At 37.6% G+C, this 914,042-nt stretch overlaps 1 protein-coding gene across 4 annotated transcripts; it reads left to right on the top strand.

Moving 5' to 3' along the window:
* Window positions 1–66,082: 66,082 nt before the first annotated feature.
* LOC150091098 (mediator of RNA polymerase II transcription subunit 12-like protein) lies at window positions 66,083–891,468 on the top strand. 4 transcript variants are annotated; one of them, XM_090374270.1, is made up of 42 exons: window positions 66,083–66,311; window positions 94,246–94,308; window positions 127,572–127,610; window positions 169,304–169,411; window positions 206,227–206,310; window positions 239,144–239,303; window positions 242,899–243,158; window positions 256,482–256,592; window positions 268,694–268,833; window positions 269,085–269,205; window positions 285,131–285,277; window positions 307,265–307,364; window positions 310,874–310,927; window positions 330,712–331,004; window positions 340,260–340,386; window positions 348,642–349,027; window positions 361,639–361,747; window positions 372,673–373,277; window positions 396,166–396,329; window positions 402,476–402,584; window positions 440,927–441,057; window positions 448,621–448,731; window positions 477,430–477,571; window positions 495,149–495,275; window positions 510,800–511,066; window positions 531,029–531,152; window positions 531,652–531,859; window positions 538,743–538,847; window positions 559,486–559,712; window positions 577,564–577,761; window positions 594,981–595,113; window positions 637,870–638,051; window positions 667,829–667,958; window positions 681,980–682,141; window positions 693,307–693,555; window positions 723,076–723,189; window positions 795,196–795,228; window positions 822,643–822,781; window positions 839,821–840,158; window positions 851,972–852,050; window positions 870,768–870,972; window positions 890,908–891,468. In XM_090374270.1, the coding sequence occupies exons 1-42, from the start codon at window positions 66,186–66,188 to the stop codon at window positions 891,341–891,343; spliced, it is 7,146 nt and encodes a 2,381-aa protein (XP_090230396.1). In that variant the 5' UTR covers window positions 66,083–66,185; the 3' UTR covers window positions 891,344–891,468. The 4 variants fall into 4 exon arrangements, with proteins under 4 accessions (XP_090230396.1, XP_090230387.1, XP_090230413.1 ...); XM_090374261.1 differs by having other exon boundaries at window positions 531,637–531,859; XM_090374287.1 differs by lacking the exon at window positions 310,874–310,927 and having other exon boundaries at window positions 531,637–531,859.
* Window positions 891,469–914,042: the final 22,574 nt, after the last annotated feature.

Here is a 914,042-nt window from a genome sequence, read left to right as displayed (position 1 = left end):
AAATTGATATACAATTTGTATTAAATTAGGGACATAAAAAATTATGTATATATCTTATACATAATTTAAAAAGTTTTGTTAAAAGTCAGCGGACTTGGCATTGGCATTGCTGATTTTAAGTTAGAAGTATATTATTGCCATTTATAAGATTTTCATGAATTTTTATTAATCAGAAGAGTATAAATTTTGAGAATTTTTTAACTGTAAAGTTGTTGATATTAAATCTTATGATGTGCTGTTAATTTTTTTAAACAAACACAAAGTAAATTATATGTGCAAATGCAGTCATTATAAATATGTAAAATATTTGTAAAATTATGGATTTCTTTTATGATTTTATCTGATCGGCACATTTTTATTAAGAGTTTATGAACTATATTTCTATTAAATCTGCTTATTTATTTGTTATGCCTCATTGATATATTGAAATAAACTAAAATCAAATTTTTTTTATACAGTACAATACAGTACTGAATTCATATTGGATTTAATAATTATTTCATTTTTTATTTTTGCTGCAAAAATAGATATTAATGAAGTGTTCAGTCATTTACTAAAATTATTCTAGCTGCTACTACTTTCAAAATATATATTGTTTTGTATATGCATACTGTCAAAAAGGTCCCTGATTTGTACATAACTAAATCTAATGGAATGTGGAGCATCTTGATTTGCATCAATTACTTCTTGTTCACTGCAGAAGCAAATGTTTTGTAAATGTTTCATTTTTGAGAAAAGAAAAAAAAAATTGAATGGAAAGAGTAGCAAGTAAAGAAGGGTGTGGTAACACAGCAGTATTGAATATAGCAAGCTCTTGCTGCATGAGAAATGAGTATTGGATAGACATGCTGTTATGCAGTAGCTGTTTACATGTTTCCTTATTCACAGTGGCAACTTGAAGAATGAATCATTAATTTTCATGATCATCAAAAGGGGGGGGACTTCTAACATCACTTTCCCTTTTGTCTTGTCACCCCTTTTTTTTTTTTTTAGCAAATGAGATAATTTTCCAGTTAAAGATTCATACTTTGTTTTTGAACTGGAGAGAAAATGCCAAATCTCATCCCCAATGATGATGGAATAATAAATCATTATCAAATCACTGAAATTGTTCACTCTATGTTTGATCACTGGTAAACATCCCAGGTATCACATCCTGGGCAATCTGATGTGCATTCAAATCATTGCTTAAAATTCCAGGTCAGCTTCTTTGTGAAATGCTTAAAGCTTGCATGTTTATCAACAGTCACACAGCTGTTCTGTTGTCCAGCTGATTTGATTTTTTTCTAGTGTACAAGCAATTAAACATCTTCCCGCACAGTCATAAAGTTAAATTTTCTCTTCCCCTTGGAATCTTCAGTGCCATTTAAATAAGTAGGTCAAGACAGAGAATTCTCTTTGTAAATCTGACACATCACACATCATTTACAATTTTAAGATCTCCCCAACCATTGGCAAAATATAATTTTCCACACTATTCGATGTTCTTAACATTCAGAAATCGTGTGCGTGTGCGTGTGCGTGTGTGCGTGTGTGTGTGTGTGTGTGTGTGTGTGTGTGTGTGTGTGTGTGTTAGATGTAGAGTTGAAATTTGCAACATGAAAACAAAATCATGTTCCATTATTGACTGCAGCATGTGTTGATCAGTCAGGGAATTTCTTGGCTGTACTCACATATACATGTGTATATGCGTGCATACACACGTTTTATTTTTTTAACAGTGCTAAGCATTGAATTTAAACATTATTTTCACACTATTAGAATACAGTTAAATATTATTTCTCAAAGCAGTAGACAGAAATGTATATAGGTCATTTTTTTATCATTGAGAGGAATGTTAATAAAGACAATCAGTCTTAATTTTAAATGCTTCATACATCCCATTAGTTTACTGCTTTATTTTTTTTATCATTATTCTGTTTCTCAAATGGTTAAGAATTCATACTCATTAAAAGTGAAAAGCACCAAATTTACAGAATCAGTATGTTTATGTGAATAGAGAAATGTTGAATAAAAGCTGCAATACTTAGTAATTACTTCCTTGTTTTCTGTTTCATTTATATAAAATGACCATATTCCCTGCAGATACACAAAATGTATGGAATTGGTTACATATCAAGTATGATTATGCATTTTAGATGCAGGCCATATTGTTTCATGCCTATGAATATTTAATGAGAAAAGGTTGAAAGTTGGATTAAATTTGAAAGTGTCTTCAATTCTGCCTGGACAGGATGGTGTTGGGGAAAGTACATGTTTGCATTATCATTAGCAGTGGAAAATAAAGCAAAAAATGCAAGTTTATACAGCATCGGCCAAAAAAAAAAAAACACTAACACCTCCCATTTCACCTATTCATTTCCTCCAGTAGTTTATCTAGTTCTTTCGTGAATTTATTTAAACTATCAAATTCCACAACAATAAATGGAAGTTTGTTCCTTAAATGTCCAGAGAAACTGCTAGTTTGGGAGGACAAGCGTAATATAGATACGCATTTATCTGATATTATGGTCAAAGTAACACTTGCACATATCTCAAGAGTTCTTGTTTGTTACCGCAACAGAACATATCAGCAAGATGTTCTGTTGTTGTTGTTTGGTTTTTAGGAGCATTAGCAACTAAGGCCATATTGCTCTGGGAATGTGCGGTGGTCATTCTCTAACCTTTCCGCATCCTCCGTATTTGGTGGTCACGGGCTCGAACCCCGGTCTAATCAAGAAGCGGGTGCTGCTCCTGCCCACCTGGCTACGGAGGCGCCTGCAAGATGTTCTGAGTAACATTTCAAATGAGCAGGTAGTTAATGCCAAGGAAGCAAGCTTAAATAACTTTAAGCGGTGTGTCAAGGTAGTTAACTATACAAGAACACTGTCTTAATTGTTTATACAATAATGTCAGAAGTGTCGTCAATAAAATGAGTGAATTCGAATTGCTGATTAGGACAAGTAAAGCTGACATGATAGGGCTTACAGAAAGGTGGTGCCACCCAGAGATAGGGGATGATGAGTTTCAGTATGGTATGTACAATGTATTTAAGAAGGATAGGGGTGGCGGGTCATGCTTCTTATCAAAAGCAGCCTGAGCGCAATGAAAGTTTTCCCGGATTCAGATGTTTCACATGATGGTATAGAATATGTATGGTGTAAGATAGTTGGAAGCAAAGGCATACATATTCTATACCATCATGTGAAACATCTGAATCACATGATGGTATAGAATATATATGGCGTGAGATAGTTGGAAGCAAAGGCATAATGGGAGTGGGAGTAATCTAAAGGCCAGGTGATTGTGAAGATTATGATGAGAGCCTCTATATGCAAATGGAATGGGCAAGTAAGCTGATTTTAATTTGCCTCTAATTGATTGGAGCAAATGGGAAAGAAACTGCACGTGAGGGGCAAAATTTTTAAATCAGCTAGATGATTGTTATTTGTATCAACATGTCAGGGAAAGTACTAGGGAAAAGAATATTCTAGACCTCATCACCACCCGTGAACCAGATGACATAATAGGGCTAACAGTACAGGAACCAGTAGCAGGAAGTGATCACAGAGTTCTACGGTGGACAATGAAGAGAGGGGTAATAGTAGTTAAAGGCAAAAGAATGTGTTATAATTTCAGGAAAGGAAATTATGACGGCTTAAGATGCTACGTGGCCTCTGTTAACTGCGTAGATATTACACAGAGAGCAAATACAATTGAATTATGGTATACCTTTAAAACATTAATCACAGAAGTCTTGAATGCTTATATACCATTAAAAAAATACTCCACAAGCAAGATTCCGAGTTGAATTATGAATAATGAAGTTGCCAGATTACTTGAGCAGAAAAAGACGGCATGGAAAAGTTACAGAGCAATAAAAAGTACTGAAGTCTATAACAGCTACAAATGGATATGTAATAGTGCCACAAAAAATGTTAGGCTGGCAAAGGCAGATTTTGAGAAATCATGACAAAGAGTAGGGATAAGAAATTCTTCACATATATAAATGCAAGGAAGAGACGGATGAGACAGATTGGACTCTTATGTAATGGACGTGGGATAGTATTAGATACCCCAGCTGAAGTTGCAGATGAACTCAACAGTTATTTTGCATCGATATTTACAGAAGAAAAACCCTTTGTGTCAATGAGAAATTGTGGGAGTGAAGTTGAAAAAAATGCAATTAATAATGTTGAAATTTCATGTGTTTATTTAATGAAAAAACTTTCGAGCCTACAGTCCAGCAAGGTTTCTCTGGTTGATGGCATATATAATCCTAAGGGAGGCAGCAAGTGAGTGCATTGAAGCTAATTATGAGAGCATTACTGGACTCACCAGTAATTCTGTTGAATTAGAAAAGTACCAACATATCTCCAATACATGAGGGTGGTTCTAAGAGTGAAGTGGGAAATTATCAGCCAGTCAATCTGACTTCAGTAAAAGGGAAAATCATGGAGACAATGATCAAGGGTGGAATTCTGAAGGATACTCAGCATGTTTTTGTAAAGGGAAGATCATGTTCAACTAACCTGGTTAGCTATTTTGACAGGGTCACTCTAGAGCTGGACTTAAAAAATAATTTTAACATAGTTTATTTCAATTTCAGCAAAGCCTTTGTCTCGGTCCCACATGAACAGATACTTTATAAGCTGGAACAGGTTGGGAAAATCCTTAGATGGATAGCTGGATGGCTTCAGGGCAGAGGGTTGTGATAAATGGTTATTCCTCAGATTGGATTGATGTAAGAAGTGGGGTTCCCCAAGGATCAGTAATTAAGACCACTGTTGTTTTTGATTTTCATAAATGACATCGATGATATAGAGGCCGTGATGTCTAAATTCGCAGATGATGAAAATATTGGTAGAGTAGTTAATGATCACCGCCAAGCCAAGCAAAGCAAAGCTTCTTCAGAGTGACCTAGATAGACTTCAGAAACGGTCAGAAAAATGGCAGCTATGCTTTAATCCAGCAAAGTGTAAGGTCGTACACTTGGCCGAGTTGAACTTAAAGCCGGTTAGTTCAGACTTGGGTATTACGATGTCTTCATGTCTTGGGTCAGACATGAAGCTCTCTGAGCATTTTAGACTGGTTGCAAGGAAGGCCCATGGTGTCCTATCAATGATATATCGAACAATTGATAGTAGAGATAATTACATCATAATCCCATTATATAAGGCCATTATTAGACCACACTTGGAATACTGTGTTCAGTTATGGAGACCGAACCTAAAGAAAGACATTGTGCTTCTTGAAAGGGTCCAAAAATGGGTAACTCGCCTGGTGAGATCAGTAAAAGGACATCCATGAGCAAAGACTATGAATATGTGGGTTGCAGAGCTTGGAAACTGGACACCTAGAGGAGGCTTAATTGAGGTGTTTAAGGCTGTAAGAAGCATAAGTAAAATGAATGAGGACAAAATTTTCAATTATAAATGATCCTAGAACCAAGGACCATAATGTCAAGTTACAGGGGAGATGTTTAGACTGGATTGCAGGAAGTTTTATTTTAGCCAGTGAGTTATAAATTACTTGAATAAGTTACCTACATGGGTGATAAAGGCTGACAGTTTGGGGAAATTGAAAGGTCAGCTGTATAATTACCTATGGGGGAAGGAAATGCATAGGTTGTCTGCTTCCTTTTCTTTTATTATTATTTTTTTTTTATTTGTTTTTTTTTTTTTTTTTTGGCTGGTGCAGCATAAGCTTCCTTGCACCATGTGGCCATTGCTAATACTAAAGTCTTTGCTGATTTTCTTTGCATCATTTGCCAAAGATTTTTCATAATCTGCCTTCACTTTCCTATAGGCTTCTGTTTTGCCCAATAATATACATGCATATTTCTTTTCTGACACAATTTTCATCAATTCATGGGACATCCATTTAGGCCTATACATTGAAGGATAGATCTTAGTTGATATAAAGATCCTAGTAGCATCTAGGATCAATTTCTTGAATGCAGGGCCAGCCCCAAAATTTTTGGGGCACTGTTACTTGCTGGCCCTGGGGTTTTGTGCAAAACTTATATGGGGTGTTTTTGTAATAGCGATTTTTTAGTTTTTTATTTTTTCAAATTTTTCCAGTAACTAAGAAATAATTAAATTTAAAAATAATTAATAATGACTAATTTTACAACTGAAAGCTTGAAGTACTGTTGATTATCTATTAAGATTCTTAGCAAAGCTTATTATCTTAGTACTCACCTCTAGATCCGTATTGGTTAGGGTTAAATTTACATAAATTAAAGTAAAAAGAGTAAAAGTTTCCAATTATATTAATAGATTAATTAATTTAAAAACATGTCTCAAGGAAGAGGAAGTGCACCACCTTTTCCTGGTTGTCATTTATAAAATTATGAAGAAGATTCGCGTGTTTTAAAAACCAAGAGCTGGACGAGACGCTTTCGATGTCATCATCATCAGTTGGTGAATGACATGAGTTGTAAGTGTTGATTTATAGTATTGTAGTACCCAGGATGCATTACGTTAAACACGTGGAAATTTGATTCTTGTGAGGCTGCCATATTGGTGATAGATTTGTGGGTAATTTAGTGTATAAAATTTCATATGATCTATTTTGGCCGAACCATTCTATAGCTAGGGCTTCGTACTGGAATATCTTATAATTCGATTTAAGTTTAATTAGTGTAATTGCATTATCTATTAATGGATCATGATTAAAAGAGCGTACGTGCTGACTGAGTTCATTTCCTGGTTGGTCTGATTTGAAACTATTATAATGATAATATGCTGTCATGTTGGCTGTTCTGGAAGTTCCATATTTTGTGGTGGTGCTACCTGTGTGGCATGCATTATATCCAGATTGGCATTTTATAAGGTATATTATATTGTTTATGTCTTGAATATTGCATTTATATTTTCCCTGTATTCGCTGAAAAAAGTACTCAGTTTATTATATTATGAAAAAATCAGTAATGTTTGCCCTCTAAAAATATTTCGGAGCTGAGGTGCAAGTTGGCTATGATATGGAAGTGTGACTATTGTATTTTGTGTGATCAGTACTAATGTTATCATGCGAGGATTATTATTTTTTACTTTTACAGCTAATATGGTTTCTTGAATTAACTGTTTGGGGTATTTTCTAGCTATAAAGGTTTTTGTTCAGTATAGTAGTTCTGTAGTCAAATCTTCTTGTGAGTGATTGTATTTAATCGCATTGTAGATTTGGATGTATAATACCGATTTTTTGGTGTTGTATAGGGGTGGTGGGAATGAAAATGTAGGAATTTCGCTGTATGTTCGCGTTTTGAGTTTGTTATCGGATTTATGTACGGTCAGATTTAAAAAATTAATACTATTACTTCTTCTAGTTCCAAAGTATATTTTAGTCTGTTGTGGATGGAACTAAATTTTTGTAGGAGTACATCGATGGTGGTTTTATTGCTTATAATTAATGTCATCTGCATATTGCATGAATAATTTAATCTTAGAAGGAAGGAGTTTTTGGTTTGAAACATTGAAAACCTAGTATTTGGTTTTCAATGGTAGCAAGATAAATTTCAGAAAGTGGGGCCGAAATACCCAAACCCATTGGAAGGCCATATACTTGTTTGTATATTTCCTTCCCAAACCAAAAATGTTTGGCCCTAACTAAAAGACTAGTTAATTCTAGAATACTGTTGATGTTTAGGGATGTGCAATCTTTTAGTGTAGAGTCTATGGACAATAACTCTGGCAATTTTTGTAGTGTGTTTGTAGGATTTCGAAGAAAGGTTCACGACTGATGTTGGTTGGGGTTTATGTGTCCTGCGTGTGAAGTGTGTCCCATTTTTTATTGTGCCTTTGGTTTACTATGTACAATACACGAATTACTGCCATCCAACACATAGTAAACCAAAGGCACAATAAAAAATAGGACACACACTCACAAGCAGGTCACATAAACCCCAACCAACATCAGTCGTTAACCTTTCTTCGAAATCCTTCACACCTACGGGTTCAGTTTTTCTATTAACAATAATCACTACCCCATAAAAGATAGTATAATAGAGCTCCAAACAAAACGAGAGAACAACACTGATAAGAATCGATTAATGAATGAAACAAATAGGATCATAAATTCAAATATCAAACATTTCCCAACATGAATACACAACAGTTAATAAGCCTTCAAAAATTCTGGAAAGACGACATTGTCATTCAGAAGGCAGATAAAGGTGACACAATAGTAATTCTAGACAAATCTATATACATCAAAAAAATCCAAGAGATTCTTTCTGATGACAACACCTATAAAATAGACAATGCATATACAATCACTAGAATAAAAAATCAATCCGACAATCTTCTTAGACGACTTAGAGCTCAAACAGAAATTGATCTACATACCTTACAAAACATAGGTATTCGAAACAACATTCTACCACATATTTGGGGCAATCAAACTACATAAAATAAATCACCCATTATGGCCCATAATTTCATACAAGAAATCAACTTTTTCCTACTTATCAACTTTACACGTAAAAATAATATCATCATTAATGAGATTCTCAGAATTTAGAATACACAATACTAACATGAGAGACTGCTTCTACAGGGATGGGATACACTTAAATAGAAAGGGTGCAAGAATGTTTGCTGATGCTATAGAGGCAGTGTTAGGTGGGTCGGAAAACTGCTAGATTGGGGGATACAAGGACTAATAGATCAACAGTAGCCACTGCTTGAGGTGAAAGTGATTCTTGCACTGCTTCTATTGGAATGAGCAGCAGCCTGGAAAATAAGATGCAGGATATTTCAGAGACTGCTGGGAATCATTGGGGTACAAGTAAACACATGAGTTGTGTTAGGGTAGCTAAGAAAAAGAATAGGTGCATGTATACTTGTGTGTACACCAATGCTAGGAGTTTAGTAAATAAATTTGATGAATTTGAGGTATTGCTCAAAACATCAAAGGCAGATATTGTTGGGATTTCAGAGACGTGGTGTCACACAGATATAAGGAATGCAGAACTGGAATTTGGAGAGTACAATGTCTACAGAAAGGATAGACGGGATAGGTAGGGAGGAGCGGTTATGCTATTAGTTAAGAAATACATAAAATCCAAGGAAGTGAAGCCAATCGACATTGCTGGACAGTGTAGTGTCGAGTCAGTTTGGTGTGACATAAGCATTGGGAAATCAAAATTGAGAGTAGGAGTGTGCTATAGGCCTAATGACTCTGATGAGTATAATAAGAAACTGTACAGGGAAATAGAGTGGGTCAGTAAATAATGGGGAATTTTAATTTCCCAGATATTGACTGGAATTTGGGGGCTGGTCACTCACACACTAGCAAGGCTTTTGTGGATTTATTGGATGATTGTTGTCTACATCAGCATGTTCAAGAGGCAACTAGAGGGACTAATACTCTTGATTTGATTATCAGTACTGATTCTTCATGCATTAAGAATCTGCAGATAAATGAACCACTAGGTGGCAGTGATCACAGTGTGCTGATGTGGGATTTACTGAAAGAGGTGACTACCATTAGGGGTAAAGGGAAGGGTTATTGCTTTCGTAAAGGCGACTACGATGGACTGAGACAGTATTTTAATTCTATACAGTGGGACCAACTGATGATGTTACCAACAACAAATTCAAAATGGGAAGCATTCAAAGAACTTATCTTGGAAGCTACTAGGCTTTACATACCAACAAAGAAATATTGTTCAAGGTTTAGGCCTAAATGGATGTCAGATGAACTAATTAGACTTATAACAGAGAAGAAAAATGCATGGGATACATATAAATTAATACGTGACACAGAAGCCTGTGATAGATATAAGTTGATCTGTAACCAAGTTACAAAGGAGGTTAGGCAGGCGAAGGCAGATTACGAGAAATCTTTGGCAAGGGATGCAAAGAAAAACAGCAAAGAGTTCTTTACTTATGTAAACTCTAGAAGGAAGGGGATGAATCAGATTGGTCCACTTGATATCGATGGGTGAACTGTTGATGATCCTGCTCAGGTAGCTAACAAACTAAATGAATATTTTGCATCGACATTCACACATGAGGAGTTATTCAGCGAGGGGAATTCCAGAGGTGTATTCAACTCTGGCAGTAAGCTAGAGAATCTTGTAATAACTGAGAGTAAAGTGGAGGAGAAATTGTTGAAGATAATCACAAGAAAGGCAACTGGGGTGGATGGGATCTATCCAGTTATATTAAATTAGGCAGAAAAGAAAGTAAGCAAACCCTTAGCCATAATTATGAGAGCTTCCTTGGATTCTGGGGAGGTACCCATGGAATGGAGATGTGCAAATGTGACCCCAATTCACAATGGAAGATCAAAGGCTGACACAAGTAATTATAGACCTGTGAGTTTAACTTCTGTTCCCAGAAAATTAATGGAGGCACTGGTTAAAGAAGCACTGCAGGATCATCTAGACAAGACTTCAGTTATAGCTCAGACACAGCATGGTTTTGTTAAGGGGAAGTCTTGCCTGATCAATTTGATTGAATACTATGATGCAGTCACAAAAGAACTGGATGCAGGGAATAACTTTGATATTATATACTTGGATCTTAGAAAGGCTTTTGATACTATTGCACATGGAAGACTACTGCACAAATTGGAGCAGTGTGGCAATTGAGGCTAATTGCTGCTATGGATAAAGGGGTGGTTGAGGGGGAGAAGATAGAGAGTGGTAATCAGTAGACACTGCTCATCGTGGACTAATGTTATTAGTGGAGTCCCTCAGGGTTCAGTATTGGGTCCATTATTGTTTTCTGTATTTATAAATGATATCGATGATGGTATATCAAGCTTAATGTCCAAGTTTGCAGACGATACAAAGATTGGCATGGTTGTCAAGGACACTACTGACACTATGCTGCTGCAACAGGATCTGGAAAGGTTGAGCAGATGGGCTGAGAGGTGGCAAATGAAGTTTAACTTTGACAAATGTAAAGTACTACATATGGGAAACAGCAACCCCAGAGCAACGTATCAACTCTGTGGTACTACCTGACAGTGGTAGAGAATGAAAGGGACCTGGGGGTGGTTGTGCAGGCAGATATGAAGTTCTCTGAGCAGTGCAGACGGGCTGCAAGAGTAGCTCATGGTGTATTGTAAATGATATATAGGAATTTTTCTAGCAGGGATAAGGAGGTTATTATTCCCTTGTATAATGCAATGGTTAGACCACCTAGAGTACTGTATACAGGCCTGGAGGCCTCATTTTAAGAAGGAAGTAGAGCTGCTGGAACGAGTACAGAGAAGGGCAACAAGATTAGTGAATGGAACAAAGGGGTGCTCTTACAATGAAAGGCTTAAGTTTTGCAAATTACAATGTCTGGAGACTAGGCACCAGCAAGGTGATCTGATAGAGGTGTATAAAACCTTGAATGGTTTGAGCATGCTCAATGCTGATGGGATTCTTCCTCTTGTTCAGAATAATCACCTGAGAGGGCATAAATTCAAATTGAAGAAAGACAAATGTAGGATAGACGTGCGGAAATTTGCCTTTAGCCAGCGGGTGGTTGGTTGGTGGAACAGACTTCCAGCCCTTGTCGTGGAAGTTGATAGCCTAAATAAGTTTAAGGCTCAGCCGGACAGGTATTTCGAACGAACAGAGGGGTGAAGTGGAAGTGGTTATTTATTTATTTATTTTTTTTGGCTGATGCTGCATAAGCTTGCTTTCTTGCATCAAATGCCTCTTCTAATACTAATGCTAATCAGGCATATGAGAAAATTAACTCCACTAATATATCAGACACGCTAGCATCCTACAATGTTGTATCACTTTATACTAATATAAACGTTGATTACACACTACAACAATTGCAGGAGTTATTGACCATAGACTCTACATTAAAAGATCGCACATCCCTAAACATCAACAGTATTCTAGAATTAACTGGCCTTTTAGTTAGGGCAAAACATTTTTGGTTTGGGAAAGAAAAATATGAACAAGTACACAGCCTTCCAATGGATTTGAACATTTCGGCCCCACTTTCAGAAATTTATCTTGCCACCATTGAAAACCAAATACTTAAACCCTTTCCATTTAAGTTTAAATTATTCATGCAATATGCAGATGACCTTAATTATAAGCAATAAAACCACCATTGATGTACTACTCCTGCAAAAATTTAATTCCATCCAAAACAGACTAAAATATACCTTGGAACTAGAAGAAGATAATAGTATTAATTTTTTTAAATCTGACCATATATAAATCCGATAACAAACTCAAAACACGAACATACAGGAAAAAGACACATATAGGGAAATTCCTACATTTTCATTCCCACCACCCCTACAACACCAAAAAATCGGTATTATACAACCAAATCTACAATGCGATTAAATACAATCATTCGCAAGAAGATTTGACTACAGAACTACTATACCTAATAAAAACCTTTATGGCTGTAAAAGAAAAAATTAATAATCGTCACATTGATAACATTAGTACTGATCATAGCCAACATGCACCACAGCTCCGGAACATTTTTAGAGGGACAAACATTACACTGATTTTTTCATCATGTAATAAACTAAGTACTTTTTTCAGCAAATACAGGGAAACATATAAATACAATATTCAAGACATAAACAATATAATATACCTTATAAAATGCCAATCTGGATGTAATGCATGCCACATAGGTAGCACCTCCACAAAATATGGAACTTCCAGAACAGCCAACACGAGAGCATACTATCATTATAATAGTTTCAAATCAGGCCAACCAGGAACTGAACTCAGTCAGCACGTACGCTCTTTTAATCATGATCCATTAATAGATAATGCAATTGCACTAATTAAACTTAAATCGAATTATAACATATTCCAGAATGAAGCCCTAGCTATAGAATGGTTCCGCCAAAATAGATCATACGAAATTTTAAACACTAAATTACCCACAAATCTATCACCAGTATGGCAGCTCACAAGAATCAAATTTCCACGTGTTTAACGTAATGCATCCTGGGTAGTACAATACTATAAATCAACACTTACAACTCATGTCATTCACAAACTGATGACGATGACATGACATCGAAAGCTTCTCGTCCAGCTCTTTGGTTTTTCAAACACGCGAATCTTCTTCATAATTTTATAAATGACAACCAGGAAAAAGTGGTGCACTTCCTCTTCCTTGAGACATGTTTTTAAATTAATTAATCTATTAATATAATTGGAAACTTTTACTTTTGCTCTCTCTTTACTTTCCTTTGTATAAATTTAGCCTAACCATTATGGATCTAGAGGTGAGTACTAAGATAATAAGCTTTGCTAAGAATCTTAATGAAAATAATTAATTTAATCTATAAGCTATTAAGGTGAAAATAAAATATTTTTATATCATATAAATTATTTGCATAAAAAAATTTTTGTATTTATAACTATTAATTTCTTAAAAATTATCAGTGTAATTCGATTGTGGTAAGGAATAAAGTATTTTAAAATATTACACATTTTAGTATTTATAATATCACTTTAGTAAATGATACAATACAATAATAATGACTTGTTATTATTTTTAACAATTTTAATATATTACAAAACACAGGGTCCCTGCGACTCTGTGGTGCCAGAAACCAAAATCAAAAATAAAATAAGGCATAAATAATTATTATTAATTTTTTTAAAAAGAAAAGAATTACAACATATCTCACATATAATATAATGAAGCAACAAACAAAAATAAAATCATTCTGAAATTCTGAAACAAACTTGAAATTCTAAATCACAGTAAAAGAGTGCACTTTTTTTCTCATTTTAATTTCTTCATATTTTAACCTTAGGATTAGGAGGTAAGTTTCGTGATATTTATAAGCAGTGCTAAAAAATTGAAATCATATAAAGAATCGAAGCTATAAAAGCATATGCTAACAAATAAGTTTCTTGTTGTTATATTTTTCATTATAAAAATTACTTACCTTGAGAAAAAAATTGAAATATATGGTATAAACAAACTAATATGAAACACAGATCCATAAAATAAAAATTAACCTAAGTCTACAATTTCAAGGCCTCCGTAGCCGAGTGGTCAGGAGCGGGAGTGCAGTAGCACACGCTCTTTGAGTAGACCGGGGTTCAAGCCCCTGACTGCTGAATACGGTCGATCTGCCAACCCGCACTGGACAAGCATGGCAGATTATGGTCCATTTCCCTCAGCATGAATTGTTGAGGAGGCTTCTATCCTGCAGTGGGTTGATAATGGCTGCACTTTACCTTTTTACAATTTCAAGTACTGTATTTATTTCAAATGAATTATTTGCCATGTTGAATACTGATAAACTTTAACCAATCAGGTGACCAGCACAATTTCTAGGTATGTGGGACAGGCAGTTGGATAGTTTTACCAGTACCGTCAAGTTGAAGAACGGTAATCCCTATGACTCTTAATTCGTGCTTAGCAGCAGCACTAATTTCCTCAATTGCCTAAAGTGCGAAAAATTCATTTCCAGTTAAGTCTCTCGTAATCTGTTCCTTATATGGAAATTTTCTTCGTTCTACAGAAACTATTTTAAATGTTCAACTTCAAATGAAAAATACACATTGAAAATGAAGTGTGTGCTCAGAGAAATTTTCTAGTCAACTCACACAAATGCTCTTGGAATGACGATAATGTGGGTAAATAGACATTTAGACGGTGGTAGGCTCGTTGATAGAAATGCAGAAAAGACATGGGTGGTATTATTATTTAGACCTTTTGTGCACGCGGACATGTTCGACAGAACTGATTGAACATGCTTGTGGCTGGCACTGCTTGAATGCTTCCTATTTATAATTTGCTGATGGTAACATAATCAGTTAGTCCCACTGTATGGAATTTAAAAGCTGTCTCAGACCACTGAAGTCACCTTTATGAAAGCAAAAACCCCTCACTTAATCTTGGTGGTAGTTACATTAGCATTAGTAAAAGCACATGATGCAATAAAGCAAGCTTATATAGCATCAGCCAAAAAGAAAGAAAACAAACCCTTCTCATTTCACCCATTCACTCGCTCCAAATGTTTTTCGAGTTCTGCCTTGAATCTATTTAAGCTGTCAACTTTTACAAAAACATATGGAAGTTTGTTCCATCAATCAACCAACCTCTGGCTAAAGGCAAACTTTCACACATCTATCCTACAACTGGCTTTCCTCAATTTGAATTTATGCCCTCTCAGGCAATTGATCAAGAGGAACAATCCCATCAGCATTGAGCATGCTCAAACCATTCAAGGCTTTATACACCTCAATCAGATCACCTCAGAGATGCCTAGTCTCTAGAAACTGTAATTTACAAAACTTAAGTCTTTTTTCATAAGAGCAACCCTTTGTTCCATTCACTAATCTTGTTGCCCTTCTCTGTATTTATGCCACCAGCTCTACGAAGTAGAGCTGGTGGCACAAGTACAGAGAAGACAAGCTGCCACCAGTCCACGAAGAGCAGTGTCCATTGATTGCCACCCTCTGTTTTCTCCCACTCAACCATCCCTTTATCCTTAGCAGGAGCTTGCCTCCATTGCCACATTGCTCCAATTTGTGCAACAGTATCAAAAGCCATTCTAAGATCCAAATATATGATATCAAAATTATTCTTTGCGTCTAGTTCCTTTGTGACCACATCATAGTATCCAATCAAATTGGTCAGACAAGACTTTCCCTTAACAAACCCATGCTGTGTCCGAGCTATTACTGAAGTCTTGTCTAGATGATCCTGCAGTGCTTCTTTAACTAGTGCCTCCATTAATTTCCTTGGAACAGAAGTTAAACTAACAGGTCTGTAATTACTTGTGTTGCCCCTTTGATCCTCCTTCATGAATTGACGGTTTCATTTGCACATCTCCAGTCCATGGGTACCTTCCCTGAGTCCAATAATTATGGCTAAGGTTTATTTACTTCCTTTGCTTCCTCCTTTAATATAACTGGATAGATCCCATCCACCACAGGTGCCTTTCTTATGTTTATCTTCAACAATTGCTCTGCTTTGCTCTCAGTAATTACAAGATTATCTAGCTTACTGCCAGAGTTTAATTCACCTCTGGCATCCTCCTCCCTGAATAACTCCTCATGTGTGAATGTAGGTGCAAAATACTCATTTACTTTGTTAGCTATCTGAGCAGGATCATCAACAGTTGAACCATCGATATCAACTGGACCAATCTGATTCATCCCCTTCCTTCTAGAGTTTACATAAGTAAAGATCCCTTTGCTGTTGTTCTTTGCATCCTTTGCCAAAGATTTTTCGTAATCTGCCATTGCCTGCCTAACCTCCTTTGTGACTTGGTTACAGACCAGCTTGTATCTATCATAGGCTTCTGTGTCACATGTTAATTTATATGTATCCCATGCATTTTTCTTCTCTGCCACATTTCTCATTAGTTCATCTGACATCCATTTAGGCCTAAACCTTGAACAGTATTTCTTAGTTGGTATGAAAAACCTAGTAGCTTCGAAGGTTAATCCTTTGAATGCTTCTCATTTTGAATTTGTTGTTTTGCTGTTGGTAACATCGTCAGTTGGTCCCACCGTATAGAATTTAATTACTGTCTTGGACCACTGTAGTCACCTTTACGAAAGAAAAAATTCTTCCCTTTACCCCTGATGGTAGTTACTTCTTTGAGTAAATCTCACTTCAGCACACTGATCACTGCCACCTAGTGGTTCCTTTTTCTGAAGATTCTTAATGCATAAAGAATCATTACTGATAATCAGATCAAGAGTGTTACTCCCTCTAGTTGCCACCTGAACATGCTGTTCTAGAAAACAATCATCCAATAAATCCACAAAAGCCTTGCTAGTGTGTGAGTGACCAACCCACAAAAAATTCTGGGAAATTGAATTCCCCCATTATAGGACACTCTGATTTACTGGCCCACTCTATTTCTCTGTACACCTTTAACTAAATCCCAAATCAATACACTGGGATCACTGCCACTTCATGGTTCTTTTATCTAAAGATTCTTAATGAATGAATAATCACTGCTAATAATCAGATCAAGAATAAAAGCAGCAGCCATTATCAATCCACTGCAGGATGGAAGCCTCCTCAAGCAATATACTCATTTACTTTGTTAGGTGCAAAATACTCATTTCTCTCTCTCTCTACAAAACCCTTGCTGGTCCAGTGCGGGTCGGCAAACTAACCGTATTTAGCAGTCAGGGGCTTGAACCTCAGTCTACTCAAAGAGCATGTACTACTTGTCTGCCACTCGGCTATGGTTATTCTCTCTCTTTCTCTCTCTCTCTGCTGTAGAAAACAGTCATCCAATGAATCTACAAAACCCTTGCTAGTCTGTGAGTGATCAACTCACAAGTTCCAGTCAATATCTAGGAAGTTAAAATCACCCATTATAAGACATTCTGATTTACTGTCCCATTCTATTTCTTTGTGCAGCTGTTCATTGTACTTATCAGAGACATTAAGCCTCTGATGAATACAGTCGTGTCCTACTCTCCTTTCACACCGTACTGGCTCAACATTGCACTGGATGCACTGCCTTACATTTTATGTGTTTCTTAACTAAGAGCATAACCCCGTCTTTTCCTGTTGGTCCTTCCTGTATTCATTGTACTCCCATATTCAAGTTCTGCATCCCTTATATCTGATTGACAGTACAAGTCTGAAATCCCAACAATATCTACCTTTGATGTCTTGACCAGAACTTCAAATTCATGAAATTTATTTACTATGCTGCTGGCATTGGTGTACATGCAAGTATACATGCAGCTGTTCTTACTCTTAGTTATCCTAACACAGTACTTGTTTCATGATTTCCTCCAGCACCTTGCTTTCCACATTGCTGCATATTCCAGTAGAAGCATTGCAAGAATCACTTTCACCTCTGGCAAACATTGTAGAAATATTGGACACATGGTGTCACTCATTTATAAGGGATGCAGATTTTGAATATGGGGAGTACAATGTGTACAGAATGTGTTCATCGATGGTAAAAACTCTCTGGTCATTGTGCCAAGTTCTGAAGTTGACCAGTCTCTTTGCCATTTATCTACATACATGGAACGAAGCTTTCTTTTCTCAGATGTTAAAAGAAGCATCTAGGTCAAGTTGCACATCATCCAAGTAACAGGCATTGATTTCTTCAGGTGATACATCATATATCTGTATTGTATTTCATAATGTAGAGGTAATTTTCCCAATAACACCTGCAAAGCATAGTAGAGGTGGTTCTACACGCCCACGACATCATCAGGAGTGCAGCACGCTGGGCCTGCAGAAGCTGTTTCATAATTGCAGATTTGTTGGCCCTATGTCCCCACGTTCAAGATGCATAAGCAATGATAGGTAAAAAAACACAATTATAGTATAACCTGAGTGAATGGCCTCTCAGGTCCCATTCCTGCCTGATTACCTGTCTCATACCTTCTCTTTCACATACCTTGTATGTGGTAGAAAATTTAAGGCACCATCAAGTTGAATACCTAATTATTTTGTAATGGCAGCATATTTAATTGTCTGTCCTCTATACGTTACAAGTGGTGGACATTCTCTATCTAATTTTCCTTTTAAAAGCATCTGCAATGTTTTAGTTGTTGAAACTTGCAGTTTGAATTGCAGACCAAGTTAAAAGTTCTTGTAAGATGCAGTTATCTGTCTTCCAGATTCTTCCTTGAATTCCACGGACAAGGATGGTAAGATCGTGTGCATAGGCAATCATCTTTGTTCCTTCAAATTTCCTGGTGAGCCATGAATCAAACACAACATTCCAACACAGGGGGTCAAGAATTGATCCCCGTGGGCAACCCCTTGTAACATGTGTAGCGACCTGTTTAATACCACTCTTAACTATGATAGAGCGCTGGTAAAAATAGCCTGTAAGAAATTTGAAGATTGGTCTAGAAACCCCGGTATCCGGAACTTCTCCAGAGCACTCTGCCACCAGAGGGTGCCAAAGGCCCATTTGAGGTCAACAAAGAGGCCAAGTAGGTATTTTGTGTCAGTTTCCTTTTGCAAAGTAAGGTGTCTGGTAATTGCATCCTCAGTCCCCTTACCACGAGTAAAACCAAATTGATCCGGAGATGATAATGCTTTATTGGTGTGAATAAATAATAGTTAATTAGCGATCTCTTTTTCCAGTGCCTTGCCCATAACTGGTAGCAAGGCAATCGGCCTGTATGAAGCCGGGTCGTCCTCGGGTTTCTTCGGATGTTTAAGGAGTATCTTAAGATTTGCAATTTTCCAGGCTTTAGGAAAAATTACATGTTGCAGACAAGAATTAAACAGCTTGAGAACAAAATAAGAAAACTTTCCAGGCTCTTGGAGAACGTCCACTTCAAGACCATCAAAACCTGGACATTTCCCAGAGCATATTGAATTTATTGCATTATCTACCTCTTCAAATGTGAAAGAAGCCTCTTCAGACTGTCCAATATAAGTCGAATTTTTAGATTTAATTTCCACCTGCTCCGGGAGCTCACACGTTCCATCGTCCTGGTGTATGATTACATCAAGAATTCTATTAATAGTAGACGGCCACAAAAGGGTGTCCTAATTCTCTGCATTTTTAACTGAAGCAAACACCTCTCCAGGCGGGATCTTGTTAGTAACTTCTACACTAGTACCCAGGGATCAACATTTCCCTAGGAACTCACCATATTTTTCCCATGAAGCCTTTTTCTTTCTATATATCTCTTGTTGTCGAGCTTCCTTATATCTATTTTGTAACACCAGTATTTCCAGGGATGATTGGGCCCTGTCCCTTTTTGCTCTCTGAAATTTACGTCGCGTTTGCCTAGTTAGCGATTTTAGGTTCGATAAAACTGGTGACCACCCGGACAAATGATAAGGTTTCCTCTTCCTAAAACTCATCGATTTGTCACACGCCTGTATTATACTGTCCTGAATGAAATTTACTTGATTGTCAACAGAAAGTTTCCATGACGTTCACCTCGTCCGATGAAAGACACTCCTTGAGGGAACTCTCAAAAATTTGCCAATTGCCCGATTGTGTATGATACCTAGGGGTATCAGTTGTATCCGATCTGGTTCTAGAGATGTCAGCACCCAAACATAAAGTGGTTACATTATGGCCGCTAGTGGAACAGCTTGTGTGTAATTTCCAATCACTGATCTTAGAGGCAATGGACGAGGTAACACGAGACACATCGATGTAAGAATGTCCTTGAGGGGTTACACAAGTCGGGGGATGTCCATAAGTATTAAGAATTCTTGAACGTTGCGAAAGAATAAGGTTCTCCAGCAACTCTCCTTTTTGATTTGTCTGTGGGCTATTCCACAAGGTGGACTCTGCATTCGCATCCATCAAAACGATGGCCTATTTATCTGAAAGGGATCGTAATGTTGCATCCATATTATCGATGAAAGGTTGAATGGAATCCCGGTACTGTGAGCACTGGCAATAAAGCGAGATCAGATAAATCTGGCCTAACCAACCTTCTAAACGAACACACCCAGCATGCGTGGAACACAGACTAGGAATATTTGAAACCGTTAGGGTTGGATCTGTAATCACGATTGAAGCCCAAATCCATCGTCAAGCATTTCCGCCAGTCCCTACTGTGATGGGGTTGGACTGTATAATCCGATAACGAATAGGTAGACCCTTAACAAAACCTTTATATGAATAAGGTTCTTTCTCTTCAAGAACCTGTATGGAATGCTCTTGAGCAATAGTGGTTAGGTTGTTCATAACTGAAATTGATCGCTGGCAATTCAGTTGTAAGAATTTAAGTTTGTAATAATTTGAACTTGAAGCTGTACCTGTTGATAGTGTCCTATCCATAAGAGGTCTTTGACCGAATCATATCAACGGCTTTTAAATACTGAGGACATTTCGAATTCCTAAATGAATGCGCACAATTTCTTTTCCTCTTCTTACAATTTGGACACTCTGATGGTTTATCTTTATTTGGGCAGCCACCAAAATTATGATCCATAAGTCCACAGTGCCTACAGGTTTCCTGCTCCTGAGTACAAACTCTTGCAGAGTGGCCATATCCCAGGCATTTAAAACACCTGGGAACAATGGTATAATCTTTCACTGTATGTGAGATCCAACCGAGATATACCCTGCGAACAGATGAATATTTCTTGAGACCTCGAGAATCCAATTCACACTTGAGTTATTTGGTTTAGGCTTCGTAGAAAAACACGGCTTTATTTGTTCTTTGACCTCCTGAGGTGTGAAACCTGATCTTTCAAGTTCTTGTGAAAGAGATCGTCCGCTATATCATCTATCATTACGTCTTTGTGTATGTCATATATTACGAGAGTAGGGCCTAATTTCCTAGGCGTCTCCGGCTTAAGACCGCATTCTCGAAGTCTAGGACAGTTTCTAATCTCCAGATACTGAGACGTAGCCGTCTCAATAAGAAAACTCCGTTTCCTCTTATTTTTCTCATATACTGTACTTTATTTTGATGTCAGATGCTAGTTTCATTTTTATTTCATGTCTGACCTCGCTGGTAGAAAAGGTGCTGCCCTCCTGAGCCTTAATTAAAATCACATGCTGCTGCTCTGAAGGCTTAGTTGTTATTCCCTGTTTGGTAGCAATACTTTGTGTTGGGGTATTAGAACTGTGTCGCTAGTGCATACGGTATAGGGCAGAATCAGGTCTACTATAATTTTCCTGTAACTTAATTGAAATTCTTTTTCCTCCAGCCTAGCTTTCAAACTCTTTTTCTAGAATTACATTGGTAAGTATCTCCTACATCGCTGACCAAGTGTCTTGGATGTCCGTTTTAATTGGTTTTGTTAGTCTCCCTCCATCAGAGATGATGTCAGAGAGAGTAGATAATGCAAAAACCTGTTCTGCATACACACTAGTGTTTGGATTAGACGGATTGATCAGTAATCTCAGCAGATTCATTAGGTGGAGGAGAGTCAGGGTGCGCGGATAATCCTGCAGTGTCTTTGTCTATAGAAGCAGGAAGGTCTACGGAAGCACTCATCATCAGCCCGTGAAGAAGTGGGCAGAGGTGGAAAACCGTCTTGAAGTCTGTCCAATTGAACCGAATTCATTTTTTTTAGCAGATAATACAGTTATTAATAAGTTTTTATTTATTTTTTTTGTTGGAAAAGCAGATATGAATTTTCAGTCTGACTAGGCTTAACAACCTGCATGCTTATGACATCCGGTGTACACCAAATTTTCGCCCATGACGAAATAAACTGAATTGTAGGGTCAAAACGGGCTTAACGAGGTCTGTGAAAGCTCTCGTTTTTAGGGTGGACGGAGTAAATACAAAAAGGTAAACCCTTCGTAAGTGAGCCCTGGCGCTGCTACATTAAGCACGGAGCAGGAAACACTCAGTGGGCGAGTGGCGCTGACCTTGTCCATATGTGGAGCTGCCGGGAATGACTTTCTTTGTCAAAGGTGGGAAAAATGATAAAAATTATAAAAAAGGTACCCGAATCAGACGACCCGATGCGATCAGACCAAACCTGGAGATCCTTTGTGAGTTTAGTTTCCGGTAGATGAAATAATCGCCATTAAATAGCATTAAAAAACTATTTAAAAATACAAAATTTCGTGAGCACCTTTAAGCACATGTTCACAACGGCACGCGGTTCATATAACTCCGTTATTATTATTAATAGCAGATTAGGCTATAATGTGCAGTCAAACATTAATAAATATGTTTGGTAACCTATAAATAGATAGCCATGTCAAGAAGGTAAATATAATTAGTGAATATATTAGTGAACGGAACAAAGGGTTGCTCTTGCAAAGGAAGGCTTAAGTTTTGCAAATTACAGTGTATGGAGACTAGGCACCTGTGAAGTGATCTGATTGAAGTGTATAAGGTCTTGAATGGTTTGAGCATGCTCAATGCTGATAGGATTCTTCCTCTTGCCGAGATTAATTGCATGAGGGGACATAAATTCAAATTGAGGAAAGACAGTTGTAGAATAGATGTGTAGAAATTTACCTTTAGCCAGTGGGTGGTTGATTGCTGGAACAAACTTCCATCTGTCGTAGAAGTTGACAGCTTAAATAAATTCAAAGCAAAACTAGACAAATATTTGGAGCAAATGGATGGCTGATGCTGTATAAGCTTGCTTCCTTGCATCACATGCCTCTACTAATGCTAATGTTCTTGTTTATACTCCGACATGACCAACAGGTCAGTGGAGTTTACAATCAATCATCAATACAAACGATCGTATTCAGCAGTCACCCGTTGAACCCCGGACTTAAAGGGCGCGTGCTATTAGCACTCTCGCTCCTGACCCGCTTGACTCTGTACTAAGAGAGTACTAAAGTAAACAAACGAGGGAAATACATCTGTGAGTTAAAATGTCTATGGCTTTAACACGCTGCTTCTTGAAACATATACGCGTCTTTTGATTTTCATCCATTTGGAGGGGAACCACTCTACCTTTAAAACTTTTTCTTTCAATTTGAAAGAAGAAAAATTTCCCCAAAGCGTCTCATATGTGTTAGACGGGATTTAGATCGTTGGAACGGGCAGGCCAATGCATACGAACAATGTTCTCACTTTCCAAAAGCATATCAACAGCTGCAGTGCGATGGAGTGTGGCGTTATCATCCATAAACACGAACTCGGGGCCAATGGCACCTCTGAACAGATGCACATGGGGAAGGATTACCTCCGTACAGTAGCAGTAGCCTGCACCGATTACAGTGCCGCCTTCCAGTATCTGGAGTTGTATACGTCCATCCAAGATAACGCCTCCTCAAACGAGAACACCTCGACCGCCATATCGATCCCTTTCAGTTATGTTTGCGGGGTGATACCGTTGCCAACCTCTTGCTGAGACTGAATCTCATTAATAAAGAGATAAATAAATGATTTAAATAAAGATTTTGTGGCTGTAACATTTAGAAATAGTGTTGGTCCTTACGTTTTGCACACAAGTGTAAAATTTAAGGCAAGTTTAAACTCATTATTGCAGGTTATAAGCAGACGGGTGTTTTATTTTATTATTATTATTATTATTATATATATATATATATTTTTTTTTTTTTTGCTGCTGTATGAACTTACTATCTTGCATCATATGCCCTTACTAAAACTAATATTGACTATTTCCTGTTTGTCTTGTTTATTTTTCATATCATATTTTATCTTAGTTGTAAAGAGCAATAAATGAACTGTTTACATTCCTTTAAACTGAGTGTTCCGTAATAGAAAAAAAAAATCGTATTAGAGCTGTCCCAGAATTAATTCAACTACCGTGTATTCCCTGTACGGTATTTCTCTGTTGGTAGTCGAAAAACCTGAGTCTCCGTGATAAATCCTACTGTTCTATGCTAAGGTCGACTAACTCAGCCACAGGATCAAAAATGCTCATAAAACTTCCCGGGTCGCGGTATTGGAACTTGGGTTATCACTAGCGGGTGTAGGGAGGACGGTAATTATAGCCACTTTACTCTCCATATACAGGGTGTCTCAAAAATATTGGTACAAACGTTTAGGGGAGGTAGGTAACATCTAAAGAAATGTGAATCGCATAGGAACCCATAACCGGAAACGTCACGGGAAAGCAGTAGCAGAGCACAAGAAGCAGAAATGAGACAAGACAGTAATTAGTGGCAAACATTTATTTGACATAATATTAACAATGGAGTACGAGAGGGATGCATTTCATGATGTTACAACAGATGCCCGAAGGTGTCACCATGAGACGCGATACATGCGTGACACCGACGCAGCATGGATTGGCGGACACGGTCGAACACACCTGGAGTTTCTTTGACGGTAGTAGCAGTGCAGATGAGTCTCGCCACGAGATCCATTTCCGTCTCCACAGGCGATTCATACACAATAGATTTGAGGGACCCCCACAGAAAGAAATCAAGGCTCGATAAATCAGGTGAGGGTGGGGGCCAGGAAACGGGTCCATCGACGCCCAAAACGCCTGTTCAAATGATCACGAACACACCTTTCATAATGGGCAGGCGCCCCGTCATATTGAAACCAAATGTAACGTCTCACATTTGCTGGAACATCGTCAAGTAACCCTGGTAGAACTTGTTCAAGAAAGATCCGATATTTAGCGGAGTTCATGCGAGATGGTAACAGGTATGGGCCGACTAAGGAGTCGCCGACCATACCTGCCCACACATTTATTGCGAAGCGATGTTGTGCCGCATGGGGGCACACCCCGTGTGGGCCCCTCTGCTAGTCCATACACTAGGTGCATGTCTGCCAGCTCACAGTTCGTATATCGATGCATGCTCTTCGTGCGGCGACTACTGCTTGAATGAGTAAACCAGAAATTTTCCCTCGCAAACTGATGAACAGCGCCGTGTACCGACTTACGGTGACGTTTCCAGTTATGGGTTCCTATGCGATTCACATTCCTTTAGATGTTACCTACCTCCCCTAAACGTTTGTATCAATATTTTTGAGACACCATGTATATACAAATGATCAATATTAACATCGCTATTCATTTTTCATCAAATTATCCTCTACGCAATTTCATCACTGCCTTATACAAAATATGTCATTCTGGCCAGTGGCGTAACTATGCCAATACAGCCAAATGCGGTGCATTTGGGCCCACTGCCCTCCTGACTGAAACAGAAAAAAAATTCATTGGGTAAAAATGTAAGTTTTTTAGTTATGTTATGATAAAATTTACCATGTCTTCGAGCAATACTTTTTTTCACACGAACCATGTTTATTGTCAGCTAGCAGCACAGCACAAGCGAAACTGCAGTGAATAGAGGTGAAATGGTATTACCATATCTACTGTTTCCAGGACAATTTTTATGGATTTGTGACTGCGGTGACCTAAGTCAAAAAGAGGTTCACAATTTGCTAATGGCTTAAATAAAATTATCATATAATCGACAAAAAACGATGACAAGTCGGAAGACGCCCGGATTACAAATAATATTGAAATTTTTGATTTATGTTAACCGCCGTGCTGATAGAAAAAAATCTTGTCGAGTATTACAGTGACGGACAAAAGAGCTGCAACACTTGTGAATTTTGCAAATAATGTTTTGCGCTGAATTGTGGGATTCAGAAATGTTTGAAATGCATTTGTTGGATGGGATATATATATATATATATACCCTTGAATGAAATCCAATGAAAAGACTCCACCCGATGTACCTAATTGCAATAAATATCTTCCCAAAGTGTAAAATATGTAATTAATGGAAATATGAGAAATCATGCAATTGGCAATCATGACAACCCAACATACATTTTATTGCATTTACGTGTACAAAATGAAATGACAATTTAACTTAATAGTATTATGTACTGTAAATCAGCAAAATAAGTCCTCAATATTTTCTATTGCTCCTCGAGCTGCAATCACAGTCTTGCAACGATCTGGCATAGAGTTAATCAAATTCTGTATATACGGTTGACCAATTTCATGGTAACACACCCATATAATGCTCTCCTGCAGCTGAATCTTACTTGTTGGCTTTTTTGAGCAATTTTAGACGACTTTATGTACCAGAAATTTTCAATACAGTTCAAATCTGAATTGTTGCCGGGCCAGTCCACCACTGTAATGCCAGCATTTCTGAGGTATGACTGCACATTAAAGGAGAAACACGAGGGAAATCATTGTTGTTAGTATGTTTTAAGCCTTGTGAGACAAGAAGACAAACCTCATCATTAAATCTAAATAGTATAGAACTTACCAATTTTGCTATGTGGCAAGGTGCTGAGTGCTGTTGAAAAATGAAGTTTTTGACATCTCTGTTGTAATCAATAATAACGGGTTTCAGGCACTCTTCCAAGATAGAAGTATAGGTTTCGGCATTCACCGTTCCATTAATAAATTTGTTTTTGCCCCACCCATTTACTCCTTGAGGTTGTCACAGACATTCTCTCAGATATGCCAGACAAGCTGTTCTTGCTACCTGGGAGTCTAAAACGCTGATGGAACTGATATTCGGGTGACACTCAAGTCAAAGTGGACCCAATTTCGGCGAAGTCCGGACGGTCTATGACAGCCAAATCCTCTGCTTGCACCTTCACGATGGTGGGACTGTTAGTAATCCTGGGTATAACCTTCATGCACAAGTACATGGTGGGTGACCACCCAGGTGTGAACCAACGTAAGCAGGGGTCGAGGTGTGGCGCCCACACCACATGGAGGAACGCCGCCCCTCTATGTTACCAGGCAGTACTAGGTGGTAGATGACTCTCATCAACCGGTGAAATACCACCACTTTGCTTATTGGAGGCTTGAAGTGGTGGAACCCATGTTTAGTCTCTAGAGCTAAGTTCCGGCCAACCCTTCCCTATCTCTTCCATCATGCAGTATGATTGATGATTTTTGAGGTTATGATGAATGTCGTGGCGAGATCCAATATTCCTTACATTTCGAGGGTACAGCTCTAAAACGGTGTTCGCAGGCCGGCCGCTAGTTAGTACACCGGACTGAACCTATTGGTAACTCTCTAGGAAGCTTCCGGATCAGCTAGTGTATAATCTTGCTACCTCTACTCTGCCAGATAGTGACTGGAGGGAGTCCGAGTAGTGTGTATGCGGGGAGCATTGTCGAGGCCACGTTATGTCAAGGATCTGGGTATATTCTTACCACATGTACGCCATATCCAAAAATTTCATTACTTCATACAGCATGTCCCACCCACTTTTTCTTACTATTGAATACACCATGAATTGTCAAAATAATAGAGCAAGCTTATCTGCGAAAAGATCTAAACCTCCCAAGGACTTCCTAATTCATTTCACAAATATACGTGGTCTCAATTCTAATCTCAACGATGTCCATTTCCACTTGCAGTCTTCCAAACCCCATGTACTTTTTCTGACTGAATCTCAGTTATCAGTTGATTCAACTACTGCTCATCTCAGATGTCCAAATTATTTGCTGTATGATTCCTTTCGCCTCAAAGGTGGTACTTGTGCATATGTCCGTTCTGATATTCCCTGTCAGAGACTTGGCAATTTGGAATCTCCTCTCTTTGATCTTCTCTGGCTTAAAATCTCTCTACCTCATTGTGTAAAATTCATCTGTTGTCTCTACCGTTCTCCCAACTCCACTAATCATTTGGAGCTCTTTGACTTCCTCTCTTTGCAAATTGACTTTCTCCAGTCCAACTTTCCTAACAGTGAGGTAATTTTCCTTGGTGATTTTAACGTTCACAACTCCAGCTGGCTTCCATTTTCTAGTCACACCAACCCAGCAGGTCGAGATGCTGAGGCTTTTGCAATTACTAATGACCTAGCACAGATTGTTCATTTACCTACAAGAATACCGGACAATCCTAATCATACAGCCAATACGCTTGATCTTTTTCTCACAAACAACCCTTCTAAGTACAAGGTTGAAGTGAGAGGTCCTTTAGGCACTTCAGATCACAACTTGGTGATTGTCTCTTCTCCAATGGAACCTTTATCTCATGGCTATTCCCAACCTCGTATTGTTTGGCATTACAAGAATGCAAAATGGGATGACCTGCGAGACTTCTTTTCTTCTTTTCCTTGGTCTGATTACTGTTTCAAAACTTCTGATGTCAACGTTTGCTCAAATCGTGTCAGTGAAATTATTCTTGCAGGAATGGAATCCTTTATCCCACACTCCACTTTAAAATCTCGTCCTTTATCTAAACCTTGGTTTTCCAATAAATGTGTTAAGGCTGTCCAAGAGAAGAACGTTGCATATCGTAATTGGCTTGTTTCTAATTCTTCAGTTTCATTTTCTGCCTACACCAAAGCTCGCAACAATTGTAAAGCAGTTATTAATCAGTCCAAACTAGAGTTTGAACAGGCTAAGAGTAGAAAACTTGCTTCTTGCCCTAATGGTAGCCGAGCATTCTGGTCTCTTGCCAAAGCTATTGGCCGCAACTTTTGCCCATCTCTGCTCCCACCTCTGTCCAAACCAGATGGCTCTGTTGTCACTTTAGCGAAGGATAAAGCTGACCTGCTAGCATCCCATTTTTCTTCGAGCTCCTGTATTAATGATCTTGGTAAAACACCTCCCACCATTCCTAATACGCTCCATTCAATGCCTTCTGTGATCTTCCGTCAAAAGGATATCAGAAGGATTTTGATGAATCTTGATGCTAAGAAATCTCCAGGTCCTGATGGTATTTCTCCACTTGTTCTCAAAACCTGTGCTCCTGAACGTACTCCTATTCTTTGCCGCCTTTTTTCACTTTCTTATTCCAAAGGTGTTTTTCCTTCTGCTTGGAAATCTGCTCATATCCAGCCAGTTCCTAAAAAGGGTGACAAATCCCTCCCATCCAATTATCGTCCCATTGCAATTACTTCTACTCTTTCTAAAGTAATGGAAAAATCAATTAACCGCCAACTCTTAAACTACCTAGAAACCTTCCGTCTGATCAACGATCGCCAGTATGGATTCCGTCAGTGTCGATCCACTGGTGATATTCTGGCTTATGTTACCCATTTATGGACTAATTCAATGGAAAGGTTCGGTGAAACACAAGTAGTTGCTCTTGACATCTCAAAGGCTTTTGATCGTGTTTGGCATAAAGGTCTTCTAAACAAGCTTCCATCTTATGGTTTGCCAACTGTTTTTAGTAATTGGTTATCCAGTTTTCTCTCTGATCGCTCACTGAGGGTGATGGTAGATGGCTCTCTGTCTTCTTACTTCTCCACTAATGCCGGTGTCCCCCAAGGTTCAGTTCTTTCCCCCACTCTTTTCCTCTTGTATATCAATGACCTTCTTCCATTGACTGGAAATCCTATCCATAGTTTTGCTGATGATAGCACATTGCATTCAACTTTCCATTTTGAGAAACCTTGTCCAGCTCAATCAGCTTCAAGTTCTCGAAAATCTGCTGCCAATTCCTTAAATGCCGATCTTCAGGTAATTCTCCAGTGGGGCAAAGACAACTTAGTTGATTTCAACCCTTCTAAAACTCAATCTTGTCTTATATCTCGCAAAAAGGATTCTTCTGCTCCTATGCTTATCTTTAGTGACACTCCGATTTCTAGGCAAAATGATATATCTCTTTTGGGGATTACCCTGACTTCTAATCTCTCTTGGCACAAGCACATTACAAATATTGCTTCCTCTGCATCTAAAAAACTTGACTTGGTTTTCTCTTTCGCTCTCGGCGTTACTTTTCTCCCAAACAGATGCTCACTCTGTATAAATCGCAAATCCGCCCTGCCATGGAATATTGTTCCCACATCTGGGGTGGTGCCCCCAAAACCTCTCTCAGGCTTCTTGATTCCATTCAGAAGAGGGCAGTTAGGTTAATTAATGATTCATCTCTAACAGAGTCTCTCCACTCGCTTTCTCATAGACGCACTGTTTCTGCTGCATGCCTCTTCTACAGATACTTCCATGGGCACTGTTCTTCTGAATTGGCTTCTATAATTCCCGCTCTCTCTTTCAAAACAGTCCGAACACGTGCCGTCACCAGCCAACATCCATTTACTGTCCAACTTCAAACCCACAGAACCAACTTTTCATCTTCCTCGTTTATTCATTCAGCTGCTGTCTTCTGGAACAACCTTCCTTCATACGTATTTCCTGAAAATTACAATCTACAGAAGTTCAAGTCCAATATCAACAAATATCTTCTTTCGTCTTCTCAACCTCCAACCCAAGCACGGTACTAAGTACTATAGGTTATAATACCTCTCGTGTTTGGGGTTCTCATAAAAAATAAAAAAAAAAACTCGTTATGCATCCCCAGACAATCTGATCGGCGGAAACCTTTAAAGGTTTCCGCCGATCGGTGTGATGCAGTCAGGATGGTATGCCTCCGTTTTCGACTTCTCACATGACGCTTCCCATCCGAACCGTGCAGGTTGAATTTCGATTCGTCAGAAAAGATGACGGTGTCGCAATGCTCTTTTGTCCATGAAACATGCGTTTTAGCCCAAGCAAGTCGTTTCTTCCTCATTTGTTGGGTCAATACAGGCTTCTTCTTCTTGAGCTGATAGGCATGCAGATCACATTCCGAAAGCCATCTTTGGATAGTTCGTGCACTTATTTCGACACTAGTGGCCATATCAAAGTCCAGTTTTAGATCAGGAGCACTAGCATGGCGATTACGAAGGCATAGCCGTTTAAAATGCCAGTCGACATCGCTGGACAGTGCAGTGTCGAGTCAGTTTGGTGTGACATAGCATTGAGAGATCAAAATTGAGAGTAGGAGTGTGCTATAGGCCTTATGACTCTCATGAGTATTATAAGAAACTGTACAGGGAAATAGAGTGGGCCAGTAAATCAGAGAGTCTTATAATGGGAGATTTTAATTTCCCAAATATTGACTGGAATTTGTGGGTTGGTCACTCACACACACACACTAGCAAGGCTTTTGTGGATTTATTTGATGATTGTTTTCTACATCGGCATGTTCGGGAGGCAACTAGAGGGAGTAATACTCTTGATCTGATTATCAGTAGTGATTCTTCATGCATTAAGAATCTGCAGATAAAGGAACCACTAGGTGGCAGTGTTCACAGTGTGCTGAAGTGGGATTTACTCAAAGAGGTAACTACCATCAGGGGTAAAGGGAACGGTTTTTGCTTTCGTAAAGGCGACTACGGTGTTCTGAGACAGTATTTAAATTCTGTACAGTGGGACCAACTGATGATGTTACCAACAGCAAATTCAAAATGGGAAGCATTCAAAGAACTAATCTTGGAAGCTACTAGGCTTTACATACCAACAAAGAAATATTGTTCAAGGTTTAGGCCTAAATGGATGTCAGATGAACTAATTAGACTTATAACAGAGAAGAAAAATGCATCGGATACATATAAATTAATACGTAACACAGAAGCCTGTGATAGATATAAGTTGATCTGTAACCAAGTTACAAAGGAGGTTAGGCAGGCGAAAGCAGATTACGAGAAATCTTTGGCAAGGGATGCAAAGAAAAACAGCAAAGAGTTCTTTACTTATGAAAATCTAGAAGGAAGGGGATGAATCAGATTGGTCCACTTGATATCGATGGTTCTACTGTTGATCCTGCTCAGGTAACTAACAAACTAAATGAATATTTTGCGTCGACATTCACACATGAGGAGTTATTCGGCGAGGGGAATGCCGGAGGTGTATTCAAATCTGGCAGTAAGCTACATAATCTTGTAATAAATGAGAGTAAAGTGGAGGAGAAATTGTAGAAGATAAACAAGAAAGGCACCTGGGGTGGATGGGATCTATCCAGTTATACTAAAGGAGGCAGCAAAGGAAGTAAGCAAACTTTTAGCCATAATTATGAGAGCTTCCTTGGAATCAAGGGAGGTACCCATAGACTCGAGATGTGCAAATGTGACCCTAATTCACAAAGGAGGATCAAAGGTTGACACAAGCAATTATAGACCTGTGAGTTAAACTTCTGTTCCAGGAAAATTAATGGAGGCACTGGTTAAAGAAGCACTGCAGGATCATCTAGACAAGACTTCAGTTATAGGTCGGACACAGCATAGTTTTGTTAAGGGGAAGTCTTACCTGACCAATATGATTGGATACTATGATTCAGTCACAAAAGAACTGGATCTAGAGAATAAATTTGATATTATATACTTGGATCTTAGAAAGGTTTTTGGAAGACTGCTGCACAAATTGGAGGAGTGTGGCATTGGAAGCAAATTACTGCTATGGATAAAGGGCTGGTTGAGGGGGCGAAGACAGAGAGTGGTATTCAATGGACACTGCTCATCGTGGACTAATGTTATTAGTGGAGTCCCTCAGGGTTCAGTGTTGGGTCCATTATTGTTTTATATATTTATAAATGATATTCATGGTGGTATATCAAGCTTAATGTCCAAGTTTGCAGACGATACAAAGGTTGGCAGAGTTGTTAAGGACACTACTGACGCTATGCTGCAGCAACATGATCTGGAAAGGTTGAGCAGATGGGCTGAGAGGTGGCAAATGAAGTTTAACATTGACAAATGTTAAGTACTACGTATGGGAAACAGCAAACCCCAGAGCAACGTATCAACTCTGTGGTACTACACTGACAGTGGTAGATAATGAAAAGGACCTGGGGTAATTGTGCAGGCAGATATGAAGTTCTCTGAGCAGTGCAGACGGGCTGCAAGAGTAGCTCATGGTGTCTTGTCAATGATATACAGGAATTTTTCTAACAGGGACAAGTTGGTGATTATTCCCTTGTATAAGGCAATGGTCAGGCCACACCTTGATTACTGTATACAGTTCTGTAGGCCTAATTTCAAGAAGGATGTACAGCTGCTGGAACGAGTACAGAGAAGGGCAACAAGATTAGTGAATGGAACAAAGGGTTGCTCTTAAGAAGAAAGACTTAAGTTTTGCAAATTAAAGTGTCTGGAAACTAGGCAACGGCGCGGTGATCTGATAGAGGTGTATAAAGCCTTGAATGCTTTAAGCATGCTCAATGCCGATGGGATTCTTCCTCTTGCTCAGAATAATCACCTGAGAGGGCATAAATTCAAATTGAGGAAAGACAGATGTAGGATAGATGTGCGGAAATTTGCCTTTAGACTGCGGGTATTTGGTTGGTGGAACAGACTTCCATCCCTTGTCGTGGAAGTTGATAGCCTAAATAAATTTAAGGCTCAGCTGGACAGGTATTTCGAAAGAACGGAGGGGTTAAGTGTAAGTTTTTTTTTTTTTTTCTTGGCTGATGCTGCATAAGCTTGCTTATGCAGCATATTCTTGCATCATATGCTCCTACTAATGCTAATGCTAATGCTAAAATATCGTACTTGGGAAGGCGTAGTCAATCCCTTACGACCTGACCCAGGTCTTCTTTTCACATCTGCGGTTTTATGGTTTAATGTCACCACCCGGGATACTGTTGACTGTTGACGCCTATTTTATCAGCAGTAGCACGCGTAGAAACCCCTTCCTGGGACAGAGTAACAGCTAAACCTTTTTTAGTTGGTGTCAACTGAACATATGTCACCCTTTGATCCCCCTTCACAAAGGGGATCTAAGGGTGACACAAGTAAATACAGATCTCTTATTTTGACCTCTGTTCCAAAGAAAATAATGGAGTTACTGGTTAAAGGAGCATTGCAGGATCATTTTGACAAGACTACAACAATAATTCAGACACAGGATGGGTTTTTCAAGGGTTTGTTTTGTCTGACCAAATTATATTGAATACTATGATGTGGTCACCAAGTAACTGGATGCAAAAAATAATTTTGATATCACATAGTTGGATTTCAGGAAAGCTTTTGATTCAGTTGAACATGGAAAAATACTATACAAATTCGAGCAGTATGGCATTAAGGGCATGCTGCTACAATCGATTAAAGGATGGTTGGGTGGGAGAAGACAGAGAGTGGTGGTCAATAGGTTCTGCTCTACGTGGACTAATATTGTTAGTGGTGTCGCTCAGGTTTCGGTGTTGGGCCCATTGTTCTTTTGTATATTTATCAATAATATTGATGAAGATATATCAAGCTTAATGTCAAAGTTTGAAGATGATACAAAGGTTGGCAGGGTTGTTAATAACAGTAATGACAGTATGCTACTGCAGCAGGATCTGGAAAAATTACGCAGATGGGCTGAGAAGTGGCAACTGATCTTTAACATTGACAAATGCAAATTACCGTATATGGATATCAGTAACCCCAGAGAAATGTACGAACTATGTGATATTACACTCAGGGTAGTGCGAGAATGAAAGAGACCTTGGGGTAATTGTGCAGTCAGATATGAAGTTTTCTGAGAGTGCAGACAGGCTGCCAGGGTAGGTCATGGAGTCTTGTCAATGATATACAGGAATTTTGCGAGTAGGGATAAGGAGGTGATTATCCCCTTGAATAAGTCAATGGTCAGGCCACCTTGAGTACTTCATACAGGTCTGGAAGCCTGTATTCGGGAAGGATGTAGTCTACGTCCTTCTTAAAATCAGCAGCTAGCAACTCTACATCATGTAGAGTTGCCAGAACGAGTACAGAGAAGAGAAACAAGACTGATGAAGGGAACAAAGGGATGCTCTTATGAAAAAAGGCTTAATATCTGCAAATTGCAGCTTCTGGAGACCAGGCACCTGGGAGGCGATCTGATTGAAGTGTATAAGGCCTTGAATGGATTTAGCTGGCTAATGCTGATGTGATTCTTCCTCTTGTTCAGATTACAAACCTGAGGGGGCATAGATTCAAACTCAGGAAAGACAGTTGTAGAATAGATGTATGGCAGTTGCTTTTAGCCAGCGGGTAGTTGATTGGAACAAAGTTGCATCTGTTGTTGTTGTGGAAGTTGATAGCTCAAATAAATTCAAGGCAGAAATAGACAAACATTTGGAATATGTGGATTAGTGAAATGGGAAGGGTTTTTTTTTTTTGGCTGATAGGGGACATAATAGAGGGACATAATGCAAGCTTATTTTCTTGCATTATGTCCCTCTATTAATGCTAATGCTAATGCTATTATGGAGCCATGTTTACACCTCCGCAAAACAGGATACTAATGAACGAGCATACCCTTCCAACGCCGTATTTATAGAAACTGCTGATCCAATACCCTGCAATTACTGTCTGATGCAATAGAAACGTTATCTGACGCAATACCTTTGCTCTGTGACATAGTGACATAGTGTTTTTTTTTGACAAGCGGCACCAGTGCTTTCGCACAACTCCGCATTTGAATCTCTTGTGAAGTAAGACAGTACAGTACTGGCAAGGCCAGATAGCATATGTTAGTGTATGTTCATGTTTGCTTAGTGCGGGTTATGTTGTTCATCTGGCCGCTTAGCCTAGGGTCCGTGGAACACCACAGACCGCTAGTTACCGTCACTGGCACTGGGAGCCGGACCAGGTATGTGGGAAGAGAACTCTGGCTGGCCGACCCTGGGGTTAGCCTGAGCTTCCCAGGGAGAGCCAAAAAAATAATAAAATAATAAAATAAAATAAAAATAATAATAATAATAATAATAACAAAAAAAATGACTGTAATCAAACAATATCTTATACGTTTCACTACAAATGTTACTTTTTTTTAAGGTGATGCAGTTTTTTTTTGTCCGCCACTGTAATTCAATATCAACGAATATGAATACTGTGTTAGTCAAGCTGCATTGGCCACAGAAACACAGCATAATCAAGTAAAAAAAATAAGAAAAGAAATCGTAAAATCACTAAAAATATTCGTAAAATCACTAAAAATATTTGTAAAATCATTTTAAAAAGTCACGAGAGCATCATCCATTGCGCAGAAATGGGGTATACCTTGTCAATTTGCAAAATGAACGGAGGCGATTTGTTAGGAAACATTTTGGTGAACTGGCAGAGGACTATCGATTTTAAATTGCAGAACTGCCTTTAAAGTTAACATTTTTTTTTTATCGTGTAATTTACTTAGTGACTGCTACCGAACTGCACAAAAGGTTTCAAGGAATAAATACGTTTCTGGCTTGTTTGCATTTCTTACTCGAACTCAATTAATCCAATTGGTTGAAAATTCAATTATAAAACCGCAGAGAAGGAGTAAAAGGAATTTTCAAATGACTTTTCTGAATCATTTTCAATGCAATTACTACTTTGCGTAAAGTCACTAAAAAGTGAAATTGCAAAAACTATTTGCGAATTTTCAGAACTAGTTATAGTAAAATGGTACAATAAAAACTGCAGCCATTATCAACCCACTGCAGAATTGAAGCCTCCTCAACAATTCATGCTTAGGGAAATGGACCATAATCTGCCAAGCTGGCCCAGTGCGGGTTGGCAGATCGACCGTGTTTAGCAGTCAGGAGCTCGTACCCCGGTCTACTCAAAGAGCGTGTGCTACTGCACTCTGGCCCTTTGACCACTCGGCCACGGAGACCAGCCTACGATATGAGTGCTAATTTTTCTGAAGTGTGCTCCCTATTTATATGATTTTTGACAATCCGGTTACTGTCTCAACCACAGAACGCTCTTTCTCGAAAATAAAATTAATTAACAATTATTTGAGAAACACCATGGGGACAACAACGTCTATCAGCGCTAGCACTGCTTAGCATCGAAGCTGAAAGAATGAAGGTTTCTAAATTAATTTATGATTTTGCCAATGCCAAATCTATAAGAAAACCATTCATAATTATGTAAGTTAATATACTACTTCATTTAATTTTTAGAATTTATTTTTCATTTTGATATTTACAGAATTTAATATTATTTTTGTTTTTATATTGTATTGATAAAAATTTTAAATAAAGATTTACTGTTGTATTAGTGGCATAGTGTCATAGTATTTAGGGTCAGGAGACACCGGTGGTTTCCCACATCTGCGCCATTTGTACTCTTTGTTGGATCGCAGAGCTCCTAAAAAAAAAAAAAAGTGCAGTGTCTAGTTTATGCAGTACAATGTTGTGTTTTGTTCTGTTGTGTGTCTCTGGCTGCTAGGCCGCAGGGCCCGTAGTGGAACCTTATGTTGCTCGTCACCACCATTGAGAGTTGAAACAGGCTGCCCTTCATTAGCATTAGCATTAGAAAGGGCACATGATGCAAGAAAGCAAGCTTACATAGCATCAGCCAAAGAAAAAAAAAAAAAAAACACACACACACACACACACACACACCCTTCTCATTTCACTCATTCTCTCGCTCCAAATGTTTGTCTAGTTCTGCCTTGAATCTGTTTAAGCTATAAACTTTTACAAGGACAGAGGAAAGTTTGTTCCAGCAATCAACCACCCGATGGCTAATGGCAAACTTCCGCACATCTAACCTAAAACTGCCTTGCATCAATTTGAATTTATGCACTCTCAGGCGATTATTCTAAACAAGAGGAAGTATTCCATCAGCATTGAGCATGCTCAAACATTTCAAACATTTATACACCTCAATCAGATCACCTCGCAGGTGCCCAGTCTCCAGACACCGTAATTTGCAAAAGTAAGCCTTTCTTCATAAAAGCAACCCTTTGTTCCATTCGCTAATCTTATTGCCCTTCTCTGTACTCGTGCCAACTCTACCTCCTTCTTAAAATGAAACCTCCAGACCTGTACACAGTAATCAAGTGTGGCCTGACCATTTCTTTATACAAGGGGATAAACACGGGGATTACTGCTAGAAAAATTCCTGTATATCATTGACAAGATACCATGACACCTCTTGCACGCCGTCTGCACTGCTAGGAAAACTTCATATCTGCCTGCACAATAAACCCTAGGTCCTTTTCACTCTCTAACACTGTCAGTGTAGTGCCACACAGTTGATAAGTTAATCTGGGGTTACTGCTTCCCATATGTAGTACTCTACATTTATCAATGTTAAACTTCAGTTGCCACCTCACAGCCGATCTCCTCAACTTTTCTAGATCCTGTTGCAGCAGCGTACTGTCATTACTGTCATTAACAACCTGCCAACCTTCGTATCGTCTGCATACTTGGAAAGTAAGCCTGATATACCATCATCAATATCATTAATGAAGGCTGAAAACAACAATGGACCCAACACTGAACCCTGGGGGACTCCACTAATAGCATTAGTCCACGAAGAGCAGCGTCCATCTTCTGCCACTCAACCATCCCTTTATCCATAACAGCAATTTGCGTCCAATGCCACACGGTTCCAATTTGTGCAGCAGTCTTCCGTGTGCAACAATATCAAACTCCTTTCTATGATCCAAATATATGATATCAAAATTATCCTTTTCCTCCAGTTCCTTTGTGACTACATCATAGTATCCAATCAAATTGGTCAGACAAGACTTCCCCCTAACAAACCCATGCTGTGTCCGAGCTATAACAGAAGTCTTGTCTAGATGATCCTGCAATGCTTCTTTAACCAGTGCCTCCATTAATTTCCCTGGAACAGAAGTTAAACTAACAGGTCTGTAAATACCTGTGTTTCCCTTTGATCCTCCTTTGTGGATTGGGGATCACATTTGCACTTCTCCAGTCCATGGGTACCTCCACTGAATCCAAGTAAGCTCTCGAAATTATGGCTAAGGGTTCGCTAACTTCCTTTGATTCCTTCCACCCCAGGTGCCTTTCTTATGTTTATCTTCAACAATTTCTCCTCCACTTTCTTCTCAGTTATTACAAGATTATCAAGCTTACTGCCAGAGTTTAATACACCTCTGGCATTCCCCTCTCTGAATAACTCCTGTGTGAATGTAGGTGCAAAATACTCATTTAGTTTGTTAGCTATCTGAGCAGGATCATCAACAGTTGACCCATCGATATCAAGTGTACCAATCTGATTCATCCCCTTCCTTCTAGAGTTTAATAAGTAAAGATCCCTTTTGCTGTTTTTCTTTGCCTCCTTTGCCAAAGATTTCTCCTAATCTGCCTTTGCCTGCCTAAATACCTGTGCCTAAATACCTAAATACCTTTGCCTGCCTATCACCTGTTAATTTATGTATGCCATAAATTTTTTTTCTCTGCCACATGTCTAATTAGTTCATCTGACATCCATTTAGCCGAAATCTTGAACAATATTTCTTAGTTGGTGTACAGTGTAACGTGGCCCCAGGGGTTCCCCCCATCTCCGTGTTGCTTTCATTGTAGGTGAACCAGTTCACTGGGAAGGTCAGAGATTTAAAAAATGTATGGATATTGTAAATGTGTAATGTCATGTACTGTTGTTCCTCTGCCCGTTTAGCCACTGGACCCAGAGGCGGATTTAACTGTGGGCGCGCCCTTGGCCCCGACTTCTGGAGGGCTCCGCAAAACCCAACTTTACACTTTTTTCTAATGACACCAAGTTTGGTTTCATATGTGCAATTTTAATTACGTATAAGTTTACAATCGGCGGTAAAACATGATAGTATGTTTATATTCGCTTATTTTCATTATTTCATTATTACGCTGCATACTATACACATACTACGCTGCATACTATCATTTTTGATATTGACCAGGATATGACATCTGAAAGTGTAAGGGAAGAGATATACAGGAAAAACCTCCTAAACCAATTACCTGACAAGGATGAAAAACAGCTAATCATACCCAAGTATAGAACAAAATCTAGAAATAGTGGAAACTGCAACTGGGTGGTAGAGCTGGCCTCCGAAGCATGGCAGATCCTACGAATGCAAAACACCATATACATAGAGTGGAGCAGTCATAGATTTAGAGAACGTGTGGATGTACCAAGGTGCTTCCGATGCTGCAAGTACGTCCACACAACACACACCTGCGCCCAAAAAGAAGCAACATGTGGCCACTGCTCTGAAATGGGCCACAATTACAGCAGCTGCCCAAAGAAAGAAAAAGATCCCATCTGCACCAACTGCAAATCCCCGAGGTTAGATCATGCCCATTCCACACGCGACACAAACTGCCCCACTTACCAGAAAGCTAAGAGTTCATACCAGTCACGAATCAATTATGGGGATACACCATAAGAAATTTAATAACGGAATCCTTGTGGTGCACCAAATAAACGCGCAGCGGGCCAGAGCAGTGGCCGACCAAGTACGGCAAAGCGCTGATGAGGCAAACGCATATGTCATCCTGATACAGGAGCCCTACACTCACACAGGGCAAGTCAGGGGCTATCCGCTCCGATATAAAATTGTACAATGCAACGAAGACACTCTGAGGGCGGCGGTGATAGTACGGAACCCGGAGATAACCACAACAAAAATACCACAACTGTGCACGCCATGGGCAGCATGTGCCCATATTATTAGCTCTGTTGGCAGCCTGTATATGATCTCGCTGTACTGCAGACCCGGAATAGAAATAGATTTCGCTATCACTTACCTACAAACAGTGCAAGAAACCCTAGCAGGACAAAGAGTCGTAATCAGCGCCGATGTAAACTGCCGCTCCCCTGTCTGGCACAGCACTACACCAGACCGACGAGGTACCAGGAATGGACAGAGGCTTGAGGAGTTCCTAGCAAATTCTATCTTCACTGTAAAGAATCAACCCTTCAATCTACCGACATACTGCAACACCTTGTGGGAATCAACCATAGACATCACGCTAACCACAAGAAACATAGCAGCTCATGTGACCGATTGGACTGTGCAAAACGCCTGGACCACATCGGATCACCGCACAATCACCTTCAATATCAAGAGAACGATGCCAAGACCAACAAATGGCAAATACATGGCGAGCAGGTTCGCCATCAAAAAGGCAAACTGGGAGCTCTTTCGAGAACAATTGATCCGCAAAGCACAAGAGGAAGTGACCGGATGGGAGAGTGACAGGATGGAAAACGTAGACAGAATGCAGGAGAAAGTCACCCACATTATAACCACTGCAGCGGAAATGGCGATGAAAAGGAAGACACCCTCCGTAGGAGCCATGCCGTGGTGGACCCTGGAGTTACAAAGACTACGAAAGCAAGTTCAAATAAAGAGAAAAGAATACCAGAGGGCGCGGAGAACCTGGCCACCCGCAGAGGTAGCCTATCTAAGACATCAATACCAACAGATACGCAATGCCTACACTGAAAAAATAAAGAAAAATAAGAAAGCCTCCTGGGAGCGACTAGTCTCTGCGACCGGAAATGAGGACCCCTGGGGGGTTGTATACAAAATAACCACAAATAAGCTCCCCAGGGGGAAATAACGACGGCAACAAAAACGCCTCAAGGATCCCTCACTAAAACATGGGATGATTCAATTAATAATATTCTAAATACAATCATTCTAGAACCCCCAGACAACCTCAGTGACAAGCAAGAAGAAATCTCCCAAGCGAACGAGGCATACGCATCGCAACAAATGGAGCCGCCCTTCACCATGGAGGAATTACAAAATGATGCGGCACAGATGCGAAATAGGAAATGCCCGGGACCGGACCTCCTGGAGCCGGAGCTGATCAAAAAGGCTGTGGAACACATACCTGGCCTCCTGCTCAAACTTCTAAACTGCTGCCTGCAAGCGGGGAAATTTCCGACGTCCTGGAAAACCGCAAATCTGAAACTCATCCTGAAGAACCCTAACAAGCCACCAGAACAACCGGATTCCTACCGACCGATAGCTTTACTGACTACCCTGAGTAAACTATACGAAAGGCTGTTGCATAAAAGAATTATGAACCACTACAAAGCTGCAAACCTAGAATCACCAAAACAATATGGATTCAAACCGGGATTATCAACCATAGAAGCAGTCCAAAACGTTATATTCAAAGCAACCCAATGCGACAGGAAGTACTTCCTAGTCATTGCAGTGGACTTCGCAGGGGTGTTCGACACCTTGTGGTGGCCGAGCGTCCTCGGCCGGCTCCGGGAGGCAGCGCTCCCAACAAACCTCTACAAGTGTATAAAGGATTACCTAACTGACCGAAGAATTGACCACCTTTTCGAAAAGTGGCTCGATGGGTCCGCAGGGGCTGCCCCCAGGGCTCGGTCTTGGGGCCACTCATGTGGAACATTGTCTTTGACGACTTCCTGGCTCAGGACTTGGGCGAAGTGAGCTGCCAGGCCTTTGCTGACGATTTGGTCCTGATGGTGGAGGCGGACTCCAGATGGGGCCTGGAGACTCATGCAAACCAGGCAATACAGGTGTTACAGGATTGGGCAAAGCTACACATGTTGAAGATCTCACCCACGAAGACGAACTCTGTTCTACTGAAAGGAGTGCTTGACATCCACAGACCACCGCAAATAAAGATAGCAGGAGCAACCATCAAACTTGCAAAACAAATACGATACTTAGGAATTACAATCGACAGTAATTTATCCTTCACCCCTCACATCATCCACCTGAAAGAAAAACTAAGGAATTACGCAGCATTAATAGCAAGAGTCTCACGCAGGGACTGGGATTAAACAGAAAAACCCTGTCCCTGTATTACAAAGCAATTTTCATCCCAGCCATTACCTACGGATCCCAGATATGGTACAAAAAAGCAGGAACAGTAGTAAATAGAAGACACCTGGACACAATCCAGCGTAGCATTATGCTCATCATCTCTCGTGCATGCAGAACAGTGAGCACGCACGCCCTCCAGGTCTTGACAGGAGTCCTCCCACTGGACCTGGAGGTGACTCGCTGCGGGCTCATTTACCACCTGTCTAAGGGAACACCCACTACCATCTATGGACTCACCCTAGAACCAAACAACAACCGCAAAGCAGAAAAGCATAGAATGGTGCTCACCTGCTACAGCTGTGGCAGGACAGATGGACAGCATCAAACAAAGGCGAAGTGACAAAGAAATTCATACCACTGGTTGCCAAGACGTATCCAAAAGCCCCCCCCCCCGTGGTTTAACCCGGGGTTAAATGCAACGTACTTACTAACGGGCCATGGCCCATTCAAGGCAAAATTGAACATGCTGGGCATAACGGAGGAGCTAACTTGCACCTGTGGTGAGCCTGAAACATGGCATCATATAATGCACGACTGTCAGTGCTATGAGGAACACAGAAGCCTGCTAATAACTAAAATACAGTACATACCAAAAAATAAAGAACACCATCTCTTGGACACAGAAGACGACTACGCGGCTTTCAGCCAATTTGCACGAGAAGTCTTCGACCGAAGAAGAACGGAAATTGCCATCCACAATGAATGAAAGTAAATTACATGCTCGAAGAAAATCGACCACCCCACAAGACTGCAAAGAGTAAGAGGAAATCAAAATGAGCGTGGAAGAAGACAACCCCGACCAAAGTGAGGCCATAAATGGATCAAAGAACCCAACAGGACCCTACAAAGATCAAGAAAATAGCAAAGTGACAAGGAACCTGGTCAGACACTGCCATAGGAACTAACCGACGAAGATGATTACATGCAAACAAACCAAGTGACAAAAAGCCCGGACTGGACATAAATGCAGGAACTACTTGCATTACGCCATATGGCGGTCTGAATAGGACTCCCTAGTCCTATTCACCTTTAATTCCCAATCCCCAAGCAGGGGGGAGACGGTTTCCTGTTTCCCCCCCTGCCACTCCCCGCTTCTTTACCTCTGGTGGGGCATGGGCCTGCCCCACTGCTTTTGGGGACACCTACTCTATTGTCCCCATACTTCTGGCTTTTCACCCCAGTCTTTAGTCTCCCTCCCCTACTCTGTCTATACACCAGCGAACGTCCCACACAATGTTAAAAATTAAAATATGTCCAAATTCAAACCACGCACGCAAAACTCTTTCGGCTTAAACCTTTTTCAGCGATTATTTTATTTTATTTTATTTATTTATTTATTTTTTTTTTAAGGCCCTAGCCACTGAAATCTCAGGAAACTAGGTGGCAGGGCCTGCCAGAGTAAAATATCAATTACTGGGTACCTGGTCTGCCTCCACGAGGCTAAGTGTGGACAACGTTGGGCTCCAGTAGGGGTTTAGCGGCTAAATGGCCAGAAGAACAACGAAACACAACACTACACTTACAAAATCCATACACTTTTAAATCTCTGGCCTTTACAGTGAACTGTTACACCTACAATGAAAGCAACGCGGAGTTGGGGGGAACCTCCGGTGCCGCTAGACACGAATACACTTTACACTTTACACTTTATACACATACTACGCTGCATACTATACACATACTACGCTGCATACTATACATATACTACGTGGCATACTATAGACATACTACGCTGCATAGTATACACATACTACGCTGCATATGCCCCGCGCGGCTGCGCTACCGCTCATCAGAGCAATAGAATCGTATTTGCTACTTTGTAAGCGGCCTCCGTAGCCGAGTGGTCAGGAGCGGGAGTGCAGTACAAGTTCTTTCAGTAGACCGGCGTTCAATCCTCTTGCTGAATATGGTCGATCTGCCGACCAGCATGGTAGATTATGGTCCATTTCCCTCAGCATGAATTGTTGAGGTGGCTTCCATTCTGCAGTGGGTTGATAATGGCTGCACTTTACTTTTTTTTTTTTTTTTTTTACTTACAAAGGTTTTCCTTCAGTGCAGACTTACGATATACGCGTATATCGTATATTGTTGAAATTATATTAAGATAAAATTAATTCCTGCTGTTACTCAGCGCCTGGATTTTCGTAGTTTATGAATAATTTTTGAATTTTAATTTATCATTAATTTATTGCACTATAACAAAAAATCTCTTCTCTAGTATTCTAATCATTCAGACTATTAAATTTTATATTTTTCTTTTCATTGGTAGGCTACCAATGGTAGCTAGAAAAATGAAACGACATCTATCAGGGGCTGAAAAAAGACAAATTAAAAAAGGACGCGAGCAAGTTGCCAACCAACAGAAAGGAGCATTGGACAAATTGATAACTGGCCCTGGCCATTCAGGCCATCATAATTCGAGCAACAATGAAGATGAAGAACAAGAAGCTTCCATCAGTCAACAAAAAGAGTTAGTTGAAGTTGAAAACCAAGGTATAGAAGAAAGCAACAATGATGAAGAAGATGAAGAACCACTCAACAGTCAACCAGGTGAAAAACCAGTAGAAAAAAATATAGAAGAAAGTCCATTATAAAATATTGAAACGCAAACGGAAAATATTCCATTCGAAGTTACACTAAAAGATTGCTCTCTGGCCTAACGTTTTATCTAATGAAATGGTTGAATTTCTAATTTCAAATAAACCAAAAAATATAGGCGATATAACTACACTTAAATCGGTCTATAAACACGGTGATTGCATTTACTACAGAGGCTTGTGTAAAGACCATTTTTACAGAAAAATTTCGAATGGTGAAAAAGAAGGACGTGGCTAATTTTTTCCGAAACATCCAAATCAATTTATTGTTACCCATGCAAAATGTTTTCGGGCTCAAAGTCTAAGTTGACTACAGGGTTCCAAAATTGGAAAAATATGGGAATAACTTTGTCCGAGCATTAAATGTCAAAAGAGCACGTCGCTTCAATGTTTACATTATACAAGCGCTCCTCTGCGTTAAATCGCATTGATGTTCAAAATCTGCAAATTACATTGCAAAAAGAAAATTATTGGAGAGAGAGATTCTGCGAAGAATTGTATTCCCAATAAAATTCCTCGCAAGTTTGGGCATTGCTTTTAGAGGCCAAAATCTTCGAGAAAAGGCAATTATTTGACTAGTTTAGAGTATTTGAGCGAATATGACGATTTTTTAAAGTTGCACTTACAAAAGTATGGAAATCAAGGTAGCGGACATGTAAATTACTTATCGCATCAGACGTGTGATGAACTTTTGCAAATAATTGCCGATTATCTTATGGCACACATTGTGGAGGAAATAAAATGCGCAAAATATTATAGTATTATTTTAGATTCTACGCCCGATGTTGTGCATGTGGATCAACTTACTTTTGTAGTGCGCTGTTTATCAGCAAATGGGGATGTTAAAGAAAGATTTTTAAAGTTCTTCCTTATAGAAAGACATGATGCGGAATATCTAGAAGAGACAGTTTTATCTACCTTGCAAAATTTGCCAGTAGATATAAAATATTGCCGCGAACAATCGTACGACAATGCAGCAAATATGTCGGGCGTACAGTGGTCTGCAAACAAGAATAAGACAACATGCTCCATCAGCAACGTTTATTCCGTGCTCCAGTCATTCACTTAATTTAGTTGGTTATGTTGCTGCAGAGAGTCGTAGTAATGCTTCCAGATATTTTTTATTCGTGCAAAATTTGTTTGTTTTTTCCTCTGCATCAACGTTTCGATGGAACGTGTTATGCAGTAAATTGGATAAAGGTTCTTATACATTAAAGAAATTGTCAGATACAAGGTGGCCTGCCAGGGCTGATGCAGTTTTAGCGTTAAAATGCCGCTACAAAAATATAAAAGAGGCATTAGATGAGATATGCAATTCCACAAAAAAAAAAAAAAAAAAAAAAAAAAATTGTTGTTATTGAAGCAAAATCATTGCTTAAAGAAATGAATGATTATGAAACTGCTGTAATGACTGTCCTATGGAATAAAACTTTGCAAAGAATCAATGCAAAGAGTAAATCATTACAATCTATTGACTGCACAATTGTTAAAGGTGCGTCATTATTAAAAAGTCTAGAAATTTTTATTAATGAAAACATAAGACATAATTTCAACGAAATCGAATCAGAATTTAAAGAACTTACAGATAAAACATTTGAAGATGATCGCGAGCGAACATGTACAGAAAATCGTAAGGATTATTTTTTACATAATGTACTCTACGTAATATGCGATCATTTAATAGCAGAACTGAACAGACGCGGAAAAAACTATGAAAATGTTATAAGTAATTTTAAAGTTCTTTTCCTGTTTACATTGTGTGTAGAAGAAAAGAAAAAATGCGTTAATAATTTAATAGAAATGTATAAAGATGACCGTGATTCAAGTAATTTTAAAGATGAGTTGGAACAGTTTTTAATCTTTTTAGATGAAGAAGACAAGCGATCAATTAATAATATATACAAAAAAGAGTTAGATATGAAAGCAACTTTCCCAAATGTGGAAATTATTTTGAAAATTTTGTTAACCATGCCAATTTCAAACGCATCGGGGGAACGCTCATTTTCTTGGCTAAAAAGAGTAAAAAATTATCTAAGAAATTCTATTTCAGAGGAAAGAATAAATAATATGGCTATTTTATATATAGAGAGCGATTTACTTAAAATTATTGATTGTGATGAGATAGTTAATAAGTTTCAAAACGAAAAGCAAGAAAAAAATTTATTTAAATATTTTCATATTTGTAATTTTAATTTCAAGTAAAATTCTATGATTTTTTGTTCAAATTTCTGATTGTTACTCCTATTAATACCTATATTATCATTAATTATAATCATACTTTTACATATGTTCAACTATTAGTTCAAAATTTTGTAATTATTATTATGCTATTATTAATTATATTATACATATATTATATTCAAATTTTATTGGAAATAAAACATTAATAGTACATAATATTTTTTTTATTTATTTAAAAAAATGGTTAACATGTATTTTTATTTTCCCTGTCTCTCTCTTTTTTTAAGGGGTCCAATATTTTCTTCTGTGCCCGGGGCTTAAACCGACCTTAATCCGCCTCTGACTCTACCCCTACTGAGGCCCAACTTTGCCCGCACTTCGACCCTTTCAGGAAGACCAGGTACACCTGTATTTGGGTTGGAGTGTCGCTTGAAATGAATAGGCCGAGATTGGGCGAAACTGTAAATTTGACGAGATTAGATTTGGTGTGTGGGGCTTTTGCTTGTGTGAAGATAAAGTGTGGGAGAGGAGGCAGAAGAATGGAGGGTAAAGGCAGAAGAATCGGGACGATAGAGCAGATGTCCCCAGATGATCAAACTATTATATTTAGGCCACCCGAATAATTAAATTCATATGCCGTTCTGTGTCTTATGTCTGTTAATTGCGTGTGTTCTATGGTTGATTTTTCTGTTTGCTGGATGAAAAACCATAGTTTCTGGGGGGGGGGAGAAACCCTGCTATCTACACTTGAGACCGACTAACTCAACCACGGAGTGAAAAAAAGTCCATTAAAGTTCCTCACGTCATTGACGAGATTCGAACCCGGGTATTTTCCACCTGGTGTGGGCAGGACTGTGACAATACCACTGTGCTACCGTGCAGACTAAGCCCTAGATGATCAGTGGGGCATGCTAATGCCTCACCAGGAGAAGAGAAGATTGGCGGGGGAAAGGGAGAGTCAGGAGGCTGTTCTCCCCACCGGGGAGTGTGGTTTAAAGTGAAATTGGCTAGAGTGCTCGATTCAGGTCGCCAATAAAGCTAAAGGCGGCATGCTGCCATTAGCTTTATTGTCCGCGCTCCGTGTGTGGCAATCCGTTCCTAGGATTATGGTCATTCATGTGACATGGTTCCACGACCATGTGTCTTCAGTTAACTCTAGAGTTGTGCCTCATTTTAGAGTGCCCAGTTAGTGAGTCTCTTGTTGTGGCTGGGATCGTGTTCTCCTGAAGGGTGGTCTTAGTCCACCTGCCATTTTTGGTAGTTAGGTCTTTTGTTTCAGCCTTTTGTTTGCGGTTGTTCCTTTATACAGGAATGGTAGCAAGTGCAGTCAGAATGGTAGCAAGTAACAGTCAGAAGACGCCTCTTCAAAAATGGACTTGTAGCCCATCGTCCTAAGAAGAAGCACATCCACACACAAAAAATAAAAAAGGTCCGATTACTTTGGTGTAAGGAGCATGTCAAATGGACCCCCGAGCAGTGGAAGTCAGTTATTTTCTCGGATGAGAAGAAATTCAACCTGCATGGCTCTGATGGGAGACAAACGAATCGCCGTAGACGCTGAAGAATACCATCCAGACTGTATTGTGTCTATAATGAAATTCCCTACCAGCCAAATGATATGTAGGTGCATTTCGTATCGCGACCGCGTATCGCGTATATCACCTGTTTAAAATAAGTTCCGTAAATGCCAATTGATACCTGGCTATATTGGAAGGCAAATTGCTCCCAACCATTAGAGACCATTTCAAACTGCCAAGTAACTGCATCTTTCAGGACGACTCTGCTCCTTGTCATCGGGCAAAAAAGTGTAAGTAGTCACTTCTGTAGTTACTTTAGCTTCATTTCTGCATTAGAGGTTTGGCAGTAATGTGTTTACATTTGTTACAGGTGATAAAATGCTTGGAAGAACGGTCCATTACAACTCTTAGCTGGCCAGCAAACAGCCAGGACCTGAATCCTATAGAGAACTGTTGGCATCGAGTGGAATCTGCAGTTGCCAGAAAGAAACCAAAGACACTTTGTGAACTTTAGAAAGCCATAATTCATGTTTGGGACGACGAACTATCAGTTGATTATCTACAGAAATTGATCTTGTCAATGCCTCGACAGTGTGTTGCTGTCATCAGGGCCAGAGGCGATTCAAATAAATATTAATTTTCACCTGGTGAACTTTTAATTTTGTTTTCCATTTATGATGTTAAACTGAAGCAAATTGAGGGCTTGTGATAACATTTCAGCCATAATTGTCGTGTTTACCAAAACTGTTGTTTAAAAGTTACAAATGCTCATTTGGAATATTTTGAGGGCACCTGTCAAATATTACTTAGCATTGCCTTAACTATTAATAAATATCTTTTGTTTACATTGTGATGCCAATCGATAATGTAACATACCATCGCGAAAAAGGGTTAGAAATGTGAAAGTGTTAGGTATTAGCATTAGCATTAGCATTAGTAGAGGCATACGATGCAAGACTATGCAAGACCAAGCTTATGCAGCATCAGCCAAAAAAAAAAAAAAAAAAAACCCTCCCATTTCACTGATCCATTCTTTCCAAATGCCAGTCCAGCTCTGCCCTAAATTTATTTAGCATATCAACTTTAACAACAAAAGATGGAAGTCTGTTCCACCAATCAACTACCCGTGGCTAAAGGCAAATTCCCGCACATCTATTCTACAACTGTCTTTCCTCAATTTGAATCTATGCCTCCTCAGGTTCTTAATCTGCGCAAGAGGAAGAATCCCATCAGTATTCAGCATGCTCATCCCATTCAAGGCCTGATACACCTCAATCAGATCACCTCGCAGGTGTCTGCTCTCCAGGCGCTGCAATTTGCAGAACTTCAGCCTTTCTTTGATGCGCTTTCTTTGAACACCAGTGTAGTTTAGTCGAAGCAAAATTTTTCATCATTTTTGCAGGCTCTACCCATTCCTGTTGACATTGTGCAGCAGATGCTTTTTGAGTTTTAGAGCCGTTTTTTGCCATGGCAGGCTAAAATGATGTTTTATTTTTTTTTAATTTAAAAATTTTACGTTTTTCTTTTCCAGAATTACGAAATAAGATCACTAGACTTTGAATTTTTGAAATCGGGGGGCAGTAGGTCTCGAGTTGTTGCAAAATGTTGGGACGCTGGCTAGTCACTCCACACTGAAGCAGCGCTAGGCAGAGTTTGGTACCTGTTGTTGAAGTCAACTGTGTGGTGGGACGATGACGTAGTTACTTCCGTCTCCAAATTTTGTGACATACTTGTTGCGAGTTTACTCCGTGTCGAAAATATGGGAGTGCACGTAAAGATGTTTAAAAAACAAAACAAAAACAAAACAAAACAAAAACAAACATTCTGAGCCTTTTTAGCAACAACTCTGGGAGCAGATCGTTACACTTTGCTTTACTTATATAGATCCATAATAAGATCATGCCTGGACTATGGAGTGCCTGTCTTCCATTCTGCTAAGGAGAGTGCTTCATGTCGCCTCAAACCTATTCAACATTCATGTCTGAGGACAGTTCTAGGTGCTTTCAGAATTTCTCCAGTGTAAAGTCTGTATGTTGAAGCCCATGAAGATAATCTAAATATCAGGAGAAAGTTGTCATTATTGAACTATGCAACCGAGATCCTAAGCTAGTCGGCCCATCCTAATTGGTCAATATTTAATGATCCACAATTTACGACCTTTTGTAGAAATAAACCTCAGGCAACTCACCCTGCTGGTATTAGGTTAAAGGAGCTAGCAGAATATTGGAAAGAAAGTCCTCTAAGTTCCTATAGATCCCGCTCTCCATGGTTCTGTCATCATGCAGTCTTGTGTCAATTATTTCTACCAATGGAGTATAGTCTCTAACAAACATTAACATCCAACAACTATATAAGTGTAAAGTGTAAAGTGTGTTTAGGGTCAAGTGGCACCAGGGGTTTCCCCCATCTCCGCGTAGTTTACATTGTGGGTGAACCAGTTGACTGGAAAAGCCAGAGATTTAAAAGTGTATGGACTTTGTATATATTTGATGCCTTGTACCGTTGTTCATCTGGTCATTTAGCCGCCAAACCCCTACTGAGGCCCGATGTTGTCCCACTTTAGCCCCGTGGAGGCAGACCAGGTACTCACTAGTATATAGTTCACTCTGGCAGGTCCTGCCACCTAATTTCCTAAGATTTCAGTGGCTAGGAACTTAAAAAAAAAAAAAAATCGCGTACGCGTCGCGGGGAAGTCCAAAATGTTGGGCAAAATTAATTTAGATTGGTGATTTTAGATTGTGTGGGGCGTGTTCACGTTGCTATCAGATAGAACGGGGTGAAGGCTGAAGACTGGGGGGCAAATAGACAGAAATATGGAGCCGAAAGGGAAGGCAACTCCAGTTTACAGTGGGGCATGCCCATGCCCCACCAACAACTATATAGTGCTCAAACACAACGTTATCCCGACTTTGCTAAAATCGAAGTCAGAGAGTGAAACGGGTGCAGCAGTGTTATTCTTTGGCACTGCCATTTCTGTATCACTTCCCACAGAAGGTGGTCCTTACAACACTGAATTATATGCCATAAAGCTTGCTCTAGAAAATATTTTCCGTCTCAATCCAGAAGAACATTATTCAGGGTGTTTCAGAATTGATGGTCAATATTTTAAAGGCGAACTGTACAGACTACAATATGCAAATACAGCCAAGTAAACATGGGTCCTTAAGTGAATAGTTTTCGAGATATTGCACATTTCTAGTTGGGATCCACCACTGACTTGTTTGTTTAGGTTATGCTCATTCTCTCCCTTTCCCCTTTCTCAATGCTCTGAGACATAGCAGGCATACTAGTACTTGTCAAAGGACAGTCAACATGCACTTAATGAATTGTAAAGCCAACGGCAGTGCACTCAAGGCTGCAGGTTTGTACCAAGAAGCACCGAAGGCAGCCTAACAGGCGCACATTCATCAGGGTACATCAACACCTTAGAGAACATGGGTGCTTTGCACATGGATTACGAGCAGGTAGGCCCAGAAGCATAACACCTGATGTTGAGGAAAGGGTGTTAGAAAGAATATTATTATATTATATTAGGATCTCTTCCGTAAATGATTACATATACCCGTTTATGTGTTATGTCTGTAAATTGCGTGTGTTCTGTGGTTGATTTGCCTGTTTTTCTGGACGAAAAAAAAAATCCCAGTTTCTGGGAATAAAAAATTTGCTATCTACACCTGAGACCGACTAACTCAGCCACAGAGTGAAAATATCCCATTAAAGTTTCTCACGTCACCGACAGGATTCGAACCTCGGCCTTTTCCACCCAGTGTTGGGGAGAACAGTGACGATACCACTGTGCTACACACGGAGACAGTAATAGAAAAAAGATGTATGTATGTATTTAACTGGCAAAGGGTGGCACCCGGACATACATTCATATCCACCAATTTAGCATATAATACCATGTTCTAATAATGGCCTGTTAGTATAAGTGTGTGATGTGTTATAAAGTGAGACAGGCTACTCTGCCACCAGGTGATAGCCCACTGGGCAATTACCACCTGGTGCCCATCCCTGATACGAGGAGTTAAGCCTGGGTCTACTAACTCTAGCGGTGCTTTTTGCACCTAGATCCCGCACCCACCAGTAAGTGTACAAGACTGGTGGGTGCGAACAGTCCCACTCCTGGGGTCCCCACGCCCAAGAGCCAGCAAAAAAAAAAAAAAAAAACACATCCACCAACTAGGAGAATACTTCTGACTAGTGAGTGCAACAATCCGCCTCATGGTCAAATTTCAAAGCCTGCAAAAAAACAAAGAAGTTTTCTCCCCGCCTCCAAGACAGAATGCCTATCCATCCAGAGAAGGAGGAAAAAAAAAAAAAGGGTACAGGTCTTTAGTCAGTATTAGTAACCACAGGTATACTCCTCATTTTATTAAATGTCAACCTGCAAAACCGTTGAAATTCTACAAAATTCCTTTCATTAGACAACCAAATTAATTCAGAACCCCTAATAAAATTAGGTACCAAATTAAATAATTCTGATCTAAATTCATCATAAAAATTGCATTCATATAAGATATGATCCCATGTTTCCAACCTGCCACAAACACAGTAAGGATCTTCCACTAAACCAAATTGATGAAACTTACTTTTTAAGGAACCATGCCCCGTAATCAAATATGAGCATTCCATACTTGGATAAAACCAGCAATGCAATTTGTTATTAAAATTAAATTAGACACTAGGTATAAATAAATAAGTTACCCTACCAGTACTACTGGAATCACAACGGTCCTGCCATAATTTAATTAATTTCACCAAAATTTCTTTCTTCTGTTTGCTAATTGCAGAAGAAACTTCATTAGTAATCCCCATAAATGTAATTTGTTTTCCCTTACGTATAAAATAACAAAAAGCTCTATACACGACTGCTAAATCCAAAGCAATACCCCCGCAATCACCTGTAGAGCATTAGTCGAAACGGTCTTACAAACACCCAAAATAGTTAACAACATTATTCTTTGTATTGATAATAGTTTTTGTTTAAATTTCACATTGACAGTACAAACGTACCAGATTGATGCAGCATTCCACACAATCGGAATAAAAATAGCTTTATAATATAGATACAAAATGCATTTACCTAATTCCCAATCTTTTCTTGTAACCCTAACTATAGAGGCAGTGTAATTTTTTTTTATTTTCCTACTTAAATAATTCAAATGTGAAAACAATAACTTATCATCTAAGATAACCCCTAAATATTTTACCTGGGAAACCAGAGGAATTTGCTTACTGTTTACTAATAATCGAGGTGGTCTGTCGTAGTCTAATTTTCCTTTTAATAACATCATGACAGTTTTACAAGATGAAATTTTTAGTTTGTTTAACGCAGCCCAATCAGTCAAATCCTGAACAATAACCTCCAATCTACTTTATAAGACTGCTCTAGATCTTCCTGTCACTCACAAAACCAAATCATCAGCATAAGCCACCTTATTACCATTAGGGATTGTTCTACTTAACCACTGGTTTAAGACCAGATTCCATAAAATAACTCTATTAAATATTAGATGTTGGGATCTTATAATAATATACTTATCCATTAAATAACTTTTAATATTTTGGTAACTAAAATATTAAAAGATTGTCCTAACAAATCAGGACAATTTAATTCTCTTAATGAAAAAAGAACACTTTGATACCATACAGTATCAAATGCTCCTTCGAAATCTATGAATAATGCTAGCACATATTTCTCACCAGAATTTACACTAAAATTAATCAAATCACGTAGGGCATCCTCTGTTGAGCTATTTCTCTTAAAACCATACTGATATTTAAAATGAAGATTTTCTTCATTGAACAATTTCTCTAGCCTTAACAACAACAACAATATTTTCAATATTTTGCCCAAATTTGCTCCCAAAGAAATTGGTCTATAATCCCTAGGACCAGTCAACAATTTGCCAGGTTTTTGTAATAATTTTAACAGAGTAATTTTCCAAAATCCTGGAAAAACTCCTTTCAATAAACACTTATTATACATATTAACCATTATTTCTGGACAAAACTCAACAAACTTTTTAACACAATTATTTTCAATCAAGTCTAAACCTGGGGTTTTATTATCCCAACCTTAGAACATACAAATTTCGCTTCATCAATATTAAAAAATTCCATCTCAGATCCAGTATATTGTTCATTCCCCTGTCTAATTTGTTGCTGCTGTACACTATCTTCCTCACAATTGTCATTCAGAAATAAAGTACTAGTAATAATAGCAATTGTAGAGTATCAATCAATAGACTCAGTATCATTTGACTACACAGTATTAATTAAATTATTAACATTCAAATTGTTTCTGGTTAACTTAAACAACAATCCCCATGGCTCACTATTTCCAGTAGTACAAACCAATTCTTTCCATGCATTAAATTTGTGTTGAGAGATTGCCTTATGATATTCTCTCCTCTTAATTTTATACATTTCTTTATACCTTAATGCTTCATTATTACTTCTACCCCTAACCCTCCGAAAAATCTTCCTCATTCTAAACAATTCATTCCTTAATACTGATAGCTCCAAAGACCACCAAGGTACTTTATAACCTCTCTGTTTCCTTTTCTTAGCAGCCAAATTTAAAGCATTAAAAATAGAAGATTGAACAACAAATGCATATTCAGAAGCAGTTAATGAATTTAAATTGTCCCCAGTATAAATTGAAAACTATGTAACACAGCACCTTTAAATTTATCCCACTTAATATTCTTATAATTAAATCTCAAAGTATCATCTTTTGACATATTTGTATTGCTAATTTCTGATAAATTTATAAATATTACAATAGCTCTGTGATCACTGTTAGTCATATTTGTAACAACATCCCAAGAACTGACTCTTCTATTTAATTAGCATTAGCATTAGCATTAGTAGAGGCATATGATGCAAGAAAGCAAGCTTATGCAGCATCAGGCAAAAAAAAAAAAAAAAAACCTTCCACTTCACTACTCCGTTCGTTCGAAATACCTGTCCAGCTGAGCCTTAAATTTATTTAGGCTATCAACTTCCACAACAAGGGTTAGCATTAGCATTAGCATTAGCATTAGCAGAGGCATATGATGCAAGAAAGCAAGCTTATTCAGCATCAGCCAAAAAAAAAAAAAAAAAAAAAAAACCACTCCCATTTCACCCCTCCGTTCGTTCGAAATACCTGTCCAGTTGAGCTTTAAATTTGTTTAGACTATCAACTTCAACAACAAGTGATGGAAGTCGGTTCCACCAACCAACCACCCGCTGGCCAAAGGCAAATTTCCGCACATCTATCCGACATCCGTCCTTCCTCAATTTGAATTTATGCCCTCTGAGGTGATTATTCTGAGAAAGATGAAGAATCCCATTGGCATTGAGCATGCTCAAACCATTCAAAGCCTTATACACCTCTATCAGATCACCTCGCCGGTGCCTAGTCTCCAAACTCTGTAATTTGCAAAACTTAAGCCTTTCTTCGTAAGAGCAACCCTTTGTTCCATTTACTAATCTTGTTGCCCTTCTCTGTACCCGTTCCAGCAGCTCTACATCCTTCTTGAAATGAGGCCTCCAGACCTGTATACAGTACTCAAGATGTGGCCTTACCATTGCCTTATACAAGGGAATAATCACCTCCTTATCCCTGCTAGAAAAATTCCTGTATATCATTGACAAGACACCATGAGCTACTCTTGCAGCTCGTCTGCACTGCTCAGAGAACTTCATATCTGCCTGCACAATTACCCCCAGGTCCTTTTCATTCTCCACCACTGTCAGTGTAGTACCGCAGAGTTGATACGTTGCTCTGGGGTTACTGTTTCCCATATGCAGCACTTTACATTTGTCGATGTTAAACCTCATTTGCCACCTCTCAGCCCATCTGTTCAACCTTTCCAGATCCTGTTGCAGCAGCATAGCGTCAGTATTGTCCTTAACGACCCTGCCAACCTTTGTATCATCTGCAAACTTGGACATTAAACTTGATATCCCATCATCAATATCATTCATAAACACCGAAAACAACAACGGACCCAACACTGAACCTTGAGGAACTCCACTAATAACATTAGTCCACGTTGAGCAGTGTCCATTGATTACCACTCTCTGTCTTCTGCCACTCAACCATCCCCTTATCCATAGCAGCAATTTGCCTCCAATGCCACACTGCTCCAATTTGTGCAGCAGTCTTCCATGTGCAACAGTATCAAAAGCCTTTCTAAGATCCAAATATATAATATCAAAGTTATTCCCTGCATCCAGTTCTTTTGTGACTACATCATAGTATCCAATCAAATTGGTCAGGCAAGACCTGCCCTTAACAAAACCATGCTGCGTCTGAGCTATAACTGAATTCTTGTCTAGATGATCCTGCAGTGCTTCTTTAACCAGTGCCTCCATTAATTTACCTGGAACAGAAGTTAAACTAACAGGTCTATAATTACTTGTGTCAGCCTTTGATCCTCCTTTGTGAATTGGGGTTACATTTGCACATCTCCAGTCTATGGGCACCTCCCCTGAGTCCAAAGAAGCTCTCATAATTATGGCTAGGGGTTTGCATACTTCCTTTGCTGCCTCCTTTAATATAACTGGATAGATCCCATCCACCCCAAGTGCCTTTTTTATGTTTATCCTCAACAATCTCTCCTCCACTTTCCTCTCAGTTATTACAAAATCATCCAGCTCACTGCCAATGTTTACTTTACCTACATCATTCTCCTTCCTGAATAACTCCTCATGCGTGAATGTAGATGCAAAATACTCGTTTAGAATGTTAGCCACCTGAGCAGGATCCTCAACTGTTGAACCATCAATATCCAGTGGACCAATCTGATTCATCCCTTTCCTTTTCGAGTTCAAGTATGTAAAGAACTCTTTTCTGTTTTTCTTTGCATCCTTTGCCAAGGATTTTTCATAGTCTGCCTTTGCCTGCCTAATCTCCTTTGTGACTTGGTTACAGACCAACTTATATCTATCATAGGCTTCCATGTCACCCATTAATTTGTATGTATCCCATGCATTTTTCTTCTCTGCCACATGTCTCATTAGTTCATCTGACAACCATTTAGGCCTAAACCTTGAACAATATTTCTTAGTTGGTATGTAAAGCCTGGTAGCCTCCAAGATTAGTTCCTTGAATGCTTCCCATTTTGCGTTTGCTGTTGGTAACATCATCAGTTGGTCCCACTGTATAGAAATTAAATACTGTCTCAGACCATCATAGTCGCCTTTACGAAAACAAAAACCCTTCCCTTTACCTCTGAAGGTAGTTACCTCCTTGAGTAAATCCCACTTCAACACACTGTGATCACTGCCACCTAGTGGTTCATTTATCTGCAGGTTCTTAATGCATGAAGAATCACTACTGATAATCAGATCAAGAGTATTGCTCCCTCTTGTTGCCTCACGAACATGCTGATGTAGAAAACAATCATCCAATAAATCCACAAAAGCCTTGCTAGTGTGCGAGTGACCAACCCACAAATTCCAGTCAATATCTGGGAAATTAAAGTCCCCCATTATAAGACTCTCTGATTTACTGGCCCACTCTATTTCCCTGTACAATATCTTATTATACTCATCAGAGTCATTAGGCCTATAGCACACTCCTACTCTCAATTTTGATTTCCCTATGCTTATGTCACACCAAACTGACTCGACACTGCCCTGTCCATCGATGTCGACTGGCTTCACTTCCTTGGACTTTATGTGTTTCTTAATTAATAGCATAACTCCTCCTCCCCTCCTGTCCTGTCTATCCTTTCTATACACATTGTATTCCCCAAATTCCAGTTCCGCATTACTTATATCTGTGTGACACCACGTCTCTGATATCCCAAAGGTTGGAAGTTTGTTCCACCAACCAACTACATGCTGGCTAAAGGCAAATTTCCGCACATCTATCCTACATCTGTCTTTCCTCAATTTGAATTTATGCCCGCTCAGGTGATTATTCTGAGCAAGAGGGAGTATCAGCATTGAGCATGCTCAAACCATTCAACGCTTTGTACACCTCTATCAGATCACCTCGCCAGTGCCTAGTCTCCAGACACTGTAATTTGCAAAACTTAAGCCTTTCTTCGTAAGAGCAACACTTCGTTCCGTTCACTAACCTTGTTGCCCTTCTCTGTACTCATTCCAGCAGCTCTACATCCTTCTTGAAATGAGGCCTCCAGACCTGTATATAGTACTCAAGGTGCGGCCTGACCATTGCTTATACAAGGGAATAATCACCAACTTATCCCTGCTAGAAAAATTCCTGTATATCATTGATAAGACACCATGAGCTACTCTTGCAGCCCGTCTGCACTGCTAAGAGAATTTCATATCTGCCTCCACAATTACCACCAGGTCATTTTCATTCTCTGCCACTGTCAGTGTAGTACCAAATATTTGATACGTTGCTCTGGGGTTGCTGTTTCCCATATGTAGTACTTTACATTTGTCAATGTTAAACTTCATTTGCCACCTCTCAGCCCATCTGATCAACCTTTCCAGATCCTCTTGCACCAGCATAGGGTCAGTAGCGTCCTTAAGAACCCCACCAACATTTGTATCGTCTGCAAACTTTGACATTAAGCTTGATATACCATCATCAATATTATTTATAAATACAAAAAACAACAATGGACCCAACACTGAACCCTGAGGGACTCCACTAATAACATTAGTCCACGATGACCAGTGTGCATTAATTACTACTCTCTGTCTTCTGCCATCAACCATCTCTTTACCCATAGCAACAGTTTGCCACCAATGCCACACTGCTCCAATTTGTGCAGCAGTCTTCCATGTGCAACAGTATCCAAAGCCTTTCTAAGATCCAAATATATAATATCAAAGTTATTCCCTGCATCCAATTCTTTTGTGACTACATAATAGTATCCAATCAAATTGGTCAGGCAAGACCTTCCCTTAACAAAAGCATGCTGTGCCTGAGCTATAACTGAATTCTTGACAAGATGATCCTGCAGTGCTTCTTTAACCAGTGTCTCCATTAATTTTCCTGGAACAGAAGTTAAACTCACAGGTCTATAATTACTTGTGTCAGCCTTTGATCCTCCTTTGTGAATTGGGGTTACATTTGCACATCTCCAGTCTGTGGGTGCCTCACCTGAGTCCAACGAAGTTCTTATAATTATGGCTAACGGATTGCTTACTTCCTTTGCTGCCTCTTTTAATATAACTGGATAGATCTCATCCACCAAAGGTGCCTTTCTTGTATTTATCCTCAACAATTTCTCCTCCACTTTACTCTCAATTATTACAAGACCAGTGTTTACTTCAGCTACGGCAATCTCCTTCCTGAATAACTCCTCATGTGTGAATGTATATGCAAAATAGTGATTTAGTTTGTTAGCTACCTGAGCAGGATCATCAACAGTTGAACCATCGATATCAAGTGGACCAATCTGATTCATCTCCTTCCTTCTAGAGTTTACATAAGTAAAGAACTCCTTGCTGTTTTTCTTTGCATCCCTTCCCAAAGATTTCTCGTAATATGCCTTCGCCTGCCTAACCTCCCTTGTAACTTGGTTACAGATCAGCTTATATCTATCATAGGCTTCTGCGTCACATGTTAATTTATATATATCCCATGCATTTTTCTTCTCTGCCGTATGTCTCATTAGTTCATCTGACATCCATTTAGACCAGAACCTTGAACAATATTTCTTTGTTGGTATGTAAAGCCTAGTAGCTTCCAAGATAAGTTCTTTGAATGCTTCCCATTTTGAGTTTGCTGTTGGTAACATCCTCAGTTGGTCCCACTGTATAGAATTTAAATACTGTCTCAGACCATCGTAGTCGCCTTTACGAAAGCAGTAACCCTTCCCTTTTCACTTCAGGGTAGTTACCTCCTTGAGTAAATCCCACTTCAGCACACTGTGATCACTGCCACCTAGTGGTTCCTGTATCTGCATATTCTTAATGCATGAAGAATCACTACTGATAATCAAATCAAGAGTATTGCTCCCTCTAGTTGCCTCCCGAACATGCTGATTTAGAAAATAATTATCCAATAAATCCACAAAGGCCTTGCTAGCGTGTGAGTGACCAACCCACAAATTCCAGTCAATATCTGGGTAATTAAAATCCCCCATTATAAGACTCTCTGATTTACTGGCCCACTCTATTTCCCTCAACAGTTTCTTATTTTACTCATCAGAGTCATTAGGCCTATAGCACACTCCTTCTCTTAATTTTGATCTCCCAATGCTTATGTCACACGAAACTGACTCGATACTGCACTGTCCCGCGATGTCGACTGACTTCACTTCCCTGGATTTTATGTGTTTCTTAACTAATAGCATAACCCCTCCTCCCTTACTATCCTGTCTATCCTTTCTGTAGACGTTGTACTCCCCAAATTCCAGTTCTGCATTCCTTATATCTGTGTGACACCACGTCTCTGATATCCCAACAATATCCGCCTTTGATGCTTTGAGCAATACCTCAAATTCATCAAATTTATTTACCAAACTCCTAGCATTGGTGTACATGCAAGTATACATGCACCTGTTCTTTTTCTTAGCTACCCTAACACAATCCATGTGTTAAACTTGTACTCCAATGCCTCCCAGCAGTCTCTGAAATATCCTGCATCTTATTTTCCAAGCTCCTGCTCATTCCAATAGAAGCAATGCAAGAATCACTTTCACCTCTGCCAGTGGCTACCGTTAATCTATTAGTCCTTGTATCCCCCAAATCTAGCAGTTTTCCGACCCACCTAACACTAACTCGATAGCATCAGCAAACATTTTTGCACACTTTCTATTTAAGTGTATCCCATCCCTTTAGAAGCAGTCTCTCCTGTTAACAAGTATAGACCAGGCTGAAAAAAATTCTACCCCTTGAGCCTTGCACAATCTTTACAGGGCTCTCATCATATGCTCCCTCCTATCGTGTCTGGGCAGAATTGCAGATACTTTCAAATTCAATCCTAATTCACGGTTTTTTTTCAACAGTGATCTGTACTTGTTAAGTAATTCCGCCGGGCTCTAATTGATTATTTTCTAATTGATTATTTATAAAGGTGATATCAATATTGGAAATACCATGAATGTTATCAAAAGTATATGTTTTAAAAGATTCATTCAAAATACTTAAATTATGACAGAAATTAAATTCTTATAATTGAACACCTCTATAATCAGCCATATCAATGTACCACAAATGTGATTTTGCATTAGCATCCATTGCTAAAATAAGATTACCAGTCGCTACTAAATTCATTACATTTTCTAAGTATTGCACTGAATATCAATATTAAATGAAGGTGGACAGTATAGAGATACTAAATAGAATGATATCACATTAGCTGAAACATGTATACAAGTAGCATGTTCAGAGCAAAGACTAGATATAACAGTGATATAAAAACTCTTATTAAAAACTATAACAGCAGTTTTAGTTTTAATTACAGTAGTGTGTATAACCTGAGCAGTTATTGGAAATCCAGTGACCTTAAAAGAGTTTCCAAATGTGCCTACGTAAGATTCTTGGAGACACAAAATATCATAACCTCCTTCAATCATACCAACTTTAATTTCATCCATGACATTTTGTTAGAAAGAATAGAACAAAATCCAGGAATTTCGACAAGGAAGGTTGCTCTGCAAGAGCGTGTACTGAGCCATAGCAGTGTGTGGCGAATTTTACATTGCCAATTACTGTACCCCTACCATATCCATCATGCACAAGTTCTCAGAAATACAGACTACCCATAATCAGTGACGGATCTTAACAAAAAATTTGTATTATCTCGAAAACGGTTCATTTGCAGCCTGATGTTCACTAGGACTTTTTTGCTTATTTTAGTTTGTACTTTTCACCTTTAAATTATTGACCATCATTTTTGAAACACCCTGTATAGTACACTGACTCGCCAAGTTCCACATTAGCCCGGCAAACATTCCTCACCTATTCATCCATTACTAAAAGTCATTAGAACAGATTTGAATCGTCTCAAAGAGCAGCAGTAAAAGGTTGTCTTCTACCGAATCCCAGGCCATACAGGAATTACAGGAAATGAAATCGCGGATCATGCCGCCAAACGTCTATCCAGCAGAATTTCTCCAATGAATTTTCTTGTATCTTTCAATGATTACAAAATTGAATGCATACACGAAATATATGCAAAGGACGATGGACACTTTAGTGACAAAAGCTTATACATAACAAACTCTGAAATTAAACCTGTTATGGGCTTCTAACTTCCCTACAAAAAAGTAGTCCTAGCTGGAACCTGAATAGGCCACACTCATCTGATCCATCTATTCCTATTGTCAGGTAATGACCCTTCACAGCGTACTCACTGCTTCAGACTACTCACAGTGAGACATATATTCCTGGAATGTGACTTTTATAATAATGCCTGTCTAATGTAATTTTCCTCTCTCTCACACTTACAAGACCTTTCACTTGGCCATATCAGTGGCAAAAAATAAATTCTTACAGAATTTTTCTCTTTTCTGAAACGATTATATTTATTTGATCGCTTCTAACTACTTCCATAGTAGCCAACAAGTAGAATGATCCACATTGATAGGTGCAATATGGTCTGAATAGACATTGTACAGGGAAATCCGACGACGACGACAACAACCTCCACAATGTGAGACTGCCCACTCTGAAGTATATAATTATTTGAACGTTTCTCGTTCAACAACACACGACTTTCTGCTTTCAGTTTCCTCTGATATCCACAAAAAGAAAAAATCTTTGTCACTGTTCAATATTGTAGGTAACATCGCGAAATTCTCTGAAGGTTTTGTTTTTTAAAACAATTTTAACCCTTTAACTGCTTCTTGCTAAACGAGGAAAGAAGACTGTGGTTGGAAGAATGGGGTGAAACTCTACGACAAGATATCGACGGTAATAAAAAGACGCTGGTATGGTGAGGAAAAGGATTTGATGCCGTAAAGAGAGAGAAAATGTGGGAGGTTTTGAGAAACTTGGGGATAGAGGAACATCTTGAGGAGAGAATTGAGAATATGTGTACCAGTACAGTGAGGAAAGTAAGAACTGTAGTGGGGTTGATTGAGAGCTTCGAAATAACATCAGGTTTGAGGCAAGGAGGCGTCCTGTCACCACTACTGTTCATAGCTGTCATGAATGATGTGCAATGTAGAGTGGTGGAACAACTTAGACAGCACCACATGAAAGTCATGCTCCTCGTAGATGACCTCTGCATATGGGGAGAGAGCAGGGAACAAGTGCAACGGCAAGTTGATATATGTGCTAGTATGGCCAATGAATTTGGACTGGTTTTCAGTAAGGAGAATAGTGAAGTAATGGTTCTCAAGAGGAGTGGCGAGCTTGACGGGTACATTACAATGGAAAGGAAACAGCTATAAATAGTAATAGTAGTTAACATCTTCAAATATCTAGGAAGCACCATTGCAAAGACGGGGTCTGCGTGGGTAGCACAGTGGGATCGTCACCGTCCTCCTCACACCGGCTGGAAAAGGCCCGGGTTCGAATCCTGTCGATGACGCGAGGAACTTTAGTGGGCTTTTTTCACTCCGTGGCTGAGTTAGTCGGTCTCAGGCGTAGATAGCAAGGTTTTTTCCCTCAGAAACTGAGGTTTTTTTCGTCCAGCAAAACAGGCAAATCGACCAAAGAACACACGCAATTTACAGACACGAATACAGGTTAATGTAATCATTTACGGGTAACCCTAATATAGTAATTTTTTTATTACAAAGACGGGAGTATACACGAAGAAATAAGTAGGATTCAAGCGGTTGAAAATTTCTATAGGCAGACAAGAGATCTGATCTGGAACAGGAACATACCACTGAAGTGTAAGAAGGCTATATCAGGCCTATTATGTACCAATTCTGACATATGCATCTGAAACTTGGACTATGAGGAAAAAGGATGAAAGCAGAATTCGGGGGGCAGAAATGAAATTGTGAGGAGCATAGCCGGAAAGATAAGACACGAAAGAATGAGGAATGATGTGATTAGGGAGAGAATTCAAGTTGAAAAACTCCAGAATAAGATTGAAAGTTCCAGTTTGAAATGATTTGGATATTTCAAGAGGATGAACGAGAGGCGTTTGCCAAGAAGAATGTTTGATTTACAATTAAAGGACAAAAGACCAAAGGGGAGACCAAGAACGAATGGCAGGACATGATTAAGATCGATGTCATTAAACGAGGAGGAAATTGGAGTGAAATCAACGAGGGAGAGAAGTTCACAGACAGTGCATGGTGGCGAGACTGCATACGTCGACCCGTGGACCAGCGGAACGATGACAGGCGATGTTGAAATGCTTCTTGCTTCCCTTGCAGCCAATGCCATGCAAATAGGGGGGGGGGTGTATTTGATGCTCTGCATTATGGCCCCCAATCTAAATGCCCCAACGAGGGAGTCATAAAAGTCTCATCTTAAAAACAAGACCCATTAACCCCTTTTGCCTTCGGGCCCCGAAGTTCCTTTGCACGACCCTGCTTGCAGCCATGATTTATTGGCTCAATTTATTTCTTTGATAGGGTCAGTATCGCAGATTACAGATTAATAGTAAGCATCGTCCTAGTAGCCCTAGAAAAATCCCGACACCAACAATTCTAGCAGTTGTAGTAAATGCTGCACATTCTCCAGGGATGGGGCGTATGCGCTGACAATGAGGACGTTTTTGAACTTCATCACACAGACTTGCACATTGCGTGAACAAGATATGGCATTCGCCTTGTGTCAAGTCATACTTTAAATAACATTTCGTGTCAACAACCCTCGTGTTTTGAGGCTTGCAACGTCACCTGTAATATTGCTTAAAAGTGGGAATGTTTAGTTAATTGATAGAACTTAATGTATCGTTATTTGAAATTCAACTTAATGAGAATAATAGCAAAGCTTAAGCTTATTTGAGGTGAGTACCGTCAGTTAAGCTTTGCTATTATTCTCATTAAGTGGTAACGTACGTGAATTTAAATATTTAGTATTTAAATTTAAATTTTATTATTTTGAAGTAAAAAGTCGCACTAACATGACAGTGACAGATGAAGTTGTGTTTGTCTAAGTGCCGCAATTAAATTGAAAAGCTCTCAATATCAAATTGTTTCAGTGTTGGCATAGATGTGTTTTCAATACGTACAGTATTATGTTATGTTACGTGATATATTACTGTTGCTTTATTAATTTTCGTACGATCAGTAGTTATGTAGTTGCCCTCCCTCTTCCAATTATTGAAATATTTTTGGTTTTTCTCGTTAGGTCGCGCCACACGTTTATGCCGGAAACGAAGATATGCCTTGAAAGGAGCGAAGTAGAAAATATTCCTTTATTTCTGTGTTTTCTTTAGGTGTTATTAATTATAACACCTCTCAAGTAATGTGGCCCACATGGTTTGTGTAGAAATTAAGCATTTTAATATGGCTGCAACGTCGTGGCTATTTGAAAAACGTCCGCTTAAACGGCCTCGTTTAGGACCACCTGATGTGTATCCGCAAGATCCGAAACAAAAAGAGGTGAATTCGGCTAACTGCTCGATTTACATATATATTAAATTAATGTTCAAAATATTCTGCTGAGTAACATAAAAAAAAAAAAAAAAGCAAATCAAATTATATCATATAATGTTACTGCTTTTTTAAATTTAAGCAGTTATTTTTTTTTTTTCCAGCTAAATGGAACAAATCTAGAAGTTGGCTTAGAAAGTAGAGACCTAGTGGTCGAAGTTTGTATTACTTTAGGTATATCGAGTTTGAATAGTTGGGACCCTAAAGCATTGCAAGATTTTGTGTTTAAAACAAGTAATATTGGCAACATGATACAAAGAAGGGAGCTTTTACTGCAACAGCAAAATAAAATAAAAAATGGCCAAATGATTTGGGCAAACCTTTATGTTTGTTCAAAGTATCAATTTACATAACACCAAGTGGAAGTTTTTGCCAAGGATCAGTTGTTCTTGGACTGTATTCATATTTCAGCATATCTGTTCTGCAAACAACCTTTTTCAATTTAAATTTGTATACATTTGTGTATCATCCAAGAAAGATAAAGATACTATCAGCATTTATATTACAAACACTTTTAAATCGTTTACACTTCGTTATAACACACTAGATGCCCAGTTTCTAGAGACTGCAGTTTACAGAACTCCCTGTTCTTATTGTCAAGAATATTCTTTTGTGCCATAACTAATGTTATGCATCTCTGCACCTTTTCCAAAGATTCTTCCCAAATGCAGTTTACAAGCCTGCTTGTAGTGAGTTAAATGTTGATTTATAGAATGAGATAATCATTGTCCTGGAAAACCCCTGTATATCAGGGATGGCCAGCTTTGGCCTATTGGCTGTTAGTGGTATGCCTTCCAATTTAAAAAAAAAAATTAAACAACCAATTTGAAAAATCAGAGTGAAGCTAATCACATATAGTACATTAGAGCTTTTCAAACTTTCTGTAGTGTCATGTTCCAAAAGATTCTGCCAGATTTTTGCATCCTAGCAGCATTATGTTCACTTCAATTTCCTTTCACTGCAAATATTGATATAATTGATTGATTAAGGTACAGCTATTAATTAATATATAAAAAAAATTACATTTATTATTTCATATGCTTCATACTGTGGAAGCTGGTGAACACTGGATATGTCTTTTTATTTTAAAACTAATATTTGTAGTAATTGTTTCTTGTAAAAACCACATGTGTAGTTTTTACAAGAAACAATGACTACAATTATATAATGTTCTTGGGAAAGAAAAAAGCACCCTCATGGATGTACCTTTGCATATTTTTAGCTTCCTCTTTCAGTGGCACAAATTTTGACCCACATTTCAGTGGTGTTGGGAACCTTATTTTCCATTCATATTTACTGCCTTTTATCATTAATTTAGTATAGTAAGTAGGGGGCTAGTGAGTTTCTCAAAACATCAGTGCTGTGTTGAATTAACATTTGTTTGTTAATTGTTTTCACCTCTGTTTTATGTACCCTTTTTATTTTATAATCATTTTACTTTTTTAATTACAAGTGCTTAGCATCAAATTCCTTTATGTAGTTAGCCAAAACATTTGGTGGCGCTACGTGTGAATCGGTGGAAGGCGATATTGATTCTTGTATCTTGTGAATCCATTTCTAGCTGGCAAGCAACAATTTTCTACCATAATATGTGGCACACTACAGAAAGATTGGCTACTCTAGTTTGTATTCTTGACAGAACCCCCCTCAGCTGGTCTAGCAATGTATGCGCTGCTGGGAGAACTTCAAGATATGTTTTTCAGTTACTCTTAGTTCTTTTTTTTTTTAACATCTATGTTCAGCTTGATGCTACACAAATGTTATGTTGCTGTGGGAATACTGCTATTCAAATTCAGCACCTTTAATCAGAAGATAGATTTGAACCTTTCCATTTTTAAGCTGGTTGCCTGGTTTATCAAGATCTTGAAGTAATATATTTTGATTGCTGCCAACACGTGCATGTGTATACTTGCTTGTACACCAATGCTAGGAGTGTAGTAAACAGATTGGATGAAGTACTGGATAAGTCAACAAATGCAGATATGTAGTAAGTCATCAAATGCAAGAGTGTAGTAAACAGATTTGACGATTTTGAAGTACTGGGTAAGTCATGAAATGCAGATATTGTAAGGATATTAGAAACATGGTGCCACTTTAATATAAGGGATGTGGAATTTAAATATGGTCAGTACAATGTGTACAGGAGGGATAGACCAGACAGGAGGGGAGGTGGAGTTTATGCTCTTGGTCAAGAATCACATAAAATCAAAGGCAGTGGGCCCAGTTGAATTGGGTGGCCAATGCAGTATTGATTCAGTTTGGTGTGACACTGGATAAAATAAAATGAGAGCAGGAGTTTGCTGTAAGTCAAATGACTGTGATAAATTTGAATATAATGGACAGTAGTAGTAGTGATCGTAGCATCTGATGCAATAAAGCAAGCTTATGAGCTTATGTAGCATCAGCCAAAAAAAAAAAAAAAATAATAATTTACACAACCATTCTCTCTAAATGTTTGTCCAGTTCCTCCTTAAATTTATTTAACCTATCAACTTCCACAACGACAGATGGAAGTTTGTTCCAGCAATTAACCACCTGCTGGCTAAAGGCAAATTTCCGCACATCTGTTATACAACTATCTTTCCTCAGTTTGAATTTATGCTCCCTTAGGTTCGTAATCTAAACAAGTGGAAGAATCCCATCAGAATTCAGCATGCTCAACCCATTCAAGGCCTTATACACCTCAATCAGATCACCTTGCAGGTGCCTAGTCTCCAGCCACTGCAATTTGCACAACTTAAGCCTCTCTTGATAAGAGGATCCCTTCATTCCCCTCACCAATCTTGTTGCCCTTCTCTGTACATGCTCAAGCAAATCTGCATCCTTCCTAAAATGAGGCCTCCAGACCTGTACGCAGTACTCAAGGCATGGCCTGACCATTGCCGTATACAGAGGGACAATTACCTCCTTTTCCCTGCTAGCAAAATTCCTGTATATCATTGAGAAAACCCATGAACTGCCCTGGCAGCCTGTCTGCATTGTCAGAAAACTTCATATCTGACTGTACAATTACTCCCAGGTCTTTTTAATTTTCTACCACCTTAAATGTAGTACCACACAGCTGGTACTCTGGGGTTACTTGTGCCCATATGCAGTACTTTGCATTTGTCAATGTTAAACTTCAGTTGCCACTTCTCAGCCCACCTTCCCAAATTTTTCTAGTTACATAGACAAATAGAATGGACTAGTAGTTTAGAATGTCTTGTAATGGGGGGAACTTTAACTCTTCAGATATTGACTGAAACTTGTGGGTTGGTCACATGCCCAGGCATGATTTTCTGGATTTATTGAATTATTACTTTCTACACCAGCATGTTAGAGAGGCAGCAGTAATCTTGATCCAATTGCCAGCTGTGATTCTTCATATCTCCAGATAAGGCACTACTAGTTGTAAGTAATCATAATATCTCAGTGTGTTATTTACCTGAAGATATTTGCTTTCTTAAAGATGACTATAGCAGTCTCAAAACAATTTTAAAATTCTATTCAGTAGGGCACCAATTATGTTACTACCTGCATATTCTAAATAGAAAGCATTCAGTGAATTAATCATAGGAGCCACTCTTGTTTTTTATACCAAATAAGAGCTACTTTTTAAGGTTTCAACCTAAATGGATGTCAGATGAACTGATAAGACTTTTGTCAAAGTAAAATGCAAGGGATAATTTTAAATTATCAAGGAACACAGAAACCTACATTAAGTACAGACTAGTCTGAAATAAAGTCACTAATTGGGTTAGACAAGTTAAAGAGGTTATGAGATGTCTTTGGCTAAGAATATAAAGAAAAGTGGTAAATAATTCTTTGCCTTTGTTAGCAATGAAGGAAAGGGATGAATAATATTGCCCTACTAGATATGAATGGCATAACTATTGATGATCCTTCTCAGGTTGCTGTGAAGAAGTTTTTAGGGATGGGAATAGCAGAAGTAAATGATTTGTGGTAACTGAAAAGAAATTGCAAGAGAATTTGTTGTAGCTAAAAGTAAACAAGGCACCTTGGGGGCTGATGGGATCTCTCCAATTGTATTAAAAGATGCTTCAAAAGATCTAAGCAGACTTTGGACCATAATCATGAGAGTATACAAGAATCCCCTGAATCCAGGAGTTTTATCATTGGGTTCAGAGGAGATCCCTGTAGATTGGAATATGCAATTGTTTCTCCTAATCACAAAGGGGGGGGGGAAAGGGCAAAGTGAGTAATTACAGATTTATTAACTTGACTTTTGTTTCAGAAAAAATAATGGGATCAGTGTCTAAAGAAGTATTGCAAGATATTCTTGTTGGGAATGGAGTTATTCAGAAATCACAACACTGATTTGTTAAGAGATCTGATTAGCTATCAGCAAAGCTTTGTTAAGTCTGATTAGAAATTAGCAAAGCCTTATTCAGTAAAGCTTTTGACACTTCCACATCAAAGACTGCTGTAGAAATTGGAATAGTACGGTAATCAGGGAAGATTACTGTTGTGGTTGAAGGGATGGTTGAGTTCCAGAAGGTAGAGGATGGCTTTAAATGGGCTCTGCTGTTCTTGGACTAATGTTATTAGTGGAGTTCCACAGGATTCAGTGCTGAGCCTATTACTGTTTACAGTATTTATTAATGATATTGTTGAAGCATATCATGCTTATTGTCTAAGTTTGCATATGGTTGGCAGGGTGGTTAATGATGGGAATCAAGAATACTACTGCAGTAAGGTAGAAAAATTGGACAGATGTGCTGAGAACTGACAGTTCAGTTTTAACATTAATAAATTCAAGGTTAGGTGGTATTATACTAATACTGATTAGGTGGTATTACACTCAAGGGGGTAGAGATTGAAAGAGATCTAGGGGTAATTATACATTCTGACTGAAGTTTTCTGAGCAGTGCACATCAGCTGCTAGGACAGATCATGAGTTTTTGTCAATGATATACAGGAATTTTGGAAGCAGGGACATGGAGGTGACCATCCCATTGTGTAAGGCAATGGTTCTGTATCTTGAGTTCTGTATACAAGTCTGGATGCCTCATTTGAAGAATAATGGCCGTGGAGAAGAGAAATCAGATTGCTAAATGACACAAAAGGGGATTGTCACTACTAAAAACCTGAGTTCTACAAATTGCAGTGCTTTAAAATTAAGTGCCTGCAAGAAGACCCAATTCAAGTGTTTAAGGCTTAAAATGCATTATGTAAACTAAATGCTTTTGATATTTCTACTGTTTCTTAAAGAACATGCATGAAGGGGCATAAATTGAAAAAGGAGTGTTGCAGGATAGATGTATGAAAATTTACTTTAAGCCACAGAGTAATGGATTGTTGGAGCAAACTTCCAGCTGACATTGGGGATGTGAATAGTTTTCAATAAATTTAAGGAAGGTTTAGAGATATTATTAGAGGTGATGTGAAAATGGGGTTGGTAGTTTTTTATAAGCTTGCTTTCTTAAATCATTTGCCACTAGTAATACTAAGTTCTGCCATTGCATGTTTTTCTAGTGTCTTCTGGGGGTTTCAGTGTTAACTTGTTTCAACTTTTTCTGTTCAGCTATGTAATATTCACTCTTGTGAGTTCAGGAGCCATGAGTTTACATTTATTGGAATTGTACAAGAAATGTTGTTTCTATGTCGATCCCGACTAACGGCACCTCTGTAGCCAGGTGGGAAGGAGCAGCAGTGTGTGGCACCGTTTCTTGATTAGACCGGGGTTCGAACCCGTCACCACCAAATACGGAGGATGCGGAAAGGTCAGGGAATGACCACCGCATATTCCTGGAGCAATATGGCCTTAGTTGCTAATGCTCCTAAAAACCAGATAACAACAACAACAACCTAACTACACATTAGCAAAGCTTAAAAATTTTGGAATTTGTATTGACATTCTGTGATGTTTTTTTTTTTATCCTCTGGTATAATCCCAAGGTAATAGTCACCTGTTCTTGCCAGCTCAGTGTGCTGGCATTATAGTTGTCACTGGGATGTGTTTTTTTTTTTTTTTTTGGAAATATGGACCCAGCCTTGCAATGAATATATTTGTATCCATCTACATTACCCCATGAAACAAGTATTTTAAGAGTTCTCTTTGAATAAAATTATATATTCACTTTTTAATCAAAAGCAAATTTGTCATTTTATTTATAAATGAATAATATGAATTTATTTATAATAAAAAATGGTAAATTTGCATTTACTGGAGTTGATTGGATGACTAAACGTGAAACTACGTGACTTGCTGTTTGTGTCATCGAGGAGTAATGCTGATTGACAGAAACTGACAGAAACAAGCCACATCCCACACGATCGATCTTTTTAGAGGCTGTCATGTGACATAATATGTTGGAGCTGAAATGAAGAAAAGAAAAGGCAAAAATGGCAATTTTTTTTTTAAACAACTAACAAAAATTAACACCACTGATTCTTCTTGCCTGTACATTACCAGACGATTTCATGTTCATTAACAATGAGAATTGCTCATGTACGTCAACAGAAATGACTTTTTTTTTCCTGTGGATGCTGCACCAGACGCCGGCTTTCAACTCGTATCATTACTGAGAAAAAAATCAAATCGTCAAAAAAAACAACGTGAAAACAAAAAAAGCTCATTCATGAGTCCTGGCATTTTTTTGAACACACTAAAACACTTGTATTCCGAAGCTATCAAATTCACACTTTTGGCCATACATTATTAAAAGTCATATGATAAAAGCACAAGATGCAAAGTATAGTGACGAAAAATAACGACCTATCAATCAAAACTAAGCACCTCTCCCTCCTGGACAACACAAACAGCAGGTCATGTAGTTTCACATTTAGTTGTCTGATTGCTCCATCCAATCGCTCCAGATAATGTAGATCAATGTAAAAAATTCTGTATCATTGGGCATTCATTGTCGAGTGACCAAGTATGAGAGTGCACTGGCTTTTGTGTTTGAGTTCAAGCCTGTGTGACTGCTAAATATAGTTGATTATATTCATTGTTAAAATGATTAACTTCTCTGGCCTAGTAGTTGTGCCGGAGTATGAACAGGACATTTTTTCCCTCTTAACCTGAGATCATGAATAGACCTGTTGATAGCAATAGTTGAGCAATGCTGTTGCTCAACTATTAATGGAGTTGCATACCATAATTAGTATTTGAAACACTGCATTTCAAATATTGATATAGCTGTGTGCTTCAACTTATTTTACATGTTTAACTTGCCAATTTATGAGATTATGGATTGACCTACTGATAGCAGTTGAATTGTGACAACTCTACTACTGATAGAGTTGCATTCCAAAATCAGTATTTGAAACACTGCATTTCAAATTCTAGTGTTCTTCAATATATGGAAACAATATAAATACAGTAAAAACCTTGCTTTAATGGACTATATGGGAATAAGGCCTATTCACCAAATCTTGATTGGCCCTGAAAAAAAAATTCAGTTGCTGAAGTTGCTAGAATGTTATGAAAAATTGCTGTATTACTGTTTATTAAAAAACATTAAATGTTGTAAGAGAATATTTTACTGCACTTATTAAGTGGAGTAAAAGAGTTAAAATTTTGTATGATATGTAGTGGCAGCATAAACCCTGACTAAAACTTATACATTGTCTTAAAAATATTCTCGATAGCTACTTCAATCGAAGTCTGTAAATGTGAAAGTTTACTGTATGTATATCACTATTAAAATGTGACATAAGCACTGGGAAACCGAAAATGAGAAGAGAAGTGCATTATAGGTTTAATCACTGTGATGAATATAATAAATGACTATACTGAGAAATAGTCTGCTTCTTCCCTGTGTACCACTCCTAATGGAGGTCAGTGACCACACAGCAAATGTCTCTCTGCCTTTGGTAGCTCCGAACAGCTGCTCGATGTTCAGTCCTGTCCAGGATTCAGAGGAAGTCTCTTTGGACTAGATATGTGCAAATGTCTTCCAATTCACAAAGGGGAATCAAAAGATGACATAAGTAATTACAGATCTGTTAGCTTAACTTCTGTTCCAGGGAAAATAATGGAGCCTCTTGTTAAAGAAGTAATGCAATACTATATAAACAACAATGCAGTTATATTGTAGTCAAAGCAAATTATGGGGAGACCTTGTCTCTTACCGATCTGATTGGATATTAGCATTAGTAGAGGCATTTGATGCAAGAAAGCAAACTTATGCAGCATCAGCCAAAAAAAAAAAAAAAAAAAACCCACTTCCACTTCACCCCTCTGTTCGTTCAAAATACCTGTCCAGCTGAGCCTTAAACTTATTTAGGCTATCAACTTCCACGACAAGGGATGGAAGTCTGTTCCACCAACCAACCACTCGCTGGCTAAAGGCAAATTTCCGCATGTATATCCTACATCTGTCTTTCCTCAATTTGAATTTATGCCCTCTCAGGTGATTATTCTGAGCGAGAGGAAGAATCCCATCAGCATTGAGCATGCTCAAACCATTCAAGGCTTTATACACCTCTATCAGATCACCTCGCTGGTGCCTAGTCTCCAGACACTGTAATTTGCAAAACTTAATCCTTTCTTCGTAAGAGCACCCCTTTGTTCCATTCACTAATCTTGTTGCCCTTCTCTGTACTCGTTCCAGCAGCTGTACATCCTTCTTGAAAAGAGGCCTCCAGACCTGTATACAGTACTCTAGGTGTGGCCTGACCATTGCCTTATACAAGGGAATAATCACCTCCTTATCCCTGCTAGAAAAATTCCTATATATCATTGACAATACACCATGAGCTACTCTTGCAGCCCATCTGCACTGCTCAAAGAACTTCATATCTGCCTGCACAACCACCCCCAGGTCCCTTTCATTCTCTACCACTGTCAGTGTAGTACCACAGAATTGATACGTTGCTCTGGGGTTGCTGTTTCCCATGTGTAGTACTTTACATTTGTCAATGTTAAACTTCATTTGCCACCTCTCAGCCCATCTGCTCAACCTTTCCAGATCCTGTTGCAGCAGCATAGTGTCAACTGGATGCAAGAGTGTTTGCTGATGTGGAGGCAGTGTTAGGTAGGCTGGAAGACTGCTAGCTTGGGGGGATTCACAGACTAAAAGATTAACAGTAGCTGTAGGCAGAGCTGAAAGTGATTCTCGGACTGCTTCTATTAGAAAGAGCAGCAACCTGCAGGGCGGGGTGCTAGGAATTTGAGGGATTGCTGGAAGTTATCATGGAAAAAATAAATACATGGGCTATGTTAGAATAACTAAGGATAAACAAGTGTATATATACTTGCATGTACACCAATGCTAGGAGTATAGTAAATAAATTTGATGAATTTGAAGTGCTGGGCAAGATATCGAAGGTGGATATTGTTGGGATATCAGTGGCGTGGTGTCACACAGATATAAGCAGTGCAGAATTGGAATTTTGGGAGTACAATGTGGACAGGATAGGAAAGGAGGAGAGGTTATGCTGTTAGTTAACAAACAAAATCTAAGGAAGTGCATCCAGTTGATATGGGTGGACAGTGCAATGTTGAGTCAATTTGGTGTGACATAAACACTCGGAAAGGGAAAATTAGAGTAAGAGTGTGTTATAGGCTTAATGACTCTGATGAGTATAACAAAAAGTTGTACAGAGAAATAGTGTGTCAGTAAATCGCAATGTTCTTATAAAGGGGGATTTTAACTTCCCAGTTATTGACTGGAGCTTGTGGATTGGTCACTTGCACACTAGCATGACTTTTGTGGATATATTGGATGATTGTTTTCTACAGCAGCAGCATGTTCAAAAGGCAACCGGAGAGAGTAATACTCTTGATCTAATTTTTGAGCAGTGATCATTCGTGCATTAAGAATTTGCAGATAAAGGAACCACTGGGTGGCAGTGATCACTGTGTACTGATGTGGGATTTACTTAAAGGTATTACTACCATCAGAGGTAAGGGAAGGGTTTTTGCTTCTTTAAAGGTGACTACAGTGGTCTCAGACAGCTTTTAAATTCTATACAGTGGGATCAACTGATGATGTTACCAGCACAAATTCTAAATGGGAAGCATTCAAGGAATTAATCTCGTTAGCTACTAGGCCTTTCATACCAACTAGGAAATAGTGTTCAAGATTTAGGCCAAAATGTATGTCAGATGAACTAATGAGACTCATTGCAGAGAAGAAAATGCATGCATATAAATTATCAGGTGACAGTAGATATAAGCTAGTCTGTAATCAAGTCACAAAGGAGGTTAGGCAAGCGAAGGCAGATTATGAGAAATCTTAGGCAAAGGATGCTAAGAAAAGGAGCAAGGACTTTACTTATACAGGTTGTCTCAAAAATACATTGCTTAACTTCAGGAATGAGTTCCTCATAAAAAAAAAAAAAAAAAAAGGGTAAACTGCAGACATTATCAACGCACTGCAAGATGGAAGCCTTTTCAACAATTCATGCTGTGGGAAATGGACCATAATCTGCCACGCTGGTCCAGTGCGGGTTGGCAGATCGACCGTATTTAGCAGTCAGGGGCTTGAACCCCGGTCTACTCAAAGAGCGTGTGCTACTGCACTCCCGCTCCTGACCACTGCTACGGAGACCATGTAGACAATAAAAATATTTTATATCAACATAGTTCCGGAAATGCTTGGTTCCTGAGTTATTAACCGGAATGTCTTATCTCCCGCAGGTGATTTCCTTCATCACAAGTTACCGACAGAATTTGGTGGTTTTCCATTCTGACCATGTACCCAAATCAGGAGCAGGCGGATATGCACTTTATGTATGGTTGGCAGACGGCAATGCTCTGGAGGCTTGTTGTTTGTGTCACAAAAGGTTCCCAGAACGAAGATGTCCAGACAGGAAAATGTTTGAAGGTATCCATCGCCGCCTTTGTGAACAGGGATCTTTACACCTCATGCTGCCAACAGAGGACGATCAAGATCTACGACTCCTGAAGTAGAGGAGAAGATTTTGGGTGTTTTGCTGCCACTTCTCTAATCAGCACACGCAGAATAGCAATGCAACTGGCTGTTCAACGTTCGACTATTCGGAGAGTGTTGCGAGAACACCAACTGATATGGAAACTCTCCGCAATCGAATTGTAGCAGGTTGTGAGACAATACAAAACATGCCAGGAATTTGGCATCATCTTCACGAGTCGATGAGTCGTTGATGTGAGGCTTGTATTCAGGAAGAAGGTGGAAATTTTGAACAATTACTATAAAGTGATGTGAACAGTTAAGTGTCATAGACAGACCTTCAAAACTCGGAAACCAAGCATTTCCGGAACTATGTTGATATAAAATATTTTTATTGTCTACATATGAGGAACTCATTCCTGAAGTTATGCCGTGTATTTTTGAGAACCTTGTAAGGAAGGGAATGAATCGGATTGGTCCCTTTGATAATCGATGTTTTGACCGTTGATGATCCTGCTCAGATAGTTGACAAACTGAATTAGTATTTTGCATATACATTAGATTCTTGATTTTCCGGGATAGATGGTAAAAAAAAGTTCCCAGATAATCGATTTCTGGTTAATCCAAAAATACAGCAAGTCCCCGACATACGTAACAGATACGTTCCAAGACTTTTTACGTAAATTGAGTATTCTGTCTTTCTACTTTGTTATTGTGTTCACCGTTGCCACTGACAAATCTGAATTCTGCGCTATACTTGTTAATGTTTGACCATTTTCATACATCCTTATTATTTTAATTTTCTGATCCAGTTCGATTGCTTTCCTTTTCTTGGTAGATTTACTAGCCGCTGTCACTTATTCTCTTAGTCAGCACCGTGATAACAGTCAAAATTAAATTTTCTGTAAAGAACTTAACAGGGTTAAGGCGAAAACTCACTATTACCACCCCACGTGAGCTCACATTTTACTAAAGCTAATTTCTGTCAGTTACTGTCATAAAACAATAAAAAAAATTTGTACTTTCCGCGCTATTGGGCTTTTCTGTTAGTGCAATTCATTATAAATGGGTAGGAAACTTGATCTTATTGCATTTGCGATAATACCAATTTGCGATAATACCAATAAGCTGGAATTCTGTGAGTTTTTACGTTATTATGGTGAAATGTGTGCCCCTTCACTGAAATCTTCAGTTATATATAAAAAAAATATATAAATAACGTAACATAAGTCCGAAGCTACGTAAGTCGGGTTGTTGTTGTTATTTGGTTTTTAGGAGCATTTAGCAACTAAGGCCATATTGCTCCTGGTATATGGGTGGTCATTCCCTGACCTTTCTGCATTCTCCATATTTGGTAGCTCACGGGCTCGAATCCCGGTCTAACCAAGAAGCGTGTACTCCGTAGCCGCCTACGTAAGTCTGGAACTTACTGTATTGAAAATTTTCAGCAACCTACATTTCCGATAGATAAAAAAACGAGAAAACTTGCCATGCACAACTCCTGTGTCCAATACACACCACCGCGTATTTATTTTTTATGATGCCGATTTTAAATCTAATAGCTTCCTTTGATATTTTTACAAGCTTGTGTATGGTTTGGTCACCAACATTATTATGGTTCTTTTGAGATTTAACAGATGACCGTTTTCAAACTTATGATTAATATCACGTTTTTGTTTAATTTAAAGCATAACTTTTGTGTTTGCCTATCATTTTTGCAATTTCTAAGCAAAAAAAAAAAAAAACTAATAGTTACTATAAAAAAAAATTTTCCAACATTCCTGACAAATAACGAAACAAAATTTGGGCTTTTGCGGTGTGACGGAAAACAATAATCGACACAACACACTAAAACAAACTAAACATTTGGTCTTTTTTTTTTTTTTTTTTTTGAGCTGCGTGTGGGAAGATAGTGGAGGTTGCAATATAATAATCTCCCAATGAAAACTCATAATGCCACTCCTTGTTGCTTATTTATGACTTGCAAAACATGTTCATACCTATTCTAGTTATTACTTGAATTTTACATTCAAGCATGAGGAATTCTATAGGGAAGTGGAGGGCGAAGCTTATTAAACTCTAACAGCGAGCTTAATGATTTTGTAATAACTGAGAGAGGAGAACTTGTTCAAATATAAACATAAGAAAGGCACCTCTGGTGGATGAGATCTATCCAGTTATATTAAAGGAGGTGGCAAAGGAAGTAAGCAAACCCTATCCATAATTATGAGAGCATCCTTTGACTCAGGGGAAGTCCCCATTCACTGAAGATGTGCAAATGTATACCCATTCCACAAAGGGGGATCAAAGGGGGACACAAGTAATTACAGATCTGTTACTTTAATTCTGTTCCATGTAAAATAATGGAGTCGCTGGTAAAGTAGCATTGCAGGATCATCTAAATTTTTTTTTTTTGTTTATACTCCGGCATGACAACCAAGTCAGTAGAGTTTACAATAAATCGTCAGTACAAAGATTTATCGTATTTAGTAGTCACGGGCTTGAACCCCGGTCCATTCAATAAACGCGTGCTATGCACTCTCACTCCTGGGCTACGTCAGTCTAGACAAGACTGCAGTAATAATTCAGACGTGGTATGGGTTTGTTAAGGAAAGTCTTCTCTGACAAATTTGATTGGATACAATGATGTAGTTACAAAGGAATTGGATTCAAAAAATAAATTTGATATCATATACTTGGATTTCAGTAAAGCTTTTGATACTGTTGTGCACGGAAGACTACTATACAAATTGGAGCACTACAGTATTAAATACAAGTTGCTACATTCGATAAAAGGGTGGTTGTGGGAGAAGACAGAGTGGTAATCAGTGGATGCTGCTTTTCGTGGGCTAACGTTGTTAGTGGAGTACCCCAGAGTTCAGTGTTGGGCCCACTATTGTTTTGTATATTTATCAATGATATTGATGAAGTTATATCAGGCTTGATATCAAAGTTTGCAGATGATACTAAGGTTGGCAAGGTTGTTAATGACAGTGTTCTACTTCAACAAGATCTAGAAATGTTAGGCAGATGGACTGAGAAGTGGCTACTTAAGTCTAACATTGACAAATGCAAAGTACTGCATACGGGTAGAAGTAATACAGAGAAATGTACCAACTGTGTGGTACTAAACTTAGGGTGGTAGAAAATGAAAAAGACCTGGGAGTAATTGTGCTGTGAGATATGAAGTTTTTTGAGCAACACAGACAAGCTGCTAGAGAAGGTCATGGAGTATTGTCAATGATGTACATGAATTTTGAATGGTCAGGCCACGCCTTGAGTACTGCGCACATGTCTGGAGACCTTATTTTAGGAAGGATTTAGAGTTGCTTGAGCACGTACAGAGAAGGGCAACAAGATTGGTGAGGAGAACGAAGGAGTCCTGTTACTAAGAAAGGCTTGAGTTCTGCAAATTGTAGCGTCTGAAGAATAGGCATCTGTGAGATGATCTGAATGAGGTGAGTAAGGCCTTAAATGGGTTGAGCCGGCCCAATTCTGATGGGATTCTTCCTCTTTTTTAGATTGGAACCTGACGGGGCATAAATTCAAATTAAGAAAAGATAGTTGTTGAATAGATGTGTGGAAATTTGCATTTAGTCAGTGGATTGTTGATTGCCCGAACAAACTTCCATCTGTCATTGTGGAAGTTGATAGTTTAAATAAATTCAAGGAGGAACTGGACAAACATTTAGATGGAATGAATATGTGAAATTTTTTTTTTTTTTTTTTTTTTTTCGGCTGATGCTACAGAAGCTGGCTTTTTTTCATCACATGCATCTACTACTATTAAAAATAATTTTGAAATCACATACTTGGATTTACCCTCAGGGGGCTCGCATCTGGTGAGTATTTTGCTCACCAGATGTGAGCCCTTGAGGGTAAATTGAGCTGGATATCATCATTCTTCTCTTTCTTGGTGATTCCCTCCTACTTTTGACTCTTGTTTTCTCTCTCTCTCTTTCTCTCAGTTGGGGCCATTGTTTTTTCTGTATTTATTAATGATATTCATGAAGGTATAACAGGCTTAATGTCCAAGTTTTCAGATGATACAGGGGTTGGTGGGGTGGTTAATAACAGTACTTAAGATAAGCTACTGCAACAAGATATAGAAAAATGGTAGTTGAATTTCAGAGATATCAGTTGAAGTTTAACATTGACAAATGCTAGGTACTGCATATGGGTAGCAATATTCCCATCACACAGTTCCATTAACCTTTCTAGGTTAATGGAACTGTGTGATGCTATACTCAGAGTAGTGGAAAATGAAAAGAATCTGGGATTAATTGCACAGATGGATATGAAGTTTTTTAAAGATCAAACAGGCTGCCAGAACAGCTTGTGGAATTTTGTTAGTGATATAGAGGAACTTTTCTAGCAGGGATAAATTAATGATTATCTCATTGTACAAGGCAATGATTAAACCACATCTTGAGAACTGCATATTCCTAAAATGAGGCCTCAAGTTAAAGAACTTGAGGCCTCATTTTAGGAAGGATGTCGTTCTGCTTGAATGCGTGCAGAGAACTGTATTAAGATTGGCAAGGCGTCTTTCCAGAAAGGCTTTAGTCCTGCAAATTTCAGCATCTGGAGATCAAGTATCTGCAAGCTGATCAAATTGAAGTGTTTAAGGCTTTGAATGGATTGAGCAAGTTAGTGCTGATGGCATTCTTCCTCTTGCTCCGACTCTAAACATGAGATAGATGTGTGGAAGCAGGTGGTTGATTGTTGTAATCAACTTCCATCTGTTGTTGTGGAAGAAGGTATTTTAAATAAATTCTGTGAAGAGCTGGACAAATTATTGGAGGGGATGGACAGGTGATGTGGGAAGTTACTTGTTTTTTTGGCTGATGCTTTACAAGCTTGCTTTCTTGTATCATTTCCCAATACTAATACAAATATTAAAATGAATAATGTATTATTTTCTACTACACAATCCACTTATTTATAAAAATAATAATTTGGTTAGCATTGAAAAAACAGTTCCTTTAGTTCCTTAGTTTCTGTTGAATGCAGTTTAGATGTTATGTGCCTGCATAATTTTTTTTAGCTACCAGTAAATTTTCTACTCCTTGCAGCTTATGATTGCAAATTGTCAGGCTGTTGTAATTATTATACACTGTCTAGATGCTTCATTAGGACCATGAATAACTGCTTTATCAGGTTCAAATCACTGCTTTGACATGTTTAAGTCAAATACCATGATAATGGAGTTAGCAGGATATTGAAAAGGAAAATTGGATCATTTGTGTCACAATGTCTTGGAGTTGCAGAGGATTGTCTAATGAACACTTCTTTCTAGTTTATCTTGCAGATGCCCAGTGGAATTTAGCATCTGGGAGACACGTGGCTCGCATTGGCCAAGTCAAGTGCATGAAATCTTTTTTGTGTTGTTCAAGCTGCTCTTTTACAAATCTGGTGCAGTGGATGGTTGCTTTGTCTTCTTGAAAGTATTTCTGTGCATTTAGAAAGATAAGTATCCAACATATTGCCACTACCTGATCCGCAGTGATTTTAACAGTTCCCATGAGTAGGATCAGGGAACAAAGGGTATGAAAACATTTGCTATGAAAACATTTCCTACACCATTACACCTCTAGAAGCTTATGCTGATGGGTTGTGTTAGGGTAACTAAGAATATGAATAGGTGCATGTATTATTATTATTAGCTATATGATGCAAGGAAGCCTGAGGCTTATGCTGCACCAGCCAAAAAAAAATTCCCAAGTTGCCCTGAGAGAGAGAGAGAGAGAGAGAGAAAGAGAGAGAGAGAGAGAGTGAGTCAAAAGTAGAAGGGAATCACAGGAAAGAGAAGAATGATAATATCCAGCTCAGAACCCTGGGTGTGCCAAGCTCATATTCACCACTTGCATGTACACCAATGCTAGGAGTATAATAAATAAATTTGATGAATTTGAAGTGCTGGTCAAGACATCAAAGGCAGATATTGCTGGGATATCAGAGACATGGTGTTACAAGGCACACTATAGCTAGTGTAGCTTATGCGCCATTAAACACACACACACACACACACGCACACACGGTGTTACACAGATATAAGCAGTGGAGTACAATGTGTACAGAAAGGATAGACAAAATACAAAGAGAGGAGGGAGTTATGCTTTTAGTTTAGAAACACAAAATCTAAAGAAGTGCATCTAGTTGACATAGATGGTCAGTGCAATGTTGAGTCAGTTTGGTGTGATGTAAGCACTGGGAAAGCAAAAATGAGAGTAGTAGTGTGTTATAGGCCTAATGACTCTGAGTACAGCGAACAACTGAACAGACAAATAGACTGGGCCAGTAAGTCAGATTGTCTAATAATGGGGGATTTTAACTTTCCAGATATTGACTGGAACTTGTGGGTTGGTCACTTTTTTTTTTTTTTATCTGAACCCCAAACACGAGAGGTATTAGAACCTATAGTACTTAGTACCGTGCTTGGGTTGGAGGTTGAGAAGACGAAAAGAAGATATTTGTTGACATTGGACTTGAACTTCTGTAGATTGTAATTTTCAGGAAATATGTATGAAGGAAGGTTGTTCCAGAAAACGCAGTTGAATGAATAAATGAGGAAGATGAAAAGTTGGTTCTGTGGGTTTGAAGTTGGACAGTAAATGGATGTTGGCTGGTGGCGGCACGTGTTCGGACTGTTTTGAAAGAGAGAGCTGGAATTATAGAAGCCAATTCAGAAGAACAGTGCCCATGGAAGTATCTGTAGAAGAGGCATGCAGCAGAAACAGTGCGTCTATGAGAAAGCGATTGGAGAGACTCTATTAGAGAAGAATCATTAATTAACCTAACTGCCCTCTTCAGAATGGAATCAAGAAGCCTGAGAGAGGTTTTGGGGGCACCACTCCAGATGTGGGAACAATATTCCATGGCAGGGTGGATTTGCGATTTATACAGAGTGAGCAGCTGTTTGGAAGAAAAGTAACGCTGAGAGCGAAAGAGAAAACCAAGTTTTTTAGATGCAGAGGAAGCAATATTTGCAATGTGCTTGTTCCAAGAGAGATTAGAAGTCAGGGTAATCTCCAAAAGAGATATATCATTTTGCCTAGAAATCGGAGTGTCACTAAAGATAAGCATAGGAGCAGAAGAATCCTTTTTGCGAGATATAAGACAAGACTGAGTTTTAGAAGGTTTGAAATCAAATAAGTTGTCTTTGCCTCACTGGAGAATTACCTGAAGATGGGCATTTAAGGAATTGGTAGCAGATTTTCGAGAAGTTGAAGCTGATTGAGCAGGACAAGGTTTTTCAAAATGGAAAGTTCAATGCGATGTGCTATCATTGGCAAAACTATGGATAGGATTTCCAGTCAACGGAAGAAGGTCATTAATATAAAAGAGGAAAAGAGTGGGGGAAAGAACTGAACCTTGGGGGACACCAGCATTAGTGGAGAAGTTAGAAGACAGAGAGCCATCTACCATCACCCTCAGTGAGTGATCACAGAGAAAACTGGATAACCAATTACTAAAAACAGTTGGCAAACCATAAGATGGAAGCTTGTTTAGAAGACCTTTACGCCAAACACGATCAAAATCCTTTGAGATGTCAAGAGCAACTACTTGTGTTTCACCGAACTTTTCCATTGAATTAGTCCATAAATGGGTAACATAAGCCAGAATATCACCAGTGGATCGACACTGACGGAATCCATACTGGCGATCGTTGATCAGACGGAAGGTTTATAGGTAATTTAAGAGTTGACAATTAATTGATTTCTCAATTACTTTAGAAAGAGCAGAAGTAATTGCAATGGGACGATAATTGGATGGGAGGGATTTGTCACCCTTTTTAGGAACTGGCTGGATATGAGCAAATTTCCAAGCAGAAGGAAAAACACCTTTGGAATAAGAAAGTGAAAAAAGCGGCAAAGAATAGGAGTAAGTTCAGGAGCACAGGTTTTGAGAACAAGTGGAGAAATACCATCAGGACCTGGAGCTTTCTTAGCATCAAGATTCATCAAAATCCTTCTGATATCCTTTCGACGGAAGACCACAGGAGGCATTGAATGGAGCGTGTTGGGAATGGTGGGTGGTGTTTTACCAAGATCATTAATACATGAGTTGGAAGAAAAATGGGATGCTAGCAGGTTAGCTTTATCCTTGGCTGAAGTGACGACAGAACCATCTGGTTTGGACAGAGGTGGGAGCAGAGATGGGCAAAAGTTGTGGCCAATAGCTTTGGCAAGAGACCAGAATGCTCAGCTACCATTAGGGCAAGAAGCAAGTTTTCTACTCTTAGCCTGTTCAAACTCTAGTTTGGACTGATTAATAACTGCTTTACAATTGTTGTGAGCTTTGGTGTAGGCAGAAAATGAAACTGAAGAATTAGAAACAAGCCAATTTCGATATGCAACATTCTTCTCTTGGACAGTCTTAGCACATTTATTGGAAAACCAAGGTTTAGATAAAGGACGAGATTTTAAAGTGGAGTGTGGGATAAAGGATTCCATTCCTGCAAGAATAATTTCACTGACACGATTTGAGCAAACGTTGACATCAGAAGTTTTGAAAGAGTAATCCAACCAAGGAAAAGAAGAAAAGAAGTCTCGCAGGTCATCCCATTTTGCATTCTTGTAATGCCAAACAACACGAGGTTGGGAATAACCATGAGATAAAAGTTTCATTGGAGAAGAGACAATCACCAAGTTGTGATCTGAAGTGCCTAAAGAACCTCTCACTTCGACCGTGTACTTAGAAGGGTTGTTTGTGAGAAAAAGGTCAAGCGTATTGGCTGTATGATTAGGATTGTCCGGTATTCTTGTAGGTAAATGAACAATCTGTGCTAGGTCATTAGTAATCGCAAAAGCCTCAGCATCTTGACCTGCTGGGTCGGTGTGACTAGAAAACGGAAGCCAGCTGGAGTTGTTAACATTAAAATCACCAAGGAAAATTACCTCACTGTTAGGAAAGTTGGACTGGAGAACGTCGAGTTGCAAAGAGAAGAAGTCAAAGAGCTCCAAGTGATTAATGGAGTTGGGAGAACGGTAGAGACAACAGATGAATTTGACACAATGAGGTAGAGAGATTTTAAGCCAGAGAAGAATAAAGAGAGGAGATTCCAAATTGCCAAGTCTCTGACAGGGAATATCAGAACGGACATATGCACAAGTACTACCTTTGAGGCGAAAGGAATCATACAGCAAATAATTTGGGCATCTGAGATGAGCAGTAGTTGAATCAACCGATAACTGAGATTCTGTCAGAAAAAGTACATGGGGTTTGGCAGATTGCAAGTGGAAGACATCGTTGAGATTAGAATTGAGACCACGTATATTTGTGAAATGAATTAGGAAGTCCTTGGGAGGTTTAGATCTTTTCGCAGATAAGCTTGCTCTATTAGTTTGACAATTCATGGTGTATTCAATAGTAAGAAAAAGTGGGCGAGACATGTTGTATGAAGTAATGAAATTTTTGGATATGGCGTACATGTGGTAAGAATATACCCAGATCCTTGACATAACGTGGCCTCGACAATGCTCCCCGCATACACACTATTCGGACTCCCTCCAGTCACTATCTGGCAGAGTAGAGGTAGCAAGATTATACACTAGCTGATCCGGAAGCCTCCTAGAGAGTTACCAATAGGTTCGGTCCGGTGTACTAACTAACGGCCGGCCTGCGAACACTGTTTTAGAGCTGTACCCTTGAAATGTAAGGAATATTGGATCTCGCCACGACGTTCATCATAACCTCAAAAGTCATCAATCATACTGCATGATGGAAGAGATAGGGAAGGGTTGACCAGAACTTAGTTCTAGAGACTAAACATTGGTTCCACCACTTCAAGCCTCCAATAAGCAAAATGGTGGTATTTCACTGGTTGATGAGAGTCATCTACCACCTAGTGCTGCTTGGTAACATAGAGGGGGCGGCATTCCTCCATGTGGTGTGGGCGCCACACCTTGACCCCTGCATATGTTGGTTCACACCTGGGTGGTCACCCACCATGTACTTGTGCATGGAGGTTATACTCGTGCATGGAGATTACTAACAGTCCCACCATCGTGAAGGTGCAAGCAGAGGATTTGGCTCTCACGGACCGTCCGGACTTCGCTGAAATTGGATCCACTTGACTTGACTTGAGTGTCACCTGAATATCAGTTCCATCAGCGTTTTAGACTCCCAGGTAGCAAGTGGAGCTTGTCCGGCATATCTGAGAGAATGTCTGTGACAACCTCAAGGACCACTTGCACACTAGCAAGAATTTTGTGGATTTATTGGAGAATTGTTTTACTACAGCAACACATTCATGAAGTGAGAGAGTGATACTCTTGATCTGGTTATCAGCAGTGATTATTCGTGCATTAAAAATTTGCAGATAAAGGAACCACTGGGTGGCAGTGATCACAGTGTACTGATGTGGGATATACTTAAAGGTATTACCAACATGAGGGGTAAAGGGAAGGGTTTTTGATTTTATAAAGGTGACTATAATGGCCTCAGACAGTTTTTAAATTGTATACAGTGGGACCAACTGATGATGTTACCAGCAGCAAATTCTTAATGGGAAGCATCCAAAGAAGTAATCATGAATGCTACTAGACTTTTCATACTGATTAACAAATACTGTTCAAGGTTTAGGCCTAAATGGATCTCAGATGAACTGATGAGACTCGTGGCAGAGAACAAATTATGCATATAAATTATCAGGCAATACAGAAGCCTATGATAGTTAAAAGCTAGTCTGTAATCAAGTCACAATGGAAAACAGGATCTAGAAATGGCTACCGAAGATGGACTGAGAAGTGGCTACTGAAGTCTAACATTGACAAATGCAAAGTACTGCATATGGGTAGAAGTAATTCAGAGAAACGTACCAACTGTGTGGTACTACACTTTGGGTGGTAGAAAATGAAAAAGACCTGGGAGTAATTGTGCGGTCAGATATGAAATTTACTGAGCAGTGCAGACAGGCTGCCAGAGCAGGTCATGGTGTATTGTCAATGATATACAGGAATTTTGCTTGTAGGGAAAATGAGGTGATTGTCAAGCCACACCTTGAGTACTGCCTACAGGTCTGGAGGCTTCATTTTAGGAAGGATGTAGAGGAGCTTGAGTGAGTACAGAGGACAGCTAGATTAGTGAGGAGAATGAAAGGGTGGTCTTACCAAGAAAGACTTAAGTTCTGCAAATTGCATTGTGTGGAGACTCAATCAGATCACCTCGCACCTGCGAGGTGATCTGATTGAGGTGTATAAGGCTTTGAATGGGTTGAGCAGGCTCAATTCTGATGGGATTCTTCCTCTTGTTCACATTACGAACCTGAGGGGGCATAAATTCAAATTGAGGAAAGATCTAAAGAAAGACATCGAGCTTCTTGAAAGGGTGCAAAGACGAGTAACTCGCCTGTGAAGACGAGTAACTCGCCTGTCCATATGAAGAAATACTTTGAATATGTGGGTTGCAGAGTTTGGAAACTAGACACCTTAGAGGAGATTTGATTGAGGTGTTTAAGGCTGAGAGAGGCATCAGTAAAATGAATGAGGATGGAATTTTCAAGGTTATAAATGATGCTAGAACTATGGGACATAAATTAAAGTTACGGGGGGGAAATGTTTAGATTGGACTGCAGCAAGTTTTATTTTAGCCAACGAGTTATAAATTACTGGAATATGTTGCCTACATGGGTGGTAGAGGCAGACAGTTTGGAGAAATTCAAAGGTCATCTGGATTAGTACCTTCGGTCAGGGAAGCGCATAGGGTGATAGGTTTAATTTTCTTTTCTTTTACTAATTATTATTTTTTTATCATTGTTTTATTCGTTTTTTTTTTTGGCTGGTGCAGCATAAGCCATAGGCTTTCATGCACCATGCATCCATTACTAATACTAATACTAAAGACAGTTATAGAATAGATGTGTGGAAATTTGCCTTTAGACAGTGGGTAGTTGATTGCTGGAACAAACTTCCATCTGTCATTGTGGAAGTTGATAGTTTAAATAAATTCAAGGAGGAACTGGACAAACGTTTAAAGGGAATGTATGTGTGAAATGGTTTTTTTTTTTTTTTTTTTTGGGCTGATGCTACATAAGCTTGCTTTCTTCCTTCACATTAGCATTAGCATTAGTAGAGGCATTTGATGCAAGAAAGCAAGCTTATGCAGCATCAGCCAAAAAAAAAAAAAAAAACCCACTGCCACTTCACCCCTCCGTTCGTTCAAAATACCTGTCCAGCTGAGCCTTAAACTTATTTAGGCTATCAACCTCCACCACAAGGGATGGAAGTCTGTTCCACCAACCAACCACACGCTGGCTAAAGGCAAATTTCCGCACGTCTATCCTACATCTGTCTTTCCTCAATTTGAATTTATGCCCTCTCAGGTGATTTTTCTGAGCTAGAGGAAGAATCCCATCAGCATTGAGCATGCTTAAACCATTCAAGGCTTTATACACCTCTATCAGATCACCTCGCTGGTGCCTAGTCTCCAGACACTGTAATTTGCAAAACTTTTTTCGCCTTTCTTCGTAAGAGCACCCCTTTGTTCCATTCACTAATCTTGTTGCCCTTCTCTGTACTCGTTCCAACAGCTCTACATCCTTCTTGAAATGAGGCCTCCAGACCTGTATACAGTACTGTAGGTGTGGCCTGACGATTGCCTTATACAGAGTACAGAGTATTTTTTGGGTCTAACGGCACCAGGGATTTACCCCATCTCCGCGTATGTTCTTTGTATCGAGGACAGTACGCTGTCAAGGCCAGAGGTTTAAAAGTGCGTGGATCATGTATTGTGTAATATGTTGTGCCCCTTGTTCCTCTGGCTTGTTAGCCGCCAGGCCCCAGATGGGACCTGTCGTTTACGTACTCCACCACGTGGAGGCCAGCCAGGTGTTCCCTTATAGTTTGCTCTGGCAGGTCCTACCACCTATTTTCCTGAGATTTCAGTGGCTATGACCTAAAAAAAAAAAAATAATAATAAAATAAAATAAAAATAATAAAAAAAAAATAAAATAAATAAATAAATAAAAAAAAAAATAGAAAATAAAATAATAATAATTAAAAAAAAAAAAAAAAAAACATTAAAATAATAATTCTTCTTTTCTTTTGGGCACAGATGGTACATTATACGCAACTTAGAGGGGCTATAAGGGATAAGCGCTGGAGGTAATAATATTTCCTAATGGATCGGGCATGAATTTTGGTGTTTTAAATTTGTACGTGTGGGGCAAGCGCTGTTGTAAAGAGAAAGATGGGAGGGGAGGTGGAAGACTGGGGGTTTGGAAATTGGAAGTAAGGGGTCTATAGGGAAGATGACCCCTGTTGAAATAGTGGGGCATGCCCATGCCCCACCAGAGGAGAAAGAGGGGTGGCAGGAGGGGGAGGAGACAGCAGGCCGTCCCCCCCCCCTTGCTAGGAAAAGAGGAGTAAAAAGCAGGCTAGACAGAGCCAGGGCACTATGGCTGTATGGCATCATAAGATGTAATCTTCAAGGTCCGAGTCCAAGTTGCAATCTTCGTTTTTGCATTGGTTCAGTGGTGGTCCAAGTCCAGAAGTCAGGTCCAGTTCATCACGCTCATTGTATTGCCTTATACAATGGAATAATCACCTCCTTATCCCTGCTGGAAAAATTCCTGTATATCATTGACAATACTACATGAGCTACTCTTGCAGCCCGTCTGCACTGCTCAGAGAACTTCATATCTGCCTGCACAACCACCCCCAAGTCCCTTTCATTCTCTACCACTGTCAGTGTAGTACCACAGAGTTGATACGTTGCTCTGGGGTTGCTGTTTCCCATGTGTAGTACTTTACATTTGTCAATGTTAAACTTCATTTGCCACCTCTCAGCCCATCTGCTCAACCTTTCCAGATCCTGTTGCAGCAGCATAGTGTCAGTAGTGTCCTTGACAACCCTGCCTTTGTATCGTCTGCAAACTTGGACATTAAGCTTGATATACCATCATCAATATCATTTATAAATACAGAAAACAATAATCGACCCAACACTGAGCCCTGAGGGACTCCACTAATAACATTAGTCCACGATGAGCAGTGTCCATTGATTACCACTCTCTGTCTTCTCCCCCTCAACCACCCCTTTATCCATAGCAGCAATTTGCCTCCAATGTCACACTGCTCCAATTTGTGTAGCAGTCTTCCATGTGCAACAGTATCCAAAGCCTTTCTAAGATCCAAGTATATATTATCAAAGTTATTCCCTGCATCCAGTTCTTTTGTGACTGCATCATAGTATCCAATCAAGTTGGTCAGGCAAGACTTCCCCTTAACAAAACCATGCTGTGTCTGAGCTATAACTGAAGTCTTGTCTAAATGATCCTGCAGTGCTTCTTTAACCAGTGCCTCCATTAATTTTCCTGGAACAGAAGTTAAGCTCACAGGTCTATAATTACTTGTGTCAGCCTTTGATCCTCCTTTGTGAATTGGGGTCACATTTGCACATTTCCAGTCTATGGGTACCTCCCCTGAGTCCAAGGAAGCTCTCATAATTATGGCTAAGGGTTTGCTTACTTCCTCTGCTTCCTCCTTTAATATAACTGGATAGATCCCATCCACCCCGGGTGCCTTTCTTGTGTTTATCTTCAACAGTTTCTCCTCCACTTTACTCTCAGTTATTTCAAGATTCTGTAGCTTACTGCTAGAGTTGAATACACCTCTGGCATTCCCCTTGCTGAATAACTCCTCATGTGTGAATGTCGATGCAAAATATTCATTTAGCTACCTGAGCAGGATCATCAACAGTTGACCCATCAATATCAAGTGGACCAATCTGATTCATCCCCTTCCTTCTAGAGTTTACATAAGTAAAGAACTCTTTGCTGTTTTTCTTTGCATCCCTTGCCAAGGATTTCTCGTAATCTGCCTTCGCCTGCCTAACCTCCTTTGTAACTTGGTTGCATATCAACTTGTATCTATCATAGGCTTCTGTGTCATGTGTTAATTTGTAAGTATCCCATGCATTTTTCTTCTCTGCCATATGCCTCATTAGTTCATCTGACATCCATTTTGGCCTAAACCTCGAACAATATTTCTTAGTTGCTATGTAAAGCCTAGTAGCTTCCAAGATAAATTCTTTGAATGGTTCCCATTTTGAATTTGCTGTTGGTAACATCATCAGTTGGTCCCACTGTATAGAATTTAAATACTGTCTCAGTCCATCGTAGGCGCCTTTACGGAAGCAATAACCCTTTCCTTTACCCCTAATGGTAGTTACCTCTTTGAGTAAATCCCACTTCAGCACACTGTGATCACTGCCACCTAGTGGTTCATGTATATGCAGATTCTTAATGCATGAAGAATCACTGCTGATAATCAAATCAAGAGTATTACTCCCTCTAGTTGCCTCCCGAACATGCTGATGTAGAAAACAATCATCCAATAAATCCACAAAAGCCCTGCTAGTGTGTGAGTAACCAGCCCCCAAATTCCAGTCAATATCTGGGAAATTAAAATCTCCCATTATAAGACTCTCTGATTTACTGGCCCACTCTATTTCCCTGTACAGTTCCTTATTATACTCATCAGAGTCATTAGGCCTATAGCACACTCCTACTCTCATACATGCCTCTCTTACTACTACTATTTTCTGCTGTATTCTTTTGATGGGTTCTTTCTTCTATATATCTATAATAGAATAGATGTGCGGAAATTTCCTTTGGCCTGCGGGTAATTGGTTTTTGGAACCATCTGTAGTGGAAGTTAATAGCTTAAATAAATTTAAGGAGGAACTGGACAAACATTTAGAGGGAATGGATGTGTGAATTGGTTTTTCTTTTTTTTTTTGGGTGATGCTACATAAGCTTGCTTTCTTGCATCGCAAGCCTCGATTTATATTACTACTTTCTTCTATATCCTTTCTGCTATATACTGGGATTTCTTAGACCTCGACAGAAATTGCTTTTAGGCGTCATGCATCCATCCTTTGCCTTACCAATGCCATTTAACCATAGTTTTTGATTGGTGTCCGAGATCATTGGATCGCTGAAGCGCTACTGTTGCGGTGCATTCTTTGTATGGTGAAGTTATAGGTAACTTTTGATGTTCCCACATTAAATGCAAAGGTTAATGATTTTATCATTTGGGTATGATTATGCTTGATAATGTCTCCAGATTTTGAGCATCAGCTAACATTTTCAACTATGGCTACATCAATTTTTTGGTGTTTTCTGGGTGTTTTTCCATTCATTAAGACTTGAATAACACTGGTCTTTGAATGCAACAAGTGATGCCATTCTCTCTCTGCTGTAAGAACCTGCAAAGTGAGCACTGACAATCATATCACTTTGTTAGTCCATGAGATTGTTTGTTCTTCATTACTATGGTGTACTGATTTGGCATTAGCTGGTCACATGGCTGTATTGTGCTTTCCTGCACACTACAGAACAAGTGAACTCTAATTTACGTATTCTTTCATAGATTGCCACACATTTTCCAAACCTCCCAGTTAAGGTGGCTAGGCAGTGCATATTATGCACATAATGTAATTTCCTATTACACACTTTAGTTTGTACTAGAATTAATATTCTTGTAATCATGCAGACTAAATATACTTAATTATTTAGAAATTTGTTTGTAGTTCTAAATAAATAATTTATTTTAATTATTTAATAAATTATTTATTTAGAACTGCAAACCACTCTAAATCAATTATTTCATATTTGTGTTGGTAGATTACATTTATTTATTTTCTACCATGGAAGAAATACTACATTATTTGTTTACTTTGTAAAATAATAAGAGAAGTTTACCTCAATATAGTATGTGGAACACTTCCGTGTGATACTCTCCAGAAATTAAAATGAAAAAATCAATAAACTTACATTAGAGTAACAAATAATTTTAAAAAATAATTAAAAATTAATTTAACACATTTCATTTTTTGTTAAATTGATTTTTAATTATTTTAAAAATTATTTGTTACAGTACTCTAATGTAAGTTTTTGATTTTTTTGTTTTAATTTCTGGAGAGTATCATACGGAAGTGTTCTACATACTATATTGAGGTAAACTTCTCTTATTATTTTACAAATATTGATGTCAACGTAGAACGTATTGAGCATTACAGCTCTGGTTCATACTATCTAATTATTTGTTTACTTACAGGATGAACTAACAGCAATCAATGTCAAGCAAGGTTTTACTAGTTCTCCTCAGATTCCTGATGAAGTAAGTAAAATATTACTTGTTTTGACTAGAGATAATTTGTATTCCTGTATCACTTTTTCACATTATTTAGATTTGTTAGATTTTGTAGTAATGGAAGTATGCATTTAAATTTCAGGTAAACTTCAATGAACTTTTATTAACTATAATTTGTAAGTTGTGTAAAAATTAGAATGCTTCACTGTGTGAATTTCAAAGTAAAAATATTTTATTGAATGGCAGTGCTGCTCTTAGAAATACAGGCCAAATTATAAAAAAAACATTTACATTAGTAGAATACTGAAATAAAGTAATTAAAAAGTAAGTTGGGGAGGGATGAGAAGATTACTGTACATTATGGCTGAAGTGTCAACTGCAGATTTTGGGGGTTATAGTCTAGGTAAAAACTGAGTGGGATGTATTTACCTCCAGAGAGTGATGTGATGGTGGCAAACTAATATAGGAGGAAGACTGATTGGTCTTTGAAAATCCTGTGGGAGATGAATACTCTCGCCAGTTTCTGTTTCTCAGAAACAGAAACTGGTGGCACAGAGAGAGAGAGAGAGAGAGAGAGAGAGAGAGAGAGAGAGACAGAGCTGTGTTATGTTGATTGGATCTGGCTTGTCTGTTTTGAATACCCAGCATTCTTTTTAGGATGATTAGGGAGATTGAGTTTTAATGATGGATTTGTTCAGTTGGCAGTCTGCTACCTATCTGGAAACTTTTCTTAGAGTGTTTGTGACCTCCTAATACTGGTAGAAATAATACTGAATGATGGACAGAATAGGTACTAAGGTGGGTCTTCACCTCAGTACAGACCTATTCATCTGAATAGGTCTTCAGAGTGTGGGGTGTGAGGGATGACACTTCTTGGGATGGCATCTAAGGTTAGGGAAGAGGGCAATTCAGGTGAGGAGGAGGAGGGGGGGGGAATGGCGAATATGCCAGTGTTTCAATCAAAGTTGGCACTTTGGATGTGTTAGATGGTCCAGGCTTCTGGATACTCTCTCTCTCTCGAGGATTCATTGCATCTCTCAGATGCTGTGAGATCAAGGAGATTGAGCATTTGGTTTTATTAGGCTGTCGTTTTCATCTGATTAATTTGCACACTGAAGAGGCAGATGTAGCCTTCCTCTGAAAGTGGTTGATTATTTGGTAGATATTTGCTGATATAAAGAAGAGGTTAGAGGTTATGAGAAAAGTTACTTGGATACGTTGAAAGTACAACAAACAGTCAGTAGTAGGTGGCACTGACTCACATCCAAATCCAGCTCATGATCCAAAATTTGAAAGAAGACAAATTAATGAATTCTTTAAGGAAAAGAATGAACTTTTGGTAAAGCAATCCCAAACAGGCCAATCAAGGTGGTAGCTCTAGGCATGTTATCCTCACTCATGCAGAATATTTCTTTATGTTCCTATTTTTTGGCTTGGAAAAAAAAATAAAATTGCCTGTTTCTTTTAAATGTTATGCCAGTGTTTGACAATCCAAGCATAGCTGTTTAAATCCAATGTGTCATGCATCATTTATCAATGTTATTGATATTGAAGAATGTTAGAATGTTATTGATATTGAAGAATGTTATTGAAGAATGTGACCTGCAGATTTGTTTTTCCAGTAGTTATTAAATCTTCCATTTCAGAAGTGATTATCATAGTAGATGGAAGCAGAAGGATAATTCTGACTTAGTCATAAGCATTTTTACTGCCAAGGTTCTTTTGTTCAGTGAAGAAATACTTTATTGCAGAGATAGAATACGTTTCAACTTATTTTATTCTGCATTTTTTTTGTTACATTTTTTGTTATTAATAATAAATAAATGAAAATTTTTAAATAACCAAAACATTATTTAACAAAAAAATTAACAGAATTCAATACAAATATAATGTTTGTATTGAATTGCTCTCGCAGATGTAAGATCGAGGAGGTTACAATTTTCTGGTTATAAGTTGCCCTTTTTATCTGAAACATTTATTTACGTAACATTTATATAATGTTATGTAAATAATTTCACATAACATTTACATTATGGTCCTTGAGGTTGTCACAGACATTCTCTCAGATATTCCAGGCAAGCTGTACTTGCTACCTGGGAGCCTAAAACGCTGATGAAACTGATATTTGGGTGACACTCAAGTCAAGTCGACCCAGTTTCAGCACAGTCCAGACAGTCTGTGACAACCAAATCCTCTGCTTGCACCTTCACAGTGGTGGGACTGTTAGTAATCCTGGGTATAACCCCCATGTGCAAGCACACTGTGAGTGACCACCCGGTTGGGAACCAACATAAGCAGGGTTTGAGGTGTGGCGCCCACACCACATGGAGGAATGCCGCCCCTCTGTGTTACCAGGCAATTCTAGGTGGTAGATGACTCTCATCAACCGGTGCAATACCACCACTTTGCTTATTGGAGGCTTGAAGTGGGGGAAACCATGTTTAGTCTCCAGGGCTAAGTTCCGGTCAACCCCGTTCACTCTAAACTTGACTATGGTTCCCAAGCCTATTCTTCTGCTAGAAATTCTACACTCCGATGGCTTGACCCAATCCACCATAAAGCCATTCGGATTGCCAAGGGGGTATTCCGTACTTTGCCTGTCTAAAGTCTATACGTCGAAGCCAACAAACCGCCATTGATGCTTTGACGTCATCAATTGTCGTTTCAATATGCTATAAAAATAAAATCTCTGCCTGACCATCCTACATGGACATCTGTTTATATGCCACGGTGGGAAAATCTATATAATACGTGTCAAACTGCCAGTCGGCCTTTTGGTATCAGGATTCAAGAGCTGGTTCGTAATATTAACTTCACGTTGGATAATATATCCACGTCAGTCAAGCAAGTTCTTCCCCCTTGGAATATACGATCTCCATCTTGTGACTTCACTCTTAGGAGTTGTCTGAAAGCTAACACATCGCCATGTATGTATTGGCAACTCTTTGCAGCACACCTTGCCGAATACTCTGAATTCTTGCCAGTTTATACAGATGGCTCGAAGTCTGAAGAGTTTGCGGGATCTGGTTGTGTCTTTCTAAGCAAAACAATCTGCAGTCTTATTCCAAGTGAATGTAGCATATACACTGCAGAGCTACACGCAATAGAATTGGCCTTGGATAATATAAAAACCCACCAGTACCAAAGGTGCATGTTATATATCGACTCCCTAAGCGTATTACGGGCCTTATTCAATGTGAGAAGCACTCGCCCAGTATTATGTTGGGTGCAGCAAATATTATACTCCCTTTCAGAGTTAAACTTGGATATTCGCTTTTGCTGGATCCCTAACCATGTTGGTTTCAAAGGCAATGACTTGGCTGATGCAGCAGCAAAATCAGCAACGCCACAAAGTCGCATCCACTGATCTACCAAAAATTATGCACGTTGGCAAGAATCTTGGAATGGGTGCCCAACCAACAAGCTGAATGAAATTAAGCCTGTAATAATGCTTTGGCATTCTAGTCAGCACAGGGTTCAATGGGAGGAAGTAATTCTTGCTCGGCTACGCACAGGACATTCTCACCTGACACAGTTGTATTTGCTGAGGGCTGATGATTGTCCTGTGTGTAGACATTGTAAAGCAATTTTAACTATCCGTCATATTTTAGTTGAATGTACATATTTTAGTAATGAACGCCGTTTATGTTTTAACCATTTGTCTGAGCCTTATACACTCAGGCAGATTTTATCCGACGATGACAATGTGTCAGATGTATTCAGGTTTTTACAACTGATTAATCTACATAGTTTTATTTAAATTGCTCTAATGTTTAATATATTGTAAATGTTTTATGCCATATTTTTGTTTATAATATATTAACTAGATATGCTATTTTATATTTTTACATATTCATATTTTATTACCTTAGACTTGGCGCACGATAGCCTTAGATGCTGATGTGCCATTAAACTTCCAATAACCATCCGGTCAATCCTTCCTCATCTCTTCCAAAATGCAGTATGATTGTTCATGTCTTTTGAGGTTATGATTGACATCATGGTGAGATCCAAACTTCCTTATATTTCGAGGATACAGCTCTAAAACGGTGTTCGCAGGCTGGTCCTAGTTAGTACACTGGACCAAACTTATTGGTAACTCTCCAGAAGGCTTCCGGATCAGCTACTGTATAATCTTGCTACCTCTACTCTGCCAGATAGTGACTGGAGGGAGTCCGAGTAGTGTGTATGCGGGGAGCATTGTCGAGGCCACGTTATGTCAAGGATCTGAGTACATTCTTACCACATGTACGCCATATCCAAAAATTTCATTACTTCATACAGCATGTCCCACCCACTTTTTCTTACTATTGAATACACTATGAATTGTCAAAATAATAGAGCAAGCTTATTTGCAAAAAGATCCAAACCTCCCAAACACTTCCTAGTTTATTTCACAAATATATGTGGTCTCAGTTCTAATCTCAACAATGTCCATTTCCATTTGCAGTCTGCCGAACCCCATGTACCTTTTCTGACAGAATCTCAGTTATCGGTTGTTCAACCACTGCTCATCTCAGTTGCCAAAATTATTTGCTGAATGATTCCTTTCACCTGAAAGGTGGTACTTGTGCATATATCCGTTCCGATATTCCCTGTCAGAGACTTGGTAATTTGGAATCTCCTCTTTTCGATCTTCTCTGGCTTAAATTTTCTCTACCACGTTCTGTCAAATTCATCTGTTGTCTCTATCGTTCTCCCAACTCCACTAATCTCTTGGAGGTCTTTGACTTCCTCTCATTGCAACTTGAGTTTCTCCAGTCCAACTTTCTTAACAGTAGGTAATTTTCCTTGGTGATATTTATGTTCACAACTACAGCTGACTTCCGTTCTCTAGTCACACGGACCCAGCTGGTCGTGATGCCGAGGCTTTTGCAATTACTAATGACATCACACAGATTGTTCATTTACCTACCAGAATACCGGGCAATCCTAACCATGCAGCCAACATGCTTGATCTTTTTCTCACAAACAAACGTTCTAAGTACATAGTTGAAGTGAGTGGCCATTTAGGCACTTCAGATCACAACTTGGTGATTGTCTCCTCCAATGGAGCCTTTATCTCATGGCTATTCCCAATCTCGTGTTGTTTGGCGTTACAAGAATGGAAAATGGGATGACCTACTAGATTTTTTTTCTTCTTTTCTTTGGTCAGATTACTGTTTTAAAACTTCTGATGTCAACGTTTGTTCAGATTGTGTCAGTGAAATTATTCTGGTAGGAATGGAATTCTTTATTCTACACTACTTTAAATAAAATCTCATCCTTTATCTAAACCTTGGTTTTAGATAAAGTAATTGAATAAATGTCCATAGGCTGTTCAATTGAAGAATGTTGCATATCATAATTGGCTTATTTCCAATTTTTCAGTTTCATTTTCTGCCTACACCAAAGCTTATAACAATTCTAAAGCAGTTATAATCAGTCCAAACTAGATTTTGAACAGACTAAGAGTAGAAAACTTGCTTCTTTCCATAATGGTAGCCAAGCATTCTAGTCTCTTGCCAAAGCTACTGGCTGCAACTTTTGCCTATCTCTGCTCCCACTTCTGTCAAAACCAGATGGTTCTGTTATCACTTCAGCCAAGGATAAAGCTGACCTGCTAGCATCCCATATTTCTTCCAGCTCATTTATTAATGATCTTGATAAAACACCTCCCACCATTCCCAACACACTCCATTCAATACCTCCTGTGGTCTTCCGTCAAAAAGATATCAGAAGGATTTTGATGAATCTTGATTCTAAGAAAGCTCCAGGTCTTGATGGTATTTCTCCATTTGTTCTCAAAACCTGTGCTCCTGTGCCCCTGTTCTTTGCTGCCTTTTTTGACTTTCTTATTCAAAAGGCATTTTTTCCTTCTGCTTGGAAATTTGCTCATATCCAGCCAGTTCCTAAAATGAGTGACAAAGTCCCCCCACCCAATTATCATCCCATTGCAATTACTTCTACTCTTTCTAAAGTAATGGCGAAATCAATTAACTGCCAACTCTTAAATTACCTAACCACCACTTTGCTTATTGGAGGCTTGAAGTGGTGAAACCCATGTTTAGTCTCTAGAGCAAAGTTTCCGGCATCCCCCCCCCCCATACTTCTCCTTTAACCCATGCACGGTACTAAGTACTATAGGTTTTGATACCTTTCGTGTTTGGGGTTTTCATAAAAAAAAAAAAAAAAAAAAAAACCTTCCGTGTGATTAATGATTGCCAATATGGATTCCATCAGTGTTGACCCACTGGAGATATTCTGGCTTATGTTACCCATTTATGGACAAATTCAGTGGAAAAATTTGGTGAAACACAAATAGTTGCTCTTGACATCTCAAAGGATTTCGATTGTTTTTGGCATAAAGGTCTTCTAAATAAGCTTCCATCTATGGTTTGCCAACTGTGTTTTGTAATTGGTTATTCAATTTTCTCTCTGACTGCGCACTGAGGGTGATATTAGATGGTGGCGCCTCCGTAGCCAGGTGGGAAGGAGCAGCAGTTTGTAGCACATGCTTCTTGATTAGACCGGGGTTCGAGCCTGTCACCACCAAATACGGAGGATGCGGAAAGGTCAGGGAATGACCACCGCATATCCATGGAGCAATATGGCCTTGGTTGCTAATGCTCCTAAAAACCAAACAACAAACAACATATTAGATGGCTCTCTGTCTTCTAACTTCTCCACTAATGCTGGTTTTCCCCAAGGTTCAGTTCTTTCCTCCACTCTTTTCCTTCTGTATATTAATGACATTTTTCCATTCACCAGAAATCATATCTATAGTTTTGCCGATGATAGCATATTGCATTCCATTTTCCAGTTTGAGAAACCTTGTCCTGCTCGATCAGTTTAAACTGCTCGAATATCTGCCACCAATTCCTTAATTGCCGATCTCCAGGTAATTATCCAGTGGGACAAAGCAACTCAGTTGATTTCAATCCTTCTAAAACTCAGTTCTGTTTTATATCTTGCAAAAAGGATTTTTCTGCTCCTATGCTTATCTTTGGTGACACTCCAATTTCTAGGTAAGATGATATATCTCTTTTGGTGATTACCCTGACTTCTAATCTCTCTTGACACAAGCACATTACAAATATTGCTTCCTTGGCATCTAAAAAACTTGGTTTTCTCTTTCAGTCTCGGTTTTACTTCTCTTCCAAACAGCTGTTCACTCTGTACAAATTGCAAATCTGCCCTATTGGAATATTGAGAAACAATATTCCATGGTAGGGCAGTGCCCCAAAAACCTCTCTCAGGATTCTAGATTCTATTCAGAAGGGTAGTTAGGTTAATTAATGACTCCTCTCTAACAGAGTCTCTGCACTCTCTGTCGCATAGACATATTGTTTCTGCTGCATGCCTTTTTTATAGATACTTCCATGGACACTGTTCTTCTGAATTGGCTTCTATAATTCCCTCTCTCTCTCTCTCTCTCTGTTTCAAAACAGTCTGAACACATGCTGCCAACATTCATTTACTGTCCAACTTCAAACTTACAGAACCAACTTTTCATCTTTCTCGTTTATTCATGGAACTGCCGTTTTCTGGAACAACCTTCCTTCATATGCATTTCCTGAAAATTATAGTCTACAGAAGTTCAAGTCTAATGTCAACAAATATCTTCTTTCGTCTTCTCAACCTCCCACGATGGTACTAATTACTATAGGTTCTAATATGTCTCATGTTTGCAGTTTTCACAAAAAAAATATATACAGTCCATTCCGGTTATTTGGGACATATCGGGACTAGCGCATTTTGGCCTGATTAAGCGGTTGCCCCAATTATTCAAAGTTTCACGTAAATAGTTAAAAAATGCAATGTACCCCCCCCACTTTAAAATTTGTTCACTGTACAATCAAATCACGTTACGATGGAGTCACCATAGTAAAGTACCGTTCACTGTACGATGTGCAGTAAGCGCCGGTCATTGTGATCACGTTTGTGAATTGAATTTTAATTCTATTAAACAGCAATTCTAATTAGCGAAAATAGGAGGAATGTTATCCACAGGCTATAAAAGTAAATATATGTTAAACACAAGTTTACCCTTTATTACCTTACCAATTAAAAAATTAAATGATACGTGAAAATCAGAAGAATATATGTGATATTTGGAATAATTAATACATACTGTAATATGTAAATACGAACTAGTTGACATTCAATGACATTTGTGGGGGTGGGGGGGTTAAAATTTAAAACAGTAAAAAGATAAGCAATCAATAACAAAGAACATGGCACACACAAATTGCAAGTAACACAATACGCACAAATGAAAACGGAGTAACGAGTTACAAAGCTTTAAAAATAGGAATGAAGAGAAGATCTGAAAATTAATTTTTTTATATGATTGAAGATTTCATGGAAGTGTAAACACATTTCACCATTATAACTCACAGAATTCCAGCTGTCGGTGTTATCGCAAATTCAGTAAGATCGAGTTTACTGTCCGTTTATGATAGATTTCACTAACAGAAAAGCCCAATAAACAGGTGACTGCTAATTGTTTTTATTGTTTTATGGTTGTGACCTCCAGAATTTTGACCGAACCATGTGGTACTGTCGGAGACAATCGTAGGGTAATCTCCAGTGCTGCAGTCTCCTGCCCCCATTAAACGGCATATTGTCCCAATTAAGCGAAGTAAACCCTGGCTATTTTCTCGATTCATTTCTGTTTTTTAAGATTTTCCCCAAATAACCGGCTGCCCCGATTAACCGGCTGCCCTGATTAACCGGTGGCCCAAATAACTGGAATGCACTGTATATATAAATTTTTCACTGTAGAATATAAAATGCTTGACTTATAATGAATTGTGTTTGAAAAACCTTTTGTAAAAGAAACATACTTTGATAGGTATTTGATATGTAATCATAATTAATTAACATTCCAGAAAAATTATTTATTGAAAGCTGAATTATCCCAAGCATTTGAATGATGGACAAAGTCCACTGAGCACCTGCTTGTGTTGCTTTTCATTCAGTGCCTGCTGAAGATTAAGATAACGAAAGATAAAAAGTTATGAAAAATGTGACTTTGAGCTTGCACAGAGACAGTGGCATATCATTTGGGGTCCCTAAGGTGCTGTGGGATTTTGGGTCCTCTAACCGGTGGCCCAAATAACTGGAATGCACTGTATATATAAATTTTTCACTGTAGAATATAAAATGCTTGACTTATAATGAATTGTGTTTGAAAAACCTTTTGTAAAAGAAACATACTTTGATAGGTATTTGATATGTAATCATAATTAATTAACATTCCAGAAAAATTATTTATTGAAAGCTGAATTATCCCAAGCATTTGAATGATGGACAAAGTCCACTGAGCACCTGCTTGTGTTGCTTTTCATTCAGTGCCTGCTGAAGATTAAGATAACGAAAGATAAAAAGTTATGAAAAATGTGACTTTGAGCTTGCACAGAGACAGTGGCATATCATTTGGGGTCCCTAAGGTGCTGTGGGATTTTGGGTCCTCTATCGTTACCAAATTTAGTGTATTTAAAATTTTAATAATAAATGAGAATATATGAAGATAATTTTTATAATTTGCTAGTTGCACAAAATAATCTTTGATGGCTTAAGAGTTGCAAGCAAGTATATGTGACTTTTATTAAATAAAAATCTTATTTGCAATAAAAAAGTACTTTTCGGATTGAGTCATTTAAAAATTGTGATTGATATGCTAATTTCGAAAAGTATCTGGAACACAACAATTTCGTGTTGAAATAACTGCTGATCCCTTCAAATAGTGTGTCAGTCCATTTGCCTTGCTTAGTTATCTGCTGTGACATACTACACTCTTCTGGCTAGGGTGTCTGCCAATAAACAGTGGACTGCAGTAGGTATAGTCTTCCATTCTTCTTGCAGAACTGCCGCAGATGCCAAGTATCATATTTCCTATTAATTAATAGTCATTTTAGTCTTATGAATTATAAGCAAGTTTCAGAAAGGAAAACCACCTTTCTTTCCCCCCCCCTTTAAACTAACATAGTAATTTTTATACTGCTTGATAACTCAAGCGGCACTACTCCTGCCTCCATGGGATGGGGCAGGAAACATGGGAGAAGAAATCCATTCTCCCAGGGCTGAAAGAAGCAAAGATGGATAATACAGTTTTTCTTCCTTTAGAGCCATCGAGTTCAAGACAGATACAAATGACACCGAAAGTGGCTTTTCTCAACCCAACAGTTGAAAGCAACTCCTCAAGAGGAAATAATACCAGCATTCCTCATTCTGCAGTCTCTATCAGATCGTCCTCTGAGTAAACCATCTCCATTCCTTGCACAGAAATCGAGTTTGCTGCAGGCTGAAATCAGTAAAGTGACTCTAGTCTGGGGACTTTTGGTAGAAACCATGAAATCTCAACATTCTGCAAAGTTATTAAAGATTATTAAAAATTATTAAAACTTATGTTATCCATTTTTTCTCAGCAAGCTCCTTATAATGAACCCTGAGAGCTGAGGCCTATTTCAATTTGTTATTAAAGCTGACTACTTTTGACAGACAACCAATAAAATTTACTCCTCAAAGGGAGTAATTGCAGAATAAGACTTATTAACTGTACTATCGGAGGAAATTGTCCAAGAGCTGAGTGAACAGAGAGTCATCCAAGCAAAGAGAGTCATGTCTCTCGGAAAGATGGTATTCTTGTTCCAACAAGGAGCATAATCCTCACTTTTAGCTTTCTCATCCCGCCAACACCTCTCAAAGCAGGCTATCTCCATTGCTGTGTCCGTCCTTACATCCCGAACCCCATCAGGTGCTACAGGTGCCAAAAATACGGACATTCCCAAATTGCATGTCGAGGTGAGGCTCTATGTCCTAATTGTGGATCAAAGGAGCACAATCAAACTGATTGCACTGTAACTGTTCCTCATTGCCCAAATTGTAAGGGTAATCACCCGGCTTTTCTCCAAAATATGCAAACTATGGAAACAAGAAGAAAAAAATCCAGAAATATAAAGTGGAGGACAAAGTCACATACTCAGAAGTGAGAAGACAAATAATAAAAACAGAGCCCAAGCATATCTATGCTACAGTTGCTCAACATTTTCAGTTGATAGGTGTTCAAACATATGTTGTAGTTTCTCCGTATATATATCTATTGCTAATTGTGCACATTCCTTGCTCTCCACTTTCAAACAATATCTTTTGCAGCAAAAAACTGAATAAACCAGTAATACCCCGATTACCATTCCAGCTGATGTGCCTCCAACTGCAAAACCAAAAGTGACAGAAACCATAAAACTGCAACCACTGCTTTCAACTGGAATGGATATTGATGAACAGAATGACTCAGTTCGTGGAATTTTAGAATTTCATGCAAATGATGAGATGGACATGACACATCCTTTCTTTCCTAAGAAAGACAAAGCAAAAGTAGATTGATGAAAGCAAGCTACAACCAAAAAGCGGTCAGAAACACAAGCAACCAACAAAATCACATAATGGAAAGAATCCTTCAATGGAATTGTACAGGCTTTTGCAATACAAAAGATGATTTAAACAATCTCATTGACTGCTATGAAGGAGCAGGCATATCCTATGGGAAACTTATTCAAATTCACAAATCTGTCCTACTATTAAAAATTACACTATTTTCAGATGAGATAGGGTATTGACTTGCCTGCCTGTAGAGGGATGGCAGCAGTTCTTGTTAGAAACAATGTTCCATCCAAACATGTTGCTCTTCAGATGACGTGGATAGACCAGCTACCATCTCTGTTCTGCTTACTTGGAAACTTCAATGCCCATTATCTGCTGTGGGGATCTCCAACAATTAACAAGAGAGTTAAATTAATATTATCCCATCTTGATGCTTGTCAGCTTACCCTTTTGAACACTGGTGAACCTATCTACCTATATTAATTTTTCTGCAGGATCTATGAGTGCAATAGACCTTTCAATCTGGTCTTCCATTAGATATATCAATACGGAGTGGTCTGTTCTTGAAAACCCACTAAATAGTGATCATCTGCCAATTCTGTGTAAGCTACAAACACAGGCAAACTCCCCTTCACTGTGTCGCTCCACTTGGAAATTCATGGGGCACGCTGTAATGAATATGCCTCTCAGGTGATGAAATAGTCCAGTCCCAGCCCATAGATAATGTCACAGAACATATAACTAATCAAATATTACAAGCTGCTATGCAATACCAAAATCTTTGCAATGGAAATACAAACAGAGTAATTACTGGTGGAATCAGGATTGTCACATACTAAACAGGAAAAAAATAGAGCTTGGAATTTGTTTTGCAAATTTCCCACAACTAGTAACCTAATTAACTTTAAAAGACTGAAAGCCAAGTTCCACCAAATAGATTAGCTTTTTTTCAAGTATAAACAAGGACAATGATAATACGAATATGAACATTTCATACAAAAATACAAACACTTAATTGCAAATATGTGTAGTCCCCAGCTTCAGTACTAAACTGGGAAGGGAAGGGAAGGGAAGAGAAGGAGTTATCCTCTTTGGGAGGAATAGCAAATGCCTTAGCAGAATCGTTTGATGATATATTGGCAGTATCCACCTACAACCCAGTCTTTCAGCAAATTAAAGAATCTGCAGAAGAGAATAAGATCAATTTTTCTATGATAGTATCACACCCATACAACTGGCCATTCACATTAACAGAGCTTTTAGGGTCTCTCAATAAAACATCCAGTAGTGCTACTGGTCCAGGTGGGATCTACTATGTAATGTTATAGCAAACAACAGAGCAAAAATAACATTGTTAAAATATTACAATCGAATATTTTTAGAAAAAACTTACCCAAACTCCTGGTGTCACTCAATTTTTTAGCCTTCCTATAACAACAATCATAACTACAGATCAATTTCACTCATTAACTGTTTAGGCATCCTGGAAAAAATGGTTCATAGGTGTCTAATGTGATTCCTGAAAACTAACAACTTGTAATCAGTACAGGTTTTGAAAGAATCAACCACATTAAATGTGATGATAAAAGCAGAAACAAATATCCGTAATGCCTTCATAAGGAGATAATGATCGTGATTAATCTCTATATTGAGAAAGCTTTTGATACCACTTGACAATACAGTGTTGTACTTCAAGATCTTCATTCTTTCAGCTTGAGAGGCCAGTTACCCCAGCTAATTTACCGAAGCTTCCTATGCCATAGAATATTTCTGGTTAGATATATATATATATTTTTTTTTTTTTATGTAAACCCCAAACACGAGAGGTATTAGAACCTATAGTACTTAGTACCGTGCTTGGGTTGGAGGTTGAGAAGACAAAAGAAGATATTTGTTGACATTGGACTTGAACTTCTGTAGATTGTAATTTTCAGGAAATATGTATGAAGCAAGGTTGTTCCAGAAAACGGCAGTTGAATGAATAAATGAGGAAGATGAAAAGTTGGTTCTGTGGGTTTGAAGTTGGACAGTATATGGATGTTGGCTGGTGGCAGCATGTGTTCGGACTGTTTTGAAAGAGAGAGCTGGAATTATAGAAGCCAATTCAGAAGAACAGTGCCCATGGAAGTATCTGTAGAAGAGGCATGCAGCAGAAACAGTACATCTATGAGACAGCGAGTGGAGAGACTCTTTTAGAGATGAATCATTAATTAACCTAACTGCCCTCTTCTGAATGGAATCTGGTTTGAAGTTGGACAGTAAATGGATGTTGGCTGGTGGCGGCATGTGTTCGGACTCTTTTGAAAGAGAGAGCGGGAATTAAAGAAGCCAATTCAGAAGAACAGTGCCCATGGAAGTATCTGTAGAAGAGGCATGCAGCAGAAACAGTACGTCTAAGACAGCGAGTGGAGAGACTCTTTTAGAGATGAATCATTAATTAATCTAACTGCCCTCTTCTGAATGGAATCAAGAAGTCTGAGAGAGTTGGGGGCACCACCCCAGATGTGAGAACAATATTCCATGGCAGGGAAAATTTGGGATTTATACAGAGTGAGCAGCTGTTTGGAAGAAAAGTAACGCCGAGAGCGAAAGAGAAAACCAAGTTTTTTAGATGCCGAGGAAGCAATATTTGTAATGTGCTTGTGCCAAGAGAGATTAGAAGTCAGGGTAATCCCCAAAAGAGATATATCATTTTGCTAGAAATCGGAGTGTCACTAAAGATAAGCATAGGAGCAGAAGAATCCTTTTTGCGAGATATAAGACAAGACTGAGTTTTAGAAGGGTTGAAATCAACTAAGTTGTCTTTGCCCCACTGGAGAATTACCTGAAGATTGGCATATAAGGAATTGGTAGCAGATTTTCGAGAAGTTGAAGGTGATTGAGCAGGGCAAGGTTTCTCAAAATGGAAAATAGAATGCAATGTGCTATCATCGGTAAAACTATGGATAGGATTTCCAGTCAATGGAAGAAGGTCATTAATGTACAAGAGTAAAAGAGTGGGCGAAAGAACTGAACCTTGGGGGACACCGGCATTAGTGGAGAAGTTAGAAAACAGAGAACCATCTACCATCACCATCAGTGAGTGATCAGAGAGAAAACTGGATAACCAATTACTAAAAAACAGTTGGCAAACCATAAGATGGAAGCTTGTTTAGAAGACCTTTATGCCAAACACGATCAAAAGCTTTTGAGATGTCAAGAGCAACTACTTGTGTTTCACTGAACCTTTCCATTGAATTAGTCCATAAATGGGTAACATAAGCCAGAATATCACCAGTGGATCGACACTGACGGAATCCATACTGGCGATCGTTGATCAGACGGAAAGTTTCTAGGTAGTTTAGGAATTGGTGGTTAATTGATTTCTCCATTACTTTAGAAAGAGTAGAAGTAATTGCAATGGGACGATAATTCGATGGGAGGGATTTGTCACCCTTTTTAGGAACTGGCTGGATATGAGCAAATTTCCAAGCAGAAGGAAAAACACCTTTGGAATAAGAAAGTGAAAAAAGGCAGAAAGAATAGGAGTAAGTTCAGGAGCACAGGTTTTGAGAGCAAGTGGAGAAATACCATCGGGACCTGGAGCTTTCTTAGCATCAAGATTTATCAAAATCCTTCTGACATCCTTTTGACGGAAGACCACAGGAGGCATTGAATGGAGCGTGTTGGGAATGGTGGGAGTGTTTTACCAAGATCATTAATACATGAGTTGGAAGAAAAATGGGATGCTAGCAGGTTAGCTTTATCCTTGGCTGTATGACAACAGAACCATCTGGTTTAGACAGAGGTGGGCAAAAGTTGTGGCCAATGCATATATGGCAAGAGACCAGAATGCTCGGCTACCATTAAGGCAAGAAGCAAATTTTCTACTCTTAGTCTGTTCAAACTCTAGTTTAGACTGATTAATAACTGCTTTACAATTGTTGCGAGCTTTGGCATAGGCAGAAAATGAAACTGAAGAATTAGAAACAAGCCAATTACGATATGCAACATTCTTCTCTGAACAGCCTTAGCACATTTATTGGAAAACCAAGGTTTAGATAAAGGACGAAATTTTAAAGTGGAGTGTGTGGATAAAGGATTCCATTCCTGCAAGAATAATTTCACTGACACGATCTGAGCAAACATTGACATCAGAAGTTTTGAAACAGAGTTGGGAAAATGGTATAGACAACAGATGAATTTGACACAATGAGGTAGAGAGATTGTCCAAATCCAAATTGTCAAGTCTCTGACAGGGAATATCGGAACGGACATATGCACCAGTACACGTTTGAGGCGAAAGGAATCATACAGCGGCTAATCTGGTCATCTCAGATGAGCAGTAGTTGAATCAACCGATAACTGAGATTCTGTCAGAAAAAGTACATGGGGTTTGGCAGATTGCAAGTGAAAATGGACATCGTTGAGATTAGAATTGAGACCACGTATATTTGTGAAATGAATTAGGAAGTGCTTGGGAGATTTAGATCTTTTTGCAGATAAGCTTGCTCTATTAGTTTGACAATTCATGGTGTATTCAATAGTAAGAAAAAGTGAGTGAGACATGCTGTATGAAGTAATGAAATTTTTGGATATGGCGTACACATGGTAAGAATATACCCAGATCCTTGACATAAAGTGGCCTCGACAATGCTCCTCGCATACACACTACTCGGACTCCCTCCAGTCACTATCTGGCAGAGTAGAGGTAGCAAGATTATACACTAGCTGATCCAGAAGCCTCCTATTTACCAATAGGTTTGGTCCGGTGTACTAACTAGCGGCCAGTCTGCAAACACCGCTTTAGAGCTGTACCCTTGAAAGGTAAGGAATATGGGATATCGCCACGATGTTCGTCATAACCTCAAAAGTCATCAATCATACTGCATGATGGAAGAGATAGGGAAGGGTTGACCGGAACTTAGCTCTAGAGACTAAACATTGGTTCCACCACTTCAATCCTCCAATAAAAAAATTGGTGGTAGTGCACCAGTCGATGAGAGTCATCTACCACTTAGTATTGCCTGGTAACACAAGGGGCACCATTCCTCTTTGTGGTGTGGGTGCCACACCTCAACCCCTGCTTACGTTGGTTCACACCTGGGTGGTCACCCACCATGTACTTGTGTATGAAGGTTATATCCAGAAGTACTAACAGTCCAAATCCTCTGCTTGCATTGTGAAGGTGCAAGCAGAGGATTTGGCTGTCACAGACCATCTGGAATTTGCTGAAATTGGGTCCACTTGACTTGAGTGTCACCCGAATATCAGTTCCATCAGCGTTTTAGACTCAGGTAGCAAGTGCAGCTTGTCTGGCATATATGAGAGAATGTATGTGACAACCTCAAGGACCAATTTATTGGTCCTTGAGGTTCATATTGGTCCCAAGGACCAATATGAACTAATTATTGAAATCATTCAATTAAGAGGAGGGTGTACTGCAGAATTCCATCCTCATGCAACGTTATTTGCAATAAGAATTACAAACATGATACAGGATATACCAAATACAGTAGAACCTTACATATTTGCCGAGCACCTCATTATCTCTTGTCAATCTCAAACTATGAATACCATTGAAAGGCAACTTCAAATTTCTATAGCTAAAATAGAATCATGATCACTATGGAATGGCTATTCCCTAGCAGAAAAGAATCCTCAGCAATTCATTTCTGTAAAAAAAAATGAAAACTACATCCGATCCAGAAATATATTTAAAATCCAGCCTGATATCTGTTACCAGTAATTTTTGTCTATTGGGTTTATATTTAGATAATAAGCTTAATTTTGCTACTCATATAGTTTATCTTCGGATGACTTGCCTTAAGAAACTGAACATCCTAAGAGCTACCTCCTCTGTAACCCGGAGTGCTGATAGAAGCTCACTCCTACATCTCTATAGATCCTTAATAAAGTCATGCTTGGATTATGGATCACCTGTTTATGACTCCTCTAGGAAAAGTTTTCTATTATGTCTCAAAACCATCCCACATAGTGTCCTTAGGACAGCCGTGGGAGCCTTTAGAACATCTCTGGTCTACAGCGTGTATATTGAGGAAAAAGTAACCCCCTCTACATCTCAGTTGAAAATTCTTATTGTGTAACTATGCAGCAAAGATTAAAAGTATTCCCTCCCACCCCAGCTGGCAATATAGCATGGCATATTGAGGGTCAATATGCCATGCTATACCGCAATAAACCTAATGAAAACTGCCCTGCAGGGCTTCGATTGCAACAGCTCATGCTCCGTTGGGACATTAACTTCCAGAATATCTTCCAAGATGTTGCTACTCCTGAACTTTTCTGGACTCATTCCTCACCTCTTTGCAACAATTTCTTTATACGATGGAGATAATATTTCCTAGCAAACACCAACTTTCAGCAACTACATTACATAAAGGAAAACTTAGAGAAAGTACATATCTGTACTAATGGCTCCAAAACAGATTCGGCTGTTGGTGTTGCAGCAATTTCTTGCACCTTCTCAGTAGCTGTGTTTCTTCCTACTGAATGCAGTATTTATACTGCAGAATTGTTTGCAATAAAACTACTGCAGATAACATAAATAACCACCACATCAAGCAATCTCTGATATATACAACTCCTTGAGGGCATTTGCTGCCATTCAATCTACTTTGTCCCCCTCTTGTCCCATTCTTAAACAGTTCCAATCTAAATATTGTCACTATCAAACAGCCAGTCAGATAGTTACCTTTTGCTGGATTCATGATCATGTCGGAATCCCAGTTAACAAATGTGTGGGTGATGCTGCTAAACATCCAGACACTGGATCTTTCTGTCAACTGCAAGTGTCCTACACTGACTACAAATTCATTATTAAAACAACATGTAGGAAACAATGGACTCAATTCTGGCAAACTTAAATCGATAATAAACTGCTGCAGATAAAAAAAACAACCACAGCTGTGGGTATGTAGTTTCAGGAGAAGCAGGCAAGAAGTGATTCTGATATGATTCCACATCAGCCATTTGCATTAAACTCATCTTTTTTTTGCTTATGGGACAGAACCCTTCTCAGTGTTTTTTTTTTGCCAGTCGCAGCTAACAATAAAGCATATTCTCATCGAATGTCAACAACAGTCAAATTTCTGAGAATCCAGCGTTAGCTCCCTACCAACTTGAAAAGAACCCTTAACTCTATCACATATCCTTGGCAATGATGCAAATTTCGAAGAACTGTTTAACTGTTCGAAACTCATAAATTTGTATAATTACCTCTGATCATAATAACATGTAGAATTAGTCATAATAACATGTAGAATTAGTCATTAGTCATAAGTAAATCACAAACAGGCACAACATGGCCCAAGAGGCCCATATAATAAAATCCCCAAATACAACAACAACAACTCTTGCAGAACACTAACCATTTGAGCTACCGATGTGGAATGTGTTTGTCTGGCTCTCACCTAATTGATTGTTGATCCCATAGGTGTTCAGTAAGATTCAAATCAGGACTCTGTGCTGGACATTCCAACTTTTATGTTCATACCCACGAACTGTTCTCGAACAGTAATGTGGCATGGGGTGCTACCTCTTAAAGTCATTGTACACGTCAGGCATAACATCTTTCTGCATCATATGTAATCTATCCACTAAGTAGCAAACCCACTTTATTCATAGCTATGTAGAGAAAGCTATTGACTTTTAGCTTTCATAGCTTGAGATTGTTGCCCTAGACTTAACTATGTCTGGAAGAAATCCAGGTGAATTTAGGAAGTTTTCTGAATTTGTGAATAAAGTAAACTCAGTGAAAGAGGCAGAGATCAGTAAGAGATGATAGTAGTAGTATGATCTAGTGCGGGGGTCGGCAACCTTTTTTGAGTGAAGAGCCATTTTTGATCTAATTAAAAAGAGAAACCGAAGAGCCTTACCTCAGCTCAAGCTGGGGGGAGAGGGAGTTTTTTTAGAAATGAAATAGAGTGGGAAGGTGTTTTATTAAAAAGAAATATTTTTTTGAAATATTATTTATTAATACTGAAAAAATGTAACAAATATCCAATTAGGTATGAATTAATGTGACTTTTGCTGCTGAACTTCTTGAGCGAGTCTCCCCACATCAGGCGAGTATGCTGTAATTTTCATCTTTAACCCCACTTGTGGCCTGCACTTTTTAAGTGTAATTTGACACCTGGCCTCATGATAGAAACTAATTATTTCTGAAATTTCTACTCAATCTACAAAATTGAAACTCAATATATAAACAGAATTTTTTTTCTTTGATTTCCTACCTTTAAAGTTCAGTAAAAACTATTAATTAACTCGAAAACAGCAAAAATGTACGATCATGTATGCATTTTTATAATTATGTCTGCAAAAAACAACCAGCAAATTCTTTTGATTTATATAACACGTCACTCCATATGTTTGAATTTCCCACGTGATCGTAGCGCAGCTGGCTAGAACAAATCAACTTACACAGAGCCATAATTGACTTTGAAGCTGTCTGTCACAGTTACCAAGGTGACTGACGTAATTCCACTTCCACATCCACGTTACCAAGGTGACTAACGTAGCCGACAGGGAGAAAAAAAAAAGTACACAACTCTTTCTTGGCATAAGAAACTAACGGAAAGAACTGCAACGAATTGTTTTTGAAAAACAAAAATATGATATTCTTCAATATGTATTGTATCTCCTAACATAAAATCAAGGAAATTCACCTATTGGAAGCGACACAGTGGAAATGAAAAAAACAAAAAAAAAAAAGGCATAAAACTGATACACAATGCACATGCCTTTTTATACTTTCTAACAATGCTTTGCATTTTTACTTTCTAACAATATTTTGCACTTTTACTTTTTAACAATATTTTGCATTTTTACTTTCTTACAATATTTTGCATTATAGCTCTGTTACAATGTTTTGCTTTGTTGTTTACGTAATTGCTGTAGCCAACAATATCGGTGTGCAGGAAGTTTCATCACTGATGCTGAAGTTGTAATAACTGAACTTCATCTTAGGATACCGAAGTTCAGATAAGTCCGATTATGGTCCTGTTAGGGTTAACAGGACCAAAAACTGTCCGGTTAGTCCCATTAGCTGTAATCCTTTAGCTTTGTATTGTTCGGCTTCATCCTAGAATGTCGAAGTACAGTGCGCATTTGAAAAAAAAAAAAAAAAAAAATCAATTGGGTATATTTTTTTATTGCAGCTCAGCACAGAAATGCAGACTTCGTAACAGCATATACACTGCATGGTGAATTTTTTTGGCTGCACTGTAAAATGGAAAAGAATTTCATTATTGAAACTCTTTGACGCATTCCCGGAAAGTGTTCTCACGGCACACCAAGGAATTATTTTTATTATTATTATCATTATTTTTATTAGCATTAGTAGAGGCATATAATGCAAGAAAGCAAGCTTATGTAGCATCAGCCAAAAAAAAAAAAAAAAACACTTCCACTTCACCCATCCGTTCGTTCGAAATACCTGTCCAGCTGAGCCTTAAATTTATTTAGGCTATCAACTTCCACAACAAGGGATGGAAGTCTGTTCCACCAACGAACTACCGCTGGCTAAAGGCAAATTTCCGCACATCTATCCTATATCTATCTTTCCTCAATCTGAATTTATGCCCTCTCAGGTGATTATTCTGAACAAGAGGAAGAATCCCATCAGCATTGAGCATGCTCAAACCATTCAAGGCTTTATACACCTCTATCAGATCACCTCACCGGTGCCTAATCTCCAGATACTGTAATTTACAGAACTTAAGCCTTTCTTCATAAGAGCATCCCTTTGTTCCATTCACTAATCTTGTTGCCCTTCACTGTACTCGTTCCAGCAGTCTACATCTTTCTTGAAATGAGGCCTCCAGACCTGTATACAGTAATCAAGGTGTGGCCTGACCATTGCCTTATACAAGGGAATAATCACCTCCTTATCCCTACTAGAAAACTTCCTGTATATCATTGACAAGACACCATGAGCTACTCTTGCAGCCCATCTGCACTGCTCAGAGAACTTCATATCTGCCTGCACAATTATCCCCAGGTCCTTTTCATTCTCTACCACTGTCAGTGTAGTACCACAGAGTTGATACGTTGCCCTGGGGTTGCTGTTTCCCATATGTAGTACTTTACATTTGTCAATGTTAAACTTCATTTTCCACCTCTCAGCCCATCTGCTTAACCTTTCCAGATCCTGTTGCAACAGCATAGCGTCAGTAGTGTCCTTAACAACCCTGCCAACCTTTGTATCGTCTGCAAACTTGGACATTAAGCTTGATATACCATCATCAATATTATTTATAAATACAGAAAACAATAATGGACCCAACACTGAACCCTGAGGGACTCCACTAATAACATTAGTCCACGATGAGCAGTGTCCATTGATTACCACTCTCTGTCTTCTTCCCCTCAACCACCCCTTTATCCATAGCAGCAATTTGCCTCCAATGCCACACTGCTCCAATTTGTTCAGCAGTCTTCCATGTGCAACAGTATCAAAAGCCTGTCTAAGATTCAAGTATGTAATATCAAGGTTATTCCCTGCATCCAGTTCTTTTGTGACTGCATCATAGTATCCAATCAAATAGGTCAGGCAAGACTTTCCCTTAACAAAATCATGCTGTGTCCGAGCTATAACTGAAGTCTTGTCTAGATGATCCTGCAGTGCTTCTTTAACCAGTGTCTCCATTAATTTTCCTGGAACAGAAGTTAAACTCACAGGTCTATAATTACTTGTGTCAGCCTTTGATCCTCCTTTGTGAATTGGGGTCACATTTGCACATCTCCAGTCTCTGGGTACCTCCGCTGAGTCCAAGGAAGCTCTCATAATTATCCCTAAGGGTTTGCTTATTTCCTTTGCTGCCTCCTTTAATTTAACTGGATAGATCCCATTGACCCCGGGTGCCTTTTTTGTGTTTATCTTGAACAATTTCTCCTCCACTTTACGCTCAGTTATTACAAGATTATCTAGCTTACTGCCAGAGTTGAATAACTCCTCGTGTGAATGTCGATGCAAAAATATTCATTTAGTTTGTTAGCTACCTGAGCAGGAGCATCAATAGTTGAACCATCGATATCATGTGGACCAATCTGATTCATCCCCTTCCTTCTAGAGTTTACATAAGTAAAGAACTCTTTACTGTTTTTCTTTGCATCCTTTGCCAAAGATTTCTCGTAATATGCCTTCGCCTGCCTAACCTCCTTTGTAACTTGGTTACAGATCAGCTTATATCTATCATAGGCTTCTGTGTCACATGTTAATTTATATGTATCCCATGCATTTTTATTCTCTGCCATATGTTTCATTAGTTCATCTGACATCCATTTAGGCCTAAACCTTGAACAATATTTCTTAGTTGTTATGTAAAGCCTAGTAGCTTCAAAGATAAGTTCTTTGAATGCTTCCCATTTTGAATTTGCTGTTGGTAACATTATCAGTTGGTCCCACCGTATAGAATTTAAATACTGTCTCAGACCATCGTAGTCGCCTTTACGAAAGCAAAAACCCTTCCCTTTACCCGTTATGGTAGTTACCTCTTTGAGTAAATCCCACTTCAGCACACTGTGATCACTGCCACCTAGTGGTTCCTTTATCTGCAGATTCTTAATGCATGAAGAATCACTACTGATAATAAAATCAAGAGTGTTACTCCCTCTAGTTGCCTCCCGAACATGCTGATGTAGAAAACAGTCATCCAATAAATCCACAAAGGCCTTACTAGTGTGTGAGTGACCAACTCACAAATTCCAGTCAGTATCTGGGAAATTAAAATCCCCCATTATAAGACTCTCTGATTTACTGGCCCACTCTATTTCCCTGTACAGTGGCTTATTATACTCATCAGAGTCATTAGGCCTATAGCACACTCCTACTCTCAATTTTGATCTCCCAATGCTTATGTCACACCAAACTGACTCGACACTGCACTGTCCAGCGATGTCGACTGGCTTCACTAATATAAGAGCAATTATTATTGGTCTTATATTATTTCTCCCTGATTGGGGGATTCCACTCCTTGATGCGTACTGCTACCTCATACACAGGGTGGTTGTAATGTCTGGTGTTACTGTCGGTCGAGGAAATCTCTGACTATCCTACAGGTGTTCAGGATTGCGACTTTCTGGAGTTCCTTGTAGATGTTCTCTGGGAGACCTATTGCTGCTAGGCTGCTATGTAGGGTTTATTATTATTAGCTATATGGTGCAAGGAATCCTGATGCTTATGCTGCACCAGCCAAAAAAAAAATTTTACAAGTTACCCTGAGAGAGAGAGAGAGAAGGGAATCACCAAGAAAGATAAGAATAATGATATCCAGTTCAGAACCCTGGGTGTGCCAAGGCCATACTCACCACATGTGAGTCCCTGGGGTTAAATATATTGAAATATTTTTTCTAACAATACTTTTTGAACAGCCCGTTTTTAGCCAATAATCCGTTATCTACAATATTTTCTAACAATTTGTATTGTTAGAAAATATTGCAGTTTTGTGAAGAATACACATTTCAAGAAACAATCCGTTATTCATAGCCGATGATATATATTTTTTCTTTTGCGAAGTTTTCGAAGTTTATAATGCTGCTATCAATAGATGAATTTCCTTGATTTTGTGTTAGTAGATACAATATACATTGAAGAAAAGAAATATGGTCTTTTTATTTTTCAAAAACAAATGTTCCGGATTCTTTCGTTGTTTCTTATGGTTAGGTTATATATACTGTACAAACAGTTGCATGATTTTTTTTTTCTTTGGAGTACGTGCGGTGAGCTCTGATGTCTTGCGGGAAAGCGTTACCACGCCAAAGTTTCGCAAACAGAGTGCGCGCTTGGTCGCTAAAATAAGAAAACTAATGGAATATCTCATTTCTTGAACCCTAGGCTAGTTAGGATGGGGGTTAAAAAAATAACTGAAATAGGCCTAAAAAAATGCACACTTGATGTAACATTTTTGTCATTTGCGTGAAATTTGATAGAAAGTTCTGAAATTTTAAGTGGGAAAATTCAAAAAAACAGTTCTGGTTCCAGCTATACCAAGTTTCAGCTCTATAATTAGTGTAAAAATTATAGAATTTGTGAATTGAAATTTGATCTGTGTAGATATTTACCCAGAGGACTGTTTCCAGATTTTAAACATGCTGAGAGACTCGCATTGTTCAGACAGTTTCTTATTTATTTTTAATATAGTTCATGTTCGAAAATATCTGCCTGCAGAAAACCAAAAACTGAGAGAAGTCCTAACGCAAATATTTTCAAATTCATATACGTGTCTGGTAAGCTACTCCATGCATCAAACACAATTTGGCCTTGCTTTTTCAACTTGTCTATCGTCATCCATTTTGCCTCCACAAATCCTCAATTTCAGTTTTAAGGTATTTTAGTCTTGCATTCCACATGTCCTTGGTTTTTAAGTCCTCTAACTCCATTTTGAATTATGCTTCATGTGTGCTAAAAGTTAAAGAACCATAGTTACATGTTCAAAGAGCCGCAGGTTGCCGACCCCTGATCTAGTGGTTTGGGCAAAAACTGTTGGAAGCAAGTCCCTAAGTTAAATCAGCAGATTCCTGACATTATTTTAACCTTTGTTTCTTATTTCACTTCTAATGCTTGGAGTTGTTTACTAGCTAACCTGATTTCGGTTTGTTCCAAACGAAGTACTGAGATTAAGACCCAGAACCTTAATTGCATTATGTAATTGAGACATTCTGGTGACATCAGATATTAGGCGTTGAGTGGAGTTGAAATGAAATGCACTTCATAACCCCACTTCCTTCAACTGTCATCAGTGAATTGTACTCTAGCAGCAGATGCTCTCCACACATCCTCTGTGTACACCCACCCACCCATTTCATCAGAATACAGTGTAATAAAATCCAACATCTGAGAGGCATATGATGCTTTCTTGCATCATATGCCTCTACTAATGCTAACACTCCATAGAGTGTTATTCTGTGAACCAATTCTATTCTGTGAACCAATTGTTGCACCATTTCACTATTCTATGGACCATTGTTGCACAATGCAAGGAATGACTACTGATTATAGTTGATGACTGACTTATGCATTGCTGCTCCTCCCATAAAAACTGTTGCGGCTAACCCACAAGAAAAATGTGTGGGATGCATATAAATTATCAGATGACACAGAAGCTTATGGCAGATATAAGCTAGTCTAAAATCAAGTCACAGAGGAGGTTAGGCAAGCGAAGGCTGATTATGAGAAATCCTTGGCAAAGGTGCAAAGAAAAACAACAAAGACTTCTTTACTTATGTAAACTTCTAGAAGGAAGGGGATGAATCAGGTTGGTCCACTTGATGTGGTGGTTCAACTGTCGATGATCCTGCTCAGATAGCTGACAAACTGAATGAGTATTTTGCATCTACATTTACCATGAGGAATTCTGTAAGAAAGAAGAGAACAGATAGGATGCAAAGAAGGAAGAAGAAGAGCTCAGATAGCTGACAAACTGAATGAGTATTTTGCATCTACATTTACCACGAGGAATTCTGTAAAGAAGAAGAGGACAGAAATTTACTAAACTCTAAGAGGTAGCTAAATGATTTTGTAATAATGGAGAGCAAAGTGGAGGAGAAATTGTTGAAGTTAAACATAAAAAAGGCACCTGGGGGTGGATGGAATCTATCCAGTTATATTGAAGGAGGCAGCAAGGGAAGTTAACAAACCCTTAGCCATAATTATGAGAGCATTCTTAGATTCAAGGCAGGTCCCCATGGACTGGAGATGTGCAAATGTATCTTCAATTCACAAAGGGGTTTCAAAGGGTGACACAAATAATTATAGACCAGTTAGTTTAACTTCTGTTCCGGGGAAAATAATGGAGTCACTGGTTAAAGAAGTGATGCAGGATCACCTAGACAAGAATGCGGTAATAGTTCAGACACAGCATGGGTTTGATAAGGGGAAGTCTTGTCCGACCAGTTTGATTGGATACTATGATGTGGTCATGATAATTTTCATATCATATACTTGGGTTTCAGGAAAGCTTTTGATACTGTTGCACGCGGAAGACTGCTTTACAAATTGGAGCAGTATGTCATTAAGGGCAAGTTGCTGCAATGGATAAAGGGATGGTGTTTGAGACGACAGAGAGTGGTAATAAATGGACACTGCTCTATGTGGACTAATGTTATTAGTGGAGTCCCCCAGAGTTCGGTGCTGGCCCATTGTTTTGTGTATTATTTATTAATGATAACGATGAAGGTATATCAAGCATAATGTCCAAGTTTGCAGATGATATAAAGGTTGGCAGGGTTGTTAATGATGGTAAAGGCAGTATGCTACTGCAACAGGATCTAGAAAAGTTAGGCAGATGGGCTGAGAAGTGGCAACTAAAGTCTAACATTGACAAATGCAAAGTCCTGTATATGGATAGCAGTAACCCAAGAGAAACGTACCAACTGTGTGGTACTACACTCAGGAAGGTCGAGAATGAAAAAGACCTGGGGATAATTGTGCAGTCGGATATGAAGTGCTCTGAGTAGTGCAGATGGGCTGCCAGAGCAAGTCATGGAGTTTTGTCAATGATATATAAGAATTTTGCTAGCAGAGACAAGGAGTTAATTATTCCCTTGTATAAGGCAATGGTCAGGCTACACCTTTAGTACTGCGTACAGGTCTGGAGACCTCATTTTAGGAAGGATGTAGAGTTGCTAGAACGAGTACAGAGAAGGGCAACAAGATTGGTGAGAGGAACAAAGGGATGATCTTACCAAGAGAGGCTTAAGTTCTGCAAGTTGCAGCATCCGAAGACTAGGGAATCTGCATGGTGATCTGATTGAGGTGTATAAGGCCTTGAATGATTTAAGCAGACTCAATGCTGATGGGATACTTCTGCTTGCTCAGATTAAGAACCTGAGGGGTCATAGCTTCAAATTGAGGAAAGACAGTTGTAGAATAGATGTGCGGAAGTTTGCCTTTAGCCAGCGGGTAGTTGATTGCTGGAACAGACTTCCATCTGTTGTTGTGGAAGTTGATAGCTTAAATAAATTTAAGGCTGAACTAGACAAACATTTGGAGTGACCGGATGGGTGAAATGGGAAGTTTTTTTTTTTTTTTTTTTTGTCTAATGCTATATATAAGCTTGCTTTCTTGCATCATATGCCTCAACTAATTCTAATGCTAATATTAAAAAAGCTGAGTAGCTCTTTATCAGCTGTCACCATACCAGCAAAACACAAGTTGATAGAATCAGCATATTTGGTTAGTCCTAGTGGCTTTGAAATAAATCATTAATTTTAAATTCCCACAATTTCTTAGGAGCCAATAACATAACAGTTGTGATAAGCCATGTGTGAAATGTTGCCTGGTAATTTCATTAACTTTCTTTGTGGGAGCGTGGTTACTATATGGCCATCTGACCAATTATATATTCCATTTGAAGAATTTCTTTTTATGAACTCAAGGAGAGTGAGGTCGCTTGTTAAACAACTTAGGAAAACTCTTTCTATTCATTTATGTAACTTCTTCACAAGGCATTCCATTGAAAGAGTGTCAGAGTAATTTTATTAACTCATCAGCAGGTGCTTGAAGGATCTTTTTCCTCTGTGTATTGGGGCAAAGTGACCCTGTGTGCGTGCGTGTGCTCGCAATTGAAAAATCAGCGAGAAATAATTCAAACTTTTTGAGTTTTTTTACGCGACCTTTATTTTTATTGAAACACAATAATGAAAATCCATTTTTTATATTAAAAAACATTTATAAAGCTTTTAATATAAAAAATGGATTTTTACAGTCTAAGGTTAATTTTTGAAATTAAAACTTCGTTTAGACTTGTCAGTGAGCAAAATGCAAATCAAAAACCCACTTGCTTCAAAAATTGCATACCACTGAACACTACCTTCTCAATAACAGACATGTGCATTGCATGAAATGTGAAGTGTGTACATGTCAACAGTGATTCCAGAAAATGCTTCAATGTCGTGAAACCAGAGAGCATTACTTTTCTCCAATATGGAGGAAAGCATGTGTCAGTAAAGTCAGCTTGTTGTCAATAATTTTACATGACAGATGTTACTCATCATATCCATATAATTATTTAACTTTTTTTTTTTCCATTTAACTGAATTTTTTCCAATTGTTTCATAACTAACAGAACATTACTGGAATTTTCAGTGAAGAAATCAAAGAAAAGATTTTCAAAAACAGCTGTCAGGAGTTTCAGCTGTATAGGCATAGTAGTTGAAGATCACAAATTTCTGAAATATTGTGTGGAGTGTCAACTGACCCCACATGATGGGTTTTATGGTAAAAAAAAATAAAATTTGGATGGTTTACAAAAAATTAACAAAAAAACCATTTTAGCTTATATAAAACTTAATTATTTTATTTTCAATGAGAACAGTTATGAATCATATGGGTAACAGTATGCTTATTATTGTTTTGATAGGTATATTTAAATATTTTATTAATTTAATATTTTATTGTTTTAATAGGTATATTTAAATTTTTTATTAAAAATAACTATTGTAGATATGAACTTGATATTAGATATTCTGAAATACAGTACTATTCTTTACTAACAGGAAAAAAATTGATGAGAAATATTTGTTTATTTTTGCACTTTCTGCTTTTAAAAATATAGGTAAAAAAATGGCCAAAAAAAATCCACCTGCCATAGGAATGGTATTTTTTAAAAAAAAAATCTGCCAGTAATATTGAAAATGATATTTTGTATTTAGAGTCCATGTAGTTTTGGCAATCAAAAAAATAAAATAAATAAATAAGAAATACTATTGAAAAATGGCTGCAATACAAGAAGTTAAAATTGGGGATTGGTGTATTCTCATGCATGGGGTGGTGTTTCATAAAGTTACATGCTCTCCAGTGGATTAAGGGGTATTAAAACCATGAGGTGTTCTTAAAAAAATAGAGTGGTATTTAGAAAGAGAGAGAAATTGTGCCACTGTAAATAGTGAAATGTAATGGTTTCTAGGAATTTTTGGTATTTTCTTAAGGCAAGACATGGCTGTCTATATATTATTTTCATGAATAAAAGTTAGAAACAGTATGAAACTTTTTTTTAAAATGCCAACTGATATTAAAGTCATTAGATATTCAGTTGCTGGTTGCATGCTTTTTTAAAAATTTTTAAAAAAAAATATTTTGTATTGGTTGTAAGATATTCTGTATATGTAAACAATACAAACAATTTTGTATTGGTTGTATCGGTATTAATAGGTTGTAAGAATTTTTCCAATTCATACTGCTTTCTTAGAGCCACTTTTTGGTCATGCCTTCATTAATTGCATATAGTTATAGACAAAATTATTTATAGTTTTACAATAATTAGCAGCAGTCCATTCATTATTTATCCACATTATGTTTCACAATTCAGACGTGGCAATGACAGACAGACAGTGGACTAAGAAAAGATCGTGTCAAGAGGATGTGATTGATGGTCATTTTAATTAAAGTTTTCTAGAATTCACTGTCTCTCCCTGAATTTCATATTCCCATAAAGGTGACTCACAAGAACTGTAACTCATCACATATCTCAGGCCAATGTTTCTTAACCTTTTTGTTGTTGTGGCACACTTTTAAAGATGCTAAAATTTTGTGGTACACTACATTCACCATTATACTCATACATTTCTAATTTACTGTATATTTAAATATCTATAAATATTATAAATAAAATTTATAAATAAAAATAAACAAATTATAAATAATATATATATATATATATATATATATATTCACAAACTGGAAGTTATTTCTGTTGGGTATGTTTAATAATACATTTTTTATTTGTTTTAAATGCTTTAATGTTCTTTTTTGAACATACATGAATTGCATGAAATTTAAATTAAAATATCTAAAAAATTAACACAATTATATAAAAACAAACAAATATACAATTATAACCTTAATCAGTGAGACAGTTGGGTTTGATGGGAAGCACAGTTTTTTAATACGAGGATTTATTGTGAATAGGCTTAATCTCAGTCAGTTCCTCTTCTACCAACTTTAGTCTCTTTTTTTGTTTAATCTCACTTAAAGTGGAAAACCCTGTTTCACACAAGTAGAAAGTAGAAAATGGCAATAAAATTCTAATTGTCTTTTTTGGAAATTTGTGGATATTCATTTTGAATTTTGATTCTAAATTTGTATTATTAAAGTGATTATTAGTGTTATTAAAGTGAATTTCTAGCGACTGGTCACTACAGATCGCAGCCAGTTCTTCTTCCTCTTGCAGATTCTGAAGTTCTAACGTTGGAAGGTTTCTTGTTGCAAATGGGTCTCTTTCTTACCCTCAAATATTTTTTGGTATCAAGGGATGGAAAGTAATGCTCAATTTTTGGCTTTAACTAATGTTTCTAGCTCTGATGTTTTGCTTATTACATTAATTATTTTAGTATAATTTGTTTTGGCAGTCAAGGGAAACATTTCTAAATTTTTTTCATTTACATATTTTTTTTTATTTTTTCCATATACTCAACTTTTCTTTAAAGGCAAACAACTTGTCAGTAGAAGGGAGTAAATTTTCCTATGGGCCTTGCATATTGATATTTAATTTATTAAGCTGTGTGAATAAATCTGCTGGAAGAGCTAATTTACAGTACCAAATTTCATCACTTAAATAATCACAAAATTGATTGCTCCAGTGAACAAAAAATACGAGCAATGCCTCATGCAACTCGCCCATATGCATGAGTACGTTTTTGATAGCCACCAAACCTCAGTATGCATCATTAAAGAGAAATGATCAGACTTCAGTTCCTCACATAATTTTCCGAAAATACATATTTTTTGATATAATTGACCATTTTAACTGCTTGATCAAGTACAAGTTTTAAATCAGGTATGACTGACTTCGCTACTGGAACTTCTCTGTGTCTAAAACAGTGTGTTGTAATAATATTTGAATTGAGTCGTTTTACTAAGTTTACAAATCCTTTTAGTGCTCCTGTCATTGCTGGAGTACCGTCGGTACAAATGCCAGCACATGACTTCCATAATATACCACACTTTTGCAAATAATTATTCATTACTTTGAAAATATCTTGGCTAGTTGCTCTTTCAGTTCTTTACAACAACAACAACAAAAAAAAAGATTAATAATTGTGTCGTTTTTGATAAACCTGACAAATGCTATTAATTAGGCTTTCCTGCTAATATCTGTAGAATTATCTACTTGAAATGCAAACAATCGCCCCAAAATTATTAATATTTCGAACAAATTGTCCTTTAATATCATCGGACATATTTTTTTTATACGCCTGCTAATTGTGCTGTTCGAAAGTGGTACTGCCATTATTTTTTTTTCCAGCTTCCTCTCCCAAAATACTTTTCACGATTACCTGACTTTTTTTTTTTTTTTGCCACCAGTTTGGCTACTAAATAGCTGGCTTCTCGAACTTTATCAGATACTTTAGACATACTATAAAATTCTGTACTTTGTTTTCTAGTAGAGGTTGGCAATCTTTTAAAATATTCCATAGTTTTGGACGATAAATTCTTGTGTTTCATAGAAAAATAATGCTGAAATTTACTTGGCACCATTGATTCATTCGACAGTCTTAAACCACATACCACACCATTATGTGTGGTATGTGGTTTAATTTTGGGTACCAGTATACGAAAATCCTATCTCCAAATAAACATCAACATATTTTCTTCTTTTTTGATGGTGGTTCGTTTTTGTTTTTGTCATTTTTCTCCAAGCTTGTTGTTATCAATTTGCCTCTTCTGATTTCCTTTCACTAAAAATTTATCCCTCTCTAATAATTTCTAAAAAAATTAAAAGTTACTTCTAGAATGTACTAATACAGTTAATTGACACGTTCTAGAATTAAATGATGTTTTAGAGATATAAAAACATGAAAAGTACTTTTAAAACACGAAGGAAATTTCTTACTATGCTGCTTACAAGTTGCACTTATACAACTGCAGGGTGCCTGGGAGAGTTTCTCAAATGATAAGAATGGCTGAATAAAGGTGAACAGATCTAGTACTAGGAATCAAAAGTGAATAAAGGATTAAAGGTGAACAAATCTAGTACTAGGAATCAAAACATGACGTCACATTGACTGCTGGAAGGGGCTGGGATCGGTGCAGTGTAAATGAACAAATTTTTTATTTGAATTAATTTTTATTATAAAACTTCGATTTATTAATTATTTTTATTTCCATTTTCTGCAGCACATCTGAAGCATACTCGCGGCACACAGATTGAGAAACACTGCCTCAGGCGGTTTTCTTTTCAAGTAGAAATTCTGCACATTACATAATGATCTCTCTCTCACACACACACACACACACATACACACACACTCACACTCACTGTGAGAACTGCTGTACGTTTTTTCTTTGGTTTTCTGAAGTGTATGCATCTTCAGCCAGTGTAGAGTGCAGTCTGCCTTTAATTTTTTAAAGAGTTACAGCTTATTCTGTGATATATTGTGGTACTTCCTGTGCCACTTCTGCAGTGACTAAAAATAGCAGTCATTGAGGTGGAGGAGAGAGACAGTTGTGTGAATATTTTGTGATTTGTTATAATGAAAGTATTACTGATATGTTTTCTTCCCACTTCTGCTTGGATTAGCTATTTTTTGTTGATCTAAATTTACTGGACTCAATCACGAAACATTTGATCCATTGAGAACTGCTTAAATGCATTAAGAGGAATTTTAAAGCATTATTTCTATGGTTTTGACAGGTGCTTATCAGAGTTTGAGATATCGAGAAATTTAGCTTATTGACATTTGAGTGTGTAATTTACAGTAATTGCAAGTGAGCAATGCTTAACTGATGTCAAGCTTAGTAATGTTTGGAAAAGGAGGTGAAAAAATCTCTGAATTCCATATTTTACAATTAATGCTTTTTTTCAGTGCTTTTAATTAATGCTTATGAAGTAGTTGATATTCTTGTTATTATTGTGTAATGTACATTTTTTACAAATGGATGAATTTTTGAATATAACTTATATTTGGATAAATATTTCTTTCAGTATGGCTCTGCAAAAAATTCAAATATCACTGCTGCAAAGGTAAGTTTATTTTTGAATTGATTATTTAGACTGCTGTGTTACAGTTTTATGCCACATTTTTTCTTACTTTAATTTCAGTTAATTATGAAGCATCACATGGTATGGAACTTTATTTGACATAACTTTGTAATTGCTCATCTGTTATGTTGCTTAAGTGTTCAACAATTAATGGAAAGTTCTGTTTTGCACACTTTCTTTAGGAAAATTCCATGTCATATTACTATTTGTAGTGGGAAGTGATGCTAGGAAGCGCAAGCTTATAAGCATCAGCCAGAAAAATAAAAATAATAAAAAACCTATCCACCTCATCTGTACATCCCCTCAAAACAAGTTGTATAATTACTCCTTAAATTTATTCAAACTGCTCACTTCCAAAATGTCATATGGAAGTTATTCGTACAATTGATTAGTCTCTGGCTGAAAGCAAGTTTTCAGATATCTATTCTGTAAATATCCTTTTTTTATTTGTGTACCCTTAATTGTGTTGTCTGAAAAAGAGTAAGAGTGCTATCAACATCTAGTTTGCCCAATCCATTTAAAGTTTTAACCTTTAACCAGGTGTAAAAATTTTCAAAAAATTTTTATAAACTAATGTGACTAGTAAAGGTTAAAGAAGTGGACCAATAATTAGAAGGTCTGGCAAAAAGAATTGTTCTTTAAGGTAAAATAAAAAAATTTACCCACTGTTTTGAACATTTTCCCAACAATTTTCCCTCCTGAAAAAAATCCACGAGGTCCTTTTGACCCCCACACCTTGTACGGGACTAAATACATCATTCAGGTCTCCACACAAGTACCTTGTTTCCAGGTGCTGCAGTTTGCAGAACTCGAGTCTTTCTTGGTAATATTACCCTTTTGTCCCCAATGATTAATCTTGTTGTTCTTCTCTGTACCCATTCCAACTGATCCATATCCTTCCCAAAATGAGGCCCACAGACCTGCAAATCTTAAGCACTGCATACAGACCTGTATGCAGTGCTCAAGATGCAGTGTAACCATTGCCTTATACAGTAGGATAATCATATCCTTATTCCTGCTGGAAAAATTCCTGTATATTGTTGACAGAACTCACTGAACTGTTCTAGCAGCATGTGACACTGTTTAGAGAATGTCATGTGAGACAATAATTACACTGAGGTCTTTTTTTTTTTTTTTTTCTCCACCAACTCGAGTGTAGTACCACACAGTTAGTATGTTATTGCGAGATTACTGCCACCCATATGCAGCACTCTGCATTTATCAAGGTTAATCATCAATTAAAGTTCTCAGCCCAATTGCCCAAATTTTCTAGATTTGTAGCAGTAGTACACCTTGATTCCTGTCATTATCTACTCTGCCAACCATTATATCATCTGCAGACATAGACATTAAGCTTGATATGCTATCATTAGAATGACCAATAAATACTGAAAACGGTTAGTTTTCAGAAGATCGGTGACACTGATAACATTGGTCCGAGAAGAGCAACCATTAACAACCAGCCTTTTGTCTTGTACCCCTCACTTTAATCAAAGCAGTAACTTGTCCAAAATGCTCACTACTCCACTTTGGTCAGCAGTCTTTTGTATGGAACAGTGTCAGAAGCTTTACTGAAATCTAAGCATATAATATCAAAATTACTTTTTGTGTCCAATTCCTGTATTAACTGTGTCATACTAGCTAATCAGGTTGGTTGGACTAAATTTTCCCTTAATGAATCCATGACATGATTGTCATTTACAGGAAACCCCTGTATAACACAGTACTTCTACAACATGGTTTCACTCTAACATGATTGATAAATTGAAATTGTGGCAATCTTCGCACAACATGGTACTTCTACAGCAAGGTTTCGCTCTAACACGGTGTGAGAATTACTGTAAATCTCGCATAACACAGTATTTTTGAGCTTTTTTGTACTGAGAAAACCCTGCTATGTATTTTCAACGTTTCCATTCTTTTTTGTGAGCCCCTGCTGTTGACTCGCTAGTTATCACCTTTGTGATATTTTTCTAAAGCTATTTCTGGAGGTCAGTACCATAAAACAGTAAAAACAATTTGCACTTTCCAGTTTATTGGTCTTTTCTATTAGTGTAATCAATTAAAATTGGGTAGTAAACTCTATCTCCTTGCATTTGCTATAGTACTGATAGCTGGAATTCTGTGGATTTTCACGGAAATGTGGAAAAATTTATGGTGAAATGTGTTTCCCCTTCCATGAAATATTCAATCATATAAAAAACATAAGTAAATTTTCAGAAACTCATTACTCTGTATCGTGTTTGCTGCAACTTAGTATTAGTATTAGTAACGGCCGCATGGTGCAAGAAAGCCTATGGCTTATGCTGCACCAGCCAAAAAAAAATAAAATAAAATAAAAAATAAATAAATAATAAATAAATAAATAAATAAATAATAATAATTAATAAAAAAAAAAAAAAGGAAATTAAACCTATCATCCTATGCGCTTCCCTTACCCGAAAGTACTATCCAGATGACCTTTGAATTTTCCCAAACTGTCGGCCTCTACCACCCATGAAGGTAACTTATTCCAGTAATTTATAACTCGCTGGCCAAAATAAATCTTCCTGCAGTCCAATCTAAACATTTCCCCCCCCGTAACTTGAATTTATGTCCCCTAGTTCTAGCATCATTTATAATCTTGAAAATTTCGTCCTCATTCATTTTACTGATGCCTCTCAGAGCCTTAAACACCTCAATAAAATCTCCTCCAAGGTGTCTAGTTTCCAAACTCTGCAACCCACATATTCGAAGTCTTTCTTCATAAGGACACCCTTTTGCCGATCTCACCAGGCGAGTTACCCTTCTTTGCACCCTTTCAAAAAGCTCGATGTCTTTCTTTAGGTGCAGTCTCCATACTTGAACACAGTATTCCAAGTGTGGTCTAACATAAGCCTTATACAATGGGATTATCACGTCTCTATCTCTACTTGCAAAAGTTCGATAGATCATCGATAGGACACCATGGGCCTTCCTTGCAACCTGTTTACAATGCTCAGAGAATTTCATGTCTGACCGTATCGTAACACCCAAGTCCCTTTCCTCCAGTACTGGGTTTAGTTGAACTCCACCAAGTGAATAAGTTTTTTTGTGATTACTATTTATTTGGTGTAATACCTTACACTTTGTTGGATTAAAGCACAGCTGCCATTTTTCTGACCATTCCTGAAGTCCATCTAGGTCTCTCTGAAGAAGCTCAGCCTGACAGTGATCATTAACTACTCTACCAATTTTAACATCATCTGCAAATTTAGACATCACGCCCTCTATCCCTTCATCAATGTCGTTTATGAAAATTAAAAACAACAGTGGTCCTAATACTGATCCTTGGGGAACCCCACTTCTTACATCAACCCAATCTGAGGAATAGCCATTTATCACAACCCTCTGCCTCCTGCCCTGAAGCCATCCTTCTATCCATCTAAGGATTTTCCCAGTGATTCCAACCTGTTGCAGCTTATAAAGCAACCGCTCATGTGGGACTGAGTCAAAAGCTTTGCTAAAATCTAAATAAACAATGTCGAAATTATTCCCTAAATCCAGCTCGTGAGTGACCCTTTCGAAATAACAAACCAGATTTGTTAAACATGATTTTCCCTTTACAAAACCATGCTGTGTATCCTTGAGAATTTCAATTCGATCCAAATGATCCTGAATTCCACCCTTGATCATTGCCTCCATGATTTTCCCTACTACTGAAGTCAGACTGACAGGTCGATAATTTCCAACTTCACTTTTAGAGCCACCCTTATGTATGGGAGATACATTTGCACTTTTCCAATCCAAGGGAATCTCCTCAGAGTCTAGTGATGCTCACATAATTAGCCTCTAATTAAATTAATTGATAAAATTAATATTCATAATCTCCCTTTGAAGATAAGAGATATAGTAATTTGCCTCTAAATCTTATAAAAGAAGTGAATTAATCTTCTTGTCCTCTCCTACATCTGATATTCCATCCATTTTTCTTTTATTCTCTAAGAATCCTCTTGTGTGTTTCATAGATGATTGCTGGCCTAGTATATTGCCAAGAAACAATATGAAAAATGACAGTTTTCTTATAGGGTTACTAGAACTGTATTAAATTCTAACAGGAAGTTGAATGATATTGTGATAACTGAGAGGAAAGAGAAATTGTTGAAGCTAACTGTAAAAAAGGTAGACGGGTGGATGAATTCAATCCAATTATATTAAGGGAGGCAACAGAAAAGTTCAGCAAACCTTCCATCTCCACCAAGTGGCTTATGAAATTTAAGCATTCAAAATTAGGCCATTTATCAGTACTCCTTCACTACCATTCTTTTGATACCACTAGTATAACATAATTGAACCATAATTGTGAGATCATCCTTGGATTAAGTGGAGGTCCCTATGGATTGGTGATGTGTGACTGTATACCCAATTCACAAAGGGTGACATGAGAAATTACAGAGCTGTTAGCGTGACTTTCCCAGGGGAAATAAAAATCACTGGTTAAAAAAATAATTCAGGACTATCTAGATAAAAATGCTTTTATACTGCAGTTGCACCATGCATTTGTTAGTGGTGGTTTTGTCTGACCAATCTGACTGAACATAATGACAAAGGAACTGGATGCAAAAAATGCATATCAGGCCTGATGCACAAGTCTGAAAAAGTGATTAAAGACGGCATACTACTGCAACAAGGTCTAGATAAATTATGCAGAGGGCTGAGAACTGGCAATTGATGTTTAACATTGACAAATGTAGGGTACTTCATATGGTAGCAGTAATCCAAGATTAACTTACCAATTGTGTTTTACACACTCATGGTAGGGGAGAATGCAAAAGATCTTGGGGGGGGGTAATTTTGCAGTCAGGTATACAAAATTCTCTGAGCAGTGCAAACATGGCTCAGAATAGTTCATGAGGTGATTATTGTGTTGCATAAAGCATTGGTTAGGCCGTGTCTTGCATACAGGTCTGGAAACCTAATTTTCAGAAGGATGTGGCTTTGTTGGAGCAGGTGATGAAACCAGCAGGATTAGAGAGTACTCTTATTAGGAATGGCTTCATTCCACAAATTGCAGCATCTAGAAACTAGACACCCGAGAGAAGATCTAATGGTGGTGAATCTAACTGTAAGTCTGAATGGATTGAGTAAGCTAAATGCATATTTATGGGTATAATTGAGTATACTTAATGATGCCAATTTGTAACTACTTAAGTAGTTGGCCATGTACTGAAATGATGCAATTGCACAACTTGTACATAAGCTGAACAGATAATGGAATCCTTCCTGTTTCTCAGACTGCATGTGAGGGGGCCATAAATTCAAATTGAGGAAGGGTAGGTGTGTGGAAGTTTGCATTAGCATTAGTAGAGGCATGTGATATAGTAGGTATATGACACTTTCAACCAGTAGGTAGTTTGAATAAGTTCAAAGCAGGACTAGACAAACTATTAGAGGGGATGGATGATATGTGATTTTTTTTTTTTTTTTTTTTTTGCTAAATTCTGTATAAGCTTGATTTCTTCAATACTGTTCCCTGAATTCATCTTAAATTGCATTATGCAGACTTTCAGGAAAACTTCTGCTGCTGTAATTTCTGCGAAATGCAGATTTGCTTACAAGACTAACCTGAGATATCCCAAGATGAGCTTTCCATCTCCAAGTGGCTTAGGAAATCTAAGTGTCTGGGCATTCAAAATTAGCCCATTTATCGGTACTCCTTCACTACACTTCTTTTGAAACCACCTGTATAAGCATTGGTACCTGTCACTGTTTTCTTGAAGTGTAAAGCTTTCTTTCTTTGGAGGCATACTTCATCTGAGGAGTTTACAAATGAAAGCAATTTTTCTTCCTCTTTCATCCAAATGCAGATCATTCCTTCCAGAATTTCACACTTTCAAAATACTACATTTTGTTTTGCCACTCTCAAAATTTGTCTAGCTTATCAAAGTGCAGTGATGTGATTTCTCCATAAATCACTTGTCAGTTATATTTTTTTCTAGTTCAGCCCTCAGCAGGTTTGCTATCCCAAGTGTAATTTCTAGTCCTAGAAAGGATATAATGTGCTGTTGTTTACAAAAAATTACTTTAACTAATGCAACACTTGATGAACGGTAGCCATATTCCTCTCTAGTGGCACCTCTGTAGCCAGGTGGGAAGGAGCAGCAGTGCATAGCACACGCTTCTACGGAGGATGCAGAAAGGTCAGGAATGGCCACCGCATATTCACGGAGCAATATGGCCTTAGTTGCTAATGCTCCTAAAAACTAAATAACAAACAAACATCCTCTCTAGAGGTAACTGTTCGTAATTAGCATTCCACTGATATACTGTTTTATTGCATATCAGGGGAGAAACTGGCTGTCTACAGTAATTTGGCTCTGAATCCAGTTTACAAATATTACTGTAACTGAATATATCGAAGCAAATGTACAGCCAATTTTCTAGATAATTTCCACCCTTGAAAATACAGTTCTAGGATGTACAGTAGACATGAGTACATGTGGTATTCACTTTTTCCAGTTTCTGATATGAAATTGCTAGCCCTTTGAATACACTACTTTTTTCATAATTTGTTTTAGGGATATGATCTTACCAGCTGTATATCTGAAATTGTGTGAGAAGAGGTGTCATATGAAGGTTGCGCTGTATTTAAATATCTGCTGCACTGCACCTTTACTTCACTTATAAGTTTCATATGCTATAGATTATTTATGTTACTCCGTATAACATTGAAATTTCTATAGTAGATTAGCTCCCAATATGCCATCACTTCCTAAGCAGAGGTGGACAAGCTAGGCATATTAACTAGTAAATACAGTAAGCGCCAGTTATAGTGATCATGTTTGCAAATTAAATATTGATTCTAATAAATGGCAATTCTATTAAGTGAAACTCTGTGAATATTATCCACAGGCTATAAAAATAAAGATTTTTTTTTATAAAGAAAGCACATTGCACTTTATTACCAATTAAATGATGTGTTAGAATTGGAAGAATATTATCCACAGGTTAGCAAAATAAATTTATACTTGCATATATATAGCTTAATTAATATACATGTTAATTAAACATAACACTTTGTAATATGATAATAATTTTAAAGTCACTTATTTTAGATTGCTTTAAATTATCACTACGAAGTCTGTTTATAGATTTTTCAATATTGTATAACAGTCTATATTCATGATCACTTGCACCAGTTTCTTCCATCGCTCTCCTCAGGATGGCTATAGTTCCACGATTTTGCCAGTTTTGTAACTGGAATTTGTCCAGATTCATATTCATTTCCCTCCTCCTTGAGGAAATTATCAGTAACAGACTGGGCAATTTCTTCTTCTATTAAAGCTGTAGTAACTACAGTTTTTAACAATAAACCGAAAACTGCAAATTGTTTTTATCATTTTATGATTGTGACCTCTAGGAATGTGCTTTAGAAAAATATCAGAGGTGTTCAAAATTGATTCTTATAACCGAAGATGTGATTCTAATAAATGATAAAAGTGTAGTGTATTTTTTTTTTTATTTGAATCGGTTATTTGGAATTTGATTCTCTAAAGTGGCTGATTCTAATAACCAGTGATCACTATAACCGGTGCTTACTGTATTTGGTTCACATGCATCACCTTCACCAGGGCCGGCCCGAACAAAAGCGGGCGGGGCCTTGATACAAATTCTTACAACAAAATAATTTATTGCATTTTGATATTTATTACATTGCACAAATTGGTTTAGTAAGGATGACATGAAAATGATAAATAATTAAATTATTTTAATAAACTTAACATTTCAATCACAAAAAAATCTTTAATAAATCAAATAAGAAAAATAATTGCTTCATATACTTATAAAATACAATTTGGTATGCGACTTAATCGAATAAGGTCACAATATGTGATTTTTGTTTCATTTTCTTACATGTTTTATAGCAAATTCGTTGATAATATAATCATAATTTAGTTTTTTTGGCTATTTCGGATTCGATAGCTAAAATGGCTAAGGAGGTAAATCGTTCTTGACTAATGCTAGATCTCAAGTAATTTTTTATTATTTTCAATCTTGAGAAAGATCTTTCTGCAGATGCGACGGTAATTGGTAAGGTTAATATAATTTTCAGAACAGTAACAAGTTTTGGATACAATTCAAATAAATTATTTTTCAGTAAATATTGTGATCCTGGAAAGCAAAACTCAACGACAGATTTTGATTTCATTAAATAAATGAATGTAATCAATATCGTCTTGCAAGGTAGCATTTAAGAAGATTGTTTTCAGTCAGTTTTTGAATATTATCCGAATTATATAAAAAACCATATGATGTCTCATGTTCGTGATAAATTTCGAATCTTTTCTTAAAAGAAATAATCGCACTATCGATTATGACTAGAAAATATTGAATTCTGAAATATTCTTTGCCTGATGAAATAGGCTGATCGGTTCCTTCATAACAAAATTGCTTTGTTTTTCGTCCAGTTCTTTGATTCTTAAATTCAGATGTCACTTATAATTCTTCAGCTATTTCCTTTACAGTTATTAAAGAAGATTTAAATCCCGATTCACGATACTGTTCAAAAAATTTTAAAAGGCCTTTTAAATGTGAATTTGCAGTACCGATATCTATATTTGAATTTTGAAATATCTTGCTCATAATATTTACTTCATTCAGTATGTCATACCAAATGACCAAACTTAATAAAAATTCAAATGAAGTAAGTTTATTTTCGATTGATTGGATTTCGGATTTCGTTTTCATATCACTGGTATGTTCATAAAGGTATTTCAAAGCCAGAGAAAATTGTGGTACTTGGTATCTCACAGATTTCACACTTTCGAGGCGACATTCCCACCTCGTTTCTGACAGTGGTTTTGGAGTAAGATGTTTGACACGCTCTTTTAATATATCCCAACGTATCACAGAACTTGCAAAAATATTATATTATGCTTTGTAAAGTCCCAAAAAATGAATTTGCAAGAGAAGATAATTTTGAAATGTCTCCAAGAACTAAATTCAACTTATGACTTCCGCAGGGCATATACTGTGCTTTGGAATTCTTTTGCAGGATAAGTGCTTTGGTCAAACCAGTATTATTAACTTAATTTTCTCAGAAGAAAATTTAAGTCGACTTTTTGAATAATTTCGAATTCACTCGATCTCTCGAAGGTAGAAAGCGAAAAAGGGCCGAGAAAACCTAGTCGGTGGTATATATAGCCTTTAGAGTACGATAACTATGCAAACGCTGGCAACATATAATCGTACGTCTGAGTGACTTGTAAGGAGAGATATTTTAAATATATTTTAAAGAAAATATATTTTTCCGGGTTCTTTGGATGTTTGACACGCTTTCAGATAATGTTAATAACACGATTATTGGCATTTTATTTCTTATGTATATTAAAAATATGGCCATTTTATGGCGATGTCGCTAGATTTTGCGACAGTATTAAAACAAAAAAAAAAAAAAAAAAATGAAACCATTTTTATTTTGCAAAATCAGTCAGCGGCGCGGGGCCTTGTGCGCTCGCACCCCCCCTCGGGCCGGCTCTGACCTTCACTGTATTCTAATAACTATTATTGAAATGGTGTAACCCTATAGCCAAACAAACAAGCAGAATGGATGGATTTTCTAATCCCATACATGAAAATAATGAAGTAAGTGAAGAAAAACAATACTTTTTTGTAGGAAGAAACAAAGTGAATGATGCAAGCAAAAGTGGGAATTTTATCCAAAGTTACATTCACCGAAATCATCATATCCAGCTAATGTATAACTTGGTATATCACAAAATTGTGGTGTGTCTTAAGCTGCTGCACCTAAAACCATAAAAGCTGCAGACTGTATAAGCCATTATGGCTGATGAAAATCAGATGTCAGAAGACGAATAGCAGCTTAAATGTTTTGTGATGAGTACACATTCCATGTTACAGACAAGGTAAATGCATATGAAGTGAGCATAGCGAAGTGCAGAACCCAACATGATTAGAACATGTCTGAGATGCTCCCAGATTTTTGGAGAGCCTGTTCTTCACAGAAGGAACACTCATCAGCCCTGTACTGAGAGATGTTAGCAAATTACTCAGCCATGATGATCATGGCAACAATGGGATTTTCCACATCAAGATGTTGCACTTCTTCAGGTTAATTGCTCACTGACTTCTATGGGGCAGTGTTAGGGATGATATGTCAAACCCCCCCCCCTCCAATGCCTGGCAACTTGAAGAGAAGACCCACTGCAGTGGTTGACAGTTACACTAATCATGTTACAAGAAGTTGATTACTGTTCAGGTGTGTGCCACTGCATATTTTGGTATGTATTAATTTTCTCCCAATACAATACTTCCGTTTAAACACAATAAAAACTTATGAGGAACTAAGAAAGCATTTGTGTTTAAAGTAATGTAAAATTTAAAGCTGGTGTTTTCTGCTACTATTTCCTCTAATACAGAATGACTAGCTTTTCACCATTATCTAACCCCAGGGGCTCACATCTGGTGAGTATGGGCTTGGCACACCCAGGATCCTGAGCTGGATATCATTCTTCTCTTTCTTGTTGATTCCCTTCTACTTCTGACTCTTGTTCTCTCTGTCAGGGTAATTCAGAAATTTTTTTTTTTGGCTGGTGCAGCATAAGCCTCAGGCTTCCTTGCACCATATGGCTAATGATAATAATAATTTAAGGAGATAATAATGTATGTTCCCACCAGTTATACAAGTAGGGTTTATGCTGACCGGGCTAGCCAGGTGGGTAAAGTGCCTGCCCAGCAACCCAAAGTTCGCAGGTTCGAATCCAGCCTCGGGCTTGGATCCGAGTAAAATGCAAAAACTTTAGGAGGTGCATTATGGCCACAGATGTGCCAACAACTAACAAAAAAAAAAAAAAAAAAATAGTAGTGTTTATCAGGTAAGGTGTGCAGTATTACTATCGTTAGAAAAACTGATAGAAATAGTTTTATATATTCAAAGATCACTTGAAGTGTCAGAAACATCTCGATACCGATCCAATGATTAATAACTAAGCAAGAAGATCCCCCCCCCCCAAACTGATATGGTATGATAATATAGGCAATTGTTAATTTGCATTAAGGTTTCATAGTAAGTAATGTAAAAGTTCAAGTCAGAAGGCAAAGATTTCCTCCTCTTTTTAGGAATAGTGTAGAAGAAATTTCTATCTTTTCAGGAAGAAATGTCAGTAAAATAAGATGACAAAAAAAGACAGCAATGTCAGATAACCAGATACTTGTGCATGCTGTGTTCTTTGTTATTAATTGCTTATTTTTACTGTTTTAAATTTTACAAAAAAAAAAAAAAAAAGTCAGTGAATAGAAATATCAATTAGTATGTACGTATTACAGTATGTATTAATTAAGCTATGTATGTAAGCGTAAATTTACTTTTATTTTGCTAACTGGAAAATATTCTTCAGATTTTCACATATCATTTAAAGTGGGGGGTCCACTGTATTTTGTTGGGAGATCCCTGAGTTAGGTTCTGTGCTATTGAACTTGTGCTTATTTGAGACCATAAAAAATAATTGCTGGAAATTATTTTTTATGGTCTCTAATAAGTTAAATATCTACGTTAAGTGGTCCAATCTTATTCATCCCTGTCCTCCTAGAGTTTACATAAGTAAAGAACTCTTTGCTGGTTTTCTTTGCATCCTTTGCCAAAGATTTCCTGTGATCTGTCTGCCTTTGCCTGCCTAACCTCCTTTATGACTTGATTACAGACTAGTTTATATCTGCCATAGGCTTCTGTGTCACTTGATACTTCATATGCATCCCATACATTTTTCTTCTCTGCCACAAGCCTCATTAATTCATCTGACATCCATTTAGGCCAAAACCTTGAATAGTATTTCTTAGTTGGAATGAAAAGCCTAGTAGCCTCCAAAATTAAGTCCCTGAGGGCTTCCCATTTAGAATTCAACATTGGTAACATCATCAATTGAACCTACTGTACAGCATTTAAAACTGTCTGAGATCCCTGTACCTTTACGAAAGCAAAAGCCCTTCCCTTTAGCCTTGATGGTAGTTACATCTTTAAGTGATTCCCACATCACTTAAAGAGATTCCCACATCAGTACATTGTGATCATTGTCACCCAATGGTTCCTTTATCTGCAAATTCTTAATGCATGAATAATCACTGCTGATAATCAGACCAAGAGGTTCAAAAGGCAACCACTCCCTGTGGTTGCCTTTTGAACATGTTGCTGTAGAAAACAGTCATCCAATAAATCCACAAAAGTCTTGCTAATGTGCCAGTGACTAACTGACAAGTTCCAATCAATATTTTGAAAGTTAAATTCTTCCATTATAAGACATTCTGGTTTACTGGCCGACTCTATTTCTCTGCACAATTGCTCATTATACTGATTGGACTCATTAGGCCTATAACACACACCTACTCTCATTTTTCCTTTCCCGGTGCTTATGTCACACAAAACATCAATTGGATTCACTTCCTTAGATTTTATGTGTTTCTTAACTAACAGCATAACCCCTCCTCCCTCCCTTCCTGTCCTGTCTATCCTTTCTGTACACATTGTACTACCCAAATTCCAATTCTGCACTGCTTATATCTGTCTGACACCACGTCTCTGATATCCCAACAATATATGCCTTTGATGTCTTGACTAGCATTTCAAGCTCATCAAATTTATTAACTATGCTCCTATCATTGGTGTAGGTGCAAGTATACATGCACCTGTTCCTACTCTTTATTACCCTAACACAGCCCATGTATTTATAACTCCCAGCAGTGCTGGAAATCTATGACTCCCAGCAGTCCTGGAAATCTCCATTACCTTGCTTTCCAGGCTGTTTCTCCTTCTAATAGAAGCAGTGCAAGAATCACTTTTGCCTCTGCCTGTGGCCACTGTTAACCTTTTAGTCTGTGTGTCAAGCTAGCGCCAAGCTAGTTGTTTTCTGACCCACCTAACACTGCCTCGATAGCATCAGCAAATATTCTTGCACCCTTTCTGTTTAAGTGTACCCATCCCTGTAGAAGCAGTTTCTTCTGTCAACGAGCACAGACCAGGCTGAAAAAAATTGTACCACTCGAGCCTTGTACAATCTCTCCAGGGTCGAATTTGATCGACAAGGCTCTCATCATATACTCCCTCCTATCGCGTCTGGGCGGAATTACAGACACTTTCACATTCAACCCTAACTTGCAACTTTTTTGCAACATTGACCTGTATTTGTTGAGTAAATCTGCAGATCTCTTTCTCTTAATGTCATTAGTTCCAATGTGTACAACACTATCACCTTTACTAAACCCATTATGATGGGTTTAGTAAAGAAACTCCTAGGAGTGAATCTGTTGAAACTGATAATAACAAGGAACAACTTGCCTTTATCAGAATGGATTTGCAAAATAATCACATGGATTTAAATCAGTATGATTTAGACATTTATGTTATGTTTGGTGATGCCATTATTGCATCACAAATGTTAACAGATGACAAAATGTATGACAGAATGAAGAATCAAATGGGTGGGAAAGGTGTAGATGAAGAAGATGAGGTAGAACTGAAAGTTTGAATTAGTGAAGCACTTCAAATAGCTTAACTAGCTATTTTAAATTGTGCAGGAGGAAACTGCCCAACCACGGTGTGGAATAGAAAAAAGATGGAAGGTTTTGGGAGAGGCCATTGCCCAGCAGTGGGTCAGCAATGGTTAAAAAGAAGTAAAACCTATACACTACTGTACCAAGAAGTCACGCTAGTCAACTGCTATCTATGTGTCCATAGTGATTGGCAAAGATTAATGCATATTCATGATGTGGAAATTGGCTCTGGTCAACCTGTTTTCTACTGTAAGCATCCTATTAGAGAATTAGCAGAGAGTGAATTTCCTTTATCCCGGAAATTCATCTGTTGTTTCGATGAAATGAGTCATCCACACTTTCACTAAATTTCAACTGTCTCTGTTTACATCGTAGGTACAAGTGGTCCCTAAATCAGTTTTGTTTTAGTTGCTGTGCAAGTAACCTTACAGAGTCTAAGAAGGAATCCTTTATTGTGAAAAAATGGAAGTGCCTAATAGTGTAGATCGGGGTGTTAAAAAAAAGAAATCGCTTTAAAATTTGGTATCCCTGTCAGTGTGTCAACTGAAAACCGTGTTTTGATCCTCAAACTGTTTGAGGAAACAGGATCCAGTTGGAAGTGTGCGAAATTTAAGTCTGTGTGAAGGTGTAGATGAAGCAGTTTTTAAGTGGAAGAGACCAAAAGAGATCAATATCAGGGCTATTAATAAAAGAAAAGGCTATGGAGTATGCATCTTTTCTGGGGCATAAAACATTCCAAGCCAGTTATGGTTGGCTGGACAAATTTAAAAAAGCACTGTGGCTTACTCAAAAAAGTTATTTCTTGTGAAAATGGAGTTGTAATCGAAGAAGACTGTATCCATTGGAAATAAAGTTTTGAATAAAATTATGGACGACTACGAGCCCAAAGATGCATTCAACATTGATGAAACAGGTCTATTTTTTAAATGTTTGCCGAACAAGACTACTTTTAAAGATGATAAATGTTTAGTGGTAAAAATAGTAAGGAGAGAATTAGTCTTGGTTGGTACAAATATGGTTAGTAATGAATAACTGAAGCCATTGGTAATAGGCAAAAGTAAACAACCTCGATGTTTCAAAGGAGTAAAGTCATTAGAGTTGAACTACAACAAAAAATCTTGGATGACAAGTGAAATTTTTGAACAGTGGATGTTAAGTTTTGATAGAAAGATGATGAAAAAAAACCCAGAAAAATCATGTTGATGGTCGACAACTGATGAAACAGGCCATCTTCTCTCAGTAATTTCGAAACATACAAGTGTGAAGCTTGTTTTCTTCCCTCTGAATGCCTCGTCTAAACTGCAGCCAATGGACCAAGGCATTATTAAGAATTAGAAAATGCATTACCAAAGGCACATCTGAAAAAAATTATACTGAGAATAGAAACCAACCAACCTATAGATTTGCAGATGCGCATAACAGAGTTGGCGAAAGTGTGGAGTCAAGATGTGATGGAAACAACGATTAAGAATTGTTTTGCAAAAGCAAGTTTTGCTAGAAGCATTGATAATACTTTATGTTATGGCCATAGATGCTGATTTTCTATGTGAGGCATAAGAACAACAACATCACCCATTACGTTAGGTCTAAAAAATGGGGTAGCAGGAGTTTTAAAACAGAAGATTGAGCACGTGGTGGTAATAGGCAGTCTCATTTTATTGATTGTGTGCTGCAAATGGCACAGCATGCATTTTTGTGAAAGTCTATGAATATTTGTTGAGAATTTACTATTATTAGTATTAGTATTAGCAATGGCCACATGGTGCAAGGAAGCCTATAGTTGATGCTGCATCAGCCAAAAAAAAAATAATAATAAAAAAAATAAAATAATAAAAATAAATAAAATAATAAGAGAAAAGGAAAAGACAACCTATGCATTTCTAGGTAATTATCCAGCTGACCTTTGAATTTCCCCAAACTGTCAGCCCCTACCACCCATGTAGGTAACTTATTCCGGTAATTTATAACTCACTGGCTAAAATAAAACTCACTGCAATCCAGTCTAAACATCTCCCCCTGTAACTTGAAATTATGGTCCCTAGTTCTAGAATCATAACCGTGAAAATTTCGTCCTCATTCATTTTACTTATGCTTCTCAGAGCCTTAAACATCTCAATCAAGTCTCCTCTAAGGTGCCTAGTTTCCAAGCTCTGCAACCCACATATGCAGTCTTTGCTCATGGATGCCATTTTACCGATCTCACCAGGCGAGTTACCCATCTTTGGACCCTTTCAAGAAGCACAAGGTCTTTCTTTAGGTGTGGTCTCCATAATTGAACACAGTATTCCAAGTGTGGTCTAATATTAGCCCTATATAATGGGATTATGATGTCTTTATCTCTACCATCAATTATTCAATATATCATTGATAGGACACCATGGGCCTTCCTTGCAGTCAATCTAGAATGCTCGGAGAACTTCATGTCTGACTGTATCATAATATCCAAGTCCCTTTCCTCCACTACCGGCTTTAGTTCAACTCTGCCAAGTGTATAAGTTATTTTGCGGTTACCGTCAGGTGTACGACCTTACACTTTGCTGGATTAAAACATAGCTACCATTTTTCTGACCATTTCTGAAGTCTATCTAGGTCTCTCTGAAGAAGCTTTGCTTGGTGGTGATCATTAACTACTCTACCAATCTTTTCATCATCTGCAAATTTAGACATCATGCCCTATATCCCCCTTCATCAATGTCATATATGAAAATCAAAAACAACAGTGGGCCTAATACTGATCCTTGGGGAACCCCACTTCTTGTGGCAACTCAATCTGAGGAATAACCATTTATCGTGACCCTCTGCCTCCTGCCCTGAAGCCATCCAGCTATCCATCTAAGAATTTTCCCTGTGATTCCAACCTGTTCCAGTTTATAAAGTAACCACACATGTGGGACTGAGTTAAATGCTTTGCTCAAATCAAAATAAACAATCTCGAAATTATTCCCCAAGTCCCGCTCTTGAGTAACCCTGTCAAAATAGCTAATCAGATTAGTTAAACATGATTTTCCCTTTACAAACCCATGCTGAGTATCCTTCAGTATTCAATTACTATCTAAATGATCCCAAATTTCACCCTTGATCATTGTCTCCATGATTTTTCTGTACACGTTGGCTGTCTTTGGGTAGTCTTTGTTTAAGTAGGCTGAACAGTGGCAACGTTTGACAGGTCTGTTTAAAGAATAGGGTAGAAGTGGTGGGAAAAGCCATCTGAGAACTTTTCAAGTTACCATATTAAAAAGCACAATAGTGAATGTCACTGACTGATATCCAAATCCAGTTCATGGTTCTAAAGAAGTTTTGAAAGATGACACATTAATGAACTCTTCAAGGAAAAGAATTTCCGAATCAAAAACTTCTGGTGTAACTCTAGACAGATTATCCTCACATGCAGAAAGTTTGTTTGTGTATGTTATCTTGAATAAATAGCTGTCTATCTTGAATAAAGCAATTTGCATGTTGTTTTTTATGTTATGCCAACTGTACAAATATTTAAACAAATGTTATGTTCGAATATTGAAATGTAGCTTTTCAATCAGACGTGCTTCACATTCATTTACTGAGGTCTTATTGTTATGGTGAAGAATCTTATGAGTTAATTTGTTAGATCAACAGTTGTCAAAGTGCAGGCCCAATGACATGGCACATTATTGTTTTGGAAAACTCTGTTCTGTCTGGGAAAAAAATGACGGCCTGGTCTCCTAAGAGCTGCCAGTAGACCACACCAGTGGAACAATGGCCCATATGCACTGGGGGGGGGGTCCTAGTTCTTGCCAGCAAAACAAGCCCCATATTAAGCAACCACTGCCACCATGCATGATGGGTCCGTGGATTTGTATTTCTTTTGCCACACACGAAGGCTTCTGTTGGTGTGTTGCACCAAGTATTTGAATTCCTCACACCAGCATATTAATTTCCAGTACTCCAGTGTCCAACCAGTGTGATGTTGATACCAGAGCATTTGCCGTTGGCGACGATCAGATCAGCGGTGAGGAGGGGTGTCTCTTGGGTCATCTGCTGTGGAACCCATACACCTGAGTGTGTGGCAAATCATCATTTGTAATATTATTCTTTTGTTTCCGATATTGTATTGCAATGTCAGCTGTCGTATAGTGACCTGCTGTTGAGCCTATACACTTCTCTGCACCCTTTGCTCACCATGAACATCCATCTTGCATAATCCTTTATAGTTCTGATGCAGGAGGAGGAGGTTAACCTGTATGACACCACTCTTTGTACACCTTAACCATAGTGGGCCTTGAGCAACTGATTAGACGTGCCATTTCTGATATGGAAGCACCTGACGTACAAGCTGTAGAATAGATGTACGGAAGTTTGCCTTTAGCCAGCGGGTAGTTGATTGCTGGAACAGACTTCCATCTGTTGTTGTGGAAGTTGATAGCTTAAATAAATTTAAGGCTGAACTAGACAAACAGTTGGAGTTGACTGGATGGGTGAAATGGGGAGATTTTCTATTTATTTATTTATTATTATTTTTTTTTGGCTGATGCTCTATAAACTTGCTTTCTTACATCATATGCCTCAGCTAATGTTAAACTGTCTTACCTCAATTTGAATTTTTGCCACCTCAGGTTTGTAATCTGAGCAAGAGGGAAAATCCTGTCAGAATTGAGTCTGCTCAAACTATTCAAGCCTTAAACACCTGAATTAGATAATTTCGCAGGTGCCTAGTCTTTTTAGATGCTGTGATTTTCAGAACTTAAAGACTTTCTTGGTAAGAGGACCCCTTCATTCCCCCTCACCAACCTTGTAGCCCTAATCTATACTCTCTCAAGCAACTCGACACCCTTTCTAAAATGGGGCCACCAGACCTGTAATCAAGGCTTGGCCTGACCATTGCTTATACAAAGGGATAATCACATCCTTTTCCCCTACTAGCAAAATTCCTGTATATCATTGACAACATCCCATGACCTGCTCTAGTTAGCCTGTCTTTTCTGCTTAGAAAATGTCATATCTCACTGCACAATTACTCCCAGGTCTTTTTCATTTTCTACCATCCTAAGTGTAGTACCACACAGTTGGTATGTTCCTCTGGGGTTACTTCTACCCATATGCAGTACTTTGCATTTGTAAACTTCAGTTGGCACTTCTCAGCCCATCTGCTCAACTTTTCAAGATACGGTTGCAGTAGCATACTGCCATTACTGTCATTAAAAACCCTGCCAACCTTAGTATCACATTCAAACTTGGATATTAAGCCTGATGTACCTTCATCAATATCATTGATAAATATACAAAAGAACAGTGGGCCCAACACTGAACACTCCACTAATAACATTAGTCCACGAAGAGCAATGTCTATTGATTATCACTCTGTCTTCTCTCACTCAATCACCCTTTTATCCAATGTAGCAACTTGCCCTTAATACCACATTGTTCAAATTTGTACAGTAGTCTTCACTGTGCAAAAGTATCAAAAGCTTTCCTGAAATCCAAGTATATGATATCAAAATAATTTTTGCATCCAATTCCTTTAACCACATCATAATATTCAATCAAATTTGTCATACAAGGATTTCCCTTAACAAACCCATGCTGTGTCTTAATTATTACTGCAGCTAGTCTAGATGATTCTGCAATGCTTCTTTAACTAGTAACTCCACGGCTTTCCCTGGATCAGAAGTTAAACTAACAGGGCTGTAATTACTCGTGTCACCCTTTGATCCCCCTTGGTGAGTTGGGGATACATATGCACATCTCCAGTTCGTGGAGACTTTCCCTGAGTTTACTTACTTCGTTTGCCACCTCCTGTAATATAACTGGATAGATCTCATCCATCCCAGGTATCTTTCTTATGCTTAACTTCCACAATTTCTCCTTCACTTTGCTCTCAGTTATTCAAAATCCTGTTATAGTTTAATAAGTTTTTATCATTTACTTCCCTACAGAATTCCGCAAGTGTAGAGGCAAATTACTCATTCAGTTTGTCAGCTATGTGAGCAGGATCATCAACAGTCGAACAGTTGATATCAAGTGGCCCAATCTGATTCATCCCCTTCCTTCTAGGCTTTATATAAGTAAAGAAGCCCTTGCTGTTTTTCTTAGCATCGTTTGCCAAAGATTTCTCATAATCTGCCTTCGCTTGCCTACCCTCCTTTGTGACTTGATTACAGACTAGTTTTTATCTAGCATAGGCATCTGTGTCTCCTGATGATAATTTATATGCATCCCATGCATTTTTCTTCTCTTCCATGTTCTCATTAGTTCATTTGATGCTGATTTAGTCCTAAACCTTGAACAGTATTTCTGAAAAGCCTAGTATCTTCCATGATTAATTTCTTCAGTGCTTCCCATTTAGAATTTGCTGTTGGCATCATCATTTGGTCCTACTGTATAGAAGTTAAAAACTGTCTGAGGCCACTGTAATCACCTTTATGACAGCAAAAATCCTTCCCTTTACCTCTGTAGTAATATCTTTAAGTAAATCCCACATCAGTACACAGTGATTACTGCCACCCAGTGGTTCCTTTATCTGTAAATTCTTAAAGCACGAATAATCACTGCTGATAACCAGATAAAGAGTATTACTCTCTCTAGTTGCCTCTCGAACATGCTGCTGCAGAAAACAGTCATCCAATAAATCCACAAAAATCTTGCTAGTATGTGAGGAACCATCTCACAAGTTTCAGTTAGTGTCTGGGAAGTTAAAATCCCCATTATTAGACATTCTGATTTACTGGCCCACTCTATTTCTCTGTACAATTGTTTGTTGTACTCATCAGAGCCATTAGGCCCATAACACACTCCTACTCTCATTTTTGTTTTCTCAGTGCTTATGTCATCACGCCAAACTGACTCAACAAGTGCAAAGTGCGTTATTTGTCTGACGGCTCTAAGGGTTCCCCCATCTCCACATTGTGTACTCTGTTTGTGTAGCGCAGAACTTTGTGTAGGCCAGAGATTTAAAAAGTGTATGTGAAGTGGAAGGTTGTGTAGTGTTGTGTATCATTGTTTTTCTGACCATTTAGCTGTTGGGCCTGTGTTGGAACACACCGATAACTCACTTGGCCCCTGCGAGTCAGGTCAGTTATCCAATAGATTTTATTTTGTACTCTGGCAGGCCCTGCCACCTAGTTTCTGAAGATTTCAGTGGCAAGGGCCAATGTGAAAAAAAAAAAAAGAAAAGAAAAACAGAGGGTTAATGCTAGAATATAAAAGGCCGAGAGAGGTTTATGTAAGCACAGTTTAAATTTGGACGTTATTAATTGATAAATTGTGTGGGGTGTACACTGCAATTTAGACAGAGTAGGGGAGACTGAAGGCTGGGGGGAAAGACAAGGGTATGGGGACGATAGAGAAGGTGACCCCAGAAAGTCAGTGAGGCAGGCCCATGCCTCACCAGGCAGGAGACAGGGACCTGTCCCCCCCCGAGTCAGGGAGGAGAGTAAAAGAAAACCAAGCTAGAGTAAATGAAAACCAGGAACTCGGTTTGATTGCCAATGTGACTTGTGGGAGAGAAGCTACTAGTGTCTCCAATGTCTGGGTTTGGAGTCTTGTGTGGGATCAGGTCCCTTCCGGGATTTCTGGTCACTTCCTTGTTTCTTGTGCATATGGGACTAGGCCTTGTAGGCACGTATAGGATGAAGTTGTTAATATAATATATATGTACCTTGTTTCTTCTAATTCTGGCGACAATTTGGTGGATTGTGTTTCATGGGATGCAGTCCAGTCCATGATTGTTCTTATTTTATGTTGTCGCGTATTCAGGATCCAGACGTGTTGATATGCTTGGGACAGAGTCCCATCCAGGGTTTGCCGTCACTTCCTTGTTGTTTCATTACGTTATAGAGCCAGTTCAGTGCACTGTCTTTCCTGGGACATAGTCCTGTCTGTGATCGTTGGTCATATGCATTGTGGCATTGTAACAATCTAGCTGCCTGAAGATTTAGAAGTCTTGTGACAAGCAAGAGCTGTTGTCTATTATCTCAGTCTGTATGGATTTTCATTATGGCTTTGCTTAGTTATACTAACAGAGGTTTTTGGGGATGTAGATAAAGGCATCCTCAAAGAAACAATGGAAATGAATTTATCAGGTGAGTGTGGTCCAGGGATTTGGGGTAAGAGAACCCAGTTTAGACCAAGAAGTCAACGAACTGTCATGATGAGTTGAGGATTTCTCTTGAAGGGAGTTGCCCAGTTGTTGATGTTTCTGAAGTCCAAATTGATTGATGTCATAATCAAAATTGCCGCTTCTCAACCTAGATACTGGTTTTAGGTGTGCCAATCCGTGTCTTCTTTCCTGTGAAGGGATAGTCAGGTCCTGTTGTTTCAAAGTTAAAATCAGATAATATCACAGCCCGATTGATTGATCTTGCCTGCAGATTTAGTTGCAGGTATCAGTCCAGCGGAACTTTGATGAAATAAGTGAATCTCAGTTCAAATGAGCTTCAATGAGATTGGCGGTTGATGCTACTGGAGAGGGGTGCCCAGAATCTGTCTCAAGTTATTGGTCTTGGTGGTTTAATAGGCTCCTTAATGTTCTTTGTCTATTGAAGATATCCTGTGCACGAGTGAAGTATTTATAATTGTTATAATTGGATATGAATTAATATATGTTCTTGGTCCTTTGGCAAATTATTAATCTTTGTGATCAGAATAGATCTCAAGTCTTCATTAGTCAGGACAGTCATACATTATATGGTGCCAAGATTTGTCAGTGCCACAGTGGCAGTGCGGATCCTCTGTAATGCCCAGAGATTAATTTTTTCTGGTATCGACCCATAGCCTGTAAAGAGGTAGGTTATGTACAGGCCAGGGGAAAACCATCTTGGGCTTTTGGGAATGCGAATGTTACTTCAGGGATGAATTTCTTTGTAATTGCTCCCTTAGTGGATGTTGTTCATCTGTCCTGCCAAGCCTGCTGCAGGTGAGCAAAAAGGCGCCTTTTCTCTGTCTTGCGATTGATTGCTGGATTGGTGGTGAATCCAATGTTGGTAGTGGAGATCCCTTTGGACAGATGATACAACATGCCACATCTAATTATTTCAAGGTCTAGAGGGAGGACTCCAGTGAGGACTTGGAGAGCAGGCGTGCTCCCTGTGTGTCAGGTTCTGGTGATGGTAAGTGGTATTGCTCTTTGAATGGTGGCAAATTTCTTCTGATTTATGACAATAATTGCTTGGTGATACCAGACCCTTGCAGCATATGAAATGGCTGGAATAAATACTGCTTTGTAAAACAGGGGTAGGGTGGACGGTTTAAACCCCAGTCCCTTCAGGTGACCATTGCCACCAATGCTATGTAATTTCTTATCTTCTTTTGGATATACTGTTAGTGTTGGAGGGATGATAGTTTTGAGTCCAGGATTACACCAAGGTTATTAAGCTGAGTGCAGTGCTTAATGGTTGTGGCATGGATCTTAATCTACGGTGGTCTGGTTGAGCTTAGGCATCCCCTTTCAGGTCTATGCTGGAGGTTTTTACAGGTGAGATTGTCAGGTTGTGCTTGGTAGCCCACTCCTGGAGGAGCCAGAGTGCTCAGTTAGCAGAACTTTCAAGCTGGGCCCTTGATCTGGCAGGCACGGAAAGGATCAAATCGTCTGCATAGATCTTGATTTAGGAACTCATCCAGGACTATGTTCCAGAAAGTTGGTCTTAGGACTGAGCCCTGTGGATCCTTCTGATCACCCTGTAGTAGGGAGTCTCTACACTGACAGATATGTCACATAGATATCTTTTAATGCAGGAGTAGAGATTTTTAGGAATCTGTGCTTGCCTAAGCCTGCCAAGGATGCTCAGTTGCCAAAGTGACTCAACATTTCATTGCCCATCTATGTCAACCGAATGCACTTCCTTAGAATCTGTTTCTTAACTAACAGCATAACCTCTCCTCCTTTCATATCCTGTCCATCCTTTCTATGCACATTGTAATCTTGGAATTACTATTCTGCACTGTTTATATATATGTAACATCATGCCACTGATATCCGAACAATATCCACCTTTCATGTCTTGACCAGCACTTCAAATTCATCAAATTTATGTACTATACTACTAGCATTGGTGTACATGTAAGTATACATGCACCTGTTCTTACTCTTAGTTACCCTAACACTGCCCATGTTAACTCTCCAATCTCTCCTGTTAACAAGCACAGACTATGCTGAAAAAAATTCCACCCCACGAGCCCTGCACAATCTCTCCAGGGGCCAAATTGATTGCCGAGTCTCCCATCATGTACCTCCTCCTCCTATTGTGTCTGGGCAAGAACTGCAGTCACTTTCAAATTTAACCCTAACTCATGACTTTTTTCCAACATTGACATGTATTTGTTAACTAAATCTGCAGATCTCCTACTCTTAATGTCATTAGTGCCAACATGTACAGCAATATCACGCCCTTAAAAGATATCTGTTCTACAATGTTATCAACTTTTGCCCCTGGCAGACATACCCTGGTTCTAATCCACCTATCCTTTTTACACAGTATATTACCCATCTCCCTGACAGTGGAGTCACTGACAATAACTAGTTCCTGTGGGATCAGCACATTCTACCTTGGAGATTGCCACTGTGTTGCCTGATGCACAGGAGTGAGCTCTGGCATTGAGTTGGGCAGCTGAGAGTTTGATGGGTCCCCCCACTTTAATACCTTCTAGGGCATCTACCCAACTCTTCAAACTATCATAGGCATCCATCAAAATACTTAGTTGGTGCCTAATTTCTTGACAGTCTCTGCACCTAGCACATAAAAAGACATTCTCCTTGGCTAGATCATGTCCTGTTCCAGAAAGAGCCGCAAATATTTCACAATTCACACATTTTTTAGGCTGTGATGTGTTGGAGGATTGCTCTTCCTTCAGTTCTCCCACCGAAAAACAGCACTCTTGCTGCTTTGTGCCCATTACTTTGCTGCTGTAGTCTGGGGCTTGATATCTGATTGAATACTATTGATTAACAATGAAAATTTATAAGAATAATCAATTTAATTAATTAATTATCAATACTACACTATCTAATAGATTCCTACAGGCAGTGATACATATTATGCTATCTAGTTCTATGTTAGAGCTACCTATTTACCACAGTTAAAAAATTTGAATTTCCTACCACTCACTCTATATTATAATAATGGCAGCAAGATTTGAATGAAACAATGGTTTTACTTATATTAAGTAGTAACCTGCAAAATCTCTGTCTAAATTAAAAATAAAAATAGCGAGCATAACTAGGACTATAAAGCTACTTATAAAGTATGATATAATATGACAATTAAGTAAATAAAATGGCAAAGTTTTCAAAAACTTATATTTCTTGAATCTTGGATTCACTGTTTTCACTTATAATGACACTCAACACCCTCTAAATCTAGGTAGCAGGGTCATTCTTATTAGCAAAAGTTCAGCTCGCCTTATCTGAAGAGGGCAAAATCTGCAATAGTATCTTCCTTAAAGCAGTCATAATTAGTTGCTAGTGATTAACAGTCAATGCAAACAGAACAAAAATAGAAATATCCCATGTGCACTAATGTTTTAAATCAATACTGTGCTAATAATTAATCTTGTGGCTGTTATTATCATCATTTGTTCTACCAATTGCAGGTTTGAGCACACAACTTAATCATTTCTCTATATTTGCCTGCCTGCAGCCCTTTTCTTCATTTCCATGTATTCACCATTCCCTCTTAATTCTTCAATCAATGTTTTCCTCAATTTTCCCTCTGGGCCTCTTCCTCTCAACTTTTCCCCTCTCCATTGTGTCCTTCATCAATCCCTCACCTCAACACATGTACAATCCACTTTTTCTTCTGCCTTCTGATTATTTCAAGCATATCTCTTCTCACCCACCCTTCTCAAAACCTTCTAATTTTATCAACCCATCTTGCCTTTTCCATCCTCCTCTCGATCCACATCTCAAAACTTTCCAGTCTTTTAATATTTTCCATTTTCACTGTCTGTGTGAAGTAGCATACTCCATACCAGACATCATACCAATCTTTGCCTTAAACCCATTCCTAATCTTCCAAATAATATTTTCCTTTTTCTTCTTTAAAGCTTTCTATATCCATTGCTTTTCTTATTTCTCTGCTGCTCTTTGCTTATGCCACCATTAGGCTTTTGAAATATGCAAGTAGTATTTCAAAATACTACTTGCTCACCTGTTCTATTTGTTCTCCTTTTTTGGTATTATCTTTTCGTTTCTTTTCCACTATCTTCACCTTATAATTCTCTCTCATCCATATTTTCTTTATATAAATGCCTCTTTAACCATTTCTTTTGTGTCTATGTTAAATTGAGTCTCCCACTTCTTATCTCTGCACTTTTCTGTCACCTTGCCCTACTCTAATTATTAGTTTTTTTGTGTCCAGTGTAATCTGCTAATCATTCTCCATCCTTCCAATCCACTTTTATCCTTTCCAGTATATTTAATAATTTAACGCGGTGTGCCCAATAAAGTCTTCTCCAAATCTATAATCGGCATTATCTTTGTTACTATTCTTAGCATTATCTTTGTTACTGTTCTTACCATTATCTTTGTTACTATTCTTAGCATTATTATTATTTGTATTATCAAAATCTGACACTGGTTTGACCCATATAATTCCCCTTATATTTTCCCATGGTTTTCTTAGCACCTTTTCATTTTTCCCCTTTTTCTCCATGAATTCCTTACTCTCTTGTACATTAAATCATATTTTTCTAACTGTTCTGCTATTTTTAGTTCTCCTACTAAACTTATTCCACTATTCCTCTCTTGCTTTATCTGTTACTAGTCTGAGCCTGCCTGTTTGTTATTCTCTCTACCTCCTACCTTCTTTGATAATTAGTTTTTTCCCATTTCTTTCTTTTCTCCATTTGTCTTATGATATTCTCTTTTAACCGTGGTTTCCTAGGTCTTGATCCCTGCATATATCCAATCTCCTCCTCCTCCTCAGAAATTTCTTTTATGTTGTCTCTTAAAATTACTTGTTTACACTTTGATTTTCCATGTGATATCCCTTTTCAATAATAGCTTTTTCCTTAATATCCTTCTGTATTGTTCCTGTAGCTGTATTCTAATATAAAATGCATAGGGTTTCAGTCAAATAATTTCAGATTGAAAGTCTGGATTGAGAAAAAAAAATTGGCTTTTCTTTCTTTTCTTGAATGAAAATTGCAAAATATACCTTTTTCTGTTAAAGAATTGAAGCCAAAAGGTTGTCAGCTATGAACATTGAACTCTCAAAAAGAAAATAAAAAGATACAAAGGTTTTGGTTGAAAGTGAGAACGTTGATTTGGGCATTATACAGGCAGAGTATCTTCTTCATTTTTCCTTCAAGATTTTGGTGGAACAAAAACAAAAATGATGCTTTCTCCCCATTCAAGAAAGATTTTTATAAATTGTAAGTTGTGCAAACATATGGTTCTGGCAGAACAAAAGCAGCAGCAATTTTAAATGAAATGGATCTGAAATAAATGCTGGAGTTGGGCAATGTTTGAAAAGCGGACTATTTTATCTTTTAAATGATGGTAGCATTTTTTGGTGGCAAATATGCAGTAAATCTCAATTAATTTGTCTTTCATACCCACCTTGAAAGGTGATTCTGCTAGATGAAGCAGAGATTTAATGTTTTCAGAATTGAATGATGAGATTAATTGAATGCTTATTAATTAATTATTTCAATACATGGAATAAGTGTATATCATTGACAAAACACCATGAGCTTGTCTTAGTAGCCTAGGACAAGCTCACAGTTCATATCTGACTGCACAATTACCCATAAGTCTTTTGTTTTCCACTAGCCTGAGTATCACACAGCTGGTATGTTATTCTGGGGTTGCTGCTCCCCATGTGAACTACCTTGCATTTTTAAATATTAAACTTCAATTTCCACTTTTCAGCCCATCTGCCTAATTTGTCTAGATCTTGTTGCAATAACATAACCTGATTTACTGTGATTACCTAACCAGCTGCTGCTTGTTCCAAAATTCCACATCAAGGATGCAAAATTGAACCTGATATTAGCCTTAGTAGAGACATACGATGCAAGCTTATGCAGCATCAGCCAAAAAAAACTCCTCCCATTTTACCCCTCCAACCCTTCAAAATGACTGTCCAGCTCAGCCTTAAATTTATTTCGGCTATTAGCTTCCACAACAAAAGATGGAAGCCTGCCACACATCTATTTTACAACTTCCTCAATTTGAAACTGTGCCCCTCAGGTTCTTAGTCTGAGCAAGAGGAAGAATCCCATCAACATTCAGCTTGCTCAACCCATTCAAGGCCTTATACACCTCAATCAGATCATGTCGCAGGTGCCTACTCTCCAGGTGCTGCAATTTGCAGAATTTAAGCTTTTCTTGGTAAGAGCACCCATTTGTGTGCCCCTCACCAATCTTGTTGCCCTTCTTTGTACTCGTTTTAGCAACTCTACATCCTTCCTAAAATGAGGCCTCCAGACCTATACACAGTACTCTAGGTGGCGCTACTAGCTGCTGTCTATGCTGAAAGCAGTTATGTGCTCCTGAATTTTATCTTGAAAATGTGGTATTAAGAAGAGTTATTTGATTTTCTTGGTGATCATCTTGTTAACGAAGTTATATTGTAGTATGATTGAGTGTTTTTTCACGATATCAGGTAATATTCAACTACTTAAAGACATTAGGTTATTTTTGACAGTTGGAATGTTCTTCGTTCTAACTGTCAGTTCATTGTTTACCTATGCTACAGCATAGCGTAAATACTTAAATTTTAACTGGCTATAATTTAAAATCCTGATGTTGAGACTGGAAGACCTTAATTAATGAGAACGGTCTTACTGTTCTGTGTGCCAAGGTTTAAATCTAAGGAAATAATGTAAACTGCAAAGGAGGATTCAATAAGCTTTAGGTAGCAAAAGCTGTACTATCGTTTACTTTTCTCAAAGTTTACATTTGCGGATTCTCATCAAAGGATAATGGTTAAGGGTTCAGAAGGTGCAAAGGACAAAGGTAAGATTAGAGAAAGACATTTGGATGATAAGTTAGGGGACAGATGTATGGGTTTAGTTGAAGATATGGAAACAGGGAAAATACAGTAGTTATGGAAACAAAGGACAATAAAATATTGTTGGGTGGAAAGAGTGTAATTTTGATGTCAATGGGACATTGGTGAATGAGTTTTGCTCTCTCACAGCAGGGAATAATCAAGACATAGTGAAGGGAAGTAACGATTGCTTAGGATCTTCAAATGACAAGGTTGTTCTAGACGCAATCTGTTCAGGCAAATTGAATAATCTTGGAGAAATTAGTGGAGCTAAAAATAGTGAAAGAGATATGACTGGATTTGGGGATGAGGAAGTTGATAATGGAGAGGATGAATATAGTGAAATCTACATGTCTGTGGCCAGTCATGAAAAAATAACAGATGCAATATCTGCTGGAATAATGCAAAGAAGTTCTGGAAAGGGTAGGCCAAAGAACATTAAGAATAAAACCAATGGAACATTAACTAAACTAGATACTGAAGAGGAAAGCAGAAGTGAAGGTTTGTAGATGACTGGTGGCTTGGGAATGGTTATTATTATTATTATTATTATTATTATTGGCCATATGGTACAAGGAAGCCTAAGGCTTATGCTGCACCAGCCAAAAAAAAAAAAAAAAAAAATCCCAAGTTACCCCCTGAGAGAGAGAGAGAGAGAGAGAGAGAGAAGTAGAAAGGAATCACCAAGAAAGAGAAGAATGATGATATCCAGCTCAGGACCCTGGGTTTGCCAAGCCCATACTCACCAGATGTGAGCCCCCGGGGTTACTCCATTATCTTCCAGAAGTCGGTCTCCCGGCTGTTTTAGAGCAATTAGGCTTCAAAATAGATCTAATAGAATGGATGGCAGTTCAAGGGGCATCCCTACCTCGCGGGGCACGAACTACAATGTTCAGAAGGATCTTGATTTAGCCAAGGCAAATAGGAATTTGGAGAAGTTGATGAAATGCACACCAACTATTTCCCTGGTTTGTCTCCATGCGATGGAACACAGAGTATGCTAGATCAAGGGGATTTTTACCTGGATCGTGCGAGGGAACTTGTAGATTTAGCTGAGAAAATATCTTTTAAAACATTTAGTGAGCTTTCTCTCTGCCTGCACAAGGATCTGGAGGAATTTATTTTTCAGGAGAAAAAAGGTGTTGGTATGAGGATTGTAAATGCGGTATTTTCAAGATGGCGCACACATGAAAGTGATCTACATGATGTTGGCATTGAAAATGAATGTCTAAAGAAGAAGGTCACTGGCTCAGAGAGAATACTAGATGTGAATGAGAAACAACTGAGAGAGCTCCAGATCAAGGAAGAGTGGCTTACTAAGGAATTGTTTAATGCTTCCTTGTTGGGAGCAGAAAATAAATGCTTAAAGGATAACATTATATCCTTGGAGGTGAAATTGGAGGAATACAAACAAAAAATTGAAGGACTGAAAAATAAACATAGTGATATGGTAAGAGAACTATATAGTAAGGTAATCCAGCATAGAACACCTCAGAATCTGGCGAACATCAAGGGATGAGGGCAAGCTAAGGGCAGAAATGAAAGTTAGGTGTGCTTGTCATCCTCGTCATTGGATGGGACAGGAGGACATGTTCTGATAGTGAAAGTAGCTGAGGGATCAAGATTGAAAAATAGTGATGTGGTGCGTTTAGCAGTAACTAAAGAGCTTAAAAGCAGCTTAAAGAAAATTTTTTTTTTTTTTTTTTTATGTGAACCCCAAACACGAGAGGTATTAGAACCTATAGTACTTAGTACCGTGCTTGGGTTGGAGGTTGAGAAGACGAAAGAAGATATTTGTTGACATTGGACTTGAACTTCTGTGGATTGTAATTTTCAGGAAATACGTATGAAGGAAGGTTGTTCCAGAAAACGGCAGTTGAATGAATAAATGAGGAAGATGAAAAGTTGGTTCTGTGGGTTTGAAGTTGGACAGTAAATGGATGTTGGCTGGAGGCGGCATGCGTTCGGACTGTTTTGAGAGAGAGAGAGCGGGAATTATAGAAGCCAATTCAGAGGAACAGTGCCCATGGAAGTATCTGTAGAAGAGGCATGCAGCAGAAACAGTGCATCTATGAGAAAGCGAGTGGAGAGACTCTGTTAGAGATGAATCATTAATTAACCTAACTGCCCTCTTCTGAATGGAAAAGAAGCCTGAGAGAGGTTTTGGGGGCACCACCCCAGATGTGGGAACAATATTCCATGGCAGGGTGGATTTGCGATTTATACAGAGTGAGCAGCTGTTTGGAAGAAAAGTAACGCCAAGAGCAAAAGAGAAAACCAAGTTTTTTAGATGCAGAGGAAGCAATATTTGTAATGTGCTTGTGCCAAGAGAGATTAGAAGTCAGGGTAATCCCCTAAAGAGATATATCATTTTGCTTAGAAATCGGAGTGTCACTAAAGATAAGCATAGGAGCAGAAGAATCCTTTTTTGCGAGATATAAGACAAGACTGAGTTTTAGAAGGGTTGAAATCAACTAAGTTGTCTTTGCCCACTGGAGAATTACCTGAAGATCGGCATTTAAGGAATTGGCAGCAGATTTTCAAGAACTTGAAGCTGATTGAGCAGGACAAGGTTTCTCAAAATGGAAAGTTGAATGCAATGTGCTATCATCGGCAAAACTATGGATAGAATTTCCAGTCAATGGAAGAAGGTCATTGATATACGAGGTAAAGAGTGGGGGAAAGAACTGAAGCTTGGGGGACACCGGCATTAGTGGAGAAGTTAGAAGACAGAGAGCCATCTACCATCACCCTCAGTGAGCGATTAGAGAAAACTGGATAACCAATTACTAAAAACAGTTGGCAAACCATAAGATGGAAGCTTGTTTAGAAGACCTTTATGCCAAACACGATCAAAAGCCTTTGAGATGTCAAGAGCAACTACTTAAGTTTCACCGAACCTTTCCATTGAATTAGTCCATAAATGGGTAACATAAGCCAGAATATCACCAGTGGATCGACACTGACGGAATTCATACTGGCGATCGTTGATCAGATGGAAGGTTTCTAGGTAGTTTAAGAGTTGACGGTTAATTGATTTCTCCATTACTTTAGAAAGAGTAGAAGTAATTGCAATGGGACGATAATTGGATGGGAGGGATTTGTCACCCTTTTTAGGAACTGGCTGGATATGAGCAAATTTCCAAGCAGAAGGAAAAACACCTTTGGAATAAGAAAGTGAAAAAAAGGCGGCAAAGAATAGGAGTAAGTTCAGGAGCACAGGTTTTGAGAACAAGTGGAGAAATACCATCAGGACCTGGAACTTTCATAGCATCAAGATTCATCAAAATCCTTCTGATATCCTTTTGACGGAAGACCACAGGAGGCATTGAATGGAGCGTGTTGGGAATGGTGGGAGGTGTTTTACCAAAATCATTAATACATGAGCTGGAAGAAAAATTGGATGCTAGCAGGTCAGCTTTATCCTTGGCTGAAGTGACAACAGAACCATCTGGTTTGGACAGAGGTGGGAGCAGAGATGGGCAAAAGTTGCGGCCAATAGCTTTGGCAAGAGACCAGAATGCTCGGCTACCATTAGGGCAAGAAGCAAGTTTTCTACTCTTATCCTGTTCAAACTCTAGTTTGGACTGATTAATAACTGCTTTACAATTGTTGCGAGCTTTGGTGTTAGCAGAAAATGAAACTGAAGAATTAGAAACAAGCCAATTACGATATGCAACATTCTTCTCTTGGACAGCCTTAGCACATTTATTGGAAAACCAAGGTTTAGATAAAGGACGAGATTTTAAAGTGGAGTGTGGGATAAAGGATTCCATTCCTGCAAGAATAATTTCACTGACACGATCTGAGCAAATGTTGACATCAGAAGTTTTAAAACAGTAATCAGACCAAGGAAAAGAATAAAAGAAGTCTCACAGGTCATCCCATTTTGCATTCTTGTAATGCCAAACAATACGAGGTTGGGAATAGCCATGAGATAAAGGTTCCATTGGAGAAGAGACAATCACCAAGTTGTGATCTGAAGTGCCTAAAGGACCTCTCACTTCGACCTTGTACTTAGAAGGGTTGTTTGTGAGAAAAAGATCAAGCGTATTGGCTGTATGATTAGGCTTGTCCGGTATTCTTGTAGGTAAATGAACAATCTGTGCAAGGTCATTAGTAATTGCAAAAGCCTCAGCATCTCGACCAGCTGGGTCGGTGTGACTAGAAAAGAAGCCAGCTGGAGTTGTGAACATTAAAAGCACCAAGGAAAATTACCTCACTTTTAGGGAAGTTGGAGTGGAGAAAGTCAAGTTGCAAAGAGAGGAAGTCAAAGAGCTCCAAGTGATTAGTGGAGTTGGGAGAACGGTAGAGACAACAGATGAATTTGACACAATGAGGTAGAGAGATTTTAAGTTAGAGAAGATCAAAGAGAGGAGATTCCAAATTGCCAAGTCTATGACAGGGAATATCAGAACGGACATATGCACAGGTACCACCTTTGAGGCGAAAGGAATCATACAGCAAATAATTTGGACATCTGAGATGAGCAGTAGTTGAATCACCCGATAACTGAGATTCAGTCAGAAAAAGTACATGGGGTTTGGAAGACTGCAAGTGGAAATGGACATCGTTGAGATTCGAATTGAGACCACGTATATTTGTGAAATGAATTAGGAAGTCCTTGGGAGGTTTAGATCTTTTCGCAGATAAGCTTGCTCTCTTATTTTGACAATTCATAGTGTATTCAATAGTAAGAAAAAGTGGGTGGGACATGCTGTATGAAGTAATGAAATTTTTGGATATGGCGTACATGTGGTAAGAATGTACTCAGATCCTTGACATAACGTGGCCTCTACAATGCTCCTCGCATACACACTACTCGGACTCCCTCCAGTCACTATCTGGCAGAGTAGAGGTAGCAAGATTATACACTAGCTGATCTGGAAGCCTCCTAGAGAGTTACCAATAGGTTTGGTCCGGTGTACTAACTAGCGGCCGACCTGCGAACACCATTTTAGAGCTGTACCCTCGAAATGTAAGGAATATTGGATCTCTCCACGACATTCATCATAACTTCAAAAATCATCAATCATACTGCATGATGGAAGAGATAGGGAGGGGTTGGCCGGACCTTAGCTCTAGAGACTAAACATGGGTGGAACCCATGTTTAGTCTCTAGGATAAGGTCATTAGGATAAGGAGGCTTCGGTAGATTAGGGATAATGGTGTGGTATTGGAGATGCAAACAGAAAAGGAGCTACAAGAGGTAAAGGAATGTGAGAGAATTAAACGATTGGGTGTGATTCTCGCGACTCCAAAAGAGCCAGGATGAAAAATAATATCGTATGATGTGGAAAAAAACGATCAACAAGGAAGACCTGTTAGAAGACTTATACAACAAAAATTTACTAAATATGAACATCTCTAGGGAAGAAGTGAAGATGGAGATATTTGTCTATTTTTGTAGTATTAATATAGCAAAAACAGGAAATAATTGGGTCCTCCAGGTGTCAAGGCATTTCAGAAGTCATTTGTTATTGCATGGTAGGATTTTCATTGGCTTCATGTCGTATAAGTTCAATGACTTTCATTTAGTTACTTTGTGCTACAATTGTCAGGAATTTGGTCATACAGCCAGAACATGTTATCATACAGACCCTGTCTGCAGTCACTATGCAGGTATAGGACACTCCTATACATTCTGTACTCACTCATCGGCGAGATCAACCGATCTGTTCCAATTGTAAGGCAAAAAATTGAGCTGCAAATCATTCTGTAAGGAGTAAACAGTGTCCAGAATACTTGAATGCACTTTAAGTTGATCAAAGAAAGAGCACGGCAATTTGATAACGTTAATGGCAGATATTGATAATCACTTAATTCTTAATCAGTACAATGCAAAATCGAATGGTAACCTACGTATACTACAGATTAATGCTCAGAGATCAAAATCGGTGGCTGATGAAGTTAGACTAGTGTGCAGCAGAGAGAATATTGATATAGCCTGCGTACAGGAACCATGCTTAGTGAAAGGTTGGCCTACAGGATATCCACTTTCAGCATGTGTATTCTGTGCAGATGAACTAGACTTAAGAGCTGCAATTGTAGTGTTTAATAAGGACATAGTTATTACTGTTATAAATTCGTTGTGCTCTTCACAGATGGTGATCTTGCATCATTCTATCTGTGTTGTATGTATTGTCATCACTCAACAGACATTAATTTCTACATCAGGTATATGGAACTGGTACAAAATCGCTTGGGTAGTAATTCAGTAATATTTGCGATGGATTCTAATGCAAGATCAGCATCATGGTTTGATAGAATTACAAATCATCGTAGTCATCAATTAGATGAATTCTTGGCTTGTTGTGGATTGTTTATACAAAATCTACCAAGTTCAGATAGTACTTTTTTCACTGTTAATGGAGAATCAAATATTGACTTGACAATCTGGAATGTAAGGGCAGCTGGTATCGTGGACGATTGGCAATTAAGAGCAGACTGGGTCTGCTCTGATCATTGGACCATCGTATTTTCTGTCAGGACATAACAAAACTAGCTCTGTCTCAGGAACAGTTATGACGATTTGCTGTCAAAAATGCAAAGTGGAATAGGTTTGACGAATATATTCATGTCTGACTTGGTTAATCTGGGTATTGGGGCATTCAGTCAAATGTCTGGAGAGAATGCAGTTACTTCAGCGCTTTCTCTTTGAGGCTTCCAGCACATCTATGATGCAAAAGAACTGTAATAGGATTCCATTTAAATAGTGGTCTGGTGAGTTAAGCCAACTTCAGAAGCAGGTTCATAAAGCGTGGAAAAGGTACCAAAGAGTAAGCGTAACAATGAGGAGGAGGAAGTTAATGTCCTTAAGGTAGAGTTTCAGAGCATACGGAGTGCATATGTGCATATGATATCTAAATCAAAATTAACTGCTTGGAGAACATTGGTTAGAACAGTGGGCAATGAGCACCCATGTGTAATTGTATATAAGCTATGTACTGGCAATACTAAAATATATAACGGAGATACAGTACAGTAATACCCCGACTTACGCTACCCCGACTTACGCGAACTCGGAGTTACGCGGTTCTTGATTTTTTCGTTTGGCAACGCTGCCGCCCACTATCTTCAAGGTCGTTTTTCATATGTTATCGATATACGGTGCGACGGCGGAGAATGAGAGCGAAAGATGAACAAAATTCAACTTTGCTGATTTTATGTTTTTTATATCAGTGAAGGGAAAAACACATTTCACCATAATAACGTAAAAACCAACACAATTCCAGCTATCGGTATAATCGCAAATGCAATTAGATCGAGTTTACTACCAGTTTATAACAGATTTCACTAGCAGAAACGCAACTGTATTTTTATTGTTTTATGGTAGTAACCCCTAGAAATGTGAGGTGTTAATAGTGTATCTCTGCCTTTATGGTGTTGTTTATTCAGTTGCTACATGCGCGCAGCTTTGTTTATGCGTATCAAGCGTGCCTCCTCGTTTTGTAATTGCGCTTTATTCCCTAAAAATTAGTAAAATACTTAATTAAAAGGTGTGAAAAGGAGGCGTACTGGTGAAGACACTGCAGATTCAGAGAGAAAAAGAAAAGCAATTATCGATAAACAGAGGCGGACTGGGTCAAAAATTCTTACCCGGGAAAATTTATAGTGGCCTCATACTATGGTTTATGGGCAAAATCACACTGGCCCACCGGGGTTACACTGGCCCCGGTAAGGCTTATGGCCAGTCCGCCTCTGTCGATAGAGAAAAAATTATGAAATTGTGAAACGCTTTGAGCGAAATGAAAGACCACGTGATATTGCACGTGCTACAGGCTTAAATGAAGCAACGGCGAAAAGCACATGACAATTGCAAACTTGACAGGTTGAAAATTGAAAAGGGCTCAATTGTAAAGGGCTTAAAAATTTTAGAAAACAGACTCCAACGAAGAACGCGTTATAGCTACAAAGCAAGGAATAAAAAAAATTATTAGCTTGCTACGAAGAAATTCTGCGTGAAAAAAAGGCGCTGTGTCGTCAGACGAATTTGTTAGATTTTATGAAGCCATCGACATCGAAATAACTTTTTAACGTAAGTCATTTGTTTTTTAATACATATTTTGTATTAATATGTATACAGAGCTGCAATTTTATTAATATTTTTCTTCTAAACTAGTGTTTTTGTTAGTCCTTGGTCCCAATTGAGCAAAATTTATATGTATTTATATGCAAAGTTGTACCCCGACTTACGCGAATTCGACTTACGCGATTTTCGTTGGACCCACCTATCGCGTAACTTCGGGGTATTACTGTATACTCTATAGGAGGTGTTGACCAGGAAAGTATGAGTTGGAGAGAAAGTATGTCTGCGATTTTGGATCATCTGATTGGAGATACTATCTCTGAGCAAGACGATGAGGAACAGATGTTGATGAAAAGGCTTAATCATGCTTACTCTGGGGTACATGATGAGGATCCCTTTAGCCTAATTGAACTCTGTGATGCAGTACGACGCATAAGGAACAATAAATGCCCAGGGATGGACCTCATTGAAGGAGAGGTCATTAAATGGGCTCATCGACCGATACCAGGGATCCTTCTTGAAACTTTTAATAGCTACCTGCGTGACAGGGCCTTTCCATCACCATGGAAGGATGCCCTATTAAAGCTGATACTGAAGGGACCATCTAGGCCAAAGAATGATCCATGATCTTATCAACCTATTATCCTCCTCCCTGGATTAGGAAAGGTGTTTGAAAGGATGCTGGCGAGCCAGATTACTGACTATACTGAAAAACACTTAGGCTGGTCTGGCAGACAATATGGTTTTACTCCAGGTCGTGGAACAGAAGATGCGCTTCGGGCATTGCGAAACTATATATTAGGCTCGAACAGTAAGTATGTCCTTGGAATCTTTAGCATTAGCATTAGTAGAGGCATTTGATGCAATAAAGAAAGCTTATACAGCATCAGCCAAAAAAAAAAAAAAAAACACTTCCACTTCACCCCTCTGTTCGTTCAAAATACCTGTCCAGCTGAGCCTTAAACTTATTTAGGCTATCAACTTCCACGACAAGGGATGGAAGTCTGTTCCACCAACCAACCACCCGCTGGCTAAAAGCAAATTTCCGCACGTCTATCCTACATCTGGCCTTCCTCAATTTGAATTTATGCCCTCTCAGGTGATTATTCTGAGCGAGAGGAAGAATCCCATCAGCATTGAGCATGCTCAAACCATTCAAGGCTTTATACACCTCTATCAGATCACCTCGCCGGTGCCTAGTCTCCAGACACTGCAATTTGCAAAACTTAAGCCTTTCTTCGTAAGAGCATCCCTTTGTTCCATTCACTAATCTTGTTGCCCTTCTCTGTACTCGTTCCAGCAGCTCTACATCCTTCTTGAAATGAGGCCTCCAGACCTGTATACAGTACTCTAGGTGTGGCCTGACCATTGCTTTTTCAAGGGAATAATCACCTCCTTATTCCTGCTAGAAAATTTCCTATATATCATTGACAATACACCATGGGCTACTCTTGCAGCCTGTCTGCACTGCTCAGAGAACTTCATATCTGCCTGCACAACCACCCCCAGGTCCCTTTCATTCTCTACCACTGTCAGTGTAGTACCACAGAGTTGATACGTTGCTCTGGGGTTGCTGTTTCCCATGTGTACTACTTTACATTTGTCAATGTTAAACTTCATTTGCCACCTCTCAGCCCATCTGCTCAACCTTTCCAGATCCTGTTGCAGCAGCATAGTGTCAGTAGTGTCCTTGACAACCCTGCCAACCTTCGTATCGTCTGCAAACTTGGACATTAAGCTTGATACACCACCATCAATATCATTTATAAATACAGAAAACAATAATGGGCCCAACACTGAGCCCTGAGGGACTCCACTAATAACATCAGTCCACGATGAGCAGTGTCCATTGATTACCACTCTCTGTCTTCTCCCCCTCAACCACCCCTTTATCCATAGCAGCAATTTGCCTCCAATGCCACACTGCTCCAATTTGTTCAGCAGTCTTCCATGTGCAACAGTATCAAAAGAATTTCTAAGATCCAAGTATATAATATCAAAGTTATTCCCTGCATCCAGTTATTTTGACTGCATCATAGTATCCAATCAAATTGGTCAGGCAAGACTTCCCCTTAACAAAACCATGCTGTGTCCGAGCTATAACTGAAGTCTTGTCTAGATGATCCTGCAGTGCTTCTTTAACCAGTGCCTCCATTAATTTTCCGGGATCAGAAGTTAAACTCACAGATCTATAATTACTTGTGTCAGCCTTTGATCCTCCTTTGTGAATTGAGGTCACATTTGCACATCTCCAGTCCATTGGTACCTCCCCTGAGTCCAAAGAAGCTCTCATAATTATGGCTAAGGGTTTGCTTACTTCCTTTGCTGCCTCCTTTAATATAACTGGATAGATCCCATCCACCCTAGGTGCTTTTCTTGTGTTTATCTTCAACAATTTCTCCTCAACTTTACTCTTAGAGATTACAAGATTCTCTAGCTTACTGCCAGAGTTGAATACTCCTCTGGCATTCCCCTTGCTGAATGACTCCTCATGTGTGAATGTTGATGCAAAATATTCATTTAGTTTGTTAGCTACCTGAGCAGGATCATCAACAGTTGACCCATCTCTGTCAAGTGGACCAATCTGATTCATCCCCTTCCTTCTAGAGTTTACATAAGTAAAGAACTCTTTGCTGTTTTCTTTGCATCCCTTGCCAAAGATATCTCGTAATCTGCCTTCGCCTGCCTAACCTCCTTTGTTACTTGGTTACAGATCAACTTGTATCTATCATAGGCTTCTGTGTCACGTGTTAATTTGTATGTATCTCATGCTTTTTTCTTCTCTGCCATATGTCTCATTAGTTCATCTGACATCCATTTAGGGCTAAATCTTGAACAATATTTCTTGGTTGGTATGTAAAGCCTAGTAGCTTCCAAGATAAGTTCTTTGAATGCTTCCCATTTTGAATTTGCTGTTGGTAACATCATCAGTTGGTCCCACTGTATAGAATTTAAATACTGTCTCAGTCCATCGTAGTCGCCTTTACGAAAGCAATAACCCTTCCCTTTACCCCTAATGGCAGTTACCTCTTTGAGTAAATCCCACTTCAGCAAACTGTGATCACTGCCACCTAGTGGTTCATTTATCTGCAGATTCTTAATGCATGAAGAATCACTACTGATAATCAAATCAAGAGTATTACTACTTCTAGTTGCCTCCCGAACATGCTGATGTAGAAAACAATCATCCAATAAATCCACAAAAGCCTTGCTAGTGTGTGAGTGACCAACTCACAAATTCCAGTCAATATCTGGGAAATTAAAATCCCCCATTATAAGACTCTCTGATTTACTGGCCCACCCTATTTCCCTGTACAGTTTCTTATTATACTCATCAGAGTCTTTAGGTCATCACACTCCTACTCTCAATTTTTATGTCACACCAAACTGACTCGACACTGCACTGTCGAGCGATGTCGACTGGCTTCACTTCCTTGGATTTTATGTATTTCTTAACTAATAGCATAACCCCTCCTCCCTTTTCTATCCTGTCTATCCTTTCTGTAGACATTGTACTCCCCAAATTCCAGTTGTGCATTACTTATATCTGTGTAACACAACGTCTCTGAAATCCCAACAATATCCGCCTCCAGACAACTAACACACTTGGCCTTTCCTTGTGCTACAATTTATATTTCTGACTAGTTCTGATATGTGATGTGATTTATTGTCTGGACATGTTATATGTTCATTTCACTTTATGACATTATAATTAATATGATTTTGAATCTGTATGTAATATAATATGTATGTATATAATATTAGTAAATTAATAAGAGGAGGACTGTCGTGATCACAGGAATTTTCATTCCTGTGATCACGACAGTCGGTCGAAAAGCATTGTCAGCTTCAGGAAGGAAAATCGTTTTGAATATTTTCGTTAGATTCTTTTAATTGTGTTAATTTGAATTTTAATTGTTTTGAATTGATTTTGAATTGTGTTAAATTGATTATTTAATTATTTATATTTTACTTTAATTATTTATATTTTACTTTAATGTATCGGTAAGTTGTCGATTTTTTTCGTTTTTTCCGTTTTAATTTCTGGAGGGTATCATACGGAAGTGTTCCACGTACTATATTGAGGTAAACTCCTCTTATTAATTTACTAATATTATTATCAACGTAGAACATATTGAGTATTACAGCTCTGATTCATACTATCTAAGTATATAATATTAGTGTAAAAACACCATAGACAACTCTTAAAGGAAAAAAATTATGATAGTAGTGTAAAGGGCTTCATTTCAACTGTATCTCATATTGTGCTCATCCTTCACAACAAGTTACCATGTATTGCACTACCTCAAATAAGTAATGCTTCACTAATAGAGAAGACTATTGTTACTTATTCTCAGTGGGCACCACTACCCGGACAGCACCGTTTCAAGGCTTTTTGGGCTTTCATCAGTGGGTGGGCAGGCCTTGTTGCATTTAATCTTACTTAAACATTATCACATATACCTTTTGGCATCTCTCATATTGTGGGATTATCTTCACAACTGGGTTGTCATGTCTGCCATACCAGGGTGCCATATTTTCCATATTTTTTTCAGTTTGCACCCACCGGCAAAAACTTGCGTAAGTTGAGGAGTTCCTGTATATAGTTACTAATAATGTCTCGAAATAATTATAAAAAATGGCATTTAAAGTCAGTTTAATCTATATTGGAAGAATTTTAATCGACTGACTGCATGTCATAAGCAAGTGGTTCCTATAAATATGAAAAACATCAGGCAGCTATTGAACACTGCATACCATGACTACCTTACATTGATGCTGTAACAGGCAATTGTCAGAGCATTAGCCAAGTTCCTTTTTTTGTGAACAGTTGACACAGTAATAACTTCACAGTGTGGTAATATTTGTAGTTTTATGGTGTTAGTATTAATTCATTAAAAATAATGTTTTAAAAATTTTAAAGACAAAATTGATGATTATTTTATAAAATAATAAAGAAGCATATTACATATATGGATATTTTTTCTTAACCCCATTCTTTAAACTTAATAAATTTTTTCAGTATAAAGTATTTTCAACACTATACCTTGAGATATACATTAATGAGATCTCATTGTGTCAGCTTGAACATATCATTTTAAATCCAATTTGTTTACATTCTAGACCTTCTGTACATTATATTTTTATTCTGTACATTATAGTTTGGAGCCTTTTTTAGTGCTGTTCTTGCCAAGAAACAGGAACTAAATACATTTCAAGACAGTGGACGCAAAAGGCAACAAATCAACCCTAAAGACAATTTTTGGCCTGTAAGTAAAGGACTTAAATTTATTTTCTGTAAGTTGTATGAACTTTAATATGTAACTTGTTCATATTTAGTAAAGATGATTTATACCCTAGGTTTTTTATTTTTTTAAATTTTATATTAATTTTTTTATGAAAGATCCCAAATGAAAGATATTTATTATTACCATGCATGGGCTGAGAAGGCAGAAGCTACTTGTTGACATAAGACTTGAATTTCTTGAAGACATTTATGCCAAACATGATCAAAAACTGCTTGAGTCTCACCAAACTTTCCCATTGAATTTGTACAAAGATGATTAACATAATCCAATGTACACCACTGTATTGACACAAGTGTGGAATCTACATTGTTGATCATTAATCAGATAAAAGGTTTGAGATAGTTGAAGAGTTGATGGTTGATAGATTTCCTTATTTGGAAAGAGTATAGCTAAGTGCAATGGAACAATAACTGGATAATCAATTACAAAAAATATATCAATATATATAGAAGGGTGAGATTTAAAATCTTTTTAGAAACTGGCTGGACATGGGCTAATTTCCAAGCTGAAGGAAAAACACCAGTGGAATAAGAAAGTTAAAGAGATGACAAAGAACAGAAGAGTAAGCTCACGAGCACAGGTTTTGATAACAAGTGGAGAAATGCAATAAGAACCTGACATCAAGATTATTTAGAATTCTTCTTGCATCCTTCTGAGTGGAGTGTATTGGATATGGTAGGAAGTAATTTATCTGTATCATCAAGAGTCAGAAAAAAATTAGGATGCTAGTAGCTGGTTTTATCTTTAGCTGAGGATGCAGTAGAAAGATCATTTAGGAAGATAGGTAGCTAGAGACCAGAAGTCTCGACTACTGTCTGGGTAAGGGTCAAGTTTTGATTGATTAATGATTATTTTACATCTGTTGTGAGCCTTTGTGTAGGCAGAAAATGAAGCTGTAGAGTTGGATAAAAGACAAGTTGCATTAAACAGCCTTAGCACATATATTGGAAAACCAAGATTTAGATGACGGTCAAGATTTTGTGCATTGGAGTATCTTTCAAAGCAATTTCCTAAATTTATTCATTTAGCTAATAAAGTTAAACAGACATCAGCCTTATAGGTAGTAAGTGAAATCAGGAAAGAAAGACACCTTTCACCCCTCCTTTTTATTTTCTTATCCACTAACCCAGTGGTTTTCGACCTTTTTTTAATAACGGCACCCCTAAGTAATTTATTTTATTTTGTGGCATCCCTACTCAATTTTCTGCCTGTTAGATCCGATTCTCTCTCTCTCTCTCTCTCTCTCTTTCTCTCTCTCTCTGTATGTCTAATATTAAAAAAAATGTTATATGCTAGTTATTACAATAATATAACTATAAACAAAATTACAATTCATAATACAAATTATATATGCAGGCGGGCCTCGATTAACGCGATTAATTCGTCCCCCGAGCGCATCGTGCAAAACAGAAACGCGTTAATCGAATATCATAACCAATAGGAAAAATTATAATTGGTCCTTGACCTTCTGGAATGTCCATGAAGAATTTTAAAAATACCTTTTAAATAACTTTATAACTGTATATAATGTAAAAGATAATGAAAATAATTATGGAATTAAATGCTTATTGTATAAAACAGCGGTTCTTAAACTGTGCGCTGCGGAATATTTTAAATTTTCGAGGGAAACAGTGATTCTCGACATCTGTCGGATACCGTGCGAACTACTAGCTCGAGGTAGTTCACAGTTTCAGCATTTCTTATTAAGTTGTTTGGATGTAACTACTAAACGAAACTGTTAGGTATTTCTTTTGGTCTGGGTGCACCTTGAAAAAATTACTGAGACATTAAAGGCGCCGTGAACCAAGAAACTTTGGGAACCTCTGACATAAAATACACAATGAAGAAATTACTGTTGCAGAAATATTTGAACAGTGTTGACTTTCTCTTTTCATCAGTCAATTTCCGATAGCCGACAACAATCTTCTTTGGGCCCTGGCGAAATAAATATCGCAGAGAAAACATTAAACCTTTTGTTTGAGGTTCTATGCGATACGAAAGATTTCATCTAATTCTTTTACCATTATCTCCTTCGCGGTAACATTTTCATCTGGCTCATTTAAAAATTTGAATTTTTAAATGCAAGTCTGCATTGACTTTATTAGCAGGAGACAAACACGTCTTCTTCCGATGGTTGATGGAACACACCGAGGCGGGCAGCAGGCAAACGTTTGTTTATTGACTGTACGACTCACGGTAAGCTTAATGCACGATTCAAATCTTTTTCAACTATCGCATAAAAAAAAAAAAAAGATCGCGTTAACTGGAAATTTACATCGTGTAAAGTGAAAAGTGGTATCATTTTTCAAATAGCGTTAATCGAACTCGCGTTATGCGAGGCCTAGCTGTATATAATAATTTTATTTTTTATATAGAGGTACTAAGTAAACATCAATTATAGATCACCACAAAATTAAAAAGATACTGTACACCTTTTTATAATGAAATAAATATATAAATTAAAAAAAATAATAAGTTTAAGTAACTTAAACCCAAATGACATGGCACCCCGATTGAAAACCACTGCAGTAACCCAACTAACTTAACACTACTTGGCCATTTGTGGCATTATTCTTGCCTCCCTGCAGCGGGATTTGTAACCTGAGCTTGAGTGGAAAAATCAACTGGTTGGAAAAATCAGGGCCAAAAGGAATATGAGATGGACTTAAAAACATTTCCACCAATAGAGTCAACTTGCTCTAATCCAGAAACAAATGACAAATGCTAGGAGACTTCTCAACTGAAAAGGATAAAAAAAAGGACATCTTCTTCATGAGACATTGCATCCTTGATAGTTCATTCACTGGGAACATAAGCTAAGAAAATTCTTACTATGAAAATATTGCTACTTCTGTCAGAATGGTTAAAATACTTTAATCTGGGGATCTTCTGATAGAAACACCTAATGCAAGACAATTAGAACATTTATTGAAACAGATGACTCTTGCTGGATTTCCTGTTACAGTTGCTCCTGCTACCATAATCACTCCCAAGGGAGTAATAATGGAAGGGGATTTGTTAACTGGCTCAGAAGAGAAATAGTACGAGAACTTAGAGACTAACAAGTTTTACAAGCAAAATGTATCATGACCAAAAATAGATGGCAACCTTATTCCTACATGGAGCTTCATATGCACTTTTAGCAGTTAAATTCTATCGCAGACAGTTAAAGTAGGATGTGTCAGATCCATCCATATGTACCAAATCATATCAGATGTTATATATAATCAAAAATATATCCATTTGTAAGCAACATGCCGAGGTGTTGCTATTTGCCCTCGGTATGGATCTGAAGGATATAACCAAACAGAGTGCCCTGCCACTTACCCTGTCTGTCCAAATTGTAAAGGAAATTATCTGGCTTTCTCTAAGACTTGTGCATTATGGAAACCTTGGTAAAAAAAAACTCCAAACATACAAAGTGGAAAACAAATTAACATATTCCTGATGAACTTTTCCTGTTCCTTCAGTGAATCTCTGCATCTGATTTGCTCTGTGTACAGATTAACTTTTCTAACAGATGATCCATAGAAAGACATGTTTTGGCCTTTGTTGCTGTTGTGTCATTAATATTTCACAACAACAATTTAAGTGATGATCTGAGCAAATATTGGGATCGGAAAAATAAAAACATAATCAAACCAATGAAGAGAGCAATAGAAATTATAAGTATTATCCCATTTCACCTTTTTGTATTGACAAATGGCACAGGGCTGAGAATGGCCACGAAAGAGAGCTCTGTTGGAGAAGAGACTATTACTATGTTGTGATTTGAGGTGCTTAGAGTCCTACCAACATTGATTGTGTATTTCATTCCCAGCATGGTCATTGTTAGTGGTGAAAAGAAAATTGAGTGTTGGTTGCATTGTTAGGACTGTCTGGTTGGTATTCTGCTGGGTAAATGAACAAGCCGTGTGGAGTCAGTAATAACAAAACCCTCAGCATCTGAACAGCTGGATGAGTGTAACTAGAAAATTGAAGCCAGTGGGAGTTGTGAGTATTAACATTATCAATCAAGGTTACCTCACTATTAGGAAAGTTAAACTGGGGAAAGTCGAACTTTAAATAGGAAAGTCTCTCAACTCTACTATAATCACCCAGAGTTCTGGTTTATTAGTAGAGTTGACAGAACGATAGTGGCAACAGATGAATTTGTCAGAATGGGTTAGAGAAATTTGAGGCCAGAGTAGATTAGAAAGTGGATATTGAGAGAGAGAGAGAGAGAGAGAGAGAGAGAGAGAGAGAGAGAGAGAGAGAGAGAGAGAGAGATTAAAAGTTAGACTAATTCCTAGTAGAGAAATGTGATTTTGTCTAGAAATCTGAGTGTCATCAAAGATAAGTAAAGGAACAGTAGACCGAGTTTTTATTGCCAAATTGAAGAATTAGTTGGAGATCAGAATTTAAGGACATTTTGGAGGATATTCAAGAAGTTTAAATGGTCCCACCAGTGTGATGGTACGAGTAGAAGATTTAGTTGTAGAATAATTGAACTACACCGAAATTTGGTCCTCTCGACTCACTAGTGTCACCTGAATATCAGTTCCATCGTTATTTTAGATTTCCAGGTAATGAGTTTTTCTTACCTGAGTGAATGTCTGTGATAGGTAGGCCTCAGAAACCAATTGAAGTTTATTGAAGTGTTGTTTACAAAATTTGTCTTTAGGAACTGTCAAAGTCCCTACAGGGACTGCAGTAGTACCGTTTAGCAATGCTATTTTCAGTTTATTTTTGTTTTCCAATCACTTGGTTTATTGATTGAGCATTTTGTGTCCACGTGATTGATTTTAGTTTACTGTTGGTAGATTCTGCCTCTATTTTTAAAATGGCTTCAAAGTGATCAAATGCGTCAGCAAGTGCTAATAATGCAAATAAGGTGAAAAATCATTGGAAACGATTGTCATTAGAAAGTAAACTGGACATTCTGGAAAGACGATTTGGGAGAGTGCCAGACTGTTAAATCAATTGTTTTGACCTGTGCAAAAGCCACAACTTTTGCTTTTTTTCGGTGTTCCCAATTTAGCATTCCAAACAGAACTTTGTTATTTACTCTCTCGGTTGAAATGATGAAGCCATGTATCATCTGCTGTTATCACCTTGTGTAGAACTTCACCATCTTTAGTAACCATCTGTTGCAGCTCCAGACAAACATCCATGTGAACTTGCCGTTGCTCAGAAATAAGTTGTCCTGGAACCAAGCATGCACAAACATATGTTACATGCAAATGGCATGGAGATACTGTGCATGCTTCCTACTGATATTCTCAACATCTCTGCCAGTTACGTTACTGTTATATGATGATCTTCTCTCATGATTACAGAAGCAGTGTTTATGGTTTTTGTGGTGACAGCAGTGGTTGGAGATCTAGGACCACAAATTTTTGTGATTGAACCATGTCCATCTTTAAACATTTTAAATCACCTGCAAGCTATTCTATATGGAAGTGTAGATTTACTATAATCCTCTTTTAACATTTCGTATGTCTCAAGAAAACTTTATCTGATGTTTTCTTGAGATGGTAACAAAATTTGAGAACAGCATACTGTTTCTCGGGTGCCATGTCCATTGTTATGTAGGTGAAACTGAACAGATATAAACTTGACCGACTGGCAAGGTCACACTATGCGCATGAATCAACTACCTAGTTGCTCGTGATGCAGCTTGGTTTAGTCTTAAATCAGGCAGCTTAGCTAGAAATTAAAAGTAGTACACTTGCTCACAAAAAATGATAATCATTCTTTATTGAACAACCCTCATGTAATAAGTTTGTATACAGTGGTACGTTGGCCCACGAACACAATTTCTGAACAAATTTTGACTCCACCTGCGAACAATGCCTTGGTGCATGAAGGCACAAACATGGCTTTGGCGCCATGTTTTCGGCTCGTGAACAGCATCAGTTGTACTCAGGTTTGTTTGTTGTTGCGTTGTTCTTGATACAATTTTTTTTTGCTTTTTTGCATTAAATTAACCCTCATTATGGCTCCCAAGAAAGTGAAAAGTGTTAGTGGCAGTGATGTAAAGAAGTAAGCGTATTACAGTAGAAACGAAGAAGGAAATAATAAATAAACATGAGAATGGTGTTTGTTTCTGATCTCGTCAAGCAGTATGACATGGCTAAATCTACGATCTGTACTATCTTAAAGAAAAAGATGCGCTAAAGACGGCTGATATGGCTAAAGGAGTGACTATGTTAACGAAGCAAAGGTCTCAAGTGTTAGAAGAAGTAGAAAAATTATTGTTAGTTTGGATTAATGAAAAGCAGCTTGCTGGAGATAGTGTTAGCGAGGCCCTATGCAAGAAGGCTTTACTTTTGCATGGTGATTTAGTGGTGAAAATGCCAAATACCAGTGATGCTAGCATTGATGAATTTAAAGCTGCTGACGAGGCTACTAGAGACGGTCGTGTTCCAAGCCGCTAAGTGGATTTTTCTTATTTATTGATTTGAAATTATTGTTTTTCTAAAACTTTTGATTTAAATTTAGTAGTATAACATTATTTTGTGATTTTCTGATTAACTTGGTGTATTTATTCTTTACTCGGCCTTGTAATTGCATAAAAGTATCGGTAAAAGTTTCCACGTGTTTCAACTCCGCTACCGTTCGTAATTTTCCCGCCATTGTGATACGATAGTTGTATGCCGTACTAGATAGCGTTAGTTGAACTTCGTTAGCAGTTAAATTGTACGTTTAAATAAATACATGTAACGACTTAGATTACAAACGTAATATAATTAATTATATTTAACATAATTAATAACATAACATAATTAATTAATAAATTAATAGAATCATGACTCAGACCAGAGCAGCAAAGCAAAAGGCTCAAGCTAATGGAAGCGCTGTGGCTCAGAGCAGAACTGAGGGGTGCAGTTGTCCTCTGACTCACAGCCTTATAAAATGCACTGTTTGCTTGATGTTTGCAGGGCAATCGGGTACGGGACATGATACTGCCAAGGGGGATGTCTTTGTGTGTGCGCGATGCAAGGAGTGTATCGATATCAGGCAACAACTCGGCGTTCTTGTGGGCCTATATGAGAGCTTGAAGGACAGGGTGGATGCCCTCGAAGAAACTAAATTGAGGGGCCCATCAAGCTCTCAGCTGCCCACATCAACGTCAGAGCTTGCACTTGGGCATCACGTGACACAGAGACAACCCCCAAGGCAGAATGCGCTGGTCCCGAAGGAACTAGTAGTTGTTGGTGACTCTATTGTCAGGGAAACGGGGAACATGCTTTGTAAAAAAGATAGGTGGAAAAGGACCAGGGTATGTTTGCCAGGGGCAAAGGTTGATGACGTTGTAGAGCGAATATCATCTTTTAAGGGCACAAAAGGTGATATAGTTGTACATGTTGGCACTGATAATATTAAGAGTAGGAGACCAGCAGAATTACTTAACAAGTACAGGTCACTGTTGAACAAAAGCCGAGAATTAGGGTTGAATTTGAAAGTGTCTGCAATTCTGCCCAGACACGATAGGAGGGAGTATATGATGAGAGCCTTGTCGATCAATTCGGCCCTGGAAAGATTGTGCAAGGCTCAAGGGGTAGAATTTTTTTCAGCCTGGACTGTACTTGTTAACAGGAGAGATTGCTTCTACAGGGATGGGATACACGTAAATAGAAAGGGTGCAAGAATATTTGCTGATGCTATCGAGGCAGTGTTAGGTGGGTCGGAAAACTGCTAGCTTGGGGGAAGACAAAGACCAATAGATTGACAGTAGCCACTGGCAGAGGTGAAAGAGATTCTTGCACTGCTTCTATTAGAATGAGCAGAAGCCTGAAAAACAAGATGCATGGTATTTCAGAGACTGCTGGGAGCCATTGCGGTACAAGTAAACACATGGGTTGTGTTAGGGTAGCTAAGAATAGAAACAGGTGCAGGTATACTTGCGTGTACACCAATGCTAGGAGTTTAGTAAATAAATTTGATGAATTTGAGGTATTGCTCAAAACATCAAAGGCAGATATTGTTGGGATATCAGAGACGTGGTGTCACACAGATATAAGGGATGCAGAACTGCAATTTGGGGAGTACAACGTCTACAGAAAGGATAGACAGGATAGGAAGGGGGGAGGGGTTATGCTATTAGTTAAGAAACACATAAAAACCAAGGAAGTGAAGCCAGTCGACATCGCTGGACAGTGCAGTGTTGAGTCAGTTTGGTGTGACATAAGCATTGGGAGATCAAAATTGAGAGTAGGAGTGTGCTATAAGCCTAATGACTCTGATGAGTATAATAAGGAACTGTACAGGGAAATAGAGTGGGCCAGTAAATCAGAGAGTCTTATAATGGGAGATTTTAATTTCCCAGATATTGACTGGAATTTGGGGGCTGGTTACTCACACACTAGCAGGGCTTTTGTGGATTTATTGGATGATTGTTTTCTACATCAGCATGTTCGGGGGGCAACTAGAGGGAGTAATACTCTTGATTTGATTATCAGCAGTGATTCTTCATGCATTAAGAATCCGCAGGTAAATGAACCACTAGGTGGCAGTGATCACAGTGTACTGAAGTGGGATTTACTGAAAGAGGTAACTACCATTAGGGGTAAAGGGAAGGGTTATTGCTTCCGTAAAGGCGACTACGATGGACTGAGACAGTATTTAAATTCTATACAGTGGGACCAACTGATGATGTTACCAACAGCAAATTCAAAATGGGAAGCATTCAAAGAACTTATCTTGGAAGCTACTAGGCTTTACATACCAACTAAGAAATATTGTTCAAGTTTTAGGCCAAAATGGATGTCAGATGAACTAATGAGGCATATGGCAGAGAAGAAAAATGCATGGGATACTTACAAATTAACACATGACACAGAAGCCTATGATAGATACAAGTTGATATGCAACCAAGTTACAAAGGAGGTTAGGCAGGCGAAGGCAGATTACGAGAAATCCTTGGCAAGGGATGCAAAGAAAAACAGCAAAGAGTTCTTTACTTATGTAAACTCTAGAAGGAAGGGGATGAATCAGATTGGTCCACTTGATATTGATGGGTCAACTGTTGATGATCCTGCTCAGGTAGCTAACAAACTAAATGAATATTTTGCATCGACATTCACACATGAGGAGTTATTCAGCAAGGGGAATGCCAGAGGTGTATTCAACTCTAGCAGTAAGCTACAGAATCTTGAAATAACTGGGAGTAAAGTGGAGGAGAAACTGTTGAAGATAAACACAAGAAAGGCACCCGGGGTGGATGGGATCTATCCAGTTATATTAAAGGAGGCAGCAAAGGAAGTAAGCAAACCCTTAGCCATAATTATGAGAGCTTCCTTGGACTCAGGGGAGGTACCCATAGACTGGAAATGTGCAAATGTGACCCCAATTCACAAAGGAGGATAAAAGGCTGACACAAGTAATTATAGACCTGTGAGCTTAACTTCTGTTCCAGGAAAATTAATGGAGGCACTGGTTAAAGAAGCACTGCAGGATCATTTAGACAAGACTTCAGTTATAGCTCAGACACAGCATGGTTTTGTTAAGGGGAAGTCTTGCCTGACCAACTTGATTGGATACTATGATGCAGTCACAAAAGAACTGGATGCTGGGAATAACTTTGATATTATATACTTGGAACTTAGAAAGGCTTTTGATACTGTTGCACATGGAAGACTGCTACACAAATTGGAGCAGTGTGACATTGGAGGCAATTGCTGCTATGGATAAAGGGGTGGTTGAGGGGGAGAAGACAGAGAGTGGTAATCAATGGACACTGCTCATCGTGCACTAATGTTATTAGTGGAGTCCCTCAGGGCTCAGTGTTGGGTCCATTATTGTTTTCTGTATTTATAAATGATATTGATGATGGTATATCAAGCTTAATGTCCAAGTTTGCAGATGATACAAAGGTTGGCAGGGTTGTCAAGGACACTACTGACACTATGCTGCTGCAACAGGATCTGGAAAGGTTGAGCAGATGGGCTGAGAGGTGGCAAATGAAGTTTAACATTGACAAATGTAAAGTACTACACATGGGAAACAGCAACCCCAGAGCAACGTATCAACTCTGTGGTACTACACTGACAGTGGTAGAGAATGAAAGGGACTTGGGGGTGATTGTGCAGGCAGATATGAAGTTCTCTGAGCAGTGCAGATGGGCTGCAAGAGTAGCTCATGGAGTATTGTCAATGATATACAGGAATTTTTCCAGCAGGGATAAGGAGGTGATTATTCCATTGTATAAGGCAATGGTCAGGCCACACCTAGAGTACTGTATACAGGTCTGGAGGCCTCATTTCAAGAAGGATGTAGAGCTGCTGGAACGAGTACAGAGAAGGGCAACAAGATTAGTGAATGGAACAAAGGGGTGCTCTTACGAAGAAAGGCTTAAGTTTTGCAAATTACAGTGTCTGGAGACTAGGCACCAGCGAGGTGATCTGATAGAGGTGTATAAAGCCTTGAATGGTTTAAGCATACTCAATGCTGATGGGATTCTTCCTCTAGCTCAGAAAAATCACCTGAGAGGGCATAAATTCAAATTGAGGAAAGACAGATGTAGGATAGACGTGCAGAAATTTGCCTTTAGCCAGCGGGTGGTTGGTTGGTGGAACAGACTGCCATCCCTTGTGGTGGTGGAGGTTGATAGCCGAAATAAGTTTAAGGTTCAGCTGGACAGGTATTTTGAACGAACAGAGGGGTGAAGTGGGTTTTTTTTTTTTTTTTTGGCTGATGCTGCATAAGCTTGCTTTCTTGCATCAAATGCCTCTACTAATGCTAATGGTAATCCTAAAGGCTTTACTTTTGCATGGTGATTTAGTGGTGAAAATGCCAAATACCAGTGATGTTAGCATTGATGAATTTAAAGCAAGTAGAGGCTGGTTTTAGAAGTTTCGTCGACGAACTTGAATTCATAGTGTTGTTAGGCTGCTAGAGGCAGCTAGTTCGGACAAAAAAGCAGCAGATGCCTATGTGGAGGAATTTGCAAACTTTATCAACTCTGAAGGTTACGTACCGCATCAAGTTTTTAATTGCGATGAAACTTGACTTTTTTGAAAAAAAATGCCAAGAAGGACCTACATAACCCAAGAGGAAAAGTCACTGCCTGGCCACAAACCAATGAAGGACAGGCTTACACTTTTATTGTGCGCTAATTCAAGTGGGGATTCTAAGATTAAGCCTCTTTTAGTTTACCGCTCTGAAAATCTGCACGCTTTTAAATGCAACAAAGTGCTAAAGGGTAAACTTCCGGCAAGGCATTGTGGAGAGCGAATAGCAAGGCTTGGGTAACAAGATTACTTTTTATGGAGTGGTTGACTGAAGTTTTTATGCCAACTGTCAAGAAATACCTTGAGGAAAATAATTTGCCCCTTAAGTGTCTGCTGGTTATGGACAACACTCCTGTCCATCCTCCAAGTGTGGAAGAAGACCTTGATGTTGAATATGACTTCTGCCTCATAACACCACTCCTCTTATCCAGCCCATGGACCAGCAAGTAATTTCCAATTTCAAGAAGTTATATATAAAAGCTCTTTTTTCCAGGTGTTTCCAGGTGACCAACAACACGGATTTGACCCTGTGTGATTTTTGGAAGGATCACTTCCATATCCTCCACTGCATAAACCTCATTGACAAGGCATGGAATAATGTCTCTAACCGCACATTTCAATCTGCCTGGAGGAGACTTTGGCCAGGTTGTGTGCCTGATAGAGACTTCGAGGAGATAGATGTAACTCTAGTAAACGAGATTGTGACCATTGGCAAGAGTTTGGGCTTGGATGTCAACGAGGAGGATGTGGTGGAGCTGGTAGAGGACCACAGACAAGAACTCAACACAGAAGAACTTGTTGAGTTGCAATATGAACAGATGAAAGTTATGCAGGAGGAGCACTCAGGAGAGGAGGAGGAAGAGGTGGTACATGTTTCAAGTGCTGAGATCAAAGAAATTTGTAGCAAGTGGAGTGAAGTGCAGGTTTTCATTGAGAAGCATCACCCTAACAAAACTGACCAGCAGAGCAGTGGACATTTTAAAGGACAATGTGATGTCCCATTTTTGGAAAATTATCCAACAAAGAAAAAGACAAATGTATCTGGATCGTTATCTTGTGAAAACACCAGCCACTGAGCCAGCAATCGAACCACTTCTCAGGATACAAACAAGAGAAAAAAATACCAGAAATGTCCGACGTTATTATGGAATGGGACTCTCCTTCGAAGGAGTAGTCTTCCTCCTCCTCTACCTGTGCAACTATCAACCACAAAGGTAAAGTTATACTGTATATTTTATATTATATATTTCTGCCACACATAAATCCATAAAAAGTCAAAAAACAATATGTTTCTGGGGCGGGCGAAAGGATTAATTTCAATTTCCCATTGAAATTGGTTTGCATTAATTTCAATGGGAAAAATTGTTTCGGTTCGCAAATGGAGTTAAAGAATGAATTAAGTTCATGACCCGAGGTACCACTGTATATACAGGGTGTCTCAAAAATATTGGTACAAACGTTTAGGGGAGGTAGGTAACATCTAAAGGAATGTGAATCGCATAGGAACTCATAACCGGAAACATCACCGTAAGTCGATACACGGCGCTGTTCATCAGTTCGCAAGAGGGAAAATTTCTGGTTTACTCATTCAAGCAGTAGTCGCCTAGAAGAGCATGCATCGATATACAAACTTTAAGCTGGCAGATATTCACCTAGTGTATGGATTAGCCGAGGGCCCACACGGTGTGTGCCCCCATGCGGCACAACATCGCTTCGCAATAAATGTGTGGGCAGGTATGGTTGGTGACTGCTTAGTCAGCCCATACCTGTTACCATCCCGCATGAACTCCGCTAAATATCAGATCTTTCTTGAACAAGTTCTACCAGGGTTACTTGAAGATGTTCCAGCAAATGTGAGATGCATCATTTGGTTTCATCATGATGGGGCTCCTGCCCATTATGGAAGATGTGTTCGTGACCATTTGAACAGGCATTTTGGGCATCGATGGATTGGCTGTGGTGGACCAGTTGCCCAGCCCCCCCCATGCTCACCTGATTTATCGAGCCTTGATTTATTTCTGTGGGGGGCCCTCAAATCTATCGTGTATGAATCGCCTGTGGAGATGGAAATGGATCTCGTGGCGAGACTTGTCTGTGCTGCTGCTACTGTCAAAGAAACTCCAGGTGTGTTTGACCGTGTTCACCAATCCATGCTGCATCGGTGTCATGCATGCATCACGTCTCATGGTGGAATCTTCGAGCATCTGTTGTAACATCATGAAATGCATCCATCTCGTACTCCATTGTTAATATTATGTCAAATAAATGTTTGCTGTCTTGTGTCATTTCTGCTTCTTGTGCCTCTGCTACTACTTTCCCGTGACGTTCCGGTTATGGGATCCTATGCAATTCACATTCCTTTAGATGTTACCTACCTCCCCTAAACGTTTGTACCAATATTTTTGAGACCCCCTGTATATATATATATATTTTTTTTTTTTTTTTTTTTTAACATTTAATATACACAACAGGCATGCACTCAGTTAAAGTGTATAACAGAGCAGAAAATAGATAACAGAACAAAGATTGTACAAAACATAAAAATAAATAGAATAACACACTTTGTACAATGAAAATTCTTCAAACGGGAAAAGTCTAATTCAAGGAAATAAAAAAAGGTATTCATGACATCAAGTCCAGTGCCATGAAGAAAATCACAGAGAGCTGGTTGCTGCAGGAGACATCATCATCACATACACACGAATTAATGAGGACATCTTTAACCTAGAACTCATCCGTTAGCCAGTCTATCTACTCTACTGCAGATAGTTCTGTTAAACTCTTTCTTGTTCACAGCCATATCCAGATCAAACTTGTTCACGAGTGCTAATGTTCTTTTGAACGAGTTCCTGGAAAACTCTAGTCTAGAGTTACCCAATGTGGAATGTAGTCTTATGTCTAGTAGCCACCACTGGATTGTGAAGATCAATATGGCATAGAAGATCTCACAGGTAGGTTGAACCAGTGAAGATATGGTACAACAGTTTTTAGATCAAGAACAGATCGCTGAGTTTCCAAAAGTTAAAGCTTGAAGTAGGAACATAGATTCAGGTAGAAGATTCTGTGGTAAAACATGGGATTACATCTGGAAAGATAATGGGTGAATTTCATCTGTAGAGATTATATTTGCTGTATCAAGTATGCATAGTGTGGGTTCCATATAGGAGAAGAACTCCAGTATAGGGAGTACAGTTGTTTTGATTAGGAGCACAGAGAACTGAGGATCTTGAAATCTGTATGTCTGCTGTTTAATGACGCCAATTTGTTTTTTTCACTTGGTTTAATATATTTCTCACGTGTTTATCAAACTGACATCCAACAGTAAAAGCAACTTATCTTTAACGTTGGCAACTCTGGAAATCAGCATCTCCTTGATGTAACATTGGTTAACTGAAATCTTAGTTTCCTCGAAGCTGCCAAGGAAATAGAGCTGCATTTCCTAGGATTAACCTCCAGACCATTCAAAGCAACCCAATTAGTGAAAGAATCGAGAGCAGCTTGAAGGTTAACTGCATCATCTTGACTGTTGATATGTGATTATAATTTCACATCGTCTGCAAATATTAAGATTGTAATACCACCTCTCTCAACAAATTGCAAATATTTAGAGGTTTAAATGTTTTAAAATCAAGGTGTGGCCTAACCATTGCCTAAATACAAGGGGATAATCACCTCCTTATCCCTACTAGAAAATTACATTTAATATTGCTATATAGAGCTGCCTTAAAATTGGCCAGAAATGCTAGTAATAACACAATCATTTAAAATTATTTACATTATTTCCTGTGGAAAATCCCCCCTCCCCAAACACACTTAATTTTGATTCAATTAGAGTTCTGTTTTTATGGCTCCCATTTGGGAGCTGAGTGGGTGATGGCTGCATATCTAATTTTTAATAGGCCTTTATTTATCCAAATTTTACTTTTTATGTCACAAAAATTTGTTTGTAGTAAAGTCTCAATTGCCTGCTGTTTAATTTAAAATATGTTTGGACTAATAGAATGATTTTTATTTCCAGAATAATACCTTTTTCATTAGCAGTAGTATTCTGTAAAAGACCATAAATGAGCGAGCATAACATTCTCAGTTCTCTTCTCGAGACATAAGTTTAAAGCTTTGTTGAACTTATTGCTGTTAATAAATCACATATTAATTGTATTCTTATATAGCAGTTTTACCTTTTATTATATTATCATGAATTGTTTTGTAATTTTCATTTTGTGTGTGTGTGCCCAGTCTCCTTAAAATGGGGTTCAGTAGAACGTGGAAATGTAGCCAACTTGTATTAAGTATAATCATTAAGTAATTCTGTTAAAACTGAAAAACTGATTTATTATAACAAATAAAACAAAGGATACATAAAACTGATGTAAAATAACAGGCTTTCAGGGCGAGGTGTCCCTTCTTCAGCTGGATAGTGAATGTGTAAAGTGTGTTGTCATATGGCACCAGGGGTTTAACCTGGTGCCATATGGGAGTTGTTCTTGTGAAGTGTTGTATACCATTGTTCATCTGGTCATTTAGCCACTGGACCTTGCTGAGACCCAACATTGCCCCACTTACGCTCTGTGGAGGCATTAGCATTAGTAAAGGCACATGATGCAAGAAAGCAAGCTTATATAGCATCAGCCAAAAAACAAAAAAAAAAAAACCTTCCCATTTCACCCATCCACTTGCTCAAAATGTTTGTTTAGTTCTGCCTTGAATCTATTTAAGCTATCAACTTCTACAACTACAGATGGAAGTTTGTTCCAGCAATCAACCACCTGATGGCTAAAGGCAAACTTCCGCATATCTACTCTAAACTGTCTTTCCTCAATTTTAATTTATGCCCTCTCAGGCGATTATTCTGAGCAAGAGGAAGAATCCTATCAACATTGAGCATGCTCAAACCATTCAAGGCTTTATACACCTAATCAGATCACTTTGCAGGTGCCTAGTCTTCAGAATCTATAATTTGCAAAACTTAAGCCTTTCTTCGTAAGAGCAACCCTTTGTTCAATCTATAATTTGCAAAACTTAAGCCTTTCTTCGTAAGAGCAACCCTTTGTTCCATTCACTAATCTTGTTGCCCTTTTCTGTACTCGTTCCAGCAGCTCTACATCCTTCTTAAAATGAGGCCTCCAGACCTCTATACAGTACTCAAGGTGTGGCCTGACCATTGCCTTATACAAGGAGATAATCACCTCCTTATCCCTACTAGAAAAATTCCTGTATATCATTGATAACACACCATGAGCTACTCTTGTAGACCGTCTGCACTGTTCAGAAAACGTCGTATCTGCCTGCACAATTACTCTCATATCTTTTTCATTCTCTACCACTGTCAGTGTAGTACCACACAGTTGATAAGTTATTCTGGGGTTACTGCATCCGATATGCAGTACTTTACATTTGTCAATGTTAAACTTCAGTTGCCACCTCTCAGCCGATCTGCTCAACTTTTCTAGATCCTGTTGCAGTAGCGTAATGTCATTAGTGTCATTAACAACCATGCCAACTTTCTTATTGTCTGCAAACTTGGACATTAAGCCTGATACAGCTTCATCAATATCATTAATAAATACAGAAAACAATGAGCCCAACACTGAACCCTGGGTAACTCCACTAATAACATTAGTCCACAAAGAGCAGTGTTCATTGATTACCACTCTCTGTCTTCTCCCACTCAACCACCCCTTTATCCATAGCAGCAATTTACCTCCAATGTCACACTGCTTCAATTTGTGTAGCAGTCTTCCATGTGCAACAGTATCAAAAGCCTTTCTAAGATCCAAGTATATAATATCAAAATTATTCTTTGTATCCAGCTCCTTTGTGACCACATCATAGTATCCAATCCAATTGGTCAGACAAGTAACGTTAACAAACCCATACTGTGTACAAGCTATAGCTGAAGTCTTGTCTAGATGATACTGCAGCACTTCTTTAACCAGTGCTTCCATTAATTTCCCTGAACAGAAGTTAAACTAACAGTCTGTAATTACTTGTGTCATCCTTTGAACCTTCTTTCTGAATTGGAGTCACATTTGCCCATCTCCAGTCCATGGGTACCTCCTCTGAGTCTAAGGAAGCTCTCATAATTATGGCTAAGGGTTTGCTTACTTCCTTTGCTGCCTCCTTTAATATAACTGGATAGATCCCATCCACCCCCCAGGTTCCTTTCTTATGTTTATCTTCAACAATTTCTCCCCCACTTTGCTCTCATTTATTACAAAATCGTCTAGCTCACTGTCAGAGTTTAATTCACCTCTGGCATTCCGAGGCAGACAAGGAACCCAGTAGACTTAGTCGATTTACTCTGGCAGGTCCTGCCGCTTACTTTCCTGAGATTCCAGCAGGCAGGACCTAAAAATATATATTTATTTTTGCATTGGCATAAGTTTTTTATGCCGAATTATGGGCATATGGGAATTTTGACCTGTTAAATTTTTGAATTTGTGGGGTTTTTGCTAGCATAAAGGTAGAGGGTGGGAGAGAGACAGAAATATGGGGCCAATAGAATAGATATGATTGTATGATTCCTTTCGCCTCAAAGGTAGTACTTGTGCATATGTCCATTCTGATATTCCCTGTCAGAGACTTGGCAATTTGGAATCTCCTCTCTTTGATGTTCTCTGGCTTAAAATCTCTCTACTTCATTTTGTCAAATTCATCTGTTGTCTCTGCGTTCTCCTAACTCCACTAATCACTTGGAGTTCTTTGACTTCCTCTCTTTGCAACTTGACTTTCTCCAGTCCAACTTTCCTAACAGGGAGGTAATTTTCCTTGGTGATTTTAATGTTCACAACTCCAGCTGGCTTCCATTTTCTAGTCACACCGACCCAGCTGGTCGAGATGCTGAGGCTTTTGGAATTGAAAAAAAAAAAAAGATAGCATGCTCCACCAGAGTGGAAGATAAAGGGGGTGGCGAGAAGGGGAAAGGACGAAAATGTTCCCTCCCCAAAGGATGTGGGAATAAAGGTGAAGGGGCCAGGGTGTCCTCTTCAGGTTGCCATCAGTCTGTAGGCAGCTATGCTGCATTTAGTCTTGTCTCTGTTTTCAGTTTTGTCACACATGGGGCAAGCTCCGTCCTGGCTTTTGTTTTCCACTGATCAGCATTCTCCTTGACCAGACTGGTGGCTTGTGGGTTTCAATTCTCACAAGACTGACAGGAAAGGCCACCATTAGGTGGCCTTTCCTGTCAGTCACTTGTTGGTTCATGTGTTGTAATGTTTTCACTTTCTCATTCTTTAATCTGTTCACTGGGTCAGTCATGTAGACCTGGTGGTGGGCAGCCACTCCCCTGGACTGCAGAAACAGCAGTCCTGCCCTGACAACCTCCAGGTCTAAGGGGGAGCACTCTGGCAAGTACTTGCACACATTGTTGTTAGTAGTATGGTCTTTTGGGTCATTTCCAGTGTTCTTTTGTTCACTGCCAGTGTCACTTTTGGATACCACACTGCTGCTACATAAGTGATTGCTGCAAGGAAAGTTGTTTTTCAGTAAATTGATAGGGTTCTTTTTTTGAGTCCCCAATCTTTCTTTTTAACCCTGGCTACCAGTCCAGAGTAGCCCCCTGATTTTCTTCTGTATGTTCAGATGCAGTTGGAATGGCACATTGTTATCTAGGATTACGCCTAGGTACTTCAGCTGGCTTGCAAACTTGATGGTGACATTTTCAATTTTGATTTGCAGGGATTGCCACAGTTGTAGAGTCCCTTTGAGGAGAGTTGATGGGGTTTTCTCAGGTGATACTCTTAGCCGGTTTTTGGATGCCTATTGTAGCTGTTGCAACACCCGTTGCCAGTATCATTTTCATTACTTCATACAGCATTCCCCCCCCTCACTTTTTCTTCTTTTTCTTACCATTCAATACACCATGAATTGTCAAAAATAGAGTAAGCTTATCTGCAAAAAGATCTAAACCTTCCAAAAAATTCCTAGTTTGTTTCACAAATATACATGGTCTCAATTCTAACTCAGTGATGTCCATTTCCACTTGCAGTCTGCCAAACAGCATGTACTTTTTCTGACAGAATTTCAGTTATTGGTTGTTTCAACCACTGCTCATCTCAGTTGCCCAAATTATTTGCTGTATGATTCCTTTCGCCTCAAAGGTGGTACTTGTGCATGTGTCCGTTCCAATATTCCCTGCCAGAGACTTGGTAATTTAGAATGTCCTCTTTTTGATCTTCTCTGGCTTAAATTCTCTCTACCAAATTCTGTCAAATTCATCTTTTGTCCCTGTCGTTCTCCCAACTCCACTAATCACTTGGAGGTCTTTGACTTCCTCTCTATGCAACTTGAGTTTCTCCAGTCCAACTTTCCTAACAGTGAAGTAGTTTTCCTTGGTGGTTTTTATGTTCACAACTCCAACTAGCTTCCATTTTATAATCACACGAACCCATCTGGTCGAGATGGTGAGGCTTTTGCAATTGCTAATGACCTTGCACATATTGTTCATTTACCTACAAGAATACCAGACAATCCTAACAATACAGCCAACATGTTTGATCTTTTTCTCACAAACAATCCTAAGTGTACGGTCGAAGTGAGTGGTCCATTAGACACCTCAGATCACAACTTGGTGATTGTCTCTTCTCCAATGGAGCCTTTATCTTATGGCTGTTCCCAACCTCATGTTGTTTGGCATTACAATAATGCAAAATGGGATGACCTGTGAGATTTCTTTTCCTTGGTCGGATTACTATTTCAGAGGCGCCTCCGTAGCCAGGTGGGAAGGAGCAGCAGTGCGTAGCACATGTTTCTTGATTAGACCGGGGTTCGAGCCCGTCACCACCAAATACGGAGGATGCGGAAAGGTCAGGAAATGACCACCGCATATCCCGGAGCAATATGGCCTTAGTTGCTAATGCTCCTAAAAAAAAAAAAAAAAAAAAAAATAACCAAAAAATTACTATTTCAAAACTTCTGATGTCAACATTTGCATAGATCGTGTCAGTGAAATTATTCTTGTAGAAATGGAATCCTTTATTCTATACCCCACTTTAAAATCTCGTCCTTTATCTAAACCTTGGTTTTTCTAATAAATGTGCTAAGGCTGTTGAAGTGAAGAATGTTGCATATCGTAATTGGTTGTTTCCAATCCTTCAGTTTCATTTTCTGCCTACACCAAACCTCGCAACAATTCTAAAACATTTATTAATTGGTCCAAACTAGATTTTGAACAGGCTAAGAGTAGAAAACTTGCTTCTTGCCCTAATGGGAGCCGAGCATTCTAGTCTCTTGCCAAATCTGTTGGCCGCAACTTTTGCCCATCTCTGCTCCCACATCTGTCAAAGCTAGATGGTTCTGTTGTCACTTCAGCCAAGCATAAAACTGACCTGCTAGCAGCCCATTTTTCTTCCAATTCATGTATTAATGCCTCCTTTGGTCTTCTGTCAAAAGGATTTTGACGAATATTGATACTAAGAATGCTCCAGGTCCTTATGGTATTTCTCCCCTTGTTCTCAAAACCTATGCCATATGCTCCCTCCTGATCTTACTCCTATTCTTTGCCGCCTTTTTTCACTTTCTTATTCCAAAGGTGTTTTTCCTTCTGCTTGGAAATTTGCTCATATCCAGCCAGTTCCTAAAAAGGATGACAAATCCCTCCATCCAATTATCGTCCCATTGCAATTACTTCTACTCTTTATAAAGTAATGGAGAAATTAATTAACTGCTAACTCTTAAACTACCTAGAAACCTTCCGTCTGATCAGTGATCGCCAGTATGGATTCCGTCAGTGTAGATCCACTAGTGATATTCTGGCTTATGTTACCCATTTATGGACAAATTCAATTGAAAAGTTCGGTGAAACACAAGCAATTGTGCTTGGCATCTCAAAGGCTTTCGATCGTGTTTGGCATAAAGGTCTTCTAAACAAGCTTCCATCTTATGGTTTGCCAACTGTTTTTAGTAATTGGTTATCCAGTTTTCTCTCTGATTTCTCACTGAGGTTGATGGTAGATGGCTCTCTGTCTTCTAACTTCTCCACTAATGCCGGTGTCCCCCAAGGTTCAGTTCTTTCCCCCACTCATTTCCTCTTGTATTTTAATGACCTTCTTCCATTGACTGGAAATCCTATCCATAGTTTTGCCGATGATAGCACATTGCATTCCACTTTCCATTTTGAGAAACCTTGCCCTGCTCAGTCAGCTTCAACTCCTCGAATATCTGCTACCAATTCCTTAAATGCTGATCTCCATGTAATTCTCCAATGGGGCAAAGACCACTTAGTTGATTTCAATCCTTCTGAAACTCAGTCCTATCTTATATCTTGCAAAAAGGATTTTCTGCTCCCATGCTTATCTTTGGTGAATACTCCAATTTCTAGGCAAGATGATATAACTCTTTTGGTGATTACCCTGACTTCTAATTTCTCTTGACACAAGCACATTACAAATATTGCTTCCTCGTCATCTAAAAAACTTGGTTTTCTCTTTCGCTCTCGGCATTACTTTTCTCCCAAACAGTTATTCACTCTGAACAAATCACAAATCTGCCCTACCATGGAATATTGTTCCCACATCTGGGTTGGTGCTCCCAAAACCTCTCTCAGGCTTCTTGATTGTGTTCAGAAGAGGGCAGTTAGGTTAATTAACGGCTCCTCTCTAAGAGAGTCTCTCCACTCGCTGTCTCATAGACGTAATGTTTCTGCTGCATGCCTTTTCTACAGATACTTCCATAGGCACTGTTCTTCTGAATTGTCTTGTATAATTCCTTCTCTCTCTCTCTTACTCTCCTTCAAAACAGTTTGAACATGTGCTGTCACCAGCCAATATCCATTTACTGCCCTACTTCAAACTCACAGAACCTACTTTTCATCTTCCTTGTTTATTCATTCAACTGCGGTTTTCTGGAACAGCTTTCCTATATACGTATTTCCTGAAAATTGCAGTCTACAGAAGTTCAAGTCTAATGTCAACAAATATCTTCTTTTGGCTTCTCAACCTCCAACCCAAGCACGGTACTAAGTACTATAGATTCTAATACCTCTCATGTTTGGGGTTTTCATAAAAAAAAAAAAAAACAGCTCGGCCCTGGAGTCTGCCTCCACCGTCAATGTGAGGTCATCTGCAAAAGCGTGTGCCTCCACAGGTTCATCACCAGGAACTCATCAAGGACCATGTTCCACAGGAGTAGCCCCAAAACTGAACCCTGCGGCCATCCTCTGTGTACTTCTCTCATGATTTTCTGATATTGCATATTTATCTCCGCACTTCTTTGGGTTAAATAGCTCTCAATGACTGTACAAGTTGAGTGGTGCTCGGGCTTCCCTTAACCTCGCCTGGATGTGTGGCCACCAAAGTGAGTCAAACACCCCTGCCAAGTTAACAGAAATGAGCAGTAAATATTTTTGTCTGCAATCCTGCACTATCTTGAGCAGGTTCCCCAGTGCATCCACAGTTGAGGTCTCTGGTCTGAAGTCTGAAGCCATACTGGTTTGGGTGTTGCAGGTGTGCTGTTTCATTATTTGTTTTGTAATTCTCACATGGAGTAAACTTTCGAATAATTTACTTTCCACTGGGAGCAGTGCGATCAATCGATAAGCATCTGGATTTTCTGGGTTTTTTGTAGCATTTTTTAGTATTAATTTTAAATTGGCTGTTTTCCATGTCATTGGGAAAAGTCCAGCATCTATTATATAATGTAAGGAGTAGTTGTGGCTCAAATTCCACAATTTTCTTGAGTATTTCAGGCTTGATCAGATCAAGGTCTGGGCATTTACTATTTTTTATTCTAAGAGCAGCCATGGTAAGTTCATCCTAGGTGAAGTGGGGCTCAGTCGCCTGATTGTTATTGTTGCTTTCACAGATCTGTTGCTGTGCTTGTATCTGGATTTTGGAAGATTGAGTCCAGTATGTTATTCATCGACTGCTCCTAGGTGGTGGTAAAATTTCCCTGGCGGTAGCAATCACCTCTCCACTGAACAGCTTATTGGTGGTCACTTTGTAGACTATGCCCCAGGCATTAGTTTGTTATGTTTGTTATTTGGTTTTTAGGAGCATTAGCAACTAAGGCCATATTCCCAGGCATTAGTGTTTCCTGTTGTAGTGACCAGGAGTTCTCAAGAGTGCCTTTTACTTTTCTTGATGGCAGCAGTTTATCTGTTTCTGATTTGTCTATATCTCTGCCTGAGGGCTTCAATCTCATTTGCTGGCCATGTTCTTCAGATCCTTTGGAAATCTTTCCTTTCTTTCATCATTTGCCACCAGAGCATGGCAATCTCCCGGGTCCACCAAGGGACCACTCCCATTTGGGGATGTTTTTTCCTAATGGTTTGGTTGCTAACATCTATCATCAGTTCTGTAGTTGTCTATCTGCAAGTCATTCTGGTTGTTCCATGGATCTAGGGACAGTGATTTGTTGCTAATTGCTGTTGTTAGGAGCTTTTTATATTGTGGCCAATCTGCCTTGGCAACTGCATATTTTTGGCTTGTTTGCTTTACTATTATTGCTCTTGTCAATGTTCTTGCTATTTTACAGGTAATGACTTGATGGTCCGAAGTGGTCCAAGTGTTCTCCCCCCTCCAATCAGCCTCTTGTCTCGTCAGGTTGCTAGTTGCTAAATTAATGTTGATAGTGGCCTCCCAAAGGGTGTTACAGTACGTTTGGTAGCTGGTGCAAATGATTCAGTACCTCTAGCTGTGTTCCTATCAGGTAGTTCTCAAGTTGCTGCCCGTTTGCTGTTCCTATTCTGTTGGCAGTAGCGCTATACCACAGTGGGGAGCAGCAGTTTACATCTGCTCCTATGATTATTTTTTCATTTGACATGCGGCCCAGGCCATACACAGTTGGGTTATTTTTGTTACAGTAATGTTTACGTGTCTGACTAGAATCACTGCCCATGGAATGTCCTCCTTTGTGTGAATTACTTTGTATTGCAATGGGTACCCTGCTACCTGCTTTGCATAAACATACGGCTCCTACAGTATGATTACGTCAATGTTTTCTTCTTCAGCCCTGACCCGGATTTGGTCTGCTACCGTTTTAGCTAGCTGTGCGTTAGTCTGGATTATTTTTATCATTGTTTTATTATAATATTTAGTTCTTGTCCCGATAATTGATTCTATTGTGGTACATGCTCTTGGCTCTAAGATAGGTTGGGCATATGGGATCCCTGCTGGACAGTGAATGTAAGTGTATTTAGGGTCAAGCGGCACCAGAGGTTTCCCCCATCTCTGCGTTGTTTACGTTGTGGTGTGTTATAGTACACTGTAAATGCCAGAGATTTAAAAGTGTGTAGGTTTGGATCGTTTAATGTTGTGTGCCATTGTTTTTTTTTTTTTTTTTTAACTGTTGTTCTTCTGGTTGTTTAGCCGCTGGACCCCTGTTGGGACCCAACATTGCCCCACTTACGCTCTGTGGAGGCAGACCAGGAACCCAGTAGCTTATATATACTCTGACAGGTCTTGCCATCTAATTATCTGAGATTTCAGTGGCTAGGACCTAAAAAAAAAGAAAAAAAAAAGTGCACTAGGTTGGAGGCCGAAAGTCGATGGGTGAGGTTCAATTTGCACGGTTAAATTTTGATGTGTAGGGTGTATGCTAGTGTATAAGCAGAGTGGGGGAAGGGAGACAAAGCTGGTGGGAAGAAAAGTCAGAAGAACAATAGAGAAGATGCTCCCAGTTAGTGACAGTGGGGCAGGCCCATGCTCCACCAGAAAGAAAAAAGGGCAGGAGGGGGGCAGGAGTCTGGCTCCCCCCCGCCAGTGAAGGGGAATAAAGGTACCCAGCAGGGGAGCAGAGTACTGATCACTAAATAGCGCATAGGCAGCAAGGCTGCAGTTGGTCGAATCCAATGCGTTTCCTTTAAGTCCGGTGACATGGTTTTGCATAGGCAGCAAAGCTGCAGTTGGTCGAATCCAATGCATTTCCTTTAAGTCAGTATCATGGTCTGGCCAAAAGTAGGACATTCCAGAAGGTCAGTCTGATCCCTTTCCACAGATCAGTCCCAGATATTGGTCGCTATGATGGATCTCCTATGATCTCCTATAGCAGCAGAGCTGCTATCCGAGTTAGAGTCTGTTGTAGGAATCCAGTAGTTGGGTCAAGTTCGGTAAAGTTTTCCTTTTTAGGAGTTCAGGGTCCATTCCAAGTTATAGTATTGTCGAGGCATTCCGTGTTTCTTTTCGGAGAGTATCCCATCCAGGTTGTTGATTGGGTTAAGTTCGGTTTTCTTTGACGGTTTTGGGGATTGAAGTCCAAAAGTTTGAATTGTAGGCATTGTGCAGAGCTGCAATCATTCTTTGAAGAATGTCCCATTGTGGTTAATGGTCATTTTCTGTTAGAGGAACAGTGGCATGGAGAGTGCAACTGGTTCCACTCACTTGCTAGTTGGAGGATAGTGAATGGCGGTATATATATGTTACATGGATTAATAATATGAGTTCACTGGGCATGATCATGAATTATACGTCTTGCGCCAGTAAAGCAAGACCACATACAAGAGACGAATGGTGTGTGTATGTACTTTACATGGAATAAAATAAGAGTCACTGGGCAAAATTAGATCTCTGTTGTTGGTAATGCAAACCACATACACGAGATGACTGCCAGCACTCATCGCACTGTAAAATGGCAGATTCCACAATTGGGTGCATATGTACTCTCTTATTACGGTTCAAGATTTTACAATTTGATATGTGTAGTGCCTTAAGCCATGAGTGTTGGTGGTAGTCACGTGAGTAGTCGATGATCTCAATGTCATGTCGGGCAACAAGGTTGTGTTGTTCAACCCAATAATGCTCAGCAACAGTAAAGTGTTAGTTGTCTGATGGCATCGGGGGTTACCCCCATCTCCGCAATGCTCAGCAACAGTGGAGCGTTTGAAATTCAAACTCACGAGCTAGTAAGTCACACTTATCCAAAATATGAGTTGGATAACCACAGTTGGAAAGATCTGCCCTTATTTTGGAAATATCTAATTGCCTGTCAGCTGTGGAGCTAGAATGAGTCCAAGCACAGGTAAACAAGGTACGCGCCGTGCTGTGTAAATGACTAGGAGCAACAAACTCATTATCATGTGGTGGAAATAATCCACCACATGATAATGAGTTTACCTCAACTGCCTACATTCCCTATTATCCAGGGGTGTTGGATAGTCTTACCAGAATTTTATGCTCCTATCACATACGGTGTATGCAACTTGCTGGTAGGAAATTATATTTGATTTTTTCTAAGGTGAAAACACCCATCCCCTCCTTCTTGCGTAGCAGTTCTGTGTACTGCATTACATTAGCATTAGTAGAGTCACATGATGTAAGAAAGCAAGCTTATATAGCATAAGCCAAAAAAAACAAAAAAAAACCCCACCTATTTCACTCATCTATTCACTCCAAATGTTTGTGTCTAGTTCTGCCTTAACTTATTTAACTTGTTGGCCTCCACTACAACAGATGGAAGTTTGTTCCAACTATCAACTACCCACTGGCTAAACCAAATTTCTGCACATCTGTTCTACAACTGTCTTTCCTCATTTTGAATTTATTCCCCCTCAGGTTTGTAATCTGAGCAAACAGAAGGAACCCATCAGAATTCAGGGTTCTCAACCCATTCAAGGCCTTATACACCTCAATCAGATCACTTGCAGGAGCCTAGTCTCCAGTCACTGCAATTCGTAGAACTTAAGCCTTGGTATGAGGACCCCTCAGCAATTTTGTTGCACTTCTCTGTACACGCTCAAGCAACTCAACATCCTTCCTAAAATGAGGCCTCCAGACCCGTGCGCAGTGCTCAAGGCACGGCCTGACCATTGCCTTATACAAAGGGATAATGATAATCACATCCTTTTCTCTACTAGCAAAACCCCATGACCTGCTCTGGCAGCCAGTCTGCATTGCTCAGAAAACTTCCTATCTGGCTGCACAATTACTCCTAGATCTTTTTTAATTTCTACCACCCTAAGTGTAGTATCATACAGTTGGTACTTTTCTCTGGGATCACTTCTACCCATATGCAGTACTTCGCATTTGTCAATATTAAACTTCAGTTGCCACTTCTCAGCCTATCTGCCAAAATTTTCTAGATCCTTTTGCAGTAGCACACTGCCATTACTGTTATTAATAACCAGGGTTAATGTCTGAAAACTTAGACATTAACCCTGATATGCCTTCATCGATATTGATAGATACACAAAACAACAATGTGCCCAGCACCGAACCCTCGGGACTCCACTAATAACAGTAGTCCACGAAGAGCAGTGTCCATCGATAACCACTCTCTGCAGTGGTGAGCTGTGAATATTTTAACAGTGGGCTCGCAGTTTTTCCGACTTTCTACTGCTAATTTGATCGGTCATGGAAGTGACGTCATCCGTGGTTTCCACCAGAGGCACTTCCCACGCTTGCATTTCTAGTAGTGTGATTAGTGCACGTGACGCATTTTTCATGACTGCCAGTATGATGATATCTTGAGTCAGGGGTGGATTGGGGGCCTTTTTCTCCTTTAACCATGTGTATCAGTGTATGTGTATAAGGTCTATCTAAAAAAAGGGGGCTTCTTACCTCCTTAACCATGCGTATCAGTGTATGTGTATAAGGCCCATCTAAAAAAAAAAAAAACGTAAAAGCCTTGGTCGTCATGCCTCCCCTTATGATTATACCTGGATACGATAGAATCTGGAGTTCTTTTTAGAATTTTTGAAAAGTATGACGTCACAATTATACTTTCTGAAGTTACTACTGCAGTAAGTATGATTACAACAATATACAAGTATTTGTATATTGTTGTAATGACGAGAATACATGTTGTAATTGCGAGAATACAAGTGTTTATCATATGACTGTAAGAATACAAGTGTTTATCATATGACTATAACAATACAAATGTTTGTCAGCAATTTCTTTTTTTCGTCTCTCGCATTTTCGTTACATTCCATTGTTAGGTGCCTCTAACAGCTGCATATGTCGCTTCAATTACAAGATCGGTACATCAATCGGCTTTATTTTACAGAGATATTTAGATACTTTGCACTCGCAAGTATACATCTCTTACTTTAGTTGTCATAAATCCATTGTATCTTGTCTTCCAGAAATTATGAAAATTTGTGAATGTTCAATAAAATATTTACAATTCAAAAGCTCTTTTATTTCATAATCAATAAACAAATCAAGATACCTAAAAGAAACGCTGAGGTTGTTTCACATAAACCACGTGCTGATATATACATATGCAACTTTTTTATTCGTCTTTTTTTTAACAACTAGGGAAATATAATGGATACATTTTTTCATGATAAAATTCTAATATTGCGAATAAAAAATAACACAAAATATTTCCCATATCACAAATAACATAAAAACTATAACAAAGCATTCCACAATATATATTACATGAAGAAAAAATGATTACACAAATATTCAAGAAAAATTTATTCTAAAAATTGCCACATACAATTTACTTCTTTATTAATATTTGTTGTAGATCTGCTTTGCTCAGTAGCTGAGCATTGATTTGACGTAACGATCCGGATCAAACTGAAGCAGTAGTTTTCCATGTAGATATCATAATCTGCAATATGCTTAATTGTCAACATTATTCATTCATTCACTCAATATTATTCATTACGCTGAAAGCTCACTCAGCTTAATCACTGCTAATTGCAATGGTTTCAAAGATATTTCTGGCTTTCTTAATTGAAAAGGGAATTTCACTCGATTTTAAAGATAAACTGTCTTTGACAAAACCTCTCAAATCATTAATTTTTATTTCATATTTTATCAGAAAACCGAAAAATTTCTTATTCGGGTTTCACCATCTGGCCACCGAGACGAAAGTTCTTTCATATTCCACGATTCCAAGTAGCATATTTTAAAATTTCTTTCAATTCCTTGTCATCAATGGAATAATTATTTTCATTATTTAATTTAAAATCGCTCTGTTGCATTAATAACTTATCCTTTAAGGATAAAATAATGTATTTAATAACTTGTCAAGAGGTAATTTTTTAAATGTGTTACTTTCGATTTTGATTCCTTCAAATTCTTTCCACTTCAATATGCTCTTAATTTAACATCATAATTTCCTTCGGAATTTTTCAAATTAGCAATAGCATTGATAGTTTGAATAATTAATTTATCTTCTTTTACCATAGTGATTCTGTAAAGCTTCTGAAAGGTAAGAGAGCTCCTGCAGGACACAGGGTAGTAAGATATCTTACTACTCTTCCAGAAATTCCACATTGAAAAGTCAGTTTAATAATCCTGAATATTTAATTTCTGATTCAAAATGTTTGCACAAAGCGGGATAATTCCTTCAACCCGCAATTGCTGTCCACAAGCAACAAGCTGCTCATCGTGCCCCGAACACACGACCAATCTTTATAGTTTCCACATCAGTTCTTTAGCAATCATCCTTAATTGGCATAGGGTTTTTGGAGATTTGTGATATAATTCATACAGTTGTTGTTTTTTTTTAATTATTGTCCCTATGCCATTATATTTTAGAACATTTCCTTCACAGTGAAAGCCTCAAAGAAGTTTCAAAATCTGCCAATTTCTTCTTTGCAAAGTTTGTGTAATATTTTAGTTGCCTCAAGCTCTCTCCCCTCTACGTTGCTACTGTCAGTCTGTCACTAGTTCTTTGAATATTGTGCACAATGTCAGAATTACATGGATATTCAGCTACTGTGACCATGTAAACATAGACAAGAGAAATTTACTGGAAGGCATGGATCACTCACTTCTCTGAAAAACATAGCCTGTTTGTCGGAGTAAAGGGGCTATAATCAGAGCCTATAATCCGTGTTGGGAATCTTCTTAATCCTCTGAGTGGCTATGAAAAGCATAGTGACGAGCACGACTTCTCAGTATATGACTGCAGGTTTTAGGGACACCACTAACATTGTGAAACGGTAATTGCTTTCACCCTTAATTCGTGCTTTCTAATTACCTAAAGGCCAAAGGTGAGAACAATGCATACACAGTTGTCTCTCCTAATCCGTTCGTTTCATGGAAATTTTCTTTGTTCAACGGAAACTATTTTAAATGTAATTACCAAAGGGAATAAAAAAAAATTCGCTATAAAGAAGTTCGTTAAACAGAGGTCCGACTCTAATTAAATCAAAAATGAAGCAATTTTAAAATACATAACCGATCGAATGCTGGGGATGGTGCCCCGCTTGTCGCACTGTAGTTTCAGCTCTGGATACTCAGTAATTGCATTCAGGATTTCATTTGTAAAATAAATGACCTTCTCAACAATGGGCTCGCAAATTTTCAAAAAAAAATAAATAAATAACAATGGGCTCTTGCGAGCCCACTATAGCTGACCACTGACTCTCTGCCTTCTCCCACTCAACCACCCTTTTATCCATTGTAGAAACTTGTTCTGAATGCCATACAGTTCCAGTTTGTACAGTAGTCTTCTGTGTGCCACAGTATAAAAAGCTTTGCTGAAATCCAAGTATATGATGTCAAAATTATTTCTTGCATCCAGGTCCATTGTGACCACATCATAGTATCCAATCAGATTTGTCAGACAAGACTTCACTTTAACAAACCCATGCTGTGTCTGAACTTTAACTGCTGTCTTGTCCAGATGATCTTGCATTACTTTTTTAACAGCGACTCCATTATTTTCCTTGGAACATAGTTAAACTAAAAGGTCTGTAATTATTTGTGTCACCCTTTGATTCCCCTTTGTGAATTGGAGATACATTTGCACATCTCCAGTTCATGAGGGCTTCCTGTCAGTCTAAGGAAGCTATCATGTGGCTAAAGGTTTGCTTACTTCCTTTAATATAACTGGTTAGATCTCATGCATCCCAGGTGCCTTTCTTTTGTTCAATTTCAAAAATTTCTCCTCTACTTTACTCTCAGTTGTTACAAAATCATTTAGCTCCTTGCCAGAGTTTGAAGTTAATGTTGATAAGGGGCATTCTGGTGATGCCACAGTTAGTTAAAGCCAGATCACTGCATTTTGACGTCATCATAAGTGGACCGTAAGGACCACAAAGCTACATTGCTGCACAGAATTGAGAAAAGCGAAAGCAAGAGTTGAATGTAAAGCTGCTTTATTTTTTGTGTATAATGGAAGCTAATGTTTGTTGCAAGGGTCAGCACAAAAAATATATATAATAAATAAATGAAATAAAAAAAAATTTCAGTTTTGATACTTAAGTGTGATAATTTTTTTTAATCATAACATTCTGAAAAAATGAGGACAGCACATTTTATAGTTAAGTATTTTATTACATTTTGATTGTTTTTCATGTAATTTGTAATCCAACTAATTAGCATTAGTAGAGGCATACGATGCCAGAAAGCAAGCTTATGCAGCATCAGCCAAAAAAACCCCCCTCCCATTTCACCCCCTCCATGTCTGGATTGTGGGCATTATGTAGGTGAAACCACTAGGAGATTAAAAAATCATGTTTCAGAACATGAAGGGGCTCTCTGATCTGCTAATTTCAAACACTCTGCTGTTGCTGAGCATTACTGGATTGAACAATACAACCTTGATGGCCGACCGGGCTAGCCGAGTGGGTAAAGTACCTGCCCGGCAACCCAAAGGTCGCGGGTTCGATTCCCGCCTCGGGCTTGGATCAAAGTACTGCAAAAACCTTGGGAGGTGCAATATGGCCACAGAAGCCGATGCGCCAACAACTACCAAATCAAAAAAAAAAAAAAAACAACAACCTTGATGCCCGATGTGACGGTGAGATTGTCGACTACTCACGTGACTACTTCCACCGCTCATGGCTTGAGGTACTACACATATCAAATTATAATAGTGTCTTGAACTATTACAATAAAGGAGTACATATGCACCCAATTATGGAATCTGCCATTTTACAGTGCGATGAGTGCTGGCATTAATTTCGTGTATGTGGTTTGCATTACCAACAACAGAGATCTAATCTTGCCCAGTGACTCTTATTTAATTTTATTCCATGTAACATACATACACACACCATTCGTCTTGTGTACGTGGTCTTGTTTTACTGGCGCAAGACGTATATTCGTGATTACACCCAGTCGACTCTGAAGAAGAGACACCTTGCCCTGAAAGGTACTGTGATTTTACATCAATTTTATGTATCTTTTATTTTATTTGTTATAATAAATCAGTTTTTCAGTTTTTTCGGTTGTAACAGAATTACTTAATGATTATGCAACCTGAAGGTAGAGAGCCTGTTTTCCATTATATTAAGTATAGATGGTTGCAATAACACTTCAATAAACATTTTAAAAGAAATTCTCACGTGATGTAACAGCATATTTTATTTTTATATAAATTCTAATAATGGCAAAAGATGTGTTCCCCCCCATTTCAAGCATTTAATAGCCCTTAAGTGGTCATACCTATAGTAGTGATTAGCTTAGTACTAGAGGTGGCACCTCTGTAGCCAGGTGGGTAGGAGCAGCAGTGCGTAGCACACGCTTCTTGATTAGACCGGTGTTCGAGCCTGTGACCACCAAATACGGAGGATGCGGAAAGGTCAGCGAATGACCACAGCATATTCCCGGAGCAATATGTCCTTAGTTGCTAATGCTCCTAAAAACCAAATAACAACAACAGTACTAGAGGTATGCTTACTTGAGGGTTATCAGCAGAGAAATCTTGTGATTTGCAGGTTCATCATCATCAGCTATTTTCAATCCACTGCAGGATGAAGGCCTCTCCAGCAACTTTCCAATTCCTTCTGTTTTGTGCAATGGCCATCCATTTACTACCCACAAACTCATGAATTTCATCTGTCCATCTCTGTCGTTGTCTTCCAGGTTTTCTTCTAGCTCCTCTTGGGTACTCTATTGCATTTTCCATCTGTCATCATGTCTTTAAGCTATGTGTCTTGCTCAAGACCATGTTTCTTTAGTTTTGATAAGAATGTCCTTTACTTGAGTTTGCTGCCTAATCCTTGTGTTTTTCTTATTATCTAACAATCTGATTCCCAATATAATTTGTTCAATTCTTCGCTGTGTAGTTCTCAGCTTCTCTTTCATTCTTTTGGTGAGTGCCCAAGTTTTACTTCCATAAGTCATGGTGGAGAGTATAATTTGCAGGTTAGAATAGCAAAAAGACCAATCTGCAGAAAAGCAAGATCTTCAGAATTTTACTGATATATGTCCTGTATAAAATTTCAGTATGTTTTGCTGAAAGTAAATCTGAAGAAGTAATGAGGTAATCTGAGTTGAATTGTGTGTTCTATTTTTAAATTTTTTTTGATTTGCTTGCAATTGTAGTATAGTGGTACTATGTGTATTTTCTGATTCTTGTAACTTTAATTGTGGTACACAACCTTGAAGTTACAAGATGAAGCTATAACAATAAAATTTATTTAATTAAAAGGAAACTAAGGCATTAAATAGCATAATGCAGGAGTGGGCACCCTTTTTTTGAATAAAAGGCCACATTCATTTTCAGAAATAGTGGAAAGGCCGCACCGATCCTTCGAACCACTACTTACGAAGTAAAACATACTTAATTATCAGAGTTAAATTTTATTACATATAACTATAGAAAAGGCAAATAAATTTCAATAAATCATACATATTTAAAATATTCTCATCATAATACATCCACCTACATTTTATATGAAATTATAAAGATAATTATAAAGATAAAAACCGATCCTTCGAACCACTACTTACGAAGTAAAACATACTTAATTATCAGAGTTAAATTTTATTACATATAACTATAGAAAAGGCAAATAAATTTCAATAAATCATACATATTTAAAATATTCTCATCATAATACATCCACCTACATTTTATATGAAATTATAAAGATAATTATAAAGATAAAAACCGATCCTTCGAACCACTACTTACGAAGTAAAACATACTTAATTATCAGAGTTAAATTTTATTACATATAACTATAGAAAAGGCAAATAAATTTAAATAAATCATACATATTTACAATATTCTCATCATAATACATCCACCTACATTTTATATGATATTATAAAGATAATAAATTATTTTCTAAATTGTTATTCAAATGAAAATTTATAGCAATTATTTAACATTCTCTCTGTGTATTATACAAGAATAATTAGAAAAAACTGTACTATTTCAAAAAATAATTTAAAATGAGTTAACTAATGAGTTGAAGATTTGATGCTTTGGTGGTTGAGTTGTTTACCAAAAAAGATGTCTCGGCTGAAACCACTTAGATTGCACATTTTTAATGAGCTAAACTCATCAGAATGCATTGGTTTCAGCCGAAACATCTTTTTTTGATAATTTACTAATGAGATTTTTGGGTTTGTTTTTTATTAGATAACAACTGGATTAGGTTCCGTCTTAGTTGTACACAACTTGAGTTGGTCTTCTAAATGAATATCAGATATCTGAGCCCTTAAATGACTTTTAATTTGTGTAAGGTATGAAAAAGTTGATTCGCAACAATACATAGTTGCAAAGCAAGACAGCAGTCGATGAGCATGTTGATGTAAACGTGGGTATTCAACTGCATTTTTCCATATTTCAATAGGATCTTTTTTTGTATCAGAAAAAGTCTTTATCATATTATCTTCTCCTCATTCAATTAATTCCATCTGTAGTTCTGTGGGTGCCGTCAGGATATCAACTAAATGTGGCTCATATGCCAATTTCATTTCTAAAGTATGTTCTTCGAAATCAGAAAATCTATCATTGTATTCTTCAATTAGCATGTCCAATACGGTTATGTAGTCTTTGAAAGTGTCACATACAACATATTTCTGCTCTTTTAACATATTTTTTAAATGAAGGAAATGTTCCCCAGATATTTCTGATTTAGAGAAAAGAGTTTTGTAAAAAATTTAATTTTTTTCGAAATACCTGAATTTTTTGCCACATGTCATATATATATGTCTTATTTTTCCCTGCAAATAAACATTTAATTCATTTTGCTTTTCCATAATATCACACAAAAATGCAGCATTTCTACAAAATTCTTCATCTAATAAATCACATTCTTGCTGTTGTTCCTCGTAAAATTTTTTAATTTGTTCTCGCAAAGCCAAAACTTTTACTAAAATTTGTCCTTTTGATAACCAGCGCACTTTACAATAATATGGCAAGTCGACATTATATGTCTCATCATCCAATATAAGCATGCTTCGAAATTGGCGATGTCTTAAAGCATTTACTCGAATAAAGTTAACAATTGCACTAATTTTGTCCAAAGTACTGCTCAATGTGGAGGATTTAGCACAAAGGTTTTGTGCTAAATCCTTTTGGTGTAATATACAGTGGAACGAAATTAACTTTTCTAAATTGGGCTTTTCTTTTTTTAGCAATGAAACGAATCCTTCTCGCTTTCCTCTCATAGAAGGTGCACTGTCCGTGTAGAAACTCACCAGGTTACCAAGGTTTAGTCCTCTCTCAAGGCACATTTCTTTAAAGTTGTTAAAAATATCAATTCCACGAGTCCTTCCAGTGAGCGTACCCAAAGCCAGTAGTTCCTCGTAACAATGAAAATCTCAGTTATAGCACGAATAAAATATAATATTTGAGCAGAGTCATTTCTATCAGAGGTTTCATCTAACACTATTATAAAATATACATCTTTAGAGTGAATTATTGCCTGAAGTTGTTCTCCTACATTCTGAGCTAATTCATGTTGTTTATTAGTTATAATTTTTCTTGAGAGAGGTAATTGTTTGTATTTGTCAACTTTTTCCAGATCCAAACATCCTACTGCTTCAACAATACATTCTTTTATCATTTCGATGTCACTAAATGGTTTGCCTTTTTTTCCAAGTACAAGTATTTTGTATGTAACATCGGTTGCAGAAATTCCTTGCTTAATAAAAGCACCAAAAGCCTTTTCCTGGTGCTGTTTTTCTTTCTTCATTTTTTGAAGTGCAGATTTATGAGCTTCTTCTAATTTTACATATTTATGGTCCTTGTGAGATAGATAATGTTGATTTGCATTGTATTTTTTTAATGTTGTTAGTGCTGTATTACACATCAAACAAACCATTTTGTCTTTCACAGAAATAAGAAAATACTGCATCTCCCAATCTTCTTTAAATGTTCTGTTTTCTTCATTCAACTTCCTTTTAACTTTTTTGGACATGATGGGAAATCTAAAAATTAAACAATTGTGAAATCAAACATAAGAAATTACAGGATTACAAAATTCAAGACAAGAATACATACAGTTGTCAAAATATTCACAGTTACAAATATGCACATAAAAGCAACAGATAAAAAATCACGATGTCACAATTTAAATTTTAAAATAAAAAACTATTTTCGTCAAATTATTAACTCTTAAAATATTTTTTTTATTTCAACAAACTTAACAGAGGATTAGAATTTTTCTTTTATTAAATATCTTTCATTTTTTATCATTTGTGGTACATAAAAACGATTTTTAAATAAATAGAAAAAGTTAAACATGATATATTTTACTTTTTAGATAAAAAAATTTGTATTTTCCTTTTTTAATTATCTGAATAATGTTTCTGTATTGTGAAAAAAATATATAAAGCTTTTTATTATTAAACTTTTTGAATATTTAATTTTAAAAAATATTAGTTTAAAAGTAGTAGGATTTTTTAATGATTTTATTTCATCTTTGTGTGACAAAGGCCACACATAAGATCTTAGAAGGCCGCGGGTTGCCCACCCCTGGCATAATGCATCAATAGTGAGAATATTTAGATTAATATAATTTTTTTTGTGTGATTTTAACTATTCTTTTTTTTTAAACATTGTAACACATTGCAAAATTTTTTTAATTGGAGATTGCCAGGAGACGGTAAAATATAAGTATCTCCACTCCCATATTCTTGTGTCATCTTTGTTATTTTTAGATTTTGGTTTGTAATTCTTATTAATTAAATAATTTAGGTGACTGCAAGATCAAAGAATGCAATAGAAACTTGGTTTAGAGATTTGGCAGGATCAAAACCACTGACAAGCCTTGCAAAGAAGGTAATGTAAGAATGATTTTGCTTTTATTAAAATAGATATCAGCTATATTCTTTTAATGAATAGATGCAGTACTAATGATTTTAATGCTTTTGGTAAATTAGCATGTGCAATTATAGATTCATCTCTGATTTGTTTCCTGCTAATGGCAGTCATTACTACTGTCGACGGATTTCATTAACATGTTTGCCAATGCCACCTTTACTAGGAGTAACCTTACCTGGGTGCTGATAACAATATCAAGAAGAATGCTTTCTCTGCATTAAAAAACTAGACTTTGCATTTACTGTCAGTGTTACTTTTCTTTTGAACAACTGGTAGATCACAAATTTATCTGAATTTCTGAATAAATCATACAAGTAGTAGTAGTGGCATGTGATGCAAGAAAGCATGTGTATGAGCTTATGCAGCATCAGCCAAAAAAAAAAAAAAATCACACCATTCCCTCCAAATGTCTTTCCAGTTCCTCCTTAAATTTATTCAACCTATCAACTTCCACGACGGCAGATGGAAGTTTGTTCCAGCAATTAACCGCCCGCTGGTTAAAGGCAAATTTCCACACATCTATTTTACATCTGTCTTTTCTTAATTTTAATTTATGCCCCCTTAGGTTCGTAATCTGAACAAGTGGAAGGATCACATCAGAATTCAAGGCGTGGCCTGACCATTGCCTTATACAGAGGGATAATCACCTCCTTTTCCCTGCTAGCAAAATTCCTATATATCATTGACAAAACCCCATGACCTGCCCTGGCAGCCTGTCTGCATTGCTCAGAAAACTTCATATCAAGAACATGATATGAAAACTTCATATCAATTCAGTGCAACTAAGCAAACCCTTAGCCATAATTATGAGAGCATTCTTGGACTCAGGGGAGGTTCCCACGGACTGGAGATGTGCAAATGTATCCCCAGTTCACAAAGGGAGATCGACGGGTGACACGAGTAATTACAGACCAGTTCCGTAAAAACAGACATGCCCTACCATTGAATATTGTTTACATAAAAGGGGCAATGTCCCCCAGACAGTTCTTAAATTCTGGAAAGGTGGGTTTTTTATTCTGCAAAATATGCTGACCGATCACAGATTATCTCCAGTTTCCACACAGTATACTGAAGTCTAATGGTCTTAGTCGTATTGACATGAAAACCAAAAAATAAGCAGATGCTGTAGAAAAGGCCTACATTTGTTTCTCACCACTAAAAGAATTTGAGAAATACTTACCTTCAGTATTTTTTTTTTGCACTATTACTGAATTAGTTTGAAGTGAGACTCATGCAGAACTCTTCATTTTTATCTAACCAAATACGAACTGGTTTTTTTTATATTGTAGATACCAAAAAATAGAGACCACTTTAAAATAAATGTTTACTTTCTGCTTTGAGCTTTACTACACATATCACCTAGGCACTATTCTGCGAATTCAAAAGAATATTCATGAATATTCTTCTGAATTTGCAGCTGTAATTCCTGCTCTTTTTTCCAAAGCAGCCTGATCACATGTTTCTGATAGACAGTCATTCGCAGTTCAGATCCAAACTTACCAAACAATCCTTTTTTTTTTTTTTAATCCGTCTACTTTACTTTTTGGGAATGGTCTTCCATAAGTATTTTCACATTTGTGGATAATATAAAAAAAAAAGCCATGCAGAAGAAAAAACACTAGTGGCAATAAGAGTGTGCGTGAAAGAAGTTAACCACGGAGCACAGATTTTAAGAACAAGTAGCATAAGAACCTGTAGATTTCCTGTCAATGAAACTGTTTAGATCAGGGTGTGGGGTATAAAGTGGGACATGCTAGCTACAGTAGGAGTAATCAAAGATATCACAGTTATCAATGTAAGGGATTAGATTTCAGAAAAGTAAGATGCTAGTAAGTAGTTTTATCTTTAGATGTTGATGCAGTATACCCATTTGAAAGTAATAGAAGTTAAGGGATGGATGGATGGATGGATGGACATACGTTGTGGCTAATAATGTTAGCAACAGGCCAGAAGAGTTGGACTAACATTTGGGCATGAAGAAGGTTTCCTACTCTTAGCAGGAAATTTTGACACATCAAAATTGTTAAAATACTTGTCATAATTATTGAATCATTCTTCTTCTCCCACTCTTTTCCTTTTGTGTATTAATAACTTTCTTCCATTGACTGGAAATCCTATCCATAGTTTTAATGATAGCACATTTCATTCTACCTTCCAGTCTGTTAAACCTTGCCTGGCACAAATCATCGAATTATTGGCCCATTGCACTTCTACTCTTTCTAAAATAATGGAGAAATTCATTAACCACCAGCTCCCAAACTATCTTGAAACCTTCCATCTGATCAATGATTGCCAACATGGATTCTGTCAGTGTTGATCCATGGATGATATTCTTTCTTATGTTAACCATCTATTGATGGATTCAGTTGAAGAGTTACGTGAAACTCAGGCAGTTGCTCTTGACATTTCAAAAGCTTTTGATCATGTTTGGCATAAAGGTCTTCGAAATAAGCTTCCGCCTTATGTTTTACTAACTGTTTTTTGTAATTGGTTTGCAGTTTTCTCTCTGACAACTCACTGTGGGCGATGTAAGAGAGGTCTATCTTCTAACTTCTCCACTAATGCTAGTGTTGCTTCAGGGTTAAGTTCTTTCTCCCAGTCTTTACCTGTTGTAAGCTAATGACCTCCTTCAGTTGACTGGAAATCTGATCCATAGTTTTGCTAATGATAGCACATTGCATTCCACCTTCCGTATTGAGAAACCTTGCTGCACGAAAATCTTAGTAATAGTATTTGCCATATGGCGCAAGGAAGCCACAGGCTTTTGCTGCACTGGCCAAGAACAAACAAACAAAAAAAAAAACAAATAAGGTGATAAGAAAATATAAATTATGTGCTTCCTTCCTCACATAGGTAACTATCCAGTTGCATTTGAGTTTATTCAGACTGTCAACCTCAAATACCTTTAAATGTGACTTGTTCCAGCAATCAACAACTTTCTCACTAAAAAAATAAAAAATAAAAAAAATTTATTATTATTATTATTATTATTATTATTAGCCATATGATGCAAGGAAGACCGAGGCTTATGCTGCACCAGCCAAAAAAAAAAAAATTTCTGAAGTACCCTGAGAGAGAGAGAGAGAGAGAGAGAGAGAGAGAGAGAGAGAGAGAGAAAGAAAACAAGAGTCAGAAATAGAAAGGAATCACCAAGAAAGAGAAGAATGATGATATCCAGCTCAGGACCCTGGGTGTGCCAAGCCCATCTCATCAGATGTGAGCCCCTGGGGTTAAGAAAAATTTCTTGAATATCTCCTACCAAACTTAAATGCTTATCTTCAAGTAATTCTCCAGTGAGGCAAAGATAACTCGGTCGATTTTAATCCTTCTAAAACTGCCCTGTGTTATATCTTGCAAAAATAATTCTTCTGTTGCTTCTACACAACACTCAGATTTCTAAACAAGGTCACATATCTTTGTTACAGATTTCCCTGACTTATAATCTCCCTTCGATTAAGAGTACTAATGATATTAAGAGTAGGAGACCAGCAGAATTACTTAAAAAATACAAGTCAATGCTGAAAAAAAAAGTCGTGAATTAGGGTTGAATTTGAAAGTGTCTGCAATTCTGCCCAGACACGATAGGAGGAAGTATATGATGACAGCCTTGTTGATCAATTCGGCCCTGGAGAGGTTGTGCAAGGCTCAGGGGGTAGAATTTTTCTCAGCCTGATCTGTGCTTGTTAACAGGAGAGATTGCTTCTACAGGGATGGGATACACTTAAATAGAAAGGGTACAAGAATATTTGCTGATTCTATCGAGACAGAGTTAGGTGGGTTGGAAAAGTGCTAGCTTGGTGGGGATACACGGACTAATAGATTAACAGTAGCCGCTGGCAGAGGTAAAAGTGATTCTTGCACTACTTCTATTGAAATGCAATTGAGCAGCAGCCTGAAAAGAGAGGCAATGGGGATTTCCAGGACTGCTGGGAGTCATAGTGGAACAAGTAAATATATGGGCTGTGTTAGGGTAACTAAGAGTAGAAACAGGAGCATGTATACTTGCATGTACACCAATTCTAGAAGTATAGTTAATAAATTTGATGAGCTTGAAGTGCTAGTCAAGACATTAAAGGCAGATACTGTTGTGATATCAGAGATGTGGTATCACACAGACATAAGCAGTGCAGAACTGGAATTTGGGGAGTACAATGTGTATAGAAAGGATAGACTGGACAGAAAGGGAGGGAGGAGAGGTTATTCTGTTAGTTAAGAAACACATAAAATCTAAGGAAGTGCATCCAATTGATGTGGGTGGACAATTCAATGTTGAGGGTGTTTGGTGTGACATAAGCACTGGGAAAGGGAAAATGAGAGTAGGTGTGTGTTATAGGCCAAATGAAGCTGATGAGTATAATGAGCAATTGTGCAGAGAAATAGAGTGTGCCAGTAAATCAGTGAGTCTTATCCCCCATTATTTTAATTTCCCAGAGATTTACTGAAATTTGTGGGTTGGTCACTCACACACTACCAAATCTTTTGTGGATTTATTGGATGATTGTTTTCTACAGCAGCATGTTCGGGAGGCAACTAGAGGGAGTGATTCTTCATGCATCAAGAATCTGCGGATAAAGGAACCACTAGGTAGCAGTGATTACAGTGTGCTGAAGTGGGATTTACTCAAAGAGGTAACTACCATCAAAGGTAAAGGGAAGGGATTTTGCTTTCGTAAAGGTGACTACGGTGATCTGAGACAGTATTTAAACTCAAAACAGTGGGACCAACTGATGATGTTACCAACAGCAAATTCAAAATGGGAAGCATTCAAAGAATTAACCTTGGAAGCTACTAGGCTTTCATACTAACAAAGGAATGTTGTTTCAGATACAGAGAAGAAAAATGCATGAGTTACATATAAATTAACATGTGACACAGAAGCCTATGATAGATATAAGCTGATCTGTAACCAAGTTACAAAGGAGGTTAGGGGCACCTCCGTAGCCAGGTGGGCAGGAGCAGTAGTGCATAGCACACGCTTCTTGATTTAGACTGGGTTCGAGCCCGTGCCCACCAAATACGGAGGATGCGGAAAGGTCAGGGAATGATCACCACATATCCCTGGAGCAATATGGCCTTAGTTGCTAATGCTCCAAATAACAACAACAATAATGTCCAAATGAACAAAGTTGTCAGTGCCGTTTAAATGGTCAAAATTCATTATTCCATTTTGTTTTAACCATTCTGATAGGGGAGTAGATTGTCTTCATTAATATTTTGTGACTAATGGAAAATTCTCCCAACTATAACAGCTTTCCGGAAACAGTTTATCACCATTACAGGTGTAACCCTATTGCACGCATTTTTGTCAAACAAATTGAAACCACTATAGAAACTCTATTGCATAATCCTTGTTCTCTTCAATCAATCACTTGGAGAACCAAGTGTCACCTGAATAATCCTGACGCTTTTAATAATGTCCATTTCTATTGACCAAAACAGAGTATGCATTTGGAGACAAAAATGCAAGTTGTATGTTGTTAACTCATTGTCCTTAACTCCCCTTACTTACATGATGATGTCTAATTTTACAGCTGAAAGCTTGAAGTACTGTTGATTTTCTATTAAGATTCTTAGCAAAGCTTATTATCTTAGTACTCACCTCTAGATCCATATTGGTTAGGGTTAAATTTACATGAAGGAAAGTAGCGAGAGTAAAAGTTTTCAATTATATTAATAGATTAATTAATTTAGAAACATGTCTCTAGGTAGAGAAGGAGTGCACCACCTTTTTCCTGGTTGTTATTTATAAAATTATATGAAGAAGATTGATATTGGTTTTTCAACATGCAAATCTTCATATAATTTTATAAATGACAACCAGGAAAAGGTGGTGCACTTCCTCTTCCTAGAGATATGTTTTTAAATTAATTAATCTATTAATATAATTGAAAACTTTTACGTTTACTCTCTTTACTTTCCTTTGTGTAAATTTAACCCTAACCAATATGGATCTAGAGGTGAGTACTAAGATAATAAGCTTTGCTAGGAATCTTACATATTGTTGGAAAATTCTAGAAGTTATCCATGCTTTCTTATTAGCTGCATATTCAACAGGAAGCTTCTTTATGTTTTGAAACAGCCCAATTTGTGTGTTCTTTATCAGTTCCATGATGTGTTTGTGCGTTTGTCGTCTGCACGCACACACACACACACACACACACACACACACACACACACACTGCAAAATGATTCTTAGTTATTTTTCTGCCAATATATTTTTTGCCTTTAAATTTGAAACTTGCATTGGGTGTCATATTGTAAAACATTCCAGTGTAGTCTACATTGTTGATAAGTTATCAACAAAACTCCAAAACCTTTCTTACATTCTACCCAAATATTTTTCAAACAATTAGTTGCTGTTTTATAATCTGCTGATAGGATTTCTCCACGGACTGTTTCATAAACAATGCTATGACAGTTTTTAAAATGATCAAATGGTTCATTGTTACGCTGATTGTTTTGCATTTTTTTCTGCCTTTACTTTTAAAATGGGGATTTTGATGGGAAACCAGCATTCCTCTGCAACTTAAACCATTCCAGCAGTGCTCAATAAACATCATCCAAGTCACATTTCCTTATTTTCTTGTTTTCAAAATCATTTTCTGTTTTTCAATAAAATTGAAACTAGATTGTGATGATTTAAATTTTTTGCATTCTTAATCATTCTTTTTATCATGTTCTAACCCTTGGATGATCTCAACTTTTTTTGTAAATGAAGTGACAGACAGACACTTCATTTTATTTATCATACGTTGAGAAGGATGTTACATAAATGCTCAAACTTAATTTCTTGATAGCATTTTCCTACTATTGCCGTGACCTCATTATAAGTAATTTGAACAGTATTTCAAAACCTGTGCTCCAAAGCTTACTCCTGTTTTGTTCTCTCTTTTACACTGTCTTATTCCACCGGTATTCTTCTTCCTTTTGCATGGAACTTTGTTTATATCCATCCAGTTCCTAAAAAGCACGATAGACCGGTTATTTCATTGCGCCTCCTCAATTATTTCCAGAGTAATGGAGAAATCCATCAATTGTTGACTTCATATACCATCTCAAAACTTTCCATTGGGTTAACGGTTGCCAGTATGGATTCTGTCCTTGTTCTTTTATGTATTTTCCGATTAAAGATTGCTAATATTTATTAATTCTTTGTATTTCTTACATTTACATTCTTTGCATTTTCAACATAAGTCTAGCTCCATCAGCAATATCTTGGGTTTGAAGAAATTTGATAGAAAAGCTAGAAGAAACCCCCTAGCTGTTGTCTGACTTGGTGCATTATGGCCTTAGTTGCCAATGTGCCTTAAAATAGCAACCTACCAAACCAACTAACCTAGCAATTGATCTTGATATTTTTGACTTTTGCTCATGTTTGGCATTAAGATCTTCTAAACAAGCTTCTGTCTTATGGTTTGTATTTTAGAAGTTAGATGGCAGATAGGGATCTAGCATAACTTGCAGTTAATAGTTACCAAAAAAACTGGCCAGTTTTAAAAAACAGAAAGCAAACAAACAGTAACAGGAAGCCAAAAAAACAGTACACCACTCACCTTTCAGTTTAAGAAACCCTACTCTTAAAGTTTCTTAAGCTGAAAAAGGTGAATATGGTGTAAAAAATTCTGCTCACTCTTAGATAGTTAGAACTTCTTGAATATCATTTACTACTTACCTAAAAATGCTTTGCTCCTGGTAATTCTCTGGGTAGGGAAAAGAAAACTTAGTTAACTTCAGTTCTTCTAGAACTAAGTAAATAAACTCTTATTATTTCCTGTAAAAAAAAAATATATCTTCTGTTCCCACACTCACCTTCAGTAGCATTCAGAGATCTTGACAAAATCACGTATCTTTACGGGGCATAACTGACTTTTACCTTTCTTGGCATATATATATATATATATATATATATATATTACAAATATTGCTTCCTATGCATAAAAAAAAAAAAAAAAAACCCCTTAGTTTTCTCTTTAGGCCTTGGTATTGTATTTCTTTTAAATACCCACTAATGAACCTCAGATCTATCATGGAAGAGTTCCCCACATCTGAGGTGATGCCTTCAAACCTTTAAAACCCCCGAGGCTATTAATAATGCAATAATTACCCATCTCTTACAAACTCTCTCTGTTACACAGGCAGTCAGTTTTTGCGAATGCCTTTTCTGTGGCACCTCCGTAGCCAGGTGGGCAGGAGCAGCAGTGTGTAGCACACGCTTCTTGATTAGACCGGGGTTCGAGCCCGTGACCACCAAATACGGAGGATGCAGAAAAGCCAGGGAATGACCACCGCACATCCCTGGAGCAATATGGCCTTAGTTGCTAATGCTCCTAAAAACCAAATAACCAACCAACCAGCCTTTTCTGTTGATATTTCTGTGGGCATTGTTGCTCTGAATTGACATTTGTAATTCCATCTCTTTCTTCCAAACCAATCTTGAACATGTGCCTGAACTGATTGACATCAATTATATATTTATGTATAATTGATGTATGTAGTATGTATTTCCTGAAAATTACAATCTTCAGTTTGAGGTTCATTGTTAACAAGTATCTTCAGTCTTCTCCCATATATTCTATTAAATATTCATGTTTGGGATCAACATTAACAAAAAATTATTTGTGTAAGTTTGTTAGTAATAGTAAAGGCCACAGCATATCTACACAATTAGAAAATTGTGATGCTTCATAAGCTTGCTTCTTGCATCGTATGCCTCTGCTAATGCTAATAAAATATGCTTGTTTTGATATCATGAACTAGGCAATTCTCATATTTCTTGCCTGCAGAAATATGTGAATGGGCAGACAGTCCTTCCAATTTCATATAATTAAATAAATAAATTTTCTGTTTATACTCCGGGACGACCAAACAGTCAGAGGAGTTAACAAGATAGACAGAATACAAGAAACAGCACCGTATTCAGCAGTCATGGGCTTGAACCCCGGTCACTCAAGGCACGTGTACTTATGCACCCTCGCGCCTGGCCACTAGGCTACGGCGGCCCATTGAATGAGCGTTCTTGCATTGACATTGCTTTCAAACACAGCAGTCTACTCTGAAAGCTGTTTGGTGTTCAAGGAATTTGTTATATAAGCCTAATGCAACCAAGGGGAAACCGAGAAGCTCTTAACCAGCAGATTGTATAGAATGAACAAATATAAAGGGTATGATAATACCCTTTAACAATTCATGTCTTTTCATCTGTATACTCATAAAAAATTAAATAAGTTTTAGTTTTGTCTGTAAAGTGGCTGGCTTATAACACGACTATTTGAGTTGTCTCCCAACTCCCCTGTTATTAGTATTAGCCATGTGGTGCAAGAAGTCCGATGCTTTTGCTGCGCCAGCAAAAAATAAATAATATAAAAATAAATAGTATTAGTGTTAGCCATATAGTGCAATGAAGCCATGGGGTTTTGCTGCAAAAGAAAAAGAAAGAGAAAGATTATATATATATATATATTATCTTTCTCTTTCTTTTTATATATATATATATATATATATACAGTAGAACCCGGATAAGAAGTTTTCCAAGGGACTGGAGGTTTAGAACTTCTTATGCAGGAAAACTTCTTAGAAGGGAAAATGACCTAAGAGTATGAAATATTAACTACACAAATAAAAATTAAAAGTTATGCATACATAAGTTGAAGATCATTTTTAACTACTATTTCTGAATTTATAAATATTTTACTTTGCCTATGGGAAACATTTTTAAACTCAGGATTTCTAATCGCTTAACATTCTGTTCATTAAACTCATTACTAAGTTGGAAGGATGAGCTCCTTTGGAGTTTCAACATAATTTAAAAGGTCATAATTACAATAAGACAGAACAACAATCCACTAAGTAATTCAAAACTTAATGGCAAATGCTTCACGTGGTTGAAGCTATCCAATTGTGGATATCGATGAAAACAATTGCAATATGTCACTTCCATTATATCCAAAATTTTATACTAAAATGATTTTAAAGATGAAAGCATTAGACTATGGAAAATTGACTAATCGAACAAGTTAGTGCCACACATTATTTTAGTTCATAGTAAACCAAACCGCCAAAGTAGGTGCATCGTTTTTGTGATATTTCATATTGTGAATGCCTTCACAACGAGTTGCCCTGATATTGAACTACCTAGAATAAACAACGCTTTGACCCTGGATTCTCGAATAGGCAACACTTCGCTAGTAGATTCTCGGCAGATACTACCACACCTGGGCAGTATCTGCTGAGAATAAGTAACATTAGTCATCTCAATGGTGAAGCATTGCTTATTGGAGGTAGTGCAATATCAGGGCAAATAGTGAATGTTTTACATTTCATATTGTGAATGCATTCACAATATGAAATGTAAAAAATATGAAATGAAATGCCATTCACAATGAAATTCACAATATAAAACAATATGAAATGAAATGCCATTTCACCTACTTCTGTGGTTTACTGCGAACTAAATTTATGCAATGCACTAACTTGTTCGATTACCAAATATTTATATTGTTTAATAATTTTTAATATTAAAAATAAAGAATTTCTATATTTAAAAAACGTATAAAGAATATACACTGTATTCTTTATTACAAACTTTTTATGCCGGAAAACTTTTTACCCAGGAAACTTCTTAAGCGGGGAAAATAATACATTAAAATATATAGAGGTGAAATTGTGACTTAAGAAACCAAACCTAGTATGGAGGAAAACTTCTTATGTGGGAATTTCTTATCCGGGTTCTACTGTATATGTGTATGTTTGTGATTTTCTGTCTACTTTTTTATATATATAAAAAAAGTAGATAGAAAATACACTAATTAGGTGCCTCTCTCCTCATATAAGTAATGATCTAGCTGAACTTTGAATTCCTCCAAGCTGTCAACCTCAACCAGCTGTCGAGACAACCTGTTCCGGTTATCAGCAACTTTCTGGCTAAAAGTGGCTGACTTATAGAAAATTTCCTACAATCCAGTCTGAGCCTCTTCCTCCATAATTGAATTTATGACCTCTAGTTCTATAATCCTTTATAACGTCTGTGCAGGTAGCACAGTGGTATCATCACAGTTCTCCCCCACTGGTTGAAAAAGGCTCGGGTTCGATAACATGAGGAACTTTAATGGACTTTTTTCACTCCTTGGCTGAGTTAGTTGGTCTCAGGCATAGATAGCAAGGTTTTTTCCCCTAGAAACTGCAGTTTTTTCATCCAGCAAAACAAGCAACTCAACCAGAGAACACAAGCAATTTATAGACATAAATATGGGTTTATGTAATAAATTACGGGTGACCCTAAAAGAATAATTAAATTTAATTTAATCCTTTATAACAATGAAAATGGTGCTTTCATTCATTTTATTATCCCTCTCAAAGCTTTATCAACTTCATTCAGGTCCTCTGTAAGGTGTCTGGTTTTCAAGTTCTGTAGTCTACATAATCATTCTTTCTTCATGATTGCTTGTCTTTTGATCCTTTCAAGAATCTTGATTTTTTTTTTTTTTTTTTAGGGGAGATCTTCATACGTGGACACATGATGCAGTGGGATAACAACCACCCTGTCTTGAAGCTGTTGATCAGTAAATCATTGATAGGAGACCTTGACTTTTCTCACTGCCTTGCTCAGAGCCTTGTCTACATTGCTCAGAGAACTTCATATGTGTCCTTATCATGACTCCAAGATCCCTTTGCTCTGTTTTTAATTCAATTTCACTAAGTGTATAAGTTCTTTTGGAGTTGGTATTCACCAAGTGTAAAATTTTGCATTTTGCTGCATTAAAACATAGCTGTTTCTAAAATATAAGTAAACTGCATTGAAATAATTTCTTATATCCAGCTCATGAGTAAGTGTGCTAAAAAAAGCTAACTAGGTTAGTTAAACACGAATAAAAGCATGCTGTGTATTCTTCAGAATGCCATTTCTATCCGTGTCCTTGGATCACACTCTTAATCATTGCCTTCAAGTGTTTCCCAACCACTGAAGTCAGACTGAATGGTCTGCAATTACCCACTTCACTCTTAGAGCCACCTTTATGTCATCAACCTTACTTACATTTAGGCTTGAAAGTTTTTCTGATAAACAGTCATCTGTAATTTTAAAGTTATTAATCTCATTTGTCTCAGCCTCACTCAAAAGCCCCCTTCACCCACTTTCATCAGTAAAGATCAATGCAAAGTACCTATTCAGTTAATCAGCAGCCCAGCATTAGACACTTTTTTCCCACATGCATTACACAAGGGTCCGATATGATTTGTTTTCTTTGTATTCACATATATGAAAAACTACTTGTTCCCTTTTGTTTGCTCTCTTAGCCATTCTTGTACTTGGCCTTTATTGTCGACTGGCACTTGTTGTCTTCAGTACTTTCCATTGCTCTGTATTACCTTCCTCATGCCATCCTTTTCTGTTCCATTAGAATTAACAGCTCAATATTCATTCATGAATATTCATGGCATCTGTGACTATTGCATTGAAGGTATTCCATAATTATATTTTGTTAACCATCCCTGTGTAAATCTGCCCAATTGATAGATGTCGTGTAGTGTTTTAAACTGCCATAGTCTCTATCCTGAAATTAAAACCCATGCCTTTATATTTAACAATTGTAATATCCTTCTTCATCTTTCAGCTAATGACTGCGTGATCACTTTGCCAATTGTTCTCATACTGTGAGTCTTATGATATCTGATTCATGAATAATGATCAAGTTTCGAATATTTTTACTTCTAGCATTTTCTCTAACATGCTAGTACAAAAGGAGACCGACAGAATTGCTTAACAAGTACAGGTCACTGTTGAAAAAAAGCCGTGAAATAGGGTTGAATTTGAAAGTGTCTGCAATTCTGCCCAGACACGATAGGAGGGAGTATATGATGAGAGCCTTGTCGATCAATTCGGCACTGGAAAGATTGTGCAAGGCTCAAGGGGTAGAATTTTTTTCAGCCTGGACTGTACTTGTTAACAGGAGAGATTGCTTCTACAGGGATGGAATACACTTAAATAGAAAGGGTGCAAGAATATTTGCTGATGCTATCAAGGCGGTGTTAGGTGGGTCGGAAAACTGCTAGCTTGGGGGGGGGAGACAAAGACGAATAGATTAACAGTAGCCACTGGCAGAGGTGAAAGAGATTCTTGCTCTGCTTCTATTGGAATGAGCAGAAGCCTGAAAAACAAGATGCAGGATATTTCAGAGACTGCTGGGAGTCATTGCGGTACAAGTAAACACATGGGTTGTGTTAGGGTAGCTAAGAATAGAAACAGGTGCAGGTATACTTGCGTGTACACCAATGCTAGGAGTTTAGTAAATAAATTTGATGAATTTGAGGTATTGCTCAAAACATCAAAGGCAGATATTGTTGGGATATCAGAGACGTGGTGTCACACAGATATAAGGAATGCAGAACTGGAATTTGGGGAGTACAACGTCTACAGAAAGGATAGACTGGATAGGAAGGGAGGAGGGGTTATGCTATTAGTTAAGAAATATATAAAATCCAAGGAAGTGAAGCCAGTGGACATCGCTGGACAGTGCAGTGTCGAGTCAGTTTGGTGTGCTATAGGCCTAATGACTCTGATGAGTATAATAAGAAACTGTACAGGGAAATAGTGGGCCAGTAAATCAAAGAGTCTTATAATAGGAGATTTTAATTTCCCAGATATTGACTGGAATTTGGGGGCTGGTCACTCACACACTAGCAAGGCTTTTGTGGATTTATTGGATGATTGTTTTCTACATCAGCATGTTCGGGAGGCAACTAGAGGGAGTAATACTCTTGATTTGATTATCAGCAGTGATTCTTCATGCATTAAGAATCTGCAGATAAATGAACCACTAGGTGGCAGTGATCACAGTGTGCTGAAGTGGGATTTATTCAAAGAGGTAACTACCATTAGGGGTAAAGGGAAGGGTTATTGCTTTCGTAAAGGCAACTACGATGGACTGAAACAGTATTTAAATTCTATACAGTGGGACCAACTGATGATGTTACCAACAGCAAATGCAAAATGGGAAGCATTCAAAGAACTTATCTTGGAAGCTACTAGGCTTTACATACCAACTAAGAAATATTGTTCAAGGTTTAGGCCTAAATGGATGTCAGATGAACTAATGAGGCATATGGCAGAGAAGAAACATGCATGGGATATATACAAATTAACACATGATACAGAAGCCTATGATAGATACAAGTTGATCCGTAACCAAGTTACCAAGGAGGTTAGGCAGGCGAAGGCAGATTACGAGAAATCTTTGGCAAGGGATGCAAAGAAAAACAGCAAAGAGTTCTTTACTTATGTAAACTCTAGAAGGAAGGGGATGAATCAGATTGGTCCACTTGATATCGATGGGTCGACTGTTGATGAACCTGCTCAGGTAGCTAACAAACTAAATGAATATTTTGCATCGACATTCACACATGAGGAGTTATTTAGCGAGGGGAAAGCCAGAGGTGTATTCAATTCTAGCAGTAAGCTAGAGAATCTTGTAATAACTGAGAGTAAAGTGAAGGAGAAATTGTTGAAGATAAACACAAGAAAGGCACCCGGGGTGATGGGATCTATCCAGTTATATTAAAGGAGGCAGCAGAGGAAGTAAGCAAACCCTTAGCCATAATTATGAGAGCTTCCCTGGACTCAGGGGAGTCCAAGGAAGCTTGGACTCCCCTGACTGGAGATGTGCAAATGTGACCCCAATTCACAAAGGAGGATCAAAGGCTGACACAAGTAATTATAGACCTGTGAGTTTAACAGTTTGAGTGATTCAGTTATAGCTTGGACACAGCATGGCTTTGTTAAGAGGAAGTCTTGCCTGACCAATTTGATTGGATACTATAATGCAGTCACAAAGGAACTGGCTGCAGGGAATAACTTTGATATTATATACTTGGATCTTAGAAAGGCTTTTGATACTGTTGCACATGGAAGACTGCTGCACAAATTGGAGCAGTGTGGCATTGGGGCAAATTGCTGCTGTGGATAAAGGGGTGGCTGAGGGGGAGAAGGCAGAGTGGTAATCAATGGCCACTGCTCATCGTGGACTAATGTTATTAGTGGAGTCCCTCAGGGCTCAGTGTTGGGTCCATTATTGTTTTCTGTATTTATAAATGATATTGATGATGGTATATCAAGCTTAATGTTGAAGTTTGCAGACGATACAAAGGTAGGCAGGGTTGTCAAGGACACTACTGACACTATGCTGCTGCAACAGGATCTGGAAAGGTTGAGCAGATGGGCTGAGAGGTGGCAAATGAAGTTTAACATTGACAAATGTAAAGTACTACACATGGGAAACAGCAACGCCAGAGCAACTTATCAACTGTGTGGTACTACGCTGACAGTGGTAGAGAATGAAAGGGACCTGGGGTGTTTGTGCAGGCAGGTATGAAGTTCTCTGAGCAGTGCAGACGGGCTGCAAGAGTAGCTCATGGTGTATTGTCTATGATATATAGGAATTTTTTCTAGCAGGGATAAGGAGGTGATTATTCCCTTGTATAAAGTAATGGTCAGGCCACACCTAGAGTACTGCATACAGGTCTGGAGGCCTCATTTCAAGAAGGATGTAGAGCTGCTGGAACGAGTACAGAGAAGGGCAACAAGATTAGTGAATGGAACAAAGGGGTGCTCTTACGAAGAAAGGCTTAAGTTTTGCAAATTACAGTGTCTGGAGACTAGGCACCAGCGAGGTGATCTGATAGAGGTGTATAAAGCCTTGAATGGTTTGATCATGCTCAATGCTGATGGGATTCTTCCTCTCGCTCAGAATAATCACCTGAGAGGGCATAAATTGAAATTGAGGAAAGACAGATGTAGGATAGACGTGTGGAAATTTGCCTTTGGCCAGTGGGTGGTTGGTTGGTGGAACAGACTTCCATCCCCTGTCGTGGAAGTTGATAGCCTTAATAAGTTTAAGGCTCAGCTGGACAGGTATTTTGAACGAACAGAGGGGTGAAGTGGAAGTGGTTTTTTTTTTTTTTTTTTTTTGGCTGATGCTGCATAAACTTGCTTTCTTGCATCAAATGCCTCTACTAATGCTAATGAATCCTCAGAAGTTAGACCACAGTACTAGTGACTTCACTGCCACAAAAAACAGAGACCAGTGAAGGTTACAAAATAGAGCAAGAGAATTCACGACAAATGAGACAGGAACATTGCCAAATCCAACAGAGTCAACGTTTTGAAGGGCTATTGTGAAGAGTGGGGGGGGGGTTGAAATTGGAAGAGTGTAAACTAACTTAAAGCAGTGCAATATCCTAGCAAAATTGGCATTGCTATCTTCCAGTACCGGTGTACTGCTACCTCTGAGGTCAGTTAACTCTCAGACTTCTGCAGCGGATGAAACAACAGTTTAAGAACTGTAGTCTCAACTATCATATGTAATCACTGCTGTAATACAGGTAAAACACGGTAGTTAGGTTTTTATAAAATGTCGCGTTGTGCGGGACTAAGAAAAAGTACAAAAAGGGGTGTTATATTTACAAAAGCTATCAAAAATACAATATTTCGTTAACAAAATGAACAAAAATACACCATTCTATATTTTGTGTATCTTCTGCTGTCTTTTAAAAAAATCAGTATTCTGGGTTTGTTTGCTTTTGCTTGATAAATCTTTGAATTTCATTGTATGGAACTAAGCTTCCTTTTGAACTTTGGACTCCTTTCATTCAAGAATCTGCATTCAAAAATAAAATTGTAATTGTTTGGCTAACTTTATACCTACCAGTATGCTTTTTAGTGTAAAATTTGGAAGTTTAGAATTTCATCTGAGCTGTCAACCTCTGAATTGATTTGGTTTGATTTTACTTCCGATGACATTTCCACCAAATCCGCCTTCGCCAGCATCTTTTTTCATTTTGTTAGGAGCATCAGCAACTAAGGCTACGTTACTCTGTGTATATTGTCTATAAATTGCATGTGTCCTGAAGTCGAGTTTCTGTTTTGCTGAACGAAAAACCAGAGTTTCCGGGAGAAAAAAACCATACGACTCTCGCCCGACTAACTCAGCCACGTTGTAAAAAAAGACCCATAAAAATTCCTCCCCTCATCGATTGATTCGAACTCAGGTCTTTTCCACCCAGTGTGGGGAGGAGGGCGATTCTATCAACTGTGCTTCAGGGGCTTCAGTAGTCATATCATCAAAACCTTCCCCTCCTACCAACTTAGCAAGTTCTACTATTGCACCGATCCCGTTTTTGGCCGATTCGATCATATTTCTGAATGAACTGACTTTGGCCATACATTTTTCCAACATGCAGGTGTTGAAGGTTTTACTTCTTTGCGCGATAAAGCTGATTCCGATGCAGTCCACAGTTGAAAAATGTCTCCATCACTTCAATGGATTCTGAATCAATTGTAACGATTTTCTGATGTAATGAGTTTTAAAGGTGGATCTAACTGAATGAAAGAAGTTTTATTAACTTAGTACAACTGTGGTGGTAGGAACATAACCTCAACGTTTGAATGGCCTGGTATGCTATCCAGTAGTAATAAAACTTTGAAATCTAGATTTTTTCCACAAGTGCAATAGCACAGCACAGAACATAACACGGGAATTTCCAAATAATTTTTGACTGGGGATTCAAGAGTTGAAATGTTGAAAAATTACATCCAGCATAATAGCAGGGTTTTCCACACACAAAAGCTCAAAAATATCGTTATGCGAGGATTTCCGCAATTTGTCAATCGTGCTGTAGAAGTACCGTGTTATACCGGGGTTGCCTGTATTTTAGCTTTTGAGTCTGTTTTAAAACTGCAATGAAGAAAATTAAGCAGAAAAAATTTTGGGCCAACTCATTTTGATTTATCAAAATCAAGAGCAATGGTAAGGGTGAATAAAACAGAAACATAATCAACCCCAGGGGCTCACATTTGGTGAGTATGGGCTTGGCACACCCAGAGTCCTGAGCTGGATATCATCATTCTTCTCTTTCTTGGTGGTTCCTTTCAACTTTTCTCTCTCTCTCTCTCTCTCTCTCTCTCTCTCTCTCTCTCTCTCTCTCTCTCTCTCTCTCTCTCTCTCTCTCTCTCTCTCTCTCTCTCTCTCAGGGTAACTCGGAAACTTTTTTTTTTTTTTTCCCTGGTGCAGCATAAGCCTCAGACTTCCTTGCACCATATGGCTATTAATAATAATAATAATAATAATAATAATAATAATAATAATAAAAAGTAATTGTCTAGTTTTTTAAAATTTTTTATCCCCAATCAACTAGGGGCAAATTGAAATCACCCATAATAAGATATTCTCAATTACTCACCCATTCCACCTCCATGTAGAGACTTGGCATACACCTCACAATTGTCTAGTCTGCAGATTACTTTTATTCTCGTTACACCATTGCTTCCAATTAACTCATTGCACACATATTCCATACTGGCATGTGAAACTTCTAAATCTGCAAAAGCTCTTTTTTGTACTCTGGCTGCTTTTGTTAAGAAGCATGACCCCATTGCCCCTTCTATCTTCCCCGTTTTCTTAAATATTTGCTGATATAATCGAGGCAGTGTTAGATGGGTGTTGGAGAACTGCTAGCTTGGGGGGATACATGGACTGATTTACTGACAGCCTCAGGCAGAGGTGAAAGTGATTCTTGCACTGTTTCTGCTTGAATGTGCAGCAGCCTGGAAAGAAAGTTGCTGGGAATTTCATGGTGTGGTGTGAGTCATCGTGGAATAGGTAAATACATGGGCTCTGTTAGTGTAACAGAGCCCATGTATTTACCATGGCAAGTATACATGGAACAGCAGGTCCAGGTATACTTGCATGTACACCAATGCTAGGAGCATAGTAAATTAATTTGATGAACTTGAAGTGCTGGTCAAGACATCAAAGGCAGATATTGTTGGGTTATCAGAAACATGGTGTCACAAAAATATAAGGAATGCAGAATTATAATTTGGGGAGTATAATGTGTACAGAAAGGATAAGAAGCGAGATGGGATTACGCTGTTAGTTAAGAAACATAAAATTTAAGGCAGTGCATCCAGTTGACATTAGTGGACAGTGCAATGTTGAGTCAGTTTGGTGTGACATAAGCATCGGGAAAGAAAAATTGAGAGTAGGATTGTGTTATAGGCCTAATAACTATGATGAGTACAACAAACAACTGTACAGAGAAATAGAATGGGTCAGTAAATCAGAATGTCTTATAATGGGGGATTTTAACCTCCCAGATATTGACTGGCACATGTGGGTTACTCACCCACACACTAGCAAGACTTTCATGGATTTATTGGATGACTGTTTTCTGCAGTAGCATATTAGAGAGCAACAAGAGAGAGAGAACAATACTCTTGATCTGATTATCAGCAGCGATATTTCTTATATTAAGAATCTGCAGATAAAAGAACTACTGGGTGGCATTGATCACAGTATAGTGATGTGGAATTTACTTAAAGAAGTAACTACCACCAAGGGTAAAGAGAAGAGTTTTTGCTTTTGTAAAGGTGGCTAGAGACAGTCTCAGACAGTTTTTAAATTCTGTAGTGGGACTAATTCATGATATTACCATCAGCAATTTCTAAATGGGAAGAATTCAAGGAAATAATCATTGAAGCTACTAGGCTTTTCATACCAAGAATTACCATTCAAAGCTTAGACCTAAATGGATGTCATAAGAATGAATGAGACACTGCAGAGAAGAAAAATGCATGGGATGCATATAAATTACCAGGTGATACAGAAGCCTATAGTAGATTAGCATTAGTTGAGGCATATGATGCAAGAAAGCAAGCTTATACAGCATCAGCCAAAAAAAAACCCTTCCCATTTTGCCCATCCGATCACTCCAAATGTTTATCTAGTTCAGCCTTAAATTTATTTACGATATCAACTTCCACAACAACAGATGGAAGTCTGTTCCAACAATCAACTATCCCTCTGGCTAAAGGCAAACTTCCACACATCTATTCTACAACTATCTTCCCTTAATTTGAATCTATGCCCCTTCAGGTTCTTTGATCAAGCAGAAGTATCCCATCAGCATTGAGCCTGCTCAAACCATTCAAAGCTTTATACACCTCAGTCAGATCATCTCGCAGGTGCCTAGTCTCCAGATGCTGCAACTTGCAGAACTTAAGCCTTTCTTCATAAGCACACCCCTTTGTTCCTCTCAACAATCTTATTGTCTTTCTCTGTACTCATTCTAGCAACTCTACATCCTTCCTAAAATGAAGCCTCCAGACATGTACGCAGTACTCAAGGTGTGGCCTGACCATAGCCAGGTGGGTAGGAGCACAGTGCGTAGCATACGTTTCTTGATTAGACCGGGGTTCGAGCCTGTGACCACCAAATACGGAGGATGCGGAAAGGTCAGGGAATGACACATCGCATAGCCCTGGAGCAATATGGCCTTAGTTGCTAATGCTCTTAAAAATCAAATAACAACAACAACTGACCATTGCCTTATGCAAAGGGCACCTCCTTGGCTCTGCTAGCAAAATTCTTATATAGTATTGACAAAACTCCATGACTTGCTCTGGCAACCGGTCGGCACTGCTCAGAGAACTCCATATCTGACTGCACAATTACCCCCAGTTCTTTTTCATTTTCCACCTCCCTGAGTGTAGTACCACACAGTTTTGGTACATTTTTCTTGGGTTACTGCTACCCATATGCAGTACTTTGCATTTGTCAATGTTAAACTTCAGTTGCCACTTTTCAGCCCATCTGTTCAACTTTTCTAGATCCTGTTGCAGTAGCATACTGTCTTTAGTGTCATTAACAACCCTGCCAACTTTGTATCATCTGCAAACTTGGACATTAAGCCTGATATACCTTCATCAATATCATTAATAAGTACATAAAACAACAATGGCCCAGCACGGAACCGTGGTGGACTCCACTAATAACATTTGTCCGCATAGAGCAGTGTCCATATATTACCCCTCTCTGCCATCTCCCACTCAACCATCCCTTTATCCATTGCAGCAACCTGCCCTTAATGCCGTACTGCTCCAATTTGTAGAGCAGTCTTCATTGTGCAACAGTATCAAAAGCTTTTCTGTAATCCAATTACAGTAGAACCTCTGTTATCCATAATAATTTGAAAGCTGTACAGTAAGCTCTGGTTATGGTGGTCACATTTGCAAATTGAATTTTGATTATAATAAGTGAAAGCTCGAGTTTAGCATTAGCATTAGCAGAGGCATATGATGCAAGAAGCAAGCTTATTCAGCATCAGCCAAAAAAAAAAAAAAAAAAAAAAACCCTCTCACATTTCACCCCTCCGTTCGTTCGAAATACCTGTCCAGTTGAGCTTTAAATTTGTTTAGGCTATCAACTTCAACAACAAGTGATGGAAGTCGGTTCCACCAACCAACCACCCGCTGGCCAAAGGCAAATTTCCGCACATCTATCCGACATCCGTCCTTCCTCAATTTGAATTTATGCCCTCTGAGGTGATTATTCTGAGAAAGATGAAGAATCCCATTGGCATTGAGCATGCTCAAACCATTCAAAGCCTTATACACCTCTATCAGATCACCTCGCCGGTGCCTAGTCTCCAGACTGTAATTTGCAAAACTTAAGCCTTTCTTCGTAAGAGCAACCCTTTGTTCCATTTACTAATCTTGTTGCCCTTCTCTGTACCCGTTCCAGCAGCTCTACGTCCTTCTTGAAATGAGGCCTCCAGACCTGTATACAGTACTCAAGATGTGGCCTAACCATTGCCTTATACAAGGGAATAATCACCTCCTTATCCCTGCTAGAAAAATTCCTGTATATCATTGACAAGACACCATGAGCTACTCTTGCAGCTCGTCTGCACTGCTCAGAGAACTTCATATCTGCCTGCACAATTACCCCCAGGTCCTTTTCATTCTCCACCACTGTCAGTGTAGTACCGCAGAGTTGATACATTGCTCTGGGGTTACTGTTACCCATATGTAGTACTTTACATTTGTCAATGTTAAACTTCATTTGCCACCTCTCAGCCCATCTGTTCAACCTTTCCAGATCCTGTTGCAGCAGCATAGCGTCAGTAGTGTCCTTAACGACCCTGCCAACCTTTGTATCATCTGCAAACTTAGACATTAAACTTGATATCCCATCATCAATATCATTCATAAACACCGAAAACAACAATGGATCCAACACTGAACCTTGAGGAACTCCACTAATAACATTAGTCCACGTTGAGCAGTGTCCATTGATTACCACTCTCTGTCTTCTGCCACTCAACCATCCCCTTATCCATAGCAGCAATTTGCCTCCAATGCCACACTGCTCCAATTTGTGCAGCAGTCTTCCATGTGCAACAGTATCAAAAGCCTTTCTAAGATCCAAATATATAATATCAAAGTTATTCCCTGCATCCAGTTCTTTTGTGACTACATCATAGTATCCAATCAAATTGGTCAGGCAAGACCTGCCCTTAACAAAACCATGCTGCGTCTGAGCTATAACTGAATTCTTGTCTAGATGATCCTGCAGTGCTTCTTTAACCAGTGCCTCCATTAATTTACCTGGAACAGAAGTTAAACTAACAGGTCTATAATTACTTGTGTCAGCCTTTGATCCTCCTTTGTGAATTGGGGTTACATTTGCACATCTCCAGTCTATGGGTACCTCCCCTGAGTCCAAAGAAGCTCTCATAATTATGGCTAGGGGTTTGCATACTTCCTTTGCTGCCTCCTTTAATATAACTGGATAGATCCCATCCACCCCAGGTGCCTTTTTTATGTTTATCCTCAACAATCTCTCCTCCACTTTCCTCTCAGTTATTACAAAATCATCCAGCTCACTGCCAATGTTTACTTTACCTACATCATTCTCCTTCCTGAATAACTCCTCATGCGTGAATGTAGATGCAAAATACTCGTTTAGATTGTTAGCCACCTGAGCAGGATCCTCAACTGTTGAACCATCAATATCCAGTGGACCAATCTGATTCATCCCTTTCCTTCTCGAGTTCAAGTATGTAAAGAACTCCTTTCTGTTTTTCTTTGCATCCTTTGCCAAGGATTTTTCGTAGTCTGCCTTTGCCTGCCTAATCTCCTTTGTGACTTGGATACAGACCAACTTATATCTATCATAGGCTTCCATGTCACCCATTAATTTGTATGTATCCCATGCATTTTTCTTCTCTGCCACATGTCTCATTAGTCCATCTGACAACCATTTAGGCCTAAACCTTGAACAATATTTCTTAGTTGGTATGTAAAGCCTGGTAGCCACCAAGATTAGTTCCTTGAATGCTTCCCATTTTGAGTTTGCTGTTGGTAACATCATCAGTTGGTCCCACTGTATAGAATTTAAATACTGTCTCAGACCATCATAGTCGCCTTTACGAAAACAAAAACCCTTCCCTTTACTTCTGATGGTAGTTACCTCCTTGAGTAAATCCCACTTCAACACACTGTGATCACTGCCACCTAGTGGTTCATTTATCTGCAGGTTCTTAATGCATGAAGAATCACTACTGATAATCAGATCAAGAGCATTGCTCCCTCTTGTTGCCTCACGAACATGCTGATGTAGAAAACAATCATCCAATAAATCCACAAAAGCCTTGCTAGTGTGTGAGTGACCAACCCACAAATTCCAGTCAATATCTGGGAAATTAAAATCCCCCATTATAAGACTCTCTGATTTACTGGCCCACTCTATTTCCCTGTACAATATATTATTATACTCATCAGAGTCATTAGGCCTATAGCACACTCCTACTCTCAATTTTGATTTCCCTATGCTTATGTCACACCAAACTGACTCGACACTGCCCTGTCCATCGATGTCAGCTGGCTTCACTTCCTTTGACTTTATGTGTTTCTTAATTAAAAGCATAACCCCTCCTCCCCTCCTGTCCTGTCTATCCTTTCTATATACATTGTATTCCCCAAATTCCAGTTCCGCATTACTTATATCTGTGTGACACCACGTCTCTGATATCCCAACAATATCTGCCTTTGATGTTTTGAGCAATACCTCAAATTCATCAAATTTATTTACCAAACTCCTAGCATTGGTGTACACGCAGGTATACATGCACCTGTTTCTATTCTTATCTACCCTAACACAACCCATGTGTTTACTTGTAACGCAATGACTACCAGCAGTCTCTGAAATATCCTGCATCTTGTTTTTCAGACTTCTGCTCATTTGAATAGAAGCAGTGCAAGAATCACTTCCACCTCTGCCAGTGGCTACTGTTAATCTATTAGTCCTTGTATCCCCCCCAACTAGCAGTTTTCCGACCCACCTAACACTGCCTCGACAGCATCAGCAAAAATTCTTGCACCCTTTCTATTTAAGTGTATCCCATCCCTGTAGAAGCAATCTCTCCTGTTAACAAGTACAGTCCAGGCTGAAAAAAATTCTACCCCTTGAGCCTTGCACAATCCCTCCAGGGCCGAATTGATCGACAAGGCTCTCATCATATACTCCCTCCTGTCGTGTCTGGGCAGAATTGCAGACACTTTCAAGTTCAACCCTAATTGACGGCTTTTTTTCAACAGTGACCTGTACTTGCTAAGTAATTCCGCCGGTCTCCTACTCTTAATATCATTAGTTTTTTACTACCTGTTCTGTTACTACAAAACAGGTTTACTACCTGTTTTGTAGTAACAGATTGTACAAACAAAAATCTCAATAAATCGAAAACGCAAATTGCTTTTATTGCTTTATGGTTGCAACCTCTAGAATTCTATGTGACTTTCAGAAATGTACTTTAGAAAAATATCACAGACTACTGGGTTTTCTCAGAAACTCTGAGTGAATTTCTGATTAGTTTAGCTCCAGATTCGGTAAGAATAATATCATCCTGAAACTGTGCGATTGATTATTTTTCTCAATTTTTTACGGTAAAATGTGAATGAAAAAAAAATGCATAGTTTTAACATTGCAACAAAAAAAAATTATTAATAGAGTTAAAAAAGGGGAAAATTTAGGAAAAACCTTCAAATAGTTTAATGTGGGGACTTCATCAATTTACAACATCAAGAAAAATTTCAGTGCTATAACATTTCCAGAATTTGTGTCGATTATGGATAGTGAAGGAGAATCTTGCAGGAAAAAGACTGTCGAAACCTGAAAATGCCACTTTAGTGAGTGCACTCACTTTATTTTTTTGTTTCCTTCAGAGCGAAGTTTAGGTGAACCAGTGTCTGGCCCAATGTTGTGTGAAAAAGCATTGGATTTTAATTGAAAATTAATAGGTAATGGAGATTTTAAGATAAGCACAGGTTGGCTGAAAAACTTTAAACTGAGACATGGTATACGTGAACTAGATATTCAAGGTGAGAAACTTTCTGTAGACGAACAGGCAGCAGTGTCCTTTGAAAAGTAAGTTTGCTTCAGTTATAGTAAATTATGAGAAAGAAAATGTTTATAATGTTGATGAGGTGGGCTTACTATGGAAAACATTACCAAGTAAAACCCTAGCCACCAAAAGAGAAATGCCTGCACTAAGTTTTAAGATGAGAGAAGAGCGAGTTGCTCTTCTCTCATCTTAAATTGCAATTGCTATCTGTGCAAATGCCACTGGGATGCACAGATTGACCATGTTCATTATCGGTAAGTCGAAACCGAGAGCATTTTTTTTTTTGTTTTTTTTTAGGAGCATTAGCAACTAAGGCCATATTGCTCCAGGGATATATGCGGTGGTCATTCTCTGACCTTTCCGCATCCTCCGTATTTGGTGGGCACTGGCCGAGAGCATTTAAAATTCTTTCTAATTTTCCTGTTTTATATAAAAATCATATAAATTTCTGGTTGTTTCTGTTTTCTGTGATGCGTTAGATTGGTTTATAATTTTCTTTTATTTAATTAATCTTATTTAATTTGATTGTAAGGTAAGATTAAATTTATTTAATCTTACCGGAAAAATTATCTGGAAAATTTGGCTATCCAGAAGAGGTCATACATCAGTTATTCCGGTTAACTGACGCTATACTGTAGCGTCAGTTAACCAGAATAATTGATATGATATGAAAATTATTTTTTGCATCTAGTTCCTTTGTGACCACATCGTAGTATCCAATCAAATTGGTCAGACAAGACTTCGCCTTAACAAACCCATGCTGCATCTGAACTATTACTATATTATTACCTATATCACCTCTGTAACCAGTGACTCCATTATTTTCCCCAGAACAGAAGTTAAACTAACAGGTCTATAATTATTGGTGTCACCCTTTACACCCCCTTTGTGAACTAGGGATACATTTGTGCATTTCCAGTCCATGGGGATCTCCACTGAATCTAAGGATGCTCTCATAATAGCTAAGGGTTTACTAACTTCCCTCATTGCCTCCTTCAATATAACAGGATAGATTCCATCCACCCCAGTGCCTTTTTTATGTTTAACTTCAACAATTTCTCATCCACTTTGCTTTCAGTTATTACTAAATAAATGAGCTCCCTGTTAGAGTTTGATAACCTTCTGGCATTCCCCTCCTTGAACTCTTTATTATTATTGTTGCTCTTATATTATTTCTCCCTGATTGGGAGATTTCACTCCATGACTGGTACTGCTACCAAGTACACAGGGTGGTTGTAATGTCTGGTTTTACTGTTGGTCGAGGAACTCTCTAACTATCCTACAGGTGTTCAGGATTGCAACTTTCTAGAGTTCCTTGGAGGTGTTCTCTGGGAGACCTATTGCTGCTAGGCTGCTACGTAGGGTCTTTGGCACCATACCAGTGGTTGACATGATGATTGGGATGGTCATTACTTCTTGCCTATGTCACATCTCCTTGACCTCGTGTCTCAGGTTCATGTACTTCCTAATTTTTTACTCATGGGTTTTCTGGACATTACTAGTGTCGGGCACCACTATGTCAATCAGGTTGGTAGCCTTTTCCATCTTGTCCACAAGGGTTATGTCCTGTCTGTTGTGCGGGATGGTCTTATCCGTTGTTATGATGTGATCCCAGTACAGCTTGTGGGGTTGAGGTCTCTAGTACTGCCTGGGGTTTGTACTTGTAGTATGGTACACTTTCTTTGGTCAACTGGTATTTCCTTGCTAGCTTCTGATGTATTATCCTGGCTGCGTAGTTGTGTCTATGAGCGTACTCACTCTGGGTGATCATCTTGCCTCCCCCTGTGATGTGTTAGATTGTTTCTGAGGCCAGGTGGCATTGTCGACATGTGCCATCTGACATTCTGGGCTCCTTTGCGATGTATTTTCTATAGTTTACCTTATTTGATTACATTATTATTATTATTAGTCATATGGTACAAGGAAGCCTGAGGGTTATGCTGTACCAGACAAAAAAACTTTCTGAGTTACTCTGAGAGAGAGAGAGAGAGAGAGAGAGAGAGAGAGAGAGAGAGAGAAGGGAATCACCAAGAATGATGATTTGTGTGAATGTAGATGCAAAATACTCATTCAGTTTATCGGCTACTTGAGCAGAATCATCAGTAGTTGAACCATCTATGTTAAGTGGACCAATCTGATTCGTCCCCTTTCTTATAGAGTTTACATAAAGAACTCTTTGCTGTTTTCCTTTGCATCCTTTGCCAAAGATTTCTTGTAATCTGTAGTAAACTAGTTTGCAATCATATCACAAAGGATGTTAGGTAAGCTAAGGCAGTTTATGAGAAATCTTTGGCAAAGGATGTAAAGAAAAATAGTGAAGACTTCTTTTCTTATCTAAGAAGGAAGCGGATGAATGTCATTGAAGGAAGCGGATGAATGTCATTGAAGGAAGCGGATGAATGTCATTGGTCCACTTGATATCGATTATGATGATGATTTTTCTCAGGTTACTAACAAGCTGAATAAGTATTTTGCATCTACATTCACACTTGAACTCTTTAGAGGAGTGGATACCAGAATTTTATCAAAATCTACCAGGGAACTAAATAATTTTGTAATAATTGAGAGGAGTGTGGAAGAGAAATTGCTGAAGTTTAATGTAAGAAAGGCACCTGGATTGGATGGGTTCTGTCCAATTATATTAAGGTAAGCAGCAAAGGAGGTAAGCAACCTTCAATCCTAATTATGTGAGCATCCTTGGATTCAGGGGAATTCTCTGTAGACTGGAGATGTGGAAAAGTATCCCCAATTCACAAAGGGGAATCAAAGAGTAACATGAGTAATTACAGACCTGTTTAGCTTAATTTCTCTTCCATGGAAAATAATGGAGTTGCCGATTAAAGAAGTAATGCAGGACCATCTAGATAGGAGGGAAGTTATATATCAGTCACAACATGGGTTTGTCAAGGAGCATTCTTGTTTGACCAATTTGATTGGATACTTTGATGCAGTAATAAAGGAACTGTATGCAAAATATAATTTTGATATGATATACTTGGATTTCAGGAAAGGTTTTGATATTGTTGCACATAATAGACTGCTGTACAGATTGGAGTAGTGTGGCAATAAGGGCAAGTTGCTGCTGTGGGTAAAGGGATGGTTGAGTGAGAGAAGACAGTTGATATCAATGGACACTGCTCTCTGTGGACTAATGTCATCAGTGGAGACCCCCATGATTCAGTGTTGGGCCCATTCTGTGTTTTCTGTATTTATTAATTATATTGGTGAAGGTATATTGGACTTAACGTCTAATTTTGTAGATGATATGAAGGTTGGCAGAGTGATTAATGATAGCAATGACGATATGCTATTGCAAATTAGTAAAATTAGAAGAACTCTTTATTGCACACAAAAGCCACACACCATACACAATATCCTTCATGGCTACAAGCCAGGAGTTTACAGGAGAGAGTAATACAATGTAATAAACAATAATGAGATAAGAGAGAAAAAAAAAAAAGTGATATTATTTCTAATTATACAAGTGTAGGATTAAACATTGGAGAAAAAAATGACAAATTTACATATGAAAACATATACACAACAGCATGTTATCAAGTTAAATTATTCTCCTTGGAGCAGTTTTTAACAGTGCTGGAGTCATCTGAGCAGGTGGAGAAAGCTGGAACACTATATTGATGGATCCATGGCAGTGATGGACAGGTCCTCAGGAGCAGGTGCTAATGCCCTGTGACGTAGTCCTGAGTAGGAAGTCGATGGAGTAATTTCTGCCTCTATTTTTTTTGACTGTGAACTTGTAGAGGTCGTCGTTCAAGGAGAGTATGTACTGCAGCATTTGCATGGATAAGAACTGATTGGATAACTTTAACCGGTTTGGGGTGGCCTGAAGGACTGGATTGGCCTATATTTTATCAATGGAGAATTGTGACTTGGTACCACGATTCTCCATCCACAGTTAGCCCAGAAGTCTGGTTCCGAAATAATACCAACCTTAATTTTCACAGCAATGACGAGTCTTCTCTCATGAATGATGGCAGGAAGACATCTGATGTTTAGAACTGCCGCCATCTGGGTGGTCCTTGGTTCAGGGGAAGCTGAAATTTTCATGTGGCCCACTTTAGTAACCAAAATTTGCCTGCAAAAATCTGTCTAAGATACCCGTGAGGAGTTCTGAGTGAGGTGTTTAAGATCTTGAATGTATTTAGTAAGCTAAATATTGATGCCATTCTTCCTCTTGCTGCGACTACACACTTGAGTGGTCTGAGCAAGAGAAAGAATGCCATCAGCATTGAAATTGAGGTTTAACTGAATCCATTCAAGGACATTGAATCTCTCCAGGAGCTTTACTCAGATCTCCTTGCAGGTTTCTACTTTCCAGATGTTGCAGTTTTCAGGTGGGCTGAGAAATGGTGATTGAGGTTTAACATTGAGCAGTGCAAAGTACTGCATATGGGTATCAGTAATTCTAGATTAACATACCAACTGTATAGTACTATGCTCAGGGTAGTGGAAAATGAAAAAGGCCTGGAGGTAATTGTACAGATATGAAATTCTCTGACAGTGCAGACAGACTGCCATGTGGGGTTTTGTCAATGATATATAGGAATTTTGCTAGCTAAGATAAGGAGGTGATTATTCCAATTGTATAGGGCAATGGTCAGGCCACATTTTGAGTACTGCATACAGGTCTGGAGGCTTCATTTTAGGTGGATGTAGATCTGCCAAAACAGGAGCCGAGAATGGCAACAAGATTGGTGACAGGAACAAAAGGAACTCTTACCAAAAAAGCATCAGTTTTTCAAACTGCAGTGTCTGCAGACTAGGCATCTACAAGGAGTTCTGAGCAAGGCGTTTAAGGCCTTGAATATATTTAGTGAGCTAAATATTGATGGTATTCTTCCTCTTGCTGAGACTACAAACATGAGTGGTCTAAGCAAGAGGGGCCGCCTCCATAGCCAGGTGGGCAGGAGCAGCAGTGCGTAGCACAAGCTTCTTGATTAGGCCGGGGTTCGAGCCAGTGACCACCAAATACGGAGGATGCAGAAAGGTCAGGGAATGACCACCGCATACCCCCGGAGCAATATGGCTTTAGTTGCTAATGCTCCTAAAAACCAAACAACAACAACAAATCTGAGCAAGAGAAAGTATGCCATCAGCATTGAAATTGAGGTTTAACTGAATTCATTCAAGGAACTTTAATCAGATCTCCTTGCAGGTTCCTACTTTCCAGATGCTGCAGTTTGCAGAACTGAAACTTTTTTTGATAGGACCCCACCCCCTTTGTTCCCTTCACCAATCATGTTGCTCTTCTTGACAGCCATTGTAGCAGATCTACATCCTTCCTAAAATGATGCTTCTAGACTGGTGCGCAGTACTCAAGATGCTGCCTAACTATGCCCTCGTACAAGAGAACAATCCCCTCCTTATCCCTGCTAGCAGAGTTTCTGCATATCATTGACAAAAGCCCATGAGCTGTGCAGCAGATCTCATTGCAGTAGCCCACCCTGATTACTGTCCTTACCCTCCCTACCAACCTTCATATCATCTGCAAACTTAGACACTAAGCCTGATTTACCTTCATCATTATCATTAATAAATATTGAAAACGGTAATGGGCCTAGCACTGAACTCTTGGGAACTCCATTTATAACATGTATGACAGTCTCTCCTGTTAACAAGTACAGACCACACTAAGAAAGGTTTTCCCCGTTAGCTTTTCACAATCTCTCCAGGGCTGAATTGATTGATAAGGCTCTCAGTGTGTACTCCCTCCCATTGTGTGTGGGATTAAAATTCAATCTTAACTCATGATTTTTTTCTCAACACTGCCCTGTACTTGTTAAGTAATTCCTCTGATCTTCTACTCTTAATATCATTGCTGTGTTGTACACAGCAATGATACAAAATCTCTACAAATAATAAGTTGTAACTTACAAAATCTCTAGCTAATTTTAAAAATAAGCTAACAAACGTGACTAAGAGTAGGAGATCAGAGACTAAGAGTAGGATATTACTATTTGTCAAACATTATTTAATATTTTAATTAAAAATACGGTAAAAATTTCCAAAAAACTTATTCATTCATTCCCACAAGCTCAAAATTTTTCTTCTCAAAGTGATATTGTTACTTTCAGAACACTGCTGATTTCTTTCTTTCTTTCTTTCTTTCTTTCTTTCTTTCTCAATTGTTGCCCATGCTAAATGTGGTTCAACGATAATACCTTTTTGAGAGTTTGAAAAATCACCTCTCTTCCCTGGGATTGAAGAAACTCCAGAAAAGTATATAGTATTTTTCTGATTCCAAACAACTTGATACCATGTGACAACTTACATTTGCATACTGTACATTTAATAATAATCTGTTGACAGAAATTTTAAAAAGTTTTTAATTTTTTGGCTAGCAAGTTTGAAATGAAATTTGAAATGAATTCCAGGCTATCTATTGATCACCTTTATAGGCCAAAATATATGCATATTTCATAGTCATGTATAACTTCCTGTAATCAGATGAATGTCCTATTACTTTTGGTAGGATAGTTTAGATTGGGATACACTAAGGCATTTGAAGTGTCAGTACATTCTATAATGGGAGGACATTCCTTTGAACTTAAAAAACCTTATATCCTAGTTTCTTGGTGTGGAGTTTTTAAGATCAAACGAAAGAGATGACATACAAAATTTTGTTATCATTCAGTTGCTTCCCCTAATTTATATTCATTGTGAATTCTGGTTAGATCATCAGTTGTCAGGTTTTTCATCTTTAACAAGAAGTTGGAAACTCCCCTTCTCCCTTTCGTCACTAACTGTAGGAGAAGGACCACTCCACCAGTGGCACCATCTTTCAACCCAAGCAAGCCCTACCTTTTCTCATCTAGTGCACGTTCAATTTCTTCATGAATAAAAACTCACAGGAGAGTTATTTTGCTGTCCAGTCAAAAGAAATATCCATCAACCTTTTAACAGGTAGGCTGTCCCACTCTGAAATCATCTCTGTGGAGTATGATGAATCTTGGTGGTTCCTCCCTTTAGTTCTGATAGTTTCTGTTGTACACTAGAAGCTTTAAGCCACCCCAAAGGTGAACTGAGATGAAATGAACTGAGATGCCCTCCTGTGCCACTGCATAGGTCACATATAAAAAGTACCACTCCAGAAAGCAAGCCATGTCAGCTTTGTGACCAGTAATCACTTCAATTTTTGCAATTGTTTACACATTTCAATCATTTTGGCTACTTGTTATTTGTTCTATCACTGTTAATATATTTAAATTTTTGTAAAATATTGCATTGAAGAAAGCCAAATAGCTATCAGCAGAAATCTGCTTTTGTTTTGTATGATGCCTTACCAAACCTGTATTGAAGACAACCATTATTTGACCATATTTTATTCACTAGATTCTGTATTCCATTTACAATGTGTATACCACTACCAGTGAAATTATGAAACAAAGGACAACAGAAATTTATATTAATACTGGTAAACAATCTAGTATGTTATTCAGCAGTTATGAAATTTGATAGGATTAGTGTTAAATTTCAAGACAAGTTTTTTTTTTTTTATTCACTTTATTTATTATTATTATCCTTATTTTGCATTCTGTAGGTCCCAATATTCAACAAGAAAGAAGAAATTTTTATGACTCTTTATGAATTTTCTGTACCAGTGTTACGAGCTGCATGGTTTATAAAAATGTCATCTGCACATACAGTAGCAATTTCTGAAGCAAAAATTAAGAAGCGTCAGCTTCCTGACCAATCTCAAGGTAACTTTTCTTTTTTAAATATAAAATTGTTATATGCAACTTGAACTGGTATCTCTAATAAAATGTTGAGTTAAAGTAAGAAAAAGTAAAAATATCTTAATATGGTTACTAAAGGATATTATTTGGAGCTTGAGAAACTCTGTATTTGCATAAATAAATTTTAGTTTGAATTTCTTGGCAAAGTTACAAAATCTTCTCCTCAGTACACTCAGTCATTAAACTTTCCTGGTGTTTAAAATTTTTTGTGTTGATATCCAGTTTCATTTTTTTTTTGTTATGATTTGTTGATTTATAAGAAGTACACTAGCGCACAAAAGGTAAAGTCACCTTTGTTTTTTTTTTCTCTTTTTATTACTAACAACTAGATCAACTAATGTTTCCTAGCTGCTTGGTCACTAGCTGGCATTGCTCCTGCTTCTGTGTGGCTAGGCTGGAAACCTAGGGTGAAGAGCTAATCCCAGGGTTAAAGTTGCAAAAATATATAAAAATGAATATCCATCACTAGAGCCAAACATTGCACATTGCAGTGACTATCATGAAACAGACCATGACCTCCCTTTCCCTAAGAGATTTAAAAGTGACTAGAAAACTCAGACATTCAGAGTACTTACTAATGTTTTTGTCTCAAATCAAAGGCAGATATTCCAGGAGTGCTGGTATTTCCCTCTACCTAACTTCATTCTGTTCCTAAGTGTCCAAATTTTCTGCATACAAGGTGTGATCAGAAAGTTTAGCAACCAAACTGATATTTAGGAAATTAAAGCTTACTGAATATTTGGATGGATTCCCTTTGAAATAGTTTGAAATACTCTTTAACTCTCTCTTCAAAGTTCTTTTCAACTTTCTCTTACAGTACTTCTTTCCTATTGGTCTCACACCCACATTTAGCCTTAGGTGAAGTTTACCACCCACTTAGGGCTATACTCCCAAGCAACCTGACTCCAATGAGATCACAACCGATGGAGGTTGCATCAACTATTGGCCTTGCACCTGCTCTGAGTCACAGCCCCATTCAAGGGGACTTGGGATGCCATCAACTGACAGCATGCTGTCTCCGAAACGGCACATTCTCCAGACACCTGCAGGGGACATGTAATTCGGTGCTGGGCTGATTCTTGTTTGCACGCCATTACTAGGGATATCCCCGTTAGTTTCTTTTCCTCCATTTATTTATATGCTTAAGTGGCGCTTGTTGCCTTGACACTGTATACACAGATTCCAATGTTGCTACATCTAAAGGCATTCCTGATAAGCTTCTTTTGGAGTTGCTGATAGTTTCTGTCATGTTTTGAATAATTGCCTCATTCATTGCAAATCTGTGGTCAGTTTCAAGGAAGAGCTTTAAGCTTGGTAAATGACAAAAAAATCACAGACCTACATCTGATTAGTATGGTGAATGGGGGGGTGGACCTTGAACGAAAAGTGCCAAGTGTGCGGAAGCATTGTCATGATGCTTGCAATGACTTTCTGAAGCTTGCTTTCCTGGCTGTTTTCTCCAAACAGCATCAGTACTGTAGAATGTTTTTTTTAGTATTCTTGATTCACTGTTTGACTACCTGGGTCAGTTTCATAATGAAAAATAACCTCTAAGTCAGAGAAATACAATAAACATGATCTTCACATTTGATCAAGTTTTTTCATTTTTTGGGCCTTATTAAGTTGAGTCTTTCATTGAGAAGACTGGATCTTTGTTTATCCATAATTGATCACTAGTAATGATGGAAGAAACAAAGTGTGGGTCAACAGCATTGATCTTTATTGACAACAGTCTGGTCCTGCAAGAACTCATCGGTCTCTGCGAGTTCTCTGAACTTTTTGAACATATTTCATACATGAAAAACTGTACAAGCAATATGATTTATAGGAGAACTGCTTTCAGCAATTCTCCTTCTTTTTTAAAATTTTTTTTTATTACTTTTTTTATTACACATTTTCCTTACTCCCAATAGTTATTATTATTATACGAAGCTGGATGAAGGTGCCTTTCATGAGTAATTTCATATTAAAGAAACTATTCATGCTAGAAGAAATATACTGTGATTTTTGAAATCAGCATTAGTATTAGGAGGGGAAAAAGCTTATAAGTCATTAACAAAAAAAAAAAAAAAAAAAATCCCTACATACTTTTTACCCATCCATACCTTCCAAGAATTTGTCTGGTTCTTCCGTGAATTTATTCAAAACACCTACTTCCATAACAACAGATGCAAGTTTATTCCAACAATAACAACAATCAATTACCTGCTGGATCTGCAACCATCCTTCCTCAATTTGAATTTATGCCCCGTCATATGTGTAGTGTCAGCAAGAGGAAGAATGCCATCAATATTTAGCTAATTTGATACATTCAAGTCCTTAAATACTTAATCAGATCTCCCCGCTGCAATTTGCAGAACTGAAGCCTTTCTTGCTAAGACCACCCTTTTGTTCCCTTCACCAATCTGGTTGCCCTTCTCTGCTCCTGTTCCAGCAGATCTACATCCTAAAGTGAGGCCTCCATTCCTGTATACAGTACTCCAGATGCAGCCTAACATGGCCTTGCACAAAGGGACAGTCACCTCCTTATCCTATCCCTGCTAGCAAAGTTTCTGTTTATCTACCTTTAATAAAACTCTGTAATCTGTCATGTCAGCCCATCTCACTGCTCAGAGAACTTCATATCTGACTGTACAATTACCTCCAAGTCTTTTTCATTTACCACTACCCTGATTGTTGTATCACACAGTTGGTATGTTAATCAGGGATTACTGTTACTCATGTACAGTACCTTGCATTTGTCAATGTTAAACTTCAACTGCCGTTTCTCAGCCCATCTGCTTAATTTTTCTAGATCCTTTTGCAGTAGCTTACATTGATTACTGTTATTAACTCTTACAGTAATGCACCAACCTTTGTATAATCTGCATACTTAGACATTTAGCCTGAAATTAAGCATTCAAAAGTACAGCTTATTCTAGTCAAGGAAAGAAATTCATTGTTGTTCATTGTTATTATAGGTTTTTTATGCTGATGTGTTGAGGTTGTTTGATATTCTCTTTTGAGATGGCAACTGTTGAACTGCTAGTGATGCCACCTTGTTACAGATACATAATAAGGTATCACCTTATTATTTATGTGTTATCTTATTCTAAGTAGCGATGCTATTCATTTGTAGTAGTGAAAGTGGTGCAGACAGTGTTCACCATATACATAGTGGAATCACCGGAAAGTAGCTTTAATTACTGTTTGGTTTGTGAGACTTAATATTAGAACTTGCATCTTGCTATTATTACCACATTAACCTCCTGTTATAACACTCCTGCTAATAACACATCCTTGCTTTTAGCACTCTTTTCTTCTGGTGCCATGATCAGTCCTACAAAATACAGTTGAGGTTCTGCTTTTTATAATGCTTTTCTGCTCTTGCAGCTGATCTATTAGAAAGCACTATAATGGAGCTAACTGTATTTAATTTTTGAAGTATAATGACTTTTACCTGTACTTGTTTGTTGTTATATTTATTGTTAAGATAATTGTTGTTGTTGTTCAAGTATTATGAATTTTCTATACTCCCTGCATCTTTATTGTTATGATAGTTGCTGTTATTCAATTTTAGAATGGACACAGGCTTTATGCAAGTTCTTAAGAGAACAGTTGCAGAAGTTAGCTGAAAATTACCATAATTTTAATTCAAGTTCCACTAATAATACTTCTGTTAGCTGTGGGCCTGGATCAAATAGCTCTGTAGGAAGCTTACTCTCTAATCCATCTACTGGATCATCAGTTGTAGCAAGTGGATTAAACGTTGGAATGACTGTTGAGGTTGCTCATAAACAGTGGCAGTATTGTTCTCAATTAGCAAGACATTTATATGAGGTTTGTGACAGTGTAGCTTGATATTATTTAAATATTTTAGTACTTTTTGACATTTTGTGATTTGATATTATTTTAGGTATGAATAACATTTGAACTTGCTAGATTAAAAACATTTTTATCTGAACTGATAGAGTCATTGAATATGTATGCACAGTTCTTTGGCGGTGTGTTTTACGTAGTTTGTGATTGTTGCGATGGCTGATGTGAGAGAGCAATGTACTTACATCAAGTTTAGTTTCCTTAATGATACAGCAGCAGAAACTCATAAGAAAGTTGAAACAAGCTTTTGGTGACAATGCTTTAGGCCAGACGCAGACCTACTACTTGATTTAACTGTTTTAAAAACAGTCGAATGTCGGTCGATGATGACAATCGCTCTGGGCACCATTGAGCACCACCCTGGAAAACGTTGCAAAAGTTCGGGCGGTGATCCGTAAAGACTGCAGATGGACCATCCACGACAATTGTGGCATTGTAGGACTATTGTACGGCACGTGTCAGAGATCTGACATAGCCGAGTGGTCAGGAGCATGAGTGCAGTAGCACACGTTCTTTGAGTGGACCGGGATTCAAGCCCATGACTCCTAAATACGATTAACATTTGTATTGATTGATTTATTGTGAACTCCACTGACCATGTGGTCATGCAGGAGTATAAACAAGATTTTTTTAGATGAGTTGAACATGAGGATTGCGGTCCAGTTTGTGCCACGGTTACTGAGTGAAGACCAAAAGCAGCATCGCATGGAAGTTGGAAGAGATCTTCAAGAATTGGCCAAGAGTGATCAAAACTTGCTTGCTACAGTCGTCAAAACTTGCTTTCTACAGAGTTGGGTATATGGGTATGACTCAGAAACCAAGCAACAATCATCCCAGTGGAAGAGCCCATCTTCGCCCCGACTGAAGAAAGCCTGACAAGTGAGAAGCAATGTGAAGTCTGTGCTGTGGCCAGACAGTCAACACAAAGTTCTACTGCAATGTTCTGAGGTGGTTAAGGGAAGCCACCAGGAGGAAACATCGAGACAAATGCTGCACAATTTGATCCTCATTCTCATGACAGCATGCCAGTCCACACATTTCTCGCTGTGGCACAGTTTTTGGCATCCAACAACATGGCAATCGTCCTCCCCCTTCTATTTCTTCCTCTTCCCAAGAATGAAAATAAAGCTGAAGGGTTTGAAAGTTTGACAGCGTATTCAAACTGAATAGCAGGCAGTGCTGAACACTGTGTGGAGGACTTTCTGGATGCATTCAAATCATGGGAGAAGCGCTGGAATCGGTGTTTATGCTCTCAAGGGGACTTGAGAGCACTACTTCGAAGGTGATGGTGGCAATTACTAGGGTAGTAATTTATTTTATAAATACATTCCGGGAACTTTTGGATAGCACCTCATATATGGTTGCAGTCCATTTCTAGGGTTTTATACATGTGTTTGTAAACTTAAAAATATGCTCTGCGAAATCTAGTAAATTACTAGAAATAGCATAAATATAAAAAAAAATACAATTATAATATGAGAATTCATTTTCAGAATCCCAAAATTTCTAAAATCTAGATTTGACAAAACTTTTTTTTCTTTCTTTTTTTTTTTTTTTTTTAAATCCAATTATCTGATGCCACTCTAACATAACTTGTTTTGATAGACAAGTGATGGCTACTTGTCTATGAGAACATAGTAGACTAGCTTCATGGAATTTTAATGGCTGCCATGCTTATTCGATAAATGATCTTTCTTTTTATTTACTGAAGAATTAACTATATTCAATAAATGTGTAAATTATTAAATTTTTTCTGCTGTTAAGCTCATTCTCTTACCAAATTTTGACTTTTTTCCAATGACTTCTGGTAGCGTACTGCTGGAAATTATGCTGCCTTTAGCTTGTACACACTGTTCCATATGTTTCTTCCAAGCATAGAAACATTTCTGGAAGTCATCTTTTGTAAGCCCTTTTAACACTTGATCTTTTTTGAAGTGAGACATCTTTTGGGTACCTACACTGATTAAATCTGATCGGTCACAAAAATGTGTCATGGAAGTGACGTCATCTGCAGCTTCTGCCAGATGCGCTTCCACCACTTGTCTGTGCTGAGTACTCACTAGTAGTGTGGTTAAAGCAAGTCATTCTTTTGAATTTCATTGAACTGCATTAGGAAAACACGAGAAAACACTGCATGTGTACTTGTACGCATGAAAGATGTTTTATTTTTTGGAAAACATCCACTAGAAGAGATTAGCGAAATCCAAGCCAATAGTCTAATTACCCATTTGATTGTGCCTATTGTGTCATTACCCCTCCACCAGTAGATAATAGGGAGATAGAAATTACAAAACATCAAGTCCTTGACTGCAAAATTAATGAAGAACAAAAAATCTCCAGTCCCTGTATACACCTGTTAATCAGCTGATAGCACAGCTAATTAACAGGTGTATACAGCTAAGGAAGACTCCAAATGAATGGAAAGTAAGGAAGTTATGTTTCATCTATATATAAAAAAGGAAATAAGCTGGATCTGGGGAACTATAGAGGCTTAAGTGTTAGTTGCACTATGTCCAGACTACTCTAAAGTGCATCAGTTAAAATTATGAGAGGAGATAAAGGATAAGATAAGTTAAGAACAAAGTGGATTTGGATCAGGTCGCTCTTGTGTGGACAGTCTGTTTGTTCTACAACAGTTAGTGGAGAAAAGAAAAGCAAAGAATAAAGATACCTTCTTTGCCTTCATCGATTTCGAAAAGGGTTATGCCTTTGTTCCAAGAAAGGAATTATGGAAAGCCTTTCAAAATATGTCAGTTGATCCAGAGCTCATTAGGGAGTTGTACAATAACAACTTGGTATATATTAAAGTTGGGAATACTTTATTTAACCCAACAAAGGGGATGCGACAAGAATGTAGCTTGTCACCTTTATTAGTAGTAGTAGTAGTAGTGGCATGTGATGCAAGAAAGCAAGTGTATGAGCTTATAAAAAAAATCACACCATTCCCTCCAAATGCCTGTCCGGTTCCTCCTTAAATTTATTTAAACCATCAACTTCCACAACGACAGATGGAAGTTTGTTCCAGCAATTAACCACCCGCTGGCTAAAGGCAAATTTCCGTACATCTATTCTACATCTGTCTTTTCTGAATTTGAATTTATGCCCCCTTAGGTTCGTAATCTGAACAAGTGGAAGGATCCCATCAGAATTCAGTGTGCTCAATCCATTCAAGGCCTTATACACCTCAATCAGATCACCGTGCAGGTGCCTAGTCTCCAGCCACTGCAATTTGCAGAACTTAAGCCTCTCTTGGTAAGAGGATCCCTTCATTCCCCTCACCAATCTTGTTGGCCTTCTCTGTACACGCTCAAGCAAATCTACATCCTTCCTAAAATGAGGCCTCTAGACCTGTACGGTACTCAAGGCGTGGCCTGACCATTGCCTCATACAGAGGGACAATCACCTCCTTTTCCCTGCTAGAAAAATTTCTATATATCATTGACAAAACCCCTTGACCTGCCCTGTCAGCCTGTCTGCATTGCTCAGGAAACTTCATATCTGACTGCACAATTACTCCCAGGTCTTTTTCATTTTCTACCACTTTAAGTGTAGTACCACACAGTTGGTACGTTTCTCTGTGGTTACTTCTACCCATATGCAGTACTTTGCATTTGTCAAGGTTAAACATCAGTTGCCACTTCTTAGCCCATCTGCCCAAATTATCTAGATCCTGTTGCAATAGCACACTGCCATTACTGTCATTAACAACCCTGCCAACCTTTGTATCATCTGCAAACTTTGACACTAAGCCTGATATACTCTCATCAATATCATTGATAAATATACAAAACAACAGAGGACCAAACACCGAACCCTGTGAGACTTCACTAATAACATTAGTCCACGAAGAACAGCATCCATTAATTACTACCCCTCTATCTTCTCCACTCAACCATCCTTTTATCCATTGTAGCAACTTATCCTTAATACCATTCTGCTCCAATTTGTACAATAGTCCTTCCTGCACAACAGTGTCAAAAACTTTCCTGAAATCCAAATATATGATATCAAAATTATTTTTTGCATCCAGTTCCTTTGTAACCACATCATAATATCCTATCAACTTTGTCAGGCAAGACTTTCCCTTAACAAACCCATGCTGTGTCTGAATTATTGCCGCAGTCTTGTCTAGATGATCCTGCAATGCATCTTTAACCAGTGACTCCATTATTTACCTGGAACAGAAGTTAAACTAACTGGTCTGTAATTACTCGTGTCACCCTTTGATCCCCCTTTGTGAATTGGGGATACATTTGCACATCTCCAGTCCATGGGGACCTCCCCTGAGTCCAAGGATGCTCTCATAATTATGGCTAAGGGTTTGCTTAGTTGCTTTGCCACCTCCTTTAATATCCTGAAAATGCCTTAGTTGCTTTGCCGCCTCCTTTAATATCCTATATATGGACGTGCTGCAGGAAGTTTTGTTACTGCTGAGGAAGGAAGCCGATGCTTCCGAAAGCTCCAGAGACTTTTTTTGTTTTTATCGCTTTTAATCCGGTTTATTTTAGTATATTTTATCTTAAGGATTTTATCACAGTTTCAATGTTTTTACATGTATATAATTTAATTTAATATAATAGCAGTTTTTTGTAAATAAATAGTTATTTTATTTTATTTTAATATGTAAATATTTTAGTTACAGTAAATACTTATTCTTATGGTTGGTGTGTGTGAGCTGATTTAATGCTAAAATATCCTTTAATATAACTGGATAGATCCTATCCACCTCAGGTGCCTTTCTTTTGTTTAACTTCAACAATTTCTCCTCCAGTTTGCTCTCAGTTATTACAAAATCATTAATCACTCTGCTACAATTTGATAACCTTCTGCCATTTTCAAACCTTAATAACTCCTCATGTGTGAATGTAGATGCAAAATACTCATTCAGTTTGTTTGCTATCTGAGCAGTATCATCAACAGTGGAACCATCGATATCAAGTGGACTAATCAGATTCATCCCCTTCCTTTTAGAGTTTATATAAGTAAAAAAATCCTTGCTGTTTTTCTTAGCATCTTTTGCCAAAGATTTCTTGTAATCTGCCTTCGCCTGCCTAACCTCCTTTGTGACCTGATTACAGACTAGCTTATATCTGCCATAGGCTTATAAGTTGCTTGATAATTTATATGCATCCCATGCATTTTTCTTCTCTGTCACGAGTCCCATTAGTTCAGTTGATAACCATTTAGGCCTAAACCTTGAACAATATTTCTTAATAGGTATGAAACTTTTAGTAGCATCCACAATTAATTCCCTTGAATGCTTTCCACTTAGAATTTACTGTTCGTAACATCATCAGTTGATCCCACTGTACAGAATTTAAAAACTGTCTGAGACCACTGTACTCACCTTTACGGAAGCAAAAACCCTTTCCTTTGCCCCTGATGGTAATTATATCTTTAAGTAAATCCCACATCAGTACACCGTGATCACTGCCACCTCGTGGTTCCTTTATCTGCAAATTCTTAATACACAAATGATCACTGCTGATTACCAGATCAAGAGTATTACCCTCTCTGGTTGCCTCTCGAACATGCTGCTGCAGAAAACAATCATCCAATAAATCCACAAAAGTCTTACTAGTGTGTGAGTGACCAACCCACAAGTTCCAGTCAATATCTGGGAAGTTAAAATCCCCATTATAAAACGTTCTGATTTACTAGCTCACTCTATTTCTCTGTACAATTGTTCATTGTACTCATTCGAGTCATTAGGCCTATTACATACTCCTACTCTTATTTTTGCTTTCGCAGTGCTTATGTCACACCAAACTGACTCAACAGTGCACTGTTCATCTATATCAACTGGATGCACTTCTTTTGATTTTATGTTTTTCTTAATTAACAGCATAACACCTCCTCCTTTCCTATCCTGTCTATCCTTTCTGTACACATTGTACTCCCCAAATTCCAGTTCTGCATTCCTTATATCTGTGTGACACCACGTCTCTGCTATCCCAACAATATCCACCTTTGATGTCTTGACCAACACTTCAAATTCTTCAAATTTATTTACTTTACTTCTAGCATTGGTATACATGCAAGTATACATGTACCTATCCTTATTATTAGTTACCCTAACACATCCCATATACCCACCTGTTTCACAATGATTGCCATCAGTCCCTGAAACCCCCAGCACCCCTCGCTCCAGGTCGCTACTTATTCTAATAGAAGTTGTGCAAGAATCGCCTTCACCTTTGCATGCAGCTACTTTTAACCTTTTAGTTTGTGAATCCCCCCCAATCTAGCAGTTTTCCGACCCACCTAACACTGCCTCGATAGCATCAGCAAATATTCTTGCACCTTTCTATTTAAGTTTATCCCATCCCTGTAGAAGCAGTCTCTCCTGTTAACAAGCACAGACCACGCTGAATAAAATTGTATCCCTTGAGCCTTGCACATTCACTCCAGGGCTGAATTAATTGACAAGGCTCTAATCATATACTCCCTCCTATCGTGTCTGGGCAGAATTGCAGACACTTTCAAATTTAACCATAATTCATGACTTTTTTGCAACATTGACCTGTACTTGTTAAGTAAATCTGCAAATCTCCTAATCTTAATGTTATTGGTGCGTACCAACGTGTACAACAATATCAATAATAATTTTGTGCCCTGAAAAGATGATATATGCTTTACAACCTCAAGTTCTCATAGACGCCCAGTAGAATGCTGAGTTGATGCCTAATTTCTAGACACTCTGCACCTGGCACACACAAAGACATTCTCCTTGGCTAGATCATGTTTTATTGTTTAATGTTTTCTTGGAATGTTCTTTACATGAATGGAAAAGAAGCTGTTATGGAATAGGAGTACCAATTAATGACAGATATCTTTGGAGTCTAAATTTTGCTGGTGATCAGGTTATCATTTCTCAAGAAGCTTAAGATTTAGAGTACATGTTGAGAAAATTGCATCTTACCTATGACCAATGGGGCCTCAATATCAATTTTACAAAGACAGAATACCTAAGCACAGCGGAACATCTTGATGAATTGAAAGTTACACAGTCTATGCATCTAAACCCTGTTGATTTTTTCACTTGGGTGTAGATTTACTAAGGAAGGATTGAGGAAAGACGAAGTTTACACAAGTATTCATCAAAGTAGTAGGAATTCATCAAAGTTCTTAGTGCCCTAAGCTCTATATGGTGGGACAACAATATCTCCTGTAGAACAAAAAACATATCGGACAGTCGTTAGTCGAATCGGTAATTTGCTATTGATGTGAGGTGTGGACACTGAAAGAGGGTGACAAAAAGAAGCTTAGAGAGTCCTAGAGATGGACTACCTATGTCGGAGTGCTAGGGTTTCTAGGCTAGAGAGGATAACAAATGAGGAAATAAGAAGATGTACATGCAGATGGTATTATAGAACGAATAGAAAATAGGAGGTTGAGATGGTTTGGACATTTGCTGCGCATAAATGAAGTGAGATGGCCTAAAATTATATATGAGTGGATACCACAAGGGAAGAGAAGACGAGGATGCCCTAGGAAAACATGGAAGGAAGGTGCACTATCAGCCATGAGAAAGTTGAAAGCTGAAGATGCCTACATCTGGGGACTTTGGAAAATAGGAACGACAAGGTGGCCATCTGCTGTATTAAGTCGAACATAGATAGATAGATTGTGCCGAAAAATGGAAACATCCTTGGCTTGGAAGGGGTTAGCGAAATCCAAGCCAATAGCCTAATTACCCATTTGATTGTAGCCATTTGTTGAATAGTATGACATCACATCATGCTTCCTGCAGTTACTACTGCACAAAGTATGATTGCAACAATACAAGTATTTACCATATGACTGCAACAATTTCTTTTTTTTTGCTACAGTCCATCGTTAGCATTAGCAAAGGCACATGATGCAAGAAAGCAAGTTAGGTGCCACTATAGATGTTTTCACATCAATAATTTTGGAAAAGGTGCTCAAGAATGCCAGTCAGGTGCAGAGCATTGTCGATAGTGTCAAACAAGATTGAAAGCAACAAGACCTAAGAAAATAACGATAAAGGCAGCAATGAGTGCTTGAGAACGAAAAAGACTATAGAGATTGCTAAAAAGACAAACAGAAAATCAAGTATTGGATTTAACATTGCCTATCTCCCTTCATAATAGAATTACAGTCAAGTAAAACCCTTTCCTTTCTGGATGTTCTAGTAAAGTGCATAGGTTTGCATCTGGAAACTTTGGACAAGTGTGATATACAAGCCCATCAGCTTGCCACACATTCGCGGCCCCCCTCCCCATAGTGACCAGACAACCACTATTACCTTCATTCCGCATTACCTGTACGCTTCAGATTGCATTTCTTTGACCTTATGTGGGTACCAGATAAAGTGCCTGCAACTTCCCGGTAGAGGTTAGCGATCTCTTGTCTCAAGGGTGAAGACACCTGTTCCCCCTCTTTTTTGCACTGGTATGATATACCACATCACCTGCCATGATTGTGGCAGCTGCTATGTGGGGGGGGGGAACTCCCAGAAGGCTCCAGGACCACCTCTCAGAAAATGAAAGGGCCATTCGATTGGCTGACTCTGTACACTCTGCAGTTGCAGAGTGTACTTCCATTATTGGTCAGTGCAACACGACCTAAATCCCAGATGTGATACTGCGGTCATTGACCAATCCCACCGCCACCATCAATGACTGTGGCCTGAGTCACTGCACATATCTGGTTCCCATAGTGTTTTTAATCGCAATAGTGGCATGTGGCAACACCCAGCCATGGTCTGTAGTGTTACTATATGACAAATGCTGGCACGTAGCCCATGTATGCACCTTGCATCAACAACAATCACCTAGTTCTGCCCAGTAAATGCTTTACCATTTGTACACATCCTCATGCATGCTTTTTTTTTTTTTTTTTTTTTTTTACTCAACATGACCATGCTCTGCACATTCCGTTCGTAACATTTTATGTCTTATGTATTCTTACAGCTGACGAAGGGATACTTGATCTCAAAAGCTTCTATTAATTACTTATATTATTAAACTTAGTTACTGTTCATACAAGTTGAATGAATTCTTTATTTATCTATGGAGCCCAGTACCACAGGCCTCTTCAATTTTACAATCTATATACTTTTTGATGCATAATAATCCTTCCATTTGCTCCTTTGCCAATTAATTTTTACCTACATTCATTCTACAGGGTGTCTCAAAAATATTGGTACAAATGTTTAGGGGAGGTAGGTAACATCTAAAGGAATGTGAATCGCATAGGAACCCATAACCGGAAATGTCACGGGAAAGTAGTAGCAGGGGCACAAGAAGCAGAAATGACACAAGACAGTAATTAGTGGCAAACATTTATTTGACATAATATTAACAATGGAGTACGAGATGGATGCATTTCATGATGTTACAAAGGTTCCACCATGAGACGCGATGCATGCATGACACCGACGCAGCATGGATTGGCAGACACGGTCAAACACACCTGGAGTTTCTTTGACAGTAGCAGCAGCGCAGACGAGTCTCGTCACAAGATCCATTTCCGTCTCCACAGGCAATTCATACACGATAGATTTGAGGGCCCTCCCCCACAGAAAGAAATCAAGGCTCAATAAATCAGGTGAGCGTGGGGGCCAGGCAACGGGTTCACGACAGCCAATCCATCGATGCCCAAAATTACTGTTCAAATGGTCACGAACACACTTTCCATAATGGGCAGGCGCCGTGTCATGTTGAAACCAAATGTTGCTTCTCACATTTGCTGGAACATCGTCAAGTAACCGTGGTAGAACTTGTTCAAGAAAGATCCGATATTTAGCAGAGTTCACGCGGGATGGTAACAGGTATGGGCCGACTAAGCAGTTACTGACCATAACTGCCCACACATTTATTGCGAAGCAATGTTGTGCCGCATGGGGGCGCACACCGTGTGGGTTGTCGTGAGCCCACACATGAGCATTTTGCTGATTGAATAAGCCTTTCCGAGTGAAATAAGTCTCATCCGTGAACAAAACATAGACTGGAAAGTTTAAGTCTTGAACACTTTCTTGGAGAAACCACTGCGCAAAATCCACATGTGCAGGATGATCTTGGGGGAGCAGTCTGAACCCTTTGGAGATGAAAGGGGTGTAAGGAATCATCGTGCCAGACACGCTGTACACTGCAATGAGACACTCCTAAGGCAGAGGCAATGGCACGTGTGCTGGTAATAGGATTATTCTGGACAGCATTCAACACACTTTCTTCCATGGCGGGAATTTGCATCGAACGTGGTTTGCCCGCACTACTCCCGTTACCTCTATAGGACCCATAATCGCACAAATTTTGATGCACACGTGCAAACAAACGGTGGTCCAGTACATGTCTGTCTGGGTGGTTGGATAGTTTTTACCAGGTACCGCTAATTTGTAGAATGGTAATCCCTTCAGCTCTCTTAATTTGCACAGCAGCACTAATTGCCTGAATGCCAGAAATGCAAAAAATAAATAAAAAAATAAAAGAGAGTTAATTCTCTCCTAATCCGTTCGCTATATGAACATTTTCTCCCTCAACAGAAATTATTTTAAATGCAACTTCCAAGGGGAATTCAAAATAATTAAACAGAGGTCCGACCGAGTAATTTCGAATTATAAAAATGGTTATACAGTTTTATATAGAAAATATCTTAATAATAGACAGTGAAAAATGTAAATTTAGTTAAAAAAATTTAAGCTTATATTTCACATGTAGAAAACGTGAAAAAAATTTACGGAATATTACAAATTTCAAAGTGCACTGCATCCAAATGTCACACGTCACTGTTAATAAAGGTGCCGGTATGCCATACCGTTGTGTACCATCACAAAAAAAGCACTGTATATAACATAATATGAACCTTAAGTATAAATACCTTTCATGTTTAGCATTACAAGCTGTCTTATTTTTAATAATAAACATCAATAGTTAAAGAAAGTGCAGGGTGGGGGGAGTTTTTGTTTGAGTAGAATTTAAAATATGAAGTCTTTTGTAAATATTGTATTTGACACTGATAAAATTTTAATTATGAGTGTCAATACGAAATTTTTAGAAATCTTCAAGTACCGTGTTAATAGACTAGAAAAGAATAGCGAAAGCTTAAAAAGCGGTACTCACCTTGAAATTAATCTGCGATGGTTTACTTAGGTAGCGTGGTTAATGTTTACGTTGAATTGTTAAATTGAAAAATTAAAAGGGAGGGAAGTAAGTAAAAGTTGACTGAGTTAAATGGGCGCAAGGAAACAGAAGTGTACACATCCAATCCTTGGTTGTCATCGAAATAAAAAAAGAAGAATAATTAAAAACTATGTAAGTGAATCCGGTGAAGCCAATAGTCGTTACGAGGACTTTCGTTAGTAAAGAACGTCTTCAGTTGGTAATGTGTGGGGAGAGAACGTGTATGGTATTTTAAGAATAAAAAATTATACTCTCGTGAAGCCTTTTTTGACATGTGGGAACTTTAATCTCGAGAGGTTCCAAATTGGGGAAAGATTGAAGGGGAGTTTAGAATTTAGAATTTGGAGGTTAGAGTGGTGCTTGTACCATTCGATAACTAGAGCTTCGTATTGAAGTATTCTGTAGCTGGATTTTAGTTTAATGATGGAAATGGCAGAATCGATGAGCTGGTTGTGGTTGTGAGTCTGGGCATGAGTTGTAAGTTCTGTGACAGATTGGTTAGACGTGAGACTATGGAAATGGTAGTATGCACGGGTGTTGGATGTTTTTGATGAGCCAAATTTGGTAGTGGTACTTCCGATATAACATGTGTTGCAGTTTGGTTGACAATTAATGAGGTATATAATATTATTAAGGTCGTTTGTAGAATATTTGTATGTGTCTTTATAGGTGCTGAAGAAGGATCCTAATTTGTTGTAGGTGGAAAAAACAAGCTATTTAAAAGGCTATATTTTTTATTATATCTCTTCCTGATTTCTTCACGGATGATCATAATAGATGTGCGGTGTACGATATGTGGATATTTTTTTGCAATTATTTTTAGGAAAAAGGCGGGCAAATTTGGGGATAATATTGTGGTGGAGACATTTTTGTAAAAAGGCAATGTGTAGCTTATTGGAAAAATATTTGATGAGTGTGCTGGTTAGTTGAGTAAACACTGGTAAATACTTACATTTTGCTTCTCATCACCCTCTAAACACTAAAAAGGCAGTTTTATATAACCAAATTCACAATGCACTAAAGTACAGTTCCTCACCCACCCACCTTCACAATGAAATACAGTATATTACCGACAAATTTATATCCAGAGGTTACCCCCACCAACTCATTTTAAATACAATCCTTAACGCTAAAAATAAAATTAAATCTAACATCCCAACCAAAGACAAAAATAAAACTAACATCCGCATAGTCCTCCCTTACCACAATGAACTAGCAGGACAGTTCCGACGCCTATTTAACAACACTGATATCTCCCTTGTTTTTTCCACCTACAACAAATTAGGATCCTTCTTCAGCACCTATAAAGACACATACAAATATTCTACAAACGACCTTAATAATATTATATACCTCATTAATTGTCAACCAAACTGCAACACATGTTATATCGGAAGTACCACTACCAAATTTGGCTCATCAAAAACATCCAACACCCGTGCATACTACCATTTCCATAGTCTCACGTCTAACCAATCTGTCACAGAACTTACAACTCATGCCCAGACTCACAACCACAACCCGCTCATCGATTCTGCCATTTCCATCATTAAACTAAAATCCAGCTACAGAATACTTCAATACGAAGCTCTAGTTATCGAATGGTACAAGCACCACTCTAACCTCCAAATTCTAAATTCTAAACTCCCCTTCAATCTTTCCCCAATTTGGAACCTCTCGAGATTAAAGTTCCCACATGTCAAAAAAGGCTTCACGAGAGTATAATTTTTTATTCTTAAAATACCATACACGTTCTCTCCCCACACATTACCAACTGAAGACGTTCTTTACTAACGAAAGTCCTCGTAACGACTATTGGCTTCACCGGATTCACTTACATAGTTTTTAATTATTCTTCTTTTTTTATTTCGATGACAACCAAGGATTGGATGTGTACACTTCTGTTTCCTTGCGCCCATTTAACTCAGTCAACTTTTACTTACTTCCCTCCCTTTTAATTTTTCAATTTAACAATTCAACGTAAACATTAACCATGCTACCTAAGTAAACCATCGCAGATTAATTTCAAGGTGAGTACCGCTTTTTAAGCTTTCGCTATTCTTTTCTTATCAGTGTCAATTATTTTTTTTATTTTTTTGTTTCAGGATAATTTTTATATCTACTTAAATTTTACTTTTAGGAAGGACTTTTGGATAGGCAAGATTTTCTCACCTGGATTCTTGAATTGATAGAGAAAATAAAATCTCCGGATGATCCCATAATGAAAATTATTATGCCTCTTGCATTACAGGTATCAGTGAATTCAATATTAAAAGAATATATCATGATCTCTACACTAGGGTGGTTCATGGTTGACTTGGACTTTTTTTTTATTATTTTAAATGGATGTAATTGTGCACCAGAACAACAAAAACACTCTTCATGGCAGATTATAGGGATTCTGCCCTCACGCCTTGGCATGCATTACCTCCTCCACTTGTGTGCTTTTGAAGCAGTAAAAGATGGTGTTAGGCTCTGTCATTTTGAGAAACAGCACTGTACCTTCAAATTTTTGTTAAAAGAGAAAGCAGAACTAGTTGTAGTTCTCTACAGATTAAGTACACAGTATGGGGAAGAGACCATATCACATTCAAGGAAAACAGTTGAATTACAGTGCATTGAAAGTGTGCATGAATTGGAAGTGTGGCAGTAAGTATTCAAGAACACTTCTTACTCACCAAAAATATATTCTAAAGCTGTTGATATTTGGCCATTTTTTTTGTTTCCACCAACATCTAAACTGAATTGGAGGGAAATGCATATATGCAGTGAATGTGATGAGAATGGATGTACTACATAATTGCAGAATCAAAGAGGACCAGTATGGAATGGCACCACAAAGATTTCTGTTATCTAAAAAATTCAAATACAGCTATCAGTTGACAAGATTGTGATAAGCTTCTTTTGGGATTCAGAGGGGTTGATTCTTTCAGTTTTCTGCCACCTCATGGATGTGGCAGAAATGCTCGATGTTGTACCAGCAGCTGTTAAACTGCCAAAGGGAATCATTTTGCTCACAGCAGTGTCTGTCATGGTAAAAGTAAAAAAGTGACAATGACAGCATTGGCAACTTGGGGCTGGGAAATCATGAACTACCCTCTTTACAGCTGGATTTTGCTTCTAGTGACTTGTGCGGGCCAATGAAGAAGAATCTGGGAGGGCAGAGATCCAAGAGATGAAGAACACCAGTAGGTGGTAGATGACTTTTATCAACCGGTGAAATACCACCACTTTGCTTATTGGAGGCTTGAAGTGGTGAAACCCATGTTTAGTCTCTAGAGCAGAGTTTCCGGCATCCCCCTCCCCCCATACTTCTCCTTCAACCCATGCACAGTACTAAGTACTATAGGTTTTGATACCTTTCGTGTTTAGGGTTTTCATAAAAAAAAAAAAAAAAAAAACACAAGCTCAATCTCATTGAATTGGCTACACAGTCAGTCTACACATCTCTTATATGCTGCTATCAGTTTTTTGTTGTGATGTTGGAAAAAATTCAGTGTAGAGGGGGCAGTACATTGAAAAAGAACAATAACTTTGATTATTTGTGTGTGTTTTTTTAAACAAAAACAAGAAGTCCAGTTTAACCTTGAGCCACTATCATATGTGTTTTTATACATACACATTAAATACTATTAAGTATTTGATGTGTTAATCCAATGATAAATGCATTAATCCATTTATCAAAGTGAATGCTTAAGTAATGATGCAAGACTGCCACTGCGGAATGAATTAAACATTTTATATCAATAATATCAGGATAAATATATGACAACAAAATAAGAGAATACAGTTATGCATATAATGTAATGCGCACTGTGATAAAAAAAAAAAAAGAAAAGATTCTTTTATCTAGATTTACAATCTGCTTTTTTTCCTTCATACTTATTGTGCTCTGTATGGGTTAATAATTTTTTTTTTTTTAGTACTGTAACTCTTTGTTTCACTTACTTTTAGCTTTCTAATTATACACTACTCAACAAAAAATTCTTTGAATTTGTTTTCTTTTTTAAAATAGGCAAACTTTACTAATTTTGGGTCAAGAAAAACGAATATGATTTCAGAAATTTTTTATTAGCTCTAGTTTTTGAGATACAGTACTTTCGTTATTGTTTAAGAATATAGTAACTTCAGTAGTAGTCAGAGTGAAAAGTAATATTAAAACAATCTCATATTTACGTTTTCTTGATACAACATAAATCATAGTTGTTTTTAATTAAAACGTAAAAAAACAAGATCACAAGAAAACTGCACAGAAACCGAAAGTACTTTCTCAAAATGTGGCACTGTTCGTGACAGTGCCTTCTTTTCCTTGTTGCTTGTCCACTTCTGGGGCATCAGCAAGCATAGAAGTGTTCCACCTACCCTGGTATCTCCTTTCCATTTGCACCTCCGTAGCCAGGTGGGAAGGAGCAGCAGTGCGTAGCACACGCTTCTTGATTAGATCGGGGTTCGAGCCCGTCACCACCAAATACGGAGGATGCGGAAAGGTCAAGGGAATGACCACTGCATATTCCCGGAGCAATATGGCCTTAGTTGCTAATGCTCCTAAAAAAAAAAAAAAAAAAAAACAATAACAAACCTTTCCATTGCTGAAATGTCTGGGTGAAATCGTTCACTATGCTCGTCAATCACTGCACCACAGTTGTCAAGGAAGAAGTCCAGATGAGAGTCAAGAAAGTGGATTTTCAGTGACATGTTGTAGCCTAACTGATGATACTTTTCTAGAAGGTTGTTCACAGTCTCAACATAGGTTCCAGCTCTTCAGTTTCCCAGGAAGTCATGCACAACACTTTTAAAGGTTTCCCAAGCTGCATTTTCATTACCCTGGAGGACTCGCTCAAAGTTTTCATCCTTTAAAATTTCATGAATTTGCGGACCAAGAAAGATTCCTTCCTTTACCATAGCATCACTCAACAGTGGAAATTGTCCTCTCAGGTACTTGAAAGTTTCTCCATCCTGGTTCATCCCCTTAACAAAGTACTTCACGAGTCCCAGTTTGATGTGTAAAGGGAGCGGAAGAATTTTGTTTCGATCAACCAGAGGATTGTGCTGGACATTTTTTTTCTCCCCGGGGTGCAGATTTTCCCTTAGAGGCCAGATTTTTCTCTTGTAGTGTGAGGACCTAGCCTGACTGTCCCACTCACACAGGAAACAGCAGTATTTTGTGTATCCCAACCACATGCCCAGCAGTATTGCAGTTACCTTCGGATCTCCACAGATCTGCCATTGGTGGTCTTTGTACTTCATTGCTTCCAGAATTAATTTCATATATATCATGTGTCTCCTTCATGTGGACAGCATGGCCTAGAGGAATTGAAGGAAGAGCATTGCCATTGTGGAGCAAAACAGCTTTTAAACTTAGCTTTGATTAGTCTATGAATAGCCTCCAGTCCTGTGGGTTGTGCTCCACATTCAAAGCTGTCATCAAACCATTGACACCACAGCAGGTAACAAGGTTGTATTCACTTTTAAAATATGAAGTCAAAGCATTCTGCCTGCTCCTGTACATGGACACCTTGACATTTGGTTGCAGAAGATTCCACTGTTGGAGCCTTGATCCCAGAAGCTCTGCTTTATCTTTCAATAGATCTAGGTCTGGAATTAGATCACTTAGTTCACCTTGAGTGATTCTTTGTGACTCACTTGGCAACTCAGGTTATGGCACAAAATCAGGATCCTGTGATGTTGAAGGCCCAGGTTGACCATCCTTCCTCATACTGTTCCCATCTTCATCAGACTCCAAAGTGTACTCTTCTGAAGGGTGAGGTACAGGCAGACCATCTACATGTGCCATTGGTCAGATAGCTGATGGGATGTTGGGGTATTCCACAGTCCACTTCCTTTTTTTTTGACATGCCATGCTGAAGAGGAAGCGCCATGCAGAAATAACAGTCATTTACATGATTTGAAGGCTCCTCCAAATCATTGGGATGGCAAAAGGCATTGAACGTCCTTTGTTATTCAACCATCCACGGAGATTTAGAGCACATGTGCTGCAGCAAATATGAGGTGCCCAGGGTTTGTCTTCCTCCCCTACCTTACAGCCAAAATAATGGTAGTAGGCTGTCTTCACAAGTGCAGTCAATTGGTGTTTCTGAATGGAAAATGTCACACCACCACATACATAACAAAAATTGTCAACGCTGTTAACACATTTACGTGACATCCTGGCTTTTTACATAATTTTTGTCCGTAAACCTGGGGGAAAAAAAAAAAAAAGAAATGAACATCACTCATAACATCATTTGCAAGGTAAATGATATACAGAAATAAAAAAAAAAAAAAAAAAAAAAACCATGCCGTATCGGTTCCTGTTTCAGTGTTACCAACCTATCTATTCTCTAGATTCCAAAATTCCCTAGTATTCACCAGTATTTCACTAAATCATAAAAAGGATTATATCATGAAACCGAGAGCTAACTAAGAGTTTTAAGTGTTATATTCATTTTTCTCATGCTGAAATGAATTGACTATTTTCAAGCCGGAAACATTTTTAGTGTTGACCAGTGTTATTATTTGCATGCCTTCTGAGCTGTTAGATTCCTGGAAAGTTCAGGGAGTTGTCCATTCTGTTTTCATTATGTACATTAATTCCCCTACTTTTATAATACAGTAATACCCCGAAATTATGCGATATGTGGGTCCGACGAAAATCGCTAAAGTCGAATTCGCGTAAGTCGGGGTACAACTTTGCATATAAATACATATAAATTTTGTTTAATTTGGACCAAGGACTAGTTTAGAACAAAAACACTAGTTTAGAAGAAAAATGTTTAATGAAATTGCAGTTCTTTATACATATTAATACAAAATATGTATTAAAAAATAAATGAGTTACGTAAAAAAGTTATTTTGATGTCGATGGCTTCATAAAATCTAACAAATTCATCTGACGACACAGTGCCTTCTTTTTTTCACGCTGAAGTTCTTCGTAGCAAGCTAATAATTTTTTTATTCCTTGTTTTTTTAGCTATAATGCGTTCTTCGTTAGAGTCTATGTTTTCTAAAATTTTTAAGCCCTTTTCAATTGAACTGAGACCTTCTGTCAAGCTTGCAATTGTCATGTGCTTTTATGGTGGAACTGGGTCTGAAGTGTCGGTCGGATACTTCAGTGACGTTTTGCTCACGCATCTCTATGAGCTCATTCATTCAGCTCCTGACTATGTAAATCCAACAGCTCATTGACTTCCAAATCTAATTGCCTGGCAAGATTAGCAACTTCTTCTATCACATGAGTGACATGATCAGTTTCTGGTGTTGTTTTCGTCTCGTTTTTGAAAAAAAAATGGACAAAGTTTCTTCCAGACACCATTCAATGTTTTTTATGAATTTCATCCCAAGATTTTTCAGTGATTCTTACGGCATCTAAAAAATTGAATTGTTTCCAAAAGTCTTTAACAGATATCTCACTATTTTGTCTCATAACTTCATTCAGACGTACAAACGAATGCCTCGTGTAGTAAGCCTTGAATGTTTTGATGACTCCCTGGTCCGTCGGTTGAAGCAAACTGGTTGTGTTTGGAGGCAAAAACACAACTTTCACACGTGGGTCGAAATTAATTAGGGTGGCAGGAGGGTGACCGGGTGCATTGTCAATAAGAAGCATCACTTTAAATGGAATCTGTATAGACTTGCAATAACGTTCAACTTTGGGTATGAAGTGGTGACCAAACCAGTCCTCAAAAACTTAAGCTGTCACCCAAGCTTTATGAGGCACCTCCGTAGCCAGGTGGGAAGGAGCAGCAGTGCATAGCACACGCTTCTTGATTAGACTGGGGTTCGAGCCCGTCACCACCAAATATGGAGGATGCAGAAAGGTCAGGGAATGACCACCGCATATCCCGGAGCAATATGGCCTTAGTTGCTAATGCTCCTAAAAACCAAATAACATAACCAAGCTTTATGATTTGACTTCCAAATCACTGGTAAGCTAATTTTAGATATATTTTTTAAAACTCTTGGGTTTTCGGAGCGATAAATTAACAGAGGTTTTAATTTAAAAATAAAATAAATTTTCTGTTTATACTCTGGGACGACCAAACGGTCAGAGGAGTTCACAAGATATACAGAATACAAGAAACAGCACCGTATTCAGCAGTCACGGGCTTGAACCCCAGTCACTCAAGGAACGTGTACTTATGCACCCGCGCGCCTGACCACTAGGCTATGGCGGCCGCTGCATTCCCACCAACCATCACTGTCAATTGGTCTTTGGAAACCTTACGGCGGCAGCTGCATTCCCGCCAACCATCACTGTCAATTGGTCTTTGGAAACCTTAAAGCCCGGAAAGTTTTTTCTTCACGCACGATAAAAGTTCTTTTAGGCATCTTTTTCCAGAACAGGCCAGTCTCATCCATGTTAAATACGGTTTCACTGCTATAGTTACCTTCTTCTATTATAGCCTTCATTGACTCAGGAAAAGAAGACGCAGCTTCTTTATTGGCACTTTCCGCCTCTCCACTCTCTGCGATATTGTGCCAGTTACAGTGAGTTTTAAATTGGTTGAACCAACCGTTACTAGCTACAAAGTTTTCATCTTTGCCTGCCTCCCCAGCTTCTTCTTTCAACCTCTCAAAAATCAACTTAGCTTGATAGCACACAGTGTTCTGATCGACTGGACAATTCTTCACTTTTACTTTATTATCACGCCATAATTTCAGCATTGTTTCCATCTCAGCAATAATACCATGACGTTTACGAATTATGCTTCAGTTCAAGGAGCATTTTTCACCGCTTTGAGAATTATTTCTTTATCTTTTATGATTGTTCTTACTGTGGATTCTGGTAGCTCAAACTTCCTTGCCAATTCACAAATTTTCATTCTATCTATCAAAATCCTTGATAATGTTAAGTTTACATTCCAAAGATATCGTTTTCCTTTTCTTACTAGGTGCAGGAGAATCAGATTTACTTCGTTTGAACAACATAGTTTTTTAAGGGTTTAGAAAACGTATAACAAAACAATCTTAACTTTCGTTGATCGTAGAATCGTAATTGTGCACGTAGAGTTCGCGCGAAACACGTCCAGTGCGTATCACAGCAAGAAAAAATCAAGAACCGCGTAACTCCGAGTTCGCGTAAGTCAGAGTACAGTAATATTACTGTACTCTGTTTTTCCAACGTTACCTATTCCAGAAATGGTCTAATTGATGCATGACATTTAAGAGTGCATACTTACTTATTTATACAAAATTAAAATGAAAAACTTAAAAGCTATAATTTGAAGTCTAAATTGGAAATTTACTTGAATAAGAACAGTTATATATATAAAAGGAAGAACTTGTATTATAGAAGGTGTGACAGCAGAGTTCCCAGTCTGGTGCTGTTGCCGTCATGTTTCATGAGTTTGAAAATGAATGGAATGGTGTGTTGTAGTTCAAAACTTCCTCCAACTGATAGTGGTATAGAAATTGTCTAGTAGGCTGACAGGTTGCAAGTAACAACCAGTTTTGTTAGTAGTGTTAATGTTCTGTGTTATGATTTTGCAATTGAACGACGAAAGAATATAAAATTTTCCTTCACACTGAGAAAATTTGCAACAAAAATATATGAAATGGCAAACTATTTATAGTGATGAGACATTAAGTCATACGAGTGTGTTTAAATGGTATAAGCTGTTGACAGATGGATATGAGCAGGGTCACAGTGACTCAAGAATAGTGTCTATCACCTCTTAAAATGAGGACAGAGCTGCAAAAGTTCAGGAAATTGTGGCAAGAGATTGTCGTTTGACCCTCAGAATGATGACCGATGAGTTGGATATGAATAAGGAGACAATTCATCAAATTCTGCACAAAGATTTAGGGAAAAGGAAGGTCTGTGCAAAATTTGTGCCTCACAGCTACAAATGAGCAGAAGCGACAAAGAGTGTCATCATGTAAAGACATTAGCATTAGTATAGGCACATGATGCAAGAAACCAAGCTTATACAGCATCAGCCAAAAAAAAAAAAAAAAAAAAAACCCTTCCCATTTCACTAATCCATTCATTCCAAATGTTTGTCTACTTCTACCTTGAATTTATTTAAGGTATCAACTTCCACGACAGATGGAAGTTTGATTCAGCACTCAACTACTTGCTGGCTAAAGGCCAGCAAGTAGTTGACACACATCTATTCTATAATTGCCTTTCCTCAGTTTGAATCTATGCCCCTTCAGGTTTGTAATCTGAGCAATAGGAAGAATCCCATCAGCATTGAGCCTGTTCAATCCAAGGCCTTATGCACCTCAGTCAGATTGTCTCGCAGGTGCCTAGTCTCCAGGAGCTGCAATTTGCAGAACTTAAGCCTTTCTTCATAAAAGCACCCCTTTGCTCCCTTGTTGCCCTTCTCTGTACTCATTCTAACAGCTCTACATTTTTCCTAAAATGAGGCTTCTAGACCTGTATGCAGTACTCAAAGGTGTGGCCTGACCTTTGCCATATACAAGGGGATAATCACCTCCTTATGCCTGATCACAAAATTTCTGTGTATTGTTGACAAGACCCCATGACCTACTCTGGCAGCCTGTCTACACTACTCAGAAAACTTCTTATCCGACTGGACAATTACCCCAAGGTCTCTTTCATTCTCCATTACCCTGAGTGTAAAACCACATAGTTGGTACATTTCTCTGGGGTTACTGCTACCCATATGCAGTACTTTTCATTTGTCAATGTTAAACTTCAGTTGCCACTTCTCAGCCCATCCACACAACTTTTTCAGATACTGTCATTACTGTTATTAACAACCCTGCCAACCTTTGTATCATCTGTAAAATTTTGACATTAAGCTTGATATACTTTCATCAATATCATTGATGAATATACAAAACAACGATGGGCCCAACACCGAACCCTGAGGAAATCCACTAATAACATTAGTCAACGTAGAGCAGTACCCATTGACCACCACTCTGTCTTCTCCCATTCAACCATCCTTTTATCCGTTGTAGCAACTTGCCCTTAATGCCATACTGCTCCAGTTTCTACATTAGTCTTCCATGTGCAAAATCTTTCCTGAAATCCAAGTATATGATATCAAAATTATTTTTTCCATCCATTTCCTTTGTGACCACATCATAGTATCCAATCAAATTGGTCAGAGAAAACTTCCCCTTGTCAAACCCAGGCTGTGTCTGAATTATTGCTACAGTCTTGTCTAAATGATCCTGCGATGCTTCTTTAACCAGTAACTCCATTATTTTCCCTGGAACAGAAGTCAAACTAACAGGTCTGTGATTACTTGTATCATCTTTTGATCCCCCTTTGTGAATTGGAGATATACATTTGCACATCTCCAGTCTGTGGGGATTTCCCCTGAGTCCAAGGATGCTCTCATAATTATGGCTAAGGGTGCGCTTACTTAATTTGCTGCCTCCTTTAATATAACTGTATAGATCTCATCCACCCCACTTTGCTCTCAGTTATTACAAAATCATTTAACTCCTCGTTACAGCTTGATAAATATCTGACCCTCTCCTCCTCGAATAACTTCTCGTGTGAACATAGATTCAAAATACTCATTTAGCAGGTATCTGAGAATGATCATCTACAGTCAAGCCATTGATATCAAGCGGACCAATCTAATTCATCCCATTCCTTTTAGAGTTTATATAAGTAAAGAAGTCTTTGCCGCCTTGCCAAAGATTTCTCGTAATCTGCCTTCGCTTGCCTAACCTCCTTTGTGACTTGATTACAGACTAGCTTGTATTTACTGTAGGCTGCTGTGTCGCCTGAAAATTTATGTGCATCCCATGCATTTTTCTTCTCTGCCACAAGTCTCATTAGTTCATCTGACATCCATTTGGGCCTGACTCTAGAGCAGTATTTCTTAGTTGGAACAAAAGGCCTAGTAGCTTCCAAGATTACTTCCTTGAATGCTTTCCATTTAGAATTTGCTGTTCGTAACATGATCAGTTGGTCCCACTGTATACAACCTAAAAAATCTCTGAGACCATTGTAGTTGCCTTTACGAAAACAAAAACCCTTCCCTTTACTCCTGATGTTAGTAAATCCCACATCATTTCACTGTGATGACTGCTACCTAGTGGTTCCTTTATCTGTAAATTCTGAATGTATGAATAATCACTGCTGATAATCAGATCAAGAGTGTTACTCCTTGTTGCCTCTCTAACATGTTGCTGTAGAAAACAATTATCCAATAAATCCGCGAAAGCCTTGCTAGTGTGCGAGTGACCAATCTACAAGTTCCAGTGTATATCTGGGAAGTTAAAATTCCCCATTATAAGACACTCTGATTTACTGGCCCACTCTGTTTCTCTGTATAATTGTTCATTGTACTCAGAAGAGTCATTAGGCCTATAACAAACTCCTAACCTCATTTTTGCTTTCCCAGTGTCAATTTGTTACACCAAATTGACTCAACATTGCACTGTCCATCTATGTCAATTGGATGCACTTCCTTAGATTTTATGTGTTACTTAACTAACAGCATAACCCCTCCTCCCTTCCTATCCTATCTATCCTTTCTGTACACACTGTACTCCCCAAATTCCAATTCTGCATCCCTTATATCTGAGTGGCATGAAGTCTTTGATATCCCAACAATATCCACCTTGGATTTCTTATCCTATACTCCTAGCATTGATGTACATGCAAGTATACATGCTGTTGTTGTTGTTATTTGGTTTTTAGGAGCATTAGCAATTAAGGCCATATTGCTTCGGTGTATGTGGTGGTCATTCCCTGACCTTTCCACATCCTCCGTATTTGGTGGCTCACGGGCTTGAACCACGGTCTAATGAAGAAGCGTGTGCTACACACTGCTGCTCGTGCCCATCTGGCTACTGGGGCGCCCAGTAGTATACATGCGCCTGTTCTTACTCTTAGTTACTCTAACACAGCTCATGTATTTACTTGTTTCATGATCTCCAGCAGTTCTTGAAATCCCTAGCAACTGTCTTTCTGAGCTGCTGCTCATTCCAATAGAAGCAGTGGAAAAATCATTTCCACCTCTGCCTGTGGCTACTGTTAATTAGTCTGTGAATCTCCCCCAAGCTAGCAGGTTTCCCGACCCACATAATGTTGCCTCTATAGCATCAGCAAATGTTTTTGCACCCTTTCTATTTAAGTGTATTGCATCCCTGTAGAAACAATCTCTCCTGTTAAGAAGCAAACACCACACTGAAAAAAATTCCACCTGATGAGCCCTGCACAATCTCTCCAGTACCGAATTGATTGAGAAGGCTCTCATTATATACTCCCTTCTTTTGTGTCTGGACAGGATTGCAGACACTTTCAAATTTAACTCTAACTTGTGACTTTTTTTCAGCATTGACCTGTACTTGCCTAATAAATCTGCAGATCTCCTACACTTAATGCCATTTGTGCCAATGTTGTACAATGATATCACCCTCCATGCCCTTAAAAGATGATATCTGCTCTGCGTCATAAACTTTTGCCCCGGCAGACATACCCTGGTCCTATTCCACCTATCCTTTTTGCACAATATATTTCCCATTCCTACAATAGAGTCATCAACAATAACTTGTCAAGACAATCCTAATTTCCTTAACTCTATTGTCACTGGAAATGAGTTGGATGTGTCAGTACATCCAGAGACTAAGTGTCAGAGCATGCACTGAAAGTCATCACGAAGACCCAAAAAGTTTTGTTTACAGAACTCCAAGATCAAGACTATGCTCATTATGTTTTTCACAAGGTGTGATTCATAAGGAATTTGTATCCAAAGGAGAGAAATAGTCAATGCTGTGTTCTATGTTAGGGTGCCTCAAAGACTATTCAAACCCATTTCATGTGTGAGATTGCAATTTTGAGAGAAAGGCAGCTGGTTCTCATTCCACGAAAAGGACCCTGCCCATTCTGCACTAGTGGTGAAGACATTTCTGATAGAACATGGCATTGTACAGATGAACCAGACATCCTACTCTTCTGGTCTTTTTCTTTTTTCCTGAGGTGGAAAGAGATTTTAGGATGTTGAGGACATAAAGAAAAATGTAGGTACTGAACTGAACATCATCTCTTTGGATGGCTTTGCTGATCCTTTTCAGAAAGTTTTGAATGTTGTATTCAGCCATCTTCAGCCATCATGCATATTTTTTTATATTAAGATTAGTAGTAGTAATAAATCTTTATGAATGCAAGTTTCAGTATATTCTCATTTATAAAAGTGACATTTCATATAGTATCATTTTGTCATGTTCAAGGTTGTGGTAAATAGTTTTTTCCCTTTATAGGATATTTTGCTTGTAAGGAATGCAATAGATAATTGAAATATTTTGTCTTCTTGTGCAATAGATTTTTTCTTTTCTAATTTAAATTGAATACTAATATTAGCTTTTAAAGAATTTTCTCTTTTTATGATGTAATAAATTGCTTTTTATTATTTTCAGTATGTGGATGAATTTGTACATTCTGAGCTTTTATCTCGTCGCCTTGCCTATCATTGTTCTAAAAAGTTAAGTTTGCTAATAAGTGAGTACAGTATTAGTTCACCAAGGTGCCAGAGTCCTTTGTTAACTTCTCCTGCAGGGTATGCATCTTAATTTGTTGCTTGTTAATGCTACTTTTTTCTTAATTTTTCAAAATCCTGACATTATGCCTTGCCTATCATTGTTCTAAAAAGTTAAGTTTGCTAATAAGTGAGTACAGTATTAGCTCACCAAGGTGCCAGAGTCCTTTGTTAACTTCTCCTGCAGGGTATGCATCGTAATTTGTTGCTTGTTAATGCTACTTTTTTCTTAATTTTTCAAAATCCTGACATTATATTTTTATTTAATTTAGTCAGTCCTTATCACCTTCGCCAACACAGTTATCACTGACACCTCTTACTGCCAGTTTTGTGGAATTGCTGAACTGTTCACACCATCGTAGTATAGTTCTTGGACTGTCTGCTATTCTTCAGGTAAGTCCTTAGACTTTTGCCGTTACCTGTTGCTGTTAAATAAAATTACACCTTTATTTGCTAGAAATTTACCCAGGTTTTGGTGTGTTGGGAACCCACATTTCTTATGTACACGCTGTAGTAAAAGGTCTATCCCTGCTCTTTTTTTATCCCGGGACAACCAAAGCAATCACCTGGGGTGCTGTTCTTGGAAGAAATCTGAATTGAGTTACAGTTTGTGACACAGTTTAGATTTCTGTGTTTTCCACAGTATTTTAAAATTTAGGTAATTTGTTATTTTATTTTTCAATTCAGAAATTAAAAAAAAAAAAAAAAAAAAAAAAACCCTCTTGTAACAAAATTTGGTCTGCTCTTCTTTGATACTTAAAAACAATGGGCTCATACTAATCATTCAAATCAGATGCTTAAATCAGTTTATATAAGTTTTAATAATAATAAATTTCTGTTCGTATTCTGCCTGTCCAGAGCTTCTAGGGTTTACGACTTCATTGTAAATGGTTTTAAAGCCGATATGCCAGTGCAACAGTATGCAAAGCCCACTGAGTTGTCTGTGCGTTTTCTGTGGAAGCACACAGAGGATAGCATAGATGAAATCTGCATTGGCTATCAAGTTGCAGACTGTCTGTGGAAGATATTGTTCAAGATTTAGGCCTAAATGAATGTCAGATGAACTAATGAAACATATGGCAGAGAAGAAAAATGCATGGGATGCATATAAGTTAATGGGTGACACAGAAGCCTATGTTAGGTAGATATAAGCTGATCTGTAACCAAGTCACAAAGGAGATTAGGCAGGCAAAGGCAGATTATGAGAAATCCTTGGCAAAGGATGCAAAGAAAAACTGAAAAGAGTTTTTAACCTATGTAAACTGTAGAAGGAAAGGGATGAATCAGATTGGTCCACTGGATATTGATGGTTCAACAGTTGAGGATCCTGCTCAGGTGCTAACAAACTAAACGAGTATTTTGCATCTACATTCACACATGAGGAGTTATTCAGCGAGGGGAATGCCAGAGGTGTATTCAACTCTGGCAGTAAGCTAGATAATCTTGTAATAACTGAGAGTAAAGTGGAGGAGAAATTGTTGAAGATAACCACAAGAAAGTCACCCAGGGTGGATGGGATCTATCCAGTTATATTAAAGGAGGTGCAAAGGAAGTAAGCAAACCCTTAGCCATAATTATAAGACCTTCTTTGGATTCAGGGGAGGTACCCATAGACTGGAGATGTGCAAATGTGATCCCAATTCACAAAGGAGGATCAAAGGCTGACACAAGTAATTAATGACCTGTGATTTTAACTTCTGTTCCAGGAAAATTAATGGAGTCACTGGTTAAAGAAGCTTTGCAGGATCATCTAAACAAGACTTCAGTTATAGCTCGGACACAGCATGGGTTTGTTAAGGGGAAGTCTAGTCTGACAAATTTGATTGGATACTATGATGTAGTCACAAAGGAACTGGATCCAAAGAATAATTTTGATATCATATATTTGGATCTTAGAAAGGCCTTTGATACTGTTGCACATGGAAGACTGCTGCACAAATTGGAGCAGTGTGGCATTGGAGGCAAATTGCTTCTATGGATAAAGGGATGGTTGAGGGGGAGTAGACAGAGAGTGGTAATCATTGGACACTGCTCATCGTGGACTAATGTTGTCAGTGGAGTCTCTCAGGGTTCAGTGTTGGGTTCATTATTGTTTTCTGTATTTATAAATGATATTGATGACGGTATATCAAGCTTAATGTCCAGGTTTACAGACAATACAAAGATTGGCAGGGTTGTTAAGCACACTACTGACACTATGCTGCTGCAGCAGGATCTGGAAAGGTTGACCTGATGGGCTGAGAGGTGGCAAATGAAGTTTATCATTGACAAATGTAAAGTACTACATACGGGAAACTGCAACCCCAGTGCAACGTATCAACTCTGTGGTACTACGCTGACTGTGGTAGAGAATGAAACGGACCTGCGGGTAATTGTGCAGGCAGATATGAAGTTTTCTGAGCCGTGCAGACAGGCTGCAAGAGTAGCTCATGGTGTCTTGTCACTGATATACAGGAATTTTTCTAGCAGGGATAAGGAGGTGATTATTCCCTTGTATAAGGCAATGGTCAGGCCACACCTTGAGTACTGTATACAGGTCTGGAGGCCTCATTTCAAGAAGGATGTAGAGCTGCTGGAACGAGTACAGAGAAGGGCAACAAGATTAGTGAATGGAACAAAGGGGTGCTCTTAAGAAGAAAGGCTGAAGTTTTGCAAATTACAGTGTCTGGAGACTAGGCATCGGCGAGGTGATCTGATAGAGGTGTGTAAAGCTTTGAGTGGTTTGAGCATGCTCAATGCCGATGGGATTCTTCCTCTTGCTCAAATAATCACCTGAGATGGCATAAATTCAAATTGAGGAAAGACAGACGTAGGATAGATGTGCAGAAATTTACCTTTAGCCAGCGGGTAGTTGGTTGGTGGAACAGACTTCCATCCCTTGTTGTGGAAGTTGATAGCCTAAATAAATGTAATGCTCATCTGGACAGGTATTTCGAATGAACGGAGGGGTGAAATGGGAGTGGGGTTTTTTTTTTTTTTTTTGGCTGATGCTGCATAAGCTTGCTTTCTTGAATCAAATGCCTCTACTAATGCTAATATTTTGCCACAACAGTAGGTTGACTTATTTAGATGGTAACATATCGACCATGGGTAAGCAGCTTTTTTTGTGGGGCCTGGAACTAGTGGATTAGATTTCAAAATAATCACATCCTGGGGAATGTGTAAAAAATTTGATCTGAAAATTTTCAGCATTTTTATTGATTTCAGTACATTATATTTTGTGATTAGTGTAAAAGAATGTGAACCCTGATTCCAGACTATCTACCCTGAGACAGTAGTAACTTGTATTGTGATCAGCTTTTCCTTAATGGTAACCTTTGTTTGCTTACCAAATCAGGATATCACTTCTGAGAACTTACATAAACTAGTTGACTAACTACTCTTTCACTCCATTGGGGAATATGCAATTTTGATACGAGAGATTTCTTCAATTGAGAAACTACATAATTTCACACAACCAAATAATGGAATGTGCATGTAAGTTTACCTACCTACCTACAGGATTCATCATTGCCATAGGGCTTGTCATTTGTTCTTCAGCCATCTGACTTCTCTTTGAAGTGTGCATAACGACCTACTGAACAGGGAATATTGCCATGTGATCACTGTTTAGTGGATAAATCTTTCAGTACACACTCCTTGTTGTCCTGAATGAATTCCAGACTTTAAATTTGGTGCTGAAAACTAGAAGAAATATGAGCAGTTGCCATATTTGACTAACAGATAATCATGCTTACTCCCATACACTTGGCAGAAGATCACCACTTAACAGATTAGTTAATCCCAAGAAATTGAATTAACTATACCAAAGATATCCACAAAATTCTCCACTACGTTCTACACTCTAGTGCAGTGAAGAATTTAATCACACAAAGCATGAAATGAACAGAGAATATCTTTTGCAGTTATTCCAATGCAGACAGTACAATACAGACAAGCATGAGCTAAACCCTGGCAGATGAGATAAGTTGAAATTTTAAAAAAGATCCTTTGATCCACTTTGCATCTGTTTTTGCCAGATCATTAGTCATCCAGAGTGTGACATAGAATCAATGAAATTAATCATAGATATTCCAATTCTGCTCTTCCTATCCTAAATTTGAATGGCCAAGACATTGCTGCACTGCAAGATTATTTAAATGATCTGGAACCTTTGCCAGAACATCTTAACTGAATCCTGTACACCAGCTTGCTCATGATTTTTGAATTCTACCATCATCTTTTTGAAATATTAATTTATACAAAACAAACTTTAATTGTCATGTCTTTGAAACCGGGTAAAGATCATACTAACCCAGACTTTCATTGCTCCACAGTCATAACAGCTATTTGGAAAAATTTTGGAAAAGGTGGTTGATGTGTAGCTGACAAATCTCTTGATATTAACAATCTTCCATGTCAAGCACAGTGTTTTTAAGAAGGTAGATTGTCTTTATTTTTAGTGATACAAGTACATGTGAAAGCATAAATATACAAAATGCATTCCTTAGAGGAAAGAATGTGTGATTATTGTATGTGCTGATATGGAGTAGTCATTTAACACAATATGGTGCTATGGAATACTTTGTTATTTTTGTGAATGTCCTCTTTACTAAAAGGATATTCCAAAAGGTTATTAAAACTATTCAGCAACAGCAACCATTTCAAGCCCACATTTAGTAAGGTGTGAAAGCTTTAATGGTAATGTGCAATGCATTTAAACTAAAAGAAAATCTACAGTATCATTAAATGTTTGTATTTTTGTTGCATGATTGGTGATCAGGACAAAACTTGGGCTCCCACATGTGCTGTATTACCTGTGCCACGAATCTGAGGATGTGGCTAATTGGGAAAGTTAAAAGTATGCCTTTTGCTGTTCCTACAGTGTGGTGACAACCGTGTAACCATTTTGTTAGTTGCTATTTCTTCATGATAGAAATATCAGCAATGTCCAGAAAAAGCAAGCACAGCATCAAATATCCTAATGTATTGTCTGCAATAAGACCTTCCACGTAATGAAGACCTGCCATTACCATATTCCCTAAAATGGGATAAATTTGCCTTTAGCCAGTGGGTAGTTGATTATCGAAACTAACTTCCAGCTGTTGTTGTTGTGGAAGTTGATAGCACAAATAAATCCAAGGAAAACTGGACAAACTTTTAGAGCGAATGAAATAAATTAATGGATGTGTAAAATGGAATTTTTTTTTTTGGATGATGCTGTATAAGCTTACTTTCTTGCATCATATGCCTCTTCTAATGCTAATGCTAAAAGAAGCAGTGATGAATACAAGGGGGTATCAAAAAGTTTGTACCCTGACTTAGATAAAACACCAGTAGGAAGATACCGTTTTTAATATAAGTTGTCTACATATTCAGTAACTAACATATGAAATTTCGTTTCCGTAGGTGATTGTACATCAGAGGTGGAGCCCGGAATCTGAGGAAGGATGCTATGGTTGACAGAGTGGAGGGCGCCTCCGTAGCCAGGTGGGAAGGAGCAGCAGTGCGTAGCACATGTTTCTTGATGAGACCGGGGTTCGAGCCCGTCACCACCAAATACGTAGGATGCGGAAAGGTCAGGAAATGACCACCGCATATCCCGGAGCAATATGGCCTTAGTTGCTAATGCTCCTAAAAACCAAATAACAACAACAACAACGACAGAGTGGAGTATTGAGCAGTGATCAAGTTCCTGCATTTGCAGGGCAAGAAAGCTCACAAAATTGACGAAGAATTGAAAACTGTGTATGGACAGAATTGTCCATCCTATGACACTGTAAAAATGTGGAAACAGGAGTTCCAGTGCAGTTGTACAAGTGTCTTTGATGAGCCAAGAGAAGGTAGGCCATCAACATCCACAGACAGTGAGACAGTTGCAAAGGTTGAGCAGCTGGTGCTGAGTGATAGACTTGTGACAATTCATTTCATCACAGATGCAGTGGGAATTAGTTATGGGTCTGCCCACAGCATTTTACACGATCATCTGCACATCTCTAAGGTCTCTGCAAGATGGGTTCCAAGATTACTGACACCTTTGCAGAAGTAATGTCAAATGCAATGATCTTGTCAACTGTTGGATTTATGTAATGCGGATGTTCAGAACTTTTTTGATCGGTTGGTGACAAATGACAAATGCTGGGTGTACCAGTATGATCCGGAGACTAAAGACATGTCAAAGCATGTCGTAGTTTCAGGCAAAAACCACATGCCTGAAACCACATATCGTGGTTTCAGGCAAAAAGTGCAGACTTCTATGATCAAGGCATTAAACAACTGATTCATAGATGGGAGAAATGTGTTACTATATATATGGAGAGTGCATAGAAAAGGATTAAAGTTCTTGTGAAGTTTCACCTTTCTAGGGCTATTATTTTGAGGTAAGGGTATGAACTTTTTGATACCCCCTCGTATTGTGAGGATTTCTGTGTTTCAGACTTTGCTAGACCATTTACTCCAACAGATTTGGATTGCCTTCCAGAAAATTATAACACACCTAATTAACTGAGAAGAGTTGAATGACTTAGTTTGTGATTTAAACTTATCTAAAGAGTTGGCAGAATTCCTTGGTTTTGGGTTACAAAATTGGAAATTTCTTGAAGCAAGGACTAAAAATAGCCATATTTTGAAAAGATCACAAAGTGTTTTAAAAATATTTTGTTGTGGAAAATATTAGAGGTCTTCTTAATGGTCTTCTTATGTTCAATAATTCTAAGGAATGAACATTCCTTAGAATTATTGAACATAATTCTAAGGAAACATATATTTATTATGCCTCAAAATTAAATTTCAGTGCAGTTTTGCTCTAAATGGAAATGCTTTACCATCAGTTCCTCTGCTTCATGCAGAGGAACTGATGATAAAGCTTCTGATTGCAATTAAGTACAATGGTTTTGCCTGGAATGTTTGTGGTAATCTTAAGGTAGTTGAGTCACTTATCGGTGTATAAGAAGATTTCACAAAATAATGTTGGTTTCTATGTTTGTGGAAATTGTCTTGTAGCAAAAAAACATTATATCGTGTAGCAGTGGGGAAAGAGGAAGGAAATTTTGCCAGGGAGAAGTAATATAAAATATGTTCTACTGGTTAAACCAAACAAATTCCTTCTTCCATCTTTGCATACAAAGCTTAGATTAATGAAGAATTTTAAGTCTCTCGATAAAGCATGAAGTAGATTCTGTTACCTAAGGGAAGTAGTAGTAGTAGCAGCATGTGATGCAAGAAAGCAAACTTATGTAGCATCAGCCAAAAAAAAAAAATTTTTTTACACATCCATTCCCTCTAAAAGTTTGTCCAGTTCCTCATAGAATTTATTTAAGCTATCAACCAGTTGGAATAAACTTCCACAACAGATGGAAGTTTGTTCCAACAATCAACTACCCGCTGGCTAAAGGAAAATTTCTGCATATATATTCTACAACTGTCTTTCCTCAATTTGAATTTATGCCCCCTCAGATTCGTAATCTGAGCAAGAGGAAGAATCCCATCAGAATTGAGCCTGCTCAACCCATTCAAGGCCTTATACACTGCAACAAGATCACCTCACAGGAAAGTGTTACCAAATTTAATAGATGCAAAACTAAAAGAAGGAATTTTCATTGGTCTTCAAATAAGGAAACTCCTTAAAGATGATGCATTTGACACAAAGCTACAGGATACTGAACTAACAGCTTGGTGATGATTTCAAGCAGCTGTACATGCATTTCTTGGAAGAAGGAAAAAAAAATAGCTTTGCATCTCCTACTGTTTGTTAGATTACTGAAATTTTAATACATCTTTCAATAGAGATGTGATAGGGGAATCACACCTCCATTGAATTTTGGTATTTTGGGATCAGTAGATCAATTTCCTTTAGAATCCGCAACTTTTTCTCCAGGTGTGCTTGCATTTGATATGGTGCAAAGGAACACAAAATTGCAGTATGTTCAGTTCCAATACCCATATGAGGAGTTGTCAAGGAGAGCATCAAGAAAGAGAAAAATGGGAAATGAAGATGGAAGGTGGAGCTGAACATATCATACAAGAAGCAAGCAAAACAGTGAAACCTGTACAGCCACTCCCTGACTTATGTAAGGGTTACATTCCGTGGAACTCTACATGTCGATATGGCGCCTCCGTAGCCAGGTGGGAAGGAGCAGCAGTGCGTAGCACACGCTTCTTGATTAGACCGAGGTTCGAGCCCGTCACCACCAAATACGGAGTATGCGGAAAGGTCAAGGAATGACCATCGCATATCCCGGAGCAATATGGCCTTAGTTGCTAATGCGCCTAAAAAAACCAAATAACAATCATAACATGTCGATATTTCCCTAAATGGTTATGCAGCACTCACAAATTTGATTGAAGCAAAAAAGAAATGTTTGATGAACATGTAAATAGAATTATTTATTCAATTCTTTTATCTCATGCGCAGGAAAAATTACAAATGTGTACAAAATTAAAAAAAAAAATTAAAAATTATAAAATTACAAAAAGAGAGAGAGGAGACAGGCATAACGTCAGCAAGTTTTAACTTTTGAGCATTGTTGCCAGAATTAACTCTCCAGCTGATATGCATGCCACTGCAGAAGTTGAGGGCTGTGGAGATTTAGAAGGGGTTTTTTCCAACTCATCACAAAATTTGCAAACCAGTGTGATGCTTGAGCCTATTAAATCACCTGTTGCTTGCCACGAACTTGGCTTGGGGTTCGCCGTACTTATCCTTAATATCTTCATAAATACTTCTTGCTTTTGCTTGAATGGCCATTGGACTCAGAGGCACTTGCTTCTGAATCTGATTTTCCATCTTAAAGCTTTTCCAACTTTGATATAGCACCTAAACGCTATTTTGTGATCACTGTTGATCTTAAATGCATTGATCCTTTAACATGTTCTTTTATATGTGCACTGCCTCTTAAAATAGTATTCACTGTTGAAGCAGTGAGACCTAATTTCGTGCAGTAGATGACTAAACTTTTTCATGCTTTGTACTTCTTAATTAATCATCTTCATTTCTAATTCAATTTTGTTTCGTTTCCTAGCACTGCCAACACTTCCACCTTCCATTAATCCATATCCCTTCACCATTGTAATAAGTAAATAGGAATGAAGAGAAGATTCTGAAAATTTATTTATGTTTTTTATATGATTGAAGATTTCAGTGAAGGGCGAACTCATTTCACCATAATACTGTAACGTAATAACCCACAGGATTCCAGTTATTGGTATAATCGCAAATGCAGAAAGATCAAGTTTACTACCCATTTATCGTTTATAATAGATTGTACTAACCAGAAAGCCCAAAAAACTGGAAGGTGCAAATTGTTTTTATTGTTTTATGGTAGTGACCTCCAGAAATGTGTTTTAGAAAAATATCACGAAGGTGTTCAAAATTGATTCTTACAACGGAACATATGAAAATGTAATGCAATTTCTATTAAAAAATGACCTTTTAGAGAGATAAATAGCTTAGTTATATAGCAAAAATTTCAACTTCCGAGGTCTAGGAACGAATTACCCAAAAAAAAAAAACCATTGTGTTATTGGGTTCACATTATGATATTTTCATGATACTTCCGTTTATTTCTACGGGATGCAAAATACGTTTCCACAATTTTTTTAAGTTTGCACCAGCTGGCAAAAACTTACACAAAGTTGAATTTCCATAAGTTGAGTATTATGTTAGCCATGGAGTGGCTGTAAATAGCAACAAACCTTCCTTCATACACTCAGAAGGCTGCCAGGAGATGTTCTATAAGAACACAAACTGGAATGATTGTCCCACCTACAGAATCACTTACTCCCATTGCATGCTATTTATTAAGCTCACAAAAAGACCAATCAGTTACCACCTACCGAGAGAGAGAGAGAGAGAGAGAGAGAGAGAGAGAGAGATGTGTGTGTTTGTGTCACAAATGAAAGTAAAATAAAATAAAAAAAAATAAATAATAAATAAATAAATATAGATGGAGAAGTTATTAATCACAAAATGCCAAGCCTAGTTGAAGAGAAAAAACGAGAAAGAATGTTAAGAACCTATAAAAAAATAAATAAATAAAAAAATAAATAAATAAATAAAAATAAATAAATAATCATTAAGTAGAATTAAATCTGAATTAATGCCGAATTAACAGGCTAATTATATGTACAAAAGCTGAAAGAAAAAGAGGGAAGGGTAATAGAGATAAAAATTATGAAATTCAAAAATAAAGATTAAAGAATTAAAACTTTTAAAATTATAAAAATATTAAAAATTAAAAATTGGTACATAGATCAGGTATTTCATCAGGGGGCTACACCTGATCATGGACCAAACACTGTGTTTCTATGCAAACTCATGCTGATGGAGAAGCTATTAAAAAAAAAAAAAATATATATATATATATATATATTATTTTTTAAAATTTTTTCCCCTTTTTTCTCAAAATTTTTTAAAATGTTTTAATCTCCAGAAACATGAGTTAGGGGCTACCTCACTCATGTTTCTGGAGATAAAAAAATTTTAAAAAATTTTGAGAAAAAAGGGAAAAAAATTTAAAAAAATAATATATATATATATATATATATATATATATTTTTTTTTTTTTTAATAGCTTCTCCATCAGCACGAGTTTGCATAGAAACAGTGTTTGGTACATGATCAGGTGTAGCCCCCTGATGAAATACCTGATCTATGTACCAATTTTTAATATTTTTATAATTTTAAAATTTTTAATTCTTTAATCTTTATTTTTGAATTTTATAATTTTTATCTCTATTACCCTCCCCTCTTTTTCTTTCAGCTTTTGTACATATGATTAGCCTGTTAATTCGGCATTAATTCAGATTTAATTCTACTTAATGATTATTTATTTATTTATTTTTTTTTATTTATTATTTATTTTTTATTTTTTTATTTTTTATTTATTATTATTTTTATTATTTTTTTATTTTATTTATTTATTTTTTTTTTATAGGTTCTTAACATTCTTTCTCTTTTTTTCTCTTCAACTAGGCTCGGCATTGTGTGATTAATAACTTCTCCATCTATATTTATTTATTTATTATTTATTTTTATTTTATTTTTATTTTATTTTACTTTCATTTGTGACACTTATTTATATACATGTATCCTGTTTTGCTGCTTGGTGCATCCAAGTACATGTACTATTTTTCCTATTTTTTTTTTTTTTTTTTTTTTCCTTCCACTTCTTCGTTTTCATATTTCATATATATATATATATATAGAGAGAGAGAGAGAGAGAGAGAGAGAGAGAGAGAGAGAGAGAGAGGTAGGTGGTAGCTGATTGGTCTTTTTGCGTAGATTTTGTGGAAAGCCCTGGGAGAAGATAAAGTTACTGTAGAGTTGTTAAAATTGGGAGGAAGAGACATAACACAAAAACTGGCAAAGCTCTTCACAAAGTGCATTAGAAAAGGTGTGATGCCTAAGCAGTGGAATAATGCAATCATAGTTTTGCTGCATAAGAAAGGAGATAAATCAGAAATTGGAAATTATAGACCAATTAGCTTGTTATCTCACATCTACAAGTTGTTCACAAGGGACATTACTAACAGATTAGAAAGAATACCTGATGAGAATCAACCGAAAGAGCAAGCTGGCTTTAGGACAGGATTCTCAACTGTGGATCACCTTCACGTAATATCACAGCTAATGGAGAAAGCAAATGAATATAAAACACCATTATGCCTGGCATCATTTGTGGATTATGAAAAGGCATTTGACTCCATGCAGCATAAGGCAATGTTTCGGGCACTGGAAAGACAAGGCATAGATACCCCATATATTATGATTTTGAAGAAAATACGTGAGAATGCTACCTCCTTTATTAGACTAGACAAAGACAGTAGGAAATTTAAAATCGAGAAAGGAGTTTGACAAGGAGACACAGTATCTCCGAAGCTGTTTACTGCTCCCCTTGGGCAAGCTTTCAGAAGATTAGACTGGTCGCAGAAAGGAGTCAATGTGAATGGAGAGTACCTAAACCATTTACGATTTGCAGATGATATTGTGGTCATAAGCCACGATCCCAAAGAATTAGAGGAAAATCTTAATCAGTTATGCACAGTTAGTAAGGATTTTGGACTAAAGATGAATATAGCTAAAACAAAAGTAATGATGAACAAATATGCCGCAGAAAGGGACATAATGATTGAAGGAGCAGTAATTGAAAAGGTGAAGCCATATACTTATCTGGGACAAGTTATTAGCTGTAATAATGATAAATTGCTGGAAGAATAAATTTTGGATAGATAGCATTCAGGAAATATAGTCAGATACTGAAGAGTAATATCCCAGTTTGTCTGAAACGTAAGATAATGAACCAATGTATACTCCCCACCATTGACTTATGAAAGTGAAACTTGGGCACTCACCAAAAGAATGGAAGAGAAGCTGAGAACTACACAGCGAAGAATGGAACAAATTATATTGGGAATCAGACTGTTAGATAAGAAGAGAAACACATGGATTAGGCAGCAAACTCAAGTAAAGGACATTCTTATTAAAACTAAAGAACTAAAATTGTCTTGAGCAGGACACATAGCTTGAAGACATGATGACAGATGGACTAAGAAAATAACAGAATGGTACCCTAGAGGAGCTAGAAGAAAACCTGGAAGACAAAGGCAGAGATGGATAGATGAAATTCATGAGTTTGTGGGTAGTAAATGGATGGCCACTGCACAAAACAGAAGGAATTGGAAAGTTGCTGGAGAGGCCTTCATCCTGCAGTGGATTGAAAATGGCTGATGATGATGATATATGTATATATATATCTGCATTTTCTGTTTTGAGCTGCAGAAAAAGATATGTTCTGTTGAAAAAGAAATTTTCCCCCCCCTTACTATAGCATGGTAAAGAGTTGCTGTTTCATTCAGTGATTGCTGTCTAGCTGGTCTTTACATACTGCTTATCAGCTCTGTTAGTGTGCTCACTGTCTTCATGTGATCCATTTTGGGATTATTGACAAGAGCTTACCATCCATAGAAATGGAAAATATTCTTTACTCCCACACTATTGTAATAAATTACCCTTGTGACAAGGGTAATTTTAGATAGGTACAGTAAGTGTAAAACATTCAATGAGAGAGAGAGAGAGATTCTTTGCAACAAGGAACACTCTTGGTTTTATGTGTTGCAAATGTTTTTTTTTTTTTTTTTTTTAAATAAGAAAAATTATAGTTTCTTTCTTCGGTGTATATTGCATCTACTAATAGCATTTCAAGGAAATTTACCTATTGGCAGTTGCATTATAAATTGGGAAAAAAATTGGAAAAAGATTGCACTGCAATATTCACTGGATAATAATAGAAAAAGGAGCTAACAAGAAGTCTTGTTATCACATAGAATTGTTTTTTGGACATCATATTGCTGCAGAAAATCTCCTCCGGACTGCTGAATCATAATATTCTAAAATCTCATGTTAGACTATTGTCTTCACCATCACTTTTGTTTCAACAGTTTGGGCTGTGGTCTCATGTTTTATATGTTGAATGGAACTGAATTTGGAGCTTCCAAAGCCTTTTCTCTATGTAATAATCTTTTCTTTAAGGTCAAGTTTCAGATGGGAACTCCTGCCTCAATCCCAATCGTAATAAGTGGACAGAATAAACTTAATCACAACCATGGCAGCAGCCTTCTTACTGATGATGAAATTATGATCCTTCAGAAAGAAGTAGAGTTTCCCCCCTGTAACTAAAATCCACCCTTACTAGAGATACTTTTGTGTTTTGACACGTGGGTTAAAAACATTGAAAATCCCAGAATAGGGGAAGCACTTAACAAATTCAACAGCAGCACAACAAAAACAACAACAGAAAAAGAATATATAATTTTTATTTACAAAAAAGCATTTTCTTATGACAAATATCCACTTTTTTCCCCTCTGGGTTCAAATTGAAACTAAAACATCTCTGAGTTATCTCAGATCCTGAAGTGCTGATTTTGCTCAGCAGAGGACTGTCTTTAAGTGTTCCACATCCAAAAGAATTACTGACGTGATGGATCTAGCAACAGACATCAAGCCATCCGACAAGAACCACACATTAACTCAACATGTGACAGCATACAAGAAAACTATCAGTCAACCAGTATTGCACAGGAATGGCTTCATGTGTGTGTAGAAAAACATCAAAGCCAAGAGTGGAGGGTCTCATGACCCAACTGTCTACCCTCTCTAATGTTCAACACAGCTTGCTGACAAATGGAAACAGTTCACTTCTGGGGACTCAGCTTCCAGTCAAGAACCCTATATTTTCACATCTGATCTCCTAACCTCTTTGTCTTGGGACTATTTCTTGCATGTGTTCTCATTGTTTCTTTGTGTCTGGCAAATTCAACTGTATTCTGTTTTCACATTCTCCATTATGTGGATATCTAAATATGTTTTTCTCTCTCTCTCTCTCTCTCTCTCTCTCTTTTTTGCAACTATTTACTGATTTAAAAAAGGAACAATAATGTTCTGAAACATTTGGGATATTGTAATGTTCCCTCAGCATGAATTGTTGAGGAGGCTTCCATCCTGCAGTGGGTTGATAATGGCTGCACTTAACTTAACTTTAATGTCAGTTATTAAAATGAGGCAGAACTAAATTATGTTCACAAAATATAGTGTATTGTGTTTAATTATCAAATTAGTCATTCCTACATTTATTATATCCTTCAAGTCTTTCATTTTGAAAAACTTGTGCAGTGTTTAAAAAAAAGGAATAAATATGGAAATAACCATATGGTAATGAAGAACCCACATGTTAATGTTAGACAAGTCTTATGTTTAGAATGCTGACATATTCAGGCTTGTACCTTAATGGCTAATGCTCCATAACTTGTAATTACTGATTATGGAAGCATTTGTCATGTGTGGTTGCTTTCATATTTATTCTCATTCTTACACATGCATATTTCTTGCATTGATAATGGGAAAAGAAATACCCAGTTTTGGTTCATTAGCCACCATACCATTTGTTTGCACATTTGTTTTATATATTGTCTTTTCTTTTCAACTTTTTTTATGATTTGAACTGTTGATCTTAAATCTTGTATTAACTCAGCAGGTAATGGCTTATTCATTTTACTTTGTTCTCTTTCCTTCAAACTGCATTAAACTGATTAAGCAGAAGATACAGGAGTAGGTTATTAAATTGAAGCTTAATTAAATTGTTAAGCATATCTGCAAAGAAATTTGCAACAGAACCTTGGCTATAATTCTGTGTGTTATAATAAACTCAAGGTTGAATATATGTTTTTATATAAAAAATGGAGTGCTTGGTTATTAATATTAGAAATGGCAGAGTAAAACCTACATTTATTTATTGGACTTATATGCATTGAATATTTCAGTATTTTTATAAGATAAAACAAAATGAGGAAGAATGGTTGCAGGATAGATGTGCATAAGTTTGCCTTCAGCCAGTTGGTGGTTGATTGTTAGAATGAACTTACAGCTGTTGTTGATGAAGTGAGTAGTTTGAATAAATTCAAGGAAACTAGACAAGCTGTTGGAGGGGATGTGGGCAGTTTTTTTGGTTTAAACTTCAGCATCTTTGCTGATGCTGCAAGTTTGGATGCAGCATCATCAAAGATTTGCAGCAAAGTGTGGATGCTGTTTAAACTTGCTTTCTTGCATCATTTGCCAATACTAATACTAAAATTATTTCTCTTCTGATTTTGTGATGTAGCTTTTATATAAGTACTATTATTTTCTTGCGTATTGCAGATACATGTATTGTCCTAAATATTATAAACTTTAGCATAGTATGAAGTTGAATGACTTTGTATACTAATGGCATCCTACACTTATTCAAAATTAGAATGAAAACAGGAGAAGAAAAACAAATTAAATCAGCAATCTGATAGCAATGTATGGCACTGTTGCTCTTATCAGTTACTTGCTTATCTACTTTAAGTGCAGTCTTCCATTTTTTAGTTGCTAATTGGTATTAAAGAAAATATTTTTAGAATGAAGATAGAAGAGAAGAAAAACACAAATTAAACAAGCAATTTAAATAAATCTGATAGCTACTAATACTCAGTATTAGTAGTATCTTGTCATAGTATTAGTTACCCTGTTATCTGGTTTAGGTGAACAAGCATCTGTTTTCTAGATGTATATGCACAATGAACTCTATACATTTCTTCCCTGCTTGCTTCCCTTAGTTAAAAGAGATTGAAAACATGTTGCGCTTGTTTAAAATATGGTTGCGTATCTCTCACTCTTTTGCATTATTTGGCTGATTTTAAAAATTATTCTGATAATATAAAAATAGAATTAAATTTGGAAAATATTTTTCTTGATTTCTGATAATTCATAAATTCATAAATTAAGCATAAACGTTTTCCCTGGTTATTGTTTTCTAATTCTTAGGTGATAACACTTGATTGTCCAAGTGCATTAGTTTGGAATAATATTGGTGAGAATAAGTCCGGTTCTGTGCTTAGTGGATCACCGCTTGATTTACTTCCATGTGCACCTTCAAATTTACCAATGCCTCCTCGATCTATAAATTCTCAGGTAGGATATTTACAGTACTAGATTAGAGTTTTAGTAAAGATGGATTATAGCCTTTAGATAATCTTGGACTGTAATCTAAGACTGAAGATTGATTATAAAGATTAGATTATTATTATTATTATTGTAGATTTTCATTATAAAAATAATTGCACACAGTTATTTTTTAATAAATAGAACATTTATTAAGCATTTATTAATTAATAAATAGAACCTTCCAAGTGTCAAAACAAACAACTCTAATATTACCTACAAATAGTTTCTAATACTCTGTATGTAGAAGATTTTACTATCTTTTACTATTCTTCTAATATGAGGACAATTAAAAGACTACAAAAAACTATAAATAACATTAGTAAATGGATGCCAAACAGTGGTTTTGGGTTGGCCACACAGTAAATTGCAGACATTTTTTGTGAAAACAAACTTTTATCCAAAGCAAAAACTGAAATTAAATAGAACAGTTCCAGTGAAGCCACATGCAAAATTCTTGGGAATAATTTTCAAGAGAAAGCTTGCCTTTTTTGAATGCATTCATTCTATATTACCCAAATATATAGTGAAAGGTAATATTTTGAGAATCTTACCTTTGATTCTGGGGAGATGATTGATCTACTTTTCTAAAATTATATAGCACCCTTATCCAATCCCAAACAGATTATGGGCCCCCAGTATATGATTCAGCATAGAAAACTACCCTTCAGTATCAAACAGTATTTTACATAAAATGGCACTCTGGCTAATGTTGAACAGTTACTTCCTAAATAAGTTTACGGTGTCAACAAAAAAAAAAAAAAAAAAAGTTTTAATTCCTAACAATATAAAATGGCTACATTTTACTTCAATTAATGTATTGAAAATTGCTAGATCCATAAGATTACAAATAATAACACAATTTTTCTATTCAAAAAGGCAAATAGTTCCAATTGCAAAATATTATGTTTTAGTTTTAATAGTGTAATATTTCAAGAGACAAATAGGGAACTATTAATGATTCCTGAATAAACTGGAATTTTTTTTTCAGTTCCTAAGAATCTTTGAAATTTTGCTCTTAAAAACCTTTATTTATTAATGCAAGTTACATCTGAATGATATTTAGATTTTCACAGAATATGCAATGCTTTGCATTTGTACTCTTTGACACATTTTGTCTTGCATGTGCATCTTTTGTAACCGTGGTCTTCAGAAAGTGACTGAAAATTTGCCATTTCATGAAGTGACTTTCTTCCTTTGATATGTCTTCAGTGAAAACAAGATTCTCTGGGCAAACAGTAAACTGCTTTCTTGTGAACATTTGAGGAAGAATTGTATATGTGTGCCAAGTTTATAAAATTATTCAACCTTAATGGAAAGAGAACACAGTGTCCTCTGATAAATTCTTCATTAGTCCATATCTAGTACAGGAACTCATGTCACAAACTTTCATAGCAAGTAATGATTTGTTTGATTAATTTTCATCTTCTTAGCTGACCAGTTAAGAATTCTCTAGACAACATACAAGTTAGTGCAAACACATCATATTAGTACGCAGCCAATCTCTGAATTGGCAAAAATTTGCAAAGGTGGCATCATTTGAGTTATATCTCATATTGTGAATACTGAAGTTATATCTCATATTGTTAAAACTCACTGAAACTCACTTAACAGCGAGTTGCCATGATATTGCGCTACTTCGAATAAGTAATGCTTCACCAAAGGAGAAGACTATTGTTACTTATTCTCAGCGGATACACCACCCAGACAGCACCATTTCAGGGCTATTTGGCCCTTCTTCGGTGGGTGGGTAGTACCCTAGTGTGCAATGATGATAAAACAGTTGTGAAGTATAACTCCACAATATGAGAGCGGCATCTCTCATAATACTGCAGATACTGCAGGCAGCAGACAACGCAATTCCAAAACAATCCACAAAAATATCGGAATGATGAATGTAGTTCAGCCAGAAAACAGAAAAACAGAGCATGAAATATCTTCAGGAAGTTCCCAACAACAGAAACCTCATCCTCTTTAAATAGGCAAGGGAAAAACATGTTAGGCAGATCAGAAAAAGGCAAGCATGGAGGCCTTTCACTTCCACAATTACAAGAACAACAAACACCCAAACAATATAGGCAAAAATGTGAATGTATGCAGAACACCCATGTGTCAACTGTCCCATGATCAGTGTCAATGGCTCTTATAGTACAAAACCAGAGGAGATTGCAAACTCTCTTGGTAGGTCCTTCATGGAAATCTCAACTGCGACATCATACTTTGCCTATTTTTGGGCACACAAAGCACAAGATGAAAAATACTCTATCAATTTTGAATCAACATCCAGTGGTGCATACAATCTCCACTTCACAAAGTCAGAGTTGCACCATGCTCTAGCCCCCCCTACTAAACTCAGTGCAGCAGGACTTGATGGAATACACTCTATCATGATAACAAAACTCACTGAACAGGCCCTGAAAACACCGTTATTTCTGTAGAATAGAATATTCAAAGAAAACAAATGCTGCCATGCTTATGTTTTGGCATTTCTAAACCCAGGAAAAGATCCTACAAATCCAAACATTATCAACCTATTGCCGACCTATCGACCTGTATGAGCAAGTTCATGGAAAAAATGATAAATTCAGGCTATCCTGGTTTTTAGCTCGAAATAACCTTCAAAATCCAATTTAGTGTGGCTTCCTGGGAGATAGATTCACTCTTGACCCTTTGATTAAAACAGAAATTAACATCCGTGATGACTTCATACGGAAAGAATACCTGGATGTGGTATAATGCGAAACCTATATGATCTGGGATTACGCGGACACCTACCACAGTTTATCAGAAATTTCGTACACCACTGCTCATTTCAAGTCAGAGTTCACAACCAATTATCTTCAAAATTTATCCAGGAAGGAGTGTCACAAAGATCAGTGCTAAGTACCATTCTTTTTAATATATTAGTGAACTCCATAACACATGACCTACCACAAGCAGTATCTACTACCCTGTATGCCGATGACTTCAGTATTGCCTGCCATTCACCCAATATGCGAATGATAGAATGACAATTGCAATGTGCCATCAAAAAAATAGATTAATGATCACAAAGCAGCGAATTTCGTCTTTCACACCAGAAAACTGTCGGAATACACTTCTGTAGGAAGCATAATTTACATCCAGACCCAGAACTTCGACTCGAAAATCAAGTCATACCAGTGTTCCCTAGTGTATGCTTTCTTGGTGTGATATTTGACCAAAAACTCACCTTCCTTGAGGACATAAAAACGCTCCGGATTATGTGTCTTAAAAAGCTTAACATCTTAAGAGTTCTATAGGGCACAACATAGGGAGACAACCGTTACACATTACTACATCTGTATCATGTGTTAATACAGTCACATCTGGACTATGGTTCTGTTGCCTATAGTTCTGCCAGACCAAGCGCTTTATGTTGGCTTGATCCTGTACACCATAGTGCTCTTTGTCTTGTGCTGGGGGCATATAAGCTCTGTACATCACCGGTACAGAGCTTATATGCTGAAGCACATGAGACCTTGCAGCTACACCGACAAATGCTTTTATTAAATTATGCAGCAAAACTCAAAAAAGGGCACCCAAATCACCTCACTTGGAACAAAGTCTTCTCTCCCAAATGGGAAAACTTTTATGGAGCTTATCCATCCATAAACCCACCAACTGGGATACGTCTTAGTTCACTACAGGCTGACTGGACAATTGACCTTAGTAAGATACAGCCTACTGCCTCTCATACAATCCCACATGGCATGTATAATATGCCACTCTGTGACATTTCATTCACAGCCTGGGGAAATGCAGGCGCCTCCGTAGCCAGGTGGGAAGGAGCAGCAGTGCATAGCACATGCTTCTTGATTAGACCGGGGTTCGAGCCCGTCACCACCAAATACGGAGGATGTGGAAAGGTCAGGGAATGACCACTGCATATCCCGGAGCAATACGGCTTTAGTTGCTAATGCTCCTAAAAACCAAATAACTAACTAACTAACTAACTAGCCCGGGGACACGCACCCTGTCCCAACAGAACATACAGCAAATACATGCCACATTGAGAACTCAGCACATCCAGTACACACCAATCTACACAGATGGGTCTAAAACTGAAAAACATGTTGGTGCAGCAGCATTATTTCCCAACATTACTATATCCAAGAAACTTGACTGAATGTAGCAGCTATACTGTAGAACTCTGTGTTATCCACATAGCATTAAATTCCACACTCTCAACAACCATATTGCACAGTATTAAATATACAGACTCCATCACTATAATGGCTGTCATTCAGTGTAGTCACGTTTTCCCAAGCTCCTGAATTTCGAGTTATTTTAATGTGTTTAAAGTGTTTTCTTCCACCTAAAAAGTGTGCCAGCTGAAAGAATTTAGCAAGAGGATTATGTGGGTGAGAAAATTTTGTTATTATAAGGGTTATCTTGTCTGTACTCTCTGTTAACTACCTAATTTCATTAGGCTTAGTATTCTGCTGACTGCATGCTAACACATACATTTTACTGTAGTCACACACGCAGTGTTCACAATTAGGCTTAGTGGTTTCACTATTTCCCGTATCACTGGGAATATATGTCAGTAAACTACTGAATTGGAGCAAGTGCAGTCACATGTTTTCTTGTTCTGTATTTAGTGCTAAAAATTTTGTGTAACTGCAGTAAAATTTTTTGAAGTTTAAAATATGTCAAGCCGTACCCGGAAGAATGGCATGTGTGACGAAAAAAGCATGTGTAGCCAGGGGGCTTGCTGCATTAATAATCTATCAAAATGGTCAATCACTAAGCAAAAATCATACCTGTGCAAAGCTTGCAAAACACCTCCACATAAGGAAGTACTATCGAATAAGAAGGATCAAAGGAAAGGTAGCCCAACCTAATATATATAAAGCAAAGCCACTGTCAATAACTAATGATGCGAACAGTTTCATCAGTCCTGCTGTCCTATATGGCTCAGCAAATTCCATAGCTGCCAGTAAAAATGAAATTGCATGTGAGGTGCTAACCAGCTTCGAAGATCCAACGTATGGCAACATGCTATTAGGTGGGGAAAACATACGACCTGATGCAGAAAATGCTCAAAAGTATGAGAATGCCAAAATTGCAGGCGAACATAATATACCTGCCATTTCTGCACTAATTGCAGGAACGAATTTTGATATCAAGATACAGTCATCCGTTAATGAGAGCTATAATGCTAATGTTACAGCCTCCAGTAAGCCAGTTTCCTCCAGAATGCAACTCTACAGAAATCGGAGACAGTGGTATACTAGTGATAGCATGCTCATTTTGAAGAATGCAGCAGAAAGGTCATTGAACAATTCATTGTAAACATGCCTAGGCACAGTTATTCTAATCCACCTGAGGACTAGTGCAAGCCTACAGAAGTGAGAAAACCATTTCTGGCCATAAAAATGCAACGACACTGCAGAATAGTACTGTCACTCAACAGACAGCAAATTATACCAAACCAATGAATCAGGTGTGTCAGAAGGTCATAAAAGCCTGTGGCAAGGCTTGAACAAAAATCAAGATTCTTTCTTCACCGCTCCTAAATGATAACATGCCTACTGCGCACAGCCAATACCAATACGATTACAATGCCACCAAAATCGCACGCATCCAAACCAACGGACCTGGTGACAATGTGCAAAGAATTCACACTGATAAAAAAAAGCATCTTCTTAAGAAGGAAAAGTAATTTAGGCAACTGATACAGGCAATGCAGGTGGAAATTAAGAGAAAATACACCCCATCATTTGAGCAAACTGTTGGCAAACTCTATGAAGTCCTCTGTGGAATTGCAAGCACTCTGCAGGAATCTTATAACAGGCATCCTGTTAGCTGTCATAGCCTCAGTCCTGCCAAGAAAGTAAATGTAGTGATTCAGACTGAAACCCCTGGTTTGAGTCAAGTATCTAATGCTTCTGTCAAGGAAATTTATAATAATCCAAATATGGTTTCCCATGTAAATAAAAGTTCCCTAGAATCACTCTTTAATGAAAACAGAATACTGCAAATTCTTAAAATCATTAGAGAACTGGCACCAGATTGATAAAGTGATGAAAGTGAAGATGGACTTGACAGATACACAACTGCATGAAGGATTGGATTATATCTATTCTGTTAATAATAATCACAATACATTGCAACCATGTCAAGTGAATAAAAATTCCCATTCAAAGGGAATCTGTGACGGGCCCCCACATAATAGGAGACCCGAGCGACTCAGTGCACCTCACAATCAGTCAATATTGGCCATTCCTCCTAAGTCCTTTCCATGTACTCCCATTCCAGAACCAAACAGTCTTCTTCAGGCGAACTTCCAGATGCTCTTCTGACACGACAACCTTCTGCTAACAATTCCTCTCAAACCAAAAGAATTGATGGGGGCGTGGCTCCCTCAGATCTGCCCCGCCCTTACTGCATGCGATCTACCCATATGCCTTTGAAGGAGCCCCCCCCACTTGCACCTGGGTTAAAAATGCAGCACTTTCTACCCATCCTAGGTACTATCTGTCAGCTGCTCCACAACCTCCAACAAATCAGCCATCCGTGCTCACCAATCAGGAAGGTATACTATACTACACACAGCTCCGAATTGTGAGAGGGTAAATTTCCCTCCACAGATCGGGTATATGCTGCCTCTGCCATCACCACCTCATGAAGTCGCTCCCGATCATGCCACTTTCTCCCTTTTGCCTGCCATTGAAGTTATGTCTGCTTCCTGCGTTGATAACAGAGTAGAGGCTATAATTGTGCATGACAGTTTCATCCACAGGATTAGCGACTCTACAAAAGTTAAATCTGCCCCTGGATTAGCACATGTTTTTGTAACAAGACTTGATCCTGATACATCCCCACAGAATGTTTGGAATTTGATATTAAGCAAGACTGGAATGCACGCTAGTGTCTGCCAAATGCGTACAAGACACCACTCTTATGCATCTTTTGATGTTGCTTGTTCAACCTCTGATTTAGCTGCAATACGTAACCCTCACTTATGGCTGCTAGGCTCAAGGGTCAGGGAATTTTGCGAAAATTCCCGAGTCTGCCCCTATAAATCGCCTCTAGCAACTAAAGAGATCGGAAGACATTGGATCCGACCAGCGCTGCTCAATTTTTACCAAATACGTCGGGAGTATCTGCAGTAAGCTCAACTCCCTGTAATCACTCTTGTTCCTCGAGAAATTTGGGATTATTTACCTTACAGAAATCTGGAAGTCTTCCAATAAACAGCTCGATACTTTGTTGAGAACCTCATCTTATCATGCAGCTGCTAATGATCATATAGGAAGAAGAGGGGGTGTTTGTTATTATTATTTATCATCGCAATTTTTCACTTTCCTGCTCAAAGATCAGCCGCATGGAACGCTTTAAAGCGCTATGTGCCAACATTATATATGGAAAGCACCAGATCCAAATTTCCCTAATTTATCTTCCACCTGATCATACAAGACTCCAGGGATTTCATAGCTTGCACCCTATCTCACCTCTGATAAACATTCCTTTCTTACTGAGGACTTCAATATGCCTACCCCTAGGCACTTGGAAGCTAGATGTGACCTCATCACCTTAATTGAAAATTTAGGGCTAGATTTCCTTGAATCACGGCCTACAAGCGGCATCCAGACATTAGACTTAGTATTTCACCGTACTGTGGATTTGATGTCCACAATTCTGACCTTTGCCTTTAATTCAGACCACAAACCACTCACCTTAGCTTTTTACGTTCCCGCTGATGCATCCTGATGATGATGAGAAAGGGTGCAAGAATGTTTGCTGATGCTATCGAGGCAGTGTTAGGTGATTCGGAAAACTGCTAGATTGGGGTGGGATACAAGGACTAATAGATTAACGGTAGCCACTGGCAGAGGTGAAAGTGATTCTTGCACTGCTTCTATTGGAATGAGCAGCAGCCTGGAAAATAAGATGCAGGATATTTCAGAGACTGCTGGGAATCATTGGGGTACAAGTGAACACATGGGTTGTGTTAGGGTTGCTAAGAAAAAGAACAGGTGCATGTATACTTGCGTGTACACCAATGCTAGGAGTTTAGTAAATAAATTTGATGAATTTGAGGTATTGCTCGAAACATCAAAGGCAGATATTGTTGGGATTTCAGGGACGTGGTGTCACACAGATATAAGGAATGCAGAACTGGAATTTGGGGAGTACAATGTCTACAGAAAGGATAGGAAGGGAGGAGGGGTTATGCTATTAGTTAAGAAATACATAAAATCCAAGGAAGTGAAGCCAGTTGACATCGCTGGACAGTGCAGTGTCGAGTCAGTTTGGTGTGACATAAGCATTGGGAGATCAAAATTGAGAGTAGGAGTGTGCTATAGGCCTAATGACTCTGATGAGTATAATAAGAAACTGCACAGGGAAATGGAGTGGGCCAGTAAATCAGAGAGTTTTATAATGGGGGATTTTAATTTCCCAAATATTGACTGGAATTTGGGGGCTGGTCACTCACACACTAGCAAGGCTTTTGTGGATTTATTGGATGATTGTTTTCTACATCAGCATGTTTGGGAGGCAACTAGAGGGAGTAATACTCTTGATTTGATTATCAGTAGTGATTCTTCATGCATTAAGAATCTGCAAATAAATGAACCACTAGGTTTCAGTGATCACAGTGTGCTGAAGTGGGATTTACTCAAAGAGGTAACTACCATTAGGGATAAAGGGAAGGGTTATTGCTTTCGTAAAGGCGACTACGATGGACTGAGGCAGTATTTAAATTCTATACAGTGGGACCAACTGATGATGTTACCAACAGCAAATTCAAAATGGGAAGCATTCAAAGAATTTATCTTGGAAGCTACTAGGCTTTACATACCAACAAAGAAATATTGTTCAAGGTTTAGGCCTAAATGGATTTCAGATGAACTAATGAGACATATGGCAGAGAAGAAAAATGCATGGGATACATACAAATTAACACGTGACACAGAAGCCTATGATACATACAAGTTGATCTGTAACCAAGTTACAAACGAGGTTAGGCAGGCGAAGGCAGATTACAAGAAATCTTTGGCAAGGGATGCAAAGAAAAACAGCAAAGAGTTCTTTACTTATGTAAACTCCAGAAGGAAGGGGATGAATCAGATTCGTCCACTTGATATCGATGGGTCAACTGTTGATGATCCTGCTCAGGTAGCTAACAAACTAAATGAATATTTTGCATCGGCATTCACATATGAGGAGTTATTCAGCGAGGGGAATGCCAGAGGTGTATTCAACTCTGGCAGTAAGCTAGAGAATCTTGTAATAACTGAAGGCGCCTCCGTAGCCAGGTGGGAAGGAGCAGCAGTGCGTAGCACATGCTTCTTGATTAGACCGGGGTTCGAGCCCGTCACCACCAAATACGGAAAGGTCAGGGAATGACCACCGCATATTCCCGGAGCAATATGGCCTTAGTTGCTAATGCTCCTAAAAACCAAACAACAACAGTAATAGAACTCCTGTAATAACTGAGAGTAAAGTGGAGGAGAAATTGTTGAAGATAAACACAAGAAAGGCACCCGGGGTGGATGGGATCTATCCGGTTATATTAAAGGAGGCAGCAAAGGAAGTAAGCAAACCCTTAGCCATAATTATGAGAGCTTCCTTGGACTCAGGGGAGGTACCCATGGACTGGAGATGTGCAAATGTGACCCCAATTCACAAAGGAGGATCAAAGGCTGACACAAGTAATTATAGACCTGTGAGTTAGCATTAGTAGAGGCATTTGATGCAAGAAAGCAAGCTTATGCAGCATCAGCCAAAAAAAAAAAAAAAAACCCCACTTCCACTTCACCCCTCTGTTCGTTCAAAATACCTGTCCAGCTGAGCCTTAAACTTATTTAGGCTATCAACCTCCACCACAAGGGATGGAAGTCTGTTCCACCAACCAACCACCCGCTGGCTAAAGGCAAATTTCCGCACGTCTATCCTACATCTGTCTTTCCTCAATTTGAATTTATGCCCTCTCAGGTGATTTTTCTGAGCTAGAGGAAGAATCCCATCAGCATTGAGCATGCTTAAACCGTTCAAGGCTTTATACACCTCTATCAGATCACCTCGCTGGTGCCTAGTCTCCAGACACTGTAATTTGCAAAACTTAAGCCTTTCATTGTAAGAGCACCCCTTTGTTCCATTCACTAATCTTGTTGCCCTTCTCTGTACTCGTTCCAGCAGCTCTACATCCTTCTTGAAATGAGGCCTCCAGACCTGTATACAGTACTCTAGGTGTGGCCTGACCATCGCCTTATACAATGGAATAATCACCTCCTTATCCCTGGGCGCCTCCGTAGCCAGGTGGGAAGGAGCAGCAGTGCGTAGTACACGCTTCTTGATTAGACCGGGGTTCGAGCCCGTCACCACCAAATACGGAGGATGCGGAAAGGTCAAGGGAATGACCACCGCATATTCCTGGAGCAATATGGCCTTAGTTGCTAATGCTCCTAAAAACCAAATAAGAAGAAGAAACCTTATCCCTGCTGGAAAAATTCCTGTATATCATTGACAATACTCCATGAGCTACTCTTGCAACCCGTCTGCACTGCTCAGAGAACTTCATATCTGCCTGCACAACCACCCCCAAGTCCCTTTCATTCTCTACCACTGTCAGTGCAGTACCACAGAGTTGATACATTGCTCTGGGGCTGCTGTTTCCCATGTGTGGTACTTTACATTTGTCAATGTTAAACTTCATTTGCCACCTCTCAGCCCATCTGCTCAACCTTTCCAGATCCTGTTGCAGCAGCATAGTGTCAGTAGTGTCCTTGACAACCCTGCCAACCTTTGTATCGTCTGCAAACTTGGACATTAAGCCCGATATACCATCATCAATATCATTTATAAATACAGAATACAATAATGGACCCAACACTGAGCCCTGAGTGACTCCACTAATAACATCAGTCCACGATGAGCAGTGTCCATTGATTACCACTCTCTGTCGTCTCCCCCTCACCACCCCTTTATCCATAGCAGCAATTTGCCTCCAATGTCACACTGCTCCAATTTGTGTAGCAGTCTTCCATGTGCAACAGTATCAAAAGCCTTTCTAAGATCCAAGTATATAATATCAAAGTTATTCCCTGCATCCAGTTCTTTTGTGACTGCATCATAGTATCCAATCAAGTTGGTCAGGCAAGACTTCTCCTTAACAAAACCATGCTGTGTCTGAGCTATAACTGAAGTCTTGTCTAAATGATCCTGCAGTGCTTCTTTAACCAGTGCCTCCATTACTTTTCCTGGAACAGAAGTTAGGCTCACAGGTCTATAATTACTTGTGTCAGCCTTTGATCCTCCTTTGTGAATTGGGGTCACATTTGCACATTTCCAGTCTATGGGTACCTCCCCTGAGTCCAAGGAAGCTCTCATAATCATGGCTAAGGGTTTGCTTGCTTCCTTTGCTGCCTCCTTTAATATAACTGGATAGATCCCATCCACCCCGGGTGCCTTTCTTTTGTTTATCTTCAACAGTTTCTCCTCCACTTTACTCCCAGTTATTTCAAGATTCTGTAGCTTACTGCTAGAGTTGAATACACCTCTGGCATTCCCCTCGCTGAATAACTCCTCATGTGTGAATGTCGATGCAAAATATTCATTTAGTTTGTTAGCTACCTGAGCAGGATCATCAACACTTGACCCATCAATATCAAGTGGACCAATCTGATTCATCCCCTTCCTTCTAGAGTTTACATAAGTAAAGAACTCTTTGCTGTTTTTCTTTGCATCCCTTGCCAAGGGTTTCTCGTAATCTGCCTTCGCCTGCCTAACCTCCTTTGTAACTTGGTTGCATATCAACTTGTATCTATCATAGGCTTCTGTGTCATGTGTTAATTTGTATGTATCCCATGCATTTTTCTTCTCTGCCATATGCCTCATTAGTTCATCTGACATCCATTTTGGCCTAAACCTTGAACAATATTTCTTAGTTGGTATGTAAAGCCTAGTAGCTTCCAAGATAAGTTCTTTGAATGCTTCCCATTTTGAATTTGCTGTTGGTAACATCATCAGTTGGTCCCACTGTATAGAATTTAAATACTGTCTCAGTCCATCGTAGTCGCCTTTACGGAAGCAATAACCCTTCCCTTTACCCCTAATGGTAGTTACCTCTTTGAGTAAATCCCACTTCAGCACACTGTGATCACTGCCACCTAGTGGTTCATTTATCTGCAGATTCTTAATGCGTGAAGAATCACTGCTGATAATCAAATCAAGAGTATTACTCCCTCTAGTTGCCTCCCGAACATGCTGATGTAGAAAACAATCATCCAATAAATCCACAAAAGCCCTGCTAGTGTGTGAGTAACCAGCCCCCAAATTCCAGTCAATATCTGGGAAATTAAAATCTCCCATTATAAGACTCTCTGATTTACTGGCCCACTCTATTTCCCTGTACAGTTCCTTATTATACTCATCAGAGTCATTAGGCCTATAGCACACTCCTACTCTCAATTTTGATCTCCCAATGCTTATGTCACACCAAACTGACTCCACACTGCACTGTCCAGCAATGTCGACTGGCTTCACTTCCTTGGTTTTTATGTGTTTCTTAACTAATAGCATAACCCTTCCCCCCTTCCTATCCTGTCTATCCTTTCTGTAGACGTTGTACTCCCCAAATTGCAGTTCTGCATCCCTTATATCTTTGTGACACTACGTCTCTGATATCCCAACAATATCTGCCTTCGATGTTTTGAGCAATACCTCAAATTCATCAAATTTATTTACTAAACTCCTAGCATTGGTGTACACGCAAGTATACCTGCACCTGTTTCTATTCTTAGCTACCCTAACACAACCCATGTGTTTACTTGTACCGCAATGGCTCCCAGCAGTCTCTGAAATACCATGCATCTTGTGTTTCAGGCTTCTGCTCATTCTAATAGAAGCAGTGCAAGAATCTCTTTCACCTCTGCCAGTGGCTACTGTCAATCTATTGGTCTTTGTCTCCCCCCAAGCTAGCAATTTTCCGACCCACCTAACACTGCCTCGATAGCATCAGCAAATATTCTTGCACCCTTTCTATTTAAGTGTATCCCATCCCTGTAGAAGCAATCTCTCCTGTTAACAAGTACAGTCCAGGCTGAAAAAAATTCTACCCCTTGAGCCTTGCACAATCTTTCCAGGGCCGAATTGATCGACAAGGCTCCCATCATATACTCCCTCCTATCGTGTCTGGGCAGAATTGCAGACACTTTCAAATTCAACCCTAATTCTCGGCTTTTGTTCAACAGTGACCTGTACTTGTTAAGTAATTCTGCCGGTCTCCTACTCTTAATATTATTAGTGCCAACGTGTACAACTATATCACCTTTTGTGCCCTTAAAAGATGATATTCGCTCTACAATGTCAAAAGTTCTTCATTAACTTCTGTTCCCGATAAATTAATGGAGGCACTGGTTAAAGAAGCACTGCAGGATCATCTAGACAAGACTTCAGTTATAGCTTGGACACAGCATGTTTTTGTTAAGGCGAAGTCTTGCCTGACCAATTTGATTGGATATTATGATGCAGTCACAAAAGAACTGGATGCAGGGAATAACTTTGATATTATATACTTGGATCTTAGAAAGGCTTTTGATACTGTTGCACATGGAAGATTGCTGCACAAATTGGAGCAGTGTGGCATTGGAGGGAAATTGCTTCTATGGATAAAGGGGTGGTTGAGGGGGAGAAGAGAGAGTGGTAATCAATGGCCACTGCTCATTGTGGACTAATGTTATTAGTGGAGTCCCTCATTGTTTTCTGTATTTATAAATGATATTGATGATGGTATATGAAGCTTAATGTCCAAGTTTGCAGACGATACGAAGGTGGGCAGGGTTGTCAAGGACACTACTGACACCATGCTGCTGCAACAGGATCTGGAAAGGTTGAGCAGATGGGCTGAGAGGTGGCAAATGAAGTTTAACATTGACAAATGTAAAGTACTACATATGAGAAACAGCAATCCCAGAGCAACGTATCAACTCTGTGGTACTACACTGACAGTGGTAGAGAATGAAAGGGACCTGGGGGTGGTTGTGCAGGCAGATATGAAGTTCTCTGATTAGTGCAGATGGGCTGCAAGAGTAGCTCATGGTGTATTGTCAATGATATATAGGAATTTTTCTAGCAGGGATATGGAGGTGATCATTCCCTTGTATAAGGCAATGGGCAGGCCACACCTACAGTACTGTATACAGGCCTGGATGCTTCATTTCAAGAAGGATGTAGAGCTGCTGGAACGAGTACAGAGAAGGGCAACAAGATTAGTGAATGGAACAAAGGGGTGCTCTTATGAAGAAAGGCTTAAATTTTGCAAATTACAGTGTCTGGAGTCTAGGCACCAGCGAGGTAATCTGATAGAGGTGTATAAAGTCTTGAATGGTTTGAGCATGCTCAATGCTGATGGGATTCTTTCTGTTGCTCAGAATAATCACCTGAGAGGGCATAAATTCAAATTGAGGAAAGACAGATGTAGGATAGATGTGCGGAAATGTGCCTTTAGCCAGCGGGTGGTTGGGTGGTGGAACAGACTTCCATCCCTTGTCATTGAAGTTGATAACCTAAATAAGTTTAAGGCTCAGCTGGACAGGTATTTCGAATGAACAGAGGGGTGAAGTGGAAGTGGTTATTTTTATTTATTTTATTTATTTATTTATTTTTTGGCTGATGCTGCATAAGCTTGCTTTCTTGCATCAAATGCCTCTACTAATGCTAATGGTAAAGTCCTAACCGAAACCATTTTTTTCAGTTAATTTCATCTAGCAAGATGTCATTTTGAATTTTCTCACCTCAACCATCTGGGATGAACTTTCCACCCTGCCAATTGAAGAAGCCACTAATGGCCTTGCTTCCCACTTGTCAGAATGGCTATTCAAGGAGCTTCAAAACCATCAGAATCTCCAAATGGACAACACCATGGTTCTCAAGAGACCTGAAGCCCACCTTCCTAGATAAGCAGCGTGCCTTAAGGAAATGGAAGAGTTCTGGAACCACACATGATTTCATTAACTTTAAAAAGAAACGTGCATTTTTCCTGATTCAAAAATGACATGTCAACAATAGATATATAGCTAACAAATTAGTGTGCTCAAAGCGGCCATTTGCAAAGCATCACAGGGATATTCAGATGGATGGGAGCCTCAAATAATACCTTCGGTGAGAGTTCTGTAAAGGAGGAATTTAATCGTCCCCTTTCCATCCCTTTATGTGATTTGACTCCCCTATCTACACTTAATATCATGAAGGAAAATCTGATGAAAGTTATCAATCAACTACCAAACAAAGCTATCGTTGGGCCTGATTGATTTTCCTTGTTTATTATTAAAATATCCTGTGTCTTCATTGTGGATGTTCTTTTACATATCTTCAAGGAAATTTTGTGAACATCTGATGTGCCTGAAATTTGGATACATTACTGCATCAAAACCCATTGCAAAGAATTCGAGGAATAAAACTATGAAGGATTTTCACCCGATTTTAGTGGGCTCTTCGCTCCTTCAGGTTTTTGAAAAGACAATCCTAGCACAACTTATTGACCACTGTTTTCATCACAGACGTTGCCATCTTCACAGCGTTATCCCTGGGAGATCTACTACCACCAATCTCCTTCAAGCATTGTTTGAAGGAGATTGATGGTACAGGAAGCTTTGAATTCTTGAATGCAGCTCGACATAATTCATCTTGACATTAAATCTGCATATGATAGGATTTCCATCACATCTTTACTTAGCATCCTGAAGAACTACTTCAAGATCTCCGATAACTTCCTCTCTGTACTCAAAAGAGTACTCTGTACTCTGTACTCAAAGCGTTATCCCTGGGAGATCTACTACCACCAATCTCCTTCAAGCATTGTTTGAAGGAGATTGATGGTACAGGAAGCTTTGAATTCTTGAATGCAGCTCGACATAATTCATCTTGACATTAAATCTGCATATGATAGGATTTCCATCACATCTTTACTTAGCATCCTGAAGAACTACTTCAAGATCTCCGATAACTTCCTCTCTGTACTCAAAAAGAATTTTTGCAGGAAAGACGACTTCTTGTTGAGCACAATGGTCTCACGATCCTTTACTGTCTTCAGAGGGGTCCGTTTTGTCAGCAGCAGCAGCTTTGGAACCTCTGCTAGCAAATTTCTAAAATATGATATCATATGCCAACAATCTGAAGCTTTTCATTCTTTCAGATCAGCCGGACTAAGTGCTCTCTAGCCAGAGCTGAAACAAAACATCTCTGCGATAAGCACCTTTCTTCAATATATCGATCTTGAACTAAATACCAAAAAATCTGCCTGGATGACGTTTACAAAAAGGAGAAGAATAATCCCAATGAAAATCTCTATAAATGTACATCAAATTAAACTTGTCAACTCTCACAAGGACCAAGGCCTGGTCTGGGATTCGAACCTGTCTTTTCAGGAGCACTTCAAGGAAACTAGAAACAAATTCTTCTCAGACCTTTGGTCAGCTTGATAGGAACTGGTGGGTTACCGCAATAGCAAGCTGACAACTAAATATATCCAATCTTGTGTAGAACTGGTGGCTCTCTACGCATCGGAAATATGGTCCTCTGCCCCTCCAGCCTATCTGTGGCAGTTCTTGGGGATTGAGTATTGGCTTCTTCGATCCTTCAATAGGACTTCAGGACATTCCCTTACTATCTCTAGGAGTATACTGCATTTGCTGCATGGAATGTCCCCTTGGAAGCAAATCATCACCACTCTCAATTGAGGGCCCATCAAGCTCTCAGCTGCCCACATCAATGCCAGAGCTTGCACTTGAACATCACGCAACACAGCAGCAACCCCCAAGGCAGAATGTGCTGGTCCCAAAGGAACTAGTTGTTGTAGGTGATTCTATTTTCAGGGAAACGGGGACCATATTGTGCAAAAAGGATAGATGGAACAGGACCAGGATATGTCTGCCAGGTGCAAAGGTTGATGACGTTGCAGGGCAGATATCATCCTTTAAGGGCACAAAGGGTGATATTGTTGTACACATTGACAATAATGATATTAAGAGTAGGAGCATGGCAGAATTACTTAATAAATACAAGACAATGCTGAAAAAAAGCTGTGAGTTAGGGTTGAATTTGAAAGTGTCTGCAATTCTGCCCAGACACGATAGGAGGGAGTATATGATGAGAATCTTTCGGCCCTGGAGAGATTGTGCAAGGCTCAAGGGGTAGAATTTTTTTCAGCCTGGTCTGTGCTTGTTAACAGGAGAGACTGCTTCTACAGGGATGAGATACACTTAAATAGAAAGGGTGCAAGAATATTTGATGATGCTATCGAGGCAGTGTTAGGTGGGTCGGAAAACCTCCAGCTTGGTGGATGGAATTCACAGAATTAATAGCAATTAACAGATTAACAGTAGCTGCAGGCAGAGGTGAAAGTAATTCTTTCACTACTTCTATTGAAATGCAATTGAGCAGCAGCCTGGAAATCAAGGCAATGAGAATTTCCAGGACTGTTGGGAGTGTGGAACAAGTAAATACATGAGCTGTGTTAGGGTAACTAAGAGTAGAACCAGGTGCAAGTATACTTGCATATACATCAATGCTAGGAGTATAGTTAATAAATTTGATAAGCTTGAAGTGCTAGTCAAGACATTAAAGGCAGATATTGTTGGGATATCAGAGACATGGTGTCACACAGATATAAGCAGTGCAGAACTGGAATTTGGGGGTACAATGTCTACAGAAAGGATAGACAGGACAGGAATTGAGGAGGGATTATGCTGTTAGTTAAGAAATACATAAAATCTAACGAAGTGCATCCAATTGACGTGGGTGGACAATGCAATGTTGAGTCTGTTTGGTGGGACGTAAGCACTTGGAAAGGAAATAGAGAGTAGGTGTGTGTTATAGGCTTAATGAATCTGATGAGTATAATGAGCAATTGTGTAGAGAAATAGTGGGCCAATAAATTAGTGTCTTGTAATGGGGAATTTTAATTTCCTGATATTGATTGGAATTTGTGGGTTGGTCACTCACACACTAGCAAGGCTTTTGTGGATTTATTGGATTATTGTTTTCTACGGCAGCATGTTTGGGAGGCAAATAGAGGGAGTAATACTCTTGATCTGATTATCAGTAGTGATTTTTCATGCATCAAGAATCTGCAGATAAAGGAACCACTAGGTGGCAGTGATCACAGTGTGCTGAATTGGGATTTACCCAAAGAGGTAACTACCATCAAGGATAAAGGGAAGGGTTTTTCTTTCGTAAAGTTGACTACTGTGGTCTGAGACAGTATTTAAATTCTATACAGTGGAATCAACTGATGATGTTACCAACAGCAAATTCAAAATGGGAAGCATTCAAAGAACTAATCTTGAAAGCTACTAGGCTTTTCATAACACCAAAGAAATATTGTTCAAGATTTAGGCCTAAATGGATGTCAGATGAACTAATTAGACATGTGACAGAGCAGAAAAATGCATGGAATACATATAAATTAACACGTGACACAGAAGCCTATCATAGATATAAGCTGGTCTGTAACCAAGTTGCAAAGGAGGTTAGGCAGGCGAAGGCAGATTACGAGAAATCTTTGGCAAAGGATGCAAAGAAAAACAGCAAAGAGTTCTTTACTTGTGTAAACTCTAGAAGAAAAGGGATGAATCAGATTGGTCCACTTGATATCGATGGTTCAACTGTTGATGATCCTGCTCAGGTAGCTAACAAACTAAATGAATATTTTGCATCGACATTCACACATGAGGAGTTATTCAGGGAGAGGAATGCCAGAGGTGTATTCAACTGTGGCAGTAAGCTAGATATTTTTGTAATAACTGAGAGTAAAGTGAAGGAGAAATTTTTGAAGATAAATACAAGAAAGGCACCGGGGGCAGATGGAATCTATCCAGTTATATTGAAGGAGGTGGCAAAGGAAGTAAGCAAACCCTTAGCCATAATTATGAGAGCTTCCCTGGACTCAGCGGACGTACCCATGGACTGGAGATGTACAAATGTGATCCCAATCCACAAAGGAGGATCAAAGGGAGACAGGTAATTACAGACCTGTTAGTTTAACTTCTGTTCCAGGAAAATTAATGGAGGCACTGGTTAAAGAAGCATTGTAGGATCATTTAGACAAGACTTCATTTATAGCTCGGACACAGCATGGGTTTTTTAAGGGGAAGGAAAGTCTTGTCTGACTAATTTGATTGTATTCTATGATGTAGACACAAAGGAACTGGATGCAAAGAATAATTTTGATATCATATATTTGGATCTTAGAAAAGCCTTTGATACTGTTGCACATGGAAGACTGCTGCACAAATTGGAGCATTGTGGCATTGGAAGCAAATTGCTGCTATGGATAAAGGGATGGTTGAGTGGGTGAAGACAGAGAGTGGTAATCAATGGACACTGCTCTTCGTGGACTAATGTTATTAGTGGAGTCCCTCAGGGTTCAGTGTCGAATCCATTGATGTTTTCTGTACATATTTATAAATGATATTGATGATGGTATATCAGGCTTAATGTCCAAGTTTGCAGACGATACAAAGGTTGGCGGGGTTGTTAAGGACGCTACTGATGCTATGCTGGTGCAACTGGATCTGGAAAGGTTGATCAGATGGGCTGAGAGGTGGCAAATGAAGTTTAACATTGACAAATGTAAAGTACTACATATGGGAAGCAGTAACCCCAGAGTAACGTATCAACTCTGTGGTACTACACTGACAGTGGTAGAGAATGAAAGGGACCTGGGGGTGGTTGTGCAGGCAGATATGAAGTTCTCTGAGCAATGCAGAGTCTGCAAGAGTAGCTCATGGTGTCTTGTGAATGATATACAGGAATTTTTCTAGCAGGGATTAGGAGGTGATTATCCCTTCGTATAAGGCAATGGTCAGGGTACACCTTGAGTACATCCTTCTTAAAACAGCTCTACATCCTTTTTAAAATGAGGCCTTCAGACCTGTGTACAGATCTGGAGGCCTCATTTTAAGAAGGATGTAGAGCTGTTGGAACGATTACAGGGATGGGCAACAAGATTAGTGAATGGAACAAAGGTTTCTCTTATGAAGAAAGGCTTAAGTTTTGCAAATTAGTGTCTGGAGACTAGGCACCTGCAAGGTGATCTGATTGAGGTGTATAAAGCCTTGAATGGTTTGAGCATGCTCAATGCGGATGGGATTCTTCCTCTTGCTCAGAATAATCGCCGGAGAGGGCATAAATTCAAGTTGAGGAAATATGGTTTCTTCCTCTTGCTCAGAATAATCGCCTCAGAGGGCATAAATTCAAGTTAGGAAATATGGTTGTAGGATGATGTGCGGAAGTTTGCCTTTAGCCAGCGGGTGCTTGATTGCTGTAACAAAATTCCATCTGTCGTTGTTGAGTTTGGTAGCTTAAATAGATTCGAGGCAGAACTTGACAAACATTTGGAGCGAGTGGATGCTGCTACATAAGCTTGTTTTCTTGCATCGTGTGCCTTTGCTAATGCTAACTCTGAGAAAAACATACCGCTCGCAACATAATTGCCATCGCTACGCTCATTTCTGGTAAACTAGATGCCCCCAGCATCGATAGCCTCACCATCCTGCTGAAAAATAACAGAAGAATAAGTAATCAGCAAACATCTGTGATCCGACATGTCCTCAACCAAATCAGCTTGCTTAATCATATGTTCCCAGAAAACATGATTGGACTTCTCAACAACTTAAACATCACCTCCGAGGCGATTTGTGTTGACAAGGCCTACAGAACAAAAGTTTTTGCAGATACCTACGATAGCAATTTTAGACCTAAATTTCATCCTCGTCCTACATGGCTTCTGTAATTGATAATTGATCATCTGTGCTCCTTCTCCTGTTCCAGTCAGCGTACAGCATCCTGCCAGCATCCCTACACTCTGCTTGGACAGATGCTGACTGTATATTGAGCATTTATGTCAAACATAATCTGTCTTTGCCTTGTATCTTTATCTTTGTATCTTTTATATTACCTAATATAGATTTTGTATTGCTATGTTATGGTTTTGTTTACCCTGTTAGCATTTGATTGCTGTCTATGGGTGAATGTAACTTTTACACTTAATCTGCATTAAATAAAAAAAAAAATGTTAGAACCGACATTAAGTCATATTAGCCCGATTACGGATAGGCCAAACGCACCTGACACATCTTTATCTTCTTGCGGCCACTGACCCACCACAGTGCACAAAATGCAACACTCATATTGCAGTCCATCATATACTCATTGATTTCCCCATTTACCAGCTCAGGTGGAAAAGTCTTTACTTTTCTTAAACTCTATAATGCAATCTAACTTTAACCACAGTCCATATTGATAAAAAAAAAGTGCATTAAATGCTACAATAGTTAGGCACATTATGGCCATGTTGCCCTTGTGCCATAAAGCTCGCAAACAAACAAACAACTTGAGCCCCAATTGTAGATGAAACAGCATCAGGGTTGCAGTTTCTAAGATACACTTGCTGGCACGTAGGCTGCTGACTGCCATGCCATATTCAAAATCACTTAACTCTTCATATTTTCCATTCTTGATTGAAGTGTGTGTGTGTGTGTGTGTGTGTGTGTGTGTGTGTGTGTGTGTGTGTGTGTGTGTGTGTGTGTGTGTGTGTGTGTGTGTGTGTACGTACACATGCACAAAATATCCCTATGTATCTGCCCACCTGTATGGTACAAACAAATGCTGTTGCTATTGAAACAGCACTCCATTTCATAAAAAGGTTAGCTGTACATATGTAATACAGTGTCCACTTGGTGTAGATCCAATAATTCGTGTTTGGGGTGCTATAAAAAAAAAAAAAAATCTTCCTGAGCCTACATGTCAAAGTGCTTCCTCTCTCCCATCTTAATCAGGTATTTGAACCATTTTTAGGCAAAACCTCTTTATATATGTTTTTATAATGATATTAAAATTAATTTAAATATATATTACTATTTTTTTTCCCTTCTTTGTATTGGAGTCAGTAATATATTTATTGCTGTTTGTTTGTTTGTTTTATAGATACGTTCAGAATTAAGGCATGCAGAGCACTTAATACGTCAGAGGAGTAGAGCAGCTGAAATTCGGTGGTCTTGTGACAAGTGGCAACAAACACTTGCTGGTACAAGTTTAAATTTTTTTTTTTTTTTTTTTTTCCCCATTTTATTTTTAATGATGTTAAATTTGTAATATTTGGTATAATTTTTTATAATGGGAGATACTTTTATTGGTATACCTTTTTCTGACCAGCTGATTTCTGCAGTTTATAATTTTTCTTGGAAAAGAATGTCACTTTAAAAGATTCATATTAAATTTATTAATTCTGACTTGCCCAACTTAAAAAGTGTGACTTGTGATATATTAATATTGGCTCATATTTCTCATCTTTATGCAGTGGACAAATTCAGTGGAAAAGTTCAGTTAAATTAAAGCAGTTCCCTTGGCTTTTGGTCATTTGGCATAATGATCTTCTATACAACCTCTCATCATGTGGCAGTCCATTATGAATTACTGTAGGTGGTGGTGGTAGATGGATGTCTTCTAACTCTTGAACTAATGCTTTTGTTCCCCAAGGTTCAATTCTTTCGGAAAACTGCTAGCTTGGGGGGGATTCACAGACTAAAAGATTAACAGTAGCTGCAGGCAGAGAGGAAAGAGATTGTTGCACTGCTTCTACTGTAACTAGAAGCAGCCTAGAGAGCAAGTTGATGTGAACTTTAAGAGCTGCTGGGAGTCATCTTGGAACAAATAAAAAATGGGCTGTGTTAGGGTAATTAAGAGTAAGAACAGGTGCATGTATACTTTCATTTACACCAGTGGTAGAAGTATAGTAAATAAATTTGATGAATTTGAAGTGCTGATCAATGCATCAAAGGCAGATATTGTTGGGATATCAGAGACATGGTGTTCCACAGATATAAGCAGTGCAGAATTGGAATTTGGGGAATACAATGTCATAAAGGATAGACAGGGTAGGAAGGTAGGAGGGGTTATGCTGTTAGTTAAGAAACACATTAAATCTAATGAAGTGCATCCAGTTGGCATGGGTAGACAGTACAATGTTGAGTTAGTTTGGTGTGACATAAACACTGGGAAAGGGAAAATGAGAGTAGGAGTGTGTTATAGGCCTAATGACTGTGATGAGTACAGTGAATAATTGTGCAGAGAAATAGAGTGGGCCAGTAAATCAAAATGTCTTGTAATGGTGGATTTTAACTTTCCAGATATTGACTGGAACTTGTGGGTTGGTCACATTCATGCTAGCAAGACTTTTGTGGATTTATTGGAGGATTGTTTCCTACAGCAATATGTTCGAAGGGCCACAGGAGGGGGTAATACTCTTGTTTATCAGCAGTGATGACTCGTGCATTAGGAATTTTCAGATAAAGGAACCACTAGGTGACAAACCCTTATCCTTAATTATGACAGTGATCACAGTGTACTGATGTGGGATTTACTTAAAGATGTAACTACCATCAAGGGAAGGGTTTTTGTTTTCTTAATGGTGACTACAGTGGTCTCAGGCAGTTTTTGAATTCTATATGTTGGGATCAACTGATGATGTTAAAAACAGTGAATTCTAAATGGGAGGCCTTCGGGGAATTAATCTTGGAAGCTACTAGGCTTTACATACCAACTAAGAAATATTGTTCAAGGTTTAGGCCTAAATGGATGTCAGGTGAACTAATGAGACATGTGGCATAAAAGAAAAATGCATGGAATACATATAAATTAATGGGTGACATGGAAGCCTATGATAGATATAAGCTGGTCTGTAACCAAGTCACAAAGGAGATTAGGCAAGCAAAGGCAGATTATGAGAAATCTTTGGCAAAGGATGCAAAGAAAACCAGCAAGAGTTCTTTACCTATGTAAACCATAGAAGGAAGGGGAAGAATCAGATGGTGCGCTGGATATCGATGGTTCAACTGTTGATGATCCTGCTCTTGTGACTAGCAAACTAAATGAGTATTTTGCATCTACATTCACACATGAGGAATTCTCTAAGGAAGGGAAGACAGAAGTTTACTAAATTCTAACAGGGAACTAAATGATTTTGTAATAATGGAGAGCAAAGTAGAGGAAATATTGTTGAAGTTAAACATAAAAAAAGGCACATAGGGCAGATGGAATCTATCCAGTTATATTGAAGGAGGCAGCGAGTGAAGTAAAGGTAAACTGCAGCCATTATCAACCCACTTTAGGATGGGAGCCTCCTCAACAATTCATACTGAGGGAAGTCTACCATAATCTGCCATGCTGGTGCGGTGCAGATCGGCCATATTTAGCAGTCAGGGGCTTGAACCCCGGTCTATTCAAAGAGCATGTGCTACTGCACTCCCGCTCCTGACCATTCGGCTACAGAGGCCATAAGCAAACCCTTATCCTTAATTATGAGAGCATCCTTAGATTCAGGGGAGGCCCCCATGGACTGGAGATGTTCCAATGTATCCCCAATTCACAAAGGGAGTTCAAAAGGTGATAATAGCAAATAATTATAGACCTGTCAGTTTACTTCTGTTCCGGGGAAAATAATGGAGTCACTGGTTAAAGAAGTGGTGCAGGATCACCTAGGCAAGACTGCAATAATAGTTCAGACACAGAACGATTATTTTACATCCAGTTCCTAAAAGGAACTGGATATAAAAAAATAATTTTGATATCGTATACTTGGATTTCAGGAAAACATTTGATACATGTTGCACAGGTTGCACTGCTGTACAAATTGGAGCGGTATGGCATTAAGGGCAAGTTGCTGCAATGGATAAAGGATGGATGAGTGGGAGGCGGCAGAGAGTAGTAATAAATGGACATTGCTCTACGATGGAGTTTTGTCAATGATATATAGGAATTTTGCTAGCAGAGACAAGGAGGTGCTTATACCTTTGTATAAGGCAGTGGTCAGGCTACACCTTGAGTACTGCGTACAGGTCTCCAGACATCATTTTAGGAAGGATGTGGAGTTGCTAGAATGAGTACAGAGAAGGGCAGCAAGATTGGTGAGAGAAAAGGGTTCTCTTACCAGGAGAGGCTTAAATTCTGTCAGTTGCAGCATCTTGAGACTAGGAACCTGTGAGGTGATCTGATTGAAGTTTACAAGGCCTTGAATGGTTTGAGCAGGTTCATTGCTGATGGGATACTACCACTTAATGAGATTACGAACGTGAGGGGGCATAGATACAAATTGGGGAAAGACAGTTGTAGAATAGTTGTGCGAAAGTTTCCCTTTATCCAGCAAGTAGTTAATTGCTAGAACAGACTTCCATCTGTTGTTGTGGAAGTTGATAGCCTTAAATAAATTTAAGGTTGGACTAGACAAACATTTGAAGTGACCGTATGGGTGAAATGGTAAGGGTTTTTTTTTTTTTTTTTTTTTTTGCTGATGCTCTTTAAGCTTGCTTTCTTGCATCATGCGCCTCAACTAATGCCAATGCTGTTAATGGCTATCTTCTACTCACTGGAAATCACATTCCATTTTGCTGATGATACCACACTACATTCCACTTTTCAGTTTTGCACAGACAGCCTGAACTTCTTGAATATTCAAAGCCAGTTGCTTAAATGCCATCTTTAGTTAATGCTCCTGTGGGGTAAAGAAAATGTAATTAACTCAGTCCTGTTTTATTTTAGCAATCGAATCTACTGCTGCTTTACTCATCTTTGACGACATAGAAAAATTTCTAGGTAAGTTCACATATCTTTATTGAGATTTACCCTGACTTTTAGCCTCTTTTGGCATAAACACATCACAGATATTGTTTTTTCTTCTGCATCAAAAAATTGGAATTTTCTTCTTTGCTCTTGGCATTATGTTTTTTCTGAAACAGTGCACCTCTGTACAAATCTTGAATCTGCCCTAACATGAATTATTATTCCTATATCTGGGATGGCAGTCTGGTTAATTGATGACCTGTCTTTATGTACTCTCCTCTTGCCCTCCCCTTTCTCCTATCTGCTGCACATCTTCTACAGATACTGTTTTTCTCAACTGGCATCTGTAATTACATTGCTCTCTTCTTCTTTTATTTCTCAAAAAATTATGTACAGAATTTATATACGTCATGAGAAAATTCAAATATGACGTCAACAAGTTATCTTCTGTTTTCATGCACAGTACTAAGTATTATAAGTTCTAATACCTTTTGTGTTTAGTTTCGTAAAAAAAAAAAAAGCAACAGAGTTTCACGAAAAACATTATCACACAAATAAGGCACAATCTCCTCTTCCTCTCCTAAGTATAAATAATGCCTCACATAACCCAGTGATACTCAAGAGGTTTTAATGGCTGATTACAAAAAAAAACAAACTGAATTCCATATATTACCTCCTTTGTTTTAGAATTACCTTACTGGCAAACAAAAATGCTTCAACTACTACCCATTGTGGCATTGCCATCAAAACATTTCTGTGAAAGGGATATGTTTATCCCCTTCCAAAAGTCATTTGTAGTCACTTTCAACAAAAGGTAGGTGTTTTACAGTCAGTCCTTACTGAACTTGTTTAGCAGCTCTATTCAATCTTGCAAATTAGGATTTTTCACTGGGAGGGTGCCTCTCTCCTCTATCCCATGTCTCCACATCATCAGACCAGCACAGACCAGTGTCAGAAAAATCAGAATGCAGGTGGACCTACTGCATTCTGATTCTGAAAATTTGTCCCTGACACTAAAAAGGACTTGTCCCATCTTCATAACTTTTTATGGTGTGTAAAATGATTTTCTCTCAGGAAATTTTTTGTTCAGACCCAAATTATATATCAGTGTCATTACCTAAACATAGATTCCTGATTTTTATCTCAACAAATTTGGCCCCGAGTGCCAAGCGATATTAGTGACCACAGCAACTTTCATAGTGATTATCTGGTACGCTTAACTGTATATATGTTTTTCCTGAGTTTCGTAAGACCAGTAACTCTTGAGTATTATTTTTAAATACATTTATCCAAATACTATAAAAGAAAATCACCTTTCTTTAATTCCTTTTTTATTTTTAGTTTATACTCACCCTTTTTTCTTCACTTGGATCACTAGGTGGCACCGCTCTTGCCTCCACGTGGCGCAGCTGGTAACCTGGGAGAAAAAGACAATGTCTCAGGGCCAAAAATGCACATCATGAGAAAATTAATCTCTGACTTATCTGAGCTGCCAGATGCACCCCAGACATCCAAAATGAAAGACAGTTCCAATGCAGGAACTGCCAAACGCCAAAAAACTGAGACAGAATTATCCTATTCCTACTTTCTTAATTATCCACTCAACTGGTGAAAATGCAGTTGCACAACTCTCACCATTTAGAATCCAAAAGGAATTAGAAGTAGAGCTGGACCTCCCATGTCTGTAAAAAGACTGAGGTCAGGAGACCTCCTCATAGAGACCTCTAACACTAAACATTCAGAACAACTTTTGAGCATTAAACTCTTTGCAGAACTACCAGTAACTGTGACACCCCCATAGATTATTCAATTCCTCCAAAGGATTGATCTCAGACTGGGATTTACTAGATGTGTCTGAAGAGGAGATGCTAGAGGAACTTACAAAGAACAAGATGTTATTCAAGTGAAGAGAATCTCCACCAGAAAAGATGGCAATCTGACCCCTACACGAAATCTGATATTGACATTTAACACACGGCATCATCCAACATCCATTAAGGCCGGATATCTGGTATGCAACGTCAGACCATATATTCCAAACCCACTACGGTGTTTCCAATGTCAGAAGTACGGACATTCCCAACAGCTTGCTGGGGAACCCCTACTTGTGCAAAGTGCGGTTCGATAGAACATGACTGCGAAGCCTGTACCGCCCCTCAACCAATATGCCCAAACTGTAAAAAGGACCACCCTGCCCATGCTAAAACATATGAACGCTGGAAAAACAGAAAACTTATTCAGAAATATAAAACAAACAATAACGTTTCTTGTCAAGAGGCAAAGTGGATCATCTCACCACCAACCCATCCAAACAGACCTATGTACGCCCAAATTATAAAAAATATCAGTCAACAGCAACGTAAACTGAATTATCAGTACCTCCAAAAGAGTCTTTCTCAAATTACATCAAAACCCTGTACAGTGCAACCCAAACTCAAGGAGTCAATACACCAATATCCATACCACGCGAAAAACTACATTCCCTGGACCAAGAAAGCAAAGTAAAACCAATCAAAATTCTCACACATCAAGAAGAAATGGATATTAATGAAAAATCTGCGGATGATGGTGTCCTAGAAATTTTTGTCAGAGAAGACATGGACACATGCAAGCCTTACTTTCCAAAAAAAGATAAAAACAAGAGTGAAAATCACAGAACTTCAACAACACAAGAATGTTCTGAAAGCCTAACAAGAACCAAATAATGAACAAAATAATTCAGTGGAATTGTTGTGGTTTCCATGCCAATATTGATAATGTTTATGATCTTACCTCTAAATATACGCCAATATGTATGTTTCTTCAAGAGACATATTTTAAACCTCAAGATACACCAAAATATAATATAATATCTTTTTGTCTCAATATAATATCTTTAGAAAAGATAGAACCCATCAAAATACTGCACATGGTGGTATAGCTGTTTTAGTCAACCCACACGTTCCTGCCAAGCATATTTTACTAAACTCTCCCCTTGAGGCAGCAGCAGTCCGTGTAGCTGCTGATATCCACATTACAATTTGCTCTTTAGTGATCATAGAATTTGCTCATAGTGATCATTTTCCCATACTAATTGAATTAATGAATGAGCCCTCTTATTATCTTACTAAAATTCCACAGTGGCTCACTGATAAAGCAAATTGGCAGTTGTATAAAAAACTAGCTAAATTTGACATGAAAATAATCAAAGAATCCCCACCTGATGAAGCAGTTGAATATGTCACAAAAACAATAATACATGCATTAGAAAAAAACAATACCAAAATCCTCTTCAAAATTGCTGATACACCAAAAAATCTGGTGGAGTAATGAATGCCGGGCAGCTAAAAAAGAACAAAATAAAGCTTGGAATTCCTTTCGTCGCAGCCCAACTACAGAAAATCTTATCCAGTATAAACACGTCAGAGCAAGAGCAAGGTATTTAGACGGCGTAATAAAAAGGCTCCTATAAATAAAATTTGGAAAATAATCAAAAAAATGAATGGTAAACACCAGACAATTCCCATTCCTATCATGGAATGGGAGGGACAGAATATTTCTGACCCTGCCCAAATTGCCAACATCTTAGGGGAAACTGCAAAAGCATCAGCAACAGAAAGTTACACACCAGCCTTCAAAAGATTTAAAACAAATACAGAAAAACAAAAATTAAACTTTTCGTGTAAAGCGAATGAACAATACAACCTACCATTTGCTCTCCATGAACTGCATAGAGTTCTATCAACATGTACACGCAGTGCTGTAGGATCAGATAATATTCACTACTTGATGATACAGGAACTAAGTACTGAATCATTGCTGTCACTTGTTGATCTGTTCAATAGACTTTACCTAGAAGATACGTTCCCTAAACAATGGCACCATGCTACAGTCCTTGCCTCCCTTAAACTAGGAAAAGACCTGACAGACACTACTAGCTATAGACCCATTGCCTTGACCAGTTGCCTCTGCAAAATTCTTGAAAAGATGATAAACCGTTGCCTGATATGGTACCTAGAAAACTTTAATCTCCTACATTCTGCACAATATGGTATCCAAAAAAACAGATAATCACTAGGTATACTAGTAAGACTTGAGAACTCCATCCGAAATGCATTCCTCAGATTGGAACATCATGTCATGGTGTGTTTTGATATAAGTAAAGCCCAAAGTCCATGGTGGTATGAATCATACCACCATGGACTTTGGGGTCATCTCCCGATTTTCATTCAGAACTTCCTGTACAGATGCACATTTCAGGTTCTTTTTAAAACTTCATTATTCCAGGTGTTCTTACAAGAAGAAGGAGTCCCCCAAGGCTCTGTACTCAGTGCTACACTTTTCATAATTGCAATAAACACCATTGCCGAACAGATTCCAAACACTGTTGATACAGTATTGTTTGTAGATGACCTTAGCATTTTGTGTCATGCGAAAAAATGAATACTGTTGAGAGACAATGACAAGTGGCAACAAATAAGATCAGTTCATGGACACAAACTAATGATTTCAACTCTGTCCCATAAAATGTTGTGCATCCATTTTTGCCACCAACATAAACTTCACCCACATCTGGAACTACAACTGAATGGCCAACCAATATTCATCCCAGCATACAGTTCTTAGGAATCACATTAGATCATAAACTTACATTTTTAAAGCATATTAAAAAACTAAGAACATCCTGTCAACAAAAGCTAAATATTATCCGGGTTCTCTCAGCAACTAAGTGTGGACCTGATTGAGTTACCATGTTGTGATTATACAGAGCCTTAATAAGATCAAAGCTTGACTATGGAGCACCATAGCTCAGCAAGGCCTATTGTCCTTTGCTGGCTTGACCCTATCCATCATAGTGCAATATGCAATGCCATAGGAGCATATTGCACGTCTCCAATACACAGCCTGTATGCTGAAGTGCATGAACCCTCCTCTCAGAAGACAACAACTTATATTACACTATGCATACAAAATTAGATCTATGTCAAAACACCCAAACTGGGAGATACTTTTCACCCACCAGCACAGCATGTTATACCGAAACCACCCTACTGCTAACCGATCATTAGGTCTGAAAATAAAATACCTTTCAGATGAACTTAATCTGTCTTTTAATAATGTTGCAAATACATTTCCAATTTCCTGTGCTCCTTGGGACTTTACTTCACCTTCATGCGATTTATCCCTACATCAATGGAATAAATTTACATGCATAAAGAAAATTTGTTATAACTGTATCATGCAGTAGTGGATCAGTTCCCCAACTTCATTGTAGTACATACAGACGGATCAAAGAATGAGGCTCACGTTGGAATTGCTTCAGTTTTTCTGAACATCACATTGGCCTATGAATTGCCATATGAATTCAGTATATTTTCTGCCGAACTATTGGCTATTCAGATTGCAATTTCAATATCCTCCGATATTGAAAATAGTATAATTTTTACGGACTCTTTAAGTGCACTTCAAGCCCTGAAAAACCCCATGAATATCACCCACCCAGTCTTAAAGGAAGTAACCTCTTCTTTGCATACTTTATTCGAACTTGGGAAAAGCATACACCTGTGCTGTGTTCCTGGACATATGGGAATTCCAGGAAATTAATTAGCTGACAATGCTGCAAAATCGGCATCTTACCACCCAATGACAATTGGAAAGTACCATATCAAGACTACAAATCAATAATCCAGAGAAAATGCATGTACCAGTGGCAATTATCATGGAAAAATCAATATAGCAATAAACTTCAGAGTGTCAAGCCAAAACTTGAGCGATGGCTTTCAAGCTTCAACTCAATTCGACAGTAGGAGGTAATATTATCACGCCTGTGAATAGGTCACACAAATATCACTCATAGTTAACTATTAAGAGGGGGAGATCCCCCCCCAAGTGTCATCACTGCAACGCAGTACATTCAGTAAAACATATCCTTGTTGAATGTCTAAAATATACAAGAGAATGCCAGAATCTTTTTACTCCAGCCACAACAGAAGACCCTTTTACACTTATTTCACTTTTAGGCAATAAAGCAAATGTCTCAAGCATTTTTACCTTTCTAAAAATGATTAACGTATACCACCTCCTTTAACTAGTTAAAAACGAATTTGCTGGTACTATTTTTTGCAATTATCTCTATCTGACAGGAAATAAAATTAATACTTACCATATGTATAGTGCACTATGTCCATAGTTGCCGATGCGCCTAATAAATCCCTACAACAACAACTCAACAAATTCAATCTGCAGGAAAATCTCTTCAGGATGAATAACTTCAAGGTAACTATAGGAGAATATTTCCAGTCAACACTCTGTCACATTAGAACCACGCACCCACTAATCCAGATATGCAGAGCATTAGGGGGAACTGGACCAGCATTAGTATTATGTAGTTACTTACTTGTCAGATTAATACAAAAAATATATATTTCACACTTTTTAGACTAAGGCTGCTGTCACCACTCTTTAACAGATAGGGATTGTCTACAAATGATCAGTCACAGGAAATTTTATTTTTTAAATTTAATTAGTGTTTTAAAACTTTTTAATTTTAACTCTGGTTTATATGTTGTAGGGTATATTCAGTACTGTATATGTGGCTCAGTAGACTTTTATGAAAGATTTTTATCCCATAGCATTTGTCCACCTACTATATATCACCTAAAATTAAATGATGTGGCAGTATGGAAGAGATGGATCATCTTTCCAGTTGTATATTGCTGATATTATTTCATCTGTATTTCCATAAATATAAATATATACAGTGAACTGTTAAAATAACTGCGTCTCAAATAATGGAACATTTGAGCTAACGGCACATTGAGGTCAAATGTTTACATACAGCGCAGATGCCTTCCAGTGCCAAAAAATGAAAACGGCAAGTCATGGGATTACTGTATTATTATTATTATTATTATTATTGTTGTTAGCCATATGGTGCAAGGAAGCCTGAAGCTTATGCTGCACCAGACAAAAAAAAACCAAAAAAAAAAAAAAAAAACCGGATTACCTTGAGAGAGAGAGAGAGAGAGAAAAAGAAGGGAATCATCAAGGAAAAGAAGAATGATGATATCCAGCTCAGGACCCTGGGTGTGCCAAGCCCATACTCACCAAATGTGAGCCCCTGGGGTTAAATTAGCATTAGCATTAGTATAGGCATATGCTACAAGAAAGTGAGCTTATGCAGCATTAGACAAAAAAAAAAAAAAAAAAAAAACCACTTCCATTTCACCCCTCCATTCGTTCGGAATACCTGTCCAGCCGAGTCTTAAATTTATTTAGGCTATCAACTTCCACAACAAGCGATGGAAGTCTGTTCCACCAACTAGCTATCCGCTGGCTAAAGGCAAATTTCCACACATCTATCCTACATCTGTCTTTCCTCAATCTGAATTTATGCCCTCTCAGGTGATTATTCTGAGCAAGAGGAAGAATCCCATTGGCATTGAGCATGCTCAAACCATTCAAGGCTTTATACACCTCTATCAGATCACCTCGTGCGGTGCCTAGTCTCCAGACACTGTAATTTGCAAAACTTAAGCCTTTCTTCGTAAGAGCAACTCTTTGTTCCATTCAACTAATCTTGTTGCCCTTCTCTGAACTCGTCCCAGCAGCTCTACATCCTTCTTGAAATGAGGCCTCCAGACCTGTATACAAGGTGTAGCCTGACCACTGCCTTACACAAGGGAATAATCACCTCCTTATCCCTGCTAGAAAAATTCCTGTATATCATTGACAAGACACCATGAGCTACTCTTGCAGCCTGTCTGTGCTGTTCAGAGAACTTCATATCTGCCTGCACAATCACTCACCAGGTCCTTTTCATTCTCTATCACTGTCAGTGTAGTACCACAGAATTGATACGTTGCTCTGGGGTTGCTGGTTCCCATATGTAGTACTTTACATTTGTCAATGTTAAACTTCATTTGCCACCTCTCAGCCCATCTGCTCAACCTTTCCAGATCCTGTTGCAGCAGCATAGCATCAGTAGTGCCCTTAACAACCCTGCCAACCTTTGTATGGTCTGCAAACTTGGACATTAAGCTTGATATACCATCATCAATATCATTTATAAATACAGAAAACAATAATGGACCCAACACTGAACCCTGCGGGACTCCACTAATAACATTAGTTCACGATGAGCAGTGTCCATTGATTACCACTCTCTGTCTTCTCCCACTCAACCCTCCCTTTATCCACAGCAGCAATTCGCCTCCAGTGCCACACTGCTCCAGTTTGCGCAGCAGTCTTCCATGTGCAACCGTATCAAAAGCCTTTCTAAGATCCAAATATATAATATCAAAGTTATTCCCTGCATCCAGTTCTTTTGTGATTGCGTCACAGTATCCAATCAAATTGGTCAGGCAAGACTTTCCCTTAGCAAAACCATGCTGTTTCCGAACTATAACTGAAGTCTTGTCTAGATGATCCTGCAGTGCTTCTTTAACCCGTGCCTCCATTAATTTTCCTGGAACAGAAGTTAAACTCACAGGTCTATAATTACTTGTGTCAGCCTTTGATCCTCCTTTGTGAATTGGGGTCACATTTGCACATCTCCAGTCCATGGGTACCTCCCCTGAGTCCAGCGAAGCTCTCATAATTATGGCTAAGGGTTTGCTTACTTCCTTTGCTGCCTCCTTTAATATAACTGGATAGATCCCATCCACCCCAGGTGCCGCTCTTGTGTTTATCTTCAACAATTTGTCCTCCACTTTACTTGCAGTTATTACGAGATTATCTAGCTTACTGCCAGAGTTGAATACACCGCTGGCATTCCCCTCACTGAATGACTCCTCATGTGTGAATGTCGATGCAAAATATTCATCAACAGTTGAACCAAACCTCAATCTGATTAATCCCCTTCCTTCTAGAGTTTACATAAATAAAGAACTCTTTGCATCCTTTGCCAATGGTCTGCCTTTGCCTGCCTTAACCTCCTTTGTAACTTGGTTACAGATCAGCTTATATATATCATAGGCTTCTGTGTCACATGTTAATTTATGTATGTCCCATGCATTTTTCTTCTCTTCCATATGTCTCATTAGTTCATCTGACATCCATTTAGGCCTAAACCTTGGACAATATTTTTTAGTTGGTATGTAACGCCTAGTAGCTTCCAAGATAAGTTCTATGAATGCTTCCCATTTTGAATTTTCTGTTGGTAACATCATCAGTTGGTCCCACTGTATAGAATTTAAATACTGTCTCAGACCATGTTTTTGTTCACCATTTGTTTATGTTTGCCATTTTGAAAGGGAATTCTGTACTGATATCATGGATTATACTGCTGTGTTACATTCATTTTAAATTTAAAACACTTCACTAAACTGCATACAAAGAAGAAAAGGAGAACAATGACAAACTTGATATAATAAAGAAAATAGAATGGGGCAAAAGTAGGCGTGTATTAATGGCAAAATATAACATTGAATCATCAGCGTTGTATGATATTAAACAATCAAAGCACAATCTTTTAGAATTTACTGCATGTTCAGAACCTAACAATAAGATAGCTGATAGAAAAAGTTTACACAAGCCAAAATTAGGAAACCTAGATAAAGTGCTGCATGAGTGTTCTTTATTAAAATGATCAGGAGATATAGCTATATCAGGGTCAATGATTATTTCCTAAGCAAAAGATTTTAAAGAAAAAATGGGCTTTGATACAACAATTACTTTTACTGATTAACTAAATTTAAGATGACATTTAATTAGAAAATTAGAAATTGTGAGCAAATTGTCTGCTGACACAGAGGCAGCTAAAGAATACAATGTGGCATTTGAGAAGCTTATCAATGACAATAACCTTACAGCTAACCAAATATACAATGCTGATGAAACTGGTCTCTGCCGGAAATATTTGTCACAAAAAAAATCATCGGCAGGTTGCAAAGAAAAAAAAAAGTGCAAGTAGTTTTAAGCAAAATAAAGAATGAGTGATGGTTCTTAAGTGTGCCAATGCATCTGGTCAAAACAGAACTAAACCTTTATTAATTGATAAATACGATTATCCACGAGCCTCAAAGGAGATTGTGTTTGCTGGTAAGGCCCAAAAAAATGCCGGTTTGATAAGAAAATTTTTCAAGATTGGTTCACTCATGAATTCATTCCAGCAGTTCAAAAGAATTTATGTGATATGGGGAAGAGTTCAAATTCTAAACTTGTCTTACTTCTTGATAACTATAAGGCCCATCCTCTTGAATCCAAATTAGTTTCTGATTGCAGAAATATTTTTTCCTGTTATTTACCCTTCACTGTCACTTCTCTCATTCAGCCCATGGATCAAGTAGTTATCCATAGAATATCTTTTACTTTTTTATGTTTATATACTAAAGATTGTTTATGTTTACATATTACAGGATTTTTGTGTTTTTTTTATGTTTACATATTATAGGATGTTTGTTTTTTCGTATGTGCAGTTAATAAAATTGCATTTTTAATATCTCTATTTCTAATTTAGCCTCATTATTTATGCATTAAATATATTAAAAATAAAACTTTCTAGATAACGGAATCTAAAAAATAATGCACTTTCAGTCCCCGAAGGTGGCGTTTTTTAGAAAGTCTACTGTATATATATATATATATATATATATATATATATATATATATATATATATATATACAGGTTGATTTGGAAGGAATAGTAATTATTTTGGGTGGTTATAATATTGATTATTCTGAGTAAAAAAGTTCATATAAACATGTGTCCAGTTCTCAATGGATATGGAGATACTGCTGTTTGAAACTGGCGTGCACAGCTTCCTGAATTAGATGTGACCAAGAAGAAGTTATGACCTGATGCTGTTTGGTGTTAGAAGTGTTGTTAAGAATTCCGCACATTTTCACACATGCTGAATATGCTGATATAGTATTTGTGGTTTTTGTGGTGGAATGCTGTTTGTAGAGAATACCGTCGACGACTTCCTAACCGCAGAATACCAGATTCAAGGGCATTTACTAGTGTTTACACCAAACTGTGTGAGACTGGTACAGTTCCGAACACTCGTATTTCTTCTGAATGTGCAGAAGGGACTGGATGAAAAGTGCAGTATACAAAGAAAAGGTGAATACGAGAGATGAATTGCTCACTCCCATTTTGGATACTGCTGCCCTCATAAAGGAACGCCAAGACGACCTCAGAAGAATGACACGTCATATTACCACAAGAATTGCAAAGTGCATTGAGATTGGCGGTGGGATTTTTGAACCTTTATTTGTGAACTGTAAAAAATTTGTCAATTATTTGTGTTTTGTGTCATTCAAAAAGTCAATAAATACAAACAATATCATTTATCGTTCTTTAATACCTCTCATAATGGCTTTGTGCATGCCAGTTTCAAACAGCTGTATCTCTGTATCCATTGAGAATTGGATACGTTTATATGAACTTTTTTTACTCAGATTAATCAATACTATAACCTCCCAAAATATTTACTATTCCTCCTGAATCACCCTGTATATATATATTATATTATTTGTTTTTAATATGTATTTATATTTATCTGAAATCATATCCATAATTTTTTTTTCTCAAATAAATTAAAATAATAAATTATTTTAATTTATTTGAGATAAAGTAAATTTGATGTAAATGACATCTTAAGCACCTTATGTTAGAAACAAATTTTTATTTACATTTGATCCTGAAATGAAGATGGAGTGAGGACTTAGCATTAGTTGAGGCATGTGATGTTGAGGCTGATTAGTTGCTCGCTGTATAAGCAAGCTTATACAGCATCAGCCAATAAAAAAAAAAAAAAATCCCTTATCTGGTTACTCCAAATGTTTGTCTAGTTCAGCCTTGAATTTATTTAAGCTATCAACTTCCACAACAACAGATGGAAGTTTGTTCCAGCAATCAACCAACTGCTCTGTGACTAAAAGCAAATTTCCGCATGTATTCTTCTACTGTCTTTCCTCAGTTTGAATCTGTGCCCCATCTGTTTGTCATCTGAGCAAGAGGAAGAATCCCATCAGCATTGAGCCTGCTCAATCCATTCAAGGCCTTATACACCTCAATCAGATCGCATCGCAGGTGCCTAGTCTCTAGATGCCGCAACTTGCAGAACTTAAGCATTTCTTCATAAGCACACCCCTTTGTTCCTCTCACCAATCTTGTTGCCCTTCTCTGTACTCATTCTAGCAACTCTACATTCTTCCTAAAATGAAGCTTCCAGATCTGTATGCAGTACTCAGGGTGTGGCCTGACCATTGCCTTATACAAAGGGATAATCACCTCCTTATATCTGCTATCAAAATTCCTATATATCATTGACAAAGCTCCATGACCTGCTCTGGCAGCCCGTCTGCGCTGCTCAGAGAACTTCATATCTGACTGCACAATTACCCCAGGTCTTTTTCATTCTCCACCTACCTGAGTGTAGTACCACACGGTACGTTTCTCTTGGGTTACTGCCAGTGGTGGGATTCAGCCGGTTCGCAGAACCGATACCTAATTTTTTGTTGAGTTCGGCAAACTGGTTGTTAAAATGGCACTTGTGATCAGGGTTCTCTCTAAGATGGCCCCTGAGCAGCTACACAATGTGGAAATCACAAATTTACATTCCTTACTCTTTTTTAACGTTCATCTACGCAACAGCATATTCCAAGTGCCCTTAGTAATGTTCATTCCGTACATAGGTGAAAAAAATTAGATGGAACTATACTTGTAATATTTATTTATTCATTTCATAAAACGCATTATACCTTTGATGAAATACTACATTTTTATTCCCTCGCATTTGTTACTTGAGTAAACAAACATATAATGTAAAGGGAAAAAGTTCCAAACAACCAGGGGGTGACGCACTGTCATTTGTTTCAGCTTTGTGTTACGCCCTAAATTCACATGAGATATTATGAGTGTGTTGGTGCTCCCCAATCAATAAAAACAATAGGAAGCTAGGACACAACAAACCAATAGAAATATAGATTTCAAGGGTTATCTTATCGCCCATTTTAGAAGCCATGGAAGAATGTTCTTCCATGTTGGAATCCTTATGCCAGTGTGCACGTGGTAATTAAGACATTTTTATCATATCTTTCCAGTGACAAACAGGTTTGTCATACACATTATCGTATTTAATCTGCATAGCCTATTTCATTTATTAATTAAGAAAGAAATTTTCATTTAGTCTCGATAAAATGAAGAAAATGTATGTTCTGACTGATGTTTATCAATGGTATAAGCACAGTGCTTTGTTTATAAAATATGATGTGACAACACGTGGACAGAACCAGTAAAAATATTCAGATATATAGGCACATATCTGCTCCTGCTCTATAATATATTAAAATAAAACATTTTTAAAATTTTTTGCAGTAGCCCTTAAAAGGATGAAAACGCAAGAGTTCGACAGATTTTTTTCAATAAGAAACCAAAATCAGAATTGGCCTTGTGATGGTACAAAACAATCACAAGCATAACCACTCCAACTTGAAGAAAGCAGCATGTCAATTATTGAAATAAAAAACGATAACTCCCAAATTGAAAATAATCTTCCCGAATGCTGGATAGTGCAACAATATAACAATTTTAAAGAAAAATATGATGGACTGGTAATTTTTAACAAAAAGTTAGGTTGCGAGTATTGTGCAAAATATGACTTTATAAATGAGAAACGTGTTCATGTGTCAAAAGAATGGAAATGTTTTCAGATTGAGGCATCAGGGAAAAATAAAGAGGTACAACAAGCTTCTCTAAGGAAAAAAATGAATGAATATTTTTCATCAAAAGCTCATAACATTTGTAAAGAGAACTTAAAACAAGGTGGGCAGGATTCAATAGCAAAAGTAATAGATATGATGAATGAAAAATATTTAAGTGCTACTTGTAGAGTATTTAATACAGGTTACAGCCTGGCAAAAAGATGTAAACCATTTTCAGACATAGAAGATGAGATAGAAGTGCAAATTAAAAATGGATTAGATATGGGAATAGGATTACATTCTTGTAAAACTGCTGTAAAAGTAGTTGATTTCATTGCAAAGGAAATTAAAAAAGAAATATTTAATAAAATTATTGAAAATAATCTGAAAATATGTTTGATTATTGACGAAGCTTCAACGATATCCTGCAAACCAGTTATTATACTTTTCTTAAAAGTTGAGGATTCAGTTACATCACCAACAATTTTCGTTGAACTAGTTGAATTGGAAAAACAAGGTACAGAGACAATATGTTCTTCTGTTATGGAAAGTTTAAATAATGTTGGGCTTACTAAGAACTACCTAGAAAAAAATTTAATAGGATTTTGCTCCGATGGTGCCAATGTCATGCTTGGGAGAAAATCTGGAGTGAGCACTAGGATTGCAAAAGAGTTTCCAAACATAATAGTATGGCACTGTTTAAATCATCGCCTCCATCTTGTTTTAGATGATTCGATAAAGGAAATAAAGCAAGTAAATCATTTTAAAATATTTATTGATAAGATATACTATTTTTCATCAATCCAATAAGAACCAAATTGAACTTTCCAAAATATCCGAACAACTTCGAATTGAAATTATAAAGATTGGTAGAGTTTTGGGACCAAGATGGACTGCCTGTAGTTTAAGGTCAACCCTAGCTGTGTTGGCACGCTTATCCACCTCTACATCACTATTTTTATTAAAATAAAAAGTACTTGGGTATGGCTGCCCGTCTTGAAAATATATATTTTATAACTGATTTGGCATTGATGATTGATATTTTAAACGAAATTTCTCTTCTTTCAAATGCACTTCAAGCAAGAAATATAGACATAATAAAGGCTGAAAAATTCGTGAAAAGATCTATTAAAGCATTTCAAATGCTTGGAAAGGAAAGGGTCCATATGAAAAAAAAGTTGATGAATTAATTACTTCAGAAACCTTCAAAAATATAAAATTTGTAGAAAATCATCGATTTGTTGGGCATCCTCGGGAAAGACTTTTAGAAAACATCGTAACGAATTTGAAAAAAAGACTTATGGATTGTGAACATTTAAAAGCAAGTTGTAGCCAATTTCAAGATAGGTATAAATTACAATTTCTCAATTTTTTGGAGCCAGATTACTGGAATATTGAAGAAGTACTAGCTCCATGGAAAGCAATTGAAGAACAATTGCTCCTATTTAATGACAATTTTTAATTACCAAATTGATATTGATTATCGAGATTTCGTGGAAAATGTTTTAAAAAATTCCCAGAATTATGCAATTCCTGAAAGTGTTCAAAGACCTAAAAATATTGTCAGAACAATTGTAAGTTCAGCAGAAGCGGAAAGGGGTTTTTCAAAGATGAACATAATATGTTCAGAGAAGAGAAGTCGCCTAACTAATATATCACACACTATGACTATTAGTCTAATCGGCCTACCTCTAAAGGAATGGGATCTTACCCCTACAGTGAAAAGATGGTTAAGGATAAATCACTCAGCCAATGATGCTTGGATAAAATCGAAGAAAATTGCAAGTGAGGACACCAATCAAGAAGCAATATGAAAATATCTTAAATAACAGTTTTGTTTTTTGTCAGGTATTATTTAATATTTTTTCATTAATATTTTAATACTCTTTCTTATAACATAATATAGTTTTGTGGACCTCTTTTATTGTTCTTATTTAAGTATTAATTGCATGAAATAATAAACTACATTTCGGTATATAGTTTTTTTATACTTAGAACGGTCATTAGCGCAGCGAAATGGTTATTAAATTATTTGAATCCCACCACTGGTTACTGCTACCCATTTGGAGTACTTTGCATTTGTCAATGTAGAACTTCAGTTGCCACTTCTCAGCCCATCTGCCTAAGTTTTATAGATCCTGTTGCAGTAGCATACTGTCTTTACTGTCATTAACAAACCTGTCAACCTTTGTATCACCTGCAAATTTGGACATTAAGCCTGATATATATCTTTATCGATATCATTGATTAATATTATATTGATTAATGTTCTCTTTATTGCTCCTTATAGAGTTTCCCCATTGTTTAAAAGCTGTTTGGAAGTGAAGCTTTGTTTCATGAAGGAACTGATTTCCATAGCATTATTTATCAGATTTGTAGCAGTGGCCATTTGGTGCTGGGCCCATTGATTAATGGGCCCAGCACCAAACCCTGGGGGACTCCGCTAATAACATTAGTCCACGTAGAGTAGTGTCCATTTATTACTGCTCTCTGCCATCTCTCACTCAACTATCCCTTTATTCATTGCAGTAACTTGCCCTTCATGCCCTGCCGCTCCAATTTGTACAGCAGCCTTTCATGTGCAACAGTATCAAAAGCTTTCCTCAAATCCAAGTATATGATATAAAAATTATTTTTTGCATCCAGTTCCTTTTTGACTACATCGTAGTATCCAATCAAATTGATCACACAAGACTTCCCCTTAACAAACCCATGCTGTCTGAGCTATTACTGCTGCCTTCTCTAGGTGATTAAGGGTTTGCTTACTTTCCTTGCTGCCTCCTTCCTTATAACTGGATAGATTCCATCTGTGCTAGGTGCCTTTTTTATGTTTAACTTCAACAATTTCTCCACTTTGCTCTAGTCAGTTCCCTGTTAGAGTTTGATATACTTCTGGCCTTCCCCTCCTTGAAAAACTCCTCTTGTGTTGAATGTAGATGCTAGATACTCATTCAGTTTATCAGCTATTTGAGCAGGATCATCAATATTTGAATCATTCCCTTCCTTCTAGAGTTTACATAAGTAAAGAACTCTTTACTGTTTTTCTTTGCGTCCTTTGCCAAAGATTTCTCGTAATCTACCTTCGCCTGCTTAACCTCCTTTGTGACTTGATTACAGACTTATATCTTATATATGCCACAGGCTTCTGTGTCGCCTGATAATTTATATCCATCCCATGCATTTTTTTTTCTCTGCCACAAGCCTCGTTAATTCATCCAACATCCATTTAGGCCCAAACCTTAAATAGTATTTCTTAGTTGGTATGAAAAGCCTAGTTGCTTCCAAGATTAACATCGTTAGTTTATCCCACTGTATAAAATTTAAAACTGTCTGAGACAACCGTAGTCACCTTTATGTAAACAAAAACCCTCCCTTTTACCCTTGATGGTAGTTACATCTTTTCCCACATCAGTACACTGTGATTTCTGTCACCTAGTGGTTCCTTTATCTGCAAATTCTTAATGCATGAATAATCACTGCTGAAAATCAGATCAAGGGTATTACTGTCTCTCGAACATGTTGCTGTAGAAAACAATTCTCCAATAAATCCACAAAAGTCTTGCAAGCATACGAGTGACCAACCCACAAGTTCCAGTCAATATCTGGAAAGTTAAAATCCCCCGTTACAAGGCATTCTGATTGACTGGCCCATTCTATTTCTCTGCACAACTACTGTTCATTGTACTCAATAGTTCATCTCCCAGTACTGAGATTGTACTCAGTAGTTCTTTGGACTCTTTTCTTTTCTCCAACACTACCATCTTAGGGTGTTGTCAGGATCATCGTCCAAAAGTTGATTTGCATGTGTGGTTTATTGCTTTTGTGATTTTTTGGAGGCTACTTCATTTGGTTGAGGCTCTTCTACATCTACTTTCTTCATCTTTTTTGAAGAAGGCATGATAAGTTGATTGAGTAGCCCTGTTTGGAATATCTCTTTATTGTTCCTTATAAGGTTTCCTCATTGTTTAAAAGTTGTTTGGAAGTGAAGCTTTGTTTCATGAAGGAACTGATTTCCATAGCATTATTTATCAGATTTGTAGCAGTGGCCATTAATTTGTTTACATCTGCTAGGGTTATCTTAATTTTTGGCAAATACATACACTTACTTACTTCTTTATCACCGGATGATGCAGTCAGGTATTGTAGTTACCTGACTGCAATTTTACATCTGCCACATGAAAACATGTGGCAGATGTAAAAATTCTGCAGGAAAAAAAATTAAAATCCTGAAATCAAATGATTTCAGAATTTTCCTTTATGAGATCGCATGTGACCTCTTTCTCTTCAAATTTTCCTCCATGCTGCATTAAGGGTGGATTTTTGGTTTCATTTGCATGCCTGTGGCTGCACCTGTGAGAAGCAGTGTGAGCACTGCTGGTTAAACTCAAAAATTAAAATCTTTCAAATTTCTTTTCTTATTTAAATTTATTTTTCATATTGATTTAATTAAATTATAATTATAATAAAGCATTCTCATGTCAGGTCAAACACCTGACCTGAAAATGAGAATGCTTTGCATGTGATCAGTACTCCCTAAGATGTATATAGTATTGTATAATTCTTTATTAATGAATACTTTTTTAAATATATATATATTTTTTTTCGTCAAATACAGACTGCTCAGAGTTACAAGGTGTTATCATTTAATTTGCAGACTGGTGCAAGATCTTATCTTAATTATCTCAATCTCAGTGGATTTCTCCTTCTAAAAATACTTTCCCTTGAACTATACACACTTTCACCACCGTTTTACCCATGCATTAAATGCTTCTTGCAAGCCATTTTTTGATAGATTGCAAAGTGCCTCCATTGTGGTGCTGTGAGCATCATTGTCAGATGCAAAATACTTGCCTTTCAAATCTTTCTTCAGATATGGAAACAAGAAGAAATCACATGGGACTAAGTCTGCTGAATAGGCAGGATGTAGTAGTATCTTGGCACCTATGGCAACGATCACTGCCTGCACAATATTAGCTTTATGGGACTTGGCATTTTATTGATGGAGCAAACCACTGCACACCTAAAAGTTCTTGATGTTTCTCACAAATGGCCCAGTGAAGTTTGACTCTAAAAACCTCAGAATATGCGTCCTTATTCATAGTTGTTCCATGAGGCACAAAATGTGTAACAAGAATGCCTTTTATGTCAAAAATCACAAGGACCATTTGTTTGTCAGCCGAACGAGAAGCTTGAAATAGGTCTTGGTGAATTAGAATACTTCGAATCACTCGACTGTTGCTTTGTCTTTAGATCATAGTAAAAAATCCAAGTTTCATCACAAATCACTATTCGATTTAAGAAGTTTTGATCCTGTTTTTCAAAACAATAAATTATTTTTTTGCACAAGTCTACTCCTTGCCATTTTTGTTATAGAGTCAAATTGTGTGGAATCCAGCCGGCATAGATTTGTGTCGTTATTAGATGATCTTTCACAATATTGCGAGCACTACTGCATGAAATGGATATTCTAAAAGTTAATTCACGAAGTGTAATTTGTTCGTCTTCATCCAAGATTTCCTGAGCTTTTGTGATTTGCTCAGGAGTTGTTAAGGAGAAAGGCTGACCAACTCTTGGGTCATCTGCAACAGACTCATGGCCTCCACTGAATCGTTTGTGCCATTTAAATTTGGCCATCCTACCAAGATGCTCATTACCATACGCTTCATTCATCTCTTTTAACTATTTCCGATGCATTTAAGTCCCATCTGACACAGTAATGAATTGCATATTGCCGTTCAGTTTGTATATCCAACATGATACTTGCTTCAAAATGACACGTGGCTAAAAAAACTCTCTTTACTCAACACTAACTCGGCAAATATTGGCATGCCCACACAGTCTGCTCAGTAGCAATCAGGGAGAGCACACCTAGCGACAGCTATGGAACATTTGCATGGTAAACATAAAATCTTGCACCAGTCCGTGAATTAAATGATCACCTCTTGTATTTTATTTATAAACAAAACAATCAAAATGCATTATCTAAGTCCTATGCTTCATATAAGAACTGGAGAATTGAAAAACTGTTGACCTTCATTTTGTTATTTATCATTGAATCACAAATAGCAACAGATAATCCTCTGACCTTCTAATCAACGTTCCCATCCCAAAATTAATTACATAATGCAGAGATGCAGTAATTGTTATTTTTAAATTAGCTAAATGAAAGTTTTTATTTTGTTTTGTAGGTGCAACTATCCAGCGAGTTTTAAATGCCCTTGATGCTTTAGATCGTCACAGTTTTGATAAGGTGGATTCCAACAATTCTGTGGATACTTTGTATGGGAAAATATTCCCATCATCCCTTAATAAAGACAAAACATCTAATGGATTAAACGGTACGAATGAAATTTTTGCTCAGGAGGAGCCTATTATACGGTTGCTGTGTGAATGGGCTGTTTCTGTTAAGCGTAGTGGTGAACATCGTGCACTCATCGTTGCAAAACTATTAGAGAAGAGACAGAATGATTTATCTACTGAGGTGAGCTTGTGGCTAGCTTTGCTGTTTGTTAAACTATATTGATTTTAGTTTAATATTTTGATTATTTATTTCTTAGATTAAAATTCTGTGAGTTCATCCTTTGCTTGTCTGTTTAGCATTGAAAAGCAGTTGCTGAAAGCAGATGTCAGCAAAATGTGTGCATTTTCATATATACTTTGATAACCTAGTACTGTTTATGCTTAGTGATATTAAGGACTTCATAACTTTTAGAAAACTAGGGATTCAGCAAAATGGTACTTTGCTGAATCCTTTTAAGAACTAACTCCAAAAAATTTTGGTTTAATTAAAGTAAATTCCTCCTTCAGCAGCATGCAGCTCGTGAAAAGATATGAAATTGTTGCATCTTTACAAATTGAAGAAATGTATTTCTAGAACTAATCATGTGCTAAAACCTGTTGCTACATGTTCACTTGTTATGGAACAGGACCAAGGTATGTCTGCCAGGGGCAAAGGTTGACGTTGTGCGGATATCATCTTTTAAGGGCACAAAAGGTGATATAGTTGTATATGTTGACACTAATGATATCAAGAGTAGGAGACCGGCAGAATTACTTAACAAGTACAGGTCACTGTTGAAAAAAAGCCATGAATTAGGGTTGAATTTGAAAATGTCTGGAATTCTGCCCAGACATGATAGGAGGGAGTATATGATGAGAGCCTTGTCGATCAATTCGGCCCTGGAAAGATTGTGCAAGGCTCAAGGGGTAGAATTTTTTTCAGCCTGGTCTGTACTTGTTAACAGGAGAGAAATACCTGTCCAGGCTCAGCTGGATTGGTATTTCAAACGAACGGGGTAAAATGGAAGTGGGGTTTTTTTTTTTTTTTTTTTTTTGGCTGATGCTGCATAAGCTCGCTTTCTTGCATCATATGCCACTACTAATGCTAATGCTAGTTGTTAAGATATATTTGCACATTATTACTTCCAAATTTAAGTAAATTCAATGTAAAGCACCAAACAGTAAAGGTAAAGTGTCACTATATTCTGTTTCAACCTAAGTCAATACCACTATAAAAGGTACTGGTGTCTTTGCACAAAAAATGACGTGATGTTGACAATGAATCTAAACTAGTATTATATTGGCTAAATTATGCAAGGAAGATTGAATATTATCAAATTCTGCTTTAATTTACCCATTTACTCCATTTAATTTACTCCATTTTATTATTTCCTTTAGGGCTTTATATAACTCTATCAGACCCCCCCCCCCAAAGAAGTCTAGTGGCCAAGCTTTTGCAGCCCACATTTTCTAAGCCTTTCTTCATATGTACATCGATTGTGCTAATCGATGAAGCAGAATGGCCTGGTTCGGATTGTTAACCACCCTTCCTACCTTTAGATCATTAGCAGACTTTTGACAGCTTCTTTTGCACTCCTTCATCATTATCTTTTAAGGAAGGTAAGAAACAGAAGTGGACCCCACACTGATCCTTGAGAGACTCTGCATGTTACCCTAGTCCTCCCTTAAGTATGGCGGTTTATGACTATTATCTGTCTCCTGTTTTTTCTTTTGTGTGGTTTCCAACAAAGGAACTTGCCATTAATCCCAGTTTGTTCCAGTTTATGTAATAGCCTTTTATGGGGAACTATATTAAAGTATTTACTGAAGGTAAATACAATCAAAGTTGCTCCTTGCATCCAACTATTTTATGATTGTGGTTGCAACAGTCAACTAGATTTACCAGACAAGATGTCCTGTTCCTATTGAAATAGCCTTGTATCCTTAATCAGAGACTTCATGATCTTACTCACCACTAAAGTCAAACTTTCTGGGTTATCCATCATGTTTTTTGCACCTTTTTTCTAGCTTGTGGAGAAGCTACTGCTTATCCAGTCCAGGGGAATATTCCTGGAGTCTAATGATGATTTCTGTCCAGGGTGATGCCCTCACATTCAGCCTTTTTCAATATAACAGGATGTACACCCAATCCAGGAATCTTCCCTTCACTCAGTTTCACTAGTTTCCCCTCACATCCAAGATCGATATATCACTTAATTTACAGCAACAATCTTTTTCAGAGGGATCAATGAAAATCCCCTTTCATTGATCCCCCTTGATTCAAATGGCCCTTCAACTGTAAAGATCATTATATATAAAGTACCTATTCATCTTGTCTGCTTGTTTTGCACTTTTTGTTTCTTTTCATATCCATGTATGAAAAGAACTCTTCCCCCCCTCCCCATTTTTATCTCTAATTTTGATAGTGATTTTTCCTACTCATCTTTCACCTGTCTTACCTTGTCATTATGTTTTGTTACACATGCACTTAATACTGACATAGCTTAAATAAATTCAAGGAAGAACTAGACAAACAATTGGAAGGAATGAATAGGTGAAATGGGAGGTGTCTGGGGTTTTTTTTTTTTTTTTTTTTTGGTTGATGCTCTAAGCTTGCTTCCTTGCATAGTTTGCCATTCTTTTTTTATCTCAGTTAAACCTGTAACCTCTCTGATCGTCCACATGATAATTTTTCTTTTGTGAAACTTCTCCACTTTAGTAGAGAAGTTTCATATTTATTTTAATAAATGCATTGGTTGCATCCTGGATAAATCCCTTGAATACTTCCCATAATGAACTTACACCCAACAGCTTACAGTTGTCTTACCAGTTGATAGAACCCAAGAAATACGTTAGTCCATTGTAATCCTCTCTTTTGAAATTGAAGCTTTTCCCTTGGCCACAGAAATCTCTTTGAACACTACCCAGTTTATGGCACTACCCAGTTGAACACTACCCAGTTCAGTGCTCTGCCTTTTTTCTGATTGTGCTATTTTCATCATAATTCAATTCTTCATCTCCTATCTCTGGATAGTACAATATCTCTGTGGTCAATCCTTTTACAGTAGAGTTGTGTTAATACAAACTCAGCTCATACAAAATTCTCATTTGTATGAAGCACATTATTTCCCTTGTGAAAGGATAAGCTTTTCTATATAAACATATTTGAATATTACAAAATTCAGTTAATATGTATTGAAAAGTCTGTTTTTACCAGTGAGAAATAAATAATATCAATTTGTATGGTTAATAATACAGAGCTTAGCACTGTTCTGTTATTATCCCACGATCAGCATGTATGTGATCAACCTTATTCTGCATTTTCTGAAAGATATCATTTACTTGTTAATTTACTTTTACATAAAGAATCCAGTTTATGATAGCTACAACATACACTCTGTAAAACATCTATTGCAAATAAGTAACAATTGTTGCCCGATATTCAAAGAGTCTTTTGTTGTAATCTATTTTTTGTGCCATTTTTAAAAGGATATGTGCAATTTTTTTTTCCTCCTTATATTAGCACCTCATCTAGCAATTATTGGTGACAAAGTGTAAATGGAGAGAATTAAGCCTGGAAATTGAACTGAAAGGTTATACAAGAGGTTGATAGGATGGAACAAAGTAAAACAGACATTGCGAAAGAATACAGCATCCCTTTTCGTACTTTTTCTGTGGTACTGGCGGTGGGGGAACCACATGGCAGGAAGTGTGTGTTACTGGAGTAATGATTTAAAAGAAAAAAAAAAGGAAGGAAACATTCATAGTGCAAATGATGAAGAGCTTGACAAAACCTTTTTAGTGGTGTCAACAAATGCTCATATTTAATTTTTCATTATGAGGTTTAATTTTTCTAGAAAAGTCTGGTTATCTAACTCACAAATGTGAAATTAGTGATGTCAAATGCAGCAGTAGCTGGTGCCAAAAGTTTAAGAATAGGAATAGTTTGTGTGGCATATACTTGAAGAATATGAGGTAAAAGAATATTTTTAATCTTGATGAGATGGCTGTATTTTATAATTTGCTGCAAACAAAATGCTTGCTATTTGAGAAGAGTAATTTACTGCAGAAAATTAGCATTAGTAGAAGCATATGATACAAGAAAGCAAGCTTATACAGAATCAGCCAAAAAAAAAAAAAAAAACCCTTCCCATTTCACCCATCCATTTGCTCCAAGCTTTATTTAGTTCTTCTTCGAATTTATTTAAGCTATCAACTTCCACCACGACAGATGGAAGTTTGTTCCAGCAATCAACTACCCACTAAAGGCAAATTTCTGCACATCTATTGCACAACTGTCTTTCCTCAATTTGAATTTATACCACCGTAGGTTCATAATCTTGGCAAGAGGAAGAATCCCATCAGCATTGAACCATTCAAGGCCTTCTACACCTCATTCAAATCACCTTACAGTTCTCCAGAAGTTCCAGAATTTAAGCCTTTCTTGGTAAGAAGACCCTTTTCCCCTCACCGATCTTGTTGCCCTTCTCTGTACTCATTCTAGCAACTCTACATCCTTCCTAAAATGAGGCCTCCAGACCTGTATGCAGTACTCAAGGAGTGGCCTGACCATTGCCTTATACAAAGGGATAATCACTTTTTCCTACTAGCAAAAGTTCTGACAAGACACCACAACATTCTTGATAAGTCACCATGACCTGCTTTGACAGCCTGTCTGCACTACTCAGAAAACTTCATATCTGACTGCACAATTACCCCCAGATGTTTTTCATTCTCTACCATCCTGAGTGTAGTACCCCACAGTTGGTACATTTCTGTGGGGTTGCTGCTGCTGTTTGTTTATTATTTGGTTTTTAGGAGCATTAGCAACTAAGGCCATATTGCTCCGGGAATATGCGGTGGTCATTCCCCGACCTTTCCACACCTTCCATATTTGGTGGTGATGGGCTCGAACCCCGGTCTAATCAAGAAGCATGTGCTACGCACTGCTGCTCCTTCCCACCTCGCTACGGAGGCGCCTTTGCTGCTGCTACCCATATGCAGTACTTTGCATTTGTCAATGTTAAACTTTAGTTGCCACTTCTCAGCCCAGCGGAGTATAAATTAAGCACCATTGTGAGCTTCCTCGCATATGCCAGGTGCTGGGCCCGGGTGTAGGTTTAGGTTTTCGTCCTTTATCACTCCCAGGAATTTTACAGAATGAGTGGCGATGAGAACATGCCCCACAATGGAGGGCTGCAGAGAGGCTGCTGGATTGAGGTCTTCTTGTGCTCTAGGTTAGAAGATGATATATTTGGATTTTTCAGGGTTTATTTTAAGCCCAAAATAAGTTGCGTATTCACAGAAAGAAGACAGATATTTGTTCAGGATGACAGATTTCGATAATTTCTCTGCCTGGTCTGGTGAGGTGTTAGCTGGACCCGAGAGGTAACATACAATATTGTCGACGTAGGCCATAAATGCAGGTGTCTCGTTCATTAGCGGAATAAATATCTCTGATAAAAGCAGTGCCAACAATGATCCACCTTGGGGTATACTGACTTCCACCTGTTTTGTGATGCAGTTATTCCCTTGCTGGAAGGTAAGGCACCTCTTAGTTAGGAGATTCCTGAGGAGCTTCGAGACATTACCCGTGAAATTGTAGTAGTTCTCCAGGAGGCACATAAGTGGCTTAACTTGCACTAAGTCAAAGGCCTCGTTCAGATCCAGAAAAACAGCATGTATAACAAGCCTTGCTCCCAAGCATGAATGGTTTTTAAATTCAGGGCCTGTATGCATGTTATCGGTGATCTTTGTGAGAGTGCGTAATGTGTATGCTGAGATCTCTAGGAAAGGATCTGATCAACAACCACTTTAAGCACGCACTTCTCCAGCATTTGAGAAAAGGGAAGAGATTGAAATAGGCCTATAGTCAGCAGTTGAGGTCAGATTCTGCATCTTTGGAACTGCGATGACTATAATTTTGCCAAGTGTTTAAAAGTCTCTTAAACAACTTCATCAGCTCATTGCTGGTGAAGTAGGAGGCAACTTTTAGGCGAAAGGCGGGAATAGAGTCACTTCCCATTGTTTTCTTATTGGACAGGGCATTGATGGCCTTGATAGCTCCTCTTCGCCAATCGGCACATTAGTAAGATTAGTTATGTCATAGTGGACACTGTTCCATGGGGAGTCCGCAGTTGCACTGTTTGTGTTGACGAACCGAGTTACATGATTGCACCATTTGGCCAGGTTTAACGATTATACTGGCCAGATGTGATTGGCTGATCAGGATCGGCGGCCACACGCTATCCTCTTCTCCCTGAATGAATTGATAGCCTGCTTCTTGGATTTCTGTAAACTGCATCTGGCTGTTGAGTATGCTGAGTATGATCTTTCTGTGGATGATCCCTTGAATTGGACATGTAGTTATTGTTTTTCTTTAAACTGGTGCATAAGGATGCTGGACCACCACAGCTTCAAGTGTGTGCAGATGATGCATACTCTTGACATGGCCACCCTAGGAATGAAAGACAACCATTTCTGAAGCCAAAATGCAGCTTCTTTCTTGATTTCAATGAGAGTTTGCCAAGGGTAGAGCCTAAAGAGATCTATTGCTGTTTCAATTTTTAGGTATTTTGGTTCATATACAGCCTTCCGGATCTTTTCAGTCGAGTTCGATTGGTTTGGTTGGTTATAGCATTCTTTCAACAGGATGAGAGAAGCCTCAATTGGCCTGTGGTCAGAGAGAAATGCCAAATTAGAACTGATTACCGCTTCAACACTCCCATGGCTGGAAAAGATTTTCTGTAACGTGGCTTCTCAGCGAGAGGGGTGGGGACACAGATGCAATGGGTCTGAATTAACTGATCGAAGAGCTTCGATGCAGCTGGCAGGGGAAGGTTGAAGTCTCAGAGAATTATTACTTTCTAGTTGCACTTTATAGAAGTCAAGAGCCAAGCAGAAAAGTTTGTAATGCATTGATCTGCAATGGGTGGGGGTAAGTAAATGCATCTACTAGCAACTTTAGTCCATTGACTAGATAGCAGCCCAGAACAGCCTCAAAATTGCTACCAGGGTATGCCCAAGATTTGATCAGAGAGAGCTGTTGCCTTTGGCAGATTGACTCCCGCTTCTTTCCTATCTTTCATGTTCTCCAAAATAGACTGATAACTGTGATGGTGGTTAATGGCGATATGTCCATGTCATCACAAAGCCAGGTTTCAATAAGGATAACAAAGTCATAATCCACACTTAGAAGTATGTCAGTCAGGGCACTGAGCTGGTTCTTCAGGCTCCTGATGTTCTGCATGAAGCATTTCACATGTTTATTGTTGACGGACTTAATCTGGATTAAGTTTCTAGGGTTCCTTTCCCTGAGGATGGTGGCTGATCGGAGGTGGATTCCTCTTGAGCAGGATGTGGCACTATGACCCGCCCTACTAGTAATGCGCACTTGTATCTGGTGATCAGACTTGACGAGATGATTGCAGAATTTAGTCAGCATGGTGGCTGCTCTTCTTTTATCAGGTTGAAAGGTACAGTCTGGTTTGTTGCCTAGCTATGCACAGAGATGCACCCTGTCCACCTCTGGTCTCGAGATTGCACGTATCCCTGGTTGCGCATTATGGTCGCCGAAAGATGGCATTACTAGAAGATCTGCAGGCCAGATATCTGTGTTTAGATACCTTTCTATATTAGGATCTTCGATCTTGATCCGGAAAGATGCATAGTTGGAACTCTGGTGGGGGTACCGCGTATGTCTAGCTGCTTCAGAAGGGTTTCAATTTGTTCCACCATTTTTTCCGGGCATAGTAGACTTATAAATATGCTGGATGGTTTAGACCTCCTTCCTCTACATTGCACGATTTTAATACTTAGTGGGTTAGGGCCAATAACTGCATCACAATTCTGATCTGCTCAGCTGACAAAGGTCTCTTTACTAAGACTGGTCTTGCCTTGCTTGGGAGGCACATTACTTCTGCTTAGTGCTGATTTCTTCCCCCATGCCTTCGCGACTTCCGGGGAAGGGGATGGAGGTGAAAGGATTGCAGGTAACGACTCTGTTGGGGGCTGCACGATGCGGGAGTCAAACCATTTGTTTCGAGTGTTGAACAATTTGCATAGGTAAAGAGTCTGTATCCTGAATGGGCTTACTGATAGATTCCAGCAGCAAGGACACAGAACGGTGTGTAGAATGTTGTAGATCTTTCAGCCACTGTAGTGACTCTCTTAGGGTTATATTCTCCATGCAGAGCTTTCTTAGAATATTCTTAAATAAGGTAAGCTTGGTGCCTCCGTAGCCAGGTGGGCAGGAGCAGCAGTGTGTAGCACACGCTTCTTGATTAGACCGGGGTTCAGCCCGTGATCACCAAATACGGAGTATGCGGAAAGGTCAGGGAATGACCACCGCATATCCCCGGAGCAATATGGCCTTAGTTGCTAAGGCTCCTTAAAAAAAAAAAAAAAAAAACTCCAAAACCCAAGGTAAGCTTCTTGCCCATTTTACTACAATTCTGACACAGGAGCTCCTCATGCTGCTCTAGGACCCGATCAGTTTGCGCCTGAGCATCTCAGCATAGGAGAACTGTGGCGGAGTCGGACATGCTTGCATTAGGTGACCTGTAGTCAACTTCACTGGAATAGTCCGCAGGCAATGGAGTTGGAGAGGGGGGAGACACTATCCCTTGCCTTTGATTCTGTGGCATTCACTTTGTGCCCACAGCATGTAGCATACTGCCATCGTGATCGCCTCTGAGCTGAGGCTTGAGCTAAGTTTTTTTAAAAAACAGGTCTCACAAAAAACAAGCCTATAGGAGCCATTGCAGTTGATACAGCAATTTGTGGATTATGAGCATTTTCTGCATGTTTCAGATTGCTTCTGCGCCATGTCGCCGCAGGTATAGCAAGGCTTAACTTCGTGGGAAGAATAAAAGTTTAGAATATAGTACTTATTTTATGACGTATGCTGAGAGCTACTGATATATATCATTTTTGTTAAAAACACATATAGTTTTTAATCTTCTGACTATAATTTGGGCATATATGTGAATATAAATAGTGCTGTCCTGGTAACAGTAAATAAAGTTCTATCTTAAAAGGCTTGGAGCCTGGTCCCTTTTGAATTAGTCTGCCTCTGATCACTGATCTGTGTTATTGAAATCAGTTTGTTCTAAACATGATGCAGAATCTTTGACAGACAATTCAGTCTGCTTTTATTATAGGTCTTTCTCTGTCTGCTCACACTGAAGGAAAGAAAGAAATTAACTCAACAGAATGCCTGTGAAAAATTATATACCATAAGTAGGGAATAAATCATTTTCCATTATTATAAAGTTAGTGTTGATATTTGTTTTATTGCTTATTTTGAATTGCATTTTTTAGAAGGTGTACATATGATGCACCCTATGGATAAAGTGGACTGGTTAAAATTTAATGCTTGATATTAGGTGAACTTGGATTTAAAATGAACTTGGATTTAAAACTTCAACTTACTTGATTTTGATGAACTGTTACTTAGAAGTACATGGATGCTGATCCAGTTGATGAAAAGGATTCTCAAGATTCAGTTGGAATTCTACCTCTTAGTTTGCCTCTCTACCAGAATCTCTTGGTAAATTTTTTGGATACTCAAGCACCTGTCTTAGGTAGGTTATTATTAATTTTTTTACAATTTCTAATATTTTTTGCTTTACATCAAAAATTCTTTAAAAACCAACCATGTATTTAATTTATTTAATTCTTAATGACATTAGCAAGTTATAGAGCTGTTTCAATTACCAGGGTATATCTGACTAATTTTTGTTGCCTTATCATATATGTGTAAAGCTTCTACTGTCTTTGTCACGTCAATTCTCTTGTAATAACTAGATTCCCAGTGCTTGGATCACCTTTTCTGCCCTTAAAAGGTGATAGCTGCTCTAGAACGTTATAAATTTTAGCATCTCTCCTACCCTACTTTGTTCCACCTGTCCATTTGTACTTAATCTCCTCATGCTTTTTGTAACAAACACACAATGGCATCCTCTATAGCTGCATCATGTCCTGCTAATTTAACTTTGCAAAAAAGGGGACAAGTTAGATACATAATGTAATCCTGATTTGTAGGAGAACTACCAAGGGCAGGTCTATAAAACAAAGCATCTCACTCCGTTCAGCACTTTGCTTTGCTGCTCTAGGATGAGGTATGATTTTAGGCTAAATTTAATTTAAAACAACCCATGAAACTAAGAGGTATAAACATTATTATGCCACACTAATCCCACTTACATGATATTGTAGAAATTATGCTATTTTAAATTATGTTATGCATTATGTGGTTATAGTTGTGCTATAAAATTATATTTATATTGCTGTAAATATTATAGTATATAGACCTAATAAAAACTCTTCTAATATTGATTACACTTCTACAAAACTAGTTAAAAAAATAAAAAGTAGCACCTGTATCATTACTTGTAAGCCATTGTGCTATTAAAATATAAAATGGTCAACAATTTTTGCTGCATTAAATGCTCCCACATTCAGGTGCTACTTTATAATTTTGTAGAAGTGCAATCAATATCAGAAGTGGTTTTATTAGATCCATATACTACAGGGTGGCCACTGAAAGACTGAATGATATAAAACAAAAATAACTTTTACAAACACATGTTTTTTTAATTTTTTATTATTTTATTTGGAAATATAATTAATGGATTTTTTTTAGTATTATGTGTGAAAAACAACATCCCTCAAATGGCCACCATTTTCCTGCTCACAAATACAGGCTCTTTCCACAGCATTTTCCATGACCGTCAAATCAGGTGAACCCGGAGACCAAACAAATTCAGCATTTTTTAAAATTATTCGTTCACCGAAAATTTCTCACAGGAGGTCCATCGTCACCCTGGCAGTGTGTGCAGTAGCTCCATCCTGTTGGAACCATACCTCCTGATTATCTTCGACCACTGGGCGTAAAACATTTTCAAGCATTGTCCTATACAGGGTCCCCGTTGATTCTTTCTGGCTGACCTTCCTTATTTTCAAAGAAATAGGGGCCAATAACTCTTTCAGCCATAACACCGCACCAAACAATGCATTTTTCGGGATGCAATTCATGCTGTTGTAATTCCCTGGGATTCTTAGTATCCCAAAATCTGAAGTTTTGTTTGTTGATATACCCACTTAAATGAAAATGGGCCTCATCACCCATTATCAAGTTGTTTAAAAACTTGTTATCTCTCGCTAGGTGTTGAAATCAAATGGTGTACTACAGGCGCTGCTGAGTTTCTTGGGGTTGTAAAGCTTGGACCATTTGGATCTTGTATGGAAACATTTTTAAATCCAGTTTCAGAATCTTCTGAAGGGATGTTCTGGCAATGCCTAGTTGAGCAGAGTGACGATGGGTAGAGGCAGATGGAGCCTCAAGGACACTCTGCCGTACAGCTTCCACCGCTGTGTCAGTGCACACGGTGCGCTTAGGACCTCTTCCCGAATGATCGGCGACTGAACCAGTTCTTTCAAACCGGGCGATTAGGTTCTGAATCATGTTATCGCTAGGAGATACTCTTACTTTAAAATTTTTCCAGTATTTTCTCTGAGTTTCAATAATTGATCTTTCACTGGAACTTGTTGCTGGACATCATACATTGCCATTTTAATCTTCAAGGGATCCTCTATAACCTGTAAAAAAAGGAAAATAAAAAAGATTGAAAATGAACAAGTTATGACTTTTTTAAACCCTTCATTCTTTCAGTGGCCACCCTGTATAATATTTACAGCAATAAAATTTACCATTACATTTATTTATGGCAACCTCAAACACGAAGGGTATTAGAACATAGAGTATTGTGTTCAGGTTGTAGGTTGATACAAAGTAAGATATCAGCCTACTCTTGTATCAAACTTGTTGATATTGGATTTAAATTTCTGTAGATTGCAGTTTTTTTGGGAAATACATATAGAAGAAGGTTGTTCCAAAGAAAAGTAGAGGGGATAAACAAGAGATGATGGATAGTTAATTTTGTAGATGTGAACAGTGAATGGAAGTTGACTGGTTGAGACTTATGCTGTGATTGAGAGAGAGAGAGAGAGAGAGAGAGAGAGAGAGAGAGAGAGATGGAATTAGTGGGATTTACTCTAAAGGGGCAAAGGAAAGGATTTTTGCTTTCGTAAAGGCAACTACAGAGGTCTGAGACAGTATTTAAATTCTATATGGTGGGACCAACTGATGATGTTACCAACAGCAAATTCAAAATGGGAAGCATTCAAAGAATTAATCTTGGAAGCTACAGGGCTTTACATACCAACTAAGAAATATTGTTCAAGGTTTAGGCCTAAATGGATGTCAGATGAACTAATGAGACATGTGGCAGAGAAGAAAAATGCATGGGATACATATAAATTAATGGGTGACATGGAAGCCTATGATAGATATAAGCTGGTCTGTTAACCAAGTCACAAAGGAGGTTAGACAGGCAAAGGCAGATTATGAGAAATCTTTGGCAAAGAATGCAAAGAAAAACAGCAAAGAGTTCTTTACCTATGTGAATTGTAGAAGGAAGGGGATGAATCAAATTGGTCCATTGAATATCGATGGTTCAACTGTTGTTGATCCTGCTCATGTGGCTAACAAACTAAATGAGTATTTTACATCTACATTCACACATGAGGAATTATTCAGGGAGGGGAATGCCAGAGGTGAACTAAACTCTGGCAGTGAACTAGACGATTTTGTAATAACTGAGATGAAAATGAAGTAGAAATTGTTGACGATAAACATAAGAAAGGCATTTGGGTGGATTGGATCTATCCAGTTATATTAAAGGAGGCTGCAAAGGAAGTAAGCAAACCTTTAGCCATAATTATGAGAGCTTCCTTGGATTCAGGGGAGGTACCCCATGAACTGGAGATGTGCAAATGTGACCTCAATTCACAAAGGAGGATCAAAGTGTGACAAAAGTAATTATAGACCTGTTAGTTTAACTTCTGTTCCAGAAAAATTAATGGAGGCACTGGTTAAAGAAGCACTGCAGGATCATCTAGACAAGACTTCAGTTATAGTTCGGACACAGCATGGTTTTGCTAAGGGAAGGTTTTGCCTGACCAATTTGATTGGATACTATGATGCAGTCACAAAAGAACTGGATGCAGGGAATAACTGATATTATATATTTTGAGTACTGTGTACAGGTCTGGAAGTCTCATTTTAAGTAGGATGTAGAGGTTTTGGAATGAGTACAGAGAAAGGCAACAAGGTAGTGAATGAAACAAAGGGCTGCTCTTATGAAGAAAGGCTTAAATTTTGCAGATTACAATGTTTGGAGACTAGGCACCTGTGAGGTGATGTGATTGAGGTGTATAAAGCCTTAAATGAGCATGCCCAATGCTGATGGGATTGCTCTTGTTCAGAATAATCATCTGAGTGGGCATAAATTCAAATTGAGGAAAGACAGTTGTAGGATAGATATGCGGAAGTTTACCTTTAGCCAGCGGGTAGTTGATTGGTGGAACAGATTTCCAACTTTTTTTGTGGAAGTTGATAGCCTAAATAAATTTAAAGCTGAGCTGGACAGGTATTTGGAACGAATGGAGGGGTGAAATAGGGCAGTTTTTTTTTTTTTTTTTTTTTGGCTAATGCTGCATAAGCTTGCTTTCTTGCGTTGTATGCCTCTACTAATGGTAAATGCTAATGTTAGTACAGGAAAATGTGGCATGTTACCATTACAATCCAAAATTCTTTAATATCTGGCAAAGTAAAAAAAAAATTGTCATTTTACAATCTGGAAATGATAGAAGTCACTGTGCCACCGGCACAATGGTGACATTTATCTTTAAGCATCCATCCAAATAAAGAGGTGCCATTGTATGGTTAATCTCCCTATGAACAGTGACTTATTGACATTTTCAAAATATAGATTTAATTCCATACAATTAAGGTTCTTGCCACCATTATGACTAGTCATACAGCTTTTCAGCTGCATGAATATAGCATGGAGCGAAAAGAACAAGCAGCTCAAGGTGACTCACTAGGACTTGTCTTCCATAAGAGTTATAGAGTGGAAAGCCAAGTGAGTGACTTTGAACTGCCTGCTGTTTTTCTCTGTGCTATAATTATAATGACAGATAAAACAAGAGACATTGTTTAGCTTTCATTATAATTATTGAGTTTCTCCACAGTACATTATCAAATTCAGAATGTTTCATAAAGATTAGATGTATATCATTACATTGTTTCTTAAGAAAAATAGTTAACTTTAGTTTTTATGCTCCTGTGCAAAAGTAATTTTTCTCTGAATCATATTCATTAATATTCTCTTTGATATTGTTCTAGTCATGCATTTAAAATTGATATAGTACCTGACAACATTTTCTGTGACTATGTTTATTGTCATTTGTTTATTAACATTTATCAGTTTGAACCCATGTGTTTGTGTGTTTTTTGTTATTCATTCAGCATTTAGTTTATTCATTCCATTTAAAGCCTTAAATAACTTCATTCAGATCTCCTCACAGGTGCCTCAAACAGAGACACCTGCATGGAAATCTGATTATAGACATGAATTGTTGCAGTTTGCAGAAGTCAAGTCTTTTTTTTGTAAGAGTACTCTTTTGTGGCCCTGAATTATAGATACCAAATCAGAAAAATAGTGTTCTTGAAAATACCTGTGGAATATCTGTAGATTTTAGCAGGTGGCACAATGTCCTAGTTGTCATTTACTTTCTTCAAAGGATAAGTTACTATTACCAGATTTAAGCAATTTTTAAACAGTGGTTGATGATTTATTCTCCTCTTATTGTTCTGTTTTACATGTACATCTTTTTTAGTTATTATATCATAGTCTTATACAGTGGTTGTAGATTTTTTATACTTGCATTTCCCGCTTTTTTCGCGCTTGTTGTCTTTGCGCTCATTGTTTCGCACTTGTTACCGATATATTAGGTTACGTTTTACCACATTCTGCCCAGAAATGGCTCAGAAAAGATTTTCGTACAGTGCTGAATTCAAGTTAAAAGTGATCCAGTTTGCAAAAGTGAATGGAAATCATGCTGCTGAACGTAAGTTTGGTCCTCCTCCAACTGAGAAAACAATCTGAGACTGGCTATGGGAAGAAGAAACTCTACCGAAAACGCCACGGCAGAAGGCCATGAGAGGCAAGTCAGAAAAATCGCCTGATTAAAGAGGGAATTGAAGATATGGATTGAGGAGCAAAGGGCAATTGGAATTCCTGTGTCCACAAAGATGGTTCAGCATGAGGCAAGAAGAACTACTGATGAAAAAGAAGTTACTGATTTCAAAGGAGGACACAATTGGTGCTTCAGGTTCATGAAACAGAATGGACTAAGCATGCGTTGACACACCAGACTTTCCCAAAAGATGCCTGAAAGCTATGAGCAGAAGGTCCTTGAATTTCATTGTTTTGTCATTCAGTGTCGGAAGACACATCAGTTTGAGTTGGGACAGATTGCAAATATGGACGAAGTCCCCCTTCAATTTGATGTCCCAAGTAACAGAACTGTTGATAAGAAGGGGATGAAAACTGTAACTGTGAAGACAAGTGGACATGAAAAGAGCCATTTTACAGTTGTTCTAGCTTGTTGTGCCAACGGAACCAAGCTGCCTCCTATGCTGATTTTCAAATGCAAACAATGCCAAAAGAAGACATTCCTCGAGGAGTGATTGTCCACGTTCATGACAAGGGTTGGATAGATCAGGATGGGATGAAGATCTGGTTTGAGAAAGTTTGGAACAGGAGAACAGGTGGGCTCTTACGCAAACCTGCCCTATTGGTGCTTGATCAGTTCAGGGCACACATAACAAAAAATACAAAGAAGATTGCTGCAGAGCAAAAAACAAAACTTGCCACCATACCTTGACATCCCAGCTCCAACCAATTGATGTCAGCATTAACAAACCCTTCAAAGCTGACATGAGAGACAATTGGAACCAATCGATGAAGTCTTCTGGGGACAATTTGACACCAGCAGAAAGAGAGAAGAAAACCAACTATAGGAGAAGTTTGTACCTGGGTGAAAAGATCTTGGGATATCAAGATTGAGATCGTTGTCAAGTCATTTAAGAAGTGTGGCATTTCAAATACCATAGATGGAACTGAGGACGAGGCAGTATATGAAGACAGTGATTCATCATCAGACAGATGAGGACAAGCTAATGGATGGGAGTTTTGACAGTTATGAATTTTATGATGAATAAAACTCGAGTTGAATAACTTTATGTAATACATTTTTTTTTCAAATTTCGGGCCCCAAAATTAAGGTACGTCTTATACATGGGGAAATACGGTAACATAGTTTATTTGGATTTGTTTATTTTTTATTCGAAGACAAATTTATGTGCTGGTATTTTTTTCCTTTGCATATCTCTGGTTTGCCATCACTGTATTAGGAAATAGACTGGAACTTTACTATTCTAAAACAATACAAACAACATTTGCCAGAAAAAAATAAAAAATAATAAAATAAAGTTTTTTGACAGATAACAGGTACACAAGGTTAAGTTCCATGTTAATGTCATTTTCACATGTGTTGGAGCATCATCTTCCAACAACACTCTGCTACAATGATGACATGGTTTATGCTGTAATGTGGGTCTTGTTCATACTGTTTACCAGTCTTCCTAACTTTGAAATAAATGAGGATGTGCAACCGAGCCTGGTGTCAGTTTTTATATTCCACCATAATCTGGTCCTGTGCATGATCCACATAAATGAGAAAGTTCCTTTCATTGGAATATTGGCTCTCAAGATGTTTGAACAGGATATCCATCCCCTAACTTCACTGCCACCTCCTTTAGATTAGTACTGTATGTGGTTCTTGATTTCTCACCATGTAGATTCTCCGTTGCTGTGACTAACACCATGTGCTTATCCAAATGCCAACAGTGAAATTGATCTCATATCTACTCAAAGAATGAGTTAGCCCGTCAAATTTATTCCTCTTGCTCTACTCTTTTAACCTTCTCAACCTCAAAATGCACAATTGCAATTAATACAGTTCATATGACCTCGGCAGTTAATCTGAAGACATATTGAGAGTAACATGTACGGGGCTCAATGTCTTGCTAAAACCTTGTGGCAGCTACTATAGCTGCCACCTGACCAGTGTTGAACATCTTCCCTCAGCATGTAAGCTATGCCAAAGCCCCAGGACTTAGAAGTCTCAAAACCTTTCATAAATTCTCTAAACAAAGTACTGTGTTGAATACAGATAATTAATATTTTACTCTAATCATTCTGATGGTAATGTAATTCCTTTCTTAAAATTAGGTTTTTCTTCTTAGTTTGCTGTGCTACTTTCTACCTTATTTAAATGTTTGCAAACTAATCTATTCAGTGTAAATGTTGTGGAAAATACACCCACACATTGGACAGCCTATATCTGTATGTGGTTAAGTATTATGGCAAATTTGACTAATATTCTACCATAGAAAATTTCACTGGTTTAAGTAAATATTGCTTAAAAGTATTATTAATATAATTTTATTTTTTCTTTCTAGGAAGTTTATAGACATACGACGCACCATCAACCCACACAATAACACATTGAATTTGCATCATATAATATCATATATTTATAAGCCAATTTATTCTTTCTGTAAGATTAAAAATAAATCTCTTGCTGCCTTATTGAGGGAGCAGTACTTTTTATCCAGTGACTAATTAATTACAGTCCTGAGTGAACAGACCTTTAAGAAATTCCTCCCATTATCAATGATATTTAAACCTAGATCTTTTCAGTCACTTTTTTTTTACATATATTTCTTATTAATTTATTTTAAAAAAGTTAAATGTTTAATTGTTTTTTAAGTCAGTTTTATCCATAATCATCTCTTATGTTATAAAAATTTTTAATTTAGATACTTGTTTTTCTTTCTTGGTCAGACTATTTTATTTATTTTCAGATGATAAACCTTCCAAAGATAGTAGATTGGCTTTTGCAAATGTGGTTCTTCTTTTTGCCGAATTAATCCATTATGATGTATTTTCACATGATGCATACATGTGCACTTTGATATCTCGAGGTAGTTTTGCAAGTGCGGCTAATGCTTATGTGGGTCCAGGTGTCCCCTACTCCAATAAATCTGTTTCTACTCCTGAGCCATTGCTGACAGGATTTATGCCAGATCCATCACGTGGGTTATCTCCTGCATCTGGAGGAGCAGGATGTATTGCAATTGGTTCAATACCAGGATTAGGAATGTCAGGATTAACAGATACAAGTAGATCACAAGAACCCTTGCCAATGTTTGAGCCACCTGACAATCGCCCAAGCTCTGCAAAACATGAGGTAACTTTCAATTGATGAACATTTTGTATATTTGCTATCAATCTGTGAAAGCTCCCATTCCTGCTAATCTAGTGGTTTTAAACAGCTTTCTGATAGGAAGCTAAGTATTCTATTGGTAATATACACATAAGAATCATCTATCAAGCTTATTTTTACATGTTTATCTTGAGGTCTTTGAAAACTGTGTCAGCATTGGGAACATTACATAATGATCCTTGGCAGTGTGAATGGGGGACACTATACTTAATAATTTTTCCAACAGTCCAAGTGGATATCCCCATATTTAGGAACAAAAGTAAAGGCTTATAGATTTCTTTGATAATTAAATTTTACTATTTCTGTATACAAAGTAAGATTTTAGGGCTAAAAAAGCCTACCCTGTAAGAAGAGGCAACACACAAGTCAGAATTTCCTGTGTATTACATCTGTAGTAAAATGAATGTGACAAATGACCCTTCAGCAACATAGAAAATACTGTCAGCATGAGGAAAGCACATATATTGCCCATCAGATTTTGCCATGCAGTGCAGTATGTGTGTGTGTGTTTTGTGGCTTCCTTATTGCCAATATTGTTTTTACATTTATCAAATGATCATTTCTACACTTTCATTTCAAGCAGTTGATCAAATTGTTAAAACCTTTATTCCTATATGTAAAAGTATCAAGTGCATAAGGACAATTCATACTTTTTATAAAAGTTATAAATTTTTTTTTTTTAATCAAAATCCCAAACACTAGAGGTAATAGAACCTATAATACTTAGTACCATGCATTGGTTGAAGGTTGAAAAGATGAACGAAAATATTTGTTAACATTAGGCTTGAACTTCTATAGATTGTAATTTTTTTGGAAAATACATCTGATGGAAATCTGTTCCAGAAAATGGAAGTTTAATACATGAGGAAGATGAAAAGTTGGTTCTGTGAGTTTGAAGTTGGACAGTAAAAGGATGTTGATTGGTTGCAGCACATGTTTGGACTGCTTTGGAAGAGAGAGAGAGCAGGAATTATAGAAACCAATTCAGAAGAACAGTGCCCATGGAAGTGTCTGTAAAAAAAGCATGCAGTAGAAACAGTACTCATTAATTAACCTAACTGCCTCTTCTGAATGGAATCTAGAAGCCTGAGAGAGGTTTTGGGAGCACCACCCCAGATGTTGGAACAATATTCTACCGTTGGGTGGATTTGCGATTGTACAGAGTGAACAGCTGTTTGGAAGAAAAGTAACGCCGAGAGCTAAAGGGAAACCCAGTTTTAGATGCAGAGGAAGCTATATTTGTAATGTGCTTATGCCAAGAGAGATTAGAAGTGAGGGTAAATTCCCAATACAGATATATGATCTTGCCTAGAAATCAGTGTCTCATCGAAGATAAGCATAGGAGCAGAAGAATCCTTTTTGTGAGAGATATAAGACAGGAATGAGTTTTAGAAGGATTGAAATTAACCAAGTTATTTTAGCCCCACTGGAGAATTACCAGGAGAATAGCATTTAAGGAATTGATAGCAGATATTCAAGAAGTTGAAGCTGTTTGTGCATGGCAAGGTTTCTAAAACTGGAGGGAGAAATCCAAGTGCTATCATCAGCAAAATGATGGATAGCATTCAATGGAAGAAGTTCATTGATATAAAAGAGGAAAAGAGGGGGAGAAAGAGCTGAACCTTGGAAAACATCAGCATTAGTGGAGAAATTAGAAGATAGAGCCATCTACCGTCACCTGCAGTGAGCAATCAGAGAGGAAACTGGATACCCAATTACAAAAAACAGTTGGCAAACCATAAGATGAAAGCTTATTTAGAAGACCTTTATGCCAAACATGATCAAAAGCCTTTGAAATGTCAAGAGCAACTACTTGAGGCTGTTGCAGACATTCTCTCAGGTATGCCAAGCTGTGCTTGCTAATTGGGAGTCTAAAATGTCGATCGAACTGATATTTGGATGACACACACGTCAAGTGGATCTAATTTCAGCAAAGTCCGGTCAATCTGACAGCCAAATCCTCTGTTTGCACCTTCACAATGGTGGGACCGTTAGTAATTCTGGGTATAACCCCATGTGCAAGTCCTGAAATACAACAACCTAGCACACTGGAGGTGCCTCCGTAGCCAGGTGGAGCAGGAGCAGCAGTGCGTAGCACACACTTCTTGATTAGACTGGGGTTCGAGCCTGTGACCACCAAATATGGAGGATGCGGAAAGTTTAGGGAATGACCATCGCATATCCCCGGAGCAATATGGCCTTAGTTGCTAATTCTCCTAAAAACCAAACAACAGGACACTGGAAGTGACCACCCAGATACGAACCAACGTAAGCAGGGGTTGAGGTGAGGTGCCCATACCACATGGAGTAATGCCACCCCTGTATGTTAGCAGGCAATACTAGGTGGTAGATGACTCTCATCAACCCACACAATTCCCTAATTAGCATTAATAGTGTCAAATGATTCAAGAAAACAAGCTTATAGAACATCAGCCAAGAATTAAAAAATCCATCCCATTTCACCTATCTATTCCCTCCAATAGTTTGTTTAGTTCTTCCTTGAATTTATTGAGACTACCCACTTCCATTACAACAGATGGAAACTTGTTTCAGCAATCAATCAACTTTGCTTTAAGCAAACTTCCACACATCTGTTCTGCAACCATCCTTCCTCAATTTGAATTTATGTTCCGTTTTGTGTATAGTCTTAGCAAGAGAATGAATCCCTTCAGCATTGAGTTTGCTGAAGCCATTCAGAGCCTTGAACACCTCAATCAGTTTGCCTCACAGGTGTCTAGTCTTTAGATGCTGCAATTTGTAGAACTGAAGCCTTTCTTGGTAAGAGCACCTCTTTCTCCCCTCACCAATCTTGTTGCCCTTCTTTGTACCCATTCTAGTTGTAGTACCCATTCTAGTACCCATTCTCACCAATCTTGTTGCCCTTCTTTGTACCCATTATACATCCTTCCTAAAATGAGGGTTCCAGACCTGCATAATACTCAAGATATGTCTAACAAGATAATGGGATAATCACCTTATCCCTGCTAGCAAAATTCTTGTATTTTATTGACAAAACCCCTTGACCTCTCTCGACAGCCTGTCAGCACTGCTCGGAGAACTTTTTATATGAGAAGACTGCACAGTTACCCCCAGGTCCTGTTCATTTTCAACTACCCTGAGTGTAGTACCACAGAGTTGATATATTACTCTGAGATTACTGCTACCCATATGTAGTAGTACCTCATTTGACAGTTTTAAACCTCAGCCTCTATTTTTCATCCCACCATTCTAATTTTTTAGATCTTGTTTCAGCAGCATCACTATTACTATCATTAACCACCTTGCCAATCTTTGTATTATCCGCAAACTCAGACATTAGGTATGCTATACCTCATCAATTGGTCCACTTGATATCGATGGGTCAACTGTTGATGATCAGTTGCTAACAAACTCAAAAAGTTGCTCAGGTAGCTAACAAACTAAATGAATATGTTGCATCGACATTCACACATGAGGAGTTATTCAGCGAGGGGAATGCCAGAGGTGTATTCAACTCTGGCAGTAAGCTAGAGAATCTTGTAATAACTGAGAGTAAAGTGGAGGAGAAACTGTTGAAGATAAACACAAGAAAGGCACCTGGGGTGGATGAGATCTATCCAGTTATATTAAAGGAGGCAGCAAAGGAAGTAAGCAAACCCTTAGCCATAATTATGAGAGCTTCCTTGGACTCAGGGGAGGCACCCATGGACTGGAGATGTGCAAATGTGACCCCAATTCACAAAGGAGGATCAAAGGCTGACACAAGTAATTATAGACCTGTCAGTCTAACTTCTATTCCCGGAAAATTAATGGAGGCACTGGTTAAAGAAGCACTGCAGGATCATCTAGACAAGACTTCAGTTATAGCTCGGACACAGCATGGTTTTGTTAAGGGTAAGTCTTGCCTGACCAATTTGATTGGATACTATGATGCAGTCACAAAAGAACTGGATGCAGGGAATAACTTTGATATACTTGGATCTTAGAAAGGCTTTTGATACTGTTGCACATGGAAGACTGCTGCACAAATTGGAGCAGTGTGGCATTGGAGGCAAATTGCTGCTATAGATAAAGGGGTGGTTGAGGGGGAGAAGACAGAGAGTGGTAATCAATGGACACTGCTCATCGTGGACTAATGTTATTAGTGGAGTCCCTCAGGGTTCAGTATTGGGTCCTTTATTGTTTTCTGTATTTATAAATGATATTGATGATGGTATATCAAGTTTAATGTCCAAGTTTGCAGACGATACGAAGGTTGGCTGGGTTGTCAAGGGCACTACTGACACTATGCTGCTGCAACAGGATCTGGAAAGGTTGAGCAGATGGGCTGACAGGTGGCAAATGAAGTTTAACATTGACAAATGAAAAGTACTACATATGGGAAACAGCAACCCCAGAGCAACGTATCAACTCTGTGGTACTACACTGACAGTGGTAGAGAATGAAAGGGACTTGGGGGTGGTTGTGCAGGCAGATATGAAGTTCTCTGAGCAGTGCAGACGGGCTGCAAGAGTAGCTCATGGTGTATTGTCAATGATATATAGGAATTTTTCTAGCAGGGATAAGGAGGTGATTATTCCCTTGTATAAGGCAATGGTCAGGCCACACCTAGAGTACTGTATACAGGCCTGGAGGCCTCATTTCAAGAAGGATGTAGAGCTGCTGGAACGAGTACAGAGGAGGGCAACAAGATTAGTGAATGGAACAAAGGGGTGCTCTTACGAAGAAAGGTTTAAGTTTTGCAAATTACAGTGTCTGGAGACTAGGCACCAGCGAGGTGATCTGATAGAGGTGTATAAAGCCTTGAATGGTTTGAGCATGCTCAATGCTGATGGGATTCTTCCTCTAGCTCAGAATAATCACCTGATAGGGCATAAATTCAAATTGAGGAAAGACAGATGTAGGATAGACGTGAGGAAATTTGCCTTTAGCCAGCGAGTGGTTGGTAGGTGGAACAGACTTCCAGCCCTTGTCGTGGAAGTTGATAGCCTAAATAAGTTTAAGGCTCAGCTGGACAGGTATTTTGAACGAACAGAAGGGTGAAGTGGAAGTGGTTATTTTTTATTTATTTATTTTACTTTATTTTTTTTTGGCTGATGCTGTATAAGCTTGCTTTCTTCCATCAAATGCCTCTACTAATATCAGTAATAATAATTTTTGAGGATGATAGTTGTATTTGCGAAGCACGTTTCTTTTAACAAAATGTGGAGACCATTCCACTTTCCAGATACAAAATGTATTATTTGTATTTTATTCATATATTATTTCTTTGAGATTAAATGCATTGAAATATATATTAATTTTATGTATATTCATAACTAAATTTTAAGTCACTTTTGTTTATTTGCACTTTTTCTGGAACTTGGAGGGGTGTGAAATTTGAAAAATTTTAGGAGGCTCATGGTATAAAAGTTTGGGAATCTCTGACTTAGATCATGTCACTAAATCCTTTTATTCCTTTTATTGATTTAGTGGTTTTGACAGTTCTTTTTGTGTATCTCGCATTTTTTTTGAACTCTTTTTTTTTTTTTTTTTTTTTTTTTTTTTTTTTTTTTTGGCTCATCACAATCCCTTTTATAGTAATGTGCTATAATTGTTTCATTCCATTTCCCTGTCACATTTTTTTCCCCCTCTTTCTAATTTTTGATATTTTACTGAAACCATTCCTCTGCTTCATTTGCATCAATATTCTGTGGAAGCTATTCAGGGTGACTATGCATAAAATGAGCATTCACAGTCATGTTATAGCCTAGCTCTTGAAAGTAGTAAGCTTAGTTTTGAAAATCTGCTCATAGTCCCTTGATTTACAAATGCATGTAAACTTTTCACAATACACTTGGATGGCAACCAAACTTCCACTTCTTTCTGAGATATATAAGTTGTGAAAAAAATTTATGTTTATCTCGCAGCGTTATGATTTCTGGTCCATCAAAAATGCCAGGATGAAGTTTACTGTCACTTATCTCAGGAAATTTTAGAAGAACATAATGAAAAAAGCATTCCTATTTATCTGTGGCTTTATTAAACTGTTTCAGTATTGACAGTTTTGTGTATGGTGCAAGCAGAAGCACTTTTCTCAGAGAGACATGGTTCATTCTAGATGAACCATGTATGCCACCATTTGTTGGAGGAAGTTTTGAACTACAACTTACCACTTCTGTTTATTTTCAAACTCATTGAACATGACCACAACAGTACCAGTCTGGGAACTTTATTACCACACCTCGTATGTATAATATATTTTTGTATATACTATCGAACTTGGTTATAACGTTACCAAGGGAATGACAAAATATCCTCATTATAACCATTACTCACTGTTATCAGTGATGAGTTAAATCTACTTCCTGTTTCTTTTTTAATTCTCAATAACTTGATAAAAAGATATTCAAAAAACAAAAGAAATATTAGAGAGAAAAAATAATATTAGTATATACCTACATATTATTTGTATTAATATGCTTGTATAAACTATAATACACTTAATATTAAACACAATTTATTTCTCTGTAATTTTGAAACCATACACTTAATATTAAACACAATTTATTTCTCCTTAATTAAAAACAATAATTAATAAACATGATTTCAATTAGTCCTTTTATTTATGAATCTTAAAATTGATGTTTGTTTTAAAGATTTCACTTTGATATTTCTCAAGCTTCCTCTTAAAACACTCAACGTGTTAAAAGTCTCATTATTTGCATCAGTTCCTTCAAAAAAAAAAAAAATTGACTAGTGTGTCCATTGCACCTTGAATTTGGGAAATTGTTAGTACTGATTTTGATTCCTTTCACTTGTCATCATATCATCATCACAATCATTGTCTTTAGCATCATCTATAATTATTGTCTTTGTTGCGCCCAGCATCTGCTCACTAGGAAGACCACTAATTAACAAGTTGTCGTCGACTCGTACAAATTCATTGATGTTATTATTAAAACCTACAACGTTGTTACATAGCAACTATTCGAATAATGGTAAGTTGTTTTCTTCGTTTCCATCATCTTACGGACAATTGAAATTTAATTTGAATTTAATTTCAATTTCTTGAAGCAATTTGATATGGTTGTTGAAGTAACTTTCTTTCACATATCATTCAATAAATTTATAGCATCCAATATTGATATTGACTTGTTAAGTTTCTGTTCTCTTTGACTGATTAGATGTAGAACTATAAATCTTTTATAAAATCCTTTCAAACTCTTGATTACACCCATGTCCATTGGTTGTAAAATTGATGTCGCATTGGGAGACAGAAACACTAGCTTAATGTTGGACAAATTTTGAATCTGGGGATGTGCAGGACAGTTATCATATCAACTAACAATAAAATATTTTTCTTCTTTTTGAATAACTTCTTATTCCAATCATTTACGTAATATCCAAAATATATTCGAAGTCATCCAAGCTATCTTGTTCGCAATGTAATACGCAGGAAGTTTCCTTACGTTTTTAAAACACTGAGGTTTTAATGATTTTCCGATAAGTTTTTTTTTTTTTTTTTTTATCAGTTCCTGTCATATTTGCACTTATGAGCACCATCAATCTTTGATTTTTTTCCACCAACACATTTTCTCCCTTTGAATTTAAATGTATTGTCAGGTGTCAAATTATAAGAAAGTCCTGTTTTGTTGGCATTATAGATGTCTTCATCATTGAAATATTTCCTGATTTCTGCCCAAACACGGTCAATCCATTCATTTGCCATTATTGGATCTGCAGATCGAGATTCTCCACTAATTTTTGCATAAACAATGTTATGTTGGTTTTGAAATCGATCCATCCTACTGTTGTTATATACAAAATTGCTCAGCAAATTTTTTTGCTTGAGCCTTCAAAATCGGAATGCATGTTGAAAATGCAGCATTTCTTTGTGTAGTGAACCATTGAAGTAATGCTTCATTGATGTTTGTGACCTCGATGAAGATTGTGATCCGAATTTTTTTTTTTTTTTATGTTCTTTTCCAGTGCCAATATATAAACATGTTTATTCTTCAACAATGTTGATACTGTTGAAGAGGACAAAGAAAACTTTTTACACGCTTCAACATTTTTTTGCACCATGCTCTAACTCACAAATAATTTCGACTTTTTCATGAATCAATAGATGCTTTCTTTTGTTAATAGTCATATTTCCAAAGAATGGGTTCATTTTGAACTGATTTTACTTTAAAATGACAATAAAGTGATCTGCATACAAACAATTATCATTTCCAAAATTCTTAGAAGTCCCAAAATAAATTAATGATTCAGCATATACAAGACAATCTGTAAATAGGGTAATGCGACCATAGCAATTACAAGCTGAACACCAGTGCACAATTGTATGGGCCCCCATCTCTGAAAGGATAAGGTTAGGTCATAAACCGGCCTCTAATCCTATGCTGGTGGTCATAAAATCTAAGTCACCCCTTTCATTTTTGTCTATTCCAAGGGTTTTCCCCAACTGCCCGAGCGATTAAGAATGTTTGCATAGTTACCAAAATTTGTGCAGTGTATCCCTGTAGTATGCTTGTTATAACAGTGAGTGATTGTATGGGAATACTTGTAAATTAAAATCATTATGGCTTTTTACTCATTACAGCTGTGATCTTATTATTTCCATGCTCGTTATTACAAAGTTCATCTGTATATGTATGTATTTATGTATTATTACACATCTCTTGTTCCATGGAAGAGGAAACTGACCATAATTTGAAGTCATCCACATAAGAGATGAGAGGGAAGTTATATTGTAATAACAGAGTAATAGCAAGGAGAACAGAAGAGCCGATGGAGTGCTGGCCCAAGGGATCCAGCTGAAATTATTCTTTCATGGGTTGACCACAGAGTGGAGGATCAGTTTTCTGTTAAAGGGGGAGTTTTGCAGAAGCACTAATAAATGGCCTAAGATAGAGTAAAAATTTCTTTAGAAAAGAGATGAGCTCTTGTGTTGATGGCATCAAATACAAAAAGATACCTAAGTAGATTAAGTTGAGCAGAGTAAGTTAATAACTTGGGTAGCTAGAAAGTAGGTTGGGATAAGATTTCTAGTAATGGAATAAACTGGCAATAATTTGGGATGTTAGAGAAGGAAGAAGAATTTTTGGAATAGTTTTTGAAGGATGAAGAGAGATTTATGTGGCCTTTCTCTATACATTGTACCACACCTCTACTTCTGGTCTGGCTGACTGACTTTATACAAATTTCTTTAGATGTTGTTTGAGTCTAGTGATGATACGATATTAGAATTACTCTTATTTTAATCACTCATTGAAGAAGACAATTATTGTTATATCATGCAATATATGACCTAGAGAAGTGGTCAGTATGGCCCCTGGGGGGCAGTGGGTTTACCTAAGGGAGATGGCAGGGAGCGTTTGAGGCCGGACCTTCCTGAGTGTGTTGATTACTTATTTACTATTGTTCAGGTTTGCGCATGGCACAAATATTTGTGCATATTTGTTAATTAATTACACAAGGTGTCACACGAATGGTGTGCAGAACTGACAAGATTCTGTTCTCAAATTATAAGTGAAAATCATGCACCCTCTTCTGAGTACAGCATTTTCAGGAACCACCATCCTTAGGAACAATGGTCTCTATGGCATTTTTTATTTAAAGCATAAAAGATTCTTTTACTTTTGTTTGTATGCCAAGAATCAGCATATTTAAAGAAAAACAATGAGGATAAAATAACCAGAAATAGAAAGAAATATTTTACTGTGGCAATTATATAAATTAGGAACCATGCAAACCATAAAGGTATTTCCATCGTAGAAAATGAAATGAATATTTGCATTTTGTACATAAGTAAATAGAATACACAACATGAGCTCACTCATGCACTTCTTATGAAACCACTTATTGAACATTTGAGGAAGGCACATTCTGACATGGCAGACAAGAGTTTAACATTTTTTCAATCACTTCGTGTTAAATTGCAAAAGTGGCCAACATTATTGATTGGAAAGTCTGAAAAGCCACATACAATTGGTGAAGAACTCATCTTACCAGCAGTAAGTGACGTTCTGAGTACTGTTTTACATAAGTCACATACGAGTCTAAGCAACAATTCAGTTCAAAGGTGCATAAATGAAATGGCCAAGAATTTGGAAGATATGTTGTGTAGCATACTAAGGACTGCATAATTTGCATTACACCTAGATAAGTCAACTTTGCCATGCAATGAATCTTTGCTTCTAGCATATGTGTGCTTTATAAAAGATGAAAGTTTAGTTCAAGAGTTGTTGTTTGCAAGGCAGTTAGAAATAGATACTGAAGGTGAGTCAATATTTCATGTTGTTGAGCAGTTCTTTAAGGACAAGAAAATTCCATTTGCTGACATACTTGCTCTTGCGATGGATGGAGCTCCATCAATTACTGGTCGCTACCATGGTTGTGTTGTGTACTTGAAGAAAGTCGTACCAAATGTCTTTACCATTCACTGTGTCATTCTTTGCCAACATCTGGTTGCAAAAAACCTCAGTGATCGCCTTCACAAGTCATTATGCACTGTTATTGATGGTGTTAATAAAATCAAAGTCCGCGCTCTCAATGATAGACTATTTCGGGAGCTTTGTGTTGAGAATGATGAAGATTTTAAACATTTGTTGCTTTATATTGAATTTGGCTATTAAAAGGCAATTGCATAAGATGCTTTTATAACCTTTTTGACTCTATTGTGGAGTTTTTTGAAGAGAAAGATGCTCTTCTCAGTGATAAACTTAAAGGTGTCAGGCATGACATTTCATATTTGTCCTAACTACATTTTGTATTTGCAAAGTTCGATGAAATGAATTTACAGTTGCAAGGAAATTATATCAACCTTATTAAGGCCAAATCTGTAGTATCCACTTTTATTTCAAAATTAACTTTATTCAAGCACAATATAGGCTGTTGCAAGTTACATCAATTTCCCTCTCTGTCTGAGCTAGAAAAGATTGGTGGGATACAGGATAATCTGTGAGTCTTTTTGTGACCATTTGGATACACTGCATAAAGATATGTGTGAACGATTTGAGGATCTTCTTTTGATAGAAATTCCAGATTGGGTGATGAATTCATATTTAGATATTGAGGAAGTTGGAGTATTAGAATTAGAGGAAGAAATAATTGAGTTACAAAATGATATTAAGCTGAAACCAAAGTTTAAGAAATCTTATCAAGAGTTTGGATTACAGAAGAAAACCTCTGATCACTATCCTGCACTATGAACAGTGGTTATACAACAGAATAAAAATCATCATAACTCCTTACCCGTACACATTAGGAATACTATGACCAAGTTAAATAAGAACAAACAGGTTCTCTTTTGTTGGATTCTTGGTCACATTGGAATTACTGGAAGTGAACATGCTGACCTAGCTGCCAAACTGCTACAGATCCTGTAGATCAACCCTTTAGCATACCACTTTCCGATTTCAAGATAATTATAAAGAAGCGAAGTCTTGAGCAATGGCAACATGTCTTGCAAAATCAAATAGATAACAAGCTGCTCCATATAAAGAAAGATCTCAGGCCTTGGAATTCGAATACACGTGAGAACAGACACAAAGAAGTAGTATTAGCTCAACTACGAATAGGCCATACACACCTGACACATCTTTATCTCCTTGCAGGTACTGCTCTACCACGGTGCACAGGGTGCCACACTCAGCCCACTGTCCAGCATGTACTTACTGATTGCTCGAAATACAGTACTGATCGACAAGCTCTGTTTACCTCGTTTTCCACAATGAACACCTCTTTTAAGGAAACCAAAATTTTTCAGTTTCCTCAAACAGATAAAACTGTACAACATGGTATAAATTTGAATAACCTCTATACAGATATAACTATGTATTTAACATCACCATAGGTAGGCACATTATGGCCTCGCTGCCCTTGTGGCATAAAGCCTACAAACAAACAAACAATGAACAGTGGTTAAGAAGATGCTTATTGCATTCCCAACTTCATATTTAGTAGAACATGATTTTAGTGTGGTCATCCAACTTATCTCCAAGCAAAGAAATCAACTCCAGATTACCAAATGTGGTGATTTAAGAGTCCTTCAAGCGACTTTAAACTAGACATTGAGAAATTGGTAATATTTCATCAAGCCCATCCCCTGCATTAAAAATTTACAGAAAAATACTTGTTACTAAATGTAGTTCTAAGGTTTTTGTTATATGATTGTCAGATTTTGAAAAGCTAGAATTGCTAGTTCAGTAATTTCAATATGTTGAATTAAATAAAATAACACTTTTATTGGATTTCAATAACATTACTGTTTTTAGTTATATTTTTTAAATATCTTCCTCATTGGGTCACGCAGTCTGTTACTCTGAAAGATATTTTTATAAGCTAGGACTCGGGGGCATTGGGGATGCATTTATGGAACCAAGGGGATGGTAACTCGAAAAAGTTTGGGAACCGCTAACCTAGAATATTGCCATTTCAGGTTTGATAATACTAAAAATATAGTTTTAAATGGCCATTTAACCATTGACTTATTAACTTTATTTCAAGTTTTAAAATTATTGTTATTCATATACGCATTAAATCTGTTATCCTGTGAAATCTAAATCTTGGTATTTATAAGGATAAATTTCTATTTTGTGTGTGTATAGGCATCCTGGGATGCTCAGATGGATATGGATGATGCACGAATTGATGCAGATCTAGATAAATTACTTCAGCATATAAAAGAGGGCCAGCAAAACATGAGTGATCAACCTGGTAAGTAAAACCTGTATATCAAGTACAGTGATTTTACCTTATTTATTTTTGTAGAGAATGTATCATATTTATTCAGATATTAGTTCGACTGCAATGGCAGTAATATATAATTTACGACTTAATGCGAAAACATGCCCCACTACTGATCACTGAATTATGATCATCTGTATAACTCTCTAGTATGAAAAGCCAATCATCTGTAGTATGAAAAGCCAAAAAGCTTCATATGCTAGGGGACATAATAAAGATATCACAGAGTTTCAAAAGAGCATAATTGTGGGAGCTCATGCATCTGGTGAATCCCTATCAGATAATGGCGCATCTTGTCAGTTGCTTAAGACCACTGTGTTTAAGCTTTATAAAGAATGGCATCAACCGGTCAAACCATCTTCTGCCGACAGAACTCTAAAGGATTATGCAATGTGAATGTTCATAGTGAGCAAAGGGTGTAGCATGCTGTATGGGCTCAATGGCACATCACTGTGTGATATTTGACATTGCATTACAATATGAGGAATGCAAGAAACAATATCCCAAATGGAAATGTGCCACATACTCAGAAATATGTGTTTCCACAGCAGAAAACTCAAGAGACACTCTCTCTCCTCACTGCTGATCATTGATGACACAATGTGGCGTTAACAACATAGTGGTTGGACACTAGAGAGCTAGAAATGAGTGTGCTGGTTGGATGAGTCCAAATACGTGGTGCAATATTACTAAAACATCCATTTTGTTCCAACAATTTTCAATTGGATTGTGCTCTGGACTGTTCCAGGCCATGTTATTGTGCACATTTATGTCTCCTTCAACCATATTTACATCTGTGGACAGTAAAGACAGCGAAATAAATTACATTTATTTAAGCAAGAGTGTGACATTTCATAAATTTACAATGTTCGCAAATTTTATGAAGTAGTACTTACAGTTTGTGTTCTGTGACATGGAGCAGTCTTCCTGAAAAATGCAATTGGCAGAATCCCCGTAATGTTCTCTAATTATGGGATGTAATTTTGTCTCAATGTTCATGTGTGCCTCAGCATTCACTGGACCCTTCACAAATTCAAGACGACCAACTCCTTTATGTGGAATACAATCCCATATCATTTGAGGTGCAGAATGTTTCACTGTGAAAACGTTACATTCAGGATGAAATTCTTCTTCTCTTTGTCTGACAGTCTGCTGGCCATCCAAAAAACATTAATTTGAATTTTGATTCATCATAATCGGAGAAAATAACATATTTCCACTGATCCTCAGACCAACTAGCACGTTCTTTTGCCCACTTTGGATTCTGGGCTATCATTTTTTGCGTCAAAAGGGTCTTTTTTTTTTTTTTTTTTTTTTTCCTTGGGGGACCTGCTATTAATCTAGATGAAAAAAGCATACTTGCCTTTTTCATCTGGATACAGTACTTGCCGTTACTCCTGTGCTGTTTTGAGATCTATCAATGAGGATTTTCTGTTTTTGACACAGACGGACCAGAAATCTGTCCTGTGTTGCAGAAGATATTTGTGGACTTCCTTTCCACTTTCTTTCTTTCTGTTTAGACTGTCAGTTTCTGATAATTTTTGTAATAAACATGCTACTCTTGACTGATTACAGTGAATCCTTTTAGCTGTTTCTTGCATGGAATGTTTCACTGTGGAAACATTCCATGCATTCAAGCAGCAGCAGCGACACTTTTCCTACATGGTGTGTTAATTGTCAAAACTTGCATTGCAATAGCCCAGAATACTGGGCTCATGACATATATGCTGTATTTATATGGTCCTAGGGTGATACAATCATGTATGGCATGTGACATCATCTAAGAGAGCTTGCTAGAGATGGAAGATGCAATAGGGTAATGCTCTTGTAAAACATATGATATATTTCAAATTTCACAGAAATTTGCAATATATCATATATGTACCAACCGGGCTGGCCAGGTGGGTAAAAGTGCCTGCCTGGTAACCCAAAGGTCGCAGGTTCGAATCCCGCCTTGAGCTTGAATCAGAGTACAAAATGCAAAAACTTTGGGAGGTGCATTAAGGCCACAGAAACCGATGCACCAACTAACAAACAAAAAAAAAAAAAAAAAAAAAAAATGTTTTGCAATAGTATAGGGATGCAATTTTTTTGAGCACGCACTGCGTGTATGCGTGCATGCATGTGTGCATATAAATGAAAATGAAGAGCAAAACAACAATCAAAAAATAACAGAATTTATTTGGTCATCATGGTTTTTTTCTTCTTTGTTGAATATTGTTCTGCAAAAGTCACTAATTCTAATCACTTATTTTTCAGAATAATATTCTTTAAACACATCACTAAAAAGAAAACAAAAAAAAAAAATGAGATAATCACTTTTTTTTTTTGTTCTGTTTCATTTCATTTTAATTCAAGATTTTTTTTTTCCCTTTTAACTAAAAATTGCCTAATTCGCTGAAAATGACACTTTCTTTCTGCTAAAGTGTCAGGAAGAACAAAAGCAAAATTCCAAGCTTTGAAACTGATCGATAGGTGTGTGTGTAACAGCAAACGTCACAGATTCCGCTGACCACTTAGTAGAAACTAGTTTGCCATAACATTTTGTGACATCACTTATCTGGACTTTACTGATGATTGCCACTCTGTGAAGTTAAGAACAGCTGCCAGCAAAGTAGAAAAGATCTGCTTTCATAAGCAGATCTTTTCTGCATAAGTCTGATAATAGGATTCATTGTTGCCAATCATTTAAGTAGTTTTATTCTGTGGAAGTTTAACTTTATCTAATACATTTTGCATAATAAAATTCACTTGAACAGTTGTGATTTAATTAGTGTTATTCACATTTAATTAACTCACTAATGAAATTATAAAAAGTATGGTGGACAAATTAGGACAGAAACTCACCTAAAATACTCCAAGTTCTATATTATATAGTAGGGCATGTCTACCATGCACAAAAAGGACAATATAATGTATATATATATATATAGGAAGAATGCGAATATCACATTTTCAATACTAGAAATACTAAGTTCTCATCATAAATCACCATAAAAAAGGAGATTTCAAAAAAGCCTTCCATATATAAAAAAAAAAAAAAAAAAAAAAAAAAAAACCTAAAGTAATCCATTTAACAGAATCCTCCCACCACCACCCTGATAACTTTGTTTCATGCATATAGGGCCCATCAAAAACAAGATTTGCACCCTCATCACAGTACTTTTCTAGCAGCTGTATTAGCAGCTACCTTAATTACAAACTTAATTGTATGGCAACAGAAGGATGGGCAGCCAGACTAACAGCTGGAGCAAGTGCCCACACTATTCCCCACCTGACAGCATGGTGCCAAAAAGGCTTTCCACTGGACAGCTCTCCCAGGCTAATCTATCCAAATAACACTGCAGAGCTAGAGACTTATAGAAAGTTCCCAGGAAGCAGCACTCCCTGAACATCTGTGTTGTCTTCATTTGGCCTCATTTACTGACTGCACTCCTAAATTCCATTAATTTATACTAATTTCTTATTTAGTTATTATGAAGGAAGGAAGGAGCCATGAAATGTAAGGTAGTTTTATGTAACTAGTTAGTATATATTAAATACTTAATTACAAACTTGCAACACAGCACAGAATTGCCATTACAGAAAAAAGCCTCTTTTCTTTAGTCTAATAACGCATAAGAAACAACATTAATTTTTCTTTTTTCTTTTTGTAATAATTAGGCTTGTAGTTAGATTTCTACTAACAATCTGCTCCATCTGTTTTCCACCTGGAATGAGTCTCCCACTCCATTGAAATGCCCAGACAGACCTTGATGATTGTATTGCGATTATCTTCCTCTTCTTACTTCTCTGTGGTTTGATGTCCATATCATCCTGTAGGGGCAATGCTAACATTAATATGAGTGGCTATATTATAGAGCAGCATTTTTCCCAAACTTTTTTAGTCACGGAACACTTTTCATCTCACAATATATTTACGAAACACAAGATTAATGAGAGCCAAAGAACTATTTCCAAATATTTTATTATATATGCCACACTGTGCATCAGGAGCATCTTTATTTTCAAAGCATGTAAAGCCGAAATTCAAATAACTGTCATCATACTTTCGCTTTGGTCTTTTATTAGTTGGTTCCTGTTTTTTAACTTCGGATTCTTGGGGAACAAAAGGCTGCGATTGTTCATCCTCACTTGGAAGCGTGACAATATTGGGTTCATTTTCATTGACTGCAGTTGCAATACTAGAAATACTTGCTTCTCATTTTAAAGTTCCTTTTTTCAACCACAAATCCATGGTCATTTATTTTAATAATAATATTTCGAAATACTGATTATCAAAAAAAATTTATACAAGGAAGTGAGTTTAGTTATGATATTGGCCTGCTTTCCCCCTCTCCTTCAACCCATGTACTCCAGGTTAAATCGTATATGAATGTCATATTAGACCACTATATTGCTACTTTTTTGTAGCAAAAAAGCCCTTTGTAGATGGCATTACCTCTATGAATACTTTTTCTATGCAAAACCTGCCAAAATAAAGTGTTTCACGGTCTGTTTGATTATTAGTCTATGCCAGTATATTAATAACCGAAAAAAAAAATAATGCTAAAAATTATAATGATTCAAAAATAGTGTATGCTACAAATATGCAAAATTTATTTATTTTATTTTTTTAATTATTAATTACAAATTTTTGCAGAACACTTGTTCACATCTCACAGCATTTCCCAATGAATAATTGGGAAATGCTGTCATAGGAAATTAAAAAAGAGGAAGAATCCCATCAGTATTGAGTATGCCCAAACCATTCAAGACTTTATACACCTCAATCAGATCACCTTGCTGGTGCCTAGTCTCCAGACACTGTAGTTTGCAAAACTAAAGGCTTTCTTCGTAAGAGCAACCCTTTGTTCCATTCACTAATCTTGTTACTCTGCTCCCTACACATTCCAGCAAATCTGCAACCTTCCTAAAATGTGGCATCCAGACCTGTATACAGTACTCACGGTGTGGCCTGAACATTGCCTTATACAAGGGGTTAATCACATCCTTTGCCCTGCTAGAAAAATTCCTGTATATCATTGACAAGATGCCATGAGCAACTCTTGCAGACCATCTGCAATGCTCAAAAAACTTCATATCTGACTGCACAGTTACCCCCCCCAGCTCTCAACTCTCTGAGTTACAACTGTCTTCTAGCACTCAACCATCCCTATATCCTTATCCTAGCAGCAATTTGCCTCCGGTGTCACACTGTTCCAATTTGTGCAGCAGTCTTCTATGTGCAACAGTATCAAAAGCCTTTCTAAGATTGAAATATATGATATTAGAATTATTCTTTGCATCCAGTTCCTTTGTGACCACATCATAGTATCGAATCAAGTTGGTCAGACAAGACTTCCATTTAACAAACCCATACTGTGTTTGAGCTATAACTGAAGTCTTGCAGAAGTAAAGAATCTTGCAGAGTTTACAAAAGTAAAGAATCTGCTGTTTTTCTTTGCATCCTTTGCTAAAGATTTCTCATAATCTGCCTTTACCTGCCTAACCTCCTTTGTGACTTGGTTACAGACCAGCTTATGGCTATCATAGGCTTCAGTGTCACCTGTTCATTTATATGTATCCCGTGCATTTTTCTTCTCGGCCACATGTCTCGTTACTTCATCTGACATCCATTTAGGTCTAAACCTTGAACAATATTTTTTAGTTGGTATGAAGAGTCAAGTAGCTTCCAAGATTAATTCTTTGAATGCTTCCCATTTTGAATATGCTCTTGGTAACATCATCAGTTGGTCCACCGTATAGAATTTAAATACTGTCTCAGACCATCATAGTTACCTTTACAAAAGCAAAAACCTTTGCCTTTACCATGTTGACTGGCTTTACCCCCAGTGGTAGTTACCTCTTTGTGTAAATTCCACTTCAGCACACTGTGATCACTGTCGCCTAGGGGTTCCTTTATCAGCAGATTCTTAATGCATGAAGAATCACTACTGATAATCAGATCAAGAGTATTACTCCCACTACTTGCCTTCCAATCATGCTGCTGTAGAAAACAATCATCCAATAAATCCAGAAAAGCCTTGCTAGTGTGTGAGTGACCAATCCACAAATTCCATTTAATATCCGGGAAATTAAAATCTCCCATTATAAGACACTCTGATTTACTGGCCCACTCTATTTCTCTGTATAGTTGTTTATCATACTCATCAGAGTCATTAGTCCTATAACGCACTCCTATTTTCAATTTTGCTTTCCCAGTGTTTATGTCACACCAAAGTGACTCGACACTGCACTGTCCACCATGTTGACTGGCTGTACTTCCTTAGATTTTGTGTGTTTCTTAACTAATAGCATAACCCTCCCCTCCTCCCTTCCTATCCTGACTATCCTTCCTGTACACATTGTACTCCCCAAATTCCAGTTCTGCATTCCTTATATCTGTGTGACATCACCAGTGAGCAAACGTATTCATTATCATCATCATCAGCAGGCCATGTTTTTTTTTTAAATTAATTTGACTTTTCTAGCTGTATACACCTATTGCTTGTTAATGAAGTGTTCTTTGCACTCTTATATTTGTGTGACATCACCAGTAAAGTGCATATGACATTGCATGACATGGTTCCATGGCCAACCAACATTCTATAAGCCATTAATCACCCAATTAATGCTACATGTCTTCTAGTTGGGTGTAAAGCCCAGCTGTAGAAAAGTGTAAAGCTGTTCTGTGTAGTGAAGGGAGTGATGAGTCATGGCACATGGTGTACCAGTCCGATGATTGTGCCAATGTGTGGTGGATGCTGAGAGAAGCTACTTACGGGACTGTATCATCATGTCATTGAAGGTTGATGGAGACTTCATGGTTTGGCTTGGGATCATGGTTGTTTAGTAGGGAAAAACTAAATGTTGAGGTATCTCTAGACATCCTGGACAGTAATGCATTACTTAAGTTGTGGCAGCACATTAGGTAAGGCCCATACTTATGTCAGCAGGAGAACACTCCATGTCGTACTGCTCGCATTGTGAGGGATTGGCTCGAGGTCATGAACATTGAAAAGTTGGACTTGCTAGTCCAAAGTGCTGACCTCAGTCCTGTAGAGAACCTTTGGATTGAATTGTATTGTTGGTTGCCATGAGGAGAGACTAATGAAAAAACAGAGAGGACATTTACAAAAATCTGGTATGGAGTGTTCCACAGAGACTAGAAGCTATCATAAAGGCTAAAGGCGCGCACATTATTAGTTTTCCTGTAAATAGAGGTTATTTGTAGATATGCAGATGTCTAGATATTAATGTTATGGTGGCATATATATCAGAATCGATGAATTAACTTCTTTGAATGGATTTGATGAAACAGCCTAAATGCAATTGAAAATGATTGCTCTTTTTTTTTTTTTTTTTTACCAGTAGGTTTGTTCCAGTGGACTATCTGGCAGCTGGCCATCGAACAGTGTTTTAGTTCATGATGTCCATCATAACCTCAAAAGACTGTGATTGTACTACATGATGGAAGAGATGAAGAAATTGCTGGAACTTTGCTTTGGAGACTAAACAGGTTCCACCACTTCAAGCCTCCAATAAGCAAAGTGGTGGTATTACAGTGGTTGATGAGAGTCATCTACCACCTAGTATTGCCTGGTAACACAGGGGTGGCATTTCTCTGTGTTGGGCACTGCTGCTCGACCCCTACCGATGTTGATTCTCACCTGAGTAGTCACCTTCAGTATGCTAGATGCCGTATTTCAGCCGCCTCCGTAGCCAGGTGGGCAGGAGCAGAAGCAGTGCGTAGCACACACTTCTTGATTAGACCGGGGTTCGAGTCCGTGACTACCAAATACAGAGGATGCGGAAAGGTCAGAGAATGACAACCACATATCCCGGAGCAATATGGCCTTAGTTGCTAATGTGGCAATATGGCCTTAGTTGCTAATGCTCCTAAAAAAAACAAATAACAAAGCAGCCATATTTCAGGACTTGCACATGGGGGTTTTATTCAGGGTTATTAACAGCCCCACCATCATGAGGGTGCAAGCAGAGGATTTTGCTGTCACAGACCTACTGGACTTTGCCAAAAGTAGGTTCATTTGACTTGAATGTCACCCGAATATCAGTTCCATCAGCATTTCAGACCCCTGGGTAGCAAGTACAGCTTAGCATCCCTAAGAGAATGTCTGTGACAGCCTCAAGGACCAAACTGTTGGTCCTTGGGGTCCAGTTTAGTCCAAACCTGACTGTTTCCGAGAACTTCACCTCGCTAGCAAAATTAGATTGCTGCTTAAGGACACCAGTTTGAAGAAATGATGTTAGAAAGGCAAATTAACATAAGTTCATTAAAACATTCAAGGAACTTTTCAAATATATCATGCTCTAATGATTTGTACAATGATTACCGTCATAAAAAGTATACCAAATGATGAAGACATTTGTGAATATCTAGAAATATCCACATACACCGTCAAGCCAATCAGTTCCTCCCTACCAGGAGGCACATGTCATGGTGAGAACTGGTCAGTGTGACACTGCAAGGTCATGGCATGTAGATCATTTGAAGTATTTGATCAACATGGACTTCAAAAAAAGGATGATTGTCAGTATTACAGAAACTGCAAATCTTGTGGCTGCTGTTTATGTAGTGCTGTAGTTAGAGTTCCAAGAATGGGCAGATAGTGAAGAGAGTAGTGGTTGCTGGGCCAATGACACTTGTCCATGTCTCATCAATGGTTGTAGTGAAATGTTTTCCCACCTTGTGCAAGCCAATAGATGGAAAATGATGGACTGATGACCATGTACTTTAACCACAGGACAGCAAGTGATGTTTCCATGACCATGGTACAGTGGGCTCTCCTTATGTGCTGTCAGGATAGGCACCCAGTCGAGGTACTCATGCTTATGGCCACTCCTTGCAAATGGCTGCTGAAGTTTGCATGTGAATGTTTTGGTTTGGAGGAAGTTTTCCTGGTAATCTATTTGAACCTTCATATCTCTAGACCTCACTCTGAATGTGAATGGTATCATTGGACCATTGATGACTGGAGAAAAGTTACTTTTTCTGATGAATCATATTTCCTGCTATATTGGGTAGATGGAGGATGCAGTGAAAAACTGCAGAGAGAGAGAGGAATCACTCTGTCTTAGTGAAACAGGTACATGATGGAAATGTTTTGGTTTTGGGGAAGTTTTCCTGGTAATCTATTTGAACCTTCATATCTCTAGACCTCACTCTGAATGCTAAAAACTACCTATCCATTATGGCTGATCAGGTACATCCCTTCATGTTATCTATCTTCCTGGATGGCACAGGTGTATTCTACAGGTTAATGTATCCTACCACATTGCCGGTATTGTTTGAGAGTGGTTACTGATCATGACAGTGACTTCCAGATGCTACCTTGGCCGCTGAATTTTCCAGATACGAATCCTGCAGAATATCTCTGGGATTCCAATTGACAGATCTGGTGTTTGTATCCTCCACCATAGATTGCAGATCTACTGGATGCAATCCTGATGATTTGGTACAACCTACCTTTTGTAACATTCAAATTCAAATGCCTTATAGAGTCCATGCTTCACCATGCATTGGTGGTATTGGCAGTGGAAGGGGGGGTACCATACTCACTCTTAGTTCGGTGGTCATGTTTTGACTGGATAATAAAATATAATCAGTTAATGTGTTGGGTGTGTGGTATGTATTAAATATGCTAATAACCAATCATGCAAAAGTTGCTTTTTGCACTTATTGGGAATAATTTTTTTTACATTCTTTCAGTAAGAATGGCTGTAATATGAGAGAGAGAGAGAGAGAGAGAGGGGGGGGGGGATTTGTATGCATCCAAAAGATCTAGCTTTATTCATACATATATTTTTTAAAATGCAGTTAAATACACATTAGAAATACCAAAAAATGCTATAATAACTTAGTATGAGAGGAGAATAAAAAGTAAAGCTTAGTTCATAACCTCAGTGCTAGGTAGCGCAATAAATTTCAAAAACATCTAAATGTTTTTGAAATTAAATGTTTTTAACTAAAAACACGTAGCTAATGTTTTTAGTTAATACTTGTACAGTAGCATTTGTGTGTAGTGGCTCATTTACAAGTTACGTTATTTTAAATGGAAACACCTTTGAATGTGAATTTCAAGAAAAGACAGATGGATGTTTGCGTTTTTCCTTTGAATGTGAAAAAGAATGTGTTTTTAAAGGCTATTGTGACTGGAGATGAATCTTGGATCCACCGCAGTTTGGAAAACAAGAGGTAGCAGAATAAGCAGCCAGTATAAATAATAGCTAGATTATGAAGCATATTTGAAATTATTGTGTTTTTAGCATCTGCAGTATCAACAGCATCACTTGCACTAAAGGGGAAAGCTGAAAGAGAAAAATCTTCCTGACATTGTTGAAGTGTTGATCTTGAAATAAAGCAGCTTCAGACTAAGTTACCATCAGGATATAATTGGCAGGCTGCAAACAGTCAGCCCATTCGTTGTCCAACTCCAAACTCGCAGAACAAACCTTTTCTTTCTTTTTTTTTATTCCTTCTATTTTTATTTTCCTGAACATTACAGTCTCCAGAAATTCAAAGTCTAGTGTCAACAAAAATAAAACTTAGATTTTTTCTTTATTGATTTGATTATTTCATTTTCCGTGGAATAATTGTCTCAGGTTTTCATTTGGCTCAAGGTTAAGTTATGAATTAAAAATTAGTTTTACATTTCAGATTATGAACACAAAAACATGTCCTTGGTGTAATTTTTTTATTTGTTTGATTATTCCTTTTTTAATTTTATATCAACTTAATAAGGTTTTACTGTATATTTAATATGCAGAAGGTTCATCTAACCTTATTTTTGTTTCATGAAACTTGCTTATTATGCATGTGAATGTTATTTAATCTTTTTTTTTTAAATGTGTACTAAGTTTTACACTTGTACAACCAGATATTTTTCTTTCAGACTCAGTTGGCTCTGATAAAGATGAACCGTCTTCAATGAATGCAGCTACACCGCTTCCTCATGCACCACTGGTACCACCTTCTAATCTTGGATCAGAAACCATGGTTGTTACTGGTAGCAGCAGTTGCAGTAGTAGTGCTGTTCCCTCTGCTCATAATAACACTACTCGCCACTTATTGTATACAACTCATTTCCCTTTACCTCAAGATGAAGCAGCATCCCATGACTGTAACCAGCGGCACATTTTACTTTTTGGAGTTGGAAAAATTCGAGATGAAGCAAGGCATTTGGTAAAAAAGATGACCAAGGAAATAATGAAACTGTTTAGTAAAAAAACGTGTATGGATGTTGCAGATGGAGCTAAAGTAAAGAAGCATGTAAAAGAAGGGTTTAACTTTGATGCTTTAACATCTAGATTTCAAAGTCTTTCATATTTTGACCAGCATGTTGTTACCTTGTCATGTGCAACTTCAGTTGTTGAAATGCTTAGTTCTTTTTCCTCTGGAAATTCTAATTATCTTCCATTAGTAGAATATATTTCTTTCTTGTTTGAACTAATGGAAATGGCACTGAATATACATGGACTTCTGGAATTCACAATACAGGTAAGCAAGTGCTTCGTGCATTATTAAAAGTATCTTGAATGTTTGATTTAATGTATGAACATTTTATGTTTGTGCGGCAAAAAAAAAGTGTGTTCTTCACAAAGAATTGTTTTTTTGGAAAGAAAAAATGTCACACTTTCTTTCTTTCTTTCTTTCTTTCTTTATTGCATTTAGAAACAGAAAAACAGAAAGAATTTCAAGGAAATTTATCTATTGGTAGTTGCATTATAAACTTTTATAAATTGCAATCATGGTGAAATGAAATAGAATGTGTTCTTGCATATAATCAGTACTTTTATGAATATGATATTTTAATATTGCAAATTAGGTTATCTTATTGACCAGAAGGGAAAAAAGGTGAGAAATGTTCATAAATGCTGGTTTTATTATATTTAAAAATTGAGGTCTGCTAGACATTGTACATCAAATTCTGTAACCAATGTTTTGTGATTGTTGATAGGTTAAAGCATGTGGTGAGTAATACATTACAGATTTTGCTATCACCATTTCCTCTCTGTATAATGAACGTTTAATAATAATAGAAATCATTACATGTTGCACTAGCAGAATTGGGGCTTGATGACATATATTACATCATGGTGCATTATTTGTATGATAAAGGCTTGAACTGTCTTGTAATTTTCTGTAAGAGGACCTTCACTGAAAATATCTAATTCATGCTTTTGGTATCAGTCCATTGTGTTAGCTTTCCCAATGCCAGGAAAGGATCCCTCATTATGAAATAACTAAACGCTCATCTCCCTCACCTTCTTTTTAACCAAATTGTAGAAAAGATAGTATATTGGAGTTTTTTTTTTTTTTTTTAATTTGAAATTACAGAATATCACTGGTTTTTGAAAAAAAAATTATCCATTCTAGATAGCCATCAAGGCTTAGACTAAGATCCAAAATGCATTTGTAAAAAGAAAACATTTGGTAGTGGTATCTCTAGATGTTGAGAAAGCTTTCATTACCACATGGAGATATGGCATTCTTAAATATTTGTGTAACTTAAGAGAATTCCTTCAGGTCAGAGATTTTTAGATTTTCAGCTCAGTTTGTTTCATCGAAAACAAACCCTTGCAAGAGAATGTGTTGCAAAGGTTGTTTTCAATGAAAAATTATTTGCAGTCAATAAATAAAGATGGGACATCCCAAACACAGTAAAAGTATGCATATATGCAGATGATCTATCTTCTTTTTCCCACAGAACATGAATACCCTAGAAAGACTGCTGTAGCTGGGGTTAACTAGAATCCTGTAGGTAGTGGTGCAAAATGGATGCTGCATTCAGAGCAAAAATCCATTACCATTAATTTCTTTAATTAATGCGCACTACACCTTTATCTGAAATTGTGGAAAAAGAACGATCCAGCTCGACTTGCAAATTCTTCTTCTTTCAGTCACATAGTCCCTGAGGAGCTGTTGTGGCCACCAACAAATTCCTCGAACTGCATCGATCATATGCTATATGAGCTGCATCACAAAATGTCACCCCCAAAAGTTCACTGATCCCATCCATCCACCTAGTTGCAGGTCTTCCTTTAACAGCAGCTTTTGGAGTTGGTTTAGCTATGGTCTCTGTGGCATCGGATAATGTGGTGGTATGCCATTGCCTACCATCAAATTATTGGGTTTAAGTTTATTATTGGATAATAAACTTAACTTTCACATGTAACACATATACAAACTACTTTCTTACAGATAAAATCTTGCTACATCATAAAAATACAGACAGACACTTTGCTACCATTTTTGTACAGAACAGTAATTAGAAGATGGCTCTATTATGGATCTCTGACATAAGCATCAGCCAAGAAAAGCATATTACAAGGTGTCAACATTCAGTGCTCTTTGGGCAGCTCTTGTGACCTCCATGTCACCTTAGTCAGCATGATACATCAGCTTCTGCCGCTCATTTGGAGAGGCCTGAGTTTAGTTCCCATTCACAACCGAAGGTATTTCTTAAGTCCTCTTCAGTTGGGCTGCAGTTAGCATATCTCAGACAGAAGGTGTTAGGGTTAATCCTATAAGTTATCCTAACCACAAAGGAAGTTAGGCAAGTGAAGGCAGATTATGAGAAATCTTTGGCAAAGGATGCAAAGAAAAATAGCAAATACTTCTTTACTTATATAAACTCTAAAAGGAAGGGGATGAATCAAATTGGTCCAATTCATATCAATGCTTTGACTGTAGTTGATCATTCTGAGATAGCTGCAAAACTAAATGAGTATTTTGCTTCAACATTCACACATGAGGAGTTATTTAAGGAGGAGAAGGCCAGATGTTTATCAAACTGTAACAGGGAGTTAAATTATTTTGTAATAACTCAGAGCAAAGTGGAGGAGAAATTGTCTATCCAGTTATATTAAAGGAGGTGTCAAAAGAAGTGAGCAAACCCTTAGCCATAATTATGAAAGAATCCTTGAACTCAGGAGCCCCCACAGACCGGAGATGTGCAAATGTATCTCCAATTCACAAAGGGGATCAAAAGGTGACATGAGTAATTACAGACCTGTTAGGTTTGTAATTACTTGTGTCACCCTTTGATCCCCCCCCCCTTTGTGAATTGGAGATACATTTTACATGTCACCTTTTGATTATTTTGACTTCTCTTCCAGGGAAAATAATGGAGTCATTGGTTAAAGAACCATTGCAGGATCATCTAGATAAGACAGCAGTAATAATTCAGACACAGCATGGGTTTGTTAAAGGGAGGTCTTGTCTAACCAATTTAATTGGATACTATGACGTGGTCACAAAGGAACTGGAAGCAAAAAATAATTTTGATATCATATACTTGGATTTCAGGAAAGCTTTTGTTATTGTTGCACATTGAAGACTACTGTACAAATTGGAGCAGTATGGCATTAAGGGCAAGTTGCTACAATGGATAAAAGGATGGTTGAGTGGGAGAAGACGGAGAGTGGTAATCAATGGCTACTGCTCTACGTGGATTAAAAGTGGAGGAGAAATTGTCTATTCAGTTATATTAAAGGAGGTGTCAAAAGAAGTAAGCAAACCCTTAGCCATAATTATGAAAGAATCCTTGAACTCAGGAGCCCCCACAGACCGGAGATGTGCAAATGTATCTCCAATTCACAAAGGGGATCAAAAGGTGACATGAGTAATTACAGACCTGTTAGGTCTGTAATTACTTGTGTCACCCTTTGATCCCCCCCCCCTTTGTGAATTGGAGATACATTTTACATGTCACCTTTTGATTATTTTGACTTCTCTTCCAGGGAAAATAATGGAGTCATTGGTTAAAGAACCATTGCAGGATCATCTAGATAAGACAGCAGTAATAATTCAGACACAGCATGGGTTTGTTAAAGGGAGGTCTTGTCTAACCAATTTAATTGGATACTATGACATGGTCACAAAGGAACTGGAAGCAAAAAATAATTTTGATATCATATACTTGGATTTCAGGAAAGCTTTTGTTATTGTTGCACATTGAAGACTACTGTACAAATTGGAGCAGTATGGCGTTAAGGGCAAGTTGCTACAATGGATAAAAGGGAGAAGACGGAGAGTGGTAATCAATGGCTACTGCTCTACGTGGATTAATTTTATTAGTGGTGTCCTTCATGGTTCAGTATTGAGCCCATTGTTGTTTTGTATATTTATCAGTGATATTGATGAAGGTATAGCAAGCTTAATGTCAAAGTTGACAGTTGATACAAAGGTTGGCAGTGTTAATGATCTTCCATTAACTGCATATTGTATCCATAGTTTTGATGATGATAGCACATTGCATTCCACCTTTCAGTTTGAGAAACCTTGCTCTGCACAAACAACTGCAACTTCTTGCATATCCACAATAACAGTAATGACAGTGTGGTGCTGCAACAAGATCTGGAAAAGTTGGGCAGATGGGCTGAGAAGTGGAAACTGAATTCTATCATTCACAAATGCAAAGTACTGCATATGGGTAGCAGTAACCCCTGAGAAATGTACTAACTGTGTGGCGTTACACCCAAGGTAGTGGAGAATGAAAGAGACTGAGGGGTAATTGTGCACTCAGATACTCAGTGCAGACAGGCGTTTAGAGTAGGTCTTGTCCTACTCTAAACGCCTGATATGTAGGAATTTTGCGATCAGGGATAAGGAGGTGATTATCCCCTTGTATAATGGTCAGGCCACACCTTGAGTACTGCATACAGGTCTGGAAGCCTAATTTTAGGAAGACTGTAGAGTTGCTAGAACTAGTACAGAAAAGGGCAGTAAGGCTGGTAAGGGGAACAAAGGCGGGGGTCCTCTTACGAAGAAAGACTTACCGTATTTATCCCATGTATAAGACGCACCTTAATTTTGGGGCCCGAAATTTGAAAAAAAAAAAAAAAAATGTATTGCGTAAAGTTATTGAACTCAAGTTTTATTCTTCATAAAATTCATACAACTCATCACTGTCAAAACTGCCATCCATTAGCTTGTCCTCATCTGTGCCTGATGACAAATCACTGCCTTCATATATTGCCTTGTTCTCATTTCCATCTATGGAATTTGAAATGCCACACTTCTTAAATGACTTGACAACGATCTCAAACTTCATATTATCCCAGGATCTTTTCACCCAGGTACAAATTTCTCCTATAGTTGGTTTCTTCACTCTTCCTGCTGGTGTCAAATTGTCCCCAGAAGACTTCATCCATTGGTTCCATTCGTCTCTCATGGCAACTTTGAAGGGTTTGTTAATGCTGACATCAATTGGTTGGAGCTGGGATGTCAAGGTATGGTGGCAAGTTTTGTTTTTTGCTCTGCAGCAATCTTCTTTGTATTTTTTGTTATGTGTGCCCTGAACTGATCAAGCACCAATAGGGCAGGTTTGCGTAAGAGCCCATCTAGTCTCCTGCTCCAGACTTTCTCAAACCAGATCTTCATCCCATCCTGATCCATCCAACCCGGCACCTCCGTAGCCAGATGGGAAGGAGCAGCAGTGCGTAGCACACGCTTCTTGATTAGACAGGGGTTCGAGCCCATCACCACCAAATACGGAGGATGTGGAAAGGTCAGGGAATGACCACCGCATATTCCCGGAGCAATATGGCCTTAGTTGCTAATGCTCCTAAAAACCAAATAACAACAACCACCACCATCCAACCCTTGTCATGAATGTGGACAATCACTCCTCGAGGAATGTCTTCTTTTGGCATTGTTTTGCTTTTGAAAATCAGCATAGGAGGCAGCTTGGTTCCGTTGGCACAACAAGCTAGAACAACTGTATAATGGCTCTTTTCATGTCCACTTGTCTTCACAGTTACAGTTTTCATCCCCTTCTTATCAACAGTTCTGTTACTTGGGATATCAAATTGAAGGGGGTCTTCGTCCATATTTGAAATCTGTCCGAACTCAAACTGATGTCTTCCGACATTGAATGACAAAACGATGAAATTCAAAGACCTTCTGCTCATAGCTTTCAGGCATCTTTTGGGCAAGTCTGGTGCGTGTATGTATGCTTAGTCCATTCCGTTTCATGAACCTGAAGCACCAATTGTGTCCTCCGAAATCAGTAACTTCTTTTTCATCAGCAATTCTTCTTGCCTCATGCTGAACCATCTTTGTGGACACAGGAATTCCAATTGCCCTTTGCTTCTCAATCCATATCTTCAGTTCCCTCTCTAAATCAGGCCATTTTGCTGACTTGCCTCTAATGGCCTTCTTCTGCCGTGGCGTTTTCAGTAGGGTTTCTTCTTCCCGTAGCCAGTCTCGGATTGTTTTCTTAGTTGGAGGAGGACCAAACTTACGTTCAGCAGCATGATTTCCATTCACTTTTGCAAACTGGATCACTTTTAACTTGAATTCAGCACTGTACGAAAATCGTTTCTGAGCCATTTCTGGGTAGAACGTGGCAAAACGTAACCTAATATACCAGTAACGAGTGCGAAACAATGAGCGCAAAGACAACAAGCGGGAAACGCAAGAAAAAAAAAAAAATCTACAACCACTATATAAGACGCACCCAGTTTTTAGACCCCAAATAAAAGGTGCATCTTATACATGGGGAAATACGGTAAGTTCTGCAAATTGCAGCTTCTGGAGGCTAGGCACCTGCAAGGTAATCTGATTGAGGTATATAAGACAGTGAATGTTTTGAACAGGCCCAATGCTGATGGGATTCTTCCGCTTGATCAGATTACAAACTTGATGGGGCATAGATTCAAACTGAAGAAAGACAGTTGTAGAATAGATGTGCAGAAATTTGCTTTCGGCCAACGGGTAGTTGATAGTTTAAATAAATTCAAGGCAGAACTAGACAAACATTTGGAACGAATGGATTAGTGAAGTGGGAAAGGGTTTTTTTTTTTTTTTTGGCTGATGCTGTATAAGCTTGCTTTCTTGCATCTTATGCCTTTATTAATGCTAAATGCTAAAATAATTCTTGGTTTTTCAGGTTGCACAAACTGCAATTACCATTACTTCATCCATCAACAGAAATATGGAAATGAGAATAATATGGTGTAAAATTCACAGATTAAATAGTAAATAATGTGATTTCCAAACTTTATCCTGCAATGAAAGGGACTGGAGAAATAGTAATATAGTCAAAGCTCTATAATGACCCCTAGAGGAGCGAAAAAAAAAATGGTCACTATATTGGAAGGACGTTATCGGTCATTCATAAAATCAGCAACAAAACAAGTAAAAGCTTGTACATTTAATGTAATTCTGCTAATACTGTATGTGCTCTTACCATTGAAACAGTGTTTTGGCAGATTTTTTTGATATGAAACAATTTTCTTGTTGGGTCTTGATATGTAATACAGTATTAAACAAGAAAATTATGATTGTAAATTTTGCTTTGATTGTGGAGTGCATTAAGGTTGTAGTTTTGACGTTGTAGAGCAGATATCATCTTTTAAGGGCACAAAAGGTGATATAGTTGTACACGTTGGCACTAATGATATTAAGAGTAGGAGACCAGCAGAATTACTTAACAAGTACAGGTCACTGTTGAAAAAAAGCCGTGAAGTAGGGTTGAATTTGAAAGTGTCTGCAATTCTGCCCAGACACGATAGGAGGGAGTATATGATGAGAGCCTTGTCGATCAATTCGGCCCTGGAAAGATTGTGCAAATTTCAAGGGGTAGAATTTTTTTCAGCCTGGAATGTACTTGTTAACAGGAGAGATTGCTTCTACAGGGATGGGATACACTTAAATAGAAAGGGTGCAAGAATATTTGCTGATGCTATCGAGGCAGTGTTAGGTGGGTCGGAAAACTGCTAGCTTGGGGGGAGACAGACTAATGGATTAACAGTAGCCACTGGCAGAGGTGAAAGAGATTCTTGCACTGCTTCTATTGGAATGAGCAGAAGCCTGAAAAACAAGATGCAGGATATTTCAGAGACTGCTGGAAGTCATTGCGGTACAAGTAAACACATGGGTTGTGTTAGGGTAGCTAAGAATAGAAACAGGTGCATGTATACTTGCGTGTACAACCATGCTAGGGCATATATCTTTGTGTTTAGCTGGGGATATAACTAATTTAACATTGTGATTGTTACGGTATAGCGTAATGCATATTCCAAACTTATTAGTGCAAGATATACATAAAACTAGATGGCATAATACGTATCACTGGATTTAGCAATATATTAGATTAGTGTAGTATTGATAATTAATTGTTTAAATTTATTAATCTTATTAATTTTCATTGTTAATCAATTGTATTCAAATGAAAATCATGCCCCAGACTAGAGCAGCTAAGCAACGGGCACAAAGTAGCAGGAGTGTTGTGGCTCGGGGAAGAACCAAAGGAGACAATTCTCTAATGCATCACAGTCTAAAACAACACGCAACTTGTGAAATGTTTGTAGAACTTTCTGGAACAGGACATGATTTAGCCAAGGAGGATGTCTTTGTAGAGAGTGCTTGGTGTAGAGAGTGGCAAGAAATTAGGTGCCAACTCAGCGTTCTGATGGGCATCTATGAGATTTTGAAGAATCGGAAGATGCCCTCGAAGGTATTAAAGCTTAAAGGTTTAATACTTTTGAGGTATTAAACCATCAAGCTTTCAGCTTCCCAACTCAACACCGGACTTCACTCTTGTGCATCAGGCAACACAGTAGCAACCTTCACGGCAGAATGTGCTGGTCCCACAAGAGCTAGTTATTGTCAGTGACTCTATTGTCAAGGAGATGGATAACATATTGTGCAAAATGGATTGGTGGAATAGGACCAGAGTATGTTTGCCAGGAGCAAATGTTGATGGCGTTATAGAGCAGAAATTATCTTTTAAGGGTACAAAGTGTGATATTGTTGTACATATTGGCACTAATTACATTAAGAGTAGGAGATCTTCAGATTTACTTAACAAGTACAGGTCAATGTTGGAAAAAAGTCTTGACTTAGGGTTAAATTTGAGAGTGTCTGCAATTCTGTGTAGACACGATAGGAGGGAGTATGTTATGAGAGCTTTGTCAATGAATTTGGCCTTGGAGAGATTGCTCATGGGGTAGAATGTTTCTTGGTGTGGTCTGTGCTTCTTAACAGGAAAGATTATTTCTACAGGGATGGAATACGCTTAAATAAGTACGCAAGAATATTTGTTGATGCTATTGAGGTAGTGTTAGGTGAGTCGGAAAACTGCTAGCTTGGGGGGAGGGGATTCACAGACTAAAAGATTAACAGTAGCTTCAGGCAGAGGTGAAAGTGATTCCTGCACTGCTTCTATTAGAATGAACAGCAGCTTTGAAAGCAAAGTGCTGTGGATTTCAGAGATTGCTGGGAGTCATCGCGGAACAAGTAAATACATGGGCTGTGTTAGAGTAACTAAAATAAGAACAAGTGCATGTATACTTGCATGTACAACAATACTAGGTGTCTAGTAAATAAATTTGATGAATTTGAAATGCTGGTCAAAATGGGAAAGACGGATATTTTTGGGATATCAGAGACATTTCTACACACAGATATAAGCAGTGCAGAATTGGAATATGGGGAGTACAATGTGTACAGAAAGGATGGACAGGTTAGAAAGGGAGGAGGGGGTTATGCTTTTAGTTAAGAAACATAAAATCTAAGGAAATGCATCCAATTTACATAGATGGACAGTGCAATGTGGAGTCAGTTTGGTGTGGCAAAAACACTAGGAAAGCAAAAATGAGAGTAGGAATGTGTGATAGGTGTAATGACTGAGGATTATAATGAACTACTGTACAGAGAAATATAGTGGGCAAATAAATCAGAATGTCTTATAATGTAGAATTTTAACTTCCCAGATATTGACTGGAACTTGTGGTTTGGTCACTTGCACACTAGCAAGACTTTTGTGTATTTATTGGGTGATTATTTTCTACAGCAGCATGTTCAACTGTAATATTCTTGATCTGATTATCAGCAGTGATTATTCGTGCATTAAGAATTTGCAAATAAAGGATCAGTGTTCACTAGGTGGCAGTGATCACTGTATACTGATGTGGGATTTACTTAAAAGATGCAACTACCACCAAGGATAAAGGAAAGGGTTTTTACTTTATTAAAGGTAACTGCAGTGGTCTCAGGCAGTTTTTAAATTTAATACAGTGGGACCAACTGATGATTTTATTTATTTCGTCTGATGTGATCAATACATGAAGGAACCAGTTTTTTCTTGCTTCCTTCGTGTATCGTGGCCGGGATATCCAACCAACCAGTTGGTTCGGCACCATTGTGATATTCAGCCCGAGGCGGGAATCGAACCCGCGACTTTTGGGTTGCCAGACAGGCACTTTACCTACCCGGCTAGCCCGGTTGGTACTAAGTGATGATGATGATGTTACTAACAGCAAATTCTAAATGAGAAGCATTCAAGGAATTAATCTTGGAAGCTACTAGGCTTTTCATACCAATTAAGAAATACTGTTCAAAGTTTAGGCCTAAGTGGATGTCAGACGACCCAGTGAGACTCGTGGCAGAGAAGAAAAAATGCATGGGACACATTATCAAGAGAATCAGAAGAGGCTAAAAAATTTAACTTAATGATTTTGTAATAAATGAGACCAAAGTGGAGGAGAAAGTGTAGAAGTTAAACAAAGAAAGGCACAAGGGGTAAATGGCATCTATCCAGTTATATTAAAGGAGACAGCAAAGGAAGTAAGCAAACCATTAGCCATAATTATGAGAGCTTCCTTGGACTCAGGGTAGTTCCCCATGGGCTGGAGGTGTGCAAATGTATCCCCAATTCACAAAGGGGGGATCAAACGATGACACAAGTACTGTTAGCTTAACTCCATTATTTTCCAGGGAAAATAATGGAGTCACTGGTTAAAGAAGCATTGCAGGATCATTCAGAGAAGACTTCAGTAATTATTCAGGCACAGCATGGATTTGTTAAGGGGAAGTCTTGTCTGACCAATTTGATTGGATGCTGTGATGTGGTCACAAAGGAACTGGATGCAAAGAATAATTTTGATGTCATATACTTGGATTTCAGGAAAGCTTTTGATACTGTTGCACATGGAAGACAGCTGTACAAGTTGGAGCAGTATGGCATTAAGGGCAAGTTGCTACAATGGATAAAAGAGTGGTTGAGGAACAGAGAGTGGTAATCAATGGACGCACTCTTCATGGACTAATGTTATTAGTAGAGTCCCCCAGGGTTCGGTATTGGGCCCATTGCTGTTTTGTATATTTATCGATGAAATTGATGAAGGTATATCAGGCTTAATGTCCAAGTTTGCAGACAATAAGAAGGTTGGTAGGGTTGTTAATGGCAGTATGCTACTGCAGCAGGATCTAGAAAAACTGGGCTGATGGGCTGAGCAGTGCAACTGAAATTTAATATTGACAAATGGAAAGTACTACGTTTGGATAGAAGTAACCCACAGAGAAATGTACCAACTGGGTGGTGTTACACTCAGGGTAGTGGAGAATGAAAGAGACCTGGGGGTAATTGCTCAGTCGGATATGAAGTTTTCTGATCAGTGCAGACAGGCCGCCAGAGTAGGGCATGGGGTCTTGTCAGTGATATACAGGAATTTTTCAAGTAGGGATAAGGAACGACAAGTGGGAATAAGGAACGACAAGGTGATTATCCCCTTGCATAAGGTAATGGTCAGGCCACAGCTTGGGTACTGTGCACAAGTCTGGAAGCCCATTTAAAGAAATAAGTAGAATTGCTAGAATGAGTACAGAGAAGGGCAACAAGACTGGTGAGGGGAACAAAGGGCGGTATTCTTATGAAGAAAGGCTTAAGTTCTGCAAATTGCAGCATCTGGAGACTAGGCACATGTGAGTTGACCTGATTGAGGTGTATAAGGCCTTGAATGGATTGAGCAGACTCAATGTGATGGGTTTCTTCTTCTTGCTGGGCGTAAGCTGAAATTTAGGAAAGAGAGTTGTTGAATAGATGTGTAGAAATTTGCCTTTAGCCAGCAGATAGTTGATTGCTCAAACAAACTTCCATCTGTCATAGTGGAAGTTGATAGCGTAAATAAATTCAAGGAAGAAGTGGACAAACATTTGGAGTGAATGCAGCATCTCACTTGCTACTCCACTCTACTCTGAAAAATATCCATTTACACCTACCGTCTATCTCCTGTCCAGCCAAACCGTATTCCACTGTTGTATTTTCCATCTTATCGTGACCTACTCTGAGTTATGTAATAACTTCTCATGAAGAACTGTATCAAATGTTTTACATCCATTTAGGCCTAAACCTTGAACAATATTTCTTAGTTGGTATGTAAAGCCTAGTAGCTTCCAAGATTAATTCTTTGAATGCTTCCCATTTTGAATTTGCTGTTGGTAATGTCATCAGTTGGTTTCACCATATAGAATTTAAATACTGTCTCAGACCACCGTAGTCACCTTTACAAAAGTAAAAATCCTTCCCTTTAGCCTTGATGGTAGTTACCTCTTTGAGTAAATCCCACTTCAGCACTCTGTGATCACTGCCACATAATGGTTCCTTTATCTGCAGATTCTTAATGCATGAAGAATCACTAGTGATAATCAGATCAAGAGTATTATTCCCTCTAGTTGCTTCCTGAACATGCTGATGTAGAAAACAATCACCTTATCTTCAATCAATAATTATATTCTGTGTATTTTATTTTTATAGTAAAATTTTTAATTCCTGGCTGGTGTTGGTCTCTAATTATTGCAACAATCACCTGTTCCTATTCTTAGCTACCCTAACACAACCCATGTGCTTCCTTGTACCACAATGACTCCCAGCAGTCTCTGAAATCCCCTGCATCTTGTGTTCGAGGCTGCTGCTCATTCCAATACTTAATCCAAATCTGGTTTACAAATACATAAATCATGAATTTTTACTATTTACATATTATATCACAACAGGAAATATGTATTATATTTCAATTGTTGTTAAAATCCAGAACTTAGTAAACATACCACAAAAGTGTTGCATACTATGTTTATTTAAATTTATTTATTTACTTACATACTTCAACACAGGTACACCAACTGTAGAAATTGGTGAGAAACCTGAGCATTCAGAGAATCAATACAAAGTTATTTGTATTAAATTATTTACAAAATTAGGGTTAATGAAATAGGGTAAAAAGGAATTTAAGCATATAGTCAGTGTGGTGATTATGTAATACCTGAAGAAAACAGAACAGAGGACTAGCAAGTAAATTTTGGGTATAAAGAACAGGCAGTGAGAAGTTTTATGATGAAAATTCAAGTGGGGTGTAGTGAAAGGCATTTTTTTGAGAGAAGATATGGAGAATCAATAAAAGAGTTTGACATTGTAAACAAAATTGACATCTGGTTCAAAGAGGGATGATTCTGAAGTGACAGCAAAGTGCTTCATAGTTTCATTAGTGAAAGGCAAGGTAATTTCAAAAGCATTGGAATTTAATGAATTTGATTTGAATTCACACAAGTCCATGAGAAAGGTATTCCCATTATGGAGACAAATAATATCATTATAATCAAAAAGAGGAAGTATAAACTGTTAAGAAGAAATATAACTATTCATACAAGTTAAGAAAACATTTAATTAAACTGAGAAGATTGGAAGTATGAGATATTATGTCATTAATATGGCAAGAGGGATTCCAGTCCTGCAGGAGTGCAAAGCTGCATGCAACCGGACGTGTCCACATGTTGTTGATAGTGGGTCAGCCACCAGATTTGGTGGTTAACTGCGAAATAATCAGGGGACACACTGTTTAATAAGCAGCTACAGACAAGCAGCGACAGGGATAGCAGGTTGTGGTGAGCTGCCAGGTGAGCACCGATAGCTCCATGAAAACCCACAATGGCTCCTGACATCCCTGTAACATGGCGAGTATACACTGTAATCAAATTTGGCGCTTCCGTAGCCAGGTGGGAAGGAACAGCAGTGCGTAGCACACGCTTCTTGATTAGACCGGGGTTCGAGCCCGTCACCACCAAATACGGAGGATGACGGAAAGGTCAAGGGAATGACCACTGCATATTCCCGGAGCAATATGTCCTTAGTTGCTAATGCTCCTAAAAAAAAAAAAAAAACAAAAAAACAAAACCATAATCAAATAAGTGTATCATCTGGACAGTGGAGTTCAATAGCCCGGGAAGTAGGTGAAGGAAACACCAAATTATAACCAAGAGCGTCAGGCCTGGCCAGCCAGCCAGCTTGTAAATTTGGCTAGATATATTCAATATGGAGGAACGACAACAAAGGCATAGTGTGAGGGCTAGGGCATATCCCTTAAGCGGTGTGCTGCAGTGGACCCTGGCTGTAGTGGGAAATAATCAAGGGCAAAAATGCAAGGATAACAGAAGGACCAAATATAAGAGGACAAAAGGTCAGAGTTGGATCAATTAATGTGGGAACAATGACCAGGAAAGGAGCAGAACTTGCGAAAATTATGAAAAAAAGGAAAATCAACTTATTGTGTGTCCAGGAAACCAAATGAAGAAGGATGAGGAGTAAAGAACTAGCTGAGGGCTACAAATTAATATACTACAGCATGGAGAATTGGAGGAATGGAGTAGGAGTTGTGGTTGAAGATAACCTAAAGGATGCAGTAGTGGAAGTATGCAGGAAAAGTGACTGGCTAATTAAAATTAAACTGTTATTGACTGTTATTGATTGATGTGTGCTGAATATCATTAGTGCTTATGCCCCACAGGCAGGATGTGATGTAGAAGAGAAGAATGCTTTTTATGAGGACCTGGATGAAGTGATCAACAGCATGCCCAAAGGAATAATCATCGGAGCAAATACATGCAATGGACATGTATGCTAGAGAACTCAAGGCTGCCATGGAGTCCGTGGCAGTTTTGTATGGGGGTGAGCGCAATGCAGATGGAAAAGGATCCTGGAGATGGCTATTGCTCGTGGATTGTGGATAGCTAAAAAAAACAACTAAAGAGAGACCAACACCTTATTATATACTGCAGTGGTGGTTATAGTACTCGGGTCGACTACATGATTTTGAGAGCCAAAAATAAGAAATGGTGCCAAGACTGCAAAGTCATCCCAGGAGAAAGCTTATTCAATCAATACAGACTTCTTGCCAAGGCTTTCACAAGAAGTTTGAGGAGTGCATCAAATGGTATAGGCTACGTGTACATGAGCCTGTGACTGCAGGAGCTGTTCTTACAGGCTTTTAGAGCAGTTGAGAAGGATCCAAACCCGATTACTGTGGAACAAATATTGAACAAGACCTAGATAGAGATTATGAAGGGAGGAGAAGAAATTCTAGGGAAGACCAAAGGAGGAAAGAAAATGCATAGAGAAACCTGGTTGTGGAGTGGAGAGTTTTATAAGGCACTGAAAGACAAGGACAGCCTTTAAAGAATGGCAGAGAGAGACAGAACTGACGAAAACAGGAATAGCTACAAGGAAAAGAAAAGATGAGCTAAACAGGCAGTAGCTAAAGCCAGTGACAGAGCTGTGGAAGGCTCGTATAATAGTATGAACACTAAAGAAGGGGAATTGAAGATATTCAAGATTTCCAGAACCCGATAAGAGCGATAAAAACTAGTAAAAGATCAGACTGGTAAGGTTCTTACGAAAACAGGAGATGGAAAAATTTTTTTGAAGGGATCATGAATAGTGAAACAGTTGCTGGAGAAGAACAGAAGCTAGATGGCCATGATGAGAATGTTTAAAATATAAAGGAGGAAGAAGTTTTGCTATCATTGTATAGTATGAAGTCAGGGTAGGCAGGGCGCCTCCATAGCCAGGTGGGCAGGAGCAGCAGTGTGTAGCACACGCTTCTTGATTAGACCGGGGTTCGAGCCCATGACTCACCAAATATGGAGGATGCGGAAAGGTCAGGGAATGACCACCGCATATTCCCGGAGCAATATGGCCTTAGTTGCTAATGCTCCTAAAACCCAAACAACAAATAGGGTAGGCAGCAGGGCCTGACATGATACCCATTGAAATTTTCAAGGGGTTAGGACAGAGATGAGTCCCATTTACGAGGCTAATTAATAAAATAACGAGAGCAGCCAAGATACCAAGCCCATTTCTGTTTATCATCATAATGGACACACTAACCAGAGATATTCAGAGCAATGGCTCTGACAGTTTACTCTTTGCAGATGGCATCATGCTTAGTGATGAATCACAAAAGAGCTACAGAGAGATGGGTAACAATTCTAGAGTGGGAAGGACTAAAAGTCAACAGGAACAAGACAGAATATATGGAGTGCTTTGGCAACTGAGACAGCTCTCTCAGCATTGGCACTGTGCAGCTTAATAGGGTTAACAACTACAAGTACCTTGGGTCAGTGCTAGACACAAATGGCAACTGTGAACAGGATGTCCGAAGGTGAATAAAATCTGGATGGGCCAAGTGGCGGGAAATGTCTGGTGTTTTAAAAGACAAGAAGATGCCAACTAAACTGAAATAAAAAATTTACAAACTGGTGGTAAGGCCATGTATGTTATATTGCTCGGAGTGCTGGGCTGTCAGAAGAAACAAAGAATGAGCTTTGCTGTCAGCAGAAATGAGAATGCTAAGGGAGAGTTTGGGAATAACCCTGAGAGATACAAGGCAGAATGAAGTTGAGAGAGGAGATGAAAACTTCACCCATCAACTTGAAGATTAGGGAGAACAGACTTAGATGGTGGGGGCACATCCAGTTCCACGAGTTTACCCACATTACCAAGCGTGTGCTTAGCTGCCAAGGTCAAAGGAGAAGAGGCAGGCTGAAGGTGACAATTGAGAGCAGAGTGCAGCAAGATATACAGGAACTAGGGCTCATTCCAGCAGAATGTGTCAGCCGTACTAAGTGGAAGTATTCCATCCATGTTGCTGACCCCTAACTGGGACAAACAGCATGGATAAAGTAAAGTAAGTACATTACTTATTTGTTAACAGGACAGATTGCTTCTAGAGGGATGGGATACACTTAAATAGAAAGGGTGCAAGAATATTTCCTGATGTTACGAGGCAGTGTTAGGTGGGTCGAAAAACTGCTAGCATGGGGAGAATACACGGTCTAATAAATTAACAGTAGCCGCTGGCAGAGGTGAAAGTGGTTCTTGCACTGTTTCTATTGGAATGAATAGCAGGCTGGAAAACAAGGAGCAGGGGATTTCAAAGACTGTTGGGAGTCATTGTGGAACAAGTCAATACATGGGCTGTGTTAGGGTAGCTAAGAATAAGAACAGGTGCATGTATACTTGTGTGTACACCAATGCTAGGAGTTTGGCAAATAAATTTGATGAATTTGAGGTGGTGGTCAGAACATCATCATCATCATCATCATCGGCCATTTTCAATCCACTGCAGGATGAAGGCCTCTCCTGCAACTTTCCAGTTCCTTCTGTTTTGAGCACTGGCCATCCATTTACTACTCAAAAACTCATGAATTTCATCTATCCATCTCCGCCTTTGTCTTCCAGGTTTTCTTCTAGCTCCTCTTGGGTACCATTCTGTTATTTTCTTAGTCCATCTGTCATCATGTTTTTGAGCTATGTGTCCTGCCCAAGACCATTTTAGTTCTTTAGTTTTGATAAGAATGTCCTTTACTTGAGTTTGCTGCCTAATCCATGTGTTTCTCTTCTTATCTAACAGTCTGATTCCCAATATAATTCGTTCCATTCTTCGCTGTGTAGTTCTTAGCTTCTCTTCCATTCTTTTGGTGAGTGCCCAAGTTTCACTTCCATAAGTCATGGTGGGGAGTATACATTGGTTCATTATTTTACGTTTCAGACAAACTGGGATATTGCTCTTCAGTATGTGACTATATTTCCTGAATGCTATCCATCCAAAATTTATTCTTCTCTTGACTTCCAGCCATTTATCATTATTACAGCTAATAACTTGTCCCAGATAAGTATATGACTCCACCTTTTCAATTACTGCTCCTTCAATCATTATTTCCCTTTCCGTGGCATACTTGTTCATCATTACTTTTGTTTTAGCCATATTGATCTTTAGTCCAAAATCCTTACTAACTGTGCATAACTGATTAAGATTTTCCTCTAATTCTTTGGGATCGTGGCTTATGACCACAATGTCATCTGCAAATCGTAAATGGTTTAGGTACTCTCCGTTCACATTGACTCCTTTCTGCGACCAGTCTAATCTTTTGAAAGCTTCCTCAAAGGCAGCAGTAAACAGCTTCGGAGATATTGTTCTCCTTGTCGAACTCCTTTCTCAATTTTAAATTTCCTACTGTCTTTGTCTAGTCTCATAAAGGAGGTGGCACTCTCATATATTTTCTTCAAAATCATAATATATGGGGAATCTATGCCTTGTCTTTCCAGTGCCCATAACATTGCCTTATGCTGTATGCAGTCAAATGCCTTTTCATAATCCACAAATGCCAGGCATAATGGTGTTTTATATTCATTTGCTTTCTCCATTAGCTGTGATATTACGTGAAGGTGATCCACAGTTGAGAATCCTGTCCTAAAGCCAGCTTGCTCTTTCGGTTGATTCTCATCAAGTATTCTTTCTAATCTGTTAGTAATGACCCTTGTGAACAACTTGTAGATGTGGGATAACAAGCTAATTGGTCTATAATTTCCAATTTCTGATTTATCTCCTTTCTTTTGCAGCAAAACTATGATTGCATTATTCCACTGCTTAGGCATCACACCTTTTCTAATGCACTTTGTGAAGTGCCTTGCCAGTTTTTGTGTATGTCTCTTCCTCCCAATTTTAACAACTCTACAGTAACTTCATCTTCCCCCGGGGCTTTCCGATTCTTCATTTTCTTCAATGCATGTTCTACCTCATCAGGAAGAATATCAGGTATGTCGTATGTGTTGCTACTTTGCAATCCATGTTCTCCACTGCTGGTATCATTCCCTCGCTCCTTGTATAATTCTCTATAGTAGTCTTCTGCTATTTAAATTATGCCTTCTCTGCTGTTTATAAGTACACCATCGCTATTCTTCAGTTTCAGTATCATTTGTCTTTCTGTATTACTGCTCATGGCTGCTGATTTAAATCCTTTGTTTTCCCTTAATGCTTGTTCTACTTTTCTTGTGTTAAATCTTCTTATGTCCTCTCTGAGTCTCTTTCTAATGGCTTTGCATAACTCAGTATACTCAATTTTCTCCCTGTCAGTGTTTTTCTTGCTCTTCATTTGTCGTCTTTGGTTCATCATGACAACGGTTTCTTGACTAATTTTTTCTTCTTTGGATTTCTGTTTCCCTATAGGTTTCTTGGGCTTTATCACTTTCAGAAAGTTGTAATATTCCTCGTCGATATCTTGGTCCTGAGCAGTCTGCAGAAGCTCAAACTTGTTCTTAAGTTCCAGTACATACTGCTTTTTCTCCTCCTCTGTTATTTCAAAGACCTTTGTATTATTTACTCGAGTCAGTTTTTTCCTTTCCTTTTCTACATCTATATCAAGTGTACATCTTACCATTCTGTGATCACTTCCAACGTTTACCTTATTCGGGACGGTAACATCATTCACAATATATCTTCTGTTAGTGAGGATGAAGTCGATTTCATTAGTTGTTAATCCATTTGGACTCTTCCATGTCCACTTTCTGTTCACCCTTTTCTTGAAAAAAGTGTTCATTACTGACATTCCTTGAGATTCTGCAAATTCCACAAGTCTTTCACCTCTTTTATTTCTTTCACCAATTCCAAAATTTCCTATAGTTCCTCTTTCTGCGCTGTTTTGCCTTTTTCCAACCTTAGCATTGAAGTCCCCCATAATAATAGTGTAGTGGGTTTTCTGCTCATCTAGAAGACTCTCAATTTCAGTGTACATTTCTTCAACCTCTTCATCATCATGGCTCGATGTTGGTGCATAAATCATTATAATCTTTAGCTTGTACCTCTTAGAAATCTTGAGTATTAGTGTTGACACCCTTGGTGATGTACTTTTGAATTCCAAAATGTTTTTTAAAATCTTTATGGACCAGAAACCCAACTCCACCTTCACTCCTTTCACTGTTTCCATTGGTGTACAGCAGATTTCCACTTGATAAACTTATAAGTGATTCATTTCTTCTTCTTGTTTCAGCCAAACCGATGATATTCCAATTCACATTTTCTAATTCCTTTTCCAGCTCAAATATCCTGTCTTCACCGATGAGTGATCGTACGTTATAACAGATCAAGTTCAATTTCCGTGCATGGCAGCCTGGTCGTACCCAGAGATTCTTAGCACCCTCTGCTTCCACTCTGATCCTCTCGCTGCCTTAAGAGGGAGAGTGAAAGCTGTTGGGGACTGAGGGCCATTTGTATTGTTGTGCTCTCATTGCTGGATCGTTTGGTCTTTTCCTCTTCACGCTGACCAGGCGTCTTGAAGAGAACCACTCTACACGTTCGTTGCCACCTAAGTGACGTAACAGGGCTTACCATCGAGAAGGTGCGCATGAGTGGATTTTAGGGAGGCAGGCCAACCGGACTTCTCTTAAATCTTCTGTAATAGAGAGATTGGATCCATCAGTGTTTTAGGCTGAGTGTCTGATAACACACAGGATACCTGTTCCCCTCTAAGCCCCCTTAGAGGGGAACAGTCAGAACGTCAAAGGCAGATATTGTTGGGATATCAGAGACGTTGTGTCACACAGATGTAAGGAATGTGCAATTGGAATTTGGGGAGTACAATGTGTACAGTAAGGATAGTCAGGATAGAAAGAGAGGAGGGGGTTATGCTATTAGTTAAGAAATACACAAAATCCTAAGGAAGTGCAGCCAGTTGACATGACGGGTGGACAGTGCAGTATCGAAACAGTTTGATGTGACATAAGCACTGGGAAAATCAAACTTGACAGTGGGAGTGTGTTCTAGGCCAAATCACTCTGAGTATAATGAACAACTGAACAGAGAAATAGAGTGGGCCAGTAAATCAGATTGTCTTATAATGGGGGACTTTAATTTCCCATATGTTGACTGGAACTTGTGGGTTGATCATTCACACACTAGCAAGGCTTTTGTGGATTTATTGGATGGTTGTTTTCTACAGCAGCATGTCAGTGCAGACCATCTGCATTGCTCAGAAATCTTCATATCTGCCTGCACAATTACCTCCATGTCCTTTTCACTCTCTACCATTAGGCACCTCCGTAGCCAGGTGAGAAGGAGCAGCAGTGCGCAGCACACGCTTCTTGATTAGACCGGGGTTCGAGCCTGTCACCACCAAATACGGAGGATGCGGAAAGGTCAGAGAATGACCACCGCATATCCCGGAGCAATATGGCCTAGTGTAGTACCAGACAGTTGATATGTTCCTCTGGGGTTACTGCTTCCCATATGCTAGTACTTTACATTTGTCAATGTTAAACTTCAGTTGGCACCTCTCAGCCCACCTGCTCAATCTGTTGCAGCAGCAGCGTACTGTCATTAACAACCCTGCCAACCTTTGTATCATATTTATTTCCTTTAAGTCTACCATTAAGTTCCTAGGTATCAAGTCATTTAGAGAGTTTGAAAAACTAAGAAAGAATAGTCGTATGTTGCTGTAAAATTTACTGCTGTAAAATTTTCTTAAATAAAACTATTTAGTTTATTAATACCACATGTTTATTTGCTATGCTGAAAAATGCAGTCAAAAATAATTAACACGCTGTTTTGGGTAGTCCTCACTTTGACGAAGCCATTGTTTTTGTAACTTCAGCAATTTGACAGGAGCCAATAGTAGCATAAGAATTGCAGTGAGGCATGTGCAGAAAGCAATCTCTCCATTTGACTAGACGACTCATTTCATTGGAGGCAACTGTCTATTTCATTTATCTCTTTACGTGGTTATCTGTCTATTATTTATCCTTGAATCTTTTCATTTCATGTTCTTTCAGAGATTGAGGGAACTTGTGTAAACAATTTTGAAAAAGATGTTTTTATTTGTTTATGTAATAGCTTGTCCTTCACTAGGTGTTTATTTGAGAGATCATCATATTAATTTTATTAAAAAATAAAATGGGCTTGTTTTACAAAATGTTCTTAGAAATAACTACAGCAGCTATATTTTCAGTGAGCATAAAATCGTTTTTTTTTTTTTTTATTAAAAGTAATATTGAATATATGCTGCCATATCATAGTAATTTTGACAGTTTTATTATTTTTTTAAATATACAAGATATTTAGACAACTTTATACAACATACAGTTTTTAAATTTAAAAATAACTTGTAGATATAACTTGTAGATGAATGTGATATTAGACATTTTGTAAGATTATACTGTTCTTTACCAACAGGAAAATATTTATATGTTGTATTTAGAGTCCATATAAGTTTGTAATTGGTAAGAAAAAAAAAAAAAAAAATAAGAAATATTAAAAAATGGCTGCAGTTAGAGTTTATAATTGAGGATTATCTCAATACCTATGTGCAAATATTTTTATATCATAACTTTATACTGGTTAAAAAGTTTAAAAATTGCTTGTTTTTTTAGACAGTGCTATATTTGAATAAGTGTTTATAAATAATAAATTTATGAATAGTATATTTTTCTGCTATATGTTTTGGGTCGAGTTAGCTTATTGGTCAGTATTATATGAGCGATCATAGGTTTCTGCCATTCTTAATATACCATTAATGTTTCTAGGTTCAGTTTGAAATACAGGAAGATAGCCTGTGTAATTTGTTTTAGTAATTTGATGGTACAATACGTGGTAAGAACCTTTAATTTCTCAAATGGTATAGAATGAACTGTAAAATATGGTAAAAAGGTGTTACTCCTTAATTTGTCTTAGTTATATGTTTTTGTAATAGCTAAAAATGCAGAAAATAATTGTTTCTTATTGTTAAATGCCTACTGTTTTAGTTCCTTTCAGAGAAATATTCATTATATCACAGTAATATTTAAATAAAACTTTTGTTAAGAACTATACAAATTAAATCATTATAAATTCAAAAAAATAGAAATAAATAAACAATTCTGAAATGGCAAAATTATTTTAAAAATTGTTCAAAATTAATTGCTGATCTTTTCTTCTTCATGTAGTCTTATTTTAATACCTCTCATACCTCTTTCAAAACCCAACATGTTTAAGGAATCATGTTGAGCAACAACTTCTACTTTGAATTTTAATTTTTATAATGTTGTCCCATGCTAAAAATTTTGGAGTAGTTAGTAAGCATCATTTAGGTTAACAATAGCTTCATACATGTTAGTGCCAACAACTGCACTTTCATCAAATCAAACAAATGTTTATAATTTATAATAAATAAAAATAATTCTTGTAAATAATAAAAAAAAATTCTTTAAGTCACCAGTTTCATGCTCTTCCAACTCTTAAAAGCACTGCTCATTACCTAACCATGATTTAACCATTTCCATAGTATCTACATGTGTGGTTCCCAAGGGATATGTGTATATATACACAAAACCATTTCAAAATTGCTGGCTTTGAATATGAATAACAGCATTTTTTTAATGATAATCTTATGTGTGAGAAAAATAAATATATTCATTTTCATATACTCATTTTCTCAAATTGTAATTTCATTTTATATAATTTACTTACCTCCCATTTTCTTTTGCTTGTTTTATTAATTGCATAATTTGTTTGATCAGTTGCTTAGAGAGCTGCTTGATGTGGAAGTGCAGCTTGCACAGAAAGGATCATTGCTTGCAGGAACTTATGCCACGTCTGTTGGACTTCATATTGTTGGTGTGCTGTATACCTATCATCGTTGCTTGTTGGTTTCGCCAGAGCAAACTGTAGCAGTATTTGAAGGGCATGTAACTCAGTATTTTTTCTACATTTTGATAATTTTATGTTTTGTGATAATACAACATTTTTATTAATGCTTTGCATCAGTAGTATATAACCTTTTATTGCTATTTCCCGGTCCTTTATTTGCTCATGTACTCTTGATTTCTTTCTGGTATTTTATCAGACTCCTTAAAGTGAACAGGTTTTGTACGTTTTGAAGGTGTTAGAAGGTTGAATAAGGTCAGAAGTTGATATTCAGTTAAGTTAGCACGTTGAAAAGAACAATAGGATGTGATGGTATAAGGAAATTAGTGATTGAATGTTAAAAGAAGAAACAGTTTTTATCATACACAATAATAATATTAATAATATAAGTATAATAAAGAACCAGGAGCTGAAGTTCTTTAAGGTTTCTGAAAGGTGGATCTTTTTATCAGAGCTGGCTCCACACATCACACCTCTCTACTAGTTCCTGTGGTCCCACAGGAACTAGTAGTTGTTGGTGACTCTATTGTCAGGGAAACAAGGAACATGCTTTGTAAAAAGGATAGGTGGAACAGAACCAGGGTATGTCTGCCAGGGGCAAAGGTTGATGACGTTGTAGAGCGGATATCATCTTTTAAGGGCACAAAAGGTGATATAATTGTACTAATGATATCAAGAGTAGGAGACCTGCAGAATTACTTAACAAGTACAGGTCACTGTTGAAAAAAAAGCTGTGAATTAGGGTTGAATTTGAAAGTGTCTGCAATTGTGCCCAGACACGATAGGAGGGAGTATATGATGAGAGCTTTGTTGATCAATTCGGCCCTGGAAAGATTGTGCAAGGCTCAAGGGGTAGAATTTTTTTCAGCCTGGACTGTATTTGTTAACAGGAGTGACTGATTCTACAGGGATGGGATACACTTAAATAGAAAGGGTGCAAGAATATTTGCTGATGCTATCGAGGCAGTGTTAGGTGGGTCGGAAAATTGCTAGCTTGGGGGGGATACAAAGACTAATAGATTAACAGTAACCACTGGCAGAGGTGAAAGTGATTCTTGCACTGCTTCTATTCAAATGAGCAAAAGCCTGAAAAACAAGATGCAGGATATTTCAGAGACTGCTGGGAGTCATTCCGGTAGCTAAGAATAGAAACAGGTGCATGTATACTTGTATGTACACCAATGCTAGGAGTTTGGTAAATAAATTTGATGAATTTGAGGTATTGCTCAAAGCATCAAAGGTGGATATTGTTGGGATATCAGAGACGTGGTGTCACACAGATATAAGGAATGCAGAATTGGAATTTGGGGAGTACAACATCTACAGAAAGGATAGACAGGATAGGAAGGGAGGAGGGGTTATGCTATTAGTTAAGAAACACATAAAATCCAAGGAAGTGAAGCCAGTCGACATTGCTGGACAGTGCAGTGTCGAGTCAGTTTGGTGTGACATAAGCATTGGGAGATCAAAATTGAGAGTAGGAGTGTGCTATAGACCTAATGACTCTGATGAGTATAATAAGAAACTGTACAGGGAAATAGAGTGGGCCGGTACATCAGAGAGCCTTATAATGGGGGATTTTAATTTCCCAGATATTGACTGGAATTTGTGGGTTGGTCACTCACACACTATCAAGGCTTTTGTGTTTGTTGAATTGTTGAATTGGATGATTGTTTTCTACATCATCATGTTCGGGAGGCAACTAGAGGGAGTAATACTCTTCATTTGATTATCAGTAGTGATTCTTCATGCATTAAGAATCTGCAGATAAAGAAACCACTAGGTGGCAGTGATCACAGCGTGCTGAAGTGGGATTTACTCAAAAGAGGTAACTACCATCAGGAGAAAAGGGAAGGGTTATTGCTTTCGTAAAGGCGACTACGATATAGTGGGACCAACTGATGATGTTACCAACAGCAAATTCAAAATGGGAAGCATTCAAAGAACTTATCTAGGAAACTACTAGGCTTTACATACCAACTAAGAAATATTGTTCAAGGTTTAGGCCTAAATGGATGTCAGATGAACTAATGAGACATAATGGCAGAGAAGAAAAATGATAAATTAATATGAATTAACATGTGACACAGAAGCCTATGTTAGATAGATATAGCTGATCTGTAACAAAGTTACAAAGGAGGTTAGGCAGGCGAAGGCAGATTACGAGAAATCTTTGGCAAGGGATGCAAAGAAAAACAGCAAAGAGTTCTTTACTTATGTAAACTCTAGAAGGAAGGGGATGAATCAGATTGGTCCACTTGATATCGATTGTTCAACTGTTGATGATCCTGCTCAGGTAGCTAACAAACTAACTAAATATTTTGTATCGACATTCACACACAAGGAGTTATTCAGCGAGGGGAATGCCAGAGATGTATATAACTTTGGCAGTAAGCTTGAGAATCTTGTAATAACTGAGAGTAAAGTGGAGGAGAAATTGTTGAAGATAAAGACAAGAAAGGCACCTGGGGTGGATGGGATCTATCCAGTTATATTAAAGGAGGCAGCAAAGGAAGAAAGCAAACCCTTAGCCATAATTATGAGAGCTTACTTGGACTCAGGGGAGGTACCCACAAACTGGAGATGTGCAAATGTGACCCCAATTCATAAAGGAGGATCAAAGGATGACACAAGTAATTATAGACCTGTGAGTTTAACTTCTGTTCCAGGAAAATTAATGGAGGCACTGGTTAAAGAAGCACTGCAGGATCATCTAGACAAGGCTTCAGCTATAGCTCGGACACAGTATGGTTTTGTTAAGGGGAAGTCTTGCCTGACCAATTTGATTGGATACTATGATGCAGTCACAAAAGAACTGGATGCAGGGAATAACTTTGATATTATATACTTGGATCTTAGAAAGGATTTTGATACAGTTGCACATGGAAGACTGCTGCACAAATTGGATTAGTGTGGCATTGGAGGCAAATTGCTGCTGTGGATAGGGGGAGAAGACAGAGAGTGGTAATCAGTGGACGCTGCTCGTCGTGGACTAATGTTATTAGTGGAGTCCCTCAGGCTTCAGTGTTAGGTCCATTATTGTTTTCTGTATTTATAAATGATATTGATGATGGTATATCAGGCTTAATGTCCAAGTTTGCAGACGATTTGAAGGTTGGCAGGGTTGTCAAGGACACTACTGACAGTATGCTGCTGCAACAGGATCTGGAAATGTTGAGAGGTGGCAAATGAAGTTTAACATTGACAAATGTAAAGTACTACATATGGGAAACAGCAATCCCAGAGCAACGTATCAACTCTGTGGTACTACACTGATAGTGGTAGAGAATGAAAGGGACCTGGGGGTGGTTGTGCAGGCAGATATGAAGTTCTATGAGCAGTGCAGACAGGCTGCAAGAGTAGCTCATGGTGTATTGTCAAATATATAGGAATTTTTCTAGCAGGGATAAGGAGGTGATTATTCCCTTGTATAAGGCAATGGTCAGGCCACACCTAGAGTACTGTATACAGGTCTGGAGGCCTCATTTCAGGAAGGATGTAGAGCTGCTGGAACAAGTACAGAGAAGGGCAACAAGATTAGTGAATGGAACAAAGGGGTGGTGTTATGAAGAAAGGCTTAAGTTTTGCAAATTACAGTGTCTGGAGACTAGGCACCAGCGAGGTGAACTGATAGAGGTGCATAAAGCCTTGAATGGTTTGAGCATGCTCAATGCTGATGGGATTCTTCCTCTTGCTCAGAATAATCACCTGAGAGGGCATAAATTCAAATTGAGGAAAGGCAGATGTAGAATAGACATGCGGGAATTTGCCTTTAGCCAGCAGGTGGTTGGTTGGTGGAACAGACTTCCATCCCTTGTCGTGGAAGTTGATAGCCTAAATAAGTTTAAGTCTCAGCTGGACAGGTATTTTGAACGAACAGAGGGGTGAAGTGGAAGTGGTTTTTTTTTTATTTTGGCTGATGCTGAATAAGCTTGCTTTCTTGCATCAAATGCCTCTACTAATGCTAATGCTAATAAGGCAATGGTCAAGCCACACCTTGAGTACTGTGTGCAGGTCTGGAGCCCTCATTTTAAAAAGGATGTAGAGCTGTAGGAATGAATATAGAGAAGGGCAGCAAGATTAGTGAATGGAACGAAGGGTTGCTCTTACAAAGGAAGGCTTAAGTTTTGCAGATTACTGTGTCTGGAGACTACACACCTGCAAGGTGATCTGATTGAGGTGTATAAAGCCTTGAATGGTTTGAGCATTCACCTGAGAGGGTACAAATTCAAAGTGAGACAGTTGAAGGATAGATGTGCAGAAGTTTGCCTTTAGCCAGCAGGTAGTTGATAGGTGGAACAGACTTCCATCTTTTGTGAAAGTTGATAGCCTAAATAAATTTAAGGCTGAGCTGGACAGGTATTTGGAATGAATGGATTGGTGAAATGGGAGGGATTTTTTTCTGGCTGATGCTGCATAAGCTTGCTTTCTTGCATCGTATACCTATGCTAATGCTAAAAAAAAAAAAAACTTACTGAAATAAGTGAAACTTAGCATGATATTCAGCTGTATTATCCATTTTTATAATATTACAGTGGTGGTAGTGATTCTTCTTTTGCTAAACATATATAATACCTAATGTAATTAAGCGCAACTGTTATTATCACAGCTAGATGGATGATGGGGTTGGGTAATTGAATCGATTATTGATACTCGAACCTCTCTTTGTTAAACACAGGTATTCACACATGTGCATCTTTCCACTGGATCAACGTTAGCCTTTGATCCTTCCACGTGTTCACATATTCTGTGCCTCAGCATTGAATGGATAGTAGTGAATGTATCCTTAATAGTGATTACTTTCGAGTCATACGGAAGATTCAAACAAGTTCAATCCAAATAGAGGCTTATACGAAGTGGAAGTTTTCTAAGGCATACTGGATAAAATACCAATCATACACTTCAATAGATGAAAACATTTTTCACATAAAATCCATTGACGCTGTTGCAGAGAACATGACAAATCAATTACTAGCTTCATCATGTACTAATATTCCACAAACATCTGTTCATATTGCTCAGATTAAGAACCTGAAGGGGCATAGATTCAAATTGAGCAAAGACAGTTGTAGAATAGATGTGTGGAAATTACTAGGAAAGTTGCTAAGTTGAAAGGAACATACTAGGAAAGTTGCTAAGTTGAAAGGAACATACTAGGAAAGTTGCTACGGATTTAAAAAATACTTATGCATGCTGTCGTGAAATTTATAAAGAAAACAGAAGACTATCTTGGAAACAAATGCCTCTTGACGCATTTCTGAAGAAGACAACTCCTTGTGTCTCCAACAAGTGCTGAGACAATAGACCAACAACGAGTGATCAACGATTCTGCATATAGTTGATGATGATGATGAAGAATAAACATTCTTTAACATTTGTAAGTCAGAAATAATTTCTTTATTTTTATAATTTGCTTGATTTTACAAGCTATGTTTTTATTTATTTGGATAAATCAATCATTGTTTACGCATAAACTAATTACATTGTTGAGAATGTAACCCCTGATTTTAACATTACGATTAACCCCTGATTTTAACATTACGATTAACCCCTGATTTTAACATTACAAAAACTCTTTACGAGTTTTTGGTTTACGAGTGTGCATTAGGAGAGAATTAACTCATAAAGTCAGGAACTACCTGTATTGATATTAAAACATATTGTTTCTGATCATTTCTTATTTGCTCACTATAGTCATGTTTTTTATGAATCGTTTCAATGCTTGTTATTAGCTGTGTTAAATATTTGCTCCATAAAAACAGGAAGTAATGCTGATCTTATGATAATGTTTATTTATTTATTTTTTTTCCCCATCTGCTAAAATTGTTTTTTAATTCCCATAAGATAATTTTAGCAGACGGATAAATAATAAAATAAAAATAATTTATTTTTCAATAAACTATTAAAAAATAAAAAAAAAATTAGAAAAAAATAAAATACCAAATAAATCACCAAAAAAATTGATTAATTAAATAAGAATGTTTAATGAATCTTGATATAGTATATATTATGTTTTCTGATAACATCTTTAAGTTCACTGTAAGTAGTCTCAATTATATATCAATAAATAGTTTTTCAGAGCATTTTTATTAATTTTAGTTACTTTTTAATGTATTTTATTCTAATATGTGCATTACATTATCTATTTTTTTATTTATTTTTTTTATTTCTTTCCCCCTCTAGATTATGCAAATTAACTAAACATGTGAGCAATCCAACAGATTGTACATCAGCTGAAAGATGTATATTGTGTTATTTATATGACTTGTATACTGCATGCAGCTTTCTTCGTGTGAGTAACTCATACTTTCATTATTTTTTTTTCAGAGTTTTGTTTAATGAGTTTATAGAAATTATGCACTTTGGTTTAGTCATTAGAGTATTTATTTGAAATATTTTCCTTTCATCACATTAATCAGTATATTTTAGGTTTTGCTTGCAGATGTCCAAGTTTGCAGATGATACAAAGGTTGGCAGGGTTGTTAACGACAGTAAAACAGTATGCTGCTCCAACTGGATCTAGATAAGTTGGGCAAATGGGCTGAGAAGTGGAAACTGAAGTTTAACATTGACAAATGCAAAGTACTGCATATGGGTAGTAAATATGACATATGACAAATGCAAAGTACTGCAAATGAAAACAATGACCTGCCCTTCTAAATGCGGGTTTGTACGTTTACTGTGATTAATCTCTCTGTATGCTCCCATTCTCTCCATCCTGTGTGTACATAGGAGATTGAAGGCAATCTTTAAGCTAGTGATCACTTCCCTATGATATCCACTCTTTGCAGTGGGAAATCACACCACCCATCTAGGTTGTTGTTGTTTGGTTTTTAGGAGCATTAGCAACTAAGGCCATATTGCTCCGGGGATGTGTGGTGGTCATTCCCTGACCTTTCCGCATCCTCCGTATTTAGTGGTTACGGGCTCGAACCCTGGTCTAATCAAGAAGCGTGTGCTACACACTGCTGCTCCTACCCACCTGGCTATGGAGGTGCCTACCCATCTAGGATATCAAGGTGGAATATCATACACACTGACAGGAATACCTTCATGTAGCTTTCAACATTTAATACCATTGCAGTCAGCCAAGAATCAATTGATGCAGTTTAAGTATTGCCCAAGCAATGGTAATTGCAATTCTGAAGACATTCACTCAGCTTCTACCTTTTTCACAGACGGTGGAATGCAGAATGCACAGCGTCAAGAAAGGTTCAAAACAAGGTGTGGGAGATATTTTGTCATTATCCCACCAACAATAATCTAATAGCTCTCAAACGTGCATGTACCAAAGCACTTTATGTTAGATGTCAGAGTCAGAAGGAATGTTGAATCCACTTCACATCTTCTGTCACCCATGCAGTGACATCTAAGCCTGTCTAGGACAAAGTCAAGAAAATGAAGGGCAGATATACATCACACCCTTCATTGATCTTAGAGCATAATGCATGTGCAATTGCAGACCCAACTGCAATTGAAAACACTCTAGGGGAGACATTTGATGAAGTGTCAGTTGAAACATCTTACTCTCTTCAGTTTCTGGCCTTCAAACAAAAGAGTTGAAAAGCAGCATTTGAAATTGTCTTGAAATAACTATGAGTATACAACCAGCCTTTCACTGAAGGGGAAATGAAAGTGCCACTATCTCTATCCCAGGTGAGTACCATCAGGCAAGATGACATCCATTAAGAGATGATTAAATGTCGTACATCTGAATCTGTGGATTAGCTGTTCTGTCTCTACAACAGAATCTGTCTATTTTCCGGACTCCTGGAATAAGGCAATTGTGCTTGCCTTCCCCAAGCCAGGAAAGGATCCAAAAATTCCCTGATATTACTGCCCAGTTGCTAATAAAAGTTCCTTGTGTAAGATCCTGGAAAGGGCGTTTAATGCCTACCTCATATGGCATTTAGAAGAAAATGACTTCTGAAGGAACAGGTCAACACTCGGCCATTTAATAAGACTGGAAACGTCTGTTAAAGATACTTTCTTCAAATGGGAGCACCTGGTTTCAATTTTCTTTGTCATGGAAAAGTGTATGACAACTTTAGAATTTGAAATTTTAAAAGATATTTATAATCTTGGTCTTAGCAATTGTCTATCCCTTTTTATTAAAAATAAATTGTCAAACCACTCATTCCAAGTTTGTGTGGGGATCCATGCTCTCTCTCTTGACCTTTTTGTCAAGAGGAGGGAGTTCCCCAAGAGCAGTTCTGAGTGTTACACTTTTAGATGGTATAGTTAATTCTATTACTGAATAATTTCCTCTAACAGGATAAGTCCCTATTTGTTGACGTTTTCAGTATCTTCTGTCAGTCATGTAATATGAGGGTCATCGAACGACAATTACAACAAGCAGTCGATCATCTCACTTCCTGGGCAGTAGCTAATGGTTTCAGGATCTCAGAAGACTGTGTATGATTTTGTTGCAAATGGAACATTTACCCTGAACCAGAACTAAAGCTTGGACAAAACATTATTCCAGTAACATCTGAGACAAAATTATTGGAGCTTGTATATATATTAAGTTGACATTCCTAACATATATCAGTCAGTTTTGGATGAAATGTGCAAGGGGACTGAATCTCCTATGTGTCATTTAATCTGATAACACTGGGCAGCAAAAAAAAAAAAAAAAGTTATTTTTGCTCCTTGTTAAAATTCAGGATGATTCTTGTTGATTTCATGTTGTTGAATTCAAATATGGCTGTAACACCCACCAATTTTATGGAAGAAGGGATTAAAAATTCATAAAGTTTCTATTAAAAAAGATTTCATATATTTTAAGAAAATGTTACATACACTAATAAATTTTGAACAATGAGTCTATTAACCTTATTCTATTTATAAAATGTTTATGTGATAACAAAACACTTATTTTAGTTTGTAATCAAGTCACAAAGAAGGTAGGCAAGGAAAGGCAGATTACAAGAAATCTTTGGCAAAGGATGCAAAGGAAAACAAAGACTTTTCTCGCATTGTAACATTTGATATCAATGGTTCAACTGTTGATGATCCTGCTTAAATAGCTGGCAAACTGAATGAGTATTTTGCATCTACATTCACACACAAGGAATAGGGAAGTGAAGGTCAGAAATTTATCAAACTCTAAAAGTGAGATAAATGATTTTGTTATAAATGAGAGCAGAGTGGAGAAATTAGCATTAGTAGAGGCATAAGATGCAAGAAAGCAAGCTTATATAGCATCAGTCAAAAAAAAAAACAAAAAAAAAAAACAAACACATTTCCATTTCACCCACTCATTCACTCCATATGTTTGTCTAGTTCTGCCTTGAACTTATTTAAGTTGTTGACCACCACCAACAGTTGAAAGTTTGCTCCAACTATCAACCACCCACTGGCTAAAGGCAAATTTCTGCACATCTATTCTGCAATTGTCTTTCCTCAATTTGAATTTATGTCCGTAGAGGTGAGTAATCTGAGCAGGAGGAAGAATCTCATCAGCATTGAGCTTGCTCAAACCATTCAAGGCCTTATTCAACTCGCATCTGCTAGCATTTTGCAGGTGCCTAGTCTCTAGAAGCTGCAATTTGCAGAACTTAAGCTTTTCTTGGTAACAGCAACCCTTTGTTCCACTCACCAATCTCGTTCCCTTTCTCTGTTACTCCAAAGCTCTACATCTTTCCTAAAATGAAGCCTCCAGACCTGTATACAGCACTCAAGGTGTGGCCTGACCATTGCCTTATACAAGGGGACAATCATCTCCTTATCGCTGCTAGCACAATTTTCATATTTCATTGACAAGACACCTTGAGCTGCTCTTGCAGCCTGTCTGCCCTGTTCAGAAAACTTCATATCTGGCTGCATAATTACCCCCAAGTCCTTTTCATTCTTCACTGTCCTTAGTGTAGTACCACCCAGTTGATACATTACTCTGGAGTTATTGCAGTACTTTACATTACTTTTCATTTGTCAATGTTATGCAGTTCTTTACATTTGTTAATGTTAAACTTCACTTGCCACCTCTCAGCCCATCTGCTCAAAAATTACTTTTTCCAGATCCTGTTGCAGTAGAATACTATCATTACTGTCATTAACAGTCCTGCCAAACTTTCTATCTTCTGCAAACTTAGATAGTAACCCTGATATACCTCCATTAATATCATTGATAAATACAGAAAACAATGATGGCCCCAATACTCTGGGGAACTCCACTAATAACATTAGTCCATGAAGTACAGTGTCCATTGATTACAACTCTGTCTTCTCCCACTCAGCCATTCTTTTATCCATTGTAGCAACTTGCCCTTAATGCCATACTTCTCCAATATGTACAGTAGCCTTCCAAGTGACGCAGTATCAAAAGCTTTCCTAAAATCCAAGTATATGATATCAAAATTATTTTTTGCATCCAGTTCCTTTGTGACCACATCATAGTATCCAATAAAATTGGTCAAGCAAATCTTCCCCTTAGCAAACTCATGCTGTGTCTGAACTTTAAATGCTGTCTTGTCTAGATGATCTTGCATTGCATCTTTAACCTGTGCCTCCATTCATTTCTCTGGAACAGAAGTTAAACTAACAGTTCATGTGGTCCTCCCCTGAGTCCCCATGGACTGGAGACATAATTATGGCTAAAGTTTTGCCGACTTCCTTTGCTGCTTCGTTTAATATAACTGGATAGATGCCATCCACCCCAGGCCTTTCTTATGTTCAATTTCAACAATTTCTTCTCCACTTTGCCTGCTCTCAGTCATTACAAAATCATTTAACTCACTACCATAGTTCAATATGCCTCTGGTATTCTCCTGCCTGAATAACTTCTCGTGTGAATGTAGATGCAAAATATTCATTCAGTTTGCCAGCTATTTGAGCAGCATCATCAACAGTTGAACCATCCATATCAAGTGTTACAATCTGATTCATTCCTTTCCTTCTAGAGTTTATATAAGTAAAGAACTCTTTGCTGTTTTTCTTTGCATTCATTGCCAAATATTTCTGATAATCTGCCTTTGCTTGCATAATGTACTTTGTGACTTGATTACAGACTATTTTATGTTTACCATAGGCATCTCTGTCTCCTGATAATTTATGTGCATCTCATGCATTTTTCTTCTCTGCAATGAGTCTCACTAGGTTGTCTGGCATCCATTTAGGTCTAAACCTTGAACAGTATTTGTTAATTGGTATGAAAATATAATTGGTGTGTGTGTGTGACCAAACCATAAATTCCATTGTATATCTGGAAGTTAACATTCCCCATTATAAGACAATCTGATTTACTGGTCCACTCTATTGCTCTGTACAGTTGTTCATTGTACTCATCAGAGTCATTAGACTGATAACACACTCCTACTCTCAACTTGGCTTTCCCAGTGCTTATGTCACACCAAACTGACTCAACACTGCACTGTCCACTCATATCAACAGGATGAACTTCATTAGATTTTGTGTTTCTTAACTAACAGCATTACCCCTTCTATCCTGTCTATCCTTTCTGTACACATTGTACTCCCCAAATTCCAATTCTGCATTCCTTATCTCTGTGTGAACCATGTCTCTGATTTCCCAACACGATCAGCCTTTGATGGCTTCACCAGCAACTCAACTGAAATTTATCAGATTTATTTACTATGTTCCTAGCATTGGTGTACATGCAAGTATACATTGTTTGTTTGTTTGTTATTTGGTTTTTTAGGAGCGTTAGCAACTAAGGCCATATTGCTCTGCGATATGCGGTGGTCATTCCCTAACCTTTCCGCATCCTCCGTATTTGGTGGTGATGTGCTCGAACCCCGGTCTAATCAAGAACTATGTTCTAAACTATGTTCTGAAAATGTAAACTGCGCCTTGTTAATAATCTGATTTATCTTTTTTTCTCATGTGTATCTCTTTTGTAAATATGTTTTGTTAACCCCTGGCACCACCATGCCGTGACGGGACTAATTGTATGTCTATCATTGCTGCAATTAAAGATTCTATTCTATTCTATTCTACACACTGCTGCTCCTTCCAACCTGGCTATGGAGGCGCCATGCAAGTATATATGCACCTTTTCTTACTCTTAGTTACTCCCATCACAACCCATGTTTACTTGTTCCATGATGACTGCCAGTAGTCCTTGAAATTCCCAGTACCTTGCTTTCTAGACTACTGCTCATCCCAGAGTGCAAGAATCAATATTTCTAGACTGCTGCTCATTCCAGCAGTGCAAGAATCAATTTCATTTCTCCTGTGGCTAAGTTAGGCTATTAGTCTGTGAATCCCCACCCAAGCTAGCAGTTTTCTGACCCATCGAAATATTATTGCACCCTTTCTATTTAATTGTATCCCATCCCTGTAGTAGTCCCTCTTGTTATCAAGAACAGACCACGTTGAAAAAAATTCTACCCCATGAGCCTTGTGCAATCTCTCCAGGGTCGAATTGATTGACAAGGCTCTCGTCATATACTCCCTTGTATCATGTTGGCGCAGAATTGCTGACACTTTCAAATTTAACCCTAACTTGTGACTTTTTTTCAACATCGACTTGTTAAGTAAGTCCACAGCTCTGCTATTCTTAATGCCATTAGTGCCAACTTGTACAACATCACCGTTTGTGCTCTTAGCATTAGCATTAGTAGAGGCATTTGATGCAAGAAAGCAAGCTTATGCAGCATCAGCCAAAAAAAAAAATAATAAATAAATAAATAAATAAAAAATAACCACTTCCACTTCACCCCTCTGTTCGTTCGAAATACCTGTCCAGCTGAGCCTTAAACTTATTTAGGCTATCAACTTCCACGACAAGGGATGGAAGTCTATTCCACCAATCAACCACCCGCTGGCTAAAGGCAAATTTCCTCACGTCTATCCTACATCTGTCTTTCCTCAATTTGAATTTATGCCCTCTCAGGTGATTATTCTGAGAAAGAGGAAGAATCCCATCAGCATTGAGCATGCTCAAACCATTCAAGGCTTTATACACCTCTATCAGATCACCTCGCTGGTGCCTAGTCCCCAGACACTGTAATTTGCCAAACTTAAGCCTTTCTTCATAAGAGCACCCCTTTGTTCCATTCACTAATCTTGTTGCCCTTCTCTGTACTCGTTCCAGCATCTCTACATCCTTCTTGAAATGAGGCCTCCAGACCTGTATACAGTACTCTAGGTGTGGCCTGACCATTGCCTTATACAAGGGAATAATCATCTCCTTATCCATGCTAGAAAAATTCCTATATATCATCGACAATACACCATGAGCTACTCTTGCAGCCCATCTGCACTGTCAGAAAACTTCATATCTGCCTGCACAACCACCCCCCAGGTCCCTTTCATTCTCTACCACTGTCAGTGTAGTATCACAGAGTTGATACGTTGCTCTGGGGTTGCTGTTTCCCATATATAGTACTTTACATTTGTCAATGTTAAACTTCATTTGCCACCTCTCAGCCCATCTGCTCAACCTTTCCAGATCTTGTTGCAGCAGCATAGTGTCAGTAGTGTCCTTGACAACCCTGCCAACCTTCGTATCGTCTGCAAACTTGTACATTAAGCTTGATATACCATCATCAATCATCATCATCATCATCAGCCATTTTCAATCCAGTGCAGGATGAAGGCCTCTCCAGCAACTTTCCAGCACTGGCCATCCATTTACTACTCAAAAACTCATGAATTTCATCTATCCATCTCCGCCTTTGTCTTCCAGGTTTTCTTCTAGCTCCTCTTGGTACTATTCTGTTATTTTCTTAGTCCATCTGTCATCATGTCTTCGAGCTATGTGTCCTGCCCAACACCATTTTAGTTCTTTAGTTTTGATAAGAATGTCCTTTACTTGAGTTTGCTGCCTAATCCATGTGTTTCTCTTCTTATCTAACAGTCTGATTCCCAATATAATTCGTTCTATTCTTCGCTGTGTAGTTCTTAGCTTCTCTTCCATTCTTTTGGTGAGTGCCCAAGTTTCACTTCCATAAGTCATGGTGGGGAGTATACATTGATTCATTATTTTACGTTTCAGACAAACTGGGATATTGCTCTTCAGTATGTGACTATATTTCCTGAATGCTATCCATCCAAAATTTATTCTTCTCTTGACTTCCAGCCATTTATCATTATTACAGCTAATAACTTGTCCCAGATAAGTATATGACTCCACCTTTTCATCAATATCATTTATAAATACAGAAAGCAATAATGGACCCAATACTGAACCCTGAGGGACTCCACTAATAACATTAGTCCACCATGAGCAGCATCCATTGATTACCACTCTGTCTTCTACCCCTCAACCACCCCTTTATCCATAGCAGCAATTTGCCTCCAATGCCATTCCGCTCCAATTTGTGCAGCAGTCTTCCATGTGCAACAGTATCAGAAGCCTTTCTAAGATCGAAGTATATAATATTAAATTTATTCCCTGCATCCAGTTCTTTTTGTGACTGCATCATAGTATCCAATCAAATTGGGCAGGCAAGACTTCCCCTTAACAAAACCATGCTGTGTCTGAGCTATAACTGAAGTCTTGTCTAGATGATCCAGCAGTGCTTCTTTAACCAGTGCCTCCATTAATTTTCCGGGAACAGAAGTTAAACTAACAGGTCTATAATTACTTGTGTTGCCCTTTGATCCTCCTTTGTGAATTGGGGTCACATTTGCAGTCTGTGTGTACCTCCCCTGAGTCCAAGTAAGCTCTCATAATTATGGCTAAGGGTTTGCTTTCTTCCTTTGCTGCCTCCTTTAATATAACTGGATAGATCCCATCCACCCCAGGTGCTTTTCTTGTATTTATCTTCAGCAATTTCTCCTCCACTTTACTCTCAGTTATTACAAGGTTCTCTAGCTTACTGCCAGAGTTGAATACACCTCTGGCATTCCCCTCACTGAATAACTCCTCATGTGTGAATGTCGATGCAAAATATTCATTTAGTTTGTTAGCTACCTGAGCAGGATCATCAACAGTTGACCCATCGATATCAAGTGGACCAATCTGATTCATCCCCTTCCTTCTAGAGTTTACATAAGTAAAGAACTCTTTGCTGTTTTTCTTTGCATCCCTTGCCAAAGATTTCTCGTAATCTGCCTTGCCTGCCTAACCTCCTTTGTAACTTTGTTACAGATCAGCTTATATATATCTAACATAGGCTTCTGTGTCACATGTTAATTTGTATGTATCCCATCCATTTTTCTTCTCTGCCATATGTCTCATTAGTTCATCTGACATCCACTTAGGCCTAAACCTTGAACAATATTTCTTAGTTGGTATGTAAAGCCCTAGTAGCTTCCAAGATAAGTTCTTTGAATGCTTCCCATTTTGGATTTGCTGTTGGTAACATCATCAGTTGGTCCCACTGTATAGAATTTAAATACTGTCTCAGTCCATCGTAGTCGCCTTTACAAAAGCAATAACCCTTCCCTTTACTCCTAATGGTAGTTACCTCTTTGAGTAAATCCCACTTCAGCACACTGTGATCACTGCCACCTAGTGGTTCATTTACCTGCAGATTCTTAATGCATGAAGAATCACTACTGATAATCAAATCAAGAGTATTACTCCCTCTAGTTGCCTCCCAAACATGCTGATGTAGAAAATAATCATCCAATAAATCCACAAAAGCCTTGCTAGTGTGTGAGTGACCAGCCCCCAAATTCCAGTCAGTATCTGGGAAATTAAAATCCCCCATTATAAGACTCTCTGATTTACTGGCCCACTCTATTTCCCTGTACAGTTTCTTATTATACTCATCAGAGTCATTAGGCCTTTAGCACACTCCTACTCTCAATTTTGATCTCCCAATGCTTATGTCACACCAAACTGACTCGACACTGCACTGTCCAGCAATGTCGACTGGCTTCACTTCCTTGGATTTTATGTATTTCTTAACTAATAGCATAACCCGTCCTCTCTTCCTATCCTGTCTATCCTTTCTGTAGACATTGTACTCCCCAAATTCCAGTTCTGCATTCCTTATATCTGTGTGACACCACGTCTCTGAAATCTCCACAAAATATCTGCCTTTGATGTTTTGAGCAATACCTCAAATTCATCAAATTTATTTACTAAACTCCTAGCATTGGGTACACACAAGTATACATGCACCTGTTCTTTTTCTTAGCTACCCTAACAGAACCCGTGTGTTTATTTGTATCCCAATGATTCCCAGCAGTCTCTGAAATATCTTGCATCTTATTTTCCAGGCTGAGGCTCTTTCCAGTAGAATCAGTGCAAGAATCACTTTCACCTCTGTCTGTGGCTACTGTTAATCTATTAGTCCTTGTATCCCCCCAATCTAGCAGTTTTCCGACCCACCTAACACTGCCTCGATAGCATCAGCAAACATTCTTGCACCCTTTCTATTTAAGTGTATCCCATCCCTGTAGAAGCAGTCTCTCCTGTTAACAAGTACAGACCAGGCTGAAAAAAATTCTACCCCTCGAGCCTTGCACAATCTTTCCAGGGCCGAATTTATCGACAGGGCTCTCATTATATACTCCCTCCTATCGTGTCTGGGTAGAATTGCAGACACTTTCAAATTCAACCCTAATTCACAGCTTTTTTTCAACAGTGACCTGTACTTGTTAAGTAATTCTGCCGGTCTCCTACTCTTAATATCATTAGTGCCAACGTGTACAACTATACCACCTTTTGTGCCCTTAAAAGATAAATGAAGTCTTCTCTACAAAGTCATCAACCTTTGTCCATGTCAGATATACCCTGGTCCTATTCCACCTATCCTTTTTGCACAATATATTTCCTGTCTCCCTGATATTAGAGTCACAGATAATAACAGCTAACTCCTGTGGGACCAGCACATTCTGCCCTTAAGGTTACTGCTGTATTGCCTGATGCACAAGACTGGGCTCTGCCATTGAGTTGGGAAGCTGAGATTTTGATGGGATCCCATTTCAATTCCTTCGAGGGCATCTACCCTACTCTTCCAACTGTTATAGATGTCCATCAGAACTCTGAGCTGTTGCTGAATTTCTCGATACTCTGTACACCTAGCACATACTAAGGCATCCTCCTTGGCTAGATCATATCCTGTTCCAGATAGATCCACAAAAATTTCACAAGTTGCACATTTTTTTAGGCTGTGATGCATTGGAGAATCATCCTCTTCAGTTCTCCCTCGGGGAACAGCACTCCTGCTACTTTGTGCATGTTTCTTTGCTGCTCTAGTCTGGGGCATGAGTTCTGCTTAAATACGATGAAATTAATTAAAGTTAATGAGGTTAATAAATTTAATTGATTAATCTACTATACTGGCTATGGAGGTGCCATGCAAGTATACATGCACCTGTTCTTACTCTTAGTTACCCCCATCACAATACTATTCTAAGCTATTCTGAACTGTACACTACTATTCTAAGCTAATTCAGTAATACGTATTCCGCTATATAGTTTACCTTATACCTTGGCCGTCAAGTTGAGATATATGCTATCAAGCTATATTGTACAAAGGGTACTAGGAAAGTTTTGCAATATGACGCAACAATGAATCACAGGAAGCTGCTTGTTGCTGCATGTTGAAACATGTTCATACGTGCATAGTAGCCACCACGCCAAGTCGATGGGCTCAGTTATTCATTAGTAGTGAGAGTGTAAAGTGCTTGCGATTGCATCGTGGTCACGAAATGAGATAAGGACAGTTTTGCGGTATAATTTCGTGAGTGGTTTAACCATAGACCAGTGCTTAGAAGAAATGACTCTTGCACTAGATGATGATTGTCCACATCGTACAACGATATTCAGGTGGTATAGAGAATTCCAAAGGGGAAATTTCACTCTGGAGGATTCTGAGAGGCCGGGAAGGCCACGAACGTCAGTTACGGAGGAAAACGTTACTGCTGTGAGGAAAATGCTTGACGAAAACAGGCGAGTGACCTACCAACAGTTAGAGGATACTTTGGGCCTAAATGCACCAGCAATTCGTTCGATTCTGCAAGATCATTTGCACGTGAAGAAACTTTGTTCTCTCTGGGTGCCGCATCAACTGACTGAAGAGCAGATGACATGACGTGTGACTTGGTGCCGGGAGATGTTAAAAAAGTTTGATAAGGGACAATCTCGGTATGTGAACAACATCGTGACAGGTGACGAGCCTTGGCTGTACTATTACGATCTGCCGACCAAGGCTCAAAACAAAGTTTGGGTCTTTGATGATGACGACACACCCGTAATTGTCAGAAAATCCCGATCTGTAAAGAAGAAAATGATAGCTGTATTTTTCAAATCGAGTGGAATTGTGGAACGTGTCGTTTTGGACACGCAGAAGACAGTCACAGCTAAGTGGTATACTGAACAATGCCTGCCTAAAGTCATTGGATCTATGAAGAACCTGCGGCCAAAGTCAAGAATGGACACCTGGTACCTCCATCATGAAAATGCTCCAGCTCACCGCGCCAAAGCCTGCACCGAATATTTGACCACGACAGGACTGAAACTTCTGGAGCACCCTCCCTACAGTCCAGACCTTGCTCCCTGCGACTTTGCACTGTTCCCGCATGTGAAAATGAAGCTAAAAGGGAGGCGGTTTTCCAGTGATGAGGACCTTCTACGGGCTTGGGACAACGAGTGTGCTTTACTCCCTAGTGAAACTTGGCAGAACTGGTTTAAAGATTGGTTTCGGAGGATGGAGAGGTGTATTGAATGTAGAGGAAATTACTTTGAAAAAATTAAATAAAGCTGTATTGCAAAACTTTCCTAGTACCCTTTGTATAGTAATAATCATAATATTAAATTAACCGTATCCTTAGCTAAATACGAAAGATATATGCCCAAAAAGTGATTAAAACTGCAAAATACATATTTATTACAATTAAATCCCTACTGTTCTGTACTACTGGTAACACCACGATATTCCAGCCAATACACTGGTATGATTAACGAGTTGTAACTTACAGTCAATAGCTAAATTTAAAAAAATATGTTAAAGAACGCTACTAACTCTATTTAATCTATTTGTAAAACACAAATTAATATGTTAACTGATCTCAAATATATTAAAATACAAAAGATATATGCCCAAAAAGAGATTAAAACCTTCAAAATACTTATAGATTACAATTTAAACTACTATTCTTCTGTGCCTCTGGTTATGCTACAATATTCCCCCCCCCCCCAAAAAACACCAATGTGATAGCCGTACGAGTAGCAAGTTGTAACTTAGAAAATCACTATCCACTGATTACATCCCCTGTGGGCTGGAGATATGCAAATGTGACCCCAATTCACAAAGGAGGATCAAAGGGCGACACAAGTAATTATAGACCTGTTAGTTTAACTTCTGTTCCCGGAAAATTAATGGAGGCACTGGTTAAAGAAGCACTGCAGGATCATCTAGTCAAGACTTCAGTTATAGCTCAGACACAGCATGGTTTTGTTAAGGGGAAGTCTTGCCTGACCAATTTGATTGGATACTATGATGTGGTCAGAAAAGAACTGGATGCAGAAAATAATTTTGATATTATATACTTGGATTTCAGGAAAGCTTTTGATACTGTTGCATATGGATGAATGCTGTATAAATTGGGGCAGCATGGCATTAAGGACTAGTTACTGCCATGGATAAAGGGATGGTTGAGTGGAAGAAGACAGAGTCGTAATCAACGGACACTGCTCTTTGTGGACTAATGTTATTAGTACACAAGGAAGCCTCCAGGGCTCAGTGTTGGGTCCATTTTTTTTACGTTAAAAACTTTTTTACCGGCGTTATTTGAAAAAAAAAACAAAAAAAACATTACGTTACCTAGAAATTGTCGCAAAACCCAATGCGCATGCGTTGTACTTGTTGCATGCAGTGACCCAACAAGTACTACACAGACACCCAAGAAAACTAAATTGTACACAACAAGTTGCAGTGACACAAGTGCAATTGAGCAGTGATGCCCTACATTATACTGTTATATCAGCATGATGATTAATACGCAAGTGACTGTGCCAAAATCTACAGCACAGCATTTGAAGGAATATCGTGAAAGAAAGAAAGAGAAGTTGAACAGAAATGTGAATCCAGATGAAATTCAAGAAGAGTGTTTCATTATGCTTGGGAGTTCTCAAACTGCACCCAAAAAAACTCGAGCTGAAATAATGAAGGAATATCTTGAATGGAAGAAAAGGAAATTAGAAATTCAAACTGTTCTGAATTGTAATGAAATTCAACCACAGAGTTCTACTATGCCTGATACTTGTCAGGAATCAAAAACTCCAGCAGAGCGAATGAAGGAATATCGTACACGAAAAAAAGCGAAATTAGAAATGGCTAATAATTAGATTCCTGATTACATCCCTATAGTGTCTACACGAGCTGACAGTGAGTTTGAAAAACTAGTGTACAAAAATCCATTTGGATTTATTTGTAATGTTTGTGATCATTTATGGTTTCAATTAGATTTGAAACCATTTCCAACAACTTCATATGAATTACTTCAAAATGAATACCATTTACAAGAAGTGAGTACTTTCATGACATGTAATACATGTCATGCTTCATTAAAAGAGGGACAGGTACCAACTATGGCCACATCAAATGGATTTATGTATCCAACGTATCCTACTCATTTGCCTCCACTGGATGTTGTAACTGAGCATTTGATATCATCCGGATTACCCTTTATGCAAATTCATCATTTAATTTATGAACATGGACAATATGGGATCATTGGACAAGTAATAAACGTACCAGTTAACGTAAATACGATGGTTCATCCATTACCTACAGAATTAGATTCTGATTATGCCATTAATGTACAAATAAAACGAAGACGCATACATAAATCATCATATCTATGTGTGTAGAAGAAAATAGGATGTGTGTAGAAGAAAATAGTGAAAATATGGTTACGGTATTCGATAAATTCACCTTTGTGTAAATTCTATGGCATAAAAGTGAGTGATGATTTCTTGGGGACAAATGATGATAGTGAACAGGAACATTTAGATGAAATTGTGGAACTTGTCAACAGTGATGATGAACTATTGTTAATTCAACAACAAACATTATTATGGTCTGAAGATAAATATTTATGTATAGCACCCGGTCAGAAATCATCTCCAGCAAGTTTTATATTTGATATACGTGCAGAAGAACTTTCTTTTCCAGCTATATATTTGGGACGTACAAAAACTTAAAAATGGATTGAAAATTACTCCCTTTATGGTGCCATTGAGTGAAATTCGTAGATCTGATCGTCGGGGAGTAATTCCACAATATTTGCTATATATGCCTAATGGCCTATAGGCCTAATGACTCTGATGAGTATAATAAGATACTGTACAGGGAAATAGAATGGGCCAGTAAATCAGAGAGTCTTATAATGGGGGATTTTAATTTCCCAGATATTGACTGGAATTTGTGGGTTGGTCACTCAGACACACTAGCAAGGCTTTTGTGGATTTATTGGATGATTGTTTTCTACACCAGCATGTTCGGGAGGCAACTAGAGGGAGTAATACTCTTGATCCGATTATCAGTAGTGATTCTTCATGCATTAAGAATCTGCAGATAAAGGAACCACTAGGTGGCAGTGATCACAGTGTGTTGAAGTGGGATTTAATCAAGGAGGTAACTACCATCAGAGGTAAAGGGAAGGGTTTTTGCTTTCGTAAAAGCGACTATGATGGGCTGATACAGTATTTAAATTGTATACAGTGGGACCAACTGATGATGTTACCAACAGCAAATTCAAAATGGGAAGCATTCAAGGAACTAATCTTGGAAGCTACCAGGCTTTACATACCAACCAAGAAATATTGTTCAAGGTTTAGGCCTAAATGGTTGTCAGATGAACTAATGAGACATATGGCAGAGAAGAAAAATGCATGGGATACATACAAATTAATGGGTGACATGGAACCCTATGATAGATATAAGTTGGTCTGTAACCAAGTCACAAAGGAGATTAGGCAGGCAAAGGCAGATTATGAGAAATCCTTGGCAAAGAATGCAAAGAAAAACAGAAAAGAGTTCTTTACCTATTTAAACTCAAGAAGGAAAGGGATGAATCAGATTGGTCCACTGGATGTTGATGGTTCAACAGTTGAGGATCCTGCTCAGGTGGCTAGCAATCTAAACGAGTATTTTGCATCTACATTCACACATGAGGAGTTATTCAGGAAGGGGAATGTCGTAGGTGAAGTAAACATTGGCAGTGAGCTAGATGACTTTCTAATAACTGAGAGGAAAGTGGAGGAGAAATTGTTGAGGATAAACATAAAAAAGGTACCCGGAGTGGATGGGATCTATCCAGTTATGTTAAAGGAGGCAGCAAAAGAAGTAAGCAAACCCCTAGCCACAATTATGAGAGCTTCTTTGGACCCAGGGGAGGTACCCATAGACTGGAGATGTGCAAATGTGACCCCAATTCACAAAGGAGGATCAAAGGCTGACACAAGTAATTATAGACCTGTTAGTTTAACTTCGGTTCCAGGAAAATTAATGGCGGCACTGGTTAAAGAAGCACTGCAGGATCATCTGGACAAGAATTCAGTTATAGCTCAGACACAGCATGGTTTTGTTACGGGCAGGTCTTGTCTGACCAATTTGATTGGATACTATGATGTAGTCACAAAAGAACTGGATGCAGGGAATAACTTTGATATTATATATTTGGATCTTAGAAAGGCTTTTGATACTGTTGCGCATGGAAGACTGCTGCACAAATTGGAGCAGTGTGGCATTGGAGGCAAATTGCTGCTATGGATAAAGGGATGGTTGAGTGGCAGAAGACAGAAAGTGGTAATCAATGGACACTGCTCAATGTGGTCTGATGTTATTAGTGGAGTTCCTCAGGGTTCAGTGTTGGGTCTATTGTTGTTTTCTGTATTTATAAATGATATAGATGATGGTATATCAAGCTTAATGTCCAAGTTTGCAGACGATACAAAGGTTGGCAGGGTTGTTAAGGACACTACTGATGCTATACAGTACTCAAGTGTACAGTGCAACAGGATCTGGAAAGTTGAGCAGATGGGCAGAGAGGTGGCAAATGAAGTTTAACATTGACAAATGTAAAGTACTACATATGGGGAGCAGTAACCCCAGTGTAATGTATCAACTGTGTGGTACTACGCTGACAGTGGTAGAGAATGAAAAGGACCTGGGTGTAATTGTGCAGGCAGATATGAAGTTCTCTGAGCAGTGCAGACGAGCTGCAAGAGTAGCTCTTGGATAGGGATGTGATTATTCCCTTGTATAAGGCATTGGTCAGGCCACACCTTGAGTACTGTATACAGGTCTGGAGGCCTCATTTCAAGAAGGATGTAGAGCTGCTGGAACGAGTACAGAGAAGGGCAACAAGATTAGTGAATGGAACAAATGGTTGCTCTTACGAAAAAAGGCTTAAGTTTTGCAAATTACAGAGTCTGGAGACTAGGCATCGACGAGGTGATCTGATAGAAGTGTATAAGGCCTTGAATGGCTTGAGCATGCTCGATGCCGATGGGATTCTTCCTATTGCTCAGAATAATCACCTGAGAGGTTTGTGGAATAGACTTCCATCACTTGTTGTTGAAGTTGATAGCCTAAACAAATTTAAGGCTCAGCTGGACAGGTATTTCGAACGAACGGAGGAGTGAAATGGGAGTAGTGGTTGTGCTTTTTTTTTTTTTTTTTTGGCTGATGCTGAATAAGCTTGCTTTCTTGCATCATATGCCTCTCCTAATGCTAATATGGCAGTGAAAATTATGCGAATGCGTACCACAGAAAATTTGCAAAGTGTATTTAAATCAGTAGGAATAACAGCTAACATTACTCGTTCTGTATTGGAATCGAAAGAATTTATTGACTTGGCATTTCTAAAATCAATTTCCAATTTAGCATATTACTGGAGTCAATGTAAACAAGATGTGTTTGCCATGATTTGTCAATTAGGAAAACCTACAATGTTCTTGACGTTTAGTGCATGTGAACTAACATGGCCCATATTACTATGTATTAGGGTTCACAATACCGGTATTTCGGTTTAATTTATGAAACCGGGATACTGATTTATGAAACCGGTATTCCAAAAAGAAAAAAATTTTTTTTTTTTTTTTTTTTTACATGAATTTTGATGAGAATTAGGCGCAATAAAGTAAAGACAAGACAAGTAATTACTTGAATTCACGTTTTAAATCATACTTTTATTACAATAATAAATATTCTAGAAAAAAATATTAAATATACAGTTATTCTAAAAACAAAAAAATAACCATCCACACTACCTGTCTGAATAAAGTGAGTTCTTAAGAAACTCAATAGTGTTATGATTTAAACTGGATCTAATTTTGGTACATATTTAATTAGCAGCAGAAAACATCCTTTTGCATTCTGTGCTGGTTATTGCTTTGTACTGAGATGGTCGTAGATGAGTTGCAGTTAACCCTCCCCCCACCTTATTTCTTCATCTTCAAAAAATCCTATTTCCTTTTTGACTTTTTATGGCACTATATCTGCATTAACGAAAGAAAGGGACTGATGGTTAAGCTTGGTGAGGAAACCAAATTTAAGTTGTGGAGGGTCTTATTTATTTATTAATTTTTATTTCCCTGTACCTTAGTATCGCCATCAGTGGCCATTGCTATGATTTTTGTACAGCAGCTCCCCTCAAGCACTAAGTCTCACAAGCTACCTGACTGCTTTAAAAAATGAGAATTTCTAGGAACTGAGGGATAGTTCCTCCCCCCCCACACAGAGGATAGTAAGACCCCCGTATCTGTGGGGGATACGTTCCAAGACCTACTGTGGATGGCCGAAACCACAGATATAAGCAAACACCTGCTGACCCCATATATAACATAATTTTCTAGTACATACATATAATAAAGTTTAATTGATAAATTAAACACACAGTAAGACATTACCAATATTAAATATGGTAATAATAAAGTACCGCAGACTCTCAATTTATCAGGATTGCATTAACCAGGACACTTCAAGACTCCAAATTAAAAAAAAATGTATATCAACCAGAAATTGTAAAATTTAAGTTATAACTAGAATAGGTGTAACAGATATTTTGTAAGTCGTAAATAAGTGACAAGAACCAACATTATAAGTCGTCATTGGGGGATTAGTGTACCTATTACTTGCAAACCTCTGTCTTCACACCTACCGCTCAAAACAAAACAAAACAAAAAAAGAGAGACTAAATGTTTAGTTTGATTTAGTGCGTTGCGTCGATTGTTGTGTTCCGTCGCACTGGAAAAGGACAAATTTTATTTCGTTATTTATGTCGGATGTCAGGAATTTTTTTTTATTTTTTATAGTGACTATTTTTTTTTTTTTTTTTGTTTAGAAATCGTGAAAATAATGGGGAAATCCAAGAGTTGTCCTTTCAAATTAAAAAAAAAAACTTGAAATTATTCAAAAGTTTAAAAACAGTGCATCTGTTAAATCTCTAAAGAACCATTATAATGTTGGTGACCAAACCATATGCAACATTATAAAAAAAGGGAAGCTATTTGATTTAAAATCGACATCGTAAAAAAAATAAAGGGAAGCATCGTATTGGACACGCGAGTAGTTCGTGTTAAGTTTTTTTCTTTTTTTTCCCCATGGGTAACTGCGGGTAACTGAATCAGCGGATAGGCATGCACAACTATACAGGGTGATTCACTATTAGTGCAACAAACTTGCAGGAGGTGTAGGGGGCACAAAGACGAATCAGAATCACATAGCATTGCAGGGTCTGAAATGCCTTCGTCATGCGGTAGAGGACGTTGAACGGGAGGTCGCGTGAACAGCGATCCCACTGGAAGTCAGCATTTGCGAACCGTCAAGTAGCAAAAGTCCTCCGGAGTGGATAATCCACAGGCTCCATTGATTGGACGCGTTGCAGATGGTATGAACTCATTTGGTTTGCCGACAGTATCCTCCATACAGTGGATTGGGAAATAACCAATCGTTGGCCTATTGCTTGAGTACTCATACTCAGATTGCCTTCTGCAAGACGTAGGACATTCTCCTCATTGTCTGGCATCCTCGTCGTTCGCTCTCAATTCATGGTACCTCTCGTGAAACAACCAGTCTCACGTAACCTTCTGTGCACACGTGCGAAAATCATATGATGAGGAGCACGTTCCTGGTACAAGTGCAGAGTGGTGCGAGGCAGTATGATGAACGAATACGCGTCCATCCTACTGCCTCGGGAACCGGTTCGCAAATGCTGACTTCCAGCGGGATCGCTGTTCACGCGACCTCCCGTTCAACGTCCTCTACCGCATGACGAAGGCATTTTGGACCCTGCAATGCTATGTGATTCCGATTCGTCTTTGTGCTCCCTACACTTCCTGCAAGTTTGTCGCACTGGTAGTGAATCACCCTGTATATATATTATATGTCGTATATATATATATATATATATATATATATAATATGTGAGCTGTCAGTTTCTCAAGAGCAATGACACAAATATAAAACAAAAGTCATTTATCATACAAATCTACTTACAACACATAACTGGTGTTCATTTACATCTAATCTATTCATTTTTCTCATTTAATCTGTTAATACATGCTATCATTTCCATAAAATTTCTCTCAATTAACAATCTCAACTCTCTCTCTCTCTACATCTTCAAACACTAAACTAATTCAATCTTAATCACTTCCTCATGTTTATTTTAATTACCAATATCAATTCTCTTCACAACAGTAATCCATAAGTTGCTAACTTAATGCTAAAAATTCCATGTAATCTCTCTCTCTTAATTGATCAATATCAATTTTATTTACAGCTTCAACCAATAAACCAACTCAATACTAAACATTTCCTTATTTTTCGTGTTTCTTCAACTTCAACTTAACTCTAAAATAATCTCCCACTTTATCTAAGTATCATTTCCAAAACAACACAGTTCAGAGGACTTACCTTCCTTCTCTTTCATGGTGAGATTCCTTTGTGCAGGTTCCTTCCACGGATTGCGGTGATGTCTTTCTCTTCTGCATCTCTGCTATATAGCTCTTCCAGTACTGTCTTATTTTGGGATTTCAAGAACAGTTCTGTGTTAATACTGAAGGAAATTACCACAGTAGTAGTAGAAGCCAGGGCACTATCTGACTGGCTTGCTATTCAACTTCCGGATAAACTTCTAGCATAGGAACATGCTCAGTGGAACCCTTCACTATATAGCTGTACACTCTCAGAACTGGACCCGAACTGAACCCAGAACTATCACTGGAAGTCTGCAAACCCTCCAAACGACAACCACAAACCCCTCTTTTAGTGTGAGCACCTTATTTATTTTCTTCTCATTTATTTATTTATTGAATTGATTACAAGTTACAGTTGACCCTTGTACTACATGTTTATATGCAAGCTTATGCACAAACCCCAGAAGGGTTTGTGCATAAGCTTGTATGTATTTATGTATCTCCCCCTATCTAATTTAAACCTGACCCAATCACGGTGTTATTCTTTAAACTCGCTCTTCTTCCTTTGGTGGGAAAAACAGAATATTTTTCCCACACAAACGAAACGCTTTCATCTTTTACCTTATGATCACCTGTTCACAATACCTTTGAACTGCACCCTTTCCCAAAATGCCCTTAGTGTTGCATTCTCAAGTAGTAGTGTAATAGAGGGATTATTGTTCAGAAGCTTTTAATTTTAACCCTTCCACACCTGCCATACCATTATTTGCCATATTCCTTGATTGCACTACCAGGCCTACTGGCACTAATGGAAATATTTCTGTAATGATGTTTTTTGTTATTCCTTAAGTGCTTTAATTCCACACACACACACACACACACACACACACACACACACACACACACACACACACACACATACTATATTTACTAAGAAATATATTTGTAAGATTTTGTCTTACAGTGTCATGATGTTTTCAAGTTTCCGTTTCATTTGTACTGTGTATAACAATCCCTTATTTGCAAATTCAGCAGTAGTAATGATTTATTGTTGCCGATTTTATAACCTTTATGTGAATAAACCAAGGATAATTTTTTTTTTTTAATTAATACTGAAAAACAGGTATTTTTGTATCAATACCAGGATTTGAATACCAGAAAAAAATGACTGGGATCCCAGAATCTCAGTATTGTAAGCCCTACTATGTATGTTATACAAATTCAGGTATAAACGAGAAATTACAACTAATAAAGTTATGGATCTACTTTACATGGAAAGAGCTATGTTAATAAATGAAGTCCCCGTAACGTGTGCCATATACTTTAATAAAATTGTTGAGAGTATACTCAAAATTTAAAAATTGAAATTTATAGTCCTTTTGGGAAATATTATGTTGTGAATTTCTTTAAACGCATTGAATTTCAACATTTAAGAAGTCCACATGCACATATATTATTATGGATGAACAATGCACTATCTGCACCATTAGAAGAAAAAAGGTGTGGGGATGGAAGAAGAAATCGAAATGATAGATGCATTATGTTCTATAGAGAAAATTTCAGATTGTTCAAATTTACATAACATTACTTTTACCTGTTATAAAACTAATAACACAAATCAACGTGAATGTCCATTTGAAGCACCTTTTTGGCCAATGTCGCAAACTTGTATATTGATACCGATGGCCACAGATGACAAAGATTTAACTTATCGCAAAAAATATCGTGAAGTGCGTGACTCATTAGAATTGGATAATCATGTTAATTTCGAAGAATTCCTTAAATCAAATCAATGCCAGTCAGAAGAAGAATATCTAAATATTTTGAGGGCTGGTATCAAATGACCACATGTATTTCTTAAATGCAAAATAGAAGAGAAATTTATGAATAATTACAATCCTTTGATTTTAGGAGTGCTCAAGTCTAATTTGGATTTACAATTTATCATAGAAGAATATTCATGTGCAGCATATGTAGTTGAATATGTGAATAAAACTAACAGACAGAGGAATAAGCAACCTGCAAAGGAAAATTATAGAGCTACAAGAAGAATATCCTGATATGGATATAACCGATATAACATGAGCATCAAATGGATATAACCGATATAACATGAGCATCGAGCTCTCTTCAAGCAAAAAAAAAAGTCAAATAGTTTTAAAGACAGTGGCAAGTCACCTAACAGATATTTTCCCAGATATTGACTGGAATTTGGGGGCTGGTCACTCACACACTAGCAATGCTTTTGTGGATTTATTGGATGATTGTTTTCTACATCAGCATGTTCAGGAGGCAACTAGAGGGAGTAATACACTTGATTTGATTATCAGTAGTGATTCTTCATGCATTAAAAATCTGCAGATAAATGAACCACTAGGTGGCAGTGATCACAGTGTGCTGAAGTGGGATTTACTCAAAGAGGTAACTAACATTAGGGGTAAAGGGAAGGGTTATTGCTTTCGTAAAGGCGACTACAATGGACTGAGACAGTATTTAAATTCTATACAGTGGGACCAACTGATGATGTTACCAACAGCAAATTCAAACTGGGAAGCATTCAAAGAACTTATCTTGAAATATTGTTCAAGGTTTAGGCCTAAATGGATGTCAGATAAACTAATGAGATATATGGCAGAGAAGAAAAATGCATGGGATACATACAAATTAACACGTGACACAGAAGCCTACAATAGATACAAGTTGATCTGTAACCAAGTTACAAAGGAGGTTAGGCAGGCGAAGGCAGATTACAAGAAATCTTTGGCAAAGGATGCAAAGAAAAACAGTAAAGAGTTCTTTATTTATGTAAACTCTAGAAGGAAGGCAATGAATCAGATTGGTTCACTTGATATCGATGGATCAACTGTTGATCCTGCTCAGGTAGCTAACAAACTAAATGAATATTTTGCATCAACATTCACACATGAGGAGTTATTCAGCGAGGGGTATGCCAGAGGTGTATTCAACTCTGGCAGTAAGCTAGAGAGAGAGAGAGTCTTGTAATAACTGAGAGTAAAGTGGAGGAGAAATTGTTGAAGATAAAGACAAGAAAGGCACCTGGGGTGGATGGGATCTATTCAGTTATATTAAAGGAGGCAGCAAAGGAAGTAAGCAAACCCTTAGCCATAATTATGAGAGCTTCCTTGGACTCAGGGGAGGTACCCACAGACTGGAGATATGCAAATGTGACCCCAATTTACAAAGGAGGATCAAAGGCTGACACAAGTAATTATAGACCTGTGAGTTTAACTTCTGTTCCAGGAAAATTAATGGAGGCACTGGTTAAAGAAGCACTGCAGGATCATCTAGACAAGACTTCAGTTATAGCTCGGACACAGCATGGTTTTGTTAAGGGGAAGCCTTGGCTGACCAATTTGATTGGATACTATGATCCAGTCACAAAAGAACTGGATGCAGGGAATAACTTTGATATTATATACTTGGATCTTAGAAAGGCTTTTGATACTGTTGCACATGGAAGACTGCTGCACAAATTGGAGCAATGTGGCATTGGAGGCAAATTGCTGCTATGGATAAAGGGGTGATTGAGGGAAAGAGTGGTAATCAATGGACACTGCTCATCGTGGACTAATGTTATTAGTGGAGTCCCTCAGGGTTCAGTGTTGGGTCCATTATTGTTTTCTGTATTTATTAATGATATTGATGATGGTATATCAAGCTTAATGTCCAAGTTTGCAGACGATACGAAGGTTGGCAGGGTTGTCAAGGACACTACTGACACTATGCTGCTGCAACAGGATCTGGAAAGGTTGAGCAGATGGGCTGAGAGGTGGCAAATGAAGTTTAACATTGACAAATGTAAAGTACTACATATGGGAAACATCAACCCCAGAGCAACGTATCACTGGTACTACACTGACAGTAGTAGAGAATGAAAGGGACCTGGGGGTAATTGTGTAGGCAGATATGAAGTTCTCTGAGCAGTGCAGACGGGCTGCAAGAGTAGCTCATGGTGTATTGTCAATGATATATAGGAATTTTTCTAGCAGGGATAAGGAGGTGATTATTCCCTTGTATAAGGCAATGGTCAGGCCACTAAAGACCTGTACTGTGTACAGGTCTGGAGGCATCATTTCAAGAAGGATGTAGAGCTGCTGGAACGAGTACAGAGAAGGGCAACAAGATTAGTGAATGGAACAAAGGGGTGCTCTTACGAAGAAAGGCTTAAGTTTTGCAAATTAGTGTCTGGAGACTAGGCAGCAGCGAGGTTGTTATGTTGTTGTTATTTGGTTTTTAGGAGCATTAGCAACTAAGGCCATATTGCTCCGAGGATATGCGGTGGTCATTCCCTGACCTTTCCGCATCATCCGTATTTGATGGTGACGGGCTCGAACCCCGGTCTAAATCAAGAAGCGTATGCTACGCACTGCTGCTCCTTCCCACCTGGCTACGGAGGTGCCAGCAGCGAGGTGATCTGATAGAGGTGTATAAAGCCTTGAATGGTTTGAGCATGCTCAATGCTGATGGGATTCTTCCTCTTGCTCAGAATAATCACCCGAGAGGGCATAAATTCAAATTGAGGAAAGACAGATGTAGGATAGATGTGCGGAAATTTGCTTTTAGCCAGTGGGTGGTTGGTTGGTGGAACAGACTTCCATCCCTTGTCGTGGATGTTGATAGCCTAAATAAGATTAAGGCTCAGCTGGACAGGTATTTCGAACGAGCAGAGGGGTGAAGTGGAAATGGTTTTTTTTTTTTTTTTTTTGGCTGATGCTGCATAAGCTTGCTTTCTTGCGTCATATGCCTCTACTAATGCTGAATGCTAATGCTGTAGATGTATTGAATTCTGTGGAGATGAGTTCATAAATCATTTGGTATTTATTTTGAAACCCAATGTCCATGTCTTCAAGGGCGATTGAATACATGCCAGTTGTATTCAATCGCTGAATACTGAATTGGATGAACAGCAAGTTGATAGTGAGTCTTTGGATATATGGAAAGATAGTATTTTTGATAAATATGAAAAACGGGGTGAAACATTAAAAGATATAACTCTTTACAATTTACTGCTCATTATTGAAAGTAAATGGGGGATGGGTGAAAAGATAATTTCCTAAAATAATTTGGTATCAGAATTATAATACATGTCTTTATGAACATATACGTGAAATGGTAACTTTACACATAATTTTAGTTTCGTAATGAGTTCCTGCAGTAAAGATGTTTTTAATGGCTGCCGCTGTGACACTATCAGTCTCAGAGTATAGTAGCAGCAACTCATTAAGTACCTGGTAGATAATTACATATATATATATATATATTTTTTTTTTTTGTATATTGATTTTGGTGAAGGTTTACATGATACAAAGTTGGCAGTAATGACAGATATTGATGAAGAATTATATGATACAAAGGTTGACAAAAACAGTATGCTATTGCAACAGGATCTAGAAAAGTTGGGTAGATGGGCTGAGAGGTGGCAACTGAAGTTTAAAATTAACAATTGCAAAGTACTGCATATGGTTAGCAGTAACCCCAGAGTAACGTAACATGGTACTAAACTCATGGTAGTGGAGAATGAAAAAGACGTGGGGGTAATTGTGTAGTCAGATATGCAGTTTTCTTAGCAGTTCAGACATGCTGCCAGAGCAGCTCATGGGGTCTTGTCAATGATATACAGGAATTTTGCTAGCAGGGATAAGGAGGTGATTATCCTCCATGTATAAGGCAATATCTTTATACAAGTGTATAAGGTCCAATATCCAATGCATTTGTCCTTACAAAGGAATGCTTAAGTTCTGCAAATTGCAGTGTCTGGAGATCTGATCTGATTGAGGTACGTAAGGTCTGAAATGGTTTAAGCAAGCTCAGTGCTGATGGGTTCTTCCTATTTCTCATGTTACGCACATGAGGGGGCAAAAATTCAAATTGAGAAAAGATATTGTACAATAGCATTAGTATTAGTAGAGGCATGCGATGCAAGAAAGCAATTAAGCTTCAAAGCTTAACATTAAATATATGTAAATTTCATAGTTGAGAATTATTGTTGAACTGACAACCTATTTTTATATTCTTGCTGATAAGAGATTATGCTATGAGCATGAACAAATTCATGAACATTCTTTACTTAAAGAATTTCAGTATTATTGTCATTCCAAAAAAGTGACACACTTAAATGCTAGAAAGTGGATGTGTTGATGTCCAGAAATGTTTTACAATCTTTCATGGTGTTGTACAGTGGTTCTCATCAGCCAAAAAAAGACCCCTCCATTCGTTCCAAATGCCTATCCAGCTTAGCGTTAAATTTATTTAGGCTATCAACTTCTGCAACAAAAGATGGAAGTCTGTTCACCAAACAACTACCTGCTGGCCAAAGGCAAGTTTCTGCACATCTATTCTACCGTGAGCCACCAAATACGGAGGATGCGGAAAGGTCAGGGAATGACCACTGCATATCCCGGAGCAATATAGCCTTAGTTGCTAATGCTCCTATAAACCAAATAACAAACAAACATCTATTCTACAACTGTTTTTGATTCTATGCCCCCTCAATTTGAATCTATGCCCCCTCAGGTTCTTAATCTGAGCAAGAGGAAGAATCCCATCAGCATTCAGCTTGCTCAACCCATTCAAGGCATTATACACCTCAATCAGATCACCTCACATGTGCCTACTCTCCAGGTGCTGCAATTTTCAGAACTTAATCCTGTCTTGATAAGAATAAGAGCACCCCTTTATTCCCCTCACCAATCTTGTTGCCCTTCTTTGTACTCGTTCTAGCAACTCTACATCCTTCCTTAAATGGAGCCTACAGACCTGTACACAGTACTCAAGGTGGTGTGACACTGCCTTGTACAACGGGATAATCATCTCCCTGTCCCTGCTAGTAAAATTCCCATATATCATTGACAAGACCCCATGACCTGCTCTGGCAGCCCATCTGCACTGCTCAGCGAACTTCATATCGACTGCACAATTACCCACTGATCTTTTTTCACTTTCCACTTCCCTGAGTGTAGTACCACACGGCGCATTTGTCTTCGGTTATTGTTACCTATATGCAGTACTTTGCATTTGTCAATGTTAAACTTCAGTTGCCACTTCTCAGCCCATTTTCTCAACTTATCTAGATCCAGTTGGAGCAGCATACTGTCTTTACTGTCGTTAACAACCCTGTCAACCTTTGTATCATCTGCAAACTTGGACATTAAGCCTGATATGCCTTTATCAATATAATTGATGAAAACACAAAACAACAATGGGCCCTTTACCAAACCCTGGGGAACTTCACTAATAATACTCGTCCACAAAGAGCAGTGTCCACTCTCTGTTGTCTCCCACTGAACCATCCCTTTATCCACTGTAGCAACTTACCCTTAATTCTGTACCACTCCAATGTGTACACAGTCTTCCATGTGCAACAGTATCCAAAGATTTCCTGAAATCCAAGTATATGATGTCAAAATTATATATTGCATCCTCCAGTTCCTTTGTGACCACATCATCATATCCAATCAAATTGGTCAAGCAAGACCTCCCTTTAACAAACCCATGCTGTGTTTTAACTATTACTGCAGTCTTCTAGATGTTTCTGCAATGCTTCTTTAACCAGTGACTCCATTAGTTTCCCTTGTTCAAAAACACCTTTCAAACTCCCCTTTGTGTATTGGTGATACATTTGCACACTTCCAGTCCAGTCCATGGGGACCTCTCCTTAGTCCAAGGAAGCTCTTATAGTAATGGCTTAGAGTTTGCTTACTTCCTTTGCTGCCTCCTTTAATATAACTGGATAGATCCCATCTCCCAGGTGCCTTCCTTATGTTTAACTTTAACAATTTCTCCACTTATGCTAATCTATCCATATTCGTCATCAAAATTGTTTCACCTTTAATGAGATTTTCTCAGTTCAGGGTACACACTCAGCAGGCACACAAAGGTATAACTTCCGTGACCATATCTGAAAATGATATTCTCACTTCTTTCGATGTCGTCTGCCTATATACAAATGTGCACATCGAAACCACGCTACTAGCTGTTAAAGAACTATTAATTAAAGACGACACTTTGACAAAATGTACTGATTTAAATATTAATGACATTTTAGAGCTCACATCACTGTTACTTAATGCCAAGCAATTTAGGTTTCAAAATAATATTTATGAACAAATTTTTTGGCCTTCCTATGGGCCTCGGTATCTCAGCCCCTTTATCCAAAATCTACCTTGCTTCTATTGAAGAAGAAATACTTCGACCTTTTCCTCTAGGCATCAAATTGTATATGAGATACGCGGACAGCATCCTTTTAATAGGTAATAAAACTATTGACACTTTATTTAATACATTTAATACAATGCATGGGAGACTCAAATTTACCCTCGAAGTAGAAATCAATAATAAAATTGTCTCAATCTCACTATATATAAAATCGGTACAATTTTAGGCACCAAAATATACAGATACAAGTAAGTTCTTACATTACTACTCACACCATCCTCTATACATCAAAAAAGCTGTTCTTTATAATCAGATATATAATGCTATTAAATATAGTCACACAGAAGCAGATCTATCTACAGAATTGCAGTACCTCACTAAAAAATTTATCGACAGGAAATACCCATTACAACTAATAAAAGAAACCATTACTAAAGTCCATAATAGTATTAATAACCCTGACAACATTAATAACCATTTGAATAAGATACACAAACCCCTTATCATCATTCCATACCATCAACAATATGCTAGACAACTTTGACAGATTTTTAAGAATGCAGATATCAAGTTAATATTTACATCTTATAATAAATTAGATTCTAAATTTAATTCATACAGGACAACATACGAGTATATGACACAGGATTTTAATAACATTATGTATTTGATTAGATATCAATCAGATTGTCAAGCATGTTACATTGGTAGTACAACAGCTAAATTTGGGACTACAAAAATTTCTAACACAGTGCCTACTACTTTTATATCTTCAAATCTAATTTATCGGGTACAGAATTAACACAACATGTTCAATCTTATAATCATAACCCACGCATCGATTCAGCTATTACAGTAGTTAAACTGAATTCCAGTTATAAAATTCTTCAAAATGAGGTGCCACACATTGGTTCCAATCAACTTCTTCCCTATTTGGAATATAGCACGTATAAAGTTTCCACATGCACTGAAATGCATTTCAGGAACTTAACCAGTATATAACATACTTCACATGTTCTTCTCTTTCCACTATAGCTAAATGAGGATGGTTTCGAAAGTTGCTCATGCACAGCTATTAGCTTTTATCTCACTTTTATTTATTTTGAATACATGATTTTAATAAGACAACTATAGAATGGAATTTTGCACTTTCTTTTCTTAGGCAAATTTTAACACTTTTTAAAGTTCCTAATTTAGTAAATTTTAAAATTTTTTAAAATTCATAATTACTTTAAGTTATGAATAGCTACTAATCGGAATTTAAAAGTTTTATAACTACTATGTACCTGTTATAAGTTTCATCAAACCAAGCTGATTACTATGTGGTGAGTGCTGATAATTAATCTATGCTATACCTATGATCTACATATTCTACAAATTGTAGAATAAATGTGTGGAAATTTACCTTTAACCAGCAGGTGGGCGATTGCTGGAAAAATTTCCATTTGTTTATGGAAGTTGATAGCTTAACTAAATTCAGTGAAGAACTGGACAAACTTTTGGATAGAATGGATGGGTGAAATGGAAAGTTTTTTTTTTTCTGCTGATGTTTTACATTCTTACTTTCTTGCATCATATGCCTCTAGTAATGCTAATGTGCCCTGCGATGATAACATGTGGCTTCAACAGCTTTGTGGGAAAAATTATAGAGGATAACTAATTGATAATTCCTAGAGGACAATAATTTCACTCTTCTTAGTGATGGAATCTTCACACATCTGTATATTTATTCAGGTGCTGAGTGTAGTAGAACTAGCAATATTTTCTCTAATCCTTCCCAATTCTTAGGTGCAAAGCAATCATTGATCCTCTTCACAGTGACCACTTTGAGATGCTAATTAAGTTATTAGATAAAATTCCAACTCATCCTCACTGAAACTCAAGTAGGAACTGGAGAAAGCTAATTGGACAAAATATCAAACACTGGTGACAAAAGATTTAATACTGTCTGACACCACCTTGGAGCACAGTTCCACCAAAATGTGACCATTCCACTTTGAAACTGGAAAAAGAATCTAAAACTTAAAGAGAACAGTGTACAGCTGCATGCCACTATACAAAGTGAATATCCCAATTAGGTTCCAGTATAAACAGATAGGTCAAAAAAGTGAAACCAGAGTGGGAATAGTTGCAGTTTTTCAAGATATCTTGTTAGCATTTCAGTTGCTCAACGAATGGAGTATATATACACTTCAGAACTTGCAGCAATACAAGTGGCCACAGAATAGAGCACATAAAGTCTGTTAATATGCTAAAAAATATATTTACCAACTCCCAAAGTTCATTGTAATCACTGAAGAATTTTTTGGAGGTATCTCATCCAGTCCTTTGTGATATCCTACATTTACTCACTGTCCTTACAGAACAGGGTATTACATACATATTTGCTTGATACCTGGATATATATAGGAATTCCAGTAAACAGTAGACAAAACATACTTTACCAAGGCTATGAGCAGAAAATCGGGGTGCAGTTGCATACACCAGTGGCAATTAAGTTGAAAAGATGAAAGAGACAACAAACCAAAGCACAATAGACCAGTTGCACAACCATGGTTATATATAGCTTTAGCTTTAGAATGAACAGGCAGGAGGAAGTTAACAGTGGTATGCAAATTAATGAAAACAAGCCAGTTATTTACACATTTATATGCATTTATTGAATAAATAAAATAAAAGTGGAGCTTAGTAAGCAATATGAGCTCCTTTGTCGTGAAATAAGTTGTTTCACTCTATTTGGCATAGATTCCACCCAGTTTTTGACAATTTTTGACAGGATTTCTGGATCATGAAATCAAACTTGAATTAAGGTTTAATCATTTTAACTTTTGTTGTGCAGTCCATTTTTCTCAATTTTGCTTTAGAGATTGCCCACGAATTTTCTATGGGATTATTGTCAGGTGAATTATTTGGCCAATTAATACATGCAATGCCATTTTCCACAAAAAAGCTTTAACAGCTTTTGAAGAATGACAAGGTTCAGGACTGCTGGAAGACACCTATGTCCCTCAATGTGAGAATAATGTGTTTCCAAAATTTGTAAATATTTTGTATCATTCAACGTTCTATCAACAGGAACAATGTCACTGGGTCCTTTTTTTGAAAACAATCCCAAAACTAATGTTTGAGGCTTGTTTTCAGAACCAAAACTGTTTTTTTTTTTCACACAATATTTATTAAATGTGTTTGAGTATGCTTGAATTCAATGTGCTTCACATATGCTTGAATTGAATGTGCTTCTATTGAATGTGCTTCATGGAAACAGGGAATATTTTGTATAGTTCATCATTTCATCAATAGGAACAATAGCATTACAGCAATGAAAGGTGTATCATATATACATTGGACCTCCCTCATCAATAGGAAGTGTCACAGGGGGTCCTTTTGCTGAGAACAATCTTCAAAACTTTGTTTTTGTAGGATATTTATCTATATATTGACTGTTCTTCACAGCAACTGGTTCCTGGTTTCTGTGAAGCACATTCAACCTTTGACAAGTCTTTTAAAGAAAATGATAGATGTGGTGAGATAAGCAATATGAGCAATTTTTGGAATTACTAAATTGAAAAAGTACAACAAGCAGTCATTAACGAGTGTCAGTAACTTGTGTTCAGATCTATTTCACGATCCAAAAGTTTTGATAGAAGACAAATTGATGAACTCAAGAAAAAGAACTTGAACAGTCTTCTGGTGAAAGCAATCCTAATCAGGCCAATCAAGCTGATAACTTTAGTTATATTATCCTCACCCATGCTGAAAGTGTGTTCACATTCCTCTCTTCTAGTTTGAGGAAAGCAGTTTTCTTGTTTCTCTGAAGTGTTATGCTAATATTTAAAAAAACTGAACCTTATTAGAGGTCTTACTGTGACGTGGTTGCAGCATGCTTCCTCAACTTTTTTTGAGCACATAGTTAACTGCATTGTGTTTGTTACCTTTTTGATTTTGTCTGACAGCCCTACTCTTCTGATATGGAATTGGCATGTTGTTCTGTTATCCTATAAACAGAGGAAATAAGGATACATACTATAACTACTTTGAAATCCAAAAAAAGGAATTCTGGAATCTTGATTTCTATAGGCATTCTATTGGAAATAACTGATTTCCAATAAATGACAGCAATTCACTTGCAGCTTGAAATCTGAAATTCACAGCTGATCTACAGTAAATTTCTTGCATTTTACATTTTTTCTTCCTATTAATGAATGTGGTATAGGAAAAAAATTAAAATTTATTTTGTTGTGAAGTAAAACTGCCTTCAGCCTTCTCATTGAGTTTTTGATGAATGCACATCATTACTACTATATTGCATGTAATACTGACTTCAAAAAAATCCTTCATATCTGCCTATTATTACTACTTTTTATTTTACAGGAGGTTGTATTAATTTACTATATTCTGTTTTTGGGTCCAGTTTTGGAAGAAATTTTTCAGCATCTGGGTGAGAGGAGTGAACAGTACAAGGCTGCAATTCAAATTACTATGTGACAGGTGAACTCTGGCCTGAAATTTTTGGACCAGACCCTGTAAAATTTGTCCCAGGAGTGCTGTGATTGCAAGTAAAAGCATTAAGGTGCATGAAAGTTTGGTGATTAAAGTGCTGAGAATTTTATTGCTGTATAAGCAGTATGGCATCTTTTATGAATAGATGACAAGTTTAGGATAAAGACTGATAGATTGAAAGTTTTATGGTTTCATTTAATGTTATCATCTCATGTATGTATTTTAATGTGTAGAGCAATTTGTTATTATATTTTAACTTGTTTTGTGATTTTTACTTACACTTGAAGGTATTTGTGTAATTAGCATTAGCATTAGTAGAAGCATATAATGCAAGCAAGCAAGCTTATACAGCATCAGCCAAAAAAAAGAACCTTCCCATTTCACCCATCCATTCACTCCAAAAGCTTGTCCACTTCTTCCTTCCTTGAATTTATTTAATCTGTTAGCTTCCACAATGATGGATGGAAGTTTGTTTCAGCAATCAACCACCTGTTGGCTAAAGGTAAATTTCTGCACATCTATTCGACAACTGTCTTTCCCCAGTTTCAGTTTATGCCCATTCAGGTTTGTAATCTGAGAAAGAGGAAAAATCCAATCAGCATTGAGCCTACTCGATCTATTCAAGGCCTTATACACCTCAATCAGATCACCTCACAGGTGCCTAGTCATCAAATGCTGCAATTTGCAGAACTTAAGCCTTTCTTCCTAAGAGCACTCATTTGTTCCCCTCAGAAGTCTTGTTGCCCTTCTCTGTACTCATTCTAACAATTCTACATCCTTCCTAAAATGATGTTTCTAGACCCAGTTAGTACATTTCTCTGGGGTTACTGCTCCCCATATGCAGTACTTTGTATTTGTATTTGTCAATGTTAAACTTCAGTTGCCACTTCTCAGCCCATCTGCCCAACTTTTCCAGATCTTGTTGCAGCAGCATACTGTTATTAACAACCCTGCCAACCTTTGTATCATATGCAAATTTTGACATTAAGCTTGATATACCTTCATGAATATCATTGATAAATATACAAAACATCAATGGGTCCAACACTGAACCCTGGGGGGACACCACTAACATTAGTCCACAAAGAGCAGTGTCCATTGATTACCACTCTGTCTTCTCCCACTCAGCCATCTTTTATCCATTGTAGCAACTTGCCTTAATGCCATACTGCTCCAATTTGTACAGTATTCTTCCATGTGCAACAATATCAAAAGCTTTCCTGAAATCCAAGTATATGATATCAAAAATTATTTTTTGCATCCAGTTCCTTTGTAACCACGTCATAGTATCCAATCAAATTGGTTAGACAAGACTTTCCCTTAAGAAACCCTTGCTGTATCTGAATTATTACTACAGCCTTGTCTAGATGATCCTTCAATGCTTCTTTAACCAATGACTCAATTATTTTCCGTGGAACAGAAGTCAAACTAACAAGTCTGTAATTACTTGTGTCACCCTTTGATCCTCCTTTATGAATTGGAGGTACATTTGCACATGGGGACTTCTCCTGACTCCACGGATGCTCTCATAATTATGGCTAAGGCTTTGCTAACTTCCTTTGCCACCTCATTTAGTATAACTGGATAGATCCTATCTGCCTCAGGTGCCTTTCTTATGTTTAACTTCAACTATTTCTCCTCCACCTTGCTTTCAATTATTACCAAATCATTTAACTCACTGTTAGAGTTTGACAAACATCTGACCTTTTCTTCCTTGAATAACTCCTCATGTGTGAATATAGATGCCAAATACTCGTTTAGTTTGTCAGCTATCGGAGAATGATCATCTACAGTCAAACCATTGATACCAAGTGGACAGTTCTAATACATGTCTTTCCTTTTAGTGATTTATATAAGTAAAGAAATCTTTGCTGTTTTTCTTTGCATCCTTTGCCAAAGCTTTCTCATATTCTCCTTTCGCTTGCTTAACCTCCTTTGTGACTTGATTACAGACTTGCTTATATCTACCAAAGGCTTCTGTGTTGCCTGATAATTTATATGAATCCCATACATTTTTCTTCTTTGGCATGAATCTCATTAGTTCATCTGAAATACATTTGGGCCTAAACCTAGAACAGTATTTTTTAGTAGGAACAAAAACCATAGTAGCTTCTAAAATGACTTCCTTGAATGCTTCCCATTTACAATTTGCTGTTGGTAATGTCATCAGTTGGTCCCACTGTATAGAATTTAAAAAATCTCTGAGAACACTGTAGTCACCTTTAAGAAAGCGAAAACCCTTCCCTTCCTTGATGGTAGCTACATCTTTAAGTAAATCCCACATCGGTACACTGTGATCACTGCCAGCTAGTGGTTCCTTTATCTGCAAATTCTTAATGCATGATAATTACTGCTGATAATCAGATCAAGAGTGTTTCTCTCTCTGGTTGCCTCTCTAGACTCTGACTTACTTGCCCACTCTATTTCTCTGTATAATTTTTCATTGTACTCATCAGAGTCATTAGGCCTATAAGAAGCTCCTGCCCTCATTTTTCCTTTCCCAGTGCTCATGTCACACCAAACTGAGTCAACATTGCGCTGATATCCCATCTATGTCAGCTGGATGCACTTCCTTAGATTTTGTTTCTTAACTAATAGCATTACCCCCCCCCCCTTCCTATCCTGTCTATCCTTTCTGTACACATTGTACTCCCCAAATTCCAATTCTGCATTGTCACACTGATTCCAGCATATCTGTGTGACAACAAATCTCTGATATCCCAACAATATCTGTTTTTGATGCCTTGATCAGCACTTCAAATTCATCAAATTTATTTACTATCCTTCTAGCATCGGTGTACATGCAAGTATACATGCCCCTGTTTTTCCTCTTAGTTACACTAACACAGCCCATGTATTTACTTGTTTCATGACTCCCAGCAGTTTCTGAAATCCCCAGCAACATGCTTTCCCAGCTGCTGCTGCTCATTCCAATAGAAGCAGTGCAAGAATCAATTCCACCTCTGCCTGCGGCTACTGTTAATCTGTTAGTCTATGAATTCCCCGAGCTAGCAGTTTTTCGACCCATTTAGCATTAGTAGAGGCATATGATGCAAGAAAGCAAGCTTATTCAGCATCAGCCAAAAAAAACCCCACTCCCATTTCACCCCTCTGTTCGTTCGAAATACCTGTCCAGTTGAGCTTTAAATTTGTTTAGGCTATCTTTAGGCTAACTTCAACAACAAGTGATGGAAGTCGGTTCCACCAACCAACCACCCGCTGGCCAAAGGCAAATTTCCGCACATCTATCCGACATCCGTCCTTCCTCAATTTGAATTTATGCCCTCTGAGGTGATTATTCTGAGCAAGATGAAGAATCCCATTGGCATTGCATTTCCTCGATAACATCAGCAAATATTCTTTCCCCCTTCTATTTAATTGTATCGCATCCCTGTTGAAGCAATCTCTCCTGTTAATATTTTGATTCTGGAAATTGCACATATTTTTACCGAGTAAAAATCAATATGGCAGTGTGATTGCTGTGAACAGAGATCTGAAATCCCCAGATACTGAAACAAACTTCCAAAATTTCTCTTGGAAGTTTGTTTCAGTTAAAATTTAAAATATAGAAGAAAAAGATTCTTTGGCAATACTGCTTTGAACAACACCTATTTAGTGGAAAAAAAAAAAGGGAGAAATATGTGAGGGAGACTGTTTTCTGCTGCATACAATGTTAGTAAATACTTACAAAAGCCCTGTTAATCACCAGCATGTACTGAAGACTGTAGCAGGTCACTTCTCTTTAAAGTGATCTGCTACAGCTTTCAGTTTCTGATACAGTTTAGAAATGAATAAAATATAAAGTTATATTAGTAAAAATGACTCGTAAATTATTATTATTATTAGTTTAGCCATATGGTGCAAGGAAGCCTGAGGCTTATGCTGCCACCAGCCAAAAAAAAATTTTTGAATTACCCCGAGAGAGAGAGAGAGAGAGAGAGAGAGAGAGAGAGAGAGAGAGAGAGAGAATCACCAAGAAAGAGAAGAATGATGATATCCAGCCTCAGGACCCTCGGTGTGCCAAGCCCATACTCACCAGATGTGAGCCCCTGGGTTAAAGGCCAAATTTTGTTAAATTAAAAGCCTCAGTCTCTTTGAAATTGTTTGTTTGTATTCTAATATAAATAAAATAAATAATATTAAAACATGTAGCCCATTTGTGTCCCATTAGTGGCAGCATATTTTATCTGAATTTAATCATGGAAGTACTGGTAATGCTTTAGAATTCCTGTTTTTACAATATTTTTATATTGAACTTGCTATTTAATTCTGTACTCTTTGGAACACATTACAGTGAGATTTGTAAAGACCACTTGAAATCAGTAAGGAGAAAAGCCAGTTTTCTTTTTTTTTTTAATGAAAACTTCAAACATGAAAAGTACTAGAACCTGTAATACTTAAATCACAAAGTAATGCAAGTGAACACACTACACTTGCATTACTTTGTGATTTTTTTTTTTAATCAACTGGAAAAATTAATCTTCCAGAATAATTTTAATTATGTCACTTTGTATTCTCATATTATTGATACCATTTACTCTATGTGCAGTCCTTTTAACCAAGATGTTTATTTCCTCATTTCTAGTTCAATTTAAAAAAAAAATTGTTTTTGTGATGCTTGAATTGGCCTGCATTGCTTAAAAACTTAAACTTAAAACTCACTTAAATACTGCTAAATTTTTCATTACTAATCCACTTGATTAATGGCGCAGTTGCCTGCATAACTCATTTTGAGAACATTCGGTCAGTATTGAGAACAAAAAATGATGGTAAGCCAATCTCAGTTCAGACTTTCACTTAAGATACAATGATAAAGGGGAATGGACAAATGATTTGCCTTAAAAGAGTGAAAATTATTTGCCTTAAAAGAGTGAAAATGATTTGCCTTAAAAGAGTGAAGCAGAGTGCTAGAATTCATTGTAACTTGTCAAAATGTTCAGAACCAGTTTTTGCCTTTTATAAGTAATAATTAAAATATGATTTTATTTTTGTTTATTAGTTTCAGTGAAATTAATACAGTATCAAAAAAGCTTTTTAATATATAAAAAAATTACTTTATATTACCTTTCCTATTGTATTTTCAGTAATGGAATTAGAACTACTGCTATGACGTTTAAGAATATATAGCCAACAATTTACTTAATGAATTTTATACTTTTCTTTAACAGTCTAAACATTCTGAGCTGTTTGTCACAATGTGTCCAAAGGTGAAACAAACTCTTTATTGCTCCCATAGTCCATCAGCTTTAAATTTACTTTGGAATACCACCTACATGATAGAATACATTAATGATCCCAGGTAAGAGATAGGTATTTATATGGAAATCACTGTCCAGGTAAAAATAACCTATGATTACAACTGCTGTTGTAATTTATTTTTAAAAAAGAACTTAATAACCCTGTGCTGCTAAAAGTTTATATAATGCTGTTACATTTGAACTTGGAAGGTGCATTATTTATTAGAAATTTGGATCCTGTTTGTTAAAGATCACAGCCTTATTCTTCAGTAAACCCCCTGCTACTGTAAGGTACTTATATTAGCATTAGTAGAGGCATATGATGCAAGAAAGCCAGCTTATACAGCATCAGCCAAAATAAGAAACAAAAGAAAAAAACACCCCTTCCCATTTCATTCATCCATTCACTCATAGTATCCAATCAGATTTGGTCAGACAAAACAGTCCTTAATAAATCCATGGTGTGATTGCAGTATAAATGTACTCCTCTTTAGGATGTCCTGTGTTACTTCTTTAACCAGCGGTTCCATTATTTTCCCTGGAACAGAAGTAAAGCTAACATGTCCATATAATTACTCATGTCACCCTTTCATCCCCCCCCCCCTCTTATGAATTTGGGATACATTTGCATATTTCTAGTCTGTAGGAACCTCCCCTGAATCCAAGGATACTCTCATAATTATGACTGAAGTTTTGTTTACCCATACTACAGCCTCCCTTAATATAATTGGATAAATCCCATGTGCTTTTTTTTTTTTTACATTTAGCTTCTGCAATTTTTCTTCTAATTTCCTCTCGGTTATCACAAAATCATCCAACTCCCTGTTAGAATTTGATACACTTCTAGCATCCCCATTGCTAAAAAATTCCTCATGCATGAATATAGATGTAAAATACCTATTCAGTTTGTCAGCAATCTAAGCAAGTTCATCAGCAGTTAAACCAATCACATCTATTGGACAAATGTGATTTATTTCCTTCTTTCTAGTGTTTACATAAGTAAAGAAGGCTTTGCTGCTTATCTTTGTATTCCTTGCCAGAGGTTTCTTGTAATCTGCTTGGCTTAAATACTTTTTTATTCATAGTTTAGCATAGATGGCAACTTGTTGGTTGCTAACTATTTCTTTGGCCAAATTATCCATGTGTTCTTACAGAGCATTTTATCTCTATTGACTAATAGTGCTAATAGAAAGAAAATGTTCTTGGACAGTTCTATGTTTTGTCAGTTATAAATCCTTTTCACAATTAAAGTAGCTCTTAATTAAAAGCATGAAGGGAGCCCAAAAAAAACAAAGCTCCTTTTTCTTTAATTTAATTAGTTCTAATAATAATTTTATCTCTTGAACCTGACCAGTAACCAGCACTGCTCCTCTCTTTCCTTGGGTGGGGCCAGAAACTTGGAAGGCCTCTAATTTTTAAAGATTAAAATCAGGTGCATCTAAACAAGACTGTGTTATTTCTGAATTTTTGCTTGCTGTTGGATAAACCGTTGGGCAATCTTTCCATTTCCTCCAGGAATTCTGGAGGAGATGGAAGTGGACCTGGAAAATGCTGCTTGCTCAATGAAGGTGGTCAAAAGACTTCATTCTATTGATTGAAATTGCAAACAAGTAGAGACATTTATAAACCTTTCATTCTTTGGTGCAGTACCTGATATACTAGGAAACAAAAAAAAAAAAAATAAGTCTTACTAAATTTGACAAAATGTATTTGTGCAAAAGTGCTAAAATAACACTCTGCAGGTGTGTACATTAATCTCTCAGTCCTTGTGAATATATCACTTGCTGATTAGGTTCAATCACTGCTTTCTGCTTCAAAACAGTTTCCTCATCAGTCAAGGCTCTAAGCCAATATTGTTTTTTATTTATTGGTTTGTGTGGCCCCTATCAGATTATGGCAACTCTGCATTTAATGTGTATGGATACTCTACAGATAAAGGCCAATCAGTGTAGTGGCTTAGGTGTACTGTAGTATAGTGTCAGGTTGTGTTATTTGTGTTGAATGACTAGTCTCAGCCTAGTTCACAGTACCAAGTTAGTTTCCATCCCAGGCATGTGCAGCTGGGCAAAGGATCAACTATTTGGAACAGACAACCTTATGCCCATCTACTCAGCATACAGATCCTAAAAACACTATAGTAATGTGAAGTATGCAGAGTAAAAAAGAAGAAGAGAAAGAAAAAAAAATAGTTTAAAAGCAATAACAAGAAATAAAAGACAGAGTGAAGGGAAGAAGACAAGACAGAAATGGTAGAGACAATTTTCCAAGCAGTACATCCATACTTGGCCAATTTCAGCTTTAGGACAGACTAGCACAATCTTGTCTTTCCCATAACAAACTGCAGAGCCTTTCGAATTACCTTACACAAAGTACTTTGCATAGAATGTGTCGGACAGCGATATGTAGTCAAACAATTTGCACAAGTCGGTTCTGTGGGAAACAGCACATGGAAAAACTACACATGGGAAACAGCAACCCCAGAGCAATGTATCAACTCTGTGGTACTACACTGACAGTGGTAGAGAATGAAAGGAACCTAGGGGTGGTTGTGCAGTTTTCTGAGCAGTGCAGATGGGCTGCAAGAGTAGCTCATGGTGTATTGTCGATGATATATAGGAATTTTTCTAGCAGGGATAAGGAGGTGATTATTCCATTGTATAAGGCAATGGTCAGACCACACCTAGAGTACTGTATACAGGTCTGGAGGCCTCATTTCAAGAAGGATGTAGAGATGCTGGAACGAGTACAGAGAAGGGCAACAAGGTTAGTGAATGGAAAAAAGGGGTGCTCTTACGAAGAAAGGCTTAAGTTTTGCAAATTACAGTGTCTGGAGACTAGGCACCGGCGAGGTGATCTGATAGAGATGTATAAAGCCTTGAATGGTTTGAGCATGCTCAATGCTGATAGGGTTCTTCCTCTTGCTCAGAATAATCACCTGAGAGGGCATAAATTCCAATTGAGGAAAGACAGATGTAGGATAGATGTGAGGAAATTTGCCTTTAGCCAGCGGGTGGTTGGTTGGTGGAATAGACTTCCATCCGTGGAAGTTGATAGCCTAAATAAGTTTAAGGCTCAGCTGGACAGGTATTTCGAACGAACAGAGGGGTGAAGTGGAAGTGGTTATTTTTTATTTATTTTTTTTATTTTTTTTAATTTTTTTATTTATTTATTTATTTTTTTTTTTGGCTGATGCATAAGCTTGCTTTCTTGCATCAAATGCCTCTACTAATGCTAATGCTGTGTTCCTCCAGACCTGTACTGTATACAGGTCTGGATACACACATTTAGCACAAAAATGTCCATTCCTTGTGCAGTGCAATCAAATTTAGTCCTGTGAAAAATGTCCTGCAGTGTGGCCATACTGAAGGCAATGATAGCATATGGTTGTGGAATAAAACCATCTGAACTTATAACTACAGTAGCCAATAAAAATACGACCACGGTGCTTTAGATTTTCTTGCACTCTATAGCTTACAGCCAATATCTAGTTCTGGGTCTCACTTGACCTATTGACTCTTGAAAAAGAGACTATATTCCTTTAGAAATTTGTCTTTTAGGATCTTAGACTCAGATAGATTCCTCTTATAAAGTTCACTTATCAGTTCCTGTTCCTGAATATTCACATTGAACATAATAATTTGTGGTTTAGGTTGTGAAGCTCTGGTGATAGAAATTACCAAATCCTTTAAATGAGCATTAGATTCAAGCAAGTTAACTTTCCTAGAAGTGTCAAGTTCCATAATCACCAGGTAATCCCCCAGTAATTCTTAAACCCCCTCACCTTTATTGAACTGAATCATAAACCATAATCCTCAGTTAGAATTTTTTTTATGTCAACACTTTTAATCTCTTACATATTATTTTTAAATTTTACAATGATTTTAGAAAATCAAACATAAATGACACTTTCACTAGGTGCCTCTCTGTATGATATCACTTTCACAAGCACCTCTCTTTAGGATATTTACCAGTTCATATTTGATGCTGTAAGCTACAAATACTTCAATCCCAGCATGACACAGTTTTGACAGTAGAAACAAAAAGACCCAATTCTATTGTAAAAGTAAATGAGCCAAAAATAAATTGGGAATAGCATTAGTAGAGGCATACGATGCAAGAAAGCAAGCTTATGCAGCATCAGCCAAAAAAAAAAAAAAAAAAAAAAAAAGCTTCCCATTTTACCTCTCTATTCATTAAAAATGCGTATCCAGCTCAGCCTTAAATTTATTTAGGCTATCAACTTCCACAACAAATGATGGAAGTCTATTTCACCAATCAACTACCCACTGGCTAAAGGCAAATTTCCGCACATCTGTTCTACAACTGTCTTTTTCAATTTGAAACTGTGCCTCCCCCAGGTTCTTAATCTGAGCAAGAGGAAGAATCCCATCAGCATTCAGCTTTCTCAACCCATTCAAGGCCTTATACACCTCAGTCAGATCACCTCGCAGGTACCTACTTTCCAGCCACCGCAATTTGCATAAGCCTTTCTTGGTAAGTGCACCCCTTTATTCCCCCCATCAATCTTGTTGCCCTTCTTTGTACTCGTTCTAGCAACTCTACACCTTCTAAAATGAGGCCTCCAAACCTATACACAGTACTGTAGGCATGGCCTGACCATTCCCTTGTATAATGGGATAATCACTTCCCTGTCCCTGCTAACAAAATTCCTATATATCATTGACAAGATTCCATGACCTGCCCTGGCAGCCCCTAATGCACTGTTCAGCGAACTTCATATCTGACTGCACAATTACCCGCAGGACTTTTTCTCTTTCCACTTCCCTGAGTGTAGTACCACACAGTTGGTACATTTATCTTCAGTTATTGCTACCCATATGCAGTACTTTGCATTTGTCAATGTTAAACTTCATTTGCCAGTTTTCAGCCTATTTTCCCAACTTGTCTAGATCCAGTGGGAGTAGCATACTGTTGTTAACAACCCTGCCAACCTTTATATCATCTGCAGACTTGGACATTAAACCTGATATACCTTCATCAATATCATTGATAAATATACAAAACAACAATGGGCTCAACACCAAATCCTGGAAAACCCCACTAATAACATTTCTATGCAAAGAGCAGTTTCCATTGATTACCACTCTTTGTCGTCTCCCACTGAACCATCCCTTCATCCATCATAGCAACTTACCCTTAATGCCATACCTCTCCAATTTGTACAGCAGTCTTCTATGTGGAACAGTAACAAAAGCTTTCCTGAAATCCAAGTATATGATATCAACATTATTTTTTGTATCCAGTTCCTTTGTGACCACATCATAGTATCCAATCAAATTGGTCAGATAAGACCACCCTTTAACAAATCAGTGCTGTGTCTTAACTATTACTGCAGTCTTGTCTAGATGATCCTGCAATGCTTCTTTAACCGGTGATTCCATTATTTTTCCCAGAACACAAGTTAAACTAACAGGTCTATAGTTACTTGTGTCACTTTTTGAATCCTCTTTGTGAATTTGTGATACATTTGCACACCTCCAGTCCATGGGGACCTCCCCTGAGTTTAGACTCTCTCATAATTATGGATAAAGGTGTGCTTACTTCCTTTGCTGCCTCCATTAATATAACTGAATAGATTACATCCACCACAAGTGCCTTTTTTATGTTTAACTTGAACAATTTCTCCTCCACTTTCCTCTCAGTTATTACAAAATCACTTAGCTCCCTTTAGAGTTTGATAAACCTCTGGCACTCCCCTCATTGAATTATTCCTGATGTGTGAATGTAGATGCAGAATACTCATTCAGTTTATCAGCTACCTGAGCATGATCATCAATAGTCAACCCATCTATGTTAACTGGTCCAATCTGATTCAACCTTTTCCTTCTAGAGTTTACATAAGTAAATAACTCTTTGCTGTTTTTCTTTTCGTACTTTGCCAAAGAGTTCTCGTAATCTGCCTTCGCCTGCCTAACCTCCTTTGTGACTTGATTACAGATTAGTGTATACCTGTCATAGGCTTCTCTGTCACCTGATACTTTATATGGATCCCATACATTTTTCTTCTCTGCCACAAGCCTCATTAATTCATCTGACATTCATTTAGGCCTAAACTTTGAACAGTATTTCTTTGCTGGAATGAAAATCCGAGTAGCCTCCAAAATTAAGTCCCTGAAGGCTTCCCATTTAGAATTCAATGTTGGTAACATCATTTGATCCCACTGTACAGAATTTAAAAACTCTGAGACACCTGCAGTCACATTTACGAAAGCAAAAGCCCTTCCCTTTAGTCTTGATGGTAGTTACATCTTTAAATAATTCCCATCTGTACATTGTGATCACAGTCACCCAGTGGTTCCTTTATCTGGAAATTCTTAATGCATGAATAATCACTGCTGATAATCAGTTCAAGAGTATTATTCCCTCTGGTTGCCTCTCAAACATGCTGCTGTAGAAAACAGTCATCCAATAAATCCACAAAAGTCTTGCTAATGTGCTAGGGACTAACCCACAAGTTCCAGTCAATATCTTAAAAGTTAAAATCCCTCATTCCAAGACATTCTGAATTACTGGCTCACTCTATTTCTCTGCACAATTCCTCATTATACTCATCAGATTCATTAGGCCTATAACACACACCTATTCTCATTTTTCCTTTCCCAGTCTCATGCTCATTTGTAGCTTCCTGCATATGACCTGCAGGGCCGGTGGAAACTCCTGCAATCCTTGGAGATTGTGAGGAGGATAATTCTCTGGGTCTGGGTCAGTCTTTGCCGGACAGTGGAAGCTTTGATTTAGTGCCTCCATACAAGAGCACCATATCTCATAATAGGGAGAAATATGCACTCATAGAGTAATTTTAGTGAGAGGTCCCTTCAGACCCCAGGAGTGATTTGAGCTATTTTTTCAGTGATGTTTTTCACTTTCTCTTTGAGATAGCTGCAGTGTAAGGAGGAGGAGGATTTGTCATCTAGGAGGTGTCCTGGGTATTTGTAAGAGCTGCCGACCGGCCTAGCCGGGTGGGTAAAGTGCCTACCTAGCAACCCAAAGGTCGCAGGTTCGAATCCCGCCTCTGGCTTGGATCAAAGTACTGCAAAAACCTTGGGAGGTGCATTATGGCCACAGAAGCCAATGCGTCAATAACTACTACAAAAAAAAAAAAAAAAAATTGTAAGAGCTCTCATATTTAATTTTTTATCCTTTGTATTTGATGGTGGGGGGGTCTTAGGGCATTCAAGGGCACTTTGAGGAGCATCTGTCTTATTCTTGTTGCACCATTCAGCAAAGTCTTCAAGAATGGCATTAGAAATGTTCTCAAGTTGTCGTTACAAGTCTTCATAAACAGTAATGGCCAAGACATCTGCATATGCCAGCTGGGCAATTTTCTGGTGCTCCTTCACAAGCCACACCATATTCCAGCAGAGTGGACTGAGAATTGACTCCTGTGGATAATATATTTGTTTAATTGGTTTCTAAGAAATAGAGGTTATTTGCTTAATTTTTTACAGTTTAAATAATGAACTATTCACTATGCTGACTGAAAGTTAATGTCACTAGTCGATGTCCTGTATTCCAACTAAAATAATTTCCACATTTGAATGTGTTAGTTTCTTATTTGTGTGTATAATGTGTGTATGTACCTTGCTTCTCTTTATTTGCATTAGAATGCGTGTTGATCCTCAGCAGATAAAGCAGCTGAATGAGAATGCATCTTTTCGCTATAGCTTTGTATGCAATGCAGTGCATAGCATATCTGATGCAAGGGATGCAGACAGGTAAGGTTATTTTATTTATATTTGATTTTTGTAATTTACTTTTTTTTTTTTTTTCCATTTACTTAAGTATGTTTTCCTTTAATATAGTTTACGATTAAAAATCTCAACGCTCTCTTTCTGGAATACTCTAAGAAACTATTGCAGCTAGGCCATCGAAAAACAGCTCATTTCATTTATAGATGCTGGGCAAAGCGATTAGAATTGTTTTTTCTTTTGGACTAATAAGTAGTAATAACTGATTAAATTTATTATTTTAACTAGATGGCAGTGTTAAAACAACAAATAAAATTTTCTGTTTGTACTCCAGGATGATGCACTAATTTTACTAATTTCATGTAAAACTGGACATGTGACATGAAGATTTCATTACCAGCATGATAAGCACGTGGGTACTTATAAATGTATTATTGATTATAGCACTGTGTGTATTTATATACACATGCACATTTCTATAAAAAACAAATACTAAGGTATACAAAGTTTAAGAGATTAGTTCTAGGACTGAATAAGTTTGACAGAAACCCGATTTTGGAATGAAAAAAGCTTATTCCAATCCAAGAATCAGTTCCAAGTATTATCTTGCTGAATGCAAATTTTCACACATTTGTTCTGCAACCATCCTGTTTCAAGTTAAATTTATGTGTGTGTTATCCTAGACAAAGTAAAACTGCCATTAGCATATAGTTCACTTAATCCTTTTAAAACTTTATATATTATTTAGGTCATAAGTAAGTATATAAAGTATGTGCACAACTGGTGAATTGGAATAGGATTATTGAATTTAACTTTTGATTTAAAATTAAAAGTGTAGTTATGTATGATTTTCAGATTATGTGGGTGAATTTGGTTTTTATTTATCATTTATGATTACTTCAGAAACCACATTCAACTGTGTTGCCATTGTTTTGTGTTGATAAGAACATTCGAATTTTACTGCCATTGTTATAGTGTTGAGTGCATGGTGGAGTAATTCTGGTGTTTTAATTTTGGCAAATAGGTAGCTTGAAAATTTGAATCCCACTGGTTGGCATTAGTTAGACAAATTTATTATCTATTATAATTACAAACATAACGGTATAGCGTAATACATATAACTTGAACTTCATAGTAGATACAAAATACATATAACTTGAACTTCATAGTAGATACAAAATACATATAACTTAAACTTGATAGGAGATACAAAATACGTACACCATAAGATCGATATTGCAATATATATTTAATAGTGTGAACTTCGTAGCATAACCGGTGCATAGTTTTATTATTGCAGTTATACTAGTTTGGTGTAGTATTTTTAATTATTATATTGAATTTGAATGGAAAAACATGCCTCAGACCCGAACAGCAAAGCAATGGGCTCAAGGTAGTGGGAGTGCTGTGGTTTGGGGGAGAACTAGTGATAGAAGCCTATGGTAGATATAAAACTGATCTGTAACCAAGTCACAAAGGAATTTAGACAAGCAAATGCAGACTATGAAAAATCTTTTCAAAGGATGCAAAGAAAACAGCAAAGACTACTTTACTTATGTAAACACTCAATGGAATGGGATGAACCAGATTGGTCCACTTGACATCAATGGTTTGACTGTTGATGACCCTGCTCTGGTTGTTAACAAACTGAATGAGTATTTGCATCTACATTCACACATTATGAATTCTTTAGTGAAGTGCATTTCAGAAGTTTATCAAACTTTAACAGGGTGCTAAATGATTTTATAATAATTAAGATGATGAAAGTGGAAGAGAAATTGTTGAAGCTAAACATAAGAAAGGCACCTGGGCTGAATGGGATCTATCTAATTATATTAAGGGTGGCAGCACTATCAGTGCTGCCACCCTTATCAGTGGAAGTAAGCATAACACTTAGCTGTAATTATGAGAGTAACTAGGTTCAGGCAATTGAATATAAGCAAAAAGGCCTTGTGCTCTGGATTCATATTAATATTAATAAATTATTGTGCTACTGAGCAAAAACAAAGAAAATGACAGGTTGCAGTTAAAAATATGTGTAATGTTACATAAAAAATACTTTGAAGAACAAAATACTTTCACATGAACAAAAAACACAAGTAAAAATAATACAGGAAAGTAATACATAGCTTTCAGACTGGAAGGCATCCTTCATCAGTTGTGACCATTAATCTAAAATACAGCAGGCCCCCATTATAATGCGGTTCGGTTTACGCTGATTCGCCATAACTCTTATATTATAACCCGTATCTGACTATAACGCTATCACAGATCACTATAACGCTCTTTTAAAGATTGAATTTTTGGCATATTTAACGAAATTGTTTCATTTGATGGAGTCGAAGCTTGAAAATGAATAGCAAAACAGCATTAAAATGTTTCCCACGCTGACTTGAGAAATTTTCCCATACTCAGTGAAATTTAATTGCAGTACAGTGACTTGTTACATAGTTCTGAGATCAACATTTTAAAAAATGATCAAATATATTGCTTGTAATATTTGTGTTATATGCATTTATCTGAAGTCTAGTCATCACTCAGTACATATTAGACATCGTGCATAACGGACAGTTTACTTGAACATTGTATCGTAATTAATGCAACCAACGCAGGTACATTTTTGAAGAGTTAATGATGGCCAATAAGAATGAAAAAGCAATGTCTGGGTGCAGTATGAAGACTATAAATATAAGAAAAATACTACTGAATTTGAGAATTAAATTAGACGTTTTAAAGCGAATCGATTCTGGTCAACGACAAGGGGATGTATGTCATAATTTAGGACTTGCAACTTTAACTGTAAGAACAATTATAAAAAAATAAAGAATTATTTTAGCAGCGGGAAATATAGCTGTTCCACTGCAAGCAACTAGGGCTAGGCCGGCTATTAGGATTGAAACGGAAAGACTTTAATAACTAATTTTATTGAAGATAATATCCAATGCAGAATTCAGTTAAGTTAAATATTATAAAAAAAAAAATGTGGAACCATTTAAAACTGGTAAGGACTGGTTGAATAGATTTAAAATCCAGGCAGAAACTGCAAGTGCAGATCAAGGAGCTGAAACTTTCAAAAATGAGCTTGTTAAAATTATTGAAGAGGGGTATTATGTGTTATACTTCTCAACAAGTTTTTAATATAGATGAAGCAGGACTTTTGTGGAAATGAATACCTAAAAGAAGTTTCATATTGAAAGAAGAAAAAAACATGCCAGGTTTCAAAGCGGCGAAGAATCGGTTGACTTTATTGTTGGGTGGTAATGCTGCGGGGGATTTAAAATTAATACCCCTTTTAGTTTATTTGGAAGAGGGCCAAAGTTCAACCCAAAATTGACACATTTTTCATGATTAAATTCATCAATTAAATTAAATCAATTTAGATTAATTAAATTCATGATTTTAATTGGAATTTTAAGTTTAGGAAATATCCTATGGAACCGACAGCAACTCACAAATACATTTTTTTTTTTTTTTTTTTTTTTTTTTATGAAAACCCAAAACACAAAAAGGTATCAAAACCTATAGTACTAATTAGTACCGTGCATGGGTTGAAGGAGAAGTATGTGGGGAGGGGGATGCCGGAAACTTTGCTCTAGAGACTAAACATGGGTTTTACCACTTCAAGCCTCCAATAAGCAAAGTGGTGGTATTTCACCGGTTGATGAAAGTCATCTACCACCTACATATGTTACCTTATGGGAATGCAGCGCTCGCTTAGTGCGGATTCACTTAGCACTCTGTTTTTCCGGAACAAATTATCAGTGTTAAGCGGGGATCACCTGTATAGAAATATAGAACTCTATGTGCATACCATTGCAGTCATGTATGATGAACTATGTGTATGTAACAATTAGCAGTTAGAAGGGAAAGCTTGTAGCTGTAATTGCCTGGGAATGTTGTAAATGCCAACGTTAAATGTGTCAGCCAAGAGGATGGTCGTCTCAGTAATGGAATGGGCACAACATCCTCTGTTTTGGATAAAGGAATCGATGTGGCATGTGATGTGCAGTGACTCCAACCAGTTGCGGCGATGGTAATGGTGGGACTGATTAATAATCATTACATCGCAGCATGTATCAATGTTGTGCTGGGTCGACCACCAGATGTGGAGCACTCAGCAATGGCTGAGTGCTCCACATCCGCTAAATGGTCCACCAACTACTGGTCAGCACATGCACACAGCCATCTTCTCGGCACAGCATGAGCCCTGCCTGGACTCACTCAAATTCTGTGGATGAGAGACACACTGAGATTACTAGGGTTAAGACAGATTTTGCGACGTGCGGCTACCCCACCAGTGCCCTAGATAGGTGTGCCCTAGTTTTGGTTGCTTCATTCATATTTCCTTATTAACTACCTTACTCTGTGGGTGTTGCTAGACAATCATAGTTCTCATTTTCTTCCAGATCCTTACAACTATTCCAAAATCTTGCAAACCAATAAAAAAACACTTCAACAAGGTAGAGCCTTGTTGTCATGTACTTGTTTTACCAGTTTCAGTTTCACTTTTCTCCAATTTGTATCAGATTTTAATGTTCATCCTTTGTTTCATCACTTAACACAGTGACAGTGCATATCACAGCTGCTTTGTGATTACCGCATGCTGCAGTGCTTATGTGCAGATCGCCTTGTAGAAGGAAGTAGTTGCATAAATCACCTGCCATGACATATTACACCATATGCATGTAATATACTCAGTCATGGAACTTATTTGTGAAATCTTATATATAGATTGGCCTTATCTTAATTCATTTTTTATTTAAGCTTTTTAGTCAAGTTAATTCAAGTCTCCAACATTTTTTCTGGATAATAGTTAAAAAAAAAAATAAATAAATCTCTACACCTGGTTAAAGATGCAACAGTCAGGATGCCTGTAGTTATACTTTGGTAAAATCACATTTATATTTTTTCTTTGTGCAGTACTATTGCTTTTTTTTAAATTTTTTATTGATAATTTTGGGCCTCCTTTACCTATTTTTTTCCTTTTTGCTTTCGTCTTTAATCTTACACTGCTGTTTTATTTTGAATATGTAATGATGATTAAGCATTTCCCCTAGAAGGTGCTGTTTTCCAGTGTTAATTTTGTTAGTGTTTAACAGTTACTAACAATTTTCCTGGAAAGAACTATTTGAAGAAAATATATACAGGCAGTTCTCGCTTTACGATATTAATCTGTTCTAAAGACACCATCATATCGTTAAAATATCATAATGTGAACCCGTAACACATTATTTTTTGGTAATTCATTTCAAGATCTCGGAAGTTGAAATTTTCGCTGTATAACTAAGCTTTAAGGTCACAAGCATGACCTTAAAGCCATATAATTTGAAATTTGAAAGTGTCTGCAATTCTGCCCAGACACGATAGGAGGGAGTATATGATGAGAGCCTTGTCGATCAATTCGGCCCTGGAAAGATTGTGCAAGGCTCAAGGGGTAGAATTTTTTTCAGCCTGGAATGTACTTGTTAACAGGAGAGATTGCTTCTACAGGGATGGGATACACTTAAATAGAAAGGGTGCAAGAATATTTGCTGATGCTATCGAGGCAGTGTTAGGTGGGTCGGAAAACTGCTAGCTTGGGGGGAGACAAAGACCAATAGATTGACAGTAGCCACTGGCAGAGGTGAAAGAGATTCTTGCACTGCTTCTATTAGAATGAGCAGAAGCCTGAAAAACAAGATGCATGGTATTTCAGAGACTGCTGGGAGCCATTGCGGTACAAGTAAACACATGGGTTGTGTTAGGGTAGCTAAGAATAGAAACAGGTGCAGGTATACTTGCGTGTACACCAATGCTAGGAGTTTAGTAAATAAATTTGATGAATTTGAGGTATTGCTCAAAACATCGAAGGCAGATATTATTGGGATATCAGAGACTTGGTGTCACACAGATATAAGGGATGCAGAACTGCAATTTGGGGAGTACAACGTCTACAGAAAGGATAGACAGGATAGGAAGGGAGGAGGGGTTATGCTATTAGTTAAGAAACACATAAAAACCAAGGAAGTGAAGCCAGTCGACATCGCTGGACAGTGCAGTGTGGAGTCAGTTTGGTGCGACATAAACATTGGGAGATCAAAATTGAGAGTAGGAGTGTGCTATAGGCCTAATGACTCTGATGACTCTGATGAGTATAATAAGGAACTGTACAGGTAAATAGAGTGGGCCAGTAAATCAGAGTGTCTTATAATGGGAGATTTTAATTTCCCAGATATTGACTGGAATTTGGGGGCTGGTTACTCACACACTAGCAGGACTTTTGTGGATTTATTGGATGATTGTTTTCTACATCAGCATGTTCGGGAGGCAACTAGAGGGAGTAATACTCTTGATTTGATTATCAGCAGTGATTCTTCATGCATTAAGAATCTGCAGATAAATGAACCACTAGGTGGCAGTGATCACAGTGTGCTGAAGTGGGATTTACTGAAAGAGGTAACTACCATTAGGGGTAAAGGGAAGGGTTATTGCTTCCGTAAAGGCGACTACGATGGACTGAGACAGTATTTAAATTCTATACAGTGGGACCAACTGATGATGTTACCAACAGCAAATTCAAAATGGGAAGCATTCAAAGGACTTATCTTGGAAGCTACTAGGCTTTACATACCAACTAAGAAATATTGTTCAAGGTTTAGGCCAAAATGGATGTCAGATGAACTAATGAGGCATATGGCAGAGAAGAAAAATGCATGGGATACATACAAATTAACACATGACACAGAAGCCTATGATAGATACAAGTTGATATGCAACCAAGTTACAAAGGAGGTTAGGCAGGCGAAGGCAGATTACGAGAAATCCTTGGCAAGGGATGCAAAGAAAAACAGCAAAGAGTTCTTTACTTATGTAAACTCTAGAAGGAAGGGGATGAATCAGATTGGTCCACTTGATATTGATGGGTCAAGTGTTGATGATCCTGCTCAGGTAGCTAACAAACTAAATGAATATTTTGCATCGACATTCACACATGAGGAGTTATTCAGCGAGGGGAATGCCAGAGGTGTATTCAACTCTAGCAGTAAGCTACAGAATCTTGAAATAACTGGGAGTAATGTGGAGGAGAAACTGTTGAAGATAAACACAAGAAAGGCACCCGGGGTGGATGGGATCTATCCAGTTATATTAAAGGAGGCAGCAAAGGAAGTAAGCAAACCCTTAGCCATAATAATGAGAGCTTCCTTGGACTCAGGGGAGGTACCCATAGACTGGAAATGTGCAAATGTGACCCCAATTCACAAAGGAGGATCAAAGGCTGACACAAGTAATTATAGACCTGTGAGCTTAACTTCTGTTCCAGGAAAATTAATGGAGGCACTGGTTAAAGAAGCACTGCAGGATCATTTAGACAAGACTTCAGTTATAGCTCAGACACAGCATGGTTTTGTTAAGGGGAGGTCTTGCCTGACCAACTTGATTGGATACTATGATGCAGTCACAAAATAACTGGATGCAGGGAATAACTTTGATATTATATACTTGGATCTTAGAAAGGCTTTTGATACTGTTGCACATGGAAGACTGCTACACAAATTGGAGCAGTGTGACATTGGAGGCAAATTGCTGCTATGGATAAAGGGGTGGTTGAGGGGGAGAAGACAGAGAGTGGTAATCAATGGACACTGCTCATCATGGACTGATGTTATTAGTGGAGTCCCTCAGGGCTCAGTGTTGGGTCCATTATTGTTTTCTGTATTTATAAATGATATTGATGATGGTATATCGGGCTTATTGTCCAAGTTTGCAGACGATACAAAGGTTGGCAGGGTTGTCAAGGACACTACTGACACTATGCTGCTGCAACAGGATCTGGAAAGGTTGAGCAGATGTGCTGAGAGGTGGCAAATGAAGTTTAACATTGACAAATGTAAAGTACTACACATGGGAAACAGCAACCCCAGAGCAACGTATCAACTCTGTGGTACTACACTGGCAGTGGTAGAGAATGAAAGGGACTTGGGGGTGGTTGTGCAGGCAGATATGAAGTTCTCTGAGCAGTGCAGACGGGCTGCAAGAGTAGCTCATGGAGTATTGTCAATGATATACAGGAATTTTTCCAGCAGGGATAAGGAGGTGATTATTCCATTGTATAAGGCATTGGTCAGGCCACACCTAGAGTACTGTATACAGGTCTGGAGGCCTCATTTCAAGAAGGATGTAGAGCTGCTGGAACGAGTACAGAGAAGGGCAACAAGATTAGTGAATGGAACAAAGGGGTGCTCTTACGAAGAAAGGCTTAAGTTTTGCAAATTACAGTGTCTGGAGACTAGGCACCAGCGAGGTGATCTGATAGAGGTGTATAAAGCCTTGAATGGTTTAAGCATGCTCAATGCTGATGGGATTCTTCCTCTAGCTCAGAAAAATCACCTGAGAGGGCATAAATTCAAATTGAGGAAAGACAGATGTAGGATAGACGTGCGGAAATTTGCCTTTAGCCAGCGGGTGATTGGTTGGTGGAACAGACTTCCATCCCTTGTGGTGGAGGTTGATAGCCTAAATAAGTTTAAGGCTCAGCCGGACAGGTATTTTGAACGAACAGAGGGGTGAAGTGGAAGTGGGTTTTTTTTTTTTTTTTTGCTGATGCTGCATAAGCTTGCTTTCTTGCATCAAATGCCTCTACTAATGCTAAATGCTAATGCTAATAAAAGGTAGTGAGCGTCGTTTGTAAATTGTATTAGTTACCAATTCAAATAATTGAAATGCACTACACTTTCATCGTTATCATATGTTCCGTTATAAGAATCAATTTAAAAGCTTCTGTGATATTTTTCTGAAGCACATTTCTGGAAGTCTCTACCATAAAACAATAAACACAATTAATAAACTCAATAAAGTAAACTCAATCTTCTTGCATTTGTGAAAAAAGCGATAGCTGGAATTGTGAGGTTTTTTACGTTATTATGGTGAAATGTGTTTCCCCTTTACTGAAATCTTCAGTCGTATAAAAAACATAAATAAAATTCCAGAATCTTCTCTTCATTCCTTTTTTTAAGCTTTGTAAACTTGTTACTCCATGCAAATCGTGTTAGTTGCAATTTATGTGTGCTGTTAAAAAATGCTTATGCATGCAATCGTGAAATTTATAATTAAAAGAGAAGACTATCTTGGAAACAAATGCCTCTTGAAACATTTCTGAAGAAGATGACTCCTTGTGCAACAAACCGAGTGCCGAGCCAATCACGAGTGATCAATGAGTGTGCATTTAGTCGATGATGATGAAGAATAAACATTCTTTAACATTTGTAAGTCATAAATAATTTCTCTATTATTATAATTTGCTTGATTTTACAGGCTACGTTTTCATTTCTTTCGATAAATCAATCATTGTTTAAACATAAACAAATTAGCTAACTAATTTAATTGTTGAGAACATAACCGTTATTTTTAACATTATGTCTATGGCAAATAAATTCCTGTTTTATGAGCATGCGCTAGGAAAGAATTAACTCGTAAAGTCGAGAACTACCTGTATTGTCTACATAAATTTATAAATATTTTGATAGTATTTCTTTGAATTTCTAAGGTTTTTCTGTCAAAGTGAAGTGTACAAAACTATACCGATCTAGGAACTTTTCAGTATTTAGTATATTACAAAAGTATTTATAATACTTTTCAGTATTATTGGAAAACTCAAATTGACAGATATTCCGGTTTTATTAACTAATGATTTTAATACAGTGGATTCCAGTTATTTGGGCCACCGGTTAATCGGGGCAGCCGTTTATTTGGGGCAAATCTTAAAAAAAACCAACCCAATTGAGAAAATAGCCAGGGTTTACTTCGCTTAATTGGGACGACATGCCGTTTATTTGGGGCAGGAGACCACAGCGCTGGAGACTATTCTCTCCACCGTACCATGTGGTTCGGTTGGATTTCTGGAGGTCACAACCATAGAACAATAAAAACAATTACCAGTCACCTGTTTATTGGGCTTTTCTGTTAGTGCAATCTATCATAAATGGATAGCAAACTCGATCTTATTGGGCCCCGGGTGCCAAGCGAATGTGATCGAGCGTTTTCTCTGTACTTAAAAAGTGATTATCAAAAGCGATCTAAAGTTATATTAAGTTACTGTCCTTAAGAAATTTATTTTTTATATCAGCTACTGTCACAAAAAGTACTTGTACAGAGCAAGAAAGAAAAGCTACCTTTCTTTATTTTTCATACTTCTTTTACTAACACCTAATACTCTACGCTTGGTCACACCAGGCACTGCTCCTGCCTCCCCGTGGCGGGGCCGGAAGTCTTGGCAGAAAAGCTCATCTGCCAAGGACTAAAAGGAGCAAACATGGATCAACATGCCTTTCCGCCTCTCGAGCCGACAAGCTCTCGGCCAGAGTTAGACAACGAGCATAACACGTCGCAACCCAAGAGGATGAAAACCACTTCCTCAGCGACAAATTGTCCTGCATTTCTAATAATGCACTCTCTTGGAGATCAGCCTCTCAGTAAGCTCTCTCCGTTTGTTATCCAAAAACATCTGGAAAGTCTGGCAGGATCGCCTAAGACAGTCAAGAGGCTGCAATCAGGCGACCTACTAGTGGAGACAATAAACCATGGACATTCGCAGAAACTACTAAACCTTGCCAACTTTGCTGGAATTCCAGTAAAGGTTTCTCCCCATGCTACCCTAAATACATCCAAAGGGATTATATCCAGCTGGGATCTTTTGAATGTCACGGAGGAGGAGATAATGCAAGAACTTCAAGACCAAAATGTCATTGCAGTCAAAAGGATTAAGACTAAAAAAGACAATATACTTGCACCTACAAGGAACATTATCCTCACTTTCAATACACCAAATCTACCAACATCGATAAAAGCAGGCTATCTACATTGTCGAATTAGGCCCTACATCCCTAATCCTTTGAGATGTTTTAAGTGCCAAAAGTATGGTCACTCTCAAATGGCATGTAGAGGAAATCAAGTTTGCCCCAATTGTGGGTCCTCTGAACACACTCAAAGTGATTGCTCAGCAAAAGAAATGGCCTGCCCCAACTGTAAAGGCAACCATCCTGCCTATTCCAGGTCATGCGAGAAATGGAAAACTGAAAAGAAAATTGTGACATATAAGATTGAAAATAAAGTAAGTTTTCAAGAAGCAAGGAAAGTAATTGCTCCCAGTTTAACTAAGCGTACATACGCCAGTATTGCGCAAAAGTATCAATCAGTGGGCACCCAAACCGATGTTACAATACCTACAAACACTTCAATTTCTGACTGGGCTCGGGCTGTTCTCTCCCAGCAACAGTCCAATACCCCTAAGCAGATGAACCAGGCAAATAATACTGCAATTACAGTACCAGCAACATCTCCTTCTCCTCCCACAGTGACTGCTTCTACATCAAATAATCGGAGCTCACATTTAAAAAAGAATATCCCAGAAACATCTATGGATACATTCGACTCATCTAGACAAGAACCTATATTAGAATTACATGCGGAAGAAGAAATGGACACCGGTCGACCATTCTTTTCCAAAAAAGACAAACCAAAGCCTGAACGTCACAAGCCAACCACATTAAAAAAGCAGTCAGATACAGCTTCTTCTACTAAACACCAATAATGCCTTATATTCTACAGTGGAATTGCAGAGGATATCGTAGCAACCTTAATGATATTCAAGTCCTAATTCACCGCTATTCTCCAGTTGGTTTCTGTCTACAGGAAACCTACCTAACTCCACAAATTTCCACCAACATTAAGAACTATGTCATCTATCGACAAGATCGTAATACTTCAAATGCTGCCCGTGGAGGTGTGGCCATCTTCATCAGCTCAAAGATCCCGACCAAACAAATTGTTTTGCAAACTGATATTGAAGTTGTTGCCGTACGTCTGATAACCCAGATTGCGTTAACACTAGCATCAGTCTATCTCCCACCAAGTCATACTTTCTCTTACCAAGATCTTGAAAACCTGCTAATGCAATTGCCACCCCCGGTCTGTCTGTTGGGTGATTTCAATAGCCACAATCCCTTATGGGGATCAACAAAAGTAGATACACATGGCCGACTAATTGAAACTTTTCTAGACAAACAAAACCTTACTGTTCTTAATACTGGTGCACCCACTCACATACAATTGCCAACTGGACAAACTTCTGCAATTGATCTATCAGTATGTTCCCCGACTCTGTATCCAATCATAGAATGGTCTGTTTTAGATGACCCCTTGGGCAGTGATCATTTTCCCATTATTTGTGATCTGCTCACTACTCAACCACCATTAGTCAATCCCTGCAGGAAATGGAAGTTTTCTCAAGCCAACTGGGTCAAATTTAAATCTTTAGTCACCCTGGATGAGCAATATATACGGACACAGTCAATAGATGAAGCCACAGATTATATCACTTCACACATACTATCTGCAGCTAAGTGTTCAATTCCATTGTCGAATCCGCATTCCCGACAGCACCATAATTATTGGTGGAATGAAGACTGCACTAAAGCAAAGAAGTTAAAAAATAAAGCATGGAATATATTTCGCAGATCACCAACCACGACTAATCTAATCAATTACAAGAAACTAAGAGCGAAAGCACGTCTCATTCAAAGGCAAGCCAAGAAGAATTCTTGGATTCATTTTGCATCTACCATAAACAGAAACACTAACTCCAGGTTAATATGGAAGAAAATCAGACAGATTTCTGGAAAATTCCCTACAACCCCCTCACCTATTCTTTCATGGAATGGGCAGGAACTCTCAGCTCCTGAGGACATAGCAAATGCTTTGGGCAAAACGTTTGCTAAAGTTTCAGCGGTGTCAAATTATTCGGCGGATTTTCAGAAAATAAAGACCAAGACTGAAGAACGAGCCATAAACTTTCGAACCTCAGTTTTCCTTCCGTATAACCAGCCTCTTCAATATCACGAACTCCTACATGCCATGAAAACGACACACAACGGTGCTGCTGGGCCAGATGGCATATCTTATATCATGTTACAATACCTTGGTGACAAAAATTTACAAATACTACTGGTCTACTATAACAGAATATTTATGGAAAACATTTATCCCATCTCCTGGCATCATGCCACAGTTCTTGCCTTTTTGAAACCTGGAAAAGACCCTACAAGGCCATACAATTACCGACCAATTTCCCTCTCCAGTTGCCTCGGTAAATTACTTGAAAAAATTATTCATAATCGACTTGTTTGGACCATCGAAACACAACACCTAATGAGTAATAAACAGCATGGCTTTCGTAAGAACAGGTCCTCCTTAGATCTCATGATTAAAGCAGAGTCTGCAATTCGCAATGCCTTCGTAAAAAATGAACATCTCGTTTTGGTTTCCATTGACATAGAGAAGGCATTTGACACTACCTGGCGTCATGGCATTCTCAGCGACCTCCATGCCCTTGGTCTAAGGGGCAACCTTCCTATATTTATCAGAAACTTTCTCCAGAACCGTTCGTTCCAAGTCCGATACCACAACTCTCTTTCTAAGACATTTTTACAGGAAGAAGGAGTGCCACAAGGTTCTGTATTGAGTGCAACCCTCTTCGCCCTTAAAATTGATTCTATAACAAAAGAACTCCCAAATACAGTTGAGACCTATCTTTATGCGGATGATCTATCCATTTCTTGCCATTCTCAGAATATGAGATCCATTGAACGGCAACTACAGTTATCCTTGAATAAGGTGCAAAGTTGGGCAGGACTCAATGGCTATCGTCTATCTCAGCAGAAAACTGTTGCAGTCCACTTTTGTAATCAACGAAAAATGCATACAGATCCTGAACTTCAGATGTCAAATTTTCCCATTCCAGTGACCAACAATATCAGATTCTTGGGATTAATCCTTGACAGAAAATTAAATTTCCTTGAACACATTAAATCGCTACGTACTTCCTGCCTTAAAAAACTGAACATACTGAGAGCTTTATCTGCAATGTCTTGGGGAGCAGACCGTACATCTTTGCTTCTGCTATATAGAGCATTGATCAGATCCCGTTTGGATTATGGTGCTCCAATCTACGATTCTGCCCGAAAGAGTACACTACGCTGGTTAGATCCTATACAGTATAGTGCACTGCGGATTGCCCTTGGCGCATTCAGGACATCCCCTACCCAAAGTTTATATATTGAAGCACATGAGCCCCCTCTTTGTCTCCGCAGGAAAACACTACTTCTTAAGTATGCAGCCCGAATACAAAACTGCTGTCAGCACCCTATTGGGCCGTATCTCTTTAATCCACCACTGCAAAACCGTTATAGAAACAAACCCAGTAAAATAAGACCGGCAGGCTTACGACTAATTGAAATAACACAGAGTTGGAATATTCCTAATGTCAACAGGCTAGACATAATGAAATGCTTACACCCACCTTGGACACCTCCTCCACAATTAACTTTGATACTTACCTTCAAAAATGGGGAAAGAATCTTTTACCGTCACTGAACATGAAACAACTCCATGCAAGCCATATTCAGAAATATGCTAGTTTATTGCCAATATATACTGATGGCTCCAAATCACACTCAGCTGTTGGAGCAGCAGCAGTATTTCCCTCTACAATCATTTCTGCTTCCCTTCCACCTGAATATAGCAGCTTCTCTGCAGAACTTCATGCAATAAAGTTAGCTTTAGAAAACCTGAATCTCTACCCATCTCTAAAATATATTGTATATACTGACTCTCTAAGCTCAATTACAGCAATACAAAACTTTCGTTATAAGGTTCATCCTATATTAAACCAAATCAGAAGCCTATTATTAAAAATTGAGGAACGTCATCAATCAGTGACCTTTTGCTGGATCCCAGCCCATTCGGGGATAAAGGGGAATGAACTCGCTGACAAAACTGCCAAAAATCCAACAACTTATGATTTAACCCTTGCTCCTATTCCAATCTATGACTATAATCATATCATACAAACAACATGTCTTGCGATGTGGAAAGAGATATGGGACACCCAAAGCAATAATAAACTTTATCAGTTGAAACAGGATCCACAGCTTTGGCGCTCTAGCATCAAAACAGTATGAAGAGAAGAAGTAGTGCTTGCACGAGCACGGATAGGACATACATATCTGACTCACCTTCACCTACTTACAGGAGAGGATCCTCCTCATTGTCCACACTGTTCCTCGCACTTATCAGTCAAACACATTCTCGTTGACTGCCCTCACTATGATCAGGACAGAATATCCATCCTCCTTTCCCTAAAAAATTTTCCGGAACCGAAGACATTAAAAAATATTATAGGTGACGATGCAAACATCAATGAATTCTTCTCTTTTTTGAAAAAAATTGGATTGTATCATAAATTTTAAAACATCACTCTAATAAGCCATAAATTGATTCTATCCAAAATTTGAGTTTTATTATTTTCCTATGAATAGGCGCACTATAGCCCCAGCAGCTTGTGCGCCATTAAACCCCCATCACAACAACAACAATCGATCTTATTGAATTTTAAATAATACCGACAGCTGGAATTCTGTGGGTTATTATGGTGAAATGTGTTTACACTTTCATGGAATCTTCAATCATATAAAAAAATTAATTTTCAGAATCTTCTCTTCATTCCTATTTTTAAAGCTTCGTAACTTGTTACTCTGTTCTCACTTGCACGTAAAAAAAAGCCGTGAATTAAGGTTGAATTTGAAAGTGTCTGCAATTCTGCCCAAACACGATAGGAAGGAATATATGATGAGAGCCTTGTCGATCAATTCGGCCCTGGAGAGATTGTGCAAGGCTCAGGGGGTAGAATTTTTCTCAGCCTGATCTGTGCTTGTTAACAGGAGAGACTGCTTCTACAGGGATGGGATATACTTAAATAGAAAGGGTGCAAGAATATTTGCTGATGCTATCAAGGAAGTGTTAGATGGGTCGGAAAACTACTAGGCTTGAGGGGATTCACAGACTAAAAGATTAACAGTAGCTACTGGCAGAGGTGAAAGTGATTCTGGCACTGCTTCTATTGGAATGAGCAGAAGCCTGGAAAACAAGATGCAGGATATTTCAGAGACTGCTGGGAGTCATTGCGGTACAAGTAAACACATGGGCTGTGTTATGATAGCTAAGAAAAAGAACAGGTGCATGTATACTTGCGTGTACACCAATGCTAGGAGTTTAGTAAATAATTTGATGAATTTGAGGTATTGCTAAAAATATCAAAGGCAGATATTGTTGGGATTTCAGAGACGTGGTGTCACACAGATATAAGGAATGCAGAACTGGAATTTGGGGAGTACAACGTCTACAGAAAGGATAGACAGGATAGGAAGGGAGGAGGGGTTATGCTATTAGTTAAGAAATACATAAAATCCAAGGAAGTGAAGCCAGTCGACATTGCTGGACAGTGCAGTGTCGAGTCAGTTTGGTGTGACATAAGCACTGGGAGATCAAAATTGAGAGTAGGAGTATTCCTATAGGCCTAATGACTCTGATGAGTATAATAAGGAACTGTACAGAGAAATAGAGTGGGCCAGTAAATCAGAGAGTCTTATAATGGGGGATTTTAATTTCCCAGATATTGACTGGAAATTGTGGGTTGGTCACTCTCACATTAGCAAGGCTTTTGTGGATTTATTGGATGATTATTTTCTACATCAGCATGTTTGGGAGGCAACTAGAGGGAGTAATACTCTTGATTTGATTATCAGTAGTGATTCTTCATGCATTAAGAATCTGCAGATAGAGGAACTACTAGGTGGCAGTGATTACAGTGTGCTGAAGTGGAATTTACTCAAAGAGGTAACTACCATCAGCGGTAAAGGGAAGGGTTATTGCTTTCGTAAAGGCGACTGCGATGGTCTGAGACAGTATTTAAATACTATACAGTGGGACCAACTAATGATGTTACCAACAGCAAATTCAAAATGGAAAGCATTCAAAGAACTTATCTTGGAAGCTACTAGGCTTTACATACCAACTAAGAAATATTGTTCAAGGTTTAGGCCTAAATGGATGTCAGATGAACTAATGACACATATGGCAGAGAAGAAAAATGCATGGGATACTTATAAATTAACATGTGACACAGAAGCCTATGAAAGATAGATATAAGCTGATCTGGAACCAAGTTACAAAGGAGGTTAGACAGGCGAAAGCAAATTATGAGAAATCTTTGACAAGCGAAGCAAAGAAAAACAGCAAAGAGTTCTTTTCTTATGTAAACTCTAGAAGAAAAGGGATGAAACAGATTGGTCCACTTGATATCGATGGTTCAACTGTTGATGATCCTGCTCAGGTAGCTAACAAACTAAATGAATATTTCATCGATATTCACACATGAGGAGTTATTCAGTGAGGGTTATGCCAGAGGTGTATTCAACTCTGGCAGTAAGCTAGATAATTTTGCAATAACTGAGAGTAAAGTGGAGGAGAAATTGTTGAAGATAAACACAAGAAAGGCCTGGGGTGGGTGGAATCTATCCAGTTATATTAAAGGAGGCAGTAAAGGAAGTAAGCAAACCCTTTGCCATAATTATGAGAGCTTCCTTGGACTCAGGGGAGGTATCCATAGACTGGAAATGAGCAAATGTAACCCCAATTCACAAAGGAGGATCAAAGGCTGACAAAAGTAAATATAGACCTGTGAGTTTAACTTGTGTTCTAGGAAAATTAATGGAGTCACTGGTTAAAGAAGCACTGCAGGATCATCTAGACAAGACTTCAGTTATAGTTCGGACACAGCATGATTTTGTTAATGGGAAGTCTTGCCTGACCAATTTGATTGGATACTGTGACGCAATCACAAAAGAACTGGATGTAGGGAATAACTTTGATATTTTATACTTGGATCTTAGAAAGGCTTTTGATACAGTTGCACATGGAAGACTGCTGTACAAATTGGATTAGTGTGGCATTGGAGGCAAATTGCTGCTGTGGATAGGGGGAGAAGACAGAGAGTGGTAATCAGTGGACGCTGCTCATCGTGGAGTAATGTTATTAGTGGAGTCCCTCAGGCTTCAGTGTTGGGTCCATTATTGTTTTCTGTGTTTATAAATAATATTGATGATGGTATATCAAGCTTAATGTCTAAGTTTGCTGACGATACTAAGGTTGGCAGGGTTGTTAAGGACACTACTGATGCCATGCTGCTGCAACAGGATCTGGAAAGGTTGAGCAGATCGGCTGAGAGGTGGCAAATGAAGTTTAACATTGACAAATGTAAAGTACTACATATGGGAAGCAGCAAACCCAGAGCAACGTATCAACTGTGTGGTACTACACTGACAGTGGTAGAGAATGAAAAGGACCTGGGGGTAATTGTGCAGGCAGATATGAGGTTCTCTGAGCAGTGCAGATGGGCTACAAGAGTAGCTCATGGTGTCTTGTCAATGATATAGAGGAATTTTTCTAGCAGGGTTAAGGAGGTGATTATTCCCTTGTATAAGGCAATGGTGCGGCCACACCTTGAGTACTGTATACAGGTCTGGAGGCCTCATTTCAAGAAGGATATAGAGCTGCTGGAACGAGTACAGAGAAGGGCAACAAGATTAGTGAATGGAACAAAGGGTTGGTCTTACAAAGAAAGGCTTAAGTTTTGCAAATTACAGTGTCTGGTGATCTGATAGAAGTGTATAAAGCCTTGAATGGTTTAAGCATGCTCAATGCTGATGGGATTCTCCCTCTTGCTCAGAATATTCACCTGAGAGGGCATAAATTCCAATTGAGGAAAGACGGATGAAGGATAGATATGCGGAAATTTGCCTTTAGACAGTGTGTATTTGGTTGATGGAACAGACTTCCTTCCTTGTTGTGGAAGTTGATAGCCTAAATAAATTTAAGGCTCAGCTGGACAGGTATTTCGAACGAATGGAGGGGTGAAGTGAGTGTTTTATTTATTTTTATATTATTTATTTTTTCCTTTTGGCTGATGCTGCATAAGCTTGCTTCTTGCATCATATGCCTCTACTAATGCTAATACTTGCAATTAGCATTAGCATTAGCATTAGTAGAGGCATTTGATGCAAGAAAGCAAGCTTATGCAGCGTCAGCCAAAAAAAAAAAAAAACCCACTTCCACTTCACCCCTCTGTTCGTTCAAAATACCCGTCCAGCTGAGCCTTAAACTTATTTAGGCTATCAACCTCCACTACAAGGGATGGAAGTCTGTTCCACCTACCAACCACCCGCTGGCTAAAGGCAAATTTCTGCACGTCTGTCCTACATCTGTCTTTCCTCAATTTGAATTTATGCCCTCTCAGGTGATTATTCTGAGCTAGAGGAAGAATCCCATCAGCATTGAGCATGCTCAAACCATTCAAGGCTTTATACACCTCTATCAGATCACCTCGCTGGTGCCTAGTCTCCAGACACTGTAATTTGCAAAACTTAAGCCTTTCTTCGTAAGAGCACCCCTTTGTTCCATTCACTAATCTTGTTGCCCTTCTCTGTACTCGTTCCAGCAGCTCTACATCCTTCCTGAAATATGGCCTCCAGACCTGTATACAGTACTCTAGGTGTGGCCTGACCATTGCCTTATACAAAGGAATAATCACCTCCTTATCCCTGCTGGAAAAATTCCTGTATATCATTGACAATACTCCATGAGCTACTCTTGCAGCCCGTCTGCACTGCTCAGAGAACTTCATATCTGCCTGCACAACCACCCCCCAAGTCCCTTTCATTCTCTACCACTGTCAGTGTAGTACCACAGAGTTGATACGTTGCTCTGGGGTTGCTGTTTCCCATGTGTAGTACTTTACATTTGTCAATGTTAAACTTCATTTTCCACCTCTCAGTCCATCTGCTCAACCTTTCCAGATCCTGTTGCAGCAGCAGAGTGTCCGTAGTGTCCTTGACAACCCTGCCAACCTTTGTATTGTCTGCAAACTTGGACATTAAGCTTGATATACCATCATCAATATCATTTATAAATACAGAAAACAATAATGGACCGAACACTGAAGCCTGAGGGACTCCACTAATAACATTAGTCCACAATGAGCAGTGTCCATTGATTACCACTCTCTGTCTTCTCCCCCTCAACCACCCCTTTATCCATAGCAGCAATTTACCTCCAATGTCACACTGCTCCAATTTGTGTAGCAGTCTTCCATGTGCAACAGTATCAAAAGCCTTTCTAAGATCCAAGTATATAATATCAAAGTTATTCCCTGCATCCAGTTCTTTTGTGACTGCATCATAATATCCAATCAAATTGGTCAGGCAAGACTTCCCCTTAACAAAACCATGCTGTGTCCGAGCTATAACTGGTCTTGTCTAAATGATCCTGCAGTGCTTCTTTAACCAGTGCCTCCATTAATTTTCCTGGAACAGAAGTTAAGCTCACAGGTCTATAATTACTTGTGTCAGCCTTTGATCCTCCTTTGTGAATTGGGGTCACATTTGCACATTTCCAGTCTATGGGTACCTCCCCTGAGTCCAAGGAAGCTCTCATAATTATGGCTAAGGGTTTGCTTACTTCCTTTGCTGCCTCCTTTAATATAACTGGATAGATCCCATCCACCCCGGGTGCCTTTCTTGTGTTTATCTTCAACAGTTTCTCCTACACTTTCTCCCAGTGATTTCAAGATTCTGTAGCTTACTGCTAGAGTTGAATACACCTCTGGCATTCCCCGCGCTGAATAACTCCTCATGTGTGAATGTCGATGCAAAATATTCATTTAGTTTGTTAGCAACCTGAGCAGGGTCATCAACAGTTGACCCATCAATATCAAGTGGACCAATCTGATTCATCCCCTTCCTTCTAGAGTTTACATAAGTAAAGAACTCTTTGCTGTTTTTCTTTGCATCCCTTGCCAAGGTTTTCTCGTAATCTGCCTTCGCCTGCCTAACCTCCTTTGTAACTTGGTTGCATATCAACTTGTATCTATCATAGGCTTCTGTGTCATGTGTTAATTTGTAAGTATCCCATGCATTTTTCTTCTCTGCCATATGCCTCATTAGTTCATCAGACATGCATTTTAGCCTAAACCTTGAACAGTATTTCTTAGTTGGTATGTAAAAACCTAGTAGCTTCCAAGATTAATTCTTTGAATGCTTCCCATTTTGAATTTGCTCTTGGTAACGTCGTCAGTTGGTCCCACTGTGTAGAATTTAAATACTGTCTCAGTCCATCATAGTCGCCTTTACGGAAGCAATAACCCTTCCCTTTACCCCTAATGGTAGTTACCTCTTTGAGTAAATCCCACTTCAGCACACTGTGATCACTGCCACCTAGTGGTTCATTTATCTGCAGATTCTTAATGCATGAAGAATCACTGCTGATAATCAAATCAAGAGTATTACTCCCTCTAGTTGCCTCCCGAACATGCTGATGTAGAAAACAATCATCCAATAAATCCACAAAAGCCCTGCTAGTGTGTGAGTGACCAGCCCCCAAATTGCAGTCAATATCTGGGAAATTAAAATCTCCCATTATAAGACTCTCTGATTTACTGGCCCACTCTATTTCCCTGTACAGTTTCTTATTATACTCATCAGAGTCATTAGGCCTATAGCACACTCCTACTCTCAATTTTGATCTCCCGATGCTTATGTCACACCAAACTGACTCAACACTGCACTGTCCAACGATGTCGACTGGCTTCACTTCCTTGGATTTTATGTGTTTCTTAACTAATAGCATAACCCCCCCCTTCCTATCCTGTCTATCCTTTCTGTAGACGTACTCCCCAAATTCCAGTTCTGCATCCCTTATATCTCTGTGACACCACGTCTCTGATATCCCAACAATATCTGCCTTTTGATGTTTTGAGCAATACCTCAAATTCATCAAATTTATTTACTAACTCCTAGCATTGGTGTACACGCAAGTATACCTGCACCTGTTTCTATTCTTAGCTACCCTAACACAACCCATGTGTTTACTTGTACCGCAATGGCTCCTAGCAGTCTCTGAAATATCATGCATCTTGGTTTTCAGGCTTCTGCTCATTCTAATAGAAGCAGTGCAAGAATCTCTTTCACCTCTGCCAGTGGCTACTGTCAATCTATTGGTCTTTGTCTTTCCCCAAGCTAGCAGTTTTCTGACCCACCTAACACTGCCTCGATAGCATCAGCAAATATTCTTGCACCCTTTCTATTTAAGTGTATCCCATCCCTGTAGAAGCAATCTCTCCTGTTAACAAGTACAGTCCAGGCTGAAAAAAATTCTACCCCTTGAGCCTTGCACAATCTTTCCAGGGCCGAATTGATCGACAAGGCTCTCATCATATACTCCCTCCTATCGTGTCTGTGCAGAATTGCAGACAATTCTACCCTAATTCTCGGCTTTTGTTCAACAGTGACCTGTACTTGTTAAGTAATTCTGCCGGTCTCCTACTCTTAATATCATTAGTGCCAACGTGTACAACTATATCACCTTTTGTGCCCTTAAAAGATGATGTTCGCTCTACGTCATCTACCTTTGCCCCTGGCAGACATACCCTGGTCCTGTTCCACCTATCCTTTTTACAAAGCATGTTCCCTGTTTCCCTGACAATAGAGTCACCAACTACTAGTTCCTCCGGGACCAGCGCATTTTGCCTTGGGGGTTGCCTCTGTGTCGTGATACCCAAGTGCAAGCTCTGGCGTTGATGTGGGGAGCTGAGAGCTTGATGGGCCCCTCAATTTAGTTTCTTCGAGGGCATCCACCCTGTCCTTCAAGCTCTCATATAGGCCCACAAGAACACTGAGTTGTTGCCTGATATCGATACACTCCTTGCATCGCGCACACACAAAGACATCCCCCATGGCAGTATCATGTCCCGTACCCGATTGCTCTGCAAACATCAAGCAAACAGTGCATTTTATACGGCTGTGAGTCAGAGGACAACTGCCCCCCTCAGTTCTACTCTGAGCCACAGCACTTCCATTAGCTTGAGCCTTTTGCTTTGCTGCTCTTGTCTGAGTCATGATTCTATTAATTAATTAATTATAATTAATTAAGTTATGTTATTAATTATGTTAAATATAATTAATTATATTACGTTTGTAATCTAAGTCGTTATATGTATTTATTTAAAAGTACAATTTAACTGCTAACGAAGTTCAACTAAAGCTATCTAGTATGGTATATAACTATCGTATCACGAAGGCGGGAAAGTTATGAACGGTAATCTACGGACACTTAAGTATTAATTAACTTTCAAATCTCGCTCTCTCAATTCAGAATAAACTAACGATCCTTACTACGTCTATAAGCTACTTACAGAAATAATTCGATGTAAAAAAATATTCAATCAAGCGGCTAAATATGGCTAAAGAACTTCTCGTTCAGCGGAGTTGCAAACACGTGGATACCCTTACCGATACTTTTATGCAATTACAAGGCCGAGTAAAGAATAAATACACCAAATTAATCAGAAAATCACAAAATAATGTTATACTACTAAATTTAAATCAAAAGTTTTAGAAAAACAACAAGAACATGGCGCACACAATTTGTGTGTGCCATGTTCTTGGTCATTGATTGCTTACCTTTTTACTGTTTTAAATTTTAACCCCCATCCACAAATGTCAGTGAACAGAAATGTCAACTAGTTAGTATGTTCATATTACAGTACGCATGAATTCATCCGTTTATCATGTATATCATGTACCTTACCAATTAAAAAATTATTAAAATAATTTTTTAATTGGTAAGGTAATAAAGGGAAATTTGTGCTTAATATATCTTTATACCTTTATAGCCTGTGGATAATATTCCTACTATTTTCGCTAATTAGAATCATTGTTTAATAGAATTAAAATTCAGTTCACAAACTTGATCACAATGACTTGCGATTACTACACATCGCATAGTGAATGGTACTTTACTATGGTGACTCCATCGTAACATGATTTGATTGTACAGTGAACCAATTGTAAAGTGGGGGTCCATTGTATATTTAACTTTTTTTATGTGAAACTTCGGATAATCGGGGCAGCTGCTTAATCGGCCAAAATGCACTAGTCCCGATGTGTTCCAAATAACCGGAATCGACTGTAATAATAAGAGACCTTGTTTTTGATTTTAACAGTGATTCTTGTGGGCCACTCCTCCTGCTAAACTGCTGTATAAATTGGAGAAGTGCAACATTAGGGACTCTGCTACTGCTATGGATAAATGGATAGCTGAGTGGCAGGAGACAGAGGGTTGTTATTAATTGCTAGCTCTTCATGAACTACTGCTATTTTCTAACTCCATTAAAAATAGTGCAGTCCCTTTTGTTTCAATGCTGGACTACATACTGTTTTTGATATTTATTAATGATGTTGTTGAAGGTGTATGAAGTTTAATGTGTGACTTTGTTCATGGATGGTTATGACAGGAATCTGGACATGTTACTGCATATAAAAACTAGAGAAACCATCTACCTAGAAAAAATAGGTAGATGGGTTAAGAAGTGGTTTGTTGTTGTTGTTGTTGTTGTTGTTTTAGAGATTTATTAGGTGCATCGGCAACCATGGCCATAGTGCGCCATTAAGAAGTGGAAAAAGAAGGTTTTATAAATTAAACATCAATATATATGATATATAACATTTTATAACATCAATAAATATGATATATCGCATTAGCATAGCAGTAATCCCAGAATAACATACCAGTTGGGTTTTATTACTCTCAGTAATTGTAGTCCAAAATGAAATTTTCTGACAGTGCAGACAGGCTGTCAGTAATGTTACAGGAACCTTTTCACTAGGATGATGAGGTAGGAATATCTTATATAAGGCACTGGTTATGTTGCATATTGAGAGTATTATTTACAGGTCTGAATGTCTCAGTTTAGGAACGATGTAACAAGTGAAGAGAAGAGTAACAAGATTAGTTAGGATGACATGGTACTCTTACTAAGAAAGTCTTTAATTTGCAGCATGTGGAAGCTAGTCATTTGTGAGGATATCTGATTTGTAAGGCGTTAAATCTATAAAGTGACTTATATGTTGATGGCTTATTTACTCTTTCTTATCCACTCTTGCAACCATCCTTTTTTCAATATACATTGAAAAAGGATGGTTGCAGAGTGGATGGCTAAAAATAGTTTCATTTGAATAAATTTAAGTTAAAAATGGGTGTTATTTGTTATTACTTATTAGTGGAAATGAACAAATGATGTGGGTAGTTTTTTCTTTTGCTGTTTAGTGTTATATGTGTTATATAACACTAAACTAGTTATACTAATACTGTCTGTTTTGCATGGGGCATGTAAAAATAATGAAAATGACATTCTGAATGTAATTTTAAATGTTGATATGATTTTTTATGTAAACAAATGCAAAAATATAGATTCGCCATTTTATTATGGATCCTTAAAACCTGTTGAACTGAGTTTTTTTTTTTTTTCTTTGTTTCTTTCCCATATAATGGACAAATTTTAAAATTCTGCCATCATAAGGTACCTGCAGAAGAAGAATGATGTCCATTGCAGTTGCTCCCAGCTATAGCGTGGTTTACACAGCACTTTTTCGCTATAATGCTAGTTATATATTTAAAATATCCCCCTCCCTATCAAGAGTTGCACCCTCCCTGAAATAGTGCTATTACCCCCAAATGCCTTGGGAGGAATTACCCATTTGCAGGTGTTTGGGTGCCTGAGAATAGCCAGAAACAATTTTATTGCTCTTACAGTGGGCTGGAAAATCAGATTTTCCAGCCCACTGCAATACATGCCTTCAAAATGTGTATTTATTCTTTTATTTTGCTATTAAAAATTGACTTTTAACCATTATTGTAATTAACAAGAAAATGGCTGAATTGGCAGTCAAACTGGAAATGTTAAAACAATGACCAGAGGAAACTTTGAAAGCTGTCTGTTTATTCCCAAAAGTTATTTTTTTGCCCATAAGTAATTTTCAGTTCTGTGTTAATTTGCTGTAGTTGTTTTTATACTTGAACAAGTTAACTTTGTCCACAGCTGTAAAATTAGTATTTCACATGTAGTATTTCTTGTTTTTAAAACAAATATATGCTATAAAACTACCCAACCAGTGAAGTGCTGCAGCATCCACATTAGTCACATCTTGCATTGTCAGGCTTCCTTTTATTTCTGGAACTTAAATTTCACTCTGGACAAAAATTCAAAAGAAATCATGGTATTATTATCTGCAGAGACTTTTTTCAGGCCTTGATAAATCATTCTACAAGAGTAGGGTAATGGTATTGTAGTATCACAGTAAGAACCATTTCTGAGGTGAAAAATAATATACAGCCACTGGTAACTTGACTGCTTCAAAAACTATGAACTTTTCAATACCATTTCTATTGCTATAAAAGTTAGTTTTTTCACAATTTTGGAGGCTACTAGGCTTTTCATTTTAACTAAGAAATACTGTTCAAGGTTTAGGCCCAATTGGATGTCAGATGAATTAATGAGGCTCGTAGCAGAGAAGAAAAATGTATGGGATGCATATAGATATAAGCTAGTCTGCAGTCAAGTCACAAAGGAAGTTAAGCATGCCAATTCAATGTTTGCCAAAGGATGCAAAGAAAAACGACAAAGAGTACTTATGTAAACTCTAGAAGGAAAGGGATGAATTAGATTGAACCACTTAACATAGATGGATTGACTATTGATGATCACGCTCAGGTAACTGATAAAATGAATGAGTATTTTGCATCTGCATTCACACATGAGGAGTCATTCAATGAGGGGAGTGCCAGAAGTTTATCAAATGCTAACAGGGAGTTAAGTGATTTTGTAATAACTGAGAGCAAAGCGGAGCAGAAATTATTGAAGTTAAACATAAGGAAGGCAACTGGGGTGGATGGTATCTGTCCAGTTATATTAAAGGAGGCAGCAAAGGAAGTAAGCAAACCCTTAGCCATAATTATGAAAGCTTCCTTGGCCTCAGGGGAGGTCCCGATGGACTGGAGGTGTGCAAATGTATCACCAATACATTTGAAGGGGGCTCAAAAGGTGACACAAGTAACTATAGACCCGTTAGTTTAACTTGTGTTCTGGGAAAAATAATGGAATCACTGGTTAAAGAAGCATTGCAGGATCATCTAGACAAGACTGCAGTAATAGTTAAGACACAGCATGGGTTTGTTAAAGGGAGGTCTTGTCTGACCAATTTGATTGGATACTATGATGTGGTCACAAAGGAACTGATTGTAAAATATAATTTTGATATCATATACTTGGATTTCAGGAAAGCTTTTGATACTGTTGCACATGGAAGAATGCTGTACAAATGGAGAGGCATGGCATTAAGGGTAAGTTGCTACAATGGATAAAGAGATGGTTGAGTGGGAAATGACAGAACTGATAATCAATGGACACTGCTCTTCATGGAGAAATGTTATTAGCGGAGTTCCCCAGGGTTCGGTGTTGGGCCCATTGTTGTTTTGTATATTTATCAGTGATATTGATGAAGGTATATAAGGTTTAATGTCCAAGTTTGCGGATGGTACAAAGGTTGGCAGTGTTGTTAATGACAGTAAAGACAGTATGCTACTCCAACTGGATCTAGATAAGGGCAAATGGGCTGAGAAGTGGCAACTGAAGTTTAACATTGACAAATGCAAAGTACTACATATGGGTAGCAAAAACCCAAGAGAAACGTACCAACTGTGTGGTACTACACTCAGGGAAGTGGAAAATGAAAAAGACCTGGGGTTAATTGTGCAGTCAAATATGAAAGTTTGCTGAACAGTGCAGATAGGCTGCCAGGGCAGGTCATGGAGTCTTGTCAATGATATATAGTCATTTTGCTAGCAGGGACAGGGACATTATTATCCTGTTGTACAAGGCAATGTCAGGCCACACCTAGAGTACTGTTTACAAGTCTGGAGGCCTCATTTTAGGAAGGATGTGTACCCCTTTGTTCCCCTCACCAATCATGTTGCCCTTCTTTGGAAGGGCAACATGATTGGTAAGGGGAACAAAGGGGTACTCTTACCAAGAAAGGTAAGTTCTGCAAATTGCAGTGTCTGGAGAGTAGGCACCTGCAAGGTGATCTGTTGAGGTGTTTAAGGCCCTGAATGGGTTGAGCAAGCTGAATGTTGATGGGATTCTTTCTCTTGCTCAGATTAAGAAACTGAGGGGCATAGATTCAAATTGAGGAAAGACAGTTGTAGAATAGATGTGAATCAACTACCTGCTGGCTATTTGCCTTTATCCAGCGGGTAGTTGATTGGTGGAACAGACTTCCATCTTTTGTTGTGGAAGTTGATAGCCTAAATAAATTTAAGGCTGAGCTGGACTGGCATTTGGAACGAATGGAGGGGTGAAATGGGAGTTTTTTTGTTTTTTTGTCTGATACTGCATAAGCTTGCTTTCTTGCATTGTATGCCTCTACTAATGCTAACATCAAATAGTTTAAACTTCTTTGTTTAAATGATTGGTTGAGTTTGAATGATCAACTTTAAATGAACAATAGGCAAACCATATTACTTGATAATGTTTACCAGTTGTTCAGGTTCAAATAGTTTCTAGAAGAATCACCAGGAACACTGAAATGATTGCTGCCATTATTTCATTACCAGTATGCATTGATAGTATATCCTTGAAAATGTGTTAGTCAATGTACACAATTGAGAACAGATGATACTTTTCCTATGTATATTTTTCCTATGCTTATTTATGTTTTATTTTGTGGCATATGGCATCGGTCAATTTTCATGATTCATTTGGCCTAAACCTCTAGTTGCATACCATTAATTTGTATTTTTGGTTTTTTAATATTTATTTTATTGATAGATATATGCAAGTTTTGTGATACACTATTTTAAAATATTATATTAAGTAATTTTAAAATCTTATGGTATATATATGTTAATATTCTTATATACTGAATTTAAATTTTTTTTAGTGTAATTGTTTAAAATTGTTTGAAGGTTGAACGAGATCTCAGTGTTGTGTGCTGAATTAACAGCAAGTTGTGCTGCTTTGAGTGCTGAATGGCTTGGCGTTTTAAAAGCTCTCTGTTGTTCATCAAACCATGGATGTGGCTTTATTGATGTTCTTACCCAAGTTGATGTAAGATTTTTTTTGCCTATTTATTTATTGTGCAGTGAAAAACATGATTATCTAGTCTCATATGGGGGTTAGTTTTGATTGATTATGACACTTAATTCCTTTTCTGATACTCAAATGCTGTCATACATACATCTTGTGAAAACTTTATCTACATTATGTTAGATCCTCTGTTACAGTGTAATGGTGCTAGCACTTGTCTTCATATGGAGAGGTCTGGGTTTGAGTCCGTTTGATGACTTGAGGAATTTATACATACCCTGTTCGTTTGAAGATGTCATTAGCTGATCTCAGGTGGTGGGAGAAAGTTTGATCCCTATGAGTTATTCTGGGTTTATCAGCTCACACCACATGCAAATCAACCCACGAACATGTACAGTGATTTGTGCGGAGGTTACGTTCCGGGAAAACACCGCACAGTCCAAATCCACGCAATGCAAAACATAGTTTATACGACACAATGAGAGTTCCGTACCTGTACACAAAAAATATTATAAAAAAAAAAAAAAAATTTTTTTTTAAATTGTTTTCATTCCGTAAGAGGAAAAAAAAAAAAAAAAATACAAAAATGTCCATAAAAATAATCTTGCTATACGTACCTCTATATTTTTAATCTAAATTCATTGCTTTTTCGTCACTGTTTTCCTGATAAACTCGCAACAGTATCTGGCACTTTTTGGAAAAAATTTGTTAAAATTGTTTGCTTAGAAGCATGCTGTTTTTCTCTATGAATTTCTTTATAAGGAACTAAAGTTAATGATAAAGTTCTGCAAAAATTTCAACTCCTCTTCAAATTAGGATCCATATCCAGAGCTTCTTGGCTCTGGATATGGATCTTAAAAAACTCAGTTTGTCTCTTTGTGGTAAAATTTTTGTGTGCGTCTTCTTCGTTTTTATCATTTTTGTTATCTTCTGCACATTGTGACAAAATATCTTCCACTGATAATTGTTCTCTATGAGATTAGCATTAGTAGAGGCATTTGATGCAAGAAAGCAAGCTTATGCAGCATCAGCCAAAAAAAATAAAATAAAGTAAAATAAATAAATAAAAAACAACCACTTCCACTTCACCCCTCTGTTCGTTCGAAATACCTGTCCAGCTGAGCCTTAAACTTATTTATGCTATCAACTTCCATGACAAGGGATGGAAGTCTGTTCCACCTACCAACCACCCGCTGGCTAAAGGCAAATTTCTGCACGTCTATCCTACATCTGTCTTTCCTCAATTTGAATTTATGCCCTCTCAGGTGATTATTCTGAGCAAGAGGAAGAATCCCATCAGCATTGAGCATGCTCAAACCATTCAAGGCTTTGTACACCTCTATCAGATTCAAGGACTTCTGCTGTGATATCTGCATTCCAGTTCTTCAAATCTCTCTCCGCTAATCATTTTGACAATTCTCACAACAATTTCAACTACCTCCAGCCTTTCGACCATGGCTTCTTTAGTGCAGCTTTGTGGCCACAGCTTTTTCTACCCTGCATTCGTTTTGGAGTTTTTAACTTCACCCCACATGAACTCAATATTTTTTTTACAGCATCAAGAATGTTATAATTCCGTCAATAATCTCAAATCGAAAGACTGCTTATTCCATCAATAGCTTCTACCAATTATAAAAAAAATCTTCTTAGGTAATAAAGTTTAAAGGAAGCTATAACTTGGTCTGTCAGCTGAATTAACAAACTTGTATTAGCTGGAAGAAAGGTAACTGTCATATTTGGGTGCAGATCAGACAAATGTGCAGGATGACTTTGCAGATTTTCAAGAATGAGCAAGATATTGAATGCTATGTTCTTCTTCAGGCAATATCTTTTAGTTTAAATGCAAAAGCAATTTAAAAACCAATCCTAGAAGATTTTAGCTATAATCCAGGCTTTTTTTCTTCGATTTTCAGTGAACTGGGAAGGAGCTTTTTTGATATTCCTTTAAAAGCACAAGGATGTATAAATTAGAAGCAGTTTACACTTAAAGTCACCCTCTGCATTAAAGTGTTAACCTATCTTTTGCAGCTTTGAAACCCGGGGCAGTTTTCTCTTCTTTTGAAATGAATGTTTGGCTTGACATATGCTTCCAAAATAAACTGGTCTCATCAACATTAAACACTTGACTTGCTAGTAGCCCTCAGTCGCAATAATAGCCTTTAAAGTTTTCGGATACAAAGAAGCAGCTTCTCTATCTGCACTGGTTGTTTCGCCTGTTAATTTTAGATTGTGAAGACTGACGTTTTTTAAAATTTTCAAACCAACCCTTACTGGCCTGAAAGGCATCTGCATTGGATGGACTGGCTTCTTCTTCTTGTAAGCGATTAAAAATTTGCAGAGCTTTGGTGTGAATAATATCTGAACTAAGAGCCATTCTTTTTTGATTAAGATCTATCCAGAAAGAAAGTAATTGTTCAGTAGATTGGTTTCTCTGTTAACGGATTTCTAACTTTTGTAGTGCTTTTTTGCAGCCAATGATGTGGAGAGATAACTGAACTTTTAATTTTCTCAGCATTTTCCCTAATTCGTCAAATGATACATTCATTTATGCTATATTTCTTGGCTACTGTCACAACCTTTTTGCCATTTTCTAACTCCTTAACAATTTTTAATTTTTCCTCTAAATGATTTATTTTTTTTTGTTGTAGCGTTCTTCATTTTAGGTACTAATTAAAGACACTTTATATAGACAAGAAATATTAAATCAGCAATAGCAGTGCTTACCAATTAAAACACTTTACTAAGCGCGAACCAGGTAAAGATTCTGTCTGAACAGCTAGCATAACAATTCAAAAATAACAGGACAAACACACCACCGTATATTGCTATGTTTGGTTATAAGAATCAGTTTTGAACGCCTTTGTGATATTTTTCTAAAGCACATTTCTGGAAGTAATGACCATAAAACAATTTGCACTTTCTGGTTTATTAGGCTTTTCTGTAAGTGCAATCTATTGAAAATGGGTAGTAAACTCAATCTTATTGAATTTGCAATAATCCCGATAGCTGGAATTCTGTGGGATTTTACGTTATTATGGTGAAATGTGTTTCCCCTTCATTGAAATCTTCATTCATGAAGCATCATAAACAACATAAATTTTTGAAGCATCATAAACAACAATCACGCAGGTAGTGAAATTCTCCATGCAATCTAAAATTTTGGTAGTAAATACCTGACCACACAATAGCGAAACTGCCCAAATCGTGGGATGACTACTGTACTTATACAGATCATACACCAGGAGGCAATGTGGTCTATGTCACTGATGTGCCTAAAACCCAACAGTAACATAATCATCATGTTCAGATAGTTTATAACAAAAACTAACACAAAAAAACATTATTAGTGCACTAAATATTTTCAAAGAATGAAAATGTAATTGATAAACAGGAAACAACTGGCTGCTGCATATGATAATTTCATAGCATAGTTGTGCTGCAAAAGTTTAGCCATCAGACAGATAGTCTAATTTCTGCTGTACATCTTGTGTATTATGTAGATATCATTTGAAAATTTGTTATGTAAAAGTTTGCTTTTACGCAACGTAAAATTCTGAAATTTTCTGTAGTAAATGACAAATTAAAAATATTACAGATATACTATAGAGTATAGCTGTAGTAGATTGGAATATTTCTTGCTATTCTAGTCGACTACAGCTACCGCTTTTCCATGCTTCAATTTTAGACTTTATTTCTTTTCCATTAATAGTGGACAACAGTATTGGGCAATGTTAAATAATACTCATACTACCTGCCTGCCCCCCCCCAATCCACACTATTAATAGTTAATGTATGAATGTGATTATCCAAAACAGCTGCAACTGTGGATAATTCAGGTGTTTAGTTTTTTAGATTATTGATTTTAATTTCATTCTGTATACAGTACAAAAGGGAAGCAGGAAATATTAATGAGGAAAAAAATTGATTGCAGCAATTATTAATAATAATAAATACCACAATAAATTTTTTTCAATTCACATTTATTAATTATGCATTACTGTATGTAGTCAGTCACTGTATGTAGTATTAGAGCTTTAAAATAATTGCCTGTGTTTTGCTGCTTCAAAAATGGCAGTGTTTAATTCTGCATGATTCTGTATTTTTGTCAAATGTGTTACTGGTTCTTAATTGCTTTGTCGTGCATTATGAATCATCTAGATAATTTTGATCATCAATGGCATTTATTTATCATAATGTGTCTGTCCATGGAATTTAATTTTTTTGAGTTTCATTCATAATGCTTTTTATAAGTAGAATTATGATTTTATTGCACTTAAATATTAAATGTGTGAGTAAAATTAGGGAAAAAAATCAAAATGAGATTTCTGAAATTTTGAGTTAATGGAGCTATGTTGTACCTGTCAAGCATGTCAGGAGAAAATCTCTTGTATAGAGAAAGTCAGAAATAAACTTTTTTTTTTAATGGATTAAGCCAGTGTTTCCCAAACTACTGAGATCTATGGACCATTTCAAAAATCAAAAAAAAAAAAAAAAAAAAAAAAAAAAAATATATATATATATATATTTTTTTTTTTTTTTTTTTTTTTTGATTTTTGATAATATATATATATATATATATATATAAACGTATATGAAATTAGTGTTAAAAATGTAGAAAAATAGAGAATTAGAAAAAGTGTCAGATCAGATTAATGCCATCAAGGTATCGATTAAACATTACATCTGTCTGTAAAACTTATACAGTAGGCTCCCAGTTAACCAGAACCCACGGGGATTGGTAGATGCTGGATAACTGTAGTTTTTGGTTGCTTGCTAGTTAGTATTAAAAAAAAAAACTTGACTATTATACTGAGCCCAGTACTTAGAAAATTAAGACAAATAGACAAATTTTACTAAAGAAACTGAGTTTTATTATAGAAACTGCTTTTTAAATACAGTAACTTACAAAAATACACACCCAAAACTGTTGCAGTAGGTAGAGAGTTTACTGGGTAGACATCGCATGAGGATAGTCAGGATCTGCTGATGTAACTGGGACAGGATCAGGAGGGTCTGTAGATGGTTTTGGATCTTCATCAGTAGATGTTGTGCTGCCAAACTTGCTTTCAGCATTCTTCAAAAATGAACAAACATCACCTTGCTTTTGAGGTCTTACGTCTCTCAGACAAAGTCAAGTTATGCATGATGTGGAGCTGCATAAGATGCCGAGAAGTGAAGAAGGGTTGCTGTTCTGCAAAAGCTATTAAAGTTTAAAATGCTGCAGTAGCCCTCTGCCAGGATACTTTTCCCACCTGACACACATCGTCATCACTTTCTTCCTCCTCTGCAACTTTCATTTTTCCATGATTCACAACAGCTTCTATAATGCCTTCCGTATTCGGTGTATGAGTTACTGGTATATCTTATCCACAACAAGCCAGTCGTCGACTTCATCTCGAGGCAAATTCATTTCGTCAACTAACTCAGAGATTTCATCATAAACAGTGCTATCGACAGCTGCACTATTGCCTGGAAACTGCTCAAATTCGAAGGAGGACTTCTCAAATATCACAGCTGGCCACAGCTTTCTCCAACATTGCTGTAATGTTTCATTTCTCACAGAGTCCCAAGCACAACTGATAGTGTAGATAGCATCTTTGAGGTTATATTTCTTCTGAAAATCCGGAATTGTCCCATCAAAATTAGTAATTTTCTGCATGAAGTCATGCCTGTAAAACATATTTATGTTTTGCATCATCCCCTGATCCATTAGTTGGATCAGACTTGTGACATTAGCTGGAAGATACCACATGAAAATATTGCCATTAACTAGCTTTTGAGCAGGAGGATGTGCGCGACAGTTATCCAAGAGCAACAAAACTTTACTATTCTCTGGCAATCCTTTCTTTCGTAAATTTTCTTTAACACTAGGAACAAATGAATAATGAAACCACTTGGTAAAGATTCCTGCGTCCATCCAAGTGTTATTTTGTGCATGATAATCTACGGGAAGGTTACTTACGCCTTTAAAGCACCATGGTTTAGCAAATTTGCTGACCCCACACACACACAGCCTTATGATTTCCTGATGCATTTGCACAAATGAGCACAGTTACACGCTCTTTATTTTGCTTAAACCCATGCGCTACCTTCTCATTACCACCAGGCAAAGTAGAATTAGGTAGATACTTCCACATTAGTCCTGTCTCATCTGCATTATAAATCTGTTCTGGGGTCAAGTAATTTTTTTCCACCATTTCACTAAACACCTCACGAAATGAAGTTGCAGCCTGAAAATCAGCCAATTTCTGCTCCCCTGACAAATCCAGCTTACAGATGCCGTGACGAACCTTGAATCAAGTAAGCCAGCCACTTGAAAATGAACACTTACCTTCAATTTTCATTTTCTCATGAAATTATTTTGCTTTTTCTTGCAACATGGGTCCAGAAATGCAACCACCCTCGGATCTTTTCAGTGAAAACCACTCATACAGGGCCTGGTTAAGCACTTCCATTCTCATTTTGACACTTCTCTACACTCTTATCACTCTCCGATTTGGCATAAAACTCCTTTATTTTCTGAGATTGAGCCTTAATGTCATAGATCATTGACGAGCCAACATTAAATTCTTCTATGAGCATTGCACGACTTTCATCTTTCTCAAGCCTCTTGCATATTTCCATCTTCTGCTTGAGGGTAAGCACTACACGTTTATGCTTACTTGCTACCTGTTTCGGCATACTAAGGGTTGAAAGAGAACACAGAATTTGAATAACAATAAATCAACCGGTATATTTACACAGTGAATTGTCGGGAGTGAGAGACAAACATGTCATGAGGGACGCTCGTGTGTGTACTCACAGTGCAAAGTGGCATGCCAAGTTTGAATCATTTTATCTAGAAATTAATATGTATCATAATTTAATTTTTCAACTACTTACTATTTCCAAGATTTTTTGCTGGTTGCTTGAGAGTGCCGGTTGCTTGAATTCCGGTTAACGGAGAGTCTACTGTATTACACTATTTAATGAACAATATATCATGGGAATCATATGACAGATGAAATATAATTAGAATATGGAATATAGGTATTCAGAGTAAAAGTATACCTAGACCACATAAGGCCAAAGTATTTAGTTAACCTAAGTTGGACTTCATTGTTGTACCCTATAATTAAACACAATATTTAATAAAAAAATATAAAATAAATATAAAATAAAATGATAATGAAGCCAATTCTTGATAAAAGGATACATTGAATGGTACGTTTTCTAGGGCTAGCACCACTCAATACATCATATCAATAATTGGCTAAGGCTGTTTGCTATTTGCCAGTATATCTAGGTTAAAATTACCGAAATTATAGATTAAAATGCTCTAAAGTTTTATATATATATATATATATATATATATATATGCAAATTAATGTAAATTTAGCAGTAAACTGGCAGAATAACAGTTGGCCCTACAGAAAGCAGTGAATCAAAAATAATAATGAAAAATAATGAAAGTGAGTGCCAATAATAACTTTCTTATAGGTTTATTTACTAGTGAAAAATAATTATGTAGTGAAAAGGGGAAGGGCTTTTGCCAATTTAAGGTGAAAAGGAAGAGGAGTTAGGATAGCTACAGTACCTCAGTTTCCCTTGAATTGCTCTAATAGATTCTGAGGTATAAAAATTAGAGTTAACAAGCATAAAGAAAAAGCATCTTATAGAGATACTTCGGATTTATTGGGCATAACTGCCCATCCCTTTAGTATGGAACCTGGTATTACAGTAGGTAATGATGCTTGAAGTAAAACTGAAGAAATGTATGGAATACCAGAAGTACTAAATTTCAGAAATCCAATAATTAATGGAGAAATGCCTGATGTAATAGAAGATTTTAGAATAAAATAAAATAAAATAGTATAAAATAGTAAGTATAAAATTTTGCCAAATTGCAGGTCAAATTTAGTTTTTAGACGTAATAAGAATAAACCAGCCTTACTGAAATAGTAGAACAAATAGAAAATCAAATTTAGTTTACTGTAATAATAATATTAAATAATAAATTGAAAATGAACAGTACCGTCATACTGTAAGAAACCTGGCTAAATTGATTTATAACTTGGATTGCTGCCTGATATATGATAAAGAAAGATAGCAGTGCCTTCTCATTTTTGGTAACAGTGATTTTTGGTAACATTTAAATAAATAATTAATTAACTGAAATTTAGAAAAATACTGTAAATTGTTTAAAAATGAAATAATTAATTAAATAACTAAATTACAATGTTAGAAAAGGCAGAAATTTGTAGAAATTGAAAAAATTGAAAAATGGCAGCAAATAAATAACTGAGCATGGCATATAATAGTAGAAAATTGTGAAAAAATAAGCCAATGAAAGCATGATAAGACAAAGAAAGATGGCAGCACACTCCTATTTTTGGTTACTTTAAGATCAATTAAATAAATAATAATAAATTAAATATATGACAATGATAGCGAACAGCAATAATTAATATTAATTTAATAACTGACAAGGTTAGAAAATAGCTGGAATTGCTATAAATTGTGTAAAAACAGCAAATAGATAAATTACTGACAATGTTAGGAAATTACTGAGGATTAGAGGATAAATTGCACTGAACAGGTAGCTTAAAAAAGTGTGAAATGCTGCAAATTGAGAAAACCAGAAGTAATAGAAATTACCAAAAACAACTGAAAATAGCTGTTAATTTTTAACTCACCATGTAAGAAATTAGTTGGTACCGTAATATGTGGTACCATAAGTGATGAAGTTAAATATCAATTTACAAATTAATTACAGTTGAACTTGGTTATAACGAGCATCAAGGGACCGATAAAATTTTCTCGTTATAACCATTACTCACTATATTATTATTATTAGTCATATGGTGCAAGGAAGCCTGAGGCTTATGCTGCACCAGCCAAAAAAAAAAAAAAAGAATCTGAATTACCCTGAGAGAGAGAGAGAGAGAGAGAGAGAGAGAGAGAGAGAGAGAGAGAGAGAGAGAGAGAGAACTAGAAGGAAATCACCAAGAAAGAGAAGAATGATGATATCCAGCTCAGGACCTGGGTGCATCAAGCCCATACTCGCCAGATGTGAGCCCCTGGGGTATAACAGAGATGGGGGACCATTAAACAATGAACAACGAACAAACATTATAACAATGATGAATTAAATCTACATCCTATTTTTTTTTTTAAATTCTCAGTAATTTGTTAAAAAGATATATTCAAAAAAATAATATCGGTGTTTTGATACACCATAGACACTCTTAAAAAAAACTACAAAGTAGTTGTTGTGGGCATCATTTGCTCTTTCTCATATTGTGCTCTGCCTTCACGACGAGTTGCCATGATGCTGCACTACCTCGAATAAGTAACGCTTCACTAATAGAGAAGGCTATTGTTACTTATTCTCAGTGAGTACCACCACCCAGACATGTTTCAAGGCTATTGGCCTATCATCAGTGGGTGGGCAGGTACCCTAGTATTGCAGACATGACGACCCAGTTGTGAAGTTAATCGCACAATATGAGAGATGCCAAAAGGTGTATAAGATAATATTTAAAATAAATAAATGCACATGGCATAATACTTTAAGAGTTTAGTATCTATATAATATCGGTGTTTTGATACACCATAGACACTCTTAAAAAAAACTACAAAGTAGTTGTTGTGGGCATCATTTGCTCTTTCTCATATTGTGCTCTGCCTTCACGACGAGTTGCCATGATGCTGCACTACCTCGAATAAGTAACGCTTCACTAATAGAGAAGGCTATTGTTATAGCCTTCTCTATTAGAGCACAATATGAGAAAGAGCAAATGATGCCCACCACAACTACTTTGTAGTTTTTTTTTAAGAGTGTCTATGGTGTATCAAAACACCGATATTATATAGATACTAAACTCTTAAAGTATTATGCCATGTGCATTTATTTATTTTAAATATTATCTTATACACCTTTTGGCATCTCTCATATTGTGCGATTAACTTCACAACTGGGTCGTCATGTCTGCAATACTAGGGTACCTGCCCACCCACTGATGATAGGCCAATAGCCTTGAAACATGTCTGGGTGGTGGTACTCACTGAGAATAAGTAACAATAGCCTTCTCTATTAGTGAAGCGTTACTTATTCGAGGTAGTGCAGCATCATGGCAACTCGTCGTGAAGGCAGAGCACAATATGAGAAAGAGCAAATGATGCCCACAACAACTACTTTGTAGTTTTTTTTAAGAGTGGCTATGGTGTATCAAAACACCGATATTATATAGATACTAAACTCTTAAAGTATTATGCCATGTGCATTTATTTATTTTAAATATTATCTTATACACCTTTTGGCATCTCTCATATTGTGCGATTAACTTCACAACTGGGTCGTCATGTCTGCAATACTAGGGTACCTGCCCACCCACTGATGATAGGCCAATAGCCTTGAAACATGTCTGGGTGGTGGTACTCACTGAGAATAAGTAACAATAGCCTTCTCTATTAGTGAAGCGTTACTTATTCGAGGTAGTGCAGCACCATGGCAACTCGTCGTGAAGGCAGAGCACAATATGAGAAAGAGCAAATGATGCCCACAACAACTACTTTGTAGTTTTTTTTAAGAGTGTCTATGGTGTATCAAAACACCGATATTATATAGATACTAAACTCTTAAAGTATTATGCCATGTGCATTTATTTATTTTAAATTTCAAAAAAATAATATAAGTATATACCTACATATTATTTGCATTAATATGCTTGTATAAATTACAATACACTTAATATCAAACAATTTATTTGTCTGTAATTTTAAAACCCTACACTTAATACTAAACACAATTTATTTCTCTCTACTGTCATTAAAAACCATACTATTTAATAATAAACGCGATTTCGATTAGTCTTTTTTTATGAATCTTCAAATTGATCTTTGTTTTAAAGATTTCACTTCGATATTTCTCAAGTTTCCCCTTAAAAACACTCCATGTGTTAAAAGTCTCATTACTTGCCTCAGTTCCTTCAAAAAAATTTACTAATGTGTCCATTGCACCTTGAGCTTATCGGCACTGATTTTGATTCACTTTCAATTGTCATCTCATTAACACAATCATTGTCTTTACCATCGTCGTTATCGTCTTTGTTGAGCACAACATCTACAATGTCCCTCTCTGTAGGAAGATCACTAGTTAATCAGTTGTCATCGACTCTTACAAATACATTGATGGTATCTGTATTAAAACCTACAACATTGTTACCTAGCCAATCGGATAATAGTAAGTTGTTTTCTTCGTTTCCATCTTCTTCATCTACAACTGGAATTTCATTTTAATTTAATATTGATTTCTTGAAGCAATTTGATATGCTTGTCGAAGTAACGTTGTTCTAAGCATCATTCATTCAATAAATTTATAGCATCCAGTACCGATACAGACTCGTTAAGTTTCTGTTCTCTTTGACTGATCAGATGTAGAACTAAAAATCTTTTATAGAATCTTTCAAACTCTTGATTACACCTATGTCCATTGATTGTAAAATTGATGTCGCATTGGGAGGCAGAAACAATAGCTTAATTTGGACAAATTTAGAATTATAGGGAAGTGCAGGACAGTTATCAACAATAAAATATTTTTCTTCTTTTGAATAGCACCTTATTCCAATCATTTACGTATTGCCAAAAAATATCCAAAATCATCCAAGCTTTCTTGTTTGCAGCAATCCACAGGAAGTTTCCTTACATTTTTGAAACGCCAAGGTTTTAACGATTTTACGATAACGAACAGTTTTTTTTTTTATCAGTTCCTGTCATATTTGTGTATACGGGCACCATCAAGCATGTCTTTGATTTTTTCCCACCAACACATTTTTCCTCTTTGATATTATCACTTTAAAATTATAAAGTCCTGTTTTGCCGACATTGTAGTAGTAGTAGTAATAGAGGCATGTGATGCAAGAAAGCAAGCATATGAGCTTATGTAGCATCAGCCAAAAAAAAAAATTCACACAACCATTCCCTCTAAACGTTTGTCCAGTTCTTCCTTGAATTTATTTAACCTACCAACTTCCACAACGACAGATGGAAGTTTCTTCCAGCAATTAACCACCCTCTGGCTAAAGGCAAACTTCCTCACATCTATTAGCATTAGCATTAGTAGAGGCATACGATGCAAGAAAGCAAGCTTATGCAGCGTCAGCCAACAAAAAAAAAAAAAAAACCTCCCATTTCACCCCCCATTCGTTCCAAATGCCTGTCCAGCCTATTAGCTTCCACAACAAAAGATGAAAGCCTATTCCACCAATCAACTACCCGCTGGCTAAAGGCAAATTTCCGCACCTCTGTTCTACAACTGTCTTTCCTCAATTTGAAATTGTGGTTCTTAGTCTGAGCAAGAGGAAGAATCCCATCAGCATTCAGCTTGCTCAACCCATTCACGACCATATACACCTCAATCAGATCACCTCGCAGTTGCCTACTCTCCAGCCGCTGCAGTTTGCAGAACTTAAACATTTCTTGGTAAGAGCACCTCTTTGTTCCCCTCATCAATCTTGTTGCCCTTCTTTGTACTTGTTCTAGCAACTCTACATCCTTCCTAAAATGAGGCCTCCAGACCTGTACACAGTACTCTAGGCATGGCTTGACCATTGCCTTGTATAACAGGATAATCACCTCCATATCCCTGTTAGCAAAATTCCTATATATCATTGACACGACTCCATGACCTGCCCTGGCTGCCTGTCTGCACTGCTCAGCGAATTTCATATTTGACTGAACAATTACCCCCAGGTCTTTTTTACTTTCCACCTCCCTGAGAGTATTACCACGTAGTTGGTACATTTCTCTTGGGTTTTTGCTACCCATATGCAGTACTTTGAATTTGTTAATGTTAAACTTCAGTTGCCACTTCTCTGCCCATTTGCCCAACTTATCTAGATCCAGTTGGAGTAGCATACTGTCTTTACTGTCATTAACAATCCTGCCAACCTTTGTATCATCTGCAAACTTGGACAAACCTGATATACCTTCATCAATATCATTGATGAATATACAGAACAACAATGGGCCGAACACCGAACCCTGGGGAACTCCACTAATAAAATTCATAACGAACAGCAGCGTCCATTGATTACCACTCTTTGTCGTATCCCACTGAACCATCCCTTTATCCATTGTAACAACTTACCATTAATGCCATACCTCTCCAATTTGTACAGCAGTCTTCCATTTGCAACAGTATCAAAAGCTTTCCTGAAATCCAAGTATATGATATCAAAATTATTTTTGGCATTCAGTTTCTTTGTGACCACATCATAATATCCAATCAAATTGGTTAGACAAGGCCTCCCTTTAACAAATGCAGGCTGTGTCTTAACTATTACTGCAGTCTTGTCTAGATGATACTGCAATACTTCTTTAATTAGTGATTTCATTATTATCCCTGCAACACAAGTTAAACTAACAGGTCTGTAGTAGTGCGCCTCCGTAGCCAGGTGGGAAGCAGCGGTGCGTAGCACACGCTTCTTGATTAGACCGGGGTTCGAGCCCGTCACCACCAAATACGGAAGATGCGGAAAGGTCAGGGAATGACCACCGCATATCCCGGAGCAATATGGCCTTAGTTGCTAATGCTCCTAAAAACCAAATAACAAACAACAACAGGTCTGTAGTTACTTGTCACCTTTTGAACCCCCTTTGTGAATTGGTGATAAATTTGCACCCCTTCAGTCCATGGGTACCTCCACTGAGTCCAAGGAAGCTCTCGTAATTATGGCTAAGGGTTTGCTTACTTTCTTTGCTGCCTCCTTTAATATAACTGGATAGATCCCGTCCACCCCAGGTGCCTTCCTTATGTTTAAATTCAGCAATTTATCCTCCACTTTGCTCTCAGTTATTACATAATTATTTAGCTCCCTGTTAGCGTTTGATAAACCTCTGGCACTCCCTTCATCGAATGACTCCTCAAGTGTGAATGTAGAAATGAAATACTCATTCAGTTTATCAGCTACCTGAGCACTATCATCAATAGTCAACCCATGTATGTTAAGTGGTCCAATCGGATTCATCCCTTCCCTTCTAGAGTTTACATAAGTAAAGAACTCTGCTGTTTTCCTTTGCCAAAAATTTCTCATAATCTGCCTTCGCCTGCCTAACCTCCTTCGTGTCTTGATTACAGACTAGTATATACCTGCAATATGCTTTTGTGTCACCTGATACTTTATATGTATCCCATACATTCTTCTTCTCTGCCACGAGCCTCATTAATTCATCTGACATCCATTGAGGCCTAAACACTGAACAGTATTTCTTTGTTGGAATGAAAAGCCTAGTTGCCTCCAAAATTAAGTCCCTGAATCCTTCTCATTTAGAATTCAACGTTGATAACATCATCAGTTGATCTCACTGTACAGAATTTAAAAACTGTCTGAGACCTCTGTAGTCACCCTTACGAAAGCAGAAGCCCTTCCCTTTAGCCTTGATGGTAGTTACATCTTTAGGTAATTCCCACATCAGTATATTGTGACCACTGTCACCCAGTGGTTCCTTTATCTGCAAATTCTTAATACATGAATAATCACTGCTGATAATCAGATCAAGAGTATTACTAACTCTGGTTGCCTCTCGAACATGTTGCTGTAGAAAACAGTCATCCAATAAATCCACAATAATCTTGCTAGTGTGTGAGTGACCATTCCACAAGTTTCAGTCAATATCTGGAAAGTTAAAATCCCCCATTATAAGACATTCTGATTTACTGGCCCACTCTATTTCTCTGCACAATTGCTCATTATACTCATTAGGTTCATTAGGCCTATAACACACACCTACTCTTATTTTTCCTTTCCCAGTGCTTATTTAATACCAAGCAGACTCAACACTGCATTGTCCACCAACATCAATTGGATGCACTTCCTTAGATTTTGTGTTTCTTAACTAACAGCATAACCACTCCTCCCTTCCTGTGTATCCTGCCTGTACACATTGTACTCCCCAAATTCCAATTCTGCACTGCTTATATCTGTGTGACACCACGTCTCTGATATCCCAACAATATCTGCCTTGGATGTCTTGACTAGCACTTCAAGCTCATCAAATTTATTAACTATACTCCTGGCATTGGTGTAGGTGCAAGTATACATGCACCTGTTCCTACTCTTTATTACCCAAACACAGCCCATGTATTTACTTGTTCCACTAATTCTACAATTATTCTACAACTGTCTTTCCTCAATTTGAATTTATGCCTCACCTCAGGTTCGTAATCTGAGCAAGTGGCAGAATCCCATCAGGATTCAGCATGATCACCCCATTTAAGGCCTTATACACCTCAATCAGATCACCTTGCAGGTGCCTAGTCTACAGCCGCTGCAATTTGCAGAACTTAAGCCTTTCTTGGTAAGAGGACCCCGTCATTCCCCTCACCAGTCTTGTTGCCCCCTCTTTGTACATGCTCAAGCAACTGCATCCTTCCTAAAATGAGGCTTCCAGACCTATACACAGTGCTCAATACAAGGACTGACTATTGCCTTATACAAAGGGATAATGACCTTTTCCCTGCTAGCAAAATTCTTGTTTATCATTAACATTAGCAAAGGCACATGATGTAAGAAAGCAAGCTAATGTAGCATCAGCCAAAAAAAAAAAAAAAAAAACCCTTATTTCACCCATCCACTCGCTTCAGATGTTTGTGAAATTCTGCCTTGAATCTATTTAAGCTATCAACTTCTGCGACAGATAGAAGTTTGTTCCAACAATCAACCACCCGCTGGCTATAGGCAAACTTCCACACATCTATCCTACAACCGTCTTTCCTCAATTTGAATTTATGCCCTCTCAGGCGATTATTCTGAGCAAGAGGAAGAATCCCATTAGCATTGAGCATGATCAAACTATTCAAGGCTTTATACACCTCAATCAGATAACCTTGCAGGTGCCTAGTCTCCAGATGCTGCAATTTGCAGAACTTAAGCCTTTCTTGGTAAGATGACCACTTTGTTCCCTTCACCAATCTTGTTCCCTTCTCTGTACTCATTCTGGCAACTCTGCATCCTGTATAAAATGAGCATCCAGACCTGTATGTATTACTCAAGGCATAGCCTGACCATTTCCTTAAACAATAAGACTATCACCTCCTTATTCCTACTAGCAAAATTTCTGTTTATCATTAAGAAGACCCCATGACCTGCTGTGGCACTGCTCAGAAAACTTCATATCTGTCTACACAATTACTCCCAGGTCTGTTTCATTTTTCTACCACTCTAAGTGTATTACCACATGGTTGGTACATTTCTTTGGGTTTTTTTCCTACCCATAAGCAGTACTTTGTATTTGTCAATGTTAAACGTCATTTGCAACTTCGCAGCCCATCTGCCCAACTTTTCTAGATCCTGTTGCAGTAGTACACTGCCATTACTGTCATTAACAACCGTGCCAACCCTTGTATCATCTGCAACCTTGGACATTAAGCCTGATTTACCTTCGTCAATATCATTGATAAATATACAAAACAACAATGGGCCCAACACCAAATCCTGGGGTACTCTACTAATAACATTAGTATGAAGGGCAATGTCCATTAATTACCACTCTCTGTCTTCTTCTCTACCACCCTTTTTATCCTGTATATCATTGAGGTATATAAGGCCTTGAATGGGTTGAGCACGCTGAATTCTGATGGGATCCTTCCACTTGTTCAAATTACGAACCTAAGGGGGCATAAATTCAAATTAAGAAAAGACAAATGTAGAATAGATGTGCGGAAATTTGCCTTTAGCCAGCCAGTGATTAATTGCTGGAACAAACTTCCATCTGTCGTGGAAGTTGATAGGTTGAATAAATTTAATTAAGAACTGGACAGGAATTTGGAGGGAATGGTGTGTTTTTTTTTTTTTTTTTTTTTTTTTTTTGGCTGATGCTGCATAAGCTGATACACATTCTTTCTTGCATCACATGCCACTACTACTACTACCACCACCCTGAGTGTAACACCACATGGTACATTTCTCTGAGGTTTCTTCTATCCCTATGCAGTACTTTGCATTTGTTAATTTTAAATTTCAGTTGCCACTTCTCAGCCCATCTACTCAAGTTTTACAGATCATGTTGCATCAACATACTGTCATTACTGTTATTATCAACTCTGCCATCCTTTGTATTGTCTGCAGACTTTGACATTAAACTTGATATACCTTCATCAATATCATTGATAAATATACAAAACAACTTTTTAACCTCTTCTGATTTCATACTTGAAACCAAAATCATTACAAAATCATAACTTTTTCAGTGACCCTCAAAGCTTCATTTTTACAAAAATTCAAAATTCCACTGGTTCCACCCTACACTGCAGTGACAACACTTGATTGGAAAACTCTTTCCTGAAATAGTTAATGTATTACTTATGTCATTATTTGTAACTTTGCCATTTTATATTGTAATTAAAATTAGTGGCAATTCTGTATAAAACAATTCATTGAGATACATTAATTGCATCGTATAATTAAACATATGTAAAATAGATTTTTGGATAAATATCATAAATTTGGTAATAAAATAACCTTTTTTTCTTGATAATCTTGTAAAATAGATTTTTGGATAAATATCATAAATTTGGTAATAAAATAACCTTTTTTTCTTGATGCTATTTAATTGCAGGTTGGGGATCTCTCTATCCATGATAATCTTGCAGTGTTTACATCTATTTTGGTTGCTCGCCGTTGCTTCTCCTTACAAGATTTTGTTGTTCATGTAGCTCTTCCTTCACTACTTTCAGCATGCCCAGGTAAGTGCTGCATTAAAATTAAATCTGTTTTTTTTCACCCTTTTGCATTGAAGTTGACAAATAACAATCACACAGCTATTTCTTGGTGGTTTGGGGATCCACCAAGAAATGTGTTTTGTTTTTATAAAAAAAAAACAAAACACATTTTAAATTACTAGTACAGTCAGTCCTTGTATAGCACGATAGTTGTGTTCCTAGAAACCCTCGTGCAATGCAAAATCGTGCAATATAAACATCAGGCCCTATGGGAAAAATAGGGTTAGTTGCCTACCACCCAAGATTGAACACATATTTTTAACCTAAACATTACTAAAAACAATAAATAATCGTAATAAAATACGTATTTTATTACGACTATTACGTAATAAAAAATATTGCTAATGCTTTTGCTTCTCTCATAAGCAAACATGTTTTTTGTTTGATTTTCCATCCAAACAGATGACAGCCGTTCCATCTCTTCCAATTCTTTGTGTCTTAATCTAATGGATTTTAATTACACTTTGTTCCTGCTATGAAAGTTATTTTTATTTTCTGTGCATTCCTTGTAATTCTCGGCGTTGCCTCATTTAGGCCTGTAGCACACGCAATATCACATGGTCTTTCATTTTGCTCAAAGGGTTTCACAATTTCATATTTTTTCTCTATCGACAGAGGCGGACTGGCCATAAGCCTTACCGGGGAAACCCTAGTGGGCCGGAGGCCGGTGTGATTTTGGCCATAAACCATAGTATGAGGCCACTATAAATTTTCCCAGGTAAGAATTTTTGACCCAGTCTGCCTCTGTTCATCGATATTGCTTCTCTTTTTCTTTCTGAATCTGCAGTGTCTTCACCAGGATGCTTCCTTTTCACACCTTTTAAGTATTTTACTCATTTTTAGGGAATAAAGCACAATTACAAAACAAGGAGGCACGCTTGATACGCATAAACAAAGCTGCGCGCGTGTAGCAACTGAATAAACAACACCGTAAAGGCAGAGATACACTATTAACACCTCACATTTTACTAAAGCACATTTCTAGGGGTTACTACCATAAAACAATAAAAACAATTTCCAGTTGCGTTTCTGCTAGTTGGAATCTGTTATAAACTGGTAGTAAACTCGATCTAATTGCATTTGCAATTATACCGATAGCTGGAATTGTGTTGATTTTTATGTTATTATGGTGATTTTCAGAATCTTCTCTTCATTCCTATTGTGTTGCGTTCGGTTGGGGTGATTCTGCGTTTGACTGCCATTTCTTGTAAACACAAAGACGAATCGTGCATAAGTGAATTTGGTTCGTGTTATATAAGATATCGTTCCCCTATTTATAAATCGTGTATGATCGAATTCGTGTAGTGTAAACATGTGTTATACGAGGACTGACTGTATAAAAATATTTAGGCTAATATTTGCAATGCAATTTCTTTTGTCTAATCCCATTAGTATTTCCCAGGTCCCTCATAGTGATATTTTAAATATATAATTGTCATTAAAGGAATAGGCATTTTCTTTTGAGAAAATGCCATGTTTACTTCAACATTTACCCCATGAATCTATAATATGTGGCAAGGTAAATACGAGAGATTGTTTACAGTGCAGAATTTAAGTTGTAGGAAAGAGCAAGCCTTCAGAAGAATTGCACAGTTAAAAATAAACAAATTACAGGATCCTCTGACTTACGTAAGGGGTGCTTCCGCGGAACTCTGCATAAGTCAAATTTTACATAAGTCAGAATTTCCTTAAATGCTTATGCAGCCCTCGCAACTATGCTTGCTGAATTTGATTGAAGCAAAAATGAAATGTTCGACGAACATGTAAATAGAATTATTTATTCAATTTTTTTATCTCATGCTTAGGAAAAATTACAAAAGTGTGCAATTACAAAAATTATAAAATTACAAAAAAAAGGGAGTGGTCTGGCATAAAGACAGCAAGTTTTACCTTTTGAGCATCTTTGCCAGAATCAGTGTCTCCAGCTGATAAGTATGCCATTGCAGAGATTGAGGGCTGTAGAAATTTAGAAGGGGTTTTTTCCAACACATCACAAAATTTGTCTGCTGCTGCAGAATCAATACTGGTGACTTCACTGCATACTTTAACGTTGTGGAAACCAGCGCAATACTTGTATCTGTAAAACAACCCATTGCTTGCCACGAACTTGGCTTGGGGTTTGCCTTACTTATCCTTAATATGTTCATAAATACTTCTTGCTTTTGCTGGAATGGCCATTAGACTCAGGCACTAACTTCTGAATCTGATTTTTCATTCATTTTATTAATATTTTTTCCATCTTCTATATAGCACCTGAACACTGTTTTGATCACTGTTGATCTTAAATGCGTTGATCCTTTAACATGTTCTTTTATACGTGCACTGTCCTTTGAAATAGTATTCACTGCTTAAGCAGTGAGACCTAATTCTGTGCAATAGATAACAAACTTTACCCTGCTGCTTACTTCTTAGTCATTTTCATCTTCATTTTTAAATCAATTTTGTTTGGTTTCCTAGCACTGCACCACTTGTGCTGTTAGTCGCTTTCCATTTATCATTAAAAAAATTGATTTATGTTTCTTATATGATTGAAGATTTCAGTGAAGGGGAACCACATTTCACCATAATAATGTAAAAACCCACACAATTCCAGTTATCGGGATTATTGCAGATGCAATAAGATTGAGTTTATAATTAGTTGCACTAAAAGAAAAAGCCCAATAAACTGGAAAGTGCAAATTGTTTTTATTGTTTTATTAGCATTAGTTGAGGCATATGATGCAAGAAAGCAAATTTATACAGCATCAGGCAAAAAAAAAAAAAAAAAAAAAAAAATCCCTTCCCGTTTCACTGATATGGTCACATCAAATGTTTGTCTAGTTCAGACTTAAATTTATTTAAGCTATCAACTTCCACAACAACAGATGGAAGTCTGTTCCAGCTGTCAACTGTCTGTTGGCTAAAGGCAAACTTTTGCACATACATTCTGCAACTGTCTTTCCTTAATTTCAATCCATGCCCCCCCTCAGGTTCTTAATATCCGAGTAAGCGGAAGTATCCCATCAGCTTCGAGCCTGCTCAAACCATTCAAAGCCTTATACACCTCGATCAGATCACCTCGCAGATGCCTGGTCTCCAGCTGTTGCAACTTGCAGAACTTAAGCCTTTCTTCATAAGTGCACCCATTTGTTTCTCTCACCAATCTTGTTGCCCTTCTCTGTACTCGTTCTAACAACTCTACATCCTTCCTAAAATGAGACTTCCAGACCTGTATGCAGTACTCAAGGTGTGTCCTGACCATTCCCTTATACAAAGAGATAATCACTTCTTTGTCTCTGCTAGCAAAATTCCTATATATCATTGACAAAACTCCATGACTTACCCTGGCAGCCCGTCTGTACTACTAAGAGAATTTCATATCTGACTGCACAATTGCCCCCCAGGTATTTTTCATTCTCCACCTCCCTGAGTGTAATACCACACAGTTGGTATGTTTCTCTTGGGTTACTGCTACCCATTTGGAGTATTTGCATTTGTCAATGTTAAATTTCACTTCTCAGCCCATCTACCTAACTTTTCTAGATCCTGCCGAAGTAGCATACTGTCTTTACTGTCATTAAAAACCTTGCTAATCTTTGTATCATCTGCAAACTTGGACTTTAGGCCTGATATGCCTTCATCAAATCATTGATAAATACACAAAACAACAATGGGACCACACCAAATCTTGGGAACTCTGCTAATAAAATTAGTCCATGTAGTCCAGTGTCCATTTAATACCACTCTCTGCCATCTCCCACTCAACCATCCCTTTATCCATTGCAGTAACTTGCCCTTAATGCCATACCGCTCCATTTTGTATGGAAATTTTCCATGTGCAACAGTATCAAAAGCTTTCCTGATGGTCGTGACCTCCAGAAATGTTCTTTAGGAAAATATCAACAAAGCCGTTCACAATTAATCCTTATAATGGAATATATGATAATGATGAAAGGGTAGCACTCCATTATAAAAAAGACATTTTAGAGAGATAAATAGCTTAGTTATATAGCAAAAATTTCGACTTCCAAGGTCTTGGAATGAATTACCAAAAACACAATGTGTTTTTGGATTCACATTGCATTCTTTTCACAATACTGTACTTTCATTTATTCCTATGGGATACAAAATATGTTTCCACGATTTTTTAAAATTTTACACTGGCGGTCAAAAACTTAGCATCAGTAGAGGCATACGATGCAAAAAAGCAAGCTTATGCAGCATCAGCCAAAAAAAAAAAAACGCTCCCATTTCACCCCTCCATTCATTCCAAATAACTGTCCAGCTCAGCTTTATTTTTATTTAGGCCATCAAGTTCCACAACAAAAGATGGAAATCTGTTCCTCCAATCAACTACGTGCTGGCTAAAGGCAAACTTCTGCACATCTATCCTACAACTGTCTTTCCTCAATTCCCATCAGCATTAAGCATGCTCCATCCATTCAAAGTTTTATACACCTCAATCAGATCACCTCGCAGGTGCCTAGTCTCCAGACACTGTAATCTGCAAAACTTAGGCCTTTCTTCATAAGAGCAACCCTTTGTTCCATCACCTCTACATCCTTCTTAAAATGAGGCCTCCAGACCATTCAAACCAGTACTGCACTCTTGAGTACTGTATACACCTCTGATTGAGGTGTATATAGTACTCAAGATGTGGCCTGACCATTGTCTTATACAAGGGGACAGTCACCTGCTTATCCTTGCTAGAAAAATTCCTGTATATTCTTGACAAAACACCACGAGCTACTTTTGCAGACCGTCTGCACTGCTCAGAAAACTTCATATCTGCCTGCACAATTACCTCCAGGTCCTTTTCATTCTCTACCAATGTCAGTGTAGTACCACAGAGTTGATACGTTACTCTGGGGTTACTGCTTCCCATATGTAGTACTTTACATTTGTCAATGTTAACATTCATTTGCCACCTCTCAGCCCATCGTCTCATCTTTTCTAGATCCTGTTGCAGCAGCGTACTGCCATTAGCGTTCTTAACAAGCCTACCAACCTTCGTATTGTCGAAAACTCGGACATTAAGCCTGATACACCATCATCAATATCATTTGTAAATACAGAAAACAACAATAGCCCCAACACTGAACCCTGAGGGACTCCACTAATAACATTAGTCCACGAAGAGTAGTGGCCATTGAATACCATTTCTCCCACTCAAGCATCCCTTTATCCATAGCAGCAATTTGCCTCTAATGCCACACTTCTCCAATTTCTGCAGCTGTCTTCCATGTGCAACAGTATCAAAAGCCTTTCTAAGATCCAAATATATGATATCAAAGTTATTTCCTGCATCCAGTTCCTTTGTGACCACATCATAGTATCCAATCAAATTGGTCAGACGAAACTTCCCCCTAACTAAACCATGCTGTGTCCGAACTATAACTGAAGTCTTGTCTAGATGATCCAGCAGTGCTTCTTTAACCAGTGCCTCCACTAATTTCCCTGGAACAGAAGTTAAACTAACATGTCTGAAATTTCTTGTGTCGACCTTTGATCCCCCTTTGTGAATTGGGCTCACATTTCCACATCTCCAGTCCACGGGTACCTCCGCTGAGTCCAAGGAAGCTCTCATAATTATGGCTAAGGGTTTGCTTACTTCCTTTACTGCCTACTTTAATATAATTGGATAGATCCTGTCCACCACGGGTGCCTTTTTTATGTTTAATTCAACAATTTCTCCTCCACTTTGCTCTCAGAATCATTTTAAATCATTTTAAGCTTATTTGAATGTTAGGTAAACATGTGAAAAAATTTACGGAATATTATAAATTTCAAAGTGCATTGCATCCAAATGTCACACATCACTGTTAATAAAGGTGTGGGTACCTAAAAAAAACACTGGGTAAAGTAATATACAAATAGAAGGATGGGCAAAATCTGAGTAAATACCACAGCAGTTTACATGTCAGTGGCTGTAAATTAATGTTATGTACAGATGTCATATAATGTACTGAAGCATTACTTATATAGTGATGGTACATAACAGTTCATAACGTTAGAATTTTCAGTATTTGAAATATATGCTAAAAGAGGTTGTCTATCACATCAGTTGATGTCTGACACACTATCAAAACAGAAACTCACATAGTGAAAAACCATAGTTGTAATATTTTAATATATAAGGCATGTGTTGTCAGTGAAATTTCAAGTCCAAAGTTGGTACTTTAAAAAAAAAATTACTTTTTTTTTCTAAAGATGTTAGTTTTTCTGAAGCTGTTCCTCTAGATTTTATCCATGAACTTTCCTGTTCTCTTCCTGGTTTAGCCAAAAAATCTGCTGCTCACTTTGGAAGGTTACCATCTGCAGTTATGCAAAGGTGTTCAGTTGAATTAAAATCTGTTCTCTGGCCAAAATGGCAGGTTTACTGAATTAGTTTCCTCACACGACCATTACAATGTTTGCACTTTATGACCCGAGCATTGTAATACCAATACACATACAGTCTCTGCTTAGAATTTTCCACATTGTAGATAAGGCAGAATTATCCAGAAAGTCACAATAAACAGCTGCATTCTTGGTTTCATCTATGTTAGCCAGTGGAACAAGTATAAACCACAAAAAAACAGACCTATACCCTCATATTACAACAGTTAACTTCCATGTTGGTATATTATAGTACAGGCGGGCCTCGATTAATGCGATTAATTCGTCCCGCGAGCGCATTGCGCAAAACGTAAATGCGTTAATCGAATATAATAATCAATAGAAAAAATTATAATTGGTCCTTGACCTTCTGGAATGTCCATAAAGAATTTTAAAAATACCTTTTAAATAACTTTTTAACTGTATATAAAGTAAAAGATAATGAAAATAATTATGGAATTAAATGTTTATTGCATAAAACAATGGTTCTTAAACTGTGTGCCACGGAATATTTTAAATTTTCGAGGGAAACACAGCGATACTCGACATCTGTCGGACACCGCGTGAACTACTAGCTCGAGGTAGTTCACAGTTTCAGCATTTCTTATTAAGTTGTTTGGACCTAACTACTAAACGAAACTGTTAGGTATTTCAGTATTAGGTATTTTGGTCTGGGTGCGCCTTGAAAAAAATTACGGAGACATTAAAGGCGCCGTGAACCGAGAAACTTTGGGAACCTCTGACATAAAATACACAATGAAGAAATTACTGTTGCGGAAATATTTGAACAGTGTTGACTTTCTCTTTTCATCAATCAATTTCCGATAGCCGACAACAATCTTCTCTGGGCCCTGGCGAAATAAATATCGCGGAGAACATCAAACCTTTTGTTTGGGTTCTATGCGATACGAAAGATGTCATCTAATTCTTTTATCGTTATCTCCTTCGCGGTAACATTTTCATCTGGCTCATTTAAAAATTTGAATTTTTAAATGCAAGTCTGCATTGACTTTATTAGCGGAAGACAAACACGTATTCTTCCGATGGTTGATGGAACACACCGAGACGGGCAGCAGGCAAACGTTTGTTTATTGACCATATGACTCACGGTAAGCTTAACGCGTGATTCAAATCTTTTTCAACTATCGCATAAAAAAAAAAAAAAAAGATCGCATTAACTGGAAATTTGCATCGTGTAAAATGAAAAGTGGTATCATTTTTCAAATAGTGTTAGCTGAATATCGCGTTAATCGAACTCGTGTTATGCGAGGCCTAGCTGTATATTCTATTTAAAACTTCTTTGGGCATGTACCAAACTCAGGTGTATTCATACCTGGATTGCATATCATGATTCTTCATTACCTACTACTGCTGTTATTGTCCATTGCTTCCATTCTTTGTATGGAATCTACAGGTGGCTACTTATATGAGTATAAGTAGCCACCTGTAGTTGTGGGAAGCAGATTTGACGTTGGTCCTAAACTTATTCCAGTTTTGTCAATTGTCTCTCAAGTCAATCAGTTGAGGATGCCTTTTCAGTTTTATTTTTGTTATCTGTTTCAGTCTTTGACTTGCTGTTTGGGTCATGAATGGTATTCTACCTGTCTTGGATTTAATGGTTGCATTAGGTATGCTAAATTGAGAAATTTTTGCCTACAATTAATCCATTGTCTTATATTTTCATGACACTGATGGCAAACATAATGTGGGTCCCATGATTTGTCTTAGTCTCCAGTTCTGGCACCAAAATAAGCATGATATGTTTTATTGGGGATTCAAAGTTAGCGATCCTTCATCTTTGATTTCATGGTGTAAAATTTCCATGTGTATTGAGTTAGAAGCATTAATTATATAGTGATGCAGGTTTATAACAGTGTAATAGTAACATGTGCAGCAGAAGGAGCAAAGATTGATGATATATCAAGTATGCAACATTATCTTAAGAAAAGGTTATTTAATAATAATAATAATGATAAATTAACAATTAAAGCACCAAACAATTTTTTTTTCTATTATCTGGATACATCATATCATTTATTATGAAGTTTTAATTATAACTGATCATTTTCAAAAAAATGTCCCATCTTATGTGACATATTCAAAAAAAAAAATGTATATATATATATATCCAAGTATGAAAAAGCAAATAGTAAATGATATAATAAATATAAATATTAAAATATTAAATAGTCACATAACCAATTAATGCCATCTAAGACGATTAAACATTACATCAGTGTGTATATATATGAATATGAGTTAAGTTAATAGTGGTAAGAGTTTTTAAAGGTAAAATATGATATACTAGCTTATCAGGTAAACCAAAAACCATATCGGGTACCCAACGTGACCTGGAAAAAAATATAAATATATGCCACGACATAAGCAGTAAATTATAAAAATATATAAAAATACCATTAAAATGTTAATTATGGCAATAAGATACATTGAAAGGGACTTTTTCGAGGGCTAACCCTTTCAATGTATCAACCATAATTAACGAGCTATCCGTTTCTGTAGTCATCGTCCAGCATAACTATGTCCAAATATATGTAAAATAGTAAGATAGAGCCAAAAAGTAGTGACGAGAATAAAATTATGTAGATTAATTCCAAATTTAGCAGTAAGCTGACATGATGACTGTTAGCCCGACGGATAGCCAAAATTTAAATTTAAATTAGAGAATGAGCTATAATTATAGAATGAGCTATAATTATTATTAGGCATATGTGCGTAGTTGATGGTAAATGCAGTCACGGTAGTCTAAACAAAAGTAACAGTGGAAGCTAGCGCTAACAAAGGCGAACAGAAAAAGGTAGAAGGATAGATATAGTACCTCAATCCCCCTCGAATACTCTAATAGTTCATGAGGTATGAATAAATAGGGATAAGAAAGTGAAAGTTAAACAGAAAAGAAAAAGTAAAATAATTAACATAGGATGCAACCTTATAGTAAGGTATCCTGGTTATGGCAGGCAATGCACAGATGTATAGAATGCGTTAGGATTAAAATAAGAATGCTTACCACCGTATAACCAAAATACTAAAACACCACGTGTATTAGCGGGCGCCTCCGTAGCCAGGTGGGAAGGAGCAGCAGTGCGTAGCACACGCTTCTTGATTAGACCGGGGTTCGAGCCCGTCACCACCAAATACGGAGGATGCGGAAATGTCAGGGAACGACCACCGCATTTCCCGGAGCAATATGGCCTTAGTTGCTAATGCTCCTAAAAACCAAATAACAACAACAACCACGTGTATTAGCACGTGTAGCATATATAACTACCGATTGTAGCCCCCCTCCTAGGAAATGTAATAGCTAAGTTAAGTGCTAAATTAAGTATAATTACATGTATCGCCCTCTGCAGTTTTTTTATATACTGCATAATATTACACATAGAAAGGCCGTCAAATAAGTATATCTCAAAGTCACAGTAGAAGTTAACAAAATAAGTTCCTACCCATGGAGCAAATATAGGTACGACGTTTTTAATGCGTGTAAGCTATATGCAACTTACTCCATGGGCAGTGCCTACTATTTACATAATTACATATCCAACGAAATTTATCTAAGCCAAAGAAACACCTACGAAAATTTACAAAGGCTATGTTATATTAGCGCCTGTTTAGGACTTGATCTATAATACTCTGTGCGTTAAGGTTATAATGCCCCTTGTTGTTTTCAATGTATCTTATTGCCATAATTAACATTTTAATGGTATTTTTATATATTTTTATAATTTATTGCTTATGTCATGGCATATATTTATATTTTTTTCTAGGGCACGTTGGGTACCCGATATGGTTTTTGGTTTACCTGATAAGCTAGTATATCATATTTTACCTTTAAAAACTCTTACCCCTATTAACTTAACATATATACACACACACCCCTTGGGTACACTGTGGCAAACATTCTGCTCTTATTGGAGCATTTTACATGTGAAGGAAAAATAATCAGTTGTTTTTGTAATTTAATTATGTATTGGATTGTATTGATGTAATGATGCTTTGAGATTACTATTACAAACATTGTTGTAATCTCATTTACAGTGCTTGATTTAATGAGGTAGTCTTAGAAACTTTTAATAGGTCTTTGTATATTTATATAATCACAAAAATATAATATAGGTGGTCCATTAGTTATGAAAAATTATTTTTTTTGAATATGTCACATAAGATGGGACATTTTTTGAAAATGATCAGTTATAATGAAAACTTCATAATAAATGATATGATGTATCCAGATAATTGAATAACAACAAACAAACAAACAGCAATCCACGTTGATGTTAACCTTGCAGAATGATTGTTTTCTCTCTGGATTTACCTTTCTGTCAGTTCTTACACAAATGCAGTAATGGAATGTCCAGATGGTCAGTGACAGCCAAATCCTCTGCTTGCACCTTCACGATGGTGGGACTGTTAGTAATCCTGTGTATAACCTCCATGCACAAGTACACTGTTGGTGACCACCCAGGTATGAACCAACGTAAGCAGGGGTCGAGGTGTGGCACCCACACCACATGGAGGAATGGTGCCCCTCTGTGTTACCAGGCAATACTAGGTGGTAGATGACTCTCATCGACTGGTGTACTACCACCACTTTTTTTATTGGAGGCTTGAAGTGGTGGAACCCATGTTTAGTCTCCAGAGCTAAGTTCCGGTCAACCCTTCCCCATTTCTTCCATCATGCAGTATGACTGATGACTTTTGAGGTTATGATGAACATCATGGTGAGATCCAATCTCCCTTACATTTCGAGTGTACAGTTCTAAAACAGTGTTCGCAGGCTGGCAGCTAGTTAGTACACCGGACTGAACCTATTGGTAACTCTTTAGGAGGCATCTGAATCAGCTAGTGTATAATCTTGCTACCTCTACTCTGCCACACAGTGACTGGAGGGAGTCCAAGTAGTGTGTTTGTGGGGGGCATTGTCGAGGCCACGTTATGTCAAGGATCTGAGTATATCCTTACCATCTGTATGCCATATCCAAAAACTTCATACAGCATGTACCCCCCCCCCACTTTTTCTTACTATTGAATACACCATGATTTGTCAAACTAATAGAGTAAGCTCATCAGCGAAAAGATCTAAACCTCCCAAACACTTCCTAGTTCATTTCAAATATATACATGGTCTCAATTCTAATCTCAACGATGTCCATTTCCGCTTGCAGTCTGCCAAACCCCATGTACTTTTTCTGACAGAATCTCAGTTATCGGTTGATTCAACTACTGCTCATCTCAGTTGCCCAAATTATTCACTGTATGATTCCTTTTGCCTCAAAGGTGGTACTTGTGCATATGTCCGTTCCAATATTCCCTGTCAGAGAATTGGTAATTTGGAATCTCCTCTCTTCGATCTTCTCTAGCTTAAAATCTCACTACCTCATTCTGTCAAATTCATCTGTTGTCTCTCCATTCTCCTAACTCCTCATTCACTTGGAGCTCTTTGACTTCCTCTCTTTGCAACTTGACTTTCTTCAGTCCAACTTTCCTAACAGTGAGGTAATTTTCCTTGGTGATTTTAATGTTCACAACTCCAGCTGGCTTCCATTTTCTAATTACACCGACCCAACTGGTCGAGATGCTGAGGCTTTTGCAATTTCTAATGACCTTGCACTGATTGTTCATTTACCTACAAGAATACTAGACAATCCTAACCATACAGCCAACATGCTTGATCTTTTTCTCACAAACAGCCCTTCTAAGTAGACGGTCGAAGTGAGTGGTCCTTTGGGTACCTCAGATCACAACTTGGTAATGTCTCTTCTCCAATGGAGCCGATATCTCATGGCTATTCCCAACCTCGTATTGTTTGGCATTACAAGAATGCAAAATGGGATGACCTGTGAGATTTCTTTTCCTTGGTCGGATTACTGTTTCAAAACTTCTGATGTCAATGTTTGCTCAGATTGTGTCAGAAAAATTATTCTTGTAGGAATGGAATCCTTTATTCCCCACTCCACTTTAAAAACTCCTTTATCTAAACCTTGGTCTTCCAATAAAAGTGCTAAGGCTGTTCAAGAGAAGAATGTTGCATATTGTAATTGGCTTGTTTCCAATTCTTCAGTTTCATTTTTTACCTACACCAAAGCTTGCAACAATTGTAAAGCAGTCATTAAGCAGTCCAAACTAGATTTTGAACAGGCTAAGAGTAGAAAACTTGCTTCTTGCCCTAACAGTAGCCAAGCATTCTGGTCTCTCGCCAAAGCTATTGGCCATTGGCAACTTTTGCCCATCTCTGCTCCCACCTCTGTCAAAACCAGATGGTTGTATTGTCATTTCAGCCAGTGATAAGGCTGTCCTCCTAACATCCCATTTTTCTTCCAACTCATCTATTAATGATCTTGGTAAAACACCTCCCACCATTCCTAGCATGCTCCATTCAATGCCTCCTGTGGTCTTCCATCAAAAGGATTTTGACGAACCTTGATGCTAAGAAAGCTCCAGGTGTTGATGGTATTTCTCCACTTGTTCTTAAAACCTGTGCTCCAGAACTTACTCCTGTTCTTTGTCCCCTTTTTCACTTTCTTATTCCAAAGGTGTTTTTCCTACTGTTTGGAAATTTGCTCATAGAAACCTTCCGTCTGATCAACAATCGCCAGTATGGATTCTGTCAGTGTCGATTCACTGGTGATATTCTGGCTTATGTTACCCATTTATGGACTAATTCAATGGAAAAGTTTGGTGAAACACAAGCAGTTGCTCTTGACATGTCAAAGACTTTTGATTGTGTTTGGCATAAAGGTCTTCTAAACAAGCTTCCATCTTATGGTTTGCCAACTGTTTTTTGTAATTGGTTATCCAGTTTTCTCTCTGATCGCTCACTGAAGGTGGGGGTAGATGGCTCTCTGTCTTCTAACTTCTCCACTAATACTGGTGTCCCCCAAGGTTCAGTTCTTTCCACCCACTCTTTTTCTGTTGTATATTAATGACCTTCTTCCATTGAATGGAAATCCTATCCATAGTTTTGTCGATGATAGCACATTGCATTCCACTTTCCGTTTTGAAAAACCTTGCCCTGCTCAGTCAGCTTCAACTTCTCGACTTCTCGAATGTTCACTACCAATTCCTTAATGTCGATCTCCAGGTAATTCTGCAGTGGGGCAAAGACAACTTAGTTGATTTCAATCCTTCTAAAACTCAATCCTGTCTTATATCTCACAAAAAGGATTCTTCTGCTTCTATGATTATCTTTGGTGACACTCCGATTTCTAAGTTAAATGATATATCTCTTTTGGGGATTACCCTGACTTCTAATATCTCTTGGTACAAGCACTTTAGAAATATTGCTTCTTCTGCATCTAAAAAACTTGATTTTCTCTTTCGCTCTCAGCATTAGTTTTCTTCCCAACAGCTGTTCACTCTGTACAAATCGCAAATCCGCCCCACCATGGAATATTGTTCCCACATCTGGGGCAGTGCCCCCAAAACCTCTCTCTCTCAGGCTTCTAGATTCCATTCAGAAGAGGGCAGTTAGGTTAATTAATGACTCCTTTCTAACAGTCTCTCCACTCCCTGTGTGATAGATGCACTGTTTCTGCTGTATGCCTTTTCTACAGATACTTCAATGGTCACTATTGTTCTGAATTGGCTTTCCGATCTCTCTCTTTCAAAACAGTCCAAACATATGCCGCCACCAGCTAACATCCATTTATTGTCAAACTTCAAACTCACAGAACCAACTTTTCATCTTTTTTATTTATTCATTCAACTGCCGTTTTCTGGAACAACCTTCTTTTATATGTATTTCCTGAAAATTACAGTGCGCAGAAATTCAAGTCTAATGTCAACAAATATCTTCTTTCATCTTCTCAACCTCCAACCAAAGCATGGTACTAAGTACTATAAGTTCTAATACCTCTCATGTTTGGGGTTTGCATAAAAAAAAAAAAAAAAGAAAATGAGAAAATTTGCCACTTCTAAAATAGTGAAATTATTTTGTGAAAAAGAAACTGCCTTTGCTAAACTTTAAGGTGAAGGCCACGATCCCAGGACATATCATATTTAAGATGGTAGTAATTGGTTGTTATGTTCCCCCCCCCCCCAGAAACCATTTCCTCTAAAAGTGCCTGTCTTCCAAATTTAGGTTGTCTCTAATCTTTCCAGCGAGTAGCACATGAATTAAAACTGTCCACTTGTTCAAGAATATGGATGAAGTTAAGCAAATTTCTTACGGAGTGTAGTTTAATATTCATGCCACAGGGAATTTATAGCTATTAGTATGCTGGTCTTACCTTCTTGATTTTTGTTTTACTCCTGTAGTTACATTAGCAACCAAAATGTGGAGACCTGGACCAGCAAGTATCTATTTCCAGTCTGAAAGACACAATCTAATTTCTAAATTATCATCAAAGAACTTAATTTTTTGATGTCATTTAGAAATGCAAATTAAGAGGAACTATCTTATTCTTTTATATTACTTTGGAACCAGCAGGATTAATGGGTTAGTTAGTATAATGGTCATTAAGACTATTATCAAATAACACAGCAGAACAAACTTTTTTTGTGTGTTCACAAGTAGTTGTCCTGGTATTGCACCATTTTTAAAGAAAAGGCCTTGCCAAAAGATTATTTGACTCTTTGCTTAAAAGAATGAGATACTGCTGTAGTAGCCTCTTTTGGGATTTAATGGATACATTCCATTTGTTCTCTTAGTAGGTCCCTGGCCTGGCTCCACATGCCAAGGATGTGGAGCCAGCCAACTAGTAATTGTATAGTGGTGCAGTGTAATGTATATGTTGATATTATTTGTACAGAACTATAAATAGTGATGGGGTTGCCAGAAAAGCTGGTGGGAACCGCCTAGATCAATAAATAAATAAATAAATATATATATATTAGATTGTCACTTGTCAGATAAATGCTGAGACAAAACATTTGTAAATAAGTTGTTTGATGTGAGTTGCCATGCAGTATATAAATCAGAACTTCAAAATTATATTCTGCCTCAAAAACAATTTTTTTTGAGTTCCCTGAAGAAGAAGAGAAACGCCTTATAGTTTGATTGTTGTGATTAGTGATGGTGCTATTAATTAAAAATCATATTCACATTAATAATATTAGTTAAATATTAATAATATGGTACTATATATATGTGCATGTGTGTATAATTTTCGTTCTAGCTGGTGGTGGTGGACAAGATGCAGAATCAGGAGCTCGTTTAACTTGTCATTTACTGTTGCGTTTATTCAAGGTGGTAGAATTTCCTTTAACTTCTGCAACAACATATACATGTCACTCAGGTACATCTCCTGGCACAACAGGTACTTCTTCTCAGAGACCACTTTTTCTAATAAAATCATCCTGTGATCGTCATCTACTGTCAGCTGTTCACAGCAGTATGAGAGTGGAAGCTGTACTGGCAGTTTTGAAAGCAGTACTTGTATTGGGTATGTTTAAATCACAATAGTGAAACAAAATGCTTTTAAATTGATTTGTTTGAATTCCTTTCATAATATTTGTTTTTATTTAAAAGATGTTTAATTGATATTATCACTGTATGGTTATGGAGAATTGACTATCTGCAGCATTATGAGCAGAAATTAAAAGCTGGTTTAATGATCAGTCAGACCTTTTCACCAATTTTTCATCTAATCTAAATTATTTTGATTGTTTAATCATGCCATTTTGTAGACACTTCTGAATACATTACAAAATAATATCACCTAGAAAGAATGTAATTAAAATTTACATTCTTTCTTTTAACGTCCTCAGTTTTCAGTATATCAAAGTCTGCAAACTAATATGCATAGATATTGCTACAGAATACATATGTATATATACATTGTTTGTTGTATGAATAATTTTTTTCTATGAATAAAAGTTTTTTTATGTATAGGAATATCTTGATATAGGGCTGTGCGCATATTTAAATTGGGAGGTGTTTCACCTACTAAATGGGGTAGATTGTGACCTATTAATTAGAGTAATTACATCTCTTATTCACCATGAGCTCGAATTTATGGAGTTTAATGGCCTAGAACCCTCTTGCATTATGGCCTCGCCTCAATATATGAAACATACACATTCTGGAACTTTGTGTATTGTGATATAATATTATAACTTACGTTATTATGACATTAGAACTCTGAGGATTCATTCTTAGCTTTTCTGATTTACTATCTAATACTGTAAATTCATAATTTTCCATTCATATTGTAAAAAAAGGCAATTTATATTGAATATGATATATTTTATTCTTTATCATTAAAATTAAAAAAAAAAAAAAAAACTCTTCATCATCATTCTAAGGGCCAAGCCCTGTTGCCATAGAGATCTTTTTTCTCCACTTAATCCAAATTTGGGCTTTTTGTTTAGCTTCCCTGTAGTTCATTCTTGAGAGTTGGAGCATGTCATCAAGTGCTGTGATTCTTGATTGTCCTCTGCTTCTTTTCCCTTCAAGCTGGCCTTCTAGTATGTTTACTATCCAATAATTGTGTCTCCAGAGATGTCCTAGGAACTGCATCTTCCTCTTCATTATGGTTTTCTTGATTGTTCTTTGTTCCTCAGCTATTCTGAGGACTTCTTCATTTGTCTCTTCCAGTTGATTTTCATCAATGTTCTCCTGCAAAACATCTCAAAAGCTTCAGTTCTCCTCTAGTCTGTTGGTGTTATTGACCATGTTTCACATCCATACAGCAGTATTCCATATGTAGGTTTTCACAAATCTATTCCACTTTTTTGTTTATCCTGCTTGCAATAAATTATTTCTTTTTCCTAAGTGCTTCTTTCACTTTAGCAATTTTCCTTTTTATTTTAAATGGCTTTTACCATCCTCTTGTATGTTGCTTCCAACCTATACAAATGAACTTATTTGTTCAATTTCTTGTTATCTATTTCTATCTTGTTTGTTTTTCTTTAACTTTCTTTTCTGACAGCCATTATTTTTGTGTTAATTTTGAACCGGTATTCTAAGAAAACTTCTTCCATTACTTCTATTATGTTTTTCAACTCTTCTTCATTTTCCATTAGTGCTGCTATATCAACTGCTAAACATGTAAATTGCACTTGTACTCCTCCTATATTTATTCCTTTGGTTTTACACTTCACTTTCTCTATAGCATCCTCCATCTATAAGTTAAATAGTAATGGTGATAATGCACACCCCTGCCTAACTCCTTTTCTTATGTTGGCTATTCATTATTTATAATTCAATTTTTGTCATTTGATTTTCATATAATTTTTTGTCAGCTTGTCGATCTCTCCAATCAAACTGAGCCTTCTTCATGACTCTGAAAAGCTTCTCCCAGAGAACACTGTAAAGGCTTCAGTTGGAGAATTAATGTGAAGTTAGTTGCAGGGAGGGCTAACAGAATCCATCTATGGTACTGGTCCAGCTGAGGTCGTCCTTCAGCTCTCCGTCCTCCAACTGGTGAAAAGAGAGTGACACCATTTCTTAATGAAGGTATAAAGTGTGGGTTATTTTGCCTTTTTATGCTTCTTGCTAAGAATGGTATTGTAGCAGCTTATATCATTTGCAGATATGACCCCTTGACAAGACTTTTTTTTTTTTTTTTTTTGTTCCCAATTTTAGTAATTTTCTGAAAGCATTTCTGTTGCACCAAAAATTTTATTAAAAGCTGTTATTGTCTTCTCTAACTCCATTTGATGAGCTCCTTAAGGTTGTCTAGACTCATATGCTCCCCATGTGATATAATGCATTAAATGTGTCAGCTTCACTAAATCCAGCTTCGTTAGCCAGATTATCTATCAACATGATCTATCCCACTCCCATTCATTTGGAGAGGTTTGGGTTCAATTTCCATCAACAACTGGAGTAATTTCTAAAGCCATCTTCCATTAAGACTGATATTATGTGGTTAAGAAAATAATTTATACATAGTGAATAGATTGCAAAATAGCAAAGCTTTGGATAGCATTATAAAACAATTGCTTTTCTTTACTGTTTTTTTTCCCCTAAATATGCCAACACCTTAGAACAAAAGGACAGAGATAAAGTATTGTTGAAATATATCTTGTGTTACAAGCTTTTTGGTTGGATCTCCATATGGCAGGAAGCTTCTCCTTTGAATATCCCCTCAAAAGCATTTTGGTTTTTCAAGAATGCTAACCCAGCTTGCTTTAATTTAAAGTTAAAAACTAAAGCAAGTTATTAAGTTTAAAAGTTTAAGTTTAAAGTTTAAAGTTCTGCAGCAGCATGATCGAGAGGCAACCAGAGAGGGTAATACTCTTGATCTGGTTATCAGAAGTGATCATTCATGTATTAAGAATTTGCAGATAAAGGAACCGCTAGGTGGCAGTGATCACAGTGTACTGATGTGGGATTTACTTAAAGATATAATTACCATCAGAGGTAAAGGAAAGGGTTTTTGCTTCCATAAATGTGAGTACAGTGGTCTGAGACAGTTTTTAAATTCTGTACAGTGGGATCAACTGACGATGTTACCAACAGTAAATTCTAAGTGGGCAGCATTCTAGGAATTAATCGTGGATGCTACTAAAAGTTTCATACCTATTAAGAAATATTGTTCAAGGTTTAGGCCTAAATGGTTATCAAATGAACTAATGAGACTCGTGACAGAGAAGAAAAATGCATGGGATGCATATAAATTATCAAGCGACTCAGAAGCCTATGGCAGATATAAGCTAGTCTGTAACAGGTCACAAAGGAGGTTAGGCAGGCGAAGACGGATTATGAGAAATATTTGGTAAAAGATGCTAAGAAAAACAGCAAAGATTTCTTTACTTATATAAATTCTAAAAGGAAGGGGATGAATCTGATTGGATCTGATTGGTCCACTTGATATTGATGGTTTGACTGGTGATGATCCTGCTCAGATAGCAAACAAACTGAATGAGTATTTTGTATCTACATTCACACATGAGGAGTTATTAAGGTTTGAAAATGCCAGAAGGTTATCAAATTGTAGCAGGGTGCTTAATAATTTTGTAATAACTGAGAGCAAAGTGGAGGAGAAATTGTTGAAGTTAAACATAAGAAAGGCACCTGGGGTGGATGGGATCTATCCAGTTATATTAAAGGAGGCGGCAAAGCAACTAAGCAAACCCTTAGCCAAAATTATGAGAGCATCCTTGGACTCAGGGGATGTCCCCACGGACTGGAGATGTGCAAATGTATCCCCAATTCACAAAGGGGGATCAAAGGGTGACACGAGTAATTACAGACCAGTTAGCTTAACTTCTGTTCCGGTTAAAATAATGGAGTCTCTGATTAAAGATGCATTGCAGAATCATCTAGACAAGACTGCAGCAATAATTCAGACACAGCGTGTGTTTGTTAAGGGAAAGTCTTGTCTGACAAATTTGATAGGATATTATGATGTGGTTACAAAGGAACTGGATGCAAAAAATAATTTTGAAATCATATATTTGGATTTCAGGAAAGCTTTTGACACTGTTGCACATGGAAGACTATTGTACAAATTGGAGCAGAATGGTATTAAGGGTAAGTTGCTACAATGGATAAAAGGATGGCTGAGTGGGAGAAGACAGAGGGTGGTAATTAATGGGTGCTGCTCTTCGTGGACTAATGTTATTAGTGGAGTCCCACAGGGTTCGGTGTTGGGTCCTCTGTTGTTTTGTATATTTATCAATGATATTGATGTAGGTATATCAGGCTTAGTGTCAAAGTTTGCAGATGATACAAAGGTTGGCAGGGTTGTTAATGACAGTAATGGCAGTGTGCTACTGCAACAGGATCTAGATAATTTGGGCAGATGTGCTAAGAAGTGGCAACTTTAATCTTGACAAATGCAAAGTACTGCATATGGGTAGAAGTAACCCCAGAGAAATGTACCAACTGTGTGGTACTACACTTAAGGTGGTAGAAAATGAAAAAAATCTGGGAGTAATTGTGCAATCAGATATGAAGTTTTCTGAGCAATGCAGACATACTGCCAGGGCTGGTCATGGGGTTTTGTCAATGATATATAGGAATTTTGCTAGCAGGGAGAAGGACGTGAATGTCCCTCTGTATAAGGCAATGGTCAGGCGGCGCTTTGAGTACTGCGTACAGGTCTAGAGGCCTCATTTTAGGTAGGATGTAGATTTGCTTGAACATGTACAGAGAAGGGCAACAAGATTGGTGAGGGGAATGAAGGAATCCTCTTACCAAGAGAGAGAGAGAGAGAGAGAGAGAGAGGCTTAATTTCTCTAAATTGCAGTGGCTGGAGACTAGGCACCTGTGCGGTGATCTAATTGAGGTGTATAATGGATTGAGCACGCTGAATTCTGATGGGATCCTTCCACTTGTTCAGATTACGAACCTGAGGGGACATAAATTCAAATTAAGAAAAGACAGATGTAGAATAGATGTGCGGAAATTTGCCTTTAGCCAACGGATGGTTAATTGCTGGAACAAACTTCCGTCTGTCGTTGTGGAAGTTGATAGGTTAAATAAATTTAAGGAGGAACTGGACAGGCATGTGGAGGGAATGGTGTTGGTTTTTTTTTTTTGGCTGATGCTGCATAAGCTCATACACTTGCTTTCTTGCATCACATGCCACTACTACTACTAATTTTGGGGTGGAGGAAGAGCTTCAAATTCAGCTGCTGTGTATTTATCTACACCAGCTCCTTCACTGGTTGTACGTTTATGAGGTCTACAGTCAGTGGAGGAGCAAGTGCAGCTCCTTAAATTTACCATCTTTCTAGCTGTGAAAATCTCACTGAGATGATCACTTTCCTTGTCTTTCATAGTATTGTAAATGCTATCTTTTAGAGACTCTGCACTGTTAGTTATCTTGTCCATACCTAAACTGCTTGCATGATAATGCTAATGCAGTTAAAGATGTGGATGACCAACCAATGTTTTTAATGTTATTAGCACTATTCAGAATTGTTTCGGATTGTAGAAAACCAACTTCTGCTCTATTTTGTCAACTCATCCTTGATCTTTCAGCTGTTCTACAGTATTGTTGTATAACTTCCTTTGCATAGATATGTCAGATATAAATTCACTCACATTTGCACTGTGAAAATAATAGTAGGCACTCAATTTTTTGAGGTCTTAGTGTCAAACAGTGTTAACTATAAAATTGCATTTTTGTTTTGAGACAACTTTAGTTTAACTTTATACTAATAACAATATACTATATAATATCGGTGTAGATACACCATAGTTTACCCATAAATGAAACTACGTACGTAGTGTGTAGGCATAGTTTTTAATTGTATCTCATATTGCGGATACCTTCACAATGAGATACAAGGTATTGCACTACTTAGAATAAGTAACACTTCTCTAGTAGAGAAGTCTACTGTTATTTATTCTTAGTGGATACCACCACCCTGACTGTCACTGTTTCAAAGCTCTTGTAATATCATCGGTGGGTGGGCAGGTACCTCGATAATGCAAACATGCCATCACAGTTGGGAAGTGGTTCCACAATACGAGAGATGCCAAATGGTGTACAGAATGATACAGTATTTGAAGATTCAATGTGAAAGGCATAATGATATGGGTTGAAATTAACTGTATAATATCGGTGTAGATGCACCATAGTTTACCCTTAAATGAAACTATGTATGTAGTGTGAAGGCATCGTGGTTCAAAGTAGTGCAATACCTGATATGTCGTTGTGAAAGTAGCCACAATATTGAGATACAATTAAAAACGATGCCTTCACACATCATCATCATCAGCCATTTTCAATCCACTGCAGGATGAAGGCCTCTCCAGCAACTTTCCAGTTCCTTCTGTTTTGAGTTTTGAGCACATCCATTTACTACCCACAAACTCATGAATTTCATCTATCCATCTCTGCCTTTGTCTTCCAGGTTTTCTTCTAGCTCCTCTTGGATACCATTCTGTTATTTTCTTAGTCCATCTGCCATCATGTCTTCGAGCTATGTGTCCTGCCCAAGACCATTTTAGTTCTTTAGTTTTGATAAGAATGTCCTTTACTTGAGTTTGCTGCCTAATCCATGTGTTTCTCTTCTTATCTTACAGTCTGATTCCCAATATAATTTGTTCCATTCTTTGCTGTGTAGTTCTCAGCTTCTCTTCCATTCTTTTGGTGAGTGCCCAAGTTTCACTTCCATAAGTCATGGTGGGGAGTATACATTGGTTCATTATTTTACGTTTCAGACAAACTGGGATATTGCTCTTCAGTATGTGACTATATTTCCTGAATGCTATCCATCCAAAATTTATTCTTCTCTTGATTTCCAGCCATTTATTATTATTACAGCTAATAACTTGTCCCAGATAAGTATATGACTCCACCTTTTCAATTACTGCTCTTTCAATCATTATTTCCCTTTCTGTGTCATACTTGTTCATCGTTACTTTTGTTTTAGCCATATTCATCTTTAGTCCAAAATCCTTACTAACCGTGCATAACTGATTAAGATTTTCCTCTAATTCTTTGGGATCGTGGCTTATAACCATAATGTCATCTGCAAATCGTAAATGGTTTAGGTACTCTCTGTTCACATTGACTTCTTTCTGCGACCAGTCTTATCTTCTGAAAGCTTCCTCAAGGGCAGCAGTAAACATCTTCGGAGATATTGTCTCCCCTTGTCAAACTCCTTTCTCAATTTTAAATTTCTTACTGTCTTTGTCTAGTCTAATATATATATTTTTTCTTCATATATATTTTCAAATATATTTTCATATATTTTCTTCAAAATCATATGTGGGGTATCTGTGCCTTGTCTTTGCAGTGCCCGAAACATTGCCTTATGCTGTATGGAGTCAAATGCCTTTTCATAATCCACAAATGCCAGGCATAATGGTGTTTTATATTCATTTGCTTTCTCCATTAGCTGTGATATTACGTGAAGGTGATCCATAGTTGAGAATCCTGTCCTAAAGCCAGCTTGCTCTTTCGGTTGATTCTCATAAAGTATTCTTTCTAATCTGTTAGTAATGACCCTTGTGAACAACTTGTAGATGTGGGATAACAAGCTAATTGGTCTATAATTTCCAATTTCTGATTTATCTCCTTTCTTATGCAGCAAAACTATGATCGCATTATTCCACTGCTTAGGCGTCACACCATTTCTAATGCATTTTGTGAAGAGCCTGCACACTACATACGTAGTTTAATTTATGGGTAAAGTACGGTGTATCTACACCGACATTATATTGTTAATTTAAACCCATATCATATTATGCCTTGCACATTGAATCTTCAAATACCAATAACAGTGCATATCATGTCATAGAAATGTATTTCTCTAGTAGTTTACAAGTTAACTTGGGCTATAAGCACATTTCTGGTAAACCAAGAAAATGTCAAATGACTTTTTCTTGGTTAATTACAAAAACGTTTACTACAATATGATTTTGTAATTAATGTTGTCCGGCCCTAAACCCTGGAATTGTAACGAATTGTAATGCACAGTATGTTGTTTATACAGTGATTGGATGTAAACAGATATTTCATATTTATTTACATGGATATTAATCATTATCATTGAAATGTATATCATTTAATATGAATTACAATCAGAGTTATTGCTACTGGAAAATGCATATATTGTAGTGGTTGTAAATTTGATTCAGTTTGTAGAAATGTTATTCCCACATCTATAAACTGATATGAGTTTTTTTGAAAGTTTTCCTATCAATTCAAAAAATTAAGTAAAATTATTTTGGTTAATAAAACCTACATATAGTATTAAATGATATGATCATATGCATATTAAAATAATTGTAAAATGTTCAAAGTTCACTCTATTGAAAAGCTTCTGTATAAAATAATGGCGATAAAACTACCAAAATTCATTGTGCCAAAACTCTGTATATTGCATATGTATATCTTTGCATTTTTGTATTACAAATTTCATTATTTCATTTTATGCAGCAATATACAGTTAGTATTTTAATTTATAGATAAACTGTGCATACTAAATAATAAATGAAAGTGTAAAACAATATTGGTTTAAAATTTTATAATCAATATAAACATATTATATAGTATAAATAATCTGACATGAGAGGATGTGTCATGCTAAAACTTGTACGAAGGGGTATCAAAAAAATGTTCATACCCTGACCAACATAAAACATCAGTAGGAAGATGCCATTTTTAATATAAGTAGTCTACATATTCAATAACTGACATGTGAAATTTCATTATGTAGATGATTGTACGCCAGAAGTGGAGTATTGAGCAGTCATCAAGTTCGTGCGTTTGCAGGGCAAGAAAGCTCAGGAAATTGACGAAGAAATGAAAGCTGTGTATGGGCAGAATTGTCCGTCTTATGACACTGTAAAAAAGTGGAAACAGGAGTTCCAGAGCTGTTGAACAAGTGTCTTTGATGAGCCAAGAGAAGGAAGGCCATCAACATCCACGGACAGTGAGACGGTTGCAAAGGTTGAGCATCTGGTGCTGAGTGACAGACAGTTGATTTCTGGTGCTGAGTGACAATTAATTTCATCGCAGATGTAGTGGGAATTAGTTATGGGTCTGCCCACAGCATTTTACATGACCATCTGCACATGTCTAAGGTCTCCACACAATGGGTTTCAAGATTGCTGACACCTTTGCAGAAACAATGTCGAATGCAATTTTCTCATCAACTGTTGGATTTGTGTAATGTGGGTCTTGACAAATGAGGAATGCTGGGGGTACCAGTATGATCCAGAAACTAAAGACATGTTAAAGCAGTGGTATTACACATCCTCCCCACCTCCCAAAAAGGCAATGACCACTCCATCTGTGAAGAAGGTGATGTTGTCTGTGTTTTGGGACAGAAAAGGGGTTATCCTGACAGATTACCTGCCCTGTGGTTCAACACTTACCTATAGAAATCTTTAGAAAAAGTTACACTTTGCTTTGAAGGTGAAAAGATGTGGAATGTTAACCAAAGGTGCCTGTCTTCTGTCAGACAGTGCACTGGCTCACATGACCATTGCCACACTGCCCGAGCAGCAGCAATTTCAAAAATTTTCACTCATTTTCACCATTTTCAAAACCATAATAGAATGTGCAGCAGCAAGAAAGGCACAAATCAAAGCATGGGGGATATTTCACTGATATCCTACCATAAATAATGTAATAGCCTTCAACAAATATCTTCTCAACCTCCAACCTGTGCATGGCACTAAGTACTGTAGGTTCTAATACCTCTCATGTTTGGTGTTTTCAAAAAAAAAAAAAAAAAAAAGCATGTGCCCAAGTACATTATGTCCAGTGTTAGAGTCATTTTCAATCTTGGATATGCTTCATAAGTGATGAAGGATCTTATGCTTCATCACTTATGAAGCATAAGATTCACTTATGCTTCATAAGTGATGAAGCATATCCTCGAAGGTTATGTGAAGTGTAAAGTAAAGTGTGTTAGTTGTCTGACGGCACCCCATCTTCGTGTTGTATTCTTTGTAAGTGACACAGAACTCTGTGGAGGCCAGAGATTTAAAAAGTGTGTGGGGAGTGGTCTGTTGTGTAGCCTTATGTTCTGTTGTTTCTCTGACCATTTAGCTATTGGGATCCACCATTGAAGGTTATCTGGGACAAAGGAAAATGAAGGGCAAATATACATCACATCCTTTGTTAATCCTAGAACATAATAGATGTGCAGTTGCAGACCTAACCACATTTGCTAACACTCTGGAAAATATTTCCAAGTGTCTCTGAAAACATCATACCAGAGATTCTAGCTCTGAAACAAAAATTTAAAAAAAACTATTAAAGCTGTCTCTTAACAATTCTGAGACTTACAGCTGGACATTTATGAAGCAGGAACTTCATGAAAGTCCAAGCACTAAAAAAAACAACCAAATCTATCTTAAAGAGTGGTTTCCAGACTCCTGAAATAAAGTAATTGTGCTTGTCTTCCCCAAACCATAAATGGATCCAAAAATTCCACAAAACTTGGTCTTATTGAACAACTGCTTGTAAGATCCTGGAAAGAATTTTCACTACTCATCATGTGGTATGTAGAAGCTATTGACCTCCTTTCCAGAACAGAGTGTGGCTTTGAATAAATGAGTCAGCATTCGACTGTGTAATTAGACTGAAAACATTTTTCTGAGATACTTTCCCTAAACACTTAGTTTCAATTTTCTTTGATATGGAAAAAAACACGACACACCTTGGTCTTAGATCACTGCAATTTTTATTAAAAATTTTCTGTCAAACCACTCATTCCAAGTTCATGTGGTGTCTGTTCCATCTCACTTTCTCTCCCCACCTCCCCAAGAGGAAGGATTTCCCCATATGTCTATTCTAAGCATTGCTCTTTTGCTATCAAAGTTAATACTTTTACTGAACATTGCTCTCTTTGTTGGAGACTTCAGTATTTTTACTCAGCCATGCAACATAACTGAGTAAAATTCATGTGGGTCATTAAAAGGCAATTGCAACAGGTCAATTCATCTAAACTTCTGAGGAATGGCTCATGGTTTCAAGTTCTCATCTCAGAAGACCATTTCATATATTTCTGTTTCAAACATAACATTCACCCTGAACCAGAACTAAAACTCAGTCAATTAGTCAAAATATTCCACTAATGCCTGAGGAGAAATTCCTAAGTCTTATGTTCAATGAGAAGTTAACATTTTTGAACATATCTATTTGCTCTGGAAAAGTTGCATGAGTGGGACTGATCCTCCTAAGTGCCATTTCTCATACCCATTGGGAAATAGATAATTGCACTTGTCTGGAGGTCTACACTAGATTCATCATCATCAGCCATTTTCAATCCATTGCAGGATGAAGGCCTCTCCAGCAACTTTCCAGTTCCTTCTGTTTTGTGCAGTGGCCATCCATTTACTACCCACAAACATGAATTTCATCTATCCATCTCCACCGTTGTCTTCCAGGTTTTCTTCTAGCTCCTCTTGGGTACCATTCTGTTATTTTCTTAGTCCATCTGTCATCATGTCTTCGAGCTATGTGTCCTGCTCAAGACAATTTTAGTTCTTTAGTTTTAATAAGAATGTCCTTTACTTGAGTTTGCTGCCTAATCCATGTGTTTCTCTTCTTATCTAACAGTCTGATTCCCAATATAATTTGTTCCATTCTTTGCTGTGTAGTTCTCAGCTTCGTCAATGGTGGGGAGTATACATTGATTCATTATTTTACGTTTCAGACAAACTGGGATATTGCTCTTCAGTATCTGACTATATTTCCTGAATGCCATCCATCCAAAATTTATTCTTGCAGCCATTTATCATTATTACAGCTAATAACTTGTCCCAGATACATATATGACTTCACCTTTTCAATTACTGCTCCTTCAATCATTATGTCCCTTTCTGCAGCATACTTGTTCATCATTATTTTTGTTTTAGCTATATTCATCTTTAGTCCAAAATTCTTACTAACTGTGCATAACTGATTAAGATTTTCCTCTAATTCTTTGGGATCATGGCTTATGACCACAATGTCATCTGCAAATCGTAAATGGTTTGGGTACTCTCCATTCACATTGACTCCTTTCTGCGACCAGTCTAATCTTCTGAAAGCTTGCCCAAGGGGAGCAGTAAACAGCTTTGGAGATACTGTGTCTCCTTGTCGAACTCCTTTCTCGATTTTAAATTTCCTGCTGTCTTTGTCTAGTCTAATAAAGGAGGTAGCATTCTCACATATTTTCTTCAAAATCATAATATATGGGGTATCTATGCCTTGTCTTTCCAGTGCCCGAAACATTGCCTTATGCTGCATGGAGTCAAATGCCTTTTCATAATCCACAAATGCCAGGCATAATGGTGCTTTATATTCATTTGCTTTCTCCGTTAGCTGTGATATTACGTGAAGGTGATCCATAGTTGAGAATCCTGTCCTAAAGCCAGCTTGCTCTTTCGGTTGATTCTCACCTAGTATTCTTTCTAATCTGTTAGTAATGATCCTTGTGAACAACTTGTAGATGTGGGATAACAAGCTAATTGGTCTGTAATTTCCAATTTCTGATTTATCTCCTTTCTCATGCAGCAAAACTATGATTGCATTATTCCACTGCTTATGCGTCACACCTTTTCTAATGCACTTTGTGAAGAGCCCTGTCAGTTTTTATGTTGTCTCTTCCTCCCAATTTTAACAACTCTACAGTAACTTCATCTTCCCCCTGGGCTTTCTGATTCTTCATTTCCTTCAATGCATGTTTTACCTCATCAGGAAGAATATTGGGTAGTAGTAGTAGTAGTAGTGGCATGTGATGCAAGAAAGCAAATGTATGAGCTTATGCAGCATCAGCCAAAAAAATAAAAATAATCACACCATTCCCTCCAAATGCCTGTCCAGTTCATCCTTAAATTTATTCAACCTATCAACTTCCACAACGACAGATGGAAGTTTGTTCCAGCAATTAACCACCCGCTGGCTAAAGGCAAATTTCCGCACATCTATTCTACGTCTGTCCTTTCGTAATTTGAATTTATGCCCCCTTAGGTTCATAATCTGAACAAGTGGAAGGATCCCATCAGAATTCAGCGTGCTGAACCCATTCAAGGCCTTATACACCTCAATCAGATCACCGTGCAGGTGCCTAGTCTCCAGCCACTGCAATTTGCAGAACTTAAGCCTCTCTTGATAAGAGGATCCCTTCATTCCCCTCACCAATCTTGTTGCCCTTCTCTGTACACGCTCAAGTAAATCTACATCCTTCCTAAAATGAGGCCTCCAGACCTGTAAGCAGTACTCAAGGCGTGGCCTGACCATTGCCTTATACAGAGGGATAATCACCTTCTTTTCCCTGCTAGCAAAATTCCTATATATCATTGACAAAACCCCATGACCTGCCCTGGCAGCCTGTCTGCATTGCTCAGAAAACTTCATATCTGACTGCACAATTACTCCCAGTTCTTTTTCATTTTCTGCCACCTTAAATGTAGTACCACACAGTTGGTACGTTTCTCTGGGGTTACTTCTACCCATATGCAGTACTTTGCATTTGTCAAGGTTAAACTGCAGTTGCCACTTCTTAGCCCATCGTATGTCGTATGTGTTGCTAATTTGCTATCCATCTTCCCCACTGCTGGCATCATTCCCTCGCTCCTTGTATAATTCTCTATAGTGGTCTTCTGCTATTTGAATTTTGCCTTCTCTGCTATTTATAATTACGCCATTGCTATTCTTCAGTTTCAGTGTCATTTGTCTTTCTGTATTACTGCTCATGACTGTTGATTTAAGTCCTTAGTTTTCCCTTAATGCTTGTTCTACTTTTCTTGTGTTAAATCCTCTTATGTCCTCTGGGTCTCTTTCTAATGGCTTTGCATAACTCAGTATACTCAATTTTCTCCTTGTCAGTGTTTATCTTGCTCTACATTTGTCATCTTCGGTTTATCATAAGTGTTTCTTGACTAGTTTTTTTCTTCTTTGGATTTCTTTTTCCCTATAGATTCCTTGGGCTTTATCACTTTCAGAAAGTTGTAATATTCCTCGTCGATATCTTGGTCATGGGCAGTCTGCAGAAGTTCAAACTTGTTCTTAAGTTCCATACTGCATTTCTCCTCTTCTGTTATCTCAAAGACCTTTGTATTATTTACTCGAGTCAGTTTTTTCCTTTCCTACATCTATATCAAGTATACATCTTACCATTCTGTGATCACTTCTAACATTTTTTCCTTACTCAGGACGGTAACATCATTCACGATATATCTTCTGTTAGTGAGGATGAAGGTATATACTAGATTATTATTTATAATTAGGTATATACTAGATTGAGGATGAAAATACACTAGATTATGGGTCCCAAATATTTACCTCAACTGGAAACAGTGTATTGTGATGTCACTAATACTAAAGCATTCAGAACACATGTGCACAGTTTATATGTTGAAACAGCCGATCCATTTTTGTTGCTTAGGTATAAGTAATTGGTATCCTTTAAAACTGAAACCTTTGCTAGACTATCTCATTTGGATATCCATCATTAAGCCACAATGATGGATGTAAAGATGGTTCAGCTGTAGTTCTATCAAATATAACAATATCAAATCAGCTCCCTTTGGAGTGCAGCATTCACACCGCACTCCATCTCTAAAGCCATAAGGATAGCATAAGTGCTATCCTTATGGCTTTAGAGAATGCAAAACCGTCTTTATACTCTCAAACCATTATCTGTGCAGTTCTTTAAGTGCTGTATCTACTCTTCAGAGTAAACTTCCTTCTTGTAATCCCTTTCTACAATAAATTCGAAAAAGGTTAGTGCAGCTTCTTTCAAACAAGGCAAAAAAAAATCTGTTTTATACCTGGGCATTCTGGAATCACAGGAAAAGAACAAGCAGATTTTGCTGCCAAGAATGTAGTCACATAACGTCAGACATCCGGATACCTTACAACGATTACAAACACATCATGCAATGTACTGGTAGAAAAAAATGGCTATCCATTTGGCAGGTGAAAAAGCAATAAACTGTTCCAGATTAAAAATGATTTAATCTGGAACAGTTTATTGCCAAGCAGTGGCTATCAAGCACAAGAGGGAATAGGAAGGAAGAAGTTGTACTTGCTAGATTGCAGATTGGACATAACCACCTAACTCATAGTTACCTTGGCGCCTCCATAGTCAGCTGGGCAGGAGCAGCAGTGCATAGCACATGCTTCTTGATTAGACCTGGGTTCGAGCCCGTGCCCACCAAATACAGAGGATGCAAAAAGGTCAGGCGATGACCACCTCATATTTCTGGAGCAATATGGCCTTAGTTGCTAATGCTCCTAAAAACCAAATAACAACAAAAACGTAGTTACCTATTCACATGGGATGACCTCCACTGTGCAGCAACTGTCAAACATAACTCACAGTAAAACACCTTATTATTGAATGCCCATTATATTTGAGGGAATGACAAACACCTTTCTCTCCACATCCTTAGAGACCAACCAGATATTAATGGTCTTTTTACTTTCCTGAAAATGATAAACAAATATCAACTGATCTGAATCCACTTGTTTAGTGTAACAAACTTGTACCAACTAAGATCATAATAAGTGCATTATCAGTCTTTTATCCAATTTCATATGTATAATCTTTTCACAAGCTAACCTATTTCAAAGGTTACCAAACCTGTTTTTTTTTTTTTTTTTCACATTTTGAGATTTTGCTTGGCACATTATAGCCTCCTTTGCTGATGTACTAAAATAACCGAACCAACCAACCAAAACCAAACCAAACCAAACCAAACCCAACTCAAACTAAACTAAACTAAACTATACTTTCGTCTTATAGCCACATTGCAATCTATCTTTCCATGATTGTAATATGTTCCAACTTATATAATATCCTATCATGCAGGACTGTGTCAAATGCATTGCTAAACTCCAAATTAACAATGTAAAAATTATTACCATCATCTAGCTATGTTAAAATAACTAACTATAGGGTGATTCCATGTCAAGTGGCCTAATTTTGAAAATGGTCCCTGCTTGACCATCTTTAATTTTGTTCAAACTTGGTGTTAGATGTTTAAACAGGTTTCCAAAGAAGCTCTGCAAAAATTCAGTTCAAAATATAGTATGCTTGAGGCACCAGCACCTTTTTTTGTGGAGGTACACTTGTGTTACGTGGAGCAAATCACAAAAAAATTTCAAAGTTTTAAGTGTTACTGTTGCACAACATTGAGAGGTAGTGCTCTGAAACTTGGTATACCTAGTTAACTTTTGGCAGAGAATGCAAAACTTTTGGTGTCCAGGCTTAAAAACCTTCACATTTTTTACAATGCAGTCTAAAACTGACACCAAAAATTTGTCACAACAAATTTAAGCAAGTCTTTTGAAAATCATAACTTTGAAATAAAAACCTTTGGTACCTTCTTTGGGCATTCCATTTAACATCTGCATCTCTGTCAGTGTGTATCCATTGCTTGAATTCAATAATATCATCTGGTTCATTGTTTTCAAAAATATTCTCTAGAAACGTTTTTTAATTCATCTATTCCTGGACATTTTTCACACCGATGAAGCATACAATCTTTTGACTCCAAATCACAGACTGTTTTACCAATGAGAACCTTATAATTACATTCAACAGGACTTGCTGCTTTCATTAACTTGACATTTTGATGGATTGTGCATACATATACAGAATGTGTTCCTGGTGCACCAACCGTGACACACCACTTGGATCAAAGTTCACAAAATTTAGAATATCCAATGTCAGATCAATTTCTATCTCAATAAGTTATAAACATTTCCTTTAAGTTGCTGAGTCACTTTTGCATTTTTATTCCATATGCATTTCTAATTGAAATATAATTTTTCTTTCCAGGACGTATCCGACTAAATTCATCATCTTCAAAAAATTCCATCACCTTTTGCTTTACTTGCTCAGAAAGTTTTTTTCCTTGTTTTTTTTTCCTGGTATGACCATGATTCCTTCTGCTTTAAGTTTTCTAGCTTTCTTGACCATTCTTTCTGAGACACTAAACTCTTCCATTGTTTTCTTTATGGACCAACTAATTAGAACTAGTGTTAATATTTGAAGTATTTCTGAATGACTTGATACCAACAACTTTTCTTTCAATTCTTTCAGCAGCTCATTGTAATCTACGCAATTTCCACACTGATGACTTGCACTTTCTCCGTGATGTCATTTGGATCCAAGCCACCAACTGACACAATTTTACTGGCAATTTCATCTTGTACTTGACTTGCCTTCCTTTTGGCATTGCCTTGTGAATCTCTCTTAGCCATTCGCTGAAATTTCAGAGGAGAAATACCAATAGCCATCAAACTTGTGTTCAAGCTTCCAGCCGCATGAATTTTTTCATCATGGTCTGATCCAGATAGGCGCCTCCGTAGCCAGGTGGGCAGGAGCAGCAGTGCGTAGCACATTCTTCTTGAATAGACCGGGGTTAGAGTCTGTGACCACCAAATACGGAGGATGCGGAAAGGTCAGGGAATGACCACCGTATATCCCTGGAGCAATATGGCCTTAGTTGCTAATGCTCCTAAAAACCAAATAACAAACAACAAACAAACTGATCCAGATGAAGTTGATGTTCCTGTTGCTGCTTTTCAGCTGTTAAACTCTTTTCAGCATGATGGGCACAGCTTCTGGACTGGTTTTATGTCTACCTTTCTTAGATCTTTCAGGTAGTCTGCCATTGATAAATCAGTTGGTTGTAAACTTTTTTTCACCATGTGATTTTTCTTCTGGAAAGGATTGCAACACGAACACTGCAAAAATTCAAATTTTGTCAAAAAGCAAAGCTTCATGATGTAGACAAATTGTGTCTTTTTCTTCACACAGTTTTATTTCACAACATTGACCTATCAGCTGTTGTTCTTCGAATTCTTCAAAGAATTTTAACCCAGTTTTGCATGTATAGGATAGCACATTACATTTAGAATTATCCATATTAGCATTAGTAGAAAGATATGATGCAAGAAAGCAAGCTTATGCAGCATCAGCAATCCCCCCCACTTCACCCCTCCATTCATTCCAAATGCCTGTCCAGCCCAGCCTTAAATTTATTTAGGCTATCAACTTCCACAACAAAAGGTGGAAGTCTGTTCCACCAATCAACTACCCGCTAGCTGAAGGCAAATTTCCGCACATCCACTCTATAACTGTCCTTCCTTAATTTGAATCTATGTCCCCTCAATTTCTCAATCTAATGGACTTAATCTAATATGTTCTTAATATGACTGATGGTGCATGAATCCAGATCTCCAGCAAAATCTTCTGATTCCATGGTTTTCATACTGATTAATAAGTGGATGTGTCTACAAGCATTGAAAACTTAATTAACTTTATTACAGTCAAACAATAAAAAATAGAGGAACAAAATAAACAAACTGTTCATCATGAAGATAAAACACATATCAGCTATTTATACTTTTTTTGTATGATTCTAGAATATTCCAGAGTTCTAGAATGTTCATCAGTTTTTTGGAATTCAAGAATATTCTAGAATGTTCTGGAATTTTTTTGGAATTCAAGAATATTTTAGAATTCTAGAATATGCTATAATTATTGGATATTCTTCTAGAATATTCCAGAATTCTAGAATATACTCTATATCTAGATTATTCTAAACATTAGGCAGGATTCAGGATGTTCTGCAACAAAAAAGATCTCACAAAATAACAATATAGCACATAAAACTACTTGATGTTTAGGCTTAATTTTAAGTCCTTAAGTGCTAAGACACAAAACGGATGAACCTTGTAGCTGAAGCTCTGCTCTTTCCAGTGGTGGCAAAAATGAGAGAATTGAAGGTGTCCCACATTAAGATATTTGTCCCTTAAAATAGGTCCAATTTGACTTTCAAATTTTGAGTCAATCTTTGAAGGAAAATATCTCAGCCAGAAAACAAGTATAAGAGCTGATATTTAATTAGGCTGAGTTCATGCAGTTGGTAAGTGGAATGTCCAAAGAAGAAGGTACCAAAGATTTTTATTTAAAAGTTATGACTTTCAAAAGTCTTGCTTAAATTTATCGCAACAAATTTTTGGTGCCAGTTTTAGACCGCATTGTAAAAAATGTGAAGGTTTTTGAGCCTAGACATCAGAAGTTTTGCCTTCTCTGCCAAAAGTTAACTAGGTTATTATTTATTTATTTATTTTATTTTATTTTTTGGTTTTTAGGAGCATTAGCAACTAAGGCCATATTGCTCCGGGATATGCGGTGGTCATTCCCTGACCTTTCCGCATCGTCCATATTTTGCGGTGATGGGCTCGAACCCTGGTCTAATCAAGAAGCGTGTGCTACGCACTACTGCTCCTTCCCACCTGGCTACAGAGGCGCCTAGTTAACTAGGTATACCAAGTTTCAGAGCACTGCCTCTCACCGTTGTGCAACAGTAACACTTAAAACTTATGAAAATTTTTTGTGATGTATTCCACATAACACAAGTGACCTCCAGAAAAAAGGTGCTGGTGCCTAAAGCACGTTATATTTTGAACTGAAATTTTGTACTTCATTTGAAACCTGTTTAAATATCCACACCAACTTTCAACAAAATTGAAGATGGTCAAGCAGGGACCCCTAAGCCACTTGACATCGAATGACCCTATGTTAAACATGATTTTCCCTTTACAGAGGTGCATGTATATCTTTCCAAATACTATTTCTATTTATTTTCTTGTGCATTCTTGATTATCATCTTTACTTCCTTTTTTTTTTTCCGACCACTGAAGTTAGACTTAACAGGTCCACAGCTACTCACATCACTCTTAGAACTGTTTTTGTTATTGATGATAAAGTTGGTAAAGATGGCTGCTCTTTAGGAATTAATTATAGGTTTAACATTAAATATGTTACATTGTATTTGCATCGAATAATGCAATTTATAAATCAATTATAATTGATTTATTGAATTAATTAATGATAATGATTTATTGAATTAATTAATGATAATGATTTATTGAATTAATCAATGATAATGATTTATTAATAAGTGATTAAACATGTTTTAATAATGGAAGCTCATTGTTTATTCATTGATTATAATTCTTTACATATAATGTGCATAGGAGATGCTACTGTTGAAGGTGCAGAATCAAAATCTAAAGCAGAACACAGTCAAAGTAAAGGAGAATTGACCATCAGTGATATATTAGGAACAATAGATGATTCAGAATTTGATGTAGGCCTCTTGTAAGTAAATTATTAAATTTTTCAGTGTATTTCTGTTGCAAACACTTATAGTTAAATATTTCAGAAGTATACACTTTACAGAATTGATGTTAAATCAAGTTGTGAAAGTTTTTATCTGAATTTAAATCACATATTGCATATTTACTAATTTTTACTATTTTAAATCACATATTTACTATTTTATTTAAAACAAACAAAATAGTAAATAAACTTAATCTTTTTTTTTTTTTTACTCTCTTTATTTTATCATTTTCTCTGACATTCATTGTATTGAAAGTGACCCGAAAGTTGACCTAAAACTTGCATTTAGTGTCCTAAATGCAAGTTTTAGGAATAAATTTTTAGTTTTAGGAATAAATGCAAGTTTTAGGAATTATAGTTTTGCCTCTACTACAGCCTTTATACCTTAAGTTTTAAATACTATTTCATGTTTCAAATGATAGTTGCATTTTTGTGATTTTTCAAACCTTACTTATACATTAAGATCTTTTCTTGGAAGGCCACAAGGGGTGACACCATGTGGAGGAGGAGGAGGAGGAGGAGGAGGATCTGGAAATGGAATTGAAAGTGCTGGCCTTAGTGAATTTGCAAAGCATGCATTGAAACAAATTTGTAGTCAAGAATGGGTACACGAGCGGTGCTTGCATGAACCTGAAATCCTTTGCAGCCAGGATCTTCTTTTGGATCCACTTTTATCTGACCAGCAGGTTTGTATTAGTATGTTATGAGTCTTTATATTTTTATATTACCATTCTTTTCAAACATTTTGAAACCCCTAGTAATGAATTTATTCCAGTTTTTTGATAGATGTGCACAGTAATAGGAAATTAGAAAGAAAATCACAGCTAAAATGCAGTTCAAAAATAGCATAAATTTCAGCACATGGGAGTAAAGGGTTTTTGTAGTTTAGGGAAGGGATATATTGAATAAGTATTATTGGATGACATTTGTTGGATGAAAAACATGTACTCTATTTTGCTGCCAGAGAGAGCTGTGTTTTGGAATGAATTAATATTTTTTGTAGAGGGCTGCATCAGTTAAAATGGTAAAATGTCTTTGAACATCTTATGAGGTGGTTTGCATGGTAATAAGGTTTCTCTGAGCACAAGAAGCAGACCACACACAACACTGTGTTAACTAAAGAATACCACCTAGAGGAAATGTCCTGACTTGCTCACCAAAGTAATGATCCTCCTATCCCATGAAAATTTGCTTTCAAACAAATCAATTATCGAAACATTTGTTATTTGAGCTGTTCTGTTCTTCTAGTTAGTTTGGATTACCAAGGTATTTCTGTTTGTTTTAAGTTTTATTATAGTCTTTGAATGGCCAGTACATTTTTTCTCTCTGTGGCCTGAGCACCAAGTGATTGTGTCTGTGCTAGTCATAGTGATTAGAAGATAGTTAATTTAATTTTATATCCAGTTTTGCTCATTTCTCACCAAAGTAGGAGTTGTAAGAACTGTCCAGAAAGGAGTGACACCTATCTTTATATCTTTTTTGTTTTGCTATTAACCTCAGTAATCTTAATCTACAGATGGCCACCAGATGGCAGTGCTTTTACCTCCTCTTTGGAGAATAAATCTACTCTCCCAGGGCTGATAGTAGCAGATTGTGACACTTCGTCTAGAGCCACTCAGCTTGGAAAGGTACCAACCAGATCAGGACACTACTTTGTCTAAGAGAGTGAGAAAGGATACTAACCAGCAAGATTTTCCTTCCTTCCTCATAATTTATTCCCTAACAAATCAACCTATAAGCAAGGTGTCATCACCATTCAAAAAGGTTTGAAAAATACTGCAGAAAAGATTATACTCAGGAAACTTATTTCTGATAACCACCTGAGCAACCCGCTCACAATCCTTACTGAAATGATCTACTTTTGGGGGAATTTCTGTTAAAATTACCATACATGCTACACTGAGCACTTCTAAAGAAGTGCTCAGTGTAGCATGTATGGTAATTTTAACAGAATTGGATCTAATAGATGTCTCAGAAGATAAAATAGTTCAAGAATTGAAAGATCAGAAAGTTATTCATGTAAAAAGAATCCTTGTATGAAAAGATGGAAAACTTGTCCCAACTCATAACAGCATATTAACATTCAGCATGCTAAATTTACTGTACTGTAAAAGGTGGCTATTTAAATTGTCATATTCACAATTCATCCCAAATCCTCTATGGTGCTACAAGTACCAAATGTTTGGTCACTTGCAGATGGTATGCTGAGGGAACCCAGTGTGCTCGCATTTTATGTCAACATTTATCCAAACAGACTGCTGCATCATTTCATTGTCCAAAATTGTAAAAGCTACTGCCCTGCCTACTTTAAAGATGATTGTGAATTTTGGAAGCATGGGAAGAAAATGCAGAAATGTATCAAGAAGCAAGAAAACAAATTTTATTAGTTACACCAAGAAGTGAGCATCTGTGGTGTTTGCCACTAATTCACCAATCTGTATGAACTCAAACAGATGCTTTAATTCCACCAAATATATCTCTGGCTGATCAGGCCTGATCTTTACTATTGGCTGTGACACAAGAACAAAATTCATTTGATAAATCCAATAGTACTCTGTTTCCATTCCTCCTAGTGCATCTTCTACATCTCAAGCTATGTCTAAATCAAAAAGTTCAGAACTTGCTGAGAAGGAACCATAAAATGGTGACATAAGTAATAAATCACATCTAGAGATCCATGCAAAGGAAGATATGGATAATGTATATCCTATCTTTCCATGAAAAGAAAAATCAATAATAGATCACTATATTCTGCTATAAAACAAACAAACCAAAATCTTCTAGTCAGAGGATGAGTCTTAATAGATCGCAGTATGGTGGCTGTTCTTCTAAGCATGACACCCAGACCAGTACCTAGGTCGTCTGCCGACGATTTGGTGCCCGCACGTCACACCTGAATGGTGCGCCATCAGAAGCAGCAGCTGCATGGTCTCAACAACTGCTGTGATGCCCTCATCACCAGAGCAATCGTGGCATAACAGCACAAAAGCATTTCTGGCTAGCACAGCCTTTCAATGCCCGAGGCACAAACGGTATTGTTGCAATGGCTAGACGGGATTCTGACTTAGAGGCATTCAGTTAGTCATAATCCCACAGATGGTAGCTTCGCACCACTGGTCGCTCGACCAAACACATGTACCAAGTAGTAGTAGTAGTGGCATGTGATGCAAGGAAGCAAGTGTCCGAACCTGGAAAACTTCCTCCTTTAAAGCCAAATAATGCAGCACATCTTTGTTGCACTGTAGATCCCTACAATTTTAGTGGAATTTTAGGGGTGAACAGTGCAATAAAAATGAATTATTTGAATTGATTAACTGTTATGACCCTGCAGCAATTTGTCTTCAAGAAACAAACTTTGACACCCTCAGGTGTTGCCTCTGATTAAGAGTTATATGTTGTATAGACAAGACAGAAACACTGCATCCTTTGCTCATGGAGAGTGCACCATTCTGTTGAGTAACAGCATTCCCTCTGAACATATCCCCCAGCAGATATCCCTCAAAGCTGTAGCAGCACAAATTACAACTGGAATTATCATTACCTGATGCACTTACTTTGTGATTACTGACTGCTTTCTACGTACTGAGAGATTTTAATGGACATCATCATCTACTGGAATCCTCCCATATGGATAACAGGGAACATTTAATTGAATCCTTATTAGATAAGCACAACCATACCTATTAAATACTAGCTCATGCCTAAATGCATTTTCCTACAGTGACCACATTACCATTGATCTTGCCATCTATTGCCCCACTTTCTGTCCATCTATAGAGAGTATAATGCTGAAAGTGAACATCTAGTCATGGTGGTATGGATATGTAAACTAATCATTTTTCCACTCTTGCTAAAGGTAGATGCAAAATTTAGAGAGAATTTGGAGGTACAGTGGTACCTCGATATACGAGTGCCCTAATATATGAGTGTTTTGAGATACGAGCCGCCGAGCGAGCGATATTTTGCTTTGAGATGAGAGCAAGATTTGAGATACGAGGAATCGCACACTACACTGCTGCACACGACCCCAACATGCGGGGCGCATGTTGGGGTCGTGTGCAGCGTCTAACAGTTTCTCTCACCTCAGACTAGACCTCAGTCTGTGTGCTTGTTTCCCTCGTTTTCGTAGCATTTTTGATAAGTTGGATTTGCGTTTTTTGCTTTTTGTACATTTACAAAACATTATCAAATTTATTTTTATAACTATGGGTCCGAAGAAGAAGATGATGTCTATTGAATTAAAGCGTGAAATCATAGAAAAACATGAGCAAGGTGTGCGAGTAATTGACTTGGCGAGGATGTACGGGCGTAGCACATCAATGATATGTACTGTGCTTAAACAGAAGAAGTTGATAAAGGGTATAACGCCAGCCAAGGGCGTTACAATAATTTCTAAGCTCCGGACCTCTCTCCATGAGAAAATGGAGAAACTACTGATGGTGTGGGTGACAGAGAAGCAGCTTCAAGGAGGATTCTTAACACAAAGTATCATATGTGAGAAGGCACGAGCGATTTACTGTGATTTGCTGAAGCAGATCCCACACACTTCCACAAACGAGGAATCAGAAGATTTGTTTAAAGCCAGTCGGGGCTGGTTTGACAACTTTAGGAAAAGGATCGGCATTCACTCCGTCGTCAGGCATGGTGAGGCAGCAAGTCCAGATGTGAAGGCAGCTGAGGTTTACATCAAAATGTTTTCCGAACTGATAGAAGCCAAAGGATACATCCCTCAGCAAGTCTTCAACTGTGATGAGACAGGGCTTTTCTGGAAAAGGATGCCGAATAGGACTTACATAATGGCAGAGGAGAAGACGATGCCAGGTCACAAACCCATGAAGGATAGATTAACTCTAGCACTTTGCGCCAATGCGAGTGGCGACTGCAAAATCAAGCCTCTCTTGTATACCATTCGGAAAATCCCAGAGCCTTTAAGTCACATAAGATTTTAAAAGAAAAACTACAAGTTATGTGGAGGGCAAATCAGAAGGCGTGGGTCACCAGGAAATTCTTTGTGGAGTGGATAAACCTGGTGTTTGGCCCTTCTGTTAAAAAATATCTACAGGAAAACAACTTACCCATGCAAGTCCTTCTCGTCCTCGACAATGCCCCTGCTCACCCAACAAATCTCGAAGATGATTTACTCGAAGAGTTCAAGTGTAAAGGTTCTCTACCTACCACCCAACACCACTCCTATCCTGCAGCCCATGGATCAGCAGGTGATTTCTAATTTTAAGAAGTTGTACACCAAGCACGTTTTTCAGCGCTGCTTTGAAGTGACGGAGAACACAAACCTTACCCTTCGAGAGTTCTGGAAGGACAACTTTAACATCGTGATATGCCTAAGAATTATTGATCAGGCCTGGCTGGGTGTTACAACGAGGACCTTAATATCTGCATGGAAGAAGCTGTGGCCTGAGGCTGTAGCTGAAAGGGCTTTTGAAGGATTGGAACCCGAAGTGTCAGTGGTAGAGGAGATTGTTTCTCTGGGAAAATCCATGGGTCTGGAGGTGGATGAGAGAGATGTGAACGAACTTGTCGAGGAACAGACTCAGGAGTTGACAACCGAGGAGTTACACGATCTACATTCGCAGCAGCATATGGTGGTTCAACGAAAAATTAGTTTTGAAGAGGAGCCAGAGATGGAGAAGGTTATCTCTACAAGAAATATAAAGGAGATCATGGGAATGTGGGAGAAAGTTGTAGAGTTCGTGGATAAAAATCACCCCGAAAAAGTTGCAACTGGTCGTGCATCGGAGTTGTTCAACAAAACTTGCCTAACACATTTCCGCAATATCCTGAAAGGGAGGAAGAAACAAACCTCCTTAGACAGTTTTTTTAAACGATCTGCAGGTGAAAATGAGCAAAGCGTGACAAAAAAAGCGAAGACCAATGACGAAAATTGTACGCTTCCGTAAGCACTTCACCTTTTCTTTTATTATGTTTCTATAGAATATGTATTTGTTATTTATAAATAAATGTTTCTTCTTATAAATACAGTACATTTTTCTTATTCAAAAACACTTAACAAAAACAACTGAGGTGGTTTTTTGGGAGCTGGAACGGATTAATGGCATTTCAATTAATTTCAATGGGGAAAATTGCTTTGAGATACGAGCAATTTGACATACGAGCAAGGTTACAGAACGAATTAAACTTGTATGTCGAGGTACCACTGTATTTGATAATAGTTAGAATTTTATTTAGTGTAATAAGAGCTATTATATGCTCAGTATCTCCTATATTTTGCAAATGTTAATCAAGTTTCTACAGAGTTTCATTTCAAGAATTTCGGCAATAACTAACTTACTATAATTATGCTGAATATTAATTGTTTTGGCTTCATTAAAGAGGAAAGAATGTTTCTCATTCACAGCATGAAATGCCAACTCTGAAGCATTAGCTCTTGCTGTGCATACCCAAGCCTCATGTTGCTGTAAACAAGATCAATGTGTAAACACATGATCTTGTTTACAGCATTTCTTGTAAAGACTGTGACTCGGCTTATATTGGATCTACTCAGGGGAGGGGTTTGGATTTTCGCATAAAGCAACATGAAGCCTTAGTACGCATGGCGAGAGCTAATGCTTCAGAGTTGGCATTCATGTTGTGAATGAGGAACATTCTTTCCTCATTAATGAAGCCAAAATAAGTAATATCCAGCATAATTATAGTAAATTACTTATTGCCGAAACTCTTGAAATGAAACTGTAGAAACTCGATTAGCATTCGCAGACCTTTTTAGATATCAGATGATTCCTATAAATGCATGCTTGATGAAAACTAAATTTCCTTTTAAATACATATGCATTGGCACATTTTTTTAAATTTAATTCTGTCCTGTAAACACAAGACATCGAAAAGTATTTGTCTAACTTAAGGAGGAAGAAATCTGTCTTCACGTATTTCATATTCGTTTTTTAATCTATTTGAAATTTTGACATGTTTTCCTATGCTGATAGTTGCATTGCAGTTGATATTTTTGGAGTCGGGTTGCAGTCTCTATGGTGATTCTGGGTTATTAAATTGCTGTCATACTGTCGGTATGGAACACATTAAAATGAATTTTATCCATTTTAACTTTGTATTTTAATTGTTTTACGTGATGGATTAGGAGAGTTGGAAAAGAAGCCTTCCTGTAAAGAGACCAAGGTAATCCCTTGTATTATTTATTAGAATTTTATATCTTTGACATTCATCTTGGTTAAAACTGTTTTATGTTCCAATGTTGTACTCCATTTAAATGTTTTGAATCTGCAGTAATTATTACTGCAAAATTATGTTGATGCACTAAACGCATTAAACTCTAAAATTAATGAGAAAAAATTTATTTGAATTATATTTTTATTCAAGGGTGTATAGCATTTAGGTCCTCTTTCTACGAGAATTTACTAATGCATATTGGATAGTGTAAAAGCATAATTTTAATATGCAGCAAATTCACAAAGAATGCAAGCAAAGTTTGCATTTCTTTAGCACTACCAAAAACATATGAATGATTTTCTAATGTAATGGAAATATTTCATTTTTATTTTATTGATGATTATTATTGTTCCTATGTTAAATATTTAGGCTCAGCATTTACTTCGAATGATATGCTATCCAAAAAACCCTGACTTATATTCAAGATCTGAAGAAGCTCCTGATCAGCGACAACTTATTACTTCAGTTCTTCAGGTAAAATTTTACAATTCATAGTATACATTACAGAAAAATAGGTTTAAATTGCTTATAATGTATATATATAATTATTACGAATAATAAAAATTAAAAATAAATAGAGAAGTCGGATTTGAAGTGCGATAATATGGATTATTTTTATTGTTATGTGTAGAATTTAAATATAGAATTTAACTAGTGCTAATAATGAAAATACCGTGTATCCTGGTAGCGATATATGTGTTGAACAAAGGGTGGAAAAAAGAAAAAGAGTAACAATATAAAAAGAATGTAACGATATAAAAAAAAAAAAAAAAAAAAAAAAATGTAAATTTTGAAAAAACAACGACCAATGTGGAAATAGCATTGCGGTATTTTTCATAATTTTTGTGTCTTCGTCAGAGGTCATCCACCAAAATTATGAAAAAGAACAGCAATACTCTTACTTCTGTTTCTGACATGTTCTGTATGTCAAAGAGCACGTGTAAGAAGCCACGTGGTAAAAATAATTTAGAATATAAATTTAGAATAAGTAAAATACAAGTTATGTAAAACTATTGAGTGTTACTAATGTATTACATACAGAACATGGATGACCTTACAGAAGTAAGTGGACCGCTATGACAGTGAAGACAAAGGAAGGGAGTGTCCGAAGGAAGGGAGTGTCCGAATGACAAGAACTTACCGCTACTGGACGGGTTGACAGAAAAGACTGAGCCGGAGGAACGCTAGCGGCGCCTAGTGTTAGACGAATTTGTTGTCTGTATATTATGTAATTTACTTATGCGGTGGAGTTGCTCAAACATCCGGGATAGATAAGAAATATAAAGTATTTACGTCAGTTGTGTTAAGAGTGTAACTGTGTACATTTAAGTTACAATTAAATAAAAAAATCAAGATAGGTTTAAAAAATAATTACAAGATATCAGGCATACCTCGAATAACGAATAGGATGCGTTCCACGAAATTACTTCGTTAAGCGAAACTTCGTTTTCAGAGGTAAAAATACTATGGCCAGAATAGGGATACGTTCCTATGTAAAGAAAATGAAAAGCTTTTTTTTCGAACAAAGAAAAGTTTTATTAAATAAACAGTCAACTTACATACAAAGTGAAATCACATTTAAAATATGAGTCTAAAGTTGATTGCTTATGCTTTTTTTCTCTTTCATTTAACAATTGCCTATACGGAGTTATTGCATTTAACACTGATCGCTTAACAATAAAACTTCTTCCTAAATCAGGATCATTTTCACTAAAAAAATTTAAAACGTTTTCAATGTCATTTAAGCACCTTTTTAAATCTTTGGTTGTTAACACTTTTTCAGCAGGAACTTCTTTAACTTCGTCTTCGTTGCTAACAAGGTTTTCTAAATCTTCCACTGAAAAACCATCATCTTCTGCATTCAATAAATTTTTAACATCCTCTTCATCGACATTTTCGAAACCTATTGATTGAGCCATCTGGATAACTTCATTTCTAATTTCTTGGATGTTATTTTCTTCTTCTAGTACAACTTCTGGCCATATTTTGAGCCAAATTCCATTTAAGCATTTCTTAGTGACTTCTTTCCAAGAACTATCAATGTTTTGTTTTCAATTGCGTTTTTAATGGTGCAGTTTTTCCAAAAAGTTTTAACTGTCATTTCCTCTTTATCCTCTAGTTCAGTTAAATTGCTTAATGTTCGACGCAGATAATAAGCTTTAAATGATGCTATTACTCCCTGATCCAATGGTTGAATCAGGGAAGTTGTGTTTGCTGGAAGAAACACAACTTTGACAGGAATGCATGTGTCCAACGTGTTAAGATCAGTAGGATGTCCCGGAGCATTGTCTAACAACAAAAGAGCTTTTTCTTCAAAGTTTTTTTTTTTGACATTACCGTTTTACTTCAGGACAAAAGTGGTTAACAAACCAATCAGTAAATAATTCCTTGGTAACCCACGCTTTTCTATTTGCTTTCCATATTACATGTAAATTCATTTTTATGTTACCTTTTAACGCCCTCGGATTTTCTGAATGGTAAACTAATAACAATTTTAATTTATAATCGCCAGAGGCATTTGATCCAAAGAGTAACGTTAAACGGTCTTTGGCTGCTTTGAACCCAGCAGCTGATTTTTCTTCAATAGAAATGAAGCTTTTTGTTGGTAGCCGTTTCCAGAACAAACCGCTTTTGTCAACACTGAACACCAAATTTGGTGGAAAATTTTCACGTTCAATTATTTCCTTTAGTTTTCCTGGAAACTTATTTGCAGCTTCTCCTGTTAATTTTACACTATGAACCCTGGCCCGTTTTTTAAATTTCTCGAACCAACCACGAGAAGCCCCAAAGGTTTCCGTAATTTCTTCAGTTTGTTTAGATTTCAGGTGATTAAACTGGAATATTTTTTTTTTTATGTTAAATGGGGCTTGAAATTGCGGACTTCGTTATATCGAAGCTTCGTTATCAGAGGTAACGTTAACCGAGGTATGCCTGTAGTTACAAGGTAAATATACTATGTCAGGCCAATCGGTGGGTACAAGTTTTCCAGACCGTAAGACACCAAAGAGGCCTAGTGTATTGTATTTACACTATATACATACTTGATGCGTATGGGAATAATTATAAGTTAATAATGCTGTTTATATTAATATCTATTAATTTCTTGTGCCTTAATATGTTAAGGGCTTTATTGGTATGATGACGCAGATATGCAATAGGAAAAAGATTTTTGGTTAGTTTACTATATAATATTCTGATGTTATCAATAGCTGTAGTTTTGTCGCTGCATATTGTTGCTATTCTGATGCATTGTGCTAGGATAACATTAGCATGTACCTGTTTGGAAATATTGGAATTCCATTGTGTAAAGTTTATTATGCTAAAGTTGAATGCTTCACGTTTGTTGTACAAATTGATGGAGGCTATACCATTTTTTAAATTAATGTCTAGATCCAAAAAATGGGCTGCTGTATCAGAATTGTTTGTTCTTTCTAGTACAAGTTCGTTAGGGTATAAATGTCGATAATCCTGGATGAAATTCGGGCAGTTGATTACTATGAGGTCGTCTATATATCTGAATAGGATTAGGTCCTGTGGAAATGAGGTTTCTGACCAGTATAAATATAGGTTGGCTATTATGCATGAGGTTGGGCTGCCCACAGGTGTTCCGTTGGTTTGTTGATATACTGTGTTACCATCATATATGAAGTTATTAGAAATACATAAGTTCAGTATGTTGTTCCAGTAATATGTGTTGCAGGAAATAAAGTCCTTATGCTTATCATAGATATCTTTTGGTACCGATTTGAGATTGATTTGATTGATACTGGTAAATAGGCTATGGAAATCAAAGGTTTGAATATTATTGACTTTATTACTTTGCAAAAATTTTAATACGGGTTGGTTGTTGCCTATGATTTTGCTGTTATATATGTTATGCATCAGTGGTTGCAGTAGTTACTTGAACAACTAGTTACTTGAACAACTACTGCAACCACTGATGCATAACATATATAACAGGAAAATCATAGGCAACAACAAACCCGAATTAAAATTTTTGCAAAGTAATAAAGTCAATAATATTCAAACCTTTGATTTCCATATCCTATTTACCAGTATCAATCAAATCAATCTCAAATCGGTACCAAAAGATATCTATGATAAGCATAAGGACTTTATTTCCTGCAACACATATTACTGGAACAACATACTGAACTTATGTATTTCTAATAACTTCATATATGATGGTAACACAGTATATCAACAAACCAACGGAACACCTGTGGGCAGCCCAACCTCATGCATAATAGCCAACCTATATTTATACTGGTCAGAAACCTCATTTCCACAGGACCTAATCCTATTCAGATATATAGACGACCTCATAGTAATCAACTGCCCGAATTTCATCCAGGATTATCGACATTTATACCCTAACGAACTTGTACTAGAAAGAACAAACAGTTCTGATACAGCAGCCCATTTTTTGGATCTAGACATTAATTTAAAAAATGGTATAGCCTCCATCAATTTGTACAACAAACGTGAAGCATTCAACTTTAGCATAATAAACTTTACACAATGGAATTCCAATATTTCCAAACAGGTACATGCTAATGTTATCCTAGCACAATGCATCAGAATAGCAACAATATGCAGCGACAAAACTACAGCTATTGATACATCAGAATATTATATAGTAAACTAACCAAAAATCTTTTTCCTATTGCATATCTGCGTCATCATACCAATAAAGCCCTTAACATATTAAGGCACAAGAAATTAATAGATATTAATATAAACAGCATTATTAACTTATAATTATTCCCATACGCATCAAGTATGTATATAGTGTAAATACAATACACTAGGCCTCTTTGGTGTCTTACGGTCTGGAAAACTTGTACCCACCGATTGGCCTGACATAGTATATTTACCTTGTAACTATCTTGTAATTATTTTTTAAACCTATCTTGATTTTTTTATTTAATTGTAACTTAAATGTACACAGTTACACTCTTAACACAACTGACGTAAATACTTTATATTTCTTATCTATCCCGGATGTTTGAGCAACTCCACCGCATAAGTAAATTACATAATATACAGACAACAAATTCGTCTAACACTAGGCGCCGCTAGCGTTCCTCCGGCTCAGTCTTTTCTGTCAACCCGTCCAGTAGCGGTAAGTTCTTGTCATTCGGACACTCCCTTCCTTCGGACACTCCCTTCCTTTGTCTTCACTGTCATAGCGGTCCACTTACTTCTGTAAGGTCATCCATGTTCTGTATGTAATACATTAGTAACACTCAATAGTTTTACATAACTTGTATTTTACTTATTCTAAATTTATATTCTAAATTATTTTTACCACGTGGCTTCTTACACGTGCTCTTTGACATACAGAACATGTCAGAAACAGAAGTAAGAGTATTGCTGTTCTTTTTCATAATTTTGGTGGATGACCTCTGACGAAGACACAAAAATTATGAAAAATACCGCAATGCTATTTCCACATTGGTCGTTGTTTTTTCAAAATTTACATTTTTTTAAAATTTTTTTTTTATATTGTTACATTCTTTTTATATCGTTACTCTTTTTCTTTTTTCCACCCTTTGTTCAACACATATATCGCTACCAGGATACACGGTATTTTCATTATTAGCACTAGTTAAATTCTATATTTAAATTCTACACACAACAATAAAAATAATCCATATTATCGCACTTCAAATCCGACTTCTCTATTTATTTTTAATTTTTATTATTCGTAATAATATTATCCTAAGCTTTATCCAGGTTGAGCTCACGCCGCCTAGAACAGCTTATATACACTTGTTATTTCTTTTTTCTACCTGATAATAATCCATATTATCGCACTTCAAATCCGACTTCTCTATTTATTTTTAATTTTTATTATTCGTAATAATTATATATATATATATATTTGAAATATCCTTTATCATATACTTTAAAATGCACTATAAAGTTAAGTTTTCACTTACAAATCAGTATATGATATGTAAGCAAAAGTGGTGTGATAAAAAATAGTTTGGGTACTGACTGTATTTTGAAATTGTGGTGTGCAGTTATTCAGACTTGTTGGGCTGCTTGTCATTCCACGTAATATCACATGAATGACTTGTTTATCTGTAGTCAGTTGAATTAGTGCATTTTGAATAGCAGGTGTTTTGTCGCATTTTAAGTAACAAATTTGCATCAAATTTTGCTTTTCAAATTAGGGAAATATGCAACAGAAACTCACAAAATGTTAAAAGCAACTTTTAGAGAAGATGCTGCACATAATTATAAGATTTCAGCGGTTTGAAAAGTTTAAAGAGGATTGCTTGTCCTAAAGATGATCTTCGCTTTGACATTCCTTCAATTTCAGAGACCAGTGATTCAGTTGCTTGTGTTTGTAATTTGATCAGGAATAATCAATGTTTAGCTATACACAGAGTTGCTAGTGAAATTTCTTATGGGACATGTCAGGCAATTTTAATACAAAATTTGGGATTGTGACATGTTTCAGCCAAGTGCCTTATATCCTCGCTAGTGATTACAGAGAGTGGAGATTCCTCACATATTGGGATCAGCCATCATTTTTTTTTTTTTTATGTGAAACCCAAACACGAGAGGTATTAGAACCTATAGTACTTAGTACCATGCTTGGATTGGATGTTGAGAAGACGAAAGAAGATATTTGTTGACATTCGACTTGAACTTCTGTATACTGTAATTTTCAGGAAATACATATGAAGCAAGGTTGTTCCAGAAAACGGCAGTTGAATGAATAAATGAGGAAGATGAAAAGTTGGTTCTGTGGGTTTGAAGTTGGACAGTAAATGGATGTTGGCTGGTGGCAGCATGTGTGCGGACTGTTTTGAAAGAGAGAGCGGGAATTATAGAAGCCAATTCAGAAGAACAGTGCCCGTGGAAGTATCTGTAGAAGAGGCATGCAGCAGAAACAGTGCGTCTATGAGAAAGCGAGTGGAGAGATTCTGTTAGAGATGAATCATTAATTAACCTAACTGCCCTCTTCTGAATGGAATCAAGAAGCCTGAGAGAGGTTTTCGGGGCGCCACCCAGATGTGGGAACAATATTCCATGGCAGGTCAGATTTGCGATTTATACAGAGTGAGCAGCTGTTTGGAAGAAAAGTAACGCCTAGAGCGAAAGAGAAAACCAAGTTTTTTAGATGCAGAGGAAGCAATATTTGTAATGTGCTTGTGCCAAGAGAGATTAGAAGTCAGGGTAATCCCCAAAAGAGATATATCATTTTGCCTAGAAATCGGAGTGTCACTAAAGATAAGCATAGGAGCAGAAGAATCCTTTTTGCAAGATATGACAAGACTGAGTTTTAGAAGGGTTGTAATCAACTAAGTTGTCTTTGCCCCACTGGAGAATTACCTGAAGATCGGCGTTTAAGGAATTGGTAGCAGATTTTCGAGAAGTTGAAGCTGATTGAGCAGGACAAGGTTTCTCAAAATGGAAAGTTGAATGCAATGTGCTATTATCGGCAAAACTATGGATAGGATTTCCAGTCAATGGAAGAAGGTCATTGATATACAAGAGAAAAAGAGTGGGGGAAAGAACTGAACCTTGGGGGACACCGGCATTAGTGGAGAAGTTAGAAGACAGAGAGCCATCTATCATCACCCTCAGTGAGCGATCAGAGAGAAAACTGGATAACCAATTACTAAAAACAGTTGGGAAACCATAAGATGGAAGCTTGTTTAGAAGACCTTCATGCCAAACACGATCAAAAGTCTTTGAGATGTCAAGAGCAACTACTTGTGTTTCACCGAACCTTTCCATTGAATTAGTCCATAAATGGGTAACATAAGTCAGAATAACACCAGTGGATCGACACTGACAGAATCCATACTGGCGATCATTGATCAGACGGAAGGTTTCTAGGTAGTTTAAGAGTTGGCAGTTAATTGATTTCTCCATTACTTTAGAAAGAGTAGAAGTAATTGCAGTGGGACGATAATTGGAAGGGAGGGATTTGTCACTGTTTTTAGGAACCGGCTGGATATGAGCAAATTTCCAAGCAGAAGGAAAAACACCTTTGGAATAAGAAAGTGAAAAAAGGCGGCAAAGAATAGGAGTAAGTTCAGGAGCACAGGTTTTGAGAACAAGTGGAGAAATACCATCAGGACCTGGAGCTTTCTTAGCATCAAGATTCATCAAAATCCTTCTGATATCCTTTTGACGGAAGACCACAGGAGGCATTGATTGGAGCGTGTTGGGAATGGTGGGAGGTGTTTTACCAAGATCATTAATACATGAGCTGGAAGAAAAATGGGATGCTAGCAGGTCAGCTTTATCCTTGGCTGAAGTGACAACAGAACCATCTGGTTTGGACAGAGGTGGGAGCAGAGATGGGCAAAAGTTGCGGCCAATAGCTTTGGCAAGAGACCAGAATGCTCGGCTACCATTAGGGCAAGAAGCAAGTTTTCTACTCTTAGCCTGTTCAAACTCTAGTTTGGACTGATTAATAACTGCTTTACAATTGTTGCGAGCTTTGGTGTAGGCAGAAAATGAAACTGAAGAATTAGAAACAAGCCAATTACAATATGCAACATTCTTTTCTTGGACAACCTTAGCACATTTATTGGAAAACCAAGGTTTAGATAAAGGATGAGATTTTAAAGTGGAGTGTGGGATAAAGGATTCCATTCCTCCAAGAATAATTTCACTAACACGATCTGAGCAAACGTTGACATCAGAAGTTTTGAAACAGTAATCCGACCAAGGAAAAGAAGAAAAAAAGTCTCGCAGGTCATCCCATTTTGCATTCTTGTAATGCTAACAACACGAAGTTGGGTATAGCCATGAGATTAAGGTTCCATTGGAGAAGAGACAATCACCAAGTTGTGATCTGAAGTGCCTAAAGGACCTCTCACTTCGACCGTGTACTTAGAAGGGCTGTTTGTGAGAAAAAGATCAAGCGTATTGGCTGTATGATTAAGATTGTCTGGTATTCTTGTAGGTAAATGAACAATCTGTGCTATGTCATTAGTAATTGCAAAAGCCTCAGCATCTCGACCTGCTGGGTCGGTGTGACTAGAAAACGGAAGCCAGCTGGAGTTGTGAACATTAAAATCACCAAGGAAAATTACCTCACTGTTAGGAAAGTTGGACTGGAGAAAGTCAAGTTGCAAAGAGAGGTTGTCAAGTTGCAAAGAGCTCCAAGTGATTAGTGGAGTTGAGAGAACGGTAGAGAGAACAGATGAATTTGACACAATGAGGTAGAGAGATTTTAAGCCAGAGAAGATTAAAGAGAGGAGATTCCAAATTGCCAAGTCTCTGACAGGGAATATCAGAATGGACATATGCACAAGTACCACCTTTGAGGTGAAAGGAATCATACAGCGAATAATTTGGACATCTGAGATGAGCAGTATTTGAATCAACCGATAACTGAGATTCTGTCAGAAAAAGTACATGGGGTTTGGCAGACTGCAAGTGGAAATGGACATCATTGAGATTAGAATCGAGACCACGTATATTTGTGAAATTAATTAGGAAGTCCTTGGGAGGTTTAGATCTTTTCGCAGATAAGCTTGCTCTATTAGTTTGACAATTCATGGTGTATTCAATAGTACGAAAAAGTGGGTGGAACATGCTGTATGAAGTAATATAATTTTTGGATATGGCGTACATGTGGTAAGAAGATACCCAGATCCTTGATCTAACGTGGCATCGACAATGCTCCCCGCATACACACTACTCAGACTCCCTCCAGTCACTGTGTGGCAGAGTAGAGGTAGCAAGATTATACACTAGCTGATCCGGAAGCCTCCTAGAGAGTTACCAATAGGTTTGGTCCAGTGTACTAACTAGCGGGCGGCCTGCGAACACTGTTTCGAAATGTAAGGAATATTGGATCTCACTATGACATGCATCATAACCTCAAAAGTCATCAATCATATTGAGGTGCCTCCATAGCCAGGTGGGAAGGAGCAGCAGTGCATAGCACATGCTTCTTGATTAGACAGGGGTTCGAGCCCGTCACCATCAAATACGGAGGATGTGGAAAGGTCAGGGAATGACCACCGCATATCCCGGAGCAATATGGCCTTAGTTGCTAATGGTCCTAAAAATCAAATAACCAACCAACCATCAATCATACTGCATGATGGAAGAGATAGGGAAGGGTTGACCGGAACTTAGCTCTAGAGACTAAGCATGGGTTCCACCACTTCAAGCCTCCAATAAGCAAAGTGGTGGTATTTCACCGGTTGATGAGAGTCATCTACCACCTAGTACTGCCTGGTAACATAGAGGGGCGGCGTTCCTCCATGTGGTGTGGGCGCCACACCTCGACCCCTGCTTACGTTGGTTCACACCTGGGTGGTCACCCACCATGTACTTGGTCATTGAGGTTATACCCAGGATTACTAACAGTCCCACCATCGTGAAGGTGCAAGCAGAGAATTTGGCTGTCACAGACCGTCCGGACTTCGCCGAAATTGGGTCCACTTGACTTGAGTGTCACCCGAATATCAGTTCCATCAGCGTTTTAGACTCCCAGGTAACAAATACAGCTTGTCTGGCATATCTGAGAGAATGTCCGTGACAACCTCAAGGACCAAATTTGCCATCATTACTGATGGCAAATCATGGGTGTATGGCTATGACCCATAAAAGCGACTTAGTCCCTCTCCTTGGAAGACTTTTATTTTCTCTAAGTCAAAAAAGCAAGGCAATCTTGATCAATGTGGAAGGTCATGCCTATATATTTTTGACTCTTGTTCATTTTGAATTAGTTGTTGAGTTGTGTGGCTGAACACAAAACCAAAATTACTACAAAACAGTTCAATGTTGATTGTGTGATGCCATTTGGAAAAAATTGTGACAATGTCCCCACACACTTGGTGCTTTACTGTTATTCTTTGCCCAACCGCAAGTTGAAAGCTCCTTTGAAAGGTAACTGATTTGCAACATTATTGTTATTATTAGTTATATGGTGCAAGGAAGCCTGAAGCTTATGCTGATAGGCGCCTCTGTAGCCAGGTGGGAAGGAGCAGCAGTGCATAGCACACGCTTCTTGATTAGACCGGGGTTCGAGCCCATCACCACCAAATACAGAGGATGCGGAAAGGTCAGGGAATGACCACCGCATATCCTGGAGCAATATGGCCTTAATTGCTAATGCTCCTAAAAACCAAATAACAACAACAGCATCTTATGCTGAAACAGTCAAAAAAAAAATTCTCAAGTTATCCTGAGAGAGAGAGAGAGAGAGAGAGAGAAGGTAATCACCAAGAAAATGATGATATCTAGCTCAGGACACTGGGTGTGCCAAGCCCATACTCACCAGATGTCAGCCCATGTGAGGATATTACTCAGGACATGATACAGGAACTATTAGAAATTCCTAAAAAAGCTATAAGGAATGTTTCCAGAAGGTGCAAAACATTGCAATCAGTGTATATGTTACTGTAAAAATCTGAAATCCATTACTACCAGTTCTTACTAGTAAAACAAAAAGCTGCTAATGCATTTGACTATTTTTTCCTTGTAAGAACCAGAAATCACTGCACCTGCTGGTCGAAAGTGAAATTCAAAGTGTAACTTATAGTATTTACTGAAATTTTTTAGTAAAAACTAGATCTTACTGCATAGCTTTTAGTAAAAACAAGTTCCTTCGAAATATTAGTTTGTGAAAACCACAAGAACACTGTAAATTATAATAGAGGGGAAGGTTAAACTTTAGAACAAGACTCTTATCCAATGGTCTTTGCAACAGCAAATGATAGCCAGAACTGTTATGCCACCTGCTTCATGCTTATTGGCTGATAATCACCACAATTTTGCATTAGAGTGAATGCCATTCTGTAAGCGAGTACAGCCAGCCGGAATTTAAGATCTTCACATGCGGCTAGGAAAAAGAGGTTAGGTTACTTTACACCATCAAATGCGGGATGGCTTCTTGTGAAAAATGGCATCTGCAATGTCTAGTATGCATCATTTTTTATGTTCAAAATTCGTCTTACAAATCTAGATTTCTCTTTTATAAATAGAGTGAAATTTCTTCATTTATAAAATGTTGAGAGTATTAATGTTAAGCGAAATAGTTACTGAATACTTAATAGCTTTTCTAGTTAGCTTTGTACCACTAGCTGCAGACCCATGTTTTAAAAACACAGAAATGTTACTACTTATTTTAAAACCTTTTAACTCATGGCTTAAGATTATGGGGCAAAATTATATGCAGTAAACTTTGTAAAATCTGCCACTATAAGAACTAGAATTCTTTAAAATCTCACACGTTTTACAAAAAAAAAAAGAACCCACAATTTATAATATGGAAATATTAAAACACTAATCCAATGCACTTGTGTCAATGATAACATTTGTCTTAACAATCCATGCAAAAAAAGTGACATTTCTTTCTTCATAAGATACTTGCAGGATTATCTTGTCGTAGAAGCTACTAGGCTTTTCATACAGACTAGCATTAGCATTAGCATTAGTAGAGGCATTTGATGCAAGAAAGCAAGCTTATGCAGCATCAGCCAAAAAAAAAAAAAAAAAAAACCACTTCCACTTCACCCCTCTGTTCGTTCAAAATACTTGTCCAGCTGAGCGTTAAACTTATTTAGGCTATCAACCTCCACCACAAGGGATGGAAGTCTGTTCCACCAACCAGCCACCCGCTGGCTAAAGGCAAATTTCCGCACGTCTATCCTACATCTGTCTTTCCTCAATTTGAATTTATGCCCTCTCAGGTGATTTTTCTGAGCTAGAGGAAGAATCCCATCAGCATTGAGCATGCTTAAACCATTCAAGGCTTTATACACCTCTATCAGATCACCTCGCTGGTGCCTAGTCTCCAGACACTGTAATTTGCAAAACTTAAGCCTCTCTTCGTAAGAGCACCCCTTTGTTCCATTCACTAATCTTGTTGCCCTTCTCTGTACTCGTTCCAGCAGCTCTACATCCTTCTTGAAATGAGGCCTCCAGACCTGTATACAGTACTCTAGGTGTGGCCTGACCATTGCCTTATACAATGGAATAATCACCTCCTTATCCCTGCTGGAAAAATTCCTGTATATCATTGACAATACTCCATGAGCTACTCTTGCAGCCCGTCTGCACTGCTCAGAGAACTTCATATCTGCCTGCACAACCATCCCCAAGTCCCTTTCATTCATTACCACTGTCAATGTAGTACCACAGAGTTGATACATTGCTCTGGGGTTGCTGTTTCCCATGTGTAGTACTTTACATTTGTCAATGTTAAACTTCATTTGCCACCTCTCAGCCCATCTGCTCAACCTTTCCAGATCCTGTTGCAGCAGCATAGTGTAAGTAGTGTCCTTGACAACCCTGCCAACCTTTGTATCGTCTGCAAACTTGGACATTAAGCTTGATATACCATCATCAATATCATTTATAAATACAGAAAACAATAATGGACCCAACACTGAGCCCTGAGGGACTCCACTAATAACATTAGTCCATGATGAGCAGTGTCCATTGATTACCACTCTCTGTCTTCTCCCCCTCAACCACCCCTTTATCCATAGCAGCAATTTGCCTCCAATGTCACACTGCTCCAATTTGTGTAGCAGTCTTCCATGTGCAACAGTATCAAAAGCCTTTCTAAGATCCAAGTATATAATATCAAAGTTATTCCCTGCATCCAGTTCTTTTGTGACTGCATCATAGTATCCAATCAATTTGGTCAGGCAAGACTTCCCCTTAACAAAACCATGCTGTGTCTGAGCTATAACTGAAGTCTTGTCTAAATGATCCTGCAGTGCTTCTTTAACCAGTGCCTCCATTAATTTTCCTGGAACAGAAGTTAAGCTCACAGGTCTATAATTACTTGTGTCAGCCTTTGATCCTCCTTTGTGAATTGGGGTCACATTTGCACATTTCCAGTCTATGGGTACCTCCCCTGAGTCCAAGGAAGCTCTCATAATTATGGCTAAGGGTTTGATTACTTTGTTTGCTGCCTCCTTTAATATAACTGGATAGATCCCATCCACCCCGGGTGCCTTTCTTGTGTTTATCTTCAACAGTTTCTCCTCCACTTTACTCCCAGTTATTTCAAGATTCTGTAGCTTACTGTTAGAGTTGAATACACCTCTGGCATTCCCCTTGCTGAAAAACTGCTCATGTGTGAATGTCGATGCAAAATATTCATTTAGTTTGTTAGCTACCTGAGCAGGATCATCAACAGTTGACCCATCAATATCAAGTGGACCAATCTGATTCATCCCCTTCCTTCTAGAGTTTACATAAGTAAAGAACTCTTTGCTGTTTTTCTTTGCATCCCTTGCCAAGGATTTCTCGTAATCTGCCTTCGCCTGCCTAACCTCCTTTGTAACTTGGTTGCATATCAACTTGTATCTATCATAGGCTTCTGTGTCATGTGTTAATTTGTAAGTATCCCATGCATTTTTCTTCTCTGCCATATGCCTCATTAGTTCATCTGACATCCATTTTGGCCTAAACCTTGAACAATATTTCTTAGTTGGTATGTAAAGCCTAGTAGCTTCCAAGATAATCTTTGAATGCTTCCCATTTTGAATTTGCTGTTGGTAACATCATCAGTTGGTCCCACTGTATAGAATTTAAATACTGTCTCAGTCCATCGTAGTCGCCTTTACGGAAGCAATAACCCTTCCCTTTACCCATAATGGTAGTTACCTCTTTGAGTAAATCCCACTTCAGTACATTGTGATCACTGCCACCTAGTGGTTCATTTATCTGCAGATTCTTAATGCATGAAGAATCACTGCTGATAATCAAATCAAGAGTATTACTCCCTCTAGTTGCCTGCCGAACATGCTGATGTAGAAAACAATCATCCAATAAATCCACAAAAGCCCTGCTAGTGCGTGAGTAACCAGCCCCCAAATACCAGTCAATATCTGGGAAATTAAAATCTCCCATTATAAGACTCTCTGATTTACTGGCCCACTCTATTTCCCTGTACAGTTCCTTATTATACTCATCAGAGTCATTAGGCCTATAGCACACTCCTACTCTCAATTTTGATCTATCTCCCAATGCTTATGTCACACCAAACTGACTCAACACTGCACTGTCCAGCGATGTCGACTGGCTTCACTTCCTTGGTTTTTATGTGTTTCTTAACTAATAGCATAACCCCTCCCCCCTTCCTATCCTGTCTATCCTTTCTGTAGACGTTGTACTCCCCAAATTGCAGTTCTGCATCCCTTGTATCTGTGTGACACCACGTCTCTGATATCCCAACAATATCTGCCTTTGATATTTTGAGACGCTTCTTGACTTGACAAGGGTTCGGGCCTGTGAACACAATACCTCAAATTCATCAAATTTATTTACTAAACTCCTAGCATTGGTGTACACACAAGTATACCTGCACCTGTTTCTATTCTTAGCTACCCTAACAAAGGTTTCTATTCTTAGCTACCCTAACAAATTCTAAGCTACCCTGACTAAGAAATATTGTTCAAGATTTAGGCCTAAATGGATGTCAGATGAACTAATTGGACATGTGGCAGAGAAGAAAAATGCATGGGATACATATAAATTAATGGGTGACATGGAAGCCTATCATAGATATACGCTGGTCTAACCAAATCACAAAGGAGGTCTAGGCAGGCAAAGGCAGATTACGAGAAATCTTTGGCAAAGGATGCAAAGAATATGTAAACTTCAGAAGGAAGGGGATGAATCAGATTGGTCCACTTGATATCGATGGTTCAACTGTTGATGATCCTGCTCAGGTAGCTGACAAACTAAATGAATATTTTGTATCTACGTTCACACATGAGGAGTTATTCAGGGAAGGGATTGCCAGAGGTGTATTAAACTCTGGCAGCAAGCCAGATAATCATGTAATAATTGAGAGGAGGAGAGATTGTTGAAGTGGAGGAGAAATTGTTGAAGATAAACATAAGAAAGGCACCTGGGGTGGATGGAATCTATCCAGTTATATTAAAGGAGGCAGCAAAGGAAGTAAGCAAACTCTTAGCCATAATTATGAGATCTTCCTTGGACTTAGGGGAGATACCTATGGACTGAAGATGTGCAAATGTGCCCCCCAATCCACAAAGGAAGATCAGAGGGTGACACAAGTAATTACAGATGTGTTAGTTTAACTTCTGTTCCAGGGAAATTAATGGCAGCATTGGTTAAAATAACATTGCAGGATCATCTAGACAAGACTTCAGTTATAGCTCTGACACGGCATGAGTTTGTTAAAGGGAAGTCTTGTCTGACCAATTTGATACTATGATGTAGTCACAAAGGAACTGGATGCAAAGAATAATTTTGATATCATATATTTGGATCTTAGAAAGGTTTTTGATACTGTTGCAGATGGAAAAGTGCTGCACAAATTGGAGCAGTGTGGCATTGGAGGCAGATTGCTGCTATGGATAAAGGGATGGTTGAGTGGGAAAACACAGAGAGCAGTAATCAATGGATGCTGCTCTTCATTAACTAATGTTATTAGTGGAGTACCCCAGGGTTCATTGTTGCGTCGATTGTCATTTTTCTGTATTTATTAATGATATTGATGATGGTATATCATCCTTAATGTCCAAGTTTGCAGACGATACGAAGGTTGTGAATGACACTAATGACAGAACACTGCTACAACAGGATCTAGAAAAGTTGAGCAGATGGGCTGAGAGGTGGCAAATGAAGTTTGACATTGACAAATGTAAAGTACTACATATGGGAAGCAGTAATCTCAGAGTAATGTATCAACTCTGTGGTACCACACTGACAGTGGTAGAGAATGAAAAGGACCTGGGGGTAATTGTGCAGGCAGATATGAAGTTTTCTAAGCAGTGCAGATGGTCTGCAAAAGTAGCTCATGGTGTCTTGTCAATGATATATAGGAATTTTTCTAGCAGGGATGAGGAGGTGCTTATCCCCTTGTATAAGGCAATGGTCAGACCACACCTTGAGTACTGTACACAGGTCTGGAGGCCTCATTTTAAGAAGGATGTAGAGCTGTTGGAATGAGTACAGAGAAGGGCAACAAGATTATTGATGGAATAAAGGGTTGCTCTTATGAAGAAAGGTTTAAGTTTTGCAAATTACAGTGTCTGGAGACTAGGCACCCTCAAGGTGATCTGATTGAGACGTATAAAGCCTTGAATCGTTTGAGCATGCTCAATTCTGATGGGATTCTTTCTCTTGCTCAGAATAATCGCCTGAAAGGGTATAATTTCAAATTGAGGAAAGACATTTGTAGGGTAGATGTGTGGAATTTTGCCTTTAGCCAGTGGGTGGTTGATTGCTGGAACAAACTTCCATCTGTCATTGTAGAAGTTGATAGCTTAAATAGATTCAAGATGAACTAGATAAATATTTGGAGCGAGTGGATGGATGAAATGAGAAGGGTGTGTTTTTTTTTTTTTTTGGCTTATGCTATATAAGCTTGCTTTCTTGCATCATATGCCTTTGCTAATGCTTTCTTTTATTTTGTGCACAACATGATTTAAACTGTACAGGTAGTGCAATGGTCTTAATTCACATAAAAATAAACTGGTATTGCACTACTCTTAAGCAGATGGTCTCTATAAAAGGTTGACTAGCCATCTGTTTAAAAGTTGAGACTGTTTGGACAGCCTCTTTCAGGACTAACTGGTCTCTCATCAGAAGCAGGTGGTCTCTAGTAACAATACAAAGACAGGTGTAAAGAATTGTTCTGTGTTTCACTGGCGCCTCCATAGCCAGGTTGGCAGGAGCAGCAGTGCGTAGCACACGCTTCTTGACTTGACAAGGGTTCGGGCCTGTGAACACGAAATACGGAGGATGCGGGAAGGCCAGGGAATGATCACCGCATATCCCCGGAGCAATATGGCCTTAGTTGCTAATGCTCCTAAAAACCAAAATAACAACCATGTTTCACCTGTATATGAAATCAGTTTTAAAAGTTCTAATATAGCTAAAACTATCTGTTGAAAGTAGTGCAGTACCAGGGGCAGCTAGTTACAAAGGCAACTTTGTTCTGCTGTGAGCATTGTTCGTGTGGCTGAAATCCTGTTTCCTACAAAAAAACAAAGAAAAGATAGTCATTATAGATGTTTACAGATATAACTAAGTTCAGTTGTTTGTGCTTAATATTTATTGAAATGTGCTCCTCTGAAACTGTTCAGTCACTAGGTATACCTCTATAATCCAGAAAATTTTAAAATCTGGAACCCTCAGTCCCCGATAAGCTGGATTTTAAAGAGTTTAATGTATTTTTTTTTTGTATTTTGAAATGTACATAGGTAACATAGCAAATAGCATCACTTCTCTCTTACACTGTGTTTTATGACCTGGATTTAATTCCTGTTGGTGTCTTAAGTTTAGAAATACCTATTTTCAGGTCAGAGAAACTTTATGGTGTTTTCTACACTGTAGCTGAATTATTCAGTTTTGCACTAGGATTACTTTTTTTTTTTTTTTTTTTTTTGCCCCTCTTTTCATCTCCCAGAAATTCATGTTTTTTATCCTGTAAATCGTGCAGTCAGGCCATAGGACATGTGCAGTTTATATTCACTGTATACTCATATGTGATTTATATACATGATACCTCTTGGCCCTGGTTGCCACATCTAAATTATTTCTGTGCATGCATAGTTCAAAATAAAAACTGCACTCATTTTATTCAACATTTCCCCTTGTCTGGTATATTCATATAACTCATTTGAGCTGGACAAGCATTTGGAATGAATGGAGGGGTGAATGGGAAGTTTTTTTTTTTTTTTTTTTTTTTGGGCTGATGCTGCATAAGCTTGCTTTCTTGCATTGTATGCCTCTACTAATGCTAATGCCCATAACCTTTTTTTTAACTTTTCTTTCTTCTGCAGTTGCTTACTTTTTAAACACAATGTACTCAAAAGGAAATTTAAACTGTGACAAACCATTTAGTAATTTCTTTCAAGTACATGAATGGTGTCCAGACTGTAAGCAAAGAATGTTAATTTTGGAAGTTACATTAAAAATTGAAGCCATTTGAGAAGAATTTGTAGAGAAATAAAGCGGTGAACATTGTACTTCTTCAAACAGGCCTACCATTAAAATGCTTATATGAAAGTTTAAGAAACTTGGAAGTGCTACAGATGATTCATTGCATACACTTATGTGAAGGGGCATAATGGTTGCCACCCTGAACATTTTCTGTAATGTGCATAAAGCATGTATTAGTTTTCCAGGGTTGCATTTCTTTTTGAACTGAGTAATATCATTATATCTTTATAGTTATGCATTTAAATTGTTTTTTTTTTTTTTTTTTTTTTTTTAATTTGAAACCTCATACCTGTAAACAGTTTTTATTAGAATTTGTTACCAATTTAGATGGCCACTGTTTTTTATTATTTGTAATGATAACTTACATACTGTTTATAGGCAGATTTCTCTGTTGTATTCTCTGTGTATCCTTAAGAAATTTGGATTTCAACAGATTTATCTTATATGAGCAGAAATAGGAATTAGTGATGAATTTCTGAAAAGTCATATTACATGGTCTCAGTTTTTTTTAGTAAAGCACGTGATACAGTGTGGCTTTGAGGCCTTCTCCAATGCATTCATAATGTTGGACTGCAAGGGTGCCAACTGATTTTTATACAAAATTTTATGGAAACTTGAACTTTAGTTCAAAATGTAAACTTCTCTCTATGAAATCTACAAACAAGGAGTCTTCTCATCTTAATTATTTGTTCAGTATTTCAGCAGATCTAGTCAAGCACAAAATATATGTACAGTATATGCAACTGCAATGTGTGTGTGTGTGTTAAATATACCGTATTTGTTGGCTTATAAGATGCCCTTTTTTTTCATATTGATACCTTAAAAAATCAACTTGCATCTTAGATGCAGTTAACAGATAGACAACTACTATACGTTAATACACTTTTCAGTAATTACCAGGCTGTTGTTGGATAAACCGGTGAATTCCAGTTATACATTTAAGCCCTAATCAATGGCAGGTGCATCAAAAAGGCAAAATTATACTATTGGATTTTAAGCTAAAAGTAGTAGAATGTGCCAAGGAACACAGGAACAGAGCAGCAGAATGAAATTTCGGACCACTGCCTACTGAGAAGATGATTCGTCAGTGGAGGAAGCAGGAAGTTTTATTAAAAAAAAAACTGACAAAACAATGCACAACCTTTGTGAAATTCCACCTAAATATCCATATTTGGAAGAAAACTTGTATAGTTGGATAATGGAACTTAGAGACGTGGGTATTGCAGTCAGTACTAAAATGATAATAATAGAAGCATGGAAATGAACAGCTGCTATTGGGATACACAACTGAATCTTGGTGTTATTGCTTCATGAAAAGAAACTGATTAAGTTTTTTATAGCTGTTAGATGTCAGCATCAATAAGCCATTCAAGAATAATGTGTGGGAGCAATGGAATAAATGAATGATATAGGGGAACCATGAACACCTGTGGGAAAGATGAAATGTCCATCAATAGCACAAGTGTATGAATGTGTTCCGAATTCATGGCATGATGTTAAGACTGAAATTGTGGTGAAGTCCTTTAAAAATGTGGTATAAGTAATGCAATGAAGATCATTTATTGTATGAGAGTGACAGTGATATTAGTGAAGGGGACAGTGATATTAGTGAAGGGGATAATGATGATCAAGTCAGTAATGAATCTGAAGTTGAATAATACTAAAATAATAAGAGTTAATCCTATACTTTATTGATTGGCTTTTGGGTTTTATTTTTATTGAATTTAAAATTTCCATTGTATTAACAATAAATTTTCTTTAAAAGTATATATATATATTTTTTTTTTATTAAATTTGCTGTTCCATAATGTGTTTTATAAGCCAAGAAATACGGTAATTAACAAATAGGCTACGTTAAACATTTCACAATTTCAGCATGCAAGACTGTGTTCACTTCTGTACAATATGGAATAATCTCTGCCTGGACCCTGAATTCACACTGGATAGACACAGAATATCAACTGTTTACTAACAGAGTACAAAATTCTTTAATCTTCTTAACTCACAGTTTATTGTTAGAGCAAGTTACTGCACTTTTTTCTGTGATGCAGCTGTAAAATTTAAAATCCATCGTTTACTAATCAGCTGTAAGCATTTTGACATACTATAACATTTGTGCTATTTTTAAATGCAGGTTGTTCTCTTTTCTTACAAGACAGATTATTTAATTTTTTTCGACTTTCAGAATTTGGATTTATGGACACTCAGGGTTTCTTGGTTGGAATTGCAGTTAATGTATAAGCAGTGTGTTCAGACACCACAGGATGTTAATCAGTGGCTTGATAATGTTGCGAAAGCAACTATAGATGTCTTCCAACTAACAAGTGAAGATAGTTCTCAAATTATTGCTAAGTCTGCACTGGGTGGTGTAGGTGATACATTTTGTAGCAGTAAAGGAATATTGAATATCAAGTAAGATCTGTACTTTTTTTCTTGGTGAAAAACTGAGTTATTAATATATTCTTCTTTTTAAACCAGTATCCATTTTGGTTGTCATTTGTGTAAATTGAAACAATATCACAAAGGAAAATGCTCGCTTTGCTTTCAAGAAAAATAATGTAGTGTGAGAGTTTACAAAAGGTTACTTACAATAGAAATACAGCAGAAACTTGATTATTCTTGCTAATGTTTATATAAATCTCTATGTGTACAGTACAGGCTTATATAATCAATTACAAAAGAAATTAATCAATTTATTTACAGGAAATGCAAGCATTTGCAGGAAATCTATTCAGTGCTGTACTAGGTACCCATACTTACAAGAAAAATTTATCTGCATATGTAACTTGACTTTTATATTTTTTGAGGAAAAAACAGAAGATAGAATTAATTTACAGGGAATAATCTGATATTAGTTCCCCCTCCCTTCTGTTGAAAATGTTTTCATATATATTGATTCTTATTTTATGTATATAAAACACTTTACAGACCTTTTCATTATAAAATAATATCAATGAAACACAGTTTGGTTAATATTTTATAATGGAAAGAACCATACAGAGTAGAATAACAGTCATTTCAGCAATATAAATTACAGAGGTGTAGGGAGAAGTTCACATATTTTCAGACCTACAATATATTTATTTTATAAATACAAATAAATACTTTAATTCCCCTTGTGGTAAGCTGGAATTCAACAATTCAATCGTTTCTAAGAAATAAAATAAATACTGATAATTCTAAAGCAAAAAAACTAAACAACATAAAGAAAAAAAAAAAAAGTCCTGTATGGTTAATCAAATGCATTGGTGATCAAAGCATGGATAATTATGGTTACCTTGCATAGAAAATCCAGATGTATTTCTTTTCATGCATTCTGCAGCCATCTTAAGCAGAACTTATGTGACTGAAGAAATAAGAACAAAGGAAACTAGATATAACTGTGTGAACCATAGGCATGGTTTTCGGCCACTGTGTGACAAGTAAAACATAGCGAAATAATTTGAAGCTTTATTTTTTACTTTTCATAGGAAGTCTGACTAATTTTTAGACAAAGCATGGTATTCTGATGAGGTACACTCTACTCCTGAAATCGCAAACAGTTTGGAACTAGCTGGGATTACAAGACTGATGGTTTCCATGATTGGTATTCTACTACTTTCCATGCTGAGGTAAATGATCTTTTCTGGGTTGGAGAAGGTAGAGTCCATCAATATTGACAATGTTGTTGAAAGAAAAAACAGTTTGTCAGGTCAAAGAAGGGCTTTTGCGATAATGGAACATGTGGTCAACTTTCAGTCCTAGTGTTGAGGAAGAGGAACATTCACTTCCCTGTTTCTTTTTTTTTAATATACATATGTAAATGAACACACACACACACACACTAGTTGATTTGTTATGATATTTTGTATATAGCTAAACCTTGTTGCATGTAATTTATGGACCAAGGACACTGTTAAAGCAGTTAAACCTAACAACCATAATGAATATATAGTTGTAATATAAAAGGTTAAGTATATAGTTGAGAAAGTATAGCCCTCTGCCTGAATTTATGGAGTACACATAAAAAAAAAATATATATATATATAAATATCACTTCACTCCCTTGCCTTATACCATTTGTTTGTGTTATCTTCTAATTTTACATTCTTATACAAATTCTCCCAAATCTTTACTAAATTGCGTCATTTATTAATTCTCACTTATAACCACCTGGTATTACATCTAAGTTACACTGTAAGCAGTTATTTTAATTTTATTACCATTTTAATATCTTAATTTACTTTAATTTCTTATGTTTTACAACATACACTGCATTGGGACTACCTTGCCCATATTTTTGTGGAAGTTCTACTGCTTTACCCTTCTATTTGCTCTCACTTGTTTTTATATTTTTAAAATTCCTTTTCTTCCACATATATGGATAAGTAAAGAAATGCAATTTTTGATACATGATGGGATGTAGTCTCCTGAAGAAATTCCAGATTACATATCAATATTTATTTTTAGCTAGCATCAGGTTTTAATTTTGTAATTTTTCTCCTCCTTTCTTGGACTTATAACCAAAGTATCCCACCCTTATCTGGTGCTTGATATTAATTCATATATAAATCTAATCATTTTTGCTTTACAGTTCCCTTCTCTTTAATTGGCTATGCAATTCAGCCTATAATTTTGTTTAATTCATTATGTCATGTAGGATATTCACATTCTTTCTCACACCTTCAGTATCTCCAATTTCTGCTATCCTTCTCATATTAGTTTTGGAATTTTGTGTAATTTATGCCTCCATCTTTGCACTTTTCAATAGATTTATTACTTCTACTTTCTCTTTCTCTCTCTCTCTCTCTCTCTCTCTCTCTCTCTCTCTCTCTCTCTCTCTCTCACACACACACACACACACACACACACACAGGGTTATGCCACCCAAAATCTCGACAGCCAAAACCTTGACATACCAATTGTATTTAAAAGAAAAAACAAAGTTAAAGTCCATATCTCGGAAACTGTTTGTGATAAAACAAATTCTTCATGTAATCAAAATGGCCGCTAAAAACATTAAAATTTTATTTGAACATATGGAACATGTACATTACAGTTATGCAAACAGTATATGATAATGTTAATATTTTTTGTTATATTAATGGGAGATACATTGTGTGCAATACTTCAAAGGTAATCCATCACAGATCTATTTTCACGATCATTCACAATCGTCATTATTCTTGTTTCTCTCTCGACTGTTGCCTTCTTGTGTTTTGGACAGTATTTGCCACAAAGTATGCATTCAGCCTTGCTATCAACCTGATGCTGTTCTTACTGAAATTCCTTGATGATCCTATATACACCAATATGTGCTCGTCAATGGCAAGCCTCAACACTGTTTTGAGTGCGTGAAATTTCCAGTTGAATAGACTTGTACATGGGCCATAATGGTGGAGTGCAAATTACCATACCATTATGCATATACCTTCTAATTCTTTTACATATATACAGTTCTTTTTCTAATTCTTTTACATATATACAATTCTTTTTCTAATTCTTTTACATATATACAATTCTTTTTCTAATTCTTTTACTTATATACAATTCTTTTTCTAATTCTTTTACATATATACAATTCTTTTTCTAATTCTTTTACATATATACATTACAATTGTCTTCAAACCACTCTATCACATCACTAGCTTCCCTTGGCTTCAGAACATTAAATGCTTGTGGTATCTCACACCAGAAGGAATAAATGCCAAGGCACACAAATGTCGAAGCAGCAAATTAATTTCTTCATTGGTGCTGTACTGAGATGCCAGCCCACTTGCTTGAATTTTTCTCCAAAGACATTGTCCCAGGTGGAAAAATCAGACCTTATTAGACACATTAGGGAACTCGCCTTTGCAGGCATTTATTGCAGCTAATTCCAGGTCCATTAATATGGCCTGTGGTCTTAATTAAATTTAATTTTCTTCAGCAAAGTCAATCATATCTTGAAACAAACATTTATAATTTTCTTAACTCTTATTTGTCATCAACGCATAAACTAAGGAAAGAATTCATTACTGATGGGTGCATGATTGTATATAATTAATAAAAAAAAAATTGTGGGCATGGTTTTAAATGTACCATCCATAACCCAATATTGAGCACATGGTAGGTATTGAATATTTACTTTTGTTGTAAATAGAAGAATTCTTTCCTCTCCCACTGCAGAATCTTTAACAAGAAATCCCATTTTCTTATTATAATAATACAGGTGGTGCAATTCGACGAATTGCGAGACTGCAATTCAACAGTCTCGCAATTCGACGTACCACTATTCGACAGTCGGATTTTGCGGGCCGGCGCAAACGCTACATGATATTGCACGATAGAATTCTTTGCTTTTTATACCTACATAGCTGTATTTAACGTTACTAAATAGCGCTAAATAGTGACAGTTGCTTCATACATTTTAACCAATGGTATTAAAGAGTGGGAGTAACATTTAACCAATGATAGTAAAGCAGGAACAGATCCTACAATCTTTCAGCTACGTTAGCTGCCCTCAAAGATAGCTACAGGTATGCTGTCAGTTTTTCCTCAGTTATGAGACAACATTATCTCGTTAATAATCGTAGTCTGAGTTCACATTTGCTCGAGTTGTTTGTGCTGATTTATAATTCTGCATTTCTCATAAAGTAAAAAAATTTGTGCTTTGGCAGTTATTTATTTTTTGAGTGAAATTTGATAATGGGTCCAAAGAGAAGTGAACAGCGGAATAATTCAGGAAAGAAACACACTTGGTTGAGCATAGAAATAAGAAAGAAATTATAGATAAAGTGCAGAAAGGTAGAACAATTACAGATGTAGCTCAAGAGTATGGCGTCCCTAGGTCAACCGTGGCAACTTTTTGGCAACAAAGAGACAAGATTATAAGTGCTAGGGTGTTTGCTGGAGCAATGAAAATTTCTGACAGAAACAGATCTTTAATCAGTGAAGAAATGGAAAAGCTGCTTCTTACCTGGATTAGAGAAAGACAGATGAAAGGAGATCCATTAACTCAGGCAGTGATCTATGAGAAGGCTAGGTTAATTTTTGAAGAATTGCAGAAGAAAATTCCAGGACGTATCTCAGATCAAACTGATGAATTCAAGGCAAGTCGTGGGTGGTTTCAAAGATTCAAAGGTAGAACAGGTATCCATAGTGTTCTCAGACATGGGGAAGCAGCTAGTGCAGATAAAAAGGCTGCAGAAGAGTTTGTGAAAAAATTTGAAGATTTAATCATGAAGGAAGGTTACTTGCAGCAGCAAATTTTTAACGGGGATGAAACTGGGTTATTTTGGAAGCACTTACCAAATCGAACATACATCACGCAAGAAGAAGTGATGCTCCCAGGACATAAGCCTATGAAAGATAGGCTTACCTTGTTATTGGCAGCAAATGCAAGCGGAGACTTTAAAATAAAGCCACTTCTTGTTTACCACTCTAAAAATCCTCGCTGCTTTGGGAAGAAAATCATCAAGTCCAAACTGGCAGTGATATGGAGATCCAATGCGAAAGCCTGGGTAGACCAGAAAGTCTTCAAAGATTGGATTTTCGAGGAGTTTGCCCCGAGCGTAAAAAAATTCCTCATTGACAACAATTTATCTTTAAAAGCACTGCTGATTCTTGACAATGCTAGTGCTCACCCCAAGACTTGGCAAACATTCTTGAAATTGACTTTGATTTCATCAAAGTCCAGTTTTTGCCTCCAAACACCACATCACTGATCCAACCCATGGATCAAGAATTAATTGCCTGTTTTAAAAAACTTTACACCAAGGCTTTGTTTTCACAGCTTTTCGACGTGACTCATTCTTCTGATAAGACACTGAAGGAGTTCTGGAAGACTGAGTTCAATATTATTCATGCCATTTCCTTTATTAAAATTGCCTGGGAGGGAGTGACACAGAGGACCCTTCGTGCATTATGGAAGAAACTCGTTCCTTCCTTTTTTCGGGATGACAACAGTGCAGTCCAAGCCGCTGAAGAATCAGAAGCAACTGCAGCCATGCGAGAAATCATTTTGACGGCGGAGAACCTCGACATAGGAGAAATTGATGAGGCTGATGTGGAAGAGCTTGTGGAGGATCACGATGACGAACCAACCGTGGAAGAACTCAAAACACTCAGCGAACAGGAAGCAAAAGAGAGAGAAAAGGAAATTTCACTTGAAGAAGAAGACATCGAAAAAGGCCCGATGCCAACAGCTGCCATTAAAGAAATTTTATTCCATTGGGAGAAGGTGCAGTCTGCTTGCTTAAAATGGCACCCCAACACCGCTGTTGTAACTAGAATGACAGACTTGTTTAACAACACTACTATGCATCACTTCAAAGCTATCTTGAAAAAGAGGGAGAGACAGTCCACCCTTGATCAATTCCTCATCCCCATTCAAGCCAAGAGGAGAAGAGAAAGGGTAGAACAAGATAAATAAAACATCCTTCCAACATCTAAGGCTCAATGAAATGTATGTACTCATTATGTATTTTGTAATTTCGTTTGTTATATGGTAGAATATAGTAAAGTCAATAATACTGTGTATTTCTCTCCGACAACGAATTAATCAATTTGCCATAAACTTATATGGAAAATATTGACCCGCAATTCGACTCTAATTCGGCGACGGATTATAGTCAAATTGCGAGGCACCACTGTAATAATATGAAGAAAATGGGATATTTTTTCCTGCTATCCCTTTCAAAATATCCTGCCGGCACCTATGGTCATGCCTAATGTACTTGTGAAAGAAATTGATGAAAGTACAGCTAATAATAAATGCCTGTATAATTACAGTTTTACTTATGCTAATGATATTATGACAAATGTTATGTTAGCCGGGTGGGTAAAGTGCCTGCCTAGCAACCCAAAGGTCGCGGGTTTGAATCCAGCCTCGGGCTTGGATCAAAGTACTGCAAAAACCTTGGGAGGTGCATTATGGCCACAGAAGCCGATGTGCCAACAACTACCCAAAAAAAAAAAAAAAAGACAAATGTTATGCAGCTGCCAAAATACATTACTCTAAATTTTAATATTCTTAAAGTATTCTTATTTCAAGTTTTTTTTATCTTTAGCATTTCAATGCTATACCTATAATTATTACTCAAATTCCCTATGCAAATACCAAAATTCTACTTAAAAAAAAAAAAAAAAAAAAACCTGTTTGTTTCTGAAGAAAACGATCTTAAAATTGAGAGCTATTGCCATTAAAATATTTGTTATTTTTATATTCTTTCTACAAAATTAATCTAATAAGGTAAATTTTTACTTACTAAAAAAACTAATAAATATATAAAATTATATTCATATATTTTTACAATATAGTTGATACTGTCGGGATTTTGGGCCATACGTGATTCAGGAGCAATAGTAAATATTTTGGGAGTTATAGTATCGATTATTCTGAGTAAAAAAGTTCATATAAACATGTGTCCAATTCTCAGTGGATATGGAGATACAGCTGTTTGAAACTGGCATGCACAGCTTCCTGAATCAGATGTGACCACGAAGCAGTCATAACCTGCCGCTGTTTGGTGTTAAAAGTGTTGTTAAGAATTCCGCACATCTTCACACATGCTGATATATGCCGATATAGTGTTTGTCTGTGGTTTTTTGGGTGGAAGTGCTACTGCTGCTTGTAGAGAATACTGTCGACGGTTTCCTAACTGCAGAATACCAGATTGAAGAGCGTTTACTGGTGTTTACACCAAATTGTATGAGACTGGTACAGTTCCCAGTGCTCATATTTCTCCTTAATGTGCAAATGAACAAAATGTGGATTAAATAGAACACATTCCTCAGTTGGTAGAATGTAGTCCTACTGTTAGCACACAAAGAATTTCTGCACGTAGCAGTGTTACACAGACAAGAGTATGGTGAACATTACGTGAGAACAGCTTGTATCCATTTCACATATAGCAGGTGCAACACCTTCTACCATGAGACAAAGCCCAGCAAATGGAATTTTGTTGGTGGGTAAATGCTAATCACCGATTAATTCAATTAATACTGTTCAGCGATGAAGCTACTTTTACCCGTGACGGTATCTACAACATCCATAACTCTCATAGGTGGTCAGATGAAAATCCACATGCCACTCTAGAAACAAATTTTCAATATCGCTTCTCTGTAAACGTGTAGTGCGGTTTCATCGACAATCAGTTGATTGGGCCTGTTGTGTTACACAATCATCTAACTGAGCCCATTTACCTAGAATTTCTGAAAAACAAACTTCCATTACTATTGGAGGATGTTCATTTGGCTACAAGGATTGGTATGTACTTTCAGCGACGGAGCTCCTGTAAATTATACCCATCTTGTTATACAATATCTAAATCTAACTTTTCCTGTGGCTTGATCCTGATGGATCAGCCACAGTGGTCCCATTCATTTGCCACCAAGGTTTCCAGACCTCACTCCGTTAGATATGGGGATGGATGAAAAGTGTAGTATACAAAGAAAAGGTGAATACAAGAGACGAATTGCTTGCTCGCATTTTGAATATTACTGCCCTTATAAAGGAACAAGATTACCTCAGAACAACATGTCATATTACCACAAGAGTTGCAAAGTGCATTGAGGTTGGCAGTGGGATTTTCGAACATTTATTGTGAACTGTAAAAAATTTGTCAATTATTTGTGTTTCGTATCATTCAAAAAGTCAATAAATACAAACAATATGTCATTTATCGTTTTTTAATACCTCTTATAATGGCTTTGTGCATGAAACAGCGGTATCTCTGTATCCATTGAGAATTGAACACATGTTTATATGAGCTTTTTTAATCGATACTATAACCTCCCAAAATATTTACCATTCTTCCTGAATCACCCCGTATATATGGTTGTAATATTTATAATAGGATAAGTATATAGCTGAGTTTGAATTTCTTATATACAGGGTGTCTCAAAAATATTGGTACAAACGTTTAGGGGAGGTAGGTAACATCTAAAGGAATGTGATTTGCATAGGAATCCATAACCGGAAACGTCACCATAAGTCATTTTTACAAGGCATTTTTCATCAGTTCGCGAGAGGGAAAATTTCTGTTTTACTCATTCAAGCAGTAGTTGCTGCACGGAGAGCATGCATCAATATATGAACCGTGAGCTGGCATCCATGCACCTAGTGTATGGATTAGCAGAAGGCAATGGACAAGCTACTCAACGAATTTATGGAGAACGCTTCCCAGACAGATATGTACCAGACCACCGTTTGTTTGCACATGTGCATCAAAATTTGTGCGATTATGGGTCATTTAGAGGTAACAGGAGTACTGCGGGCAGACCACATTCGACGCGAACTCCCGCCACAGAAGAAAGTGTGTTGAATGCCGTCCAGAATAATCCTACTACCAGCACACGTGCCGTTACCTCTGCCTTAGGAGTGTCTCGCTGCAGTGCACAGCGTGTCTGGCAAGACGATTCCTTACACCCCTTTCATCTCCAAAGAGTTCAGTTACTGCTCCCCCCAAGATCATCCTGCATGTGTGGCTTTTGCACAGTGGTTTCTCCAAGAAATTGTTCAAGACTTGAATTTTCCATCCTATGTTTTGTTCATGGATGAGGCTTATTTCACTCAGAAAGGCTTATTCAATCAGCACAATGCTCATGTGTGGGCTCACGACAACCCACACGGTGTGCGCCCCCATGCGGCACAACATCGCTTCGCAATAAATGTGTGGGCAGGTATGATCGGTGACTGCTTAGTCGGCCCATACCTGTTACCATCTCACACGAACTCCGCTAAATATCAGATCTTTCTTGAACAAGTTCTACCAGGTTTACTTGACGATGTTCCAGCAAATGTGAGACGCAACATTTGGTTTCAACATGACAAGGCGCCTGCCCATTATGGAAGGTGTGTTTGTGACCATTTGAACAGTCGTTTTGGGCATCGATGGATTGGCTGTCGTGAACCCGTTGCCTGGCCCCCACGCTCACCTGATTTATCGAGCCTTGATTTGTTTCTGTGGGGGCCCTCAAATCTTTCGTGTATAAATCGCCTGTGGAGACGCAAATGGATCTCGTGGCGAGACTCGTCTGCACTACTGCTACTGCCAATTCATGCTGCGTTGGTGTCATGCATGCATTGCATCTCATGGTGGAATCTTCGAGCATCTGTTGTAATATCATGAAATGCATCCATCTCATACTCCATTGTTAATATTATGTCAAATAAATTTTTGCCCACTAATTACTGTCTTGTGTCATTTCTGCTTCTTGTGCCTCTGTTACTACTTTCCCATGACGTTTCCAGTTATGGGTTTCTATGTGATTCACATTCCTTTAGATGTTACCTACCTTCCCTAAACGTTTGTACCAATATTTTTGAGACACCTTGTGTGTATATATATATATATACAAATTTGTATACATACATACATACATACATACATACATACATATATACACATTCACGCATAGTACTGTGATGTACCACTCAATTTTAGTGATTTCTCAAGGATCAACCACCAAAACTAAGAGGAAAGACAATAGTACACTGCCCCTTTGTTTCTGTAGTGAAGTGATTCATCCAGTAATAATAATAATATTTAGATTTTGAATTTCAATTTTGAAGGTTGGGCCAAATAGATGCCAGATTAAAAGTGAAGAATAATATTAAAAAGTAAAAAATAAAATAAAATAAGAGCAGAAAGGGGAATGAAAGGAAGAAAAAGAAGGGGAAAAAATATTTTTCCAAGAGGAACCAATTACTCGTTTCCATGACAAACCAATTTTCCACGCAGCCTTGGTAGATGATAAGGAAAAAAAAAGAAACTGTTGGCATCTAATCAAACTGCCTATTATGAGACAGAAGTGGCTTCTTTATATGATTGTGTTACAAAGCTGAAATTATTAATGAAAGTTGTTTACAGATTAATTTTCTGCCATGGTGTGTTTACATAATTTACTGAACTGCTCACTTTCCATATTAGAGAGAAATAACATGATAAACATTTCTTAAATAGAACTTTTTTGCACCAAAAATAACTGCATTTCACTTTCATATATATGCATTTCCAACTTTCATTTCAGGCTCAGCTGTAAAGTACATATATGATCTCCATAAACTCTCCATCCCCTCTTTTTTTATCAGTCAACAAACCATTTTAAATAATTCCAGTATTCATTATCCAATTTGAAGACATTGCAGCATCCAACAATAATTTCAACCACATATTCAATTGTAGTAGACAGGACTTGCTGACATCCATCACTATATCTAAACACCAAATCTTAGCAGCCTTGAACTCAAACACCATCCTCTAAAGCTATGGGTTCAAATGGAATACTCCAGTTCATGCTGAGATGCCTGGGTCCATTGTCATCCAGCCCCTTGTTAGCATCTTCAATGCAGTACTAACCAAATACACCTTTCCCCATCAATGGAATGTCTATTTGGTAAGGCTACACTCCAATTCCTCATGTCTCCTATTCCATCTCCCATCCCCAATTCCTCATGTCTCCTGAAGCTACTAGAAAGGACCCTTCTGCCAACTCTAAAAGCTCACATATTTCCAGATGCTCCACCACAAATTCATTCATTACTACCAAACAGGTCCACCATTATCAATCTCCTTGCCATCCACCACAGAATCCTTACAGTTTTTGAGAGGAATGAACTCCTCCTCATAACCTACCTCGACATCAAAGCAGCATTTGATGCCATTCAAGTACCTGCCCTCCTACGACTGCTTGAAGGCCATTACTCCATAGTTGTGGATGCATTGCAGTTCCTCTCATCACTCCTTCAGAACCATATAATCATACTCCATAATTCTGACAAAAGCTATACTAAGCAAATATCTACAGGAGTACCACAAGGGGGAGTCCTCTCCAGCCTCCTCTTTACTGCCATTATCTCCCCTTTTATAATCCAGAGACAAGATATATTTTCTTATGCTGACGATTTAAAAATACTGACCACCATCCAAACAAATGTAGACTCCAATATGATCACAGAGGAAATTAACAGTGTGCTCCTCGCACTAGTAAGCTACTTCAAACAATTTGGCCTTAATATCAACCCAACAAAGTCTGAGTGCATGCTCTACTCCTTGAAGAAAGAGCCCACAATCATCTTGCCAAAGATTAATGCAGTATCCATACTTCCTGTTTCATATCATTTAGATTTGGGGGTGGTTTTTGACACAAAGCTGACATTTAACCATCAATTGAAAAACTCATCAGGCGAGTGGCACACCTGAAATGGAGAGCGAAGCAGCACCATCATTACATCTCAGACAAGGTTGCTGTAACAAAACATGTCAGGATCATCATATACACCCTGCTATTTTATGCAGTAGAAATCTGGGCATCGGCAGTACCCACGAACACAAAACCCGTCTGGGCAGCAGAGTACTGGCTTCTCAACACAGGATACCACCCCAAGCCCGTATGACTGAAATGGCCCTGACCCTGGAAATTCCTAGGCTGCCCTCTCTCATTGAAGAAAGGAGACTGGTAATCACAATAAAGATGCTGACTGGTCTCATCACATCTCCTTCATTCTGGGATCTCTGTGGCTGGAGGATTCCACCTGCCCAGCTCCGAGCAACCCGAACAATTTGCCCTCTTTACTCACGCCTCCACTTATCAGATCACTTTCTATCCTACCAGATGCTCGGGAGAATCCAGGGCATTGGTGCCGACTTAGAGAAATTTGCTGTTAACCGACACTGTAGGAAGAGGATTCTGCATCCCATGCCCTCCAATCAGCATAGACAGAGGGCATCCTCGAAGCAATTTGTGACATGCAAATTCATCCCAGGTTCCCTCCAGTAAAGAATAGTCAACGACTGTCCGGACAGTCTACAAAATGAAAAGCTTTCTCTTTATCGTATCCAAGCCAACCTTCCCTGCACTTGCCACTTTAATGCTCCAATTAATTACTGAGCATACCGGGAAAAGAGCCAGCAATGTGTGCATCAACTGCCTCTGTTCATGCTGTTCTCTCCCACGAGCTGCGAAGATGAAAATTGGGACTTTCAAGTGTCATTTTGTTAATTTAATCTAAATGTTACATTACGCCAGTATTTATTTAATGTAATTTTTATGTCATCTTAATATTTTTATGTAAACTAATGCCATTATGGAAGTCATTGTATTGTCTTATTAATTGTCTTATGTATTGTCTCATGTCACTTGATGTTATTTAATTTAATTTATTTTATGTCCTATATCACTTAATTGCAATTTATACAGGGTGTTTCAGTTAAACGTTTCAGAACTTCTAAGAGGGATAGGGTACATCCTGACAACTCGAAATCATATAGCAATGTGGGGTCGGAAATGCTTTCCTGAAGCGGTGTTGTACACAGAAGCACCATAAAGAAAAGAGACCGTAAGTGAGAAATCGTTTTAATAATACATGAAAAGAAGCAAAAGGTATACGGATTAAAGTAAGTGTTCGAAGTTTCTTCCACGGGCTACAATGCACGCCTCACATCTCCGACGCATGGACATCCGAACATTCTGGAATACTCCAGGCAGCGTGTCCAGACACAGCAACCGGAGGATTATGCACCTTGTATTGCTTTCGCACAGTGGTACCTTGGAAAATGTGCTACAAATCCCCTTTTTCCTGCTGAAGTGTTGTTTTCCGATGAGGCATCCTTCACAAGGGAAGGAATTTTCAACACGCATAATGACCATATCTGGGCGGTTGAGAACCCGCATGCAATACGAGGTCGTGCAGCACAGATTCGATTTTCGGTCAATGTATGGGCCGGTATTATGGGAGATCACCTCATCGGACCTTACCTGTTACCGTGTCATCTAACCGGACCTATCTACTTGATCTTTCTGCAGCAAGTATTGCCACAACTTTTGAGAGATGAACAGATTTCTGCATTGACGCAACAGACAATGTGGTTCCAACACGATGGAGCCCCTGCCCATTATAGCGGAGATGTTCGTAACTACCTGGATGTCACATTTGGTCAACAGTGGATCGGACGTGGTGGTCCTGTGTGTTGGCCTGCTCGGTCACCCGACCTAGCATGTCTTGATTTTTATTTCTGGGGTCATATGAAATCGCTAGTTTATGACACCCCTGTTGACAATGCTGAGGAGCTGGTTGCAAGAATCGCAGTAGCTGCCAAAGAAATTCGAAATTCGCCTGGAGTATTCCAGAATGTTCGGATGTCCATGCGTCGGAGATGTGAGGCGTGCATTGTAGCCCGTGGAAGAAACTTCGAACACTTACTTTAATCCATGTACCTTTTGCTTCTTTTCATGTATTATTAAAACGATTTCTCACTTACGGTCTCTTTTCTTTATGGTGCTTCTGTGTACAACACCGCTTCAGGAAAGCATTTCCGACCCCACATTGCTATATGATTTCGAGTTGTCAGGATGTACCCTACCCCTCTTAGAAGTTCTGAAACGTTTAACTGAAACACCCTGTATATATCTGCTTGTTATCATCTCTATAACCTCTGGCCTTTTGGCCGTGAAGGGACATTGCAATGCGATCCAATCATGTAACTGTCACAATTGTAAGTGGTGTAATAAAAGATTCTCTCTCTCTCTCTCTCTCTCTCTCTCTCTCTCTCTCTCTCTCTCTCTCTCTCTCTCTCTCTCAATTGGTAGTCAACTTTCTAAATGTTTAGTAGTCCACTGGTTAGAGGTTAGAATAAGAAACACATATATTACAAGTAAGTAAGTACTTTCTCTGATACAATTCAAAATAATTTCATCAATATTAAAATTTAAAACTTTTTTATAAAATTATTGATTAGAGTAGCTTTCAGTCTGTAGTCTCTTTGTTAGGCCTATAATGTATGCGAAAATATGCAATTTACCAGGACACAAATAATAGTTTTTTTTTACTTTTCTGTAAATTGCAACATGATAATGCTAGTGAGGTGCTACAGCTGGCTATTGTCATGGCATGCTGTAATTAAACAGCCTGAACAAAGTCAAGAGTTCAAATACAAATAAAAGTAAATATAATTTTCTACAAAATAATAGCTAAATTCCTTCAGTGGAATTATCATGGATTCCATTGAAATACTGATGAGATCAAGGCCTTTATTTTCTATATTTTTATCTTTTAATATTTTTTCTATTTAGTTTTTTTTTTTTTTTTGTTCAGGCTGTGTAACTACAGCATGCCATGCTAGTAAATAGTTGTACCACCCAACTAGCATTATAGTTTTGCGGTTTGCAGCAACATCTCCCACATGGTATAAAGAGCTGGATTGAGTTGTTAATCTTTACATTGAAGCCTTTATGTAAAATCACGATCCTGTTTTTGCTCTTCTTGCTTGCAGGTGACATAATTAGAGGTAAATTAAAACCTTTCCTTGTATAATGTTATTATTTATAAAGATATGATTGGGTATAGCCTTGTTCGTGGAGAAGTTCTTGGCCTTGTGGAAAAGCAGACCCCATTTCTGCTTTTGCTACTCTTGAATAGCATATAGGCAGTAGCAGCTTTACTTGCAGTTGGGTTACTACTTATATTCGCTCCCATTCATCTCTCACCTGGGACTGACATCCTCCAGACATTCCTTTATGATTTTTTTGTGTAGTTGCTTTATGTTTTATTATTAGATAATTTCATTTCATATATCTTGTGGTATAGTTTTGATATTAATGGAAGGAGCCATGTCATCGAGCATTGGCTCACTGATAATGACCTCTCCCTTTTGAATGTGGGATATTTTTTCCATATGCCTATCTGGATGTCTTCTTTCATTAATCTTTCTGCTTCCCCTTCTGTCCTCCTGTCATTTACTTTAGAGCAAAGGAGAACCTATGTGAAAGTGATCATTTCCCATTGATACCTACATTACTGGGAAGGAGGGTTGGTGTGCATCACATGTATTTTTTTACTCTGCTACTAGTTTCATTGGTTCATCAGAAATCCATTTAGGGATACGCACCTTTTGTATAATTATTTATTATGTGCATCATAGTCATAGGGCCTATAAGACACTACTCTCATTTTTGTTTTTCCAGTGCTTATGTAACACCAAACTGACTCAAAATTTCATTAGCCACCCACGTCAGCTGGGTGCACTGCCCTAGATCCTGTATGTATCTTAACTAAGGGCATTACTTGTTCCCTGCCATTCTGTCCTTTGTGTCCTTTCAAAAGACATTGTATGCTCTATATTCAAATTCTAAATCCAATATATCTGAGTGACACCATGTCTCTGATATCCTGATAATGTTCACATATGTTGACTTAAAAAGTACTTAAAATTTGCCAAATTTGTTTATTGTATTCCTTGCAATAGTGGACATGCAAGAATTTATGTTTTAATAATCCTGACACAGTCCATGTGTTTGTTTGTTCTATGAGGATTCCCAGCAGATCTTTTATCCTCACATCTTGGTTTCCAGGTTGTCATATATCCAAATAGAAGCAGTATAAGATTCATTCACATCTCTGCCTGAAGCTGATTGCTGTTATTAGAATTAGCAAAGGCACAAAGTTATTCTTTGCATCCAGTTCCTTTGTAACTACATCATAGTATCCAATCAAATTAGTCAGACAAGACTTCCCCTTAACAAACCCATGCTGTGTCCAAGCTATAACTGAAGTCTTGTCTAGATGATCCTGCAATGCTTCCATTAATTTCCCTGGAACATAAGTTAAACTAACAGGTCTGTAATTACCTGTGTCTCCCTTTGATCCTCCTTTGTGGATTGGGGTCACATTTGCACATCTCCAGTCCATGGATACCCACCCTGAGTCCAGGGAAGCTCTCATAATTATGGCTAAGGGTTTGCTTACTTCCTTTGCCCTTTAACTTTAATAGATTCCATCCAACCCAGGTGCCTTTCTTGTGTTTATCTTCAACAATTTCTCCTCCACTTTTCTCTCAGTTATTACAAGATTATCTAGCTTACTGTCAGAGTTGAATACACCTCTGGCATTCCCCTCGCTGAATAACTCCTCATGTGTGAATGTTGATGCAAAATATTCATTTAGTTTGTTAGCTACCTTCTTGAGTTTACATAAGTAAAGAACTCTTTGCGGTTTTTCTTTGCATCCTTTGCCAGTGATTTCTCGTAATCTGCCTTTGCCTGCCTAACATTTGTAACTTAGTTACAGACCAGCCTATATCTATCATAGGCTTCTGTGTTACATGTTAATTTAGAAGGGAGATAGAAGATTTAAAGGCCTTACCATAGGAGGAATCAGAATTAATAACTTAAGATATGCAGATGACACTGTTCTACTGGCAGAAAGCGAAACAGACTTAAAAGCCATAATTGACAAGGTAAAAAGCTCCAACGAAAGATTGGGTCTATATTTTAATGAAAAGAAATCCAAAATAATGTGTATCTCAAAGAAGGGGGGGAAGAAAAAAGTTAATATTAAAGTAAACAGTAATACATTACAACAAGTAAACTCCTATGTCTACCTAGGACATCTAATCATCACATTATCGTCACGTTATCGTCACATTGCGCTTACTTCTACACTTTCTAACTTGATGGAGAAATTCATTAACCACCAACTTCTAAACTATCCCAAAACCTTCCATCTGGTCAACGATCAGCAATATGGATTCCATCAGTGTCAACCCCCCGGTGATATACTGGCCTATGTTACTCATCTATGGACCAATTCAATGGAAAAGTTTGGTGAAACTCAAGCCATTGCTCTTGACATTTCAAATGCTTTTGATCATATGCCCATAAAGGTCGCATAAATAAGCTTCCATTTCATGAATTGCCAACTTTTTTGACATTATTTATTTCTCCTGGTGTAAAAATAGACTTTATAATGCATATTAATCAAATTTTGTAATCAACATAGGAAAGCATATCCTTTCACAGAGGAATGATTTGCACAAATGAGAATTTTGTGTAAACCAAGTTGGTAGTAATTTTTGCATATTATGGTATATAATAGTATATAATATATTTTTGCATATTGGAGGCTTGAAGTGGTGAAACCCATGTTTAGTCTCTAGAGCAAAGTTTCCGGCATCCCCCTCCCCCCATACTTCTCCTTCAACCCATGCACGGTACTAAGTACTATAGGTTTTGATACCTTTCGTGTTTGGGGTTTTCATAAAAAAAAAAAATAATAATAAAAAAAATATAATAGTATATAATATATTTTTGCATATTATAGTAAATTGAATTAGGTATTTCTTTTAAAATCCTGTTTGATGATAAATTCGTAACTGTCACTCCATTGGTTGGCAGACTATGACATTACACGTTGTAAGGTGCACTCGTTGTTGGTTTACATGAGTTGCTGTTGTTGACCTACTAAATAATAAACATTCTTTTCCTTTTAAATGTTCTTAACCATGTTTTCTTACTACATTTGTAGAACTGATGCTGATAAGCCATCTCGTATATGGTTAGTTGCACCATTAATTACTAAGTTACCAGCTGCAGTACAAGGTAAAGTCTTGAAATCAGCAGGTCAGGTTTTGGAAAGTGGCAACTGGTCTTCCTCTTCTTCAAGTACACCTTCATCTTCTTCAACGTCTAAAAGTAAAGATAAAGATAAACAAGTACACCGCAGGTAAGTAAAGCTGTCAGAGTATCCGCAGAAAATGTAACTAACAATAGATTATTCAGAATTTTAAAATTTTTTTACCCGTCATCTGTGCTCACATTTTAAAATGATTATTTATTTATTTTTTATTTTTTTTTTTTTTTAGAGAGGAGCATTTCCATTTGCAATGGGTTTCCTCAGTCTACAAGTTAATTTTTTATGGTAATTTTCCCCCCTCCAGAAAGTGCAGTTCAAGGTGACTTGGTCAGTTAAACCTCGAACTGTCATTCACTCCCATACTCCATCTATCCATGTCCTCCTATGGCTTTTTATTCTTCTTGGTGGTACTCATTCCACAATTGCCTTTGGATATCTGGTTTCTTGCATCTGTTTTACATATCCATACCATTTTCAATGCTTCTCTTCGCTAGTAGCAATTATATCCTTTTTCACTTGCATTCTCTCTCTTATGTCTTAATTTCTTTTTCTATCTCTCCTTGAAGTTCTTGCTGAGCGTCTCCAAAAATCCACTTCTGTGGAGAGCAATTTGTTTCCCCTTCGCCTGTTCAAAGTTCATCTCCATGTAATAAAAGACTTTGTATTATCATTTGATATATGGTTTTTCATTTTATTTAGAATATTTCTGCACCTTAGAACAAAATTTAACATGTTGATAGCTTTTCTGCCAACTGTAATTCTCTTATTGATTTCTGCTTGGGATGATCCATCATTTTGTAAGATTGATCCCAAGTATTTGAATTTAAAAACTTGTTTAATTTGGGAACTTTTGATGTTTAGAATGTGTCCTGATCTTAAAGACAACATTTCAGTCTTGCTAAAATTTATTTTTAGACCCCATGGTTTATATTCCTCCAAGAGGTTATGACATGCATAGTCTGCATTTTCCATATCTTGTACAATCACCACCTGATCATCTGCACCATGACCTGCTCTGGCAGCCCATCTGCACTGCTCAGAGAACTTCATATCCAACTGCACAAATTACTCCCAGGTCTTTTTCATTCTCCACCTCCCTGAGTGTAGTACTACAGTGTTGGTACGTTTCTCTTGGGTTACTGCTACCCATATGCAGTCCTTTGCATTTGTCAATATTAAAGTTCAGTTGCCACTTCTTAGCCCATCTGCCTAACTTTTCTAGATCCTCTTGCAGTAGTATACTGTCTTTACTGTCATTGACAACCCTGCCAACCTTTGTATCATATGCAAACTTGGATATTAAGCCTGATATACCTTCATTGATATCATTTATAAATACACAAAACAAAAATGGGCCCAGCACAGAGTCATGTAAGACTTCACTAATAACATTAGTTCACATAGAGGACTATGAGGACTAATATTAGTCCACATAGAGGACTAATATTAGTCCACATAGACCACATAGAATCCATTTATTACCACTCTCTGCCATCTCCCACTCAACCATCCCTTTATCCATTTCAGAAACTTGCCCTTAATGCCATACTGCTCCAATTTGTATAGAAGTTTTCCATGGGGAACACTATCAAAAGCTTTCTTGAAATCCAAGTATATGATATCAAAATTATTTTTTTGCATTCAGTTCCTTTGTGACCACATTGTAGTATCCAATCAAATTGGCCAGACAAGACTTCCCCTTAACAAACCCATGCTGTGTCTGAACTATTATTGCAGTCTTGGCTAGGTGATACTGCATCACTTCTTAACCAGTGACTCCATTATTTTCCCTAGAATAGAAATTAAACTAACAGGTCTATAATTATTTGCATCACCCTTTGAATCCCATTTGTGAATTGGCATACATTTGCACATCTCCACTCCATGGGAACTTCCCTTGAATCAAAGGATGCTCTCATAATTATGGCTAAGGGTTTGCTTACTTCCTCGCTGCCTTGCATCTGGAAGGGCAGTGGTTTTTTTTTTTTTTTTTTTGGCTGTTGCTGTATAAGCTTGCTTTCTTGCTTCATATGCCTCAACTAATGCTAATTTTTAACTTCAACAATTTCTCCTCCACTTTGCTGTCCGTTATTACAAAATCATTTAGCTTCCTGTTAGAGTTTAGTAAACTTCTGTCCTTGCTTTCATTACAGAATTTCCTCATGTGTAAATGTAGCTGCAAAATACTCATTCAATTTGTCAGCTATCTGAGCAGAATCATCAACAGTTGAACCACCAACATCAAATGGACCTATCTGACTGTTCCCTTTCCTTTTAGAGTTTACATAAGTAAAGAAGAATTTCTTGTAATCAGCCTTCACTTGCCTAACTGCCTTTATGACTTGATTACAGACTAGCTTATATCTGCCATAGGGTTCTGTGGGTTCACCTGATAATTTATATGCATCCCACACATTTTTATTCTCTGCTACCAGCCTCATTAATTCATCTTACATTCATTTAAGTCTAAATCTTGAACAATATTTCTTAGTTGATATATTAAAAGCCTATTTGCTTCCAAGATTAATTCCTTGAAGGCTTCCCATTTAGATCATCATCATTGATCCCACTGTGTAGAATTTAAAAACTGTGTGAGCCCACTGTAGTCACCTTTACAAAAACAAAAACCCCTTCCCTTTACCCTTCATTGTAGTTACATCTTTAAGTAAATCCCACATCAGTAGACTGTGATCACTGTCGCCTAGTGACAGGAGATCACAATCTACTGATGTGGAGCAAAGTGGAGGAGAAATTGTTGAAGTTGAACATTAGTCAATATCTGGAAAGTTAAAATCTCCCATTACAAGACATTCTCATTTACTGGCCCACTCTGTTTCTCTACACACCAAACTGACTCAACATTGCACTGTCCACCTATGTCAACTGGATGCACTTCCTTAGATTTTGTGTTTCTTAACTAACAGCATAACCCCTCCTCCCTCCCTTCCTACCCTGTCATTCCTTTCTGTATACATTGTACTCCCAAAATTACAATTCTGCACTGCTTATACCTGTGTGACACCATGTCTCTGATATCCTAACAATGTCTACCTTTGATGCCTTGATCAGCACTTCAAATTCATCCAGTTTATTTACTGCACTTCTAGTATTGATGTACATGCAAGTATACATGCACCTGTTCTTACTCTTAGTTACCATAACACAGCCTGTGTATTTACTAGTTCCATGATGACTCCCTTGAAATCCTGAGCAGTTTGATCTCTAGGCTGCTGCTCATTGTAATAGAATCAGTGCAAGAATCACTTTCGCCTCTGCCTGTGGCTACTGTTAATCTTTTAGACTGTGAATCCCCCCAAGTTAGCAGTTTTCTGACCCACTTAACACTGCCTCGATAGCATCAGCAAGTATTCTTGCACCCTTTCCATTTAAGCGTATCCAATTCCTGTAGAAGCAGTCTCTCCTGTTAGCAAGCACAGACTACGCTGAAAAAAATTCTACCCCGTGAGCCTTGCACAATCTCTCGCAGGCTGAATTGATCAATATCACATACTCCCTCCTATCGTGTCTGAGCAGAATTGCAGATACTTTAAAATTCAGCTGTAGTTCGCAACTTTTTTTCAACATTGACCTGTACTTGTTAATTAAATCTGCAGATCTCTTGCACTTAAGGTCTTACTCTTTGCAAACGATACTAAATCAAGTTATTGATGATGATATTGTTAATGACAATAATAGAAATAAAATTATTTTATACAGTTCTAGATATTGTTTCCCATTCACAATTTTTTATTTAATTTTATAGTGAAAAATTTTAATGCAAATAAGAGTGCCATGAATTCTCTTGTTAAAACAAATTATACCATACATCACCCACGGACTTATTATTCCACATCGCAAACCATTAAATAAATATGATATAAGACTTCCATGTTACATTATTTATAATATTTTGTTAAAGTTTGGTTGTGTGAGTTGATAATCTTTAACCTACTCTCAAATGAAATTATATTTAGTGAGTCAATATGAAAATTAAAAATTTTTTTTCTTTTTTTTCTCCTCTATTTTGATTTGGAGGAATTAATCAGTTTGTGATCTTTTATCACTTTCCTCTTTCTTTCAGTGGTAAAATGTATCAAAATAACTTTTTGGTAAGGGTTCTAAAAACCTTAATGAGTTTGTGATGTAATAATTTTTTTGGAAACTAATAAATATTGTATTATTATTATTATTTTTTTTTTCTATACATTAAAAATGTTTTTCTCCTTGTGATATTTATTTGAGCCAATGGGAGAAGAGGGCGGGGCAATTACGTCACTACAAATGAGCAGGCAAATAATTTCATTGTTGTCGTCTACTGAAAGACAACTGCCTCCATAACATTCATGACCTCGTGCACGTGCTTCCCTGTGTAATAAATACACGACCATGCCCAGCATCATCTGATGTTCCATTGTAATGCCAGCTGATGAAGGGACCCGATATAGTTTGTTTATTTTTAAATAGTTTAGCATTTTGTAAATATTATAAATATTTTTCTACTTTGTAAATATTTTAGTCCTGATCTTTCGGATGCAACAATATCCCTCATGCATTATGGAACCCGAAGCAAAAGGCCTTTTCCTAAGTGACCTATGTAAACACAGGTAAATAATTATAAGTGATATTTATTTGACCATGAGAATATTGATTGGTGAGGTAGCCAATGGAATAAGAGGGATGCAGGTCATGTGGTACAAGTGGGCTGGTCATTTACGTGACTACAAATGCACAGGTAAATAATTATATAGGTCATTTTCTGATTAGATATCGATCGGTACATTTTGACAGGTGTGTCTTACGTAGAAAGATTTGATTTACTCTGTCATACCTCTACATTTTACCTAGAAAAGCATGTGCTAGGGTTGGTGAGCAAGGGGCAAAGTCCACTTGTTATTATCATTATTATTATTATCATCATCTTTCTTCTCCTTAAGGGTTTCTTTCCCATTATGCAATGAGTATGGTGCCAGTTGCATAGGGTGGTTGTTTTGTTTGGTTACTATTAATGGTCAAGGAAGAGTCTCACTATTCAGGTGTTCAGGATTAAGGCTTTCTGGAGACATGTAGCCTCTTTGGCACTATGCCGGTTGTCGATTGCTTTGTCTTGTTACTATTATTGGTTGAGGAAATCTGACTGTTCAGGATCAAGGCTTTATGGAGGCCATATAGCCTTTTTGACACCAAGTAATGACCATCCCAATTGACAGAGTTATTGGGATGGTCGTTACTTGTTCCACATGCCACATCTTTCTGACTTCCAGTCTTAGGTCTGTGTGCTTTCTGATCATTTCCTCATAGGTTTTCTGGGGGTTGCTGGTGTTGGACACCACTGTGTTGATCAGGTAGGTGGCCTTTTCCTTCTTGTCAGTGAGGGTTATGTAATAGTAGTAGTAGTAGTAGAGGCATGTGATGCAAGAAAGCAAGCTTGTGTAGCATTAGATAAAAAAAAAAACTATTTCACATATTCATTCCCTCTAAAAGTTTGTCCAATTCCTCCTTGAATTTATTTAAGTTATCAACTTCCACAATCATATTTTTATGATTGTTGGCATATGCCATGCTGTAATGTGTATATTGTCCATGGCACGCAGGTTTCCTATACACTCTTGTTTTTATTCTGAGGCTAACACATCAAAGAAAGTAGGAGAGGAAGTAGCAGTAGAGGCATGTGATGCAAGAAAGCAAGCTTATGTAGCAATCACCCAAAAAAAAAAAACCATTTCACACATCCATTCCCTCTAAAAGTTTTTCTAGTTCCTCCTTGAATTTATTTAAGCCATCAATTTCCACAATGACAGATGGAAGTTTGTTCCAGCGATCAACTACCAGCTGGCTAAAGGCAAATTTTTGCACATCTGTTCGATAACTGTTTTTCCTCAATTTGAATTTATGCACCCTCAGGTTCTTAATCTGAGCAAGTGGAAGAATCCCATCAGAATTCAGTGTGCTCAACCCATTAAAGGCCTTATACACCTCAATCAGATCACCTCGCAGATGCCTAGTTTCCAGCAGCTGCAATTTGCATAACTTAAGCCTTTCTTGGTAAGAGGATCCCCTTCGTTCCCCTCATGCTCAAGCAACTCTATATTCTTTCTAAGATGAGGCCTCCAGACCTGTATGTAGCACTCAAGGCGTGTTCTGAACTATTTCCTTATACAAAGGGATAATGACCTCCTTTTCCCTACTAGCAAAATTCCTGTATATTGGTGACAACTCCTCATGACCTGCTCTGGCAGCCTGTCTGCACTGCTCAGAAAACTTCATATCTGACTGCACAATTACTCCCAGGTCGTTTTCATTTTCTACCACCCTAATTGTAGTACCACACAGTTAGTATATTTCTTGGGTTAATCACAATAACCCAAGAAACGTACTATTTGTCAATGTTAAACTTCAGTTGCTACTTCTCAGCCCATCTGCCCAACTTTCCTAGATCCTTTTGCAGTAGCACACTGCCATTACTGTTGTTAACAATCCTGCCAACCTTTGTAGGCCCAACACCGAACCCTGGGGGACTCCACTAATAATATTAGTCTACAAAGAGCAGCATCCATTTATTACTACCCTCTCTCTCTTCTCCTACTCAACCACCCTTTTATCCCTTGTAGCAACTTGCACTTAATACCATACTGCTCCAACACAACAGACCAGACATGGTGAAGTGTCATCGACATGTGTCGTCTGTTACTCCAGGGCCCTTGCCGATATATTTCCTGTAGTTCCTGATGTTGATTATTTAGTCTTGGATGGCAAGCATGAATCCTTTGGTCTTAATAACAATAATAAAATAGGGTAGCGATGGCCCAGTGGTTAAGACAGTCTACTACCAGCCGACGGACCCGGGTTCGAATTCCGCCTTGGTGGAAGTGAGCGTAGCTCTATTATGCTGGGAGACTGATATAATAATAATAATAATAAAAAAAACATCACAAAAGTGGCTCCATTACCTTCTCCAAGGTTGGAGTGACAGCTGGGGCAGATGGTGGTGCCATCTGGTGTCACTTGCGAGAACAAAAAAAAAAAAAAAAAAAAAAACACTGGACATAAGCCGAAGCTAAACAAGTCCACCTCCATAGATGGATGATGTTGCAGAGAAATATTGATCATACTGGATCGAGTGTGGTGCAGGATAAAGTCACTTACGTTCAAGCCTTAGGCAGGGGAGTTGGTTCGAAAATGTGGAGACTGTCTCCTGAGCAAAGACAGTGGAGCAAGTGTCGCTGTCCCCTGTATGGCTACCACAAGGGAAGGGCAAAACCATCCAACCTGACCAACTGGAAGTGCTAACTGTGCTAGTGACCGCCCAGGAAGGAAGACGATGCCAACGTATGAAGTGGGGCATTGAAATGAATATGTACATCATGCGGGCATACTATGAAATAACCAGGCTAGAGACCGATATGACAATGCATAGGTCGTGACTGGTTGGAGCGATTCTCGGATATTCAGTTCACCGAACAGCAATTGGCAGACCATCGTGAAGAACCTAATAGCTACTGCCTAATTAAGCAGGATGTCAGCGATCAACTACAAAGATCAAAGAATATGATCAATATGGAACCAGAGGAGGAACAGCATACTATAGAATCAGAGGAGGAAGAGCAAGAAGAAATACAACCCAGAGTAGCTGAAGTGGAAAAAGACAGTCATGATATCCAGAATAGAAGACAAGTGGAAGAAGGCCCTAACAGAATTCGAAGGAATGGACCCCACAAGAACCCACATGATACCTAAACAGAGGCCAAATAAAATCCTGTGCCGAGTAACAGACCAACTCAATCTGCAAATAATACCACATTACCTTGGGCAACAATGGTGCAAGGCTATCCACACAGCCGTATACTGTGCTGCCATAGCAGCCACTAGGATTAATGGAAAAGAAATGAGAGACCAGCAGCAGAAGAACCAAAAACAGAAGGAACCGCAAGCGTGGGAAAGAAGACTTCAGCAAAAGATAGAAGAATTAAGAGTCAAGATAGGTCATTTGACCCAGTACCAACAAGGTAATAGGAGTAAGAAATTGATTGGAAAGCTGAAGAGCATCCTCAAGAGAGACAGCATCCACTGCAAACATGAGACCAGAAATCAGAGAATAGGAGAATACTTGGACACACTGAAGCAGAACCTCCTCACACTCAGCAAGAGACTATGCCAATACAAAGAGAGCTCCTAGAGGAAAATAAACAACCGAATCTTCAATGAGGATCAAAGAGCCTTCTGCAGGAAACAGATCATCCAAAAAGATGATCGAGGAGTTCTGGGGAAATACCTGGAGCAGTGAAGTAAGACATAACAGCCGAACCCCCAGGATAGAAGTAAAATAGAAGAAAACCTAGGATGTACAAGAGTTGAGAGTGTGGGAGATTCGAGAAGGAGAAGTAAAACAGTCGATCAGGAACACCCACAACTGGCAAACCCCAAATATTGATAACATCCACAACTACTGGTACAAGAAGCTCACTTGCACACACAAGCACCTAGCAGAGCAGCTCACTTGAATGATAAGGCACCCGGAGACAATCCGAAAGTTTCTCACTGAAGGAGTCACATATCTGAAGCCTAAAGACGAAGATACAAGAAACCCAGCAAAATACAGGCCAATCACCTGCTTCCCAATGATGTACAAGATCCTGACCAGCTGCATAACCAAGAAGATATCAGACCACTTAGAGAGTCAGAACATAATTGCTGAACAACAAAAAGGATGCAAGGAGCAATTAACCATAGATGCCACGGTTATGGAACAAGCCTACTAGAAGCACCGAAACATGTACACAGCCTGCATCGATTACTGCAAGGCCTTCAACTTCATGCCTAATAGCTGGCTAATAGAGTTACTGAACATCTACAAAGCCAATCAGATAGTGACCAACTTCCCAAGAGCAACATTGGCGAAATGTAGTACCACCATTAGGGTCGAGAACATCACAACCAGAGGAATCTTTCAGGGAGATGCTCTGAGCTGTTGTTGTTGTTATTTGGTTTTTAGGAGCATTAGCAACTAAGGCCATATTGCTGCGGGATATGCGGTGGTCATTCCCTGACCTTTCAGCATCCTCCATATTTGGTGGTGACGGGCTCGAACCCCGGTCTAATCAAGAAGCGTGTCCTACGCACTGCTGCTCTTTCCCACCTGGCTACGGAGGCGCCGATGCTCTGAGCCCACTGTGGTTCTGTCTAGTACTTAACCTGCTATCCACCATGCTTAACGGCAGCAAGTATGGATATAACCTCAAAGAAGGAAGAAAGAACCTGTACACCTTCACCCACCTGATGTACATTGATGACGTGGCAACCTAGAAGCAACTCCAGCAACTATTCCAGATCAGTGAAGAATTCAGCAAGGACATCAGAATGCAATTTGGTCTAGAGAAATTGTCTAGACCCACGGATTTCACCAGAAAAAATTAGTCAGCCGAAACTACCAGCTGATGACTAGTAAAGAGATCGAAGCTATGACAGAAGGAGAGACCTACAAATATCTAGGGATGATGCAGGCTCAGCAGTTAGAGCACAAGGAAATCAAGAAGTGCCTGACTGAAAAATATCATCAGAGATTCAGAAGGCTGCTGAAAGCAAAATTGAATGGAGGGAACACGGTTAAAGCCTTAAACACCTATGGCTTGAACACAGTTAAAACCATAAACACCTATGCAGTTCCAGTACTAACATACTCTGTTTGGGGTTATAAATTGGACTAACACCGAGCTAGAAGATATCATAGGAAAGACAAGGACAATGATGACCAAGAGCCACCAACACCACCCAAAGTCAGTAGTGGAGAGACTAACAATAGCTCAGAAAGAGGGAGGAAGGGGGCCTGATAGACCTGATAGAGCAATAGAAAACAGTTATAGTTTAACCTGAAGGATTACTTCGAGAACAACACAGCACCACTCCACTGAGCCATAAGTAAAATACATAAGTGGTATACCCCACTCAACTTGAGCGAGGAGCCCCCTCCCACCCAGATGGCACAAGAAATGAAGCTAGAAAGATGGGCAAAGAAGACACTCCATGGCAGACACTACAATGACCTCCAAGATCATGATCACTCAGACTGAGTACACTCATACACACAGCCAGGTAGCCATGAGAATACATCAGAAGCTAGCAAGGAAATACAAGTTGACCAAAGAAAGTGTACCATACTACAGGCATGAACCCCAGGCAGCACTAGAGACCTCAACCCACAAGCTGTACTGGGACCATGCCAAAATAATGGATAAAACCATCCCACACAACAGAATGGACATAACCCTTGTGGACAAGATGGAAAAGGCTACCCACCTGATTGACATAGCAGTGCCCAACACTAACAATGTCCAGAAAACCCATGAGGGAAAAATTAGGAAGTACACAAACCTGAGACATGAGGTCAAGGAGATGTGGCATATGCAAGAAGTAACAACCATCCTGTAAATCACCTTGTCAACCACCGGTATGGTGCCAAAGACCCTATGTAGCAGCCTAGCAGCAGTAGGTCTCCTAGTGAACACCTACAAGGAATTCCAGAAAGTCGCAATCCTGAACACCTGTAGGATAGTCAGAGAGTTCCTTGACCAACACTAACACCAGACATTAAAACTACCATGTGTACTTGTTAGCAGTAGCCATCACGGAGTGGAATCCCCCAATCAGGGAAAAATAATATAAGAGCAATAATAATAATAAGAATTAAGAGTCAAGATAGGCCAATTGACTCAGTACCAATTGGGTTTTAGGAGTAAGAAATTGATTGGAAAAGTGAAGAGCATCTTCAAGAAAGACGTCAACAGCAAACACAAGACCAAAAATCAGAGAATATCAGAATACTTATACACGCTGAAGCAGAACCTCCTCATACTGAGCAAGAGACTACACCAATACAAAGAGAGCTCCCACAGGAAAATAAACAATTGAATCTTCGAGTGAAAACCAAAGAGCCTTCTACAGGAGTATTGGACAAGACAGAAAAGATGGAAGCGGATGAGCAAAGGATGCAAGGAGCAATTAACCATTGATGCCACAGTTATAGAGGAAGCTTACAAGAAGCACCACAACCTGTACACAGCCTACATTGATTACTGCAAGACTACGTGCCTCATAGCTGGTTAATAGAGACACTGAAGATCTATAAAGTCAGTCTTACAGTGACAAACTTCCTAGAAGCAATCATGGCGAAGTGGAATACTACCATCAAGGTCAAGAATATCACAACAAGAACGATCCTCATCAGGAGAGAAATCTTTCAGGGAGATGCTTTGAGCCCACTGTGGTTCTGTTTAATACTCAATCCACTATCCACCATGTTCAACAACAGAAATTATGAATAGAACCTCAAGGAAGAAAGGGAAAAACTGTTCACTCTCTCCCACCTGATGTACATGGATGACATAAAGCTCTATGGCAACCAAGGAGCAACTGCTCCAGATCACCAAATAATTCAACAGTGATATCAGAATGGAATTTGGTTTTTAGACAAATTTCAAGACCCATGGATTGCATCAGGGGAATGACTCTGTCTCGGTAAAATGTCAAAAAAGATTGACATGGAGAGAATCCATGATCCAACCTTCCTCTTTATCCTTTCAAGACTAGACAAACCTATTGGAAACTCCTTTTCTAGTGAAAGAATGCTTAGAAATTGTAGTGGGAACTCAACATCAGGGGATTTATTAGCAATGTTAACTAATAAATCCCCTGATCACCTAAGATTAGGGGATTTATTAGCTAAAGTTGCCTCTGTGCAATTACAAAAGTTCACACCATTTGATGGATCATCTGTTGCTGTTTCCCCACATGCCTCCTTGAAAACATCAAAAGGCATTATTGCCAAGTGGGACCTGATCAATTTATCAAACAAAGGACTAAAGCAAGAATTGCAAGATCAGGAAGTGATTAATGTGAGATGAACCATGGCAAAGCAGGAAGCTACTTTAGTTCCCATGCAGAATACAATTCTTACCTTAGACAATCCTAGATCATCAACAATGATCAAGGCAGTGTACCTTAAGTGTTATCTCAAAGCTTTATTCCAAATCCCTTATATTGCTACAGGTGCCAGAAGTTTGGACATTCACAAGCAGTCTGCAGGGGAGCAAATACCTGTGTGCCACATGTGAATCTACCATGCAGAACCAAACTTACAGCACAGCCACAATACCCAAATATTGAACTTCAGGCAAGAACATCCTGTCTATTCCAAGAGTGTCTCCTCTGGAAACAAGAAAAGATATGGTAATACAAACCTAAGCATAACATAACATAACCTGGTAGGAAGCCAACAAATCCCTACCAGCCCCAACTACAGACATGCAAGCTTATGTTCAGTAAACCATGAAAAGAATATCAATTTCCAGTCAAATGGAATTAACTACCCCGGGGGCTCACATCTGGTGAGTATGGGCTTGGCAAACCCAGGGTCCTGAGCTGGATATCATCATTCTTCTCTTTCTTGGTGATGCCTCCTACTTCTCTCTCTCTCTCTCTCTCTCTCTCTCTCTCTCTCTCTCTCTCTCTCTCTCTCACACACACACACACACAGGGGGGGTAACTCGGGAATTTTTTTTTTTTTTGGCTGGTGCAGCATAAGCCTCAGGCTTCCTTGTACCATATGGCTAATAATAATAATAATAATAATAATAATAATAACTATCCCACAGTAAATTTCTAGCCCAGTGGGCTAGATCAGTGTCAGTCACCATACAAGTAAAACATTAAATACACCAATAACCATACAACAGCTGCTTTGCCCCAGCAATACTAGTACACTCACAGTCTCTGATACAGACAAAACATCAGACAGCATGGATGATGAAGACAAATCATGCAAAGATGACCAGATTCTAGAAATATTTTCTCAGAGGAAGATGGACACTGGAAAACCATTCTTCCCAAAATAAGGGAAACCTGAAACTGATTGGCAGAAATCCACAGCCCTTCGCATACAAACCAAGATTCCTCTAAATCTAAACTGAAATAATATGTACATTCTTGCAGTGTAACTATAGAGGTTACCACAGTAACTGATCAGAAAACTCCTTGTGCAGTATGGCCTCATTTCCTTCTACCTGCAAGAAACTGGCATGATTCCAGAACTGTGTGATACGTTGACAAGATTGTGTTACACGTAATCTTAACAACTTGGCTCATGCAAGAATATCACAACATGTAATATTGATAATTATCTCTCTGATACCCTTGAAACTAATTACACTAACACACACCTTGCGGCTGTTGCAGCTCAAATCAACATATACTTTGACTGAATTATAGTCTCACTTTACCTACCTCTAATCAATATATAAGCTATGCAGACTTATAAGAACTAGTGATACAACTTTCCCAACCCTACTTTATCGTCAGGAACCTTAATAGTCACCACCCTCTATGGAGAAATCAAAACCTGAACAAATGTGAACAAACTATTAAAAATTGCTTGACCAACGTAATATAATAACCCTCAGTAATGGAGCAAATATATACATGCATTTTCCTACAGGATCTACTTCAGCTATAGATTTTGCTTTATGCTCATCAACCACATACCATTTATTTGGATGGACTATACACAGCATTCCGTTAAGCAGTGACCACTATCCTCTGATATTCCCATTTTCAACCAAATTACAAAATGGTGTTTTGACAGAGCTGATTCGAGTCTGTATAAGCAACAGGCTATACTAGAGGAACAGCAGATCAAAAATTCCTCCATAAATACAGCATTGGAGTTGGAGTATATATCAAACCAAATATTGAAGGCAGCAGATTTAGCAATTCCAAAACAATCCATAAAAATGTGTACACATCTGAAAATATGGTGGGATAATACTGCAATAAAACTAAAAAAGAAAAGAATAGAGCATGGGTACCTTTACTGTGGACAAGAGCATCGAATATTTTCAGGAAGTTCCTAACAACTGCAAACCTTATATACTTCAAAAAAGACAAAATCAAAACAGCAAAAGAGAAAGAGACAGTGAAGTGTTTGTTTCCATAATAATGATGGCCACAAGTACACAGACAGTATGGGCTAAAATACAACAGATGTAACAAAACCACAAGAAATAGCAGATGTATTAGGCAAAATATCTGCATAAATTTCAGCTACATCTTCATACTCACCCCAATTCCAGAAGAAAAAAACACAAACTGAAAAACATCAGCTTAACTTTCAAATAGCACATAGCACTTCATATAACCTCCCATTTACGTTGTCAGAATTGCATCGAGCTGTTACTATCACTATTCACAGTGCAGCAGAACCTGATAGAATGATTTTTCAATTTACTGAACTAACTCTAAAGACTGGTACTGTTCTATTACAGGATATTTACAGAATATTCTTTCCCAGACAAATGGCATGATGCTTGCATTCTGGCCTTTCCAAAACCTGCAAAAGACCATACCAACCTAAAAAACTGTACTTCAGAGCCTGTTGCTGTGAGCAGCTGCATGATCATGGAAAATAGGATTAATTCTCAATTTACCTGGTTCATTGTATGGCATGGCCTTGTCAATCCCATGCAACATGGTTTTTGTAAAGGTAGCTCTGCCCTCAATCTACTGATTCATTTGGAAAATAAATATCTGCGATGCTTTTGTAAGAAAATAACATCATGATATAGAAAAAGCTTTTGACACTGCATGGAGATATGGTACATTTTGGCATCTTAAGATTGCAGCTTAGGACTGCAGGACAATCATCTGCTTTTATCAGAAACTTCCTGCATTAAGGGACTTTTTTGGTTTGACTTCATTACCATCTATCTTGCAAACTTATCCAAGGGGAAGGGGGCACCTCACGGCTCAGTACTTACTGTCACTTTATTTATCATAAAAAATGAACTTGATAATGCAGAATCTGATAAAACAATATCTATTGCTCTGTTTGCAGATTGCCTCACTAGCTCCTGCTATTCTCATGTACACGGAGTTGAGGAACCCCCGGTGCTGTCAGACAACTAACACACTATCTCCTTCTATTCCTCCAGTATCTGAATGATAGAAAGACAGTTGCAGGGAGCCATTGAAAAAATTGTTATATAGAATAGAAATAAAGTCTACAACAAAAAACTGCAACTCTCATGTACAACTACATCACCCTACTTGAAAGTTACTTTTCTCCCTAAAATGGAAAAATCTTTACAGAGTCTATCTCTCAATCAATCCATCAGCAGGGATACATTTCATTATACACTTATTGATTGACAACTTGACTTATGCGAGCTACAACCTACTGTCCCTTGTATAGTACCACCCTGGATACTGGTTGTATCACATACTACAATGTGATTTATCACTATTAAGATGGAGAAAAATTCCCAGTCCCAGCAGAACATATACAATTGCATGCTTCACTTTTTCCATTATTACCATAGCTAAGAAACTTCCAACTGAATGCAGCTGCTTTACTGCAGAATTTTGTGCAATTATCATAGCTTTAAATTTCACATGGTTAGCACTCATTCCACTCATTATTTTGCACACGGTTTCAATTAGCACAATTCAAACTATATAGTGGAAGAAAGAGAATGACAATCCATTACTCAGACAGATCTGAGATATTCTAACAAAATTAAATGAAGATAGGCAGAGACTGGTGACTAGGCACCTGCAAGGTGATCTGATTGAGGTATATAAAGCCTTGAATGGTTTGAGCAAGCTCAATGCTGATGGGATTCTGTCTCTTACCCAGATTAATCACTTGAGGGGACATAAATTCAAATTGTGGAAAGACAGTTGTAGAATAGATGTGCAGAAGTTTGCTTTTAGCCAGCATGTAGTTGATTGCTGAAACAAACTTCCATCTGTTAGCATTAGAATTAGTAGAGGCATATGATGCAATAAAGCAAGCTTATGCAGCATCAGCCAAAAAAAAACCTCACTCCCATTTCACCCCTTTGTTCATTCCAAATACCTGTTCAGCTCAGCCTTAAATTTATTTAGGCTATCAACTTCCACAAGAAAGGATGGAAGTCTGTTCCACCAACCAACTACCCGCTGGCTAAAGGCAAACTTCCACACATCTCTCCTACATCTGTCTTTCCTCAATTTGAATGTATGCCCTCTCAGGTGATTATTCTGAGCGAGTTATAGAAGTTGACAGCTTAAATAAATTCAGGGCAGAACTAGACAAACATTTGGAGCAATGGACAGGTAAAATGGGAAGGGTTTTTTTTTTTTTTTTTTTTTTTGGCCAGTGCTGTTTAAGCTTGCTTTCTTGTATCATATGTCAATATTAATGCATCGCCTTCTGCTGGATTCCTGTGATAGTGGTATCCAAGGAAATGAGCATGGCATGCAGATTTAGCTGCCAAAACTACAACAAATACTGTTACTCTTTCTTTTAGCACACCATTCTCAGATCATGTTTATTATAAAGCAGTGATGAAAAAAAAAAAAAAAATGGCAAGAAATATAGGAAAACCAAACCAGCAACAAGTTATTCCATTTAAGGAAAGACATTGTAGAAATATAGCATCTGAGATAATAGACAAGAAGTTGTACTCACTAGACTTAGGATAGATCACACCCACCTAACTCACCTGCATCTGTTTAAAGCCACCAATCCTCCAGAATGTGCCCTCGTGGGTAGCACAGTTTGGTAGAACCGCCATCCTCCCCACACCACTGGAAAAGACTTGAGTTTGAGTCCCCCTGATGATGTGAAGAATTTTTATGGGCCCTTTTCACAAAGTGACTGAGTTAGTCAGTCTTAGGCAATGGTAGCATATTTTTTCCCCAGAACATATGCAATTTACAGAGAGTATATACAGAGCAATATGATCTTAGTCACTAATGCTCCTAAAACCTTACTACAACAACCTCCAGAATGCCAAACCTATATTACATAGCTCGCAGTTCAACGTATACTTATCAACTGTCCCACATACAATGCAGATTGACAGGCTACCTTTGGCTAATTTTCCACCATAAGTACACCTCTTATGCTAACTCATCTGCTTGCAGATTCACTGGATGTAGCCACACTCTTTATCTACCTCAAATTGATTCAGTGCTATAATGCATTTTAAATTCATCAAAAACCTTTCAGAAACTGTATATTACTTTTCACCATCGATTAGGCATATTAGGGCCCAATTACACCATAAGCCCATACAAACAAGCAATCAGAATCAAAAGGAAAACATATTATTTTTAATTGACTATTATAAATTATGTTAACTTGTTTTTATTTTCTGAAATTTTAGCTTAATGTGTTTCTCTAACAAAAAAACTTACTATTTTAATACGCACACACACACACATATATATATATATATACTATATAATTTTTTTTTTTTTTTTTTTTTAATTTATTGTAGTGCGTCTCTTTTAAGTCATCAGCCATTTCTTTCTTTGGTTCTCATGTGTTTGAAAGGACAGGATGAACAGCGTGAAGGATTACTAAATTCTTTATTTAATCAGCTATCTCAGTGCCTTCATAATGTCAGAGATGTAAGTTGCCTTAGAATTTTATTAACTGAATTTATTTTGGACTTTTTTTTTTTTTTTAAGTTTTGCTCATTTGGTGTGTTGTTTTTACAGACCCTTATCATTAGCATAATTACTTATGGTTTTTATTTTATCATTAAGACATATGAAATAATTTATAACAGCAAATTATAACTCCCAATAACATGATATTATATTTAAATGAAAGAACATTTGTTTCTTTACATCTAGTTGTAGAGAGAAATACAAAGAGGGAGACTGTAGAAAAGTAGGATGCATCAGCAAGTTTTCTAGGTGGTGAAATGATTGCCCTGTATGGGACAGGGGAATGTTTTCTGGTTGTACAATAATTTTAGCAATAGATGAACAAGTATAATAGATGAATTATATATATAATCGCAAACTATTAGTGAAATACGAGGGGGCAGGAATTTTCCTTCTATTCATATCCTTCTCTTCCTTTTGCCTACTTAAAGACACCCCCCCCCCGGCGCACTTTTTAAATATTGCAATGGAACGTGCCGGGGCTATATATACAGCAAAAATATTAATAACATTTTGTTGTGTTAGATATTTGTGAGAAAACATTTAACATGCTAGTCAATATGAGAAATATTAAAGAAAATTAAATACATTTCTCATATCTGATAACAAGATTGTTCTTTCGTTTTTGGTGGGATAAAATTTGGTGTGTACATGCTATATGTTAATACTTAAAAAATAGAAGCATTGTGGTTTTTATTATCTATAAGTGTACATACCTGAGAGAAAGAGAGAGAAATTCCATGTCTTGGTATATTATTTGCCGTTTAATACTTTTAATCCATGCAGAAAATTGATGACATTTCTCTCTGTTTTTCTATTATCATGTTCATTGGACTGTGATTACAAACTGCTCTTGCTGGTTATACTACATGAGCTGATGGCCAGCTAGCCATCGCTTCCAAACAGCTGAGAAGAGTGGTAGAGGGAAAATGCCCAATCAGTACAGCTGTAAAAATATATATCTTATTACAGTTGCAAAATTTTATCTTGGTTATGTGGAATTTAAACCTGTTTATTATTTTTTTTTTTTTTTTTTGGAGCAGGGGAAGCATTATTTGCAGAATAGATTAACTGGGAGAGCATTTATAAGAAAAATATTACATGAGATTATATACTGAAATAAATAATGAATAAAAAAAAAATATGTTTTTCAGAATGTTAGAACTTCTTGATTGAATGTGGAGGTATGTGATAAAATCTTTAGTGAAATCCGAATATATGATGCAGCTACATCAAGTTCTTTGGTTCTTGCTAAGTGCTCATTGTATCCAGTGGCTCTTTTGTTATTTCCATTAGTTTTATAATTCTGAGTTTTGTTTTCACTGTTCTTGGTACTTCAACAGCAAAGGAAGATTCATTTTCCGTGAATAAATGAGTTGAGCAATTTACAGTTGAAATAAAAACATTTTAAAATGAACCAAAAATGAATATATTTAAACTGCTGTAAGTGTACTTAAATTAAGATTAAAAAAAAAAGGAACTGATTATACAATTTTTTTTTCTTTTCTTTTCTTTTTCTTTTCTTTTTCTTTTTAGTTGTGCTTCATAAAACATCATTAAAAAAATAATAAGGGAATAGAATATAACTTTTTTTGCAAAATAATGTTCAATAAGGAATAAAAAGATAGCATAATTACCCAGTGAGGTCTGTTATTTTTTATTCATTTATTTTTTTTAATGATAAATTAACCTCTTGGGCCACTGATCAAAGTTTGTGACAATGCAGTGATATCAGCCATAGGAAAGCACATCTGACTTTTTGTATCAAAACCACTTCTGATTAGAATATCAGTCTCATGTAGCACTTGAATTTTTTTCCCCAAGCAACCTGAATAGAGGAACAGAACTTTATAGAGTATCATGTCAGAGTGGGAACTTCCCACATGACACAGATGATGAAATTACTTAAGAACTACAAGAAAAAAGTATTATCTAGCATGTCTCAGCCTAGTATGACATATTGTGAAATGCTCAGAAATTCTCTTGGAGCATTTAGGACATCACCATTTCAAAGCCTGTATATAGAAACCAATACACCTCCTTTTTTTACCTTTGGAGAAAGATGCTATTCCTCGATCATTCAGTTAAAATCCTTAGTGTCCCTTGTCATCTCATGTAATCATAACTTTTCTGTGATTCTCAATGGGTAAAACTTTTTAGAAATAAACCTCATGAAAGTAGACACAGAAATAGTATTACAGTAAAATCTCATTAATACAAAACTCGGTTTATACAAAGTACTCATTAATATGAAGCACATACCATTCCCCTGTGAAAGGATAGACTTTTCTATGTAAATATATTTGTTTATTACAAAATTTGGTTAATATGTATTACAAAGTTCATTTTCACCCTGTGAGAAATAAATATTATTTTGTACGTTTGAAAATAAATAAATAAATTTTCTGTTTATGCTCCGGGACGACCAAATAGTCAGAGGAATTCACAAGATAGACATAATACAAGAAACAGCACCATATTCAGCAGTCATGGGCTACAAATCTTGGCACAGCTGTCCAATTGTTGCCCCTATTATTGCCTCTGGCCACCCGGTTCTCTGCTTCCTGAAGGATGGCACCGACTTGTTAGAAATTACTTTTGTGTAAACAAAACCAGTGTATGATAGCTATAACATAATGCTCTCTGAAAAACATCATTGTGAAAGATGACATGTTAAATTAACAAAAGAATAAAAACAGTTTTTCTAAGTTGTTTACATACACTCCCTCGCTCTCCACAGGATTAAGGTCAGTTGAAATTGTTATACCAGTTCAAAGAGTCTCTTGCTACAGTATACAGTAATATATTTTTTGTGCTGTTTTATCTGAGCTGATGTCTTTTTTGGAACTTGTCTTTAAATTAATTAAAAATCTGTTTATATTAAATCTCATCTAATAGTGTTATGGTTACAAAACATAAACTGACGGAATTAAGTCCCGAAATTGAACTGAAAATTATGCAAGAGGTTGATAGGATTGAACTGAGAAAAACAGACATTGCAAAGGAATACACATCCCTTTACCTACTTTATCTACAATACTGAAAAACCAAAAAAAAAACAAAAAAAAAAACTTGAAGTGCATGACACTGTAGCAGCAATTAAAAAACAGGAAACAGATTCGTGGTTCAAAACACAAGGAGCTTGAAACAAAATGTTTTGAGTGGTACCAACAAATGCGTGCATTTAATTTGCAAATATGAGGTTTGATTTTGCAAGAAAAGGCAAATTATGTAGCTGAGCAACATGGAATTAATGACTTAAAATGCAGCAGTGGCTGGCTCCAAAGTTTCTCAAGACAGGAATAACTTTGTTATGCGAAATGTTTGCGGTGAGTCTGGATTAGTTGACAAAGAAAAGGCTACAGGCTGGTTATGTTCTGTACGGTCCATTCTTGAAAAATATGAGGATATTTTGACGAGATATCTTGATGAGACAGGTTTATTTTATAATTTGCTTCCAAACAAAACATTTGCTATTCGAGGAGCGTCTTGTCATAGTGGAAAATTAAGTAAACACTCACTGTTCTGTTATGCTGCAATTCAGATGGCAACACAAAACTATGCCCCCCCCCCTTGTGATTGGTAAATTTTCAAAGCCAAGATGTTTTAAGGAAGTTAGCCAACTTCCCTGTGATTATGTGGCCAATAGAAGTGCTTGGCTTGCAGTCAAAATTTTTCGGTCTTCGTTATCAAAAGTGGACAGAAGAATGGCTTCAGAAAAAAGGAATGTTTTGACAAATCTAGATTGTTGTACAGCACATTCTTCCGAGGCACTTAAGTTGATAAATATACGACTGTTGTTTTTAAACTTCCATTACCACCAGTTTTATGCAGCTACTGTGTCAAGGATTTATAACCACAAGAGAACATATAGAGCCTGCCTGATAAGTACTTGATTCTCATAGGAGAGAGGGAACAATTTTACAGCTAAACTGGAATGTCTTGGATGCTATCCGTAATTTTGTTATTGCTTGGGATAGTATTGCATCAAGTGTAGTAATCAACTGCTTCAGAAAAAGTGGTTTGGAGAGAATACAATACTGTATCACCGAAAAACTTGCTCCAGCAGACAAATGTGATAGCAACATTGAGGAATGGAGGAATTTGAAGGAACACATGGATTTTGTTGGAAATTTTGAAGGTGGATGATGAAGTTGCAACCATAGCAATACCAACACCAGAAAAGCTGCTAAGCATCAAGCAAAATGATGTTGTTACCAGCGTCAGAAAAAGTAAAGAAGTGTGTGCACGTGCATACACATGCACACACAACCTTCTAAAAAAGATGCCCAAAATGAATTGAGCATAATGGAGAATGTGTTGGCCCACAGTAACTTTGATAAAGAAGCAACTATTGCATTTTATAATGTCTGTGCTGTGCAAAAACTGTGCAAAGAACATTGTTAATGGATTGTATGTCTCCTTTTATATTAAGATTAATTCTTTTTACTGTGATACTAAAATATTGTATATATCAAAATATATACTGAACAATATTAGTATTAGTAACGGCCGCATGGTGCAAGAAAGCCTATGGCTTATGCTGCACCAGCCAAAAAAAAAGAAAAAAAATATATATTTTCATTTCTGTTAATTGCTGTTCTCTTAGTTTATCTTAAAAATAAAATAAAATAAAATCTTTAAAAAGTGTCTTATTCCTATTACTGTATTGTTAGACAAGCCTTTTGTTTTAATTTTTTTTTATTTTATTAATTTAAATTAATTTTTTTATTTATTTTTAATATTATATCCCCTTGTATCTAAGAATAATAATAAATAATAATATTATTATATATTTAACCCCAGGGGCTCACATCTGGTGAGTATGGGCTTGGCACACTCAGGATCCTGAGCTGAATATCATCATTCTTCTCTTCCTTGGTGATTTCCTTCTACTTCTGACTCTTGTTCTCTCTCTCTGTCTCTCTCTCTCTCTCTCTCAGGGTAACTCAGAAATTTATTTATTTATTTATTATTTTTTTTTTTTGGCCAGTGCAGCAAAAGCCTTAGGCTTCCTTGCACCATATGGCTAATAATAATATTATTATTATTATTACACAACAGACTGGACATAACCCTTGTGGACAAGATGGAAAATGCTACCTACCTGATTGACATAGTGGTGCCCAACACTATCAATGTCCAGAAAACCCACGAGGAAAAAATTAGGACGTACACGAACCTGAGACATGAAGTCAAGGAGATGTGGCATATGCAAGAAGTATCAACCATTCCGACCATCGTGTCAACCACCGGTATGGTGCCAAAGACTCTACATAGCAGCCTAGCAGCAATAGGTCTCCCAGAGAACACCTACAAGGAACTCCAGAAAGTCGCAATCCTGAACACCTGTAGGATAGTCAGAGATTTCCTCAACCAACAGTAACACCAGACATTACAACCACCCTGTGTACTTGGTAGCAGTACCCGTCACGGAGTGGAATCCCCCAATCAGGGAGAAATAATATAAGAGCAACAATAATAATAATATATTATTAATAATATAATAATATTATTATTATTCTTAAATACGAGGGGGTATCAAAAAGCTCGTACTCTGACCTAGATAAAACATCAGTATGAAGATGCCGTTTTTAATATAAGTTGTCTACATATTCAATAGCTAACATGTGAAATTTCATTCCCATAGGTGATTGTATACCAGAGGGGGAGCCTGGAATCTGAGAAAGGACACTATGGTTGACAAAGTGGTGTATTGAGCAGTGATCAAGTTCCTGCATTTGCAGGGCAAGAAAGCTCAGGAAATTTACAAAGAAATGAAAGCTGTGTATGGGCAGAATTGTCCATCCTATGACACTGTAAAAAAAGTGGAAACGGGAGTTCCAGTGCCGTTGAACAAGTGTCTTTGATGAGCCAAGAGAAGGAAGGCCATCAATATCCACATACAGTGAGACGGTTGGAAAGGTTGAGCAGCTGGTGCTGAGTGACAGACGTGTGACAATTCATTTCATCACAAATGCAGTGGGAATTAGTTATGAATCTGCCCACAGCATTTTACACCACCATCTGCATATGTCTAAGGTCTCCACAAGATGGATTCCAAGATTGCTGACCCTGTTGCAGAAGCAATGTTGAATGCAATGTTCTCACCAACTGTTGGATTTGTGCTATTACTACAGCAACCTATTCTCCTGACCTAGCACCACCAGACTTCTTATTTCGAGAAATGAAGAAACCATTGTGTGGATGCTGCTTTCATTCATCTCAGGAAGTCATCAGTGAAGTGGAATCTATAGTTTCAGGCAAAAAGTGTGGACTTCTTTTATCAAAGCATTAAACAACTGATCCATAGATGGGAGAAATGTGTTACTGTACATGGAGACTACATAGAAAAGGATTAAAGTTCTTGTGAAGTTTCTAAGACTTACTTCTAGGTAACGGTATGAACTTTTTGATACCCTCTCGTATGTGGTATATGCCAAAAAAAAAAAAAAAAAAACACCCTTAAAATTTTGGCACTTTTGGGAGACCTCATTACTACAAACCTTGTTATTACAAAATTTGAAAATTTAGGTCCCTTGAACTCTGTATTAATGAGGTTCAACTAGTATTAATAGCTGAAAATGATGCAAAGAAGCAATTGTAATAGATCAGCTAAAAAAAAAAAAATTTTTTTAAATAATCCTGTCCTATGCCTGCTAATAGTTTATCTAGTTCTTGCTTGAATTTATTCAAACTATCTACTTCTACAAGAAGAAATCGAAACTTGTTCCAGCAATCAACCACCAATTGTCTGAAGGCAAACTTTCACATATCTGTTTTGCACCCATCCTTCTTCAATTTGATTTTATGCCCCCTTGTTTGCAGTCTGAACAAGAGGAAGAATCCCATCAGCATTCATTTAAAGCCTTAAACATCTCAATCATATCACCTCACTGGCCTAGTCTCCAGATGCTGCAATTTGAAGAACTAAAGCCTTTCTTGGTCAGAGGCCCCTTTCCCTCATCACCAATCTCATTGCCCTTCTTTGTACTCATTCCAGCAGCTTTACATCCTTCCTAAAATGAGGTCTCCAGATTGGTATGCAGTACTCAAGATGTAGTCTGACCATTGCCTTATACAATTGGATAATCACCTCCTTATCGTTGCTAGCAAAATTCCTGTATATCATTGACAAAACCCTGTAAGCTGTCTGGGCATCCTGTCATGAACTGCTCAGAGAACTTCATATTAGACTATACAAGAACCCCAGGTATTTTCCATTTTCTGTTACCCTGAATGTAGTACATTTGTTACATTACTGTAACTGCTACCCATATGTTACATTTCTGGATTACTGCTACCCATATGTAGTACCTTGCATTTGTCAGTGTTAAACTTCAGTTGCCATTTTTCAGCTCATCTGCCTAATTTTTCTAGTTCTTTATGCAGCAGCATAGCTTCATTACTGTCATTAATTACCCTGCCAACCTTTGTACCGTCTGCAAACTAAGACATTAAGCCTGATATACCCTCATCAGTATCATTAATAAATACAGAAAACAACAATCGGCCCAGTACCGAACCCTGTGAGACTCCACTGATAACATTAGTCCATAAAGAGCAGTGGAGTCTTTAATCTATATTAATAGCTTTTCCTTAATTCCACACTTTTGCAATTTGTACTGCAGTGTTTCATGTGCAACATTATCAAAAGCTTTCCTGAAATCTAAGTATGTTATGATATCAGAATTATTTTTTGCATCCAGTTCCTACATCACACAAATTGGTCAGAAAAAATCTCCCCTTAACAAACCCATGCTTTGACTGAAGTATAAATGCACTCCTGTCTAGATGGTCTTGCATTACCTTTTTAACCAGTGACTCCATTATTTTTCTTGAACAAAAATTTTCTCTGAACAGAAGTTAAACCAACATATATCTGTAACTCATGTCACCCTTTGATTCCCCTTTGTGAATTGGAGATACATTCACACATCTCTAGTCCACACGGACACAAAAAGGCTCTTATAATTATGGCTAACGGTTTGCTTACCTCCTTTGCTGCATTCCTTAATATAATTGGATAGATATCATCCACCCCACGTACCTCTTTTTTATGTTTAACTTCAACAATTTCTCTCTTTCCACTCTGTACAACCTCTATGGAAAATGTACATACCCTCCTGTTATAGCTACTTCAATTGTTGGGGAAAATATATTTCTTGGGTAAGCAAGTTTTTCAAAAACAACGTGCAGCTCATTTCTTGGCCAATGCACAGTTGTTTTGTGACAATTGTGACAGAGAGAAATTTTTTTGGGAGTGAGAATGGTATTGGAAGTGAGGGAATTGTCAACGGAGAGTTTTGGTAAGGGTAGTTTAGTGGGTAGTGATAACAGAGAAAGGGTAAGTGATGTGGGAAAGAAAATCAGATCGAGCTTCTAACGGATGGCTAAAGCAGCAGCAGCAGCAGCCTTGGAGAAAAGTCCTTGTGCGTGGAAAGAACCATCAGAGAGAAGCGTACGGATGTGCGCCTAGTGGGTCAGCAGAGACCAAGCCTAGAGAGACGACCGCTGAAAAGGACCTGAAACCGGAAAACTCATCCAGGTAGAAGGAGAAGAATGCAAGTAAGTTTGTTTAGAAAATTTTGCTAATGGAAACTGTATTATAAAGAAATAAACGGGAGAATAAAGAACAGGACCGTTAGAGGAGATTTGTAACGGAATGAACACTATATTATAAGAGATAGAAATGGGGAACAATAGAAAGTAGAAAGAGAGAGCGTGAGTGTTACTATTCTGTATTAGATGTGATACTGTAGTTAACAAAGTAAATTGTACTTTGGAGAATTATCCTCTAGTGTATATAGAATGGGAGTGCAAGAATAATGGAATTACTCCATATATTATAGGTACATATATATATATATATGATTGGATAGGTTTGTATAATTAGTATTTTGTATAGCAAAAGTTGTTGGAGGTTATGAAATTCGTTGGAAGAAGGAGAAAATGTGGACATCATATTATATATAGTAATAACAGAGTTGCGAGGAATTTGATATCATGAATTGTTTAATTTGTGTAAAATTTTTTTGTATAAAACAGTGAAATAAATATGGTCTGTTACCAGCCAATATGTTTGTGATTGGAGAGTGACACCATATAGGATTGCACGTAATAGTATGGTTCATTTCTTTTGTCTTGTTGAAAGTTGCTCCCATTTCCCACAATTGGTGATAGCCAGCCAGGATTTTTCCCACAATTGGCGACCCAGACAGGGATAGCTTTGCACAATTGGATAGCCAAAGATAGTCTTCCCCCAGCATTGGCTTATCCAGCCTATAATTTCTTTCAAAAAAAAAAATTACTTCAGATAGTAAAGATTGGTGGTGATAGAGCTGTATTTCTCTCAAGTATTGAGAATCACTAAAAATAATAGTTACTGATCTATGCTTTAAAATCAGTTGGCGAGCCAAATAATTAATAGTAGAGTATTGAGAAATGATTAATTAAATAACAAAGGATTGAAGGTTGAATGTTTAACAAATGGCAAGTAGATTACTAACTAGGTTGATTTAAAATTGATTTTTGAATTATGGGGAATTTTGATTTATTGAGAGTGTAATTTATGGGGATTGTAATTGATTAAATAGGTAGACCATTAATTGGGTGTCAAGCATTAATTAATGAATTGTTGATTAGTTAAACAGGAAGATTATTAATTAATTTAGGTTGATTATTGTCGATTGGTTAATTGAGGTTGAGTATTGTTGATTGATTAATTTAGGTTGATTATTGTTGATTGATTAATTGTGGTTGATTATTGTTTTAATTAGAATAATCGGAATAAGAAAAAATATTATTTTGGAGGGTATATAGTGTAAACAATTCTTCTTAGGTCACAGATGGCAACTAGTGAGAGAGATGAATGGGAGAGAGAGAGAGAGAGAGAGAGAGAGAGAGAGAGAGAGAGAGAGAGAGAGAGAGAGAATTCGGTCGAGTTAGGCAACAATGTACAATCGAGTATGGGAACAAAATTTAAAATGAGTAAATATTTGAAATCATTTAGGGGCGAACCCACGGAAAGAGTAGAAATATTCTTACGAAAGCTGGAAGCAGTCAAAGAGAATGAGGGTCTAGAAGATATAGAAATTATGGCAATGGCTGAGTTTAAGCTTGAAGGAGAAGCCTTAGCTAAATACCAGTGAGTTACACAAGTATCTGACATAGACACCCTCAGTAAATTCGGGGAGGTAATGAAAAATTTATTTCAAAAGAAATATACATTCCTGGAAGGATTAAATTGCTTAAGTAACTATGCAAACGGGCAAGGAGACTGTGGAAGAATTCCACAGAAAGTTTGTGGAAGTGAAACTAGCCACAGAAGTTGAGATAGAGGAGAGATGCAGGCCTTGGACAAAATATTGATGGGGCAGTTCATGGCCGGAGTGAAAGAAAAATTCCGGAGGAACTCCTTAGATGCAGTCCATCTTAGGAACCCCCTACAGGACAAAGATGACAGTGAGGAAAGGAGAAATTTAGAAAAACAGATTGGATTGCTCGGGAAACAGTTGGCTGAATTGACGGCAGTAGTCAAAAGGGGAGCAAGGGAACAGAACGAAGGCAATAGGGATTTTCCGGGGTCAACGAACCAAAAACGAGAGAGGGAATTAGTGAATCTTGAAGGGTTTGGCAATGAACGGGACAGGCCGAAACGGTGCTACATTTGTGGAGCCAGAGAACACTTCACAAGACAATGTCCACTCAGAAATAGCCCGAGGAAATATGAGAGGAGCGGAGACCGTTATGTACATTACAGAGGTCAGCGGACATGAGGGCGAAGGTCAAATGTTAGGGGTGAACAATACAATTCACGTGTATGGCACAGGAGAACGGAGGCCGAAAATCAAAGACCACACATACGTGTCAACTCTATAGATTATGGGCAGGTTAGAAATAAGTCATTTTATGTAGATGAAGCTAGAGCAGGCCGGAATTGGGGAAAGCACAGCAGTCAGAGAGGTTTCTGGACAGTAAGCATGCATTTTGAGTCACACAGAATAATAATAAAAATTATCATTGTCAGGTAAAATGCTATAGATGTTTTAACTACGGGCATATAGCTAGATTTTGCCGAGCAGGAAAGGTGTATCACAGAGCCAAGTACGAAGCTGATGGCCCAAGAAAGGTATGGAAACTGAAGAGAGGTCGGTTTTATCCATGGCACCCAGCAAACCTAAAATTCAGGCTAGGTGAAAATGAGAGTAGACCCCATAGGATCGAGGTTGATTATCAGACGACAGTATATGATGTTAAAAATAAGATACCGACTGCAGTAGTGGAAGTGAATCGAAATATAAAGAAAGGCAATTGAGAGACAAAGGCAAAGAACGAGTCAAAAGTTACCGCAAAAGAAAAAGGGTGTTGATAAAATTCTGATTACGCAGGAAGAGTCAAAAAGAATAAAGAGGAGAAGAATTAGAGAGAATGATGTAACAAGGCAACAGGCAGGGAGAAAAATAGTGCATGTGGGAATACTAGAACTAACAGAGAAAGTTAGGCAAAATTCTGAACAGATAATATCTCAAAAGGAAGAGAGAGAGAGAGACTAGAAAATAAATATAGCAAACCTCGAAATGAAGTAGCAAATCGGGGTAGAATCAAAGGACAGTGAAAAGGACTTGTGAATTCAAATGCAATCAAAGAGAATTCAAATGAATTCCAAGAGAATCGAGCAGACTCCAGCAATTGTATTTAGTGGGAGGATTAATTGACGAGTACATAAAGAGGGAATAGAGATGGTAGGAGCTTAATCTAAATAGGATGGATGTATAAATATGTATAGAGTGCTACACAGAAGTGGCACAAGGAGATGTATATAAGCATAATGGGTAGGGTGTAAAAGTTAATAAAATGGTGAGTAGGATCGGTAGGTATCTTGTGAAAAAATTTTTTATACGATGTATATAATTTTTTTAAAGGGGCAGTAAGGATTGTAAGAACCCATTCTTACAACTATTAATAATAACAATTTTATATCTTTTGGAAAATTATTAATGTTTTAAAACAGACGGCATTCAGCAAATTGCTTGCGCTCTCACTGTATTTGTTTCAGTAGAGAGCGGATTAGCGTAGCAGCGGGGGGAGGGGGATATTTGAAACAAAACTATACAATAGGAGTACCAGTTTGAAGCAGTTCTTGTTGACAATAAGTAGGGCGGAAACGGCACGACGGAAGAAACGGACAAAGGAATGCCCATTCCCCCAAGAAAGGGTTCGGACTCCAAAAAAAAAAGTTGGAAGATCTGAGATCTTAGAGCCCGCCGTGTTTGGGTATCATAACGCAGTATAAACGGCCGACACGGAGTGCACTCTTAAAAATTTCAAGGGCAGTCACTTAAAATAGTGCGTGATGAAAGGGTAAGTGGACGTGGATGTTCCGACGAAAAGTTCTGGGAATTTCTTAGCATCCGGATGTCCTCACTACAAAGACGGGAGCTCGACCTACCAGACGTGGGCCGAGACAATGGAATGAGAAATAAGTGAATGAGAATAGAGATGAAGATGGGGAATTAGTAAATGATTGGTCGAGAAAAAAGGGGAGGGAGAGAGAGAGAGGAACAAAAAGGTGATGGAGAGCAGGAGAAGGGCATCCAAAAGAAAACACGAGAAGAGTTCAGAGAGAATCGCGGGAGAGCAACAGGGAGAAATTTTTTTGGGAGTGAGAATGGTATTGGAATTGAGGGAATTGTCAATGGAGAGTTTTGATAGGGGCAGTTTAGTGGGTAGTGATAACAGAGAAAGGGAAGTGATGTGGGAAAGAAAATCAGATCGAGCTTCTAACGGATGGTTAAAGCAGCAGCAGCAGCCCTGTAGAAAAGTCTTTGTGCACAGAAAGAACCGTCAGAGAGCAGCGTAAGGATGTGCACCTAGTGGGTCAGCAGAGGCCAAACCCAGAGAGATGACTGCTGAAAAGGACCTGAAACCAGAAAACTCATCCAGGTAGGAGAAGAGTACAAGTAAGTTTGTTTAGAAAATTTTGCTAACGGAAACTTATTATAAAGAAATAAATGGGAGAAAAATGAACAGGACAATTAGACGAGATTTGTAACAGAATGAACACTATATTGTAAGAGATAGAAATGGGGAACAGTAGAAAGAGAGAGTGTGAGTGTTACTATTCTGTATTAGAAGCATCTGTAAAACATAAAGAAATGTATTAGATGTGATACTGTAGTTAACAAAGTAAATTGTGCTTTGAAGAATTATCCTCTAGTGTGTATAGAATGGGAGTGCAAGAATAATGGAATTACTCCATATATTATAAGTATACATATATATATATATATATATATATATATATATATATATATATAAATAACCATATATGATTGTATAGGTTAGTATAATTAGTATTTTGTATAGCAAAAGTTGTCGGAGTTTATGAAATTCGTTGGAAGGAGGAGAAAATGTGGACATCATATTATGTATATTAATAACATTAGATAGTATGAATCAGAGCTGTAATACTCAATATGTTCTACGTTGATAATGATATTAGTAAATTAATAAGAGGAGTTTACCTCAATATAGTACGTGGAACACTTCCGTATGATACCCTCCAGAAATTAAAACGGAAAAAACGAAAAAATCGACAACTTACCGGTACATTAAAGTAAAATATAAATAATTAAAGTAAATTATAAATAATTAAATAATCAATTTAACACAATTCAAAATCAATTCAAAACAATTAAAATTCAAATTAACGCAATTAAAAGAATCTAACGAAAATATTCAAAACGATTTTCCTTCCTGAAGCTGACAATGCTTTTCGACCGACTGTCGTGATCACAGGAATGAAAATTATCGAATCAGGCTAAACCTGCAACTTAAATAGTGATTATGTGTCTTCGCGCATGCGCGTAAAGGTCCACGCATCGGAGATCAAATATGGCCGCCGAACGTTAACAGAATTCTCGTGTAATTTAATTTCAACGGTTTCTGCAATTAATAGTCGCGTATAATTACGTTGAACGTTAAGTATTTTGGCCTCGTTAAATAAAAAAGTATGTTTTTCGTTAATGGCATGAAAGGCTAATTCTGACGCTGCTGAACGAGAAGCACGAACAGAGGCTTCGTGTTGATTTACACGGATATTAAGAGAAAACCGCGTGGAACCCTGATAAGACGAGTCGCAATCACCGCAAGAAATGTTGTATACTAGATCATTAATTTGTGTTGCGAACGCCGAAAGAACCGAGCGATTGTTCAGTATAGTGTGTAACTTCCGTATAGGCCTAGCTATAATTTTAAATTTGGTATCTTTAAAGAATCTGTTAAGCTGTTTGTGCCACTGTTCAACATATGGGACAGAAATAAAGTATTTTTTGATATTACTATTGTTGATTGGTGCAGTATTTTGTATCCTATCCTTAGCTTGTACCCTAATTCGATTTATTGTGTTAATGGGATAACCCCTGTTCAAGAATCTGCTAGTTAATATTTGTATTTCTGAGTCTAAAGCAGAATCCGTCGTTGAATATTTATAGGCATTTAGAAATTGATTAAAGATAATCGATCTTTTGTAGGTGAACGGGTGGTAGCTATTATAATGTAGAAGCATACCGGTGTTTGTGGGTTTTCGATAGATGCTAAATTGTATTTTGTTCGAGTCCCGGGTAAGCGTGAAATTTAGAAAGTTTAATGACTTAGTATCCGTATCTTCCCTTTCCAATTAGTAAATTTATAAGAGGAGTTTACCTCAATATAGTACGTGGAACACTTCCGTATGATACCCTCCAGAAATTAAAACGGAAAAAACGAAAAAATCGACAACTTACCGGTACAATAAAGTATAAATAATTAAAGTAAAATATAAATAATTAAATAATCAATTTAACACAATTCAAAATCAATTCAAAACAATTAAAATTCAAATTAACGCAATTAAAAGAATCTAACGAAAATATTCAAAACGATTTTCCTTCCTGAAGCTGACAATGCTTTTCGACCGACTGTCGTGATCACAGGAATGAAAATTATCGAAACAGGCTAAACCTGCAACTTAAATAGTGATTATGTGTCTTCGCGCATGCGCGTAAAGGTCCACGCATCGGAGATCAAATATGGCCGCCGAACATTAACAGAATTCTCGTGTAATTTAATTTCAACGGTTTCTGCAATTAATAGTCGCGTATAATTACGTTGAACGTTAAGTATTTTGGCCTCGTTAAATAAAAAAGTATGTTTTTCGTTAATGGCATGAAAGGCTAATTCTGACGCTGCTGAACGAGAAGCACGAACAGAGGCTTCGTGTTGATTTACACGGATATTAAGAGAAAACCGCGTGGAACCCTGATAAGACGAGTCGCAATCACCGCAAGAAATGTTGTATACTAGATCATTAATTTGTGTTGCGAACGCCGAAAGAACCGAGCGATTGTTCAGTATAGTGTGTAACTTCCGTATAGGCCTAGCTATAATTTTAAATTCGGTATCTTTAAAGAATCTGTTAAGCTGTTTGTGCCACTGTTCAACATATGGGACAGAAATAAAGTATTTTTTGATATTACTATTGTTGATTGGTGCAGTATTTTGTATCCTATCCTTAGCTTGTACCCTAATTCGATTTATTGTGTTAATGGGATAACCCCTGTTCAAGAATCTGCTAGTTAATATTTGTATTTCTGAGTCTAAAGCAGAATCCGTCGTTGAATATTTATAGGCATTTAGAAATTGATTAAAGATAATCGATCTTTTGTAGGTGAACGGGTGGTAGCTATTATAATGTAGAAGCATACCGGTGTTAGTGGGTTTTCGATAGATGCTAAATTGTATTTTGTTCGAGTCCCGGGTAAGCGTGAAATTTAGAAAGTTTAATGACTTAGTATCCGTATCTTCCCTTTCCAATGTAAATTTGAGTCTAGAATGAATATTGTTAAACGAATGTAAAATATCTTGGATAGTACTACTATCGGTAATAACTAGAACATCGTCTAAATACCTCCCATAGTATGTGATACGGGGACGAAAAGGTGTCAAATGTATCTGCTCAATCGTTGAGAGATAGATCTCTGACATTAAGCCACTCAGGCTCAAACCCATTGGTAATCCAAAAATTTGTTTGTACACCTTGTCTCGAAAGGTGATGTAGTTAGCCTCAACTAATAGTTTAATTAAGTGAAAAATCTCCTTTATAGGCAGCTTCGTATAATTAATCGGTGTCGAGTTTTTATTTAACATATCCCAAATAATATCTAATGTGTATTCAACGTTTACATTCGTATATAATGATGTAACATCTAATGAGAATAAATTGTCATTGTCGCCGAGTCTACAGTCTTTAAGATTATTAAATAATGTATCGTAATTCTTAATCCCAAATTGTATAACCTGTCTAAAAGGTTTTATAATGTTATATACATGTGTGGCTAAGGCTGAAAATGCCGAGTTCCTGTAGGAAACAATAGGTCGAATCGGAAATCCAGGCTTGTGTAATTTTACCTGACCAAAAAGTGCAGGAATATTGTATGTTCTGGACTTCAATTCCTTCAACTGAACCATAGTAATGTAGTCGTTTTTACGATATGTGGTTAACGTTTTATTGTATTGATTTACCAAATTGGTAAACAGTGTCGGGTCCACTTCACAATAAGTGGAGCTATCAGATACAACTGAATCTAACTTATTAATATAATCATGTTTATCTAGTATTACCACTGTATCTCCTTTATCTGCCCTCTGTATAATAATGTCCTTATTTTCTCGAAGTTCTCGTAAAGCTGAACTGTCATGTGTATTCAATTTAGGAAGTCGTGTTTCTTTTATGTTATTCACTACTTGGTTAACTTGTTGAATAAATACATCTTTTTGTGGAACACTACGAAGTCCAAATTCAAAATCAATTACGCATTGTTTTTTTGGCAGCTTTCGAGGTGGAAAATTATAATTTAATCCTTTGGATAAAAGTGAAATCTGGTCCTGCGATAGTGTACACGAGGAAAGATTTGTAACCTGTTGATATGTCGGTTCGTTGGATACTGGGTGAGGGGGTGTTCGTGAACTAGCCGACATATTCTGTGGTAGTGCGTTATGTGTCTGTGGGGGGGATGTCACCCAACTCGTGTGAACTTGGTCGCAAGCTCGCGACAATGTGTTAGAATTCGTATGAACGTGTCTTGAACTATTCGATAATGTTTGCAACTTATTAACGTGTCTGTTTTTTATTTCTGAGGCTTGTGCTACCCGTCGCAAATCTATGGAGGTCTTCAATACAGACCAATCGTTCGGATGTAGATAATTTTTTAATTTATCGCGAAGCTTCCTAACCTGGGAAAGGTATTTTTGTTTATCCGAATATCGAGATTTTAAGGCAAGCTTAACAATATTACGTGATGTCGCCAGTGATAGTTGTTTTATGCCTGAAATTTTTTGATTTAAATTCACCCTGGCAAACTTCGGAACGATGTTGTTTTGAAGGCAATATTTTAGGAAAGAAATATGGTAACTTTGGGCCGAGTACCTTAGTGTAGATTTAATGTAATTTTGTACCAAGCCATTCAAAAAATCTCCCATAATTGTGTGTATCGATTGTATACTACTGGAGAGACCGGAAGTGAATGAAATAGTCAATAAGAGTATGAAAATTAATTAGATAGTATGAATCAGAGCTGTAATACTCAATATGTTCTACGTTGATAATAATATTAGTAAATTTATAAGAGGAGTTTACCTCAATATAGTACGTGGAACACTTCCGTATGATACCCTCCAGAAATTAAAACGGAAAAAACGAAAAAATCGACAACTTACCGGTACAATAAACTTTAATGTACCGGTAAGTTGTCGATTTTTTCGTTTTTTCCGTTTTAATTTCTGGAGGGTATCATACGGAAGTGTTCCACGTACTATATTGAGGTAAACTCCTCTTATAAATTTACTAATATTATTATCAACGTAGAACATATTGAGTATTACAGCTCTGATTCATACTATCTTCCCTTTCCAATGTAAATTTGAGTCTAGAATGAATATTGTTAAACGAATGTAAAATATCTTGGATAGTACTACTATCGGTAATAACTAGAACATCGTCTAAATACCTCCCATAGTATGTGATACGGGGACGAAAAGGTGTCAAATGTATCTGCTCAATCGTTGAGAGATAGATCTCTGACATTAAGCCACTCAGGCTCAAACCCATTGGTAATCCAAAAATTTGTTTGTACACCTTGTCTCGAAAGGTGATGTAGTTAGCCTCAACTAATAGTTTAATTAAGTGAAAAATCTCCTTAATAGGCAGCTTCGTATAATTAATCGGTGTCGAGTTTTTATTTAACATATCCCAAATAATATCTAATGTGTATTCAACGTTTACATTCGTATATAATGATGTAACATCTAATGAGAATAAATTGTCATTGTCGCCGAGTCTACAGTCTTTAAGATTATTAAATAATGTATCGTAATTCTTAATCCCAAATTGTATAACCTGTCTAAAAGGTTTTATAATGTTATATACATGTGTGGCTAAGGCTGAAAATGCCGAGTTCCTGTAGGAAACAATAGGTCGAATCGGAAATCCAGGCTTGTGTAATTTTACCTGACCAAAAAGTGCAGGAATATTGTATGTTCTGGACTTCAATTCCTTCAACTGAACCATAGTAATGTAGTCGTTTTTACGATATGTGGTTAACGTTTTATTGTATTGATTTACCAAATTGGTAAACAGTGTCGGGTCCACTTCACAATAAGTGGAGCTATCAGATACAACTGAATCTAACTTATTAATATAATCATGTTTATCTAGTATTAATATTAATCTGTATAATAATGTCCTTATTTTCTCGAAGTTCTCGTAAAGCTGAACTGTCATGTGTATTCAATTTAGGAAGTCGTGTTTCTTTTATGTTATTCACTACTTGGTTAACTTGTTGAATAAATACATCTTTTTGTGGAACACTACGAAGTCCAAATTCAAAATCAATTACGCATTGTTTTTTTGGCAGCTTTCGAGGTGGTAAATTATAATTTAATCCTTTGGATAAAAGTGAAATCTGGTCCTGCGATAGTGTACACGAGGAAAGATTTGTAACCTGTTGATGTGTCGGTTCGTTGGATACTGGGTGAGGGGGTGTTCGTGAACTAGCCGACATATTCTGTGGTAGTGCGTTATGTGTCTGTGGGGGGGATGTCACCCAACTCGTGTGAACTTGGTCGCAAGCTCGCGACAATGTGTTAGAATTCGTTAGAATTTACTAGTATATTAATAACAGAGTTGTGAGAAATTTGATATCATGAATTGTTTAATGTGTGTAAAATTTTTTTGTATAAATCGGTGAAATAAATTTTGTTATGTTACTATCATATGCTTTGTCTTTGGGGAGTGACACCACAGCATTATCACAAGTAACAAGAATTGTCCAGACAAGGGAAGCTAAAAATAAAAAAAATTTAAATTCCTCAATACTTGCATCTTCTGATTAAGAAAAAAAAAAGGAAAGAAAATTAATAAAGTTAATTTACTAAGCAGTAGATAGCATGTGGGCCTTGGAAGGGAAGTGAGGACCCCCTGTTTCAGAATAAAAATTAAAGCAACAGCCGATTGAGGTTCCAAGATAACTGGAAGCTACCTTGGAATCCACAATTGGCTTTACAGTTCCCACACTGCAATTAAAATAAGTTGGGAACTGCTGCTCTAGGCCATGCTGTCCACATGAAGGAGACATGTAAGAATATGAAATTAATTCTGGAAGCAATGAAGTACAAAGACCACCAATTGCAGATCTGTGGAGACCTGAAGGTGAATGCAATACTGCTGGGCATGCAGTTGGGATACATGAAGTACTGCTGTTCCCTGTGTGAGTGGGATAGTCGAGCTAGGTCCTGGCCTATAAGGGAAAATTAGTGCCCCAGGGAAAAAAATGTCCATCACAATCTTCTGGTTGATTGAAGCAAAATTCTTCTGCCCCCTTTACACATCAAACTGGGACTTGTGAAGAACTTTGTTAAGGGGATGAAGCCGGATGGAGAAGCTTTCTAGTACTTGAGAGGACAATTTCCACTGTTGAGTGGAATCTTTTTTGGTGTGCACATTCTTGAACTTTTAAAGGATGAAAACTTTGAGCGAGTCCTCCAGGGTAATGAGAACAGCTTGGGAAGCCTTTAAAAGTGTTGCATGAATTCTCGGGAAACCAAAGAGCTGGAAACAATGTTGAGACTGTGAACAACCTTCTAGAAAAGTATCGTCAATTAGCTTGCAACATGTCACTGAAAATCCACTTTCTTGACTCTCATCTGGACTTCTTCCCTGAAAACTGTGGTGCAGTGAGTGGCGAGCATGGTGAGTGATTCCACCAAGACATTTCAGCAATGGAAAGAAGATATCAGGGTAGGTGGAACACTTTTGTGCTTGTTGGCGGCTACTATTGGACAGTAACAAGAGATGCCCCAGAAGTGGAATACAAGCAACAGGTGAAAAGAAAGCGCTGTCATGAATAGGCCACATTTTGAAAAAGTACTTTCAGTTCCTGTGCAGTTTTCTTGTGTTCTTGTTTTTTTACATTTTATTAAAAGTCCAATGTGATTTATGTTGTATCAAGGAAATGTAAATATGAGATTGTTTTAATATTACTTTTCACTCTGACTACTACTGAAATTACTATATTCTTAGACAATAGTGAAAGTACTGTCTCTCAAAAACTAGAGCTAATAAAAAAAATTCTGAAGTCATATTCGTTTTTCTCGACCCAAAATTAGTAAAGTTTGCCTTTTTAAGAAAGGAAACAAATTCAAAGAATTTTTTTGTTGAACCATGTAATCAGTGCTAAAAGAATAATGACAAAAAAGATTCCAACTCGTTACATCATTTTAACTTTTAGCACTGCTGATTTTCTATCCTCAGTAAAAGCTGGATATTTAAATTGTTGAATTTGCCTATACATCCCGAATCCCTCTTCGCTGTTTTAAATGCCAGAAGTATGGGCACTCGCAGCAGGCTTGCAGAGATGATGCCATCTGCATATTCAAGGCATATGCCTATTTGTAGTTCAAAAGATCATACATGAACAGATTGTTCAGCCACAGTTCCCATTTGCCCCAACTGTAAAGGCATTCACAGTACCTTTTCTAAATCTTTGAAATGTGGAAGACAGGTAGAAAAATTCAAAGTAGAACATAAAGTCACATATCCTGAGGCACGCAGACAAATAATGTTGACCATGCCTAGTCCATCTTATGCCTCTCACACCTGAATTTTTCATACAACTGCAATTCAAACAGATGTGTCCATACCACCCAACGTCTCTCTAGCTAATTGGGTTAAAGCAACTTTATCAACCGGCGCCTCCGTAGCTAGGTGGGCAGGAGCAGCAGTGCGTAGCACACACTTCTTGATTAGACTGGGGTTCGAGCCCGTGACCACCAAATACGGAGGATGCGGAAAGGTCAGTGAACGACCACCACATATCCCTGGAGCAATATGGCCTTAGTTGCTAATGCTCCTAAAAACCAAATAACAACAACTTGATCAACCACTGGAAAAGATAATTCTAAAACTAAAACCTACAATGCCACCAACACCCCAATTAGTATACCAACTGATACTCTGACGGTCTCGAATAACACAGAAAAATTTAAACCTACTAAAGACTGTAAGGAAACTGAACCACCCACCAACACTATGGAAGTAGATATACACCTAAATTATGAAGATCCTATCCTAGAACTCCATGCCAACGACACTATGGATACCAGACGCCCCTTATTTCTAAAAAAAGACTAGAAAAAATGCTCTGCATACAAAAAACAGTCAAATGAATAATCCTTAACCAATGACTTAAGGGATTTAATCTCTCAATTTAATCCCATAGGCATATACCTACAGGAAACATTCTTGTCACCCCCAAGTTTTGCCAAAATTCTCAAATTATATGCTATACAGACGAGATAGGAGCCCAGAGTCTCCTGCCCGTGGAGGAGTAGCCATTCTTGTAAATTCTAACATACCGTCCAGACTGATCCAATTAAGAATCACCCTAGAAAATATGGCAGCTCGAATTGTAGTTGGTATTTCAGTTATCATTGTTTCCATTTATATTCCACCATCTTTACCACTTCCCCATTCAGAACTTGACAACCTCATTCCACAACTCTCAACTCCAGTTTGTCTTTTCAGTGACTTTTATGGACATCATCCATTGTGGGGATCAGCTACAGTTAACAAAAGTGGCAAGTTGATTGAGGAATTTATAAATAATAATGATAACCCCAGGGGCTCACATCTGGTGAGCATGGGCTTGGCACACCTAGGGTCCTGAGCTGGATATCATCATTCTTCTCTTTCTTGGTGACTCCTTAGTTCTGACTCTCTTTCTCAGGGTAACGTGGGTTTTTTTTTTTTTTTTTGTCTGGTGCAGCATTAGCCACAGGCTTCCTTGCACCATATAGCTAATAATAATAATAATAATAATCTGAATTTATTAAACTCTGAATCTCCTACCTGCGGAATGTACTTCTGAAATAGACTTGTCAGTTTGCTCACCATCCATCTTTCCAATCATGACATGGTCTGTATTAACCAATCCTTTTAACAGTGACCACTTTCCGATTATTTGCATGTTACAAACAGGGGTAACTCCAAATCCTGATCAACGATCCACTTGGAAGTTTAAAAAGATGACCTGGGATAGCTTTCTGCTGAGATACTTCTAGACAGACTATGTTCAAAAAGAACCTGTTGATGATGTAAATACTTACATTATCAAACAGATTCTGACTGCCGCTAATACCTACATTCCAAAATCTAAGACATATCGCAATCACCGAAATCACTGGTGGAATACAGATTGTTTCATTGCCAAACAGGTAAAAAACCGAGCTTGGAATAAATTCTGTAAGAATCTCACCACTAGTAATCTCATTGCTTATAAAAGGCTTAAAGCGAAAGCAAGGCAAATTAGACGGAAAGCGAAATGAGACTCGTGGATTGCTTTTGCTTCAACCATCACAAAAGGCACCGACACACGCTTCATCTGGAAAAGAATACAGGTACTAAATGGGAAATTCATTCGTCTGTCCTCTCCAATAGTTCATTGGAAAGGGAAAGACCTATCTAGAGCTGAAGAAGTTGCTAATGCACTTGCAGAATCATTTGCTACAATTTCTGCTTCTGCCTCTTATGCATCCACATTTCAGAACATTAAAGCTGGTGCAGAATGATATAAAATCAACTTCTTCACGCACTGCTCATTCCCGTACAGCCAACCATTTACATTAATAGAACTTCAAGAATCATTAAAGAGATCTTTAAATAGTGCTGCAGGCCCAGATGGAGTTTATTATGTTGTGCTGAAGCATTTACGTGAAGAGGATCTGAGTATGGTCAGTCCTCGTATAACACGTTTACACTACACGATTTATAAATAGGGGAACGATATTGTGTATAACACGAACCGAATTCGCTTATGCATGATACACCTTTGTGTTTACAAGAAATGGCAATCGAACGTGGAATCACCCCCCAACTGAACACAACAAGATAGGAATGAAGAGAAGATTCTGAAAATGTATTTATGTTTTTTATATCAGTGAATGGGAAACATTTCATCATAATAACATAAAAACCCACACAATTCCAGCTATTGGTTTATCGCAAATGCAATTAGATCGAGTTTACTACCCGTTTATAACAGATTCCACTAGCAGGAATGCTACTGGAAATTGTTTTTATTGTTTTATGATAGTAATCACCAGAAATGTGCTTTAGTAAAATGTGAGCTAGTGAGGTGTTAATAGTGTCTCTGCCTTTACGGTGTTGTTTATTCATTTGTTACACGCGTGCAGCTTTGTTTATGTGTATCAAGTGCATCCTCATTTTGTAATTGTGCTTTATTCCCTAAAAATGAGTAAAATACTTAAAAGGTGTGAAAAGGAAACATCCTGGTGAAGACACTACAGATTCAGAGAGGAAAAAAAAAAGCAATATCAATAGACAGAGGCAGATTGGGTCAAAAATTCTTACCCGGGAAAATTTGTGGCAGCCTATACTAGCGTTTATGGCCAAAATCACACTGGCCTCCGGCTCACCGAGGTTTCCCCTGGTAAGGCTTATGGCCAGTCCGCCTTTGTCGATAGAGAAAAAATATGAAATTGTGAAACACTTTGAGCAAAATGAAAGACCACGTGATATTGCACATGCTACAGGCCTAACTGAGGCAATGCCGAGAATTAGAAAGAATGCAAAGGAAATAAAAACAACTTTCATAGCAGAAACAGCTCAAAGTGTAATAAAATCCATTAGATCAAGACACAGATAATTGGAATAGATGGAATGGCTGTAATCTATTTGGATAGAAAATCAAACAAAGAACAAGTTTGCTTACAATAGAAGCAAAAGCATTAGCAATATTTTATTACATTATAGTCATAATAAAATACATAAGTATTTTGTTACAATTATTTATTGTGTTTGGTAATGTTTTGGTTACAAATGTGTGTGTTTAATCTTGGGTGCTCGGCACCTAACCCTATTTTTCCCATAGGGCCTGTTATTTATATTGCACGATTTTGCATTGCACGAGGGTTTCTAGGAACACAACTATCATGCTATACGAGGACTGACTGTGCCATGTTAATCTTTTATAATCAGATATTCTTTGAAAATGCCTATCCTTATTCCTGGAGTGATTCTTTCATTATTGCCTTACCAAAACCAGGAAAAGATCATTCCTGTGTTGAAAATTACAGGCCAGTATCTCTTACGAGCTGCATGGGTAAGAATTTCGAAAGGATGGTTCATACTAGGCTCACTCACATCCTGGAGTCACAGAATTTCATTCCAGATCATCAGTAGTATGGCTTTCGGAAGAAGAGATCAACACTGGGCGTGCTTAGCAAAGCCGAATCTCATATCCACAATGCCTTTGTCATACAACAACATCTAGCCACAGTCAACCTAGATCTTGAAAAGGCATTTGACACTACATGGTGTCATGAGATTATTATGGACTTTTATCATCTGGAGCTTGGGGCCATTTGACGAAAATAATTCAAAATTTTCTACAATTGCGTTCTTTTCAGGTCTGGTATAAAAATGTACTCTCTGCATATCACATTCAGGAAGAAGGAGTCCCTCAGGGATCGATACTTAGTCCAACACTATTTTCAATCCGAATTAGCAACATATCATGAGATATCCCAAAAACTGTTGAAACTTATATGTACGCAGATGACCTTACCATTTCCTGTCGGTCTCAAAGTATGAATACGATTGAATGGCAGCTCCAACTTAGCATTACTAAAATACAATCCTGGACTTCACGGAATGGGTACCGAACATCAGAAAATAAATGGACTGTCATTCACTTTTGCAGGAAACGAGCTCTCCATCCGGATCCTGAACTACAAAAATAAACAATATTCCAATCCCGCTTGTTAGTACTGTTAAATTTTTTGGGCTGATATTAGACAGCAAGCTGAACTTCGAAACCCACATCTCTCATTTAAGAAATACATTTCTAAAGCATCTGAATATACTGCGATTAGTTTCGGCTATGTCATGGAGTGCCGATCTGTATACTCTACTGCCTCTCAGAACTTTAATCCGTTCACGGCTAGATTATTGTTGTTCAGTGTATGATTCTGCCAGGACGACTACTTTACGTCTAAATGTTATCCAGCACAGTGCGCTCAGGACTGCATTGGGCACTTTCAGGCCTTCTCCAATCCAAAGTCACTATCCTGCTAAGATCCAGAGTCTTCCATTGCACCCCAGTTGGGAGTATCTTTATAATACTTGGTGGGATTTGTTTTGAGAGCAAGCCAAATGAAAATAGACCTGCTTCACTTGGGATTAAACAGCTTGTTCAGAACTGGAATGTCAATTTAAATGAAATTTTTCATGCCACAACTGCACCTGTTCCACCTTGGACTTGTGTCTGTTTCTCAAGATATACACTTTCTCCAGTGAGGGGAAAAATATTATACCACCCTGCAATATTAGCATTAGTAGAGGCCTACACTGCAAGAAAGCAAGCTTATGCAGTATCAGCCAAAAAAAAAAAAAAAAAAAACTTCCCATTTTACTCCTCCATTTGTTCCAAATGCCAGTCCAGCTCATCCTTAAATTTACTTCAGATATTAGACAGTCCAACAAAAGATGGACGTCTGTTCCACCAATCAACTACCCACTGGCTAAAGGCAAATTTCTGCACATCTGTTCTACAACTGTCTTTCCTCAATTTGAAACTGTGCCACTTCAGGTTCTTAATGTGAGCAAGAGGAAGAATCCCATCAGCATTCAGCTTGCTCAACCCATTCAAGGCCTTATACACCTCAATCAGATCACCTCGCAGTTGCCTACTCTCCAGGCACTGCAATTTGCAGAACTTAAGCCTTTCTTGGTAAGAGCACTCATTTGTTCCCCTCACCAATCTTGTTGCCCTTCTTTGTAGTTCTAGCAACTCTACATCCTTCCTAAAATGAGGCCTTCAGACATGTACACAGTACTCTACGCATGGCTTGATCATTGCCTTGTATAATGGGATAATCACCTCCATGTCCCTGCTAGCAAGATTCCATGACCTGCCCTGGCAGCCCATCTGCACTGCTCAGCGAATTTCATATTTAACTGCACAATTACCCCCAGGTCTTTTTCACTTGCCACTTCCCTGAGTGTAGTACCACACAGTTAGTATGTTCCCCTTCGGTTGTTGCTACCCTAGTTTACATTGCATTTGTCAATGTAAACTTCGGTTGCCACTTCTCAGCCCATTTGCCAAAATTATCTAGATCCAGTTGGAGATGTGCAAATCTTTACTGTCATTAACAACCCTCCCGACCTTCATATCGTCTGCAAACTTGGACATTAAGCCTGATATACCTTCATCAATATCAATGATAAATATGCAAAACAACAATGGGCCCCCAACACCGAACCCTGGGGAACTCCACTAATAACATATGTCGACAAAGAGCAATGTCCATTGATTACCACTCTGTCGTCTCCCACTCAACCATCCCTTTATCCATTGTAGCAACTTACCCTTAATGCCATACCGCTCCAATTTGTGCAGCAGTCTTCCACATGCAACAGTATCAAAAGCTTTCCTGAAATCCAAATTATTTTTGGCATTTAGTTCCTTTGTGACCACCAGGGCTGCTGCGACCCTATGTGCCAGTAAGCGAAATCAAATTTTCTGCCCCAAAATATTTGGATTAAAAAAATAAAATAAGGTGTAAATAATTATTATTAATTTATTGAAAAAGAAAAGAATTACAATGTATCTCACATATAATATAATGAAACAACAAACAAAATCATTTTGAAATTCTGGAAACAAACTTTAAATTCTAAATCACAGTAATCATACCCACAATAATAAAATAAAAGGAAAATTATAATGTTAAAAAAAATTTGTTTCCTTGCTTTAAAATGTGCAAATTTATTAATTATTTCATTTATGTTTATTTTTTCCAAAACACCATTTCTATTGAAATTATTGCTGAATTAGAGAGTCATTGTTGTGAGACATTGTATTAATTTTAATTTTTGAAAAACTCCATTCACTTGAAGCAACTGAAACTGGTAAAGTCAGAATAATTCTTAAAGCAACTGGTACATTTGGAAAAGTATCTGTAAAATCATTTTTAAAAATATGTTGTAACACTTTAATTGGAGTAATATTGTCTTTAATATAAATTTGAAGTACTCTTAACATCTTCAGATAATGTTAAACCATCAATATCAGACTCATTACAATCAATGTCACTCATTTTAATATGGTAATCTTTGCAATGATTTAATAAATTGTCATACGATCATTTTTTTTTTATATTCAGAAATATTATAAAACATTTTAAATATTTCTCCGTGTTTTCATTTATGTAAACCTTACAGTTAAAAAGAAAATTGTTGTGTCATTTGAAAGAAAAAATTAAATTTGAAATTTTGTTGCAGATCGTGAATAACTTCATCTCTTCTTTCATAATCGAAATGACTTTTTTCAATCTTTTCCTTACAGTGCTTACTTCTGGAAATGATGCTTCAATGCCAATTTTCGTCTTCAGTGATTACACCAAAATATATAGTAGCCATATTTTTTGTACATTTTTTGGGCTGCTTCCTCTGTTCTACTTTCTTTGAAAATTCCGTGATATTTTGTAGACATTCAAGAGCTTCGTGTATATCAGAATCCATTTTTTTGTTTTTTAGTGCATTTTACTTACCGGATTAATTTTATTTAAAATATCAACCCCAGGGTCTCACATCTGGTGAGTATGGGCTTGGCAAAACTAGGGTCCTGAGCTGGATATCATCATTCTTCTCTTTCTTGGTGATTCCCTTCTACTTCTGACTCCTGCTCCCTCTCTCTCTCTCAGGGTAACTCGGGAATTTTTTTTGTCTAGTTCAGCATAAGCCTCGGGCTTCCTTGCACCATATGGCTAATAATAATAAAATAATGCCAAATTATAATCGAACAAAAAGAAATTTATAAGATTCTGTTTTTAAGGCTATTGATTTAGCATGTTTCCTCGAATCCATATCTTTATTTTCGTCTTCAGTGATTATACCAAAATATATAGCTTCTCTAGTCATTTCTAGTATTTTTTCTGTAATATTTTGTGAAATTATTTCAATAATTTCATTTTGTATTTGATCAGCCAAATAATGCATGATATTTTTCCATTCAGAATTCTGAATATGGCAAATATTTTCTGCCCTAACTGAATCAAATTTAGCAATTTTTTCACTAAGTTCTAAAAAGTTACCATTATCATTTTCATATTAATCTTTTGAAGATCCACTGAATGCTATACTAAAAATACTGAATGCCTTGCTAAAAATAGTATCATATATATTATTCTGGCTGAAATCCAGAACATGGGTATCTCCATTGCGGGCGTGGCAGAAGAATGGAGTGATTGTCCGGTCGAGTTCTGCAATTGGCTGAATGCATAATTTACCTCATTTTGCATTTCTGATTGTTTGATTGGATACACATTCACTTCTGATTTTAGTGGGAAATGCAAAATTATTGTGCTGTTGTCCCATTTACAATAAGGCTATAATCGAATGGTGTATGCATGTGAATTTTATACCTTCGGAATACAAGTGTTTTCAGTGTGGATGTTTGATGAAATAAAGTATTCGATGTCTAATGGCCCCAGGGGTTCCCCCATCTCTGCGTTGTGTACTCTGTTTGTGTATCACAAAACTCTGTGAAGGCCACAGATTTAAAAAGTGTAAGGTGTGCATGTTAGTGTTATGTTGTTCTTCTGACCATTTAGCCATTGGGCCCCCCCAGTGGGACCCCCCCTGCCCACACTTAGCCCAAGGAGGCAGGTCAGGTAGTAGAGGGATCGTTTAAGTTCTCTGGCAGGCCCATAAAATACAAAAAACATAATAAAAAAATTTTAAAAAATGATTAAGTGTACCAGCAGGCATGCGAGGACTGATGAGGTGAGTTTCTCCTTCCCCCAAGTTGTTTATTGACAATTCGGTGTTTTTTGCAGTAATTGTACGAGTTGTTAGTATCAGATTCTCATAGGACAAAACCCCCATAGGACAAAACCAACTTGGACGAAACCCCCTCAAAATCCCCTTGGACAAATAATAACACGAAATATCCTCAGAGAAGTGTTCTTTAAGTGTCCATTCTTAAAGAACTACAAATACTGTAATAAGAATAAAAATTATGGTTTAAACATTTCATAGGGTTTTGTCCCACTTTGTACTTTAATTGAGGGGGTTTTGTCCTGGGAGTTTTGTCCTACACACGGAAGCAGCACCCAGAACAAAAAAAATATATATTTCTGTTGATGTTCATGAGCAGTTCTCATTGTTAACACGCTTGAAATTGGCTAGTAATAGTAATGGTTGGGGGGGGGGATAATCATTGGTGTATGTGGTGTTAATTTTTGTTAGCTGTTTAAAAAAAAAATTTGCTGTTTCTTTTTCGTCATTTCAGCTCTGACATATTGTGATGTCACGTGACATTCTCCCATAACATGTAGTTGAGGAAGAGAGGGGGAAAGCAGTGAGTGGGAGGTGCCTTCACATCCTATCACTGTCTTCTTCTTCTCTTTCTGCCCGAAGTACAGGGTTATACCAGTGCCGGATTAAGGCCCAGGCTAGTAGGGCACTTGCCTGTGGGCACCAAAAACAGAAAATTTCTTTAAGGGACGCCAAAAACAGAACAATGAGGCAAGAAAAAAAAAAAAAAAAAAAAAAATATATATATATATATATATATATATATATATATATATATATATTTATATATATCCTTAGTAAGAGGGTGCCGAAAAACCTTTATGATCTGGGGTGTGTGGATATACCTTGGTCCCCCCCCCCCTCTGAGTTATACCCATGTTCTGGATATAACCTTCCAAATATAAATATGAAACATGGATTCAGATAATAAGCAAATTAATATAAGTCTGCAATTTCAAGTGCCGTACTGTATTTATTTCAAATGAATTATTTGTCTGCCGTGTTGAATACTGGTAAACATTAACAATCAGATGACCAGCGTGACTTCTGGGTATGTGGGACAGGCAGTTCGGTAGGTTTTACGATTACCCATGAGTTGCAGACTGGTAATCCCTTTGACTTGTAATTCGTGCTGAGTAGTAGCACTAATTGCCTGAAGGCCAGAGGTGCAAACAATGCATTCCCAGTTGTCTCTCGTAATTAGCATTAGCATTAGTAGAGGCATTTGATGCAAGAAAGCAAGCTTATGCAGCATCAGCCAAAAAAAAAAAAAAAAACCACTTCCACTTCACCCCTTTGTTCGTGGGGTGAAGTGGAACTTCCACGACAATGGATGGAAGTCTGTTCCACCAACCAACTACCGCTGGCTAAAGGCAAATTTCCACACGTCTATCCTACATCTGTCTTTCCTCAATTTGAATTTATGCCCTCTCAGGTGATTATTCTGAGCTAGAGGAAGAATCCCATCAGCATTGAGCATGCTCAAACCATTCAAGGCTTTGTACACCTCTATCAGATCACCTCGCTGGTGCCTAGTCTCCAGACACTGTAATTTGCAAAACTTAAGCCTTTCTTCGTAAGAGCACCGCTTTGTTCCATTCACTAACCTTGTTGCCCTTCTCTGTACTCGTTCCAGCAGCTCTAGATCCTTCTTGAAATGAGGCCTCCAGACCTCTAGGTGTGGCCTGACCATTGCCTTATACAAGGGAATAATCACCTCCTTATCCCTGCTGGAAAAATTCCTGTATATCATTGACAATACTCCATGAGCTACTCTTGCAGCCCGTCTGCACTGCTCAGAGAACTTCATATCTGCCTGCACAACCACCCCCAAGTCCCTTTCATTCTCTACCACTGTCAGTGTAGTACCACAGAGTTGATACGTTGCTCTGGGGTTGCTGTTTCCCATGTGTAGTACTTTACATTTGTCAATGTTAAACTTCATTTGCCACCTCTCAGCCGTTCTGTTCAGCAGCTCAATCTGTTCGTTATATGGAAATTTTCTTTGTTCTATGAAAACTATTTTTAATGTAACTACCAAGGGGAATTCAAAAAATATCGCTAAATAGAAAATTTTGCTATAAACAAGTTTGTTAAACAGTGGTCCTACTTCCATATATCAAAAAATATTTTGCTGCCCTTCTGAACTGCGAAACTTACCTTGCCTACCCACTTGCAGCAGCCCTGGTGACTACATTAGCATTAGCATTTAGCATTAGTAGAGGCATTTGATGCAAGAAAGCAAGCTTATGCAGCATCAGCCAAAAAAAAAATAATAATAAATAAATAAATAAATAAAAAATAACCACTTCCACTTCACCCCTCTGTTCGTTCAAAATACCTGTCCAGCTAAGCCTTAAACTTATTTAGGCTATCAACTTCCACGACAAGGGATGGAAGTCTACTCCATCAACCAACCACCCGCTGGCCAAAGGCAAATTTCCTCACGTCTGTCCTACATCTGTCTTTCCTCAATTTGAATTTATGCCCTCTCAGGTGATTATTCTGAGCAAGAGGAAGAATCCTATCAGCATTGAGCATGCTCAAACCATTCAAGGCTTTATACACCTCTATCAGATCACCTCGCCGGTGCCTAGTCTCCAGACACTGTAATTTGCAAAACTTAAGCCTTTCTTCGTAAGAGCGCCCCTTTGTTCCATTCACTAATCTTGTTGCAGCACTTCTCTGTACTCGTTCCAGCAGCTCTGCATCCTTCTGGAAATGAGGCCTCCAGACCTGTATACAGTACTATAGGTGTGGTCTGACCATTGCCTTATACAATGGAATAATCACCTCCTTATCCCTGCTATAAAAATTCCTATATATCATCGACAATACACCATGAGCTACTCTTGCACTGCTCAGAAAACTTCATATCTGCCTGCACAACCACCCCCAGGTCCCTTTCATTCTCTACCACTGTCAGTGTAGTACCATAGAGTTGATACGTTGCTCTGGGGTTGCTGTTTCCCATATGTAGTACTTTACATTTGTCAATGTTAAACTTCATTTGCCACCTCTCAGCCCATGTGCTCAACCTTTCCAGATCCTGTTGCAGCAGCATAGTGTCAGTAGTGGCCTTGAGAACCCTGCCAACCTTCGTATTGTCTGCAAACTTGGACGTTAAGCTTGATATACCATCATCAATATCATTTATAAATACAGAAAACAATAATGGACCCAATACTGAACCCTGAGGGACTCCACTAATAACATTAGTCAACGATGAGCAGTGTCCATTGATTACTCTCTCTGTTTTCTCCCCCTCAACCACCCCTTTATCCATAGCAGCAATTTGCCTCCAATGCCACACTGCTCCAATTTGTGCAACAGTCTTCCATGTGCAACAGTATCAAAAGCCTTTCTAAGATCCAAGTATATAATATCAAAGTTATCCCTGCATCCAGTTCTTTTGTGACTGCATCATAGTATCCAATCAAATTGGTCAGGCAAGACTTCCCCTTAACAAAATATATACCTGGCATATAACTGAAGTCTTGTCTAGATGATCCTGCAGTTCTTCTTTAACAAGTGCCTCCATTAATTTTCCAGGAACATAAGTTAAACTAACAGGTCTATAATTACTCGTGTCGCCCTTTGATCCTCCTTTGTGAATTGGGGTCACATTTGCACATCTCCAGTCCATGGGTACTTCCACTGAGTCCAAGGAAGCTCTCATAATTATGGCTAAGGGTTTCCTTACTTCCTTTGCTGCCTCCTTTAATAATAACTGGATAGATCCCATCCAGCACAGGTGCCTTTCTTGTATTTATCTTCAACAATTTCTCCTCCACTTTACTCTCATTTATTACAAGATTCTCTAGCTTACTGCAAGAGTTGAATACACCTCTGGCATTACCCTTGCTGAATAACTCCTCATGTGTGAATGTCAATGCAAAATATTCATTCAGATTGTTAGCTACCTGAGCAGGATCATCAACAGTTGACCCATCGATATCAAGTGGACCAATCTGATTCATACCCTTCCTTCTAGAGTTTACATAAGTAAAGAACTCTTTGCTGTTTTTCTTTGCATCACTTGCCAAAGATTTCTCGTAATCTGCCTTCGCCTGCCTAACCTCCTTTGTAATTTGGTTACAGATCAACTTGTATCTATCATTGGCTTCTGTGTCACGTGTTAATTTGTATGTATCCCATGCATTTTTCTTCTCTGCCATATGTCTCATTAGTTCATCCACTTAGGCCTAAATCTTGAACAATATTTCTTAGTTGGTATGTAAAGACTCGTAGCTTCCAAGATAAGTTCTTTGAATGCTTATCATTTTGAATTTGCTGTTGGTAACATCATCAGTTGGTCCCACTGTATAGAATTTAAATTCTGTCTCAGTCCATCGTAGTCGCCTTTACCCCTAATGGTAGTTACCTCTTTGAGTAAATCCAACTTCAGCACACTGTGATCACTGCCACCTAGTGGTTCATTTACCTGCAGATTCTTAATGCATGAAGAATCACTACGGATAATCAAATCAAGAGTATTTACTCCCTCTGGTTGCCTCCCAAACATACTGATGTAGAAAACAATCAACCAATAAATCCACAAAAGCCTTTCTAGTGTGTGAGTGACCAGCCCCCCAATTCCAGTCAATATCTGGGAAATTAAAATCCCCCATTATAAGACTCTCTTATTTGCTGGCCCACTCTATTTCCCCGTACAGTTCCTTATTATACTCATCAGAATCATTAGGCCTATAGCACCCTCCTACTCTCAATTTTGATCTCCCAATGCTTATGTCACACCAAACTGACTCGACATTGCACTGTCCAACGATGTCGACTGGCTTCACTTCCTTGGATTTTATGTATTTCTTAACTAATAACATAACCCCTCCTCCCTTCCTACCCTGTCTATCCTTTCTGTAGACATTGTACTCCCCAAATTCCAGTTCTGCATTCCTTATATCTGTGTGACACCACGTCTCTGAAATCCCCACAATATCTGCCTTTGATGTTTTGAGCAATACCTCAAATTCATCAAATTTATTTACTAAACTCCTAGCATTGGTGTACACGCAAGTATACATGCACCTGTTCTTTTTCTTACTACCCTAACATAACCTATGTGTTTATTTGTACCCCAGTGATTTCCAGCAGTCTCTGAAATATCCTGCATCTTATTTTCCAGGCTGCGGCTCATTCCAATAGAAGCAGTGCAAGAATCACTTTCACCTCTGCGAGTGGCTACTGTTAATCTATTAGTCCTTGTATACCCACAATCTAGCTTTTTTCCGACCCACCTAACACTGCCTCGATAGCATCAGCAATCATTCTTGCACCCTTTCTATTTAAGTGTATCCCATCCCTGTAGAAGCAGTCTCTCCTGTTAACAAGTACAGACCAGGCTGAAGACCAGACATCATAGTATCCAATCAAATTGGTCAGACAAGACCTCCCTTTAACAAACCCATGCTGTCTTAGCTATTACTGCAGTCTTGTCTTGATGATCCTGCAATGCTTCTTTAACCAGAGATTCCATTATTTTTCACGGAACACAAGTTAAATTAACAGGTTTATAGTTACTTGTGTCACCTTTTAACCCCCTTTGTGTTATTTGGGTTTTTTTTTTAGGAGCATTAACAACTAAGGCCATATTGCTCCGGGGATATACAGTGGTCATTCCCTGACCTTTCTGCATCCTCCGTATTTAGTGGTCACGGGCTCGAACCCACCTTTGTGAATTGGTGATACATTTCCACACCTCCAGTCCATGGGGACCTCCCCTGTGTCCAAGGAAGCTGTCATTATTGATAAGGGTTTGCTTACTTAATTTGCTGCCTCCTTTAATATGTTTAACTTCAACAATTTCTCATCCACTTTACTCTCAGTTATTACAAAGTCACTTAGCTCCCTGTTAGAGCTTTTTAAACTTCTGGCACTCCCCTCATTGAATAACTCCTTGTGTGAATGTAAATGCAAAATGCTAATTTAGTTTATCAGCTATTTGAGAATGATCATCAGTAGTCAATCCATCTATATTAAGTGGTCCAATCTAATTCATCCCTTTCCTTTTAGAGTTTACATAAGTAAAGGACTCTTTGGATCCCTTGCCAAAGATTTCTCTTAATCATCATCGTCATCATTAGCCATAGGGTGCAAGTAAGCTGAGCCTGGGAAGGAGGGAGGGAGAGAGAGAGAGAGAGAGAGAGAGAGAGAGAGAGAGAGAGAGAGAGAGAGAGAGTCAGAAGTAGAAGGGAAATCACCAAGGAAAAGAAGAAGAATGATGATGTCCAGCTCAGCACCCTGGGTGTGCCAAGCCCATACTCACAAGATGTGAGCCCCTGGGTTAATCTGCCTTTGCCTACCTAACCTCCTTTCTGACTTGATTACAGACTAATTTATATCTGCCCTAGGCTTCTGTGGCACCTGATACTTTATATGGATCCCATACATTTTTCTTCTATGCCACGAGCCTCATTAATTCATCTGACATCCATTAGGTCTAAACCTTGAATGGTATTTCTTAGTTGAAATGAAAAGCCTAGTACCCTCCAAAATTAAGTCCCTGAAGACTTCCCATTTAGAATTTGCTGTTGGTAACATCATCAGTTGCTCACACTGTACAGAATTTAAAAACTGTCTGAGACCCCTGTTAGCATTAGTAGAGGCATTTGATACAAGAAAGCAAGATTATGCAGCATCAGCCAAAAAAAAAACCCACTTCCACTTCACCCCTCTGTTTGTTCAAAATACCTGTCCAGCTGAGCCTTAAACTTATTAGGCTATCAACCTCCACTACAAGGATGGAAGTCTGTTCCACCAACCAACCACGCGCTGGCTAAAGGCAAATTTCCGCACGTCTATCCTACATCTGTCTTTCCTCAATTTGAATTTATGCCCTCTCAGGTGATTATTCTGAGCTAGAGGAAGAATCCCATCACCATTGAGCATGCTCAAACCATTCAAGGCTTTATACACCTCTATCAGATCACCTCGCTGGTGCCTAGTCTCCAGACACTGTAATTTGCAAAACTTAAGCCTTTCTTTGTATGAGCTCCCCTTTGTTCCATTCACTAATCTTGTTGCCCTTCTCTGTACTCGTTCCAGCAGCTCTACATCCTTCTTGAAATGAGGCCTCCAGACCTGTATACAGTACTCTAGGTGTGGCCTGACCATTGCCTTATACAAGGGAATAATCACCTCCTTATCCCTGCTGGAAAAGTTCCTGTATATCATTGACCTCCCCTGTGTCATGAGCTACTCCATGAGCTATTCTTGCAGCCCATCTGCACTGCTCAGAGAACTTCATATCTGCCTGCACAACTACCCCCAAGTCCCTTTCATTCTCTACCACTGTCAGTGTAGTACCATAGAGTTGATACGTTGCTCTGGGGTTGCTGTTTCCCACGTGTAGCACTTTACATTTGACAAAGTTAAACTTCATTTGCCACCTCTCAGCCCATCTTCTCAACCTTTCCAGATCCTGTTGCAGCAGCATGGTGTCAGTAGTGGCCTTGACAACCCTGCCAACCTTTGTATCGTCTGCAAACTTGGACATTAAGCTTGATATATACCATCATCAATATCATTTATAAATACAGAAAACAATAATGGACCCAACACTGAGCCCTGAGGGACTCCACTAATAACATTAGTCCACGATGAGCAGTGTCCATTGATTACCACTCTCTGTCTTCTCCCCCCTCAACCACCCCTTTATCCATAGCAGCAATTTGCCTCCAATGTCACACTGCCCCAATTTGTGTAGCAGTTTTCCATGTGCAACAGTATCAAAAGCCTTTCTAAGATCCAAGTATATAATATCAAAGCTATTCCCTGCATCCAGTTCTTTTGTGACTGCATCATAATATCCAATCAAATTGTACAGGCAAGTCTTCCCCTTAACAAAACCATGCTGTGTCCGAACTATAACCGAAGTCTTGTCTAAATGATCCTGCAGTGCTTCTTTAACCAGTGCCTCCATTAATTTTCCTGGAACAGAAGTTAAGCTCACAGGTCTATAATTACTTGTGTCAGCCTTTGATCCTCCTTTGTGAATTGGGATTACATTTGCACATTTCCAGTCTATGGATACCTCCCCTGAGTCCAAGGAAGCTCTCATAATTATGGCTAAGGGTTTGCTTACTTCCTTTGCTGCCTCCTTTAATATAACTGGATAGATCCCATCCACCCCGGGTGCCTTTCTTGTGTTTATCTTCAACAGTTTCTCCTCCACTTTACTCTCAGTGATTTCAAGATTCTGTAGCTTACTGCTAGAGTTGAATACACATCTGGCATTCCCCTCGCTGAATAACTCCTCATGTGTGAATGTCGATGCAAAATATTCATTTAGTTTGTTAGCTACCTGAGCAGGGTCATCGACAGTTGACCCATCAATATCAAGTGGACCAATCTGATTCATCCCCTTCCTTCTAGAGTTTACATAAGTAAAGAATGCTTCGCTATTTTTCTTTGCATCCCTTGCCAAGGATTTCTCGTAATCTGCCATCGCCTGCCTAACATCCTTTGTAACTTGATTGCATATCAACTTGTATCTATCATAGGCTTCTGTGTCATGTGTTAATTTGTAAGTATCCCATGCATTTTTCTTCTCTGCCATATGCCTCATTAGTTCATCTGACATCCATTTTGGCCTGAACCTTGAACAATATTTCTTAGTTGGTATGTAAAGCCTAGTAGCTTCCAAGATTAATTCTTTGAATGCTTCCCATTTTGAATTTGCTGTTGGTAACATCATCAGTTGGTCCCACTGTATAGAATTTAAATACTGTCTCAGTCCATCGTAGTCGCCTTTACGGAAGCAATAACCCTTCCCTTTACCCCTAATGGTAGTTACCTCTTTGAGTAAATCCCACTTCAGCACACTGTGATCACTGCCACCTAGTGGTTCATTTATCTGCAGATTCTTAATGCATGAAGAATCACTGCTGATAATCAAATCAAGAGTATTACTCCCTCTAATTGCCTCCCGAACATGCTGATGTAGAAAACAATCATCCAATAAATCCACAAAAGCCCTGCTAGTGTGTGAGTGACCAGCCCCCAAATTGCAGTCAATATCTGGGAGATTAAAATCTCCCATTATAAGACTCTCTGATTTACTTGCCCACTCTATTTCCCTGTACAGTTTCTTATTATACTCATCAGAGTCATTAGGTCTATAGCACACTCCTACTCTCAATTTTGATCTCCCAATGCTTATGTCACACCAAACTGACTCAACACTGCACTGTCCAGTGATGTCGACTGGCTTCACTTCCTTGGATTTTATGTGTTTCTTAACTAATAGCATAACCCCACCACCCTTCTTATCCTGTCTATCCTGTCTGTAGACGTACTCCCCAAATTCCAGTTCTGCATCCCTTATATCTGTGTGACCCCACGTCTCTGATATCCCAAGTCTTGCCTTTGATGGAGCAATACCTCAAATTCATCAAATTTATTTACTAAACTCCTAGCATTGGTGTACACGCAAGTATACCTGCACCTGTCTCTATTCTTAGCTACCCTAACACAACCCATGTGTTTACTTGTACCGCAATGGCTCCCAGCAGTCTCTGAAATATCATGCATCTTGTTTTTCAGGCTTCTGCTCATTCTAATAGAAGCAGTGCAAGAATCTCTTTCACCTCTGCCAGTGGCTACTGTCAATCTATTGGTCTTTGTCTCCCCCCAAGCTAGCAGTTTTCCGACCCACCTAACACTGCCTCGATAGCATCAGCAAATATTCTTGCACCCTTTCTATTTAAGTGTATCCCATCCCTGTAGAAGCAATCTCTCCTGTTAACAAGTACAGTTCAGGCTGAAAAAAATTCTACCCCTTGAGCCTTGCACAATCTTTCCAGGGCCGAATTGATAGACAAGGGTCTCATCATATACTCCCTTCTATAGTCACCTTTATGAAAGGAAAAGCCTTTCCCTTTAGCCTTGATGGTAATTACATCTCTAAGTAATTCCCACATCACTACATTGTGATCACTGTCACCCAGTGGTTCCTTTATCTGCAAATTCTTAAAGCATGAATAATCACCGCTGATATCAGGTCAAGAGTATTACTCCCTCTGGTTGCCTCTCAAACATGTTGCTGTAGAAAACCGTCATTCAGTAAATCCCAAAAGTCTTGTTAGTGTGCGAGTGACCAACTCAAATTCCAGTAAATATCTGGAAAGTAAAATCCCCCATTATAAGAAATTTTGAATTACTGGCCCCCTATATTTCTCTGCACAATTGCTCATTATACTCATCAGATTCATTAGGACTATAACACACACCGACTCTCATTTTTCCTTTCCCAATGCTTATGTCACACTTAATAGACTCAACATTGCATTGTCCACCAACATTAATTGGATGCACTTCCTTAGATTTTATGTGTTTCTTAACTAACAGCATAACTCCTCCTCCCTTCCTGTTCTGTCTATCCTTTTTGTACACATTGTACTCCCCAAATTCTAATTCTGCACTGCTTATATCTGTATGACACCACGTCTCTGATATCCCAACAGTATCTGCCTTTGATGTTTTGATTAGCGCTTCAAGCTCATCATATTTATTAACTATACTCCTAGCATTGGTGTAAATGCAAGTATACATGCACCTTTTCCTAATCTTAGTTACCCTAACACAGGCCATGTATTTACTTGTTCCACTCTGACTCCCAGCAGTCCTGGAAATCTCCATAACCTTGTTTTCCAGGCTGCTGCTCATTCTAATAGAAGCAGTGCAAGAATCACTTTTGCCTCTGCCTGCAGCCACTGTTAACCTTTTAGTCTGTGTGTCACCCCCCAAGCTAGCAGTTTTCCGATCCACCTAACACTGCCTCGATAGCATCAGCAAATATTCTTGCACCCTTTCTATTTAAGTGTACCCCATCCCTATAGAAGCAGTCTCTCCTGTCAACAAGATTAGACAGTTACACTCAGCTCATGCTAGTGTGAACAACCATGTCTGTAAAATTTATACAGATGGTTCCAAAACTGACAAAATGGTTGGTGCTGCTGCTGCAGTTTTTCCTTCATGTACAATTTCAGCTACACTACCACTAGTTTGCAACGTATTCATAGCTGAATTTTATGCCATTAAGTTAGCGCTTAGTAAGGTTATTGAGCTTTCCATCTCACCTGTCATAATTTACACTGACTTCCTTAGTGCTGTCTCTGCCACAAGGAAGAATTTCTCTTATTCTCATCCTATATTGAAACAGATTCATGATTCATTCCCCGCTATTCTGCTGCAACGTGTCCAATCAACCAGTCAGTTTTTGCTGGATCCCTGGCCACTCTGGCATTCCGGGAAATGAAAGTGCTGACTTTGCTGCCAGACATCCTCAACCCGCTCTCCCACTACAGCTTCAGGTTCTTTTCACTGACTATAAGTCTGCCATATGCAAAAGTGCTACGATAAATGGTCACAGATCTGGAAAAGTAACACCAAGAATAAACTTTACCAGATAAAGCAAGAACCAAAGCTGTGGCTTTCTGGCTTCCGATGAAACAGAAAAGAGGAGGTGGTACTGGCAAGGCTCAGAATTGGACACACTCATCACGCTCATCTCTATCTGTTATTGGGAGAAAACGCTCCTCAATGTGCATCATGTCAGAGACAACTTACAGTCCATCATTTCCTGGTTGATTGTTCCTTATGTTCAACCATCCGATCAAACACTTTTCAATCACTTCCCACGCTGAACCTCTAACATAATTTTTCTCACTTAGGAAATTAAGCAAATATAGAAGAACTTTTATGGTATCTGAAATATATTTGCCTATACAGGAATATATAAATTAACATCTATATCAATATAATACAAATAGGTAAAATATGAGCTGACACAATTTGGCCTCAGTAGCCCTTGTGTCGTTAAGTCCAGTGCCACCAACAATATGCTCTTCACCTCAAATGCCTGTGTGACTGACATTTATTAGGATTATGAAGTTTAACCTCAACATTAATCTGCTTGAAACTGACTTCTTGCATTGAAGTTGGTGTAGAGGCTTTTACTTGTAAAAATGGATAGTGATATTGCTTCGGGTCAGATTACAGTTTCAGCTCAATAATCTTTTATCAGAATTAAAACTTCATGATCAAATGCTCACACAAATTTATGAATTGCTATAGGAAGTGTGTGTGAGTCAACAGTAGATCATAACATGATTTCATATTGGTCTCAAAGGTTTCATCAAGGTCAGACCATTGTTACAAGCAATGCTCAGGTACACTGAGAACATATTCAGACAACACATCAGCAGTTCATTATTACTACCATTTTTGGAGGTAGATAGACATATTACCTGTGAAGGAATTGCCATTAAATCTGGAATAGCAAAATCTGTTCACCGAATTTTAACTGAGGTGTTACGAAAACGAAAAGGTTGCCATCCAATGTGTCCCACGTTTTCTGTCAATTGACCAGTGAGCGAAGTCTAAAGTAATTGCAGTGTATTTACTTGCATGTTACTGACAAGGTGTAGATTCTTTAAAACCGATTGTTACCATTGATGAAACATGGACACATGACTCAACCTGAAGTCAGTTGACTCAGTAGAAGCACAATCTTCACACACCTCTGAATGTTGCTGAAAACAAAGTTGAAAGAAATGGTCATCATGGCCTAAGATTATGAGGGCATTATTTATTGCTGCTGATTATATCCACATGCGAGGTCAATAACTGAAGACTACTATGCAACGTTTCTTTGTCAGAAATTGCACCCGGAAATTCACCAGAAGCAGCCACAGATGTTGGAAACTGATGTGTTTGTACTCCCTAACAACAGACTTCTTATCCTGTAGTCTGTACAGCTTGTTCTCACTGATTACAAGTGGGAAGCAGTATTCACCCCTCCTCATATAGCTCTGATATGAACCTTGTGATCACTATCTGTTCCCTAACATGAAGTAACTGTTGTGTGGACAAAGATTTCTGTCTTTAGAATCACTGCAGGCAGCCATGACCCAATGCATCAGGCAGCCTAGCTTCAGCAGACTATTAAGTGCCATTCAAAAATTACCCAAACTTTGGGAAGCAGTCATCTGACCTGGAAGAGGCTCATTGAAAATTTTTAATATAAATTGTTATAAAATAAATTCATTTTAAATTATACACTTTGGTGCATGATTTGGGATAACCCTTGTGCACTTATTTAATCATAAATATATTTACCTTGTGTGTGTGTGTGTGTGTGTGTGTGTGTGTGTGTGTGTGTGTGTGTGTGTGTGTGTGTGTGTGTGTGTGTGTGTGTGTGTGTGTGTGTGTGTGTGTGTGTTTACTTATGCATTTTGTTAATGTATGTATCTGTTTAGGATAAACATCCACCAGAAGATATGAAAACTAAACAGACTATGCAAGAAGCTCTTCAGTTAAGATTAAGTCTTGTTGGTGGGATGTTTGATATGATTCAACGTAGCAATCCTATGACTATGGACTGGGCTGTCTTGCTTGTTCAGCTGATCAGCTATGGAGTTGTTGATCCGCAGATAAATTAGTAAGTGCTTACTGTTAGATATTATTGTTTGTTTGAAATTGTTTAGATTTTAAATACTGTATTAGTAAATGATTTATGCTGTTATATGACAATCACTTTAGTTTGATATCAACAGTATTTATACCTTGAATTCTGCTTATGTCTTGAAACCGTTTTTGCAGCATTAAAAATATTTTAATATTTTGGAGGAGTTAATTTAATAAAAGATTTTTAACCCAAAAAAGTCCATTGAGAAAATTGATTTGCATTCTTAATTTGCAGCATATTTGAAAAAGTCTATGTAAAGAAGACACAATTAAAAAAAGGCTTGTTTATTGAATATTTGATGTGATTCGCATATAGAGCTCTGATTATGTACTCATCTCTGTTACTAGTTTATCTTTGCTATTGAGTTAGTATTAGTATTGATATTAATATTAGCCATGTGGTGCAAGGAAGCCCTAGGCTTTTGCTGCATCAGCCAAAAATAAAATAAACTACTCATTTGACTCCCTCCTCACATAGGTATCTATCCAGCTAACCCTACTTCTGGAATCTTATCTTCCTCAGCCATTGTCGATCCACTGCAGGATGAAGGCCTCCTCAACATGTTTCCAGCAAATGCAGCCTTGTGCTTTCTGTTGCCATTATATACCAGCAAATTTCACAATTTTATCAATCCACCTCATCTTTGGTCTTATTCTTGACTGTTTAGAGTCCATTATCCATTCTAAAATTAATTTGGTCCATCTATTGTTGGTTCTTCTTAATATGTGACCTCCCCATTCCATTTTTAAGTGCTTTGTTCTTTCAGTGATGTCTCAGACCTTGGTTCATTGCCGAATCAATGCACACGTAGGGACTCACATCTGATGAGTATGGGCTTGCCACATCCAGGGTCCTGAGCTGGATCATCATTCTTCTTTTTCTTGGTGATTCCCTTCTACTTCTGACTTTCGTTCTCTCTCTCTCTCTCTCTCTCTCTCTCACACACACACAGGGTAATTCAGATTTTTTTTTTTTTTTTTTTTTTGGCTGGTGGAGCATAACCCTCAGGCTTCCTTGCACCATATGGCTGATGATAATAATGTTTTTTGGTCTCTTTTGATTTGTTCAAAATTTGGTGACCCCCTGAGTCTTTGTAAAGATTTTGTATTCAGTGTCCATGTTTCACAACCATATGTTATGACACTTTGAGTGATTTGCTACACTTTGATCAAGTTTGTCTTGAAGACTATATAAACTTTCCAAATGCTGGTCATCCCAATTTTACACACTGTTCATTTTCCATCATGATGTTTCGATCTGTTGAAATTTCAAGGTAAACATAACTGTTTCCATAGGCTGTGAGTTTCTTTGGTCTAGCAAATTTTAAAAATAACTCATGGTTTCTTGATATCCATCTTCAAACTGAACTTCTTGCTTTTGTGCTACAGTTGTTTGATATTTTGCTGAAATTCTTCCAGATCATTGGCAAAGAGAATGATATCACTTGGTAAATTCTATTTATGGTAAATGGTAAAAAATGGTAATTCCATTTATTGATTTATCCTTCATTATCCTAATTTAGCTTGCAAAAAATTTCTTCAAAACAGGCAGAAAATAGTTTTGGAGAGATTGTTTCTCCTTGTTGGATGCCTTTTTCTATGTTGATCCAAACTTTATCATTGTTCACCTGAATTGACTGGGTAGTCAACTTTTCATATATTGGTTGGAAAATATTGACATAAGGCATTAAGACATTATTATTGCTTGTTTTGTGACTGAGTTGAATGCTTTTCATAGTCAATGAAGCTATACATAATGGGAGGTTGTATTCATTGTGCCACTCTATAACTTGCTGTAAGGATTTGATGTGATCCATTATACTGAAGCCACTTCTGAAACCTGCTTGTTCTTTGGGTAGGGCTGCATCAAGTATTGTGTCTATTCTTCTTGAGAGTATCTTTGTGAAAACCTTGTAGACAACTGGCAATAGGCTTATTAGTCAGTAGTATCTGCCTTGTCACCTTTTTTTGTGCAGTAGGATGGCTTTTGCATTTTTCCATGCTACAGGTACTTTAAGTATAAGGCATTTGTGAAATATTCTGGCTAAAGCTTTATATACCAGCTAGCCTCCAGCTTTCAATATTTGAACAGTGGCTTTATCGGTTCCTGCTGCTTTTTAGGGTCCGTAGTCTAAACCCTTATAATGTCACTTGGTTATCCATCTGTCTGTCCGTCCATCCGTCTGTCACAGCATTGTATCTCTGGAACCACTCAACCTATTGACTTGAAATTTTGCATGGGTTTGTACATCATGTGGGCCAATATAATGCCATATTGATCGTTGTTGACAAAATTTTGTCTGTGAAATGGGTTGACAACCCATAGCTTATTATACACAACTGGAAAGAGCTCAACGAATAGGTTTAAAATATTTTTGAAATTAAAAATGACAGTGCCGGACAGAAAACTGTTAGTAATTTTCATGTTCCCCCTCTATTTCCATCTCTAATGGAGCTAAAAATTTAAAAATCAATTAGCTGTGCATTATTTGATAGCACACTTCCTTGTAGTAAGTAACTCTCCTTTTGGTGACAGAAAGATTGCTAAATAGGTAGTTAATAATTCCATAAAGGTCATTTATAAATTTTGCAATGAGAAGTATTTTTTAACAATTTTCAAAACTGGAGTTGTCCCGGCAAGGAGGTACCCAGAGAGCCAGTGTTTAGGCGGAAGTGGTGGGGAGGTGCCTGCGTGGAGTCTTGCACAGCCCTCACCTGCCAGTCTCTTCTCCCCCCAAGACTTTAATTGCTTTTCCAGGAAGAAGTTGGAGTCCTTCTCCCACGCTTGTCATTCTCAAATAGACAACGTTTTCGTTAGTTCCTCAGTTTTAGGCCAAGCTGGGGTACTAGAAACTTTTTTCATTTACCGTAAAGCTCTATATTTGGGATACTACACTAACGACCATTCGTGACTACGAACTCTTCATCCTGAGTGCTCGGCACTCAGTATTTGACTGCTTTATTCATTTATTTTATAGCATCTTCTACTCCTTCTACTGAAATTTCTGATACAGCTTCTGCATCTCATATTAGATCCAGTTGTTGTCCTTTATTCTTATAAAGATTTGAATAAAACTCTTCCACTCATTTTAGCATTTATATTTTTGGGTTTTTGTTGTATCACAATCCTCAAGCTTCAAAGCAAACATTTAGCTCTTGTGAGTAAATATTTTTTAAATTTTGCTTTCTTTAGCCCTTGATTTTCTTCTAGTGTTCTGCTGATGAGATCAATATTAAACTTGTGTATTTCTTTTTATGTACTTTCTTGTGGTCTTGCACATTTCAACCTGTTCTGCCTTGTTTCATCTGTTACCACTATGCTTTATTTCTCATCACTTTTTCATCATAATGCCATCATGGCAGTTGTTTCTTTTGATATTCTGATTGGTTTTTGTTGTTGTTTTACAGTAGGTGAAAGGGCATAGGCAGCATCTGCAATGGTGTCAATGTCCATGTCATTATCGGTTGAAACATCTGTGTCCAGAAGGTATTGCAGTACATGAAAATTATTGGACAGTTCTAATTCAAATTTTTATGATTATTCAATAGCTGTTTAGTGTCATTCTTCTTCACTTTAGTTGATGACCAATTTCTTTTGTTCTTTCTTGCAATCAATTTTGATTTTTGTTCTCAGTAACTGATGGTCATTTTGAACATTAAAATGGTTCAAGACTGAGCAGTCAGTGAATATCATTTTATTGTTTGTCAGTATGAAGTAAATTTCACTAGCATTTTCAAGATGGCTCTTCCATGCCCAGTTTTCTTGAAGGTTCATGATGAACAAATTTTGTTCCTCCACAAATTCAATTAGTTGATGCTTCTGTCATCCCTTTTCCAGTTCCACATGGGCTGACAAATCTTTCCCCATTTTGGATCTTACCAATTCTCACATTGAAATCTCCCATTGCAATTTTATTGTGTTAGCCATCCTGCTTGTAAAGGTGCAATACATCTTCATAAAATTCTCCAACTTCATCATTGCTATGGCTACTTGTAGGAGCATAAGCTTGAATAATTTGAAGAGAATAGTGACCATTTAGCTTAATAGCAGAGAAGCAATTTTTTCAATATGGCTTTGTACTTTTATGGTTGAATTTGTTAGTCTTTTGTTGAACAGCAGTCCAATTACAGCGCACCATTCATTATTTGTTCCTTTGTAATACAGTCAGTGTTCCTCTTTTAGTTTGACCGAATCTTCACCATTTCTTTGAATCTCATATAAGCTGATAATGTCCCAATTGATGTTTTTCACCTCTTGCAAAACTGACAAACAAAACAATGATAGTTCCATACACTGATTTTAGTCTAATTGTTATTACAGCATGAGAAGACAAAGATATGGAGAAATCAATCCAACTATAAACTACAGGAAATTAAACCTAATTCACAAATTAGGACTGTACCATCAGAAAAAGTTGCAGAGAAGAAGTAATTCTTGCCACACTGTGAATTGGCTCCACACATCTTATGCATTATCATCTATTAGCTAAGGAAAATCCTCCTCTATGTGTTCAAATCCAAGTTCATCTTTCAGTAAGACACATTTTTTTTGGTATTCCCTCCATTCAGAAATTCCAGGTTTATTTGCTTCCAGAGTTTACGCAATAATCAGAATCCACTTACCCTTTAACAGATATTAGGTAACTCTGCAAATCTAGACAAACAGTTTAATTTCATTTGGCAAGTTTGATTTGATAAATGAATCTAATTTACATTAAAAACCCTGGAAAGACACATTTTGGTCTTTAATGCCCTTGTATCTTAGTCAGCACAGACTTGCACCTAGGAGTTTAAGATACCCTAGGTGCAAGTCTGTGCTCATAGACCAAATGTTAAGTGTTCCAATGTCTAAATTCCAGTGGCAGCCGGATATCTCTGCCATTGAGCTGGTATCCCCACTGCCATAGGTAGTAGCTCACAGGCCTCCAGGGAATAAGAGCTGTTTATTTTGTTGGGAAGCCATGTTGAGGGGAAAGACCATTATCTGCCATGCTGCTCCAGTGGATTGACAGATTTTGGATCAATTTAGTCTAGTGTTTTAGCTTTGATCTGCCCATCATGGGTGACCCTTCTAGGAGTATATGCACCCAATGGCATAGTTCTCACACCCCCTCCCGCTATGATAAGGCATCGAACCATGGGAATCATATACAGCCTCTCCCCGACTTACATAAGGGTTGCGTTCCGCAGAACTCTATATAAGTCGGAATTTCCCTAAATGCTTATGCAGCACTCGCAAATTTGATTGAAGCAAAAAAAGAAACGATCGATGAACATGTAAATAGAATTATTTATTAATTTTTTTTTTTTCATGCGCAGGAAAAATTACAAAAATTTCAATATTATAAAATTACAAAAAGAGAAAGGAGACAGGCATAACGTCAGCAAGTTTTACCTTTCGAGCGGTGCCAGGTGGGCAGAAGCAGCAGTGCGTAGCACATGCTTCTTGATTAGACCACGGTTCGAGCCCATGACTACCAAATACAGAGGATGCTGAAAGGTCAGGAAATGACCACCGAATATCCCTGGAGCAGTATGGCTTTAGTTGCTAATACTCCTAAAAACCAAATAACAACAACAACCTTTCGAGCATCGCTGCCAAAATTAACTCTCCAGCTGATAAACATGCCGCTGCAAAAGTTGAGGGCTGTACATCACAAAATTTCTCTGCAGATGGCACTGGAGACTTCACTGCATACTTTAAAGTTTTGGAAACCATTGTGATGCTTGAACCTATTAAACCACCCATTGCTCACCATGAACTTGGTTTGGGGTTTGCCATACTTATCCTTAATATCTTCATAAATACTTCTTGCTTTTGCTTGAATGGCCATTGGACTCAGGGGCACTTACTTCTGAATCTGATTTTCCATCCATATTATTAATAGCTTTTCCATCTTTGATGAAACAGCGTTCACCTGTACACTGTTGATCTTAAATGCATTGATCCTTTAACATGTTCTTTTATACATGCACTGTCTTTTAAAATAGTATTCACTGTTGAAGCAGCGAGACCTAATTTCGTGCAATAGATGACAAACTTTGTCCTGCCTCATACTTCTTAATTAATCATCTTCATTTCTAAATCAATTTTGTTTCGTTTCCTAGTACTTCCAGCACTTGCACTTTCAGTTGGTCCCTTTCCCTTCACCATTGTAATAATAAATAGGAATGAAGAGAATTTATTTATGTTTTTTATATGATTAAAGATTTCAGTGAAGGGGAACTCGTTTCACAATAATACTATAACGTAAAAAATCACAGAATTCCAGTTATCGGTATTATTGTAAATGCAATAAGATCAGGTTTACTACTTGTTTATAATAGATTGCGCTAACAGAAAAGCCCAATAAACCGGAAAGTGCAAATTGTGTTTATTTTATGGTAGTTACTTTAAGAAATGTGTTTTAGAAAAATATGAAGGCATTCAAAATTGATTCTTATAATGGAACATATGATAATGATGAAAGTGTAGTGCAATTTCCATTATAAAAATGACCTTTTAGAGAGATAAATAGCTTAGTTATATAGCAAAAAGTTCAACCTGTGAGGTCTTGGAACGAATTACCAAAAAAAAAACAATGTATTACTGGGCTCGCATTATGATATTTTCACAATACCTCCATTTATTCCTACAGAATGCAAAATATGTTTCCACGATTTTTTAAAGTTTGCACCAGCCGGAAAAAACTTACGTAAAGTTGAATTTCCGTAAGTCAAGTATTACGTAAGCCAGGGAGTCATTGTATAATAAAAATTACATTCTCATTAATTTTACTTTCACCTCAATTTACTTTATTTTACTCTCACCTCAGTATTCAGAGCTTTATACACCTCAATTTAGCTGTCCTCTCTACGTGCCTAGCTTCTGGGATCTGTCATCCAAATATTTGAAGTCTTTCCTCATATGGACTCCCTTTTGCTGATCTCACTGGGAGTATTGCTTGACTTTGGACTCTTAAAACGTACTCTTCTTCTTTGTCTTTGCCTTTTCCCACGTTATATGGGGTCGGCACTCTTAAAACATACTATATTGCTTTTTTTTTTTTTTTTTCTTCATAAAGTTTTACTTGGCTCTTTTTAATTTTTTTTGTTACTGAGCATTGTTTGAATTTTTTCTTTTACTTTTCTTTTTGCATTTTGTCAGTTTCAGAAGTCCACTGACTTCATTTGAAAAAAAATTATAATTTGTTGAAAAACATATTTTGAAAATATTTCAATATGTTTATGAGAAATGTTCAAAAGAGTTGCTTATAAAATTATTTTATTGAATTTAGTTGTGACATTTGTATACATAGATATCCTTTTTTTTTTTTTGCTGGAATATTCATATGTCATTTCATTTTCTAATTGACTTTTTTTTATTGATTAGCATTAGTAGAGGCATTTGATGCAAGAAAGCAAGCTTATGCAGGAAAGCAAGCTTATGCAGCATCAGCCAAAAAAAAAAAAAAAAAAAACCCCACTTCCACTTCACCCCTCTGTTCGTTCAAAATACCTGTCCAGCTGAGCCTTAAATTTATTTAGGCTATCAACTTCCACGACAAGGGATGGAAGTCTGTTCCACCAACCAACCACCCGCTGGCTAAAGGCAAATTTCTGGACAACTATCCTACATCTGTCTTTCCTCATTTTCAATTTATGCCCTCTCAGGTGATTATTCTGAGAAAGAGAAAGACTCCCATCAACATTGAGCATGCTCAAACCATTCAAGGCTTTATACACCTCTATCAGATCACCTCGCCGGTGCCTAGTCTCCAGACACTGTAATTTGCAAAACTTAAGCCTTTCTTCGTAAGAGCACCCCTTTGTTCCATTCACTAATCTTGTTGCAGCACTTCTCTGTACTCGTTCCAGCAGCTCTACATCCTTCTTGAAAAGAGGCCTCCAGACCTGTATACAGTATTCTAGGTGTGGGCTGACCATTGCCTTATACAAGAGAATAATCACCTCCTTATCCCTGCTAGGAAAATTCCTATATATCATTGACAATACACCATGAGCTATTCTTGCAGCCCGTCTTCACTGCTCAGAGAACTTCATATCTGCCTGCACAACCACCCCGAGGTCCCTTTCATTCTCTACCACTGTCAGTGTAGTACCACAGAGTTGATACATTGCTCTGGGGTGCTGTTTCCCCTATGTAGTATTTTACATTTGTCGGTGTTAAACTTCATTTGCCACCACCACTCAGCCCATCTGATCAACCTTTCCAGATCCTGTTGCAGCAGCATAGTGTCAGTAGTGTCCTTGCCAACCTTCGTATCGTCTGCGAACTTGGACATTAAGCTTGATATACCATCATCAATATCATTTATAAATACAGAAAACAATAGCGACCCAACACTGAAGCCTGAGGAACTCCACTAATAACATTAGTCCACGATGAGCAGTGTCCATTAATTAACACTCTCTGTCTTCTCCCCCTCAACCACAACTTTATCCATACCAGCAATTTGCCTCCAATGCCACACTGCTCTAATTTTTTTTTTTTTTTTTTTTTATGTGAACCCCAAACAATACAGGTTATTAGAACCTATAGTACTTAGTACCGTGCTTGGGTTGGAGGTTGAAAAGACGAAAGAAGATATTTGTTGACATTAGACTTGAACTTCTGTAGATTGTAATTTTCAGGAAATATGTATGAAGGAAGGTTGTTCCAGAAAACGGCAGTTGAATGAATAAATGAGGAAGATGAAAAGTTGGTTCTGTGGGTTTGAAGTTGGACAGTAAATGGATGTTGGCTGGTAGCGGCACGTGTTTGGACTGTTTTGAAAGAGAGAGCGGAAATTATAGAAGCCAATTCAGAAGAACATTGCCCATGGAAGTATCTGTAGAAGAGGCATGCAGCAGAAACAGTGTCTATAAGAAAGCGAGTGGAGAGACTCTGTTAGAGATGAATCATTAATTAACCTAACTGCCCTCTTCTGAATGGAATCAAGAAGCCTGAGAGAGGTTTTGGGGGCACCACCCCAGATGTGGGAACAATATTCCATGGCAGGGTGGATTTGCAATTTATATAGAGTGAGCAGCTGTTTGGAAGAAAAGTAACGCTGAGAGCGAAAGAGAAAACCAAGTTTTTTAGATGCCGAGGAAGCAATATTTGTAATGTGCTTGTGCCAAGAGAGAGATTAGAAGTCTGGGTAATTCCCAAAAGAGATATATCATTTTGCCCTAGAAATCGGAGTGTCACTAAAGATAAGCATAGGAGCAGAAGAATCCTTTTTGCGAGATATAAGACAAGACGGAGTTTTAGAAGGGTTGAAATCAACTAAGTTTTCTTTGCCCCACTGGAGAATTACCTGAAGATCGGCATTTAAGGAATTGGTAGCAGATTTTCGAGAAGTTGAAGCTGATTGAACAGGACAAGGTTTCTAAAAATGGAAATGGAAAGTTGAATGCAAAGTGCTATCATCGGCAAAACTATGGATAGGATTTCCAGTCAATGGAAGAAGGTCGTTAATATACAAGAGGAAAAGAGTGGGGAAAAGAACTGAACCTTGGGGGAAACCGGCATTAGTGGGGAAGTTAGAAGACAGAGAGCCATCTATCATCACCCTCAGTGAGAGATCAGAGAGAAAACTGGATAACCAATTCCTAAAAACAGTTGGCACACCATAAGATGGAAGCTGTTTGGAAGACCTTTATGCCAAACACGAGTGAAAGCCTTTGAGATGTCAAGAGCAACTACTTGTGTTTCACTGAACCATTCCATGAATTATTCCATAAATGGGTAACATAAGCCAGAATATCACCAGTGGATCGACACTGACGGAATTCATACTGGCGATCGTTGATCAGACAGAAGGTTTCTAGGTAGTTTAAGAGTTGGCAGTTAATTGATTTCTCCATTACTTTAGAAAGAGTAGAAGTAATTGCAATGGGACGATAATTGGATGGGAGGGATTTGTCACCCTTTTTAGGAACTGGCTGGATATGAGCAAATTTCCAAGCAGAAGGAAAAACACCTTTGGAATAAGAAAGTGAAAAAAGGCGGCAAAGAATAGGAGTAAGTTCAGCAGCACAGGTTTTGAGAACAAGTGGAGAAATACCATCAGGACCTGGAGCTTTCTTAGCATCAAGATTCATCAAAATCCTTCTGATATCCTTTTGACGGAAGACCACAGGAGGCATTGAATGGAGCGTGTTGGGAATGGCGGGAGGTGTTTTACCAAGGTCATCAATACATGAGCTGGAAGAAAAATGGGATGCTAGCAGGTCAGCTTTATCCTTGGCTGAAGTGACAAGAGAACCATCTGGTTTGGACAGACGTGTGAGCAGAGATGGGCAAAAGTTGCGGCCAATAACTTTGGCAAGTGACCAGACTCGGCTACCATTAGGGCAAGAAGCAAGTTTTCTACTCTTAGCCTGTTTAAACTCTAGTTTGGACTGATTAATAACTGCTTTACAATTGTTGCGAGCTTTGGTGTAGGCAGAAAATGAAACTGAAGAATTAGAAACAAGCCAATTACGATATGCAGCATTCTTCTCTTGAACAGCCTTAGCACATTTATTGGAAAACCAAGGTTTAGATAAAGGACGAGATTTTAAAGTGGAGAGTGCGATAAAGGATTCCATTCCTACAAGAATAATTTCACAGAAACGATCTGAGCAAACGTTGACATCAGAAGTTTTGAAACAGTAATCCAACCAAGGAAAAGAAGAAAAGTAGTCTTGAAGATCATCCCATTTTGCATTCTTGTAATGCCAAACAACACGAGGTTGGGAATAGCCATGAGATAATGGTTCCATTGGAGAAGAGACAATCACCAAGTTGTGATCTGAAATGCCTATAGGACCTCTCACTTCGACCGTGTACTTAGAAGGGTTGTTTGTGAGAAAAAGATCAAGCATATTGGCTGTATGATTAGGATTGTCCGGTATTCTTGTAGGTAAATGAACAATCTGTGCTAGGTCATTAGTAATTGCAAAAGCCTCAGCATCTCGACCTGCTGGGTCGGTGTGATTAGAAAACGGAAGCCAGCTGGAGTTGGGAACATTAAAATCACCAAGGAAAATTACCTCCCGGTTAGGAAAGTTGGACTGGAGAAAGTCAAGTTGCAAAGAGAGGAAGTCAAAGAGCTCCAAGTGATTAGTGGAGTTGGGAGAATGGTAGAGACAACAGATGAATTTGACACAATTAGGAAGAGAGATTTTAAGCCAGAGAAGATCAAAGAGAGGAGATTCCAAATTGCCAAGTCTCTGACAGGCAATATCAGAATGGACATATGCACAAGTACCACCTTTGAGGCGAAAGGAATCATACAGCGAATAATTTAGGCATCTGAGATGAGCAGAAGTTGAATCAACCGATAACTGAGATTCTGTCAGAAAAAATACGTGGGGTTTGGCAGACTGCAAGTGAAAATGGACATCGTTGAGATTAGTATTGAGACCACGTATATTTGTGAAATTAATTAGGAAGTGCTTGTGAGGTTTAGATCTTTTCGCAGATAAGCTTGCTCTATTAGTTTGATATTCAATAGTAAGAAAAAGTGGGTGGGCCATACTGTATGAAGTAATGAAATTTTTGGATATGGTGTACACGTGGTAAGAATATACCCAGATCCTTGACATAACGTGGCCTCGACAATGCTCCTAGCATACACACTACTCGGCTCCCTCCAGTCACTATCTGGCAGAGTAGAGGTAGCAAGATTATACACTAGCTGATCTGGAAATCTCCTAGAGAGTTATCAATAGGTTCAGTCCGGTGTACTAATTAGCGACCGGTTTGCGAACACCGTTTTAGAGCTGTACCCTCGAAATGTAAGGAATATTGGATCTTGCCATAACGTTCATCATAACCTCAAAAGTCATCAATCATACCATACTGCATGCTGGAAGAGATAGGGAAGGGTTGACCGGAACTTAGCTCTAGAGACTAAACATGGGTTCCACCACTTCAAGCCTCCAATGTGCAGCAGTCTTCCATGTGCAACAGTATCAAAAGCCTTTCTAAGATCCAAGTATATAATATGAAAGTTATTCCCTGCATCCAGTCCTTTTGTGACTGCATCATAGTATCCAATCAAATTGGTCAGGCAAGACTTCCCCTTAACAAAACCATGCTGTGTCCGAGCTATAACTGAACTCTTGTCTAGATGATCCTGCAGTGCTTCTTTAACCAGTGCCTCCATTAATTTTCCTGCAACAGAAGTTAACTCACAGGTCTATAATTACTTGTTTCAGCCTTTGATCCTCCTTTGTGAATTGGGGTCACATTTGCACATCTCCAATCTGTGGGTACCTCCCCTGAGTCCAAGGAAGCTCTCATAATTATGGCTAAGGGTTTGCGTACTTCCTTTGCTGCCTCCTTTAATATAACTGAATACATCCCATCCACCCCCAGGTGCTTTTCTTGTGTTTATCTTCAACAATTTCTCCTCCACTTTACTCTCAGTTATTACAAGGTTCTCTAGCTTACTGCCAGAGTTGAATAAATCTCTGGCATTCCCCTCCCTGAATAACTTCCTCATGTTGAAATGTCGATGCAAAATATTCATTTAGTTTGTTAGCTACCTGAGCAGGATCATCAACAGTTGACCCATCGATATCAATTGGACCAATCTGATTCATCCCCTTCCTTCTAGAATTTACATAAGTAAAGAACTCTTTGCTGTTTTTCTTTGCATCACTTGCCAAAGATTTGTATGTATCCCATTTATGTATAATTTGTATGTATCCCATGCATTTTTCTTCTCTGCCATTTGTCTCTAGTTCATCTGACATCCATTTAGGCCTAAACCTTGAACAATATTTCTTAGTTGGTATGTAAAGCCTAGTAGCTTCCAAGATAAGTTCTTTGAATGCTTCCCATTTTGAATTTGCTGTTGGTAACATCATCAGTTGGTCCCACTGTATAGAATTTAAATAATGTCTCAGTCCATCGTAGTCGCCTTTACAAAAGCAATAACCCTTCCCTTGACCCCTAATGGTAATTACCTCTTTGAGTAAAACCCACTTCAGCACACTGTGATCACTGCCACCTAGTGGTTCATTTATCTGCAGATTCTTAATGCATGAGGATTCACTACTGATAATCAAATCAAGAGTATTACTCCCTCTAACCTCCTTACCATGCTGATGTAGAAAACAATCATCCAATAAATCCACAAAAGCCTTGCTAGTGTGTGAGTGACCAGCCCCCAATTTCCAGTCAATATCTGGGAAATTAAAATCCCCCATTATAAGACTCTCTGATTTACTGGCCCACTCTATTTCCCTGTACAGTTTCTTATTATACTCATCAGAGTCATTAGGCCTGTAGCACACTCCTACTCTCAATTTTGATCTCCCAATTCTTATGTCACACCAAACTGACTCGACACTGCACTGTCCAGCGATGTCAACTGGCTTCACATCCTTGTACTCCCCAAATTCCAGTTCTGCATTCCTTATATCTGTGTGACACTACGTCTCGTAAATCCCAACAATATCTGCCTTTGATATTTTGAGCAATACCTCAAATTCATCAAATTTATTTACTAAACTCCTAGCATTGGTGTACACGCAAGTATACATGCACCTATTTCTATTCTTAGCTACCCTAACACAACCCATGTGTGGTGACTTGTACCGCAATGACTCCCAACAGTCTCTGAAATATCCTGCATCTTGTTTTTCAGGCTTCTGCTCATTCCAATAGAAGCAGTGCAAGAATCTCTTTCACCTCTGCCAGTGGCTACTGTTAATCTGTTTGTCTTTGTCTCCCTCCAAGCTAGCAGTTTTCTGACCCACCTAACACTGCCTCGGTAGCATCAGCAAATATTCTTGCACCCTTTCTATTTAAGTGTATGCAATCCCTGTAGAAGCAATCTCTCCTGTTAACAAGTATAGTCTAGGCTGAAAAAAATTCTGCCCCTTGAGCCTTGCACATTCTTTCCAGTGCCGAATTGATCGACAAGGCTCTCATCATATACTCCCTCCTATCATGTCTGAGCAGAATTGCTGACACTTTCAAATTCAACCTTAATTCACAGCTTTTTTTCAACAGTGACCTGTACTTGTTAAGTAATTCTGCAGGTCTCCTACTCTTGATATCATTAGTGCCAACGTGTAGAACTATATCACCTGTTGTGCCCTTAAAAGATGATATCCGCTCTACATCGTCATCAACCTTTGCCCCTGGCAGACATACCCTGGTCCTGTTCCACCTATCCTTTTAAAAAGCACGTTCCCCGTTTCCCTGACAATAGAGTCACCAACAACTACTAGTTGCTGTGGGACCAGCGCATTCTGCCTTGGGGTTTGCCGCTGTGTTGCGTGATGACCAAGTGCAAACTCTGGCATTGATGTGGGCAGCTTAGAGCTTGATTGGCCCCTCAATTTAGTTCCTTCGAGGGCATCCATCCTGTCCTTCAAGCTCTCATATAGGCCCAAAACAATGCTGAGTTGTTGCCTGATTTCGATACACTCCTTGCATCGCGCACACACACAAAGCATCCCCCATGGCAATATCATGTCCCGTACCTGAATTCTCCACAAACATCATGCAAGTAGTGCATTTTAAAAGGCTGTGATTCAGAAGGCAACTGTCCTCCCCTCAGTTCTCCTCTGAGCGACAGTACTTCCATTAGCTTGAGCCTTTTGCTTTGCTGTTCTGATCTGAGTCATGATTTCTAATAATTTCAATAAAATTTAAATTTCAGTTCAAAATTATAACCCTAAACTTGTATCCCAACACAGTTATAACGGTATATTTATTTTTCAGTGTCAAGTATTAATTATGTATGAGTTCCCTTTATATAACTTCCGTATCAGTTATGTATTAATTACTTATGTTACGTTTGTAATCTAAGTCGTTATATGTATTTAGTTAAAAGTACAATTTAATTGACAATGAAGTTCAACAAGTTTAATAGATTCTACCAATTAACTGACAATATTATAACCTGTTATACTAACGCTATCTATGACAAAGGCGTCAAGTTACAAACGGTAAATCTACGGACACTTAAGTATTAATTAACTTTCAAATCTCGCTGTCTCAATTCAGAATAAACTAACGATCCTTACTAGGTCTATAAGCTACTTACAGAAAATAATTTCATGTAAAAAATATTCAATAAAGCGGCTAAATATGGCTAAAAACCTTCTCGTTCAGCGGAGTTGCAACTTGTAACACGTGGATTTGATACCCTTACCGATACTTTTATGCAGTTACAAGGCCGAGTAAAGAATAAGCGTTGATTTGCAAATAAAGTTTATTATTATATAAGTTTGTATACAGGTGTTAATTTTTGTTTCTTAAAATATCAGTTTTCTTGTTTTTATCAATATGAATGGGATTCTTAAAGTTTAAAAAATTTATATTGACCAAATTATTAAAATTCTAGTAAATTCACATATTATTTTTACTAGTAGTAGTGGTGGTACTGGCAAATGATGCAAGGAAGTAAGCTTTGCACACACACACACACACGCACGCATGCACACATACGCACACGCACACGCACGCACACACACACACACATGCACACACACACACACACACACACACACACACACACACACACCCACCCTCATCTGACTATACTGTCTAATGTTTAATTCTTTAAATTTATCCAAACTACCCACTTCCACAATACTATATGATAGTTTATTCCAACAATTAATTAACTCTCTGGCTGAATGCAAATTTTTGTATATCTATTCCTCCTTAATTTCAATTTGTGTTTATTGTCTGAGAAAGAGTTAGAATACCATCATCATTTAGTGTACTCAATCTGTTTAAAGCCTTAAACATTTCAATATCCAGTGCCCTTGCAAGGCCTAGTTTAAAAGTGCTGCAATTTGCAGAAAAAAAGTCTTTTGTGATAAAAGTACCCTTTGTATTTTTGATTGATCTGGTTCTCTTCTCTACATGTGTTCCAACAGATTCACGTCTTTTGCCTCTGTGAACATGAAAAGTTGAAAACTCAGAAAAAAAAATTAAAAGTTGTTCCTTTTTTTTTGATGCCACCTACATTTTCAATATTTTCTGAACACAACTGTGAAAAATCTATATTCTGTATTAAAAACATATTTTTAATTAATTTTTGAAATTCTCATTAGACCTATCAATGAATGAATACACATTTAAAGACTGCACACTTTCAGTTCTGGGAGATTTCCACTATGTAGTGAAGAGTTCCACCATGCAGTACAATGGCTGTTTTAGTGGCGGGGGAGAGTAGTCTCAGTGTTAAGAGAGAAAGTATTGAAAATAATAAAATAAAATGGTACCATTTTACTGTATTATTTTTTAAGTGTTCCATTGTCTAAATTCCAGTGGCAGCCTGATCTCTCTGCCATTGAGCTGGTATCCCCACTGCCATCTTGTCCAGTTACTCCTTAAGCAGTAATGTTATTAGGGAAATTTTAACTTATATGTCATCAGGCATGTTCCTATGCTAGAAGTTGATCTGAAAGCTGAGTCAGATAGTACCCCTGCCTTCTACTACTGCTATGGTATTTCCTTCAGTATTAACAGAGAACTATTCCCAAAATAAGACACTACTCGAATACCAATATGGCAGACTCCACTGAACTCTGTGGAAGGAATCTGTAGAAAGAAACCCCACCATGAAAGAGAAGGAATGTAGGTCCTCTGAACTGTATTGTATTGGAAAGGGTGCTTAGGTGAACTTGTAGATTATTTTAGAGCAGGGGTCCTCATAGTGGTCGATAACAGAATCTATGGGTCAGTAAACTTTAAGAGGTCGATTAAACATTTTTATTCTTATTCATAAACTTCAGTTCAAGTCCAAAAATAGAAGAAATAGCAAAGATTTTAATACTAAAATACAAAAATATAAAATATCTATAGCTTTATGTTGAGAAAATTTTTTGAACGACCCAAAATTATTATATTTTTTGATATTTAAATTAATTTTTAAATTTTTTTACTGATAGTTCCCCCAGAACATTATCATTACCTTGTTTTCTATTATATTGTTATACTATAAATACTGAATTGAGCAATAATCTTAATCGAACCCAGTTACTTTCTTTCAGGATGTTTCACATCTGCACTTACTCTAAAATATAAATTGAGCTACAACCCCAATAGGTGCAATGGCTGCCACTGTATCTAAGAAAAAATGTCAACAATATTCATAAGGGTATTTAAAATTTGGATTTGTGCCCTCAATTAACAATCAAACAATGCCTATGTTCCTCTTATGTGAAAAGACTTTTAGTAAGGATGCCATGAAACCTTCAAAGATGAAAGAACACATTGAATAGATTCATCCTCATAAGAAAAACTAAGATCTTAAATTTTTTTAAGCCACTGAAGGAAAAATTCAGAAATTCGCCAAAATTTAAATATATTTTTTAAAGCATCTGCTCATGCTGATAATGAAGAAAGACTGAAGGCATCATTCAGTATCTCTCATTATAGCAAAAAAGGAAAAGAATATACCATTGGTGAGGAGATTATAATGCCAGCAATTAAAGAGGTGATTGAAAAGATTATGAAGAAGGATTCCTATCCTGTTTTAAAATGCCTCCCTTTAAGTGTGAATAGAGTGCAATGATGCATTGATGTGATGTCTGATGATGTGGAGAAAACCTTGGTGTCTGAGCTTCAAAATTGGAAATTTTCTATCCAACTTGATGAGTCAACTTTCAGCAGTTCAGATATTCTAAAGGCCTATGTGAGGTATTATAGCCATGACAAAAAATGTATTGTTGACGAGTTTTTATTTCCCAGGTATATGAAAGTTCATGGAAAAGGCGAAGACAATTTTACAGTGCTTGGAAGAGTACTTTAAGAAAAACAACGTTTCCCTCGGTAATTTTACTGCAGTGGCTGCCTTTAGTGTACGAGCAATGGTTGGCCGATACAGAGGATTTGCTGCCCTTCTCAAAGAAAAGGTTTCTTATAGCAAAGAAATTCAGTGGTAAGCTGCATGATGCTCTAAAAGTGTGTATCCGATTGATTAATGAAATCAAAGCGCACCCATTTAATTCACGTCTGTTTGCCATGTTATGTAAAAAAAAAAAAAAAAAATGATGAAACGTTCAACCAGTTACTTTTGAATACCGAAGTAAGGTGGCTGTCGAGAGGTGATATTTTGCAAAGACTTATCAATTTGTATAACCCAACTATGGAGCTTCTTACGAGCATAGATCTATCACTATGTGACAAGTTGAAAAAAATGTAAGAACCATCTGTTCTATTTGGCAGACCTGTATTCAAAATTTAATGAAGTACAGAACTGATTCCAAAATAAAGATATTAAGATGTTACCATCATTCAAGTCTGCACAATTCTGTTAGGGTTCCAAGTCAAGATAGGCCTATATTGTTTGGTTCCTCGGATTGCCACAGTCATTCTCTCAGATATGCCTGACCAGCTGTACTTGCTATATGGGAGTCTAAAATGCTGATGGAACTGATATTCGGCGACATTCAAGGCAAGTGGACCCAATTTCAGCCAAATCCACTGCTTCCACTTTCATGATGGTGGGACTGTTTGTAATCCTGGGTATAACCTCCATGCATAAGCACACTGTGGGTGACTACCCACAAGGTGGCACAGGCATTCATTTCCAAAAAAGTCCTTCTTCCTCTATGTTAAAACCTTGTTGAGAAGTATAACACATAATACACCTCTTCAATAATTTTAACAAGTTCTGTTTTGAATGTTTTGGCTCCTTGATCTGCACTTGTGGTTTCTCCCTGGATTTTAAATCTATTCAACCAGCCCGTAATAGATTTAAATGGTTCCACATTTTTTTTTTTTTTTTTATAATATTTAACTAAACTGAATTCTGAATTGGATATTATCTTCAATAAAATTAGTTAATGTCTCTCCTTTTCAATCCTAATAGCCGGCCTAGTCCTAGTTGCTTGCAGTAGAACAGCTGATTTTTCCCGTTTCTAGAATTAATTTATTATTTTTTATAATTATTCTTACTGATAAACTTGCCAGTCCTAAATTATGGCAGACATTTATGACTCTGATGAGTATAATAAGAAACTGTACAGGGAAATAGAGTGGGCCAGTAAATCAGAGAGTTTTATAATGGGAGATTTTAATTTCCCAGATATTGACTGGAATTTGTGGGTTGGTCACTCACACACTAGCACGGCTTTTGTGGATTTATTGGTTGATTGTTTTCTACATCAGCATGTTCGGGAGGCAACTAGAGGGAGTAATACTCTTGATTTGATTATCAGTAGTGATTCTTCATGCATTAAGAATCTGCAGATAAAGGAACCACTAGGTGGCAGTGATCACAGTGTGCTGAAGTGAGATTTACTCAGAGGTAACTACCATCGGGGTAAAGGGAAGGGTTATTGCTTTCGTAAAGGCGCTACGATGGACTGGGACAGTATTTAAATTCTATACAGTGGGACCAACTGATGATGTTACCAACAGCAAATTCAAAATGGGAAGCATTCAAAGAACTTATCTTGGAAGCTACTAGGCTTTACATACCAACTAAGAAATATTGTTCAGGGTTTAGGCCTAAATGGATGTCAGATGAACTAATGAGACACATGGCAGAGAAGAAAAATGCATGGGATACATATTAATTAACACATGACACAGGAGCCTATGATAGATATAAGCTGGTCTGTAACCAATTCACAAAGGAGGTTAGGCAGACGAAGGTAGATTATGAGAAATCTTTGGCAAAGGATGCAAAGTAAAACAGCAAAGAGTTCTTTTCTTATGTAAACTCTAGAAGGAAGGGAATAAATAAGATTGGTCCACTTGATATCGATGGTTCAACTGTTGATGATCCTGCTCAGGTATCTAACAAACTAAATGAATGTTTTGCATCGACATTCACACATGAGGAGTTAATCAGCGAGGGAAATGCCAGAGGTGAATTCAACTCTGGCAGTAAGCTAGATAATCTTGTAATAACTGAGAGTAAAGTGGAGGAGAAATGGTTGAAGATAAACACAAGAAAGGCACCCGGGGTGGATGGGATCTATCCAGTTATATTAAAGGAGGCAGCAAAGGAAGTGGAGGAGACCTTCCTTCATACGTATTTCCTGAAAATTACAGTCTACAGAAGTTCAAGTCCAATGTCAACAAATATCTTCTTTCACTATTTCAACCTCCAACCCAAGCACGGTACTCAGTACTATAGGTTCTAATACCTCTCGTGTTTGGGTTTACATAAAAAAAAAAAAAAAAAGGAAGCAAACCCTTAGCCATAATTATGAGAACTTCCTTGGACTCAGGGGAGGTACCCATAGACCAGAGATGTGCAAATGTGACCCCAATCCACAAAGGAGGATCAAAGGCTGACACAAGTAATTATAGACATGTGAGTTTAACTTCTGTTCCAGGAAAATTAATGGAGGCACTGGTTAAAGAAGCACTGCAGGATCATCTAGACAAGACTTCAGTTATAACTCGGACTCTGCATGATTTTGCTAAGGGGAAGTCTTGCCTGACCAATTTGATTGAATACTATGATGCAGTCACAAAAGAGCTGGATGCAGGGAATAACTTTGATATTATATACTTGGATCTTAGAAAGGCTTTTATAATTAATAAAAAGACTTTTATTATAATTCTTCTTCTTTGGTCCTTAGCTGGCGGCTGGAGGAGGCGGTTGGCCACGCAACCAGTACGCTGCTGTAGGTACCGCAGGGTTTCGGACTTGCTCTGTGATGTTCTTCCATGCTTTACGATCCATGGCATCAGTCCTGGCCTGATTAAGGTCGAGACGTCAGCTCTTCAGGTCATTTTTCACTTGCTTGGCCCACGTTTTCCTAGGCGCGGTCCGTTGAGTCCTCCATTGGGTGGGTCGGTGTCTCCAAAGGAGTGTGGATGGTATTCTATTTGCGCCCATTTTACATACGTGGCCGAACCATCTAAGCCTTTGCTTCTGGATTTGGTCGGTGATGGTTGGTTGCTGTTGGCATCTCGTGCGGATGGTATCATTAGTGATGTGGTCGTGAAGTGAAATGCCCAGGATCTGCCGCAGGCATCGCATTTGGAATACCTCAAGTTTGTTTAAATCTAGCTTGAGACAAATCCATGATTCTGATCCATAAAGGAGAATGGGCAGGATCAAAGTCTGGAAGAGTCTGATTTTAGTCTTTGAGGAAATGTTGGTCCTCTTCCACAGACACCATTTGAGCGAGGCGAACGCAGTGGCCGCCTGTCCAGTTCTGCTGTGGATCTCCACAGTGGATGCAACTTTCTTCTCCTGGACCAGCAACCCAGGGTATTTATAGTCCTGCACTTGCTCGATCTGGACGCCTTCGAGATAGATGATGGCTTGCAACCCATCTGTCGTCAGGGCCTTTGTCTTATCAGCATTGATCTTCAACCCGTATGACCGGGCAATGTCATAGAGGATGTCCGTGGCTTCAGCGTCATTTCCGGCAAAGATAGCACTATCGTCGGCAAACATCAAGTCAGTCACATAGTGATCCTTGCCATATTGTATACTCCATCTGTTGCTGAATGCTTGCCTCATAATGGCGTCGACCACGATGTTAAAAAGCAACGGGGAGGCAACGTCCCCTTGGCAGACTCCAGTTTGGATGGTAAATTCCTCAGATAAATAGTTCTGGATGCACACCTGGCTGGTTAAACCATTGTATGCAGTTTGGAGGAGTGTGATGACTTTTCGAGGTACATGTTCGACCTCTAGCAATTTCCATAAGGCTGGCCGGTGGACGCAGTCGAAAGCAGACTTAAAGTCAATAAAAACAATGACAGTTCGCCGTCCACACCGGATCTTCTCCTCCATCAGTTGACGGATGGTGAAGATTTGATCACAGCATCCTCGCCCGGTTCGAAATCCCATTTGTTTTCTCGACTGGTTTGCTCGCAATGTTTTTGCAGCCTAGACTGAATGATCTTCATAAGGCCCTTTCCGATGATGGAAAGGAGACTGATGCCACGGTAGTTCTTGCAATCCCGATTATCACCTTGTGGATTGGCATGATAATGGCTTTCCTCCACATTAGCGGAATTTGTTCAGTGCACCAGATGGTTTTGAGGAGTGAGTGTAGTCGGCGAAGCAGTACATATCCCCCGGCTTTGATCGCTTCTGTGGTGACTTGGTCCACTCCTGGTGCCCTGCCATTCTTTAGGGATTGTATGGCTGCTTTCACTTCTTCTACTGTAGGTTCAACATCGACCATGGAGACCTCAGGGGCTGGTGGGTCGTGATTATACAATGCTTTAAAGAATTCACTCCACCATTGCAGGCGTTCGGACGGTAATCGCACGAAGGTCCCATCAGCATTCTTGATGTTGTCACTAGTCAATTTGGGATTTTTCCACTCAGACATCTGAGGGTACGATAGAGAGTGCGGTACTCATGCTTGGATGCCGCCTCTTCAAGATCGTCTGCCACTTGGTTCCAGTATACTTCTCTCTCCGCTTTCATCCTCTGTCGGACTTCTCGGTTTAACTGCCGGTACCGTTCAAAGTTGACCAATTTTGCCTGTTTCCGTTTGTCCACGAGGTCGAGGCACTCATCTGATATCCATGGTTGTGTTCGGCTTTGGGCAGGCAGGCATAGGGGCTTGGCATATTCCAGGATGGCATCAGAGATCTGCTTTTCTTCATTTATATACTCGGACGCGGCCAGTGTCTCAAAGTGGTAGGATAGTGCGATCTGATATGCCTGTTTGTTGGCAGCATTCATTAGTTGCCTCCAGTCCAGCTTGACTGACCGAGATGACCTTTTTGCGTGTCGTAGTTTGAGCTGCACCTTCGCCCGGATGAGGTAGTGATCAGATCCGCAATCAAGTCCCCTCATAGCACGGACGTCCATGAGTGATGAGCGAAATCGGGCGTTGATCAAAATGTAGACCAAGATTGCTGAGTCCTTGCCAGATGGATTTCGCCATGTAAGTTGATGTTTTTGAGGGTGCTGGAAATGGCTATTTCCGATGATCAGGTTGTTAGATGCGGCAAAGGACAACAGACGTAGTCCATTGTCGTTTATCTTCCCATGACCAAACTTGCCCATTGTCGTTTCCCAACCAGATCTGTCCACGCCAATGTGGGCGTTAAAGTCACCTGCGAGGTGACTTTAACGCCCACTTCTGTCTGTGGAATTGAATCCAGCGTATGTTGGAGCTGGTTGTAAAAATCATTCTTGGTCAGGTCCAGGCATGTCTCAATTCGTGCATAGGCGGAAATGATATGGGTCTTGATGGTGCCCTTGACAGTAAGGACTGCCAAGCGGTCCGATATTGGTTGGAACGCAACCACACTGCTGGTGGCCTGAACATCAACCATAAAGCCCACTCCTGCTTCTCGTTTCTCACCACCAGAGTAGACTAGTGTAACCGCTTCGCTAGGTGCCGGTGGTTGGATGATCATCGTTCCAGACCCGGTGAGCCTTAGTTCGGATAATGGGCGATGATTTCCTTTTGTCCAATGTGGTGCCCCGTTCGAACATTCGATTCGCCAATGTGAATTCCCGTTTTCGGGAATTCACATTAGTAAGCTTACTGCTGTGGCCAGTGGTCCACTTCACACTGGCACCCTGGATCCCCAGTGCTGGCGCATCGGCTGCCCCAGATTTATTATAATTAGAAAGGCTTTTATTATAATTACTGTTGCATATGGAAGACTGCTGCACAAATTGGAGCAGTGTGACATTGGAGGCAAATTACTGCTATGAATAAAGGGGTGGTTCAGGGGGAGAAGACAGAGAGTGGTAATCAATGGACATTGCTCATTGTGGACTATTATTATTAGTGGAGTCCCTCAGGGTTCAGTTTGGGTCCATTATAGTTTTCTGTATTTATAAATAATATTGATGATGGTATATCAAGCTTAATGTCCAAGTTTGCAGACGATACAAAGGTTGGCAGGGTTGTTAAGGACACTACTGACGCTATGCTGCTGCAACAGGATCTGGTAAGGTTGAGCAGATGGGCTGAGAAGTGGCAAATGAAGTTTAACATTGACAAATGTAAAGTACTACATATGGGAAACAGCAACCCCAGAGTAACGTATCAACTCTGTGGTACTACACTGACAGTGGTAGAAAATGAAAAGGACCCGGGGGTAATTGTGCAGGCAGATATGAAGTTCTCTGAGCAGTGCAGATGGGCTGCAAGAGTAGCTCATGGTGTCTTGTCAATGATATACAGGAATTTTTCTAGCAGGGATAAGGAGGTGATTATTCCCTTGTATAAGACAATGGTCAGGCCACCCCTTGAGTACTGTATACAAGTCTGGAGGCCTCATTTCAAGAAGAATGTAGAGCTGCTGGAACGAGTACAGAGAAGGGCAACAAGATTAGTGAATGGAACAAAGGGTTGCTCTTACAAAGAAAGGCTTAAGTTTTGCAAATTACAGTGTCTGGAGTCTAGGCACCAGTGAGGTGAGGTGATCTGATAGAGATGTATAAAGCCTTGAATGGTTTGAGCAGGCTCGGTGCTGATGAGATTCTTCCTCTTGCTCAGAATAATCGCCTGAGAGGGCATAAATTCAAATTGAGAAAAGACAGATGTAGGCTAGATGTGCGGAAATTTGCCTTTAGCCAGAAGGTAGTTGGTTGGTGGAACAGACTTCCATCCCTTGTTGTGGAAGTTGATAGCCTAAATAAAATTAAGGCTCAGCTGGAGCGAAAGTTTTTTTTTTTTTTTTTTGCTGATGCTGCATAAGCTTGCTTTCTTGCATCATATGCCTCTACTAATACTAATATCTGCTTGTCATTGATTGGAATTGATTTGCTTCAAAACGTCTAATTTAATTTTCAAATTCAGTCTTTTTCTTACATTTATAGTTTTCATACTGCATCCAGACGTTGTTGCTTTTTAATTCGTATTCCCCATTATTAACTCTTCGAAAATGTAACTGCATTGGTTGCAATTATTATGATACAACTTTCGAGTAAACTGTCCGTTAAGGATGATGTCTCGTGCTTTACTGAGTGATGAATAGACTTCGGATGAATGCATATAACACAAATATTACAAGCAATGTACTTGATCCTTTTTTAAAATGTTGATCTCGGAACTACCTAACAAGTCACTGTACTGCAATTAAATTAGCGTGCAAGAAAAGTTCTCTGAGCATGGGAAAATTTCTCAAGTCAGCGTGCAAAACGTTTAAATGCTGTTTTGCTATTCATTTTCAAGCTATCAACTCCATCAATTTGAAATGATTTCGTTAAATATGCCAAAAATGCAATCTCTAAAAGAGCGTTATAGTGATTTGTGACAGTGTTATAGTCAGATACGGGTTATAATACAAGAACAGCGTTGTAGCGAATCAGCGTGTAAAGCGAACTGCGTTATAACGAGGGCCTGCTGTATATATATATATAGATCTTCATTGACACACAGAGATTTTCATTATTTTTCAAACTTAAAACAATTGGAAGGAGGAGGAGAATGTAAGATAGTTTGGAGATATACATAGAGAGCATCTTGAAAAATTAACGGAAGGCTTTAAAATATATTTCAAGGACCTGGAGGGAAATGATTGGATCAATACACCATTTGATAAAAATATCGAAAATGGAGTTGAACCAGACTACTTAAACAATGAATTCATTGATATGTATTTTGGGATAGAAGCTAAATCTTTATTTAATAATAAAAGCATCAGCTATTATTGGAAGAATATAAACGTTACAACAAAATATCCAAACTGTCTACAGCCGTTGAGCCATTTTTACTTGCGTTTCCAAGAACTTACATGGACGAAACCAGTTTTAGTCACATAAATGGTATTTTAACAAAAGCGAGCCAACTAAATGTAAGATCATGGTGAGTTAAGATTAAAACTCAAACCCAATATTAAAGAGCTTATTAAAACCCGCCAAACATATCCTTCCCATTAATGCTGTTCAATAAATACAATATTTAATATGATATATAAAATTCAATAAGGAATATGTCAATTTATTTTTTTGAATGTTTTAATTTTATAGAGGAATTCAGAAAAAAAACAGAGTACTTTTTTTCTGTATACTTAGTTCAGAAAAAAAAAGACATTAAAAGTAAATTTTTAAATTAAAATAAGTAAAAAAATGTTTGAAATGTTTTAATTTTAAATGATATATATATCAAATCAGACCCCATTTAGAGCTTTATTAAATTTTTCCCACATTTTTCAATATAAATTGAAAAACACATCCTCTTCACTGCAATTAAAAGCAGAAACAGTTCTTAAAATATTGTTGTCATTTTTATTATTTTTTTATAATATAAAAAAATTATTGATACTTTCGCACTACACTGATACCTTATTTTTTTTATTAAACAGAGGAGGGCAACAAGACTGTTGAAGGGAACAAAGGGATGCTCTTACAAAGAAAGGGCCTTAAGTTCTGCAAATTGCAGCTTCTGGAGACTAGGCACCTGCAAGGCGATCTGATGGAGGTGTATAAGGCCTTGAATGGACTGAGCAGGCTTAATGCTGAGGGGATTCTTCCTCTTGCTCCAATTACAAACCTGAGAGGGGCATAGATTCAAACTGAGGAAAGACAGTTGTAGAATAGATGTGAAGGTTTGTGTTTAGTAGTGGATAGTTGGTTGCCGGAACAAACTTCCATCTGTTGTTGTGGAAGTTGATAGCTTAAATAAATTCAAGGCAGAACTAGACAAATATTTAGAAGGAATGGATCTAGTGAAATGGGAAGGTTTTTTTTTTTTTTGGCTGATGCTGTGTAAGCTTGATTTCTTGCATCATGTGCCTCTACTAATGCTAATGCTAAATGGTTGGGGGTCAATGAAGTATAAAGGATTTTGTTAATGGGGCACAACTCCAAAAAGTTTGGTGACCCTCTTTTTTTTTTTTAGAGTAAGGTTGAAGTTGAAGAAATTAAGATAAATATATGGAAATGTTATTGACTTTGTTTATTGGTTGAGGTTGTAAATAGAATTGATATTGCTAATTAAAGGAGATATATGGAATTTTTAGTATTAAATTAGCTTGTGGATTGCTGTTGTGAAGAGAATTGATATTGCTGATTAAGAGAAATATGAGGAAATGATTAAGATTGAATTAGTCTGTCTGAATTAGTCTGGAGATTTGTAGATGTGACCCCAATCCACAAAGGAGGATCAGAGGGAGACACAGGTAATTACAGACCTGTTAGTTTAACTTCTGCCAGGGAAATTAATGAAGCACTGGTTAAAGAAGCATTGCAGGATCATCTAGACAAGACTTCAGTTATAGCTCGGATAGAGCATGGGTTTTTTAAGTGGAAGTCTTGTCTGACAAATTTGATTGGATACTATGATGTAGTCATAAAGGAACTGGATGTAAAGAATAACTGATATATATTTGGATCTTAGAAAGGCCTTTGATACTATTGCACATGGAAGACTGCTGCACAAATTGGAGGAGTGTGGCATTGGAGGCAGATTGCTGCTATGGATAAAGGGAGGGTTGAGTGGGAGAAGACAGAGAGTGGTAATCAATGGGCACTGCTCTTCGTGGGCTAATGTTATTAGTGGAGTCCCTCAGGGTTCAGTGTTGGGTCCATTGTTGTTTTCAGTATTTGTAAATGATATTGATGATGGTATATCAGGCTTAATGTCCAAGTTTGCAGACAATACAAAGGTTGACAGGGTTGTTAATAACACTAATGACAGTACACTGCCGCAACAGGATCTAGAAAAGTTGAGCAGACGGGCTGAGAGGTGGCAAATGAAGTTTAACATTGACAAATGTAAAGTACTACATATGGGAAGCAGTAATCCCAGAGTAACGTATCAACTCTGTGCTACCACACTGAGAGTGGTAGAGAATGAAAAGGACCTGGGGTAATTGTGCAGGCAGATATGAAGTTTTCTGAGCAGTGCAGACGGTCTGCAAGAGTAGCTCATGGTGTCTTGCCAATGATATACAGGAATTTTTCTAGCAGGGATAAGGAGGTGATTATTCCCTTGTATAAATCAATGGTCAGGCTACACCTTGAGTACTGTATACAGGTCTGGAGGCCTCATTTTAAGAAGGATGTAGAGCTGTTGGAAAGAGAACAGAGAAGGACAACAAGATTATTGAACAGAACAAAGGGTTGCTCTTATGAAGAAAGGCTTAAGTTTTGCAAATTACAGTGTCTGGAGAATAGGCACCAGCGAGGTGATCTGATTGAGGTGTATAAAGCATTGAATGGTTAGAGTATGCTCAATGCTGATGGGATTCTTCCTCTTGCTCAGAATTAATCACCTGAGAGGGCATAAATTCAAATTGAGGAAAGACGGTTGTAGGATAGATATTCAGAAGTTTGCCTTTAGCCAGTGGGTGGTTGATTGCTGGAACAAACTTCCATCTGTCATTGTAGAAGTTGATAGCTTAAATAGATTCAAGGCAGAACTTGACAAACATTTGGAGCGAGAGGATGGTTGAAATAAGGGGGGGGGGGGGTTTTGCTGATGCTATATAAGCTTGCTTTATTGCATCATGTGCTCTTGCTAATGCTAGTGTAGTGTTTGCTGTTGCAGAGAGAGAGAGAGAGAGAGAGAGAGAGTCGATATTTTTATTTGAGAGAAATTTTATGGAAATGATAGCTAAGTAAATAAGAGCTTCCATAGGCTCAATTTATCCTAACATTATATTAATGTTCAAGAATAAACAAAGGAATTACCTTTATTCCATCAATACGACTTCTTCTTATTCACCCCTCCCGAAATGTTAATAAATTACAAGCGATGATTAAAATAATTTTAAAACTCAAAATGCATTCCTCACCATCAGCCCATGAGTACCCTAGGTTTGCAGTTGTAGACCCCCAACCCAACCCCAGACATATCAAACCCTATGTAACCCTAGTGATGGAAGACATTATGTCAGAAAAAACGCAGGTTAAAAATATAAGTTAAAATACAATTAAAATGTGATGAACAAAATCCACTATAAAATTTCCTCCCTGAAGTTGACCAAAACTTTTCGGCATGTGTCGTGCTCACGGGTTAAAAGAACTCAAAATTATGATGACCGTTTAGAAAGGTATTTTAAAATTCATTATGGTATTCTTTAGTCTTAATGCATGCAATTTGGGTGACATTCAGTAGAGCCATGATGCTTGATGTAATTGTCAGGTTATTTTCAATTTAGAAATTCCTAACTTTCAGCATAGACAATAGTTCTCTTTCTTCAATCTTAACATAAGTAAAATCTTGTAACATCAGTAAATATCTGAAATAACATTACTGTTCGAATAAATATGTTCCAGTAATCCTTCGAAATCTGCCCCAAAGAATAACGCTTGGAAATTAATTATATTTTTTTTCTTTTTTTAAATTTTGAAATTAGGGAAATTAGGTTTACTAGGCCATTAAATACAATTCTTTCATTTAACATGTCCATTGATCTTGGAAATTGCCTTACCAGACTACAAAATTTCATTAGACCTAAATTTCCATTATTTTCTATATCTGGAGAAACTTTTCTGCACACTAAACTCTTTTATCTAAGCCATCATCATCATTAAGTGTGCAATATAATTTTGGAATGTAAATCTTTTTCCTGAATCCTTTGATATTCTTAATGAAGTTTATTAAAATATGCGTAGCTTGCTTTGAAAGCCTTGTTGTGATTTTTTTTTTAATGTGTCTGTGTAGAGGGTGGCCATATAGGACTTCTTTAATAATATTTAAAGAAATAACAGATTAAATTACAGTTTACTCCAGATCAACATTCTTACAGTCTTTTCATTGTTTTGCAGCATAAAAATATATGTTTATGCCTTCCTTTTAAATTTGTTCATTTGCTTCACAGGTCTTAAAAAAAAAAAAGTTAACATAATTTTTATGCAGAATCATTTATTTTTAACTCGATTTGAATTTTTTTTTTTTCAGTGATTTGTTCACAACAGTTCTTGACATGCTTGCAGTACTTATTCATACTACTCAAGTTACTGACTCTTCTAGTAGTGAGCGTGGAGAAGAAACTCGTAAACAGTACTTAAACTTGGTCAAGAAATTAAAGGTAAGAATTTTTACTTTTTTAATTATTGTATACATTATCTATAATTTTTGTTTGGAAATAGGGTTATTTTTCTTATTCTTACTTTAAATGGTGGTTTAGGAGGTTTACTGATTACCTTAGTTTTAAATTCTCCATTTAGCATTCAACCATTACAAATGGCTGAATTCTTTTTTTTTTTTTTTTTTTTTTTTTATGTAAACCCCAAACATGAGAGGTATTAGAACCTATAGTACTTAGTACCGTGCTTGGGTTGGAGGTTGAGAAGGCAAAAGAAGATATTTGTTGACATTGGACTTGAACTTCTGTAGACATTAATTTTCAGGAAATACGTATGAAGGAAGGTTGTTCCAGAAAACGGCACTTGAATGAATAAATGAGGAAGATGAAAAGTTGGTTCTGTAGGTTTGAAGTTGGACAGTAAATGGATGTTGGCTGGTGGCGGCACGTGTTCGGACTGTTTTGAAAGAGAGAGTGGGAATTATAGAAGCCAATTCAGAAGAACAGTGCCCATGGAAGTATCTGTAGAAGAGGCATGCAGCAGAAACAGTACATCTATGAAGCAGTGAGTGGAGAGACTCTGTTAGAGATGAATCATTAATTAACCTAACTGCCCTTTTCTAAATGGAATCAAGAAGCCTGAGAGAGGTTCTGGGGGCACCATCCCAGATGTGGGAACAATATTCTATGCTAGGGCGGATTTGCGATTTATACAGGGTGAGCAGCTGTTTGGAAGAAAAGTAACGCTGAGAGTGAAAGAGAAAACCAAGTTTTTTAGATGCCGAGAAAGCAATATTTGTAATGTGCTCCACAGCCGAGAGGTCAGGAGCGGGAGTGCAGTAGCACACGCTCTTTGAGTAGACCGGGGTTCAAGCCCCCACTGCTGAATATGGTCGATCTGCCAACCCGCACTGGACCAGCATGGCAGATTATGGTCCATTTCCCTCAGCATGAATTGTTGAGGAGGCTTCCATCCTACAGTGGGTTGATAATGGCTGCACTTTTTGTGCCAAGAGAGATTAGAAGTCAGGGTAATCCCCAAAAGAGATATATCATTTTGCCTAGAAATCGGAGTGTCACTAAAGATAAGCATAGGAGCAGAAGAATCCTTTTTGCGAGATATAAGACAAGACTGAGTTTTAGAAGGATTGAAATCAAATAAGTTTTTTTGCCCCTCTGGAGAATTACCTCGAGATTGGCATTTAAGGAATTGGTAACAGATATTTGAGAAGTTGAAGCTGATTGAACAGGGCAAGGTTTCTCAAAATGGAAAGTGGAATGCAATGTGCTATCGTCGGCAAAACTATGGATAGGATTTCCAGTCAATGGAAGAAGGTCATTAATATACAAGAGAAAAAGAGTGGGGGAAAGAACTGAACCTTGGGGGACACCGGCATTAGTAGGGAAGTTAGAAGACAGAGACCCATCTATCATCACCCTCAGTGAGCGATCAGAGAGAAAACTGGATAATCAAGTTGGCACACCATAAGATGGATGCTTGTTTGGAAGACCTTTATGCCAAACACGATTGATAGCCTTTGAGATGTCAAGAGCAACTACTTGTGTTTCAGTGAATCTTTCCATTGAATTATTCCATAAATGGGTAACATAAGCTAGAACATCACCAGTGGATCGACACTGACGGAATCCATACTGGCAATCATTGATCAGATGGAAGGTTTCTAGGTAGTTTAACAGTTGGCGATTAATTGATTTCTCCATTACTTTGGAAAGAGTAGAAGTAATTGCAATGGGACAATAATTGGATGGGAGGGATTTGTCACCCTTTTTAGGAACTGGCTGGATATGGGCAAATTTCCAAGTAGAAGGAAAAACACCTTTGGAATAAGAAAGTGAAAAAAGGCGGCAAAGAATAGGAGTAAGATAAGGAGCACAGGTTTTGAGAACAAGTGGAGAAATACCATCGGGACCTGGAGCTTTCTTAGCATCAAGATTCATCAAAATCCTTCTAACATCCTTTTGATGGAAGACCACGGGTGGCATTGAATGGAGTGTGTGGGGAATAGTGGGAGGTGTTTTACCAAGATCATTAATATATGAGTTGGAAGAAAAATGGGATGCTAGCAGGTCAGCTTTATCCTTGGCTGAAGTTGACAACAGGACCATCTGGTTTGGACAGAAGTGGGAGCAGAGATGGGCAAAAGTTGCGGCCAATAGCTTTGGCAAGGGACCAGAATGCTTGGCTACCATTAGGGCAAAAAGCAAGTTTTCTTTGGAAATTCTTTGGACTGATTAATAACTGCTTTACAATTGTTGTGAGCTTTTGTGTAGGCAGAAAATGAAACTGAAGAATTAGAAACAAGCCAATTACGATATGTGACATTCTTCTCTTGAACAGTCTTAGCACATTTATTGGAAAACCAAGGTTTAGATAAAGGACGAGATTTTAAAGTGGAATGTGGGATAAAGGATTCCATACCTACAAGAATAATTTCACAGAAACGATCTGAGCAAACGTTGACATCAGAAGTTTTGAAACAGTAATCCGACCAAGGAAAAGAAGAAAAGAAATTTTGCAGGTCATCCCATTTTGCATTCTTGTAATACCAAATCACAAGGTGGGAATAGCCATGGGATAAAGGTTCCATTGGAGAAGAGACAATCACCAAGTTGTGATCTGAAGTGCTTAAAGGATCTCTCACTTCGACCGTGTACTTAGAAGGGTTGTTTGTGAGAAAAAGATCAAGCGTGTTGGCTGTATGATTAGGATTGTCCGGTATCCTTGTAGGTAAATGAACAATCTGTGCTAGGTCATTAGTAATTGTAAAATCCTCAGCATCTCGACCAGCTGGGTCGGTGCGACTAGAAAACAGAAGCCAGCTGGAGTTGTGAACATTAAAATAACCAAAAAAAAAATTACCTCACTGTTACGAAAGTTGGACTGGAGAATGTCTAGTTGCAAAGAGAAGAAGTCAAAAAGCTCCAAGTGATTAGTGGGGTTGGGAGAATGGTAGAGACAACAGATGAATTTCATACAATGAGGTAGAGAGATTTTAAGCCAGAGAAGATCAGAGAGGAGATTCCAAATTGCCAAGTCTCTGACAGGGAATATCAGAACGGACAAATTATTCGCTGTATGATTTCTTTCGCCTTTGAGGCAAAGAAATCATACAGCGAATAATTTGGGCATCTGAAATGAGCAGTAGTTGAATCAACCGATAACTGAGTTTCTCTCAGAAAACGTATATGGGGTTTGGCGGACTGCAAGTGGAAATGGACTATTTCTAGGATGTTTAGTAGTTACTTTAGAATTCTATGATCTGTTGAGTACTGCTTTGTAATAATAATAATGTATTTTTGCATTTAATAAATGAAAAGAAGTGAATGGAATAGTAGTTCACATTTACTCTGCTTTTAAGAAAATTTTTTTTAATAGTGTAAAGTTAATGATCAGTTCTACTATATTAACTTAGAAAATTTGCTTGCAATGCAATTCTAACCAAACACTTATTATGAATTTCTTCATCTAGTTATGCAGAAGAGAAAGATTAAAATTACGAAAACCTTCCACATGGCACATGACGATGCACAAGTAACATGACAAAAACACTGTCCAATGTAACTTTTCTTCCCTTTTTTATTCATTACAAATGTATTTCCTGAAAATTATAATCTACAAAAGTTCAAGTCTAATCTCAACAAGTATCTTCTTTCATCTCAACCTTCAACCGATGCACAGTACCAAGTATTACAAGTTCTAATACCTCTCACGTTTGGGGTTTTCATTAAAAAAAAAAAAAAAAAAAAAAACTCACACCCATCTGCCTCCTTGTGGCAGAGGACAGTAACACGGGGTCCCACTAGGGGCCTCCGTGACTAAATGCCGGAGGAACAACAGACCAAAATAACCCAGTAGTACACTACATTAAACACTAAAACTTACACTATCTCTGGCATTTACAGAGATGTAGCATCACAACGTATACTGTGTGGTTTGTAGGAGAGACCCCTGGTGATGCTTGACAATACATAATGTCCTCTCTGTATACTTTGTACTTCCCATATTCAAATTCTGCATCCCTTATATCTGAGTGACACCACACCTCTGATATCACAATGTCTGTATTTGATGTCTTGACCAGCACTTCAAATTCGTCAAATTTATTTACTATACTCCTTGCATTGGTGTATAGCAAGTATATGTGCACCTGTTCTTATTGTTAGCCATCCTAACACAACCCACATATTTACTTGTTTTTGTGATGACTCCCAGCAGTCCTTAAAATCCCCAGCACCTTTCTTTCAAGGCTGCACTTTCACTTCTGCCTGTGGCTGTTGTTAATTTGGTTTGTATATCCTAAGCTAGCAGTTTTCCAACCCACGTAATACTGACTTGAGAGCAACAAAATATTCTTGTACTCTTTCTATTTAACTGTATCCCATCCCTGTACAAGCAGTCTCTCCTGTTAACAAGCATAGACCATGCTGAGAAATATCTACCTATTTGCAAATTACAAATTTTTATTTGTGCTCTTTGCAAAAAAACAGAAAGAAACTGAACTAAACTGCCAGAGGAAATGGTTTCACAGCTCCAAACACACTCACTGTTTACTCCCGATGTTTCGATGATGTCGCTAATGATGGAGTTGGTTTTTGATGTGATTATCATTGTTCTGGATCAAAAATTGCATTTGATGCACAGTGTGCTCAACTGCAAAATACAACATCTGTGGAGTAATGTTCTGCCTATGCTGAATTACGTTGTCCTTTAAGACAGCCAGGTGTTTTTTTTTTTTTTTTTTTTTTTTAATGTGAACCCCAAACACGAGAGGTATTAGAACCTATAGTACCGTGCTTGGGTTGGAGGTTGAGAAGATGAAAGAAGATATTTGTTGACATTGGACTTGAACTTCTGTAGATTGTAATTTTCAGGAAATACGTATGAAGGAAGGTTGTTCCAGAAAACGGCAGTTGAAGGAATAAATGAGGAAGAAGAAAAGTTGGTTCTGTGGGTTTGAAGTTGGACAGTAAATGGATGTTGGCCTGTGGCGGCACGTGTTCAGATTGTTTTGAAAGAGAGAGCAGGAATTATAGAAGCCAATTCAGAACAGTGCCCATGGAAGTATCTGTAGAAGAGGCATGCAGCAGAAACAGTACGTCTATGAGAAAGCGAGTGGAGAGACTCTGTTAGAGATGAATCATTAATTAACTAACTGCCCTCTTCTGAATGGAATCAAGAAGCCTGAGAGAGGTTTTGGGGGCACCACCCCAAAAAGATGTGGGAACAATATTCCATAGCAGGGCGGATTTGCGATTCATGCAGACTGAGCAGCTGTTTGGAAGAAAAGTAATGCCGAGAGCGAAAGAGAAAACCAAGTTTTTTAGATGCCGAGGAAGCAATATTTGTAATGTGCTTGTGCCAAGAGAGAGATTAGAAGTCTGGGTAATTCCGAAAAGAGATATATCATTTTGCCTAGAAATTGGAGTGTCACTAAAGATAAGCATAGGAGCAGAAGAATCCTTTTTGCGAGATATAAGACAAGACTGAGTTTTAGAAGGGTTGTAATCAACTAAGTTGTCTTTGCCCCACTGGAGAATTACCTGAAGATCGGCATTTAAGGAATTGGTAGCAGATTTTCGAGAAGTTTAAGCTGATTGAGCAGGACAAGGTTTCTCAAAATGGAAAGTGGAATGCAATGTGCTATCATCGGCAAAACTATGGATAGGATTTCCAGCCAGTGGAAGATGGTCGTTAATATACAAGAGGAAAAGAGTGGGGGAAAGAACTGAACCTTGGGGGACACAGGCATTAGTGGAGAAGTTAGAAGACAGAGAGCTATCTACCATCACCCTCAGTGAGTGATCACAGAGAAAACTGGATAACCAATTACTAAAAACAGTTGGCAAACCATAAGATGGAAGCTTGTTTAGAAGACCTTTATGCCAAACAAACAAAAGCCTTTGAGATGTCAAGAGCAACTACTTCTGTTTCACCGAACCTTTCCATTAAATTAGTCCATAAATGGGTAACATAAGCCAGAATATCACCAGTGGATCAACACTGACGGAATCCATACTGGCGATCATTGATCAGACGGAAGGTTTCTAGGTAGTTTAAGAGTTGGCGGTTAATTGATTTCTCCATTACTTTAGAAAGAGTAGAAGTAATTGCAATGGGACGATAATTGGAAGGGAGGGATTTGTCACACTTTTTAGGAACTGGCTGGATATGAGCAAATTTCCAAGCAGAAGGAAAAACACCTTTGGAATAAGAAAGTGAAAAAAGCGGCAAAGAATAGGAGTAAGTTCAGGAGCACAGGTTTTGAGAACAAGTGGAGAAATACCATCAGGACCTGGAGCTTTCTTAGCATCAAGATTCATCAAAATCCTTCTGATATCCTTTTGACGAAAGACCACAGGAGGCATTGAATGGTGCATGTTGGGAATTGTGGAAGGTGTTTTACCAAGATCATTAATACATGAGCTGGAAGAAAAATGGGATGCTAGTAGGTCAGCTTTATCCTTGGCTGAAGTGACAACAGAACCATCTGGTTTGGACAGAGTTGGGAGCAGAGATGGGCAAAAGTTGCGGCCAATAGCTTTGGCAAGAGACCAGAATGCTTGGCTACCATTAGGGCAAGAAGCAAGTTTTCTACTATTAGCCTATTCAAACTCTAGTTTGGACTGATTAATAACTGCTTTACAATTGTTGCGAGCTTTGGTGTAGGCAGGAAATGAAACTGAAGAATTAGAAACAAGCCAATTACGATATGCAACATTCTTCTCTTGGACAGCCTTAGCACATTTATTGGAAAACCAAGGTTTAGATAAAGGACGAGATTTTAAACTGGAGTGTGGGATAAAGGATTCCATTCCTGCAAGAATAATTTCACTGACACTATCTGAGGAAACATTGACATCAGAAGTTTTGAAACAGTAATCCGACCAAGGAAAAGAAGAAAAGAAGTCTCGCAGGTCATCCCATTTTACATTCTTGTAATGCCAAACAACACGAGGTTGGGAATAGCCATGAGATAAAGGTTCCATTGGAGAAGAGAAAATCACCAAGTTGTGATCTGAAGTGCCTAAAGGACCTCTCACTTCGACCGTGTACTTAGAAGGGTTGTTTGTGAGAAAAAGATCAAGCGTATTGGCTTTATGATTAGGATTTTACAGTATTCTTGTAGGTAAATGAACAATCTGTGCTAAGTCATTAGTAATTGCAAAAGCCTCAGCATCTCGACCTGCTTGGTCATTGTGACTAGAAAACGGAAGCCAGCTTGAGTTGTGGCAACATTAAAATCACCAAGGAAAATTACCTCACCGTTAGGAAAGTTGGACTGGAGAAAGTCAAGTTGCAAAGAGAGAGAGAGGCAGTCAAAGAGCTCCAAGTGATTAGTTGAGTTGGGAGAACGGTAGAAACAACAGATGAATTTGACACAATGAGGTAGAGAGATTTTAAGCCAGAGAAGATCAAAGAGAGGAGATTCCAAATTGCCAAGTCTCTGACAGGGAATATCAGAATGGACATATGCACAAGTACCACCTTTGAGGCGTAAGGAATCATACAGCGAATAATTTGGGCATCTGAGATGAGCAGTAGTTGAATCAACCGATAACTGAGATTCTGTCAGAAAAAATACGTGGGGTTTGGCAGACTGCAAGTGGAAATGGACATCGTTGACATTAGAATTGAGGCCACGTATATTTGTGAAATGAATTAGGAAGTGCTTGGAAGGTTTAGATCTTTTCGCAGTTAAGCATGCTCTATTAGTTTGACAATTCATGGTGTATTCAATAGTAAGAAAAAGTGGGTTGGACTTGCTGTATGAAGTAATGAAATTTTTGGATATGGCGTACACGTGGTAAGAATATACCCAGATCCTTGACATAATGTGGCCTCGACAATGCTCCCCACATACACACTACTCGGACTCCCTCCAGTCACTATCTGGCAGAGTAGAGGTAGCAAGATTATACACTAGCTGATCCGGAAGCCTCCTAGAGAGTTACCAATAGGTTCGGTCCGGCGTACTAACTAGCGGCTGGCCTGCAAACACCGTTTTAGAGCTGTACCCTCGAAATGTAAGGAATATTGGATCTCGCCACGATGTTCATCATAACCTCAAAAGTCATCAATCATACTGCATGCTGGAAGAGATAGGGAAGGATTGACCAGAACTTAGCTCTAGAGACTAAACATGGGTTCCACCACTTCAAGTCTCCAATAAGCAAAGTGGTGGTATTTCACCGGTTGACACTTCCTCGATAGATATTGGCCTTGAGGTGACCCCACAGCCAAAAATCACATGGTGTAAGGTCAGGCGAACATGGTGGCCATGCAATGGGAAACAAATGACTGATGACTCTTCCTGCAGTAAAGTTATGCTGGAGAAGCTGCTGTAATGGTCGTGCAATATACAAAGGGTACTAGGAAAGTTTTGCAATACAGCTTTGTTTATTTAATTTTTTCAAAGTAATTTCCTCTACATTCAATACACCTCTCCATCCTCCGAAACCAATCTTTAAACCAGTTCTGCCAAGTTTCACTAGGGAGTAAAGCACACTCGTTGTCCCAAGCCCGTAGAAGGTCCTCATCACTGGAAAACCGCCTCCCTTTTAGCTTCATTTTCACATGCGGGAACAGTGCAAAGTCACAGGAAGCAAGGTCTGGACTGTAGGGAGGGTGCTCAAGAAGTTTCAGTCCTGTCGTGGTCAAATATTCGGTGCAGGCTTTGGCGCGGCGAGCTGCAGCATTATCGTGATGGAGGTACCAGGTGTCCATTCTTGACTTTGGCCGCAGGTTCTTCATAGATCCAATGACTTTAGGCAGGCATTGTTCAGTATACCACTTAGCTGTGACTGTCTTCTGCGTGTCCAAAACGACACGTTCCACAATTCCACTTGATTTGAAAAATACAGCTATCATTTTCTTCTTTACAGATCGGGATTTTCTGACAATTACGGGTGTGTCGTCATCATCAAAGACCCAAACTTTGTTTTGAGCCTTGGTCGGCAGATCGTAATAGTACAGCCAAGTCTCGTCACCTGTCACGATGTTGTTCACATACCGAGATTGTCCCTTATCAAACTTTTTTAACATCTCCCGGCACCAAGTCACACGTCGTGTCATCTGCTCTTCAGTCAGTTGATGCGGCACCCAGAGAGAACAAAGTTTCTTCACGTGCAAATGATCTTGCAGAATCGAACGAATTGCTGGTGCATTTAGGCCCAAAGTATCCTCTATCTGTTGGTAGGTCACTCGCCTGTTTTCGTCAAGCATTTTCCTCACAGCAGTAACGTTTTCCTCCGTAACTGACGTTCGTGGCCTTCCCGGCCTCTCAGAATCCTCCAGAGTGAAATTTCCCCTTTGGAATTCTCTATACCACCTGAATATCGTTGTACGATGTGGACAATCATCATCTAGTGCAAGAGTCATTTCTTCTAAGCACTGGTCTATGGTTAAACCACGCACGAAATTATACCTCAAAACTGTCCTTATCTCATTTCGTGACCACGATGCCATCGCAAGCACTTTACACTCTCACTACTAATGAATAACTGAGCCCATCGACTTGGCGCGGTGGCTACTATGCACGTATGAACATGTCTCAACATGCAACAACAAGCAGCTTTCTGTGATTCATTGTTGCGTCATATTGCAAAACTTTCCTAGTACCCTTTGTAAGAAGGAGCCCCATCTTGCATAAAAATTGTCTCATCCAGGCATCCTCTTTGGGCAGTTGAGGGATAATGAAACTGCTCAGCATGTGATGATATCTTTGTGCTATAACAGAACAGGTGGCTGCTTCTGCTGGGTGCAATTCCTCGAAAAAGTATGAAATTTGAAGTCGTACCACACCAGTCGGTCATTTTCAGCGAGTGTAATGGGATTTGCTGAATAGCATGCTGTGCTTCTGAAGCCCATATTCGTCAGTTTTGAGTGTTGATAGTCCCATCAAGATAAAAATGAGCTTCATCTCTCCAAAAAATGTTCCATGGCGAGGCATCGTCCACTTCCATTCTGGCCAAAAATATTAGGGCAAATGCCATTCATTTTTCAGGATCATCTCTTTGCAGCTGCTGCTGGCAACTGATCTTGTATGAATAATAGTGGATTAGTTTCTGAAGTAATGTTCCGCACATGCTGTGTTGCATTGACCTTTAAGCTCCAAACTCACCCACAGTTTACTCTTGATGGTCAATGATGTTGCTGATGGTGGAGTTTGTTTTCGATGCAAGGCAACTGGATGTCCCATATCCCACTGTGTGGCATATGGGACATCCAGTTGCCTCGCTACTTCCCATGGATCGGTGGATGATAGCCATTGCAACTTCCTCTGCTACCTGAGGTGAAACAGCCTTCCTTCCTCTACAAGGCTTAACAACAAAGGACCCAGTTTCCTCAAATTTGTTAATCATCCTTCTAACTGCGGCATCTGATAAAGGACCTTGATGTAAGTTCTTACAGCATCTAAATTCACGCAGAGCAGCTGCTGCATTGTATCCATTAACGTAGAAGAACATCACAATTAAAGCACGATCAGGCAGAGTGCGATGCATTGTGAACAGTAAACTTGCAGAATATGCTTGCAATGTTTGCATTGTGCTTTTATAGCTCTCTGCTGCTGGGAAAATTAAATTAATTCAGATTTATGCAAATTTTCTGCTCTCTTAGGTGTCTTATTTTTTTTAGTTTGGATTTAAAACTTTAGTGCAATTCTGTTTTTTTTTTTTTTTTGTAAAGAGCACAAATAAAAATTTGTAATTTCATTAAGGTTTGTCTTAGTTATTTATTTGTTGGTACTTTGTTGTCATGTCTTTCCTCTTGTACAGTGCCATATATTATCCCCATATCGGCAGATTTTGGAACAAATTTTTTTTTTCACAGCATCCTTCTCCCCATGCCTTGAATAGTTTACTTGATAATTTTGGTGGCATTCCGCTTATTACTTAGAGCTACAGAGAGCTCTGAATAGGGATACTTTAATTATGGCCACCCTGTACTTTCAAAATTAAACCTTAACTCGCAACTTTTTTTTCAACATTTCCCATACTAGTTAGGTAAGTCTGTGGATCTCCTACTATTAATGTCATTAGTGCCAACATGTACAACAAAATATATTACCTTTTGCACCCTTGAAAGATGATATCTGCTCAACAATGTTATCAAATTTTTGCCCCTGGCAGATATACCCTGCTTCTATTCCACCAATCCTTTTTGGAAAACAGGAAACTTTTTGGAAACAGGAAATATATTTCCTGTTTCCCTGACAATAGAGTCATTGAAAACAATTAGCTCTAGTGGGACCAGCACATTCTGTCAATGATTTTGGTATCATATACTTGGATTTCGGGAACTCTTTTGATACTGTTGCACATAATAGACTACTGTACAAATTGGAGTACTGTGGCATTGAGGGTAAGTTACTGCTATGGATAGTCAGATGGTTGTGTGGAAGAGACCAGAGAGTTATCAATGGACTGCTCTTAGTTGACTAATGTTATTAATATTCCACAGAATCTGTATAACTCTTTTAAGAACTATTTTTATAACAGGAAAATAGCAATACAAACTAGGTAGTTTACAGTGAAATGTTTTCTGTCGATGCCCTCAAGGTTCAGTGCTGGACATCTGTTTTTTGAACCTGGTGCTGGACAATTTCCTGGGGACCAATCGGATAATGTCACATGAGATGGTTTCTCTATTTATTATTGATATTTATGAAGGTTGGCTGGATGATTAATAACAGAATGCCACTGCAACAAGATCTAGAAAAATTAGGCAGTTGGATTGAGAAATGGCAAATAAGGTTGAACATTGACAAATTCATAGTGAATATGGGCAGCTGTAATCCCAGATTAATGTACTAACTGTGTGGTACTACACTCAGGGTAGTGGGAAATGAAAAAGATCTCAGGCTAATTATGCAGTCGAATATGAAGTTCTCACCAATGCAGACAGGTTGCCAGGACAGCTCATAGGGTTTTGTCAGTGATATACAGGAATTTTGTTAGCAGGGATAAGGATGTGATTATCCCATTGTATAAGACAATAGTCAGTCCACATCCTGAGTATTGCATATAGGTGTGGAGACCTCATTTTAAGAAGGACATGGAGCTGTTGGAGACCGTACAGAGGACAGTGAAATTGGTGAGGAGAACAAAGGAGTGCTCTTACCAAGAAAGAAAGGCTTCAGTTCTGCAAATTGCAGCATCTGGAGACTAGGCACCTGTGAGGTGATCTGATTGAGGTGTTTAAGCCTTTGACTGGATTGAGCAAGCTCAGTGCTGATAGGATTTTTTCCCTTGTATTTTTCCTTATGTGAAAAGAACATAAGAGGACATAAATTCAAATTGAGGGAGAATGGTGCAGAATAGATGGCACAAGTTTTAGCCAGCAGGTGGTAGATTGCTGGAAAAATCTTCCATTAGATGTCATGGAAGTGGATAGCTTAAATAAATTGAAGGAAGACTGCACAAATTGCTGAAGGGGATAGGTGAAATGGAAATTTTTCTTTTGCTGATGTATAATCTTGCTTTCTTGCATCATTTGTCACTACTAATACTCACCCCTCATCACACTGTGCGTGGCTCTACTAAAGGACAGAAAAATAAATTGTTACATTTATTACTGCAAATATCCAATTATATAATTTTTAAGTTTTATACAAATAAAGGCAAACTAAAAGCAAATAAGATGTTGACTTTCCTGTTAAAAAGCCTCCTTTACTCACTTAAGGAGTTCTGTTAGTAGCTTGTTTTATGCATATGTTGGGTATGGGTGTTAATACTTACATCTTATTAATTGGCCAATGGTAGGTTGCCAAGTTTTATCCTGGAGCCCAGTGATTCTTGTTTAAATATGCCTCAGGGTTGATTTTTATTTTTTCAGAATGGTTAGCTAAGCATTGCTTCCCAAACCTTTTAGGTTGTGGCTATTCTAGTCTTGGATCTGTGGAAAGGGTGGAAGAGTTGGCTCTTTTTCTTATCTGGAGCTTTCTGTTTTTTTTTTTTTTTTTTTTTCTGTTCACTGGTTTACTGTTCTAGTACATACTGAATGAACAAGTCACAATATGCTACATCACTTCCCACCTTCAGTAGTAGTGTGCTAGATTGTGATATTTATTTTGCTAAACAAGTGGACTAGATAACCCTGCAAGCTGTAATGAAATTTTAATTACCAAGTACCCATATTTATGCAAAACTGATCGTTCTTCTTTTCAGTTGCATGTAGTCCCTACTATCATATACTTTACTCCTGGATAAACCTCTGTCTACCCTTGTAAACCTCCTAGAACTCTCACGTTAAAAGGACATTTTGCTGTTCCTGTCTGTGCATAAGAGTTATGATGCTATGATCAGTTGCTGGCAGCATGCATTAGCTGATATAGGGTGATGTGCACATTTGTGACAGTGCAGTTAACTGCTTAGTTTTGTTAGTTTTATGATAATTTGGTGATATTTACTTTGTAACTAATTTATATGCATACATTATTGTATCTAATTGTGGTCATGATCAAGTTCAGTACTGTCCAGTAGGAAATATCCAACAAAAGTTACCCCTGTAAGAGCAGCTCTACTGAATAAAGCAAAAAGGCTGTTTCAAATTTCAGCTTGAGATAAGCAAGCTTGAGGTGTTGGCAACATAAGTGAGTGAATTGGACTGAATATAGAGCAAAAAATGATTATATTAATAAATTTCTGTTTTTTTTTTACTTGAAAATTAATGACTGTCTTATTTATTCATTTAAAAAAATCACAAAAAAAACTATCTACTCAGTTATTAATACCCAAATATTATTATTTTTTAAATTTTAAACAAAATTTGTACCTAAGAGTATCATATAATTCATTGTACATTTACAACTGATTGAAATGGAAAAAATAATATCTCTTGCTGTGTGGTTGATTATTATTTGGTATTTTGTATGAGCCCATTCCCTGTTGCATATTTTTCTTTTATGGAATATTATCATAGAGGCATCTCTTATGAAATATTAACATGTGGTATACTGTGTAAAGCATGGATACATAGAATCATTCTAATTTTTTTACTGTAGAAAGAATTATCAGAAAAGGACAGTGAAGCCCTTCAGATGGTACGTCAGTTACTTCCACTTCCAAAACAACAATGTGAGGTTATTACTTGTGAACCAATGGGAAGTTTGATTGACACTAAAGGTAACAAGATTGCAGGATTTGATTCAATTGACAAGAAGCAGGTAATGCAGTAATTATTGATAAGATATTGTTAAACAGTTCAATTATTAAACTTACCATATTGTATTTTTGAATTATTTATTTTGCACTAGAAATCTGTTTAATGAATTATCTTCTAAATGTTTTGATTGGTCATGCATTGTTGCGATATACATACATACAGTGGCTGACAAAAAAACTACATCACTTGGAAATTTTGCAAATAATGTGTTTTGCTCTGCATTGTGGGTTGCAGAAATGTTCGAAATACATTTGTTAGATGGGATATATATCTCTGTGAATGAAATCCAATAAAAAGACTCCACCTGATATACCAAATTGCCATAAATATCTTCCCAAAGGGTAAAATGCATAATTAATGGAAATATGAGAAATCATGCAAATGGCAATCAAGACTACCAAACATACATTTTATTGCATTTACGTGTACAAACTGAAATGAGTAACAGTATTATGAGTATTATGTACTGTAAATCAGCAAAATAGGTCCTCAATATTTTGTTGTTCCTCCTCAAGCTGTAATTATCAACTTCTTGCATAGAGTTGGCATAGAGTTTATCAACTTCTTGATATACGCTTGCCCAATTTCGTGGTACCACACCCTTACAATGCTCTCCTGCAGCTGAATCTTACTTGTTGACTTCTTCTGAACAGTTTTAGACGACATTGTGTACCAGAAATTTTCAATAAGTATCAAATGTGGACTGTTGCCATGCCAGTCCAACACTGTAATGCCAGCATTTCTGAGGTAAGACTGCATCTTAAGGGAGAAAAACAAAGGAAAACATTGGTGTAAGTATGTTTTAAGCCTTGTGAGACAAAAAAGACAAACTCATAATTAAATCTAAATAGCATAAAACTTAACAGTTTTGCTGTTTGGCAAGGTGCTGAGTCCTGTTGAAAAATGCAGTTTTAGACGTCTGTGGTGGTCCCTAATAACGGGTTTCAGGCACTTCTCCAAGATAGCAGTGTAGGTTTTGCATTCACTGTTCCGTTAATAAACTTAATCCGTCCCATCCCTTTGCTTGTTATGTATCTCCAGATCATTTGACACTTTACAGTCGGTGTAATGCAGTCAGGATGGTATGCATCCGATTTTCATCTTCTGACATATCGCTTCCCATCCAAGCCATGCAGGTTGAATTTCGATTTGTCGGAAAAGATGACGGTGTTCCATTGCTCTTTTATCCATGAAACATGCATTTTAGCCCAAGCAAGTCACTTCTTTCTCATTTGTTGGGTCAACAAAGGCTTCTTCTTGGGCTGATAGGCATGCAGACCACATTCCGAAAGCCGTCTTTGGATAGTTTATTATGCACTTGTTTCAATACCAGAGGCCATGTCAAAGTCTAGTTTTAGATCAGGAGCACTAGCATGGCGATTATGAAGGCATAGCCATTTCAAATATTGATCTTGAGAAGGTGTAGTCACTCTCTTATGGCCTGATCCAGGTCTCATTTTCCCATCACCAGTGTCACGCTTTCATTTCAGTACCCTGTATACTGTTGACTGGTGGCAGCCTATTTTATCAGTGACAGCACACGTAGAAAGCCCTTCCTGGGACAGAGCAACAGCTACACTTTTTTTTTTCTTGGTGTCAACTGAACATATGGAGTCATGCTTACACCTCTGCAAAACAGGATACTAATGAGTGTGTGTACCCTCCAATGCAGTATTTATAGAAACGGCTGATGCAGTACCTTTGCAATTACTGTCAGATGCAATAGAAGCATTATCTGATGCAATACCTTTGCTTTGCGACAAACAAAATGATGGTAATCAAACAATATCTTATACGTTTTTCTACAAGTGTTACTTTTTTTTAAAGGTGATGCAGTTTTTTTGTTCGCCACTGTAGTGCATACATCCACACAAACTTTATTTATTTATTTATTTTAAACAAAAAAAGGCTTCCTCGTTAGTTCCTACTTTGAGTGCATTACACAGTTCTTCAATGCGCACACACACACATTTATTTAATATTTCTCAGTTTGACATGATTAGTTAGTGTTCACTTATAAATGTTACTGTTATTGTCCAGTTTGCTACAATGGAGTAGGTTTCTGTATGTACCGATTATCTTAACTCTACAAGTTAACTTCCTTTTACAAGTTTAGTTCCTACTTTGAGTGCATTACACAGTTCTTCAATGCGCACACACACACATTTATTTAATATTTCTCAGTTTGACATGATTAGTTAGTGTTCACTTATAAATGTTACTGTTATTGTCCAGTTTGCTACAATGGAGTAGGTTTCTGTATGTACCGATTATCTTAACTCTACAAGTTAACTTCCTTTTACAAGTAATAGTAAATCCTTATTTTATTTGTGGAAATTCCAAATTTGGTTAAAATTGAATCAACTTTATATAAACCTTGGTATTATAATAAATGCACTAAGGCTGTTCAAGATAATGTTGCACCTCACAATTGTTTACCTCCAGATCCCTTACTTCATTTCCTGCCCACATGAATGCTTGCAACAATTGTAAAACTGTTATTAATTAATCCTAACTTAAAAACTTACTTCGTGTCCAAATGGTAATTGAATGTTTTGGTCTTTTGCCAAAGCTGTTGGCCACAATTTCTGTCCATTAGTTCTCCAACTTCTGGTAAAACCTGTCAGCTCTGTTGTGCAGCCTCAGCTAAAGATAAAGTCAAATTACCAGCATCCTACTTTTCTTCTAAATTTTGTATTGATGATATTGGTAAATCTCCTATCATACGCAGTACACTCCACTCATTACCTCCTGTTATGGCCTTCCAATAGAAGGATTGTAAGACGAATTCTGAACAATCTTATTGCCTAAAAAGTCCCAGGTCCTGATGGCATTTCTCCCCTTTTCTCTAAACCTGTGCTCCTGTTCTGTCACCTTTTTATGCTTTCTAATTCCATTAGTGTTTTACCCTTTTCTTGGAAATATGCCCATATCCAGCTAGTCCCTAAAAAAAGATAGCAGATATCTTCTATCCAGTCAACCATGTTGCTCTTACCTCTGTTCTTTTTAAAGCAGTAGAGAAATTCATCAACCACTAACCCTTAAAACTGTCTCAAAACCTACCTTCTGATCAGTGATCACCAATATGGATTCCATTAGTGTGAATCAATTGCTGATATATTGGCTTATGTTACTTATCTTTGCACATCTTCAATGGAAAAGTTCTGTGGACTTTGAGCAGTTGCTCTTGACATTTCTTAGGTTTTTGATCATGTTTGGCCTTCTTAACAAGTTTCATTTTATAGTTTGTTGACTGTTTTTTGGAACTAGGTATCCAGTTTCTCTCTTTACCCCACTCACTACAAGTGATGGTAGATGGCTCTCTGCCTTCTGACATCTCCACTAATGCTTGTGTTCCCCAAGGTTCACTTCTTTCTCCCACTCTTTTCCTCTTTTATATTAATGGCCTTCCTCTAGTGACTGGAAATCCTTTTCATAGTTTTGCTGATGATATAAAACTGTATTCCACCTTCCAATTTGAAACACTTTGCTCTGCACAGACAGTCTCAACTTTTCAAATATCCTCCATCAAGTCCTTAAATGCAAATTCCATATAGTTCTTACGTGGGGCAAAGAAAATTTACTTAGCTTTAATCCCTTTAAAACTCAGTTCTTTCTTATTTCTTGCAAAAGAGTCTATTGATTCTTTGCCCATCTTTGATGGCACTCAAATTTCTAAACAAGATCACATTTCTTTACTAGGAATTACCTTAACTTCTAATCTCTCTTTTGCATTCTCTGTATCCAGAAAGCTGGGATTTCTTTTTTTTTCTCTGTGTTACTTTCTTCTAGACAGCCACTCACTGTACAAATTTCAAATCCATTATATCATGGAATATTGTTCCCACATCTAGGATGATGCCTCCAAAACCTCTCTCAGCTTCCAGACTCTGTCAAAAATAAAGCAATTAGATTAATTAATAACCTGTCTCTTTCAAAGCCCCTTCACTCTGCATCATAGACATCCTTTTCTTCTCCATGCCTTTTCTGTAGATGTTAATGACCTTCCATGTCATTAATGTCTGTAGATCTAAGGCGCATTTAGGGCTAGAGCCTCAAGCTGCGAACAAATTTAGACTATGTATATAAAGTGCTTAGCATCATAATACACAGCCATTTCTGTATAAACAGAAAATTTTTAAGGTGGCATCGTTTTAGGTTATATCTCATATTGTGAATACCTTCACAACGAGTTGCCTTGATATTGCACTACTTCGAATAAGTAACGCTTCACCTAAGGAGAAGACTAGTGTTACTTATTCTCAGATAGGTACCACCACCCAGACAGCACTGTTTCAGGGCTATTTGGCCCTTCGTCAGTGAGTGGGTAGGTACCCAAGTGATGCAATGATGGCAGTTGCCATCATTGCATCACTTGGAGAATAAGAATAAGTAACACTAGTCTTCTCCTTAGGTGAAGCGTTACTTATTCGAAGTAGTGCAATATCATGGCAACTCGTTGTGAAGGTATTCACAATATGAGATATAACCTAAAACGATGCCACCTTAAAAATTTTCTGTTTATACAGAAATGGCTGTGTATTATGATGCTAAGCACTGTCTGTAGATCTCTAATCTTCCCACTCTCCTCCAAAACAGTCCACACATGTGCTACAACTAGTTAGCATTTATTTACTGTAGATGTACAGTTAATTCTGTAGGACTACAACTCCAGTCTCATAGAATTAACTTTTTATCTTCTTTATTTATTCCTTCCTTCTACTTACATTTTCTTGAAGAACTTTCCTTCACCTATATTTCCAGAAAATTGCAATCTACAGAAGTTCATCTAATGTCATCAGATATCTCCTTTCTTAATCTACAACCCATAGACAGTAACAAGTAATATAGGTTCTAACTTTCATGCTTGGGGTTTTCATAAAAATATATATATATATATATATTTATATATATATTTATTTATTTATTTATAGCATATTTCTTGCATTTACAGAAAAGTTAAAATTTTGAAAAAAATTAACTGAGGGAGAGTAATGTAATAACAACTTGGTACCTAAAGAGCTGTTTTTCATCCACGTGCATGCAATAATGTCAAAACATTTGTGCCAGTAATACAAATTTAAGATTAAATTTAATTTATACCTGTAAAAATTTGAATAAATTTGTACAGGTATAAGTTGCAAAAAAATATACAGAATTATGCAGCATTGTCATATAATGATAAGTATTTCCAGATGTGGAAATATATACAAACATTTAAGGTGCAAAGAAAACGATGCAGTTAAAATATAGCAGTTACCAAGCCTTTATAAAAGTTATTTATGAACTTAAACAAAATATCAGTCTTTATTAATAGATGACTTAAAATTTGTGGATCAGACACCTCAAATGAAATTTGATAACTCTTTTCAAACACAGTTTTAAAGATAAAGATGTTGATGTCTGTACTGTTAAGAAATGTAGAGGTTCTGTTAAAAATCTGTAAAAGTATTGCTTTTTCTGGACCACAAGACTACATTTTTTTCCCCCTTGGAAAATGCTTACAACTTTTCTTTTATCTTATGGTTTGAAGATATACTAGGTGCATTCAGTGATGTATTTATTTTTAACTGTGGCTGGGGACAGTATGGTCAAAACATCCAGATAGGCTCAAAAGAAATCAGTTCTTTTATTTTGCAACCATTTCTGATCACCCCTGACAGAGGCAACATAATGGACAATTGCTGAGTTAAACACTGATTTAGCTGTAATTCCAGCAAACTTTCGCCAACTGCACCCCTTGGAGATCTCAATTAACATGCCCTTTAAAACTATTCATCTGTCAGAAGTAGACCAAAGGGATGGAGGCTCCAAATAACAATTTTTACACCAACAGGATGAATGAAATGACCAACCATTTTCCAGGTGTGTGGATGGGCAAAAAATTAATGGGAGTTAGTGAAGCATGAGGCAGTTCCCATGTTTTTCAAGAAATGTGGAATCATGTCCTTGATAGCTCTGAAAATAATGTACTCCTTAAAGAAAGTGAAAGTTCAGCCAGTGAGTGCAACAATAGCAGTGATGCCTTATTGGCATTATACGAGTAAAAATTTCATATTATGCTGACATTTTGTTTAGTAAGCGCTTCTGAATTTGTTTTTCAAATATATATGCACTAAAATATTTTTTTTTCCGGAATTATATTTCTAAAATATACATATGTATATTTTTGCCTTCTGAACATGGGTGTGCATCTTATTGTCTGAAAAATACTGTAATTAGTCCTTGCATGTTAAAACACACATAGTGGGCAATTTAAGTGGTCTAGTAGGACAAGTTGATTTTTGCAAATAATGTGGGTGCATCTATGTTATTATTTATAAGTTTGTGAAACATCTTTATATCAGTGGACTTTCATTACTTCATCAGCGGAATAAGTTTAAAATGGCAACACCACTCTTTAACATTATTGAACTGTGGGTTTCATGGAAGTTTATAACATAAAAGTGTCATAAAATTTTCCTGAATATTTATTAAAATAGGCAGTTGTTTAACCTTCAAGTATTATGCTACTGCCTTGAGGATACAAATTCTGTATTCTAGGAGATGGAAAACCAGCCATTTTCATATCAAAACCATAAAGTGTTTATTACTAAAATTGCAAGAGGTTCTTTTAATTAGCCCAGCCTCTGAGAGGCCATTTTAATTAAATTATGAAATTGCATATTAAATGAAAGAAATGAATTTAAAGCCCAGATTTCATATTTTGTGGATTCTTGAAATACAGCTGTTGGCTAAATTGTGTTGAAAAATATGTGGTTGTTTTTTTTTTTTTTCCATGTAAAAACATCTTTGGCAGCTCCTACTAAATTTTGGACAGAAGAAAAACCAGTTTGTCACGATTTTGCGACATGGAAATGACACTTTTGCTACACGGATTTGACATCATTTGACATCACATCCGGTTTTACAATTTGATCGACTAGCTGAAAATAATAGTTTTGCGATACAAACATGTCACAAAATCATAACAGAATAGTGAATTCCAAGGGGATGAAAAACGTGTCAATCAGAGTTGTCAATGACATAATTTTACGTCATTTCCGGTTTGGCAATTTGATTGACAGATCGAAAGTCACAATTTTGCATGGAATGATGTCCCTTGACATTACTTCCGGTTTGTTGATTTGATTCACAAACCGGACGTGATGTCATTTCCATGTCGTGTCACTTGATTTTGTGACACATCATTTCTGTGTCACAAAATCACATGTCAACGTGATTTTGTCAATTTGAAGCGCCATTCGTATGACAAGGTATGAATGGTGCTTCAAATCGACACATCTGTATTTTAAACAGCATTATTTTCTTGTAACATGTGAATATATGTTTGTGAGTTTGAAGTTCCCTGAAGCCTTGCTAGCAGAGACAGACACTAACTTGTCGATCATTGCGATGTCCTCTTCTTTGTTCTCGTTAAAGGTTCTTTGGGAGCATTATTTAACCACGGCAAAATGTGCATGTGTGGACTACCACAATGTTGAAATTCACTTGAAATGATATGCACTTGAAAAAGTTGACCATGTAAAATTGACCAAATGGGCTATAGTGTTTCGACTGCAATATGTTCATAATTACATCCACAATCTTCTTGAAGTATATCACACAAGTTGCAGCATCTTCATTCACTAGCGTCGCTTTCTGCATGAAGTCCATGTCGCTCACATCATCCTCAGTAATGTCACCCCCCCCTATTTTGTAGCTTGTACAATAGTAGAAGCATTCGTGGCCAACTGATTTTATTGGCACTCAGAGTCAAGAAAATTGGAGGTTTACTGAGCTGTTTAATCATGGCAAACAGATCACGCTTACATTGAGCCCATTAGTAGATCGAGGTTGGAATTGTCCTTAGGAAGGCCAAATTGTTTTCGCTGCATCTGTTAATGTATTGAACTTATTCACAGGTCAGTTTTGTATCTTTACCCATGTATTTGAAAGCCACCATCAAAGAGTTTCTTTCTCACTCTCATTACCTTCATTGCTATGTAAAGGAGATGATATGGAGTAATGCCACGTTGATCAGATCGTCTGAGCTCACTCATTGCCATCACGAATGGAGTCACATGTAAATTCTCTCTGAACATACTGAGTTGTCCAAGATAAATGCTGGGAAAGGACAGTTTCTCTGCATACTTGTCAAACAGTAAGCTCTGTGGTACGTTAGTTTCTCCTGGGGCGATTCTAAGATATTTATTGCCGCTCCACAACAATGCTTGCTGTTGGGCGATGGGATTTTCCTCGAATGGAACTGCTTTGCTTATGTCATCCTTAGCCAAATTAATTTTGACGTGACTGTCATCAAAGAATGACTGATCTGTCGTGATTTGATACAATTGATAGGGAGGTATGTCAACCAAATAGTGAAGCCACGCTTTCTTACTAACCCGATAAAATAGTTGGATTTGTGTAATTTCTTGCATTTTATATGTACAAATACCTGAGACATGCATACGGACAAATACGGCATTCTGGGTCAAGTGAGCAATGTTCCTTGGCAAGCAATGGACCATTGTGTTGACAAACAGGCGCATTGAACACTTGGCCCAGAATGCCATATTTGTCCATATGCATGATTCGTGAGCCTTATTTGCATGAATGGTAAGCTAGGAGAAAGAAGCCTCTCTGTCACTAAATCCAACTTTGGTAAATGCAATGGAATTTCTGGGTAGACAAAGCTGTTCGACTTACATAGCGCTGGAATGGTGCTGTTCTTAAGTGATCCTCTGAAGCTATTACACATAAGGATAATGTCAACATCAGAAAATGCAGTGCATGTCAATGGTGCATCTTTAGTAGCTGGTTGCTTTGTGTCATTTTTGAACCTTAGACGATCGCAAATACAGCATACAGAACATAAATCATTTTTCATAAATCTCCTTTCAAACTCTCGATGGGTGTTCAATGGTTTTTCAAACTCTCATATGTAAATAGTAGTAAAGAAAAGGAGCTCGATCATTTAAACTCAACTGCTCCACAATTCAGAAATGTTCCATTGTACATAATTAATACTCACTTCGGGTACATTATTGTTAGATGGAGCAGTGGCACTGCTGGTTGAAGGCTCTGCTAAATCCAGCGCTTGATTTTCTGTTTGTCTTTTATGCAATCTCGATAGTCTGTCATTTTTGCTCGCTCATTGATACCTCCATTTTTATTTTGTTAGGTTGGCTTGCTTAATACTCTTTACAGTGCTCTGCATTTGACTTCGGCATCGTTGAACACAAAGGCTATAGCAGTGTGGCATTCAGTTCCTTTCACTGCTCTGAAAATCATTGATGTGAAAACATCTGTAGCAGCACTTAACAATGGAATGTAACAAAAATGCAGATTGGAATAATACAAATACTTGTATTGTGGCAGTCATACTATTCAACAAATGGCTACAATCAAATGGGTATTTAGGCTATTGGCTTGGATTTCATTAAACTTTGATTGGGTAGAGTAACTAGTGGGCATGAGCTTAAAACATTACATCATTCATACTAAATATTTCGGGGTGATGTATGACGCTAATTTTACTAATGTTGATTTGGTACAGCAAGTAGCAGGAATGAGCATAAAGCGTTATGCATCGTTCATAATTTTGGTTCTAGCTGTTCGATTTTAAAACAGTTCTGATTTTTATCGAAGATATTTTCACATAAAACATCTTTTGTGTGTACAGATTATATACACAGTTTTTTTTTTTTGTTGTTGTTGTTAAGCGAAGAATAATATTACTACATTTACAAACAGCAAGAATTGCTTTCTTAGATATGCATTCCATGTATATGCATACTACTTCCTTCGTGACTGACAGGTTTAGATGTACCAGACATGTTTGGACATGCCAAGACCTGCAAGTCACATAGCTATATAAACCTGCTCAATGTTTCTTTCGCATTCTTTTTCAGATGCAGTCATGTTAACTAGTATCAAGAGTATTCTAATGTGGTTTTTCTTTTGTCAGTGGGAACTTCTTGTTCTGTGAATGATCCAAGTATATATTTTTTTTATATTTTCTGTAGCTACAGTATTTTGTCACAAAACAAAGGCAGGATTATCATTATTTGTGAATTTCTAATTTTTTTCTTGCATATTTGTTGACAGCATTATATACCTGACAAAATAAGTATAAATTGTTTATACTATTGGCTATTAGTTTCGGAGATATAACAGTGGTTAGAGTTTCACTTTTTGTGACAGCCTGAGCGCTGTAGGGTATCCCCAGCATAGAATGTTATTCACGTCAAAATAAAAAATATAAAATAATGATTATGTGGCTAATTATTGATAATTGGATACATTGAATGGCACTTTTTCGTGGGCTAACACCAGTCAATACATCCCATCAATATTTAGCAAGGCTATTCTGTTTCTGATTGTTATCTGCCTGTTTAACTAGGTCCAAATAAAAAACATTAAGGCAATCTATACTTAAATTTAAATTTAACAGCAAACAGGCAAGACAACAGCTAGCCCGACAGATAGCTTTGAAACAAATAATACTGAAAATAATACAGAAAATGAGTACCAACCACCACAACTCAATTTTCAGTTTAAAAAATACCACAACTCAATTTTCAATTGAGTTGTGTTTTTTATTTAAATTTATACATGTGCAAAAGAAAGCTTATGCTGAGATAAGGAGGTAAGAATAAGTAAAGTAATAGTACCTCAGTTTCTCTCAACAAATTACTCTAATAGATCTTGAGGTATAAAAATTTAGAGTTAGAAAGTAAAAAGTGAAAAGCAAAGAAAATAGCTTCTGATAATGGTACTGGGAGTGTAACTGCCTGACCCTTTAGTAAGGGATCCTGTATAACTGCAAAGAGTTAAAGGATGGTATGTGATGGACAAGACTGGATTATGATAAAGAAATATAGAATAACAAATTGTAGATTGTATTAAGGAAATATGGAAATAAAAGAAATATTTAAATGTAAATTACCATTTGTAAGAATTTTATAATAATTATTCCTTATTTTATTGCTAATCATATGTTTATTTCTAGGGTACAACAGAGTAAACCAGCACAGGTTATCTTAGTCTTTATAGGTTCTTTTGCCTTAATGGTCTGCCTAGTACATACTTTTATGCTAAAGTTTTAACAGACTTTGAGTACCTATATGGTACCAATTACACTCTTACAGTAGTAATTATATATATATATATATTTATTTATAGGGTCTCCAAGTGGCAGAAAAACAGAAAGTAAGCCCTTGGGATCTTCTGGAAGGTCATAAAAACCCTGCTCCTTTATCATGGGCATGGTTTGGAGCAGTAAGGCTAGAACGGAAACCACTGCGGCAAGAAGAAACACACAGGCTTTTGCTTTGGCATACTCACTGCTTAAAGAAACCAAGCAGCTATTATTTGGAACCTCCTCCATTGCCTCCTGAAGATTTAGAACCACCCCCAGAGAAGCAACCGCAGGTACTGCAATTTATAGAGCTAATTTGAATTACATAAATTTTCAGTATTTTGAAATGATAAAGTTAGAACAGCAATATTATGTGTGAAATAATTGAAAATTGTAGAATGTGCTTTTTTTTTTTTTGTTTTTTTTTTACTCTCTAGCAGATTAATGTAAAGTGAACTCCTGGTTTATGAACAGCTGTCTAAAAAACTTTTGATCTTATGAACAAAAATTTTTGACACCATACATTGTTTATTAACTCATCTCAAACTTTTGAACTTTTCTGCAGCTTCATAAAGCATCACCTTTTGAAAATAAAGTGGTATGGATGAAATATTTTAAGCATTTGTGTACTGTATTTAGAATAGTTTGTTTAATTTGATATTCTAGAAAGCTTTTTTTCTATCCAAAGTTACTGCATGAGTTAATCAGCATTATTTTGGTAATGTTATTGCAACTATTAGTCACTTTAGAAAAGTTACACTATGCTTGATATATAAAAAAACTGTAGTTTTATCCTAAATATGTCTTTTAATTACAGCCTTAAATGTGTGTAATTACATTCTTAATTACGCTGGTCAACAGTTAAAATGACTAATATTAATGTGCTAAATATGAATATGACAATTAAAATGCATTATCATCTCTAGTTTTGATGATACTATACATGTCACTTTCAGCACATTTTGCTTGATTTTTGGAGAAATTTGGCCTTGAGGGAAGGGAAAGAAAATGGGTTCCACTCGGAAGTCCAGGTGTGTGACTACCTGTCCCCATTAGTAGAGATCCTAGATTTGGGGGAGGGGGTGTTATGTTCTGTTTTTAAAGTTGAACTTATAGGATATTTGTTTCAGGTCCTATGAACATGCCGAGGCTGTCTTTTATAGTTCAAGCACATTGCATTGCCATATTTCAAAAGTTTCCTCCAGTTGTACCACCAACCAACTACCCGCTGGGTAAAGGCAAACTTCCGCACATCTATCCTACATCTGTCTTTCTTCAATTTGAATTTATGCCCTCTCAGGTGATTTTTCTGAGCAAGAGGAAGAATCCCATCAGCATTGAGCATGCTCAAACCATTCAAAGCTTTATACACCTCAATCAGATCACCTCGCAGATGCCTAGACACTGTAATTTGCAAACCTAAGCCTTTCTTCGTAAGAGCAACCTTTGTTCCATTCACTAATCTTGTTGTCCTTCTCTGTACTCGTTCTTAAGAGATTATTATTGGTCTATATATGTTGATTGATCTGGTTGTTGATCTCATTGCTAGTGTTTCACTGGTTTCTAATTTAAATTTTGTCTTATTTGTCAATTATTATTGAATTTTCGAAGGAGGGGTAATGTCCTTAATTAATTTTTTCCGTTCTGTCTTTTTTCTTTGTCATTAGCATTAGTAGAGGTATATGATGCAAGAAAGCAAGCTTATGCAGCATCAGCCAAAAAAAAAAAAAAAAAACACTCCCATTTCACCCCTCCGTTCGTTCCAAATACCTGTCCACCTCAGCCTTAAATTTATTTAGGCTATCAACTTCCACAACAAAGGATGGAAGTCTGTTCCACCAACCAACTACCCGCTTGCTAAAGGCAAACTTCCACACATCTATCCTACATCTGTCTTTCCTCAATTTGAATGTATGCCCTCTCAGGTGATTATTCTGAGCAAGGGGAAGAATCCCATCACCATTGAGCATGCTCAAACCATTCAAGGCTTTATACAATCAGATCACTTTGCAGGTGCCTAGTCTACAGACACTAATTCGCAAAACTTAAGCCTTTCTTCATAAGAGCAACTCTTTGTTCCATTCACTAATCTTGTTGCTCTTCTCTGTACTTGTTCCAACAGCTCTACATCCTTCTTAAAATGAGGCTTCCAGACCTGTGTACAGTACTCAAGGTGTGGCCTGACAATTGCCTTATACAAGGGGATAATCACCTTCATATCCCTGCTAGAAAAATTCCTGTATATCATTGACAAGACACCATGAGCTACTCTTGCAGTCCATCTGCACTGCTCAGAAAACTTCATATCTGCCTGCACAATTACTCCCAGGTCCTTTTCGTTCTCTACCACTGTCAGTGTAGTACCACAGAGTTGATACGTTACTCTGGGGTTACTGCTTCCCATATGTAGTACTTTACATTTGTCAAAGTTAAACTTCATTTGCCACCTCTGCCCATCTGCTCAACTTTTCTAGATCTTGTTGCAGCAGTGGACTGTCATTAGTGTCCTTAACAACCCTGCCAACCTTCGTATCGTCTGCAAACTTGGACATTAAGCTTGATATACTATCATCAATATCGTTTATAAATACAGAAAACAACAATGGATCCAACACCGAACCCTGAATCCCACTAATAACATTAGTCCACGATGAGCAGTGTTCGTTGATTACCACTCTCTGTCTTTTCCCACTCAACCATCCCATATTTGTGGCTACTTTTTAACTGCTTTTATATTTTTGGATTCTTTTATGTAGCGATGTTCTCGTGTTGCCTATATATATATGTATATGCAATCTCAATCGAGTGTGCAGGGAATTGCATAAACCACGTTTGTTTGCTGTTTGAAATCTATTGTTTTTTTGTTGATATCTGAGTTTTTCAGTTATGTCCATAGTTTCATGGAACTGCCAAAGGCTAGGTTTCCTCCGGAATCTTTGAAGATTTTTTTCAATGGTTGTTGTTGTTACATTTCAATGTACGGGAGCCCTATCCGTTGTTTTTTGGTGCTTCTCGTTTTGATTTTTCGTTACTGTTTTTTTCGGCTTTTATGAACCATTTTGGGTAACCACAGTTGGAAAATCTTTTCTTAAATGTTTCGATCTCCTGTTTGCGTTCATCTTCTGTAGATGAATACCTGAAGGCATTATTGAACTGGGCTATTAGGATTGATTTTTTGTGAGAGAGTGGAGCTGTAGCTGTCAAAATGTAAATAATTCCCCATATTTGTAGGTTTGTGGTATATTTTTGTGTTGATTTTGGTGGCATTTCTTGTTAACCTTAAATTTAGGATGTTGATCCTGTTGTTTTCATAATTTTCAATTGTGAATTGTAGCCAATCATCTACATTATTCAACTCGTGGAAGATGGAATTCATGGTGTCTGGTTTGTCTATAAGCAGACAATCATCTACGTACCTTCCATAAAATTTATGGGATGGAGAAGAGTACTTGGAAATGATGTGGTTTTCTCTTTCCAGGAGGTAAAATCTGGAGAGACGTTCACTTATGGAACCGCCCATTGGTACCTCATATATTTGTTGGTAAAAATCTCCTTCATGGGTGAAATAATTCACCGATAACAGTATATTTAGTAAGATTGTTACATACGAAATATCTAATATTGTTCTGTTTTTAAGTGTGGGATCATTACGTAATGTTTTGAGTGGCTTTCGCAGATTTTTGAGGGTGTATGTTTGTGTATAGTGATTTTATATATTGGAGGAATATAATTTATCATTGGGTTCTAATTTTATATTTTTGATTGACAAAAAGAGATGTTCCGTGTTTTTTCTACGATATTTGGAATAATTCAATAGGGGTTTTAGTATGTCAACCGTAAATTGTGCTGTTTGCTGTTGATGTATTTTTGAAGCTTACTATCAGCCCCAGTGGTTTGTCTGGTTTATTCTACTTGGTGACTCTGAATGTGTAGTATGGGCTAAGAGGTCTGTGTGCAAATTGCTGGTAATCTTTTTAGCTCTTTTTCGATTTTTGATCTGATGGTGGGGATGGGATTTTGCCTAGTTTCTTGGTTTGGTTTTTTTTCACATTATTTGTTTGATTAGTTTTTTTTTTTTTTTTCCTATTGCTGTGGCTGTATAAGCATGTTTGGACTTTTATTACATATTTGTTGTATGGGGGTCTTTTTTGGAGTCATGCTGTAATTGAGGCATTGATAGAGAAGATTGTGTTCGTCTTTTGTTAAGTTATAGTTGGATAGGTTGGTTATGAATTCATGTTCGTATAATCTATTACGTGCATATATACAGATTGAGGTCTTTTTGTGATTTTAAAAGGGAGTTCCATATTTTTTCATGTCTTGTGGTAAGCATTTCAATATGAAATTTGATTCTATCCTGGACGTATAGGAAGAAGTTATTCCATAGGTCCTCTTTAACAAGTGACTTTAGTCAATTTTTTACTTTGTGGATATATTGTAGAAGGTTTTCCTTTGTGTGGGTCCTTTGTTTTAGTGTACATTTTACTATGAATATGCCAGCCCTTTTGAATTCTCTTCTGAAATTTATATAATTTGCTTCTATTTTAATTTGCGCGAATTTTGGGATAATCTGTGAATGTATGCATTTTTAAAAAAAAATATCTATGTACGTTTTCTGTTGGAAATATCTTATTAAGGTTACTTCATATAGGTTGAAATGTTCATATAATGACGGCTGTATGCCTTCAAAATAGAACAATGGATTATTCACTGAAAAATTTGTTTGACACATTTTAGTAGTTATGAAACATCAAATACCTAAATTTTGATATATGATATAGAGTAAAAAAATATGTGGAGGTTCTAAAGTCTCGAAACTTTATTAGACAGTTGGACAGACAACTTGGGTAGTCAAGACCCGCTAATTTTCGTAAAATCGGACAAATGCTAATAATTTATTGTAATTTTTCCTTGTAGAGGATCTGCAATCTCATTATGGATTTAAAATAAAAACTTTGTGGATTTTTATGGGCTATTTTTGGAAATTTTAAAGGAATATGAAATTTTAGGAATATTTATATTCCTTTAAAATGCGTGTCGAGGCTGTCTTTTATATTTGAGGAATATAAAAGACAGCCTCAACATGTGTTCAGCCTCCTTTGAAGATGGTATTAATGAAAAGCCGCATCAGGCTTCAGGACATCATCTCCCTTTATGCCTACAATTACTCCCCATGCAAGGATTTAGGACAAAAGCTGGCTTTTTCCTTCATCCTCCTCCTTCCATAAAATTGCAGTTTCAACACTTTCAGAATTACACATCACCCGGATGCAGCCGTTCCTGAAGAAAACCCCATTTTTATTTTAAGGATTATTCTTATCCTTAAAATAAAAATATATAATATTCCTAAAATTTCATATTCCTTTAAAATTTCCAAAAATTACCCATACTACCCTTTTCGAAAAAATCCACAAAACTAGATTCTTCTGAAATAGTGATTATACAGGGCTTATATTATATACAGCAGGCCCCCCCGTTATAACACGGTTCATTTTACGCTGATTTGCTATAACGCTGTTCTTATATTATAACCCTATTAGTAAATTAATAAGAGGAGTTTACCTCAATATAGTACGTGGAACACTTCCGTATGATACCCTCCAGAAATTAAAACGGAAAAAACGAAAAAATCGACAACTTACCGGTACATTAAAGTAAAATATAAATAATTAAAGTAAAATATAAATAATTAAATAATCAGTTTAACACAATTCAAAATCAATTCAAAACAATTAAAATTCAAATTAACGCAATTAAAAGAATCTAACGAAAATATTCAAAACGATTTTTCGTTAGATTCTTTTAATTGCGTTAATTTGAATTTTAATTGTTTTGAATTGATTTTGAATTGTGTTAAATTGATTATTTAATTATTTATATTTTACTTTAATTATTTATATTTTACTTTAATGTACCGGTAAGTTGTCGATTTTTTCGTTTTTTCCGTTTTAATTTCTGGAGGGTATCATACGGAAGTGTTCCACGTACTATATTGAGGTAAACTCCTCTTATTAATTTACTAATATTATTATCTACGTAGAACATATTGAGTATTTCAGCTCTGATTCATACTATCTAAATATATTATAACCCATATCTGACAGTAACGCTGTCATAGATCACTATAATGCTCTTTTACAGATTGCATTTTTGGCATAATTAATGAAATCGTTTCATTTGATGGAGTGGATAGCTTGAAAATGAATAGGAAAACAGCATTAAAACGTTTCCCATGCCAACTTGAGAAATTTTCCCACGCTCAGTGAAAATTTCCTCGCATGCTAATTTAATTGCAGTACAGTGACTTGTTACGTAGTTCTGAGATCAACATTTTAAAAAATGATCAAGTATATTGCTTGTAGTGTTTGCGTTATATGCATTTATCCGAAGTCTAGTCATCACTCAGTACAGTATTAGACATCGTGCGTAACGGACAGTTTATTTGAACATTGTATCATAATTAATGCAACCAACGCAGTTACATTTTCTAAGAGTTAATAATGGCCGATAAGAATGAAAAAGCAACAATGTCTGGGCGCAGTACGAAGACTGTAAATGTAAGAAAAAGACTGAATTTGAAAATTAAATTAGACGTTTTGAAGCGAATCGATTCCGGTCAACGATAAGCAGATGTGTGCCATAATTTAGGATTTGCAAGTTTACCTGTAAATACAATTATAAAAAAATAAAGAATTAATTTTAGCAGCAGGAAAGATAGCTGTTCCACTGAAAGCAACTAGGGCTAGGCCGACTATTAGGATTGAAATGGAAAGACGTTAACTAATTTTATTGAAGATAATATCCAATGCAGAATTCAGTTAAGTTAAATACAGTAATACCCCGAAGTTACGCGATAGGTGGGTCCGACGAAAATCGCGTAAGTCGGGGTACAACTTTGCATATAAATACATATAAATTTTACTTAATTGGGACCAAGGACTAACAAAAACACTAGTTTAGAAGAAAAATATTAATAAAATTGCAGTTCTTTATACATATTAATACAAAATATGTATTAAAAAACAAATGACTTACGTTAAAAAGTTATTTCGATGTCGATGGCTTCATAAAATCTAACAAATTCGTCTGACGACACAGCGCCTTCTTTTTTTCACGCAGAATTTCTTCGTAGCAAGCTAATAATTTTTTTATTCCTTGCTTTGTAGCTATAACGCGTTCTTCGTTGGAGTCTATGTTTTCTAAAATTTTTAAGCCCTTTACAATTGAGCCCTTTTCAATTTTCAAACTGTCAAGTTTGCAATTGTCATGTGCTTTTCGCCGTTGCTTCATTTAGGCCTGTAGCACGTGCAATATCACATGGTCTTTCATTTCCCTCAAAGCGTTTCACAATTTCATATTTTTTCTCTATCGACAGAGGCGGACTGGCCATAAGCCTTACCGGGGAAACCTCGGTGGGCCAGTGTGATTTTGGCCATAAACCATAGTATGAGGCCACTATAAATTTTCCCGGGTAAGAATTTTTGACCCAGTCCGCCTCTGTTTATCGATAATTGCTTTTCTTTTTCTCTCTGAATCTGCAGTGTCTTCACCAGGACGCTTCCTTTTCACACCTTTTAATTAAGTATTTTACTCATTTTTAGGGAATAAAGCACAATTACAAAACGAGGAGGCACGCTTGATACGCATAAACAAAGCTGCGGCATGTAGCAACTGAATAAACAACACCATAAAGGCACTATTAACATACACTATTAACACCTCACATTTCTAGGGGTTACTACCATAAAACAATAAAAATCCAGTTGCGTTTCTGCTAGTGAAATCTGTTATAAACTAGTAGTAAACTCGATCTAATTGCATTTGCGATTATACCGATAGCTGGAATTGTGTTGGTTTTTATGTTATTATGGTGAAATGTGTTTCCCCTTACTAATATAAAAAACATAAAAGCAGCAAAGTTGAATTTTGTTCCTCTTTCGCTCTCATTCTCCGCCGTCGCACCGTATATCGATAACATATGAAAAACGACCTTGAAGATAGTGGGCGGCAGCGTTGCCAAACGAAAAAATCAAGAACCGCGTAACTCCGAGTTCGCGTAAGTCGGGGTATTACTGTATTACAAAAAAAAATGAGCGAGAGAGATTAGCCAATATGATGATCTGAAGAAAACTCACCTAAAAAAAAAAAAAAAAAAATGTGGAACCATTTAAAACTGGTAAGGTCTGGTTGAATAGATTTAAAATCTAGGGAGAAGCTGCAAGTGCAGATTAAGGAACTGAAACTTTCAAAAAAGAACTTGTTAAAATGATTGAAGAGGGGTATTGTGTGTTATACTTCTCAACAAGTTTATAACATAGATGAAGCAGGACTTTTGTGGAAACGAATGTCTAAAAGAAGTTTCATATTGAAAGAAGAAAAAAAAACATGTCAGGTTTCAAAGTGGTGAAAGATCAGGTGACTTTATTGTTGGGTGGTAACGCTGCACGGGATTTAAAATTAATACCCCTTTTAGTTTATTTAGAAGAGGGCCAACCCAAAATCGACACATTTTTCATGATTAAATCCATCAATTAAATTAAATCAATTTAGATCAATTAAATTCATGATTTTAATTGGAATTTTAAGTTTAATTTTGATACGTAAGTAGTTACCACATAATTATATACGTATGTAATGCAGAATATTTTATATGTATAAATATTTGAATATTAAGTATTTTGACCGACATTTGTGCATCTTTTCACTACCGTTTATTATTGATTAGAAAATATCCTATGGCACCAACCGCAACTTACAAATACACATGTTACCCTATGGGAATGCGGCGCTCGCTTAACGCAGATTCACTTAGTGCTCTGTTTTTCCAGAACAAATTATCAGCATTAAGCGGGGGTCACCTGTAGTTATTATATAACATGATACAACATATTGTGACAGTTGGAAACTTTCACTGGGAATTATTACTAGTTCTGCTGACAATTGCAGGAATGTTGGTGGCATGATTCTTCCTTGATCTGTAGTAGCCATGGGAGTGTTGAAGTGTTAATCGGTTCTAATTTGGCATTTCCCTCTGACCACAGGCCAATTGAAGCTTCTCTTATCCTTATGTATCAACCGAACCAATCCAACCTGATAGAAAAGATCAGGAAGGCTGTCTGTGATCCAAAATACTTAAAAATTTAAACAGCAATAGACCTCTTTACCCTGGCTCTACCCTGGCGAACTCTCAGTGAAATTAATATAGAGGAAGCCGCCTCTGGTCTCGAGATTGTATGTACTGCTGGTTGCTCGTTATTGTCAACAAAAGATGGAATCACCAGGAGACCTGCAGGCCAGATAGCTATGTTTAGATAAATTTCTATATTGGGACCTTTCATCTTGATCCGGAAAGAGGCATAGGATGGATGCCTGGTGTGGACCTTGATGGAGGTACCAGGTTTGTCGAGCTGCTTCAGAAGGGTTTCAATTTATTCCACTGTTGTTTCTGGGCATAGTCGACTTATAAAGATGCTGGAGGGCATTGTCCTCCTTCCTCTACACTGCCTAATTTTAATACCTAGCAACGCTCATACCTTGGTTCCAGGGTTACATCTTTGGAATCCGGCGTGTGCAGCCGTGACACAGGTCTATAATTACTTGTGTCAGCCTTTGATCCTCCCTTGTGAATTGGGGTAACATTTGCACATCTCCAGTCCATGGGTACCTCCCCTGAGTTCAAGGAAGCTCTCATAATTATGGCTAAGGGTTTGCTTACTTCCTTTGCTGCCTCCTTTAATATAACTGGATAGATCCCATCCACCCCAGGTGCCTTTCTTGTGTTTACCTTCAACAATTTCTCCTCCACTTTACTCTCAGTTATTACAAGATTCTCTAGCTTACTGCTAGAGTTGAATACACCTCTGGCATTCCCCTCGCTGAATAACTCCTCATGTGTGAATGTTGATGCAAAATATTCATTTAGTTTGTTAGCTACCTGAGCAGGGTCATCAACAGTTGACCCATCGATATCAAGTGGACCAATCTGATTCATCCCCTTCCTTCTAGAGTTTACATAAGTAAAGAACTCTTTGCTGTTTTTCTTCGTATCCCTTGCCAAGGTTCTCTCGTAATCTGCCTTCGCCTGCCTAACCTCCTTTGTAACTTAGTTACAGATCAACTTGTATCTATCATAGGCTTCTGTGTCACGTGTTAATTTGTATGTATCCCATGCATTTTTCTTCTCTGCCATATGCCTCATTAGTTCATCTGACATCCATTTCAGCCTAAACCTTGAACAATATTTCTTAGTTGGTATGTAAAACCTAGTAGCTTCCAAGATAAGTTCTTTGAATTTGCTGTTGGTAACATCATCAGTTGATCCCACTGTATAGAATTTAAATACTGTCTCAGTCCATCGTAGTCGCCTTTACGAAAGCATTACCCCTTCCCTTTACTCCTAATGGTACTTACCTCTTTGAGTAACTCCCACTTCAGAACACTGTGATCACTGCCACCTAGTGGTTCATTTACCTGCAGATTCTTAATGCATGAAGAATCACTACTGATAATCAAATCAAGAGTATTACTCCCTCTACTTGCCTCCCGAACATGCTGATGTACAAAACAATCATCCAATAAATCCACAAAAGCCTTGCTAGTGTGTGAGTGACCAGCCCCCAAATTCCAGTCAATATCTGGGAAATTAAAATCCCCCATTATAAGACTCTCTGATTTACTGGCCCACTCTATTTCTCTGTACAGTTTCTTATTATACTCATCAGAGTCATTAGGCCTATAGCACACTCCTACTCTCAATTTTGATCTCCCGATGCTTATGTCACACCAAACTGACTCAACACTGCACTGTCCAACGATGTCGACTGGCTTCACTTCCTTGGATTTTATGTGTTTCTTAACTAATAGCATAACCCCTCCTCCCTTTATATCCTGTCTATCCTTTCTGTAGACATTGTACTCCCCAAATTCCAGTTCTGCATTCCTTATATCTGTGTGACACCACGTCACTGAAATCCCAACAATATCTGCCTTTGATGTTTTGAGCAATACCTCAAATTCATCAAATTTATTTACTAACTTCTAGCATTGGTGTACACGCAAGTATACATGCACCTGCTCTTCCTCTTAGCCACCCTAACACAACCCATGTGTTCACTTGTACCCCCATGATTCCCAGCAGTCTCTGAAATATCCTGCATCTTACTTTCCAAGCTGCTGCTCATTCCAATAGAAGCAGTGCAAGAATCACTTTCTCCTCTGCCAGTGGCTACTATTAATCTATTAGTCCTTGTATCCCCCAATCTAGCAGTTTTCCGATCCACCTAACACTGCCTCGGTAGCATCAGCAAACATTCTTGCACCCTTTCTATTTAAGTGTATCCCATCCCTGTAGAAGCAGTCTCTCCTGTTAACAAGTACAGACCAGGCTGAAAAAAATTCTACCCCTTGAGCCCTGCACAATCTTTCCAGGGCCGAATTGATCGACAGGGCTCTCATCATATACTCCCTCCTATCGTGTCTGGGCAGAATTGTAGACACTTTCAAATTCAACCCTAATTCACGGCTTTTTTTTCATCAGTGACCTGTACTTGTTAAGTAATTCCGCCGGTCTCCTACTCTTAATATCATTAGTGCCAACGTGTACAACTATATCACCTTTTGTGCCCTTAAAAGATGATATCCGCTCTACAACGTCATCAACCTTTGCCCCTGGCAGACATACCTTGGTCCTGTTCCACCTATCCTTTTTACAAAGCATGTTTCCCGTTTCCCTGACAATAGAGTCACCAACAACTACTAGTTCCTTTGTGACCAGCGCATTCTGCTTTGGGGGTTGCCGCTGTGTTGCGCGATGACCAAGTGCAAGCTCTGGCATTGTTGTGGGCAGCTGAGTGCTTGATGGGCCCCTCACTTGTAATCCTTCGAGGGCATCCATCCTGTCCTTCAAGCTCTCATATAGGCCCGTAACAATGCTGAGTTGTTGCCTGATTTCCTTACACTCCTTGCATCGCACACATACAAAGACATCCCCCATGGCAGTATCATGTCCCATATCTGACTGCTCCACAAACATCAAGCAAATAGTGCATCTTAAAAGGCTGTGATTCAGAGGGCAACTGTCCCCCCTCAGTTCTCCCCTGAGCCACAGCATTCCCATTAGCTTGAGCCTTTTGCTTTGCTGCTCTGGTTTGAGTCATGATTTCGATTTACTTTCAATGAAATTTCAATTTCAGTACAAAATTAAATCCTAAACTTGTATCCCAACACAGTTATAACGCTATATTTATGTTTCAGTAACGAGTGTTATCTACGAAATCTACGAGTGTTATCTACGAAATATTTATGTTTCAATAACGAGTGTTATCTACGAAATATTTGTTTCAGTAACGAGTGTTATCTACGAAATCTACGAGTGTTATCTACGAAATATTTGTTTCAGTAACGAGTGTTATCTACGAAATCCCTTTATATAACTTTTGTATCAAGTTATGTATTAATTATTTATTTTTACTAATTATTTATGTTACGTAACCTAAGTGGTTATATGTATAGTTAAAAGTACAATTTAATTGCCAGTGAAGTTCGACAAGATTAATAGATTTTACCGATTAATTTTCCCGTAACGATGGCGGCTATTTACGAACGGTAAACACGTGGATTTGATACCCTTTCCGATACTAAGTAATACCTACAAAATCTCTATCTAAGTTACTTTAAACTTAAGTACCGTAAATAGGAATATAAAGCTACTCTAGAAAATAAGTTAATATGTCAATTTAAACTAATAAAGCAGAAAATAAATCAGAAAAAAACTTCTCTGTTCCAAGAGTGGCAGAAAGGCACGTCCGCACCGGCAACCCTCGTCCTCAGACCTGAAGTTATTGACTCTAACCCTAACATGCTAGGTATTGGTTGGTTGGTTTTATTGGCGCATTAGCTACTAAGGCTATAATGTGCCAAGACCAGGTCATATATAAAAAAATTTAAACTTTCAGTGACCTAATTAGTTAGGTCACTATGTCAAAATGTATAACATATGTATAAAAGGTATAAAAGAAAAATGTAAACTTTATATATATGCAAAAATGTTTATTGATTTTAAAAAGCTAAAAACAGCAGACACATTGTCATTGTCGGATAAAATCTGACTGAGTGTATACGGTTCAGTCAGATGATTAAAAGCGGTAAAAAGGATACTGCTAAAATCTGGACAATCGATTAAAATGTGTCTGATTGATAAAATTGTGCCACAGGACTCACACATAGGAGGGTCATCAGCCTCAGCAAAAACGAATGAGTCAAATGACTATGTCCTATGCAGGTCCGGGCAAGAACAACTTCCTCCTTACGATTCCTGCGCAGACTAGACTGCCACAGTTCGATTACAGGCTTAATACAATATAATTTATTCGCAGTCTGTCTATTCCACGACTCCTGCCATTGGGAATGCATCTTTTGGTGTATTATTTGCCTGTAGTCTGTGTAGGGGACTCACAGGCAGCGATTATTATTGGGAATTGCTGATTTGGCTGCGGTGTCAGCCAAATCATTTCCCCTAACCCCAACGTGGCTAGGAATCCAGCAGAAGTGGATATCATATTCACGTTCACAGAGGAAGTGAATCTTCTGCTGAATGCTAGACAGAACTGGATGAGAATTATATCTCACAGTTATTAAAGCCTGTAAAACGCTGAGAGAGTCAGAATATAAAATGAACCGTTGATATTGGCATTTACTAATGTGATCCAAGGCTAACTCTATAGTGTACAGCTCTGCAGTAAATATGCTGCATTCACAGGGAATCTGCTCCGATTTAGTGGTGTCTGTAAAGACAGCAGCAGATCCTACATATGATTCCGACTTCGAACAGTCTGTGTAAACTGGCGCAAAGTCAGAATGTTCAGTACGGTGTGCTGAATAAAGCTGCAGGTAGACAGATAATGGAGTGTCCAACTTTCCCCAATTTCTAAGGGAGTCGTCACATGTTGGAACATGAGCATGGCAGGGTGGAAGGGGTTGCTTTGGTGTTTGGGTAACCTTGTCTACTTTGATATTAAGTTCTTTGAGTAGCTCTTGGAGACGAATACCAAAAGGATGATTGGCAGCCTTACGGGTGTTGTACAAATTTTCCCATTGTGGCGCAAAAACGAATGGCCACGTAGGATGGTCTGGCAGGGATTTCAGTTTTAAGGCGTACTTGAGAGACAACTACTTACGTCGAAGTGATAACGGTGGTTTGTTTGCTTCGACATATAAGCTCTGGACAGGAGATGTTCGAAATGCACCAGTAGCGATACGGAGAGCCTGATGATGGACAGGATCCAGCCATCAAAGTACACTGTCTCTGGCCGAATTGTATACCAGGGACCCGTAATCTAGTCTGGAATGTACAAGTGCATGGTAGATGCATAGTAGGGTGCATCGATCTGCACCCCAAGATGTTGAGGAAAGAGAGCGCAGAATATTCAGCCCTCTTGTGCACTCTGTGCGGAGTTGACGGATGTGATCCAGAAAGGTCAGTTTTTTATCGAATACGAGTCCCAAGAATTTTGTGTCCGTCACTACTGGAATAGCATTTTGTCCAAGCCTTAATTCAGGTTCAGGATGAAGATTACGCTTACGACAAAAATGTATACAAACGGTCTTCTCCGGCGAGAACCTGAAGCCATTAGCAAGTGCCCAGGAATTAAGGCGATCGATGGCTTTTTGCAGTTGACTTTCAATAACCCTCATGTTGCATGACTGACAAAATATGCTAAAGCCATCAACATAGAGGGCATTATTTACAGTTGGAGGAAGTTGTTCTGTGATGGAATTTACTTTGATGGCAAAAAGCGTGACACTTAGAACAGATCCTTGTGGTACTCCCTGCTCTTGGGTGAAGGAACGAGAGAGTGAGGATCCCACACGAACTTGGAAAGATCGATTGGCTAAAAAGTTTTTAATAAAAATGGGGAGTTGCCTTCTAAGACCAAGGCTATGCAAATCTTTTAAGAAGCCAAATCTCCAAGTTGTGTCATACGCTTTTTCCATGTCAAAGAATACAGACACTAAATGTTCACGTTTTAGGAAAGCATCCCGGATGGATGTTTCCAGTGTAATAAGGTGGTCCAAAGTGGACCGGCTCCTTCGGAAGCCGCACTGGATGTTGGAGAGAAGGTCATTTGATTCTAAATACCAGATTAAACGAAAATTTACCATTCTCTCCAGGATTTTGCACAGACAGCTTGTCAGAGCAATAGGACGATAGTTAGAAGTGACTTTTGGATCCTTTCCTGGCTTAGCAAAGGCAAGAATGATTGCCTTGTGCCAGGAATCCGGAAACTGCCCTTCAATAAAGATTGTTATATAGAAGGAGCAGATAATCCATAGATTTTAGTGAAAGATGCTTAATCATTTCATAATGGATGCCATCTGGTCCGACAGCACTTGCTTTGGAAAGAGTGAGAGCTCTTTTCAGTTCCTTCATGGTGAATGCCCCGTTGTAGGGATAAAGGCTCTTAGACTTTAAATTAAGAGTCTGTTTTTCAATTTTGTGTTTCAGGACCTGGAACTCTGGGGAGTACGAAGATGTTGCAGATATGTTAGAGAATGCTTCCCCGAGAGAATTGGATCGCAGTTGGATCTGCAATAGTGCATCCATTATAATCTAGGATTGAAGAAGGGTGGGATGTATATTTTCCCTTCATTTTCTGGATTTTATCCCAGCCTACCTTAGAGTTAGTAGACTTGTTAATAGATGATGTAAAACAGATCCACGATTCCTTTTGACTCTGATGGCGGATATAGCGTGCGTTGGCTCGTGCGCGTTTAAAGGCTATAAGGTTGTTCATGGTAGGATATCAGCGGAATATCCACCAAGGTTTGGGAAATGGTGGAAACCGGGCAGATGTTTTTGGAACAGCATTTGCAGCTGCTTGGACGATAATTTCTGTGATGTGCGTTACTGCATCATTTATAGGCTCCTGACTGACGGTACTGAGGTCAAAATCTGCCTGATGTTGGAAGGCAGACCAGTCAGCCTGATCAATCTTCCACCGTGGTAACCCGAAAGGAAGACACGGTCTGGCACTATGTAACGAGGTTATCACAGGGAAGTGATCACTTCCGTATGGATTCTCCTCCACTTCCCAAATGAGTGAAGGGAGTAGAGAAGGGGAGCGGATAGAGATCAATGGCAGAAAAAGTACGGGTAGGCATGTGGAAAAAGGTGTTTGTTCCAATATTTAGAAGGGAAAGGTCATTGTCATTTAGCATACGCTCTATGACTCGTCCCCTTCCATTGATGTTAGCACTACCCCACAGGGTGTTATGTCCATTAAAATCGCCGAAAAGTAAGAAAGGGGGAGGCAACTGCATTACAAGATCATCAAGGTCTTCCTGGGAGATGTCAGTCCCAGGTGGCAAATAAATAGAGCACACAGATAATAAAAATCCCACTGTAAGGCGAATTGCAACAGCCTCTATGCTAGTTGTAATTAGCAAGGGCTGAACTGGGGTCTGGTTTCCCACAAGGATAGCCACTCCTCCATGAGTAGGACCATCCGCAATTCTGTCCTTACGAAAAAATGTTATGTTATGCATGGTGGGGTTATCATTTGCCTTTAGGTAAGTTTCCTGCAAGCAAAAGCAAACTGGCTCGTGCTTTTGCAGGAGGGCCTTGATGTCATCTGAATTTTGCCGGAATCCACGACAATTCCATTGTAGGAATTTAGGCATTATTTTGGCTTGGTGGATCCATCAGGCGGCTTTCGAGGTGCTGAGGGCTTACTTTTCTCAGTCTTGGATTTATCTTTTTTTGGGGAAGAATGGACGCTGTCCCGTGTCCATTTCTTCCTCTGCAAAGAGTTCCAAGACTGATTCATCCGGTACCTCCTTGTTCTCTACATCCATTTTTTCTGTTATTACTGGAGGCTCTTTACCACTTGGTTTTGGTAGTGGTGGAGCACTAGGAGGTACGGATATAGGAGTGGCAGCTGACTGTGTTTTTTTGGTGGGCTTTTGTGAACTCAATAAATAGCGGGCAATTGGTGTGAATGACTCTCTTGGTCGTACAGTCATATCAGTTTGCATACCGATAGTGTACTTTGCAGAAACCTTCTGGGCATATGAAGGCTTCCCGCTATTTATTGGTTGAATGCGTTTCCTAGCCTCTGGGTAGGAGATATTCAGCTCCGTTTTCAATTTTTGGATATCTTTTTCATCCTTCCACCGCTGGCATGCTCTAGAGTAGGCAGGATGATCTTGTTGGCAATTTACACAGATCGGTTTAGAAGCTGAACATTCCTTGCTCTCGTGGTCTTTCACACCGCATCGAGCACAGGTGGCATCCACCGCTGGCATGCTCTAGAGTAGGCAGGATGATCTTGTTGGCAATTTACACAGATCGGTTTAGAAGCTGAACATTCCTTGCTCTCGTGGTCTTTCACACCGCATCGAGCACAGGCAGGGTTACCACGACAAGCTGTTTGTGAGTGACCGTATTTTTGCATTTAAAACACCTCAGTGGGTTTGGAATATAAATCCTCACTGGGCAGTTTAAATTCCCTGCCTTGATGGAACTAGGAGGCCGTGGGGTGTTAAATGTTAGGATGAGAACTCGGGTAGGGACGAGATTCCCTTCCTTCCGCATTGATATTATCTTGACACCTGTCACTCCTTGGTCTTTTAGTTCAGAGCAGATCTCCTCTTCAGAGACATGAAGAAGATCCCACTCTGAAATGACACCGCGTGAAGAGTTCAAAGTTTTGTGGGTATTACATTGATCGGTATTCCCCCTATGCATGTCGCATTCAGGATTCTTTCTGCTTGCTTTGTACTTGAAGCTTCGATTAAAAGATCGCCAGAACGCAGTCGTTTTACGGATTTTGGTGATCCTGCCAACCCTTCTAATCCTTTCTGGATAAAGAAGGGTGACATCTTCCCAATTGACTGCTCTCCGGTAGAATGGAGAACGAGGAAAAGCGGTGTTATAGATGGTGTTTTATCCTCAGTTCTGGCTCTTTTTTGCAGAATTGCTCTCACTCTCATCTGATCGATTAGGTAGGGGCCTTGTTGAGGACCCAGAAGAAATGGGATTTAAACTACTCATATGAGTAAAAAGAAAGTGTCTGATGCCTAAGTACCTCACCCACCACGGAGCCCTACGAGGGACGCCCACTCGTGAACTAGCAGGTACTGCGTACACGAATGGGACGCCGAGTTCGCTTAGGAGCACCATACCCACGTTACCAATAAGTCTTTATCCCGTCCCAGGACCATAGGGAGGGAGACTTATTGGAACGCTGTTGACCCTAGCAGTAAAAAACCACCCGCCGATTGATCCCAGTCAGGCCGGTCAGGGACCTCCCTTCTTGTCGAAGCACGGGCCAAAGTGGTGTATTAAGGCTGGGCCCCTCAACCACCAGGATCCCCCTTTCCAAAATCCACGGGTCGCGGCGTCACGGGTTATGCTATTAATTAAGAAACACATAAAGTCCAAGGAAGTGAAGCCAGTCGACATCGATGGACAGGGCAGTGTCGAGTCAGTTTGGTGTGACATAAGCATAGGGAAATCAAAATTGAGAGTAGGAGTGTGCTATAGGCCTAATGACTCTGATGAGTATAATAAGATATTGTACAGGGAAATAGAGTGGGCCAGTAAATCAGAGAGTCTTATAATGGGGGATTTTAATTTCCCAGATATTGACTGGAATTTGTGGGTTGGTCACTCACACACTAGCAAGGCTTTTGTGAATTTATTGGATGATTGTTTTCTACATCAGCATGTTCGTGAGGCAACAAGAGGGAGCAATACTCTTGATCTGATTATCGGTAGTGATTCTTTACGCATTAAGAATCTGCAGATAAATGAACCACTAGGTGGCAGTGATCACAGTGTGTTGAAGTGGGATTTACTCAAGGAGGTAACTACCATCGGAGGTAAAGGGAAGGGTTTTTGTTTTCTTAAAGGCGACTATAATGGTCTGAGACAGTATTTAAATTCTATACAGTGGGACCAACTGATGATGTTACCAACAGCAAACTCAAAATGGGAAGCATTCAAGGAACTAATCTTGGAGGCTACCAGGCTTTACATACCAACTAAGAAATATTGTTCAAGGTTTAGGCCTAAATGGTTGTCAGATGAACTAATGAGACATGTGGCAGAGAAGAAAAATGCATGGGATACATACATACAAATTAATGGGTGACATGGAAGCCTATGGTAGATATAAGTTGGTCTGTAACCAAGTCACAAAGGAGATTAGGCAGGCAAAGGCAGACTACGGAAAATCCTTGGCAAAGAATGCAAAGAAAAACAGAAAAGAGTTCTTTACATATTTAAACTCGAGAAGGAAAGGGATGAATCAGATTGGTCCACTGGATATTGATGGTTCAACAGTTGAGGATCCTGCTCAGGTGGCTAACAATCTAAACGAGTATTTTGCATCTACATTCACGCATGAGGAGTTATTCAGGAAGGAGAATGATGTAGGTAAAGTAAACATTGGCAGTGAGCTGGATGATTTTGTAATAACTGAGAGGAAAGTGGAGGAGAGATTGTTGAGGATAAACATAAAAAAGGCACCTGGGGTGGATGGGATCTATCCAGTTATATTAAAGGAGGCAGCAAAGGAAGTAAGCAAACCCCTAGCCATAATTATGAGAGCTTCTTTGGACTCAGGGGAGGTACCCATAGACTGGAGATGTGCAAATGTAACCCATATTCACAAAGGAGGATCAAAGGCTGACACAAGTAATTATAGACCTGTTAGTTTAACTTCTGTTCCAGGTAAATTAATGGAGGCACTGGTTAAAGAAGCACTGCAGGATCATCTAGACAAGAATTCAGTTATAGCTCAGACGCAGCACGGTTTTGTTAAGGGCAGGTCTTGCCTGACCAATTTGATTGGATACTATGATGTAGTCACAAAAGAACTGGATGCAGGGAATAACTTTGATATTATATTTTTTTTTTTTATTATTCTTAGCCATATGGTGCAAGGAAGCCTGAGGCTTATGCTGCACCAGCCAAAAAAAAAAAAAAATTCCCAAGTTACCCTGTGAGAGAGAGGTAGAAAGGAATCACCAAGAAAGAGAAGAATGATGATATCCAGCTCAGGACCCTGGGTTTGCCAAGCCCATACTCACCAGATGTGAGTCCTTGGGGTTATATATTTGGATCTTAGAAAGGCTTTTGATACTGTTGCACATGGAAGACTGCTGCACAAATTGGAACAGTGTGGCATTGGAGGCAATTGCTGCTATGGATAAGGGAATGGTTGAGTGGCAGAAGACAGGGAGTGGTAATCAATGGACACTGCTCAACGTGGACTAATGTTATTAGTCGAGTTCCTCAGGGTTCAGTGTTCGGTCCTTGTTGTTTTCGGTGTTTATGAATGATATTGATGATGGGATATCAAGTTTAATGTCCAAGTTTGCAGATGATACAAAGGTTGGCAGGGTTGTTAAGGACACTACTGACACTATGCTGCTGCAACAGGATCTGGAAAGGTTGAACAGATGGGCTGAGAGGTGGCAAATGAAGTTTAACATTGACAAATGTAAAGTACTACATATGGGAAACAGTAACCCCAGAGCAACGTATCAACTCTGCGGTATTACACTGACAGTGGTGGAGAATGAAAAGGACCTGGGGGTAATTGTGCAGGCAGATATGAAGTTCTCTGAGCAGTGCAGACGAGCTGCAAGAGTAGCTCATGGTGTCTTGTCAGTGATATACAGGAATTTTTCTAGCAGGGATAAGGAGGTGATTATTCCCTTGTATAAGGCAATGGTTAGGCCACATCTTGAGTACTGTATACAGGTCTGGAGGCCTCATTTCAAGAAGGATGTAGAGCTGCTGGAACGGGTACAGAGAAGGGCAACAAGGTTAGTGAATGGAACAAAGGGTTGCTCTTACGAAGAAAGGCTTAAGTTTTGCAAATTACAGAGTCTGGAGACTAGGCACCGGCGAGGTGATCTGATATAGGTGTATAAGGCTTTGAATGGTTTGAGCATGCTCAATGCCAATGGGATTCTTCATCTTGCTCAGAATAATCACCTCAGAGGGCATAAATTCAAATTGAGGAAGGACGGATGTCGGATAGATGTGCGGAAATTTGCCTTTGGCCAGCAGGTGGTTGGTTGGTGGGACCGACTTCCATCACTTGTTGTTGAAGTTGATAGCCTAAACAAATTTAAAGCTCAACTGGACAGGTATTTCGAACGAACGGAGGGGTGAAATGGGAGTGGTTTTTTTTTTTTTTTGGCTGATGCTGAATAAGCTTGCTTTCTTGCATCATATGCCTCTACTAATGCTAATGCTAAAGCAGATATTTTAAAAACTTAAGCAAAATAATATTTTTAATGCTTTCTCGACCCCCCTTTTTTTTTAGTGATTTCTCAACCCCACAGTTCAGAAAAGAAAAAAAAAAAAAGCTATTGAAAATTTGTTGGCCAGTGTTATTTGCCCAGGTCCAGCTCAATACAATGAGTATGGAAGAATACAAGATACAAGGTAGCCAAGCCAAAGGAAAACATGGATGTCACAAAATTGGAGCATTGGGCTGTCATAAAATTTTTGACAAAGGAAAGGAATGAATGCAGGACTGCTGTATATGGTGATGCTGCCATTTAAAATTAGTCTAAGCAGCATAAATGGGCGTGGAAGTGTTAGTCAAGAATCCGTAGATGATAACACTCGGGATGCCCAATGAAAGTGAGAACTCTAGAAATGTATGCCAGAAAAATTGAAAACTTGCGTATGCAGGATAGACCTATTAAAATGTGTCTGTGTGATATCCAGAGAATGTAATATTTCTGAGGGTCACACCACTTCAGAAACAGTGCAGGGCTCAAATTTTTGAAAAAAAATTTACACATATATGATGTAGATTCATGATGGTTTCTTTTACCAGTTGTAACTGGTAATGAAATGTGGAAACACCCTGCAATTGTCACCACCAAAAAAGTCAGGACTCAGCCTTCTGCTGGTAGGATCATTACCACTGTGTTTTGGGATACGGGAAGAAATATTTTAGTAGACTACATGCACCACTTAAGAGAACAGTTACTGCAGCTGCTTAAGCTGCCATTCTTGAAAATTTAAGGGGCACCATAAAGGAACAGAAACAAAGGAAATTAACATGGGTGTATTTCTGCTTCATGACAGTGCCAAATTTAAAAAAAATGCCCAACCATAAATACTGGATAAGATGTAAAGAAACAGCACAGTCAATCAAAGATTAGTAAAATGAAAGAAGATGGAAGAAGAATTCCAGAACTGAGGGTCATGAATTCAACTTACATGGCTAGGTTTAGATCAGGTTGAAGGAAGTTTTCTTTTAGCCATCGAGTTGTTGGTAGCTGGAACAAGTTGCCCTCACAGGTAGTTGAGGCTGACAGTTTGAATAAATTCAGAGGTTAGCTAGATACATGCCTGTGTGAGAAGGCAAGCATATAAATTTGTGTTTTCTAATCTGCTTGGGTTTTTTTTTGCTTGTGCAGCAAAAGCCTGTGAAGGCTTTTGCTGCACACAAAAACTTAATGTGGCTTCTTGCACTATATGGAGAATATTATTACTATAATTCAGGCTGTCTTCGTTTTATTAGAAAATTAAGCTGCTCACATTTTTCCAATGAAATATTATTAAGTAATTGTATTTAAACTAGTTATTTATTTTTTGATTATATTAATTTTATAAAACAGTTTTATTAGGCATTGTCAAGTGCCTTTTGTTTTTACCTCCCAGTGTCACAGCTCTCATGCAACATTTGGATCAGGAAGCCATACCCACTGGAAATGTTCATATAAAAAAAAAACAATTGGAGAGGGTTTTTAAATTATAAAATAAAATGTGCTATTTACAGATAGCCTACAGGTTGGAATGACAAAAAGCAGAATAAATATTAAGCACATAGAAACAACCTATTTAAAGATGATATTTTTTTTAAACGGAATGAAACATAAACAGTGTCAAAATGTATTGGGCAACAGCAGTAAAAACGTAATAATTTGGATGATGCAAGCACCTGGATAAAAGAGGATTTATTAGCAGCAGGAGCAGTTCAAGGTGAAGTGGAAAGTGAAGAAAAAGAGTAAAGTAAAGAAGAAAAAGTTAAATTATAAAACAGCAATTGAAACTCTTATTTGCAATTTCTAATGCAGAATTCAAAAATGCTACTACACTTTTAAGAGAAATTAAGAACCACTTTATGAAATGGCAGTACAGCCACTCCCCAGCTTAAGCAATACTCGACTTACAGAAATTCGACTTTACGTAAGTTTTGCTGGCCGGTGCAAACTTAAAAATATTGTGGAAACGTATTTTGCATCCTATAGGAATAAATGGAGATATCGTGAAAATATTATAATGTGAACCTAATAACACATTGTTTTTTTTTTTTTTTTTTTTTTTTGGTAATTCGGAAGTTGAAATTTTTGCTATACCATATAACTAAGTTATTTATAGGCCATTTTTATAATGAAAATTTTATCGTTATCATATGTTCATTATCATATGTTCCGTTATAAGAATCAATTTTGAATGCCTTTGTGATATTTTTCTAAAACACATTTTTGGAGGTCACTACCAAAAAACAATAAAACAATTTGCCCTTTCCGGTTTATTGGGCTTTTCTGTTAGCGCAATCTATTATAAATGGGTAGTAAACTTGATCTTATTGCATTTGCGATAATACCGATTAATTGGAATTCTGTGGATTTTTACATTATTATGGTGAAATGTGCGTCCCCTTCACTGGGCGCCTCCGTAGCCAGGTGGGAAGGAGCAGCAGTGCGTATACACGCTTCTTGATTAGACCGGGGTTCGAGCCCATCACCACCAAATACGGATGATGCGGAAAGGTCAGGAAATGGCCACCGCATATCCCGGAGCAATATGGCCTAAGCTGCTAATGCTCCTAAAAACCAAAAGAACAACAACAACAACCCCTTCACTGAAATCTTCAATCATATAAAAATAAATAAATTTTCAGCATCTTCTCTTTATTCCTATTTACTTATTATAATGGTGAAGGGAAAGGGGCCAATGGAAAGTGCAAGTGATGAGAGTGCTAGGAAAGGAAACAAAATTGATTTAGAAACGAAGATGATTAATTAAGAATGAAGCAGGACAAAGTTTGTCATCTATTGCATGGAATTAGGTCTCGCTGCTTCAACAGTGAATGCTATTTTAAGGGACAGTGCATGTATAAAAGAACATGTTAAAGGATCAATGCATTTAAGATCAACAGTGATCACAAAACGGCTTTCAGGTCGTATGTAGAAGGTTGAAAAGCTATCAATAATATGGATGGAAAATCAGTGCCCATGAGTCCAATGGCCATTCAAGCAAAAGCAAGAAGCATTTATGAAGATATTAAGGATAAGTACTGTGAACCCCAAGCAAAGTTCGTGGTAAGCAACGGCTGGTTTAATAGGTTCAGGCATTGCACTGGTTCCCAAAACATTATTAAAGTATGCAGTGAAGTTGCCAGTGCCGATTCTGAAGCTGCAGAGAAATTTTGTGATGTGTTGTAAAAAATCCCTTCTAAATCTCCATAGCCTTCAACTTCCACAGCAGCGTGCTTATCAGCTGGGGAGTTAATTCTGGCAACGATGCTTGAAAGGTAAAACTTGCTGATATTATGCTTGTCTCCTCTCTTTTTGTAATTTTATAATTTTTAAATTTTTGTAAATTTGTACACTTTTGTAATTTTTCCTGTGCAGGAGATAAAAAAAATTGAATGAATAATTTTATTTACATGTTCGGCGAACATATTTCTTTTTTGCTTCAATCAAATTCAATCAAATTTGCGAGTGCTGCATAAACATTTAGGGAAATTACGACTAATGTAAAATTCCGACTTATGTAGAGTTCCACGGAACGCAACCCTTACTTAAGTCTGGGAGTGGCTGTACAATAGGAAAAAAAATTATGTACAATAATTTTTTTCTTTTCTGTTGTTGTACAGAACAGTACAACAACAGAAAATTACTCATTTCTTCAATAAAGGTAATATGACTGGGCGGGACCATGTTCATCGGAATAAATTTATAGCTATTAATCTTTTAGCATTAGCATTAGTAGAGGCCTGTGATGCAAGAAAGCAAGCTTATGCAACATCAGCCAAAAAAAAAACACTCCCATTTCACCCCTCCGTTCGTTCGAAATACCTGTCCAGCTGAGCCTTAAATTTATTTAGGCTATCCAACTTCCACAATAAGGGATGGAAGTCTGTTCCATCAACCGACTACCTGCTGGCTAAAGGCAAATTTCCGCATATCTATCCTACATCTGTCTTTCCTAAATTTGAATTTATGCCCTCTCAGATGATTATTCTGAGCAAGAGGAAGAATCCCATCAGCATTGAGCATGCTCAAACCATTCAAGGTTTTATCAGATCACCTCGCCAGTGCCTAGTCTCCAGACACTAATTTGCAAAACTTAAGCCTTTCTTCATAAGAGCAACCGTTTGTTCCATTCACTAATCTTGTTGCCCTTATCTGTACTCGTTCCAGCACCTCTACATCCTTCTTGAAATGAGGCTTCCAGACATGTATACAGTACTAAAGGTGTGGCCTGACCATTGCCTTATACAAGGGAATAATCACCTCCTTATCCCTTCTAGAAAAATTCCTGTATATCATTGACAAGACACCATGAGCTACATTAAAGTTTATTGCGTAAAAAAAAAAAAACATATTTTCTGCATCCTGTTTGATTTTTACTCTGCATCTAGCTTTACTTTGAATATAAACATTTTCATAAAATTTTTTTTTTCTATTATGTGATATTTATTTCTTGTTACCACCAAATTAAAATACATTGGTAGATTATGAATGAATTTGCCTTTTTTTAAAAATATTCTTTGAGCAGCACGATGTGCAGATATATTAAGAACTGGAAATTTGATGAAACAATTGAGCACTTAAACCTGTGTGTAATCTGCTTTTAATTTCTTACTTGGAAATGATTATTCTCAGACAGTTCATGGTGCTTTCGATACCTTTTTCAGTGACTGTAAACACAGCAGAACTGGTAAATTTGGTGATTTGATGTACATAAAGTTGTATAATTTTTAATTATATATTATTATCCATTTAATTTGATTACACATTCGTTTGATTAACAAACAGTTATTAGCAAACATCAGGTAAAGATTAAATTTTAACAGTTTTAAATAATTTTGATTTAATCTTAAATTAGTTGTTAATTTAGTTAATAAGATTAAAAATTAATTAAATTAAAATTAAGTAAATGGGCAGCTATGAATACTTACACTCCTGTAATGCTGTCCTTTGATGCCATCAGCCTTTCATACCAAGATAGTGGTTTATAACCCGTTTATATTTATTTGCTTTATACTGTACTCTCAAACTGAGGAAGCTTAGAATTAAAATCCAATTTAAAGAAATTAAAGGTAGATTACACTCCACACAGTTTAAAGTGCTCGGTTATTTCACCAAATTTGAAAATGTTTACATATACAGGTAGCTCTTAGTTTACAACAGTTTGTTTTGCGAGGATTCACAATAATGACAGTTTTGAAACCAGAAGGCCAAAAATATCAAAAAACTATAAAAACATTTTAGAAATGCTCAACTATAAATACTGGATATGATGTATAGAAACAGCGTAGTCAATCACAGATGAGAGGTATCCCCATCTACCATATAAGCTAATCAGGGATGAGGTGGCTGGAGATAAGAGGAGAGGAACACTTAGTTCGCTTGTTGGTGTACTATTGTTGGGCCACTATTCTACAGTGTCAGTTTGTGAGTTTTAATTAAAAATTGTTGATTAAATTAAGAAAATAAGAGCCACCATGTGTAGTAAGAGAAGTGCAGTAAAGCCAAGTGAATGTGAAAATGTCTCTAAAAAGTCACGTAGATTTGTCACCTTGGAAAAAAAGATGGAGGTAATTCATAGAATTGCCTCCATCTTTTGAAAAATGCAGATAAAATAAAACAGTCAATGCAACATGCTACTACAGTAAGTGCAATACAAATGAATTATAGAAGTAAACTTTTAGGAAAAATGGAGAGATTATTGTCATTGTGGATGGATGCCTTAAATAAAAGAAACTCAAGCTGTTATTACTGATAAGACAAAGTCAATATTTGAAGATTTTAAGAAGATGGTGATGAGACATTTTTAGGTAGCAAGGAATGGTTCATGTGATTTAAATCTCGAAGTACCACTGTGTGAAATTAAGTGGCGAGGTTGCAGATGCTGTGGTAGCTGCAGCATTTCCTGCAGAGTTTCAAGCCATTGTACAGGAAGGTAATTATCCTCCTTATCTCATTTTTAATGTTGATGAGACCAGGCTTTATTGGAAGAAATCACCATCACGAACTTTCATTGCCCATGAAGAGCAGTCTGAACCAGGTTTCAAGGCTGCAAAAGACATGCTAACGCTTCTGCTGGGTGCAAATGTCTCTGGCACTTTAAAATTAAAACCTGTGTTGGTGTATCATTCACAAACATCACATGCTCTCACGAGCCTAACAAAGCCTTGTTGCCAGTCTACTGGAAGTGGAACAGGAGAGCTTGGGTGACACAAAAAATCTTCTTGGATTGGTAAGTAAACTATTTTTGCCCTACTGTGCTCCATTTTTGTCAAGAGAATGAGTTACCAGGCAAGGCTCTTCTTTTCTTGGACAATGCCCCTTACTATCCTGCAAACCTTGATGAAGTTGGAACATCTGGACATCAATGTTGTTTACATGCCACGAAACACTGCTTCAGTTTTGCATTCAGTTGACCAGGGTGTAATAGCAACCTACAAAGCCTACTACCTCCACCAAACATTCATGAAAATGGTGAGCTTTGGACAGGTCAGACAAAACTGTCAAGGATTATTTGTGCTCATTCAACGTTTTGAAGGGCATTAATAACATCGACGCAGCTTGGGAGGAAGTATCAGTGAACTCTTTGAATGGAGTGTGGGCAAACTTCTCCTACAATTTATGCATGACTTCACAGAATTAGAGCCCATGGAGAACATTGTTGAAGATTCTAGCAGGCTGGCACAATAAGTAGGATTGGACAAGGCTATAGCTGAAGATGCAACAGAGCTGTTGGATAGCCATGGACAACAGCTTTCCACTGAAGACTTGGAAGAATTGGCTAAAGAACTAAGCCAACAGGAGGAGAAAGAAAAAGATGAAGAGCCTCCTCTAAAATCTGTGAATAAAAGTGATCTACTGTACATCCTTTCAGCCATGTCTCACTGATGAGCTCTGTGAGATTGACCACAACTGGGAGCGAAGTGCGGAAGTGAAAAGGAGTGTAATTGTATCCATTGGTGGTGCTTATTCTGTGATTCTCAAAGAAAGAAAGAAAGAGGAAATCTCTACAGTCAGCAGGGTGTGCTTTCTTAAAAAAAAGGAAAGATCCTCAACCAGGGACTTTATCAGAGAAGTAAAATCTGTGCATTACGGCACTTACCAAAACTTTTGGTCTGGGCTTCAAACATATCAAAGTAAATGTAAAAAATAAAATTTTTTTTATTCATAATAATTGTATTTTGTTTGGTTATTTTATACTGTATTAAATTTAATTGATTTATATTCATAAAAATGCTGTTTTTATATTCATAAGCATTCATTTTATACCTTTAAATATAATATTCATCATCATCAGCCATTTTCAATCCACTGCAGGATGAAGGCCTCTCCAGCAACTTTCCAGTTCCCTCTGTTTTGAGCACTGGCCATCCATTTACTACCCAAAAACTCATGAATTTCATCTATCCATCTCCGCCTTTGTCTTCCAGGTTTTCTTCTAGCTCCTCTTGGGTACCATTCTGTTATTTTCTTAGTCCATCTGTCATCATGTCTTCGAGCTGCGTCCTGCCCAAGACCATTTTAGTTCTTTAGTTTTGATAAATATAATATTATGTTACCTTATGTCCATTTTGAAAGGGGCCTGGAACATAACTCATTGACTTCCATTATATCATATAGGTTCATTTTTCACCGTGTTTTTTTTTTTTTTTTTTTTTTCAACAGTTCCTTCAGGAAAACGTGCTTTAATATCTTCACACTTTTGGAGTTAATAAGCTCAATAAAAAAAAGTAAAAAAAAAAAAAAAAAGTTCTCCTCACCAGATATTCCAGTCTTTTAAATTCTGAACAGCTATTACAATAGACTTATTGCAATATTAGTATGTTTGTAGTGCCCTTGCTTAAGATTGGAGATGGTCCTGTCTGTCAAGCAAGGCTTGAACTCAGGGAAGAGGGCAACTAAATCTGTGAGTGTAGCTCCTACTTCCTCTGCTGTCTCCTTGGACTCACGACAGGGGCTTCTACTATGAATCAAGTTTGTTGGTCTTGGATGAGTACAGTAAGGTTCTCCACTGGAATTCTGCTCTGCTCCCTTGCAAGCTGAAAAACAAACCTGCTGAAAGCATACTCTTTTTTTGTAACCTGTTCCCAAAACTGGGCAGCTGTATAGTTGGAAGGACTAATCAAATGGACTGCATATATATGTTAAATTCTGAATGCCACTTTCTTGAACAAGAAGTGGCACAGTAAATGAAGCTTCATTGCTGGAATAGCAATTTACATAATACTTTTTAAGGCGATGGCACCAGCCATCAATTTTTCCAGTAAGCTGCTCCATAACCAGGTAAATTTTTGGTTGCTAATTCTTAATAACCGATGAATATTTGCTTAAGTAATTAGCTAATTTCCCACAAGTCAATCTACAGACTTTGTCATTATGAAGTACCTGTTAGTCTTTTACAAAGAAATATGAAAGTGTTTTAATACAGTTGAATAGTATTCATAAGATACCTGGAGGTGCTTGTATGTTATCAATTTCATATATTCTACTACTCTTTTTTTTTTTTTTTTTTAATGTAGATAGAAGAAATTAAACGAGGAAGAGATACTCCCACTGAGCAATCGCCACGAAGCAGCGTTAAAAAACCGAAGCAGCAGAGGCGTAGAAGACAGACAAAGATGATTAATGGACAAGTAAGTCTTAAATTCAGAAAATGACACTGCTGCTTTATTAACTGATATTAATTTGTTTTATTTCTGTATTCTATTCATCTAAATTCATCAAAATTACTACTGCATTCTATTTATCTAAATTCACCTAAATTATTCTACAAAATTGTTGCTTTTTCTTGAAGCAGCTCTAGATAGGTTATTACTTATATGCAATGGGTGGGGAGAACCCTTAGAAAAAGTTATAAATAGCTTCTCAGCATAACTCAGTAACCATTACAGGTAAACATCAGTCATTATATTATCAAAATAATATGCCATCATATTAAAACATATTATTTAATTCATGTTGCCCATTAGTGAAATGGTAATACAGTAAAATCCCATTACAATGAATATCATTGAAAGAAAGAAGAAAATGTCAGCATAATAAAAATAGTTACAGATTTAGACTGACTTCCCTCATTATTAGACTTTATAAATCTCATGTGAATCTAATTAATTCAGTCAAAAAAAATTCAGTACGACAAATTATTTTCACTGTACTGAATGTACAGTGAAAATTGTTGGGAACTTCAAGAGCTGCTGGGAGTCATCATGGAACAAGTAAATACATGGGCTGTGTTAAGGTAACTAAGAGTAAGAACAGGTGCATGTATACTTGCATGTGCACCAATGCTGGAAGTATAGTAAATAAATTTGATGAATTTGAAGTGCCGATCAAGGCATCAAAGGCAGATATTGTTGGGGTATCAGAGACATGGTGCCACTCAGATATAAGGGATGCAGAATTGGAATTTGGGGAATACAATGTATATAGGAAGGATAGATAGGATAAGAAGGGAGGAGGTGTTATGTTGTTAGATAAGAAACACAAAATCTAAGGAAGTACATCCATTTGACATGGGTGGACAGTGCAATGTTGAGTCTGTTTGGTGTGATATAAACACTGGAAAAGGGAAAATGAGAGTAGGAGTATGTTATTGGCCTAATGACTCTGATGAGTACAATGAATAGTTGTGCAGAGAAATGGAGTGGGACAGTAAATCAGAATGTCTTGTAATGGGGGATTTTAATATTTCAGATATTGACTGGAACTTGTGGGTTGGTCACTCACAAGCTGGCAAGACTTTTGTGGATTAATTGGAGGACTGTTTTCTACAGCAGCATGATTGAGGGAGCAACCAGAGGGAATAATACTCTTGATCTGAGTATCAGCAATGAAGATTCATGTATTAGGAATTTGCAGATAAAGGAATCACTAGGTGCAGTGATCACATTCTACTGATGTGGGATTTACTTAAAGATGTAACTACCATCAAGGGTAAAGGGAAGGGTCTTTGTTTTCGTAAATGTGACTACAGTAGTCTCAGACAGTTTTTAAATACTATACAGTGGAATTAACTGATGATATTAAAAATAGAAAATTGTAAATGGGAAGCCTTGGTGGAATTTATCTTGGAAGTTACTAGGCTTTTCATACCAAATGAGAAATACTGTTCAAGGTTTATCCCTAAATGGATGTCAGATGAACTAATGAGGCTCATTCAAAGATGTTATTTGGTTTTTGGAGCTTTAGCAACTAAGGCCATATTTCTCCAGGATATGCGGTGGTCATTCCCTGACCTTTCCGCATCCTCCGTATTTGGTGGTGACGGACTCGAACCCCGGTCTAATCAAGAAGTGTGTGCTATGCAGTGCTGCTCCTTCCCACCTGGCTACGGAGGCGCCTAATAAGGCTCATGGCAGAGAAGAAAAATGTGTGGGATGCATATAAATTATCAGGTGACACAGAAGCCTATGGCAGATATAAGCTAGCCTGTAATCAAGTCACAAAGGAGATTAGGCAAGCGAAGGCTGATTACAAGAAATCCTTGGCAACAGATGCAAAGAAAAACAACAAAGACTTCTTTACTTATGTAAACTCTAGAAGGAGGGGGACGAATCAGATTGGTACACTTGATGTTGGTGGATCAACTGTTGATGATCCTGCTCAGATAGCTGATAAACTGAATGAGTATTTTGCATCTACATTTACACATGAGGAATGCTATAAGGATGGCGAAGACAGAAGTTTCCTAAACTCTAACAGGCAACTAAATGATTTTGTAATAATGGAGAGCAAACTGCTGTTTTGAGAAATTGTTGAAGTTAAACATAAAAGGCTCCTGGGGCTGATGGAATGAAGTTCTTTGAGTAGTGCAGACAAGCTTATATAACAGCCCATAGTTCTCTCATTGATGTCACTGATAATGGCATAAATAATTCAAGAAGTAATTCAAAATTGTTTTGACAGGAATATGGTTATACAGCAATCACCGCATGGATTTGTTAAGGAGAGATCTTATCTAACCATTCTGATCAGCTGCTATGTTGTAGTCCCAAAGGAACTAGGTTCAAAAAGTAATTTTAACATCATATATTTAGATTTCAATGAAGCTTCTGATAATGAAACACTGCTGTAAAAATTGGAGCATTGTGGAGCTGGGGGAGAATTACTGCTATGGATAAAGGGATGATTGAATGGAGAAAACTGAGGGTACAGGCACTCCCCGACTTACATAATACTTGACTTCCGTAAATTCGACTTTAAGTAAGTTTTTGCTGGCCAGTGTAAACTTAAAAATGTTGTGGAAATGTAATTTGGATCCCTTAGGAATAAATGGAGGTATTGTGAAAAAATCACAATGTGAATCCAATAACAGAGTGTTTTTTTTTTTTTTTTTTTTTTTGGTAATTTGTTCCAAGACTTTGAAAATTGTAATTTTTGATATATGACTAAGCTATTTATCTCTCTAAAACAGGGTTTCTTAACCAGGGGTCCGTGGAAGGATTTCAGGGGGTCCTTGAGCTTGGATGGGAAAAAAATCAACTGATTAATTTCTTTCACTTATGAATGTATGTAATAAATTACAATTGTATTAGCTGTATCTGTAGTCACCAATAGAAATAACAGATATTTCCATATCATATTATAGTTATTGCATATCTCGAAAAATCGCTTATGCTCATCATTACTTTGAAATTACGGCAGTTATTAGACTTGCTGCTAGATCACACTTGATTGTAGTCCTCTTGTGGACGGACTATCGTGCGACGTAGTTGGCAAATCAGTGCCTAGTAGGCCACTTTTAACATGAATAGACACGCTGGCTACGAGTGTAAACCAGGTATGTTCAAACACGTTCTACGGTTTAGATAACAGTTGAGGTGTGTAATTTAACCTTTTCACTGCTATGTGCTTGTATACCGGTCCAATGGTGGAGGCCCCTGCAGTGCTACAGGCGTGTATGCATGCCCACTGTGTGTCTGTCAATGCATACAGTCTTCGTATATGTCTTTCTTAGTTGCTAATATTGCATTAATTATTTTTACATTAATTATTTAACATTTGTTACAGACCAAATTTAAGTTGAAATGTCGAAGAAAAGGAAGTATGGTGAAAACTATGTATTATTTGGTTTCACTTGCATTAATGAACGTGACGGGACTCAAATACCGCAGTGTTTTTTGTGCGGAAAAATTCTTGCGAACGAAAGTATGAAGCCAGCAAAATTGAAAGACTATCTCAAGTCTGTCCATGCTGAAAATGCATCTAAAGATGCTAGTTTTTTTCGTGCAAAAAAATCTCAATTCGAAAAAACAGGGACACTTCCAAAACTTGGATTTGCCATTTCATGAAAACCTTTTCTTGAAGCATCCTATAAAGTTGCTTACCGGATTGCCAAACAAAAGAAGCCCCACACTATTGGAGAAACTTTAGTAAAGCCATGTGCACTGGAAATGGTCGAACTGGTCTGTGGACTGGAACAGAGAAAAAAACTGGAAGCTGTTCCCTTATCAAACAATGTAATACGTTCTAGAATAGTTGATATGTCTTTAATATTTTGAAGCAGGTCATCGAGGAAATGGCACCCTTGCCATTCCCCTTCAGTATGCAATTGGATGAAACTATTCTTCTTTGATAGCTGACGCCATCAAAGAATTCTTATTTTGTGAGTCTCTCTTTCGGAAACTACAAAGACCGTTGATGTTTTTGAAATGGTAAAAAGTTTTTTTTACAAACAAAACTTTGAATGGAAAGGAAAACTTCATTCTCTTTGCACTGATGGAGCTCCTGCGATGCTTGGTAATACATCTGGTTTTGCTACTGTAGTGAAAAAAGAAGATCCTCAAGTCATTGTCACTCACTGCTTTTTACACAGACATGCACTGGCAACAAAGACTCGTTCAACAATCCTGAAAGAAGTATTGTCAACAGCCATAAAGTTATCAACTTTATCAAAAGAAGTTCTCTGAATAATCGTATTTTTAAAAGATTTTGTCAAGAAATGGGAGCAGAATATGAAGTGCTTCTCTACCACACAGAAGTGCGCTGGCTTTCAAGAGGACAAGTCTTGAAGCACTTGTTCAAACAAAGGGTAGAAGTTTCACTTTTTCTGGAAGAAAGAGAAAACCCACTCTTGGAACATTTTGAAAGGAAGAATTTTATCCATGGGTTGGCTTACCTGGCAGATATTTTTCACCATATGAATGAGATAAATCTTTCCATTCAAGGTCATGAAGTCACCATTATGGATGCAACTGAAATATTACAAGCTTTCTTGGCTAAGTTACCAATATGGAAGAAGAGAGTAGAGACCAACATTCTTGCAAACTTTCCACTGTTGCAGGAAGTGCTTTACCAAGATGTAGTTAAAATGCAAACTTCTCTCAATTTTTTTGAAAAGAGATATCTGTGAACACTTGGAAACATTACAGAACTCTTTTAAAAGTTATTTCTATCTTGATGGCATTGAACCATGGATCTGAAATCCTTTTCTTTCTGATATAAACTGTATTGAAGACGTTGACTTAACCAAAGATGAACTCATTGATCTTAAGTCAAAAAACTTAAGATTGTGCAGGGCTCAAGGGGTAACAAAACAAAAAGATTGTGCAGGGCTCAAGGGGTAGAATTTTTTTCAGCCTGGTCTGTACTTGTTAACAGGAGAGACTGCTTCTACAGGGATGGGATACACTTAAATAGAAAGGGTGCAAGAATGTTTGCTGATGCTATCGAGGCAATGTTAGGTGGGTCGGAAAACTGCTAGATTGGGGGGATACAAGGACTAATAGATTAACAGTAGCCACTGGCAGAGGTGAAAGTGATTCTTGCACTGCTTCTATTGGAATGAGCCGCAGCCTGGAAAATAAGATGCAGGATATTTCAGAGACTGCTGGGAATCATTGGGGTACAAGTAAACACATGGGTTGTGTTAGGGTAGCTAAGAAAAAGAACAGGTGCATGTATACTTGTGTGTACACCAATGCTAGGAGTTTAGTAAATAAATTTGATGAATTTGAGGTATTGCTCAAAACATCAAAGGCAGATATTGTGGGGATTTCAGAGACGTGGTGTCACACAGATATAAGAAATGCAGAACTGGAATTTGGGGAGTACAATGTGTACAGAAAGGATAGACAGGATAGGAAGGGAGGAGGGGTTATGCTATTAATTAAGAAACACATAAAATCCAAGGAAGTGAAGCCAGTCGACATCGCTGGACAGTGCAGTGTCGAGTCAGTTTGGTGTGACATAAGCATTGGGAGATCAAAATTGAGAGTAGGAGTGTGCTATAGGCCTAATGACTCTGATGAGTATAATAAGAAACTGTTCGGAGAAATAGAGTGGGCCAGTAAATCAGAGAGTCTTATAATGGGGGATTTTAATTTCCCAGATATTGACTGGAATTTGGGGGCTGGTCACTCACACAGTAGCAAGGCTTTTGTGGATTTATTGGATGATTGTTTTCTACATCAGCATGTTCGGGAGGCAACTAGAGGGAGTAATACTCTTGATTTGATTATCAGTAGTGATTCTTCATGCATTCAGAATCTGCAGATAAATGAACCACTTGGTGGCAGTGATCACAGTGTGCTGAAGTGGGAGTTACTCAAAGAGGTAACTACCATTAGGGGTAAAGGGAAGGGGTATTGCTTTCGTAAAGGCGACTACAATGGACTGAGACAGTATTTAAATTCTATACAGTGGGATCAACTGATGATATTGCCAACAGCAAATTCAAAATGGGAAGCATTCAAAGAACTTATCGTGGAAGCTACTAGGCTTTACATACCAACTAAGAAATATTGTTCAAGGTTTAGGCCTAAATGGTTGTCAGATGAACTAATGAGGCATATGGCAGAGAAGAAAAATGCATGGGATACATACAAATTAACACGTGACACGGATGCCTATGATAGATACAAGTTGATCTGTAACCAAGTTACAAAGGAGGTTAGGCAGGCGAAGGCAGATTACGAGAGATCCTTGGCAAGGGATGCGAAGAAAAACAGCAAAGAGTTCTTTACTTATGTAAACTCTAGAAGGAAGGGGATGAATCAGATTGGTCCACTTGAGATCGATGGGTCAACTGTTGATGACCCTGCTCGGGTAGCTAACAAACTAAATGAATATTTTGCATCGACATTCACACATGAGGAGTTATTCAGCGAGGGGAATGCCAGAGGTGTATTCAACTCTAGCAGTAAGCTAGAGAATCTTGTAATAACTGAGAGCAAAGTGGAGGAGAAATTGTTGAAGATAAACACAAGAAAGGCACCTGGGGTGGATGGGATCTATCCAGTTATATTAAAGGAGGCAGCAAAGGAGGTAAGCAAACCCTTAGCCATAATTATGAGAGCTTCCTTGGACTCAGGGGAGGTACCCATTGACTGGAGATGTGCAAATGTGACCCCAATTCACAAAGGGGGATCAAAGGCTGACACAAGTAATTATAGACCTGTGAGTTTAACTTCTGTTCCCGGAAAATTAATGGAGGCACTGGTGAAAGAAGCACTGCAGGATCATCTAGACAAGACTTCAGTTATAGCTAGGACACAGCATGGTTTTGTTAAGGGGAAGTCTTGCCTGACCAATTTGATTGGATACTATGATGCAGTCACAAAAGAACTGGATGCAGGGAATAACTTTGATATTATATACTTGGATCTTAGAAAGGCTTTTGATACTGTTGCACATGGAAGACTGCTGCACAAATTGGAGCAGTGTGGCATTGGAGGCAAGTTGCTGCTATGGATAAAGGGGTGGTTGAGGGGGAGAAGACAGAGAGTGGTAATCAATGGACACTGCTCATCGTGGACTAATGTTATTAGTGGAGTCCCTCAGGGTTCAGTATTGGGGCCTTTATTGTTTTCTGTATTTATAAATGATATTGATGATGGTATATCAGGCTTAATGTCCAAGTTTGCAGACGATACAAAGGTTGGCAGGGTTGTCAAGGACACTACTGACACTATGCTGCTGCAACAGGATTTGGAAAGGTTGAGCAGATGGGCTTCGAGGTGGCAAATGAAGTTTAACATTGACAAATGTAAAGTACTACATATGGGAAACAGCAACCCCAGAGCAACGTATCAACTCTGTGGTACTACACTGACAGTGGTAGAGAATGAAAGGGACCTGGGGGTGGTGGTGCAGGCAGATATGAAGTTCTCTGAGCAGTGCAGACGAGCTGCAAGAGTAGCTCATGGTGTATTGTCAATGATATATAGAAATTTTTCTAGCAGGGATAAGGAGGTGATTATTCCCTTGTATAAGGCAATGGTCAGGCCACACCTAGAGTACTGTATACAGGCCTGGAGGCCTCATTTCAGGAAGGATGTAGAGCTGCTGGAACGAGTACAGAGAAGGGCAACTAGATTGGTGAATGGGACAAAGGGGTTCTCTTACGAAGAAAGGCTTAAGTTTTGCAAATTACAGTGTCTGGAAACTAGGCACCAGCGGGGTGATCTGATAGAGGTGTACAAAGCCTTGAATGGTTTGAGCATGCTCAATGCTGATGGGATTCTTCCTCTAGCTCAGAAAAATCACCTGAGAGGGCATAAATTCAAATTGAGGAAAGACAGATGTAGGATAGATGTGCGGAAATTTGCCTTTAGCCAGCGGGTGGTTGGTGGGTGGAACAGACTTCCATCCCTTGTCGTGGAAGTTGATAGCCTAAATAAGTTTAAGGCTCAGCTGGACAGGTATTTCGAACGAACAGAGGGGTGAAGTGGAAGTGGTTATTTTTATTTATTTATGTTACTTTTTTTTTTTTTTTTTTGGCTGATGCTGCATAAGCTTGCTTTCTTGCATCAAATGCCTCTACTAATGCTAATGCTAATGCTAACTTGCTATGATTGGAGTTTACCTCAAAAAGCCTTAGAGGATTTTGGTGTTCCATTAGAGAAGCCTTTCCTCATCTTGTAAAGCGAGCTATGGAAGCTTTGATACCATTTGCAACAATATATCTGTGCGAATCGGGATTTTCAGCACTTGTAACAATGAAAACAAAAAATCAAAATCGATTAGATGTCCAACATGACATGCGTTGTTGCCTTGTCAAATACCACAGTTTAATGTTCTTATTCAGGATAAACAAGAACAGTCTTCACACTGATATGTCCTTAAAAAATGAAATTTAATTTCAACTTTCCTATATTTTAAATGTATTGTATTATTATTCAATGTGTTAAGAAAGAATCACATATATTACTGTATAATGTTTTTTTTTTTAAATTTTGGTAACTATTTCATTAAACTGGTTTTTTTGTAATTTTATTTTATGCATTTAAAAACATTATTCTGAGAAGGGTTCCATAGCATTCACCTGACTGGCAAAGGGGTCCGTGGAACTAAGAAGGTTAAGAACCCCTGCTCTAAAAGGTCATTTTTATAATGGAGCACTACCCTTTCATCGTTATCATATGTTCTGTTAAAAGAATCAATTTTGAATGCCTTTGTTGATATTTTTCTAAAGAACATTTCTGGTGGTCACTACCATAAAATAATAAAAACAATTTGCGCTTTCCAGTTTATTGGGCTTTTCTGTTAGTGCATCTAATTATAAATGGGTAGTAAACTCAATCTTATTGCATTTGTGATAATCCCGATAACTGGAATTGTGTGGGTTTCTACGTTATTATGGTGAAATGTGTTTTCCCCTTCACTGAAATCTTCAATAATATAAAAAAAGATAAATTTTCAGAATTTTCTCTTCATTCCTATTTACTTATTACAATGATGAATGGAAAGCGACCAACGGAAACCAAACAAAATTAATTTAGAAATGAAGGTGAAAATGATTAAGATGTAAGAAGCAGGGCTAAGTTTGTCATCTATTGCATGAGAATTAAGTCTCACTGCTTCAACAGTGAATGCTGTTTCAAAGAGCAGTGTGCGTATAAAAGAACATGTTAAAGGATCATTGCATTTAAGAACAACAGTGATTACAAAACAGCATTCAGGTCCTATATAGAAGATGGAAAAGCTATTAATAATATCAATGGAAAATCAGATTCAGAAGCGAGTGCCCCTGAGTCTAATGGCCATTCAAGCAAAAGCAAGAAGTATTTACGAAGATATTAAAGATAAGTATGGCGAACCCCAATCCAAGTTCGTGTCAAGCAACGGGTGGTTTAATAGGTTCAAGCATCGCACTGGTTTCCACAACGTTTAAGTATGCAGTGAAGTCGCTTGTGCTGATTCTGCAGCAGCAGAGAAATTTTGTGATGTGTTTGAAAAAAAATTTCTACAGCCCTCAACCTCTGCAGCAGCATACTTATCAGCTGGAGACGTTAATTCTGGCAATGATGCTCAAAAGGTAAAACTTGCTGAATTATGCCTGTCCCCTCCCTTTTTTTTTTTTTTATTTTATAATTTTGAAATTTTTGTAATTGCACACTTTTGTCATTTTTTCTATGCATGATATAAAAAAATTGAATAAATAATTCTATTTACATGTTCGTCAAACATTTCTTTTTTTGCTTCAAATTCAGCAAGCATGGTTGCAAGTGCTGGTTAAGAATTTAAGAATTCTGACTTACAAAAAATTCAACTTACAGAGAGTTCCGCAGAATGCAACCCTTATGTAAGTTGGGGAGTGCTTGTAGTTATAAATGTGTGCCACTCTTTTTGGATTAATGATATTAGTCGAGTCCACATCATAGTTCAATACAGGGCACCTTATGTTTGCAATATTATTAATGGTATTAAGTCGAGTCCACATCATAGTTCAATACAGGGCACCTTATGTTTGCAATATTATTAATGGTATTAATGAAAGCTTATCAGGTTGGTATTTTTGTTGGTATTGGAGCATTAGCAACAAAGGCCATATTGCTCCGGAGATATGCGGTGGTCATTCCCTGACCTTTCCACATCCTCCATATTTGGTGATCGCGGGCTCGAACCCCAGTCTAATCAAGAAGTGTGTGCTACGCACTGCTGCTCCTGCCCACTTGGCTACGGAGGCACCCAAGTTGGTATTGAAGTTTACAAAGGTTGGCAGGGTGGGTAATGACATCATCAAGTTATAATACTGCAACGAGGTTAGAGAAATTAGGTAGATGGGCTGAGAAGTAGCAACTGAGGTTTAAAATTAATAAATTCATAACATTTAGGATATTTTCATTCTTTCTATCTCCCACCATCAATACTTCCTTTTTCTTCTATCTTTCTCCTTTTAGTTTTGGCATTTTGTGTAATTTACACCTCCATCTACCTGCCTTTCAACAGTTTTATTACTTCTATCATATATTCCGTGTATATATATATATATGGAATTTGCTAAGTTGGCCAAAAGGATTATGAACAAACATTATATATATAGTAGGCCTTTGTAGCTGAGTGGTCAGAAGCAGGAGTGCAATAGTATGTGCTCTCAGAGTAGACCTGGATTCAAGCCCCTGACTGCTAAATATGGCCAATCTGGCAACCCGCACAGGATCAGTGTGGCAGATTATGGTTGATTTCCCTCAACATGACCTGTTGAGGGAATGGACCATAATCCTGCAGTGGATTGAAAGGGGCTGCAGATTTTTTTTTTTTTTTTTTTAATGCAAACCCCAAAAACAAGAGGCATTAGAACCTGTAGTACTTAGTACCATGCTTGGATTGGAGGTTGAGAAGACGAAAGATATTTGTTGACATTGGACTTGAACTTCTGTAGACTGTAATTTTCAGGAAATACGTATGAAGCAAGGTTGTTCCAGAAAACAGCAGTTCTATGAATAAATGAGGAAGATGAAAAGTTGGTTCTGTGAGTTTGAAGTTGGACAGTAAATGGATGTTGGCTGGTGGCGGCACATGTTCGGACTGTTTTGAAAGAGAGAGCGGGAATTATAGAAGCCAATTCAGAAGAACAGTGCCCACGGAAGTATCTGTAGAAGAGGCATGCAGCAGAAACAGTACGTCTATGAGACAGCGAGTGGAGAGACTCTGTTAGAGATGAATCATTAATTAACCTAACTGCCCTCTTCTGAATGGAATCAAGAAGCCTGAGAGAGGTTTTGGGGGCACCACCCCAGATGTGGGAACAGTATTCCATGGCAAGCCGGATTTGCGATTTATACAGAGTGAGCAGCTGTTTAGAAGAAAAGTAACGCCGAGAGCAAAAGAGAAAACCAAATTTTTTTTAGATGCAGAGGAAGCAATATTTGTAATGTGCTTGTGCCAAGAGAGATTAGAAGTCAGGGTAATCCCCAAAAGAGATATATCATTTTGCTTAGAAATCGGAGTGTCACTAAAGATAAGCATGGGAGCAGAAGAATCCTTTTTGCAAGATATAAGACAAAACTGAGTTTTAGAAGGGTTGAAATCAACTAAGTTGTCTTTGCCCCACTGGAGAATTAACTGAAGATCGGCATTTAAGGAATTGGTAGCAGATTTTCGAGAAATTGAAGCTCATTGAGCAGGACAAGGTTTCTCAAAATGGAAAGTGGAATGCAATGTGCTATCATCGGCAAAACTATGGATAGAATTTCTAGTCAATGGAAGAAGGTCATTAATATACAAGAGGAAAAGAGTGGGTGAAAGAACTGAACTTTGGGGGACACCGGCATTAGTGGAGAAGTTAGAAGACAGAGAACCATCTACCATCACCCTCAGTGAGCGATCAGAGAGAAAACTGGATAACCAGTTACTAAAAACAGTTGCCAAACCATAAGATGGAAGCTTGTTTAGAAGACCTTTATGCCAAGCATTATCGAAAGCCTTTGAGATGTCAAGAGGAACTACTTGTGTTTCACCGAACCTTTCCATTGAATTAGTCCATAAATGGGTAACATAAGCCAGAATATCACCAGTGGATCGACACTGACGGAATCCATACTGGCGATCATTGATCAGATGGAAGGTTTCTAGGTAGTTTAAGAGTTGGCAGTTAATTGATTTCTCCATTACTTTAGAAAGAGTAGAAGTAATTGCAATGGGACAATAATTGGATGGAAGGGATTTGTCACCCTTTTTAGGAACTGGCTGGATATGAGCAAATTTCCAAGCAGAAGGAAAAACACCTTTGGAATAAGAAAGTGAAAAAAGGTGGCAAAGAATAGGAGTAAGTTCAGGAGCACAGGTTTTGAGAACAAGTGGAGAAATACCATCGGGACCTGGAGCTTTCTTAGCATCAAGATTCGTCAAAATCCTTCTGACATCCTTTTGATGGAAGACCACAGGGGGCATTGAATGGCGTGTGTTGGGAATGGTGGGAAGCGTTTTACCAAGATGGAAGTGTGATTTGGAGTGTGGCATTGAAGGCAAATTGCTGCTATGGATAAAGGGATGGTTGAGGGGGAAAACACAGAGAGCAGTAATCAATGGATGCTGCTCTTTGTTGACTAATGTTATTAGTGGAGTACCCCAGGGTTCATTGTTGGGTCCATTGTTGTTTTCTGTATTTATAAATGATATTGATGATGGTATATCATGCTTAATGTCCAAGTTTGATGATGATACGGAGGTCGATAGGTTTGTTAATGACAGTACACTGCTGCAACAGGATCTAGAAAAGTTGAGCAGATGGGCTGAGAGGTGTCAAATGAAGTTTAACATTGACAAATGTAAAGTACTGCATATGGGAAGCAGTAACCCCAGAGTAACGTATCAATATTTAAGGCTCAACTGGACAGGTATTTCGAACGAACGGAGGGGTGAAATGGGAGTGGTGTGTTTTTTTTTTTTTTTTTTTTTTTTTTTTTTTTGGCTGATGCTGAATAAGCTTGCTTTCATGCATCATATGCCTCTACTAATGCTAATACTAACTCTGTGGTACTACACTGACAGTGGCAGAGAGTGAAAAGGACCTGGGGGGTAATTGTGCAGGCAGATATGAAGTTTTCTGAGCAGTGCAGACGGTCTGCAAGAGTAGCTCATGGTGTCTTGTCAATGATATACAGGAATTTTTCTAGCAGGGATAAGGAGGTGATTATCCCCTTGTATAAATCAATGGTTAGGCCACTCCTTGAGTACTGTATACAGGTCTGGAGGCCCCATTTTAAGAAGGATGTGGAGATAATAATAGCAATAAGAGCTTAATTGATGGTACTCACCTCAGTTGATCTGATTAGTTACGTGGTATCGAAGTGGAAATGAAGTTTAAAATAAGTTAAAATAAATAAAGATGGAATTGTTAAAAACCTGTAATTAAAATTTGCTTAAGGAAGAAGAAATGCACTACCTCATCCCTGGTTGTCATTTATTAAATATTAATATGAGAACAAGGTAAAGCCAATATGTTAAGAAGCTCTATAAATCAGCTAAGAAGGATGTAGAGCTGTTGGAACAGTACAGAGAAGGGCAACAAGATTAGTGAATAGAACAAAGGGTTGTTCTTAAGAAGAAAGGCTTAAGTTTTGCAAATTACTGTGTCTGGAGAGTAGGCACCTGCGGGTTTATCTGATTGCGGTGTATAAAACTGAGTAAAGCCTTGAATGGTTTGAGCATGCTCAATGCTGATGGGATTCTTCCTCTTGCTCAGAATAATCGCCTGAGAGGTTATAAATTCAAATTGAGGAGAGACAGTTGTAGAATAGATGTGCAGAAGTTTACCTTTTGCCAGCAGGTGGTTGATTGTTGGAACAAACTTCCATCTGTATTTGTAGAAGTTGATAGATTAATGAGATTCAAGGTAGAACTGGACAAACATTTGGAGCGAGTGAATGGGTGAAATAAGAAGGGGGTGGTTTTTTTTTTTTTTTGCTATATAAGCTTGCTTTCTTGATGCTATATAAGCTTGCTTTCTTGCATCATGTACCCTTGCTAATGATAATACCATATACTCTACATGTTTTAAGTATCTATTTTTTTACTGGTATATTTTAGTGTCAGTGGTAGGGCTACTGAATAAATTTTGGATGGATAGCATTCAGGAAATATAGTCACATACTGAAGAGCAATATCCCAGTTTGTCTGAAATGTAAAATAATGAATCAGTGTATACTCCCCACCATGACTTATGGAAGTGAAACTTGGGCACTCACCAAAAGAATGGAAGAGAAGCTGAGAACTACACAGCGAAGAATGGAACGAATCATATTGGGAATCAGACTGTTAGATAAGAAGAGAAACACATGGATTAGGCAGCAAACTCAAGTAAAGGACATTCTTATCAAAACTAAAGAACTAAAATGGTCTTGGGCAGGACACATAGCTCGAAGACATGATGACAGATGGACTAAGAAAATAACAGAATGGTACCCAAGAGGAGCTAGAAGAAAACCTGGAAGACAAAGGCGGAGATGGATAGATGAAATTCATGAGTTTTCGAGTAGTAAATGGATGGCCAGTGCTCAAAACAGAAGGAACTGGAAAGTTGCTGGAGAGGCCTTCATCCTGCAGTGGATTGAAAATGGCTGATGATGATGATGATGGTAGGGCTACTTGGAAGATGGGTTTTCCAATCCCAGCATAACGGAGATGAGTATTATTTCTTTGTAGCATACTGTTCTTTGTCCTTAATATATACCATTATTGTTCCAACTTGGTTATTCAACTTATTTACTGGCAGTTATGTTGGTTAACTTTTATACTGTTGTCTCCTTTGGCTTTAACTGTTCATTATTAATTATAATGTCAATTCACCATCACATTATAGAAATACTCTTTGGGCAATTAACCTGTTGAAGGAGTTTACTTATGCATGGGTAAAGCACACCATCATTTCTACTACCAAGATAATTTTATTGTATTGTTTTAATTATATCTCATATTGTGAATACCTTCACAATGAGTTGCCATGGTATTCATCATCAGCCATTTTCAATCCACTGCAGGATGAAGGCCTCTCCAGCAACTTTCCAGTTCCATGGTATTGCACTACCTCAAATAAGTAATGAGGTCTTCACATAATAACTAGTCTTCACCTATGGGGAAGACTTGTTACTTATTCTCAGCAGATATCACCACCCAGATGATACCATTTCAAAGCTTATTGGCTTCACATTAGTGGATGGCAGGTACCCTGTTATTGCAATAGTGGCAACCCAGTTAGGACATATAACTCCACAATATGAGAGATGCCTGATGGTATGCATGGTTTAATCTAAAAGATATTTCTTGGCTAAATGCCTAAGAGTATGAAGGGGATTACTTATGCATTGGGTAATGCACACACACACACACCATTTCTGCTACCAAGGTAGCTTTAATGCATTGTTTTAATTATATCTCATATTGTGAATACCTTCACAACAAGTTGCCATGGTACTTCACTACCTCGAATAAGTAACGCTTCACCTATGGAGCAGACTATTGTTAATTATTCTCAGCGGATACCACCACCCAGATGGCACCATTTCAAAGCTTAATAGCTTCTCGTCGGCAGGTGGGTGGGTACCATGTTGTTGTAATAGTAGGCATTTAGCCAAGATATATCTTTTAGATTAAACCACACACACCATCGGGCATCTCTCATATTGTGGAGTTATACTTCATAACTGAGTTGTCACTATTGTAACAACAGGGTACCTGCCCACCCGCTGATGAGAAGCCAATAAGCTTCAAAACGGTGCCATCTGGGTGGTGATATCTGCTAAGAACAACTAACAGTAGCTTTCTCCATAGGTGAAGCATTACTTATTCGAAGTACTGCAATACCACAGAAACTTTGAAGGTATTCACAATATGAGATATAATTAAAACGATGCATTAAAACTACCTTTGTGGTAGAAATGATGTGTGTGCATTACCTCATTGCATAAGTGAACTTCTTCATACTCTTAAGCATTTAACCAAGAATTATCTTTTAAATTAACCTGTTAATTTTTTAAAAAATTCTCAAAAAAACTTTGCAAATGTTAACTTACTGTACATTCCAATTTATTGTTTATTTACATGCAGCAGATAGTATAGTATTACTACCACCACATTCTGTAATGCAATTTCTAAATTAATAATTATTTTGATTTGTTTTTTTATTATTACTACTTTTTCCATTACAATCTATTTGTATTGGTTTAGATGTATGAAGTGCTATGGGTCAGATGGATTATAGCGGTTGTGGTCCCCTGATGAAGTTTTCCATGATATTCTATCTTACAGTTTTTTTTATTATTTTTTTATTAGTTTATTTTATTTATTTATTATTTTTATTTTTTTAGTGTTGATGTTTTGAATTAATTTTTCGCATTTCATTGGTCTTATTATTTAATAATTACATCTTATTTGCTAAAATGGTTAGCTGATAATGTGTAATTTTGTGGATATTATCTTTCTCATATAGGTTATATACATTGTTATTATTTATTTTATCATTACTATTATTTTTTTCCCCACTTACTTTTAGCTTTCAGTATATTCTTTCCTTTCCTTTAGGTTGGCATTCTGCCCAATGAACACCCTAGACTACTATAGTTACCGTGTACTTTAAGTTCTTACTTGTAACTGTGTGTGTGTGTGTGTGTGTGTGTGGTAGCTAATTTTATATTTATATTATTGGGTTTACACATTGAAATTTCAGAAGAAATTTTCCCAAGTTCAGAGCCGTATGTTGACAAAACAGAATCAATAATACGTATATAACAGCATAAATTTTTATTTTTCACATTCATCTCACTCTAATATTTGGCTATAAAACCAAAATAGAAAAAACATTAAAAATATTTATGTACCTAGTTTTTAATTTTTACAAAACTTCCAAATTCCTCAAAGTGAAGAAACTCATTCCATTTTTGTTTACTCTATAAACTGACTGAAAAAAAAAAAAAAAAAAAAAAAAGATTGAATAAAAAAATAAATAATTGAGTTCAATTAGAAAAATTCTGTAAAATGAATAGTCACCATGCCACATACACAAAATAAGTAGTTACTTTTCACTGACATGTTAGGTCAGATCCATGTGAAAATTTTAATAGTAAGTCAATATGGAAGTGAGGAGAACTAAATTTTTATATAATAATAATAATAAAAAAATAAGTAGTATTTATTGATCAGATGTCACTTACTCTGTAGCAACCAACCATCTATCCACATGAAGGAATTAAGCTTACTACTTATTTAATGGATTTTATTGGTGACAAAATTCAGACACTTATTTGAAATTTCATGAGTAATATTGTCATAAAAGTAAACATTTTAATTTAAAGTGGATGAAACTTTTGTTCAAGATTAAAAAATTTTCACATCTTATCATTATTCTGAAACTAACTAAAACTGAAAGTTTTTTTAAATTATCTGTATGCAAGGAATTCCAGTGAACTGTATGATAAATATCTTATGATGTATTTTTACTTCGGCTCTCTCATAAAGTAAGTGTGATTGTGTTGGATTATTTTATTTCTGTAAAGTCAATTTTAACATTTATATTATATCTCTAAGTTGTATTTTTAAGAATTGCTTGCCTGTTCTATGGCATTGGAATGCATAAATTTCAGAAACCCCCTCTTTTTGAAGAAACTGATCATTACCTGCTGCAAATTGAAAGATAAAGTTCCTCAGATCATTAGGAATTTGAAGCATAAATTTTTCAGCATAATTTGTGGTATTATTACAACTAAAGTATGGAGGTATGCTTAAGAAAAGTCAAAACTAAGAGAGTCTTGAATTGAAGTTTTGAATTTGAAATATATTTGCATCAGGTATATGTGTTTAAAAGAAGACAACATTAAAATAAATTTAGGGTAATTATGCGACCTTCGCATATAATAATTGCTTTACATATCTCTCTATACATCTTTCTAATTCTCCTGGTTTTTTTTTTTTTTTTATATTTTTAATAAATTTTAATTGTTTACGTGTATATATATAAATATATATTATCTTATGTGAATCTGCAAATTGCAAACATCAACATCTGGAAGTATAGTTGCTACATCTGGTTTGACCCAGGTTTAAGCATGCTGTTCAAGTTCTGGGTTTTGTTGTAATTTCTTCTGTTTATAAAATGATAAAGAATTAATAAAATTTTTAGTATGATTTTTTTAAGAAATTATATTATGTACCACAATGTTTTAAACCATGGACTTGGGACCTGGCAGCCTTTCCAGCTATATGAACTACTCTAAAAATAAACTAGGTCACAAGATCAAATTATTTCATATTTTTACAAGTATATCTCTATTTTAAATAAAATATACTAGTTATAGAATTTTTATAATTATTATAAAAAACACATTAGGTAATTAGGCTTATAAAAATGGGAGGTATACTTAACTAAATCAGGTAAATAATTAATAAGATTTCTGACATTGATGTTCTGCAGAAAATTATATTATATTTCTATATCTCTGCACCAGAACTGACTATTTCCAGCTCCTGTTTTAAATGTATGTCATTGATAAGGTATTAACTGGAAATTAAGAAATTTTTGCCTCTAAAAAGTCCTTTTAGTATTCTATTTTTCGTATTAAATAACATTGAACAAATTATCTTTTTAGTTAGAAAGCAATCTAAAAATGTGTATTTCATATGAAAAACTTTCAGGATTGCTTTCACCACACCACTTGCAATTATTTCTGTGTCAGAGATTAGGAAAAGGTGTGCAACTCTGTCTGCAATATTTTTCTAAAATTTTTGTTAACTGTAATTGATATTCTATAAGCTTAAGCATAATTGAGACATGAAATTTGGAAATAATCTTTGCAGTAAATATTCTAAAAATTATTATTTAATCCATTTTCTATTAAGGAATTTGAGTTTTAAATTTAAAAAAAAAAATAATAATAATATGTAAAATATACATATATATATATATATATATATATATATAAAATTAAGAAATTAGACAACTTTGAGTATTTAGGTAAGCTGCTTAGCAAAACCTATCAGCATAAAAATACTCGCCTTCCTGTAGACACCTCTAATGCATGCTAATGTTCATATTGCTCTGTCTTATTAGAGATAAGCTTCCCTATCACACATGGTTGCATTCACGTTTACCTTCAGTCATTGTTCTGGTATTGAGAAGGAAAAGAAATATCCTCCATCTCAAAACATGTTTTATTTATGCTATTGTGCCTTTTGTCCTAAGTGTTATTCTCCATGTTTTATTTTTTTTTTAAGTCTGTTTTCAACCTATTTTTGGTCCAATAACCCTTTGAAGTCATGCATGAAGTAGCACATTTTATTTTTAATATATTTTATTTTATTTCCTTGCCTTCCCTTTGAACTGCATTAAACTCAGCAGAAGATGAGGAAATTATAAAAAAGAAGTTAAGTCTTTAAGTATGTACACTAACATGCACTCCTGCATGCACGGGGGAGGGGGATGAAACATGTTTACACGTTTCATCCCCTGGCTTGCTGGAATGAAAAAAAAGTTCCAAATCCACTGCCAGAGAGATGGTGTTGGCAGAAATATTGCTGAGTAGAAAATATTGTTTCAGGCTGTGTTTTATTGCTGTCAATCTAATCACCAATATTATTTCTTCCAATGGAAAAACACAGTTATTATCTGCATAGGAAAAATCTTTATCTCTGATGATAACCATGTTGCTTGTGAAATTACTCTGAGCATACGAGCTGTTGAGAATATAAAGTGAAATTTATACTCTTTTGTGTTTTAGTGTTTTTAGTATCTAATCAAAAAATCAAGGAGCATGATAAAATCTCTTAGTAACTCTCATTGTTATAGTAAAAGAGTTGAAATATCGTAGAAGATTACTAAAATTAAAATCATTAAAAAAACATCTTTTAAATAGCAAAAAGGACTTGCATCACTATCATATTGTATACACTATCACTAAAGTGAATTAAAAATGAACGAAGAATATATAGCACTTTATCTTAATTATCTTTATTATTACATAAAATAAGATAAACAAACAAATTTTATCACTATTAAAGTTGCAGTATTTTCTAGAATAATAAACTTTAATAGTGAAAAATATTTTTGAATAAAATAGAAAGAAAAATGCAGCATGATTGAATTCTGTGTGATAACTTTTAAACCTATTTGCTGTGTAAATCTAAAGGCCCCCCTCATCTTCTGCTTTCTCAGTGCACACAAGAGGAATAAATGGTAAGAGTGCCATCACATTCTTTTTCTTCAACTTTGTGACTTATTGATAATTTCTCATTTGTGATAATGGACAACAATTTTAGTCAGCATTTAAATTCAAAAGATAACCAAATTTTGTCTTTAAATTCAAAATTTGAAAATCCATATCTTAAAGGGTCTCTTTATAGAGATTTTCAGAAGGATAATTATTTTTCATATCAAATCCATTGCATTTTTAACCAGTTGACTGAAAATTTTTCAGGTTCCCATTTTAGTGAGATGCCCTTTTCTTAAGCGTTTCTGTAAAAAAAAAAATTCTTCAGAGTGCATTTTACAGATAAATTACCTTTTATTTTTAATTTTATTACCTTTTCACTATGTTCTCTTTCTTAATTTTTTCATGTTCTCTTTCTTAATTTTTTCATGTTCTCTTTCTTAATTTTTTCATGTTCTCTTTCTTAATTTTTTCATGTTCTCTATTTTATTAATTTTTGTTCAAAGATGCCTGCAATAGTAAAACTGTGCTTTAAATAATAGGAATATTGCCAACCTAGAGAATGCCCTTTAGCTTTGAAATATTATAATCCTTTAGGTTGGTAATATTTTAAGTGTATTCCTTAGGTTGGTAATATTATGTGTATTTGTTAGGTTGGCAATATTCATATTATTAAAAAGATACCTTAGTAACTATTTAAATGCAGTGTGAGTTAGTTTACTGAACTTTTAAAAGTTTTTAAATTTCCTATGGAAAATAATTACAATAATCTGTAAACATAACCTGCTACTGACTTATACCACTCTTTCTGAACAGTTTCTAATTTTAATTTAGTATGATAATGATGTCTTGCTCTGTGTGGGCACTCGTGGAATTAAATGATTTAATGAACTTACAGAATTAATGGAAGAAAGATTAGGAAACTTGTAGGTAGGTGGGTATAAGCTTGCCTTTTCTTTCTTTTTCTTTTTTTTTTTTTTTTTTAGTGATAACTTAATTCTCACCAGCTCATATGATAATAGCACATAATAAAGAATTGATGTGCTGCTACTTTGTTGAAGGAGTACCGATGTAGGAAATGATTCAGATAAAATTCTGCTATATCAAAGAGCTTTGGAAAGATGATCAAATATGAGAAAATAGGAGAGCAAATCCAAGGAGAGCAAAGTTGATAAAATCATTGCTCCAACATAGTTGTAGGGATATCAACATGACACTTCATTTACCTGTACAAGATACACTATTTACATTGTCTGCTTGCCAATGATCAGAAGAACTTCCTTTGCACAAGACTTTGTAGCATAAATGGAAACAGAAAAATGTGGTCCTTTGAGTACCAAGATGTGTGACAAGATACACTTACACTTAAGGGGGAATGCCAGTGTTCACAACTGTTGCATTTTGGCAACTGCCAGACTGAATGCCTACTGCATTCAGTCTGGCAATTCCTAAAGCAACTGTAAGGCAACTTATAACTGCCCTCGTTATAACGCTGTTCTTATATTATAAACCTGTATCTGGCTATAACACACTTTTATCAGCATAGAGATTGCATTTTTGGCATATTTAATGAAAATGTTTACTATGATGAAGTCGATAACTTGAAAATGAATAGCAAAACAGCATTAAAATATTTTCCCCGCTCTGTGAAATTTTCTTGCATGCTAATTTAATTAGTATTATAGAGGTATACGATGCAAGAAAGCAAGCTTATACAGCATCAGCCAAAAAAAAACACTCCGATTTCACGCCTCCATTCGTTCAAAATACCTGTCCAGCTCAGCCTTAAATTTATTTAGTCTATCAACTTCCACAACAAAAGATGGAAGTCTGTTCCACCAATCAACTACCCGCTGGCTAAAGGCAAACTTCCGCACATCTAACCTACAACTGTCTTTCCTCAATTTGAATTTATACCCTCTCAGGTGATTATTCTAAGCAAGAGGAAGAATCCTATGAAAGGTTTGAGCATGCTCAAACCTTTCAAGCCTTTATACAATCAGATCACTTTGCAGGTGCCTAGTCTACAGACACTGTAATTTGCAAAACTTAAGCCTTTCTTCGTAAGAGCAATCCTTTATTCCATTCACTAATCTTGTTGCCCTTCTCTGTACTCGTTCCAACAGCTCTACATCCTTTTTAAAATGAGGCCTCCAGACCTATATATAGTACCCAAGGTGTGGCCTGACCATCGCCTTATACAAGGGGATAATCACCTCCTTATCCCTGCTATAAACGTTCCTGTATATCATTAACAAGACACCATGAACTACTCTTGCAGACCATCTGCACTGCTCAAAAAACTTCATATCTGCCTGCACAATTACCCCCAGTTCCTTTTCATTCTCTACTACTGTCAGTGTATTACCACACAGTTGATACGTTACTCTGGTGTTACTGCTTTCCATATGTAGTACTTTACATTTGTCAATGTTAAACTTTATTTGCCACCTCTCAGCCCAGCTGCTCAACTTTTCTAGATCCTGTTGGAGCAGTGTACTGTCATTAGTGTCATTAACAACCCTGCCAACCTTCATATCGTCTGGAAACTTGGACATTAAGCCTGATATACCATCATCAATATCATTTATAAATACAGAAAACAACAATGGATCCAACACTGAACCCTGAGAGACTCCACTAATAACATTAGTTCACAAAAAGCAGTGTCCATTGATTACTACTCTCTCTGTCTTCTTCCACTCAACCATCCTTTTATTCATAGCAGCAATTTGCCTCCAATGCCGCACGTCTCCAATTTGTGCAGCAGTCTTCCATGTGCAACAGTATCAAAAGCCTTTCTAAAATCCAAATATATGATATCAAAATTATTCTTTGCATCCAGTTGCCTTGTGACCCCATCATGGTATCCAATCAGATTGGTCAGACAAGACTTCCCCTTAACAAAACCATGCTGTGTCCGAGCTGTAACTGAAGTCTTGTCTAGCTGATCCTGCAGTGCTTCTTTAACCAGAGGCTCCATTAATTTCCCTGGAACAGAAGTTAAACTAACAGGTCTGTAATTACTTGTCACCCTTTGATCTTCCTTTGTGAATTGGGGTCATATTTGCACATCTCCAGTCCATGGTTACCTCCCCCGAGTCCAAGGAAGCTCTCGTGATTATGGCTAAGGGTTTGCTTACTTCCTTTGCTGCCTCCTTTAGTTTAACTGGATAGATCCCACCTACCCCAGGTGCCTTTCTTATGTTTATCTTCAATAATTTCTCCTCCACTTTCCTATCAGTTATTACAAAATCATCCTAGCTCACTGCCATGAGTTTAGTTCACCTCTGGCATTCCTCCTCCTCCCTGAATAACTCCTCATGTGTGAATATATATGCAAAATACTCATTTAGTTTGTTAGCCACCTGAGCAGGATCATCAACAGTTGAACCATCGAAAGCCAGTGGACCAAGCTGATTCATCCACTTCCTTCTAGAGTTTACATACATAAAGAACTATTTGCTGTTTTTTTTTGCATCCTTTGCCAAAGATTTCTCATAGTCTGCCTTTGCTTGCCTAACCTCCTTTGTGACTTGGTTACAGACCAGCTTATATCTATTGTAGGCTTCCATGTCACCCATTAATTTATATGTATCCCGTGCATTTTTTTTGCCATATGTCTCATTAGTTCATCTGACATCCATTTAGGCCTAAACCTTGAACAATATTTCTTTGTTGGTATGTAAAGCCTAATAGCTTCCAAGATTAATTCTTTGAATGCTTCCCATTTTGAATTTGCTGTTGGTAACATCATCAGTTGGTTCCACCGTACAGAATTTAAATTCTCTCTCAGACTTAATTGCAGTACCGTGACTTGTTACGTAGTTCTGAGATCAACATTTTAAAAAATGATCAAGTATATTGCTTGTATTATTTGCATTATATGCATTTATCCGAAGTCTGGTAATCACTCAGTACAGTATTAGACATCGTGCTTAACGGACAGTTTACTCGAACATTGAATCATAATTAATGCAACCAACGCAGTTAAATTTTTGAATTAATAATGGCAGATAAGAATGAAAAAGGAACAACGTGTGGCAATATGAAGACTACAAATGTAAAAAAAAACAGAAATCGAAGATTAAATTAGACATTTGAAGCGAATCAGTTCCGGTCAGCAACAAGCGAATGTGTGCCATAATTTGGACTGGCAGGTTTAACTATAAGAACAATTATAAAAATAAAGAATTAATTTTAGCAGCAGGAAAGACAGCTGTTCAGCTGCAAGCAACTAGGGCTAGGCCAGCTATTAGGATTGAAATGGAGAGATTTTAACTAATTTTATTGAAGATAATATCCAGTGCAGAATTCAGTTAAGTTAAATATTATAAAAAAAAAAAAAAAAAAGAGAGATTAGCCTATATGATGATTTGAAGAAAGCTCACCTAAAAAAAAAACAAAGCAGAACCATTTAAAACTAGTAAGGCTGGTTGAATAGATTTAAAATTCTGGGAGAAAGCTGCAAGTGCAGAATAAGGAGCAGAACTAGTTAAAATTATTGAAGAGGGTTATTATGTGTTATACTTCTCAACAACTTTTTAACATAGATGAAGCAGGACTTTTTTGAAAACGAATGCCTAAAAGAAGTTTCATATTGAAAGAAGAAAAAACTGCTCATTAAACTTCATATCTGACTGCACAATTACCCTCCCTCCAGGCTTTTTCATTTTCCACTTCTCTGAGTGTAAAACCACACAGTTTGATAAGTTACTCTGGGTTTTCTGCTATCCATGTGCAATACCTTGCATTTGTCAGTGTTAAACTTCAATAGCCATATCTCAATAGGACCCAATTTTCCTAGATCTTGTTGCAGCATCTCACCCTGATTGACTGTCATTTGTCACCTTGCCAACTTTGTATAACTGCAAACTTGGACATTAAGCATGATATACAGGAATACCTCGCATAGCGTGGTTAATTCGTGCCAAAAAAATATTGCGCTATGCAAAACCACGCTGATCCAGGTATTATTAGTATGTATTTTAATGTAATGCATTCCAACAATTTGATTATATGGGTTGAGTTGCAAAAATATTTAGGTGTTTGTTTACTATAAATTGATGCACACGAAGTTCTTGCAAAAAAAAAGAAACTAAAATGATAAAAATGAAAAATACTAGTAAGTACAGTAGAAATGATTTTTATTGCAGTATGTACATACCAAAAGAATATAAGTGAAGTATGTACTGTGTTTTTATTTTGAAAAATAACTGATCAACTTAGTTTGCACAGTTTTTTTTCTTCTTTTTATCTGCATACATCTCTTTATAACATCAAATGTCATTTTGCAACGCCTGCCTTACTTTCATACCTCGTTGATGTTTGGATCTAGAACAACTCTCAGCAGCATTACATTTCTTCTTTCCACTCATATTTGCATGTAAAGATGTAACATTTTTAAAAAATAATCTTTAATAAAAATACACAGTGAAAAATATTTGTACAGCTTATGTGCAATCAACGACCTCGCCGCTTGGAATCTAGTGTGTTTACTAATGTATGAATGCTAGCAGAGTCCGTATATAATGGGAGTTTTGACAACAGTCAGAATGGCCTTGAATCCATAATGCATTGGCCTACGTGCTGGCATTATAATAATACATACATATCAAATGTATTTGTGCGTAACGCAGTTAATTTTTTTTTTCAATTTGTAAACCACGCTATAGCAAAACCCGCACTATGCGAGGTATTCCTGTACCTTCTATCACTGATAAATATTAAAAACAACAATGAACCCAGCCCTGAACCCTGGGGAACTCCACTAATAACATTAGTCCATGAACAGCAGCACCCATTGATAACTACTCTTTGTGTTCTTCAACTTAACCATCCCCTTATCCATAGCAGTACCTTCCATTATGCCACATTCCTCCAGTTTGTACAGTAGTGGTATTAAAAGCCTTCCTGAAATCTAAGTATATGATGTCAAAATTATTTTTTGCATGCAGTTCCTTGGTCACTGCATCATAGTAACCTATCAGACTGGTTAGACAAGACTGCCCAATTGCAATTATATTGCAATTGCATGCCTATTCAAATGGTCCTGCATTTCTTCTTTAACCAGTGAACCCCATTATTTTTCCTGGAAGAGATGTTAAGCTAACAGGTCTGTAATTACACATGTCACATTTTGATCCCCATTTGTAAATTGGGGATATATTCACACTTCTCTGGTCCATAGGGACTTCCCCTGAATTGAAGGATGCTCTCATAGTTATGGCTAAGGGTTCACTTACTGCCTTTGCTGTCTCCCTTAATATAATTGGATAGATTCCAGTTTCCCCAGGTGCCTTTTTTATGTCCATCCTCAACAATTTCTCTTACACTTTCCTTTCAGTTATAAAGTTTTGTCATACCTTTGTATCATTCACAAATGTGGATATTAAGCCTGATATGCCTTCATCAATATAATTGATAAATATAGAAAACAACAATGGACCCAACACTGAACTCTGGGAAATCTACTAATAACTTTAGTCCACAAAGAACAATGTCCGTTGATTATCACTTTTTGTCTTCTCCCACTCAACCATCCTTTTATCCAAAGCAGCAACTTTTCCTTAATGCCACACTATTCCAATTTATACATCAGTCTTCTTTGTGCAACAGTATCAAAAGCTTTCCTGAAATCCAGTAATACCTCACTTAACGAAGTATTTGCACTCCAGTACTTTAGTTTGTTACAAGATACTTCGTTATCGGAGGTAGAATAACAAGAATATGGATATGTTCCTACACTTAAAAAAGAGGTACAAATTGTTCAAAATTAATTTATTTAAAATGAGAACATACATATGATATTATAAAATATTAAAGAAAACTTCACAAGAGTTAAGTAACAGTAAATCTAGGGCCTCCGTAGCCGAGTGGGCAGGAGCGGGAGTGCAGTAGCACACGCTCTTTGAGTAGACCGGGGTTCAAGCCCCTGACAGCTGAATACGGTCGATCTGCCAACCCGCACTGGACCAGCGTGGCAGATTATGGTCCATTTCCCTCAGCATGAATTGTTGAGGAGGCTTTCATCCTGCAGTGGATTGATAATGGCTGCAATTTACTTTTTTTTTTTTTTTTAAACTTAAAATCTATTATGAAAAATAACACAAAATAACCCTATTGCTCACTTGATGACTTTTTCAAAACTGCATCTAGGGTCGACTGTTTTGCTTTTTACTTACAATCACGTAGCATCTCGCTATAACAAGTTAAAGCATTTAAAAACGGATCTCTTCACAGTGTAGCTTTGTTGAAAATTTGGATCGTTTTCTGATAATACATCTAAAGGGGAGGCGAGGCACCTCATTTAAACAATTAGACAAGTCTCTGTTGTTAATATTCTTTCTGGGGGAACCTCTTCCTCGTTTTCTGAACTGTTTACTTGTTGCTCTGTTAACTCTTGGAGTTCTTCATTTGTTAGTGTCTCACCATGGCTACTTAATAAATCCTGAATGTCAGCTATGTTGATTTCTGCAAAGCCTGCTGCGTGTGCCATTTGAATAACTTCTGTGCTAATTGCAGGAATTTCACATTCTACTCTATCATGTTCTGTAACAACATTAGGCCATATTTGTTGCCAAACGCCATTAAGAGTGATCTGTCACTTCATCCCAGGCTTCTTTGATATTGCTGATTGCTTTCATAATGTTGTAATTTTTCCAGAAATCATTGATGGACAGACTGTTGTTTCATCATTAGCCTCAATTAGTTGACTAAAAGTGGGTCTCAGATAGTAGGCTTTAAAGGCTGCTATAACACCCTGATCCATTGGTTGTAGTAGTGAAGTTGTGTTTGGCAGGAGAAACAGCACTTCAACAGGAATACATGTTTGAAGTGAGCCAAGATTTGAAGGATGACTTGGTGCATTGTCCAGTAGCAAAAGTGCCGTGGGTTCGAAATTATTTTGTTCACAATAATGTTTGACAGCAGGACAAAAATATTTGACAAACCATTTGGTAAAAAGTCCATTGTCACCCAGGCCTTTCTATTTGATTTCCATATTACTGGCAAATTAGGTTTGGAGAATCTTTTCATAGCTCGAGACATTTCAGAATGGTAAACAAGCATTGGTTTTATCTTTGTCTCCACAGATGCATTTGTGTCCAACAACAGTGGTAATTGATCCTTGGCTACTTTAAACCTAGGAGCTCTTTTCTCATCTTGGGAGATGAAAGTTTTGAAGGCAAGCTTTCATCCACATCAAATACCAAATTCTGTGAGTATTTTCCTCGTTCTACTATGTTGTGCAGGAAATTCTGCTGCTGCCTGGATGTCGGGAGTTGTGGCCTCACCCATCAGTTTAATGCTATGAATTCTTCCACGTTTTTTTTTTTTTTTTTTTGATAGCATTCTTTGATAGTTTTTATTAAAAATATCTTGATCAAGTGGCTGAAGAACTAACATCATATTTGGTGGTAAGTTCGGCAGTGATTGCACGTAGGTCGTTTACTTGACAATGAGGGGGTGCAGTCATCCACAAACAGCAAAATTCTTCTCTTTCATCATGCAGTCTCTGATCAATTCTTCATAGATTTGTGATGTCGGCATTGTCTTGAAACCTTTAAAGCATCAAGGCTTCAGGGTTTTCCCAGTGATTAAAAGAGGAAGCTTCTCTATGCTAGACACGTTTGCTGTTATGAGAACAGTAATCTGTTGTTCAGCCTTTTTTCTGCCACTACATTTCTCCCCTTTAAATGTAAGTTTTATCCAGTAGCAATTTTATAAAAAGAGTCCAGTTTCGTCCACATTGAAGATGTCATTATGGTCATATTTCAGCATAACATTCTTTAAACAGTTTTCTTTCCATTTCTTTGTAGCATCAACGTCCACATCTGCACTTTTGCCACACACTTTTTTGAAAGACAGGCCATGACAAGTCTTAAATTTCTGGAACCATCCATCTGAACTCTTAAATTCTTCAATATCTATTTGATGTGCATGCAATTAGCTGCCTTAGCTTTTAAAAGATTAACATCTACGGAAACGTTTTTTGCACACATCATCATTAGCCATTCCAAAAGTACTTTTTCATGATTCGGATACTTTACCTTTCATGTTTGAATCCTACCTGGTGCAGCAGTTTTCTCTGAACTTTCAATCTTTTTCTGATCTTTCAGAATAGTGAACAGTTCACTTAGGAATGCCGAACTGCTTACGATTTCAGTCTTAGGATGCACGTGATTATCTACAGCTTGCTAATTTTCTTTGCGATTTTGCAAACTATCCATCCACTTTCTTGGAGCCGTGCCAACAAACTGTGGCTAATGAAATTAACTTCTAGACGATGCTCATTTCATTTCCGCACTGCAAGTAAAGAATGAGTGAAATCTTAACAAATGATTTCTCGTGATCCGGCTGCAATTACTTCAATATATTTGAAGCCTTCTGTCATTTTTAAACAGGAATATTGTAATATAAAAGTAAAAATTCAGATTGAGAGGTAGAAATTTATGGTCATTATACTGAATGTAAAATAGCGTTAGGTTAATGAGAAATTGGCCCAGGTCAACTATATAGGATGTTATAACATGTTAGAATGTTAAAAAGAGGGTCGCTATAAAGAGCTCAGACTGTACCAGCATCCCCTGCTTTTAAAAATTTCTCATGTGTGAATGTAGATGAAAAGTACTCATTCAGTTTGTCAGCAACCTGAGCAGGATCATCAACATTCGAACCATCAATATCAGTGGACCAATCTGATTCATCCTCTTCCTTCTAGAATTTGCATAGGTAAAGTAGTTTTTACCGGTTTTTTTTTTTTTTTTTTTTTTTTTTTTTACATCCTGGGCCAAATATTTCTTGTAATCTGCCTTCGTTTGTCAAACCTCCTTTGGGACTTGATTATTACAGACTAGCTTATACCTGCCATAAGCTTCTGTGTCGCCTATAGTAGATATAAGTGATAATTTATATGCCTCTCATCCATTTTTCTTTTCTGCCATGAATCTCATTAGTTCATCTGACATCCATTTACGCCTAAACCTGGAACAGTATTTCTTAGTTGGTATGAAAAGCCTAGTTGCTTTCATGATTAATTCTTGAATGCTTCCCATTTAGAATAGGCTGATGGTAACATCATCAGTTGGTCCCACTGTATAGAATTTAAAAACTGTCTAGGACCTCTGTAGTCAACTTTAAGAAGCAAAATCCATTCCCTTTACCATTGACGGTAGTTACATCTTTAAGTAAATCCCACATCAATACACTGTGATCATTGCTGACAATCAGATCAAGAGTATTACTTTCTCTGGTGGCCTCTCTAATCTGCTGCTGTAGAAAACAATCATGCAATAAATTCAAAAAAGGTGAAGGTGCGAGTGACCACCTCACAAGTTCCAGTCAATATCTGGAAAGTTAAAATTTCCCAATTTAAAATATTCTGATTTACTATCTCACTTTGTTTCTCTATGCAGTTGTTTGTTGTACTCATCAGAGTCATTAGGCCTATAACACACTCCTTCACTCATATTTGCTTTCCCATTGCTTATGTTACACCAAAATGACTCAAAATTGCACTGGCCACCCATGTAAACTGAATGCATTGTATTAGATTTTGTGTTTCTTAACTAAGAACGTAACCTCCACCTCTCCTGCAATTCCCATATTCAAATTGTGCATATCTTACAGCTATGTGATACCATGTCTCTGATATCACAACATTGTCCGCATTTGCTGTCTTGAAGCAGCACTTCAAATTCATCAAATTAGGTGAAACCCATTATAATGTGTTGCTCTGGGGTCCAAAGAATCACATTGCAATATAAGTGGGATTGCATTAGAAAATTCTAGACGTTTTTTGCATCCAAACTTGATATATACTACCAATTTTTTTTTCATCTCTTTTTTTTTTTTTTGTGTGTAATAATTGTAATACTGCATCTAAGAAAAATCATGCAAAGAATAATAATGGAAATAATATGCAATTTGCATTGTTTTACTCTTTTGTTGATGCATTGTACAATAAAGTATTTAAAAAAAAAACAATATTCATGTTGTTAAATATACATAAATGTGATAAACACACACTTTTTGCTACAAAAACTGCTTATCCACATGGCTGTTTTGACTGTTATGTTTCTGTTTTGAAATTAACAAACAGTCGAGAATTAGATATAAAAGGGAAAACATTAATGCACCCTGTGTTCTTTCAACTCGTAGACATTACTCCAGTGGTTTTCAACTGGGGCCATGGCACACTAGGGTGCTGCAAAAACATTCCAGGGGTACCATGTAATTTGGGTTTAAGTTACTTAAATTTATTTTTTTATTTATTTTTTTGAAATTTATATATTTATTTCATTATAAATAGGCATACGGTATCCTTTGTACTGTATCTTTTAATTTTGTGTTAGATCTACTAAATTTACGTTTAATACTTCTACATAAAGAATAAAATTATTATACAGGGTGTTTCAAAAATGATGGTCAATAATTTAAAGGTGAACCGTACAGACTACAAAATTCAAAAAAGCCTAGTGAATCATTTTCGAGATATTGCACATTTCTAGTTGGGATCCACCACTGACTTGTTTGTTTAAGATAGGTTACGCTCATTCTCTCCCTTTCTCCTCTCTCAATGTTCTGAGACGTAGCAGACATACTAGTACTTGTCAAAGGATAGTGTGTTTAAGGTCTAACGGCACCAGGGCTTCCCCCATCTCTGTGTAGTTTACATTGTCGTTTGATACAGTACACTGTACAGGCCAGAGATTTAAGTGTTTAGATATTGTGGTGTGTAGCATTGTACTGTTATGTACCATTGTTGTTCTGGCCATTTAGCCACTGGGACCCTGGTGGGTCCCAACGTTGCCCACATTAAGCCCTGTGGAGGCAGACCAGGTACACCAGTAATTTGTTTTACTCTGGCAGGCCCTGCCACCTAATTTTCTGAGATTTAAGTGGCTATGGCCTAAAGGGAAAAAAAAGGGGGAGGATAATGCTAGAATTGGTAAAGCCTGATGAGCATGGTTTAATTTTGTCAAATTTCAATTTGGATGTGTGGGACGTGCGCCAGTGTACAGGTAGAGTAAGGGAGAGAGAGACTGAAGGCTGGGGGGAAAGTCAGAAGTATGGAGATGAAAGAGAAGACGGCTCCAATGATTTCCAGTGGGGCATGCTCATGCCCCACCAGGAGAAAGTGGAAGGTGGCAGGGAAGGAAGGAGACAACAGATCATCCCCTCCCCTTCCCCCACCAGGATAGGGCAAAAAAGTAGGTGAGGCTAGGTGCCCTTCCCAGATCGCCAACTGGTGAGGTGGCAGCTTAGCTGCATTCAAAGTCTTGGCTTTCACAAGGTGTCCAGCCAGGGCTGCCAACTGACAAGGTGGCAGCATAGCTGCGTTTCAAGTTTCAGTTTTGGTGTTTGTCTTGTCTTGTCTTATCGTGATAAGAGGAAGATGGAAGTTTTGGCTTCAACCAGCACAGTTTGTTGCATGCAGTTTTGGTCCTGATGTGAGAGTTTCTAGTTTAGTGCTTGTTACATCAGATCTTTGTAGAGGAAGCGAAGAGTCTGTTCAGTTTTGTGATCAGATTTTTTTTTTTTTTTTTCCAATAACAGAATAGTGGTTGTTTGTTGTTCAGTTTTGCCAGTGTTGCTGTTCAGGCTGAGGTTCAGTCCAGGGTTTGTAGTGATGAGGTTGTTCTGGTCATGCTAAGTGGTTGCAGTAGGGTTCTGCACCTTGTGAACAAGTCTTGGGCAAACTTTGTGAATGGTTTGTAGTTCTGTTCGTCATCAAGTAGGCAGTGTTCTTGGGATTGTACTGGAGCTGAGTAATGAGAAGGGCTCAGAGATCTTCATACAGATGGCAGTCGAACATCAAATGGTCCCAGGTTTCTTGGGAACCACTTGCACATAGGGGGGTTGTTTTCGATGCCTAGCATGGTGAGTTTGCTGCAGATGGCACCATGTCCAGTTAGAAGATAGGTAGTTTGTTGTTGTTATATGGTTTTAGGAACATTAGCAACTAAAGTCATATTGTTCTGGGGATATGCGGTGGTCATTCCCTGACCTTTCCGCATCCAGCGTATTTGGTGGTCAGGGGTTCGCCCAGTCTAATCAAGAAGCATGTGCTGCACACTGCTGCTCCTGCCCACCTGGCTACAGAGGTGCCTAGGTAGTTTGTAGTCCTGGTGAAAACCAGGTCGGGGACTTGGGAAATACTCTGTCAATGCCTGGTATAAATTTTCAAGTTATTCCTCCTTTGGTGGAGGTTGTCCACCTTTCCTGCCAAATTTGTTGTAGGTAGGTCAGAAGTCTTCTTTTCTCACTGGGTCTGTTGCTTAATGGATCTGTTCTATGGTCGATATAGGTAGCGGGTTTGTCCCTACTGAGTTGGTAGAGCATTCCAACACGTGTGACCTCCAGGTCAAGGGGTAGCACCCCTGCCAGTGCGTGCATGTGTGCTAACCATGTTACACGCCCTGGTCATGTTAAGAAGAATTGGCCTGTGAATGGACTCCAATTTTCTATTATTGACTATGGTGGAGGCCTTGTGAAACCACACCCCAGAGGTGTAAGTGATTATGGGAATGAATATGGCTTTATAAAAGAGAACCAGCATGTGTTTTTTCAATCCCCAGTCTCAGCAGGTAACCCTGACCGACCACCATTGCCGTGTAGTCTTTCCTGATCTTTCTTTGTATATAGTTCAGGTGACGGAGGAAGGATAGGTTCTTATCTGTTATTATTCCTAGGTGCTTTAGTTCAGCGACAAGTTTGACTGCAATGCCATGCCATGGACCTTGATCTGTGGTGGTCTTGGCACCAGGGAGCCTTTTAGCAAGATGGATTTAGATTTTGTGGGTGATATTGTGAGGTAGTGGAGTCGTACCCAGTCCATTGGTTTGCATAGGTTTCAAGTTGAACCCTTGAGTCAGCGGCCAATATTGGTGACAGATCATCTGCATAGGGCTGAGTGCAGATCTCCCCAAGGTCCATACCCAGGAACTCATCCAGGACATAGGTCCAGAGCAGCGGGCCAAGAAGCCCTGGAGCCCTGAGGACAACCTCGGTAGATTTTCCTCTTCACTTGGCAAAAAGGTGCCTGGACTAGTACACTTCTGTTTGTTAGGTAGTTTTTTATGCAGTGATAGAGGTTGTTAGAGAGTTGCGCTTGTCGCAGTCGACCAAGGGTGTTGAACGATAGTCAACATGGAAAAAGGTTACAGCAACGAAGAGTATGTGGACATGCACTTCACGTATGGTAAAGCCAATGGCAATGCACTTGAGGCTGCACATTTGTACCAAGAAGCATTTCCCCACCAAAGGCAGCCCAACAGGTGCACATTCATCGGGGTACATTAACGCCTTAGAGAACATTGGCTCTTTGCACATGGAGTACGAGCAGGTAGGCCCAGAAGCATACCACTTGATGTTGAGGAAAGGGTGTTAGAAAGAACAGAACAAAATCCAGGAATTTCAACAAGGAAGGTTGCTCTGCAAGAGCGTGTACTGTCATAGCAGTGTGTGGCGAATTTTACATTGCCAATTACTGTACCTCTACAGTAATTGGCAATCCCAGCAATACAAACTACCCTCCCAGAGTGAACTTCTGCCAGTGGATGCAACAGCAGTGTGTCCTGAACCCCCAATTTTTAAACAACATTTTGTTCGCTGACAAAGCGGGGTTTATTCGTGATGGTATTTTTAATTTTCATAACTGTCACGTTTGGTCTGACGAAAATCCTAATGCAATTGACGAGTCACAACATCAGCAGCGTTTGTCGTTGAATCTCTAGGCAGGACTATAGGAGACTGTCTAATTGAACCACACTTTCTGCCAAACAGGCTAACAGGAGAGGTGCACCTTCAGTTCCTGAAGAATGTTCTTCCACACCTCCTTGATGATGATAATGTTCCATTTCAGCAATGCCAGAACATATGGTTTATGCATGATGGTGTACCGGCACATTTTGCTTGAGTTGTGGCTCGATATCTAACTAGAAGTTATGGCAAACAGTGGATGGTTAGAGGTGGGCATGTAATGTGGCCTCCCAGATCACCAGATTAAATCCTATGGATTTTTTGTATCTGGGGGTGGTCTACACCACCCCAGATACAAAAACTTGGTGTACACTTCTGACATTAACACAGTTGAGGAATTGCAATGTCGGGTTGAAAGAGCCTTTCAGCAAATCAGAAATGACCCAGGAATGCCCAAGAGGATTCGCAACTCAATGCAGAGAAGACTACAAAGTGTATCCCATCCCTGTAGTATCAGTCTCTTCTGTTAACAAGCAGAGTTATCAAGTGTGTGTGTGTGTGTGTGTGTGATGGAGGATTATTTGGCTGGCAGCCCATTTGGGCCACAACATTTGTTGTGCATCCCTCAAATGTTGTAAACCTTTACAGGTTTCATGTGTTTAACAGTGTTAAGCTATTAAACACATATTATTTAAAGGAAATACACTCATATAGATTTAAATGAAATTCATAACTTATATGAATCCTCATAAAAATCACGAGATCACGTAATTTTGTGCAAGGGAAAATATGTGAAAATATTTAATATATTTCTCTCAGCAAGGCTGCTACAGTGCTGTGTGCTCACAAGTGCAGCCCATGAGGCCTCTCCCAACTCCCCAGAAAAAAAAAAAAAAAATTATCACTTGTGCAGCCCACTGTCCTCAGAACTGTTTGTGCAGCCTTCAATCACTTCTGAATTTGGCACCCCTGGTGTATAGTATTTGTTGAATGCACACTTCAATAAGAAATACTGAATCATCAATTCAATATTTATACAATAATAAATACTGGCTTTATGACATTGCTGCTGAATTTCCTCAAATTAAACCTCTGTCACTTTTGACTGTGGTTTATTTTAAGAACTGAGTCTGCTGAGGTGATACTGCCCAGACTTGAAAAGTAACATAATGTGATATATGGCAAACAATTTTGCCTGATATATTGCACTCCACTATTGAAAATTCTGTTCTTCACTTCCAGCATATTTCCACAAAAAAGGCATATGTTAAATAGCTGTTGCCTTGAAATCAGATAAAAGTCCTCCCTTTTGTTTCTCATGATGAGTTTCAGGTCTAGTTTTTCCTTGTAAATTTTTTTGCATCCTTTGGTACTTTGATTCCAAATTTGGTGCATGTGTGTGCATTTAGATATATACTTTCTCCCATTCGGTTGGTTTACTGTCAGATTTTTGTGATTAGCCATTCATCTCTATGACTTTTTATTATTTTTTTTAATTTCATTTTATTGTTTGACATTTAGATAATTTTGCCACATGGACTTCTAATATTTTTATAAAATTTATTACAATTATTTTTTCTTTGGTTTCTGTGCTGAGCTGTTTTAATCTGCTCTCTTTTACTATTTAATACTGGCTTTCACCATTTATTCACTTATTTCTAATTATATATTCTAGCAATGCCTAGTGTGAGATATCATTTACTTAGTATATAATTCTTTTAAATTTTTTTAAGTTCTTTTTAATTTTAATGTTATGGTTTTCTTTATTTTCCAATTTCTCCATTTTTATACTTGTACATATTTATATGTTATAGTATTCAATATGATTTATGATATTATTATGTAATTTACATTAGGGTAACTACCAATGCAGTTTAACTATGCAACCATAATGAAAATGTTTGTTGAGTGTACAGGGATTGGAAGAGAATATCTGCACAAAAATAATATATCCAAATGAATCTACAGAGCACACAAATAATATTACTTAAACTGAAATATCTATATATGACATATTGCTGTATACCACCCAATCTCAATGATATTTTCAACCATCAATATTGAGAGAAAAGAAATTTTCCTCTCAGTCTTTCTTCAAAATCAAGAAATTGTGGGCAAATTGCTCCAAATTTGTTATTGTTAATGACTTCAGCAGTGCATTGTCCTCTGAGGGTCTTCTGTTTGACTTCAGCATTGAGTCCTTTGTATCTGTAATAATCATTATGCAGGCAATAATATATGCATAATGGATTAAATTCTGGATTTGGATTTTATGTTTAGGCCAAGGATACCACACAATTGTAAGATTATTGTATGCATATTGAAAATTTTTGACCCCAAGAGAGAAAACCAAATTGAAGATGAATGCTAAAATGGTAATGCAAAATAGAAAAGAAAAAGAGAAAACTTATGCTTCCAAGCAGAGGCACAGTGAAATGAATATACATGTCTACTGGGTTGAAGATCAGCAAACACCACATATTGTCCACTGCAACACACTGCTTAAATGAACATAGTAAAGGGAGAGTGTAGCAAGATGAAGTGGCATGTGGAAAAGAGAGACTTCTGCATTGGATTCAGTAAATTATATTATAAAAAAGTTGATTAAAATAAAATAGCCTACTTAGGAATAAAATAATAGCTATACATGTGGTGTGTTTTGTCATGTTTAGATTAAGGTGAGACATGAATAGAACTCAGCTACAGGTTAGGAGATAGTAATGGCTTGCAAATCAGTAATATAAATTTTACTGAACTTTGTAAAAAAAAAAAAAAAAAAAAAGTTATGGTAAGCAAATAATATTTCATCCATCTTTATGACCCTAATAATTTCAGAGATATAAAAAAGAAGAAACTAGTAAAGTTGAAAGTAAGGAAATAGATATTGGTCGTGATCAGGTATATCTGGAGTTGTAAGCCTTGTTTTTTAATGGGACCTTAATAAGATTGTGTTGAGTACAACACATGTGATCTTAAATATGAGTAGGGATGAACAATGTGGAATATACAAAAGATAAATGCTAGTCTTTCCTTTGATCTTTTGTATATTCCAATTTGTAATAACACTTTACATTTAATTTCTCCCTTGAACTTAATATTATCACTGAAGATATTAATGCATTTCTGATTGAAAGTCCACAACTCTGGTAGAAAATTGAAATTTTAAATGGCTAGTCCTTACCTTGCCTTATTATAAAAGTTCTTGTTTTCTCAGTGGATGGTCAGACTTGTTATTTTCCTTAAATATATGGGATTTAATTTGTCACATTCTTAGCTGATTCAATAGGAATGTTCAAGAAATCCAAAAGTGCATTATTATCTTAAAGATGAAATAGATTACGAACTCTCTGTATTAGAGTAACGTATACATTCATGATATTGCTGAAATAAATGTTTTTTTTTGTGCTTTGTGCTGTTTCAGTTAAACTTAGATGTCCTAAGTTTGTTGGAGAGAAAAAAATCACCCAATATGAGCCCATCACCATAATTCCCAATTTAATTCAAGTTAATTCTCAAATATTTTGTTTTGAATTGTGTATTGATATTCTTATCAATTATCTTATAATTATATTTTGTAATATCTTTCTTATGACAATCTGTATATGTATAATGAATTGACTAAAGTAGTTTTGTGTAAATTAGTACTAATCACCAACAGAAAAGTTTTACAACTTTTCTATTTGGGCAGAAATGTGTATGTATATAAATAATAGAATATAATTGAAATTCCATTGGATTTAATGGCTATCAATTATTCAATATAGAATTTTATAAATTATTTCAAATTAGTTATCTGATTTAATAAATTATAAGAAAATTTATAAATGAAATATATTGTCCCGTTACATATAGAGTTATACATGTACATATTGCCTATGTATATTTTAAGGTAGAAGATCATTAAATTCCAGATTTCTTTAGTGTTAATAGTGAATTCACAGTTAGTTTTGAAAATCTGAGATTCCATGTGTGTGTGTGTGCGCGCATATATGTACACATGCATTTGTGGTCAATCAATCAGGAGCATTGCTTTGTGTTGTGTATTTCTCCCCATTTGTTAAAAACAGCAACAGACACTTTAGTGTGTATTTTATTTGGTGATGATAATGTTGCTATGGTATATTTGCTGATTCATACTGGATAGCATCTTCAGGACAGTAGACAAAATTGGATCCATATTCCTAATGGTTCCTAATGATGACTGCATCCCACACATATACTATTGGGTTGAGTCTGGTGTCTGTGCCGACCATTACAGGTAGATTAGGTTTACTGATGTGCTCCTGGAATACCTATCACCTTAGGGCCAGCTAAGCAGAGCAGAGCAATGTCTTATCCCATTGCATATATATCCATTATTGAGAGGATAGAGAGCTACAATAATGTGTAAGCGGACCTCTCCACCTAGGTGTTGATGCACTGATATCTTGCATCATAAGAATGCTCTCACTAACTTTCCACCAGAAATAATGGGATTGTGACTGTATTACCTTTCATACACTGGTTCTGCCATATACTGATACACCTGGAACCTGGATTTTTCATAGTAGATGACACATTTCCAAACCTCCACTGCCAAATTCTGGCAGTACTTGTTAAATCACATTTCTTTTCTGTTATTATCATGAGACAGTAGTAGTTTTTGTGTGGAGTCAACTGCTGTTGAGCCTAAACTGAACAAGCTTTGTGCACTGCATTCAGAAGCTGGCACTATATTTGGATCAGCATGGTCAGTCACTTGTTTCCAGTTATGTAATTTGCATTTATTACTTTTCTTGGTGAAATCATTACTGCAGCATGGTCAGTCACTTGTTTCCAGTTATGTAATTTGCATTTATTACTTTTCTTGGTGAAATCATTACTGGTACACAGTTGAAACATTTTTGACCATTTGACTATAATGTGGTTTATGAATTTTGGCAAGGCTGCTGTTATGATAAAGGCAACTGCCCTTGTGGCACTCATTGTTCTACATTCACAGCTAGTTGTCACATGGCTTTCTCAGTTCATTGTGTTAAGGAAATGTAAATGCTTGCCACCATGTCTGTTACCAACTTACATATACAATAATACATTTTAAACTGACATATATAAAAGTATATTTGATTTCTACATAGAGAAGTGGTGTTAACAACAGCTTGCCTGTTAAGTGTGTGTGTACATATATATAGATAGCATGCATTGTTTTCTCAAGAGACCTCTCTGAGAACCCTCCTTGTTTGTATGATATTACATCATGCAGATGAGGAAATTTCACTGAAAAAATATGTTTTTCTATATATATATATATCAGATGTGGAATATGTATTTGCTACTAAAGATTATGCTCATTTTATTGTTCATTGGTTAGTAAAGTATTCAAAGACTTGTAAAAAGTAAATAGAAAGCTCATTTTTACAGATAACAGTTTATTTCTCAAAAAATGTCTGTTGTGGATAATTTTTGCAACTGTTGAAATTTGATGTGTGGCATTTCATTTTGATTTGCATAATGTTTCCAATTGGTATTATTCCACATGAATTGTACAAAAATATTAACTGTCAAACTAACATGGATCACAAAAACATTAAAACTTATGAATTTAAATATCTCTTAGAATCATGTAAGTGTAAATTTTGTTATTCAACCAGTATGTGATATTTATATTTAATTCTCATTACCATTTATTTTTTAATTGGAAAAGTTTAGCCATAAAATATTCTTTGACACAATGTGAGTCTGAAAACACCATCATAGTGGAAAGTTTTCCCTTTTATTGACTGTTTCATTAATGATAGTTTTTACTGAGAAAATTTTTTTTTTTTTTTTTCTGAGTAAAATTGTCAACAATTTTCTCTGCCACAAATTGTTCCAAATTAATCACCATTTCATATATATTTTTCCACCTGAGTGAACTTCCAGAAAATGGAACACACTTTTTAAAATTCCAAGAAATATTGTCTACAAACAATATCCACAATGTCATTATTGGTTTAAATTGCTGCAGTAGTAATATAATCATCTACTGCAGTGTAATCTTTGAGTGTAATTTCTGCCTATGCTTAGCTGGGAAGACACACAGCCAAAGATATTACTTTCCAAAGATTTATTCTCATTTTCCTCTACAAAGGTACTGGATGCTGTTGCAAGATTCCTCTTCCAACAGCGTCCAGAGAGAGAGAGCAGTTTTAATTTTTTTTTCTCTTGTAATAGATCCCTAGGCAGCATGCAACAAGTGAAGGGAATCCAAAAGTGTCAAAACTCAAAATCTCTTTTGATTCAGTGTTTCAAATGAATTTTCAATACTGAAAAATTTCAGTATCAAATGAATTTTCATACTGAAATTGTAGATTTTTTAATTATAGTCTGGGCATATGGCACAATATGCTTGTGGCATTAGGTGGCAAAAAGATCAAATTGATAAAATGAAGGTTTCCACTTTCAGATGGCAGGACTTTTATCAATAATCAAAACAGTTTTACACATTTCACATAAAAAGTGCTTATCCAATATGTGAAAACACTTGCTGTTATTCAGTCCTTTTTATTTGCTGTGTATTCCACTAGTAATTTTTTAACTCTTTTAAAAAGTGAGCATTTAAAAACTTTGTGATTAGAAACAGAGGCAAGTTTTCAGAACTGTCAGAATTACAATATGCCATCACAGTAATGCACTCTTTTGACCCTTCCTTTAATTACGAGTTTTATATGAGGCGCCTCCGTAGCCAGGTGGGAAGGAGCAGCAGTGCGTAGCACACGCTTCTTGATTAGATCGAGGTTCGAGCCCGTCACCACCAAATACGGAGGATGCGGAAAGGTCAAGGAATGACCACCGCATATCATGGAGCAATATGGCCTTAGTTGCTAATGCTCCTAAAAACCAAATAACAACATAACATAACAACAACGAGTTTTATAGGAAAAATACTTGTTTCATTTGCATTTACAATGCAGTTAAACGTGTTTTTTTGTTCTAAGTGTTCAGTAGTGAAGGCAGGGTAAAGGTTATCCAACATGAATGCCATGACATTTTAAACATCCTTAAAAACAATGCTATTCCTCTTTGTTAACCATTAGAACTGAACCCAGTTTCCAGCACTGCCTTGTGCATCACAATAGTGCCAGAAATCATAGTAATCTGTACCCTTGCTTGTTTGAACCAAATGAGCAGTGCTGTGTATCTTTGTACTTTGCTATGCTTAAATGCTCCATTCCAGTTCAAACTTGCTAACAGGGAAATTATTTTTTTGTGATTTTTTTTTTTTTTTTTTTTTGTAATCATTGATTACAAAAAAAAATCAACACAATCAAAACAATCAACATGAATTGATTGTTTAGCATCACAAGAATCGAACAAGTGATTCATTGTATACTTACCCAGCATGTATCATTCTACACAAGTTGAAACAATTGAAGATTACAGAGCTGAAGAGTAATTTTATTTGTCCTTTATATAGTACTCCGTGCTTGCTAACAGAAGAGACTGCTTCAACAGGGATTGGATACACTTAAATAGAAAGGGTACAAGGATATTTGCTGATGCTATCGAGGCAGTGTTAGGTGGGTTGGAAACTGCTAGCTTGGGGGATTCACAGACTAAATTAAGATTAATAGTAGCTGTAGGCATAGGCAAAAGTGATTCTTGCACTGCTTCTATTGTAATAGGAGCATGTATGCTTGCATGTATACCAATGCTAGAAGTATAGTAAATAAATTTGATGAATTTGAAGTGTTGGTCAAGACATCAAAGGCGGATATTGTTGGGATAGCAGAGACGTGGTGTCACAAAGATATAAGGAATGCAGAACTGGAATTTGGGGAGTACAATGTGTACAGAAAGGATAGACAGGACAGAAAGGGAGGAGGTGTTATGCTGTTAATTAAGAAAAACATAAAATCAAAAGAAGTGCATCCAGTTGATATAGATGGACAGTGCACTGTTGAGTCAGTTTGGTGTGACATAAGCACTGCGAAAGCAAAAATAAGAGTAGGAATGTGTTATAGGCCTAATGACTCGAATGAGTACAATGAACAATTGTACAGAGAAATCGAGTGGGTCAGTAAATCAGAATGTCTTATAATGGTTGATTTTAACTTCCCAGATATTGACTGGAACTTGTGGGTTGGTCACTCACACACTAGTCAGACTTTTGTGGATTTATTGGATGATTGTTTTCTGCAGCAGCATGTTCGAGAGGCAACCAGAGAAAGTAATACTCTTGATCTGGTTATCAGCAGTGATCATTCGTGTATTAAGAATTTGCAGATAAAGGAACCACTAGGTGGCAGTGATCACAGTGTGCTGAAGTGGGATTTACTCAAAGAGGTAACTATCGTCAGGGGTAAAGGAAAGGGTTTTTGCTTCCGTAAAGGGGGAGTACAGTGGTCTCAGACAGTTTTTAAATTCTGTACAGTGGGATCAACTGACGATGTTACAAACAGTAAATTCAAAGTGGGAAGCATTCAAGGAATTAATCGTGGAAGCTACTAGACTTTTCATACCGATGAAGAAATATTGTTCAAGGTTTAGGCCTAAATGGTTATCAAATGAACTAATGAGACTCGTGTCAGAGAAGAAAAATGCATGGGATGCATATAAATTATCAGGCAACGCAGAAGCCTGTAGCAGATATAAGCTAGTCTGTAATCAGGTCACAAAGGAGGTTCGGCAGGCAAAGGCGGATTACGAGAAATCTTTGGCAAAAGATGCTAAGAAAAACAGCAAGGATTTTTTTACTTATATAAACTCTAAAAGGAAGGGGATGAATATGATTGGTCCACTTGACATCGATGGTTCGACTGTTGATGATCCTGCTCAGATAGCAAACAAACTGAATGAGTATTTTGCATCTACATTCACACGTGAGGAATTATTACAGTTTGAAAATGGAAGAAGGTTATCAAATTGTAGCAGTGTGCTTAATGATTTTGTAATAACTGAGAGCAAAGTGGAGGAGAAATTGTTGAAGTTAAACATAAGAAAGGCACCTGGGGTGGATGGGATCTATCCAGTTATATTAAAGGAGGCGGCAAAGCAACTAAGCAAACCCTTAGCCATAATTATGAGAGCATCCTTGGATTCAGGGGAGGTTCCCACGGACTGGAGATGTGCAAATGTATCCCCAATTCACAAAGGAGGTTCGAAGGGTGACACGAGTAATTACAGACCAGTTAGTTTAACTTCTGTTCCGGGTAAAATAATGGAGTCACTGGTTAAAGATGCATTGCAGGATCATCTAGACAAGACTGCAGCAATAATTCAGACACAGCATGGGTTTGTTAAGGGAAAGTCTTGTCTGACAAATTTGATTGGTTATTATGATGTGGTCACAAAGGAACTGGATGCAAAAAATAATTTTGATATCATATACTTGGATTTCAGGAAAGCTTTTGACACTGTTGCGCATGGAAGACTACTGTACAAATTGGAGCAGAATGGTATTAAGGGTAAGTTGCTACAATGGATAAAAGATGGTTAAGTGGGAGAAGACAGAGGGTGGTAATCAATGGGTGCTGCTCTTCGTGGACTAATGTTATTAGTGGAGTCCCACAGGGTTCGGTGTTGGGTCCACTGTTGTTTTGTATATTTATCAATGATATTGATGAAGGTATATCAGGCGTAATGTCGAAGTTTGCAGATGACACGAAGGTTGGCAGGGTTGTTAATGACAGTAATGGCAGTGTGCTACTGCAACAGGATCTAGATAATTTGGGCAGATGGGCTAAGAAGTGGCAACTGAAGTTTAACCTTGACAAATGCAAAGTACTGCATATGGGTAGAAGTAACCCCAGAGAAACGTACCAACTGTGTGGTACTACACTTAAGGTGGTAGAAAATGAAAAAGACCTGGGAGTAATTGTGCAGTCAGATATGAAGTTTTCTGAGCAATGTAGACAGGCTGCTAGGGCAGGTCATGGGGTTTTGTCAATGATATATAGGAATTTTGCTAGCAGGGAAAAGGAGGTGATTGTCCCTCTGTATAAGGCAATGGTCAGGCCACGCCTTGAGTACTGCGTACAGGTCTGGAGGCCTCATTTTAGGAAGGATATAGATTTGCTTGAGCGTGTACAGAGAAGAGCAACACGATTGGTGAGGGGAATGAAGGGATCCTCTTACCAAGAGAGGCTTAAGTTCTGCAAATTGCAGTGGCTGGAGACTCGGCACCTGCGCGGTGATCTGATTGAGGTCTATAAGGCCTTGAATGGGTTGAGCACGCTGAATTCTGATGGGATCCTCCCACTTGTTCAGAATACGAACCTACGGGGACATAAGTTCAAATTAAGAAAGGATAGATGTAGAATAGATGTGCGGAAATTTGCCTTTAGCCAGCGGGTGGTTAATTGCTGGAACAAACTTCCATCTGTCGTTGTGGAAGTTGATAGGTTAAATAAATTTAAGGAGGAACTGGACAGGCATTTGGAGGGTATGGTGTGATTTTTTTTTTTTTTGGCTGATGCTGCATAAGCTCCTACACTTGCTTTCTTGCATCAAGTGCCACTACTACTACTACTACTACTAATGAGCAGCAGCCTGGAGAGCAAGTTGCTGGGGATTTTAAGAGCTGCTGGGAGTCATCATGGAACATGTAAATACATGGGTTGTATTAGGGTAACTAAAATGTCTGTTTACAATTTCAAAGAGTAAGAACAGGTGCATGTATACTTGTATGAACACCAGTGCTAGAATTATAGTAAATAAATTTGATGAATTTGAAGTGCTGATCAAGGCGTCAAAGGCAGATATTGTTGGGATATCAGAGACATGGTGTCACACAGATATAAGCAGTGCAGAATTGGAATTTGGGGGGAGTAAAATGTGTACAGAAAAGATAGACCATAGTAGGAAGGGAGGAGGGGTTATGCTGTTGGTAAAGAAACACAAAATCTAAGGAAGTGCATTCAGTTGACATGGATGGACAGTGCAATGTTGAGTCTGTTTGGTGTGATATAAACACTGGGAAAGGGAAAATGAGAGTATGAGTGTGTTATAGGCCTAATGACTGTGATGAGTACAATGAACAGTTCTGTAGAGATATAGAGTGGGCCAGTAAATCAGAATGTCTTGTAAAGGGGGATTTTAACTTGCTAGATATTGTCTGGAACTTCTGGATTGGTCATTCGCATGCTAGCAAGAATTTTGGATTTATTGGAGGATTATTTTATACAGCAACATGTTTGAGGGGTAACTAGAGGGAGTAATACTCTTGACCTGATTATCAGCAGTGATTATCCATGCATTAAGAATTTGCAGATAAAGGAACCGCTAGGTGACAGTTATCACAGTGTTCTGATGTGTAATTTAGTTAGACATAACTACTGTCAAGGGTAAAAGGAAAGGATTTTGCTTTTTAAAGGTGACTACACTGTCAAAGACAGTTATCTTGGACTTAATCTAGACTTAATCTTTGAGGCTACTAGGCTTTTCATACCAACTAAGAAATACTGTTCATGGTTCAGGCCTAAATGGATCATTTAGGCCTGAACCATGGCAGAGAAGAAAAATGCTTGGGATGCATATAAATTATCAGGTGACCAGAAGCCTACGGAAGATATAAGCTAATCTATAATCAATTCACAAAGGAGGTTAGGCAAGCAAAGGCAGATTATGAGAAATATTTGGCAAAGGATTCAAAGAAAAATAGCGAAGCATTCTTTACTTATGTAACTCTAGAAGGAAGGGCATGAATCAGATCGGTGCACTTAACATAGATGATTCAACTATTGATGATTCTGCTCAAGTAGCTGATAAACTCATTGAGTATTTTGTATCTACATTTCACACATGAGGAGTTATTCATGGAGGGGGATGCCAGAAGATTATCAAACTCTAACAGGTAGCTAATTCAACTCTAGCAGTAAGCTACAGAATCTTGAAATAACTGGGAGTAAAGTGGAGGAGAAACTGTTGAAGACAAACACAAGAAAGGTGTGGATGGGATCTATCCAGTTATATTAAAGGAGGCAGCAAAGGAAGTAAGCAAACCCCTAGCCATAATTATGAGAGCTTCCTTGGACTCAGGGGAGGTACCCATAGACTGGAAATGTGCAGATGTGACCCCAATTCACAAAGGAGGATCAAAGGCTGACACAAGTAATTATAGACCTGTGAGCTTAACTTCTGTTCCAGGAAAATTAATGGAGGCACTGGTTAAAGAAGCACTGCAGGATCATTTAGACAAGACTTCAGTTATAGCTCGGACACAGCATGGTTTTGTTAAGGAGAAGTCTTGCCTGACCAATTTGATTGGATACTATGATGCAGTCACAAAAGAACTGGATGGGGAATAGCTTTGATATTATATACTTGGATCTTAGAAAGGCTTTTGATACTGTTGCACATGGAAGACTGCTACACAAATTGGAGCAGTGTGACATTGGAGGCAAATTGCTGCTATGGATAAAGGGGTGGTTGAGGGGGAGAAGACAGAGAGTGGTAATCAATGGACACTGCTCATCGTGGACTAATGTTATTAGTGGAGTCCCTCAGGGCTCAGTGTTTGGTCCATTATTGTTTTCTGTATTTATAAATGATATTGATGATGGTATATCAAGCTTAATGTCCAAGTTTGCAGACGATACAAAGGTTGGCAGGGTTGTCAAGGACACTACTGACACTATGCTGCTGCAACAGGATCTGGAAAGGTTGAGCAGATGGGCCGAGAGGTGGCAAATGAAGTTTAACGTTGACAAATGTAAAGTACTACACATGGGAAACAGCAACCCCAGAGCAACGTATCAACTCTGTGGTACTATACTGACAGTGGTAGAGAATGAAAGGGACTTGAGGGTGGTTGTGCAGGCAGATATGAAGTTCTCTGAGCAGTGCAGCCGGGCTGCAAGAGTAGCTCATGGAGTATTGTCAATGATATATAGAGGAATTTTTCCAGCAGGGATAAGGAGGTGATTATTCCCTTGTATAAGGCAATGGTCAAGCCACACCTAGAATACTGTATACAGGTCTGGAGGCCTCATTTCAAGAAGGATGTAGAGCTGCTGGAACGAGTACAGAGAAGAGCAACAAGATTAGTGAATGGAACAAAGGGGTGCTCTTACGAAGAATGGCTTAAGTTATGCAAATTACAGTGTCTGGAGACTAGGCACCAGCGAGGTGATCTGATAGAGATGTATAAAGCCTTGAATGGTTTGAGCATGCTCAATGCTGATGGGATTCTTCCTCTAGCTCAGAATAATCACCTGAGAGGGCATAAATTCAAATTGAGGAAAGACAGATGTAGGATAGACATGCAGAAATTTGCCTTTAGCCAGCGGGTGGTTGGTTGGTGGAACAGACTTCCATCCCTTGTAGTGGAGGTTGATAGCCTAAATAAGTTTAAGGCTCAGCTGGACAGGTATTTTGAACGAACAGAGGGGTGAAGTGGAAGTGGGTTTTTTTTTTTTGGCTGATGCTGCATAAGCTTGTTTTCTTGCATCAAATGCCTCTACTAATGCTAATGCTAAGTGATTTTGTAATAACTGAGAGCGAAATGGAGGAGAAATTGTTGAATTTAAACATAAAAAAGGCACCTGGGGGTAGATGGAATCTATTTAGTTATATTGATGACTAATGATGACTGCATAACCATAATTATAGCTAAGTAAGCAAATCCTTAGCCATAATTATGGGAGCATCCTTAGAGTCAGGGGAGGTCCCCATGGACTGGAGATGTGCAAATGTATCCCCAATTCACAAAGTGGGTGCAAAGGGTGACACAAATAATTATAGACCTCTTAGTTTAACTTCTGTTATGTGGAAAAATATTGGAGTCACTGGTTAAAGAGGTGATACAGGATCACCTGTACCCGACTGCAGTAATAGTTCAGACACAGCATGGTTTTGTTAAGGGGAAAGTCTTGTCTGACCAATTTCATTGGAGACTAAGATGTGGTCACAAAGGAACTGGATGCAAAAAATAATTTTGATATCATATAGTTGGATTTCAGGAAAGCTTTTGATACCGTTGCACATGGAAGACTGCCTGTACAAATTGGAGCGGTATGGCATTAAGGGGTAGTTGCTGCAATGGATAAAGGGATGATAGAGTGGGAGAAGGCAGAGAGTGGTAATAAATGGACACTGCTCTATGTGGACTAATGTTATTAGTGGAGTCCCCAAGAGTTCTTTATTGGGCCCATTGTTGTTTGTGTATTTATTAATGATATTGATGATGGTATATCAGGCTTAATGTCCAAGTTTGCAGATGATAAAAAGGTTAGCAGGGTTGTTAATGACAGTATGCTACTGCAACAGGATCTACAAAAGTTAGGCAGATGGGCTGAGTAGTGGCAACTGAAGTTTAACATTGATATATTCAAAGTACAGCATATGGGTAGCAGTATCCCAAGGGGAACATATCAAGTGTGTAGTACTACACTCAGGGAGGTGGAGAATAAAAAAGACCTGTGTGGGTGCTTGTGCAGTCAGATATGAAGTTCTCTGAGCAGTGCAAACAGGCTGCCAGAGCAGGTCATAGAGTTTTTTCAATGATATATAGGAATTTTACTAGCAGAGACAAGGAGGTGATTATCCCTTTGTATAAGGCAATGGTCAGGCCACACCTTGAGTACTGTGTACAGGTCTGGAGGCCTCATTTTAGGAAGGATGTAGAGTTGCTACAAGTACAGAGAAGAGCAACAAGATTGGCGAGAGGAACAATGGGGTGCACTTATGAAGAAGGGCTTAAGTTCTGCAAGTTGCAGCTGGAGACCAGGCACCTGCGAGGTAATCTTATTGAGGTGTATAAGGCCTTGAATGATTTGAGTAGCTCAATGCTGATGGGATACTTCTGCTTGCTCAGATTTAGAACCCGAGGGGGCATAGATTTAAATTGAGGAAAGACAGTTGTAGAATAGATGTGTAGAATTTTGCCTTTAGCCAGTGGGTAGTTGATTGCTGGAACAGACTTCCATCTGTTGTTGTGGAAGTTGATAGCTTAAATAAATTTCAGGCTGAACCAGACAAACATTTGGAGGGACTGGATGAGTGAAATGGGAATGTTTTTTTTTTTTTTTTTTTCTTTCTTTCTGATACTGTATAAGCTTGCTTTCTTGCATCATATGCATCAACTAATGCTAAATGTATGTAATTCGCATGCTGTCGTGAGTTAGTATGTGCATCAGTTGACTACCATTTCACCACTAATAGCTTTGGACATTGCTATCATCGCTAGCAGATCATAGCAGGAGGCATAAGGGTGGGGAAGAGTAAGAAAGAAATTTGGGTAATGTTTGAGATTTTCTGTAGCGATGCATTAATGGAAAATCTCAATTGATGGGTGGAGAAGGTTTTGGGTGCTTGTAAGACAGAGGAAGTAAAAACCATCTAACCATCATTGCATATTACGCAGAGAATTTTGCATATATGCATTTTTACTGCAGCCAAACAGTATTTTTGTGTTAAGCAGTATTCCATGTAATCCTTTTCATGTTAAGTGAATAAAGGTATGCATTGATTATATATTCTATTATATTAGTGCCAGAATGCAGCTAACACTCATTTTGCGTGAACTGTTTTTGTGTTAAGTGGGTTCCACTACCGGTGTTAAATGCTAATTTCATATAAATGCCATTTTATATGAATGGTGCATTTGTATGGTGCATATGCTGATATGGGTCATATATGGCACAAAATTGATGAACTGAGAGAGAGAACACGCTGCTATGTTTGAAAAAGACAATGCAGCTGTTTGCTTCATTAGTAGAGGGTCAGGGATTACATCTGGTGGACTAACAGTTAATACATCTAAGACATGAGAAACAGGAAATCAGTGCTCAAGAAATATGTAAATTGTGGACTCTACAAGTTTCACTGCACAGAGTTCACTAAAATTTAGATGGCACCACACACAAATGCTGTTACACAAAAAAGCATTTTAGACATTTAAAAATGTATAGAGAAGCACTGAAACCAGCTTTCAGTTTTCATAGCAGTAAATTTAAATGGCTCCACATGAAATCCAGATCTGAAATAAAAGTATTTACAAATAACATCTACTGAATCTAAACAGCACAATATAGGCAGGTAAATTATTTCTTAATTAATTCTAGATGTAGTTCATAAAATCAACCAAATATATTCACAATCCAGCAACATATACTATTAGGACTAAAGATTTATTCTCTCCCTTGCCTGCATCCCACAAATTATTTGTCAAATTGCATGCTTCTCTGGGGAAGATCACAAAGGAGGGGGAGTTTCTATACATTACACTACCACCTTCTTCTCACTGGTACATTCAGAAGTAAGCAATCCCTTGCATTTGAAGCTACCATGGTCTCCCTCAACGTGATAGACATATTATTTATTTATTTATTGTGTGATATGTTCCCAACCAAACCCTAGCAACTCCACTGTGTATAATATACACACAGGTAAAGGCCAATCAGTGTAGTGAGTCAATATACTATAGCGTAAGTGTTAGGTTATGTTGTATGTGTTATGCAACTGGCCACTTAGCCCAACTGAAGGCTGTGACTGCTCACAGCTTGTTATCATCCCTGGCATGTGGAGCTGGGTTAGGGATCTACTATTTGAAGTTCACATTATATGTTCTGAATAGATTCAGATGTTCCCACAAATAGGTTGCCAATGTGCTTAATCCTTGTTAGATAAACAGCAAAGTCATTAAAGATGAAAAACATAGGAGTAGTCAGCAACTAGTCCGGCTACCAGTCACACTAGTCAAAAAGGTCATTTAACGAGGGAATAATTAAACCATCCAAGGAGTCCCTGCATAACACCAAGAATTGTACAAGAGAACCTGATAAACATACTTTTTTTTTACATTTTTATTAACAGGTGGTCCTTAGCCTGGCATGTGGAGCTGGGTCAGGGATCTACTATTTGAAGTTCACATTATATGTTCTGAATAGATTCAGATGTCCCCACAAATAGGTTGCCAATGTGCTTAATCCTTGTTAGATAAACAGCAAAGTCATTAAAGATGAAAAACATAGGAGTAGTCAGCAACTAGTCCGGCTACCAGTCACACTAGTCAAAAAGGTCATTTAACGAGGGAATAATTAAACCATCCAAGGAGTCCCTGCATAACACCAAGAATTGTACAAGAGAACCTGATAAACATACTTTTTTTTTACATTTTTATTAACAGGTGGTCCCTAGTCAGAAACTGGCAAATCTGCAATATACATACATAATTATTATATTATATACAGATGATATACAAATTCAAAGTCATATTAATTGCAATGTCATAAAGTGAAATGAACATATAACATGTTCAGACAATAAATCACATCACATATTAGAACTACTCAGAAATATAAATTGTAGCATAAGTAACCGTAAGACAAGCACATGGCACAATGAAATATGACATAAATAAGACTAAATGTGACCCAAGGAGTTACCAATTTTACGAAGTCAACATGAGATGAAGACAAATAGCAGTATGATCACAAGTAACTACATAAATTTTCCAATAAGATTATCCTGTTTAAAAAGGAATATTAACATTAGTAGAGGCATATGATGCAAGAAAGCAAGCTGTGCAGCATCAGCCAGAAAAAACCCTTCCCATGTCACCCATCCATTTGCTCCAAATGTTTGTCTAGTTCTTCCTTGAATTTATTTAAGCTATCAACTTCCACAATGACAAATGGAAGTTTGTTCCAGCAATCAACTACCCACTGGCTAAAAGCAAATTTCCTCACATCTATTGTACAACTGTCTTTCCTCAATTTGAATTTATACCCCCACAGGTTCAAAATCTTTTAGCATTAGCATTAGTAGAGGCATATGATGCAAGAAAGCAAGCTTATTCAGCATCAGCCAAAAAAAAAAAAAAAAAAACCAACCACTACTCCCATTTCACCCCTCCGTTCATTCGAAATACCTGTCCAGCTGAGCCTTAAATTTGTTTAGGCTATCAACTTCAACAACAAGCGATGGGAGTCTATTCCACAAACCAACTGCCCGCTGGCTAAAGGCAAATTTCCGCACATCTATCCGACATCCGTCCTTCCTCAATTTGAATTTATGCCCTCTCAGGTGATTATTCTGAGCAAGAGGAAGAATCCCATCGGCATTGAGCATGCTCAAGCCATTCAAAGCCATATACACCTCTATCAGATCACCTCGCCGATGCCTAGTCTCCAGGCTCTGTAATTTGCAAAACTTAAGCCTTTCTTCGTAAGAGTAACCCTTTGTTCCATTCACTAATCTTGTTGCCCTTCTCTGTACTCGTTCCAGCAGCTCTACATCCTTCTTGAAATGAGGCCTCCAGACCTGTATACAGTACTCAAGGTGTGGCCTGACCAATGCCTTATACAAGGGAATAATCACATCCCTATCCCTGCTAGAAAAATTCCTGTATATCATTGACAAGACACCATGAGCTACTCTTGCAGCTCGTCTGCACTGCTCAGAGAACTTCATATCTGCCTGCACAATGGCAGATCTTGGCAAGAGGAAGAATCCTATCAGCATTCAGCTTGCTCAACCCATTCAAGGTCTTATACACCTTAATCAGATCATCTCACAGGTGCTGCAATTTGCAGAACTTAAGCCTTTCTTGGTAAATAGCACCGCTTTGTTCCCCTCTTGTTGCCCTTCTTTGTACTCATTCTAGCAACTCTACATCCTTCCTAAAATGACACCTCCACACCTGTACACGATACTCTAGGTGTGGCCTGACCATTGCCTTGTACAACGGGATAATCACCTCCCTGCCCCTGCTAGCAAAATTCCTATATATCATTGACAAGACTCCATGACCTGCACTGACCAGCAAACTTCGTATTTGACTGCACAATTACCCCCAGGTTGTTTTCACTTTCCACTTCCCTGAATGTTGTACCGCATGGTACATTTCTCGTGGGTTATTGCTACCCATATGCAGTTGTCATTTGTCAGTGTTAAATTTCAGTTGCCACTTCTTAGGCCATTTGCTCAACTTGTGTAGATCCAGTTGAAGCAGCATACTGCCATTACTGATGTTAACAACCCTGCCAACCTTTGTATCATCTGCAAACTTGGACATTAATCCTGATATACCTTCATCAATATTATTGATGAATACACAAAACAACAATGGGCCCAGCACCAAACCCTGGGGAACTCCACTAATAACATTTCTCCATGAAGAGCAGTGTCCATTGATTACCAGTTTCTGTCATTTCCCACTCAACCATCTCTTTATCCATTGTAGCAGCTTACCCTTAATGCCATACCTCTCCAATTTGTACAGCAATCTTCCATGTGCAACAGTATCGAAAGCTTTCCTGAAATTCAAGTATATGATTTCAAAATTATTTTTGAATTTCAGTTCCTTTGTGACCACATCATAGTATCCAATCAAATTGGTCAGACAAGACCTCCCTTTAACAAACCCATGCTGTGTCTTAACTATTACTGCAGTCTTGTCAAGATGATCCTCCAATGGTTCTTTAACCAGCGGCTCTATTATTTTCCCTGGAACACAATTTAAACTACCAGGTCTATAGTTACTTGTGTCACCTTTTGAACCCCCTTTGTGAATTGGTGATACATTTGCACACCTCCAGTCCACATGGACCTCCCCATGAGTCCAAGGAAGCTCTCCTAATTATGGCTGTGGGTTTGCTTACTTCCTTTGCCTCCTTTAATATAATTGGATGGATCCCATCCACCCCAGGTGCCTTCCTTATGTTTAACTTTAATAATTTCTCCTCCAATTTGCTCTCAATTATTACAAAATCAGTTAGCCCCCTGTTAGAGTTTGATAACCTTCTGCCATTCTCCTCATTGAATAACTCCTCATGTGTGAATGTAGATGCAAAATACTCATTCATTTTATCAGCTACCTGAGCATGATCATCAATAGTCAACCCATCTATGTTAAATGGTCCAATCTGATTCATCCCTTTCCTTCTAGAGTTTACATAAGTAAAGAACTCTTTGCATCCTTTGCCAAAGATTTCTTGTAATCTGCCTTCACCTGCCTAACCTCCTTTGTGACTTGATTACAGACAAGCTTATATCTGCCATAGGCTTCTGTCACCTGATAATTTCTATGCATTCCATACATTTTTCTTCTCTGCCACAAGCCTCGTTAATTCATCTAACTTCCATTTAGGCCTGAACCTTGAACAGTATTTCTTAGAATGAAAAGCCTAGTAGCCTCCAAGATTAAGTCCCTGAAGACCTTTCATTTAGAATTCAAAATTGGTAACATCATCGATTGATCCCACTTTATAGAATTTAGAAACTGTCTGAGACCCCTGTACCTTTACGAAAGCAAAAGCCCTTCCCTTTAGCCTTGATGGTAGTTACATTTTCAAGTAATTCCCGTATCAGTACATTGTGATCACTGTCACCCAGTGGTTCCTTTATCTGCAAATTCTTAATGCATGAATAATCACTGCTGATAATCAGATCAAGAGTATTACTCCCTCTTGTTTCCTCTCAAACATGCTGCTGTAGAAAACAGTCATCCAATAAATCCAAAAAAGTCTTGCTAGTGTGCGAATGACCAACCCACAAGTTCCAGTCAATATCTGGAAAGTTAAAATTCCCCCATTATCAAACAATCTGATTTACTGGCCCACTCTATTTCTCTGCACAATTGCTCATTATACTCATCAGATTCATTAGGCCTATAACACACACCCATCTCATTTTGACTTTCCCAGTGCTTATGTCACACCACACAGACTCAACATTGCATTGTACACCAACATAAATTGGATGCACTTCCTTAGATTTTATGTGTTTCTTAACTAACAGCATAACCCCTCCTTCCTTCCTGTCCTGTCTATCCTTTCTGTACACATTGTACTCCCTGAAATTCCAATTCTGCACTGCTTATATCTGTGTGACTCCACATCTTTGATATCCCAACAATATCTGCCTTTTTGACTAGCACTTCAAGCTCATCAAATTTATTAACTATACTCCTTGCATTGGTGTACATGCAAGTATACATGTTCATTAGTTCCTTAATGATCATTAACTTCAAGGTCAATTACACTGTTTATTTCAGCATCTTAAACTGTTACACAAAATTCATGTCAATAGTCTATAATCCTTCTACTGTTCTTTCCTCAAGTTTTAAGAGCCTGAAAATCTTCCTCAGTCTTAATTAATTGAGCCTCACCACCTTCAGTCAGGTGTGCAAGATTAGGACTAACAAATAAAAATTCATTTCTGAGATCCCAGTCCCATGAAAATAATATAAAACATGACTCCGTGTCTCCAGAGCTGTGGAGTGACACTGCGACCTTTCCAAAACACCAAGCTGATTCAGCTTTTTCTAAAAATGAGCCATGACTGGTTAATAGAAACATATTTTGTAGATTATGCACAAACCATTTTTCTGGCAGAACATTAACAACAGAGGGAAAGAACCTATGAGTTATTTCACCTTTATTTGATTTAGTCCATCTATGATTTCAAAGTCATTAAGGTATCTAAGATTTGCTTAGTCTCATTCTTAAGATCATTAGCCAAATCCAACTCAAGATCATGGATAATAAAAGGAGTTCCATGCCGAATGTTGAAAGTCATTACTCTGTAATCTGTAAATCAGAAAGAAGTCAATTGGCATTTTCCTTGTGACAATCTGTAGCGCATCAGTGGAGACACTTCCACAAACTAGAGCCATCTTCAGGAGCATCATTCTTTGAATGGAATACAGTTTTCTTACATATATTTTTTTTAATTTATACAGTTTATCCAAGCTGAGGTACAATAAGAAACAATAGGAAGGAAAACACAGTCATAAAGAAGAGATAGTGCCCTACCTCTAATACCCCAATCCTTCCTAATAATTCTTGCTATCGTTTTAACAAATTTTGCAACCTTTTCAGATAGAAAATTGATATATGAGTGTCAAATCTAACACCTCTTTCAATGAAGGCTCCAAGATATTTAATATTCTTAATGGACTTTTAACTTTTGCAGCCAATCAGCACATGAGATGCTCTACCAACAGATAGGTTCCCCTTTAGCAGTAATATCTTTGTTTTTGACCTGGTTATTGTTTATGACATATTTTTTATGGAAGTCACACCAATCATTCAGATATTTTATTGTTTCATTAGATAGTTGTTCATTTTGTAGCCTTGAAGAGCCTTCAACTAAGATTACCAGGCCATCTGCATATGGAATCATATGAACATGACTATATTCCTTCCCTAACCAATCCTCTAGTACTAATTTCCACATTAGTGGTCCAAAAACAGATCCCTGCAGACAGATCCCTCGAATAGCAGATCTAGTTATTGAATTCCAAGTAGACTTAACCATAAAAGATCTTTCCTTATAATAATCCGCCATGATGCTATAAAGCTGATGGGAGCATTTTGTGAAGCGAAGCATCAATTACATGAGATATATCAAGAGATATTATCAAAAGCCCCTTCATAATCAACAAAAATGACAAAAACATATTTTGCATTTGAATCTCTAATCAATTTAACCAAAGATTTTAATGCATCCTCTGTACCACAACCAGGAGCAAAGCCATATTGTTTATTTGAGAACTCCAAATTTTCTTGCATGTATTGCAATATTCACTGTGAAAGCATGCATTCATAGACCTTGCCCAAACCTGGAAGAAGAGCAATTGGACGATAAGAAGATGGCTCAGTTTTAGGTTTTTCAGGTGACTTCAAAATTATCTTAAGAAGAGCATCCTTCTAAGGTGAGGGAAAAATTCCTTCAAGCTGGAATTTGTTGAAAACAAGAAGGAGCTTAGGAAACAGAGTGAAGAAGTGCTTAATAACTTCCCCTTCAATGAGGTCCATACCAGGACACCTGTTACTACAAATTTTGTTAACAGCTGAATTAAGATTTCCATTGAAAAATATCAGAATGCTCCCGCTCATCCATATGATGATGAGATCCATTGACTAGGTGATCAAGTATAACATTAATACTGCCCAGCCAATCTACAGTTTCAATCTCCACAACATATAGAACTTATCACATCCCCACATGGCCTTAATTTGTGCAAACACAACTTATAAACAATACTCCATGGATCCTCATTATCAGCTGTTTGCACTAAGTTTTTCCCTGCATAAAATTTCCTTTTAGCTATTAGGTGTATTTTGATACTCAGTTTTCAAATTAGTAGTAGATTCTTTATTATCCCGCAATTTCTGATGTTGGAACTTCTTACATGCCCTGTGACCTCCCTCCAGAGATCAGTAAAATCAGAGGGCCACTGTTGCACCGGAGTACATTTATTTTGCTTTAATTTCATTGACTCTCTCGAGGCATCAAATAACTTCTGTTGTAATAACTGAACCAAATCAAATGCATTAATCCTATCCAACTCAGCTAATGACATTTCACCAAAAATTGTTCTAACAAATCTGTCAAACTTACCCCAGTCACCAGGCATCGCAAATCTTCAAAGTTGTAATGAATGAGGTCAATAAACCTACTTCTAGCACAGCCTAAGTTGAAAATAATCACTCTGTGATTGCTGTTAATCCAGTCTGGTTTAACTTGCCAATTAGATATGAAATTGAAAGCTATACTATTGGCTAACGTTACATCTATGTTAGACTCACCATTAATAGTGCAAAATTTTGTTTCCTTAACAAGCTTATTAATGATTTCAAGTTTAGATGAGGATATCAGCTCTTCCAATAACCTGCCTTTGGCATCCATAAATCTAGAATGCCATAAATGATTTTTAGCATTTGAATCACTTTTACAGACAGATAATCACTTTTCTACCTTTCAATCTAAATAATGCCTCTTCCAAATAGCTAAGAAAGCAGTGAAGGTCTGCATCACGCTGACAGTACATAGACATAATGAAAAATTGTCCCCAACTGGCTTCAGTACCAACACAGACTGCATACACTGTACTTCAAGAATCAACTCCGGTTACAACCAGATCAGAGCTGAAAATTAGTATAGCAGCCTTTAGTTTGTCACAGTTCTTTGAGACAATTCTAATAGAGTTGGGATATCCAGTTAGCTGACCCCTATAAACATAGGGTTCTTCCTGAGCACAAACAGTGTCAATCCTTTTGCATTAGGCGCCTCCGTAGCCAGGTGGGAAGGAGCAACAGTGCGTAGCACGCGCTTCTTGATTAGACCTGGGTTCGATCCCGTCACCACCAAATACGGAAAGGTCAGGGAATGACCACCGCATATTCCCGGAGCAATATGGCCTTAGTTGCTAATGCTCCTAAAAACCAAACAACAAACCTTTTGCATTAACTAATCTTAGTTCATCCGCTTCAGATCTTACATGCTGCACATTAATTTGGAGAACCTTGAGTTTACCGTACATATTATTTCTATGGGTAAGAGTGCTATTGCTCATTACCATAAAGTGCAGTTCTTTCCTTAGTAACTTTCAGTATAAATATGTATTCAAGACACATCTTATCTCTAACCGAATGAACAGCAGACCTGTTTTTCACACTACAATTGGAACAACACTGAGGTTTGTTTTTATTTTTACAGAATTTAAAATTATGACCAGTTATACTACAATGATTGCAAACCGGCCTATCACTTCTACATGTCTTAGAAGTGTGCCCGTACCTCTGACAATAGTAACAAATGAAATTCCTTAAACCTGTAGGACATCAATCCAATAAAGATTCATGTTTGTTTATCAAGGAAACTTTTTAACTCTACAGGATATTTCCAAGATCCAGTTAATTCCATTCTTGTTTTCTGTTTTCATTAGAAAAACTTATTTTTACCTCATCACTGACATTATTTCTGTATAGATCCATATGTATTAGGTTTCTCTCATATAAATCATGAAGCAGATCTTGTTTATGTCCTTAATTACACATATAATATATTTTTTAAACCAGTTTATAGTGATATTCAATCTCAGTTTCTTTATGAGGTCATTTGTCCTGATATCCTCAAGTTCCTTGTTAAACTCCATCTCAATCGCAATACCCTTGTCTACCTGACGAGGGTATTGAGACTAAGTCTGTCTACCTTGAGACTTTCTACCTGACAAGGGTATTGTGAATTTTCCATGATTTTAGAGACTGTCTTTTCTATATTCATGCTGGACTTAAGTTTAGAATCATGCTCAGGCCTCATCAGAAGTACATTATTAGAACTAATATTATTTCTAAGCCCATTATTCTGCTTTGCACAGCTGTCATAATTAGTTATGTTATCCTTCCAATTTTCCTTTTTAACACCATTTTTAACAACCTCACTGTACATTTCAAACCTTTAATTATTGCTATGTATTCAGTTAGTGATGCCTCTACACATCTATTTCTCTCTTTCTATTCCCATTATCTATTTCCACTTTAAGGCCAAACTTTCCAGATAACCCAATCTAGCCAATATTTGAGAGTTGAGAGATAGCATCATTATTTATTCCATGTTCTTTAGCAAATAAAAATTCCCCTAATTTTCTTCTCATACATGTAATGACAACATTGATTGGTTCATTATGGAAATAGTTAAGTGCTTGTTTCTGCTTATCATTATCATTATTATCATTGTCATTATTAGCCATGTGGTGCAAGGAAGCCTGAGGCTTTTGCTGCACCAGGCAAAAAATAAAAAATAAATAAAAAAAAATAAAAAATTCTGAGTTACCCTCAAAGAGAGAGAGAAAAAGAGAAGAAAATCATCAAGAAAGAGAAGAATGATGATATCCAGTTCAGGACCTGGGTGTGCCAAGCCCACACTCACCAGATGTGAGCCCCTGGTTATTCAGTTCATCTCTATCAAACAACTGTGAATCTATTAAATCTGGTTCATAATTCAGTTCATTTTCTGCTAAATCTTGTGACTGATATCCAGAAGAATGTGAGGCATACCGATGTTTGTTGGCACCAGCGTTGACAGAATTATTAAAATTGTCAATGTCCTCAACTGGATTCGTATATTTACAGTCAATGTTTAAGTCCATTTTGATGTTCCTGTTGACTTGTCTCATTTCTTCATTGTTATCCTTAAATACATCTACTTCATTTAATGCATTAGTCAGATTTTTCTTATGTTTATTGCTCCTCCTTTCTCTCATTCTCAAAACAGGAGATTTACTATTAACCGAAGTAGAAGTGCTATTGCTCATTACCATTAAGCAGAATATGTTCTTTCCTTAGTAACTTTCAGTATAAATATGTATTCAGGACACTTGTTATTACTATTAGCATCAGTAGAGGCATATGATGCAAGAAAGCAAGCTTATTCAACATCAGCCAAAAAAAAGCACAACCACTACTCCCATTTCACTCCTCCGTTCGTTCGAAATACCTGTCCAGCTGAGCCTTAAATTTGTTTAGGCTATCAACTTCAACAATAAGTGATGGAAGTCTATTCCACAAACCAACTGCCCGCTGGCTAAAGGCAAATTTCCGCACGTCTATCCGACATCCGTCCTTCCTCAATTTGAATTTATGCCCTCTCAGGTGATTATTCTGAGCAAGAGGAAGAATCCCATCGGCATTGAGCATGCTCAAGCCATTCAAAGCCTTATACACCTCTATCAGATCACCTCGCCGATGCCTAGTCCCCAGACTCTGTAATTTGCAAAACTTAAGCCTTTCTTCGTAAGAGCAACCCTTTGTTCCATTCACTAATCTTGTTGCCCTTCTCTGTACTCGTTCCAGCAGCTCTACATCCTTTTTGAAATGAGGCCTCCAGACCTGTATACAGTACTCAAGGTGTGGCCTGACCAATGCCTTATACAAGGGAATAATCACATCCCTATCCCTGCTAGAAAAATTCCTGTATATCATTGACAAGACACCATGAGCTACTCTTGCAGCTCGTCTGCACTGCTCAGAGAACTTCATATCTGCCTGCACAATTACCCCCAGGTCCTTTTCATTCTCTACCACTGTCAGCGTAGTACCACAGAGTTGATACGTTGATCTGGGGTTACTGTTTCCCATATGTAGTACTTTACATTTGTCAATGTTAAACTTCATTTGCCACCTCTCAGCCCATCTGCTCAACCTTTCCAGATCCTGTTGCAGCAGCATAGCATCAGTAGTGTCCTTAACAACCCTGCCAACCTTAACAACCCTGCCAACCTATGTCTGCAAACTTGGACATTAAGCTTGATATACCATCATCAATATCATTTATAAATACAGAAAACAACAATGGACCCAGCACTGAACCCTGAGGAACTCCACTAATAACATTAGCCCACGTTGAGCAGTGTCCATTGATTACCACTCTCTGTCTTCTGCCACTCAACCACCCCTTTATCCATAGCAGCAATTTGCCTCCAATGCCACACTGCTCCAATTTGTGCAGCAGTCTTCCATGCGCAACTGTATCAAAAGCCTTTCTAAGATCCAAATATATAATATCAAAGTTATTCCCTGCATCCAGTTATTTTGTGACTACATCATAGTATCCAATCAAATTGGTCAGACAAGATCTGCCCTTAACAAAACCATGCTCTGTCTGAGCTATAACTGAATTCTTGTCCAGATGATCCTGCAGTGCTTCTTTAACCAGTGCCTCCATTAATTTTCCTGGAACCGAAGTTAAACTAACAGGTCTATAATTACTTGTGTCAGCCTTTGATCCTCCTTTGTGAATATGGGTTACATTTGCACATCTCCAGTCTATGGGTACCTCCCCTGAGTCCAAAGAAGCTCTCATAATTATGGCCAGGGGTTTGCTTACTTCCTTTGCTGCCTCCTTTAATATAACTGAATAGATCCCATCCACCCCGGGTGCCTTTTTTATGTTTATCCTCAACAATTTCTCCTCCACTTTACTCTCAGTTATTAGAAAATCATCTAGCTCACTGCCAATGTTTAGTTCACCTACGACATTCCCCTTCCTGAATAACTCATGTGTGAATGTAGATGAAAAATAGTTGTTTAGATTGTTACCCACCTGAGCAGGATCCTCAACTGTTGAACCATCAACTTCCAGTGGACCAATCTGATTCATCCCTTTCCTTCTTGAGTTTAAATAGTTAAAGAACTCTTTTCTGTTTTTCTTTGCATCCTTTGCCAAGGATTTCTCATAATCTGCCTTTGCCTGCCTAATCTCCTTTGTGACTTGGTTACAGACCAACTTATATCTATCATAGGCTTCCATGTCACCCATTAATTTGTATGTATCCCATGCATTTTTCTTCTCTGCCATATGTCTCATTAGTTCATCTGACAACCATTTAGGACTGAACCTTGAAAAATATTTCTTGGTTGGTATGTAAAGCCTGGTAGCTTCCAAGATTAGTTCCTTGAATGCTTCCCATTTTGAATTTGCTGTTGGTAACATCATCAGTTGGTCCCACTGTATAGAATTTAAATACTGTCTCAGCCCATCGTAGTCGCCTTTATGAAAGCAAAAACCCTTCCCTTTACCTCTGATGGTAGTTACCTTCTTGAGTAAATCCCACTTCAGCACACTGTGATCACTGCCACCTAGTGGTTCCTTTATCTGCAGATTCTTAATGCATAAAGAATCACTACTGATAATCAGATCAAGAGTATTACTCCCTCTAGTTGCCTCCCGAACATGCTGGTGTAGAAAACAATCATCCAATAAATCCACAAAAGCCTTGCTAGTGTGTGAGTGACCAACCCACAAAATCCAGTCAATATCTTGGGAAATTAAAATCCCCAATTATAAGACTCTCTGATTTACTGGCCCATTCTATTTCCCTGTACAGTATCTTATTATACTCATCAGAGTCATTAGGCCTATAGCACACTCCTAATCTCAATTTTGATTTACCTTTGCTTATGTCACACCAAACTGACTCGACACTGCCCTGTCCATCGATGTCGACTGGCTTCACTTCCTTGGATTTTATGTGTTTTTTAACTAATAGCATAACCCCCCTTCCTATCCTGTCTGTCCTTTCTGTAGATGTTGTACTCCCCAAATTCCAGTTCTGCATTCCTTATATCTGTGTGACACCATGTCTCTGATATCCCAACAATATCTGCCTTTGATGTTTTGAGCAAAACCTCAAATTCATCAAATTTATTTACTAAACTCCTAGCATTGGTGTACACACAAGTATACATGCACCTGTTTCTATTCTTAGCTACCCTAACACAACCCATGTGTTTACTTTACCGCAATGACTTCCAGCAGTCTCTGAAATATCCTGCATATTGTTTTTCAGGCTTCTGCTCATTCCAATAGAAGCAGTGCAAGAATCTCTTTCACCTCTGCCAGTGGCTACTGTTAATCTATTTGTTTTTGTCTCCCCCCAAGCTAGCAGTTTTCCGACCCACCTTATCTCTAACCGAATGAGCAGCAGACCTAGTTTTTACACTACAATTGGAACAACCCTGAGGTTTGCTTTTATTTTTACAGAATTTAAAATTATGACCTCTCTCCTTTGTCAGAGCTCTCTCCTTCACCATGATAAACACAGCTACCACTTCTTGTCATAATATAATTCTCAGGGGTTCTGCTTCTTGAGGATGGTGCACTATGGCCATAGTTGCCGATACCCCTATAAATCCCTAAACCAACAACAAAAACAGCTTCTTGAGGAAACAGAGCTGTCGACATACAAATGACATTCTAAGGCTCTGCCAGAAACAGCCATAGCCCAATCAACACTGCATTGTTCAACAGAAGGAGAGTCATTGTTTAATACTGTCAAATTTGGCCCCTTCAGTCTTGAGCTTATTACCTTGCTTTAAGACTTTCTTAAATATCTTATGGGAACCCTGACTATCAGAATTTGAAAATCCATCACTGTCTTCCACAGCTTTGTTAAAAAACTCATTCACTGTATTTACTTCATCATTACAAAAGGCTCAATCTTGGGGAGCTCTTGAATTTTAACAGTGGGTTTCCAATTTTTGTTACCCTCCCCTGACATTTCTTAGTATCTTCAGTATCTTTGTTAGCACTCATTTTATTCATTAATGTGCTTATTAATCAAAATTCAATTACAATATGCAGTGCCACTAAAATTTCCAAAAATCATTTCTTTTAAGTTCAACTATATTTCCTCAGATTTAAACCCTGACACACAGAATAGTAAGGTCTTTCTCATTAATAAGGTCCCCCAGTCTAAATATCAGAATTTTAAATTGTAGCCAAATAAAATTTTAAGTATTTACACTATGCTGTAGCATAGGCAAACAATCAGCTGACCATTAGTATGAAGCATGTTCCAACTGTTGAAATAAACTGTATATAAGCAGTTAAATACTACTTGATATCATGAAAAAAACACTCAACGTACTACAATCTAACTTTGTTAACAAGATGATCACCAAGAAAATCAAATTACTCTTCTTAATACCACATTTTCAACATAAAATTCAGGAGCACATAATAACCGATAGACATAGTAGCAGTATATTCTCCATAGCACCCAAACACTGCCATCATCTGAAGACATAATCAACTGGTTGGTAACCTTAAAACGTCAGCCAAGCATATTGTCTGTGGAGATTTCAACCTTTCACCTACTCATGCACATACCAGTTGGAAACTTATTGGAACTATGAGTTCAGTGGAGATCAGTGCTAAGCTGCTGCCCCATAAGAGGATCTGATCTCAGATTTTATATTCTTCTTGGCACCCTGCAACTGCATTTAACTGCATCTAACTTTAATATCCATAACCCAAAAAGGTAGAAGAGATCATCATACCTAATTCATTGATCCACCAAGGTATCTTGAAACTGCACTCCCCCATCCCCTGGGAAGCTCTCAATAGATGGAATCTCAGACTTTGGCATTAAGGACTTGCTGCTATGATGGTTGAGTGGAGAAAACTGAGAGTAGTAATCAATAGACACTGCTCTTCATGGACTAATGTTATTAGTGGAGTACTCCCCCAGGGTTTGGTGTTGAGCCCATTGTTGTTTTCTACATTTATCAATGATATTGATGAATGGCTTAATGTCCAAGTTTACAGATGATACGAAGTTTGGCAAAGTTATTAATGACAACATGCTACTGCAACAGGATCTAGAAAAGTTGGACAGGTGGGCTGAGAAGTGGCAACTGAAGTTTAACATTGACAAATGCAAAGTACAGCATATGGGAAGCAGTAACCCCAGAATAACCTACCAACTGTGTGGTACTACACTTGCTAGTGGAGAATGGAAAGGACTTGGGGTAATTGTGCAGTCAGATATGAAGTTTTCTGAGTTCAGACAGGCTGCCAGAGAATCTCATGGAGTCTTGTTCAACGATATACAGGAATTTTGCTAGCAGAGAGATAAGGAGGTTAATATCCCTTTGTATAAGGATTGTCAGGCCACTCCTTGAATACTGCATGCAGGGCTGGAGGCCTCATTTTAGAAAGAATGTAGAGCTACTGGAACGAGTACAGAGAAGGACAATGAGATTGGTGAGGGCACCTGCGAGGTGATCTGATTGAGGTGTATAAGGCTTGAACAAGCTCAGTGCTGATGGGATTCTTTCTCTTGCTCAGATTACACACCTGAGGGGCCATAAATTCAAGTTCAGAAAAGACCATTGTAGAATAGATATGTGTGGAAATTTGCCTTTAGCCAGTGGGTGGTTGATTGCTGGAACAAACTTCCATCAGTCATTGTGGAAGTTGATACCATAAAAAAGATTCAAGGAAGAACTGGACAAACTTTTGGACCGACTGGATGGGTGATGAAATGGGAAGGGGATTTTTTTTTTTTGGCTGATGCTGTATAAGCTTGCTTTCTTACATCATATGCCTCTACTAATGCTAATAACGACACCCCAGGGAATGAGAAAAATGGTCATTATATCAGAAGGACATTATATTATTCATTCATAAAATCAGCTACAAAACAAGTAAAAGCTTGAACAATTAATGTAATTCTACTAATACAATATAGTATAATCTTATTTATAATATGTACTACAGTATTGAACAGGAAAATTATGATTGTAAATACTGATATTAGAGTGCAGTAAGGTTACAATTAAATTGTAAATTTCACTACATATATGCTACATACCTAGCTATCAAGATCTAACAAGAGAATTGTTTTATATTTTAAAATAAAATAATATGTTAGAACACGCTGTATCAATGGTAAAGCATGTTTTAAAAGAGAATTATAAAGGTGCATGATAGCAGTATTTCACTTTTGCGGTTATAATGCACTTGAAAAATTTGATGTATGAGTTCTAATTCTTGATGAGCATCTTTTACTGAAAATTCTTGTTCAATCACAGTAGATTCCTCATCTTCGTCACTACAAATTTCAGAAGCAGTAACTCCAGAATAACCTACCAACTGTGTGGTACTACACTCGGTAGTGGAGAATGGAAAGGACCTGGAGGTAACTGTGCAGTCAGATATGAAGTTTCTTCCCTATTATCAGACTTGTCTTTGCAATTAATAAAGGAAGAAGAATGCAAAACTTTACACACTGCATCATTCAAGGCAGTAAATCCAACATGTTTGAAGCAGTTGGCAGTTACTTTTTCATCAACTTTATCCAAAGGGTGAAACACATATAATAAATACGTTGCCTGTGCGATGTCAATTTCACATTGAATTTGCTTTCAAGACATAGCACAATTTTGTTTAATAGCATTCTTCGGTAGTTTTTCTTAAAACACTGGATTACACCTTGATCAAGTGACTGAAGAACTGATGTCATATTTGGTGGTAGTTCCATAGCTGAGTGGTAGGAGTGGGAGTGTAGTAGCACGTCCTCTTTGAGTAGACCGGGGTTTAAGCCCCTGAATTGTGGTTGATCTGCGGGTTGGCAGATCAAACTGCTAAATACGGTCGAATGCCAAACCACACTGAAACAGGGTGGCAGATTATGGTCCATTCCCTCAACATGAATCGTTGAGGATGCTTCCGTCCTGCAGTGGATTTGGATAATGTTTGAAGTTTACTTTTTTTTTTTTTTACTCGACATTGATTGCATGTAGGTCATTTACTTGACAATGAGGGGTGCAGTCATCCACAAACAAAAAAATTCTTCTCATTCATCCTGCGATCTGTCTCTTATCCATTCTTCATAGATTTGTGTCATCCATTCCCTTTGGTTTGCTCGATACATAGTCGGTAATGTCTTCAAACCTTTAAAGCAACAAGGCTTCTAGACTTTCCCAATGATTAAAAGAGAAATTTCTCTGTGCTAGACATGTTTGCTGCTACGAGAACAGTAATCTGTTGTTTGGCCTTTTTTCTACCACTGCATTTCTCGCCAATTATTCGCATGTAAGTGTTTTATCCGGTAGCAAGAGTCCAGTTTTGTCAGTATTGAAGATATCATTGTGGTTGTATGTCAGCAAAACATTTTTTAAACAATTTTCCTTCCAATCCTTGGTAGCGTCAATGTACAGATCTGCACTTTTGCCACACATGTTTTTGAAAGAAAGGCCATGATGAATCTTGATTCTTCTAAATTTAAGTCTTCTTAAGTCTAAATTCTTCACTATCCATTCGATGCGCAAACGATTCAGCCTTAGCTTTTAAAAGTTTAACATCTATGGAAACATTTTCTGCTTGCATCATCATTAGCCATTCCAAAAATACATTTTCAAGATCCGGATACTTTGCCTTTTGTGCTCAAATCCTAGCTGGTGCAGCAGATTTCTCTAAACTTTCAGTATTTTTCCAATCTTTTTAGAATAGTTAACAGAGTACTCTTAGGAATGCCGAACCATTTGGCAGTGTCAGTCTTAAGAGGCACACCATTATCTACAGCTTGCAAAATCCTAATTTTGTCTGTGATTGGCTAAGCTATCTGCTTTCTTGGATCCATACCAATAAACATACACTCTGGCTAATGAAATTAACTTCTAGCTGATGTTCATTTCATTACCGTATGGTGAGAGAAAAGAGTCTACACTCTTTTCTCTCACCATATGGTAGTAGGAAATCTTATCAAATTATTTTTCACTGCAAGCTCATCAATTACTTCACTATATTTGAAGCATTCTGTCATTTTTAAATGTGAATATTGTAATAAAAAAGTAAAAATTCAGATTATGGTCATTATAGAGAAATCTTTTTATTTTCACTGTTATTATACTGCATGTAAAATAGCATTAGGTTAATGAAAAATTGGCCAGAATCAATCATGTAGGACATTATAACATGTTGGAACATTAAAAAGAGGGTCACTATAAAGAAATTCAACTGTATGGACATATTATTGTTTGAAAACTATACATTGACATCAGGCATGACTACCTCACCCTTTTTCTGATATAAAATACATTTCATATCACTTATTAATTAACTACAATAGGATTTGAGAACTTGCATCCCATTCAAAAAGGCGAATGGCAAATTTCTGTTGCCTTTTTCCTGGGCCCTTCATTGCAGAAAAACTGTAATTGTCACTCATTAGCATTACCTGGGAATATAGGTGCATGCATTTCTTGTAAACTGAAGAAATTACAGGCAGTGACTATTTTCTAACAGTTTGTTGTTGGACAGGAGAGCAGGAACCTGTAATTGTGTGAAGGTTTTTAGATAAAATTTCTTGAGAGTTGGCTTGTTCGTGGTCACCACACCTATTTTTTGTAGTATTATAAAAAAGGACAGGTTTGAATGTATATCATTTGCTCTGTCATTAAATGAGATAAAAGAGATTTGCTAGAGTATAAACTTTATGCTCTAGCAAAGTCACAAGTGGTACTTTAAGTAGTACATTTTTGGAGTAGAGTTACCTCTCAATATAATGGACTTTGGAAATACACAGCATCCAGTGAACCAGGATTTTCATCTGTACAGTACTGAGTAATATAACTGCCTGAGCCTGATGGTATTTATCATCATTTAAGGCATTTTAATTTAACTCACAATTATTGAGGAGGCTTGCCTTGTTTTCATTTATTAATATGGTATCAAATAGACAGAAAAACCAAAATACTGTATGAAGCATTTTCCTTCTCCTTTATTATCATTGAAGTAACCTGTTGAAATTCTGTATCTAAGTTGTGTTTACAGTTCCTACCGTTATGAAAAAACTGTAAGCAAAATCAAATTCATTTTTCCTATGGCCTTTACAAGTTTCACATTGTAGAGATTGCCAGAATATTTCTCATCAGCCTATTGTGAGGGAATCATCTAAACATCCAGTGAGGGTACCTGAGAGTTCTTTAAACTCTGAATATGCTCTGTCAAGAGTTTCCACTGCCATTTTATAACATTGCAAAATTTCAAGCCCTTCTGCTCCACACAACTGATAAGTGTAGTAAAATACAGTATTATAACCTCTAATGTTTTTTTTTTTTTATATAATAACACTTTTTTTTATAATATGCTAGCAGCTTTCACACATTTCTTTTGAGTTTAACAGGCATTTAAATTTAATGGGCAGTTTTTACCCAATAGAGTCTGTTAGAAGGCTATATGAGGTAAGCAAGGTTGTACTGCATCACTTATCTTCTTGTGGACATCCTATCTTACTTTTATGAAGGAACAGAATTAAAGTTTTAAAAACCATTAATACTGTTTCTTTCCCTTTCCTTTTTGATAAAATATTTTATTTCATGATAATATGCTGAAAAATCTGTATTATTTTTTTTAACTAAATTTAGATCAAAACAAGAAGAGCAGATAAAAAGGCTGTGTACTATTGCTGTACAGGGTAGTGCTTGGCTAATGTTATGTGAAACATATTTCTTAAGAGCAAAATTTGTTTACTTATTACAAGCATTTGTGTGCATACAGTTATATAAACTGTACTCTTGGGAACAAACATACACAACAGCCAGCTGCCAAATGCACTGCAAAATAGATGAAACAATCAGTGCACATGTTGTCATTTATTTGTTTTGCAGTGTGTTTGATTTTTTGTTGCCTATGTTTCTTCTCAGGTGCTTTATTATATAAATCCATATAATGCAACAGTTGGTTTGAGCAGTCATTAGTACATTTCCACATTCTGTGCATTTTATTTGACTTTTCTTAATTTAGCCTGCTATATATATTATAATTTTTAAAGCAGTTCCGTAAATCTGTAAATAAAATACTTCTAATTCTGTGTACATAATAATTTGAACTTTATTTAAAGATGGAATTCTCTAGTTTAATTTCCAGTATCTCACTTCCTAGTTAGGTTCATTAACTTTAGATTCTTTCAGTGCATACACACACACACATAGAATGTTTCAAAAGTATGTGCAGAAATTTCGGGGATAACCTCTAGGACCAAAATACAAAAAGTCATATAAAAAAGTGCCTGATTTCGAATTACAGGGCTGTTCGAATTTCAATGGATAGCTATGGGGTTTTTTGAATGATAAAAAAATAATAAAAAAAATGAATAGAAATAAGAATAAGCAGAAACATACCTAGCAAAATGTTTATTCCTATTATGTATAGTCTGCTTATCCTTATCAATACTTTTATTATTTTTTGCCATTCAGAACTCTATAGCCATTTTCAGATTTCAAAAAACAGTCAGACACGTATTTACATTTCTTATTTTGGACTATGTCGTAAATTATTTTTTCACTTATTTTTGAAACATTGTATATATTCGAGGTATATTCTCACTTTTTCTTATATGGCTACTAACATCAGCTGTGATGAATACTTCATTACCTTCAGCTATATCATAGTATATTATCAAATAACAATTCTTTCTAATCATTCTTTATTTTGACCTCTTTTTCTCTCTACACATTTTGCAATATTCTTTTGTTACTCATCTCGTATTTGCAGTAACCATATTGATCTTATTTCACTTACTGATCCTAACATAAACTTATCCTGATGCATTGTTTTTAAATAGCATGTTATCATTTATGTAGATATTTAAAAAAATTGCTATTTCCTAATGATGAACTGTATTCCACAAAAGAGAATATTAATTGAAGAATTATTTTATAAAATTCAATTCAAAAATGCTTTCTATAAATACTTCACCTTTTCAAAACCTTTTCTTGGGATTCTCTTTCTCAATATCATGCACTGTCATTTACTTGGTAATAGTGATCTTTGTAATATCTGTTTATCTTATTCTAACAGTTTTCTAGCCTTTTTCTTTTAACATGTACTCATTTAGGACTCCACATAATTTAAGCTTGGAAAAAAAAATTAATTCAGATAGTTGTAACTGTTGTACTTCATAAATATATTTTACAAAGGGAGGCTAGACTTCTTCACTTCATTTTCATTTAAATATAAAACTCTTCATCTGTTTATTATTGTCTCTTGCAAGAGGCAGGTTATGTTATAAGAAAAACTTTAATAAAAAAGGATTCATTTCAGGGCAGCAAAGAAGCAAGGGGCAGAAAAAGAGAGGTAATTAAATGCTTGTCAACTCTTTTTACTTTAGTATGATTGTTTCTTCACAGTTTTCTCGTTGTCTGTGCTGTGGTGTTTGAAAACTTTTGTGGTTATTTGGCCATGATATCTGTGGGAAACTCTGTTCACAGTCACTTTAACAAAAAATACAGTATTTTCTATATTATACCGTATTAAGGATTGATGGATTAAATTGTCATACAAGAATGATATTAGATTGTAAACATAACTAACAGGAAAGAGGATTAGCTAAGAATGACAACAGAAAAAAAAAGTTTGTAATTCGTCATTATATATTGTCATATTACAGTACTGTAATTCCTTTGCTGAAAGCAAAACAGTGTAAGATTGAACAAAACATCTATGGGCTTAAGAGAAATTATGGCTTTACAAGAATAACAGAAATCCAAACACCATGTAATGGTATTAATGACATTAAATCTCTAAAGAGAGAAAGAGAGAACAATTAGACACTATATCAAGTTGAAAGTCAATGAAAATATTTTAAACAGTTGGGTTCTTATGCATAGTATAGAGGTGAGGATTTAAGAAAATGGATAACTACTGGTGACGGGCATAATCTGGCACTGAATTATGGCAGATAATTTCATTATACTCATTTGAATAATAAGATTAGCAGATTTACTTCATTAGTATCTCAGTTTGTAATGATTATTCTTTCATTAAAGACATTTCAAGTTATGGTTAATATTTGTTACTGTTCTTTGAGGAAATATTTTGAATAATTTTTCTCTATGACATTCAAAGTTGGCTTTTAAATCAGAATTTTATCATTTATCACTTACATATTAAATATAATATTATTAATGAAATATATCAATATATAGTACTGGTCAACAACAGCTTTATTTTTCTTGTATTCTTTGGTGCATCTGATAAGTTTTTTCATACTAATTTCAAATTTGGAGGGAAAAAATTTTCTAGCAACCACCACAGCATTTGAAAAATTTATAGATTCATTTTTCAAAGAAATACAGAATAACAAAATTAAATATTGGAAGAAATATCAAAATTAGCAAAATTATTGAAGCAGTGAGCTGAGAGCCAGAATTCATAGAAAAGAATCTGGACAGTTTTTTTGCAGCATTATATGGCAAAATAAATGAGCTCACACCACTGCTTACTTTTAGTTTTGATTTTTCCGTCCAGTATTGTATACAGTAGTTTTAATATGTGTATAAAATAAAACACAGATTATAACACTGTATTTAAACTATTGCAAAGAATATTTTTTTATGTGCCTTTAAGTTTTATTCATTTATGACCTATCATATCATTTTCAAGGAGAATTTTATATATATATATATATATTGTGTGTGTGTGGGCACCAAATAATCAGAAGCTGCTCGTCCCGGTCACGATCAGCCCTGTAGATGACATACTAATTCATGATTTTTAACAAATTAATATTTCAATTATTGAAATCTCTTGATTAGTAATTGTTGGATTATACCTATCTGGTGGTAACATATTAAGATTCACTCTATTATAGATTTCAAGGAACCATCTGGCTTTAATGATGTTGTTAGTAATTGTGCTTTTGCCTAATTATATTAATCTTGCCAATATGTGATTAGCAATTGTCTTTATATACAGGGTATTTATAAATGGTGGGAATACTTTCAGTAATTTATTGCACAAAGACTAGATATCAGTGTCATATACATACCTTGTAAAAATGTCAAAAGGTTTTTTTTTACGTCACATCACTTCACAATGATTCAATATGGGAACCACGTGTGACACAGCAAATGTCAACACAGTAATTGAACTCTTGCCATATCCTGTGTGACCATGGTTGGTAGCTTCTTCAATTCTCTGCTTTAGTTCCTGGACGTCCCATGGCAAAGGTTGTACATAAACATGATCCTTTATGTTGCCTCACAAGAAGTAATCATTCTTTCAACAAGGCTGTGCATGTGGTAGAGGTACGACAGGTAACACCAACTAGCCGTGAATGATGGAACTACATGCCTCAGCAGTAACAACTGGGAAAATTTCATGTTTTCTCTTTCACTTGGTATAAATAAGTAAATGGTATCTCTCTTACTTTATGTGCAATAAATTATTGGAAGTGTTCCCACCATTTATAGACACCCTGTGTATATATAGTTTTTTTTTTTTTTTTTTTATGACTGACTTGTATAACATTGCTTTCATGTATATCTTGTTTAACACAGTTGCACATGATGTTTTATGTCATATCCAAAAACATTATTTATACAAGTTACATAGTGTTTATGAATTTCTTTGGAGCATTTATGCAAGATAGTTGCCATTATTACGCACTTGAAAGCTGGAATTAGTATTAGTAGTAGCAAAATGATGCAAAGGAGCAAGCTTATACACTATTGACTGGGGGGGGGGGAAATGCCTGTTCCTTTTAATAATTTGTTCACTGCTCTAAATTAAGGCTGGCTGCCTGGACAGCTCATGGGCTTTTGTCAATGATATACAGGAATTTTGTCAGCAGGAATAAAGAGGTGATTATTCTTTTGTACAAGGCCATCTTTAGGCCACATCTTGAGTACTATATACAGGTCTGGAGGCCTCATTTTAGGATGTGGATCTGCTGAAGTGGGTGCAGAGAATGGCAAGATTGGCGAGGAGAACAAAAGGATGCTCTTACCAAGAAAGGTGTCAATTCTGCAAATTGCATTGTCCGGAGACTAGGCACCTAAGAGGAGATCTGAGTAAGGGGTTTAAAGCCTTGAATGGATTAAGTAAGCTATGTTGATGGCATTCTTCCTCTTGCTGACACTACACACGAGAGGGCATAAATTCAAGTTGAGAAAGCCTGGTTGCAGGATAGATGTGCACAGTGGTGAGCTGTGAATATTTTATTTTAGCAATGGGCTTGCACTTTTGCCGACTTTTTGATGTGAAATATCCTTTGGGGGGGGGGCTACCTGCTGAGTAAATCTGATTGGTCATGGAAGTGATGTCATCTGTGGCGTCTGCCAGAGGTGCTTCCCATGCTCGGACCACTAGTCTGTGTGGAGCACTCACTAGTTGTATGATTAGAGCGCGTGACACACTTTTCATAACCAGTACGATATCTCACATTCTAACTTTTTGGAATTTTTGAATAGTATGACGTCACAATCATACTTCCTGCAGTTACTACTGCAGTAAGTATGATTACAAGTATTTGTCATATGACTGCAACAATACAAAGATTTGTCAACAATTTCTTATTTCGTCTCGCATTTTCGCTTAGGCAGCTGTTTGGGGCACCTAGCAGTCCATTGTTAGCTGCCCCGACATTTAGATACATTGCAGTAGCATGTATACATCTCTTACTTTAGTTATCATAAATCCATTGTGTATTGTCTTACAGAAATTATAGAAATTTGTGAATGATCAATAAAATATTTACAATACAAAAGCTCTTTTATTTCGTAATCAATATATACAAATCAAAATATCTAAAAGAAACGCGAAGAATGTTTCACATAAAACCATCTATTGCACGTGCTCATCAAATGCGCAACTGTTTTTTACAACTAGGGAAATATAATGGATACATTTTTTTTTTTCATGATAATATTTTAATATTGCGAATAAAAAATAACATAAAAATATTTCCCATATACAAATAATGAATTATCACAAAGCATTCTAGAATATAAACACATTATATAAAAAACAAACTTCTAGAAAAGGTACACAAAAATCACAGATTACATGGAAAAAAATTATTGCACAAATATTCAAGAAAATTTTATTCTAAAAATTGCCATATGCAATTTACTTCTTTATTAATATTTGTTTTCGATCTTCTTTTCTCAATAGCTTAACTGTTATTATGGAGGAATGATTCGACATAACAATCCGGATCAAATTGAAGCAATGGTTGTCCATTTAGATGTATGATCATCATAACCTCCAATGTGTTTAAGGGCGGAAACACACTACTATCACTTCACAAGACTTCACTTGTATACATGTCTAACGTCAAATGTTGGGGAGCTATATTTACCAATTAGTTTATTGCTCGGAGAGCACTGTTGTCGTTGGCTGTATTCACAAGATAACACATCGGGCCTCAAGACCAAATGACATTGACAGGAGCCAGATTTTTCTGTTCGAACAGAAATTTCATTAGGCGTGACTGCGTGACAAGAGGAAAATGGAGGAAATGCTAATAGAAAATTAAATTAGAAGTAAATAATCTGTTTTGAGCCCACAATTAAGAATATCCGAAAACAAATAACAACACCATCAAAGACGTTGCATCTGTGCCTATTCCGAAGCACCCTCCACTTCGACCAGCTACTCGGCATACTCACCACAAATGTCCAGTCACAGGGATGCTCAAAAATGGCGAAAGGAGGAAAATAGACCAACAGAATTACAATTAACTACAATTATGAGAGGACAAACAAGTGGATCATTTCAATTTGCGCAACTCATAACAATTTCTTACAAGTTCAATTTTTAGGGTTGAGAAGTAGTTTTTTGTTGTAATTAAATTTCATTAAAAATGTTTGTTTCATATTTTGACAGAATAAATCCTTATTCAAAATTAAACTTGCAATATTTCAACTTTCCTTAAACATACAACTAATTTTTCGTTAGCACTGATGGAATTTTGAAATTGCATATTTTGCCCTTGAATGTCATCCTTAATTGGATTATATAGGAAATTATATTCTTCTTTATTCATCCATAAGTACAATTTCATCTTCTAAGTCCTGAAGTCCTGCAGTAAATGATGGAATTCGCCCTTTTCTGTTCTCTTCTATTGCACACTCTCTTTTGTTTTCTCGGCTATAAGAGAGGAGCATGCATCTTCAAAATCTGAAGAGGAGGATGAACTGTGGCAATTCATTTTTCAGCTTTCCTCAAAGAGAATGACACATATACGTTACAGGTTGCCAAACGTACCCCTTTTGGAATTATAATAAAATTTCCAAGATATCCCTTTTTTAACATTTGAAATGGGGAATTTGAAAAAAGAAATCATAAAACAACCTGTTGAGATGATTATTTAGGAAGAAAGAATTAACTGACGATAAAGTTATTGTTGAAATGCATCCATAAAGACTCAAAAAACAACATTCTATCCTATTTACAAAGGGGATTACAGAATATTTATATTATGCTTACTTTGTAACCTTTTACATTCTACTTGACTTCTTTTTTATTTCGTTGTAATGGTTTAAGGCTCAGGCAACAAACTTTTTTTTAATTTAAAATTCCCAATATCAATATCAATTTGCTGTATGAAGAATATATTCTGTTGAAATCATTCCATAAAAATATTGCGACAAAAGACCTCAAAAATACCACTGATGTTTGGATAAAAATTTTAAAGGCGTACGAAGTAAGTAATACAGAATAAAATATTAATTTTGTTTTTGCTTTGCCTCACTCAAATGCAATGAGTGAGGGAGTATTTAGCTCAATGTTTAACACATGGAAAAAGGATAGAAATAAGAATGTTGAATGAGAACTGTTGCTGAAAACCAATCACACTATGTCATGCAAAGAATTTTACTTAAATGCACTAAAAAATGAAAAACTGTTAAAGAAAATTCGCTCAAATGAAAAGTATTGCTAGGTGAATATTTTCTTTTTGATAAAATAAATCAGGTTTATTGAATATGTATTGTAAACAGTTATGTAAAACATTTGATGTTAATATTTATAACTCTTGCAATAAAATTTTCTGAATTAAAGCACGGCTATAATTCAGTTAATTTTATTAAAATTTGACTAATTTTGCATTCCACAAACTTGTAAAAATCAGTAAAATATAGAAATAAAATGTTTGTTATTAAAATTGTTCGGTTTCTTAAGATATAATGCGAGTACCCCTAAACGAGGAATGAATACTCCAAACATAAGCATGAATATCTTGAGATCAAATTTTTAATCTGGTCACCCTACATTACAGTGACGCTTGTTCTCCGACCGACTTCACAGTTTACACTAAGCAGTGACTTGACAAGAGTTCCGTGACGTGATAATAATGTTTCTGCCTTAATTGTCAGCATTATTCATTCATTTATTCATTCATTCACACAATATTATTCATTACACTGAAAGCTCGCTCAGCTTCAGCACTGCAAATCGCAATGGTTTCAAGATATTTCTGGCTTTCTTAATTGAAAAGAGAATTTCACTTGATTTTAAAGATAAACTGTCTTCAACAAAATCTCTAAAATCATCAATTTTTAATTTCATATTTTATCAGAAAACAAATTTCTTATTCAGTTTTCACTGTCTTGCCACCGAGACGAAAGTTCTTTCATATTCCATGATTTTCAGTAGCATATGTTTAAAATTTCTTTCAATGGTATCGTTATTTTCTTTATTTAATTTAAAATCACTCTTTTGCATTAATAACTTATCTTATGGGGGGGGGGGCACTGTTCCAGATGCTGGAACAATATTCCATGGTAGGGTGGATTTCGGATTTGTACGGCCTCCATAGCCGGGTGGTCAGGAGCGGGAGTGCAGTAGCACTCGCTCTTTGAGTAGACTGGGGTTCAAGCTCCTGACTGCTGAATACAGTCGATCTGCCACCACGCACTGGACCAGCGTGGCAGATTATGGTCCATTTCCCTCAGCATGAATTGTTGAGGAGACTTCCATCCTGCAGTGGGTTGATAATGGCTGCACTTTACCATTACCTTTTACAGAGTGAACAGCTATTTATAAGAAAAGTAAGGCCAAGAGCGAAAGAGAAAACCAAATTTTTTAGATGCAGAGGAAGCAATATTTGTAATATGCTTGTGCCAAGAGAGATTAGAAGTCAGGGTAATCCCCAAAAGAGATATATCATCTTGCCTAGAAATCGGAGTGTCACCAAAGATAAGCATAGGAGCAGAAGAATCCTTTTTGCGAGATATAAGACAACACTGAGTTTTAGAAGGATTGAAATCAACTAACTTGTCTTTACCTCACTGGAGAATTACCTGGAAATCGGCATTTAAGGAATTGGTAGCAGATATTCGAGAAGTTGAAGCTGATTGAGCAGGGCAAGGTTTCTCAAAATGGAAAGTTGAATGCAATGTGCTATCATTAGCAAAAGTATGGATAGGATTTCCAGTCAGTGGAAGAAGGTCATTAATTTACAAGAGGAAAATAGTGGGGGAAAGAACTGAACGTTGGGGAACACCAGCATTAGTGAAGAACTTAGAAGACAGAGAGCCATCTACCATCACCCTCAGTGAGTGATCAGAGAGAAAATTGGATAACCAATTACAAAAAACAGTTGACAAACTATAAGATGGGAGCTTATTTAGAAGAGCTTTGTGCCAAACACAATCAAAAGCCTTTGAAATGTCAAGAGTTTCACCCTACTTTTCCATTGAATTTGTCCATAGATAGGTAAAAAAAGCAGAATATCACCAGTGGATTGACACTGATGGAATACACACATTAGCAATCTTTGATCAGATGGAAGGTTTCTAGATAGCTTAAGAGTTGGTGGTTAATTGATTTCTCCATTATTATTATTATTACTATTATTAACCATATGGTGCAAGGAAGCCTGAGGCTTATGTTGCACCAGCCAAAAAAAAAAATGTCTGAACTACCCAAAGAGAGAGAGAGAGAGAGAGAAGAATGATGATATCCAGCTCAGGACCCTGGGTGTGCCAAGCCCATACTCACCAGATGTGAGCCCCTGGGGTGATTACTTTAGGAAGAGTAGAAATAATTGCAGTGGGGCAATTGCAAAAAAGGGATAATGGCAAAGTAGAAGTAATTGCAATGGATTATTCCAATAATCAGTCTGTAATTGCTGAACAGTCAGTAAAATTATACACTTGGTGAGATTGAATTAAAAGTAGTGGAGGAGGAAAGGATTTGGAGTTACATTATATGGACAGGTATGAAGTTTCCTGAACAGTGTAAACAGGCAGCCAGGAAAGCCCATGGTGTCCTATCGATGATTTATCAAACTTATCCTGTGTAGATGGGGATCATAAACCTGCTATAAAAGGCAATTGTAAGACCATATTTGAATACTGTGTTGAAGTATGGAGACTTCATCTGAAAAAAGACATTGAGCTTCTTGAAAGGGTCCAAAGACAGACAACTCGAATGGTGAGATCGGCAGAATGATGACAGTTTGAGGAAATACTCTGATTATGTGGGTTACAAGAGCTTGGGTTACAGGCATCTCAGAGGTGATCTGATTGAGGTTTATGGGCTCTGAGAGGGATTAGTAAAATGAAGGTGGAATTCTCATTGTTATAAAGAATTCCAGAACTAGAGGTCATAAATTCAAATTACAGGGCTTGAGGTTTAGATTAGATTGTAGGAAGTTTTCTTTTAGTCGGCATGGCGTTGATTGCTGGAACAAGTTGTCCTCGCTGGTAGTTGAGGCTCACAGTTTGAATAAATTCAAAGGTTAACTGGATAGTTACCTGTGGGAGGAGGGAAGTATATTTCTGTTTTCTTATCTACTTCAGTAACCATGTGGATTCCTTGCACTATATGGTGGATACTATGACTATTACTCTGGCTGAAGACAAATTTTTTCATATTTGTGCCTTATCACTTATCAAAGGGAGCAGTTTTATTTGTTTTCAAAACTGACTTCTTCCTTTTATCAATTTTTGTTTAAAAAATAGGACAAATGGAGCCAAAATATTTTTGTAATTGCTGAACACGTTGTGCACTGGTTGCGAATCACGTTACCCAAAACTTGCAGTAATGGGGTTCAACATGAAGTACTCCATTTTTCTAAATGAGGCAGCACTTTATCTTTCTGAAATACATAGTTTAAAGTTTAATAATAGGTTAGTAATTTCACACCATATAATTTTTGCCTTTGAGATTTTTTGAAAGTTAGTATATCACAGCATTCCTGTCTTATGTGGACTTTGAAATGTATAATGTTTAACATTCTGCCATTTTTGATTTTTTTTTTTTCTGTTATTAGTCTATCAAGTGTATTTGTGTACTTCACTGCTGCACAACACTCAAAGAAATTGATAATTTGGTTCAGATTTTTAAAAAAATAATTTAAATCTTATAATTTTACAAAGGTATTCTGTTGTATTAAATGCTTTAGCTTTTATAAGCTAATCTTGCAGTCTAGCTGTATTATCCTAGTGTAGTGGCCCATGATACTTTTTTTTATTTCCTGGAAATAATGGCACATAATAAAGATTAAATTCACTGCTGTTGTACAGAATGAATGCAAAAAGGCACCTCACAGTGGTGACATGTTGAACTTCTTGCCTAATCCTCTTCCATGTTAGCTATCATTTTAAAATGCTGCTTATAAAGCTCTTTTTACAGCCCATTATTTTCACTGGAGTATGCTAAATTTCTGGTCGCCTTGTATATTTGTTTAAAGGCTAATATTTTCTAGTAAAATAATTAATAGAATTTATAAAAATGCTTTCATTAATATGTATTTATTGGCTCTGTACAAAATATTTTATGATTTAAGCTCAGTCTTATAATAGCAGTAGCAATTATAAAAAAATATAAATTTAAATTTAAGAAATGTCACTGTTATGAAACACTGAAATTTAGGAAATGTGAACAGATTAAAACAAAAAAAAAAAAAAAAAAAAAAAGAAAAAGAAAAGAAAAAAAAAAAGTAAACTAAATCAATCCTGCCTGCTCACATAATATAGTAAAGAAAAAAAATTAATGGAAAAAGGCAACTCTAAAGTCAAACTTTCTCCATTACAAGGTAACCACAAATTATTACACTGGAATTATTACTCTTGTTAATGCATCAAAGAAGTAGGTTATGTGACCATGGAACTGGCAGCAGTTCCAGAATGTGATGTTGTCAAAAGTAATAGTTTTGGTGTAATAGTTTAATAATTTGTAGTTATTTATTAATGGAAATAACCCTCAAAGTAAATAACTCTTTTAAAGTCATGATTAGGACAATTGCTCTAATTAAAAATTTGCTTTAATGCTAAATTATTACCAATGACTTTTTTGTTGTTCTGGTAGTTGTGTTGTGAATACAAATTCACTTTATATCCTATACCAGTTTCATATTATTAAAGCCTCTAAAATCAAAGTACTGTATAATGTACACTGAGTGGCCAGTTTATTATGTACACCAACATTATAGCAAGTAGCACCTTCTTTAGCTCTCAGAATAGACTGAAGTCATCGGGGTATGGATATCCACGAGCTGCTGAAAGCATTCCACAAGGTTGCCGGCCCATGCAGACTGGATTGCAGCAGATCGCTCTTACAAACAGCTTATTCCACAGATGCTCAGTCAGGTTCAGTTCTAGTGATGGAGCAGGCAATTGATATATAGTAAAGTCATTCTTGTGCTATTGAATCCATTCCCCAATGATCCACATCTTATGATACAATGCATTATCCTGTTGCAAATAACAATTTCAGATGGATGAAGTATGAGCATGGAAGGATGTACCTTATATGGCAACAATGTTAAATAGGCTGTAGCATTCAGATGTTATTTTGCCAGTATGGGGGGGGGTCTAATATATTCTACAAAAGCACTCCCCACATCGGCTTTCAGTGTTGACACTTGACACAACTAGGATCGGGATTCATCAGACCAAGTGGTCTTTTTCCACCTCTCAGATGCCACTGTTGTTTTCCCGTGTCCACTGTACTCATGGCTACTTATTTTCATCTGACAAGAGTGGAGCCTAATAAAGTTGTTTACTGATATACATCATTGCTTATAACTGTTGTACACTACTGTCATTTGACCAATTGCAATCCATCTGTTAGACTGCACAGTTGTATTCATCCTACATTGCTTCTAGCATCAACAAGCTGTCTCCAGCCACAAGACTACCATTTCTGGTTATTAGACCATGCTCGGTAAACTCTAGATGTTGCCCTGCTGTGGTGCATGAATACCACAACAGGGTGACATCTAGAGAGCACTGATAATAGAGCAAGAATGTCCATGATGCATGCCCCCCAGCACATCTGGTGCTAACTATAATACCATGATTAGTCACCCAGGTTGTACTGTTGGCCCATTCCCTGAGTACATTCATGTGCACACATACATATGTTATCTCTCAGTATCTGACTACATGTTTTATATAGCTTGTTACAGGTATGTGACCCCCATCTCCAATGGAACCAATTTCTTGGGTGATGGGGGAAGGGGATAACCAATTAATTTGCCACTCAGTATGTAATGAATATAAATTAATACCAGTATAATCATATCAAAAAGTATAATTCTATTGGAATATTGAGTAACTGCATTAATAGATTTGCAAATATATAGCCTGATTCTGCCCTAATATTTTGTTGTTATTTGAGAGAGAGAGAGAGAGAGAGAGAGGGAGAGAGAGAGCGAGAGAGAGAGAGAGGGAGAGCGAGAGAGAGAGAGAGAGAGAGAGAGAGAGAGAGAGAGAGAGAGAGAGAGAGATGAAAGATATGTTTTTCTGATTTCTAAAACATAAAAGTTTTCAAATTTTTCTACTCTAGTGTATTTTGGCATTAAAGTTTTATTACATAATAAAAATACAAATTTTAATGTTTCACAAGCAATATAATATTTGCTGAAGGAGAATGAAAATTGATAATGAATTGTCACAGATAATTTCCATGAAGATTAAATCTTGCAAAAGGTATCTTTTCTTTCTTCAAAACCCATCCAAATCATTGTGTGAAAAGTTGACTTACATACCTTACTTTTTATCAATGATAGCCTAGAAAGATTTGGAAAAACCTTAAATTACGCATAAAAAAGACACATGCATTGGCTAGCTGCACATTTCTAATCAGTACTACTAATTAATTTGGTTTCAGTATAGGGATGCAGAAGAGTTTGTTATGCTTCTTTTGTTGGCATTGTAAAAGTATAATTCATTTTTAAATTTATATTTGCTATTCATTCTGTTATTGTTAATAAAACTTTTAATAAGAAAACAAGGGATATATATTGAATACAGTTTTTTTTTTTTTTTAAGTAACTAAGCAAGAGGGTTTAAAAAGGTTAATAATTAATAAATAAATATAGCAATATATGTGCAGAGAGAAGAATGAGTGCAATTAATGACCTTCCACATAGGCACCCAAAGAGATGAAATATTGTAACAAATCAAATATTGTAAATAACAGTATTGTAAAAAAAAAACAGTTTGGAAGAGAAAAAGATAATGGAAGATGAATAAAAGAAAAGAAAAGTTGTAAAGTGATGACACCTTGGTGGAACTTCAATTTACTGTCTTTTTTATTATTACATCTTTGTTTTTCATCTTTAGAAATGTTTCTGACTGATAACCTATAGCAAAGTCAGGTCAGTACATGCATCACCTTCAGGAAAAATGTCAGAGTGCTTCACAATTTCTTTCTAAGGTCATTACAGGGGACCAACATGGATTTATGGTTATGGTATAAAAAAAGCAGTGGTCTTTCATAGTGAAAGAGTCAAAATCACTATGTCTAAGGGAGACCAGTCAACTTTGCTGAAATATAAAAAGCATGCCTTTGTGTTTTTTGACACTGACGGAATTATGTATCAGGAATTCACCACACAGGAAGAAGCTTTGAATCAATATTTTTACAAAGATGTTCTGTAGTATAAAAGAAATGTTCAGAAAATATGTTCCAAGAAATGGTACACTTGGAGATTAGTTTTTACTTTCAGGGCAATGCTTCTAATCAGTCTTCTTTGACTGTACGGTTATTTCTTACCACAAATTTATATTGAAGTGGGAGAATATCAACCAGTAGTTATACTTTAAAAAAAGCTCATTACCAGTAGGTAATGAGCTTTTACAGTTGCAGAGACTCATCATGTGTACAGCAGTATTGATACACCACTATACATTGTCATGATTTGTCAGCATACTATTGTATGGATTGCCTTGTACATGATGTTATGTACTGTTTTTTTAGCTTTACAGTTAAGTTATTGTGTAATGCAATACATATTCATTGTTGAACACATTTGCACATTTTGTAATTACTTTATGGATGTTAAAATGCATTATAGGTAGGCATTTCCAGATTGTCTGCTATATGTAAAGCCGAATAAATTGATAGCATGCCTCCTCATTAGTTACTAAATAAAAAAGACCTTGGGGCAAATATGCATTCTGATAGGAAGTACTTTGGCCAAAGCACATGTGCTACTAGGACAGTTCATGAGATTTTTATCAATTATACCAGCAGAGATAAGGAGGGGATATCCCATTGTATAATGCAATGGTTAGGTAATAAAGTACTCACATGTTGCATACTTTATGCAGATCTGGAAGCTTCATTTTATTGAACAATGTGGATCTGTTGGAACAAGTGTGGAGAAGAGCAACCAGATTGGTGAGGGAACAGAAGGGCACTCAACAAGAAAGACAGTTTCTGAAAATTACAGCTTCTGGAAACTAAGCACCTCTAAAGAGGTCTGATTGAAGTGTTTATGGCTTTGGATGGCTTGAGTATGCAAAATGCTGATGTCATCCTTACTCTTGCTCAGACAATACTCATGAGATGGCATTAATTTAAATTAGTAGTAGAAATAATGGCAAAGGACGCAATAAAAGCAAGCTTGTATAGCATCAGCCCAAAAAAAAAAACACGGTTCACCCATCCATACCCTGTAAGAATTTTGCTAATTCTACCTTGAATTTATTCAACCCATCCACTTCCACACCAACAGATGAAAGCCTGTTCCAACAATCAATCCTCCTCAGCTGAAAACAAAATTCTGCATATCTATTCTGCAACCATCCTTTCTCAACTTTAATTTATGCCCCCTCATATGTGTGGTTTCAGCAAGTGAAAGAATGACATTAACATTCAGCTTACTCAATCCATTCAAGGCTTTAAACACCTCTATCAAATCTCCCTGCAGGTGCATAGTCTTGAGATGCTGAAATTTGCAGAATTGAAGCTTTTCTAGATAAGAGCACCCCATTGTTCACTTTACCAGTCTGGTTGCCCATCTCTCCATCCATTCCAGCAGATCTAAATCCTTCCTAAAGTGAAGCCTCCACATCTGTATACAATACTCAAGATGTGGCCTAACCATGGTATACAAAGGGATAATCATCTCCTTATCCCTGATAGAAAGAAGTTTTCTGCATATCATTGATGAAGCCCTGTGAGCTGTCCTAGCAGCATGTCTGCACTGTCAGAGAATTTCATTTCTGACTGCACAATGACCCCTAGGTCTTCATTCACCACTATGCTGACTTTAGTACCACACAGTTGATAAGTTACTTTGGGGTTACTGCTACCCATATGCAGTACCTTGCATTTATCAATGTTAAATTTCAACTGCCATTTCTCAGCCCATTGACTCAATTTTCCTAGATCTTGTTGCAGTAGCTAACCTTGATGACTGTCATTAACCACCTTGCCAACCTCTGTATCATCTGTGAACTTAGACATTAAGTCTGATACCTTCATCATTATCATTGATATTGATGAAAGTGTATTGATATATCAATAAATACTGAAAAGAACAGTGGACCCAGTGCTGAACCCTTGGGAACTCCACTAATAACATTAGTTGAGCAGTGCCCATTGATAACTAATCTGTCTTCTTCCACTTAACCATTCATTTATCCATAGAAGTTACTTACCCTTAATACATTGTTCCAGTTTGTGCAGCAGTCTTTTATGTGCAACAGTATCAAAAACCTTCCTGAAATCCAAGTATATGATGTCAGAATTATTTTTTTGCATCCAGGTCCTTGGTCACTGTATCATAATAACCTGTCCGATTTGTTAGACAAGACTGCTCCTTAACAAATGCATGTAGTGATGATTATACTGTAGTGATTGCAGTATAATTGCATGGCTATCCAGATGGTCCTGCATTACTTCTTTAACCAGTGATTCCATTATTTTCCCATAAACTAATGTTAAGCTAACAAGTCTAATTATTCACGTCTCCTTTTGATCCCCCTTTATGGATTTGGGATACATTTGCACATCTCCAGTCCATAAGAACATCCCCTGAATCTAAGGATGCTGTCAAAATTACAGCTAACGGTTTGCTTACCCCCTTTTCTGCCTCTCTTAATATAATTGGATAGATTCCATCCACCCCAGGTGCCTCTTTTTATGTCCATCTTTAGCAATTTCTCCTCTACTATCCTTTCAGTTATCTCAGTCATTTAGCTTCTTGTTAGAGTTTGATAAACTTCTGACCTCCCCTTCCCAAAAGACTTCCTCTTGTGTGAATGTAGATAAAAAATACCTATTCAGTTTGTATGCAACCTGAGCAGGGTCATCAAGAGCTAACCCATAAATATCATGTGGCCCAACATAATTCAACCCCTTCCTTCAGCTGTTAAAATAAGCAAAGAAGTTTTTCTTTGCAATCTTTGCCAGAGACATCTCATAATGTCTTAGCTTGCCTAACCTCCTTTGTGACTTGATTATAGACTAATTTATATCTACCATAGGCTTCTGTATCACCTGATAATTTTTATGCATTCCATGCACTTTTCTTCTCTCCCACGTGCCTCAGTAGTTCATCTGACGTTCATTTTGGTTTAAACCTTGAATAGTATTTCTTTGTTGGTATGAAAAGGCTAATAACTTCTTTGATTAGTTTCCCCGAATACTTCCCATTTAGAATTTGCTGTTGGCAATGTTGTCAGTTGGTCCCACTGCACAGGGTTTAAAAACCAATTGTAGTTACCCTTACAAAAGTAAAAGACTTTCCCTTTAACCTTGACATCAGTTTTGTCTTTTGTTAAATTCCACATTAGTACATTGCGATTGCTGCCAACCAGTGGGTCTTTTACCTGCAGATTCTTAATGCACAAAGAATCACTGCTGATAACCAGATGAAGAGTATTGCTTCCTCTTGTTGCCTCTCTAACATGCTGCTGCTGCTGCTGCTGCTGCTGTAGAAAACAGTCATCCAAAAAATCTATAGAATTCTTGCTTGTGTGTGAGTGATCAACCCACAAATTCCAGTCAACATCTGGAAAGTTAAAATCCCCCATTTTAACTTTCCAGACGTTGATCTGCTGGCCCACCCTTTCTCCATATAGCTGTTATAGACAAGACATATCATCTACTATCATTAATCAATTTATTGATTGATGACTTTTATTGATGATTTGTTGGTTGTGACTCATCACAGTTGTTAAGCTTATAGCACACTCTTACTCTCAGCTTTGTTTTCCCATGTTTATATCACACCAAACTGACTCAGCATTGCACTCATCACCCATGTCAACTGGATGCACTGCCTTAGATTTAATATGCTTCTTAACTAAGAGCATAATCCCCTACACCTCTTCTTTCCTTTCTGACTACATTGTACTCCTTATATTCAAATTCATCATCACATATGTCCGAGTGACATCATGGTTCTGTTATTCCTACAATCTCTGCATTTGATGACTTAATCAATGCTTCAAATTCATCAAATTTATTTATAATGCTCCTGGCATTAGCGTACGTGCATGTATATATGCACATGTTCTTACCCATCCTAACACAGCCTATGTATTTATTTATTCCATGATGAAATGCAACAGGGTCTGAAGTCTGTCACCTTGTTTTCCAGGCTGCTGCCTGTACCAGTAGTAGCAGTGCTAGAATCACTTTTGCCTCTGCCTGTCACTCTAGTTAAGCTATTAGGTTGTGTATCCTCCTAAGCTAGCAGTTTTCCAACCCACCTATCACTGCCTCCATAACATCAGCAAATATTCTTACCCTCCTTCTATTGAAGTACAGCAGGCCCTCATTATAACGCGGTTCGCTTTACGCTGATTTGCTGTAACGCTGTTTTTATATTATAAACCCATATCTGTCTGTAACGCTCTTTTACCAGTGTTCAGATTGCATTTTTGGCATATTTAACGAAAACATTTCATCTGATAGATTCAATAGCTTGAAAATGAGTAGCAAAACAGCATTAAAATGTTTCCCACACCGACTTGAGAAATTTTCCCACGCTCAGTGAAATTTTCTCACACACTAATTTAATTGCAGTACAGTGGCTTGTTACGTAGTTCCGAGATCAACATTTTAAAAAATGATCAGGTATATTGCTTGTAATATTTGCTTTATATACATTTATCCGAAGTCTAGTCATCACTCAGTACAGTATTAGACGTGCGTAACGGACAGTTTACTTGAACATTGTATCATAATTAATGCAACCAACACAGTTATTTTCAAAGAGTTAATAATGGCCGATAAGAATGAAAGAGCAACACCGTCTGGGCACAGTACGAAGACTATAAAGGTAAGAAAAAGACTGAATTTGAAAATTAAATTAGACGTTTTGAAGTGAATCGATTCCGGTCAATGACAAGCAGATGTGTGCCATAATTGAGGACTTGCAAGTTTAACTGTAAGAACAATTATAAAAAAATAAAGAATTAATTTTAGCAGCGGGAAAGATAGCTGTTCCACTGCAAGCAACTAGGGCTAGGCCAACTATTAGGATTGAAATGGAAAGACGTTAACTAATTTTATTGAAGATAATATCCAATGCAGAATTCAGTTAAGTTAAATATTACAAAAAAAAAAAAAAATGACCGAGAGAGATTAGCCAATATGATGATCTGAAGAAAACTCACCTTAAAAAAAAAAAAAATGTGGAACTATTTAAAACTGGTATGGGCTGGTTGAATAGATTTAAAATCTAGGGAGAAGCTGCAAGTGCAGATCAAGGAACTGAAACTTTCAAAAAAGAACTTAAAATTATTGAAGAGGGGTATTGTGTGTTATACTTCTCAACAAGTTTTTAACATAGATGAAGCAGAACTTATTTGGAAACAAATGCCTAAAAGAAGTTTCATATTGAAAGAAGTAAAAAACATGCCAGGTTTCAAAGCGGCAAAGGATCGTTGACTTTATTGCTGGGTGGTAACACTGTGGGGATTTTAAATTAAATCCCCTCTTAGTTTACCAGGAAGAGAGCCAAAGTGTAACCCAAAATCAACACATTTTTCATGATTAAATTCATGATTTTAATTGGAAAAATTAAGTTTAATTTTGATACGTAAGTAGTTACAGCATAATTATATACGAATGTAATGCACAATATTTTGTGTGTACAAATATTTCAATATTAAATATTTTGACCGACATTTGTGCATTTATTATTGATTAGGAAATATCCTATGGCACTGACCGCAACTCATAAATACATGAATTTATTTTACCTTATGGGAATGCGGCACTCTCTTAGCATAGATTCACTTAGTGCTCTATTTTTCTGGAATGAATTATCAGTGTTAAGTTGGGGTCACCTGTATATGTCATCCCTGTAAAAACAGTCTCTCCTATTAAGAAGCACAGATCACACTGAGAAAAATTCTGTAATGAGCCTTGCACAATCTCTCCAGAGCAAAATTGATTGACAAAGCTCTCAACATATACTCCCTCCTATCATATGTGAGCAGAATTGCAGACACTTTCAAATTCAATTCTAATTTGCAACTTTTTCCTAACATTGCCCTGTATTTAGTAGGTAAGCCCTCAGATCTCCTATTCTTAATATCATTAGTGTCAACATATACAGCAGTTATCTCCTTTTATGCTCTTGAAAGGTATCTGCTATACAACATCATCTATTTTTGCCCCTGGCTTCCCTGGCAATAGAATCCCTGACAGTAGCTATCTTCTATGGGAACAGGACCGATTCATTCTGCCTTGTAGATTTCTGGATGGTTGCAGGATGTAAGTGCAGAAATTTCCTTTCACACAGTAGATGATTGATTTTGGAACAAACTTCCTTCTGTGGAGGTGTTGTGGAAATGGGTAGTTTGAATAAATTTAAGGAAGAACTATACAAATTATTAGAGGGGATAGTGGAGGATATAAGTGATTTTTTTTTTTTTCTTTTTTTTGCTGGTTCTGTATAAGCTTACCTTGCATCATTTTTCACTATTAATACTAAGATCTGCTGCACACAATTAATTAACAATACATTGGGGGCAGAAGAGGAACAAACAACGGTCACTACCCATTTCTCTCAACTAGGTGGGCCATAAACTGTGTTCTCATAACGCAGAAATTTTGTTTCTGATTGCTGACGTTGATCACACATTTTCAGTTTGTGGGCTACCATGAATCCCTGGATGTATATGCTTCCTTTTCCTCAGTCTGCACATGTGATTGAGCATAAATTCATATTGAGGAAAGATGGTTGCAAGATAGATGTGCAGAATTTTGGCATGCAGGTAGTTGATTTTTGGAACAAACTTCCATTTGGTGTAGCACAGGTGGATAATTTGAATAAATTCAAGGAAAAACTAGATAAAATATTAAGAGTAGATGAACAGGTGAAATGAGAAGTGTTTTTTTTTTTTTTTTTGCTGATGCTGTATAAGCCTATAAGCTTGCTTTCTTATATTCCTAAATAACTGTTGTGGTTTATAAGATAAATGGACGGTATATTGGTATTTAGTATTAATGGCAAATGATGCAAGGAATAAGCTTATATAGTATCTGCAAAAAAAAAAAAAAAAACTGCCACTACTATGTTAATTTATATACTATTTCCATACATTTATTTAAAATACCATTTCCACTATAATACCAAATGAAAGTTTGTTCCAACAATCAGTTACACTCTTGCTGAAAGCAAATTTTCACTTATATATCTGGCAGCAATTCTTTTTTTCAGATTAAATGTATATCTACATATATATCATGTGAAAAAGAGTAAGAATGCTATTAGCATTTAGTTCAGTCAATCCATATCCTTGATTAATCTTGTTGCTCTTCACTGCACCCATTCCAACAGTTCCACATCCTTCCGAAAATGTGGCTTCTAGACTTTTATTTGGTAATTATGATGCATGAATTTGCATTGCCTTATACAATGGGATATTGTCCATGCTGGGAAAATTCTTGTATATATCATTGACAGAATCCTATGAGGTTAGCAGCTCATGACATTCTTCAGTGATTTACAGGAATTTTCCTAGTATGTCTGAACTGCTCATATTGGACTGTACTGCTATTTTGATTTTTTTGTTCTCCATCACTTTCAGAATGGTACACCCAAATGGAACACTATTCTGGGATTAGTGCTGTAATGTGCAATATTAAATTACTAATATTGTAATACTAATCAATATTAAACTTCAATTGCTATTCAATCAATATTAAACTTCAATTGAATTCACTTCTCAGCCCATCTGCCTAATAATTTATCTAGGTCTTACTGTAGTAGCATACACTGATTCCTGTCATTAACCCCCACCAATCTTTGCATTACCACAAAACTTTGATATTAAAAATGATATGCATCATTAATAAATATGGAAAGCGGTAAGGGACCCAACACTGAACCCTGATGGACTGCACTAATAACATTAATCCTCAAAGAGCAGTGAATATTAATAACCACTCTCTATCTCCTGCCCTTTATTCATAGTAGTAACCTGCCCCTAATGTTATGATGTTCCTATTTGTATAGCACTCTTTAATGAGGAAAATTATCAAAAGCTTTACTGAAATTAAGTATGTGATGTCACAATTATTTTTTGCATCCAGTTCCATTATGACATCATCATAGTATCTAATCAGATTGGTCAGACAAGATCTTTCCTTAACAAATCTGTTCTGTGATTTCTGTGTAACAGCATTACTTCTTTCACCACTTACTCCATTATTTTGCCTTGAAGAGAGAAGTCAAGCTTACTAGTCTGTTTACTCCTTTCACTCTTTGATCCTCATTTGTGAATAGAAGAGACAGTTGCATATCTTTGATCTCTAGGGACCTACCCTGAATCCAAGGATGTTCTCATAATTATGGCCAAGAGTTTGCTTACCTCTTTTGCTGCTTCTTTTAACACAGGGTTGGGCAAAAACAACTAACCATTTTAAAAATGAAATGACTACTCTGCAAATTGGAAAACACATTTATTGTTATTGCATTTTAATAATGCACAATGTTTATACATTAAAGCATTTATGTTACACTGTACAGTTTGAAAATGATATCCCTTAAATGGCCACCAGCACTGTGAACACAATCCCTTACTTGTATTCTCATATTCCATTGCTGTGTGAAATGTTTCTGTTTATATTCTTTCACTTTCATCACAAATGTAGACTTTTGATTTTAAGAAACTCCAAAAAAGAAATCAAAAACAGATGAGTCTGGTGATGGCCAATTCATGTTACCAAAATGAGACATAACATGAACCTTTCCTTTCAAGTGTCCATGGAAAGTCCTGTGGTATGGGACATAGAACCATCTTGTTGAAACCAGACATTACATAAGTTGATTCTTTTGGTGAAGTTCCTCCCTTACAAATTCTTGAACCATGTTTACATATAAAACTAAAGTTACTGTGACATCTGAACCATTAGCATTTTCATAAAAATATGGACTGATGATGCCAAAAGCAGATAACCCATACCAAATGGTAATTTTTTTTGGCTGTGACGTGGTGGTTCATATAGAAGATGTGAATTGTAAGCTGCCAATATGTAAAATTTAGTTTATTTACATACCCACTCAAATGGAAGTGGGCCTTGTCACTCATGATTAAATGATTGATTAAGTCTGGATCATTCACCTTTTGTAGGAATGTATTGTAGAAATCCAAACGTGCTAATCATGAACAAGTAATTGTTGAACCATTTGCATTTTATACAGATGGAACTTTAAATCAATATGCAGTATATGGTATAGACTTCATTCTGCTAAAAGATGTTTGAGGATTGCATTATAACATTGCTCAGATTCTTTCAATTTTTTGTGGAGTATGTGCCATGCACATCCAACACAAAGCTTTCATATCTGTTACAGATGCTGTTCTAAATTTGTAAATCCAATGTATTATGGTCTTTCAACTTGGAACGCTGCTATTTCTTCTGATGTGAAGTAGCAACTAAATTCATGTTGAGGGCTCAAAACAGAGTCACCTGATTTAAGAAGTGTTTTTACAGCAAATGCATGATATTGATTCATCCACCACTCCGTTTTTGATGTGAAAACATCTATGGCAGCACTAGAGTAATATCGATTGGTAATTAAATTTACTTACGGTAGCGGAAATGATGCAATTGATGTCACTTCCTATTAGGTGGCTGTGAAATTTTAAATGACATGAATGATGTCACTTACTAAATGGCACTAACAATGCTAACTCAGTCACTAAAATTGATTTGGTAGAGTAAGTAGTTGATTCGGTAGAGTGAGTTCATACTAAGGTATGGATATGCCACTTCCTAAATGATATAGACTCCTTCATTAACGTTGATTCGGTAGAGTAAGCAGCGGGTAGTAATATTATGCAAGAATAAAAGCAGAATATTATGCAAGAAAGCAAGTAGTAATATTATGCTAAAATAAAATGCAGACTTTAATAAAATCTGCTTCTCAAAATTTTGATCAACATCAACCTTCTAAGTAGCATAAGTAAGTTTCGATTAAATATTCAAAAATTTAAACGGTTTTACTCTAGTGCTGTCATTGATGTTTTATTTTATGTGAACAGGCTGCTTTTTTTTTTTTCTGAATGCTGTAGTGTACTCTACTTGGGAAAACAAATCACAATGCCCCACTACAACCGGTACAAAATGACACCACTTTTAAAATAGGCAGTTGTTTTTCCTTAACTCTGTATAACTGAATAGATTCTGTCAACCCCAGGGCCTTCTTTACTTTCAGCTTCAATAATATCTCTTCCACCTTATCCTCAGTTATCACAAAATCATTTAGCTCCTAGTTATAACTTGGTATATGTCCCCAGGAAGGCCTCCATAGCCAAGTGGTCAGGAGCAGGATGCTGTAACACACATCCTGCATTCATGTTGAGTGCTCAAAACAGAGTCACCTGATTTAAGAAGGTTCAAGCCCCTGACTACTAAATACGGTCGATCTGCCAACCCACACTGGATCAGTGTGGCACATTATGGTCCATTTCCTTCAACATAAATTGTTGTGGAGACTTCCATCCTGCAATGGATTGATAATGGCTGCACTTTTATATGTCCCCATCTTGCATGTTCCAGTACAAGCACTGCAAGGATCAGTTTTGTCTGAACTTGCGCTGCTCTTAAGTTGTCAAGCTGTTTAACCTGCTCCCTTCCCAAAAAAAAAAAAAATTTGCAGTTTTCCAATTAAAACTGCTTCAATAGCATCAGCAAATATTCTTATGCCCCTTCTATTTAAGTGTATCCCATCTCTGTAGAAAAGAGTCTCTCCTGTTAATAAACACAGATCCTGCTGAGAAAAATACTATCTCATGAGCCTTGCACACAGAGTCTAATTTGTTGATAAGGTTCTGATCATGTACTCTTCCTGTCATATCTAGGCAAAATTCCATATATTTTCAAATTTAAGTAAGTCCTCAATTCGTTTATTCTTGGTATCATTAGTACCAACAAGTATAAAATATCACCTTTTACGCCCTTAAAAGAAGATGGCTGTTGTACTACATAATTAACTTTTGCCGTCTGGCTGACTTACTCTGCTCATATTAACCTGTACTTTTTGCACAGTATATTTCCTTTTTCTTCACAATAGAGTAACCAACTAAAGCTGCTTCCTGTGAGACTAGTTCTATCCACCTTTGGTGATTCTGCTTTGTTGTTTGATGCCTGACATAGCTGAGAGGCCAGGAGTGCGAGTGCAGTAGCACACACACTCTTTGAATGGACTGGGGTTCAAATCCATGACTGTGAAATGCGATTAATGTTTGTATTGATTGATTTATTGTAAACTCCACTGACCTGGTGGTCGTTCCGGATTATAAATAAGAACGTATATGAGTATAGGTTCCAGAGTTGTACAGCTGAGTGTTTGATGGGTCCTTTGTTTTAATTCCTTCAAGGCATCAAAACAAATCAACCTGTTTCTTTAAGCTTTCATAATTGCACATCAAAGTGTTCAATTTTCACTTAAATTGCCCACACCCTTTGCATTTGTAAATTTGCGAAGGCATCCTCTTTTGGTGAATACTGTGTCCCACTACAGATGGCTGTACATTGTTTCATGAGATTTCCTTTGTTCTGTTATAAAATGTTTAGTACCAATCCCCCCATTTTCCCAGATATAAACCACAGCAGTTATTTTTGCATGTGTAGATTAAAAAAAAAAGTTTTATTTTTATTTTGTTATTTATTAATTTTAGTTCATGTAATCTTTAAATATTAATTTAGATATTAACATCCCTTTAATATATTGCAGCCTCAAAAGATGTGAACAAGGTAGCTCTCAAAGTGTTAGGTGTTAAGAATTTCCCACCTATCTCCCACTTCCCAAATCAATTCATGTATATAAGTAGCCATAGTTTGTGATTAATTATTTTCATATAATTCTCTATACAGTCTTGTGTTGTCTTTTCAAACATGACCATGATGATTTTGCAACAGTCATCCACATTATACTTCAGTTTATGTTTATGATCTATATCTGGTGAGTATGGGCTTGGCACACCCAGGGTCTTGAGCTGGATATCATCATTTTTCTTTTTCTTGGTGATTCCCTTCTACACTCTCTCTCTCTCTCTCGGGGTAATTCAGAAATTTTTTTTTTTTTTTTTTTTTGGCTGGTGCAGCGTGAACCTCAGGCTTCCTTGCACCATATGGCTAATAATAATAATTCTTCTTCTGGTATATAACTGGAAGAGAAGACTGGATGAAACAAAATATTTAGATGTTTTCAGGATGCCTTACATACAAAAACACTTTGTGTAAATGGAGTTATTTATCAAACCCAAATGGTTGAGTGATTGTTCACCAGTCTTTAATTTTTTGGTTTAAAATGACTTTATTAGCCCTTTCCTTAGTTGAGTTTAGGACAGGTATGCCATCTAGAATGAGTTTTTTCAAAGAATTTGAAATTGTATGTACAATTCAAAAAAACTGTTTATATGAATGCTTTTAAATATTACTCTTTTACTGTTTTTGCTTTATAGCTGAACACTAGAGTGAAACTATTGTCAAAAATAAAATTGATGAAAAATTACTAATATTTTTAAAAAGCATGAAAAACTTTCACTGTCATGTTCTTTAAAAAAGAGAACATAATTTTAAAAAAATTAAAATTCATTATTCCTGTTATTGTTTGTTTGTTTTCCATTGCAATTATAGCCTCTATATTTATATATATATATTCATGATTTGATTCATGTTCATCAACTTCATCTGAATCCTAGAGAAATTCTTCAGTTTCATCTTGTTTTAACTCCACATTGTTTCGAATCGTGCTTCAAGGTTGCCCCCTCCTATACTGATTTTTAAAACTATCTTAAATACAAAAAAGGCTGTTATTACTTAAACACAATTAATAGATGGCAGCACCCCCATCTAGAGGTTCAAGACATCCAATATATATATATATATATATATATATATATATATACAGACATAATTTGTTCATACTGCTTTGAAACAACCTTTAAAATGCATATAATTTGGGAAAATACTGACAAAATGGAAGAGAAGACTGAACTAGTTTGCTCCAGTTGTTCAAGGAATATTTGGATGTAATTAGCATGTGAATTGCTTTGCTTTTTTTTTTTTTTTTTTTGTTGTTACTTAGTAAAAAAGAAGTTACGAAAACTGAAATTCTGTTCAAATACATGTTTCAGTACATATGTGCATTTATATGATTTCTGTTCTTTTTCGAGGCAGAAATTAGATACAGGCAGTTCTCTCTTTACAAGTTCCCGGGTTTGCGAGTTTTTTTGTTTTTTTTTCCCCAAGTATCAACAAAATTGAAAATATGAACATTAATTGCAAAAAATTAATGTTAAACATTCATAAATACTGCATTTCAAACAACGCACGTAGCTATACAATATAGTGTATCCCGCTTTACAATATTAATCTGTTACCACCGTATCATGAAAATATCGTAATTTAAACCCGATAACACATTGTTTTTTGGTAATTCATTCCACGACCTCAGAAGTTCAAATTTTGGCTATATAACTCCCTAAAAGGTTGTCTTTATAGTGTAAATTGTATTAGTTATCAATTCAAATCAAATGCACTACACTTTCATCGTTATCGTATGTTATAATATTTTTCTAAAGCACATTTCTGTAAGTCATGACCATAAAACAAAACAATTTGCATCTTCTGGTTTATTGGCCTTTTACTTACTGCAAGCAATTATAAACGGGTGCATTTGCATTTGCAAAAATTTGCATTTGCAAAAATTATTGCATTTGCAAAAATACCTATAGCTGGAATTGTGGTTTTTTACGTTATTATGGTGAAATGTATTTGCCCTTTACTGAAATCTTCAATCGTATAAAAAACTTAAATAAATTTTCAGAATCTTCTCTTCATTCCTTTTTTTTAAGCTTCGTAAACTTGTTACTCATCCCAAATCATGTTAGTTGCAGTTTGTGCGTTCTTAAAAAATGCTTATGCATGCTATTGAAATTTATAAAGAAAAGAGAAGAATATCTTGGAAATAAACGTCTCTTGAAGCATTTCTGAATAAGATGACTCCTTGTGCAACAAACCAACGAGTGCAAAGCCAATAATGAGTGATCAACGAGTCTGCATTTAGTCGATGATGATGAAGAATAAACCTTCTTTAACATTTGTAAGTCATAAATAATTTCTCTATTATTATAATTTGCTTGATTTTACAGGCTACGTTTTCATTTCTTTGGATAAATCAATTCATTGGTTAAACATAAACTAATCACCTAACCAATTTCATTGTTATAATGTAACCCCTATTTTTAACATTATGTCTATGAGAAATAAATTCCCGCTTTACGAGTTTTCGCTTTACGTCACACGCTAGGAACGAATTAACTCGTCAAGTCGAGAACTACCTGTATTTATGAATCCAACTCGTATAATTACTTTTGGATACCACCCAGGCTTGAGTTTGCACATTACATTAAATGAAGAAAAAATACACATTACATTGAATGAAATGTGTATACAGAAATTTAGGAATCATTTAACTAGTGGAATGTGGCCTCTCTTATCTGAAGTACTAATATGAGTTAAAATTTGTCACTGCATTTGAAGTGTATTTAGCTATCATCATCCCTTTTTGACTTCATATTAGGAACACTCCTTAAAATTTTATTCATTAAATCCAATAAAGGTATTCGTAAATCTTTTGAGAAGCAATTCCCTTCCCTCCCCCAAAGAAATGTAAATATTTTGATAGTGGTAAAGTCCTTGATGCTTATAGAGAGTAATAGTAATTCTCATTTATAAAACAGTTGAGTATAAAATTAATGTTTCATTTATTAAAATTCTTAAGTTAACATTCAGTTTCTACTAATTGAAGAATTCATAAATATGAATACCCCGAAGTTTATTACATTAGTAGATAAAAGCATGTTACAAATTTAAACTCTTGTGTGCTTGGTAAATCTTAGCAATATGTAATAAATCAGAAAGTAATAAATAGTATTGATAATGCTAAATAGTCATATATAATTTAATTTGAGTAATGAAGGCTTATCTTTTTTCCACCTATATATAATTTTATTTAATTAAATTAAATTTTGAAATTATCATTGACAGCAAGCTCATGCTGTTCGTCCAGGACTTGGTTTTCCAGATCAGTTGATGTATTCTCAAGCTACTCCACAGGGATGGTATGGGCAGCAACCACCTGTACAACAGCCGCAGTACTATGCCCCACAGCAGCCATTACCAACAGGTAGATATATAATATAAATTTTTTATATTGTTATTTAAAATAATAATTGGTATGGTTTATACACCTTCTTCTTCTTCTGCACTTCCCACACCATTATGCCTCCACCAGCATCCTGCATTGTTTACACTTTGCAGGATGGTTCCATGGACTCATACTGTTTATGCCATATTCTGATCCTCCCATTAGGGTGAAACAGCAGGAACCGGGATTTGTCAGACCAGAAAAGAGTCCATTCACAGATGAATACACTGCAGCCATGAAGGGATATGCTTGGTTGGAAACCATTTCCAGATAATCTGTGGCACAATTGTTGCTCCACTGGTATCAGGGTTCCAGTGTCCACCATGAAATCACTCACCAGACCATTATGTAGCTGGCACTGGCCTGCATTGTTGATGCTTTTGTATGAAAAGAACACCTTGTTGTGGTTCTTTTTGACATAGAAAAAGCTCTTGACATAGCTTTTAAATATGGTATAAGGGAAAACCTGTACAATCTGGGATTATGCTGACATCTGCCACAGTTCATCAGAAACTTCCTTCATCACCATTCATTTCTATTTAGAGTTCATAACCACTTATCTTATAATTTTATCCAGGAAGAAGGGGTCCCATAATGTTCAGTGCTAAATGCCACCCTATTTATCATAATAATAAATAAAATAACACAGGACCTACCACAAACAATATCCACTATCCTGTATAATGATGACTTTAGTATCTCCTGCCATTTCCCTAATATGCAAATGGTGAAAAGGCAGTTGTAAGATGCCATCAACAAAATTGTTTAAATAGTCACAAAATAATAATCTTTGCCTCTCGTCCCAAAATACTATTTGGATACAACCTACATCCAGACCCATTACTTCAACTAGAAAATCAAATCATCCTAGTTGTTCCTAGTGTCTGCTTTCTTAGTGTGGTATTTGGCCAAAAACTTACCTTCCTTGAACATGTCAAAGCACTTCAGATTACTTGTCTTAAAAAGCTAACGTTTTAAGAGTGCTGTTGGCTACAATGTGGGGTGCCAACCATTATACACTACTGCATTTGTACCATGCATTGATACAGTTGCACCTAGACTACAGCTCTGCTGGACCATGCACTTTATATTGGCTTGATTCTGTCCACCACAGTGCTCTTTGTCTTTCACTAGGAGCATGTAATACACTGCTAGTTCAGAGCTTGCAAGTACAGGGTTGTTAAAATTAAAAGTACAGAAGACCCCTGCTTAACGCTGATAATTTGTTCCGGAAAAACAGAGCACTAAGTGATTCCACTCTAAGCGAGTGGCATTCCCATAAGGTAACATATGTATTTGTGAGTTGCAGTCAGTGCCATAGGATATTTTCTAATCAATAATAAACAGTAGTGAAATGATGCACAAATATCAGTAAAAATATTTAATATTCAAATATTTGTACACATAAAATACATATATAATTATTTGGTAACTACTTATGTATCAAAATTAAACTTAAAATTCCAATTAAAATCATGAATTTAATTGATCAAAATTGATTTAATTTAATTGATGAATTTAATCATGAAAAATGTGTCGATTTTGGGTTGTACTTTGGCCCTCTTCCTGGTAAACTAAAAGGGGTTTTAATTTTAAATCCCCTGCACCGTTACCACCTAACAATAAAGTCGACCGATCCTTCGCCACTTTGAAACTTTGCATGTTTTTTCTTCTTTCAGTATGAAACTTCTTTTAGACATTTGTTTCCAAAAAAGTCCTGCTTCATCTATGTTAAAAACTTGTTGAGGAAGTATAACACACAATATTCCTCTCAATAATTTTAACAAGTTCTTTTTTGAAAGTTTCTGCTCCTTGATCTGCACTTGCGGCTTCTCCCTGGATTTTAAATCTATTCAACCAGCCCTTACTAGTTTTAAATAGTTCCACATTTTTTTTTTTTAGGTGAGTTTTTAACTTAACTGAATTCTGCATTGGATATTATCTTCAATAAAATTAGTTAGTGTCTCCATTTCAATCCTAATAGTCAGCCTAGCCCTAGTTGCTTGCAGTGGAACAGCTGTCATTCCTGCTACTAAAATTAATTCTTTATTTTTTATAATTGTTCTTACAGTTAAACCTGCCAGTCCTAAATTATGTCACACATCCGCTTGTCGTTGACTGGAATCAATTCGCTTCAAAACATGTAATTTAATTTTCAAATTCAGTCTTTTTCTTACATTTATAGTCTTCATACTGCGTCCAGACGTTGTTGCTTTTTCATTCATATCCGCCATTATTAACTCTTCGAAAATGTAACTGCGATGGTCGCATTAATTATGATACAATGTTCGAGTAAACTGTCCGTTACGCACGATGTCTAATGCTGTGCTGAGTGATGACCAGACTTCGGATAAATGCATATAATGCATATAAATATTACAAGCAATAGACTTGATCATTTTTTAAAATGTTGATCTCAGAACTATGTAACAATTCACTGTACTGCAATTAAATTAACGTGCGAGAAAATTTCACTGAGCATGGGAAACTTTTTAATGCTGTTTGCTATTCATTTTCGAGCTATCGACTCCATCAAATGAAATGATTTCGTTGAATATGCCAAAAATGCAATCTGTAAAAGAATGTTTTAGTGATTTTTGACAGCATTATAGTCAGATACTGGTTATAATATAAGAACAGCATTATAACGAGGGCCTAATTCCCTATGTAGAGCTCTGGAGTGAGTTCTAAAGCCCGTACTGAAGATAAATTTGGACAACAGGTACAATAAAGAATGCGCTCGCCATTTATTGGGAAAAAAAAACATAGTTACAAAATATGTCACTATATGGCACTGTGGTAATACAAAGCACTTGAACAGTGCTATAATTGTTCATTGTGTCCTCCATTTTGGTCAACAACAATTTCCACTCGAAGAACAGCATTTTCTACAGCAGAACGTAATATGTCAACTGGAATAGCCAGCACATGATGTCTAATCAGATCAGCCAGAGTTTGACATCCTTCCCAATACACCCGGTTCTTAAAAAAAATCGCACAACCAGAAGTCGCATGGGGTGAGGTCCGATGATTGGGGTGGCCAAGATGTATGGAAACAACGGCTGATGTCCTGTTCATCTTTAAAGTGGTGCACCATCTTGCATGAATAGGGTATCCTGAAGGCACCCACATTGTTGCAGCTCTGGTATTGCAAAATTTGCCAACATTTCATAATATCGCTGTCCAGGGATGGAACAGGTGTGGGGTCCAGTTAGTGTTACCTGTTCAACAAAAAGATGGCCCAATCATGAATGTGGCTGTAAATCCACACCACACTGTCACTTTTGGAGAATGCAATGGGACCTCTTGGATAACTGGAGGGTTTTCTGTTGCCGAAATGCGACAGTTGTGCGTATTCACTTGTCCATTTAAGCAGAAGTGGGCTTCATCACTCCAAAGAATGTTCCATGGCCAAGTGATATCCACTGTCATTTGCAGCAGAAACTGAAGTGCGTATGTGAAAAAAATATCTGCATCACCATGCTTTAGCTGTTGTAGCATATGCATCTTGTAAGGTTAGTATCGCAACACCTGATTCATTACTTGCCTTACAGTAGAATACGGCATGTTCACTTCATGAGAAACAGCTGGCACACTTGTGCTACCACATGGAGATTGACTTCATAAATCCACGACAGCCATAGCCACATCTTCAACACGAAGAGTCCACTCATTTTCGACCTCTACCTGGTTGAACATCAAGATGCCTTGTCACTTAAAATTTTGCAATCATTTTGCAGAAGCACAAACAATCATAGGTCCATGCCTTATGCACTTCTGATGCTGGAATTCTCTGATAGCTGCAGCTGCATTGTTGCTGTTCTGATAGTACAGCTTCACTAATAGCGTCTTTTCCTGCAACATTGTTGGCATTGCTGCTGCTTCTGTAGTGCAGGCAAACATCTACTGTATGATTTTGAAGAGACTGCTTTGCTTTTATACAGTACAGTAGAGCTGAGTAGTGGCACTGTGGCAATAACTTATGATTATGCAAATAACTTACGTTATTTGCATAATCATAACTAAGATAGTTGCGTGCCATACAGTGACAAATTTTGTAACTAATTTTTTTTTTTCCAATAAATGGCGAGCGCTTTCTTTGTTGTACCTATTGTCCAAATTTCTCTTCAGTGCAAGCCTTAGAACTCGCTCCAGAGCCCTCTACATTGGGATACTTCAATTTTAACAACCCTGTATGTATGCATGCTAAAGCAAATGAAACCTTCTTTCATATATGCAGATAGATAGTTTTGTTAAACTATGTAGCAAAACTGAAAAGGCAACTAGGCCACTCACCTTGGAATGGACTTTTCTCTCCCAAATTGGAAAACCTTTACAGAGCTTACCCATCTACAAACCTATTAACAGGGATATGCCTTTGCTCATTACTCACTGGACTCTTGCTGCTTTTTTGCCATGTTCTGGTCTTCCATCAATATGAAACTACAGGAACCTGGATTTTTCAAGCCTGGCAAGTTTTTCTGTCCTGTACTGATGACTGATATTGATGTTTCTCAGCCTACTGTACCTATAACTTATTGGTTTTTTTTCTGACAGGAATGGAATCCAGTTTTAGCATTGGCTGCAGTACCCCATTCACAACTCATACTTTGTCATGAATGGGATTTCTCAACTCAACCCTTGTCATGAATGAGGTTCTGGCATTGGCTTCAGTACCCCATTCATTAATAACATGGTACAAGTTGTGCATTCTGAAATGCTACTGTTGTACTAGGTTGTTATTTGGTCATCTCTATCCTTTATAGTATCCTGCACAGGTCTTATCAGTCACCATTGACCTCTTACATGAATGTGCTATTTTCCACCAGAGGGTTGCTATTGGCTGGATATTATTTGATTATTGGACCAGTTGTGATAAACCCAAGACACAGTCACATGTTAAGACTCAACAGAGTTTCATTTTCTGAAATAGTCATACCAGTACATCTGGCACTTACTACTGTGCTACATTCAAAGTCACTTGAATCTTTCATCTTGTTATTCTCACACTAAATTGCACACATATGGAATCATTACATATCTGCTGATCTTATTTATATTGCACAGAGCCGTGCTGAGGGTGAAGTGAACGAGGCTCTTGCCTCAGATTAAAAGCTGAAAGGGGCATCAAAGAAAGATTAAATAATTACCAACATTGCCATTATTAACAGTAGGGTGCAATTTCGTGCCTCAGGTATTAAAATCGTTCAGCATGGCCCTGATATTGCATGATACAAACACATGATGCTGTTATTGGTGGAACACTCCATTTTATGAAAAGGAATGTACCTAATGAATTGGCTTGTATTTCTGGACACTTTTATAATTTCTGTTGTTTTCTTATTCCATTATACGTTAAGATATATACATGACAACCACAGATCTCCTTTACAAAACTAAAAATGCTATTGTGTGAATTGGGTACATTATACAAATCTGAAATGACATCCAGGTACTAATAGTGGCATATGATACGAGAAAGCAAGTGTATGAGCTTATGCAGCATCAGCCAAAAAAAAAAAAAATCGCACAACCCTTCCCTCTAAATGCTTGTCCAGTTCCTCCTTAAATTTATTTAACCTATCAACTTCCACAACGACAGATGGAAGTTTGTTCCAGCAATTAACTACCCGCTGGCTAAACGCAAATTTACACACGTCTATTCTACATCTGTCTCTCCTCAGTTTGAACTTATGCCCCCTTAGGTTCGTAATCTGAACAAGTGGAAGAATCCCATCAGAATTCAGTGTGCTCAACCCATTCAAGACCTTATACACCTCAGTCAGATCACCTCGCAGGTGCCTAGTCTCCAGCCGCTGCAATTTGCAGAACTTAAGCCTCTCTTTTTAGTAAGAGGATCCCTTCATTCCCCTCACCAATCTTGTTGCCCTTCTCTGTACACACTCAAGCAAATCTACATCCTTCCTAAAATGAGGCCTCCAGACCTGTATGCAGTACTCAAGGTGTGGCTGGCCTGACCATTGCCTTATACAGAGGGAGGACAATTACCTCCTTTTCCCAGCTAGCAAAATTCCTGTATATCATTGACAAAACCCCATGACCTGCGTTGGCAGCCTGTCTGTATTGCTCAGAAAACTTCATATCTGACTTCACAATTACTCCCAGATCGTTTTAATTTTCTACCACCTTAAGTTTAGTACCACACAGTTCATACGTTCCTCTGGGGTTACTTCTACCCATATGCAGTACTTTGCATTTGTCAATGTTAAACTTCGGTTGCCACTTCTCAGCCCATCTTCCCAAACTTTCTAGATCCTGTTGCATCAGCACACTGCCATTACTGTCATTAACAACCCTGCCACCCTTTGTATCATCTGCAAACTTTGACACTAAGCCTGATATACCTTCATCAATATCATTGATAAATATATACGAAACAACAGTGGACCCAACACCGAACCACCCTCTGTCTTCTCCCACTCAACCATCCTTTTATCTATTGTAGCAACTTATCCTTAATACCATTCTGCTCCAATTTGTACAGTAGTCTTCCATGGGCAAGTGTCAAAAGCTTTCCTGAAATCCAAGTATATGATATCAAAATTATTTTTTGCATCCAGTTCCTTTGTAATCGCATCATAATATCCAATAAAATTTGTCAGAGAAGACTTTCCCTTAACAAACCCATGCTGTGTCTGAATTATTGCTGCAGTCTTGTTTAGATGATCCTGCAATGTATTTTTAACCAGTTTCTCCATTATTTTAGCTGGAACAGAAGTTAAACTAACTGGTCTGTAATTACTTGTGTCACCCTTCGATCCCCCTTTGCGAACTGGGGATACATTTGCACATCTCCAGTCTATAGAGACCTTTCCTGAGTCCAAGGATGCTCTCATAATTATGGCTAAGGGTTTGCTTAGTTGCTTTGCTGCCTCCTTTAATATAACTGGATAGATCCCATCCACCCCAGGTGCCTTTCTTAAGTTTAATTTCATCAATTTCTCTTCCACTTTGCTCTCAGTGATTACAAAATCATTAAGCACCCTGCTACAATTTGATAATCTTCTGGCATTTTCAATCCTTAATAACTCCTCAGTTGTGAATGTAGATGCAAAATACTCATTCAGATTGTTTGCTATCTGAGCAGGATCATCAACAGTCGAACCATCGATATCAAGTGGACCAATCAGATTCATCCCCTTCCTTTTAGAGTTTATATAAGTAAAGAAATCCTTGCTGTTTTTCTTAGCATCCTTTGCCAAAGATTTCTCGTAATCTGCCTAACCTCCTTTGTGACTTGATTACAGACTAGCTTATATCTGCGATAGGCTTTTGTGTCGCTTGATAATTTATATGCATCCCATGCATTTTTCTTCTCTGCCACAAGTCTCATTAGTTCATTTGACAACCATTTAGGCCGAAATGTTGAACAATATTTCTTAATAGGTATGAAACTTTTAGTAGCTTCCACAATTAATTCCTTGAATGCTTCCCACTTAGAATTTGCTGTTGGTAACATCATCAGTTGATCCCACTGGACAGAATGTAAAAATTGTCTGAGACCACTGTCGTCACCTTTACGGAAGCAAAAACCCTTTACTTTACTCCTGATGGTAATTATATCTTTAAGTAAATCCCACATCAGTACACTGCAGTGATCACTGCCACCTAGTGGTTCCTTTATCTGCAGATTCTTAATGCATGAAGAATCGCTACTGATAATTAGATCAAGAGTATTACTCCCTCTAGTTGCCTCTCGAACATGCTGCAGAAAACAATCATCCAATAAATCCACAAAAGTCTTACTAGTGTGTGAATGACCAACCCACAAGTTCCAGTCAATATCTGAGAAGTGAAAATCCGCCATTATAAGACATTCTGATTTATTAGCCCGCTCTATTTCTCCATACAATTTTCATTGTACTCATTCGAGTAATTAGGCCTATAACACACTGTGTCTGAATTATTGCTGCAGTCACGATAGGAGGGAGTATATGATGAGAGCCTTGTCGATCAATTCGGCCCTGGAAAGATTGTGTGAGGCTCAAGGGATAAAATTTTTTTCAGCCTGGACTGTACTCTTAGTTTTGCTTTCACAGTGCTTAAGTCACACCAGCCGACCGGGCTAGCCGAGTGGGTAAAGTACCTGCCCGGCAACCCAACGGTCGCGGGTTCAATTCCCGCCTCGGGCTTGGATCAAAGTACTGCAAAAACCTTTGGAGGTGCAATATGGCCACAGAAGCCGATGCGCCAACAACTACCAAATCAAAAAAAAAAAAAAAAAAAAAAAAAAGTCACACCAAACTGACTCAACAGTGCACTGTTCATCTGCATCAACTGGATGCACTTCTTTTGATTTTATGTTTTTCTTAATTAACAGCATAACCCCTCCTCTCTTCCTGTCCTGTCTGTCCTTTCTGTACACATTGTACAACACTTCTAATTCATGAGACTTGTGGCAGAGAAGAAAAATGCATGGGATGCATATAAATTATCAGGCGACACAGAAGCCTATCGCAGATATAAGCTAGTCTGTAATCAAGTCACAAAGGAGGTTAGGCAGGCGAAGGCAGATTACGAGAAATCTTTGGCAAAGGATGCTAAAAAAAACAGCAAGGATTTCTTTACTTATATAAACTCTAAAAGGAAGGGGATGAATCTGATTGGTCCACTTGATATCGATCTGATTGGTCCACTTGAAATGCCAGAAGGTTATCAAATTGTAGCAGGGTGCTTAATGATTTTGTAATAACCAAGAGCAAAGTGGAGGAGAAATTGTTGAAGTTAAACATGAGAAAGGCACCTGGGGTGGATGGGATCTATCCAATTATATTAAAGGAGGTGGCAAAGGAAGTTAGCAAACCCTTAACCATAATTATGAGCGTATCCTTGAACTCAAGAGAGATCCCCACAGGCTGGAGATGTGCAAATGTATCCCCAATTCATAAAGGGGGATCGAAAGGTGACAGGAATAATTACAGACCAGTTAGCTTAACTTCTGTTCCGGGTAAAATAATGGAATCACTAGTTAAAGATGCATTGCTGGATCACCTAGACAAGATTGCAGTAATAATTCAGACACAGCATGGGTTTGTTAAGGGAAAGTGTTGTCTGACACATTTTATTGGATATTATGATGTGGTTACAAAGGAACTGGATGCAAAAAATAATTTTGATATCATTTACTTGGATTTCAGGAAAGCTTTTGACACTTCCGCATTGAAGACTACTGTACAAATTGGAGCAGAATGGTATTAAGGGTAAGTTGCTACAATCGATAAAAGGATGGTTGAGTGGGAGAAGACAGAGGGTGGTAATCAATGGGCACTGCCCTTTGTGGACTAATGTTATTAGTGGAGTCCCACAGGGTTCGGTGTTGGGTCCACTGTTGTTTTGTATATTTATCAATGATATTGATAAAGGTATATCGGGCTTAGTGTCGATATTTGCAGATGATACAAAGGTTGGCAGGGTTGTTAGTGACAGTGTACTACTGAACAGGATCCAGAAAATTTGGGAAGATGGGCTGAGAAGTGGCAACCAAAGTTTAACATTGACAAATGCTAAGTACTGCATATGGGTAGAAGTAACCCCAGAGGAACATACCAACTGTGTGGTACTACACTTGTTGAAGAAACACTTGTGGTACTACACTTGTTTCATTTTCTACCACCTTGTGGTAGAAAATGAAAAAGACCTGGAAGTAATTGTGCAGTCAGATATGAAGTTTTCTGACCAATGCAAATAGGCTGCCAGGGCAGGTCATGGTGTATTGTGAATGATATACAGGAATTTTGCTAGCAGGGAAAAGGAGGTGATTGTCCCTCTGTATAAGGTAATGGTGAGGCCATGCCTTGAGTACTGCTTACAGGTCTGGAGGCCTCATATTAGGAAGGATGTAGATTTGCTTGAGCATGTACAGAGAAGGGCAACAAGATTGGTGAGGAGAATGAAGAGATTCTCTTACCAAGAGAGGCTTAAGTTCTGCAAATTGTAGCGGCTGGAGACTAGGCACCTGCGAGGTAATCTGATTGAGGTCGTGAATGGGTTGAGCACACTGAATTCTGATGGGATTCTTCCACTTGTTCAGATTACGGACCTAAGGGGGCATAAGTTCAAATTGAGGAAAGACAGATGTAAAATAGATGTGCGGAAATTTGCATTTAGCCAGCGGGTGGTTAATTGCTGGAACAAACTTCCATCTGTCGTTGTGGAAGTTGATAGGTTAAATAAATTTAAGGAGTAACTGAACAAACATTTAGAGGGAATGGTTGTGTAAATTTTTTTTTTTTGACTGATGCTGCATAAGCTCATATGCTTGCTTTCTTTCATCACATGCCACTACTACTACTACTCCCTAAATTACAATTCTGCATTCCTAATATCTGTGTGACATCTCATCTCTGATATCCCAACAATATCTGCCTTTGATGTCTTGACTAACACTTCTAATTCATCAAATTTATTTACTATACTTCTAGCATTGGTGTACATGCACCTATTGTTATTCTTAGTTATCCTAACACATCCAATATACCCACCTGTTTCACGATAACTGCCATCAGGCCCTGAAACCCCTAGCACCCCTTGCTCCAGGCCGCTGCTTATTCTAATAGAAGGTGCAAGAATCACCTTCACCTTTGCCTGTGGCTACTTTTAACCTTTTAGTCTGTGAATCTACTCCCCAAGCTAGCAGTTTCTCAACCCACCTAATACTGCCTCGATAGCATCAGCAGATATTCTTGCACCCTTTCTATTTAATTGTATCCCTGCCCTGTAGAAGCAGTCTCTCCTGTTAACAAGCACAGGCCACGCTGAAAAAATTCTACCCCTTGAACCTTGCACATTCCCTCCATGGACAAATAGATTGACAGGGCTTTCATCATGTACTCCCTCCTATCGTGTCTGGGCAGAATTGCAGATACTTTCAAATTTAACTCTAACTCACGACTTTTTTGCAATATTGACCTGTACTTCTGTAAATCTGCAGATCTCCTACTTTTAATGTCATTGGTGCCAACATGTACAACAATATCACCCTTTGTGCCCTTAAAAGATATATGCTTCACAGCATCATGAACTTTTGTCCCTGGCAGACATACCCTGGTCCTATTCCATCTATCCTTTTTACACAATATATTCCCCGTCTCCCTGACAATAGAGTCACCAAAAATAACTAGTTCCTTTGGGATCAGCACATTCTGCCTTGGAGATTGCCACTATGTTGCCTGATACTCAGGAGTGAGCTCTGGCATTGAGTTGGGCAGCTGAGAGCTTGACAAGCCCCTCATATTTATTTATTCGAGGGCATCTACCCTACACCTCAAGCTTTCATAGACACCTATTAAAACGCTGGGTTGACGTCTAATTTCTGCACAAACTCTCTGCACCTGGCACACACAAAGCCATCCTCCTTGGCTAGATCATGTTCTGTTCCAGAGAGTTCGGCATACGTTTCACAAGTTGCACATTTTTTTAGACTTTGATGCATTTGAGAATCGCCTCCCCTCAGTTCTCCCCCGAGTCACAGCACTCCTGCCACACTGGAGAAGAACTGCGCATGTCCCTGCAGCAACAATGAACGCCAGTTTAATGACTGAATAACGTGCCTTCACACGCCTCACTGCACACATAACTGTATCCGTTAAGTTTAAACTCTGTTGAAGAAGAGACACGATTGTCTTGAAAGCTCCAAAGTATTCATAATTAAAGATATTTACTGGATTTACACTTCTCTTATTTCATTGTACCATGGATCCCAGTACAACAAGCCCATTTATACTTAATATTAGAATACTACCTATATTAAACTAAATGCTTGTAAGAATTTGAAGGGATGGAAAATTGCAGTAAGGACAGATCTGAGTTGCATGGCACTGCAGAACCCATTGATAAGAAATCCTGGGTTTGAAAAATCTATTGGTTAAATGTTGGATTCAGAGCTAAATTAAAAATACAAATAAATTGTATGTTTTTTCGTTTGCAGTCTCTCTCTATTTATCTCTCTTTTTTTACCCTAAGTTTGGCATGGGGTCAATAAGACCCCAACAGTATTTCAGCAACTTGTGATACTCCTAATATCTGTTTTTGGAAATGTTTTCTTTGATTACACCACTGAAAATTCTAGTTTTGCACAATTAGAAACAATCTGTGATTATGTAACACCTAATTATATTAGCATTAGTAACAGTGAATGATGCAAGAAAGCAAGCTTATATAGCATTAACTTAAAAAAAAAGAAAGAAACCACTCCCAACATTACCTGTCTCTCCCCTACAGTAGTATGTCTAGTTTATCCTTGAATTTATTAAAACTACCCACTGATTTAAGGCAAATTTCCTCACGTGTGTAGTCTGAGAAAGAAAACCGTGCTATTAGCATTCAGCTAATTCACTAATTCCGTGGTTCAGTTATTTGGCAATTCAGATAATGACCAATATCAATCTCAGTGAAGATAAAGAAATAGATATTTTTGCAGAATCAGTTTTCTCAATTTCAGCATGGAGAGCCTACTAGACATTTAAGGAGGAAGAAAGAATTGAGAGCAGTGGTCCTTGGTTGAGAACTAACAAGTGCACAAGGAAGCTTGAAATATACATTATCCCAAATAGTGTTTGTTATTTTAACAATTTCTGAGAGTACTACTGAGCATGGGAAAATTATTCATTCAAGTTTAAAAAAAAAAAGCAGAGTTTAGATCTTCTCTTACTGGTGAAGCATTGGCATTAATATTTAACAGTCAAGCCTAGAAACTGGTAACTTGCACGAGTTATATAAAAAGTAGTTGGAAAATCCGTATCATCAAAAAATTATTTACTGAATAACGTGCAACACTAAAACCTTAATGTTCTCATCTCCCAGTTACGTACACTGAAAGATGCATTCAAATATAACAGAAAAATTCATTCGGTGGCACTGTTTATCTTCAGAACACATGCATTGCTCTTAGTCTAACCTTGTTTGTTATTTACATAGCTGAATTCAGAGAGCTCTTGATGGTAATCAGAATGTATTTATTAGTACAAATGGCCATAAGAAACAGTGGTGGTGAATGTTATTTGTAGCATTGAAGCTAACAGTTCAGATAATATATTAATTTATAATGTATTTAATAGATTATTAATCCCATTACATAATTAATTTCTATAGTGTAATGATATATCTGCCCAGACACGATAGGAGGGAGTATATGATGAGAGCCTTGTCGATCAATTCGGCCCTGGAAAGATTGTGCAAGGCTCAAGGGATAGAATTTTTTTCAGCCTGGACTGTACTTGTTAACAGGAGTGACTGCTTCTACAGGGATGGGATACACTTAAATAGAAAGGGTGCAAGAATATTTGCTGATGCTATCGAGGCGGTGTTAGGTGGGTCGGAAAACTGATAGCTTGGGGGGGATACAAGGACTAATAGTTTAACAGTAGCCGTAGGCAGAGGTGAAGGTGATTCTTGCACAACTTCTATTAGAATAAGTAGCGACCTGGGGCGAGGGGTGTTGGGGGTTTCAGGGACGGATGGCAGTCATCGTGAAACAGGTGGGTATATGGGATGTGTTAGAGTAATTAAGAATAAGAATACGTGCATGTATACTTGCATGTATACCAATGCTAGAAGTATACTAAATAAATTTGATGATTTTGAAGTGTTGGTCAAGACATCAAAGGCGGATATTGTTGGGATATCAGAGACGTGGTGTCACACAGATATAAGGAATGCCGAACTGGAATTTGGGGAGTACAATGTGTACAGAAAGGATAGACAGGATAGGAAGGGAGGAGGTGTTATGCTGTTAATAAAGAAAAACATAAAATCAAAAGAAGTGCATCCAGTTGATATAGATGAACAGTGCACTGTTGAGTCAGTTTGGTGTGACATAAGCACTGCGAAAGCAAAAATAAGAGTAGGAGTGTGTTATAGGCCTAATGACTTGAATGAGTACAATGAACAATTGTACAGAGAAATAGAGTGGGCTAGTAAATCGGAATGTCTTATAATGGGGGATTTTAACTTCCCAGATATTGACTGAAACTTGTGGGTTGGGCACTCACACACTAGTCAGACTTTTGTGAATTTATTGGATGATTGTTTTCTGCAGCAGCATGTTCGAGAGGCAACCAGAGAAAGTAATACTCTTGATCTGGTTATCAGCAGTGATCATTCATGTATTAGGAATTTGCAGATAAAAGGACCACTAGGTGGCAGTGATCACAGTGTACTGACGTGGGATTTACTTAAAGATTTAACTACTATCAGGGTTAAAGGAAAGGGTTTTTGCTTCCGTAAAGGCGAGTACAGTGGTCTCCGACAGTTTTTAAATTCTGTACAGTGGGATCAACTGATGATGTTACCAACAGTAAATTCTAAGTGGGAAGCATTCAAGGAATTAATCGTGGAAGCTACTAAAAGGTTCATACCTATTAAGAAATATTGTTCAAGGTTTAGGCCTAAACGGTTGTCAAATGAACTAATGAAACTCGTAACAGAGAAGAAAAATGCATGGGATGCATATAAATTATCAAGCGACTCAGAAGCATATGGCAGATATAAGTTAATCTGTAATCAGGTCACAAAGGAGGTTCGGCAGGCGAAGGCAGATTACGAGAAATCCTTGGCAAAAGATGCTAAGAAAAACAGCAAGGATTTCTTTACTTATATAAACTCTAAAAGGAAGGGGATGAATCTGATCGGTCCACTTGACATCGATGGTTTCGGCTGTTGATGATCCTGCTCAGATAGCAAACAAACTGAATGAGTATTTTGCATCTACATTCACACGTGAGGAATTATTAAGGTTTGAAAATGGCAGAAGGTTATCAAATTGTAGCAAGATACTTAATGATTTTGTAATAACCGAGAGCAAAGTGGAAGAGAAATTGTTGAAGTTTAACGTAAGAAAAGCACCTGGGGTGGATGGGATCTATCCAGTTAAAGGAAACGGCAAAGCAACTAAGCAAACCCTTAGCCATAATTATGAGAGCATCCTTGGACTCAGGGGAGGTTCCCACGGACTGGAGATGTGCAAATGTATCCCCAATTCACAAAGAGGGATCGAAGGGTGACACGAGTAATTAGAGACCAGTTAGTTTAACTTCTGTTCCGGGTAAAATAATGGAATCGCTGGTTAAAGTTGCATTGCAGGATCATCTAGACAAGACTGCAGCAATAATTCAGACACAGCATGGGTTTGTTAAGGGAAAGTCTTGTCTGTCAAATTTGATAGGATATTATGATGTGGTTACAAAGGAACTGGATGCGAAAAATAATTTTGATATTTTGACACTGTTGCGCATGGAAGACTATTGTACAAATTGGAGCAGAATGGTATTAAGGGTAAGTTGCTACAATGAATAAAAGGATGGTTAAGTGCTAGAAGACAGAGGGTGGTAATCAATGGGTGCTGCTCTTCTTGGACTAATGTTATTAGTGGAGTCCCACAGGGTTCGGTGTTAGGTCCACTGTTGTTTTGTATATTTATCAATGATATTGATGAAAGTATATCAGGCTTAATGTCGAAGTTTGCAGATGATACAAAGGTTGGCAGGGTTGTTAATGACAGTAATGGCAGTGTGCTACTGCAACAGGATCTAGATAATTTGGGCAGATGGGCTAAGAAGTGGCAACTGAAGTTTAACCTTGACAAATGCAAAGTACTACATATGGGTAGAAGTAACCCCAGAGAAACGTACCAACTGTGTGGTACTACACTTAAGGTGGTAGAAAATGAAAAAGACCTGGGAGTAATTGTGCAGGTAGATATGAAGATTTCTGAGCAATGCAGACAGGCTGCCAGGGCAGGTCATGGGGCTTTGTCAATGATATATAGGAATTTTGCTAGCAGGGAAAAGGAGGTGATTATCCCTCTGTATAAGGCAATGGTCAGGCCACGGCTTGAGTACTGCGTACAGGTCTGGAGGCCTCATTTTAGGAAGGATGTAGATTTACTTGAGCGTGTACAGAGAAGGGCAACTAGATTGGTGAGGGAAATGAAGGGATCCTCTTACCAAGAGAGGCTTAAGTTCTGCAAATTGCAGTGGCTGGAGACTAGGCACCTGCGCGGTGATCTGATTGAGGTATATAAGGCCTTGAATGGGTTGAGCACGCTGAATTCTGATGGGATCCTTCCACTTGTTCAGATTACGAATCTAAGGGGGCATAAATTCAAATTAAGAAAAGACAGATGTAGAATAGATGTGCGGAAATTTTCCTTTAGCTAGCGGGTGGTTAATTGCTGGAACAAACTTCCATCTGTCGTTGTGGAAGTTGATAGGTTAAATAAATTTAAGGAGGAACTGGACAGGCATTTGGAGGGAATGGTGTGATTTTTTTTTTTTTTTTTTTTTTTTTTTTGGCTGATGCTGCATAAGCTCATACATTTGCTTTCTTGCAACATACTACATTATGTTCCTTTTATTTTCTGTGGTAGCAGGTTTCAAAACAAATCAAAAAAAATTAAAATTAATATTAAAAAAGTTGTAGTGTAATATTAAACAATTAGTTCTGTTCAGGATATGACATATGCTACTAGAGCCATTTAATGTATTAGAGAAATAATATTCCATTAAAAAAAAGTAACTTTAGATTATGCAAATGAAAACACCTATTCATTCTTTGGTAGAATGAATTTATTGGAAAATTGATTATGTTCACATCTTAAAGATTTTATTTAATGCTCTTGACATTAGTGAATAATGAACTATGTGATGTAAAAATTACTAGAAAAGTTTAAAAGGGTGACTAAGATACTACAGTTTACCTTGAATTGACAATTAAAAATGATATGTGTAGTTACTACAGTATGTTCACAGCACTAGTAATCCTAATTTTTAGTTTGGTAGTGGTAAGCAATACAGACATTGGGTCTGTGGAACATACGGACATAGCAAATTAGAACTATTTATTTATTTTTTTTTGGTAACGTTAATTGAAAATTTCAAAACACCCCTCATAATTTCTGTGTATCTCATTTAGGATGAAATATTTATTAATAATTTTCATTTTATATTTTCTTTTTTTATGAACGATGCTATCATTTACTGAAATCTGTTTTTCATTATAAGCTGGTGGGCCAAGATTTGAAAGACCATTATCACAATCCAAAGCTGCATTGAGTTCTATGCTAAGAGCTCGCCATCCGTCCACACAATTTCTTCCTGGTCCAGGAGGAAATGCCCAACATCAAGCTACTGGGGTTTCAAGTGGTACAGCCCAGACAGTCTCTATTTCAGGACCCATGGGAACTGGTCATCCAGGAGCATCAGCTGGTGCTGGTCCTATTTCAGGTCATCCCGGAAATCACACTTCTAACTCAGGACCTGGACCATATCAGAGCATGGACATGCTTCAGAAAAGACAACAAATAATGCTTCGTCAACAATTAAGGCCTCAGGGATTATCAGTATGTATTCCCTCAAATTGCTAAACATTTATAAATCTTTTAAATAAAATTATAATTTAATTTCAAGTATAGAAATTAATCATTAATTAGTAAATTCATTGAATTTATAATATTTAATTGGTAGAATATCAAACAAAAGTTTGCCTTAGATAAAAGCAGTATTTTTTATGAGTGGCAGTTAATAACTTGTGTTATGAGGTGATCACTGTGAGTGCCCTCAATGACCCCAATAAATAGCACTTAATGCTTTGCTGCCAACTTTTCCGACAATTTTTGACCCAAGTTGAGTCAGTCTTTATTGAAAAGGGCAAAGGTGTTTTTGAGCTTTCTTCTCATTATGACAGAGTTAATTAGCCTCTGGTGAAGGCTGCTTGACAAAAATATCTGGTTTTTCTTTTGTCAACATGGAAGAAAAGTTCTAAAAGTAGGATGGTTCCCCCTCAAGTGGATTAAACATTCAAAATATTTGCATGAAGCAATGAATGTGCTAAAAGAGAAATCTGATGTCATTTATTATGTTGTAACAGATGGATATTAGTATTAGAATGGCTAAACATTAAAAGAAAATGCTGTAAAAGAAAAAAAAAAATCCCCAGTCACTCATACTTTTTTTTCTATTTCTAGAAAGTTTAAACCCAATTAACTTTGTATATATAGTTAAAATAATACAGCACATTATTTAAAAAAAGATATGTACAATTTACAAATGTTATGTAGTTGATTTCCTGTAATGCACTTTATCCACAGTGTGGCAATACAATTTCCAATAGTAGTATGCAAATGTACATTCATTTTACAAACCTTGGTAGCAATTTTTCACTGACTTCACTTTTTTTTCACCCTGCTCATCACTCACTATACCAAGGTTTTCGTGAAAGAAGTCTGAATGCAAATGTAAGAAATGAAATTTCAGTAACGTACAACATCCCATTTCATTATATACATTATGCAGTTTCTTAATTTGTTAATGGGCATGCCAAGTTTTTTTGATGTCGCTGTAGATATTCCATTGACGAGTGCTATATTGAGTTGCTTCAAGTAGTCATGTCTTTAAGCTTTAAGTTCTTGTTAACCAAGAGTGCAACTTTCAGACTTCACTGTGAGGAGTCAGTGGAGAGGTGCCATTCATACATAATGTGTACTTGTGGTATTTCCTTAAAAAACACTATCCCATCCCTGCTTCTACAGGGATGGAATACACTTAAATATAAAGGGTGCAAGAATATTTACTGATCCTATCGAGGCAGTGTTTGGTGGGTCAGAAAACTGCTAGCTTAGAGGGATACACAGACTAATAGATTAACAGTAGCCACTGGCAGAGGTGACAGTGATTCTTGCACTGCTTCTGTTGAAATGAGCAGCAGTCTGGAAAACAAGGTGCAGGAGATTTCAGAGACTGCTAGGAGTCATTGTGGAACAAGTAAGTGCATGGGCTGTGTTAGGGTAACTAAGAATAAGAACAGGTGCATGTATACTTGAATGTACACCAGTGCTAGCACTTTAGTAGATGAGTTTGAGGTGTTGGTCAAAACATCAAATACAAATATTGTTGGGATATCAGAGATGTAGTGTCACACATATATAAAAAATGCAGAATTGGAATTTTGGGAGTACAATTAGCATTAGCATTAGTAGAGGCATATGATGCAAGAAAGCAAGCTTATTCAGCATCAGCCAAAAAAAAAAAAAAAAAAACACACAACCACTACTCCCATTTCACCCCTCCGTTCGTTCGAAATACCTGTACAGCTGAGCCTTAAATTTGTTTAGGCTATCAACTTCAACAACAAGTGATGGAAGTCTGTTCCACAAACCAACTGCCTGCTGGCTAAAGACAAATTTCCGCACATCTATCCGACATCCATCCTTCCTCAATTTGAATTTATGCCCTCTCAGGTGATTATTCTGAGCAAGAGGAAGAATCCCATCGGCATTGAGCATGCTCAAGCCTTATACACCTCTATCAGATCACCTCGCCGATGCCTAGTCTCCAGACTCTGTAATTTGCAAAACTTAAGCCTTTCTTCGTAAGAGCAACCCTTTGTTCCATTCACTAATCTTGTTGCCCTTCTCTGTACTCGTTCCAGCAGCTCTACATCCTTCTTGAAATGAGGCCTCCAGACCTGTATACAGTACTCAAGGTGTGGCCTTATACAAGGGAATAATCACATCCCTATCCCGGCTAGAAAAATTCCTGTATATCATTAACAAGACACCATGAGCTACTCTTGCCGCTCGTCTGCACTGCTCAGAGAACTTCATATCTGCCTGCACAATTACCCCCAGGTCTTTTTCATTCTCTACCACTGTCAACATAGTACCACAGAGTTGATACGTTGATCTGGGGTTACTGTTTCCCATATGTAGTACTTTACATTTGTCAATGTTAAACTTCATTTGCCACCTCTCAGCCCATCTGCTCAACCTTTCCAGATCCTGTTGCAGCAGCATAGCATCAGTAGTGTCCTTAACAACCCTGCCAACCTTTGTATCGTCTGCAAACTTGGACATTAAGCTTGATATAACATCATCAATATCATTTATAAATACAGAAAACAACAATGGACCCAACACTGAACCCTGAGGAACTCCACTAATAACATTAGTTCACGTTGAGCAGTGTCCATTGATTACCACTCTCTGTCTTCTGCCACTCAACCATCCCTTTATCCATAGCAGCAATTTGCCTCCAATGCCACACTGCTCCAATTTGTGCAGCAGTCTTCCATGTGCAACAGTATCAAAAGCCTTTCTAAGATCCAAATATATAATATCAAAGTTATTCCCTGCATCCAGTTCTTTTGTGACTACATCATAGTATCCAATCAAATTGGTCAGACAAGATCTGCCCTTAACAAAACCATGCTGTGTCTGAGCTATAACTGAATTCTTGTCCAGATCATCCTGCAGTGCTTCTTTAACCAGTGCCTCCATTAATTTTCCTGGAACCAAAGTTAAACTAACAGGTCTCTAATTACTTGTGTCAGCCTTTGATCTTCCTTTGTGAATTGGGGTTACATTTGCACATCTCCAGTCTATGGGTACCTCCCCTGAGTCCAAAGAAGCTCTCATAATTATGGCTAGGGGGTTTGCTTACTTCCTTTGCTGCCTCCTTTAATATAACTGGATAGATCCCATCCACCCCGGGTGCCTTTCTTGTGTTTATCCTCAACAATATCTCCTCCACTTTCCTCTCAGTTATTAGAAAATCATCTAGCTCACTGCCAATGTTTACTTCACTTATGACATTCCCCTTCCTGAATAACTCCTCATGTGTGAATGTAGATGCAAAATACTCGTTTAGATTGTTAGCCACCTGACAGGATCCTCAACTGTTGAACTATCAACATCCAGTGGACCAATCTGATTCATCCCTTTCCTTCTTGAGTTTAAATAGGTAAAGAACTCTTTTCTGTTTTTCTTTGCATCCTTTGCCAAGGATTTCTCATAATCTGCCTTTGCCTGCCTAATCTCCTTTGTGACTTGGTTACAGACCAACTTATATCTATCATAGGCTTCCATGTCACCCATTAATTTGTATGTATCCCATGCATTTTTCTTCTCTGCCATATATCTCATTAGTTCATCTGACAACCATTTAGACCTGAACCTTGAACAATATTTCTTGGTTGGTATGTAAAGCCTGGTAGCTTCCAAGATTAGTTCCTTGAATGCTTCCCATTTTGAATTTGCTGTTGGTAACATCATCAGTTGGTCCCACTGTATAGAATTTAAATACTGTCTCAGACCATCATAGTCGCCTTTACGAAAGCAAAAACCCTTCCCTTTACCTCTGATGGTAGTTTCCTCCTTGAGTAAATCCCACTTCAGCACACTGTGATCACTGCCACCTAGTGGTTCCTTTATCTGCAGATTTTTAATGCATGAAGAATCACTACTGATAATCAGATCAAGAGTATTACTCCCTCTAGTTGCCTCTCGAACATGCTGGTGTAGAAAACAATCATCCAATAAATCCACAAAAGCCTTGCTAGTGTGTGAGTGACCAACCTACAAATTCTAGTCAATATCTGGGAAATTAAAATCCCCCATTATAAGACTCTCTGATTTACTGGATCATTCTATTTCCCTGTACAGTATCTTATACTCATCAGAGTCATTAGGCCTATAGCACACTCCTAATCTCAATTTTGATTTACCTATGCTTATGTCACACCAAACTGACTTGACACTGCCCTGTCCATCGATGTTGACTGGCTTCACTTCCTTGGATTTTATGTGTTTCTTAACTAATAGCATAACCCCTCCTCCCTTCTTATCCTGTCTATCGTTTCTGTAGATGTTGTACTCCCCAAATTCCAGTTCTGCATTCCTTATATCTGTGTGACACCACGTCTCTGAAATCCCAACAATATCTGTCTTTGATGTTTTGAGCAATACCTCAAATTCATCAAATTTATTTACTAAACTCCTAGCATTGGTGTACACGCAAGTATACATGCACCTGTTTCTATTCTTAGCTACCCTAACACAACCCATGTGTTTACTTGTACCGCAATGACTTCCAGCAGTCTCTGAAATATCCTGCATCTTGTTTTTCAGGCTTCTGCTCATTCCAATAGAAGCAGTGCAAGAATCTCTTTCACCTCTGCCAGTGGCTACTGTTAATCTATTTGTTTTTGTCTCCCGCCAAGCTAGCAGTTTTCCGACCCACCTAACACTGCCTCGATAGCATCAGCAAATATTCTTGCACCCTTTCTATTTAAGTGTATCCCATCCCTGTAGAAGCAATCTCTCCTGTTAACAAGTACAGTCCAGGCTGAAAAAAATTCTACCCCTTGAGCCTTGCACAATCTTTCCAGGGCCGAATTGATCGACAAGGCTCTCATCATATACTCCCTCCAATGTGTACAGAAAGGATAGGAAGGGAGGAGGGCTTATGCTATTAGTTAAGAAACACATAAAATCTAAGAAAGTGCAGCCAGTGGAAATGGTGGACAGTGCAGTGTTGAGTCAGTTTTGTGTGTGACATAGGCACTGGGAAAGCAAAATTAAGAGTAGGAGTGTATTATAGGCCTAATGGCTCTGATGAGTATAATGAACAACTGTACAGATCAATAAAGTGGGCCAGTAAATCAGATTGTTTCATAATGGGGGATTTTAATTTCCCAGATATTAACTGGAACTTGTCTGTTGGTCACTCGCACACTAGCAAGATTTTGTGGATTTATTGGATGACTGTTTTCTACAGCAGCAGCATGTTCGGGAGGCAACTAGAGGGAGTAATATTCTTGATCTGATTATCAGTAGTGATTCTTCATGCATAATAATTTGCCGATAAAGGAACCACTAGGAAGCAGTGATCACAGTGTGCTGATGTGGGATTTACTCAAAGGGGTAACTACCATCACGGGTAAAGGGAAGGGTTTTTGCTTTCGTAGAGGTGACTACAGTGGCTTCAAAGAGTTTTTAAGTTCTATATAGTGGGACCAACTGATGATGTTACCAACAGCAAATTCAAAATGGGAAGCATTCAAAGAATTAATCTTGGAAGCTACTAGGCTTTTCATACCAACTAAGAAATATTGTTCAAGGTTTCGGCCTAAATGGATGTCAAATGAACTAATGAGACTTGTGTCAAATGATGCAAAGAAAAACAGTGAAGAGTTCTTTACTTATATAAACTCTAAAAGGAAGGGGTTGAATCAGATTGGTCCACTTGATATCGATGGTTCTACTGTTAATGATCCTGCTCAGGTAGCTAACAAACTGAATGAGTATTTTGCATCAACATTTGCACATGAGGAGTTATTCAGGGAGGGGAATGCCAGAGGTGAGTTAAACTCGGGGAGTAAGCTAAATGATTTTGTAATAACTGAAAGCAAAGTGGAGCAGAAATTGTTAAAAATAAACATAAGAAAGGCACCTGGGATGGATGAGATCTATCCAGTTATACTAAAGGATTCGGCAAAGGGAGTAAGCAAACCCTTAGCCATAATTATGAGACCTTCCTTGGACTCATGGGAGGTTCCCATGGACTGGAGATGTGCAAATGTATCCCCAAATCACAAAGGGGGATCAAAGGGAACACGTGTAATTACAGACCTGTTAGTTTAACTTCTGGTCGCGGAAAAGTTATGGAGTCACTGGTTAAAGTTGCATGATCTAGATAAAATTGCAGCTTTAGTTCAGACACAGTAGGTGTTTGTTAAGGGGAAACCTTGCCTGATCAATTTGATTGAATACTATGATGTGGTCACAGAGGAACTGGATGCAAAAAATAATTTTGATATCATATATTTGGATTTCAGGAAAGCTTTTGATACTGTTGCACATAGAAGGCTGTTCTACAAATTGAAGCAGTATGGCATTTAGGGAAAGTTGCTACTATGGATAAAAGGATTGTTAGCAGGAGAAAACAAGAGAGTGGTAATCAGTGGACACCTCTTGTCATGGACTAATGTTATTAGTGGAGTTCCCCAGGGTTCAGTGTTGGGACCATTATTGTTTTCTATATTTATAAATGATATTTATGAAGGAATAACAGGCTTAATGTCCAAGTTTGCAGATGATACAAAGGTTGGCGGGGTTGTTAATGACTTTAAATGGTTTGAGCAAGCTCGTTGTTGATGGGATTCTTCCTCTTGTTCATATTTCTCACTTGAGGGGGTCATAAATTCAAATTGAAGAAAGACAGTTGCAGAATAGATGTGCAGAAATTTGCCTTTAGCCAGAGAGTGGTTGATTGCTGGTATAAAGTTCCATCCAGCTGTCATTTGGAACTTGATAGCTTAAATAAATTCAAGGAAAAACACAACAAACCTTTGGAGTAGATGGAGAGGTGATTGGGAAGTGTTTTTTTTTTTTTTTGTTGATACTAATGCTAATTGCACCCTCATCGCATTCCATTTTGTCTTCTAAAGAATCTGGTCCATGGTGTGAAGGATTGGTGTCATTGCTGAATTCTGGTTCCAATAAAATCAATTTTGTGCTGAGAATCAAGTGACATTCACATTAGAAAAGTAAAGATTGCCATTGTCGTCTTTTGCTTCTCTCCTTATCATGGATATCACAGATACTCTGCCTTTTTTCTTTTATTTAGTCAGTCACATAATCCATTCAAACAAGCAATACAAATAATATGTGGTGCTCACACCTTGAAGACATCTAAACATAAGTTTTCTGAATATTCATCATGATTAATCCCTTGCAATAGGAAAGGACTGCATACATAACAGAATTTGTTGGGTTGATTTTTACACTTTTGAGGCATAACAATGAAATTGTTTCAATAATTCACTGAATCCTACCTGAAACAATTAATTTTCAAATAATTAAATTATTAAATAACAAAGATATAGATATATTCAAACAATTACTTAAATATGAATGCATAAGCATTGATAATTAATAAATAATCAAACAAGTTAGTGCATTTTTGTTATATTTCATATTGTGAATGCCTTCACAGCGACCTACCTACTTTTGTGAGTTACTGCAAACTAACACTAACTTGGCATATAACTATGCCAAACTATGCACTAACTTGGTTGATTAATGAATTTTCCATAGTCTGAGGCTTTCAGCCCTAAAACCTTTTTAATTAATAAATAATAATTGTATTTATGTATGTTGGCTGCAATTGGTATGTAACTGGCATAATCATATACATCATATTCATGTAATCAATCTCATTATAACAAGTAATATGCAGGTTTCCAAGAAAACTCTAAACAGATTCGGAATCAATGCCCTAAGTTACATCTATCTAGCCAACTTCTTTTTTTTTTTTTTTTTTATACAATAAAAAAATATTTGTTGAATTGTGTAGGGTTACTGTCCAAAAACCAACAATCATTAGGTTTCCAAATTTTGGACCTTTTTACTGCTAACAATGCAGCACTTTTTAATGGAATGCCGAGTCTGTCATAATGATCAGCATCATCTGTTTTTGTCGTCTTCCATTTACCAACTGAACCATACATACTTAGAAATTTCTTAGCAGTTCAAGGAGTTTAAATCAAGTATTTTATTTTTAGATTCATACAGAAAATTAGCTTATATCGTGCCATATAAAATTTTAACATTATAACAGTGTATTGTGATCCTGGTTACTGTTTTCTTATACCATACAAATGAACAGAATAAAAATTTGAGATTACACTTTTGAGCTTGATGCATTATAGCTTCAATTAGCTGATATATCATAACTCAAAACAAATAAACTGTGCCATTGTAAATGTCAATGAACATTGACTTTTGGCATCAAAACTTTTTTGCACTGCCTTTCATCCTAGATACTTATCTCATTGTAATGCCACATATGTGACAATAAAGATTTGTGGCAATAAAGTTCCCAAACTGGTGCAATAAAAAGAACACAGTGAAGGAGCTCAAATATGGTTTTATTTTTATTCCAAGTTATCCCCACCTGATTGAATGTGCCCTTTGCAGCATTCTAAAAGATTCTGAAAAGAGTTAGCAAAGGCATCTAAAGAGATGATAGTCAGTTCAGCAGTTCCATTTTTCTTTGTCCTCAACATCTTGAAATCGCTTTCCTCTGGGACCAGTTTTCAACTGGGGAAAGAGGGAGAAGAGTGCCGGTGCTAGATTGGGAGAGTAGGGTGAATGGTTGATGTGTACAATGCCATGTTTCTTCAAAAAGTGCAGAATGGGCAGTAGCATTATCATGCAAAAAGAAACGGATGCCTTTCTCTCGAAATTGTGACCTCACCCAGAAAACATGCTTCAATAGTTTTTGAAGCATCTTTATGTAGAACACAGCATTGTCTCTTTATCCTGGACTTCTGTAAATGAAACGTTTTGGGCCTTGGTAATGATTTTGAAGTCCATTGCATGCTCTGACACTTTGTCTCTCCTGGTTGTACTGAAACACCAAAATTCATCTCCAGTGGCAAAACAGTCGAGGAAATTAGGATTGTCTTGACAACTCTGGGTGCAGCCTTCGTTGCTCATCTATGAGGCTGTGTGACACAAATTTTGCACAGACCTTCCTTTTTCCATAAATCTTCATGTATAATTTAACGAATCATCTCCTTATTCATATCCAACTCATCAGCCATCATTCTGAGGGTCAAACACCAAAATATTGCTACAATTTCCCAGTCTTTTGCAATCATGTCCTCATTTCAAGTCTTGAACCACTTACACCATTTAAACACACTGGTATGACTTAATAAGTTCATACCAGTGTGTTTAAATTTTCATTACCATAAACAGTTTTTAACATTTTGTACAATTCCGTTGCTAATTTTCTCAGTTTAAAGCAAAATTTGATATTTGTTTGTTGCTCCATTGCAAGTTTAATGACATGGAATGATAGTGCTACTACTGAAAGTAGTTGTTACTTGCAACCTGTCGGTCTACTAGACAATCTTTGTACCACCATCTGTTGGAGGAAGTTTGAACTGCATTATACCACTTCCATTTATTTTCATACTCATTGAATATGGCCACAACAGCACCATTCGGGGAACTTTATTGCTGCACCTTGTATAATTACATGCTGATGGTCTATTCTATGTTTCCCGAGTATATTTTCTTCAGCTGTAGTGCATATTATATTTGGTAACATCTTTGGCCATTGTAAAGTCTCTTCCTGTCACAATATGTGGTCAACCACAACTTTATATCCGTGCACTGCTGTAATATTCTCTGCATAATTTGCATAGTCAACATTCTATATCATGAGGTTATACTCTGGTGTCCCAATACTTCTGATAACATAGTGTATTTCAAAACTTTCCACCAATGTTTTCTTGTGCACTCAGTGCTGTTGCCAGGCATTTTGCACCATAGGTAAGGCTAACTACTTGTACCCACCCCCCACACACACGCAGAAAAAAAATTACCAAGTTAATTTTTAAAAACATGTCTTGAAAAGAAATGAAAAGCACAAAACTTGAAACTGCTAAATTTATTTTAAATTGCAAGAATAAGTAATACAACAATATTTGATTATCTCTCTCAAATACAAAAGAAAATGTTTTAGCACACAAATCATTAATTTGAATAATCTTGTAATGTTAAAATTTAAGTTTCTTAAAAGTTTCAATTTCAGGCGCCAAAAAATTACATGAAAATTGCACAAACATGCTATTACTCCTTCAATGACAATGTGATGTAATGTATCCAGCTGTAAATAACACATGTTGCCAACTAAGAAGAATAAGAGATATTTTTCTTAGCCAAAAATATCACTAAATTTCAAAAAGAAAACTAGAACAATATATAAAAAGGATGAATAAAAAAACAGGGTATAGAAATTTTTTATAAGACTTTATAATTAATTATAATTCATAGCACTGTTGTACTATTTATTTTAAAATAAAAAATATAAATTGTTAGTTGAATTTTTTATATGGGTTAAAAAAAATAATATTTTAAAACTCTCTCTCTCAAAGGTCAGTAGTGCACCCTCTCTAAGGTGTGTGCCCTAGGCGGCTGCCTAGTTGGCCTGATGATAGCACTGGCCCTGTGTGCACTGAATTGGCATCTATAAATCCAGTTCTTTTTCAAATCATGTATTCAAATAGTTTCTATAGGTGAAATATATATGTTAAGAAAAAACATGCAAATTGCTCACTTTATACTGAAACATTTGCCATAGGTAACCAAGTACATCTGAAATTAATTATGATAGAGCCAGTCATACTGAGTACAACATAACTAGTTCTATTATAGTATAAATCTTTATATTTATTGTGATATTGTAGAAAGTGTTATATCTCCTTCAAAATTACTTATTTCTTTGTTTTAAATTTGGAATATGGTATCATTTTTGCTTATTCATTTACTTGTTCAGTCAGAAGTCAAATGGAAGTATACCATCATAAATACAAGTATGCAATAGAAACTTAAAAAAAAAAGAAATTAAGCATTGTTATTTAAATAGACAGCATCGTTTTTTTACATGCTATTTCTAGCCTGTTAAGTTATCAATTTCCATTATGTGTAAAACATTAAACCACACTCTCTATTAAGCTTGTCTGCTTGGTACATCAATTGGTATGACTTGTATTACATTCACTCCTGCAGCATGTGGCATGGAAAAAAAAGAAATTATTAAAAATGAGATAGACTATAATGTTATCTCTGTATTATGAAAGCAGACCATTATACTTACGTTTTGTGATTTCCATATGTAATCTTTGCAGTTAAAGCTTAGAAATGGAATGTACATAAATAGTTTTTATTTTAAGTCAAAGGTATCCTCACTAAGGATTTACATATGTTACACATGAGCAAACCTAAGCTAAAAAAAGATGATTAAAATGTACATAACACTGATCTGCTGTACTAGCCAGAATTGGCATAGATCATTAATACATTGCATATTCTGTTTTACTAATCAGTGATGCCTTGAAACAAACCAAAACTTGAGCTGCAAAGTTAAACAAGGGTGTGAGAATAATTCCTTTTTAAGGACAGAAAAGAAAAACCAGTTATTAATGCAAGGAATGCAACTTAAATACATTGGCTTACCTAAAAGAGAGCAGTATGCTGTTTCATTCAGCTGTCTATCAAGTTGATATAAGCAAAGGTGATACTTACTTACTTTCTTTGTTGTTTGAACTCTCATGTCATATATACATATTCCTTAAACCACAAATTATAGCTTTTTTTAATTACTTGCTGTTGTTGTTTTCCTTGTATTCCAGACTTATTTATTGTTTAGTGAGCAAGAGAATTACAGCAGTTGAACTTGTCTTTGAGGGTGATTCCAAGTTTTACCAGCTTTTTTCCACTTTTTTTTTTTAATAATATTATATATAGAACTAAGACAGTTGGCTCAGGTCTCAAATTTATATAATAATCTGGTTTATTTTCAGGGCGGTCCTAGTGGAATGTATCCTCACTCTTTGCCTTCATCTAGTCAGACAGCTCCACTTCATCATCTTCCTCCTCAAGGTAATAAAAAAAAAAAAGAGAAAAACATGATTCTGCAGACCATTTCAGTAATTTTCTGACATTTAAAAGCTTGACTAGAAGTATTTATTTCAGGTACGAGAGTACACGTGTGTGGTTGAAGAATTTTGAGCTTGTGGGAATGGTTAAGTTATTTTGAAATTTTTACTTTATTTTTGAATAATTAACATATAGTCTAATAGTAATTGACAAATAGTCTAATAGTCTTAGTGATGTTTGTTAGCTTATTTTTAAATTTAGCTAGTGATATTGTAAATTACGACTTATTATTTCTACCACTATTGTGTTGGTGGTTAAATATTGTAACATGTAACTAGAAGTGCAGTGGAATAGTAGGGTTTAATTATGATAAATAAGTAGCTTGAAGGTTCTAATCACTAGTTAGGCATATATTTTTTTTGATTTTGGCTTTACTACGAAATTTTACTTTTAGTAAGAATATATCTAATTTAAAACTGTGATCGTAACATTATAGCATAATGTATATTTTGAATTTGGTAGCGGATGGTATAATGTAAAACTTGATAGTATAATATGTAATCGCTGCATTTAGGAAAAATCATTTGCTAAGTGTAGTATTGTCAATTAATCAATGAAATTGGATAATTTTATTAATTTTCATTATTGATCAAATAAATTGTGTTAAAATGGAAATCATGTCCCAGAATAGAGCAGCAAAGCAATGGGTACAAAGTAGTAGGAGTGCTATGGCTCAGGGGAGAACTAAAGGAGGCAATTTTCCTACAAATCATGGCCTAATGAAATGTGCAACTTGTGCAATGTTTGCTGATCTTTCTGGAACAGGACATGATACAGCCTAGGGGGGGGGGGGTGTTTTGTGTGTATTCTGTGCAGAGAGTGTGTAAAGAAATCAAGTGCCAACTCAGCATTCTGATGGGCGTTTATGAGAGTTTGAAGAGTAGGGTAGATGCCCTCGAAGCAATTAAAATGGGTGTCCCATCAAGCTCTCAGCTGCCCAACTCAGTGCCAGAGCTTATTTTTGTGCATCAGGGAACCCAGGGCAATCTCCAAGGCAGAATGTGCTGGTGCCACAGGAGCTGGTTATTGTCGGTGACTCTATTGTTAGGAAAATGGGAAATAAGTTGTACAAGAAGGATAGGTGGAATGGGACTGTGGTGTGTCTGCCAACATCATCTACTTTTGTCAGGGGCAAAAATAGATGATGTTTAGAGCAGATATCAACTTTCAAGGAGACAAAAGGTGATATTGTATACATTAGCACTAATGATATTAAGAGTAGGAGATCTGAGGACTTGGCACCTCCATAGCCAGGTGGGCAGGAGCAGCAGTGCATAGCACATGCTTCTTAGACCGGGGTTCGAGCCCATGACCACCAAATACGGAGGATGCGGAAAGGTCAGGGAATGACCACCGCATATCCCCAGAGCAATATGGCCTTAGTTGCTAATGCTCCTAAAAACCAAATAACAAACAATTTCCCAGATATTGACTGGAATTTGGGGGCTGGTTACTCACACACTAGCAGGGCTTTTGTGGATTTATTGGATGATTGTTTTCTACATCAGCATGTTCGGGAGGCAACTAGAGGGAGTAATACTCTTGATTTGATTATCAGCAGTGATTCTTCATGCATTAAGAATCTGCAGATAAATGAACCACTAGGTGGCAGTGATCACAGTGTGCTGAAGTGGGATTTACTGAAAGAGGTAACTACCATTAGGGGTAAAGGGAAGGGTTATTGCTTCCGTAAAGGCGACTACGATGGACCGAGACAGTATTTAAATTCTATACAGTGGGACCAACTGATGATGTTACCAATAGCAAATTCAAAATGGGAAGCATTCAAAGAACTTATCTTGGAAGCTACTAGGCTTTACATACCAACTAAGAAATATTGTTCAAGGTTTAGGCCAAAATGGATGTCAGATGAACTAATGAGGCATATGGCAGAGAAGAAAAATGCATGGGATACTTACAAATTAACACATGACACAGAAGCCTATGATAGATACAAGTTGATATGCAACCAAGTTACAAAGGAGGTTAGGCAGGCGAAGGCAGATTACGAGAAATCCTTGGCAAGGGATGCAAAGAAAAACAGCAAAGAGTTCTTTACTTATGTAAACTCTAGAAGGAAGGGGATGAATCAGATTGGTCCACTTGATATTGATGGGTCAACTGTTGATGATCCTGCTCAGGTAGCTAACAAACTAAATGAATATTTTGCATCGACATTCACACATGAGGAGTTATTCAGCAAGGGGAATGCCAGAGGTGTATTCAACTCTAGCAGTAAGCTACAAAATCTTGAAATAACTGGGAGTAAAGTGGAGGAGAAACTGTTGAAGATAAACACAAGAAAGGCACCCGGGGTGGATGGGATCTATCCAGTTATATTAAAGGAGGCAGCAAAGGAAGTAAGCAAACCCTTAGCCATAATTATGAGAGCTTCCTTGGACTCAGGGGAGGTACCCATAGACTGGAAATGTGCAAATGTGACTCCAATTCACAAAGGAGGATCAAAGGCTGACACAAGTAATTATAGACCTGTGAGCTTAACTTCTGTTCCAGGAAAATTAATGGAGGCACTGGTTAAAGAAGCACTGCAGGATCATTTAGACAAGACTTCAGTTATAGCTCAGACACAGCATGGTTTTGTTAAGGGGAAGTCTTGCCTGACCAACTTGATTGGATACTATGATGCAGTCACAAAAGAACTGGATGCAGGGAATAACTTTGATAATATATACTTGGATCTTAGAAAGGCTTTTGATACTGTTGCACATGGAAGACTGCTACACAAATTGGAGCAGTGTGACATTGGAGGCAAATTGCTGCTATGGATAAAGGGGTGGTTGAGGGGGAGAAGACAGAGAGTGGTAATCAATGGACACTGCTCATCGTGGACTAATGTTATTAGTGGAGTCCCTCAGGGCTCAGTGTTGGGTCCATTATTGTTTTCTGTATTTATAAATGATATTGATGATGGTATATCAAGCTTAATGTCCAAGTTTGCAGATGATACAAAGGTTGGCAGGGTTGTCAAGGACACTACTGACACTATGCTGCTGAAACAGGATCTGGAAAGGTTGAGCAGATGGTCTGAGAGGTGGCAAATGTAGTTTAACATTGACAAATGTAAAGTACTACACATGGGAAACAGCAACCCCAGAGCAACGTATCAACTCTGTGGTACTACACTGACAGTGGTAGAGAATGAAAGGGACTTGGGGGTGATTGTGCAGGCAGATATGAAGTTCTCTGAGCAGTGCAGACGGGCTGCAAGAGTAGCTCATGGAGTATTGTCAATGATATACAGGAATTTTTCCAGCAGGGATAAGGAGGTGATTATTCCATTGTATAAGGCAATGGTCAGGCCACACCTAGAGTACTGTATACAGGTCTGGAGGCCTCATTTCAAGAAGGATGTAGAGCTGCTGGAACGAGTACAGAGCAGGGCAACAAGATTAGTGAATGGAACAAAGGGGTGCTCTTACGAAGAAAGGCTTAAGTTTTGCAAATTACAGTGTCTGGAGACTAGGCACCAGCGAGGTGATCTGATAGAGGTGTATAAAGCCTTGAATGGTTTAAGCATGCTCAATGCTGATGGGATTCTTCCTCTAGCTCAGAAAAATCACCTGAGAGGGCATAAATTCAAATTGAGGAAAGACAGATGTGGGATAGACGTGTGGAAATTTGCCTTTAGCCAGCGGGTGGTTGGTTGGCGGAACAGACTGCCATCCCTTGTGGTGGAGGTTGATAGCCTAAATAGTTTAAGGCTCAGCTGGACAGGTATTTTGAACGAACAGAGAGGTGAAGTGGAAGTGGGGGTTTTTTTTTTTTTTTTTTTGGCTGATGCTGCATAAGCTTGCTTTCTTGCATCAAATGCCTCTACTAATGCTAATGCTAATGCTAACAAACAAACATCTGAGGACTTACTTAACAAGTGCTTTTGGGGAAAGTCACAAATTAGGATTGAATTTAGAATTGTCTGCAATTCTGCACAGACATAATTGGAGGGGCGGGTACATATTGACAGCCTTGTCAATGAATTCAGCCCTAGAAAGAATTTTTGTACGGCTTGTGGGATAGATGTTTTCTCAGTGTGGTGTGTGCTTAACAAGCACACACACACCACACTGAGAAAAGAAGAGGATATTTTTACAGGGATGGGATGCACTTAAATAGAAGGGATGCAAGAATATTTGCTGATGCTATCGAGTCAGTGATAGGCGAGTCAGAAAAGTGCTAGCTTGTGAGATACACAGCCTAATAGTTTAACTAGAACTACTTGGGAATTACACAGACTAATAGTTTAACTAGAGCCGCAGGTTGAAGTGAAAGTGATTCTTGCATTGTTACTATTGGTGCATGCAGCAGTTTGGAAAACAAGGTGTCTGGGATTTCAAACGGTGATATGGATCTTAATGGAACAAATGAATACGTGGGCTGTGTTAGGGTAACTAAGAGTAAGAGCACATGCAAGCATTCTTGCATGTGCACTAATGCTAGAAGCATTGTAAATAAATTTGATGAATTTCATCATATCACTGATATACACAGTGTTGCCATTATATTAACATCCGTAAGGATTATATTATATTGGCGCTCGGTATTTGCATTCTATTGGCAGGGTCTAGCACCTTAACCGCTCGACCACCCTGGCAATTTGAAGTACTAATTAAGTTATGAAATGCAGACAAGTGCTTATAAGTGCTGTAAAAACAAAATTGAGAGTAGCAGAGTGTTATAAGCCTAATGATGGTATACCAAACAGCTATACAGGAAATAGAATGGGCCAGCAAATCAGAAAGTCTCATAATGGGGAATTTTTACTTTCCAGATGTTGACTGGAATTTGTGGGTTGGTCACTCACACACAAGCAAGATTTCTGTGGATTAGTTGGGTCTTTTTTCTACAGCAGCATGTTAGAGAGGCAACAATTGGAAGCAATACTCTTCATCTGGTTATCAGCAGTGATTCTTCATGCATTAAGAATCTGCAGGTAAAAGACCCACTGGGTGGCAGTGACCACAGTGTATTAATGTGGAATTTAATGAAAAACATAAGAACTGTCAAGGGTAAAACAAAAAGCTTCTGTTTTCATAAAGGTGACTACAGAGGTCTCAGACAGTTTTTAAATTGTGTGCAGTGGAACCAACTGATGATGTTACCAACAGCAAATTCTAAATGGGAAGTATTCGTGGAAGTAATCAAAGAAGCTACTAGGCTTTTCTTACCAACAAAAAAATATTATTCAAGGTTTAGACCAAAATGAATGTCAGATTAACTACTGCGACACATGGCAGAGAAGGAAAGTGCATGGGATGCATGTAAATTTCCAGGTGATACAGAAGCCTATGGAAAATATAAATTAGTCTGTAATTAAGTCACAAAGGAGGTTAGGCAAGTTAAGGCAGATTATGAGAAGTGTCTGGCAAAGAATGCAAAGAAAAACAGGAAAGACTTCTATGCTTAAATTCGCAGTAGAAGGAAGGTGTTGAATTACATTGGGCCACTTGATGTCTTTCAGTTAACTCTTGATGACCCGACTCAGATTGCCAACAAATTGAATAGGTATTTTGCATCTACATTTACACAAGGGATTCTTTAGGGAAGGGGATGCTAGAAGTTTATCAAATGCTAATGAGGAACTAAATGATTTTGTGATAACTGCAAGGAAAGTGGAAGAGAAATTGTTGAGGATGGACATAAAAAAGGCACCTGGGGCAGATGGAATCTATCGAATTATATTAAGGGAGGCATTAAAGGAAGTAACTAAACCCTTACCATAATTATGAGAGTATCCTTGGATTCAGGGAACTGGAAATGTGTGAATATATGGACTGGAAATGTGCAAATATATCCCCAATTCATAAAGGGGATCAAAATGTGACATGAGTAATTACAGACCTGTTAGCTTAACATCTGTTCCTGGAAAAATAATGAATTTAACTGATTAAAGAGTTAATGCAAGACCATTTGGATAGGCATGCAGTTGCACTACAGTCACAGCATGAATTTATCAAGGGTAGTCTTATCCACCCAACCTGATATCTTACTATGATGCAGTGACCAAGGAACTGGATGCAAAAAATAATTTTGACATCATATACTTCAATTTCAGCAAGGCTACTGTAACACATAAAAGACTGGAGCAATGTGGCATTAAGGGCAAGTTACTGCTATAGATAAAGAAATGATTAGGTGGAAGAAGAAGACAGAGAGTGGCTTTCAGTGGGCACTACTCTTCATGGATTGGCAATTTTAGTGGAGTTCAGGGGCAGTCTTGTCCAGGGTTTAGTGCTGGGTCCATTGTTGTTTTCAATATTTATTGATGATATTGAAATGCTTAACATCTATATCATTAATGTGTATACATCTAAGTTTGCAGATGATACAGAGGTTGGAATTGTGGTTAAAGACAGTTATCTGGGTGAGCTACTGCAACAAGATCTAGCAAAATTCGGTTGATGGGCTGAGAAATGGCAGTTGAAAATTAAAATTGAGGAATGGCAGTTTAAAATTAAAATTTAGAAATGCAAGATACTGCTCATGGGTAGCAGTAACCCCAGAGTAGCGTATCATATATACATCATATATCATATAGTTGTATGGGGTAGTAGAGAATGAAAAAGATGTGGGGGTAATTGTGCAGTCAAACATGAAATTCTCTGAGCAGCCCAGACAAACTGCCAGGACAGCCCATGGGATTTGTCAATGATATACAGAAACTTTGCTATTATGGATAAGGAGGGAATTATCCCATTGTATAAGGCCATGGTTAGGCCTCATCTTGAATACTGTATACATGTCTGTAATCCTTACTTTTGGAAGTAAGATTGCTGAAAGGAACACAAGGTTGCTCTTACCTAGAAAGGTAAAGGGGCCCCTTACCTGTGCAGAACATCAGTTATGTAAATTGCAGCATCTCAAGAGTAGGCACCTGTGGGGTGATCTGATTGATGTATGTAAAGCACTGAATGGATTGGGTATGCTGAATGTTAATGGTATTCTTTCTTCTTTCACTTTCTGAGATTACACATATGAGGGGGCATAGATTCAAGTTGAGAAAGGATGGTGGTAGGATAGATGTGCAGGTTGACTCAGTCAGTGGATGATTGATTGCAGTAACAGAATTCTTCCATCTGTTGAAGGGGATGAGTTGAATAAATTCAAGGGAGAACTAGACAAATTCTTGCTAGTTCTTTTTTTCTTTTTTCTTTTTTTTTTTTTGCTGATGCTATAATAAGCTTGCTTTCTTGCATCATTTGATACTACTTCTACTAATGCAGGACCATGTGAAGAGGAATGCAATTATACTGTAGTCAGTAACAGCATGGATTTGTTAAAGGGCAGTCTTATCTATCCATTCTAATAGGTTACTGTGATGCAGTGACCAAGAAACTGTATTCAAAAAATAATTTTGATGTCATATACTTGGATTTCAGCAAGGCATTTGATGCTGTTGCACATAATAGAAGACTGCTGTGTGAACTGGAGCAGTGTGGAATTAAGGGCAAGTTACTTCTATGGATAAAGGGATGGTTAAGTGGAAGAAGACAGAGAGTGATTGTCAATGGGCACTACTCTTTGTGGACTTTTGTACTAATCTAACTTCATCAATATTTATTAATGATATTGATGAATGTGATTATTTTGCATACAGCATGAGATTACGCATAAGATTCACTAGGGCATGGTTAGTGCCATTGCACCTTGTTTTGTTTGTAGTGAACTAATTTGAATCGTTTTAATTGTATCTCCTATTGTGAATACCTTCACAATGAGTTGCCATGGTATTACACTACCTTGAATAAGTAATTAGCATTAGTAGAGGCATATGATGCAAGAAAGCAAGCTTATTCAGCATCAGCCAAAAAAAAAAAAAAACACACCACTCCCATTTCACCCCTCCATTCGCTCGAAATACCTGTCCAGTTGAGCCTTAAATTTGCTTAGGCTATCAACTTCAACAACAAGTGATGGAAGTCGGTTCCACCAACCAACCACCCGCTGGCCAAAGGCAAATTTCCGCACATCTATCCGACATCCGCCCTTCCTCAATTTGAATTTTGCCCTCTGAGCTGATTATTCTGAGCAAGATGAAGAATCCCATTGGCATTGAGCATGCTCAATGCCAATGGGATTCTTCACCAGTGGAGAAGATAATGTTACTTATTCTCGGCAGATACCACCACCCAGGCAGCTCCATTTCAAGGCTTGTTGGCCTCTCTTTGAGAATAAGTAACATTTAGTCTTCTCCATTGATGAGGCGTTACTTATTTGAGGTAGTGCAATACTATGGAAATTCATGAAGGTATTCACAATAAGATACAATTAAAACAATTCCAGTTATCTACTTTCGCAGTTCACTACAAACAAACATGATGCAATGGCACTAACCTGTTCACTAGCGAATCTTACGTGTAGTCTCATGTTTTATGCAAAATTAATATAACCTTAGTTTATATTATTGCATACCATCAGGCATCTCTCATATTGTGGAGTTAAATTTCATAAATGGAATGTCACGATTGCAATACCAGGGTACCACAACCACTCACTGAGAAGAGGCCAACAAACCTTGAAACGGTGCCATCTGGTGGTATCTGCTGAGAATAAGTAACATTAGTCTTCTCCATTGGTGAAGTGTTGCTTATTTGAGGTAGTTCGATTAAAACGATGCCAATTATCTACTTTGGCAGTTCACTAATAACAAAACACGGTGCAATAATATTGATGAAGGTATATCAGGATTAATGTCAAAGTTTGCAGATGATAGGTGATACAGAGGTTGGCATGGTGGTTAATGACAGTAATCACAGTGTGACAATATCTAAGAAAATGTGGTCAATGTGCTGAGAAATGCCAGTTGAAGTTTAATCGATATTCTCCCCAGAAAATTTTGCCAGCTGGGTGGCATTATGAAGTAGTTGGGTGGGGAAGTGTAATACTTGGCAATATTATAAATGTGACTTAAGCAATCCAGAGCAAAAATTAATTGTATAATTTAACATATTGATTTAATGATAATTTGTGCAAAAAAACATTGAAAAAATTTAATATTGGCTAGCATTATATTTTTTAACTAAAAAAATGAAAATGCCAGTGCATATACATAAACACACTAAATTTAACAAATAAGATACTTTTTATTTAAAATTTAGAATGTTTTAATAACAAATTTTATTAGAATTCGATGTAAAAAATTAATGAAAAATGTTTAAATCTAAATGTTTAAATTAAAATTTTTTCTGATTTAACTTACTCATTATGGGTTCTTATTTTGTTTTATTTTATTGCAGTATATATTATTATATTTGTGCTCCTGTACCAAGACCAAGACAAACAACACATCTAACAGTTCACAGAATTTAATGTGATGTACTAGCTTGTGGAATTATAATACAGTAAACCCCCACTATTTGTGGTATCTGTATTCGCAGTTTAGTGGTCGCTGATTTAATATAAAATGAAACCTAAAAAAAAAATGTGTATTTTAAAGTACCATAAACATTTTCTGCCATAAAAAATATGGGCCTGGCTAAACTCATATTTCCTGGGCAAAACGGCACTCATTGGGTGGGGGGGGGAGAGGTGACACAATCGCAAATGTTTCCTGCTAATCCTTCTTCAGTACATGTTATGCACTTGTCATGGACGGTTTCACCATTTGCATTTAATTGATATGCTTATGAAAGTGAAAAATCTACCATTTTGCAATGTGTTAGTATAAACAGACTTTTTCGAGTGTGTTAACGGTTAAAAAAAACAAAAAGGGACTTTATTGTGGACAACTTTTTTAACCCCATACGAAAATATGGCTACAAATAACAAGAGAATTGTGAAAAGATCAAAGAAGGTGATGACATTAGTGAGTAAAATTGAGTTATTAGTCCATCTTGAGGTTGTCACAGACATTCTCTCAGATATATCAAACAAGCTGTACTTGCTACCTCGAAGTCTAAAACGCTGATAGAACTGATATTCGGGTGACACTCAAGTCAAGTGGACCCAATTTCGGTGAAGTCCACACGGTCTGTGACAGCTAAATCCTCTGCTTGCACCTTCACGATGGTGGGACTGTTAGTAATCCTGGGTATAACCTCCATGCACAAGTACATGGTGGGTGACCACCCAGGTGTGAACCAACGTAAGCAGGGGTCGAGGTGTGCCGCCCACACCACATGGAGGAATGCCGCCCCTCTATGTTCCCAGGTAGTACTAGATGGTAGATGACTCTCATCAACTGGTGCAATACCACCACTTTGCTTATTGGAAGCTTGAAGTGGTGGAATCCATGTTTAGTCTCTAGAGCTAAGTTGCGATCAACCCTTCCCTATCTCTTCCATCATGCAGTATGATTGATGAGTTTTGAGGTTATGTGAACATCGTGGCGAGATCCAATATTCCTTACATTTCAAGGGTACAACTCTAAAACAGTGTTCGCAGGCCGGCCGCTAGTTAGTACACCGGACCGAACCTATTGGTAACTCTCTAGGAGGCTTCCGGATCAGCTAGTGTATAATCTTGCTACCTCTACTCTGCCAGATAGTGACTGGAGGGAGTCCGAGTAGTGTGTATGCAGGGGAGCATTGTCGAGGCCATGTTATGTGAAGGATCTGGTTATATTCTTACAATGTGTACGCCATATCCAAAAATTTCATTACTTCATACAACATGTCCCACCCACTTTTTCTTACTATTGAATACACCACGAATTGTCAAACTAATAGAGCAAGCTTATCTGCGAAAAGATCTAAACTTCCCAAGCATTTCCTAATTCATTTCACAAATATACGTGGTCTCAATTCTAATCTCAACGATGTCCATTTCCACTTGCAGTGTGCCAAACCCCATGTACTTCTTCTGACAGAATCTCAGTTATCGGTTGATTCAACTACTGCTCATCTCAGTTGCCCAAACTATTCACTGTATGATTCCTTTGGCCTCAAAGGTGGTACTTGTGCATATGCTCATTCTGATATTCCCTGTCAGAGACTTGGCAATTTGGAATCTCCTCTCTTTGATCTTTTCTGGCTTAAAATCTCTCTACTTCATTGTGTAAAATTCATCTGTTGTCTCTACCGTTTTCCCAACTCCACTAATCACTTGGAGCTCTTTGACTTTCTCCAGTCCAACTTTCCTAACAGTGAGGTAATTTTTCTTGGTGATTTTAATGTTCACAACTCCAGCTGGCTTCCGTTTTCTAGTCACACTGACCCAGCTAGTCGAGATGCTGAGGTTTTTGCAATTACTAATGACCTTGCACAGATTGTTCATTTACCTACAAGAATACCGGACAATCCTAATCATACAGCCATCACGCTTGATCTTTTTCTCACAAACAACCCTAAGTACATGGCCGAAGTGAAAGGCCCTTTAGACACTTCAGATCACAACTCGGTGATTGTCTCTTCTCCAATGGAGCCTTTATCTCATGGGTATTCCCAACCTCATGTTGTTTGGCATTACAAGAATGCAAAATGGGATAACCTGCGAGATTTCTTTTCCTTGCTCGGATTACTGTTTCAAAACTTCTGATGTCAATGTTTGCTCAGATCGTATCAATGAAATTATTTTTGCAGGAATGGAATCCTTTATCCCACACTCCACTTTAAAATCTCGTCCTTTATCTGAACCGTGGTTTTCCAATAAATGTGCTAAGGCTGTTCAAGAAAAGAATGTTGCATATCGAAATTTGCTTGTTTCTAATTCTTCAGTTTCATTTTCTGCCTACACCAAAGCTCAACAATTGTAAAGCAGTTATTAATCAGTCCAAACTAGAGTTTGAACAGTCTAAGAGTAGAAAACTTGCTTCTTGCCCTAATGGTAGCCGAGCATTTTGGTCTCTTATCAAAGCTATTGGCCGCAACTTTTGCCCATCTCTGCTCCCAAACCAGATGGTTCTGTTGTCACTTCAGCCAAGGATAAAGCTGACCTGCTAGCATCCCATTTTTCTTCCAACTCATGTATTTATGATCTTGGTAAAACACCTCCCACCATTCCCAACATTCTCCATTCAATGCCTCCTGTGGTCTTCCGTCAAAAGGATGTCAGAAGGATTCTGATGAATCTTGATGCTAAGAAAGCTCCAGGTCCCGATGGTATTTCTCCACTTGTTCTTAAAACCTGTGCTCCTGAACTTACTCCTGTTCTTTTCCACCTTTTTTCACTTTCTTATTCCAAAGGTGTTTTTCCTTCTGCTTGGAAATTTGCTGATATCCAGCCAGTTCCTAAAAAGGGTGACAAATCCCTCCCATCCAATTATCGTCCCATTGCAATTACTTCTACTCTCTCTAAAGTAATGGAGAAATCAATTAACCGTCAACTCTTAAACTACCTAGAAACCTACTGTCTGATCAACGATCGCCGGTATGGATTCCATCAGTGGCGATCCACTGGTGATATTCTGGCTTATGTTACCCATTTATGGACTAATTCAATGGAAAGGCTCGGTGAAACACGAGTATTTGCTCTTGATATCTCAAAGGCTTTCGATAGTATTTGGCATAAAGGTCTTCTAAACAAGCTTCCATCTTATGGTTTGCCAACTGTTTTTAGTAATTCATTATGCAGTTTTCTCTCTGATCGCTCACTGAGGGTGATGGTAGATGGCGCTCTGTCTTCTAACTTTTCCACTAATGCCGGTGTCACCCAAGGTTCAGTTCTTTCCCCCACTCTTTTCCTCTTGTATATTAATGACCTTCTTCCATTTACTGGAAATCCTATCCATAGTTTTGCCGATGATAGCACATTGCATTCCACTTTCCATTTGAGAAACCTTGTCCTGTACAATCAACTTCATCTTCTTGAATATCTGTTACCAATTCCTTAAATGCCGCTCTTCAGGTAATTCTCCAGTGGGGCAAAGACAACTTAGTTGATTTCACCCCTCCTAAAACTCAGTCTTGTCTTATATCTCGCAAAAAGGATTCTTCTGCTGCCATGCTTATCTTTAGTGATACTCCGATTTCTAGGCAAAATGATAAATCTCTTTTGGGGGTTATCCTGACTTCTAATCTCTCTTGGCACAAGCACATTACAAATATTGCTTCCTGTGCATCTAGAAAACTTTGTTTTCTCTTTCGCTCTCGGCGTTACTTTTCTTCCAAACAGCTGCTCACTCTGTTTAATTCGCAAATCCACCCTGCCATGGAATATTGTTCCCACATCTGGGGTGGTGCCCCCAAAACCTCTCTCAGGCTTCTTGATTCCATTCAGAAGAGGGCAGTTAGGTTGATTAATGACTCATCTCTAACAGAGTCTCTCCACTTGCTGTCTCATAGACGTACTGTTTCTGCTGCATGCCTTTTCTACGGATACTTCCATGGGCATTGTTCTTCTGAATTGGCTTCTATAATTCCCGCTCTCTCTCTCTCTCTCTCTCTCTCTCTCTCTTTCAAAACAGTCTGAACACGTGCTGCCACCAGCCAACATCCATTTACTGTCCAACTTCAAACTCACAGAACCAACTTTTCATCTTCCTCGTTTATTCATTCAACTGCCATTTTCTGGAACAACCTTCCTTCATACGTATTTCCTGAAAATTACAGTCTACAGAAGTTCAAGTCCAATGTCAACAAATATCTTCTTTCGTCTTTTCAACCTCCAACCCAAGCACGGTACTAAGTACTATAGGTTCTAATACCTCTCGTGTTTGGGGTTTACATAAAAAAAAAAAAAGAAAAAAATCTGTCCTGCCATACCCGCTGCAGGTGAGCAAGAAGGCACGTTTTCTCTGTATTGCGATTGATTGCTGGGTTGGTGGTAAATCCAATGGTGGTAGTGGAGATTCCTTTGGACAGATGATACATGCCACATCTAATTATGTCAAGGTCTAGAGGGAGAACTTTGAGAGCAGGAGTGCTCACCATGCAGCAGCCTCTGGTGATGGTAAGTAGTATTGCTCTTTGAATGGTGGCTAATTTCTTCTGATTTGTGACAATAGTTACCCGGCGATATCAGACCCCTGTAGCATATGAGATGGCTGGAATAAACAGGGCTAGGGTACGTCGGTTTAGACCCCAGTCCCTGAGGGACACACCAATGCTATGTAATTTCTTATCTTCTTTTGGATATACTGTGGGTATGGGAGGAAGGACAGTTTTGAGTCCAGGATTACACCAAGGTGTTTAAGCTAGGTGTGGTGCTTGATGGTTGTGGCACTGATCTTGCCACAATAATTGTTTAGCTGTGATGTCTTTATCCACATTGAAGACTAGGATCGAGGGGCCCCGCCTTTTCGGAGGCTCAGCTGTGAGTTTCATCGTAGCAATTTTGGTGTTTGTCATAATGTTATCTATGTCTTGCCTAGTTTCGGTCTCTATTAGAACTCCTATATTCCTTGTTTTTCTTATGCTCTTTATTCTTGTTTTCAGATAGTCCTTTAGTTGAGTCATGATGGTTGTCTTCAGTTCCTTACTTGTCTGGGTGTCGTTAGTGTCTACCGCCGGTCTGAAGACCATCAGGTTGGGGTCTCTAAGTAAGTGTTGCTTCCTCTGCTGGGGCGCATCTGCATACGAGGGGGCACACTGTTGCATTTGTTTTCCCCCGCTCGTCCAAGTAGGCTTCCAATTTAGCTGTGGCTTTCTCTTGTTCATGTTGCGTATTGACCAGAATAATTTCGATTTTATTTTGTATAGTGATTATATCGCTTCTCAGTCCTCTCATGATCCTGCTGTTGGACTTTGCCATTAACGCTTCCAGTTGTGTCCTTAGTGTGAGAACTGGGCCATCTGGCAGGGTGGAGTCCCGGGGAAGGGGGGGTCGGTAAGAGTCCTGCTGTTTGGGAACTGCAACCTGAGTGTTTGTTACTTGTTCCTGTTCCTTCTGCTCTGAGAAGTTATTCCTGGGTTTCCTATCACTTTTTGGGACCACCAGTTTATTATTCTTTTTCTTTGTCATAGGAGCTAGTTTAAGGTCGTCCATATCTTCAGTCTGATCAGCAGTCCGTATGGCTCTGGTCTCAGTTAGTAAGATTTCTGTCTCTTCTTGTCATTCTTCTGTTGAGTCCATGATTTATGGATTAACTGGGAGAGTTCGGATTATCGGATTTAATTTTTGCTGATCTTGTAGAGGTTGTAAATGTCGCTGTTTGACATACACCACAAGTCCGTGGGTCCGGTAGTTCCAAAGCAATCCCTCTGCAAAGTTTTGGGGTATTCCCACCAGTCATGTGGGGAGGTGGGAAATGCCCAGGTGAAAGAGTTGTCCCAGAGACTTGGAATTAATTTCTCCGGAGGGTTTTGGGGGCACTAAGAATGATGGCAGAAGTAAGAACAACGTAGACTGTCCAGGAAAAAAAGTTGATCCTTAGCCATGCTAAGTTTGTGGTCAGAGGTGTGGGGGGGGGGAAGGAAACACAAATTCCTTAGTATTTCTCTATGGACGCAATACTTTGTGTCACAAGTTGTTGGGGCACTATCTCATCCCTGGGAAAGAAACAAGGGGCACTGGCATTGCAAATTTCAATATAATATTTTGATGTGAAATATTATAATCATTATATGAGTACTCAAGTCGCGCCAGGAATAAGCTGGCTCTCTTCAGTATTGAACTATAGCCATTCAAAACGGGGCCTTATGGTCATGTGACCCAACAACAACAACAACAACAACAACGCGGCCTTTGTTGTCAACACCCGAGGAGGAAGCAATGGCTGCTTCCATGTGACATAATTAAATTACTCAAACTCTCAATCAGCCATAAATCAGGAATGGAAAATGCAATCATAAAAATATATATTTTTGAATCGGACTAATGTTCTAGGCAATGTTTAGACTAGTAAGAATAATTACGAGCAACATAGTTCAGTCAAAAAAATTTCAATTTAAACCATTGGCCGAACGTATATGGCGTTGCGATAGTGCAGACCGCTAGATCGAACATCGTGATAGAGGGATTTGAAAACTTCCATATCAATTGAATGCTGTAGAAGTTCAGCATAAAATAACCTTTATGTATTGGTGATACGTTGGCACTTCTCCAACCTACTGGGTAAAAGGTAAAAAGGGTAAACTGCAGCTATTTTCAAGCACTGCATGATGGAAGCCTCATCAATGATTCATGTTGAGGGAAATGGACATTATCTGCCATGCTGGTCCAGTGCAGGTAGGCAGATTGACCGTATTTAGCAGTCGGGGGCTTGAATCCTGTTCTACTCAAAAAGCGCATGCTACTGCACTCTCACTCCTAACCACTTGGCTACGGAGGCCTTAAATTACTGGGTATATGCCATCAATTCCAGGAGCTTTACTTGCCTTTATGCTCGTAAGCTTTTCTGCTAAATAGTCATCTGTAATTTTGAAATCGCTAATTTCACTTGCACAGCCTCTTCTCATCATGAAGGAGTTTTTATTCACTAAAGACAGATGCAAAGCACCTGTTCAGTTTATAAACAACATCAGCTGGGTGGTTGTCTGAGACTTTCTTTATACAGTGCACAAGACTCCAATCTGATTTGCTTTTTTTTTAAAAAAATTCCTTGTCTCCATTCTTTGCACTCTTAGCCTGTGCTTTCTCATATCCAGCCTTGGCCTCTCTAACCTTATCTGTGGTACTATTACAAATCAACTTGTACTTGTTGTAGGCTTCGGTACCTTTCAATACTATCTTTTTCTGCGCTATTTGACCAGCCAGCTCCGCATTCATCCACTTTGGCATCCTTCTCCTTTAATATTTTCTTAATGTGTTCGTGGCTTCTGTTACTTTTGCTTTAAAGGTAATTCAAGTGTATTCGCCCAAATAATAGATGCCATATAGTGCCTTAAACTATCGGAGCCCCCTCTTATGAAATTAATACCCGTGCCTTTACTTTTTAACTACTGCAACATCTTTCTTCATCTTCCAGCTGACAACTGCTTGATCACTACCTGCCAATGGTTCTCGTTTAAGGGCTGTGATATTATCTGATCCAACACAGAGACATTTATGCTGCTCTGTTTTATATACTGTACACATACTCGGTATGTCTAAAAGATCTAAGTAGATAACACAATTCAATTCTGAGTAGATAGCACAATTTAATTCAGTTTAGAAAACACAGAGATTACTTTCCACTACGGTAGTTAGATGAGGTTCTACATAATTTTCTACAGAACTGTGAACAGCTGCCAAAAATACTTCACTATCTAGAAAAAATTACCAAAAACTGTATGTCATGCAAACTCCAGTTTCAGGAATGACAGCTCCATTATTATTAAAATAGTTAAATGATCTGATGGGGAGGATAGACTTTTTCTGCGCTTATCAAAAAAGCAATTATTTATGCTTTTCTCATCGCTGAAAATTAACCATACAGTTCCACGTGTGAATTTTACCACCTGTGTGAATATATCCCCAATTCCCAAAGGGTGACGCAAGAAATTACAAACACCTGTTAGTTTAACTTCTGTTCTGTGAAAATAATAGAGTCACTGGTTAAAGAAATAATGCAGGATCATCTAGACAAGACTGCAATTATACTTTAGACACAGCATAAGTTTGCTAAGGGGAAATCTTGCCTTACCAATTTGATTGGACACTGTGATGTGGTCACAAAGGAACTGAATGCAAAAAATAATTTTGATATTGTATACTTGTATTTCAGAAAAGCTTTGATACTGTTGCACATAAAAAACTGCTGTACAAAGTGGAGCAGTGCATAAAGGCAAGTTGCTTCTATGGAAAATATGATGGTTGAGTTGGGAGAAGACAAAGTGCTAATCAGTGGACACTGCTCTTCGGGGAATAATGTTATTAGTGTATAGTCAGTCAGATATTAGTGGAGTACCCCAGGGTTCGGTGTTGGGGCGGTTGTTGTTTTGTATATTTATCAATGGTATTGATGATGGTATATCAGGCTTAATGTCCAAGTTTGCAGATGATACAAAGGTTGGCAGGGTTGTTAATGACACTAAAGACAGTATGCTACTGCAACAGGATCTAGAAAAGCTAAACAGATGGGCTGAGAAGTAGCAACTAACTTTTGAGAAGGCAAAGTACTTCCCAGAAAAATGTACCAACTGTGTGGTACTACACTCAGGGTTGTGGAGAATGAAAGAGACCTTCAGTTCTGCAAATTGCAGCATCTGGAGATTAACCACCTGTGTGGTGATCTGATTGAGGTGTTTAAGGCTTTGAATGGATTGAGCAGGCTCAGTGCTGATGGGATTCTTCCCCTTGCTCTGACTTTTTTTTTTTTTTTTTGGTAGTTGTTGGCGCATAGGCTTCCGTGGCCATAATGCACCTCCCAAGGTTTTTGCAGTACTTTGATCCAAGCCCGAGGCGGGAATCGAACCTGCGACCTTTGGGTTGCCAGGCAGGCACTTTACCCACCCTTTGCTCTGACTACACACATAAGGTGGCATAAGTTCAAATTGAGGAAGGATGGTTGCAGAACAGATGTGCAGAAGTTTGCTTTTAACTTGAACTTTAACTGCTTGAACTTCCATCTGTTGTTGTGGAAGTTGATAGTTTAAATAAAGTCAAGGAAAATCTAGACAAACTATTGGAGTGAATGGATAGGTGAAATGGGAAGTGTTTTTTTTTTTTTTTTTGTTTTTTTGCTGATGATGTATAAGCTTGCTTTCTTGCATCATATGCAACTACTAATGTTAATATTAGGAAGAGACTGTTCTCTCCTTCTTCATATAGATGTTTCTTTTTTTTCTTTCTTTGACTCAAAAACGTACTGCAAAGGATCTCACAGTGAATTCTGTTTTATTTTTCTAGCTTCTGCAATGAGCCAGAGTTATGGAAGCTACAATACACCACCACCACCACCACTACAGCAGAATGCAGGCATGATAGAGACACGACCGAGTTCGATGTTAACGGGTTTCAATCAGTCATATGGCGGTTCCCAAACAGGACCTGGAATCATGGGACCTAGCACTATAAGGAATCAACAAGGACAATATATGCCTCAGCCTGGCAGGTATGCTACAAAAATTTTATTCTTCCAAACTTGTAGTTACATTAGAATGTATAATGCGTTAATTGTTACTATTAAAATATTTTCTGTCAGTAGAGAGAGATTTTTGATTGTTAGTGTTTTATTGATTTTCCATTTGAAGATAATTACTCAAATTTTAAATAATATACCAACCTTGTAGAAACTCTAGATGGAAAATAGATGAATGAAGGCCGGAACAGGCATAGAGAGCTTGTAAAACATGACAAGCAGTTTTTTAAGCACGGAACACTAGATGTGTCAACCACATATGTCACAGATAAGATCTAGAAGTACGGTCACTACCAGTAACATACTATTCATCCTAAATCCTAGTGGTTGCAATTCAAGCAAGAAAGAAGCAGAGCTTGGAACATCTTAAATATCCAAACGTAAATAATCTCATCCAATTTAAATAAAGTGTGATGTGTCCTGTACATCAGAAGAGTAATTCTACACCAGTTTTAAACTGAAAAGCACACAGATTATAGCATATCCTATGGAAGTAGAGAACGCTTCAGAGGAAATCATTGTCCAAGTATTTCTACTTAGACAATGATTTTTTCAACGATAAGCATAACAACTCCTACCATCTGGATAATGTTCCAAAATAGCCAGGTCCTTAACACGTTAACTGCTGCATTGGATATATATTGTCAACACCCACTGTTTCGGTGAGAGCTGCATCGGCTGTATAGTGCTGCTGATTGTTGAAAATTTACATTATTTTTGAAAAGCGTGGCCTCCGGTGTTACATGTGATGAAATTTGTATGCCGCTATGAGAAAAAATAAGCGAGTAACTGATCATTATTTAAAAATTCTTTATTATTACAAATTTTATAATTACAAAATTATAAAATTGTAATTATATTTATTTTGATTTATGGTGTTGTCCAAAACACTCCAAACACATGAAAGGCTGATAAGTACAGTCTCTGCAATATGTCAAAACTCTTTTCCCATTTCTGCTAGCAACTGATCTTCCTTCCGACTCTTTCAATTTTGCATAACAAAAAATGCACATCCTTCTAACTTTCTTGTTGTTTGCATTGATTTTTGTCGTTAGTATATGAGTGTTACCAAATTTTGACTTTTCACATTTCTCTTTCCATTCTAGATTTAGCAAATCTGTAACTACCTCTTCCCGAAAGCTTCTTATTTTTATTTGTTTTTGCGTAGCACTCTTGTATACCACTTACGAATTGACAACTGATATTCCGAGTATATATTCTATCACTAATTTCCGGTACCACTTTACCCCTTTTCTTACCGTTGTGGCATACTAACCCATTTGATCCGACAGATCAATGCCTGCCTTTCCCTTATTATTAAGCTAGAATAGGAAGTGTTTTTTTTTTGCTTCTTTCCATCTTCCTTTACTGGTGGAGGGTCCATCAACCATTTCTGGTGCATGCTTTGTTGTTAGTAGTCTCACATCTCGAGAATCTCGCCACTTTCGAACAATAATTCCATTTTTCTCTTCCTTGCTGATCATCTTCCCTTTATTTAATTTTGGTACGTGACTTCTTTGGGCATAAATTTTTTATTTGCTCATAATGTACCAACAACATGAGCTTTTTTATGAAGAAACGATAATGCCAGATGGTAGCTGGTATAAAAGTTGTCTAATTACAAGGTGCGACCTTCATTTAGAAGTCCTTGCGATAACTCTTTACAGACCTTTTCAGCTAAACCTATGGATTTTATATAATTTTCAGATTTACCTGAAAATGTCTTTGCTCGACCAGGTTACTTCAGTGGAACATAACTTGAACAGCTTGATTCTACCTGTGCGCTTTATTTGGAATATATTGTCGGGAATATCAGTCTTCCCTTCCAAAGAATAAGAGTTTCGTCAATGATGAAATCTTCGCCGGGGAAAAATATTTTCTGATATTTCGGCTGCAAAACATCTATCTGTCCCCTGGAATAGCGGTTTCGTTGTCTGAAAAATGAATGAGGCACAACAACAATTCAAATCTGTTGCGAGACATAATTTTTGTTACTAAATTATTTTATAAATAGGTTTGGTTGACCAGTAAGGTGCAGTGCTGCCTAATCTTACTAGTCCCATCCACATAAGAAGCCCGAAAAACTTTCTCATCTCATCAGCAGTTGTTGAAAGCCACCTTTTTAGATGACTCTGCTGCGAAGCTTGGGTACTCTGAATTTTCTTTTCTGCCTATCTGTTTGTTTCAATTACAATAAGATTTATTACTTCTTCATCAAAAAATAATCAAAATGCCTCAAGATGAGTAATGTTTCTTGATACATCTATTTGCAGCCCCGATTTGCCTGTAAAATTAAATCTTTTTTGGCATCCTTCATATTCAGTCCATTCAATAGCATCATTTGTTTCAGTCGCTTCAATCTCAGGTTCTTCGGTATTTTCAAATTGCTCATCCGTGTTTTCTTCTTCCATCCAGTCTTGAAGCACTTCTTCAATATTTTCTGGTATTTCAGTATCTCCTTCATTTGAAGAAATATCCCAGTCAGGATTACCGAATCATCGGAGTCAAAATCTTTTTCATCTTCAGAACTGCTACTAAGATTTTCTGCAATTTCTCTTAGTTCCTCTTCTTTTAGTAATTTTCTTTTAGCCATTGCTGTTTGGATTTTTTTTTTTTTTTTTTTACAACACACTTGTAGAAACTTGCGGAGAAACACAACACAGTAATAATGAGAATAATACAGTGCGCTAATGAACCTGTTTTCACAAAATCTCTAACAATACTGACAAACTTATTGCGACGTTTGAGAGTTTATTTTATCGGGATTAGTTTTATTGCAGCATAAATAAACTAATCACAAATGACCTTCATATGTATGCCATAAAAGCGTCACACATATGTGGCAGACACGGCATCTCAAGAAATAAAGTAACCTACTGGGCCACGTCGGCTACATATATGCGACACAAAAAAATACTCTTTTTTGATATTTTAAGCAAAAAACTGCATAACACTAACATTTCAATATTTATTTAAGAATTACTAATCAAATTATTTACTAAATATTTTTTGGACCTGGGGAATTTTTTTTTTAAACTAGCTTGGCAGGCAATGTGTTAAGAAACAAACTTAACACACTGGAAGAGATTCTACTGTCAAACTCCTTAGACATCTTGTGCCTCTCTGAAACATGGCTATAGACTAACCAGACAGATATAAGCTGCTCCTTTCCCGCGGGTGTTCATGTACTGGCTACCTCTCACAAACTGCAGAGGGATGGAGTTACTATAATCTTCAATACTGCAAAGTTCTACATTGCGCACTCTATCTCAAGAACTTTTCAAGACATCAAAGCCTTAATAGTAACCTTCCTCCAGTGCCAACTGTGATGGCTATTGACAAAGCCACTAACTGGGCACAGATTAATAAATAATCTGTGCCCAGCAGCCACTCATGTCATATGTGGAGACTTCAATCTTTCGCCGTCTATCCAAACCTCAAAAGTCAGCTCACAGAATCTCTCCAAATCTTCCAAGTTAACTATCAGCCAACAAGAAACCAAAACCTGCTGGACATAGTGTATTCTTTGGTAACGTGTAAACTCGAAGAAACCACAGGCGATGTGTTTCAATTGGACCACCAACCAATCATATTTACAGCTCTTCTACCCAAAAAAAAGCTTCATCTCCAAAACCAAATCTGTGCGAAAGGTCACGGCCTCACAATTTCTAAATCCAGTGTGATGCATTGAAGCTGCATCTACTATCTCATGGAACACCTTAGATAGATGTGAACTGAGCCTCACAATCGATCTAATGACCAAATGGATGAATACAGGAACTCTCCGACGTACGTAGGGGTTGCATCTATTAGATAATGCATGGAACGCCACGTAAGTCGAATTTTATGTAAGTCGGAATTTCTCCCATGCTTGTGTAACATTCGCAACTGTGCTCGCTGAATTGATTGAATCAAAAAAGAAATGTTTGACGAACATGCAAATAGAATTATTTATTGTATTTATTCAATTTTTTATCTCATGCGCAGGAAAAATTACAAAAACGTGCAATTTAAAAATTTTAAAATTATAAAATTACAAGAAAAGAGAGCAGACATGCATAACGTTAGTAAGTTTTACCTCTCGAGCATTGTTGCCAGAATTGACTTCTTCAGCTGATAAGTACGCCACTGCGGAGGTTGAGGGCTGTGGAGATTTAGAAGGGATCGGCCACTCAACCTTATGAAAGAACATATCAACGGATGAATGGACGGTGGCTTTTTTCTTTTCATCGTAGATTTGTTTATAGCAAGCAAGCATGTCATTCACCCCTCTGTTAACTTTTAAGAATTGTTCACTGTTAGGATCCATCTTCTCAAACCTCACCATTGCCGATGCAATTTCATGATATGCCATTGCCATCTCTCTGGTGATGAAGTGTCTTGGCTCCTCATTTGGTTCATCTTGAGCTTCATCAGCATTTTCTTCTTTCACTATCGCTGCCTGCAAGTCAATAAGTTCTTCGTTAGATAATTCCTTCTCTTCTTCCTCTATTAACTCCTCCACGTCTTTGTCATCAACCTCCAACTGAAGTAGCTGTGCAACCTTTACAATCTTATCTGTAACCTCTTCATATGATTTGTCTTTTTCAAATCCTTCAAAGCCCTTTACGTGCCGTGAAATTACTAAAAGTTGTTTAAATGCCTCCAATGTGCCATTTAATCAACTTTTAGTAATTTCCGCCCAGGCCTTATTAATGTTTAAGATGCCATGGTAAATATTGTGAGATTTGCAAAAGTCTCTTAACATAAAATTTTTTTCACTGTCTACTGCAGACAATGCCTGAGCAAATGTTGTGCATAAATAGTATGCTTTTAAATTCAAAATGACACCCTGATCCATAGGTTGGATGAGTGAAGTCATGTTTGGTGGTAGAAATATGACTCTCAGGTTTGAATTGAAATCATCTAGATGCGTAGGATGTCCAGGAGCATTATCTAATAGAAGAAAAATCCTGAAAGAAACGTTGTCTTTACAATATTTTTCAACCTCGGGAATGAAGCAGCATTTAAACCAATCCTCAAAGAGAGATATTGTTATCCATGCTCTCTGGTTTGATCGGAAATGCATGGGTAGGGTGGCTTTATTGATGCCCTTAAATGCACGCGGATTTTCAGAAAGGTACATAAGCAGTGGTTTTAATCTGTAATCTCCTGCTGCATTAGCTCCAAGCAAGAGCTTGGAGCTAATGCAGTGGAGTTGACACTTTGAAACCTGGCATTGTATTTTCCTATTTGGCAATGTATGTTCGATCCGGAATTTTTTTCCAATACAGAGCAGTCTCATCAATGTTAAAAATTTGCTGCATTGAATAGCCGTCTTCATCAATAATTTTTCCAACACATCACAAAATTTCTCTGCAGCTGCAGAATCGGCACTGGCAACTTCACCGCATACTTTAACATGGTGGAAACCAGCAGGATGCTTGAACCTATTAAACCCCTGTTGCTTGCCACGAACTTGGGTTGGGGTTCGCCTTACTTATCCTTAATATCTTTATAAATACTTGTTGCTTTTCCTTGAATGGTTAGACTCTGGAGCACTCGCTGCTGAATCTGATTTTCCATCCATATTATTAACAGCTGTTCCATCTTCGATACAGCACCTGAATGCTGTTTTGTGATCACTGTTGATCTTAAGTGCATTGATACTTTAACGTGTTCATATGTGCCCTGTCATTTAAAATAGTATTCACTGTTGAGCAGCAAGACCTAATTCCCTTGCAATAGATGACAAACTTTGTCCTGCTTCTTACTTCTTAATCATTTTCATCATCATTTCTAAATCAATTTTGTTTCGTTTCCTGGCGCTACCACCACTTGCACTTTTCATTGGTCCCTTTCCCTTCATCATTGTAATATGTAAATAGGAATGAAGAGAAGTTTCTGAAAATTTGTTTTTTTATATGATTGAAGATTTCAGTGAAGGGGAACACATTTCACCATAATAGCATAAAAACCCACACAATTGCAGTTATCGGTATTATTGCAAATGCAATAAGATCGAGTTTACTACCCATTTATAATTAAATGCACTAACAGAAAAGCCCAATAAACCGGAACGTGCAAATTGTTTTTGTTGTTTTATGTTCGTGACCTCCAGAAATGTGCTTTTGAAAAAGGCGTTCAAACTTGATTCTTATAACAGGAACATATGATGACGATGAAAGTGTAGTGCAATTTCCATTATAAATATGTCCTTTTAGAGAGATAAATAGCTTAGTAATATAGCGAAATTTTCAACTTCCAAGGACTTGGAACAAATGACACAAAACAAACAGTGTGTTATTGGGTTCGCATTACGATAGTTTCACGATACCTCCATTTTTTCGTACGGGATGCAAAATACATTTCCACGGTTTTTTTAAGTTTGCACCGGCCAGCAAAAGCTTACGTAAAGTTGAATTTTCATAAATTGATTATTACATAAGTCGGGGAGTTCCTGTACTATTACCCTTCACGCCACCACCTTGATGGTGGTGTGAAGGGTGATAGTACAGGAACTCCCCAGTGGAGGGTGATAGTCCACCATGTTCCAGAGCATGGTGGACTCCCCAACTCAACCAAAGCTTCCACTTCATACAATCACTACATGTATGAAGTGGAAACTTTGGCAACATCCAAGATCACGCTGCATCCTCCAGTGCTAGGGCTAAATTCAACAGATACAAATCAGCGGCAATTAAGGAGCACCTCAAAAGAACCCTGAAAAGGGAGACTATTCTGCAAAACAAAGGTTAGTTCTCCCAGTAACATTGGCCCGGTTGAGTGGCTCAACTATGTTGCCAGATTTTCCAAGCATCCTCCATCTCTGTCTAACTTACCAGATTTCAATCACTCTCATCCTACAATCTTGCTACAATCTGATTCTTCAAGCAACAACTTATAAAGGCCGTTAACGCTCTCCTTTTCACAGCAACCACCTGTGACGTGACGTGACGTGACAGTGGCATCCTACGGTTCATCATCAATCCACTCCTCAAAATGCATTTGAATATCATTACCTTGAATGTCATTACTTTTCACCACGGTGGAACAGGTACTCTGTCTAGCCCCCTTCCTAAGCACCAACAGTCAACTCTCCCAAGCCAACACAGGCCCATTGCTAGTACCTCTGTATTTCTAAAATTCTGGGGAAAGTAGTAATACCATCAATCACCCATCAAATTCTCTGTAACCGCCGTCAGCAAATACACTATGGGATCTCGGGTAGATCAACTATAACTAACCTTGCAACAACCACACTGCACATCTTAGAAGCCTTAGAACAAAGACAGGCACTGTCAGTTATATATCTTGACTTCTATTCTGGATTTGATGCCATCTATATATATATATCCAAACTCCTACATCTCTTAGAAAGCTATTTCAGTTTCTGTGGCAATGTTCTCTGGTTCCTATAATCTCTCCTATCCAAGAGGATCCTTGTGCTAAAGATCGGAACAAAGGCCTTCATGTGTCATGTAATTGCTGGTGTGCCTCTAGGGGGGGGGAGGGGTCCTGTCTGGCATTCTCTTCATGGCAATCATGATGATGTTTGTGGCCAACAAGTGCAGTTGATTCACATATGCTGACGATTAACCCCGGTGGCTCACATCTGGTGAGTATGGCCTTAGCACACCCAGGGTCCTGAGCTGGAAATCATCATTCTTCTCTTTCTTGGTGATTTCCCCCCCCCCTCTCTCTCTCTCTCTCTCTCTCTCTCTCTCTCTCTCTCTCTCTCTCAGGGGGTAACTTGGGAAATTTTTTTTTTTTTTTTTTTTTTGGCTGGTGCAGCATAAGCTTCAGGCTTCCTTGCACCATATAGCTAATAATAATAATAATAATGTCAAGCTCCTTACAAGGATATTGCCATCCAACTCAGCAGCCAAAGCCACACAGGAAGCTACAGGATATGACTAACTACCTCCATGCATTCAACCTCCAAATCAATCCTCTGAAATCGGCACATATGATTTTTTCACTAAAGGCAGCCCAACAATGCTGGATCCTGAGCTTCAAGTGTTCAAATGCGCAAAGATCTGGGAGTCATTTTCAACTCCAAGCTATCCTCTACCAAGCACGTTAACCTCATACATTGAAGGCTGACTTAACTATGCTGGGTTGCCAAGCAACAGCTACGCCACACCAATGGCTCACACCTGGTAAAAAGGTACATTGTATCAAATCTCTACCCAACAGTACTGTATGGGCCTTGGCTGCCAAATCCAACCTTAAAAGGATATTTGCTGCCAAATTCTGGCTGTTAAAATGGGCAAACACCAAACTCCACATTTCTCCAGCTCTCAGGGCAACACAGCAGATGATCTTCAACTGCATAGGCTTTGTTCGTACATTGGAGAAATTAGGTTGCTGTTCACAATTAAGATGGCCACTGGAAAACTTACAGAGCAGAATTTCTGGTATCACTGCTCTCAGTGCATTCCCCCACCTTATCTCCGGTCTTCAGCACAGTTGCTAGCAGACCATAACCGGCTAGTACTTACCAACGGATTCCTTCCAAAGCAACTGCTGCCCTCACTGCATGCAATCAACAGTGACCTCCAAGAAGTGGTCAACAACAAAAAATACAGAAAGGGAATCTTTACTAAACTGAAAATATAGAACTGTGCTTGTGTCTTAATGTATATTATGCAACACGTATGTATTTCTCATGTGTATCTCTGCTGTCTGTATGATGTAAATAGGTATTGTTAACCCCTGGCACCACCATGCCGTGACAGGAATAATTGTATGTAGGTTATACTACAATTAAAGATTCTATTATATTCAAGTATTTCCTATACATTTGCTTTTGAAATGTATAAAATAATTTAGAATTTGTTAAAATTTAACACTGTAAACACTGTATGGTAAAATTTATCCTTTACATCGGTCGAAAGTGAAAGAGCACGTCCCCTCATAAACAGAAAAGTAGGTCCAAACAAACGTGGTCTCAGTTCTAATCTTAATGATGTTCATTTCCACTTACAGTCTGCCAAACCCCATGTACTTTTTCTGACGGAATCTCAGTTATTGGTTGATTCAACCACTGCTCATCTCAGTTGCCCAAATTATTTTCTGTATGATTCCTTTCACATCAAAGGTGGTACTTGTGCATATGTCCATTCCAATATTCCCTGTCAGAGACTTGATAATTTGGAATCTCCTCTTTTCAATCATCTCTGGTTTAAAATTTCTCTACCTTATTGAGTCAAATCCATCTGTTGTCTCTACCGTTGTCCCAACTCCACTAATCACTTGGAGCCCTTTGACTTCCTCTTTTTGCAACTTGACTTTCTCCAGTCCAACTTTCCCAACAGTGAGGTAATTTTCCTTGGCAATTTTAATGTTCACAACTCCAGCTCTTCTGTTTTCTGGTCACACATACCAAGCTGGTCAAGATGCCGAGACTTTTGCAATTACTAATGACCTTGCACAGATTTTTCATTTACCTACAAGAATACCAGACAATCCTAACCATACAGCCAACACACTTGATCTTTTTCTCACAAACAACCGTTCTAAGTACACGTTCGAAGTGAGTGGTCCTTTAGACACCTCAGATCACAACTTGGTGATTGTGTCTTCTCCAATGGAGCCTTTATCTCATGGCTATTCTCAACCTCGTGTTGTTTGGCATTACAAGAATGCAAAATGGAATGACCCGCGTGATTTCTTTTCCTTGGTCGAATTACTATTTCAAACTGATGTCAACGTTTTCTCAGATCGTGTCAGCGAAATTATTCTTGTAGGAATGGGATCCTTTATTCCACACTCCACTTTAAAATCTCGTCCTTTATCTAAACCTTGGTTTTCCAATAAATGTGCTAAGGCTGTTCAAGAGAAGAATGTTCCATATTGTAATTGGCTTGTTTCCAATTCTTCAGTTTCATTTTCTGCCTACACCACAGCTCACAACAATTGTAAAGCTCTCATTAATCAATCCAAACTAGATTTTGAACAGGCTAAGAGTAGAAAACTTGCTTCTTGCCCTAATGGTAGTTGAGCATTCTGGTCTCTTGCCAAAGCTATTGGCCGCAACTTTTGCCCATCTCTGCTCCCTCCTCTGTCAAAACCAGATGGTTCTATTGTCACTTCAGCCAAGGATAAAGCTGGCCTGCTAGCAGCCCATTTTTCTTCCAATTCATGTATTAATGATTGGTAAAGCACCTCCCCCATTCCCAACATTCTCCATTCAATGCCTCCAGTGGTCTTCCCTTCAAAAGGATGTCAGAAGGATTTTGATGAATCTTGATGCTAAGAAAGCTCTAGGTCCTCATGGTATTTCTCTGCTTGTTCTCAAAACCTGTGCTCCTGAACTGACTCCTGTTCTTTGCCGCCTTTTTTCACTTTCTTATTCAACAGGTGTTTTTCCTTCTGCTTGGAAATTTGCTCATATACAGCCAGTTCCTAAAAAGGGCGACAAATCACTCCCATCCAATTATTGTCCCATTGCAATTACTTCTAATCTTTATAAAGCAATGGAGAAATCAATTAACCACCAACTCTTAAACTATCTAGAAACCTTCCCTCTGATCAATGATTGCCAGTATGGATTCTGTTAGTGTCGATGCACTCTTGATATTCTGGCTTGTGTTACCCATTTATGTACAAATTGAATGGAAAAGTTTGGCAAAACACAAGCAGTTGCTCTTGACATCTCAAAGGCTTTCGATCATGTTTGGCATAAAGGTCTTCTAAACAAGCTTCCATCTTGTTTGGAACTGTGCAAACCATCTCAAGGAAAGGTAGAGAAGAAATTGGAGGAATGGAGGAAAGCGTTGGAAGAGAGAGGTATGAGGATAAGTAGAACAAAGACAGAATATATGGTATTAAATGATGAGAGCTCTATAAAACTGCAGGAGGAAAGGCTACCATCAGTTTCGAAATTTAAGTATCTGGGAATGAACATTGAGCGGGATGGAGGACTGAGTGCAGAAATACAGCATAGAGTGCAATGTGGATGGTTGAACTTGAGAAAGATGAGTGAGGTGCTGTGTGATAAGAAAGTAAATTGTAAAATGAAGGGAAGAGTGTATAAAACTGTTGTTAGACCCACATTGATGTACAGTGCTGAGACATGGGTGATTACAAGGGCCCAGGAGAAAAAGATGGAAGTGGTGGAGATGAGAATGCTAAGATGGATGTGTGGTGTGACAAGGACAGGATAAGAAATGACTACATCAGAGGTACAGTTAAGGTGTGGTTGAGTAAAAAAATGCAGGAATCTAGGTTGATGTGGCTTGGACATGTGGAACGAAGAAGTGAGGAGTATGTAGGGAAGAGGTGTGAAAAGTTGGAGGTGATAGGGAAGAGGCAGAGGGGGAGACCTAAGCTGAGATGGAAGGACAAGGTGGCAGAGGATGGAGGAGAGAGGAAGCCCAGGATAGGGAGAGATGGAGGAAAAGAATTAAGGACAGAAATGCTGACCCCATATAAACATGGGAAGAAGGCGAAGATAAAGAAGAAACAAGTTTCCATCTTATGGTTTGCCAACTGCTTTTTGTAATTGGTTATCCAGTTTTCTCTCTGATGCTCATTGAGGTGATGGTAGATGGTTCTCTGTCTTCTAACTTCTCCACTAATGTAGTGTCCCCCCACAAGGTTCAGTTCTTTTCCTCCACTCTTTTCCTTTATATATTATTGACTTTCGATTTACCGGAAATTCTATCCATAGTTTTGCTGATGATAGCACATTGCCTTCCACTTTCCAGTTTGAGAAACCACACCCTGCTCCAATCATCTTCAACTTCTCGAATATCCGCTATCAGTTCCTTAAATGCCAATCTCCAGGTAATTCTCCATTGAGGCAAAGACAAGTTAGTTGATTTCAATCCTTCTAAAACTGCCTTATATCTCGCAAAAAGGATTCTTCTGCATCTATGCTTATCTTGGGTGACACTCCTGTTTCTAGGCAAGATGATATATCTCTTTTGGGGACTACCCTGATTTCCAATCTCTCTTGGCACAAGCACATAACAAAAATTGCTTCCTCTGCATCTAAAAAAACTTGGTTTTCGGCATTACTTTTCTGCCAAACAGCTGTTCACTCTATTCAAATCGCAAATCCACCCTACCATGGAATATTATTCCCACATCTGGGGTGGTGCTCCCAAAATCTCTCTCAGGCTTCTAGATTCCATTCAGAAGAGGCAATTAGGTTAATAAATGACTCATCTCTAACAGAGTCTCTCCACTCTCTGTCTCATAGACATACTGTTTCTGTTGCATGCTTTTTCTACAGATACTTCCATAAGCACTGTTCTTCTGAATTGACTTCTATAATTCCTGCTCTTTGCTTTCAAAGCAGTCTGAACATATGCTGCCACCAGCCAACATCCATTTACTGTCCAACTTCAAACTCACAGAACCAACTTTTCATCTTCCTCGTTTATTCATTCAACTGCCATTTTCTTCCTTCATACGTATTTCCTGAAAATTGCAGTCTACAGAAGTTCAAGTCTAATTTCAATAAATATCCTCTTTCATCTTCCCAACCTCCAACCCATGTATGGTACTAAGTACTGTAGGCTCTAATACCTCTCGTGTTTTTTGTAGTTTTCTTAAAAAAAAAAAAAAAAAAAATACAGAACCCATTAAATGGCATTGAAGTAACTTAATAACCAGCCTCAAATAGCCAAGCTCAATTTGCATACAGATGGCACCAAATGTTAGTCTTAGCTGTCCTGAAAACAATCAAAGATCTTTCTCCCACATAAAAAGTTGTGGTAAAATGTTAATGCAAAACATTGTAATCTTGTATATCATAACAGAATCTGCACTGCCTCATTAATCATAGTTTCCAAAATTTTTCTTACACAGAAGTCTGACTTACAGTAATAAGTCAGACTTTTAGAACCTACCTTTTGCATATGAGAGATATATTTGCAGATTTCCAAACTTCTAGAATCTGACCCTAAGGACGCCTCTGTTATTCCACTGTTGTTATACCTGTAGGTAAACATTGAGCAACCTTTATCTGCTTCTTTCAGTATATCTTGATAGATTTTACAGCTCTATGTGCCTTCATTTTTAACTCCCATTAGTCCTGCCCAGAACTTTTTTCACTAATAACAATTCAACTAAGGTAAAGAAAGCCAACACAAGAACGACGAAAAACGTCAGATAACTTATGTGGAAAATTAGTTTCCTGACACCAGACTCCAGCACTGCTCTCTCGGTAAACAGACAGTGGGTGTTATCGGTCTGGAGCCGAAATCAAGAAAGATATATTGATTGACAGGTAGGCGTGGCAAACGATGAAATAATTTGTGGTGGCTGTGACAGATGTTTGTTTGTTTGTTATTTGGTTTTTAGGAGCATTAGCAACTAAGGCCATATTGCTCCGGGATATGCGGTGGTCATTCCCTGACCTTTCCGCATCCTCCGTATTTGGTGGTGACGGGCTCGAACCCCAGTCTAATCAAGAAGCATGTGCTACGCACTGTTGCTCCTTCCCACCTGGCTACGGAGGCGACGCGACAGATGACAAGCTACTGTGTAGTCATTGGTTGGCATTATGGTGTGTATTTATGAGTAAAGAACGGTGCATAATAGTTTTGTGATGAACGATAAACAGGTAATAGTAGCGATGAATCTTTTAAAGATGGAAGAAATTTGTAAGGAAAATAAAACGTTGGTTGATTTTTTGATGAAAACTAAATTAATAAAAGTTTCGTTCTGTTCATTTTTATGTTCTTCATGTTTTTTTATGTTTTTTTTATTATATTGTTGATTTAGGTTTGGTTACGAAAAAAGGAAAAGGTTTCTTTACTTTTCATTATATTTCTTAACCTGACTAAAATGGTAGGTTACGAAATAATAGGAAAAGAAAGAAAGATTCTTTATATATATATATATATATATATATATATATATATATATAGTGAATAGCTATTGGGGTGTTGATTGACGTTATGATACGTGTGTATCTGCACGAGTATCTTTAAAAATACAAGTATAGTAATAAAAAATTAATATTTTGTTAATAAACCATTTATGCGCTAGTCCACTCATGATTCTAAAGAAAAAAGGTTAGGTTACCCTCTCCATTTCAGGAGGGGTTCAGGCTCCCATGAAATTCACGTGGAGGTAATCTGACCTTTTTTTAACCATTGTGGAAAGCGTTCATTAGAGCAAGTTACCATTAGTGCTTCTGAGTGATACTAAACTGATGTTATCGTGTGTTGTGTTCGCACACCAATTACACATCGTTTGCCACACCTACCTGTCAATCAGTATATTGTTCTCGACTTTGCTCGAGACTGATAACACTTACCGTCTGTTTACCGAGCGAGTGGTGCTAGAGTGCCGTATCGGGAACCAAATTTTCCACATAAGTTATCCGATGTTTCTCATCGTTCTAGTGTTGACTTTCTTTACCTTCGCCAATAATTCATTTAGTACCAATAATTGTAAGCTGAACTAGCAGTTGTCTCCCCTTGGCTATTCTTGCTTGAATATACACTGCTTGGCCGCTTTATTAGGTCCACAAATTGAGAGTTTGCTACACCACTGTTGACACAGATCCCATACTGTAACATGACGCAGCAGCCTTAGTTGGACAGCCAAGGAGTGAGGAAATATTATAAGGCTCATATATTGGTCTGACGATAGAATCTGACCAGAGTCCTGAAACATTACATTTGTATCAAATTTAGTGTAATTAGTCATAAGCACTTAAGAAACTAACTTTGAATTATTCATTTGGTAAAAGTGTGTTTCATTACATAATTAATGGATAATTGCCACATATCATTATTTCCAAATTTAACCCTTTGCAGTCCAACATTATTTTAACTGTCTTCCTCTTGCATTTCAGCTCTAAAAATTAAAAAAAAATGGCTTGTTTATAAAACAGTATGGCAAAACAAAATAAATCTACACAGACAAGTAGAGTGAGCCAGTAGATTTTGCTTTTGTAAAGGTAGCTTTTTTTTTTTACCTCTCTAAGACCACACCTTTACAAAAGGTGTTGTCTTAAACACGAATTGTCTAAGGCCACGCCTTTCGTAAAGGTGTGGTCTTAGACAATCTTTAAATTCTTTTCAGTGGGAGCAACAGATGATGTTACCAAATGCAAGTTGTGAACAGAAAGAATTCAGGAAAGTAATCATAGATGCTACTAAGTGTTTTTTATATCAACTAAGAGATTATTCAAGGTTTTTACTTGAATGAATGTCAAATGAACTGATGAGACTAGTGGCAGAGAAGAGAAATGTGTAGAATGATTAAAAATTAGCAGTGGATATGGAACACTGCAGTAAATACAAACTAGTCATAGAAGTGTGCTATAGGCTAATGACTATGATGAGAATACCAAACAACTGTACAAAGAAGTAGAGTGGGCCAGTAAATCAGAATGTCTTATAATGGGGATTTTAACTTTCTCTGATATTAACTGAAATTTGTGGGTTGGTCATACCAGAAAGACTTTTGTAAATTTGTTGGATGACCGTTTTCTAGAACAGAATGCTATAGAGGAAGCAGCACTCTTGATCATCAGCAATTCTTCAAGCTTTAAGAATCTGTAGGTAAAAGAACCACTGAGTGGCAGTGATCACGGTGTACTGATATGGAATTTACTTAGCCATAACTACTGTCAAAGACAGTTTTTAAATTCTGTGCTTGTGAACAACTAATGATGTTACAAACTGCAACTTCAAAATTACAAGCATTCAGGGAAGTAATAGAAGTTACTAGTCTTATAGCAAGTAAGATATACTGTTGAAGGCATAGACCTAAATGGATGTTCGATGAATTGATGAAGTTTCATCAATTCATCTGGCATATAAACTATCAGGTGATATAGAAGCCTATAATAGATAAAAATTAGTCTTCATTCGTGTCACAAAGGAGGTTAGGAAAGCTAAGGAAGATTATGTGAACTCTTTGGTCAAAGAATGCAAAGAAAAATAGCAAATACTTATGTAAACACTAGAAGGAAGGGGATGAATTACATTGGTCCACTGGATAAGTGGTTTAACGGTTGATGATCCCACTCAAGTTACTAATATACTGAATAGGTATTTTGCATCTACATTCGCACGTGAGGAATTCTTTAGGGAGGGGAATGCCAGACGTTTGTTTAACTGTAGTGCGGAACTAAATGAGTTTGTGATAACTGAAAGGAAAGATATTATTCAAGCTAAACATAAAAAAGGCACCTTGGTTTGATTGTATCTATCCAGTTATATTAAGGGAAGCAGCAAAGAGGTAAGCAAATCCTTAGCCATATGAGAACATTCTTGAATTCAGGAGAGGTTCCTATGGACTGGAGATCTGTGAATGTAACCCCAATTCATGAGGGGATCAAAAGGTGACACAAATAATTACAAACGTGTTTGCTTAATGTTTGTTCCAGGGAAAATAGTGGTGTCACTAGTTAAAGAAGTAATGCAGAAACATCATGACAGTAATGCAGTTATTTTTCAGTTGCAGCATGGATTTGTTAAGATGTGATCTTGTCTGATCGATCTGTTTGGATACTATGATGCAGTAACAAAAGAATAGGATGCAAAAAAATAATGTTGATATCATATACTTGGATTTGAGGAAGACTTTTAATACTATTTCACCTTAAAGACTGCTATACAAACTGGAGAAACGTGGTGTTAAGGGCAAGTTGCTCAGTCATCCTTCCATTATCCAATCATTCCATTATCCATAGGATAATGGAATGATTGAGTAGAAGAACACAGAGAGTGGTTATTAATGGACACTATTCTTCATAGATTAAAGTTAGCGGAGTCCCCAGGATTCAGTGCTCGGCTCATTGTTTTTTTTTTATTATCATTATTAGCCATATGGTGCAAGACTTATGCTGCACCAGACATAAAAAAAATAAATTCTGAATTGCCCAGAAGAGAGAGAGAGAGAGAGAGAGAGAAAAGTAGATTGGAATCACCAAGAAAGAGAAGAAAATGATGATATCCAGCTCAGGACCCTGGGTGTGCCAAGCCCATACTCACCAGATGTGAGCCCCGGGGACAAGTTTTGTTTGCAATATCTAGTAATACCTTCATTAGTATCACTAAATTTAGTATAATCAGAATATACTACTGCAACAAAGTGTAGAAAAACTAGGTAGTGGGCTGAGAAGTGGCAATTGAAGTTTAATATTGAAAAATATGTGGTGCGGCATATGGAAAGCAGTAATCCCAGAATAACACACCAATTGAGTGGTACTGGTAGTGAAGAAAGAAAAATACCTAGAGGTAATTATAGTCATTATAGTCTGACAAGAAGTTTTTGGAGCAGTGTAAACAAGCTACTAGGATGGCTCATGGGATTTTGTCAATGATATGTGAATTTATTTTGTGAGCAGAGATAAGGAGGTAATTATTCGCATGCATAAGGCATTGATTAGGCCACATCTTGAGTACTGGATACGGATCTGGAAGCCTCTTTTAGGAAGGATGTGGATCTGTTGGAACAGATGCAAAGAAGAGTAGTGAGATTAGTGAGGGGAACAAGAGGTTTGCCTAAAAATTAGAGATACACTTCTAAAAAATTGTGATAGCTTGATCTCAAGATTATTTAATTTTAAAGTAGCTCATATGGTTGAAAAGGTTTCTTGCCCCTGCTCTGGAGTATGCAGAGTGCTCACCTTTGCAGTTGATACAGTTGGCTTTGTTGCAGAGCTGACTCTTCTGATCTCGTTGTCATTAGCAAGCGCATAAACAAGAGTGGCTCAGCTGGGCCATATGGGAATCCCCTACTTTAGACATTTAAAGCATCTTAATGGGTTTGGAACATATGGCCTTACTGTACAGGGTGGATACCTACTATTCTAAAATTAAGGGAATGTTGGAAAATTAAACATTTAAAGGCAACTGGAACAAAATAGATGTAAGTTTTTGAGCCACAGCAGGAAAATCTATACAGCACCTGCTGGACTACCATCTGACCCTTTGTCTTATATGAAGACATTATTTACCATAATGTCTAGATCAGTTAATAGTCAGATGAACTATTAACTGATCTAGACATCATGATAAATAAGGATACCTAGGCAGCTTCTTACACTCTGGCATACTCACTGTCCAACATATAGCTTTTCCCTCAAGAACTGTGGAAGGGATACCACACCTTGTTTTGTCTCTAAGTAACTCTGTGCAGCACACAGAACAGGCTATTGTGATTCTGACTGTCTGTACAGATGCTTCAAATTCAGAGTTATCTGTGAGATCAGTTGCTGCCCTCTTACACAATGCTGTATCTGACTAGATCCCACTAGAATGTAGCATACACACTGAAAGTTGTGATAGAACTTGAATTTCATTAAAACTCATTGTTGTAGCATATACCGATTCCTTAAGTGCATTAGACCTCGTCTCCTGGCCCAGGTTCAGCAGCTGTTACATTCTCTTTGGGAATCCAAATTTGACAATCTTTTCTGCCTGATTCCAAACCACATCGTGATCAGGGGCAACAACCTGGCTAATGCTGCATCCAAATCAGCAGTTCTGCTGAATAACTGTCATTAGTCAAACCCTTGTATAGACTACAGTCAGATTATCTACAGCAAACAGTATTCCCATTGGAAATATTCTTAGTACAGATAGGCTGCTTACAAACTATCCCAGATTAAGTCTGTAATGAAGCATTAACAGTCCAGCCCAGTAAGGAGTATATTATTCACTCCTTACTGGACTGTTAATGAAGCATTAACAGTCCAGTAAGGAGTTATTCTTCAAGCTTGGCTCTTCACATGATACAGTTATCTTACACATTGTTTTCTTCTACAATCCCTCACATTTTAGTTGATTTTCCTCATTTTATTAATACATGTTGTTTGCATTTTACTGCTTTTAACAATCTGGTCAAGCTATTTACACTCATTCAGATTTTACCTGAAAAACAGACACCAAAACTTCAGACACATTAATCACATTGTCTACATGACTATTACTTATAAATATTCTCTTCTCCCATTCAGATATCTGTATCCTTCCTAAAATGAGGCTTCCAACCCTATGTGAACTATTCAAAATGTATCCTAACCAATGTCATATTACAATGGGATAATCACATGTTTGTTTCAGTTGACAGAATTCTTGTATATTATTCATGGAATTCCATGAATAATATTATTCATGGAATTCAAATATACAAGAATAATATACATTATTCTTGTATATTATTCATGGAATTCCATGAATAATATACAAGAATTCATGCCCAACGACCTTTTTACTGCTCAGAAAATTATGCTGGACTGTACAGTTACCCCCTTTAGGTCTTTTTAATTATTGACTAACTTGGGTTTGATGCTACCAAAATGGTATGTTAACCTGAGATTACTGCTTCCAAAATTGCATTTATCAGTTGTGCTTCTCATGTTACTTTTCAGCCAGATTAGCCAGTTCAGTTTATCTAGATCATATTGAAGTAGAATACCATGGTTAATGTCATTAACCACCCAACCTACCATATGTACATTCTCTAAACATAAAATAAAAATATTATTATTTTAGTGTATATAAGAAAATGTGTTAATTGAGAAACAGCAAGTTAAATTATAATTATAACAAACATGAAAATGCTCTGTAGGAAATGCCCTCTCGTGTTTTATGTTCAATCCTATAAACTTAAACTTTGACTTTGTACTTTGCATTATGACCATGGGGCAATTGAAAATGTGTGGAGTTGCAGTGAACCTTTTGCAGTCATCTATAGAAACAGCCTTGTAGACCCCTCAATTTCCTTCTAATTATTGTGTTAATTCCAGTTTTTGTTTGTGCTGGTAGCCAAGTATTTGTCCAGCTGTTTAATAGCTACTTAAAGTGAGTTTGTCCAGCTTGTAATTTCTTGAATTGGCCTGGCTGTGATAATTTTTCCGGGAAGTGTAAATTCTGTATTAGATATATTACTGCAAATAATATTGATTGTTCTGTTAGCATAATTTTTATTATTTTTCCCCCCCAGAGCTCAGTATCCCATGTCTCAAGGTAACTTACAAGCTCCTAATGTAACTGTTAGTCAGGTTGGGGCTGGAGGAAGTTCACATATACAGGTCTCAGGATCAGGAATGGTACAAGGTAATTCTAATGCCTATGGAGCTAATACAGCAAATCCATCTGCTATCACTGCCATTTCTGGAGGACAGCAAATTCAACATATGCAGCAGTTGAGACACCAACAACAAATTATGGCCATGCAGAAGCAGCAGCAGCAGCAGCAGCAGCAACAACAACAGCAGCAGCAGCAACAACAACAACAGCAGCAGCAACAGCAACAGCAGCAGCAGCAACAACAAACAGCTGCTCTTGTTGCTCACTTACAGCATCATCTGAATCCAAATAGCCAGGGTCCACATCCTCCTCCACAACATCATCCATTCCATCAGCCAGGTCCATATTGACAGAACTCATATTTTAAGGTGCATTTTTAAGAGGAATAAATGTTCCATAGGTTTAAAAAGACTGTAATATTTTGTACACATTGTTGAGACTATTATTTATAAAAGACTACACAAAATAATTCATAAATTCTGTATTTAATGAACAAAATCCGTGAGTGCTGTTAAATAAATATTGTTAGAATATCAACTCGTTATGGATGTAAGATGTTCTTGCAATAAATATTCTACTGTCTTAACTTTTGTTTTAGATGAATCTTCACATTGTGAACCTAAAAAAAATGAAATCTAAAACCATTCAATTATCATAGTCCAGTTTATCAGTTATTATAATTTTTAAATACCTTTCAGATTTTAGGTATCGTTGTTCTTGTATTTATGAAAATATATTTTAAACTGAAAGAAATGCATAAAATCGATTATTTATTATTATTTTTTTTTTTTTTTTCATTGTTGGTCCTTGAGGCTGTCACAGACATTCTTTTAGGTATGACAAGCAGGGCTTGCTACCTGGGAGTCTAAAACACTGATGGAACTGATTGAAAAACTCAAAGAAATTAGGAAAAAAAAATAGCATTAGCATTAGTAGAGGCATTTGATGCAAGAAAGCAAGCTTATGCAGCATCAGCCAAAAAAAAAAAAAAAAAACCCCACTTCCACTTCACCCCTCTGTTCGTTCAAAATACCTGTCCAGCTGAGCCTTAAACTTATTTAGGCTATCAACCTCCACCACAAGGGATGGAAGTCTGTTCCACCAACCAACCACCCGCTGGCTAAAGGCAAATTTCCGAACACATCTATCCTACATCTGTCTTTCCTCAATTTGAATTTATGCCCTCTCAGGTGATTTTTCTGAGCTAGAGGAAGAATCCCATCAGCATTGAGCATGCTTAAACCATTCAAGGCTTTATACACCTCTATCAGATCACCTCGCTGGTGCCTAGTCTCCAGACACTGTAATTTGCAAAACTTAAGCCTTTCTTCGTAAGAGCACCCCTTTGTTCCATTCACTAATCTTGTTGCCCTTCTCTGTACTCGTTCCAGCAGCTCTACATCCTTCTTGAAATGAGGCCTCCAGACCTGTATATAGTACTCTAGGTGTGGCCTGACCATTGCCTTATACAATGGAATAATCACCTCCTTATCCCTGCTGGAAAAATTCCTGTATATCATTGACAATACTCCATGAGCTACTCTTGCAGCCCGTCTGCACTGCTCAGAGAACTTCATATCTGCCTGCACAACCATCCCCAAGTCCCTTTCATTCTCTACCGCTGTCAGTGTAGTACCACAGAGTTGATACGTTGCTCTGGGGTTGCTGTTTCCCATGTGTAGTACTTTACATTTGTCAATGTTAAACTTCATTTGCCACCTCTCAGCCCATCTGCTCAACCTTTTCAGATCCTGTTGCAGCAGCATAGTGTCAGTAGTGTCCTTGACAACCCTGCCAACCTTTGTATCGTCTGCAAACTTGGACATTAAGCTTGATATACCATCATCAGTATCATTTATAAATACAGAAAATAATAATGGACGCAACACTGAGCCCTGAGGGACTCCACTAATAACATTAGTCCACGATGAGAAGTGTCCATTGATTACCACTCTCTGTCTTCTCCCCCTCAACCACCCCTTTATCCATAGCAGCAATTTGCCTCCAATGTCACACTGCTCCAATTTGTGTAGCAGTCTTCCATGTGCAGGGGCTCACATCTGGTGAGTATGGGTTTGGCACACCCAGGGTCCTGAGCTGGATATCATCATCATTCTTCCCTTTCTTGGTGATTCCCTTTTACTTTCTCTCTCTCTCTCTCTCTCTCTCTCTCTCTCTCTCTCAGGGTAACTGGGGAATTTTTTTTTTTTTTTTGGCTGGTGCAGCATAAGCCTCAGGCTTCCTTGCACCATATAGCTAATAATAATAATAATGTGCAACAGTATCAAAAGCCTTTCTAAGATCCAAGTATATAATATCAAAGTTATTCCTTGCATCCAGTTCTTTTGTGACTGCATCATAGTATCCAATCAAGTTGGTCAGGCAATACTTCCCCTTAACAAAACCATGCTGTGTCTGAGCTATAACTGAAGTCTTGTCTAGATGATCCTGCATTGCTTCTTTAACCAGTGCCTCCATTAATTTTCCTGGAACAGAAGTTAAGTTCACAGGTCTATAATTACTTGTGTCAGCCTTTGATCCTCCTTTGTGAATTGGGATCACATTTCCACTCTATGGGTACCTCCCCTGAGTCCAAGGAAGCTCTCATAATTATGGCTAAGGGTTTGCTTATTTCCTTTGCTGCCTCCTTTAATATAACTGGATAGATCCCATCCACCCCGGGTGCCTTTCTTGTGTTTATCTTCAAAAGTTTCTCCTCCACTTTACTCCCAGTTATTTCAAGATTCTGTAGCTTACTGCTAGAGTTGAATACACCTCTGGCATTCCCCTTGCTGAATAACTCCTCATGTGTGAATGTCGATGCAAAATATTCATTTAGTTTGTTAGCTACCTGAGCAGGATCATCAACAGTTGACCCATCAATATCAAGTGGACCAATCTGATTCATCCCCTTCTTTCTAGAGTTTACATAAGTAAAGAACTCTTTGCTGTTTTTCTTTGCATTGAATGAATCACTGTTGCTTCTTTTAAAGATAATATGCTGATTATTTTCTAATATTTCTAAATGAACAAAAACAGTGATAAGTTGCTTGTTCGATACGTTACCTACTTCATTTGAAAATGAATCTTTGCAAAAAAAAGTTTTTTCAAAATACTTCATTTTTAATGTGTATTCATCATCCAACAAAAGAATCAGAGTTAAGACAAAAATATGCATCTTGATCTGATTGCATCACTAACAATAAGATGCAAATCACATTATGGAATATTTATGCCAAAAAGATGGAGTAAACAGTGATCAATAGTCAAATTTGCTGATGTGCACCTTGTATATTACACAAGATATAAATGCTGCAACCAAAGGTTGCCATAATTTCCCATAGTGATGACTTTCCTAACAGACAGAGATGACTGTGATCAGTAATTATTTTTTGATGTGCATAAAAGCATATCCAAAGATGACATATTTGAAGGCATACCAGAAACACATTTTAGAGCAGGATGTGAGCAGAGAAGACTTGAACACTGAAGGTTGAGATTCATCATCTGATTAAAGTCTAACACCACCACTAACTGGTTTCAAGAGCGCTTTCCACTGATACTGAAATATTATTGTTAGTATTAAATTAAATTTGTGCCATAAAGCCTCACAGGTGAGCAGAAGCAACAAAGAGTGTCATGATGTGAAGACTTCATCTAGATTTGTCAACACAATCCTGATTTCCTTGACAGTATTGTCACTGGAGGAAGAGCTACCTGAGGCATGGGTGACCGGGGCAATCGTCCAGGGCCCCATGCTTGCTGGGGCCCGTGCTCGCACAATACAGAATGTTTAATGAAGTAGTTATTATAAATTATACGGTTTCGTGCAAAATCAACAAGAAATGAAAGAATTGTTCTTGTTTGATGTGGCAGTCTCTAATTGGTTGATGTGTCAGCTCTGTGATAATTGCTAATTGATACTTACTGACATGTGACTGATGCCCTGATTGGTCTATACTTGCCATGCGTCAGCTCAGCTGTGATGTCTTTGGAAGAATATTTTGTGACTTAAGTGACTACTCCAAAGTGGCTTAAGTTTTTGCGCTTGGTTTACTGAATATGTCTTTCGTTATTTATTCGTAGTTCTTATTTAAATTTTCTCTTGTACCAGTGTGGCTCCTCTTATGACGTTTCCTCGTTCCACCTATATTCCTTATATAGATTGACATAATTTGGTAAGTTAAAGTTTTATTTTATATTTATGTTTAATAAATTTAATCTGCGAATGACTATACCATGAGTGTGACAATCAAAAGTGCACATGCACAAGATTTAATAATATTATTGCATATGTTATATGAAGAAACGTTTTTTGCATTTAAAGAAAATGGGCAAGCGAGATAGAGACCAGAATTGTAAATATCCTAGGGGATCTGAAAAAAAGAAAAAAAAATGGCAAAGAAACAAGCAGCATCATCTAAATTGCAAAATGCAATATTAAAATTTGTTACTGTATCAAATTTGGAAACACTGAGCAATGATGAAAAGCTCCGTGTCAAGACTATGACAACGGCGCCAATGGTAGCAGTTACTAGCGAAGAAGAAATAGGAGATCAAGAAATAAAAGAACACATGAGAGAAAAAGAAATAGGAGGTCAAGAAATAAAAGAACACACACACGAGAAAAAAATCTACCCCAGGGGCTGTGGTGGGTATGGGCTTGGCAAACCCAGGGTCCTGAGCTGGATATCATCATTCTTCTCTTTCTTGGTGATTCCCTTCTACTTCTCTCTCTCTCTCTCTCTCTCTCTCTCTCTCTCTCAGGGTAACATGGATTTTTTTTTTTTTTTTTTTTTTTTGGCTGGTGCAGCATAAGCCTCAGGCTTCCTTGCACCATATGGCTAATAATAATAATAAAAGAAATAGGAGGTCAAGAAATGAAAGAACACATGAGAGAAGATGAAATAGGAGACCAAGAAATAAAAGAACACATGAGAGGAGAAGAAATAGGTGGTCAAGAAATAAAAGAACACAATGAAGCACATGGCAGAAATTGAAGCTTTTGAAGCCCATTCCAGTGTTGGTGTCGAAAATTTTGCTATTGAAGATCCAGCAACTTGTGCAAAATATATAATATCCAACCAAATGAGAATATTAATAATTAAAAAAAGGGCCAGTTCAAATAAAATTGATAATTTTCCACAAAATTATTATTAGTAGTAGTATTAACCATATGGTACAAGGAAGCCTGAGGCTTATGCTGCACCAGCCAGAAAAAAAAAAAAAAAAAAAAAAAATTCCCGAGTTACCCCTGAGAGAGAGTGAGAGAGAGGAATCACCAAGAAAGAGAAGAATGATGATATCCAGCTCAGGACCATGGGTTTGCCAAGCCCATACTCACCAGATGTGAGCCCCTGGGTTATAGCAATGGAACATGCTTTTCCAAGTACTATTATACAAAGCAGTTACCAAATGGTGAAATTCAAAAAGATAGTGGTTAATATACTCAAGTTCGGACAGCATATGGTGTTTTGCCAGTAAACTTTTCCTATTCAGAAATCGATTTTTGTAGCAAAGGATTTAATGTTTGGTCTCACCTAAATCCAAGAATTCCAGAACATGAACAGTCACCAGTTCATCGCAAATGTATGAATAGTTTAATCGAAAGGGAACTAAATTTAATTAAGGGAACATCACTAGATACAAGAAGTGAAGAACTTATAAAAGAAAAGATGGAAGAATTACGTCAAGTATTAGCCAGGATTACTGGAGGAATTATCTACTTGGCAAAGCACAATTTAGCATTAAGAGAAACAAGTGATAAACTTTTCAACCCCAGTAATGGGTTGAAAAGTTTATCACTTGAAACTGGTTTCAAATTTGAAACCAGTTCCATTTCAACTGGTTTTAAAAAGCCACGTAAAAAATTACTTAGATAGACAAAGCACTGGTTGCAAAAAAAAAAAAAAAAATTACATATTTTTCCTATAGAATACAAGATGAATTAATTGAGCTAATTGGTTCAAAAATAAACACAACTACAGACTGTAGACATGATAAACTCATCTAAATACTATTCTGTTTTACTTGACTACTCCAGACATAAGTCAACAAGAACAGTTATCGGTTGTATTCAGATTTGTGTATATCAAAGATGCTGAAGTTGAGATTCGTGAAAATTTTGTCACATTTTTAACTGTTAACGATACAACTGGAAAGTGTTTATTCGACAGATTGAAGGCATTATTCAAAGAATTATGCATACCAATTAAAAATTGACGAGGACAAGGATACGATAATGGGTCAAACATGAAAGATATCAAGTTCAGGCGCGTTTTTGTTTTAAGGAAAACCCTAAAGCGATATATACTCCCTGTGCATGTCACAATATAAACCTTTTTTTGGGTTATATTGCCAAATATTCTGAACTTGTAGTAAAATTTTTCAATACAACGAATATAAACTTTATTTTCATCGACAACTCGTTGGGATCTATTGAAAAAACATGTAACACAGTATCCACCAAAACCTTTGTCGGACTAGATGGGCGTATCGTATGAACAGCGTTAAAGCTATTCGGCTTCAACTGGTAGAATTTTTTTCAGCATTGAATGAAATTCCAGAAAAAGTTTCCGACAATGATCTAAAAGTGGAAATCAGGGGCATTGAGAAACATATGCACGAATTTTAATTTAATTTAAATCTTGTAATTTCTGATGTATTCGCAAAAGTTAATTTCTTTAGTAAATTGTTGCAAAGTTCAACGGTGCATATAGATATAGCTGCGAGACATTTGGAAGAGTTAATTTCTTTCAAAAGTATAGGGAAAATGGATACGTCTCTTGTTTAACAACAGCTAAACATTGATATCTCCTTCAAGGAGCGGCGTGTTGGTCGAAAAAGATTTTTTGATTATGAAGGTAGAGATGATCCCATATTTGAACCAAAAAGAAATTTACCAAATCAATTTCTTTTCATTAATTGTTGATGCTGCCGTAGTATCATTTGAAAAACATTTTAAATTGTATAAAGAACAAGAAGATATCTAGTTTTTTTGTACGATCTCAGTAAATTGCAAGTCATGCCTGAAGCTGACCTAAAACAACTAGAAAATGTTTGTTCAATCTTTCATACATATGTCGACAAAATTGATTTTTATGAGGGAATTAAAATGTTTAGAACCATTGTACCCATCAATTTCACGTCTTGAAGTACATATTCATCAATTTCACGTCTTGAAATACTCCAAGTATTTAACGGAGTTTTACCCTAATATTACAATAGGATAATAAGTTCCGTAACAGTAGCTTCAAGTGAAAGATCGTTTTCAAAATTAAAAATAAAGAACTACATGAGATCGTCAATCTGTCAAGAAAGGCTTACTTCATTATCAGTAATATGAATCGAGCATGAATTGGCAGATAAAATAAATTACGACATATAGTGAGTGATTTTGCGGCAAAAAAGGCCAGGAAAATGTGTGTGATTTTATTTATTTTCTTGTTCTGAGCAATAATATGTGATAAATAAATACAAGGTGATCATAAATGATAGTCACGTGACAACAAATTATCCACAGTTTTATTAAACTATATTCTGTTTTCCTAAAGTTGATTCAAACTATTTTCCGAAAATGACAGCATATATCAAAGTAATGTCAAAAATTAATTTTATCATTCAACTTTGGCCGTACGTTACATCGTTTACAATTTTGGTTACTTGAGTACATTTAGAAAGGTTCTTTTATTTATTTCTGTAACGATTATCAGTCATTTTTGTGATATAATTCTGAATTAATAATGGATTTATATCAAGTTAGCGGCACATGTCATGTTTCTATGAAGCGGCACACTTCAATAACTTTTGATACCCCTGTAGTTATTTATGCAACAAGAGTAAAAAGTGGTGTATTATTTCACGAATTCGTATGAGTTAATAAAACACTTTTTACTTGAGTTACATATATTTTTTTTCTACGCCTGTAATTAAAACAGTGAAAGAAATATTTGACATTTATAATGGCATGGCATAACCTAACGAAAACCGTATAATTTGAATTCTACCATTTGACATTACTATTTCCCAAAGTTTAAGATTATTGGTTAAAAATGACTCATAACCATGGTAATCAGTGCGTAAGAGTGAAATAATGACACGTAATAGACTTTTATCGCACTCTTCCTTACTTTTTTTTAACTGTTAGAAAAGCCAACACGCATATGAATGAAATGTAAGGTACTGTTTATCTCGGGTGTATAAAAAACTAATTTCTTGATATTTTTGGTAATTCTTTGTTTGGATAATTACTGATTGTTTTTCTTTTTTTTTTTTTTTTTTTTGTTTTTGTAATTTGTAATGGAAATGCATGTGATATTTCCAGTCGATTGTTTATTATTTTTAAGTATATTAAATATTGATCATAATATCGTGTTATTTTCTACATGAAATAAGTATGAAATTTTGAAACATTAGTTATTCTCCCCCCCCCCCTTTAGTCCGAACTCCCTAGACCGTTTGTCTCACCTTGCATAGGAACCCGCAAAGTTTGCGGCCGGCCGGCTCTGACTGGAGGTGAGTATTGAGTGTTTCAGTATAACCCAAAGATGAATCATCAGCATACAGTGACTTAAAGTCATCATCAAGGCTCAAAAAAGTTTCGTTTAGAGGATCAAAACGAAACATTTCGCAGGATCAAAATGATGCTGATTGATGATCAGCATCGTCTTGATCCTAAACAAACTGTGATTCAAAAGAAATTTGTACCTGAAGGGGAGAGAGAGTCAATGCTGTATTCTACGTACAGGTGCTTCAAAGGCTATTTGAAATGCATTTTGCAGGTGAGGCTACAATTTTGAGAGGAAGACAGCTGGTTTTCACTACCATGCTCCTACCCGTTCCACACTTCTGCAAAGACATTTCTGATGGAAACATGGCGTTGTAAAGACAAATTATCAACCCTCCTCTCCCATTCTATCACCAATGGATTTCTTCCTCTTTCCCAAGGCGAAAACTGCTCTCAAAGGAGATTTCGGGATGTTGACAAAGGGATGAAAAATATTACTGCTGAAGTGAACATCTCCTTGGATGCCTTTTCTGACCCTTTTCAGAAACTTAGAAAGGTATAATAATAATCACCACTCAGTCAGATAAACTATTTTTTCAGCTCCCTCACTTTGTGTTCTTTTTATTGCATCAGTCCAGAAACTTTATGGCCACACTTCGTGTATACATTATTTGTATGTTTTTTTTTTTTTTTTTTTTTTTTTGTATAGTATCTTATGTAGGATACTATACTATACTATACGATAGTTAAAGTTCAACTCCGTCTTTGTATACTGTGATGGTTACAAAGCACTGTAACAGGCCAGAAATGTGTGTAATGTTATGTTCGTGCAGTGTGTGTTGTTTCTGGCCGTTTTGTCACCAGGCAGGCGATCACCTAGAAAGCCTGCCCAGTGTCTGTCTACACCACGGGGAGGTAGGCCACAACTGCGCATGAACCACGGCAAACCTCAACAGTCACGCACTGAATGTCCAAAGATAGTTTGGAGCCATTCAAAAGAACCCCGTGCCAGCAGGCCGGCAACAGCGCGCGCGCGCGCACACACACACACACAGAGTCATTCCCAGAAGACAGGACAGCAGAAGACGAAGAAATAAGGATAAAAATAGCATAAAGTAAAAAAAAATGTAAAAAAAAAAAATAAGAATTAAAAAAAGTATAAAAAACAAAAAATTTAAATAAAAAAAAAATAATAAAAATAAAATCTTTATCCATTTCTTGCCCACGTCTATATGTAGTGCAGTTCACAAAGAGGTGTATTGTCAAACAGAACTAATGTCATCCAAACATGATCGGCAGGAGCAAGTTCTAGATATAATTCTGTTAATCTGGAGTCTCTGGTCGATGACGGTATCACTGAGCAGAGGAAGGATTTAGTTGCAGAGTCTTGGTAAAGGTTGAGTCAGAAAAGTGCGGCATCTGTTAAAATCTTTGCGTGTTCTTGAAAACCACAGCAATTTTGTATATGACATCATCAGGACGAGGAGGCAGCACACAGTTGTATTATGATTTATGATGTGTTTTCAGTTTGATTTCTTGAATTAACATTGAGGTTGAAAGCCTTTCTGCGATTAAAAGCAGCATTGCGGAAGGTTTGAAGGGCCTGGAAATTGTTGACAGAAATGAGTATCTTCTCACCTCTGGGACACAAGTTTGGTACTGTTGCCTTAAGAGCCAATCTTAGATCCTCGTAAATGGGGCATTCAAAAAGTATGTGAGGAGAGTCTTCCAGTAGCCCACATCGACAGAAGACTATTGGAAAGTTTGAATTGGTAGTTTTGCGTTAAGCGAACCATGACCAGTTAATATGTAGGAGATAAACAGTGAGGGTGAAAACCATTTTCTGGTGGATGATGAGAGTAGTGCAGTTACGTCGGGAACGAAGTTTTTAGTGATAGCTCCTTTTACGGTAGAATTCCATCTATTCTGCCAGGTGTTCACTAACAAATTCCAGCATCTGGTTTGCTCAGTTTTGGGAAATTCCGTAGAAATGCCTTTGCGGATGTAAAAGCAAAGCCCTCTAAACACAACATGCAGGTCAAGTGGTATAGTGCCTGCAAGAGTCTGTAGAGCTGGAGTTGATACTGTTCGGAAAACGTGAAGTAGGCTAAGGAGAAAACAACTTTGAATAGTGGATAACTTAGTTTGTGCAGTATGTCTAAACCAAAGGCTGGCAGCATAGGTTGTAATTGGGATTATGGCAGCATTACAAAATAGATGTAGGGTTTTAGTGTTCAATCCCCAGTCATGTCTGGTAATTTGGAGCAGCATTGCGGTATAACTCTTAACTTTGACGGACAGGAATATGCACAGTAAAGGAAAAGCGGTCGTCCATGATAACTCCTAAGAATTTGGTGCTTCGGACAATTGGAAGTGATTTCCTGTCAAGTTTTACAACTGGTGGTCTGCTGTAGTCTAATTTGTGTTTAAAAATCATAATCTTCGATTTGTTTGGGAATAATTTTAATTTGTTCTTAGAGGACCAAGACTATAATTCAAAGAGTACTTTATTGGCATAGTGTTCTAATTCAGATCTTGAGTTTCCACTCACTAAAATGATAATGTCATCTGCATATGAAAGTTGTTGCACATTTTGAAATTCAGTCGTCCTAAACAGCCAGTCATCGAGAACTAGGTTCCAAATCAAGGAACCCAAAATTGAACCTTGGGGGCAACCACGGGAGACAGATCTGTGAATCTTCGTGCTTTTGGTGGTGACGGTGCGATCGGAAAAGTAGTTTCCGATTGCAAGTTTATAAAGCTGAAGAGAGCAGTGATTGGAACGGAGTCTACTGAGGGCACTCTCCCACCATAAAGTATCAGAAGCACCCTCAAAATCGATAAAGATTGCCATAACATACTTGGAAGTGGAGCTGTCAATAAGGTGGTGAAGTTCTAATAAGGCGTCTTCGCATAAAACCGTATTGAAGAGAGGATGTGGAGCTTGTGGCTCCTTGCAGTGTGGTAAATTTGTTAGCAATTAGTCTCTCTAACACTTTTCCCAGGTGAGAGAGCAAGGCTATGGGGCAGTAGGAACTGGCATTGTCTAGTGGCTTACTAGGTTTATGTAAAATCTTGAGAATGGCGTGTTTCCATGGTTTTGGAAACGTTCCAGTATTTCAGCAGTTGTTGAATAATTTAAGTAGAACTTTGGGCATAAAAGTGTTTGATAAATATATTGTCTATCAGGTCATCGCCAGGACTGTTTGACTGAATTTTATGCAAGATTGAAGTAAGTTCCTCTGCAGTGAATGGACTTGTTTCTTCTAAAGGAAGGTAATTTTTGGTTTAAATCTCGAATAGATAAATGGTGTGAAGTGGCAATAGTGAGATCATCATTAGGCAGCAGTTGGTCAAAGATGGCATCTATGGAGTCTGTTAGTGTAAGAGTTTCCATACTGTTGGAGGTAATGGAGTTAAAAATGTCACCCAAGATCATTTTATTTTTAGCAATTTTATAAATGACGCCCCAAGGATTTTTTCCCACACGTACGGACAAAATTGTGCCAGGATTGCAATTTGTTTTCATAAATCAATTTTACTTATTTTCTTTTGAGAGTTTTGTATTCTTCATGTAATCTGTTGACTTCTTCTTGAGGCCAAGTACGCCGTTTGCGCTGAAAATTTCTTCTGGCTTTAAGTACAAGTTTCCGAGTAGAGGAGAGTTCGTTATTCCACCGAGGTGTGCAATTAGTTTTTAGTTTCTTTTTATGCGTAGATTTCAGGATTGCAGTATTGATAATGTTTTGAATATGCTGTGCTAGTTGTTCGGTGGTAAGAGAATTAAAATTTTCTAGGTTGTCTTCAGGCAAGTGATAGAGAACGGAACGATTAAAGCGATCCCATTTTATGTTTCTAAGAGAGTAACGTATGAGATTACGAAGAGGTTGTTGAAGAGGAAGAGTTGATCCCAGCAGGAAGACGATAGAGCGATGGTCACTTGTTGTTAGGTCAGTTTCAAGGTGCTAGTCAGTAATATAAGGAGCAATACGGGCTGTGGCCAGAGCGATGTCTATATTTGATTCACCAGGGAATTAGAAAAGGTACATGGCTGGTTTGGTTGATTCAAGACAGTAAGCTGATGGAAAAGATGGTATCCTCAAGCAGTAATCCCCGAGCATCTGTGAAAGAACTATGCCACAATGCAGACTTGGAGTTCGAATCGAGTAAAATTAACAGAGGAACAGGGCTTAATAAACTGAATACGGAATACGGAATCGATATGTGTAAGTGAGGAATCAAGTCAGATGATGGAGGGCAATACATTGAGATAACAAAAGTCGAGTGATTAGGACTCAAGACTTGAATGCAAATGGCATGTTGTGATGTTAAACAGGACAAGAGTAAAACGTCAACATTTTTATTAAATATTACGATGGCTACCTTAGGATCTGGATGAGTTGGTTGTAAAATCCGAGAAGAGCAAGGATATCCCACAATTCGTCCTTTACTATGATATGGTTCTTGAAGAATGAGAATGTCAATGAGTTCCTCCTCAGATACACGAAGTAGCTCATCTGCCACGGTACGTGAATGGTGAGCATTGGCTTGCAGAAATTTTAAGTTGACAGTCGAGATATTTGGCTGGGATGCGCTTGAACTCGATAAGACTGTGATATTAGAAGGGAACTGTTCGTTGCCTTACTGTGTCTTGAGCCTTTATGTATTCAGGACAGTTGATATCTCTGACCGAATGATTAGCATCATGTTTGTGCCTCTTGTAAATAATGCAGACAGGCGGTTGATCCTTGCTGGGGCACTCAGCAAAGATATGGCCTTGTTTGCCGCAATATACACAAGAAGGTCTTTCTTGTTTACACGAAGTGTGTACTTGAAGTGTGTCCGAAAGCAAGACAACAATAGCTCTTCGTCACAATAATGAAAGGCTTAAATCGGTGAGCGGTCCACCCAATAAATAACTTGTCTAAAGTAGAAATAGCAAAAAAAAAAAAAAAAAAAAATTACGTGGGGTAAAATCAAACACTCAATTCGAAGTGTTCTTTGATTTGGAGCTAATGTTAAATCGGAAAGTGATCTCTTGTGAGATTTCTTCACGTGTGAAATTAAATTCTTTCAGGTTTTTGAAGTAGAAATCATCAAGTATTTCCTCTTTGGTTAAATCATTATCAATATTGTATACCAATAAGGTTGGATTCAATTTCTTAGGTATCTCAGGGGTGATTCCAACATCAGACAGGATTTTTGAGGAAGAGATGGTATCCCAATCTTTACGGGAATCAGTTTCTAAAATTACGCCTTTGTTTTTAATGAGACGGAGAGCTTTAACTTTGACTTCTTTCAAGTCTTGCTTTAAGGTTTTGACTACACGTTCTTTAACATCAGTGCTCGTAGTAAGAGCAGACCTCTTAGATGCCTTTAGGAGTAATAAATGTCGTTGTCTGGTTGAAGTATTTTTAACATTAGCGGATTGCAGACTGTCTGTTTGGTTAATAGGAATTTTTGCAAGGGATTGTGCAGTAGCCTCAGGGAAGTTTTCAGGAGAAACTACATTCAAAGAAGTATCAACTAATTCTGTGGAAGCTGAAGATTTTGCCACAGAAGCATATGTGAGAAGTGTGGGCATGGGTTTTGAGTCATCACTTCTTATCTGCCGCATCTTTATTTTCATCTTAAGAGCTTCGTTTTTTGTAATCAAGCCATTTACAACTAATTCAAGACCACTCCAAGAATGAAGAATAGCTTTGGTGGCAGTTTTTGTGACCTTACTATTGTCGTTTAATAAGTAAGTTTCAATTTCTTCTCTCAGGAAAGTAAGTGTATCGACAAGGGAAAGATCTGAAAGTAAGACAGCCCCGACGTTTGGTATTTTAATTTTCCTGGCAGTTGAAGTAGCAGCCCTGGTCAACGTGTCAGGACTAAAAGGTTTTATTTGAGAAGAATCAGTAGCGACATTTGTGGTCGTAGAAATTGGTACTTTACTTGAAAATTCAAGATGTTCTGATTTAGCCTCAGGAGCGGTTACACTTGTAGTTTCCCTTGTCTTGCTTTGTTCCTGTGAAGAAACTAGAGGTGGAAATTCATCGGTGTTTTACGACAAATTAGTGGCGCCTGTATTTTCTTCCACGTTGGGAGAAGTATGGAGAAGTTTTCTTTGTCACGGGGCAAGATAATAACTTCACTAATAGCCTCTGTCATCCTGAAACTAAACAATTTTTAGCGACAAGAGGCAATTTTGTGGGATGAAGGGTTTTTACCCTTGAGGTATTACCTCAGGTGGTTAAATAGGCATACGGCGGTGAGTGGCAGGGAGGAAGCGATAAGAGTATCGCCCCGATATGTGCGCTAACTTGACCTTGGGGTAGCTTAATTGGCCCTTCTTGTACGAGCTGAACTACTTGTGTTGGAAATTCTTTTGTCATTAAGATTGCTTATGCAGATCTAAAATTAATAAAATAGCTTTACATGATGATTTATTTCAGAAGCTGATACACTCATTGTGAAGACTAAATATTCCTCTTCCTGATGATACCAAATAACACTGTTATTAACTGTTCAGGCAATTAAATTAAGACCAAATTAGTAGAGCACTTTTTCACTTGACTGACGTGCTGCGTGAGCATGCGCAACCGACCGTATATACATTATGCCGAAAACATTATGACCACCTACTTAATATGATGTTGGTCCTCCGCATACAGACAAAACAGCTCGTACTCAGCGATGTATGGACGCCACAAGATTTCTAAATGTGCCTTGTGGTATCTGGTACCAACACATAATCAGCAGATCTTTTAACTCCTGTAAGGTCCGTGTTTGAGACGCCGCAGATCGGAGTTGCTGTTCCAACACAAACCACAAATGCTCGATGGGACTGATGTCTGGGGAATTTTGACTTTCGGGGCAATACCTGGAAGTCTTCCTCGCAAACCAGTCTCGAACAATCCGGGCGGTGTGGCATGGCGAATTATCCTGCTGAAAGAAGGCACCGCCAGAGGGGGAAGACCATTGCCATGAAAGGGTGTACCTGGTCAGCAATGATGTTTAAGTAGGTGGTAGATGTCATAGTGCCCAGCACATGATGACTGGACTCAGGGTATCCCAGCAGAACATCGCCCAAATCCTGACACCACCGGCTTGTTTTTGTCCCACAGTGCATCCAGGCGCCATCACTTCTTCAGGTAAAGGATGCACACGTACCCGGTTGTCCACATAGTGCAACAGGAAACGTGATTCATCGGACCAGGCGACCTTCCAATCACTCAAGGTCCACTTTCGATGCCCGCGTGCCCATTGTAGGTCTGTTGCCGGTGAACTGTGGTTAGCGTAGGCACTCAGAGAGGCCTGCGGCTACACTGCCCCATTTTCAGCAGGGTTCGATGTACTGTGTGTTGTGATACATTACTTCGGTCACCAGCATTCCAATTACCGGCGAGTTTTGCCACGTACCATCTGGGAGAACCTTCATTCACCTTGTGCATCGAGGAGCCGTGGTCGTCCAACACCTCGCCGGCGGTTCGTGGTTTCCCCCTGCTCGGACCACTTTCGGTAGGTACTAACCACAGCTGACCGTGAACATCCCACCAGCCGTGCCGTTTTGGATATGCTCTTACCCAGTCGTCTGGCCATTACAATATGGCCTTTCTCAAACTCGCTTGAGTCTGTTGCCTTTCCCATCTGAAGAACAAGAGTAACACTTGACTGACATCAGGTGTTTTTTATACCGTGTCCCAACCCGTGCACGCGCCGTAGTTCATCTACAGTTGCTTCAATTTGCTTAATGACTTGCTGGTCAAGATGTTTTGGCTCATCAGTGTATATATGTATATAATCATGCATTGGCCAAAGACCAACAGTATAAGTATCTGCTAGTATGGCAAGGAAGTATCCTGTAGTTGGGTGGGTTTCATTTCTAGCAATTAAAAGCATGACAAGCAAATTCTTGCAGAAACTAGAAATTTTCTCTGGCACTCATGAAGTTCAATTCAATTCCAAGACAGTGACACCAGTGGAGACGAAGATTCTCTCAAAGATCTAGTTGTTGGCAGTGGTATTGAACATGATTGCTTGTCTTCTGGGGTACCACATTAACAGTATGATTCAACAAATTTGAAAGTTTCAAATCTGTCATTAAGAGGGCTGTAGCTTGACAATAAAAAGCGGGCAGACCAGGTTGGAACCATTTTTGAGTGGGCTCTAACATGGAATATGTGGAATTAGGGAAAATATTAAAGTATCAAGACCCTTGGAGTCAGTGGGCTCTCTTTCTTGCCAAGAATGCATGAAAAGCTTCTAACAGTATGTATTCTCCACTTTGAGACAATGATGATCATATACAGAGGTCATAATTAGTGGGCCTCGTGTAGAAGCGCAGGCCTAGATACAAAACGAACAGATCAAGTGGCAACCCGTTAAGGTTGAGAAATTTTTTATGGGTATTTTTCACAACGTGGTACTGACTTATTCAGTCTCATGTAAGTGTATCAAGTGTTTTCTCCCGGAAACTCGGGTTTTCTGTCTAGTAAAGAGAAAATCTACTGCAGAACATTTGCAATTTATAGTCAATATACAATAAGAAATATAGACTTAGTCTCTAATGAACCTGAAAATCTACAGCAACTTTCAGACGATAACCGCCACACATTCATTATGATGCCATCGAAAGCCGACATTACCTGTGGTTGCTGAGATACTCGAATCATTCACCATTCGAACTGTCAGGTGCCTCCCTTTCCCCATTGCACGAGCTTCATAATGACGAACTTAATGCAATACTATGCCATCACTATATACAGGGTGTTTCTGTTAAACGTTTCAGAACTTCTAAGAGGGGTAGGGTACATCCTGACAACTCGAAATCATATAGCAATGTGGGGTCGGAAATGCTTTCCTGAAGCGGTATTGTACACAGAAGTCGTCGTGCGACGTCGTGCAGCACAGATTCGATTTTCGGTCAATGTATGGGCCGGTATTATGGGAGATCACCTCATCGGACCTTACCTGTTACCGTGTCGTCTAACCGGACCTATCTACTTGATCTTTCTGCAGCAAGTATTGCCACAACGTTTGAGAGATGAACAGATTTCTGCATCGACGCAACAGACAATGTGGTTCCAACACGATGGAGCCCCTGCCCATTATAGCGGAGATGTTCGTAACTACCCGGATGTCACATTTGGTCAACAGTGGATCGGACGTGGTGGTCCCGTGCGTTGGCCTGCTCGGTCACCCGACCTATCATGTCTTGATTTTTATTTCTGGGGTCATATGAAATCGCTAGTTTATGACACCCCTGTTGACAATGCTGAGGAGCTGGTTGCAAGAATCGCAGTAGCTGCCGAAGAAATTCGAAATTCGCCTGGAGTATTCCAGAATGTTTGGATGTCCATGCGTCGGAGATGTGAGGCGTGCATTGTAGCCCGTGGAAGAAACTTCGAACACTTACTTTAATCCATGTACCTTTTGCTTCTTTTCATGTATTATTAAAACGATTTCTCACTTACGGTCTCTTTTCTTTATGGTGCTTCTGTGTACAACACCGCTTCAGGAAAGCATTTCCGACCCCACATTGCTATATGATTTCGAGTTGTCAGGATGTACCCTACCCCTCTTAGAAGTTCTGAAACGTTTAACTGAAACACCCTGTATATAGTGCGCAGATCATCGACATCACTCCTAGATGCTGTGGGACACATTAGTTGTGGAGAAAGCATTGGTCATAATGTTTTGGCTCATGAGCGTAAGATTAATTTGTAAATTATGCATGCATGGTGCATTGAAAGGAGAGAAGTCATGGAATACCTGATTCCTGTGCTTTGCAACACTGTCCCCCCCTCGATAGTGGATGAACCCACCACTTGGCAGGTATATAGGTACAGTGCATAACTACATTCATGTTGATGGAATGCGATGTAATTATGGATAAACATGAGTTAACCGACTGAAAGAGGGATGATAGTGGGTGCTCGACACATGGGTCACTATCGCTGAAGTGGTACATAAATTGCACTGTCCCCGTTCAACATTATCAAGAGTAGCGGGAATACGACATTTCCGGAATAACATCTTATCGCAGACAACGCTGTGGGTGGATGAATGTGGCTGCCAACATATGTCTCACTTTGTTTCAGCCAACCAGAGAGTGAGGTTGGCACAAATCACCACCGACTTCAATAAGAGAGGTGCTAGAAAAGTCTCCACCAAGACCAGGTTATGGAAGCTGGCGCTGCCAAAGATTCCCATTGCTAACACCACGCCACCGAACTGCACATCAACTGGGCGAATGAACATTAGCACCGGACCTTGGATGATTGGAGATGGGTGTCCTAGTCTGATGAGTCCCATTTCCATTTATTTGGAATGGACAGGATTGTGCATATCTGGCGGAAACCGCACGAAGCTACACCCGTCATGTTCAACAAGGAACTTTCAGGCAGGTGGACGGTCAGTAATGGTCTGGGCGTGTTCAACTGGCGCACGTTAGGACCTCTCGTATGTCTAGATGCATCTCTGAACGATCCAGGTTATGTGTCCGTCCTTCCAGACCATCTGCATCCCTTCATGGCCGTCGTGCACCCACAGGGTAATGGACTGTTGCAGCAGAACAATGTGCCTACCCACAGAGACGTTTTGATTTGAACATGATTCGAAGAGTGTTCCACAGATTTTACCACCATGCAATGGTTTCACCGGACATGGGATGCTGTGGAAAGGTCCATTTGCAAAAAAAGGTGCAAAAAGGTGCGTATACATTATTTATTAAATTACGTGAAAATTAGCAATATATACATATTACAATAGTTACTAATGATAAGAAAAACCCGGTACAATAAAATTAACAAAATAAAAAATTTTACAAAAATTAAACTTTTCTGGTTTTTGCAGAAAAAAAACATTATTTTATGTACATCAACTTCGCCTAATACTTTTGTATTCGATGGAAAATCGTGGACAAATCAGATAATCTTTCCTGTACGTCCAGCGAAATCCATGTTATCTTATTTAAAAATATATAATGTAAATATAATAAAACTAAACCAAACTATTATATTAGGTCATCGCAAGTCACTTCAACTACCCATGTGTATTATGCCTGTAAGTTGTCTGTGTTCTCTGGTCGATTTGCCTGCTTTTGCTGGACGAAGAACCCCATTTTTTTCCGTGGGGGGAACCTTTCTATCAACACTTGAGACCGACTAACTCAGCCAAGGAGTGAAATAATGTAAATATGTAATGTACAGGGTTGTTAAAATTAAAATATCCCTATGTAGAGGGCTCTGGAGTGAGTTCCAAGGCTCGTACTGTAGAGAAATTTGGACAAGAGGTACAATAAGGAATGCACTCCCCATTTATTGGAAAAAAAATTTGTCACTATAATAGCGCTGTAGCAATACAAATCACTTGAACAGAGCTACAATTGTTCAATTTGTCCTCCATTTTGGTCAACAACAGTTTCCATTCGAAGAACAGCATTTTCTTCGAATGGAAACTGTTACCAGAGTTTGACATCCTTCCCGATACATCTGGATCTTCAAAAACCCCACAACCAGAAGTTGCATGGGTCCAGTAATCGGGGTGACCGAGATGTCTGGAAACAACGGCCGATGACCCGTTCGTCTGTAAAGTGTTGCCTTAGCAATCTTTGGACACAATGGTGGAGGTGGTGGACACAATGGTGAATACCATATTCATGCAAGGTGGCGCACCACCTTGCATAAATATGGTATCCTGAAGGCACCCACGTTGTTGTAGTCTGATTTGCGAAATTTGCTAACATGTCATAATATCTCTGTCCAGTGACGAAACAGGTGCCGGGTCCAGTCGGCGTTACCTGTTCAAAAAAATATGGCCCAATCATGAATGTGGCCGTAAATCCACACCACGCTGTCACTTTGGAGAATGCAACGGGAACTCTTGGATAACTCAAGGGTTTTCTGTTGCCCAAATGCGACAGTTGTGCATGTTCATTTATCCGTTGAAGCAGAAGTGGGCTTCATCACTTCAAAGGATGTTCCATGGCTAAGTGGTATCCACTGTCATTCCCGCGAGAAATAAGTGCATATGTGAAACGAATACCTGCATCCCCATGCTTTAGCTGCGGTAGCATGTGCATCTTGTAAGGATAGTACCGGAACACCTGACGCATTACTAGCCTTAAAGAGGAATACGACATGTCCACTTCAGGAGAAACAGCTGGAACACTTGTGCTACCACATGGAGATTGACTTGATAAATCCACGACAGCCATAGCCACATCTTCAATATGAGAAGAGTCCACTCGTTTTCGACCATTACCTGGTTGAACACCTAGATGTCCTGTCGCTTCAAATTTTTCAATCATTTTGCGGACAGCACAAACAATCATAAGTCCACGCCTTATGCGCTTCTGACGCCGGAATTCTGTGATAGCCGCAGCTGCATTGTTGCTGTTCTGATTAGCATTAGCATTAGCATTAGTAGAGGCATTTGATGCAAGAAAGCAAGCTTATGCAGCATCAGCCAAAGAAAAAAAAAAAAAACCACTTCCACTTCACCCCTCTGTTCGTTCAAAATACCTGTCCAGCTGAGCCTTACACTTATTTAGGCTATCAACCTCCACGACAAGGGATGGAAGTCTGTTCCACCAGCCAACCACCCGTGGGCTAAGGGCAAATTTCAGCACGTCTATCCTACATCTGTCTTTATTCAATTTGAATTTATGCCCTCTCAGGTGATTATTCTGAGCTAGAGGAAGAATCCCATCGGCATTGAGCATGCTCAAACCATTCAAGGCTTTATACACCTCTATCAGATCACCTCGCTGGTGCCTAGTCTCCAGACACTGTAATTTGCAAAACTTAAGCCTTTCTTCGTAAGAGCACCCCTTTGTTCCATTCACTAATCTTGTTGCCCTTCTCTGTACTCGTTCCAGCAGCTCTACATCCTTCTTGAAATGAGGCCTCCAGACCTCTAGGTGTGGCCTGACCATTGCCTTATACAAGGGAATAATCACCTCCTTATCCCTGCTGGAAAAATTCCTGTATATCATTGACAATACTCCATGAGCTACTCTTGCAGCCCGTATGCACTGCTCAGAGAACTTCATATCTGCCTGCACAACCACCCCCAAGTCCCTTTCATTCTCTACCACTGTCAGTGTAGTACCACAGAGTTGATACGTTGTTCTGGGGTTGCTGTTTCCCATGTGTAGTACTTTACATTTGTCAATGTTAAACTTCATTTGCCACCTCTCAGCCCATCTGCTCAACCTTTCCAGATCCTGTTGCAGCAGCATAGTGTCAGTAGTGTCCTTGACAACCCTGCCAACCTTTGTATCGTCTGCAAACTTGGACATTAAGCTTCAATATCATTTATAAATACAGAAAACAATAATGGACCCAACACTGAGCCCTGAGGGACTCCACTAATAACATTAGTCCACGACGAGCAGTGTCCATTGATTACCACTCTCTGTCTTCTCCCCCTCAACCACCCCTTTATCCATAGCAGCAATTTGCCTCCAATGTCACACTGCTCCAATTTGGTAGCAGTCTTCCATGTGCAACAGTATCAAAAGCCTTTCTAAGATCCAAGTATATAATATCAAAGCTATTCCCTACATCCAGTTCTTTTGTGACTGCATCATAGTATCCAATCAAATTGGTCAGGCAGGACTTCCCCTTAACAAAACCATGCTGTGTCCGAGCTATAACTGAAGTCTTGTCTAAATGATCCTGCAGTGCTTCTTTAACCAGTGCTTCCATTAATTTTCCTGGAACAGAAGTTAAGCTCACAGGTCTATAATTACTTGTGTCAGCCTTTGATCCTCCTTTGTGAATTGGGGTCACATTTGCACATTTCCAGTCTATGGGTACCTCCCCTGAGTCCAAGGAAGCTCTCATAATTATGGCTAAGGGTTTGCTTACTTCCTTTGCTACCTCCTTTAATATAACTGGATAGATCCCATCCACCCCGGGTGCCTTTCTTGTGTTTATCTTCAACAATTTCTCCTCCACTTTACTCTCAGTTATTTCAAGATTCTGTAGCTTACTGCTAGAGTTGAATACACCTCTGGCATTCCCCTCGCTGAATAACTCCTCATGTGTGAATGTCGATGCAAAATATTCATTTAGTTTGTTAGCTACCTGAGCAGGATCATCAACAGTTGACCCATTGATATCAAGTGGACCAATCTGATTCATCCCCTTCCTTCTAGAATTTACATAAGTAAAGAACTCTTTGCTGTTTTTCTTTGCATCCTTTGCCAAGGATTTCTCGTAATCTGCCTTCGCCTGCCTAACCTCCTTTGTAATTTGGTTGCATATCAACTTGTTTCTATCATAGGCTTCTGTGTCATGTGTTAATTTGTAAGTATCCCATGCATTTTTCTTCTCTGCCATATGCCTCATTAGTTCATCTGACATCCATTTTGGCCTAAACCTTGAACAATATTTCTTAGTTGGTATGTAAAGCCTAGTAGCTTCCAAGATAAGTTCTTTGAATGCTTCCCATTTTGAATTTGCTGTTGGTAACATCATCAGTTGGTCCCACTGTATAGAATTTAAATACTGTCTCAGTCCATCATAGTCGCCTTTACGAAAGCAATA

The sequence above is a fragment of the Mastigoproctus giganteus genome, chromosome 1, assembly GCF_048544385.1.
Source record: "Mastigoproctus giganteus isolate SK-2022 chromosome 1, ASM4854438v1, whole genome shotgun sequence".
Taxonomy (NCBI): domain Eukaryota; kingdom Metazoa; phylum Arthropoda; class Arachnida; order Uropygi; family Thelyphonidae; genus Mastigoproctus; species Mastigoproctus giganteus.
This window is presented reverse-complemented; position numbering and strand designations above follow the sequence as displayed.

What these genes read in the sequence shown, in the direction of transcription:
- LOC150091098 (XM_090374261.1), top strand. Translation starts at nt 66,186, where the DNA reads ATGGTTTGTGTAGAAATTAAGCATTTTAATATGGCTGCAACGTCGTGG. An exon ending in CCCCAGAGAAGCAACCGCAG is followed by an intron (nt 693,556 to 723,075) that starts GTACTGCAATTT and finishes TTTTTAATGTAG; the next exon opens with ATAGAAGAAATTAAACGAGG. An exon ending in ACAGCAGCCATTACCAACAG is followed by an intron (nt 822,782 to 839,820) that starts GTAGATATATAA and finishes TTTCATTATAAG; the next exon opens with CTGGTGGGCCAAGATTTGAA.